General features: G+C 43.1%; 7 protein-coding genes and 1 long non-coding RNA gene across 10 annotated transcripts in view; 5 read left to right on the forward strand and 3 right to left on the reverse strand.

Annotated features, from left to right (window-relative positions):
• The window catches only part of LOC137326830 (superoxide dismutase [Cu-Zn]-like), a 20,805-nt gene extending 17,056 nt beyond the window's left edge, over window positions 1-3,749 (forward strand). The window contains exon 4 of the mRNA XM_067992210.1: window positions 3,601-3,749. Coding sequence (XP_067848311.1) covers window positions 3,601-3,720 — 120 coding nt within the window. The 3' untranslated portion in view covers window positions 3,721-3,749. The remainder of the gene's footprint in view (window positions 1-3,600) is intronic.
• A 7,547-nt stretch (window positions 3,750-11,296) lies between these two features.
• LOC137326920 (superoxide dismutase [Cu-Zn]-like) lies at window positions 11,297-45,293 on the forward strand. Its single transcript, XM_067992303.1, has 5 exons — window positions 11,297-11,377; window positions 18,296-18,389; window positions 24,932-25,001; window positions 30,830-30,947; window positions 45,183-45,293. Exons 1-5 carry the CDS (start codon window positions 11,297-11,299, stop codon window positions 45,291-45,293), a joined length of 474 nt encoding a protein of 157 aa, XP_067848404.1.
• A 9,671-nt stretch (window positions 45,294-54,964) lies between these two features.
• LOC137326921 (superoxide dismutase [Cu-Zn]-like) lies at window positions 54,965-121,317 on the forward strand. The gene is made up of 5 exons (XM_067992304.1): window positions 54,965-55,039; window positions 56,484-56,580; window positions 89,999-90,068; window positions 115,561-115,678; window positions 121,201-121,317. Exons 1-5 carry the CDS (start codon window positions 54,965-54,967, stop codon window positions 121,315-121,317), a joined length of 477 nt encoding a protein of 158 aa, XP_067848405.1.
• Window positions 121,318-138,248: 16,931 nt separating this feature from the next.
• LOC137327208 (SR-related and CTD-associated factor 4-like) lies at window positions 138,249-236,249 on the reverse strand. Of its 2 annotated transcripts, XM_067992776.1 has the most exons (20): window positions 236,012-236,249; window positions 188,810-188,893; window positions 173,754-173,798; window positions 173,452-173,613; window positions 172,515-172,656; window positions 170,820-170,959; window positions 170,026-170,175; window positions 169,693-169,787; window positions 169,251-169,371; window positions 167,617-167,772; window positions 167,433-167,524; window positions 164,241-164,431; window positions 163,756-163,856; window positions 162,377-162,490; window positions 161,695-161,851; window positions 161,005-161,120; window positions 158,373-158,535; window positions 156,794-156,892; window positions 147,584-147,646; window positions 138,249-139,871 (listed from the first exon to the last, which is right to left on the reverse strand). In XM_067992776.1, exons 1-20 carry the CDS (start codon window positions 236,039-236,041, stop codon window positions 139,012-139,014), a joined length of 3,081 nt encoding a protein of 1,026 aa, XP_067848877.1. In that variant the 5' UTR covers window positions 236,042-236,249; the 3' UTR covers window positions 138,249-139,011. The 2 variants fall into 2 exon arrangements, with proteins under 2 accessions (XP_067848877.1, XP_067848878.1); XM_067992777.1 differs by lacking the exon at window positions 147,584-147,646 and having other exon boundaries at window positions 236,012-236,248.
• Window positions 236,250-306,056: 69,807 nt separating this feature from the next.
• Window positions 306,057-335,848, reverse strand: LOC137326922 (transmembrane gamma-carboxyglutamic acid protein 1-like). Its single transcript, XM_067992305.1, has 4 exons — window positions 335,759-335,848; window positions 325,759-325,804; window positions 319,319-319,479; window positions 306,057-308,658 (listed from the first exon to the last, which is right to left on the reverse strand). The coding sequence occupies exons 2-4, from the start codon at window positions 325,766-325,768 to the stop codon at window positions 308,146-308,148; spliced, it is 684 nt and encodes a 227-aa protein (XP_067848406.1). The 5' UTR covers window positions 325,769-325,804; window positions 335,759-335,848; the 3' UTR covers window positions 306,057-308,145.
• A 19,350-nt stretch (window positions 335,849-355,198) lies between these two features.
• LOC137327209 (cilia- and flagella-associated protein 47-like) lies at window positions 355,199-958,134 on the forward strand. The gene is made up of 65 exons (XM_067992778.1): window positions 355,199-355,363; window positions 370,150-370,304; window positions 372,598-372,713; window positions 383,786-383,924; window positions 386,514-386,739; window positions 394,527-394,696; window positions 398,478-398,611; window positions 406,881-407,110; window positions 409,034-409,226; window positions 411,974-412,196; window positions 416,833-416,979; window positions 437,032-437,221; window positions 438,358-438,411; window positions 440,306-440,402; window positions 450,373-450,589; window positions 455,284-455,528; window positions 467,869-467,999; window positions 477,264-477,386; window positions 485,878-486,009; window positions 486,134-486,211; window positions 496,458-496,602; window positions 515,193-515,287; window positions 525,379-525,544; window positions 536,693-536,793; window positions 537,727-537,889; window positions 545,069-545,267; window positions 550,153-550,359; window positions 567,239-567,339; window positions 569,963-570,097; window positions 573,870-574,092; window positions 582,966-583,130; window positions 588,621-588,702; window positions 591,963-592,070; window positions 592,739-592,937; window positions 598,505-598,602; window positions 600,077-600,193; window positions 603,975-604,109; window positions 605,826-605,938; window positions 616,237-616,387; window positions 617,243-617,331; window positions 618,226-618,339; window positions 646,973-647,064; window positions 665,825-665,970; window positions 670,942-671,050; window positions 676,758-676,987; window positions 691,291-691,474; window positions 743,428-743,636; window positions 757,747-757,890; window positions 761,038-761,211; window positions 768,921-769,032; window positions 796,931-797,068; window positions 800,325-800,422; window positions 829,624-829,799; window positions 861,326-861,433; window positions 865,900-866,011; window positions 871,302-871,406; window positions 882,058-882,214; window positions 887,818-887,913; window positions 906,237-906,396; window positions 919,908-920,002; window positions 924,142-924,294; window positions 932,839-933,013; window positions 935,209-935,370; window positions 939,833-940,001; window positions 957,633-958,134. The coding sequence occupies exons 1-65, from the start codon at window positions 355,220-355,222 to the stop codon at window positions 957,855-957,857; spliced, it is 9,579 nt and encodes a 3,192-aa protein (XP_067848879.1). The 5' UTR covers window positions 355,199-355,219; the 3' UTR covers window positions 957,858-958,134.
• LOC137327210 (uncharacterized) lies at window positions 933,849-943,729 on the reverse strand. The gene is made up of 4 exons (XR_010964388.1): window positions 943,618-943,729; window positions 939,865-940,007; window positions 939,485-939,633; window positions 933,849-934,243 (listed from the first exon to the last, which is right to left on the reverse strand). It is a non-coding gene; the product is annotated as an uncharacterized lncRNA (long non-coding RNA).
• Window positions 958,135-1,033,975: 75,841 nt separating the features above from the next.
• tmem47 (transmembrane protein 47) overlaps window positions 1,033,976-1,064,488 on the forward strand; it is a 38,230-nt gene continuing 7,717 nt past the window's right edge. Inside the window, exons 1-3 of one of the 2 annotated variants that reach the window (XM_067992780.1) lie at window positions 1,033,976-1,034,610; window positions 1,046,582-1,046,722; window positions 1,049,307-1,049,574. In XM_067992780.1, coding sequence (XP_067848881.1) covers window positions 1,034,388-1,034,610; window positions 1,046,582-1,046,722; window positions 1,049,307-1,049,329 — 387 coding nt within the window. In that variant the 5' untranslated portion in view covers window positions 1,033,976-1,034,387 and the 3' untranslated portion in view covers window positions 1,049,330-1,049,574. Of the gene's footprint in view, window positions 1,034,611-1,046,581; window positions 1,046,723-1,049,306; window positions 1,049,575-1,064,488 lie in introns of those variants that run through there. The other variant, XM_067992779.1, reaches the window with a different exon arrangement.

Here is a 1,064,488-nt window from a genome sequence, read left to right on the forward strand (position 1 = left end):
TTGCCCTTGAGAAGGTGGTGGTGAGCCACCTTCTTGAACTGAGTGGCTTGCTAGGCCATTTCAGAGAATCAAGCACATTGCTGTGGATCTGGAGTCACATATAGGCAAGACCAGGTAAGGACAGCAGGTTTCCTTCCCTAAAGGTGATCAGTGAACCAGATGAGTTTTTCCGACAATCCAGTAGTTTCATGGCCACCATTACTGATACTAATTTTTTAAATTCCAGATTTTATTTAATTAATTGAATTTAAATTCCCCAGCTGCCATGGCTCATGACTCCAGATTATTAGTCCAGGCCTCCGCATTACTAGTCCAGTAACATAACCATTATGCTACCGTACCCTTATGTGTTTTTTTTAGTCTCTCCCAGGAGATTACATAGCTTCCGGGTGGGGTGGGGAGTGTATTTATTGTGATGCACTAGGCATCACAATTATATGGGACAGGCTGGATGGACCAACAGTCTTTTCCTGTCTGTCCTTTTTCATATGTTAGTGTCAGACGTAGAAATGACACAGATTGATATACTTTGATCATGACAACACAAATGGATTTTGCAGCTCACCCCCTCTTATGATTCTACATTCACAAGACAGCAGATGAACTAGACTGTTCCTGAGGAACTGGCGTAGACTACAGCTGGGCCAATTTTAAGACCTGCAGAGGTCAAGGGTCACCTCACTCCCAAGAGCCTGTCACAGACCTCTAGCATCCAGCCACAACATAACCCCTGCCATTGGACGAGCATGTAGAAGAAGCACTAGATTATATTCTAGAATACATTAGTCAATGTGCTGGACACTGTCAGCAGTGACAGGAATGGTAACTTTGGTAGTTGGGTAGGAGGTGATATTAATGTATGTGACGGTTCATTTTTTGAAGTCATAGTGAAAGTGTAGGGAGGACTGTGATGAAAGGGAAATTATTAGAAGATCTGCTCAATGAGAGCCTGGTGAATGACTCTAATGATGGCAAAGGAGGTTTATGAACTGTAACTCAGCCTCTGCCTTCAGTACATTGTCTCTTTGCTGATGTTTGTTGCCGTTCTCCTCAGGCTGGTTCTTGTTGATTGCTCATTGTACTAAGTTGTGGGGCATGGGTGAGACTTTGGCTGAACTGTATTGTGAGATGTCCCGATTTGTCTGCCCTCAGTATGCTCGATGATGGCTATCATTCACCTCATTATACTTACGCTCAGCTGGTGTATGCAACTGCCATGAACCAACCTGGGTTCATTAGTAGCCAGTTAAATATTGAAGCATGGTGGGTTACCTTAAAATTAAGGTTTCATGATTGCTGCAATGAAAACTGGCTTTGTTCTGCATGATCCTGTGCAAATGGTCACAGATGAGCTGCACATTGTTAGAGTGGTAGGCCACGAAGTTAATGAAATCAACATTATTATGCCTATGAGTATGAAGGGCTATCTGGGTACAATTAATGATTCCTGAACAATGGGAAAACCTACTATTTGGAAATAAAAACCCTGTGACCTTTCGCAATGTTATAATTTGTCCATGGGGAAAATGCTGAAGTTTCTAGCTATGGCAAACAATGCACCAGTCATCTGCTTAATACATCTGTAGACTAAAGATTGATTTGCTGATATCCCCTGTGGCACCCTGAGCCTCAGGTTCAAAAGTTCACTGCTGAAATGATATGCAGTGAGTCATTTGCTGTAAATCAACTTTCAGCATGATGAATCACAGCCTCTGCATACATTGTTCCTCAGATAAGTCCACTTTTGCCTATATATGTAGTTGGGATGGTAAAGGAGGATGGCTGCAGTCCTCCTCTGATGCAGTCTAACTTGGCTGGTTTCCCCATGTTCCTCTTTATTCATGCTTTTTGGAGGAAGGATTCTTATAGGGACATCCATTGTCCAAGTAACCTGTCAAAGGAATGGATGCATCAAAAGCATTTGAAAAGTGGACCTGAAACCTGCAGGGTGTCCCTTTTAAATAACTTTGAACTTAAAGGTGGAGACTAGCAACTCCTGCAGCCATATTCAAAGTAAACAGTAATGATAAAGCCTTGCACTGGATCCCCAGAATGTGGCAGGACGTTATTTGGGAGGTAGTCTTAACGGTTCTCTGGGCTTCTGTGAATTTCTGTCTGAAGAGACAGAAGGCGTACAATATGTTCGCTCAAATATGAATGAGTTATTGCAATGTGGTGCAAATGACAGGAATATGTTAATTTGATGTATTTTCAAGCATTTGCGCTCTACTAACACTTGGCACCAGGATAAACGTTTAACACACAATGGGGTAGATCTTGACTTTGTGCTCAAGTGTAAAACGGGTGAAATAGCCCATGGGTTACAATGGAAATAAAAATCGAGAGAGATATAAAACGGGCTAATGCAATGGACCAGGGAAGCAAGTACAGAATTAGCATTTACATATGCCTGTCCCATTGATATTTGTATACCTTATATTCAAGAGCTGTTATTTATTGAATGGGCTGAACCCTGTAAGTGAACGTGAGTTTTTAACCCCGTATGTACTGAGACAAAAGAAAAAGAAATTACGTAATACAACATAGAAAAAAATGCTTCATTTTTGTCACAGCAACCTTTATATACTGTCTGAGCGACATTACCAATTTGTGCTGAGTTATAGGCAGTTTTCTGCTGACAGCATGTGATTAATCACAATTAAGTTGTAAATGTCTAAAGATTATTTAAAGTCTTTTTTTAGGTTTTACTTTTAGTATAATAATCGGGAGAAAATCAATTGGAAAAAAATTGACCCCCAAAGAACCTGGGTAAATGTGAAGAGAACTAGTTTTTATTTTGAACGTTGCTGAAACTCAAGAAAACAAACAAAAGACTTAAAAGCTAAAGTCATGCTAAATGACAACCCACAATTATTTACATAGTTTATAAACATAACTTTTATGGGGTTCGCCATGAGATCCACCAGGTCATTAACCCCAAAATAGTTTTTTTAAATTAAAAGTAAAATTGAAAAACCTATGCTTTTTTGTTGTGTTGCTGGCCAATTACTGCAACTGTGATGGTGGGATAATAAAACGTGTTGGATATTATTCACAGGGGAGCTGTTGCAATCTTGATCGGCGACCTCAGTCTTTGAGAGGACTATCTTTATGGTAACTGTACTAGTACACTGCTGTCTGCTCCAGATCTAAATAGGAATGGAAGACTGACATTTTCTGAAGTATGAAGCATATATACAGCAGTTCATAAAGAAGTTTCCTTAAAAAAAATCCAAATTACACAGCCTTTGATTCTTTTCCTGCTAAAAATCAGGTCCAGATCTATGTACGCACATCCGAGATATCGGCATGGCATGTTAAGTGTGAATGCGCTTACATCTCTGGGCCTTGTTTTTGGTAAGAAAACAATAAGGAATTTCAGCCCCCCCCCCCACCCCCCTTCAAATTTAGGAGGAAATTTTTTTTTAACCAATCCACTACCTGAAAAAATCTGGGCATTTATCAGTGGAAATCGCTAATGACTGATTTTAATGGTCCCAAAGATTGCTTAAACTCATTCCATATTCGATTCTTATAGCTGGTAAAGAGGAATCTTTGATCCTTTTTAAGAATAGATACTGACATGTTTACTTTTTAAAGATTCAGGCAGAGGAAGATGATCTGGGAAAGGGTGAAAATGAAGAGAGCCTTATAACAGGGAACGCTGCAACAGGTTTAGCCTGGGGAGTCATTGGAATAGCTGAGGTTATTGCCAATTAAAGAAATTTATACTGTAGCACAAAAATCTAACCATCAACACAATTTTACAAACCTAAGTAGGCAGTCCAATGTTAGTAAACACTGTTTAAAATTATATTTAACATTCACCAATGTAGCATGATGCCTAGAAAATTGCTTTTGTACAGATTCAGCATTTTGTTTCAATTTATTTTGAAGAGATATATGCTGTTGTATTAAATTCTTTAATGCAAAAAATTGTAACCTTGTTTGCTTTACAAAATATCATTAAAGTTGATTACTGAAGTCTACACCTTTTTGAATGCACTATTTATGTTGATATACCATTTTAACATTACTACTTCATTTTATTAGTGGATCTCCTGTGGTTTGCTCACAGACTTATGTAGTTCAATTGCTTCGTTGGCTGCTCAATGAGGTCAATTTTCCTCTAAGAAGCGCCCCAAGTTCATCAATTTTCTAGCTCAAGCAGAGGAAAAATAGGCAGAGACCCATTACGCTGGTTTGCATTGTGCGCTGACTTTAGGTGCCACTTTATAGCATGTCAAAGAAGCACTGCAATGCAGATCCGGGACAAGTGACGTAATCGGGACCCACAACCTGCTTTTTTTGTTTCCACTGGTGTCAAAGCTGGGTTAGGGTTTTATAAAGTGGGTGCTCTTAGCTTGAAGGCTGCATTTTTGAACTATTAGAGGTGGCAGTTAACAATCAACAACTTGGAGAACAGGCCTGATTTAAAAAAAAATTGCAGTAAAGTTTGAGCAACCTTTTATACTTCAGTGCATCAGGGATACACTAATGTTTTGCTAAGAAGGAACCATTGCCTTCTCCAAAATGGCCTCCCTTTATATTTGATCTTTCTGGAGGAGGATGAGCAGGAGACCATTTTGGATGCCAAGGAGATTAGGCATCATCAGGGGACGGATACCAGGATGAGTGCCTTAAATGACTGCAATTCACCGAGGTAGTGATAAGGGAGATTTGCACCTGCTGGAGGAAGACCTTTGCCCACACTCCAAGGAAAGCACGATTACTCCATTGAACTCTGCCTCAAGGTCATTCCAGAGTGACACTGGAAATATTTTTAACAGTCAGTATCCAGCACATAGGTGGAAACAGCAAGTTGACACAAAAAGTGTGACAAGAAATTAAGTTGGGAAGACAGAAAGCACATACGGATGTAAGATTTTTCATAATATATGGATATCCAGCAATAGTTTTCCAGAACTCTGGCAAAGTTTAAGTGGTGTTTGGAAACCATGGTGAACATGGTAAATGTTCTCTTCTGACTATTCTGGTTCTCTTGGGGCTAGTATGTTCAGTACATCTGATTTGTTAATATTGTGACCAAGTCATCGCTTATGACGGGCAATAATCTAGAATAGGTGTTAAGTTCCGGTTCTAATTAACTCATCAGACGTCAGTTCAACACATTATTAGTCAAAAGTCCATGCAAATTTAATTACACACTACATTAATAGACAACTTAACAAGAGTCTAACAGGTGATTGCATACTCGTGCTTGGGACACTCGGCTGGGTTCCAATGCATCTCCTATTCTCCTGAAGTGACAAATTTCAAGAGCTTGTTTTCCTTCTTTATATCCATTTCATTGCCCAAATATGGTCACATTCACTTAAATCAGCAAGTTTCAGCTTGTGACCCATAGGTCATTAAGTTTAACTGTGTTGGACATTTTATGACCCTTGGGTCATAGAACAGATTGCTGAACATAAACAGTTATAGGAGCTTTAACCTCATCATTCCATTGTCTAAAGATGGTTGTCATCCTTATAGACAGTGGTCAACTATCTTTCATTACACATGTCTCTGCCAGAATGCCTTCCTGGCAGCTAGTAAAGTAAGTCATTTCTGCTTCCAATTTGTTTGCTCAAGAGGGTTTTATCCTGAGTCAGGGATTTCAGAAAGGCCAACTTTATTAACCCATATTGCTACATTTTATCCTACCCATAATTCTTGCATTAGCCGTTCTGCCTTGGATTCAGTTTAAAAAAAACTACAAAAGCGAACAACAATAGGGATTCAGATGATTAACAAATGGTTGCATCTGTGCTTCTCATCGAAACACCACTATTCAACTGCTTACAGTCTTACGATTTTCTGCCGGCCATGCTCTACCCTCCATGTATTATTTCAGAAAATTAGGTATGGCAGATTTGTAATTGAATTAGAAAGAACAGTATCAAAATAAACAATCTCCATCTCTCTAAACTACCGTTGGGCTCCTATCTATTTGTGTGGATTTTTTTTGAACAGTAATATTTTTCCCAGATAATTTCTCTTTCAAAATCTCAGTGTCCTTGCCCCAAATGCTCAGATTTGAACACTTCATAACGTTTTAATCTTGAATTTCAAGTGCTCATCTGACTATCTAAAATTGTACCTGCCCGAGGTAAGGGCTAAATATGCCCAAGTTGCAGTTACAGGCTATCTGGTGGGTCAGTGTGCTGGAGGAATTTCAGCGGGCAGACAGTTCCGTCCATCGAATACATGTGCCACCGACCTTGATGTGTTTTCCAGCATCAGCTAATTTGTATCAGAGAGGGAGGACTCCCAATGGAGATCTGCCCATGATTGGGCACAGGCGGAAATCAGAGCAGTGCAGCAGGATGTAAAGTCCTGCTGTTTCTCCTGGGACCGTGATCATCTGTGGAGTTTCTTGAACATTATGACTATAGAGCAAAAAAAAAAGACGAAGGCAGCCGTGTTTAGAATGTGATGAGTAGGAATTCAATAAGGAATTTGGAGAAAAAGAATAACAGGAAAATATTGGGAGGTTTTAAAGAATGACCTAAAAGGCACGCACACAATGCCACTCAACCAAGTTCACTGATGGGGAGCTGGACTCTTTCATTAAGAGAAGGAAAAGAGGTTCCTTGAGATCGGTGGCAGTAGCACCCTGGACGGAGATGTCACAGGCTGTGAGTACCAACCTCCTTGGTCAGCAGTTCAGTGCCGCAAACAATTTAATGGCCTGACGAGAATGGGTAATTTTGATGCTCAACATAAACATTTACTCCAACCTGTTTCCAGAGTCCTACCTACTCAGCTATTGCTCACCAGACCTCCTCAATGCGTTCTCAAATTCTGCATGACCTCCTCATCTCAGCATTTGCCAGTTGTCTCACAGACCTGTCCACATGGACCCACTTGAAAGTGTCTGGTCATGTTACTGATTACATGCATCCATACTCACTTGATTGATCACCATGTCCAGCATTGTAGTACTTGATGAAACACTTTTATGTGGTTTACACTTTCTATGTTACCCTTGCAGGAAAAAGATATCCCACAATCTGAGGGAGAGTAAGGCAGTAAACCTATGGTCTCTAACTTCCCTTCCCTCTCTTCAAGAGGCCATAGAGGTTATGGGAATGCTTATGCCTGAAGGTATTGGAGATTAGGAGATGGCAAAGTGGGAGGGCAGGTGCCAGTTGAAGGTTTATCAAATTACTCCTGTGACCTCAATCTAGTGCTCCTCGTATTGAACACAAAAGTAAACTTCACAGCAAGATCAAGCTCTGTTCTATGATGCAAATTAGTGGGTCACCTCCCAGTCACAATGGCAATGTAATATAGAGTTAATGGAGAGGAAGATGAACAGCTTAGGCCATCTTCAACTTTGCCTGGCAGCATAGCATCACCACCATCATCATGTGCTCTCTCCTTGCCAAGAATCAGCCCAAAGACATGCACTCAGGGGCCACCAAGTATTTTGTGGCAGTGAGTAATGTAGCAGGGTGATGCACATCAATCAAGAGAATAAGTACACACCAGTTGGCAGGAAGAGAAAACATAGAGGACATGAAGGAAGACAATATTGCAGCTCCTGATTCCAAACCAGTGGACCTAGATTTAACAGGCTCTGCCTTCAAGAGACAGGTGTTCACAGAGCATCAAACCTACATGGAGGCTTCATGGTCGATCTCCCACCATGTTCAGCACTTGTTGGTTCAGTTGGAAGAATCCATGAGAGAGCGATTCAGAGCACTACAGGCATCCCTTAAATGAGTAGCTACTCCTAGTATCCTTGCAGAGGATGCCCCCATTCAGGAAGCTGAAGGGGCAGGAGCAGCACTCTACATGGCAAACCTTACTGCTGCCATGCAGATCTTGGGCAACCAGATAGAGAGGTCTATTAGAAGCCAGAGACAGGCTGGTGAGCCTCAGGACAGTATGACATGTAAGCCACCTGCTTAGCTACTGCAGTAATTTACAGGGGACATTGTCATTGTTACCCATATAAAAGATCTTCAGCTATGCCCTGCAGCTGGTCATTCACAGTACTTAGGCAATGCGAGAGGAAGGCTACTTCAGGGCCAAGAGGCTAATGCTACTGATGGGCAATCAACCACCTCACTACCTCCAAGCACTAGGGGATGAGGCACAAGATTAGGAGCAGGTAGAAGAATGCATAGAGGCATCAAGAGGAAACACTATGTGAACAGTAATTGGTTATGTATATTAGTGTAAGCTTGATAAACCATTCATCAATTTCCCATCCCAGGGTCATATTTCAGGTTTTGTGGACAGCTGCTAGTTTGTGTTCTGCTTGGTTTGTGAAGATCTTTATTATGAGGGGACTGTAGAGGAAAAATTAGATAATGATTGACTGGAAATGCTCTTTTAGATGTGATGTATTTTACAGAATAGTTGGTTTTCCCAGTGTTCAGAGGGATCTTGGTCTCCGATCGGGAAAAGCTACCTCGTATTAGATTGCTCCTGATTTTCTCTACAGTAGCAAAAGCACTGTCTTCTACCTCCTAGGTTTTTCTTATCCTGTTATATCTAGTCATTCACCATACTGCTGCAGCTGGATTCCTCTGGCCAAGGTAACATTATGCAGGAGCACATTGCAGGCCATTCTGGGATCTGTTTAGGGATCAGATTGGGACTTCAGTTACTATGCTGAATGATGCCTCGAATTATTGAATGCACCTTGTTGTACTCTTCCTTGCCTGGGCTTCCAGAGAATCACACAGGGGTTATTAGCAATGGCTGCAGAGGGTATTCTTGGTCTCCAGGAAGCTATCCAGTAAGTCCACCCTGGCCTTGAAACATGGCAGGCATGCATGACTGCTTCAGCATGAATGTCATGGCTGCTCCTTGGGTATCTAGCATTGGCATGCATTATTCTTTGCTGATGGTTGCACATGAGTTAAATGTTTGGGGAGTGACCCTGCTTATGGTTCATGTATGAAGCCACATCAAAAAAGAGAGCTAGAATGGCAATGAGGATCTTGTCAATCGACCCCTGAACACTGGGAAAACCAACTATTCTGTAAAATTCTATGGTCCTCTCCTGCTGCGAGATAGAATCAATGGCAAGGTTAGTGAGTTTGCCAGCTCGGCTAAATGAAACATCTTCACTGATCCATTGTTGGGCAGCTAATCGTGACACATTATTAATGTCCCCACTGCCAGAGGTGAGACTGACTGCCCTTGACATCAAGGCAGCGTTTGACCGAGTTTGGCACCAAGGAGCCCTAGTAAAATTGAAGTCAATGGGAATCAGGGGGAAAGCTCTCCAGTGGCTGCAGTCATACCTAGCACAAAGGAAGATGGTAGTGGTTGTTGGAGGCCAATCATCTCAGACCCAGGACATTGCTGCACGAGTTCCTCAGGTCAGTGTCCTATGCCCAACCATCTTCAGCTTCTTCATCAATGATCTTCCCTCCATCATAAGGTCAGAAATGGGGATGTTCGCTGACGATTCCGGTGTTCAGTTCTATTCGCAACCCCTCAGATAATGAAGCAGTCCGTGCCTGCATGCAACAAGACCTGGACAACATCCAGGCATGGGCTGATAAGTGGCAAGTAACATTCGCGCCAGATAAGTGCCAGGGAATGACCATCTCCAACAAGAGAGAGTATAACCACCTCCCCTTGACATTCAACGGCATTACCATCGCTGAATCCCCCACCATCATCATCCTGGGGGTCACCATTGACCAGAAACTTAACTGGATCAGCCACATAAATAATGTGGCTACAAGATCAGGTCAGAGGCTGGGTATTCTGTGGCAAGTGACTCATCTCCCCAAAGCCTTTCCACCATCTACAAGGCACAATTCAGGAGTGTGATGGAATACTCTCCACTTGCCTGGACGAGTGCAGCTCCAACAACACTCAAGAAGCTCGACACCATCCAGGACAAAGCAACCCGCTTGATTGGCACCCAATCCACCACCCTAAACATTCACTCCCTTCACCACCGGCGCACCGTGGCTGCAGTGTGTTCATCCACAGAATACACTGCAGCAACTTGTCAAGGCTTCTTCGACAGCACCTCCCAAACCTGCGACCTCTACCACCTAGAAGGACAAGAGCAGCAGGCACATGGGAACAACACCACCTGCACGTTCCCCTCCAAGTCACACACCATCCCGACTTGGAAATATACCGCCGTTCCTTCATCATCGCTAGGTCAAAATCCTGGAACTCCCTTCCTAACAGCACTGTGGGAGAACCTTCACCACACGGACTGCAGCGATTCAAGAAGGCGGCTCACCACCACCTTCTCAAGGGCAGTTAGGGATGGGCAATAAATGCTGGCTTTGCCAGCGATGCCCACATCCCATGAACGAATAAAAAAAAAGCCTGGACTGAGCCTGAAGCAAAAAAAAAATGATGGCTGTTATTTCCATTACTGCCACACGAAGGTTGGTTGGAATTTGGGAGGTAGGGTGGAGGTTCATGTTACAAGCAAAGCCCCTTGAGACACTGCTCCTGATCAAGGCTTCTGAAGCTCTGATGGAGTCAGTACCGGGGCCGGGCAGGCAGATGCTTGGCTAAAGTCTTGTAATCCCGATTGACTACCCCGAAAAAGTGTTTTTAAAAAAAACACTTGAAAAGAATTGCAGGGTTCCGAAACACAGCACTTTATAGTTGCCGGCAGAAGTTAGCATCAACACCAATCAGCATCTACCCTTTTACTCCGAACACCTATTTCATCCAGGTGTCCCCGACTTCAGGTAACGGGAGCAGCGTAAAGGCAGAAATCGTAATGTAATGGTGGAAACGCATCATCTGTGGCGAAAACAGGAGTTACGGTTATGGGTGTCAAAATTGTGCCTTACTTGCCTGCTGTTGCTGAACAGCGTGATACTGCGGATGCTTGACGTAATGGCCATCAGAAAGCCGAAAGGTTACCAACCTCAATCCTGTTCTAACCCATTCTACATTTTGTGAACTCATTCCGACTTTTCGCGCAAAGTGAAAAGGGGCACTCTCGACTCCAGATACATCAATGGCAGTTGGGCATCATCTTCATGTCTCTCACCATTCCCCCGTGACAGATGGAAAATATCCATAACGTAAGCAGTGCTGCAAGTTTTAAACATCTGTTTGTATTTCATATTTCATTCCTCAAACGTATGTCGGTTTCCGGTGAAACTTGCTAACATACCGGTGAGCGCACCTTTTCTACCCGCCTCTTTTGGTAGAAGAGCGGACCTCGAATTCCGTGTACTTGTGGCGCAATCACCGATCTGCGCATGCGTGGTGGAAGTGGAGGCAGCGTAAAGCGCATGCTCACTGACATACTTCAGTTGGTGAGGGTGGAGCTGAGAAAACCATGATAGCGACGGGCACTTGTTTTCTGAGGGGTGACCAGGTTGACGGCACGGTCCGTGGAACCGTCACTTTCGAATGGGACGTAAGCATTAGGTTTAAATATTAATGGGTTTGTCTTTTGACTCCGTTCAGATATATATATATTAATATATTGCTGACCTGACTGAACTGGAAAGCAGTTACTTCCCTTCTCATCTTAATTATTTTTTATTACAAACTGTTATGACAAAGCATTTGTCAACCTGTGAGATGCGACACGGAATAGATTATATTGTACAAACGACTTCGTTCTAGAAATTCCAAATAAAATTGAACTGGGCAATATCTGTCTAATACTTGTATCTTACAGCGTTGGGAATGACGATGTTTTACGGTGCCGGATGCAATCAAAACTGTGAAGAGTAAATTTTGATCTTTAGTACGTTGAATAGAGTTACAAGGCATGAGACGGTATCGTGAATTAACGGTTACGAACGCTGTGAATCTCCACTCAACGCGCGCGCCTCCGCAGCGATTAATAACGGTCGTGGCGGTGTTGGCGGGAGAGACTCGCGGCGGTATGGGCGCGAGAGTTTGGTGGCGGCAAGTCTCGCGGCGGTATGGGCGCGAGAGTTTGGTGGCGGCAAGTCTCGCGGCGGTGTTGGCGCGAGAGACTTCGGGCCTATTATACAAGCCAGTAATTGCTGCTGGATTCTCCCGATCTCGCGCGTAACTTTGGCCGTTTTTCCGGGTTTTCCGCCGATGTTACGTCGGGAAATCTGGGAACCCCCCCTACTAGACAATTCTACCCCCTAATCATTAGAAAGTTGAACTAGGAGAGTAAACACGCGATATATTTATGCTGGAGGAATGCCAAACACTGATACTGCAGTTGTACTGTAAATTGTACAGCCTCAACTGAGAGTCAGGGCAAGAAGAGGAACGAGGCCACACCTTGATGGAGGTAGCCCCACTCTGCTTTGCCTTGGAGTCCGTTTGGCTCTTGACATTTGAAATGCACTCACATTGATTATAGAACCATAGAAAAGATACAGCACAGAATGGGGCCATTCTGCCCATCATGTTCGCGTCGGCTCGAAGAACAACCAGGTGCCCATTCTAATCCCACCTTCCAGCACACGGTCCGTAGCCCTGCAGCTTACTGCACTTTAGGTGCAGGTCCAGGTACTTTTTAAAAGAGTTGAGGGTCCCTGCCTCTACCACCAATTTGGGCAGCAAATTCCATACACCCACCACCCTCTGGGTAAAAAAGTTTTTCCTCATGCCTCTTATCCTTCCGCCAATCAGCTTAAATCTATGTCCTCTAGTTCTTGAACTCTCCGCTAGGGGAAACAGGTACTTCCTGTCTACTCTATCTGGGCCCCTCATAATTTTGTACACCTCAATCAAGTCACCCCATAGCCTCCTCTGCTCCAAGGAAAACAACCTCAGCTCTCTCTCCTCGTAGCTGCAATTTTCAAGCCCTGGCAACATTCTTGTAAACCTTCTCTGCACTCTCCAGAACAATTACGTCCTTCCTGTAATGTGGTGAACAGAACTGCGCACAATACTCCAGCTGTGGCCTTACCAGCGTTTTATACAGTTCCATCATTACAGCCCTGCTTTTGTATTCTACACCTCGGCTAATAACAGAGAGCATTCCGTATGCCTTTTTCACAACCTTATCTACCTGTACTTCAGGGACCTGTGCACATGCACTCCAAGATCTCTCACTTCCTCTACCCCTCTCAACATATTCCCGTTTACTGCGTATTCCCTTTTACTGTTTGCCCTCCCCAAGTGCATTACCTCACACGTCTCCAGGTTGAACTCCATTTGCCACTTTTCCGCCCACTCCACCAACCCATTGATATTTTCTTGGAGTCTACAGCTATCCTCTTCACTATCAACTACACGGCCAATTTTTGAGTCATCTGAAAATTTGCCAATCATGCCCCCTACATTCAAGTCCAAATCATTAATATTTACCACAAACAGCAAGGGACCCAACACTGAGCCCTGTGGGACACCACTGGAAACGGATTTCCATTCGCAAAGACATCCATCGACTTTTACCATTTGTTTCCTGTTACTGAGCCAATTTTGGATCCAATTCGCCACACTTCCCTGTATCCCATGGGCTTTTACCTTTCTGAGCAGTCTACCATGTGGGACCTTGTCAAATGCCTTTCTAAAATCCATGTAGACAACATCCACTGCACTACCCTCATTAATCCTCCTTGTCACTTCCTCAAATGATTTAATCAGATTTGTAAGGCATGACCTTCCCTGAACAAATCCGTGCTGACTATCCCTGATCGAATCATGCCTTTCCAAGTGACAGTTTATCAAATCTCTCAGTATTGATTCTAATCGTTTGTCCACCACCGAGGTAAGACTGACCGGCCTATAATTGTTCGGCCTTTCCCTCGTACCCTTTTTAAACAATGGTACTACGTTTGCAGTCTTCCAGTCCTCCGGTACCTTGCCTATATCTAGCGAGGATTAGAAAATGATTCTAGGAGCATCCGGTATTTCCTCCCTGGCTTCCTTCAATAGCCTAGGAAACAATCCTTCCAGCCCTGGTGACTTATCAACTTTCAAGGATTCCAGTCCCTCTGGTACTTTCTCGTCATGTTTACCTTATCCAATATTTCACACCTCTCCTCTTTAACTACTACATCCGGATCATCCCTTTCCTTTGTGAATACGGAGATAAAATATTCATTTAAAATCCTACCCACATCCTCTGCTTCTACACACAAGTTACCCTTATCATCCCTAATAGGTCCCACCTTTTCCTTAGCTTCCTCTTGTTCTTAATGTACTGATAAAACATCTTTGGGTTTTCTTTAATCTTACTAGCTAATATTTTTTCATGCCCTCTCTTTGCTCTCGTTATTTCCTTTTTTACGTCATGGGTTTAAATCAATGTTTGGAGTGATTTGATTAGTTTCTCTTTTTTCTTTTATTGGTAGCTATTGCTGATTGCTCATTTTTGTTTTGTAGTTTTTTGAACTCTGATTTGCATTTCTGCTTGATATTTGTTGATTGGCATGGTGCTACCTGACCAGTTGTGATTTGTTGTTGATGAATAGAAATTAGATTCAAATGTGACACACCAATTTGCAGTTTGCATGTGAAAAGCTATGACATTAAAGTGTGACAGGTGAGTTGGAGGATGTCCTGTTTTATTACAGTAGGGATATTGTACAATGTAACAATATACTATCATGGCCACTGATTTACAGTGACTGAATACATCACATTGTGTTTTTATTGAATTGGATAGAAATGACAAGGTGATATCATATTTCCTAATTCCCGTGACTTCCACCCTCATTGCACTCAGCATAATTTATGACCACATAAGTGAGGCATTGTGGCTTGCCAGGAAAAGCTGAACCTGGTGAACTGCTAGATTTAAAGGTGCAATCTGCCCTGGATAACTTTGGCCTACATCTCAGATTTGCCTACATGTGTTTAACATTTTTTCCTTGTGGAGCTGTTGAGGTGGACTTCGAGCTAACAGCATGGGTTTCCTTATGGGGATTCCTTTGTATGCAATGTTGATGGATGTCAAAGTAAGTACAGCTCTGAACTTTTATGCCTCTGGCTTATTTTAGGCTGTAATGAGGGACTCATGTAACGTCACCCACAGTGCCATATAGTCCTGCATTTGCCAGGTCACCAATGCCATCTTTAGAAGAGTGGGCGAAATTCATCCACTTTGGAATAACTTCAAAGCACTAGTACTCCCACTCAAACCTGTACCCTCCCCTCCTCCTAGCTGTGCTGTCAATCACCTCACCTGTAACCCTGTAGCTATATGCTCTTCTCTGGGTGGTTCACAATAGGTTGGAGGTTCTCTCACTCTCAACCTGTTTCAACTCTTTCACAAGTTCAGGGTACAGCAGTGCTAGTTCTGTAAGCGGTTTGAATTTTGTATATTTAGGGGTGCACCCATTCTGCCTAATAACTAACTATGCAATAGTGTAACCCAGAGATGTAACAATAGTCTTGTGATCTGAACTGGATATTCATGTTTTTCACATGTACCCCATGTGTACCTCTCCCATCTTTTTGATTCGGACTGAGAAAACACTTGGTAAACAAGGCCAGATACAAATTGTTAAGTTGCTGTATTTCACAGCGAATGAACATACAGTTTCGATTGAATTAAAATAAGACAATCAGTACAACTTGTCTTTGCATAATAATACAAAATGATGAATAGTTATGCTTCACCACATCAGTGGGTCAACTTGCTTGACTTAAACAAAATAACTTCTAACTATCTTCCTGAATTCTAACCTTCGAAGCCAGGTGAAAGCTTTCCCAAGCGGCTTTTTGTTTTTTAAAAAAAAATCTGACTATCAGTGAGTGTTTGTCTTTTTAAAAATTCTCTCTATGTTCATAACCGGAGGAAAGGATGAATGCTTGAGACCAGGGTCCTCCAAACACAATAGGGTAGATCTTGACTTTGTGCGATAGTGTAAAATGGGTGAAAGCGAGTCAGCAGCACAAAGTCAAGATCTATCCGAATGGGTCTGAGGTATTTATTGACTACCAAGATAAGCTAATGAATTGCTTATTTTTTCAGTTTTTGGGAAACAACTTCAATGCCTAGCCTTATTATCATTTTAACCATCTTTTGTCTTGGTGCTTTTTTAAAAACTTGTGTGAATACACAGCTTTAAAAACCCAAAATGGCCAAAAAATCCTGAAATATGATGTCTCCTTCCCTCCCTCTCCCCTTCATTCTTGTCTGTTTCCCTCAAAGAGGCTTTGCCTGCTTTCAAAATTCAACTTTTTTCAAAAAAGAAAAAAATAAGGAAAGAAGTTCCACCCTGCCTTTCTCTCATTTGTATACTCTGTCAGTTTCTTGTTCTCATGCTATCTTTCATGCTCACACAGAAGTGTTAGAAATTAAAATCTCTGTCTCGTAGGTGTAAGTGATTAGCATTGACTTTTTTAACTGTAAATTAATGTTCCCTTCCTACTTTTGCTGGAACAGTTTCCTGTCATGTGGCCACAGTTTCTGCACTTTTCAAAATACTATCAGCAATCATCGTGGATTTGCCAACTATAAAGATAAGTTAAAGCTAAAAAAAGCTTTTTCACTAAAAAAGGGACCTTTAAATTGCTGAGGCATTTAACCAATTAATACTACAGATTTGCATAAGATAATTAGTTTAAGTGCTTCTAAAGTGATGTTCCTTAAGAATTCAATGGTGGCTTAGCTACCATGAAGAAAGGTCACTGAGAAGAAAGCTCACAGAGAAAAAGAGGAGGGACGGGAGTCAGTGGTCGCAGGGACAGAGGTTGTGATACAGTTTTGGTGTCCATACTTAAGAAAAGACATACTTGCTCTCGAGGCAGTACAAAGAAGGTTCACTCGGTTAATCCCGGGGATGAGGGGGCGGACATATGAGGAGAGGTTCAGTAGATTGGGACTCTACTCATTGGAGTTCAGAAGAATGAGAGGCGATCTTATTGAAACATATAAGATTGTGAAGGGGCTTGATCGGGTGGATGCGGTAAGGATGTTCCCAAGGATGGGTGAAACTAGAACTAGGGGGCATAATCTTAGAATAAGGGGCTGCTCTTTCAAAACTGAGATGAGGAGAAACTTCTTCACTCAGAGGATAGTAGGTCTGTGGAATTTGCTGCCCCAGGAAACTGTGGAAGCTACATCATTAAATAAATTTAAAACAGAAATAGACAGTTTCCTAGAAGTAAAGGGAATTAGGGGTTACGGGGAGCGGGCAGGAAATTGGACATGAATTTAGATTTGAGGTTAGGATCAGATCAGCCATGATCTTATTGAATGGCGGAGCAGGCTCGAGGGGCCGATTGGCCTACTCCTGCTCCTATTTCTTATGTTCTTATAGGGATTCGTTCTGAAGAGTCATGGGGCCAGAGGTTGTGCATCACGATCTGCAGTATTGGGATGTGAGGCCAAGGTGGTATGCTTGAGGACAGTCCCTATAACATCAGGTAAAATAAATGGCAGGTGGGATTCGGATTGGCCATGACCCGTAATTGGGTGGCTAGCAATAAGGAGAGGCCTGCAAACAGGGACAAAAATTGGATATTGAACACCAGATAAATAGGAAAAAATTCTGGACAATTGGGAATGGCTGGTGGAATTGGGAAGCAGAGTTGAAAGGCTCGTGCCACAGAACCACCTAATGGCCAAATCCCAAAACTACATTGGGACAAGCAATTTTTTACCTAAATGTTGATATATGGATTTTCATTATAAATGTTTCTGTAGGCAGTTTGAATTTTAAATGATATAAAAAGCATTACTCAAAAATGTAACACGTGGTAAGGTTTGTGGACAGGAAAGGGGGGATTTTAACTGGCTGTGGTTTTTGGATGGGCAGGTGGGCGGCATGCCCGCCATCGTCATCAGTGTGAGGCATGGATGATTTTAACTGCTGGGCTTCATTAGCATTTGATTGGTGGGCTACCCATCTGATCGCATTGGGCAGCCTGCCCACTTGTAGGGCAGGATTTCCTGCGAGTTTCCCGATGGCTATTTAAAATGTGAATGTACCTTTTTAAAGGGAGACTGCATTCATGTTGGTGAAATATGTCCCTGGCTTCGCTGGAAACATCTTAATGTTGAAGATGAATCAGAAGCAAGCCTCCAGGTTCTCAGACACATCTGTGGAGGTCCTTGTTGAGGAGGTGAGGGCACGGAGGGATGTCATGTTTCCATTTGATGGAAAGAGGATGCCTAACAATAACTTGCAGCAGGCCTGGAGAGAGGTAGCAGAGGTAGTGCACCCCCAGTACCTGGGTTCCATGCAGGAAAAGCTTCAGTGACCTGACCAGAATGGCAAGGGCGGGTACAGATCTTCATATCTCCATTTCTCTGCATTACATGTGGCAAAAGCACTTCCCCTTCCCCACCCCAGAACTCTGTACACTTCCCCCCCCCCCCGAACTACTAGCTTTTCACTATAAACATCATGTTTAATGACTTGAATATGGAATTTTTATTTTGTAGGATACTGAAGAAGTGCTCATAAAAGGAACTATTGAGGGATTGAAACCAGGAAAGCATGGACTTTATGTTTGTGCCTTCGGAAATGTTGTTAATGGTATGTATTATGTGTAGCCATTGTGTGCTGTTCCAAATAACCTGTCATTTTTAATATGTATTCAACCAAAACACTAATGCATGCAAAATAAATAAATCTGAACAATTCTGAATTTTCAGTGGTTAAAAGGCTTCTCCAGTTCTGAAAAGGTACCATTTTCAGCTGGAGGAAGGGGGGAGTTTCTATCGGCTGAAAATAATAACTCTTAATTTGCTGTTTGCAATGTTCAGGTATTTTAATGTCCTCTGCATCCCTGGACTACAGGGATTTTGGAGGGGTGAAATTGGGCAGGGTTCCATAACCGTTAATCACCACTAGAAAGTGTGGATAAATGGACATAGGGTGAAGACAGGATCAGGTTTGGCTGTGATGGCCTCATTGATCAAATAGTCTGTTAGCACTTATTTTCTGGGTTGACATCTGAAGGGTGGCTTTTTGGACATTGTACGAATGGGTTGCTAGCTCTTGTGAAACTATGGCCCTGATGTTTCTGTGGAGGCGGGAAGGGAGCGGGAGCATGTGTTAATGGTCAGGAAACCTTGGAAATGCTGGCAATGTGGAGGTCCTGTCGAATTTAACAGCAGGATCTCATTAGAATTTTTTAGATTGAGTGGCTGCCAGTCGGGAAAGCCTGCTGTAGCAGGCAGCAGTTGGGGACAGTCCCTAGCAATTGAGAAGATCAGGGGTTGGTGGGGGCTTGGAGCACGGGAGCGAGGGTGAGATTTTGGTTGGGTTGGGGGGGGGGGAGAGAGACAGAGTTTGCGGTGGAGGGGTGTGTCGGGTGAGCGCGGAGAGGGAGAGATCGCACCAGAAGATGTGTTTGAGGGGCCGGGGGAGGCCCTCCTGCTCCTCCTGGCCACAAGCAGTACAGCACTTAACTGATGGATCCGGCAGTTCTCGCCTCCCTTCAGCTGCCGGGTTTCCCGAGCCCTGGGAAACCCAGCCCACAGCCGATAAATTCAAATGGCTGCCAAAACCTGAGGACCGCAGCCTCATCAATATACTAAAATCACTGACCCGCCTCTCCAGAACTAGTTATTGAGATGCCACCCAACCCGCCACGGTTAAATCGGAAGTAGGCGCGTTTGCGGCAGGTTGGGGTCGGCTTTAACATTTTTAACAATTTACCCCCCCTGTCCCTCTCCTGGACCGTCTTGTGGGGGGGGGGATGCTAAAATTACCCCCATATCTCAGCATGGGTCACTGTTTTCGAAGGAAAATAAAAACTGGCATTGCCCACAGATTTGTTTTTCCATGAGCAATGGAAACATTCTTTCTTGGGTAGGTTTTATTAATGGACGCAAAATCATGTTGGGTCCACTGACCTTTATGCCCATATTGTAGACATGTGCTCCCAGCTGTCTGCTGGGAATGCTAATTCATAAAATTTACCCACTGTTTTTCAGTCATGCCTGACATTTTTTTTTCTTTTGAAATTTAGTTTTAAAGTAATTTTGCATCTGCTTTCACAACATTTTGTGTCCCTAGTAATTTTGTTCAGGTTTTGACATTTTTTGTCTATCTTACTGCTGTAAAAATTATGGAACTATAAGGACATGTTCTCCATTGGTCCTACTGCATCTGACAGTACTAGTTGGTGTCAACTACAAATGCTGTTGAACCTCAAATCATCCTCACCCACTGGTGTAATGCATGGTTCAGCTTTGGATCAAACAGTTACTGTGTTATTTGATACAGAATTACATCTTCCTTGAGTGCATTGTTTCAATTCTTATGTATTAACATTGGGAACTACATACCAGCCCAGTTTTGCTTTTGAGCCATCCTTGAGGGAAGAAAGACAAACTACATGTCTTACCTCAGCTAAATAAGGCTAGAGTTGGAATATTGTGTTGGTCCTAAAATTTATTATAGGCTCTCTAAATTCAATTGAGTGGGAGTACTTGTGCTTCTTTTTACTTTAACTTGTAAATTATTTGTTCAGTGAAGGGAAAATGGAAAAAAGGCTATACCGGTTTCACTTCTGAATGAGCTTGAAAATTAGGAGCTTACCTGTCATTAACTAGGGGAGTAGCCTTTACACTGGAAATCTGATGCCACATCCCATAGTCCTTATTCTCCTTGTTGGCTTGGCTTATTCTTCTAATTCTGACCTTTTCTTTCCCCCTTCTCTTCGTTCTGCTTTCAGCTGCAGGGCCTTCATCTATTTATGCCCTATACTATTAATTTCTACCTATGACTACCCCCCCTCCCCCCGCTATCCCTCCTCCCTCAGACACCTTTGCAAAATCCCCCTGTTCAATCTTGCTTTTGGTCACCTCCCCTAATCTTTCTTCCCCCATTTCTCAGTCTCCCTTTGTGAAGTGCTTTAGGATATTTCCTTATGCTATTTAAATGTAAGTTTTTTTTGCATATGCTGATCATTGATTTATCAATTGCTGGCACTAACCAACCAGAATTCCGATCTCACAGATGTTACAGAAAATTTCTCCAGCGTAACAACTTATATATTTTCATTGCCTCAGCCAGGAAAATTTTCTCTGGACATGGCCCCCATTGTTCAATTATTGTAAGCGATGTTCTAGCTCCTAGCACTTATGCCTGTGAACCCTTTCAGACAGCTCTTCATTCCCTTTTTTGTTTTTGCATTTTTCAAATACTTGTATGATAGATTTCTAAATGTCCTTGTTGGGGATAACCTCCATCCTATTCTCTTACTTGTACGAGACTATTGGACTATATAACTACCTTGATTTGGTCATTTGGAAATAGTAGAGATGTTGGCATTGCATATTTGTAGTTTGTTCTCTTTGCATCTTTTTTCTGCAGCATCGCCCATCCGCGCCCCTGCCTCAGCTCATCTGCTGCTGAAACCCTCATCCATGCCTTTGTTACCTTTAGTCTCGAGTATTCCAATGCTCTCTTGGCCAGCCTCCCATAGAATCGTAGAAAGTTATGGCACAGAAGGAGGCCATTCGGCCCATCGTGTCTGCGCCGGCCGAAAAAGAGCTATCCAGCTTAATTCCACTTTCCAGCACTTGGTCCGTAGCCCTCTAGGTTACGGCTCTTCAAGTGCACATCCAAATACCTTTTAAATGAGTTGAGGGTTTCTGCCTCTACCAACCTTTCAGACAGTGAGTTCCAGACGCTCACCACCCTCTGGGTAAAAAAAAATTCTCCTCAGCTCCCCTCTAATTCTTCTACCAATTACTTTAAATCTATGCCCCCTGGTCACTGACCCTCTGCTAAGGGAAATAGGTCCTCCCTATCCACTCTATCTGGTCTCTTCATAATTTTATATACCTCAATTAAATCTTCCCTCAGCCTCCTCTGTTCCAAAGAAAACAACCCCAGCCTATCCAATCTTTTCTCATAGCTAAAATTCTCCAGCCCTGGCAACATCCTCGAAAATCTCCTCTGTACCCTCTCGAGTGCAATCAAATCTTTCCTGTAATGTGATGACCAGAATTGTATGCAGTACTTAAGCTGTGGCCTAACCAATGTTTTATACAGTTCTAGCATAACCTCCCTGCTCTTATATTCTATGCCTCGGCTATTAAAGGAAAGTATCCCGTATGCCTTTTTAACCACCTTATCTACTTGTCCTGCTACCTTCAGGGATCTAGACATGCACTCCGAGGTCCCTTTGTTCCATTACACCTCTCAGTATCCTCCCATTTATTGTGTACTCCCTTGCCTTGTTTGCCCTCCCCAAGTGCACACTTCTCTGGATTGAATTCCATTTGCCACTTTTCTGCCCACCTGACCAGTCCATTGATATAGCAGCCTACAGCTTTCCTCCTCACTATCAACCACATGGCCAATTTTTGTATCATCTGCAAACTTCTTGATCAAACCCCCCACATTTAAGTCCAAATCATTAATATATACCACAAAAAGCAAGGGACCTAGTACTGAGCCTTGCGGGACCCCACTGGAAACAGCCTTCCAGTTGCAAAAACACGTGTCAACCATGACCCTTTGCTTCTTGCTGCTGAGCCAATTTTGGATCCAACTAGCCACTTTCCCTTGGATCCCATAGGCTTTTACTTTTTTGACCAGTCTGCCATGTGGGACCTGGATAAAATCCATGTACACTACATCAAACGCGTTACCCTCATCGACCCTCTTTGTTACCTGCTCAAAAAACTCAATCAAGTTAGTCAGACACAACCTTCCCGTAACAAATCCATGCTGACTGTCCTTGATTAACCTGTGCCTTTCTAAATGACAATTTATGCTGTTCCTCAGAATCGATTCCAATAATTTGCCCACCACCGAGGTTAGATTGACTGGCCTATAATTACTCCGTCTATCTCTTTCTCCCTTTTTAAACAATGGTACAACATTAGCAGTCCCCCACTCCTCCGGCACCATGTCTGTAGCCAGGGAGGATTGGAAAATGATGGTCAGAATCTCTGCTCTTTCCTCCCTAGCTTCTCTCACCAACCTGGGATACATTTCACCTGGGCCTGGCGATTTATCTACTTTCAAAGATGCTAAACCCCTTAATATTTCTCTCTCACTATGTTTATCCCATCCAATATTTCACACTCCTCCTCCTTAACTACAATCTCTGCATCGTCCCCTTTTTTGTGAAGACAGACGCAAAGTATTCATTAAGAACCATACCCACATCTTCCGCCTCCACACATAGGTTACCTTTTTGGTCTCTAATAGGCCCTACTCTTTCCTTAGTTATCCTCTTGCTCTTTATGTATTTATAAAACATTTTTGGAACATCTTCCACCCTCCATAATCTTGAGCTCATCCAAAACTCTGCTGCCCTTGTCCTACCTTGCAACAAGTCCTGTTCACTCATCACCCCTGTGCTCGCTGACCTTCATCATCTCCCGGTCCAGGAACGCCTCGGTTTTAAAATTCTCATCCTTGTTTTCAAATCCCTAGATGCTCTCGCCCCTTCCTATCTCTGTAACCTCCTCAAGCCCTCCAACATTCCAAGATCTCTGTGCTCCTCCAATTCTTGCCTCTTGCACATCCCCGATTTTAATCGCTCCATCATTGGCGGCCATGCCTTCAGCTGCCTAGGCCCTAAGCTTTGGAATTCACTCCCTAAACCCCTCTGCCTCTCTACCTCACTCTCCTCCTTTTAAGACGCTCCTTAAAACGTACCTCTTTGACCAAGCTTTTGGTCTCCTGTCCTAATATCTCCTTACGTGGTTCGGTGTCAAATTTTGTTTGATAACGCTCCTGTGAAGCGCCTTGGGACATTTTACTGATATCAAGGCAGCATTTGACTGAGTGTGGCACCAAGGAGCCCTCGTAAAATTGAAGTCAGTGGGAATCAGGGGGAAAACTCTTCAATGGCTGGAGTCATACCTAGCACAAAGGAAGATGGTAGTGGTTGTTGGAGGCCAATCATCTCAGCCCCAGGGCATTGCTGCAGGAGTTCCTCAGGGCATTGTCCTAGGCTCAACCATCTTCAGCTGCTTCATCAATGACCTTCCCTCCATCATAAGGTTAGAAATGGGGATGTTCGCTGATGATTTCACAGTGTTCAGTTCCATTCGCAACCCCTCAGATAATGAAGCAATCCGTGCCGGCATGCAGCAAGACCTTGACAACATCCAGGCTTGGGCTGATAAGTGGCAAGTAACATTCGCTCCAGACAAGTGCCAGGCAATGACCATCTCCAACAAGAGAGAGTCTAACCACCTCCTCTTGACATTCAACGACATTACCATCACCGAATCCCCCACCATCAACATTCTGGGGGTCACCATTGACCAGAAACTTAACTGGACCAGCCACATAAATACTGTGGCTACAAGAGCAGGTCAGAGGCTGGGTATTCTGAGGCGAGTGACTCACCTCCTGACTCTCCAAAGCCTTTCCACCATCAACGAGGCACAAGTCAGGAGTGTGATGGAATACTCTCCACTTGCCTGGATGAGTGCAGCTCCAACAACACTCAAGAAGCTCGACACCATCCAGGACAAAGCAGCCCGCTTGATTGGCACCCCATCCACCACCCTGAACATTCACTCCCTTCACCACCACGCACCGTGGCTGCAGTGTGTACCATCAACAGGATGCACTGCAGCAACTCGCCAAGGCTTCTTCGACAGCACCTCCCAAACCCACGACCTCTACCACCTAGAAGGACAAGAGCAGCAGGCACATGGGAACAAAAACACCTGCACGTTCCCCTCCAAGTCACACACCATCCCGACTTGGAAATATATCGCCGTTCCTTCATCGTTGCTGGGTCAAAATCCTGTAGCTCCCTACCTAACAGCACTGTGGGAGAACCTTCACCACCCGGACTGCAGCAGTTCAAAAAGGCAGCTCACTACCACCTTCTCAAGGGCAATTAGGGATGGGAATAAATGCTGGCCTTGCCAGTGACGCCCATGTCCAATGAACAAATAAAAAAAAATAATTTTACTATGTTAAAGACGTTATATAAATTCAATTTGTTGTTGTTGCAGTATTATTAGGAAAACTTTTTAAAATGAAGTGCCAAAGAATAATTGGCGACTCAGGGGTAAGAAGTACATAGTAGAGTTTTCTACAGTTACAAAACTCGTTACAAAATCATTCCAAATTATTTATTTTAGGCAATTCCAGTTCGGGAGTTCATTATAACCCCTGTGATAAAAAACATGGTGGACCTAATGATGAAGAGAGGTGAGGTTTGCATCAGTGTTAATATTTAGCACCGCAATTAAGATGGTTTATTTAATATCTAAGTAGACTTCTGCGAAGTAGACCGATTTGTGCTTCAGATCTGTAAAATGTAAACCTAAAATGTAGCCGTGTTCTTAGGTGGTTTTGGATAAATTTTTATGTAATCTGGGTGACTAAAGCTTTTAATCATCAGCTAATTTGGGGGGAATTGTAATCCCCCAGGACAGGCGGGGGGTTAAAATTTTAAAAATTTAAAACCCAACCCCAACCCGCCTCCCACTTCTGATTTTAATGGAGGCGGGTTGGGGGGGGCGGGCGACTAACCTGCTCTTGAGAGACGGGTCAGTAATTTAAATATTTTAATAGGGCTACGTGCCTCAAATTTTAGCAGAGTTTTACTTTTAATGGCTGCGGGCCGGGTTTCCTAGGGTTTGGGAAACCCGGCAGCTAAAGGGAGGCGAGAACGTCCGGATCCAGCAGGTAAGTGCTTTTCCAGCACTGCTTGTGAGCCAGGAGGAGCAGGAGTGCTTCCCCCTGGCTCCTTAAGCAAACCTGCTGCAATCAGCTGACCCTCCCCACCACGATCAGCCAACCAACTCCCTGTGATCCGATCTCCCCACCTTCCTCCACGATCTTCTCCCACCACCGCCGCCCCCCCCACGATCTCCCACCCCAGCCTCCACAATTAAGTAGACCATTGTGGCAGCCAGTTTGCATACTGCAATGTCCTACAAACACCATTGATATAAATGAACATGTAATCTGTTTTTTGGTGATATTGAATGAGTGATAATTGTTGGCCAGGACAACTCCCCTGCCCTTCAAATAGTGGCCTACGATCTGCAGAGGCAGATTGACCCTCAGTTTAACATCCCATCCAAAAGACAACAGAGGTAATTTTAACTCTCCCCTCCTGACAGTAATGGGTAAGGTTCACTGTTAAAATTGCTTCAGCATACCTGCCGCCCGTTCCCGCTCCATTCCCTTCGACCACCATGTTTTTTAGTTGGCTGAGGCGCTTGCCAGAAACAGGCAAGGGCCTCATGAATGCATGCAAATCGGGGTTCTGTGATGTCATAGGGACTCCAATGCAAAATTGCTGCTGAGAAGGAAAGAAAAAAGGGACAAGAGTTGCATTGCACTGACAGGTTGGACATTAGCAGCTGACAGTCTTCAGAATGCAGCTTGAAGTTCTCAAGCTGTGCGATTTGCTGAGGTGAAGGAAGAGTTACAAGTGGTAGGCAGACACCCTGTTCTGATAAGCTTCCAGCCTTGCCTTTCCTGATATTCATGTCTTTTGCTGGGCCACTAATGTACAGGGCTCCCTGCTGCATTTGGGTGAGGGCTATGATGTGGAGTGTTCTTCCCCCGGTCTTGCTCCTCTCCCTTGCATTGTGTGCTGTTTTGTTCTGCGAAAGAGAGGGTGAGACCTAGTGAGTGTCTGGTGTGGAGACAACAAAGGAAGAGGTGAGCATGTTTGGAAGGAGAGGTGGCCCAATGTACCCTTATGACAGGTGGTGAAGGATGCGATGGAGAGGAGGGGAGAGAATTGTTGAGGCAAGGGGTGAAAAGACTGTTTGCAGGTGTTATTGAGAGGGATGGAGAGATGAAAAGCTGTACTCACCCTTGCTGCTGTTGTGAGGTAATTGAAGCTCTTCCTACATTGAGCCCAGGTCCTGGGGATAATGCTGCTGGCATTGACTCCCTTAGTCACCTCTGTCCAGGTGTGCTAAATATTAGTCCTGGATATCTTCCTGCGAGTGCTGGGGAACAGTATTTCCCTTGCCTTGACCTCCATCACCAGGGAGGCAGCCTCCGGATGCGTTTCTGATATTCACCTCCTTTCAGCAGTGTAACAACGAAATGTAAAAGCAGGGAATGGAACCTCGCTTTAAGAGGAGCCTTCCCGCTGTAAATAAGCCATGGGCAGCCTGCTGAAAATTGTGCCGCAACGATGGTCTGGCAGCCTGTTTCTCAACGCAATTGGGTGGGCAGCCCGTCTATCATATTGAAATGAGACTCGGGAGTTAAAGTTGCAGGCGCCAACCTGCACACTTACCCCAGGGTCCGGAGACATGTACCTACCTTGCGGACCCCCTCAGATGTACATCTTCCGGATGGGGGCCGCCGTAGCTGCAGTCATGACCTCCTCGGAGGGTGAACAGCATCTCCAGCCTCGCCATCCACGCCGTCCACCTCTGACACGTGGAGCTATACACAACAGAGTGCTGTGACACATCCACCTGTACAGCAGGAGGGAGGGCTACCGCAGAGAGAGATGCGTCGCAGAGGGCACTACCCTCGCCACAGGGTCCACAGACCGAGGCTCAGCCTCCTGGACCTCTCTAAGCAGCAGTGCACACGGAGGCTCAGAGTCACCCGACGTGTAGTCGTGGACATCTGCAGCCTCTTTCATGCCGAGCTGCACCTGGCTGGCCCGAGCACCGTCTTCTTACCTGTCGCTGTCAAAGTCACCTCTGCCCTCAACAACTTCACCGCATCCTTCCAGGGTGCAACCGGGGACATCGCCGATGTCTCTCAGTCGTCTGCGCAAACGAGCCCTGCAAATACACCTACACCCACTCTGCAGTGACACAATGGGTGGCATCAGTTGTGGGTCCTCATAGTGATCCTCAGGAGAGGGCATTATTGCACAAACCAGACAGGATTCGTGAAGACATGGCAGTAGTGGTGCCAATATAATATGTAATGTGAGTTGGTCAGAAATTCAATATAAGTAACACCCATGACAAACCCTCATACACCCTTGTGCATCCCCTTCATGCTCACGACACGTTTGCCTTACGCTGCCTACTGCACATATGTGATGCATGCCCTGTGGCTGCAGCACAGGTAGTGGCAAGTTGAGTGAGGCTGGCCGTGAAAGAGATGCACGAGAGGGTGAGTATGAGATAGAACCATGAGATTGTATGAGGATTGGGTTGAGTGGTAGTGGTGGGATGAGTACTGGCGAGGTGAGTAGGTGGAGGTAAGATGAGGATGAGGTTTGAGTGGGTATGAGGGGTGATGTGACAGAGTAGTGTTGGCAGTGCTGAAGGAGATGTGGGGTGGGGGCAGTGATGTGGCAGACGGAGTGTAGGTGAAAGACTACGTGTACTCACTTTGGCTGACCTACTGAGGTCATTGGAGCGCCTCCTGCACTGTATGCAGGTGGGCGATATGTTGGTGGTGCAGGTGACCTCCTCTGCCACCTCGAGCCAGGCCTTCCTGGTGGCAGAGGCAGGCTGCTTCCTCCCGCACGCCGGGAGGAAGATCTCTGTCCTCCCCCTCCTCCTCACCCCATGTATTGATACCTGGAGTGAGGCATCATTAAACTGGGAGCAGCCTTTCCCCTGGGCTGCTCCATGCTGTAATTTTTGCTATTTGTTGCAGCATCTGTCAGTGGAGGACTGCCCCTTTAAATAGAGCTCCCCCAGCTGACAGATCTTACTGCGCATGCGCAACCTGCCCGACGCGCAGATCAGCAGTGGGGAACCCGGAGGAGCAGGTAAGTGGATCCAAGTAGTGGATTGGATGCTACGATCGCGCGGGAAGCTGACTAATTTCACCGGGCGCGTTACCCACGCGCCTGATAGCCCCCCCCCACCGAGAACCCGCAGCCCTGGTAACATCGGGCCCTATGTGTTTTAAGTCCTGGAGTTGGACTTGAACCAACAACCTTTTCACTCACAAGCAGGAATGCTACTATTGAATCATGGCAGCATTTGAATGGGGAACAAAGAGAGAGAAGGACGCTATTTTTAGGATAAGTTGATGAATGCTATATTTTTGGTTGAAAAGCCAGAATCTCACTAAGAAATAACTTGCAGTTATATAGTATCTTTCATGTCTTCAAGTTGCCCAAAATGCTTCACAGCTAATGAATTATTTTTGAAGTGTAATCATTATTGTTATGTTGGAAGAAGCCTACACCTGAATTAAAGTGAGCAAAGACCAAAGATTGTGTTTGTGTAGACAGTTTGTTTCAACTAAATAAGTTAGGGAGGACCAAAGGTCACAATCTCAAGTTATAGAATAGAATAGAATCATAAAATGGTTACAGCACAGAAGGAGGCCATTTAGCCCATTGAGCCTGTGCCGACTCTTTGTAAGAGCAACCCAGTTAGTCCCATTCCCCCGCTCTTTCCCCGTGGCATTGCAGATGTTTTCCCTTGAAGTAGTTATCCAATTCCTTTTTGAAAGCCACTATTGAATCTGCTTCCACCACCCTTTCAGGCAGCGCATTCCAAATCATAACTACTTGCTGCGTAAAAAAGTTTTTCCTCATGTCGCCTTTGGTTCTTTTGCCAATCACCTTAAATCTGTGTCCTGTGGTTCTCGACCCTTCCACCAATGGGAACAGTTTCTCTTCATTTACTTTATCTAAACCCTTCATGATTTTGAACACTTCTGTTAAATCTCCTCTCAACCTTCTCTGCTCTGAGGAGAACAACCCCAGCTTCTCCAGTCTATTCACGTAATTGAAGTCCCTCATTCCTGGAACCATTCTAGTAAATCTTTCCTGCATCCTCTCTAAGGCCTTCACATCCTCCCTAAAGTGCGGTGCCCAGAATTGGACACAATATTCCAGTTGTGTTCGAACCAGTGTTTTATAAAGGTTCAACATAACTTCCTTGCTTTTGTACTTGTATGGCCAGAACTAGGTTAGATGTTAGGAGGTGGTTATTTTCCCAGTGGACTTGTGGAACAGGCTGCTGGCAAACATTGATTTACTGGATTCCTTCAAGCGACAGTTAGACTTGTTTCTGGATGGAGCGGAGATCACCTGTTACAAAAGGCATTTACTGTATAACATTAATCGGGGCCAGAAGTGTTCTTCTAGACTAGTTTTGATCGCCTAATAGGGTTGGAGGGGAATTTTCCAGATTGTTTTTCCCTAATTGGCCTGGGTTTTTATCTTTTTTTGTCTCTCCCAGGAGATTACATGGCTTTTGGGTGGAGTGGGGAATGTATATATCATGATGCACAAGGCATTGCAGTTGTGTGGGATAGGCAGGATGGACCATTGAGTCTTTTTCTGTCCATCATTGTTCGTATGGGACTACCAGTGTTCAGAGGAATGCTACAATGAAGCACACATAAAGAAGAGGATAAGAATTGAGCAAGCCATTGGGATGCTCAAAATGAATTGATAGATTGAGGGTGCCTTGCTATACATGTCCAGCACCATCTCACAAATTGTGGTAGGATGTTGTGTGCTTCACAACTTTGCAGCCCATTTGTTTACTAATGATACCCATCTCTATCTCTGTACTATTTCCCTGAACCCCACTACGTCCTCTGAACTGTTCTCCTAGTGAACATCAAGAAGACCAAAAGCATCATTTTTAAGCCTTATCAAACAAAACTCTTCACCTTTGGCACCAACTCCCTCACCCAAATCTCAATCTTGCATTCTGTTTGACCTAGAACTGAACTTCAAACCCCACATTGTGTCTGTTACCAAGACCACTTCCATATCTGCCCACGCTCCACCCCTACTGTATGCACACTGCTACCAAAACTTCTACCCATGCCATTGTCACTTTTGCAACGTCCTCTTTGTCAGCCTCTGAACTGCCACCCTCCAAATCAAATTCTGTCCCATCCACACTCTCTCACATTAAGCCATCTCACCCATTACTCCCTGCCCCCTCCTGCCTTCACTGACTTACAATGGATTGAATTTATAATCCTCATCTACAAATCTGCACACATTTCTTTGTTAAAGGTGCTGTATAAATGCAGTGTTGTTGTATTGGTAGTTTTTTGTTGATGTCTCTTTGTAATAACCATTCATAACTTAAAACCTTTATAATTCGTTGTAGACATGTTGGTGACCTGGGTAACGTTGAAGCTAATGATGATGGTGTCGCTAAGTTCGAAATGCACGATCGACTTCTTCGTTTGGCAGGAAATTATTCAGTAATTGGACACGCTTTGGTGGTAAATATTATGTCCTGTAGTCACAATTTTTTGTGTTAGACTGAACAAGAGGCTTGTTGTAATTAAAATCAAAGCATACTATTTGACACTCTTGAGTTTCTCAGTTTACTTTTTTGCCAGGCTGGCTTTTCTAGGGGAGGAAGAGACACTGGGCTCATCGAGCTGCCTGCTCCACAAATAATGTACAATCTATCCCACATGAGCTCTACATCACCTATCCATACGAACATACGAGTTAAGAGCAGGAGTAGGCCATTCGGCCCCTCGAGCCTGCTCTGCCATTTGATAAGATCATGGCTGATCTGATTGTGACCGCAACCCTACTTTCCTGACTACCTACAATAATCTTTGATTCCCTTGTTAATCAGGAATCTATCTAACTCAGCCTTAAAAATATTCAGTGATCCTGCCTCCACCACTCTCTGGGGAAGGGCATTCCACAGACTCACGACCCTCTGAGAGAAAAAAATTCTCCTCATCTCCATCTTAAATGGGAGACCCCTTATTTTTAAACTGTGGCCCCTAATTCTAGAGTCTCCCACAAGGGGAAACATCCCCTCAGCATCTACCCCTTCTCGTCCAACCTTTCCTCATAAGATAACCCCCTCATCCCAGAAATCAGTCGAGTGAACCTTCTTTGAACCGCCTCCAAAGCAATTATGTCCTTTCTTAAATAAGGAGACCAAAACTGCACACAATATTCTAGATATGGTCTCACCAATGCCCTGTACAACTGTAGCAAAACATCTCTACTTTTATATTCCATTCCCCTTGCAATAAATGACAACATTCAATTTGCCTTCCTAATCACTTGCTGTACCTGCATACTAACTTTGTGATTCTTGTACTAGGACACCCAGATCCCTCTGTACCTCAGAGTTCTGCAATCTCTCTCCATTTAAATAATATACTGCTTTTCTATTCCTCCTGCCAAAGTGGACAAGTTCACATTTTCCCACAATATACTCCATCTGCCAAATTTTTGCCCACTCACTTAACTTATCTATATCCCTTTGCAGACTCCTTATGTCCTCTTCACAACTTACTTTCCTACCTACCTTTGTGTCATCAGCAAATTTAGCAACCATACATTCGGTCCCTTCATCCAAGTCATTGATATAGATTGTAAATAGTTGAGGCCCAAGCACTGATTCCTATGGCACTCCGCTCGTTACATCTTGCCAACCTGAAAATGACCCATTTATGCCTACTCTCTGTTTCCTGTTAGCTAACCAATCCTTTATCCATGTTAATATGTTACCCCCTACAACATGAGCTCTTATTTTGTGTCGTAGCCTTTGATGTGGCACCTTGTCAAAAGCCTTCTGGAAATCCAAGTACACCACATCCACAGGATCCCCTTTATCCACGTTGCTCGTTACTTCCTCAAAGAACTCTAATAAATTAGTCAAACACGATTTCCCTTTCACAAAGCCGTGTTGACTCTGCCTAATTGCAATGAGATTTTCTAAGTGCCCTGTACCAATATCCTAACAGAAAACTCTACGTAAATACTTGCTGATCCTCATTGGGCAGTTCCAGGAGAGTTATCCATTTCCACAGTTATTCATTTCCAATGTTCAACTTGATATGTTGCTATCCACAGGCAATACGCCCACCCCCTTGGTTCCATCAGCACAGAAACCTATCCCTTTAATGTTGAATTCTGTTCTGAAGCAGATATTTATCTAGCTCCTGTTTGAAAGCTAAATAACACACGATCAACTACTTTTGCTGGGAGCCTATTTACTCCTGAGAATTTTATTAGTCTGTAGTTTCAATTGAAGCTTGTTCATTTTAACCTATGTCCTCTAATTCTGTAATTGAGCTCCAAGTCAGGAAGTTTGCTTACTTCTAATTCATTTACGGCTCATTTAAGCAGATTATCCTGTTCCTGTGTCCAGGCATATTGGATCACCAAGGTGCAGTACATAGAAGAAAATTGAGTGGGGAAGACTGAGAACCACTTTCAGTAATAGACACATCTTGTCAATGACCCCCTTTGTTTTTCCAGTCAAAACCCACACATTGTAGCTCCGAAGAATGTGCTGCACATTTTTTCTACACAAGCTGAAGTGCCATCTTTCAGTTCCATTTTGGCACTTAAAACTTTTCCACGGCCCGACCCAGCAACCGGAGTGATCCTTTGGCTTAGTGGTAGCATTCTTACCTCTGAGTCAGAAAGTGAAGGGCCCCATTCCAGACAGCCCCAGCGAATGGCGATTAGAATATTGTCTCTAAATACTGGGTTAACATCCAGCAAGTGAGAACTGGCTCAGTGGTAGTATTACCGCCTCTGAGTCACAAGGATTGGGTTAGGGCCCCATTCCAGACAGCCCAGCACTTGGAGACTTGGAGCCTATTCCACCATTCAATTTGGTAACTCTTGTCCTACTTCATAACTGCAGGTTTTGCCTAAGTACTTCCTGAGTGGATGGAATCAGAGTGGTGGCTGATTGATTTTGGGTGATGCGGTTCTGTTGAGTTGGTCATGGCGTTGGACCACGGTTGCTGGCCCTAAGATGTCCCTACAACAGATGGAGTCATATCTGACAATGCAATTGCTGTAAGTGCCTGCCTGCTCTCTGGCACTTCCTCAATCCTTTGAAGGGCTTAGCTGTAGTGGGAGGATATGTCGCCCTCTTGAGGAACCCGGTGCTGGGCACTCCACCTGGATGACCAGCAATCTGTATGAAACCAGTTTGTAGGTTGTCTCGATGTATTTAAATTCTGCTGTCATTGCTCTTTCCAAATGAGCTCTCAATCTGTCAAATCCAGTAGTAACAGATTTGTGTAATTGAGTGCCCAAAGTCTCAGTGCTGCCAGTCACAGCATTTATGAGATCTTTCAGTTCAACGCTTGTTCCCTCAAAATTACTCTCTAAATTCTCTGAAGTGGTCGTAGCTGCGCTGTTGATGACAGCAGGGGAGTACTTGACACAGTTTGCTGTGATGTGCCTGTCAGCCCTGGCATTCCCTACTTTGATTTTTCCTTGACCAACTGGAACAAAATTTTACAGTGGAGTTGAGTCAAAGGGTTGCCTGACAACAGTCCTTTCATCCTCTCCCCACCACTCTCAACTGTTCCCTCCCCTCCATCACATCCTTCAGCATACAATCACAGTGGCACACTGCAACACCTCTCTTTCTCAATCCAAGCGCACTCACCTCTTTCTTTCCTCTCTTGACGCTAACAATATTGTCTTCTCATATCCTACCATTTGCACCACCACCAACTCCTCCCAGCACTCACTCTTTACACACACTTGGCTTTAATGTTATCATCTCCCTATCCTCATTCCATCTTGTTTCTTCTCCATCTCTCACCAAATGCACTATCATAGTAGGTATACCACAGGAGGAAACCATTCGGCTCATCGTACCTGTGCCAGCTCTTCAAAAGAGCTATCCAATTAGTCCCATTCCCCTGCTTTTTCTCCATAGCCCTGTAAATTTTTTCTCTGCAAGTATTTATCTAATTTCCTTTTGAAAGTTACTATTGAATCTGCTTCCACCTCCCTTTCAGGCAGTGAATTCCAGATCATCACAACTCACTGCATAAATAAATGTTTCCTCATGTCGCCTCTGGCTTTTTTGCTGATCACCGTAAATCTGTGTCCTCTGGTTACCAACGCTTCTGCCACTGGAAACAGTTTCTCCTTATTTACTCTATCAAAACCATTCATTATTTTGAACACCTCTATCAAATCTCCCCTTTACCTTCTCTGTTCTAAGGAGAATAACCCCAGCTTCTCCAATCTCTCCACATAACTGAAGTCCCTCATCCCTGGTACTATTCTAGTAAATCTCTTCTGCAACTTCTCTAAGGCCTTGACATCCTTCCTACAGTGTGGTGCCCAGAACTGAACACAATACTCCAGCTTCGGCCTAACCAGTGTTTTATAAAGATTTAACTTAGCTTCCTTGTTTTTGTGCTCTGTGCCACTATTAATAAAGCCCAGGATCCCATATGCTTTTTTAACAGCCTTCTCAACATGTCCTGCTACCTTCAAAGATTTGTGTATGTGCACCCCCAGATCTCTCTGTTCCTGCATCCCCTTTAAAATTATGCCATTTAGTTTATATTGCTTCTCCTCATTCTTCCTACCAAAATGTATCACTTCACACTTTTCTGTGTTAAATTTCACCTGCCGTGTGTCTGCCCATTTCACCAGTCTTGTCTATGTCCTTCTGAAGTCTCTTACTATCCTCCACATTGTTAACTACATTTCTGAGTTTTGTGTCATCTGAAAACTTTGAAATTATACCCTCCATACCCAAGTTCAGGTCACTAATATATATCAAAAAGAGCAGTGGCCCTAATACTGACTCATAGAAAGGAATCATAGATAGGTTACAGCACGGAAAGAGGCCATTCGGCCCATCGAGTCCGTGCCGGCTCTCTGCAAGAGCAATCCAGCTAGTCTCACTCCCCCGCCTGCCCCCGTAGCCCTGCAAATTTTTTCCCTTCAAGTACTTATCCAGTTCCCTTTTGAAGGCCATGATTGAATCTGCCTCCACCACCCTCTCGGGCAGCGCATTCCAGATCCTAACCACTCGCTGGGTAAAAAAGTTTTTCCCCATGTCGTCTTTGGTTCTTTTGCCAATCACCTTAAAACTCCTGGGGAACACCACTGTATAATCTACCACCCCTCCCCCACCCACCCAGGCTGAAAAACAACCATTCAGCACTGCTCTCTGCTTTTTGTCCCTTAGCCAATTTTGTATCAATGTCCCTTTAATCCCATGGGCTTTCATTTTGCTAACAAGTCTATTATGTGGTACTTTATCAAATGCCTTTTGAAAGTCCATATACACAACATCAACTGCACTACCCTCATCAACCCTCTGTTACTTCATCAAAGAACTCAATCAAGTTAGTCAAATACGATTTTCCTTTAACTTTCATTTATTAGCCCATTCTTTTCCAAGTGCCAATTAATTTTGTCAAGGATTATTGTCTCTAAAAGTTTCCTCACGACCGACTGATTGGCCTGTAATTGCCGGTTTTAATCCTCTCCCCTTTTTTGAACAGGGGTGTGATATTTGCAATTCTCCAGTCCTCTGGCACCGTCCCCATATCTAAAGAGGATTGGAAAATTGTGACCAGAGCCTGCACAATTTCCACCCATACTTCCATCAGTAACCTAGGATGCATCCCACCTGGACCGGGTGACTTTTCTACTTTGTGTACTGCCAATCTTTTAAGTACCTCCTCTATATCTATTTTTATCCTATCCAATATCGCTACTACCTCCTTCTTTACTGTTACAATGGCAACACCCTCTTCTGTAGTGAAGATTGTTGCAAAATATACATTTAGTACTTTAGCCATGCCCTCTGCCTCCACAAGGTCTCTTTGTTTGTTCCTAATTGGTCCCACCCTTCCTTTGACTACTCTTTTACTATTTATATGTTCATAAAATACTTTTGAGTTCCCTTTTATGTTAGCTGCTAATCTATTCTCATACTCTCTCTTTGCCCCCCCTTATTCCCTTTTTTAGATCTCCTCTGTACTTTCTGTATTCAGCCTGGTTCTTTACTGTATTATGAATCATAGATTTGTCATAAGCCTCCTCTTTGTGTTTCATTTTAATGTCTATATCTTTAGTCATCCAGGAGCTCTAGCTTTAGATGCCCTTCCTTTCACCCTTGTAGGAATGTGTCTACTCTATACCCGAACCATCTCCTCCTTGAAGGTCTCCCATCGTTCAATTACTATTTTGCCTGTCTATTTTTGATTCCAATCCACCTGGGCAAGATCCCTTTTTAACTTACTGAAATTAGCCCTCCTGCAGTTAAGTATTTTCACATTTGATTGTTCTTTGTCCTTTTCCATAACTATTCTAAACCTAATGATATTATGATCACTGTTCCCCAAATGCTCCCCCACTAAAACATGCTCCACCTGCACCACTTCATTCCCCAGAAGTAGATCCAGCACTGTTTCCTTCCTGGTTGGGCTGTAAACACACTGTTCCAGAAAGTTCTCTTGTACACATTTCAGGAATTCCTCCCCCTCTTTGTCCTTTACACTGTTACTGTCCCTGTCTACATTGGGATAATTGAAGTTCCCCATTATCACTACGCTATAGTTCTTGCATCTTTCTGTAATTTGCCTGCAAATTTGTTCCTCTATCTCCTTCCCACTATTTGATGGCCTATAATATACAACCAGTCGTATTATAGCTCCTCTATTGTTCATTAGCTCTAACCAAATAGATTCTGTCTTTGACCCCTCAACTACATCATCCCTTTCCAGTGCTATAATAGTTTCTTTGATCAATAATGCCACCCCCCTCCCCACCACCTTTCTTTCCTTCGCTATCTTTCCTGAATATCTTGTAGCCAGGAATATTAGCTACCCAATCCTTCCTTTCTTTGAGCCAGATCTCTGTTATTATCACTATGTCATAATCCCATTTGGTGACTTGAGCCTGCAGCTTACCAATCTTATTTACCACGCTATGTGCATTTATGCACATGCACTCCAAACTCATCTTAGTCTGTCTCGCATTTGCTCCCTTTTTCATCCCTCCTACGTCTGAACTCTTCTTTACTCTAGTGCTATTTGTCCCTCCCAGTCCTCTGTGCACCTTGTTTCTGCTCTCTAATGTTTTATCCTGGTGCCCATCCCCCTGCCAAATTAGTTTAAACCTTCAATTCTAAATGCAGAAACCCAACACATCTTCACTTACCTTTTCAACAGCCACTCACTAACTCTCACTATCTTTCTGCAGAACAAAACAGCGCATAATGCAAGGAAGAGCAGGGGGGAGGAATCGCCAACATCATCGCCCTCATCCAAGCAGACAAGAAGCCTGGAGATCATTGGTTCAGACAGGGTCATGAGTATTGGGGCAGAAGAGGCTAGCAGCTTACCTCAGCAGGGTGACTGTATATTGCTTGTAACCCTTCATTCACCTCAGCAAATATGCAGCAAGATTCACAACTTCAAGCTGCATTCTTAAGACTGTCACCCACTGATATCCAGTTTCTATCTGCCATCCTAACTCTTGTTACTTTTATCGTTCTTCTAGGTCCTTTGTGGCAGCAAGAGGCTCCTGAAGAAGATATCTTAGAGGAGGACATTTCTTCTGAGGATACCATTAGGCACCCCGTCTCTCTCAGGCACCAGCTCAGGCATTGGCACTGCACATGATAGTGAGGTAGAGAGGTCTGCATGTGGTGAAACACTCAGCACCATTGGGCAGCAGCAGGTACTCATGGCAATCTATGGAGGATCTACTTCCAGGCTGTGTGGTGTAATCTTGCAAGGCATCAGCACTCTGCAGTACACCGTGGAGAGTGTGGTCACCTCCAGGGACACTAGCTGCGCCTTTGCAGAGAGAGTCAGTGACACCAGCCTTTGTAGCTTTGGTGGAAACTCATATGGCTGCCATGCAGACTCAAATCTGTGCTCCCCCTTGGAGAGCCAGTCATCCACCTTTCAGAGACAAAAGCCCACTTTGGACAGATTAGTGGAGCACATGGATAGGGACTTTCAAGGAGTCACATCACATTTTCTGCAGTCTGCTATCTCTCAGAGCAATGGCAGTAATGAGCCCCAGCCCCACGGGATTGACAGTGGTGCAATGGGAGTGGTACTTGTTGCCCTCTCTCAGCACGTCTGCTCCTTCGCCAATACCTGCCATGGTGCCAGCAAGTCAGTTGGGCCAAACTGCCCCAGTGGCAGCTGAGGTGCAGCTGTCTGCAGCTGGACCCTCACAGGAGCGAGCACCCAGAAGTCAGTGGCCACGAACATCTCAAGGGTCCCAACATGAGGAACAGCAGTCTTTCACCAGCTTTGCTGAGGCCACTAGGGAAGTACCTTGTAGGAGTAGTGGAGCTAGTAAACTTTCTTTTAAGGAAAGCATTATAGGTTGATCACCTGGATGAGAAACGAACGGAAGGCAGTTACATGTTTACCAATAAATGAATCACTTATCACATTTGGCACTTTGGTCTGCAGTGTGATTTAATAGCAGCATCTGAGTGCATTGTCAGCATGTCATTGACACAGAAGCTGTCTGAATGGTTTGAATGTTTTTTAATGAAGAATGAAAGGAGTGGAGAAGGATTTAACAAGGACTGTTAAACAGAGGAACTGTTAAACAGAAGTTATCAGGGCAGGTGAATGGACAGGTCAGTGGAATTGCTGTACAGTTGGTTGATCCCTCACATCTCTGTCTGCAAGGCATCGAGTGGGCCCTCCTTTTGCTGCTTTCTCGCCTTTCCTTGGTCCTCATCTGATGTGGACTGCTGGTGTGCCTCCCCTAATTGCAGGCCTCTCTGTATGGCGAGGTTGTGCAGCACGCAGCACACCGCTCCGATGTGAGAAATTCTTCGCGGGGCATATTGTAGGGAGCCCCTACATCTCTCGTGATACCTGAAACTCTGCTTCAACATCCCGATGGTGTGCTCAGTAATGATCCTGGTGGTCCCTTGTCCATGATTATACGTGTGTTACTCAGGCGTTGTGGAGGGGATTCATGAACCACATCTAAGGGGGTATCCGTTGCCTTGCCACGTTCCTGGGAGGGTCGAATATTGTTGGGTTAGTATATTGCCGCAGGATAATTGCATTGTGACAGTTGCCTGGGCATCTTGCAGAAATGTGCACGATGGTGTTTCTGTGATCAGACACTAGCTGGACATTAATAGAGTGGAAGTATTTTCGATTGACGAATGCTACAAGCTGGTTTTCTGATGCCCTGTTGGCAACATGTGTATAATCAATGACACCCAGACGCGTGGGAAAGCAGCTACGGCTGCAAATCCCCAAGCCCTCTCCTGTTAACTGTTGAGATCAATGGGGAAAGTGATGCACTGCTGAGCCCGGGCAAACAGGGTGACCTGCTTAATTAATGTAACTGTGTACTGCAGACTGGCAGACCGAAAGCAGCCAGTGGCGAAGGAATTAAGGGCTGTGGAACTACTCCCCCCACCCCCCTCCCATCCAGCAGGCAGCGGGTCCTGTTGCAGGAGGCTGCAGAGGTCTGCAACATTTTGCCTGGAGTGGTGCGGCCTCCTGAGGCACTGCTTTTCAGATAGATTCAAGGGAGTGACTTAGCCTGTACACACTTTTTTTATTCGTTCATGGGAGGTGGGCATCGCTGGCAAGGCCAACATTTATTGCCCATCCCTAATTGCCCTTGAGAAGGTGTTGGTGAGCCGCCTTCATGAACCGCTGCAGTCCGTGTGGTGAAGGTTCTCCCACAGTGCTGTTAGGTAGGGAGCTCCAGGATTTTGACCCAGCGACGAAGAAGGAACGGTGCTATATTTCCAAGTCGGGATGGTGTGTGACTTGGAGGGGAACGTGCAGGTGGTGGTGTTCCCATGTGCCTGCTGCCCTCGTCCTTCTAGATGGTAGAGGTTGCGGGTTTGTGAGGTGCTGTTGAAGAAGCCTTGGCGAGTTGCTGCAGTACATCCTGTGGATGGTACACACCGCAGCCACGGTGCGCCGGTGGTGAAGGGAGTGAATGTTCAGGGTGGTGGATGGGGTGCCAATCAAGCGGGCTGCTTTGTACTGGATGGTGTCAAGCTTCTTGAATGTTGTTGGAGCTGCACTCAACCAGGCAAGTGGAGAGTATTCCATCACATTCTTGACTTGTGCTGTGTAGATGGTGGAAAGGCTTTGGGGAGTCAGGAGGTGAGTCACTCACCGCAGAATACCCAGCCTCTGACCTGCTCTTGTAGCCACAGTATTTATATGGCTGGTCCAGTTAAGTTTCTGGTCAATGGTGACCCCCAGGATGATGATGGTGGGGGATTCGGCGATGCTAATGCCGTTGAATGTCAAGGGGAGGTGGTTAGACTCTCTCTTGTTGGAAATGGTCATTGCCTGGCACTTGTCTGGCGCGAATGTTACTTGCCACTTATCAGCCGAAGCCTGGATGTTGTCGAGGTCTTGCTGCATGCCGGTACGGACTGCTTCATTATCTGAGGGGTTGCAAATGGAACTGAACACTGTGAAATCATCAGCGAACATCCCCATTTCTGACCTTATGATGGAGGGAAGGTCATTGATAAAGCAGCTGAAGATGGTTGGGCCTAGGACACTGTCCTGAGGAACTCCTGCAGCAATGTCCTGGGGCTCAGATGATTGGTCTCCAACAACCACTACCGTCTTCCTTTGTGCTAGGTATGACTCCAGTCACTGAAGACTTTTCTCCCTGATTCCCATTGACTTAAATTTTACTAGGGCTCCTTGGTGCCACACTGGGTCATGTTCTTCCTTGAAGTCAAGGGCAATCACTCTCACCTTACATCTGAAATTCAGCTCTTTTGTCCATGTTTGGACCATGGCTGTAATGAGGTCTGGAGATGAGTGGCTCTGGCAGAACCCAAACTGAGCATCGGTGAGGAGGTTATTGGTGAGTAAGTGCCGCTTGATAGCAGTGTCGATGACACCCTCCATCACTTTGCTGATAATTGAGAGTACACTGATGGGGTGGTAATTGGCCGACTTGGATTTGCCCTGCTTTTTGTGGACAGGACATACCTGGGCAATTGTCGGGTAGATGCCAGTGTTGTAGCTGTACTGGAACAGTTTGGCTAGAGGGGCGGCTAGTTCTGGAGCACAAGTCTTCAGCACTACAGCCGGGATGTTGTCGGGGCCCATAGCCTTTGTTGTATACAGTGCACTCAGCCGTTTCTTGATATCACGTGGAGTGAATCGAATTGGCTGAAGACTGGCTTCTGTGATGGTAGGGATATTGGGAGGAGACCGAGATGGATCATCCACTCGGCACTTATGGCTGAAGATGGTTGCAAACGCTTCAGCCTTGTCTTTTGCACTCACGTGCTGGACTCCGCCGTCATTGAGGATGGGGATGTTTGCAGAGCCTCCTCCTCCCGTTGTTTAATTGTCCACCATCATTCACGACTGGATGTGGCAGGACTGCAGAGCTTTGATCTGATCCGTTGGTTGTGGAATCGCTTAGCTCTGCCTATAGCTTCCGCTGTTTAGTATGCATGTAGTCCTGCGTTGTAGCTTCACACCTCATTTTTAGGTACTGCTCCTGGCATCCTCTTCTCCACTCCTCATTGAACCATGGTTGATCCCCTGGCTTGTTGGTGAGGAATATGCCAGGCCATGAGGTTACAGATTGTGCTGGAATACAATTCTGTTGCTGCTCTGATGGCCCACAGTGCTTCATGGATGCCCAGTTTTGAGCTGCTAGATCTGTTCTGAATCTGTCCCATTTAACACGGTGGTAGTGCCACTCAACACGTTGGATGGTGTCCTCAGTGTGAAGACAGGACTTCGTCTCCACAAGGACTGTGCGGTGGTCACTCCTACCAAGGACAGATACATCTGTAGATTGGTGAGAACAAGGTCAAGTAGGTTTTTCCCCTCGTGTTGGTTCGCTCACCACCTGCCGCAGGCCCAGTCTGGCAGCTGTGTCCTTCAGGACTCGGCCAGTAGTGGTGCTACTGAGCCACTCTTGGCGCTCTCTCAATTTTGGCACAAGTCCGCAGATGTTGGTGAGGAGGATTTTGTAGGATCGATTGGGCTTGGTTTGCCTTTGTCATGTCCGGTGCTGGGTGGTAGTGAGATTGTACAACTGAGTGGCTTGCTAGGCCATTTCAGAGGGCGATTAAGAATCAACCACATCGCTGTGGGTCTGGAAACACAGGCTTCCTTCCCTAAAGGGCAACAATCCAGTAGTTTCATGACCACCATTACTGATACTAGTTTTTTTTTTATTCTAGATTTTTATTTAATTGATTGAATTTAAATTCCCTAGTTGCCATGGTGGGATTTGAACTAATGACTCTGCATTACTAGTCCAGTAACATAACCACTATGCTACCATACCCTTCATGGATATGGCCTCCTATGAGCAGCCCCACTGACATGCTGTCTTCTGATAGGCTTATCTGCTGCTGCGCCTCATTCACCAGGTGTTCCTCCATCCAAATGAAATTGGATGATGACAAAAAAAATGCAAAGGAAGGGATCTTGAAGCTGGAAACTCTCCTAGAAAACTGGACAGCAAAAGGTTCATTGACCTGCAGCTGAGTGCCCCTTTAAGTTTCAGTGGTGCTGAGACACTAATCCAGCCAGGTTTTACTGGCAGGTCAGACACCACGCTGGACTTTCGCGATTTTTAGTTAAAATGGTGTCAGGGTTGTAATTACATCATAGTACCCCGATTTTAATCTATTCATGAGGTCCCCTCCTGTGCCTGTCCTGAATCAAAAATCTGAGTAGTTAAGATAGCAGCAGGTGGGAGCGTGTTGAGAACCCAGTGGTAATTTTGCGATTACTATTTTAATCGCCCGCCCCAGTTCCAAAGGGCGGGCAGAGTTAAAATCGGGGCTAGAATGCGTCATGCAGCTAATCACAACAGGGATGACTAAGAATGTTAGTGTGGCAAGGAAAATGATAAATGGAGCATTGCTCGCTGGATGGTAGCTCCATACCTCCAACTTCACCCTTTCACAATTACTTTTCAAAGCTTCTTAACCAAAAGGCAAGGGTCATCGTATCATATTGCATGAGCTGCTTTAGTATGCTGAAGCTCTGTTGGACTTGGTTCTTTCTCTGTAGTTGTATGCTGCCTTAACCTGTAAGCAGAATACATTTATTAAAATGACAGCAACTAGCTGTGCAGCTCAAACAGTATCTCTGCCCCCTGACCACCACCCTTATGGGCCCAGTACTTTGCAAATGAGTTAGCATGGTGTTTCTGCTGGTAGTATTTTGTTATATTAACTTTGTACTGTACTGCTATGTCTCAGATATTGCTGTGCCCCCTCTGCAATTGGGCTTCCACTTCCAGTTGTATGAAAGAATGTTTCAAGAAGGGGTACATAGTCTCTTTATGCTATCATTCTGAGGGTGCAGGGCCGAAGCATTGACATAGGTCTCAAGCCTTCTGTGGAAGAAGAGAAAGCATGTTTTCAAAGATGGATATACTTTCTTTGGCACTTCTAATACCAGCAAGCTTCTTCCTCATTTGCTCCCAGCTACAGCGGACCTGAGAGATTGCTTTAACTCTCTCTGTGACCTCCACCCAGCCAGCTTTGGTATTGGTTTAACAAGTGGGTGGGCTTTGGCTTCGAAGGCCATTCTTCTTTGCTGCACCCCCCAGCAGCAGAATCTCCAATGAATTCAGTGGAACTTCTCCAAGGCTGTACTATACACATAACCTCCATCCAGCTATTACAAAAAATTGCACTTTGGGATGTCCTGAGGTCAGAAAGGTGCTATATAAATGCAAGCTCTTTCTTTAATGATGACTAGCAGCTGGTGTTGACTGTGTCAAAGGCTGCAGAGCAGACGAAAGGGATATTGCATCATGGTTGCAGTCATAGAGAATGTCGTCTGTAACTTTGGTTAGGGTTGTTTCGGTGCTGTGGCTGGGGCAGAAACCTAATTGGAGAGATTCAAACAGGGTGTTTTGGGAGAGATGGGCATGGATTTGGGAGTGGTACACTGGGCAGGATGGTCATAGTCAAATAAAAGGTATTGGATCTCCTTTCACTTCCTCATCGTATTTCTCTTCTGCCCTGACTCCTCTGCACCAGTAGAAGAATAGGAAATGAGGAAAGAATGGGTGTATGGCACCCAGAGAGGGTGACAGTGATGGCTCTGGAGTTGTATGGTAGCTGGGTTCTTTGAAGTGCAGGTACTGCTTTGAGCCCAACCATCTGCTGACACTGGCCAACCACCCACCTCTCCCTCATTGACTGCTGCTGTGGCTTGCCTCTCCATCAGCGCTAATAGCCTCCATTTCAAATGTAGCAAACTATTTAAATGTGGAGTCACTCCACATTCTGTGCCAATTTCACCTGGAACAATATTAATAGCATTCAATGAAGGCAAGCATCCAAAGGAAATCTCCTAGGTAGCAGCAAGACAGCTGGTGTAACAGGAAGGACAAATGATAGATTTTTTGGACCCAAATGTGTAATCTCTTAAAGGAACAGATATCCCACTTTCCTCTTCTTTGGGTTGTGTATTGTGGTTTATGAAGAGAGAGATAGAAGCAATGATTAGCTACCTATTTAAGCCAGAGTAGCCAAAAGTTTTGTGAACAGTTTGATTTATGCACATGGGAGAATTAAACTATCATCAAATTCTGTTAACCAACTGAAACAATTTTGTAAATTAAAAATGTCTTAAGAATGGAGAGATATTTATTTTCACTCCAGTAATTGTATTTGAAAACCTTGGTGTTACTATTTGAAGGTACAGATATTTAAGTCTTTTTCTTTTTCAAAGGTTACTGAGAATGAAGATGACCTGGGTAAAGGTGAAAATGATGAGAGCCTTGTAGCAGGAAATGCTGGTAAAGGTTTAGCTTGGGGTGTAATTGGAATAGCTAACAAATAAATGAAAATGCAGCACAAAATCAAATGAGTAATACTGAATAATAAAATTAAGTATGTTATCCTGTGTAAGTGTACAACAATTGGCTATAAATGGCATAGTTTGATATAGTGCTTGAAAATGGCCTTTGTAAAGATTTCATTTATTTTGCAAACTCTGCTGTACACAGTAAAATGTTATGTCAAAATTGTAACTTTATCATTTTATTGTTTCTTTCATATGGTGTCAAATATACATATTATCTATTCCTAAACCAATTTTGCATGTATTACTTTTTTCATTTATACTGTAGTTATGTGATCTTTATATTGTTGTCATCTCAGGTTGGAAGTGAAAATGATTTTCTAGGGCATTTAACTTGTTATCTTAATAGGGTTGAATCAAACTTAAACAATTATCATTGTCCCTCGTCATAAATTAAGTTGCTCGTAAAAATGGACATGCAAGAAATTGCTCACATCCCCATGCACAGCTGTAATAATTCATAACTGTTTATTTGCTAGTTAGAGAATTATTAAAAGGAATAAAAAGACAACAAAGTCTGAAGCTTAGGACAAAAAGTAAAACTTGCCATTTCAGTACATTTTTAGAAAAAAAAAGGTGGATTTTCACCCCGAAAGGGCTTCAGGTGGCTGGCTGGCCATTTTGAGGGGAGGTCCTCATTAGCATTGGGATGGTGGGCTGCAGCCGGCGTTCAAGCGCTAAGGTGGCATAGCTGGTCTCTAGGCCATTAGAAGGTGGGTAAGAAGCGGGGGCTCTGATGTCTGGAGTGGGGGAAGCACGCTCGACAGCAGTCCAGGCTGGTTTTGTGAGACCTGCAGTAGCACTCCCAGCCCCACAGAAATAAAGAGGAACTTTGAGATCCTCATCGACTGGGCCATCAGCTGATACTGGTTGGAGCATGCACGGCACAAGCTCCAACCGGTTCAGTCAAAAATGGCAAGTAGGGCCCTATGTACGTCATAGTAGTTATATTATACGGAGCCTTGGTGAGACCACACCTGGAGTATTATGTGCAGTTTCAATCTCCTTACCTAAGAAAGGATACACTTGCCATAGAGGGAGTGCAGTGAAGGTTCACCAGACTGATTCCTGGGATGGCAGGACTGTCGTATGAGGAGAGATTGGATCGACACGGCCTGTATTCACATGAGTTTAGAAGAATGAGAGGGGATCTCATTGAAACATATGAAATTCTGTCAGGGCTAGACAGACTGGATGCAGGGAGGATGTTTCCCCTGGCTGGGTGGTCCAGAACGAGGGATCACAGTCTCAGGATACGGGGTACGACGTTTAGGACTGAGGTGAGGAGAAATTTCTTCAGTCAGAGGGTGGTGAACCTGTGGAATTCTCTACCACAGAAGGCTGTGGAGGCCAAGTCACTGAATATATTTAAGAAGGAGCTGGATAGATTTCTAGACACAAAAGGCATCAAGAGGTATGGTGAGAGAGCGGGAATATGGTATTGAAATAGAGGATCAGCCATGACCATATTGAATGGCGCAGCAACTTGAAGGGCCGAATGGCCTACTCCTGCTCCTATTTTCTATGTTTCTATGTCATAGGACCCTGATTAGCATTTTAAATGGGTCTACCGCCTGATGGGGCCACCCAGCAATTTACCCTGGGGAACACTGCCACATCGACAGTGTGGTAGGTCTTAACCCACCATTTTCAAGCCGCGTTTCCACTGAGCAGGTGGCCTGAAAATGCAGCCCAAAGTGTTGAAGTGAGCTTTTAAAAATCAGAAAAACTTTGATGAAGCCAAATTGATTGTTCCCACTTGATATCTGGTATCATCCACTTAAGGATGATACCAGAACTAAAAGGATGATATGAGAACTGAGAGTTTATACCTATCAGGAAAGATTGAACTGGCTGGGCTCTTCTGTAAAAAAAGAGTAAAGAATCTTACAACACCAGGTTATAGTCCAACAATTTTATTTGAAAATCACAAGCTTTCGGAGATTATCTCCTTAGTCAGGTGAGCGTGGGACTCCTTGAATGTTTCGCATTTATAGTCAGAGAACAATACCTGGTGATTACAGATAATCTTTCCAACTGCCCGTTGTCAAGGCAATCAAAGTGTTCAGACAGAGAGTTGTTACCTACAGGACCACCGAATATACAAACGGCCAGAACACAAGACAGAGAGAGAGAGGGAGAAACATCCGAAAGGAAGAGAAAGACAGAGAATGACCCGTTGTATTAAAAACAGATAACCTTTATTCGCTGGTGGGGTTACGTGTAGCGTGACATGATTCTTTACATTTGTCAACCCCAGTCCATCACCGGCATCTCCACATCATCGTAAAAAAAGAGAAGGTTGAATGGTGGCCTGATAGAAGTCTTTAAGATTATGAAAGGGTTTGATATGGTAGACGTGATGTTTCCACTTGTGGGGGCGATCAAAACTAGAGGCCATAAATATAAGATAGTCACTGATAAATCCAATACAGAATTCAGGAGAAACCTCTTTACCCAGAGAGTGGTTAGAATGTGTAACTCACTACCACAAGGAATAGTTGAGGTGAATAGCATAGATGCATTTAAGGGTAAGCTGGATAAACACATGAGGGAGAAAGGAATAGAAAGTTATGCTAATAGGGTTAGATGAAGAGGGGTGAGAGGAGGCTTGTGTAGAGCATAAACACCAGCATGGAGCAGTTGGGCCAGATGGCCTGTTTCTGTGCTGTACATTCTATGTACTCTATGTAATATGAATTGCAACAAATGTCTGGAAATCCAGTCTAGAAGCAACTTAGTTGTTAATTCAAACGATTGACGTATCATTAGTGACATATACCTGCCTGTATTTGGAGTTACCCAGGCAATAGCTTAAATGTTTTATTAATTTACATTTATTATACTTACTGCTGCTTTAGCTCCCTTGTGTTTTGGTGTTATTTAACTACTCACCTCAGTAGCTTTTGTTATTTCTAAGAATAGCATCTGTAAGAGCAATGAAACACAGATTTACTTTATGTTCTTTGTTGTCTTCTGATTGTTTTACTTATTTTGCCTTTTTATTCCTCTTAAAACTAATTGGCAGGATGTAAACTACTTTTGATATTTTTTAAATAAAGTGGGAAGAATATTTTTACACCTGGTAGAATTCAACTTTTTCACATCCTAAAAAAGTTTATCCTAAGATTGGCATTTGTTTAATTTTTTTAAAATTGTATCTAATATTAATTGTATCTATATTAATGATTTAGACTTAAATGTATGGGGCATGATTAAGAAGTTTGCAGATGATACAAAAATTGGCTGTGTGGTTGATAATGAGGAGGAAAGCAGTAGACTACAGGAAGATATCAATAGACTGGTCAGGTGGGCAGAAAAGTGGCAAATGGAATTCAATCCGGAGAAGTGTGAAGTAATGCATTTGGGGAGGTCGAACAAGGCAAGGGAATACACAATAAATGGGAGGAATTGAGAGGTGTAGAGGAAGAGAGGGACCTTGGAGTGCATGTCCACAGATTCCTGAAGGTAGCAGGACAGGTAGACAAGATGGTTAAGAAGACATACGGGATACTTTCCTTTATTAGCCGAGGCATAGAATATAAGAGCAGGGAGGTTATGCCAGAACTGTATAAAACACTTGTTAGGCCACAGCTTGAGTACTGCGTGCAGTTCTGGTCACCACATTACAGGACAGATGTGATTGCATTAGGGAGGGTACACAGGAGATTTACGATGATGCTGGGACTGGAGAATTTGAGCTATGAGGAAAGATTGGATAGGCTGGCATTGTTTTCTTTGGAACAGAGGAGGCTGAGGTGTGATTTAATTGAGACATATATACTTATGAGGGGCTTAGAAAGAGTGGACAGGAAGGACCTATTTCCCTTAGCGGAGAGGTCAATAACCAGGGGGCACAGATTTAAAGTAATTGGTAGAAGGATTAGAGGGGAGCTGAGGAAAATTTTTTTCACCCAGAGGATGGTGGGGATCTGGAACTCACTGCCTAAAAGGTACTTGGATATGCACTTGAAGTCCCATAACCTACAAGGCAACGGACCAAGTGCTGAAAGTAGGATTAGGCTGGGTAGCTCTATTTCGACCAGCACAGACACGATGGGCCAATTGGCCTCCTTCTGTGTCGTAAATATACTATGTTTTTAATGCATGTCTGTCATGTCATGCCTTTCAACAGTTTTAATCCTGGAAGTGTTGCCTTCAAAGTATGATAGAGCAAAATATCAGGATTGATTGAAGTAATCACATCGAATATCCAGTCTGTTTAGTTGCCAAATCCTCCACCGGCGCACCGTGGATGTAGTGTGTACCATCTACAAGATACTCTGCAGCACTCGCCACGGCTTCTTCGACAGCACCTCTCAAACCTGCGATCTCTACCACCAAGAAAGACAAGGGCAGCAGGTGCATGGGAACGCAACTGCCTGCATGTTCCCCTCCAAGTCACACACCATCCTGACTTGGAAATATATCACTGTTCCTTCATCATCGCTGGGTCAAAGTCCTGGAACTCCCTACCTAACAGCACTGTGGGAGTACCTTCACCACACGTACTGTAACGGTTCAAGAAGGCAGCTTACCACCTTCTTAATGGCAATTAGGGGTGGGCAATGCCTTGCCCACATCCCATGAATGAATAAAAAACATAAAATATCCAATTGGCTAAATGTGGACAAATCAAAAAATATCAATGAAGAAGTAACCAGCAGAAAACCAAGCAATCAAATCCTCTTTTTTTTCAAAGCCACCATGCACTAAACAGAAAGTACTACAAAACTGACCAATCAGATTTCTCAAATAATTACCTAACACCATCTTCACTCAGGTGAGTGTATTCAATTAGAAGTAATATTTTTAACATAATAAATGAAAAGTTACACTTCTGAAAATAAAAATTGGTCAGTTAATATTAGGACTGCCACCTGGACCTTGGTGCCAGGAAGTTAGAACTGCTATTGGAAAAATTCTGTGTGTGAGAGAAAGGTATATGGTGGAAATTGTTTATTTCACCCTGCTCCTATGGAACTACAATACCCAGTAGAGTGCACCATGCGAACTCAAGTTACATGAAAACCAAACAGAAATCTATCGGAGCTATAGCCCAAATTCTGTGTGACAGAAATTAATACTGATAGTTATGAGGCCAATTTCTCCCTCCTCCCCTGCAGTGGTGATTTTCGATCATCGACTACTCCGACACATCGGTAAGGCTTGATCGATCGTTTATTCGAGCGTACCCAAGGAGGAAACCCCTCTTAGTTTCCCAAGGGCAGAACTCTACTCATTATGAACACGTTACAACATTTATGCAACCCGGTTTCCTGTCTCCACGTTCCAAGGGGCGATCCCTTGTTACATGAGCTCACAATCTAATCCTATCATGTGTCGCATGGTACTACTCACCCCCCCCCCCCCCACCCACCACCGCGAGCACGAATATTCATCAGACATATTTTGTTACCTCAACCGCCTTGTGGTTGCGCAGACTGTTCTAGCTGTCGCGCTCAATCTTTTCACATTGTGATCTTTAATAATATTATACATCCTCCTTTCGGGAATTGCCTACCAACTATACTCCGCCCATTGTGTTCCTATCAAACAAGCTTGTTATGTGGTTAGTGTATTTGCTTGAAGGTCTGACATGACTACACCGCATGGTTCGTAAACAATGTCCAATAGCTTCTGCAAGCAAACATTAACTTCTGCAAATAGACTCTAACTTCTTCATTCTTAATTTAATCAAATTCTATCGTCTGCAGATTAGACAAAACTCCGTAACCTTAGAACTGTAAATCTGCTGCAACATCCCCCCCCTCCCTGTGTGTAAGTATTTTGGGGTTCAGATTGTTTAAATCAGCCCACTATACTCCAGGAACAGTGTCTTGCATTTGCAAATGAGGGTGAAAATCCAACCACTGTCATGGACCTTAGAGGTCTGCAGCAGAAGTACTGGCCACCAACTTCAGAGACTTCTGGCTGCTGTCCAGCTGTCCTCCTTGTCCAAATATTGAAGTGTTTATTGTTAACCCCTGTAAAGGTTTCAAGTATGAAGAAGTGCATCAGGATCATCATAGCCAATGTGAGACACAAGTATTTTCAGTGGCTCTCATCGAAGCACAGAACTTCTTAAGTGCCAAGTTTGTCTAGGGCTGTTAGTCCATAACCACTACGACAGTCTTCAGTATGTGCCTAACATGCAAGAGAAAATGAAAACATGGGAGATTTTTCTCTGGCCTCGCCTGTTAGCATCAATTAGGGAGAGCCAACCTTTGGCACTGATGAGCGCTAAATGAAATAAGCCCCCCATAAGATTCCCTAGCCACCTTAATGTTTTCAGGTAGCATCAGACTGGACGCAGGATGCTGATCTCTCTGCCTCACAGTTTGGGAGCACAATTCTCCGAGGGTTCAGACAACCACTCCAGGAGGTCCAAAAGTGGGGAGGTAGGGGATAGCCTTCACCGTGAAGGAAGTTCCAGTCATCATCGCTGAACTAGTAATAGTGTAAACGGCAAAGAAGGGGAAGAATTTCTGAAGTGTGTTCAGGAGAACTTTCTTGATCTGGTCCAACGAGGAAGGAGGCATTGCTGGATCTGGTTCTGAGGAATGAAGTGGGCCAAGTGGAGCAAGTATCAGTGGGGGAATATTTAGGGAACAGTGATCATAGTATCATAAGATTTAGATTAGCTATGAAAAAGGAGAGAGCAATCTAGAGTAAAAATACTTAATTGGAGGAGGGCCAATTTCAGTGGGTTGAGAACGGACCTGGCCCGAGTAAATCGGATTCAAAGATTGGCAGGCAAAACTGTAATTGAACAATGGGTGGCCTTTAAAGAAGAGATGGTTCGAGTGCAGTCTTGATACATTCCCACGAGGGGGAAAGGTAAGACAACCAAAGCCAGACCTCCCTGAATGATGAAAGAGATAGAGAGCAAGATAAAGCAGAAATAGGGGGCATATGACAGATGTTAGGTTGTTAATTCAAGTGAGAACCAGGCTGAGTGTAGAAATTTCAGAGGGGAAGTAAAAAAGGAAATAAGAGGGGCAAAGAGAGAGTATGAGAATAGCCTGGCAGCTAACATAAAAGGGAATCCAAAAGTCTTCTATAGGCATATAAATAGTAAACGGGTAGTAAGAGGAGGGGTGCGCTAATTAGGGACCAAACGGGGGATATACGCATGGAGGCAGAGGGCATGACATTGGTACTAAATGAGTACTTTTCATCTGTCTTTACAAAGGATGAAGATATGGCCAAAGCTACAGTGAAAGAGGTAGTTGAGATACTGTATGGGATAAAAATTGATAAAGAGGAGGTACTAGAAAGGCTGGCTGTACTTAAAATAGATAAGTCACCAGGTCCAGATTGAATGCATCCTAGGTTGCTGAGGGAAGTACGGGTAGAATTTGCGGAAGTACTGGCCACCATCTTCCAATCCTCCTTGGACACGGGTGGTGCCGGAGGACTGGAGAATTGCAAATGTTACACCCTTGTTCAAAAAAGAATGTAAGGATAAACCCAGCAACTACAGGTCAGTCAGTTTGACCTCAGTGGTGGGGAAGCTTCTAGAAACAATAATCCGGGACAAAATTAACAGTCACTTGGACAAGTATGGATTAATAAGGGAAAGCCAGCACGGATTTGTTAAAGGCAAATCGTGTTTGACTAATTTGATTGAGTTTTTTGATGAGGTAACAGAGAGGGTTGATGAGGGCAATGCGGTTGATGTGGATGTGGTCTTTCAAATGGTGTTTGATAGGCTTGTCAATAAAATTGAAGGAATAAAAGGGGCAGTGGCAACATGGATCCGAATAAGTGACAGGAAGCAGAGGGTAGTGGTGAACGGCTGTTTTTCAGACTGGAGGAAAGTATGCAGTGGTCCCCAGGGGTCGGTACTGGGACCACTGGTTTTCTTAATATATATTAATGACATGGACTTGGGTGTACAGGGCACAATTTCAAAATTTGCAGATGACACAAAACTTGGAAGTGTAGTAAACAGTGAGGAGGAGAGTGACAGACTTCAAGAGGACATAGACAGGCTGGTGGAATGGGTGGACACGTAGCAAATGAAATTTAACACTGAGAAGTGTGAGGTGATACATTTTGGTAGGAAGAACGAGGAGCAGTAGTATAAACTAAAGGGTACAAGGGGGTGCAGGAACTGAGAGACCTAGGGATATATGTACACAAGTCGTTGAAGGTGGCAGGACAGGTTGAGAAAGCAGTTAAGAAAGCATACGGGATCCTGGTTTTTATAAATAGAAGCCATGATGTGGAGATGCCGGTGATGGACTGGGGTGGACAAATGTAAGGAATCTCCGAAAGCTTGTGATTTTAAAATAAAATTGTTGGACTATAACCTGGTGTGGTAAGATTCCTTACATTTATAAATAGAGGCATAGAGTACAAAAGCAAGGATGTTGTGTTGAACCTTTATAAAACACTGGTTTGGCTACAATTGGAGTACTTTGTCCAATTCTGGAAACTGGACTTTAGGAAAGATGTGAAGGCCTTAGAGGGTGCAGAAAAGATTTACTAGAATGGTTCCAGGGATGAGGGACCTCAAGTACATGGATAGACTGGAAAAGCTGGGATTATTCTCCTTAGAGCAGAGAAGGTTGAGAGGAGATTTGATAGAGGTGTTCAAAATCATGAAGAGTTTAGACAAAGTAAATAAAGAAAAACTGTTCCACTGACGGAAGGGTCACGAATCAGAGGACACAGGTTTAAGGTGATTGGCAAAAGAACCAAAGGCGACATGAGGAAAAACATTTTTACGCAGCGAGTGGTTAGGATCTGGAATGCACTGCCCGAGGGGATGGTGGAGGTAGATTCAATCATAGCCTTCAAAAGGGAACTGGATATGTACTTGAAAGTAAAAAAATTGCAGGGCTACGGGGATAGGGCGGGGGAGTGAGACTAGCTGGATTGCTCTTGCATAGAGCCGGTGCGGACTTGATGGGCCGAATGGCCTCCTTCCATGCTGTAACCTTTCCATGATTCTATGTTCTATGATTCTAAGACCTTGAAGAGGAAAGGGAGGTCAAAGACAGGGCATAGCTTTGAGAAAGGAAAAAGGGCGGTTCTTGAGCAGAGGGAGTCATATAATGTCAGCTAACATGGGGGCCAGGGAGGGAAGTTAGGTGGTTGGGAGTTAAGTGGAAATGGTGTCGACAAAGCAGGAGTTAGGTATCATGGACAAAATGAGCTTGGAGAGGGCAAAAGGAGATGGTGGAAAACTAGAGAAAGACAGGTGTTACTTACCTAATATATCGTAACTTGCCATTTCTTTATCGATTCTGACTATCTGCTTTCAATTTTCCAGCCTTTTCTGTTTTTTTATTTCACTTTTTCAATTTTTTCCTTTTATTTGTGCTATTTTTTACAGTTGTCTACAGCTGGACTATCTTCCCTTACTTAATAACATAACAAACGAATACTGCTGCCTACAGACTTACTGCAAGCCAGAGGTCTATATTTTAACAATTTGCTCCACTGCCCTCAAACAATGGATAATTGTGTGGGGCGTAAATCATTTTAACTCTGAAGTCAAAACGTAAGAGTTGCCCGTCATGGCTTATTGACTTTAAACGAACACTGCGCATGCGCGAGGAGACCAGCGCTGCAAAGCGCCTGCGCAGCCACTTCATGATCAGTACGACCATTGTGTTAAGAGGCAGAATAGGAAAGTTATGGAGGTTACGAAGGCTATTTGCTTTCTGAAGGGTGCCGGTCCCGTCGCTGGAACAATCACTTTGAAAGCAGACGTGAGTTAAGATTTTTATTAAAACCTGAAACAATAATAACTATACCCTTTCGGGAGCAGGTGGCGGTTGCTTCTGTCGACGTCCAGTTGGATGGGATTGACACGTGGCGGCGTGTCTCGTTTTTGAATTTGAACACGCGCGTGTTTGCGGTGGAAGAAATTTGAATTTCTGACCAATCCACCACGTAACTCCGAGTGGTCTTTTAAAAAAAAATATTTATTTTCTTCTGATTCCGTTCCTTGTGCTCAATGTCCAGAATGTTTAATGCGAACTACGCGTAGCGCAACTCTGCAAACACAAAACGATAATTGTACAGGACAAGGTGCCTGTGATCTGTACTCTGTAACGTTGGGCAACTCGGTATTTAATGAATCTCGAGTACCAAACAAATCACCTTCTTTATTTGGAATAGGTGACATCTTCCCCCCCCCCCCCAACGTGTGCGTGAAGTAGTCTGAAGAGGACGATTTAACGGTTGTGAGGCACCCTGAATGGCCTCGCGCTCCCGGTAACGGCCGTGACTCGGGCTGGCTGCAGGAATACCTGCTTTATTTATAGGACTTGTTGATAATTTCTCGGGTGACTGTTGGATCGATATGAGTAGATTTTGATAATCATATAAGCTTTTGAGTTTTGTCAGCCTTATTACCGTAGAATAGACGCGTCCAAAATAATAACTGGTCTTTTGCCATAAGTAATAGGAGCAGGAGTAGGCTATACGGCCCCGTTATTCAGTCAGATCATGGCTGATCTTCGACCTCAACTCCACTTTCCTGCCCGATCCCCATATCCCTTGATTGCCCTAAAGTCCGAAAATCTGTCTATCTCAGCCTTGAATACACTCAATGACTCAGCATCTACAGCCCTCTGGGATAGAGAATTCCAAAGATTCAAAACCCTCTGAGTGAAGAAATTGCTTCTCATCTCAGTCTTAAACGGCCGACTCCATATCCTGCGACAATGCCTTGACTGATCTGTGTATTCCAAGCATTTAGCATTTTACAAATACAAACTTTCCAGTAATTAAATCCTGCGATGGAAGCCAGCAAGAATTTCAGTGACAAAAACTGTAATAACACATCCCTTCGAGTTTGGCTACGGTAAGGACGCGTCCAATGACACCGGCAATGTCAGTAGTGGTTTCTAGCCCTAAACTGCGTGGTGCCAATAGTCATTGTGACATCGACGATGCAGGTCGGCTGAGTTGTCAAGTCGTATTATGTTTCAAGTGTGCACCCTTCATCAAAACTGGTGTTTTGATGAAACATGCACATCTGAAATGTCATAATGTGCCTTATCTCCCTGCAAATGCTGACTCATTTGTTGTATATTTCTAGCATTTCAGTTTTTATTTCAGGTTTCCAGCATTTGCCATTTTTAAAAAATTTAATCCTGGAACTGAAAGGAGCATACCTAATAACTTGCATATGTAATTATTTTGTAGGAAGGTGGACATAAGACTACTGTAAAGGGAGAAATTTCTGGATTGACTCCTGGAAAACATGGGTTTCACGTACACACTTTTGGAGACATTTCTAATGGTATGGACAATTACTTGTCAATTTTAAGTAGAGGAGTCTTGGTATGTTGATGTTGAAAGGACCGAGGGAAAATATATTGGGCCAGAAATTGCTGGGATGTCGCGCTATTAGAATGACGCATTAACATCAAATGCCATTATTAATTTGTAAAATATCCAGCAATTTGCAGAGTAAAAGATATACACCATGAGTTCTGATCCTCTTCAAATTGCTGGCTGAATTGTACCGCTCCTTTGTTAGCCTTGCCAAAGCTGATAAAAGTTAGTTCACGCGTGAGGTTCCCCGTCGAACTAAATGGTGATTGTGAAATTGCTGGATTTACGACATTATTACGAATTATTCCCCTGTAGCCATTTAGGGCTGATAATGTCATAGATTTATTGTCCTGATATGACATTCAACCTTGGAGGCCAATAATGGGACGAATGAAGCAGTGGAGTCTCACTCCAACAGGTAGTGAATTGTTCCCAGAAGTTTTTTATTCTCTTTATCTGCCTTGGCAATCTTTTTGTGACAGTCTTGCCGGCCACACTCCTATTAGTGTAGGACGGCAATCATTTTCAGAATGGATAGCTGTTTTGACACTCAGAAGAGGGTCATTCAATCAAATGCAAATTAGATAGATTTCTTTCAGAAAATAACATGTTGGGAGACAGTATATGAGTAATTTGAGACATGACGTGGTAAGTGTAGCATGCTTGAGAAAAAAAAAGTGACTTTAGACCAAGGGTATCAAACTCATTTTATATGGCGGGCCTGATCCGACATGCTGACACTTGGCATGGACCACATTCAGCAAAAGTTATTTGGACACACTGGGATAGAAACTGGCATGCGTTTAGCCTCTTTTTTGGGTGTAAAACAGGCTCAACGTATACCAAATTCTGGGCACAAGGTCCTGCACCGAATCTGGTCCTCGCTATTTTTAGGCGTCCCTGATGACTGCTTGAAATCAGCGTTGGATCAATTTAAATACGCAAAGAAAGGTCTTGCACCTGTTTCAGAACCCTTCTGCAAAATGCGTGAAAAACGAGGTGGACTGTGTGCTGTGCAAGCTCCAACTAGTTTTTTCAGCTTTACTGCGGCCTAAACAATGGTCCTTAAAGAGACCACTGGAGGCTGTTGAAGAAACAGTAGGGAAAGAATACCTTTCCCGGCTCCACAGCATTACGCACTCGGATGTCCTGCATTTTCCTCCACCACCTTCCAATACTTAACGGCAAAGCAGCAGGCCCAAATTTGATTCCCGGCAAGCTGAACCTTTCATCCTCTCAACTACCCCCTCCCCCAGTCCTGATCTCACAAACCAACCCGCCCCACCAAGTCCCAATTGCACCTACCTCCCTTCCCTGAGTCCCAATCTCCTGAACCCCCTCTTCCCAAGACACAACCTCTCAAACCCCTTCTTTCCGTCCCAATCTCCTAAACCAGCCCTCTCTGAGACCAAATCTCCTGAACCCCACCCCGTTCCCGAGTCCCAATCTCCTGAACCTCCCCTCCACCGAGTCCCAATCCCTGATCCTTGTTCACCATCTTTCAGTCCAGCCCAACCACAGATTGGTCCCATTTCCAGGCACCACTGAGTGAGCCCGGCTCTCTATTCGGGGGCTGGGGGGGTTGGGTAACTTCACAGAGCGGGGCGGCTACTACTGTAGCGTGAAATTTAAAAGTGAAAGTTCTCCTGTGCTGTTAGATGCAGTGCCTGGGTGATTCGTGTCCTATTCCGGTAGGCTCGGACCGTGGGCCGGATTAAACTGTTCCACGGGCTTGATCCAGCCCACGGGCTGTATGTTTGATACCCCTGCATTAGACCTATGGTTCCCAAAGTTCTTCAGCACTGGGGTTTTCCTCGTGTCATTTTTGGGTCTGTTGTAAACTAATTGATAGAGATTGATTGCTATGATTAGTTAACAACTCCATTATCATTGCATCATGTGATTATCAGTATGGTATAAGGCAAACTAGATGACCTCAGTCTTTTTTCGTATGTTTTTGTGAGAGCAGTGCAATGGCATTCCCACTGGATGTTCCACTGTTCCTCATCATGATGGTTCTATACTTCATGGGTCAAGAATGTTTGTACATTTCGCACACCTACCCTGCCATTCGCTCTTTCGCGAAAATGCTAGAATCCATTATTAAGAAAGTAGTAGCAGGACATTTGGAGACTCATAATACAATCAAGGAGAGTCAGCATGGTTTTATGAAGGGGAAATCGTGTCTGACAAATTTATTAAGAGTTCTTTGAGGAAGTAACGGGCAGGGTGGATAAAGGGGAACCAGTGGATGCAGTATATTTGGATTTCCAAATGGCATTCGAAAAGGTGCCACATAAAAGATTACTGCACAAGATAAGAGCTCATGGTGTTGGGGGTAATATACTGGCATGGATAGAGGATTGGCTAACTAACAGAAAACAAAGAGTCGGGATAAAAGGGTCACTTTCAAAATGGCAATCTGTAACTAGTGGGGTGCCGCAGGGCTCAGTGCTGGGGCCTCAACTATTTACAATATATATCCATGACTTGGATGAAGGAACAGTGTCTTGTGGCTAAATTTGCTGATAATACAAAGATAGGTGGAAAAGCAAGTTGCGATGAGGATACAAAGTGTCTGCAAAGGGATATTGACAGGTTAAGCGAATGGGCAAAAATTTGGCAGATGGAATATAATGTGGGAAAATGTGAAGTCATCCACTTTGGGAGGAAAAATAAAAAAGCAAAATATTATTTGAATGGAGAAATAGTACAAAATGCTGCGGTACAGAGGGATCTGGGTGTCCTCGTACATGAAACACAAAAAGTCAATATATGGGTGCAGCAGGTAATCCGGAAGGCAAACGGAATATTGGCCTTTACTTCTAGAGGGATGGAGTATAAAAGCAGGGAAGTCATGCTGCAACTGTACAGGGTGCTGGTGAGACCACACCTGAAGTACTGCATACAATTCTGGTGCCCTTATTTAAGAAGGACATACTTGCATTGGAGGCAGTTCAGAGAAGGGTATGGAAGGGTTGTCTTATGAGGAAAGATTGAACAGGTTGGGTCTATACTCGTTGGAGTTTAGAAGAATGAGAGGAGATCTTATTGAAACATTCAAGATTCTAAGGGGACTCGATAGGGTAGATGCTGAGGGGATGTTACCCCTCATGGGGGAATCTAAAACTAGGGGGCATAGTCTCAGATTAAGGGGTCACCCGTTTAAGACGGAAATGAGGAGGAATTTCTTCTCCCAAAGGGTTGTGAATCTTTGGAATTCTTTACCCCAAAAAGCCGTGGAGGCTGAGTCATAGAATACATTCAAGGCTGAGTTGGACAAATTTTTGATCAGCAAGGGAGTCAAAGGATATAGGGAAAAGGCGGGAAAGTGAACTTGAGGTAGAAATCAGATCAGCCATGATCTCATGGAATGGCGGAGCAGGCTCGAGGGGCCGAATGGCCTACTCCTGCTCCTTTCTCTTATGGTCTATAACTTCTCAAGAACCAATACAGCAATTCACACACTCAACTGGGTTACAATGTCCTCTTCCGCTTGTTCTTTTTAATTTTTTTCTTATTTTCCCCTTCTCTTACTTCTCTCTTTTAATGCATTCTCCCTCTCTTCATTCCTCTTTCGGTCTCTATATTTCATTTGGCTCTAATTCACTCTATTTCCTTCTCCGTCTTTCGCTCTGTTTCTCTATTCATTTCTTACATCGGTCAAGTAGATAAGCAATTGGGCACGATGTTCATGAGGTCTCAGATGCAACATTGACATTACTGCGCCTTTATCAGATCAACATTCCAGCAATTTACGGCGCAATTATAGTGCAATGTCAGTGGTGAACATGAAAGTCTAATTAACATTGTTTGCCGCCAAGCCTGCCATTGCAGCAATTTTGGCCCTATATATATATATATATATATATATATAAAATCTTCCTTGAAATATTGGAAGTTTGAGAGGAGCACTTGCCCTATGCTGTATGTGTTCATGTTACCAAGAAGCTACTAATAAAAACTCACAGCTCTGTAACAAAATAAACTGATTTATTTAAACAGTGTATAACAACATGTTGCACCTTTTTAAAATCTAAACTCATGTTATTAAAAGCATACAGTAACAGAATACAAATATAGATTAAACCGGTTTAACATTTACATCTTTACCCCTGAATTTACTGGATAACAATAGGTAAAATGTTAGATTTTAAAAAAGCCAACTATCTTGCTTGCCTTTTGACACTTCACCATTGAACATTATTTATGTTCAGTAGTTCTTTGTACAGTCTGTAGTGTGTTGCGGCACATTAGTATCATTTAACCTTAGAGAAAATTTGGACAGCTTGCTCACCATTGCAGGTAAGTTGATGAGTGCTTCATATTTATTGTCATTATCATCCTATTCCTCCCCACTTTCATCCTTTTCTGTAGTGACAGGAAATATGATTTCTGCAATGTGATATGTTTTCAGTGCAAACACCCAGCAGTATAGGGACCTCAATGTAGTGCCAGACTTCGAGTCAGTTCTGATGTGATAGAGTTTGCATCACTGCTAATTGTCTCACAGTAGCTACTAGTACATTTTCAGTCTGGTTGTCGTGCCAAGATTTCTGCATCTGTAAGCTTTAATGTTATCATACATGTTTACATGCATGCCAGGGCCAATATTGTTTGGATTTAGAGCTCTCATGGCCTCACTGGCCTACTCATTTGTATAAAGAGAATCTTTGTGGTTGCTTTACTTATGAAATGCTCTTTGGATGGGCTTTTCAGTCACTTCAATCTGTACACTGAGATTAACTGTTGGAACATTGATGATACCTATTACCTTGCCTTTGTCTATGTACATCATCACATTGCTCATTAGGTGGCATAGATAAAAAGCTTTGAACATAGGAACAGGAACAGTCCCTCAAATCTCCTGCCATTCTCTTAGATCATTGTAAAGAATCTTACAACACCAGGTTATAGTCCAACAATTTTATTTGAAAATCACAAGCTTTCGGATTTTCAAATAAAATTGTTGGACTATCAACTGGTGTTGTAAGATTCTTTACATTTGTCAACCCCAGTCCATCACCGGCATCTCCACATCACCTCTTAGATCATGGCTGATCTCTACCTCAACTCCATTGACCCGCCTTTGCTCCATTATCCCTTGGTACCCTTAACCAACAAAAATCTATCGATCTCAGTCTTGAAAATTTCAATTGACCCAGCATCCACAGCCTTTTGGATGGAGAGAATTCCACATTTCCACTACCCTTTGTGTGAAGAAGTACTTTCTGATTTCACTCCTAAATGACCCAGCTGTAATTTTAAGATTATGCCAACTTGTTCTGGATTCCCCCATCAGAGGAATTAGAGTAGACACAGAGAAACTATCAAATCCCTTTATCAGTTTAAAGACATTGATTATATCACCCCTCAACCCTCTGAACTCAAGGGAATACAAACTATGTTTATGCAACCTGCCCTCATAATTTAACCCTTTAAGCCCTGGTTTCATTCTGGTGAATCTGCGCTGTACCCCCTCCTAGGCCAATTTATCCTTCCTGAGGTTTGGTGCTCAAAACTGAACACAGTACTCCAGATGATGTCTGAAACTTCCAATCCTGCCTTGATCTGTTGGCTTAGTGTAGTTCATTGTATTGGGAGCAGGCACACAATCTTTGTTGTTCTGAGATGCTGAGTGACTTTCCAGTGAAGCAAGGCAATAACACTTTTTGTTTTGCCATGTTGCCGTCGAATGTCTAGAACTGCTCTATTAATAGTTCTGCTGTCATCTAAAGTTTTTGTTGCTTTTGCTGGTCATGGGTCACAGGTGTACATTCTTGAAACATGTTTCACAGGTTTGCCAATACACATTAGAAGTCCTTTTTTGCCATTCATGCTGCTTGGTTTGTTTTACCAGTTATTGCCGAACATTTTTTTTTGGGATGTGAGCGACATTCCTAGTGGATTGCATGTCCATTTCAGTGGGCATTAAGAATCAACCATGAAGTGTGGACTAGTCTCATGTAGGCCAGACAGGTTCTCTTCAATTTACAGTTGGGCTTGGTTAGATTTGAACTTATGTCCTCTGGGTTGCTAGTGCAGTACCATAACCATTACACTAACATATCATAGATGTTTTTAGGATCTTATTAATGTGAACACCTAGCAATATAGGGAGTTAGTCTTCAGTCATTTCTGATGCGACAGAGTTGGTGTCACTGCTGATTACTCGTAACAACTCTGAGGCAAAGTTTCTGCTTGGTTGTTGTGATGTGGTTTTAAACAGTGGGTATTATAGTTCCACATGGGTAAAAACTACAACTCTTATGATGTATCTTTCACACAAAGAATTTGCCAACAGAAACTATTACTTTTTGGTCCTGTTTGTACCTGATTGTTATGTAACATGGTTTGAGGCAGTACATTCTGGAATGTGTAGCTCCAGAGGAGCTGAGTGGAAACAATTGCCAAGACAGATCTCTCACATTGTTTTTGTCCACAGCAGCTAAAAATCTCAAGCAAGCAAGGCTCAGATTTAGCTTCCAACTCTGCCTCTTTTTCACATTTTGAATGACCCATTTTTTCAGGGTAAATTTTTAGTTTAAGAATTGTATATTTTGTGTTACTAATTAGCTGTGCACACTGACCTGGGTGAAGAAGTCAAATGGGGGATGAAAACAGTGTGAAGGAATTATTTGAGGAATTATTTGGTTTATTATGTGGTATTGCTGGTTTCAGATGGCTGGGTTTGCAAAAATATTGATTTGTGTGGTTTATGGTACTTGCTTATTGCTGTTTTGAAGTGTATCTGTGTAGAAATTTCACATTTTCTAATGGAGTATTGGAGACAATCAGCATAGTTAGCTTAATAGTGGTTATTGGAATCAACCATGATTCTTTCCTATGGACATGCACCATTTTAGAGGTGTGGTGCTTTTCAAAGTAGGAATACCTCTTAGACTTTTAAAATAGTAGTAGATCTCAGGAGTAGGGGAAACGAAAGCAAGGGAACAGGAGAATGGTGAGTAGTTGTTCCAAACTCACTGTTATCCATGAGGAGGATTATGAATATTGTTAGGTTCCTGGAGATGTGAAGCTCTCTGAATACTGATTCTGTAGCTTATGAAGCTTTATCTAGTGGTAGAACTGTGCAGGTGCATGCGCGATTGGGGGCGTATCACACCAGTTGCTGCTTAATAATGGAAACGCCTATTGAGGTGTCATCTAGAGGCATATGGTAAGATCCAAATAAGGAGTGCGTAACATAGCAAATTTAACAGTATTTTGGATTTATATAAATAATGTATCTATATGTATAATATATAAACAATCTTGTGTCTAGGTGCAGTTTTGGTAAGAAGAATAAAGAGGCCACATACTACTTGGATAATAAGACTCTAAATGGGGTAGATGAGCAAAGGGATCTAGAGGTACATGTTCACAAATCACTAAAATTAGCAACACAGGTTAATAAGGCCAAGCAAACCAAACACTGGGGTTTATTTCTAGAGGAATAGAATTGAAAAAAAGAGAAGTTATGTTAAACTTGTGTAGAACCTTGGTCAGATCGCACTTGGAATACTGTGCACAATTCTGGTCTCCATATTATAAAAAGGAAATAAAGGCATTGGAGAAGGTGAAAAAAAGATACACATGGATGATACCAGAACTGAGAGGAAATTCTTATCAGGAAAGGCTGAACAGGCTGGGCTGTTTTCTTTAGAAAAGATAAGGCTGAGGGGTGACCTGATAGATGTCTTTAAAATAATGAAAGGTTTTGATAGGATAGATGTAGAGAAAATGTTTCCACTTGAGGGGAGTCCAAAACTAGAGGTCATAAATATAAGATAGTCACTAAAAAATCCAATAGGGAATTCAGAAGAAACTTCTTTACCCAAAGAGTGGTAAGAATGTGGAACGTGCTGCTACAAGGAGTAGTTGAGGCAAATAGTATAGACGCATTTAAGGGGAAGCTAAATAAGCACATTAGGGAGAGGAGCATATGCTAATAGGGTTAGATGAAGATGGTTGGGAGGGAGTTTGTGTGGAGCATAAACGCTGGCACGGACCAGTTGGGCTGAATGGCCTGTTTCTGTGCTGTAGACTCGATGTACCACTTCCTGTTAAAGCCTCTTGATTTCCTGTTGTCACATTTTTGAGGGAACTTTTACCATTATAATTTCTGTGTCCACATTTATAATAGATTTTGCCTATTTAAGCTTATCATTCTGCAAGATCTGGCCATTGGATTCCCCATATTCTCTCAAAATGCTTTCTTAAATATTTTTCAGCCACCATTTTTTTCCTCAGTAACTAAAATTTCTAATGTCCAAAATAAAAATTTAAACAAAATAAAAATTCAGTTACATTGAAATATGATTATATTTATATTAATTGAATAGTCTTATGTGTCTTTTAATGCCTTCATTAAAGTTTCTATTTGAAAGCCACAGTCTCTGCCACAGGCTGGGCTTGGAATTAATTAGTGCGCAGAGCTGAATTTGGGTCGTGTAATCAGAGCATATGCAGTACACCTAATTTTCCGGTTGCATCAGTAGCATTCAGTCAGTGGTCTGAAGAATATTTTTTTCTTTAGCAGTTTTTGCTCAAAAGTTTTTCAAAATTATTTGAAGAAAATCTAAAAGACAAATTTCAACGGCCTTACTGAGGTAAATTTCAAATTGAGTGTTTAAAAAACAGTATGTGTAAGAGAGAGAAAAATGACACCGTGTTCAGATTATACATCCGTTGTAGCTTTTGTTTTGAGTTCTATAAATTTTAGAAAGTGTATTAAACGGAGAAAGAGAGAGAGACCGAGACCGAGGTCAGTGTGGAGCTAAGAATGGGGGTGAGAGAGTGAGATGCAAGTGAGAAAAGGAGGGGTTGAGAGAGAGAGAGAGAGAGAGGTGTCAGAGAGAGAAAAAAGAGGGGCATGGGGGGAGAACGAGTGTCCTTTCTTGATTTACTGGTATTTCAGTTTTCAAAAGCACCGGTTGAATTTTAACACCAACTGATTATCTCACTTGTGTTTTGTTGACAGTTGGAAAAGGTCAATGCTAATGGCTTACACCTGTGAGACAGAGATTCTAATTTCTAACACCTATGAGACAGAGGAAAAGAGAGAGAACAACAGAGAGACAGAGAAAGACACAAATAGAATGGCAGACAGTTTCCTCATTCTAATTTGATTTCTTTATTTTAAAAAAAAGTTGAATTTTGAAAGTAAACAAAGCCTCTGAGGGAAACAAATGGGAAGGCCAGGCAGGGGAAGAGGGAAGCTGGTTGAGGGTCAGGGAGCCTCAAGCTACCTGCCCTTGGGAGGAATGAGTGGGAATGGGGGAGTGAATGGAGGGTTACAGGTGTGGTGAATTATATCAGAGCAAGGGGGTAGGGAGGATACAGGAATTGAGGGGGTAGTTCAAGAAGAAACAGGTGCAGTAGTGGGGGAAATGAGGGATGGTAGGAAGGAAAATAGGTAGTGGGAAGCTGAAGAGATAGGGGATGCGATGAGAGCATGAGTGAGTTGGGGGAAGCATGAGTGATTGAAGGAGGGGATAGGAAGGGAGCAACCGAGGGCCACATTTTCCCTGCAACCTCCGCCTGAAATGTAACCTGCAGCTGTTGGTGGCTCTTTTCATTACCACAGCACACTGTACAACCCACTACCTCACTTCCAAAAGGAAAGAAAAAAATAAAAAAACTAGTAGAGGACAGCGAGAGAAGCAGAAGAGGAAAGACAGTGAAAATAGAATCATGAAGACAGCAGGGATAGGTAATGTAGTGACCATATTCTCCAACTTACTGAGTCTAACTAGAGGGGGGGAGGGCTCAGGTGGGGCGAAGTTTAGATTGATAAAGAGAAAAGACAAGGAAGTAGTACAGGAAAGTGATGGGGGTAATGATAAACAGAGTGTGTCAGGAAGGGACAGAGCGTACAAACACAAGAGTGCACTAGCAAATGGGGCCGGGGTAGGAAAGAATGGTAAAAAGACAAAATTAAAGGTTCTTTATCTGAACGCGCGCCGCATTCGTGATAAGACAGATGAATTGACGGCACAATTAAAAACAAATGGTTATGATCTCGTGGTCATTACAGAGATGTGGTTGCAAGGTGACCAAGGTTGGGAGCTAAATATTCAGGGTTATTTAACATTTTGGAAGGATAGGAAAAAAGGTAAAGGTGGTGGGGTAGCTCTGTTAATAAAGGATGAAATTGGTACACTAGTGAGAAATGATCTTGGCTCAGAAGATCAAGATGCCGAATCAATTTGGGTGGAGGTAAGGAATAGAAAGAGAAATAAGTCACTGGTGGGAGTAGTATATAGGCCCCCTAGCAGTAGCTACACTGTAGGGCAAAATATTAATCAGGAAATAAGGGGGGCTTGTAAAAAAGGTAATGCAATAATCATGGGCGATTTTAACTTTCACATAGATTGGACAAATCAAATTGGCAAAAATAGCCCTGAGGAGGAGTTCATAGAGTATATTAGGGACTGTTTCTTAGACCAATACGTCGGGGAACCAACCAGGGAACAGGCCATTTTGGATCTGGTAATGGGTAACGAAACAGGATTAATTAATGATCTCAAAGTAAAGGATCCCTTGGGAAGCAGTGATCATAACATGATAGAATTTCACATCCAGTTTGAGAGCGAGGATCTGGGGTCTGAAACTACTGTATTAAACTTTAAGGGCAATTATAATAGAATGAGGGCAGAATTGGCTAAAGTGGACTGGGTGAACAGATTCGATGGTATGATGGTGGATAAGCAGTGGCAAACATTTAGAAAGATATTTTATGACTCGCAACAAAAATATATCCCTGTGAGGAGGAAAGACTCCACAAAATGGGTGAACCAACCATGGCTAACTAAGGAAGTAAAGGATGGTATCAGGTTAAAAGAAAAAGCATACAACATGACAAAGATTACTGGTAAGCCCGAAGATTGGGAAAACTTTAAAAACCAGCAAAGGATGACTAAAAGAATAATAAAGAGGGAGAAAATAAATGATGAGAGTAAACTAGCAAGAAATATAAAAACTGACAGTAAAAGCTTCTACAAGTATATAAAAAGTAAGAGGGTATCTAAAGTAAACATTGGTCCCTTAGAGGATGAGACTGGGGAAATAATAATGGAAAATAAGAAAATGGCAGAGGAATTGAACAGATATTTTGTATCTGTCTTCACAGTAGAAGACACTAATAATATACCAATAATAGTAGAAAATCAAGAGGCAAAGGGGAGGGAGGAACTAAAAACAACAACTATCACTAGAGAAAAAGTACTAGGTAAACTAATGAGTCTAAAGGCTGACAAGTCCCCTGGACCTGATGGGTTGCATCCGAGGGTCTTAAAGGAAGTGACTACAGAGATAGTGGATGCATTGGTTGTAATCTTCCAGAATTCATTAGATTCTGGAAAGGTCCCAGCGGATTGGAAAACCACAAACGTAACACCCCTATTCAAGAAGGGAGTGAGACAGAAAGCAGGTAACTATAGACCAGTTAGCCTAACATCTGTCATTGGGAAAACGCTAGAATCCGTTATTAAGGAAGTAGTAGCAGGACATTTGGAGACTCATAATACAATCAAGGAGAGTCAACGTGGTTTTATGAGGGGGAAATCGTGTCTGTCATTTATTAGAGTTCTTCGAGGAAATAACGGGCAGGGTGGATTAAGGGGAACCAATGGATGCAGTATATTTGGATTTCCAAAAGGCATTCGATAAGGTGCCACATAAAAGATTACCGCACAAGATAAGAGCTCATGGTATTGGGGGTAATATACTGGCTTGGATAGAGGATTGGCTAACTAATAGAAAACAAAGAGTCGGGATAAAAGGGTCATTTTCAACATGGCAGTCTGTAACTAGTGGGGTGCCGCAGGGCTCAGTGCGGGGCCTCAACTATTTACAATATATATCAATGACTTGGATGAAGGAGCAGAGTGTCTTGTGGCCAGATTTGCTGATGATACAAAGATAGGTGGAAAAGCAAGTTGCGATGAGGACACAAAGGGCTCGATTTTAGGGTCGGGTTACCTGCGGGTTTCCAGCGGGGGGGCCCCGAAAATCCCGATATCCAGTCAGGTGACCGGATCGCGACGAAATCCCGGCCACTTCCGGGTACCGTGCTGACGTGCGGGGCTGCGCGCGCGAGCCCCGCTGGTGGGAATCCCGCAGGCAATTAAAGCCAGCTGGGTTCCACTTGAGAGTACTTAACTTGCTCGTTGTGGTCAGTTAATGAGCTGAAGCAGCTGTCAAAAGAGGAAGTGTGGGATTTTAGGTTCAACGCAGTCAGTTTCCCACACTGGGGGAAACAGTACCTTTCAAACCAGGCATGTTGCAGCCAGCAGCCTGTGGCAGGTGCCAAGGTGCGCTCCACGGGGGAGAGCCCTCACCCACGCAGGAGGCCACCGCGTCACATAGGGCAACCCCTGCCCTCCACCACCCTCCGCCAAGCCAGAGGACAGACCGACACGAAACCGCAGCCCCAGTCCGAGGACCCACCCACCTACCCTGCACAACCCCTCAGACCAACACCTGCCAGATGGGTGGTGCGTTGACATCGTCGGAGGACGAACAGGATGACCAGCCCCAGCAGCCTCGCAGTCCACGCCGTCCGCCTCGGACTGTGCGTCGCAGGAGGCACTACCCTCCGCACAGGGTGTACAGAGCGAGGCTCAGCTTCATGGACCTCTCCAAGGAGCAGTGCATACGGAGGCTCAGAGTCAATCGCCAGGTAGTCGCCGACATCTGCAGCCTCCTTAACGACGAGCTGCTCCCTGATGGACCAAGCAGCATCTTCTTACCTGTCGCCGTCAAAGTCACCACTGCCCTCAACTTCTTCGCATCCGGTTCCTTCCAGGGTGCCACCGGGGACATCACCGGGGTCTGTCAGTCCTCTGCACACAAGTGCATAAGGCAGGTCACCGATGGGTTGTTCCGCAGGGCCTCCCACTACATCAACTTCGCCATGGACGAGCGCAGCCAGATGGAGAGGGCGGTTGGATTCCATGCCATGGCCGGCTTCCCACGGGTGCAGGGTGTAATCGACTGCACCCACATCGCAATACGGGCACCTCCGCATGAGCCAGGGCTGTTCATCAACAGGAAGGGGTATCACTCCATGAACGCCCAGCTCATCTGTGACCACCGCCAGAGATTCCTACACGTGTGCGCCAGATACCCTGGCAGCTGCCACGATGCCTTCGTCCTCAGGGAGTCCGCCGTCCCGCCCATCCTGCAGGCACCCAACGCCGGCAACGGCTGGCTCCTCGGCGACAAGGGGTATGCCCTCCACACGTGGCTCATGACACCTCTGAGGAACCCCATCACCGAGCCGGAGCGTCGGTACAATGACAGCCACACTGCTACCAGGTCTACAATTGAGCCATAGGGCTTCTCAAGATGCGCTTCAGGTGCCTTGATCGTTCTGGGGGAGCGCTCCAATACACACCATTCAGAGTGGGACGAATCATAGTTGTCTGCTGTGCCCTGCACAACATGGTCCAACAGAGAGGGGTGCCGCTGGAGGAGGCCCCATCCACACCCGCCACCCACATTGAGGAAGGCGAGGGCGAGGAGGTGGAGGAGGAGGAGGCGGAGGAGGAGGACGCGCCAGAGGATGTTGGACGACCCATGCGCCGAGCCGCGACTCACCGGGATGGTCGCCGGGCCAGGGAGGCACTCATACGTCAACGGTTCTCCTAGAGTCAGACACTGCGAGGCGCTCGCATCTCCTCACCTGCACATGCGAGCGGCCATACCAGCCCCCTCCACTGAAGAGTGCTGCCAGTAATCCTGCACCCACAGCAGTGTGCCCAATGGGTGGCAGCAGGTGTTCGCCGTCATGATGGCCTCCACGGAACGCAACTATTGCACAAGCCGCGGAAGAATGGATGAGAGGTGGCAGGAGTGGTGAGAATAGACTATTTAATATCTCGATTGTGACATTATATAAGAAAAAAAGTACAAAATAATAAACACCCTGGTGTATTCCCTTTGTGATTATAAGGCCTTTGCAATTCTTTTCCGGGAACCCCTACGTGGTGCTACCCCTGTGGCTCCAGCAGAGGTAGTGGCAGGTTGCTCGTCTTCTTGCCTTGACCGGGTAGATGCTTTTGGCGGACGGCCCCTGGGTTTCGGTGCCCGTGACGGCACCTCCACAGACTGCTCCTCCTGCACCGGGGCAGGGGCAGACTCGGCCACCTGGAGAGGAGGCACCATTGCGGGTACTGGTTGAGAGGTGGGCGACGGGTGGGACGTGGGGGCGCCTTGAGAGGCGTCCCCGCTTCCATGTCCCCGGTCACCATCATCCCTCTCTTGGCCTCGGCCCACATCACCCCTTCCACCCTGCTGGACGGCAGTTTGGATGGCATGTGTGAGGCCTTGCAAGGCCACCCCTAGTGTATCCCTCAGCCTGTTGGTGGCGTCGGAATGTTGCTCACCCTGAATCCGTACAGACGTTGTCAGGGCCTGCATGGACTCGATCTGGAGCTGTGCGTGACGCTCGAGGGAGGCCAGCCTGTCCTCCACCGCAGACAGTCCCGCACCTACCTGCGACACTGTGTCGCCGGTACCCTCCTGTGCCTGCGCCACCAATGCCCACATGCAGGAGTTGGACTCCTCCATCGCCTGCGCTATTGTGGACAATGCGCGCGGCACCTCTGCCAGTACCTCAGCAATTAGCTGGTGGCCCTCGACGACTCTCCTTTTCACTGGTGTCCCCCTGGGTTCAGCATCTGGGTCCGGCTGAGCAGAGCTTGGAGATGAGTGCTCCCTCCGTCGCGGACCCTCCGCGGCTGCCCCTGCCACCAGGGTCTGCTCATGCTCACTTGTGCGCGGTGACTCACCAAGTGCTACCCCAACTAGTTGGCGAGGGGGACCCACCGAGGTGCGTGTCTCTGCGCTGGTGGATGGTTGGCTCTGATGTGACGATGCACCCTCAGAGACCGCCATGTCCTCTGAGGAATCGCCCTCCACGATCGCTTCACCCAAAGACGGACCTGCAAGAGAACAGAGGGCACTTTGAGGCATGTGGACCAACTTGACAGTGCGCCTGATGGCAGGTGATGAGACGGTAACTCGCGATCATGGGTGTTGAGTGTCAGCTTTCCCTTACCGGCCGTTTCGGCAGCGACACACTCGCCATCGGCCACCGACCTGCAATGTCGCGTGCAGGCGAGGTCGAGCGCCTCCACCTCTGCGTCGGTGAGCTCCACCACTTGCGGCGGCCCACCTCCGGTGCGTGCCCTTTCCCTATTGTTCTTGCTTCTCTTCTCCTGTGAAGGCAAAACACAGATGTGTGAGTGGGTGCGTCTTGCATCGTGAGACGCATCGAGCATCGGTGTGGTTGGGTTGAGCGTGGCGCGCAACGGATGGGAGGAAGCGTGGGCCACGTGCCCATCCCATTGCATGGGGATTGGGGTGTGTGGTAGTGTTCGGGTGGGGTCAGGGACGGTGGGTGCTTGCGTGCACGGCGAGGATGGTGAATGAGTGGCTGTGAGGATTGCTGATGGAGCGCAGTGGTGGCTGTGCAGGAGGGGGTTGTGATCTGCTTGGCGTGATGGTAGGGACGGGATGTGGGAGGGTGCGTTGGTGTACTCACCTTGCCAGACCTAGTCAGGTCATTGAAGCGCTTGCGGCACTGCTCCCAAGTCCTTGGGGTGTTGCCCCTGCTGCTCACCTCCGCCGCCACCTCTGCCCATGCCTTCCTGGTTGCGGCGGCAGGGAACTTGCGCCCATCTTCTGGGAAGAGTGTTTCCCTCCTCCTCCTCACGCCCTCCAGCATCAGCTGCAGTGCCAGATCTGAAAAACGGGGCGCAGCCATCGTCTCAAACCGCTTGCTTGTAGCAGGAGGGGCTTTGGGAGACTGCCCCTTTAACTGGAGCTCCTACATCGCGTCGACGGTACTGCGCATGCGCAGCCGGCCGGCACGCAGCTGGGGAGCGCAGAACCCGGAAGCAGGGCTTAATCGGTCCAATTATCCCGCGATCGCGTGGGGGACGCACACGATTAGCCGTCCGCGTTTTCCACGCTCCCGGAGGACCACCCGCTGGGAACCCGCAGGCCTGCTAAATTCGAGCCCAAAGTGTCTGCAAAGGGATATTGACAGGTTAAGCGAATGGGCAAAAATTTGGCAGATGGAATATAATGTGGGAAAATGTGAAGTCATCCACTTTGGGAGGAAAAATAAAAAACAAAATATTATTTGAAAGGAGAAATACTATAAAATGCTGCGGTACAGAGGGATCTGGATGTCCTCGTACATGAAACACAAAAAGTCAACATGCAGGTGCAGCAGATAATCCGGAAGGCAAACGGAATATTGGCCTTTATTTCTCGGGGGATGGGGTATAAAAGCAGAGAAGTCATGCTACAACTGTACAGGGTGCTGGTGAGACCACACCTGGAGTACTGCGTACAGTTCTGGTGCCCTTATTTAAGAAGGACATACTTGCATTGGAGGCAGTTCAGAGAAGGTTCACTCGATTGATTCCGGGTATGGAAGGGTTGTCTTATGAGAAAAGATTGAACAGGTTGGGTCTATACTCATTGGAATTTAGAAGAATGAGAGGAGATCTTATTGATACATACAAGATTCTGAGGGGTCTCGATAGGTTAGATGCTGAGAGGATCTTACCCCTCATGGGGAATCTAAAACTAGGGGGCATAGTCTCAGAATAAGGGGTCGCCCGTTTAAGACGGAAATGAGGAGGAATTTCTTCTCCTAAAGGGTTGTGAATCTTTGGAATTCTTTACCCCAAAAAGCTGTGGAGGCTGAGTCATTGAATACATTCAAGGCTGAGTTGGACCAATTTTTGACCAGCAAGGGAGTCAAAAGATATGGGGAAAAGGTGGGAAAGTGGAGTTGAGGTAAAAATCAGATCAGCCATGATCTCATTGAATGGCGGAGCAGGCTCGAGGGGCCTACTCCTGCTCCCATCTCTTATGCCACAGGAGATCAACTAGTTGCATTTAAAAAATGTCTATGAAATCTTATTTCTTGTTTTTTTTTCCACATTTTTGTGTCATTTTTTCCATGATAAGTTCCTGTGCCTCCATTTATAATGGAATTGCCTATATAAATTTCACAATGTAATTACACCCTCCTGCCAATAGTGGCGCAGGAGTGCCTCAATTTTGCATTTCCCATCTCCTCAGCCTGTACTCCAGAGAAACTGCTTTGCTCCAACTGACTCTACTTTGCTTCCATTGCCATAAGTTTTGTTATTTAACTATAAATAATATCAAATCAAAGTAATACGTTAAAATAAGAACAGAATGTATAACTTTAAAATGGGGACTGAATTGTGTCTGCACCCTGATCCAATTATTTTCCACTCTCTAATCCCGTTTCACTTAAAAACTGCATTTGGTCCTGACTGTGAGCAATAAAAGATGCGGAGAGAGACCGGATCTGAAAGAGCAATAAAAAGCATGGACAGAGGGGGGACCTGAAGGAGCAGTATAAGGCGCGGAGAGAGCGTGCACCCGAAGGAGCAATATAAAGCACGGAGAGCAGACCTGAAGGAGCAGTAAAAGGCGTGGAGCGAGAGCGGATGCGAAGGAGCAATAAAAGGCGTGGAGCGAGAGCGGACGCGAGGGAGCAATAAAAGGCGTGGAGCGAGAGCGGACCCGAAGGAGCAATAAAAGGCGTGGAGCGAGAGCGGGCCTGAAGGATCAATAAAAGGTGTGGAGCGAGAGCGGGCCTGAAGGATCAATAAAAGGCGTGGAGCGAGAGCGGACCCGAAGGAGCAATAAAAGGGGTGGAGAGAGAGCGGGCCTGAAGGATCAATAAAAGGCTTGGAGAGAGAGCGGGCTTGAAGGAGCAATAAAAGGTGCGGAGAGAGAACGAGGTGAAACCAAAAATCAAACATAAATCAAGAAGTGGCGTCACAGGACAGCAGGTAGGTGATTGATTGGTGAGTATTACTGTTTTTTTTGTTCTCTAAGCTAGGGCAGTAAGTTAAACTAAGAGTTGGGAAACTTTAACTTGCTATTTATTAAATTAAATAACTTTAATTAGATAAACTAATTCGTTAATAAAACTAAAAAAAATCAAGTGAATAAATACTTTAACTAATTAAATATATAAAGCAAGGTTAGATAGAGATGGTAGGGCAGGTGGTGTGTTGTAACTGCAGTATGTGGGAGTTGGCGGAGACCAGCGAGATGCCAGGCAACCACATCTGCAGTAAGTGTCTGCAGCTCGAGGAGCTTCAGCTCAGAGTTGTTGGAGCTGGTGTCCGAGCTGCAGACTTTGAGATGCATTAGGGAGGGGGAGAGGTATTTGGATACTTTGATCCAGGAGGCAGTTACAACCCTTAGGTTAGATGGTAGTTTAGAGTTGGTCAGGGACAGGAGGATGTGACTGGGAGTCAGGCAAGTATGGGGACCCGGGGATGCAGTGATGAAGGAGCCTCAGCCTTTAACCTTGTCCAACAGTAACGAGGTACTTGCAACCTGTATGGATGAGAACAAAGGCTGCATGGAGGATGGGCAAACTGACCACAGCACCGTGGTACAGGAGGCCATTCAAGTTGGGGGAGTAAAAGGGAATGTGGTAGTGGTAGGGGATAGTATAGTCGGGGATAGATATTGTTCTCTGCAGCCACCACCTGGAGTCCCGAAGGCTGTGTTGCCTGCCCGGTGCCAGGGTTAAGGAGCTGGAAAAGAACTTGGAGCATGAGGGGGAGGATCCAGTTGTCATGATCCACATAGGAACCAACAACATAGGTAGAACTAGGAATGAGGTTCTGCTGAGGAAGTTTGAAGAGCTAGGTTCAAATTAAAAAGCAGAATCTCAAAGGTAATAATCTTTGAATTACTACCTGAGCCACGCGCAAATTGGCATAGGGTCAAACAGATCAGAGAGTTAAATGTGTGGCTCAAAGTGTGGTGTGGGAGATAGGGGTTTCGATTCATGGGGCATTGGCGCCAGTTCTGGGGAAAGAGGGAGCTGTTCCGTTGGGACGGGTTCCACTCAAACTGGCTGGGACCAGTGTCCTGGCAAATCGAATAACTAGGGCTGTAGATAGGGCTTTAAATTGAAAAGGGCGGGGGAGAGGGTACAGGTGAGGGGAAATTTAGAAATCTAAAGATAAAAGTCAAGGCAATAGAGCAGTGTAGCAATCTGAGTAAAGATAAGCAGAGTGTGACAGGAAGAGATAGAGAGTTTAACGGTAAATGTGCATCAGCGAATAAGGTCAAATTGGGGAAAAATGGTAAAAAAGTTAAAATTATACGTTTTTTATCTGAATACACGAAGCATTTGTAACGATAGATGAATTAATGGCACAAATAGAGATAAATGGGTTTGATCTAATAGCCATTACAGAGACGTGGTTGCAAGGTGACCAAGGTTGGGAATTAAACATTCCAGGGTACTTGACGTTTAGAAAAGACAGACAAATGGAAAAGGAGGGGGTGTAGCCCTGATATTAAAGGATAACATAAATGTGAAAGGATCTTGGCTTGGAAGAACAGGAAGCATAATCAATATGGGTGGAGATAAGAAATAACAAGGGGCAGAAAACACTGGTGGGAATAATTTATAGGCCCCCCTAACAGTGGCAGTACTGTTGGACAGAGTATTAATCAAGAAATAATAGTTTGTGACAAAGGTAATGCAATAATCGTGGGGGACTTTAATCTTCGTTACGGACTGGACAAATCAAATTGGCAAAGGTAGTTTGGAGGATGAGTTCATGGTATGCATTCAAGACAGTTTCCTAGAACGTCGTGGAACCAACCAGGGGAAAGGCTACTTTAGATCTTGTCTTGTGTAATGAGACGGGGTTATTTAGTAATCTCATAGTAAGGGGAAGAGCGATCATAATATGATAGAATTTCATGTTGAGTTTGAGAGTGACGTACTTAAGTCCGAAACTAGAGTCTTAAACTTAAATAAAGCCAATTACATAGGCATGAGGGGCGAGTTGGCTAAGGTGGATTGGGAAATTAGATTAAAAGATATGACTGTAAGCAGTGGCAAATGTTTAAAGAAATATTTCATAATTCTCAACGAATATATATTCCATTGAAAAATAAAAACGCCACGGGAGAAGTAATCCATCAGTGGCTAACTAAAGAAGTTAAGGATAGTATAAGATTAAAAGAAGAGGCTTATAATGTTGTCAAGAAGATCAGTAAGCCTGAGGATGGGGAGAGTTTCAGAAACCAACAAAGAATGCCCAAAAAATGATAGAGGGAGAAAATAGAATATGAGAGTAAACTGGCAAGAAATATAGAAACAGATTGTAGGAGCCTCTACAAGTATGTAAAAAGGAAGAGAGTAGCGAAAGTAAACGTTCCTTAGCTGAGACAGGAGAAATTATAATGGGGAATAAGGAAATGGCAGTGACATTAAAAAAATATTTTGTATCTGTCTTCACAGTAGAAGAAACAAAAAACATACCAGAAATAGTGGGGAACCAAGGGTTTAATGGGTGTGAGGAATTTAAAGTAATTTTTTTATTCGTCCATGGGATTTGGGCGTCGCTGGCAGGGCCAGCATTTATTGCCCATCCCTAATTGCCCTTGAGAAGGTGGTGGTGAGCCGTCTTCTTGAACCATTGCAGTCTGTGTGGTGAAGGTTCTCCCACAGTGCTGTTAGATAGGGAGTTCCAGGATTTTGACCCAGTGACGATGAAGGAACGGCGATATATTTCCAAGTCGGGATGGTGTGTGACTTGGAGGGAAACGTGCAGGTGGTGTTGTTCCCATGTGACTGCTGCCCTTGTCCTTCTAGGTGGTAGAGGTTGCGGGTTTGCGAGGTGCTGTCAAAGATGCCTTGGCGAGTTGCTGCGGTGCATCCTGTAGATGGTACACACTGCAGCCACAGGGGCTGGTGGTGAAGGGAGTGAATATTTAGGTTGATGGATAGGTTGCCAATCAAGCGGGCTGCTTTGTCCTGAATGGTGTCGAGCTTCTTGAGTGTTGTTGGAGCTGCACTCATCCAGGCAAGTGGAGAGTATTCCATCACACTCAGGAGGTGAATCACTCGCCTCAGAACACCCAGCCTCTGACCTGCTCTTGTAGCCACAGTATTTATATGGCTGGTCCAGTTAAGTTTCTGGTCAATGGTGACCCCCAACATGTTGATGGTGAGGGATTCGGCAATGGTAATGCCGTTGAATGTCATGGGGAGGTGGTTAGATTCTCTCTTGTTGGAGATGGTCATTGCCTGGCACTTGTCTGGCGCCAATGTTATTTGCCACTTAATCAACCCAAGCCTGGATGTTGTCCACGTCTTGATGCATGCGGGCACGCACTACTTCATTATCTGAGGGGATGCGAATGGAACTGAACACTGTGCAATCATCAGCGAACATCCCCATTTCTGACCTTAAGATGGAGGGAAGGTCATTAATGAAGCAGCTGAAGATGTTTGGGCCTAGGACACTGCCCTGAGGAACTCCTGCAGCAATGTCCTGGGGCTGAGATGATTGGCCTCCAACAACCACTACCATCTTCCTTTGTGCTAGGTATGACTCCAGCCACTGGAGAGTTCTCCCCCTGATTTCTATTGACTTCAATTTTACTAGGTCTCCTTGGTGCCACACTGGGTCAAATGCTGCCTTGATGTCAAGGGCAGTCTCTCTCACCTCACCTCTGGAATTCAGCTCTTTTGTCCATGTTTGGTCCAAGGTTGTATTGAGGTCTGGAGCCGCGTGGTCCTGGCGGAACCCAAACTGAGCATCGGTGAGCAGGTTATTGGTGAGTAAGTGCTCCTGTCGACGACACCTTCCATCACTCTGCTGATGATTGAGAGTAGACTGATGGGGTAGTAATTGGCCAGATTGGATTTGTCCTGCTTTTTGTGGACAGGACATACCTGGGTAATTTTCCACATTGTCGGTAGATGTCAATATTGTAGCTGTACTGGAACAGTTTGGCTAGAGGCGTGGCTAGTTCTGGAGCACAAGTCTTCAGCACTACAGCTGGGATGTTGTCGGGGCCCATAGCCTTTGTTGTATCCAGTGCACTCAGCTGTTTCCTGATATCATGTGGCGTGAACCAAATTGGCTGAAGACTGACTTCTGTGATGGGGATATCAGGAGGAGGCCGAGATGGATCATCCGCTGGGTACTTCTGGCTGAAGATGGTTGCAAACGCTTCAGCCTTGTCTTTTGCACTCATGTGCTGGACTCTGCCATCATTGAGGATGGGGATGTTTACAGAGCCTCCTCCTCCCGTTAGTTGTTTAATTGTCCACCACCATTCACGACTGGAGGTGGCAGGACTGCAGAGCTTTGATCTGATCTGTTGGTTGTGGAATCGCTTAGCTCTGTCTATAGCATGTTGCTTCCGCTGTTTAGCATACATGTAGCCCCGTGTTGTAGCTTCACCAGATTGGCACCTCATTTTTAGTTACGCCTGGTGCTGTTCCTGGCATGCTCTTCTACACTCCTCATTGAACCAGGGTTGATCCCCTGTCTTGTTGGTAATGGTAGACTGAGGAATATGCCGGACGATGAGGTTACGGATTGTGCTGGAATACAATTCTGCTGCTGCTGATGGCCCACAGTGCCTCATGGATGCCCAGTTTCGAGCTGCTAGATCTGATATGAATCTATCCCATTTGGCGCGGTGGTAGTGCCACACAACACATTGGATGGTGTCCTCAGTGTGAAGATGGGACTTCATCTCCACAAGGACTGTGTAGTGGTCACTCCTACAAATACTGTCATGGACAGATGCATCTGTGACAGGTAGATTGGTGAAGACGAGGTCAAGTAGGTTTTTCTGTCGTGTTGGTTCGCTCACCACCTGCCGCAGGCCGAGTCTGGCAGCTACATCCTTCAGGACTTGGCCAGCTCAGTCAGTAGTGGTGCTACCGAGCCACTCTTGGTGGTGAACGTTGTAATCCCCCATCCAGAATACATTCTATGCCCTTGCTACCCTCAGTGCTTCCTCCAAGTGGTGCTCAACATGGAGGAGGACTGATTCATCAGCTGAGGGAGGGCGGTAGGTGGTAATCAGCAGGAGGTTTCCTTGCCCATGTTTGGCCTGATGCCATGAGATTTCATGGGGTCTGGAGTCAATGTTGAGGATTCCCAGGGCCACTCCCTCCTGACTGTATATCACTATACTGCCACCTCTGGTGGGTTTGTCCTGCCGGTGGGCCAGGATATACCCATGCATGGTGATGGAAGAGTCTGGGACGTTAGCTGAAAGGTATGATTCTGTGAGTATGGCTATGTCAGGCTGTTGTTTGACTAGTCTGTGTGACAGCTCTCCCAATTTTGGCACGTCCCCAGATGTCAATGAGAAGGACTTTGTAGGCGCGACTGGGCTTGGTTTGCCTTTGTCCTGTCCGGTGCATAGGGGTCCAATGCTGGGTGGTCCGTCCGGTTTTATTCTTACTATGACTTTTTGTAGCGAGATTGTACAACTGAGTGGCTTGCTGGGCCATATCAGAAGCCGATTAAGAATCAACCAGATTGCTGTGGGTCTGGAGTCACATTTGGCCAGACCAGGTAAGGATGGCAGGTTTCCTTCCCTAAAGGACATTCGTGAACCAGATGGGTTTCTACGACAATCCGATAGTTTCATCGCCACCATTACTGATTAATATTAGTAAAGAGAAAGTGCTGGAGAAATTAATGGGACTAAAAGCCGACAAATCCCCATGGCCTGATGGTCTACATCCTAGGGCTCTAAAAGAGGTGGCTGCAGAGATAGTGGATGCATTGATCGTGATCTTCCAAAAATTCCTTAGGTTCTAGATTGGTCCCAGTGGATTGGAAGGTAGCACATGTATAACCACTATTCTAGAAAGGAGGGAGAGAGAAAACAAGGAACTACAGGCCAGTTAGCCTGACATAAGTCGTCGGGATAATTCAGGAATCCATTATTAAGGAAGTGGTAACAGGGCACATGGAAAATCATAATATGATTAGGCAGAGTCAGCATGGTATTTGATAAGGTGCCACCCAAAAGGTTGTAATATAAGTGCTCATGGGATTGGGGGTAATATATTAGCATGGATAGAGGATTGGTTACCAGACAGAAAACAGGATAGGAATAAACGGGTCATTTTCAAATTGGCAGGTTGTAATTAGTGGAGTGCCGCAAGGATCATTGCTTGGGCCTCAGCTATTTACAATCTATATTAATGACTTAGATGAAGGGACCGAGTGTGATGTATCCAAGTTTGCTGACGATACAAAGCTAGGTGGGAAAGTAAGCTGTGAGGAGGACACAGAGAGTCTGCAAAGGGATATGGACAGGTTAAGTAAGTAGGCAAGAAGGTGGCAGATGGAGTATAATGTGGGGAAATGTGAGGTTATTCATTTTGGCAGGAAGAATAGAAAAGCAGAATATTTTTTAAATGGTGAGAAACTATCAAATATTGGTGTTCAGAGGGATTTAGGTGTCCTTGTACACGAAATACAAAAAGTTAAGATGCAGGTACGGCGAGCAAGAAGGAAGGCAAATTGTATGTTGGCCTTTATTGCAAGGGGGTTGGAGTACAAGAGTAAGGAAGTCTTGCTGCAGTTGTACAGGGCTTTGATGAGACCACACCTGCTGTCTGTGGCTCAAGGAACTTCGGCTCTGAGTTGAGGAGCTGGAGTCCGAGCTGCGGACATTGCGAGACATCAGGGAGGAAGAAAGCTACCTAGACCTTTTGCTCCAGGAGGCAGCCACACCCCTTAGATTAAATACTTTAGAATTGACACATGGTCAGGGAAAGGAGGGTGCGACTGCGAATGAGGCAGGTACGGGGATCCAGGAGGTGGTATTGCAGGAGCCTCAGCCCCTGCGCTTGTCCAATAGATTTGAGGTTCTTGCAACCCTTGTGGACAAGTGCGGGGACTACGGGGAGGATGAACAAACTGACCACGGCACCATGGTACTGGAAGCCGTTCAAGTGGGAGGAGTAAAAAGGAAGGTGGTTGTAGTCGGCGACAGTATAGTTAGGGGGATAGACACTGTTCTCTGCAGCCAGCAGCATGAGTCCCGAAGGCTATGTTGCCTACCCGGTGCCAGGGTTAAGGACATCTCCTCCGGGCTGGAGAAGAACTTGGAGTGGGAGGGGGAGGATCCAGTTGTCGTAGTCCACGTAGGTACCAAAGACGTAGGTAGGACTAAGAAAAAGGTTCTGCTGAGAGAGTTTGAGCAGCTAGGGACTAAATAAAAAACAGAACCACAAAGGTAATAATCTCTGGTTTCGATTCGTGGGGCACTGGCACCAGTGCTGGGGAAAGAGAGAGTTGTTCTGTTGGGATGGACTACACCTGAACCATGCTGGGACCAGCGAATCGAATAACTGGGAAGGTAGATAGGGCTTTAAACTAAATAAGGGTGGGGGGAGGGTCCCGGTGGAGAGAAATCTAGAATGCTAAAGAGAAAAGACAAGGAAGCAGTGCAGGAAAGTGATTGGGTTAAGGATAACCAGATTGTGTCAGGAAGGGACAGAGTGTACTCACAAAAGAGTGCACTAACAAATAGGGTCCGGGTAAGAAAAAATGGTAATAAGACAAATAAGGCCATAGTACAAAAACATGTTAATATGTCTAAAAATGTTAAAAAGACAAATCTAAAGGCACTGGATCTGAATGCAAGAAGCATTCGTAATAAGGTAGACGAATTAACAGCGCAAATAGATGTAAACGGATATGATATAGTTGCAATTACAGAGACATGGTTGCAGGGTGACCAAGGCTGGGAGCTGAATATCCAAGGGTTTTCGATATTTAGGAAGGACAGGCAAAAAGGAAAAGGAGTTGGGGTGGCGTTGTTAGTAAAGGATGAAATCAGAGCAATAGTGAGAAAGGATATTGGCTCAGAAAGTCAAGATGTAAAATCAGTCTGGGTGGAGTTAAGAAGCACCAAGGGGCAGAAAACACTGGTGGGAGTTGTCTATAGGCCTCCAAACAGTAGTGGTAATGTAGGGGATGGGATCAAACAGGAAATTAGAGATCATGTAACAAGGGCACTACAGTAATCATGGGTGACTTTAATCTACATATAGACTGGCCAAACCAAATTAGCAATAAAACTGTGGAGGATGAATTCCTGGAGTGTGTACGAGATGGTCTTTTAGACCAGTACATTGAGGAGCCAACAGGCTATCCTAGCTTGGGTATTGTGCAATGAGAAGGGGTTAATTAATAATCTTGTTGTGCAGGGTCATAACATGAATTCTTCATTAAGATGGAAAGTGAAGTAGTCCAATCGGAAACTAGGGTCCTAAATCTAAACAAAGGAAATTACGAAGGTATGAGGAGTGAGTTGGCTATGATAGATTGGGAAGCTTCATTAAAAGGCATGACGGCAGATAGGCAATGGCTAACATTTAAGGAACGAATGCATGAATTGTAACAATTATACATTCCTTTCTGGTGCAAAAGCACAAAAGGAAAAGCGGCCCAACCATGGCTAACAAAAGAAATTAAGGATAGTATTAGATCCAAAGAGGTATCATATAAAGTTGCCAGAAAAAGTAGCAAGCCTGAGGATTGGGAGCAGTTTAGAATTCAGCAAAAAAGGACCAAGAGATTGAGTAAGAGGGGAAAAGTAGTGTATGAGAATAAACTTGCAAGGAACATAAAAGTGGACTGTAAAAGCTTCTACAAGTATGTAAAAAGAAAAAGATTAGTGAAGACAAATGTAGGTCCCTTACAGTCAGAAACGGGAGAATTTATAATGGGGAACAAGGAAATGGCAGAGCAGTTAAACAAATACTTTGGTTCTGTCTTCACGGAAGAGGACATAAATAACTTCCCAGAAATGCTAGGGAACCAAGGGACTAATGAGAAGGAGGAATTAAAGGAAATCAGTATTAGTAAAAAAAATAGTGTTGGAGAAATTAATGAGACTGAAAGCCGATAAATCCCCAGGGCCTGATACTCTGCATCCCAGAGTACTAAAAGAGGTAGCCATGGAAATAGTGGATGCATTAGTTGTCATTTTCCAAAATTCAAAGATTATGGAACAGTTCCTGCAGATTGGAGGGTGGCAAATGTAACCCCACTATTTTAAAAAAAGAGGGAGAGAGAAAACAGGGAACTACAGACCGGTTAGCCTAACATCAGTAGTGCAGAAAATGCTAGAGTCTATTATAAAGAATGTGATAACAGGACACTTAGAAAATATCAACGGGATTAGACAAAGTCAACATGGATTTATGAAAGGGAAATCATGCTTGACAAGCCTCCCGGAGTTTTTTGAGGATGTAACTGGTAGAAATAGATAAGGGAGAACCAGTGGATGTGGTGTATTTGGATTTTCAGAAGGCCTTTGATAAAGTCCCACATAAGAGGTTAGTGTGCAAAATTAAAGCACATGGGATTGGTGATAATATACTGGCATGGATTGAAAATTGGTTAACAGACAGGAAACAGAGAGTAGGAATAAATGGGTCTTTTTCGGGGTGGCAGGCAGTGACTAGTGGGGTACCGCAGGGATCAGTGCTTGGGCCCCAAATATTCACAATATATATCAATGATTTGGATGAGGGAACCAAATGTAATATTTCCAAGTTTGCTGACGACACAAAACTAGGTGGGATTGTGAGTTGTCAGGAGGATGGAAAGCGGCTTCAGGGCGATTTAGACAAGCTGAGTGAGTGGGCAAGTACATGGCAGATGCAGTATAATGTGAATAAATGTGAAGTTATCCACTTCGGAAGGAAAAACAGAAAGGCAGAGTATTATTTAAATGGTGATAGATTTGGAAATGTTGATGTACAAAAGGACCTGGGTGTCCTTGTACACCAGTCACTGAAAGCAAACATGCAGGTGCAGCAAGCAGTTAGGAAGGCAAATGGTATGCTGGCCTAAATTGCAAGAGGATTTGAATACAGGAACAAGGATATCTTACTGCAGTTATACAGGGCCTTGGTGAGACCACACCTGGAGTATTGTGTGTAGTTTTGGTCTCCTTACCTAGGAAAGGATTTACTTGCCATACAGGGAGTGCAGCGAAGGTTCACCAGACTGATTCCTGGGATGGCAGGGCTGTTGTATGAGGAAAGATTGGGTCGATTCGGCCTGTATTCAATCGAGTTTAGAAGAATGAGAGGGGATCTGATTGAAACATATAAAATTCTGACTGGGCTCGACAGACTGGATGCAAGGAGGATGTTTCCCCTGGCTGGGGGGTCTAGAACGAGAGGTCACAGTCTCAGGATACGGGGTAGGACATTTAGGACTGAGATGAGGAGAAATTTCTTCAGTCAAAGGGTGGTGAACCTGTGGAATTCTCTACCACAGAAGGCTGTGGAGGCCAAGTCACTGAATATATTTAAGAAGGAGATTTCTCGACACAAAAGGCATCAAGGGGTATGGGAAGAGAGCGGAAATATGGTATTGAGGTAGAGGATCAGCCATGATCATATTGAATGGTGCAGCAGGCTTGTAGGGCCAAATGGCCTACTCCTGCTCCTATTTTCTATGTTTCTATGTAGAAAGACCAGTTTTGGTCTCCTTATCTAAGGAAAGATATACTTGCCAAAATGCAACGAAGGTTCACTGCATTAATTCCTGGATGACAGGGTTGTCCTATGAGGAGAGAATGAGTAGAATGGGCCTATACTCTCTGGAGTTTTATAGAATCATAGAATGGTTACAGCACAGAAGGAGGCCATCTGGCCCATTCAGTACGTGCCGGCTCTCTGCAAGAACAATCCAGCTAGTCTCACTCCCCCGCTCTTTCCCCGTAACCCTGCAATTTTTTTTCTTTCAAGTACTTATCCAATTTGCTTTTGAAAGCCACGATTGATTCTGCCTCCATCACCTTTTCAGGCAGTTCATTCCAGATCATAACCACTCGCTGCATAAAAAAGTTTTTCTTCATGTCGCCTTCGGTTCTTTTGCCAATCACCTTAAATCTATGTCCTCTGGTTCTCCACCCTTCCGCCAGTGGGAACAGTTTTTCTCTATCAACTCTGTCTAGACCCCCTCATGATTTTGAACACCTCTATCAAATCTCCTCTCAACCTTCTCTGCTCCAAGGAGAACAACCCCAGCTTCTCCTGTCTATTCACGTAGCTGAAGTCCCTCATCCGTGGAACCATTCTAGTAAATCTTTTCTGCACCCTCTCCAAGGCCTTCACATTCTTCCTTAAGTTTAGAAGAATGAGAGGTGATCTCTTTGAAACAGAAGATTCTGAGAGGGCTTGACAGGTTAGATGCTGAGAGGCTGTTTCCCCTGGTTGAAGAGCCTAGAACTAGGGGGCATAGTCTCAGGATAAGGGGTCGGCCATTTAGTACTGAGATGAGCAGGAATTTCTTCACTCAGAGGGTTGTGAATCTTTGGCATTCTCTACCCTAGAGGGTTCTAGATGCTCAGTCGTTGTGTGTATCCAACGCTGAAATCGATAGATTTTTGTACTCTAGGGGAATCAAGGGATGTGGAGGTCAGGTGGGAAAGTGAAGTTGAGGTCGAAGATCAGCCATAATCTTATTGAATGGCGGAGCAGGCTCGAGTGCCCTTATGGCCTACACCTGTTTCTATTTCTTATGTTCTTATGCCATGGGAGATTGGCCAGTTATGTGTAAATAAGATCAGAATGTATGGCTCGAAAATTGGGACTGAATTACATCTGTGTTATCTGGTCCAATTATCTCATGCCCTTAAATCCTGCTTCACCTGAAGACTGCATTTGGTTTTGACTCCTTGTGTGCCATTTCACAATGTTGATGTTTCTAATCTCTATGTTGTAAAAGAATGTGACATGGCTCCTTAAAGTTTATATTGACTTTGTTAAAACAGGTTGTGTGAGTGTATATGTGTTTGTTTGCAGGAGAATAAAATGTCAGCGTACTAATTACACACTTATGGTAGCTTTTATTGTGTTCTATAAACTTTAGAAAACATATTAAGCTGATAGAAAGACAGTGGGGTAGATCTTGACTTCGTGAGATAGTGTAAAATGGGTCATAGCAGGTCAGCAGTCCGTTTTACATCTCTCCTGATTTTTATTTCCATTGACTTCACTATCATAGTATGCTCTAGGTATGAAGGTTCCATAGGAGCAGGGTGAAAATTACAATTAATTGTCTCAGTTTTTCTACTGGAGCATGGCCTCCTTGGAGCTTTGCTACCTAATTGTCTTGTCACATGGTGCATCTGGATATTGTAGTTCATAATAGCAAGATGACAACTACAGCTCCCATGATGCACCTCACATCGAATTGTTTGTGGCAGTTGGAAATCAACAGCACTATGCCCAAGTTAACCTTAGAATAACCTGGTCTATGCCAACTTTATGGATAAGTTAAATTTTTTCCATAATTGCGTTTTTTGTGTGTTTGTTATAGTATAAATGCTATTTCTAATTGTATACATTAAAATAAGTGAAGAAAAATTATTTGAGCAATTCGGTTCAGTTTTGTGGTAATTCCTGGTTCTTTAATGACTTTGAAAAGAAATGAGGTAGTTCATTGCTCTTTTCTGGTTATTTGTTCCTCATTTTTTTTGATACTTTTAATTCATTAATATTTAGTAAATTGGATATTTAGTTACTGGACAGATAGTGATTACTTGAGTTAATCATAGTTTTTCATCCTACAAAGTTGTTGACATTTTGAGGTGTGCCATCTTTCAAGCTACACCTTTGAAAGGTGTGATGTGATGGGCATGTGCCAGATGCAAGACTTTTAATTACATTTTTCAGACTGGTACACATCGGTAGTGCATGGAAAAGTGTATGTCATACTTTGAAATGTTTGGCTCAAAATAGTTTGGTTAACCAAGCTGATTCACTCAAATATACATAGAGACGAAAATCTCCTAAACACAAAACCATTGGACAAGAAGAACAACTACCAATCACAATCCATCAACTCACACAAATTACTTTCTTTTTTAAAACTAACAATCTGGAACCAAATGTTGCAGTAATACAAACCAATCAAATTGTTGAAACAATTTTTTTCTGATTTCTTTCAGTAGCTATATTGTTTCTTCAGCCAGCTGATTATACATACAAGTAAAGTATACAATTTATTTATGACATAAAACACATAAAAACTTAATTTGCATAGTATAATATTTAAACATACCCATAAAATTGTCAGTTTCTATTGAAATCCATCCAATAAATTTTTCCTACAGGGACCTACCTCCTCTCAAAGACTTGAAGCTTGAGATTTACTCCTTTCCTGGAATTTGCATTGTTCAGCTGTGCCGTACCTTTAGACATTTCTCAGGTCACTATGCGTGCATGACCTCATTTCACCTGTTCAATCTCTCTGCTTTTAGCACCTCCTACTGAAGGGTAATAACTGCCTTTCTGTGCACTTGCGTTCTGCATTTCTGGAACAGTCATGACCACCACCTGTGCTCCTGGTGCAGACATGACCACTTTCTGTGTCTTCACTGCAGCTATTGTCTGCGATCCTGCTCATGCAGAGAGATTGGGAAAGAGGAGATAGCAACGGCAAATTTATTTACATGAATAGTCAGTGAAAGTGAAAAAAGGTTTACACAGAAGTGTGTTGAGAGCCAGAATGAGCAGAAAAAAGAGAGACTTGCATCTATTTAGTGCTTATCTTTTTGAAACACATCCCAAAGCTCTTGACATACATTACTTTTTGAAATGCAGTCTCTGTAACAATAGAGAAACACGGCAGCCAATTTGCACACAGCAAGATCCCATGAAAAGTAATGAAATGACCATTCAGTCTGTTTTTGGGTGGTTGTAATTGCAAGAAGAATGTTGTCCAGGATACCAGGACAGCTCCCTACTCTTCTTTGAAAAAATGTCATGGGATCTTTGTGGAAGAAAAACATACAGAGAGCAACACAAGGAATTAGAGTAGAAAGTTACAATTGCAGGAATTTTGTTATTTTTCTCCTGGAATAACAGCACAGGAAGTCACAGGAAGCTTTATTACATAATAACACATTGTGTGTTATATGGCACAACACACCACACCACACCACACCCTTTGATTCACCTGTAGCAGCACCATGGGAGATCTGCCTGCCTGTATATATATGTGTGTGTATGGATGTATTTATTCTACTTTAATTATAATATATCTTAAAAGTGATATTCTATGCATGCTGACACAGTACTTTTGTTACATATGCAAAACAATCGTAAAATGCATGATCTTAGAATTCAAGCTAAGGTTGTAAGAATGTGGACTACGTTGCCCCAGAAGGTCATAAATGAAAAATCAATTGAAATGTTTAATATCAATATAAATACTAACAGGAAATACAGATATTGACGGATATGGAGAAAAGGCAGGGAATTAAGATTCAAAAGATAGAGATGCACTGGCTAACAAATTGACAGAGCAGACTCATTGGATCGAATGACCTGTTCCTATATGCTTTTGAGCTGGAGCCTGAAGCTGGCGAGGACGTCTAATTTGCAAAGTTGCATGAGAAAACAACAATTAAACAACCTGGGGTCCATTTACTTCACAATTAGACTTTATAGCTGTAAAGGGACACTGCTCCAATTGCCAGCAGACAACTACCATGTGCATTGCATGGTATAACATTCCTTTTATAAAGAGCATATGAGACTTACTGTGCAATACTATGGGAAATCTGCTTATGTATCCAGGTTCATGCATAAAGAGCAGCCACTTAGACGAACCATAATCCAGCATGAATTGGTTCCCTTTGTGGGGGAGGGAGGAGCCAGTTTCTCATCCTAACCTCTAACGAAAGACTCAAAAGGCAACCACCAGAAACTAAAACTCTTTAATTCTAGGGTGCTAGTGTTCATTGGAATTCTGGTTTTTTGCAGACATTATTGCAAGGGGAATGGAATATAAAAGTAGAGATGTTTTGCTACAGTTGTACAGGGCATTGGTGAGACCACATATAGAATACTGTGTGCAGTTTTGGTCTCCTTATTTACAAAAGGACATAATTGCTTTAGAGGCGGTTCGGAGAAGGTTCACTCGACTGATTCCTGGGATGATGGGGTTATCTTATGAGGAAAGGTTGGACAAGTTGGGCCTGTATACATTGGAGTTTAGAAGAATGAGAGGTGATCTTATTGAAACATATAAGATCCTGAGGGGACTTGAAGGGGTAGATGCTGAGAGGATGTTTTCCCTTGTGGGAGAGACTAGAACTAGGAGACACAGTTTAAAAAATGGGGTCTCCCATTTAAGACGGAGATGAGGAGAAATTTTTTCTCTCAGAGGGTCGTGAGTCTGTGAAACTCCATTCCCCAGAGAGCGGTGGAGGCAGGGTCATTGAATATTTTTAAGGCTGAGTTAGATAGATTCCTGATTAACAAGGGAGTCAAAGGTTATAGTAGGTAGATGGGAAAGTATGGTTGAGGTCACAGTCAGATCAGCCATGATCTTATCAAATGGCAGAGCAGGCTCGATGGGCCGAATGGCCTACCCCTGCTCTTAATTCGTATGTTCGTGTTTCTAATATCACTAGTCTGTTAAGTAAAGTGGACTAGTTTTCTAGTGATACAAAACCAGTTAAATATTTGTTTTTAGGCTGTGGCAGTGCAGGACCTCATTTCAACCCCTGTAATGAAACGCATGGTGCACCACAAGATAAAAAGAGGTGAGTTTTACCTAAACAGTAATGTCCGAAATGCTGAAAATTTTTAGATTAGCTTACTTTGTATTATCCTATTAATGACTCTGACTAAGTACACTATTTGTACTACTGATTTTTAATCTTAAAATGTAGCCATCAACTAGGGAAATTATCCATATATAAAAATTAACCACTCATAAGACATAGTTGAGGGAGAATTTTCAGTCTTCAGATGAATAGCCTTACAAGTGATTGTTACGATTGAATCTGGATTAATTTCATTAATGGGTTTAATTGTGATTTATAGATGAATATAGGTGGCTTAGTATGTCAGTTCAGGTGTTCAGGGTACTTTGTCATATTGCCATATCAAACATTTCACTATAGGTTAACGCAATGGTAAATGATTGCAGCTGGTGAACTAAAAGTGCCAATTGAATGATTTATTGAGAGGTATGGGGTGGACCCAACCAAGCTGCAATCCCAACAACTAAACCTCAGTTAGTCTAAATTTTAATACCAGCATACCAAAGGCAGTGCTTCAAAAAGTGCAGAATATTATTAGTTGCGATAGCGATTATGCTGTCTGAGGAGAGGTAATTAAAATGAGGTGCTGGCACACAGAAAGAGGGCATCAAAATGATTGTTCCCATATGAAAGGCATAAATGAACCATTTGCCTGGTAAAGGAGGAACAATGAAGAAGGTTGTTTAGGCTCAATAAGAAGGTAATTGCAGGCTTCTCATTTAGAGAACTCTTCAGTGACTCCAATTGTTCTGACTGTATTTTCAATTAACAATATTTTTTGTTACTGGGTTTTTCTAGGCACCAGGAGGAGATTACAGTGGTCAAGATTGCATACGCTCTTGCACTTAAAATTTGGACATGCTCTTTCCTTTCTTTACAATGTGAAAACTTTGTTGGCTAAACAGTAAAAATTACATAGAAATTACAACATGGAAACAGACCATTTGGCCCAGCAAGTCCATGGTGGGATTTATCCTCCACATAAGCAGTAGTCGTTATTCCATGTATTTGCCCTTATCTGTCATTACTGGTAATCCCAGAATGCTAGGTATGTTTGACAGCCAAGTGGAGTACAGGCATTGTCCATCAATTCACTGGCATCTATCAACTGTAAGGAATTCCGTCCGCTCAATGTGGAGATGAACTGCACTGTCCAGAGAATTATATACCCAGTGAATGCTAGATTTCCAGAATAAATATATGATTTGATCCATAGCTTGTCTTGCCTGAATGGGACATCCAACTGGAAAGCTGTATTGTGGAATCGTGTCTTTGGCCTAAACTATAGCTCATAGGTTTATAATCAGTTAACACCATTCCTTCCACCCCAAATGCTAGTCCAGTACTGATGAATACATCCAGGTACACAACATGATAAAGTTCATAGTCCAATAATTCCTGTAATTGGAGTGTTGCCATTTTCTGCTCCAGTATAGCATGTATTATGGAAAGACAAGCCCAGGTGTTTCACTATGGCACGATAGCCTCTAGAGTGTGGCAGGGCAGAACTTCTGCTTGCCTAACTACACCAGCGCTGTTCCTGCTGAAGTTTCCACAACATTCTAGACAAGCTCATGACTATGTTGATTTTTTTTTTAATTCGTTCATGGGATGTGGGCGTCACTGGCGAGACCAGCATTTATTGCCCATCCCTAATTGCCCTTGAGAAGTTGGTGGTGAGCTGCCGCCTTGAACTGCTGCAGTCTGTGTGGTGAAGGTTCTCCCACAGTGCTGTTAGGAAGGGAGTTCCAGGATTTTGACCCAGCGACGATGAAGGAACAGCGATATATTTCCAAGTCGGGATGGTGTGTGACTTGGAGGGGAACGTGCATGTGGTGTTGTTCCCATGTGCCTGCTGCTCTTGTCCTTCTAGGTGGTAGAGGTCGCGGGTTTGGAAGGTGCTGTCGAAGAAGCCCTGGCGAATTGCTGCACTGCATCCTATGGATGGTAGACACTGCAGCCACTGTGCGCCGGTGGTGAAGGGAGTGAATGTTTAGGGTGGTGGATGGGATGCCAATCAAGCGGGCTGCTTTGTTCTGGATGGTGTCGAGCTTCTTAAGTGTTGTTGAAGCTGCACTCATCCAGGCAAGTGGAGAGTATTCCATCACACTCCTGACTTGTGCCTTGTAGATGGTGGAAAGGCTTTGGGGAGTCAGGAGGTGAGTCACTCGGCGCAGAATACCCAGCCTCTGACCTGCTCTTGTAGCCACAGTATTTATATGGCTGGTCCAGTTAAGTTTCTGGTCAATGGTGACCCCCAGGATGTTGATTGTGGGGGATTCGGCGATGATAATGCCATTGAATGTCAAGGGGAGGTAGTTAGACTCTCTCTCTTGTTGGAGATGGTCATTGGCCTGGCACTTGTCTGGTGCGAATGTTACTTGCCACTTATCAGCCCAAGCCTGGATGTTGTCCAGGTCTTGCTGCATGAAGGCTCGGACTGCTTCATTATTTGAGGGGCTGCGAATGGAACTGAACACTGTGCAATCATCAGCGAACATCCCCATTTCTGACCTTATGTTGGAGGGAAGGTCATTGATGAAGCAGCTGAAGATGGTTGGGCCTCGGACACTGCCCTGAGGAGCTTCTGCAGCAATGTCCTGGGGCTGAGATGATTGGCCTCCAACATCCACTACCATCTTCCTTTGTGCTCGGTATGACTCCAGCCACTGGAGAGTTTTCCCCCTGATTCCCATTGACTTCAATTTTACTAGGGCTCCTTCCACTCTCTGTCAAATGCTGCCTTGATGTCAAGGACAGTCACTCTCACTCACCTCTGGAATTCACCTCTTTTGTCCATGTTTGGACCAAGGCTGTAATGAGGTCTGGAGCCGAGTGGTCCTGGCGGAACCCAAACTGAGCATCGGTGAGCAGGTTATTGGTGAGTAAGTGCCGCTTGATAGCACTGTCGACGACACCTTCCATCACTTTGCTGATGATTGAGAGTAGACTGACGGGACGGTAATTGGCCAGATTGGATTTGTCCTGCTTTTTGTGGACAGGACATACCTGGGCAATTTTCCACATTGTCGGGTAGATACGTCTGATTGGGAGCTAGCCAGTTTTTGGATGGCAAATGGCATGCTGCTTCAGGATTCCAATGCAGTTTAAAGGGCCAAGAATCATTAATGACTGTTTTGATGGCAAGCAGGAGTAAATTTTATTTGCACAATATCACACAGGTCTGCTGCAAGGCACAGAGCCCCCAGGTTGTCAGAGGCAGTAGTAGAAATGCTGCTGGCCAATTAAGGCAGAGAAGTGAAGCCTTGTTTGGGATGGAGCAGTGGAGGCCCTCAAAGGAAAATGTTCAAGCCCAGTGGAACAAGGTGGTCAGTGCAGGCAGTGCCAACTCAACGAACCTACACACTGCAACTCGGTGCCTGAAAAGATTTAGTGACTCCATCAGGTCAGCTAACGCAAGAGGAGTCAGCCGGACCTTCCAAGAATGTACGAAGAATTTCTAAGCATGTCTGCCACTTAAAACCATCTCCTTCTCACTGTGTTAAAGTGCTTCAAGAATGCCCAGGAAGTAGCACGGAGCCCTTTACGCAACCCAGCCTTTACCTGCAACTGTTCTTTCACTCAGATGAACCCCACTGGAAGCCTCATGTGATATGTAATTGTTTGTTCATGCACCTGTCATCACTCCACACCTCCATTAGGGTCTGCCTGCTGACTGCATCTCATGACATGCAGAGGACATTTTCACATCTTGAATTCTTAAAGAAGACTGCCCATGACATGAAAAATTAGTCAAAATGATGGATCTTCCTCCTTCAACCTCTAGCCTCTTGCCCCATCTGAGGAGGAAGCTGTAGAACATCTGGGTAGCCAGCCAACAGGGGCCATCGGAGAGCAAGTGTTTGTTACAGGCTCATCATGACATTCTGCTTTTCTTCCTCATCCTAGTGTGATCTTCATTATCTGTCAGTAAATGAAATCATTAAATTCATGCGTGAACTCTTCCTCAGCAACTGATTCATCCACTTTTTCTCATCGAAAAAGAAGCAGAGAAGGAAGATGATCTCCCAGGCCTCTCTGCTTCTGCCCCTGACAACACCATTACGTACAATGTTAATTGCCCATTCCCTGCCATGCACCAGTCTGGAGACATGTACTTGAGGGGCATTAGTCAGCCAGATGGTAGTGCACAGGGTAACGCATAGAGAATGAGGAGCTGGGAGTGGAAGCTGCCCATGCAACCGCAGAAGAGGTGCATACTGCAGCAGGTCCATCTCTGCACGAGGCTTATGTTCGAATATAGCAGCCATTCACCTCACATACTCCTGTCACTCGGAACACCTAGGAAAAGCACTCGATTAGGTTTGAGATTACATATTTGAACCATGGGTGATCAACTTGGAAACTTGGGCCTACACAGTATGGGTTTTCATTAAAATTATAGTTGCACTAAAATTGTGTGTGCAAACATTGTTTTTGGTATGGTTTGGCTGTGAGAACCAAACAGAATATAGAAAGTTCAGAGGGGAAGTGAAATAGGAAATAAGAGCGGCAAAGGGAGAGTATGAGAATAGACTGGCGGCCAATGTAAAAGGTAATTCAGAAGTCTTCTACAGGCATTATATTGGAAACTGGTAGTAAGAAGAGGGGTGGGGCCGATTAGGGATCATAAAGAAGATTTACTCATGGAGGCAGAGGGCATGGCCGAGGTACTCAATGAGTGCTTTGCATCTGCCTTTACCAAGGAAAAAGATGCTGCCGTAGTCTCAGTAAAGGAAGATATGGTTGAGATACTGGATGGGCTAAAAATTGATAAAGAAGAGGTACTAGAAAGGCTGTACTTAAAGTAGATAAGTCACCCGGTCCAGATGGGATGCATCCTAGGTTGCTGAGGGAAGTAAGGGTGGAAATTGCAGAGGTACTGGCCATAATCTTCCAAACATCCTTAAATATGGGGGTGGTGCCAGAGGACTGGAAAATTGCAAATGTTACACCCTTATTCAAAAAAGGGTGTAAGGATAAACCCAGCAATTATGGGCCAGTCAGTTTAACCTCGGTAGTGCGTAAACTTTTAGAAACGATAATCTAGGTCCGAATTAACAGTCACTTGGACGAGTGTGGCTTGATTAGGGAAAGCCAGCACAGATTTGTTAAAGGCAAATTGTGTTTAACTGACCTGATAGTTTTTTGATGAGATAATAGAGAGGGTAGATGGGGGCAATGCAATTGATGTGGTGTACGTGGACTTTCAAATGAGATTTGATAAAGGACCGCATGGTAGGCTTGTCATCAAGATTGCAGCCCATGGAATAAAGGGGGCAGCAGCCACATGGATACAGAATTGGCTAAGTGACAGAGAGTAGTGGTGAACAGTTGTTTTTCGGATTGGAGAGAGGTGCAGAGTGGCATTCCCCAGGGGTCGGTGCTGGGACCACTGCTTTTCTTGATATATATATTAATGACTTGGACTTGGATGTACAGGGCACAGTTTCAAAATTTGCAGGTGACAGGAAACTTGGAAGGGTAGTGAACAGTGAGGCGGATAGTGATAGACTTCAAGAGGATATAGAAAGGCTGGTGGCATAGGTGGACACATGGCAGATGAAATTTAACGCAGAAAAATGTGAAGTGATACATTTCGGTAGGAAGAACGAGGAGAGGCAATATAAACTAGAGAACACAACTCTAAAAGGGGTACAGGAGCAGAGATCTGGGGGTATATGTGCACAAATCATTGAAGGTGGCAGGGCAGGTTGAGAAAGCAATTAAAAAACATACGGAATCCTGGGCTATATAAATAGAGGCATTGAGTACAAAAGTAAGGAAGTCATGATGAACCTTTATAAAACACTGGTTCGGCCACAACTGGAGTATTGTGTCCAGTTCTGGGCATTGCACTTTAGGAAGGATGTGAAGGCCTTAGAGAGGGTGCAGAAGAGATTTACGAGAACGATTCCAGGGATGAGGGTCTTTAGTTATGTGGATAGACTGGAGAAGCTGGGGTTGTTCTCCTTGGAACAGAGATGGTTGCGAGAAGATTTGATAGAGGTATTCAAAATCATGAAGGGTCTAGACAGAGTAGATAAAGAGAAACTTTTTTACACAGCTAGTGGTTAGGACCTGGAATTCACTGCCTGAGGGGGTGATGGGGGCAGATTCAATCATGGCCTTCAAAAGGGAACTGGATAAGTACTTGAAAGTAAAAAGTTTGCAGGGCTACGGGGATAGGGCGGGGGAGTGGGACTAGCTGGATTGCTCCTGCATAGAGCCGGCACTGACTCGATGGGCTGAATGGCCTCCTTCTTTGCTGTAACCTTTCTATGATTGTATTCTATGATCAGGTGGTGTTGATGATGGGAAGGAGAAATATGTAGAAAGGACTGATTATGCAGTGGATAAATGTGGTAATCAAGAGAAGATCTCCTGTATCAGATTGGCATAAATATCTCTTGCAGCTGGCACTGAGTTATCTTGCACACCCTCTTCAGACTGCTGCTGCCTCTCTGACTATTCTCCCTGCAGCCTTTGGATGCCATCATCTTCTAGGGCCTTACAATGGAGGCTTCTCAGTAAGTCAGCAGGCAGCACTCCACCACAATCCTTGAGACTCTAGCAGAACTATATTGCAGAGTGCCCCTAGACCAATTTACACACCTGAAGTGTGCTTTCAGACGTGCACTCAATTATGATTTTGGTGGAAGAATGAACTTCATTATGGCGATGCTCAGCTTGATATCCTGGGAAGGTGCACAGGTGTCATCAGCCAAGGCAAAAGGGTAATCTTGATCTCCCAGGATCTACCCAGACATTTGCCTTGCTGGATCAAAGAGTGTCTGCATTGTGCACTGTCTTAAAATGAAGGCATCACGCAGCTACCAGGAAGGCAAGAATTTACTTTCATAGTGTGGTGCAACTGGTTGCATATAAACTGGGCATAAGAAAGTGGATTCTTTTCCTGGTGACATAGGCAATGGGATTGATTAAGGGAGTACATAAAAAGGTAGGTCCTGTAAAACAATCAGGGCTAGAATGGTCTCATCTACAAATTTTCCAGGTGTTTTTTCCCAAATTGGCCTGGGTTTTTTAATCCGGTTTGTGCCTCTCCCAGCAGATTACATGGCTTTCAGGTGGGGTGGGGAGATGTACTAGGCATCGCAGTTGTGTGGGACAGGTTGGTTCATCCAGTGGATCTTTTCCTGACATTGTTCGTATATGTCGATGTGGGTGCAACGTATGACTCACTGGACCTTGGGGAACCCTGGCTTTCTAAAATTGCAGTACTCTGTCTTCGTGTCATCAGTTGTCCATGGTGAAGTGGCTTGATTTAGCAAACAATGCATCTGTCACTTGCTTTATGCATTGGTGCACAGCCGATTGGCTAATGTTACTGATGTTTCTAATGGCAGCCTGGAATGAAAATATGAAAGATCAGGGCGGTTGTGACCTTAATGGCCACCGTCAGTACGATGCCCACATCAGAGGTGGGCTGTAGGTAAGATTTAAGGTTGAGATAACTAATTTATAGCTTCCTTTGTGAAGCACAGCCTCCATGAGCACTGCTCCTGGGTGTGCTGGAGGTATATTTTGAATTGGGGTACTAGCAAGTGGATGTTGTGCACTTTATGTGCTACCTGATCAGCTGGTCCTCTCTCTGTTGCTTCTTCTCTTCCAAAGTTACAGGAGAGTTCTGAATGGGAAACTCATTGTGGCCTTTTTAGAATTAGAATGTGGTGGTGGGGGGGTGGTGGTGGGAGTTGCTGCGGGAATCTCCACTGCAGAAGTCACAAAGGTAAGTGATGAAACAGTTATCAGCAGCAAAAACACACAAAAAAATAGTTTTTTAATATCTACTGATCCCATTAAATTTACTTCCCTTTTTTTTGCCATCTAGCAGCATTGGACACCCATTTTATACGCACATGATGTATGCTGAGCATTAATGAGGAGGTAATGATGAACATGTAATGTATGATGTCACATGTCATTAACAGCTCATTTAAATATGCTCAGCCATTGTATGAAGAAGAAAATACAGCCTGGCCTGTTTTTAATAGTATTCAACATCTGATCTACTGTATTGTGCTATTGCCTGACAGCATTGAACATACCCTGCTGCTCCAACATTAGAAGATGTGTCCATGTCCATTTGCTCCTTCACAGATACTTCCAACTTTCAGTCTATAGCTGATTACTCCATATTTGTCTTCCTGCACTGTTGTATTATGTCCTTTGTACTAGTTGAATGCTGCTATGGTGGTGCAGTAGATTATATAGATTATAAGTGCCTGTAGTATCCTCATGAAAGTGCTTGTGTTGTCTATTTCAGGTGCAGTGTATAGTGCGCTGTGTTCTTTATTTCCAGGTGATCCAGGTTCATGTCAAGAAGCTACATCATCAAGTCTACAGCACAGAAATAGGCCATTCGGCCCAACTGGTCTGTGCCGGCGTTTATGCTCCACACAAGCCTTCTCCCACCCCTCTTCATCTAACCCTATCAGCACACCCTTCTATTCCTTTATCCCCCATGTGCTTATCTAGCTTTCTCTTAAATGCCATTTGCCTCAACTACTCCTTGTGATGGCGCGTTCCACATTCTTATCACTCTTTGGGAAAAGAAGTTTCACCTGAATTCCCTATTGGATTTATTAGTGACCATCCTATATTTATGACCTCTAGCTTTGGAGGTCTTTGGTGCCCAGGTAGAAGGAGGGCATCTAGGTCCTCTTTTGCAACCAATTTTGCTAATAACCATTATTTTTCCTTTTTAAAATTGTACAAATAATCTTATTACTCAATTAAGCTAAGTTTACATACTTTCAGGGTATGTTATGTATTATATGGTGCTTGCAGATCGATACATTGAGGATCTTGCACTGGATCTTCCTGCACTCTAACTTTGTCATCTTTATAAGGTACATTCAGGCCCAAAAGCTCCTTGTTTTACATTAAATGCTACAGTTTAAAAAGGAAACTTGGGACAGACACAATATGTGTGGTGCTTCATGCTATAGTACTCAGATTTAGTAGTTCCCAACGTTTATGCTCAAATATTGCACATTCCAATACTGAAACTTCTAACAATTCACAACATGTTATTGGGAATGTTATTGCGGATGTCACAGTATAATTGCTTTGAAGGAATAATTATAGAAGTACAACATGTGGCAATAAAGACGGGGTAAAGACAATGAATACCCGAAAGATAGAGAAAATTATTTTGTACAAGCGCTATATTGGTTGGGGGGGGGGGTGTAGTGAAGGGAGAAAATTATAATTTTACACACACACACGTACACAAACTAAGGTATTACGCATGGTCAGAAGGTTTTGTAAGAACAAAGGTTATATGTTCACAGACACTAACTTATCAGTACTAGGTGCAGCCCTTGGCTCTGGGAGTACTGGCAGGTCCCAAGATCTGGAATAACTACAATGGCTGCTGGGAGCACAGAGCATTACTTGGGCCTTACTGAGCACCAAGAGTGCACCCTGGGATCTGCAAAGGAAGTGCGTGCCATGGTTAGGTAACCTAGAGGGAGAAGATTTCAGGAGAATGGGGATCAAACTGTCCTTGGCCTGTTGCTGTTGCAATTAAAAATTCTTTGGGCATTTTTTTCATGAAAAGAATCTGTAAAAAAGCTTTGTTAAGATGTGTTTTAAGTAAAAGCTTGCCTAAAAGGAGTTAGCTTCCCAAGCAGCCCCATGCTGAGTTGTGGATTGGTAAGAGACAGTTGGTATCTAAAATGAGATGACCTCAGATCCCAACAATGAAGAATTTGTTAACTGTGTCTGATTATTGAGGACACTTCACATCTAGGTGTTGGAAATCTCTTTTGATCTACATGTGGGGGTTTGTGAGACAGGCTTGTAAAAATCAGAACACAGGCACTAAGAGCCTGGCGAGTAACAGAAGACTGTGAAGGGAACAAACTACACTGTCCTGGGCGCTAGGACACACTACAGAGAGATTAAGTTTTTAAGCTGATTTAGGCAACCCATCAGAGTGGGCTAGTGCTTCTGTGTTCTTTATTTTTGTAACAGTACACGACAGAAGTTGTAGCGATTGTCTCAAGTGACTCTCATTAATCTCGATGTGGAGATGCCGGTGATGGACTGGGGTTGACAATTGTAAACAATTTTACAACACCAAGTTATAGTCCAGCAATTTTATTTTAAATTCACAAGCTTTCGGAGGCTACCTCCTTCCTCAGGTGAACGATGTAGAAATGAAATCCTCGAAATGAAGTCGCATTTATAATTCACAGAACAATGCTTGGTGATAACAGACAGTTTTTTCAACTGCCCATTGCCAAGGCAATCAGTGTGCAGACAGACAGGTGTTACCTGCCAGGTCTCAGAATATACAAATCACCAAAAAAAACAACAAACAAAAAAAAACAGAGATAGAGAGGTAGAAACATAGAAAAGACAGCAACTGACCCGTTATATTAAAAACAGATAACATTTGTTCGCTGGTGGGGTAACGTGTAGCGTGACATGAACCCAAGATCCCGGTTGAGGCCGTCCTCATGGGTGCGGAACTTGGCTATCAATTTCTGCTCGACGATTTTGCGTTGTCGTGTGTCTCGAAGGCCGCCTTGGAGTACGCTTACCCGAAGGTCGGTGGCTGAATGTCCTTGACTGCTGAAGTGTTCCCCGACTGGGAGGGAACCCTCCTGTTTGGCGATTGTTGCGCGGTGTCCGTTCATCCGTTGTCGCAGTGTCTGCATGGTCTCGCCAATGTACCATGCTCTAGGGCATCCTTTCCTGCAACGTATGAGGTAGACAACATTGGCCGAGTCACAGGAGTATGAACCATGCACCTGGTGGGTGGTGTCCTCTCGTGTGATGGTGGTATCTGTGTCGATGATCTGGCATGTCTTGCAGAGGTTACCGCGGCAGGGTTGTGTGGTGTCGTGGACGCTGTTCTCTTGAAAGCTAGGTAATTTGCTGCGAACGATGGTCTGTTTGAGGTTGGGTGGCTGTTTAAAGGCGAGTAGTGGAGGTGTGGGGATGGCCATAGCGAGGTGTTCGTCGTCATTGATGACATGTTGAAGGCTGCGGAGAACATGGCGTAGTTTCTCCGCTCCAGGGAAGTACTGGACGACAAAGGGTACTCTGTTGGTTGCGTCCCGTGTTAGTCTCCTGAGGAGGTCTATGCGATTTTTTGCTGTGGCCCGTCGGAACTGTCGATCGATGAGTCGAGCGTCATATCCCGTTCTTACTAGGGCGTCTTTCAGCGTCTGTAGGTGTCCATCGCGTTCCTCCTCGTCTGAGCAGACCCTGTGTATTCGCAGGGCCTGTCCATAGGGGATGGCCTCTTTGACGTGGTTAGGGTGGAAGCTGGAAAAGTGGAGCATCGTGAGGTTGTCCGTGGGCTTGCGGTAGAGTGAGGTGCTGAGGTGCCCGTCTTTGATGGAGATTCGTGTGTCCAAGAAAGAAACTGATTCTGAGGAGTAGTCCATGGTGAGCTTGATGGTGGGATGGAACTTGTTGATGTTATCGTGTAGTCTCTTCAGTGATTCTTCGCCGTGGGTCCATAGAAAGAAAATGTCGTCGATGTATCTGGTGTATAGTGTTGGTTGGAGGTCTTGTGCAGTGAAGAAGTCCTGCTCGAACTTGTGCATGAAAATGTTGGCGTATTGGGGTGCAAATTTGGTCCCAATGGCTGTTCCGTGTGTTTGGGTAAAGAACTGGTTATTGAAGGTGAAGACATTGTGATCCAGGATGAAGCGGATGAGTTGTAGGATGGCGTCCGGAGATTGGCTGTTGTTGGTGTTGAGTATTGATGCTGTCGCAGCGATGCCGTCATCGTGGGGGATACTGGTGTATAGTGCCGAGACGTCCATCGTGGTGAGAAGTGTTCCTGGTTCAACTGGTCCGTGGGTACTGAGTTTTTGTAGGAAGTCTGTAGTGTCGCGACAGAAGCTGGGGGTTCCCTGTACGATGGGTTTCAGGATGCCCTCGATGTATCCAGAGAGGTTCTCACACAGGGTTCCGTTGCCTGATACGATAGGACGTCCGGGTGTGTTGGCTTTGTGTATCTTTGGGAGGCAGTAGAAGTCTCCCACGCGGGGAGTACGTGGGATGAGAGTGCGTAGGATGCTTTGAAGGTCTGGATCGAAGGTCTTGATCAGTTTGTTGAGCTGGTGGGTGTGTTCTTTGGTCGGGTCTGCGGGTAACCGTCTGTAGTGTTCCTGGTTGTCCAGTTGTCGGTATGCTTCTTTGCAATAGTCTGTTCTGTTCTGTATGACTATGGCTCCTCCTTTGTCCGCTGGTTTGATGACGATGTTGCGGTTGGTCTTGAGAGCGTTGATGGCGTTGCGTTGTGCTCGGGTGACATTCTGGACTGTCTTCTGAGTGCGGCTGATGAATCTACACTCATTAATCTCGTTATTCTGTGCATTTTACCTACTGTGGAATAAAGCAGCTTACGATTGGAACCCAACTTCGTCTCACCCAATGTTAATTTGGTCTATCTTTGGAGAAATTGTAAGAGTACATGGGGGGGTGGGTTATAACATGGAAACCTAGTCCAAATTACCATGGTTTCTCATTGTTACATTCTTAGGATCCACTACTGCGCTAGTAGATATAGAGCAGTGGTATTGAATTTGCTTTAAGAAGCAGGTGATCAGACCATTAAAAGGAATGGCTGATATCACTGAACCCCTGTAGCTATATGAGGCGGACCTGACTTCTTAACAGCCCCGTTTAGTCCACTGCCCCACCATGCTCAGGTCTGATGTGGAGATGCCGGTGATGGACTGGGGTTGACAATTGTAAACAATTTTACAACACCAAGTTATAGTCCAGCAATTTTATTTTAAATTCACAAGCTTTCGGAGATTTTCTCCTTCCTCAGGTAAATGTTTCAAGATCTCCTTGAAGCCGACGCATTTATACATATTGAATAATACATGGTGTTTACAGACTGCCTCTGCAACTGCCCGTTGCCAAGGCAATCACCGTGTTCAGACAGAGAGGTGTCATCTGCAGAACCCCCGAATACACATTCAACAAAAAAACAAACAGGGAAAAAAAACAGAGAAAAAAAAAGAGAAAAAAAAACAGAGAGGCAGAAACATCCGGAAGGCAGAGAGAGCCAGCAAATGACCCATTATATTAAAAACAGATAACATTTGTTCGCTGGTGGGGTAACGTGTAGCGTGACATGAACCCAAGATCCCGGTTGAGGCCGTCCTCATGGGTGCGGAACTTGGCTATCAATTTCTGCTCGACGATTTTGCGTTGTCGTCAATCGCCAAACAGGAGGGTTCCCTCCCAGTCGGGGAACACTTCAGCAGTCATGGACATTCATCCACCGACCTTCGGGTAAGCGTACTCCAAGGCGGCCTTCGAGACACACGACAACGCAAAATCGTCGAGCAGAAATTGATAGCCAAGTTCCGCACCCATGAGGACGGCCTCAACCGGGATCTTGGGTTCATGTCACGCTACACGTTACCCCACCAGCGAACAAATGTTATCTGTTTTTAATATAATGGGTCATTTGCTGGCTCTCTCTGCCTTCCGGATGTTTCTGCCTCTCTGTTTTTTTTTCTCTTTTTTTTTCTCTGTTTTTTTTCCCTGTTTGTTTTTTTGTTGAATGTGTATTCGGGGGTTCTGCAGATGACACCTCTCTGTCTGAACACGGTGATTGCCTTGGCAACGGGCAGTTGCAGAGGCAGTCTGTAAACACCATGTATTATTCAATATGTATAAATGCGTAGGCTTCAAGGAGATCTTGAAACATTTACCTGAGGAAGGAGAAAATCTCCGAAAGCTTGTGAATTTAAAATAAAATTGCTGGACTATAACTTGGTGTTGTAAAATTGTTTACAATGCTCAGGTCTGTCAGTGACCCGTTGGCCCCCTCTCCTCATTGTTTTCTTGTCTTCAGCCAGCTCCTCTTTTACACATGATTCATGTGTTTTCTGGCTGAGAGTCTGGAACATAATTCTATAAACGAACATATTTCTGGAAACAAACATAGTAGTAAAATATCATTCTACCTGCAGGACCACTCAAGCAATAAATCTAATGTACAGTTACCTCATTTCAGAATACTTGTCATCTATGATGTACTTTTTAAAAATTAGATCCCAACATTGTGATTGTCTCCTTGTGCAATGCAAATTATTCAAGAAGTGAGTGCTTTAGTGAAGTAGTCTTCATTATGCCTAGCATGGTCCAATTAGTAAAGCAGATTAGCAATTGAGAGAATGCAATCGTGACCTTCCCATTAATAGCTTTGGGTATTGCTTATATGATATTCCCTTCTAGTGTCATATAAAGATAATGGGTAATATCAGCTACCAAAGCCCAAGTCCGTGCCTTCATCACCTCAAGGTTTGACTTTTCCCAACATCTTGTTATGTCACCTCTGCATCGACCTCCGCAAGCATTAGTTCATCCAAAAATAGCCTGCTGCCCACAATCCAATGATCCCCATCCTCTCCAAACTCCACTAGCTCCTGTGCCCCAGCGAGTAAAATTTTAAATTCTTGTCCTTGTTTTCCAGTCACTCCATGGCCTTGCCCACCCTACCTTAATGTTCTCCTGCCGTACATCCCCGCTTGTACCCTCTGCTCCTCTAACACTGGACTTCTCTTCAACCTGCACTTCTTCAGTGCCACCATTGGTGACTACTCATTCAAGCACTACACTTCTGCCCTCTGAAATTTTCCACGCAGAGCTTGCCACATGGTCACTTCCCTTCTGCCTTCAACATCCTCCTTTGACTGTACCTTCAATTTTTCATGCTTACCTCTCCATTTTGCTCCTCTTTCCCAATGCTCGGTGCCCACTATATCTTATTGTAAAGCACTGTGCAACATATTTCTGCACATGGGAGCTCTATATAAATGCAAGTTCTTGTTATGGAATATAAAATGAGATTGTGTCCCATTGTGAGATAGCAGAGTGTTGGGAGAAGTCAAACTTTGAGGAGATGAACTTATGGACCTTGAGATTGCTGAGACTGCTTTCCCCTGAGGACCTGATGTAATAGAAACATATTGGCAGGCAGAATGAATAGTTTGGCAGTAGGTTCCTTTTGAGGTTAAGCAAACCACTGAACCCTCATCCACATGAGTCATCATCTTTTTTCCCCTTTCTGCACTAACCTGTTACTTCTGTTTCCATTGCACTCAAATGTAACTTACAAGCAGAAAAATGAGGTGACGTAGTTTGCCAGGATCAGCTGATTTTGGCAGAACTGCTACATTTAACGATACTTACTGTCTTGACAACTTTGACTCATATCTCAGGTTTGCCTAAATAATTTTTTTACCTTGGGGAGTTACTGATGTGGACTGCAAACTGCCAGAGTGAGGGACTCTGCTCATCTACAAATTTACAAGCACTACCCACAGCAAAGGATGCTGCTCAGCAGCATGTGTTTTTGGATGGGGATTCCTCTGTATGCAATGTTGATGATGTGGAGATGCCGGTGATGGACTGGGGTTGACAATTGTAAACAATTTTACAACACCAAGTTATAGTCCAGCAATTTTATTTTAAATTCACAAGCTTTCGGAGGCTACCTCCTTCCTCAGGTGAACGATGTGGAAAAATCCACATCGTTCACCTGAGGAAGGAGGTAGCCTCCGAAAGCTTGTGAATTTAAAATAAAATTGCTGCACTATAACTTGGTGTTGTAAAATTGTTTACAATTGCAATGTTGATGGAAGAGGAGGAGAGAAAAAGAGAGGAAAGTGTGGCAGCATTAAAGAAGGATGAGGCCAATCTGCAATTATCCACTCTCCCCAAACAAGACTATTGGCCCAGGAGATCTTCTGAGTGAGGAGCTGTGCCTTCGCAGATTTTGATGACCTAGCTTAACACATCGACCTCCAGGCCAGATCAAATGCCCAAATAATTTGACAGCCACTAGCAGAGCTGTTTACAGATCTCAATTTTTATGCCACTGGCTCACTCCAGACTGCAACCGGGGACGTCTGTAACAAAACCCAGGATGCTGTTCTGTCCTACTATTTTTTAGGAGAGCTAGGAAATTCATCCATATTGGTATGACTCCAAGGTAAGAGCATGAAAGGGCCACTCAGTTCCATCATGTTAGTTTCCCCAAAGTTTAGAGGGCAATAGCTAGGACCCACATTTCATCATGAGCCCTTCCTGTGAGCCCATTGAGTTTTCAGAATAGAAAGGGATTGTGTGTTCAAATTATTTGTGACCAGCAGCAATAAATTCTCCATGTCAATGCCAAATATGCAAGGAATTGTAACAATTTTTTAACGAGCTTATCAGCACTATTCAAGGACAACACTTTGGATTATGGCCGACAAGGCATGATCCTTGCTTCCATGGCTTATGATTACACTTTGAGTGCTACCCTCATCAGGTGAATATTGGTACAGTGAAGCACATTTATTCATTAGAGTGGTCACTGAGAGGACTATTGGGGTTCTGAAGGGAACGTTTTAGTGCCTTGTTGGATCAGGAGGAGCACCACAGTACACTCACAAGGCTATTGTGTCTTGAAGAACTTTGCTAATCAGAAAGGAATGGAAATTGAATCCCTGGAGTCAGTAACCTGGATCCCAGTATCATGAGATTTGTAATGCAGAGGAGACTAACATTCCAGCTGCCAGGGAAATCTGTGGGCAAACTATCAGTGATGTATTCTCCTTTGATTAAAGCACCCCCTTGACAAAAGTTTCACTGCATTCTCCAGGCTTCATGCTCCAGCCCTTCTGTGACAAAACAGCTGCCTTTATGACTCATTATGACTTTATGACTTCATTTTACTACTTCTAACCATGTAAAGATAATACAAACATCAACATAATCATAAATATAGCCAATTCTTTTAGAATTACAGTTTTAACTTAATTCAATTTAATACAACATAGTAAAATTCAGTTTCTAGGTTTACAGTAAATGCTTCACAAAGTTTGTCTTTTTAGTTTATGTAACAAGATAATAAGTAACTATCATATAGTTCCCTTATTAAGTATACAACTTGAATGACCTTGGTATAAAGACATACCGAACTGGGTTATCCTCTGAATTACCACCTGATTTGGACTGTTAAATGTAGTAAAATAGGCTCAGAGGTTACTACCTCAAATTTGCTGCTAAAAAACTGCACCTGAATTACATCCAAAAAAAACCACTAGTGCCCATTATGGCCCACCAGGAGCTCAATTCATCGCATGTAAATAGAGTCAGGGGTGCGTAGCTAATCCTTCCAATATATTTGCTGCAACTTCCTCCACAAACCAGGGCATTTTGTTTGCTGCTACTGAAGGTTGGTATTACTTTGCCTGCATATCGATCTCTTTATTTGGAGGTTCAATCAGGACTTTTGCTGCCAATTTTACTCAACTCTGCAGTATTTCAAGAAAGCACAAAAGCTGAGTTTACCTATGATGAACATTTCCCAGCTTTTACCAACTTTCTGTTGCTACCTTGCCTCTAAACTCTCCAACTCCCACAGCCTCTCATATCTGTCTGACTATGACGTCCAAGGCTTCCTACAGAGTTCCAAGTGATAGCACTCCTCCTTCAGTTGCGTGTCTTGTGATGGTAATGTGCAAGATTCTCCTTTGGAAGGATAGGAGAGAATGTTATAGGCATATGAGTGGCATGGACACTTGCCTGATATGAACATTTGCATACCGTGAAGATGGTGGAGGTACATTGTTCCTTTAAATGAAGTGGAATATGGAAGATTGAAATTGAGCAAGCACTTTTATCCCTGGAGTCACAGCTAAATCCACAAAAGCAACCAGGTACAATGTATGATATGTTAAAAGCCTGAAGTGGACAACAAACATCAAGGCCCTAGTCAAAACTGGGTGAGGAGTGGAGCTTGAGGCAAAGGGCAGAGAGGAGTTGAGGGCTAAATATTGATTGATTTGCGGACAGTTGTAGAAGCTGAGGTATTCATATGTTGATAACTGTGTTGGGGGATCAGGAGGCTCTACAGTTCCAACTGGTGGTACAGCTGGACCTGCTGGTGCAACACGAACCCATGACAGCTCATTAAACAGATTAAAATGGGAAATCCTATTAGAGTGTCACCTACTGGCATCGTGGACAAATATAACAGGTAAGTGTGGACGTTTTAATATGGGATATCAGTTTTCAATGGAGCGTGTGCCCACATAAGAATTTTAATGTATTACTAGTGATTCTGCCTTGGCGAGCAGGAGACAAGAGCTCCGGCCTCTGAATACAAGGTTGGCATCCACCGCAGTACTCATGTCCGAATGTCCGATGGCAGTGGAGTGGCGACCCCCTTCCCCATTGTATCTAACCAGTTCCCCTGTGGTCAGGCTAATGACTTGCCGCAGAAAAAGGGGTTTTCGTTAGGAAACAAACCAGAGCATGTTCTTCTGGATGTAAAAGCAGTGGAAGAAATGTGCTGTGGCATTGCTGTTAGTAAAATGAGAGGATAAGCTGTTTGGGATGGGGTGTTAGGTTTATAACAATTTAGGAGGTGGAATGGGAGTAATTAGGGGGAATGCGGAAGTGAGTCATTATGGAGATGTGGTAAGTAGCTTGAGGAGAGTAGTGAAGGAATAGGAAGGCATAGTGAGTAGCTGAGGGGAGCAGTGAGTGTTGTTTGTAATATTTGAGGGGACGTCGACAACTATAGAAGTTTGCAGCATAGGACGCCGTTCAGCTCATTTTGTCTGAGGCTCTTTTCTAGATCAATCCAGAACTAATACTACTATTACGCTGTCCTCATGGCTCTGCATCTTCCTCTGCTTCAAATATTTATCCAGTTTTCCCTTAAATTCTTCCCATATAAGATGAGCAATATGGATCATCAGAATTTGAATGAACAACTATTCTTCAACCAAAACTCAATTTTATGTTGAAACTAGATGTTGAATTTATGTTGAGGAGATGCCGGTGATGGACTGGGGTGGACAAATGTAAGGAATCTTACAACACTAGGTTATAGTCCAACAGTTTTATTTGAAAATCACAAGCTTTCAGAGCTTACCTCCTTCGTCAGGTGAGTGAGGGTTCTAAAATCGCATAGCATATATTAGGCTGGGAGACAGTCACAGCAATCAAAGGTGTCGTTGGTGTTCAGACAGGTTAGCCACGGAAAACATTACATCCCAGTATACTGAATACACAATGGGTCAGATTACACAGACAGAGAGAGAAAGAGACCCGAAAGGCAGAGGGAGAGAGAGAATGTCCAGATCTTTGGGTAAGCATTCTCCAAGGCAGCCTTCGAGACACACGACAACGCAAAATCAGCGAGCAGAAATTGATAGCCAAGTTCCGCACCCATGAGGACGGCCTCAACCGGGATCTTGGGTTCATGTCACGCTACACGTAACCCCACCAGCAGGAAAAAAAAAGTTATCTGTTTTTAATACAACTGGACATTCTCTCTCTTCTTTTGTAATCCCATCAATACAGTAGCTGGGTTTGAGGATTACAGACTAGTTGAATGTTATTCTGATATTTAAAAAGGGAGAGATGAATCTGGGGATTATAGACCAATTAGCAGAACATCAGTAGTCGAAGGGAAAATGATTAAGAGCATTATGTAGGATCCTAACAATGTTAATCTAAATGTGAAGGGAAGATTTTCTCCCGATTTGCAGCAAAATTTTTAACTGGTTCCACAAGATTTTCTTATTCATAATTTCTCTCTTCAAAATCCTGCATGTTTTCTTTATACCAACATTTATGTTTTTGCTATGAATAGCAAACCAAGGGAACCTAACCTCATGGAGGCATAAGCAGGAGTTGTCATGGTTTTACAAATAATACATAATGACTTCCACTTCTGTGGAGGTCACTAGACTTTGGATGTGGATTATCAAGTGGATATAATCTGAATAGTTTTTCAGAATATACTTGAATATACAAGTTCCTTTTAAGAAAGTCTAAAGAGTCGATTTTAACTCCGAGTGGGAGCGGACGGCAATTCCGTGCGGGTATGAGAGTTGGAGGCCTGGCAGATTTTAATTGCCGTGCTACATCTGAATGCTGACGGTCAGCTGCTCAGCTATTTCGGTGGAAACTGGCAGCTGGCTAGCAGGGGAGGAAGAAAATCAGCCCGGAGGCCGCCAGCCAGCAACAGAAAAAGGTTGCCAGCAGCAAGGTAAGTTCTGAAGGGGTGGGTGTTCTGAGGATCTCATAGCTGGGAAAGAGGGGAGAAGCCAGGGCAGTAGAGGCCTTTGTGAGACTCAGAGGACCATTCCTGCTCCACCGGACCCCATTAAGGAAAGTTTTTTACTTGCTAGTGTGCCTCACTGGCTTCCCGACCAGTTCACCTGGCTGGCATTGCACAGGAGCAGGCTAAAAGTCCATCGGGGTCCCATGTAGGTCATGGGACCCCAATTTACATTTATTAACGAGGCTCCTGCCAGAATCTAGCATTAAAATTTCAGATGGGCAGGAAATGGAGCCGTTCCATTTTAACTGCTCCTTTCCTCTTGATTAGGGAGAGTTAAAATTGCCTTGTCTGGCTCAGAAACCCAATTTGGTGATCTAAAGTCAATGATAATGCGTGGAAAAGGTATAGTCTAGGGGCAGTGACAATTGGAGTTCTATTGGGATTTTTGCTTTTGTTCAAACGGCGAGTGGTGTAAGAATTCCAAAGGTAATGCATGTGTAGGTAGTGCTATGAGTGTAACACAATGTGACTAATTGATTTCAGTGAAGCAGCATCCAGATGTTACAGGAATTCTTAAAACGGCACTCTCAGTAACCTCTCACTACAACAACAGCTTGCATTTATATAGCACCTTTAACATAGAAAAATGTCCCAGTGGACTTCACAGAGGTGTAATCAGGCAAAATTAGATGCTGAGACAAAGAAGGAGATATTTGCACAAGTGACCAAAAGCTTGATCAAGGAGTTGGGTTTTAAAGAGGGCCTTAAAGAAGGAGGGAGGTGGCAAGTCTGAGGGGGTTAGGGGGGGATTTCCAGAGGGTAGGGTCTATATGGCTGAAGGCACAGCTGCCAATGGTGGAGTGAAGGGAGGGAGTGTTTCAAAACATGACAAACTGTCTGTTCCTCTGAATCTAGGAAGGGTTAGAGGGCTGGAGGAGGTTACAGAGAAAGGGAGGGGCAAGGCTATGAAGGGATTTACGATGGAGAGTATATAAGGTCATAAGCTCAATTCGGGATTAAATTGCGGACAGCCCGGTTCAACCTGAGACAATGACAGGGAAAGGGGATGGAACCTTTGGTGAAGGCACGGAGGGGGTTGAAGGCAATTGATAATGGACAAAGCAGTCTGACAACACAGAGGTAGTAGAGGGATTGAGTAAGGTGGTGGAGAGGTACAGCTGAAGCATTTGCAACCATCTTCAGCCAGAAGTGCTGAGTGGATGATCCATCTCGGCCTCCTCCCGATATCCCCACCATCACAGAAGCCAGTCATCAGCCAATTCAATTCACTCCACGTGATATCAAGAAATGGCTGAGTGCACTGGATACAGCAAAGGCTATGGGCCCCGACAACATCCCGGCTGTGGTGCTGAAGACTTGTGCTCCAGAACTAGCCGCGCCTCTAGCCAAGCTGTTCCAGTACAGCTACAACAATAGCATCTACCCGACAATGTGGAAAATTGCCCAGGTATGTCCTGTCCACAAAAAGCAGGACAAATCCAATCCAGCCAATTACCGCCCCATCAGCCTGCTCTCAATCATCAGCAAAGTAATGGAAGGTGTCATCGACAATGCTATCAAGCGGCACTTACCAATAACCTGCTCACCGATGCTCAGTTTGGGTTCCGCCAGGACCACTCGGCTCCAGACCTCATCTCAGCCTTGGTCCAAACATGGACAAAAGAGCTGAATTCCAGAGGTGAGGTGAGAGTGACTGCCCTTGACATCAAGGCAGCATTTGACCGAGTAAAATTGAAGTCAATGGGAATCGGGGAAAACTGGAGTCATACCTAGCACAAAGGAAGATGGTAGTGGTTGTTGGAGGCCAATCATCTCAGCCCCAGGACATTGCTGTAGGAGTTCCTTAGAGCAGTGTCCTAGGACCAACCATCTTCAGCTGCTTCATCAATGACCTTCCCTCCATCTTAAGGTCAGAAATGGGGATGTTCGCTGATGATTGCATAGTGTTCAGTTCCATTCGCAACCCCTCAGATAATGAAGCAGTCCGAGCCTGCATGCAGCAAGACCTGGACAACATCCAGGCTTGGGCTGATAAGTGGCAAGTAACATTTGCACCAGACAAGTGCCAGGCAATGACCATCTCCAACAAGAGAGAGTCTAACCACCTCCCCATGACATTCAACGGCATTACCATCGCCGAATCCCCCACTATCAACATCCTGGGGGTCACCATTGACCAGAAACTTAACTGGACCAGCCATATAAATACTGTGGCTACAAGAGCAGGTCAGAGGCTGGGTATTCTGCAGCGAGTGACTCACCTCCTGACTCCCCAAAGCCTTTCCACCATCTACAAGGCACAAGTCAGGAGTGTGATGGAATGCTCTCCACTTACCTGGATGAGTGCAGCTCCAACAACACTCAAGAAGCTCGACACCATCCAGGACAAAGCAGCCTGCTTGATTGGCACCCCATCCACCACCCTAAACATTCACTCCCTTCACCACCGGCGCACAGTGGCTGCAGTGTGTACCATCCGCAGGATGCACTGCAGCAACTCGCCAAGACTTCTTCGACAACCCGTGACCTCTACCACCTAGAAGGACAAGAGCAGCAGGCACATGGGAACAACACCACATGCACGTTCCGCTCCAAGTCGCACTCCATCCCGACTTGGAAATATATCGCCGTTCCTTCATCGTCGCTGTGCCAAAATCCTGGAACTCCCTTCCTAACAGCACTGTGGGAGAACCTTCACCACACGGACTGCAGCGGTTCAAGAAGGCGGCTCACCACCACCTTCTCGAGGGCAATAAATGCTGGCCTCACCAGCGACGCCCACATCCCATGAATGAATTTTTAAAAAGCTGCATGTCATCACAGTATATGCGGAAGAATACTCCATGTCTGTGGATGATGTCGCAAAGGGGCAGCATGTAGATGAGAAAGAAGATGGGGCAAAAACATGATTAAAACAAAAAATCCCAGTTGCAGTCTCCAGGAACCAGCCAGGTGAGCATACCAATTGCAGAACAACCCAAGCGATCAAAATACATTAAAGATTTCCTATGTCAATGTCTGGCAATTTTTGTTGTCTAGTTTTAGCTGGTGTCATCTAATATGGACATTCAATTGTTTCTGAGTTAGGAATGTTGTTTCTCCTTGGCTGCACAAAGTTTTGGGGAACTGCTGCTGCTAGTGATACAGAATTGGCTTCTCTCTCAATCTGAGATTCCCAGTGACCAAAAGATTTAGGGGATTCCCTCACTCTTTCAATTTCCTACAGTTACTGACAGCAGTGCAGGTGTCTAAGGTGTTCGAACTCAGGAAAGGGATAGCTGTGTCCTGTATACTGGGAGTTAAGATCTTTATGAATTGAAAATTTGAAACCCAAACGATACCTTTATTTGTGAGTTCTTTGCAAGCATCACAACTCTTAGTGCCTGTAGCATTTTTTGTCTGTCTGACCCGTTTTAGTTTGGCGACTGTCCCTTTAATTCTGGTCACAACACAGAGACCCTGAATTTTCACAGGCCGCAACCCTGGCACTTGGGCTGAGACCGCGCCTGCTGGCGCCCTCTAGGGCTGACCCTGCCGCAGTATGCGGAGTCTGGAGGGGCACCTAATTTGCATCCCCCTGGCAATCGCATGTTCCATTGGGGAACATCACAGGTGCCCACCTTGCGACAGGTCAGAAAGTCTAGCAAAACTTACCGTTGTAAGGGTAGCCAGTCCTCCAATCCCCGCCCCAAGAAAATACTGTTGCCTCCAACATTCCCCTTTGTTAGGGGGTTGCATTTGCAAAAAAACAACTTAAAAATGGCTTTTTCCATCTTTGAGAATCAGACCACAATCAATATGTTGCAAGGGCAGCTCAAACTGGTTTTTGAACTGTAGGTTTATGGGGAGGAACCAACCTACTGTGGAACAAAAGTAGACAATTGAATTGTTCATTTAAAAGCATGGCAGACAATAATTATTGAATTTGAATGTCAATTATGAAAATCCAAACAAACTACTGCAGCTGGTAAATGGTAGTTAGGTGGCTGGATCTGTTCATTGAATGAGTTTGTGGAAGATGCTGAACCGATTGAGATCGTCACAGAATATAAAAAGGTAGACTAACTCTCCTTTAGTCAGGAAAGATCACAAGAAAGAAAAAGAGTGTGTATGTATCAAAGTTATCCAGAAAGGAATAGCTTAGCATTAGATTGCAATTCTTGTTTGTTCCCACTTGAAGAATTTCAACTGTAAATATAATTATCTATCACTTGGCTTATTTTTTTTTATTCGTTCACGGATGTGGGCGTCGCTGGCAAGGCCAGCATTTATTGCCCATCCCTAATTGTCCTCGAGAAGGTGGTGGTGAGCCGCCTTCTTGAACCGCTGCAGTCCGTGTGGTGACGGTATTCCCACAGTGCTGTTAGGAAGGGAGTTCCAGGATTTTGCCTGTTCATTGCTTATTTGATAAATTTGCTTAATATTTTAAACTTAAATCAAGATCTGAAGGCGCGATACTCTATTCACATAGAAGACTGGAGAGAGTGTATGAGGATATAGAATAAATTCCAGCAGCATAAAAATTATTACCAGAAAGACACTTGACCAAAAGTTACCACAACCTCAAGGATGGAATAGACACTCAAAAGTCTAGGGGGGGTTGAGACTCACAAGAACTGAAATAATCTAGAGAAAGAATAGAAAATGACCAATAACGTAACTGGGACTTTTTCCTGACCTTCCCAGTTGGACAGGCCAAAGCTCCCTGTCTTGGAGACCACTTTGATTAGTCAGGATGATTTGGTGTCTGACCATGAAGAGGAAGATTATGACTATACCTCATCTTTAAACCCATACACAATCCTTCCATTTAGAATTTTTGATTCCTTCAATACCAAGCCCCAAGACTGGTTACAACTGAGTGACTTGCTAAGCCACTTTGGAGGCCATTAAAAGTCAACCACATAGTGTGGAACTGTAGTCATGTGTAGGCCAGACCAGATAGGGGTAGCAGGTTCTCTTCCCTTAAAGACATTAGTGAACCAGCTTTATCAAATTCAGTTTCAAAACTTGTCATGAAGGGATTTAAACTCACAACCTCTGGGTTCTAGACCAGTACCAAAACCACTAAACAATTAGATTCAGCTTGAAAGGGGCCACTGCTGTATCAAACTATATAAAGTGATATCCATAATGGCAAGATGAAAGCATGAAAACTTAATTATTTTAGATATCATGGACTAAATATTATTTATCATTTCATCACTTTGTTTCCAGAAGAAAATGTTCTGTGAAAAAGCCTGGAATATTGGGCTACTGAAACTAATCATGATGCCTGGGTTAACTTAAGTAAAAGCCATGGCCGCTACAGGGGCTTTATTAAAAATGTATGAATAGTGTATACAAATTTTTCTTTCTGGTTAAATCCTAATGTTCCAATCCATATAGACATGTAGGCGACCTGGGCAACATAGAAGCTGATGAAAATGGTACAGCACGTTTTGAAATAGAGGACCGACTTCTTCGCCTGTCAGGAAAGCATTCAATTCTTGGACGTACTATGGTGGTAAGTATTAAAATTGTACTGTCAAGCAGTGTACCTAGACATGGGCTATAGACTGGTGGGAAAAAGGTTCTCTTTTCCCTCCAGTGTTTCTGATCTCAACCGAACAGAGGGGACGAAAATTGATTGAGGAGTTTCAAGTAAGAATTAGGTGACCTAATTCCATTCTTCACTGAAGCTATTGAAAGATCAGATAACAAAACATCTGGTGACAGAGAATATAATAAAAATAGCAAGGATATCTAAAAACAGGATCATAGTGACTTGCTCACTAACCATATTGAATTCTTTGAAGAAATAACAAGGAGTAGATAAGGGCAGTGTGGTATACATGGATTTTCAGAAGGCCATTGATAAAATGTTACATTAGAGACTCACGATAAAGCTCAGGACATGTGGAGTTAGGTGCCAGTTAGCAGAATGGTTTGAAAGATGGCTACAAAACAGAAAACAGAGGGAAAGAGTTACGGGAAGTGGTGCCCCGAGGGGATCTGTGCTGGGACTACTGTTGTTCAACATATATATAAACAATTTGGACTCAGAAATTGAAGGTATGGTGTCAAAATTTGCAGATGGTACCAAACTGGGTTGGGGAGGGGGGTGTGGTATAGCTAATAATATGGAAGACTGCATCAAAATTCATGAAGACATAAACAGGCTTGCAGAGTGGGTGGGTAAAAGGAAAATTAATTTCAACATAGCAAAGTATGAGGTGGTTCATTTTGGTGTGAGGAATAAGGAGGCATCTTATTCCTTGGAAGGTAAAAAACTAAATGGAATAGAGGAGCAAAGAGATCTGGGAATACAAATACATAAGCCACTAAAAGTAGCTACATAAGTGGATAAGATCATAAAGAGTGCAAAGTACTGGGATCAATTTCTAGAGGAATAAAATACAAAAACAGGGAAGTAATGTTAAATTTATATAGAACCTTGCTTAGACCACACTTGGAGTACTGTGTACAGTTCTGATCTCCATACTACAAAAAGGATATTGAAGCATTGGAGAAAATGCACAAAGGATTTACAAGAATGTCACCAGAATTGAGAGGATGCAACTATCAGAATAGAATGAAGTCTGGGGCTCTTTTCTCTGGAAAAGAAAAGACTAAGAGAAGAACCGATAGACATCTTTAAAATTATGAAGAAGTTCAGTAGGGTGGATAGGGAGAAACTGTTTCCACTTGTGGGTGAACATGGGGGTGTAAATGTGTTAGCCATCAACAGATCAAATAAAGAATTCAGGAGGAATTACTTTATACAGGGTGGTGAGACTGTGGAACTCACTACCACATGGAGTGCTTGAAGCAGATAGCATTGATGCATTTAAGGAGAGGCTTCATGCATACATGAGGGAGAAAGGAATAGAGAGATACGGGGGCAGGATGGGAAGTGGGAAGAGTTAATGATAGTAGGAGGAGGCTCGTGTGGAGTGTAAACACTGACATAGACCAGTTGGGCCGAATGGCCTGTTTCTGTGCTGTAGATTCTGTGTAATTCTTACTTGTAAATGAATTTTTTGTAAGGGAGGTTTGCTTAAGGTGAAAAATATCTGAGGGGTTCTGTTCCTGCATTGTTCAAGAAGAGCCCCCCCACTTCAGTGAATCAACAAAGGAATGTGATTAATAGCATCCATGGAGATGTCTGCAAAATTCAAGTGGCAGAATGAAAGAAGTATGCACAAATGGCCACCTTCTAATGTGCCACTGTTTAAAAGCAGAATGTTCTTAAATCAACAAGTCTTGTGAATTGTTCATTTCCCTAATGATGTAGCACAAAGGAATCTAAAATAACAGAAATTAACTGTTTATGAAAATTGCAGCCAAAATATCAGTGAGGACCAATAGTTCGGCAGCCATGCTGATGGCACAGATTAGGTTCAGGAATGTGTGCCCAGAAATTAGTATACACTGTTCCTGTTTTAAGTCCAAAAAATGGGGAAAATGCATATTCATTTCTACCCCAGTGTGTCCAAATAACTTCTGCTGAATGTGGCCCATGCCAGAATAGCAAATTGGGCCCACCATATAAATTGAGTTTAATACACCTACACTATGTGCTAGGGAAACAATTGGCCATGTTTCATAGCATCATTGGTTCTCTGCACTAGAGATTCAAATTTCAAATGCTTAGTGCAAATATGCTGCCTGGGCACAGTGAGGATCCGTGATGGCCCACATATTGCACTGCACACTTATCAAGAGGGTACCCTGCGCTGCTACCTTTCTGTGTCTAGGTGACTAACTTAAATATGTGAATAGTGTTACCTTTAACGTCTGCTGGAATCTGACTGTGCTTACTCTCTCTAGCCTCAACTCTTGTGCTAGATAGAAGTATTAATTATAAAAAGCCTCCTATTTACCCCTGCAATTTTTAAATTTGTTGTTGGGATGTGGTTGACACTGGTAAGCTAGTATTTATTGCCTATCCCTAGTTGCCCTGAGGGCATTTAAGGGTATAGTGGCACTGAGTCACATGTAAGTCAGGTCAGGTAGGGGTGGCAGGTTCCCTTCCCTAAAGAACATTAGTGGGTTTTTATGACAGTGTAGCAGCTTTCATGGTTCGTGCCAGCCCACAAATACCAGATTTATTGATTTCATTGTCACAACTTGCTGTGGTGGGATTTGAACTCTGATTCTGGGTGGCTAGTCTAGTACCATAACCACTAAACTACTGTATACTAATAATGTCAAGCTTCTGTCATTTGCTCATCTAAGCAGCCTCAATAAATTTCTTGTGTTGATGGCTGCACCATACTTTACCTGGCATAGAGGTAATTATATACGGACTGCACTCTTTCATGTCTAAATATCACAGGAGTGAGAGATTTTAACCTTCACCTCCTGCCTCTATCAAGAGAGGTACTAGTTGGTCGATGAACATAGATCATTAGCCAGTATGTGGACCAGACAAAGAATCTTCATCTGCCCAAACAGTTATTTGTCTTATGTGGAATCAAAACACTCGAGTGATTTTCCCATCGCTAAATAGAGGTGAACACATTGGGTCTTGGAATGTTTTTCCATGTGGGATGACAATCTCCTGAGCCAATGTGTAGAGGGTTCCTGTAAGATAGGTACTGAAGCAATCGTTATGCTTTTTGACCATTTTGCTCAGTAGAGTAAGCAATTCAGGGCTGGAGTACTCAAGCTAGTCTGAAGACATAGGTGCTTAGAGACCCACCTCCAATGTTTTATATAACTGATATACCTTCTCATTGTATGTAGAGGTTAAATTAAAGGTAAGTTCGTTCCTTTAGGTAGTGTTCTTCATTTCTTTCAAAGAAGTTAAACTTCCACAAAGTAATCTCCCACCTTCCAGCATTTTGTCTGCCTTTCTAACCAGACAAGACTTGGAGCTGTACCATACTGCATTTTTTGGGGATGGGAAGTTTCATACTTTTATATCATTTTTTATCTTTAATGTTTATGTCCCTCACATTTTACTTCATGAATGGTTGTCGATTTTCAAAATTGATACTAGTTACTTGTGTGCATTAAAATTTGACTGGAATATTTTTCAGTGCTCTTGCTAAGTTTAGGGATCCCTACCTGGTGATTCTATAGCCAAAAGCCCAAAATAAGACACAGCCAGCAGAACAAGGGAAACATCTTCTAACTTGGTGTCAAAGTTTGACTGAATGGTGTCTTTTGTGAAATTTTTTAAAACCCAATGGGGGGAAATAATTTTGTATTTCAATGTGGAATCCGACTTCTTTCAGAGATGCCTAAGAAAGGGTAGTTATCCTTAGTATCTACATGTAACATAAGCTGTATTTAAAAGCTTTAACTGTTAATATATTTCTTCCCTTAAGCTTTCCTAAATGTACATTCATAATTCTAAATATTAAGGAATCTTACATCACCAGGTTATAGTCCAACAATTTTATTTTAAAATCACAAGCTTTCGGAGATTATCCCCTTCGTCAGGTGAATGAGTGGAAGGTTCTCAAATCGCATATCTTATATTAGGCTGGGACAGCATCACACCAATCAAAAGGTGTCGTTGTTGTTCAAACAGGCCAGTCATGGAGAACAGCACGTCCCAGTACACTGGATATACATTGTGTCAATTACACAGACAGAAAGAAAGAGACCCAAATGGCAGAGAGAGAATATTAAAACACATAACTTTTTTTTCCCCTTTTTGCTGGTGGTTGCGTCCCGTGTTAAGAACGGGATATGACGCTCGACTTGTCGATCGACAGTTCCGACGGGCCACAGAGAAGAATCGCATAGACCTCCTCAGAAGACAAACACGGGATGCAACCAACAGAGTACCCTTTGTCGTCCATTACTTCCCCGGAGCGGAGAAACGACACCATGTTCTCTGCAGCCTTCAACATGTCATCGATGACGATGAACACCTCGCTAAGGCCATCCCCACGCCTCCACTACTTGCCTTCAAACAGCCACCCAACCTCAAACAGACCATCGTTCGCAGCAAATTACCCAGCTTTCAGGAGAACAGCGTCCACGACACCACACAACCCTGCCACAGCAACCTCTGCAAGACATGCCAGATCATCAACACGGATACCACCATCACACGAGAGGACACCACCCACCAGGTACATGGTTCATACTCCTGTGACTCGGCCAACGTTCTCTACCTCATACGTTGCAGGAAAGGATGCCCCGGAGCATGGTACATTGGCGAGACCATGCAGACACTGCGACAACGGATGAACAGACACCGCGCAACAATCGCCAGACAGGAGGGTTCCCTCCCAGTCGGGGAACACTTTAGCAGTCAAGGACATTCAGCCACCGATCTTCGGGTCAGCGTTCTCCAAGGCGGCCTTCGAGACACACGACAACGCAAAATCGTCGAGCAGAAGTTGATAGCCAAGTTCCGCACCCATGAGGACGGCCTCAACCGGGATCTTGGGTTCATGTCACGCTACACGTAACCCCACCAGCAAAAAGGGGAAAAAAAAGTTATGTGTTTTAATATTCTCTCTCTCTCTGCCATTTGGGTCTCTTTCTTTCTGCCTGTGTAATTGACACAATGTATATCCAGTGTACTGGGACGTGCTGTTCTCCATGACTGGCCTGTTTGAACAACAACGACACCTTTTGATTGGTGTGATGCTGTCCCAGCCTAATATAAGATATGCGATTTGAGAACCTTCCACTCATTCACCTGACGAAGGGGATAATCTCCGAAAGCTTGTGATTTTAAAATAAAATTGTTGGACCATAACCTGGTGTTGTAAGATTCCTTACATTTGTCCACCCCAGTCCATCACCGGCATCTCCACATCATCCTAAATATTAAGAACTGTACCCTTTTATTTGACTCTCAAATTAATGAACATTACTTCAAATTAATTAATGCTGTAATCAAAATCGTGCTTTTGCATATGAACATGTCATAACTGAGAACTAGGATCTCAAAACCGTTCAGACCTTTGGGACCAGGAGATCAATTAAAATCTTCCAATGCTAACCTATTGGAATTTAAAGTCTTGTGCATTTACAAATGGAATAAACAGATAATGATGTGTCTTTCCCTTAATAAAGGTTCATGAGAAGGAAGATGACCTGGGCAAAGGTAATGATAAGGAGAGTCTTGAATCAGGAAACAACGGAGCAGGCGTAGCTTGGGGTGTAATTGGAATAGACGAAGACACCAAGTAAATACATAGCAAAAATTCTAATTAGAGGCACTGTACTGATTTCATAGTCCTAAATCTGCAGTACTTGTAATTGAACAGCAATTGATTCAAAATTACATAAAGTTAATTTTGCAATGGTTATAGCAACATGCATGCAATTGTCCACTGTATGTCAGGAACTTCATCTTCGGGGCCTATTTTAAAAGTCAGTAAGATTAAAAAAATTGGGGTCAACTTCAACGTCCTTTTCATTTTTTCCAGCAGATTTTATTTTTTTTCTTTAAACACTGAATATTGACATCAAAGAATGACTTGGATGAGTTACTGAGCCTAGCAGTACAAGAGAACTGAATTGACATTACAAAGCTAAAACTAAAGCAACCTAGATTAATAATGGTATCAATTAACCTGGCACAGGCATGATGGGCCGAACGGCCTCCTTCTGTGCTGTATCACCCTATGATTCTAATTGGTAATTTCATTTCTTTATACTGTCAAAACAAGTGACTTCCAAGCCAGTAACTCAATATCCTGAGGATTCAATGTTTGAACAATAAAAGGAAAAGGTCAGTACTGTTCAAATTAATTATAATTATTTCTAATCTTTTTTGTTATAAAGGGAGCCCTCATGGTGACACTCCCTCTTAAATCTATTTAGAAAAGCCATGTGCAGTTCATTTTAATTTCTTAAACTGATATTACAGTTTACCAATGTCAAACATTTTTCATGCATGCGATTTTAACACCAACAAAGTCTGTTATTTTCCTGTACCAGTCAAAATAAAAGTTAATATCGGTACAGTTTGAGCTACATGTTTGTAATTTAGATGTGTGAATTGTGACATTTCTTCACGCCTCAAATCAATAGCATCCTCTACATACTTTTGGAGTCAGCCCAACAAATTCACTGAATTGGGGGGAGTAATCACGAGAAACAAGTTCGTTTTAAATTTTGATGGGCGTTGTCCACTTGACCACTTTCCTCCTGCCGTCTACATAGATAAATTGTGAGAATCCACAAAGCAATATGCACTTGTTTCTTCACTCTGGCTCTGAAAATCCACATACTTACTGTTGGATTCGGGGAGCATCCAGGCCAGGTGAAGTCCAGAAGTGGTAGAAGGGGAATCGGGACCTGGTTATGCCAAGTCTCCAACTGTTGGAAGTTATGCTGGGATTTCCTGTGGGGATGGCTGGTTTTTGCACCTGCAACCTTGCAGCCTAATATCATTAATGGAGGCAGGACTGGTGGAATGGTGCCACCTACCAGAATTCCTGCTAGTCTGTAACTGGTCCTTTATTTCATTGCTGTTTGTGGGACTTTGCTTTGTACAAATTAAATGCTGCATTTGCCTACAAAACAGTGACGACACTTCAAAAACAATTAATTGGCTGTGAAGTCCTTTGATACATGCTGAGGGTGCGAAAGGCACAGTGGAAATAGAAGTTCTTTCTTTCCTAGTCCCAGCTTCATTACCCTCATCATACTGTATGCCATCAAGAGGCAGGTATACATTACCACTATTGGTGTTAGTGGGGTCCATTAACAGTGTTTCAAGCCAGTTTCATGACCCAGAACACGTCCAAAAAAATACATAATTGGCCCCAGTGAAATCAGCCTTCCAGAAAGAGGACGACTTCAAGTTTATATTGAAGTCTTCAGCCGGCCCTGCCGGCTTTGCCCATCACCGGCTGATCAGTCCTGCATTTGCGTACTCCCCCCCCCATTTAGTTGATGCCTAAACTGTGCCTATACTGGTGTGGACATCTGCCAAGAATATGCAAATTCCCTGAACAGGGAAATCTCTCTGGGGGGGAGGGCAAGATAGAATTGGATCTCGGGTCTATTGTATCTGATGTCACTGCGCAAATTGAAGCATTGGCTACCACTGCACCAAGCACCCTCATAGACGTAGGAATCCCATTTGGAAAGCCTCCACAATCACAAACACCGCATATGTTTGAGAGATGCTTATGTCCATGCCACAATCGATCAACAGTGACACCTTACAGAATTGTGAAAATCATAATTTTAATCACTTTCCTCCCCTCACAAGCCTGGGGCAAGTAGGAAGGGTGGCGGGAATAGTGTTGGCTGTAGGCTTCTGAACCAACTGTCTTTATGTTGTCATTGCAGGAAAAGGCTGCCTCCAATCGAAGACAGTGGTCTGCTACTGGTGTTATTACGGCTACACTTCAGAAAGTCTGCCTTTGAGGGGAGGGTCCAAACCATTCCAGATCAACATTTGGAAGAGAAAGCTGGGGATTGCAAAGTGGGAGGATTGCTCCATGCAGATTGTTTGGGAGCCTTTGGATTCTAACTGAATGTTCAGGATCCAAACTGGCATCTTTCAAAAAAAGAAAACAAAGCTGTCATTATTTTGATCATCCACAAGTCTACTGTGGCACTAGGCCATCGTTCTAATGTCTTTTATGTTTTGTGTATTCTCAGTTGTTGAAGATCACTCAAAGGTGGGCCCTTCAACAAAATGAAGTCCTGGCAAATCATCACTCACCCTATCACACCCTCAAAAATTACCAAGCACCTGTTTAGGACAATCTGGGTAAATTAGTATCAGAACACCACAGGCCATACTTCGCACAGATGAGGAGATGGATGAGGAAGTGGAGACCCCCTCGTTAGAGGGTGAGGGACCTTCGGCAAAGGGATCCTGATCTACGCTGCCCTGCTTTTAAACACAGAATGTCCTCTGGCCAGAAGAGATTGCTTCATTCCTTGGGGGATGTACCTGGCAGCTTACGACATATTGTTTAGAGGAGTCTAATAACCACGTGTATGGGTCATTACTGGAAGGCATAAAGAGCTTGGAATGAGTGACAGCTCTTGGTCAGTTAATAGCGCACCCGTTGCCACGATGCCAGTATGGATATCCCTCATGATTGCCCAGACTGCTGCAATATCTCCACCTGGCAGAAGGGCTAGGACAAATAAAGAGGGACGTGAAGACAGGCTTTGGAAGTGTCACCATCGCTGCAGTGCCAGTTCCCACACTAATCAGTTCACTTGGTGGGATTGAGGCCATAAACAGGATGAATGGGTGTCCTCATTGATGGATGTCAAGTGCTCTCTTGTCTGTGTTACCACCACCAAGGCTGTTTTCTCCCCCCATTGACTGCTGCTGAATCTGAGAGCATGCTGGGCCAGACTATTCACCCCCTGAGGAGGAAGCGCAGGCTAAGGCTCAGACCCCTGGACTCAAGAACATGTAGGTCAAGAGCCACCTCAGTTTCAGGAGCTAGCATCGGAGAGTCAGTTGTTAGCCTCTGGCCCAGCTTGTATTACAGGGGTTGCATGAAGAAAAAGCACAAGCATAGGAAATAGAACATAAAAAACACCTTGTTAAAAGGGGGATAGGCACAGAGAGAACTTGTAGAAGTAGGGAAATACATAAGTTCAGATATTAGTAAAGTATTGAAGCAGTGCAAATGGTGGGTCTTTGAGATTTGGATGGAGGCATTACCCTTGTATTTTTGTTCTGGATTGGTTGGTTGGGGCGGTAGTTCTGACAGGTGATAATAGCTAGGGTAGAGAAAGCTAGTCTTTGTCAACAGCCATCCGTCCAATCTGCTTGTTCCCTCAAGTGGCAGCACTGTGGACTGTCTCAAGATGAAACCATCGTAGCTGGGAGGGGCAGATAGGTCATTACCGTAAGAGGTCAGGTCCTCATCCACTTCTCCCCCTGCAAAGCCCCATTTGCTGGCTGTTTTTACAGGTGACTAAGGATTTGTGTACGGCTAGACCCTTAGCTGGCATTAAAAAGCTTTAAGCATAATATTAAGTGCATGGGTGTCTGGGCCCTCTGTCCTTGGGGGCTCCCCACAGGACGCAGTGGAGTAGCAACTTTCTCCCTTGTGTTCTGAAGGTTCCCAGAAAACCCCCGCATGCTAAACAGAGGTCAGAGCAGCACTGCTGCATGTTCTCTGCCATCACATGGACTGAACTCTGAAGATTCTTAAAGGATTGCAGCCCCTGTTAGGTATGAATCCATTGGTCTCGCAGCAACTGCCTGTCTGTTGTTGCTGATAATCTGCTGCCACATTCACTTGCTCTTCCTCAGTGATGTTTGATGCTTTACCTGGTGTTTTCTCCTGATTCTCCTTTTGTGATTCCCTCAAAAATGGATGTTTTTGTGCTTGTGCTTGTGCTTGTGCTTATGGAGCCTGGAGTGCTTGATGGGTGGGGAGATGACGGCACTGCTTCCTGCTTCTCCCTGGTGCCAGCATCCTCTGCACGTGAGAGGCTTATACAAGAAACAGAATCATATTAGCATAGAGTATCCAACCAATGGCTGTGCAAACAGTAATATGGCCCAAATAACTCCTTACAGCAGAGGGGCAGATGTGATAGCCTTAGTTCTGAATGAGTACAAAATGTTAGCAAGAAGTGAAAGTTGAAGTCAGGCTTTATTGTGGCTGGTCTAAAGTCTTCAAACTTCCTCGCGTACTCTATCATAGTCTCTACACCACTTATTTGAAGGGCTTGTTCCTCTTGATGCAGATTAGGCGGTCTGCCCCCATACGTATCCCCCCACAATGGTTGTGTGCAGTCTTCACCTACCAAAACAGTGCAAATAGAATTTCTGCATTAGCATTAAAGATTAGGTACAACTTTTATGCCCTGCCTCTATTCCACCTGGTGTGAAAGTGAAAAGCATAGAAGAATTTGAGGAGCCATAGTGAGTGGATGAACAAAATGCAACAGTTCTGTGAACAAAAAGCCATGGCCTTCTTTTGCCATCGCGTGCACTTGCATCTTCGCAGAGATGGTAGTGAGGGGATTGTAGATGTGAAGATTTGGACCTCTGTGTTGCAGACTGCATTGATGATGTGACGTTGTGGGCCGGGTGCTTGGTGCAATACATTGTACAGGTATTCCTTTTCAGTGAAAAGAAAGCCCACTCTTCCTCAGATCTGAGGTCTTTTTTCACATTTGTTCCCACGACTTATAGGCACAGGAGACTGCATTCACTACATGACATGGCTCCTGTACAGTTGCTGTATTAAGAATATTTCCCCCTGCTCTAAAAATAGCCACTTGTCCGAGTGCCACCTCCTCCAGCATAATCAAGCTCTCTTCAGTGAAAAGCACAGTTCTTAATGCTCCCTTAATTTCAGAACCAGCACTCAGTCTCCAGCAAAACCAAGACTGCCTCTGTTTCAATGCAGCAGACCTTTAAGTGACCTTTAGAACTTAAGGTATTTAATTGAACCAATCCCACAGGATTTGGCAGGGTCAGCCCACGAGACAGCCAGCCTGGTTGCACTGTGGGAGTGTTGCCCATTTTTTGTCTGATTGCCAAATCAACTCCACAGTTGCTAAACAGGGGTTGCCCTCTTCCTGATTTTGTACTGTTGAGGTATGCTGGTGCTGCATGTGGGGACTGGAATAAAGAAGAATCTGCAGTCTTGGAACGATACACATCCTGCACACACCAGGTTCCCATTCAGCCTTCCGCTCAGCCCCTGCAAGGGTTAGATTTTTAAAAAAAAGATTTAGGCATGAGTGGTTAGTCAATTCAGATCAGTTTTAAATCTAAATAAACAGGAACAATGGAACAGGTTCTACACCAAGTATGTTATACCCCTATGTTGTAGCATTTGAATATCATTGATAGAATGAAGTCGCTACCAGGTAGGTAATCTTGTGAATTGATTTTCTGGCAGTAGTCGCATACGATTTGCATGTTCTTAGAGGACCTGAAGAGGTATGTAAAGGTATTGCGCACAGGTATATGAATAACTGGGTGCAGTCTCTGATGCTTTGCACGCTGGAGGAGACACATTTATGGAACAATGCTGCTGCCTTGTCTACTACTGATGCAGCTCAATACTGAAGTCTATAAACATGTTTGCATACAAAAACACGGCATCTGTCACCTGTTTACTGCATGGATCGCTCTTATGGACAGGCAAATGCTTTGGCATGGTTTGATAGCATGTAAACCTCATATGCAATTTTCTGCTCAAGTAAAGTCCTGGAGGTGATAAAAATGCTGGTATCTGAGCACTAATAAATCACTTCAAGTAAGGGTGAGTGAAAGAACCTTGGGACATTTAAATTAAGGACTTTTGTTGCTACTGATGGTGCAGTGCAGATTGTGAACCGTGCATGCAGGTTTCATTTTAACGTGCAGAGATAGATCACTGATAGCCTTCCTGCTGAGCCAGAGCAACCGCAGGCCCAGGTATCTCTGTTGTGATTTGCCAGGTTCTGTTGGTCTGTTTCCTTTCCTGCTACTTTTTCTTCAAGATATCGGCCAGTGCTGGATCATGCTGTTGCGCATACACACAAAAAGATTTCCCTAGTAGTATTTGTGTGGCTGCTCTGTTACCTGGTGAAAATCTGCAGGTTCCTCCCACTGCTTCAGCATCAGCTTTTCTTAGATGCAATACCCGCAGCGTACAAGCAAAGTGCAAGGCTGCAGAATTTTGAAATGGTTCTTTTTATTAACCTTTAGTAAGGTTGTAGCCCCAGAATTTCTATTATGGTTCACTGTTCATTACACAGGCTTATACAAACTAAGAATTTCAGGAGAAGCATTGGAAGCAAACAGCTCCACATTAATGGTCAGTTTGTGCATGTTTGGTACATGGTTTCCCCAGAGCATACCAAGCTATGCTATGCCATCGTGCGTGGTGACTGGAGGATTTTTGCCTTCCGTGTATAGTCTGACCAATGCATGGTTACTTTTGTGTACAGTACTTGTAGTCTGTTTTATTTATTTTAAGCCCAGTATTCTCTTAGCTTTTCTAAAGATGTGTACTAGTAGACCCTTTTCTTGTCTCATTGCTAATTGTGTTCTTTTCATTGCATATTTATGGCCCGCACAGCTCCACAACTGGCTCCCAGACTCCACAACAGAGTTTTTTTTTGATTGTTTATAAGTGCTTTACTTCCTTGGTTACTGAACTGTGGCAGATGTGTGTAGGAACGTGCATTTATATTGTATAGAATGTACAGCGCAGAAACAGGCTGTTCGGCCAAACTGGTCTATGCCAGCGTTCATGCTCCACATAAGCCTTCTCCCTCCCCTCTTCATCCAATGGTATAGCGGCTTTCATGACCTCACGATGCCCAAACACACTTTATAGTCAATGAAGTACCTTTGAAGCGTAGTCACTGTTGTAATGTAGGAAACATGGAAGCCACTTGATGCACATAAGGTCCCACGAAGAGCAACGTGATAATGACCAGATAATGTTTTTGTGATGTTGGTCGAGGGACAAATATTGGTCGGGACACTAGGCAGAACTCCTCTGCTCTTCAAAATAGGGGCATGGGATCTTTTACATCCACTTGAAAGCAGATGGGGTTTGGTTTAACGTCTCATCCAAAAGACAGCACCTCTTACAGCGCAGCTCTCCCTCAGTAGTGCACTGGCGTGTCAGCCTAGATTTTGTGCTCCAGTCTCTGGAGTGGGACTTGAACTCACAACCTTCTATTTGAAGTATGTTTACCTGTAGAGTATGTATGTGTGTGTGTGTGTGTGTGTGTCTCAAAGATGTTTTGTACTAAAATTAGTGTATATGGCTTTAACTGTCACTATAGCCACACACTGTACTAGCACCAGGTCCAGTAGGTTGTCATCTCCCCATGCTGCACTCAATATAGTCCAGCAATTTTATTTTAAATTCACAAGCGTTCGGAGGCTTCCTCCTTCGTCAGGTGAACGATGTGAAAATGAAATCCTCGAAATGAAATCGCATTTATAATTCACAGAACAATGCTTGGTGAGTACAGACAGTTTTTTCAACTGCCCGTTGCCAAGGCAATCAGTGTGCAGACAGACAGGTGTTACCTGCCAGGTCTCACAGAATATACAAATCACCAAAAAAAAACAACAAACAAAAAAAGAGATAGAGAGGTAGAAACATAGAAAAGACAGCAACTGACCCGTTATATTAAAAACAGATAACATTTGTTCGCTGGTGGGGTAACGTGTAGCGTGACATGAATCCAAGATCCCGGTTGAGGCCATCCTCATGGGTGCGGAACTTGGCTATCAATTTCTGCTCGACGATTTCGCGTTGTCGTGTGTCTCGAAGGCCGCCTTGGAGTACGCTTACCCGAAGGTCGGTGGATGAATGTCCATGACTGCTGAAGTGTTCCCCGACTGGGAGGGAACCCTCCTGTTTGGCGATTGTTGCACGGTGTCCGTTCATCCGTTGTCGCAGCGTCTGCATGGTCTCGCCAATGTACCATGCTCTGGGGCATCCTTTCCTGCAACGTATGAGGTAGACAACGTTGGCCGAGTCACAGGAGTATGAACCATGCACCTGGTGGGTGGTGTCCTCTCGTGTGATGGTGGTATCTGTGTCGATGATCTGGCATGTCTTGCAGAGGTTACCGTGGCAGGGTTGTGTGGTGTCGTGGACGCTGTTCTCTTGAAAGCTGGGTAATTTGCTGCGAACGATGGTCTGTTTGAGGTTGGGTGGCTGTTTAAAGGCGAGTAGTGGAGGTGTGGGGATGGCCATAGCGAGGTGTTTGTCCTCATTGATGACATGTTGAAGGCTGCGGAGAACATGGCGTAGTTTCTCCGCTCCGGGGAAGTACTGGACGACAAAGGGTACTCTGTTGGTTGCGTCCCGTGTTAGTCTCCTGAGGAGGTCTATGCGATTTTTTGCTGTGGCCAAACAGGAGGGTTCCCTCCCAGTCGGGGAACACTTCAGCAGTCATGGACATTCATCCACCGACCTTCGGGTAAGCGTACTCCAAGGCGGCCTTCGAGACACACGACAACGCGAAATCGTCGAGCAGAAATTGATAGCCAAGTTCCGCACCCATGAGGACGGCCTCAACCGGGATCTTGGGTTCATGTCACGCTACACGTTACCCCACCAGCGAACAAATGTTATCTGTTTTTAATATAACGGGTCAGTTGCTGTCTTTTCTATGTTTCTACCTCTCTATCTCTGTTTTTTTTTGTTTGTTGTTTTTTTTTGGTGATTTGTATATTCTGTGAGACCTGGCAGGTAACACCTGTCTGTCTGCACACTGATTGCCTTGGCAACGGGCAGTTGAAAAAACTGTCTGTACTCACCAAGCATTGTTCTGTGAATTATAAATGCGATTTCATTTCGAGGATTTCATTTTCACATCGTTCACCTGACGAAGGAGGAAGCCTCCGAAAGCTTGTGAATTTAAAATAAAATTGCTGGACTATAACTTGGTGTTGTAAAATTGTTTACAATTGTCAACCCCAGTCCATCACCGGCATCTCCATATCAGCACTCAATATAAGCTTACATGAAAGTTGCATCCAGACACACTGGCCTTAGTTGCTAATAGGGACCTTAATGTAGTCCTTAATAAGCTATAGCCCAACAATTCAAAATTCTTCACATTTAAAGTTTCTTAGAGCTATCATTAGTGTTAGTTTTGGAACACGAGGTTAGTAAGCTGCAAGTTTTAATCAAAGATCAGCTTTGATTTGGTATGAGGATAGAATTGTTCGTTGGCTCATTCATGGTTTTGCCCCAATTTCATTTGGGTTAGATAATCTTTGCATCCACTCTTTAGCTGCCATCTCATCAATCAGCTCGAGGATCATAGGTTTCACTGTTGATGCACGTAGTGCTTTGTTTTCTCTGTTACCAATTTCATGACTTAAGGATATACCAGCAGTTGTTTGCATTATTTGGAAAAAATGTAAATCAATGGCAAAGCAGTGTATAAAGTGATTAATATACTATATTCTCCATTATACCATTCAGGATAAATGACCCACAGCTACTTCTTCGCAGGTTTCCACTAAAAGGGACTAAATGCACCACTGTAACATTCGCAAGATATTATTGTTTAAATTTGGCCATACCCAGGAAAGTGTTTCTGGCAGATCTGCTTTGACAACTAGGACCCCCCCCCCCCCCCTTATGTTATTATTTGGCATGGCTCCTATAGTGCCGAAGGGATGCTTAATTATTAAAATTAGCTACCTTGTAGAATTTATCATTCTATCACATACCACAATCCCTAGCGACCATCCCCTCAGGTCTTCCCCTTGCCTGTACTGTTGTTTTGTAGTGAATCTTTTAAGGTTTTAGGGTAGCTTAGGTTAAAAAAACTATTGTGCAAGGTGTGGGCTTTTATATAGGACAGAAGCAGGGGATCATACAGGGCAACTCAATTACATTGGGACAGAAAAAAAGCCATTCCTCAAATCAAAGATTGGAGATGTTCCTACAGTGTGTAAGAGATGCTGTCATTTGAAAAATGAAGACCCAAGTTTGGCATTCTTAATATCTTAAACTTTTCTTTCAGAGGAAGTTTAAGACCTATGGCTGCAGGATGGGTAAAAGCCTAGTGTCCTTTCTAAAACAAAAAGCAGGAATAAAAAAGTAGTGCTGGTCTAAGCTTCTCTGGGAAAGTCATTTCTATATCTTAAGGGGCAACATTTAAAAAAAAAATTAGCTCCCCTGTTAAACTCAGTTGAAGAGAATGACGAGCTCATCAAAACTTAATAGAAAGGTCTACGGTTCAGTTCCTGCTCTGCTGAGTTATCTGATTGTGGCAGTGTTACTACAACTGGCCTTAGTGAAACTGCACTGGGGAAGAATCAGCTTTAATTCCTGCTTCCACTCACTATCCAGGAACCTCTGGTGGAAGTATACTGTGGACACAGAGAGGACAGGGTTGGGTTTGCTTGCACGAGATTCCCATTCCCTCATGGTAAAACAGCATACTGCTATTCACCAAGTCAGCTGAGCTCACATATGCAGAATTATCAATTGGATGAGAAAGCAAAGGGCACCAGGAATCCACTAATAGTACTTCTAGTAAGAGGTCAACAGCTTAGAAGAGGGGAGAAAATTAGTCAAAAAAATTAGATGGATTATTTGCCTGAAGACATCACTTGAACCTCAGACTGATCTCCAATAAAAGGGAGAAACTTTCTCAAACATTTCCCTTATCTACTGAAAGAAAAGGAACTTCCATTTATACAACACCTTTCACCACCTCAGGATGTCCCAAAGCACTCTGCAGCCAACGAAGTACTTTTGAAGTGTAGTCACTGTTACAATGTAGGAAACACCTTTCATGGCTTCAGGGTGACCCAAAGCACTTTATGGCTATCAGAAGTACTTTTGAAGTGTTTTCACTGTTGCAGTGTATGAAACGTGGCAGCCAATTTGTGCACAGCATGGTCCCACAAACAGCAATGAAATAAATGACCACATCATCTGTTTTAAGTGTTGTTTGAGGGATAAATGTTGGCCAGAACTCCCTTGCCATGGGATCTTTTACATCCATCTGAGAATGCAGATGGGCCTTCGTTTAACATCTCATCCAAAAGACAGCACCTCCAACAAGTACTGCAATAAAGTGCCAGCTGAGATTATGTGCTCAAGTCTGGAGTAGGGTTTGAACCAATGACTTTCTGGCTCGGAGGCAAGATTGCTACCACTGATCCAAGAAAGGCTGACACATGATACTGAGATCTCATCTGAGAAATGGTAGACAATATTTTTTTCATTCATGGGACGTGGGTGTCACTAGCAAGGCCCCATCCCTAATTGCCTTGAGAAGGTATGTCTTTTTGTAGGGGGATTGTACAACTGAGTAGCTTGCTAGGCCATTTCAAAGGGCAGTTAAGAATCACCCACATTGCTGGTGTTACATATAGGCCAGACCAGGTAAGGATGGCAGGTTTCCTTCCCTAAAGGACATTAGTGAACCAGATGGGTTTTTACGACAATCCGGTAACTATTACTAATATTAGCTTTTTATTCCAGATTTTTATTTTAATTAACTGAATTTAAATTCCCCAGCTGCCGTGGTGGGATTTGAACTCAAATTCCAGAATAGTCCAGACCTCTGGATTACTAGTCCAGCAACATAACCACTATTCTACCGTACCCCTATGAATCTATGAAAGTGGATCACTGCTGGGACAGGTAACAGGCAAGTCTACTTCTGGATCCTTGCTCTCCTTGTCTAGACCTTTTGAACTCACCTGTGAAGCCTTTTCTACCACAAAGGAACTTAGCCTTGCTTAAAAGGGCATATACCTTCCACTGCATGCAGCCATGTTAAAGATAGCTTTGAAGCACTGCTGCTGTTTTATCTTAAAATTCTCCCGTGTTGACTCTTACTATTCCTCAAAGATTTTTCTTAAGAGGGATCATTAATAACATAAAATTCTATGCCAAAACCACATCCTATTATCTAGTCCATTAATCACATTGTTGCAAAGGTCGCCTTGCCTGTTTCATGTTGGCAAAAGAGATGTCCACTAGACTAGAAGAAAGCAGACTCCAATATGTGCCACTTGCAGATGGGCTTTAAAGCACAGTCCTCATTTGTTGTGTCCTGCTCATATATCATATTTTTCAAAGGAATTTTTAAAAAATGATCTAGCGATCCAATGCTGCTTGAGCCATTTGCTGTTAACACAGTCCACATCCATATTGCCATGCAATCTGCATCAGATGCAGTTAAAAGGGCTTCCTCTGTGGCTAGGAGGAAATGCATATAATTTGTTAAGTCTGGCCAGACCCAAGATAAGTTGATTTAATGGCTATTTACGTTGGTGGTGGGAGAGCCAAACCTGGGAAAGTAATGCAATTTCACAAGTCCAAGATCAAGGAAGGGGTCTCGGGTATAAAAACCCACAGCAGGAATTACCATCAAAAATGGGACTCCTAGCAGCACAAACCCTCTCAAGCTGGCTCCCTTTTGCCTATCACCTTTCTCCACACTCTGAAGCAAAGGGGAACTGACAAAAATATTTATCTTAAAGAGAGCTTGGTACAAGAAAGATCATCAGAATTAGCCATCATCTCAACAAAGGACGGATTGTACCTTCTAACATCCCACATATTCCATCTCATCTGACATGACCAATACTGTTAATTTGACACTGCCTATAGGATGCAAAACCTCATAACCCAAGTCCCAGAATTTTATTGACACTCTCCAACAAACCACACATGCTGCACCTCCACTCTGTACAGCATGAGGAGATGGAGGAGGGACGGTGAGATACATGAACGCAAACCCTCAGAACCACAATAAGCAGCATGACAGCATCGGTGATTTAAAATCATACATCACACATACCTCTTCCCATGCAAGTTGCACAAATTCTCCATCATCTCAGACAATGGTGATCAGAGGGTGCTCTCCTACAGATGTTCGGGACATTCCCCCACATTTAGCTATTCTGGACAGCAAACACAATTACACCATCTGAGATGACCATGTGCTAGACTGTGAGGGTATTATGCAGACTAACACAATTCTCACTCCTAGTTGCAAGATGGTACAACCCTCCTCACAACAAAAATGGCTTACCACTTACAAAATGTGATTGGAACAAGTGATGCTTGTCCTCCATTTCAACTTCTAGAAATAGTGGGTATTTTGGGGTCTCTTATAGGAGGGTCACTCAATCCAAAATACCTTCCCTTCCCCCTCCCTCCAGTGTTCATACCATCTCCCACAAGGGGAAAGCACGTCAACAGGGGAAATAAGCCAACAACAGCAACCTACTTAAAGTCAGGTAAGGACCATAATTATCAGGACCAGTAATTAAGCAGGACTCAATGTACCCTGCCCAACCAAATACCAGAAACCAAGATCAAATTGCATCAACTGTTAAACAAGCGTCACTTCTGGCAATGCAATATCCATGCCAAAAACCTAACATGCTTGCCCACAAGATCGAATCACTCAAAATATATAACAGTTTCATAAAATAACTGTATTTATAAATTCTTCCAGAAAGTTTGTGTGTGGTGGGTGAGGACAGGGGAAGGAAATTTCCATCTGATTCAGAACTAGCTGGCATTCTATAACAGTGGAAATGCAACAGGCAAAATTTCTCTCAATAGGGAGTATAATATTAAGGTGAGGAGTTCTACCATTTTAAAAATGAGTTACGGTAGGAGTGTTGTGAGGGAAAAAAATACTGGAGTTGGAGGATAATCCTTCAATTACAATAAAGAGAAAACAAAGTCCATGAACATAGCTTTGGTGAAAGATAGTACGATAGCCACTTGATGTGTACTGTGCCTTGGACGTGTCCAGGGCAATGACAAACAAATCACTAATGTGTTCAAGACCTGGGCTTCACAGGTACATAACAAAATGGAAGAGTTATGTGAAAACCTTACTGGCAATCATGGATTAGGCTAGAGCCTTCAAGATGAGGATAATTTCAAGCAACTTCTATAATTTTTTTAAAGTACAGACAATAAGGGAAGCAGTTTGAAGAAGAATGATCATCTTTCTGAGGGATATGAACACAAGCAATTTCAAAGAAGGAAAGATGGATTGGTTATAGAGATTGAAGAGCCTGCATAGGTGCTTACATCCTGAAGATATAAGATGGATACCAACAGGACCAAAGGCATAACAGCAATAAAACTGTTAGTCATATCACTAGGGGTGGTAGCCTAGTGGTTATATTACTGAACTAATCATCCAGAAAACAGATCAAATCTCATCATGGCAGTTTGAAAATTTGAATTCAGCTTTTAAAAAAGCTGGTACCAGTAAAAGTAACCACAAAGTTGTCGCATTATCATTAAAAAAAACTGGTTCACTAATGTCCTTTGGGGAAGGAACCTGCTGTTTTTGCCTGGCCTGTGACTCCAGTCCCACACCCACATGACTAACTCTTAACTACCCTCTGAAGTAGCCTAGTGAGCCACTCGTTTGTTTCAAACCGCTTCAAGAGGACCCACCACCACCTTCTCAGGGCAATAAATGTTGGTCTTGCCAGCGATGCCCACAGAATAAAGTAGAGTAATGGAGGGGGGACTTTGCAAAGAATCTTCAAGATTAGAGTTGAAGGAGAAAAGCAAGATCAGATTTCTCTTAGCAACTGTATCAAGATGAAAAAGATGAAGTGACTATTCACTAAGTTTTGAATCACTGTTTTGGCAAAGGATCAAAGGGGGGCAGGGAATGAAAACAGTAGTTGATGCTTTTAACAAAGTTACATTTAGGAGGTCTCATAGTGGACTTACAAAAGTCACATGCAGAGATAAACAGGATGCTTCAGACTTATCAAGACACCAGATGGAATAGGCAAAAAAAATTACAAGAGATACCAGACATGATATCTGATCTTCTCTAATCTTAAGTTGGAGCTCTCTTTGTGCAACACATGAGACTATAAAGTTTCTTTGCATGGAGCATGCTATCCTGTAAAATATTAAGCCATCATGTCAAGCTCTGCTGTTCAACCCAAACCAGGCAGAACACCTATGAAAATTATGCAACATCACTGGAAAGCCTTTTTGGTGGTGACTTTGTAAGAATCTAAACTCAACAGAAAACTTTAAATTGTTGAATAAAACCTGCGAAGTATAAAACTAGGACTACAAAACATGAAGAGTCAAATATGTCCATTTTCCAGGCAATAAACAACTGAACTACTGCTGGAACTACATGGTGTAGGTTAAGAAATTAGCCTTTCACTTCTGGGAACCAGGTTCAAATCCAGTCTAGACTGATTGTATGAAAATTTACTCTACTGGCTGTAAGGATCCTATTTGAAATTAGCTTAGGTAGTAACTAGACATGGGACCACAGCATAAAACGGTCAAGCTCAGTCAGAGGCCTAAAATAGCTTGCATTTATATGTTGCTTCTCATGACCTAAGGACATCCCAAAGTGCTTTACAATAAATTACTTATGAAGTGTAGTCATTACTGTTTTGTTTGCAAACATGACTGCCAATTTCCACACCATAAGATCCCACAAACAATGAGATGAATGACAACTTAATCCATTTTTGGTGGTGTTGGTTGAGGGATAAATGGTGGCCAGTACACCAGGAGATAGCCCCAGACAGCATCTCTGACAGTATGGTATTTTCTCAATACTACACTCAAGTGTCAGGCTAGATTAGATGCTCAGGACCTGGAGTGGGGCTTGAACCCACGACCTTCTGACTCAGAAGCATGAGTGCTACCATTGAGCCAAGGCTTAGCGTGTGAAATGGAAAAATTATGTACTTCCGAGATTGGGACTAAGGTATGTTGAAGGAAGATTTCCACTTTTCATTATTTATTGTAAATGCATTCTTTACACATGTATTTACAATTTCATTATAAATAGCAAACAGCAGAAATATTCCCGGAAAAGGATCGAGGAGCTGAATTGTCTACTCCTGTTCTTATGTTCCCCTATTAATGGAGTAGAAGTAGAAGGGTGCTCTGCATCTAAACATACCAAACTTCATCTGGGACTGCTTGATATCAGTATTGTGCCCCTGAAAGTTTCCTGTTCCTCAACAGTAACATTGCTCACACCATGAGCATATAAAATCACAAAAAAAGTTGTATATAAAAACAAACTTGCTAACAATTACAGAAGAAAATTAGCTATGTTAGTTAACTTTACAAAAAGAGATCCTATATATAATGGGAATAAAGGTACAAAGTCACCCTGGCTTTCCACCGGAAGACAGGCAATTTATATTTATGGGAGTTTTAACCTTGTGTCCACAACAAACGTGAAGGAGTCATCACCGACATGTTTCACTGAATGAGCATGTGCCTGGTTCTTTGCAGTATGGAAATTCTCCAAATAAATGGCTAGTTGCTTATAATAAAAGGTATTTCATGTGGGGGGAAAAAATAAGACAACTTACTTCTCAATATGAACCAAGCATCACCAACAATTCAAACAGAATGCAATGCAGGAATCTTACATTTGGGAATGTCTAAAAATTAGATGAAAATAACTTTAAACTTTTTTTGAGTGAGTCAAACAGTTGTCTTTTGTGTGAACAAGTGGGTGAATAATTTCTGTAATAAATTTTTATGATTAAAACTAAGTTACACAGCCATATATTAAATCTAAACAACGCATTCATTAACCCAGCTGTAATATGAATGTCTATTTTTAGAGTGGTAAACATATGATACTTTTTTTTACAGCTACATTAGCATCCAAAACAGAAGAAAACAGGAAAACTGTTACTTTTAAGAAACAGTCTGTATTTAAGGGAAATGAACAAATAAACTTTCAAGAAACGTTCTAAAACAAAGTACTGTTCAGACCATTTGTTTCCTGATCTCGAGTGGGCAACTTTATAATTTTTCTATACATCACCAGTGAAATACACTAATATTTTTATAATACACTTTGCAAAGCAATCTGTCTTGGGCTTTGTGGTTGGTTGTTCAAAAACAATTTCCATTTTTTTTTAAAAGAACACATACTAATGAGAGTCTAATTTAGACTTGCTTCCGATATAGAAAATATCAAACTTTAGGGTGTTTCACAACCTTATTCTTCCATCCCATGACATTCTTTTCTCCACAAGTCCGAGGAAGAATATCACACGCTCTAAAGTTTGTTAAGAAAATAGAGTTTATTAAAAACAAATCCCTAAGCTCAACTTTTGGAGGAGCTTTCACCGTTTGTTATCTTTTTAAATTAAAAAAGAATAGAAAGCACTTCTACCTTATGTCAAAATTTTAAAAACGTACAGCAAAAATTTGATTTTTTTTCTGGTCATCAGGTGTTCAGGCTTCGGAGTAAATTGTGTGGTCATTCTGAATACTGGGGAAAGCAAACAATTTGCTTAAAACCTTTAAAACTAGACAGGACTGTGGGATAGCAGAAGCAAATACTTTATACATCATTTTTTATACAACTCTAAAGCTTCATAGCACAATAATGTGGTGTATACATCAATTACCACCACATCACGTGTTTTATTACAATTAGTTTCTATCACTGAGCCTCATCAGTTGCGCCTGAATCTTTTGTATCAGGTTGATTAGTAGATGAGGTAGGCTCCAATTCCACCAGCTCTGCGGCTTTCAAATCCAGGTTCTGTGAATCAGACTCTCCTTTAGCAGAATCGGGTACTGGGTTCACATCTGACTGTTTCATTATTTCTTCCTGTGTGTCTCCATTAGATTTGTGGTGCTTTTCATTGCCCTCATCAGTTTCTTCAGGCTTTTCCTTTCCATGCTGATCCATATCTCTATCCCTGCGAGATTCCCTGTCTCGTGAATCGCGATCCCTATGTCCACTAGATCGCCTATTTCTTTCCTCTGAGTCTCTATGTCTGTCCCGTTCAGAGCTTCTTCTCCCCCATTCCCTTCTCTCACGTCCGCCACTATGGCGATCATGATCTCTATCTTCATGCCGATTTCCATAACGATCACGGTTATCGTTTTCACTTCGGTTTCCGCCAAAAGGACGATTTCTGAACTCGGATCTGCCAAAACGTTGTTCTTGTTCTCGATCCCTTCCTGGAGGAAATCCATGTCTGTCATTCCTAAACTGTCTTCCATCTCTATCCTCAGCCACTCCAGGGCGACCAAAGACACTCTGTGGTGGAAAGGGACCTCGCATGGCATGAGGTGGAGGTACTCCAAATCCTCCTGGCCCTGGAGGAGGTGGACCTCTATGTAATAAATGTGGTAGCAGGGGACGTGGTGGAGCAACAGGAAACCTTTGCAGATGAGGCGGTGGAACTCCAGGGGGTCGCTGTAGCGGTATTAAACCAGGTCGTGCACCCAAAAGACCAGGACTTGGTGGTTGTACACCCATTAAAGGAGCATGAGCTGTTCCACTTTGATTTCCTGAATATCAAACACATAAAAGTACATTAAGTAATATTCACTAACTTATTTTTTGTAATGAAAATCAAGTCTCTGAAATTACCCCACGGGATACTAGTGTACCAACTCTCAACAAGATCATCTCAAATTCCTCTGTCTAATATCTTAGCAGAGGCATTTTCCCATTTAAATGGGTTACCATCGCCAGTATAATAATGGAAAAATTTCAGACAAGAACATTAAGCGTTCTTTCTATTAGTTTAACTGTGCAATTGCATGGCCAAAACTTCTAAGGTTTGAATTTTAGAAATCAAATTACAAATCTGGATGCTGCTATTTTCCCACTTTTCTTCTTTTTAAAATATAAATTCATACTTATGTATACATGTGCCAAACCCCCCACCCCAAAAACAATGATAGCAGTACTAAACAATGAACATAAAACGATCTTACAAAATATGTTTGCAAATGTCTTTAATCTAATATAGTGTAGCGATTTGGGTAGAGATAAGCAGAGGGTGTGGGAAGGGAGAGAGTTTAACAGTAATAGTGCATTAGTGAATAAGGTCAAATCAGGGAAAAATAGGAAAATGTTAAAATTAAAGGCGCTTTATCTGAATCCACAAAACATTCATAATTAGATAGACAAATTAATGGCACCAATAGAGATAAATGGGTTTGATCTAGTAGCCATTACTGAGATGTGGTTGCAAGGTGACCGAGGATGGAAACTAAATATTCCCGGGTATTTGACTTTTCGAAAAGACAGACAAAATGGAAAATTAAGGGGGGAGGGGGGTTAGCCCTGATAATAAAGGATGACATAAGGACTGTAGTGAGAAAGGATCTTGGCTCAGAAGATCGGGAAGTAGAATCGATATGGGTGGAGATAAGAAATAACAAGAGGCAGAAAACACTGGTGGGAGTAGTTTATAGGCCCCCAATAGTAGCAATACCATTGGACAGAGTATTAACCAAGAAATAAGAGGAGCTTGTAACAAAGGCAATGCAATAATCGTGGGGTACTTTAATCTTCATATGGACTGGGCAAATCAAATTGGCAAAAGTAGTTTGGAGGACGAGTTCATGGAATGCAATCGAGACAGTTTCCTGGAACAATACATCAAGGAACCAACCAGGGAACAGGCTATTTTAGATTTTGTCTTGCGTAATGAGACAGGGTTAATTAGTAATCTCATAGTAAGGGATCCTCCAGGGAAGAGTTATTATATGATAGAATTTCACATTGAGTTTGAGAGTGACGTACTTAAGTCTGAAACCCGTCTTAAGCTTAAACAAAGCCAATTATATAGATGTGAGGAGTGAGTTGGCTGAGGTACTTTGGGAAATTAGATTAAAAAATAAGACAATGGTGAACATTTAAAGAAATATTTCATAATTCTCAACGAATATACAATCCATTGAGGAATAAAAACTTCACGGGAAAAGTGATCCATCTGTGGCTAACGAAAGAAGTTAAGGATAGTATTAGATTAAAAGGAGAGGCTTATAATGTTGCCAAGACGATTAGTAAGCTTGTGGATGGGGAGAGTTTTAGAAACCAACAAAAGATGACCAAAAAATTGATAGAGGGAGAAAATAGAATGTGAGAGTAAACTAGCAAGAAATATAAAAACAGATTGTAAGAGCTTCTACAAGTATGTGAAAAGGAAGAGATTAGTGAAAGTAAACACTTTCACTTCGAGGCTGAGACAGGAGAAATTATAATGAGGGATAAGGAAATGGCAGTGACGTTAAACAAAAATATTTTGTATCTGCCTTCACAGAAGACACAAAAAAATACCAGAAATAGTAGGGAACCAAGGGTCTAATAAGAGTGAGGAATTTAAAGTGATTAATATTAGTAAAAAAAAGGTACTGGAGAAATTAATAGGACTAAAAGCCGACAAATACCCTGGACCTGACAGCCTGCATCCTAGGGTTCTAAAAGAGATGGCTGCACAGATAGTGAATGCATTGGTTGTGATCTTCCAAAATTCCCTAGATTCTAGAACGGTCCCAGTGGATTGGAAGGTAGCAAATGTAACACCGCTATTCAAGAAAGGAGGGAGAAAGAGAACAGGGAACTACATGCCAGTTAGCCCGATGTCAATCGTTGGGAAAGTGCTATAATCCATTTTTAAGGACGTGGTAACAGGGCACTTAGAAAATCGTAACAAGATTAAGCAGTGTCAACACGGTTTTATGAAAGGGAAGCCGTGTTTGTCAAATCTATTAAGAGCTTTTTGAGGATGTAAGTAGCAGGGTAGCTAAAAGGGGAACTAGTGGATGTAGTATATTTGGATTTTCAAAAGGCATTCGATAAGGTGGCACACGAAAGGTTGGGACTGAGTGTAATGTATCCAAGTTTGCTGACAATACAAAGCTAGGTGAGAAAGTAAGCTGTGAGGAGGACACAAAGGGGATGAAGATAGGGTAACTGAGTGGGCAAGAAGGTGGCAGATGGAGGATAACGTGGGGAAATGTGAGGTTATTCACTTTGGTAGAAAGCACAGAAAAAAAGAATATTTTTTAAATGGTGCGAAATTATTGATGTTCAGACAGCAAGCAATTAGGAAGGTAAATGGTATATTGGTGTTTATTGCAAGGGGGTTGGAGTACAAGAGTAAGGAAATTTTGCTGCAGTTGTACAGGGCTTTGGTGAGACCACATCTGGAGTACTGAGTACAGTTTTGGTCTTCTTACCTAAGGAAGGATATACTTGCCTTCAGAGCAGTGCAACAAAGGTTCACTAGATTGATTCCTGGGATGAGTGGGTTGTCCTATAAGAAGAGGTTGAGTAGAATGGGCCTATACTCTCTGGAGTTTAAAAGAATGAGAGCTGATCTCATTGAAACTTAGAAGATTCTTAGAGGGCTTGACAGGGTAGATGCTGAGATGCTGATTCCTCTGGCTGGAAAGTCTAGAACCAGGGGGCATAGTCTCAGGATAAGGGGTCGGAAATTTAGGACTGAGATGAGGAGAAATTTCTTCACTCAGGGGGTTGTGAATCTTTGGAATTCTCTACCCCAGAGGGCTGTGAATGCTCAGTCGTTGAGTACATTCAAGGCTGAGATCAATGGATTTTTGGACTCTAAGGGAATAAAGGGATATGGGGATCGGGCAGGAAAGGGAGTTGAGGTCGAAGATCAACCATAATCTTATTGAATGGCGGAGCAGGCTCGAGGGTCCGTATGGTCTACTGATGCACCTATTACGTTCTTTATGTATCAAGAGAATAACTAACTTTCCCCACCACTTCCTGAACACCCAAGGAACAACAGTGAAAGATATTCTACAATGCATATAGTTAGACACCACTATGAAGAGCACTGATTTGCAGTTTTTGAAGAAAAATGGACAAAATACCAGTTGGAATCCCATGTAATAAAATCAGAATCAACTTATTTAGTCACCATAAATATTTTGTTATCAAATTGAACAAATACTGCCTAAGTACATATATGATCTTGGTTCCACCTTTACAGAATATTATGATTTGGACAGTGAGAAAGTGATATTGGCTTTCAAGAAAGAAGCATATGCAATTTTTATGCCATAATTTCTTGAGACATAAATGGACTTGCTAATAGAAACTACACCCAACATTTGTGAAATAAATGTGGCCTTGTCTTCTTAGACAGATGGGTGAGGGATATTGTATGGGAAACTTACTTCTTCATTTGCTGGGGAATAGCCCAAAGATTCAAAGGAATGATTTTCTCAGGCCAGCCAAGAATGTTCCTACTAAGGAAATTAACACTAGGAATGTATATGGTTTTTATTTTCCAAGGCCATAGATAGTTCAGGAAAACTAGGTATCCTAGTCACATTATTTTATAGTCTCCAACAGGATGGGAAGTGTTTCACTCAGTCTCAGCCCCAAAGGTGTTGACTTTCCCTCTGAACAAAAGTAATGCACTACAGATAATTCAGGCAATATATCTGGGAGACTAGTTAGTGCCTGTGGAAATCAATGACATGCACTTTCACACAGTGATCCATGATTTTTTCAGAAAGTACTCAGGTCTCATATAGAGGAGGTAAACTACTACAGTTTTTCAAAGACCCATTGGGGAGCCAGTCCATTTAAGAAATTTTAGACTAAAACCAAGGAACCTTCCCTTTCCATCCGAAGCCATTCAAAGATTGACACGCCTGATAATTGACCCTCAATTTTCTTAATGATTGATCATTCAACATTTAGTTCAATAATTTGTTACAATGAAAATTAGAAATGTAATATAGGCTTTCGACAATTATTTATATTAGGACCTTTAGTGGCATGACAAAGGAAAATAGCCTGAGAAGTGGCTCTGACCACCTGCCAAACCAAAAATCATTCTTTTTCCTCTGGACCAGGACACAGCAAGCCCACATGCAAGGTAAAAAAAAAAAACAAGCTTAAAAAAGTGGGGATCTCTACCTCCAAATGGAAAATCAGAATGTAAATATCAGTGCCCCCTCCTCTCCTCGAGCTGCCCGCACTAAAATAGAGACCTGAAACGTGCACCAGCGCTCAGACAGGATAGTGTTGCCATTCAAATCCACTTGGTATGTCCAAGCAGAGGAAGAATCAGACTCTCAAAATTCAGCCAGCAGAATTAATGCTTAGCACTACACCTAATCTGCTCTCTCAGTTTAAAAGAACGTTGCCAGTATCAAATGCAGGCAGCATGTACTCAGTCCCCCAGCAAACATGCTAGTAGAAGCACCAACAGACTCCTTGTATCCAGCCAGAGGCCCAGTGATCTCTGGACCCGCCACTCATCTGCAAAGATCCAGGAATCCAGAGCCAACCATCAGCTAAATTCCTATAATTCTGCAGCAGCCATCAACTAACATCATCTCCTTACAGGCAGTCTCACCAGGAAAAACAAAAAATGTTTAGTACCATCCTCACCAAAAACACCTCATAAACCCGTGGCGCCTAGTAACCTTGGTCCTCACGCCCAACTGTCAGGAAAATGTAAGCACAATCGACAGTGAAACTCGCCATAAACAAGAGCCAACCATTCCAGAAGGCACTGACCCCTAAAACTCCTCCAGAGGCAGCAACTTTGAGGGCCACCAGGGACATACCAGGCCAATGAACAGCTTGACTACAGCACTCATACCTAGAAATGCCAAGCTCCCAAGAGTCCACATGAATGGATGCCCAGCCTACCAACGACTGAATAAAGCAACCTTTAAGGCTGACCTTTTCAATAGCTAAACTATCAAATGCTGAAGAGTACTGCATCATATCTGGCCCACTACCTGCATTGAGAAAGATACAATCTACAAGGGATTGGAAAGGGTTCATCAATATTCAGAGACGGACCTCTCATTGGCCAGTTGTAGAGAAAATCCACATTATGACAGACTCTTTTGTGTACTGTGCAGGTGCTCACGTGAGGTTACTTGGGGAACTTTATGTCAGCAGTTGATTTTCTGTTGTGCTTCAAATCCAATCTCTGGGTCTCTCAAATCCTGATTTAAAAATACATGCCCTTGAAGTCTGGAAAAATTACCTAAATTCTATGCAGCAGCTTTACCAACTTGAATGTTTGTTTTTAGATAAAGCAGCTCAAGATCCTCTAGTCACAAATGTGTCAAAATGTCATATCCTTCCATGAATACAAAGCAACACAAGTAGAACGCTAAGTTTTCCTAGCTTAAGTGTACCTTCGCTAATGCTTGGGAAACCAGAGGTTGCACCTCTGGAGTCAAAAGCTCCTAAGTATGACCACTGTTCTGAGAAAGTTATTTCCCTGAATCTTAGGGGAGGTGCCATGAAATGAACAGCACAGCCTTCCCCGGCAGTCTTTCTTGTCCACTCTCATCAGACAAGATGGTGTAGCATTCATCAGGAAGTTGTCATTTGTGATCCCTACTGGCAGATTTGCTGGCATTGGAGTCGCCGATGGGGCTTACAGCCAATTTCATTCTGAATCCTTATTGTTGTCCCTGCCTGAATCTTTTAAATCCAAACATAAAGTATGCTCTACCACAAGAGTTCTTGCTGGCTCAGAAGGTAGGGCGCTGATGCACGTGGAGTAAAACATTTTCAAGCCATGTCCAAGATTGTGCTTAAGCTTGGTTATATATTTTATAAAGCTTTTTCAGCAGCTTCCACTTGATTGACAAAGAAGTATGTCCCAATCTTGTCACTTGCAATTTTTGTATATCGACACCAACTATAGGAGAAAAGGGCACATAAGCTGTGTCTTTTAATGTTGTTTCATTTGCTTCTTGTAATCTTCAGCTCAAATTGCTCTCACGATCACCAAGGATAGACCTGTAACCATAAATGCTTCAACCTATTATGGAGCTCAAAACGTGCACTGCAGACACAGCCCAATTTTGCATGGACACAAACTGTAATATATTATTGCGTGTTTCTCATTATTCAAGTAGACATAGTACAAAAATTTAATATGCCCAATATTATTATTTACTGAGGGCATTATCACTAGCACTTGAGTGAAGTTAGTCTCTAAAAGTATGGACCGTAGGTCAACAGGAGAACCAGATAATCTGAGCCAGACAAGTCTGCAAACAGTACATTCTGGGCTGCAGAACAGACCTCATGTCCAGGACCGCAACAGTACACCGTTGGAATGGCTTAGAAGGGTGAATGATATTAGCCATGTTAACTTGGAGACTTTCTAGGGGAAGTAGAAAATTAAGTCCTCAAAACACAGATCTGGAAAGGATGCCAGGATGTCTTCAACATAAAAACTGTTTACTCCAGATATGTTCTAGTTTGGATTCTTCTCCTGGATTACAAAGTTTGAAATTTTTTCACCATTTGGCCAGAATGTGGGACACCACAAGAGGGAGTGCAACAAGCCGAGTTAAGGGGTTGCTGCAGAATTTGTCAAGACGACGCAGAACAGCAAAATAATTTAAGTTCTTTCAACCATTATGGTGAAAGTCTACAAATGTGGCAAGAAATGAAACTCTGGAAATGCAAGAAATCCTCTTACTCAGAAAAGGTATTTCTGCTTGCAGCAGGATTCTCAGGCACATACAGAGAAGGGAATCAGCGGACAACTTTTCTCACTGCTTATGGAAACGATGTCAGTAGGAGGATGCATTGACAATAGTCAACTTAGTTCAGTCCTATTCATGGATATAGCAGTTATTCAACTCAGATCAGCCTCCAACAGAGTTAGTACTTTGACTGGTGCCAAATACCAGTAATGGAACCTTAAATGAAAACTTGATAATGATAGCTGTGGTGCGAAAACTTGCACTTTTAACAGGTTGGTGCTTCAATCATTTAATCTTTGCTCCTGCATTAGATGAAGCGAAATGACCATGGAGTCCCAAGGCTGAGCATCGCATCAGTAGAGATGTTGAAGGCTGCATGAGCCCCCGAGGATCTTGATACTATCGCCATAGGCTTTTGAGTAGATGTGAAACATGGCCTGACCAATCCTGAGAATTCCATTCTCTTTCTGACCTGGAGATGAAGGTAAGTTTCTTAGGGTAATCAGAACTATGTTCACAGGACACTTAAGGATGATGTTCTTGCATGGAGGATTTCCTGAATCAAGCTTAGACAATTGCTCTTCCTGGTAAATGTAATATGTAAGTTTATATTTGTTAGGCTTGTTAGCTAAATATTAGTATTTAAAAAAGAATCTAGAATCAAATTATGTTATTATAAACTTGAGTAGACCAGCTGGTTTGTAATGATAGAATTAGGTTTTGACTGCATTTTGTGACATATATTCATATCTGACCTGTATTGTACTGTCTGAAGGGGCCACCAGTAAAAGCCATCATGGAGTGTGGTCCCTCTTGATCTGTGTACAAGTGAAACCAATCAAATGTTAGTCAAGCAATCTCCTCAAGGGAGGATCCCTAAAGATTCTTAAAAATGTTAGAAAAGATATGCATTCATTTCAGGCTGCCTGGAAACTTTTAAAATTTGAATTGGTGGTAAGGTGATGTGGATTAACATATGCCTTAACTTAATGAGTACAGCAACAATCACAACCATGCAATGTTACATACAATGGTACTCTCAAACTGCAGGTAGTAACTGCCAGAGTGAAGTGGAGCTCCCTTTGCTGAATTATACTGCTGGCTCTACACTGCTCTCTGGTTACCAGAATCCAAATACTGGCTAAATTATTAACATTAGTGAAAAGCCAATGGATCAGTTAGCTTTTCAATAATATTAAAAAGTTCAAAATCTTGCAGATGTTCTAAGAAACTGCCTGGAAACTTGTTAAATTCGCTTCACAATGGTTGCAGTCAAAAATGCAGCTAATGTGCAACCTTGATGATCTCACAACTGAATTCAATCACAGTAATTTCACTCGACAGCTGTTCTGCATACAATGTTTCACTGAAAATGCTTCACAATGACTCAAAATGCGCAGTATAATTGCCGATCAAATTTTGTTCACATGCTACAAAATGATTGGATAGGTAACCATATATAATGCCACAATATTCATTCAGACTACAATTTTAACAAATTGCTTATTGTACATAAAATATGCAACAAAGCTCGGTGATATACAAAATAAATTAGCCCAGAGTGAAATCAGGCTGCACAATTCACAGAAACAAAAGTAAGTCATAATGCAAGCCCAAATCACTAGGTAGTTAACTTCAGTAAATTACTGAACCCAATCATATTTCATCCTGAAAACTACAAAAAAAATGTAGAGAAATTTCACTTATTACAACAGCAGCATATAAATAGGGAGGAGGTAGGGGAGCACTGAGCAACGACCCAATCCAAGAATCAAGTTCAGACTGGTGGACTGAAAGTCTTCTCGCCTATGAACTTTAAGAAGTCTCAACTCAGTGCTTCTTGGTCCACTGTCCATAACACAAATTGACAGATTCACTTGTGATGGTTGGTTTATGTTGCAAGTTTATGGAGAAACTGTAACCAGATGGTTTGGAGTTTCAATATATTGACATACCATTCGGATTCAGATGAAGTCCCGAGACCATCTTCTCTGAAGTTATGTGGCCCGCCATATTTGGAACCACCAAAGTCAGAAACAAGCACGTCAGTTAATTTTAACACACTTATAATACAGTACATGTTGCTGAAGAGACCACATCTCCATGCTATTGCAGAAACTTGTTTTAGCTAAGAGGTGACTTCAGAAGATCACCACGAGATGAGGATGAATTTCAGCACCATCATGACAAAATGTACAAAAAACAGGAAACCACAGATATGGCCTTTGCCATTATTTCAGAATCGGATGATAACATGCTAATATTAGGACTCTTGGAAAACTCTGAGTAAGTTCATGCAAGATGCACAAGGACTACAGGATCCCTACACCTCATTTCCTGTAAGGAGGAGGATCATCTCTGAAATTCTGGTGAATTTGGGACAGTTTCTCCTCAAAGTTGTTCAGGTACAGCAGTAGTCAGATACCAAGTGAAAAAAATCATGTTTATTTACAAAACCATGTTTCCAGTTTTCTCCCTAATATGCATTATTATGATATCCGCAACCCAACTTTGCTCTAGTCCAGTGTGTATTATACTAATAACACCCCTTACCCTGTAGACCTAGCCTTGTTCTTTAGCAATGTATGTTGCATTCAGGCCGTTGGTCTATCTTCAGACTCCCCTGCAGTGATCTCAACCTAACTCCTGTCTGCCCTGAACTCCTTCTACAGAAATTAGTTAAGATACAAGAAACACCCACACTCACTCTACAGATCTGTGGGGTAGCCCCTGGCCTGCAGCGAGCCTAGTTGCATGTCAGGGATGTTTCATGTCTCAACACTGTCCTGCAGTATAAGTACACCTGTGTGGGTTGGTTTTTAAACTTCTCTAACATCCTTGATGTGCGTTTCTCCAATTATAAGGACTTCCACACCCCTTCCCCCACTGCACTTTAATCTACCCATCTCAAACTCCATTAAACTAGAACTCCTCGATCTAATTCCGTTCTCGCATGAAGGCCTCCAGTGGATTAAGTTCATGGTGCTCACTTTCAAATCCCTCCATGCTCTCACCCCATTTTATCTAAGTGATTTTGTCCAGTTATAGATCCCACCCTGCAACATCCACTACTGGATTACTGTTCAGCCCTGCTCCTGCTGATCCATTATCAGCAACCAATCTTTCAATCACTATGCCCCTACTTTTGAGAAGTCTCTCCAAAAACCTCGTCACCTTGCTACCTTTCAGCTTCTTTCAAAAGTCTCTTAAAAACATTAACTCTTTGACCGTGCTCTCGCCCCGCACACTTAATCTTTAACATCTGCAAATAGGAGTTTCCTCTCCTTTCTGTAAAGCACTCTTGAACATAAGGATTGTTCTAAAAATGGATGATGTTGTTGCTGAACTGGCAGTCTCATCAAATTAATCCAAAATCCCCTGGGTCCAAAAACCTTTGGCTGGGACTTTGTGATATTCAATGGTTATTTGATGGTGCGCCGCCGGGTTCTTGGAACTGAGCATGCTCAGTAGTATATCTTACACTGATAATTGTCAACAAGGCTGATGTATTGATCAGTTCAATGCACATCTAGACGGCAGTTGCTTCGGTGATGGAACTCACCATAGTGACTCCGTACTGACCGATGAACTTTAAAATCACTGGTTCATCAGCCGGTAGAAAATCCAATGCCGACTCTGGCATGTGGTCAGCCCAACGTAGTTGGTCTCAAAAGTGATCAAATCTCAAACTGTGAGATGTGTCAGGGTCAACTCTACAGAGGAAACCTCATCTGGAATTAGTTAACCCTGATGTTGCTTCAGGTCAAATCTGTGGGATTCAGTTTTGGGAAGAAAAAGGCCATCTCTAAGCTGTTGGTGTCAATAAGAATGAACATCAACTTCAGTAACTCGTAACTTGTCCTATGCGGTTGGTATTGACATTGTGCTTTGGACCTATTACGATTCTCAGGTTTCTCATCCGCCCCCCTTACCCCCGCCGCCCCCAACCAACAACTAAGGTCTAGCTGTAGTCTACCCAAGAACATTGAGGATTGTAATAAGGAGCAAAGTTCTCACTATGATAAATCTAAGACTTTAGTACAGGGCATCATCAACATTTCTAATCTAAACAAAACACAACTTTTCCTAATGAGGGAACAAGAAATCACAGCCTGTGGATTGAAAAAAAAACTCATGAGCAAACACTGAGAAATTTGTGAAGAACTTTAAGACTTGTATCCAAAATGGTGAGTAGAAACTAAAACCTAAATCGAATAAACCAGATGTTAAATATACTGAGAGGATCATGTGATATTCAAACTGTAAACATGTCAAAAGGACAGTGATCCTACGAATTTATCCCATTGATGATGTGGAAATATTAAATCACATACAGAGGAAAATCAGTGACGCTGTTTCAGATATACAAATGCTCAGAAAATTGGGGCAAAAATGTTTCTAGACAGTCAGCTGTTGAGGTTTGATCTTTTGCCTGCTGGAGAGAACTGTAGAGATGGTTTTCTTGCCAGCTAGCTGCTTGAATACAACTGCAATATCCTGTTACACAGACTAATGAAAAACTAAAAATTGCAAGTCTATTAAGAGGTACTGAGTTTGTCCCTCAATTTCTTCAGTTAGAAGATCATTCATTATGTTGCTACTTCTGTTGAGAAGCATCACCATGTGAAATGTAATCAATTCTAAGAACTTAATGTGGTAGGTCATAACCAACACAGCAAACTGATGATCGAGGATTTTTAATTTCACAAAAATGAGCTGTTCAACAATACCAGCCAGGTCTGGTGGTAGAGGTATTTCAGAGAAAGCTAACAAATTTCATTTCAAGACCAACTGATAGGAAAACTATTTTTAAACAGTGGTGAGGAAAACTCTTCCATCTAAAATAGCAAAACCCTCCTGAGGACCAATGAAAATTGAAGATATTATGATCAGCAGTATTGAACATCTAATTGTATTACCTTAGATAAAAACTGCTTCTAAATATTTTCCTTGCTGTCCCTCTGCCCTTTCTAAAATTCCAAGAAGGAAGGGCTCACCAATGACAGGAATAGCTTGTGTTGGAGAGAGTGACATATTGGCATCTCCCAGCCCACGGTTTTGTCCCTGTATGGGTCCAAAAAATTTGGTACCATCTGAGGCGTTTTCACTGTTTCTCAGCATAGACACTAAGGAAGGGATCGGGATCCCCAATGAGGAATTCTTTGCACAATCTTCCAGGGAACCCAATGATGTTGCTGGACAAAATATATCTTATTAGTATGTATTTATGGGACATTAAAACTTTTTAAAAATTCACAAATAATAATTCATATTAAATATTTACTGAACTGCCAGAAAGGATAGATTATTCAACTTAAGAATAATCACCAAGGACCAAGCCTTAGAAGCTGTGAGATAACAGCAGTATGATTCTACCTCATCGCTGGACTACTTTCAGCAATTGCAACATATACCACGTAGCCTGACATCATACTGCTCTTCAAATTCTGGAAGGCAGGGGAAATACTCTTTAAACTGAAAAGGGCCCATCAAAATTGAACCAAGTAAACTAATGTGGAAATATTATCAAAACCTTTAAAACGTGTCCAGAATCTTCCCTTCACAAGTCATATTCAAACTCACGAGTCCCTAATACCACAAATCTGCATAAACTGTAATATCACTGCAAATTCCTCCTCAAAGATATCTATAAATAAGATAGGAGCCTGGATTTTCTGATCAGGGCACATCTCTGGTGAGGTGAGACTTTTACCTACAATGGAGTTGGCCCTTGACTCCAGCCAACTTTCTGGCCCCAGGATCATTTTGCATGCCACAGCCAAGCTTTCCAACCTTCATAAAGGCTGCGCAGGGGTCGAAAGCTAACTGCAGCAGGCTTGGAGGAAGAAGGCAGCCTCCAAGCTTCCTGAAGAGTTTAATTTTTCTTTAAATGTTTGCTGCTGCAGCTCCTGGGGCCTTTGCAGAACCAGGGTCTTGAGAACAATTGTACAAAACATCCAAGGCCCCTCCACTATCTTCAAAAGCTGGATGCCAGGTCTAACAGGCATCCAGCTTTCAAACAGGGCAATTGGTGGGAAGCACAATGGAGACTGCGTATTCCTCATTTTAATTTTGGCCAGGCACGTTAGCTGCTGAGCCAACTGTTCAGAAAAGGGGGGAAAAGGACGCAACGGAACACAACTGAGCAATGTTCCAGCCACGTCCATCCTAGACAGAAAAAAGGAAGGCCAGAAAATCCAGGCTGTGCTCTTGATTTTTATACATTCTCTTTTATTTAAAAAAATGTAACAAATTAAACTCAATCAAATAATGTATTAAATAGACCATGGGTGTGACACCATACTAAATCAACTTTTTTACCCAACCACCCATAATTTACAAAATGTCACTGTGTTATGCAATCAGGTTCATCTATTATTTAAGTGTGTTATCATATGTGGTAACTGTATGCATGGCACATACCATCAAAAAGAGAGTCTATTTAAACAGGAAGAGGGAAAAAAAAAATCATAGGATGCCTGTCCCTTGCAAAAACTTCAGGTGAAACCACAGGATCTTCACAGATCACTGATTCGTTGGAGGATTCAATGATTGACGAGGATGATTATAGGATATGGAGTCAAACTTATAAAGTAGATTCAAGGAACTGACCTTGTTTTCATTAAAAATGGAAATTGTGAGGAAACATTATTCAAATCTTTCAAATGCTCAGAAGAAGGGGTAATGTCGAAGGCCAAGAAGATTACCTGGATTGTGTGCACAGTTCTAGTGCGCACAAGTACAAAATTAACAAGCCACAAACAAGTCTTGGGGTTTAGAAGGAATCTTCCTAGCCTCTCCCTCTGCCCCGACTCAACATATACCTTAAAAAAAGAGCTGGAGCAAAATAAGGGTTAGATAGAAGACAGCCAACCCGGAATGAAGATGAACAGGAAGTATATGTGGAGTACACTTGAATTTGAATAACGACTGTACCTTTCTCTATTCTAATCTACCTTTCTTCATCTATTATGCATTACATACCATGGGCAATTTATGCCATAATAAACCTCTCTGGAAGGAACGGATCCATTTCAGAAAACCTAACTATGGTGTAAGTACAGCCACTTGAGTTGCATGTTTTCTTGGCTTTAGTGCCCAGTGAAAGTGTTTGAATTACTTCATACTGATCCTGTTGGCATAGCCAAAGTGTTTTTGAAACAATTATTCCAGTAAGTACAGTAGAAAGAGTTGGATTAACAATTTTCATTGAAAATGATGGAAACAGCCAATTGCCATTTGAAGCTCTGAAGTAGCTTCTCCCTGTAACTTACATTATCCAGTCTGAACACCTGATGGTGATCTTTGAGATCTTGGAATCCGTGTTCCATAAGGACGGTTCTTCTTGATCCTGACTGAAACCTATCTTTACTAAGCGTGATGTTTTGGAAGGGTGCAGCTTCACTTTCTCCCTGTTCACAAGGAGCCTGTGATAACTAACTATCTGCATCATTTTTTTTCTGAACTATGATGCAGGGATAACACTATATACAGACTTAAATGACCCAGCACCAAGATGACAAATACAGCCATTAACAGCCTAAAATGTGCAGTTCTCACTGAGATACACTTTGTGAACACTAAAGGTGAGCACTAAAACCAGTTCTGGTAATACTTGTTCACCAATTCAATGCAAAAGTATTCTCTGCAGCACTTCATGCCAGCTGTATAAAATTAGGCTTTTTCCAGGTAGACAGGTCTCCAAACAAACTGCCTGCATGATCATATGTAAATACCAGGCACAAGTTCATGATAAGTAGGATCTTGAATGCTACCTTCTCGAAGAACCTCTTCAGATTGCCAGCTGATCTCAACCCTGATTTCCTCATCACCACAATGTAGCAAACATCAGCATCTCTCTCTGCCTTGAGGCACCTCCTCAAAAGCACAGTATAATAAACTTCCTGTCCCTTCTAATATTTCATCCCATGTAAATTATTGCAACAGATCTTTCTATTTGGTTATGCACCTTTAATTAAATGGCGTAAGCCACAGTCACATTCTCTGACCTAAGTGTCTCTTGAGATATCCTTCCATTGGTACGTGCCTAAATCTGAAGGTATGGACATCAGTGCCACTAGGCGTCACTGTGTGGAGACTATCTGATAGTTCTTGTGGGGGTCTTTGGAAATCAGGGTACTTCCCTTCAAAAGGATGAATTCTTGAGACAGAATAGCTGACTATCTTTGTAACACCGTGGCCTTTACAGTTGGAATAACCTTTACGGCTTGCCTATTGCTTAACAAACTTCACTGAGGTTCCTTTCAATTTGCTTCCAAACAGCTTTTAAAAAAATCAAATGGTTAACCTATCACCAAAATCTTCATGTATTTTAGTAAACCAGCCACATATAGCCAGTGCATCAGTACACACAGACTGAGAAAGGAGCAGAATTAATTGCAATGTCACAACCATTATTCAAAAACTTAATGTTGCTATTTAACTAAACTGACCACAAGGGGTATATTTGCTCATGAGCAGAAGCAGGTAATAGTCGAAAGGCAAAAAGTACCTGTTCAACAATATAAATGTAAACTTGTGCCCTTTTTGTTGGTTTTACATACACTGAGCTCAGGCCCTGGAATATGATAATAGATTCTACAAATAGGTTAGGGAGGCTTACTTCTTGAAATATAAATATGATGCACAGCAGATGACATATAGCAATAAATGGCTATTTCTTGCTGTCATTCAGGCTATTTACATCACTAAAACTTTTATATGAATTTATTCAGATGGCTCTCATTCACACAGAATCATTTTATCCCATAGCTGCAGACAATTATACTATCTTAAGTGATATAGTAGATATACTGACTACAACAACTTGAGAATATTTTCTCCCTTTCTTTAGTTTACGATAAAAAACCTTTAAAAGGAAAAAGAAGTGGATATGTTAGCAGTCTCCATTACATTTTTGAAACTGTTCTAGAATCCAGCAATCCTCAACTTCCATAATTAAAGGAACATGGCCATTACTCGGTTCACTGGTACCCTTGCACTGGCTTCCAGATCTTCCCATGGAAATATCCGAAGATCCCAACTCATTGATCTCCTGCTGTATTCTGCAAAATGAAGTATTTCAGCAATCAGGTTCCAGACAGACTTGCCATCGTGGATTGCCTGGCTCCGATGCTCTGGAATTTTTTTCCCCCATCAGAGCAGATCATGTACTCCTTTTACCTCAATGAAACCAAGTTTATATGTATGCAAAATCTATTATAGAGTAATACAGACAATATTCAGGCGATGAAAGCTCATTTCCAGAAGTGGGGAAAGAGAATGATTTGTGGCTCACTTGACCAAATTCCTTTCACAACTATTATCTTAGTTTGATAAAAAAAAACAGCAACAGCAGCTAAAAACAATTTTTAATTTCATTCTTATTTGTAAGTCTGCACAGATTTTAACGGTCATGATAATACTGGTCAAAGAGAAGGTAGTTGGCACAACATATACAATGGCCATTAAGAGGGGAAGGTTTTCTGCAGTTAACACAGAACTTGAAAAGTGTGATTGTGTTTAAAAAGACAAAACAGAAAACTGTTGAAAAGCAACAATTTTTACATTGCAAGAGATAGGACAGTACTGCTGCTTTAGGAAAACTTCTCTTATGGCAGACCATGCTCAACATGATGACTAGAGGAAAAAGGAGTATGGTCTGCTGATATGTGTCACTCTTAATATCTTCAGGTTCCGCCTCAAAAATCTCTTCAAAGGGCAAGTAACTGTGAAATTTTGTCAATAGGGGACCTGCCCAAACATTTTATTTATATATATATATATATATATATAAATAAATAAATAAAATGTGTATATATATATATATATATATATATATACATATATATAGTGTAATGAACGACAAAACAAATTAACTTTCACATTTATTTGTTTACCATACAACTGTGATAATTTAGTGTCTGCTGGAGATCACAAATTATAGAATGAAGAAAGTGACTAACCGGGAAGATGGGAAGACTCGCATGTTGGAATGTTAGTTCCTGTACTTCCAATGGGCATTGCAGCACTCAATGGAGGAATAGCTCCTGGTGGAAGATAACCTGAAAGAGCAGAATTTTTACATGATAGAAATTATTTTGTTTACATAATGATAAGCCAAAAATTGATCATCTAGTGCTGATAGTAGAGTCCAAAATTTGCTCACTCTTTCTATCCCTTAATACATTTCTAAAGGTGAATGTCACATTTCAGGATTTTTTGACCATTTTTCCACAAGAAGAATTTGAAAAAAAAAGATACTTTTAATGTTGAGTTTTTTAAGCAAAGTATATTCTCACAAGCTTAAAAAATAGCACCTAGATGAATAGTGGTTAATATGTTAAATGAAAGTTGTTTTCTCCCACAGTCTAAACAAGAAAAAATGAGTTAGCTTGTCCAGGTATTTGAAAAACCTCACAACCATTGTGTTGAAAAGTCATTTATGAACATTGGCAGCCCCAACCCTCTTAGCAGGCAAACAAGGATTGGGCAATGAATGCAGACTTGGCAGCATCATCCACATCCAATGCACAAATTTAAAATTGGAAGCAAATACATGGATTAGTGCACCCTACACATTTATTAAATCAACAAAACAAAAAATCATATATGTATGACATGACCTCCAAATCCCCAAAATAGATCAAGTCGAGTATGAAGGTCAAATGATGGATTTCTTCATTGTTCTATATACTGTGAACCTATTCACAGAAATTCTTTCAGTTGAAATATTTTTCATTTCTTATATAGCAGATTTGTTGTTAAATCAAATTCCCCATTGAAATTGCTGTTATTGTAAAACGGTGCGAAAATGAGATAGTTTACTTTTTATATCAGGATTGCTGTTGTTTGGACATAATTTTTCAGGAACATATCGCAGTGTGGGCTCATTGATCACTGGGGGAAAATCAGCACAACAGTGTTCCTCCAGGATATTAACATTTTTAGGCATCATATCATTTTCTTCTACTTTGATAATGCCCAAGAGGCCCAACCACACAACAATCTTCAATTCTTTTTGACTCAGGCCACTCAGTTTAGGTCATGCTTAACACAGTGAAGGAAACAATGTCAGAATTAAATAAGGTCTGAATACTCCAAATCAGAACTAGAAACAGTGAAATAGAGTGGAAACAAGGTATATGGGGGATCAATAACATTTAAATAAGAAAGGAACATTTGGTTTATTTTTCAGCAACACAATATTTGGAAAGACTGTTCAATCTACAGAATACCAACAGTGCAGTTTGAACATTTGAAAAATTTGTCACAGATGCTTTGAAAAATAAAAATTGGTGAACACTATAATCTTTCTCTTCCTAATAAAGCTTGTCTATATAAATGAGAATGTTATTTGAAGAGAAAAAGGATGACACCTTTTAAGATCAAAGACACGCGATTCTAAAATAAGATGCTCAACATATCAGTTGTGAATACTTTTCTCTAAAGATACAACCTTGAGGTAGTCAACTTGAAATCTTTTCCTGAGTTGTAAATGCTAACACATCTGGCACAAATTAGGAATCCTGTGAAGCAACATACCAGGTGGTGGCTGGACCGGATTGAAACCAGGACGCATAAATGGAGGAGGCGGTGGCGGTGGTGGTGGAGGTGGCACTCCAGGATTGAAAGTAGGTGGTGGAATTGTTGAAAAGTTTGGTGGGTGGAGTCTACTAACAGCTGGAATTGACTGAACTCCAGGAACCTGCAATGACAAACATTACAGTAATAATTTGTTTCTAAAATATTTTGATGTGGCTCACAAAAATTATACTAAAAGACAATTTTCCGTTTTCTTCCTTTTTCTGCAAATCCTCAGATTAAAAACTCTAAATGAATGGAATTTTTCCACATTAAGTCTACTAGTGACCAAATTTAAAATTAGCATAATTCAAGTGCTGCTTTCAAATAAAACAAATAAAAATTGCAAGAGGTTCCATTCACTACTAGTCATTCACATTAAACTAAACTGGTTTAATTCCAACTTTGAGTGAGATCCATGTATTTACTGAGCAAGCATCACATTGATACAAATAACAAGGAATAATGCAACTATGTTCAACTGGATTTGAATCTTATAGATAGCTGGGCAAAAAGATGCAAATGCAGTGCAATCTGGATAAGTATAAAATATTAGTATGGGACAAGGACCAAAAGACAAAATACATTTTAAATGTTAGTCATGCAACATGCTGTTCATAAAAGATATCTGAAGTTTACTGTGGATATATTGATGAACCATTGGCCCAGTGGTGACTCCAATCAAAAAGTAAATTAGGTATTGGGTTATATTAGCAAAGATAAAATGTACAATAACAAGAAGCATTTATATAGCTCCTTTAAAGTAGAGAACATCCCAAGGCACTTTATATTGAGGGTGGGCAAGAGAAGTTAGGAGATGGGGTGGAAAGCCTGGTTGAATATACAGGTTTACAGAAGATTATTAAAAAGTGGAGAGCTTTGGAGAGGCAGACATCTGATGCAGCTGATGGTGTGGTCAACAATAGGACAAAGGGAGAGTGAGGTGCACAAGAGGCAGGCTATATTGTTGCTGTATAAGGTGTTGAACTCTCCCGTTGAAAACTTTTTTGTAGGGTTGTCCATGAAGTACTCTTCATTTTCCCAGGGCGTCAAAATAAACCAGTAGAGAATCAGTGGGCTTAATCATAGAAAGGTTACAGCACGGGAGGAGGCCATTCAGCCCATCGAGTCCACGCCGGCTCTATGCAAGAGCAATCCAGCTAGTCCCACTACCCCGCCCCTTTCCCCGTAGCCCTGCAAATTTGTCACTTTCAAGTACTTATCCAGTACCCTTTTGAAGGCCATAATTGAATCTGCCTCCACCACCCCCACGGGCAGTGCATTCCAGATCCTAACCACTCGCTGTGTAAAAAAGTTTTTCTTCATGAAACCTTTGGCAAAAGAACCAATCATCTTAAATCTATGTCCTCCCGTTCTTGACCCTTCCGCCAATGGGAACAGTTTCTCTCTATCTACTGTCTAGACCCTTCATGATTTTGAATACCTCTATCAAATCTCCTCACAACCGTTTCTGTTCCAAGGAGAACAACCCCAGCTTCTCCAGTCTATCCACATACCTGAAGTCCCTCATCACTGGAATCATTCCAGTAAATCTCTTCTGCACCCTTTCATTAGCCTTCACATCTTTCCTAAAGTGCGGTGCCCAGAACTGGACATAATACTCCAGTTGTGGCCGAACCAGTGTTTTATAAAGGTTCATCATGACTTCCATACTTTTGCACTCTATGCCTCTGTTTATAAAGCCCAGGATCCCGTATGCTTTTTTAACCGCTTTCTCAACTTGCCCTGCCATCTTAAACAATTTGTGCACATAAACTCCCAGATCTCTCTGTTCCCGTACCCCTTTTAGAGTTGTGCCCTCTAGTTTATATTGCCTCTCCTTGTTCTTCCTACCGAAATGTATCACTTCGCATTTTTCTGCGTTAAATTTCATCTGCCCATGCCACCAGTCAGTCTATATCGTCTTGAAATCTATCACTATCCTCCTCACTGTTTACTATCCTTTCAAGTTTTGTGTCATCTGCAAATTTTGCAATTTTGCCATGTATACCCAAGTCCAAGTGACTTATCTACTTTAAGTACAGCTAGCCTTTCTAGGACCTCTTCTTTATCAATTTTTAGCCCATCCAGTATCTCAACTATATCTTCCTTTACTGAGACTCTGGCAGCATCTTCTTCCTTGGTAAAGACAGATGCTCTCTGCCTCCATGAGTACATCTCCTTTATGGTCCTCGAAGATAGTAGTTTCAACACACAAATGTACTGAGCTACCATCTCATCCTGATGACCAATGCTTTAGTCAAAGGACAGAAAGTATCCCTCTTCAATAAGCACGGTTTGAAGCGATGTACAGCAACCACCTATATATGTTGTGAGCACTGTGGCAAGTTGTACTATTCTTCAGGGAAAGCCTGCAATAAATTAGGGAGCCTCTAGACAGATTATATTATCTTAAGGAGATATATAAACAAACAAGAGGGAATATATTCCTAACCCCTATTTTTTGATGCATTGCAGCTATGGTATCAGAATTCCACCATTCATTCTGCTCACAGAAAGATTATTCATTTATCTAAAATAAATATAAATCATTTAATGTGTTTCGAAAATATTAATCACGATTCATTCTTACCTGTGTAGGTATGGGCAGGGAAGTTTGTGGCATTTCTTCTGGTTGTGTCACTGCTGTGCCACCATTTTCAGCTGCATCAACGACAGTTGCTGGTGCCTTTGTGATAGTCTTCCATTCTAATACAAACACAAGTAGGAATCAAACCTGACATTCATTCTACAAGTGATTGAACAATGAAAGCATAATTTTTTGTCATTAAAAGTTTGTTTTCATGGGTTCAAAAGTCCACTGGTCCAACATTCACGAGTGCTCTTCTAGGTTGGCACTGGTTAAAAGATATTGAGGGTAACTGTCACCTTCGCTGCTTGGGTGGTAAACTGGCAGACCGGACTGATTGCCAAATTTTCATTTGCATTGATTTTCATGGATTTCAATGGACATGAAAATCAGGCAGGTTCGAAAAAAACAGCCACATTTCGTCCACAGTTTACCTGAAGGTGAAAATTACCCCCATTAATTCATTGTTTACTGAACCAATGGAAATATGAAATAATGTTTTTGTCCGAGTCCTTATCTGCAGTATCATCAGTGAAATACTCAGAAGCTTAGACATTTTTTTCTCAGGATCTGAACATTCCGACAGTGATACACCACAGGACAAAAAAAAATCAGCCAATAAATTCCAGGTAGCGTTGTTCTTCAAGAAACTGACTGAATGAGCAATAATACAATATTGGTGATGGTCCTTACCTGGACAAAGTGTTTCATTATCCAGCATTCCTCCCTCACACAAACGCTCTAGTTCTTCAGGTTTAACTTTATCCCATGGAATATAAGATACCCCAAGCTCCACATCCCAAAATTGTTTGTATTCTGCTTTCATTCCCTTGTTTAAGGCCCAGGCAATCTAAAAAAGTAAAGAACTTTATTTGGTACACATCATCCTATAAATTACTCAAAAACTAAGGTATCTTCATTTGTCTCATTAGGAAAAGTTATGGGGCCTAGTCACTCCAACATTATCTTTGATTTACAAAATACCCTCTACTGGTGTTTCTAATATTTCTTCTGCATAGAACTTTTGAGAAATCATTTCAGAAACAATCCTATAACTGAAGTAGGGAAAGCATTAGGTTTCTGTGTAATTTCTCAAAAAGGATATACTTCTTTGTAGTAGAATCCACAGTCTTAATTCTACAATTCAGTAAACTTAAAGGTATCATTTCTGTAAAAAGGAAAGTTGAAATAGTTTCTCTATCCTAATTCTACTGTGCTGTAACCTAACAATGAACATTCTACATACATGTTATGCACAGCATAAAATCGAGTCAACCACCAGTTTAATCACTGGAAAACCAATACTAGTTATGGTGGGTAGAGAAGAGATTCAATTTAGTAAAATGTTTGCTTTAGCACCCAATACAGTGCATACCTTTATAGGCTTTTGATTGACTTTGAACGTCCCTCTGCTAAGCTTCTGCAAGGCTCGGTATGCATCTTGCCTATGAACCATCACAATGTAAGCACAACCTCTTGGAGGAATCATCTGTGATAGAACACAAAATAGAACATCAAAAGAGCTAACAAAATCCCGAATGAAGGTAGTAACATGAAAAAATACACAATCAAATTACACATACACATATAACAAATCATTACCAAGTTCCAAATTGTTCTTCACAGTAAATACTGCTACTTTCAATCCTATTATGAACACTTTTCATGCACTTGGACCACCACATGTTGATAAACGGTTAAAGTGACTATCAATAAAAATATCAAAGTTTTATCCCTTTGTAATGGTACATTTTATCTCTATATTGACTTGCTATATATAACAGGCGCACTGGCATCAGAAGGAATTACTGAATTAATATTTTTTGTAACAGTACTTTGAATGCTGCATCATATTTTGGTATTCATCTGATTTAAAAATGTTGAATATGCATTATATATGTGGAATAAAAATGTTAGCTATTTAGAAATGATACAAAAAATGAAAGCAAACATTAGAAACTAGATTTCAAAGGGACTGGACAATGCAGCAAGTTACAACATTGTCTCTGGTGCAAGGGTTTGAATTCAGCAAAATTGCTCATAATTCAGCACCAAATTGACAATCTCACTAAGAACTACAAACAAATGGGAAATTGAACTGTCACACTTTTGCAGTAGGGATGCTCTTCTTAAGATCGTAATGTCTTGCTCTGCATCTGGCAGTGTTGTCCCAATTAGTGAGTGCACAATGCAAAAAGAACTGTTCTTTTTGTAATGATTTCTAAGCAATATTATAAAAATTGTATAATTTTCTTTGATGCTAATTATGCTAGATCAGGGCCAAACACAAAAACAAATTTTCAATAATACATTTTAGTTTTAAAATTACACTATCCCCCACCTGATCCTCTTAAACCCACTGGTAACATCACTTAAATAAGTTCCATGCTTTCGGTTGCACAGATGCCAGCAACTCTCAAGTGTTCATCCTTCACATGTGAACCTAGATTGTGTGTGGCAGCAAGTTTTTCAACTATAGCAGGCATCACAGTCAAACCCAATTCTGGTCTCATTTAAATGTCCGTACATATCCACCTTCCAGCAAGAGTGAGGGCAGCAGCCATGGCTGATTTTTATCCCCCTTTCCTAGCCTATCGGCATGGAGATCGATTGTGGTGCTCCTCTGCGAGCTGTCGGTTCTGAATACTTCAATTCCAGAGCAGGCAGAGCATTTACACACTGAGCTAGTCTGTGAAGACAAGTACTTGATCCATGTGACAAGATCATTTTCACCTAGGGATAAAATATACTTACATTCAAAGATTCTATCTGGCCAAACTCTTCCAGAAGATTTGCAACATCCTGCTGTGTTGCTCTCTTGTCCAGTTGTCCTATCCAGAGTGTTGTGCTGCAAACTAGAGATGATGAAATACGTTCAGAATGTTTGATTTTAGTAGTACGAGCGAACATTTTTGGTAATAGATTTGGTCTGAGGGAACACAGTAGGAATATCACATGAATTTTGGAAATAAAACACTTTCCCTGGTTGGAGGATAATACCCTCTTAAGATAAATGAGTGAGGAACTCTGCATAGTATGAGCATTCCCTCTCTTTCTAATTTATTTAAGAAACTAATATCATTTTGATTGTAAAAATTATATACACAATACTTACTTTTTGTTAGTAGCAGAATAAAAATTCTGCTAATCTGCCCAAGGCAGGGCGCTCCTTTAAAAATAGGATGAGATGTGATATAGTATTGTAGCACTGCCTTTTTTTCTAGATTCAAACTACCTACCGCTAACAATTTTAGACTTAATTGGCGGGAGTCCTTTTTGCCGGCGTTCTCTTTCCTTTTCTCTTTCACGTCTTTCTTGAGATCGGGATCGAGGAGAGTGTCTACGTCTTTCTCTGGATCGTGATCGAGAACGTTTATGTCTTGACCTTCGTGACCTAGACCCAGACCGAGAACGTCTCCTCTTTGGTGATCTGAGGAAAACATGCATTTTATATATCCAGTAACTGAGATAATTTTTGAAGAATGAAACAAATGCAATGTGTTCCACATCAGCTCTTACAATTTTATAACTGCCTATACTTTAAGTATCAATTATTTTAATAGATCTCTATTTTTTGAATTTAATATTTTTACTGAGTTCCAAGTTGCTGTCTTTTTTTACATGCAAATATACATGCTGTTACACTGATGGGATGCACAGGTTTCCTGCATTGATGACTGGGCTAATCCTATGGGATGCTGAAGATGAGAATGATAAACTAATAGTCAAAATTTTATATCCTCTGTTAAAAGATTTCTTTTAAATCTAAAAACGTTTTCCCCGTTAGTGGCAAACACCCTTACGATAGATGCAGCACAGGCTGGATGCCATCACTGACTTGTTCCAACAACATGGCTTAACCTTCAACATTAGAACAGTACTTCCTACCGCACCAATGTCAATTCTTCCATTTGCCACACACTAGCCAACATTGGACCTCAGTGCTGTGAATTATAGACAGGCCTGTGCTAGATACCCACATTCACCAGAAACTAAACTGAGACTGCCATTACTCATTTCACCTAGGACCCCTATAGCTATTATAAACAGGAGACATCGGTCTCGACGAATTCAAACCCAGGTGCCAGGTGAAAGAAGCTGTGTACAGTCAATGAACAAGTGCCATTTTTGTTGCATTGTCAGCATTTTCATTTTTTGAATGATCAAATCTACAGCAATTACATTTGACAATTGTATTTCAAGCATCCACAATATCACCTGGTATACAGCTGTGTAAGTCATTCTTATTCGGGCTATGAGAAGGTAGACATTGTTGAAGGTCTGAAATGCCAAAATTATGGCCATGTAACATTCATTTGAATAAAGAGCAGAGTAGTTAATGTGGCTGCATGTCAAGTTTTATGTTTGAAGTGGGAGAATAAACAGCATTTACAGTAAATAAAATGCTGAGTAACAGCGTGTATTTCCCAGAGTGCATGACAAGAGAGTTGAAGCTATGATGCAGCTTGGTAGCTAAAACACTCCTACACCCCCAACGAAGATATCAAGGTTTGTATTTTAGCATTACTATTCATAGAATCATAGAAAATAGGAGCAAGAGTAGGCAATTCAGCCCGTCGGGCCTGCTCTGCCATTCAAAATGATCGTGGCTGATCTTCTAACTCAGTACCCTGTTCTCGCTTTTTCCCCATATCCCTTGATCCCTTTAGCATTAAGAAATATATCTATCTCTTTCTTGAATATATTTAATGACTTGGCCTCCACTGCCTTCTGTGGTAGAGAATTCCACAGGTTCACCACCCTCTGAGTGAAGAAATTTCTCCTCATCTCGGTTCTAAATGGCATACCCCGTATCCTGAGACTGTGACCCCTGGTTCTGGACTCCCAAGCCATTGGGAACATCCTCCCTGCATCTAGTCTGTCTAGTCCTGTTAGAATTTTATATGTTTCGATGAGATCACCTCTCATTCTTCTAAACTCGTGAATATAGGCCTAGTTGACCCAATCTCTCCTCATACGCAGTCCTGCCATCCCAGGAATCAGTCTGGTAAACCTTCGTTGCACTCCCTCCATAGCAAGGACATCCTTCCTCAGGTAAGGAGACCAAAACTGCACACAATACTCCAGATGTGGTCTCACCAAGGCCCTGTATAACTGCAATAAGATATCGCTGTTCCTGCACTCAAATCCTCTTGTAATAAACGCCAACATACCATTCGCCTTCCTAACTGCTTGCTGTGCCTGAATGCTCGCTTTCAGCGACTGGTGTACAAGGACACCCAGGTCTCGTTGCACCTCCCCTTTTCCCAAATCTATCACCATTCAGATAATAATCTGCCTTTCTGTTTTTACAACCAAAATGGATAACCTCACATTTATCCACGTTATACTGCATCTGCCATGCTCTTGCCCACTCACCCAACTTGTCTAAATCACATTGGAGCCTCTTTGCATCCTCCTCACAGCTCACATTCCACCCCAGCTTTGTGTCGTCTGCAAACTTGGAAATGTTACATTTAGTTCCCTCATCCAAATCACGTATATATATATATATATATTATATATATATATATTTGCATTTCAATTCCTTGACATTAATTTTCACCACTCTCAATTTTACTTCAGTTCAGTTTTACTGAATTCATAAATTTAAGGGGATTTTGCTGAAACAAAAACACCATGTGAACAACGCACGCCATTATTAACGTGCAAATCGATCAGCAACTTGTAGCGAGGAAAAGACATCCCATGAATTGCAAATTGCCACAAGTTGTTAGCCGATTTGCACCATTCCGCTGCTAGCTTTGCAAAAACGGCATCTCGTGCTTAACCTACCCGTGATTTTCATGAAGTTGCTGCATTGCACATTAATTGCCCGTTAAGCTCGCCATAGAAAGTTAAGTCTTGTAATTATCAGCGTAAGCATCATTTTAAAGATGTGATAATTGTTAATGACTGCCAATCAACCTATTTTGCTGAGAAAGTAAACAATGAGTGTGAAGTCTCATTCCTTCAGGTTGCGAATTGTTTTAGGAGATTTTAAAAATGTCAGATTTTAATTTTTTTTTCTTACTTTTCCTTTGTAATCTTTTCTCTCTCTCTTAATCCAAATTATTTTTCCTCTCTATTTCTCTTTCTGTACCTGATTTGATATTGAATTCACCCACTCTAATTTACCCTCCTTCTCAGTCCTTTGTTTATTTCTCAACCCTTTAATCTCATTCGTTAAGGAGATACCTTGTTTGTTCCATTGTTCACCAAGGTCCCAGATACCTCGTTGCCCTCACAGCGCTGTTATCAGCTCACACTTCCAACAACTATGTGGGCAAAAATATTTAAAATCTAAACGTGCAATTGTAAGTCCAACGAATAACCCGCTCCAGCAAAACGTGGCCCAAGGTGTTTCAAGTAAATACATATATTGCAAGTACATGATGCACAGTTCTCCTATTTTTTTCTGCATTACTAACCTTGATCCAGATCGAGTGCGTGATCTCCTATTTTCAATACTACGACGTTTTGTTTCATGTGTGTCAGGTTTTTCAATCTCCATATCTACTTCCTTCAAAACACAAACATATGACCATTAAGTTATGACCACTAAAGTGAATCATACATCGCAACATTACAATCATTAATTATCTGAAAACTCACCTGTTGCTGTTGTGGTTCACTTGGAGTATGGTAGTCTTGCTGAAAAACAGGCTGTATAGGTGGCGCTGGAGGCATAACGGGCTGAGGCATAGCTGCATAAGGATGAACAGGAACCATCCCATATGTTGGTAACTGTCCATTGGGAGGTGGCGGCATCTTAAATAAAATAGGATAAATTAGTATCTGTAATTTTTTTAACACAGCAGGAAAAATGCAAACTTGTTCTGAATGTACCACTGTTTGGTACTAAAGGAAAACTCTATCATATTAGATTTACAATGCGATCTTGGAGTGAAAGATACTTACCCACATACCATGGGTAAGGCAAGGTGAGCAAGAGAGAAAATTAGCAGATGGCTGACCCTTTAGAAGGCTCTACAGCCAGAACTCATGTGATCTATCCTCACTGCTTCTGGAATGCCACCTTATTCACAGGTCAGCTTCAATTCATCTTAGTTACAGGGGAGGGAAAAACCCTTCTTACTGTGCATATAATAAAGTGTTTTAAACAACAAACAAAACTACCTTTTTGAAAACAACAGATTGCTCTCCTTTTGGCTATAGCAACAAGCCTCAAATTAATGGCATACTTCCCATACCATAGACCAGTCACCTACCTGATCAATCAATGAAGGATCAGATGCACCTAATCCTTTAAGGCATTTTTGTGATGCAACAAAATAATTTTACCTTCTCTTCACAAGAAGAATACCACATGCCAATGTTCTCCTTTCAACCATCTGGTGACTCATGAAGAACTCAACAGAAATGTGAAAAGGGTTGATTTGTGTGGTAAATATTTTATTTCATCAAACCAAAAATGTCCCTTTTCTCTGTGTATGCATTTTTATAACTAATTTTCAAAAAACATAAACCATTCTACTAAATCAAAATGTCTAGGAGGTTACTGAAAAAACACCACTGTAAAGGGGCAGGAGAGCAGGAAGAACATCTTAATTCAGAGCACTGAACACTACATCTGAAAGTAAGTAAAGATTGCCTGCCTTATTATTCAAATGATATTATTCTCCACACATTCTTCAAATCTTCATCAAGGGAGGGAAATAAAAGGGATTCTCCTCTTTGAAATGTTACTATGTTCAACATGCTTTACACATGTCAATTAACCACTCCCTTCCATGTTATATAACTCACTTGAGGATTACTTCCATTTGTTCTTTCATTCACAGTGACGGAAAAAGAGCAGTGTGTGAAGTTGTTTGTGTACAGTTTGGTTAAGTACCAATACTTGCAACCACTAGATATTTGGGTTTTGGTCAGAAGAGAGCTCATGAATGTGGAGGTTAGTATTGTTTAAAATAGGGAAGACTTTTTTTTATTCGTTCATGGGATGTGGGCGTTGCTGGCAAGGCCAGCATTTATTGCCCATCCCTAATTGCCCTTGAGAAGGTGGTAGTGAGCTGCCTTCTTGAACTGCTGCAGTCCGTATGGTAAGCTGGTCTACCTATTCTGCGTTAGTATAATCCAAATTTTATTCATTAATGCTCATAATACTAGCATATCGGTATATCTTAATGTGGCAGCCAATATATATAAATATTTGACTGAAAAACATTCTTATTTCAGGTTGCTGATGAGCTGCATGGGATTTTAAACTCATTGCATCCACTAACCTGCTGTTGCAATGTCTCCTGCTGGAGTCCCATCAAAGTCTGCTGAAATTGTTCCATATTTGGCAGTCGAATCCCAAGCTGCTGATACATAGGTGGTTGTATACCTTCTCCAGAGTAGCCACTAACATTAAGCAGGTAAAATATTAAAAAATTAATTCAAATTAGCAAGTTCATTAAAAATACCCAGAGTATGCATAGAATTTCCTGAAACACAATGAACTGTATTAATCATAAAATGAACATCTTGCAACTGTTTTCAATAAACTTCATTAGTAATGCAAGCAGTATTACAATACCCATAATGGTGAAAAAGTACAGAAGTTACTTCAAGTCCAATTCAAGTAATTTAACTAATTTCGCAAAATATGTCAGATTTTTGTTTTAAGTAAAAGGTAATCTTGAAGCAGGATGGCTTCAGTCCAACAGGTTCATTGGTACTTACAATGAAGTCTGAGCAGGAGGTGGAGTAGACTCTTCCTTCTTCACATCATCTACTTGTTCTGGCTCATCATCATAATCAAAACGGTCAAGCAACTTCTGTAGTAAAATTAACATGAACAACTTGTCAGAATTTCCTTTTGGTCTCAAGTATGGGGAAAATCCCTAAAGTAGAGCTATTCTACATTGAGCAACCGCTTCTACAAATGTGATCAGGCTACTAAATTGTAGAATGTGTGAGATGATTTTGAATGTTATTTGGTTCTTTGAGCATCTTTAAAGTACTCTAACAGAATAACATTTTGATTTGCAGTGTTCTTGAGCTGCTTCTGCGTACCTTGTCAAAGGCAGCCTTCTGCTCTGGAGGCTGTGCACTGGGTGGCTTCAACTGAGCTGTTAAGGCCTCCACTTGGGACATTATGCTGTTGTCTACTACTGGAGATTGTGGCTTTGGAGCCTGCTGGAAGTTCTGTAATATCTGCTGTATCTAATGTAAAAAAACAAAGTTCAGCATAATCAGAATCGCACCTAAAACAAAAATCTACCACATTAGCATTGCAGGTTCCAGAACAAAATGGAACTCAAACGTAAAGCCACTGGTAAAACCAGAAGACACAGTTAATCCTTCAATTTGTTTTTGTACATGCAGCTATATATTTGTTTAACTTAAATTTTTAAAAAATGATGCAGCAAGAACAAATACACGTATACAACTTTTACCGATACAAAAAATCTTGAAAAACAGTGAAAGTCTTTGTTTACTATTGTTCTAAAGGAATCTGACGTTTTGCTATTAAGATCACAAAAGGTGAAATCTTGCAAATCAAATGTAATAACTGCCATTTTGAACTCCAGATTTTACTCATAATTTATCAAAACAGACTGTTTGATTTTCTCCCCAAGTACTGATTAGGTGAATGCTGGGAGATGAAAAGCCTCCACCGAGTACCTTCCCACTCAGCACAGTTAAGGTGGTGAACTGAACCTGCCTCTCCCCACCTCATAGCAATATGCATTAGCAACATATTGGAATATCGGCCTTATATTTAATTATGTGACAGTATAGTACATAATTCAATGTACTACCATATTGCTCAGAATGTGAACATTGTGTATCAATATTATTTTTACCTGTGCTCCTTGTGTTGATTGAAAAAGCTGAGCTACTGCTACAAATGCATCAGAGTTGGGTAGCTGTTGGTGTATTGCAGACAAAGAATCAGAAGTAATCTGAGGAATTTGTGCAGAAGTGGGAGGAGCAACAGGGGGACCTGGAAAAGATTAAAATACACACTTATATATAACTGAACCATATTCTTCTGCAGCATTCATTCAGTTAATATTATATTGTTGAAAAGCAAGTAGACTAAAGAAATGCAACCTTTATCATAAAATCTTGTTCTTCCACATAACACAAAATAACCTTGCATTCAAAAAGTCAAGATTCCTCTCTCAATGGCTCAGGCATCTGGTTACGGCACTGAGTAGTTAAGCTGCACAGACCATAGAGTTCCCAGGTTCAATCCCCAATCTGTGTTTGAATTAGTTGATTTCAAGGAGGGTGGCAGTTGGGATGCTACAACTGGCCCCACCATCCCTGGATTAGATAAGGAAAAAATATGCCAAGTTCTCGTTCCTAATCACTATTCAGTAACTCCTGCAGGATGTGAACATCTGGTTACGGACAGGACTGGTCTTAGATGCGATACCTCCCGCAATCATAAAGCTTGCTGGCACTCACTAGATGGGTTCATGAATTAAAAATTATCACATGGGCATGGTACCAAAAGGTAACCAGCACTGATGAAACTCCTCCAGGAGAGGAGGGGAAATGATGGGTGGAGAGGGTGGGGGGGGGTGAAAGTGCTGGCTAAGTTTTTTCATTTATTTTAAAATGCATGTAGAAATTTTTTTCCAAGGAAGTCGGTGGCAGAGTGAGTCAGGAAGGAAAATGTTTCTCTACTGACTGATATGGGCTTAAGCAAAATGAGTTTCGGTGGTCAAGTCAGTTTCCAGCCCACTGCACAACTTTCTGTAATCAGCAATTTCACTCTGGCAACCCAAAAGGGAGGATATCATATAAAATTTACATTGGCACAATAAAGATTGCTCTCCTGAGTTGGGGGAGGGGGAAGAATAAAGGCACATTCAAGTCAGTTTAATTGTGTACCCAACCTTTCCTGTACCTGTTTGGATGTTCTTAATGCTAACATCCGATACCAAAAGTGGAAATACAATACCCCTCAATTACAGGACTACAAAAAAAGAGAAGTTTTCTAACTGTTCGGAAAATAACATTACATCTATCAAAGCACTCATTTATTTGTGTGAACATGTGACTGTATAACACATAAGCCTTTGGAAAACTTAAAAATAACCTTACTTGTACATCAGTATACAAGTGACTGCTTATGTATCAATGGAAGAAATAAATTCTCAATTTGCTTGACGAATAACATATTTTACTCCACTTTACAAAAGTGCTTTTGTACACATGGTTTCATCCAGCAAGACTACGGTCTATTCTATATATCAACGCTGCTATATGGCAGGTTTAAAAGTGCTGCCAACTGGCCAATGCCAAGCTTTCCATCTATCAAGAAGATGGTTTTAATCTTAATGGCTTTCATCTAATGGCCCTGTCAAGAATTGAAAAAGCTCATTACAATGGAGGCTGACTGATTCAAGTATCAAACTATCCTGCGAATTGAGCCTAAGAACCAATCAGTTATGAAGCTAACAATTCATGCTCCACTATGCTGCCGTAATTATATTACACTTTTTTTTAAAACCCAACAAACCATTCAACAACAAACTTATACTTACTTGTATTATTAGCAGCATTTTCCAGTGCAGGTGGAGCAGCAGTTGCAGTTGCCCCGACTGCCATGTCTAATAATGGCTGTATAACTTCGATCTTGAAAACACAATTCTTTTGCCACAGGTTCAATACACGAACTATCTTACTCTGTTTGAACAAAAAACAAATACTGATTCTTTGCGCTGATGTGTACAGTTATAGGCAATATAATGTAACTAACATGGTGTTCTATTCTTCTTTCCACGCGTTCACCACGTTGGCATCCACAGTATTCTTGGGCCAACCTACAAATTTCTCATTATGCTAAATTTGTAATTTCGAATTCAGGTAGTGAAATATGTTGCATTATTGCTGGTTGAAAACATTTATAGCTTTTTGGAATACTAAATGTCTGGTACTGTTGTTTCCAAAATAAAAATCCCATTAAATTTATGACTGAACCGAAGTAAAACTGGGAGTGGTGATGATTCCTGCACATTGTCATGAAAAGGTTAACAATTTTGATTACCATTTGTCAGAAATCTCTGAAGAAATTTAATCCAATACACTGCACATGTGTTAATACAGTCCAGAATTGTGTGATACTCTTAATTCATTACCTCTAATTACTCCCTCACCCATGATAGACTTGAAACCAATAGTACTTCATCCTAGTTTTATACTACTTAAAATGCTCTCTTCAGACACAGCCCAAGTTTGGAAAGACAAAATCTCTTGACTGTGCCGCAAGGCGTTTTTCACAGCTCCAACTGACATAGCTTGAACATTTTACCCACTCTCCATTATCATGTCACTGAAAGCTTAACGGCAACAGTGAAGTGTAACTTCAAAAAAAAAAATCGATTTTACAGGAACCCCCAAACAAAACTTTCCCCAGTATCATCAACCCACCTCAAACTATAGTAAACTTAAAAGTATTTGCTGCCTGGCTATTGTTCTTACCTTCTCATCAGATGGACATTTATACAAATACTGGAATGTCGCGGTAATATTTTTACTGAACCGTGGCCCAAAAACATCTTTTTCTGCTCCAAACTGATGACGAGATTGACGAACAATAGAATCGATAACATACAATCCAGGAACTTTAAATTCTGGTTTGCACTGCAAGATTAACAGTCATAAAGGCAAAATTATTGCTTAATTATCCATCCAACAGATTTAAAGACAAAAATGTAAATATTTATTGCTCCTAATTAACTATCCTACTTCAAGAAAAATAATAATTCAAGAATGTTTCTCACCTTTTTGATAAATTTCTCTACAATCTGCACAACATGCTTGTAAAGCTGAAATAAGACAAAAATTAATTGTAGGACAATTAAATTAAGATTCAAGAATTTTACTCAAATCACTAACCTTTGTTCATATTATAAATATTGAAATGCACTACATCACTTAGAAATAAACAGTGTGAAACAAAAGTCTGATGAAGGACTTTGTGCCTAATACATGTACAAAGTAGATTTGAATTAGTCTGGGTAAGATTTGCCTTGACTGGAATTTTAAGCCAGTTTTAGCCCCATAACATCATTGTAACATCGATATGTTGTTACTTTGTACTCCTTTTTAAATGGAGAGAACCTGAGCCCAAATTATCCAACCAGAGTAAAATTTGGAGGACTTGAAATTTGGAATTCTGTTCCACTCTCATCTTTAATTTACATATTTCACTTAATTTTGGTGTGTAGGAGTATCAGTTAAGCTGACTAGAAACACATTTGGAATCTGTAAAAATTAATTTTAAACAGTATTACACCCCAACATATTGTACTGGAAGAAAACTAATGAAAAAATATATTTGAACACAAACATACTAAAAATGCAAACAGGATGCAGGACATATCTGTACAGATTATATCCTGTAATAAATTTGCTATAAAAAGATCTGAAATATAACATGGTCAAATATACAAAATCATAAACCCGCCGACTAGTCTGTAGGAGAGACCAGGAATTATGGCTTGTAGTTTAATATAATTGTCATATTTTGGTGATTAAGGGAACAATGTTGCCAGGAAACCAGGAGAACTCCTCTATGCCATGGAATCTTCCACGGCCACCTGAGGGGGCAGACATCTAATCTCTCATCTGAAAGATGGAACCTCTGATACTGCAATGAACTGTCAGCCTAGATTATGTGATTTAGCCTCCAAATTGGGACTTGACCCCATGACCTTTTGACTTAGAGGTGAGAGTGCTACCACTTAACCATGTCCAACACAGTGTTATGTGGCACTACCACTGTGCTAAATGGTATAGATTCAGAACAGATCGAGCAGCTCAAAACTGGGCATCCATGAGGCGCTGTGGGCCATCAGCAGCAGCGGAATTGTATTCCACCACAATCTGTAACCTTATGGCCCGGCATATCCCTCACTCCACCATTACCAACAAGCCAGGGGATCAACCCTGGTTCAATGAGGAGTGGAGAAGAGCATGCCAGGAGCAGCACCGGGCGTACCAAAAAATAAGGTGCCAACCTGGTGAAGCTGCAACACAGGACTACATGCGTGCTAAACAGCGGAAGCAACATGCTATAGACAGAGCGAAGAGATTCCACAACCAATGGATCAGATCAAAGTTCTGCAGTCCTGCCACACCCAGTCGTGAATAGTGGTGGACAATTAAACAACTAACGGGAGGAGGAGGCTCTGTAAACATCCCCATCCTCAATGATGGCAGAGCCCAGCACGTGAGTGCAAAAGACAAGGCTGAAGCATTTGCAACCATCTTCAGCCAGAAGTGCCGAATGGATATCTATCTTGGCCTCCTCCCGAGATCCCCACCATCATAGAAGCCAGTCTTCAGCCAATTTGATTCACTCCACGTGTTATCAAGAAATGGCTGAGTGCACTGGATACAGCAAAAGCTATGGGCCCTGCCAAATCCTGGCTGTAGTGTTGAAGGTACATTCTGTCCACAAAAAACAGGACAAATCCAATCCGGCCAATTACCGCCCCATCAGTCTACTCTCAATCAGCAAAGTGATAGAAGATGTGGTCGACAGTGCCATCAAGCAACACTTACTCACCAATAACCTGCTCACCGATGCTCAGTTTGGGTTCTGCCAGGATCACTCGGCTCCAGACCTCATTACTACCTTGGTCCAAACATGGACAAAAGTGCTGAATACCAGGTGAGGTGAGAGTGATTGCCCTTGACATCAAGGCAGCCTTTGACCTAGTGTGGCATCAAGAAGTCCTATTAAAACTGAAGTCAATGGGAATCAGGGGGAAAACTCTCCAGTGGCTGGGAGTCATACCTAGCACAAAGGAAGATGTTAGTGGTTGTTGGGAGGCCTATCATTTCAGCCCCAGGTCATCGCTGCACGAGTACTTAGGGCAGTGTCCCAGGCCCAACCATCTTCAGCTGCTTCATCAATGACCTTCCCTCCATCATAAGATCAGAAATGGGGATGTTCACTCAGTGTTCAGTACATAATGTTCAGTTCCATTTGCAACCCCTCAGATAATGAAGCAGTCCGTGCCCGCATGCAGCAAGACCTGGATAACATCCAGGGTTGGGCTGATAAGTGGCAAGTAACATTCGTGCCTGATAAGTGCCAGGCAACGACCATCTCCAACAAGAGAGAGTCTAACCACCTCCCCATGTCATTCAATGGCATTACCATCGCCGAATCCCCCAAAATCAACATTGGCCAGAAACCTAACTGGACCAGTCACATAAATACTGTGGCTACAAGAGCAGGTCAGAGGCTGGGTATTCTGTGGCGAGTAACTCACCTCCTGACTCCCAAAAGCCTTTCCACCATCTACAAGGCACAAAAGTCAGGAGTGTAATGGAATACTCTCCACTTGCCTGGGTGAGTGCAGCTCCAACACCACTCATGAAGAACATAAGAACAGACGAAATAGGAGCAGGGCTAGGCCATACGGCCCCTCGATTCTGTTCCGCCATTCAATCAGATCATGGCTTATCTTCAACCTCAACTCCACTTTCCTGCCCGATCCCCATATCCCTAGATTCCCCTAGAGTACAAAAATCTATCCATCTCAGCCTTGAATATATTCAATGACTTAGCATCTACAGCCCTCTGGGTTACAGAATTCCAAAGATTCACAACCCTCTGAGTGAAGAAATTCCTCCTCATCTCAGATATTTGAGGTTAGGTTTCCGGTCAATGGTGACCCCCAGGATGTTGATGGTGGGGCATGTGTCATCCGAAAGATAACACCTCTGACAGTGCAGCGCTCCCTCAGTACTGCACTGGGAGTATCAGCCTAGATTTTGTGCTCAAGTCTCTGGAGTGGGGCTTGAACCCACAACCTTCTGACTCAGAAGCGAGAGTGCTACCCACTGAACCACAGGTGACACTCCAGGTACAAAAATTAATCAAAAAGGTTACTGGAATGTTAGCCTTTATAACTACAGGGCTGGAATATAAATGGGAGGAGGTTTTGCCACAGCTATACAAAACCCTGGTTATATATCTGGAATACTGTGTGCAGTCTGGGCACCGCACCTTAGAAAGGAAATATTGGCCTTGGAAGGAGTGCAGCGCAGATTCACCAGACTGTCACCAGGGCTCCAAGCATTAGATTACGAGGAGAGGTTACATAAACTAAGCTTGTAGTCCCTGGAAAATAGAAGGTTAGGGGGTGATTTGGTTGAGGTTTTTAGGATTTTGAAAGGAATTGATAGGGTAGATGGAGGGAAACTTTTTCCGCTGGTGGGGGAGCCTAGAACAAGGGGACATTAAAATAAGTGCCAGGCCATTCAGCAGAGAAGTTATCAAACACTTCTTTACGCAAAAGGTGGTAAAAGTGTGGAACTCTCTCCTGCAAAAAGCAGATGCTAGCTCAACTAATAATTTTAAATTTGAGATCAATAAGATCTTTGCTAGCCAGGGGTATTAAGGGATATGGAGCCAAGACGGGTAGATCGAGTTAGATACAGATCAGCCATGATCTCATTGAATGGCGGAACAGGCTCGAAGGGATGAATGGCCTACTCGTTTTTGTTGTGCATCCTCCACTCCGTTCACCCGACCAGTGGCGGTTGTACCTTCAGCCATATAGGCCCTAAGCTCTGGAATTCCTTCCCAAAACCTTTCCGCCTCTCTCTCCTCCTTTAAGACGCTCGTTAAAACCTACCTCTCTAACCAAGCTTTTAGTCATTCACCCTAATATCTCCTCCTTTGGCTTGGTGTCAATTTTTGTCTGAATACACTCCTGTGAAGTGCCTTGGGATGTTTTACTATGTTAGAAGGTGCTATATAAATGCAAGTTATTGTTGTCATTGTCCCTTTCAGCTCCTCCACTGAGCTGAAGGAGCTCAGCTCATTGCTGTGAGTAATCTTTTAGGAGGTATTGTCAAATATAAACAAATCCTTCCCATAGTTTTCCTCTATCATTAGGGTACTAGCACTGTCTAAACTAGAATTTGATGAGATTTCCTTGTCACTAGAGCTTGTGAGAAATTGCCTCCCTGTTGGACTTTGTAATATGGGGCTATATTCTTGAATTGATTGCATACTTTCCCAACTACCTGTTTGATAGATTCTTCTCTGCAGACGTCAAATGTATCAATCCTTTTTCTATTTGAACCATAGTTGAGAAAAATATTAGATACTAGATCTGCAACATTCCTGTGATTTCCTTTCAACGTCTGTCAAGCCTCATGCCATCAATTATACAGGCAGATGGCTCTGGAAGTGAGTCTCCAGGCCAGACATTCTTTGCAATCTTCTTATAACAGCTGATTTATTTGTCTTCCTCAGAGATCCATCTGATATAGCTAAAGTAAATGGTTAGCAACCCAGTGGATGCACCAATTCAAGCTCCAGCCTTATGCTATGCTAATCACATCCAAGCAAATTCCAATTAGCTTTCAAAATGCCTCTGCCACCTTCTCACAATCTTTTGGAGTTTTACTGAGGTTTATAAAGGTTTTCAGCTTCAGCTTTGACATTGTGACATGGAATTTTTTTTTTAAGTTTCCAAGTCACTGTTTCCTGAAGATCTTATTTTAATTCTCAAAGTAAGACATCCAGGAAGTACAGAGATACCCATGGGTATGGTAGCCTAGTGATCATGGTACTGGACTAGCAACCCAGAGGTCATGAGTTCAAATTTCACCATGGCAAATTGTGAAACTGAATTTAATAAATCTTGTAATTTGTGGACCAGCACCAGAAAAATAACCATAAAAGCTTCCAAATTGTCTAGTCACATCTACCCAGGTTTCCCTACATGAAACTGCAGTGCTGCATTACTGACTTTCAATGCCCTCTGAATTGGCTTACACTACAAAGTTCCTATTGGCAATGATCCAGGCATCGTATCAGGATAGGACTAAAGCAAAGTCCTCCAGAGAAACAACCTATCATAGTCATACATACATAATTATATCTATCAGGCAACATTCCAAATTCCTCCATCAATATTCTAGAGGTGGGAGCACAGTGGCCCTGGGAACCATTAACATTAACACCAGACCCCATGAGGTCTCATGGATTCAAGTCAAACAAGGTCAAGACAAAGGCCTGCTGATCACCGCCTGCTGACCCCTCAAACTATGATTTATTATTCGTCCATGTTGAATATGCCTTATAGGATATCCCTTATAGGAAGCTCTGAGGGATGCAAGGGTATAGAATGTATTCTGGTTGGGAATTTCAATGTCCACCATCAAGAGTGAGTTAGCAATTGACCAAGCTGGCTGAACGCTTGAGGACCCAGCTTTTAGGCTGGGCCTACATCATGTGATGAGAGAACCAACACGAGGAAGTAACCTACTTGATCTCACCCTCACCAACCTAACAATGTTGCAGAAACTTCTGTGCACTTGGTAGAAGTGACCACTGCACAGTGTTGTCTCCGCTGTGAAGACATCCTCTGTTGTGCACTGTGGCACTACATCGTGCGAAGTGGGACAGACTAAGAACAGATCCAGCAGCTCAAAATTGGGTATCCAAGAAGTGCCATGGGCCAGCAGCAGAAATACTACCTTACCACCACAATCTGTAACTTCAGAGCCTGGCACATCCCTTACTCGATGATCACCAACAATCCAGCAGATCAACACTGGTTCAATGCAAAGTGTAGAAGGGGCAGCTTTGTCCTGGATGGTGTCGAGCTTCTTGAGTGTTGTTGGAGCTGCACTCATCCAGGTAAGTGGAGAGCATTCCATCACACTCCTGACTTGTGCCTTGTAGATGGTGGAAAGGCTTTGGGGAGTCAGGAGGTGAGTCACTTGCTGCAGAATACCCAGCCTCTGACCTGCTCTTGTAGCCACAGTATTTATGTGGCTGGTCCAGTTAAGTTTCTGGTCAATGGTGACCCCCAGGATGTTGATGGTGGGGGATTCGGTGACGGTAGTGCCGTTGAATGTCAAGGGAAGGTGATTAGGCTCTCTCTTGTTGGAGATGGTCATTGCCTGGCGCGAATGTTACTTGCCACTTATCAGCCCAAGCCTGGATGTTGTCCAGGTCTTTCTGCATGCGGGCACGGACTGCTTCATTATCTGAGGGGTTGCGAATGCAACTGAACACTGTGCAATCGTCAGCGAACATCCCCATTTCTGACCTTATGATGGAGGGAAGGTCATTGATGAAGCAGCTGAAGATGGTTAGGCCAAGGACACTGCCCTGAGGAACTCCTGAAGCAATGTCCTGGGGCTGAGATGATTGGCCTCCAACAACCACTACCATCTTTCTTTGTGCTCGGTATGACTCCAGCCACTGAAGACTTTTCCACGATTCTAATTGACTTTAATTTTACGAGGGCTCCTTGGTGCCACACTCGGTCAAATGCTGCCTTGAGGTCGAGGGCAGTCACTCTCACCTCACCTCTGGAATTCAGCTCTTTTGTCCATGTTTGGACCAAGGCTGTAATGAGGTCTGGAGTTGAGTGGTCCTGGCGGAACCCAAACTGAGCATCGGTGAGCAGGTTATTGGTGAGTAAGTGCCGCTTGATAGCACTGTCGACGACACCTTCCATCACTTTACTGATGACTGAGAGTAGGCTGATGGGGCGATAATTGGCCGACTTGGATTTGTCCTGCTTTTTGTGGACAGGACATAACTGGGCAATCTTCCACATTGTCAGGTAGATGCCCGTGTTGTAGCTGTACTGGAACAGTTTGGCTAGAGGCGCGGCTAGTTCTGGAGCACAAGACTTCAGCACTACAGCCGAGATGCTGTCGGGGCCCATAGCCTTTGCTGTATCCAGTGCACTCAGCCGTTTCTTGATATCACGTAGAGTGAATCAAATTGGCTGAAGACTGTCTTCTGTGATGGTGGGGATATCGGGAGGAGGCAGAGATGGATCATCCACTCGGCACTTCAGGCTGAAGATGGTTGCAAACACTTCAGCTTTGTCTTTTGCACTCACGTGCTGGACTCTGCCATCATTGAGGATGGGGATGTTTACAGAGCCTCCTCCTCCCGTTGTTGTTCAACTGTCCACCACCATTCACAACTGGATGTGGCAGGACTGCAGAGCTTTGATCTGATCCATTGGTTGTGGAATCGCATAGCTCTGTCTATAGCATGTTGCTTCCGCTGTTTAGCATGCAGTCCTGAGTTGTAGCTTCACCAGGTTGGCACCTCATTTTTAGCTACGCCTGGTGCTGCTCCTGGCATGCTCTTCTACATTCCTCATTGAACCAGGGTTGATCACCTGGTTTGTTGGTAATGGTTGAGTGAGGAATATGCCGGGCCACGAAGTTACAGATTGAGCTGGAATACAATTCTGCTGCGGCTGATGACCCTCATGGTTGCCCAGTTTTGAGTTGCTAGGTCTGTTCTCAACGAGGACTGTGCAGTGGTCACTCCTACCAATACCGTCATGGACAGATGCATCTGCGACAGGTAGATTGCTGAGGACGAGGTCAAGCAGGTTTCTCCCTCATGTTGGTTCGTTCACCACCTGCCACAGGCCCAGTCTGGCAGCAATGTCCTTCAGGACTCAGCCAGCTCGGTCAGTAGTGGTGCTACCGAGCCACTCTTGGTGATGGACATTGAAGTCCCCCACCCAAAGTACATTCTGTGCCCTTGCTACCCTCAGTGCTTCCTCCAAGTAGTGCTCAACATGGAGGAGGACTGATTCATCAGCTGAGGGAGGGCGGTAGGTGCTAATCAGCAGGAGGTTTCCTTGCCCATGTTTGACCTGATGCCATGAGATTTCATGGGGTCCGGAGTCAATGTTGAGGACTCCCAGGGCCACTCCCTCCTGACTATATATCACTGTACCGCCACCTCTGGTGGGTCTGTCCTGCCGGTGGGACAGAGATGGTGATGGAAGAGTCTGGGATATTGGCTGAAAGGTATGATTCTGTGAGTATGGCTATGTCAGGCTGTTGCTTGACTAGTCTGTGGGACAGCTCTCCCAAGTCCCGCAATGTTAGCGAGGAGGACTTTGCAAGGTCGACTGGGCTTGGTTTTCCTTTGTCGTGTCCGGTGCCTAGTGGTCCGATGCCGGGTGGTCCGTCCAGTTTTATTCTTATTATGACTTTTTTTTGCGAGATTTTACAACTGATGGCTTGCTAGGCCATTTCAGAGGGCAATTAAGAATCAACCACATTGCTGTGGGTCTGAAGCCAGACCGGGTAAGGATGGCAGGTTTCCTTCCCTAAAGGACATTAGTGAACCAGATGGGTTTTTACGACAATCCGGTAGTTTCATGGCCACCATTACTGGTACTAGTTTTTTTAATTCCAGATTTTATTTAATTAATTGAATTTAAATTCCCCAGCTGCCATGGCGGGATTTGAACTCATGACTCCGAATTATTAGTCCAGGCCTCTGGATTACTAGTCCAGCAACATAACAACTTTGCTACCGTTCCTACCTGCATACTAAACACCAAAAGGAGGAGGCTATTGAGAGCTAAGCAATCCCACAACCACAGTCAACAGATCAGAGCAAAGCTCTGTGAACCTATCGCATCCAGTCAAGAATGGTGGTGGACAAGCAGGCAACTAACAGAAGGAGAAGGCTCATGCTGGAGCCCAGCATGTAAGCCGAGAGATAGGGCTAAAATGTTTGCAAGTGTCTTCAGCCAAAAGAGTCAAGTGGATGATCCTACTTGGCCTCCTCCTGAGATCTCCACCATCATAGATACCAACATCCAGCAATTCGGCTCACTCCACATGATACTACTAAGTGGCTAAGTGCAGTGGACACAGGAAAAGCCAGGGGCCCTGACAACATTCCGGCTGTCGTGCTGAAGACCTAATTATCAGTGCCAGCTGCTCCCCTGGCCAAGTTATTCCAGTACAGTTATGACATTGGCATCCACCCAACAATATAGAAGATTGCCCAGGTATGTCCAATCCACACAAAAGGATAAATCTAGCCCAACCAATTACCACCCCATCAGCCTCCTCCCAATCATCAGTAAAGTGATGGAAAGAGTCATCAATAGTACCATCAAACGACACTGACATTCAGTTTGGGTTCCGTCCGAACCACTCCACTGCAGACCTCATCACAGCCTTGATCCAAGTATGGATGCAAGAGCTGAATGCCAGAGGAGAGGTGAGGCAATTGTTGCCCTTGACATCAAGGTAGCATTTTACTGAGTATGGCACCAAGGGGCCCTAGCAAAGTTGAAGTCTATGGGGGTCAAAGGAAAAACCCTCCAGTGGTCAGAATCATCTGTCGAAAAGGAAGATAGTCGTGGTTGTCAAAGGCCAGTCATCAATGACTGCCCGTCCGTCATTAGGTCAGTTATGGGGCTGCTTGCTGATGTTTCCCGTGTTCAGTTCCATTCACAGCTCCTCTGATAATGAAGCAGCACAATCCAGCCTGCAGCAGGACCTGGATAACATCCAGACTTGGTCTAACAAGTAGCAGGTAACATTTGTTCCATCCAAGTGCTAGATAATGACCATCTCAAACAAGAGACAGTCCAGCCACGACCCTGTTGCCTCTGACAGCACACTGTCGCCGAGTCCCCCAATGCTAACATCTTGAGGGTCACGACTGACCAGAAGCTGAACTGGACCAGCCATATCAATACCATGGCTACAACTGCAGGGTAGAGACTGTGTACTCATCAATGTGTGCCTTATCCCCCGACCCCTCAAAACCTAGCCACCATCTAGAAGGCTCATTTAGAAGTCTGATGGAATACTCATCACTCGCCTGGATGGATGCAGCCGCGACAACACTCAAGAGGCTTGATGCCATCCAGGACAGGGCAGTTCATTTGATCGATGCCCCTGCCACACGGCTCAATATCAATTCAACACACGGCTGCAGCGTCTACACAATGCACTGGGGCAACTCACCAAGATTACTTCGACAGCACTGTCTTAATATGGCTGGTCCAGTTCAGCTCCCCAGCAATCTCTACCATTGAGAAGGACAAAAACAGTAATGCCGTGGAAACACCATCACTTCCAAGTTCTCCTCCAAGTCACACACCATCCCGAATGGACATTTATCATTGATCCTTCATCGTCATCAGTTCAATATTCTGGAATTCCCTACCAAACACCATTATCGGAGCACCATCATCAAAAGGACTGCAGCAGTTCAAAGAGAAGACCTGCCCTCTTCTCAGGGCAACTAGCAATAGGCAATAAATGCGGCCTTGCCAGCGATGCCCACATCCAGAGAACAAATATAAAGAAAAATTCAATTGTATTTGTGCAAGTGAACAAGATACTAGCCAGAGTTCAAATGTTTGCACAAAGGATCAGTTCTGATAGTGTCATCAAATGTTTTCTGGCTGAAGCTTTCACACATCTCTCCTACATGATGCAATACATCAACGTTTTGCTTTTTATTACTGCAATTGAAATCTATCCAACTAGAGGATTTAAAAGGAGAATCAGACATAAATTTGCATAAATTCTCTGGATGCTGGAAGTATGGTGATTTGTTCATTAAAAGCTATTCTGCAGGTTTTTTGAATGCTTAATCCCATGGACTGCATGTGTTCATAATTGAGGTAGATTGTGAGAGAAAACTGAACTAATGCAGTTGATTTCCAATAATGACGCAAGAGATCTCAAAGTCAATAATGATGATCAAGATCATGCAGTTCATCCTAGCTTATTCATCCAGAAAGAAACCACAGTTCCTTCTCCTACAACATCCAACGGTTTCTTAAATGCTTCCTTTTTTTTGCTTCCATGACCCTATTCATAAGTCTATGCCATGCATCGATCACTTAAATACCAGGAAAAACTTGCTGATATTAGTTCTAAATTTCCCTTTCGACAATTTGAACCTATATCTCATTGTCATACTGTCCAGGTCTACTCCAAAATAGCATTTTGGCTTTATCTTTCATATATAATTTACTATTTTATATAACCCTATGATATGCTTTATCAGACCAGTCATTTCATTGCTGGAAACAGCAAGTTTTTTTTAGTCTTTCCCCATAACTCAGTCCTCTGCTGCTAGGGTTTAGTGTTACAATTCTTGTGTTCTAACTTCCGGGCTTGAATGTCTCCATTGTGAATCTGGACCAGAACTAACAGTACTCAAGGTAGGGTCTGATCAGAGCAATAGCACAACTTTCTCCAATTTTAACTTTATTTTTGCTATATGGTTCCGCATTATATTTTCTTTGTTGATTGCTGCTCTGCAGTGATGGCATATGTTAAACACCAGATAATGTCCTCAGATCTTTTTCAATTTCACCTTTAACTACTTCAACATCATTCAAGGTATAGGATGCCATTTTTTCTTCCCGTGCACAAAACCACACTCTAAATTTAATTTAGCACTAGTCCATTCACATGCGTCCAACCTATTATGTAAATTATTGGCTGTGTCTTCAGATTCAATTGTCCCTCTACTCATGGCACAGTTTGGTATTATCTGAGAATTAGACCAGTTACATGCATGTCATTGACCCAGAATTTGGTGTAACCGGTCAACAAACAGCGCCTGCCATTAGTTAGACTTGCCCGTTTAATCGCCTTGATATTTTGCACTGCATGTTGCTGGAAGTGTGAGATGGAAACGTCTCAGTGCCCTCTACAGGGCATCTGGGATCTGAGTGAACAGGGCAAGCAACTATGTATCTCCTTAACCAATCAGATTAAAGGATTGTGAAATTAACAGTGTAAGGACTGAGAAAGAAGTGTAAGTTAGAATGGTGAATTGAATTAATTGATGAATTTAAATTTAAATTTTTGAAAAACTTTTTTTTTTTATTCGTTCATGGGATGTGGGCGTCGCTGGCAAAGCTAGCATTTATTGCCCATCCCTAATTGCCCTTGAGAAGGTGGTGGTGAGCCGCCTTCTTGAACCGCTGGTGAAGGTTCTTCCACAGTGCTGTTAGGAAGGGAGTTCCAGGATTTTGACCCAGCAACGATGAAGGAACGGCGATATACTTCCAAGTCGGGATGGTGTGTGACTTGGAGGGGAACGTGCAGGTGGTGTTGTTCCCATGTGCCTGCTGCCCTTGTCCTTCTAGGTGGTAGAGGTCCCGGGTTTGGGAGGTGCTGTCAAAGAAGCCTTGGCAAGTTGCTGCAATGCATCCTGCAGCCACAGTGCGCCGGTAGCAACTCGCCAAGGCTTCTTCGACAGCACCTCCCAAACCCGCGACCTCTACCACCTAGAAGGACAAGGGCAGCAGGCGCATGGGAACAACACCACCTGCACGTTCCCCTCCAAGTCACACACCATCCCGACTTGGAAATATATCGCCGTTCCTTCATTGTCGCTGGGTCAAAATCCTGGAACTCCCTTCCTAACAGCACTGTGGGAGAACCGTCACCACACGGACTGCAGCGGTTCAAGAAGGCGGCTCACCACCACCTTCTCAAGGGCAATTAGGGATGGGCAATAAATGCCGGCCTTGCCAGCGACGCCCACATCCCGTGAACGAATAAAAAAAAAGGGAGTGAATGTTTAGGGTGATGGATGGGGTGCCAATTAAGCGGGCTGCTTTGTCCTGGAAGGTGTTGAGCTTCTTGAGTGTTGTTGGAGCTGCACTCACCCAGTGGAGAGTATTCCATCACACTCCTGACTTTGTGTCTTGTAGATGGTGGAAAGACTTTGGGGAGTCAGGAGGTGAGTCACTCGCCGCAGAATACCCAGCCTCTGACCTGCTCTTGTAGCCACAGTATTTATGTGGCTGGTCCAGTTAAGTTTCTGGTCAATGGTGACCCCCAGGATGTTGATGGTGAGGGATTCGGCGATGGTAATGCCGTTGAATGTCATGGGGAGGTGGTCAAACTCTCGCTTGTTGGAGATGGTCATTGCCTGGCACAAATGTTAGTTGCCACTTATGAGCCCAAGCCTGGATGTTGTCCAGGTCTTGCTGCATGCGGGCACGGACTGCTTCATTATCTGAGGGGTTCAACTGAACGCTGTGCAATCATCAGCAAACATCCCCATTTCTGACCTTATGATGGAGGGAAAGTCATTGATGAAGCAGCTGAAGATGATTGGGCTTAGGACGCTGCCCTGAGGAACTCCTGCAGCAATGTCCTGAGGCTGAGATGATTGGCCTCCAACAACCACTACGATCTTCTTTTGAGCTAGGTATGACTCCAGGCACTGGAGAATTTTCCCCGTATCCCATTGACTTCAATTTTACGAGGGCTCCTTGGTGCCACACTCGATAAAATGCTGCCTTGATGTCAAGGGCAGTCATTCTCATCTCACCTCTGGAATTCAGCTCTTTTGTCCATGTTTGGGCCAAGGCTGTAATGAGGTCTGGAGCTGAGTGGTCCTGGCGGAACCCAAACTGAGCATCGGTGAGCAGGTTATTGGTGAGTAAGTGCCGCTTGATAGCACTGTCGACGACACCTTCCATCACTTTGCTGATGATTGAGAGTCGGCTGGGGCGGTAATTGGCCGGATTGGATTTGTCCTGCTTTTTGTGGACAGGACATACCTGGGCAATTTTCCACATTGTTGGGTAGATGCACTGGAACAGTTTGGCTAGAGGCGCAGCTAGTTCAGGAGCACAAGTCTTCAGCACTACAGCCAGGATGTTGTCGGGGCCCATAGCCTTTGCTGTATCAAGTGCACTCAGCCGTTTCTTGTTAGCATGTGGTGTGAATCCAATTAGCTGAAGGCTGATTTCTGTGATGGGGGGATAACGGGAGGAGGCTGCGATGGATCATCCACTCGGCACGTCTGGCTGAAAATGGTTGCAAACACTTCAGCCTTGACTTTTGCACTCACGTGCTGGACTCCGCCATCGTTGAGAATGGGGGTATTTACAGAGCCTCCTCCTCCTGTTAGTTGTTTAATTGTCCACCACCATTCACGATTGGATGTGGCAGGACTGCAGAGCTTTGATCTGATCCGTTGGCATGTTGCTTCCACTGTTTAGCATGCATGTAGTCCTGAGTTGTAGCTTCACCAGGTTGGCACCTCATTTTTCGGTACGCCTGGTGCTGCTCCTGGCATGCTCTTCTACACTCCTCATTGAACCAGGGTTGATCCCCTAGCTTGTTGGTAATGGTAGAGTGAGGAATATGCTGGGCCATGAGGTTACAGATTGTGGTGGAATACAATTCTGCTGCTGCTGATGGCCCACAGCGCCTCATAGATGCCCAGTTTTGAGCTGCTAGATCTGTTCTGAATCTCCAATTAAAACCTGAAGGAATGACTCCACACGCTTGCAGTAGTTCATTTTCAGTGCCAGAGGTTGATTAGCAGTAACTAACTCTTATCATGTTGTTAAAAGGTGCTTCGACTAAAATTGCCAAGCCCTAACTTTCTCTAACGGGTTTAGTTTGTAACTACCCCACAAGTATAGGAACTTCACGCTATTCCACGAATTTAACGATGAGGCTGACAATGAGATGCCGTTTTTACAAAGCTAACGGCGGAGCAGTGCATCTCGGACAACTTTTGGAGTTTGGCGCTTAACTGCGCATCTGCCCTTGCTTGAAGTTGCTGTGCGATTTGCGCATAAATAACGGTGAGCGCCGTTCGCCTCACCATTATTTTGACAGCAAATTCTGGGCCATTAATGTAAATTAGAAACACATTAATTCAAAGTCTCAGCATTGATCTCTGGGACATTCCAAGATCCAGCGGAAACATTCTTGGGCTTTTCCTGGTTGCAAACTTCAGTTTCTTTAATTTTTCAATGGTAGGTTCAGAGTATAACCTAATAAAAAAGATGCTCCATTCCTCAGCAAAGTTACCCTTTCTCTTGAGTACTTAGTTGAATTGGTTATGGAGGCCGGGTGGGGTGGGGGGGGACAGAACCTCATGAGTATACAATCCATTTCCCCATGTCTAGTCTAGAATCAGAAAGGGATGAACAGAAGGAACAAAAAAGAAACCACTGCAAAAACAAAAGCAGGAATAAAATGAAGCAAAACATATTTGTGATTTTCCTACCTTTATAGCTTTGATGGCAGCTTTAGTAATAAGGATCATCTTTGCCCGAGAAATGGGTGGCTTTAGTTCCATCAAAGAAAAGAGCTGAAATGTACAAGAAAAGCAGAATTAGTATGGTTGATTTAAACTCAAGTTCCAGTTAGGTCACCACTAGAACCCTATAAACAGGAACACCCCGTAATCAAGCACTAGGAATACAGTGTATTTCTGAATTAATTAACACAATACTGCATGGCTACTGTTCCCATAATTTATATGCTATAGAAAGTAAGGAACACCAACAGTGCAAAGTACTTTACATTTCAGAAAATTTCTATCACACGACAACCTTCCTGCATCTCTTGCAAAGTCTCAAAATGTATGAAAAATGGCAATTTCTCATAAACCTATCCAGTGTTTCAGTTGCAGAACGGTACCAATACTTTCAAAAGACATATCCACTAGGTCAGTCATTAAATCAAGCAACAGGTAGGGAAGCTTAAAATTAACCCCCCACTCAGCATTCATCTTTCTACCATGAAAGCAATTTGTTCTGGTTTGCTGGAACGTTTCTGAAGGCCATGAATACCATTTACTTACTAACACAGTAATATAAAGTTTGCTCGATTTACATTTGCAGTCATTAATCACATGGCTAGAAACAACACAGGTTATAGTCCAGTAGCACGCTACAAAGTTGATAACCAGCCAGTTGCAAACAAAAGCAACAAGCCTTATCACTACGACTCTTAACTAAATGGAACTGAAAACATTTGTTTTCAGCTAACATAATAAAAATACCATTGCGTTTCATGCAGCAGCACGTAGTTCCCCCAAACTGCTTTTCGAAAGAAACCATCTTTATTGTGTTTGCACTGTCACTTATAAGATTGACATAATTCAACCATATAATTTAATCCAAAGTATAATAAATGATCTTCCACCATCATATCCAAATTATCTCTTTCCTCCACGTACAATTGTAATAAAAAGAAAAGTCTATCAACTGTCATATTAGTCAATCGTCCTCTCAACACATGGCTGTAAAAACTGCACAGCTAGACTTATCTGTGAAGTATCTAGAAAACTGAACTAAAAAAAAATCAATTGAGGGGAATTTAAGATTTTTTTCTAAATCTCCTGAAGAAAAAGTTAGTTCTCAAGAATTAATTTCTAAGATTCTACTCACAATAAACAGATGACGCATCAATCAACCAATCACTTCTTGCTAATATCAATATTAAAATACTGTATTTTCAATGAATTTTCACCAAAGGGAATTGAATTTCATTGCAAAGACAAAACTAACATATCAGCTTATGTGATCTCAGGGAAGGAGGGCATGTAATTTACACTTAAAACGTGAGACTAAAGTTCTAAAGCAGAATTTTACCATACAGAATTGATATTATGCTCAACTGATGTATTTTACATTGTAGTTTTGTATCTAAAAAGCTCATTACAAGCCAAGCCATGGTACTTTATGGTAAATTTTCATAAGTGTTCTGCAAGCAGGTTAATCAAGTAACATATCTGTATAATTTCTAGAATATACATCTAAAGTACAAAATGAATTTCAAAGTATATATTTACACTCTAAAATTTACTTGGTTCTCAAATACTAATCTCTTAAGATTACTCACACTCAGTAAATGGTTAAATACTCAACCATTAACCAGCTGAACGGATCTATGTACTGGTAATAATGAATCAATGGTAAAATGATTTACTTAAAACTAAATATTATAGTATTGAACTTTAAAAGAGAAACTAAAGAACTAGTAACTGAAGGAAGCTTTAGTAAAGGAATTTGCTGCTATAACCGAACAGTGTTGTGATAATTAGTTTAGATGTTTAAACGATATAGCTTATCACACCCAAAGTTTTTTACTATTAAAACAGATTGACATTAAAATGTGCATAAGGGATTAAAGCATTGATTTGCAAAATACGTGCAATTTTCTTTTACCCATCATTAGACAGTCAAAGCTGAGCCCAATCTTGTTCTCACCCAACATCCATCTCCCAGTAGCAGTCAAAACATTAAGCAGAAATGACAATACTGGCCGATTTCTGACCCAGAACTATACCTCAATTGGTGCCCCAGCAGAGATCAGCTAACAGCACCGATCACAAGTCTGCCCTTGGACCTTCTGATCTGTGGTTTTGTAGTTCAGTGCCTTTATTCATTGAGCCAGCAGTGTTGCAACTTTCTACTCTTGAATATAAAAACACTTAATATTTCCTAATTACATTCTCTAAATAAATATAAATTTTAAAAAGTTTATAATATTGGTATTTTCAATATGGGACTGATTTGCTACAACATCAAAAGATGAGAGTTCCCTGCTGCTTGGAATTAGGATACTATTGATGTTCTTCATTTCATCAACAATTTACAACGGTGATGTCAGCCTCGCTCATGTGCAATCTGGGGTCAGGGGAACAGTTGTAATACTTAGCTACTGAGTTGCAGCAGTGTATAACCTGAACTATCCCTTTAATGTTATTGCTCAGGTATGCCTTGTGGGAAAGTGGATTAAACAGGCCACACTGAGGTCTGATGATGCTAGATGAGAAAAGGCCAGGTTATCAAGATTAGAAAAACCTGCATGAAACTATCAGTTTTTTCCTGCTTTTTAAAAAAATACTTTGAAGTCAATTTTCCATGGCACTGCACAAATGTAACCATCAGGTGCAGCAGGGTTAGAGATTAGCGTGTGCAGACATAATGCAGGTCCTATTTTTCATTCATACTTTTATTCTGTCCTTATTGTTATATATTTCCATTATAAATTGCTATATCCACATTTATAATGGAAATTGCCACTGTGAACTTAGCACACTGTAATTACACCCTCCTGCTACTGGGGTGGGGGTGATTACAGTGAGAAGTTTAAATGGGCAGTTTTCATTAGATATGTAGTCATAGGAATTAATAATTGAAAAGTTGACAATAAGCACACACAGACTTTAGATTTTTAATATAAAAAGTGTCACAGATTGACTCATGAAGTTGGAAGGCATTGCATAAGTGGAGTGTTCCTGAAATGGGTCGAAAATTAGCTGAAGCAGAGGAAACAAATAGTGGTTGTATGTGCAGCAGGCTTGTCATAGAAGGAGGTAACTGGTGAGACACTTCAGGCATCAGTGCTGGGGCTGTTGCTGTTTACAATGTACATAAATGACTTGGAAGTGGAAAAAGGAACAAAATTCTTCAAGTTTACAGATGATACTAAACTGGGAGGAACTGCAAGCAACAGGGAACAAGCTTATTAAATAGAGAAGATCTTTTCTAAATTGGGGAGGCAGGCTGACAAGTTGCAGGTTCCATTTAATATGCAAAATCATGAGATTGAAAAAAAAATAAAAAAGTTACAACACAACAAAATATTTTACAGGCGCACAACACAGTAGGCATTTTGGGGTACTGGTTCAGAGATCACAGAGGCTATCAACACCGGGTACAGCCAGAGTAAAGACAGCAAATAAGACCCAGGGCTGTATAGCCAAAAGAATAAAGCGTAAATCTCAAGAAGCAATTCTGATTCAGGTCATAGTATCATGAAAAAGACATCCAGCCATTGGAGATCATGCAAAGGGCTACTATAGTCGGGATTAGGCACCTTAGTTATAAGGAGAAGCTGCAGAAGCTGGGAATGTTTACACTGAAAAGGCAGCTCAGGGTGATCTTCAATAAGATAAAGCCTCAAAGGATTTATCTAAGATAAACATCATTGTGTTTAACATACAAACTCCACAACAAGATGGCATAGCCTCAAAGTTAATTCGGGGAAGATGATTTAACTACTTTACATAGTGGTTGGTGAATGAACTTCCAAGGGAGGCAGTCAGGCTGATTTTATCAACAAATTCAAGAAAGTTGGTTAAGTGCCTATCAAAATTGGATAGAGAGGTGTGTGTGTGTATTTTAAATAAAAAGGCTTTGCAGTCTGCCAACAGCATAACTACAGCCCAATGTGCTTGGGTGCTTTTCATGGGGCGGGGGGTAAGAGAGAACCCAAGCAGCACAAGTCTGTTGCAACTACCGTGACAATATTCTTTCAAACAACTTCTATTTCTCCCTCCTACTTTCTGCAATGCAGCCCCACTACCATGCCTAATTTACCATCAAATTGTATGGGTAGTGGAGCTGGTCTCTCAGACCTCAGCTACTTTCCAATCATAAAAAAAATGCAGGTTATCCTGCATTTGATCCTATCACAAGTCACCTGAAAAAAATCTACAAGTCTACAAATGGGTGGCATACAGCATACCCTTAGCCCCCCTCCACATCGAATAAGGTACTGCATGTGTTGGGGAGGAGAGGGAACAGGAATATTATATTTTTTTGATTTTTAAAAAAATAAAATTTAGTTTTGGACAGAATCACAATATAACTGGTTATAAAGGCAGCTACTGCATTGCTCTTAAAAGTGTACCTATAAAACCAGCCTGTTTGTGATAAATGTGTGTTATTCACAAATATATTTGTGGCACTTTGCTATCTATGCACTCGGCAGGGGGGGGGGGGGGGAAGTGCTTTGACACTAGTGTTTTTCTTTAAAATTACTTTGAAAGCAGAGTTAAATATGCTTAGACAATTAAATTAGTTATCACATTTTCTTGTGTTTAATAACATTAGCACAGTAGGAATTTAACAAATCTGGTATCAAGACTTGATTAAATCCTAATAAAATCTCTAATTTATTGAACTTATAATTCACTGTTTATGGTAGTTTCCAACATGAACCAACCAAACAACCTTTGTTGAGTTTGATTAAACTTCACAAGACATTTTGTTCTGAAATTGAGGAGCTGTATGAGTGATATTGATGCCCCCTCACCATTTAAAAAAATATAAAGTATAATTTGAGAAACTCATGTCATGTTTGGAGATAATCAAGCACAGTTGTTAAATGTGCAATCTAGATATGCAAATGATATAAACATGGTCATTGAAAAAAGCATCCTGTGTTCAACAGGTTAAAAAGGCATCATTGGATTTTAGTTCAACATGTGGACTGTTGAGCTGAAATCCAGTAAAGCATTTTTAAGCTATTGAGGGGCAGCTACAGTTACATAGATATAGTGTGATGATTAGCAAAGTAACCCACAATATAGAAAGGGGAGAGACACTTACAAAGCATGGCTGAAGTCTCACTGACCCTGTAGGGTATTACATACATATATATATATATATATATATATATATATATAGACGCTGCCTTTATCTCTCTCTCTCTATGTATATGTATGGATAGATAGATCAAATCAGTCTAATTTTCTGTGCCCACTTTCAGTGAAAAGCAAGATTAAAAATTCAATGAAAATTTTAAAAAGTTATACAGAAATGAAATGTTGTGTAAATGTTGCAAAACATGAAACATATTAAAAGGTTTGATAAAAATGCCTGAGCTATTTCATATGAATGCAATAATAAAGCTAGTTAAAAATACCAATCACATCTAAACTAAATCGGGTACGGTTTACATGTATTTGTATGGCACATGCCCAAGAGTTGTGGGTAACTGCTACAAAAACTTTTTTAAAAATATAAGAAATTACAGCATATAAAATTGGTTGGCATTTTTCAATTCCATAGTGGATTAAGAAATATAAAGATAGCATTGTTTTCTAGCTCGCTGCTGTCTCTTATTTATTTGTGGGGTTTTTTTGTTTCATCTTCTGGTTTTCTGTGTTTTGCTCCATTTACTTCCATTTTTCTCCATCACTGGATCAAGTAGTCAGATAGCAGTCACAGGGCAGGGTGTAAAAATCACATCCTCGGGTACTATTGCAGGAAAATCCATTGTGGTTAAACGTGCAGCTTCTCAAAGTTGTAGCATTACACTTAGACTACTACATTTCCAGTGCAGATTTCAAATCCTATAATCGGCACACATGGGTAGAAATGATTTCAGTAAATTCACATGCATGATTATTCCCAGAAGTGTTGTTATATCTGTCTCTACTAGTGTGATTGCGTGACAAAGTGTGTTATGATCAGTCTCACAAATGAACATACTTCTTACGTTACATTCTTGGCTATGATCTATTCTATTTACAACACTTCTTACTACACAGATTCATTCTCCCCCCCCCCCCCAACAAAATCAGGATTTCTTTTATATTTTTGTAGCTCAAGAAAATCAGGTGAAATAGTCTGTCATACCCATGGAAATTAGATATTTCCTTTTCCCATATTTCTCTATACTAACAATACTTTTATAGAAAATGAATGGTAACTGGAAGATTGTGTTTTTATGCCCATAATTAACAGTACATAACTTAAGTGACAAAGTCATGAAGACATTTACTGTGATGAGATAACAGAGGAACATGAGTAAATGAACAATATAATACTTCTTTTATTAAAAATTTCTTTAGGGCTCCCCAATACTGTGAGCTTACCTCAAAAGGGTCTAAATTCTAATCTTTGCAGTTGGTGCTTTTTAAAAAAAAAATCCAAAGAGTAAATGAGAAATTTTAAAATCTTGTATACCCAATGAATATTAGACATTTAAACTTTATGAAAAATTTCTATTTTATTTAGTTATATCTCAAATGGAGTAAATGGTCGTTTTACCCTTCGACAAAAGGGAGGTATTGATGATTGTCTGATCCTCTAATTCAGACATGAATATCCATCATAGCCCTTAACCTGATCTGTGTTGTAGTAAATTGGATTTTCACACTAAAATTGGGCAGTTTGCCAAGTGTAGAAATAAAATGACATTTCCACGCTTAGTGTGTCGCCGGGATACTAACCTGAATCTCTGTTAGCACACTGTCCAATAATTGAAGATGAATAAAACTGATGTTCAACTTTTCAGGTATATTACACTGCTACGTAAAGCAGTCTATGACAAACATCAAAAAGCTTTTCATTATTCCATTTACATAGCTAATAATTCTGAATTCTCACTCCCTTCCAATTTTGTCCTCCTCTCAGAGGCAACTGATGGGAGGATACTGCTTCACAAGTGCTGCCAGGCCTCCCATGTCTTATCCAAAATGGCATTCTCCATGTACAGGCATAGGGAGAGTGCCAGCAGGGGAGGGGGGGTGGAGTGAGGACACATGTGCTTCATCCTCTCCTCAGCTCAGCCCATCCATATACACTTTAGACTAGGGTCACTGCATAGTGATGAGCAGGAACATCAGCCGATTTTGCATCTGCCTAGCCTGGGGACAATTGCATAGCCTTCAATACTGCACCACTGGCATCAGTTAACTCAGCACAGGCACGTGACCAAATTTTAAATTTTTATCCTGCGTGGCTCTATACCACACCTCAACGCTTATCCACTAAACGCCTAGGAGTCTGTCACAGCTAATAAGGCACGGCACTGTGAATCAAGAGAAAACATGGTAGTATTAATGACCAATACAGTTCAATAGATTTATTATTTATATTGGGAATTTTCAAGAAAGTAACAGTTACCCTTTGAAGAATCAAGAAACATCTCATGAAATATCCTAGGGCAAGGTGCCCAAACCTTTTTGTCTTCATGGGCAGATAGGTGCATGCCATGGAGCCCTGGCTAAAAGTGTACACCCATGTTGCCATTAATTTGCATATACCTTCAGTTGCTATTAACAGATGCCCATTCTATGATATAGGATGTAGCCACCAACAGCCCGTTCCAAACCTCCAGGCTACAAGATTCAAACAGAACAAACTAGAAAATAAGAAATAGAAGCACAAATAAGACCAAGATGCTTAAGCTACAAGGGCAGGATTGCCAGGGCTCGGGTGGCTGCAGGTTGGACATTCCTGACCTACAGTATTTAAATTCCCACTGCAGTGTCATTGAAATTAAGTTTTAAACTTTAATGTTCAAAGACTACCCACGGTTTATAAAGAATGTAATATTGAAGATAGCAAAATATGATTTAGTTCTGAGTCATGAGAGGTCATAACTCACTTGTCAGTCATGTTATATGCTTTGCCAAATGTGGAAGCAATAAAATATTTTTGTTTATGCAGCATATCCACTATCTCATGGTATAGGGGAGCCTCAAGCCAGTCAGTCTCGCCTCCAAACGCAAGTCAGTCAAAATATATATATATTTTAAATCACTATTGACATTGTTCACTGTTAAGTCAGAGGATATGCTATTTTATAAGCACAGCAGCATTTTACCACCGAATTCACAATGTATTTTTTCTGCTGTCGAGGTGGATCTGTATGTATTCTGGCATGTGTCTTTAAAGCCACAAGATCTAAATGCTGTAAATACATATCTTGATGTCAATCAGAGGCTTTATTTTATTGAAGAAATTTGGACGGTGCACATCGATTCTTAGCTCATCCCCAACGTGAGAAGAAACCAGCAGAAATGAATACCGTTCTTTTTTTATACTTTATTTTATCATTTTTTGAAGTGTGACATACGAATTGCAAGGGCAACAAAGTGCAAGGAACCCAACTCAAAATTAAATACATCTTTTATTGATGTTCCAAGAACTATCAATTCACACATGGCATGAACTGCTGCTGTAAACACTTGTAAATGTTATTTTACGGAATCCTGAGGAGCCCAGCATCTGACAGTACCACATACAATATTACATCCATGCAATGACTGAGGCATGCAAGTTGTGATGTCGATCTCTAACGCAGAAGAACATGGGTGATCTTGTTCAGAATATTAAAGATGTTTATAAATGTAATCACAATCACCTGACAATCTTGTATGTAAATATGCATGTACAAAACAAAACTCTGGTCACCTCTGAAGTCACTTTGTTCATAAAGGATTAAGTAGCAGTACTTCTGGGAGCAAACAATTATTTAGGATTGCTTAGTACTCTAGATTTGTGTGTATTAAATAATACTTAAAGCTACTAGTGCAGTCTCTTCAATGTTTGCATTCTTTCCCCTTCCCACAATCTAAACTAACGTAGTGCAGATGTACTGAAGTCGTCACTTTTTGTTTTCAAAAAGGACCAGGTCATTAAAACTTCAATACCAAAATTCATCTCACATAAAGCAGTGTTCTCCAAAAGTTCTTAGCCCCTCCCTCAACCATTTCAATTTAATTAAAGCTTCTATTTAATAGAGAATACACGCACAAGTTTACTATTTCATTGCTGAAATGGTTATTCCATTAAACAAATAAATTAATTAGTATGCAACATTAACATTTGTACAGGTCAAAATTTAATTCCAAATTTTACACTGACGCTCAATATTAATATTAAACATTTTCACTACTGCAGCCATTAATTACTGCAGAGGATTTTTTACAAAAGGTAAAATAATGTTTTGTGCCTATTACCATGCAACTGCCTTCTTGCAGGTTTCATCAATAAGGACACTTCTATCTAAAATTCATTTCAGTTGCCCTCTCCATTTCATTCCACAGAAGTCTGCTAGTGAGCCTCCTTAGTTCAAAACTTAACGGTACATGACGTTAGGAAAAAATTTCAAACTTCAAAGTAATTCTTTAACAGTAAAATTTCCTGGTATCTTTTCATACCACAATACTGTGCCAACAAGCTGAATACAAATCTTTCATACTTCCAACATAAACATATCAGAATGTGTCTGCTAAGTCCGTTTAGGTGAGTTGCAGTGATAAATTTCCCCAACGAGAGTACCTACATACCTTTCAGTTCTCAACATTCAAAAAATTTCACAAACCTGTTACTGTCCTGAAAATACTGACTGCTTATATGTAGATTAGAAGATACTTATAGTGGGCTATAAAACTATATGTATTCCTAAGTTTGATCTGCATTAGCTACAACCTGTGCACATACATGTTAAAAACCAATGTGCACTTACCATATACATCTAGAGTTCACCCCCACGCCCATTTTTGATATGTGCATAAGTTCTCTTCCTTCTTTCGTCAAAAGAAGCACAATCTCATTCAGATGAATTGGCCGCACAAGTGAGGAGGCAATGGGGTGTGACATTAGAAGTCAAATGTTAAGGATCCTGTAACTTTATACCTATCTAAATGTTCTGGTGAATTGACAATGTTCAAAAAATACAGGGCAATAAACTTGCATACACTAATAGAAAGCATACATTCAGATCACATTTAACTCAGGAGTCAGGGAGCAAAGTATGCAGTGTTTTCGTGCTGAAATCCTTCTTGAAACCAGTTAATACATTAACCAGCAGAATCAAACATTCAAGCGTTTGTGATACATGTATGTGACTATTTTAATTTGTGAGTTTAACCACAATTAATTGATCAGAAAAATGAACGCTAAACATATGTTGGCAGTACCATAATCTTTCAATAATGATCTTGATAGCCACCGACTCGTGCAGTACTGCGCCAATTTTCAAAATCATCCATCAAACACATTACTACGTTTTCTTCTTTTTCCATTGCTCAAAAACACATATTCCGTAAAATATCCAGGTAGAAATCAGTGGCTATCTGGAGCAATTATAAGTAATCCCATCAACTAGTTCAAATGATGCATCAAACCACAAAAGCAAAGAGTGGTAATCATCACCCTAAACCCAAAGATGATGCTGCAGTGTCAATAATTTGGCAGTATGAATTTCACAAAGTTGATATTATGGATGCTCCTTACATAAGTGCTGGCTAGTGCATTCCATGTTTATGTATAAAGTTCACACAAAGGATTGGCAATTATCACTCTGTACTGTCTGTTCCTCTTAATTGAAACTCACAAATCAAATGATCTGATAATTTAATTTTTTAGCACCAAATTCCCTTATTGCTGTGCTATTTACAGTTTAATTCAAATTATTGTTTAATTCAAATTTTGAACAAAAATGACTTCCACATAGACTGTACATACATGGACATGAGTCAATAGGCGATTAGGAATAGGTGTTAAATATTCCTTTAAGACATTTATATGGAAAGTAAGATATTTAGAGCCTAATATTCAAAACTGTCTAAGTCATTACTGTTTAAACTATTTACAAAATAAGAGCCTTTAAAGATTCCTAACCTCTTGCCATAACATTGCTAACTTATATTGCTCATCTTAAAGAAACTATATAAACACCTTTTACAGCATGATTTTGTATGGCTCGAAAAGACTGTTGTAGTATTTGTGTGTTTAAATATGGGTTATCAAGTGTGAAGATTGCTATTGCTGCTCAATTCCAATAGAAACCACAGGGCAAATAAGGCTGCTGCTACTTTTTTCAGTTTAATAACCAGTGTGAAATAGTGATAATGCATTTAATGGATGGATGGACTCATAGGTCTTCTCTTGTCTGTCATTTTTCGTATGTTAAATAATAAACTATAAAACCAATTATAAAAATGGATTAAAATGTTTATAATCAATAAAGCTACCAATAACTTCCATGTGGAATTCATCATGAGTGACTCTGTACCAGTGTAAATGTATTGTATTTAAAGAAAATTCAACTGTGGTTGTGTAGCTAAATCAATCAAATTACCATGCAGCTGAATAAAAAAAAAGTAACCATTGTTGAAAGGAAGCCCATTAATATAATTTGATGTTGAAAAATATCCTACATGTATAGGGTCAAACAGTTTAGCCAATTGCTGTGAGAGCAAGCATCAGTTAGAACCAACCATCATATCTCAAATAAACACTAACAAAACATGCTTACTACTAAATTCATTTAAACAAAATAAATACTTCTCTATCCAATTTTGCATGTGATCGTAAGACATACCTTTTTGGCATAACTGCTTAAGAGTATATTGCACCTTCAGTAGATTGTTTTTAATAAAGACAGCAGAATGATTTCAACTTTTTATTTTAAATCCACCAATTTTCACAGTGTCATGCAAAGTAAGACCATACAAAGATTTACAGGAATGTCAGGAAACCAATATAAAGCAATCAGTCTCCAAAAATAGAACTGTACAACTCACTAGGACATAACTGTGGGGTGGAGGGGGAAAGCTTATCTGCAGTTATTTTACACTTGTCAATGTAAAAGATTATATTCTCTCAAACACATGTTTTTGATGCTCATCCAGCTGAGTTCATATTTGGTCATGTTCACAGCGAAGAAGGTCCCTTCATCCAGCAAGTCAATCCAAGGGACCCTAGAGCTTAAATGAATCACTGTCGCCATATTCGTGGCCATGTCCTTCGTACTTCAGTGGCGGGTTAATGGTTATACAATATCTCTAACCATATAAAACATCAGCAAAACTGCAAGCATACCATCAAAAAACCCATTCTCTCAGCAATTTCTAAATATTTGTGCAGTACCTTTTTACTGTCACTTGATATACTCTTATAACATACACTATTTATAAAACCCAACAGTATTAGTTTGGCCAGCTGCACTGGATCTTAAATTTGAAGAATCATGGTATAAAACACAATACAATCCTTCTCTCACTTTTTTTTGCAACCAGATTTCAGCTTTATATATTTTAAATGTGTTTTAATTGAAATACGAAACAATAAACAGACAGCAGCATTACTGCAGCTTTATCAGCAAGATTCTTCCTCAACTTTATGCTTGTAGAAAAAATGTTTTGAAAAACTGTACATTAGCACATTCAAACTGCGTTTAATTCATTCAAATTCATCACAGAACTCAGGCAAATGGCATTAATTAGGCAAGCATGCACTCATTTTGTAAAATGGATAGTCACAAACAGATATCTCTGATAATTTGAACAGTTTGGAGTCAATTTTTGCGAAGTATTCCAATTTTATTTAGCAACACAGATTATGCAAAAATATGTTAAGCACATTAGAAAGTACCAGACAAGTTTAAAAATTTCAATATATTAGTATTAATTACTGGCCTTCATGTCAACAACCTGGGTCCAACCACCTGAATCCCAATCATATCCTTGGTGATATTTACAGTTCTCAGTCGGGAAACTGAATGTAGTACCAAACAGAAGTGACAAGACAAGGTGCTGTAATGGAATTGCAGCACCTGGCTAATCATGGAAAGGCATTCGACCGAGACCAATTAAAGCAGTTATTTTATGCACAAACCTTTACTCAGCATTATTGGCCTCCTCCCGTCTAAGAGGATTGTGAGCAACATTCTCCATCCACGTTACTGCAGAGAAATGGTCACACAAAATGTCTGCTCCTAGGCACTCTCTGAGTAGCAGTTTAAAAGCAAAACAGGAACAATGGAGGACTGAAGGTTCCTTGGGGAGATCCCTTAGTATCTATAAGATCCTAGCATTCAGTAGAATGTATTTCCACTTAAGGTAATTTGGTACAGATTGAGAAGATTTACAATCTCAACTTTGCATTCAATGTAGTAACTAAAATGAACATTAACTGGGTGCTACCATGCATCATAAGTTTTTGCAAATTCCTTTATCTCATCAGAAATAATCTTTTGCTCCCCCACCCCCAAGAAAGTCACTGTTATCTTCTACACATTATGGCTATAGTTCAAGAAAAGTTCAAGCCAAATTAACTTCAGTTAACTACCTGTGTCAGTTAGCAGTAGGTGATTATCAGTAGCAATATGCAAATGAATGTACCACAGCTCCTTGGAAAATAAAGCAGTTTGGTCACTGGAAGTGCACAAGTAAAATTTCACTATAACTAACAACTTAGCCAGGGTGGCCAGAGCAAATTAATATTAAAGTCATTTGGTTATTTTAGCAAAAGCAATCATATAGCCTAAATGTGAAATAACATTTTCATGCCTTCATGAAAAATGTTATAAATTCATGTGTACATGGCCTTAAATAAAAACAACTGGATTTTACATTCTATAACCATGTTAAATGCAATATAAATAAATGTAATCTATACATAGGGAACACCAAAAGCAAGAGATTAACATTAAGCACATATCTAGTAACAGTAAAATCAGTACTGCACAGGCATTATGTCTTAACAGTTTGGTAGATTTTGTTTTTTACGTGGCATTGGTAAATTTTACTTATGCTTTCTGCAAACTGGGAAGACAAAGGTCTATTGATCACCTCTTCTGACCAATTTCAGGTGCACTTCCTTTAGTTCAAGCAATATTTAAAAGGAAGGGAAAATTTCATAAATATATATATTTTTTAAAAACAACTTAGTGCACAACTAGTAACAACTAGTGCACAAACACCAGAGGGGAGGGAGCACTTAAAATTCAACTCTGAATAGATCAAATCCATTTGGGATCAAAATCTGCTGCGTACAAAACCATCTCCATTCACTGTGACACAAAAAAAATCATGGTTAAATCAATTATATCAGATCCAAATCTAGTTCAATATTACACTATAATTGCAGCTCATGGTCGAATAAACAGTTCATCATTTAGATGATGTGAAACGTGAAGGGTGATGTTTAGCCATCAGCAAGACCGGAAGTAAAAGCCTGCAGAAAATTTCATGAAAAAACTACACATTTAAAATGGGATAATCAATGTGTTCACGATGTCCGATGTTTCAGACCTGTGGAACAATAAAAATCCATGTAATAAAACAGTACTTTACACTTAGGCCAAATCTCAAATTAATTTGTTTTACACAGGAGTCAGGGTTGGCCATTTTACTACACTGGCTGTCAATACTGGCTGCATCAACCACCATTTAAGGTTTTGCCAGCCACTGATTTAAATAATGGGATGAAACTTAGGACATTCAAACCTGCTGAACAGTATAAGTGTGAAGATAGTCATGAGCATTCAGTAAGAAAACAAAACAAGCAACAAAAATACCAAGTGACTTCCTTGATGCATGGAGGGCTAGGAAACTGCAAGAAATGTACTAAATTGCTGAATATGCAAATAAAATAGTCAGTTATTTTTGAACATTAGTTTATTAATACTCAGTTCTCATTGACCATCTTTAGGACACAAATACTGGTGGATTTCCAGTGGTGGCGCTCAAGAGTCAGATGTTATGCAGTTGCAGGGAGTGTGGTGACAGGAAATGGAAGAGTTTAGGAGTATTTGGGTGTGGGAGGGGATGCATAATGGGAGAGGACATGGGGTTGCTGGGGCTACAACCAGTACAGGAGAGCTGTGGTTGGGACTACTGGGCTTCAGGCTCCCCTTTTTCTTCTGATGGATAGTGTATTTTAACCCAATGTTATCATGAAGCTGTGTTGTGGGGATTATTAACACAATTGTTTCATTGTTTTAGTTGCCTCCCATTTAAAATATCCATTTGCATTGATAAACTCTGCTCATATTTTGCTGGATTCAGAGGCACACTCAGGAAGAACTGCTGAGCAACAGGACAGAAAGCAGTTAGGCTGTGATGGCCGGGAGAAACTAGAGCTTTTTTTTGTATATTAACTGATTTGCTTAGTCACAGTGCCTAAATATTCAGTATAGACCTATTCCAAATAGGGGGGGCAGAACAGAGGGGGAGTTGTGCCGGGCTAGTGAAGTACAGCCTGGGTAAGTGGAGAAGCAGGGTACAACATTTTCAAAATTAAAGCCAGTGGACCTCGAGAAGTAGGGCCGTATATGTTTGGCTGGGGAGTCCAGAACCAGGGGTCACAGTTTCAGGATACGGGGTATGCCATTTAGAACCAAGATGAGGAGAAATTTCTTCACTCAGAGGGTGGTGAACCTGTGGAATTCTCTGTCACAGAAGGCAGTGGAGGCCAAGTCATTAGATGTATTCAAGAAGGAGATAGATATATTTCTTAATGCTAATGGGATCAAGGGGTATGGGGAAAAAGCGGGAACAGGGTACCGAGTTAGACGATCAGCCATGATCATTTTGAATGGCGGAGCAGGCTCAAAGGGACGAATGGCCTGCTCTTGCTCCTATTTTCTACGTTTCGTCTGTTTTAATAGCAGCGGGGACACTGGGCTACAACGAAGGCAGCTGTTGAGTTTCTTCTTCCTTGGGGTTGCTTTCTGATCAGATATTTTGGAAAAAATTTGTTTGTCCAATTTCAAAATCAAAGTGGGTCATTAAAGCAACAGAATATTTTTATTATGGTGGACAGCAAGACTGCCCATTCGCAGAACATGTCATGACTCATCTACATGAGACCAGTGAGCTGGAGAAGCCTGCTGGGCGTCCCAGGCAGCTCAGCGATGAAGAGGTTTTCAATTCTGAGCCATTGTGGCGTCAGCAACAGCCCTCAGCAACATCCGAGGAGGACGGGGGAGCAATCGGAAGAGGGCCAGTAACGATCTTCGGTGCTGCAGTGGACTCAGGAGGAACACACTTTTTCCTCCCAGCTCCACGTTCAGGTAAGCACTTTTTAAAAAAAAACTTACTTCTTCGGTGGCAGCCTCCAGCGGTCCCTTCAAGGACCACTAATTATACTGCACGCAGACCACATTTTCCTGAACGCGTGCAGGGCATCCCTGGACGCATCTTATTGTACTGTTATCAATAAAACGGTTGGCGCATTTCTGGCACGTAATGCGTATGGCCCGCCATATTGGATGTCTGGGCGCCCACTTTACGCCTGAAAAATGGGCATGACACCTTTGAATCTTTGAATATTTTGTTCTGCTGTTGAAGTGTAGGTGTATATCTCTTTATGGGTACAAAGTCAAATTGATATTAAGTAAACACTTCGCAACTTCATTCAAAGGTTAATTGCTCTTCAGGCTGAAGATCAGAACCCTGATTTTGTTTGCAGGAAGATGAATTAAGAGTCAGCAGCTTTGTTGGCACCACGATTTTCTGTTTCCTGAGAGCTTTTGTGTACATTGCAAAAGATTGCCTTTGTTTCGTTGGACTTTTTTTTTGACACACAGAAAGTTACACTGGACAATGCATGACATCTGAAGTGTGACTGACAAGAAGTGCATAAATGCAAGGTTATTAATAATTTTCCTAGCGAAACACAAATGGCAGAGCCCAATGCGAATTGGATGATATACCATTTTAATGGGATATTATATCATGCAGCGCACAATGTATTATTAGGACCAGTAATTTATGGTGACTGAATAACTCTCACTGGGTTATGACACAGTATTCTGGTAATTTTACTGGTATTTTGGGATCCGTCTAGTTTCCTGTGAGTACTATATATCGGTGGCCTTGATGACTACTTTGGGATGACTACTCAACGTACTTTTTTTTTGAAACCCTGGATACACATCAAGACAGTGGGCAAAATGCACCAAATATGAGTTTGGTGCCTGGCATTTAGCAGCAGAGGGAGGGGGTGGGATCACAGGGGTTAATAGCACAGGAAGCATGAACCTTGGTAGTATTGGGGGGGTTTGAAAACCTCTTTCCCGAACTGTAGTTCTGTGCTGCTAACCTTTTTACAGTAGGCACAGTACTGAAAAGTAGGTTTAAAGCTGGCAACAGGTCCTGTGCGGCTGTGAATGGTGAGGGGTGACAATGACAAGATTGAGTTAGATGGAAGGGACTGCAACAGTGTCAATGTGGAGCAAGAATGGGTGTTGCAGGCTAACAGTGTGAGACAATTCAGAATAACCGACAAACTTGAGGCCTGACATTGTATTCTCACTGTATACAGGTAGCTGGAAGCAGAACTACCTTTTTGTACACATAATATATTTAAATTAATATTTTCATTGAGTTCTATATAAATATAAAGAACCATTAAAATTAGTTTTTGCCAATTTAAAAGCCCAGGGTTTTGAGGGTTTTAATTATTAGCACAAAGAAAATAGTGAGAAAAAATTGGATTCCAAGAAACCTGAATAAATTCAGAGAAAATTCAAATTTTATTTGGAACATGCTTGTTTTCTTGATTAGCAAGGATTTTTTTAAAAAGTCAAGCCAAATGACAACTCACAATTATTTATAGTTCAGACACCATTTTTATGGGACTCACCATAACCCTAGATTTACATATATATTTCACTTATCCGTAGATCGTTTATATGCTCTAGCTACCTATCTGCCACAATGCCGGTAGATTAATAGAAACTGTTGGAAATTATGCACATGGGGAACAGTTGTGATCTAGCTTTTGTAAACAATGTTTAGGTGTGTAACACAAGTCAGCCTTTCATTGATGACCTCAACCTTCAGCGGACTATCAGCCTGCTACCCTTTTCACTGAACTATTCTAGTTAACTAGAAATGAAAGACTAGCGTCTGCTGCGGCACAAAGAATATCATCCTCATAACAGTACTAAAAGATCGAGGTCCCCATTAAAAAAAATCCAAATTGCATGGCCTCATTTCTTTTCCTGCTGAAAATTGGGTCCAAAGTGCATGCTCACTGGACTGCATTCAATTTTATACGTTTTGTGAATTACTGTTCTTTTCTTTTCAAAAATCAACACTCTCAGAGGAACTGTCTCTATAAGAAGGGATTAACACTTTAATGTGCATTCGTATTGGATATAAAGCAGAGGTGAATGTTTTGCATATTGAAACTTGAGATCTGGTAGTAAGTCTTCAGAGAACATCTATCTGTACAAAATTACAACTAATCATGTATAGTCAAATGAAAAACTTGCAAAACTTTACGGGATAATACCAATCCTCAATTACTATTCACAGGCAGTGAGGAACACACAAAGGGATAGAATTAAACAGCACATATTCATGGACAGACCCACGGTTTCACTGTATCTTCTTGTGTACAATTTAGTTCAACAAATGCTGTACCCATCACTGGCTAGTTTAAAATCTAGTTGCAAGATTACATAGAGATTTACAACTACCTTGCTACAAAGGGCTTCTTTCAAATCATTTGTATTCCAAAAACTGTCATGTGTCAAAATTCAAGAAATCTCACTGGTTAATTCAATACATTTTCTGATTAGATACAAGTACAGTTATTCATCAGGAATGCGTTGGATTTAAATGTGTGCATTTTGCTGCTTTTATTCTGGCAACATCAATAGCTGCTTTATAGCAATGCAAGCCAGCAACATGGAGGTAATATTGGTGGCTCTGTGCTGTTCTGCACTAAAAGCAAAAGCCTGCACATGCATTGATGGTAATACTTTTCATGTCAGAAGAGAGTTAACTGGCCCATCAGCTCCCAACTATCAAACATAAAAGGCAATATCTCACCTCAAAGTTATGGAAGAAAGTATGATTAATATCTCATAACACCTTAATAGTGAACTAGCACTAGTAAAGAGTGCTTGATTGGGCTGCATCAAAACTGAAACAGAATGAAGGTTTACTGTAATTTTGGATAGTGCTAAGCAAGCTGCGTACAACCACAGATTTTAGCCTTGAGAGTTTAAAAAAATTGAAAATTTTATTAACCAAGCCTATGACAACATGACAATACTGTTTTCTCAGCAGACTCTATTCTTTGTTGAAACAGTTTAAGCATACGAAACAAGAACTGGTCTGACTATATGCTGCAACATTCACTCATCTGACAAATAAAAGACTTGCAACCAAATCAAAACGATCAAAGGCTCGAATGCGTAGGAAAGCCTATGATTTTACACTTTCTACTTAAATTCAAGGGAATTAATTTAACAGGTGCCTATGTTTAACCGTAATGTAGCAAGTGGTAGACTCCAGTCTTCCCATGGGCACTCTAATATGGTTATGCTAACATAATCTGAGAGCAGGATTTAAATCCATGCAAGCAAAGTTAATGTAGCTGCATGGTTTAGTGGCTATCAATTGCAATAAGTACTTGCCTCTTATAAAAATCTGAACATGCTAGCATGGTGCATGCATGCATATGCAACATCAGCAGGTAGCACCAGCATGTAATTGCATAATCTCGTAATTCATCACTGGTACAAGAATGATTCTCAAAGTAGGTCTGTTTTGTGCCCCGATGTCAAGGCTGTCTAAATTCCGTGATTTATAATGGCAAAAAGGATCAAGTTGTGGGACAAATTCAATCACTGTGTGCTACTATAAATACTGAATTTTAGAGGAGTGAAACTGAAGCAAGAAGATAGGTGATTATTAAAATAATGTCCCTTTTCAGGAGCTCAACAGTTGGGTCACATTTTTAATCACTCATTAAAAGAACTGCTTTCTAAGACTCAATCATATTTGACATTCAGAAAGATTACATGTGTAATGCTGACAAAGACGTGAACCAAGACCTTACAACATGATCTTCTCAATCTTATGTAAAAAGCTAAGACTGCAAGTGCAATATGGAAGATAATAAATTATGGAGCAGGATATGCAATATATGTATTGCCACAAATATAGCTGAAAAAATAAATCTCAAGTACTGAAGTCACAAGTGAAGTTTTGATTAACTTACTGATCAGGAAAAGTATCATATCTCACTGCTAGCCATCATATATTCTATTTGGGATGGTTGAAAATGTTCAACTAGGAGAGTTTAGATGTATTTTCTGTAAGCCAAGAAAGACAGTTGAAACTGCTGTCATGACACCTATAAAAACAGGGCATTTCCTCTGTTCTCTCTCATGTATGTTTTAAATAGCAATATATAAAGCTATTTTTGTACAGTACAAATATTCGTAATAGATCAATAGCCGTTAACATACCTATATTTTACAGCACAGCAGGAATGAGGGTTTATGATAAGATCTTCATTCAATAAAAAGGTTTATTCAATCCAGCAAGGAAGGTTAAACTCACAAGCAGCTTAATCACTCAAACATTGCAATTTTGTCCAAGAATTGAATAAACGCAATGCTCTGCTTACATATTGCTATAAAAAACACTTTATAAGGAGAACGTGAAAGGCCAGTTGACACCAGCTACTGTGTCATTACAATGAAGTATTCCACATTTCAGGACAAATTTTGGATCTGGGGGTTAGTATTTGTACACAGTTTCCATGTTGAAAGAGAACAAAGCTCCTGCAATAAAAAAATTCCTTTCATTGTATTCCTCAACCTTATTTCATTTTATTGACAACAAATGCTTCTCGGCTTTTTATTCCTCCAGTAGGAGTACTTTGTTACATATTTAGGCTACTGAGTTGTCAAGTGATCTGGTTCCTTATAAATTGTGAATAATAAATTATACATTATATACTCCAAGTACCAATAACTTATAATAGTCACAGTTCAAAAAGAATTGAAAAGCCAGAGCTACATCTACCCATAACAGTTAACAGGAGATAAGTATTTTGGTTGCCTGGATTGACATAACCCAAGAGTCCTTAGCCAGAATAGCAATAAGTATTGAGAAATGTCCATTGTAACTAAATGAATAACATAATGTAACAGAAAGAATGAGTCAACTGTGGAAATTTATCTCCTTTTTAATTTAAGTGCTTTGTTCAGCATTTCGAGGGACAAAATAAAGGATCTTAGATTTCTTTAGGAAAAACTGTTACTGAATTATTGCAGTGAATTCTTTTCTATAAAATCATGCCTAAAAGGAAGAAAATGATGTTGGGGATAGCAGACACGATTCCAGGGAAGCATCAGAAATTACAAAACCTTTGATAAAAATCAAGGCTTACATTCCAGTGCTGCATAGACGGAGTGCCATCTTTCAGATGAGATGTTAAACCCTCAAAGTTGGAAGGCAAAGATCCCCAAGACACTAATCGAAGAGCAGGGGAAGTCTCCCCAGTGTCCAGACCAATATTTATCCCTCAACCAACATCACTAAAACAGAATATCTGGTGATTATCGCATTGCTGTTTGTGGGATCTTGCGGTGCGCAAATTAGCTGCCCCATTTCCACTTTACAACAGTGACTACACTTCAAAAGTACTTCACTGCTGTAAACTGCTTGGAACATCTTGAAGTTGTGAAAGGTGTTATTATAGATGCAAATCTTTCTTTCAATAAGTTTACCATCATTGTACAAGGATTATAATTTTTCATTAATATTTCTACATTTAATTACTACTTAAAGGAGGTGTACCATTTTTTGTTGTATATCATTATGGAAAATGAGCAGTTTAAATGTGTGAACATCTCAGTCAAATATTAAAAGGAGTTTGTGTACCTCAGGCTCCCGCCAACAACTCAAAACAACCAAATGAGACAAAGCATGAATCACAATCAAGTCACTTCAGCTATGTAATGTTAAGCAATTCAAACCAAGATTTTCATGAGACCTACCATAAATGGTTCCAGCGATGGAGATATGACATGATGTGGAGATGCCGGTGATGGACTGGGGTTGACAATTGTAAACAATTTTACAACACCAAGTTATAGTCCAGCAATTTTATTTTAAATTCACAAGCTTAAATTCACAAATATGACAGACGGTGAAAGCTTCTCATTCCCAAAATAAATGACAATCGAAAATATAGTAGTTGCAAAACCGGCCTTAGTGTTTTTGGATTTGGTTGGGGGGGGGGGGGGGGGGAACACAAATAAATTATCCCGATCCTGATCACTATTTACCAGCACCTGCTGCAAATGTGCAAGCATATACATAAAGTGAGGGCAGGATTTGGCTCGTCAGCGAATTGAATTGCCTGGTATCACACTCGCATGAATAATGAACATTTGAAGGAGGTATTGGGAGGACAAGTACGTCCTGTGCAACTATAACCCCAGCAAGGAATCAACACTTCAGGGAAGGAAAAAATGGGACAGTAGAAAAAAGCAAAAGGGAAATCAAAATTAACGGAAGGAAAAGAGAATATTGCATTTTGCTGGACTGCTATGAACTATGGATGAAACTTATACATAGATTTCACAAAACTATGTCAGTTTTTGCTTCACTGCAAAATCAAAAACAATCTCAACCAACACCACCCGCCCCCCCAACCCAAAGTGGGGCAATTAGAAATACCTTACTCACAAAGCTCCCAGTTTCGGAGGAATCAATGAGTTTGGGAGAAACACACAGTTGCTTGATCATGGGGAGGTGTGTGGAGACCCAAAAAAGTGGAGAAAAATACCTAATAAACTATTTCTTAGCCTTAAGGAAACATAAAATCTATAATGAGCGACAAGTTAACATCCGAGGAAAATGTAATTAATGCAGAAAAGACTATTTTCTGTTACATATCCAGTGACAAGTGTGCCTTTTATTATTTAACCAGTTCTGGATACAGTGAAACCGATATAGATAGGACTTAAAGGAAAGAGACAAAACTGCATGTAATGTATTTAGTATTCAGCTTTCCCAGCATCTTAAATACGAAAGTTTTTCTTCTAAATACCACCCAGGATTACAGCAGAAATTTAGTACAAAGTTTCCAGCTCTGAAACAGTTTCCCTCAAGTCTGCCAAGGCAGGCATTTATTGCCCATCCCTAGTTGCCTCGAGGTTGTGATGAGCATTCTTCTTGACTCGCTGCAGTCTGTGCAGTAAAAATACTCCCGCAATGCTGTTAGGTAGAGTTTTTCAGGATTTTGACCCACTGACGATGAAGGAACAGTAATATATATCACATGGAGATGGTGGTGTTCCCATGCACCTACTGCCTTTGGCCTAGGTGGTGGAGGTTACGGCTTTTGAGGTACTGCCGAAGAAGCCTCGGAGCACTGCTGCAATGCATCCTATAGATAGGACATACTACACCCACGGTACGCCAGTGGTATATATTCAGGCTAGTGGATGAGGTGCCAATCAAGCAGACTGCTTTATCCTGGATGGTGTCTAGCTTGAGTACTGTTGCAGCTTCACCCATCCAGGCAAGTGAAGATCATTCCATCACACTCCTGACTTGTGCCTTGCAAGTGGTAAGCCACTCACTGCAGAATACCCAGCCTCTGACCTGCTCTAGTAGCCATGGCATTTATGTGGCGAGTCCAGTTGAGTTTCTGGTCAATGGTGACCCCCAGGATGCTGATAGTGGGGGACTCAGCGATAGTAAGGACACTGTATGTCAAGGGGACACAGGTACAGGAGGAGGCCATTCAGCCCCTCAAGCCTGTTCTGCCATCCAATGAGATCATGACTGATCTGTATCCTAACTCCATTTACCTGCCGTGGCTCGATATCCCTTAATACCCTTGGCTAGCAAAAATCTATCAATCTCAGATTTAAAATTATTAACCGAGCTAGCATTTACTGCTTTTTGTGCAAGAGTTCCACACTTCTACCACCTTTTGCATGAAGAAGTGTTTCCTAACTTCTCTCCTGAATAGCCTGGCACTTATTTTAAGGTTATGTCCCCTTGTCCTAGACTCCCCCACCAGCAGAAAAAGTTTCTCTCTATCTACCCTATCAATTCCTTTCAAAATCCTAATAACCTCAATCAAATCACCCCTTAAGTTTCTATAGTCCATCTATATGTAATCTCTCCTCATAATTTAACCCTTGGAGCCCTGGTAACATTCTGGTGAATCTGCACTGCACTCCTTCCAAGGCCAATACATCCTTTCTAAGGTGCGGTGTCCAGAACTGTACACAATAATCCAGATGTGGTGTAATCAGGGCTTTGTATAGCTGTAGCAAAACTTCCTCCCCTTTATATTCTAGCCTTCTAGATATAAAGACCTACATTCCATCAGCCTTTTTGATTATTTTTTGTACCTGACCACTACATTTTAGTGATTTGTGTACATGGACCCCTAAATCTCTTTGGACCTCCAGTGTTCCTAGCTTTTCACTATTGAAAAAATACTCTGATCTATCCTTTTTTTGTCCAAAATGGATGACTTCACTTACCTGCGTTGAAATCCATTTGTCACAGTTTTGCCCACTCACTTAATCTATCAATGTCTCTTTCTAATTTTATGCTTCCGTCTACACTACTTACTATGCCACCAATCTTAGTGTCATCGGCAAACTTGGATATATGCCTCTCTATTGTGTTATCTATGTCATTAATATATAGAGTGAATAGTTGAGGCCCCAGCACAGAACCTTATGGGACACCACTAGTCACTTCCTTCCAATTCGAGTACATACCCATTATCCCTACTCTCTGTCTTCTCCCACCTAACCAGGTCAATAATTTGCCTTCAATTCCATGAGTTTTAACTTTAGCTAACCGTCTCTTACGTTGAACCTTATTGAATGCGTTCTGGAAGTCCATATAAACTACATCCATAGACATTCCCATCTACTTTTTAGTTACTTCCTCTAAAAATTCAATTAGGTTCGTTAGACGTGACCTACCCTTCACAAATCCATTTTGGCTCTCTGGAATCAGTTCCAATTTCTCTAAGTGCTCAGTCATACTGTCCTTAATTGTAGATCCAATAACTTCCCCAAAACAGATGTTAGACTAACAGGTCTATAATTTCCTAGCTTCTCACCTTTTTTAAATAATGGAGTTAGATTTGCAATTTTCCAATCTAAAAAAGGGACAATTCCTGAATCAAGAGCGCTTTGGAAGATTATAGCTAAAGCATCTACAATTTCCTCACCTACTTCCTTTAAAACCCTGGGGTGGAAACCATCAGGTCCTGGGGATTTGTCAGTCTTCAGTGCCATTACTTTTTCTAATACTGTTTTCTTGCTTACATTAACTTTAGTGAGTTCCAGTACTTGATTCATTATTAGTTTCCATGGAATGTCAAGTATCCTCTTCCTCTACTGCAAAGACTGACACAAATTAATTATTCAACATGTCTGCCATTTCCTAATTTTCATTTGCCATTTTACCCACATCTGTTTTACAGAGCCCACATTATCCTTGACTACCCTTTTTCTTCCAATATAATTGTAAAAACTGGGTGTTAATCTAGATATCCCTCCCAAGTTTCTTTTTGTATTCCCTTTTACAGCTCTTACTTTGCTGTTCTTTATATCTCTTCCAGTCCCCTGGGTCTACAGTATTCTTTGCACTTTTGTATGCTCTTTCCTTTAGTTTTATGTTATCTCTCACCTCTTGTCGACCATGGCTGTTTTATTTGATAAGTAAAGCTCTTCCCCTTTAGGGATATATACTGGTCCTGTATTAAGCTGAAGTCTTTTTTGACCACCTCCCACTGTTCATCTATAGTTTTACCTGATAACAGTTCTGACCAGTTTGCTATCAGTCTCTGTCTCATCCTTATCAAAATCTAGAATCTTACTAATTGTTATGTTTCTCCTTTTCAAACCCAACATTGAATTTGATATTATGATCAGTGTAGGTTAATAATCTAACAGTAAGGGAACATTTATCTAAGTCTGGATCATTACTCAATCTAGAATGGCCTGTCCTCTTGTTGGTTCTGGGGGAGGTGGTCCGGTTCTCTCGTTGCAGATGGTCGTTGCCTGGCAAAAATGTTACTTGCTACTTATCAGCCCAAGCCTGATGTTGTCCAGGTCTTGTTGCATGCAGACATGGACTGCTTCATTATCTGAGGAATTCAAAATGTTGCCTCAATTTCCATTTAAGTTTGCTTGTATTTTGTATTAAGCCATTTGGATTGCAATATTAAAAAAGTGAAATTGAATATTCAGGACCAAGAATATGCATCACAGTAGTACTATTTTGAACTGGGAGTTTTGCATGTAATTATTGTGCTGTCATTTAATGCTTCAATGCATAGTCCTCAAATCCCATTGCAAAACAGCAATGTGTTCGTCTCAGTTCCACAGTCACTTGCAGCATGCCACCATAAAGCCCCGGTTCAAAATACTCCTTAAATTTATATATATTTAAAAACTGTCTTGTTATACACATTTACGTCCCAGAACATGGCATAGTTCCTTTCAATAAAACAGACAGTCTTTAGCTACATTGTGGTAATGTTGTTTTCTAAGAGCTTGCACAGAATCAGATTAGTACATTTCAGGGGTTGTAATCTGCTACCTGTTCAGCCTCTTCATTCAAATTACTCTCATGATTTTAAGTCAGAGGTACATGAAAGAAGGCAGAACTCTAGAGGGAAACATTGTTGGAGATTTTCAAACACAGAAAAAGGAACTGTATGGGTCAGTTTAATGATTTTGTTGCAATTGTGCAATTTGACTTTATTGCAATAGAAACATTTTTGTGCTACATCCTTCGGTCACTGACAAACAAGATGGCTAAAAGGAATTTCAAAAGATATCTTGACTGATTCATTGGTTCCATTTCTGTTCATTAGTTGTTTTATTGGTAGCCATTTGAAGACTTAACTTTTGATTGGTAGTTTTCACACCTTCCTGTAGTACTTGAATGGTGCTTTCATTCCAGTTTGCTTGTTAAATAGATAATTCTACTACCTGTTCAGATATGATTTATTCCTATTTTATCAGTGTGGTATTTGAGTCAATCAGGTGCCAAGTGTAACATTGGTGACTCTTCTGAGGTGGAACACAAGACAGGACTATACACTAGCTTATCTCATTAGTAGATTGGGGTCTGGATTATACATGCGATATTTAGCATAGGCTAAGTCCAAGTTGGGGAATGGCGCACAATGGGAGGGGAGATGCCAAAGATGGAGAGCGATACAGAATTTTAAAAGTAGGAGCCTTAAACAGAGGCCCACCACTTACAACGTTCGCGCTTATTACGGGCAGCTGCCTATAATCGGACAAATCGGGCTAACTATGTCATTACCATAGGCGTCAATTACAAAGGTGCCGCTTAAAACATATCAAGTGCGCCGGCTATTTCGTGCAGTTTCAAGCAGCTTCAATCAGCTGTTTGCACTGTAGTCAACTACAGGAGGCAGTCGTAAGTAGAGGCTTCAGGCAGCTTCTTTCAGATGGTTTTACAATCCAGTGCGTATTGCGGGCAAATCTCGTTAGCATGAATGTGCCCGTTATATGCAGTGGGGACTGTACTAAAACAACAAATCATAATTGAACAGGGAATGTGCAAACAAAAATGGAAAGAGCATGAAAAACTAAAAATCACGAACTTCAAAAACTACAAGTCAACAATAGGCAGTTAGCAAACAGCTATCAATAACAAATAGAAAGCAAGCCACTGAAGTTGTTTCAAAAAATTTTTAAATATCCTTTGGGTTCCTTCACTTTACTGTTAGAAATTGTTTGTAACATAATACATTAAAATGCAAAATTTACAAGAAAATTTATATCAGTGCTTTCTATGTTTAAAATGTCTGGAACATTTTGCAATGGATTCTTGACTCTCTCCAAGAACCTTCAGTTCATGTGGCTTCTACAGCTAGCTCTTAACATTAGAGTCTCAACAAGGAATAAAGCTGCAAGTCCCAGAAATGTTATGATTTATACTAGTTGATCTACCCTGGCGTTGCACATAGGGAGTCAAGACCAAGTGTTGTCTTCAGGTGAAGTGAGGTTAAATGGCTAGGGATAATTGGATCAGGGCATGCAGATATAATTCAGTTCTCATTTTAAAATCATACATTCTGTGCTTGTTTTTATATACTTTGATTTTGTATTACTAATTATAATTAAATATCAAAACTGACGGCAACTTGGGAAGAAAAGTTGGTTGGAGCACAGGAGTTTCTGTTACACAGACTAAGGAGCTGGAAGATGCAAAACTGAAGGCACTACAGCACCACTACTGGCAGGAAGGTGTAATTACAGCAGTTTGCATTATAAATGTGGACGTAAGGATTTACAACGAAAAGCTGACATCAAAGTGGGACAAAACGTGACATACGGTCTTGTAGATAAGGAATGCATGCAGATGCAAGATTCTTAATATTTTATAGATTTGGTGATGTATCCTAAATGATTATAGCAGCTCCATTTCATGCGCATCTCAGAGAAGGAATCGGGGGGAAAAATTGTAAATTCAGATAGGACTTGACTATTCAAGAACGCCTTGAATTCAAACAAAAAGCAAAATATGTGCAGATGCTGGAAATCTGAAACAAAAACAGGAAATGCTGGAAATGCTTAGCAGGTCAGTCAGCACCTGTGGAGAGAACAGTTACGTCAACATGTCAGATGTAGACCCCTTGTCCAGTTCAGAACTGCATGAGCGGGCTATACCTCAAACGTATCTGTTCTCTTCACAGATGCTGACTGACCCAGTGAGCGTTTTCAGCACTTTCTGCTTTTGTTTTCAATTGAAACATATTTAAGCAGAACCTTCAGTGACACTTAAACATAGTTGTAGAGTTACTTGGTAAAGATGCAAAACAGCTTAATCTTATGCTTTTTTATTTCTTGGTACTCAGTACAAGCCCTACATCTTAAATGGATGAGAAAGAATGTCCATATGATACCCTAGCTAAGTAAAACAATCTTCTCCCACACCCATTAGACATACGGAGATTTATATTTATGTAACTGTGGTATGAGGGGGAACAAAGTTAGTTATTTATCTATCAGAAATGGGTAAGGAAAATACTAAAGGGCAATTTCATCAATCCCTTGAACGCGGCGGGGAGTCCTGTTCAAATGTAGTGCGGATCAGCGACAACACAATTGCCAATTCAAGCAGGTGGTCAGAGAACATGCCTTTATTTTCCAGGAACCAATCAAAAGTTGCTTTCTTCACTGTTTGAGCAGATCTCCACAAAACATCTTTCCAAATTCTCTCAGTGGAGAGCTGCATCCTACCTCTATTCCCACACTCAGCCACTCTTGCAACAATGTAACTTTTGACTCATTGTGAACAATGTCACCGGAGATCTGCTAGCGATACGCAGCTATTATCTTATTTTAGGTTTCAGTTAGAAATCATTACAGCAAAGCTCGAGCAGATTACAATGTCATCTGACCCAACTGCTCAACTAAAACAAAATCAATTGTTTAAAAATTACCCTGGGCTATCCATCATTTTCTACCTGATAAATAAGGTTGTATTTCCCAGTAAGAAAATCAAACAAAACCTATTTTATGGTGATGGTGGGGAAACTTTTAGAGACAATAATCCGGGACAAAATTAATTGGCACTTCGCAAAGTATGGGCGAATAAATGAAAGTCACTACGAATTTGTTAAAGGAAAGTCATGTTTGACTAACTTGGTTTAGTTCTTCGATGAAGTAACGGAGAGGGTTGATGAGGGTAGTGCGGTTGATGTTATATAGATTTTCAAAAAGGCATTTGATAAAGTACCTCATAACAGACTTATTAGCAAAATTAAAACCCATGGGATTAAAAGGGACAATGGCAGTGAGGATACAAAATTGGTTAAGGGACAGAAAGCAGAGAATAGTGGTGAACGGTTGTTTTTCAGACTGGAGGGAAGTATACAGCGGTGTTCACCAGGGATCGGTATTAGGACCACTGCTCTTTTTGATATATATTAATGACCTGGACTGGGCATACAGGGCATAATTTCAAAGTCTGCAGATGACAAAACCGCAAATGTAGTAAACAATGTGGACGATAGTAACATACTTCAGGAGGATATAGACAGACTGGTAAAACGGGCAGACTCATGGTAGATGAAATTTAACACAGAAGTGTGAAGTGATACATTTTAGTAGGAAGAATGAAGAGAGGCAATATAAACTAAATGGTACAGTTTTAAAGGGCGTGCAGGAACAGAGAGACCTGGCGGTGTTATGTACACAAATCTTTGAAAGTGGCAGGACAAGTTGAGATGGCTGTTAAAAAAGTATATGGGATCCTGGGCTTTAATAACAGAGGCGTAAAGCACAAAAGCAAGGAAATTATGCTAAACCTTTATAAAACAATGGTTAGGCCGTAGCTGGAGTATTGTGTTCAATTCTGAGCATCATACTTTAGGAAGCATGTCAAGGCCATAGAGAGTGTGCAGAAGAGATTTACTAGAATGGTAACAGGGATGAGGGACTTCAGTTATGTGGAGAGATTGGAGAAGTTGGGGTTGTTCTCCTTAGAACAGAGAAGGTTAAGGGGAGATTTGATAGAGGTGTTCAAAATCATGAATGGTTTTGATAAGGAGAAACTGTTTCCACTAGCAGAAGGGTCAGTAAACAGAGGACACAGATTTAAGGTGATCAGCGAAAGGGCCAGAGGCGACATGAGGAAACATTTTTTTTTACACAGCAAGGTGTAATGATCTGGAATGCACTGCCTGAAAGGGTGGTGGAAGCAGATTCAATAGTAACTTTCAAAAGGGAAGTGGATAAATACATGAAGGGAAAAAATTTACAGGGCTACAAGCAAAGAGCAGAGGATGGGACTAACTGGATAGCTCTTGCATAGAGCTGGCATGGGCACGATGGGCCAGATGGCCTCCTCCTGCGCTGCACCTACTGTGATACTTGGATATCATCCCCATTCCTTGCTTTTACCCCCCTCAAATTAAATCAATTAAAATTTCAACATATTATATCCTGCCTTATTCATCCTTAGTCAGTTACCTTCCTTGTTCCAGCAATATCGTCCTATGAATGGTTTCCTCTATCAAGTTATCATAGGTACTTAAGTGAAACTGCGTGCCAAAATCACTTTCTCCCAACATCCATTTTAGAAACTTTTCATGCCCAAAAATGTTAATAAAGTTTGCAGTCGCTCATCATTAAATTGTGGTTGGTGTAAAATTATCACTAAATAATCTTTTCAGTTAATTACTGTTTCTTTAATTTTAACTTAATTAGTTAACATGCAGTAACTTCACTCAATGACAGATCTGTAGTCACCAGTACTTCATCTTAAGCGTGACGTAGCTCAAAATGCTCTCTCCAGACATAGGCTTGGCAAAACGAAATCTGTAATATAATTCAGGTGTCCAAACTGCAGTTCCTGGGCCACATGCAGTCCATAAACCCTGGCAATCCATCCCACAAAGCAGACAACTCAGATAATTGCCGGATTGTCTTACTTGAATTTTAGGGTTCTCGAAGTTTTGAAGGAACATAAACAGCTCTTCTCAACACTGCTGCCTCATTGGTGGATAAATCCTAATTCAGAACACCAAATTCTTTTATCGGTAGTTTGAAATAATGCAAATTAATGCATACAGTAATTTAAATGTTACTTGTGGCTCACGAGACTCCACGGTACTCGACTACGTGGTCCGCAGTCAAAAAGCTTGGACACTCCTGATCTAATCGCACAGATATCTTTCATGATTCAAGTCAATGTAGGGTCAAAATTTCACATACATGCTTCAGGGTTTACCAGTATCGTAGTGGGAAAAAAACAAAGCTGCAAATTTCATCCCATGGCATAATATTTCACTAAACTCCTAGTAACAACACCGCTATCTTTCTATATTGAAACTCCTCCTCGCCGCAAGCAAGGATACGTTATGGTGGTTATCCAAGAATTCTCAGCATCAGTGAAAACAGTCCCTCTATCTCACCACAGTTTAAGAGGTTGGGATAGTGCTGAGGTGCAGAAGGAGCAAAAGCACAACTGCCAGAAATCCACAAGGATCAGTTAGGCCTAATATTTAAACTGGACAGTAGTGGGTTGTATTGTAAGTGAAAAGAAACATCAACTATGTCTTTAGAGTCAGTTACTAAGAAATCAGGGACAAGAATAGGCCATGTGGGCCTTCAAAACTCAACTCTAGTATTTTCACATCATAGCCTGAAACTGTATCTTGAACAACCCAAATGTTCTTGCCTCTACCAGCCTGCTTGACACATTATACCAAACAGTGTTCTTTGATTAAAGTTCATCCTGATATGCAATTTAAATTTAACTTTCACTAATTTCCATTTATCATCCCACTGGTCCTGTTTCCTTGTTATATTTGAGGCAGTAATCGGGGTTTGAAGTGATAATCTGAGCTCACCCCCAAATGCTACTCTCTGGACTGTAAAGGTTATGATGTGGAGATGCCGGTGATGGACTGGGGTTGACAATTGTAAACAATTTTACAACACCAAGTTATAGTCCAACAAATTTATTTTAAATTCCACAAGCTTTCGGAGGCTTCCTCCTTCCTCAGGTGAACGGTGTGGAAATGAAATTTTCGAATCCTTTGCATTTGAAAATCACAGAACAATGCCTGGTGATTACTGCCCGTTGCCAAGGCAATCACAGTGAGCAGACAGAAAGGTGTCACCTAAAAGGCCACCGAATATACAAACCCCCAAAAAAGAGAGAAGGAAGACAGGTTAAGCTTTGCTAATCTCTTCTCATAGCTCATCGTCTTTGGACTTGAGATCAATCTTGGTACACTTTTCTATACCTTGTTCGGTGCATGTCTTTTAGGTGGCAATATGACTACAACTGAACATAACACTTACTAGTACCATTGTATAGTGTGACCCAAATTTTTAATCTATGGCACATTACTTAAGTGTTAATCAGTGTTAACTTTTTCAATTGGCTACATCATTGTATAACCAACCAAAATCCTCCAAATCTTCTGCTCCATCCTCTCTCTACTGCTCTAACTATTTTAATGTCAGCAAATTTGAAAAGCTTGGTTAGTTTCAGTCTCCATTCCATTTATTTAGAAACAGGAGCCCAAGTACTGAACCCTGTAGGACTGCACAACACCACACCCTCCCAGCTGACATTACAACTCTCAAATGGCCATGTTTACTATTTTATAACAAGCTTTGAATCCAATTCCATGTTTTACCTGCAATAATTTGAATTTTTTCATGTGGATTCTTGCAAAAGCTTTCTGAAAGTGAAATTAAGTTTTACTGAAAAGTGAACGTTAATATATACTTTGTATGTCACCTCCTCAAAGAGGACAAGGTTTGTCAGGCAGAATTTTCCTCTTCTAAATCCAAGCTTGCTGATTCTTATCAAGTTATTGTTATGGCCCAATCTACCCCTTAGAATAGGCTGCAGCACTTTAAGCTGCTTAAGATGTTAGGCCAGTGAACCTTTAGTTGATTTGGACAGATTTAATGCCTCTTTCAAAATTAAGTAACTTTGTTTGCTTGCCTGCCTCTAGTTCCATAGAACCTCACCAGTAACTAGGGATTTCTCCCTGACAATAGCCGACGGCCCAAAAATTTCCTCTTTGGTCTATTTCAACACGTTTCTCACCATGGCTCCTCCTAGTGCCAACTGCCAGATAATCTTAAATTGAATCATATTTTGGTCTCTAAACCCTGAAGATTCTATTGCAATATCATGGATGCTCTGCTCGTTACTTGTAAGTTCCAGATTCCAATGCAACTTACCTCTAATGGGGCCAAAAAAAGCAACCTTGTACCAAATGCAGATTCTGCTGCCCTACTTCCATTAAGGAATTCCCAATTCTACGCATCCACAAGTATTGGAAGCACACTAAAAAGGAGATTTCAGTGGAACAAAAACTTCTATTAGGTGAGATTTGTTTGACAGGATCTGTTGTCAAACCAAGTGCTATTATTGGAATAGGCTCTTTAGACAAGAAAACTTTAAAGTAGAGGGGAAGACAAGAAGGATTCACTATCCCAACGTCTATGGGTAAATGCACAGTATGATGCGACTCTCAATCATTCACACTTTTACCAGATTGTCGTAAAAACCCATCTGGTTCACTCATGCCCTTTAGGGAAGGAAACCTGCCGTCCTTACCCGGTCTGGCCTATATGTGACTCCAGACCCACAGCAATGTGGTTGATTCTTAAATCACCCTCTGAAATGGCCTAGCAAGCCAATCAGTTGTTCAAGGCGGCGGCTCACCACCACCTTCTCAAGGGCAATTAGGGATGGGCAATAAATGCTGGCCCTGCCAGCAACACCCACATCCCATGAACGAATAAAAAAAACTAGTAAGACCCAAGGTTCAATTAGCTAATCTCAGCAAGCTGTGGCAGCTTGCCAAGTACTGCCACACTTGGCCCATGAACTCCTCAGACTATTCAAAACACTTGCTGGAAGTGCACATTTACATGTGCTAGGAGAGAAAAAGGGCCAAGCTCAGCCTGTTATACCCCCCTCCAACACCTCAAGATCAATCAGCCTGCCAAGCTCACTATTCAGCTCAAACATGAGTAATATATGACAAAGGAAAGGAGGGCACCAAGCCCCTGAAGAGCCACTACCACTGATGGAACTGTACCCAGCATGAATCCCTGCCTTCAGGAAAAGAGGGGCAAGATAAGAATACCTGCAGAAACACATACAAAGATAAAAAATGAGGTTAGAAAGTGCAACTGAAATTGCTTTGATAAAATTATCACCTCTTAACTGAAAATCCATTATATTTCACATACTGACATGATGGACATTTGCATCATGTCACGTGTGGACACCGTCAAAAAGCGTAATACATTTAGAGACCTTTAAAATTATTTTTTTAACAAAATTTCCATCCATGAATTCCCTTGTTTCTGGGTTGGTAGATTGGTTTAAAAAAAAACAATTTCTGCCTGTTTCTCACCTTCAAAAACCAGAATCTTCCTTTATTTCAATGGATTCCCCAAGATGAGCACACGCTGCTCTAGGAATATCATGTACATTGCATGATGAAATATATATGGAACACGCGCAATGGCATCATTAGCAACGATGCACATGCACCCCAGGACTCTGCTTTCAGCCCAAAATTTTGAAAGTGAATCAATTTGAGACAAGTTATTTGGTGAACTGTTGGTTTCCACCCCATGGTATTAAAAGAAATAGGCGAAGAAATTGCAAATGCATTAGTTATAATTTTATAAGTTTGCTAGATACAGGAATTGCAAAGTTGCAAATTATTACTCCATTATTTAAGGATTGGGGTGGGGGGGGGGGGGGGGAAGAAGAGAAATCAGGTAACTGCAGATCTGTCAGTTTAACATCAGTTACGGAAAAGTTACTGGAATCTATCACTAGGGACAGAGTGATTGAGCACTTGAACAAGTATGAGCTGACCATCCTGAGTCAGCATCTATTCATGAATGGTGGGTCATGTCTGCATCTAGTTGCATTTTTTGAGGAAATCACAAGCATGGTGGATTGGGGAGCGCCAATGGATGTTGCCTGTGTGGACTTTCATAAAGCATAAAGAGGGTGTCGGGAAAGCAGAGAGCACCACGGGATAAGCCCCAAAACGAACACTGAGAAAATTTGCAAAAGTGACGTCACAGTCGACGTAGCGGAGGAGCCCGTGAAAGCGACGGCAAATCAATAGAAAAAGGAGGCTTACGATAAATGTAATGTTCATAATACAGTAGAGAATCAAGCTAAATACCGAAAATAGAGATCTAAAACAAAGTAAGAAAGGCAAAGAGAGAGTATGAGAATAGATTAGTGGCTAACATAAAAGGGAACCCAAAAGTCTTTTATAAATATATAAATAGTAAAAGGGTAGTCAAAGGAAGAGTGTGACCAATTAGGGACAAAGAAGATCTTCTTGTGCAGGCAGAGGGTCTGGGTGAGGTACTAAATGATTACTTCGCATCAGTCTTCACTAGAGAAGAGGATGCTGCCAATGTAATGAGCACATAAAGAGCGGGAGAAGCGGCTGAGAGGAGCACATAAAGCGCGGGAGAAGCGGCTGAGAGGAGCACATAAAGAGCGGGAGAAGCGGCTGAGAGGAGCACATAAAGCGCGGGAGAAGCGGCTGAGAGGAGCACATAAAGCGCGGGAGAAGCGGCTGAGAGGAGCACATAAAGCGCGGGAGAAGCGGCTGAGAGGAGCACATAAAGCGCGGGAGAAGCGGCTGAGAGGAGCACATAAAGCGCGGGAGAAGCGGCTGAGAGGAGCACATAAAGCGCGGGAGAAGCGGCTGAGAGGAGCACATAAAGAGCGGGACCAACACTCAGACCAGCGGCAGAGTTCGGGGTGACGTCACCAGTGAGAAAGTGACGCGGCACAGGGGAGGCAGCTGATTGGTGAGTAGGTTCAGGTGAGTATTTCTACCATTTTACTGTAAGTAAAGTAATAAGAAAGGGAAGGTCTGCAGGTTTTATAGCAGGTAGTGTTTTTTTTAAGTGAACCTAGGTCCCTAGTATAGTTAACATTTTCTAATTTCAACGTAATTTAAAAGGGGTAACTAAGCTAAGGCAAGTCATGGCAGCAGACCTCGCACCCGTGATTTGCCCCTCCTGCAAGATGTGGGAAGTCATGGACACAACCAGTGTCCCTGCCGACCATGTGTGCAGGAAGCGTGTCCACCTGCAGCTACTGACCGATCGTATCTCGGAGCTGGAGCTGCGGGTGGACTCACTGTGGAGCACTGCGATGCAGAGAAACTCGTGGATAGCACGTTTAGCGAGTTGGTCACACCGCAGGTAAAGGGAGTACAGGCAGGAAGTGAATGGGTGACCACCAGGCAGAGTAAGAGGTGCAGGCAGGTAATGCAGGGGTCCCCTGTGGCCATCCCCCTCTCAAACAGGTATACTGTTTTGGATACTGTTGGGGGTGATGGCTCACCAGGGGAAGGTGGCAGCGGCCAGGTTCATGGCACCGTGGCTGGCTCTGCTGCACAGGAGGGCAGGAAAAAGAGTGGCAGAGCTATAGTGATAGGGGACTCGATTGTAAGGGGAACAGACAGGCGTTTCTGCGGACGCAACCGAGACTCCAGGATGGTATGTTGCCTCCCTGGTGCAAGGGTCAGGGATGTCTCGGAGCGGCTGCAGGGCATTCTGGAGGGGGAGGGTGAACAGCCAGTTGTCGAGGTGCATATAGGTACCAACGATATAGGTAAAAAACGGGATGAGGTCCTACAAGCTGAATTTAGGGAGTTAGGAGTTAAACTAAAAAGTAGGACCTCAAAAGGTAGTAATCTCAGGATTGCTACCAGTGCCACGGGCTAGTCAGAGTAGGAATGACAGGATAGCTAAAATGAATACGTGGCTTAAGAGATGGTGCAAGAGGGAGGGATTCAAATTCCTGGGACATTGGAACCGGTTCTGGGGGAGGTGGGACCAGTACAAATTGGACGGTCTGCATCTGGGCAGGACTGGAACCAATGTCCTAGGGGGAGTGTTTGCCAGTGCTGTTGGGGAGGGTTTAAACTAATGTGGCAGGGGGGTGGGAACCGATGCAGGAAGTCAGTGGGAAGTAAAGTGGTGACAGAAACAAAAGGCAGTAAGGGAGAGTGCACAAAACATGACCGGACAGATGGTCTGAGAAAGCAGGGCAAAGACCAAGGGAAGTCCAGATTAAACTGCATTTATTTCAATGCAAGAAGTCTGATGGGCAAGGCAGATGAACTCAGGGCATGGATGGGTACATGGATCTGGGATGTTATAGCTATTACTGAAACATGGCTAAGGGAGGGGCAGGACTGGCAGCTCAATGTTCCAGGGTACAGATGCTATAGGAAAGATAGAGCAGGAGGTGAGAGGAGGGGGAGTTGCGTTCTTGATTAGGGAGAACATCACGGCAGTAGTGAGAGAGGATATATCCGAGGGTTCGCCCACTGAGTCTATATGGGTAGAACTGAAAAATAAGAAGGGAGAGATCACCTTGATAGGATTGTACTACAGACCCCCAAATAGTCAACAGGAAATTGAGGAGCAAATATATAAGGAGATTACAGACAGCTGCAAGAAAAATAGGGTGGCAATAGTAGGGGACTTTAACTTTCCCAACATTAACTTGGACAGCCATAGCATTAGGGGCTTGGATGGAGAGAAATTTGTTGAGTGTATTCAGGAGGAATTTCTCATTCAGCATGTGGATGGCCCAACTAGAGAGGGGGCAAAACTTGACCTCCTCTTGGGAAATAAGGAAGGGCAGGTGACAGAAGTGTTAGTGAGGGATCACTTTGGGACCAGTGATCATAATTCCATTAGTTTTAAGATAGCTATGGAGAAGGATAGGTCTGGCCCAAAAGTTAAAATTCTAAATTGGGGAAAGGCCAATTTTGATGGTATTAGACAGGAACTTTCAGAAGTTGATTGGGAGAGTCTGCTGGCAGGCAAAGGGATGTCTGGTAAGTGGGAGGCCTTCAAAAGTGTGTTAACCAGGGTTCAGGGTAAGTACATTCCTTATAAAGTGAAGGGCAAGGCTGGTAGAAGTAGGGAACCTTGGATGACTCGGGAGATTGAGGCCCTAGTCAAAAAGGAGGCATATGACATGCATAGGCAGCTGGGATCAAGTGGATCCCTTGAAGAGTATAGAGATTGCCGGAGTAGAGTTAAGAGAAATCAGGAGGGCAAAAAGGGGACATGAGATTGCTTTGGCAGATAAGGCAAAGGAGAATCCAAAGAGCTTCTACAAATACATAAGGGGCAAAAGAGTAACTAGGGAGAGCGTAGGGCCTCTTAAGGATCAACAAGGTCATCTTGTGGCGGAACCACAAGAGATGGGCGAGATCCTGAATGAATATTTCGCATCGGTATTTACGGTTGAGAAAGGCATGGATGTTAGGGAACTTGGGGAAATAAATAGTGATGTTTTGAGGAGTGCACATATTACAGAGAGGGAGGTGCTGGAAGTCATAACGTGCATCAAGGTAGATAAATCTCCGGGACCTGATGAAATGTATCCCAGGACGTTATGGGAGGTTAGGGAGGAAATTGCGGGTCCCCTTGCAGAGATATTTGAATCATCGACAGCAACAGGTGAGGTGCCTGAAGATTGGAGGGTAGCAAATGTTGTGCCTTTGTTTAAGAAGGGCGGCAGGGAAAAGCCTGGGAACTACAGAGAGCCTGACATCTGTAGTGGGTAAGTTGTTAGAGGGTATTCTGAGAGACAGGATATACGGGCATTTGGAGAGGCAGGGACTGATTAGGAACAGTCAGCATGGTTTTGTGAGAGGAAAATCATGTCTCACAAATTTGATTGAGTTTTTTGAAGGGGTAACCAAAAAGATAAATGAGGGCTGTGCAGTAGACGTGGTCTACATGGACTTTAGCAAAGCCTTTGACAAGGCACCGCATGGTAGGTTGTTACATAAGGTTAGATCTCACGGGATCCAAGGTGAGGTAGCCAATTGGATACAAAATTGGATTGATGGCAGAAGACAGAGGGTGGTTGTAGACGGTTGTTTTTCAAACTGGAGGCCCGTGACCAGCGGTGTGCCTCAGGGATCGGTGCTGGGTCCGCTGTTATTTGTTATTTATATTAATGATTTGGATGAGAATTTAGGAGGCATGGTTAGTAAGTTTGCAGATGACACCAAGATTGGTGGCATTGTGGACAGTGAAGAAGGTCATCTAGGATTGCAACGGGATCTTGATAAATTGGGCCAGTGGGCCGATGAATGGCAGATGGAGTTTAATTTAGATAAATGTGAGGTGATGCATTTTGGTAGATCGAATCAGACCAGGACCTACTCCGTTAATGGTAGGGCGTTGGGGAGAGTTATAGAACAAAGAGATCTCGGAGTACAGGTTCATAGCTCCTTGAAAGTGGAGTCACAGGTGGATAGGGTGGTGAAGGCATTCAGCATGCTTGGTTTCATTGGTCAGAACATTGAATACAGGAGTTGGGATGTCTTGTTGAAGTTGTACAAGACATTAGTAAGGCCACACTTGGAATACTGTGTACAGTTCTGGTCACCCTATTATAGAAAGGATATTATTAAACTAGAAAGAGTGCAGAAAAGATTTACTAGGATGCTACCGGGACTTGATGGTTTGACTTATAGGGAGAGGTTGGATGGACTGAGACTTTTTTCCCTGGAGAGTAGGAGGTTTAGGGGCGATCTTATAGAAGTCTTTAAAATAATGAGGGGCATAGATAAGGTAGATAGTCAAAATCTTTTCCCAAAGGTAGGGGAGTCTATAACGAGGGGGCATAGATTTAAGGTGAGAGGGGAGAGATACAAAAGGGTCCAGAGAGGCAATTTTTTCACTCAAAGGGTGGTGAGTGTCTGGAACGAGCTGCCAGATGCAGTAGTAGAGGCGGGTACAATTTTGTCTTTTAAAAAGCATTTGGACAGTTACATGGGTAAGATGGGTATAGAGGGATATGGGCCAAATGCAGGCAACTGGGACTAGCTTCGTGGTATAAACTGGGCGACATGGACATGTTGGGCCGAAGGGCCTGTTTCCTTGTTGTAAACTTCTAATGTAGCAGTAAAGGAGGAGGTAGTAGCGATATTAGATAGGATAAAAATACATGAAGAGGATTACTTAAAAGGTTGGCCGTACCTAAAGTAGAAAAGTCACCGGGTCTACATGGGATGCACCCGAGGTTACCGAGGGAAGTACAGATGGAAATTGCGGAGGTTCTGGCCAAAATCTTCCAGTCCTCCTTAGATATGGGGCAATGCCAGAGGACTGGAGGATTGCAAATGTTACACCCCTCTTCAAAAAAGGGGAGAGGAATAAACCTGGCAATTACAGACCAGTCTAACATCGGTGGTAGGGAAACTTTTAGAGACAATAATCTGGGACAAAATTAATTTACACTTGGAAAAGTATGGGCTAATAAATGAAAGTCAGCACGGATTTGTTAAAGGAAAATCGTGTTTGACTAACTTGATTGAGTTCTTTGATGAAGTAACGGAGAGGGTTGATGAGGGTAGTGCGGTTGGTGATGTGTGTATGGACTTTCAAAAGGCATTTAATAAAGTACCACATAATAGACTTGTTGGCAAAATTAAAGCCTATGGGATTAAAGTGACAGCGTGGATACAAAATTGGCTCGGGGACCGAAAGCAGAGAGTAATGGTGAACGGTTGTTTTTCAGACTGGAGGGAAGTAGGTATTGGAAGGGATCAGTATTAGGACCAATGCTCTTTTTGACATATTAATGACAAAGGGTATAATTTCAAAGTTTGCATCGGACACAAAATACAGAAATGCAGCAAACAATGTGGACGATAGTAACAGACTTCAGGAGGACATAGACAGACTGGTGAAATGGGCAGACAAATTGCAAATGGAATTTAACACAGGTTAAGTGTGAAGCAATACATTTTGGTAGGAAGAATGAGGAGAGGCAATAGAACCTAAATGGTACAATTTTCAAGGGAGTGCAAGGACCTGGAGGTGTGCACAAATCTTTGAAGGCGACATGACAAGTTGAGAAGGCTATTAAAAAAATATGGAATCCTGGGCTTTATTAACAGAGGCGTAGAGAACAAAAGCAAGGAAGTTATGCTAAACCTTTATAAAACACTGGTTAGGCTTCAGCTGGAGTATTGTGTTCAATTCTGGGCACAACACTTTAAGAAGGACGCCAAGACCTTAGAGCGGATACAGAAGAGATTTACTAGAATGGTATCAGGAATGAAAGACTTCAGTTCGGTGGAGAGACTGGCGAAGCTGGAGTTGTTCTCCTTCGAGCAGAGATGGTTACGAAGAGATTTGATAGAAGTGTTCAAAATCATGAACAGTTTTGATAGAGTAATTGAGGAGAAATTGTTTCTAGTGGCAGAAAGATCAGTAACCAGTGGACACAGATTGACAGTGATTGGCTAAAGAACCAGAGGCCATATGGGGAAACTTTTTTTTTACACACAGCGAGTTGTTATGATCCGTGATGTACTGCCTGAAAGGATGGTGGAAGCAAATTCAATGATAACTTCCAAAAGGGAATTGGATAAATACTTGAAGAGAAAAAATTTACAGGGCTACGGGGCAAGAGTAGGGCTGTGGGACTAACTGAATTGCTGTACCAACGGGCCGAATGACCTCCTTGTGCGCTGTATCATATTATGATACTATGATTTGATAAAGTTCCACACAAGGAATCATCAAAAGCGCACAAAATTGGAGGTAACCTTGTAATATGGATTGGTAATTGGTTGGGAAGTAGGAGATAGAGAGTAGGAAGAAAGGGAACACTCTCTGATTGGCAGGATGTGACCAGTGATGTTCCCCAAGAATCTGTGCAAGGATCACGATAGTTATTAATGACTTGGATGAAGGAATAGGGAGTTGTATATCCAAGTTTGCAGATGACAATAAGTTAAGAAGCACAGTTAAATTGTGTAGAAGGAAGCAGAAAGTTACAAAGGGACATAGACAGATGTGAGTGTGCAAAACGGTGGCAGATCTGTTCATTCCAGAGAATTGTGAGGTCATCCACTTTGGATCTCAGAAAGACAAATTGAAATATTTTCTTAATGGCGAGAGACTAGGAACCATGGAGGAGCAAAGGGATTTGGGCGTTCAGCTACTCAAATCACTAAAAGCTCTTGCACAGGTACAAAAAACAATCAGAAAGGTTAATGGAGTGTTGGGCTTTATCTCAAGAGGGATAGAATACAAAGGGGAGGAAGTGATGCCAATCTGTAAAGAGTGGGTTAGAATGACATTCTTGCCCTGTGGTGAATCACCTGATCTCAGCACCTCCAGACTGCGAGAGTGGAGATCAGGAACTCAGTACATTCATGTTCATGGCCTTCAAATTACATCCCACCTTGGCCCAACCATCATCAGCTGCTTCATCAAAGACCTTCCCTCCACCATGAAGTCACGAGTCGGGTTGTTTGCAGATGATTCCAGTGTGCAGCTCCATTCACAACGGCAGGTAACAATCGCATCACAAACGCCAATGATCTCAAACAGAGAAAGACAAATCATTCCCCCTGACCTTCAACAGCATCACCATTACCTAGTCCTCCAACATAAACATCTTGGGGGTAACTGTTGACCAGAAACTTAACTTTGGGTCACCTCCTGGTCACACACCATTCTGATGCAGAAATAGATCTCCATTCCTTCACTGTTGCTGAGAGAACCACAAGCAAAAGGACTGAAATGATTCATGAAGAACCACCATCACCTTCTCAAGACAACTCGGGATGGATAATAAATGCAGCGTTGCTAGCATCAAACCCATCCAGAGAACAAATTAAAAAAATACTATGCCATAATACTATAAAAACAACTTTTACTGGTGATCTTTGCCAATTGTTACCATTCCCTACTATCAAGGATTGCAACCCACAATGGCCTTGATGCATGTTTACACATGCAAAAGTCACAAATTTACAGCACAGAAGGAAGCAATTTGGTCCATCATGCATACGCTGGTGCTGAGTCTATTCTAATCCCATTCTCCTGCCCTTTTTTCATATCCTTTTAAACTCTGCCTTTCCAAGTATTTATCCAATTCCCTTTTAAATGTTATGGTCTTTGCTTCAATGGCCATTTGTGGCAAAGCATTCCATGTTCTAATAATCTTCCGAGAAAAATTTCTAACATCCCATTTTGTTCTTCCAGCAATAATCCTAAATCTATGCTCCGTTACTGATACACTAGTCAGGAGAAACAATCTTTCATTATTTACCATCTCAATTTTTTTTTTTGTAAAACTCCATTACATCTTGTCTTAACCTCGTTCAGCGAAAAAGCCCCAACTTTTCAAGCCTTTCTTCATAACTAAGATCTCATACCTGGTATAATTGTATGGAACTTTTTGCTATACCCTTTCCATAGCTCTAATATCGTTCCAATAATGGGGAGTCCAGAACTTTATGCAATATTCCAACTGTGTCCTAACCAATATTTTGTATAAAATATTCACTCAACAGTCACAATTTTTAAAATGCTGTCACTAATTTCTAAATGCTACAAGACTCCTACAATTAAATTCTGTCAAATAAAGCAATCATCTAGGTCCCTTAATGTCTGTAATTCTTTTGCAAATATTAACACAGTCGTGCATACTTTTATCCAAACACTCCCTTCAAACCTTAATTCCTTTATATAATCTTCCATGTTAAATTACTGTTTGTTTGCAAGTCCCAGTGGTATACAACTTTGAGGAATTAATACGCAACTGGGATTTGCATACTTCTCAGTAGATACAACCAGCCCTGCTGCCTTTTCCTGCTTTCTCTCCCTTACCATCACCGTTTCTCATATCTCAACTTCATCACTACCATTGGCATCCTTCCTCCTTCCAGGTGAAGTGTTATATACATTGGTAGACAGGGCATTTATGAGACCATTCAATAAGGTACAGCAAAGCTGCAGCCCTAACAAGCAACAAAGAAACAAAAGAGAGATATCAACCCCACTTGTTTACAATTTGGCATCTACAAATTTTTTTCTGGGAAGTCTGAATCCCATAATAGCAGACCCAGCTGTAAGGCCTTCGCACAACTGCAGGCCAAATGGTGTCAGCCTGAAATCCCAGCAGTTCCTAAACACTAGCAGCAGAAAACGGACTGCACATGCTGAATGGAAAGTTCCTTCTCCCGCCCTCAAATTGTTAAAATAGAAATTTCCTTGAAGCCACTGCATGAATGCAGGTGAAAAACATCTGCAATGTTGAGAATCCAAACTGTAATACTGATGAGAAGAGATCTACCACTGTGAGGGCAAAACAGTATCAAAGCAGAGAAAAAAAACTCATGGAAGGGTATAAAACTTATTGGGACTGGGTCCCAGACGATTCTCCCTTTACAGCTCAAAACAGTAATGTCAGGAGGCAGTTGTTGGCACCTTGAATAGAGCTATTGGACACTGAATTGAAAAAAGGACATTGTGACAGTTATATCAGAGCTATTTTAAAGCAACACTACAAGCTTGTGTCAAAATGTTTTCATTAAGAACAAACCTACTAGGTCACCTAATTGCTCAAAAATTTTGAAAAAGTTGTGCATAGATTGCGTGCAATGGGATCTCATTGATTACTCTCAAAATGGCTGGCCGATGATGCTCTAGTGGCTTGCCGTCATTTCCAACTGGCATGGAATGACTTCAAGGCACAATACACCATACAACCATTTTCACAATTACGAATGAGGAAGGCCATTAGGCCCATCGTAGTTTGTCTATCTAGAGACCAGAACGCCCCACCACTGTGGTATTAAATTGTTTACGAAATGATTCAATGGTTTTTGCCTCCACTTCTCTATCTGGAAGTTTAATCTTTCTGAAGAAAAATTTTCTGATGAGACCTAAACTTATCTTTTACTATTTTGAACATGTGTCCCTTAATTTAATTTGAAGTAATATTTCAGCTTAACTTTTTCTGTACCCTTAATCTTCTATACCTTTACAAGATTACCTCTCAGATGTTTCCTTTCAAATTCCTCCGTCTTTCCTCATAACCCAGACCACTGACACTGGAGATCAGCCTAGTAGCTCTTCTCTGCACTGCCTCTAGCACTTGAACATCTAATTTCTTGGTGACCAGGACGGGAACACAATATTCAAGGTGCGGTCTGTCCAGAGCATGATCAAATTTAAGCTTATAACCTCCTCTGACGTATATTTTACTCTTTTAGCCATGTAGCTCAAAGTCCAATTGGCTTTGTTGATTGCTGCTCTGCATTGGTTGGACATGTTTCGTCTCAAATCTACTAGGACTCCTAGGCCTCTATCTGTTTCTTCCTTAGCTTTCTCACACCATTCATGATTATATGTGTTGTCTATTTTCCCTTCCCATGTGTAGCACTTTACACTTTCCTGCATTAAATTTCACCTACTATTGTTCTGCTTAAATTGCAGCAAGATATATCTGGTGAAGCAGTTCTAGTAATGACAATCACGATACACTTAATCCAAACGTAGTAAATATTTAAAAACTTAATTTTGAGCAGTTAAAAAAGTAAGTATTTAGAAGATCCGATAATCTTACAAGTCTGATCTTTCTAACTATACCATTTGGAGTGTTCCTTTCATACCCACAATATTGAAACTTAATTTTTTGGAGTGGGGCTAAAAATCAGGTATAAAATAGCTAATACTGAAATAAGTTTAACTAGTAGAACTTTTTTATTGATAATTTGTTAATAAAATTCAGTCCTCCAAATGCATTTCAACTCATCTTAGCAATGCAAGTACTAATTTAATATGTATTAGTCTGCCCATTTTATTGCTCCAGCTTACTACTAAATGATCAAACCTATACACTGATCACTGATACAAATAATTGTAATCCCCCCACACCACCTTACTGTTAAGAAGGGTTTCAATTAGGGAAGATCTGGAGGAAACACTAAAGAATATCCAGCCTTTTCTTCTCAATAATAGTGCTGCCCAAATCAACATGGGTAGCATTTACGAGAGACATATTGCCAACTTAAAAATAATGCTTTGATGCTATTCCACTATTTTAAACTATAAAGGTCAATGCATTTCGTTTTTTCTTCATTCAACGTCAGAAAACTAGATTTTATTCAAGTATTTTAAATGTAAAAATTACAAGGTGACGTACTGATTTTAAAAAGGTTCTTACATTGCTACTAAATACTATTGAAAGATAACAATGCGAGATCAGAATTTTGTTACTGGACGTAATGCAGTAAATTAGCCTTCAAACAACGACGCGTTTGAAGCCGAACTGACTAACAATGTATAAATGGTGGAAGATCAAACCAGAATAAAAAAATACTGCTGGTTTTACCATTTATAAAAGTTAAAGAATGCGAATAAGGGCCGATGGAGTGATTTGGCGCGACGCACCCGCAGGCAAATTGAAGGCCCAGAATCTCGCGTCCTCTAATCATATACAGAGCCGGGGCATTGTCCTCTCTCCAAGGCCTGGCATTACTCAACTTCGCCCCAGGATTTCGCCACAAAACGGGACATCACAAAAGAATCCCCGCCCTGCTTGACCGTATCCCCGCGGGCAGCCCGCTTATCTGCAATCCCGCACTGCAAACCCCCGGTCCCAGGCCGAGTCCGACAGACCCGAGCTCCAGGCCGGGTTGCCTCCCTGGAGCGTGACACAGGAGCTTCAACATAATATCGCAACCGCCGCACACAAGGCCCGGCCGCCGCCATAGCGCACCGCGCTCACCGAGCCGCCTCCATCTTTTAACACATATTCTGGCTGTACAACCTCAATAAAGATCGGTGCTCGAGGCCTAGTACAGGCCTGGAGGAGGTGGAGAGAAAATCTGAGGCGGGCGGGTCGGCGGTCCCGTGTGACATTCGCCCGGATTCCTCACAAATCTTGCAGCGGGGAGGCTGGAGAAGAAGGGGGGAAAAGGCCAGCTGAGCGGCTTCTGCTCTCACTCACCTCATCGTTAAAGGCGTTGACGGCTTCCATATTGTCGGTGTCCGGGTGTCGCCGTGCTCTACCTTCTCGGAGGTCCGGCGTCCGGTGCGCTGTTTGCGGGCTGGGCTGGGCTGGGCTCGGCTCGGCTCGGTTCGGGCCGGTTCCTCTCGCTCCGCTCCGCGCTCACCTCCAAAGCGGCTCCACGCGCGCCTCAATCAACATGGCGGCGGCTGCACAACACCGCCGTAGTGGCTTGTGGGAGTACGTTCAGGACAAGCGCCCGGCAACCGTGCACGAGGAGGGCAGAGAGGGGAGCGAGCGCCTCAAGAGAAGTTCACCAGGCCGCCAGCCATCCATCCTTCCATTGGTGTGTACTGCATGCACCTCATTACTTAGTTTATTGGTATATTTCGCATCAGACAGAATACATGAACGTTTTTTTGTCACAATAACCCTAAATGCCTTCCATATTTTGAAAGAATGTATCTGACAGTTAACTTCCTGATTTCAGACTTTTGTGATCTCTTACTGATACCCATGCCTTTCGGTCCCATTTTACTAAAATATAGTGTTATGTATATTTTTTTAAACGGGTTACAAGTTTTTCCAAAATATTTATTGATACGTTTTCCTCTTATAATAAGGGATCATTAAAATCAGTTTTTCTTACTGAATTCTACTGATAAATTCCTGGATTTTATTTGGGGTGCTGGATCAGTGAGAACTGATTCCATCTTGAATTTGAGAAAAAAACAATTCCCTTTGTTTTCTTATCAAAAATCAGGTTGGCGCGTCACACACACATAGAGCCACAAAAATAAAAATAGGATCTTAAAATATCATTTAATTTTTTTAAAAAACTACCATGGGGTTAGATGAGAACCTGGTGCTGAACCTCATTAAAAGTGGTGCCCATGAACTGTAAATAATTGTGGGTTATCATTCAGCCAAACTACCTTTTTAAATCTCTTGCTAGTTTTCTTTGGATTTGGTGATGTTCAAAATGGAAACTGGTTTCGACTGATTATTTTACAAATTTATCCAGGTTTTTGAGTTTAGTTTCTCCCCACTGATTTTCTCCTCCCTGCTCCCCCCGAAAAAAACCGAAATAACCCAGATTCTTAAATTGGCAATAAAAGCTAACTTTCACATATATTCACATTATATTCAAAATACATTACACATGAACAGCTATTTACCAATAAAAAGCAAAAAGTTGCAAATGCTGGAACTGTGAAACAAAAACAGAAAACTCTGGAAATACACAACAGATGAGTCAGCATCTGTGGAGAGAAGAGATAAGTTAACATTTCAAGTATACAGCTTGCCCAAAAGGGTGCATATGCCTGAAATATCAACTTATCTGATATTTCCATGTATGTACCATTGCTGGCTGGTTTGCACACAAGCACCACTTGCCCAAACACAATACCAATAGGAGAAAGTAGTCTTATTTTTGTAGAGAGGGAAACAGGATTACCTATTGATACACACTCCATCGAAGATGCCACCTTGTGCCCAAGGCCAAGCGGGATGAAACCTCTTTTAAAATTTTGCAGCAGTCAAAAACTCAAAATTAGCATCTCAAAATTTGACTCAGAGATTCAAAACCATATGAGCACTCACTTTACACTCCATATTGGTTGTGACTCTGTTTTCTTTAATCCGTTTGAATGAAAAATCTGAAGTAACAGAGTTTCAATCTGAAATGTGCTTATTTTTTCACGTGTTTCTTTCAAATAATTCACTTTACGCTTAAACTATGTACTATCACAGAACAATAGAATCATAGAAACATAGAATTCTGCAACACAGTAAAGAGCTATCTACTTAGTTCCCATTCACCAGCCTATTCCCACATCCTTTTCCTTTTCTCTCTTTAAATATTTATTCACTTCCCTTTTAAAAGTTATTATGAACTCCACCTCTCCAACTGTTTCTGGTAGAGCATTTCATGTCCTAACAACCTTCTGTATAAAAGGTTTCTCCTAACCTCTACCTTTATTCTTTTGGTGATGGTACAGGAGAGATTTACTAAGATGACAACTAAAGCCTCTCATCCAGTATCATCTTAGTAAATCTCTTCTGCCCCATCTCCATGGCCATGACATCCTTTCTAAAGTAAAGTGCCCAAAACTGAATACAATATTCCAACTGCAGCCTAATCAATAATTTGTACAGTTTTAGCATTAGCTCTTTGCTTTTGTACTCCTTGCCCCTATTTATAAAACCGAGGATCCATCATGCATTTTTTAATGATTTTATCAACTTGTCCTCCCATGTTTAAAAATTTGTGTATCTGAACGTCTAAGTCTCTCTGCTGTTCTACACCTTTTAAAGTCAGAGGGCTGTAAAGTGCCTAACACGAAGATAATGTGCTGTTACTTGAGCTTGTTTTGAGCTTCATTGCAATGGTGGAGAAGGCCAAAGACAGAAAGATTGTATTGAGATGGAGCTCAGGTCACACCTCCGGACAGAATGGAGGTGTTTGGCTGAGTGATCATTTAATATTTGTTTGGTTTCCCCAGTGTAGAGGAGATCACACTGTGAGCAGGGATACAGAATACCAGATTGGCGGAATATTGCTGTCTCACATAGAAGGAGTGTTTGGACCCCTGGATAGTAGTGTTGGAGAGGGTGAATGTACAAAAGATGCATCTTCTGAATTTGCACAGGGAGGTCAAAGGAATGACAGGAGGTGGTCGGGGTGGTGGAACAGTGAACCAAGGTGTCGAGGAGGGCGAGATCCCTTTGGAAAGCAGAAAGAGGAGGGGAGAAGAGGACAAGGTGTGTGGTGGTGAGATCAATTTGGAGTTGGGGAAATAGCTGAAGATGATCTGGTGAATGCGGAGGCTGGAGGGGTGGGACTCTATCGCTGTTGTGAGAGTGGTGGTATGAGTTGAGAGCAGAAGCATGGGAAGTGGAACAGACCTGGACAAGGGTCTTGTCTGCCGTAGCATAGGGAAATCTTTGGCTGAGAAAAAAGGAGGACATTTCAGAAGCTCTGGTGTATAAGATGGCGATGGAGACAGAGAAACTGATGGAAAGGAATGGAATCCTTAGAGGAAATAGGGTGAGAAGAAGTATAATCCAAGTAGTTGTGGTACTCAGTGGGCTTGTATTAGATGAAAAAAGAGATGAGAGAAGGGGGCTGAATAAGACTGGAACAAGGAGGGTTCAACATATCCTACAAAAAGTCAGGCATAGCTAGGATGCATGTGAGTTCCCATAGCGACACCTTTTTCTGTTTTTTATTTCAGATTTGTAGATTTTTGCTATTCATTAGCCAGAATTGGGACTGCTTCAGACTTTGGATTGAAAGAAAGACAATAAGCTTGAGCACAGAGGTTGGTAAAGACAGAGAGTGAACTTCTTATGGAGTGAATTGCCAACAGAGCGAGGACTTTCAACTGCAAATTTGCTAAGTGTGGGAATTAGGTGCAGAGGGGGAAGGATGTGTTATATGATTGAAACCAAGGGACTATAAACTAATCTATCAGCTTTTAAAACTTAAATTTTAAAAAATACATTAAAAAAACTAAGTAATTACTAATTATTTTGAAATCAAGCGAAATCCGTATACTAAATATAATCTAAATCTCATCTGATTCTATTAGTCCTAGAAATACACTACTGATAATGAATAAATAAATAGAATACTAGAAATGGCAGTACAGGCTGTGTGTCGGGATTGTAATATGTGGGAGTTTGTGGACAGCAAGACTGTCCCGGTTTGCCACATCATAGAGGAACAGAGGAACCTTGGAGTGCATGTCCACAGATCCCTGAAGGAAGCAGGACAGGTAGATAAGGTGGTTAAGAAGACATACGGGATACTTTCCTTTATTAGCCGAGGCATAGAACATAAGAGCAGGGAGGTTATGCTAGAATTGTATAAAACACTAGTTAGGCCACAGCTTGAGTACTGCGTACAGTTCTGGTCACCATATTACAGGAAAGAGGTGATTGCATTAGAGAGGGTACAAAGGTGACTTACGAGGGTGTTGCCAGGGCTGGAGAGTTTTAGCTATGAAAAAAGATTGGATAGGCTGGATTGTTTTCTTTGGAACAAAGGAGGCTGAGGGGAGATTTAATTGAGGTATATAAAATTATGAGGGACTTAGATAGAGTGGATAGGGAGGACCTATTTCCCTTAGCAGAGGGGTCAGTGACCAGCGGGCATAGATTTAAAGTAATTGATAGAAGGATTAGAGGGGAGCTGAAGAGAATTTTTGTCACCCTGAAGGTGGTGAGGGTCTGGAACTCATTGCCTGAAAGGGTGGTAGAGGCAGAAACCCTCAATTCATTTAAAAAGTACTTGGATGTGCACTTGAAGTGCTGTATCCTACAGGGCTACGGACCAACTGCTGGAAAGTGGGATTAAGCTGGATAGCTCATTTTCAGCCGGCACGGACACGATGGGCTGAATGGCTTCCTTCTGTGCCGTAATTTTCTATGATTCTATGATCTGCAGTAAATGTCTCTGGCTTGAGACACTCAGCTCAGAGTCTTTGAGCTGTAGTGCAAGTTAGAGACACTCCGATACATAAGGGAGGGGGAGGAATATCTAGATATCTCGACTCCAGAGTACAGTCACACCTCAGAGGAAAGCACAGTTGCAGGAAGGGGAGATTGTGACTGTTAGTCAGCAGGGTAGTGGAAACTTAGGAGAGGTAGAGAAGGAGGTCCAGCAGACACTGCTCCTATCCAACAGATACGAGGTACTTGATACCTTTGAGGATAAGGATAACATTACATAGAATGTACAGCACCAAATTCAGGCCATTTGGCCCAATAGGTCCATGCCGATGTTTATGTTCCACTCCAGCCTCCTCCCTCCTTACTTCACCTAAATCTATCAGCATATCCTTCTATTCCTTTCTCCCTCATGTGTTTATCTAGCTTCCACTTAAATGTATTTGGATGAAGAGGGCAGGGAGGATGCCCAGAATGTTAACCATGGGGGCTTTAATCTGCATATAGACTGGGCAAATCAAATTGGCAAAGGTAGTTTGGAACACGAGTTCATGGAATATATTTGAGACAGTTTCCTAGAGCAATACGTCATGGAATCAACCAGCGAACAGGCTATTTTGGATCTTGTATTATGTAATGATAGGGTTAATTAGTAATCACACAGTAAAAGAACCTCTGGGGAAGAGTGATCATAATATGATAGAATTTCACATTGAGTTTGAAAGTAACGTACTTAAGTCAGAAACTAGAGTCTTAAACTTAAATAAAGCCAATTACATAGGTATGAAGGGCGAGTTGTCAAAGGTAGATTGGGAAATTAAATTAAAGGGTTTGACAGTTGAAAAGCAATGGCAAATATTTAAAGAAACATTTCAATATTCTCAACAAATATACATTCCATTGAGCAATAAAAACTCCACGGGAAAAGTGATCCACCTGTGGCTAACTTAAGAAGTTAAGGAGAGTATTAGAATGAAAGATGAGGCCTATAATGTTGCCAAGAAGAGTAATGAACCTGAGGATTGGGAAAGTTTTAGAAACCAACAAAGGGCGACCAAAAAATTGATAAAAAGGGAGAAAATAGAATATGAAAGTAAACTAGCAAGAAATATAAAAACAGATTGTAAGAGCTTCTTCAAGTATGTAAAAAGGAAGAGAGTAACAAAAGGAAACATTGGCCTCTTAGAGGCTGAGACAAAAGAAATTATAATGGGGAATCAGGAAATGGCAGATGCGTTAAACAAATATTTTGTATCTGTCTTCACAGTAGAAGACACAAAAAGAATACCAAAAATAGTGGGGAACCAAGGGGTAAATGAGAGTGAAGAACTTAAAACAATTAATATCTCTAGAGAAAAAATACTGGTCAAACTAATGGGACTAAAAGCCGACAACTTCCTTGGACCTGATGGCCTACATCCGAGGGTTCGAAAAGATGTGGCTGCAGAGATAGTGGATGCATTGGTTATGATCTTCCAAAATTCTCTAGATTCTGGAACGGGCACAGTGGACTGAAAGTAACAAATGTTACCCTGCTATTCAAGAAGGGAGGGAGAGAGAATATGGGGAAATACAGGCCAGTTAGCCTGGCATCAGTCATCAGGAAAATGCTGGAATCCATTGTTAAGGAGGTGGTAACAGGACACTTAGAAAATCATAATATGATTAGGCAGAATCAACATGGTTTTATGAAAGGAAAATCATGTTTGACAAATTTATTAGAGTTTTTTGGATCTAACTGGCAGGGTAGATAAATTGTAAACAATTTTACAACACCAAGTTATAGTCCAGCAATTTTATTTTAAATTCACAAGCTTTCGGAGATTTTCTCCTTCCTCAGGCAAATGTTTCAAGATCTCCTTGAAGCCTACGCATTTATACATATTGAACAATAATAAATGGTGTTTACAGACTGCCCCTGCAACTGCCCGTTGCCAAGGCAATCACCGTGTTCAGACAGAGAGGTGTTACCTGCAGAACCTCCGAATACACATTCAATAAAAAAACAAACAGGGAAAAAAAAGAGAAAAAAAAACACAGAGAGAGGCAGAAACATCCGGAAGGCAGAGAGAGCCAGCAAATGACCCATTATATTAAAAACAGATAACATTTGTTCGCTGGTGGGGTAACGTGTAGCGTGACATGAACCCAAGATCCCGGTTGAGGCCGTCCTCATGGGTGCGGAACTTGGCTATCAATTTCTGCTCGACGATTTTGCGTTGTCGTGTGTCTCGAAGGCCGCCTTGGAGTACGCTTACCCGAAGGTCGGTGGATGAATGTCCATGACTGCTGAAGTGTTCCCCGACTGGGAGGGAACCCTCCTGTTTGGCGATTGTTGCGCGGTGTCCGTTCATCCGTTGTCGCAGCGTCTGCATGGTCTCGCCAATGTACCATGCTCTGGGGCATCCTTTCCTGCAACGTATGAGGTAGACATACCTCATACGTCTACCTCATACGTTGCAGGAAAGGATGCCCCAGAGCATGGTACATTGGCGAGACCATGCAGACGCTGCGACAACGGATGAACGGACACCGCGCAACAATCGCCAAACAGGAGGGTTCCCTCCCAGTCGGGGAACACTTCAGCAGTCATGGACATTCATCCACCGACCTTCGGGTAAGCGTACTCCAAGGCGGCCTTCGAGACACACGACAACGCAAAATCGTCGAGCAGAAATTGATAGCCAAGTTCCGCACCCATGAGGACGGCCTCAACCGGGATCTTGGGTTCATGTCACGCTACACGTTACCCCACCAGCGAACAAATGTTATCTGTTTTTAATATAATGGGTCATTTGCTGGCTCTCTCTGCCTTCCGGATGTTTCTGCCTCTCTCTGTGTTTTTTTTTCTCTTTTTTTTCCCTGTTTGTTTTTTTATTGAATGTGTATTCGGAGGTTCTGCAGGTAACACCTCTCTGTCTGAACACGGTGATTGCCTTGGCAACGGGCAGTTGCAGGGGCAGTCTGTAAACACCATTTATTATTGTTCAATATGTATAAATGCGTAGGCTTCAAGGAGATCTTGAAACATTTGCCTGAGGAAGGAGAAAATCTCCGAAAGCTTGTGAATTTAAAATAAAATTGCTGGACTATAACTTGGTGTTGTAAAATTGTTTACAATTGTCAACCCCAGTCCATCACCGGCATCTCCACATCAGGGTAGATAAAGGGGAACCAGTGGATGTGGTATATTTGGATTTTCAAAAGGCATTCGATAAGGTGCCACATAAAAGGTTGGTACACAAGGTAAGGGCTCATGGGGTTGGGGGTAACATATTAGCATGGATAGAGGATTGGTTAAGGAAAGAAAACAGAGAGTAGGGATAAATGGGTCATTCTCAGATTGGCAGTGTGTAACTAGTCCGGTGCCGCAAGGATTGATGCTTGGGCCTCAGCTATTTACAATCTATATTAATGAATTAGATGAAGGGACTGAGTGTAATGTATCCAAGTTTGCTGACGATACAAAGCTATGTGGGAAAGTAAGCTGTGAGGAGGACACAGAGGGCCCGATTTTAGCACCCGCTCTCGGGTGCGTTCTCGGCGGGGGGGCCCCGAAAATCCCGAAATCCAGGTGCGGGACCGGATCGCGCCTCGATCCCACCCACTTCCGGGTTCCGCGCTGACGTGCGGGGGTGCGTGCGCAGCCCCCGCTGGTGGGAATCCCGCAGGCAATTAAAGCCAGCGGGATGCCACTTGACAGTATTTACTTTGCTTGTTCAGGTCATTAACTGACCTGATTAAGGGACTGTGTGTGATTTTAGATAAACATGGGACTGTTTCACACACTGGGGGAAACACTCCCAGGTCAAATGGACATGTTGCAGCTGTCAGCCTGTGGCAGCTGCAAAGGTCCATTTGACAGGTGGGGGGGGGGGGAGACCCTCACGCATTGCGGGAGGCCACTCTGTCACTTGGGACAGAGTTTGGCCTCCGCCACCCTCCTCCTGACGGTCAAAGTCACCAACCTGCACACTTAGCCCGAGGTCCGGAGACATGTGCCTACCTTGCGGACCCCCTCAGATGTACATCTTGCGGATGGGGGTCGCCGTAGCTGCAGTCATGACCTCCTCGGAGGGCGAACAGCATCACCAGCCTCGCCATCCACGCCGTCCACCTCTGACACGTGGAGCTCCACAACAGAGTGCTGTGACACATCCACCTGTACAGCAGGAGGGAGGGCTACCGCAGAGAGAGATGCGTCGCAGAGGGCACTACCCTCGCCACAGGGTCCACAGACCGAGGCGCAGCTCCCCGGACCTCTCTGAGCAGCAGTGCACACGGAGGCTCAGAGTCACCCGACATGTAGTCGTGGACATCTGCAGCCTCTTTCATGCCGAGCTGCTCCTGGCTGGCCTGTGCACCATCTTCTTACCTGTCGCTGTCAAAGTCACCACTGCCCTCCACAACTTCTCCTCCGCATCCTTCCAGGGTGCAACCGGGTACATCGCCGATGTCTCTCAGTCGTCTGCGCAGAAGAGCCCTGCAAATACATCTGCACCCACTCTGCAGTAACACAATGGGTGGCATCAGTGGTGGGTCCTCATAGTGATACCCAGGAGCGGCCACTATTGCACAAACCAGACAGGATTCGCGGAGACATGGCAGTAGTGGTGCCAATGTAATGTGTGATGTGAGTTGTTCTGAAATTCAATATGGGTAACACCCATGGCAAACCCTCAAACACCCTTGTGCATCCCCTTCACGCTCACGACACGGTTGCCTTACGCTGCCCACTGCACATATGTGATGCATGCCCTGTGGCTGCAGCACAGGTAGTGGCAGGTTGAGTGCGGCTGGCTGTGAGAGAGATGCACGAGAGGGTGAGTATGAGATAGAGCCATGAGATTATATGAGGATTGGGTTGCGTGGTAGTGGCGGCGTGAGTACTGGCGAGGTGAGTAGGTGCAGGTAAGATGAGGATGAGGTTTGAGTGGGTATGAGGGGTGATGTGGCCGAGTAGTGTTGGCAGTGCCGATGGAGATGTGGGGTGGGGGCAGTGCTGTGGCAGACGGAGTGTAGGGGAAAGACTACGTTTACTCACTGTGGCTGACCTACGGAGGTCATTGGAGTGCCTCCTGCACTGTATGCAGGTGGGCGATATGTTGGTGGTGCTGGTGACCTCCTCTGCCACCTCGAGCCAGGCCTTCCTGGTGGCGGAGGCAGGCCGCTTCCTCCCGCCCGCCGGGTGGAGGATCTCTGTCCTCCCCCTCCTCCTCACCCCATCTAATGATACCTGGGTTGAGGCATCATTATACTGGGAGCAGCCTTTCCCCTGGGCTGCTCCATGCTGTAATTGTTGCTGTTTGTGGCAGCATCTGTCAGTGGAGGACTGCCCCTTTAAATAGAGCGCCTCCAGCTGACAGATCATACTGCGCATGCGCAGCCCGCCCGACACGCAGATCAGCAGCGCGGAACCCGGAGGAGCAGGTAAGTGGCTCCAATTAGTGGGTTGCCTGCTACGATCGCGCGGGAACCCCACTAATTGCCCACCTGCCGAGAACCCGCACCCCTGGTAAAATCGGGCCCAGAGAGTCTGCAAAGGGATATCGACAGGTTAAATGATTGGGCAAGAAGGTGGCAGATGTAGTATAATTTTTTTTCTTAATCGTTCATGAGATGTGGGCGTCGCTGGCAAGGCCAGCATTTATTGTCCATCCTTAATTGCCCTTGAGAAGGTGGTGATGAGCCGCCTTCTTGAACCGCTGCAGTCCGTTTGGTGAACGTTCTCCCACAGTGCTGTTAGGTAGGGAGTTCCAGGATTTTGACCCAGCGATGATGAACGAATGGCGATATATTTCCAAGTTGGAGGGGAACATCAGGTGGTGTTGTTCCCATCTGCCTGCTGCCCTTGTCCTTCCAGGTGGTAGAGGTCACAGGTTTGGGAGGTGCTGTCAAAGAAGCCTTGGCGAGTTGCTGCAGTGCATCCTGTAGATGGTACACACTGCAGCCACAGTGCGCCAGTGGTGAAGGGAGTGAATGTTTAGGGTGGTGGATGGGGTGCCAATCAAGCAGGCTGCTTTTTCCTGGATGGTGTCAAGCTTCTTGAGTGTTGTTGGAGCTGCACTCATCCAGGCAAGTGGAGAGTATTCCATCACACTCCTGACTTGTGCCTTGTAGATGGTGGAAAGGCTTTGGGGAGTCAGGAGGTGAGTCACTCGCCACAGAATACCTGCTCTTGTAGCCACAGGATGTTGATGGTGGGGGATTTGGCAATGGTAATGCCGTTGGATGTCATGGGCAGGTGGTTGGACTCTCTTTTGTTGGCGATCGCCATTGCCTGGCACTTATCTGGCGTGAATGTTACTTGCCACTTATCAGCCCAAGCCAGGATGTTGTCGAGGTCTTGCTGCATGCGGGCATGGACTGCTTCATTATCTGCGGGTTGCGAATGGAACTGAAAACTGTGCAATCATCAGCAAACATCCCCTTTTCTGAACTTATGATGGAGAGAAGGTCATTGATGAAGCAGCTGAAGATGGCTGGGCCTAGGACACTGCCCTGAGGAACTCCTGCAGCAACGTCCTGGGGCTGAGATGATTGGCCTGCAACAATCATTACCATCTTCCTTTGTCCTAGGTATGACTCCAGCCACTGGAGAGTTTTCCCCCTGATTCCCATTGACTTCAATTTTACAAGGGCTCCTTGGTGCCACACTCGGTCAAATGCTGCCTTGATGTCAAGGGCAGTCACTCTCACCTCACCTCTGGAATTCAGCTCTTTTGTCCATGATTGGACCAAGGCTGTAATGAGGTCTGGTCTCGAGTGGTCCTTGTGGAACCCAAACTGAGCACGTGAGCAGGTTATTGGTGAGTAAGTGCCGCTTTGATAGCACTGTCGACAACACCTTCGATCGCTTTGCTGATGTTTGAGAGAGACTGATGGGGTGGTAATTGGCCGTAGTGTATTTGTCCTGCGTTTCGTGGACAGGACATACCTGACAATTTTCCACATTGTCGGGTAGATGCCAGTGTTGTCGCTGTACTGGAACAGCTTGGCTAGAGGCACAGCTAGTTCTGGAGCACAAGTCTTCAGCACTACAGCCGGGATGTTGTCGAGGCCCATAGCCTTTGCTGTATCCAGTGCACTCAGCCGTTTCTTGATATCATGTGGAGTGAATCGAATTGGCTGAAGAAAATGGTTGCAAACGCTTCAGCCTTGCCTTTTTCACTCATGCTGGACTCTGCCATCATTGAGGATGGGGATGTTCACGGAGTCTCCTCCTCCTGTTAGTTGTTTAATTGTCCACCACCATTCATGACAGGAACTTCCAGATTCCAGACACTGTACAATGTTTACATGGTTTTGGATTGCCATGAGGTGGACAGGAACTGCGGTTTGGGGGTAAATAGTCCATTTCGACCCTGTGGCATCGTGGCGAAAGGAGCTACCAAGCAGTGGAGGGGAAAATTTAAAAGGAGAAGATGATGAAAGTTGTAATAGGGTTTCCATAATCAGATGCATAGATAGAATGCTTAAAAGTAGGCTTTGCGGCATGACTATAACTCCCACATGATCTGTTGCCTTCTCGGTGCCAGGGTGAGGGATGTCACACAGTAGTGTGACAAACTTCTGGGACAAAAATTCTATTTGCATAAAAAATGTTTATATAGTTGTAGTGGCTATGGGAAATACTACTTAATTATTTTCCAAATTTCTTCACTGGAGATGTGTATATCTGCTCCACTCCCACACCCCACCACCTGCATGGAAATATTAAAATCATGAACTTTTGAATGTTTTATGAGATAATTTTTGACACAAAAGACAAGTCATGTCTCGGGAAACTATATGTTGATACTTTATGTTTATTAAAGCCATCATCTGCTTATTCACTGTTCGTGCCTGAAAACACTAATTTATTTATTTCCCAGTCAAAAAGCGCTTACTTCAGTATCTCTGGGGGTACCTCCTACAAACTTGTTTCCAAATTATCTTCAGTGCTTCCAGACCCTGGAACCCTCTCCCATCATACCAGAATCCACATTCAACCCTTGAATTCTGCCAAACCTGGGTTCCCCCTTCACAGTGCAACCACACCACATTACCTGCCCTCTGTGGCCCAAGCTCTAAGTTCCCCTTCCCAGTGCTGCTAAACCTCAGGGCCATCCCTCAGCACCACCAATCCCCAGAAACTCCTTTCATCATGCTACAAAACCTCAGAGGCACCACTGCAGTGCTGCCAAATCCCAGGATTTCCCAGGCTAAACACCAGTGATGCAATATCACAGGAGTCCCACAGCAGTGCTGTCACATTTGGTGTCACACTCAGATTTCCGTGTCATAGTTAAAACAGGTATAAGGAAACAAAAGAACTTTCTAGGAACACAAAATGCCGGCGCCAGAATATCTGAAGCCTCTTGATTGACCTCAGTATGAACTCACCCAGAATCTACTTAACAGCAATTGGACTCAGTAGCCGTAAAGGTATACACTCCTATACTTTGGCAGAAGAATAATACATTGGCACAGAAATTGCACTGAGCGGCAAACCAACAGTGCCCATTGCTCCTTAGATTTGAACTCACCCACTAAGTTACTGCAGTCTTTTTGCAGCAACTCACTTCAAATGCGAGTTCAAAAAACTGCAGCGTTCTTTCCCGGGCTGTGTAAGCGGGGAAAGGATCGCTCTGTCCCCTCCACCAATCAGCTTGAAGCAAGTCATGCTGTGAGAACCAGGAAGTGAATCTCATTCACAAACCGCACAGGGTAAGAACCAGGAAGTGTCAGATATGATTAGTAAATGTACGATAAAATTAGATAGAGAAAGTGAAATAAAGAGAGGGTGAGATCAAAAGACTGAGATAAAAGAGACAGAAAGAAAAAGTAAATAAAGAAAAATGTTAAATTTTTAAATTACGTTTTTTTTTAAATGTCCAAAAATTATTAAAATCATGAGTAATTTTTTTAAGTTAATTTTCAGTGCCGGAGAGATTGTTTGGCAGTCATTAATACTTACCACGTCGTTAAAAGTTAGTTTAGAACCGATATAACTCAGCGTACCTTTTTTCTGGCGAGATTGGTTAGTTTCCAGCTGGGTAGGAGAGCAAGTTCCCGCTGGTCCATTGATTCCTCCCTTTAATGCAAAGCTGTCAGATCAGCCAGGAATCAGGAAGAGCAAATATCGGATTTCCGCATTTGACTGTGCATGTGCAGTTGCCGGAACATGCTCTTCGATTTGCTCATTAATAATGGTGAGCGATGTGAGACTCACTGTTATTTTATGAGCAATTTCTGGTCCATTGGATTTTACATGGTATAGTGTTCTTGATTTACTGTAAAAGTGCCTCAGGAGATTTGTTATTAATATTATAAAAATGGTGCATCTAAGTGTGCTTCTTCTGTCCATCACAATCACATTTTTGTGTTACATTTACAAAAAGCTTAAAGAAACAAAGGCATTCATTTGACACAGGAGCCAGATTATTTGTAAACTCCAAGTGACTTTACAAATCACATTTTAAAAGAATAGAAAGAAAGCCAAGGTTGTGACCTTAAGCCTCAAGAGCAGTTAAACTCTGACCTCACCCAATGTTTACTCAACAGCAATTAGACTTTATACCTTAAAGAGACACATCTTCATATTGGTAGCAGAATAATACATTCTGCATTATATGGTACAACACACTCCTTATAAAACAGCATATTATCCAACTCATTGTGAGTAATGGAACTGGAGGTCCACTATATATAGTCTTGTGCTTCATACCTGTGTCACAATTAAAAGTGCCACACTGTTATAAAGAGAGACCTGAGATGTTAAGGATTTTCTCACTAGAGTTGAGAAGACTAAGAGGTGACCCGATAGAAGCTAAGAAGGGTTATGAAAAAATAAATAGTGATTGATTATTTTCATTGGTTGTCAATACAGTAACAAGAGGGAATTGGTTTAATTTAAAATAAGCACAAAAAGAATTAAAGGTGAAATTGGAAAATATTTCTTTGAACATAAGCATTCTCTGCCACAAACTACTTTTGAAGCAGATCCATGAATTATTTCAGAAGAGAATTAGATAATTGCTTGAAAAAGTGAATATTAAAGGGTATGGGAAGTGAATAGGAGAGTGGGATTAGACCAAGTGGCTTATGTGGAGAAAAAAACTGGGACAGGCTTGATCTCTCAAATGGACTGTTTTTGTTGTGTATCATTCTATGATTCCTCATGCAAAGTCTTTCACATTTGCACCCGATTGGCTCAAAAATCATTCATAAAACAATAACAAATTACGACTAAACAAAGAAACTGACCAATAAACAAGTAACATCTGAAAAAAAATATAAAACGTAAAAAGCATGTAGCCTCTGATTGACTGTTGGATGTACCTATTCACAGCACTTAAACTGTGGCACCACTTCAACAGAAGAATAACATATTTTGTGTTACATGATATAATGCTCCTATACTGATAAAACGGCATTTCTTTCAACTTACCATGAACAATGCCATGGACATTAATGAAGAAAGGAATTTCAGATGAATATGTTAAGTGTTCATATGCTGGTATCCCACAATGTAATACAAGGCTGGTGACTATGATAGAGGTCCTCACCATCTTTTTTAAATAATCGGCAATATTGTCAATTTATAAAGCATTCCTACATATTATCAAAGTCACCCAACAGCCCACCCAATGCTTTGTAGGTGTCATTTAGATATTTTATGAATTCTGCTCTATTCATAAATTTAAGTCATAGAATTGAAGTCACCACCTTCTCAAGGGCAATCAGGGATGGGCAATAAATGCTGGCCTTGCCAGCGACGCCCACATCCCATGAACGAGTAAAAAAAAACTTAAAACACTTGCCCTTCAAGGCATCTTCAATATATAACGTGACCCCACAGCAATGTGCACAAAATACTATCACAAGTACAGCGTGACCAGTCCATCCTTCAATAGAGACTGAAGTCACAAGTGGACAAGAGCAGTAAGAGAATTACTATTCATCTAAATTCTGTGTAACTGTTTACTTGTTAAGCCTTTTCTTTTGACATTTCTCCTTGATTGTATCTAGCCAGTCTAGGTATTATTTTTTTGGCTTGGCTTTCAACTCAAATAAATAATTTGATTGGAACTAATCCCCTTGCTAGTAAAATTTAAGCCCTCAGAGAGTCAGTCCTCAATTGACCTTCCTCCAAGTCTAATTGGATCCTAGTTTCCATTTGGCATATGTTCAACCTGTCTATGTTTCTCTTTTCAATAAGTCAGTTGTAGTTTTGGTTATATCATCTTCTCTCTGAATAGTGGGTTTCTATAAGTCAGCATTCTCCCCTACAATTTGGAAGATGTGCTTATCTATGATTTATTTTCTATCCTCACAGGGGTGCATACTCAAGGGGCTAACAATTACCCCACTTGCTGTAATCTTCTCAGTGGATTGAATGTGGACTTGTGCCACATTGTCACATTTTCTTTGAATCACCACATAAACAACAGGTTTGCAAACACTTGAGAGTAATAGCTTTATGTACAATAAATAACCATTTGAAACACAATAATTATCCAAAACTAGAAGTGCATAATATACTATATAAGCATACATAGAATGAGAAAGTCCACAAGAACGTGGTGATTGATTTCAAAGAGTCTCTGTTAAATAACAAAGTCCTTGTCATGGCACAGTGAATTAAACTTCTTGTCATCCTCTCCAGGTTGAATTTTTGTTTCTCCTCAGACAGGGATTACTTCTATCAGAACTCTCATTTAATTCAACGAACTGTTTTGGAGAGAACTTTTATGCTCTTTCAAACTTAATTCCTCAGTTGTCAAAGCCAATACTTCTGATAACCCCTCGAGACAAAGTCAACACTACTGCAAATATCATATTATATATATTCACTTAAGCATTAGGGAACAGATGTTATCTCTAAAATGGTGAATATCCAAGAATATCCATTTCATACATCCACACAGGATGTACTGGCCCTGAAATTTCACACCATTTTTGGGATTTTTCAAGTGTAATATTGGGGTAATCTTTTTACTTAGGCAGTAAATTGGGGTGGAAGCCATTTCTGTTGGTTTTCCACTTCTAAACTTCTGAGTTTCCAAACATGATTTGGCCCTTCATGCAATCCACCTGCCAAATCCCCAGCCAGCCAAGTTAAATATATTTGAATGAGGACCAGTGGCGCTATTTCCCCAAATTTCTTGGTTTATGCTCACAATGAACTATGGGTAAGTTAGAATGAGAACTATAAAGCACAACTGTTGTCAAGATCAACTGAGACATGCAGAAGTGAAGGTTCACTGCTGAAAGTTTCACTCGTGATTACTGCAGCTGGGAATAATTTGAGTGATTTTTTTTGGCATCCTGCCTTGAAGTAGCTTCTGACTGCTTCTAGCAGTGTGTGAGCACTGGAACATTCCCCCCTCTGCTGGCAGTGAGGGCTTCTCAGCACCAGATATAGCATTCCCTGTGAGCATATCTTCAATCTAGTACTCCTCCTGTAACATGACAACACATCAGCCCTCTTTGTTCCTACATGAAAATGCCAATAATAATCATCATATGAGTAAGTCATCACAAAATAAGTGCATCCTTTCCTGTATGACTGTAACCTCCATGAATAACAAAGCATGACCGAAGTCCAAAGTGAACAGATGCCATGTTTCCACTGGGTGGCTAAACATGCCTTTCTTTCTCCTGTTCCAGTGCTTCTCCTAAGTGCAACCTGACAGTCAGATTCATGAGAAGTGGTTGGATGCAAATGGGTCATAGGCCTGTGGTGGCCCTTCCCTCAAAGCAACTTGCTCCCAAGATGGGGCCACTGCTGGCTGCATCTCTGGAGCTTGGGCCTGGGAAGCCTTGTGTCACTACCTATGCTCCATTGGCATGGTGCTCTGAGGGGAAAGGGCAGAGGCCTAGCTTGTGCCACTGTCTTGAGAAACAGCAACCTCTGCCAGGTCATCAGTTCACTGGGCCCTGGATGTGTGGCCTCATTGATCAGCAGGATGGCTGTTCCAATGGCAGCTATCAGATCCTGAAAGCCCTGAGAAACAGCAGCCTCACGTTCTCTGGATTATTAGTCCGGGCCTCCAAATTACTGTTATTGGAATAGTAATCCGGAGGCCTGGACTATTAGTTCATAAAATGTGAATTCAAATCCCACCATGGCAGTTTGAGAATTTTAATTCAGTTTTTTTTAAAAATCTGGAAATAAAAAGCGGGCACCAGTAAAAGTGACCATGAAGCTGTTGGATTGCCATAAAAACCCAACTGGTTCACTAATGTCCTTTAAGGGAAAAAAACTGCCGTTCTTACCAGTCTGGCCCATACTGTCTCCACTCCCACACTTACGTGGTTGAGGCCTAACCGCCCTCTGAAGTGGCCTAACAAACCACTCGGTTGTATCAAACCGCCACACAATTACCACATGGACTACAGTGTTAAAGAAGGTGGCTCGCCATCACTGTCTCAGGGCAACCAGGGTTGGACAATAAATGCCGGCCTTGCCAGCAACACCCATATCCCGAGAATGAACAAAAAATCCCAGCCTCCAAGGTTTGGGAGCTGGTATGGAATATACTATCTATTCTGACCCCAACTGCTATCAGGGCAGCAGACTATGCTTCACTGGAAGTGGAGCCACTGACTAGTCCTGCACTGCTTTGGTGGGGGTCTGCTGCAGATTCTATTGAAGCTGCCACACATTCTATTTGTGTCTGCAATGAAGAAAAAGTTTACCTGATGTTGCCACAGATGAGGGCTGCAGACTTAAGAGTCACAGCTGTCAGTTGACACACATTCTCGGAGACTGACCCCAGAGCTTGCATGTAGATGTGATATTCCTTGAACATCCTTCCTTTCAGGTGAGTACCCATTTTCACTTACTCTCCACGCCTCTGGTTCCCTTGTGCACTGTGAATCACACAGTGCAGCATCCTCACTTACACTATCTAATTTCCCCCAGGTGAAATTATCGGAGCTGGTGCACAGGAGTGAAAAATAGAGTGACACAGGGAATGAGATCAAGGAGGTTGTGGCAGAGGAACACGGTGCTGGACATCATTGAATGAACCTTATCCTTGTCTTCATCTCCCTCTTCATCATCATCCTCCTTACCTTCATCCTTCTCCTAGTTGACACAGGATTTGCGCCAATGAATATGCAAAGGAACCAACCCACAAAATTCTATTGCATTCAGCTCTCCAGACCATCAGCAGGTATAACTCATGTCTCAATGATGCAAATGTGGCGTCATTTACAGTGTGCAATTTCAGGGCCACAATCTTCACAATGGAGCAAATTAGCTCTTTTCACTCAAAGGAACAATGCTGTCAAGTAGTCAAGGAAATGAAACAATTTGGTCTTTTGTCAAAGGCAGAATCTGATTTTCATGTAAATGAAACAAACAGTTCAAACATTGCTACATAGTTCATCAAACCAAAGCATATTTAAGAGCATTCAGCTTCAGCCCAAGAGACCTTCCTTTTACTTGAACCGTTGTTTTTCTGTACTCATGTATTTTAATGTGCTGCCTAATTTGTCAATTTTACTAATGTATCTAATAGTTGTAATTATACAAACGAGTCACAATCTGTGGGTTGTCATTCTTACAAATGAACTTAATCGTTGACTTTTCACATCCTCTCTGACAAAGGGCTTGGAAGCTGTATCTATAAATTACTGATCAGTTTTGACTTGGGCTGCCTTCAGCTTTTAACTGTTTAGCCATTCATGATGACAAAACTATTTGTTGAAATTTCACCAATTATGTATTGGCTACTAGCCTCTTCTTGCTAGTTGTGCACCAATCTTCAAGGGAAACAATAATGCCAATATCAGACAGTGGATTAAGTAGTCCTCCAATTTAGTAACACAATAATGCCAACATTTCCAAAATTGAGAAATACTGTTTTAGAGGTTGTAAATTCAAAATGTTCTTATTTTAACTATTAAAAGGTAAAGGAGTTAAATCTATTGGTAAATCTTCTCCTCTGGAGTAATACCTTGGGTTTTAGAAGAGAATTTGTGCCAAGCTTTTTTTGGACTGCCTCTGTTCCACTTAAGATTGACAGATATACTGAAACCAAAATCTCACCCTTGCCAGAATCAAAAATTATTTAAAATTAGCATGTCACTTTTTTTTGCATTCATTTAACAGCTCATAAAATGTAATTACCAATTTTATTAATAACTATTGAACACTTGCACATTTGGGTAAGAGGGTTTATAATGGTAACTGATAACCTGATTTTAAAAAATGTTCAAACATTCATGTTTAAAAAGGTCTACATACTATAGTGGTGGTGGGGAGGATGACCTCCTCTGTGTGAAAAATCATAAAACCTGTACTTTATGAACTAGTGGGTTTTTTTTTCATTTTATGTGGGGGTGGTGGTTGGCATGGAGTGGTATACAAACATAGGAAAATACAAAATTGATAGGCAGGGAAAGACCAACTGGTCCAGCAAGCCTGCCCCACACCATGATGGCCGGACCATCATGGTCAACACTTCTTCCTTCCCCCCCACGCCACACCCTCCCTCCCAACCTCCCACCCACCCCGGCAGCCATTTAATCTCCTGGGAAAGTCAAAAAAACAGAGAAAAAAATCCAGGGCCAATAAAGGAAAAAATACTCTGGAAAATTCCTCTCTGGCCCCCTCAGGCGATCGAAACCAGTCCAGGAGATCCCATGGACCAAATGTTATCTGTAAAGACACTTACCTTCTCTATGATGCGATCTCTGCCCCAGTCAGGAACCAGTCCAGCTCCCTCTTGAAGGCAGGCAGAAAGTCAGTACCCACCACACCACCTGGCAACGTATTCCAGAGCTCACAATTCTCTGGGAAAAGAAGAACCACCTAACATCCAGTCTATTCCTACTCTTACATAATTTAAACTCATGTCCCCTGGTCCTCCCCATCTGTTAAACTGGAATGATCTATCATTAGGTATGCTATTTAGCCCTTTAATTATTTTATGGACCTCTATTAGATCACTTCTAAGTCTAAGCTGCTCTAAAGTAAATAGACCAAGGTTCTTGAGCCTATTTGAGTAGCTGAGGTTCTTTAAGCTAGGAATCATTCTTGTAGCTCTCTTCTGGACCTTTTCTAAGGCCACTATATCATCCACCCTGTGGGGGGACCAAAACTGGACATAGTACTCTAGATGCAGTCTGACCAACAACCTGTGTAGTGTCAAAATGGTATCCTTTGATTTATACTGAATGGTTCTATTAATACAACCCAATACCTTGTCAGCTTTAGCTACAGTTTCTTTACATTGGTCATGAACCTTTAGTGACTGATGCACAATATCACCAAGGTCCTTTTCTCTCTCAACCTCTTCTAGTATTGTTCCCTGCAACTGATACGTGTGTTCTGTGTTGACCCTATCAACATGCATGACACTACATTCATCTAAATGAAATGTCATTTGCCATTGTGTGGACCACTCCCCTAGCACATCTAATTTTTTTTAGATTTGATTGCACTTCTCTACCATCTTAATCCTTACACAGATTTTGGTGTCATCTGCAAACTTACTTACCATACTCCCAACACCGCTGTCCAGGTCATTAATACAGACTGTGAGGCGTAGCAGGCCTAGCACTGATCTCTGGTGGACACCACTGGTAACATGTCTCCAAGCTGAACCACATCCGTTAACTTCAACTTTTTGGCTGCGGGATTGGAGCTAATTCCTAATCCAGCATATCAAATTTCTATTGATAGCACAGATTCTATCTTGTGAAGTGACCGAGTGTGAGCTACCTTATCAAAGGCTTTTTGAAAGTCCAGGTAGACAACGTCTACCAGATTTCCCTCATCCACTACCCTAGTGACTTCCTCAAAAAACTCTGTCAAATTTGTTAGGCACGACCTACTTTTTCAGAAGCCGTGTTGTGAATTTCTACAGGCCTCTTCCCTTTCCCAGTGATTATAAAGGGCATCTCTTACGATTCCTTCCAGCAGCTTCCCAATAATGATGTCAGGCTGACAAGCCTGTGGTTCCCTGGCTCTGATTTGTCCCCTTTTTTGAAAATAGGAACTAAATGAGCTGGCTTCCAGTCCTTTTTTTTTATTCGTTCGTGGGATGTGGGTGTCTCTGGCATGGCCAGCATTTATTGCCCATCCCTAATTGCCTTGAGAAGGTGGTGGTGAGCCGCCTTCTTGAATCGCTGCAGTCCATGTGGTAAAGGTTCTCCCACAGTACTGTTAGGTAGGGAGTTCCAGGATTTTGACCCAGTGACGATGAAGGAACGGCGATATATTTCCAAGTTGGGATGGTGTGTGACTTGGAGGGTAACGTGCAAGTGGTGTTGTTCCCATATGCCTGCTGCCCTTGTCCTTCTAGGTGGTAGGGGTCGTGGGCTGTCGAAGAAGCCTTGGCGAGTTGCTGCAGTGCATCCTGTGGATGGTACACACTGCAGCCACTGTGCGCCAGTGGTGAAGGGAGTGAATATTTAGGGTGGTGGATGGGGTGCCAATCAAGCGGGCTGCTTTGTCCTGGATGGTGTTGAGCTTCTTGAGTGTTGTTGGAGCTGCACTCATCCAGGCAAGTGGAGAGTATTCCATCACACTCCTGACTTATGCCTTGTAGACGGTGAAAAGGCTTTGGGGAGTCAGGAGATGAGTCACTTGCTGCAGAATACCCAGCCTCTGACCTGCTCTTGTAGCCACAGTATTTATGTGGCTGGACCAGTTAAGTTTCTGGTCAATGATGACCCCCAAGATGTTGATGGTGGGGGATTCGGCGATGGTAATGCTGTTGAATGTCAAGGAGAGGTGGTTAGACTCTCTCTTGTTGGAAATGGTCATTGCCTCTAAGGGAACTATCTCTGACTCGATTGAACTATTGAAGATACGGTCAAGTGGCTCACAGAGCACCTGTCCCATCTCTTTAATCACCCTTGGATGGATATTATCTGGACCTGGAGCCCTATCAATTTTGAGCTTTCCTAATCAATCCAAGATGACATTACCAGCTATTTTAAAATTAATAATCCTATTCAATTCTGAGCACCCCTCATCTGGAACATAAGCAACATCTACAGAAGTATAGACTGATGCAAAATAGTCATTTAGCAGCTCTGCCATAACCTGAGAATCTGTTTTAATCTGCCCTACAGTATTCCTTAGTGGCCCTATGTAGTCCTTAATGGTCTTTTGACTTCTGATATAGCTGAAAATAGTTTTGCTATTATTGCCAAAATTATGCACAATCTTTTATTCCAGATATCTCTTGGCTAATCTTATGGCTGTTTTTGTTTCCCTTAACTGCATGCAATACCTTTGCCTGTTCTCCTGTGAGTTAAATGCCTTAAGCGTGCAGAATGCCTTCTGTTTCAATCAAATTTGCCTCTGAACATTCCTTGGCAACCATAATGGTTTTGTTTTACCGGGTGCCCTTCTTTTAACCATTCGGATATATATGGCTTCATTCTGTTTGAGAATGGTTTTAAATAGAACCCATTTGTCCTTAGTACTTGATTGTCTATTCAGCAGGGTTGCCCAGTCAACTTTAGCCAGATCTTAAGCCATTTTTGTAAAGTTAGCCCTCTTAAAATCTGGGATCAGCATTAGATTGGCTGCAACCTTGGATTGGCCAATAAGATTAAACCTAATTATATTGTGATCAGAACTGGCCAGGTGTTCCCCCACATGAAGGTTTGATGCAGCATTAGGGTCACTGCTAAAAACTAAATCTAGAATTTGTTTATCCCTCGTTGCCTTATCAACATGCTGTGCAAGTAAACAATCATTGATGGCGTCTACAAAAGTCCCAGCTACTCTCCCCACTATTACAAGGAAAGGAGCCAACAATGGCTGATAGCTGCTTTTGGGGTAGGGGTTGCAAGGCCTTCGGTGACTCCCTTTCCATCACCTCCCTCAATCACTTGTGTTTCCTTCCATTCTCTTGCTCTCATTGTGTCCCCTTCCTCATCACCTTCCCATTAGCTCCTCCTTTTGCTACAAACCCTGCACTGCCATCACCTCTCCCACCTGTTCCCTTTTGATCTGCCTGCTCAATCCTTGTGTCCATCCCTTCCCTTTGCTCCACTATCAGTCACCTTACGCTTAACTCCTTCAACTCCACCCCCCAATCCCAATTGCTCCCCCAATGATGGACGGTAAGAGGTCAGAAACATCCCCCTCCCCTTTAGCCTCGATCTATTTATCTCCTACCCTCCCCCTACTACTCTCCCTCCTATCTGTTTCCCTCAAAACAGCTTTGTCTGTTTTCAAAATTCAACTACTGTTTTTTAAAAATCAAATTAGTATGAGGAAAAACGTTCAGGCTGAAATTGAATAGGCATTCTGCTGGAAGTCTTGGTGGATTAGCTGTAAACTCAATTGGGACGTGCATATGTTGGATCTTTTAGGAGCATCAGCACCATTTCAGTGCAGGATGCTGGAGGATGATGATGATGATGAGGAGGAGCAGCAGCATGGAAGAGAGCAGAGACCTGCAGCTGCTGGCAAAAGAGGAAGATGGAGGGGAGGACACAGAAGGCCTTACACCATGTCGGTATTCTTCAACATAATGTCCTACCTCAACTGCTGTAAGGAGCAGGACGTCCAGCAGCTCTGTTTCAGCAGGGAGGCAGTTACTGAGCTATGTCGCCTGTTGCAGCACCAAATGCAGCCCAGCACCAGGTCATACACATCACTGCCTGTGGCTGTAAAGGCCACTGTGGCTCTTAATTTTTAGTCTCCGGAGCATTCCAGGCTGCAACAGGTGACATTCGCAATTATCAACAACAGCATTTTGCATTTATATAGTGCCTTTAATGTAGTAAAAGGTCCCAAGGCGCTTTACAGAAGCATAATCAGACATAAATTGACACCAAGCCAGAAATATTAGGTTGGGTGACTAAAAGCTTGGTCAAAGAAGCAGAGAGATTTTGAAGAGGAATTCCAGAGCTTAGGGCCTAGGCGGCTGAAGGCACGGCCGCCAATTGTGGGGCGAAGGAAGTGGCAGATGCACAAGAGGCTAGAGTTGGAGGAATGCAGAGTTCTTGGAGGGTTGTAGGTCTGAAGGAGGTTACAGAGATAGGGAGGGGTAAGGCCATGGATGGATTTGAACATGGGAATGAGAATTTTAAAACTGAGATGTCAGGCTGGCTATAAAACTCCAGTGATTAGTTTGTATTTTTTAATGGCCTTATTAACCTGTGTTGCTACTTTTAGTGATTTGTGTATCTGTTCCCCCTAGATCCCTTTGCTCCTCCACTCCATTTAGACTCTTATTTTCTAAGCAGTATGTGGCCTCCTTATTCTTCCTACCAAAATGCACCACCTTACACTTATCTTTATAACACAAACTAAAAGCTGCAACAGGCGTGTAATCAGTAGATAATTTTTCTCAGTCTTTCTCTCTCCCTCTCCTCTCTCTCTCTCTCTCACTCGCACACACACTCATACGTACACTCATAAGTAGACGCAGTCTCGCTGGGGGGAGTTTTAACACCCCTGCTCGGCAGAAATGTGACAGGGAGGCATGTAAAAGGAACGGATCAATTACCCACTCCATGAGCATTTTAACCCCTGCTGCTTTTAGTAGTAGATGAGATGCCCATGTAAATCAAGCGGACGCCTCATAAATGTATGCAAATCAGGGTCCTATTACGTCATAGGACTCCCAATGGCCTTTTAACTGAAATTTGAAAGTTTCTCTGAAGACTGAAGTGACCACAAAATGTAAATGTTAAACCTTCCTTTGTGGGACCAGGAGGAACAGGAGTGCTCCTCCAGGCCCACGAGAAAAGCTGCTGCCCTGGCCCCCCCTTCCCCCCTCCCACCTTCCCACCCGTGACACCCTGCCGAAACTGCGCCCCCTCCACCTACTTTCCAGCTAATGGTGGCCTCTGGGCCATAATATTCTAATCATAAGATTTTTCTTGAAATAATTTTGAAAAACTGATCAGAAACTGCTGGAAACTAAAGAAAAATATTCCATCAGTACAACTAACTGAATGGTACTTATGCATTCTGGGATGTTAGGTACACGCCACATGCTCAGAATGCACAATTCAAATTCAGCTCAGGGTGTCATAGTTCTGGATAAAAGAATGAAATTGAAACCCAAGATTTCAGAGAGGCTGAGGTCATCAAGTGGAAACTTTAATGGAGTGATTAATAGACACAAAAAACTATTCAATGGATAAATGTAATAATGGTACGTGAAGTATGTAATTTTTAGATTTTTAATTTTATTTAAACGCTTATTTTTGGACATTGAAATTGCAGTTCATAAGAAAAACTGACAGATGAAACACTTTCATATGAATTTTTTTCAGAAAGCATTTTGAACAATTGGGAGGAAAGGCCAACCAATAGTTGAACTGTATAATTAGAGTGATTTCTATGATAAAGGTTGCCATAGGAATTTATAATGGAAAAAAGTTTACGCAAAAGTGTGACAAAAAGAATTACAGTAGGAAGTAAGGTTTTGTAAACAGGAAATGCACACATAGATATTTTTTACAAACTATAGATTAATGGGTTTGCAATTTTGTTACACACAGAACACAAAAGAAATTGGAACTCGCCCCCACCCCTATTTAACTGCACAGGACAACTAATCCACAACTAAAACTATTAATAAAACAGTGTCATCAACTACGTAAGAATTTTGTCTTCTCTGTTTCACTACCTACAGCTTTTGCTTGATTTACATAAATATTGCAGTTCTTTTCATCTCTTCAACATTTCCTTGCTGTGCTGCTACTTTTTCCCCTTCACAGAAAATTCAGTGCTTTGTGCTCATTACTTGGTCAAAATGTTAACTTTTCTGCTGCATTTCCAAATTTTTTAAATCTCTTTCTTTATTCCCTCTTGTTTTAACTTGTCATTGTTTATATTGCCTTTAATTAGGCACAAGCACATATGGGAAATTAAGACTTTCTTAAACTCCAACATTAATGTTTAAACAGTTAAATCTGAGGACAAATTTGCCAGTCCACTGCTAGGGCTCTGGGACCAGTATATAACAAACTTTGTGCTCACACAATTTAAGGATGGCCAAATTATTTTTATTTTTTTATATATTGTAGAAATAATCTTGCCAAATTATTTGGGTTTGGCTTTATTATATATTGATTTTGTGCTCCTGATCTGGATTGGGCCTGCCACCAAAAGCTTGCCGAATGGGAGAGTTGAAATGCAGCACAGCTGCAGCTCATAAAGAAACTCAGCGGCCACGAAAAGGTGAGTTCATTTTATTGGCACTGTCAGAGGCAGCAACTGGTTCACAGGCAGGAAATGCGCATCAGTGGAAAGCAACAGTGCAGCACCCACAAGGAAACTCAGCATTCAATGATTGTTTTTTATTATCCGTTCATGGGATGTGGGTGTCGCTGGCGATGCCGGCATTTATTGCCCATCCCTAATTGCCCTTGAGAAGGTGGTGGCGAGCCGCCTTCTTGAACCGCTGCATTCCGTGTGGTGAAGGTTCTCCCAAAGTGCTGTTAGGAAGGGAGTTCCAGGATTTAGACCCAGTGACGATGAAGGAACGGCAATATATTTCCAAGTCAGGATGGTGTGTGACTTGGAGGGGAACGTGCAGGTGGTGTTGTTCCCATGTGCCTGCTGCCCTTGTCCTTCCAGGTGATAGAGGTCGCGGGTTTGGGAGGTGCTGTTGAAGAAGCCTTGGCGAGTTTCTGCAGTGCATCCCGTGGATGCAGCCACAGTGCTCCAGTGGTGAAGGGAGCGAATGTTTAGGGTGGTGGATGGGGTGCCAATCAAGCGGGCTGTTTTGTCCTGGATGGTGTCAAGCTTCTTGAGAGTTATTGGAGCTGCACTCATCCAGACAAATGGAGAGTATTCCATCACACTCCTGACTTGTGCCTTGTAGATGGTGGAAAGGCTTTGAGAAGTCAGGAGGTGAGTCACTCGCTGCAGAAACCCAGCCTCTGACCTGCTCTTGTAGCCACAGTATTTATGTGGCTGGTCCAGTTAACTTTCTGGTCAAAGATGACCCCCAGAATGTTGATGGTGGGGGATTCGGCGATGGTAATGCCATTGAATGTTAAGGGGAGGTGGTTAGGCTCTCTCTTGTTGGAGATGATGTGGAGATGCCGGTGATGGACTGGGGTGGACAAATGTAAGGAATCTTACAACACCAGGTTATAGTCCAACAGTTTTATTTGAAAATCACAAGCTTTCGGAGCTTACCTCCTTCGTCAGGTGAGTGAGTGAAGGGTTCTAAGATCTCATAGCATATATTAGCCTGGGAGACGATCACAGCAATCAAAGGTGTCGTTGGTGTTCAGACAGGTTAGCCACGGAAAACATTACATCCCAGTATACTGAATACACAATGGGTCAGATTACAAAGCCAGAGAGAGAAAGAGACCCGAAAGGCAGAGAGAGAGAGAGAGAGAAAGAGAGAGAGAGAATGTCCGGTTGTATTAAAAACAGATAACTTTTTTTTCCGCTGGTGGGGTTACGTGTAGCGTGACATGAACCCAAGATCCCGGTTGAGGCCGTCCTCGAGGTGTGGAACTTGGCTATCAATTTCTGCTCAACGATTTTGCGTTGTCGTGTGTCTCGAAGGCCGCCTTGGAGAACGCTTACCCGAAGATCGGTGGCTGAATGTCCTTGACTGCTAATGTGTTTCCCGACTGGGAGGGAACCCTCCTGTCTGGCGATTGTTGCGCGGTGTCCGTTCATCTGTTGTCGCAGTGTCTGCATGGTCTCGCCAATGTACCATGCTCCGGGGCATCCTTTCCTGCAACGTATGAGGTAGACAACGTTGGCCGAGTCACAGGAGTATGAACCATGTACCTGGTGGGTGGTGTCCTCTCGTGTGATGGTGGTATCTGTGTCGATGATCTGGCATGTCTTGCAGAGGTTGCCGTGGCAGGGTTGTGTGGTGTCGTGGATGCTGTTCTCCTGAAAGCTGGGTAATTTGCTGCGAACGATGGTCTGTTTGAGGTTGGGTGGCTGTTTGAAGGCGAGTAGTGGAGGCGTGAGGATGGCCTTAGCGAGGTGTTTGTCGTCATCGATGACATGTTGAAGGCTGTGGAGAACATGGCGTAGTTTCTCCGCTCTGGGGAAGTACTGGACGACGAAGAGTACTCTGTTGGTTGCGTCCCGTGTTTGTCTTCTGAGAACGTCTATGCGATTCTTCGCTGTAGCCCGTCGGAACTGTCGATCGACGAGTCGAGTGTCATATCCCGTTCTTACGAGGGCGTCTTTCAGCGTCTGTAGGTGTCCATCGTGTTCCTCCTCGTCTGAGCAGATCCTGTGTATTCGCAGGGCCTGTCCATAGGGGTTGGCCTCTTTGACGTGGTTAGGGTGGAAGCTGGAAAAGTGGAGCATCGTGAGGTTGTCCGTGGGCTTGCGGTAGAGTGAGGTGCTGAGGTGCCCGCCTTTGATGGAGATTCGTGTGTCCAAGAAAGAAACTGATTCTGAGGAGTAGTCCATGGTGAGTTTGATGGTGGGATGGAACTTGTTGATGTTATTGTGTAGTCTCTTCAGTGATTCTTCGCCGTGGGTCCATAGAAAGAAAATGTCGTCGATGTATCTGGTGTATAGCGTTGGTTGGAGGTCCTGTGCAGTGAAGAAGTCGTGCTCGAACTTGTGCATGAAAATGTTGCCGTGTTGGGGTGCGAATTTGGTCCCTATGGCTGTTCCGTGTGTTGTTCCCTCGTAAGAACGGGGGAACAACACACCATCACACCACCATCACACGAGAGGACACCACCCACCAGGTACATGGTTCATACTCCTGTGACTCGGCCAACGTTGTCTACCTCATACGTTGCAGGAAAGGATGCCCCGGAGCATGGTACATTGTCAAGACCATGCAGACAATGCGACAACGGATGAATGGACACCGCGCAACAATCGCCAGACAGGAGGGTTCCCTCCCAGTCGGGGAACACTTTAGCAGTCAAGGACATTCAGCCACCGATCTTCGGGTAAGCGTTCTTCAAGGCGGCCTTCGAGACACACGACAACGCAAAATCGTTGAGCAGAAATTGATAGCCAAGTTCCGCACCCATGAGGACGGCCTCAACCGGGATCTTGGGTTCATGTCACGTGACACGTAACCCCACCAGCGGAAAAAAAAGTTATCTGTTTTTAATACAACCGGACATTCTCTCTCTCTCTCTCTCTGCCTTTCGGGTCTCTTTCTCTCTCTGGCTTTGTAATCTGACCCATTGTGTATTCAGTATACTGGGATGTAATGTTTTCCGTGGCTAACCTGTCTGAACACCAACGACACCTTTGATTGCTGTGATCGTCTCCCAGGCTAATATATGCTATGAGATCTTAGAACCCTTCACTCACTCACCTGACGAAGGAGGTAAGCTCCGAAAGCTTGTGATTTTCAAATAAAACTGTTGGACTATAACCTGGTGTTGTAAGATTCCTACATTTGTTGGAGATGGTCATTGCCTGACACTTGTCTGGTGCGAATGTTACTTACCACTTATCAGCCCAAGCCTGGATGTTGTCCAGGTCTTGCTGCATCCGAGCACAGACTGCTTCATTATCTGAGGGGTTGCAAATGGAACTGAACACTGTGCAATCTTCAGCGAACATCCCCATTTCTGACTTTATGATGCAGAGAAGGTCATTGATGAAGCAGCTGAAGATGGTTGGGCCTAGGACACTGCCCTGAGGAACTCCTGCAGCAATGTCCTGGGGCTGAGATGATTGGCCCCCAACAACCACTACCATCTTCCTTTGTGCTAGGTATGACTCCAGCCACTGGAGAGTTTTCCCCCAATCCCCATTGACTTCAATTTTACTAGGGCTCCTTGGTGCCACACTCAGTCAAATGCTGCCTTGATGCCAAGGGCATTCACTCTCACCTCACCTCTGGAATTCAGCTCTTTTGTCCATGTTTGGACCAAGGCTGTAATGAGGTCTGGAGCCGAGTGGTCCTGGTGGAACCCAAACTGAGCATCAGTGAGCAGGTTATTGGTGAGTAAGTGCCGCTTGATAGTACTGTCGACGACACCATCCATCGCTTTGCTGATGATTGAGAGCAGACTGATAGGGCGGTAATTGGCCGAATTGGATTTTTCCTGCTTTTTGTGGACAGGACATGCCTGGGCAATTTTCCACTTTGGCGGGTAGATGCCAGTGTTGCAGCTGCACTGGAACAGCTTGGCTGGAGGCGCGGCTAGTTCTGGAGCACAAGTCTTCAGCACTACAGCTGGGATGTTGTCGGGGCCCATAGCCTTTGTTGTATCCAGTGCACTCAGCCGTTTCTTGATATCACGTGGAGTGAATCAAATTGGCTGAAGACTGGCTTCTGTGATGGTGGGGATATCTGGAGCAAACTGAGATGGATCATCAATTTGACACTTCTGGCTGAAGGTGGTTGCAAACGCTTCAGCCTTGTCTTTTGCACTCATGTGCTGGACTCTGCCATATTTAGGATGGGGATGTTCACAGGTAGCATAGTGGTTATGTTACTGGGCTAGTAATCCAGAGGCCTGGACTAAAATCCTGAGTCATGAGTTCAAATCCCGCCACGGCAGCTGGCGAATTTAAATTCAATTAATTAAATTCAATTAATTAAATAAAAATCTGGAATTAAAATACTAGTATCAGTAATGATGGCCATGAAACTACCGGATTGTCGTAAAAACCCATCTGGTTCACGAATGTCCTTCAGGGAAAGAAGCCTGCCGCCCTTACCCGGTCTGGCCTACATGTGACTCCAGACCCACAGCAATGTGGTTGATTCTTAATTGCCCTCTGAAATGGCCTAGCAAGCCACTCAGTTGTAAAATCTCGCTACGAAAAGTCATAATAAGAATAAAACCGGACAGACCACCCGGCATCGGACCACGAGGCACCGGACACGACAACGGCAAAACACCAAGCCCAGTCGACCCTGCAAGGTCCTCCTTACTAACATCTGGGGACTTGTGCCAAAATTGGGAGAGCTGTCCCACAGACTAGTCAAGCAACAGCCTGACATAGCCATACTCACAGAATCATATCTTTCAGCCAACGTCCCAGACTCTTCCATCACCATCCCTGGGTATGTCCTGTCCCACCGGCAGGACAGACCCACCAGAGGTGGCGGTACAGTGATATACAGTCAGGAGGGAGTGGCCCTGGGAGTCCTCAACATTGACTCTGGACCCCATGAAATCTCATGGCATCAGGTCAAACATGGGCAAGGAAACCTCCTGCTGATTACCACCTACCACCCTCCCTCAGCTGATGAATCAGTCCTCCTCCATGTTGAACACCACTTGGAGGAAGCACTGAGGGTAGCAAGGGCACAAAATGTACTCTGGGTGGGGGACTTCAATGTCCATCACCAAGAGTGGCTCGGTAGCACCACTACTGACCGAGCTGGCCGAGTCCTGAAGGACATAGCTGCTAGACTGGGCCTGCGGCAGGTGGTGAGCGAACCAACACGAGGGGAAAACTTACTTGACCTCGTCCTCACCAATCTACCTGTCGCAAATGCATCTGTCCATGACAGTATTGGTAGGAGTGACCACTGCACAGTCCTCGTGGAGATGAAATCCCGTCTTCGCACTGAGGACACCATCCAAAGTGTTGTGTGGCACTACCACCGTGCTAAATGGGATAGATTCAGAACAGATCTTGCAGCTCAAAACTGGGCATCCATGAGGCGCTGTGGGCCATCAGCAGCAGCAGAATTGTATTCCAGCACAATCTGTAACCTCATGGCCCGGCATATTCCTCACTGTATCATTACCAACAAGCCAGGGGATCAACCCTGGTTCAATGAGGAGTGTAGAAGAGCATGCCAGGAGCAGCACCAGGCGTACCTAAAAATGAGGTGCCAACCTGGTGAAGTTACAACTCAGGACTACATGCATGCTAAACAGCGGAAGCAACATGCTATAGACAGAGCTAAGCGATTCCACAACCAACGGATCAGATCAAAGCTCTGCAGTCCTGCCACATTCAGTCGTGAATGGTGGTGGACAATTAAACAACTAACGGGAGGAGGAGGCTCTGCAAACATCCCCATTCTCAATGATGGCGGAGTCCAGCACGTGAGTGCAAAAGACAAGGCTGAAGCGTTTGCAACCATCTTCAGCCAGAAGTGCCGAGTGGATAATCCATCTCAGCCTCCTCCCGATATCCCCACCATCACGGAAGCCAGTCTTCGGCCAATTCGATTCACTCCACGTGATATCAAGAAACGGCTGAGCGCACTGGATACAGCAAAGGCTATGGGCCCTGACAACATCCCAGCTGTAGTGCTGAAGACTTGTGCTCCAGAACTAGCTGCGCCTCGAGCCAAGCTGTTCCAGTACAGCTACAACACTGGCATCCACCCGACAATGTGGAAATTTGCCCAGGTATGTCCTGTCCACAAAAAGCAGGACAAATCCAATCCGGCCAATTACCGCCCCATCAGTCTACTCTCAATCATCAGCAAAGTGATGGAAGGTGTCGTCGACAGTGCTATCAAGCGGCACTTACTCACCAATAACCTGCTCACCGATGCTCAGTTTGGGTTCCGCCAGGACCACTCGGCTCCAGACCTCATTACAGCCTTGGTCCAAACATGGACAAAAGAGCTGAATTCCAGAGGTGAGGTGAGAGTGACTGCCCTTGACATCAAGGCAGCATTTGACCGAGTGTGGCACCAAGGAGCCCTCGTAAAATTGAAGTCAATGGGAATCAGGGGGAAAACTCTCCAGTGGCTGGAGTCATACCTGGCACAAAGGAAGATGGTAGTGGTTGTTGGAGGCCAGTCATCTCAGCCCCAGGGCATTGCTGCAGGAGTTCCTCAGGGCAGTGTCCTTGGCCCAACCATCTTCAGCTGCTTCATCAATGACCTTCCCTCTATCATAAGGTCAGAAATGGGGATGTTCGCTGATGACTGCACAGTGTTCAGTTCCATTCGCAACCCCTCAGATAATGAAGCAGTCCGAGCCTGCATGCAGCAAGACCTAGACAACATCCAGGCTTGGGCTCATAAGTCGCAAGTAACATTCGCGCCAGATAAGTGCCAGGCAATGACCATCTCCAACAAGAGAGAGTATAACCACCTCCCCTTGACATTCAACGGCATTACCATCGCCGAATCCCCCACCATCAACATCCTGGGGGTCACCATTGACCAGAAACTTAACTGGACCAGCCATATAAATACTGTGGCTACGAGAGCAGGTCAGAGGCTGGGTATTCTGCGGCGAGTGACTCACCTCCTGACTCCCCAAAGCCTTTCCACCATCTACAAGGCACAAGTCAGGAGTGTGATGGAATACTCTCCACTTGCCTGGATGAGTGCAGCTCCAACAACACTCAAGAAGCTCGACAACATCCAAGATAAAGCAGCCCGCTTGATTGGCACCCCATCCACCACCCTGAACATTCACTCCCTTCACCACCGGCGCACTGTGGCTGCAGTGTGCACCATCCACAGGATGCACTGCAGCAACTCGCCAAGGCTTCTTCGACAGCACCTCCCAAACCCGCGACCTCTACCACCTAGAAGGACAAGGGCAGCAGGCGCATGGGAACAACACCACCTGCACGTTCCCCTCCAAGTCACACACCATCCCGACTTGGAAATATATCGCCGTTCCTTCATTGTCGCTGGGTCAAAATCCTGGAACTCCCTTCCTAACAGCATTGTGGGAGAACCGTCACCACACGGACTGCAGCGGTTCAAGAAGGCGGCTCACCACCACCTTCTCGAGGGCAATTAGGGATGGGCAATAAATGCCGGCCTTGCCAGCGACGCCCACATCCCGTGAACGAATAAAAAAAAAGAAAAAAAGAGCCTCCTCCTCCCGTTAGTTGTTTAATTGTCCACCACCATTCATGATTCCTGGGCTGTGATTCTTTGAAGAATGGCTCCGCCTGGGAGAAAGCATGCACCAAGATTCTCTGAAGATGCACTGGAGGCTTGGGTGCAGGAGAAGGAGGGGAACCCTGTATCTGCAAGAAGCCCTCGAGAGATATGCTCAAGAGGCAGTGGGAGGAAATAGCGGACGAGGTTAATGCCAGGAGCATAGAGCTATGTATGGATGCTGTGTCGGAAGAAATTCAATGATTTAACATGAGCTGTCAAAGTGAGTGAGTTCATGTTTCAAGTGGAATATTGTGCAAACTGCACCACTAGCCTCATCCACTATTCAATGCACTACACCCTCCCTCACCCACCTACCAACAATCTCTTTCAATCAGTGCTCAACCCTTCAAATCAGATGCTTCATCTCACGCTCACATATTACCACTGTTGCAAGTTGCACACCCACAACTCGTAGGTCACACACACTGGCAGCTATTTAACCATTACAGCCACATCACCCTAAACAACTTGCAGGACACTCACTGCACCACCAGTGGCCACTTCCCTCTTTCTTGCAGGAGAAGGCGGCGCATAACAGTAGGCAGCAAGGAATGACTGGAGGAGGACAAGCACACCTACTCGTCCTAACTCCTATGGAGGAGACAGTGCTGTCTATCATTGGCAGGGCCATCACTGAGGTCGTGGCCGCTGGTGGTGCTGGAGGGATCGATGATGAGGGTCTCTGCATACCTTATCCTCCTTCTCTCATCCCACTTCTCCCTCATTCCAGAACACTTTCTGACTCACATGCTGCAGATGGTGTAAGCACACACTTCTTACTCTGTCCTCTCCCCTCACCACAACTCAACCCTTGCCCCTTTGTCATGTCAGATACCCAAGAACTAAAACCTGCCCAGTCAGAGGAGGCAGATGATGATGATGATGATGAAGATACACGATCACTTGATCTTACACTCGCAGCCACCAGCTCAGAGATTGACACTGCGTGCAGATTAGAGGCTAGGATAGAGGAGGGATCTGCACATGTTGAGACACTGGGACAAGTGCGCAGGAGCAAGAATTGGGGGGAAAGGATACCGCAGGTGCCAGATCTTCGACCTCAACTCCACTTTCCCGCCTGATCCCCATATCCCTTGATTCCCCTGGAATCCCCACAAATCTATCCAACTCAGTCTTGAATATATTCAATGACTCAGCATCCACAGCGCTCTGGGGTTGTAAATTCCAAAGATTCACAACCCTCTGTGTGAAGGAATTCCTCCTCATCTCAGTCTTGAATGGCCGACCTCTTATGCTGAGACTATGTCCCTAGTTCTAGACTCTCCAGCCAGGGGAAACAATCTCTCAGCATCTGACCTGTCAAGCCCCCTCAGAATCTTATATGTTTCAATGAGATCACCTCTCATTCTTCTAAACTCCAGTGAGTATAGGCCCATTCTACTCACCCTCTCTTCATGGAACAACCCTCTCATCCCAGGAATTAATCTAGTGAACTTTTGTTCCACTCCCTCCAAGGCAAGTATATCCTTCCTCAGATAAGGAGACCAAAACTGTACGCAGTACTCCAGGTGAGGTCTCACTAAAGCTCTGTACAACTGTAGTAAGACTTTCTTACTCTTGTACTCCAACCCCCTTGCAATAAAAGCCAACATGCCATTTGCTTTCCTACTTGCCTGCTGTATCTGCATATAACTTTTTGTTTTTCTTGTGTGAGGACACCCAAGTCTCTCTGAACACCAACATTTAATAGTTTCTCACCATTTAAAAAATATTCTGTTTTTCTATTCTTCCTACCAAAGTGAATAACTTCACATTTCCCCACATTATGCTCCATCTGCCACCTTCTTGCCCACTCACTTAATCTGTCTATATCCCTTTGCAGACTCTTTGCGTCCTCCTCACAACTTGCTTTGCCACCTCGCTTTGTATCGTCAGCAAACTTGGATACATTACACTCGGTCCCTTCATCTAAGTCATTAATATAGATTGTAAATGGCTGAGGCCCAAGCACTGATCCTTGCAGCACCCCACTAGTTATCGTCTGCCAATCTTAAAATGACCCATTTATCCCTACTTTCTGTTTTCTGTCCTTTAACCAATCCTCTATCCATACTAATATATTACCCCCAACCCCATGAGCTGTTACCTCGTGTAACAACCTTTTATGTGGCACTTTATCAAATGCCTGAATGCCTTTTGAAAATTCAAAAATAGTATATCCAGTGGTTCCCTTTTATCTACCCTGTTAGTTACATCCTCAAAAAACTCTAATAAATTTGTCAAACACGATTTCCCTTTCATAAAACCATGTTGACTCTGCCGAATCATATTATGATGTGGAGATGCCGGTGATGGACTGGGGTTCACAAATGTAAGGAATCTTACAACACCAGGTTATAGTCCAACAGTTTTATTTGAAAATGAAATAAAATTCAAATAAAACTGTTGGACTATAACCTGGTGTTGTAAGATTCCTAATCATATTATGATGTTCTAAGTGCCCTGCTACCACTTCCTTAATAATGGATTCCAGCATTTTCCCGACAACCAACGTCAGGCTAACTGGCCTGTAATTCCCTGTTTTCTCTCTCCCTCCCTTCTTGAATAGCGGGGTAACATTTGCTACCTTCCAGTCCACTGGGACCATTCCAGAATCTAGAGAATTTTGGAAGGTCATAACCAATGCATCCACTATCCAGCCATCTCCTTTAGAACCTTAGGATGTAGGCCATCAGGTTCAGGGGATTTGTCGGCTTTAAGTGCCATTAGTTTGTCCAGTACTTTTTCTCTAGTGATATTAATTGTTTTAAGCTCCTCACTCTCATTTACCCCTTGGTTCCCCACTATTTTTAGTATGCCTTTTGTGTCTTCTACTGTGAAGACAGATACAAAATATTCGTTTAACGCATCTGCCATTTCCTGATTCCCCATTATAATTTCTCCTGTCTCAGCCTGTAAGGGACCATTGTTTTCTTTTGCTACTCTCTTTTTTACATACTTGTAGAAGCTCTAATAATCTGTTTTTATATTTCATGCTAATTTACTTTCATTTTCTATTTTCTCCCTTTTTATCAATGTTTTGCTCGTCCTTTGTTGGTTTCTAAAACTTCCCCTATCCCAGGGTTATTACTCTTCTTAGCAACATTATAGGCCTCTTCTTTCAATCTAATATTTTCCTTAACTTCTTTAGTTAGCTATAGGTGGATTATTTTTCACATGGAGTTTTATTTCTCAATGGAATGTATATTTGTTGAGAATATTGAAATATTTCTTTAAATGTTTGTCATTGCTTTTCAACCTTTGACAACATGCCCCTCATACCTATGTAATTGGCTTTATTTAACTTTAAGACTCTAGTTTCTGACTTAAGTACGTTACTTTCAATCTCAATGCGAAATTCTATCATATTATGATCACTCCACCCCGGAGGTTCTTTTACTGTGAGATTACTAATTAACCCTATCTCATTATATAATACAAGATCTAAAATAGCCTGTTCCCTGGTTGGTTCCATGACGTATTGCTCTAGGAAACCGTCTCGAATGTATTCCATGAACTCGTCTCCCAAACTACCTTTGCCAATTTGATTTGCCCAGTCTATACGCAGATTAAAGTTCCCCATGATGACTGCATTTCCTTTGTTACAAGCTCCCATTATTTCATGATTAATGCTCTGTCCAATGGTATTGCTACTATTAGGGGGCCTACAAACTATTCCCACCTGTGTTTTCCGCCCCTTGTTATTTCTTATTTCCATCCATACTGATTCTACTTCCTGATCTTCCGAGCCAAGATCCTTTCTCGCCACTGTCCTTATGTCATCCTTTATTAGTGCTACACCCCCATCTTTTTCCATTCTGCCTGTCTTTTCTCAATGTCAAGTACCCTGGAATATTTAGTTCGCAACCTTGGTCATTTTGCAACCATGACTCTGTAATGGCTATTAGGTCAAACCCATTTATCTCTATTTTTGCAATTAATTCATATATCTTGTTACGCTCCTTGCGTTCAGATAAAGAGCCTTTAATTTTGACTCTTTCCCAATTCTTTCCTGCTTTGACCTTACTTGTTGTTGCACTATTATTGGTAAATTCTCTGTCCCTTCCTGCCACATTCTGCTTATCTTTACCCAAGTCACTACACTGTTCTATTGTCTTAACTTTTCTCATTAGATTTCTAAATTTCCCCTCACCTGACCCCTCCCACCCCACCCATTTTAGTTTAAAGCCCTGTCTACAGCCCCAGTTACTCGATCCGCCAGGACACTGGTCTCAGCCCGGTTTTAGTGGAGCCCGTCATGTTGGAACAGCTCCCTCTTTCTCCAGTACTGAGGCCAGTGCCCCATGATCAAATCCCCTTCCTCCCACACCACTCTTTGAATCATGCATTTAACTCTCTGATCTGTTTGTCTTTATGCCAATTTGCATGTGGCTCAGGTAGTAATCCAAAGATTATTACCTTTGAGGTTCTGCTTATTAATTTAGTCCCTAGCTCCTCAAACTGTCTCAACAAAACCTCATTCTTAGTTCTACCTATATCGTTGGTTCCTATGTGGACCACGACAACTGGATTCTCCCCCTCATGCTCTTTTCCAGCCATGAGGAGACGTCCTTAACCCTGGCACCGGGCAGGCAACACAGCCTTCAGGACGGTGTGCGGACAATACAGTGTGAACTGCTGAGAGTTTGGTAAGTGTGGGAGTTTAAGGGTTAATGTCTTTAAAATCTAGTGCATATTGCTTTCAACTGTTTAAATTCAATTGCTATCAACTGTTTAAGTTCAATTTTAAAATTTAAATTTTTAAGTTTCTGTCAGGCATCAGCAGAGAGAGCTGCTGTGGTAAGTTAATTGGTTAGCTAGATTAAACTGGTACCTGAAGGTGGGGCAGGCTTGACTCATCTGAGTCACAAACTGTAGAAATACAGGGGCCTGTCAGTGCGAACAGCACGGTGTGCGGACAACACAGTGTGAACTGCTGAGAGTTTGGTACGTGTGGGAGTTCACTGAAGTAGGGGAAGGAGGTGCTGCTTTGCCTTGCTTTTCCTAACTTTTTCCACAGAGCGGCAGTGGACCTGAGCGTAGAAGACTGAGATTGGGGAATAAAAGCAGCAGCAGGCCTGCAACAAGAGAAAACTACTCGAGCGGCGGTACAAAAGGTGAGCCCCGAGGCGGCTTACAAATCCAGGTTCCGGGAGAGGGAAGCAAAAAGTATTCGTAGTGTGACGTAACCAAAAAGCAGGTAAGTGATTGGTTGGTGAGTATTTTCTTTCTCAATTTTTCTAAACTTATATTTTGTGGTTACTACGGTCTCTTTGTGTAGCGGAGACGACTGTTAAGCAGGGGCCCTTGAGTATAGGAGGTGCAGCTTTGCCTTGCTTTTCCTAACTTTTTCCACAGAGCGGCAGTGGACCTGAGCGTAGAAGACTGAGATTGGGGAATAAAAAGCAGCAGCAGACCTGCAACAAGAGACAACTACTGTGCGACGTCACAGGTGAGGCAGGAGAGTCCGAGAGGTGAGCACAGTATAAAAGGAGAGACCTAGAGCGGGAGGAGAGACTGAGAGTCTAAGGCAAGTCATGGCAGCACACCTCGCACCCGTGACATGCTCCTTCTGCACTATGTGGGAAGTCATGGACACTACCAGTGTCCCTGGCGACCATGTGTGCAGGAAGTGTGTCCAGCTGCAGCTACTGGCTAACCGTCTTTCGGAGCTGGAGCTGCGGGTGGACTCACTGTGGAGCATCCGCGATGCTGAGACTATCGTGGATAGCACGTTCAGTGAGGTGGTCACGCCGCAGGTAAAGATTACGCAGGCAGAAAGGAAATGGATGACCGCCAGGCAGAGTAAAAGGACTAGGCAGGTAGAGCAGGAATCCCCTGGGGCCATCTCCCTCTCAAACAGATATTCTGCTTCAGATACTGTTGGGGGAGATGGCTTATCAGGGGAATGCAGCAAGAGCCAGGTTCGGGGCACCACGGGTGGCTCTGCTGCACAGGAGGGGAGGAAGAAGAGTGGCAGGGCTATAATGATAGGGGATTCAATTGTAAGGGGAACAGATAGGCGTTTCTGCGGCCGCAAACGTGACTCCAGGATGGTATGTTGCCTCCCTGGTGCCAGGGGCAAGGATGTCACGGAGCGGCTGCAGGGCATTCTGGAAGGGGAGAGTGAACAGCCAGTAGTCGTGGTCCATATTGGTACCAACGACATAGGTAAAAAAAGGGATGAGGTCCTGCAAGGCGAATTTAAGGAGTTAGGAGATAAATTAAAAAGCAGGACTTCAAAGGTAGTAATCTCAGGATTACAACCGGTGCCACGTGCTAGTGAGTAAAGGAACAGGAGAATAGACAGGATGAATGCGTGGCTGCAGGGATGGTGTAGGAGGGAGGGATTTAGATTCCTGGGACATTGGGACCGGTTCTGGGGAAGGTGGGACCTGTACAAGCGGGACGGGTTACACCCGAGCAGGACCGGGACCAATGTCCTTGCGGGGGTGTTTGCGAGTGCTGTTGGGGAAGGTTTAAACTAGAGTGGCAGGGGGATGGGAACCTGAGCGGGGAGTCAGAAGGGAATAAAATTGAGAGCAGCAAGAGAAGGGAAGACCCAGGGGAAATCTACAATATAAATAGTACAAACAGTTGTTCAAGAACAAGTGAAAGGGAAAAGCGTAGAGCAGCGGAAAGAAAGTGTACTTTAGGCACGACAGAAAAAATAAAAACTAGAAGGCGTAAGGCGATTAACCCAGCATCAAAGCTGTGGCAGGGGGTTGGGAACCTGAGCAGGGAGACAGAGGAAAGCGTGTCAGGAAGGGACAGAAGATATGGAGTAAAAGGTAAAGTGTTAAAAAAGGAAAAAGCGGGAACTAAGTGTCACAAAACATATTTGAAAGTTCTTTATCTGAATGCACGTAGCATTCGTAACAAAATGGACGAGTTAACGGCACAAATAACTACGTATGGGTATGATCTTGTGGCCATTATAGAAACATGGCTGCAGGGTGACAACGACTGGGAATTAAATATGCCAGGGTATTTAACAATCAGGAAGGACAGGCAGGAAGGAAGGGGAGGTGGGGTGGCTATGTTAATAAAGGAAGGAATCACTGTAATACAGAGAAATGATATTGGGACAAAGGATCAGGATAATGAAGCAGTTTGAGTGGAGATGAGGAATAATAAGGGGAAAAAAACACTAGTGGGCGTACTTGTTGCAAGAAGTATTAATCAGGAAATAGTCGGGGCATGTAATAAGGGAACAGCTATAATTATGGGGGATTTTAACTATCATATTAACTGGACAAATCAAATTGGGTAGGGCAGCCTTGAGGAAGAGTTTATTGAGTGTATTAGGGATAGATTTCTTGAGCAATATGTAAGTGATCCTACAAGGGGGCAAGCAACCTTGGACCTGGTCCTGTGTAATGAGCCAGGATTAATTAATAATGTCCTAGTTAAGGATCCCCTTGGAATGAGTGACCATAACATGGTTACATTCCATATCCAATTAGAGGGTGAGAAGGTTGGTTCTCAAACAAGCGTACTGAGCTTGAATAAAGGAGACTATGATGGTATGAGAGCGGAATTGATTAAAGTGGACTGGGAAAATAGATTAAAGGGTAAGACGGTACATGAGCAGTGGTGTTCATTCAAGGAGTTATTTTACAACTTTCAAAAAAAAAAATTCCACTGAGGAAAAAAGGGTATAAAAGAAATGACAGCCATCCATGACTAAGTAAAGAAATTAAGGACAGTATCCGACTAAAAACAAGGACATATATGGTAGCCAAACTTAGTGGGAGGATAGAAGATTGGGAAGTCTTCAAAAGACAGCAAAAAGTAACTAAAGGATTGATTAAGAAAGGGAAGATAGATTATGAAAATAAATTAGCAAAAAATATAAAAACAGATAGCAAGAGTTTCTACAGTTATATAAAAAGAAAAAGGGTGGCTAAGGCAAACGTAGGTCCCTTAGAGGATGAGACCGGGAAATTAATGGTGGGAAACATGGAAATGGCAAAAATGCTGAACAAATATTTTGTTTCAGTCTTTACAGTAGAGGACACTAAGAATATCCCAACACTGGACAAACAGAGGCTCTGGGGGGAGGAGCTAAATATGATTAAAATCAAGAAGGAATTGGTACTCAGTAAAATAATGGGACTCAAGGCAGATAAATCCCCTGGACCTGATGGCTTACATCCGAGGGTCTTGAGGGAAGTGGCAGTAGGGATTGTGGATGCTTTGGTAATAATTTTCCAAAATTCTCTGGACTCGGCAAAGGTCCCGGCAGATTGGAAAACTGCTAATGTAACACCCTTATTTAAAAAGGGTAGTAGGCGGAAGGCTGGAAATTATAGACCAGTTAGCCTAACATCTGTGGTGGGTAAAATTTTGGAATCTATTATTAAGGAGACAGTAGCGGAACATTTGGATAAACATAATTTAATAGGACAAAGTCAGCATGGCTTTACGAAGGGGAAGTCATATCTGACAAATTTGCTTGAGTTCTTTGAGGACATAACGTACAGGGTGGATAAAGGGGAACCAGTGGACGTAGTGTATTTAGACTTCCAGAAGGCATTCGACAAGGTGCCACATAAAAGATTATTGCTCAAGATAAAGAATCACTGGATTGGGGGTAATATTCTGGCATGGGTGGAGGATTGGTTATCCAACAGGAAGCAGAGAGTTGGGATAAATGGTTCATTCTCGGACTGGCAAGCAATGGCCAGTGGTGTTCCGCAGGGGTTGGTGCTGGGTCCCCAACTCTTTACAATCTATATTAACGATTTGGAGGAGGGGACCGAGTGTAACATATCAAAGTTTGCAGATGATACAAAGGTGGGAGGGAAAGTGGAGAGTGAGGAGGACATAAAAAACCTACAGGGGGATATAGACAGGCTGGGTGAGTGGGCGGAGATTTGGCAGATGCAATACAATATTGGAAAATGTGAGGTTATGCACTTTGGCAGGAAAAATCAGAGAGCAAGTTATTATCTTAAAGGCGAGAAACTGGAAAGTACTGCAGTTCAAAGGGATCTGGGGGTCCTAGTGCAAGAAGATCAAAAAGTTAGTATGCAGGTGCAGCAGGTGATCAAGAAGGCCAACGGAATGTTGGCTTTTATTGCTCGGGGGATAGAATATAAAAACAGAGAGGTATTGCTGCAGTTATATAAGGTATTGGTGAGACCGCACCTGGAATACTGCATACAGTTTTGGTGTCCATACTTAAGAAAAGACATACTTGCTCTCGAGGCAGTACAAAGAAGGTTCACTCGGTTAATCCCGGGGATGAGGGGGCGGACATATGAGGAGAGGTTGAGTAGATTGGGACTCTACTCATTGGAGTTCAGAAGAATGAGAGGCGATCTTATTGAAACATATAAGATTGTGAAGGGGCTTGATCGGGTGGATGCGGTATGGATGTTCCCAAGGATGGGTGAAACTAGAACTAGGGGGCATAATCTTAGAATAAGGGGCTGCTCTTTCAAAACTGAGATGAGGAGAAACTTCTTCACTCAGAGGGTAGTAGGTCTGTGGAATTTGCTGCCCCAGGAAGCTGTGGAAGCTACATCATTAAATAAATTTAAAACAGAAATAGACAGTTTCCTAGAAGTAAAGGGAATAAGGGGTTACGGGGAGCAGGCAGGAAATTGGACATGAAGCTGAGTTCGGATCGGTCAAGGCCCTGTGGGTGGCGGAGCGGGCCCAGGGGCCAAGTGGCCGGGTCCTGTTCCTACTTCTTGTGTTCTTTAGATTTGAGCTTAGGATCAGTTCAGCCATGATCTTATTGAATGGCGGAGCAGGCTCGAGGGGCCGATTGGCCTACTCCTGCTCCTATTTCTTATGTTCTTATGACTCTCGGTCGCGGCTGCAGAGAACAGTGTCTATACCCAACTATACTATTCCCTACCACCACCACATTCCTTTATACTCCCCCCATTTGAATGGCCTCCTGTATCAGAGGCCATGGTCAGTTTGCCCATCCTCCCTGCAGTCTTTGCTCTCATTCATACAGGTAGAAAGTACCTCATACCTGTTGGACAAGGTCAAAGGCTGAGGCTCCTCTATCACTCGATCCTGGGTCCCCTTACCTGCCTGACTTGCAGTCACACTCTCCTCTCCCTGACCACTGAACGAATCTAAACTACTACTTAATCTAAGGGGTGTGACTACCTCCTTGTTCAAAGAATCCAGGTAACTCTCCCCCTCCTGCAATGTCTGCAGCTCGGACTCCAGCTCAACAACTCTGAGCTGAAGCTCCTCGAGCTGCAGACACTTACTGCAGATGTGGTTGCCGGGGATCAAGCTGCTCTTCACCAACTCCCACATGCCGCAGTTACGACACACCACCTGCCCTGCCATTGCTTGTTGAACCAGAATTTATTTATATACTTTAGAGTTTTTAATCTCTTGCTATTCTTAGTTTTATTAACTCATTAAAGTTATTGATTTAAGATCTTAGTTAAAACTCTGCCCTAACTTAGAGAGAAAAAAACAGTAATACTCACCTACCAATCACCTACCTGCTGTCCTGTGAAGTCACTCTTTCAATCTCTGCCTGTGGTGAGTTGACTCCAACTTTCTCCCACTCTCGGTCTACTCCCGGGCTTTATCAAGTCCCTCTCTCTCTCTCTACTCTCGGGCTTTATCACCTCCCGCTCTCACTCTACTCTCGGGCTTTATCACCTCCCGCTCTCGCTCTACTCTCGGCTTTATCACCTCCCACTCTCTCTCTACTCTCGGGCTTTATCACCTCCCGCTCTCGCTGTACACTCGGGTTTTATCACCTCCCACTCTCGCTCTACTCTCGGCTTTATCACCTCCCACTCTCGCTGTACACTCTCGGGCTTTATCACCTCCCGCTCTCGCTGTACACTCGGGTTTTATCTACTCCCGCTCTCGCTCAACTCTCGGGCTTTATCACCTCCCACTCTCTCTCTACTCTCGGGCTTTATCACCTCCCGCTCTCGCTGTACACTCGGGTTTTATCTACTCCCGCTCTCGCTCAACTCTCAGGCTTTATCTACTCCCGCTCTCGCTCTACTCTCGGGTTTTATCTTCTGCCGCTCTTGCTCTACTCTCGGGCTTTAAGTCCTCCCTCTCTCACTCCTGTTCTACTCTCAGGCTTTATCATCTCTCACTCTCGCTCTACTCTTGGGCTTTATTGCCTCCCACTCTCAACCTACTCATTTCATGTGTTAATTTATAAATGTGGATTTGGAATTTGCATTTAGTGGTGGTTTTTATTTCTGCAATGAGTTGAGGGAGGAAGCAATGTGTAATCATAAGGAGGACGATTTGATGGTCATTTGAGAGAAGAAAGGGAATGGAGAAGTGTCGTTGAGGTTACTGGTATCGCTCATTAATAATCTGGTCACGCAGAGCCCTGGCAGACAGGGCCTGTCTACCTTGTAGCTTCCCTGCCTCTTCCTCCAATTCCTGCTGCACTTCCTCCTCCTCCTTCATCTTTTCTGCCTCGTCCCCCTCTTCTCCTGCCTCTTCCTCTTGCTCAGGTTCTCGCCGGATAGTCTGTGGTAAGGGCTGTTCCCTCATAACGGCCAGGTTGTGCAGCATGCAGCATACAACTACAAATCCTGATATCCACTCAGCTGAGTGCTGCAAGGCTCCTCCAGAGTGGTCCAGGCAGCAGACATGTTGCTTGAGGATGCTTATGATGTGTTCTATGATGTTCCTTGTGGCAGCATGGCTCTCGTTGAGGGCCTGCAGTGCATGCGTGTGTGGGATCCTGACCAGAGTCATGAGCCATTTCATGAGGGGATAACCCTCGTCGCCCAGTAACCAGCCTTTGACTTGCCGTGCTGATTGAAATATAGGTGGAACAGAGGACTACCATGGGATGAAGGAACCATGACTACTGCCAGGAATACCGAACATTCACCTGCATGATGCGCTGCGTGTGGTTGCACACCAGCTGTACATTGAGGGAGTGGAATCCCTTTCTGTTCGAGTTCAGATGTGATGCACCCAAGGCAATATGCATGCGGTCAATGGCACCCTGCACCATGGGAAGCCTGCAATGCGAGCAAAACCTCGTGCTCGCTTCTCCTGCTTGTCTCTGGCAAGAGGGAATGAGATGAATCTGTTTGAGTGTGTACAGAGCCTCAGTGATCTCCCTTATACAGCAGTACACTGCAAACTGTGAGATGTTGCTTATATCTCCAGCAGCAGCCTGAAAGGAGCCAGAGCCGTAAAAATTAAGCGTCATGGTTACCTTGATAGCCGCAGGCAATGTTGTCCTTGCCCTGCTCTGAGGCTGCAGTTGTGACTGCAACTGTTGACAAATTTCAGCCACGACCTCTTTAGTGAACTGCAGATGTCTGATGCACTGGTTGTCGCTGAAGTTGAGGTAAGAGAATTGGTCCCTGAAGACCCTCCGCGGATATGGCCTCCTGCTGAGTGCCCTCCTCCTCCTCCTCCCTCTTCTAGCAACTTGTCCTGCTCTGCGTGGCCTCTCTTCATTTTCCCAGTAATGTTCAACTCACAGAGGAAGCCCGACCAGGGCACCCATGTTTGCAAGCGACATTTTTCAGCACAATATTTTAAATGCCACTAAAAGTACTGCAGGGCCAGCCAGACCACTCTCTATAAACTATTGAAACTTTAGCCAAGTATAGGAAACTTCCAAAAACATGTACAATTGCACCAGCAGCCAGAATAAATAACCCAGCAATTAACCTGTAAGTATTTCATGATCCCTTTAAATAGCACTGGTAGGGGGACCTTCATGCCATTTAAGTCCTGCTCAGCTGTGAGTTGGCTGGAGTGTGGAGTTCCAAAATTTCACCGGCTGCTTTAAATCACCATTGCACATTGATCTGCGTCATAATCTCCCCACTCTACATGCTGCCAGTGGTCGCTAGGTGTGCGCGCGCAAACCCCTTAAGAAGTTGGCGTCCTACGCACTTTACGTCTAAAGCGTGCACACACATCTTGGTCACCATTTTCGGGACTTAGGTGTCTGCGTAGCGCCTACTAAATGGGCGCTACACGGGCCAGTTTCACCCCATAATAGCTCCAGAATCACCGGTTGGAAACCTTTATTGTTAGAAATAAGCCAGTATTGTCTGTATAAGTCAGGATTGATAACAAACAAATTGCACAAAGATTCCAGCCATTTATAAACTAATGTAAAAGTATGAAAAAAATAAACACATAAGGAATAATTTTATGAATTTACACCATGAGTGAAAACTTGTATCCCTAAATGCAAAACTGCTAAGAATTTTAGTCATTCAAAATCTAAAACAAATGAAATTAGACCATGCCTTCATTACTGGACTTTAAACACTGAAACTCTAACCACAGGATCCACCAGATGGTGCTAATTTCAGCATTGGCATAGGAGATCAAAGGCTAGAAATTGGGCCGTGTAGCACCCGTTTTTCAGGCACAACGCGGCCTCCAAAGGTCCAAAATTGCGTTCGAAATGCACGCACACACGTGCTAGGACGCCATTTTGGTAAAAGGGTTCACGCAGGCGCAGATAACGAACACTGGCAGCATGTGAAATAAGGGGAATATATGTTAGATCAGTGTGCAACGGTGATTTAAAGGGACTAATATGATTTTGGAATCCAATGTTCCAGCCAACGCACTGCCTTAACCTCGCACAGCTGAGGTTGTAAACAGCCTGGAGCATCCCACCAGCGCTATTTAAAGGGATCATGCAGGATTTACAGGTTAGTCGCTGGATTATTGCTTCTGGCTGCTGATGCATTTGTACCTGTTTTTGGAGATTTCCTATACTCGAATACTAGGACTAGGGGACATAGCCTAACAATTAGAGCCAGGACTTGCAGGAGTGAAGTTAGGAAACGTTCCTACACGCAAAGGGTGGGAGAAGTTTGGAACGCTCTTCTGCAGACGGCAGTTGATGCTAATTGTTAATTTTAAATCTGAGACTGATAGATTTTTGTTAACCAAGGGTATTAAGGGATATGGGACTAAGGTGGGTATGTGGAGTTAGGTCAGAGATCAACCATGATCTCGTTGAATGGCAGGACAGGCTCGAGGGGCTAAATGCTACTGCCACTTGCTGCCTCCTGTTATGCGCCATCTTCTCCTGCAAGAAAGTGGGACGTGCGTCGGTGAGTGTCCGGCAGGATGTTTGGGTGATGTGCCTGTCATGGTTGAATAGCTGCCAGTGTGGATGACCTGTGAGTTGTGGGTGTGCGGCTTGCAACAGTGGTAATGTGTGAGGGTGAGAGGAAGCATCTGATTGGAAGAGTTGAGTACTGAGTGAAAGAGTTTGTTGGTAGGTGGGTGATGGGGGATGTAGTGTGTGGAGCGGTGGATGTGGCTAGTGGTACAGTTGGTACGATATGCCACTTGACAGTTGACCTCACTCACCTTGAGCACTCATATCAAAGCACTGAACTTTTTCCTGCACCGCATCCATACTTGTGGTGCTATGCACCTGGCATTGACTTTGTGCCCCACTGCCTCTTGAGCATATGTCTGGAGCACCTCTTGTCCCCCTGCAGATATAGGATGCCCCTCCCTCTGTCCACCTCTTGCACCAAGGCAGATTGGTGAGGTCTGGCATGCAGATTGGAGGATGTGGGATTTAGTAGTGCGCAACCTTTATTCAATGTTTTAACATAACTCATCAGTTTGTAAACATAGGGATGGGACCTGCATCTGTGTTTTACGTGTGCGATGTATGATCTCCGTTCAGATTCCGTGCGGACCTGTATCTTATATTTTGCACATAAGAGGTGCAGGCTGCCTTTAAGAGGAGCGAGGCTCTCGCGTGATATTCGGCCCCTCTGCTGGTCAGAAGTAATTGACAACGCAGCTAGACCTGGCTGCTTGCGCTGGAATCAGGTAAATCTCACGTGCTGACTGCATCGGAACGACCGGATGCGGGCTAATCGTGCACCGTGACCCCTGCGCTCGGTTTCGGGGGTTAATCAGTTTAACTCCCCTAGGCTTTGCAAAGTTTTTCTAGCTTCAGAGAATACCTTCTCACAACATATCCAGTTCTATTTGGGATGCAGATAAAACTTATTTACAAGGCATGACTATATACTACTAGTTGATCTCCTTTCTTCCTGTAATTGTCTCCATCATTCTTTACTACTCTTTATTTTTTCCTGAGTTATACACTCTGTATTTGCTTGTATTTCACTCTTTTTTACTTTCCATGTATGGCTGTCACATTTTTCATTGTAGTGATTATCTTTCTATTTGTCTTCAACTCGTTTCCTCACTCTTTCATTCTCTGTGTAATTCTTCCCTATGTATACTTTTTCTTCTATAAACAAAATATGTGGGTTAATAAATGAAAGTCAGCACGGATTTGTTAAAGGAAAATGGTGTTTGACTAACTTGATTGAATTCTTTGAAGTAACGGAGAGGGTTGATGAGGGTATTGCGGTTGATGTTGTACATATGGACTTTCAAAGGGAGTTTGCTAAGGTACTGCATAATAGACTTGTTAGCAAAATTGAAGCCGATGGGAGTAAAGGGACAGTGGCACCCATGGATACAAAATTAGCTAAGGGACAGAAAGCAGAGAATAGTGGTGAACGGTTGTTTTTCAAACTCGAGGGAAGTATACAGCAGTGTTTCCCAGGGGTCAGTGTTAGGACCACTGCTCTTTTTTATATATATTAATGACCTGGACTTGGTATGCAGGGCATAATTTCAAAGTTTGCAGATGACACAAAACTCGGAAATGTAGTGAACAGTGAGGAGGATAGTATCAGACTTCAGGAGGACATAAATAGACTGGTGAAATGGGCAGACAAATGGCAGATGAAATTTAATGCAGAGAAGTGTGAAGTGATTCATTCTGGTAGGAAGAATGAGGAGAGGCAAAATAAACTAAATGGTACAATTTTAAAAAGGGTGCAGGAACAGGGAGACCCGGGGGGTGTATGTACACAAGTCTTTGAAGGTGGCAGGACAAGTTGAGAAGGCTGTTAAAAAGGCATACGGGATCCTTGGCTTTACAAATGGAGGTGTAGAGTACAAAAGCAAGGAAGCTATGCTAAACCTTTACAAAACACTAGTTCAGCCCCAGCTGGAGTATTGTGGCCAATTCTGGACACTAGACTTTAGGAAAGATGTCAAGGCCTTAGAGAGGGTGCAGAAAAGATTTACTAGAATGGTACCAGGGATGAAAGACTTCAGTTATGAGGAGTGACAAGAGAAACTGGGGTTGTTCTCCTTAGAACAGAGAAGGTTAAGTGGAGATTTGATAGAGGTGTTCAAAATCCCGGTGTTTTGATAGAGTAAAAAGGGAGATGCTGTTCCCAGTAGCAGAAGGGTCTGTAACCAGAGGACACAGATTTAAGGTAATTGGCAAAAGAACCAGAGGCATCATGAGGATTTTTTCTTTTACGCACAGCGAGTTGTTATGGTTTGGAATGCACTGCCTGAAAGGGTGCGGAAGCAGATTCAATAGTAACTTTTGAAAGGGAATTGGACAAATACTTGAAGGAGAGAAATTTTCAGGGCTGTGGGAAAAGAGCAGGGGAGTGAGACTAATTGGATAGCTCTATCAAAGAACCGGCACAGACTCGATGGGCCAAATGACCTCCTTCTGTGCTGTATCATTCTATAACTCTATGATTCTATTCTCTCTCTATGTTTCTAATTTATGTTCCATTGCTGTATTAATGGCAATCTTTTTTTTAAAGCTGAGATTATTCAGGAAGTTGATAGCCAATATATACTGGATTAGAGTGGAGTACTGGGACCATATGTAAAGCAAAATGAGAGAAAGTGGGAACTTTGGGTACAGATTGGAAGGGTGGGAGCAGGGCCAAAGTTGAAAGGAAGTGAAAAGGGATAGGGTCTGGGTTTGGCATGTGAGAGGGAGTGTGCAAAGGAGCCTGGGGCTTGGGAATACTTGTGGAAGGTGGGGTCAGAGATAGTTGAGATCTGTGGCTTGGGAATGCGTAGGAAAAGGCTGGGTTTTGGATACACAGAAGAATAGCCATACACATATATTTAAGTACATTAAACTAATTTATAATAGTTATAGGGGTTAACAAGAATGAGATTAGTCTTTGAGTGCTGCGACAAGCAGGAGTCAGCATTGGACTGTGGGAAAGTTTTTAAGAAAGGAATGTTAATGAGCAGGAATGGTGCCTGATAGTCTGGATGGAGAAAGGGAGTGTAGGGGATGAATAGATCTCTCTAATAAAGAGAGATAGGTAAGTGAAGGCCATGTCTGCCAGCCATGGTCACTCATGTGGAGAGAACAATGAACAGAGAATGGTAGCACGTGCGCTTGGGGAAGCGAGCAGTAACGTCATTTGGCGTAGTGATGCATCAGACGAGCGTTCCCACGTACGAACCTCACATAGATGAAATGCGCTTATGTAGTAACATCACTTTAGGAAAATATTATTAACCATATAACCGGAGCTCCTTCGGGACTTTTACCTAGTCTTGCTTAGGCTAGCGTGAGCAGTCAAGCCAACACGCTTACGGAACCCGATGAGTCCTATATTTGTGAGCTATATTCGGTACCAATCTCATGAACTCTGCATGTAATGAGTCATATCAATCTTTTGATCAATGAGAAGTATTAATCAGACGTTTCAATGTTACCTAGTCCTCGAACTTGTCTTAAGGGAAAGGATAAGTGACAATATCCATATAAATTCAACAAGGGGGAGAGAGGAGACTTGGACAAAGTGTTCGGGAGTGCCCAAAGGGAGTATCTGGATCTGAGAGTACACAGGAAGGCGAGAGGGAGGAGGGGGGAAAGTGGGGAGGGGGGAAGGGGGAAGGGAGGGGCAGCTCATACCGTCTATGGGCTCAGAATCACATGCAATTTTCTGAGGAACAATGAATGAGGAGCCTGCACTTCTCCAGAGAGGCAGTCAGAGACCTGCGCAGTCTCTTACAACAAAATCTGCAACCCACTCTGCCAGGCGGCCATGCATTGCCTGTGACAGTCAAAATGACCACGGCTCTTAATTTTTTTTGTTTCAGGCTCATTCCTGGGTACAACAGGTGACATTATTGTCTAAGTCAGTATGCATTCAGTTACCTGCATAAAGCAGGTCACTAATAACTCTTTGCCAGGGCCAACAACTACATTACTTTACCCATGAACACCAGCAGTCACATGAATGGTATGTGGGCTTTGCTGCAGCAGCTGGCTTCCCACGATTACAACGTGCACACATGAAGTCATTAGCCTTTGTCAACAGTAAAGGCTGCCATTCCATCTATGTGCAGCTGGTCAGTTATACCGCCAGAATCATGCAGGTCTGTGCTCGGTTTCCTGACAGCTGTCACAACATTTTCATACTGCGGCAGAGTTTTAACACAATTTAAATGAGAAGTATGGAGTTAATAAAATGTGCCTCATACTACTGGTGACATGTTAGTGCAGAGCCCATTAACGACATATTATTGCAGAGCCTCTTAAATTAAATTGTGTTTTGTTTAGATATTTTGTTGTCAGTTATTTATTCAAACACAGTACTTTTGCATTCTGGTTTTAGGAAAAAATACAGAAAAACATTGGCTGAACAGTGAGTTTAATTCTGCTTTCTTAATATTACCATGAATAGTGTAAGATTGTACCCTTGCTCAGAGTGCAGTGGGTAAGTGAAATAGCTATAATGGCATCTGCACGTGTATCTTTTTCTTTTATGTGATTGTATGTAATTAAATACTTTGGTGCTGCTGGATGTATGAATCGAGCAGGAATTATATCAGGGCAGGGGGCTCTTGGATTACAGCAACTTGCAAGAAAGGCACCCAGCCTCTGTTTTCCACCCTCTGGCTTGTTCAGGCATATAGGCTAAAAGATCCTTGATTCGGTTGAAGGTGGGACTCTTATCAGATACTGGGTACCATAAATAATGGAGCCTTACAAGGCAGGCCCATAAAACCTGGCTTGGAATTTGAAGGAGTGAAGGGAGGGCCTGGCCTGGAATCTGAGGGAGTCAGGGGTGGCCGGGGGCACCATGGATTCCCAGCCTTGACACGGGCAAGACCCGATAACGTGAGGCAAAAACAGCCTCAAGCCACTATGTAAAGTCATGATTGGTTAAGGCCAGAGGTGGGACACAAGTTGCTTTTGCAGTCCCCTGAAAGGTGGGAGATAACAGGGAGGCTGACCCATTTTTCTCTTTGAGACAAAGAACTCGAGGCACCATTGGACACCTCGCCTTTTTGGGAGACCCCAAGAGGGCAAGGACCCTTGTCAATAGCTGGCCCTGGGCACACCCCCAAAAGTGGCATGGAAAGAGCACCTCGCATTGATATCAGGTTGTAGAGACTTAGCAGGAGGAAGGTAACTACGGCTGACTTTGAAGGCCCACCAAGCAGCGAGAAGAGGCTCCAGGCGGAGCAGGACTGAGGACAAGGAGTCCAAGAGTTCGCCCCAGGTAGGGCAGAAGACGTGTGAATCGACGAGAATATCCCAGGCAGGGTGGAAAGCGCGCTTTCTTCAAGACTCCTGAGGTGGACACAACTCTACCCGGGTGATATAATCTCTTGCTCTGCATTTTAAGCCACTGCCCCAACACTGAGTTTGTTGGTTCTTTTGTGAATTTCAATGAAGCACCTTTTTACCAAATTGGAGTCAGGTCAATTACCGATAACTGAGTAAAATCTTAAGAGAAGGTATTACAGTATTAAACATTTCATGTCACAAACCTGAGAGTAGGTTATGTGTTGAAGTTATTTAACCAAATTCAATAATAAAAAGGAGCACTGCAATTATTGCTAATATATTTGTAATAAAATAAATTAGGTGTTACATTGGCCCAAACCAACAAAATCTATTCCTATTTCTGGTAAATCAAAATAAACTTTAGACTTCAAACATTATCACAATTAATGTCTAATTATATAAGAAAAATGTTATTGCCATTGTCTACCAATTTTCTTTTTCCTTATTGGTTAAGTGTACCATCTCTTCTGCGAAACTCTTGCAGAGTGTGTGTATATATATATATATATATATATATATAATATATATAAAATCATGCTTTCCAATTGGTTATTTTCTGTTTTGCACTAAAAAATTCTCACATTGCAGCAAAGACAAATCTGCCCAAACACACTGCAGCAGAAAAATGTTCTATGATACAGCTGCCATGAGTTCTCCATCTACCCTTCTATATACCACCAAGAATAAAATACACAGAAGAATTGGACAATTCACAAAAAAAATACAATTTACCCATAACTTTATTCATCCCACATTTAAATCACTCCGATTCCCCACCCCCACTTTCCACACAGGCCCTGGTGGGTCACCAATAGGTTTGACCCCTGGTATGCACCATCCCTGACTATCACACAGTATCAGACTCCTGTGCTTCCCAGCCCAGCCCAGATGAGCCCAGATAGCAGCATTGCTCTTTAAAAAAAATATTCTCGGGGTAAGGGCATCGCTGGCATAGCCAGTATTTATTGCCCATCCCAAGTTGCCCTTGAGAAGGTGGTGGTGAGCCTTCTTCTCAAACTGCTGCAGTCTGTGTGGTGATGGGTAGGGAGTTCCAGGATTTTGATCAGCGACAATGAAGGAACGGCAATATATTTCCAAGTCAGGATGGTGTGTGGCTTGGAGGGGAACTTGGAGGAGATGGTGTTCCCATGCACCAGCTGCTTTTGTCCTTCTAGATGGTGGAAGTCACATGTTTGGGAAGTGCTGCCAAAGAAGCCTTGGTGAGTGTGACAAGTGAAGCTGTGCAATTTAAATTTTGCATTGCTTGTTCATTATTAATATGTTCTGGTGATTTAATTTCTTTTTTTATTTATGTATATCTGAAAGAGAACAGCAGAGAAAGGGTTACTCAGTTACTCTGTAGAATGTCTTGGGATATTTTCTATGTTAAAGGTGTTGTAAAAATGCAAGTTGTTATTTAAATGCTCCTTCCCACACATCCTTAGATGTTATTTGCTCTGACAAGTCCTTCTGTCTGCTGTCCCTGCAAAATGCATGCAATCTTATCCACTATGGACACTTTATAAACTGATCAGTTCATAAGAACATAAGAAATAGGAGCAGGAGTAGGCCAATTGGCCTCTCGAGCCTGCTCCGCCATTCAATAAGATCATGGCTGATCTGATCCTAACCTCAAATTTAAATTCATGTCCAATTTCCTGCCCGCTCCCCGTAACCCCTAATTCCCTTTACTTCTAGGAAACTGTCTATTTCTGCTTTGAATTTATTTAATGATGTAGCTTCCACAGCTTCCTGGGGCAGCAAATTCCACAGACCTACTACCCTCTGAGTGAAGAAGTTTCTCCTCATCTCAGTTTTGAAAGAGCAGCCCCTTATTCTAAGATTATGCCCCCTAGTTCTAGTTTCACCCATCCTTGGGAACATCCTTACCGCATCCACCCAATCAAGCCCCTTCACAATCTTATATGTTTCAATAAGATCGCCTCTCATTCTTCTGAACTCCAATGAGTAGAGTCCCAATCTACTCAACCTCTCCTCATATGTCCGCCCCCTCATCCCCGAGATTAACCGAGTGAACCTTCTTTGCACTGCCTCGAGAGCAAGTATGTATTTTCTTAAGTATGGACACCAAAACTGTATGCAGTATTCCAGGTGCGGTCTCACCAATACCTTATATAACTGCAGCAATACCTCCCTGTTTTTATATTCTATCCCGCTAGCAATAAAAGCCAACATTCCGTTGGCCTTCTTGATCACCTGCTGCACCTGCACACTAACTTTTTGATTTTCTTGCACTAGGACCCCCAGATCCCTTTGAACTGCAGTACTTTCCAGTTTCTCGCCATTAAGATAATAACTTGCTCTCTGATTTTTCCTGCCAAAGTGCATAACCTCACATTTTCCAATAACTTTCTCACCTGTTCTTCCATATTTGCAAAAGAAGATTTCAGATAACGAGGGAGAGAAGTTGCTTGAGAACAGGGTCCCCAACCTTTGTCCTCTGACCCTCTGTAAAGAAGCTGCAGCAGAGATGCCACAGAGGAGCAGAGGATAGTGAAATTGGAGCCTGGTCCCAGTTCTGTGCTTATACTAAATTTCTCCTGCTATTTTTTTCTCCTTATTCACTCACTCACTTATTGCCACTGAAGCATGCACCAGCCAAGAATTTTGTCATTTATCCAACAGAAAGTTACATTTGAAGAGTTGTCATCAAGGCACCACTGTAACATGCTTCCCTTACTGTAACATAACTCTTCCCTTTCTCTAGGTGAAACACCTGAAACAGATTTGGGAGGCAGGATCCTCCCACCTCAAAGGACATACCGTCCCTCACAGCATCCATGCAAAGTACCAACACAGATATCTGAGAGATTTTGAGAATGAATTTGAGCAGAGTGCATTGGATGATGCACAGAGCTCAAGTAAGCAGCGAGTGGCAGCAGAGAGCAGCAGGAGTGTTCTGGTCATAGGGCACTGCAGTCTGCCCTGGAGCTTTTAATGGCTTGTCCTCTCCACAGGTGCATTTTCTGTTTTTTTGTTTCAGATTGACAGCACTTTTTCCCTCTAGCATTTCTAATTGAATTAATTGATAGGGATATATTTGGGATAGCTCAGGAAGTTCCATTTTCTTTTCATACCTATAATAGAAGGAAGTGAATATTAAGTGAAAGAAATTCAATCACCTTGAGAAAGATCAGGTGGCTCATTTCCAATTATAGCTTCAACTTACATTTAATTGCATGTTGTAACTTTCTGTCAGATCATTACTTTACCCAAAATGCAGAAAATTGTGCAGTTTAAGTGTGGGGAATAAAATATTCATCCATTTTGGACATTCAAAATCAATGTTGAGTGTTCCCAAGTCAGGTGTAGCATAACCAGATGCAGAGTGAAGTCCCAATGTGAAGAAATTCCATGGCGAAACACAGTGATTCCTCCATACACACACACACCAAGCATCCTTCCGGCCTGAGTGAGATTCCCAATTTACTGTTAAATTGTGAGCACTTGTGTTGTAGAGCCTGACGGACAGGATATGGCTTGAAGTTCTCTGACCAGATATTTGACCAGTATTACCAGCTTACCATTTCCACACCTATTGGGAAATCAGATTGTAAATTTGTGAAAAACCAAAGTAGCATAAAGGGAATCACATGAAACCACAAGCAGGAAATGGCCAGTGCTGCAGAGGAAATGGCCTTTATTATATTTTTCCCCCATACTTAAAATGACTAGAATGTCAACCTTTGGTTTGTAGTGGTATGAAACAGACTTTCATTTTGCTTCTCCCCTCTCCCCCATGAACCAATAGTAGAATATTTTAATCCTTAGACTGACAGCATGACTAGTTAATAGATTAATTAGTTAGAAAAGGTCATAAAATTTAAAGCCAAAAGAAATTAAGAAAAACTGAGAATGGGAGAGAGAAAATTGAGCAAGAAAAAGGACGACAGAGCACGAATAGAGTGTAGGAAATTCTAGTTTCTCGGCCAGATAGTTTTGTAAGTTTCAACTCACACATTGTAACACAAGTCACAAATATTGCAGTAAAAGAGTACTCAAATGTCACAACTAGCTTTATTAACTCCAAATTATAAAAACTATTTAATTGAAAATATTTCAATATGATAAAAGTGTTCTCTTTCATTTCTAAGGATTCCATGCAAATTAAGTTCAGAGAACTTCAAGCCATATCCTGTAGGTCAGGCTCTACAACACAAGTGCTCACAATTTAACAGTAAATTGGGAATCTCACTTAAGCCCAGAAGGATGGTTGGTATGTGTGTTTATGGAGGAATCACTGTGTTTAGCAATGGAATTTCTTCACATTGGGACTTCACTCTGCATCTGGTTATGCTACACCTGACTTGGGAACACTCAACATTGATTTTGAAAGTCCAAAATGGATGAATCTTTTATTCCCCACACTTAAACTTCCTTCAACATGCATCAAATCTGAGAAGTGAAGTTTAATTTCTGCAAGGCCAGATTGTGTGGTAAGGAAAGATTTGAATTAAGATGTTACAATTAAGGTCAAGTAAACAGGAAAAGAAAGTTTTAACTATTGCAGCAACAATGTAAAGCTTAGGAATTAAAGTTTAATGATACCAGTAAATAGATACAAAAAGTTTCTGTGATGAAAGATACACACTTAAATTTATAGAACAATTGAATAAACTATGTCTCACTTGGTAATTCTCTACACATTTTCTAATTTTTACACAGTGGGTCTCATAGAACTGGAAATTTTAGTTTAAGTTATCAGGAAGTACACAAATAGCTTCATTTCGTTCAGGGAAGGAATGGCTCATCTTCCTGAATCTATTAATGTCTAGTGTCACTTACCTTTACCATGTTCCTCTTTTGATGTGATCATATTTTACTTATTGCATTTACAAATACCTCTGGGGTGAAACTTGTATTTTGTTTATTGCTACTTTACATCACTGTCTACAAAAAACAATTTAATAACTCAGAAATCTATAGGCATTCAGTCCAATTTAAATTTCAAACAACCCTGGCTGAAAATCTGTACAACGCAATCAGTTTGACGATTAAAACAGTTATCTGCCAGTGATGTTTACATCCCCTTTTGAAGGGGGAATTCCACCGTATTCCAAAACAAACTGGGAGGAAACTACTTAGTCATTTTGGGAGTTCCAGTTTCAATTATGGCTTTGATTCTGAACTCCTGTTCCATAGTTAATTTTGCTTCTGTCACTGGAGCTTTTTCATTGACCACACTCACCCAGCCTTAGAAACTGCCTACGTGTCTGTCAGGATGTAATAGTATTTCCCTGGTGAAGGATAAGGGAGGTTGTAAAAAGGGACTTATCACTGCGAAAAGGATAAAAGGTGGGAAAAAAATGGCCCTTGCAAAGGGAAGGCGGTGAAGTGGAGCGGTTCAAGTGAGATGGGCAGCTGGAGTCTAATACTTAGTCGATTCAAAAATCCTGCTACTGACTTATGATTTTATGGTGATTAACCATGTGCCAGCTTCTCACAGGCCACTCTTTACATTGAGTTACATCGAGTCTACAGCATTGAAACAGGCTATTCGGCCCAACTGGTCTATGCCAGCGTTTATGCTCCACACGAGCCTCCTCCCTCACTACTTCATCTAACCCTATCAGCATACCCTTCTATTCCTTGCTCCCTCATGAGCTCATCTAGCTTCCCCTTAAATGTATCTATGCTATTTGCCTCAACTACTCCTTGTGGTAGCGCATTCCACATTCTTACCACTCTTTGGATAAGAAAGTTTCTCCTGAATTCCCTATTGGATTTATTATTGACTTTTTGCAGGTAACTTTTAGATGTATTCAAAGGATTCCTTGCCTTCTTGTCTGAGTATGTGGTTGGTTGCCAAGCGACTAAATAAAACACTGCAGCTTATTTCCTTATAGCTATTCCATTACTTGCACAAGAGATCGAGTTTCTAAATCTTCCATATTTAACAAAAAAATCTACTTTTTATTTTGAGCAACATGAAAAATATAGCTTTTTGCAGAATAAAAAGTGTACACATTTAATGTCAACTTGTGTGTGATATTACTTTTCAGCAAGTTTTCGTATATTTATGAAAACTAAGTATGTTGATGCACTGTAATGTAATTTTATCCTGTCTGTACTGCTCCTTGCACTCACATAACACACGTGTGGCGGGGCAAATTAGCAACAAGGAAAGCCCAGTTTAAGTATCCTGGCGTTGGGGAACAAGCCAAAATTATACCCAAGTACCTTCAGAGAGGTGAGCCAAAGTTGTTTTAGCTATTGGGAGGTGTGCATTAGAAGATGGGATGGGTGAATTAATGTTTTTTCCAGAATTAATTTATGTTAATTTTAGCAATATATTCTTGGCTGGGTGGAGAAACAACATGGTTGTTGAAATAATGAGGAAGGGGGTTACATAAGAAACAAGAGCAGGAGTGGGCCATACGGCCTCTTGAGCCTGCTCCGCCATTCAATAAGATCATGGTTGATCTTCTACTTCAACTCCACTTTCCCACCCTATCCCCATATCCCTTGATTCCCTTAGTGCCAAATATCCATCAATTTCAGTCTTGAATAGACTCAGCTCTCTGGGTTAGAGAATTCCAAAGATTCACAACCCTCTGAGTGAAGAAATTTTTCCTCATCTCAGTCCTAAATGGTCGAGCCCTTATCTTGAGACTATGACCTCTAGTTCTGGACTCTCCAGCCAGGGGAAACAGCCTCCCAGCATCTACTCTGTTAAGCCCTTTAAGAATTTTATACGTTTCAATGAGATCACATCTCATTCTTCCAAACTCCAGAGAATATAGGCCCATTCTACTCAATCTCTCCTCATAGGACAACCCTCTCATCCCAGGAATCAATCTAGTGAACCTTCATTGCACCTCCTCTAAGGCAAGTATATTCTTCCTTTGGTAAGGAGACCAAAACTGTACACAGTACTCCAGGTGTGGTCTCACCAGAGCGCTATATAATTGCAGCAAGACCTCCTTACTCTTATACTCCAACCCTCTTGCAATAAAAGCAAAAATACTATTTGCCTTCCTAATTGTTTGCTATACCTGCATGTTAACTTTCTGTGTTTCTTCTACAAGAACACCCAAATCCCTCTGACTACCAACATTTCTTAGTCTCTCACCTTTTAAAAAATATTCTACTTTTCTATTCTTCCTACCAAAGTGGATAATTTCACATTTCTCCACATTATATGCCATCTGCCACCTTCTTGCCCACTCACTTAACCTGCCTATATCCCTTTGCAGCCTCTTTGCCACTGCTTATTTTGCCACCTAGCTTTGTATTGTCAGCAAACTTGGATACATTATACTCGGTCCCCTCATCTAAGTCATTGATATAGATTGTAAATAGCTGAGGCCTGAGCACTGATCCCTGCTGCACCACACTAGTTACCACCTGCCAACCCGAAAATGACCAGTTTATTCCTACTCTCTGTTTTCTGTCCGTTAACTAATCCTCAATCCACGCTAATATATTATCCCCAATCCCATGAGTCCTAATCTTGTGTAACAACCTCTTGTGTGGCACCTTATCGAATGCCTTTTGAAAATCCAAATATACTACATCCACTGGATCCCCCTTATCTACCCTGCTAGTTACACCCTCAAAAAAAAAACTCTAATAGATTTGTCAAACATGATTTCCCTTTCATAAAACCATGTTGACTCTGCTTAATCATATTATGATTTTCTGAGTGCCCTGTTACTACATCCTTAATAATAGATTCTAGCATTTTCCCTGCTACTGATGTCAGGCGAACTGGCCTATAGTTCCCAGTATTCTCTCTCCCTCCTTTCTTGAATAGCAGGGTTACATTTGCTACCTTCCAATCCACGGGGACCGTTCTAGAATCTAGGGAATTCTGGAAGATCAAAACCAATGCATCCACTATCTTTGTAACCACGTCTTTTAAAACCCTAGAATGTAGGCCATCAGGTCCCAGGGATTTGTTAGCTTTTAGTCCCATTAATTTCTCCAGTACTTTTTCTTTACTAATTTTAATTGCTTTAAGTTCCTCACTCTCATTAGACCCTTGGTTCCCCACTATTTCCAGTATGTTTTTTGTGTCTTGTACTGAGAAGACAGATACAAAATATTTGTTTATTGTCTCTGCCATTTCCTTATACGCCATTATAATTTCTCCTGTCTCTGCCTCTAAGGGACGCATGTTTACTTTTGCAGATCTCTTGAATGAAAAATTCAGTGATTTGGTTGTTTGGCTGTGTTTTAGTTGGTTTTGATTAGTCTTTAGTCAGTGGAGCATTTGATCCAATCAACATGCTTTATGATTCATTGGCTCAAATATTATCTTGATGAGAAACAGCAATTAAGATTCTTTTGCCTCACAGACACTTTCATGTACAACCATTTTCCCATGCCCCATGAGCACGCGTAAATGCAAGATTTCATTTTATAGATGTAATGTGGTCTGTGAGTATGGAAGGACTGTCTGAAGTTCATTATGATGTAGAGAAAAAAAACTGAGGGAAACTTGTTAGAACTGTAGTGAGTGATACTTAAAATGTGAAAATCCAGAAGTGAAATAAAATATCAGAATTTTTTTTAAAATAGTCTACTTTTTCATCAAAATAACCTTCACCTGAGACACGAGTAAATTAGGGAAACCTCTCAGGTAATTTTTACACTAAAATTAGCAAATGGCAGAAAATATACCAGGGATTTAATTAAGTAAATGGGTTTCTAGGAAATATCCCAGAAAGTTATCAGTCAGCAGTATGAAGATGAAAAATGTTATCATATTTTTTCAAAATTTTAAAAGAGCAAATACAGAAGGGAGAAATGTTGTGGAATTTAACTCCATACGCTTGTATGTTTTTCCTGTCTTGAAAGAAAATATAGTTTTGATGAGTTCAAGGAGAAAGCAAAGAGAATGAATAAAACTTAATTTGCAGAAAACTTTTAAAGTGTTATTTAGCTACTGACAAAATGTTAAAATAAATCTAGGGAAATAATGCACATGAGTAGGATTTGACTTTAAAAGAATTCCTAATATGTACTATGATTAACAGTTAGTAAAAGTTATCAGAAAAGTGGGAGGGGAACAAAACAGGGAAAAGCAAATTATTTCTAAATTGGTCGTACTTTGAGAAAGTTCATAATCTGTTGAATGATCAAAATAAACAAAATGGGAATGCCAATCCATTGGTAAGCTTACTAAGTAATTTATTTTTTATTATTTGTTCATGGGATGTGGGCATCGCTAGCGAGGCTGGCATTTATTGCCCATCCCTAATTGCCCTTGAGAAAGTGGTGGTGAGCCACCTTCTTGAACCGCTGCAGTCCGTGTGGTGAAGGTTCTCCCACAGTGCTGTTAGGTAGGGAGTTCCAGGATTTTGACCCAGTGACGATGAAGGAACAGCGATATATTTCCAAGTCAGGATGGTGTGTGACTTGGAGGGGAACGTGCAGGTGGTGTTGTCCCCATGTGTCTGCTGCCCTTGTCCCTCTAGGTGGTAGAGGTCGCGGGTTTGGGAGGTGCTGTCGAAGAAGCCTTGGCGAGTTGCTGCAGTGCATCCTGTGGATGGTACACACTGCAGCCACTGCGCCAGTGGTGAAGGGAGTGAATATTTAGGCTGGTGGATGGGATGCCAATCAAGCGGGCCGCTTTGTCCTGGATGGTGTCGAGCTTCTTGAGCGTTGTTGGAGCTGCACTCACCCAGGTAAGTGGAGAGTATTCCATCACACTCCTGACTTGTGCCTTGTAGATGGTGGAAAGGTGTTGAGGAGTCAGGAGGTGAGTCACTCGCTGCAGAATACCCAGCCTCTGACCTGCTCTTGTAGCCACAGTATTTATGTGGCTGGTCCAGTTAAGTTTCTGGTCAATGGTGACCCCCAAGATGTTGATGGTGGGGGATTCGGCGATGGTAATGTCGTTGAATGTCAAGGGGAGGTGGTTAGACTCTCTCTTGTTGGAGATGGTCATTGCCTGGCACTTGTCTGGCGCGAATGTTACTTGCCACTTATCAGCCCAAGCTTGGATGTTGTCCAGGTCTTGCTGCATGCGGGCACGGACTGCTTCATTATCTGAGGGGTTGCAAATGGAACTGAACACTGTACAATCATCAGCGAACATCCCCATTTCTGACCTTATGATGGAGGGAAGGCCATTGATGAAGCAGCTGAAGATGGTTGGGCCTAGGACACTGCCCTGAGGAACTCCTGCAGCAATGTCCTGGGGCTGAGATGATTGGCCTCCAACAACCACTACCATCTTCCTTTGTGCTAGGTATGACTCCAGCCACTGGAGAGTTTTCCCCCTGATTCCCAATTGACTTCAATTTTACGAGGGCTCCTTGGTGCCACACTCGGTCAAATGCTGCCTTGATGTCAAGGGCAGTTACTCGCACCTCACCTCTGGAATTCAGCTCTTTTGTCCATGTTTGGACCAAGGCTGTAATGAGGTCTGGAGCCAAGTGGTCCTGGCGGAACCCAAACGGAGCATCGGTGAGCAGGTTATTGGTGAGTAAATGCCGTTTGATAGCACTGTCGACGACACCTTCCATCACTTTGCTGATGATTGAGAGTAGATTGATGGGGCGGTAATTGGTCGGATTGGATTTGTCCTGCTTTTTGTGGACAGGACATACCTGGGCAATTTTCCACATTGTCGGGTAGATGCCAGTGTTGTAGCTGTACTGGAATGGTTTGGCTAGAGGCACAGCTAGTTCTGGAGCACAAGTCTTGAGCACTACTGCCGGGATGTTGTCGGGGCCATAGCCTTTGCTGTATCCAGTGCACTCAGCCGTTTCTTGATATCATGTGGAGTGAATTGAATTGGCTGAAGACTGGCTTCTGTTATGGTGGGGATATTGTGAGGAGGCCGAGATGGATCATCCACTCAGCACTTCTGGCTGAAGATGGTTGCAAACGCTCCAGCCTTGTCTTTTGCACTCACGTGCTGGACTCCGCCATCATTGAGGATGGGGATGTTTATCGAGCCTCCTCCTCCTGTTAGGTGTTTAATTGTCCACCACCATTCACGACTGGATGTGGCAGGACTGCAGAGCATTGATCTGATCCGTTGGTTGTGGAATCGCTTAGCTCTGTCTATAACATGTTGCTTCCGCTGTTTAGCATGCATGTAGTCCTGAATTGTAGCTTCGCCAGGTTGGCACCTCATTTTTAGGTATGCCTGGTGCTGCTCCTGGCATGCTCTTCTACACTCCTCATTGAACCAGGGTTGATCCCCTGGCTTGTTGGTAATCGTAGAATGAGGAATATACCAGGCCATGAGGTTACAGATTGTGATGGAATACAATTCTGCTGCTGCTGATGGCCCACAGTGCTAATGGATGCCCAGTTTTGAGCTGCTAGAACCGTTCTGAATCTATTCCATTTAGCATGGTGATAGTGCCACACAACACGTTGGATGGTGTCCTCAGTGCGAAGACAGGACTTCGTCTCCACGATGACTGTGCGGTGGTCACTCCTACCAATACTGTCATGGACAGATGCATCTGCGACAGGTAGATTGGTGAGGACGAGGTCAAGTAGGTTTTTCCCTTGTGTTGGTTCGCTCACTACCTGCCGCAGGCCCAGTCTGGCAGCTATGTCCTTCAGAACTCGGCCAGCTCGGTCAGTAGTGGTGCTACCGAGCCACTCTTAGTGATGGACATTGAAGTCCCCCATCCAGAGTACATTCTGTGCCCTTGCTACCCTCAGTGTTTCCTCCAAGTGGTGCTGAACATGGGGGAGGACTGATTCATCAGCTGAGGGAGGGCGGTAGGTGGTAATCAGCAGGAGATTTTCTTGCCCATGTTTGACTTGATGCCATGAGATTTCATGGGGCCTGGAGTCAATGTTGAGGACTCCCGACAATCCGGTCGTTTCATGGCCACCATTACTGATACTAGCTTTTTTTTAATTCCCGATTTTTATTTAATTAATTGATAAATGATAGCAAACAATTGAAAGCCCACTGAGCAAAATAAAACCATTACATCGTGGTGAGACTGCTTGAGAGCCAAGTTTTCAGTCTACAGTGCCGTCGACTTGATGTATCTTGATGTAAAAAGTGACCCGTGAGAAACTGGCACATGGTTAATCACCATAAAATCATAAGTCAGTAGCAGGATTTCTGAATCAAATACGTATTCGACTCCAGCTGCCCCATCTCACTCGAACAGCTCCACTTCACCGCCTTCCCTTCGCAAGGACCATTTTTTTCCTCATCCATTATCCTTTTCCCAGTGATAAGTCCCTTTTTACAACCTCCCTTATCCTTCACCAGGGAAATACCATTACATTCTGATACAAAGGCAATTTCTTAGGCTAGGTGAGTGTGGTCAATGAAAAAGCTATTGTGGCAGAAGCAAAATTAACTATGGAACAGGAGTTCAGAATCAAAACCATAATTGAAACTGGAACTGACTGGATAAGAAATGACAATTGCAACTGGAATTAAAACTATTACATAGCAATAGCATCTCATCGGTGGCTTTGGGATTATAATTTAAATATTGAGTAAATACAACAATAGAAGGAATGTGCATTGCATAACTGAAATATTAAATAATGATATAGAACCAGATAAAAATAAGAGGACTCTGGACTATTACTCATGTATTCCAGAACAGGAATTAAAATGAACAAGGGTTAAAACTACAACATAAACAATAAAGTCAGATCTTGTATAGTTTTTCTTGTGAATACACACCTCCAACCTGGCACAGCGGCTATAACTTGCTGGACCTCAAAAAAAGGCAAAATAGAAATTGATTTAAAAGGAACATGTGAAAGAAAAAGGAGAAAAAAAAACCTTGCATTTATATAGTGGCTTTCATGACCTCAGGACGTTCCAAAGTACATTACAACCAACTAAGTACTTTTGAAATGTCGTCACTGTTGTTTTGTAAGGAAATGCGGCAGCCAATTTGCACATAGCAAGGTCCCACACACAGCAATGTGATAACGACCAGATAATTTGATTTTTAATTATGTTAGTTGGCAGATAAATATTGGCCAGAATACCAGGGAGAACTCCCTGGCTCTTTTTCAAAATAGTGCCATGCGACCTTCTACATTCACGCAAGAGGACAAACAGTGCCTTGGTTTAACACCGCATTCGTAAGACAGCAGCATCTCCAACAGTGCAGTACTTCCTCAGTCGTGCACTGGAGTGTTAGCCTAGATTACGTAAACAAGTCTCTGGAGTGGGACTTCAACCCACGAGCTTCTGACTCAGAGGCAAGAGCGCTATCTCCGAGCCACAGCTAATAGCAATGTAGAAAGATCAAGGGGATTGGGCCTGGGCTGCCGGCAGGGGTGGGGGGCGGGGGGACGAAAAGAGAGGAATTTTTTAATCCACAAGAAATGCCATGCAAGATCAATTATATCGTATACTTCATTGTGTGTTATTTGATAGCATGTTTCCATTAGTATTCTACCATGCAGCCATTGACTTACCACAAGTAATGACATGGGCATTTAGAATAAAGTGATTAAAATAAGTGGTTCATCTTTCATTCATTATGAAGAAACTTATTGTTTTATGTTTTCCACACATTTAGTTTCTTCCCATTATTTTCTTCTCCTGAAGGTGTTGAAACTTTGCAGGGATGTGGTACCACAAGCACCGATCTCCTTGTACCATTGGTCTTCAGTCCAGTGAGAGCAAGACAAGTTGACTTGGGGGAGCGGGGGTGGGGGTCAATATCACAATTGAACCTGATTCTGTCTTCACCAAAGGTCTGCACAAGTAATACTTCAGCAGGGGTCATTTGATAGGAACTATTTTTCCCCCACCTCAAAGCCAATCCTAACACCCCTACTGGCAACCTGGCTTGGAATTGAACCTGGGACCTCTGATCGGTAGGCTTCAGCTAATCACTGTGTTTATCTGCCCTAGCCCTTAGGGAAAAGTCCTCTTCCTTTTCAGTTGCACATACATAATTGGAGAAGAAAATAATGGGAAGAAACTAAATGTGTGGAAAACATAAAACAATAAGTTTCTTCAAAGAATGAAAGATGAACCACTTATTTTAATCACTTTATTCTAAATGCCCATGTCATTGCTTGTGGTAAGTCAATGGCTGCATGGTAGAATACTAATGGAAACATGCTATCAAATAACACACAATGTTGTATACGATATAATTGATCTATGTGCCCGCTCTCTCTGTGGATTATAAAACGCACTCACAAAAACTTATTTCACATGCACCGAACTTTATTAGTAGTGACTGTCGACTGGTGCACAAAAATTTGACGACCATATTAAAAGATAGTGCAAAGTTGTAACATATTAAAAAAACTGGTCTAATAAGAGGCTCTTATAAAGAAAATCCATTTCAAGCTTGCCTGCAAACAAGATTCTGACATTGTACTGTATTTGAGAACTTCAACTGAAATTCCAGTTTAGTCTTTCCATGGGTTGATGCACTCCACTTTCCTCCTTGACAACCGTGGACAGTTTTCTCAGAAGCTACTGCAAAAACAAACATTCTAAGTGCCACATTGGAAGATAAACATTGTTGCAGAATAGGTTAATTTTCAACCAAGTATGTTGGATACTGCAAATAATGGGTGGTAAATACCGTCAGCGAAAATGCTTTTAGTGTTTAAATGAATCAAAATAGTTGTGCTTTCAAAAAACTTTTATTAACAATGGAATAAATTTAAATATTACTGCATCTTTCCCAAATGGAAACAAACTGCAATTTAAAAAAATTTACTTCAATTGAAATGCAACTTGTGGGTTAGTTACACAGTTATGGGAAGTGTGCAAACCTGCTATATTATCAGTTTCTTTCCAAGCAACAAAAATTGGTGTCAGGAGTATGTTCGGTTTTCAAGAATGGAGAAGTAGATACACGTCTAGACATAGCATGTAGCTGCAAGCATAAAAACATAAATGGCCACACACTTTGATATGATCACATCATCTCATTTATCTGCAGGGGGCAGGGGGCGGTAGGAGAAGAAAAGCCAGTAAGGATCATTTATTGAACTTTACCAGCCAAGGTCACAAAGCAGTGCTTTTGCTCATGGGCATTTTAAATTGTTGGTACTACTGTGATGATTCAATACAACATTTTTGAGTGAAGTTGTCCTCTGTGTGCTAAGTATAGTGAAAGCAAACATTCTTGATAAGTACAGTGAAAAACTTTCCCCTTTGACTGTACATTTGGTTTTAAAAAATAAATCCAGCTGTTAATCTTCAATATTTTAGTCACATTCCCCAATGCAGCAACTGGTACAAATACTGCATGGTATAATTACACAAGACACCATATGAAGAGTTTTTAAACAAGTTTATTTTTTGTTGCACATTTTGCATGTGTAATATAAACAGCAAGCCTTTTCTGATCAGAATATTTTCTTCTAAAAAGGTTACATAGAATTAGTTCTGTACTATAAAATTAAGGCATTAAATATTTTGATTCAGTGCTTCCTTCATTTATTACAAAGCTTTGTTAATTAGGGTATTAAGATATCACTCAAAAATCTTTAAGGTTTAGAATTGCTACATTTAACAGTAAAATGCATTTCTTCCAAGCTCACTTTACAGTGAAGAAATTAGCATGTTATATCACTACTTCTGATTGCTTGGCATGATAAATGTGAAATCACAGATGTTTATTACAGAGTATATCCAAATGCTTTAAGTGCACCGTAATACTGAATCAGAACTTAATACAAAAATATAGTGATGCATACACCCATTAAAGTCAATATCATTCCTCCCAAAATTTCAGCATACACATAATATCTAAATAAGCCAGGCTACAGTTACACTGACAAAAGGTCTTTGACCTGAAAAGTTAACTGTTTCTTTCTCCACAGATGCTGCCTGAGTTGCTGAGCTTCTCCAGCATTTTCTGTTTTTATTACAGTTAGTAGTGATGTCACTATTTTAACATCACCTGCAATACTCTCATAAAATGGAGGCTTGTATGGGAGTTGAATGTGATGGCATCAATGCTCAGTTTAAAAATGGTATTCGTGGCATATTTACAGCTATATTTTCCTCCCCCTTCCCCCTGAGGAAGGCATCTCAAGTTAAGTTCTCTGATTAATTAGAACCTCAAACAGAAGACTATCTTTTTTTTTTAAATGTAGAAATGTAGCCTTTTTAAGCTAATTAACTTTTTCTAAGTTACTAATTAATGCAATACAATCCACACAAGACTAAAGTAGTTTTCCAGAAAAGCAAAACTCCAGGATAAGTGTGTTGCACTGACCCTATCCTTTACAATTTGCCTGGGGAAAACACTGCAGCAGCATCAGGTAACTGGCTTCCCAGCTGGGATAGTAATGTTTACTGCATTTGAGGCTAGGCACAAAAGCATAAAATAGTATCCTTAGTTTCTAGCGTTCCTCAAGGTGTTCATTTGTGAGGACATTTAACAAATTACAGACAGGGTTTTGTTTCATACATACAAATACTGGAAGAAAAAGCCATTATAGGATCATATCCATCTGCAGTTTTAATTGCTGTTTCCTGAGACATTCAATAATGGCACTTTTTGTTGGTGTATTACTGCACACCAGACACTTCATGAAGATTTTCACTTTGTTAATGTATTAAACATACCTAAACACATCAGTTTAATATATATCCAAAATACTTAACTCACACCCAATCTTACATTCCTCTAAACTTCAGATTCTTAAATTAGTTTTTTTCTGAAACTTGTACCCCTGAAAAACAAATCAAAAATACATTGTTCTTTTGTGCCAAAAGTGCACACTTATTATTATTCATTACCAATACACACCATTTTTTTGCAAATAGAAATAAAGTGTTAATAAGCATTTGAGTTGAACCTGAGGGATTTTGAATTTGGATAGTTGAATACTTTGGGTTTCTAATCATCTGATCAGAACTTGAACTAACTAGAGAGCCAACTAACAAAAAAAAATTAAAATTCAGCTTCATCTTGTCTAAATTATAGATCAATACGAGCTTTGAAAACCCAACTGTGTCATTTTAAATATAAAAAGTAATCAGTCCGGTAATTAATTTCCCATGTGTTATGGGGCCACCCTTAGTTTTGGTGGCAGTATGGGGGAAAGGGACAAAAGCTATTTCTGGATGATGGAGGTCCAATTCTTTAAACAGCCATTATTCATGGTGTAGTTTACAAAGCAATTAACAGCATTTTAAAATGTACCCATTTTGGAAGTTTACTATTATACCAATTCACACTTAAAGTTTGGAAAATACTAAGATATGGTAAAGCACAGTGCAGTTTGTATGATTCAATTGTACAAGAAACTGGATGATCAGTTATACAATTAAAAGGCAGAGCATTGTATAGCCACTATTGACGAAAAGCTATGAAGATACTGGCAGGAAAATCACACAAGATAAAACAAAACTGGTCACATCAGCTATCATTTGCTTATATAAAAATTGTTTTTCTGTTGAATGTTGAATAAAATTCAGGTGGCAAATCAATCCTTAAAACCTGATCCTGCCCCCAGCAAGACCAAGGTCAAGTTTGGGATGTGTAATTTCTTTGGGAGGGGTGAAAGGAGGGACCGACATATTCCATAAACACACACAATTTAAGCACACTAGATCTTTTCTTGCGTAACCCAAGTCCTAATGTCTACTCTAAAAGACAGCAACAGTGCGGACCAGCTCTTAATTAGCTGTTCTGAAAACCGACAATTCAGAGGCAAGGCATTGTCTGACAACTTGCTTCAGTGTAATGGACCAAGATTGAAGACCTAAAAAGGATCCCACTCCCTTTTTGGGTTTCTAGTTCTAGAAGATTGATGAATAAAGTATAAACAAAATAATGAAGGTTGGATTCTATCTTTGTAGTACAAAACCTATTTAAAAATAGAATAGAAAAGACAGAAAAAAAGACAAGTTAACTAGAGTTCTTTTAAAATCTCACATTATTTTGTTATTTGTTTGTCCTAAGAAGTGTGACTTGAAAATTTAAAAAAATTAATTCTCTTGACTAGCACTTGTATCCACCAGAAATGTATTAAATACAAGTACAATGTAATGTTTACATGTATGCAGATTACTTCATATTACCCCTGTTCCCTGCCCAACAAGGAGATACTAACTCCCAACCTCTAACCAAGTGCTTCAAGAAACCATCTTTTTTTATCCCCCTAACTTATCAAATTGCAATTTTTTTTTAAAAAGTGTATTTAAGATCAGTAATGCAACACCACTGTAAAAACTGCATCGACCTCTGAAGACTGACCTGACTGTAGCCCATGAACCCATGACTTGATTTTTTTTGGAGTGCATTACATATACACATATACCCTGGATTCTGTATTTTACAATAATCAGTAGAGGAGGAAGGAATAAAGTCCTTAATGGATTTAGTTTGCTGGTGGTGTATATTCAAAAGCCAATACATAATCAGGTACAAATCAACTTTCATTCAATTTAGCATTACAAAAGAAAAGCTGTCTACTTGTAATGTAATTGTCAAATTAAATATACTAACACTTAATTATAGATGTAATGTTAAATTAAAAAAATTCTGTTCATCTAACATTAGTGGCAACTTCAGATGGTACATTTTTAGCTACATTTGGGGGGTCACAATTTCTTCATACTTTGGAGGATCCTCGCTGTGTTGCACATCATCATTAATTCTTATATTCCCCACCTCCCCAGTAGCCTCATCATAGGATGGTGGTAGATCTGAATTTGAGAGTCCAGATGATCCTGAACAGAGGGGACCATGCATTGGGAAGGCTGCAGTGAGTGCATTTCCATTGGAGTAATCGGTAGTCATAGCCTCCGGTTGCTGAGCATGTAATCTACCAAATGGACTGACAGGATGCTCGTTGTAACCAAACACAACCACTGATACGTTTCGAGTGGGCTGGTTTGCCTGGTGCCGCGTCTGGGCATAAGCATTCTGCCTGCGATTTGCCTTTCTCACTTGGCACCTCCAGATAGCAAACAGTATAATAATAATCACGAGAAGGCCTGCCATTAGAGGAGCCACAAGATAAACTGATTCCATATTGACAGCAGAGCCACTTCCTAGATCCTCATTTGGTCCTTTGATGTAATTTTTCCAGAATTCATTCTGAAAACAAAACATAAAACAATTGTCAACATTAAACTGATTTACATCAATTTTTAACAATGTTCAGCACAAATAATCTTTCTACACTGCATTATATAATATAAAATCTACACAAACACCAGTAAAAATGCAATTTGAGCAAAGTTAGTTTAATTAAATGCCAGCTGTTCAAAGTTATGAGTTCATAATGGGAAGGAAAAGTGATTTAAATTTGAAATAAATTGCAGGAGTTCCTTTTGTAAAAGACAGGAATGCAATTAAACAGTAAGTGCTTCCTGTATTTTAGACAGAACTTTTGAACCAAGCTGATTTTCCCAATGGCCAAATGCACTGAGCTCTTGAGCAGAGTTTGGAACAGGCTTCACAAATTGAAAAATCTCTAAGGACAGAATGAAGGGAGGTGACATTGAGATCTGTGACCAGGATGAAGCCAGGCACTGGCATCAACAAATGACAGATTGATTGGTGAAGGCCTGAATCCAATAGCACTGATTGTTTACTGGGCAGCAGTATATACAGTTTGGGCAAAGCTTTTTTTAAAAAAAAAGTTGCAAAATATAACTAAGTCAGTACTTCATAAAATCTTTGAGGACTGTTCTTTTGTGTCTTGAAGGACTCGGGAAAATTTCTGAAAGCTGAAAAACATTCTAATTAGGGGAAGGAAAGATGAGCAAAGAGAAAGGAAGGAAAAGGGAACAAAGGAAAAGGGACTGCCTAAAAAAATCCTTGAAAGGTTGTTGTCCCTCATGATGAAAACCATTTTTTTTGTTGTATATCAAGAGTGAAGAAATTAGTCAGAGAATACACAGGCAATAATCTCATTGATGAGGATTACATGATCAATTGTAAAGCTCAATTTAAACATTATCTAAAATCAAAGATGAGATCATTTAGGTATCAAAATATAAACAAAGCTACTAGATGACTGATGTATAAAATACAAACAAACAGTCACGTTTTACTCTCACTGTTTCTCTAACCCAGAGATGTGATTACTGACTTAGAAAGTTACTCCAAGGCATTTTATCTTGCTGCAATGATGTTGGTAATAGTTCAATTCAGTTTTGGTTGATATTTCTGTGCCACTGGTGGTAGTCATGGGTAACATTAATGGCCAAAGAACCCCACATTGTTCATGCCATATAACAAACGTTGATGGACAAGTAATATCAGTAAAATAATAAATAATTGATTGTTGCAAAACATCCTGGCAGTCAGCAAAATAAATAAAAACCTAGGATCCAGATAAAAATTGCGCAGAATCAGACTCCATTGCACATAGAGCCCCCCACCCCTGCAATTCTCTGCACAGGAAGCTGCTGGTTGCAAGTTACGAAAAAGCAAAATAAGATATGTTTGCAAACATACAAACCATAACCATTTTGCACGAAGTATTTTGGGAATCCACTCAATTGGTCATCACGGACCAGGCCCTCTCCCCTCAGGTCTTTTCCTAAGACAATCCTGCTGTTATTGGAAAGGATCTCAGTTCAGATTGTCAGAAGTGGGGGGGGGGGGGGGGGGGTATAAAAGAGAGAGTGCCACAACTGGGGCGAGAGCAGAAACATGACAGGATAAATTGGGGGGGGGGGGGGAGGGGGAAACGGAAAGTGTCAGTATGTATTGGGAGGGTTGTTGGAGGAGAGAACGCCTCTTAGAGTGGGGAGTTGAATGCAGTTAGTTATCGTGTCTGAACTGGGGTATGGGGTTTGATGTCAAAGTGACTGTTGAGGTACTTATAGGGGAAAACATGTTATGTTATCTTGGTCTTTTCCAAATGTCACTTCGATTTTCCTTTTTTTGATTAAAACTCAAGTATAAAAGTGAAAACATTTTCAGTGAAGCATACTCTGGACCAATTAGAAATGCAGGACCATTTTGTGCCTGGGACATCTGTATTTCCCCCTTTACAGTTTTGTGTACTTATGTTTTTTGTCCCTCCATTAGAAGTAAAGCAATGTTGGATATACTTACAGCTTAAACCCATGTAAATACTGTCCGGTCACATTTCATAGTTCCCAACCCCCACCACGTTTCAATAGATGAAGCTGTGGCTGATATTAAGCAAGCTTTACTGCAGCCACTGCCCACTCTGAAATTTCACACCTCAACAAAGGCATAGGGAAGCAATTAAAAACTTCTCTCCCCATTTAGGTAGGAGAGTTCACCTAATTAATTCCACCCAGTTGGCTCACAAGCAAGTGTAATCCTCGGGCTCCCTCTATGCTGCCAGTGAGACAGCTGCTAGGGCATATTTGACAGTGGCCCAGCAATAACTATCCTCCAATGTTTCTGCATCCTGTGGGGAAGTGCCAGACCCTTTCTCTGTAACTCTCCATGGCAGAATCTGTTTAAAAAGTATCATGCCCCCATTCTGTGCCAACATGGCACCTAAAGGAGAACGATTTTAAATCATGAAGACAATGCAGGGTGCTTTACACTGAAAGCAATCCTGCCCTCCAGTTTCCATCCCTTCTGTATGAACATTAAACTTCTTTAAATATAGCATCTGCAAGTTTGGAACAGAAAAAGGAATCAAAAGAACAAGGCCATCTAGCCCATCAAAACTAATTTCTCCAGTATCCAGCTATCCTATTTTAGCATCTAACCACATTTCTGAATGTCTCTAAAAAGTGGTTTCTACTAGCTTGCCTAGATAATTATTACAAATATGTGTAACTCTGGGTGAAAACATTTCTTCCCAATATCTTTTTCAAGTTACTTTTTAATATAATGTACTTTCCTATCTTAACTTGCAATAATACCTGAATTTGTTTTATCAATATTGGAGTGTCAAACTTTTTGGAGGATTGGGCAGTTGGTGATGAAATTATTTGAGTCATGAATCTGATTAAACATTACATCCAACATCTAATCCATACTACTGGAAAATTGTTAGACCCTGCCATTTCAAACTATTCCTTTGCATTTGTCTTCCCCTCGGTCCCTTCACTTTCCCTTGTTCTCTTACGATTTCTTTCTCCTCTGCTTTTACTCCTCTCTCCACTTTGCCTTCACAATAGCATACAGGGTGCAGTAGCATTGGGGCACAGATAAGTGGGCAAGTTAGAGGCAGCAGCTTGTGTGAACCTTTGTAACGCCTGCCTTGGGTAAAGTAGCTACTCTGACTAGTGAAGCTCTGAAGACAACCTTCTCTCCTAGCAGAGGCACAGGTGAGTGAAACAAACACTAGTTAAAAGCACTCACCTCCAAAAAAAAAACACTGGCAGAAACAATCAATTTTTTGGGGGAGGGAGGAGAGGGGAGGAGAAAAAAAAGACGGCTTCTGGCTCTCAGTGGGAGTTCAAAGGACTATCTCGCTTACCATGCAGTTTGGACTTGTGGTATCGTGGATCCTTGAGACATGTATTCTTGAAGGGGGAAAAGCAGCGTTGCTGGAAGGTGTTAGTCCATTGCACTCCTTCTGAGAGACCCAATAGCACTATTTCATTATTTTTCTATTCCCCCCTCGACAAAGACCATTTTTGCTGGCAAGTTTTCAAATCAGAGCAATTTGCCTTCAATCAGGAGCTGCTCAGTTGTCTTTTAAAATTAGGAAGGTCAGATTTGACTCTCAAACTGGAGACTGGACACTTGAGTTTGTAGAATTTCAACATTTTATATATTTCGGTAAGGTTCCCTCTTAACCACCTTCTTTCTAAACCATAAAACCTGCATTTTTACAAATCTTTCCTCACAGTTGATCCCGGTTACACTTCAAATAAATCTTGTTCCTCTTCCTTGTATCCTCTCCAATGCACTATTTTTTGTGCTGTGGTTACCAGAGTGGAATGCAGTGCTCCAACTATGATCTTACCTAGTACATTGTAATGACACAGCATACACTCTGAAGATTTATACTGTACTAGCTATATATCCTAGCATTTAATTGCTTCACCATACTGCATGAACATTGAAAATGATGAACCTAATGTTACTTGCAATTCAATATGATGCCTTGTTCAAAACATTTTTAGCATTAACATTCAAAACTTTACATTTGTCTGCCAAGTGGCATAACTAATCTAACTACTTCTGCAAATCTCACAGCATCCTCCAATTCCTTTGCTCTCCTTACTTTAGTAACACCAACAGATTTGACAAGATTAGATCTGCTTTCAATATACAGGCCCTTAATGCAGATCAGTGTTGTTGTTAGATCAGTGTTGTCTAATACATTAGCCACATGTGGCTAATTGATTAGTGAATTAAAAATGAGTACAGTCACCACCACTTACACCATCCCTGCTTATCCCAGACAACTGCTATATCGGGCAAATGGCACTGACCATTTGCCATTTTCCTTAGGTGTAAATTACAAAGGTGCCACTTAAACTGTTAAGTGCGCCAGCTATTTCAGGCAGTTCAAGCAGCTGCCGCCTGAAACGACAACTAGACCGCTGCTTTCCTCAGCCCCGTTCAACCCTCCAACATCACAGGTTAAACTGACCAGACCGCTGTGTACTTCAGCCCCGTTCAGCAAAAGCAGTAATCAATTAGCACAAATAGAAATGAGACAGTAACCAGTTAATTCATAATAACTGATAATAAGTAGCAACGGTGATGTTGGCATTTTGTTTATTGAACAATCCCACAATCTAATGCCGTACATTATAATTACACGAGGTGGAATTTCAATTATTGTTAGGTCTGTCTGGAAGAGTCATTCAATTCTGTTTATTGCATGCAGTGAAGATGAAATGAACCATGTAGGTAAACAGGCAGAGACTTGGATGATATGTAAAAACAAACTATTCCACATAGAGCCTTCGCCATTTAACAAACTGACACCGAGAATAGGATTGTTGGAACACAAGGATGCTGAACAGAATGCAAGCGCAGGATATTAGCGATTAATCGGATAAGAAAAGGGGCATTGAGGAAAAAAAGTGCGGAGAAATAGGGAGAGCGACAGAAGGAAAGTGAGATAGTGGGGTGTGAATAATTCACTGGAATGAACTGCTGAAACTTCCAGTACAATTACCTCCAGGATCTCGGGTGTCAGGTTATACCGGCCACTGCAATATTACATTAATAGGCTTGTATTTTCCTGGGTTATATTTGTTACCCAGCTTTGCTCCCAGTCCTGCAGAACCAAACTGTGCCCATTGATTGCTTTACGACAATACCTAGTGTCATGCAAATTGCCTCCCTGGTGTCCTTCAGCACCTAGGACAACAGCCACGTGGCTCAAGGTATTTGTTAGTCTCGAGTCCCTTTAAAACTCACAAGTAGCTGCATCACACTGACTTCTGAAATCATCTAGGATATTCGATGTACTACAAGAATTGTTATCCACTTAAATGAATATTACTAGAAATTGTTCAATTATTCAATTACTTCATCTTCATGAATTTCATAGCCACTTATCTTCTAAAATTCTGATTTCCCCAACTTCTCCTGCACTTATGATACTGGAAGCTTTTTTAGTGTTTAATATCTTTTGCTATATATACACCTCTTATTTTGTACTAATATTCCTTTTAATCTGTTTCAGCAAAATCCTTCCCTCCTTCCAGAATCCTTCCCTCCTTTCTTTGCTTTGTGTAGTTTCTTTTTCTTTCTTGTTCCCATTTATCGGCCTTGGTCGTCTATCTGGGAGACTACTCTCGGGAGGTCAAGCTGATGTGCCTGCTATTCAGAGATTGGAACAGAATTGACTGCCTATGGCAAACTTAGTAACTAATATTCGAGCTAGGCAGGCCCACAGTACTCCAAAGTACTGTGGATGATCAGCCCAGTCATGAGAGCAGTGATCCTTCTTATTTGGTTGCAAAAAGACTGGAGAAACTGGGGCTCTTTTCATTAGAACAGAAACAGTTAAGAGAAAATCCAATACAGATCAAAATTATGAAGTGTGTGATAAGGTAAAGAGGGAAAAAAAAAGCATAAATTTAATCACTAAAAGAATGGAGAGAAGGATTAAGAGAATTTTTAATGTGAAAGATTGTTAGGATATAAGGAATGCCCTACCAGAAATGGCAGTGGAATCAAAATCAATAGTAAAAATTTTGAAAAGAAAAATTTCAAAAGGATAGGGGAAAGGTACTAAATGAATTTCTCCTCAAGAACTGACACAGGCACGATGGACCAAATGATCACCTTCGGTACTAAAAAATTATGTTGTTCTACAAGATAACCCTGCAAGCCAGTGCCTAAGAGATGGGGTGGTCTTACCGGACAAACAGTTGGAAGCGTACCAGTGCTCAGTACTGAAAAGCTGGATGGTTTTAAGTGATTAAGCTCCAGCACTTCCCTTGTGCACACTTGGGGAGAGGGGAAAGGAAGGAGAAAAACAGGTCCCCAAAGCATAACTCTTGCCAAGCCCAGAGAACTTGAGCACAGGTTGGCAAGTTAGGTATATCCCTATGGAGAAGGGTGTGCTCTTCATATCAGGGAAACAGAAACTACTATGTGAATTGCTCAGTAGATTGGTTTGGAGAATCTTAAGCATGGCAATGGCTTCCCGTGCACATCAGGCACTCAGCTGACCAAGAAAAGTTATGCAGTAAATAAAACAGAAAATGCTGGAGAAGCTCAGCAAGTGAGGCAGCATCTGTGGAAAAAGAAACAGTTAACGTTTCAGGTCGAAGACCTTTTTGTCAGAACTGGAAGATGTTAGAGTTAAAGTTTATAAGCAAGTACAGAGCCAGGGGAGGGGAGGAAAGAACAAAAGCGAAGGTCTGTGATAGGGTAGAGGGCACGAGTGATTAAATGACAAAAGGGATGATGGTGCAAGGCGGAGAAGGTGGTTATGGGACAGGTTAAGAAACAATAAAATAGGTCAGGAATAGTTGTAAATGGCAACAGCAGAACTACCAGAATTACCAGCACTTGCTGTCCGAAGAAATGGGAGCAGTGGTTATGATCTGAAGTTATTGAAATCAATGTTGAGTCCAGAAGGTTGTAAAGTGCCTAATCGAAATATGAGGTGCTGATCCTCGAGCTTACGTTGAGCTTCATTGGAACAGTGTAAGAGGCCGAAGACAGAGAGGTCAGAGAGGGAGTGGGACGGGGAATTAAAATGGCAAGCGACAGGCAGGTCAGAGTCACGCTTGTGGATCAGAGCGGAGGGGTTCAGGAAAGCGATCACCCAATGTAGAGGGGACCACATTGTGAGCAGTGAATACAGTATACTAAACTGAAAGTACAAGTAAACCACCGTTTCACCTGGAAGGAGCGTTTGGGGCCCTGGACGGTGGGAAGAGAGGAAGTGAAGGGGCAGGAGTTGCATCTCCTGTGCTCGCGCAGGAAGGTGTCGCGGGGAGGACAGCAGGCGTTGGGGAGGGAGCGATCCCTTCGGAATGCTGAAAGGGGAGCGGAAGGTGTGGTTGGATCGCGCTCGAGGCCGCGGAAATGGCGGAGGATGATACGTTGGATGTGGAGGCTGGTGGAGTGGAAGGTGAGGACAAGGGGAACCCTATCATGGCTCCGGGAGAGAAGGGAAGGGGTGAGGGCAGAAGTGTGGCAAATAGGACGGACACTGTCGAAGGCCTTGTCAACAGTGGAGGGGAATCCTCAGTTGAGGAAAAAGGAAGATATATCGGAAGCACTGGTGTAGAAGGTGGCAATATCGGAACAGATGAGGCGGAGAAACTGGGAGAAGGGATATCCTTACAGGAAGCGGGGTGGGAGGAAGTCAAGGTAGCTGTGGGCTTATAGATATTGGTTGACATTGGATGGAAATTGGAAGTTGATGAAATTTTCCAGTGCGGGGCGAGAGCAGAAAATGGCACAGATACAGTCATCAATGTACCGGAAAGAGATGAGGGAGGGGCCCTGAGTAGGACAGGAATAAGGAACGTTCCACCTATCCCACAAAAAGGCAGTGTAAGTCCAGTCCCTTTACACCTCCACCCCCCCACCGGGATGGCCTGCAGGCCCTTTGCTTCTTCCTTGAATGGCGGCCCAACCAGTTCCAATCCACCACCACTCTCCTCCGCCTGGGTGAACTTGTTCTTACGTTGAACAACGTCTCCTTTGACTCCACTCACTTCCTCCATATAAAAGCTGTCGCTATGGGAACCCATATGGGACCCAGCTATGCCTCCCTTTTTGTGGGATAGGTGGAACATTCCTTGTTCCAGTCCTACTCAGGTCCCCTCCCTCACCTCTTTTTCCGGTACATTGATTATTGGTGCAGTTTCTAGCTCTTGCCCCCAACTGGAACATTTTATCAACTTTGCTTCCAATTTCCACCCTTCCCTCGCATTCACATGGTTCATTGCCGACTCTTCCCTTCCTCAACTTCTCTATCTCCATTTCTGGGGATAGGCCGTCAACCAATATCTACTATAAGCCCATCGACTCCCACAGCCACCTTGATTACACTTCCTCGCACCCCGCTTCCTGTAAGGACTCTCCCTTCTCCCAGTTTCTCCATCTCATCTGTTCTGACAATGCCACCTTCCACACCAGTGCTTCTGATATGTCTTCCTTTTTCCTCAACTGAGGATTCCCCTCCACTGTAGTTGACAGGGCCCTTGACTGTGTCCGTTCTATTTCCCGCACTTCTGCTCTCACCCCTTCCCTTCCCTCCCAGAACCATGATAGGGTCCCCCTTGTCATCACCTTCCGCCCCACCAGCTTCCACATCCAACATATCATCCTCCACCATTTCTGCTAGTTCCAGTGCAATCCCACCACATCTACGGCTCCCCTCCCCTTTCAGCATTCCGAAGGGATCGCTGCCTCTCCAACACCTGTTCTCCTCCCGACGGCGCCTTTCTGTGCAAGCACAGGCGATGCAACACCAGCCCCTTCACCTCCTCCCTTCCCACCATCCAGGGCCCCAAACACTCCTTCCAGGTGAAACAGCGGTTTACTTATACTTCTTTCAATTTAGTATACTGTACTCGCTGCTCAAAACGTGGTGTCCTCTATATTGGGTGATCTCTTTGCTGAGCACCTCTGCTCTGTCCGCAAACGTCACCCTGACCTGCTGGTCGCTTGCCATTTTAATTCCCCGTCCCACTCCCACTCTGACCTCGGCCTCTTACACTGTTCCAATGAAGCTCAACATAAGCTCAAGGAACAGCAGCTAATATTTTGTTTAGGGACTTTACAACCTTCCGGACTTAATACTGATTTCAATAACTTCAGATCATAACCACTGCTTCCATTTTATCGGACAGCAAGTGCTGGTAATGGTTCTGCTGTTGCCATTTACAACTCCTCTAGACCTATCTTTTTGTTTCTTAACCTGTCCCATTACCACTTTCCTTGCCTTGCACCATCATCCCTTTTGTCATTTAATCACTTTTGCCCTCTACTCTATTACAGACCTTCCCTCCCCTCCATCCCCCTTTTCCATGGCTCTGTACTTGCTTAAAAACTGTTAACTCTTAACATCTTCCAGTTCTGACGAAAGGTCTTCGACCTGAAACGTTAACTGTTTCTTTCTCCATAGATGCTGCCGGACTTGCTGAGCTTCTCCAGCATTTTCTGTTCTTATTTCCGATTTCCAGCATCTGCAATATTTTGCTTTTGAAAAGTTATGCAGTACCTATTGACACAAATTATTCCTCATGTTACTCAACTGTTCATTTTACCTTTTAACACTTCTCCTTATTTTAATCTAATCACTACCTCCTCTATCAGCCCCTTTCTTCACCATCACTTCCTTAACATTCTCTTGACGACCCTGCTCCAGGTGATTCCCATGCTTATCTGTCTCTCTTCCCAAGTCCAATAAGAACTATGCATCATCCTAGAATCACACTCACTACACTCTACGCAGCTGAACTCTTTCTCCAGTGCCACTAACCTCTCTCGTATTGAATTAGCAAATTCTTCTCGTAATAGCCCTCTCTGAACTCCAGAGCTCTGGTGGCTGTAAACAAATATAATCGTAGTACACCATGGCTCTCATTTTATTTTCCATTTCCACGTGCAGGGTTAACCTAAATGTATTTCTTAACCACTACTATAAAATATTCTTTACAAAACTTGTAAAAAAGTCTACTGATGGCCCCACCAAATCAAACTGCAGCTGAAGTAAAAAACTCCTGCCCAAACTACTGCCACTGATCATTTGACCTGCTCACTGCAAAACTACTAATTTTACACTTGTGAACAAGGAGCTCACTCACTTAGAAAATAAATCGTTTTTAAAAGTAACGTGGTAGGCATGACCTTGGCAAGAACCTAAAGTGAAATCCATTTCATATTACTTCTACGTAAACTAGTCAATTAAGTTTAATACAGCAGTTTCATGAATAAATGAGTGATGGTAATTAGCATTTAAAACAGAAGCCTATGGCACATTTTAAGTGTGTGTTTCTGGGCCATTTCGGTCTTCAATAAGTGGAGGGATGCCAATACTGGAAATTGGAATATTTTCTCGGATTTTAAACCCAAGACCAGTATTAAATACTCCCAGGACTGCGAGAACATACTTAAATTCCAATCTCAATTGCATTAGCATCTATTTTTCTTTTCCCAAAATCATTCATCATTATGGCCCCAGATTGCCAGATTATGAATTATGGATAGTTCTGGGCCTTGCACCTACACTCAATAGGAAGACAAGAACTCATTGCACCTAGTAAAGGACGCAGATTTTCATCAATCAACCTGTGCTACATTCAAACCCAGATGTCAAAGGCAGTAAATTAGTCCACCTGTCACCCAGCAAATCCCCTGGTACATTTCAACTTACTGTATTTTCATTATTTTCAAAAGCTTCTCTTGCTTCTTCATAAGTACAAGTTTCTTCTCGACATTCGCGTTCTATGTTGCCCTGCTTCAGCTCTTCCAATAAGGTATTTGTTCTCCGATATCTTTTCAGAACAGAATTGGCCTCACCTTTTGTCAGGAACACTATAAAAGAAAACATTAACATTTACAGCTGGTGAAATTTACTACACTAAGGACTAACTTTTTTTTAAAAAAAGTTACTTTTGCATTTAACAAATGTTAAAATGAAGCACAAATTCATAGAATTATTCCCCATCAAAAACAGAAATGTTAGAAGTTATCCTAAATTTTAATATGATTTCTCTTACAACTTTTAAAACTTCTAAGAGTTGCTCATGTGATTCATTTATATCCACAGTTTACTTGTTCCAAATCCATGCACATAGTTCAAAACTGGTATATTACTCCAAATCAAATTCATTACACTAATGTAATTTTCAAGTTTACATCAACTCCTTGCCATGACTGCCCAAATCTGGTTTATTCATGACTTGTGCACATTTAAAATTGCTGTTTGTTACTGCAACTCCAAGTTTTGGAACAGAGATGCTTGTGGCTCATTTAACATTAATGATTGACTGGGACTGACTCAGTTTCAGTGGAAGTTGCTACTAAGTTAGATCCAACATTTAATTCAGACGGAGATTTTTTTGACCAGCATAGTTCAGAATGGCTTGGAGTAAAAGACACTTTTCATGGCCCAAGTAAAGGGACCCCAAGCCTCTGAAGAAGCTGGTCTGGTTCACTCTTTGCCAGCACCTCGCTGTACCAGATGTAAAAGCCACAGACCAGGATATCTCGCTAGACAACTGATCATTTCTGTGCGACGAACAACCCTAATCCTACAAAATATATTAGCAGACATCCCATGGCAATGCTCACTTTTAGTCAGTGGCTATCCCTTTGCAAGGGGAAGTGGTGTTGAGGTGGGGGGAGAATGCACATTTCTGGCAAAAGATTTTGGAAAAAAGTTTGTAAGAATTCTGGCCAGGTAAAATGAAACAGTTCAATGAGTGTTTTTTGACTGGCTTCTGGAAAATAAGACTGTATTTCCCTTTCCCACTGTAGCTCGATAAACAACACAGCTGCATAATTAACTCTCTATAAACAACAGGCCAGAATTTGCTGTCAAAATAATGGTGAGGCCAGTGGCGTTCGCTGTTATTTATGCGCAAACGATCCTGCAACTTCAGGCAAGGGGCAGATGTGCAGTTAAACGCGGATGTCCAAAAGCTGCTGTCCAAGTTGCACCGCTCTGCTGTTAGCTTTGTGAAAACGGCACCTCACTGTCTACCTCATCGTTGAAATGCATTGAATGGCATAAAGTTGCTGTATTTGCGCAGAAGATACGAACTAAACTCGCCACAAAAAGGTAAGTCAAGTCATTTCAAGCATGATAAGTGTTAATTACTTCCAATCAAACTTCTGGCACTGATAATTAATCATTACAAGTGTGGAATCTTGTTCCTTCAGGTTTTAATTGTTGTTGAAGATTTAAAAAAAGTAAAATTTAACTTTTCTATGTTTTTTAAAAAAAAACTTTTCCTTTGTCTCTTTTTTTCTCTTAATCCAATCTTTCTTTTCCTCTTTATTTCTGTAATTGATTTGACATTGAATTCACCTACTCTAATTTCCACTTCCTTCTCAGTCCTTGTGCTGTTTATTTCACCATCCTTCAATCTCATTGGTTGTGGGGATACACAGTTGCTCACCCTGTTCACTCAGGTCCTAAATGCCCTGTTTCCCTCAGGTCTCAGATGCCCTGTTTCCCTCACTGCGCTATTATGAGCTCACACTTTCAACAACTTGCCATGCAAAAAATTTAAAAACCTAAACATGCAAGGGCAAGTCTAACTAAGGGCAGATGCCATTAGCTGCCCTGCTATAGCAAATTACGGCCCATTGTTGTGAACCCTGTTTATTTGAGGAGTAAATTATAAAGTAAGAACACATACATTTACCCATCCTCTAACAATGTCAATACTTAATGATGCAGTTTCAGATTGCTAGGAGATTAGAGATAGCAGCTAGAAGATAGGTCAACGGATAAGAAAGGAAATTACAAACTTTTAAGAATACACTGGGTGTGGGCATGGAAGGGGAAGGAGTCAAATGACTCAAGTACAACAGTTCGCTGTGGCGTAGTTAGATGCTCAGGAATGTTGAGCTTTGCATAAAAGGAGACAACTTTCTGTTGTGATGTAACCAGTCTCCACTTTAGGCTATATAATTGTAAAAATTTTTTAAAAACAATTTGGGCAAATCTGTTAACGGGTAAAACAACAGATGATCAGTAGGAGATATTCAAAAAAGAATTTAATGTGATACAGAACCAGTTTATACTCATAAGGAGCAACAGCTCTACTTGCCAAATAAAACAGCCATGGACGACAAAAGATGTAAGGGACAACATAAAACTAAAAGAAAAAGAAAAAGCATACAAAAAATAGCACAGATTTTGGCAACTGGGTGAGATACAAAGAACAGCAAAGGGTGACAAAACATAATAAGGGCTACAAAAAGGGAGTATGAAAAGAAACTTGCAAGAGATATCAAAATCAACACAAAATCTTTTTACAATTATATCAGGAAAAAATGGGTGGTCAAGAACAATGTGGGCCCACTAAAAATCGATAATGGTGACATTGTAAATGAAAATAAGGAAATGGCACACGTTAAATAATTACTTTGCGTCAGTATTTACAGTAGACGCAAAGGATAGCATGTCGGACGCCCCAAGGAAACTAATTTTGAACCAGGGATGGGACTCACCATAATTAATTAACATTAAATGAAGAAAATAATGGCACTAAAAAGAGTGACAAATCCCCCAGGGCCAGATGGTTTCCAACCCAGCATTTTAAAGGAAGCAGCAGAGAACATTGCAGAAGACCTAACTATAATCTTCCAAACTTCTCTTCATTCATAAAATTAGAGCCAGGACTCCGCTATTTAAGAAAGGCGAGAGAGGGAAACCAGGGAATTATAGACCAGTTAGTCTACGTCAGGAAATTACTAGAGTCTATAATTCAAGGATAGAGTGATTGAACACCTTGAAAATTTTCAGCTGATCAGAGAATGCCAGCATGGATTTGTAAAGGGTAGGTCATGCCTTACGAACCTGATTGAGTTTTTTTTGAAGAGGTGACTAAAGTAGTGGACAGGGGAATGTCTATGGATATTGTTTATATGGACTTACAGAAGGCATTCGATAAAGTGCCTCATAAGAAACGGTTAGCTAAAGCTGAAGCTCATTAAATGGAGGGAAAATTATTGACCTGGTTAGGAAATTGGCTGAGCGGCAGGAGACAGAGAGTATGGATAATGGGCAGGTACTCAAATTGGCAGGATGTGACGAGTGATGTCCCACGGGGATCTGTTTTGGGGCCTCAACTATTCACTGTATTTATTAACGACTTAGATGACGGGATAGAGAGCCACATATCCAAGTTTGCCGATGACACAAAGAAAAGCAGGTAGCATTGTAAGCAGTGCAGATGGAAGCATAAAATTACAGAGCGATATAAATAGATTAAGTAAATGGGCAAAACTGTGGCAAATGGATTTCAATGTAGACAAGTGAGAGGTCATCCACTTTGGACCTAAAAAGGATAGATCAGAGTACTTTCTAGAAGGTGAAAAGCTCGAAACAGTGGAGGTCCAAAAAGAGACTTAGGGGTCCATGTTCATCGATCATTAAAACATCATGGACAGGTACAGAAAATAATCAAAAAGGCTAATGGAATGCTGGCCTTCATATCGAGAGGACTGGAATACAAGGGGGTAGAAGTCACGCTACAGCTATACAAAGCCCTGGTTAGACCACACGGAGCACAGTGTTCAATTTTGGGCTCCGCACCTTAGGAAGGATATATTGGCCTCGGAGTGCAGCGTAGATTTACTAGAATGATACCTGGACTCCAAGGATTAAATTACGAGGAGAGATTACACAAACTAGGGATGTATTCCCTGGAATGTAGAAGATTAATGGGTGATTTGACCCAAGCTTTCAACATATTAAGGGGAACTGATAGGGTAGATAGACAGAAAGTATTTCTCTTGGTTGGGGAGTCTAGGACTAGGAGGAAAAAAAAAAAAAAAAATCGCCTAAAATTAGAGCCAGGACTTTCAGGAGTGAAGTTAGGAAACACTTCTATGCACAAAGGGTGGGAGAAGTTTGGAACTCTCTTCCGCAAACGGCAGTTGCTGCAGTCTCAACTGTTAATTTTAAATCTGAGATTGATCGGTTTTTGTTAACTAAAAAGGTATTAAGGGATATGGGGCTAAGGCGGGTATATGGAGTTAGGTCACAGATCAGCCATGATCTCACTGAATGGTGGAACAGGCTAAATGGCCTACTCCTGTTCCTATAGTAACGAGACGGGGAATAGAGGACTCACATGAAGCCTTCACAAGGAACTATTGAGACTGATATAGTTACAAAAGGAATAAAGAGCTAAAATGAAACCATCATAAATTGCCTGGTCACCAACCTAGGGCCATTTCAAGAAGTCACATCAGGATGCAATATTAAAATCCAATTAGAAAAAAGCCTTCTTGGAGATAAGGGCAGATTACACAATCCCAACTTCACAATTTACAAATACTCTTGACCAGCATTGTTCAACTCCTTTTTTTTAAAAAAAAGAACAGTATTTATATTTAAACATAAAGCCCACTGTGACTGTGAATTGAAATACAAGTACCCAAAGGGAAGACAATCTCCAAACACCATTTAACAGAACAATGGTATAAACGGTTCACAGGGCACACTCCAAGTAAAATGAGTAAAACGTAAACCCGCACTGCAAATACTGAAATATTGAAAAGTTAGCTTCTTATTTTACCTTTGATTGCCCAAAATAAAAACTTACATTTACATAGCTCCTATCTCATAGGAAAAACAGCTTAAAGATTTGCTTGTTTCTTCCCCTTTGCTGTCCCTGCCCATGTACCCCCCCCCCCCCCCCCATTAGTGGCATAGCCTTTGGCTGCCTTGGTCCAAACCCTCCATACCTTTCTTTCCACTTATTAAAAAAATCAAAACCCACCTTTGGATTTTTAAAAAAATGTTAAAGGCACTATATAAACGCAAGTTATTGCTATTATCTCACGTCTATTTTGAATATAGACACATTAGCCTGTTCCTATTTTCAATCCAACTTCCTTGAAATGACTGTCTTGGAGATAAAGATCCGTCCTTGAGGATTTATTTGTTTTGAAACCTTTTATTCTCTAGGGGCTCTGAAATCATTAATTCTAATTGGTTTATCACTTTTAGGGAGGGCATTTTGCTCTTCCCTAGTGAAGTAACCATTTATATAATCAATTAAATACGCTAAAGGGTGCTACTACTGCTTTACACATCTCGATTTATGTAAGCGGAAAGAAAGCCTAGGTGGAGTACTTTTTGTTCAGATTACTCTCCCATCCTATAAAAGTAAAATATAATCTGAAGACTTGTTTGAGGTTTTAGGAAATGTCATTTTTTTTTTACTGCATGGAAAGCCTTGATTTAGGTCCACTTTTCTGCAACACACTTCAGTGACTTAAATGGGGAAACATGGGATCGTGACTGCAAACCAGCCAACAGCCTGGTTCTGAGGGATTGGCTTTTAGGGTCTCTTGTCAGCAAGAAAAAGGATTTTTGAAAAAAGTCAAATTCTAGCTTGTCTTATTATTTTACTCTGGTAGAATGAGGACACTTCGAACAAAAAAAACTCTCAAGACTTTGCTTTTTCTTACCACAATCACAAAGAGTTTGCAATATACAGGCAGTACTTCTTGTGTTGCTCCATAATCTCTCCCAACTCTACACATTATAAAATTCTACTCATCAGGAAAAATCATTTTGGCATGGATTAAAAAATGTTCTTTCCAATCTCTAAAGAATTGTCAAGCAAGTGTAAATAGTGTAATTTATTTATTGCTGAAGAAAACGACTCAGATCCAGGTCATAACAGAGATGAAGCCGTAATAATCACAACAAATTGCTTGCATGATTCAAATTAAGTCAATTACAATAAATTCAAAAAATAAAACAGCCATAAAACAGGAGGATTTCTGTTTCATTTTGAGGCTGACCATAACATAGCTTTTTTACTCAGTCAATCCTTCAATATTGTGGTGGGGGGAAAAGAAAAGGATATTCAACTGCTAAGCATAAATGTATATACAGAAGTAAAGAGAACATGTTAAGCAGGAATTAAAATACAGTTCACTTATTAATTCTGGTACCAACAGAACTGCACTGTACACAGAACCAAGAAAATGTGTTTATTTACCAGATGAAACTGGAAAGTTGCTATTATGTTAACTGAATTACAATTTGGGATTTAAAAAAAATGTTTGACACAACACTAAGAATTCAGAAGAAATTTAATGCAGTAAAAGAATACTTACCGCTCTGCATGGCTTTTTTTGAATCAGAACAAAAAATTCAGAAAGTCTGAAAGCAGAAAAAAAAACGTAAATATAGCTGTACTTGTATGTAAATAAAACTCTACTACAATATTTGGAATTAACCACTCCAAAATGAGCACGGACTGGTACAACACTAATATCGGAGTAGTTTCTACCTTTACCATAGAAATGGATAGTGATCAAAGTACTGCAAACTGACATTGCCCTTCTTTGCCCCTCCCTCACCCCACTGATGCTGAAACTATCATCCATGCCATCACTGCTGTCCTACTACATATTCCCCTCTTCATCACTAGCAGAGTCATCTGGAATTTCCTCCCTAAAATCACTTAGTAATGCTCTCCGGCAGCTCCCTTGGCCACCTCCCCTAGGCCCTACCTACTGAGGTCTGATCTGCAGCTGTGAAGTGCTTTGGGACATTTTGCTACATTAAAGGCAAGTTGTTCTGGTATACAAGATCTGGAATACATTTTCCGTACCTATGAGCTTAAAAAAAACATAAGAGAAACAACTGAGGGCTTCAAGCATGTGATCAATCATACAGATAACCCCAATGTATTCTCCTGAAAGTACGGCACAATATATTGTGCAGTGACATTATAAAATGTAATATTTATCTAACTTTTAAAAACTATACATTTTGTATATCCTAAAAGGACTAACAGACCAAACATGCCATCCAAAGGAATTTTTCCTTGTGGTAGGCAGTTTCCTTTCCCCAGTGACATGATTCAAAAAAGTTAATTTTGAAAAGAGCTGGAAAGGTCATTTTAAAACTCAAGGAAGAGAACTTGAATCATACATAATAAGGCACAGAGCAATCACCTTAGTTTGAGAATGCTACTGCTAAGTTTGCCTTTACTTTTTTTTTTAAAAAAGGTACTTTATCCTCACTTGAGAGAATTCTTGCATTTAATTTTTTAAAAAACTTTTTTCCTCCTTCTTAAAGTCAGTCTAGTCCACCTGGCCATACCTCCCCCAAGATCCACTGAATGACTGCAAGTCAGGTTGACATGCTAACTGAAGAATGGAGTTAAGATTGCAGTTGGACAGGATTCCACAGCAGCAGGTTGTGCCCAAATTCAAAATGTCAGCCTCAATAAAGTGTTACACGTCTGACTAATCTGTAACTGGAAGACACCATAGTAAAAAAAAAATCACAAAATTAATGATTCGACTGTCAGAGTTGCTAATTAAGGCATGCTTTTAAAGAACATAGTTAAAGAAATTTTGCATTAGGACTTTTAAGCACCTGCTCGATGAAATTGACAGACATTCATTTCAAAGAAACACTTCCCAGGTGGCATTTTACTGGATACATCAATATTTTCTATCATTACATAAGGAGAAAAATGTGCAAACTGGAAACAGTGTGTTAAACTTAGTGTAAATACCATCACGTTTTTAAATTATTCAAGTGTCATTCTAGAGCGCGAACACACACACACACGATTTTCAATATGGCCTAAATTCAAAGGTGGGGGTGTAGTGGAAGGGAAGAGATTTTGTTGCTACAGATATTTTGGCTGAATCAAGGCAAGAGTTGTTGGCACTTGGAAATGAAACACTTTCCTACTGCGGGCACCTAGTGTCAGCATCAAGCACTCCCAAGTCTGCAGTGGAAGCTGGGCCTAAAGTATACAGCACCTCAAGACAACATAATTGCATGTCACAAGTAATGAATTACTTCAAGTATAGTCACTGTTGTTAAGTTGGCAAACCGGCAGCCAATTTGCATACAGCAAGATCCCACAAACTGCAAATTAGATGAATTATCAATTAATCTGTTTTCTGTAATGTTGGTTGAGGGAAAGATGTTGGCCAGACTCCCACCGGGCAAGCTCCCTGCTCTTCTTTGACAGTGCCTCAGGATCTTTTACATCCACCATAACATTTCGTTTTAACATCTTGTTCAAAAGACTTCTTACAAAGCAGCACTCCCTCACTGCAGTTATAGGAACATAGGCATGTATAGGGCTGGAAAAGATCAATTCAGTTCATCTAGCCAGCCCTAACATTCAAAAAACAGAATACACAGTTCACTACACAGGAGCAGTTTGATAGCATGAACCCTAATTCCACTAGGAATTGGGTTAAGGCCATTCAGACTGAATTCACCAGCTCGAAGTCATGAAATGACAATGCAATAACCTTCTGCAGCATCCAGTTCCCCCAAATCAAATAATTTATCATTTGTAAATAGATTCTTCATAGACATAGTTGAAATGTGCCAGTTACCAGCATGCTAATTTCTCTGAAGGAACACAGATAAAGTAAATAACTTTGGTGCATATTTTACAAGTGCTTCTGGAGAGGGCACTTCAGTGTTTACTAATAGCAAAAGACCAGGTAGTTCCCAGTTTGGCAACTTCCAAAAAAAAGTCATCTGATGACCTCAAACATCCAAAGTGGGCTAAAGTGCATTGATAAACCAGATTGGAGGATGTTTTATCCTCAGTCTAATCTTTGGTTGGTGCAAAATGTTAGTTCACAATAAATTGTACATAAAATTGAACCAATGAATAACTAACCACGCAGCTAGAAAGAAACTAAATCAAAGAGTACCCTGTCTTTCAGCCTCTGAACTTACTGTTATTTCAATATAAATAGTTTAATTTTTAAAGATCTGCACCTTTTGCATCCAATATTAACTGCTTTTATGTACTCAAATCTTTTTGTTACATGCTTTCATTTGTGTTTTGAAGAACTTGTCATATTTTAGAAACAGGTATGGTTTCAAATTGAAGCACTCAAGACCATCAGCTTAATAATTGTAAACAATTTTACAACACCAAGTTATAGTCCAGCAATTTTATTTTAAATTCACAAGCTTTCGGAGGCTACCTCCTTCCTCAGGTGAACGATGCGGAACGATGCGCATCGTTCACCTGAGGAAGGAGGTAGCCTCCGAAAGCTTGTGAATTTAAAATAAAATTGCTGGACTATAACTTGGTGTTGTAAAATTGTTTACAATTGTCAACCCCAGTCCATCACCGGCATCTCCACATCATGACTATCAGCTTAATAGTCAGTGGAGTCTGACTGAAGAGGAGGTGACAAAGAATGACAAACTACTGGCATCAATACATTAAAAAAATCTAAACACTAGCAGCCCCTCTTTCCTGTGCCGCACTGCATTGTGTGGCACTTGGCCACAACAACAACTCCTCACCTTTGTAGGTGTTTCACATAAGCAGAATCAGACAAATATTGACACCGATCCAAAGAAGGAGTAACTAAAAGCTTGATCAAAGAGGTAGGTTTTAAGGAGGGTCTCAAAGGAGATAGGAGAAGTAAAGATAAGGAAGGATTTAGGGAGGGAAGGCACAGCCGCCAATGGTGGGGTGAAGGGAGTGGGGGATGCACAAGAGGTCAGAGTTGGAACGCAGAGTTCTTGGAGGGCTGGAAGACGTTACAGAGATAGGGCAGGGTGCGCCGTGAAGGGATTTGAACAGGAGGATGGGAATTTTAAACTGGCGGCACTGGAGGACTGAAAGCCAATGTAGGTCAGTAGGCAAGCCGTTTCAGGGAGACTGATTGAAACATGGAGTTGTGAGAAAGACAGGCACGGATTTGGGAGGCAACAACACGTTCAAGGACTTTGGAGAGGAAAGGGAGGTTGGAGATGGGGTGGTAGTTTGCAAGGGCAGAGGGGTCGACGGTGGGTTTTTATGAGGGGAGAATACTGACTGCAGTTCTGAAATGGAGGGTGGACAATACTGGACGAGAGGGAACCATTTCCAATGTCAGCTGGCATGGAGGCCAGGAAGGGAAGTTGGGTGATCAGCAGTTTAGTGGGAATGGGATCAAGAGAATAGGAGATGGGCCTCACTGTTGAGCTCAGAGGGCATGAGGGAAGACATGAGAGAAGCTAGAGAAATAAACGGGTTCAGGGCTCGGGCAGGGGGGAAAAGCACAGAAGAAGCTGAACAGATAGTCTCAATCTTAGTGACAAAGAAGTCCATGAGCTTTTTGCACTGTTGGAGGTGAGGGCATGGGGGCAGGAGAGAGGAGTTTAAGGAGATGGTTTGAAATGGAGAAATGAAGTCAGGAATAGTGAGCGGTTTTGGTAGAGGAGAGCAAGGCCAGGGAGTGCTTGAAGTGGTTCAGCTAGATCTGGCGATGGAACATATCTGCCAGTTACGCGGCAGATATGTTCAAGGCTGTGCCCCTTGGACATGAGGGAGTGAAGATTGGGGCCATACCAGGGGGAAAGATCCGGCTGGAAAAAAAAAGTACAGGTTTTGCTTGGGACAGAGGAATCAAAAGCAGAGGTGAGGGAGTGATTGAGCAGATCAACAGCTGCAGAAATATTGTGGCAGTTGGTCAATTTTAATGGTGGCATGATAACTGCCTTTGTGGCTGATCTGTGACCCTGACTCCACATATCTGCCTAGGATGCAACAAGAGGACAAAAAAAAACCACACACCCTTCTCAGAGTCATAGGGGATTAAATTCGATAACCCCCGAATCCGTGGGGGTTGCAGTGCAGGCAGCACATGAAATTCGTGGACAGAAGGAGGGGCATCCTTTATCCATAGGGGCTAGAGGCCCTCCAGACAGACGATCAAGAGGCAGTAGGGGATGAAGTCAATGCCAGGTGCATTACACCACGAACATGGATGCAGTGCAGGAAGAAGTTCAATGCTTTGACACAAGCGGTCAAGGTGAGTGAGGTCAACTGTCATCTCCTACCAACTGCACCGCTAGCTGTGTCCACTGCTCCACATACTTCACCCCCAACCAACAAACTCTTTCAACCAGATGCTTCCTCTCATTACCACTGTTGCAAGCCACACACCCACAACCCACAGGTCACACATACTAGCAGCTATTCAACCATGACAGGCGCATCACCCAAACATCCGACAGGACACTCACCAACACAAGTCTCGTTTTCTTGCAGGAGAAGGTGGCGCATAACAGGAGGCTGTAAGTGGCAGTGGCTCCGTGGAACATGAACCTGCTGTCCTCTCAGGATGACAGCATTCCTATCCTACACCTGCCAATGCCCTTGTTGTTGTCTACAGGGAGTGGGCTGGCTAGCTGACAGAGTACTGAAACTTTATTATAGCAGCATGGGAAGATAGGAACTGGAGTAGGCCATTTAGCCCCTCGAGCCTGTTCTGCCATTCAATGAGATCATGGCTGATCTGTGACCTGACTCCACATATCCGCCTTAGCCGCATATCCTTTAACACCTTGGGTTAACAAAAATCTATCAATCTCTGATTTAAATTAACAATTGAGCTAGCATCAACTGCCGTTTGCAGAAAAGTGAGAGACCTCCAAAAACAGGTACTGCAGGAAACTGAAGGAGGCAAAACAGCTGCATTAGCAGCCAGAAGCAATAATCCAGCAACTAACCTGGAAATCCTGCATGATCGCTTTAAATAGCGCTGGTGGGAGGGGGCTCCTCCATGCTGTTTACGACCTGTTCAGCTGTGCGAGGTTAAGACAGTGCGTTGAGTTCTAAAATCATATCTATCCCTTTAAAATCAGCATTGCATACTGATCTAACACATATTCTCCTCACTTTACATGCTGCCAGTGTTCATTATCTGCACGTGTGCAAAAGCCTTGACCAAGATGGCCTCTGGCGCACGTCAAGTGTACATTCTGGACGCCATTTTGGGTCCTTAGGAGGCCGTGTAGCGCCGACAAAAAGGGGAGCTACATGGCTCAATTTATAGCCTATAGTTCTGGATTGTTACTGAGTGATGTCTGGCGGAAGAATGCATATGCGAACACCAGACAAGATGAGATGTGGTTGTGGTGACTCCCCACAGATACTTGCATCCAGGGTCACATATCAAAACTGTATAATTGGGGAAGATAGTAGAGGACTGCTGCCACCCAGTAAACCAGACTTAGCCATTACCTTTATAAAAGGAGAGGAAATGAAAAAACCCAAGTAAAACGGCATTAAAACGTTTATGTACAATACGTTTTATGGTACTCCATACTGACTAAAGGCAGTAAAATCTCACTTATAAAAAGGTTAGATACTGATATAATTATAGGACCCTTCTCCTTGATGTATCAGCTGCATGTACAAAAATGTTATCTAACATAAATCATTGATATAGAGCACAGGAAATTGTAATTATGCTCATTACAGATTCATAGTATGTGACAGCACAGATACAGGCCATTTGGCCAAGCCTGTGCTAATATTTTTCTCCACAAGAGCCACCTCGTCTAAATACAATCTCTTGTTCGTTCCCTACGCCATTTAATATTCCTCTATTTTCAGACAACTAATTCTCTAAAAGGAATTCATTGAGTCTGTTTCAACAGTTCGTGGCACAGAATGAAATATCCTTACCACCCCCTGTGTAGAGAACTATTTTCCAACCCCATTCTTCTTATTTTGTGAGATTATCTTAAAGTTCTGCCCTCTTGTTGCTATCCTACCAACGGTGAAAATAGTCCACCACTATTAACCTTATCATAAGTCTTCAAGATTTATGAAGGGTTATCAGGTGTAGTAAGAAAAGCCTAGTTTCTCAAGTCTCTCCATTACTATCCACACAACCCTGCTAAAATCCCAGGTAGATGAAACTTACCAGAGAGAAAAGTGTGAAGTGATGCATTTTGGTAGGAAGAATGTGGGGAGGCAAAATAATCTAAATGGTACAATTTTAAAGGAGGGTGCAGGAACAGAGAGACCTGAGGGTGCACATACACAAATCTTCGAAGGTGGCATGACAAGTTGAGAAGGCTGTTAAAAAAGCATATGGGATCCTTGGCTTTATTAATATAGAGACAGAGTACAAAAGCAAGGAAGTTATGCTAAACCTTTATAAAACACTGGTTAGGCTGCAGCTGTTTAAGTATTGTGTTCAATGCTGGGCACTAGGAAGGGTGTCAAGGCCTTAGAGAGGGTGCAGAAGAGATTTACTAGAATGGTGCCAGGGATGAAGGACTTCAGTTATGTGGAGAAACTGGGATTGTTCTCCTTAGAACAGACAAGGTTAATGGGAGATTTGATAGGCAGTCAAAATGGTTTTGACAGAGTAAATAAGGAGAAACTGTTTCCAATGGCAGAAGGGTTGTTAGCCTGAGGACACAGATTCAAGGTGATCGGCAAAAGAGCCAGACGCTTTTAAAAAAAAACGCACGAGTTGTAATGATCTGGAATGCATTGCCTGAAAGGGTGGTGGAACTGCTGTACCTACTATGTTACTATGTAAATCTACACTGCACTTTTCCCATAGTTTAGGCATAACTGACTATGTAAATAATGCCCCAACAATATAAATCGAAGGTCTACTTACAACACTTCAGAGCTAGAAAATAAAACATTTTAACATTTGCAGATTTAATCAAATAATAAGACACATTCTGTAGGCCAGTGACTCCTTGAGAATATTCGACATTATTGGCATTGTTCCACTAGTACCTTTAAATTCTGTTATCCCTACCCTAATTCAAAAGATTTTAATTTTTAAAAAAATCACATTTGCCCAGTTGTAAAGAATTAAAGTTCAGCAAGAATACCAAGTATAGCACTCAACTAGTACTTCATTTTGAACAATTAAAAAAGTCACTTCACTTTATTAGAGATAGAGATAATCTGTGCTTCTAAAATTTGAAATTTATTACACCAGATATTCTTGCTCAGCAAGTATTAATGGTTAGTAAAGCTATCTTTCTTGGTAACTACTTTATTGGAATCTGTGCAGGCAAAGTGCTGTAATCTTGTAAATCATCACCTTTGGCAAAACAGTGGCACAGCATGTTGCTGGCCACAATTCCCATTATACATTGCTGACCCCAGTTGACGACTGGATAGAGGGACCAAAAATAGGCTAACGACTTCCCCACTGGAACAGGAAAAACAAAACCAAAGACAGATTGGTTGATCTATCCCAGATCTGCAGCAGCTGGCCAAAGAACAAAACTGGCAAATATCTGAGAAAAGGTTATAATGAATGCTACGTGGCACATGGGAATTATGGAGAGGGGGAAAAAAAGTGTACCTACATTACACGTTCTCTGCCTCTTGTCCAAAGTCAAAGCAAAATTCAATAGAAAAAGCAACTTGCACTGTGCCTTTAATGGAGCAAAGTAAACTGTTCCAAGGCACTGCATGGTGGGGTGAGGGGGAGTGAAAATGAGGAAGAAAGAAAATCAGGCTTTCAGCAGGAGCTGGAAGAGTTATAAGGCTACAGTAACAGAGATACAGACTTCAAAGCCAAATGCCAAATAGAATTGCTGGTTGACAGTTAAGATCAAAAGAGCTATTCAATGGCTTTGTTGGAAAAGTATATAATGCAGTTTGGTCCTAAGGCATACAGCACAATTTGATTCTTGATCTGTGCCAAGTTAACCAAACTTAGGAGGTAGCAATGGCAACATTACAATAGTAAACAATTTTACAACACCAAGTTAGTCCAACAATTTTATTTTAAAATCCAACATTATAATAGTCACAGCTACCTTGGAGATGAAGGTGTCTTGTCAGCCAAGACCGCTGTTCCCCACTGCTCTTCAGCAACCCCCATTAAAATCAATTGTGAACAGTAGTTATCAGGCTCAGCCGTCAGACAGTAGTCGGCATGGAACATTCTGGGAGTCCTGCAGGGAAAAGAGAGGGTGGATCTAATCGGGCAGTTCCCCGACCAGACGGTCGATTCCATGTGGCAGAACGTCTCGACACTGGAACTAACCAACAGGCACCAGGATGTAGCCTGGAAGGTGGTGAGAAGGGCCCTCCCTGTGCGGTCCTTCCAACACACATGGAATCTCAGCACCACCGTGAGCTGCCTGCGAGGCTGCTGCAGGGACGAGAAGACCATCATCCACCTCCTGATGCACTGCCCCTTTGCGCAGATGTGTGAAGAGAGAGGTGATGGTAACTGTCTTGGTTCATCCCCAACAGTTCGATAACACAGGACATTGTGCTCTACCGGCTGTTCCCCAGGATGCACAGAGACAGGTATCAGCTGCTGCTGGAAAACCATCAACTCGGTGAAGGCGGCCTTCTGGTCCGCCTGAAACCTGTTGGTCTTCCAGCTGAAGGAGCTATCCACGACAGAGTGTTGCCAACTGGTACACTCCAAGGTCCACGAGTACGTGCTGCAGGACGCATTGAAGCAAGGTGCGGCCTACGCAAAGGCTCTATAGGGAAAGGTCACCCCACTTTGTAGTGTACAAAATGTATTAGAAGAAATGAACTGTGTTTTGAATTGTAATAATGGGGTCATAGTGTGCACGATCTGCATTGTATTGGTTTGAACTGTATTGCTTAAAATTATGTTCTTTTACATTGAAGTGTTTTTCATGAAATAAAGTATATTTTGAAATATAAAAAAAATTAGGCTCAACCGTAGCAATCCTCACAGTAAAATAGCCTTCCAACACGCACAGCTCAAGACACATGTAATAGGTACTTGGGTACTGAATAGCTGCTGTTCCTGTACTGTACCCCAAACACTACATCACCACCTTTGGAAGGATAATACACAGGAAGAATGAGTACCAATGCAATAACACCCCAGATGATGTTTATAAACTACTCAAACTTCACTTTACAAGCGCAGATCAATCCCACCTTTAGCAATAATACAACTTTAAACACACTCCTGGTCAACGCACTTTCCGAAACAAAACAGAAGCATGCCCAAACACAAATTGAACCTAGCATTTAGCAATACATGCAGCGTCAATGTTTTCGGCAGTGATTAAATCGACCAGCTGCGGTTTCCTAATCTCAGCTCGAGACAAAAAAAGGAGTTTTTTTTAAAAAAAAGAATGTTCTAGCATCGACTTAACTCGCATGATCGACACTGCACTAAATCACGGCATTCATCACTCGGTAACAGTACAGACCAAGCAGAGTGAAGGGAACATTAGTCACCGTCAACTGCAATTCATCACAGCATGGTTTCTTTTCATATTAACATTAGATTATCGATGTAAGAGCAGAAACTGTTCGTCCTAAGGTCCAAAAATATGTTACAGAAAACTTACCTCAGTTTAATTCTCCACCCGCTCAGCTATTACCGCCTTCGACGCAAAGTTTTCATCGCCTACTCAGAAAGCACATGCGCACATCAAAGCACGGCTCAGCCCTCCGCTTTGTCACGCACATCCTTTAAAGGGACAATATCAACCGACTATAAAGGCAAAACCCTTAAAGGAACAGGATTTTTTCACTCTCACTCATATCGTTTTTTTTTTATAAATGTAACCTATTTTGATGTACGCCACGCTGATAAGCACAATCCCATTTGCTTACAGGAGGGATTTGTGATTTGTTTCACTTTTTTATTACAGATCTCACTCCTAACATTAGGCACTAAAGGTGTTACATTCATTTTGAACAAATAAATAAGAGTATGATGTAATCACATTTCTGAGGTTTGTTGTGATTTTTTTCAAGCTGGGGAATGTCCTTGCTGGGGACCAGAAGACTATACCTCCCAAAGTTTAAAGAGGCAAAATCTGGAAGGAGCACAACAATAACTGGGAGTGGAATCAATGATGCCAAACACAATCAATACTGTAAAATCAAAATAAACATTTGATTACAATTTTTGCAATATTCAGAGGTAAGAGTGAGAAGAAAGAATATAATGAAGCCCATGTCAGTACAGTCTAAGAAAGAGGTTCTGCTGAGGGAGTATGAGCAGCGAGCGGTTAAATTACAAAGCAGAACCTCAAAGGTAATAATCTCTGGATTATTACCTGAGCCATGAGCAAATCGGCATAGGGTAAATAAGATTAGAAAGTTAAATTCATAGCTCAAAGATTGGTGTGGGAGAAATGGGTTTCGATTAATGGGGCACTGGCACCAGTACTGGGAAAAGTGGGAGCTGTACCGTTGGGACGGTCTTCATCTGAACCGTGCTGGGGCCAGTGTTCTGGCAAATCATATAACTAGGGCGGTAGAGAAGGCTTTAAACTAAATAGTGGGGGCGAGGGATCAAGTAAGGGAAGATGTGATAAATTAAAGAAAGAAGACAAGGCAAGAGAGCAAGGTAGCAATAAGGGAAATGATAATCAGAGAGTGGCAGGAAGGGACAGAGCATGCAAACTTAAGAGTGCGCCAGCAGATAAGGCTAGAGGTTGCAAAAATAGTAAAAAGACAGCACTAAAGGCTTTGTATCTGAATGCGTGTAGCATTCGTAACAAAATGGATGAATGGACAGCTCAAATAGAAATAAATATGTATGGTCTGACAGCAGACCATACATATTTATGTATATATGTATAGTCTGACATGGCAACAAGATGACAAAGGCTGGAACCTGAATATTCAAGGGTACTTGACATTTTGGAAGGACAGGAAGCGAGTAAAAGGTGGAGGGGTAGCTCTGTTAATTAAGGATGACATGAGTATATAGAGAGAAATGAACTTAGTTCTAAAGACCAAGGTGTAGAATCAGTTTGGGTAGAGATAAGAAATAGTAAAGGCAAGAAGTCACTTGTGGGAGTAGTTCATAGGCCCCTTAACAGTAACCACACTGTAGGACAGGGTATACAGGAAGAAATAACGGGGGCTTGTGAAAAAGGAACAGCGATAATCATGGGTGATTTTAATCTACATATAGATTGGAAGAATCTGATTGGCAAAGGTAACCTGGAAGATGAGTTCATCAAGTGCTTTCAGGACAGTTTCTTAGAACAGCAGATTCTAGAGCCAACCAGAGAGCAGGCTATTCTAGATCTGGTAATGTGTAATGAGACAAGATTAATTAATGACCTCATTGTAAAGCAGCCTCTAGGTAGCAGTGATCACAGTATGATTGAATTTCACATTCAGTTTGAGGGAGAGAAGAGTAAGTCTAAGACTAGTGTTTTAAACTTAAATAAGGGCAATTATGAGGGCATGAAGACAGAACTGGCTAAAGTGAACTGGGAACTTAGGTTAAGGGATATGTCAGTAGAGATGCAGTTGCAGACATTTAATGAGATATTTCATAACACTCAGCAAAAATACATTCCAGTAAGAAAGAAAGACTCTAGGGGAAGGACATACCATCCGTGGCTAACTAAGGAAGTTAAAGATAGTATCAAATTGAAAGAAAAAGCATACAATTCCGCAAAGATTAGTAGCAGGTCAGAAGATTGGACAGAATATAAAAAACAGCAAAGAATGACTAAAAGAATAATGAGGGAGAAATTAGAGTATGAGAGAAAGCTAGTTGGAAATTTAAAAACAGATAGTAAGAGTTTCTACAGGTATTTAAAAAAGAAAAGAGTAAGTAAAGTGAGCGTTGGTCCTCTAGAGAGAGTCTGAGGAATTAATAATGGAGAATAAGGAAATGGCGGATGAATTGAACAGATATCTTGCGTCCGTTTTCACTGTAGAGGATACAAATAACATGCCAGAAATAATTGTGAATCAAGAGGTGAAAGGGAGGGAGGAACTTAAAACATTTACAATCATCAGGGAAAGGGTTCTAAAAAAAATATTAGAACTAAAAGCTGACAAGTCCCATGTCCTGACAAACTTCATCCTAGGGTCTTAAAAGTAGTGGCTGCAGAGAAAGCAGATGCATTGGTATTAATTTTCCAAAATTCCCTAGATTCTGGAAGGATCCCATCAGATTGGAAAATAGCAAATGTATCTCCTCTATTCAAGAAAGGAGGGAGACAGAAAGCAGGAAACTACAGGCCAGTTAGCTTAATATCTGTCACAGGGAAAATGCTAGAATCTATTATTAAGGAGATTATAGCAGGGCACTTAGAAAATCTCAATGCAATCAAGCAGAGTCAACACGGCTTTGTGAAAGGGAAATCGTGTTTGACTAATTTATTAGAGTTCTTTGAGGAAGTAACAAGCAACATGGATAAAGGCGATCCTGTAGATGTGGTGTACTTGGATTTCCAGAAGGCTTTTGACAAGGTGCCACATCAAAGGCTACTACACAAAATAAGAGCTCATGGTGTAGGGGGTAACACATGAGCATGGATAAAGGATTGGTTAGCTAACTGGAAACAGAGAGTAGGCATAAATGGGTCATTTTCAGGTTGGCAAGATGTAACGAGTGGAGTGCCACCTCCATCAGTGCTTGGGCCTCAACTATTTACAATCTATAGCAATGACTTGGATGAAGGGACTGAATGTATGGTTGCTAAATTTGCTTATGACACAAAGGTAGGTAGGAAAGTAAGTTGTGAAGAGGACATAGGGAGTCTGCAAAAGGATATAGAAAGGTTAAGTGAGTGGGCAAAAATTTGGCAGATGGAGTATAATGTGGGAAAATGTGAACTTGTCCACTTTGGCAGGAGGAATAGAAAAGCAGTATATTATTTAAATGGAGAGAGATTGCAGAACTCTGAGGTACAGAGGGATCTGGGTGTCCTAGTACACGAATCACAAAAGGTTAGTATGCAGGTACAGCAAGTGATTAGGAAGGCAAATTGAATGTTGTCATTTATTGCAAGGGGAACGGAATATAAAAGTAGAGATGTTTTACTACAGTTGTACAGGGCATTGGTGAGACCACATGTAGAATATTGTGTGCAGTTTTGGTCTCCTTATTTAAGAAAGGACATAATTGCTTTGGAGGCAGTTCAGAGAAGGTTCACTCGACTGATTCCTGGGATGAGGGGGTTATCTTATGAGGAAAGGTTGCACAAGTTGAGCCTGTATACATTGGAGTTTAGAAGAATGAGAGGTGATCTTATTGAAACGTATAAGATCCTGAGGGGACTAGAAGGGGTAGATGCTGAGAGGATGTTTCCCCTTGTGGGAGAGACTAGAACTAGGGGCCACAGTTTAAAAATAAGGTGTCTCCCATTTAAGATGGAGATGAGGTGACATTTTTTCTCTCAGAGGGTCGTGAGTCTGTGGAACTCCCTTCCCCAGAGAGCGGTGGAGGCAGGTTTCATTGAATATTTTTAAGGCTGAGTTAGATAGATTCCTGATTAACAAGGGAGTCAAAGGTTATAGTAGGTAGACGGGAAAGTAGGGTTGAGGTCACAATCAGATCAGCCATGATCTTATCAAATGGCAGAGCAGGCTCGAGGGGCCGAATGGCCTACTCCTGCTCTTAATTCATATGTTCATACAAGAAGTGCAATAAAACCCGGCATCTGTCTCCAGAATCATTGTAGTTTGCTGCATACAAGAGTAACATTGAAGAAAGGCTTGCTGCTTCTGATGAACTCGATTCTTTTCCCTCAGTCTGGTTCAGCAAATTCTGAGTCGAATACACCGTTGCGGTTCAACAATAACTTTATTAGAGTCGAACTTGGAACTTGGTCTGCAGCATTGATCTGGACTCCCGATAGAGTCCCACCTATGCTGGCAGAACAAGACAAAGAACATACAGAAAATACACACGTTTATACAGCTCAATAGGGGTTGGAACATTGTTAGCATGAGGGTCAATACCAATCATAAGCCTGGCATAGGTTGGCCATGAGGGGTTACCTCACTACAGGCCAATCATGGACAATACAGTTAGCTGATCACGCCGCAGTGACAGACATAGATGAATGTCTCTTCATCTCCTAGCTTGGAATGTTTTCCCCCAATCATCCCACATCCTTATCAGCTAACCTGGAATGGTCTCTGGCTTCACTAAGCTCATTATTTCTATTGATCACCCAGCTGCACAGAGACACCTACACCAAACTCCCTACTCCCTAATGGCAACATGTCAATGATGAGCATAAGCAGACCCCAACATCTAACGAGTTACTCATCTCACTATTAGCCTTGAAGGGGCCATTGTTCTAACCTAGGCAGCTTCTAATTAACCCTTGCTTGTCCTATTACTACTTTTCTACTTTGCCACTTAGACATTCTCATTCCCCCCTTTTATCATTTTATGATAACTAATCGTTGTCCACTCAGCAATTCTGTCTTGCAGAGCCTATTAGATTCTTCATCAACATCATACCTTACTACATGCTCTGTTTCCTTCTCGTCACATACTTTGACTTGTCTGATAACTAGCATCTTTGGGATCCTACGATTTGTCTACCGTACCGCGGATTTTGATGGAAACAACAATTATGGCGAAAATAAGTATTGCTGCAATCAGAATAACTAATCCATGCATTAGATACAATTCCCATGAGCCACTGAGTAGCCAGTCTAACCAACCTTCTCCCAGGGTTTGGTGTAGTTTCGTTACAGCTTTCTGTATATGCTCAGCCAGATTAGTTATGTTTTCTGAGCTATCTGGTATGTAAGTGCAGCACTCTGATCCAATCATTGCACACGTGCCACCTTCCTTGGCTAGGATATAATCAAGGGCCATCCTATTCTGGAGGGCTGTTGTTCTCATAGCCACCATTTCCGCACTAATTTCAGATAGGGCTTCAGCTGTCTCATTAGCTACCTCCTCTAACATCGAAGCCACAAGACGAATTTCGTTGATCGACGTGGCCACCCCATATCCAGGGAACAAAATAGCGAAGTATCGCTCCGTTTCTGTAATTGCCCTTTTGGACCGGTAATGGTGATGATCTGCTAGGGAAGGCAAGTGATGGATATATGGTACCACATATCCCAAATAGCAGGACCCAGTCCATTTCTGAGGTAACCATGGGTATGCCTTATGGCCGCATATGAAATACGTACCATTGTGGGCTGTCAGATTGGAGGGTAATTCCGTGAATGCGGGCACCCCGTCCGGTCCCAGAGATTGTTTCCCCCCTTCGACTCTGTGCTCTAATACTGATCCATTTCCGCAGCCGGTCCATTGGATGGTACTGGCGCTGGCTTCCAGTGTCACATTGATGTATTGAGTACAACTGCTCCAGCCCATCACCTGCCCTCCTGTGGTGTTTTTGGACAGGCATATTATCCCCTGAGGCCTTGACATGTTGGTGAGAATCAGGAATGGGGGCTTATGGGTACGATTGTAATTGGGTTGGTACCACCCCTGAAATTTGATCCCACACTTGGTGTGGTTGGTATATTCCTTCCATTGTTCCCCTACTGGAATTGGCACTGTTAGATCGTTTGCTCGCACATAGCCATTGTCCCTAATACCGTTCCCATCAGTTTCATTCTGATTTATCACCCATTCCGCCATTTCTGGGGAAGTTAGGGGAATTGGTTTAAGTGGGATGCCTCCCTTACTGTGAATGGGAATGTGACTACAGACCCAGCACGCACTCTGTCCCTGATACCTTGCATACTTATAACTCATATATAGGAAAGTGTTGACATGCAGTTCGCGCTTTTGGTGTGGGAGATCTCTCTTACGTCTCTGTGGCAGGGAACCCTCTAATCTTGCATAGTCAAAAATATCGATAGGGGCTAACCCATTATGCTTTCTCTCTTGGTTAAATCTCAAGTACCAATCGTGCCTCTGTGTATCTCTCTCTTGTTGACACAACTCAGGGGACCTTTGTCCTTCACGTTTACAGACATAATCATATTTGCAATCAGTCCAATGGCAGGGTAAGGCACCATCTGATCGACCTCTCATCTCTAGTGTACGGTGGGGCTGCCTCAGGAGCCCGGTACAGTTGCCCATACGGGTGACGTTCCATCTTCCAAATCCCTCTGGGTCATCGTCGTTGCACCGAAGTACGTCTCCTTGGCATAGGTGGTGTATGAGCTTAGGCTGGTCCTGCCGACATGTTCTCTGTTTGGTCACTCCCTGGGTCAGCAAGAGTCCAAGGCAGAAGATCCAAGGCAAGACTTCCATGGCTGGTCACGATACCTGTATAGGGAAGATTTCTTAAGAGAAAAGAGAAGTTAGCATCTTAAATTTGACTGATAGTTTTACAGTGGTGGAGGTGAACCCAAGCACTCTTCCCCTCTACTTTCACAGCGGTAGGGGTGGTGAGTAGAACCTGATAGGGCCCCTCCCAACGAGGTTCCAGTCCTTTCCTTGTCCAATTCCTGATTAACACGTACGTGCCCGGTTCGATTTTAGATTGACTGGCTATAGGAGGAAGTTCGACGTAGGCAGCTCGTACCCGAGAGTGGAGGCTTCTCAATGCCTTAGTTAATGACAAAATATAGTTAGTCATTTCTGTTGTCATGTGGTGAAAGTGGACGGTTTTCGGAACATTTTGATTCCACGGGGTCTTGAGGGGTCTCCCATATATAATTTCAGCAGGACTTAACCGTGCTATCCCAGCCGGAGTAGTACGTATCTGAAATAAGGCTATAGGAAGAAGTTTGAGCCAAGTAGTACCAGTTTCTGCCTGCAATTTAGCCAGTTTATTTTTCAAAGTCTGATTAGCACGTTCAACCAACCCAGCGGCTTGTGGTCTGTAAGCACAATGTAGCTGCTGTTTAATGCCCATCTGGATGCAGAATTCCTTGTTCACCTGACCCACAAAATGAGGGCCGTTATCGGAACTCAATTGATTTGGAATTCCGTACCTAGGGATGATCTCTTTCATCAGAACTTTTACAACAGTGGAGGCTTTGTTATCCGTTGTCGGATAGGCCTCTATCCATTTACTAAATACACCAACAATGACTAGAACATATTTATAACCCTGACATCTTTCCAACTCAATGTAGTCCATTTGGAGGGTCTCAAAGGGACCTTCCGGTAAAGGGGTCTTTCCCCATTCGCAAGGCACTCCCTTTCCAGGGTTGTGTTGTTGACAAATGAGGCAACGACTACTGATGCTCTGGGCTAGGGCTTGCAACCTAGGATGCCACCATGTAGCCAGCAATGTATCACTAGTAGCCTTGGCACAACAATGAGTTGCAAAGTGTACACATTCAATAACCCATAATGCTAATTCATCTGACATACAAGTCTGCCCCGCAGGGGTAACCCACAATTTAGATACACAGTCATAAGTACAACCAAGTTGTTCCCACAATTGCTTATCACAGTCAGGAGCGTCCTCCTGTAAGTTAATGACGTCTTGGATGGTTGGCATTGGCTTTTCAGAGGGAGACTTGCTTTTGTTTGAGCTTTTAGTCTGACTCATCATTCTAGGGACAACCACCCTCTGTGTCTGGGATGCTTCCTTAGCTTCTTGATCAGCATATCTATTCCCTATATCTACTGGGGTCTGTCCTGTCGTGTGGGCGGAGCATTTTATAACTGAAATCTGTCTTGGTAACATAAGAGCTTGCAACAAATCTGAGACTAACTTCTGATGGGAAATCTGCGTACCTGCAGAAGTCAGAAACCCTCTGTTTTTCCATAACTGTCCAAAATCGTGAACTACTCCGAAAGCGTACCTGGAATCTGTATACACATTAACCCTTTGGTCTTTTCCGAGGACACAAGCTCTTATCAGTGCAAACAGCTCCGCTTGTTGGGCAGAATATGGAAATTCAAAAGCAGCAGATTCGACAGTTTTACCGTCCTGGTCCACTATTGCATATCCTGAAAGTTTCTCCCCAAAGGAACCAATAGAGGCACTCCCATCTACAATCATAGTTTTGTCCGGATCTTTTATTGGGATATCAGACAGATCGTCTCTGACAGAAGTGTCTTCCTTAATCAAAGATAAACAATCGTGTCCTGGATCAGTCTGTTCAAGGGGTGGCTCTGTGAGAAAACATGCTGGGTTGATGGTAGTACAATGTTTAAATCGCAGCTTAGGATTATTCAGGAGATATATCTCATACTTATTTTGTCGAGCCATGGTAAGATGTTGAATCTGCAGCTGGCCTAATAATGCAGTTACCGAGTGTGAACTGTATACAGTGATGTCCTGTTGTAATGTCAGATTAGCAGCCGACTGCAGGCTATTGTAAATGGCCGTTAAAATCTGAGTACAAACTGGATGTCCCAGTGCCACCGGATCTAGTTTCGAAGAGTAGTACGCTACCGGTCTATGCTTGTCTCCATGTTTTTGAGTTAAAACAGCAGTCGAGCAATCAGTGAGGATAGTACAGTACAACTGAAATGGTCTGTCATACAGGGGTCTCCCCAATGCGGGTGCTTGTGACAAAGCTTCCTTTAATCTCTTAAATGCCCCTAAGGCGTCGGAATCTAGTTGAAATTCGCCCTCTAAGCTGGTATACGGAGTTAATAATTTAGTGTCCAAAGCAATGTTAGGGATCCACTGTCTGCAATAGTTCATCATTCCCATCCACTGCCGTACCTCCTTTGCAGTGCGAGGTACAGGGAATTGACAGATTGGTTCAATCCTGCTTCTTTCCAAGCTCCGCTCAGTTGCTGAGAGCATGATACCAAGAAACTTAACCCTCTGTTGGCCCACCAGTACTTTCGAGTGGGATACTATGTATCCTAGTGAGGATAAGTAATTTAGCAGTTGGGCAGTGTCTTCCCGGTTACTCTGCTCATCAGGGCTGGCTATCAACAGATCATCGACATACTGGACTAGTGCAGACCCTTGTTTTAAAGTTAATGTCTGTAATTGCTCCTGTAAGCATCTAGAAAATAACGTTGGGGAGTTAACGAAGCCTTGTGGCAGTCGGGTCCACGTATATTGCTGTCCTTTGTAAGTGAAAGCAAAAAGATACTGACTTGATGGGTCTAGCGGCAAGGCGAAAAACGCATGTTGGAGATCGACTACTGCAAAGACTTTGGCTGTTGCAGGAATTTGAGCCAGAATGTGGGCTGGATTGGCCACTAACGCATGTAGCGATTGTACAATCGCATTAATTGATCGTAAATCCTGTACTAATCTGTACTGATTCAGCTTTCCTGGCTTCGGGACTGCCAGGATGGGCGTGTTACACGGGGACTGACATTTAATCAAAATACCTTGCTTTAATAATCCAGCGATCAGTTTGTCAATGCTTGGTATTGCCTGTTGCTTTAGTGGATATTGTCGAATAGAGGGTAATACCACATTGTCCTGCAGAGCGATATGAATAGGAGTCATTTTAACACATCCGACCTGTGTGGGATCCTCTGCCCACACTTGTGGATTGACGTAGTCTGGTTTTTCATTGCCCACATGGTGGCGCAATTGTGCCCTGTTAACCCTTGGTGTCTGATAAAACAGAATAGTCCGGCCGTCTGACAGGGTCTGTTTCTGTCGGTTATCTGGATCAGCTTGTTCCACTGTTTGTTTTACCATGGGTCCTAGATCTCTCGCATGATACGGGTAATTCACTTCCCGGGTGATATGTGGGACTCCCTTTATTTCAAAGTATCCTGGATCCCATCCCATTGTCTTCGCAGCACCCCGAGTGATGTAACCTGTAATAGGTGCTTCCTTCCACAACTCTGAGGGGATCTCAACATACTCTGCTCTCCCTTCTGGTCCTGTAACCATAGCTCGACGGATAACTTCTCATTCCGTTCCTACATAGCTTCGGTAAAAGTCCTCCAATTCCTTATTTCTCCCACTCCTATCGTAGGCCAAGGTTACATGAAGGGAACCCTCATCTTCGAAGTCTAGAGACCACCATTGTGGGGTGATGGAAACGTAACACTGCATTTTAGGGGCCCATGGTTTCACAGTCAGTCCTTCGTCCCCGCACTCAATGTTCAGGCGGAATGCACATAGCAAGTCTCTAGCCATGAGGTTACAGTCTAGTCCACTTGTAATTACAAATTGGTGTTTTACTGACTCATTTCCAAATTGTACTTCCACTGGTTCAGATATCGGGTATTGGCTCACTTGTCCCTGAAAACCAGACAGACTCTGTTTTTCCCCGGACTCAGGGAGATTGAGTTCCGATCGGACAGATGACATGGTTGCTCCGGTGTCTACTAAGAATGTATGTGGGTTTCCTTTAATCATCAGTGACAGAACGGGCTCCTGCTCTGACTGGATCCCGTTTACCACAAGCTTAACTAGTCAATACTGGGGGAACGGATTGTTTTGGGAAAAGTCCGTATATCTTCCTCGTCCTCGATTCCCTTGCCGATTCCTTTGCCCACCTCCTCTTTGCTGCCCTTGCATATGGCCCCCTTTTCCTTGTCTACGGGAGGGACATTGCTTGCTCCAGTGGCCTTGCTGACCACAATTAAAACAGGCATCTGACCCTGTTTTTCTCCCCCCTCCTCCTCTCACTTCAAAATCACGTCTCGGGGGAACGTAGGGTGGGCCGTAATTAGGAGCGGTCGGTCCGTTAGGGTGTGTAATGTACCCATTCCCTTCTCCGTCAACCCATCCTGGGACACAATACTGAGGCTCCATCTGATATCCTGTTCTGTCTGGGGTGTGTTTCGGCTCTTCCTTTTTTACCACACACTCAGTTTTGACTCTAACGTGGGCTTAACCTTCCTGGTGCTTATTATCCGTCCAGTAGTATTTCACTGCCCTATCCATCTGATTGGGAGTATTCTCTCACCAGTTCATATTATTAGTCTTAATTGCTTGAGCAACCTGAGTCGGCAGGCAGTTCAGTAGCGTAGCGCAGTACAGTGGTGAGTTTCTTCCCTCACGGTATGCTACATCTTCTGACTGATTCTGGTATATTTCAGAAAATCTTTCCAAATATTCGTCTGCTCCCTCGCCCTTTTTAGGCCTGGTGTCTAAGATCTTATTTAGGTCAATTGGTTTTTGTAGGGTGGTGGTCAAGGCGTTGAGTATAGACTGTTCGCGATCACCATTCTGTGCCTGAGCGTTTGCCAATTCAGTATAATTCGCATACTGTAAGTGACCCAAAAACCGAGTGCGTTCAGCAGGGGTTAAAATTTGCTGCACTAATGCCCACAAGTCTCTTGGTTCTGCATTATAAACGGAAATGGTAGTCCGAAGAAAGTCTACAAACAGGGTAGGTGATTTCTTTCTATCCGGCATCCCTGCTAGAATGGCCATTATCTCGTGGGGTCTCCAGGGACAGTACACATTTATCAATTGGGGGTTGCCGGGTGCTCCGACGTTAGCCAGGTCATAGGCGGGATTAGGCACCTGTTTCATTGGTAACTGACGAGGGGTCGATTCATACTTAACTAGTGTCTCAGTACGAGGTTCTGAGTTTAGCAATGTCAAGTCGTCTCCTGCTGCTCCACTGTCTGTGTCTCTAAGTTCCTGACTGTCCAGTCTCTGATCTCTCTGCTTTCTAAAACTAAGTGGGCTGGCTGAGAATTTAAATGTTGGAGCCAATAATTCCGTAGTTTTACTTCTGGTACGGGAGGAGACCGGGGAGACAATTTGAGGCGTTATCGCAGGGGTTTGAACAGCCGGTTCCGTAGGCACCAAAGGATAGAGATTACCGTACTCAGGAGGGGCACTAGGACCCTGGGGAGCTACACGGGACCTACAATTCCACTCACCCAATTCATCCTCGTCTTCCTCAGCCAAGCAAAGGCCAATCATTGGATTACGTAATCCACTTTTATCAAGCCCTTTTGGCTCACCCGAAGTCTTTTCAGACTTCTGTTTAGAGTGCCTCTCATTTTTACATTCTCCTTTTAAGACCTCTACAGACTTAACCACTGCTCCCTCAGTGAGTGTTATTCCTAACTTCAACGCGTTATCTTGCCAACTTGCTAATACCGAAGCTTCTTTCAATTCTTGACAGTACTGTCTCCATAAAGCAATTAACCCTTTGGTTGGTTTAGCTGCATTATTTTTCCAAATTAATTCCTCTGCTTTTATGGCAGTATCGAGGTCTTTAGTTCCTCCCAATGGCCATTGAACATTTCCCAGTCTTTTATTCAACCCGCCTGACAATTGTCTAAATTGTTTTGCCTTGTCTGGATATTTTTCACACAAAATCTGCAAGGCACTGCCGGGTTCTGCAGTGACATCCAGACAATTACCCATTTTATCTCTCGTTTCCCTTACGCTTAATCAACTAGTTAACACACCCGTATTATCGCCCCCCAGTCGCTTACTGGATTTAATTATGGTCCTGACTGCTTGTGCGTCGCAATCCTAAGCGCCCTTGGTGTCTGCGCCTACTTCAGGGTCCTGACCTTCGCGTGGAGGATCTCCTCTCTTAACAACCAGTCTAAGGCTGAGCGTGTGACATCGGCACTTCCTTCTGTAGTCGATCAGCACAAGCAATCAGTTCCTGTTTATACCCACTCCCCAAGGATTCGACGTTCTGGTTTATACCCAATCACCAGAGACTCGAACACTAACTCTTAGTGATATTGATCACTGACCCACCGTGTTCTAAGGTCCTGTTTATATCCAATTATCAGGAACTCGAACCGAGTGATATTTTGATCACTAACGCACCGTATTCGAAATTCCTGTTTATATCCAGTTACCAGGAACTCGAACCTAGTGATATTTTGATCACTAACGCACCGTATTCGAAATTCCTGTTTATATCCAGTTACCAGGAACTCGAACCTTGACTTTCAGTGATAATTTTGATCACCGACCTAAGTTTAATTACTCCCTCAGCACGTACGCTGACCCTCAGCCGAAGCTGACCCTCAGCCGAAGCTGACCGACCCTCAGCCGAAGCTGACCCTCAGTGATGTCGAATCACTGACCTATCTCGGTGTATTCGCCAGACTGACCTGAATCTCGTAAGGACGCCATACGAGTGTTAGCGAGTGGACGATTCGTCGTCAGACTTAACAGATTCAGGAAAGCCGAAGTGGTAAAAGAAAGCTTTACTCACCCCGGGGGCGCCTCCTCCTTCGTCCGTGTCCGAGACAATCCGCCTCTTACTCCGCAAACTCTCGGTGATCGACCGTTGAGATCCTGCCGACTACGCCAAATGATGAACTCGATTCTTTTCCCTCAGTCTGGTTCAGCAAATTCTGAGTCGAATACACCGTTGCGGTTCAACAATAACTTTATTAGAGTCGAACTTGGAACTTGGTCTGCAGCATTGATCTGGACTCCCGATAGAGTCCCACCTATGCTGGCAGAACAAGACAAAGAACATACAGAAAATACACACGTTTATACAGCTCAATAGGGGTTGGAACATTGTTAGCATGAGGGTCAATACCAATCATAAGCCTGGCATAGGTTGGCCATGAGGGGTTACCTCACTACAGGCCAATCATGGACAATACAGTTAGCTGATCACGCCGCAGTGACAGACATAGATGAATGTCTCTTCATCTCCTAGCTTGGAATGTTTTCCCCCAATCATCCCACATCCTTATCAGCTAACCTGGAATGGTCTCTGGCTTCACTAAGCTCATTATTTCTATTGATCACCCAGCTGCACAGAGACACCTACACCAAACTCCCTACTCCCTAATGGCAACATGTCAATGATGAGCATAAGCAGACCCCAACATCTAACGAGTTACTCATCTCACTATTAGCCTTGAAGGGGCCATTGTTCTAACCTAGGCAGCTTCTAATTAACCCTTGCTTGTCCTATTACTACTTTTCTACTTTGCCACTTAGACATTCTCATTCTATACTTTGCCACTTATACATTCTCATTCTTTGCCACTTAGACATTCTCATTCGTTGGACATTCTCACTTCCAATGCTGAAGGGGAAGATGATGAAGTCAAAGAGGATATCCATCACCACAGCATGAGGAGAGTACACAGGAAGAGTACGTGGAACGTCAGCAGCAAGAGAAAGGAGGACACAACCGATAGCCCAGTGCTTTCAAAGAATAAAAGTTGAGGTACCAAATAAAGTCACTGCACTACTGTTCTTTCCCCCACACCCTCACAATGTTCCTCACAGTCCCTTTAAATGACTGTCCTTCAAGACCACCAGAACCTCTTGTGGCAGGCTATGTGAATTGACAGAGTAAGTTGAGATTTGAAATGGATTTGAAATCCTAGAAGGACAGCAGACGTATGGGAACAACACCAACCGCACGTTCCCCTCCAAATCACACACCATCCTGACTTGGAAATATATCGTCGTTCCTTCATCGTCACTGGGTCAAAACCCTGGAACTCCTTACTTAACAGCACTGTGGAAGTACCGTCACCACACGGACTGCAGTGGTTCAAGACCACCTTCTCAAGGGCAATTAGGGATTGGCAATAAATGTTGGCCCACATCCAATGAATGAATAAAAAAAATGTTCCCTTTGCATAAATGAATTCCCTGACACCCCAGGTGATGACAGAGAAAGAACATGAGAGGCCTCTATCATTGGTACAGGATGTGGATTGGAAGCAGTGCCTTGACTTACCTTGACCACCCTTGTGAGGTCATTAAACCTCTTTCTGTACTATGTGGCAATTTTTGTGGTGGTGGAGGTAGCACTGACAGCTTCAGTAACCTTCCTCCAAACTGCCTGAACCAGCCTCGAATGGAGCTTCTTGCCCTCAGTGCCTTTTAGCCCTTACTTTAGCCAGCAAAATCTCCATGGAAGTATCAGAGAATCTGAAAGCCCTTCCTGCTGCTGACCCCATCGAGGTTGATTTTCCTTCTGCAAATTAAAAACTGATGTCCTTTCTAGTGAGCTGCAGCCTTTTAAATATTGTAACAACATTCTTTTTCCATTCCTTCCAATGGTGGTAACCCAATGAATAGTGTACTACAGCCCCTAGCCAGTCCTGTATATAGAATGATCCCCCAGCATGGAAGTTCAGCAGGTTAGCAGTGATGTCATGTGGGCAGGTGGAAGTCCCGCACTGCTGCTAACCCGCCAGTGGGAGAAAAATCCAGCTCCTTATATCATCGCTTGCCTCACAAATGTATAAAGATGGTTTTCCTAGTCATGAGGTTTTCTGTCAAATGCTGAATTTTTTGTATGTTTTTAAAATTACAAATTGACAGTGCATTTTTCATACAAAAATCTCTACACAATGATAAGGACAATACTGACCCTCATCCTGCAATATTGGACATTTCTTTTATATCTAAAACTGTGATACAAAGCAGAAGTACATTTTCTAGAATAAGTTACTGTAATCCTGAATCTGTCTCAGCACACCTGGATTAAATAAATCATGCAGTGATCCTTACAGGTTCATGTGTGGCCAAATCACCGAACGAAAATAGAAAAGATTTAGCACAAGGAGAAATTACATCCAAAATTCCTATTTTAATATGCAGCTTAATACAGTGAAACCTGTACAAAAGGACACCTCCAAAAATGGGACACATGCAAAAAAGGGACATTTATCGACAGTCCCAAATAATTTACTGTTCAGATAACGACCATTTTGAAAATATGTAAGGAATCTTACAACACCAGGTTATAGTCCAACAGTTTTATTTGAAAATCACAAGCTTTCGGAGGCTTTCTCCTTCGTCAGGTGAGTGTGACTTACATTTGTACACCCCAGTCCATCACCGGCATCTCCACATCATTTTGAAAATAGGGATACTTGCAAATAAAGGATACCTGATGCAAGTCCCTTATGTGCCCCTAATTTACAGGTTTCATTGTATTAATGCTTCAAGAATCTGTCTATTGTTAGCTCAACTAAAAGTATAATTACAAGAGCAGATGATGAGGGAGGCTATTCGTCCCATTTTTAGCTCATCCATCCAGGAAAAAATTTAACAATTCCACATCCATTCATCTAACTGTACCTTGAATGAATTTGAGGATTTTGCCTCCACAACCATTCTGAGAATGCCGTTCCAAGTGTTGATCACTCTTTCTGTAAAGTTCTACCTAGGCTAAGTCCTTGCACTAGTCTTAGCCTATATGCCTTGTTCTAATGTCAGCTTACCTTACATTGGTGCTCCAAATTTACTTTTATATTAATTATTTAATATCCAATTTCATTTGCCTCTTTTCAAGGGTAATGAGGCCTTTTCTCACAACTCAATACTTTGATGGCAGGGATTAGCCTGGTGGGCCTTCTCTGCAATATCTCCATGGCCTAAATGTTTACCTACATCATGGTTACAGCACAGAAGGAGGCCATTCGGTCCATCGAGCCCATGCTGGCTCTTTATAAGAGCAATACGGTTAGTCCCATTCTCCCGCTCTTTCCCTGTATCCCTGTGAATTTTTTCCCTTCAAGTATTTATCCAATTCCTTTTTGAAAGCTATGATTGAATCTGCTTCCACCACCTTTTCATTCCAGATCATAACAACTCGCTGCGTAAAAAAGTTTTTCCTCATGTTGCCTTTGATTCTTTTACCAATCACCTTAAATCTGTGTCCTCTGATTCTCGACCCTTCTGGAACAGTTTCTCTCTATATGCTTTATCTAAACCCTTCATGATTTTGAACACTTCTATCAAATCTCCGATTAACCTCTGCTCCAAGGAGAACAAGTCCAGCATCTCCAGTCTATCCATGAAGTACCTCATCTCTGGAACCATTCAAGTAAATCTTTTCTGCACCCTCTCTAAGCCCTTCAAATCCTTCCTAAAGTGCGCTGCCCAGAATTGGACACAATACTCCAGTTGTGGCCAAACCTGTGGTTTATAAAGGTTCAACATAACTTCTTTGCTTTTCTTTTGCTTTTATAAAGCCCAAGATCCCGAATGCTTTTTTAACCACTTTTTCAACCTGCCCTGCCATCTTCAGAGATTTGTGCACATATACCCCCAGGTCTCTCTGTTCCTGCACCCCCTTTAAAATTGTACCATTTAGTTTATATTGCCTCTCCTCATTCTTCCTGCCAAAATGCATCACTTCTCACTTCTCTGCATTAAATTTCATCTGCCATGTGTCCACCTATTCCACCAGCCTGTCTGTGTCCTATTGATGTCTATTACTATCCTCCTCACTGTTTACTACACTTCCAAGTTTTGTGTCATCTGCAAATTTTGAAATTGTGCCCTGTACACCAAAGTCCAAGTCATTAATATGTATCAAAAAAAGCAGTGGTCCTAGTACCGACTCCTGGGGAACAACACTGTATACCTTCCTCCAAGAAAAGCAACCGTTCACCACTACTCTCTGTTTCCTGTCACTTAGCCAATTTCGTATCCATGCTGCCACTGCCTCTTTTATTCCATGAATACCAATTTTGCTGACAAGCTTATTGTGTGGCATTTTATCAAATGCCTTTTGAAAGTCCATATACACATCAACCTCATTGCCCTCATCGACCCTCTCTGCTACCTCATTAAAAAATTGAATCAAGTTTGTTAAACACGATTTGCCTTTAACAAATCCGTGCTGGCTTTCCTTTATTAATCCACACTTGTCCAAGTGACTATTAACTTTGTCCCGGGTTATCGTTTCTAAAAGCTTCCTCACCACCGAGGTTAAACTGATTGGCATGTAGTTGCTGGTGATCCAACTAAGCACAATACTCAAAGTACAGTCTGACTGGAGGACTGTACAGTTTTAGCATCAGTATTTTTCTTTTATTCATTCAGGGGATATGGGCGTCGCTGGCAAGGCCAGCATTTATTGTCCATCCCTAATTGCCCTTGAGAAGATGGTGGTGAGCCGCCTTCTTGAACCGCTGCAGTTCCTATGGTGAAAGTACTCCCACAATGCTGTTAGGTAGGGAGTTCCAGGATTTTGACCCAGTGACGATGAAGGAACTGCAATTTATTTCCAAGTCAGGATGGTGTGTGACTTGGAGGGTAACGTGCAGGTGGTGGTGTTTCCATGCGCCTGCTGCCCTTGTCCTTCTAGGTGGTAGAGGTTGCGGGTTTGGGAGGCGCTGTCGAAGAACCCTTGGTGAGTTGCTGCAGTGCATCTTGTAAATTGTGCACACTGCAGCCACAGTGCACCGGTGGTGGAGGGAGTGAATGTTTAACGTAGTGGAGGGGGTGCCAATCAAGCGGGCTGCTTTGTCAATATCTTTTGACTTATCCTCTACTGATCTCGCAATACAATTGTGCATTATATTCGCTTTGTTTATTGATTGTCCACAGCAATTTGCCATACCAAGTGCAAGACTATTACCCCAGATTCATTTCAACTTCACCTTGATCTATTTCTACATTATTCATCGTACATGTATGTAATTTTTCTCTCCAATATGCACTACCTTTAACTTATCTGTATTAAACGTCATCTACCACTGTTTTCCACATTTACACATTTTATGTAACTCCTTTTGGTGCTCTCTACCTATTTTCATTGACTCATCTCTTGTAGCTCAGAATGAGTTATAAATGAAACCAATTTATATTGGTTGCTGAATTCAAGTCGTTAATGTTGATGAGGAATAGTAGATCTCAACGCATCCTGGATTTCCTGGGTTCGGGTTCATGAAAAACCCTGTTCCAAAATAGCGATCATCAATTTGACATTTCTCAAAGTTTGGTCCAATCACGAATGGGTCGGAGTTTAAACTCAACATTGCTAATAACTTTGACAGTAAGTCCAACATTTGAAAACTATACATAAACTTTCAAATTCATCAACAATTTTAAAACACCAAGTGTCTTGTCAAACAAAACCAGCGTCGCCTTCACAAATGCCATTTCACCTTCTTCGTTTTCACAGAAAACGGATTATAATTCAGCAACTGTACATTCGAAGTTTTTAAATTTCGAAAAGGATACAAAACAATATGACTACTCATAGACAATCCTTCTTTCAATACTATTTAGTGTTGTTCTCGAAAGGTTCCAGGTGATTTGAATTATTTTATTTCAGTCTTACGAATTTGTGGTTTGAATTTGTGGGAGAATAAGTTGCTTACTTTACTCAACTGTTGCTAGGTAACGGCGAATGCCTCGAGCCTCTGTTTCTTGGAGACGGTTTGTTGGTAACTAGGCGCAAACCCAGCACAGCTGGAGAGGAGTGGAGAGGAGCACAGATATACGCCCCGAACGCCCACGAAGATGGATGTTGCAGGTGTGAGATTTTCACATTCTGTTGTAAAATTTACTGGTACTGAACCTGAGGAAATATATCGTGCTACACTCACCGTGCAAAATATCAGCAGCACCTCAAGAATGGTACACATCTACCAATCAAAGTACAAGGTAAGGCCGTCCTCCCCGGATCTATTAGCGGTGATCGTTGATGGTGGTCTTGAAACCCAAGGGACACGTCGTTTTGTTTATACATACAAAAGATGAATGTGATTGATGCAGGCGTCGTAATTTATAAGCTGTGGCTGTGTGAGTAAGTACCTGTGCTCTCATTTTCTTGGGGACGTTCGAATTAGGATTCCACTCGTTTCTGCTTAATTCTTGAAGTGCCCTCAATACAGGAATGCCCCATCAAATTATTATGCACAGGTCCAGGATGGATGCAGCCTAAGGTTGGGGGAGGGGGCGGGTGGTGGTGGTGGTGGTGGTAGTGTCGCTTTGGCTGCTTTCTCTTCCACAGTCTCGTCCCTACCCAGGTGGTCCTGGAAAGGGATCATGCGGTGATCACTGGTACGCTTGAAGCCTTCCGAGACCGATGGGCCAAGCAGGGAACAGAGTGTCTCATACACACGCGCAATAACATTATGATTTAGTTTTATAAATTTCCTTTTGATTCTATTGAAATAGGATTTTAAGTTTTCTTTGAATTATTTTATTAGTGGTGGTGCCTTAAAACAAAGGGCAGTTGCAAATTTGTTTCTCTGTTGATGATACTGGGGCAACAACTTGCATTTATATAGAGCCTTTAACATCATAAAATGCCCCAAGGTACTTCACAGGAGCGTTATCAAACAAAACTTGACACCGAGCCACATAAGGGGATATTAGGACAGGTGAAAGCAGTAGGTTTTAAGGAGCGTCTTAAATGAGGAGAGATGTCAGGTGCGGTTTAGGGAGGGAATTCCAGAGCTTTGGGCCTAGGCAGCTGAGGGCACAGCCGCCAATGGTGGAGCGATTAAAATCGAGGATGAGCAAGAGGCAAGAATTGGAAGAGCACAGAGATCTTGGCAGGTTGTAGGGCTGGAGGAGGTTACAGAGGCCGTGGAAGGATTTGAAAAGAGGGATGAGAATTTTAAAATCGAGGTGTTCCCGAACAGGGAGCCAATATAGGTTAGCTAGCACAGGGGTGATGGGTGTACGGGACTTATGCGAGTTAGGATATGGGCAGCAGAATTTTGGATGAGCTCAAGTTAATGGAAGGTGGAAGATGGGAGGCCGGCCAGGAGTGCATTGGAATAGTCAAATCTAGAGGTAACAAAGGCATGAATGAGGGTTTCAGAAGCAGATCAGCTGAGGCAGGGGTGTTGACGGCCGATGTTACGGAGGTGGAAGGAGGCGGTTTTGGTGATGGAGTGGATCTGTGGTCGGAAGCTCATCTCAGGGTCAAATAGGATGCCAAGGTTGTGAATGGTCTGGTTGAGCCTCAGACAGTGGCCAGGGAGAGGGATGGAGTCGGTGGCTAGGGAACGGAGTTTGTGGCACTGACCGAAGACAATGGCTTTGGTCTTCCCAATATTTAATTGGAGAAAATTTTTGCTCATCCAGTACTGGATGTCGGACAAGCAGTGGCTTCGGTCTTCCCAATATTTAGTTGGAGGAAATTTTTGTTCATCCACTATTGGATGTCAGACAGGAAGTGATCAGAGATGGCCTTATCCACGATGGGAGTAGAGAGGCCACGTGAGATAGCAAGGTCAAGGGGGTGGCCATGAAAATGTGTTGGGGAGTTTATATGGAGGGAAAGATTAAGAGAGGAGAGAGAGCATGGATGAGTTGAGATGGAGATTGAAATCACCGAGGATGAGAAGTCACTCAGTGCAGTGGCTGAGGGAGGAAAGCAGTGAAAATATCTCGATGAGAAACTTGGCATGGTGCTTGGGTGGGCAGTAGAGAACGAGGATTTAAAGAGTATTGTCTAGATGGATCAATTAAACCATGAAAATGCTGTTACGGTGGACACATTCTTGTCTCCTTGCCCCTGGGTGGGAATGGCTCATAGACCCCTCCCTTTCTGGCTGATTGGTTTTAATGCACTCTTACCAAACTGAAGAAATAGTCCTGAGGGAATGAATACCTGGCCATAGATGGGGATTCATGTTATTTTTAACATGCAGAATTATAATCTAAATTTTCCGATTCCATCAAAGTGGTACCAGGACCGCTGGCAAGAGCACATAGTTCATGGGTAAAAGGCACAGAGCCAACCTTGCAGTAACTTGTGAGGTCCATTCATTTAAATATGAAGTCTGCGGAGATTGCGGATGTGGTATTGCGCAAGGGACATCGTTTCTGTGGGGTGGAATATCCAGCATACACTTTAAAAGACTGCTGCTATGCCTTAAAGAGGAACTGACCAGTGTAGAATTGGTCCAACAATTTATAATCAAAACCTGAGAGAGGGATATGTCGACAATAAGTGCAAGTGACCAGGGCAGAACGAATACTACTGCCTTCACAGAGTGGGATCTGTGGGATGTGCAGCAAAGGAAGGTTGTTATCTTTGAATCCGAGGGCACCTTACTCAGAACATAACACACAGGAGTGCGAGGGAGCAGATCACAATGCAGTGTCTCTGGTGAGAAAGACAGTACTGTAACTCAGATTTGCAAGAACTTTTCCACCCTCAGGAAGTTAGCCAACATAAACATTTAGCTGCGTTTGCATCAAATTAAAAGGAATGGGATGCCTGCAAAGAGCATTTTTACCTCAAACAGCAGCACTTTGACTTTGTACATATATTTTTCTTACTGGGGAAAGCTAACCATAACAATATCACAAGGCACCCATATTGATGTGTGACACACCTTGTATCTCTCAAGAGAAACATTGTAGTGTAATTCAGTTTTCTATAAATTGAACCTTACTAACACTTCCATCAATAGCAATTTGCATTCTTCATAATCTTGCTCTCAGATATCTTCTATGAGGTAGAGTGATCAGTTGCAATGCTCTGTCAGGGCTCTTCAACCTTGCAGCATTTCATTACTGTTTTTTATTAGAGGAAAATTGTCCATAACAGATGAGAGATGAACAGAAGAGAGGTATGAGCAAGTGGAAGTGGCCCAGTCAAACTGAAGTCCTAACAAGGCTTGAAGAGATTACCCTAGAATGTGCTGAATCAATCGGGAGCAATCATTCAAGAGGCCATTGTGCACTTACATGCTAGTACTCCTCATGGGTGGTCATTCAATCTGTCGCTAATCTTTCACGTATTCAGGCAACTCTGTGATTCAGTAACAGTGTAAGAAAGCTGGATTTTGGTATCTTGACCAAATATGCCAAGGAATCCTTACCGAGGAACCATCTGGGGTTTTACCACGCAGCATAGGTCAAGGTATGAATGATGCTTGGCTTGGCTCGCTGAACTTTCTTACACGAAACAGTTTGCATCAAAATGAATTTAATTTTCGAACCCTTGATTAGATTACCCTCAAGCTGTTGAGTGAGTGAATTAACTCTTTCTTGCCAATCATTAAGGAAGAAGCCAGACCACACCGCAAGTCATGTACTAAACACGATTGGTTACAAATCACAACTTAAAGTTAAAGTTGGGCACATGAGCACTTAATAGGCATACATAAACATAATCAGAGTTACCCAGCAGTTGAGTAGCAAATCATTAATGGACAGAGTTACATAGCAAAATGAGTAGCAAAGGTTTCACAGGCAATTCAGTGTATTACTGTAAATTAGCACGAACGGATGCTGAGTGTTAACTATAGCAGTGTCCCGAGTCTGAGCTTGTAAAGTGGTGAGATTACTTTAAGAGTAATTCCTTAGATAGCTGACAGGCTAAGAGCTTTGAATAGACAGTCTATCAAAAAGCTCGTCTACCTGTGTGATTAACAGTGTTCCAAGCTCACACAACCTCATCCTCACATCCTCATGAGCGGCATGGTTGAGTCAATGTCCTTCTTTCCCTGGGACGCAGGCATTATCTTCTGGAGTGTTGAGTTGATGAACCCCTTTGCTTGAATGGTTATCTGTTTAACTTGGATCTTCGGATCTGACTGAACCCACTTTACACATGAGTGAAGGTATCTAAGCTGGCTTCCTTCTCACATTTTTCGATATCAGACTACTCGCAATTAAGTGATACTCTTTGCTCTGCCTGTATGGACTGGTGTAGCCATATTTTAGTTTCTAACCTCTGTCACTCTGTCCTTAAAGGTACCTTGTACGAGTGAGGATACCTCTGACAGCTGCTAGGTAAAAGTTCTTACAGAAGAAGAATAGAGGAAATAAAAGTCTTCTATTGACTAACACAATGAGACTAAGAAAGACTGCCACTTTAACCAAAAACGAAGAAAAACTCTGCTTCTGAGCGATTCATGTGTCTGAAGGGCTCACCCCTTTTTGTGTCAATCATCCCCAACAAGTCAGTACTGAAATATTGATCTCCACTTTTACAACCCCCTCCATCTTACAGCCTTACTTTTAACAAAAGGGATCCACACAAATATGAGGAGTTGTACCTCTTCCTTGGACCTGAGCCAGGATAATGACATTATGACCTAATTGCTTAAAAGCCTGTATTAACTATTTTACTTCCCAACATCTAGTTCAACAGTTGAACTCCATATTGTATGGGGATCCTCATGCAAGTTATAGGTTATTTCCCTTACGAATCTCGAAGGCAACCCTTTGGGTAATTTTACAGGGCACTGTTCCGACAACAGGTTCATCCACTCCAGGAGAATTAGATATTAGGATGGATTTTCCTTTTCTCTCCCCAGAGCACTGGACAGGAGTACTGGGATTTCCTGTTCTGGACCATTAACATGGCCCAGAGGCACCTCTGGTGCAGGCCTGGCCCATTGCAGAGCCTAATCCTGGCAGAAAAAGGCCGACTGCTGTGTTTTAGACCTCTGATAGGGGCCTTCCCGCTGCTGATGGAGGTCAATTACTTGTCAACATCCTGGGTGGAGGGGTTAAAAATTCAAAAAGAACACACCTCCTTCCTTCAAGCTGCCCATGGGACCACTGTAGAACATCTGGTTGGTGGAGGTCTAGGAGCAGGATGGTGCACTATGTTTCACTGGGTGCCTCTGCACTAGGGCACTGAGCCAGTATTGCAGTAGGAAAATGAGGCGGAAAGTGGGAACACATCCTTCCATCTCGTTAAAATTAGTTGATTGGGCCTGCACATATGGCAAGCGAAGCCCGCCTCTGTCCTTCACCACGCCATGCCCCTTGGAAAGCCCCGTAAGTTCTAAGGCAATGTAGATGGGGCAGAGACATTTGCACCTGGAGAAGTGGATGTTCCCCATAGATACAAGATTAAATGTTAAGGATCAGGAAATTCAGCCCTTTAGACTTTGAGGATATAGCATCAAATGAAGGACAGAACATGAGCAAGCAGGAACAAAGAGGTATAGAAGAGGAGCAAAAAAGTGCTGGCTGGAGACCCAGCACAGGTCCATTTTCAAATGTTGAGTTGGAGATTGATGCCATCGAGAGTTTCCATAGAAAATTATATTGCTTTCTGAGCACTGTCAATTCATGGATTCATTTGAGAGAACAAGTAGGAGTCCGCAGGAGTCCACTAGCTGCAGTCTATTTGCAGCGGAGCCCCCGTTAACAATCATGCATTCTTAGGAATGTTTTAGCTGATGCTGTAGAAACCTTGGGGTCCAATGCCTCTGAATCAGTCTGGATACACCATGCTGGGGAATTGGTGGAACAATACCCTGATATAGAACTTTAAAGACCTCATTGCAGTCCCGAGGTCTCCTTCCACGTGGGTCATGGAATAATCTGAGGGAGTACCCAACAGCAGGGATGTGGTAGGAATAGGCACAGATGAAGGAGCTGCCGCACAGGACAAATCAACATTGGCGCCACACAACATCCCACTGAAATGATCCATGATGTGCCAGAAAGAAGGCAGCCAGCAGAGCATCAAACAATTATGCCAACAATTGCACCGCTATCTTATGACTAAGCAGAATAACAAAAACAACTACAACTTGCATTTATATAGTGCCTTTAATATGGAAAAACGTCCCAAGGCACTTCACAGGAGTGTATTCAGACAAAATTAACACCGAGCCAAAGAAGATATTAGGAGTGGTGACTAAAAGCTTGGTCAAAAATCTAGGTATTAAGGAGAGCCTTAAATAAGGAGAGGTTTAGCGAGGAACTTCCAGAGCTTAGGGCCTAGATGGCTGAAGGCACAGTCACCAATGGTGGGGCAAAGGGAATGGGAATGAAGGCTGCACAAGAGGCCGGAGTTGGAGGATGCAGAGTTCTTGGAGGGTTGTAGGAGGAAGAGTGAGGCTATGAAGAGATTTGAACATATGGATGAGAATTTTAAATTGAAGGTGTTGGGAGATTAGAAAGGGAAGTTATCAGTTTAGTGGGAATGAGGTCGAGAGAGCAGGAGGTGGGTGTCATGGACAAGATGAGCTCGGAAAGAGCATTAGGGAAGAAAGGAGAGAAGATAAAGATGCAGGTTCAGGGCGAGGGCAGGAAGGAACCTTGAGGGAAGTATGGCTTGGTGGGCAAGGGGAGAGGGGAATGCAGTAGATGCAGCTGAACGGATGGTCTCAATCTTAGTGATAAAGAAGTCAAGGCGATGAAAGTGAAGAGTGCAGGGGGAAGAGCCACCTCCATTTTAGGAGCCACTCTGTGACATAGAGACATAGAAAATAGGAGTAAGAGTAGGCCATTCGGCCCTTTGGGCCTGCTTCGCCATTCAAAATGATCATGGCTGATTGTCTAACTCAGTACCCTGTTCCCGCTTTTCCCCCATATCCCTTGATCCCTTTAGCATTAAGAAATATATCTATCTCCTTCTTGAATACATCTAATGACTTGGCCTCCACTGCCTTCTGTGGTCGAGAATTCCACGGGTTCACCACCCTCTGAGTGAAGAAATTTCTCCTCATCTCGGTTCTAAATGGCATACCCCGTATCCTGAGACTGTGACCCCTGGTTCTGGACTACCCAGCCATCCGGAACATCCTCCCTGCATCTAGTCTGTCTAGTCCTGTTAGAATTTTATATGTTTCGATGAGATCACCTCTCGTTCTCCTAAACTCTAGTGAATATAGGCCTAGACAACCCAATCTCTCCTCATACGCAGTCCTGCCATCCCAGGAATCAGTCTGGTAAACCTTCGTTGCACTCCCTCCATGGCAAGGACATCCTTCCTCAGATAAGGAGACCAAAACTGCACACAATACTCCAGATGTGGTCTCACCAAGGCCCTGTATAACTGCAGTAAGACATCCCTGCTCCTGTACTCAAATCCTCTTGTAATGAAGGCCAACATACCATTCACCTTCCTAACTGCTTGCTGCACCTGAATGCTCGCTTTCAGCGACTGGTGTACAAGGACACCCAGGTCTCGTTGCACCTTCCCTTTTCCCAATCTATCACCATTCAGATAATAATCTGCCTTTCTGTTTTTGCAACCAAAGTGGATAACCTCACATTTATCCACGTTATACTGCATCTGCCATGTTCTTGCCCACTCACCCAACTTGTCTAAATCACATTGGAGCCTCTTTGCATCCTCCTCACAGCTCACATTCCACCCCAGCTTTGTGTCGTCTGCAAACTTGGAAATGTTACATTTAGTTCCCTCATCCAAATCATTGATATATATTGTGAATAGCTGGGGCCCAAGCACTGATCCCTGCGGTACCCCACTAGTCACTGCCTGCCACCCAGAAAAAGACCTGTTTATTCCTACTCTCTGTTTCCTGTCTATCAACCAATTCTCAATCCATGCCAGTATATTCGCTCCAATCCCATGTGCTTTAATTTTGTACACTAACCTCTTGTGTGGGACCTTATCAAAAGCCTTCTGAAAATCCAAATACACCACATCCACTGGTTCTCCCCTATCTATCCTACTAGTTACATCCTCAAAAAACTCCAGTAGATTTGTTAAGCATGATTTCCCTTTCATAAACCCATGCTGACTTTGTCCAATCCCGTTAATGCCCTCCAAGTGTTCTGTTATCACATCTTTTATAATAGACGCTAGCATTTTCCCCACTACTGATGTTAGGCTAACTGGTCTGTAATTCCCTGTTTTTTCTCCCTCCTTTTTTAAATAGTGGGGTTACATTTGCCACCCTCCAATCTGTAGGAACTGTTCCAGAGTCTATAGAATTTTGGAAGATGATCACCAATGCATCCATTATTTCCAGGACCACTTCCTTTAGTACTCTGGGATGTAGATTATCAGGCCCTGGGGATTTGTCCGCCTTTGGACCCATTAATTTCCCTAGCACTATTTTTTTTACTAATACTGGTTTCCTTCAGTTCCACCCTCTCACTAGACCCTTGGTTCCTGAACATTTCTGGCAGGCTATTTGTGTCCTCCTTTGTGAAGACAGAACCAAAGTATGTGTTTAGTTTTTCTGCCATTTCTTTGTTCCCCATTATAATTTCCCCCATTTCTGACTGTAAGGGACCTACATATGTCTTCACTAATCTTTTTCTCTTGACATATTTATCGAAGCTTTTACAGTCAGTTTTTATATTCCCTGCTAGTTTACTCTCATACTCTATTTTTCCCCTCTTAATCAATCTCTTTGTCCTCCTTTGCTGAATTCTGAACTGCTCCCAATCCTAAGGCTTGCCGCTTTTTCTGGCAATTTTATACGTCTCCTCTTTGTATCTAATACTATCCCTAATTTCTTTTGTAAGCCATGGTTGAGCCACCTTTCCTGTTTTATTTCTGTGCCAGACAGGACTGAATAATTGTTGTAATTCCTGCACACGTTCTTTAAATATTAGCCATTGCCTATCCACCGTCATCCCTTTTAGTAAAGTTCCCCAATCATAGCCAACTCGCACCTCATACTTTCGTAATTTCCTTTATTTAGATTCAGGACCCTCATTTCGGATTCGACTACTTCACTCTCCATCTTAATGAGGAATTCTATCATGTTATGGTCGCTCTTCCCTAAGGGACCCCGCACAACAAGATTGTTAATTAATCCTTTCTCATTGCACAATACCCAGTCTAGGATTGCCTGTTTTCGAGTTGGTTCCTCAACATATTGGTCTAGAAAACCATCACGTACACACTCCAGGAATTCCCCCCCACACAGTATTATTGCTAATTTGGTTTGACCAATCTATATGTAGATTGAAGCCACCCATGATTATAGTTGTACCCTTCTTGCATGCGTCTCTAATTTCCTGTTTAATGCCCTCCTCTACATCTCCACTACGGTTTGTGGGCCTATAAACAACCCCCACCAATATTTTCTGCCCCTTGGTGTTGCTTAGCTCCACCTACAGATTCCGCATCATGATTTTCCGAGCCAATATCCTTCCTCACTATTGCATTGATTTCCTCCTTTACTAACAACTCCACCTCCTTTCCCTTTTTGCCTGTTCCTCCTAAATATTGAATACCCCTGGATCTTCGGTTCCCATCCTTGGTCACCCTGCAGACATGTCTCCGTAATCGCAACTATATCATAATCATTAATATCTATCTGCGCTGTTAATTCATCTACCTTATTGCGAATGCTCCGCGCATAAAGACACAATGCCTTTAGACTTGTCTTTTTAAGATTGCTAGTCATCTTAGTTTTATTTTGCACTATGGCCCGATTTGTTTTAGGCCCTTGTTTTCTCTGCCTTCCACTATTGCTTCTTCCCTTTCTGTCTTTTGTTTCTATCCTTGTTTCCCCCTCCCCTGTCTCCCTGCTCAGGTTCCCATCCCCCTGCCATTGTAGTTTAAACCTTCCCCAACAGCACTAGCAAACACCCCCGCAAAGACATCGGTCCCGGTCCTGCTCAGTTGTAACCCATCCCACCTTCCCCCGAATCGGTCCCAATGTCCCAGGAATCTAAATCCCTCCCTCCTACACCATCCCTGCAGCCACGCATTCATCTGGTCTATTCTCCTGTTCCTATACTCATTAGCACGTGGCACTGGCAGTAATCCTGAGATCACTACCTTTGAGGTCCTGCTTTTTAATTTATCTCCTAACTCCTTAAAATCACCTTGCAGGACCTCATCCCTTTTTTTTACCTATGTCGTTGTTACAGATATGGAACACAACTACTGGCTGTTCACTCTCCCCCTCCAGAATGCCCTGCATCTGCTCCGTGACATCATTGACCCTATCACCAGGGAGGCAACATACCATCCTGGAATCACGTTTGTGGCCGCAGAAACGCCTATCTGTTCCCCTTACAATTGAATCCCCCATCAATATAGCCCTGCCAGTCTTATTCCTCCCTTCCTGTGCAGCAGAGCCACCCGTGATGCCACAAACTTGGCTCTTGCTGCTTTCCCCTGATAAGCCATCTCCCCCAACAGTATCCAAAGCGATACATCTGTTTGAGAGGGAGATGGCCCCAGGGGACTCCTGCTGTACCTGCCTAGTCCTTTTAGTCTGCCTGGCGGTCACCCATTTCCTTTCTGCCTGCGTAATCTTTACCTGTGGTGTGACCACCTCACTGAACGTGCTATCCATGATAATCTCAGCATCACGAATGCTCCACAGTGAATCCATCCGCAGCTCCAGCTCTGAAATTCGGTTAGCCAGTAGCTGCAGCTGGACATACTTCCTGCACAAATGGTCGCCAGGGACACCTGTAGTGTCCATGACTTCCCACATAGTGCCGGAGGAGCATATCACGGGTGCGAGCTCTGCTGCCATGACTTGCCTCAGATTTACACTGCGTTCACCTCTCGGACTGTCTTCCCGCTCTCGAGACTCTCCTTTTACACTGCGCTCACAGCTCGGCTCTCCTTTTACACTGCACTCACCTCTCGGACTCTCCTTTTATTCCGCGCTCACATCTCGGACTCTCCTCTCACTCTCGGGACTCTCCTCTCACTCTCGGGACTCTCCTCTCACTCTCGGGACTCTCCTCTCACTCTCGGGACTCTCCTCTCACTCTCGGGACTCTCCTCTCACTCTCGGGACTCTCCTTTTACACTGCGCTCACCTCTCGGACTCTCCTCTCGCTCTCGGACATCCATGAGCCAGCTGCTTTCTCCCACTATGGCCCTGAAATTTACAGGGACGGGGGGAGGGAGTGGGGGTGATGGTCACAGCGGCTGGGAAATCCAGAAATCCGGGTAATGCGAAGGTCCTGCTAAATTTAACGGCAGGACCTCATTTCAGTTTTTTCTTCTCCGTTTTCCGGCTGGAATCCACACAGATTGTGAGGCTGGCTGGCTGTCGGATGGGAAAGCTTGCGCTGGTAGGCTGTAGCCGAGGAGTGAAAAGGAGGGATGGAAAGATCGTGGGGGGCAGTGGGGGCCACATTGAAGAGATCGCAGGTCGGGCAAGGGGGAGATCTGGGTCGGGGAGGAGATCGCGGGTCGGGGAGGAGATCACGGGGTGGTTGAAGACATCGAGGATCGGGGGAGATTGTGGGGGGGTTGAAGAGATCGTGGGCAGGCGGTGATCGCCGGGGTGGAGGGGGAGGCGTGGTTGAAGACATCACATGTCGGGAGTAGATCGTGGGTCGGGCGGAGATCGTGTGGGGGTTGAAGACATCGTGGATCGAGAGAGATTACGGGGGGGGGGTTGAAGCGATCGCAGGTCAGGGAGGTTGCGGGGTGGGCCGGTTGAGGAGATCACTGGTCGGTGAGAGATCGTGGGTCAAGGGGGATGTGGGGGGCATCGGATCACGGGGGAGGGATTGTTCAATTGCAGGTGGGATTGACTGATCGCGGGGAGGGAAGCAGGTTAGCTTGAGGAGCCAGGGGAAAGCTTACCTGCTCCTCCTGGCCCATAAGCTGAGCTGGAAAGGCACTTACCTTCTGGATCTGGCTGTTCTCCTCTCCCTTCAGCTGCCGGGTTTCCCGAGCCCTGGGAAATCTGGCCCGCAGCCGTTAAATGTAAAAGTCTGTTAAAATTTGAGGCACGCAGCCTCATTAACATTTTGAAATAACTGACCCATCTCTTAAGAGAGCAGGTTAGTCACCCGCCTCCAACCCACCTTCGTTAAAAACGGAAGTGGGCGCGTTTGAGGCAGGTTGGGGTCGGGTTTCAGATTTTTGAAATTTTAATCTATCCTCCCCCCGTCCCTCTGCTGCCAGTCGTGGGGGGTTAAAAGTCCCCCCATGTTGACATCCAGAAAGAGCAGTAGATTAAACAATAGGAGACATTTGCTCTACACAGTCACGGGGGAAGCTACAATGAAAATCACAAATTTAGAGAACAACATTCACTACTGGGGCAACAGTTTTTTTGACCTGGATTTCAAGTTTGGTCTGAGGTTTCATTTTTATGAGGCAAGTTTTTGCAGTGAGCTGAATTGATGGGCATGCATGGTAGATGAGGTCCAGTAAAGCATATGGTGCTTGGATAACTTTTATTGGGAACATGTATTCAGCAATGCTTGTACCGGGACGATATTTAATAAAATTGTTGTTCATTAGACGTTGCCAATTTGTCTTTTTCCCTGCAGCTCGAGTGTAATGTACAACGTTTTAGCCTCAAATTCACCATCATCATCCTCTTCAGGGATGGCCTTACCCTTCTTTTCCATAGTGACTCCTCTTCTGAAGGCAAAATTGTGCAGTATGCAGCATACCACTATCATTTTGGACACCTTTACAGGCCTGTACAATAGCACATTGACAGACCTGTCCAACCAGCAGTATCTTTGCCTCAGTAGGCCTATGCTATGTTCTATCTGTATCGTGTGGAAACACGTGCCTCATTATAATTGACTTCAGCTATGTTCCAGACTGACGTCATGATCCATGGCTCAAGAGTGCATCCATGCTCCTGCAGGAAAGCCTTTGACAAGGTACCACATGGGAGATTACTAGAGAAGATTAAGGGGTATGGAATTAAAGTATATATATAGGGGCCTAGAGGGAGTGGTGATAGCAAAATAGGAGGTAAAGTTAATTCTTAGAAAGACCAAAGGAAGCTGTAAAAGGACATTGATAAGAGGGGAATAGGGTAAAATGGGCTAAAAGTGGCAGATGGAATACAATGTCAGTAAGTGTGAGGTGATGCATTGTGGTATTAAAAAATCGGCAATAATTTTTCTCTGATTGGAAGTAGGCTCAGTGCTGTGGAAGAGCATAAGGATATGGAGGATTCATAAGGTCACAAAAAAAGCTAATGAAATTCTAGGTTTTATCACTAGGTATTGAATATAAAAGCCAAGCGGTAATGATGAGTCTATATAAAATCTCAGTTAGAGTAGTGTATGCAATATTGGGATCCACACTATAGGAAGCATATAATACAGATTCACTGGGATGCTGTTTGGTATGAGGAAATACAAAAAAGACTTGGAAAAATTGGGTCCAATTTCATTAGAACAACACAGGTTATGGGGTGATGTGACAAAAGTATTTAATATTATGAAAGGATGAGACAGGGTAGATAGTAGCAAACTATTTCCAGTAGTTGAGGGGTCCAGAAAGAGGGACCACAGATACAAGATTATTTGTAAGAGATTTAGAACAGAGAGCAAGATAAATTTCTTCTCTCAGATTTGTGAGAATGTGGAATTTACTTCCAGGATTAGAGTTTGAGGCAGAAACTATGTCAACATTCAAGATTAGACTGGATAGGTGGATGAAGGAAAAGGAGATGAAGGGATTTGGGAACAAGGTGGAGAAATGTGATTAGGACTATTTGCATGCATGGAAGGTGAACAACAACACAGATTGTTTGGGTTGAATGGCCTGTTTCTGTGTTATAACTTGTACGTATTTCTATCCATCTTGTCTAGATAAATAATAGACTTTTATAGGATAAATGTGTTGTGGAAGCTACCAGGGTGCTTGGCATCCACTTGCACAATGTGGTGCAGAGGGCCACATACAACCTGTACATTAATTGAATAGAACCCCTTCCTCTACATAAAACTGTTGCATTGGTGGAAGGAGCCTGAATGGCCACATGGGTTGCATCAATGAGGCTCTGCACTCTTAAGAACTCAGTCACCCTCTCCTGCTGCTGGCGGTTATCGGTCGTAAAAATTATTTGTCTTGGCAAACTAGGTATCACTGATCTGCCAAATGTCATCTGAGGCAGTTTGAAAAGAACCAGTTTCACAGAAGCTCAAGATAGTAGTGATACTTACAGCCACGGAAGAGCCATCACAGTCCCAGACAAAGTTTGCAGGTTGGACTGCAGAAGATGGCAAAGTTCTGAGGCTGGTAATGCAAAGAGCAGGTCAGAGGCTGGGTATTCTGCGGTGAGTGACTCACCTCCTGACTCCCCAAAGCCTTTCCACCATCTACAAGGCACAAGTCAGGAGTGTGATGGAATACTCTCCACTTGCCTGGATGAGTGCAGCTCCAACAACACTCAAGAAGCTCGACACCATCCAGGACAAAGCAGCCTGCTTGATTGGCACCCCGTCCACCACCCTAAACATTCACTCCCTTCACCACCGGCGCACTGTGGCTGCAGTGTGCACCATCGACAGGATGCACTGCAGCAACTCGCCAAGGCTTCTTCGACAGCACCTCCCAAACCCGCGACCTCTACCACCTAGGAGGACAAGAGCAAGAGGAACATGGGAACAACACTGCACCTGCACGTTCCCCTCCAAGTCACACACCATCCCAACTTGGAAATATATCGCTGTTCCTTCATCGTCGCTGGGACAAAATCCTGGAACTCCCTACCTAACAGCACTGTGGGAGAACCTTCACCACACGGACTGCAGCGGTTCAAGAAGGTGGCTCACCACCACCTTCTCGAGGGCAATTAGGGATGGGCAATAAATGCTGGCCTTGCCAGCGATGCCCACATCCCATGAACAAATAAAAAATAGTGAAGACAAATCTCCTTGGACAACTCTGGTGGGATCTATAGATTTGCCTCTTTGGGTAAAGGCAGCTTGGCTAGGTGTCCAAGATGGTTTGGCAGACTGAAGAGTTCAGTTGCATGAATTCAACACAGTAACATTTGTCTTCTCCTTTACAGTTATTCAGGATCATTGTGAAGAATATTGAAAAAAGTATTGCTCCTGGAGTACAAATTTCAGCAATTATAGAATATTCTACAGAAAAAAGAGAGGATGCCACAGATGCATGCACTATAACCGTAGATAAAGATGTTATTAACATCCCAATGTTTGCGTAAGTATTATGCAATAATTCATTTCATTCACGCAGAAATAGCATACCACTGAGCAGACTTGACAATTTATAATAACTAGGGATAGGATTATTAAGATCTTTAGTGGTATCTGTTCTTTGAGGTTCAGAAGAGATGTCATCAATAAAATGTCATACCCAATTTGTCCATTTCATGGGAAATTAAGAGTGTCGACACAAAAAAATGAAGTCCAGAAGTTCGTATTTCATATATCATAGTAGGTGCAGCACAGGAGGAGGCCATTCGGCCTATCGTGCCTGTGCCGTCTCTGAAAGAGCTATTCAATTAGTCCCATTCCCCTGCTCTTTCCCCATAACCCTGTAATTTTTTCCTCTTCAAGTAATTACCCAATTCCCTTTTGAAAGTTACGATTGAATCTGTTCCACCACCCTTTCAGGAAGTGCATCCGGATCATTACAATTCGCTGCCTAAAAAATGTTTCCTCACGTCGTCTCTGGCTCTTTTGCCGATCACTTTAAATCTGTGTCCCCTGGCTACCAACCCCTCAGCCACTGGAAACAGTTTCTCCTTATTTACCCTATCAAAACCGTTCATGATTTTGAACACATCTATCAAGTCTTCTCTTAACCTTCTCTGTTCTAAGGAGAACAGCCCCAGCTTTTCCAATCTCTCCACATAACTGAAGTCCCTCATCCCTGGTACCATTCTAGTAAATCTCTTCTGCACCCTTTCTAAGGCCTTGATATCCTTCCTAAAGGGTGGTGCCCAGAATTGAACACAATACTCCTGCTGCGGCCTAACCAGTGTTTTATAAAGGTTTACCATAACTTCCTTGCTGATGTACTCTCTGCCTCTATTAATAAAACCAAGGATCCTATATGCTTTTTTAACTGTCTTCTCAACTAGCCCTGCCACCTTTAAAGATCTGTGCATCCCCATGTCTCTCTGTTCCTGCCCCTTTTTATAATTGTACCATTTAGTTTATATTGCCTCTCCTCATTCTTCCTACCAAAATGTATCACTTTACATTTCTTTGCTTTAAATTTCATCTGCCCTGTGTCTGCCCATTTCACCAGTCTATGTCCTCCTGAAGTCTGTTACTATCCTCCACATCATTTACTACATTTCCGAGTTTTGTGTCACCTGCAAACTGTGAAGTTATATCCTGTCCGCCCAAGTCCAGGTCACTTATGTATATCAAAAAGAGCAGGGATTTGTCCTACATTGGAATTTTTGTTAGCTTTCTGCTGGAAGCGCAGGATCCCTGAATTTACCACAGATTTATTGATAATGATATGCATCATAAGTAAACAATGAATGGTATTGAATTGGCAGATGAAGAAGTAGAAAGGGACCTGGAATAAATATAGACATCAATGGAAAGGAGATCGGTAGGGGTGCGTAACAGATGGCCAATTTGTTACCACCAGTTTTCCACCCCCCACCAAAGTTGGTAATTACCTCAATATGCTGGGGTCTCTGGAATGGGCTTGAACTTCAACCTTCTGAGTTAAAGACAAGAGTGCTACCACTGAGCCAAAGTTGACTGCCTTCTACCCTATGATTTCTCTCATCTGGGATGCTGTTTCCTCCCTGCCTCACTCCCAACCTATCTGGTTTAAGTGATTTTCTACAGCTGCCTTAATGTTCTTTACAAGTCTCTGTCCCTACTTGGTTTAGGTGTGGCCCCTTTCTTCTGTACGACTTTTTTTTTATTTTGGAAGAATTCCCAGTTATTTATGAAGGTAGCATGTTGTTCTCACCATCCTGCCTATGGACACAAAAAATCTTGTCAAATAGATTTACTCTAGATGCAGGATTTTAAAATAGAATATTCTGACATTTAATAGATCCGTGCTAAAGTTATAATGTGAATTTTACTGAAAATATTTTCTCCCAAAATCAAATTAATTACCTTATGTATACAGTTGTACCCTGTTGAAAAGAACAACACAAATGTTGTTAATGTTTAGTTTTTCCTTTATTAGATTCACACAGCAATCTTGGCCAGGGATGTTTTTGCAGCTTATGTTAGCACTGTATGTTAGCAATGTTCTGTCACAAGCCAATAGGAGGTGTTCTTGTGGAGGACTGAGAGGTCCTACCAGATGGAGCACTTCACCATAATAGAGTACTTCATCTAGATGCCTGGCTATTGATGTGAGGCTTTAAGGCTGAATCAGAGTGATGCCACTTTGTGTAGCTTGGTGTGAATAGAATAAGCCTGCTTCAGCTATTTTCGACCATTTTTTTGGATTCATTAGATTAGTGATATTAGAATTTATTGGCTGAATTTTCTTTTGTCTTGTGTAGGTTTTGCTCCGCTTGTGATCTTAGTATTGATCCTGGAGTTGATTTTGGCACTGTGGTAGCCAACAGCAAAGTTCTTTCCAAGGAAATAAGCGTTGCAAATGATGGATCTCTCCCAGGTAAGTGTTCTTTAACAGCAACTTGTGAAAAACAAAACTCTCAAATATTGGTGTTTCTTTATAGTATTTTTCCATTCTAAATTTGAAAGTGAATTTTACTAGTTGAAAAAACTAGATCACCATAATATTATCACAACAAACGCCATGACCAGTTTTACTAAGTGTTAAAATAAATCGGGAATAATGAGTGGGTGAGAATGAAAATAAAAAAATTAACTCATAAAGGATTCAGATAATGTCATAAACTGTAAGAGTGAAACATACAGCCCAAGATAAAATTATTTTCATTGAACGCACTTCCACCCAATTTTTAAGATGTATGTGTGGGATATATGACTCATAACAGAACTAAATTTGTAGCTAGGTTATGGGAACTTGATCTCTCGTGGATTCCTGGGAAAATAAACTACTTAATACATTATAATTGAAAAAACTGATGTAAATGTTATTTAAAAAATTCTAAAAGAGGGATCAGGCATGGCGGAGCAGGCTCGAGGGGCCGAATGGCCTACTCCTACTCCTATATCTTATGATCTCTTGGCTCTTATGGAATGCAAGGTAGGATGAGATCACTTAAGTAGCACAGTGACTGTACCATCAACATTTCATCTTAATATAACTTCAAAAATCGTTCTGTGTTGGCTAGAAATACATAAAACAGTAATCATAGCAGGATTACTACTGGTCTGTGCTGAAATGTGCTTTTAATTTTAGGGTTATTGTGATGATCACATTGAAGTTCAAATCAAGGGAAATGTAGGTAGAGAGAAACCTTCCCATTTAAAGCTATTCTAGGTAATAAATACATTTTTACTTGCACAAATTGAAAAACTTCAGGCAAATTGGATGGCGCATGGTGTGGACATTTCAGCACAGACCAGTAGTAGTCCTGCTATGATTACTGTTTTATGTATTTCTAGCCAACACAGAACGATTTTTTGAAGTTATATTAAGATTAAATGTTGATGGTACAGTCACTGTGCTACTTAAGTGATCTCATCCTACCTTGCATTCCATAAGAGCCAAAAGACCATAAGATATAGGAGCAGGAGTAGGCCATTCGGCCCCTCGAGCCTGATCCGCCATTTAATGAGATCATGGCTGATCTGATTTTTACCTCAACTCCACTTTCCCGCCTTTTCCCCATATCCTTTGACTCCCTTGCTGATCAAAAATTTGTCTAACTTGGCCTTGAATGTATTCAATGACTCAGCCTCCACAGCTTTTTGAAGTAAAGAATTCCAAAGATTCACGACCCTCTGGGAGAAGAAGTTCCTCCTCATTTCTCCTTAAACGGGCAACCCCTTATTCTGAGACTATGCCCCCTCGTTTTAGATTCCCCCATGAGGGGTAACATCCTCTCAGCATCTACCCTATCAAGTCCCCTTAAAATCTTGTATGTTTCAATAAGATCTCCTCTCATTCTTCTAAACTCCAATGAGTATAGAACCAACCTGTTCAATCTTTCCTCATAAGACAACCCTTTCATACCCGGAATCAACCTAGTGAACCTTCTCTGAACTGCCTCCAATGCAAGTATGTCCTTCCTTAAATAAGGGCACCAGAACTGCACGCAGTACTCCAGGTGTGGTCTCACCAGCACCCTGTACAGTTGTAGCATGACTTCTCTGCTTTTATACTCCATCCCCCTAAAAATAAAGGCCAATATTCCGATTGCCTTCCGGATTACCTGCTGCACCTGTACGTTAACTTTTTGTGTTTTATGTACGAGGACGCCCAGATCCCTCTGTACCGCAGCATTTTGTAGTATTTCTCCATTCAAATAATATTTTGCTTTTTTATTTTTCCTCCCAAAGTGGATGACTTCACATTATATTCTGCCAAATTTTTGCCCATTCGCTTAATCTGTCAATATCCTTTTGCAGACACTTTGTGTCCTCATCGCAACTTGCTTTTCCGCCTGTCTTTGTACCATCAGCAAATTTGGCCACAAGACACTCTGTTCCTTCATCCAAGTCATTGATATATATTGTAAATAGTTGAGGCCCCAGCACTGAGCCCTGCGGCACCCCACTAGTTACAGATTGCCATTTTGAAAATGACCCTTTTATCCCGACTCTTTGTTTTCTGTTAGTTAGCCAATCCTCTATCCATGCCAGTATATTACCCCCAACACCATGAGCTCTTATCTTGTGCAGTAATCTTTTATATGGCACCTTACCGAATGCCTTTTGGAAATCCAAATATACTGCATCCATTGGTTCCCCTTTATCCACCCTGTCTGTTACTTCCTCAAAGAACTCTAATAAATTTGTCACGCAAGCACTCTCCGCTCTTCTAACACTGAGCTTCTTGTTCACTCTACTCCACCATTGGTGGCTGCTCATTCAAGCGCTATGCTTCTGCCTTCCAGAGCCTCCTTCCCAGTTTCACCCACTATGACGCCTTTTCTACTTTGAAAAACCTCAAACCTTCTCTTTGATTGTGCCTCAGGTCCTTCACCTTTTTCCCTTTGCATCCCTGATTTGGCATCCATTCTTTTGCTCGCCTTAATGTAGCAGACTTTTGAGTCATCTTCTTACACTTGAGGACCTCTATAGAAATGCAATTTGCTGTTGTTGGTGGTACGATTCCTCAAAAGCAATGTTTTTTAAAAAAATACAAAATGCGAATGCTAGGGATAATGGCCACAAGTCTTACCGATATAAATCTACACTTGTGTGGTTGTGCTTTTGGGTTGTGTAAAATAAAGCTGTATAATGTGGAACAGATTTAGTGGTGGTGAATGCCAGCAGTGCAGGTGTTGATTGGGAGAAAGTACTGTACATTATTGAGTGCACGAGCCTTGGGCCTGCTGATTGCTCGAAGTGCAGAGCACTCTACAACATTGTGAGCCAACCACAGTGAAGCAGAGGCACAGGACATGTGCTTCCCTCATTAGGCATGTCAAATTTATGTAAATCATCTACTCCACTATAATGCATTTTCTGCTGCATTTCAGCACTGGCTGTAAATCTCAGTCAGTCATTTTAGGACTTCTAGCCTTAAAGGAAAGTGTTAAATTTTGCCATGGCAAACCTATTTTGGCTGCTTATAGTACTTATTTTGTAGACATTTGGGCACTTTTTTTTCCATTTGCAGTTGGAACTTTATCTGCTATCTTTGGATATTTTGCCCAGTGGTGTTTAATGTAGCAGTGCCACAATTATGACTAGTGGTGCCCATCCCCCACCAGGTCTTGGCAGAGTCCCCCTCCTCTGAGCTAATATTGCCCCCCAGCACACCAGTGTCTATAGAACTAAATTGACATATATTTAACCATATACTTAAGACAATCATTATGCTAAGCTTTTATATTATTAAAAGTAGCAAAAACTTTTAAATAGCAGTTTCTTTCTCAGTGTACTTGTCAATGCAAAACTGGATATAATCTCATCATTTGTGATTGATTCTAAAATATCACTTTCACAGGATGGAATAAAAAGATTTGATAGCCATGTATCTGACATGGTGGACCTTAGCTTGTTCTTTATAGCGACACAGCTGATGGTACATTCTATAATAACACTTGTTACTGCAATCGAACGTAAAATCCAAAACAGAACTAATAAGTTCAGAAATCCTGAGAGTTGACTGACAAGCCTAAGTGGTTTAATAAACCTTTAATCAACCCATCTTGAGAATGAAACATCAATTTCTATTATTTCAGTACCATCTTCATGCTCATGGTGTGTTTTGATGTCTTGATGGTAAGATCTTCAATATATGTACTTTCGAGAGCTATAACATACACATCTTTGAAGGTGCATAGGTCCTTAGCAATCAGAGAAGAGTTGAGATTGTAATAGTCACACAGCTGGTGGACACGTCAGACTATTTTAGACAACACCATTTTTCTCATACATTCAATCAATGCAAATATGTTCCTATACCTTAAGGTTTCCTCTTCTCCAAATCTGCTTGATCAATTTTATTCATATATGACTGAGCTGCCAGACTGTATTTTGAGAAAATTCAGGATAATTGTGGTAACTTGCTGTTTAATTTTTGATTTCTTCTAAAAGCTATCATTTATGTGTTCAAATATTGGCAACAATCAATTAATACAGACAAAAGTTCCCTGTGTTATTTTATCAAAGGTATTGTTCCATCCAATGTCAATTCTCTGAGAACTGATCCACTGAATTCTTACGATTTCACATCCAGCATGAGACCTTAAATGTTTGTACCTTTCAGTACCCCTAGCCATATCTGAATCACATTCATATCCTTGTGATGGCCAAACTGAAGCTTCAGTCAGCAAAACAAACATCATACATGGTTTACAAAAAAGGATGTTCTTACTTTTCCTATATACTAAGCAGCTTCTTTGAATCTGATTTCCAAGCGGAAGGGTCTTATTAAACCAATTCCTGCTACCAGGTCTACACTTCAAAGCTTCTCTCATTCAAGTCGCTTGTCTTGAATTTTCAGGACTAGGTTGCTCTCTCCAAGGATCAGCTTCTTGTCCATGTAGTTAGAAGGGTCATCTGTTGTCTTCACAGGAAACCTAAAAAAAAGATTTACTTATTCAAAAAATAAATAACTTTCACATTCTAAAATTTGCTTTGAACTGAAACTCAATTTTTTATTTTCGATATGCACAAGTTGGACTCTATTAGCGATAGTGATTTGATTGAAATGACAGACATACTTTTGTGTCCAAAAACTAAAAATTAGTTAGGGGAATGTCGCCATACTTGGGGCACAAATTTTAAAGTTAAGCAAAAGCATACAAAAAAGCACACATTAGACTTGGCTAGTTAGTTGACTTTATGTTCTCGGGTTGGTGTACGTCGTCCATTTGTGAATCATTGCTGTCTGCTTCCTCATCAACCAGAATTGGTTCCTCGTTGTTGGATCCACTTATGGATATCTTCCTGAGGCTGACAAGAAACGCTGCTTCCGTGGCTACAGCTGGAATGTTGTTGCGGTTTATTGTTCAATAATATTGGTAGAGCTCGAAGTAGTGTTAAAAGGACTCGGTCTGTTAAAACTTTGGCTATCGCTAGGTAAATCAAATAGTAAAACTGACAATAGTAAAACAGTTTGTGAGTTTGTTGAATATGGATGCTTGTACGTTTTCCACGGACCATCATCCAAAAGGTTAGAATGATTATCACGAACAAGCGAATTCCATTTGTATTTAAAGACACCTAGCACTTAAACTTGAATAATTTGTTTTTGCCTTGAACTGACCATGCTTACTTTACAACACTTTTGAGGCTTGCACACCAGCATGAAATTAAACCTTAAGTCATGCAAAGCCCGGGAGGCTTTCTGTGTGACTGTTTTAGCTCCAATCGGGACCCACCGCAAGCGGCGATTGCATCATACGAGTCCCTGCAATAATTGAGTTAGGTTCCATTACTGAGCATGTCTCACATTTACTAAAATACCTTAAAAACTCTTTATGCTGCGGTCGTGTAACAAAAGGAGATATTGTCGCTGAATAATTGATGAACACACACTTCTGTGCGGTATATTTTAAAACAGTGGTCTGCACACAAATTTACATTGCATTCAGGGCAGTTTATGCACGTTTGTTTGCGCTGCCTAAGCCTACATTCTGAGCATACAGTGCCGTTGATACAAAGAAATATCAGTCAGTATGTCTCTTACAGCCTGTGAATTGACAGTCCTGCTTAGCATATGCATTTCCAGCAGGAAATTAACGAGCTGCATTCAGGAATTAAACAATGCAATTGGCGATAGGCTTTACAGCAGCTGACTGATTTCCCCCGAAAGGGAGCTTGATTCTTCAGGATTGTCGTGTGTTATGTCCGTTTAACATTTAGTTCCTGTGTATGGCTGCTTCCGCAGTTTATTCTGGAACATTCTTCTCTGGATATATTAACCAGTAAACCAAGAGGAGACCCTGGAGTTTAATTGCTTTAGTATGAACGATATTCAGGTACAATACATATCGTGCAAAAAGGGGGTTGCTGATAATTCAGCGGTATGGAATCATGCACAGGGGCATTTCCCATATGGCCAGTCTGCCCCTGTTGTAAATGTTGTAAATAAAATGAAAAAAAAATGCTCCCCCCACCCCACAAGAACTCATAGAAGAGTTGTTCTTCCTCCCCCCCCCCCCCCCCCGCCCCCTTGTCGGCATCACTGATTCTGACTATGGGCAAGCTGCTGGAGCGATCACTGTATTTGCTGATTCTGGAGCATGAAGGGGAGTACCAGAGAAGCATGAGAGGGAGGTGCGTAATCTGGCCCTTGCACCTGTTGTCCAGACTCTGAATTACATTGGAATGAAAAGGAACTACTGATAACAAAAAGTAGTGAGCTGAAGGTTCATAATGGAGATTTGGAAACTGACTTATCAAAATCTCGCCGTTCCTTTATATATCTAATGGGATTTTTGAATATGGGTTCAGACATACTTTAAAAAATGTTCTTCCTGCTCAATTCTGTATGAGTTTCTCAGAAGATGCTTTTAACAAAGCCTTAATGAAGACTGATAGGTGAAGAAAACATTAATTTAAATTAGTGCATAGTAAATATAAAACATGTATTACAAAGAATCTTTTTATTCAAAGGGTGATAAATATTTGGAATAATCAGTCAAGCAAGGCAGTAGATTCAAGGAAAATATACTCCACTCTTAATTCAAATTTGCATAATTTAAATTATCTGATAATTCGGATTTGCTTTTCACAATAAATTCTCACTTTGTGTTAATTACATTGCTTATTTCAAATCACTGCATAATTAAATTTTTTAGCACAAAAACAACTTTGCATTATCAGTAGACTAAAGTATAACTCTATGACTCTATTGGAATATGGGATTAGAGTAGACAGGGCTGATGGCCGGCACGGACACGATGGGCCGAAGGGCCTCTATCCGTGCTGTATAACTCTATGACTCTAAAATGTAGTTGGATGTTATGCAGGGACCATTAGGGTAGTACGGGAGGACCTGATGGGCTGAATGGCCTTTTTGCATTTTTGATTGTTCATAAGGTTCTCACATTCATCTATCAACATTCTTGGCCTCACTATCTTCTCTGGTAATAGAATTCCCACACCTTCATTGCTAAAGCAGTCTCCAAGAATCTGTCTTCCATTTCATTCAAAAAGTTCTGTTCACCTCAGCAGCTCTTAATTCTTTAGAAAGCTCAAGTTTATCCAAGACTTGATTAATGCTCCCATATGCGGGGAGGTTCTGCTATCATCTCTCTTATACTCCTGGACAAAATATATAAGATAAAACATGGGGTCTGATAGATGATGCCTAAATCACCTAGTCAGCAATCTTTGTCTGTGGCCATAGAAAATAGGAGCAGGAGTAGGCCATTCGGCCCTTCGAGCCTGCTCTGCCATTCAATATGATCATGGCTGATCCACTATCTCAATACCATATTCCTGCTCTCTCCCCATACTCCTTGATGCCTTCTGTGTCTAGAAATCTATCTATCTTCTTCTTAAATATATTCAGTGACTTGGCCTCCACAGCCTTCTGTGTAGAGAATTCCACAGGTTCACCACCCTCTGAAGAAATTTCTCCTCATCTCAGTCCTAATGTACTACCCCGTATCCTGAGACTGTGACCCCTCGTTCTCGACTCGCCAGCCAGGGGAAACATCCTCTCTGCATCCAGTCTGTCTAGCCCTGTCAGAATTTTATACGTTTCAATGAGATACCCTCTCATTCTTCTAAACTCAAGTGAATACAGGCTGTGTCGACCCAATCTCTTCTCATACGACAGTCCTGCCATCCCAGGAATCAGTCTGGTGAACCTTCGCTGCACTCCCTCTATGGCAAGTATATCCTTTCTTAGGCAGGGAGACCAAAACTGCACACAACACTGCAGGTGTGATCTCACCAAGGCCCTGTATAACTGCAGTAAGACATCCTTGCTCTTGTACTCAGTGCAATGAAGGCCAACATGCCATTTGCCTTCCTAAGATGCCATTTGCCTTCCTCAGATGCCATTTGACTTCCTAAGATACCATTTGACTTCCTAACATACCATTTGCCTTCCTAACATACCATTTGCCTTCCAATTTTTCATCTTTCTTTACAGTATTTTATTGATACTACTATGGACAGTGTTTTTTTGAACTTTCCGTTCTTGTCACTTATAACCTTCAAAATGCCATCTCACGTGTTCTTTTCCCATCCTATATTCCAACTGTGTTGAAATTAAAACTCATATCTGACTGTTAGTCATTCTTTCCCAATAGAGGAGCTATTATGCTACTGGGTTATACCATCGGCCACCAAATAGTGGGAAGGAGATAGAAGAGCAAAATTGCAGGCAAATTCCAGAAAGATGCAAGAACTATAGAGTAGTGATAATGAGGGGTTTCAGTTGTCCCAATGTAGACTGGTATAGTAACAGCGTAAAGGACAAAGAAAGGGAGGAATTCCTGAAATGAGTACAAGAGAACATTATTGATCAGTGTATTTCCAGCCAGGAAGGAAGCAGTGCTGGGGAATGAAGTGGGGTAAGTGGAGCATGTTTCAGTGGGGGAGTATTTAGTGAACAGTGATCATGGTATCATCAGGTTTAGAATAGTTATTGGAAAGGACAAGAAACAATCAAGTGTAAAAATACTTCATTGGAGGAGGGCTAACTTCAGTGAGTTAAAAAGGGATCTTGCCCAGATGGATTGGAATCAAAAATTGATAGGCAAAACAATGGGAGGCCTTCAAGGAGGAGATGGTTCAGGTATAGAATAGACATATTCCTACGAGGGGGAAAGGAAGGGCATCCAAAGCTAGAGCAGCCTGGATGACTACAGATATAGAGATTAAAATGAAACAGAAAAAGGCTTATGACAAATGTAAGGTTCATAATACAGTAGAGAACCAAGCTGCATATAGAAAGTACAGAGGAGATCTCAGAAAGGAAATAAGAGGGATAAAGAGAGAGTGTGGGATTAGATCAGCGGCTAATATAAAAGGGAACCCAAAAATCTTTTATAAACATATAAATAGTAAAAGGGTAGTCTAAGGAAGGGTGGAGTCGATTTGGAACAAAAAAAATGAGATCTTCTTGTGGAGGCAAAGGGTATGGCTAAGGTACTAAATGAATACTTCGCATCGGTCTTCACTAAAGAAGAGGATGTTGCCAATGCAGCAGTAAAGGAGGAAGTAGTAGTGATATTGAATAGGATAAAAATAGATAAAGAGGAGGTACTTAAAAGATTGGTAGCACTCAAAGTAGAAAAGTCACCCAGTCCAGATCAGATGCATCCTAGGTTACCGAGAGAAGTAAGGGTGGAAATTGCGGAGGCTCTGGCCACAATCTTCCAATCCTCCTTTGATATGGGGGTGGTGCCAGAGGACAAAAGGATTGAAAATGTTACACCCCTGTTCAAAAAAGGGGAGAGGGATAAACCGGACAATTACAGGCCAGTTAGCCTAATGTCGGTGATGGGGAAACTTTGAGACAATAATCCGGCACAAAATTAATTGGCACTTGGAAAAGTATGGGCTGATAAATGAAAGTCAGCATGGATTTGTTAAAGGAAAATCGTGTTTGACGAACTTGATTGAGTTCTTCGATGAAGTAACGGAGAGGGTTGAGGAAGGTAGTGCAGGTTGATGTGTATATGGACTTTCAAAAGGCATTTGATAAAGTAACACATAATAGACTTGTTAGCAAAATTAAAGCCATGGGATTAAAGGAACAGTGGCAGCATGGATACAAAATTGGCTAAGGGACAGAAAGCAGAGAGTCGTGATTTTTCAGACTGGAGGGAAGTATACAGTGGTGTTCCTCAGGGGTCCATATTAGGACCACTGCTCTTTTTGATATATATTAATGACCTGGACTTGGGTTTCCAGGGTGTAATTTCAAAGTTTGCAGATGACATGAAACTCAGAAATGTAGTAAACAGTGTGGAGGATAGTAACAGACCTCAGGAGGACATAGACAGACTGGTGAATTGGGCAGACACATGGCAGATGAAATTTAATGCAGAGAAGTGTGAAGTGATACATTTTGGTAGGAAGAATGAGGAGAGGCAATATAAACTAAATGATACGATTTTAAAGGGAGTGCAGGAACAGAGTGACCTGGAGGTGTATGTTCACAAATCTTTGAAGGTGGCAGGACAAGTTGAGAAGTGTGTTGAAAGTGCATATCGTGTCCTTGGCTTTATTGATAGAGACATAGAGTACAAAAACAAGGAAGTTATGTTAAACCTTTATAAAACACTGGTTAGGCCCCAGCTGGAGTATTGTTTTCAATTCTGGGCACCACCGTTTAGGAAGGATGTCAAGACCTTAGAGCGGGTACAGAAGAGATTTACTGGAATGATACCAGGGATGAGGGACTTCGGTTATGTGGAGAGACTGGAGAAGCTAGGGTTGTTCTTCCTAGAGCATTGAAGGTTAAGAGGAGATTTGATAGAGGTGTTCAAAATAATGAATGGTTTTGATAGAGCAAATGAGGAGAAACTGATTCCAGTGGCAGAAGGGTCGGTAATCAGGGGACACAAATTTAAGGTGATTGGCAAAAGAACCAGCGGCGACATGAGGAAACATATTTTTAGGCAGCGAGTTGTTATGATCTGGATGCACTGCCTGAAAGGGTGGTGGAAGCAGATTCAATAGTAACTTTCAAAAGGGAATTGGATAAATACTTGAAGGGAAAATATTTACAGGGCTATGGGGAAAGAGCACGGGAATGGGACTAATTTTTCAAAGAGCCGGCACAGGCACAATGGGCCGAATGGCCTCCTCCTGTGATGTACCTACTATGATACTATGTTAAACTCCTTACCTCTTCAGTCTTCCTTTCCTCCTTCATCCTTCAGACTTTTGAAACCCAAGCTTAGCATCATCTAATTATTACTTACTTTTTCTTATGCTTTCCAACCGTGATGGTATCCTGTATTATAGGCCTTAGCTCTTCACATTGGTTTCTTAATAAAAAATAACTCCTAATCCCTCTTTGAGTCCTCCGCTTCCACTTCTCAAAACAAGATTGAATTCCAATTTGAAATTTAGCAGCATTGCCTGGAATAGATACTTAAAATATGATGTTCTATGAATTTGATGATGCAGAAACTTGCGAAAAACTCATAATCTTGTTTTCTCCTATAGGCCAGTTTATCATTGCCGATAAAGGCAATCTGCCTTTGACTATTATACCCAGGAGTGGAACAGTTGCGGCTAAAACAGTGCAATTGGTCAAAGTTGAATTGTGTACTCTCCAGCCTATGGTCATTGATGAATTGGTTCTGTAAGTCTTTATAAGTAAAATTGGTAAAATGCATTTAAACATTAATTCATAAGCTATTGATTGTATTTTTTCTGAACATCTCTCCATTGCATTATGCTGAGTCCATTCATTTGCAGAATAGAGAAGGATCGAAAAAGGAAGAACATTCTTTTAACTAGCTTCTAAAGGCAGAATTATGATTTAAATTGTAAATAAATAATTTATGTGACACTATTCATAACATGCAATGGTAAGGATCAATTATATTCCAATTAATTAGTCATAAAAATCTAAACCACATCTGGCATGGAGGGGCTCGATATGATGGACAATGTGTGAGTCATAAGCCCATTATCAAACAGTGAATGGGCTTATATTGCCTTCTTAAAAAAAAAGAAAAGGGATTAGACAGGTAATTTTACATGGGCTTGTTTTTATTTTCTTCCCTCTCTGTCGGCTGAGGACCCTGAGTTCTTTGTCATTGTATAGTTCAACTTATGTTGTATTTACCCATTGGGGGTTAAACTGGGCTGCCTGGGGTCCATTCTATAGGTGTTACGCGGCCTCCTAATGCCCCAAAATGGCGAGCAGGAAGCGCACACACATTTCTGACCAGAAGTGCGCCACCCGCCATATTGGGTAAGGACAAACAAGAGGCATCCTTGACCCATGCCTGAAGCAAGTGTTGGACCCTTTGCATATGCAAATAAGGGGCCTAATGCCTGCTTTGGGTCCCTGATGCAACATTGGTTTGCTTTGAAGCAGCGAGCGCCAGCACTCAGGGAAAACCAACCCTAGGCATCGCCCACATAAAAATAAAGCTAAGTATTTATCACAATCACCATCCTGATTGCTCCTGGTCCTGAGATCCCCGACCTCCGACCTTCAGGCCCTGGCCCCGACCCCTGATCTCCCTTCCCCCCCGGCCACCGATCGGTCCTAACGCGGCCCCTAATGTCTCTCTACCTGACCCCTGATCGCTGCCTCCCCGGCCCCCCGATGCCTCCGTCCCCGGCCCCCCGATGCCTCCGTCCCCGGCCACAATGTCACCCTGACCCCGATCGCTGCCTTCCCGGCACCCGAGCCTTCCGTCCTCGCCCCGTTGCCTCCCTGAACCCCGATCGCTGCCTCCCTGAGCCACCTGATCCCCCCCCCACCCGACCCGACCCCTGCAGTCCGAACCCGAAGACCCGACCGACCACTTACCTGTGGGCCACGGTGCTAGCCATTTATAATTACCCTCCGCGGGGCGCTCCCGAATTTCCCCATTTCAGGGAAACTCTGTTCATAATTTAGAGCTGGGTTTCCTAAGATACAGGGGTTAAATCTATCCGCTTTGCACGTTTTAATTTGGATGCTCATTTTGTCTATGTACACTATAGCCCTGATTTTAACTGGGGGTAGGAGTCGGGCGGGTGAAGGCCGAGGTGGTCAGCAAACTGTCCTGACCTCAACAGCATGCAGTCCTGGAGATTTTAACCCCTGGGCCTTATCTGCAGAGCCTCAATCAGTCCCCCCTTAAAACCGGTAGGAAGCAGCAGCTAGCTGGAAGGCAGGAGCGCAATGTTGAATGGTAGGAAGTCACTGCCAGGGACCGAAGGAATGGTCTTCGGCACTCAAGTAAATCACTGGGAGAGGGCTTGGGTGGCCTAAACTTTCCTTGTGGGACCCGGACGAGCGCTCTTGCTCCCCCTAGCACACAAGGAAAGTCAAAAAAGAGAAAAAAGACTTACTTTTTTGGGCCTCTTCTGGGCCCGACTCCTCTTCCTACTAGGTTGGCTTGGTGGGAATGCCACAACAGCTTCCCTGTGCAGGTCTCTGATTAAAATAGCAATCGGGCTCAGATGATGTAATTAGAGCCCAATCTGCATATTTAAAAAAGGACCCTGCCAGATTCTGGCAGGTGTTCGCCTTGTCTGCTCAGAAGAGCAAGTTAAAATCAGAACCTGCAGGATTGGTGTGGGACATTGCGGAGAAAGTCCCACGGTTGATTTAAACTGCTCTCTCACCCATTTTCTGGCAAGTGAGCAGGGTTAAAATCACTCCTTATAGTTCTAAAAATCCTTCCTGATGTTCTCACTCTTTTATGCACAGTAACTTGAAAATTTAATCCAAATTTTGGATTGAGCTTTCATCTGGCAGTGTATACCTTCACATTTGCACTGATAAATAAAATATATCTTTAGTAGCATGGTGCATAGATTCATTAACAGCATCGACAATAATACTAATGCTAGTAATAATTAAAATTTGGCTTCAAATAGCCAAAAAGCTATTGATAAAATGTAGCTTAATGACTGAACAATGTGTAAAAAATATGCAAACATTAATTTAAATGCAGATGGAATAGCAGAGGCATCCATATTTTAGAGCAAAATGCTAAACTTGCTTATATTGAAAACTTGTACATTTTTGAATTGCTGGCCAGTCACAGACTTTGGTAGTAGCTCCAGCAGCCCAAATTATTTTACCTGACAATTCCGTTTTGGGTGGGGTTTGGCGGGGGGGTGGGGGTGGGTGCATGGGTAGGTGTTGTTGTTGGAGAATAAAAACAGAATTTTCACTCAAACAATTCTGTGTTTCCTTTCCATTTGTTCCTTCTCCTGCTAGGGTGAAATTGGAAGGCCTTGAAGAAACTACTCTGAAAATTAAGGCAAATATAGTTGAGCCATTTCTGGAACTTCTTGATTTTTCTGGCCAGAAGCTTGAATGTGTACAGTTTGGTGGTACCTACTACGGAACCTCAAAGCAGGAGCAAGTTATTTTGTATAATAATAGCCCTGAAGCTATTGACTGGGTGGCTGTGATGGAAAATGACGCTGCTGGATCTGAAGTGGTAATAGTCCTAGAAGATTTTATTGTAGTAATATTTAATTATATGAACAGTACCTGCCTTTTAATCAGATTACTATCAAGTCTGGGATATTTTGCAGAAATACTGACATCTATTTATTTTATGCTTTGTCTGATCATATTATCAATGGTAAATGATTGTTATTATGTATGTATGTATTGAAGGTGTAGAACTTTAACACTTCAAACTGGTCACCACATCACAGGAAGGATGTAATTGCACCAGAGAGGGTTCAGTGAAGATTTACGAGGATGTTGCCAGGACTGGAGAATTTTAGCTATGATGACAGATTGGATAGGCTGGGGTTATTTTCCTTGGAACGGAGGAGGCTGAGGGGTGATTTGATTGATATGTACAAAATTATGAGGGGCCTAGATAGCGTGGATAGGAAGGACCTATTTCCCTTAGCAGAATGGTCAATAACCAGGCGGCATAGATTTAAAGTGATTGGTAGAAGGATTAGAGCGGAAATTAGGAAAATATTTTTCACCCAGAGGGTGGTGGGGATCTGGAACTCACTGCCTGAGAGGGTGGTAGAGGCAGAAACCCTCAACTCATTTAAAAAATACCTGGCTGTGCACCTGAAGAGCCGTGACCTGCAGGGCTACGGACCAAATGTGGGAAAGTGGGATTAAGCTGGGTGGCTTATTTCTCAGCTGGTGCGGACACAATGGGCCGAATGGCCTCCTCTATGCCATAAATTTTCTATGATTCTATGAACTTCTTCAAAAAGCCATTAGAGAGATTGCACAAAGTTGTAGATCTGGTGGTAGGGGATTGAGGAAATATTGTGTGGTACTGCTTTGTTACTTGCCATGTGACACTTGCTGGTTTCTAGCAGTGTCTTCCCTCCTCCTTCACCTCATGTTAGACTTTTAGAACTCAGCACTTTCATTTTGGTGTTTTCGGTTTTTATAGCGCTGCTGTGTTCTATGTATTTATAATGATTCTGAAATTATGCCATGGGTTACCAGCATGTGGATGCTTTATGTGCTCATTTCAAGTTGCTTTCTCTATTCTAGCAGAGGCATTGACCCATTTACCTCAGTTATTGCATGGCATAATTTCATGACCAGTATTTGATTTGATTAACAAGCGGTATAGAGTCATGATCAGCAGTTTTTGTTATTCGCTGTTACTTCATTGATGTAATCCAAGTTATATTTTCAGGCATGTTTGGTTTTTGGTGGCTTCTGAGAATTTTTGCCTTAGCAAGGACAGTGAGGGCAGATGATCCCAGAAGAGTTTTTATGAAAATACTACAAGATCTCCTGTGACATTGTTCACGGTGAGTCAGAGGTTTTATAAGAACAGGGCTGTTATGCCAAGTAATATTACCAGGGACACTGACTTATTTAATTTGGGAGCAGTCCTGTAATCTGGGAACAGTGAGGAAACAAGTCCAGGGTCTTAGCAGTCTTGCAGGTTGTGGTTTTTCAGCCGAGCAATATTTTGAGAAGGGGGTTCCCAAGCATCTGGGAGCACTGGGAGGGAGTTTATGGTAGGGGCTGAAGATGATGACTTCAGTTTTCTCGACATTTAACTAGAGGAAATTGTGTTTCATCCCAGACTAGATATCTGATAGAGGCAATGGAGGAGTCAAGAGAGGTGGTGGAGAGGTAGAGCTAGGCATTGTCAGTGTACATGTTGAAACCGATCCCACGTCTGTGGATGATGTCACTAAAAGGCTGCATGTAGATGAAAACAGAGGAGCCAAGGATAGGTCCTTGGGGGACTCCAGAGGTAACTTTGTTGGGGTGGAAAGAGAAGCCATTGCTCTGGCTATGATTGGATAAGTAAGCACGGAACCAAGTGAGGGCAATCTCACTGAACTGGACAGTGGAGGAGGGGTGTTAGAGGAGGATGGTGTCGTTGACCATGTCAAAAGCTACAAAGAGATCTAGGAAAATGAGGAGGGATAATGCAGTACGGTCACAGTCATAGAGGATGTCATTTGTGAGCAGTTTAGGATGGTTTCGGTAATGTGGCAGGCATGGAAACTTGATTCAAACATGGAATTGCATTCAAGATGCACACAGGTTTGGGAGCCGACAACATGTTAAGAACTTTGGAGAGGAAAGAGAGTTTGGAAGGACAGATGGATTGAGGGTGGGTTTTTTGCGGAGGGTGGTGATGACAGTAGTTTTAAAAGGGAGGGTGTGGTACCTGAGGAGAGGGAACCATTTGCAATGTAAGCTAGCCTGGGAGCCAGGAAGGGAAGTTGGATGGTCAGCTGTTTAGTGGGTTGAGACAGGTGGATCTCAGGGCAGATAGGAGAGAAACTAACTAAAGACCCAGGTTCAGGTTGGGGTTGGGAGGAACCAGGGGGGCTTGATGGGCAAAGGGAAGGGGGAAGCAGCAGAGGCAGCTGAATATTTGGTCTTAATCAAAGAAGCCCATGAACTCCTCGCACTTGTTGTTATACTTGTTGTTGGAGGTGAGAGCAGAGGAAGCAGGGGAGAGGGGTTTAAAGGGATGATTGGCAGTGGAGAAAAGAAACCAGGGGATATATTTGCTCTCCAGGATGATCCTGGAGTAATGGGTGGTTTTGGAAGAGGAGAGAGGGGCCAGATCCAGGGATGGATGGCTAAACCAGTTGTGCGCCAGATATGCTCAAATCTGCAACCCTTAGAAGATAGGGGCTATACCAGAAGAATGACTGGAATGGGAGAGCACCAAAGGTGGTGGAGAGGGAGTGGGTCAGCAGAGTAACAGGTACAGAAGTATTGTGGCAAATAGTGGGCCAAAGGCCAGGCAGTTTGCAACTTGAAAGTGCAATTGTAAGTGATTGTGGGAAGTTTTTTTTCCAGCGGCAGTCGCAGAAAGAATGGGGTAGGGGAATGTGGGTGTTGAGGAATATAAGAAAGTGGTCACAGATGGCCTTGTTTGTGATCGACCATGAAAGTAGAGAAGCCACGTGAGAATGGCATGGTTGAGGGGGTGGCCGTCAATATCGATTTAATAATTTATATGGAGGGAGAGTTTTAGGGAGTACAGGAGTACCGTGAAACCAGAGGAAAGAGGACAAGGTGGTGGTTAAATTGGATAACCCCTGAAAACGAGCCCGGGGATCGTGGTACGTGATTAGCCCATGCTTGTTTATAGCGATGTTCTCTGATGGTGCATTGGAGGCCTTGGTGCAAGAGGTGGAGAGAAGGAAGGGCATCTTGTATCTGCAGGGGGGTTGGAGGCTCTCAAGACATATGCTTAGGAGGCAGTGGGAGGAAGTAGGGGAGGAGATAAATGCCAGGAGCATAGCTCCAAGAACATGAAGTTCAATGATTTAAAACGAGTTGTTATGGTGAGTGAGTTCAGTTTCAAGTGGGATATTGTACCAACTGCACCACTAGCCTCATCCACTGCTCAATTCACTATACTCCCATCACCCACCTACCAAGCCTCACACCCACAGCACATAGTTCACACACAATGGCAGCTCTTCAGCCATAACCGCCATATCACCCAAACATTTTGCAGGACACTCACTGACACACTTCCTTCTTGCAGGAGAAGGTGACACAAAACAGGAGGCAGTAAGTGACAGTGGCTCCATGGAACACGAACCTGCTGTCTCTCTCAAGGTGACAGCATTCCTGCTCCCAACCCTGCCACTCCACCAGCCAGCCAGCCCATTCCTTGTAGAGTATTGAAACTTTATCCAAGTATAGGAAACCTCCATAAACACGTACAAATGCACCAGCAGCCAGAAGAAATAATCCAGCAACTAACCTGTAACTCCTGTATGATCCCTTTAAACAGCACTGGTGTGGGGGGGGGGGGGTCCTTCATGCCCTTTATGTCATGTTCAGCTGTGCGAGGTTAAGACTGTGCGTTGGATGGGGGTGTGGAGTTCCAAAATAGCAGCAGTTCCTTTAAATCAGTGTTGCACACTGATTCGCGTCATAATCTCCCTGCTTTATATGCTGCCGCCGTTCGTTAGGCACACACACGCAAACCCCTTTACCAAGAAGGCGTCCTGCGCACTTCTCGTCGGCAGTGTGTGAATGCATCTCAGACCCCATTTTCGAGGCTTCGTTGGCCTAAAAAATGGAGCTAAATGGCCCAATTTCACCCTTGATGACTTTAATGGAGATTGAAATCACTGAGGATGAGGAGTTGCTCAGTGCAGATTCTGAGGGAGGAAAAGAGAGAGGATATCTTGGGGAGAAACTCAGAATGGGGCTTGGGAGGGGAATGAGGATTTTAAAGGAGAGGTAACGGTTGGAACAAAGTAAGGTGCTTGAAGGAGGAGAAGGTACCACAGAAATAGGGGAAAGAGACCTCGGTGTAATTTGGTGAGAAGCGCCATACTGCCACTACGGCGGTTTGGGCGGGGCTGCTGGTCGTAAATATAGCCAGGCTTCAGTAAGGGGCAAGATGTCGCTTCTCATGAGCCAAGTTTCAGTTAAAGCCAGGATGTCATTGCAATTGTCCACAATAAGATCATGATGGCAAGTTTCTTGTTTGAGAGTGAATGGACATTATGGAGGAAAATGCAGAGAGAGGTGGTGATTGTTGATCTACTGGAAGAATCTGACAGGGCAGTGGTGGGTGGGATGAATGGGCTGGAAGGTATTTGGTGCGGATTACCCTCCAGTGGGCTGGGTGGAAAGGTCGGTGAGAGAAGGCCTGAGAGGCGCCAATAGAAAAAAAAGGGAGCTAGAAGTCAAGGGCTCGTGTCCAGAGGGGCAGCTAAAATGCATACATGAATGGACACGGGGGGAAATTCAGTTTACATAGGTATGGCATAGATTAGGAGAGACGTTAACAATATGAGAGAGTCCAAAGTTGGAATGCCTGAAATATACTGTGAAAACATGTCTAGTGTAGATATTATCTCAAGCTCAATATCATCTCTGCAAATATAACTCATAGAATCATAGAAAGGTTCCAGCACAGAAGGAGGCCATTCAGCCCATCGAGTCTGCTCTCTGCAAGAGCAATCCAGCGAGTCCCACTCCCCCGCCCTATCCCCGTAACCCTGCAAATTTTTTCCTTTCAAGTACATTCCAGATGCTAACCACTCGCTGTACAAAAAAGTTTATCCTCATGTCATCTTTGGTTCTTTTGCCAATCACCTTAAATCTATGTCTTCTGGTCCTTGACCCTTCTGCCAATGGGAACAGTTTCTCTCTATCTACTCTGTCGAGACCCTTCATGTCCCCTATGATCAGGAATACACTTTGACTGCCTAATACGTAATTAACAATAGTGTGACCTGGGGATCTTAACATGGACCATTTGTTGTGTGTACTGGATACTATGATCTCTATGCACTTGCCTTTATTTAAGGTGGACAGAAAAGCACTCTAGTCTGTTTTACGTAGAATATAGTCATGAATAGAATATCATTTTCTGGTTAGACAAATATATTTCCTTCCACTCCTCGTAGTGTAAAAATAATAAAAATACACAACTTTGCTACTATTTTTGGGCAGAAGTGAAAAGCTAGTTGTCCCTCGACTAACTGCTCCAAATTTAGATATAGCCAGCATGGTTCACTCTGCCAATCTGGAACTCCTGTGTGTCTCTGACGAACGTACACACGCTCTCTCTCTCTCTCTCTCTCTTCCTCTTCTTTCTCTCTCTCATTTGTTGTGCAATACCCAGCTACCCTGATTTGCTCAGTCAACTTGTTTGTTCTTGAAGTGCTGGCATGTACATAGAATTGCAAAACACCAATTATGAAACCACTTGCAATTCAGCTGTGCAACCACCTTTTTAATGTGCTCTAATCACTGCTTAACATTATTTCAGTTTCATATGTATAAGAATAAAAGCACCCAGTTTACAATCCTAAATGAAAACTGGATGATTATTATTAATAATAATAATAAGATTAGAGATTAGTGGACCTGCATTCAGCCTAAACTTTTCTCCAATAATCATTCAATATATTATGCATGTTAAACATGCACCTATCAAAGTGGCAGTTTTAAAAAAAAAAGTTAGAAAGTGCATTTTTTTAGGGGCTGTAGGTAGTGTTTGCCACATAGAAGGAGGTGCTGTGGGGTAAAAATTCATTTGCGCCCAAAATGGGCATGCGGGGGGGGGGAGGGCGCAGGAAATGATCCCTGTACCTGAACGGATAGGCCCGAGGCGCACCTAGTATTGGGCCCGGGCCTCATTATCATCGAACTGGCAAACTGTGGACACCGAATTGACGTCTCCAGGCAGCTTGTTGGAGAAGCCTCGAAAATCGGCCGCTGTGTCGCCAGCAGTGGGCCTCAGGTGAATCCTTAAAGAGGACTGGAAGAGGGGCATGATTGGGAGGTTGTTGCAGTAGGGAGAAGGTTGCGATCAGGAGAGGTGCACTCGGGAAAGGGGGGGTCGACCGTGAGAGGGGCGGTAGCCGGGAGGGTGTTGATTGAGGAGCATAACGGTAGTTGGGATAGGGGGTCTGGTGGCAGCTGGGATTGGGGAGGTGGCAGTGGCAGTGGCTGGGATGGGGGAGGGTCAAGGTCATGATGCGGGGGGGTGAGAATGGTGGACAGCAGCGACCTGCAGTTTGAATGTGAAGTCAGTGCCAGCTGCTCCTCCCGGTTCCACATTCAGGTATGTAATTTTAACTACTTACATTTTGGGTGGTGGCCTACAGCAATTCCTGTCAGGCCACATGTAGACTTGGTTTTCCTGAAGGCAGCTGGCACCGGTGCTGGCTGCCTAAGGGCAAACAAATATTGCAGAAGGGGCCTCAAACAGGCATTATTAGGCCCCTTATTTGCATATGCAAAGGCTCTAACGCCTGTTTCAGGTGTGGACACTGGTTGCCTTTTTTTTGCCTATACCAATATGGTAGGCGGCGCACTTCCGGCTTGTACTGAGCGTGCGCTTCCTGCCCGCCATATTGGAGGCTTAGGCGCCCGTTAACGCCCTATAAATGGGCACAGCATCATAGCATTCTAGGCCTGTGAATCCACAGATATGTTCGAGCTAGCAGTCTTAAAGCATTTAAATACTAGCTAATTTTAGATTTGCTTATTTTGTTAAAATTGAAAATCTTATGTTATGTGCTTAATACGCTACCACGAATACTGTAAATAATGGTAATTTTTTTTACAAAGAAAATCAATACATTGTATCTTCACCTTGTGACTAAATAATTTATTTTTTTTGCGGTGATTACTAACTGGAATGAATGTTTAAAACTTGATTTTGGGTGCAATTTAGTTAATCAAATATTTTAGTTTTGATAAGCTTTTATAAGGATGACTATCAAATGATTTCTGACTTGTATTAAAATTTGTACACTTTATGATTTTCCAGATATGGTCCTTGTCCAACATGATGTCATATCATATTTATATATTGACATGACCAGGCATAGGGTTACGTGGGGCATAGGTTAGCACCCATAATGAATTCCTAACCTGAGCTGGACTATTTGAGTGAGATGCTGAATGGAAATAAGGGACAGATTTTGGTCTTGCTATCGCCTGTTTAGGTGGTAGTGAGATGAAAATAGGGTGGTGGTGGCGGGGAAATACCGACTTACCACCTGTATCCTATTTCTGGACGGATCTCGGTTTTGGTAGCCACTGCTCCTACTGGAAACAGGTGGGGGCCTGTTTTATTTAAATAAGGCCCATGGTCAGCATCTGCTGATTAATTTGTTGATGTGCAAGAACTATATTTCTACTGTATACTAAGTTGGTTGTCTCCACAAGTAGGTAAGTTAGTGACACTTCACTTTTTGTTGCAGGATCAAATGTTAATGGTAAAATGTGCTTTTCTAAATTTGTTTTTTCAACTACTTATCTTTTACTTAGGGTACAGATCTATCCCTGAGTGTAGATGCAGTTTTGGCAGATAAAGGGTTAGAAGATCCCAGGCCAAGTGCTTATGCGTCTGCTCTGATTACGTGTCGACCTTGCCAAGGGATTCTAAAACCCTATAACAAAGCCATTGTTACTCTGTGCTTCAGTCCAAAGGAAATTAGGTATGTTGAACGGCTCTAAGGATATTGAAATTAATTTATTGTTTATTTTTTAACATTTAATTATTGTAATGGATCAATCTATTATCTAGATGAGAGAACATAAATTATGATGTTAAAAGATACACTCACAGAATGATCTCAACTGTCCTATCAAAATTGCATTTTTATCTGACTAGAGTATGTTTTATGCTACAATAGATAACATTGAACAGATTAAGACCTATGTTCCCTGTTGTTCAGGTGTCAGTCCTTGGTTGCAACATAAAAAGTGCTGGATTGTTATTTATTATAATTTTTAAAGAACAGGATGGAAAAGACCATTTGATCTATCAAGCTGTTCCACTCGTATTTCAACTCACCCAGCTGAGCATCCAACAGCATCTTGAACTCCCCTAACATTTTTGATTCCACCACCTTGCCTGATGAATCATTCCAAACAGTTATCATCCTTTGAGTAAAGAGGCTTTTTTTTTAACAAGATATGTTTTAAATTTATGTTTCACTAATTTACGTCCTCTTGTTTTACTGGCCCGATTGACCTTAAAGTCATATAACATACCAGCAGATCCTCTGTGCTGTTGCTTATAGTAAGTCAAAAGCAACACTGTATTTTGCACCTTGTTTCCATTCTACATCTCACACCTCACATGGTGCAGCAGCAGGATATAAAACCTGCTAGTGCTTAAAGGACAATAGCAGCATTGGAGGAATCAGGCAACCTGAGCAACAAGGATGGCAACCAGATCAAAGAAATGAACGGTGGATCTTGTCCTCGTAATGAAGATATAGAGCAGGAGGGACAGATTGTTTGGGGTCAGAGGCCAGAGATCCAGCAAGATTGTGGTGCACACTTTGTTGGGGTAGGTGAGGGTAAGTGCCATCTTATTGAACACCAGGACTTCTCTGCATGTAGGAAGACGTTTAATGACCTTATTAGAGCAGTCAAAGTAAGTTACCAGCTCACTCTGACCCTTCTTTGCAGTTATTTTGTATGTGTGGCACTTTTTCATTAATTGCCGTCACAGTGCCAGAGGAGTCAGAGGTGAAAGTTGGATCTGACGGTGGTGATTGGATGCTCTGCAGAAGCTAGATGCTGGCTCCTGAGCCTGTGGAGTCCTGGTCCAAAAAAGAAGGATGCTGGACAAAAGTTAATGTTACATGGAGCCACTGAAGACTATCTAGGAGGGTCTGAGACAGTTAGCAAGGATCATGGCAGAGTCATATGCCATTCTCAGTGTCAATATACAAGAAGGATTCAATTCAGTACAGTGCTATCCAGAGTGGGTGGTGGCATCCATCCCCACTGAAATAGAGGCCTCCAGACCAGTCAATGCACCCAAAGTGAATGCTTTGACCACAAGCCTTCAGGTCTCGGGGGACCATTTGGAGAGAACAATGGAAAACAGCTTCTAAGAGCTTCAGGATGACATCTTTAAGGATATGCAGGATCTAACTAATACCATCATGCTTGTTCTCTTGCTAATCAGGTAGGCCCTTTAAGATCCAGCTTATTTTCAAATCATATGCACAAAATGAAGAAACTCAGAAATCCTGTTACAGCATGGGAATGGCACTTCCATTTGCACTAAATCCTATTGATATATCCTGGGAAATTCTCCACACTAAGATTGCAACATCCTGGGAATTTCAGGCATGGGTGTAGGGGTAGGTCTCTGCTGACAGAGCACTAGCTTTTGGAAAAATATTGGCCGAGAAACCAATCGCTTCCGGAATTGGGCACGCAGGAGGCGAGGTGTGCACTGAACGCACCTGCTGCAATTGACTCGGGTAGCACGTGCTGCTTGATCATCATCATGAGTCAAGTATGCAGCTAGTGCTATCCGCACTACTCATTGGCTGCATGCCTGTATGGGAAGGGGGGGCAGATATCGGACGTCCATGGTGCTACGTAAAGAAATCCAGCATCTCCTAAAGGGGAGGTGCATTCTTGCTGCAGACACCGGGAAAATACTTTAGGAAGGAGAGATATGACTGAAGTGCTGAGAGAGCACCAAAGCACTTGAATGCTGCCTTGGAGGCCCTGGTGCAGGCAATGGATAGGAGGAGGGACATCCTCTTCCCTCCAGGGGGCAGGAAGCCTCCAGGCATCAACTCCGCCATCAGTTTGAAGAGATTGCAGAGTTTGTGAATGCCTGGAGCTTAGTATTCAGTGCATGGCTGCAATGCCGAAAGAAATTCAATGATCTCACTAGAGATGTTAAAGTAAGAATACTGCTCTCTTACTCTCTGCTCACAGCTGCTCTACTTATAGCCTCACTAATCACAAGACTCACAGGATTCTCCTCCCTGGTTCCCTTCACTCTCATACAATCAATGCACCACGCTTCACCACATTTCCGTCTCCTCTGTAAGAATATAGAATTTTAGAAGATATGAAGATAATGTTCCAGCTTGCAGGGAAAAGGCACTTTAGATAGTTATGTGGTGGTAAAGGCCTTCACTTACCATCCATGCAGAGCACTGCAAATTCTGATGGACACTTGCTTAAATTATTGCTGACAGTAAATTCACACACCCAGAGAGAAGCTAATTGGGATTGTGCAAACCAACCAATTCAAGAAAGCACGTATGCTAAAGAATGCTAATATACACTAAAGAATGTTAATAAGTGTGACATTATGCACTGGTGGCGACAGAGGCAGTAGAAGTGCCAGTGTGCAGTTTTGGAGGCATTTCCTCTCCGTACCTTCCTCTTGCATCACTGAAAACATTAAGTGGCTGTAAGCTAAGGCTGAATAGCAAAATGTTTCATTGACCCAGGTCAGTAATAGTACGAAAATGGCAATTCTGATCAGGAGGCTAGGAACTGTACATTTAATATGTTTAGATATTGTCTTACAAGTAAGTTTAAAAAATATTGGGGTGGGGTATTTTTGAGAAATATTCAAGAACCAAACCATTGTAGAGCCTTACCCCAGTTATTCCATAGTATTCTATCATTCACATATTCATTGCCGTGAACTTGGCCTCAAAAGACCATGGGGTGCACTCCTGGCAGTTATACTGGGATTACGCCCTCCGGTGTCCTCCAGCATTGAATCCACTGGAGGGTTGAAGGGTCAGAGGCAGGGCGCTTCATTTTTGTGAGCCTGCGGGCACCGGCATCATTATGGGTACATCTCTGTTTCCTATCTGCCTCATATGGTCTGAAAATCTGGTGCTTACCCTCCCTATAATGGGACCGATCTAAAAATAATTGACCTACCTTTGGGAGTTTAGGTTACTTCCGTCCCTCACCTGGAACCCCCCCGCAAATTGTCCCATATCTGGAGGTTAGCATGTCTCATCTCTCTTGGCATACCAAATCTCCAACTTGGCCTCATTCACCTTATTAAGGAGAGTGGAGGTTCTGCCTCTTACAATGTTGACCAGCAACTCCTGAAGTTGACGAAGACTCAGTGTAACTGTCTTTTTCTGAGGTGTGCTGCTGGACTCCTGCTGGAGTAATGGCAGGGGTCTGTTGGAACTTCGAAGGATGTTCAGGGCCCTTATCTATAATATAAATTGTGAGCAGAGTGAAAGAGGTAAATTTTCGTTTTCACTGCCTGTGGAAAGGATTACTTAGTCATTGTAGAACTTGCCCAATTTTCATTCAATTGATTTCAAAGGAATGAAAATCAGGTTGGTTCTACGACAGATGGGCAATGCATTCCACCGATTACCACCCAGGCAGTGATGATGAAAATTTACTCCTCAGAGATTGTTTGATTTTAATGCATGGTCCATATGAAACTGAGAAGGATTTTGATCTTTCCTGTAGCCCTACCAAATTTCAGAGAAAAGAGGATGAAAAACCAAAATACAGAGAATATGCCCTTTACGTGAGATTTGAGACCGTGCGCAGCTGTGATGGCTTCATACAGAAATCGTCCAATGGAAGCAATGCACAAAAAGGTACTCAACACATTTAAAATGCATGATGTTGATTGACCGGATTAAATAGTCAGAGAATCAGAATTGCAGACTAATGGGGTGTGATGTTATTATATGAATGTGCTAATAACATTCATGTGCTAATACCACACAGCAAGCGCTATGTTTAATTCTGTGCACCACAGCTGTGCAACTTAAATACCAATGGTAGCTAATGGGATAGCGTTAAGGTGAGAGTGTGCTGGAAGGACCAAGGAATTTTTGCTCCATTGTGTGTGGTTTTGGAGATGTTTCACACATGATCAGTAAGAACGATGCTGGGGGTTCAGGCTTCAAGTTATGGGAGAGACTTGCAGAGCTGAACTTGTTTTCATTGGAGAAAAGAAGATTAAAGGAAATGTCATCAAGGTCTTTAAAATGCTGAGGCATAGATGATGTAAATGTAAGCAGATTATGTAATTTAAACTGTGAGTACAGAACCAGGGATTTAAGTTTAAAATGAACTAGCCTGAAACAAGATTTGGCATTTGACAAAACTGATTTTCTCCACAGAGTAGCGTGGGGATCTGTGGAAAGGACGACCAACCAAAACAAAAAGAAGTTGGATAATTATCTGATTAGGAATGTAATTGGTGGTAAAATTTTTGCCCAATTTATTCGGCAATTTGGCATCCTGTTTTTAAGGACTACTAAAGCAATTTTGATGTGATGGGAAATACGATTTTTTTTATTTTGCTTAAAAATGGAGAGAATTATTCAGGCTTTGATTATTATTTATTGTATTAGCACCAAATCATTTACATAAATTATGCATCTTTGTAAATAATGGTAGTTTTCATGTTTTGAGAGTAGGATCCTCAGAATACCATCAATACTGTAGATCCTTCTTTCCCTTGGATCCACATTCATATGAATGGTATGTGGGAGATCAATTGCTAAGAATGCACTATATTAACGGCCCAGATTTTCCTGGGGACTTGCACCATTCACATCTATGTCATGGGGACCCTTAAACAGCACAAAAGAAAGAAGGAATTATGGAGTAAATGACTTACGGCATTACTTATGCTACATCATATTTTCCTGGGTTTTTTACCGCTCCGCCGTTACCCTCACTGAAAACAGTTAGAAATTAATGATCATAGCTCCGCCCCATTAAAATCAATGGTGATTGCAATTTTCCTGGATTAATGGCAGTTTTCACGCTGCTGCAACTTAGACTCAAAAATAATGTTGCTGGTGGCTTGGCGATGGTGTGATTTATTGCTCCTTGATCGGTTCCTTTAAACGTATTTCTAGGGCTCCATTTTAGCACCCGCTATCAGGTGCGTTCCTGGGTGGGGGGGGGCTCCGAAAATCGGGGAATCCCGGAGCGGGTCGGGAGCCCGGCTCCAACCCGCCCACTTCTGGGTTCCCCACAGACGCGCCGACGTGCGCGCGCAGCCCCCGTATGTGGGACTCCCGCAGGCAATTAAAGCCGGCGGGGTGCCACTTGAGAGTATTTATTCAGGTATTTCAGGTCATTAACAGACCTGATTAAGGGAATATGTCAGGAGGGGTGGGATTTTACAAAGAACTGGGACTGTTTCCCATACTGGGGGAAACATTCCCAGTTGAAATGGATGTGTTGCAGCTATCAGCCTCTGTCACTTGGGACAAAGTTTGGCCTCCACCACCCTCCTCCTGACAATCAAATTTACCAACTTGCGCACTTACCCTGGGGTCCAGAGACTCGTACCTACCTTGCGGACCCCCTCAGATGTACATCTTCCGGATGGGGGCCGCCGTAGCTGCAGTCATGACCTCCTCGGAGGGCGAACAGCATCACCAGCCTCGCTGGCCAAGCCATCCATCTCTGACACGTGGAACTCCACAACACAGTGCTGTGACACATCCACCTGCACAGCAGGAGGGAGGGCTACCGCAGAGAGAGATGCGTCGCAGGGGGCACTACCCTCGCCACAGGGTCCACAGACCGAGGCTCGGCTTCCTGGACCCTAACCCTAACCCACCCATGCCAGAATATTACCCCCTATCCAGTGATTCTTTATCTTGAGCAATAATCTTTTATGTGGCACCTTGTCGAATGCCTTCTGGAAGTCTAAATACACTACGTCCACTGGTTCCCCTTTATCCACCCTGTACGTTATGTCCTCAAAGAACTCAAGCAAATTTGTCAGACATGACTTCCCCTTCATAAAGCCATGCTGACTTTGTCCTATTAAATTATGTTTATCCAAATGTTCTGCTACTGTCTCCTTAATAATAGACTCCAAAATTTTACCCACCACGGATGTTAGGCTAACTGGTCTATAATTTCCAGCCTTCTGCCTACTACCCTTTTTAAATAAGGGTGTTACATTAGCAGTTTTCCAATCTGCCGGGACCTTTGCCGAGTCCAGAGAATTTTGGAAAATTATCACCAAAGCATCCATAATCCCTACTGCCACTTCCCTCAAGACCCTTGGATGTAAGCCATCAGGTCCAGGGGATTTATCCGCCTTGAGTCCCATTATTTTACTGAGTACCAATTCCTTCGTGATTTTAATCATATTTAGCTCCTTCCCCCCGGGAGCCCCCTGTTTGTCCAGTGTTGGGATATTCTTAGTGTCCTCTACCGTAAAGACTGAAACAAAATATTTGTTCAGCATTTTTGCCATCTCCATGTTTCCCACCATTAATTTCCCGGTCTCATCCTCTAAGGGACCTACGTTTGCCTTAGCCACCCTTTTTCTTTTTATATAACTGTAGAAACTCTTGCTATCTGTTTTTATATTTTTTGCTAATTTATTTTCATAATCTATCTTCCCTTTCTTAATCAATCCTTTAGTTACTTTTTGTTGTCTCTTGAAGACTTCCCAATCTTCTATCCTCCCACTAAGTTTGGCTACCATATATGTCCTTGTTTTTAGTCGGATACTGTCCTTAATTTCTTTACTTAGCCACGGATGGCTGTCATTTCTTTTACACCCATTTTTCCTCAGTGGAATATATTTGTTTTGAAAGTTGTAAAATAACTCCTTAAATGAACACCACTGCTCATGTACCGTCTTACCCTTTAATTTATTTTCCCAGTCCACTTTAATCAAGTCCGCCCTCATACCATCATAGTCTCCTTTATTCAAGCTCAGTACGCTTGTTTGAGAACCAACCTTCTCACCCTCTAATTGGATATGGAATGTAACCATGTTATGGTCACTCATTCCAAGGGGATCCTTAACTAGGACATTATTAATTAATCCTGGCTCATTACACAGGACCAGGTCCAAAGTTGCTTGCCCCCTTGTAGGATCACTTACATACTGCTCAAGAAATCCATCCCTAATACACTCAATAAACTCTTCCTCAAGGCTGCCCTACCCAATTTGATTTGTCCAGTTAATATGATAGTTACATCCCCCATAATTATAGCTGTTCCTTTATTACATGCCCCGACTATTTCCTGATTAATACTTCTTCCAGCTGAGTTGCAACTATTAGGAAGCCTATATACTATGCCCACTAGTGTTTTTTTCCCCTTATTATTCCTTATCTCTACCCAAACTGTTTCATTATCCTGATCCTTTGTCCCAATATCACTTCTCTGTATTACAATGATTCCTTCCTTTATTAACATAGCCACCTCACCTCCCCTTCCTTCCTGTCTGTCCTTCCTGATTGTTAAATACCCTGGCATATTTAATTCCCAGTCGTTGTCACGTTACAGCCATGTTTCTGTAATGGCCACAAGATCATACCCATACGTAGTTATTTGTGCCCTCAACAACTTCTCCTCCGCATCCTTCCAGGGTGCCACCGGGGACATCGCCAACGTCTCTCAGTCGTCTGCACAAAAGAGCCCTGCAAATACACCTATACCCACTTTGCAGTGACACAATGGGTAGCATCAGGTGTGGGTCTTCATAGTGATCCTCAGGAAAGGGCATTATTGCACAAACCAGACAAGATTTGCAAAGACGTGGCAGTAGTGGTGCCAATATAATATGTGATGTGAGTTGGTCAGAAATTCAATATAAGTAAAAACCATGACAAACCCTCAAACACCCTTGTGCATCCCCTTCATGCTCACAACACGTTTGCCTTACGCTTCCTACTGCACATATGTGATGCATGCCCTGTGGCTGCAGCACAGGTAGTGGCAGGTTGAGTGAGGCTGACCGTGAAAGAGCTGCATGAGAGGGTGAGTATGAGATAGAGCCATGAGATTGTATGAGGATTGGGTTGGTGATAGTGGTGGGATGAGTACTGGCGATGTGAGTAAGTGCAGGTAAGATGAGGATGAGGTTTGAGTGGGTGTGAGGGGTGATGTGACAGAGTAATGTTAGCAGTGCAGAAGGAGACGTGGGGTGGGGGCGGTGATGTGGCAGACAGAGTGTAGGGGAATGAGTAAGTGTACTCACTTTGGCTGACCCACTTAGGTCATTGCAGTGCCTCCTGCACTGTATGCAGGTGGGCGATATGTTGGTGGTGCAGGTGACCTCCTCTGCCACCTCGAGCCAAGCCTTCCTGGTGGCAGAGGCAGGCCGCTTCCTCCCGCCTGCCTGGGGGAAGATCTCTGTCCTCCGCCTCCTCCTCACCCCATCTAATGATACCTGGAGTGAGGCATCATTAAACTGGGAGCAGCCTTCCCCCTGGGCTGCTCCATGCTGTATTTTTTCCTCTTTGTTGCAGCATCTGTCAGTGGAGGACTGGCCCTTTAAATAGAGCTCCTCCAGCTGACAGATCTTACTGCGCATACGCAGTCCGCCCGACGCGCAGATCAGCAGTGGGGAACCCGGAAGACCAGGTAAGTGGATCCAATTAGGCTGCTATCGCGCGGGGCAGACTGATTTCGCCGGGCGCGTTACCCACGCGCCCAATAGCCCCCCCCCCCACCGCAAATCCGCAGCCCTGGCAATATCGAGCCCCTAATGCTTGCAGAAAATTCATAATCAGCTTTAGCAATAGCTGTTGGGCTGGAAGCATTGCTTCTGCAGCTAGGAAACAGTGCTGAGTGAGTACAACAGGCACAGTTTCTAATTTATGATCACCCTCATATATCCAAGATGCCCCAGGGGTGTGCCTGGAAACCTCCTGTCCCGCTCTCTCCTTGTTCCAGTTTTCAGTGTAGATTGGAGTAATGCTGAGTGCTGGGCCCACCTACATTCTGTCTGCTTTGTTTAAAGTGATAAAGTTAGAATGAATGGATGTGGGTTCCAAGATGGATCAGAGGCAGAAGTTAAAACAAGTTCAGAGAAGGCAGATGATGATTCAGAACTCTCACAAGCAATTGAAAGAATGGCATTTCAAAAGGAATAATTAATTAAAAAAATTCCTAAGTGCTCTATGAGCTACTTGCAATCTCCCCACAGTTTATCAGACCCCTTCCGGTCCTGGTCTCCTTGCTGGAAGCAGGATTCAGAACCGGTGTACATATCCCACTCAATTATATACACACACCTTAATATAAACGCAATCCACTTGGCAGCTTTGCATTGGCCATTGGCTGTGCCGCTTCTAATTTGCCGCTATGCCCACTGTGGCATACTCTAATTAGATATGCAGGAAAATTTGGAGTAAGTTATTAATGGTGAGATTGGCACGCTAGATGGCAAAATTTACAGTATACATCACCAATCTCACCATTGCAGGAAAACCTGGGCCAATATATTTTTATAGTCTCAAAATCTTGATCTGCAAATTTAATAGAATCATAAAAATTTACGGCACAGAATAAGGCCATTCGGCTCATTGTGTCTGTGCCGGCTGAAAAAGAGCTATCTGGCCTAATCCCACTTTTCAGCTCTTGGTCTGTAGCCTTGTAAGTTACGGCACTTCAACTATTTCATGTATGTCATGGATCCAACCAGGGAACAGGCAATTTCTAATGTTCTTAACAGGCAATTTTAGATCTTGTATTGTGTAATGCGATAGGGTTAATTGGTAATCTCACAGTAAAAGAACCTCTGCAGAAGAGCGATCATAATATGATAGAATTTCACATTGAGTTTGAACGTAATGTACTTAAGTCAGAAACTAGAGTCTTAAACTTAAATAAAGCCAATTACAAAGGTATGAGGGGCGAGTTGTCAAAGGTAGATTGGGAAATTAAATTAAAGGGTTTGACAGTTGAAAAGCATTGGCAAACATTTAAAGAAATATTTCAATCTTCTCAACAAATATACATTCCATTGAGAAACAAAAACTCCAGGGGAAAAGTGATCCACCTGTGGCTAACTAAAGAAGTTAAGGGGAGTATTAGATTGAAAGAAGAGGCCTATAATGTTGTCAAGAAGAGTAATGAACCTGGGGATTGGGAGAGTTTTATAAACCAACAAAGGATGACCAAAAAATTGATAAAAAGGGAGAAAATAGAATATGAAAGTAAACCAGCAGGAAGTATAAAAACAGATTGTAAGAGCTTCTATAAGTATGTAAAAAAGAAGAGAGTAGCAAAAGTAAACATTGGTCCCTTAGAGGCTGAGACAGGAGAAATTATAATAGGAATCAGGAAATGGCAGATGCGTTAAACAAATATTTTGTATCTGTTTTCACCATAAAAGACACAAAAAGCATACCAAAAATAGTGAGGAACCAAGGGGTAAATGAGAGTGAGGAACTTAAAACAATTAATATCTCTAGAGAAACATACTGGACAAATTAATGGGACTAAAAGCTGACAAATCCCTACGACCTGATGGCCTACATCCAAGGGTTCTAAAAGAGGTGGCTGCAGAGATAGTGGGTGCACTGGTTATGATCTTCCAAAATTCTCTAGATTCTGGAATGGTCCCAATGGATTGGAAAGTAGCAAATGTTACCCCGGTATTCAAGAAGGGAGGGAGAGAGAAAACAGGGAACGACAGGCCAGTTAGCCTGACATTGGTCGTCGGGAAAATGCTGGAATCCATTATTAAGGAAGTGGTAACAGGGCACTTAGAAAATCACAATATGATTAGGCAGAGTCACCATGGTTTTATGAAAGGAAAATCGTGTTTGACAAATTTATTAGTTTTTTGAGGATGTAACCAGCAGGGTAGATAAAGGAGAATGAGTGGATGAAGTATATTTGGATTTTCAAAAGGCATTCGATAAGATGCCACATTAAAGGTTGTTACACAAGGTGAGGGCTCATGGGGTTGGGGGTAATATATTAGCATGGATAGAGGCTTGGTTAAAGGACAGAAAACAGAGAGTAGGGATAAACGGGTCATTCTCGGGTTGGCAGTCTGTAACTAGTGGGGTGCCGCAAGGATCGGTGCTTGGGCCTCAGGGATTTACAATCTATGTTAATGACTTAGATGAAGGGACCGAGTCTAGTGTATCCAAGTTTGCTGACGATACAAAGCTTGGTGGGAAAGTAAGCTGTGAGGAGGACACAAAGAGTCTGAAGAGGGATATAGACAGGTTAAATGAGTGGGCAAGAGAGTGGCAGATGGAGTAAAATGTGGGGAAATGTGAGGCTGTTCACTTTGGTAGGAAGAATAGAAAAACAATATTTTTTAAATGGTGAGAAACTACTATTAAATGTTCAGAGAGACTTGGGTGTCCTCGTACAAGAAACACAAGAAGTTAGTATGCAGGTACAGCAGGCAATTAGGAAAGCAAATGGCATTCTGGCTTTTATTTGCAAGGGGGTTGGAGTATAAGAGTAAGGAAGTCTTACTTGTACAGTTGTACAAGGCATTGGTGAGACCTCATCTGGAGCACTGTGTGCAGTTTTGGTCTCCTTATCTAAGGAAGAATATACTTACCTTGGAGGCAGTGCAATGAAGTTTCACTAGATTAATTCCTGGGATGAGATGGTTGTCTTAAGAACAGAGGTTGAGTAGAATGGGCCTATACTCTTGGGCGTTTCGAAGAATGAGAGGTGATCTTATTGAAACATATAAGATTATGAGGGGGCTTGACAGGGTGGATACTGAGAGATTGTTTCCCCTGGATAGAGAGTCTAGAACTAGGGGGCATAATCACAGGATATGGGGTCGGCCATTCAAGGCAGAGATGGGGAGGAATTTCTTCATGCACAGGGTTCTGAATCGTTGGAATTCTCTACCCCAGAGGGCTGTAGATGCCGAGTCATTGAATATATTCAAGGCTGAGATGGATAGATTTTTGGACTTTAGGGGAATCAAGGGACACAGGGATCAGGCAGGAAAGTGGAGTTGAGGTTGAAGATCAGCCATGATCTGATTGAATGGCGGAGCCGGTTCGAGGGGCCATATGGCCTACTCCTGCTCCTAATTCTTACGTTCAGATATTTGTACATGGAAAACTTTGCTCGTTGTTTCATTTCTCATTTTTTTTGTAGATCAACAGCTTGTTGAGTTAACACTGACTGGAACTGGGTTCCCTGTCAATTTAAAAGTCAGTCCGGTGACAGAATTTGATTTCAAGGAATGCCTGATTGGTGAAAAAGTCAATGTTATGAGCACTCTTCGAAATGACTCACCATTTCTTCCACTGATCTTCCATTTCCATAATGTGGCACATTTTCGGGTCACTCCTGCAAAAGGAAAGATTAAGCCTGGACACTCCAAGGTAAATGTTTTCCAAATACATTGTAATTTTCTCATTTGCATATGTTATAAAATGTGTGGATTTGAAAGAAAATTTCAATTTGTTATTACTGTATGAGTTAATAAATGACTTTGACATGTGTAGCGTTCCTTTTACTTAACGTAGGGACTAATTTTTCGTGAGTGGAGTGGTGACTCGAGCAATTATCACTGTTTTGCTGTGGAATTTTATAAAATGGGTTGTGGATTAAAATCCAGCTCAGACGAATGGGATGAAAATCTTCTCTGGTGAGGTGGTGTGTGAAATGAGGTTACAGCAGCATCAACTCAATTCCTATTGGATGAAGACTTATAGCACAATCTGCATACAAATTAGTATTTAGTTGGAAAACTCACTTATTGATATTAGGACAGATTTTCCAATCTGCTTCACTAGTTGTACCCGGGTGGACTGGAAACGGGAGATTGGGAAAAGCAGGCCTTAGGTCTGTTTAATTTTGTTTGCTAACGCTCCTGTGAAGCACCTTGTGACATTTTACTATGTTAAAGGTGCTATATAAATGTAAGTTGTTGTTACTCTCCCAATTTTAACTTACTGTGATTTTCCAGTCAGCAAGATCTTTGGGCTGTAAAATTATGGAAAAATAATAATAATGATGACCACCTGGTGTGATTTCTTGCTTGGAATGTGCTGAGAGCTTGGCAAACCCATATAAGATGGACAATGCTGGGAAGGCACGTTCTGGTCTATGAGAGTTTGTTTCCTTAAACGTGAATTGCAGTGTTTCCTGTTGTCGGTGCACTTGTTTATACTGTGGCATTTGTTTTACTTTCGTTTTGTCTTTATTTTTTGCAATTTTCTTTGTATTTTTGACTGTTTTCCCCATCACTGAGCTGCAATTTTAGTTGCATGATTAAAAATTTGAGGATGGGAATTCCTCTTACACTCAGATTTGAAGGAGGCAGGTATATTTAAGAGGGAATTGGAGGCAGGTGGACATACCAGAAGAGTACTATTTATACCCAGCCTTACCCCAGAAGCCAAGTATGTAGGCCAAGACAGGGTTACCGCTGTTATATTGGAGCAGATCTGCCTTTGTCTCCCATGCTTTGTGATGAAGGCAATCACAGAGTTATGCTGTTTCCTTTAGCTAGACCTTCAGTCAACATCTACCATATTGATGGCTCTGCTGGTGGTTGTGAAGATGCCACCAGATCGTTCCAAACTGCCTCAGCTGATAACTGCCAAATAAATCAGTTGGCAGTACACTGGTGCATCAACCAGGTGGCAGAAGCATCGTTTGTCATTGCAAACGCTTTATTCATTTTCCCCTTGGAAAGTCATCAGCAGCATGACAGGGAACAGCATCTTTGCCAGGTGGAAAGTTTTCCGCAAGTGCAAAGTATTATAGATGGCACCAACTCCTTTCATAAACATTAATTAGTGAACGTGCAGGTTGTGACCATATGCACCAAGTGATAAGTAGATCCCTGCTATCCTATTAGCAGTCGTGATGCCTTCATTTTATGTTAATTCACCAGGCAACCTGAAGGAGCCGGAGGACCAAATGGATGCTCCTTTACAGCCCTCACTAATGATCTCCTTGCAGGAGGAGTCGGGAGCAGGGGCAATGGACGGGTGGGGGATGGTGGTCAGGAGCGGTGGCAATGTGGAGGGGTCGGGACCGGCGGCGACGGAGGAATCGGGAGCGGGAGCAGGTGCAACAGCGATGTTGTGGGGTTGGGAGCGGTGCAATTTTCCACTCATTAAAATGTGTGGCCAGAAAATTATGGGCTAGTGATTGCAGAAGCGGAAAATCTTGGCTACTAGAAATTGTGTATGCACGATAACTGTTACCTTGATTTCATGCTAAATCTATTGGTATAGCCAAGTCAAAACTATTTCACACAAATGTAATTATTTTTCTTCTTTTCCCTCCAACAGGATGTTGTCATCTGTTTTGCTGCACACCAACTTGGCAACTTTAAAGTAAATCAAGCGATAGACATTTTTGGATTAGTGGCGCTTCCAGACAATCCAGTAAAGTTGAAGATGCAATCATTTCATCAAGTAAAAATCACTTTCACAGGTGTTTGCAAATCTACCATGAAGAAACTGGAACCAAAATTCATTCCTCGTAGGTTTACAACATAATTATGAAATGCTATGGTTAATCTACATATGTGCTGATATCTAAGGATAATTTTACAGGTCATGTGCTCCCAGTGGGGAACAGCATTCAATGGGAACACAGGTTGGAGAATCATTGCCACAGTATGTTGTAGCCGCATGGGACGTGGGAGCCATGAGTTTATCCTTTTTATTAGAGGGGTGGACGATGGTGTGAGATTGACCTCTTTTCCTTATTAATGATTGTCTTTGGCTTGTTTTTTGTGGTAGTAATTGGTCATTAATGATACATAAGTTTACGTGTACTAGTATGAGGCAATTCGCCCACAAAGTTTTTTATATTTTTATTTTGCAGGTATATGCCTTCCATTCTAATATTTTCTACTGATGTTATGTGATGTACAAACAAAAATTTACGCGATAGTAAAATCTGTTAAAGGGAAGATATGATCTCATAGTTCCGATTATGATAAACGCTATATGCTTTTTTGTTATAAGCAGTCGTTTTGGGGTCAATTTTAACCCAAAGTGGGTTTCGAGGAGGTGGAGTGGATGGGGTGGGGTGGGGGGGTGGGGTTTGACAGGGCAAGTGCAAAATTCATTCACTGGCCTATGTTTCAGGCCTGGGATATTTTAACTCCCGGGCCCCATTTAAATGCCGTCAGTCCACTTTCCGCCTGGAATGGGTGTAAAGAGGGCCAAGGACAGCTGTCAGCAGGTGAAATTCAAGTGGCCCTTAGACGCCCACCGACTTCCAGGTACGTGGGAGGTAGGGGTTTTTGGGAGGGTGTCACGGGAGGGAAGGGTGGTGGAGTCCAGGGTAGGGGAGGCCGAGTCTTTCCTTACTCCTGCTCCTCCAGGTCCCACAAAGGACTTACCTCTTTGATCTTCCCACCAGCTGCCGACCTGCTTCAGCCTGGCGGGAAAACCATGGCGGATTCCCAGCTCAGGTCCCGGTTAAAAGCCCATTGGGGTCCTATTGACTAAATAGGCTACTAATTTGCATAAATTCATGAGGCTGCTGCCTGCTTTGGATAGGTGCCTTATCCATCTGCAGAACCATGCAGGTTAATGGCAGAGACAGTGAGAAAGAGTCATGAATATGGAGTGTTATCCGCAGCTCAGTATTACCATCAAACTAGAGGAGTATAAAACATTGTAACAAGATACACCAGTAATTGAATAGGTAGCTCACTTCATACCTTTTAGGACGTATCGGCCTAGAAATTGGATTGCACCCGTTGTAGTTCCTAATGAGGCCGGCAGCAGGACCATGGCAAATTAGTTCACTGTCCTCATTTGCTTATTACTGGCAAGCTGCAGGTGCCAGTTGTGGCCCCAGAGGCAGCTCAACGGACCTGCAGGCAACAAGTTTGGCCAGCATAGATGCTGACCAAGGTCGTAATGAGGGGCGGGGGGAGGCAATTGGGAGGAAGCGAGCGACGGCTGGCAGTGGCATGCAGATTTAATGTGGAGTCGGGAGAAGCACTCCTAAGTAAAAAAAAAAAATTCAAACTTACCTGGCAGTCTCCAGTGGTCCCTTTTAAGGACCGCTGGTTTGGCCATCAAACGCCTGAAGAAACTGCAGCATGTATGGTGCATGCTGCTGTTATGAGCAATCCAGTTTTGGAAAGGGGGCCTCAAACAGGCGTTAGGCCCCTCATTTGCATATGCAAAAGGCCGAACGCCTGTTTCAGGCGTGCGCCCTGGACGCTTATCTAGGAGCCTTTAGTAATGTGGCAGGAGTCGCACTTCTACCGTGGAATGAGCGTGTGCATGCCACCCACCATATTGGAATCTTAGGCAACTGTTTTATGCCTCTAATATGGGTGCAGGGCCATCCAATTTCGAGGCCACATAATCCATGTATCCATTTAAACCAAAATTGCACTAATTTGTAGGTACGTCATTTGGAGCAGATTGTTACTTTGGTTACAAGTTTAAGTTCCAGCCTTAACTGTTATTTGAACTCTAAAACTTTGTTTGGTCTTGACCATTCTGGTAAATGAGGTACTGTACAGTATAGGAGAGAAGAAGGCAAGGTCACTGTTACACCAAATTCCATTTCCTGGAGTATGATGCAACAATATTGACAATATCCAACCAAAAATCCACAGTTAATATAACATCATCCCAGTTAAAGAATGAGGCAATTGATGGGAAGCAGTTTGGAAATTAAAAATGGAGATAAATAAGAAAAAACTGTGTGCCTAAAATTATAAGCTGATGGAAGAAGTGCGGCAAAGTCATCCCACATCCTCCGATGCCCGGAAGCCAAGACCCCATTCCAGGTTGTGGGGTGGGGTAATTTGCATGGGCAGGGCACACTGATCCTCCAGGTTTGAGTAGCTTTGGCTGTAAAAGCTTTTTGACGTTTCTTGCCTCAGCAGGTCTCAAGCTAGTTCTCAACTAGCGGGAGTTCCACAGAGGTGTGCTGAGGGTGTTGGGTGGAAATCCAGGATGGGTGTGGGAATATACTCCCTTGATGTAGAGGGGCAGTTGCCATTTAACTCTATTTCTCCCTTCTCAGAATTTTGTGGAGTTTTGTTCAACGAGGCAGAACTGGATTCTGCCCCTCTTTCTGCTACCTCTTTGGGTGGTCTGCTCAATTTCTGCCTGGGATCTGATTGGAATTTCGGGCTCTGGGTGTTCTTTCTTCAGTTCAAAATAGAAATTGGTCTTGCATGAAGAAAATCATATAGAAGCCTAATTATTTTTTGTTGGATTCAATTTACATTTGTGTTTTATCCTTAGGGATAACTCCTGCCATCACCAAAGAAACCGGACTGTTGGCTCAGGAGACAACTGATCAAATAAGCAAGTACAGTGATTCATCCCCTGTTCCGCTCCTTTCTGGCTGTGAAAGCAGTCTCCATAGTCAAAATAGAAGCAAAAATTTAGAAAACAATGCATTTGTTTCAATTTCTGATGGCAGCTCTGCAAGTATCAGACCCAGCAACAGACATAAAAAATACATGTGAGTACTTACATAAAAAAAATCTCGCGTTTATATAGCACCTTTCACGACCTCAGGACATCCCAAAGCACTTTACAGCCGATGAAGTACTTTTGAAGTGTAGTCACTGTTGTAATGTAGGAAACATTGCAGCCAATTTGTGCACAGCAAGCAAACAGCAATGAAATAAATAACCAGATAATCTGTTTCAGGTGTTGGTTGAGGGATAAATGTTGGCCAGGACACCAGGTGAACACCACTGCTCTTTTGCGAATGGTGCCATGGAATCTTTTACGTCCACCTGAAAGGGCAGACAGGGCCTCGGATTAACGTCTCATCCGAATAACACTCCCCCAGTACTGCACAGAAGTGTCAGAGCAGATTATGTGCTCAAGTCTCTGGAGTGGAGCTTGAACACACAACCTTCTGACTCAGAGGCGAGTGAGCACTTTCATGCGATAACTCTCACTGGATTTGAACAGAATATTGCTAATTTCTGTATAATCTGTTTTATTTCTGCTAGGAATGTCTCGAAAACAAACTTGTTGAATAATACTGTTTTACTTACCACTTCATTAATTTTGAAATTCAGGTCACATTGACTCTTGGAAACCCTGCCACCTAGTGAAAGTTCTGTGGCCTTTCAGTTGATGCCTCCTTTCCACAGGGAATGGAATGAAGGTGTTTCCCCTTACAAACATAAGTCTGGATTTTCCTACCTTTTATCGCCTGATTTTGAGGTAGTTTTCCAGCAAACAGAGGCAGGAAATAGCTCATTATCCACCCTCATTTCTGGCTGGTGCCAGCGGTACTAGCCCTAAAACGGGTGGGTGCATTTAAATGAGGTAGTAATGATGTGGTGGCATTACACATCCCATTTACCATCATTACATTGTACATCATGCCTGTATGAAATGGGAATCCAATGTTGCTAGGCAGTAAAGGACCGAGCTGTTATTATGAAAGGATTTAGAACAGCTTATTTCTCAGCAGCAAAAACAAAATAATTACAAAAATTCATCTGAGTGCTGCTTCAATATCTACCTTTGTGCATTCTGCTGTAGAGCTCCTAATAGCTCTTCAACCCTAAAGAGGCAACAATGGGTTTGCCTTTGCGACCAGCCCTGTTCTTTGTTTTTTGGATGAAGAAGAGGGACAACAGAAGGAGAAGAGGCTGGTCAGGCAACACAGGAGGCATGTGATCTCCATCCTCACTGATAACACCACCTCAGAATATGCAGACTGAGGACCACCTATTTCCATTTATAAGGCAGTGCTTGCTGAAGCTGTGCTTCATAAAGGAAGCTTTGCTACATGCTGTACTGTGACCCACAGTCATCTCCCCCATAGGTACCTCACTACCAGTGACTGTAAAGTAATAACCCCCCGAACCTTTATGCATCGAAGTTGATCCAAGCAACCAGTGGGGGCATTAGTACCACTTGCCAATTAGTTGTGCGGAGAGTCATAAAGTATATCATAGATACATTGTTTGCTAGAACAAACCAGCCCATCTGCTTCTCTATGGATAACTTATGGCAGGATGACAGGGCCCTGCAATTTTATAGAGTTGCTGGATTCCCCAAGGTCCAATTGCACCCATATGGCTCCCTTCATCAATCCCATGACCTGTGTCAACAGGAAGTGATTTCACTCTCTCAATATCCAGCTTGTTTGGAACCAGCAGGGTTGTATCATGCAAGTGAATACACACTTCCCTGGAAAGTGCCAGAATGTCTTAACTTTAAGGCGGCCCGTCATACCCACATTCTTTGACACAGAAAGGCAAGTGTCTGGGTGGATCCCAGGAGATCAAGTTTACTCTCTGCATCCACTCCCAATGATGTCCCAGGAAACTAGTGCTGGGCCCTGTGCTGGAAGTCTTCAGGGAAGCCCTGGTAGCCCAAGTGAAGAAGACCTTAAAGATAAGCTTTGATCTTTAGGCCTTGGGGCCTTTTGACTGGTGTTCTGCAACGCAACCCAGAAGGCGCCATGGCTGGCATCCAGGGCTTAAGAGGCTTGCAGCTACATTCCTGGTTCACCCTCCAGTTCTCAGCAGAAGGCTCTGCCAGGGGCTGGGCCTGAAGCGGGGGTGTGACTGCGCCATGACAATGGCCCGGGACACCAAATTTGGAGGCATGGCAAGGGGGCAGGCGGAGTACACTTCTAATGCAAGATGTATATTAGGGTCCACGTGTTTAGTATCAACTTTTCCAACAAAAATTCATCATTAAGAATGTAACTTTAGCAGGCTACACTGGTGGATTAATCATGCAGCCAATTGATATGGATGAAGTGAGCACCAAAGAACATAAAATTCAATGCGAGACCTGACCAGCAAAATTATTAAAATGAGGGTTGTCTGGGCCACCCATTGCTTACAAATTTTATTTCTTGCAAAACATTTTGCACCACCATAAAGCCTTGCTAAATTGGGGCTACTATGTGCTAAACTCAGAAATGCATGCATAATGCAAGACTCCAAAGAATTGAAACTATACGTGGTTTTGACATGATCCCTTGAAAGTTAAACTAAATGGAAAAATCTATGTATTTGAGATGTAAAGAGAAAGAAGCCATATTTTTTACACAGGCTATAGGATTGTCTGAGGTTCGAGCTTTTGGTGAGAAGGGGTGCTCTTTATAAAGGCAGTTTTAAAAATGAAAATGTTGCATTATCTTGACCTGTTTATTAGGTGACGCTGCTGTGGTCCTTGCCTCAGCTAATATAATTAAATTGTTTAATCTGAGTCGTCTTATGGTTTGCACAACATAAACTTGTACTTATAGCACCTTTTAATGTAGCTAAACATCCCAAAGACTTATGATGGGGGAATGGAAACACATGCTGAGCAGGTGTTAAAGGAGATGACCAAAGGTGTGATTGAAAAGATAGGTTTTGAGGATGCCTTTGAAGGTGAGGAGAGATGGAGCAAAGTAGAGGAGTTTGGGAAGAGAATTCAAATCCAAGAGCCTGACAACTGAAGTCTTTGCCATTGATGGAATTATTTTTATTCTTGTAATAAATATACTTTTTATTTTATTGTAATCAATTATAATAAATATAGTTATAAATGTATCTATCTATAAATTATTAAAATTGGTATGTCCTGTCCCTTGTCAACATTCTGTATGGAGATTTCTATGGAAATTATATTTGTAATAATCTGTGATGCACTCTAATAGGGTTTTTCCATATAAAGAACTCGGCCCTTTGTCATGTTAATCAGTCACAAAAGCTTGTGACCATGTGCATTTCCTTATTAAAAAGCTTTGTTTGAGTTCTATGCTCTGATCACTTGGCGGCTTTGCACTAATCTGGATTCTTAAACTCTTCTGTGTCAGACAACTTATTACATTTTTAGCCTGTTGAATAGATCAACAATTTAAAAGTTCCGTATTATTAATGTGATTCAATTTACTCCCTACAGATAACCTCCAATCAGAAACTCAATCCCCTCGGGTAATGGAGATGACATCTCCCCCACTTCACTCACCTGCCTTTCCCACCAGGACCTTAACAGCTGAACTTGGCTGCAAGCATTCCTTAGTAATTGCAGTCTTGATGACTTTCTCCCTCCCTGCGCTCCCCCCGCAATGAGTTAGAATTCTTGACTCTCAGTTTCCCTCTCCACTAAGCTAGATGCCCGGCTTTACAGTGCACTCAATTCCACTGAGATAGAGGTCCTTACCTGTTGATGTGGTGTTCCTCCTCCTCCACTGTCCTCTCCCCTTCCCCAGTTCCCCTTTCTCTGTACCCTTTTCTCTGTCCTCATCCCCCTCCACTCATGCTTCCCTCATCCTCCTCTTCTTCCCTTCTCCCTATCTCCCCTCTCATTCTCCCCATCTCCCCATAGATTCCACTTCCCTTCCTCTCTTTCCTCTCATTTCCCAACTTCTTCCCTTTCTTTCCCCATCTCCTTCCACTGCTCTCCTCCCCATCTCTGCTTCATTGCCCTCTTCCCCCTCTTTTCCCTTCTTTCCTCTCTTTCTCCTTTTCCTTCTGCCCTTTCCTCTCCTCCATCCATAATTAACTTGTGAAGTAAAGAACTTGCTTTTGTATAGCACTTTATCACAACCTTAGAACATTGCAAAGTGCTTTAAAACCAATTGATTACTTTGAAATATAAATATTCTTGTTTATAGGCAAACACAGTTAGGCCCCACAAACAGCAAATGAATGAATGGGCACAGCATCTGACAATTTGTGAACCTGACTGGTTATTTGTGAATTTATTGTCTGTATTATGCGGCTGCTTCCACGTTTATAAAGTTGATGTGGTTCATGTGATATCCTTTATTTATATTCTCTAAACGTTAAGATTGAACATAGATGCTATATTCAATCAACTGCACAGTAGTCAACAGCAAATCTGTTTGAGACAAACTTATATGATATCTTTGCTAATTTGATAAATATCTTGATGCATGGATAGCCACTGTGAGTGCAAAAGGTGACACAAAAATATAATAAAACCGCCATGAACATTTGGCAGATCTTTCAAATGATGGTTATAAAGGACTTAAACTTTTCTTTAACTGTTGGTTTTTGACTTGACCTTGATCACCTTGTAATTTCTTATACCTCTGCATTATTTCATGCTAATATATAAGAGGTATAAAACAGCATTTTCTATTTAAACATTTTTAGCACAAGTTCCACAAAAATGAAACAGCATACTTATGTGGACCCTGAGTATACTAACAATGAAGAGGAAGTAGCAGCAATGAAAGCACAAAAGAAATATTATGAAGATTACTTACGGGGTCGAAGATTACATCGTTTCCAAAAGCAGTTTCGCAGGTAAACAATGAGCATGTAACTATGTTGCTTTGGCAAAACTAGAAAGAAATACAAAACTTAATGACCCCTTTTTAACTTTTTTACCCAAGGAATGGGAATATTGTTTAAAGCATATTCTCAGGTTACCTCTCGTTCCAGTGTTTCTTTAAAATAAGGATTTTGCAGCTTAACATTACTTTTTTTTAGTAACTTCAATAATTTTTCTGTTGAACAAGACACATATTCAATTGTAGAAAGATGCAAAAGGGTGCATAAGAAATTAATTGAAATTTATCAATGGATAGAAGTCTTCTACACTTTCTTGACACAATAAAAATAATATTTGCCTTCAACTGGTGGATATAGCTTATAAAATTTTGACTTGGTACAGCACTGTGTGGATAATTTTGACTGTGCGATAATGTAAAATGGGCGATAGTGTGTGGGTTATATTGCACAAAGTCAAAATGACCTCTTGTGAGTGTTGGCATTGCTGTAAATGGAGGAATTGTGAAAGAAATGGCATCTCAAATGCTCCCTTGCTTTGACTATAATGGAAGTTGCCTACAACTATGCAGCAAGGATAGACATTTACACAACCTACTTGCTTCTTTCTCTTTCCTCCCTTTCTCTCCAATTAATCTGGAGCAAAAGTAGAATTCTCATGAATGGTCTTATCATGGTGCAATAGTGAAAATAAAGTTTTGGATCATTATCATATTCTAAAAACTTCACATTTGCATATACTTCTTGTTTTGAAAGAGAGAGGGACAGTACTTATGGAGAGGGAATCATTTACAATATCAGCTGCCATGGGGGCCAGGAAGGAAAGTTGAGTGGTCAGCATTTTAGTGGGAAAGAAAGAAAGAAAGACTTGCATTTATATAGCACTTTTCACAACCCAGAACATCCCAAAGCACTTTACAGCCAACTTAGTACTTTTGAAGTGTTGTCACTGTTGAAATGTAGGAAGGGATCAAGGGAGCAGAAAATGGGTCTCATGGACAAGATGAGCATGATGTAGATATGAGGAGCGATAGGAGTGAAACAGCGCTAAGGGAAGGGGTGAGCCTTAGAGGAAATTTAGCTTGATGGGCAAGGGAAAGGGGGGAAGTAGCAGAGGCAGTTAATTGGGTGGTTTCAAACTTAGTGACAAAGAAGTCCATGAGTGCCTCGTACTTGTTCGAGATGAGAGTGAAGAGGGTCGGATAATCCTGGAGTAGTTGGTGATCTTGGCAGAGGAAAGTGAGGTCTGATACTGTTTAATGTGGTCTCGCCAGACCTGGGTACCGATTTTTGGATGGCCAAGCGGGTGCGTTGGGGGCAGGGGGAGCTCTGAAAATGGCGGAATCCCAGAGCGGGTTCGGAGCCCGGCTCCAACCCGCTCACTCCCAGATTCCCCAATGACGCATTCGGGTGCGCGCGCATCTCCTGCATGTGGGACTCCCACCGGCAATTAAAGCCGGCAGGATGATAATTTACATTGTTATTTAGGTAGACCTTATTGAGGTAGCATTATTGGTTAAAGAATCAATTACAGTTGTGAGAAGGGATGATATGCTAAATGGATCATCAATTGAGGCCATATGGATTGAGCTAAGAAATAAAAAAGGGGCAGTCACACTACCAGGAGTGTACTATAGACCCCCGAATAGCGAAAGGGAGATAGAATAACAAATATGCAGGCAAATTTCTGAGTGCAAAAATAAGAGGGCAATAATAGTAAGGGATTTCAACTACCCTAACATCAACTGGGATTCAAACAGTGTGAGGGGCTCAGAGAGCGCAAAATTCTTGATCGGTGTCTAGGAGAACTTTTTTAGCCAGTACGTGACAAGCCCAAAAAGAGAGGATGCAATTCTAGATTTAGTCCTGGGAAATGAAGATGGGCAAGTGGGTGAAGTGACAGTGGGTGACCATTTGGGGATTGTGACCACAATTCAGTTAGTTTTAGCATTATTATGGAAAAGGACAGAGTTAAATCAGGAGTAAATGTTTTAAATTGGGGGAAGGCAAATTTTACAGAAATAAGTGGTGATTTGGCAGAAGTGGACTGGACACAACTACTTGAGAAATCAATGGCAAGCCAGTGGAAGGCACTATAAAGTGAAATTCTATGGGTACAATGCAGACACGTCCCCTCAAAGAAAAAGGGTGGCACTGCCAAATTTAGAGCCCCCTGGTTGTCTGGAAGTATAAGCTTCAAGATAAAGCAGAAAAAGAAAGCTTGACTGTCACAGAAAACCAAATACTGCAGAAAGCCTAGAGGAGTATAAAAAGTACAGGGATGACATAAAAAAGGAAATGAGGAAAGCAAAGAGAGGGCATGAAAAAATATTAGCCAGTAAGATTAAAGAAAACTCAAAGATATTTTATTAGTACATTAAAAACAAGAGGATAGCTAAGGAAAAGGTGGGACCTATCAGGGATGATAAGGGTAACTTGTGCATAGAAGCAGCGGATGTGGGTAGGGTTTTAAATGAATATTTTGTCTCCGTATTCACAAAAGAAAGGGATGATCCGGATGTAATAGTTAAGAGGAGAGGTGTGAAATATTGGATAAGGTAAACATTATGAGAGAGGAAGTAATGGAGGGACTGGAATCCTTGAAAGTTGATAAGTCACCAGGGCTGGATGTTTCCTAGGCTATTGAAGGAAGCCAGGGAGGAAATAGCGGATGCTCTGAGGATCATTTTCCAATCCTCACTAGATACAGGGAGGTATCGGAGGACTGGAAGACTGCAAACGTAGTACCATTGTTTAAAAAGGGTACGAGGGAAAGGCCGAACAATTTTGGCTGGTCAGTCTTACCTCGGTGGTGGGCAAACTATTAGAATCAATACTGAAAGATAGGATAAACAGTCACTTGGAAAGGCATGGTTTAATCAGGGATAGTCAGCATAGATTTGTTCAGGGAAGGTCATGCCTTTCAAATCTGATTAAATTCTTTGCGGAAGTGACAAGGAAGATTGATGAGGGTAGTGCAGTGGATGTTGTCTACATGGATTTTAGTAAGGCATTTGACAAGATCCCACATGGCAGACTGGTCAGAAAGGTAAAAGCCAATGGGTTACAGGGAAATGTGGCGAATTGGATCCAAAATTGGCTCAGTAACAGAAAACAAAGGGTAAAAGTCGATGAATGTCTTTGCGAATGGAAATCCGTTTCCAGTGGTGTCCCACAGTGCTCAGTGTTGGGTCCCTTGCTGTTTGTGGTATATATTAATGATTTGGACCTGAACGTAGGGGGCATGAATGGCAAATTTGCAGACGACCCAAAAATTGGCCGTGTAGTTGATAGTGAAGAGGATAGCTGCAGACTCCAAGAAGATATCAATGGGTTGGTGGAGTGGATGGAAAAGTGGCAAATGGAGTTCAACCTGGAGAAGTGTGAGGTAATGCACTTAGGGAGGGAAAACAGTAAAAGGGAATAAGCAGTAAACGGGAATATATTGAGAGGGGTAAAGGAAGTGAGAGACCTTGGAGTGCATGTGCACAGGTTCCCGAAGGTGGCAGTACAGGTAGATAAGGTTGTGAAGAAGGCATATGGAATGCTTTCCGTTATTAGCCGAGGTGTAGAATACAAAAGCAGGGATGTAACGATGGAACTGTATAAAACGCTGGTAAGGCCACAGCTGGAGCATTGTGCGCAGTTCTGGTCACCACATTACAGGAAGGATGTAATTGCTCTGGAGAGAGTGCAGAGAAGATTTGCAAGAATGTTGCCAGGGCTTGAAAATTGCAGCTACGAGGAGAGATTGGATAGGCTGGGGTTGTTTTCCTTGGAGCAGAGGAGGCTGAGGGGAGACTTGATTGAGGTGTACAAAATTATGAAGGGCCCAGATAGAGTAGACAGGAAGTACCTGTTTCCCCTAGCGGAGAGTTTAAGAACTAGAGGACATAGATATAAGCTGATTGGCGGAAGGATTAGAGGGGACATGAGAAAAAACTTTTTTACCCAGAGGGTGGTGGTGTATGGAATTCGCTGCCCGAATTGGTGGTAGAGGCAGGGACCCTCTTCTCTTTTAAAAAGTACCTGGACTTGCACCTAAAGTGCTGTAAGCTGCAGGGCAACGGACCGTGTGCTGGAAGGTGGGATTAGAATGGGCCGGCGTGGACACAATGGGCCGAATGGCCCCCTTCTGTGCTGTATCTTTTCTGTGATTCTATGGTTGACTGGAGATTTTGGCAGGGGTGCAATAGACGCGGACTCTCCACAGCAGCCCCTGCCACCAGTGTCTGCTCGTGCTCACGTGTAGTGACTCACCCCAACTAACTGAGGATGGGGACCCACCGAGGTGTGTGTATCTGCGTTGGTGGATGGCTCGCTCAGATGTGACGGTGCCCCCTCAGAGGCCGGCAGGTCCTCTGAGGAATCGCCCTCCACCGTCACAGCTGTTGCTGAAGGCCCTGTAAGAGAACAGAAGGCAATATTAAGTATGATGACATGTTGAGGTGCTGAAGATGGCAAGGCATGTTAACATCATTTGTTATTGTGAGTGCTGAATGTTAAAATTCTGTCACCGGCCATTTGTTGGGGGCAGTCTCAGCATCCCCGATGGACAGGCACTCGAGGGTGCGGCTCACTTCAAGAGCCTCCTGTTCCAAGTCCGTGAGGACGACCTGATGTTGCGGCCCCCCTCCAGTCTTCGCCCTCTCTCGTGCATTCTGGGCTCTCCTATAATGGGAGAAAGTAGAGAGGCGTGAATGAGGGATGGTGACGTGGCCAACCGCTGAATGCATTCGTTTGGGTGAGGCTGACCATGAAAGAGATGCATCAGAGGGTGAGTATGAGACAGAGCCACGACATTGTATGAGGATTGGATTGAGTGGAAGTGGTGGGATGAGTACTGGGGAGGTGAGTAAGTGCAGGTAAGTGGGTGTGAGGAGTGATGTGATCGAGCACCGCACCTTCGGAAGGACATATTGGCCTTGGAGGGAGTGCAGCGTAGGTTTACTAGAATGATACCCGGATTTCAAGGGTTAAGTTACGAGGAGAGATTACACAAATTGGGGTTGTATTCTCTAGAGTTTCAAAGGTTAAGAGGTGATCGGATCGAAGTTTATAAGATATTAAGGGGAACAGATAGGGTGGATAGAGAGAAACTATTTCCGCTGGTTGGGGATTTTAGGAGTCGGGGGCACAGTCTAAAAATTAGAGCCAGACCTTTCAGGAGCGAGATTAGAAAACATTTCTACACACAAAGGGTGGTAGAAGTTTGGAACTCTCTTCCGCAAACGGCAATTGATACTAGCTCAATTGCTAAATTTAAATCTGAGATAGATAGCTTTTTGGCAACCAAAGGTATTAAGGGATATGGGCCAAAGGCAGGTATATGGAGTTAGATCACAGATCAGCCATGATCTTATCAAATGGCGGAACAGGCACGAGGGGCTGAATAGGCACGAGGGGCTGAATGGCCTACTCCTGTTCCTATGTTCCTAGTCGTGTTGGCAGTGCAGAATGAGTTGGGGGGTGGGGACGGTGATGTGGAAGACGGAGTGTAGGAGAATGAGTTAGTGTACTTATTTTGGCTGACCTAGTTAGGTCATTGAAGCACTTCCTGCACTGTATCTAGGTGCGGGAGACGTTGCTGCTGCTGGTGACCTGCTCTGCAACCTCGAGCCAGGGCTTCTTGGTGGCAGAGGCAGGCTACTTCCTCCTGTCTGCCGGGTAGAAAATTTCCCTCCTCCTCCTCACCCCATCCAGTAGGACCTGGAGTGAGGCATCGTTAAATCTGGGAGCAGCCTTTCCCCTGATCTGCTCCATGCTGCACTTTTGGTTGGTTGCTGCAGGAGCAGCATTGGAGGACTGACCCCTTAAATAGGGCTCCTCCAGCTGACAGCCTGTGATGCGGATGCGCAGTCTGCCCGCTGCACAGGTTGACGACAGGAAACCTGGAAGCCACGGTAAGTGCCTTCAATTCACTCACGATCGCGTGGGGAATGGACCGATTTCACTGGACGGGTTACCCATGTGCCCAGTCGCCCCCCCACTGCCATCCCATCTCCCTGGTAACATCGGGGCCCTGGTCTTTGATGACTAAACCAGTTGTGAACCAGATACACTAAAATCTGCACCCTTTTTATTTGAGAGAGCCATACTAGGGGGAACAACCAGGGTGAATATAAGAACATAAGAAATAAGAGCAGGAGTAGGCCAATCGGCCCCTCGAGCCTGCTTCGCCATTCAATAAGATCATGGCTGATCTGATCCTAACCTCAAATCTAAATTCATGTCCAATTTCCTGCCTGCTCCCCGTAACCCCTAATTCCCTTTACTTCTAGGAAACTGTCTATTTCTGTTTTAAATTTATTTAATGATGTAGCTTCCACAGCTTCCTGGGGCAACAAATTCCATAGACTTACTACTCTCTGAGTGAAGAAGTTTCTCCTCATCTCAGTTTTGAAAGAGCAGCAGGGTGGGAGAGAGTAAAGGTTTTACTGGGAACAAGGGCATCAAAGGTGGAGATGAGGGAGTGGTTGAGCAGATTGACAGCTACAGCTGGGGGAATGAAAAACCAAAGGCTAGGCTGTTGGGAGTTTGAAAGCTGTAAGTGACGTGGGAAGACTTGTTTGTTCTCCCCACAGATGCTGCCTGACCTGCTGAGTATTTTCAGCATTTTCAGTTTACTGCTACTGATGAAGTGGCTACCTGGACCTTTACTTTGGGCAACTCTTCTGTAGTTGTAGTTGTAGTCAGATATTGCACTGAGAGACAACTCTTTCATCCATGTCAACTCCTACCATTCTCCTGCTGTTGGGGACTCTCGAAGCATGCCCAGAGATCTGTGTAGAAACCTTTGAGCAACAGTGAGATATTTGAAGTCTGCATTATGGCTGTCTCAATCTGACTCCCCAGTATGGTTATTCCAAAGGACACAGACAGCTGTGGATTGGAACTCAAGGTCTCCAAAGCATAAATCCAAGCATTCCCGAGAGTTTAAAACCTCAGCCAAACCTCAGACTGCAGAGGGTCCCGAAGTGGCCATATTCTCCATAGCTCTCTTCTGCTCAGTCAGGCAATCATGCTACACAGCAAAGATGCGGGTCATGGACTATTCCGTGGATGCTCCCAAACGGTACAGGCTGCATCATATAAGTGTTTATCTTGTACGGCCAGAGAACTTTGTAGGCAGGCCATGTGAGATCTGAATCCCTGGGCACAGCAGCTGAAGGAGACTTCAAGCTGGTCCACTTGCACTTTCTTTTCCTCACTTATGTTCAGTGCTTTACCAAGTAAGCTGTGGGGATTCATGATAGATCTTAGATATGGATAATACATTGGCTGAAGGGTAAAAAAAAACAACAGGTACTTGTTAGAAGAGTTATGTCAAGGTGAGGAAGTTACTTAGTGGGGTGCCCCAGGGATCAGTGGTTGGTTCGCTAAATCTTTTACTTAACATCAACAACTTGGAGACAGAAACGCAATGTAAACTGGTCAAATTTTCAGATAGATAGATGTTGTTGAACTAAGAGGGGCAGTGGCATTGAAGGGCTGAAGAAAAATACAGAACGAGTTAGACAAAATATGTAAGTTGGTAGAACAAAAGCAGATAAAATGTAGCACAGGTGAATATAAGGTACTGCATGGAGGAAGGAAAAATTGGCAACACACATACTCCATGAATGGAATTGTAATAGCTAAGGATAAAGTTGTAAAAGGTGTCGGAATCTTGGTAGTCTTGGTGTTTAACATGTCCAACCAATGCAGAGCAGTAGACAATAAAGCCAATAGAATGTTGAACTATATAGCAAAGATAGTAGAATTTAAGTTAGAAAAAGTCATGATCAAACTATATAGTCAGACCATACCTTGAGTGCTGTGTCCAGTTCTGGACACCAAGACAGAAAAGAGATATTCAAACATTAGAGACAGTGAAGAGAAGAGCCACAAGGCTAATCTCTTAGAGGTCTGAGTTATGAAGAAAGACTGAAGAAACTTGGTCTGCATAATTGAAAAGAAACATCTAGGAGGTTATCTTGTGCAGGTATATAAGATTGTAAACAGCATGGAAAAGGTAAATACCAAAAATTATTTTAAATTAAATTGTGAGAGTAAGATAAATGGCCGCAGGTTTAAACTAATTAAAGGTAAATTTAGGACTGATGTCAAGAAATTCTTCTTCACATGGAGAGTGATCAATGTATGAGGCTGATTTTAATGGTTAGGCAGTTGACTGGCAGAGCATGCTGGTTGGCCGCCTGATCCCTCCAGTGGGAGATTTGCTCCATTTTGAAGGTGGGATATTATTATCATGCCTATTGCATTATTGGCAAGCTGCGGGTTCCAAACAGGTTCCTTACTGCAGCTCGCTGGCTCCAGGCTGGCACAATATCGAGTGGCCCTAAGGCCAACCCAGCTGGCAGAAAGGTGAGTCCTGGAGGGGCGTGTAATACGATCGTGGAGGGAGGAGAGTCTGCGGTGGCGGCAATCCAAATTATTCTTGCGGAGGCAAGAGAAGCACTCCTGTTCTTGTTGGCCCCACAAAAATAATTTTAGCACTTACCCTTTCAGGCCTCTTCTGCTGTATTGCCAGGTTTTATTGATCTGAGTGTCTGCGGCACACATGCCACCCTATAGGCTATTAAAATTGCACTGAGGACCTATGTATCTCAAGGGACCCTGATTTACATAGATTAATGAGGCTCCCATCTTATTCAGGCAGGCTACCCAGAGGAAGACCCCAGGAAATCTATCTGAGTTAGATAGATTCCTGATTGAAAAGGGAGTCAAAGGTTATAGTAGGTAGACAGGAAAGTAGGGTTGAGGTCACAATCTGATCAGCCATGATCTTATCAAATGGCAGAGCAGGCTCGGTGGGCCAAATGGCCTACTCCTGCTCTTAATTCGTATGTTCGTATGAAAAATGGCAGCGGAATAGGTGGTAAGTCCACCACCTCCATTTTAACTCTGCTACCGCCCTGCTTCCACTGGGCGGACAGGGTTAAAATCGCCCCCTATTTGGGAATGGACTCTCAAATAGAGTACTGGTGGTGAAAATTCTGGAATCATTTTAGAACTAATTAGATACAGCAATGGGGGACTTTAAAGTCTGGATGAATGGGCCTTCCTCATTCATAATTAACTTGTGATCTTCTCAAGTGCTCCCTGCTACAACTTACTAACAGACCTCCCTGGAGTGGATATATTTAATCAAAGTCAGGATATCTGTGAATGTTCATAACTGCTGCCACTGCAGCAATTGAATAGAACACAGCCAGTTGCAAAGATATCTCATGACCGAGCATGTGGAGACAGAGGACCATCTCAATCCCAAGAGGCTCCCATTAAAAACCAACAGCTACATCACTTACTTCAGCCACTGGGAAAGCACTCAGAATGTTTGGCACCAGAGTGCACAAACATAAACTACCACCAAGGGAAAGCACACATTCATGAGCACTCCATAAGACCATAAGAGACAGGAGCAGGAGGAGGCCATTCAGCCCCTCGAGCCTGTTCCGTCATTCAATGAGATCATGGCTGATCTGATTTTTACCTCAACTCCACTTTCCTGCCTTTTCCCCATATCCTTTGACTCCCTTGCTGATCAAAAATTTGTCGAACTCAGCCTTGAATGTATTCAATGACTTAGCCTCCTCAGCTTTTTGGGGTAAAGAATTCCAAAGATTCACAACCCTCTGGGAGAAGAAATTCCTCCTCATTTCCATCTTAAATGGGCGACCCCTTATTCTGAGACTATGCCCCCTTGTTTTAGATTCCCCCATGAAGGGTAACATCCTCTCATCATCTACCCTATCAAGTCCCCTTAAAATCTTGTATGTTTCAATAAGATCTCCTCTCATTCTTCTACACTCCAATGAGTATAAACCCAACCTGTTCAATCTTTCCTCATAAGACAACTCTTCCATACCCGGAATCAACCTAGTGAACCTTCTCTGAACTGCCTCCAATGCAAGTATGTCCTTCCTTAAATAAGGGTATCAGAACTGTATGCAGTACTCCAGGTATGGTCTCACCAGCACCCTGTACAGTTGTAGCATGACTTCCCTGCTTTTATACTCCATCCCCCTAGAAATAAAGGCCAATATTCCGTTTGCCTTCCGGATTACCTGCTGCACCTGTATGTTGACTTTTTGTGTTTCATGTACGAGGACACCCATATCCCTCTGTACCGCAGCATTTTGTAGTATTTCTCCATTCAAATAATATTTTGCTTTTTTATTTTTCCTCCCAAAGTGGATGACTTCACATTTTCCCACATTATATTCCATCTGCCAAATTTTTGCCCATTCGCTCAACCTGTCAATATCCCTTTGCAGACACTTTGGGCCCGATTTTAGCACCCGCTCTCGGATGCGTTCTCGGCGGGGGGGCCTCGAAAATCGGCAAAAGGACGACCCCGACTGGATCCCGCCTCGATCCCGCCCACTTCCGGGTTCCGCGCCAGCGTGCGCGCGCAGACCTCGCACGTGGGAATCCCGCAGGCACTTAAAGCCAGCGATGTTCCACTTGAGAGTATTTATGTAGCTATTTCAGGTCATTAACTGACCTGATTGAGCTGTTTTTTTACCAAGTGTGGGATTTTACGTTGAACTGAGACTGTTTCCCATACTGGGGGAAACACTCTCACTCCCAACGGACGTGTTGCAGCCAGCAGCCTGTGGCAGCTGCCAAGGTGCATTCCACAGGTTGGGGGGGGGGGGGAGAGCCTTCACCAACGCAGGAGGACACTCCGTAACATTGGGCAACGCTTGCCCTCCACCACCCTCCTCCAAGCAAGAAGATTCACCGGCGTGGAACCGCAACCCCTGTGCGAGGACACACTTTTCTACCGTGCACAACCCCTCAGACCGACACCTGCCAGATCGGTGCTGCGTTGACATCCTCGGAGGATGAACAGCATGACCAGCCTCGCAGTCCACGCCGTCCGCCTCAGAGACGTGGATCCCCACAACACGGTGCTGTGGCACATCCACCTGCACAGCAGGATGGAGGGCAACCGCAGAGAGAGATGCATCGCAGGAGGCACTACCCTCCGCAAAGGGTCTACAGACCGAGGCTCAGCTTCATGGACCTCTCTGAGCAGCAGTGCATACGTAGGCTCAGAGTCACTCGCCAGGTAGTCGCCGACATCTGCAGCCTCCTTAATGACGAGCTGCTCCCGGATGGAGCAAGCAGCATCATCTTACCCGTCGCCGTCAAAGTCACCACTGCCCTCAACTTCTTCGCCTCCGGATCCTTCCAGGGTGCCACGGGGGACATCACCGGGGTCTCTGTCGTCTGCACACAAGTGCATAAGGCAGGTCACCGATGGGTTGTTCCGCAGGGCCTCGAACTACATCAACTTCGCCATGGATGAGCGCAGCCAGACGGAGAGGGCGTTTGGATTCCATGATGTGGCTGGCTTCCCACGGGTGCAGGGTATAATCGATTGCACCCACATAGCAATACGGGCACCTCCACATGAGCCAGGGCTGTTCATCAACAGGAAGGGATATCACTCCATGAACGCCCAGCTCATTTGTGACCACCGCCAGAGATTCCTACACGTGTGCGCCAGATACCCTGGCAGCTGCCACAATGCCTTCATCCTTGGAGTCCACCGTCCCGCTCCTATTCCACGCACCCAACACCGGCAACGGCTGGCTCCTCGGCGACAAGGGATATCCCCTGCACACGTGGCTTATGACACCTCTGAGGAACCCCATTACCGAGCATCGATATAATGACAGCCACATTGCTACCAGGTCTACAATTGAGCAGGCTATAGGGCTGCTCAAGATGCGCTTCAGGTGCCTTGATCGTTCCGGGGGAGCGCTCCAATACACGCCACTCAGAGTGGGACGAATTATAGTTGTCTGCTGTGCCCTGCACAACATGGCACAACAAAGAGGGGTGCCGCTGGAGGAGGCCCCATGCACACCCGCCACCTACATTGAGGACGACGATGAGGAGGAGGAGGAGTACGAGCGAGAGGAGGAGGAACGACCCATGGGCTGAACACCGGCTCACCTGCGTGCTCGTCAGGCCAGGGAGGCACTCATATGCCAACGGTTCTCCTAACATCACACTGTGTGAGGCGTTCACATATCATAACGTGCACAGACAAGGGTCCATACAGGCTCCCTCCACAGAAGAGTGGTGCCTGTACACCTGCACCCACTGCATTATGCCCAATGGGTGGGACCGGGTGTTCGTCGTCATGATGAGGCGCACGGAAGGGACCTATTGCACAAGCCGCAGAATAATGGATAAGAGGTGGCAGCATTGGTGAGAAAAATTGAGTTTATTGTGTGGTGCTAATCAAGGACTAGAAATAAAAAGATAACAAATCGTCAAACACCCTGGTGCAATCCCTGTGTGTTCACAGAACCTTGGGTTTTCTTTTTCTGGAACCCCTACGTGGTGCTACCCCTGTGGCTCCAGCAGAGGTGGTGGCAGGTTGCTCCTGTTCATGCCCTGACCGGGTAGATGCTTTGGGCCGACGCCCCCTGGGTTTCGGTGCCCATGAGGGCACCTCCACAGACTGCTCCTCCTGCACCTGTGCAGGGGCAGACTCGGCCACCTGGAGAGGAGGGACTATTGCGGGCACTGGTTGAGAGGGGGGCAACGGGTGAGACGTGGGGGCACCTTGAGTAGCGTCCACACTTCCATGTCCCCGTTCACCATCTTCCCTCTCATGGCCTAGGCCCACATCACCCCTTCCACCCTGCTGGACGGCAGTTTGGATGACGTGTGTGAGACCTTGCAAGGCCACCTCCAATGTATCTGTCAACCTGTTTATGGCGGCAGAATGTTGCTCACCCTGAATCCGAACAGCCGTTGTGAGGGCCTGGATGGACTCATTGTTGAGCTGTGCGTGACGCTCGAGGGAGGCTAGCCTGTCCTCCACCGCAGATGTTCCCACACCTACCCGCGACACTATCTCAGAGATGCCTTCACGTCCCTGTGACACTATCTCGGCGATACCCTCCTGCACCTGTGCCACCATTCCCCTCATGCAGGAGTTGGACTCCTCCATCCTCCTTGCGATTGTGGAGAGTGCGCGTGGCACCTCTCCCAGTACCTCGGCAATGTGCTAGTGCCCCTCGACGACTCTCCTTTTGACTGGTGGCCCACTGGGTTCAGCGTCTGGGTCCGGCTGAGCAGAGCCTGGAGAAGAGTGCTTCCACCGATGCGGACCCTCCGCGGCTGACCCTGCCACCAGGGTCTGCTCATGCTCACGTGTGTGCGCTGACTCACCATGTGCAATCCCAACTAACTGAGGGGGGGGACCCACCGAGGTGTGTGTATCTGCGCTGGTGCATGCTTGGCTCATGTGTGACGATGCACCCTCAGAGATCGGCATGTCCTCTGAGGAATCGCCCTCAACGGATACGGCGCTCACAGACGGCCCTGCAAGAGAACAGAGGGCAATATCAGGCATGTGACCAAATGTGGCGGTGCGGCATATGCCATGTGATGCTAAGATCATTCGCGATCATGAGTGCCGAGTGTCAGCTTTCCCTTACCGGCCGTTTCGCCAGACCCAGCCTCGCCATCCGCCACGGACAGGCAATGTAGCGTGTGGCTGATCTCCAACGCCTCCACCTCGGCATCTGTCAGAGCCACCTCGTGTGGCGGGCCCCCTCCGGTGCGGGCCCTTTCCCGGGCGTTCTTGCAACTCTTCTCCTGTGAGGGCAAAACACAAAAACGTTATTGAGTGATGATTGCATTGTGAGACGCTTCAAGCATTGGTGTGAGTGGGTTGAGCGTGTGGCAGATGGATGGGAGGATGCGTGTGCCACATGGCCATCCCATTGTATGGGCATTGGGGTGTGTGGTAGTGGTCGAGTGGGGACAGGGACAGTGGGTACGTGCAGGCACGGTGAGGATGATAGTTGGGTGGCTGTGAGGATTGGTGCGGGAGCGCTGTGCTGTCAGTGGAGATGGGGTTGTGAGGTATTTGAGGTGATGTGGAAGACGGAGTGAGGCAGAGTGCGTTAGTGTACTCACTTTCCTGGACCTGGTGAGGTCATTGAATCTCTTCTGACACTGCATCCAAGTTCGGGTGGTGTTGCCCCTGCTGGTGACCGCCGACGCCACCTCCTCCCATGCCTTCTTGGTGGCGGAGCCAGGGCACCTCCTTCCATCACTCGGGAACAGCGTCTCCCTCCTCATCCGGACCCCGTCCAGCAGCACCTGGAGGGCGTGGTCCGTAAATCGGGGAGCAGCCTTACCCTGCCTTCCTCCATGTTGCCTGGACTCTTGGTTGTGGCTGGAGGGGCTTTGGTGGACTGCCCCTTTAAATAGAGCTCCACCATCGCTCAGACGTCACTGCGCATGCGCAGTCTGTCGGCGCGCAGCTGAGAAGCGGAGAACCCGTAACTGCCGGCTAATTGCCTCAATTATCCCGCGATCGCGCGCGCAACGCACTCAATTCGGACGGCGCGTTTTTCACGCGCCCGAATGACCACCCGCCGAGAACCCGCACCCCTGGTAAAATCGGGCCTTTTGTGTCCTCATCGCAACTTGCTTTTCCACCTATCTTTGTATCATCAGCAAATTTGGCCACAAGACACTCTGTTCCTTCATCCAAGTCATTGATATCTATTGTAAATAATTGAGGCCCCAGCACTGAGCCCTGCGGCATCCCACTAGTTACAGATTGCCATTTTGAAAATGACCCTTTTATCCTGACTCTTTGTTTTCTGTTAGTTAGCCAATCCTCTATCCATGCAAGCGCTCCCTCCACTCGGAGGGTAATAAATTAGATTGCAAATTATTTCAGCTGTTTCTAAGAGTCTTCTTGGGATGGTGTCATAAAAGATTTTAGCAAATAAAAGAAATAAGCAGTGGTGAGGTCCCCAGGTTTCACTCATCCCTTTACTGGCTGCTCCTCTCATGACGCCGCTCCCACTTACCACGTCGCTGCTGTTCCCAGCTGTTCAGAAAATATTGGTCCCCATGCCCACCCCATTCACCAGTCTCCTTCTCTCCCCTCTCCCCGTTCAAGTCCCAATCTCCCCCGACCCCCACTACCACCCCACCCGGATTCCTGACTCCTGAGCCCCCTGATTCCTGAGAACCCCCCCGACTCTTGAAGCCACCTTAACTCTTGAGACCCCCTGACTCCCAAGGTCCCCGATTTCAGATTGCCGAGGTCCTGATTGTTCCCGGCACACCAGCCGGTCATCGAGCAAGGTGACTCAACCAGGTTGGTAGAGCACTGCATGGAGCCCTGGGGTGTCGGCAGAATGAAAGAGGTCTCCTGGCATGTGGGGATACTTGGAGGGGGTGCTATATGCAGCAGTGGTACAGTGGACTGAGAGTGGCACTGGGATGACATCGGTGAAATGTGGGAGCATTGGGGAAGAGTGGATGCTGGGTATGAGGATTCGGACTTAGATCGTGGGAATGGGATTGATGGCAATAGTGGGAGGGAGAATGTGGAGTGCCAATAAAGGTTTTCTCAGGGTTGGTCTGGCAGCTGGGGGAGAAATCATCAGTGTTGAGGGGATGGCTTGAGTGGCAAAAGGTAGTAGGAAGGTACAGTTGTTTATGGTGAGGATTTGATGGAGAATTAATGCCTTGCACTCCCTAGAAGTACAACCAAATGTTTTCCCAGCAATGACCTGGAGAAACTTGAGGGGCTAGAAATTGGGCCGTGTAGCACCCGTTGTTTCGGCGCTACGCGGCCTCCCGAAGTTCCAAAATGGTGTCCGGAATATGTGTTCATGCTTCTAGCGTTACTTGCGCCCTACGCCATCTTGGTAAAGGGTTTCGCACGGATAAGGAATGCCGGCAGCATGCAAAGTAGGGAGAATATGTGTTAGATCAGTGTGCAACGCTGATTTAAAGTGTTAGACACCATTTTGGCACTTAACGCTCCACTCAACGCATTGTCTTTACCACAAACACCTGAACATGTCTTAGACGGCCTGGAGGACCCCCCCACCCCACCTACCACCAGCGCTATTTAAAGTGATCATGCAGGTGTTGTAGGTTAGTTGCTGGATTATTGCTTCTGGCTGCTGGTAGACTAGGATGTGTTAGTTGAAGCTTAGAGAGTTACTATAGTATATTTGAGAGTGGTTTGGCAGGTACTGCCTTACGTTTGGTGTAATTTACAACAGTGTTTAAACAAGATTTCTGGCAACCATGGATGGTTTGCTAGGGCTCTCGCTGGGCAAGGAACACAACTGGGAACATGCAGAGAGGTCACGCAGAGCAGGTCAAGCTGCGAGGAGAGGGAGGAAGAGGAGGAGGAGGAGGCGACGGTGACACAGGGCACTGAGCAGGATGCCATCTCCCATGAGGGCATTCAGGGAATACCACTCTTACCTCTATATGAGCGAGGATCAGTCCATCCGATGGCTGAGGTTCACCAAAGAGGTTATGATGGATATCTATCACCTTTTGCAGCCACAACTACAGCTTCAGCGAAGGGCAAGGACAGCATTGCCTGTGGCTGTGAAGGTAACCTTGGCGCTGAACTTCTATGGCTCTGGATCCTTTCAGGCCTCTGCTGGTGAGCTGTGCAACACCTCACAGAGTACAGTGCACTGCTGCATAAGGGAGGTCACGGAGGCACATGGAGATCATAGGCGTCCCAAAGCAACTGTTCTGTTGGAACCCTGCAGTGCTCATTGAGCGGTTGGCAAGATTCATCATTGTATGCTGCATGCTGCACAACCTTGCCATTATGAGGGAACAGCCCTTGCCAACGATTATCTGGCAAGACCCTAAGCCTGAGGGGGAGGAAGAGCTGGAGGAGACAGAGGGGGAAGTGGAGGAAGCTGCAAGGCGGCAATAAGGAACACAGGCCCTGTCTGCCAGGGCTCTGCGGCTGATGTGATCTGTGGGCGATATCAATAACATGAATGACATCTCCCAGGTCACCAACGGTCCTACACTCCCCACCTGTCCTCTCCCACATGACCAGCAAATCGCACATTGCTCCCTCCCTCAGCTCATCACAGAAATAAAAACCACCACCAAATGCAAATTCAAATTCATATTTATAAATTAACGTAGGGAATTAGGGGTTATGGGGAGCGGGCAGGAAATTGGACATGAATTTAAATTTGAGATTAGGATCAGATCAGCCATGATCGTATTGAATGGCGGAGCAGGCTCGAGGGGCCGATTGGCCTACTCCTGCTCCTATTTCTTATGTTCTTAAACAAAATGAGACTATTCACCCTTGTGCATTCCCTTAGTGCCTGTTGTTCGTGTGCCTTTACCTTTCTTATTGTTCCTACGAGGTGCATCTCCATTGGCTGGAGCATGGCTGGTGGAAGGCTGCTGACCTTCAATGGAGGAGCGTGCAGATAGCCTTGGAGGACGACCTTTAGCAGCTCTGGGCCGGGAGGGCCAGGCTTCAGACTGCATCATCTTGGCATAGGTTGCAGTAGTCTGGCCTGGCTGGCTGAAAGGCAACTGCAAGGGCACTGGAGGAGTGGCAGGGGTGGGAGCAGGAATGCTGTCATCCGGACAGAGGACAGCAGGTTCGACTGTCATGGCACCACTGCTACTCGCACAGGGCAGCGCCTCAGCACTCCTGGTGATCAGCTGGAGAACGGATTGCTGGAGTGCTGTGATGCCCCGGAAGTCCCATTTCACAGTGGTATCCAGATCCATGATAGCAGCAGTCTGCGCTTCCATTGCAGCAGTCTGAGTTTCAAAGAAGCTTGCAGACCTTTGATGACATTGGTTTGTGCTGCAATGGCAGCTGTTTGTGCTGCAGTCGAAGCCACGACATTCGCCATCAGACATTGCATCATGGTGGGTTCCTCAGATGTGCTGATGGAGGTGACCATTCGTTCCATGTGGGTAAGGATGGGCTCCAAGCTCTGCGCAAAGCCCTGTGACAAGTTCGAGGTGTATTCCTCCATGCCCCTTGACATTGTGCGCAGGCTTTCTGGCAGGCTTTCCAGTGCACCAAGCATTTGGTGGTGTACGCCCATCAGCGTCTTCTGTAGCCTGGCCCATAGAAGTCATCTGACCTCTCGGCAACAGAACCATTGTGCGACCTTAGCCTCTGGCGAGCTGGCACCTGTGGTACCTGTTCCCCCACCCCATCTCCTGCGCACTTGTGCTCGGCATCTTACCATGTGCAGATCCCTCCCCTAACCTAGCCTCTAAAGGACGCGCAGTGTCAGTATCTGAGCTGGTGGATGCGAGTATCAGATCAAGTGACGGTGCAACTTCAGTGTCCCCATCCCCTGTTGAAAGGGGAAAAGAGAGCAAACATTGAAGGAGGAAGCAGCATCAGTTCAGAGAGGGGTTTATGTTATGGAGGTATTTGGAAGGGTTTTAGATCTGAGTACAGGGGCTGCAATTTTGGGACTTGATGGAACTCATGCAAATTAATGCCGGATTACCCTCTGAGCATCTACCATCTGCCTTTGCTCCTGACAGCTGCAGCTGAACCCTTATTGCTATTAACATCATGAATGAAAGTTTTTTCTTAAAACCTTCTGCCTTCCACCCCCAATGCCGAAATGTTTATAGTTGCCAGGTTGCTGACTCCAGCTCTTGATGCTGCCTGCCACCACTGCTGGATAATCTTCTTGGCTTTAGTTGCAGTTTCTTTTTGAAATGCTGAGCTTTTGCCTCTAGTCCCCAGTCCATAATTTTTGTGGGTGCATGGGGCAATGCCTCACATCAGCAGCTGGAGGCAGCGACCTGGCTTACACTTTAATACATGTACCTTTGGTTCCTGTTAGAAATTTTAGTATTGTTTCTTTATACCTGGGATTCTTCATGTTGCCTCTATGTTGGGAACAGCTTTATGCTCTTAATTCAACGACCTCTGCACAAGATAATTGAAGAAATAATAGAATATTTTAGAGCATTATTGTCATGAAATTTTTTTAATGAATAGGATCAAGTAACAGGACAATGGGATTTCTCTGGGAAAGTGAGGTGGAATTTTTCATATGGACTTCAAAAACATGTGTAATTTACATTTATGTCCTGCAATTAACCCTTATTGTGATACATTTATGTTACATTTATGTTACCATATTGTAAGGGGTTTCTTTTTTTACTGTTTCTCGGGCTTATAATAGGTCAGCCAGTTATGTTTTCCTGAGCTGCCCTGCCCGCAGTGCGGTTGCGAATCGCTTCCCCCTTCCTGATTCTGAGCTGAGGACTTATCGAGTGGTAACAAAGACAGACAAACAGACCAGTGGATTGGTACAAGGAAAACCAATGTTTATTAATAAGAAAACTAAAACTACAAAGTAAACAGTATAATACAGAAGATAAAAAGAAATCGCTATGGATGTAATACAGTCTTACGCTTAACGGGTTGGAAGAAACGGACACATCGAGGGAAAATTCTAAAATCACAAGTTTAGCAATATCCCCTTTAACCCCCACCCTTACACTTATGCTAGGTTGTCTTGTGGCGGCCAGAAAATTAATGCTCACCGGTGAAACAGATGAAAAGGCCTGGCCTCTGATGCCCTGCTGCTGCCGTCGACATGTGGTTGCGAGGTTTACTGAATGGCCTTCCTTCTTAGTTGCTAGCAGACAGACAGGACAGGGCCAAGAGGCGAAGAGAGAAGAGGAAGAGAGAGATACTGGGCAGCCCCAGTTATACCCTCTTGGTAACAGGTTTTTTTCATACCTCATCAGCTTGCTTCATTGTTTGATTTAAGCACGAAACGTAAGACAAAGGACCTAATTTCTGGCCCATTTACATAATGGCCGTTTCCTGTATCGATCTGTTCGCTAACTGCTTTACCATTGTTCCGAATGTACCTTGATGGTTCACCTTTTGTCCTGCGATCACTTCCTGCTCGAATTTTGATGTGTTGGCCAGCCATGTTGATAGCTTGCCTCAGGGCTAGAATGCAGCTGCATTGTTTAAAGAAACCTGTCTGAAACACGAAGCCTGCCGAGTTGTTGAGAATGCAATTTCAAATCTGCCGGTCCTCGGCCATGTGTCTGACTGCAGCCATTTTGAGAGACATTGGATTTTTTAAAACAGTCACACCAGGGTTTCTTTAATAACTCCAATAAATCTTCGGGGTGGGGGGAACATGTGAAATTTTGCGAATCCCTTCAATATATACGATATAATTATTATAAATTGTATTCATTCTATATCTTTAGAGAGTTTGAAAAGTATAACAATGCAATAGATATCGGTATGAGACCAGCAGAAGGACTGCGCTCTCCGAAACTTTCAGTCAAAGAGATAATTCAAGAGAAGTGGCCACCAAAAGTGACTACATGTTCTACGGTCCAACTTATTAGAACACATAAGCCTAGAGACAGAGAGGTCGATTCAACTGCAAGACCGGTAAGTTAGTTCCAGAAAAGCTCCACTTGAATAAGGTACAAGGATGTAGCAGTAATGTTATAATTAGAAATAAAAACAGAAAATGCTGGAAAACACTCAGCAGGTCAGGCAGCATCTGCAGAGAGAGAAACAGAGTTAACGTTGCAAGTCAATGACCTTTCATCAGAACTGGAATTGAAACAAAAACTCTGTTTCTCTCCTCAGTTCTGATGGAAGATGATCAATCTGAAACATTAATTCTGTGGGGGGAATTTTAAACCCCAAGGACGAATGGTTTGGGGAGGATAGGCGAAAAGTTTTTAAATTTTTCAAACCTGACCTCAAACCACCTTCTTCTGGTTTTAACAGAGGCACGTCTCTCAGGAGGCGGGTCAGTCAGTAAAATCTTTTAAGGAGGCTGCGGCCTCCATTTTACCTAAATTTTAATTTTTCACCCATGGAGGTCGGGTTTCCCCGGCCGCAAAAATCCCAGCAGGTAAAAGGAGGCAAGGTGGACCGGATCCATGAGATAAGTGCATTTACATCACTACTTGTGGGCCAGGAGGAGCAGGAGTGCTTCCCTCGGCCCCCCAAGCTAACCTCTTTACACACCCCACGATCGGACCCCGCAATGTCCGACTCCCCTCACACCCCCCACAATTTGTAACTGCTCACTACCTCCCCCGCGATGTCCGACCCTCCCCCATGATGTCCGATTTCCATCGCAATCGGCCCCCAACTCATCCCCCAAACTCGGACTTATCTTCCACCTGCTCCCCGGCTGCTTTCCCGCTTGACAGGCAGCCAGCTTGTCAATCATGCTGGCTATTGGGCGGGAAACTTAAAAAAAAAATTTAAAATAGGTCCTGTTGCTAAATTCGGCAGGACCACTCATACCCACTCCCGGTTCTCTTCTGGCTCCAAGTTAATATTGGGGCCTGTCCACAGTTGCTGCCTGACCTGCTGAGTATTTTCCAGCATTTTCTGTTTTATATCAATTTTCCAGCATCTACAGTATTTTACTTATGTTATTATTAGAAATGCTGAATCATTTAGTGAAAGGTATCCTAACTTACTACTAATACTACATGTGCCTTTGTATCTTTTTCCTCCATTTTCTCATTAATTTTTTAATTCTCTCAATCTTCTCTCTCAAGGCATTGACATGTAGTGAGGAAGATTCCATGGGTACAAGTGACCATTCTTCAAGTGTGAGTTGCAACAGCAAGTGTCAGCAGGGTATTCTGGGGTTGGGTGGGGAGAGGTGGGGGGGGCAACAGAGATGAGCCTGCTCTTGTCCTAATCTTATATCCACTCACTGCACTTCCAGCAGGGTTTGCTGCATAACCTTCCGGGTAGGTTACCAACCCTCCAGGATGGGCCTGGAGTCTCCAGGAATTGGAGATTAATCTCCAGGACACTGCTGCGAGCAACCTGGGAGAAAAATCATTGGGGCATTTAAAAAAAATTCTTTGAACACTTTCGCTTATTAGTTATAAAAATATTGGAGATGGGGAAAAAAGGCTGTTTGACTGAGAGTTCAGAATCATCCAATTGGGTAACCAAGAACCTGTTTGTTTCCCAATTGGTGTGGGAAGGTGGCGCACCATGAGGATGGATGTGTTGGGTGACCAATGGTGGGAGCCAGAGGGTGGGGTGGTTGCAGGCAGGAGGTCTTGTGATGAAACCTCCAGGAATATGTCCAACCAGAGTTGACAACCCTACTTCAGGTGCAGGAATTGATTCTGTGGCCAATTTGAGTGCTGCTAATACTGTTCAGCTGAAATCTGCTAACTCAGCCCAGATAAACAATGGAACCTGGGACCTACTGGTCTATGGCTCAGCTACTCAATGACTTAACCAGTTGAACCCTTTTTATTTTTCTGAATGTAAAGAAAAAATTAAATTGAAGAACTTGGAGATTCTCTAAAAGTGCCTCATTGAAATACTGATTCTTGGGAAATGCCCCTTAGTTAAATTACAACAAAGAATGGCAAAACAACAGAAAATGTTTGTTACCATTACAGTGATTTCTAACTTTCAAATATGTCATTCATTTTTGGATTCTATACATGTGATATAATGCTTATTTTATTCCTTCATTTGACAATTGTTCCTCAAATGGAGGATATTCTGTTCTAAAATGTTATTTAAATCTAGCAGTACCTCACAGGCTCTTCCACAGATGGCTTAGCTTTTGAAAAGAACTGACAGTTAACTGAACAGCTTCTAACATCATATCATGGGAAAGAAAGAAAGAATAGAAGGACGGAAGGAAAGAAATAAGGAAAGACTTACATTTATGTAGTGCCTTTTACAATGTCAGGATGTCGCAAAGCACTTCACAGCCAGTGAATTATTTTTGAAGTGTATTTGCTGTTGTAATGTAGGGAAATGCTGCAGCCATTTTGCGCACAGCAAGGTTCCTGAAACAGCAATGAGATAAATGACCAATTAAATTGTTTTTGTGGTGTTAGTTGAGGGATAAATGTTGTCCTGAACACCAGAAGAACTCCACTGCTCTTCTTTGAATAGTGCCATGGGATCTTTTACATCCACTTGAGAGAGCAGATGGGGTCTCAGTTTGATGTCTCCTCTGAAAGAAGTCTATATAATCATATATAAAAACACATATTTCCAACATCATTATTATACAAGTCCTTTTTCTTGTAAAGAAGGAAGGAAGGAAGGACTTGCATTTGTATAGTGCCTTTCATGACATCAGGATGTCCCAAAGCACTTTACAGCTAATTAAGTACTTTTGAAGTGTAGTCACTGTTGTAATGTAGGAAATGCGGCAGCCAATTTGTGCACAGCAAAGTCCCACAAACAGCAATGAAATAAATGGCCAGATCATCTGTTTTTAGGTTTGAGGGAGAAATGTTGGCCAATGTACACATTACAGAGTAGCTTCCAAAAGAAATTGCATGAGAAAATAGCGTCAATGTGTTTGAAAAACTAGAAAACTACAAAACATCAATGTCTGGAAATGTTTCAACATTGCATTCATAGACATTATTGGTGCTGTTTTTTTGTGGGGAAGTGATTCACTGTTTTCCCCCTTCTATTACAAGCACATTTGATCTTTCAATTGATTTACAACAGGCAAAGGATGGGCTTAATGCTGTTCCATCTTCACTTCAAGAGGAGAAGGATTGCAGTTTGAAACTGACACCTCAACAGCTTCACCAAATAGTCATTGGTAGGTTATCTTTGGTATTTAAAGTTCAATTCTGAATAGTTGATTTAGTAGGGGTAATTGTGCTCCTGGCAGAGAACCTCGTCTGCTGGTACTGCGTATTGGAAATTTGGGTGTTTGTTGCACGTGATTTTCCAACCATTTAAATTAATGACTGGAAGTTCATATGCACCTAACACTTCAATATCTTATATGCACTCCTAGTATGCAAGGTTCCCCACTGGAAGTGCCAAGTTGGAAATTTATCCTCAGTATGTCGAGTGCTATTTATCTCCAAATGAATATATAGAGAGGGGGACTTGTTTTTCTGTATATCTGTTTAACATCTCCTTTGCAAATAAGTGACTATTAATGCATTTTTGTTTATGTGGTTACTAGGGACCTAATTGTGCATTCCTGCTGCCGACTTTGGCCTTCCCCCTCCAGCAAATCTCCTGTTGCTGGAGTTTGCTGCTGCTGCTGCTGCTCCAGGTTTATCTGGGGCAGGTCTCACTGTCTTTGGTCATTCCCTCTCTGGTTGCTCCATGTATGTTGACTTTGCAGCTTGCTCCCTTTGAAGCCTGGGCTTACCTCTCCCCTCAGGCCTGGACTCAGGAGGGATTCAGGAAGGAGAGGATTGACTCCCAGGCTTTGACTCTGCCGCGACTGCCTGGGGCCTGGACTCTGCCTCCCCGTGTTGCCTTGTCAAACTCAAAAAAAAAGCTAATGTTGGCCTTTATCCCAAGGGGGCTGGAATACAAAGGGGAGGAAGTGATGCTTCAGTTGCACAGAGCCTTAGTCAGACCCCATCTGGAGTACTGCGTTCAGTTTTAGGCACTGCATCTCAGGAAGGATATATTGGCCTTGGAGGGTTACAGCACAGATTCACCAGAATGATACCAGGGCTTAAAGGGTTAAGTTATGAGGAGCGGTTGCATCAACTTGGCTTGTATTCCCTTGAGTTTAGAAGGTTGCAGGGTGATTAAATTGACGTGTTTAAAATGATAAAAGGATTTGATAGATTCAGAGAAGCTATTTCCTCTGATGGAGAATCCAGAACAAGGGAGCACAATCTTAACATTAGAGCTAAGCCATTCAGGAGTGAAATCAGGAAGCACTTTTTCACACACACGGTACTGGAAATCTGGAATTCTCTTGATCAAAGGGCTGTGGATCCAGGGTCAATTGAAATTTTCAAGACTGAGATCAACAGATTTTTATTGGGTAAGGGTATCAAGGGCTATGGATCAAAGCCAGAAAAATGGAGTTGAGGTACAGATCAGCCATGATGTAATTGAATGGAGGAACACGCTTGAGGGGCTGAAGAGCTTACACCTGTTCCTATGTACCTACGTGCCGTTGCCTACACTTGGAAACTAGATACAGCTTCCATAACAAATGTTCTGATTGCTGCTTTAGAGATCTAAGGCTTCAATCTATCATATCTGGATTCACAATGTTAGGAAATCAGACCAAGACAGGTATCACAACCTCTTTGCTGTCCAGCTTCCACACAGATCTCTGGACATACTGAAGAAATGCTCAGCAGCCAGAGAATTGGAAGAGCTGGCATGGATGATGGAGATCTCTCTTAGGGTGACACCATATCTGTAATAGCCAGCTGCCACTTTCAAATGACTCCAGCTGTGTTGTTTGGCATGCAATCTCAGGCAGCCAACACATCAATACCTGTGGCACCTAAAGTTGCAGAACCATCTATTGAACTAGCACAAGAAGGCACTAAAGCATCTCCATCCCTAGAAGTGCACATTGACACCCAGCAGCCAATCATCTCACTTCCCTCTCGCACTGGGAAAGCAGCACATGGTTATCAAATAGAAGACACACACTGTACACTTTCACAAAGGAAAAGCACTTTTGAAAAACACACTGAATGCAGATATGATTGAAGTGATATGCCCAGTGGAATACCCATAGGTACTATTGAGGCTCTGGCCAATTAGAATTCCCTTGGAAAACATCCATTGAGAGAAGATTTGTGTAGTTTTAGAAAGGCGATAATTGCTTTGGTGACGAAAACAAGCACAATTATGTAGACACATTTCCCAATTTTTAGCAGCTTGTAACAGCTACCAAACAGATTCCCTTTTAAGAGTATCCAACATGGCTGCATGGGCCTAAGCAGTCAGGCTGTTTTTGAATGGGTGCTAATTGATTGCAGCACAGTTCAGGCCCTCTGTCCCATTATGGGGCTGGTAAGTAAATTTTCAGGGCCTTAACAGTGACGTAACTATAATGGTGCAAGTGGTGCAATTGTGCCAGGGCCCATGAGATTATGGGGTCCCAACCCATTGGTGGTGGAATGTTGGGAATACTTACCTGTCTCTTGGGCTTATTTAGATATCTTTTCCTTACTCTGGTGAAACATGATGTGCTGATTGAATCATATGAGGCAAATCTCCGAGGGAAGAGGCTTCAGGATGTACCAGGGAGATGCTTTGTAGTCCCAGTCCCACTCCTCTACCGATGACCTCCTGCATTTTGTGTTATGATGGTAGTTGTTAGACTAGTGAGCATTGTATTTGTTTTTTTTGTTAGAAATTTACGCACTGTTTTAAAAATGCTGCAACAACTGAGTGGAGCTGTTAAGCACAAGAAACAATAGGAGACTAGTGAGCAAATTACAAAGTTGCCAAGAATTGATGATTTAAAAAAAAACAACACTACATCAGATGTGCTCATGATAACTTCAGTGACAAAGTTGCTGAAAATTTTGGCAGTGACTGCGTGAAAATGTTTTTAATGCTGATGGGTCCAAGACGTTTGAACTTGATAGTGCTCAAGTAGCAGATTCTGTTCAGAATGAAAATATTAATACCTTTGCAGCAATCTGTGATATCTTAATGCCCGATTCCAGTGAAGATCAAACTGAGTTGTTTCGAGAAAATCCCACTGACAAATCAAAATTTAGTGCGGGAACTTCAAGTTCGGAACAGAAATGTTTTATTGTAAACATGGCTCTTGTCAACTTGAACCGAGGTACCATTCCCATGCAACTCCAAGACAAATTGTTACTTTTCAGCATCTTATTAGGAAACTATATGGAAGGCCAGAATCAAACTTAAACAAGCCTGGTTGGTTATGCTATTCTCCTGTGCTGGACGAAAGGTACTGCCAATCCTGACAGCTTTTCGGGAATCTGAAAAAAAAATTCACATGACTTGGCATGGATAAGTAGAATGAGAAACTGACAGCATTTATCTCGAAATATAGTGATACACAAATCATTTGATTGTAATTTTGAAGCTTCGTTAGTAATTGATCAATAGCATTTGCATCGACGAAGATCTCAAATTGAAAATAAGAGGCCAGTTACCAGAGGCAGATCCTTGATCATTAACATTACCCTCACTTTATCTATGTCTAAGTCATAGGGAGATTATTGGTGAAGGAAATAGTGGCATCTTGTTGTCTATTGTTGAACTAGTGGCCAAATACTATCCTGTTAGAATCATTGAATGGTTACGGCACAGAAGAAGGCCATTCGGCCCATCGAGCCTGCGCAGGCTCTCTGCAAGAGCAATCCAGCTGGTCCCACTCCCCTGCTCTTTCCCCGTAGTTGTGCAAATTTTTCTCCTTCAGGTACCTATCTAATTCCTTTTTGAAAGCTACAATTGACCCTGCTTCCACCGCCCTTTCAGGCAGTGCATTCCAGATCCTAACCACTTGCTGCATAAAAATGATTTTCCTCATGTCGCCTTTGGTTCTTTTGCCGATCACCTTAAACCTTTGTCCTCTGTTCCACGACCCTTCCACCAGTGCGAACAGTTTTTCTTTATTTACTTTGTCTAGACCTTTCATGATTTTGAACAGCTCTATCGAATCTTCTTTTAACCTTCTCTGCTTTAAGGAGAACATACCCAGCTTTTCCAGTCTATCCACATAACTGAGGTCCCTCATCCCTGGAACCATTCTAGTAAACCTTTTCTGCACCCTCCCTAAGGCCTTCATATCCTTCCTAAAGTGTGGTGCCCAGAATTGGATATAATACTCCAATTGTGGCCGAACCAATGATTTATATAAATTCAACGTAACATCCTCGCTTTTGTACTTTATGCCTCTATTTATAAAGCCCAGGATCCCATATGCTTTTTAACCACTTTCTCAACCTGTCCTGCCACCTTCAACAATTTGTGCAGATATATCCCCAGGTCTCTCTGTTCCTGAATCCCCTTTAGAGTTGTACCCTTTAGTTTGTATTGCCTCTCCACATTCTTCCTACCAAAATGTATCATCTCACACTTCTCAGCATTAAATTTCATCTGCAACGTGTCCGCCCATTCCAACAACCTGTCTATGTCCTCTTCAAGTCTATCACTATCCTCCTCACTGTTTACTACACTTCCAAGTTTTGTAAATTTTGAAATTGTACCCTGTACTCCCAAGTCCAAATCATTAATATATATCAAGAAAAGCAGTGGTCCCAGTACCGACCCCTGGGGAACACCACTGCATATCTTCCTCCAGTCAGTTCTTGGAGAACTCAGAAGTGATAATATACCACAGCCCAAAAATTCAAAACAAGATCATAGAGTTGCTTTCAGACCAGGCTACATAAAGTATTGTTAATGACATCAAGAACACTCCATTTTACTCAGTGATAATGGTCACGACCCAGAATTTAACCAAAGTCGACCGACTAAGTTTTTCTGTACATTACCATAGAAAAAGATGAAAAAGGGAATCCTGCCAAAATAAATATTAACAAGAGCTTTGTAGGATTTCATGAAGTAAGTAATCAGTCGGGTGCTTGAAAGCGATATCATTAACTGTATCGAAAATTAAGCTCTAGAACAACAAGAACAGGGATATGATGGTGCTGCGAACATGGGCGGAATCTATTCTGGCATACAAACAAAGAACCGAATGCAAGATATGTGCACTGTGCTGCACACAATTTGAATCCAGTGTTAAATGATTCAGTCTGGACAATCATAGAACTTTGAAACTTTATGATTTAATTGAGCGATTATATATATTTTTTGGCCATAGCATTAACCAAAGGGCTTTGCGTTCTTATTTTGTAAGCGAATCTGACCTAACTCTGAATCAGAAAAGACTCTGTCCAACATGTTGGTCTTCCCATTATGATTCTTTGGTTGCTTTCAGATATTGATACACAGATATACTTAAAGCCATGTCTCAAATTATTCTTAAGATGCCGTGGAAATTCTACCCCAATACTATTTTTAAGGGTGACATGACCTCTTTCCAAGGTATTTTCTCCCTTTGGGAAAGTCAATGGCCCAGTTCTGGAGTGGGCTTTTTATTGTTTGCATATTTTCTCCCTTCCCCACTTGAAAGGGTGTGGCCTCCTCTGGTCTCTCACTCAAATAGCCATTATTAATGTGTAAGCTTAGACTGTGAGTTAATAAATAATGAACACCTTTATTTTTAGAAAATGGAGAAAATCAGTCATTTACAAATTAAAATTTGAGAATAAACATTTTTTGTAACTGCTAAGTTTGTTTTCATTCTCCTCCCATGTGAATTATTCCCCTTTAACTGAAAAGTTTTAAGTATTTTTTAAAAATCATATTTTAGACATAACCTTAATGGGTTAAGTGTCAACAGTAAATTTTGGTGCAGAAGAACAAAACAATTAAGCATCTGAAAACAGCATACTCCATACAATATGGTTGAACAAAGGTCTGTATAGTATTACATTTATCTTTTTTCTAAGTAGGAAGAATACAGCACCTCAATCATCAGCCCAACATCAGTCGTGGGGAAAATGCTAGAGTCTTATAAAAGATGTGATAACAGAACACTTGGAAGGCATTAACGGGATTGGACAAAGTCAGCATGGGTTTATGAAAGGGAAATCATGCTTAACAAATCTACTGGAGTTTTTTGAGGTTGTAACTAGTAGAATAGATAGGGGAGAACTGTGGATGTGGTGTACTTGGATTTTCAGAAGGTTTTTGATAAGGTCCCACACAAGACGTTAGTGTGCAAAATTAAAGCACATGGGATTAGGGGGAATATACTGGCATGGATTGAGAATTGGTTGACAGACAGGAAACAGAGAGTAGGAATAAACGGGTCTTTTTCCCGGTGGCAGGCAGTGACTAGTGGGGTACCGCAGGGATCAGTGCTTGGGCCCCAGCTATTCACAATATATATCAATGATTTGGATGAGGGAACTAAATGTAACATTTCCAAGTTTGCAGACGACACAAAGCTGGGGTGGAATGTGAGCTGTGAGGAGGATGCAAAGAGGCTCCAATGTGATTTAGACAGGTTGGATGAGTGGGCAAGAACATGGCAGATGCAGTAAAACGTGGATAAATGTGAGGTTATCCACTTTGGTTGTAAAAACAGAAAGGCAGATTATTATTTGAATGGTGATAGATTGGGAAAAGGGGAGGTGCATCGAGACCTGGGTGTCCTTGGACACCAGTCGCTGAAAGCGAGCATTCAGGTGCAGCAAGCAGCTAGGAAGGCGAATGTTATGTTGACCTTCATGGCAAGAGGATTTGAGTACAGGAGCAGGGATGTCTTACTACAGTTATACAGGGCCTTGGTGAGACCACATCTGGAGTATTGTGTGCAGTTTTGGTCTCTTTATCTGAGGAAGGATGTTCTTGCCATGGAGGGAGTGCAACGAAGGTTTACCAGACTGATTCCTGGGATGGCAGGACTGACATATGAGGAGAGATTGGGTCAACTATGCCTATATTCACTAGAGTTTAGAAGAATGAGAGGTGATCTCATCGAAACATATAAAATTCTAACAGGACTAGACAGACTAGATGCAGGGAGGATGTTCCTGATGGGTGGGGAGTCCAGAACCAAGGGCCACAGTCTCAGGATACGGGGTATGCCATTTAGAACTGAGATGAGGAGAAATTTCTTCACTCAGAGGGTGGTGAACCTGTGGAATTCTCTCCCACAGAAGGCAGTGGAGGCCAAGTCATTAGATGTATTCAAGAAGGAGATCGATATATTTCTTAATGCTAAAGGGATCAAGGGATATGGGGAAAAAGCAGGAACAGGGTACTGAGTTAGACGATTAGCCATGATAATTTTGAATGGCGGAGCAGGCCCAAAGGGCCGAATGGGCTACTCTTGCTCCTATTTTCTATATTTCTATGTTTCAGGTTGATAGGGTGTTTCTAATGACATCACTTGATAACTTTTGGTGGCATGTTGGACTAACAACATTCAGCATCTCAGCCACAGCTTTCTTCAAGTTCCCTCTCCTCCTTAAACAGAAGATATTTGCTGTTTGGCTATAAATTTGAGTGGGGGAAGAAATTACAGAAAAAGTGTATTTTTGGGAACTCAGCAAAAGCACTGAAAATAGGATCAGTGCAGTCTGCTGTCTCGCAGTAGTCGTCCCTACAGACATAGAAGTGAAAGTAGAGGACGTAGATTGACTAGGTCAGGCAATGAAACAGAAACCACATTACAGAACTAGAAGCAGAAATCCTTATGATCATTAAGTTTTGCATGTCCCAAAAAAAATCATAGTTTCCAACCTCCACCTTCAGGCAACTATTCTCTGCTACCATGATAAAATTGGATAGCCATGTGGCTGCTTCAAAGCTTTTTATTCACAAGAGATTCCCCTAACACACACACCACACCCAAGCTAAGCTCTCCTATAAAAAGGATACAAGAGAGTCCCAAATTGATACCCACCACCTGAACACAATTAACACTAATTGATATAAGTCATACAATTAACATGCTGAACTATACATCTGAGTGTCGAACAGAAACAATCATCTTATAATTCCAGGCTACAAAACACCATGAACTTGTCACAAAGAAAAAAAATAATCTTATATTTAAAAAAAATGACAAAAAAAACTTTTTCCACAGTCTTCAAAGGACTTGAGGTGTGCTTCTGAATTGCACTGATGCCAAGCATTAAAGCCAAAGAGCATATGGTAATCTTATCAGAAACTACACTGGTTTGACCGAGCTCCCTAACTCATGTAACATTTGTTAGGCTGTTGTCCAATTCTTCTGAAACCCGATAAATATTATGCAAACGCAACGTAAATATGTGTGTGTCTGCTAATTGGATGTCTGAACAGTGATAATGTTAATACAGTTTCATGTAATAATGGACCCTAATGCGTATTATTTTGTTGAATGGAGGTTGGGTTGGGTCACTGCATGGCACATTGGATCATTGAATGGCAAGATCATCTGTACAACTGAACAACTGAATCTATTCAATCCTATAGAGTTATAACTATTAATTCCACATTTTCTTTTCCAAACCATTAACTGCTTATAAGGCATCCAGTTACCTTTGGTTCAAATCATTTTGACAACATGTCACCATTATGAAATCATTCAATTATTTGTAACACATTGAATTGCAATTGCTTCTCACATTATTATAACAGTTGGTTGTCAAGAAGAAAACAACCCATTCATAGGCATTGTAAAATATGTAATCGATTTCCATTCAGTATCATACAAAGTATGTTCTTTGTGATGGAAATTTTATTTGGTGAAGTTGCACAACCCGGTAACTGCTGTTTTTTTTCCTTGCAAGAGGTAGCAAATCTTCATGTATTTTTACATAATACAGATTCTAAATAACTGTCCTGAATTTGTTTAAGGTGTTGAGATCAGTTCTTCCTAGTACAGTTAAATATTTTACAACAATATTAGTTTGCAAAAGTTAGGGGTGTTTAATAAAGCATACTTAATGGCAAAGACATTAGAAATGTATGAATACAAAAATCTACTTCTGGACCCATACAATAAATTACAACAACCAAAAATGAAGGTGCACAAAATCAGTACCACTTCAGGCTGTGTGTATACATTAAAGCGCCAGTCATCCTACCTATGTTTATTTAGGAAGACTTCAAATTCAGAATGAACCTCTTACAAAATAAAAAGTGTATGTTTTAAATGTGATCAAAAAGAATATTTCTCAACAAAGTAATTTACTTTTTTTGGCAGGAATTGGACCTACAACCACGAGTAAATATATTTTGAACTGCAAACCCAATTCCTTCTAGTGTACTGAGTTAAAATACCTAAAATAGTTTCTGCCGAGATTATGAATATCAAAATACCTCCTCCATAATTGCATATAGTTAATGCTAATTTTCACGGCACTCAGTTGCATTTTAGTTCACTTAATATATTTCAGTGTTGTATCACAATTAAAGGGGGACTGAACAGAAATCCTTATGTCTTTTATATCGTGATAGTGGAGTTTTACAAATCAGAGATCAGATCTGTTATATTGAAAAATAAAACTGGACTTACCCGTGTTGTGCTTCCTAAAAATTGACACATGGGCGATTACATTATTTAAAGAATGTAACATTTTTCTTTACAAAAGTAGCAAACAGGGGAAGGTTAATATTCTTAATTACAAGCTAACTAGCCCTCGTCAGTGGCGGGCAGCTCTTCAAATGACAGATTTCACAGATTAGTATTTGGAAGAAAGTTTTGCACAGAATGGATTTTAAAAAAACCTTTCAAATCAAAGCCGATTGTGACAGAAACAATGGATGGGCAAATTTCCACATGTAGAATTTTAAATTCTCCATTTGCACGTCATGTTACAGTTTTCTACCTCGCTTTTTATCCTGCCGAACAGATGGACAGTTCATGAGAATGGTACATGATGATCAGGGTAAAAGTTAAATGGTGTATTTATTTTGAGAATAATTGACAGAATGCTAACCACTGAGAAAGCAATGCTGCGAACAATTATATAAGAATCGCATATTTTGCTTTTAGTAATAACAAGGAACATTTGTAGATGCAACACGCTTGCACTCCAACACGACGCGTCATGTGACCTGTGACATGTATTAGGAACACCTTATAGCAGATTTTAATCATGGAAGATTTATTACATTGTCAAGGTCCTCCTATCCTTTGTCCCATGTGTGATTGCTGTTCACCCATTACACAGGAAATTGTTTGATGTATTTATATTATTTTGAAATACTTTTTCCTGAATTCATACTTTTTTTAACTTCAGGCCCATCTACAGTTGACTTTGGAAACGTATGTGTACATTCAACATCAATGCAGAATTTGAATATCGTAAACAGCTTACCTATGCACATTCTAATTGAAGTGGCTACTGATTGCGCAGAGCTGCGAGAGTCTAGCCCGTTAGCTCAGGTGATCCCACCCATGTCTGCAGCTTACCTACCACTGATATTTGAATCTACATTACTGGGAGTTTTTCAGAAGTAAGTGTTGAAGAGGGCTTGCTTTTCTCTTTAATAGAGAAACAAATCGGGGGTGAAATTGGATCTGGACGGGAACACAAAACAGGCAAAATTGCTTGTGCTGCTCGTTACATGACACACATGATATTCAGCTCTATCAAAGTCAATGGAAGTGAATATCAGGCAGGGCATATAATGGCTGACCGGTGCGATACTGCCCGTTTTGTGTCTCCGCCCATGTCCAATTTCACCCCCGATTTGTTTTGTAGTTGTGATAAGATAAACATGAACTATTGGCAACATTTTCTGAGATCTTGTGCCACTGACGTGTCTCATTTTCATGATTCATGAAAAATTATGAATGCACTGCCCATGATTTTCCATTCATTTGGTGTAGGGTCTTGGAAAATAAATAGTTATTAGAAAAACATAATGCAAATTGGACTTCCATATTAAAAGATGCCTATTGCCTGATAGCTTTGAACACCCAGTGGTTGGCCCCTTTCAAAATAGAGCTGGCTACATCGCTTTGAGGCCATTACAGCCCTGTTCATGCCAGGCGAAGGCAATGAAAATCGACCCCTTCCTTCCTTTCCCCCACTCTCCCTTTCTTTCTATTTCTCCCACTCTCCCTTTATTTCTATTTCTCCCACTCTCCCTTTCTTTTTCTCCCACTCTCCTTTTCTTTCTATTTCGCCCAATCTCCCTTGCCCTCGTTTCTTTCTCGTCCACCTCCCCACTTCCTTCTCTCTGTCCTATCCCTAGTCTCTATATCTGACCCTTCATTACTTTTGTCTCTTTTCCCCCCTCATTTTCATCTTTTTTCCTCTGTACACTCCCTCACTTTCCTCTCTTTCTCTTGGCTCTCACTGTTGCCTCCCTCTGACCCCTCTATGGCTTTTGTCTCTCTCTTTCTCTCTCTTCCCCACCCCCCCCATCATTTTCCTTTCTGTCTCCTCCTGCACTTTCACCTCTCTTTCTGTCCCCTTCTTACTTTGCCCTCTTTCCCTCTCTTGCTCTCTGCCCCTTCCCCACCAGTCTTTCTCTTTCTGTATCCTCTCCCTTAATTTCTTCCCCTTCTCTCCTCACTTTCTCCTCACTTATGTCTCTCTCTGCTCATACTTTGTACCCTCCTTTTTTCTGTAACTTTCTCTTTCTCCTCTCCTTTCTCTTTCTGTACTTCCTTTCACTTTTGTCCAACTCTGCCCCCCCTCACTTTCATCTCTTTCATGCCTTCCCTCACTGACCTCATTGTCCTCTCTTCCTCTTTCTCTCTGTTCTCTCTCTTACTTTCTCCTCCTTCTCTGACTCTTTCTGTCCCATTGCCCACTTTTATCTCTCTCCTCCCTTCCATCCTCCTTCTCTGCCCTCTCTCATTTTTATCTCCCTTTTTTCTTCCTCCATTTTCTCTTCTTCTACTTTCATCTTTCTCCCTCTGCCCCACCCTTTCCTCTTTCTCTTTCTCGCTTTTTCTCTTTCTGTCCCCTCCATCACTTTTATCTCTTTTCCTTACTCTCTGTTTCCCCTCCTTCCCCTTCATCTATCTCTCTTTTCATGGTCCTTTTTTCTCCTTCTTACCTCTTTACTCTTTTTGCTTCTAATAGTTTGTATTCCCTTTATTTAATACCATTTTGGAGCTACTGTGTGGGGAGCAGTGTGGGGAGCAGCATGGGAAAGCTGAGGAGAACAGGCTGCTGGAATAAAAAATTGACATACCATTTTATGCCAAAGGAGGCTTGCCTGGCTGTCTCGGGTGGTGGTGCTTGTGCCAGCACTTGCATAAGTGATTGCAAAGCTTAAATATGCAGATGAGAGGGGACTGGGATGGCACTTATAAGTGTACGTTCTGCAAATGGGGATTTTCAAGTCAATCACTTTCTTGTTTCTCTGCTGCTGAAACTCTCATCCATGCCTTTGTTATCTCTAGACTGGACTATTCCAATGCTCTCCTGGCTGGCCTCCCATCTTCCACCCTCCATCAACTTGAGCTCATCCAAAACTCTGTGGCCTGTATCCTAATTTGCACCAAGTCCCATTCTCCCATCAAACCTGTGCTCGCTGACCTACACTGGCTCCTCGTTCGGGAGCGCCTCGATTTGAAAATTCTCATCCTTGTTTTCAACCCCCCCTATCTCTGTAACCACCTCCAGCCCGACAACACTCCGAGATCTCCGTGCACCTACAATTCTTGCCTCTTGCACATCTCTGATTTTAATTGCTCCACAATTGGCAGCAGTGCATTCAGCTGGCTAGGCTCCAAACGCTGGAATTCTGTCCCTAAACCTCTCCTCCTCTCTACCTCTCGCTCCTCCTTTAAGACGCTCCTTTAAACCTACTCTTTGACCAAGCTTTTGGTCATTTATCCTAATGCCTCCTTATGTGGCTTTGTATCAAATTTTGTTTGATAACGCTCCTGTGAAGCACCTTGGGACATTTTACTATGTTAAAGGTGCTATATAAATGCAAATTGTTGTTGTTAATACAAATAAAGGTTAAAGATGTTTGCTATTTTCACCCTGAAATTATGCTGATTACAGCATACGGACACTTAATACATTTGTCCGACATTCCTCTCTGTTCCATTTTATCAGAGGCAACAACCTATTTATTTTAAAACATGTGGTAAAACAGCAACAAAATAAATTACAAAGGAACATAGTAAGAATTCATATTCAAGTATCTATAGTGTAATTTCAGGACCTTTATTTTTTGAAAAAATAGCTTTATTGATACCTGATGGTTGTTCGCTGATGACTGCACAGAGTTCAGTTCCATTCGCGACCCCTCAAATAATGAAGCAGTCTGAGCCCGCACGCAGCAAGACCTGGACAACATCCAGGCTTGGGCTCATAAGTGGCAAGTAACATTCGTGCCAGATAAGTGCCAGGCAATGACCATCTCCAACAAGAGAGAGTCTAACCACCTCCCCTTGACATTCAACGGCATTACCATCGCCGAATCCCCCACCATCAACATCCTGGGGGTCACCATTGACCAGAAACTTAACTGGACCAGCCATATAAATACTGTGGCTACAAGAGCAGGTCAAAGGCTGGGTATTCTGCGGTGAGTGACTCACCTCCTGACTCACCAAAGCCTTTCCACCATCGACAAGGCACAAGTCAGGAGTGTGATGGAATACTCTCCACTTGCTTGGATGAGTGCAGCTCCAACAACACTCAAGAAGCTCGACACCATCCAAGATAAAGCAGCCCGCTTGACTGGCACCCCATCCACCACCCGAAACATTCACTCCCTTCACCACCGGCGCACTGTGGCTGCAGTGTGTACCATCCACAGGATGCACTGCAGCAACTCGCCAAGGCTTCTTCGACAGCACCTCCCCAACCCGCGACCTCTACCACCTAGAAGGACAAGAGCAGCAGGCACATGGGAACAACACCACCTGCACGTTCCCTTCCAAGTCACACACCATCCCGACTTGGAAATATATCGCCGTTCCTTCATCGTTGCTGGGTCAAAATCCTGGAATTCCCTTCCGAACAGCACTGTGGAAGAAACTTCACCACAAGGACTGCAGCGGTTCAAGAAGGTGGCTCACCACCACCTTCTCAAGGGCAATTAGGGATGGGCAATAAATGCCGGCCTCGCCAGCGATGCCCACATCCCATGAACGAATAAAAAAAAAAGTTCAACAGGCACTGGCGCACCTTTGGTACCTCACTGAAATGGTCATTCCTCCCGAATGATCTGAGTGAGTGTCAGTAGGCTATTCCATCATGAGGGCATTACAGCCAAGTCTGATCATGTCCTTACCTGACTGCATAATCTCACAGTTCCAGCAGAGATTAATGGATAAGAATCAGGAGGGGGAACTGAGGCTAACTTTTCCCCTTTTCTTGCCTATTAATGTTAAGATTAATTGGAGTACCATTACTGCTGCCCAGCTGAAAACACAGCTAATTCAACATAGATGGAAGTGGAGAGATTGAATCTGGGACCTTCCTGATCTGCATGGCCCAGTTCCACACTGGCAATGTGTTTATTAATTGAGCTATTGGCAGAGCCTCCAAAAAGAGATTTCTGACTTGCTTATTGTAACAACTAGTAGTAAAGCATAATCAATGGATAGTCACTTGAAAGAATATCACTGAAGGGTTGGACAGAACAAATAATGAACATACTTTGGTGTTTTCAGAATAAAATTGAAACCAAATGGTAACTGTTTTCTACACTATCAATTTCTGATGTTCAATTGGCTACCATCTGTAAAATTGGCCATATGACAGTGGTTATTAGTCTTTGTGCTGTGGCATCTTGGAGTCTTAAAGTTTCATTTGAGAATCTGAATGTTGCTTTGAATTGGGCATAATCTGAAATAGTTTTTGTGATAGAAATTAGGATTGGTGTGTTTGATGGTTTGTTTACAAGATAATCATGGAACCTTTTATTTTCTGATTTTTTTTCCATTCCCAATAAGTATTTGCTGAGTTTTAATTTCTACCACATAGTGGCCACTCAAAAAAAACAAAATTGGGTGCATTTAGGTCTGTAAACAGACTAGAAAAACAGCACTAATGGTGAGTAGATGCACTGTTAGGGAACTGTGCAATGGACTGAGAGGTGGTTATGTATTTCCAGTATTGTAAATAGAACAGTTTGTTAGTGTTGATAGTGGTGTGCCAATAATAAATATGTTTCATTTTTTAAGCTGGTCCTGCAAAAACTTTAACCAATTTTTTTTTATTATACAGGTCAATTACCTACACAATAAATAACATCCATACTGGTCACGTATTGGTACTGGCAAAAGTGGTTTGTGTTGCTCTTGAGCTGTCAAGCAATGAGCTGGTGCTGACCCCAAACTACGGGCTCCTGGCAGAGTCGGGCTTCAGGACGACAGTACGGCTCTATAACCGCAGAAACTACCCTGCTCAATTCAGCTGGAGTCCAATACTCACAGAAAAAGGAATCGCGTTTTTCATCCGACCTGATGGAGGTAGCTAGTGTGGAAATGAAGTTAGCTGGTTTCTTGCTAAGGAGGGAGAGAGGAACAAAATGAGGATAAATCAATCCAGGTCACTCAAGAGTAGCATTGACAAAGATCTCTAATATGTTTTGGGGAAGCATAAAGTGAAGAATAACTGAAAATGAGATAATAAGAAAGTAAAAAGGACAAAATTTGTCATCTATAACTTCTGTCAAAATGTATCATATCTTGTTATACCTGAATAGATATGAATCTGTATGAGATTGAGCAGAACAAAATGATATTTTAGGATTGATGGTTATAAGGATAAGTACACTAAGATTCCAGTCCAGTTAAGACAATGGGGATGTTTTCTGTGGAATGCAGTTGGTCAAGGATGAATATATAGATTGAAGATCCAAGAGCTTTCAATCCCAAACAGCTGCGCTCCTTTTCCTAATTTCAGCACATTGATTCCAGGAACTTGAAGCTGTCTCAGTGGGGCCAAATATCTTTGACAGTTGGGAAAAATTCTTAGAATTTCATTTTCTTTGAAATTTTCCCTGTGATTATTCATTTCCCTCAGGCGATTAAGTCTGGTCATTGACAATTCATGACACTGCAAATTTTACATGGTAGGAGTGGGCTCAATTGGCTGGATGGCCTTTCTTTTCCTTGTTCAATACTTTGTAATATTCTTGTACACAATATGCCATACTTAAAAAAAATTTGCAGACAAGCTTCAATTTAAATGAAAAGAACATTAGGACTTTTGTTGAGGAAGTTGGAATTTAAAAAATCACTACCAATTCAGAGAAAAATATTTTGTCATGCTCCTGAAGTTAAAAATATACCCATAAGATAAAACTGTATACCTGTCAAAAAATACTAAAGTTCTAATCATTGACTGTCATCCAAAATTGACCATGCTTTGCTACTGTATGATTGCAGATATCTTAATCTAACAAATATATGCTTTCCTGCATGCCCTTGTTTGTGCAATTTCTTGCCTTGCCCAGAAGCTTCCAAATAAGGATGGTAGCATGCTTCATTACATAGAGAAGCTAAATATTTAATTAGGCAAAAAGTAAGTTAGTGTTCTAATTCAAAATATTTTTTTTCCCCAGGAAATCTGACAATAGTTTGCAGTTGTAAGATGTACTGAAATTTAGAAGCATAGGACACAATGCAAAAAGTATGGAATAAGAGACTACTTGACCTTTCAATAAATGGTGTACAATTTGTACTGTCATAGACTTTCCCTCATTAGCTAAAATGACAATTGCAAGAAGAAAAAGCTCAGTAAAATTTCTCCCTGAACCCAATGGCAATCTGTGCTTACGATTAGCCCTATAAACTTAAACCATTTGTCCTGTTGTATTTCAAAGAAATTGTAATTGAGATGCTTTAACTGCTATTGTATCTATCTACTACTCCATGATAAAATATTTAGTTTAATTTTTCAATTTTTTTGAAGAATTCCTATTTAATTCTATGATTACTTTAAATAATCTGCTTGTTTACTTATGGCTTTGTGCTCTTCAATATTTTAAAGAACTGAAACAATTTTTTGTCCAATGAGAAAAAGTCCAATTATGTCAACCTATCCTTCCAATTTAATGTTTTGAACTTGGGAACATTTTTGTTATTGTTCTCTGAATTTTAGAGAAAAATCAGAATCGTTCTGAAGACAATGGTCCTGACTTTATTCAGTCTAATGTTCTGTATGTGCCTTTTAGGCTAAGGAAAAAGGGCCAGAGATTCATTGCATCAAGTCTTCGCCCTATTAGTGCTTAACATGCATTTCTGTTGATGTCACAGGCGGGAACTGAGTATTTATGACCAGTAAAGATGCACAGAGTTATGTTAATGATGTAGCTTTGTTTGGAGGCCTTTTTCTGAGGTCATTGGTCAACTCTGAGTGATACCGTCGCCCATTATAATTAGGCATCCAGGGTTCCTCGGCAATGAGTAGTGCAGGAAAGAATATTTAAAGGGTAACAGAGAAATTTATTTTTGCTGTTTTGAGGCTATTTCTAGCCAGTTTTAACATTTTTTTTCTAATAGCGTGTAGATTCTTGTGAGCCTTTATGCCAATTGTCTTATTTATTTTTAGCTGTGCCATTACATGCTTCAATGGGTTTATTAAAGGGCTTCACCTGATGTGAGGTGCTGGGAATAATAGGATGGCAGGCAGATTGTAATGCATAAGAGGTGCTCTGTGCCACCTGATGGTACCTGCACACTTCCTAATACGCAGATGACTATACCTAGCTTTGACAGAAGATTGGCACAGGTGGAGGCTTCAAATCTCAATGCAGGCCCAATGACGCAGATACAGGTGAAGACCTGATGAAGTTCCAGGTGACAAAGTTATAGATCCATTGATCCATGATTTTAATGTGAATGAAGACTTACCACTCCATTTAAGAAGGGATCAGCGAAGGGACTTCATGGTGCTAAAATAAAAATGGGACGGTTGCACTTCTCTTACTTTGGCTGCCCTGATCAGGTTATTAAATATCTTGTGGCACTGGTCCACTGTACTGGGGATGAGAGAGGCTGTACTCAGTACCACTGTCAACTCCCACCACATAGCTCTGGTAAACGCCTTGGGTAACCTTCTGCCCAGCAAGCCCAGCCAGCCAGTTATTCTTCTGACTGATCTCATCAAGCAAGATCTACCGATCAGCAGCTTAAAAATTCTGGGCTTGCCTCCTGCCTCCACTTTCCTGAAGCTTTCCTTGTGAGCCTCCAGAGAGTAAGTTGGAAGCTATTATGAAGCCTTGAGAAAACACAAGAAATCCTTTAGTTAAACATTACTGCAGATGAACATTCTGACAGAAGCTGGAGGAGAAAACATGCAACAACTACCTGCTGTGCCTCCACAAAACTGTTGCCACCTTAAGTTGATGCAGGCTTTTAAAACCGAGTAATTTCTTCCCGTGATGTACGAGAGTTGTGCTCCTGGCCTGCTAGTGCATATTAAAATTAGTTGACCCCATGAATTCTGGTAGGGTCAGCAGCACAGTGCACCAGCAGACATAAGTCTCACCCAGGTGGTTTATACTGATTTCCAAGGCCTACCAATCAGGTGGATTTGGCACCAGTTCTTAATCTTTTAGACACAATTTACACCAGAAGAGGAAATGTGGCTTCAACGTGTTCTAAATTATACATAATAGTTTATACATAGTTCAAATAACTTTTTTTGACTTACCATCATGTGCTTCTGGAAGCTTTCAATTAGCCTTGTTCAAATGCCTTACATGGATTTTCAGACCTAAATCGTTTTCTTCTTCCTAATTTGCCAAGAGGCACATATCTAGTGTATCCACGTTTCATGTTTCTTTTGGTAATGTACAGTATTGTACATTTTATCTGCATTAGATTGCGCTTGTTGCTCTTCAGTTGAGTGACTTGATTTTTTCGGATCATTAGAATGCTGCCAATAATCATACATCCACTGGTATGATCCTGGACTAGTAATCCAGAGGCCTGGACTAATAATCCTAGTCATGAGTTCAAATCCCGCCACGGCAGCTGGGGAATTTAAATTCAATTAATTAAATAAAAATCTGGAATTAAAAAAACTGGTATCAGTAATGGTGGCCATGAAACTACCGGATTGGCGTAAGAACCCATTTGGCTCACTAATGTCCTTTGGGGAAGGAAACCTGCCGTCCTTACCCGGTCTGGCCTATATGTGACTCCATGCCCACAGCAATGTGGTTGATTCTTAGTTGCCCTCTGAAATGGCCTAGCAAGCCACTCAGTTGTACAATCTCGCTCCAAAAAGTCATAATAAGAATAAAACCGGACCGACCACCCGGCATCGGACCACTAGGCACCGGACACAACAAAGGCAACCCAAGCCCAGTCGACCCTGCAAAGTCCTCCTCACTAACATCTGGGGACTTGTGCCAAAATTGGGTGAGCTGTCCCACAGACTAATAAAGCAACAGCCTGACATAGCCATACTCAGAGAATCATACCTCTCTGCCAACGTCCCAGTCTCTTCTATCACCATCCCTGGGTATGTCCTGTCCCACTGGCAGGACAGACCCGCCAGAGATGGTGGTACAGTGATATACAATCAGGAGGGAGTGGCCCTGGGAGTCGTAAACATTGACTCCGGACCCCATGAAATCTCATGGCATCAGGTCAAACATGGGCAAGGAAGCCTCCTGCTGATTACCACCTACCGCCCTCCCTCAGTTGAGCACCACTTGGAGGAAGCACTGAGGGCAACAAGGGCACAGAATGTACTCTGGGTCGGGGATTTCAATGTCCATCACCAAGAGTGGCTCGGTAGCACCACGACTGATCGAGCTGGATGAGTCCTGAAGGACATAACTGCCAGACTGGGCCTTCGGCAGGTGGTGAGCGAACCAACACGAGTGAAAAACCTACTTGACCTCGTCCTCACCAATCTACCTGACAGTATTGGTAGGAGAGACCACTGCACAGTCCTCGTGAAGACGAAGTTCCGTCTTCGCACTGAGGACACCGTCCATCGTGTTGTGTGGCACAACCACGATGCTAAATGGGATAGATTCAGAACAGATCTAGCAGCTCAAAACTGGGCATCCATGAGGCGCTGTGGGCCATCAGCAGCAGCAGAATTGTATTCCAGCACAATCTGTAACCTCATGGCCCAGCGTATTCCTCACTCTACCATTACCAATAAGCCAGGGGATCAACCCTGGTTGAATGAGGAGTGTAGAAGAGCATGCCAAGAGCAGCACCAGGCGTACCTAAAAATGAGGTGTCAACCTGGTGAAGCTACAACACAGGACTACATGCATGCTAAACAGCGGAAGCAACATGCTATAGACAGAGCTAAGCGATTCCACAACCAACGGATCAGATCAAAGCTCTGCAGTCCTGCCACATCCAGTTGTGAATGATGGTGGACAATTAAACAACTAACGGGAGGAAGAGGCTCTGTAAACATTCCCATCCTCAATGATGGCAGAGTCCAGCACGTAAGTACAAAAGACAAGGCTGAAGGATTTGCAACCATCTTCAGCCAGAAGTGCTGAGTGAATGATCCATCTCGGCCTCCTCCCGATATCCCCACCATCACAGAAGCCACTCCACGTGATATCAAGAAACGGCTGAGTGCACTGGATACAGCAAAGGCTATGGGCCCCGACAACATCCCGGCTTTAGTGCTGAAGAATTGTGCTCCAGAACTAGCTGCGCCGCTAGCCAAACTGTTCCAGTACAGTTACAACACTGGTATCTACCCGACAATGTGGAAAATTGCCCAGGTATGTCCTGTCCACAAAAAGCAGGACAAATCCAATCCAGCCAATTACCGCCCCATCAGTCTATTCCCAATCATTAGCAAAGTGATGGAAAGTATCGTTGACAGTGCTATCAAGCGGCACTTACTCACCAATAACCTGCTCACCGATGCTCAGTTTGGGTTCCGCCAGGACCACTTGGCTCCAGTCCTCATTATAGCCTTGGTCCAAACATGGACAAAAGAGCTGAATTCCAGAGGTGAGGTGAGAGTGACTGCTCTTGACATCAAGACAGCATTTGACTGAGTGTGGCAAGAAGGAGCCCTAGTAAAATTGAAGTCAATGGGCATCGGGGAAAACTCTCCAATGGCTGGAGTCATACCTAGCACAAAGGAAGATGGTAGTGGTTGATGGAGGCCAATCATCTCAGCCCCAGGACATTGCTGCAGGAGTTCCTCAGGGCAGCGTCCTCGGCCCAACCATCTTCAGCTGCTTCATCAATGACCTCTCCTCCATCATAAGGTCAGAAATGGGGATGTTTGCTGACGATTGCACAGTGTTCAGTTCCATTCGCAACCCATCGGATAATGAAGCAGTCCACACCTGCATGCAGCAAGACCTGGACAACATCTAGGCTTGGGCTGATAAGTGGCAAGTAACATTCGCGCCAGTCAAGTGCCAGGCAATCACCATCTCCAACAAGAGAGAGTCTAACCACCTCCACTTGACATTCAATGGCATTACCATCACCGAATCTCCCACCATCAACATCCTGGGGGTCACCATTGACCAGAAACTTAACTGGACCAGCCACATAAATACTGTGGCTACAAAAGCAGGTCAAAGGCTGGGTATTCTGCGGCGAGTGAGTCACCTCCTGACTCCTCAAAACCTTTCCACCATCTACAAGGCACAAGTCAGGAGTGTGTTGGAATACTCTCCAGTTGCCTGGATGAGTGCAGCTCCAACAACACTCATGAAGCTCGACACCATCCAGGACAAAACAACCTGCTTGTTTGGACCCCGACCACCATCCTACACATTCGCTCCCTTCACCACCAGCGCACAGTGGCTGCAGTGTGTACCATCCACAGGATGCACTGTAGCAACTCTTCAAGGCTTCTTCAACAGCATCTCCCAAACCCGCGACCTCTACCACCTAGAAGGACAAGGGCAGCAGGCACATGGGAACAACACCACTTGCACTTTCCCCTCCAAGTCATACACCATCCCGACATGGAAATATATCGCTGTTTCTTCAGCGTCGCTGGGTTAAAATCCTGGAACTCCCTACCTAACAGCACTGTGGGAGAACCTTCACCACACGGACTGCAGCGGTTCAAGAAGGCAGCTCACCACCATCTTCTCAAGGGCAATTAGGGATGGGCAATAAATGCTGGCCTTGCCAGTGACTCCCACATCCCATGAACAAATTAAAATAATATTATCTGACCACACAGTCTCACAAAATTTGATAATTTTAGAAATTTCCTCATATATATCCTTTATGAATGGTGTAAACAGCAGATGATACCGAAAGGAGCCCTGGCAACAATATCTGAACCCCCAATTGTTTCTGCTCTTCTGTTATAACTTTTAAAGTATTACCATTTATGCGCATGTTTACTCTCCTTATTCTTTCTCCCAAAATGTATAAACTTGTGCTTATTTGTCTAATCTACTAATCTGTCCCTCTGAAGTCAGTTAAGTTCTCTTCATAGTTAGCCGTACTTCCTATTTTTGTGTCATTTATAAATTTTGATATTGTGTCCCCAATACTCAGGTCCAGATCATTAAGAGCAAGGGTTCTAATGCTGACCTCTGGGAACTTCCACTATTTACACTCCTCCAGCTTTTTTCTTTACTAATTCCTTATCTGAGGCTATCCTATCTCATTGTTCCACTTTCTCTTGTACCCTTTCATTGCCACAATCATACTATTTTGCTAAAAACTGAGACAAACACTCATTCCTTCATCCTTTTTACGCTTTTCTTTTTCATCTCTGATTGACCCTATCCTTTTTTAACTATTATTTTTTGCGTGCCAATAAAATCCTTTGCTACCTCCTTTTATGTTCCCTGCCAGTCATCCTATCCATTTTTAACCTTTCTAATCTCTTCTCTTGTGGTGAAAGTGGCTATCCAAGGAGGGAAAAGTTGAAATGGTGAAGATGAAGGTAGCTGTAGTAGGGGATTCCATAATCAGATGTATAAATGATATGCTTTGCTGTTATGACTGTGAGTCCTGCATGATCTGTTGCCTTCCTGATGGTAGGGTGAGGGACATCAATCAGTAGCAAGACAAATTTTTGGAGAGAAACAGCAGCAATCAGTAGTTGTGGTCCATGTAGGAAATAACGACATAGGCTGGAGATCCTGCAGTCAGGGTTTTCAGGCGTTGGAGGCTAGACGAAAGAAAAGGATCTCTGTCGCTGTATTCTCTGGATTACGGCCAGTGCCATATTATGGGCAGTATAGGCAGGATAGAATTACAAGTAAATGCGTGGATAGAGACAAGAGTAGAGAACTTCCTCTTTGGTATGCTTAGTAACCAGGTGCAGTGATGAAGAAAAATGGGCAGAGACCCATTACACTGGGTCTGCACCCCCGCTGTGCTGTCCTGGGGTTTCCTTGACAACCCCAAACTTATGTCAGTAGGTCTGCATCCAGAGAAAATGCAGGCCGAGCTTAAAGATTCAAATGAAGAGGGAAGAGTGCTTCCGGCCTTCCACCTCACTTTCCTGCTTGTCCGACCATTGGGTTCTTCAGCAGAAGGACGTCCAAGATGCTGAGAGGCTGTTTCCCCTGGCTGGAGAGTCTAGAACTAGGAAGCATAGTGTCAGGATAAGGAGTCGGTCATTTAGGACTGAGATGAGAAATTTCTGCACTTAGAGTGTTGTGAAACTTTGGAATTCTCTACCCCAGAGGGCTGTGGATGCTCAGTCGTTGAGATCGATAGATTTTTGGACTCTGAGGGAATCATGGGATATGGGGATTGGGCAGATAAGTGGAGTTGAGTTCAAAGATCAGCCATGATCTTATTGAATTGCGGAGCAGGTTCGAGGGGCCATATGGTCTACTCGTGCTCCTGTTCCTATTTCTTATGTTCAAGGCATTGAAGCTTGTGCAGGGACCACTGCAGTCTAGAGAGCCTGTGGTGTCTGAGGATCATCCAAAATAGAAGAGGAAATCAGGATCATGCTGTTGAGGTATTACTCCAGTATATACCCTGTGTCCCCACCGTGCCCAACAATGGGTCACCCCCAAATTTCTGGGCCAATGCCTCTATTTATAAAGTCAAGGATCCCATTTGCTTTTTTAACAGTCTCATCAACTTGACTAGTCATCTTCAATGATTTATGTATGTGAACCCCCAGATCTCTCTGTTCCTGTACCCCCTTTAAAAGTGTACCATTTAGTTTATATTGCCTTTCCTCATTGTTCCTCCCAAAATGCATCACTTCACACTTCTCTGCAGTAAATTACATCTGCCATGTGTCTGCCCATTTCACCAGTCTGTATATGTCCTCCAGAAGTCTGCTATTATCCTGCTCACTTGTTTAAAACATTTCCAAGTTCTGTATGATCTAAAAACTTTGAAATTATGACCCCTACACCCAAGTCCAGGTCATTAAGAGATATCAAAAAGAGCAGTGTCCAAATACCGCCCCCTGGGGGATCCACTGCATACTTCTCTCCAGTCTGGAAAACAACCGTTCACCACTACTCTCTGCTTTCTGTCTCTTAGCTAATTTCGTATCCACTGTCCCTTTAATCCCGTGGGCTTCAATTTTGCCAACAAGTATATTATGTGACACTTTATCAAACGTCTTGTGAAAGTCCATATACGCAGCATCAAACTACCTTCATCAACCCTCTCTGTTACTTCAACGAAGAACGCAATCAAGTTGCTTTTTCTTCCTTCCTTGTTGGGCTACAAGCATACTGAACAAGAAAGTTCTCCTTTACACATTTAAATTTTTAAAAAATTCATTCATGGGATGTGGGTGTCGCTGTTATTTCCCATCCCTAATTGCTCTTGAGAAGGTGGTGGTCAGCCCCCTTGAACCGCTGCAGTCCATGTGGTGAAGGTTCTCCCACAGTGCTGTTAGGTAGGGGTTCCAGGATTTTGACCCAGCGACGATGAAGGAACAGCGATATATTTCCAAGTCAGGATGGTGTGTGACTTGGAGGGGAATGTGCAGGTGGTGTTGTTCCCATGCGCATGCTGCCCTTGTCCTTCTCGGTGTTAGAGGTTGTGGGTTTGGGAGGTGCTGTCAAAGAAGCCTTGGTGAATTGCTGCATTCTAAATGGTACACACTGCAGCCACAGTGCGCCAGTGATGGAGGGAGTGAATGTTTCAGATGGTGGATGCGGTGCCAATCAAATGGGCTGCTTTGTCCTGGATGGTATCTGCTTCTTGAGTGTTGTTGGAGCTGCACTCATCCAGGCAACTGGAGAGAATTCCATCACATTCCTGACTTGTGCCTTGTAGATGGTGGAAAGGCTTTGGGGAGTCAGGAGGTGAGTCTCTTGCCGCAGAATACCCAGCCTTTGACCTGCTCTTGTAGGCACAGTATTTATGTTACTGGTCCAGTTAAGTTTCTGGTCAATGGTGACCCCCAGGATGTTGATGGTGGGGGATTCGGCGATAGTAATGTCCTTGAATGTCAAGTTATGGTGATTAGACTATGAAGCGTATGTTACTTGCCACTTATCAGCCCAAGCCTGGATGTTGTCCAGGTCCTGCAGCATGCAGGCACGGACTGCTTCATTATCTGAGGGGTTGCGAATAGAATTGAACACTCTGCAGTCATCAGCAAACATCCCCACTTTACACTTTTTTTTAGCAGTATATATTAGGATAATTGAAGTCCCCCATTATACACTACTCTGATGTTTTTACATCTTTCTGAAATTTGCTTGCAGATTTGTTCATCCATCTCTTTCCCACTATTTGATGGTCTACAGCATAGATTGAGCAGCGTAACAGCTCCTCTTCTGCTCCTTAACTCTAACCAAATAGATTTTGTCTTTGAACCCTCAAGAACATCGTCCCTTTCCAGGGCTGCAACAGTATCTTTGATCAATACTGCCACCAATCCCTCCTTTTTTTTCCTTCCCCATTCCTTCTGAATACTTTGTAGCCAGGAATGTTCCCATTCCTGCCCTTGTTTGAGATCTCTGTTATTGCCACTATATCACAGAAAATGCTGGAAAAGCTCAGCAAGTGAGGCAGCATCTATGGAAAAAGAAACAGAGTTAACATTTCAGGTCGAAGTCCTTTCGTCAGAACTGCAAGATGTTAGAGTTAAAGTTTTTAAGCAAATACAGAGCCAAGGAAAGGGGGGAGGGACTTCAGACCATAACCACTGCTCCCATTTTTAATTTCTTTTTGGACTGCAGCTGCTGGTTATGGTTCTTCTGTTGCAATTTACAGCTCCTCTAAACCGATCTTTTGTTTCTTAACTTGTCCCATTACCACCCTCCTTGCCTTGCACCAATCATCCCTTTTGTCATTGAATCACTCGTGCCCTCTACCCTATCACAGACCTTCCCTTTTGTTCTTTCCTCCCCTCCCCTCCCTCCCCCCCTTTCAATGTATATATTTATGAGTCTCCCACCTATTTCTAGCTCCAGCTGCCAGAATTGAAGTCCACCTGAAAATCAGGAATGGATGGCAACTTGGTATACGTCTGCGCTTCTACCAGTCATGTAATTTTGCTACCGCCTTGTTTTTAAGTGCAAATGGACCGGTACAAACACAAAAATCAACCCGTCATGTTCAATAGATTATTTCATCATTTAAAGCCATACTTATCCTTATAACATTCAATCTTACTCTTAATCAAATAGTTGTTCAGTTATTTTCAACTAAGGTAATAGCCAATTGACACAACTGCCTTTACTGTGAGTTTGCTTTACTTGTCTAGCACTCTTTTTTACAGTTTCAATTGAGGCTTTTTAATTCTACACATGTTTTACAATTCTTCACTCTCAGTTATCTATGTGTCTTACATTTTTGAACACAATGATCATGTTCCTTAATTCTTTGTCACTGGAAAAGTTGATTTCTGTGAATCTTTTTCAATATAACTTAATGGTCTAGATTCCAGAAACAGCTTTTACAGTGTATCGAAGTCCGAATGAAGGCAGATTGATCAAAACTGCAGATAATTTTTTCAACATGACTTTACCAATGAGATGTATAGGGCACGATTTTCACCTGCTGGCCACCTATTTCTCACCTGAAAAAAGAGGTGTCCAGCCATTTAAAATCAGTGGGGGGGAGGGAAATACCTTGGCTGCACCATTGCAAGGCTCGGCTGATGCAATTTTGGGATGGGTCTGTAACTGGGAAAGCAACATGCCCACCTGTTTCTGGTGGGAAGCTGCTTAAATATGCAACACGAGGTCCTATGTTGGTTGTAGGACCCTGATTGCAATTTTCAGATACAAATAAGTGGAACATACATTGCACACACTGTGCACATTTGTAACAGGCATTGAGTGGCCTATCCAGTAGTCCTTAAACAGACTGCTGGAGACAGTTCAAAATATGGCTGAAGACATTTTTAATTTTTATTTTTGTGGGGCCAGAAGGAACAGTAGTGTTTCTCCTTGGGCCCACAAACTCCGACTCGTGCAAGACCACCCTCTCTCTTCGGAATGCCTCCAGCCCCCAGGACCGACCTGCCACTGGCTCAACGTGGGAGCCGGCCGATTTCCCGACATCCCACGACCAGCTCTCTGGTGGCATTTAGATGAGGTCCACACCTGAAAATGGTTCAGGCTTCCTGTTTTGGATAGGCAGTGCAGCCGCTCTGCTGACTTCGCGCCCATTACAGGCGGAAGTTTAAAATTTCCCCCACAGAGTTTATTTCAAATTGTAGTTAAATGCCCTCCTAATGTATCTTTGGTTAAACTTGTTAATTACAGTCTCGTATTGACTTGTTAATTTCAATGTATCGCAAATTCTTCTGCTTTTCCACTTTCAGTTGTAGAGAACCTGACGGGAAAAATATATATTATCTCACCTCAAATTTAAGGTTTTTATCTTATTTTTACAATTGAGTTGTTCATTAAAAGAATACTTGTCCGTGTTATACTTTATGCAGGTACTGTGGATGCATTCAATGATCTGGAATGTGAAGTGGTCTGGCATGCATCGTTCTTCTCCCCCGTGGAAGGAGAATTTGATCTTATTGTGCATCAGGGGAACAAAATCAGATTGAAGTGTATTGCCAAGGTACAATGTTGCATTATTTTATTTGAGTAGTTTTTTTTTAAGTTCCCTTCTATAAATTGAATAGAGTGAAACCGGTAAATTAGGGATACTTAAGGGACTTTATTTGCAGGTATCCTTATTTTCAAAATGGTCATTGTATGTACAGTTACATTGGGCTCAATTTTCAAAGGGCGGTGGGATGGCAGCGGGGGGGGTGGTTCAATGGGTGCGCGACAAACCTGGATAATAAAAACTTACCGTTCCCACGCGATCGCAAGTTAATTTAATTGGTGGCCCTTAACATGGCTTCTGGGTTTGGCATCCGAAAGTATGCAGTGGGCAGACTGTGCACCCGCATGACAGGCTGTTAGCTGGAGTGTCTACACTTAAAGGGCCATTGCTCCAAAGGCTTTTGCTGGAGCAAAGACCAAGAACACTCAATATGGAGCAGCACAGGGGTAAGGCTGCTCCAAGATTTAATGATGCCTCACTCCAGGTGCTACTGGCTGGGGTGAGGAGCAGGAGGAGGGAACTGTTTTACCCGGCTGACAGGAGGAAGTGCCTGCCTCTGCCACCAGGAAGGCCTGGCTCGAGGTGACCTAACAAGGTTCAATGTCCTAACTAGGTCAGCAAAAGTGAGTACACTTACTGATTCTCCTGCATTCTGTGTTCCACATTACCCCAATTCCCCACAACTCATTCTGCACTGCCAAGACTACTCCATCACATCACTCCTCACACCAACTTAAGGCTCATCCTCAACTTACTTGCACTTCCTCAGCATTTCCTCACCTCCCCATTTGTGACCCCACCACTAGCACTCACCCAAATCCTGATCCAATGTGATGTCTCTGCCTCATACTCACCCTCTGATGCACCTCTTTCATGGTCAGCCTCACCCAAAGCATTGCATTCATTGATTGGCCACTTCACCATCACTCACTCACACGTCTGTACTTTCTCCCCTTCTAGGAGAAGAAAGTGCAAAATGCATGCGAGAGGGCGAGGAATGGAGGGGGGCCACAATAAATAGTGGTCCTCAGAGATGCGGAGGAGGAGGCCCTGCAGATCAGCCGCACCCTCGAGTGCCTGTCCGTCGGGGACGCCGAGACTGGCACCCCACAAACATCTGGTGACACAACTTTAACATTCATCACACACAACATGAATTGATGTTAATAATGATTGGCAAGTTGAACACCTCAGTATGCTCATCGCAACATGACACATCCGTGATGATGCTTAATATTGCCTTCTGTTCTCTTACAGGCCATTCAATGACTGCAGTAACGGCAGAAGGCAATTCCTCAGAAGAGCTCCAGGCCTCTGAGGGCGCACCGTCACATCTTAGTGAGCCATCCACTAGCGCAGATACACCTCGGTGGGTCCTAGTAGTCATTTAGTTGGGTTGGCACCTGGTGAGTCTTTACACACGTGAGCACGAGCAGACACTGGTGGCAGGGGCAGCTGTGGAGAGTCCGCGTCAATGGGAGCACTCTTCTCCAGGCTCTGCTCAGCTGGATGCAGATGCCGAACCCCGGGAGCCATCGTTTAAAAGGAGAATGATTGAGGGACAGCAGCACATTTGCGAAGCACTGGAATAGATGCCACGCACACTCTTCATAATAGCGCAGAGGATGGAGGAGTCCAACTCCTGCATTAGTGGAATGGTATCACAGGGATGTGAGCAACTGTCTGAGATAGTGTTACACGTAACTGCTGAAATGTCTGAGATAGTGTCGCAGGTAACTGCGGAAATGTCTGGGATAGTGTTGCAGGTAACTGCGGAAATGTCTGAGAAAGTGTTGCAGTTAAGTGCAGGAATGTCTGGGATGGAGAGAAGGCTAGCCTCTATTGAGCTTCAAGCACGGCTCACAAATGAGTCCATTCAGGCCATGACAACGGCCGTGCAGACTCAGGGTGAAGTACATTCTGCTGCCTTAGGCAGGCAGGCAGATACATTGACACTGGCCTTACAAGGCATCACACATGCCCTCCAAACTGTTGTCCAGCAGAGCGGTAGGAGTGATGTGGGCCTGGCCCAGGAGAGGGATGATGGCGAAAGGGGACATGGAAGTGGGGACGCCACTCAAAGCGCTCCCACATCTCACCTGTTGCCTCCCTCTAAACCAGTACCCCCAATGTTGCCCCCTTTCCAGGTGCCCGAGTCCATCCCTGCACAGGTGCAGGTGGAGCAGTCTTTGGAGGGGCCCTCATGGGCTCCAAAACCCAGAGGACGTAGGCCAAAAGTATCTAAGCTGTCAGGGCATGAACATGAGCAACTTGCCACTACCTCTGCTGCAGCCAGAGGGAATGCACCACGTAAAAGCGGTAGGAAGAGAAAGGCTAATGATTTGTGATCAAAAAGGGAATGCACAAGGGTGTCTGACAGACTGTCATACTTTTCATTCATATTTTGTGTTTTGTTAAAGTCACATTAAATATTATCATTCTCACCACTGCTGCCACATCTTGCCCATTTTTAAGTGGCTTTAGTGATGGCGCCCTTTCATGTGCTTCACCATGAACGGCGACACTTGATGCCATCCAGGGGTCATTTAACAGTATGTATGTGTAGTTGCAGGACTGTTTTGTGCAGAAGGTGGTGGTGTGGCGGGGGTGGGGGGGGGGGGGCTGGTGTTGGCACTGATCTCTCCAGGTGGTGTGAGGATTGGACTCTTCTCACTTTCAGATCTTACGAGAACCTTTCATATACGAGTGACTCCCTGGCCTCACGAGCGGCCAGGTGTGCTGCTGCTCTGCCTATGGGTTCAGCCTCCTCCTCCTCCTCCTTCTCCTGCTCCTCCTCAATAGGGATGGCAGATGTGGATGGTGGATAAGAGGATGGGGCCTCCTCAACCGGTACCCCTCTCTGTAGCACCATGTTGTGCAGGACACAACACACTACTATAATGCGATCCACTCTCGCTGGTGCATATTGAAGCACTCCCCCAGAACGATCATGGCACCGAAATCGCATCTTGAGCAGCCCTGATGGCGATGTGGTTGTCGTTGTATCGACGCTGTTGCAGGGTTCTTCAGAGGTGTCATGAGCCATGTGTGCAGACGATATTCCTTGTCCCTGAGGAGCCAGCCCTTAAGGGTGATCGGTGCGTGGAAGAGGCCTGGGATGTTAGATTCTCTCAGAATGAAGGAATTGTGGCAGCTGCCAGGGAATCTGGCACACACATGAAGGAATCTTTTGCACTGGTCACAAACGAGCTGAGTGTTGATGGAGTGATAACCCTTTCTGTTGATGAACAGTCCTGGCTTGTGTGGAGGTGCTCAGATTGCTATATGTGTGCAATTGATTGCACCCTGTAACCATGGGTAGCTAGCCACAGAGTGGAATCCCACTGCCCTCTCTGTCTGGCTGTGTCATCCATGGGGAAGTTGACGTATTGCGAGGCCCTGCGAAACAAGCCGTCGGTGACCTGCCTTATGCCCTTGTGTGCAGACTGCTGAGAGATCCCGGCGATGTCATAGTGGCACCCTGGAATGATCCGGAGATGAAGAAGTTGAGGGCAGTGGTGACTTTAACAGCGACGGGTAATGAGATGCAGCGAGGCCCAGCCGGGAGCAGCTCGGCATGAAGGAGGCTGCAGATGTCTGCAACCACCTGGCGACTCACTCTCAGCTTTGGTATGCACTTTTCCTCAGAGAGGTCTGGGACGCTGGGCCTCAGTCTGTAGACCCTCTGGCGAGGTTCGTGCCTCCTGCAGTGTTGGTCCCTCTGTTGTTCCCCTCTGTGCTCTTGTGCAGGTGCCTGTGATCTGGAGCTGCATGTGGCGGAAGTGCACGCCGTGCCTGGCGAGGATGGTAATGTTCCTTGTCCTCGGATGTATTGGTGAATGCAACCAATGCGCCCCCCCATCCTAATGGTGTCAGTTTGAGGGGGTCTGAAAAGTTGGTAAATATGTGTAAACAGAACAATTCTAAGTGTAAACCAAGAATTTTCAGTCTAAATACAAAGATATCCCAGCCAAAAGTTTTTCTGAGAGAACTTAGTGCCTTGCTGCAATAACTCACCTTTTATCCCCATCTGTCAAACAGGCATTTAAATGTCCAAATGGCCGCCCGCTGAAACACGGCTCCTTCAACATTTTTTTTTATTCGTTCATGGGATGTGGGCGTCGCTGGCGAGACCGGCATTTATTGCCCATCCCTAATTGCGCTTGAGAAGATGGTGGTGAGCCGCCTTCTTGAACTGCTGCAGTCCGTGTGGTGAAGGTTCTCCTACAGTGCTGTTAGGAAGGGAGTTCCAGGATTTTGACCCAGCGACGATGAAGGAACGGCGATATATTTCCAAGTCGGGATGGTGTGTGACTTGGAAGGGAGCGTGCAGTTGGTGTTGTTCCCATGTACCTGCTGCTCTTGTCCTTCTAGGTGGTAGAGGTCGCGGGTTTGGGAGGTGCTGTCAAAGAAGCCTTGGCGAGTTGCTGCACTGCATCCTGTGGATGGTACACACTGAAACCACTGTGCGCCGGTGGTGAAGGGAGTAAAAGTTAAGGGTGGTGGATGGGATGCCAATCAAGCGGACTGCTTTGTCCTGGTTGGTGTCGAGCTTCTTGAGTGTTATTGGAGCTGCACTCATCCAGGCAAGTGGAGAGTATTCCATCACATTCCTGACTTGTGCCTTGTAGATGGTGGAAAGGCTTTGGGGAGTCAGGAGGTGAGTCACTCACCGCAGAATACCCAGCCTCTGACCTGCTCTCGTAACCACAGTATTTATATGGCTGGTCCAGTTAAGTTTCTGGTCAGTGGTGACCCCCAGGATGTTGATGGTGGGGGATTCGGCGATGGTAATGCCATTGAATATCAAGGGGAGGTGGTTAGACTCTCTCTTGTTGGAGATGGTGATTGCCTGGCACTTGTCTGGCACGAATGTTACATGCCACTTATGAGCCCAAGCCTGGATGTTGTCTAGGTCTTGCTGCATGCGGGCTCGGACTGCTTCATTATCTGAGGGGTTGCGAATGGAACTGAACACTGTGCAATCATCAGCGAACATCCCCATTTCTGACCTTATGATGGAGGGAAGGTCATTGATGAAGCAGCTGAAGATGGTTGGGCCTAGGACACTGCCCTGAGGAACTCCTGCAGCATGGTGTGTTTCACACAGCACGGGAAACGTGCTGAGGCAGAATGAAAATCCTTTCCCTGCCTCAATCACCATAAAATTAAGTATTTAATAAGTTTAAATATCTTAATGACTGCTTTAAATGTCAGCCCGCTGGCTTTAATTGCCGGCGGGACTTCCAAACTCTGAAGCGCATGTGCACAGATGCGTCTGTGTGAAACGCGGAAGTCAGCGAGTTGGAGCCGGCTTCCTTACCCGCCCCGGATTTTCCCAATTTTCGTTCCCCCCCCCCCGCCCCCAACGTACCTAGGCTTCTATTTGAAAATTGAACCCATTGAGTTTACAGCACAGAAACAGACCATTCGGCCCAACTGGTCTATGCTGGCGTTTATGCTCCACACGAGCCTCCTCCCTCCCTACTTCATCTGCCCCTATCTGCATACCCTTCTATTCCTTTCTCCTTCGTGTGCTTATCTAGCTTCCCCTTAAATGCATCTATCCTATTTGCCTCAACTATTCCTTGTAGTAGCACGTCCAACATTCTTACCACTCTTTGGGTAAAGAAGTTTCTCCTGAATTCCATATTGGATTTGTTACTGACTATCTTATATTGATGACCTCTAGTTTTGGACTGCCCCACAAGTGGAAATATTTTCTCTTCATCTACATTATCAAACCCTTTCATTGTCTTAAAGACCTCCATCAGGTCACCCCTCAGCCTTCCCTTTTCCAGAGAAAAGAGCCCAGCCTGTTTAGTCTCTCCTGATAAGCATATCCTCTCGGTTCTGGTATCATCCTTGTGAATCTTTTTTGCACCTTCTCCAATGCCTCTGAATCTTATAGTTCTCTCTCCCTTTTTAAATATGGGAATAGCATTAGCTGTCCACCAGTCTTCTGGCACTATTCCCTTTTCTATTGATCTGGATGAGTAAATCGGATGATCCAAATATCCCGGGATTGGCTATATCTCCTGCAGCGTTCCTTCTTTTTCTTGCCCTCACCTGGCATTGTGCCTAATTCTGGAGTCCTGCCAGTAGGATGTGATTTCAGTTCATCTTCTGTTTGTTGGATTTCCCAGTTCATTGCCATCCCGGGATCCTTTTCCATTGAGGGAGTGATGTCCTGATCCTGGGATCTGTTGCGTTGGCAGCCTGCACAGGACGAGGGTGGCTGCTGTAGGACCGGAGTGCCTGGGAGATCCCAGCCAAATTGGGGGGGGTTAATGTCCTACAGACCCCTGTCTGGAACCCCCATCCCTCCTTGTGCTGCAGCTGCTACTGTTTGAAGTGCTGGGGGTTGGGTAGGGGGCTGTTAATAGCTCATAAGTACCTGATGTACTGGTGGAGTTGGGTTGCCAACTCTGGTCGGAGGCATTACGGGTGGTTTGATCATGTGATGTTCTGACCACATGACATCTGACCATGTGAGGCCAGATCACATGATGTCTGATCACATGACTTCTACAAATGTTATTGGATTTACCTTATAAAGTTTGGGTCCCCTGTCATTGAGAATTTTTATTTGTGGTTCTGTGCCAGCAGCTGTTGTGTGAGAAGTTCCAAGAACCAGGAGGCCACCCGTGAGCAGGCGAAGAGGGGAAACCATTCTCTCCATCTCTTCCCCTCCAGTCTCCATCTCGTCCCTCATCCCCATCCACAGTCTCCCTCTCACCCCGAGCCCCCATTCCCCAATCTCTGTCTACCCCCGAGCCCCCATTACCCAGTTTCCTCCAGAGCCCCCATTCTCCAGGTCCCCTCTCCCCCATACCATAGTCTCCTCCTGAGTCCCTATTCTCATGCTCCCCCAACTCTTGAGTCCCCCGTGATTTCAGGGCACCCCCCCCCCCAATGATTTCAGGGCCCCTGATTCCTGATTCTTTTCCCACTCCCCTCTCCCCCCTGCCCCCCAGACCGGCAGTTCCCGGCTTTGTGGAATGGGGAGTTCTTTACCCTGCATCCATAGCGGCAGAGAAACCACTCAATCCCTGGGATCGAGGTGTACAAGCATTCAATCCCAGAGATAGAGCAGTTTCTCTGCTGCTATGGATACTGGGTAAAAAGATCTCCATTCCGCAAAAGCTGTTTCTTTCACCTGCTGCCGCCTCGCACTTACCTGCATGTCCTGTGTTTTAAGTTGAAAATGGACTTGGTGCATTGAAGGCACTCCATAGTTCGTAATTTGCGAGTGTCCGTGGTTTCAAGGCGCAGCTTGTATCTATTACAATATAAATTATTTGGGACTGTCAATAAGTGTCCGTTTTTTTGCAGGTGTCCATTTTTTGGGGGTGTCCGTTTGTACAGGTTTCACTGTATATACTTCATATTAATGCAATTTATTGTCCTGTAATAAAAGGATGCTTTATCTTCTATATCCATTGTTTTCAATAACTTATAAGGATTGTTACAGTGACTTCCAAAACTACTTGGAAATATTGTGCGGTATGCTGTACTTGCGTTAAATTCCATTTCTTATTTCTTACCCCATCCACTTAATTCTCCAGACTCACTGGAATGCCAGCAGTAGCCCGTAATAGTCATGTGTTAATGAATGGAATAAATGATTCTAACTTAAGCAGTATTTTCTAGTTCTAAGTGCACTTAAATCACCTTTTGTGCTCAAGAATACTTCCCCTGCTTTGATTTTAGTCTTTGCTGTAACCCCTAGAGCATCAAAGTATAAAATATAACATGGCACTAATGGCCTCAAAGTGTGGTCAGTAGACTTACTGCTCCATTAATGTCAACGCTCTGCCATTTTTGAAGGGGTTTTTACCGCTGGGTGGCCTTAGTGGTGGGAGTGAGAATATGCTAGGAAATGGTTGGTTGTGGGAAGGCAAAAAAGGACCGGACGCAATAGAAAACGGGAAAGCATGAGAGCTGATTGGATGGGAAGGGAGCTGCTCAGTGATGCAAGGCACATTTTCCAGTCAATCCTACTGGAAAATGAAGCCTGTAGCTTTCAGCAGCTGCTTCCCTCACAACCCCATACCATGTCACCCAAAGAAAAAGACAGAGAAAACAGAAGAGCATACAGAGAGAACCAAAATGTGCTGGGGAGAGACAGGAGGAGAAGTGGAGAGACACAGAGAAACAGCAACACAAAGATATCAGGGTCAGTTATGAGAGATCGTATTTTCTGACTTACCAGGTATGATTTTGACCTGGAGCCGGGAATAGAGTGGGTGTGTAGATTATCACGTGGGAAACCTGTAAGTGAAATGAGTGTGTCGGAATCTGTTATCGCAACTCCATTGAAGACAATTATTTTTGCTTCCGGGGTTCCCGCCCGACAGTCTGCAAGATTGACAGGTTGATTGGCTGTTGGGCAGGAAGTGGGAGATCGGAGAGGAGGGAGGGAGAGATTGTGGGCTATGGAGGACATCGGGGGGTGGGGGGCCGTGGAAGACATCAGGGGTGGGCAGTATTTAATGCCAGAGGTGGAGATGGGGGGGTGATGCCAGAGGACGTTGGTGGGGGGGAAAAAAGGCGGGCCGGGTGGTGACCGGGTCGGCAGAAGAGTCGGAGCTCGGGAGTCATCAGAAGGGCTGGAGGTTGGGAGTCATCAGAAGGGCTGGAGATTGGGAGTCATCAGAAGGGCTGGAGGTTGGAAGTCATCAGAAGAGCCGGAGGTTGGGAGTCGGAGGTCGGGGGTCAGACATCAGGGGGGTGTCTCTGACATCCTGGGGGGGTCGGCTGATCGTGACAGGTAAGCTTGGGCCTTGAGGAAACAATCCTGCTCCTCCTGGCCCACAAGCAGTACAACGAAGGCACTTACCCGATGAACCAGCTTTTCTCGCCTCCTTTCACCTAGCGAGAATCATGAGCCCCGGAAAAGCCATCGTGGAGGCGTTAAATTTAAAGGTGAGTAACAATGAATAATAAAAAAACCTACTGTAGCTATTTCAACTAGGTTGATTGCCCCGCTAACGACATGCCCGTTGGCACTAATTGGAACGTGACATCCGCTATTCGGCTGCACGCGCATCCAAATGCGCCCACATTAAATCCAGAAATGGGTGCGTTGGAGCCAGGTTCCGATCTCAAAAACGGGTATTTTCACCTCCAACCACCCATTCTTGGGGGTTAAAATTTCCCTCGACTTTGTGCAATGCCATGCGATATTCAGTATTATATGTTCAACTTTACAGTAACTCTGAAACAATCTGTTATAATTGCAGTATCTTTTGTGCCTTTTTTGTTTTCAAGCTTGGTCATATCAATGTTCACTTTGTTGAGAACCGAGTGCTTTTTAACGCTGCTCCTTGGAATTTAAGTACCATGAAAACAGCTATTCTCAAAAATGATGGACAAAATCATGCTTATTTTAAGGTATGTCAATCATTAACTTTTTAATTGGGTTGCTATTTCTATTTAATTTTATTGATTTATATTGTTAAGAAATATAACTGGAATTGTACGTAGACTGAAAACAAGTGAAAAATATTTTAGTTCAGCATTTCAGAAAGAATAGTTTTGAACTATTTCAATTTTTTTTACATTGCTTTCATAAGTACATCAATTTGGGGTGGGGCAGGGAATGGGAGCATGGGACAATAGGAAAACAGTATCATTGATAGAATCAGTTTTATGTAAATATTTGCATTTGCACTGATTTGGACGATTTACATTTTTTTTCCAGTTGTAGCTAATTCAACTGCAAACAAACTAGTTAATTACTAAAACAGATTTTATTTTAACATAGAAACTAATATTTTTCTTTTAAAAAAAATTGCCTATGAAAATTCAAGAGAGTAAGTGCTCTAATATGTACCCAGCTTCATGTAGGTTTTAAACAAACTTGGTGCTTTTGTAACTATGTCTACTTTCAAATGTTTTAGGATATCTGGCAACATAATCCTTTGGGAAAAGTTTTTATACTTTACCTGTAATATGTGAACTGATACACTCTGCAACAACGCACACTTATAGAGTGCCTTTAATGTAGTGAAATGTCCCAAGGCGCCACACAAAATGGATAATGAAACAAGAAATAGAAGAAAAATGATAGGGGAAGTAATCAAAGGTACAGATGACGAGTAGATTTTGAGGAGGCTTTTGAAAGTGAGGAGAGAAGTAGTTAGGTGGAGAGGTTTAGAAAATGATTTCCAGAGAGAAGGGCCATAACAGTTGAAGCTTTGCCACCAATGGTGGAGCAGAGCGTATGGTAGTGTAGTGGTTATGTTATTCAACTAGTAATCCAGATGCCTGGACTAATAATCCAGTAGAACGTGAGTTCACATCTCACCATGGCAGTTTGAGAATTTAAATTCAGTTTCAAAAAAATCCAGAAATAAGAAGCTGGTTACAGTAAAAATGACCACAAACCTATCAAAACCTGCCTTATTCTGCCTGGCCTGTAAGTATTGCCAGTTACACACAACGTAGTTGACTCTTAACTGCTGTCGTAAGTGGCCAAGCGATTCACTCAATTGTATCAAACCACTACAAAGAATAACAAAACCACACATACTGCAGCGGTTGAAGTCAATGGGAATCAGGGGGAAAACTCTCCAGTGGCTGGAGTCATACCTAGCACAAAGGAAGATGGTAGTGGTTGTTGGAGGCCAATCATCTCAGCCCCAGGGCATTGCTGCAGGAGTTCCTCAGGGCAGTGTCCTCGGCCCAACCATCTTCAGCTGCTTCATCAATGACCTTCCCTCCATCATAAGGTCAGAAATGGGGATGTTCGCTGATGACTGCACAGTGTTCAGTTCCATTCGCAACCCCTCAGATAATGAAGCAGTCCGAGCCTGCATGCAGCAAGACCTGGACAACATCCAGGCTTGGGCTCATAAGTGGCAAGTAACATTCGCGCCAGATAAGTGCCAGGCAATGACCATCTCCAACAAGAGAGAGTCTAACCACCTCCCCTTGACATTCAACGGCATTACCATCGCCGAATCCCCCACCATCAACATCCTGGGGGTCACCATTGACCAGAAACTTAACTGGACCAGCCATATAAATACTGTGGCTACGAGAGCAGGTCAGAGGCTGGGTATTCTGCGGCGAGTGACTCACCTCCTGACTCCCCAAAGCCTTTCCACCATCTACAAGGCACAAGTCAGGAGTGTGATGGAATACTCTCCACTTGCCTGGATGAGTGCAGCTCCAACAACACTCAAGAAGCTCGACACCATCCAAGATAAAGCAGCCCGCTTGATTGGCACCCCATCCACCACCCGAAACATTCACTCCCTTCACCACCGGCGCACTGTGGCTGCAGTGTGCACCATCCACAGGATGCACTGCAGCAACTCGCCAAGGCTTCTTCGACAGCACCTCCCAAACCCGCGACCTCTACCACCTAGAAGGACAAGGGCAGCAGGCGCATGGGAACAACACCACCTGCACGTTCCCCTCCAAGTCACACACCATCCCGACTTGGAAATATATCGCCGTTCCTTCATTGTCGCTGGGTCAAAATCCTGGAACTCCCTTCCTAACAGCACTGTGGGAGAACCGTCACCACACGGACTGCAGCGGTTCAAGAAGGCGGCTCACCACCACCTTCTCGAGGGCAATTAGGGATGGGCAATAAATGCCGGCCTTGCCAGCGACGCCCACATCCTGAGAATTAATAAAAATAGAGTGAAAAAGGAGATGTATAGATGTCAGATTCTGACGAGCAGGCAGTGTGAGCTGGCATGTAGGGCTTGAGGAAGTTGCAGAGGTAAGGTGGGGCATTATTGTGCAGGAATTTGTAAAAGAGGTTGAGGATTTTCAATTCAATCCATGGAGATTGGGAGCCAGTGGAGAGAAGAGGAGCGATGGTTGAATGGGACTTAGTACTAAATGGAGTGCAGGCTGTGGATTTCTGGGTGAGTTCAACTTTGTGTAGTGTGGAGCTTGGGAAACAGACTGAAGGGCATTGGAAAAATCAAGACTGGAGTTAACAAGGGCATGACATTACAAATTTTTGATCTGCCTTAGATATTCTGTTAAGTTCAGCAGTACTGGTCACTCCTGTAAGTGCTCCTCATGTCTTCTTCTCAGCAGTGTGCCCATTCTGCCAATTGCTATTCAAATGAGAAACAAGGTTACTTCCTTGTGATCTGAACTGGATTTTATCTCTTTTGTTTGTGTTCTCATGTACACTTCTACAATCTTTCAGTTGATGGACCAATAACATTTCAGTGAGACAAGGCCAGATAAAAACCGTTAAGATGCTTTATTTACAAGTAAATGTAAAGAGTAACAGTTATAGTCAAAACTCACTTATTTCACTAAACTCCAAACCCTTTGTTGTGAATAAGAAAAGTAATAAACCACATAAACCACACTGCCAGACAGTGACAGAGGTTCCTGGGAGCTAAATGGAGGCAGTGCTCCAAAACCACTTTGGCCTACTAAAAAAATATTGGAGGGGTTATGACTCCCCATGACCTCCCCACTGGCTCTGCCACTGGTTAGACAGGTATTCACATTACATTGTGATGCTACGGGGAGGTCTGCTGGCACTGCCATTATTGGGAAGTTGACCCTACACTAAAAATGTCTGCCAAAATGAGCTTTTCTATCTTTCTCTACAGATATTGGGGTGCAGGAGCAGATCGGAGGGGTCCAGAGCACCTCTCGGGCAGGCTGACCTGCCTGGCATCCTTCTGCTGGTCCCCTTTTCCTCTGAACATGTCAACTCGAATAAACACTCTGGAGCTCAGTCACTAAGGCTCATGAAAGTGCCAACTAGGAACAAAAAAAACCTAAAAGACTGTATAAGACTGTTATAAGACCAATGCAGTTACCTTGAAAGAGTATTGGCCTTTTAAATGCCCGCCTGTCTGTAGGTCCATTTGAGGTCTTGTCCCTTGCTAGGTTTCACTGGCATGCTGGGGACACAGTGCCAGCACGCCCCTGGGGTTGAAAATATTGCAGAACCCTTCCGTACTCCCTTTTAATTGTGGAAATTAATTTCCTACCTGTTTCCAGTAGAAGCTTCATGTGCCTGTCCTGGCCCGACTCGAATATTGAGTGAACATAAGAAATAGGAGCAGGAGTAGGCCATTTGGCCCCTCAAGTCTGCTCCGCAGTTCAATAAGATCATGGCTGATCTTTTACCTCAACTCCACTTTCCTATCCTATCCCTATATCTCTTGGTTCCCTTAGTGTCCAAATTCCCATCAATTTCAGTCTTGAATATACTCAACGACAGCATCACAGCCCTCTGGGGTAGAGAATTCCAAAGATTCACAACTTTCTGAATGAAGACATTTTTCTTCATCTCGGTCCTAAATGGCCGACTCCTCATCTTGAGACTATGGCCCCTAGTTCTAGATTCTCCAGCCCAGGGGAAACGGCCTCTCAGCATCTACCCTGTCAAGTCCTCTAAGAATTTTATATGTTTCAATGAGATCACCTCTCATTCTTCTATATTCCAGAGAACATAGGCCCATTCTACTCAATCTCTCCTCACAGGACAACCCTCTCATCCCAGGAATCAATCAAGTGAACCTTCGTTGCACTCCCTCGAAAGCAAGTATATCCTTTCTTTGGAAAGGAGACCAAAACTGTACACAGTACTCCTGGTGTGGTCTCACCAGAGCCCTATATAAATGCAGCAAGACCTCCTTACTTTTATACTTCAACCCTCGTGCAATAAAAGCAAAAATACCATTTGCCTTCCTAATTGCTTGCTGTACCTGCATGTTAACTTTCTGTGATTCATGTACAAGGACACCCATATCTCTCTGACTACCAACATTTCTTAGTCTCTCACCTTTTAAGAAATATTCTGCTTTTCTATTCTTCCTACTAAAGTGGATAATTTCACATTTCCCCATATTATACTCCATCTACCACCTTCTCGCCCACTCACTTAACCTGTCTTCATCCCTTTGCAGCCTCTTTGCGTCCACCTCACAGCTTACTTTCCCACCTAGCTTTGCATCGTCAGCAAACTTGGATACATTAAACTCGGTTCCTTCATCTAAGTCCTTAATATAGATTGTAAAGAGCTGAGGCCCGAGCACTGATCCTTGCAGCACCCCACTACTTACAATCTGCCAACCCGAAAATGACCCGTTTATTCTTACTCTCTGTTTTTTGTCCGTTAACCAATCCTCAATCCACACTAATATATTACCCCCAATCCCATGGGCCCTAATCTTGTGTAACAACTTCTTGTGTGGCACCTTATTGAATGCCTTTTGAAAATCCAAATATACTACATCCACTGGTTCCCCCTTATCCACCCTGCTTGTTACACCCACAAAAAATTCTAATGGATTTGTCAAACACGATTTCCCTTTCATAAAACAGTGTTGACTCTGCCTAATCGTATTATGATTTTCTAAATGCCCTGTTGCTATTTCATTGATAATAGATTCCAGCATTTTCCGTACTTCTGATGTCAGGCTAACTGGCCTATGGTTCCCTGTTTTCTCTCTCCCTCCTTTCTTGAATAGCGGGGTTACATTTGCTACCTTCCAATCTACGGGGACCGTTCTAGAATCTAGGGAATTCTTGAAAATCAAAACCAATGCATCCACTATCTCTGCAGCCACCTCTTTTAAAACGGTAGGATGTAGGCCATCAGGTCCAGGGGATTTATTGGCTTTTAGTCCTATTAATTTCTCCAGTACTTTTTCTTTATTAATCTTAATTGCTTTAAGTTCTTCACTCTCATTAGGCCCTTGGTTCCTTACTATTTCTGGTATTTTTTTGTGTTTTCTACTGTGAAGACAGATCCAAATTATTGTTTAATGTCTCTGTCATTTCCTTATTCCCCATTATAATTTCTCCTGTCTCTGCCTCCCCACGTTTACTTTTGCTAATCTTTTCCTTTTTACATACTTGTAGAAGCTCTTACAATCTGTTTTTATATTTCTTGCTAGTTTACTGTCATATTCTATTTTCTCCCTCTTTATCAATTTCTTGACCATCCTTTGCTGATTTCTAACCCCCCCCCCCCCCACCAATCCTCAGGCTTACTACTCTTTTTGGCATCATTGTAAGCCTCTTCTTTTAATCTAACACTATCCTTAACTTCTCTATCTAGCTACTGTTGGATCATTTTTCCCATGGAGTTTTTATTCCTCAAGGGAATGTATATTCGTTGAGAATTATGAATTATTACTTTAAATGTTCGCCATTGCTTATTTACTGTCATATGTGTCAATCTAATTTCCCAATCTACCTTAGCCAACTTCCAACTTGCCCCTCATACTGACGTAATTGGCTTTGTTTAAATTTAAGACCCTAGTTTTGGACTTAACTATATCATTCTCAAACTCAATATGAAATTCCATCATATATCTGCCCCAGAGTATCCTTAACTAAAAGATTACTAGTTAACCTGTCTCATTACACAATACTTGATCTAAAATAACATGTTCCCTAGTTGGTTCCTTGACATGTTGTTCTTGAAAACTGTCTCAGTTACATTCCAAGAACTCATCTCCCAAACTACTTTTGCCAATTTGGTTTGCCTAGTCTATATGAAGATTAAAGACCCCATGATTATTGCATTACTCTTGTTACATGCTCCTCTAATTTCCTGATTTATACTCTGTTCAACACAAAAACAACAGTTAGGGGGCCTATAAACTGCTCCCACCGGTGTTTTCTGCCCCTCGTTATTTCTTAGCTCCAACCATACTGATTCCACATCCTGATTTTCGGAGCTAAGATTCTTTTTCACGACTGCCTTTATCTCATCCTTCATTATCAGGGCTAACTCCACCCCCCCTACTCCTTCTCCATTTTGCCTATCTTTTCTAAAAGCACCCTAGAATATTTAGTTCGCAACCTTGGTCACCCTGTAACCACGAGTGGCTGCATTTGAGCGGGAATCTGGTAGAACTGGATTTTTATTCCTCTTCTGACTTGCTACCATCTGAAATTGGGGCGGTAGTGACATGAAAATCGCCCCATATGTCCCCAGAGTCTGAACTGTCTGACAAGTATCAGTTTGGATTAGACTTCCAAATTGGATAAAACACATATGAATGAAGAGACTGGTGAGTCTTGAGAGTCTTTCGTAATCAGTATAAATTTCAAGCCAGGAGGTTGTTTTGACTAATTGTATGGAGTTCTATGATTAGTAGACAGACCATTTTAATGAAAATTAAAGATAGTGGCTAAATGCTAAATGAAGAATTCCTCACAATACAGTTAAAAGGGAGTTGTATAATTTCCTTTTGTGGAACTCTTTAAGATTAAAATGCAAATCTGCATACTGTATAATTATAAACTGAAGAAGATAAGTTGCTGATAACATGCCTGTTATGGAAATTGTGGATCAAACACATCAGAGTCCAGTTCAATTTCTAGGGAGCCAATAGATCAAACTATAGCCTTAATATATTTATTGAAATAGTATGCAAATGACAAAAAGTTATATTTCAAATACAACAAACACCAAAGTAACAAAATGGCTGACAGTGCTAGTGCAGTTTAAGCTAGCAAAATGATTTGTATTCATTGAGAAAAATTGCCTGTATACATTCCAAATGCAATCATGAGTTATTTTTTGTTGCAGTTATGAGACACAAAATAAGGAAAAAAAATGTAATGAGTAATTTACACTGAAGCAGTTCCTTTTTTATAGCAGCGTAAAAACTTTGTAGGGTTCTGTTTATGGTGGTGTAGAAACTGCATGGGGGTTGTTGATGTTTATATATAACTGTTAAAGTAGTATCAAGTTGTTCACTTTTACTGTGAAGACAACGGGCAGATTTAAAATTTAATTTAAATGGACAGAAAATCTGTCAGACTCAGTTAGTGCGTGCAATCCTTCTTGCCTGATTTTTCTCTGTGCATTGTACCCAGGCAATCCTTTGCTCTCAAGTGCAATAAGAGGAAAATCTGTCCCTCTTATGCTGATAAACATAAATTGTGTCAAAGCATGTAAAATCCGTCCATTTTTATATATGCACGTACTTTAGGCAAGTGCTCATACATACTATCCTAAGAAAAGAATGTTATTTAAACATGCATATAAAGTTAAACAAGCATTTTAAAAACCGAAATACAATATTACATAGAATTACATAGTATTTACAGCACAGAAGTAGGCCATTTGGCCCAACTGGTCTATGCCGGTGTTTATGCTCCATACGAGCCACGACTTCATCTAACCCTATCAACATGTCCTTCTATTCCTTTCTCCCTCATGTACTTATCTAACTTCCCCTTAAATGCATCTATGCTATTCACCTCAACTGCTCCATGTGGTAGCAAGTTCCCCATTTCTAACCACTCTCTGGGTAAAGAATTTTTTCCAGTATTCTTTTTTCAATTTATTAGTGACTATCTTATATTTATGATCCCTGGTTTTGGAGTTGCCCATAAGTGGAAAGATCTTTTCAACATCTACCCTATCAAACTCTTTCATAATTTTAAAGACCTCTATTAGGTCACCCCTCAGCCTTCTCTTTTCTAGAGAAAAGAACCCTAGCCAACAAAATCTTTCCTGATAGTTTATAACCTCTCAGTTCTGGTTTCATACTTGTAAATCTTTTTTGTGCCTTCTTCAGTTCCTCTACATAGTTTTTATAATATGGAGACCAGAACTGTTCTCAGTACTCTAAGTGTGGTCTAACCAAGATTCTATATAAGTTTAACAGATTCTCTCTGCTTTTCAATTTTATTCCTCAAGAAATGAACCCCAGTACTTTGTTTGCAAGTTAAAAATTAAAGCAACAATTTTCACTTCTGCAATGAATGGTTACTGCTAAGTTTCTAATAGCACATAAATTTACAGTGTTTTGTTTTGCTATACTGCTTTACTTCTTAGCAAAAAGTTCAAATCTTGTTCCTATTTTTATTGATTAATATATAACTTTGTCTACATTTACATTGATTTCTTTCCCCCTAAAAGATCAAAAATATGAATCCTGTGCCTGGAATGACTATAACTCCTGTTCAAGGCACAATACCTGTTGGAGGTTATGTACGTTTCAAAATTTTCTTCAACCCAGCTACAGTGTTCAAATTTGATACCAGAATAAAGGTAATACAAAAACAAACATTTTTAGCAAAATTACTTAATAAAACATTTTTTGCAATGATGGAAGTAATATAAAAGATGCCGAGATTCAGCGTTTTCTGATTAAATATTTATGATATTTTCTCAGGTAGACATTCGTAATACAAACCGATTGAAACTACGGGTTGGGGGATCAGTGACACGACCAATGGCTGAAATTGATGTGGTTAGTATTTGATTGGTATTTCTTTACTTTGAATCTTAATTTTTTTTGATTTCATGCTCCTGCTCCTTCCAAGCCTACAAAAATAAAAATTTACTGGGCACTTTTTTGAGTGGTTTCCAACAGTCACTTTAAGAATCACTGGTTGGGCCGCTCAACGCCTGATACAAATAGATGGAGTGTGCACGGTGCAAGCTCCACCCATTTGTAAATGAACTTTGCAATTGAGGTCCTACAAACCATTCCCCTCCAATTTTCAACTGCTGGCCACCCACTTTCAGGTGAGAAAATGGTGGCCAGCAGTTAAAAATTACCATCTTTGTATTTAGTCATTGAGTGAGGGCAGGACCGGGTTCAACTGTGATGTTGTTACACATGGTAAAAAAAACCTAATATATACTGTTTAAGCTTACATGTGATGAATGACCACTTAGCAGGATCTTAGAGGTTTTCTTACTCCTAAAAAATCCTACCCTTGCATGAGTCATTGCCTTCTCCTTGAGAAGGTAACTAAATTAATGATGAGGACGGTTCAACAGAAATAATTTATTTGGATTTTCAGAAGACACTTCATTAAATTCCACAGGTAAGAAGTTTAAAGAAAGTTAAGGCTATTTGAATTAATACAATTATTACCAGTGCTCTGCAAGGGATTGTTATGGGTCTTCCCCTGGCCATGCTGTTTATAATTGATTCGGATGATATAAACAGAGATAAAAAGATGACAACAAGAGTATTTGAGAACTTACTGGGAGCAAGTAAGGAGATAGAAAGACAAGGCAAAATAAAGAGAGGCAATAGAATAGAGTAGGAGTCAAGGAGAGACACAACTTCAGGAAGAATGTGCCCAACATAAATGCCAGATGCTCCAGCCTGTGGCTTCCACTGATGACCCTGCTGAAGTTTGCTGGGTGAGGGGAAGGGCCACAGGTAGCAGGCATTTGGTGGTTTAGGGGTGCATCTGTGGTATCCCACCCCTCATTAATGAGGCTGGACATGAAGGCTGATTAATACAAGGCTGGGGTGAGGAGGGTGCTGGGATCCCTTCCTCCCCACCCCGGAAAGGAGACGAGGCGGTCCTTGGCCTCCCATGTGATCCCCACATCAGGTTGTGTTGGTGAGATAGGCCTATTGGTGAGACCATGTGTGCCTGCAACCCAACTTTTGGCTGGAGTGCAGGAACTCTTAACTGAAGGGGATGGATTTTCAATTTCCGCCCAAAACGGGCATGAAGTCGGAGGAGGGGACGTGGCACCCACTCAAAGCCAGTTGTCTGGATGCCCAAACTATTTTCAGGTTGAGGCCTCATTTGAATGCAACCAGCGAGCAACAAGCACCAAACAGGCAGCTCAACGGTTGCAGGAGGGTGAGAAATCAGCCAGCTTACACAATGAGCTAGCCGTCAGGTCAGGCCTGGGAGGAAACTGATCCTGGAGGGTCGAGGATGGGCTGGCAGGGGGCTCTTCCTGAAAAATAGGTTGAGGGCCTTTTTGTGGAGCGGCCACCAGCAGTTCCTTTAAGGACCACTGGTTAGGCAGCTCACCACCTGGTAGAAATGGGCAGAGCTCTGCTCATATGTACTCCAGAATTGAAATAAGGCTCTTATAATGGGCATAGGACCTCGATTTGCATATATAAATAGCCTCCCATCTGCAACAGGTGGGCCTTGTGCATCCAAGGGACAATTAAGTTCACCCCCACCCCCCTCAATTTTCTCCTGCCGGCCGTCTGTTTTTAAGCAAGCAATGGGTGCATGGCAGATGAAAATCACCCCTTCGGAGTCTCCACCCCTTGTCCGCCTCCCCCTTAGGCTGACGGCCTTGTAGGGGTAGGTGGAGGCTTTGCCCCAATAAGGCCATAGAGGAAGCTATGCCCTGCGGTTAGAGTTTGCAGCCGGGGCCGTGCATTTTCAGCTCTTTTTTTTAAAACTTGGTCTGTGAACAGTGTCACTGGTATATAATTTGCTGATGATACCTAGCTTTGTAACGAGGTTACAAACAATTGCCTGTAATTTCCTGGAAACTTGCAAAATCAACGGTGTATGCCATTATTCCAGTGTAAATGTTCCAGGAAATAATAGAATAAATGGGTTATGCACCAGAATTTCCTGGGACTTTTGCCCTGCTCTGTCAATACCCTTGCCAAAACTGAGTAAAATGCATTATCATAGCTCTGCCCACCATTGTAGTCAATGATGATTGTGAATTTTCTGGATTTACACCTGTATTCTTGCCTCAGCCACTTAGACTGAAAAATAATGGTGCAGGTAACCTGATATCGATGTGATTTATGGCACTCAGCCTGGGAGGACAACAAAGATAACTATTGAAGCTGTGGAGCCTCATCTCTGCAGTCTGGAAATTGTTCTCAGATTTTCTTTTCTGATTCTCTCAGTTTTGGCAGTCTTGCCAGTTTTACCATCCAGAGCGTGAGTGTATCTGAAGGCAAAACTCAGGACCCCCGCCCCTCTCTACACACGAAGAAGGTGAAAGGATTGTAATGGCCTATCCACTGGGCATTCCCCGTTCTTGATTATCATTGACGAGAAGGAGCAGAGGAAGGAGACATGTGGCACGGTGGCCGGAGACTGCACCGACTCGCTACCACCCATCCCCCTCCCAGAGAGTGTACAGGGAGCGAATGTCATTTCAAAGCACTGTTGGAGAAGCTGTGTGTGAGCATACTGCGCTTCATCAGGGAAGCAATTGGCCACCTCTGCGAGTGGCTGCAGGAAGACGAAGTCAGTGGGAAGGAAAGTGGCTCTGGTTCCTTCCAGTTAAGCACTGGAGATCTCCAACATTAGCCAAAGAGCTGTGAAGGGCTGCATTCAACATGTGACAAATGCCCTCTTGCACAACACATCCGACTTCATTAAATACGGCCGGTCTCATCTCTGCTGTTTCTCCTCAAGGAGGACCCGCAGGTCCTCATTCCCGAAGTTCACAGCTTTTTTCCTCCGCTTCCTGATTCTGCGACATATCTGTGGAAAAGAGGATGTGCAGACATTGGAAATTACTTTTTATAGTGTTTTACAACAATTTAAACATAAAAATAACTTTTTAAAATTCATTTAAGATAATTTCAGAACAGACAGCTCACGTACCAACCAATGTCAACACTGCATCTGTTCCCAGCTTTTTATAGTGCCATGTGCTAGGCTGCGGGGTAAGCCATTGGCTGTGCCACAAATGAGATTGCCGAATCATCATTGAAATTGCTGTGCTGAGGCTGAATTAATTTTCCAGGAAATTTTGGCGCAAGTATATTGCGAGAAGACCAGAGAACGCAACTGCCTGATTTACGGTATGCATTATACATTGCGCTATTTCAGGAAATTCCGTGTCAATACAAAGATTTGTATAAATTAGGCAGGTAAGCTAGGCAATGGAGGACAAATTTTAATGTGGATAAATGTAAGGTAATGCCCATAGGAACAGGAAATAACAAATGTGTACATGATGGAAGGATGTACATTAACAAAGATGCAATTATTGAACATTCATTGAAAATGTTACAGTCGATGTGTCATCAGCAAAGCCAATCAAATACTATGATATATCCTAAGAACAACTAAAATCCAGAGTCATGAGTTCAAATCTCGCCACGGCAGCTGGCGAATTTAAATTCAATTAATTAATTAAATTCAATTAATTAAATAAAAATCTGGAATTAAAATACTAGTATCAGTAATGATGGCCATGAAACTACCGGATTGTCATAAAAACCCATCTGGTTCACTAATGTCCTTCAGGGAAGGAAACCTGCCGTCCTTACCCGGTCTGGCCGATATGTGACTCCAGACCCACAGCAATGTGGTTGATTCTTAATTGCCCTCTGAAATGGCCTAGCAAGCCACTCAGTTGTAAAATCTCGCTACGTAAAGTCATAATATGAATAAAACCGGACGGACCACCCGGCATCGGACCACTAGGCACCGGACACGACAACGGCAAAACACCAAGCCCAGTCGACCCTGCAAGGTCCTCCTCACTAACATCTGGGGACTTGTGCCAAAATTGGGAGAGCTGTCCCACAGACGAGTCAAGCAACAGCCTGACAGAGCCATACTTACAGAATCATATCTTTCAGCCAACGTCCCAGACTCTTCCATCACCATCCCTGGGTATGTCCTGTCCCACCGGCAGGACAGACCCACCAGAGGTGGCAGTACAGTGATATACAGTCAGGAGGGAGTGGCCCTGGGAGTCCTCAACATTGACTCTGGACTCCATGAAATCTCATGGCATCAGGTCAAACATGGGCACGGAAACCTCCTGCTGATTACCACCTACCGTCCTCCCTCAGCTGATGAATCAGTCCTCCTCCATGTTGAGCACCACTTGGAGGAAGCACTGAGGGTAGCAAGGGCACAAAATGTACTCTGGGTGGGGGACTTCAATGTCCATCACCAAGAGTGGCTCGGTAGCACCACCACTGACCGAGCTGGCCGAGTCCTGAAGGACATAGCTGCTAGACTGGGCCTGCGGCAGGTGGTGAGCGAACCAACACGAGGGAAAAACTTACTTGACCTCGTCCTCACCAATCTACCTGTCGCAAAAGCATCTGTCCATGACAATATTGGTAGGAGTGACCACCGCACAGTCCTCGTGGAGATGAAGTCCCGTCTTCGCACTGAGGACACCATTCAACGTGCTGTGTGGCACTACCACCGTGCTGAATGGGATAGATTCAGAACAGATCTAGCAGCTCAAAACTGGGCATCCATGAGGCGCTGTGGGCCATCAGCAGCAGCAGAATTGTATTCCAGCACAATCTGTAACCTCATGGCCCAGCATATTCCTCACTCTACCATTACCAACAAGCCAGGGGATCAACCCTGGTTCAATGAGGAGTGTAGAAGAGCATGCCAGGAGCAGCACCAGGCGTACCGAAAAATGAGGTGCCAACCTGGTGAAGCTACAACTCAGGACTACATGCATGCTAAACAGCGGAAGCAGCATGCTATAGACAGAGCTAAGCGATTCCACAACCAACGGATCAGATCAAAGCTCAGCAGTCCTGCCACATCCAGTCGTGAATGGTGGTGGACAATTAAACAACTAACGGGAGGAGGAGGCTCTGCAAACATCCCCATTCTCAATGATGGCGGTGTCCAGCACGTGAGTGCAAAAGACAAGGCTGAAGCGTTTGCAACCATCTTCAGCCAGAAGTGCCGAGTGGATGATCCATCTCAGCCTCCTCCCGATATCCCCACCATCACGAAGCCAGTCTTCGGCCAATTCGATTCACTCCACGTGTTATCAAGAAACGGCTGAGTGCACTGGATACAGCAAAGGCTATGGGCCCCGACAACATCCCAGCTGTAGTGCTGAAGACTTGTGCTCCAGAACTAGCTGCGCCTCTAGCCAAGCTGTTCCAGTACAGCTACAACACTGGCATCTACCCGACAATGTGGAAAATTGCCCAGGTATGTCCTGTCCACAAAAAGCAGGACAAATCCAATCCGGCCAATTACCGCCCCATCAGTCTACTCTCAATCATCAGCAAAGTGATGGAAGGTGTCATCGACAGTGCTATCAAGCGGCACTTACTCACCAATAACCTGCTCACCGATGCTCAGTTTGGGTTTTGCCAGGACCACTCGGCTCCAGACCTCATTACAGCCTTGGTCCAAACATGGACAAAAGAGCTGAATTCCAGAGGTGAGGTGAGAGTGACTGCCCTTGACATCAAGGCAGCATTTGACCGAGTGTGGCACCAAGGAGCCCTAGTAAAATTGAAGTCAATGGGAATCAGGGGGAAAACTCTCCAGTGGCTGGAGTCATACCTAGCACAAAGGAAGATGGTAGTGGTTGTTGGAGGCCAATCATCTCAGCCCCAGGGCATTGCTGCAGGAGTTCCTCAAGGCAGTGTCCTCGGCCCAACCATCTTCAGCTGCTTCATCAATGACCTTCCCTCCATCATAAGGTCAGAAATGGGGATGTTCGCTGATGACTGCACAGTGTTCAGTTCCATTCGCAACCCTTCAGATAATGAAGCAGTCCGAGCCTGCATGCAGCAAGACCTGGACAACATCCAGGCTTGGGCTCATAAGTGGCAAGTAACATTCGCGCCAGATAAGTGCCAGGCAATGACCATCTCCAACAAGAGAGAGTCTAACCACCTCCCCTTGACATTCAACGGCATTACCATCGCCGAATCCCCCACCATCAACATCCTGGGGGTCACCATTGACCAGAAACTTAACTGGACCAGCCATATAAATACTGTGGTTACGAGAGCAGGTCAGAGGCTGGGTATTCTGCGGCGAGTGACTCACCTCCTGACTCCCCAAAGCCTTTCCACCATCTACAAGGCACAAGTCAGGAGTGTGATGGAATACTCTCCACTTGCCTGGATGAGTGCAGCTCCAACAACACTCAAGAAGCTCGACACCATCCAAGATAAAGCAGCCCGCTTGATTGGCACCCCATCCACCACCCGAAACATTCACTCCCTTCACCACCGGCGCACTGTGGCTGCAGTGTGCACCATCCAGAGGATGCACTGCAGCAACTCGCCAAGGCTTCTTCGACAGCACCTCCCAAACCCGCGACCTCTACCACCTAGAAGGACAAGAGCAGCAGGCGCATGGGAACAACACCACCTGCACGTTCCCCTCCAAGTCACACACCATCCCGACTTGGAAATATATCGCCGATCCTTCATTGTCGCTGGGTCAAAATCCTGGAACTCCCTTCCTAACAGCACTGTGGGAGAACCGTCACCACAAGGACTGCAGCGGTTCAAGAAGGCGGCTCACCACCACCTTCTCGAGGGCAATTAGGGATGGGCAATAAATGCTGGCCTCACCAGCGACGCCCACATCCCGTGAACGAATAAAAAAAAACTCACTACGTCAAAAATTCTAGCCTCATACAGATATTGAAATAATTTGGAATAATTGGGATTGAAATTAGACTGTATTGTTAGTAATGAATACATTAATGCATCTGTGTGAAATTCCTTTGTCTATTATGCTAACAAAGATGCTAAATCTTTTAAAATAAACAAATTAATAGTTTTATTGAAGGTCAATGGAAATTCAGTCCTGGGCTTCCTACCTTCAAAATTATGTTGATGTGTTGGAGAGAGTAAAAGAGTGGCTCGGATGATTCTTAGGGCCTTGGGACTGTTGATTTTGAGAAGGGATGTGTAGAGTTGAATTTGTTTTCTGTGAAGAAAACTGAGGATGGTACATGATCCAGATATTTAAAATGCCGAGAGGCATTGATGATGTCGATGTAAATAAGGTTGCAACACACATGTAGAGGACAAGGATTCACAAATCACAAGCCCTCGGCAAAACTAAAGGTTAGACAAAATTTTGCTTCTTCGCAGAACAGTGGTACAGATTCCCTGGGATAACTAATTGAGGCTGAGATGAGAGTTGGATAAATATCAGATTGAGAATGGGATTGGTGGTAAGAGGGATCATTATATACTGAGATGACCAAATGCTGTACGGGATACAATAGGGTGTGGTGAAATCCATGATCGGCTAGATTATACATTGGCTGATGATGAAAAAGACTCAATTGGCTCAATGGCCTTTTCTTGTTCAATTCTTTCTTATGTTCTTATCGACCTGTCTTCCTAAGTGCATTCAACAGAGCTATTTTAAACAATTGTTCCCTGAAGTGGAGTTATACTGCCACTTTCCCATCAATGCAGTGATTTTGGGAGTTCATCAGCGCAAAAATGGAAGTACAACTCAAGAGACTGCTCAGCGCACTAAATTCCTGAGGTCTGATACCCTCTTCAGAAGGCTGTTTCACATTGGTTTGATAATGCACAAAATATAGTCTAACTCCAGTCTTTGTGCATTTATACCGCAACTTTAACATTGTTGTGAAACAGTTTGCAGTATTACTCCAGAGTTGAGGCCCAACCTGGCTCACCTCCTGGGAATTTCTTAAACCTACCTGGAGTTGATGTAAATGCTCAGAATGCAGACACCACTTCCTGCACTCTCTAATCATTTAAATTTTAATTTCTGGGAACGGGGTTTGTGTATCCAAGTAGCCATGTGCGCAGAGTTCTTTTTGGGGGCAGGAGTATTGCAGTTGCAGGTAGGCAGTATGAATGAGTGATTGCCCAGTTGGACTAAATACTGCAGCTATATGTTTCAAACCAGTAGCTGCAGTATAAATCTCTTGGGTGTTTCAATTTAAAACAAAAAGAAAAAAAAATCTCATTATGTAGCTATCAGGCCAGCTTTCTTATAATTTTAAATTACAAAATATTTGCCAAAGTGCTCCAAATTGGCATAGTACTAGACATAATGTCTAGACATGATGTCTTGAGGAGTGTACATATTACAGAGAGGGAGGTGCTGGAAGTCTTAACGCGCATCAAGGTAGATAAATCTCCGGGACCTGATGAAATGTATCCCAGGACGTTATGGGAGGTTAGGGAGGAAATTGCGGGTCCCCTAGCAGAGATATTTGAATCATCGACAGCTACAGGTGAGGTGCCTGAAGATTGGAGGGTAGCAAATGTTGTGCCTTTGTTTAAGAAGGGCGGCAGGGAAAAGCCTGGGAACTACAGACCGGTGAGCCTGACATCTGTAGTGGGTAAGTTGTTAGAGGGTATTCTGAGAGACAGGATCTACAGGCATTTGGAGAGGCAGGGACTGATTAGGAACAGTCAGCATGGTTTTGTGAGTGGAAAATCATGTCTCATGAATTTGATTGAGTTTTTTGAAGGGTTAACCAAGAAGATAGATGAGGGCTGTGCAGTAGACGTGGTCTACATGGACTTTAGCAAAGCCTTTGACAAGGTACCGCATGGTAGGTTGTTACATAAGGTTAAATCTCATGGGATCCAAGGTGAGGTAGCCAATTGGATACAAAATTGGATTGACGACAGAATCAGAGGGTGGTTGTAGAGGGTTGTTTTTCAAACTGGAGGCCTGTGACCAGCGGTGTGCCTCAGGGATTGGTGCTGGGTCCGCTGTTATTTGTTATTTATATTAATGATTTGGATGAGAATTTAGGAGGCATGGTTAGTAAGTTTGCAGATGACACCAAGATTGGTGGCATTGTGGACCGTGAAGAAGGTTATCTGGGATTGCAACGGGATCTTGATAAATTGGGCCAGTGGGCCGATGAATGGCAGATGGAGTTTAATTTAGATCAATGTGAGGTGATGCATTTTGGTAGATCGAATCGGGCCAGGACCTACTCCGTTAATGGTAGGGCATTGGGGAGAGTTATAGAACAAAGAGATCTAGGAGTACAGGTTCATAGCTCCTTGAAAGTGGAGTCACAGGTGGATAGGGTGGTGAAGAAGGCATTCGGCATGCTTGGTTTCATTGGTCAGAACATTGAATACAGGAGTTGGGATGTCTTGTTGAAGTTGTACAAGACATTAGTAAGGCCACACTTGGAATACTGTGTACAGTTCTGGTCACCCTATTATAGAAAGGATATTATTAAACTAGAAAGAGTGCAGAAAAGATTTACTAGGATGCTACCGGGACTTGATGGTTTGACTTATAGGGAGAGGTTGGATAGACTGAGACTGTTTTCCCTGGAGAGTAGGAGGTTTAGGGGTGATCTTATAGAAGTCTATAAAATAATGAGGGGCATAGATAAGGTAGATAGTCAAAATCTTTTCCCTAAGATAGGGGAGTCTATAACAAGGGGGCATAGATTTAAGGTGAGAGGGGAGAGATACAAAAGGGTCCAGAGGGGCAATTTTTTCACTCAAAGGGTGGTGAGTGTCTGGAACGAGCTGCCAGAGGCAGTAGTAGAGGCGCATACAATTTTGTCTTTTAAAAAGCATTTGGACAGATACATGGGTAAGATGGGTATAGAGGGATATGGGCCAAGTGCAGGCAATTGGGACTAGCTTAGTGGTATAAATTGGGCGACATGGACATGTTGGGCCAAAGGGCCTGTTTCCATGTTATAAACTTCTATGATTCTATAATTGGGGTTTTATAAAGATAAATATGGTAATGAAAACATGGGGAAATCTTAACTTGGTATAAAAAACATTGGCTCATTGTCAGTGTTCTCCCTTTGATACTGGACAAAGATTTGATGCAGCTTTTGTCCAGGAATTTTTGTATTATTTTCTAGTTATCATTTTCATGCCAAAATGCGACTATATTCCTTAAAGTTTAAGTATAAGAAAAATGTGATGCTATCAAATAACTTTGACTAGGGCTGTTTCAATTTTTTTAATGATTTATGTCATTTAATTAATAGAATTTTAATGTAACTATTTTCTTTATTTGCAGAAATATTTTAAGTTCCATGGTGTTTACTGTGGTTCGACTTGCAAGATTCCATTCACGTTACTGAATCTAACTGATTCACACATCAAGCTTGAATTTGACTTTTCCAAGTACAAAGACTTCGCACTGAAGTTTGAAACCTCTGCAGGTACATTTTAAAAACTCAGATTGTAGAGGTATTATTTTTTCTATCGATGACATTGATGTTACACTTGTAAGGAATCTTACAACACCAGGTTATAGTCCAACAATTTTATTTTAAAATCACAAGCTTTCGGAGATTATCTCCTTCATCAGTTGAGTGAATGACCTGACGAAGGAGATAATCTCCAAAAGCTTGTGATTTTAAAATAAAATTGTTGGACTATAACCTGGTGTTGTAAGATTCCTTACATTTGTCTACCCCAGTCCATCACCGGCATCTCCACATCATTGATGTTACACTGTTAGAGAGCCTGGAAAATCGGCGGATGTTCTCCTGGGTTCCCACGGGAGACCAGCGGAACTTCAGAAAAGTTTCCATTCAGGGTAATTGCCGTTTTCAGCCATTTGCACCATTTCTCTGGGGGTTCTGCTGATCTCCCATCGAAGTTACGGCAGGAGATCAAGAACATTCCTGTAGAATTTTTTTAGCTATAATGTGGTGACTTTTGGAGTAGGATGAGGCACCAATTTATTGCTTTTAATAGCAACGGCTTAATGACTTTAGGTGATGTGAGACAAATGCATAATCATACACAGCTGAAATAACGCGTAACCTTTCATCATGCTGCATTACTATTACAGCCATTTCAATGGAAATAGTGACAAACAGAAACTTTAAGGCAAGAGAAATCTAGGGAGAGTACTTGTTATTTAAAGTACTTCCCTTGACTTTTCTTCCTGCTTAAAGGGCCGATTATATATAGACAGGAAATCTTTCTTTTTTTAAAAAAAAAGTTTAAATAGAATGTTATTGCCAGTTCTGATTCCATCCCTTCCTCACTTACAGCGGGAGAAATTCAACTTGCGCTGGTTTCCGGTGTGGAATGGGCGGCGTGATTCATATGCATGCCCAGAGACATCGGCCTGAGGCTCAATTGAAATTGGGCCTCGGGCTTCATGTGCATGAAACTGGTGACATGCGGATGCCAATTGGGAATCCCAATGCAGCTTGCTGGTCGGGGCCTGACCCATTCTGACCGGCACTGACGCCAATCTCTAACACATATATTCAGAACCTCTCTGGCCACAGGGGATGTGCCAGAGGACTGGAGAACCGCTAATGTAGCACCATTATTCAAGAAGGGGAGTAGGGAAAAACCGGGGAACTACAGGCCAGTGAGCCTAACATCAGTGGTAGGAAAATTATTGGAAAAAATTCTGAAGGACAAAATTAGTCTCCACTTGGAGAAGCAAGGATTAATCAGGGATAGTCAACATGGCTTTGTCAAGGGAAGATCATGTCTGACTAATTTGATTGAATTTTTTGAGGGGGTGACTAGGCGCGTGGATGAGGGTAACGCAGTGGATGTGGTATACATGGATTTCAGTAAGGCCTTCGATAAAGTCCCGCACAGGAGACTGGTCAAGAAGGTACGAGCCCATGGAATCCAGGGTGCCTTGGCACTTTGGATACAAAACTGGCTTAGTGGCAGAAGGCAGAGGGTGATGGTCGAAGGTTGTTTTTGTGACTGGAAGCCTGTGGGGTACCACAGGGATCTGTGCTGGGGCCCTTGCTGTTTGTGGTCTACATTAACGACTTGGATATGAATGTAAAAGGTATGATCAGTAAGTTCGCTGATGATACAAAAATTGGTAGGGTGGTAAATAGCGAGGAGGATAGCCTCAGTCTGCAGGACGATATAGATGGGTTGGTCAGATGGGCGGAACAGTGGCAAATGGAATTTAACCCGGAAAAGTGCGAGGTGATGCACTTTGGAGGGACTAACAAGGCAAGGGAATATACAATGAATGGGAAGACCCTAGGCAAGACAGTGGGTCAGAGGGATCTTGGTGTGCAAGTTCACAGATCCCTGAAGGCGGCGGAACAGGTAGATAAGGTGGTAAAGAAGGCATATGGGATACTTGCCTTTATTAGCCGAGGCATAGAATATAAGAGCAAGGAGGTTATGATGGAGCTGTATAAAACACTGGTTAGGCCACAGCTGGAGTACTGTGTGCAGTTCTGGTCGCCGCACTACAGGAAGGATGTGATCGCTTTGGAGAGGGTGCAGAGGAGATTCACCAGGATGTTACCAGGGCTGGAGCGCTTCAGCTATGAAGAGAGACTGGGAAGATTGGGTTTGTTTTCCTTGGAGCAGAGGAGGCTGAGGGGGGACATGATTGAGGTGTACAAAATTATGAGGGGCATAGATAGGATGGATACTAAGGAGCTTTTTCCCTTCGTTGAGGGTTCTATAACAAGGGGACATAGATTCAAGGTAAAAGGCGGGAGGTTTAGAGGGGATTTGAGAAAGAACTTTTTCACCCAGAGGGTGGTTGGAGTCTGGAACTCACTGCCTGAGAGGGTTGTGGAGGCAGGAACCCTCACAACATTCAAAAGCATTTGGATGAGCACTTGAAATGCCATAGCATACAAGGCTACGGACCAAATGCTGGCATATGGGATTAGATTAGACTGGGCTTGATGGCCGGCGCGGACACGATGGGCCGAAGGGCCTCTATCCGTGCTGTATAACTCTATGACTCTATGACAATTCTGCCTGCAGGTATGTTCAGGGAGCGGGTGGGAGCAGCAGAGGAGCACACCTGCTTCACCAGGCTCCATAGAAATTAAAGTATTAAAATTTTTCCTCACCTTTGCGGAATGGTCTCCAGCAGTCCCTTTGAGGAATGCTGATTAGGCCGCCACGGACCCAGAATGAATTGAGTTGAGCATATGCGGTGCAAATTCTGCCCTTTTGTGAGTCAATTTCAATCGGGGTCTTACAACTGGCATTAGGACCCCAATTTACATATGCAAGGCACCTAATACTTGTTTCAGGTGGGACCCCTGCACACCGAGAAGTCGCCGGTTTCCAATAAATCAGCCAGCGCTCTTCCTGGGGAGATTAAGCGTGCAAGATCACAACCCGAAATTCGTCCTTAATGCTTCACCCCATGAAATGGGTCAAACGAGGTTGAATTTCTTCCCCGTAGTATTTTGCACTGTTATTAATGGTGGTGCATCAGGAGGCCTCACAGCCTGATTCTCTCAGTATACACTCTTATCACATTTTATCCCTGCATGTCAATTCTTACCATTATAAATTCTTGTTTCTACATTTATTATGGTACTGCCACTGTACACTTGTCACGCTGTAATTACACCCTCCTATGACTGGTGGCGCTGTAACACCTCAGTTTTGTGCTTTCTTGCTCCTCAGCCAGTCCTGCAGAGAAACTCATATGCTCCAACCAACTCCCTCTATGCAATATATATAAATGCAGCTATCTATATCTTATCAAAAATATTACACCTGTGTGGATTTCCTGTCACATTTTTGTCATACTTTAATGTCACTTTTTCCCATTATGAGATATTAATATGATGTGGAGATGCCGGTGATGGACTGGGGTTGACAAATGTAAAGAATCTTACAACACCAGGTTATAGTCCAACAGTTTTATTTGAAAATCACAAGCTTTTGGAGATTATCTCCTTCGTCAGGTGAGTCAATGACGAAGGAGATAATCTCCGAAAGCTTGTGATTTTCAAATAAAACTGTTGGACTATAACCTGGTGCTGTAAGATTCTTTACATTTGAGATATTAATAGATTAAGTGAATGGGCTAAACTGAGGCAAATGGATTTCAATGCAGGCAAGTGAGAAGTCACTTTCATCTAAAAAGGACAGATCAGAGTGTTTTCTAAATGGTGAATAGCTCAAAACAGTGGAAGTCCAAAGAGACTTAGGGGTCCATATACATAGATCATTAAAATGTCATGGACAGGTACAGAAAATAATCAAAATGGCTGGTGGAATGCTGGCCGTTATATCAATAGGACTAGAATACAAGGGAATAGAAGTTATGCTACAGCTATACAAAGCCCTAGTTAGAATTCACCTGGAGTACTGTGTTTAGTTCTGGGCACCACACCTAAGGAAGGATATATTGGGGGGAATGCAGTGTAGATTTACTAGATTGATACCTGGACTCCAAGGGTTAAATTACGAGAGATTACACAAACTAGGGTTGTATTCCCTGGAATTTAGAAGATTAAGGGGTGATCTGATCGACGTTTTCAAGATATTAAGGGGAACTGATAGGGTAGATAGAGAGAAGCTATTTCCGCTGGTTGGGGAGTTTAGGACTAGGGGAGATAGCCTAAATATTAGAGCCAGGACTTTCAGGAGTGAAGTTAGGAAACACTTCTACACTCAAAGGGTAGTAGAAGTTTGGAACTGTCTTCCGCAAGCGGCAGTTGATGCTAGCTCAATTGTTAATTTTGAATCTGAGATTGATAGATTTTTGTTAACCAAAGGTATTAAGGGATATGGAGCTAAGGTCACAGATCAGCCATGATCTCATTGAATGGCAGAACAGATTCGAGCAGCTAAATGGCCTACTCCTGTTCCTATGTTCCTATTGAAACTATTAAATTCCTATTTCCACATTTGCCTATGTAAATCCCTTACACTGATTGTGCCGTCTAACCCACTAGGTTCCTACTAATTGCTCAAAATGCTTTTTGAAAATTTTCTTTGTCATTTGTTTACTCAGTACCTAATGTCCAAAATAATGGACATGAATGTGAATGGAAAAGAAAAATGGTGTGGTATAAAATGGGCTGCCGATTAGCTATGAATTACTGACAAAAAACAACTCCCCCCGCCCCCCCCCCCCCCGAGGTGTTTAACAGTAGTTATGGGGGGTGCTGGGTTTGAAATGATTGGGAAATGGTTTTGGCATATGGAACCACAGTGGAAGGGAACCTGAAACTTGGTAGCACTGGTTGGTGGAATTTGTGGTTTGGCTTAGTGGGCAATTCCTGGAATCTGAAAGTAATGCAGGGAGGGTGCCAGGGGTTGGAACAGTGGGTCATGAAGTAGGGTAGCACTGTGGGGAAGGCCTCACAATATGGGAGTACTTGGGATAAGTATGGGACTCATTAGCCTAAGATTCCTGGATGTGGCAGCAATGGGGTAGGCGCTAGTCTGGAGTACTTAAGGGGTGTTATCGTTTGACAGAAACTTGGGGGGTATCCCAAGGTCTGTTAACACTGGTGAGGGATTTTGGGACATGATTGTACTGGGAAATAGGATCGGGGTCTAGATGTACTGGTCTGTTCTAGAAGTCTGGCAAAAGCGGGGATGATGTCAGGGTCTGGGAGCACCATAGAGTGGAATAGCATACCCCTTTCTCTCTATCTCTCTTTCTCTCTGTAGCATAGCTATCACTAGTTAAATGCTTCTATTTTCTAACTATTAACAAAACACAGCTGATAGTTATGTTTTCTTGATAGTTAGAAAATAGAAAGCTTCTGGGTTTCCTTGCTAAGTTTTCAAAATTCAAGTCACTTTTATTTTGAAAAAAACTCAAATAATGATAATGAAGGGCACTATGTCTGACTTTCTGTGTGTATCTCTTCCACTCTCTCCCTCATTAATGAGTTTTCATTGTCTTGTGTAGTTTCTCTGAGCTAAAATTTAACAGTTAATAAAAAATGAAATTTTACCTGAAAAATTCATTCTGTAGATTGTTTTCAAATAATTTGGAGAAACTCAAAGATCCTTTTACACCATGAGGTGATATACCCTTCCAGTTTTGAATTAGCCTGCCACTCGTCCTGACAGAATCCCAATGATGCATGGTGGAAAATTCTACACATGCTCAGACTGTGCTCTCTGCGTGCATGCGTGTGTGAACTCAATCAAAATTTAAAAAGAGACCAAGTTAAAGAATGCCCTTCTGTTTATACATCACGTTGAATGTAGATAGTGATTATTTTTTGGGGTCAAGCTGCGCATACTGCCCATCCAAGCCGATATGGACCACTGGCTCTTATTGAACTCACTCCAGGTTCATGGGTTACGCCCAGAGAATAGGTCATCAAAGAGGGTTTGGGTGATATAATAGTAACCTAAAGATAAGAAAAAGAAGGAATGAGAGGAAAGGTCAGAGTATAAACAAAGATAAAGATAATGGCACAGAATTTGCTGTCAAAATAACGGTGTGGCTGACGACGCTCATTATTATTTATGCATAAATTGCACAGCAACTTCAGGCGAGGGCAGTTACGAGATTAAATGCGAAAATCCAGAAGTTGATGCCTGAGATGTGCCACTCCACAGTCAGCTTGCGAAAACGGCATCTCGCTGTCTGACTCACCATTCAAATGCATTGAACGGCATGAAGTTCCTGTACTTGGATGGTAAATACAAACTAAACTCGCCACAGAAAGTTAGGGTTTGTCCATTTCAGTCTCTGCATCTTTTTAATGGCATGATAAGTGTTACTTACTGCCAAACAACCACTCTGGCACTGAAAATTAACTATTACAAGTGTGGAGTCACATTCCTTCAGCTCTTAATTGATGGAGATTTTCTGTCTCTTTTTTCTCTCTCTCTTAATCCAATCTTTCCTTCCCTCTCTTTATTTCCCTTTCTGTATCTGATTTGACATTGAATTCAATATTCTAACTTACATTTCCTGGTTCAGAGTCTGCGCTGTTCATTTAACAATCTTTCGATCTGGCTGGCTAAGGAGATACACAGTTGCTGGCCCTGTTCACACAGATCCCAGATGCCCGGTGGAGGGCGCCATGCCGTTTCCATCTCCCACTTGCAGCAACTTCCAGTGCAAGACCTCATGGAAATTAAACGCACATGGGCAAGTCTAATCAACGACAGGCGCCATTCGTTCACCAGCCATAGTAAATTCTAGCCCAATATGAATACTCAGGGAACAAAAATGATTGTAGGAAGTAATAATAAAATACCCGATAAAAATAAAGCCAAAGAAATGAAAAATAAGAGCATATTAAATTGCCGGCATAGCAACGTACAGAGCATCAATAACATAACGGGGAATTGGAGGCAAGAATTAGAAGTGAGGAAACGGATGTAATATGGATAATGGATGCATAGCTGCAGACAGGATAAGGATTGGCAGTTAAACACTGCAGGCTAGAATGTATTTAGAAATGATGGAGAAGGAAGAAGGCGTGGAGGGGCAGCTATGTTAATCTGAAATAACATATGGCAGTAGCAAGAAACAACATATTTAATAAAGAGATAAAAACAGAATCCATAGTGGATAGGAAGGAATCGGTCATACTATCAGAGGTATACTACAGACCACCAGATGCAGTCCCCACCACTTATACCATCCACGCTTATCGTGGGCAGCCACCTATATTGGGCAAATAGCGATAACCATTTGCCATTACCAGAGAAGTCAATTAGAAAGGCGCCGCTCACAATGTATTAAACGCGCCGGCTATTTCGGGCAGCAGCTGATCTAACAGTGGTGATATTGGAAGCAGTTAGTAAGATTCACCTGCTAATTAGCTTCATGTTCGTCGCTCCGATATGTTCTCTCAGACTTGTATTACAGTCGCTTTCATTTTTGATCACTTTATAGCAAAATGCTGTAACCATCAGAGATATTGTAGCGGCAGATCGAGTCCATAGGGGACTCCGGAGAAATAGGGAGAATAACAATGATCGAGAGAAAATCCATGATTTTGCTGTTTGCTCTATCTGGTAATTTTATACTATTATGGATGGCGTATGTTGTACATTCTTTAAACTGACAAGTGCAAAACTTTGTTAAACTTTGTTAAAGAGACAAACATTTAAGTAACCCTGTGTAGATCACAAAGCAGTTTTACCTTCCACTTATAGCGGGCAAATTGCATTAACACCAATGCACCTGGTACAAGTGGTGGGAACTGTACTGGAAAAGAAGTGGAGGGAAAAATACGTAGGCAAATATATGAAATGAGTAAAAAGCACATAATAATAATCATAGGGGATTTCAACTACCCTCAAATAAACTGGCATGGCGAGAAAGGGAAAGTGGAGAAGGGGATAGAGTTTTTACTGTATGTACAAGATGCCTTTCTGACTCAATATGTAAGAAGCCCAACAATGGAGGAAGCACTGCTAGTAATGGGAAATACACTGGAGCAGATAAGAGAAGTAAGGGTGGAAGAACATCTGGGGAGTAGTGATTGCAAAATAAGGTTTATGATATAGATAGTACAAAGTCCACAGGAATAGGTTGGGAAAAAAAAACAACTATGAGGGAATGAGGATGGAGTTAAGGAAGGTAAACTGGAGAAAAATATTAACAAAGAGGTAGAATAACAACAACAAAAACTTGCATTTATATGGCGCCTTTAATGTAATAAAATGTCCCAAGACGCTTCACAGGAGAGCTATCAGACAAAATTTGACACCAAGCCACATAAGGAGATATTAGGACAGGTGATTAAAAGTTTGGTCAAAGAGATAGGTTTTAAGGAGCGTCTTAAAAGAAGTGAGAGCAGCGGAGAGGTTTAGGGATGGAACTTCGAAGCTTAAGACCTCGACAGCTAAAGGCACAGACGCCAATGGAGCATCAAAGGAAATCGGGGACGCATAAGAGGCCAGAATTGGAGGAATGCAGAGTTCTCAGAGAGTTGTAAGGTGGAAGAGGCTACATAGATAGGGTGGGACAAGGCCGTGGAGGAATGAAAGTTTTAAAATCGAGGCGTTGATGGACTGGGAGCCAATGTACGTTAGCAAGCACAGGGGTGATGGGTGAACGGAACTTGGTGCGAGTCAGGATATGGACAGCAGAGCTTTGGATGAGCTCAAGTTTATGGAGGGTGGAAGATGGGAGGCCTGGCCAGGAGAGCATTGGAATAATTGAGTCTGGAGATAACAAAAGCACGGATGAGGGTTTCAGCAACAGATAGGCTGAGGCAGGAGCGGAGATGGGCGATATTACGGAGGTGGAAGTAGGCGGTCTTGGTGATGCAGCAGAATCCGGAGCAGGGTGGGAGCCTGCAGAATCAGATCGTTGTTAGCTCAGCGTAGAGTGAAAAATTGCTGTCAGTGGAGCAGAAAACTGAGGACGCAGCAGCAACCAGATAATACATCGAGACGACCCAGCAAAGAATACAGATTTGGTAGAAAATGGCAGCGAAGTTGGGTATCACTAAAATTCAGAAGTGGACTTCGGCCCAGGAGAAGTAGGTGGTTGAAATAATTAAAAAGACTAATGGAATGTTTGCTTTTATCTCAAGAGGGCTGGAATATAAAGGGGTGGAAATTATGTTACAGCTGTACGGAGTTCTGGTTAGACCCCATCTGGAGAACCGCATTCAGTTCTGGGCATTGCACCTCAGGAAGGATATATTAGCCTTGGAGGGGGTGCAGCACAGATTCACCAGAATGATACCGGGCTAAAAGGGTTAAATTATGAGGACAGGTTGCATAGACGAGACTTGTGTTCCCTTGAATATAGAAGATTAAGGGGTGATCCAATTGAGGTGTTTAAGATGATTAAAGGATTTGATAGGGTAGATAAACAGAAACTATTTCCTTTAATGGGAAAGTCCAGAGCAAGGGGGCATAACCTCAAAATTAAAGGTAGGCCATTCAAGGGTGATGTTAGAAAGCACTTCTTCACACAGAGGGTAGTGGAAATCTGGAACGCTGTTGAGGCTAGGTCAATTGAAAATTTCAAAACTGAGATTGATAGATTTGTTTAGACATGTACTTGAAGAGAACTAATTTGAAGGGGAAAAAGCTGCGGTGTGCGACTAAATTGGACAGCTCTTTGAAAATGGCCTCCTTCTGTGCTGTAAGATTCTATGATTATAAGGGTATTAGGGGTTACGGAACCAAGAAGGGTAGATGGAATTAAGATTCAGATCAGCCATGATCTAAATGGCGGAACAGGCTCGAGGAGCTGAATGGCCTACTTCTGTTCCGAGGTTCCTAGAAGTGAATTTCCAGCCAGGACCCACACAGCAGCAAAATGAAGTTGAAAAACCTGTCGGACAGTAATAAGCTCAACAGGTAACAGCAGCAGGTGGGGGATAGGCTGTAGGCTAGACAAAGTTACCTTAAAACTTGAAGCAACTGAATAGCAGATCAGCATCATAGCGGCCGAGTCTTACAGTGTAGTCCAGTGAAGCAGTGTTGTCCTGATGGCAGACAAGTCCAGGAATTGGGAAGCCAAATTTGAGCAGGGTTCTGGGCTTCAGTGAAAAACAAAGAACAGCAGGGTCAGGGGGTGGGCAGTGGCTCAGCACAGATAATGTTGAACCTGCAGCTTGAACTTGTAGTTTGGGTTAAAATGCACCCACTATTAGAAACAGGGGAATTTAAACAGTGGAAGAGAGGAGATTGGGGGAGAAAGGCCAAATGATGGCTTTGGATGGCCAAGGAGCAGAGCTAAGGAGCTATTAGCCCGGGAACCATCTTGAAAACAGTGGACAATATTTAAAAGAGGGATCAATAGAGTTCATGAGAAATATTTTCTATTAAAAACAAGAACAAACTAGCTGTGGATAAATAAAGAGGTGAGGATAAAATCGAATCTAAAGAATCTGACAGATGCAAAAAACATAAAAAGTACAGGATGAGCAAAGGGAATATGATGAACTTAGGAAAGTGGTTAAAAAGACAATTAGGAAGGTAAAAAGGAAATATGAAATGAAAATATCAAAGAATATTAAAAGAAATAGTAAAGTATTCTATAGACACATACGTAACAAAAGGAGAATTAAGATAGGGATAGGGCCACTAAGGGATAAGCAAGGTAAACTCACAGGAGATGATACTGAAATGGCTGAGTTATTGAATAGATACTTTGCCTTGATTTTCACTGAAGAGGTTAATAAAGAGGAAATGATAAGAGTTGAAGAAGTTGAGAGGGACATTACAACAGTTAAGATAGAAAGAAAGGAGGTACTAGACAAAATAGCCAAACTTGAGGAGACTAGGCCCAGATCTAGATGGATTGCACCTATGGATACTCAAGGAAACTAAAGAGGAGATAGTAGAGGTACTAGTATCCATATATGAAAATACAATTCAAAAAAATAATGCCAGGGGACTGGCAAACAGCAAATGTAATTCCTATCTTCAAAAACGGAGATAGAACTAACCCAGGGAACTATAGACCAGTTAGCTTAGTGTAGTAAAGATACTAGAATCTATGCTAAAAAATTAGATAACAAAACACCTGGAGACAGAATATAATAAAAAATAGTCAGCATGCATTTCTAAAAGGAAGGCCATGTTGAACCAACTTTATTGAACTCTGAAGAAATAACAAAAAGAGGAGACAAGGGCAATCCTTATCCATTTACTTCAATGCAGCTTGTGAATTTGAGAGACAGAGAGTTGTCTGATCAGTAATCTTTATCAAATGAATATAAATCCAACATCTGTAGTATTTCTGAGACAGGTATCTTTTATACTCACAAGTAACATACTCATCCAGAATTCATGAATTAAACCCTCTGACTGTTCACAGTCATCTCAACAGGACTATTTAGAGTTCCTACAGTTCCCCTATGAGCCCTACCTTTTATACCATTCAGTACGTAAGGTTAACGTAATGTTAGTATGCCGGCATGCCAGCAGTCACGTAGACAACTTCTCCTTCTTGTGCGTGTGCATTGTGGTTCAAGCTGTTTATTGTTCTCTAGACATTTCACATGTTTGAGCGATTAGGCTGGCCTTGGGATCAGCACTTTCTTATCTCTTCAGACATTTCTCACACTCCAGCATTTTCTCCACCCTCAATTATTACCACCTTTTGCAGACATGTTGGTGCTTTTCCCTCTCTCAACATTCAGTTTCCAGCTTTCTCACCCAATTTCATTTCACAGCACTCTCATCCCTTCATCTCTTCTGTCTGGGGCTGGATTTGAGCTTGCTAACCCTATTCTGTAATTACTACTACTTACTACTAATCTACCTTACCTACTATTCCTAAAATCTTACCACCTCAAGTCGCAAAAGAACCATCTTTTATAGCCCTGCAATCTTTATTTTATCAAGGCTAACATTTCCAGCACGTTCTTCCTTGCTTTAATCTTCCTTAATGTTTTTTTTGTACAATGCAGGGCAGCACCTACGGGTCAGATGTTGTCCTGACCCGTAGGTGCTGCCCTGCATTGTACAATTTTTCTGCCATTCATGGTTCCTTAGGACAGAAATACTTTCTTTTATTTTATCATTCTGTTACTACATTTGTACCAAAAGTTTCTGAGAGGTGATGGGATGTTGTAATATGAATCTAAGGCTGAAGCAAAGAGGTGGAATGGGATGGCTGAATTTAATGTCTGCCCGTAAAGCTTCTGTCTGGAGGGTAATATCTAGTTGTAATATTATGGGTCCTTACAGGCACCCAATACCTTATCCTCAAATTAAGTCATTTTGGTGAGGCAAAATGTTGGTTGTTTAATATAGAAACATAGAAAATAGGAGCAGGAGTAGGCCATTCGGCCCCTCGAGCCTGCTCTGCCATTCAATAAGATCATGGCTGATCCTCTATCTTAATACCATATTCCTGCTCTCTCCCCATACCCCTAATGCCTTTTGTGTCTAGAAATCTATCTGTCTCCTTCTTAAATATGTTCACTGACTTGGCCACCACAGCCTTCTGTGGTGGAGAATTCCACAAGTTCACCACCCTCTGAGTGAAGAAATTTCTCCTCATCTCAGTCCTAAATGTCCTACCCCATATCCTGAGACTGTGACCCCTCATTCTAGACCCCCCCATCCAGGGGAAACATCCACCCTGCATCCAGTCTGTCTTGACCTGTCAGAATTTTATACGTTTCAATGAGATCCCCTCTCATTCTTCTAAACTCTAGTGAATACAGGCCAAGTCAACCCAATCTCTTCTCATACAACAGCCCTGCCATCCCAAGAATCAGTCTGATGAACCTTTGCTGCACTCCCTCTATGGCAAATATATATTTTCTTAGGTAAGGAGACCAAAACTGCACACAACACTGCACACAATACTCATCAAGGCCCTGATCACCTGATGCTCTCCTGGGTATATTGCTCTTCACACAATACCTTCCTCTCCCCAAACAGACTGCATTGGTCCTTTTCTAATTCTGTTGATTCACTTGTATAGTACAGTTAGGTGATTCTCCATCGAGGGTGAAGCCACAAGTTGGTAATGCGTTCTGCAGCACATCACAGTGGCACAGCCATGCCCCACTTTTCTGAGAACAGCACGAGGTATCTGGGGCTCTCCAGACTCCCTCTGTCCCTCTAACCAATATATTTGAATAGTTTGCAAACTCCTTATGTATATCATCTTCCATTGATTCGACCTTAAACACTTCCAATGATCTCATATCATTGTCTATTAAAAGGTATCACCGCATAAGATTGCTTCACCTGCATGGCTTCCTGGCATAATACATTAATCCATACTTTCCTGCCTTGTACGAATCCATGCTACTGCGTCACTTCTATATCTACTCTATTCCATGTGGCAGTGCCCGTGGCGGCTCCTAAACCTAAACATTCCCTTAGGTCCCTTTGTTCTTTGGTTACTGTCTCTCTTACTCCCCCCTGACGTCATTGGAGGCTGGGGCTTATCTAAATTTCTCCCTGAGTTGCACTTGGTAAAGTCATTCACCATTTCCTTCAACATTATATGAAAAAAATTCAGAAGTACAATTATATAATCCGTAAGGCATATAATCATAGAATCATACAGCACAGGAGGCCATTCAGCCCATCATACCTGTGCCGGCTCTTTGAAATGCATGTTCCTTTCAGACTTCCAAGACTTAAATTTGTTTATCAGCTGTAAAATTTCCGATTATTCTCTATCATTTAACCATTTTTGAATCTGATTTAACATGAACCCTCCATTCATGCTGCAGGTAATTGCTTTAGAGATCTTTAAATTTGAGGATAGTTTAATTGATTCCTTCATTAATCTTACTGACCTTTCATAATCCTTCAGCTAGCTCTTTTATTGATACCACAGACACCTCTTGTACTGTATTTATGTCCACAGTCTTGTCTATTCATTCCCTTAAGCAACTATTTTAACTGTTTCTGCGTGGTCTCATTGTGCTCCCACATAATTTCTGTATCTACTCTATTCTATGTGACCGTACTTGCAGCGGTACCTGAACTTATCCATTCTCCTAGACCCCTTCTCTTTCGGCTGCCATTACTCTCACTTTTTCCTGGCATTGTCGGAGGCTAGGGCTTGTCTAAATCTCTCCCTGAGTTGCACTTGGGAAAGTCATTCATGATTTCCTTCAACATTACACAAAAAAAATCTCATAAGTACTGTTACACAATCCATAAGGCAGCGATATAGAAGTAAAGATTAACAGAGTCGGAATAATTTCATAACGTAAGTCATTATATAAAGCCTCATGAGTGCGGGTGACAAGAAGTCCGTTTATCAGCCCCTCAGTCTTGGAACATTTAGCGGGGAGTTTGTGGGCCAGAAATTGGGCAGAGTGGCGAGACAATGCTCACTGCAGCTCCTGCGAATTAAGTTGACAAAAATACTGCGGGCTCTGTGGCATCGAATTGCTTGAATTTGAACTTAAAAAAAAGGTGCGCTATCAACCCAGTCTCTGAGCAGCGTGAGTTGCCGCGTGGCTGGAAAAGTATGAGAGGAGATTTCATGCCTACAGAATCAGGCTGCATTGCTCAAGCAGGCAAGCAGACTTCATTCATTTAAGTTAGTATTCTGGATGTCATTGTAAATAAAAAAGTATATTTTTTTTATAAAATGCCAAAGAAATAATTGAATTAAATTAAAGAGACAGAAAGGAAAAGTAAAGAAAATTTTTACATTTTTTAATTTAAAAAAATGTTATTGACCAAAAACTATTAAAATAAGGAGTAATATGAGACTCCACATTTTTAAAAGTTAATTTTTAGTTGTTTGGCAGTAATTAAGACTTACCACACTGTTAAAACTTAGTTTAGACCTGGTACTTTTAAGCGTACCTGTTTGGTGGCATGATAAGATACTTTTCCAGCTGGGCAGATAAGCAAGTTGATGCTTTTTCAATGATTTCTCTGTTTGCAGTGTGTGATGGCCCTTTAATTCGAAGCTGTCTTATTGCCTGCGAACTACGAGGAACAAGTTCCGTATTTCCATGTTTTACTGCGCATGTGCAAACACGGGAACTTGCTCCTTCAATTCACCACTAAAAACAGAGAGCGCTGTTGAGCTGCTCTGTTACTTCAGGAGTGATTTTCGGCCCGTTGTCATTTCACAGTCTCATTGTGGGTGATCACATTCTCTGCTGATTCAATCTTTAAATTAAGTACGCAGGCAGTACACGAGGGGTTATTTACATGATAACACCAGTACTTGCCTTCACTTGGATGCCAGAAAAACGGAAATTTCATTTATTGCACTTGTGATTGACCTCACAGATCAGCGTACCCTCATACGGGACCCCCACCTTGCTGATAGGTTGCCAATAGAAGTCCCGCACCGACTTTCCAGTAGGTTTCTTCTCACACGACATAACATCCAGGTTTGGTGTGAGGTACATGGCGGTAACGTTGTACTCGAGAACGATTGCTGGTCGCATTGTAGGTTGGACCTTGAAATTGGACATCTTTAAAGCCAATAGTTGTCTCAGAGATTGATCCACTAATCACCTTCACTGAGAGGCGATAGCTGAAGGAAGAGAACAACACCATCAGTGGTTCCGAGAAACCTTGGATGGGTTTGGTCAAGTGTGCCTTTAAAGGCTTTCAACTGCATACTGTGAAGCCACCTATCCGAACCTGACTTTCTATCATCTAATTGCACCAGATATACGGAGGGGCTTGTCTTCTGTGCAATTTGAAAGGGTCATACCCAGGCTGATTTGGGGAAGGCTTTTCTGTCAGAAATTTGTTGAACCATCACTAGGTCTTCTACTTCATATTCTAAAGAAGTTGCACCATCATCGAAATACAGCTACATCTTCCATTGGTTATGACCGCTTGTGGTTGCCACCTGCTTCTGTACATCCCCCATATGTTGAATTAACTCCTGTACCCAGAGTAACTGCAGATTCCTCTTGTAGGCCCATCATGGACACACAAAATAGGTGTTCCAGGAACCACACTTGGCGGCCTGTCATGGCCTCGAAGGGGGTTGCCCCTATACCAGAGGTGACAATTCCCCAGACCGTCATTAAAATCAGGGGTACCTTCAAATCCCAATCTTTTCTTGACTCCCCATCCACCATTTTCAGCATGGTTTTGATGGTATGGTTTGTTCACTCTATCTGACCTGAAGCATGGGCGTGATAAGATATGTGGAATTCCTGTTCTATCTCCAGCAACGTACACATTTCCTTCAGGACCTGCCCCACAAATGATGTACCATTATCACTGTCAATTACCAGTGGCATGCCCCACCTTGAAAGGACTTGTTCCATAAGTACTTTCACGGTTGTGATGGCCGTACAGCAGCAAGTGGGAACTGCTTCTACCTACTTAGTGAATGACTCGACAATAACTAGAAGCTATTTGTTGCTTTGGGCATTTGAGGTGTAATCAGCCTGTTGGCACTCCATGGTCCGACAGCGGGTTGACGAAGGAGAAGGGCGTGCTTCCGCGAACCCCATTGTTGTGAGCGCAGGGAAGACAGCGGTCTAGATGGGAACGAATGTCGTCCTTCCACTGATGTCATCAGGTGACAGATTGAAAGTGATCTAGCGTTGTTTGTAGGCTTAAGTGACCATCAGAGGGGCTGTCATGAACATCGCAGAGAAGGTTGCGATGAAGAGTAGAGGGGGCCACAATCACAGGGGGGAAAACAGGACTCCTCTTTGAGAGATATTACCCACCATAACGGGCTGGCTGGACTGAAACTGCGATCTCTATTCAGGGAGCTGGGTATCGGCGGATTGGACAGCAGGGAGGTCAAATATGTCAGAATGGGTTGTTGTATTGACCACAGCAACTTGAGCGATGGATGGGGATTGATTAATCAGTGCTCCTCCATGTTGAACACCACTGGAAGTACTGAGGGCAGCAAGTACACAGAGTGTGCTCTGGGTGGGGGACTTCAATGTCCATCAGCAAGAATGGCTTGGTAGTACCACCACTAACCGGGTCCTGAAGGACATAGCTGCCAGAATGGGCTTGTGGCAGGTGGTGAGAGAAGCAACATGAGGGAATAACCTACTTGAATTTGTTCTCACCAATCTCCCAAGTGCCGCCTTTATACTGAGGACATGTGGCACTACTACCATGCTAAGTGGGATAGATTAAGAACAGATCTAGCAGCTCAAAACAGATTTGGGCATCCATGCATTTTCAAGCATCTTCAGCAAAAAGTGCCGACCTCGTGATCCTTCTCGGCCTCCTCCTGTGGACCCCACCATCACAGATGTTAGTCTTCAGCCAATTCAATTCGCTCCACATGACATCAAGAAATGGCTGAGTGCATTGGACACAGCAAAGGCTATAGGTCCAGACAACATCCCGGCTGTAGTGCTGAATATGTGTGCTCCAGACCGAGCTGCATCATAACATCAAAAGCGCGGCTGTTTTCTGATGATTGCACAGTATTCAGCTCCATTTGCAGTTCCTCAGATAATGAAGCAGTCCATGCACACATACAGCAAGACCTGGAGAACATCCAGGCTTGGGCTGATAAGTGGCAAGTAACATTTGCACCACACAAGTGCCATGCAGTGACCATCTCCAATAAGCCTAACAATTGACATTCAATGGCCTTACCATCACTGAGTCCACCTCCATCAACATCTTGGGGTCGCGATTGACCAGAAACTCAACTGGACCAACCACATTAATGCTGTGGCTATTGCAGCAGGTCAGAGGCTGGGTATTCTGTGGCAAGTGGCTCACCTCCTGACTCCCCAAAATCTCTTCACCACCGACAAGGCACAAATCAGGAGTGTGATGGAATACTTTCCACTTGCCTGGATGGGTGCAGCTGCAACAACACTCAAGAAGCTCGATACCATCCAAGACAAAGCAGTCCACTTGATCGGCACTTCATCAACTAGCTTAAACATCCACTCCCTCCCGCACTGGCATACTGTGGCTGCAGTGTTTACTATCTACAGGACATACTGCAGCAACTTGCCAAGGCTTCTTTGGCAGCGTCTCACAGACCCACGACTTCCACCACCTAGAAGTCAAGAGCAACAGTTGCATATGAAGACCATCACCTCCAAGTTTCCATCCAAATCAAAGACCATCGTAACTTGGACATATATCGTTGTTCTTTCATCGTCGCTGGTTCAAAATCCTGGAATTCCCTACCTAACAGCATTGTGGGAGGACCTTCACCAAGGAGACTGCAGCGGTTCAAAAAGAAGGCCCACCACCAGTTTCTCAAGGGCAAGTAGGGATGGGCTATAAATGCTGGCCTATCCAGCAACGCCCGTATTCCGAGAATGAATAATAAAAAAAAATTACTCCCACTGTTCTCCATTTGTGGATTAGGTAACCAACACCTGTTTCAGAGATTAAATTTTAAGTATATCTCAACTATTTTTGGAGTGGTCTATTTTTTACAATCTTAATCTTTGCTTTCTGCAGGAATCTGCAAAATCACATTTCCTATTTTATTCACAATCTGTCTAGGATGTTACAGTGGGAACAAAATGGAGTATTTATTTTTGACTTACTTCAATGTAACAGACTCATGTTTGTCATACACCATAATATAAGTGGATTAATGTAGAGGTGCATGGTTTGCCTTCACTTTATTTGTGTAAGCAAGGCTGTGGAGGACTCTAATTTTAATCTTTATCTTTACCTTCAGATGCACGTCAAGATCCATTGAATTCTCAGTTGTATGTTGTGGATTTAGGAGCAAAAGAGAGTATAAAGTGTGAATTATTCTTCATTCCTACAGAAGTAAGTATTGAATAAATAAGTCGGTCTATTTTGTTTTTAAGTCTAATGTTTGTGTTCTACCCCTTCCTAAGATATACTTTTATTTTTGAGATCTAAGAGATCAGGAGGACGGCTAGGATGGGGTGGTAGAGGCCAGCAGTTGTTTTGTGGAGCCAGGAGCAGCACTGGTTAGCCTGCTCACGACCCTGAAATGCCGGTCGGAGCTTGTGCATCGGGTGCGGGCCTCTGCCCTGCTAAATTGGATATTGTTGCGCCTGTTTAAGGCCCTTAAACTGGGTACAACTATGTTAAATTTAGACCCCTTTCTGCTTAGTGAGGAGTGAATCTGTGACCCGCCTAATGCAACAATGGACTATAAATTGACTAATGTTGCTGATGTCACCTGTTGCAGCCTGGAATTACCCTGTGGGGTAGAAATTCAGGGCGACAGTCACCTTTACAGCCACAGACAGTGATGTGCGTGCCCTGGTGCTGAGCTGTAATTCTTAGAGGGCTTGACAGGGTAGATGCTGAGAGGCTGTTTCCCATAGCTAGAGAGTTTAGAACTAGGGTTATAGTCTCAGGATAAGGGGTCAGCCATTTAGGACCGAGGTGTGGAAAGATTTCTTCACTCAGAGAGTTGTGAATCTTTGGAATTCTCTACTCCAGAGGGCGGTGGATGCTCAGTCATTGAGTATATTCAAGGCTGAGACCGATAGATTTTTGGACACTAAGGGAATCAAGGGATATGGGGATTGGGCGGGAAAGTTGAGGTAGAATATCAGCCATAATCTTTTTGAATGGTGGAACAGGCTCGAGTGGCCGTATGGCCTACTCCTGCTCCTATTTCTTATGTTCTTATGGTGCTGCAACAGGTGACATAGCTCTGTCACAGCCTTCCTTGTGAGGCAGAGCATTGCTCCTCAGTTAAATTGAAGTCGATGTTTGATTCCGAAAGACCATCATGGTGTAAGGCCTCCTACATCCTCCCTCCTTCGCCCTCTTCCCCCATAAAAAAGATGACTATGACATAGTTGGCCCAACATTTGTAGCCATTAAGCTTATAGAGACCATAATATGGCATAGAATGGTCACATGGAAAGACATGTTAGTTAAAAGGCAGCCAGAATAGCTTGATAAAGGCAAGTTGTGTCTGACAAATTTACTAGTGTTCTTTGAGGAAATAATGGCATGAATTGATAAAAGAAATGCAGTGGATGTTGTGCATATGAAATTTCAAAAGATGTTTTACACATGTAATTGGCAAGTGAATTTCAATATAGATAAGCGTGAGGTGGTGCACTTTGGTGGGAAGAATAAGGAGGCCACATACTGCTGGGATAATAAGAGTCTAAACAAGATAGAGGAGCAAAGGGATCTAGGGGTACAGATGCACAAATCGCTAAAAGTAGTGATGCAGGTTAATAAGGCAATAAAAAAAGGCAAATCGAGCACGAGGGTTAATTTCTAGAGGGATAGAATTCAAAAACAAAGAAGCTATGTTAAACTTGTACATGGTTAGACCACATTTGGAGTATTGTGCACGGTTCTGGTCTCCATATTATAGAAAGGATGTAGAGGTATTGAAGAGGGTGCAAGAAAGATTCACAAGGATGATACCAGAACTGAGAGAATATCCTTATCAGGAAAGGCTGAACAGGCTGGGGCTCTTTTCTCTAGAAAAGAGAAAGCTGAGAGGTGACCTGATAGAGGTCTTTAAGATAATGATAGGGCTTGATAGGGTAGACATAGAGAAAATGTTTCCACTTGTGGGGGAGTCCAAAACTAGAGGTCTTAAATATAAAATAGTCACTAATAAATTCAGTAGGGAATTCAGGAGAAACTTCTTTACCCAAAGAGTGGTAAGAATGTGGAACACGCCACCACAAGGAGTTGTTGTGGCAAATAGCATAGATACATTTAAGGGGAAGCTAGATAAACACATGAGGGAGAAAGGAATAGAAGGGTATTCTAATAGGGTTAGATGAAGTAGGGAGAGAGGTTGCTCATGTGGAGCATAAAAGGTGGCATAGACCAGTTGGGCCGAATGGCTCGTTTCTGTGCTGTAGTTTCGATGTAACTCAATGATGATCGGAGACTTGTTAATTGGGTATGGTAGCATAGCACAGAGGGACTGCGGGTGTGTGTCAGCAGCCGGGAAACCTGGAAATACCGGGAAGGCGGAGGTACATCATTAGAATTTTTTTACTCCGTTTCCCGCCCGGCAGCTGGCCAGATTGAAAGTTGGCCTGCCGGCTGGCGTGAAAGCCAGGGAACGGAGAGGAGGGAGGGAGGGAGAGATCATGTCAGAGGTGGGGAGAGATCGCAGTGGGGAGAGATCGGTTCGCGGGGTACTAGATCGCGGGTGAGGGAGGCAGATCATAGGGGTGTGTGGTCAGAAGATTGCAGCAGATTTGCTTGAGGGGCTGGGGGAAAGCACTCCTGCTGCTCCTGGCTCACAAGCATTGCTGGAAAAGCACTTACCTGCTGGATCTGGCCGCACCCCTTAGCAGCCGGGTTTCCTGAGCCCTGGGAAACCCATGCTGGAGGCGATAATTCCAAATCGCTGACAAAATCTGAGGCATGGAGCCTCATTTAAATATTATAATTACTGACCCGCCTCACCAGAGCAGGTTACTCGGCTGACCCCAAACCGCCGCTGTTAAACCGGAAGTAGGTGCTTTCACGGTGGGTTGGGGTCAGGTTTCCCATTTTTAACAATTTAATCCCCCCCACTCCCCCCTGCTACAGTCCCACCCGTCCTGTGGGTGTTAAAAATCCATCCATAGAGTCTACTGCACAGAAACAGGCCATTCGGCCCAACTGCCAGCGTTTATGCTCTCCATGAGCCTCCTCTCACTCCTCTTCATCTAACCCTATCAGCATATCCTTCTATTCCTTTCTCCCTCAATTGTTTATCTAGCTTCCCCTTGAATGCATCTATGCTATTCGCTTCAACTACTCCTTGTGGTAGCACGTTCCACATTCTTACCGTTCATTGCATAAAGAAGCTTCTCCTGAATTCCCTATTGGATTTATTGGTGACTATCTTATAGGGGATAACATAAGAACATAAGAAATAGGAGCAGGAGTAGGCCAATCAGCCCCTCGAGCCTGCTACGCCATTCAATAAGATCATGGCTGATCTGATCCTAATCTCAAATCTAAATTCATGTCCAATTTCCTGCCCGCTCCCCGTAACCCCTAATTCCCTTTACTTCTAGGAAACTGTCCATTTCTGTTTTAAATTTATTTAATGATGTAGCTTCCACAGCTTCCTGGGGCAGCAAATTCCACAGACCTACTACCCTCTGAGTGAAGAAGTTTCTCCTCATCTCAGTTTTGAAAGAGCAGCCCCTTATACTGAGATTATGCCCCCTAGTTCTAGTTTCACCCATCCTTGGGAACATCCTTACCGCATCCACCCGATCAAGCCCCTTCACAATCTTATATGTTTCAATAAGATCGCCTCTCATTCTTCTGAACTCCAATGAGTAGAGTCCCAATCTACTCAACCTCTCCTCATATGTCTGCCCCCTCATCCCCGGGATTAACCGAGTGAACCTTTGTACTGCCTCGAGAGCAAGTATGTCTTTTCTTAAGTATGGAGACCAAAACTGTATGCAGTATTCCAGGTGCGGTCTCACCAATACCTTATTTAACTGCAGCAATACCTCCCTGTTTTTATATTCTATCCCCCGAGCAATAAAAGCCAACATTCCGTTGGCCTTCTTGATCACCTGCTGCACCTGCATACTAACTTTTTGATCTTCTTGCACTAGTACCCCCAGATCCCTTTGTACTGCAGTACTTTCCAGTTTCTCGCCTTTAAGATAATAACTTGCTCTCTGATTTTTCCTGCCAAAGTGCATAACCTCACATTTTCCAATATTGTATTGCATCTGCCAAATCTCCGCCCACTCACCCAGCCTGTCTATATCCCCCTGTAGGTTTTTATGTCCTCCTCACTCTCTACTTTCCCTCCCATCTTTGTATCATCTGCAAACTTTGATACGTTACACTCGGTCCCTTCCTCCAAATCGTTAATATAGATTGTGAAGAGTTGGGGACCCAGCACCGACCCCTGCGGAACACCACTGGCTACTGGTTGCCAGTCCGAGAATGAACCATTTATCCCAACTCTCTGCTTCCTGTTAGATAACCAATCCTCCACCCATGCCAGAATATTACCCCCAATCCAGTGATTCTTTATCTTGAGCAATAATCTTTTATGTGGCACCTTGTCAAATGCCTTCTGGAAGTCTAAATACACTACGTCCACTGGTTCCCCTTTATCCACCCTGTACGTTATGTCCTCAAAGAACTCAAGCAAATTTGTCAGACATGACTTCCCCTTCATAAAGCCATGCTGACTTTGTCCTATTAAATTATATTTATCCAAATGTTCCGCTACTGTCTCCTTAATAATAGATTCCAAAATTTTACCCACCACAGATGTTAGGCTAACTGGTCTATAATTTCCAGCCTTCTGCCTACTACCCTTTTTAAATAAGGGTGTTACATTAGCAGTTTTCCAATCTGCCGGGACCTTTGCCGAGTCCAGAGAATTTTGGAAAATTATCACCAAAGCATCCACAATCCCTACTGCCACTTCCCTCAAGACCCTCGGATGTAAGCCATCAGGTCCAGTGAATTTATCCGCCTTGAGTCCCCGGGATGAGGGGGTTATCTTACGAGGAAAGGTTGGACAAGTTGGGCCTGTATACATTGGAGTTTAGAAGAATGAGAAGTGATCTTAATGAAACATATAAGATCCAGAGGGGCCTTGAAGGGGTAGATGCTGAGAGGATGTTTCCCTTTGTTGGAGAGACACTGTTTAAAAATAAGGGGTCTCCCATTTAAGATGGAGATGAGGAGAAATTTTTCCTCTCAAAGGGTCGTGAGTCTGTGGAACTCCCTTCCCCAGTGAGCAATGGAGGCAGGGTCGTTGAATATTTTTAAGGCTGAGTTAGATAGATTCCTGATTAACAAGGGAGTCAAAGGTTATAGTAGGTAGACGGGAAAGTATGGTTGAGGTCACAATCAGATCAGCCATGATCTTATCAAATCGCAGAGCAGGCTCGAGGAGCCGAAAGGCTGACTCCTACTCTTAATTCGTATGTTCGTATTTATGACTCTAGTTTTAGACTCCTCTTAAGTGGAAACATCTACCTTATCATATCCTTTCGTAATCTTAAAGACCTCTATCAGGTCACCCTTCAGCCTTCTCTTCTAGAGAAAAGAGAACCAGTCTGCTCAGCATTTCCTGATAAGTATATCCTGTCAGTTCTGGTATTATCCTTGTGAATCTTTTTTGCACCTTCTTCAATGCCTCATATACTACGGAGTCCAGAACTGTGCACAGTAGTCCAAGTGTGGTCTAACCAAGGTTTTATATAAGTTTAACATAACTTCTCTGCTTTTCAATTCTATCTCCCAAGACAATTTCCTACTTGTCCCCATTCTCTGCACTCATGCCTCGAGTTAAAATCTCATTTTCTCATTTATGTGCATGCATCTGTTGAAGCCACCCGAGGGCAGCAGTGGTCCATACAATTTTACAACGAGTAGCAAAATTTGTGAAAGAATTTGTAATTAAAAATTTCAAAAACACCATGTTGGAAATTGCAGGTCTGGTATATGAAAATTATTGAATTTTTTGAGGAAATGACTGGCATGGTGGATAAGGAAGTGTCTATGGATGTTGTCTATATGGACTTTCAGAAGGTATTTGATAAGGCTCCATATAACAGATTATCAAAAAAAAAGCACATGGAATTGGAGGTAACCTTGTGATCCGGGTTCGTAATTGATTGGACAGAAGGAGATGGAGGTCTAGAAATTCGTTTAGGCCAGTTTCTGGGCGGCAAGTGGGCGCAGGTAACAATCCCCGCACCAGAAGATGAAGGTCCGATGAATTGCGAGAAATTGGACCTCGGGTCTCATCTAAATAATCGTGACGTGCTGCTGGTGGCTGTTGTGCTTCCACAGGCATCTCGCCAGTTTCGAGAAGTGAATTTCGGACCACCTGCCTCACCCGCAGCGGCCCTCAGGTAAGTGCCAGGAGGGGAGCGGGAAGGAGAACGGAAGGGAGGCTGATTGTGGCCCGCCAGCGGAGCGCTCCTGCTCCTCCAGGCTCCAAAGGAAACTTTACAATTATTTGAAATTAAACAACTTACCTGAAGAATCCTGAGCAGGGCAGGCCCAAAGCCTATCCCGCTTATCAATACCAATTTTGGCAAGGGGGTCTAAAACAGGCATAAGGTCCCTCATTTACATATGTAAGGGACCTAATGCCTCTCTTAAGTGGCTGCCAGGGCAGCTGAAAAAAATGACCCATTGTCAGGTTGGACATTTTTCAGGGCGCAGGACATTGGTCCCTGAAGTTGGGCCTCATTGCACCCATTTTACACCCAGAGGTGTTGCAGGATTTCTGAGTCCAGCAGAGATCAGCCTTTAGGGTACCTTGCCACATTTAAAATACCTAATTTAATTGTCTTCAGCCCTCTGAGTTCAATTTGGTTGTCCTGATGGAACTCACCCGGTAAAGCTGAGCAACTGGATCACTGAGCAGTTTGTCTGTGGGTGGCTGAGGCACCTGTGTGAGGGCTCACTGGCACTTGTGAGACTGTAAAATGATTGTTTGAGTTCAATTAGCTGCTTGAGAGTTTTACATTTATGATTAAGTAGCTAAATTCTTCAGTCATCTACAGCGATCTGCAGAAATCTTTTCCTTTATATTAAAGGACAGACCTTTGTAGTCTGTTACGTTTTCACTTTCTAGTTAAAGCTTCCAATTCACTAACCATTTCTTTATATGTAATGAATGAATTTTCTGTAACGGCCAATTTTAACTCTCCCATGTCGCCGGGAACTGTGTGGGCGTCTGTTGCTGGACCGCACCATTCCATCCCCGCACCATTTTAACTGACTTGTCTGTGGCTGCATGTCAGAAACTCGTCTCAGGCTAACAGAGTTCTAATTAAAAGGTCAAAGTTGCACACCGATGATGTCATACCCACTGCCATTGCATTTTAATTCAAATTTGTGGATGCTCTGCTCGCTCTTGCCCCTGCCAGGAAGATCTAGCAGAATACATCAGGTGAGGAGGGCTGTGCGCAAGAGGTCATAGCCAGCACACTGGGTCTACAGGCCAAGACTTACTTTCCTGGACCTAACTGAGGAACAGTGCAGGAAGAGGCTGTGCTTCTCCAGATAGGTTGTGGCAGACCTCTAACCTCCTGCAACACAACTTGTGCCTGCTGGACCGGGGGGATGCCTTGTCAGTGGCCCTCAAAGTCACCACAGAGCTAAATTTTCATGCCACTGGATCCTTTCAGTCTGCAACTGGGGACAATCGCATTCTGCAGTTCACAGCTGCACAAAGGAGGTGACCAACGGTCCATTTCCCAGGGCCAAGTTGTACATCACCTTCCCCACTGACCTCAGGAAACTACAGAACAGAGCTCGTGGCTTTGCAGCAGTTGCTGGTTTCCCTTGCTGCAAAGTATGCTTGACTGCACACATGTGTCCAAAGGGCTACTGGAACACAAGTCAGCAACATTCGTCAACAGAAAAGGGTACCACTCTATCAATATATAGCTAATGGCCGATCACAGCAACGACATCACGCGAGTCTGTGCAAGGTACCCAGGGAGCTGCCACAATGCTTTTATGCTCAGACACTCCACCATCTCCCAGCTATTCAACCCTGGAAGGAATGTGACAGGATGGCTGTGAGAGACAAGGGATACCCCCTGCAGACCTGGGTGATAACACCTCTGCGTAACCCCACCACTGCTGAGCAGTACAGATACAATCAAAGCAACCAAGATCCTTATAGGGCACACGATTGGACTGCTGAAGCAGAGGTTCAAATGACTGGACCGCTCGTGGGCTCCCTGCAATATGTCCCAGATAAAGTGTCACACATCATTGTGGTCTACTGCATATTGCACAACATTGCATTGAAAAGAGGCCTGCATTTAGAGGAGGAAGAGCAGCAGCAGCAGTCGTCATCAGATGAGGAAGGAAGCAGTAGATGGAAGGAGGTCTTGCAGGCAGAGATGTCAGGGATCAGCTCGTAGGCCAGCGATTCCGCTCAGCTTCTTACACCCTGCCCTGGGAACTTAGACAGAGCCCCTTTGCATAACAGTCCTTGTTATATTCTTCCCCACACCCTTCATCCTGCATTGCAGAACAGTCAAACTATTCAGACAACTCCTACATATTAATTACGTTCTGACCATGAAGACTCAGAGCTGTTATTAAACCAATCTGCAGACCAAAGTCCCAAAGGCCATAAAGATAATCAATTTAATGCCAATATAATAAATGCTTTCCATTCATTTCGCACCCAGGTGATCAACCCATAGTGCCAGCCATGGCACTCTTGCCTCTGAGTCAGAAGGCCATAGGTTCAAGCCCCACTCCAGAGACCTGAGCACATAATCAGGTTGGCACTTCAGTGCAGAACTGAGGGCATGCTGCACTGTCATAGGTGCCATCTTTCAGATGAGATGTTAAGCTGAGGCCCCATCTGTCCACTCAAGGGGATGTAAAAGATCCCATGGGTACTTTTTGGAGAAGGTGGGGGAAGAGTTCTCCCGGCATACTCATGTTTAGGCGAGCGGTGGCCGGCAGCTGCCCGCATATATGCAAAGGGCCGAATGCCTTTTCAGGCATGGGCTCTGGACAACTATTTTTTTGCCTATACCATTGTGGTGGGTGTGCACTTCTGTCTCAAGATGAGCACGCTTCCCGCCTGTCACACTGGAGGCTTAGGCGCCCGTTTAACACCCGAAAAATGGGTGCGCCGCCATTGAATTTCTAGGCCACTATGTTGTCTATGTGGCTCCATGGCATGTAGTTACTTGGCCCACAGACACAAAACTTGGATATTCCTGCCATAGATTGTTATATAAAATAATTAAAAAATATATATTACTGGATATAGATTTACCCCTTTCAATATTATCAGAAAATTGTTGGAAAAATGCCCAAGGGATTCTAATGCATCGATACTTTTTGCTTCTTTTTTAAAAAAGAGGATATATCATAGGGATGAATAACCAAAAACTTAATTAAAACTTTATACCAAAATTTTCTTTTTTTCTAGCATGTTCCAACTATTTAGAAATAGATAGGTAGTTTTTTTTTGAAATTTTGCAATAAATATAAACTGGCTGTGTTGCGTAAATATGAATCCTGGATTTTATGAACTTTTAAACACAACAGCCTAGAGCTTCTGCATGATTTCCACCCAGATAGTGTAATCTGGGGGTAAGTGAATTCTATATCGCTAAAGGTCGTGGAATTTTGAGCGCAAGTGAGTTGTGCCCAAAACCACTTTACGCTGGCGTATTTTTTACACATGTTCAAAAGTTCTTTCGCCCAAAGCAGTCCTCGCTCATAACACTGGTCACGCCCCCAGGTCAGAATGGTGAGTTTCCGCCGATTGTGCCCATTCCGGGGTGTTCATCACATTGCGCCCAGAGACTCAGGCTCATAGGCACCCGTAATCACATGCATCCAGCGTTAATCACCTGACCTGCTGTGACCAGCAGTCAGTTGAAGTCACTCACCCAGGTATGTTTCTCCTGCTGCTGCAATTACTTTGAATTCAGTTTAAATTAGTTTAAATTCAGTCAATTCATCTGCCCTTGGTACACAAGACCTTTGACCAGCAGTCAGTTGAAGCCACACAAGTGTGTCCTGCTCCGCTGCACTAATTAGTTAATTGAAGACAGCAATGACCAGCAGTCAACTGTAGCAACAGGACAGAGAGAAAAGTGTCTTACCTTATGCCAGCCTCACTCTGAAGGGATTTTTTTCCCCTTGCCTTTTATATGACCCCACCCAGCACCTTGAGGCCCCATTGGCCTTGTTCCAGTCACGAATCAGTTACGCTGATAAATGGGAAATTTTACATTCAGGCTTATGTTAATAAGTTTGCGCGGAAACTTCAGTGTAACTTCACCTTGACAAAATCGCATTTTGTCGTTTGCGCCCCTAGCGGAAACTCCACGTCAACTTTTCTAAAGCAATAAGATATTACAGTTCCTCCCATTTTAGAAAATATGTAATGGCAGTAATTACTTTTTTGTCTTTAGGTGGCATCATATGATTTTAATCTTCCAGTCAATATAAATGGCAGCACTTCACCATCTCCTCCTCCAAGTTCTGTCCCATCTGATCCTTATGATGACACATCTATAGATTCTTCTCGGGTACAATTACCGAGTCCTGCTACTCCATCTCGCAGAGTGCAAGCTACTGGTAGGTTCAATAGAAAAAGAAAATGCCATGACAAACATATTTTAAAAATAATTTCCAAGTGTGAATTTCTCCAGGTAACATCGCATGGTTTTTGAAACTTGTGCTATTTTGTTTCACAAAACCAAAGAAAGTTGCAATATCCTTCATTAGCTTGTAAGGGCTGTAGTCAATATCCATCCTGAATTCCCACTCAGGATAGGATTGAGTCACGTCAAAGTGAGTTCATGAGTTTACATACAAGCATACAAAAAGAAGGGCAAGAAAAACCCATCGGGCCACCGTATCTGCCCATCCAATCAACAGTATAACCTAATTATTAAGAAATCAAATCCTGTATAATGCTTTCCAGTAGCTTTCCTAGAATTGATATCAAATTCATGGACCTATAATTATCAGGGTACAATTTGCTCCCCTTTTTAAATTATGAGACTGCATCAGCTTCCCTCCAATTCATGGGAACTAACCCCGATTTCACTGAGTTATTGAATATGTGAACCAATAGCTCACATACTGTTTCTCTCGTACTCTCCATAACATTTTGAATAAAGAAGCAATCATTAACAGTATCAACAAATAACTCAGTCTTACTTTCCTCCGCACTTGGCTGCCCCACATCAAACTACTTAAAGGATGGATAGTTAAAATTCCACATGATATCTAAAACAACTGCTCTTCTAATCTGGCCACTTAGTTCCCTTTTTTGCTCTTATTGTTGCACTGGAGGCCTATAATGTACACCAAGAATCACCTTTGGAACAACTCCGTAACCCACTGCCACACAAACCACTTCAGCTTCCTCCTGCTAATCAATAAACTCCTCCTCTATCGCAGCTATAGCCTCTTTTACAAGTAAAGCTACAGCCCCTCTCTTGTAATCTAACCTATCTTTTCGGAATCCCTTGTACCCTTGCAAACGCACTACAGATCCATCTATTATCCAACCAAGTGGCAGAAATACCAATTACAACTAAATTCTCAATGCAATCATATATCTGTTAATCCAACATTTTCTTTCTCATGCTTTAGCATTAGCATACAAAATCAAGGATTTCCTTGCATGTCTTATGTCGTTCACCCAAAGTAAACTACATTGGTTCCTGTAGTTGAAATTCATTAAAATGTTACTACTATCATCAGCTGTCCAGCATTCCTTAGAACCAATTCTCTGTATCTTGATCTGTCAATGATGAGCAATCTTATACAGACACTCTATCTGTAGCTCTATGTCCACACACTCCAGTTCTGGAGTCCAGATTTATTTAGTATCCATCAATCCAGAGTGGAAATCTTTTTTTTAATTCATTCTTTGGGATGTGAGTGTCGCTGACAAGGCTGGCATTTATTTCCCATCCTTGAGCAGGTAGTGAGCCTTCTTCCTGAACTGTGCAGTCCAGGTGGTGAAGGTACTCCCACACTGCTGTTAGGTAGGGAGTTCCAGGATTTTGACCCAGCCTTAGTGAGTTGCAGCAATGCATCCTGTAGATAGTAGGCACTGCAGCCATGATGTGCTGGTGGTGGAGAAGGTGGATGTTTACGCTAGTAGATGAAGTGCCGATCAAGCGGACTGCTTTGTCCTGGATGGTGTCAAGCTTCTTGAGTGTTCTTGAAACAGCAACCATCCAGGGAACTGGAGAGTATTCCTTCACACTTCTGATGTATGCCTTGCAGATAGTTAAAGGGCTATGGGGAGTCAGGTGGTGAGTCACTCGCTGCAGAATACCCAGCCTCTGACCTGCTCTAATAGCCATGACATTTATTTGGCTGGTCCATGGAATTTAACTTAAGAATTTGATCGCCTTCCTGAAGCCCTTCATTCTCAGCTGGGCTTCCATCTTGCACTCCTGCCACGAAGATTCCTACATCATTCACACCAGCCAGTTACTGGTCAATGTTAACTCCCAGGATCTTAATGATAGGGGACTCAGCAGTTAATGGAGGTGGTTAGGCTCTCTCTTGTTGGAGATGGTCATTGCCTGGGATGTGTGGCACAAATGTTACTTGCCACTTATCAGCCCAAGCCTGGATGTTGTCCAGGATTTTGTACAGGCGAGCATAGACTACTACATTATCTAAGGATTGGGAATGGAGCTAAACACTGCGCAATCGAACAGTCCCACTTCTGACCTTATGATGGAAGGAAGGTCATTGATGAAGCAGCTGAAGATAGTTGGGCTTAGGACACTACATTGAGGATTGCCTGCAGCGATGCCCTGGGGCTGATATGATTGGGCTCTAACAACCACAACCACCTTCGTTTGTGTCAGGTATGATTCCAGCCATTAGAGAGTTTTCCCCCAATTCCCATTGACTTCTGTTTTACTTGGTGCCACACTCAGTCGAATGCTGCCTTGATGTCAAGGGCAGTCACTCTCATCTCACCTCTGGAATTCAGCACGTATCCATGCTTGGACCAAGGCTGTAATGAGGTCTGGAGCCGAGTAGTCCTGACGGAACCCGAACTGATCGTCGATAATGAGGCTATTAGTGAGTAAGTGCTGCTTGATAGCACTGTTGATGACTCCTTCCATCACTTGGTTGATGATTGCGAGTAGGCTGATGGGGCGGTAATTGACCAGATTGGACTTGTCCTTTTTGTAGCCAGGACACCATACAACAATCTTCCACATTGTTGGGTAGATGCAAATATTCCAACTGTACTAGAACAGCTTAGCTAAGGATACGACTCGTTTTGCAGCAAAGGTCTTCAGCACTAAAGGGAGAATGTTGTCGGGGCTCGTAGCCTTTGCTGTATCCAGTGCACTCAGCCATTTCTTGATGTCACGTGGAGTGAATCGCATTGGCTGAAGACTAGCATCTGTGATGGTGGGGAACTCAGGGGGAGGCCTAGAAGGATCATCCACTCGGCACTGCTGGCTGAAAATGGTTGCAAACACTTCAGCCTTGTCTTTTGTACGTGCGTGCTTTGCTTCGCCATCATTGAGGATGGGGATGTTCATGGATCCTCCTCCTCTGGTTAGTAGCTTAATAATCCAACACCATTCATGGCTTGATGTGGATTGCAGAGCTTGTCCTGATTCGTTGGTTGTGGAATCGCTTAGCTCTATCTATAGAATGCTGCCTTTGCTGTTTAGTATGCATGAACTCTTGTGTGGTAGTTTCACCAGGTTGGCACCTCATTTTCAGGTATGCCTAGTGCTGCTCCGGGCATGCTTTTCTTTGCTCTTCATTGAACCAGAGATGGTCATCTGGCTCGATGGTGATGGAGGAATGAGGAATATGCCAGGCCATGAGGTTACAGATTGTGGTGGTGGATTAGGAGGGGTGAGCAAAGCCTGAATAAAGTTATGGGTTTTAAGGAGGATCGTGAAGGAGGTGGAGGGGTTTAGGGAAGAAACGCATGGTTGCCAACGGTGAAGCTAAATGAGGACCAATGCTGGCCCAGGATCCCAACTGACCACCAACCCACTACCAACCCACTTGGATCAACAACCCACCAGGCCCAGATTTTGCAAGCCACTCCCAATACATTTTATCATTTACATTGTCACGTATAGGTCATCTACTTTATATATGTAACTCAAAGCACCGTGTCTGCTCATGTGTGTGTTTCTGGCTTCTGCCTGGACCTGGGTTCCTCTTCCCCTGTTGACCATCTTCTAGTCCAACTTGGCCTCTACTCTTCTTGTCCACCGTATTTCTTGATCTCTGTCAATACTTCTTGCCTCTTTTCTTGCACAATGCTATTCTTGATTCCCCAACCCAACCACTGCTACTGATATTCTCTCATGCTGCCATTTCAAGACGGAGTCTTAGGACAATCTTTATCCTTATACTTCAATACAGGCACGTGAACTTAGGAAACAGAGACTCGTCTGATCAATAACCTTTATTTATCAAATGAATATAAACCCAACCCAAACAGTACGTATTAGATAGGCACCTTTATTCTCACAAAAAACAGACTTCTTGGGGGTTCATCAACAAAGCTCTCTGACCACTCACGGTAGTTTCTTCAGTAAGACTAATTTGAGCCCCTTCAGTTTGCTGGTGTGCCTACCTTTAAGCTATTCAGTACCTAAGGTTAGCACGTATCAACCAAGTGATGGAAGGTCATTGATGAAGCAGCTGAAGATAATTGGGCTTAGGACACGACATTGAGGATTGCCTGCAGCGATGCCCTGGGGCTGATATGATTGGGCTCTAACAACTACAACCACCTTCGTTTGTGTCAGGTATGATTCCAGCCATTAGAGAGTTTTCCCCCAATTCTCATTGACCTCATTGAATTCAGCGCCGAACAGCTGCTTGAGTGTGAGAAATGTCTCGGGAGATAAGGAACTGCTAACCCTCAAGCCCGGCCTAATTGCTCGAGCGTGTGAAATGTCTGAAGAACAATCAACAGCTTGAGCCACAATCATCCTGTTGTAACAAATGTTTGTGAGAGGTGCTGGGAAGTTGTAATATCGCTGCAAGGCTCAAGGAAAGACGTGGAATGGGATGGCCAAATTTAACAACTAACCACAAAGCACCTGTCTGGATGATAATATTTACTTGTATTTCTGTAACATTATGGGCCCATACAGGCACCGATACCTTATCCCCAAATTTAGTTATTTTGGTTGGTATAAGGCAAAATGTTGGTTGTTTAACTGAGCACCTAGTGTATACTGTTCTTCATTGATGGTCACATAGTACTTTCTTCTCTCCAAGTAGACTGCATTGGTCCTTTTTGAATTCCATCGATCGACATGTACAGTACAGTTAGAGTATTCATCATCCAGGGTGAAGCCACAACTGGTAATGCGCTCTGCAGCACATTGCAGTGGCACAGCCAGGCCCCACTATTCCTGGAACAACATGAGGTATCTGGATCTCTCCAAACTCCCTCTTTCCCTCTAACTAATATACTCGGATTGTTCACAGACTCCTGATGTATATCATCTTTCAACAGGCCAATTGATTGACCTTAAATACTTCCAATGGCCTCGTATCATTATCTATTAAAGGTATCACCACATAAGATCGCTTTGACTGCATGGCTTCCTGGCATAGTACACTGATCCATAACTTCTAGCATTATACCAATCCATGCTACCGCATCACATCTATATCTACTCTATTCCATGTGGCAGTGCCCATGGTGGCTCCTAAACCAATCCATTCCCCTAGTTCCCTTTGTCCTTTAGTTACTATCCATCTCACTCTCCCCTGACATCATTGGAGGCTGGGGTTCATCTAAATTTTTCCCCGCGTTGCATTTGGTAAAGTCATTCACTGTTTCTTTCAACATTATATGAAAAAAATTCAGAAGTATGATTAAGCAATCCATAGGGCAGCGATCATAGAATCATACAGCACAGAAGGAGGCCATTCAGCCTATCGTGCCTGTGCCGGCTCTTTGAAAGAGCAATCCAATTAGTCCCACTCCCCTGCTATTTCTCAATAGCTCTGCAAATTTTTCCCCTTTAAGTATTTATCCAATTCCCTTTAGAAACTTACTAGTGAATGTTTCCACCACCCTTTCAGGCAGTGCATTCCAGATCATAAGAACTCGCTGCGTAAAAAAAATCCTCCTCATCTCCCCTCTGGTTCTTTTGCTAATTACCTTAAATCTGTGTCTTCTGGTTACCGATCCTCCAGCCAGTGGAGGAGTTATTTACCAAAACCCCTCATAATTTTGATCACCTCTATTAAATCTCCCCTTAACATTCTCTGCTATAAGGAGAATAACCCCATCTTCTCTACTCTCTTCACATAACTGAAGTGCCTCATCCCTGGTACCATTCCAGTAAATCTCCTCCACACCTTCTCCAAGGCCTTGACATCCTTCCTAAAGTGTGGTGCTCAGAATTGGACACAATATTCAAGCTAAGGCCTAACCAGTGGTTATAAAGGTTTAGTGTAACATCCTTGCTTTTGTACTCTATGCCTCTATTAATAAAGCCAAAGATCCCGTATGCTTTTTTAACAGCCTTCTCAACTTGTCCTGCCACCTTCAAAGATTTGTGTTATGTAAAACCCCAGGTTTCTCTGTCCCTGCACCTCCTTTAAAATTGTACCATTTAGTTTATAATACCTCTCCTCATTCTTCCTTCCAAAATGCATCACTTCACACTTCTCTGCATTAAATTTCATCTGCCATGTGTTTGCCCATTCCACCAGTCTGTCTGTCTCCTTCTGGAGTCTGCTACAATCCCCCTCACTGTTTTCTACATTTCCAAGTTTTGTGTCATCTGCAAACTTCGAAATTATGCCCATTATACCCAAGTTGAGGTCATTAATATATATCAAAAAGAGCAGTGGTCTTAATACCGGCCCCCGGGGAACACCACTGTATACTTCCCTTCAGTCTGGAAAAACAACCGTCTCCACTGCTGTCTACTTTCTGTCCCGTAGCCAATTTAGTATCCATGCTGCCACTGCCCTTATAATCCCATGGGCTTCAATTTTGCGAACAAGTCTATTATGTGGTACTTTATCAAACACCTTTTGAAAGTCCATATACACAACATCAATCGCACTACCCTCTTCAACCCTCTCCTCGACTTCATCAAAGAACTCAATCAAGTTTGTCAGACACAATTTGCCTTTAACAAATCTGTGCTGGCTGTCATTGATTAACCATGTTTTTCCAAGTGACAATTAATTTATCCCAGATTATTATCTCTAAAAATTCCCCCATCACCGATCTTAGACTGACTGGCTTGTAGTTACCCGGGTTTATCCCTCTCCTCTTTTTTGAACAGGGGTGTAACATTTGCAATCCTCCACTCCTATATCCAAGGAGGATTGAAAAATTGTAGCTAGAGTCTCTGCTACTTCCACCCTTCCCTCAGCAACCAGACCGGGTGACTTTTCTACTTTGAGTGCTGCCAACGTTTTAAATACCTCCTCTTTTTCAATTTCTCTACTACTTCCTCATTTACTGTGACATTGGCAGCATCTTCTTCTTTTGTGAAGACAGATGCAAAGTACTCATTTGGTACCTCAGCCATACCGTCTGTCTCCTTAAGAAGATCTCCTTTTTGGTCCCCAATTGGCCCCAACCATCCTTTTACTATCCTTTTACTTTTTATATGTTTATGAAAGACTTTAGTGTTCCATTTTATGTAACCCGCTAATCTTTTCTCATACACTTTATTTGTCCCTCTTATTTCCTTTTTCAGTTCTCCTGTGCACTTTCTGTATTCTGCTTGATTCTATACTGTATTACGAATCTGAGATTTACCATAAGCCTCCTTTTTCTGTTTCATTTTAATCTCTATATCTTTAGTCATCCAGGGAGCTCCAGCTTCAGATGCCCTTCCTTACACCACATAGCAGTCTATCTACTCTGCACCAGAATTATCTCCTCTTTCAAGACTTTCCATTGCTCATTTACTGTTTTATCTGCCAATCTTCGTTTTCCAATCCACCTGGGCCAGATCCCTTTTCGGGGCACTGAAATTAGCCCTCTTCCAGTTGAGTATGTTCATCTTTGATTGTTCCTTGTCCCTTTCCATAACTACTCTAAACCTAATGAATAAAGAGTAGTTCCGAAATAGGAGGGATCAGACGGGGAGAAATGCAAACCAGACTAAGGCAAGGTTGGAGTGCATATATGTAAATCAGAGTGTGATAAATAGGGTTGATGAGCTGCAGGTAGAAGTTGCCACATGGGTTTTTTTTATTTGTTCATGGGATGTGGGCGTTGCTGGCAAGGCCAGCATTTATTGCCCATCCCTAATTGCCCTTGAGAAGGTGGTGGTGAGCCGCCTTCTTGAACTGCTGCAGTCCGTGTGATGAAGGTTATCCCATAGTGCTGTTAGGAAGGGAGTTCCAGGATTTTGATCCAGCGACGATGAAGGAACGGCGATATATTTCCATGTTGGGATGGTGTGTGACTTGGAGGGGAACGTGCAGGTGGTGTTGTTCCCATGTGCCTGCTGCTCTTGTCCTTCTAGGTGGTAGATGTTGCGGGTTTGGGAGGTGCTGTCGAAGAAGCCTTGGAGAGTTGCTGCAGTGCATCCTGTGGATGGTGCACACTGCAGCCAAGGTGCGCCAGTGGTGAAGGGAATGAATGTTTAGGGTGGTGGATGGGGTGCCAATCAAGCAGGCTGCTTTGTCCTGGATGGTGTCGAGCTTCTTGAGTGTTGTTAGAGCTGCATTCATCCAGGCAAGTGGAGAGTATTCCATCACACTCCTGACTTGTGCCTTGTAGATGGTGGAAAGGCTATGGGGAGTCAGGAGGTGACTCACTCGCTGCAGAATACCCAGCCTCTGACCTGCTCTTGTAGCCACAGTATTTATATGGCTGGTCCAGTTAAGTTTCTGGTCATTGGTGACCCCCAGGATGTTGATGGTGGGGGATTCGGTAATGCCATTGAATGTCAAGGAGAGGTGGATAGACTCTCTCTTGTTGGAGATGGTCATTGCCTGGCACTTGTCTGGCGCGAATGATGCTTGCCACTTATCAGCCCAAGCCTGGCTGTTGTCCAGGACTTGCTGCATGCGGGCTCGGACTGCTTCATTATCTGAGGGGTTGCGAATGGAACTGAACACTGTGCAATCATCAGCGAACATCCTCATTTCTGACCCTATGATGGAGGGAAGGTCATTGATGAAGCAGCTGATGATGGTTGGGCCTAGGACACTGCCCTGAGGAACTCCTGCAGCAATGTCCTGGGTCTGAGATGATTGGCCTCCAATAACTACTACCATCTTCATTTGTGCTAGGTATGACTCCAGCCACTGGAGAGATTTCATCCTGATTCCCATTGACTTCAATTTTACTAGGGCTCCTTGGTGCCACACTCGGTCAAATGCTGCCTTGTTGTCAAGGGCAGTCACTATCACCTCACCTCTGGAATTCTGCTCTTTTGTCCATGTTTGGACCAAGACTGTAATGAGGTCTGGAGCCGAGTGGTCCTGGCGGAACCCAAACTGAGCATCGGTGAGCAGGTTATTGGTGAGTAAGTGCCGCTTGATAGCACTGTCGACGACACCTTCCATCACTCTGCTGATGATTGAGAGGAGACTGATGGGGCGGTAATTGGCCGGATTGGATTTGTCCTGCTTTTTGTGGACAGGACATACCTGGGCAATTTTCCACATTGTCGGGTCGATGCCAGTGTTGTCGCTGTACTGGAACAATTTGGCTAGAGGCGCGGCTAGTTCTGGAGCACAAGTCTTCAGCACTGCAGCCGGGATGTTGTCAGGGCCCATAACCTTTGCTGTATCCAGTGCACTCAGCTGTTTCTTGATATCATGTGGAGTGAATCGAATTGGCTGAAGACTGTCTCTGTGATGGTGGGGATATCGGGAGGAGGCCAAGATGGATCATCCACTCGGCACTTCTGGCTGAAGATGGTTGCAAACGCTTCAGCCTTGTCTTTTCCACTCATGTGCTGAACTCCGCCATCATTGAGGATGGGGATGTTTACAGAGCCTCCTCCTCCCGTTAGTTGTTTAATTGCCCACCACCATTCACGACTGGATGTGGCAGGACTGCAGAGTTTTGATCTGATCCGTTGGTTGTGGAATCGCTTCGCTCTGTCTATAGCATGTTGCTTCCGCTGTTTCGCATGCATGTAGTCCTGAGTTTTAGCTTCACCAGGTTGGCACCTCATTTTTAGGTACGCCTGGTGCTGCTCCTGGCATGCTCTTCTACGCTCCTCATTGAACCAGGGTTGATCCCCTGGCTTGTTGGTAATGGTAGAGTGAGGAATATGCTGGGCCATGAGGTTACAGATTGTGCTGGAATACAATTCTGCTGCTGCTGATGGCCCACAGCACCTCATGGATGCCCAGTTTTGATCTGTTCTGAACCTATCCCATTTAGCACGATGATATAGAAGCAATAATGGAGAGCTGGCTCAAACAAGGGCAAGAATGGAAACTTAACATTCCTGGCTACAATGTATTTAGGAGGAATAGAGAAGTAAAAAAAGAAGTGGTATTGATCAAAGGTACTGTTACAGCCCTGGTAAGGGATGATGTGCTTGAGGATTCAAAGACAGGATCTATTTGGCTAGAGTTAAGGAACAGAATAGGAATTGTTACGTTGCTGAGAATATACTATAGACCACCAAATAGTGGTGAGAAGTTGGAGGAGCATATATGCAAGCAAATTTCAGAAAGTTGTCGAAACAATAGGGTGATAATGGAGGACTTCAATTATCCTAATATAGACTGGGAAAAAAAAACAGTGTAAAGGGCAAGGAGGGGGAGGATTTTTTGAAATGAAGATGGTACACTCAAGAACTAGCAGGCTGCCACTGGTTGCGTTGTATGTCGAATCTTCAAATTGGACGTCTTTGATCCCTATAGTTGTTTCAAATGCTGATCCACTAACAGCCCTTGCTTAGAGGTTAAGTAGTGCCACAGGCGATACCTGAAGAGAAACTCCCATTCGGTTTGGTATAGTGTGCCTTTAAAGGCTTTCAATTGCATGCTATGACGCCACTTATCAGAACCCGACTTTCTGTGATTTAATTGCACTAGATATATGAAAGGGCTCACCTTCTGTACAATATGGAGGGGTCCTTCCCAGGTTGGTTTGGGGAAGGATTTTCTGTCAAAAGTTTGCTGAACCATCCTGGAGCACCTCTTGGACGAATTATCCTGCTCTCCAAATAGTTCACTGTTTCCTGTATGTGCACGATGTACGTGCACAATACACCAGTGTATCCCTCTGCCAGCTATCAATGTATACCTCGATAAATACCATGTCACAAACTGCACAATGACTATAAAATATATGTAATAAACATGTATTTGTGCAAAGTAAAATTAAATAATCAAGAGAAAAAAGTAGGCTTGAAATAAAAAAATAAAAAAGAAGGAAATGTTCTATTCCCTGGCACTGACATTTCTCACCTTGATTGCTTCCAAGTGATGAAGGCAGTTGTCTTTAAAAGTTATATATTTTGAAAATTTGTGTTGACTGTTTTAAAATCTATCCCAATTATCTGTACTTCCACTTGGGCTGATTGTCCATTTCAGCATAGACCAAGAATCAAATCTGGAATTTTCCTGCTCTGTAGATTGTTGTATATTTAATATGTGTTGCTATTTATTTAGCTATATTTTTGCTTTTGATATATTTTTCCTTTATTAATTTTTTGCATTCATTAAAACTGTTAAATTGCCTTTCTTTCTTTGCAACAAAATGGGAGATCAACTAGTAAAATTAAATTTATCTTTCAGCCCTTTGTCCACCACTTGAACTCTCAACTACCAAGGTGGAATTCTCTCTTCTACCAGGATACAATGATTTGGGTGTTATTACAGCAGACCCATTCGTAAAGGTATGGGCCCCGATTTTCAAAACAAATTGCGGGTGCGTTGGGAGCTGTGAAAATCGGGAAAATCCCGAGCGGGTGAGGAAGCCGGCCCCAACCCACCGACTTCCGGGTTTCCCACAGACGCACTTGTTTGTGCGCACGCTTCCCGAATGCGGAAGTCCCGCCAGCTTTATAGTTAAAGAACCAAATGTACCTCATTGAGGTACTTAAGGTACTTTATTTCTGACATAGTAGATAGTTAAAACGATTTTAAACTTACCTGGGTGGCTTTCCCACAGCTTCCGATTCACGCCTGGTGAATTAAATAAAAAACCATTGCACAAAGTTAAAAAACAAAATAGACCTACCTTTCCATCCTGCTCCGATGTCCAATGTCCCTGTCTCTAATGTCCCTCTCAGCCCCCGATGTCTGATCTCCCCCTCTCCCCCTCTACCCCACTGATGTCCTTCTCCGATCTCCCCCTCTCTCCCCTGATCTTCCCCTCTCCACCACCCCCCCGATCTTCCCCTCTCCCCACCCCCAATCTTCAGTGCCCTCCACTCTCTGTTCCAGTGCCGGATGACGTCTCTCTTTCTCTCCTCCCCCCACCTCAGCGTTGCAGCTCCTGTCGGCAGCCAGCCTGGCAATCAGGCTTGCTGCCGGGCGCGAAACCCAGAAACAAATTTAATCATCATCAATTACATCGCGATCGCGTCGGAAAAGGTACGTTTTTTTAATTTGGATTTGCCACGCGCACCTTCACACCGCCCCCCCACCCCACCACTCTGCTGCCACCATTTCAAAATTGAGCCCAAGGTATATCGTGATTACTATAAATAGTCTACTCATATTTTAATTTTCATTTTCACAATCATGAAGTGGCATACTCCTTTGTTTTTTTTAGAAAAAAATACAGAATTTTTTTTGATTCTTTTTATTTTTGTGTACTTTTGTAGAAGCTTGAGATACAAAACACTTCCAATAGAGAGATAAAGTGGATGTTGGATTTGAACAGTCGAGAAAATGCAGCTCTTGAAGAAGGCATTTTCAGAATCTATCACTACAATGGAAGTCTTCAACCAGACCAAAGACACTGCATTACAGTTGGATTTTGCCCACGTAGGTGTTTACAGTAAAGTTGGCCTGAAACCAATTTTCTATAGAAGCTATGTAAAAAGTCCTAACAATATAATTCTGACCTGTGTTAAGAGATTAACCTCTCTTTCAGGACCACCGAAAACAATCTGAAAAGTAATTGCTGTTGACAGGTTTCATTGCAAATGAATTCATCATCTATTTATCACTTTATCATTTAATAAAGTGCCGCATACAGGCTTGTTATCAAGGTTGAAGCCCATGGAATAAAGGGGGCAGTAGCAGCATGGATACAAAATTGGCTAAGTAACAGGAAGCAGAGTGTAATGGTGAACGGTTGTTTTTCAGATTGGAGGGAAGTGTACGATGGTGTTCCCCAGGGGTTGGTACTAGGACCATTGGTTTTCATGATTTTTATTAATGACTTGGATTTGGGTGTATAGGGCATAATTTCCAAATTTGCAGATGACACAAAACTTGGAAGTGTAGTGAACAGTGAGGAGGATAGTGATGAACTTCAAGAGGATATCGACAGGCTGGCGGAATGGGCGGACACATGGCAGATGAAATTTAATGCAGAAAAATGCGAAGTGATACATTTCGGTAGGAAGAATGAGGAGAGGCAATATAAATTAGAGGTCACAATTCTAAAAAGAGTACAGGAACAGAGAGATCTAGGGGTATATGTGCACAAATCGTTGGAAGTGGCAGGGCAGGTTGAGAAATTGGATAAAAAAGCATATGGGATCCTGGGCTTTATAAATAGACGAAGGGGATAATCTCCGAAAGCTTGTGATTTTAAAATAAATTTGTTGGACTATAACCTGGTGTTGTAAGATTCCTTACATTTATAAATAGAGGCATAGACTACAAAAGCAAGGAAGCCATGATGAACTTTTACAAAACACTGGTTCGACCACAACTGGAGTATTATGTCCAGTTCTGGGCACCGCACTTTAGGAAAGATGTGAAGGCCTTAGAGACGGTGCAGAAAAGATTTACGAGAATGATTCCAGGGATGAGGGACTTTAGTTACATGAATAAACTGGAGAAGCTGGGGTTGTCCTCCTTGGAACAGAGAAGGTTGAGAGGAGATTTGATAAAGGTATTTAAAATCATGAAGGATCTGGACAGAATAGATAGAGAGAAACTGTTCTCATTAGCAGAAGGTTCAAGATATAGATTTAAGGTGATTGGCAAAAGAACCAAAGGTGCATGAGGAAAAACTTTTTTACGCAGCAAGTGGTTAGGATCTGGAATGCACTGCCAGGTGGGGTGGTGGAGGCAGATTCAATCGTGGCTTTCAAAAGGGAACTGGATAAATACTTGAAGGGAAAAAATTTGCAGGGCTACAGGGATAGGGCGGGGGAGTGGGACTAGTTGGATTGCTCTTGCATGGAGCCGGCATGGACTTGATGGGCCGATGGCCTTATTCCATGCTGTAACCTTTCTATGATTCCATGATTTTATTATGATACTCAGAACATTTGGTACATATGTTGCATTTTATTGTTCTTCAGAAGAACCATATATTTACTTTTGAATTAGTTATTTCGTAGTCCTTGAAATGCTTGTCATTGTATTGGTCTAGTTGTATGAAGTTTGCTTATTTAACATAGGCTGTACAATGTTATTTAAGAACTATTAAATGAAGTAAATGCTCACGACAAAGCACTGTCTAGGAGGGAAGAGTACAAAGCATCATTACAGTCTGAAACTCTGAATGCTACATCCAATACTGGCATTACAAAGGTATATACTGACTTAGAATTATAGTTTCATAACATGATACAGCACAGAGGGAGGCCATTCAGCCCATCTTGCCTCTGCTGGCTCTTTGAAAGAGCTTTCCAGTTAGTCCCATTCTCTTGCTCTTTCTCCAACGCCCTGTAATTTTTTTCCCTTCAAGTATTTATCCAATTCCCTTTTGAAAGTTATTATTAAATCTGCTTCCACCACCCTTTCAGGCAGTGCATTCCAGATCAAAACTCACAGATTAAACATAAGTTTCCTCATGTTTCCCCTGGTACTTTTGCCAATCACCTTAAATCTGTGTTTTGTTTTATTCGTTCATGGGATTTGGGCGTTGCTGGTGAGGCCGGCATTTATTGCCCATCCCTAATTGCCCTTGAGAAGATGGTAGTGAGCCGCCTTCTTGAACCGCTGCAGTCCGTGTAGTGAAGGTTCTCCCACAGTGCTGTTAGGAAGGGAGTTCCAGGATTTTGACCCAGCGACGATGAAGGAACGGCGATATATTTCCAAGTCGGGATGGTGTGTGACTTGGAGGGGAACGGGCAGGTGGTGTTGTTCCCATGTGCCTGCTGCTCTTGTCCTTCTAGGTGGTAGAGGTCACGGGCTTGGGAGGTGCTGTCGAAGAAGCCTTGGCGAGTTGCTGCAGTGCATCCTCTGGATGGTAGACACTGCAGCCATAGTGTGCCGGTGGTGAAGGGAGTGAATGTTTAGGGTGGTGGATGGGGTGCCAATCAAGCGGACTGCTTTATCCTGGGTGGTGTCGAGCTTCTTGAGTGTTGTTGGAGCTGCACTCATCCAGGCAAGTGGAGATATTCCATCACACTCCTGACTTGTGCCTTGTAGATGTTGGAAAGGCTTTGGGGAGTCAGGAGGTGAGTCACTTGCCGCAGAATACCCAGCCTCTGACCTGCTCTTGTAGCCACAGTATTTATATGGTTGGTCCAGTTAAGTTTCTGGTCAGTCGTGACCCCCAGGATGTTGATGGTGAGGGATTCAGCGATGGTAATGCCGTTGAATGTCAAGGGGAGGTGGTTAGACTCTCTCTTGTTGGAGATGGTCATTGCCTGGCACTTGTCTGGCGCGAATGTTCTTAGTCACTTATCAGCCCAAGCCTGGATGTTGTCCAGGTCTTGCTGCAGCGGGCTCGGACTGCTTCATTATCTGAGGGGTTGCGAATGGAACTGAACACTGTGCAATCATCAGCGAAGATCCCCATTTCTGACCTTAAGATGGAGGGAAGGTCATTGATGAAGCAGCTGAAGGTGGTTGGGTCTAGGACACTGCCCTGAGGAATTCCTGCAGCAATGTCCTGGGTCTGAGATGATTGGCCTCCAACAACCACTACCATCTTCCTTTGTGCCAGGTATGACTCCAGCCACTGGTGAGTTTTCCCCCTGATTCCCATTGACTTCAATTTTACTAGGGCTCCTTGGTGCCACACTTGGTCAAATGCTGCCTTGATGTCAAGGGCAGTCACTCTCAACTCACCTCTGGAATCCAGCTCTTTTGTCCATGTTTGGACCAAGGCTGTAATGAGGTCTGAAGCCGAGTGGTCATGTCGGAACCCAAACTGAGCATCGGTGAGCAGGTTATTGGTGAGTAAGTGCCGCTTGATAGCATTGTCGACGACACCTTCCATCACTTTGCTGATGATTTGAGAGTAGACTCATGGGGCAGTAATTGGCCGGATTGGATTTGTCCTGCTTTTTGTGGACAGGCATACCTGGGCAATTTTCCACATTGTCGGGTAGATGCCAGTGTTGTAGCTGTACTGGAACAGCTTGGCTAGAGGTGCAGCTAGTTCTGGAGCACAAGTCTTCAGCACTACAGTCGGGATTTTGTCGGGGCTCATAGCCTTTGCTGTATCCAGTGCACCCAGCCTTTTCTTGATATCAAGTGGAGTGAATCGAATTGGCTGAAAACTGGCTTCTGTGATGGTGGGGATATCGGGAGGAGGCCGAGATGGATCATCCACTCAGCACTTCTGGCTGAAGATGGTTGCAAACGCTTCAGCCTTGTCTTTTCCACTCACATGCTGAACTCCGCCACCATTGAGGATGCGGATGTTTACAGAGCCTCCTCCTCCCGTTAGTTGTTTAATTGTCCACCATTATTCACGACCGAATGTGGCGGGACTGCAGAGCTTTGATCTGATCCGTTGGTTGTGGAATCGCTTAGCTCTGTCTATAGCATGTTGCTTCCGCTGTTTCGCATGCATGTAGTCCTGAGTTGTAGTTTCACCAGGTTGGTACCTCATTTTTCGGTGCGCCTGGTGCTGCTCCTGGCATGCTCTTCTACACTCCTCATTAAACCAGGGTTGATCCCCTGGCTTGTTGGTAATGGTAGAGTGAGGAATATGCTGGGCCATGAGGTTACAGATTGTGCTGGAATACAATTCTGCTGCTGCTGATGGCCCACAGCGCCTCATGGTTGCCCAGTTTTGAGCTGCTAGATCTGTTCTGAAGCTATCCCATTTAGCACGGTGGTAGTGCCACACAACACGTTGATGGTGTCCTCAGTGCGAAGACGGGACTTCGTCTCCACGAGGACTGTGCGGTGGTCACTCCTACCAATACTGTCATGGACAGATGCATTTGCGACAGGTAGATTGGTGAGGACGAGGTCAAGTAAGTTTTTCCCTTATGTTGGTTCACTCACCACCTGCCGCAGGCCCAGTCTGGCAGCTATGTCCTTCAGGACTCGGCCAGCTCGGTCAGTAGTGGTGCTACCAAGCCACTCTTGGTGATGGACATTGAAGTCCCCCACCCAGAGTACATTCTGTGCCCTTGCTACCCTCAGTGCTTCCTCCAAGTGGTGTTCAACATGGAGGAGGACTGATTCATCAGCTGAGGGAGGGTGGTAGGTGGTAATCAGCAGGAGGTTTCCTTGCCCATGTTTGACCTGATGCCATGAGATTTCATGGGGTCCAGAGTCAATGTTGAGGACTCCCAGGGCCACTCCCTCCTGACTGTATATCATTGTACCGCCAGCTCTGGTTGGTCTGTCCTGCCGGTGGGACAGGACATACTCAAGGATGGTGATGGAAGAGTCTGGGACGTTGGCTGAAAGGTATGATTCTGTGAGTATGGCTATGTCAGGCTGTTGCTTGACTAGTCTGTGGAACAGTTCTCCCAATTTTGGCACAAGTCCCCAGATGTTCGTGAAGAGGACTTTGCAGGGTCGACTGGGCTTGGTTTGCCTTCAGTTACTGATCCTTCTGCCACTGGAAACAGTTTCTCCTTATTTACTCTATAAACCACAGCTTCTCCAGTCTCTCCACTTGACTGTAGTCCCTCATCCCTGTTACCATTCTAGTAAATCTCTTCTGCACCCTCTCTAAACCTTGACATCCTTCCAATGGTGTGAAGCCCAGAATTGAACACAATACTCCAGTTGCAGCCTAACCAATGTTTTATAAAGGTTTCGCATAACTTCCTTGCTTTTGTTCTCTATGTCACTATTAATAAAGCCCAGGAACCTATACGCTTTTTTAACCGCCTTCCCAATTTGTCCTGCCACCTTCAAAGACTTGTGTATATATACCCCCAGGTCTCTCTGTTCCTGCACCCCCTTTAAAATTGTATCATTTAGTTTATATTACCTCTCCTCATTCTTCCTCCCAAAATGGATCACTTCACACGTATCTGCGTTAAATTTCATCTGCCATGTGTCTGCCCAATTCACCAGTCTGTCTATGTCCTCTTGAGGTCTGCTACTATCCTCCGCAATGTTTACTACATTTCCGAGTTTTGTGTCATCTGCAAACTTTGAAATGATACCCTGTATACTGAAGTCCAAATCATTAGTATATATCAAAAGAGCAGTGGTCCTAATACTGACCCCTGTGGAACATCACTGTACAATTCCCTCCAGTCTGATAAACACTGTTCACCACTACTCTCTGCTTTCTGTCACTTAGCCAATTTTGTATCCACCCTGCCATGGGCTTTAATTTTGCTAACAAGTCTATTACGTGGTACTTTATCAAATGCCTTTTGAAAGTCAATATACACAACATCAACCACACGACCCTCATCAACCCTCTCTGTTACTTCCTCAAAGAACTCAATCAAGTTCGTCAAACACGATTTTCCTTTAACACATCCACGCTGATTTAATTAATTGCATTGTAGGCTTGACAAGGTAGATGTTGAGTGGCTGTTTCCTCTGGCTGGAGAGTCTAGAACTCGGCGTTATAGTCTCAAGATAAGAGGTCGGCCATTTAGGAGATGAGGAAAAATTTCTTCACTTTGGAATTCTCTACCCTAGAGGGCTATGGATGCTCAGTCGTTGAGTATATTCAAGAGTGAGAATGATAGATTTTTGGACTCTAAAGGAATCAAGGGATATGGGGTTAGGGCGGGTAAGTGGAGTTGAAGCAGAAGATCAGCCATGATCTTATTGAATGGCGGAGCAGGCTGAAGGGGCCATATGGCCTACTCCTGCTCCTATTTCTTTTGTTCTTATGTAGCAAATTTGGCTATTTTCAGCGCACTACACAGCTAAAATACCCTCAAGATATTATAAATTGTGGTTTCAGGTGTTTGATATTCTATAAATATTGTCGAAGTTTACACTGCACACATTAGGATTATCCATGACCGTATCATTTTAAATACACGAGTCATGTTTTCCCCCCAGTCTGCTTTCCTCCAATGAAAGCAAGCTTTCACAATTTAGTGCCATAAATTCCAGAATCATCCTTGTCAGTCTCTGAACTCTCTCCATGCAATAATGTCCTTTTGAATTGTGTCTAATAAAACTAAGCCCCCTATTCTAAATATTGCTTTGCCAATGTATTATACTGGGTTGTGTCTACTGTTAATCAATTGTCTTCAAGATAACCACGTTAAAAATCCATCTGCTATTCCTTAGCGTCCTTGCCAATTTGCTGAGGTCACTTTTAGAACTACCAATCTCCCTTATGCTGGCCATAAAATTTGGTCTCAGCACATTTTACAATATTACTAAAAGTAGCCTGTTTTGTAATATCTATGAATACTGTAAACTGCAAAGGATCCAGATTAGATTCCTGTGTGTTTGATAGTTTTTTCCATTTATTATCATTTTCTACTGCTTTATATTGCCAAATATTTTAAATCCAGCTAATTACTTTGCCATTAATTTCAAAAGCCTTAATCGGCTTCATAAACCTCACATATGGAATTTTAAATAATGCTTTTTGAAAATCCAAGTAGGTTACATCCTTCATTTACCAGTTCACTTATCTCCTTCAAAGAACTTCGGTGGATTTGTGAAATTCTGACCGAGTGTTTCCTCCATTGCTTCTGCTAGGCTAAGTGGCGTATAACGTTTGATTTGTTTTGAACACTATTTTAATGTTCGCTATTCTCTCTGTGGTGGTGGTGGGGGGCAATGTAAATAATCTGCATTACACTTGTATTATCTGCAAAAATTATTAAATTGTTTCTGTGCTTGTATACTTTTCAGTTTGTCCAGGCAAATATATCTGTGAAATACCCTTGTTTCTTAATGAAGACAGAACCAACCCATATAGAATAATTTCTCTGTCTGGCATTATACACACACCTAAATTGAATATTGATCCCCCTTTTGTGATCATGAACTCAGTTCCTCTGAACATGGAGACAACAGCGACAGTCCGAATTACTCGTTTGAACTATCTAAGGTTTGAACTTTGATTTATTCTCCTTTCATTTACTCTACTTTTAGCACTAACCTTAACCATCACTAATGTTGTTGTCATTCTATTGAGGTCATAAGATGACATAAAAACTGCTCAAAAAAGAACTAGAGATAATAAGAAAATCTGAGAATTATTGAAATTTGAAATAAAAACAGGAAATGCTAGAAATAAAAAGCAAAGCCATCAGCATCTGAAAGAGACACAGTTAACTTTTCAGGTGTAGATGTTTGTCAGAAGTGTTAACTGAAATGTTTACCTCGTTTTGCTCTTTGAGAGTTTTATGGACCTGCTGTATATTTACAGCATTTTTTGTTTTTATGGTAAAAACATCAGGATGTCAGAGAATGAATAGAAAGAAGATTGCAATTTAATTTTGCAGTTAGTTCAGGCAATATTTGTAAACAGCATATAGCTCATGATGTCACCACTTACTTCTAACTATTCATAATCTATCTTCAAAATCCTGTGAATGGCTCGCACTTCTTGTACATAAGCTTTACTCCCTGTGTCATGATTTTGAGTTATGCTTTTTGCGTCAACATTTAACATTGAAACTGTCTTTGTAAACATTTATAATAGGAAAAACTCCATAGGAACATGTCAAAAATTTCAACATCCTTGTTTGTTAATGAAAATTTGAATCATTCAAATTGCTTTTTGAAAAAGGAGATTTCTGTAACTGAAACATCTAGTGTCTAAACTAAGGATTTTAAACAAAAAAAAAATCAAAAAATTACATAGTTTCACAAAAGCATTGTATTTGCTTAACTTTATCCATTGAATTTTTGGGGGGCTTTTAATGTCTTTTTATCATTTCAAGAATTTACTTGAAAAGCTTAGCCTGTCCCAAAAGCCTGGGCTTGGAACTTGATCCTCTTCTAGCATACTGAATCTGTTAGCTGAAGGCAGGTCCTATAGTCTGAGCATGTTCGGTGTGCACAATTTCCTACAAAATATATGGTTGATTTTCAAAATTATTTGAAGAAAAGTGAGAGGACAAATTTATTCAACTAAAATTTAAATTGTGTTTTTAAATAAAAGAAAGTGTGTGTGTGCACGTGTGTGTGAAAAATAACAGACTGTTCATAACATGCAAGTTGTTATTGTACTTATTACACCTGTTTTCATTCCATTGAGTTCAAGCATTCTAATTATTGTGAAACAGATGGAGCAAAACAAATGAAAGAGAGAGAGACCAGTGCTATCAAACCCATTCCCTCCCCTTCCTCTCTCCCCACTGTTCACAGATAATAGGAATTTACCAGTGAGCCAAACCCCACATTCCATCTCCTCTTCAAGTTCTGCCAATCCCCAGTTTCCACCTTCGCACTGATACCAGGTAAATGGATCCTACCTGTGATGCTAAACCCCAGTATTTCTACGACAGAGCGCCCAAGCTGCAGGACCCCCACCTCAGTTCTGCCAAAGCTGAAGATGAGCACCCAGTACTACCAAACCTCCGGACTGCCCCAATGCAACCTCTCTGCCTTTGAACCTCTCCATCCTCCTTTAAGACTCTCCTTAAAACCTACCTCTTTAACCAAGCTTTTGGCCACCAATCCTAATATCTCCTTATGTGGCTTGGTGTCAAATTTTGTCTGATAATGCTCCCTTGAAGTGCCTTGGGACATTTTACTACGTTAAAGGCGCTATATAAATACAAGTTGTTGTTGTTGCCCAGTTGAGGAGAGTTGGTTGATTCAGTTTCGAGATGAGGGTGGGGATGAGGCTGCATTCCCAGGAAGGAGCATAGGGGAGAATCCATGACTTTCCACCAGCCCCTTCTCTAGCAGCTCGATTGACATGAGCTGCATGATGAAGCCAGAGTCCTTTCCCTCCATCTCCTCCGGAAACAGCTCCGCTTCACTTTCCCATACCGCTGACCCTCCTCCAACTCTTCTCCCTCCTCCGAGTCACCCCTTCCTCCTCCAAAGCAGGTGTACTGCTTTGCCTCTTGCCACCTGCAGGAAGAAAAAGAGGGTTAGAATGGTTGCCATTGCTAGGTCTGATGCCCCACAGTGGGAGGGGGGTGGAAATAGCCAGCGGCAGCTACTCACCTGGTTGTGGATTCTCCCCACCCACCTCTGCCCCCACTGTGGCCACGATGATGTGGCAGCCCAATAGCTCCACCACCTTCTGCTCATGGTGAGTCAGAGAGCAAAAGATTTAGACACCTCACCCCACTCTTTGTCTTCTCGCAGGCATTGTGCACATTCTTGACCTACAAAGACAAAAGTGGAAATGATTTAAGTGTTTGGAGTAACTGAAGGAGCTACTGATCTGCATCTAATGGTGGATTTAAGATAATTGGCAAATGAACCAGAGAGGAGAGGAGTACAACTATTTTTACGCAGCGAGTTGATATGATGCACTGCCTAAAAGGGTAGTGCAAGCAGATTCAAGTAATTTTCAAAAGGGAATTGGAAGGACAAATTCAAAGGACTATGTAACAAAGAGCAGGGGAGTGGGACTAATTGGATAACTCTTCAAAGAGCTGGCACAGGCATGATGGACCGAATGGCGGCCTCCTGTACTGTATTATTTATGATTCTATGATCGTGAGTATTTTTTTGCCTTTCCTGACCTTGTCAGGTCATTGAATTTTTACCTGCACTGCCCGCCATTCTTGGGACAATTGAGGACGCGCTTAGTGCCTTTGCTAGGTCTGCCCACACCCTCCTCCTTACCGCACATGAGCGCTGAGATGTCGAGGAACTAATGAAGTATTGTTGCCTCACCCCCTCGGCAAAATTAAATACCCTCTTCCGGGTCACCTTGTCTTGCGCATCAGTCATCTGTGAGGAGGGTAAGATTAGATACAGTTAAGACTCTCTACCGAGAAAATTAAATGAATTAATTAAAAAATCTGCAGGCCAGAGAGTTGTGTGCTACTTACTTTGCAGTATCCAGCCTCACTCTGAAGGTGAAAACAATTTTCGCCACTCCCGCCCTGGCAACTTGAACCCTATTGGATGTGTTCCAATTACGTTTTAACTATACTCAGATGGTGTGCTGATTTTACACTCGAGCTTATGATAATTAGTTTACGAGGATACTTGGGCGCAATTTCACATCAGCAAAACAGGCACAGCTTCGAGCACAATTTGGGTGCAAGTACCCGATTGCGCCCACGGAGGAAATTCCAGGCCCAGATACCTGCCTTTAACTACAAAATTTTGTATACTGTCTTGCTTTGTATTGTCAGCTTTAAAAATAATAAGCGATAAACGTTAAATACATAATAGGTATAGGAATATATTCATTTATTCGTTCTTTTACAGTATTCACAGAATAATGGATAGAATGGTGAAATTTGATCCCCAAAACACCAGTAAAAATCCCAGAATATCTTATAATAAAAACAGAATTTGACTTAGTCAGCATAAATCAGTGGCTCTAATGTTATGCTCTCCATGGCATATCACCCTTATTATAAAACAGCATATCCTCCGACTCAGCATTTCTTTTTATTGGTAGGTTCTTCTGAACTGGTCATTCAGGGTTGGTTGTTTGTTTGTTTTAATTTGTACATTCCCTTATCTTTTCAGTTCTGATTTTTTACTGTTTTACTTTGAGCCACTCAGCAAAGTGTGACGCTAAAATGCAAAAGTGTGACAGTGAAACATTGACAATTTATAAATGTTGATGTATACAAGTTATGACTGAAAAATTATGACGTCGGGAGTAGGATTAATGTGTACAAGAAATGAACATCATTCATAAGACTTTCAATGTCCATTTTTATATAGACTTCTCACGTGTAATGCCATAGGAGATTTTTATAGTCAAGCTCCTATGGCATTGCATATGGGGCCCTAGAAATTCGATGGTGCCACTCCTGTTTTCAGGCACAAAATGGATGGCTATGAATCCAATATGTCTTGTGGGTTTGTGCGTGCTCTTATGACATGGTGGAAGTGTGTCACCTGCCATATTGGTGAAGGCAGAAAAAGAGGTATCCAGGGCCCATGCCCGAAACAGACATTAGGAACTTTGCATATGCGAACAGGAAGCCTAAGGCCTGTTTGAGACCCCATATGCAAAATTGAGCTGCCCTGAATGCAACCGGGCTGGCTGCACTCAGGTAAACGTAGTCTAGATGTAGCCGAATCAGCAGTCCTTAAAGGGATTGTTGCAGGCGCAGTGCTGAAGTCCGTTAATGTCCACCAATTCCCCCTTTCCCGAATGCCCCCTTCCATTCCCACTGCCTCCGCCCCCTCTCCCAGTCGCTCCCCTCCCAATCCCTTCCCCCACTCTCCTGGTCGCTTCCCCCCTCTCCTGGATGCCCTCCTCCCTCCTGAACTCTTTCCCTCCTCCCAAGAACTACCTGGGGGCTACTGCTGGCAACACATAGGTGTTTGTAAAAGGATTATAGGTCATAATCCGTGTGTCAGGGTTCAGCTGCTGAAGCTTTACGCTCTCTGTTTATGACTGTCTGAATTTCATGGGTTGAATTACTATCTTGAAATCTACTGCCATCTATCTATTATCTCCTTTGCCTTCCATTATTTCGGAGGAAGGAAATGTTTTTTGACCTCACCAAGGTACGTAATCTGTTACTTGTTGGACAACTAAATAATTATATTGAAGTGAGAGGGAAATAATCCTCAATAAGCTTTTCTATATAGCCTAAGCCTATCAAATTTGTATTTATAAACTCAGATAAACAAGATTAGCATTGTATCTATTGACCATTCTGGTTCTGCTTAACTGTGAAGCTGAAAGTCAAATTACTTTAACTAATCCACTGAAGGAATTTATTTAGACATATTAAAGAAATTATGAGTTATATCATAAAGGGAAAATATAATATCTGGCCTGTAGCATTTTTTAGTGTTGCAACATTAACATGTTGATTTGTTTCCAGTGACTGCATACTCCAAGCTGAAGTCCCAGAAGTAGAAACTGAAGATGGGAATTGGTTTAAGCCCCTATCTTGTCAGTTCCCTGAAGGCTCGTCTTTGGCCTTAGAGAGTGAGACAAACAAAAGCATAACTTGCTGCATTACCTTCTGTTCATTCAGCCCAATTTCAATATCCATGGATGTCATATTCATTGATCAGGAAAAGAAAAGGTAACACATGTCAGTGTGTAGATAAAATTTGAAGTATACTAATGGTTGTGCGAGAGTTGTTGGATTTTAATGTGTGTAAATGAACTGTGATAAAATAAAAATTGTTCCAGGCAATGAAATGCTAGTAACACTTTCCTCTACAACATAGAGCAAGATATTATCCACAGAAGCAGGTTGGGTGTCTCTGTTGGATTATATTACAACTATCACTTTTATGGACTCTGAATCAGAGAAACAATGTACCTTTCCTTTGCTGTATTCAGTGGTAATCACAAAGGTTGAATGGACTTCATGGAAGTCATAAATGAAGAACAGATCCCATATTAGCTTTTGGATGACAAGACTTCATATTCTAGTGTTTAGCTTTGTGAATGAGTCCATCCAGGATTTGGCAAGGAACGTTACCCTCTCATTTCTGGCAACCAAACCTGCTCTACTTTAGGATTCCTTAGATTCTTATACAAAGGAGGAGTGGGTAGAGGATGAAATTCTTAGCAAATTCTTCAAAGAGAACCCTATACTTTTAACTTGAAGGTGGCCCAAAACCTGAATGTGATTGCCTTAGAAAACTGCTCCAGATATCAAACCTCTGCTGATGGCTTTGCAAAAGATAGCTTTTGTATCTACTTTGGGGGGGGGGGGTGGGGAATTCATCCTTGTGGGTATTTAGCAGAGCATAGGATGGTTAGAATGTAATGTCTGCAGTGCCGTCCTGAAGTCCTCATATACTTCCTTCGTAAATAGTTTAGGGACAGTCTACCAGGTGAATGTGAAATATGGGAAGACACTAATTCAGAGTACATAGGATTACAGGAATGGGAGTAGGCCATTCAACCCTTCAAGCCTGCTTTGATGAACTGGATTCTTTTACCCCTCAGTCTGGTTTAGCAAACACTGAGTCGAATACACCTTTAAAGTTCAACACAATTTTATTAGCCGCGGCGGGACTTAGTCTACAGTATCGATTTTGACTCCTGACAGAGTCTTGTCGATCCTGATAGAGCAAGACAAAGTTACATACAGAAGTTCACACATTTATACAGTATCAGCAGGGGTTGGAACCTGATTAACAAGGGTCAACACCAATCATAAGCTGGGCATGGGTTGGCCATGCGGGGTTACATGATTGCAGGCCAATCACAGGTAGTACACTTGGCTGATCACGCCGCAGTTACAACAGCAGAGGGGATGCCTCCTATCTCCTAGCTTGGAATGTTCCTCCTGTTCCTTATCTCCTAGCTTGGAATGTTTTTCGGCCTTGCTCAGCTTAGTGCCGCCATTGATTAACCCGCTCCATAGAGACACCCACACCAGACCCCTAATCTTATCAAGTCTCCTCCACTGATGAGACAAAGCAGGCCTTACTCGTAAAGAGCTGAGCATGCAAACAGATGGCCAAAAAGAGGCCCATTGTCCTAACTTCTAGCTAACAGGCTACTAATTAACCCTCGCTTAACCGCATTGCTACTTCTGCTACTTGGCCACGTAGGCATTCTACTATCTTACTGGAAACTGACCACGTAGGCATTTTCATTAGAGGGGGCACCATGTAGGCATTTAGAGGGGGCATCACGTAGGCATTCTCAGCTTCGCCATTCAATTGGATCATGGCTGATCTGTACCTCATCTCCATTTACCTGCCTTTGCTCCATATTCCTTGATACCCTAACCTAACAATCTCAGTCTTGAAAATTTCAATTGACACAGTCTTTTGGGACGGAGATTTCCAGATTTCCACTATTCTTTGTGTGAAAAAGTGCTTCCTGATTTCACTCCTAAATGGTCTTGCTCTAATTTTTAATAGATTTGACCTCTATTGGGAAATGAAACACCTGCATTTAAAAGGCAAATCGTTAGATGTGCTCTTTAATGAGCGATTTCTCTCCAATGACCGGTGGAACACCTGCTGAGTCAGAAGCTTGTGGGCTCAAGTCCCATTGCAGGGACTTGAGCACAAAATCTAGGTCGACACTCCAATGCAGTACTGAGGGAGTGCTGCATTGTCGGAGGTGCTGTCTTTCAGATGAGACATTAAACCGATGCCCCGCCTGATCCCTCAGGTGGACATAAAAGATCCCATGGCATTATTTGAAGAACATGAGAACATAGGAACAGGAGTAGGCCATTCAGCCACTCGAGCCTGTTCTGCCATTCAATGAGGTCATGGCTGATCTGTATCTTAACTCCATTTACACGCCCTGGCTCCATATTCCTCAATACCCTTGGCTAGCAAAAATCTATCGATCTCAGATTTAAAATTATTAATTGAGCTGGCATCTACTGCTTTTTGTGGGAGAGAGTTCCACATTTCTACCACCCTTTGCATGAAGAAGTGTTTCCTTCAGACAAAGAGACAGAACAGCAGTGGGAAATATTTAAAATGGTGATCAATAGAGTTCAGGAGAAATATATTCCTCTAAAAAGCAAGAACAAATTAGCCAACAATGAAACACTGTGGATGAATAAAGATATAAGGGTAAAATTGAAACTAATGAAAAAAGCATACTCTTAAGTACATAGACAATAAAGGAAAGGATGACAAAAGGGAATATGAAGAGGTTAGGAAAGAAGTCAAAAAACAATTAAGAAAGCAAAGAGGAACTATGAAATTAAATTAGCAAGGAATATAAAAAGAAATAGCAAAGGCACATTAATAACAAAGAAAAATCAGGATAGGGATAGGGCCACTAAGAGATGCACAAGATAAACTCACAGGTAATGACAGTGAAATAGCAGAAATATTGAATAGTTACTTTGCCTCAGTATTTACCAGAGAGACTAACAAGTTGGGCATGACATTAGAATAAGAGATCAAAAAAGATATAAAAACATTTAAGATAGAAAGGGGCGAGATAATTGATAAACTAATCAAACTTAGAGAGGATAAAACTCTTGGTCCAGATTGCATCTGCAAATATTAGAAGAAGTTAGGGAGGAGATAATAAAGAATAATCAATCTGGATTTAAGAAGGAAAGGTCATGCCTGATCAACCTTATCGAATTCTTTCAAGAAGTAATAGAAAGAGGAGACAAGGGTAATGTAGTAGATGTAATATATTTAGATTTTCAAAAAGCTTTCGATAAGGTAGACTCATGACTATGGTCAGAACATATGGGGCATGATTTTGACTCCGAGCCGGGAAGGGGTTGGGGGGATCAAATTGCGGACGGGAAACCCGGAAGTACGGGTTTCCCGGCCGTCCTTCCGATTTTGACGTAAGGACGTCTTTTATTTTTTTTGTCAGTTTGCCGTCTGACTGACCGGCCTGATTGACAGGCTGGTCTCAGTCGAATGGGAGAGCAGCCAGGGAGAGGACGTGTTCAGGTAAATCTTCAGGTAAGTCTTTGTTTGTATGGATGGGGGGGCATGGGAGGAATGGGTTGGCACAGGGGCATAGGTTGGCATGGGCATGGGTTGGAATGGGGCATGCGTTGGAATGGGGGTCGTCAGTCATGGAGGAGGGGTTGGGATCAGGGGTCATCGCGGGGATCCTTATTCGTTGGGAGGGGGATCAGGGTCATGGGTCCGCGATCGTTGGTGGGGTGGAGATCGGGGGCGAGAGACCGTGCGCGATCATTGGTTGGGGCGGAGATCGGGGCGGAGTTCCACGATCGTTGAGGGGGTCGCTGCAGGTAGGCTTCTTGCGCCTGGGGACAGCACTCCTGCTCCTCCGGGCCCACAAGCTGTGCCAGAAAGGCACCTACCTGCTAGTCTTTCACGAGGCGTGAAAGTGAAGGCCCACCAATTGTGGCCCTCGGGGTTGAAATCGGAAACTATAGGAAAATGGAGGCACGGAGCCTTCTTGAAAGGTTTTAAAGCCTGACCCGCTTCCTGGGAGCGGATTGCTCACCCGCCCCTTGTCTTGCCCCGGTGAAAACTAGAAATAGGCGGGTTGGGGACGGAACTGAAACCGTTGCAATTTTGAATGCTCCCCCTCCCCAACCCACCCGTTTTTCACTGTTAAAATCGTGCCCACGGAGTCAGGAGACATGTAGCAGAATGGATAGCAAGTTGGCTACAAAACAGAAAACAGAGAGCAGGGGTTAAGGGTAGCTGCTTGGTTAAGGATAGCTGCTCAGACTGGCAAAAGGTGGGAAGTGGCATTCCACAGGGATTGGTGCTGGGACCACTGTTGTTCACAATTTACATTAACGATTTGGATTTGGGAATTGTAAGTATAATTTCAAAATTTGAGGACGACACCAAATTGGGGGGTGTAGTTAATACAAAGGAGTAATGTGTCAAAATGCAAGAGGACATTAATAAACTTGTAGAATGGGCATCTAATTGGCAAATGAATTTCAATAAAGATAAGTGTGAGGTGGTGCATTTTGATAGGAAGAATAAGGAAGCCACATACTGCTAATAGTTGAATAATAAGAGTCTGAATGGGGTAGAGGAGCAAAGGGATCTAAGGATACAGATACACAAATGACTAAAAGTAGCGACCCAGGTTAATAAGGCCATAAAAAAGACAAACCAAGCACTGTGGTTCATTTCTAGCGGGATAAAATTGAAAAGCAGAGAAGTTATGTTAAACTTGTATCGAACCTTGGTTAAACCACACTTGGAGTACTGTGCACAGTTCTGGTTTCTATACTATAGAAAGGATATAGAAGCATTGGAGAGGGTGCAAAAAAGATTCACAAGAACGAGACCAGAACTGAGAGGATATCCTTATCAGGAAAGGCTGAACAGGCTGGAGCTCTTTTCTCGAGAGGAGGAAAGCTGTAGACTGCAGGAAGATATCAATGGACTGGTCAGGTGGGCAAAAAAGTGGCAAATGGAATTCAGTCCAGAGAAGTGTGAGGTAATGCATTTGGGGAGGGCAAACAAGGCAAGAGAGTACACAATAAATGGGAGGATACTGAGAGCAACAAATGGACCTTGAAGTGCATGTCCACAGATCCCTGAAAGTAGCAGGACAGGCCGATAAAGTGGTTAAAAAGGTATACGGGATACTTTCCTTTATTAGCCAAGGCATAGAATATAAGAGCAGGGAGGTTATGCTTGAACTGTATAAAACATTGGTTAGGCCACAGCTTGAGTACTGCGTACAGTTCTGGTCACCACATTACAGGAAAGATGTGAGTGCATGAGAGAGGTACAGAGGAGATTTACAAGGATGTTGCCAGGGCTGGATAATTTTAGTTGTGAGAAAAGATTGGATAGGCTGGAGTTGTTTTCTTTGGAACAAAGGAGGTTGAGAGGAAATTTAATTGAGGTATTTGAAATTATCACGGCACCAGATAAAGTGGATAGGACCTATTTCCCTTAGCAGAGGGGTCAGTGATCAGGGGTCATAGATTTAAAGTAATTGGTCGAAGGATTAGAGGGGAGCTGAGGAGAATTTTTTTTACCCAGAGGATGGTGGGGGTGTGGAACTCACTGCCTGAAAGGGTGGTAGAGGCAGAAACCCTCAACTCATTGGATGTGCACTTGAAGTGCCGTAACCAACAGGGCTACGGACCAAGTGCTGGAAAGTGGGATTAAGCTGGATAGCTCTTTTTCAGCTGGCATGGACACGATGGGCCGAATGTCCTCCTTCAGTGCTGTAACTGTCTATGATTCAATGATTCTAAGGCTGAGGGGTAACCTGATAGAGGTCTTTAAGATTATGAAAGGGTTTGATAGGGTAGACATAGAGAAAAAGTTTCCACTTGTGGGGGAGTCCTAAAGTAGAGGTCATAAATATAAAATAGTTGCGAATAAATCCAATAGGGAATTCAGAAGGAACTCTTTACCCAAAGAGTAGTAAGAATGTGGAACGTGTTACCACAAGGAGTAGTTTAGACAAATAGCATAGATATATTTAAGGGGAAGCTATATAAGCACATGAGAGAGAAAGGAATAGAAGGGTATGCTGATAGGGCTAGATGAAGTATAAATGCCGGCATAGACCAGTTGGGCCAAATGGCCTGTTTTTGTGCAGTAATTTCTATGTAACTTGATGTAACTTCTCTCCTGAATGGCCTGCCTCTGATTTTAAGGTTCTATCCCGTTGACCTAGACTCCCCCACCACTGGAAAAAGTTTATTTTTATCTACCCTATCAATTCCTTTCAAAAACCTAAAAACCTCAATAAAATCACCCTTAACCTTCTCCATATTCCAGGGAATACAAGCCTAGTTTATGTAATCGCTCCTCATAATTTAACCCTTGAAGCCCTGGTAACATTCTGGTGAATCTGTGCTGCACTCCTTCCAAGGCCATTATATCCTTTCTAAGGTGCGGTGCCCAGGACTGTACACAGTACTCCAGATGTGGTCTAACCAGGGCTTTGTATAGCTGTAGCAAACTTCACCTCCTTTATATTCTTGCCCTCTAGATATAAAGGCTAACATTCCATTGGCCTTTTTGATTATTTTTTGTACTTGACTACTATATTTTAGTGGTCTGTGTACATGGACCCCTAAATCTCTTCGGATTTCCACTGTTCCGAGCTTTTCACCATTTAAAAAATACTTGGATCTATCCTGTTTTGGTCCCAAATGGATGACCTCACACTTACCTGCGTTGAAATCCATCTGACACATTTTTGTCCACTCACTTAATCTATCAATATCTCTTTTTAATTTTATGCTTCCGTCTTTATTAGTTACTGTGCCACCAATCTTTGCATCATCAGCAAACTTGGATATATGACTCCCTATTGTTTTATCTAAGTCATTAATAAATATGATGTGGAGATGCCGGTGATGGACTGGGGTTGACAATTGTAAACAATTTTACAACACCAAGTTATAGTCCAGCAATTTTATTTTAAATTCACAAGCTTTCGGAGATTTTCTCCTTCCTCAGGCAAATGTTTCAAGAGCTCCTTGAAGCCTACGCATTTATACATATAGAACAATACATGGTGTTTACAGACTGCCCCTGCAACTGCCCGTTGCCAAGGCAATCACCGTGTTCAGACAGAGAGGTGTCACCTGCAGAACCCCCGAATACACATTCAACAAAAAAACAAACAGGGAAAAAAAACAGAGAAAAAAAACACAGAGAGAGGCAGAAACATCCGGAAGGCAGAGAGAGCCAGCAAATGACCCATTATATTAAAAACAGATAACATTTGTTCGCTGGTGGGGTAACGTGTAGCGTGACATGAACCCAAGATCCCGGTTGAGGCCGTCCTCATGGGTGCGGAACTTGGAATCACTAAAGAGACTACACGATAACATCAACAAGTTCCATCCCACCATCAAGCTCACCATGGACTACTCCTCAGAATCAGTTTCTTTCTTGGACACACGAATCTCCATCAAAGACGGGCACCTCAGCACCTCACTCTACCGCAAGCCCACGGACAACCTCACGATGCTCCACTTTTCCAGCTTCCACCCTAACCACGTCAAAGAGGCCATCCCCTATGGACAGGCCCTGCGAATACACAGGGTCTGCTCAGACGAGGAGGAACGCGATGGACACCTACAGACGCTGAAAGACGCCCTAGTAAGAACGGGATATGACGCTCGACTCATCGATCGACAGTTCCGACGGGCCACAGCAAAAAATCGCATAGACCTCCTCAGGAGACTAACACGGGACGCAACCAACAGAGTACCCTTTGTCGTCCAGTACTTCCCCGGAGCGGAGAAACTACGCCATGTTCTCCGCAGCCTTCAACATGTCATCAATGAGGACAAACACCTCGCTATGGCCATCCCCACACCTCCACTACTCGCCTTTAAACAGCCACCCAACCTCAAACAGACCATCGTTCGCAGCAAATTACCTAGCTTTCAAGAGAACAGCGTCCACGACGCCACACAACCCTGCCACGGTAACCTCTGCAAGACATGCCAGATCATCGACACAGATACCACCATCACACGAGAGGACACCACCCACCAGGTGCATGGTTCATACTCCTGTGACTCGGCCAACGTTGTCTACCTCATACGTTGCAGGAAAGGATGCCCCAGAGCATGGTACATTGGCGAGACCATGCAGACGCTGCGACAACGGATGAACGGACACCGTGCAACAATCGCCAAACAGGAGGGTTCCCTCCCAGTCGGGGAACACTTCAGCAGTCATGGACATTCATCCACCGACCTTCGGGTAAGCGTACTCCAAGGCGGCCTTCGAGACACACGACAACGCAAAATCGTCGAGCAGAAATTGATAGCCAAGTTCCGCACCCATGAGGACGGCCTCAACCGGGATCTTGGGTTCATGTCACGCTACACGTTACCCCACCAGCGAACAAATGTTATCTGTTTTTAATATAATGGGTCATTTGCTGGCTCTCTCTGCCTTCCGGATGTTTCTGCCTCTCTCTGTGTTTTTTTTCTCTGTTTTTTTTCCCTGTTTGTTTTTTTGTTGAATGTGTATTCGGGGGTTCTGCAGGTGACACCTCTCTGTCTGAACACGGTGATTGCCTTGGCAACGGGCAGTTGCAGGGGCAGTCTGTAAACACCATGTATTGTTCTATATGTATAAATGCGTAGGCTTCAAGGAGCTCTTGAAACATTTGCCTGAGGAAGGAGAAAATCTCCGAAAGCTTGTGAATTTAAAATAAAATTGCTGGACTATAACTTGGTGTTGTAAAATTGTTTACAATTAATAAATATAGTGAATAGTTGAGGCCTCGGCACAAATCCTTGTGGGACACCAATCGTCACTTCCTTCCAATTCGACTATATATTCATTAACCCTACTCTCTGTCTTCTACCGCCGAACCAATCTCCTAACCAGGTCAATATTTTGCCTTCAATTCCTTGGGCTTTAATTTTAGCGAACAGTCTCTTAATTTTAGATAACAGTCTCTTACTTTAGCTAACAGTCTCTTAAAAGCAGAAGAGCAGAAAAGTTCTCCCCGATATCCTGGACAACATTTATCCCTCAACCAACCTTACTAAAAAAATCAGATTATCCAGTCATTACCTCATTGCTGTTTGTGGGACCTTGCTGTGTGCAAATTGGCTGCCGTGTTTCCTACATTGCAACAGTGACTACACTTCAAAAAGTACTTCATTGGCTGTAAAGAGCCTTGGGACATCCTGAGGTCGTGAAAGGTGCTATATAAATGCAAGTCTTTCTTTTCTTTCTTTCCTTCTTTCTTTCCTCAGAACCACTCTCAAAATAGTGCCGACAGAGTCTAGGTCTGATATGGCAACAATTGGTGAGAATGCATGAGGCACTTCAACCATCTCACTGAATGCTTCTCCATACTGTCCCCCATTATCACAGTTATAAAGGATAAATTGTTTGCTGGCTCTCAACCAAAATGTTCTCTCCAACCTCAAGTTACACCCTCTACCACCATCCTTGACAAAGGTAATGAATAGCTTTCTGTCAGGACCCATGGCTGCTGGACTTGAAGTGGCATATAAGTAACTTGATCTCAAGCAGTAGATAATTCTGATAAATTTTGTAGATAAAGTCAGGGCTCAGTCAGTAAATCAATGGATGGATAACTCCACCATAATTGGAACAATAACGAAGTGATCCTGATCGGCCATTGATGTCTACACCATTTGATCTTTTTGTTGGTTTAACATTAAGATACTGTAAATAGCATAACAGTTGACTCCTTGAGTTATGGAGTAAAGATTGGGGCTTGGTTGTGGGGGGGGCGGGGGTGGAGGGAGACGAAGCCCGGCAATAGGGAAGGAGGAAAGATCGGGGCTCGGGATCAGGGTTGGAGGAGGGGGTCGGCGGATCGTGGCAATGAGGAGAGGCTGCGATCAGTAGAAGGGTGGCTGCTTGAGGGGCAAGCTCTTCCTGGGTCAGAGTTTTTAAAAATGCACTTACCATCTGCAACTAGCTGCTCCCGACTCCATTTCACTGCCGGGTTTCCTGAGCCCTGGGAAACCAGGCCAGCTGGCAATTGTGGGAGCCTGATTTAAATATTATAATGAAGTGCCCCACCTCTCCGGGATGGGACACACGCACGGCTTGAAATCCACCGCTGTAAAAACAGCAACGGGTGTGTACACAGCAGGTTCCCCGATTTTCAGTTTTTAACCCAGCCACCCCGCCCTGACCCCCTCCTGCCCGTCATGAGGAGTTAATATTGACCCCAACTTTCAGGTTGATGACGTTTCAATCAATCTGAACCCAGCTATCATTTGTTAATATAGCTTTTTTATAACAATTTACAAATATCATTGCTGTATTTTATTTTTACTCTGCACTTTTTGTCTTTTAAAATAATCTCTTCTCTATTTTCTTGCGAGGGAAAGGTACTAACAAAGGCGTAGAGACTAGAAAGTCCTTGGTTTGATTCCTGATCGAAATTGAGCTAGTGGATCTCATGCTGTGTAGCACTTGGGGTTAGGTGGGGGTACAATCACCCACGGTTTCCATTGCAGTGACTCCTGTTGGAAAGTGTTCACGTGAGGATGGGCTCAGCTGTAAGGCCCTCCATTGTTACATATAGCGTGATGTGCACTGTGGGAGCAAAAAAGGATTTTCCATACATGTGAAATTGTTATCCTTGGGTGGGAGGCTGAATAATTCATGCAGGGAGTTGGCAGGCCTGGTGACATCAATGACAGGAAGGCTTTCTGGAGTGAATCTATTGATTTCAATGTTTGTGGGAGGTGAGATGCAAGTGTTTGTTGGAGTGAGAAATTTGATTTATTTTTTCCCTGCCTTATCCATCAATATTCACCCTTTCCCTCTTTCTCTCCAGAAGGAGTTAACCCTTAACTAGTGTATGGTTTCATGGCCACTGGGTACACTCTGGTACCTTGACAATTGACCATTTTTAATGTGTGATCCTTGACACTGCATGAGGAGGTTATGCAACTGTGGGAGACATCACATTCATGCCTAATCCTATTCATACAAAGAGTTGTACATATGTATTTCCAGCAGAAGTCTCTGGATAGCAACCAAGTGGAATATCTGACCAGATTTCACAACCTGAACCTAAGGGCACTGAAACCACTGCCCGAGAAGTTTACAGCATGGAAACAGGCCCTTTGGCCCAACATGTCCATGTCGCCCAGTTTATACCACTAAGCTAGTCCGAATTGCCTGCACATGGCCCATACCCCTCTATACCCATCTTACCCATGAAACTGTCCAAATGCTTCTTAAAAGACAAAATTGTATGCGCCTCAACTACTGCCTCTGGCAGCTCGTTCCAGACACTCACCACCCTTTGAGTGAAAAAATTTCCCCTCTGGACCCTTTTGTATCTCTCCCCTCTCACCTTAAATCTATGTCCCCTTGTTATAGACTCCCCTACCTTTGGGAAAAGATTTTGACTATCTACCTTATCTATGCCCCTCATTATTTTATAGACTTCTATAAGATCACTCCTAGACCTCCTACTCTCCAGGGAAAAAAGTCCCAGTCTATCTAACCTCTCCCTATAAGTCAAACCATCAAGTCCTGGTAGCATCCTAGTAAATCTTTTCTGCACTCTTTCTAGTTTAATAATATCCTTTCTATTGTAGGGTGACCAGAACTGTACACAGTATTCCAAGTGTGGCCTTACTAATGTCTTGTACAACTTCAACAAGACATCCCAACTCCTGTATCCAATGTTCTGACCAATGAAACCAAGCATGCCGAATGCCTTCTTTACCACCCTATCCACCTGTGACTCCACTTTCAAGGAGCTATGAACCTGTACTCCTAGATCTCTTTGTTCTATAACTCTCCCCAACGCCCTACCATTAACGGAGTAGGTCCTGGTCTGATTCGATCTACCAAAATGCATCACCTCACATTTATCTAAATTAAACTCCATCTGCCATTCATCGGCCCACTGGCCCAATTTATCAAGATCCCGTTGCAATCCTAGATAACCTTCTTCACTGTCCACAATGCCACCAATCTTGGTGTCATCTGCAAACTTACTAACCATTCCTCCTAAATTCTCATCCAAATCATTAATATAAATAACAAATAACAGAGGACCCAGCACCGATCCCTGAGGCACACCACTGGTCACAGGCCTCCAGTCTGAAAAACAACCCTCTATAACCACCCTCTGTCTTCTGTCGTCAAGCCAATTTTGTATCCAATTGGCTACCTCACCTTGGATCCCGTGAGATTTAACTTTATGTAACAACCTACCATGCGGTACCTTGTCAAAGGCTTTGCTAAAGTCCATGTAGACCACGTCTACTGCACAGCCCTCATCTATCTTCTTGGTTACCCCTTCAAAAAACTCAATCAAATTTGTGAGACATGATTTTCCTCTCACAAAACCATGCTGACTGTTCCCAATCAGTCCCTGCCTCTCCAAATGCCTGTAGATCCTGTCTCTCAGAATACCCTCTAACAACTTACCCACTACAGATGTCAGGCTCACCGGTCTGTAGTTCCCAGGCTTTTCCCTGCCGCCCTTCTTAAACAAAGGCACAACATTTGCTACCCTCCAATCTTCAGGCACCTCACCTGCAGCTGTCGATGATTCAAATATCTCTGCTAGGGGACCCGCAATTTCCTCCCTAACCTCCCATAACGTCCTGGGATACATTTCATCAGGTCCCGGAGATTTATCTACCTTGATGCGCGTTAAGACTTCCAGCACCTCCCTCTCTGTAATATGTACACTCCTCAAGACATCACTATTTATTTCCCCAAGTTCCCTAACATCCATGCCTTTCTCAACCGTAAATACCGAATTGAAATATTCATTCAGGATCTCACCCATCTCTTGTGGTTCCGCACATAGATGACCTTGTTGATCCTTAAGAGGCCCTACTCTCTCCCTAGTTACTCTTTTGCCCTTTATGTACTTGTAGAAGCTCTTTGGATTCTTCTTTGCCTTATCTGCCAAAGCAATCTCATGTCCCCTTTTTGCCCTCCTGATTTCTCTCTTAACTCTACTCCGGCAATCTCTATACTCTTCAAGGGATCCACTTGATCCCAGCTGTCTATGCATGTCATATGCCTCCTTCTTTTTGACTAGGGCCTCAATCTCCCGAGTCATCCAAGGTTCCCTACCTCTACCAGCCTTGCCCTTCACTTTATAAGGAATGTGCTTACCCTAAACCCTGGTTAACACACTTTTGAAAGCCTCCCACTTACCAGACGTCCCTTTGCCTGCCAACAGACTCTCCCAATTAACTTCTGAAAGTTCCTGTCTAATGCCATCAAAATTGGCCTTTCCCCAATTTAGAATTTTAACTTTTGGGCCAGACCTATCATTCTCCATAGCTATCTTAAAACTAATGGAATTATGATCACTGGTCCCAAAGTGATCCCTCACTAACACTTCTGTCACCTGCCCTTCCTTATTTCCCAAGAGGAGGTCAAGTTTTGCCCCGTCTCTAGTCGGGCCATCCACATTCTGAATGAGAAATTCCTCCTGAATACACTCAACAAATTTCTCTCCATCCAAGCCCCTAATGCTATGGCTGTCCCAGTCAATGTTGGGAAAGTTAAAGTCCCCTACTATTACCACCCTATTTTTCTTGCAGCTGTCTGTAATCTCCTTACATATTTGCTCCTCAATTTCCCGTTGACTATTTGGGGGTCTGTAGTACAATCCTATCAAAGTGATCTCTCCCTTCTTATTTTTCAGTTCTACCCAAATAGACTCAGTGGGCGAACCCTCGGATATATCCCCTCTCACTACTGCCGTGATGTTCTCCCTAATCAAGAACGCAACTCCCCCTCCTCTCTTACCTCCGGCTCTATCTTTCCTATAGCATCTGTACCCTGGAACATTGAGCTGCCAGTCCTGCCCCTCCCTTAGCCATGTTTCAGTAATAGCTATAACATCCCAGTCCCATGTACCCATCCATGCCCTGAGTTCATCTGCCTTGCCCATCAGACTTCTTGCATTGAAATAAATGCAGTTTAATCTAGACTTCCCTTGGTCTTTGCCCTGCTTTCTCAGACCATCTGTCCGGTCATGTTTTGTACACTCTCCCTTACTGCCTTTTGTTTCTGTCACCACTTTACTTCCCACTGACTTCCTGCATCGGTTCCCATCCCCCTGCCACTTTAGTTTAAACCCTCCCCAACAGCACCAGCAAACACTCCCCCTAGGACATTGGTTCCAGTGCTGCCCAGATGCAGACCGTCCAATTTGTACTGGTTCCACCTCCCCCAGAACCGGTTCCAATGTCCCAGGAATTTGAATCCCTCCCTCTGGCACCATCTCTCAAGCCACGTATTCATCCTAGCTGTCCTGTCATTCCTACTCTGACTAGCCCGTGGCACTGGTAGCAATCCTGAGATTACTACCTTTGAGGTCCTACTTTTTAGTTTAACTCCTAACTCCCTAAATTCAGCTTGTAGGACCTCATCCCTTTTTTTACCTATATCGTTGGTACCTATATGCACCATGACAACTGGCTGTTCACCCTCCCCCTCCAGAATGCCCTGCAGCCGCTCCGAGACATCCCTGACCCTTGCACCAGGGAGGCAACATACCATCCTGGAGTCTCGGTTGCGACCGTAGAAACGCCTGTCTATTCCCCTTACAATCGAGTCCCCTATCACTATAGCTCGGCCACTCTTTTTCCTGCCCTCCTGTGCAGCAGAGCCAGCCACGGTGCCATGAACCTGGCCGCTGTCACCTTCCCCTGGTGAGCCATCTCCCACAACAGTATCCAAAATGGTACACCTGTTTGAGAGGGGGATGGCCACAGGGGACCCCTGCACTACCTGCCTGCACCTCTTACTCTGCCTGGTGGTCACCCATTCACTTCCTGCCTGCACTCCCTTTACCTGCGGTGTGACCAACTCGCTAAACGTGCTATCCACGAGTTTCTCTGCATCGCAGTGCTCCACAGTGAGTCCACCCGCAGCTCCAGCTCCGAGATACGATCGGTCAGTAGCTGCAGGTGGACACACTTCCTGCACACACGGTCGGCAGGGACATTGGTAGTGTCCATGACTTCCCACATCTTGCAGGAGGGGCATATCACGGGTGCGAGGTCTGCTGCCATGACTTGCCTTAGCTTAGTTACCCCTTTTAAATTACGTTGAAATTAGAAAATGTTATCTATACTCGGGACCTAGGTTCACTAAAAAAAACACTACCTGCTATAAAACCTGCAGACCTTCCCTTTCTTATTACTTTACTCACAGTAAAATCGTAGAAATACTCACCTGAACCTACTCACCAATCAGCTGCCTCCCCTGTGCCGCGTCACTTTCTGACTGGTGACGTCACCCCGAACTCTGCCGCTGGTCTCAGAGCAAGCCTCGGGTCGCTGCTCTTTATATTCCCGCTCTCCGGTCTTTTGCCTCTGGTTCCGCCCAGGTCCGCCGCCGCTCAGGTCTCGGGCCTCGGGTCGCTGCTCTTTATATTCCCGCTCTCCGGTCTCTCGTCTTTGGTTCCGCCCAGGTCCGTCACCGCTCAGGTCTCGGGCCTCGGGTCGCTGCTCTTTTTGTTCCCGCTCTCCGGTCTCTCGCCTCTGGTTCCGCCCAGGTCCGCCGCTGCTCAGGTCTCGGGCCTCGGGTCGCTGCTCTTTATATTCCCGCTCTCTGGTCTCTCGCCTCTGGTTCCGCCCAGGTCCGCCGCCGCTCAGGTCTCGGGCCTCGGGTCGCTGCTCTTTATATTCCTGCTCTCCGGTCTCTCGCCTCTGGTTCCGCCCAGGTCCGCCGCCCTGGTTAAGATCATGATGTGGAAATGCCGGTGATGGACTGGGGTGGACAAATGTAAGGAGTCTTACAACACCAGGTTATAGTCCAACAGCTTTATTTGAAATCACAAGCTTTCGGAGCTTTCCTCCTTCGTCAGGTGTCTGAACACCATCCACTCCTTTGATTGCTGTGATTACCTCTCTGCCGAGGTGTGATAACGGGCAGAGAGGTAATCACAGCAATGCCTGGTGATTATCAGTAATCACCAGGCATTGTTCTGTGACTATATATGCGGTGCCTTTATGGAACCCTGCACTCACCTGACGAAGGAGGAAAGCTCTGAAAGCTTGTGATTTCAAATAAAGCTGTTGGACTATAACCTGGTGTTGTAAGACTCCTGACACTGGTTAAGATCACACATTGCAGGGATCAAATCTAGGATATTCATCATCTGTATGGCTCATCTACTCACTGCCTTAACTAGCTCAGTTATTGAGGTGGCCAACTTGGTGTGTTTTAAAAAATAAATCAGTAACTTTTGTAACTATATATTTTTTTCAAAATATATCTAATGGACAAAGGAGTACTCTGAACAAAAAATGCTCCCCACAATTTTTCTCCCTATTTAGCTTAGTACCAATCAGGTACTTAATGAACAGGATTCCCATTGAGTTTTTAAAAAAGGCCCTCTGTTTTCTCTGTGACTGAGCCAATGACTGACATCAGGTGAATACAAAATAGGCCGTTTTCCTGGTCTGAAGTGTCCGGTCATCTTAGAAGTGCATCTTAGAAGGGCTATTAACAATTGCCTACATAATAATCACCACATTTAAAGAGTAGTTCATTGTATGAGTCACTTCAGAATATTTTGATATAATGGTGCTGTATAGACAAAAATATCATTGCCATATTATTAGTATTTTTCCTAACAGATAGGAGATTTGTGATTAATTATATGGTTGAAATTTCAAGAAGAATTTTACCCTGAAATACTACTAATATTTTTCCATTAAATGCGTGAGGCATTATTTCCCTTGCAATTTGTATCATTTGATGCAAGGAAGAGTGAAAAGTGTCATCTAAAATAAATGGTTTGTAATAGAAACAGGTAAGTGTAGCAGGACAGTGGTGTGAAATCATTTGGGAGGTCTGAACTGAAATCATATTTCTTTAGCTATCAATCAGACTTGACTGTCCTCATTGGTGAATTTTGCCAGTTCTTTGAGAGGGTGCTATTGAAATAATTTTGCAATAATGGAGCACTACCCAAATTGGATGAGAAGTGCAGACCTAAATATTAAAAAGTTTGCTTTTAAAAGTTCCATTTATTACATAATGCTGATAGTAAACTTTATCATTATCCCGATATAGGTTCAAGCTGCCAGTCTCTGCATCCACAGATAATTGTCTCTTGACTGTATATAGATACTTATCTCTTCACCATACAGACCAACAAATTGTCCTCAAAACTGGTAAGTGTTCATATAATTACATTTTTAAAGAACCAAATTAACATGAAATTATTTGATCGTAGTTGGCATAGCAAAATATTAGTCTGAAGCAAAAAAGTGACCCTTCCTACAATAATCATATTTAACTGCTCTGCAAATCCTGTGTATCAATTTTACACATATTGGTTTGGAAGAGTGTACAGGGTGGGCACACCTAATTTTATTGGAGCAAAATTTGATTCTACTTTATTTTTCAGCCTGCCTTTGCTTGTGGCTTGCTCACGCAACATGTCCATCCTTGACAATAAATGCAACCAAAAGCACTTAATCCTAATTGACTATCATATATTAATTTAAAAAAAAAAGAAAATCAAAAGAGTTTCTGAAAATAAGAATCCAGTGACTTTTTAATAAACTTTTTTAGGGTTAAATTAAATTGCTGATCTGATGAAAGGTCATAACACCTGAAAAGTTAAGTTTTGTTATTTTTTCCATAGATGTGTATTTCCAGCATTTTCTGTTTTTATTTCAGATTTCCAGCATCTACAATATTTTGCTTCTTGTTAAAGTAAATTGCCTCTGACTTTTCCCAAAGGATCTAAATGTACATCATATTCCATGTTAGGGAACTCAAATTTGACTTAATGTAAAAATTGATCTGTAGCTTGGTAATTTCATCTTGTGCAATACCATACAAGTGGGAAAATCCAGCAGTCCCCTTATTTCTAAAGAGCTAATACATTTCACAAACTGAGTTATATCACTTTTATTTATCGATTCTTGTTGTCTCTCTTTCTTAGACCTACACATTTCACATCTGCAACGTTTCCAACAAAATTTATTACTTGAGTAACTTCAGAGATTACTTCCCAGAAAAGTCTTGAATAGCAGTGATAGGAGCAGATCAACCTTTTATTGTATCCCATCAGATATTGAACAAATATCTTTTTTTAAATCTGTATGATTCCATGAATAGTGTTAAACTAGCTCAGAAGATCTGGGTTTTAGTAGACTCGATGCTCAATGTGTCCATTAACTGCAAAACAGATAAACAGCAAACCAAATAGAAGGCAGAACTGTATAGCTAATACAGTTTGAGCACAAATCAAAGGAAGTCAAGATCAAACTCTTCAGTGCTGTAGTCAGACTATATCTTCAGTACTGTATCCAGTTCTGATCACCAAGACACCAGAGAATCATTAAAGCTCTGTAGACAAAGAACAACAATACTGATTCCTAGCATTAAAGGACTAAAGATGCATTTACACTACCCATTTAGCGTCGTTGTAAAGCAGTTTTAGAAGCAAGAGCTAATGTCTCACAATTGTACTGGAGTTTGTTGAGAAGCTAACTAAATTGATAGAAGAGCAAAACTGAGTGGATACAATTTGCTTAGATTTTCTGAAGGTATTTGATAAGGTGACACATATGAGGCTATTAAACAAAAATTTGCATTTATAAAGCACCTTTAACATAGAAAAAGGTCCTAAAGTGCTTCACAGAGGTGTAATTAAATAAATGGATGCTGTGCCAAAGAAGGAAATATTACAAGGGGGGGTGACCAAAAACTTGGTCAAAGAGGTTGGTATTAAGGAGGGGAGAGATGTATAGAGGTAGAGGGGTTTAGGGAGGTAATTTTAGGCTGTGGGTCCAGGTGGCTGAAGGCACAGCTGCCATTGGTGGGATGAAGAGGTGGGGGGGAGGGTGGTGGTGGTGTTGGGGTGCGGGGTGGGGCGGTGGAATGCACAAGAGGCCAGAGTTAGCAAAACAGAAAGTTAAGGGGGTTATAGGGCTGGATGAGATTACAGATAGTGAAGGATGAGGCGAGAAGGGATTTAAAGATGAGGATGAGATTTTTAAATATGAAACGTCAAAGGACTGAGAGCCAATGTAGGTCAGCGAGGACAGGGGTGATGGGCTTTGTGCCACATAAGGTATAGGCAGCAGGGTTTTGGATGAGCTGCCGTGTAGAAACGATGGAGGCCGGCCAGGAGAGCATTGGAATAGACCAGTCTGGAGGTGACAGTGGCATGAATGAGGGTTTCAACGGCAGATGGGGTGAAGTAGGAGCGGAGGTGTACAATGTTGCCGAGGTGGAAGTAGGTGGTCTATGTGATGGAGACGATATGATATCAGAAGCGCATCTCTGGGTTGTAGAGGATGCTGAGATTGCAATAAATCTGATTTATTCTGAGACACTGGCTGGGGAGGGAATGGAGTCGATGTCGAGGTGTGGAGCTTGTGATGGAGCCTGAAGACGATGGCTTCAGCCTTCCCAATGTTCAGCTGAAGGAAATTGCAGCTCATCCAAGACTTACATTAGACTTGTGCCCCAGGTCTGTGGAATTTCAGGACTATTCTCTTTAAATCTTTTCTCAACATTGGTGTGTCTTGCACCTTCACCCAGGCTTCTCAATAAAAAGTGACAAAAGATGTTTTTTTTTGTTTTAAACTTGGCCAAATATTGTGTTGATCATATTGACGTATGTTGGTGCTTGGAAATAAAATTGTTTCCATTCTGGGCTTGCAGTGTGATAAACCATTGTGTTGTCCAGTTCATCAAATAAAATGTGAGCTTTTCTTGATGCTAGAATAAATAAATAATGAATGGGCTGTTATTAGTAATCCTTTGTGTTCTTTTTAGCAAATAATTCAAGCAAACATCAGAGCATTGGAAAAGTTGTTCTACAACCCTATTATACCCCGGGAACTTCTTCACGCAGTTCATCATCTATCATCTCATTCACTGCTTCCACTTTTTTTGAAGAGTCTGTTTCAGGTGAACTACCATCTTATATACATAAATTGAAATCTGAATCTAAACTTGTCTAACTTTTTTGGCCTGGATCCCCAAAGAATGGTAATTAAAAAAAAAAAATCTTGATTGGCCCCTTACAAAGGGGACATGGCTAGGACTGGAGATGGGGCCTGGGGCCTGTGGAACCCCCTTTCTCCTACCAATGTAGGGACAGGCAGATGTTGGAGATGCACCTGCAGTGCCCCTTGTAGATTAGTTGCCTTCCCATCGATGCTGCAAATTCTGGCGAGGTCAGCATTGGAGGGCACTGGCAGGCGTAAATAACCACCCGGACTGCATCACATGGATTTTTGTAGCACTATGCTGGCCGCAGTGCGGCTACCCATCGGGGACGGGAGAGAGAAGATTGAGAAGAGGTAGCCAAACCTGCACCACTGAGATCCTTATTGTAGGAATGCTAGTTCCTGGGAGAATGTGGGCAAACTGTGCACCCTTTTCCTCTCTCAGACTTTAAAAAAAATATAGGGCCACAACCTTCCAATTTGTTAACTGTTATCAAGACCTGGGAAGTATGAAGTTGCCTTGTATTGAATGTTACTGAATAATGTCAATGCTTTTTGTGATGACATGAGATGGTTAGTTAAGAAGGCCACTGACATTTTCATCCAATTTATTAAAAATGTCAATTTTATTCATGATTAAGGATTAGGCACTTGCATGCTCCTGGAGTGCTATGCCAGAAGTGGTAAGATCATAGACAGCGTTCAAAGTATCATGAAAGTTCTTGGTTGAAAAAGGACAATGGTCAATAACTGAAGGTCTTTGATTTAATCATCCTGCCCGGTATTACTCACCTTCTTAAGTTTAATATGTGGTTGATTTCTGAGTTTTGGACTTTTTGAGATATTTGATCGGTTTTTAAGCCAACCAAGAAATGCTGTGCACTTCTTGGTCAACAGTGGCTGGATTACTGCATTACATTCTTGCTAACGTTGCATTCTGATAAAATGTGTTTATGAATATATCACTCTGATCTGTGTTGACTCTCGCAGATGATTACAAATAGCCATTCACGCTTATTCCTGAGCTATTGTTAGATGTCTGTGGCTGTAAGGCATTTTAATTAAGGCTCATTGATGATGATTTATGTCCTTGTATTAGTTGGTGGGATGTCATGATTACATATCCTACATAATGGGGTGTGGAAGTGCCTGACTGGTGTAAGTGGAAAGAAGTGACAGCTGAGAAGGAGCCAGCGGCCAACCGCCTGGGATGGGGAGAAGCAAAGGTGGGGAAAGGGCCAACCTGTGGGAGAAGTTCGTCACAGAAAGGCAAGCATTAGAAATTACAGGAAGAGTGGGAGGGACACCTCAGGCCTGGTGAGCAGTGACGGCAGAATAGCAGTGGTGGCATGAGACATCAGGGGGCAATAAGAAGAGCAACAGGTTGGCCAAGGACTGAAAATTACAGGCCCAATGAAAGTAAAATGGGCAATAGGAGCAGTGATATGGGGTGAAGCATTGGACGGCCATGGGAAGAACAGCGACGGTGGAGAGAAAAGCTACAAGGAAGCATCACCTGTGGGGAGAAATATATAAAACAGGAATGAAAATTGTTAAAAATCTGAAAACTTATCTGGTTACTTACCTCTCAAAATCACAAATCAACAAGAGCTGAAAACATTAAAAAAATTCAACCAGGTCAAGCAAGGGGAGGCCATAGTAGCACGGGCACCTGACAACGTACTGTTAAGCAGCACTAGGGGCACATCTGCTCCTCCCCACCGCCCCCCCCTCGAATTTTTGGCCTCCATAGCATCAAACACATGGGGGTGATTGCTGTATGCCTACTGCCCCATGTTTCATTATGAACAGGGTGGTAGGCAGACAAAAATTTAAAATAACACCTACCTCTCAGCCGAAGTCCTCCTAACTCAATTTTAGAGTGGGTCTTGAAATAAGTGGTTAACGCTCCCGCTAGATGAGGCCAGACCACGTTTGGACCTCTGGTGAGTTTCATTGCGTTGACGATGCCCGGTCAGTTAATGCCAAAAATGAAAATCGGCCCTATTATGTATAAATATGTACACAATCGTGCAATTCAAGTCCAACACTCCCACAATTTGACTAATCCAACCATCATAAATCATAAATCAGTGGCCCTATCTGGCTCATCGTGAGCACTGCTATGGAAGAATGTGAAGAATTAAAAGATTTGAGATATATTTTGGATACATCTTTATAGCAATTTCTGTATCATGCATAACAACTGTGATGCAGCAGTTTGCAGTACTAATATCAGGGGGGGCAGTTGGGAGGGAGATCGGGGGTTGGGGCCCATCACTCCTGCTCCTCCCAGCTCCACCTTCAAGTAAGTTACTTATCTGTTTTGTTACAGGCGATCCCTAGGGCTTGTTTCAATGGCAAACCAATCTTGGTGAGGGGACCTCCAGCAGGCGTTAGGCCCCTTATTTGCATAAATAGACTAACGCCTACTTCAGGCATGGGTAAAGGACGCCTCTTGTTTGTCCATACCCAATACGGCAGGCAGCACACTTCCACACTGCCATTTTTCGGTCTTTGGTGTCCACACAGCGCCCAAAAAACAGGTGCTACGCGATGCAATTTCAAGGCCAATAGCTTTGAAAAGATGTGAGTGAGTGGTACATAAGCTGTTAAATAATGTTGATAGATGAGGTAAATTTAGAGCAAGTCTTCAAAGTAAGACAGGGCTGAAGAAGGCGGCCTTTGCTAAAACAGATGAAAGGTCAGTTTAGGACTGATGTCAGGATGAATGATTTTGGGCAAAGCTGGGTCTACATTAGGAATGGTCTTGCAGGTATTGTAGTCAAAAACTCTAGATTCATTCAAGATCCAGTAGGTGAAGTAATGGCAGATGTTTTTTTTTCACTAGCTGGAAGAGCTATGATGAACTAAATGGTCTCTGTCCATCTGTGATCTTGATGTGGAGATGCCGGTGATGGACTGGGGTTGACAATTGTAAACAATTTTACAACACCAAGTTATAGTCCAGCAATTTTATTTTAAATTCACAAGCTTTCGGAGATTTTCTCCTTCCTCAGGCAAATGTTTCAAGATTCAAATGTTTCAGGCTTCAAGGAGATCTTGAAACATTTGCCTGAGGAAGGAGAAAATCTCCGAAAGCTTGTGAATTTAAAATAAAATTGCTGGACTATAACTTGGTGTTGTAAAATTGTTTACATCTGTGATCTGTGAGATCATAACATTTAGCAGAAACCTTAGCTTTATACTACGCAATGTCAAGGGCCCTTTGCCTTTCTAGCCTCTTATTCTCACCTTCACATCTGTTACTTCACCCTTCAGCATAAACTCAAAACAGAGCTTGTAAATTCTACATCAGTGGGCCCAAAGCAACAAATCACAGTTAATGCTGATATTCGCATGGACAAAGCAGACAAAATTGCTCGGACATAGAAATCTTAAGTATCTCACTTCAGTTTTGAGAACACTGTCTTTTCTTTTTATTGATGTCAAATTTCCAGTAATGCTAATTACCTTTTTTAGTTGTTTGTGGTTCTTGGCGTTAGTGCTTAATACCATGCTATTTTTCCTTGACTTGTGAAAGCATTATACTGAGGGACACTGGATTTAAATTTAGGGTTTCAAGGTTAGTACACATTAAATCACTTAAGCAGCTTTTGCAATGCCTTTTTATTTCTGTTTTTTTAAAATATATTTTTCATTATTGTTGATGTATGAAGGAATTATCTGCTTTTCATGGATACTTGAAATATATATCCTCTTTATTGCAGATACTTGTGAAAGCGGAGATTCCAAAGTAGAAATGAAGAATACAGAGGATGATGCTGATGTTACAGACAGAAAGAACAATTTCGGAGGACTGTTGTTTTCTGCCGAGGATATTGACGAAGATGTTTTCTGTCAAAAGGTTCTAACAGCTGTACAGACCTGGTTCAGCCTCTTTGGTTGGTCTAATGGAATGCATCCGATTTCTATCCCAGAGTCACTAAGAAGGTAAATACAGCAAATGATAAAATCAAATGGTTACAAAGAATTATGATTGCCATCATTTTTCAACAGCTTGATCAATATTTGGATATTTTTGTTGAAACTTTGAGTAAGAAGAAAGAAAGAATGAACTTGTATTTATAAAGTACCTTTAACAATCTCAGGATGTCCCAAAGCGTTTCATAGCCAATGAAAAATTTGAGTTGCAGTCACTGTTGCACCGTAAGGAAATGAGGCAGCCAATTTGCCCAAAGCAAGGTTCCACAATCAGCAATTAAATAAATGACCAAATAACCTGTCTTTGGTGGTGTTGATTAAGGGATAAATGTTGGTCAGGACAACTGCCTGCTCTTCCTCGAATAGTGCCATGGGATCTTTGACATCCACGTGAGAGGGCAGACTATGAACAGGACCATCATTTAATATCTTATGTACTATAAATAGGACCTCTATTTAACATCTCATCCAAAAGACAACATATCAGATGGTGCCTCAGCACTGCACTGAGCTGTCAGCCTAGATTATGAGTTTGAACCAACAATCTTTTGACTCAGAGGTGAGAGCGCTACCACTCAGCCAAAGCTGACACTTAATGACAATAGTTGGAGTATTAACTTGAAAAGATCACAAGAGCTGACAGTGTGAAGAAATTTTATTAACATCAGTGTAGATAGCCATTTAACCTGAGGGTATTTGAGTATCAACTATCTATATTAATTTAGCTCACTCACTCTGTTACAGGGGCAAGCACACCTAAAGAATCATAGAATCATACAGCATAGAAAGCTCCTGTGCTGGCTCTTTGAAAGAGTCCTACTCCTCTGCTTTTTCCCCATAGCCCTGCAATTTATTCCCCTTCAAGTATTTCTCCAATTCCCTTTTGAAAGTTACTATTGAATCTGCTTCCACCACCCTTTCAGGTAGTGCATTCCAGATCATAACAACTTGCTGCGTTAAAAAAAAATTTCCTCATCTCCCCTCTGGTTCTTTTGCCAACTGCCTTAAATTTGTGTCCTGTGGCTACCGACCCTCCTGCCAGTAGGAACAGTTTATCTCTATTTACTCCATCAAAACCCCTCATAATTTTGAACACTTCAATTAAATCTCCCCTTAACCTTCTCTGCTCTAAGGAGAACAATCCCAGGTTCTCTAGTCTTTCCACGTAACTGAAATCCCTCATCCCTGGTACAATTCTAGTAAATCTACTCTGCACCCTCTCCAAGGCCTTGATATCCTTCCTAAAGTGTGGTGCCCAGAATTGGCCACAACAATAATTATAATAATAATAACAACAACAACTACTACTACTTGCATTTATATAGTGCCTTTAACATAGTAAAACATCGCAAGGCGTTTCACAAGTGCGTTATCAAACAAAATTTGACACCAAGCCACATAAGGAGATATTAGGACAGGAGACCTAAAGCTTGATCAAAGAGGTAGGTTTTAAGGAGCATTTTAAAGGAGGAGAGGTAGAGAGGTGGAGAGGTTTAGGGAGGGAATTCCAGAGCTTAGGGTCTAGGCAGCTGAAGGCAAGGCCGCCAATGGTGGGGTGATTAAAATTGATCATGCGCAAGAGGCCAGAATTGGGGGAGCTTCGAGATCTTGGAGGGTTGTAGGGCTGGAGGATTTCATAGAGATAGGGAGTGGCTAGGCCATGGAGGGATTTGAAAACAGGGATGAGAATTTTAAATCGAGGTATTGTCAGACCGGGAGCCAGTGTAATTCAGCGAGTACAGGGGTTGATGGGTGAATGGACCTTGGTGCAAGTTAGGATACAGGCATCAGAATTTTGGATGAGCTTAAGTTTATGGAGGGTGGAAGATGGGAGGCCGACTAGGAGAGCATTGGAATAGTCAAGTCTAGAGGTAACAAAGGCATGGATGAGGGTTTCAGCAGCAGTTGAGCTGAGGGACGGGTGGAGACGGGTGATGTTAAGGAGGTGGAAGTAGGCGCTCTTGGTGATGGAGCGGATATGTGGTCGGAAGCTCATCTCATGATAAAATAGGGCACTAAGGTTGCAAAAGATCTGGTTGAGCCTCAGACAGTGGCCAGGGAGAGGGAAGGAGTCGGTGGCTGGGGAATGGAGTTTATAGCGGGTACCGAAGACAAAGGCTTTGGTCTTCCCAATATTTAGTTGGAGGAAATTTCTGCTGTCAGACAAGCAGCATGTCAAGTCAGAGACAGTGGAGGGGTTGAGAGAGATGGTGATAGTGAAGTAGAGCTGGGTATCGTCAGCATACATGTGGAACCTGACGTGTTTTCGGATGATGCCGCTGAGGGGCAGCATGTAGATGAGAAATAGGAGGCGCCAAGGGGGACTCGAGGTAACCGTGTGGGAGCAGCAAGTGAAGCCATTGCAGATGTTTCTCTAGCTATGACTGGATAGATAGGAATGGAACCAGGCAAGGGCAGTCCCACCCAGCTGGATGATGAAGGAAAGGCATTAAAGGAGGATGATGTAGTTGTCCGTGTCAAAGGCTGCCGACGGGTCGAGAAAGATGAGGAGGGATAGTTTACCACACAATCATAAGACCACCTACTTCCACTTCTGTAACATCACCTGTCTCCGCCCCTGACTCAGATCATCTGCAGCTGAAACCCTCACCCATGCCTTAGTTACCTTTAGACTTGACTATTCAAATGCTCTCCTGATTAGCCTCCCATCTTCCATCCTCCATAAATTTGAGCTCATCCAAAACTCTGCTGCCCGTATCCTAACTAGCACCAAGTCCCGTACTCCCATCACCCCGGTCCGGGAATGCCTTGATTTAAAAATTCTTATCCTTGTTTTCAAATCCCTCCATGGCCTTGCCCCTCCCTATCTCTGTAACCTCCTCCAGCCCTACAACCCTCCTAGATCTCTGCATTCCTTCAATTCTTGCCTCTCGCGCATCGCCGATTTTAATCGCTCCACCATTGGTGGCTGTGCCTTCAGTTGCCTAGGTCTTAAACTCTGGAATTCCCTCCCTAAACCTCTCTGCCTCTCTACTTCTCTCTCCTCCTTAAAACCTACCTCTTTGACCAAGCTTTTGGTCACCTGTCCTAACATCTCCTTATGTGGCTCGGTGTCAAAGTATGTTTGATAACGCTTTGGGACGTTTTACTACATTAAAGGCACTATATAAATGCAAGTTCTTGTTGTTGGCATGGGTGGAAACCTGATTGGAGGGATTCAAACATGGAGTTGTAGGAATGATGAGTATGGATTTGGGAGGTGACAACATGTTTAAGGTCTTTGGAGAGGAAAGGGAGGTAGGAGATGGGGCGGTAGTTTTCAAGGACATGGGGGTCAAGGGTGGGTTTTTGAGGAGGGGGCTTGTGAAGGCAGATTTGAAGGGGAGGGGACAGTACCTGAGGAGAGGGAACAGTTAGCAATATCAGCTAATATGGGGGCCAGGATGGGAAATTGGGTGGTCAGCAGTTTGGTGGGAATAGGGTCGAGGGAGCAGGAGATGGGTCTCATGGTCAAGTTGAGCTCAGAGAGGGCATGAAGGGAGATAGGAGAGAACCTAGAGAAAGATCGAGTTCAGGGCTAGGGCAGGGTGGAACCTTAGGGGATGTTAGGCTTGGTGGGCTAGGGGAAGGGAGTGAAGCGGCAGAGGCAGCTGAATGGATGGTCTCAATCTTAGTGACAAAGAAGTCCATGAGCTTCTTGCACTTGTTATTGGAGGTAAGGGTGGAGGAGACAGGGAAAAGGGGTTTAAGAAGACGGTTTGTAGTGGAGAACATAAGAACATAAGAAGTTGGAGCAGGAGTAGGCCATACCTCCCCTTGAGCCTGTTCTACCATTCAATAAGATCAACTCCACTTTCCCGCCCTATCCTCAAATCCCTTGATTCCCTTAGTGTCCAAATATCCATCGATCTCAGTTTTGAATATACTCTATGACTGAGCACCCACAGCCCTCTGGGGTAGAGAATTCCAAAGATTCACAACCTCCGAGTGAAGAAATTTTTCCTCATCTCGTCCTAAATGGCCGACCCCTTATCTTGAGACAATGACCCCTAGTTCTGGACTCTCAGCATCCACCCTGTCAAGCCCACTAAGAATTTTACACATTTCAATGAGAGCACCTCTCATTCTTCTAAACTCCAGAGATATAGGCCCATTCTACTCAATCTCTCCTCACAGGACAACCCTCTCATCTCAGGAATCAATCTAATGAACCTTTGTTTGACCCCTTCTAAGCAAGTGTATCCTTCCTTCAGTAAGGAGACCAAAACTGCAGCTGAAGGTGTGGTCTAACCAGAGCCCCATTATATTGCAGCAAGACCTCCTTACTCTCATACTCCAACCCCCTTGCAATAAAAGCTAAAATACCATTTGCCTTCCTAATTGCTTGCTGTACCTGCATGTTAACTTTCTGACTACCAACATTTCTTAGTCTCTTACCTTTTAAGAAATATTCTGCTTTTCTATTCCTACGAAAGTGGATAATTTCACTTTTCCCCACATTACACTCCATCTCCCACCTTCTTGCCCTCTCACTTAACTTGTCTATACCCTTTGCAGTCTCTTGCATCCTCCTGACAGCTTACTTTCCCACCTAGCTTTGTATCGTCAGCAAACTTGGATGCATTACACTCGGTCCCCTTATCTAAGTCATTGATATATATTGTAAACAACTGAGGCCTAAGCACTGATCCTTGTGCCACCCCACTAGTTACAACCTGCCAACCTGAAAATGACTCTGTGTTTTCTGTCTGTTCACCAATCCTCAATCCGTGCTAATAAATTACCCCCACTCCCATGAGCCCTAATCTTGTGTAACAACCTCTTGTGTGGCACCTTGTTGAATGCCTTTTGAAAATCCAAATATACTATCCACTGGTTTCCCTTTATCTACCCTGCTAGTTACAGCCTCAAAAAACTCCCAATAGATTTGTCAAACACAATTTCCCTTTCATAAAACTGAGAAGGGAAGTTGGTGGTTATTTTTGTGTTTCAGTATGATCCTGGAATCGTGAGAATTTTTGGCAGAGGAGATGTGATCCAGCCAGATTTGACAATGAATGGCTAAACCAGTTGTCCACCATAAACATTAAGTCTGCATCCCTTGGACCTAAGCAAGCTGAGATGAGGATTGTACTGAGGGGAATGACCAGGATGAGAGCGTGTAATGGTTTTAATGGGGACAAGGGCATCACAGGTGGTGGTGAGGATATGATTGAGCAGATCAGTGGCTGCAGAAATGTTGTGAATGGAGGGCCAAAGGCTAGACAATTGGCAATTTGAAAGTGCTGTTCTAAGTGTCTTGGGGTAGGACTTCTTTTCCAGAGGCAGACACAGAAGGAAGAGGGGGTGGGGGCTGTTGGTGGAGAGTGATACAAGGAAGTGATCAAAGATGGCCTTATCCGTGATTGACATGATGGGAGTAGAGAGACTACGTGAGAAGGCAAGGTCGAGAGGGTGGTTGTGAATATGGATAGGGCAGTTTATATATAGGGAGAGATTAAGGGAGGATAGGAGGGCAGTGAATTCAGAGGAGAGAGGGCATGATGAGTTGAGATGGAGGTTGAAATCACCAAGGATGAGAAGCCGCTTGGTGCAGAGGCTGAGGGAGGAAAGCAGTGATGACATCTCAGTGAGAAACTTGGCATGGTACTTGGGTGGGCGGTAGAGAACAAGAATTTTAAAGGAGGGGTGCGAGGGGTGGAACAAGGTGAGATGCTCAAAGGAGGAGAAGGTGCCAGTGGAGTAAGGGGACAGACCAAGGTGTAATTTGGTGAGAATGGCCACACCGCCATCATGGCGATCTGAGCAGGGCAGGTGGTGGAAGATATAGCCAGGCGGGGAGGCTTCATTAAGGAGGAAGGTGTCATCACCCCCATCAGCCAGGTTTCAGTCACAGCCATGATGTCAATGCAATTATCCAGAATAAGCTCATGGATGGCAAGGGCCTTCTTCACAAGTGAACGGACATTCTGGAGGGAGATGCAAAGCGTGGCGGTGATAGCTGACCCGCTGGCAGAGTCCACAGGGCTATCGCTGGGAGGAGTGAGTGGCAAGGGAAGGAGATTGGCAAGATTAGCCCACAGTGGGTGTGCTGGGCTGGTAGGTCGGTGAGACAGTAGAATGGGGCAGTTGGGGTTGCTGCTCGTAAGGAAGCAGCGATGAATGCCTTGATGGGCCTTTTGAAGGATGTCAAGAGAGGCACAGGGGGAAGCTGTAGGCTTACCTAAGAGGGAGTCAAGCCTGGGACGATGACAGGAGAGTAGGAAAGTCGAGGAGTGGTGAAGGGTTGGGTAGGGATTTGGAGGGGCAGAGTACTCGAGAGGGGAGAAATGAAAGGAGGCATGACGACAGGGGAGAGGGGCCTAGGAGGGCAAAAGAGAAAAGAAGAAAAAAGGGGAAATAGAAGTGATGGGCTCGGGTCCGAAGTGGCAGCCAAAATGCGCACGCGAATGAACACAGGGAAACTCAAGTTACATAGGCGTGATTACATAGCAAGATTATGTCCTGGTAATGAAAGGGGAATAGAGAGGAAACAATAGGAGAGAGTCCAAAGCTAAAGTCAGAGGTCCCATGGTGGGATAAAATTGACGTAGATAGGGTGGAGTCAGCTTGGAGCATCGATGACCTGATGTCCAGGTTAAGAGACAGGTGTGGAGGGCAAGTGAGTTCAGAAACTATTTGAAGGGTAGAGTATCTGAGGACGCACTGCTGGAGGTATATCCATGGGAATGAAGAGTCAGAAGGTAAGCAGAATCAATCGCGGAGCAGAAAAACGGTGGCAAAGTTGGAGGTCACTATTAGATCCAGAAGCGGCGAAGAAATGGACTGCGGCCCAGGATAGTGAATTTCTGGCCAGGAACCACACTGTAGCAAAATAAAGCTGAAAAACCAGTAGGACCAGTAGGATAGTCATAAGCTCAGCAAGTAACAGCAGAGGTGGGGGAATGGACTGTAGGCTAGACAAAGTTATCTTAAAACTTAAGCAACTGAATAGCAGATCAAAGTCATAGCAGCTGAGTCTTACAGCGTAGTCCAATGGAGTAGTGTAGTCATGAAGTCCAGGAATTTGGAAGCCAAATTTGAGCAATAATCCAATGCTCACTGATGAAAACAAACAGCAGGCATGGTTGGAGGATGGGCAATGGGCCCAGGTAACTGTAAACTTGCAACTTTATCTTGTAGTTAGGGCTAAAATGCACCCACTATTAGAGGCTGGGAAACTTAAATAGTGGAAGAGAGGAGATTGGGGGAGAAAAGGCAAAGGCAAAGGATGACAACGAATGGGCAAGGATAGAGTTGCACTGCAAAGGAGCTCCCTCGGGAGCTGGGATCACCTTAACAATACTCCAGCTGGGACCTAACCAGTGTTTTATAAAGGTTTAGCATAACTTCCTTGCTTTTGTATTCTATGCATCAGTTTATAAAGCCAAGGATCCTGTATGCTTTTTTAACAGCATACAGCTTGGCAGCCTTGTCCTGCCCTTCAAAGATTAATGTACGTAAACCTGCAGGTCTCTCTGTTCCTGCACCCCTTTAAAATTGTATCATTTAGTTTATAATGCCTCTCCTCATTCTTCCTACCAAAATGCATCACACTTCTCTGCATTAAATTTCAACTGCCATGTGTCTGCCATTTCACCAGTCTGTCTATGTTCTCCTGAAGTCTGCTACTATCCTCCTCACTAGTTACTACATTTCTGAGTTTCATATCAACTGCAAACTTTGAAATTATGCCCTGTATACCCAAGTCCAGGTCATTCATATGTATCAAAAAGAGCAGTAGTCCAATACCGACCACTGTATTCTTCCCTCCAGTCTGAAAAACAACTGTTCACCACTACTCTCTGCTTTCTGTCCCTTCGCCAATTTTGCATCCACACTGTCACTGCCCCTTTAACCTCATAGGCTTATTAGCAAAATTGAAGTCTATTGCATGGTACTTTATCAAATGCCTTTTTTAAGTCCAAATATACATCATCAACCGCACTACCCTCATCAACCCTCTCTCTTACTTCATCAAAGAACTCAATCAAGTTTGTCAGGCACAATTTATCTTTAACAAATCCATGCTGGCTGTCATTTATTAACCCATGTTTTTCCAAATGAAAATTAATTTTGTCCCAGATTATTGATTCTAAAAGTTTCCATACCACCAACTGCTTCAGTACTGCTCTGAAGTGTCAGTCTAGATTAAGTCCCTGGAGTGGGACATGAACCCACAGCCCCCTGGCTCAGAGGTGAGAGTGCTACCATTGAGCTGTGGCTGACTCCTGATTTGAAGCAGAAGAGACATTCTGTGGATGGCTGTTAGCAGAACAGGGCTATCCTCTGCAACCATGGCTGCTGATCCCACTGAAAAGCCCTTAACAGCAGAGGAGCATCTCTGTCTGGACGCCTCAGCATCTGTTTGTTGATCCTTGGCTGCTGCCTTTACCTTCAAGAAAAGTGTGCCATGCAACTAAGAGATATGCAGAGAGAAATTTTGTCAGAGGCATACAGAATAGAGGGAATAGAGACTTATACAAAGGGGGAGAAAGTGAAAAGGAGTTGGAGACAAACCCAGAGATAAAGATGAAAACAAAAGTGTATGAGAGGCACTGAGAGAAAGAAACAGAAAGGCAAAAAGAATGGAAGACAAAGGCAGAGAAAAGGAGACCAAAAATTAGATAGCTATAGGAAGAGAGACCTTTTTTTCTAATCTTTATATGTATAATAATATTATTTTATGGTTCATTTTATGGCATAACCCTCTGATTGTTATAAAAACAGCATATCCTCTGATTTAGGAAAAACAACGTCACTGGAGATAAAGGCTTGTAAGTTTAGAACCAGAGATTAAAATAGGAAACTTCTAGTAACAGTTGAGTAAGTAAACTCCCGAGAGACTATGCATCTAAAAGTAAAATTTCTTCCAAATGCAGCACAAAGCAGGTTGGTAAAGACACAAAGACAATTTATGATATGCTGAACCATCTGAGTGGCCAGCTGTTGCCAGGGATTACTGCAAAGCAGTCATTGCCCAGTGACCCTGTGGAACGTATATTACAGTTGCACTGGCAACATTCAACACTTCTCACCTTCCTAAAGTAAGTGAATATATTTTCATTTTAATATTTAGTTGCTTTACTAATTGAAGGCATTATATTTTGGGGTTTTAGATATTTTTTGGCTGCTGTGTTACGTGAATCTCCCTTAAGCATACTATGGCCGGGAATTTCCTCGAAATTGCTCCTGCTCCGCCGCCATAACTTTGATGGAAGCATGGCGAAAACCTTGGAAAGGAGGAAATTCCTAGTCTAGTTGTCCCCTATGAATAATAGTGCTTAATATCTAGGTAACCAGCTAGATTTAGGGGTAGAACAGAGAACCTTGTCGCTATATTCTAGCTTGCCGGTACCATATATCGCCAAGCAATCTCCTTAACTTCAGTAGATGAAAGAATAAATGTTCCAATAGACCGTGTTAAGCTATAAACTACAGGACAGGTTTATTAAATAGGTAAAAGAACAGAATTCAGTACAAACAGTACATTTACAGTAATTACAAATTTTACTATTCTTCTCATAATGTTAAAAACACGAAAGACATTTCTGCTGTGCTAACCTTCAACATAAAACAACCTTTGAATCAAATTGCCTACATTACAATTGCTCGCATGGAGTCTCTGATTAGCATCATACGTTTAAGGACCTTGGACTGACAGTTAACTGAGGTGCAGACTGCCAAATATAAACCTACAAAGGGTAGCTGCTGGCTACAGGGCTGTCCATCAAATGGACTACAAAGAATCATAGCTCAGCCTCTCTCACAAGCTTGACTCAAGCCTCCAACTCAAATAGCACTGTTAATCAAACTTATTACTTCAAAAACATCTACAGGGTATGAAATACAAAGGATGCTTGCTGGTTAGGGAAATATATAGGACCTTTTGAAGCTCAAGAGCTGTGATTGCAGGAAATTAACAAATATGGAGGCAGCTATCTAGGATGCTGCTGGGACAGATCAGTGCTAAGGGACCTTATTATAATTTTGGGTCTGCTGTAGATACCTTCTTGGGTTCAGTGGAGTCAGTCACACCCATAAATTGTCTGAGCATCATTTTTATGGGAGTTGACTGACACTGCCTGGGGGTGTAGCAATAATTTTACTTCACTTAAACAAGAGAGGGTCAATTTTAACTCGGCCCACCAATTGTAGGGAATTGTAGGAATCAAATCTTCACATTACCACTTTTTGGATCAGCTTGATTCTACTTTAAAAGCTATTTTTAAAAAAATGATCTGCACAATTTTTCATGAAGGGCACAATTTCTCCTTTTAGAAACATAAGGTAACGTACTAAATAAGCAAAGGAGTTTGAAAACAATACCCAAGTTCCAACTATAACTCCCCCTTGCTCGACGAGAACAGGGCATCCTGGGGGGTTAAAATATCGGCAGACTACTTACCTTCCTGCTTCCACTCCCTGCTATTTTAGCTCTTGGGTTTTGAAAGGCTGGTGAGGCCTTCACCAGCGACAAACGAGGGCCTCATGAGTATTTAAAAGTCAGGGTCTGATGTCATCATTTGGGCCCTGATGCTATTTTAACCATGGGTCATGCACAGTGACGACTAGGATTGGGTTTCTTCCTCGACTTGGATCCAGGGTCAGAAGAGGCAAAGGTAAGTTTAAAAAAAAATAATTTTTTGAAGGTTTCCTTCTGGGCCAGGAGGAGCAGGAGTGCTCCTCCAGTCCCCACAAAGACTCCTTGGGCTTCCCCTCCCCTTCACGTGACCATGATTGCCTCGGACCCACTATCACTCACCTTATGCTGGAACCGTTTCCTTGGGTCTCTGAAAATAGCCTGCTGTCAGCAATTTCCCACTTCCACCCACTGGCCATTTCGTCATTCACACTGGGTTTAAGCGGGAGTCCAAGTTGAAAATTAAAATGAGGATCGAGAGTTAAAATGGCCTGAGGAAGCTTGTTGCTTGCCTTGCACCGCTCTCTTGCTCCGAGTTAAAATCAGGGCTCTAGCGTCTAAGTAGTTTCATTATCAATATGGAAAAATGGTTGGTGACCTACAACTGAGGATCATAAATAGTTACTTGTAGCTAATACAGTGGTATTGGTATGCCAAAGAGCATTAGGCAAATTAGGCAACAGCTTGATTAATATTCAATAAGGTTTTTTTTGAGTGAAACTGGGTTGCAACTTCACAACTCATTTCACATAGTTCCCTTACACTCAGCTGAGAAAGAAAACTTTATTTCTTATCTCTGCATGGATGAATAAATAGATAGATTAAAACTAAAATGAAACTTGATAAAATGAGGATGAACAATACTAAAGAAAATGAGGAATGTAGAAATCATAGTTGGCTGCTCAGATAGGAGATTAGAAGTGCTAAAAGGAAATAGGAAAATGATCTAGCAAAGGCTTTTATATAAGCATGTAAAATGTAAAAGAATAGTTAAAGAAAGGGTAGGACTGCTCAAGGATGAAGGTATGGCAGCAAGATTAAATAAATAATTTGCATCAGTTTTTGCACCAGGGAGAGAACTGAAAATGTTGGTGTACTAGAGGAGGATGTGAAATCTAGTTAGAGATAACTGTAGAATAGGAATTGGTTCTGAAAAAATGAGCAGAACTCAAGGTGGAAAGTCACTGGGCCTTGATGGCCCAGCCTAGGCTGTTGAAGGAAGTCAAAGAGGAGGTAACAGAGCTCCTGACCACAAATTTTCAATCCACTTTAGACATGCAAATTAAGCTATGCACTGGAGGGAAGACAATGTCAGTTCTAAGGGAATAACCCAATTAGTTGTGGACAAACCAATAAGCTCTGATTTTAACTCTCAGCCGGGAGTCGTGCAAGTGGGGGCAGAAGTGGACAGCAAATTGTCCGGGCCTCTGCGGCATGAGACCAGGAGATTTTAACTCCTGAGTCTTATTTGCATAGGCCCCGTCAGTATTATGCCCAAACACGGCAGGAACTGGTAGCTGGCCTGCAGGTTGGAGCAGGATTTAGGGCAGCTGGAGGCCACCACTGGGGACCTGTGGGAACAATCCCTGGAACTCAGGTAAGTGGTTGGAGGGCCTTGTGGCTGGGGGATGGGGAGGGAAGCCCGGGGCAGAGGAAGCCCAAGGTTTCCTTATGGTGCCCAAAGGAGCGCTCCTGTTTTTCCTGGCCCACGAGTAAACTAAAAACAAAATTCCGTTTAGCTTTCTGGGCCTCTTCTGGTCCTGGCTCCTCTTCCTGTCAGGTTGGTCTGGCAGCAGTTGCAGTCAGGCCCCACTGATGTCCTCTGAGCCCAATCTGCGGGTGCTCTCTTGCCTGCTCAGACGAGTAGGTTAAGATTATAACCTGTGAGAAGGCAGCGGGATTCGTGCGGTAAGTCGCACAGGCCAATTTTAACTACCCACCACAGGGTTTAAATCGGCTCTTTAGAATCTATAATTTGCGATAAAATTGGTGAGAATTTAGAAAAGCATGGGCTAATCAAGAATAGCTATCATGGATTTGTTAAAGGCAGGCCATGCTTGCAAAATTTAATGGAATTATTTTTGTGTTGTGACTGATGATGGAGATCAAAGGAATGCAGTAGATGTGGTGTATATGGATTTTCACAAGGCATTTAATGAGGTATCATGTTTCTCAGATTAGAGAAAGGTTATGGTGAACATCAGGGTTCAGTGATGGGTGCACTTTTATTTCTGGTATATATAGATGATTTGGACTTGGGTATAGGGATACACTCAGCAGAAAGATGCTGCAGGATGTGGATAAACAGAAAGACCCAGGGATATAAATACGTGCATATGTGAAAATGCGAGTGCAGGTAGTTAAAGCCATAAAAAGGTCAACAACATTTTGGGCTTTGTAAATAGGGGCATAGAGTATAGGAGTAAATACTTGATGATAGATTTGTATATGGCATTGGTTATAGGCCACACTTAAAGCAATGTCTTCAGTTTTGGGCACCTCATCACAGAGTCTGGAATTGTGTGCTGCCACCAAAACTTTGCTTGTGGCCATTCCATTTTCTTGCAAATCACTGCATCTGTGGTGCAGTTGAAAGCTCATCCTTATGACTCTTTTTTTAGGTTAACACAGCCTTTTCCCAGATCTGTTTCCTCTTTCCTAGTCTGTCCCTTCTTCATATCTAGGACCAGCTCTATTCATTATCCAATCTATCTACCCACCGTTCAACTGTATCCATTCTTTTACTGATGATTTAACTTCACATTTATCCTTCAGTCTATTCACTGACATTTCCATGGTGTTCACCTCCATTCACAGCTCCTCTGGTAATGAAGTAAAACATGGACAACACTCAGTCTTGGACTGGCATGTGGCAGGTAACATTCACGCCACATAAGTGCTAGGTAATAACCATTTCCAACAAAAAAAGTCTTATCCCTGATCTTCAATGGCACTACCATTGCCGGGTATCCCAGCATCAATTTCTTGGGGGTCACCCTTCACCAGAATCTTAATTGTTTCAGCCATAGCAATACTGTGGCTACAAAAGTAGGGCAGAGGATGGGTATTCTGCGATGAGTGGCTCACATCCTACCACACTAAAGAAGCTCAACACCATCAAGGTCAAAGCAGTCCACTTGATTGGCACCCCTCCCAGTGGACTCAATATCCACCCCATCACCATCGGTACACTGTGCCAGCATTATGTACTATCTACAGGATGCACAGTGACAACTTACCAAGTTTACTTTGACATCATGTCCCAGCCCCATGGCCCCTACCACCAGCTGCAATATCATGGGAACACCATGACCTCCAAGTTTCCATCTAAGTCGCACACCATTTTGACTTTGATTTGTATTGCTTTTCCTTCATTGTTGCTGAGTCAAAATCCTGCATTTCCCTACGCTAACACTATCATGGGAGTACCATCGCCACAAGGACTCCAGTGGTTCAAGAAGACAGCCCATCAACACCTCCTCAGGGCAACTAGAAGTACAGTATATGGCGTTGCCAGCATTGTCCCAATCTCGTGAACAAATAAAAAATACCTAGAGGTTTTAAAGCTTAAGCTTCAAATCATTACTTCTGCACTTTTGATTTTTCTGAGTTGCAATATTTACCTTAATTATCTTAGCCATGGATGTGACAAACCTTAGTTCCAAAGTTGATGATTTACTGGACCGAAAGATTTCCTCTCCAGCTTTAGACAGGAAATCCAGTCTCTTTTATCTTTGCTTAAATTAATTCTCCTCAAGGTCAGGGATATCAATTCCAAGGGAATAACCCTTTTAGTGGAAACTTTTGGCACTCAGGATCAGTAGAAACATTTTCAGGAAGTCTTTACACAGGCAGATGTAGACTTTACCAAATGGCATGCTTCAATTCCAATCTTAAGGCTGTAGTAAGCTACATTTTCCAACTATTGACTTTATGTTCTTATGAAAATCTATTATCTTAGAACTTTCTTGTCTCATAATTGTAATAAAACTGTCCAGAACTATTATGGTGTTTGTCCAGAAGGTACTGTAAAAGAGAATACAGACGTAACCTTCAGTCTCTGGGCACAATGAACAATATGGCTTTTCTATGTTTTAATTATGTACTATTGCAGAGCACAAGGAGCTTGCCTTGCTCATGTGAAACCAGAGTTCTTATTTGAACCTGAAGAGTTTAAACAATGGAACCAGTTACAGGTAGGAATCTTCCTTGTCTGTCATACATATATTAGATTTACAGGTAATTGCATTCTACTCCACTTTGGTATTTTTTTTAACTTGTAAATTTAATCATAGGCATTTTGATGACTGTATTTGTGTGTATGTGTGCACTGCTTAATTAATTTAATTATCTTCTTAATTCTTGTTTCAATCTGGTTCTAAGTAAAGGTAACAATTTCCCCATATTCCTATACCTTTTGTAAAATTGTGCTACAGTGTACCTTTATATTGTTGAGTGGTATTAACTTTAACTGGTGCACCAAATATCACAGTTCATCATGTCTTGGAGTAAATCAGTTGTGATAATAATCCCACCAGTAATTTTTGTTATCGGTCCCAAGTAAGTTTTTTAGTGGTGCACTGCATATTTAGTGGTGCACTCTTATACCTACCCAACCATGCTTAACAGAAGGTTAGATATATCTCCAACAATCCTGAACCTTGCAGAAAAACAACCTTGAGTTAGACCTCACTGGATCTTGGTGCATTCTGGCCCTAATCTGCATATTCAGTTGCCCAGGATCTCGAACACTCACTCCAAAGCATAGCTTCCATGGATGTTTAAGACAACCATCACTGAATCACAGAATTCTAAATAGAAGTTTACTTGTTGGGACTATGGGTGGGGTGGGTGGGGGTGTGGATTTTAATCCCCAAGGATGGGAGGGCTGGGGGCGGGTAGGAAGGTAAAAACCTTAAAATTCTCCAACCCACCTCAAACCCAACCACTTCCAGTTCCAGAGGCGGGTCGGTCACTAAAACCTTTTAAAGAGGCTGCCTCCATTTTAACTCAATTTTTATTTTTAACGCATGGAGGCCAGGATTCCTGGGCTGCGGGAATCCCAGCAGGTAAAAGGAAGTGAAAAGGGCCGGATCCATGATGTATGTGCCTTTATTGCACTGCCTATGGGCCAGGAGGATCAGGAGTGATTCCCCGTGGCCCACCAAGCTTATCTTTTAAACACCCCTCTTGAAAAGATTCAACCTAACTTCAATTGGATATAGTGATACTTTATAACTTCACACAAGGATCAACACATGCAAAGGTCTAAGCAATAGTTAACAGTACAGAACAAGAATTATATTACCCGTTCCGTTCTGGGTAGAGAGAGGGTGTCTGCTTCTTGCTTCTTCTCGCTTCTACTTTCTTTCTTCTCTACCCCTAGTCTGAGTAGGGGCTGGCTACTTATACACTGAGTTAACCCCTAGCCCCCTTCTCACTGCTGCAAAATACATTCAATCAGGTATTTTCCAAAATACTCCCTTTAATTTACCCAATCATATAGACAACACGTACAGGTCCTGAAGAGACAGTGCCTTATTTTGCTTTATCTCTCCTTATCCCTAGCACGATGTTCCTCAGTCCCTGTAGTTGATAAATCACCCTATAGGCCTCGAAGGTGTCAGGTGATGGCTACCTTCAGCATTCCAGTATGTCTGAAGGAGTGGGTACCGTTATGTTCTTCCTTTAGTTTACAATAGCGAGTTTCTTAGGACTGTTAGTGCCTGTAGCTGCAGTAAGATGATTTAAAAGCAATCTATGTTATAGTACAGTACCTCCCGCAATCGGCCCCCATCCAAACCCTGAAGACCATCACCCTGCGATGTCCGACTTCCCCTATGCCCCCCCCACCCCGTGATCGGCCCCTTATCTCTCTGACCCTGATCTCTCCCCGGCTACTTTCCCACCCGACAGGCAGTTAATCTGTCAATCTGGCTGGCTGTCGGGCACAAAACCTGTTGAAAAAAATTAAAAGACACCCTGCCGTCAAAATCGTCACGACGTGCAGGAAACGCGTACTTCCGGGTTTCCTGTCCGAACATTCCCCCCTCCCCTACTCTCTTTCCGGCTCCGAGTAAATTTCGGAGTCTAGGTTTCATTTTTACAAATTATGGGATTAGAGTTTGGAAAAACTCTAATCCCATAACTAGAGTGTTCAATTATAATTTAGTTACATTTAAAATGGATACATGGTATTACTGCTAATTTAACATAAAATTACTGTTAATTAAAGATTACGGAGTATGGTAAAGTATTTTAGAACACAAAAAAAGTTTATAAAGATGCCGGAGCAGGTTTTCCTGTTCCGAAGCCTGGGCATATTAGATCGCCTAGGTACATTACACAGAGGAAAATTTGGCGAAGAGAATTGCATGCACATCGAGTGGACCCCTTTATGTCTGTGCAATCCACCCTCCCCGATTTCCACTATGTTCTGTGACCAGGAAATGCAATACGCCCAGGTGCAGGAACAGGAAAATCTGCCCTGTAAGCGTCTTTCACTGTCTAAGCCCCAGACATGAAAGCCCAGTTAAACTAGTTCTTCTTAAGAACAGAAAATACACAGCAGGGCATTTCTAAAGAGAAAATATAGGTCAATATTTCAGCTGTAGTTCTTACTGTCATCTTATTATATGCACAATAAAAACATCATTATTTTTGAATATAACTTCTTTTTCTTTCATTAACATCCTTCATGCAACACTTTCATTAGCCCAGGTTACCACTGGGAGAAGGAAGGATGTGGCTCCCTGTTATATATTTTGAGTATTGATGATGTCATGGCATTGTGGCATTTGTACAATGCCTCTCTCTCCCATGCTGTATTGAAGGTCCACTTTTCTAACACATGTTGCTAGTCTTCTCTTAGGAAAAGCGAAGCAAAATGTACCATAGCATACAATCAATATCACAAAATAGTTTTTTGAATATCAGCAACAAAGCCACATCTTTCAGTCCAAAAAGGAATAGGTGTTGGGTAAATGAGGGACTCTGAATTAAAGACTCTGCGAATCAGATAGTGTGTCTTCATTCACATTATCCACATATTACTAAAATCATAATGCAGAGTATTCCCTTACAGATAAGGTACATGCCTTTTGGGTGATTTCTGCTGCTTGGATTAAGGATAGATACATAAACAGTATTTTTGTGAACAAATTTGCTTCTCTTTTATTTATATCCTCCACATGTCACTAGACACGTTACAAATGGGGAGAATCTTGTTCGCAATGCCACTCCAATATGTTTTTAGCGTAAGTAACTTCATGATACTGAATAGCAGTAGCTCTCTTTGTCACATTATATAAAAGGCATAGCCATCTGGGGTGTACCTCAGTTCTTTTACCCATGGGAGGCTCAGAAAGCAGACTAGTCATACTTGCAATAATGTAGAATGTTGCACTGAATATGCACTAAATATGCACTGTACCAAAATTACATTTTGCCCTTTTAGAGTTGTTTACAAAGCCCAGAAAGTGCTGAAATACTTGACCTGGATGATGATGTGTTTGAGTCCATAAGCAAACGTTCGTGGACTGATATGCTGCTACAGATTTACAAGGTAAAATGTATAAAGAATTTTTAATTGTTTATGCATGCACACTTTTATTTTTATTTTTAAATATCTAATGTCCAAAATAAGGGTTTAAACAAAATTTAAAAATCAAAAAAATTACATTATTAGCACATTTACCATATGGTAAATATATAATTTTAACATTACATATTAATACCCACAAGGAAACCAAAAAAAAATCTACTCACTTTTATGGTCCTCTTTTGGCCCCAGATTCACTTTCCGCCAGATTGGCCCGGTGGGAAGTCGTGATGGCTTCCCCTCTCAGGTCCCGGATAAAAATTGCTGTCAGAACCAATTATGTCATTGGAGCCCAATCTGCACATTGAAAGCAGAACCCTGCTGTCTTCTGGGTGGTGTCCCTCACTCCTGCTAAAAACAGCAGGTTGAAGTGACATCCCATGGGAAGGTGACAGGATCAGAGGATGTCATTACCCCGATTTTAATTGCCTGCCCACCCGATTTCTGCTGTAAGAGAGTGAACTTTTCATCTTGGTATCTTGGGCTGGATTGAAATGTCAGGTATCAGATTAAAAGGACAGTGTGCAAATATACTGCTGGATGTTTAATTCATAAGTTTTTTGAATATAGTGTATATTTTTGCTGATAAATTAATGATATAGTAGTAACTAAAGCTGACTTGAATTTTTTAGGTTTTGGTTCTTTCTCGATTGACGCTGAAGGATATCAATAGTATCTTTGGCCAACAAAAATGCTTGGAAAATGTCCCAAGGATAAATGCTGACCCCCTTTCCAGCAATATATATTCTACGGGTGAGCTTGTCCTGCTGACATGGCTCAACTTTCACTATGAAACCATGAGAAATGCAGTGTGGGAATGTTGCCAGAAAGGTAAATGTAAAATGTTTAAAGTATTTTATTAGGTGGTATTTGGAATCCTAAAGAAAACTATATAGAGTGCAAATTAAAATCATTATCTACACAGATAAATTAAACTAATACCATAAGACTTTCTTCAGTTAAAATGAGAACCTATTGATTATTTTCCCCATTCATTTGTACCAATTTGAGCATATGACTTTTGTAATTGAAGGTCATCTCTTGTAGGAACATATGTGTGGATTCTGTTTTAACAGAAGAAATCCCTTATTGATACAACAGGGAACAGATTATACCACTATTGCTCATTGCTGAACCTTGTGGACAATGCTTCTTTTTCAGGATAGAATACTTGGTCACCTTATCATTTGGCACAGCACTTTTTTTTCCCAGGGTTAGATTTAGGTTCAGTTGTCCTCATTCAGAAAAAGATGGTGGTTATTAAGCAAACAGGAAAACAGAGTCCAGAGCTTTGTGTAAAGATGCACTAGAGATTATATATCATATTTATCAGTGTCCTATCTCCCTTAACTAAAAATCCAGAAGAAAGTTAATCAGAAGGGCCTAATAGCTCTTTTTGCTTTGTCTCACAGGCCACATTTCTAAAATTGATGGATCAATCAAGCTATCTCCCAGAACATCTACTTGATGTTGTAGCTCTTGAGAGATACGGGTTGGAGAGCTTCAGGGGTACTTACCATTCTAATGTCCAGAAAATCTTCTGCTTTTTAAAGAAAGAGATTTGTTCTGTGATATCCCTGTGATTTTCAATCGTTACAATAATGCGAACCAAAGGCAAACACCTTGGGATTGATTTTATATAGTGCACGAGGGGAACGATCACCTGCACCCCACCAAACATCACGGCAGACTTTCACTGGCTCTGCTGAGCAGAACGGGGCAGTAGCACCTCAAAAATCATGGTGAGAAACTTACTGATCCGTTCCTGCTCTTGTAGGCTGAGGGAACATTAAACCCCAGAGCCACAATGACAGCAGTCTGAGCTCCTAGCAAAGCTGTCAGAGCTGTCACATACGAACAGTGATGGACAGGAAAAGACCCACGAGTCCATCCTGCCTGTCCCAAGCAACTGTGATGAATCACAAGGCACCCCACCCGAAAGCCATGTAATCTCTTGGGAGAATCGAAAAAATAGATAAAAACCAAAGCCAATTAGCGGGGAAAAAAATTGGAAAATTCCTCTCCGACCTCCTTAGGCAATCAAAACTAGTCCAGGAGACTACTCTGGCCCTGATTATTATTATACAGCACCTATCTTTTGTACGAGGTGATCTTCACCCCAGCCAGAAGCAGGTCCAGTTCTTGCTTGAAGGAATTCAGCGAATCAGCATTCAGTCCACAGGTCCACTATTTTTTTGGAAAAGAACCACCATCTAACATGTAAACTAGTTCTGGCCTTACATAACTTGAAATTGTGACCCCCTGGTCCTCTCTAACCTATTTAATTGAAACAAACTGTCTACACAAACACAATCTATTCCCTTCGTCATCTTATAAACCATGATCAAATCACCTCTATTTCTATGCTTCTCTAAAGTGTAGAGTCCCAGCTCTTTGAGCCTATCTTTGTAACTAAGATGCTTTAAACTGAGAATTAATCTTGTGGTCCTCCTCTGCACCCTTTCCAAAGATTCAATATCAACCCCCATGTGAGGAGACGAAAATTGGAAGCAGTATCCTAACTGAGGCCGAACCAAGGGTCCGTCATTGTGGGCCCTACTGCACAGTTTACAGAGCTGACTCCTTGCTCCATGGTTGACTGCATGCCATACTGGATGACCCCAAACAAGCTAGAGCTGGAGTCCTCCATGCTCTGTTCCATTGTGCGCAAGCTCTCTGGTAGGCTGCCAGTACACTTAAAAGGTCCTGCTGTATAGGGATAAGTCTTTGCATGTAGGTTGCGCCCTTGAGATCTTCATCTCTGTCTTCCGCAACTGGGCTAGGGTGCAAGCTGTCCCTCTGGCTAGCTGCTTCCTGAGCTGTCCCATCACCCTGCCTATGCTCCTCTCCTGCTTACTCGTGATCAGTGAGTCTCCAGTGCAGATCCCTCCAGCCAAATCGCCAGACAGGAGGGTTCCCTCCCAGTCGGGGAACGCTTCAGCAGTCTAGCACATTCAGCCTCCGATCTTCGGGTAAGCGTTCTCCAAGGCGGCCTTCGAGACACACGACAACGCAAAATCGTCGAGCAGAAATTGATAGCCAAGTTCCGCACCCATGAGGACAGCCTCAACCGGGATCTTGGGTTCATGTCACGCTACATGTAACCCCACCTGACGTAGAGTCATCCAGACTCAAGCCGTAGTTGGCTTGTTCTCCATACACAGATGCAGCCGGACCTGCTGCGATTTCCAGCAAAAAAAAGTTATCTGTTTTTAATACAACTGGTCACTCTCTCTCTCTCTCTCTCTGTCTTTATGGTCTCTCTGTCTTTCTGGTCTCTCTCTGTCTCTGTCTTTCTGATTTGACCCCTTGTGACCCCACCTCAGTATTCTTGGATGTAATGTTTCCCTGACTAACCTGTCTGAACACCATTCACTCCTTTGATTGCTGTGATTATCTCTCTGCTGAGGTGTGATAAAGGGCAGTTAGAAAGATTATCTGTAATCACCAGGCATTGTTCTCTGACTATATATGCTGTGCCTTTATGCAACTCCTCACTTCACCTGACGAAGGAGCAAAGCTCCGAAAGCTTGTGATTTCAAAGAAAGCTGTTGGACTATAACCTGGTGTTGTGCGACTCCTTACATCAGAAAAGTGAGAAGCCCTTGAAGTATCTGCTTCTGCTGCCATGTGTTTAGTTGCCTACAGCCAAAGTGCACCTCCCCTTTAAGAGGTGCAGGCTGCCTTTAAATAATGGCAGAAATTGAAGGCCCCAATTAAACGAGCTGCTAATTAGCAGCAGGATGAACACTGCCAGCCCACTGATTTAATTACGATGAAGGCCCCTGACCAATTTAACAGTCTTGTCCCTTCCATGAAAAAGGGCCTACATGAATTTCAAACCCCTTAGTCTTCTGTTTGACTCTAAATTCAGTTTCAAACCTCTTGTCCATGTCCACAAACATCTCTATGCCCTCACCGTTCCCTACTTTTGCAACCTTCTCCAGTTATACAACTCACCCCAAATCCTTCAGTTCTTTCACTCTGGCTTCCTACATTACTACAGTAACTGTATTTCAAAAAGTACTTCATTGGTTGTAAAGCTGAGGTCGAGAAAGGTGTTATATAAATGCAAGTCCTTTCCTTTACCTTCTTTTCTTGTGCATCCCACTCTCCCCTTGCGTCACCATTGGTGTCCAAGCCTTCAGCTGTCTTGGCCCTACTCTAGAAATACCTCCCTGAAACTATCTACGTCGTTCTCTGCTTTCAAAAGTTTCTCTATTCAACTACGCTTTCAGTCACCTCTCCTTGGTCTTTTGCTGCTGTTCAGTGTTAATTTCTCCTCTGTGAAATGTCTTGTGATGTTTTACTTTGTTAAAAGTGCTATATGAGTGCAAATTTTTTTCTTTACTTCCCTCCCTGTGGGAAAGTGTCTTTTGGTAATTACCTGTAGAGATGAGACTAAGATAAGTAATATTTTTTTAATTCGTTCACGGGTGTGGGCATCGCTGGCGAGGCCAGCATTTATTGCCCATCCCTAATTGCCCTCGAGAAGGTGGTGGTGAGCCGCCTTCTTGAACCGCTGCAGTCCGTGTGGTGATGGTCTCCCACAGTGCTGTTAGGAAGGGAGTTCCAGGATTTTGACCCAGCGACGATGAAGGAACGGCGATATATTTCCAAGTCGGGATGGTGTGTGACTTGGAGGGGAACGTGCAGGTGGTGTTGTTCCCATGTGCCTGCTGCTCTTGTCCTTCTAGGTGGAAGAGGTCGCGGGTTTGGGAGGTGCTGTCGAAGAAGCCTTGGCGAGTTGCTGCAGTGCATCCTGTGGATGGTACACACTGCAGCCACAGTGCGCCGGTGGTGAAGGGAGTGAATGTTTAGGGTGGTGGATGGGGTGCCAATCAAGCGGGCTGCTTTATCTTGGATGGTGTCGAGCTTCTTGAGTGTTGTTGGAGCTGCACTCATCCAAGCAAGTGGAGAGTATTCCATCACACTCCTGACTTGTGCCTTGTAGATGGTGGAAAGGCTTTGGGGAGTCAGGAGGTGAGTCACTCACCGCAGAATACCCAGCCTCTGACCTGCTCTCGTAGCCACAGTATTTATATGGCTGGTCCAGTTAAATTTCTGGTTAATGGTGACCCCCAGGATGTTGATGGTGGGGGATTCGGCGATGGTAATGCCGTTGAATGTCAAGGGGAGGTGGATAGACTCTCTCTTGTTGGAGATGGTCATTGCCTGGCACTTATCTGGCGCGAATGTTACTTGCCACTTATGAGCCCAAGCCTGGATGTTGTCCAGGTCTTGCTGCATGCGGGCTCGAACTGCTTCATTATTTGAGGGGTTGCGAATGGAACTGAACACTGTGCAGTCATCAGCGAACATCCCCATTTCTGACCTTATGGCAAGTAAAGGATTGCATATCCATATCTACCATTTTCTGACGTTGTGCTGAGGGACGCACTGTGGGACTATATTGTTGGAAGTCCTACAGTCTATGCTTTTAGCAGAAGTCGGTATACTCTTTTAGCAGTAATAAGAGTGTGATGTAAAGAAAGAACTTGCATTTATATAGTGCTTTCCATGACCTCAGGACGCCTCAAAGCAGTTCGCAGCCAATTAAATACTTTTGAAGTGTAGTCACTGTTGTAATGTAGGAAACACGGCAGCCAATTTGCGCACAGCAGGGTCCCACAAACAGCATTGTGATAATGACCAGATAATTTGTTTTAGTGGTGGTTGAGGGATAAATATTGGCCAGGACACAGGGATAACTCTCCTGCTGTTCTTCTAAATAGTGCCATAGAATCTTTTATGTCCACCTGAGAGGACAGAGGGGGCCTCAGTTTAACATCTCATCCGAAAGACAGCATCAGTACTGCACTAGAGTGTCGGCCTAGATTTTGTGCTCAAGTCTCCGGAATGGGACTTAAACCTACAACCTTCTGACTCAGAGGCGAGAGTGCTACCAACTGAGCTATGGCTGACACTATCATGTGAAAAGCTTCCTGCTACGTTATGAACATAATGGTATCCAGCAGCTCCATTTCACCAGCACAATCTTATATCAGGCTTCCTTGTTTGATTTTAATGGACCTGTTTCTAATCAAACAGTCGCAACACAATAATTTTACATAACATGATGGCTAGATGATCTTCCTGTCATAAGAATCATAAGAAATCTTCCCGTCCAACTTTAAAGCAACAAAACTAATTTAACAAAACCTTGTTATAACAGCCCATGGTACAATAGGAGGTTTCTAATTGCAAATGTTATTTCTTGGTCTCAAACGAAACTCTTTTAAGATCAAGAGAGGAAGTCTGAAAACCTATTTTGTCAGTCCTCATAAACATGTAATAAGAAAGTTTGATGCTGTGCTCTGTCGCTTTACTTTTATCTTTATTTTTATATTGATTTGATTATCTTAGCTTTTCACTTTTATCCCTCTTCCTTTAAATAGGTGCTATACCACCAACACGCTGGATAATTAATTTTGACTTAGATTTGTTGGATGGTTTGGTGCTGGCAGCTGTCCTGGCTGCTTATTGCCCGGATCTGGTAGGTTGTATTTTTATAAGCCACTGCATTTAATGTTTTTTAATATCTGTTTTTTTCCTGTTTTAAAACGGGTGGGGGGGGGAGCGATTTGGTCATCAGTTAGATTCTCGACATAGATAAAATCAAGTTTTGATTGGAAATTTTGATACTGTATTAATTTACACCATTGGATATCATCTATCACATATTAAACTGAATGGAATTGTTTTCCATGTAGAATGCATTCACATTCTGAAAGTTTAATGTCAGTATAAAATGAAAAGTGCTTCACACTGACAGTAACTTCCAGTACAAATCAAGTCCGATGGCCCAAACTGACTCTGAAGGGAGTCTTAGTCAGTTTGTTTCCTGTGTCAGGTCAGGACCAGATGTCAGGTCTTTACAGTGAATGAAATACTTTAGAAGAGTAGTCACTGTTGTGATGTAGGAAACGCAGCAGCCAATTTGCACACAGCAAGGTCCCACAAACAGCAATGTGATAATGACCAGATAATCTGTTTTTTAGGTGTTGGTTGAGGGGTAAATATTGGCCAGGACACCGGGGAGAACTCATCTGGTCTTCTTTGAAATAATGCCATGGGACCTTTTACGTCCACCTGAGAGGTTTAATGTCTCATCCGAAAGACAGCACCTCCAACAGTGCAGCACTCTCTCAGTACTGCACTGAAGTGTTAGCCTAGATTTTGTGCTCAAGTTTCTAGAGTGGGAGTTGAATCCACAGCCTTCGGACCCAGAGGCGAGAGCGCTTGTTTATCTTTTGTAAAATAAATTTGATTAATATTTTTAACTTAAAATGAGATCTGATTTGATGCTATATTGATTTTGAGTGAAATCTTATGAAGGTATAAGATAAGTCCAGTAGCTAAAAGCAATTTCCAGACAAGGTTTATTGTTAATTTCCTGGGTGTGTTACCGAAAGCTTACTTAGCTTTCAAGGAAAGGATAAATACTCCAAAGTATAGAGAGTTGGGACTCATGAGAATGATCCAATATACTGGATCCAAAATAATCTAGGGCAAGAAGGTTAGAAAAGATCAAAAATATTACAGCTACGTTACTACAAAATCAGCCAGGAACATTTTGGACTTGGAAGGCAGGGCCGCATCTCGGTTTTTTTTTGTAATTATGTTTAAAAATGGTTAATACAAATCATTTGGTTGGTTTACTATTCATCATGCAAATCTTTTTCTGGACCCAAAAGGCATCAAGGGGTATGGGGAGAGAGCGGGAATATGGTATTGAGATAGAGGATCAGCCATGATCATTTTGAATGGCGGAGCAGGCTCGAAGGGCTGAATGGCCTACTCCTGCTCCGATTTTTGATGTTTCTATATATTTATTTTACATTTTTCTGGTAATATCTTTTTTTTTAAACAAAACAATATTATATTTAGTAAACTTGAAATCATTTAATACTGGTATTCATTTGTAGATTGGTGCAACAAAAAGTACAAAACATTGCCTTTCGTTACAGATTTCAACTCATTTGGAGAATATGTACACTTCTCCTGCTGCTCCTGAGCAATGTCTGCACAATAGTCTGGTACTCCTAAATGCATTTTATGCCATTGGCCTTGATTTTGATATACAGGTAAACTGAGTGATTTTTGCACAATTTCACTAAAATCAGAACGAGGAACTAATAAATCAAGAGCCTCTTGACATAAATACTGTTAACATTAATAATTGGTTAAAGTTAAGATATCAATATAATTTCAGATATCTGTCAAAATCATTTTTTCTTTCACAACCTGCATTTGTGGTGAGAAGCATCAATTTTCTTCTAAGTAATATATAGAGCTAAATTTTGTCATAATAAATTTGCCTTTGATGCCAGCAGACACATTTTTTTTCATTTTGTGGCTAAAAACAGAAGAAAACTCGTGGGCATGATTTTAACCAGGAGGCGGATTCTCAACGGGGGGGGGGGGGAGGGGGGGAACCTGGAGAAAAAAATTGTGCTGTTTCCCGAGCGATTACAACTCAATTGCAGCCACTTAACTCAGCTTCCGGGTTTCGCATCGTCAAGCTGCCCAGCAGGCAGACTGCGCACCCGCATGACGCGTTTAAAGCCCACTATTTAAAGGGTCACTCCAGCAATGCATTTTGAAGATGAAAGGAGGAAAAAAATGAGTGGGCAACATTGCAGAGCAAAGCCAGCACCTCGATTCTCTGACGCTGCCCTGGAGTCAATGCTGGGCGCAGTAAGAAGCAGGAGGGAGGTGCTGTACTCAGCAGACCACAGCAAGAAACCTGGTCATGTCACCTAGAAGGCGTGGTTGGAGGTGGCAGATGAGGTGAGCAGCAGAAGCACAGTGCCCGGTCGTGGCTTCAATGCAGAAAGAGGTTTAATGACCTAACCAGGTCAGGAAAAGTGAGTACAGTTACTGATTGACCTGCATTCTGTGGTGAACAGTATCCCCCCCAGCCCTCACACTGCCCTGCGAAGCCTACTCCATCACATCACTCCTCACACCCACTTAAGGTTCAGTCTTGACTCACCTTCACTTTCTGTGCACTTCCTCACCACCCCCCCCACCAAGTTATTTGTGCAACCACCTCTCCTATTCACCCCAATCCTGATGCAATGTGAGCAATCTGTCTGATAGTCACTCTCTGATGCATTGGCTTCATTGTCATCCTGACCCAAAACAATACATCCATCGGGTGAGCACATCACCCTCACTCACTCATACGTCTGTACTTTCTCCCCTTGTAGGAGAAGAGAATGCAAAATGCAAGGAATGGGGCATGGACTGGAGGGGGGCATCCACAAATTGTGGCCTTCACAGAGGCAGATGAGGAGACCTTGGATATAAGCCGGAGGGTGGGTGCCTGGCCGCCGGGGGAGCCGAGAGTGGCACCCCACAAACAGAACTTTAACATCCCTCACACACAACATGGATTGATGTTATCAATGATTGATCTGTTGCACACCTCAGTATGCTCATCGCAACATTACTTCTGCGATGATTATTAATATTGCTGTATGTTCTCTTTCGAGGCGTCACAGACCGAAGTCATGGTTGAGGCGATTCCTCAGAGGAGCTCCCTGCCTCTGAGGGTGCATCGTCACATCTTAGTGAGCCATCCACCAGCGCAGATACTCACACGTTGGTGGGTCCTATTAGACAGGTAGTTGGGTTGTCACCTGATGAATCAACACACACAAGTGAGCACGAGAAGACACTGGTGGCAGGGCAGCGGTGGGGAGTCTGCATCGATGGGCGCACTCCTCTCCAAGCTCTGCTCAGCTTGGCACAGATGCTGAACCCCAGGGGCCATCCTTGAGAAGGAGAATAAAAGAGCGACATTGTGCAGGACACCATACACCGGCGAGGGTGTATTATTCTGTACACACTCGCTGGTAGATACTGAAGGGCTCCCCCAGATTGATCCAGGTACCGGAAGCACATCTTCAGGAGTCCTACAGCTTGCTCTCTGACAGACCTGGTGGTGCTGTGATTGTCGTCGTACCGCTTCTGTGCCTCGCTGGTGGGGTTCCTCACAGGTGTCATGAGCCACGTCTGCAGGTGGTATCCCCTCTCTCCAAGGAGCCATCCCTTAAATGTGTCTTGTGCGTGGAAGAGGGCCGAGATGTTGGATTTGTGCAGAATGAAGGAATCGTGGCAGCTGCCTGGGAATTTAGCACACATCTGCAGATGGAGTGATATCCTTTTCTGTTTTTGAATATTCCTGGCTTATGTGGAGGTGCTCAGATTGCTACGTGTGTGCAATCAATTACGCCCTGTATGCATGGGAAGCCTGCCAGAGAGTGGAAACCCACTGCCCTCTCAGTCTGGCTGACGTTGTTGGTGGGGAAGTTGACGTAGTCGGATGCCCTGGCAAACAAGCCATCTGTGACCCGTCGTATACACTTATGGACAGTTGACTGAGAGATCCTGGTGATGTCACTGGTGGCGCCCTGGAAGGATCCAGAGTTGAAGAAATTGAGAGCAGTGGTGACTTTAACTGCGACGGGCAATGCATGGCCACCAGGCCCAGTCGGGAGCAGCTCTGCATGAAGGAGCCTGCAGATGTCTGCAACCACCTGGTGACTGAATCTGAGCCTTTGTAAGCACTGCTCCTCAGAGAGGTCCAGGCTCTGCCTGTAGACCCTCACACGCGGGTAGTGTCTCCTGTGACGTCGGCCCCTCCATTGTTCCCCTCTCTGCTCCTCTGCAGGTCCCTGTGGCAGAACTCTGTCTTGTGGAGCTGCAACTTTCAGAACTGCTCGCCGTGCCTGGTGCGAATGGTGATGTGCCTCCTCCTCAGATATAGTGCTGAATACATCTATTGTACCCCCTATCCTGATGGTGTCAGTTTGAGGGGGCCTAAAATGCAGGCAAATATGTCTGAACAGAAGAATCCTGAGTGTGAACAAAGAAATCTGAGTCAAATCATTAAGAACTCCTAGCCAGATGTTTGTCTAAGAGACATGGTTCGTGCGGCTGCATAAACTCACCTTTTATCACTGGTTTAAATGTCCAAATGGCTGCCGGCTGCAACTCATCTCCGTTTCCACAAAAGACACGTTCAGGCAGAGTAAAAATCATTTCTCTGCCTCAATCCCTACAAATTTAATTGATTTAATACTTCCCCCTATCTTAATTCCCCCTTTAAATGTCATCTCGCCGGTTTTAATTGCCGGCGGGACTTCTGGGTTTCCAAAGCAAGCATGCACCCAGATGCGTCTGGGTGAAACTCATTTTTCGGCGGGTTTGAGCCGGGACTTGTTCCCGCTCCCAACTTTTAAAATTTTTACTGCCCCCCACCCCCTGCCCCCGTTCTTCAGGGTTAAAATCATGCCCGTGTTTTCTCTTATGAAGAATCATAGAATAACATAGAAGGGGGCTATTTGGCCCACCACATCTGTTCTAGCTGTCTGAAAGAGCTATCTATTTAACCCCATTTCCTTGTCCTTTATATCCTTTTAAGTTTTTCTTTTTCCAATATTTATCGACTTCCCTTCCAAATGCCATAATAGATTCTGCTTCCACCATTGTTTCTGGCAGGGTATTCCATGTCCTAACAACATCTGTGTAAAGGATTTTCCTAACCTCTCCCTATGTTCTTTTGGTGATGACCTTACATTTATGTCTTCTGGTTACCAACTTATTGACCAGTGGAAACAGTTCTTATTCCAATTTATGTATTGAAACTCTTCATAATTTTGATCTCTCTATCAAACATCTTCTTAAAAACTTCTCTGCTCTGATGAAAATAGCTCTTGTTTCTCTATAGTTATATTGTTGCAGATGTTTCAATATGATCATTACATATCAATTTTGCATACAATCATAAACGTCACTAACAGTGTTAAAATATTAATTTTCAATTTAAATATGATGACCTTTTTGTTAATTAAACAGGCCACTGACATCTCAGATCCAAATCCTATCATGATGCTTATGCTATGTGTTTACTTGTATGAAAGACTTCCTAACTACCTTCCTAAAATGACTGTCGAGTTCACTGGTGATCTGCATGCTACCATTGTTAAACAGGTGAGAAAAAGAAGTCTCCTTTCAGAATCATAGCACTTAACTGTTTTCCATGTGGTTTTTGCTGTGATCTTTTTCCTCTCTGTTTAATGCAGGGATTGAAATTCAGAATAACAGTGTAAAACCAAAACGAACAATGGAGCCATTTAGATCAACTCCCTGGACATCCTTAACTGATCTGTTTAATTTTCCACTTCCAGAATCTAGTTTGCAAAACCTTTCCCTGTGGCAGCACAGGTTGGATTGTTCATTATCCAGACACCAGAACTGGAAAATTAAGTGGTTAGGAGGGAGAAATTGTATATTTTCACTGCCAGTCATTTTGTTCTGAGTTAACATTATGTGAAAAATAGCAGTCTAGGCATTAACGCTACTTTGGGCAGTATTTTTGCCAGTTTACAAATTGTGACCCCAGTTTAGCATGGTGATAAATATTTTATGCTAGTTGAGGTAATTATTGGACATGAATGCAATTAACTGATGTAAATTCCAAATCATTGTGCAGTACATTTGACCAGACCTTAGTCTTCAGAGACTATGGTCGAAACAATGGACGGGGTTATTTCAGAATGTGTCATACAAAATACCCGTTTTGTATTGAGAAACCTATGTGAAGCGTAAAACTCCATAGAATCATAGAAATTTTGATACTGAAGAAGCCATGTGGACAATCGTGCCTGTTTCAGTAGTGCCTGACGTTATCAAAGTAGCAGATGAGACAAATCAGGGAGTTGTGATCTGGTGACACCAAAGTACGTTTTAAAGAGTCTGTAGTTTGTAAGAAAAAGGCTAAGCTTGAGAAAATTTCATAATTTTGAGTTCCTGGAACAGAAAAGTATCAAGTGTGCCTCGGGTCTACCTGTTCCGAGTTTGCACTGGGAGACTGGTGCTGTCTAATTTTACCCCCACTGTTTTTCTATCCACTGAAACTACTACATTGGAACATAGGAAAGCATAGAACCAGAAAAGACTAGGCAGTCCACTTGGCTGTCCCAAAAACAAATACCTCTCAATCATCTACTCTCCCAAGTTTCACTCCAATTTACCCTTAAATGTTTCCATAATATCTGTATCCAATGCCCTCCTTGGCAGTCCATTTCACATGTTGACCATTCTCTGTGTGAAGCAATCAAATTTAAACTGTCTATGCACCTTCCCTTTTCTATCCTTGAGCCTGACTTCCCAGGCTCTCAAGTTTGTGTGAATCTGTAAAATATTATTGTGGTTCAATTTATCTGTTTCCTTTAGGGAGTCACAGGCAAACTTCTTGTTACTGCGCTGAGCAAGACAATGGAGAATGATGATTTTCCACTCTCTGGACAATTCAACACTTTTTCAATACATTTATTTGTCGGACAATTAATTTTGTTGCAATTTTTATTACGAGAGTACTTATTAAGTTTGTTTATAAAATCATAATTTTAAAGTCACATTTTAAGTATGAACAAATAATATTTTACTGTTTTATATAATAGAATTTTACAACATAGAAGGATGCCATTCAGCCCATTGCTTCTGTGTTAGCTCTCTGAAAGAGCTATCAATTTAATTCCATTCCCTAGTGAAAACAGAATACGGAAGGTTAAGAGGAAATCTGGTAGCGATATTTTGTTGAAAGTTCAATGGAAACGTTTAACTTTAAACATTTAAATTAATGACCCTTGAGCACTATATGTTGCTGCATTAAAAATGAGGCTATTTTTTATTATTTTAATGCAGGTTCGATTACAAAATCCCATCATGAGGCATATAGTATATTTTGCAACAATAGTAGGGAAAGAGGCAGCTGATTTCTCTTTGCCCAGTGGAAATGAAGTCACAGTCCCGGAAAGGTAAATTAAATTCCTAATGTTTGCCCTAGGGTTTGTTTTATGTTGTGTTTGTCAAATGCTCTATTTCTTTATATTAGAAACATGTAATGGTCTCTTTGTTTATTGCCATTGTTCTCCTTTATGGATTCTCCTTTCACTACTGCTTCTGGTGGGATATTCCATGTCCTCACCTCGATGTAACAAAGGGCTCGATTTTCGGACCCCCAAGCCGGCAGGTTCGTGGCGGGGGGCTCCGAAAATCGGGGATTCCCGGGACGGGTCCGGAGCCCGGCTCCAACCCGCCCACTTCCGGGTTCCCCTGTGACGCGCTTACATGCGCGTGCAGCCCCCGCATGCGGGACACCTGCCGGCAATTAAAGCCGGCGGGATGCTACTTAAGGTAATTATTTTGATACTTCAGGTCATTAGCAGACCTGATTGACATGATATTTTAGGAGGGGTGGGATTTTCATCTCAACTGAGACTGTTTCCCGTACTGGGGAAACACTCCCAGTTGACATGGATGTGTTGCAGCCACCAGCCTGTGGCAGCTGCAAAGGTCCATTTGACAGGCAAGGGGGGAGACCCTCACTCATTGCAGGAGGCCACTCTGTCACTTTAGGCAAAGTTTGGCCTCCACCACTCTCCTCCTAACAATAAAATTCACAAACTTGCCCACTTACCCCTGTGTGCAGACACATTTACCTACCTTGCGGACCCCCTCTAACGTACATCTTCCAGATGGGGGCCGCCGTAGCTGCAGTCATGACCTCCTCGGAGGACGAACAGCATCACCAGCCACGCCGTCCACCTCTGACACGTGGAGCTCCACAGCACAGTGCTGTGACACATCCACCTGCACAGCAGGAGGGAGGCCAACCGCAGAGAGAGATGCGTCGCAGAAGGTACTACCCTCGCCATAGGGTCTACAGACTGATGCTCAGCTTCCTGGACCTCTCTGAGCAGCAGTGCTCAGAGTCACCCGACATGTAGTTATGGACATCTGCAGCCTCCTTCATGCCGAGCTGCTCCCAGCTGGCCCGAGCACCATCTTCTTACCTGTCGCTGTCAAAGTCACCACTGTCCTCAACATCTTCTCCTTAGCATCCTTCCAGGGTGCCACGGGGGACATCGCCGACGTCTCTCAGTCGTCTGCACAAAAGAGCCCTGCAAATACACCTACACCCACTCTGCAGTGACACAATGGGTGGCATCAGTTGTGGGTCTTTATAGTGATCCTCAGGAAAGGGCATTATTGCACAAACCAGACAAGATTCGCAAAGACGTGGCAGTAGTGGTGACAATATAATATGTAATGTGAGTTGATCAGAATTCAAATATAAGTAAAAACCATGACAAACCCTCAAACATCCTTCTGCATCCCCTTCATGCTCACGACATGTTTGTCTTATGCGTCCTACTGCACATATGTGATGCATGCCCTGTGGCTGCAGCACAGGTAGTGGCAGGTTGAGTGAGGCTGACTGTGAAAGAGATGCATGAGAGGATGAGTATGAGATAGAGCCATGAGATTGTATGAGGATTGGGTTGAGTGGTAGTGGTGGGATGAGTACTGGCGAGGTGAGTAAGTGCAGGTAAGATCAGGATGAGCTTTGAGTGGGTGTGAGAAGTGATGTGATAGAATAGTGTTGGCAGTGCAGAAGGAAATGTGGGATGGGGGAGGTGATGTGGCAGACGGAGTGTAGGGGAATGAGTAAGTGTACTCACTTCGGCTGACCTACTTAGGTCATTGAAGCGCCTCCTTAACTGTATGCAGGTGCGTGATATGTTGGTGGTGCAGGTGACCTCCTCTGCCACCTTGAGCCAGGCCTTCTTGGTGGCAGAGGCAGGCCACTTCCTCCTGTCCGCTGGGGAGAAGATCTCTGTCCTCCCCCTCCTCCTCACCCCATCCAATAATACCTGGAGTGAGGCATCATTAAACCTGGGAGCAGCCTTCCCCCGGGCTGCACCATGCTGTAATTTTGCCTATTTTCTGCAGCATCAGTCAGTGGAGGACTGGCCCTTTAAATAGAGCTCCTCCAACTGACAGCCTATGATGCGCCTGCGCAGTCCGCCCGCTGCGCAGCTTTCCAGCGCGAAACCCGGAAGCAAAGGTAAGTACCTTCAATCAAACTGCGATTGCGTGCGGAGCACCCCGATTTCACTGGACACGTTACCCACGCGCCCAATCGACCCCCCGCTGCCAACCCACCGCCCTCCTAAGGAGAATAGTGCAGTGCTGAAGAGAGAGATTGTCCTGGAGGGGTCAAGGACAGAATCTATTTGGTAAGAGTTAAGAAACAATATAGGTGCCATTACACTACTGGGTGTATTCTATAGGCCACCAACTAGTGGGAAGGATATAGATGAACAAATTTGCAGAGAAATTACAGAAAGTTACAAGAACCATAGAGTAGTAATAATGGGGGACTTCAATTATCCTAATATAGACTGGGATAGTAATAGTGTAAAGGGCCGTGAGGGGGAAGAATTTCTGAAGTGTGTTCAGGAGAACCTTCTTGATCAGCATGTTTCCGGCCCAACGAGAAGGAAGCATTGCTGGATCAGGTTCTGGGGAATGAGGTGGGTCAAGTGGAGGAACATTTAGGGAACAGTGATCATAGTATCATAAGGCTTACATTAGCTATGTAAAAGGACAAGGAGCAATCTAGAGTAAAAGTACTTAATTGGAGGAGGGCCAATTTCATTGGGTTGAGAATGGATCGGGTAAATTGGAATCAAAGATTGGCAGTCAAAACTGTAATTGAACAATGGGTGGCCTTTAAAGAGGAGATGATTCAGGTACAGTCTAGGTGCATTCCCACGAAGGGGAAAGGGAGGGCAATCAAAGCCAGGGCTCCCTGGATGATGAAAGAGATAGAGAGTAAGATGAAGCAGAAAAAGAGAGCATGTGACAGATGTCAGGTTGATAATACAAGTGAGAACCAGGCTAAATATAGAAAGCTCAGAGGGAAAGTAAAAAATAATAAGAGGGGCAAAGAGAGAGTATGAAAATAAACTGGCAACTGACATAAAAGGGAATCCAAAAGTCTTCTAAACATAGAAACATAGAAAATAGGAGCAGGAATTAGACCATTCGGCCCTTCGAGCCTGCTCCGCCATTCAATATGATCATGGCTGATCCTCTATCTCAATACCATATTCCCAATCTCTCCCCATACCCCTTGATGCCTTTTTTGTCTAGAAATCTATCTAGCTCCTTCTTAAATATATTCAGTGACTTGGCCTCCACAGCCTTCCGTGGTAGAGAATTCTACAGGTTCATCACCCTCTGAGTGAAGAAATTTCTCCTCATCTCAGTCCTAAATGTCCTACCCCGAATTCTGAGACCGTGACCCCTCGTTCTGGACCCCCCAGCCAGGGGAAACATCCTCCCTGCATCCAGTCTGTCTAGCCCTGTCAGAATTTTATATGTTCCAATGAAATCCCCTCTCATTCTTCTAAACTCTAGTGAATATAGGCCTAGTTGACCCAATCTCTCCTCATATGACAGTCCTGCCATCCCAGGAATCAGTCTGGTGAACTTTCACTGCACTCCCTCTATGGCAAGTATATCCTTTCTTAGGTAAGGAGGCCAAAACTGCACACAATACTCCAGGTGTGGTCTCACCAAGGCCCTATATAACTGCAGTAAGACATCCTTGCACCTGTATTCAAATCCTCTTGCAATGAAGGCCAGTATACCATTTGCCTCCCGAACTGCTTGCTGCACCTGCATGTTTGTTTTCAGTGACTGGTGTACAAGGACACCCGGGTCCCTTTGTACATCAACATTTCCCAATCTATCACCATTTAAATAATACTCTGCCTTTCTGTTTTTCCTTCTGAAGTGGATAATTTCACATTTATCCACATTATACTGCATCTGCCATGTATTTGCCCACTCACTCAACTTGTCTAAATCGCCTTGAAGCCTCTGTGCATCCTCTTCACAACTCACAATCCCACCTAGTTTCGTGTCGTCAGCAAACTTGGAAATATTACATTTGGTTCCCTTATCCAAATCATTGATATATATTGTGAATAGCTGGGGCCCAAGCATTGACATTGGCATTTAAATAGTAAATGGGTAGTAAGAGGAGGGGTGGGGCCGATTAGGATCCAAAATGGAGACCTACTCATGGAGGCAGAGGGCATGGCTGAGGTACTAAATGAGTACTTTGCATCTGCCTTTACCAAGGAAGAAAATGCTGTCAAAGTCACAGTAAATGAGGAGGCAGTTGAGATACTGGGCTAAAAATTGATAAAGAGGACGTACTAGAAAGGCTGGCTGCACTTAAAGCAGATAAGTCACCAGGTCCGGATGGAATACATCCTCGGTTGCTGAGGGAAGTGAGGGTGGAAATTGCGGAGGTACTGGCCATAATCTTCCAATCATCCTTAGGTACGGGGGGTTGCGGATGGCAGAGGACTGGAGAATTGTAAATGTTACACCCATGTTCAAAAATGAGTGTAAGGATAAACCCCGCAACTACAGGCCAATTAGTTTAACCTTGGTGGTGGGGAAGCTTTTAGAAGCAATAATCCCGGACAAAATTAACAGTCACTTGGACAAGGGTGGATTAATTAAGGAAAGGCAAATTGTGTTTAACTAACCTGATAAGAGTTTTTTGATGAGGTAACAGAGAGGGTTGATGAGGGCAAAGCGGTTAATGTGGTGTATATGGATTTCCAAAAGGCGTTTCATAAAGTGCCACATAATAGGCTTGTCAGCAAAGTTGAAATCCACGGAATAAAAGGGGTAGTGGTGGCACGGATACGAAATTGGCTAAGTGACAGAAAACAGAGAGTAGTGGTGAAGAGGACATAGACAGGCTGGTGGAATGGCCGGACACATGGCAGATGAAATTTAATGCAGAAAAGTGCGAAGTGATACATTTTGGCAGGAAGAATGAGGAGAGGCAATATGAACTAAATGGTACAATTCTAAAGGGGTTACAGGAACAGAGAGACCTTGGAGTATATTTGAGCAGGTCATTGAAGGTGGCAGGGCAGGTTGAAAAAGTGGTTAAAAAAGCATACGGGATCCTGGGCTTTATAAATAGAGGCATAGAGTACAAAAGCAAGGCGGTTATAATGAACCTTTATAAAACACTGGTTTGGCCACAACTGGAGTATTGTGAGCAATTCTGGGCAGCGCACTTTAAGAAGTATGTGAAGGCCTTAGAGAGGGTGCAGAAAAGATTTACTAGAATGGTTCCAGGGATGAGGGACTTCAGTTATGTGGATAAGCTGGAGAAGCTGGGCTTGTTCTCCTTAGAGCAGAGAAGGTTGAGAGGAGATTTGATAGAGGTGTTCAAAATCATGAGGGGTCGAGACAGAGTAGGTAGAGAGAAATTGTTCCCATTGGTGGGAGGGTCGAGAACCAGAGGACACAGATTTAAGGTGATTGGCAAGAGAACGAAAGGTGACATGAGGAAAAACTTTTTTACGCAGTGAGTGGTTATGATCTGGAATGCATGGAGAGCTGGCATGGACTTGACAGGCCAAATGGCCTCCTTCTGTGCTGTAACCATTCTATAATTCTGTGTTATTTGTATATATGTATATGCCATCTATCTTTGAATATATTATAGAAGGTGGCATGTAACCAAGTAATAATTCTAACTTGGTTAATGTAATTTAAACAGGCTGCTTCTCTGACAGTGGAATAGTTCATACTGTATTGTTCAGTTGAGTTGATGAATATCATTAAATTTGTTTTGAACTGAAGCTCAATATTGCTATGAATGAACTGTCAACGTTAGTCTGGAAGACATAGAATTCTTATTAGTTGGTACGGAATTTACTCCATGATTTGTATGACCTATGGTGGTAAATGACATTGATGGTTGGTTACTTCAAATTCTATATCTTTTCAGATGGATAATTTATAATGTTAGTAGACTGCATAATTTGGTTTTCCTGAGAGTGGGAAACATGGATATGTGTTGTTTCATTTTGAGGATTGATTTGTATTTAATAATGTGGAGAGTAAAAAAAAAGTGTAGTCCATTTGTTCTTCATGCAAGCCAATAAAAATTAGTTTTCAAGATCTATAATTTTTATAAAAGCATTGAAATTCCTTGTATGCACTTTAAAGAAAAAAACTTCTCTGGTTTATTTGTGCAATTGACTTTAAATTTTACAACAAGAATGGCAGACATGCATGATTCTTTTCATTTCAATCATTAATTGCAATGTTTTACGTGCATAATGACAGTTTATATTGCAATATAACACTCAAACGATTGCAGGTACGTTGAAAGAGCATGTGGGTTAAATTGGACAATCCCCGAAAACGGGCACTGGGATCGCAGTGTGTAATTAGCCCATGCCCGTTCGTAGCGATGCAGGCAGCACGTAACCTTTGTGTTAACTTCTGTTTTAAAAGATTGCTGCATGCAGCCAGTGCTACCTGTGCTGTTGATTGGCTGCGTGCATCAGCTGGGGGCCCCGATATTGCAAATGACTCGTGCTTCTTAAAGGCAGTCTGCACCCCTTCAAGGGGAGGTGCATGGTGGCTGCAAGAAGTGATGGGAGTCGTTTCAAAACTGAATCTGTACTGTGATACTTTGAAGAATGGTTGCGCCTGCAAGGTTCTCTGATGATGCACGAGAGTCCTTGGTGCAAGAGGTGGAGAGAAGGAGGGGCATGCTGTATCCGCAGTGTGGCAAGAGGCCCTCCAGACATATACTCAAGAGACAGTGGGAGGAAGTAGCGGAAGAAGCATAGTGCCAAGAACATGGATGCAGCGCAGGAAGAAGTTCAGTGATTTAACACGAGTTGTCAAGTGAGTTCAAGTTTCAAGTGGCACATTGTACCAGCTGCACTACTAGCCTTATCCACTACTCAATGCACTACAGCCCCCATCACTCACCGACCAACTATCTCTTTCAATCAGTACTCAACCATTCAAATCAGATGTTTCATCTCACCCTCACACATTACCACTGTTGCAAGCCGCACACCCACAACTCACTGGTCACACACACTGGCAGCTATTCAACCATGACAGCCACATCACCCAAACGTCATGCAGGACATTCACTGACATACTTCCCTCTTTCTTGCAGGAGAAGGTGGCGCATAACAGGAGGCAGCAAGAAAGAACTGGAGGAGGACGAGTGTGCCTACATGTCTTAACTCCCATAGAGGAGACAGTGCTGGCCATCATTGGGGGGCCATCGCTGAGGCGGTGGCCTGTGGCGGTGCTGGAGAGTTCGATGGTGAGGGTCTCTGCATACCTAATCCTCCTCCTTGCTTCTCCCTCATCCCACAATCTTTTCTGACTCATGTCCTGCAGATGGTGTAAGCACGCACTTCTTTCTTCTCTCCCCTCACCGCAACTGAACCTGTGTCCCTTTGTCATTTCAGATACCCAAGAACTGGAACCTACCCAGTTAGAGGAGGCAGAGGAAGAAGACAGTGATGATGAAGACACAGAAGAAGACAATGATGATGAAGACACACCATCACTCGATCTTAAACTCGCAGCCACCAGCTCAGAGACTGCCATTGCGTGTAGTTTAGAGGCTAGGATAGAGGAGGGATCTGCACGTGGTGAGACACCGAGCACAAGTGCGCAGGAGCCGGAACGGGGGAAAGGATACTGCAGGTGTCAGCTCGCCGGATGGCAAGATCGCACACTAGTTCTGCCGCAGAGTAGTCAGATGAAGACTTTGATGGGCCAGGCAACCGAATAAACCTGATGGGCGTACACCACCAAATCCAGTGCACTGGAAAGCCTGCCAAAGAGCATGTGCACAATGTCAAGGAGTATAGAGGAGTCCAGCTTCAACTTGGCACAGGGCTTTGCACAGAGCTTGGACCCATCCTTTACAACATGGAACAGGTGGTCGACTCCATCAGCACACCTGTGGAACCCATAATGATGCAGCGTCTGATGACTGATGTCACAGCTTCCATTGCAGCACAAACCTACCATCAAAGGTCTGACCTTTGGGAGCTCAGACTGCTGCCTTGGAAACTCAGACGGCAGCTGTCGTGGCTCTGGGTACCACTGTTGAAAGGGGCTTCCAGGGCATCACAGCAGTTCAGCAATCTGTTCTCCAACAGATCACCAGGATTGCTGAGGCACCACCCTGGAAGAGTGGCAGTGACACCATGAAAGACGAACCTACTGCCCTTTCTCAGGATAACAGCTTTCCTGCTCTCACCCCTGCCACTCTCTGCAGTGCCCTTGCTATTGCCTGTCAGCCAACCAGCCCAGACTGCTGCAGCCCAGGCTGAGATCGTGCAGTCTGAAGCCAGGCCCTCTCAGCCCCTCCGAGGCCATCTGCAGCCTCCTCAACTGAAGGTCAGCAGCTTTCCACCACCCGTGCTCCAGCCACTGGGGATGCACCTTGTAGGAGCACTAGGAAAGGTATAAGGCACATGAACAACAGGCACTAAGGGAATGTGCAAAGTTGGATAGTCTCATTTTATTTGCATCTTTTCATTTGTTAATTTATAAATGTGGATTTGAATTTGGATTTGGTGGTGGTTTTTATTTCTGCGATGAGCTGAGGGAAGAAGCATTGCGTAATCATAAGGATGATGATTTGATGGTCATGTGAGCGAGGAAATGTAAGGAGTGTGGGACTGTTGGTGAATGGGGACTTTGATGGGCCAGGCAACCGTTGAGGTTAATGGTATCGCTCATTAATAATCTGATCATGCAGACAGAGTAGACAGGACCTGTCTTCGTTGTACGTTGTAGCCTCCCAGCCTCTTCCTCCACTTCCTGCTGCATTTCCTCCCCCTCCACCTCTTCCTCCTCCTCCGCCTCTGCCTCTTCCTCTTGCTCAGGTTCTTGCCTGATAGGCGGTGGCAAGGGCTGTTCCCTCATAATGGCCAGGTTGTGCAGCATGCAGCATACGACAAATCGTGATAAACGCTCAGCTTGTGGCAGCTTGGCTCTCGTTGGAGGCCTGCTGTGCACGTGTGCGTATGTTCCTGACTGGAGTCATGAGCCATCTCATGAGGGAATAACCCTTGTCGCCCAGTAGCCAGCCTTTGACTTGCCATGCTGGTTGAAATATAGGTGGAACAGAGAACTGCCGCAGAATGAAAGAATCATGATTGCTGCCAGGATAGCGGGCATTGACCTGCATGATACGCTGCATGATACGCACATCACTGCACATTTAGGGAATGGAATCCCTTTCTGTTCATGAATATGGCCGAGTTCAGACGAGGAAGCACGCAATGCAGTCTGCCTCATTGAAGAACCTCCTTGGATATGTCCTCCTGTTGAGAGCCTCATTGACCTCCCTTATACCGCAGTGCACTGCAAACTGTGAGATGTTGCTTATATCTCCAGCAGCAGCCTGAAAGGAGCAGTGGCCTAAAAATTAGGAGCCAAGGTCACCTTGACAGCCACAAGCAATGCTGTCCTTGCCCTGCTATGAGGCTGCAGTTGTGGCTGCAGCAGTTGACAGATTTCAGTCACGACTTCCTTAGTGAACCGCTGATGCCTGATGCACTGGTCGTCACTGACGTTGAGGTAAGAGAATTGGTCCCTGAAGACCCTCCTTGGATATGGCCTCCTGCTGAGTGCCCTGCTCCTCCTCCTTCCTCTTTTAACAGCTTGTCCTGCTCTGTGTGGCCTTTCTTCATTCTCCCAGTCATGTTCAATTCCCAGAGGAAGACCTAGCAGGCCACCCATGTCTGGAAGCAACTTTTCTCAGCACTGTATTTTAAATGCCACTAAAAGTACTGCAAGACCAGCCAAACCACTCTCTACAGAATATTGAAACTTTAGCCAAGTATACAAAACGTCCAAAAACACATACAATTGCACCAGCAGCCAGAATAAATAATCCAGCAACTAACTTTTAAGTACTTCATGATCCCTTTAAATAGCCTGTTCAGCTGTGTGAGTTTAAGACAGGGCATTGGCTGGAGTGTGGCATTCCAGAATTTCACCGGTTGCTTCAAATCAGCGTTGCACACTGATTCGTGTCATCATCTCCCTACTCTACATACTGCCTCCAGTCATTAGGTGCATGCACGCAAACCCCTTTACCAAGATGGCATAATGCTTACAAAATGGGTGCTACAAGGCCCAATTTCGCCCCCAGAAAGTCAAAGTTGAGTTTGGAATTGAATGTTTATGAAGACTAAGACACATTGGAGGTGATTTCTGAGTGCATGCTGGTGGCAGGAAACCTTACCCGATGCTAGCAGCATATTGGAAAATTCTGGGTGCACTGCCTGCAACTTTCTATCCATTGATTTAATTTCTGTCCATTATGCTGGTTCATTTGATTGATGTTTGTTTATAGAGCTGAGTTATCAACATTTGTTTTAAACAGGAGTCATGTTGATATAAATGTGGAATTCACAAGCCGGTTCTTGAACCCAGAACAAGCTTTGTTAGTTTTTGTATCGAGGTTGAGGAAAGGAGTAGTGGCCACCACAACTACATTTTTACTAACATCGCGAATCAACAACATTAATCCTACTGTAAGTGAATAATAATGTATGTTCTTATGTCTTTGTAGCTATTCAAAAACTGTTGTGGGTCCTTTTTGAAGAATCCCATTGGTTAATATAGATAACATTGCCTTTCCAATTGAGTGACGTTTTATAGCAAACACATTGCCAATAGTTATCACCTCCCCTTTTCACTCATTTCACTTTCTAGCAATCTAATTGATTGCGACTTATCGTGTGATTGACCTGTTTGTTCAGCATTTGTTTGACAATGGTGGGAAAGACAGGTCAAGTAGGGAGAAGGCTTTTATTTGATCACAGGTAACTGTGATTTTCCATGGCAACCACTACTTATTGATTTTTGAATCGTGATTGGTCCATGGGTTGGAAAATATTATCTATGGTAACTGCTGCTTTTTGCTCCCTGATCATAACAAGAAATGTTTGCCTGAGGAAGGAGAAAATCTCCGAAAGCTTGTGAATTTAAAATAAAATTGCTGGACTATAACTTGGTGTTGTAAAATTGTTTACAAATAACAAGAAATAGCAGCACAATGACTTTTGAAAATGCAAAAGTTCAAAATGGTTCCTTTTATTGTTCTCTTATCTTGAAATAGATGTACTTTTGAGATTGTGATAGGCTTCATTGTGAATAATACAAAGGACTAACATTACCACTGGCCATATGAAATGGAAATGGTTTAATTACATCACTAAGTACAAATTTGAGAAATGTTTCATTGTGTGCATTGTTTTGTTTCATTTTGTCGAGCACAGCATCAATTTTTAATTTATTTTGGTACATGTAGTTGTGCAACAACTGTTGCTGTCATGATGCTATTTGAGTGATGTTTTCTTCCTTCTAATTTTTCTAACAATTTTTAGGCTACTGTTAAGTGTGAATCTCCATGCTATGAGCAGAAAAGAATGCAGTTAAACATTACCAACCCTTTAAATGGAAAGGGAGACTTCAGGTATGTCGACATTGGTGGATGCACAAACAGCTAAAGTAGAAGCTATCTGATAACTTATTATTCTAAGATATAAGCCAAAATATGTTTTTACAAGCGACTTTACCCAAAGCTTTCATTTTGTTAAATGCCATGTGTGTATGTAGTAATATAAAAGCTTAAGCTTTATGTAAACCTTTTTTGCACTGGAATTCATCCATGCATTATTTAATAATAAATTATTTTATTTAATAATAAAATTGTCATACTTCTATCAAAAATGGTTAGGTCTAGAAATACATATTTTTTCAAATTAATCTGTTTACTCAGAAACAATTGTTTAATCATCTGTACGGCTATCTTTCATATGTGTGTACATATTATCAGGGTCTTCCATCACTGGTGTTAAATATACTAAGTACATAATCGAGCCTATTAAGTGTAGAGTGGACAAAGATTGATTCACTTTCTAAATTGGGGAGGGTATATAGTACGACAAATAAAACATTCTAATATTACAAGCTTTGGAAAATCACTTGTATGATTATCCTTAAATTTTTTTCATCCTTAGGTGCCTTGACAATAAGTGCCCCATATTTGCACTCTGCAGCAAGTATTTTTCAGAGTACAATTCTTTATTTTGCAAAGGAAATAATGGGAATGAATTTCCGTGAGGTTTTTCTCCTGCTTCAGTGCAAGAGCCACGGGAACCTTGGAAAAACGGCATAAGCGTCTTTTACACTATTTTTCCAGAGTTTCTGCAGCTTTTCTGCCAAAGTTATGGCAGATGAGTGGAAGAACCTCCATGGAAATTCACCCCCAAAGTCTTTTGAATTTGATCTTGTATTTAAAGTTTTGAGACAGTATACAGATAGTTGTGAATAATTTACTTGTGCAATATTTGATTGTTTTTTCTAGGGTAATTTTACTGGAAACCCACAATAGTCTTTTTGCGACTGAGGATTTTAAATCCATTGCAGCCTTACTTGCTAAGCTGAAGATGCAAAATCAAAAAACGAATGTAAAGTTTAGGTAAGTTTCAAAGCTAAATTAGACTGTTTAATAAATAAATTTGCTTGTTCATTGAATTGCACTTGCAGTTGACCACAATGTAACTGGAAATTCAATTTAAAGATTGAATTTAATTCTGTACTTATAATAGTTTTCAAATTGTTGCATCAGCACAAAATATATAAAGGGGGAAATCACAGCCATAACTGATCCTGTCCGCATTCAAAATATACACAAATTCATGTTCCAGCATGATCACTAAATAGCAATCAAGAGCTGGAACCTGGCAGACTTTTTTAGCCTTCCTTACCATGGGGTACTTTGGCCACTTGTAGTGCTCCCTCTGACACCTTGGCTGAAATCAGGTGTCGCAGCAGTCTGGAGATCAAGCAAGAACCTTCCTGTTCACGAGGCAGTGCATTTAGTCACCGATCACTGGAACTTCAGTTTAAAAAAAATGTTCTGCCTAGGATCATGAAATGTATGGAATGCATAGTTGTAAATGCAGATTGTAAAGTTGAATTAACATTCTGGTGTTTTACTTGATTGGCCTTTGGGATCAGGGTGAGATTTTGCAGAGCTTTGTCTTGGAGGCTTGCCAGTAGTTGTGAGTGAGCTAGTAGACACCGTGGTAGGCCAGGTTATGCATAATCTGTGAAGAAAACAAGGTCTGTGGGTTGAACTGCCCTCTCTTATTCCATACTTTAGATGTCAGCTGCGGCTCAGTGGTAGCACTCTCACCTCCGAGTCAGAAGGTTGTGGGTTCATGTCCCACTCCAGAGACTTGAGCACATAATCTAGGCTGATACTCCAGTGCAGTAAGGAGGGAGTGCTACATTGTCGAACATGTCGTTTTTCAGATGAAATGTTAAACTGAGACCCCGTCAGCCCTCTCAGGTGGACGTAAAAGATCCTGTGGCACTATTTGAAGAAGAGCAGGGGAGTTCTCCCAGTATCCTGGCCAAGCATTTATTCCTCAACCAACACCTAAAACAGATTATTTGGTCATTTATTACATTGACGTTTGTGGGAGCTTGCTGTGCGCAATTTGTCTGCCGTGTTTCCTACATTACAACAGTGACTACTTTTGAAAAGAACCTCATTGGCTGTAAAGCTGAGGTTGTCAAAGGTGCAATATAAATGCAAGTCTTTCTTTCTTACTTATACTTTTGTACATAGCAGCAATTTAATGAAAGACAGGTCAGAATAGGGAAGCCTTATTTTTACTCAAAACAGTGACTAAGAGACCAAATTACGTTCAAAGCAGTTTGGCTAAAATTTTAGGCCCTGAATTATGGCCCAGATCAAGGATGGAGGCAGGGGTGGATCAACCACCTGAGGCCAGAATTTGAAGTGGACCCGATTCTTCCAGGATCCTACCTTGCTTTATTGGTGCAACCATTTTCCAATGGGGATGGGGGCTTTAGGCTGATCTTCTACCCACCCTTCTTTGACAAGGGAGCCTTTCGGCGAGGTTCTGGGCTATCTTGAGAATTCCACTCTGTACGCTTTTAAAAGGTCTTGGCAGAATTCATGCTACCTGAGAGTTGGCGGGACCCTTTGAGGCCTCCAGAAAGGCCCAATACCTTATCTAGACTAACGTAATAAATTCTGAAGGGATCCATGTCTGGTCTGGAGGCAGAATGGCTCCTTTTGAAGCTGAAAATTTCCAAAAGTAGTTTTTGTTTTGGCGCCTATGGACCTTGGGCGTCTGCGGTGGAGTGGCTGTAAGCTGCTCAGCCTTACAAAGCTGGACTGGGTTGAGCACCGCTGATGTGCCATTGTAGGTGCCAGTGGCCTATCCAGGGCATCCTGTCTCCAAGACTTGGGGAGGGATCCCCGCCCTGGGGCTAGGGCGGGCAGGGTTTCTGCTCCGCTGTACTTGCAGTGGCAGACCAGACCTCCAGGAATGTCGGGCCCTTCGTTTTCTTCTATTTTATTCCATAACGAGGAAATGGAGATACTATAGTCTAATTTGATAATGATTAAATTTGACCAGTCACCGGTCATAGCTTTTTTTTATATGGATGCTGCCAACAGAATGAGATATATTCTCAGGCATCCCAAGTAAGATTTACTATGAAACAAGTTATTTCAAAGTGGAATTTTAAGAATTGAGGTGAAATAGTAGGTTGGATAGTAGTATACAGATATAAGGCCTGAAATTCCAATTGGGCTCAGGATGCAGCTTGGGCAGATTGTCCAATTGGGGAGGAATCTGGTTTTGCTGGATTCCCTTCCATTCAGGCATGCTGGCAAAATTCTGACAGGGATATCATAGGCAAATCTTCAATCTGCTGCCACCTCCCATGTGAAGGGACGCTTTTGGGGAAGTTTCTAGTATTCCACCCAGTAATGCCTCATTAAGTCTTAGCCTGTTCACTTCAGGCAGAAGACAACAAAACATTTCTGCTGTTCTTAGGCCATTCAATGGCTCCTTCATGTGCCATTGTAGTGGCATGATACCATTTCAATTTTCCACACCACGGGCATGATTTTAGCCCCCAAGATCAGGTGGGTTGGGGGCAGGGGAGCAGACAAAATTGCGGGTTTTCGGAGTGGGAACGCATCCCGGCTCTGACCCATCGAGTTTCGCATATCACCCAGACGCATCTGGGTGTGTGCGTGCGTCAGGAAGCCAGAAATCCCGCCGGCAATTAAAGCAGAGATTTAGATAGTTAACCTATTTAAACTGATTAAATTTTTGTGGATTGAGGCAGGGAAACGATTTTAACTCTGATTCAACATTTTTCCTGTGGCCTCTGAAACACGCCATAGAAATGGAGGCGAGTTGCAGCCGGCAGTCATTTGGACATTTAAATCACTGTTTGACAGATGGGGATAAAAGGTGAGTTTTTGCTGCAGGGCAGTCAGTTGTCTCAGACAAGCCTTTGGCTGGGAGATTTTTGTGTTTAGACTCAGATTTCTTTGTTCACACTCCGAATTCTTGTGTTCACACACATTTACCTATATTTCGGACCCCCTCAAACTGACAACAACACGATGGGAGGGTGCAATGGATTTATCCAGCGGTAAATCTGAGGAGGAGGCACATCACTATCCGCGCCAGGCACAGCGTGCAGTTCTGGGACCTGCAGCTCCACAAGACAGAGGTGAGCCACAAGGACCTGTAGAAGAGTAGAGAGGGGAACAACAGAGGATCTGACATCACAGGAGACACTACCCACGTGAGAGGGTCTACAGACAGAGGATGAGCTTCCTGGACCCCTCTGAGGAGTTACTATAGTCTAATTTGATAATGATTAAATTTGACCAGTCACCGGTCATAGCTTTTTTTTATATGGATGCTGCCAACAGAATGAGATATATTATCAGGCATCCCAAGTAAGATTTACTATGAAACTAGTTATTTCAAAGTGGAATTTTAAGAATTGAGGTGAAATAGTAGGTTGGATAGTAGTATACAGATATAGGGCCTGAAATTCCAACTGGGCTCAGGATGCAGCTTGGGCAGATTGTCCAATTGGGGAGGAATCTGGTTTTGCTGGATTCCCTTCCATTCAGGCTGGCAAAATTCTGACAGGGATATCATAGGCAAATCTTCAATCTGCTGCCACCTATAGCAGTGCCTATGTGGGCTCAGAGTGAGTCGCCAGGTGGTTGCAGACATCTGCTTGTTCCTTCATGTAGAGCTGCTCCCGGCTGGTGGCAACGCATTGTCCTGGCAGTTAAAGTCACCACTGCCCTCAATTTCTTTGCCTCCGGATCCTTCCAAGGCGCCACCGGTGACATCGCCGGGGTCTCTCAGTCATCTGCCCATAAATGTATATGACAGGTCACGGATGGCTTGTTTTGCAGGACATCCGACTACGTCAACTTCCCCATCGACGACATCAGCCAGACTGAGAGGGTAGTAGGTTTCCACTCTCTAGCTGGCTTCCCACAGGTACAGGACACTATTGATTGCGCACACGTAGCAATCCGAGCACCTCCACATCAGCCAGGACTGTTCATCAACAGAAAGGGATATCACTCCATCAATGCACAGCTGGTTTGCGACCACCGGAAACGATTTCAGCAGGTGTGTGGTAAATTTCCTGGCAGCTGCCATGATTCCTTCATCCTGCATAAAACCAACATCCCGGCCCTCTTCCTTGCACAAAACAGACTTAAGGGCTTTCTCCGAGGGATCACCCCCTGCAGACGTGGCTCATGACACCTCTGAGAAACTCCACCACCGAGGCACAGCACCGGTACAATGACAGTCACATCACCACCAAGTCTGTCATTGAACAAGTGATAGGACTGCTCAAGATGCGCTTCAGGTGCCTGGATTGATCTGGGGGAGCCCTTCAGTACTCACCAGCGAGGGTGTGTAGAATAACAGTCACTTGTTGCGTCCTGCACAACATCGCTCAACAGAGAGGGTTACTGGTGGCTGAGGTCCCATGCGCTCATGAAGCATCCACATCTGCATCCACATTGAGGAGGAGGAGGAGGAGGAAGATAGGGAACCCATCGGCAGGTCAGCGGTTCACCTGGCTGCTTGTGATGCCAGGGAGTCACTAATTTTGGATAGATTCTCATAAGGAGATCTGTAAAATGAAGATACTCAAGTACTCAGACCACCTGTAACGTCCACCAACACTAGCACCCCCACCCCCACACCCCCCGGTAGCACATCACACTCCTGAAACCACACATACACCCATTGTAAATGCGCCCAATGGGTGGCATGACGGCTCGCCATTCGTGATGAAACACATCAAAGGGTGCTCTCACAAAAGGGACTCAAGAATGGTCAAGACATGTCAGTGTCGGTGAGAATTATACAATTTAATGTGTATTTAACAAAAAACAAATATAAATGAAAAACATGACATTCTATCACACACCCATGTGTATACCCTTGGTGATTACAAAAACTTAGCCTTCCTCTTTCCAATGCTTTTCCGTGGTGCATCCCCTGTGGCTTCAGCAGAGGTAGTGGCAGATTGCTCAGAATCATGCCTTGACTCCTTAGATGCTTTTGGCCTATGACCTCTGGGTTTTGGAGCCTGTGAGGGCACCGCCAAAGACTGGTTTACCTGCACCTGTGCAGGTGCCAACTTGGACATCGGGAGAGGAGGCAGCATTGTGGGTAGTGTTTGAGGAGTGGGAGCGTTTTGAGTGGTGTTCCCACTTCCATGTCCCCTTTCACCATCATCTCACTCCTGGGCCGGCGCAACATCACTCCCACCACTCTGCTGGACATCAGGCTGGGGAGGAGATATGGCGCTTTCTAAGGCCACGGATGAAGTTTCTGTCTGCCTGTTTAACATGGCAGACATGTTGGATCCAGAGTCCGCACGGCCGTTGTCATTGCACGCACAGACTCATTGGTGAGCCGTACTTGAAGCTCAATGGAGGCTGCCACTCTCTCTATGGAAGACATTCCAGCACTTACCTGTGCCACCAATCCACTAGCGATGACGTTGGACTCCTCCACTCTATCCGCTATTGTGGAGAGTGTGCGTGACACCTTTTCCATTATCTTGCAAAGGTGGAGCTGTACCTCTATCATTCTCACTTTCCATGATGTTCCCCGAGGTTCATCATTTGAGTCCAGCTGAGCAGAGCTTGGAAAGGTGTGCGCTCCCCGACACGGACTCTCCACTGCTGGCCCTGCCACCAGTGTCTGCTCGTGCACACTTGTGAGTGTTGAATCACCAGGTGACAACCCAACCATCTGCCTAACAGGACCCACCAAGGTGACAGTATCTGCGCTGGTGCGTGGCTGGATATGATGTGACGGTGTACCTCAGAGAAATGGAGATAACATCAATTCATTTTGTGTGTGAGGGATAATAAAGTTCTGTCTTGAGCCATTTGTGGGGTGCCAGTCTTGCCATCTCCGATGGCCAGGCACTCCACCGTTCCACTGAGCTGCAAGGCTGCCTCCTACTGCCTCTGTAAGGACCACTATTTGGGCTGGTCCCCCTCCAGTCCTTGCCCTCACCCTTACATTTTGCGCTGTCTTTTCCTACAGGGGGAGCAAGTACAGACGTGTGAGTGAATGAGGGTGACAGGGTCACTCGATGGATGAATTGCTTTGTGTGAGGCTGACAATGGAAGTGATGCATCAGAAGGTGAATACCAGACAGATTCATGACATTGCATCAGGATTGGGGTGAGTGACGGTGGTAGGTGCACAAATGGGGAGGTGAGGAAGTGCACAGAACGTGAAGGTCACTTGACACTGAGCCTTAGGTGGTGTGAGGATTAATGTGATGGAGTAGGCTTCGCAGGGCAGAATGTGAGGCGGGGGGTGATGTGCACCACACAATGCAGGTGAATCAGTAAGTGTACTCACTTTTCCTGACCTGGTTAGGTCACTGAAGCACTTCCTGCACTCCAGCCAAGTCCTGAATACATTAGTTCTGCTGGTCACCTCCTCTGCCACCTCAAGGCAGGTCCTCTTGGTGGCAGAGGCAGGGCACTTCCTCCCATGAGCCGGGTACAACATCTCCCTCCTGCTCCTCACCCCAGCCACTAGCAACTCCAGTGCAGAGTCATTGAACTGGGGTGCTAGCTTTTTCTTCTTGTAATTTCTTCCTTCTCCCACAAAAGCCATTCATGCAGTGGCCCTTTAAATATTCCAGCTGCTATCACATCATCCAGGTGCACAGTCCATCCACTGCGCAGCTTTCGGATGGCAAACCCGGAAGCCACATTTAGGGGCTCCAATTAAGTCACGATTGTGTGGAGAAAGGTAAGAATTTTTTTGACGGGTTTCACACACGCCCTTTGACCCCCCCTCCCCCATTTACATCCCGCCGCCATGATAAAATCCTGCCCCACATCTCAGACATGCCCTTACAGGTGTGAGCACCTCTCCCCAACAGTAACAACCTCGTACCTGGGATTTGGGTTTATATCTGTCATTATGGATACGTGGTGTCCCGCTTCACTACACTTATGCCAGTAGAGATCGGAAAATAATTTGCACAGAGCTATTCATAAAATGATTTATAAATACAAAAGTTGGAATTTCTGGCAGTGAAATATGGCGACTGGCAATATTTGTTTACCACAGGAATCCTTTGGAGTGTTTCTGTATATGAGGATTGGAGATTTTGGAGATTGCCGTTGCAGTCTAGTCTGTTTGTTACTAATTGTGCAATTGGGCTATTCCCTCTGCTGTCATTTTGTTTGGAAGACATGCATCCTGCTTGCTTCTTGAAGCTGTTGATATATTTCTGGCACTGGTAGTTGAATGTGGGGCCCAGTTGTCCTGTATGACATTTATTTCAAAAAGCGATATCTGGTACTGGTAATAAAGCCTGGTCCAGTGTATACCCGGGGGTGTAAAGGTTTTGAAATAATAGAAAGTTCGGAGGTACTTCAGTTGATGGGATCTGTACTCTCATAATTGGTGTCACTAGACTACTAGCAGAAAGTGGTTGCTACTGAGTTAATCAACATACACTGTAACATTAACACTGTCCACCAGGCTTTAACACCAAAAGCATTTGTTTTTTTTACTTGATGTTAATTTGACATAAAATTATTACTTTATACTTAAGAGAAAAAGGGAGCAAGTAATGAGATCTTGAGGTACAAAAATGTAATGACTATTAGAATAGGTGAGAGGAAAATAAAAGGTCAGCTTTTCAATAGCAGTGAGAAGAATCAAAATAAATTACTTTTGTGCAAAGTAGTCAGAGTATAAAAGATCAGATAAGTTCTTTGTAATTTGGGTGGAAATGCCACAGGAAGAAATTAAAAATGGCAGATGTGTTAAATTAATTCTTCACTGTAGCCTTAATAGATGATGACTACATACACATTCCAACTCCAGTCAAACTGGTTCAGGAATCTCGAACATGCAAAGGTCAGTGAAACATGTGTTATGAATAAACTCAAACCATTAAATATACAGGGAAACTGTGCTGGATGATGTGCACCCAAAAATCGTCAAGAAAATTAGTGTGTAAAAAAGATGCTGGTTAATATATTCTAATCTCTCAATGTTGGACAAAATAAATATGTGGACTGACAAATAGCAGCTGTAATTTAATGCAGACAATTGCAAAGTACTGCATTTAGGATGGAAAAATAAGCAACATATGTACTCCATAAATGGTGTTGAAATAGCTAAGGATGAAGTGGAAAGAGTCCGAAGAGTCTTAGCAGACACTACACTAATCATGTCCAACCAATGCTAAACAGTGATCAGCAAAACCAATAGAATGTTGAACTACTTAGCCAAAACAGTCAGAGGAAATCGTATTCAAACTGTGCAGTGCTCTGGTCAGAACATATCTTGAGTATTGCATCCAGTTCTGATTGCCAACACACAAGGGAGACATTTAAGTGCTGAATCAATGCAGAGAAGACCCGTGAAACTGGTCCTTGGTGCTCGGGGTCTAAGATATGAGGAAAGACTGGAGAGATTTGGAATTTTCAGCCTGGAAAGGAGGTGTCTGAGAGTTGATCTTATAGTCGTGTACAAAATAGTAAATGGTATGGAAACGGTAAATCTGGAATATTACTTTAAATTAAACTATAGGAGTAAGACAAAGGGACTTCAGTTTAAACTAGTAAAGGGTAACTTTAAGACTGATATCAGGAGTTTCTTTACATAGAATTGCATGCATAGAAAGTACAGCACAGAAACCGGCCATTTGGCCCAACTGGTCCATGCCAATGTTTATGCTCCACATGGACCTCCTTCCACCCTATCAACATATCCTTCTATTCCTTTATCTAGCTTCCCCTCAACTGCATCTATGCTATTCGCCTCAACTATTCCTTGTGGTAGCAAGTTCCACATTCTTCTTCTTCATGCAGAGAGTGATCAGCACTTGAAGGCAAAATTCCTGGAATCATGTCAGAAACAATTAGATGTGGAAAAAGTTGACTGTAGGTTGCTTCTGGATGGATGAACTAACATGGGCTGAATGGTCTTCCTCATCCATAATTATATTGTGATCTTTAAAGAAACAAAGAATTTGCATTTATACAGACCCTGCTGCTGAACTGTCCCCGACCAGAGGGTCATTATGGGTTCCAGTGGGCAGGTCAAAAATCTGCAGTTAGGCCACTATTAGTTTTCTGTACTCCAACCGCCCCCAGAGGTTTGCACTTCAATCTGGACCTCCTCGCTGCCACTCTCCTTTGGCAACCAGAAGGTCCTGATCTCTTGAGGCCAGAAGCCAGTCACAGGCCACTTAAATGTCCTAGAATAGGAAATCCAGCCTGGGGCTGGATAGATGCACTTTGGGTGTGCTGCTCTTGTTTAGCGCCTGGGCAGAGGGAGCCCTGGAAAATTGGCCCTAGCAGCATTTTATACTTATGTCAAGGAACTAATCATTTTAGAATTTTCAACCTTTGTAGTGTTCCAATAGATTGTTTGAGCTTTCCAAATACATGTCTCTTCCATCTTCAGAACCATACATTGGTACCACTCGTTGCTGTAAAGGTTGCTTGAGTACTACAAAAAAGAAGAAAGATTTGCATTTATATAGTGCTTTATCGCATATCAGAACTGCCTTAAGGAGATGAAGTGAAATGATGGATAAGTGTGCAGATGTGGCAACCATTTTGTATGCGCCAAGATCCCTCAAAAAACACCAATTAGCTGTCTATTTTTTGTGGTATTGTTTGAGGGAGGAATGATGACCCAGATATAGGGAGAAATCCCTGCTTATTTTTGAATAATGACATGGGAGCTTAGAAATTCAATAGCGCTGCGCCCATTTTTCAGACGCAAAATGGGCCCCTAAGCATCCTATATGGTGGGTGCTCATTACGTGCCAGAAGTGCGTCACCCGCCACATTGGATCAGGCTGCTCTGTCGGAGTCCAGGGTGCATGCCAGAACTATTTAAAATGATGAATAAAATATTCAAGTAAGGGTTTTGCGCTTGTTGTAGGGCTTTTTTCTGATATTGGTCTGCCCAGCTGCAAACTTGCCATGTGATAAATTCATCCAGCAGCTCGTGACTTACAGTCAGAAAGGACCCTTCAGCAGCGCTATTTAAAGGGCTCATGCACTACATACAGGTTAATTGCTGGTTTGTCATTTGGGGCTGCTGGTCAACTTCTGAGTGTTTTTTGGCCTATTTTCTGACTGTGAAAATTTAATTCTGACTGTGGAGAAGATGATTTTGCTGGTGCTGAACTGTTTTCGGCTGCCTTCTAAACAGTTGTACTGGAGTTATGGGTGGCCTGGTAGGTCTGCCTTTGGGGCTGGAGGAGGAGGGGGAGTTGCAAGGAAGACAGGAGAAAGCAGGAGCAGCTTATGAGGGAGGAGAAGGGCGCTGTGCACAGGACCATACCCACAGTGGGTATTCAGGGAACACTTCTCCTCCATGAACTTCTTGAATGAACAATGTCTCAGGCTCCTCTGCTTCACAGAGGAGGCTGTCACCAAGCTATGTCACCTGCTGCAGCCACAACACGAGCCTCATATCAGGGCATGGACAGCATTGCTTGTGGCTGTCAAGGTCACCGTAGCCCTTAACTTTTATGCTACAGGCTCCTTTCAGGCTGTAGTAGGTGACCTCAGCGACATCCCCCAGCATGAGGCCTGGGAGATTTTAATTCTCGGGCCTCATTTGCATAGACCCTGTCAGTCTCCTGCCTTAACTGGGCAGGCAGGAATGGGATTTTGGGTGGTAGGAGGCCATTGCCAGGAATACGAAGGGACTGTCTTCAGAAATCAGGTAAGTGGTTGGGAGAGTATCGGGAGGGCATGGGAAGGGGAAGGGAAGCCCAGGGCAGGGGATCCTCAAGGCTTCCTGATCCTCCTCGCCTACAAGGAAATGAACACCATAAAATTAGCTCACTTTTCTGGCTTCTTCTGGCCTTGCCAGGGTGGCCTGCCCGGGAAGCCACAACAGCTTTCTCGTGCCGGCCTTGGGTTAAAATTGCAGTCAGGCGGCGATGACAACATCGGAGCCTGATCTGATATTTAAAGAAGGACTCTGCTGCCCTCTCTTTTGCTGAAAAGAACAGGTTAAAATTGTAACCCACGGGAAGGCAGTGGGATCGCTGGGGGTAAGTCGCTGCAGCCATTTTAAAATCGGCCTTTTAATGTGGATTTTTGATAGTTTAAAAGTTAATCTATTTCAAAGAATCAATGAAGTAGTACTGTGAATTTTTAGATTTTACAACATGAAATGCTTCATTTGATTAGTCTCATTATCCAGCTGCAGCAGACTACTACAGGAAGCAGGGCTGACAGTGCAGCTAACCAACTGCCAATTACATTATTAATCAGCCTGAAAAGCTGTCAAGAGAACTCTGGTTTTCATGCTAAACAACCTCCCTGTTACTATTAATGTTGATGTAAAGTGGAAAACCATTGGTGACTGTACAATGTATTCTAATTATTCTATGCTCGATGGAGATATAAGTGGGATATAAGCACTGCTTTTATAGCCATCATTCTACGTTAGGTTTAAATATTCTTGGATTGAAACTTCTTACTCTACCTAATCTCTTTTCTGAGATTACCCCATAATGTTGCAGAAATCTCTTCTGCACATGCATAGTTACAAAATCACATGGCTCCGTGCTGGCTCAAGATCAAGGGAACCGAAAATTACAGGAGAGATAGAGAAGTAAAAATAGGAGGAAGGGGTGGTCTTAATTAAGGACACAATTACAGCCATAGAAAGGAAAGTTTTTATTAATGGTGATACTCAAATAGAATCAGTCTCGGTTGAGTTAAAAAATAATAAGAGACCTATTAGAAGAATGTTATTGACCACTGAATAGTGGTAAAGAAATTGAGGATGAGAGTTGTAAATAATTTTCAGAGGTTTGCAGTAGTAACAGTTGTAATAATGGGGGACTTTAGTTACTGTAGGGAATTCCTTATTTTGTGTGATTCTTGGACACTGGCCAAATAGTCAAGCAAAGAAAGTCACCCTCGCTCACGGTAGTTTCGTTAATCAAAAGTAATTATTTAATGATGTTATCATTCATATGAGTATTCATGAAGCAAAATCAAACCATACAAATGACTTCCCTTTATAAATTCCACTATACACTTAATAATTCGCAATGTTATTATGTAATGAATTAGCAATTCATACACACCAGGCAAATCATTAATACACATACAATCTTTAAACCAAGGATTTTGCTCTTCGGGCCTGAAGGTTGATCAGCTCTTCAGAACTCGAGGTCCTCTTCTTGTGTGATGTTCAACTGCAGTGTGCGTTCCTTGTGACTGCCGGGTAGTGAAGAAAAGAAGAGACCGTTCTGCTCGCAAAGTCGTCTTTTTATATTGTTTTTATACCAATAGGACGCAGGATTGGGGAGGGTCATCCTTTTTGTCCAATCGCTCCCTGTTGCTGTGCCTCAATCATTAACATACTTCAGTGATTGACAGTTTAAGCTTTGATCATGTGACTGGAGACCCTTTGACGTAGAAAAGACCACGTGCTTGAACAATGGGTTGTAAAAGGCCCCTTTACTGTCTCTGTTTATGGCCTTTCATGTAGAGATAGCCCCTTACATTTCTATGCCCAGACATTCTTAATGGTCCTTGTGTCTCCAATTTTGATTGCTTCAATGGCTTCAAATCCATTCCTTATACCATTTGACCACATGCTGGATGCAGTATTATTTGATGTTTTACAAATCCTAGTTCTTTTGAACAGATTACCAGATAGGAATGAGAGGCCCATGCTTTTTTTCACACCCATTATTGCTTTCCTGATCCAAAGCCTTTGATGTATGTCCTTGTTGCCTTTTCTTACATTCCTCCTGCTGTGTTAAAAAGCTTGTGCTTCCAAAAGCCTATGTGTTTTGAAAGCCTGACAATGCTTTAAGCCCAATATTATCCATCTAGCTTATTTATTTAATAATGTAGATATCAATTCGCAGTACAATGTCTTCAATCCCGAACCTCATACTTCTCCAATGCCGTCAGCGTCAGTGAGGGAAAAACAGGATTTGCAAGAACACAGTTTACCACATTACTGTGTTTGCAGGTTTTCAAATGTCTTTGCTTAAAAGGGGTACAGTTAACCCTTTCCTTCAAATATCTTTTGTTAAAGGGGTTTTGAACCCCACACTATCCTAAGACCACCTGGCATGAGCCAAAGGTTGTCAAAATGGAAAGCAGTTTCTAGAATGCATCAAGTACTGTTTCCTTAATCAGTATGTTACATGTCCAACAAAGAAGGATGCAATGGTAGATCTGATTCTGGGTAACGCATTGGTGCACAGTTCTGGTCGCTGCAGTACAAAAAGGATATTTCAGCTATTAAAAGGATACAGAAGGGAACAACCAGCATGATTGAGGGGATGGAGGGATTGGATTATGAGGAGTGACTATGTAAATTGGGCATGTTCTCACTGGAAAAGAGAAGGTTGAGAGGTGATATGATTGCTGTTTTAAGGATTCTATTGGGACGAGATAATGTAGAACATTACAAGCTATTTCACCCTGTTCAGAACAATAGAACTAGAGAACATGGGCTGCATTTGAAGGGGGGTAAATTCAAAATTAATCTGCAGAAACAATTCAGTGAGTGAGTGGTCAGTCTATGGAACATGCTCCCAAGGGTGATGGTGGAAGCAGCTAATATTGACTCATTCAGATACAAATTAGATAGGAACATAGGAACAGGAGTAGGCCGTTCAGTCCCTTGAGCCTGTTCTGCCATTCAATTGGATTGTGGCTGATCTATATCTTAAGTCCATTTACCTGCCTTTGTTCCATATCCCTTAATAACCTGGCCTAACAAAAATCTATCAGTCTTAGTTTTTAAATTTGCAATTGACCTAGCCTCAACAGCTTTTTATGAGAGAGAGTTCCAGACGTACACTACCCTTTGCATGAAGGTGCTTCCTGACTTCACCTTTGAATGGCCTAGCTCTAATTTCAAGGTTATGCTGCATTGTTCTGGGCTCCTCCACCAGAGGAAATGGTTTCTCTCTATCTACCCTATCAAATCCTTTAATCAGCTTAAAGATAGATTTCTTTCAGAAAATAAAATTTTGGGGTTCAATATATGAGTAATTTGAGACAAGACATATGGAAAGTGTAGCATGCTTGGGAGGAATAGGTGACTTTGGACCTATGGTTCCCAAAGAACGCCACCACTGAGGTTTCCCTCGTGTCATTTCTGGGTCTGTTTTAGACTAATTGATAGAGATTGATTGCTATGATTAGTCTCAACAACTCCATTATTGTTGTATCATGTGGCTACCAGGATGGAAAAAGGCAAACTAAATGGACCGTGGTCTTTTTTAGTTTAGCCATTCCTATGTTCCTGATGCAGCAGAACAAGGTAGTGATTTGAAGGGAAGGAAACACTTAGGGAAATAGTGAACATTATCTAATTATATAAAGAAAATGAGAAGTCCTAATTTCAGTAGGATGAAAGTTGGTACTTTCTTAAATGCAGTGTCATCTGCAGCCAGCTCCCTCTGCTGGCCAGATGATTGTTAGCACCTGAAAGCATGGAAACAGATAAAAAAAAACAGCTGAACACTGCCTGTGAGCAGCCAACTGAACAGTCCACCTGGAAACTGATTGTCAGCTAAGCAGTTTCCCTTCAGAATCCAAACATTAAAGTTGTAAGAGCTAAAAGCCATTTACAAAATGTTGCATTTCTCTCCTTAATATTAAATGAGTAAGTAATCTTTTCACAATGGCATAAGATGCTTGAGATTCAATGCCAATTAACACTTGAAACTTTCAATTGTTCTTAGCCCTAACAAGTTGCTCTTGCGAGGACTACTGTAGCCAGCATGTCTGGTCTCTAAGCTCATGCCTCTTCCTTTGAGAAATACCTTGGGCCATGAACCACTCATCTGCTGTCTCCAGCAATGAAGAATCCAACTAAAAATTCAACACAGACAAAAATCCACTTTTATCACAGTGCAACGTAAGAAATTTAAGATGAAAACTAAGCCACATGGTATTAATGGGAATGGGGCTACATGGTTAGAGAGATAGGTGGAGGATAAAAATAAATAAAAGTTGCGTAAATGGATATTTTTAGGACTGGTGGGATGTAGATAGTGGTGTGTTCCAGAGATCCATGCTGTTTTATTTTGTTTTGTATTGATATAAATGATTTGGACAGAAACACAGGAGGAGTAACATTGAAGTTTATAGATGATACCAATTTAGGGATGTGGAAATTGTGTGAGAAATGCTGAAAATTACAGCAGGAAATAAGCAGGTTAATGACATAGACAGAAAAAGTGACAGATGCAGTTAAATGCAGAGAAATGTAAAGTAAGTACATTTTGTTTTTTTAAAAAAAAAACAATGAATGGGGAGTATACCATAAATGGAAAGATTTTTAACAGTGTGGCGAAACAGAGAGAGGCAACTTAGGGTGAGATTTAAAGATGGGAGTTCAGGTAAAGGGCGATAAAAAGGCAAATAGAATTCTAGGTTTTATACACTGAATAAAAAAGAAAGGAATTGATGTTGAATTTGTATAAGACATTGGCTAGACCACAATTGGAGTGCAAATTTCCCCGCTGTTTTGGTGCATTAACAGTGCATAATCGCCACAGGAAATTTTTTTCAAGCAGGTATATCAGGCAGAAGCCGTTTCTCCCTTATTTCTGCCAGTAAGCTGGTTCCGTTGAGTTCCCTCGCGCTTTTTGAACCTTCTCATGATCCGCCCACTGAGTCCTGACTGACCTCATTTGCATATGTCAAAATGAGGCCCAGCAGCGCAGTAGCTGTGAATTTCCTGGTTTTACACTACTAATACACTCTGGGTAACTTAAACTGAGATTTATGAGGGACAGCAGCTGCCCAGATCAGCTGATAAAGGTGGGTGAGGAGATTCTGACACAGAAAAATCTGGTGATTTTGATGGGGTCTAGGCAAGGGGAGTGGCTTGGACTCCAAAGAAAGGGTGGGTGTTTTTTTTTAATTGTTGGATCAGCCCACAATGTTGGATGAGCACTGGATTTTCCAGCTGCATGGGATAGACAGGCGCCTGAGATGTGCCTGCAGCTGGCCCCATGCAAATTAGATGCCCTCCCACTGACCCTGCAAACTCTGGTGGAGTCAGAGCTGGAGGGTGCTGGTGGGTGCAATTTTCAAGGCCCTAAATTTTTAAGTGTTGGGAGAGACCTCTGCCCATGCCTGTATCTCAGGCAAGCACAAAGCATCTCCTGGGCAAGATTGTTACAGTTCCAGACAGGTATGAGCTAAGCTTTGTAAATGTTGATCTGCTTGGCTGGAACCCAAACTGCAGTTACCAGTATCAGACTGGTAGTGCACAGCCAGCTGCTCTGCTTGTCACAGCAATGTGTTTTAGACCCAACCTCAGAAGAACATACCCAGCTGCACCATTGTTTTTTCAGTTTTCGACATTAGCCATTATGTGGCCTCCTGGGAGTGATTGCCAGTTCATGGTGAATTAGAGACAGTTATGTGGTGAAGATCCGTGTCCATTAGGAACTAGATTGACAATGTCCAAACTCACTTCACGTAGGGCCAGCAGACAAAGGAAACTTTCATCCCATTAGTCTGGCTAAATTTGAACCCAGGTCATGGAGGTGAAAGACCAGTGTCTAACCCACTGTGCCATCAACTATCCCTTGTTCTGCAATTTCTATGCCGAAAATTGCTGGGATAGATCTAGCTTTTTCTGTAATTTTTTAGATTCTCTTGGCATATTCCCTTTTAAGAAATTACTGCTGCTTTCCATTGACATGAATCTGATGCACTTAAACATGGCAGGGAACCTGAGAGAAGATGATAGGAGACTGGTGACAGCAACTTTTAAGAGCTTGAGACATAGGCAGATTACTTACAGCGGTTAGGATCCATTTTTATATAACTGTTCACCTAATAACGCCTCATTAGGATTCATACATGCTCACTGTCAGCATTTCACTGTCAGCATCTCTAGGCTTGTGTTTGCTTGTCAACGTTTTATGATAAAAATCAATGCAGGATTTAAACTGCCCATGTGACCTGCCTGCTTTTTTGAGATTGTCCTAGAATACTGCAGAAACTCCTCTACGCATGTGTAGCTAAGCTATTTAGTGGCTCACATGCTGGGTTGTGTTGAAATGACACCCAGCAGCGTGTGAGTATTTAAACTACAGGGGCAGATATACTGCAGAGATGGATCATGTATATTTTACTGGAGAGACTAAATGTTGGCCACTGTCACCCATCCTATTCGATGTCTTCAATGATATGTGGGATGGCAATGTAAGGGACGGCCTTGGAATATCTGTTTTGCACATTGCTGGAAGAATTGCAGCACTCCTTTTCTCAGGTATTATTGTGTTATTTTGCAGACTCATCTGGGGATCTGGTAAACTTTATTTACCATCTTGAACATTGGGATAACCAGTAGGATATGATGATTGGTGCCTCTAAGTATGCTGGTTTTATACAGCTCAGGTGGGATTGTAAAGATATTGATTGGAAGACACAAGAGCCATCTATCCCACTTGTCGAATCATTATGGTATCTGGTGGTCCTAGTGGATGCCAACTTGAGCTTGAACACAAACCTTCTGGACTATGCTAGGAAAAGGCGAAGGCACTTACTTCAATGACAACAAAGCCCCAATCTAAATTAAGTTTATGGCATATAGGGTACATGCTCTATATGGGCTATTTGTTATTTTTATTTCACCTTATTTTTTAAAAACTTGTTCCCTTGATGTGGGCAATGCTAGCACAGTTACTTTGTATTGTCTATTCCTAGTTGCCCCAAATTGGTGGTGGTCGGCCCTTTCCTTATGCTGATGGTGCTCCCAAAATGGTGTTAGGTATGGAATTCTAGGATTTTGACCCAGCAATGATGAAGGAACAGCGGTATATATCCAAGTCAAGGGAAATCTGCAGATGATGATGTTCCCATAATCTTGCTGCTTTGATGAGTTGCTGCAGTGCATCCTGAAGATAGTACATACTGCAGCCTATGTGCACCGATGATGTACCAATCGTGGCACCCATCACTGACTCCTTACGAGCAGCAACCCATCTGCCCCACCCTCATTTCACTCACTGACCTTCACATCCAGCATGCCCACTGGGAGTTAACCTCACCAAACTACCCACTTGGATTCTGCAAACAGATTAGCTATCATTGCCTCTCTGTTCATTTCCCTCCAGTGTGTCCATTCACTTGAGAACAGGGCCCTTGCCATCCACGACCTTTAGATGGATGATTGCATTGATATCCTGGCCTTGACTGAAACTTGGCTCATGGATGGCAACACTATTGCAGGATCATTTTTATTTATGACAAGATGTTCTATATATTCCTTAGAATGAATAAGGTTCTTAGAACATTAAGGTCAATAAATTCATTTATTTATTGTGTAAATGGTACATCTCTACCATCCTGGTCACTTCCCCTGGCATAACCACCATTTTCACTTCCTCAGGTCCAAGGTGCACACTTGAGCATATCTATCGCACAACTGGTTTAGCCATCTATCACCAGTTCTGGTTGGACCACATCAAGCACTATCAGGCCTCATTCTTCTCTGCCAAAATCGCCCAGTACTCCAGGATCATCTTAGAGAGCAAAGATAATCCTGGCTTCTTTTCTGTTCCACCAAGCATCTCCTTAAACCCCTCTTCAACAAGTGCGAGGAGCTTATGGACTTTTTTGTCACTAAGATTGAGACCATCTGTTCAGTTGTTTTCCTCTGTTCCCTGTGCCCACCAAGCCAAACATCCTCCCTGCTCTAGCCCTCTACCCATGTCTTTCTCCAGTTTATCTCCGATCTCCCTCATGCTCCATCCCAGCGAATCTTATTCATGAGACCCACCTCCCAGTACTCCCACAGTGCCTTGACTCTCCCATGGGGTTGTGGCTCATCACTTCCATTCATCTGTGGGATAGTTGACTGCAGAAGATGAGTGACGCTTTCAAAGCCCCTATCGATGTGTTCACCCAATCTCTTTGAGGGCGATGTCTGCCTCTCCAAGGCAGAGGACAGGTTTAAGCACACAGCCTGCATGACAGCCGTTTGAGCTTCCACCAAAGCTGCAAAGTTTGTGAACATTGACTTCTGTTGTGAAGTCAGATTTCTGTGCTGGTGATTGAGAGTGAAAGCCCAGCTGCAGTGTCACTGAAGGTGGTTACATTTTCCAAGGCAGAGTGCAGAGATAACACCACACAGGCTGGAAGTGAACTCTTCTATACTGTCAACCATGGTGGTGAAACTCCTTGGCAGGCCTTCCAACACCTGATATAACCGCTTGTGTCCTCATTCCTGTCCTCCTCAACAAAACTGGAAGAGGATCTCGCCCTCTGATGAGCTGTCTCCTGGTCTGTCCCTACCACCAATGCCTCCAGCTCACTAGTGCTGGGTGTATCACCACTCTAACTCACTCTCTAACCCAGCTGGGGTGCCAATCTCTGTGCTGGTGCTTGAGAGTGATGTAATGCATGATGGTAGCGCCTTAGAAGGATTCTCCTCGTCTGAGGTGTCTTCTTCTGCGGGCTGTGTCTACTGAGAAGGACCTAGAGGAAAGAGAAAAACTACAAGAATTAGAGGCTGAACAGTAATAGCTTACAATGCAGCTTGATATAGTCAAGCTACCTGATAATGTGTTTTTCTGAAGTTCATGAGGGGGGGGGGAAGTAACAATCAGAGACACTGTTCAGAGAAGCCCTGGCCTCGAAATATCCCATTCTGGCAGCTGTGGAGGGGTCACTGATTTGCAGCGCTTGCTGCTCCAGCTTGGAGAGGTTCATGATATTGGCTGGTCCTCCCCTAATCCAATGGTGGAAAAGTGGAAGAATCTACAACCTGCATCTGTAATACAATGCAGGAGGTATAGCATGATGTGAGGAACACCCCAATGGCATTCCTGGAGATCAATGCAGCTTCATGATGTCAGGAGGAGGCTCTAAGGCCAGTTGTTGCTTCTGAACTGGCAGCAATGAAAGCTTCCATAGATGGCCTGAAGTGTACCCTAGCTTCAGGCTTTCAGGACTTAATTGGGACTATTCAAGTTGCTCTTGCGTAGACAATTAGGATAACCGAACCCAGGCCCAGCAGTAGTGGGCTTCAAGGAGTGGGTGCAAATGTCGCTGCTTTTCGTGCAATGATAATCCGTCAGCATCAGTGCAGTGAGTTCATGATCTGGGCCTGATAGGCATTGGATACACAAATAACAGTGCACTGCAAGTAGGTGTGGAGGAGAATCCAGCCCTCGATCTCATGAGTTCCACTTCTGAGTGAGGTGATTGGCCCATGTTTTTTTTTGTTACTTGTCCTCAGGATGTGGGTGGCACTGGCAAGGCTGCATTTATTGTTCATCCCTCATTGCTGTAAGAAGGTGGTCATGGATTGCCTTTTTGAACCATTATTGTCCTTGTGCTGATGATGCTTCCATGGTGGTGCTGGGTCAGAAATTCCAGGATATTGACCCAGCAATGATGAAGGAATTACAGAATATGTCCAAGTCAGGATGTTGTGTGACTTTGAGAAGAACTTGGAGGTGATGGTGTTCCTATCATATTGCTGCTCTTGCCCTTCTTGGTAGTAGAGGCCATGGGATCAGGAGGTGCTGTCAAAGTAAGCTTGGTGAGTTGCTGTAGTGCATCTTGTATATAGTACATACTGCAGCTATTGTGTTCTGATGATGTAGGGGGTGGATATTGAGTTCAGAGGCAGGGGCGCCTATCAAGATCAATGCTCTTTCATGAATGGTGTTATGCATCTTAAGTCTTGTTGCAGCTATAGAAGGTGGAGGGAGATTTGAAGTTGACGAGGTGAGCCATTCATCACAGATTACCCAGCCCCTGCCCTGCTCTTGTAGCCTCAGTGTTGATATGGCTGGTTGGGTTAGCCCTCTGGTCAATGGCCAGCATTGGTTTTAACTCATTTTCTTCAGGTTTCAATAAGTGCTACTTTGTAAAGATATGTATATCTAACTAAACCACCAGAATATCATTGCATTGATCAGATTTTTTCAGCTTTGAAATATTGCTATTTCTAAACAGTTTGTAGATGTCTACAAATTGTTATAGTGGATATAGTTTTCAGGAGTTACCCCTCTCAATGTCCAATCTCCTTCTTCCATTTTGTCAGAAATATATGACACCAGACTTATGACATTCTGGACACAGTAATAACCTGAGAGGAAGATAGGGTGTAATTAGTGATGGTGGGAAATATTAGGTAGTTTAAATATTTCAGCAAATATTTGGCAAAAAATGGCAAATAGAAAGCACAATTTGAAAAAAAATGTCTTTTGGTATAGGAAAGCCAAATGAGTGTGTACAGGGAAAACATGTGGGTTTATATCTGAAGAGTGTAAATGTCCTATCAACCAATCAAAAAAAGTTCAACATTTGTTTCACTAATCTCTGAGCAGATACTTGAGAAAGTCCTTTTAGTCAAGTCCCAAAATCATTTAGCCACAATGTTATTCTTCAAAATCCTTTCTCATTTTATTCCTCTTTTCTGAATTTAGAAATTTCAGCGATTGACTCCTCAGTACTTTTGCCATTTCTTCTCCTGCTATGAGTATTCTTCATTTATTCCCTCACTGCATTACATATTCTTCACAGTTGGTCAATACCATGCATTATTTCTTTCTTTCTTTACTTCTAGCCCATTCCTGCTGCATTTATTCATTTATTTATTTCCTCCCAGCCTGCTTATGTTGCATTATTTGTCTTCCATACCATCTTGTTCACACTGCAATTTTTAGTTCCTTCCCGGTGACTCACTCCAGCTACGTTATTTACTTATTTCCCGTTACCTCATAATTATTTTTTCCAGCAAGCCTACAACACCAGCCATGCCACATGTAACATCTCAATCCACACAACTTCATGACCAAAGTGGTGAAAGATGCATCTTCCAACAATACTTTAACTGCTACATACAATTAGTTCTCTGGTCCCTGAATCCCCTTATACTGAACTGCCTGTGCCCAGGCTCTAACCATGGATTGTAATTTTCTAGAATGTGTGTTTGCCAAGGTTTACTGGTATATGTTTATGTTAAGAGATTAAATAGTTTTAGCAAGACCAAGCTTATTTTTAGCTCACAACAGCTGAATCTTCCTTTGTTAATAACTCCTCCTGCTTTGGATTAATAAAACCAAAATATAAGGTACAATATAAAGTATTTATTGCCGACCTTACTGAAAAATGTGTGTCTCATTTAGGGCATATGTATAAAATGAGTAAGTGAATAACTCTCTTGCTGAGTCATGCCCTATAAAAATAACTTTCAGTATTCCATTTGTCATGGAATGAATTTTAAAGCATCCTATGAAATGACTTGTAAGGGTCACAGTCTTGTGCATTTCTTGTTGGGTTACCTTAATACCAATTGCAAAATAGGACAACTTTAATTATAAATTTGGAGCTATGTTCCAAAGATTTAAATTTAGTTTTTGGGAAGTCTAAGATCTTCAACTAAAAACTTTAATGAAGGCAATAAAAGAGACAAAAGACAATTGAATTGATAAATTTAATTGTTGTGAAATACAAACCTGATATTTAAAATGCCCCCAAATCACCATTAAAACAACGTAAACCTGTGAGTACGCAGGTTCACAAACTTTATTTAAACCACACTAGTTAAAACAAAGTTTAAAAGAACAGTAACTTCTCATTTCATTATAGAGCACGCAATTGTGCTGTTTAGGAGGTCAATTTTCGAGTTGAGTCTCATCGCTTTTTTCTTTCCAGACATTTTTGCTGCTGTAGTCAATGCTGTTAGTGATAACTGTAACCCGACACTAATGACAGGGGATTAAGAAGTCAAGGTAATCGCAATTTAATGAGGTGCGAACAGCTGAATGAACAGCTGAGTCTGCCTGAAATAATCGGAACGTTTAATACGTTGTAAGCGGTCCCTTCGTCATTGACACTTGTGCGTTTGGCAAATGGCTAACATTAATTGCTCAGTATAAACGGCTGCCCGCAATCACCATGGGTGGTATAAGTGGTGGGGACAGTACTTTTTTTTTCCTTTTAACTCTCGTTTGGACATTTGAAATTTCAGTTTTTGAGAAAAAATGTTGATTTAACTTCTTTGGTCCTATTTTCCAAAAGCTGGAATTAATTTTTCAATATGTTCCTATTCAATAAACTGACTAACACAAGTTGACCTGGAGTTCAAAATTTACTTCTCAATTTTAGAACATTATTTATGTAAATATGTAAAGGACAAGGAAATCGACCTCATCACTATTATTTCAACTCTCCCAGTTTGAATGTTCCTAAATACTGCGGCCCTGAATTTCTTCTTTGGTTGCAGCATGGAAATGCCATAATCTGTGTAGGACGGGGTGGAATTTGGGGAAGGACTTGATTATGCTGAGTCCTTGCCCCTTTTTCTGCCTATCAAAATTTCTGCTGGATTTGGGGTCAGTGGACGCATTATGACACCATACAAATGAGAGAAATAGATTATACGAAGTATTTCTGGTCATTTGTGTCTTAGCAATTTTGGGTGCACTGAAAACCCATGTGCCTCTGGTGTCTAGCGTTGCTAAGGGCCTCAGGTGGATTGAACATTTGAAAGGACGATTTAGGCAATGTAATCAATTGCATCATTCAAACCATCACAGGTAGAAAGTTTGCATTTAAAATTTATTTTCAATGACATTCTTATGGCTCCATATGCCCACTCATTATGCCCACTTCCCACCTGAGGCAGATAGCCGGTTGGTGGCACCTGACCCCAGGAAGCTTGCTGGGGTCAGGGTGCAAACAATGACCTGGCTGAAGTCCCCATCGCACCTCCACTGACTGAGTGAGACCACAGGAAATTCAGCCCTTTGTCTTTCCTACTCTACCTAGTAGGTTATTCCAAACATTTATTATTTCTGATATCTGTTCTATGTTTGTTTTTCATTATCTTAAACTTATGACCTCTGGCCTAGTTCTTGCCTAATTTTAAAGTAATATTCAGAATTTACCTAATCTATACCATAAATTCACATTATTCAGTGAGGTCCCACCTTAACCATTTTCTCCCTGAACCACAGCAATTGGGCTTTTTTAACCCCAGGAATGCAGAAGGATAAAAGCCAAAAAAAAAATGCTGTCACATTTCAGGATTTTGATATTTTTTTTCTTCATCAAAAAGATTTAATTATGTGTAAATGTGTTTTAAAACAATGAATTTGCACAGGTTTTTAAAAAAGGCTACAAGCTACAGGCATTGAAGATGTGTATTATGTGGAATGCCATATCTCACAGTCCATATGAAACATAGAAAAACGGTGGACAGATGGTATATCAAGCCTGGCCCATATCATCATGGTACAACTGAGCATCATGACTTTCATTGATGGCCCCTCCCATCCCCCCCCAACACACACCTACCAGTGGCCACACTATCTCCTGGGAGAAGCAGAACACCAGAGAAAAAACTCTTATCCAATTTAGGGAAAGGAAATCTGGGAAATTCCTCTCCTGCTCCCAAAGGTGATCAAAACAAGATCCAGGAGACCAGTCACCATGAGACACATTGCTCAATGCCCCACACATTTTTTGTAAGCTGCAATATTATCCATAGCTAGGAACTCATTAGCTCCCTTTTGAAGGCTTGCAGCAAATCTGTATGCAATGCACGAGTAGATGACCCGCTGCAAAAAGAAGAACCTCTTGACATCTAATCTGGTTCTGTGCTTATGAAACTGATACGCATGTGTCATAGTCCTCCCTAACCTATCTAACTGAATTAATCTATCTATGTGAACAAAGTCTAATACCATCATTATTTTAAAGACCTCAATCATATCTCTCGCACTTTACACTTTTATGAAGTAAAAAGACCCAGCTCTCCAATTCTATCATGGTAACTAAGATCTTTAAGCAAGGTATGAGTCTAGTGGCTCTCCTCTGAATCTTTTTGAGGGCCTCTATATCGCCCACTTTGAGAAGATCAAAACTGGATGCAATATTCTAGATGAAATCTTTTATAAGGATATGTAGTGTTTTTTTGTTTTGTATTGGATTGTCCTAACAATATATCTTAATATTCTATATTCAAAGCCTCATGATACTGATCGTGACCCTTAAGAGATTCATCTACTATAACATCTAGGACTCTTTCCTGCTCAACAGTCTTATGCTCTGGCACCTGCATGGTATACACATGCTTGGCATTAGCCTATCCATAACACAACATTTGTCTGTATTAAATGACATCTGCCAGACGTAGCCCTATTCCCCCATCGCATGTAGATCTGTTGTTAATGGTTTTCTCAGCTAAGGTCCCAACACTCACAATTTTTTGTATCATCTGTGAACTTGTGGATGGTTCACTCAACGCCTTTGTCCAAATCATTAATAAAGATTGTAAAAGCAACAGTCCCAACACCGATCCTTGCGAGACTCCACTAGTAATCAGTCCCCATGCAGAACCATTGCCATTAATAACAACCTTCGGTCTACACAAACGCAACCAACGTTTTGTACAACCCAAGATTTGTCCACCAATCCCATAGGACTTTATATTAGTAAGTAGTCTATTGTTTGGCATCTTGTCAAAAGATTTTTGAAAGTCCAGGTGTACAATGTTAACCAGTCTACCTCCATCCAACATCCTAGTAACTTCCTCAAAAAATTCAACTAGGTTGGTGAGACATGACCTTTTTCAGAGGCCATGTTGAGAGACTCATTTTTAAAATTATTATTTATTCTCAGGAATGTGTGCACCTCTGGCAAGGCTGACATTTATTGCCCATCCCTAGTTGCCGTAAGAAGCTGGTGGTGGGCCTTTTTCTTGAACCACTAAGTAGCGGTTTGATTCAACTGAGTGGCTTGCTAGTCCACTTCAAAGGGCAGTTAAGAGTCAACCACATTGATTTGGGACTACACGCTGCAATATTGGTAACTGAACATCATCTACTGGACTATTTTTTAAATTCATTCTTGAGATATGGGCGTTGCTAGCAAGATCAGCATTTATTGCCCATACCTAGTTGTCCTTGAAAAGGTGGTGTTGAGCCACCTTCTTGAACTGCTGCAGTCCATGTGGTGAAGGTACTCCCACAGTGGTGCTAGGTAGGGAGTTCCAGGATTTTGACTCAGCGTACCTCACAGACAAGAAAAGAGCCCTGTGCAGATCAATTAAGCGAATTACAAGTTCTAACAAGAAATTGGAGAAATCAGGAAAAATGAGCTTTGTAGATCGCTCACCTGGGAATTTACAACTTCTGCTATAGTCAGTTCTAATGTGAAAGATGTATTTAGAATTAAATAGCACTTTAACTATGATTCATCTAGCAGAAATGTCTTGTATATAGTTAAGAATCTTCTGTAAATCTTTTTTGTCTGGCTGCCTTATCTTTCTTGACAAATGTGGCACCATTGATGATATCAGTCAAGACCCTATTATAATTTACATGAAAAAACAGGGAAGAAAAAATTCATAAGCACAGAAAATATTACCAAGAATAAGCAGTCAATTATTTTTCTTAGCATATAGGGAATTGAATGAACAGTTTTAATATGAAGTGATTACAATAAAAATAATTATAGGGCAGAATACCTTGAAAATTGCATGTGCAAATGTTCTGGAAAGTCATTGAAGCTCTTATCAGCGCTGAGTTGATTTTCATTTTATCCCTTTACAATGACAGTACACAGTATGAGCTGCATTTATTCTTGGTTTTGAATTCTGTGCATAACGAGTCTAGGAGATTTTCGATGAAATTCACATTGATTTTACTTTATTAATCATCCATCCCAGCAAATACTCGTCTTTCAAAAGCTGGGGCTTGGAAGTCATCATCTCTGCCCTCTACAATAGGACCAGGAGGCAAGCTTGCCCTCCAGTGCGCTGTGTCCAAAGCTGTCCTCTCCTCCTGCTCTTGCTCCTGCACACGTGTGATCGGTGCATCAGCCAGTGCTGAGCCCTCTAAGTCACTATCTTAAGGTCATAAAGTGCTGAAATTTGAACTGGTGCTTGCAAACATAAGAGTGAGTGATGGTACATCTTCATTTGCAGATTCCTTCTTTTTCTTTGCTGCCAATGAACCTGTGACTTCATCAGGACCTGAAAAGAGGGAATAGAGAAATTATTAGCAGACAGAGGCAATGATCTATTGTTGTAAAATTAGGAGAGAACTATTGGTAGTCCCTGGGGTAGAGCTAGAAGGCCCACTGGACATTTTTAAGGGAAAGGGCCAATAGTGAGTCCCTCTCCCTGTCATCAGGCCCCAGCCATCCACTGGATAAACGCCTTGGCCCAGTCTGAGGCATAAACAAAAATTGAATGCTGATCTTTAGAGCTTTTCAGACCCCTTTAAATGATCCCCTCCTCTTTGGGTGCTGCAGCAGCACTTTCCTCCCCCATCAGAAGCAGGTTTCCTCTTGCATAATTAATGACCCCGATCCAGGAAAATGGGTCAGAGTGACGGCAGGATAAGGTGTTGATCTGAAGTCCAGGATTGAGGAGTGTTGAAAGACTATTCCATCATGGAGGACATCACAGCAAGCCTGACACTGTCCCTAATTTGTGGGATCAGGGTGGAAGGCATGGAAATTAACTCGGTTGCCAGACAGATTTATAAAGGGTAGGTCATGTCTAACGAATCTAACTGAATTTTTTGAGGAAGTTACTAAAGTAGTAGACAGGGGAATGTCTATGGATGTAATTTAAATGGACTTCCAGAAGTCATTTGATAAGGTTCCACATATGAGACTGATAGCTAAAATTAAAGCTCATGGAATTATCGACCTGGTTAGGAGATTGGTTAGGCAGTAGAAGACAGAGAGTTGGGATAATGAGTATATACTTGAATTGGAAGGAAGTGATGATTGGTGACCCACAAGGATCTGTGCTGGGATCTTAACTATTCTCCATATTTATTAATGACAGATAACACAATAGAGAACAATATATACAAGTTTGCCGATGACACAAAGATTAATGGCATAGTAAGTAGTGTAGACAGGAGCATAATATTAGAAAAAGACATTGATAGATTAAGTGAGTGGGCAAAACTGTGTCAGAGGGATGTCAATGCAGGTAAGTGTGAGGTCATCCATTTTGGACCAAAAAAGGATAGATCTGAATATTTTTTAAATGGTGAAAAGCTAGGAACAGCTTTAGGAGTTCATGTACACAGATCATTAAAATGCAGTCGTCAGGTACAAAAAATAATCAGAAAGACGAATGAAATGTTGGCCTTTATAACTAGAGGACTAGACTATAAAGGGGAAGAAGTTTTGCTACAGCTATACAAAGCCCCGGTTAGACCATATCTGGAGCACAGTGTATAGTTCTGGGCACCGCTTCTTAGAGAGGATATATTGGTCTTGGAAGGAGTGCAGCGCAGATTCACCAGAATGTTACCAGGGCTCCAAGGGTTAGATTTTAAGGAGAGATTACATAAACTAGGTTTGCATTGTTGTATCTCTGGGATTGACTGCTTGCACAGCTCTATCCCAGAAATGGAGCAATTTGTCTGCTGTTATGGTAAAGAACTCACCAACCTACTGAAAAATGCAATGGCCATTTTGAAAATAAGGATACCTGCAAAAAAACGACAGGTGATGCCAGTTCACATGGTGTCCGAAATTTACAGGTTTCATTGGACTTCTTCTCATTCTTCCTCTGTTAGCAGGTGGTGTAGGTCTTGGTAACAAGCTTATTTTTAAAAAAGGAAACATTTAGAATTCGTTTGAATACATTTACTTGGGTACATGTAGGTCTTTCTGCTCCATATGATGAACTATCTTATTTGTTTTATAGTGACCTGCAGTCTGAACCAGGTGAATTTGAAGTTAGCAAAGAGAGGATTTGTGAAAATGAAGTGGATGATCAAAATATGAACCTGAAAGACTGTAAGTACTTTGCAGGACTGAAACCATACGTTAAATTATACCGGTTAAAAATAACCTTCCTTACACTTCAAACAATTGAAATGTTGGGTACAATGTAAGAAAGAACTGAGTCTAGTATATTGTTCTGAACAGGTACTACTCAAAGAAAACATTGATTCATTGCACTAAAGCAACTTTATTTTTCAATTATCTTGGTGAGAATGAAGAGCAATAGGTTTGCAATTTTGACTTAATCTTGTGCGTGGTTAACATTTCATTTTCACCAAGAAAAATATTTGTAACAACAGAGGCCTTGAAATTATGCTGAGGGATAATAGATAAAAATGCGTAATATGATCAAATTGAATTCCTCTCTCTGAAATTTTAGTTGAGCCATTTACTCATTCAATTAAAATGGGTTAACACCCCTACTAAAATATCAGAGAGAGAGTAATTTCCGATGGACAATAATGCATTTTTGGCTAAATTCAATTTTGAACTGGTATTATGCATTGTTAAAAACAGCATGTAAGGGCATAAAACCCAAATCATCTTTTCAGGTGAAAGCCATCAGCTCAGAACAGATGAGTTGTCTGGTAAGAACCCCACACAATGGAGTTTTTTATATCCTACACAATGATTCTCTGAAGTGTTGATGGGTTCGTCAACCTGGGCCATCATTTACAATCACAAACATCTTTTGCAATTGTCAACGTTTGCCTTCGTTCAAAATTGATGATTGGCTGTTTTTTCTGAATTATTTATGAGAGGCACAGTCCTCTGCTGCTTTGTTTTCAGGATAGCTACAGGGATGGTGCCAAACTACCTGGACACAGATCAAAGGATAGGCCCCAGCCTGGATAGAGTTTTGATTGACAGCTGGTTCTGAGAACTTTGAGAAATGGATAGGGTGATTAATCGGCTGGAGTCCTGTTGATTGACAGCACAGTGGTCAGCGACCTCCTCTGACAGAATGATAAAGGAAGCCACCCCACAGCCAATGCCAGTCAGTGAGAATAAAATGGTTGGAGCAAAAATATTCAGAAAGCATTTTGAGTAGTTTTTGGAATGGGTGAAGACGATAATATGGCACCACACAGGGACCAGATGACATATGACTTCCACTGTAAATGTGGATAGAGAAATTTTTTATGGAGAAAGTTGACACAAAAGACTGACAACAGATTTTTGAAGACAGGAAATGTGTGGAGATGGAAAACTTTTAATAAGAAACCAGTCAATCTCCCATGTTGTTGACGCAGGGAGTCAAGACCAAATATAGTTTTCAGGTGAAGTGGGATTAGAGCGCAGGGAATAATTGGACCAGGCTGCACAGTTGTTTTTAGTCCCCATTTTGAAGTCAAATAATCTGTACTTATTTTTTATAATACTTCATTTTGATATTATTAATCAAGGGCAATTAGGGATGGGCAATAAATGCTGGCCTCGCCAGCGACGCCCACATCCCATGAACGAATGAAAAAAAATAGTTATATGCATTGCATATATATGCATATTTTATGAGTTTGGTATTAAAGGAGGAGTAGTTGAAACATTATATAATCAAGCAAAAGACAAGAACTAGGAATTAAAATCTTCCTTTCTAAAGATCATTCATCGATAAAGGAAGACAGAGCTGAGAAAAAAAAAGTCTTCTAAAGCATGTTCACAATTGGATGCAATTTACAGATCAGTCTCAAAGAGCTGCTTTCTTTTTTCTATTTTTAATGTGGCATAACTAGGTACACCCCGAAGCAACTGCAATAACAAATCTCTACTGAATTAAATTGGTGGTTCATGAGAGTTAGAGAAATAATCAGCAACAGATTTACACAGGCTGTTACTTCTTTAACTATTGAGCTGGCTCAGCGAGCTCAGCAAGTATTAAATAGCTTTATATTTAAACTTCTGCATGCGATGGCATAAGTTCCAATTAATACCACTGTCTGGTTGAGTGTTGCAAAGTAGAAGAAACATTCTGTGAAGTTGAGCCCATGGTATACTTTGTGGGCATTTTGGATTTATATAAAATACTCCGGTGCTTCTGTCACATCATTTGTACTTCTCTTCGAAATATTGAGATCTGGTTTAAACAAAAGGGGTAGTTTTAACCCCCAAGAACGGGTAGGTTGGGGACGGGTGGGAAGTTAAAATAACAGCTTTTTGGAGCAGGACCACATCCCAGCTCCAACGTGCCCACTTCCGGGTTTGACCCAGGCATGTTTGGTTGCGCGTCGGCAACAGACACCAGGAAGTCCTGCCCCCACTTGAAGCCGGGGGGGCCGATACTTAAAAGGGCAATGTACCGCATTGAAATAGTTGAGGTACTCAATTCTTTGTGTATTGAAAAAAAATGTAACCTTACCTATTTGGGTTTCCCATCGCTTCCGATTCACATCAGGTGAACATAAGAACATAAGATATAGGAGCAGGAGTAGGCCATATGGCCCCTCAAGCCTGCTCTGCCATCAATAAGATCATGGCTGACCTTCGACCTCAACCCCACTGTCCCGCCCGATCCCCATATCCCTTGATTCCCTTAGAGTCTAAAAATCTATCGATCTTAGCCTTGACTAGAGTCAACAACTGAGCATCTACAGCCCTCTGGGGTAGAGAACGCCAAAGATTCACAACCCTCTGAGTGAAGAAATTTTTCCTCACCCAAGTCCTAAATGGCCGACCCCTATTCTGAGACTATGTCCCCGAGTTCTACACGCTCCAGCCAGGGGAAACAGTCTCTCAGCATCGACCTTGTCAATCCCTCTCAGAATCTTATATGTTTCAATGAGATCACCTCTCATTCTTCTAAACTCCAGAGAGTATAGACCTATTCTACTCGATCTCTCCTCATAGGACAACCCTCTCATCCCAGGAATCAATCTAGTGAACCTTTGTTACACCGCCTCTAAGGCAAGTATATTCTTCCTTAGATAAGGAGACCAAAACAGTATACAGTAGTCCAGGTAAGGTCTCATCAAAGCCCAGTACAATTGCAGCAAGACTTCCTTACTCTTGTGATCCAACTCCCTTGCAATAAAAGCCAACATACCATTTGCCTTCCTTATTGCTTGCTGTACCTGCATGTTAACTTTCTGTGTTTCGTGTACAAGGATACCCAAATCCCGCTGCACACCAGCAGAAGACTGAGAGTGGGGAATAAAAGCAGCAGGTGAGGTGAGGCAGCAGAGTCCGAGAGGTGAACACAGTATAAAAGGAGAGACCGAGAGCGGGAGGAGAGTCTGAGAGGTGAACGCAGGGTAAATCTAAGGCAAGTCATGGCAGCACAGCTCACACCCGTGATATGCTACTCCTGCACTATGTGGGAAGTCATGTACACTACCAGTGTCCCTGGCGACCATGTGTGCAGGAAGTGTGTACAGTTGCAGCTACTGGCTAACCGCATTTCGGAGCTGGAGCTGCGGGTGGATTAGCTGTGGAGCATCCGTGATGCTGAGACTATCGTGGATAGCACGTTCAGTGAGGTGGTCACACTGCAGGTAAAGATTACGCAGGCAGAAAGGAAATGGGTGACTGCCAGATAGAGGAAAAGGACTAGGCAGGTAGAGCAGGAGTCCCCTGGGGCCATCTCCCTCTCAAACAGATATACCGCTTTGGATACTGTTGGGGGAGATGGCTTATCAGGGGAAAGCAGCAAGAGCCAAGTTTGTGGTACCATGGGTGGCTCAGCTGCACAGGAGGGGAGGAAGAAGAGTGGCAGGGCTATAATGATAGGGGATTCAATTGTAAGGGAAACAGATAGGCGTTTCTGTGGCCGCAAACATGACTCCAGGATGGTATGTTGCCTCCCTGGTGCCAGGGTCAAGGATGTTGTGGAGTGGCTGCAGGACATTCTGGAGGGGGAGGGTGAACAGCCAGTAGTTGTGGTCCATATCGGTGCCAACGACATAGGTAAAAAAAAGGGATTAGGTCCTGCAAGGTGGGAAAAGCAGACGAGCAACTGTCAGAAAGGTAGCGAATTTCTTGAGTGTGTTCGGGATAGTTTTCTACAGCAGTATGTCCTGGAGGCAACAAGGGGGCAAGCCATACTAGATTTAGTAATGAGTAATGAACCAGATTTAGTTAACGGCTTAACTGTACGCGAACATCTATCCAATAGCGATCATAACATGATTGAGTTCAATATAGTGTTTGAAAGGGAATAAAGTGAGTCAGCTGCTAAGATTCTAGACTTGGGTAAGGCCGACTTCAAAGGCATGAGACAGAGACTGTTCACAGTAAACTGGGCAAATCTGTTAATGGGTAAAACGACTGATGATCAGTGGGAAATGTTTAAGAAACATTTAACGTAATACAGAATCGGTTTATACCCCTGAGGGGCAAGAACTCTACTTGCCAAAAAAAACAGCCACGGACAACTAAAGAGATAAGGGACAGTATAAGACATAAGGAAAGGCATACAAAAAGGCAAAAAATGGCACCGATCCTGGCGAATGGGAAAGATACAAAGATCAACAAAGGGTCACAAAACAGATAGTAACAGCTACAAAAAGAGAATATAAAAAGAAACTTGCAAGGGATATCAAAACCAATACAAAGAACTTTTATAGTTATATGAGGAAAAAGAGCAGTGTTGGCCCCTTAAAAACTGAAAGTGGGGATATTGTCATTGATAATGGGAAAATGGCGGACATGTTGATCAATTACTTTGCGTCAGTATTTACAGTAGAAAAAGCGGATAGCATGCCGGAAATCCCAAGAAAACTAATATTGAATCGGGGACAGGGACTTGATAAAATTAACATAAGTAAAGCAACAGTAATGAAGAAAATAATAGCACTAAAGTGTGACAAATCCCCAGGACCAGATGGTTTCCATCCCAGGATTTTAAAGGAAGTAGGTGAGCACATTGCAGATGCCCTAACTATAATCTTTCAAAGTTCTCTAGATTCAGGAACTGTCCCTCTGGATTGGAAAATTGCACATGGCTCTCCGCTTTTTAAGAAAGGAGAGAGAGGGAAACCGGGGAATTATGGACCAGTTAGCCTAACATCTGTTGTGGGGAAATTGCTGGAGTCTATAATTAAGGATAGGGTGACTGAACACCTCGAGAATTTTCAGTTAATTAGAGAGAGCCAGCATGGATTTGTGAAAGGTAGGTCATGCCTGACAAACCTGATTGAATTTTTTGTAGAGGTGACTAAAGTAGTGGACAGGGGAATGTCAATGGATGTTATTTATATGGACTTCCAGAAGGCATTTGATAAGGTCCCACATAAGAGACTGTTAGCTCAGATAGAAGCCCATGGAATCGAGGGAAAAGTACGGACTTGGTGAGGAAGTTGGCTGAGCGAAAGGCGACTGAGAGTAGGGATAATGGGTAGGTACATTGGCAGGATGTGACTAGTGGAGTCCCGCATGGATCTGACTTGGGACCTCAATTATTCACAATATTTATTAACGACTTAGATGAAGGCATAGAAAGTCTCATATCTAAGTTTGCCGATGACACAAAGATTGGTGGCATTGTAAGCAGTGTAGATGAAAACATAAAATTACAAAGGGATATTGATAGATTAGGTGAATGGGCAAAACTGTGGCAAATGGAATTCAATGTAGACAAATGTGAGGTCATCCACTTTGGATCAAAAAAGGATAGAACAGGGTACTTTCTAAATGGTAAAAAGTTAAAAATAGTGGATGTCCAAAGGGACCTAGGGGTTCAGGTACATAGATCATTGAAGTGTCATGAACAGGTGCAGAAAATAATCAAAAAGACTAATGGAATGCTGGCCTTTATATCTAGAGGACTGGAGTACAAGGGGGCAGAAGTTATGCTGCAGCTATACAAAACCCTGGTTAGACCACACCTGGAGTACTGTGAGCAGTTCTGGGCACCGCACCCTCGGAAGGACACATTGGCCTTGGAGGGAGTGCAGCGTAGGTTTACTAGAATGATACCCGGACTTCAAGGGTTAAGTTACGAGGAGAGATTACACAAATTGGGGTTGTATTCTCTGGAGTTTCGAAGGTTAAGGGGTGATCTGATTGAAGTTTATAAGATATTAAGGGGAACGGATAGGGTGGATAGAGAGAAACTATTTCCTCTGGTTGGGGATTCTAGGAGTAGGGGGCACAGTCTAAAAATTAGAGCCAGACGTTTCAGGAGCGAGATTAGAAAACATTTCTGCACACAAAGGGTGGTAGAAGTTTGGAACTCTCTTCCGCAAACGGCAATTCATACCAGCTCAATTGCTAAATTTAAATCTGAGATAGATAGCTTTTTGGCAATCAAAGGTATTAAGGGATATGGGCCAAAGGCAGGTGTATAGAGTTAGATCACAGATCAGCCATGATCTTATCAAATGGCAGAGCAGGCACGAGGGGCTGAATGGCCTACTCCTGTTCCTATGTTCCTATGTTAATAGTTTCTCACCATTTAAAAAATATTCTCTTTTTCTATTCTTCCTACCAAAGTGAATAACCTCACATTTCCCCATGTTATACTCCATCTGCCACCTTTTTCACAACTCACTTAACCTGTCCATATCCTTTTGTAGACTTTTTGGGCATGATTTTGACTCCGAGCCGGGAAGGGGGCAGGGGGGTCAAATTGTGGACGGGAAAACCAGAAGTACGGGTTTCCCAGACATCCTTACGATTTTGACGTAAGGATGTCTTTTATTTTTTTCTGTCGGTTTGCCACTCGACGGATCGGCCTGATTGCCAGGCTGGTCTTCGTCAGACGGGAGACCAGCCAGGGAGAGCACGTGTTCAGGTAAGTCTTCAGGTAAGTCTTTGTTTGTATGGATGGAGGGGGGCACGGAGGGAGGGAGGGAATTAGTGGGCACAGGGGCATGGATGGCCATGGGTTGTACGGGGCTTGGGTTGGCACGGGGCCTCCGAGGGAATCAGTCATGCGGGGAGGGATCTGGGTCTGTCATGGGGAGGTGTCGGGATCAGGGGTCATCGCGGGGGTCCGCGATCATTGCGGGGGGATTGGGGTCAGGGGTCTATGATCATTGGGGGGTGATTGGGGTCAGGGGTCCGCAACCATTGGGGGGGTATTGGGGATAGAGGTCGGTGGTCCATGATCATTGTTGGGGGGGGACTGGGGATCAGGGATCGGGAGTTCCTGATCGTTGGGCGGGGGATCAGGGTCGTGGGTCGGCGATTGTCGTTGGAGGTGGAGATCAGGGGCGGGGGTCCGCGATCATTGGGGGTCGCTGCAGGTAGGCTTGTTGGGCCTGGGGGAAGCACTCCTGCTCCTCTCGGCCCACAAGCTGTGCCAGAAAGGCACCTACCTGTTAGTCTCGGGCCTTCTTGCCTCCTTTCACGTGGCGTGAAAGAGAAGGCCCGGGAATCCCGGCCCTCCGGAATTGAAATCGGAAACTGTGGGAAAATGGAGGCCCGAAGCCTCTGGGAGTTCCCTGTTTTCTCTCTCCCTCCTTTCTTGACCCGCCCCTTGGAAGCGGGTTGGTTGCCCGTCCCTCGTCCCGTCCAGGTGAAAACGGAAATGGGCGGATTGGGGGCGAGTCTGAAATGGTTGCAATTTTGAATGCCCCCATGCCCCCAACCCACCTGTTTTTCACTTTTACAATTGTGCCCTTTGTATCCTCCTCACAGCTTAGTTTCCCACCTCGCTTTGTATCGTTAGCAAACTTGGATACATTGCACTCGGTCCTTTCATCTAAGTCATTAATATAGATTGTAAACAGCTGAGGCCCCAGCACAGATCCTTGCGGCACCCCCCCAGTAACAGCCTGCCAACCTGGAAATGACACGTTTATTCCTACTCTTTTTTTTCTGTCCGATAACCAATCCTGTATCTATGCTAATATATTATCATGATGTGGAGATGCCGGTGATGGACTGGGGTTGACAATTGTAAACAATTTTACAACACCAAGTTATAATAAATAAAATTGCTGGACTATAACTTGGTGTTGTAAAATTGTTTACAATATATTATCCCCAATCCCATGAGCCCTTATCTTGTGTAACAACTTTTCATGTGGCACCTTATCGAATGCCTTTTGAAAATCCAAATATACTACATCCACTGGTTCCCCTTTATCTACCCTGCTAGTTACATCCTCAAAAAACTCTAATAGATTTGTCAAACACGATTTCCCTTTCATCAAACCATCTTGAATCTGCCTAATCATATTATGATTTTCTAAGTGCCCCATTACTACGTCCTTAATAATGCATTCCAGCATTGACTCTGGACCCCATGAAATCTCATGGCATCAGGTCAAACATGGGCAAGGAAAGCTCCTGCTGATTACCACCTACCGCCCTCCCTCAGCTGATGAATCAGTCCTCCTCCATGTTGAACACCACTTGGAGGAAGCACTGAAGGTAGCAAGGGCACAGAATGTACTCTGGGTGGGGGAGTAGTGGTGCTACCAAGAGTGGCTCGGTAGCACCACTACTGACCGAGCTGGCCAAGTCCTGAAGGACATAGCTGCTAGACTGGGCCTGCAGCAGGTGGTGAGCGAACCAACACGAAGGAAAAACTTACTTGACCTTGTCCTCACCAATCTACCTGTTGCAAATGCATCTGTCCATGACAGCATTGGTAGGAGTGACCACCGCACAGTCCTCGTGGAGACGAAGTCTTGTCTTCGCACTGAGGACACCATCCAACGTGTTGTGTGGCACTACCACCGTGCTAAATGGGATAGATTCAGAACAGACCTGGCAGCTCAAAATTGGGCATCCATGAGGTGCTGTGGGCCATCAGCAGCAGCAGAATTGTATTCCAGAACAATCTGTAACCTCGTGGCCTGGCATATTCCTCACTCTACCATTACCAACAAGCCAAAGGATCAACCCTGGTTCAATGAGGAGTGTAGAAGAGCATGCCAGGAACAGCACCAGGTATACCTAAAAATGAGGTGCCAACCTGGTGAAGCTGCAACTCAGGACTACATGCATGCTAAACAGCGGAAGCAACCTGCTATAGACAGAGCTAAGCGATTCCACAACCAACGGATCAGATCAAAGCTCTGCAGTCCTGCCACATCCAGTCGTGAATGGTGGTGGATAATTGAACAATTAACGGGAGGAGGAGGCTCTGTAAACATCCTCATCCTCAATGATGGCGGAGTCCAGCAGGTGAGTGCAAAAGACAAGGCTGAAGCATTTGCAACCATCTTCAGCCAGAAGTGCCGAGTGGATGATCCATCTCAGCCTCCTCCTCCTGGACAACATCCAGGCTTGGGCTGATAAGTGGCAAGCAACATTCGCGCCAGACAAGTGCCAGGCAATCACCATCACAGAAGCCAGTCTTCAGCCCATTCGATTCACTCCACGTGATATCAAGAAACGGCTGAGTGCACAGGATACAACAAAGGCTATGGGCCCCGACAACATCCCGGCTGTAGTGCTGAAGACTTGTGCTCCAGAACTAGCTGCGCCTCTAGCCAAGCTGTTCCAGTACAGTTACAACACTGGCATCTACCCGACAATGTGGAAAATTGCCCAGGTATGTCCTGCCCACAAAAAGCAGGACAGATCCAATCCGGCCAATTACCGCCCCATCAGTCTACTCTCAATCATCAGCAAAGTGATGGAAGGTGTCATCGACAGTGCTATCAAGTGGCACTTACTCACCAATAACCTGCTCACCGATGCTCAGTTTGGGTTCTGCCAGGACCACTTGGCCCCAGACCTCATTACAGCCTTGGCCCAAACATAGACAAAAGAGCTGAATTCCAGAGGTGAGGTGCGAGTGACTGCCCTTGACATCAAGGCAGCATTTGACCGAGTGTGGCACCAAGGAGCCCTTGTAAAATTGAAGTAAATGGGAATCAGGGGGAAAACTCTCCAGTGGCTGGAGTCATACCTAGCACAAAGGAAGATGGTAGTGGTTGTTGGAGGCCAATCATCTCAGCCCCAGGACATTGCTGCAGGAGTTCCTCAGGGCAGTGTCCTAGGCCCAACCATCTTCAGCTGCTTCATCAATGGCCTTCCCTCCATCATAAGGTCGGAAATGGGGATGTTCGCTGATGATTGAACATAAGAACATAAGAAATAGGAGCAGGAGTAGGCCAATCGGCCCCTCAAGCCTGCTCCGCCATTCAATAAGATCATGGCTGATCTGATCTTAACCTCAAATCTAAATTCATGTCCAATTTCCTGCCCGCTCCCCATAACCCCTAATTCCCTTTACTTCTAGGAAACTGTCTATTTCTGTTTTAAATTTATTTAATGATGTAGCTTCCACAGCTTCCTGGGGCAGCAAATTCCACAGACCTACTACCCTCTGAGTGAAGAAGTGAAAATTGCACAGTGTTCAGTTCCATTTGCAACCCCTCAAATAATGAAGCAGTCCGTGCCCGCATGCAGCAAGACCTGGACAACATCCAGGCTTGGGCTTATAAGTGGCAAGTAACAATAGCACCAGACAAGTGCCAGGCAATGACCATCTCCAACAAGAGAGAGTCTAACCACCTCCCATTGACATTGAAAGACATTACCATCGCTGAATCCCCACCATCAACGTCCTGGGGGGTCACCATTGACCAGAAATTTAACTGGACCAGCCATATAAATACTGTGGCTACAAGAGCAGGTCAGAGGCTGGGTATTCTGTGGCGAGTGACTCACCTCCTGACTCCCCAAAGCCTTTCCGCCATCTACAAGGCACAAGTCAGGAGTCTGATGGAATACTCTCCACTTGCCTGGATGAGTGCAGCTCCAACAACACTCAAGAAGCTCGACACCATCCAGGACAAAGCAGCCTGCTTGATTGGCATCCCATCCACCACCCTAAACATTCACTCCCTTCACCACCAGCGCACAGTGGCTGCAGTGTGTACCATCCACAGGATGCACTGCAGCAACTCGCCAAAGCTTCCTTGACAGCACCTCCCAAACCCGCGACCTCTACCACCTAGAAGGACAAGAGCAGCAGGCACATGGGAACAATACCACCTGCACGTTCCCCTCCAAGTCACACACCATCCCGACTTGGAAATATATCGCCGTTCCTTCATCATCGCTGGGTCAAAATCCTGGAACTCCCTTCCTAACAGCACTGTGGGAGAACCTTCACCACACGGACTGCAGCGGTTCATGAAGGCGGCTCACCACCACCTTCTCAAGGGCAATTAGGGATGGGCAATAAATGCTGGCCTCGCCACCGACGGCCACATCCCATGAACGAATTAAAAAAAAAAAAAATTTTCCTGACGACTGGTGTTAGGCTAACTGGCCTATAGTTCCCTCTTTTCTCTCTCCCTCTTCCTTGAATATTGGTGTTATATTTGCTACCTTCCAATCCACTGTGATCCTTCTAGAATCTAAGGAATTTTGGAAGATCATAACCAATGCATCCACTATCTGTGCAGCCACCTCTTTTAAAACCCTAGGATAGGCCATCTGGTCCAGGGAATTTGTTAGCTTTTAGTCCCATTAATTTCTCCAGCACTTTTTCTTTATTAATAATTACTTTAAATTCCTCACTCCCATCGATCCTTGGTTCTCCATTATTTTTGGTATGCTGTTTATGTCTTCTATTGTGAAGACAGATACGAAATATTTGTTTAACGTCTCTGCCATTTCTTTATTCCCCATTATAATTTCTCCTGTCTCAGCCTCTAAGGGACCCACGTTTACTTTTGCTGCTCTCTTCCTTTTTATATACTTGTAGAAGCTCTTACAATCTGTTTTTATATTTCTCTTATTCTATTTTCTCCCTCTTTATCAATTTTTTGGTCATCCTTTGTTGGTTTCTAAAACTCTCCCAATCCTCAGGCTTACTACTCTCTTGGCAATGTAACAAGCCTCTTCTTTTAATCTAATACTATCCTTAACTTCTTTCGTTAGTCATGGATGGATCACTTTTCCCATGGAGTTTTTATTTCTCAATGGATTGTATATTCGTTGAGAATTATGAAACATTTCTTTAAATGTTCGCCATTGCTTATCTACCATCTTATCTTTTAATCTAATTTCCCAATCCACCTTAGCCAACTCGTCCCTCATAGCTATATAAGTTTATGACTCTAGTTTCGGACTTAAGTATGTCACTCTCAAACTCAATATGAAATTCTAACATAGTACGATCATTCTTCCCCAGAGGATCCCTTACTATATGATTACTAATTAACCCTGTCTCATTACACAGACAAGATCTAAAATAGCCTGTTCCCTGGTTGGTTCCATGTATTGTTCTTAGAAACTGTCTCGAATGCATTCCATGAACTCTTGCCAATTTGATTTGCCCAGTCTATATGAAGACTGAAGTGCCTGACAATTATTGCATTACCTTTGTTACAAGCACCTGTTATTTTCTGATTAATACTCTGTCCAATAGTATAGCTACTGTTCGGGGGCCTATAAGCTACTCCCACCAGTGTTTTCTGCCCCTTATTTCTTATCTCTACCTTTACCGATTTTACTTCCTGGTCTTCCGAGCCAAGATCCTTTCTCGCTACTGTCCTTATGTCATCCTTTATTATCAGGGCTACCCCCCCTCCTTTTCCATTTTGTCTGTCTTTTTGTGAAGTCAAGTACCCTGAAATATTTAGTTCCCAACCTTGGGCACCTTGCAACCATGTCTCAGTAATGGCTACTAGATCAAACCCATTTATCTCTATTTGTGCCATTACTTCGTCTATCTTGTTCTGAGTGCTTTGTTCATTTAGATAAAGTGCCTTTAATTTTTACTTTTTACTATTTTTCCCTGATTTGACCTTATTCATTGATACACTATTACCGTTAAACTCTCTGTCCCTTCCTGACACATTCTGCTTATCTTTACCCAAATCAAATCACTACACTGCGCTACGGCCTTGACTTTTCTCTTTAGATTTATAAATTTACCCTTACCTGAACCCTCCACCCCCCTCCCCGCTTTTTAGTTTAAAGCCCTGTATACGCCCTAGTTATTTGATTCACCAGGACACTGGTCCCAACCCGATTTAAGCGGAGCCCATCCCAATGGAACAGCTCCCTCTTTTCCCAGTACTGCTGCCAGTGCCCCATGAATCAAAACCCCTGTCTCCCACACCACTCTTTGAGCCACGCATTTAACTCTCTGATCTGTTTGACCCTATGCCAATTTGCGCGTGGCTCAGGTAGTAATCCAGAGATTATTACCTTTGAGGTTCTGCTTATTAATTTGGACCCGAGCCCCTCAAACTCCCTCAGCAGAACCTCATTCCTAGTTCTACCTATGTCGATGTTGCCTACATGGACCACGACAACTGGATCCTCCCCCTCATTCTCCAAGTTCTTCTCCAGCCACGAGGAGATACCCTGGCACCAGGCAGGCAACAAAGCCATCGGGACTCCCAGTCACGGCTGCAGACAACAGTGTCTATACCCTTGATTATACTATCCGCTACCACTACCACATTCCTTTTTACTCCCCCCACTTGAATAGCCTCCTGTACCTTGGTGCCGTGGTCAAATTGCCCATCCTCCCTGCAGCCTTTCTTCTCATCCATACAGATTGCAAGTATATCGTACCTGTTGGACAAGGTCAAAGGCTGAGGCTCTTCCATCATCCTCCTGCATCCTGGGTCCCCATACCTGCCTGACTCGCAGTCACTTCCTCCTGTCCCTAACACTAACCATCCGTAAACTACTACCTTACCTTAGGGGTGTGACTGCCTCCTGGATCAAAGTGTCCAGAGAACTCTTCCCCCTCCCAAATGCATCGCAACATCTGCAGCTTGGACTCCAGCTCTGAGCCGAATTTCCTTGAGCCGCAGACACTAACCACAGATATGGTTGCTCAGGTTCTCGCTGGTCTCCGCCAACTCCCACATGCTGCAGTTACGACACACCACCTGCCCTGCCATCCCTATCTAACCTTGTTTTATATATTTAATTTATCAAAGTTTTTGTGTAATTAATTGAGCTGTTTTATTTTTAGTTTTTAAAAAAAAACTAATTAATTTATCTACTTTAAACTAGTTTCCGCTCTTTTTAATCTTCTTTAGTTTTTAGGCTTTTTAACTAACACTAACAGACTAACCACTAAAACACTAACCACCACTGAAGACACTAACCACTAAACACCACAACCACTAAAAACACTTACCAATAAACTAAATACTTGCACTGACTCACCGTCGGCGTTCCTCTGTGATGTCACTTTTTGTCTTTTTCTTGATTTTTTTTTGCTTTCACCACTCGGGTCCGCTCTCGCTGCACCTTTTATTGATCCTACAGGTCCGCTCTCGCTGCACCTTTTATTGATCCTACAGGTCCGCTCTCGCTGCACCTTTTATTGATCCTACAGGTCCGCTCTCGCTGCACCTTTTATTGATCCTACAGGTCCGCTCTCGCTGCACCTTTTATTGATCCTACAGGTCCGCTCTCTCTGCACCTTTTATTGATCCTTCAGGTCCGCTCTCGCTGCACCTTTTATTGATCCTACAGGTCCGCTCTCGCTGCACCTTTTATTGATCCTACAGGTCCGCTCTCTCTGCACCTTTTATTGATCCTTCAGGTCCGCTCTCGCTGCACCTTTTATTGATCCTTCAGGTCCGCTCTCGCTGCACCTTTTATTGATCCTTCAGGTCCGCTCTCGCTGCACCTTTTATTGATCCTACAGGTCCGCTCTCGCTGCACCTTTTATTGATCCTACAGGTCCGCTCTCTGCACCTTTTATTGATCCTTCAGGTCCGCTCTCGCTGCACCTTTTATTGATCCTTCAGGTCCGCTCTCGCTGCACCTTTTATTGATCCTACAGGTCTGCTCTCGCTGCACCTTTTATTGATCCTTCAGGTCCGCTCTCGCTGCACCTTTTATTGATCCTACAGGTCCGCTCTCGCTGCACCTTTTATTGATCCTACAGGTCCGCTCTCGCTGCACCTTTTATTGATCCTTCAGATCCGCTCTCGCTGCACCTTTTATTGATCCTACAGGTCCGCTCTCGCTGCACCTTTTATTGATCCTTCAGGTCCGCTCTCGCTGCACCTTTTATTGATCCTTCAGGTCCGCTCTCTCTCCGCGCCTTTTATTGATCCTTCAGGTCCGCTCTCTCTGCGCCTTTTATTGATCCTTCAGGTCCGCTCTCTCTGCGCCTTTTATTGATCTTTCAGGTCCGCTCTCGCTGCACCTTTTATTGATCCTTCAGGTCCGCTCTCGCTGCACCTTATATTGATCCTTCAAGCCCGCTCTCGCTGCACCTTTTATTGATCCTTCAGGCCTGCTCTCTCTCCATGCCTTTTATTGATCCTTCAGATCCGCTCTCGCTGCACCTTTTATTGATCCTTCAGGCCTGCTCTCTCTCCATGCCTTTTATTGATCCTTCAGGTCCGCTCTCGCTGCACCTTTTATTGATCTTTCAGGTCCGCTCTCGCTGCACCTTTTATTGATCCTACTGGTCCGCTCTCGCTGCACCTTTTATTGATCCTTCAGATCCGCTCTCGCTGCACCTTTTATTGATCCTACAGGTCCGCTCTCGCTGCACCTTTTATTGATCCTACAGGTCCGCTCTCGCTGCACCTTTTATTGATCCTACTGGTCCGCTCTCGCTGCACCTTTTATTGATCCTTCAGATCCGCTCTCACTGCACCTTTTATTGATCCTACAGGTCCGCTCTCGCTGCACCTTTTATTGATCCTACAGGTCCGCTCTCTCTGCATCTTTTATTGATCCTACAGGTCCGCTCTCGCTGCACCTTTTATTGATCCTACAGGTCCGCTCTCGCTGCACCTTTTATTGATCCTACAGGTCCGCTCTCGCTGCACCTTTTATTGATCCTACAGGTCCGCTCTCGCTGCACCTTTTATTGATCCTTCAGATCCGCTTCGCTGCACCTTTTATTGATCCTTCAGGTCCGCTCTCGCTGCACCTTTTATTGATCCTTCAGATCCGCTCTCGCTGCACCTTTTATTGATCCTACAGGTCCGCTCTCGCTGCACCTTTTATTGATCCTACAGGTCCGCTCTCGCTGCACCTTTTATTGATCCTACAGGTCCGCTCTCGCTGCACCTTTTATTGATCCTTCAGATCCGCTTCGCTGCACCTTTTATTGATCCTTCAGGTCCGCTCTCGCTGCACCTTTTATTGATCCTACAGGTCCGCTCTCGCTGCACCTTTTATTGATCCTTCAGGTCCGCTCTCGCTGCACCTTTTATTGATCCTTCAGATCCGCTCTCGCTGCACCTTTTATTGATCTTTCAGGTCCGCTCTCGCTGCACCTTTTATTGATCCTTCAGATCCGCTCTCGCTGCACCTTTTATTGATCCTACAGGTCCGCTCTCGCTGCACCTTTTATTGATCCTACAGGTCCGCTCTCGCTGCACCTTTTATTGATCCTACAGGTCCGCTCTCGCTGCACCTTTTATTGATCCTACAGGTCCGCTCTCGCTGCACCTTTTATTGATCCTTCAGATCCGCTCTCACTGCACCTTTTATTGATCCTACAGGTCCGCTCTCGCTGCACCTTTTATTGATCCTACAGGTCCGCTCTCTCTGCATCTTTTATTGATCCTACAGGTCCGCTCTCGCTGCACCTTTTATTGATCCTACAGGTCCGCTCTCGCTGCACCTTTTATTGATCCTACAGGTCCGCTCTCGCTGCACCTTTTATTGATCCTACAGGTCCGCTCTCGCTGCACCTTTTATTGATCCTACAGGTCCGCTCTCGCTGCACCTTTTATTGATCCTTCAGATCCGCTTCGCTGCACCTTTTATTGATCCTTCAGGTCCGCTCTCGCTGCACCTTTTATTGATCCTTCAGGTCCGCTCTCGCTGCACCTTTTATTGATCCTTCAGGTCCGCTCTCTCGCCGCGCCTTTTATTGATCCTTCAGGTCCGCTCTCTCTGCGCCTTTTATTGATCTTTCAGGTCCGCTCTCGCTGCACCTTTTATTGATCCTTCAGGTCCGCTCTCTCTCCGCGCCTTTTATTGATCCTTCAGGTCCGCTCTCTCTGCACCTTTTATTGATCCTTCAGGTCCGCTCTCTCTCCGCGCCTTTTATTGATCCTTCAGGTCCGCTCTCTCTGCGCCTTTTATTGATCCTTCAGGTCCGCTCTCTCTCCGCGCCTTTTATTGATCCTTCAGGTCCGCTCTCTCTGCACCTTTTATTGATCCTTCAGGTCCGCTCTCTCTGCGCCTTTTATTGATCCTTCAGGCCCGCTCTCTCTCCGCGCCTTTTATTGATCCTTCAGGTCCGCTCTCTCTGCGCCTTTTATTGATCCTTCAGGTCCGCTCTCTCTGCGCCTTTTATTGATCTTTCAAGCCCGCTCTCGCTGCACCTTTTATTGATCCTTCAGGCCTGCTCTCTCTCCATGCCTTTTATTGATCCATCAGGTCCGCTCTCTCTGCGCCTTTTATTGATCCTTCAGGTCCGCTCTCTCTGCGCCTTTTATTGATCCTTCAGATCCGCTCTCGCTGCACCTTTTATTGATCCTTCAGGTACGCTCTCGCTGCACCTTTTATTGATCCTTCAGGCCCACTCTCTCTCCGCGCCTTTTATTGATCCTTCAGGCCTGCTCTCTCTCCATGCCTTTTATTGATCCTTCAGGTCCGCTCTCTCTGCGCCTTTTATTGATCCTCTTATTCCCGCCATATTGAAAGCAGGCAGAAAGGGCCTGATCCAGGAGGTGAGTATCTTTATTGCACTGCTTGTGGGCCGGAGGAGCAGAAGGGCATCTTCCAAGCCTAACAAGCTCACCTGGTGCAACATGACCGCACGATCGGCCGACCCTCTCCCCTACCCCAATGCTGGACGCCCCTGCCCGATGCCAATGCTTGCTGGACCCCCATGTCATCCACGTCCCCCCACCCCATTCCGATTTTTTCCAGGGTCCACGATCTCTCCTTCCCACCCCCCTTTTTGATTCGCCGCTCTTTTCCCTTCCGACAAGCAGTCAGCCTGTCAATCTGGCTGCCTAGCACTTGAGAAACCCAGAAGCACCTTCAGTTGAGTTGTGATTGCAGATTGCGACGTACTCATTTGACTTCCAGGCTCTCCGTCGAATGTCTAGGGAGGGGCTGGGTTCCAGGCTCCAAGTTAAAAACATGCCCTAGGAATTCCTGAGGAGCTGCTCTGATCATAATCTTGTGGAAGATTGATATTTTTTGATGTTGGAGAGGGTGGACCTAGTTAACCATCCTATAAAGTCTTCTGTTCACATGAATTTGGTCTGTACAGCAAAAGATGAATTTTCACGTTCAGCACCGAGGCGATAATCTGACATATTATTCCATTGATTGAAAATCAATAACAGTTGTATAACATTTCTTCGTCTCTGACCTTGGGATCTGCCAAAAGCTATCACCCCAAATGAGAAAAGGGGTACCAGGCTGTTGGCTGGCAGAAATGGAAACCATCTGGAGGTCCAGGGCTGGGACTTGATTTGTACTCTTGAGGATTTTAAAGATTTTTGCAGCTCCTTCACAAAGGCTGGTATGCTTCCTTTCTTCTGGACTGATGGTGATGGTGGTGGGGGCGGTGGGTGGGTGAACAGCTGGCCAGTGCCCCTTTTCCTGATGGGTGCCCAAGATGTTCCCCCATTGGCTCAGGTGCCTGCTTAAAATATTTAAGATGACCCCGCTGTGACCCTACTTCAGCATTAAAATTCAGCATTAAAATGCTGCAAAACTAAAAGCACACATTTGGACAGTTGATTTTTCTTGCATGATTTCTCTATTCAGTGTTGTTAAGTCAGCTATGCAATTTTTTGAATACTTGTGAACTTTACTATACTAAATTATTGCAATGGACTCACATGTAGTTTAAAGTTCTAATTAGTTACATTTAAAAAAAAAGTTTCATTCTTGTTCAATTTTGCTCTGTCAAATCACAATGATTTTTTGTAAGTAACAAAATGATTTTTGTTTACAGCTTCCCAGGCTAATTGGCTGCCAGTGTTCTTCAGTAAAGTAGAGTCATTGCATTTGGAGGCACGAGGTTCTTCTGTCTTGGAAGTTCTTTATCTTCCCTTTCAGATTGGAAAATGCTATTGTACCATTTTCTTAGTCAATGAGCAGGTACAATTATACTCGTATTTTTTTAATCATTACTGTTATATTGGAAGGTTAATTTAGGTCGAACATTTTACTTTTTACAACTATAACAATAATAAAAACAGACTTTGACCTAACATATAAAAGAATTCCTCAACAATTGTGGTTGAATTAAAAGCAGTTTCTTGTGATTTAGTTAGTCTGATAATTGGAATGTGACCATTGGCATTATTTATTGTTTTAATGCTATAAATGCAGTCTTAAATAAAAGTTTTGCATCTGGTATGTGTCCATAGCGCAAAAATGTCTGTAGGGTGTAGGAATGTCTGTGAGGCTTGAAGCATGTTGCTTATTTTTTTTATTGAAAGTGACATTTGAGTCTATCAAAAACCACTGCCACTACCTATAAAAAATGCACTAAATCTTTTCGTAAAACAAATCTATTCACTAAACAGAAACTAGTGAACAACCAGCAACCACCACAAAAGCAACAAATCACATCCCTGATTTTTTTTTTCCAAGGTCCCTTGACCAATTATGTTGGTCCCCACTCATCCCACTGTTTTAAAAGATGTTATAGATTCTAGGATGCATACCATTGAGACCCGTTGCCTTTTCTATTTTGAATTCAAGCAATTTTTTTCAATTTTAATTCCTTACATATAGCTAATCTGCCTCTCAGATAATGAAGCAGTCCATGCCCGCATGCAGCAAGATGTGGACAACATCCAGGTTTGGGCTGATAAGTGGCAAGTAACATTCGTGCCAGACAAGTGCCAGGCAATGACCATCTCCAACAAGAGAGAGTCTAACCACCTCCCCTTGAATCCCCCATCATCAACATCCTGGGAGTCACCATTGACCAGAAACTTATCTGGACCAGCCACATAAATACTGTGGTACATAAATAAAGAAGAGCAGGTCAGAGGTGGGTATTCTCTGGTGAGTGACTCACCTCCTGACTCCCCAAAGCCTTTCCACCATCTACAAGGCACAAGTCAGGAGTGTGATGGAATACTCTCCACTTGCCTGGATGAGTGCAGCTCCAACAACACTCAAGAAGCTCGACACCATCCAGGACAAAGCAGCCCGCTTGATTGGTACCCCATCCACCACCCTAAACATTCACTCCTTTCACCACCAGCGCACTGTGGCTGCAGTGTGTACCATCTACAGGATGGACTGCAGCAACTCGCCAAGGCTTCTTCGACAGCACCTACCAAACCCGCAACCTTTACCACCTAGAAGGACAAGGGCAGCAGGCACATGGGAACAGCACCACCTGCACGTTCCCCTCCAAGTCACACACCATCCCGACTTGGAAATATATCGCTGTTCATTCATCGTCGCTGGGTCAAAATCCTGGAACTCCCTTCCTAACAGCACCGTGGGAGAACCTTCACCACATTGACTGCAGCGGTTCAAGAAGGCGGCTCACCACTACCTTCTCAAGGGCAATTAGGGATGGGCAATGAATGCTGGCCTTGCCAGCGACGCCCGCATCCCATGAACGAATAAAAAAAAATCAATCTAATTGTTCTTCCTCCTCCTTTTGTACCCTTTCACTCCTACTACCACACTCAGTGAGAACTGAGGCAAAGTATTCATTTGGAATCTCTGACATTCCTTCACCTTCCACAAGAAGATTTCCTTTTTCATCTCTAATCGGTTTTTAACTATTCTTTTCCTTTTTAGGTGTTTTTAAAATCTTTTACTATTCCCCTTTGTGTTACTTTCCAGTCTTTCTTCATACTCTTTTTTTGTTTCCCCTCTATATTTTCTATATTCAGCTCTCTATATTTTCTATATTCAGCTTGATTTTCATTTGTATTATTAGCCCTGGATTTGTCATATGCCTCTTTTTTAAGCCTCACTTTAATTTCTCTACTGATGAAAGGAACTCCAGATTTTGTTCCAACTATTCTTCTTGTCATCTTCTGTTTGAATGTTTCCCATTGTTTGTGCATTGTCTTACTTCCCAAACTTTATTTCCAGTTTATCTACTGAAGTCAATCAATAATAACACATTGGTCCCGCTATAGGCAGGAAAGGTGCGGGGGATCACTATAGCGTGGGGAAAACTGGGCAAGTCCGGGGAAACGGCAGGGCCTTATTTAAATAATCAGCTGCAGGCTGCCAATGGACAGCTGGCCAAATTTACAGCCTGCCCAGTGGGCAGGAGCACAAACAAACAGCAGGAGGCCATAAGGACGGTCCCCAGCTGTCAGTAAAAGCTGAAGGCCACGGGCAGCAATTGGAGCTCGGGGGTGCGGTGGGGTGTTCAAGGACATTGGGGCCACCACCAGGAGAGGGGGAGAGAGAACATCGGAGCCATGATGCGGGCTGAGGGGGGTGGCGGCTGTGAGGGAGACCATCGTGGCCATGATCCGGGCTGGGGGAGGGGGTGCAGAGAACATCGGGGCCATGATGCAGGCTGGATGGGGGGGTGGGGGTGGAGATAACATTGGGGCTATGATCTGGGCTGAGGGGGAGGGAGGAGAACATTGTCCTTGTGATCCGGGCTATTGGGGAGGGAGGACAACATCGGGACCGCGACCTGGGCTGAGGGGATGGGGGCGAGAACATTGGGGCCATGATCCAGGCTGAGGGGGTGGGGGAGAGAACAATTGGGTCATGGTCAGGTCTGGTTGGAGGCCGAAGGCTTCCTTGTGAGGCCTGTGCGTGCATTCCTGCTCCTCCTGGCGCACTAGGAGTGTGAAAAGGACCTGATCTTCAGCACATACCTTGGCCAGTTGGCACCTCCTACCTTGGATCTGCTGCTGGGCCTCCCCCTCAATGACTGTTAAATTTCAGTCATGGCACCAATGGTGTCTTCATTCATTGTTCACACTAAATTAAATCTCAAATAGGGATAAAGATAAACAAATAAGAAGGTAAATGTTTTTTTAATTTAAAAAATGCAACGGTGAACGAGAATTGGAGAACTCAATGAAATGCAAATCTGAGACCATTGGGTCAATTTTAACCAGTAGTGGATTTAGGGTGGGGCAAGTACGACATGCACTCTTTGCCTTAAGTTTCAGGCCTGGGGTATTTTAGCTCCCAGACCTCATTTAAATGTCGCCGGTCCACATCCTGCCGAGAATGGGCGGAAGAGGGTATAGAGCAGCGACCAGCAGGGGAAGGTTGTGCGGCCCTTGGCTGTGCACCAACTTGTGGCTAAGTGGCGGGGAGGGAGTCTGGGGCAGGGGAGGACCTGGCTTTCTTGATGGTTGCAGTTTTAGAGTAATGGATGTTTTTATCCACAATTATCTTAAACATTTATTTTTGATCTTTTAAGCCCCTTGTATCCATTCACTATTGAGGGTTTTTTTTTCTTCTCGCACTACTTCCAACTATTTGCAGCTAATTACATTCTCTTCATTATTACTAATATTTCTGTTCTTCTAGGACCATTTTCCAATTTTGTCCTGATCAAAATTTCCCTCTTTCTGAAATCCCTTCTTGAACCTACCTGATGACTTCTGTCAAAAGCAAAATACTATGAATGCTGGAAACCTGAAATAAAAACAGAAAATGTTGGAAATACTCAGAAGGTCAGGCAGCACCTGTAGAGAGAGAAACAGAGTTAATGTTTCAGGTCGATGACCTTTCATCAGAACTGGAAGATGACTTCTATCCTCATTTCCTGGTCTTTCCTGCTTTTAATTTCTCTTTTCCAATCTCTGTTTGTTACCGGTCTCACAACCTGATTTTTCTTTGTATTATCCATTCTTGATCGTTATTGCAGATTCTTTAGTCTTCCTCAAAATCTTCAAACAAATCTATCTGATGTGCATTTCCAACTTTTAATGTTTTTATTTCAGATTTCTAGCATTTGTAGTTTTTCCTTTTATTTCAACCATTGGAGGTAATTTCAGAAACATGTGTCCTTGTTCGTTTACTCCAGCTAAAAGAGTGAAAAGAGTAAGAACTTGCAATTATATAGCACCTTTTATATCCTTGGGACATCCCAAACACTTCAAGGTCAAGTACTTCTGAAGTGTTGTCACTGTTGGAAAGTCGGAAAATGCACACAGCAAGGTTCCACAAACAATAATGAAATAAGTGATCAGATGTTGTTGTTTTAATATCATCGCACACTTCCCTTGGAGAATAGTGTGAAGCAGTGGAAGGATTCACAGGCTGGGCGACAGTCTCACAGGCCGCGAACCCTCCTTCCATGTCCATAACCATCTTTATACCAACTGACATGGCTGGGTAGTCCCATACGGCAGGAGGGTTTTTTTGGGCTCTCAGAACCCATATAGTAAGAGAGGCCATCTACGCTCACCAATTACGAATATCCCACTGGATGTCAATCTAGAATTCAGAGCCAGACCTCCGCCTCCACTCTCTGGGATTGTAGAATGGGGTTCAAGCCCTGCACTCTCTGACTCAGATGTGGGAATGCTACTACTAAGGCTCACTCCTGTTTTAGTGGTATTGGTTGAGGGATAAATGTTGGCCAGGACACCAGGAAAACGCCCCTGGCTTCTTTGAATAGTGCCATGGGATCTTTTACATCTGCCTGACCATGGTTTAATGTCTCATTTGAAAATAGGCATCTCTGACAGTGTAACACTCTCACAGTACTGCATTGAAGGTTCAGCCTAGATTATGTCCTTAAGTCTCTGGAGTGGGACCTGACCCCACGATCTTCTGACCCTGAACGAGAGTGCTATCACTGAGCCAAGACTGCCACCTATGGTGAACTATTTCATGCCACATTTGAAAAACATAAAAAGGAGAAAGTAGCTGTCATCCTTTAGGGTGACCCTTTTATAAAAGTCTTCTGAAGCTTCACTGTGCCAATTCTGATGAAAGGTTACGCCCAAAACATTAACCTTTCTCTTTCAGGTGCTAATCAATTTAATGTACATTCCCAGAAATGTTCTGTTTTATTTGATTTATTCATCCTAATAGCTTTATCTTTAGCTTTTGTTGTTGGCATATTCTGCTTTCAATGTTAAACAGTTTGGGTTTCTTTTGTAGATTGGAGAATTTGTGTACTGTCTGGAAGGAACTGGCTGTATACCATTGCCTTCCACTGGACTACAAGTGTTCAGTCCTAGTGCAATACAGAACCATTGTGCTGCTTCAGGTACAGTGACTTTTATTTTCTGGTAGCATCTGTTCAATCATAACAGAGAAAACAATTCCTGTCTACTTCAGTTACGATGTGAAAACGAATAGGGATAGAAATTCATCTTGGGCAGTGGCGCAAACCAGGCAAAGTCACTTTAAAAGAAGATCAGGCAAAGTGTGAAACAGACAATCCCACCGCTGCCAGAATTTATTTTGTTTATTTTGAGTCCTAGCTTGCTCAGTCGGCAGAGCATAAGACTCTTAATTTCAGGGTCATGGGTTCAAGTCCCACGTTGGGCGGTTTGTGTTTTTCTATGATTCTATAGGGTGGTGGATGCAGATCCAATTGTGGCTTTCAAAAAGGAATTGGATAAATATTTGAAGAGAAAAAATTTGCAGGGCTACGGGGAAAGAGCCGGGGAATGGGACCAACTGGATTGCCCTTACGAAAAGCCGGCACAAGCTTGATGGGCCAAATGGCCTCCTTCCATGCTGTAATGATTCTATGATTCTTTGACTGCCGATTCGCCATTCCACCCAAGATTAACTTTTACTCCATAGTATCTTCTTTATCACTTGAAGTAGATTAAATTTAACTGCAAATATTTTTACTACACATACTGTACATAAAAATTTAATTTTGTTTTGCAAGTTAAGCTGTTTGTAGGTATGATTTTCATATTTGCAAATCTGCAGGAACAAGTTGTAAATTAAAGGGAAACATAATTTGATGTGGGGTACAAATATTTTCAATGCGATCCCCAAAAAGCTTCAAAAAAAGGTTCCTTTGAATAGTGTGTCTCTGAGAGGAAATATTCCCATTTATTTCAAAAAACAGCCTCATGGAGACAAATAGCATTGGGTTTCCTAGCCAGAAAAGACCTACCTGCATGAAATATCCAATAATCCTGTCCTGCTGGCTGCCAGTGAGATGAGTGGTTATTTATATTTACTTAGTTTTGGATGTTCAAGGCCTTGGTACTGGTTGGAACTGAAGGGTCTCAATTATACAATTCTGCAATTCAAGTTATTAAAAAAAGATTAACTTTCTGGTTTTCAACTGCACATTAAATTCTAGAAATCTTGTAGTAATTATGTCAGTTAGAAAAAATCATTGTTCCTTGACTGAACAGAGCTCCCTGGCTATTGATAGTCACCATGACAACCATCATTGACACCCTGGCCAAAAACTTTCTCATGGGGAAGTGACTGCTGACAAAGTAACGTGACCAAAGTATTTAGCTAACAATAAACTGCCTGAGTTTAACTGCTGCATTTTATGTTTCTAACTATTAAATTATTTCTTTATAATCACAGCTTTATTCATTGTTATCTCCATAAAAATATTTTCATTTTCAATTTTCAGTAACTTAAAATCCTTCTAACTCTCCACATCAAACTGAATAGTTAACAATTAACATAATTGTCATATGTTAATTAAGTCCTTCGATGTCATTTATACCTTAATTATTCTATTCAAAGAGGTGAATATATTAATGGTCTTGATTCTGTTTAACTTTCATGAAAGTATCTATCTTTAATAATCTATTTGCAGAAGAGAAAGTATGGATTTATATAATGTCCTGTTGTCTGCTATTCATTCATTCATTCATTCATTCCTTCATTTGAGCTGGACAGTTGCTTCTGAATTAATAGCATTAGTAAAGTAACAATTCAAAAGTAAATTTTGTATGATCAGAAATTGACCAGGTAGGATCATAGGAGAGAATTAGGAAAGGCCATTCAGTCCATCAAGCTCATTTCTTCCACAGACAATATACATTCTATTCTATCATGTAAGACTCTGAAAATGTCTTCCTGTCTCCCAAAGGTAAATCAAAGGAAACTAGGGAATATCTATCTGATCTCATATCCCAATTATTTACCTCTGACCTCCCATTTTCTTGTCATGACATTTCCATGGGTGGCCTGGTGTGGGGGACTCTTATATGTGGAAGGCTGATGTGATCAACTATCGCCCCTGCCGCAAATCACACATCCTTGCCACTGATTCCATCCACCTTTCTGGACACACTCTCAAGCTGAATCTGACCATTTGCAATCTTATTATCCTGTTTGACCAAGAGTTAGCTTTAAACCCCACGTTGTGTTCATCACCTAGACTGCTTAATTCCCACGCTGCAAAATTGCCCACTTCTGCCCCTACCTCAGCTACACTGCTACTGAAATCCTTGTAAGTGCCTGTCCCACCTCCAGGCTCAAATACTCTGAACGCTCTCTTAGTTGGCCTGCAGCCTCCATAAACTCCAACTTGTCCAAAATTGTGTCACCTATATACTGTTCATTGTAACCACTTATCATCTCCACCTTCACTGACATATACTGGCTCCCCATCACCCAATGCATTCAACTCAAAATCTTTGTTCCCACCTATAAATAAACATAGAAACATAGAAAATAGGAGCAAGAGTAGGCCATTCGGCCCTTCGGGCCTGCTCCGCCATTCAAAATGATTATGGCTGATCGTCTAACTCAGTACCTTGTTCCTGCTTTTTCCCCATATCCCTTGATCCCTTTCGCATTAAGAAATATATCTATCTCCTTCTTGAATGCATCTAATGACTTGGCCTCCACTGCCTTCTGTGGTAGAGAATTCCACAGGTTCACCACCCTCTGAGTGAAGAAATTTCTCCTCATCTCGGTTCTAAATGGCATACCCTGTATCCTGAGACTGTGAACCCTGGTTCTGGACTCCCCAGCCATCGGGAACATCCTCCCTGCATCTAGTCTGTCTAGTCCTGTTAGAATTTTATATGTTTCGATGAGATCACCTCTCATTCTCCTAAACTCTAGTGAATATAGGCCTAGTGGACCCAATCTCTCCTCATACGCAGTCCTGCCATCCCAGGAATCAGTCTGGTAAACCTTTGTTGCACTCCCTCCATGGCAAGGACATCCTTCCTCAGATAAGGAGACCAAAACTGCACACAATACTCCAGATGTGGTCTCACCAAGGCCCTGTTTAACTGCAGTAAGACATCCCTGTTCCTGTACTCAAATCCTCTTGCAATGAAGGCCAACATACCATTTGCCTTCCTAACTGCTTGCTGCACCGGAATGCTTGCTTTCAGCGACTGGTGTACAAGGACACCCAGGTCTCGTTGCACCTCCCCTTTTCCCAATCTATCACCATTCAGATAATAATCTGCCTTTCTGTTTTTACAACCAAAGTGGATAACCTCACGTTTATCCATGTTATAGTGCATCTGCCATTTTCTTGCCCACTCACCCAACTTGTCTAAATCACATTGGAGCCTCTTTGCATCCTCCTCACAGCTCACATTCCATCCCAGCTTTGTGTCGTCTGCAAACTTGGAAATGTTACATTTAGTTCCCTCATCAAATCATTGATATATATTGTGAATAGCTAGGGCCCAAGCACTGAACCCTGCAGTACCCCACTAGTCACTGCCTGCCACCCGGAAAAAGACCCGTTTATTCTTACTCTCTGTTTCCTGTCTGTCAACCAATTCTCAATCCATGCCAGTATATTCCCCCCAATCCCATGTGCTTTAATTTTGCACACTAACCTCTTGTATGGGACCTTATCAAAAACCTTCTGAAAATCCAAGTGCACCTTCTCCCCTATCTAGTCTACCAGTTACGTCCTCAAAAAACTCCAGTAGATTTGTTAAGCATGATTTCCCTTTCATAAACCCATGCTGACTTTGTCCAATCCCGTTAATGCCCTCCAAGTGTTCTGTTATCACATCTTTTATAATAGACTCTAGCATTTTCCCTACTACTGATGTTAGGCTAACTGGTCTACAATCTCCTGTTTTTTCTCTCCCTCCTTTTTTAAATAGTGGGGTTACATTTGCCACCCTCCAATCTGTAGGAACTGTTCCAGAGTCTATAGAATTTTGGAAGATGATCACCAATGCATCCACTATTTCCAGGGCCACTTCCTTTAGTACTCTGGGATGTAGATTATCAGGCCCTGGGGATTTGTCAGCCTTTAGACCCATTAATTTCCCGAGCACTTTTTTTTACTAATACTGGTTTCCTTCAGTTCTTCCCTCTCACTAGACCCTTGGTTCCTGAACATTTCTGGGAGGTTATTTGTGTCCTCCTTTGTGAAGACAGAAGCAAAGTATGTGTTTAATTGTTCTGCTATTTCTTTGTTCCACATTATAATTTGCCCCATTTCTGACTGTAAGGGACCTACATTTGTCTTCACTAATCTTTTTCTCTTGACATATTTATCAAAGCTTTTACAGTCAGTTTTTATATTCCCTGTTAGTTTACTCTCATACTCTATTTTTCCCCTCTTAATCAATCTCTTTGTCCTCCTTTGCTGAATTCTGAACTGCTCCCAATCCTCAGGCTTGCCGCTTTTCTGGCAATTTTATATGTGTCCTCTTTGGATCTAATACTATCCCTAATTTCTTTTGTAAGCCACAGTTGAGCCACCTTTCTTGTTTTATTTTTGTGCCAGACAGGAATGAATAATTGTTGTAATTCTTGCACACGTTCTTTAAATATTAGCCATTGCCTATCCACCGTCATCCCTTTTAGTGAAGTTCCCCAATCTATCATAGCCAACTCGTACCTCATACTTTCGTAATTTCCTTTATTTAGATTCAGGACCCTAATTTTGGATTCAACTACTTCACTCTCCATCTTAATGAGGAATTCTATCATGTTATGGTCGCTCTTCCTTAAGGGACCCCACACAACTAGATTGCTAATTAATCCTTTCTCATTGCACAATACCCAGTCTCGGATCTCCTGTTCTCTAGTTGGTCCCTCAACATATTGGTCTAAAAAACCATCACGTACACACTCCAGAAATTCCTCCCCCACAGTATTATTGCTAATTTTGTCTGACCAATCTATATGTAGATTAAAGTCACCCATGATTATAGTTGTACCCTTCTTGCATGCATCTCTAATTTCCTGTTTAATGCCCTCCCCTACATCTCCACTATTGTTTGGGGGTCTATTGACAACCCCCACCAACGTTTTCTGCCCCCTGGTGTTTTTTAGCTCCACCCGTACAGATTCCACATCGTGATTTTCCGAGCCAATATCCTTCCTCACTATTGCATTGATTTCCTCCTTTACTAACAACGCTACCCCACAAATCCCTCTACAGCCTTGCTCCACTCAACCTCTCCAGTCTCCTCTAACACTATACCCACTCGAATGTTCTGTTTCTTTAATTCAAGCTATCTGTGCAACTCATCTCCCTTCATCCTCGATCCTTCAACCGCTGACTCTCCTGCTCTCTGAAGCTCCCTCCCTAACTCTCTCTGCACCTTTAAAAACCTCCTCAACATCCATCCTTTAACATCGCTTTCGGTAACCCCTTGTAACCTCTTCCTTCAGGGCTTGGTGTCTGTTTTCCTTAGCTTATTTGTGAAATGCATTGGAACTTTGTGTTTGCTATATAAATGCAAGTTGTTGTTATAGCAAAACCTGAATCTAGACAGCTCACGCTGAGAAGTTTAGATGGAACCAGTTCCTCAGAAAATGATATGGTCATCCTATATATATTCTTTGTTGCAAAGAATATGTTTCTGGAAAAAGGTGATTGACGGGTATGGTGAGAAGGTAGGAAGCTAAGGTTATCAATCTAAGAGAGGCAGGTTTGTTGGGCCAAGTGATCTTTTTGTCTTACTGAAGTTTTCTAAATTCCTGTTTATAGGACTTTCATTATTAACTCTACTTCGTTACGAACTTTTTTTTCGTTGTTGCAGGTAACAAGAATGCAACACAAATAGTTCTATACTACAAATGTAATAACGCCTGTACCTTTGAACAAGAACTGAAAATCCCATTGATTAACGAAGCCAGAGAGAAAGCTCTGGCAACTGTAGGACAGCAGCAGATGTCAGAAATAGAATACAAACGCAGAAAGACCGCTGGGACATTGGAAAGCAGCAGTGTTCGAGCTTCAGTTGCAGCTGTTGGCCTTTCCTGCATTGAGGTAGGAACATCTGTCATTTTATCACAAAACACTTCTCGGGTTGTATGCTGTTCATCTTGAAATCTCAACAGCATACTGGTGACCAGAGATGAACACTCAGTTGACTAGTCCCTAAAATGGATCAATTTCATCCAGATTGGACTCGTACAGGTTCAATGATGTATATTCCTTTTTTTAAAAAAAAATGGTGGAATCCATGTGCTGTGGGAAAGGTTATCTCTATATAGAAGCAATGCCATTTAATCTTCATTAAATATCCTCTTTATATCCAGGAGTCCAATTGGTCAACAGGGAAAATCAAAAGCATGCAGAGATTTTTGACAACAGTGACAATGGGGTGGCACCCCTGTTACTGATTGCGTGTGGAAATCTATTCCTTTTTGTTCCAACAATCAATGTAAATAGCACTGTGTGCTTGTTATAATCGTAATAGCTCTTTCACCTTTATTACATTTCTAAAAAAACACAATGTTTAATTTTTTTGTACTTGGGTGAAAATATGTTATTAGGTTTCCAGGACTGTGGATAGTCATGATACATATTTTTCTCTAAGGCATAATACAACTTCCTGCCTATTCTGCGTGGCATTTTCAGCCAAAAACTCACTATAATCAAACAAGGAGTCTAAAATACTCTTTCTGCACTAACATTAATGTCCACACTGATTAGTCATTAATGTGGAGGAAATTTTGGAATTTGTGCTATAGGATTGGTCTCTTCCAGATTGAGCGAAAAGTCTCGCCAGAAGGTCAGTGTGAGCATTCTACTAATGCATACAAACTGTTGTTAGTCATAGGACAGCTTGGTTGCTGGCTGCCTCTGGATAGGATGCTCATTAATTTGCCATTGATGCACCATCTGTGTTAGTTGTCATCAATTGGTGGCACCTTTCTCAAGTTTAACTGGTTTGTGATGAAATAACTTCAGAGTTGTTTCTTTGTTACCAGCCAGTATAGTTGAAAGGTTGATGTTGGCAAACATGTAGATAGGATTCATTGACATAGACTCTTGCAAAATCATTATCGGTTGATTCTAACCAGCAATTTTCATGTTCCTCAGAAGGACCCTGATAACTTGAGGAATCACAGAAATTACAGCAAGGGGGAGGCCATTTAGTCCATTGCACCAGCTCTTCAACTGGAACTATCCACTCTGATCCCATTTCCACATATCTTTTTATATTTTTTCCTTTTAAAATACTTAACCAATCGCTTTTAAATCATGTTATAGTCGCTGTCTCAATAAGCACTTGGGTCAAGCATTCCATATTGTGCAAAATAATTTATTTTAACACTCCCCTTCATTCTTCTAGTGATAATTCGGAGTCTGCGTCCTCTTCTTACCAATTTGTCATCCAATTGAAACAATCTTTTGCTGTTTACCATCTCAAAACCATTGACTTTTGAAAACCTGTGTTATATTCCTTCTTAATTTTCTTTGTTTCAGTGAAAAAAGCCCCAATTTTCAGAATCTTTCTTCATAACTATGAGTTCTCATTCCCGGTATCATTCTGTGACTCTTCACTTTATCCTTTTGATCGCCCTACTGTTTTTCCTGTAATGGGGTATTGAGAACTGCACCCAAAATTCCAAAATGCACTGAGCTCACTGTGTGCAATTGCAGTGTCAAGTTATTTGAATAAATAGTATAAGTACCCAGTTAAGGTTTGACCTTGCAGCTAGCCTAATGAGGGATGTGGCAAATCTGGTCAGCAGCTCTAATTTAAAGGAATGTGCCCATTTAAAGGCAAGTGACAACATAGGGGGGAAAATATTGTTTCAGCCTTAATAAAGGTTCAAAATAGATTTCAAATATTTGTCAGTCTTTGCCAAGGTTCTGGGGGAAGTGGGAGAGAAATGCCAGGCAAAAATGCAGGGAAAGGAAACCCAGTTTAAACTGCAAAACTGAGTCTGTGGGCAAGTGCCAGAGTTACCCAGCATGCAACCCCTTGTTTGATGGCTGGCAAAGTGGAAATGTTGCTGCATGAGGTGGGTGCTCGGAGGAATGCTCTTTTTGGACCTTCCCCAGAGGACAGTAGGGCAACTTACTTTTCAAGTGGTCGTGGCCAAGCTCAACATTCTTTACAGTCCATGGGTACCAACTATAATGGTTTTTATTCTTGGGAACCTTGCCATCTCGGAAACATTCTTTGCTCTGTTGACCTGATGCCTCTTTTCCACATGGAAAGTGATGAATGTATTGCTCCATGCAAACTAGAACTCCATCACTTACTTTATGGGCTCAATTTTCAAAGTAAAAAAATGGGTGGGTTGTGGGGGGGGGCATTGAAAATTGCCACCATTTTAGACTCGCCCCCAACCCACCTCCAAGCCGCCCATTTCCAGTTTTCACTGGGGCAGGACGAGGGGCGGGTGACCAACCCGCTCCCAGGAGGCGGGTTGGGCCTTAAAACCTTTCAAGGAGCTTCAGCCTTCATTTTTCTCCAATTCCCGATTTCAACCCCGGGGGACCGGGACTCTCGGGCTTTCTGCTTTATGCCTCGTGAAAGCTCATCCTCAACTTACCTGCACTTACTCACCTCCCCAGTACTCATCCCACCACTACCACTCAACCCAATCCTCATACAATGTTATGGCTCTGTCTCATACTCACCCTCTGATGCATCTCTTTCACGGTCACCCTCACCCAACCTGCCACGACCTCTGCTGCAGCCACAGGGGATGCATCACGTATGAGTAGTAGGAAATGTAAGGCAAAGGTTTCATGAGCACAAAAGGGATGCACAAGGGTGTTTGATGGTTTGTCATATTTTTATTTATATTTGATTTTGGTTCAACTCACATTAGATCTTATATTGTCACCCCTACTGCCACGTCTTGGCCATTCTTGACTGGCTTGTGCAATAAGTCCCTTTCATGAGGTCCTCCATGAACACCCACACTTGATGCCACCCATTGGGTCACCCTATAGTAGGGGAATGTGTAGTTGCACGACTATTTTGTGCAGGTGCCTGTGGCGCAGCACTGTGTTGTGGAGCTCCACGTGGCGGAGGTGGAGAAGTCGTGCTCGAACTTGTGCATGAAAATGTTGGCGTATTGGGGTGCGAATTTGGTCCCCATGGCTGTTCCGTGTGTTTGGGTAAAGAACTGGTTATCGAAGGTGAAGACATTGTGATCCAGGATGAAACGAATGAGTTGTAGGATGGCGTCTGGAGATTGGCTGTTGTTGGTGTTGAGTACTGAGGCTGTTGCAGCGATGCCGTCATCGTGGGGGATACTGGTGTAGAGTGCCGAGACGTCCATCGTGGTGAGAAGTGTTCCTGGTTCAACTGGTCCATGGGTGCTGAGTTTTTGTAGGAAGTCTGTAGTGTTGCGACAGAAGCTGGGGGTTCCCTCGACGTATCCAGAGAGGTTCTCACACAGGGTTCCGTTGCCTGATACAATAGGACGTCCGGGTGTGTTGGCTTTGTGTATCTTTGGGAGGCAGTAGAAGTCTCCCACGCGGGGAGTACGTGGGATGAGAGCACGTAGGATGCTTTGAAGGTCTGGATCGAAGGTCTTGATCAGTTTGTTGAGCTGGTGGGTGTGTTCTTTGGTCGGATCTGCGGGTAACTGTCTGTAGTGTTCCTGGTTGTCCAGTTGTCGGTATGCTTCTTTGCAATAGTCCGTTCTGTTCTGTATGACGATGGCTCCTCCTTTGTCCGCTGTTTTGATGACGATGTTGCGGTTGGTCTTGAGAGCGTTGATGAAGAGAGGTTGAGTAGAATGGGCCTATACTCTCTGGAGTTTAGAAGAATGAGAGGTGATCTCATTGAAACATATAAAATTATGAGGGGGCTTGACAGGGTAGGTGCGGAGAGATTGTTTCCCCTGGTTAGAGAGTCTAGAACTAGGAGGCACAGTCGTAGGATAAGGGGTCGGCCATTCAAGACTGAGATCAGGAGGAATTTCTTCACACGGAGGGTTTTGAATCTTTGGAATTCTCTATCCCAGAGGTCTGTGGATGCTGAGTCATTGAATATACTCAAGGCTGAGATAGATAGATTTTTGGACTCTAGGTGAATTAAGGGATATGGGGATCGGGCAGGAAAGTGGAGTTGAGGTCGAAGATCAGCCATGATCTGATTGAATGGAGGAGCAGGCTTGAGGGGCTACATGGCTTACTCCTGCTCCTATTTCTTATGTTCTTAAAACAGAGGCAAAATACATAGTAACCATCTGCACTATTCCTTCAACAAGATGGCCCCCTTCATCATTAAGTGGTCCTATCCCTTCTTTGACTATCCTTTTACTTCTTACATGCTGATAAAAGCTCTTGCCAGTTCCTTTTATGTGCAATCCCAGCCTTCTGTCATGCTCCCTAATAGCCTTCTTATTCTTTTTCTTCTGTTCTATAAATTTTATATTTCAGTTTTTTTCCTTATATTTTAAACCTCAGTTTTGTGCGTACCTATCAAGTTTTCCATGCAACCACAGCCTTTGATGCACCTCCTGTACATCTGGTTGGAATGTATTCAATCTGTAGCTTATCCATCCCATATTTAAGAATCTCCAGCTGTTGGACTGCTGTTTGATCTGTGATTTATTTTCACTCTAATTAATCTGAGCTCGACCCATTTTCATTCCTCTGAAATTAACTAATTTGCAGTTCACCACCTTTATCTTGGACTTCTTTTTTTCCTTTATCTATTTTTAACATGAACCTAATTAGGGGGCATGTTCACTATTTCCCAAGTGCTTTCCTATCTTCTGGTTGCTTTCTTGTCCTGTGTTGTTTGAGAGAAGTTGGTTTCTCTGAGTCTCTACCCTGTTTGGTGATTGGATGCTGTAAGGAAACTGTCCGTTTTAAAAACTTATCATACTTTTCACATTTTGGGAAATTGTTGGTTGGTACAGCTGGCATTCCAAAGTTGCGGAATGGTTCTGCAGCCAATTTCTTTCCCCCACTAGGTAGACATCCCAGCTGTGCTGAAAGTAGTATGGGTGTGTGTGTGTAATTTATGCAAATGCTTTGACCCTGGGGATTTGGACTGGGCCGGCGGGGGCAACTGGCCATCAGGTGGAAGTCCCCCTCCACCACTGTTACACTCTTAATTTTTTGGCAAATGTGTTCAGGAAGATTATTCCTTTTTTTAAACATACGTACAAACATACAAAAATGACGGGCAGGAAAAGACCAACTGGTCCCTCAAGGCACACTCATGGGCCCCGATATTACCAGAGAGGCGGGATGGCAACGTGGCTTCTGGGTTTCCTGTTGTCAACCTGCGTAGCGGGCGGACTGCGTACCCACATCACAGGCTGTCAGCTGGAGGAGTCCTATTTAAAGGGGCAGTCTTCCAAAGCTGCTCCTGGAGCAAACACCCAAAATTATAGAATGGAGCAGCCCAGGGGAAAAGCTGCTCCCAGATTTACTGATGCCTCACTCCAGGTCCTACTGGATGGGGTGAGGAGGAAGAGGGATATATTCTACCTGTGGACGGGAGGAAGTGGCCTGCTTCTGCCACAAAGGAGGCCTGGCTCGAGATGGCAGAGGATGTCACCAGCAGCAGCAACGTCTCCCGCACCTGGATACAGTGCAGGAAGCGCTCCAATGACCTAACTAGGTCAGCCAAAGTGAGTACACTTACTCATTCTCCTACACTCCGTCTTCCACATCACCGCCCCCATCCCACAACTCATCCTTCACTGCCAACACTACTCTGTCACATCACTCCTCACACCCTCTCAAGCCTCATCCTCAACTTACCTGCACTTACTCACCAGTTCCTCACCTCCTCAGTACTCATCCCACCATTACCACTCAACCCAAACCTCATACAATGTCATGGCTCTGTCTCATACTCACCCTCTGATGCATCTCTTTCACAGTCAGCCTCACCCAAACCAATGCTTTCATCGTTTGGCCACGTCACCATCACTCATTCACACCTCTCTACTTTCCCCCCTTATAGGAGAAGAGAGCCCAGAATGCACGGGAGAGGGCGAGGACCGGAGGGGGGCCGCAACATCTAGTTGTCCTCACAGACGCGGAGCAGGAGGCTCTGGAACTGAGCCGTACCCTCGAGTGCCTGTCAGTTGGGGACGCCGAGACTGGCACCTGACAAATGGCTGGTGACAGAACTTTAACATTCAACACACACAATAGCAATTGATGTTAACATGCCTTGCCATCTTCAGCACCTCAACATCTGTCATCATGCTTAATATTGCCTTCTGTTCTCTTACAGGGCCTTCAGCGACCGCCGTGACGACGGAGGGTAATTCCTCAGAGGACCTGCCGGTCTCTGAGGGGGCACCGTCACAACTGAGCGAGCCATCCACCGGCGCAGATACACACACCTCAGTGGGTCTCCATCCTCAGTTAGTTGGGGTCGCACATGGTGAGTCACCACACACATGAGCACGAGCAGACACTGGTGGCAGGGGCAGCTGTGGAGAGTCCGCGTCGGTGAGAGCACTCTTCTCCAGGCTCTGCTCAGCTGGACACAGATGCTGAACACTGCGGGCCATTCATGAAAAGGAGAACGATCGAGGGGCAGCAGCACATCTGCAAGGTGCTGGAACAGGTGCCACCCGCACTCTCCACAATCGCGCAGAGGATGGAGGAGTCCAACTCCTGCATGAGTGGAATGGTGGCACAGGTAAGGGAGAGCATCTCTGAAATACTATCACAAGGACATGAAGGCATCTCTGAGATAATGTCGAGGGTAAGTGCGGGAATGTCTGCAATGGAGGGAAGGCTAGCCTCCATCGAGCTTCAAGCACAGCTCATCAGTGAATCCATTGAGGCCCTGAGAATGGCCCTTCGGACTCAGGGTGAACAACATTCTGCTGCCTTAAACTGGCAGACAGATACTCTGGCACTGGCTTCACACATGTCCTCCAAACTGTCGTCCAGCAGAGTGGTAGGAGTGGTGTGGGCCTGGCCCAGGGGAGGGAAGATGGCGAAAGGGGACATGGATGTGGGAACGCCACTCAAAGCGTCCCCACGTCTGACCCGTTGCCCCCCTCTCAACCAGTACCCGCAATGCTGCCTCCTCTCCAGATTGCCGAGTCTGCCCCTGCACCGGTGCAAGTGGAGCAATCTTTGGAGGGGCCCTCACGGGCACCGAAACCCAGAGGTCATAGCCCCAAAGCATGTAATCGGTCAGGACATGAACAACAGCAACCTGCCACTACCTCTGTTGCAGCCAGAGGGGAAACACTACGTAGGAGTAGTCGTAAGTGTAAGGCGATGGTTTTGTGAGTACAAAGGGAATGCACAAGGGTGTTTGATGGTTTGTCATGTTTTTTATTTATATTTGATTTTTGTTAATGGCACATTAAATATTATTATTGTCACCACTACAGCCACGTCTTGGCCATTCTTAGCTGGCTTGTGTAATAAGGCCCTTTCATGAGATTCACCATGAACACCCACACTTGATGCCACCCATTGGGCCACTCTACAGTGTATGTGTAGTTGCAGGACTATTTTGTGCAGGGGGCCGGGGGGGGGGACGGGGGTCGCTGGTGTGGCAGCTGCCCTGTCCAGGTGGTGAGGACTGGATTCTTCACACTGTCTGATATTAGGAGAACCGTTCACATATCACTGACTCCCTGGCCTCACAAGCAGCCAGGTAAACCGTTGGGTTGCTCCTCCTCCTCTGCCTCCTCCTCGTACTCCACCTTCTCCTCCGCCTCCTCCTCCTCCTCAATGTGGGTGGCAGATGTGGATGGGGTTTCCCCCAGCAGCACCCTTCACTGCTGTGCCCTGTTGTGCAGGGCGCAACAGACAACTGTAATGCGTCCCACTCTGTCTGGTCCATATTGAAGTGCTCCCCCAGAACGATCAAGGCACCTGAAGCGCATCTTGAGCATCTTGACCTAATAGTGATGTGGCTGTCTTTATATCGACGCTGTTGCTCGGTGTTGGGGTTCCTCAGAGGTGTCATGAGCCACATGTGCAGGGGGTATCCCTTGTCCCTGAGGAGCCAGCCCTTGCGGATGTTCGGTGCGTGGAAGAGGGACGGGACGTTGGACTCCAGGAGGATGAAGGAATCATGGCAGCTGTCAGGGTATCTGGCGCACAAGTGAAGGAATCTCTTGCGGTGGTCACAGATGAGCTGATTGTTGATGGAGTGATAGTCCTTTCTGTTGTTGAACAGTCCTGGCTCGTGTGGAGGTGCTCGTATTGCTATATGGATGCAATCGATTGCACCCCGCAACTGTGGGAAGCCAGCCACAGTGTGGAATCCCACTGCCCTCTCCGTCTGGCTGAGGTCATCCATGGGGAAGTTGACATAGTGCGAGGCCCTGCGAAACAAGCCGTCAGTGACCTGCCTTATGCACTTGTGTGCAGATGACTGAGAGACCTTGGCGGTGTCCCCGGTGGCGCCCTGGAACAATCCGGAGGTGAAGGAGTTGAGGGCAGTGGTGACTTTGACAGCGACAGGTAAGGAGATGCTGCTCGGGCCAGCCGGGAGCAGTTCGGCATGAAGGAGGCTGCAGATGTCCGCGACTACCTGGCAATTGATTCTGAGCCTCCGTATGCACTGCTCCTCAGAGAGGTCCAGGAAGCTGAGTCTCGGTCTGCAGACCCTGTTGTGAGGGTAGTGCCGCCTGTGACGTCGCTCTCTCTGTTGTTGCCCTCTGTGCTGTTGTGCAGGAGCTTGTGGCGCAGCACTGTGTTGTGGAGCTCCACGTGGCGGAGGTGGACGGAATGCCTGGCGAGGCTGGTGATATTGCTCGTCCTCGGATGTAGTGATGAATGCAGCTATGGCGCCCCCCATCCTGACGGCGTGAGTTTGAGGGGGTTCGCAAAGTAGGTAAATGTGTTTGCACAGCAGAATTTTGGGTATAAATTAATAATTTTGAGTGGAAAGACAAAGGTGTTGCATCCAAAACTTTGTCTGAAGTGACAGAGTGCCCTGCTGCAATAAATGAGGTTTTCCCCCAACCTGTCAAATAACCCTTTGCATCTCCCACTGGTTGCTGGCTGAATCACGTCTGCTACAACAGGGAGTGTTTCCCACTGCACGGCAAACACGCTGGGGATTCTTCAAAATTGCACCCCTGCCAAAATCTCCACTCAATGAGGTCTCTCAAGTACTTCAACCATCTACCGAACTATGTAAAGCAGCATCCCGCCGGCTTTAATTGCCGGTGGGAGTCCCACATTCGGGAGCTGCGCCCGCACTCGAATGTGTCACTGGGGAGCCCAGAAGTCAGCGGATTGGAGTCGGGCTCCGAACCCGCTCTGGGATTCCGCCATTTTACGAGCCCCCCGCCCCCAAAGCACCCGCTCTGCCATCCAAAAATTGGCCCCATGATGTCTGGAGTATCATGACAAGACACTTCCTACCCCCCAGCAGCCATGTAATCTCCTGGGAGAGTAAAAAAAACAGAAAAATAAACCCAGCGCCAGAAACGGAACAAAAATCTGGAAAATTCCTCTTCCACCACCCCCCCGCCCAGGCTCCCAGGCAATCAAAACCAGTCCAAGAAATCAAATTGACCATGCTTACATTAACTGTTAAATCATTTACCTTTTGTAAGATATAATCTTTGCCTCTGCCAAGAACCTGTCCAGCTCCCTTTTGAAGGTGTGCAGAGTCAGCACACATTGCATAAGCTGACAACGCGATCCAAAAGTTCACTATTCATTGGGAAAAGAAGAACTGCCGAATGTGTAGCACATTCCTACTCTTGCATAGTTTAAATGTCTGACCCTTGCTCCAAACCAATCCTGTCACACTGAAATAAGCCTGTCTTTATGCCTGTCTGAGTAACTAAGGTTCTTTAAAGGTGGGAATCATTCTTGTGGTTCTCCTCCGAACCTTTTCCAAGGCCACTATATTATCCACCATGTGAGGGGACCAAAACTGGATGCAGCAGTACTGTGGATGCAGTCTAACCAAAGATTTATATAAGGACAGATTGGTGTCCTTTGACTTCTTTGAATGGTTCTATTAATACAACCTAATACCCTGTTTACTTTGGCCATGGCTTCTCTCTATTGGTTGTGAACCTTGAGTGATCTGTGCACAATAACACCTGGATCCTTTTTTCTCTCAACTGCTTTCAGTATTGTTTCCTGCAAGTGGTAAGTATATTCTGTGTTGGTCCTGCCTACATGCATCACACTGCATTTATCTAGATTCAATGCTATTTGCCATTGTTAGGCCCATTCCCTTAGTCCATCTAAATCTTTTTTCAGAAGGTTGTACTCCTCTACAGTCTTAACACATGCACAAATTTTAGTGTCATCTGTAAACTTGCTGACCATACCCCCAACACCACTATCCAGGTTGTTAATGAAAACAGTGAACAATAATGGGCCTAATACCAATCCTTATGGGATACCATTAGTAACCTGTATCCAGGCTTACCCACAACTATTGACTACAACTTTTTGTCTGCGGGATTGGAGCCAATTCCTAATCCAGTGTATCAAATTCCTACTGATACCATAAGATTCTATGTTATGAAGTAACCTAGTGTAAGGTACCTTATCAAAGGCTTTCTGAAAATCCAGGTGGACAATATCAACCGGATTACTCTCATTCACTAACTCAGTAGTTAAGTTTTCAATGACTATTGTGTGTCAGATTCATTCATACCCCATCATGTATAACTGCCAGAAAGTCAGAACTAATAATTTTGTGGGTAGGAAATTACTTCGAATAAATAACAGATCATTCAAACTGCTACCTTGCTAGACATCTGTTCTTCAACGTTGAACAGGACAGAATTGGCAAAAAAAGAGGTGAATCATGAGCAATGAAGGCATATCATAAGGTGTTTTATGTGCACTTTGTGTCATGTAGTCTCACTTAAGCTTTTAGATACTAACTATACTATGTTTTGCAAATTGCAAACATTTCAATCATTCAACAATACAAAATTGACTTTATATATATTAATGCAGATTATTATAAAGAAGAACTGACAAAATACACACAACAGAATATTGTAATTCTCTGAATAAACTTCAAAAGGGAGAATCCCATAGCGCATTGCACTACTTGAAGTGCATCAGGGTGGAACTTTCACTTGGCAGTGACCTCATCCCAAATACTGGGAATAGTCTTATTTAAATAAAAGGGGTAGGCACCCACATCTGTAGTAGTGCAAGTGGGACCCTGCGAGGGCAGCAGAAACTCACAACGATAACCTGTCATTCTGAGAGAAAGAGCCAGAGGAAAAGTGATAAATGGATGCAGTCTGGATCTGGCAGGCCCTGGTCCCAATGGCAATAAATCCTTCCAGCACTACTGGACCTATCAGGAGCACGTCTAGCATCTAGCAGGATTCCTGGGATAGCCCGGAACTGCCTCCAGATGTCCCCCTGCAAAATGCTGGCTGAACATAATTTAGGCAGGCAGAAGAAGCACAAACCCCTTGGCTCACAATTACATTCAGTGTTATTTATGGGGCGGAAACTTTGTAGATTTGGTTTCCACCCCATTTTCCAACTCCCCACCAGAATTACTCTGTAATTGTGTGATTTATATTGCTAAATTTCTCACCTCAAATGTTTAAATTATGGGGAGAGCAACAATTGTTTATTCTCAAAGATTAGGAGTGAGAATGTGCGTTTCATAGTAATCAAATTTGCTACATTGCTGGAAGTGTAGCAGGGAGGGACTTCTATGAGACAGTTTGCCTCACCGATGACGTGGACCCAAATCATAGAGATGGGATTATTTGTATAAAAAGGGCAGGTGCCTACATCATTTTGGGCTCTTCCTAAGTGTCTGCATCATGAGGGTTCAGGGATTTCAGAGCAACACCTTGCCACTTTATTTTTGGGTAGTGAAGAGGGGGTGTGAAGAGGTTGATTGGTTGGCTGAAGACAACAATTTAAGTTCTGAGGTGCTGCTTTGTTAATTTGCCACTTTGCTAACGGCAACCTGAGATCAATCCTCCCTCTTACTGTGATGTTACAATAGAAGGGACACAGGCAAAAGAGACTCTTCCCTCTGTTGAAATTTCTGAACCAGGCCTAAAAGAGGTGAATATCCAGTAGAAATAAAATCTGCCCACAATTCCTCCCCTCTCCCACTAGGATTGTGTAATTTCCAAGCCAAAAACAGGCTGTAATTTCTAGACTCCAATTCGAATTCTACTGATTACAACAACTTGCATTTATATAGCCCTTTTAACGTAGTAAAACGTCCAAAGGTGTTTCACAGGAGTGTAATCAAACATTAGGACAGGTTACCAAAAACTTGGTCAAAGAGGTAGGTTTTGAGGCGTGTCTTAAAGGAGGAGAGAGAGGCGGAGAGGTTTAGGGAGGGAATTCCAGAGCTTACGGCCTAGACGGCTGAAGGCACAGCTGCCAATGGTGGGTCGAATGGAGTGAGGGATGCACAAGAGGCCAGAGTCAGAGGAACACAGAGTTCTTGGAGGGTTGTAAGGCTGGAGGAGGTTACAGATATAGGGAGGAGCGAGGCCATGGAGGGATTTGAATACAAGGATGAGAATTTTAAAATCAGGTTGGGGGGTAGGTGGTGGGGGTCGGCTACAGGACCGGGAGCTAATGTAGAGCAGCGAATTTGATGGGTGAATGGGTGAATGGGACTTGGTGTGAGTTAGGATATGGGTAGCAGAATTTTGGATGAGCTTATGTTTATGGAGGGTGGAAGATGGGAGGCCAGCTAGGAGAGCATTGGAATAGGCGAGTCTGGCGGTAACAAAAGCATGGATGAGGGAGGGGCAAAAATGGATATTACGGAGGTGGAAGTAGGAGTTCTTTGTGATGGAGAGGATATGTGGTTGGAAGCTTAGCTCAGGGTCAAATAGGACATTGAGGTTGCGAATAGTCTGGTTCAGCCTGAGACAGTAGCCAGGGAGAGGGATGGAATTGATGGCTGGCGAGTGGAGTTTGTGGCGGGGACCAAAAACAATGGCTTCAGTCTTCCAAATGTTTAATTGGATGGAATTTCAACACATTCAGGGCTGGATGTCGGACAAGCAGTTTAACTACACAGAGTTAGCGGAGGTGTCAAGAGAGGTGGTGGTGATGTACAGCTGGGTGTTGTACATGTGGAACCTGACTGTGGTTTCGGATAACGTCGCTGAGGGGCAGCACATAAATGAGAAATAGGATGGGGCCAAGGATAGATCTTGGTGAGTCACCAGAGGTAATGGTGTGAGGGCGGAAATAGAAGCCATTGCAGGAATTCTGTGGCTATGACTGGAAAGGTAAGACTGGAATCAGGCAAGGGCAGTCCCACTCAGCTGAACAACAGAGGAGAAGCATTGGAGGAGGATGGTGTGATTATGTCAAAGGCTGCAGACAGGTCGAGAAGGATCAGGAGTGATAATGAACCAGTCACATTCACGTAGGATGTCATTTATGACTTTGATTAGGATGGTTTCAGTGCTATGGCAGGGACAGAAACCTGGAGAGGTTCAAACATGGGGTTGCTGGAGAGGTGGGCACGGATTTGGGAGCTGACAACATGTTCCTGGACTTTGGAGAGGAAAGGGAGGTTGGAGATGGGGCAATATTTTGCAAGGACAGAGGGGTCAAGGTTTTTTTTTGAGGAGGGTTGATGACAGCAGATTTGAAAGGGAGTGGGACACTACCTTAGGGGAGGGAACTAGTTACAATATCAGCTGGCATAGGGGTAGGAAGGGAAGTTGGGTGGTCAGCAGGTTACTGGGAATGGGGTTGAGAGAATAGGAGGTGGGTCTCATGGACAAGATGAGTTCAGAGAGCGCATGAGGAGAGATAGAAGAGAAACTAGAGAAAGCTAAGAATTCTTGGCTAGGACAGGGGGGAACCTTGGATAAGTTTGACTTAGTGGGCAAGGGAAAGGGAGGGATGCGGCAGAGGCAGCTGAATGGATGGTGTCAATCTTAGTGACAAAGAAGTCCATGAGCTCCTCAAACTTTTTGATGGAGGTAATGGTGGAGGGAGCAGGGGAGAGGGGTTTAAAGAGACGGTTGCATTCCTGAATGATCCTGGTGTAGTGGGCAGGTTTGGCAGAGGAAAGCTGGGCCCAATAGTGCTTGATGTGGTCCAGCCAGAACTGGTGATGAATGGCTAAACCGGTTATGTGCCATAAACGTTCAAATCTGCATCTCTTGGATTTAAGGGAGCAAAGATGGGGCCCCGATGAATTTCCACCCGAATGTCTATCTTATGGGGCTATTTTATCAAAATAAGTTGAACCATTGAGTAAACCTAGTTTTTAATTTTTTTCTGTAACGGGACAGAGAAAAGAGAAAGCTAATACCATAATATATGATGCACAAAATGCTTCATTTTTGTCACAAGTAAACTTCTGAATATAGTTCATACAGAATTAAACATTACAAATGATTTATAACATCATTTTATTTGAACAGATAAAGACGCCTCACTCCACCAGAACAGATTGCACAGGCCCAAAAAATATTGACTACTATGTAGAAGTATCGATGCCAAAGCGCTTTGAAAGTCCAGATAAAATATCTATTCCTGTATCCAGAGTACATAGGGTGAATTTCAAGTCGCAACAGACGTGTGGAAGTCTGAACTTGAGTGAAATGGGTAATGTATGAAATATATATTTTTTGCCATTCAGGCTTAATGTGGGGGAAAGTGTTGATTATTTAAACAATTTACTTCATAAATTTTGATCTATGAGTACTGGATGTCAATAAGTATTTACATTTTTTGACCTGCAGAATAAATTTACGATGGAGATGGAATTCTTCAGTTGTGTTTTCATACAGTAGTTTTGTGCCTAACGTCCCTCTTGGACAGCTTTTAAAAAGCAGCAGACATTAACGATGTGCAGTGGAAATTTCTTAGAATAAGCTGGCATAGATTGAAAATATTTCCTATGTTTCAATTAATATATATTGCAACTGGAAGTGTTGTTTTGTCAATTTTCATTGAATTTCCTGCAGTTTTTGCTTTTTAATTATATTTTACTCATAAGACCCACATTGATGTAAGTGATATCATAATTTTTAAAATTCAATTCATGATGAGCTCTATTCTCATAGTATTACAGTTTTATATAGACATCTTTACCTGTGTTCTTATTCACTGATTACCAAGGTGCACAGAATACGTGATAGAAAACAATACTCAGCATTTTATTATCTTAAAATACTTGACTTTTTGTTGCATTTGCTGCTAATGATCTCTGCATATCATGACTGCAGTTATCAGTGGTTGGTTGATAAATAAACTTGAATTTGCTTCTTTTCCGGTGTCTCGGCTGCCAAAACAATTTTAAAAGAGTTTAGTTACTTTAAACTAGTGTCAACAGCTCCATTGGATTCCAGCCTAAGCAGTTTAATTAATTCATTAAGGCTGTTTAAATTGTTCACTGTCACAAGCTAAGCCTCTTAGATCGATATCCCAATTTTTCTCCAGTCGATTTTGTACTAATCCAAGTAAGGAAATAAAAATGAAAGAAACACAGGAACGGGAATACACCATTTAGCCCCTTGAGCCTGTTCCGCCATTCAGTGAGATCATGGCTGATCTGTATCCTAACTCCATATATCCGCCTTCGCCCCATATTCCTTAATACCTTTGGTTAAGAAAAATCTATCAATCTCAGATTTAAAATGATCAATTGAGCTAGCATCAGCTGCCATTTGCAGAAGAGAGTTCGAAAGTTCTACCACCCTTTGCATGCAGAAATGTTTTAGAACTTCACTCCTGAAAGTCCTGGCTCTAATTTTTACGCTATGCCCCCTAGTTCTAGATTCCCCAACTAGTGGAAATAGTTTCTCTCTATCTACCCTATCAGTTCCCCTTGAAACCTTGAAAACTTCAATCAAATCATCTCGAATCTTCTAAATTCCAGGGAACACAACCCTAGTTTGTGTAATCTCTCCTTGTAATTTAACCCTTGGAGTCCAGGTATCATTCTAGTACATCTACGCTGCACTCCCTGCAAGGCCATTATATCCTTCCTAAGGTGCAGTGCCCAGAACTGAACACTGTACTCCAGGTGTGGTCTAACCAGGGCTTTGTATAGCTGTAACTTCTACCTCCTTGTATTCTAGTCCTCTAGATATAAAAGCCAACATTCTATTAGCCTTTTTGATTATTTTATGTACCTGTCCATGACATTTTAATGATCTATGTACCTGGACCCCTAAGTCTCTTAGGACCTCACCTGTTTCGAGCATTTCACCATTTAGAAAATACTCTGATCCATTCTTTTTAGGTCTAAGGTGAATGACTCCATACTTGCCTACATTGAAATCCATTTGCCACAGTTTTGCCCATTCACTTAATGTATTAATATCTCTCTGTAATTTTATGCTTCCATCTACATTGCTTACAATGCTGCCTATCTTTGTGTCATCGGCAAACTTGAATATGTGGCTCTCTATCCCGTCATTTAAGTCGTTAATAAATACAGTGAATAGATGAGGCCCCAAATTATGGCAATTTTTAATCATCCTTTCGTTACTCGAAATCATTGATAATGCTGTGTCAGACGTAGTGGGGGGTGGAATTCTTTTCAGGGCGGAGTTTTGTTGGTATAGTACTTCTAACCGCCCCTCCGTGTCTGCCCCAGTCATGCGCATTACAGCTGCACGCTCCGCGGGCTCCTAGCTGGATTCTGCCATCAAGAGGGAACAAAGAACCGAAACCTGATGCCGCTGTATCACCAAAATAGGTGGCGAGGAACCTTAAGGGGGCAGAAGATCCCTGAAAAATTGAAAAGAAGACTCCCACTGAAGGCCTTGACCAAGACTGAATCCTTCAGCAGATAAGCCTCTGCTGCCAACTGGAGGAAGAAGAAGCTGCTATGAGGCCCTCTACTTCCATTTGGGAAACTCCGAGCATTTACTGCGCTTTCTGGGGCCTACCATCATGTGGAAGGTGGTGGTAGGACCCAGAAATTGGTACTAATGTGGTGGGTGGGGAAGGAGTTGGCAGTGGCAATCCCGACGGAGGCAGGGGTGAGGTTAGAGAATTCCCAGTCAGGGTAGTAAACCTCATCATCTGAATTTTCTGACATTCTCAGCTGTGATTTCATCTGATTTCACATTAGTTCGTGGAGGATAATTTCCCCCATTGAGCCATATCATCATGTATATAAAGGGCAGTGGCAGATCAACTGCATTTTGGACCTTCACACTATGTGTGGTTCCTACAGTAGAGTCATTTCAACTACCTAAAGGAGCACGTGGTGGGTGAGCTGAAGTTTAATGATGAGTAATACGGAGCTGATTGTGGAAGATGAGAGCACAGGCAGATCTGCGAAAGCCAGCCGGCTCAAAGCAATCTTCTATCAAAGGCCTAGGCTTGTAACTCATTAATCAGTTCAATGATTGGAAAAACATTTCAGGAGTCGCAAAACCTTTTAAATGTTGTCTTAAGGCCTTCTACTAAATTTCTTTTACCTATTTCAGTTGTTGCCTCAATAAATAAAGAATTAAAATCAGTGCAAATTTGATCCATCAACAAGTTTTTCAGATTTATCTGTCCAGGGCAATGCCAGTATTTTCAAAGGATCTAGTAGTTTTTCCTCAATGTGAAACCTTTAGCTAGGACTACAAATTCCACTTTGGTTGAAGATTGCAATCTCTCACCCGAGGATCACAGCAGCCTCCAGCATAAATGGACTTCATACTGTTGAGGCAGGGCTTTCTAGAATTCATAATGGAAGTGAAAGCCCTCTGTTAAAACTATGGAACACTACCTCTATAACTGCCTCTTGGTTTATTTTACTCATCTGTTAGAAAAAACAAGTAAGAATGTTTGCAAATTCCACAGCCATGTGGACTGCAAAGAGAAAGATAAATTCAGAAAAAGAAGAGAAATATAGGAAAAAGAGCATAAAAAGAGCACAGATGAATACATTAATATATCTAGGCTGCCTTCCATAGTCCATGTAACAGGTGCAGCGTGCCCCTTCGAACCAAGTTTGCGGTTTTGGTACATGTGGACACCATGTATATACAGCTCATACCCAGGAATTGGCTAATATTGACAGCTCTATCTTCCACAGACCACAAAGTTACAGCAGCAGTATACATCATGTAAGTCCATTCAAGGTCTATTGTATATGGTATCCTGTTTGCTGTTTGATTAATTCAGGTCCCATGTTTCCAAAGACCTGAACGTTAGGTTAGCATACCTTTGATTCTCAGAGAATATCTTCTTTGGTAAGTGAATGGAAAGGATCTTAGAGCTTTTCAAAAAGCATAGGAATAGGAATAGGCCATTCGACCCCTTGAGCCTGCTTTGCCATTCAATCTGTATCTCAACTCCATTTACCTGCCTTTGATCCATTATCCCTTGATATCCTTAGCTAACAAAAATCTATCGATCTCAGTCTTGAAAATTTCAATTGAGCAGCATCAACAGCCTTTTGGGGCAGAGAATTCCAGATTTCTGCGACCCTTTGTGTGAAATAGTGCTTCTCAATTTCCCTCCTAAATGGCCTAGCTCTAATCTTAAGATTATGTCCCCTCCTTCTTGATTCTCCCATCAGAGGAAATAGTTTCTCTGTATCTATCCTATCGAATCCTTTTAACATTTTAAACACCTCGATCAGATCATCCCTTAATCTTCTTCAGAACTCCAAGGTTGCCCGATGACCTCATCTTTAACTCAAGCAGGATTTTCCTCTTTTGGAAGGACAGAGACTCCTAAACCCATGGTTTCTATCATAAGACTGTGAGGTTCCAGTTTGTAATGAAAAGTGATCATCAATGATGTACCATCTGCTCCCCGATAGCAGTACTTCGAAACATCCAGGCAGATTTGGAAAGCAGCGTCATCACAGATGCTTGCGTCAAAAATTTGCCCCTAACATACATCCCCTGACCAAAAACTCAATTCCCTCAGGCATTGGAGATTTTGGTCTCCTGAAGACATTTGCCCCCCTACTCCATCCACTCATCTGTCTCCTGCCTCTTCCCTTGACAATTTTCATTTTTGAACTTGGCAATGACCACTCCTTTCTAATTACCACTTTGATGACGTGCAGTGTATCCTCTCCCCCCACCTGTCCCGACACATACAATCCTGAATTCGCAGTGTACCTCCCTCCACTGAGGCAGATTTCCTCCTCCTGTTGATGTAGTTTCCCCACTCCCCTCTCCATCAACCTTACCGCTCTTCTTCTCCCCCATCATTCTTCCCCCTCTTCTGTACTTCCCTCCCCTCCCCTTTGCTTGACACTTCTCCTCCCCTTCCCCATCTCTACTTTCCTTCCTCCTTCCCTCTCTCTTCCCATTCCTCCCTTTTCCATCCTCCCCTTCTTCTCATTTCCCTCCTTCCCCCACTCTGCTTCTTCCTCATTCACTGTGGCTCAATGGTAACACTCTCGCCTTTGAGCCAGAAGGTTGTGGGTTCATAGTCCCACTCAAGGGACTTGAGCACAAAATCTAGGCTGACACTTCAGTTTAGTTCTGAGGGTGTGCTGCACTGTCGGAGGTGCCATCTGCCCTCTCAGATTGACATAAAAAGATCCTATGGCAAAAGTTTCAAAGAGGTTGTTGAAATTATTCCTGCACTAAGCAATCATGTGAGGGTTGCTGTGGGTGGCACTTACAGTCAAATCTTGCCATGGAGCCTACCTCACCTCATTTGTTGGCCCTCATCTCTTGGTGCTGAAGATTGGTTGGCTCCTCTGCCCTATTTTGCCCAATAAAACCTCAGTAGAGGAATCAATAAATTTGGAGGCTGTGTCCTGATGTTGCGACCTCACTCATCTTTCCTTTCTTCAGACTACTCCAATTTTTGACACCCAGCTAATGCCTGGGCAGCTCCTTTAAGTTGTTACAGTCACTTAACTGATGCAACATTATGGATTTTCCTCCTCCATAGGCAAGCTCCCAATAGAGGGTGTAAATAATGTTGCAATATTAAAATTAGGCTGACCAAGGAAAATAGAATGCGCCCAGAACGATGTTACACCAAGGAGTGGAAGTGCAGTCCTAACACACTTCTGGCAGCAACACCACCATGGAAGAAAATTCAGCCTATGTAATCTGATATCTAATTCTGTCAATTATATTTTTCAAAAGTAGCCAGAGTATAAGATCTTTCCAGACAACAAAAATTAGTGTTGTCAGAAGGGAAGCAAGAAAATCAAGAACTGATTAAACTTGTGATACACAAGCGAGGAAGCCAACTAATGTGGCTGAAGACTGATCAACTATGATTATTCTGAAATCAGAATTTTGAAGCTGCTGTCAACAAAATGCATTGAAGTTGATTGGTATCAAAAGGAACTTTAATCTGCAGTTGCTTAACTATGCATTGTGCATCCTTACATAATGAATTTTAGGCTGACAGAGGGTCTGTCAATCTGATCTGTCGTCTTTGAGAGCTAAATATACTGTATGGTGTTTGGTGTTTAAATGCAGTAATGCAGCAAGTGCTTGGACAGCTGTAGAAAAATTTCCTATAGCTACTTCTCAGCGGTAAAATGGGTCGCTTTCAAATGTCAGCAACTGGGCTACCGTTTTAAAAATTGTTATGTACTGCATATTTCATACTAGATTTAGTATACCTGTACAATTTTTGATTGGGGTTGGGAGCTTTTATACCCTCTTTCTTCCCTTCCCTTCATCCTTCTCCTTCCTCCTTCCCTGTCCCTCTAATCCTCCCTCACCTCTTACTTAACCCCTTCCCCCTCTCTCCGGCCTTCTCTCCTCCAGCCCACTGCCCCCTTTCCTTCTTCCACATCTCTCCCCTCACCTTTTCCCTTCTCTCAGCTTCCTTTTCCGTCCCCCATGCTTACGCCACCGCCTCCATTCCCCACCTCCCATCCTCTTTCAACCTGTGCAGAATATATAGAGTCCTATAATCAGTGTTCTTTATATTAGAAGTGCCCTTTTAATTGAATACTTTATATGTTGACAAAATTATCTTCTCCCCCTTCCCAACCTCTCTATTCCTAACCTTCCTTTATTTTTTCCCTGGGCTCGAATCCTGATCCATCTTTCCCCTTCCTCTTCACCCTACTCTAAATTCCCCCTCTAGCCTCCATCGTTACAGTCTTCCCTCAGCCCTGGTCCAATTATCCCCTGCCCTCGAATCCCATCTCACCTGAAGACTCCACTTGGTCTTGACTCCCCATGTGCAATGCCACAGGAGATTGACTTTAATATGTTAAAAACTTTATGTTTATGCACACTTCCTGTCAATTTTTTCTATCATAAATTCATAATGGTAACTGCCTATGTAAACTTGTCATGCTTTAATTACACCCATTCCAAGTGGAGCATGACAAGATACACAAGCAATTCCCATTACAAATTTGGACATATAAATTTATAATGGAAATAGCAAAATAAGAACTGAATGTATGACTTTAAAATAGGGAGTAAATTATGTCTGAGCACCCTGATCCAATTATTCCCCCATCTTCTATTCCAGCTTCACCTGAAGATTCTATTTGATCTTGATTTCCCATGTGCAAAACCATGGGAGATCAACTCATAATATATTAAAAATTCTATGTCTGCATGCTATTGCTGTCAACTTTTTCCATTATAAATTCTTATGTCCACATTTATGATGGTAGCTTCTTGTGTAAACTTGTCATGTTGTAATTACAACTCTCCCAGTGGAGGTGTTATAGCACCAACATTGGCAGAAGGGTGTAATTACAGTGTAATGAGTTTACATAAGTAGTTTGCATTATAAATGTGGATATAGCAACTTACATACGAACATATGAGAAAAACAGACAGAAGAAGACCAGCTAGTCCATCAAGTCTGTCCCATTCAATTTTGTTGAAACTAAGCAACATGACCATCAGTGCTCTCCACCCACCTGTAGCCATAACATTCCTGGGAGAGGCAAAAAAACAAATTAAAAAACCCTATGCCAATTCAGGAAAAAAATAATTCTGGGAAATTCCTCTCCGATGCCCAAAGATAATCAAAAAATGAGTTCTAAGAGATAACAGATCAGAGTACTTATACATTGGTCTTGGAGGGAGTGCAACGTAGATTTATTAGCATGATACCTGGACTCCAAGGGTTATATCACGAGGCGAGATTACACAAACTAGGGTTGTATTTCCTGGAATTTAGAAGATTAAGGGGTGATTTGATCAAAATATTTAAGATATTAAGGGGAACTGATAGGGTAGATAGATAGAAACTATTTCCGCTAGTTGGGGAGTCTAGGACTAGGGGACATAGCCTAAAAATTAGAGCGAGGACTTTCAGGAGTGAAGTTCGGAAACACTTCTACATGCAAAGGGTGGAAGAAGTTTGGAACTCTCTTCCACAAACAGCAGTTGGTGCTAGCTCAATTATTAATTTTAAATCTAAGATTGATAGATTTTTGTTAACCAAAGGTATTAAGGGATATGGGGCTAACGTGGGTATATGGAGTTAGGTCACAGATCAGCCATGATCTCATTGAATGGCGGAACAGGCTTGAGGGGCTAAATGGCCTACTCCTGTTCCTATGTTCCTAACAGTTACCACAAGTACATCACCCAACATCTCACCTATCTTTTGTATATAGTGATATCCGCCTCCTCCAGGAACTCATCCATCTCCTTATTGAATGTTTGTAGCAAATTTGCACTCACTGCACGAGCTGGCAACTTCTTCCAAAGGACAATGACCCTCTGAAAAGAAAAACCTCCTGACATCTAACCTAGTTCTATGCTTACATAACTCAAATAATCTGTCCACATGGACACAGTCTAGTTCTTTCATCATTTTAAATAATTCAATCAAGTCACCCTGAAGTTTACTCTTTTCTAGAGTTTAAAAAGACCAGCTCACTGAGCCTGTTGTGATAACTAAAGGTTTTTAAACTAGGTATTAAATCTGGTGACCCTCCTCTGAACCTTTTCAAGGGTATCTATATTTCCCACCATGTGAGGGGACCAGAACTGGACAAAGTATTCTCGATGTGGCCTAACCCAATATGTTGTACAGGGACAATATGATGTTATTTGTTTTGTATTGTATCCTGGCTTTATTCTCTGTGTACTTTCTTTCTAGCCTCTCAGCACTTGTTGTGAGCCTTTAGAAGACTCATGTACTATAACATCTAGGTCGCTTTCCCTCTCAACAGACTTTAATTCAGAACCCAGCATGATACACACAAGCTTGGCATTAGCCCTACCAACATGCATAACTCTACATTTATCTAGATTCAATGTCATCTGCCAGTTGAGGGCTCATTCCCCCATTGCATCTAGATCAGATTGTAATGTTTTATTCTCCTCAATGATTTTGACACCAACACAAATCTTATTATCATCTACAAACTTGCGGACTTTACCCCCAACGCCTTCATCCAGATTATTGATATAGATTGTGAAGAGTAGTGGTCCTAACACCGATCCCTGCAGGACTCCGCTAGTAACTGGTCTCCATGCAGAGTCATTACCATAAATGATAACATTGTTTATGAGAATGCAACCAATTCCCTATGCAACCTAGGATCTGCCCTCCAATTTCACAGGACTCTATCTTATGTAGCAGGTTATTGTGAGGCACCTTACCAAAAGCTTTCTGAAAGTCCAAATATATAATTTCTATAGGGCTATGTTCATCCATCAGCCTGGTAACCTCTTCAAAGAATTCAGTTAAGTTGGTAAGACATGACCTCTTCCAGAAGCCATGCTGTGTGTCCTTAATGACCCTTCTGTGTCAAGGTGATCATACAGACTATCCCTAATGATTCCTGCTAACAACTTTCCTATAACTGACGTTAAGCTGATAGCCTATAATTCCCCGGTTCTGACTGTTGTCCTTTTTGAAGATTGGTACAACATGAGCCTCGCTCCAGTCGATAGGAATGATCTCAGATTCCAGTGTGCTATTCAATATATGAGCAAGTGGCTCACTTAGCACAACTCCCATTTCCTTGAGGAACCTCAGGTAAATGCCACCTGGACCGGCAGCTCGATCTGATTTGAGACCCTTTAACTTTTCCGGAATTAGATCGGCATCCACTTTAACATTTATAAGTTTAGTGTCAACTACACATCACATGAATGGTAACTGAATTTAGTCTACAGGAGTGAAGACTGATGACATTTAAAATCTCTGTCACGCCCTGGGATTCCACTTAAATCTGCCCTGAAGAATCCTTCATCGTTCTCTGACTCCTAATATAACTAAAAAAGGTTTTTTTAGTTATCGATAATTGCTACTGCAATTATCCACCGCCTTCTTTTCCCCTGACCTTTTGGTAACTTTGTTAGCAGCTTTTGTGTCCTTAAACTCAGATATCAAACCTATCCATATTCTCCTAATCTGTAAACATATTTCTGCTTTCTATTGCATTAAAATGTTTTTAAAGGTATTCTATATTCCATCTGTATTAGTACTATGCCTGCCTAGTACGGTTGTTCAGTTGACCTGATTCAAATCCTCTGCAATTTTTGCAAATTTAGCCCTCTTGAAATCTGGAACTAGCATTGTTGTTTGACTGATCAGGTTGAATCTAATAATATTGTGGTCACTGTTGTCCAGATGTCCCTTAGCATGGAGGTCTGATGCTGTATCAGTGTCATTACCACAAACTAAATCAAGTACCCAATTACCCCATGTCTCCTCATGAACATGGTGTAATAGGAAACAGTCATTTATAATCTCTACAAATCTTTTAGCTGGCCTGCCCTCAATGTTAAATGACTTATAATGCAAATATAAAAATAAGGACAGAATGTATGACTTTAAAATGGGGACTAAATTTTGTCTGCATGATGTGATCCAATTATCTCCCCCAACCCCTTTCACATGAACTTGGTCTTCACACCCTGGGGTCAATTTTCACTTTTGGGCGGCTGGCCGGCGGAACATGCAGCTACCTGTCTTTCAAGTGGGTGCAGAGACCCAAGCCATTTTCAGCTTGGGTGTCATTTATTTCTCGCTAGTGAGTTGCATGCCCCATGCTGGCTCCAGGCTGGTGCAACATCAGGTAGCTTGGATGCCTTGCTGGCCTCAAGTAGGTCTTGGAAGCGGAGGCAAAGGGGGGGTGAACCTGGGCTGGCAGCAACTTGCAATATTTTTGTGGAGCTAGGAAGAGCAATCCTGCTTCTCCTGGCTCCAGAAAAATATAACCCACAAAATTTCCGGAGCCATTTTTGGAGCAGTCAGATGTGGTCTCTTTAACGACTGCTGGTTATGCCATTCAATACCAGGACACATGGGCAGAGCATGCATGGTGCATGCTCCACACATTTGCCCCATAAAATTGCAATCAGTGTCCTAACTACATCCTAGAACCTCGATTTGCATAATCAAGAGGCCAACTGCCTGTAATAAATGGGCAATCCAGTGGCCCAAGGGAAGGCCCCTTTAAAAATGGTGGCAGCTGGAACATCAGTCTTAATGACCATTCTGAGCCTGTTACCACCCCATTAATAGCGATTTGGCCAGGTGAAATTCAGCTGCATTGAGTTACTGTAAATCATTACCCCCAATGTTATTACATACATGGCCTAAACAGCCCGATTGTTATAAAACAACATATCCTCCAATTCACTATGAACAATTCCAGGGGAGATTTGCTGGAAAAACGTTAATTTTTTCGCTCTACCTGCTACAATAGAAGTACACTATTTACACCCTCAATGTCAATACATTTTGGATGCAAAAATGTCAGAAGGGACTGCAATGTAAATGAGGAAGTTTATGATATTGGGGAAGGGTTAGATGACCAACAGGAGTTAGAAAACCAGGCACTTAAGTCATTAAAAGCTATCTTAAGGATATAAAAAGTGATCAAAAAGGCTGATGGGATGCTGAGGTGTGGAATATAAAAGCAAGGAGGTACTACTGCAGTTATACAGAATGCTGGTCAGACTTTATTTGGAATATCATGTTCAGTTTTAGATAACCCCATCATTGGAAGTTATATTGACCTTGGGGAAAGTCAAGTGAAGATTGACCAGGATAATGCTGAGATGAAGAGACTTGACAATGATGAGAGACTGGGTAATTTGAGTTATTTTCACTGGAAATGAGATGAAGGGTAAACACTTACATAAGAACATAAGAAATAGGAGCAGGAGTAGGCCAATCGGCCCCTCGAGCCTGCTGCGCCATTCAATAAGATCATGGCTGATCTGATCCTAACCTCAAATCTAAATTTATGTCCAATTTCCTGCCAGCTCCCCGTAACCCCTAATTCCCTTTACTTCTAGGAATCTGTCTATTTCTGTTTTAAATTTATTTAATGATGTAACTTCCTGGGGCAGCAAATTCCACAGACCTACCACCCTCTGGGTGAAGAAGTTTCTCCTCATCTCGAAAGAGCAGCCCCTTATTCTAAGATTATGCTCCCTAGTTCTATTTCACCCATCCTTGGGAACATCCTTACAGCATCCACCCGATCAAGCCCCTTCACAGTCTTATATATTTCAATAAGATCGCCTCTCGAAACACTTGAAACATCACAACCTGTTGTTTCTCTTTATAGATGCTGATTGATCTGCTTTGTATTTCCAGCATTTTCTGTTTTTAGCCCCCATTGGAATGTCTAGTGTACCATTATCTGATGTTTTGAATGATGTCAGGAATGTTCTAATTTCCATTGATAAGTACTTCCTTAATCCCCATGAATTTCAGATCTTGCACAATGAACTGCTAAACTAAACTTGAGTTTATGCAAAGGCAGCTGATTAAAGAGTTGAGATCAATGCCATTACACAATGCATTTCACACCTGTTTAGGGAAGGAAAACAAGAGAAACATTTGTGAACAATTTTACAACACCAAGTTATAGTCCAGCAATTTTATTTTAAATTCACAAGCTTTCGGAGGCTTCCTCCTTCCTCAGGTGAACGAAATGAAATCCTCGAAATTCATTTCGTTCACCTGAGGAAGGAGGAAGCCTCCGAAAGCTTGTGAATTTAAAATAAAATTGCTGGACTATAACTTGGTGTTGTTAAATTGTTCACAATTGTCAACCCCAGTCCATCACCGGCATCTCCACATCAAGAGAAACATTAACAAGGCTGGAATTCCAGAGTGGGTGTTGTATTCAGCAATTATTTCTGCAGCTGCTGAATCACATAGCATTAAGTGCCTTGATTATATAAATGAATAGCTATAAAGGTCTTATGCATTCAAAAATAGGTACGTACTGCCCAGATAGTCAAACTGAAAATGTACATGGCCAAGGTATTTTTTTTAAGCATTTAAAACCCTATCTTATTCTCAAACCCTTGTCCTATGCATGCCTTACCTGTAGATTAACATTGCTTTTAGTGGATGCAATACAGGAAGTTCATCTTGATGCCATCTTGTTTACAGCAGTAAAAGCCAGAATATCGTGATTGCTTTGATCATAAATTGCATATTCAAAAATGGTCTTTACTAAAATTTTGCATTATGGCACACAAAACTAGATTATAGGTTAAAACTTTGTGTTATTTGCAAATTAAAATGTGATGAGAATGTGGATTATAACATTTGCAACATGAAAATAGAACAGCCAGTGTAGTTCTCTGGTAATTTAATGGTTACATTTCAAGTCAGCTATGGTGTGATTCTGAACAATTATTCTACCACTAAATGCTAGCTAAATTACCATTAAAGGACTGATTAATCCTGAATGTCATCGACCATATCTACCACTGTTAGCTTTATTTCAAACTCAACATGCCTAAGTGTGATCATAAGAGCGAGCAGGGGCTTGTTTTAACTATTGCTTTTCTTGCTGGCCTCCCATCCTCCTCCTTCCAACTTGCCTGAAACTCCACCAAATGTATCCTGTCTTGCACTAAGTCCTGCTTATCCACCATCCTTTCCTCACTGATTTACATTGGCTCCCTGTCCTTCCACGCATTAAATTTAAAATCCTTGTTCTCTTGTTTAAATCCATCCATGGCTTTCTGCCACCCTATCTCCACAATCTCCTTCAGTCCTATACCCACCCCCCTCCCAATGACCTCTCTGTTTCCTCTGATTCTGGTATTTTGTGCCTCCCCCTTCCTTTGCTTGAGCCGTATTCTGGGATTCTCTCCCTAAACGTTTCTCCGCCTGTCCACAACAAACTGCTTCACCCAGGAACCTGATTTATCTGGTAAAGTAAGACAGTTGCACTGCAATCTATTTGTGCTTTTATATCATCTGTTATGACTATGGATGAGTTCAACCATGAAAGCTAATTTTCCAATTACCAACTTAGATATGGAAAGGCCATTTAACTTCACAAATTATTGGTTTTATACTCTTTGACTAGGGATGCTTCACAGGAAGAGTAACACAGGCATCTATTCAACATATGTTTTATCTTAAGAATGTACAAGATAACATCAAGAGGCATAACCAGTTAATATATTTGAAATTAGTCTACACAACCTGGAGGGTTTTACCACCTCTTTGTAATTTCACTGTTGGTTTAGATACAAAATATAAATCACACTAGTTGATCTCCCGTGGTGCTGTTCATGGACAAATGTGCTTGCCCAAAATACCAGATGAGTACTGCTATAACGAGGTCAATTCTGCCACAAGAGTTTTCATAGAGCACACTATTGGAATTTTGAAGGCAAGCTTCAGTGCTTGGAGTAGTCTTGCAGAGGGGGCTCTCTGCAATATACTCTGGTGGGGATTTCAAGAATAGTGGTGGTGTTCTGCATGCTGCACAACTTTTGCCTTACAAAGAAACCTCATTATGGAGTTTCCAGAGAAGGAAGGTGCCCAAGGGCAGCAGGAGAATCAGCAGATGAGCAGCAGCAGCAGCATTAAGAGATACTGAGGAGAACCCTTGCCGACTTCAAGATACTTTCATGCCACTATGGTACGGAAGTCTAATTCATAGCTGGGCTCTTGGCAGAGGACAGGAATTTTGCATCAACTGTATACAAGCATCGTTGGGAAGTCTACAATAGCCTGTTTCATCCACGCATCTTGCAAATTATCAAATATATTCTAAAAAGGATATTTTAATCTTCCATTGACTGATTCCATCTTTAGTCTTTTCCAAGTATTTGTACCATTAGTAACTTAGTTATTAATGTACATAAATTTGACTGTTGGTTTTAGCCTGAACATAAACGTCTGAAAATTTGGTATTTACCGGCTTTTAGAGTAAATAAGAGAATATGGTGTGCATCCTATGTGATCTCTGATACAATATATTTTTTTAGGGAATAATTGTAAGTCACGGGGACATTACTGTACCCATGGCAGAGATAAGGTTGCAGGTTTTGACTCATAGGTGACTTGGTTTTGTTATGGAAGCTGTTTTTCTGCCATGAGCAGCGTTGAAAGTTTTGGTAGAAAGCCTGAATGGTAATAAGGAGATCTACTGGGCAGAATGCAGGAAACTTGAGAAGCAGGTTAAGAGTGTCAAAGGTGCAAAGAGAAAACTGGAAATGAACATAGATACAAATACTAATTACAACAGCAAGATATTCTTTGAATACTACAACAGTACAGAACACCTTCAGGGAAAAGGTGAGACCTTAAAAGTATGTTAATGGGGATAAAAGTGAGGGTGAACAGAAAAATTATATAATCAATTCTCACATCCTTGACGTTTTCATCATAAAAGATTATAGTAACATGCTGTCCATCAATGGAGACAATCTAAGCAGACATATGGACTTTGGCATTCAGGAGATGGAATTTCTGGATAGACTTAAAGTACTCAAAATAAATCCCTGGATATTAATTATTCCAGAGTACCAATAGAAGCTAAGCTTGAGGTTTGTGTAGTGCTGAGCATTATGATGAGGGAATCATTAAATTCTGAGGCGATGTTGCTGGATTGGAAACAAGCTCATGTAGCAGCCATATTCAAAAATGGGGATAAATCTAATCTGGGCAACCACAGACCTATTATAGAATCATAGAAAATAGGAGCAAGAGTAGGCCATTCGGCCCTTCGGGCCTGCTCCGCCATTCAAAATGATCATGGCCGATCATCTAACTCAGTACGCTGTTCCCGCTTTTTCCCCATATCCCTTGATCCCTTTAGCATTAAGAAATATATCTATCTCCTCCTTGAATATATTTAATGACTTGGCCTCCATTGCCTTCAGTGGTAGAGAATTCCACAGGTTCACCATCCTCTGAGTGAAGAAATTTCTCCTCATCTCGATTCTAAATGGCATACCCCGTATCCTGAGACTGTGACCCCTGGTTATGGATTCCCCATCCATCGGGAACATCCTCCCTGCATCTAGTCTGTCTAGTCCTGTTAGAATTTTATATGTTTCGATGAGATCACCTCTCATTCTTCTAAACTCTAGTGAATATAGGCCTAGTTGACCCAATCTCTCCCCATACGTCAGTCCTGCCATCCCAGGAATCAGTCTGGTAAACCTTCGTTGCACTCCCTCCATGGCAAGGACATCCTTCCTCAGATAAGGAGACCAAAACTGCACACAATACTCCACAATACACCAAGGCCCTGTACAACTGCAGTAAGATATCCCTGTTCCTGCACTCAAATCCTCTTGCAATGAACGCCAACATACCATTCGCCTTCCTAACTGCTTGCTGCACCTGAATGCTCACTTTCAGCGACTGGTGTACAAGGACACCCAGGTCTCGTTGCACTGCCCCTTTTCCCAATCTATCACCATTCAGATAATGATCTGTTTTTACAACCAAAGTGGATAACTCACATTTATCCACGTTATATTGCATCTGCCATGTTCTTACCCACTCACCCAACTTGTCCAAATCATGTTGGAGCCTCTTTGCATCCTCCTCACAGCTCACATTCCACCCCAGCTTTGTGTCATCTGCAAATTAGCCTTGCATTAATTGGTAAAGTAATAGAATCAATTATCAGGACCATACTTCAGGTCCCTCCTGACCAACCCGCTTGCCTTTTGAAGAAATTATATGCCAAGTGGACTGTGATGTACCCACATTTTCGGAAACCTTGAATAAAGTTCCTTATCAAAGGGTCCTACAGAAACTGAAGGCAATGGCAATTCAAGGTAGAAACGGATAAGAAGTAGGCTGAAAGAAAGGAAGCAGTGGGGACTTGTTTATGTGGGGGTGAGGGTAGTATTGAGGGGAATAGACAAGGGATTAGCACCGGGGCCATTGCTATTCCTAATCTGCATCAAAACTTGTATTTAGAAATTCAATGCAAATTTGTTAAATTTACAAGTGATACTAAACTGGTGATACTAAACTGGGGGAGAGAAGTGGCAGTTAAGTCTGATGAAGTTGCCAGGAATCTACAGATTTGTTTCAGAATATATTTTTAAACTTTTGGACTGGCCAGATGGACTATAGTGGTCCCTTACAGCCCTGTACATTTCTATATTTCTAATAAATATCCGTGCAAACAATATAGATTCAACTAGTCCTTAACAAATGAAAATGTACTTTAGTTACTTATTATTGCATTCTGCTTTTTACATTCCTGCATTACTTTATTTAAAGGTCAGTGATTTATGTAATATAGGAACAGGTGTAGGCCCTTCAGCCCCGAGAGCCTGATCCAGCGTTCAATTAGGATCATGGCTGATCTGTGTCTCAACTCCATATATACACCTTTGCTCCATATCCCTTGATACTCTTGCCTAACAAAAATCTATCGATCTCAGGTGTGAAAATTTTAATTGACCTAGCATGCAGTTGTTTGGAGGAGAGAGTTCCAAGTTCTACTATCCTTTGTGTGAAAAAGTGCTTCCTTATTTCAGTCCTAAATCACCTAGGTCTAATTTTAAGATTATGTCCCCTTGTTCTGGATTCTCCCAGCAGAGGAAATAGTTCTTCTATACCCTATCAGATCCCTTTATCATTTCAAAGACCTTGATTAGATCACCCCTCAACTTTCTAATACAAACCAAGTTTATGCAACTTATGCAACCTAGGATTGCATTAAAAAACAGCAAATTAGTGGCTCTTCAGTAACAGAGGTACTTCTCCGGTACCTCATTTAACCTTTAATCGTAAAATATATTCACTACCCCGAGCTCATTACCCGACTGAAGATTGTTTCAGCAGTTCAATGGATTAAAAGCACACATGTATCAGCAGGGTCACATATTTTATATATTTTGAGAGAACTGTAATTTGAACACAAAATGTCCTTGGTAGGGAGAAACCTTAATGAAAGCATATCCTTAATAATAAATGATTGAAGTACCAGTCTGATACATATTTAGGTCAGTAGAATTAAATTAGTTATTTTTGGAAAAAAAGAAGAGCTAACCAAAAAACAAAAATGTTGATTATAGAAGATAATGAAAGAAAAGATGGTGACCTTGCCTTTTTCAAAGATTTCTGTTTCAGCTTTGAGGCACAACTGATGAGTTTTGTTATTCTCTAATCTACATACAGAAACCATCCTTCTGTAACAGAGCACCTGTGCTCTGATGATTTTTATTCCACCGTCAGTCACTGATCATTTGGGATTGCATCTAAACAGTAGAGACTTTAAAAAGTTTAAGATTGAAATTAGGATTCTAGTCACCAACTTTATTTCTAATAGCCCAAGTTTAAAGAATATTGGGCCAATCCGTGTTGCATTGTGTTGGTGACTTTTGGACAAGTGGAGACAATGTTATTGGACTCAGAGGCCTTAACATTTCAAATATTTTCAGTTGGTACCCTATCTCTGATCTGTGTGTGATTGTTAACTGCAGTTTAATGTTGCACTATCACAGTTTTGACAATAGCCATCCCTGGGTATACAACTATATTTGCTAGTTCTAGAGGAAGGTGCATTTACATCTTGGGTGATCATGCTGTATTCATCCTTACCCAGCCACCCCTGCGTACAGACCAAGGTGCACCTATGTCAGAGGAGATCTGTCTATGATTGACAAGAGAGATAGTGACAGAAATATGCAGACCTTCAGACTAGTTCCAGGACAGGGAAGTTTCTGCTTATGGCTGTCAAAATGACCAGTGCCTTGAACTTTTATATCAGTGATTCCTTCAAAGCAATTCATGGGATAATTGCCAAATCTTGTTACCAGCAGCACAGCAATGCATGAAGCAGGTGACAGATACTTTGTTGAAAAGGGCAAACTCCTTTATGAATTTCCCCCTGGAAACCATCCAGCAACACAACAGAATCCTGCACTTTTAGAAGTTGGCATGCTTCCCCAAAGTGCAGGGCATTATTGATGGCACAGAAAGAGGTGCCATTACATGCATGCACAGCTGGACTGTGATTACAGGTACATGTATGTAAATGTATGCTACCTTGGTAACTGTCATGATTCCTTTTTTGATAATTGATGCTTCCACCATTTTTGAAGGAGCTGGAAGATTGGACGGGTGGCTGCTCGGGAACCAAGGTTGCCCTCTTCAGCACTGGCTCATGATAGCCATGATCAAGAGCTGAAGAGCAATATAATGATGCACACACCACCCACCAGGAACATGGTGGGAGCAAAGATTGAGTTGTTGATGCCTCTCAGATCAATAGGGGGGAGAGGGAGGGGTAGCACAATATAACCTGACAAGGGTTTTCTAGAACACTGTGGGCAGTTGCTTCTTGTACAAGTTTGCCATCCAAAGAGACATTGCCATCGAGCAGTTAAAAAAGGAGGTCGAGCCACTACTTGTGATAGTGGAGGATACTGATTCAAAATCTGAAGAAGTGTATATAGAACCTGACTTACAGGCAGGAAGAGACTTAATGAATGATCTCATTGATGGTATCTTCCTTTAAGTGTCTGTGCCAAACATTGCACAGTATCCTCCACATGTGCCGAACAAAATGGCATAATACAATACCCACACCTTTGCCCTCAACCTTCTAGTAAGTGCTCCATTCCTTGACTTCCTATGTTGCCATTCCAAATGAAGAGTTAGGACACATTTGAACTTCAGTTATCCCAATTTTATTTGTTCTTATGGTGTGATATATGTGTGATCAGTGTTTCTTACCTGAGGACTTTCCGTTCATAAAGAGTACGGATTATATTAGAAGTAATTGACAATATCTGTCAGGCTACACTATACATTATGCCAAGATTGTGAAGTTTTTCAATTAGGCTGGTACTTGTGCAAAAATAATGGCCTACATGCATTGAAGTAGTAAGGGATTGTGAAGCTAGTTGTGATAGTTAATGTTCTGAGATGCTCTGTTAATAATCAGAGTTAATGGGCCTGATATTAGGAGAAAGGCGGGTTGGCAGCGGGGGGTTGACAGTGGGTAACGTGCCCAGTGAAATCGGTGGGTTTGGCACGCGATCGTAAGTAAATTGAAGCCACTTAACGTGGCTTCTGGGTTTTGCGTTGGTAAGCTGCGCAGCGGGCGGACTACGCACCCACATCATAGGCTGTCAGCTGGAGGAGCCCAATTTAAAGGGGCAGTCCTCCACTGACTGATGCTGCAGAAAGGAGCCAAAATTACAGCAAGGAGCAGCCCAGGGGGAAGGCTGCTCCCAGGTTTAATGATGCCTCACTCCAGGTCCTACTGGATGGGATGAGGGGGGAGGACAGAGATCTTCTCCCCGGCGGACGGGAGGAAGCGGCCTGCCTCTGCCACCACTGGCTGAGGCCTGGCTTGAAGTGGCAGAGGAGGTCACCAGCACCACCAAAATATCATGCACCTGCATACAGTGCAGGAGGCGCTTCAATGACCTAAGTATGTCAGCCAAAGTGAGTACACTTACTCATTCCCCTACATCCCGTCTGCCACATCACCGCCCCCACCCCACATCTCCTTCTGTACTGCCAACACTACTCTATCACATCACTCCTCACACCCACTTAAAGCTCGTCCTCATCTTACCTGCACTTACTCACCTCGCCAGTACTTATCCCACCACTACCACTCAACCCAATCCTCATACAATCTCATGGCTCTGTCTCATACTCACCCTCTCATGCATCTCTATCACGGTCAGCCTCACCCCGCCTGCCACTACCTGTGCTGCAGCCACAGGGCATGTATCATGTATGTGTAGTTGGAAGCGTAAGGCAAACGTGTCGTGAGTAGGAAGGGGATGCACAAGGGTGTTTGAGGGTTTGTCATGGTTTTTACTTATATTTGAATTCTGATCAACTCACATTACATATTACATTGTCACCACTACTGCCACGTCTTGCCCATTCTTGACTGGCTTGTGCAATAATGCCCTTTCATGAGGTTCTCCATGAACATCCTTGATGCCATCCATTGGGTCACCCTGCAGTGGGTGTATGTGTAGTTGCACGACTACTTTGTGCAGGTGCCTGTTGCGCAGCATTGTGCTGTGTAGCTCCACATGGCGGAGGTGGACGGCATGCCTGGCGAGCCTGGTGATGTTGCTCGTCCTCCAATGGAGTGATGAATGCAGCAATGGACCCCAGCCCCCCAAGCAATCCTGACAGTGTGAGTGTGAGGGGGTCCACAAAGTAGGTACATGTGGTTGGACAGCAGAGTTTAGGGTATGATTTAATAATTTGGAGTGTAGAGACAACGGTGTGGCAGGCAAAACTTTGTCTGAGGTGACAGAGTGCCCTGCTGTAATGAATGAGGGTTTACCTGCATCTGTTAAATGGACCTTTGCAGCTTCCACTGGCTGCTGGCTGCAACACGTCTGTTTAAACAGGGAGTGTTTCCCCCAGCATGGGAAACTTGCTTTGGATAGTCCAAAATCCAAATCCTCCTAAAATCTCCAATGAGGTCTGTAAACGATCTCAAGTACCCAGATAATGATCTCAAGTGGGATCCCGCTGGCTTTAATTGCCGGTGGGACTCCCGCATGCGAGGGCTGCGCGCGCACTGATTTGCGTCATTGGGGAACCTGGAAGTGGACGGGTTGGAGCCGGGCTCTGGACCCGCTCTGGGATTCCCCAATTTTAGGAACCCCCCACCACAAATGCACCCGCTCGGCCATCCTAAAATTGACCCCAATATTTCAGAACATTTGCCTTTGGGTACAACATTAGATAGATTCAGATTGCTCACAACTCCGGCATAGTCAGTCAGTTTCCTCTCCAAACAGTGAGCTGTTTGGATCATAATATTGCCACAGGTTTTCATTAAACTTATCTGTTAGATTAATTACATTGTGACAGATAAACTCTAGTAGAGCCATAGTACTGCAATACAAAATACAAGAATCCTGTTTTAAGAATAGTTAATTTTACTTTTAAAAGCAAAATACTGCGGATGCTGGAAATCTGAAATAAAAACATAAAATGCTGGAAAAGCTCAGCAAGTGAGGCAGCAACTGTGGAGAAAGAAACAAAGTTAAGGTTTCAGGTCGAAGACTTTAGTCAGAATTTTACTTTTAGCTCACTGTTCTTTGGACTTGATAAAAGATGTCATAAAATATGCAATTTCTTGCAATAGTAGTCTGCTGTTTATGTAAAATGAAAGAAAAGGCTACATTAATTATCAAATTTTAACACACAATTTGAATATCAACAAGAGGTTTTTTAAAAATGACTTGTATGGCATTTTAATAGTAATTTATTGCTTGGGGTATGGATGCAATATGTTCATGACCTTAAAACTGCATTTAAAATACAATTGCCTTATTTCCAATTAAATCAGTTTTGAAGTGGAGCTTTGTAAATTGTAGCTGACAGTTGAGATGAGAGACTGCTTCCTATGTGATGTGCATTTGGCCAATCTCAATTCATTATCCTGTGATATGAATTCACACCATATAAACGACTGCATATTTCAACTTTGATTATATTTGATTTATTATTCCCCATTTACTAATAAACAGTCTAAGTTGACAACAGAACAAAGCTACACACTGTTCTTTTAAGATGCTTTGTGGAAATACTGTACTAATTATGTAATTCTCCTCTATCAATAATCTACATTCTTGAGCTATTTCTTTCATTTCTTTTTCCCTGCCATTGCCACAAGTTTCAGGCTTGAATCACTTTGTTTCTATAAGTTTTGTAAATGCTTTACCTAAAGATATTTATTGCTTTTGCTTCCTCTTTAAAAATAGTTTAAAAAAATCCAACATGATTCAGCAATGCTTCATCTAAAACACTTGCAAATTTAAGTTTATGTCCTCAATGGCTTGAAATTCTGCATTCTGGTTCCTAGCATTAGAGCGCACAATCTGTTTTCACTCACATTACAATCTTAGATTGAGTTTATTCCAAATGTTTCTTGCCCCATGCTAGAAAAATTGGTGAGTAACAAGAGAATAAAATAACCAAACTAATCATTTAGAAAGGAGAAAAACACAGAAACGTAATGAAGATGAAAACTGACACAGAGACATGACTTAGACAACAGACTTAAGAAATGTTATTATGAAGATGTGATAATATTTGCCACCTAACAGGCTCTATGAAGAACCTAAATGAAGCAATGCACCGAATTCATTTCCAAAAAAAACCAGTCCTTAACTGTTTTTAGAGCTATTGCGATTGGAGGTATTCTGTATTCTGCTGATTGGGACTGATGTGAAGACTTTGCCAGCGGACTGATTGCATGACATGTGGAACAATTGAAAAAGTCTCCTTTCTGCTTCTAAAAGAGGATGATATTACTTGTTACTGACAGGTGAAATTTGCCTTTCACGCTGTATTGAACACATTGGCTGGTGATTTGGGGAGGGAAATTGAGGTTATGGCATTTTGCCACTATCCCATCCCATTTCGGCCATGATCGTGGCGGAGAATCCAGGTTTTGTGGAACAAGATTGTACAAACAGGAAAGTAACAAAAATTACATGTATAATTTCAGAAATGCTCTGATCTAGGTTATTCATTTTAAAAACATTAGCATTTTACAGATCATTAAAATTTAATTCCTTTTCCTCATTGCGAAAAATAGTATACCTAACTCATTCCTGAATACGTGCTCCAATCAGAACACAGCTGCATTTGTTCATATCACTAAATATTTACTTGTCCAATGATATTGCACTTCTGTTTTTGTGCTATTAGTCCCTTAACTACTTTAACCATTAAAACATGTTTTTTCTTATTTAAAATATTCCAGGTAAGATTAAAAATAAAAGTCTGCCGCACAGCAAGTTATCACATTTCTGGTACCAGCATAATAATGTATGTACAGTTGTAAGTAGATAGTTCCTGAATACATTTTATTAAAACATTGAATGATCATGTAAGTTTAGAAAAGAAGTGTTGTTATGAAAGTTTCAACAAGGATTAAGACAAGCAGAACCATCAGAAGCCTATTTAGGACCGATTCATTGGTGGTTAGGACAAAGACAGTGAGTCATGGGCCTTGAAATTACGCTTGAAAATACTAGCATATGAACACCTAATCCATATATTTATTTCAAACTAGCTGACACCTTTGTTAAAGTAATAGAGGAAGGAATTTCATACGAAGAAATGAAAAACAGACAGAAAAAGACTGGCTAATCCATTGAGTCTGTGCTATACGACGAAGCAACACGGCCCCCAATACTCCCCACCCCCCAATACTCCCCACCCAGAAACAGCCATCTCCTGGGTGAGGCGAAAAAAAAATACTAAAAAAAACCCTAGTCCAATAAGGGGGAAAAAAATTCTGGGGAAATTGCTTTCTGGCCCCTGAAGGCGATTAAAAAGGAGTTCCTGGAGACAACAGTGACCCTGAGGTACATTACCTAATATCCCACCACCTTTTGTACACAGTGATATCGGCCTCATCCAGGAACTTGTCCAATTCCCTTTTGAACATTTGCAGCAAATCTGGATGAGCGAGCAACTTATTCCAAAGGTCAGTAATCCTCTGGGAAAAGAAAAACTTCCTGATATCAAACCTTGTTCTATGTTAATGCAAATTGTACACGTTTGTTCTAGCCAACTTATCTAATTCAAATAATCTGTCCACATGTACACAGTCTAGTCCTTTCATCATTTTAAATACTTCAATCCAGTCTCCCCAAAGTCTATGCTTTTCTAGAGTAAAGGGACCCAACTCCTTGAGCCTATTGTGATAAGTAAGAGTTTTAAAACTGGATATTAACTAGTGATCCTCTTCTGAACCTTTTCTAGGGTTTCTATCTCTCCCACCATGGGAGGGGACCAGAACTGGACACAGTATTCTAGATGGGGCCTAACCAAGGGGTTGTACAGGGACAGTATGATGCCAGTTGCTTTGTATTGTATCTTCCTAGCTATACCTCCTAATATTCTATTTCCTTTCACAACAGCTTCTCGGCTCGTGGACCTTTAGAGACTCGTACATTGTAACAGGCCTCTTTCCTTTTCAACAGACTTTAATTCAGTCTAGAATGGTGTGCACCTGCTTGGTATTAGGCCTACCAACATGAATCATACTACATTTATCAATATTAAATGTCATCTATCAGATGCGTGCCCATTCCCCATCGCATCTAGATCAGATTGTAATCCTTTCTTCTCTTCGAGGGTTCTGACACCAGCGCAGATCTTCGTGTCATCCGCAAACGCGTAGACAGTATTCCGATTGTCTTCACCCAGATCATTGATGTATAGTGTGAAGAGTAATAGTCCTAACACCAATCCCTGCAGGGCTATGCTAGTAACCGGTCTCCATATTGAGCTGCTATCATTAATAACAGTTTTCTGTTGATGGGAACGCAACCAATTCTCTATCCAACCCAGCATCTGCCCTCGAATCTCTCCAGACTCTATCTTATATAACAGTTTATCGTGAGACACTTTACCAAAAGCTTTCTGAAAAACCAAATATACAATTTCTACAAGGCTACCTTCATCCATCAGCCTGGTAACCTCTTCAAAGAATTCAACTAGGTTGGTAAAACATGACCTTAGTTTTCAGAAGCCATGTTGCATGTCCCTAATAACCCTTCCTTGTCAAGGTGGTCATATAGGGCATCCCTAATGATCCATTCTAACAACTTATCTACAACTGATGTCAAGCTAATGGGCCTATAATTTTCTGGTTCTGACTTGTTGCCCTTTTGTACCCTTTTTTGATTAAGCATTCATATGTGTAATTTCAAGGTCATGGAATTTATAGTAAGAAAGGCCATTGGCGTAGAAGTGAATATAATCCTTGTGGAAGGATAATACTTAGAGGGGTATGAGCAAACAAAATATCGGCAAAGGAAGAGATAGGTACAGCTGGGACAATGCTTGGGGCCTCTGCTCACTCCCAACTCCCCACCCCCACACAATATGATAACGCAGGGAGAAATACAGAATCCAGCCCTGTAGTAGACCCAATGTAAACTAATAACACTGGGACTAGCACATCCTTCCTCCTCCTTGCGTGCAAAAATTCAAACAGGAAGACCATACACAAATAACTCTAACCTGAGATATATGAAAATAATACATAATTTTCTCCATACTTTCATGATCATTTCTTCCATGCTGTCTGAGAAGATATTTGCTTTTATGAAATGGCTAGAAATCTAATATTATTGTTCCAAGCACAATGCATTGACATAACATCCACTATTTAAATTTTGGATGTGAGGTATGTCAGATGCAATTAATGATTCTGTAGCTGTCTTCCAGCCCACAAGGAGATTTTTTTTTTAGAATCTATGGTTGTAAATTCTAATATTCATACCAATTAGTAATTTTCTCTCACAAAGGAAAAATAAAAAACATTTAAGAAATGCTTAAAAATCCCCACAGATTTCTGGCAATAAGATTAAAACATATTTTAGCTTGTCAAAATTGAAACATTCAGTATTGCAATAATATTTTATTGTCTCACATTACTGCAGTCTCAAGTTTAATCCTGGCAGATGCCATATTCGGCCTGAAGTGCTCTGCATAATGAATTTAGAGAGATTCTCATCTGTGCTTAGTGGGGAGGATTCATTGGTGTGGAATGAACAATTCTAAGTTAGTACTCTATTGATAGAGTGCACTCATTTGTGCTTATATAGTATATTTAGAGCATCCCTCTAACCTGACAGTTTATATGTTAAGGGAATGCTGTGAGGTGCCCTGCTGAACTACTGATCTACACTCTAACTCTTGCTGGATGTGGTTAAAATAATTTCACTCTTTGAGGGGTGTCATACTGGGGCCTACTTAAAAAGAGGATATTTTCTGGGCTTATATACATTCCTACAGTCGGACCCAGTTCAGAGAGTTGATTGCAGCTTTGCACAATAGGCCCATTATTCCTTTTGAATTTTCTGTCAGTGCGATGATTTCGCTGATGAGTAACTATTCCATGTAGTGGTAAATGCTTAAATTGCAATCTGCCATTCAGGAGCCGAGGTTTAATTTGGTTCTAAAATTAAAGCTGAATTTTAAGCCTATCTAATATCTAAGATCAAGGGCAAAGGCATGGGTAGTTATTTGGTGACGAAGGTTATCCAATACTTCCCTGACTCATAACCCCACTCTGCTGGACTACCAATGAACATAAGAACATAAGAAATAGGAGCAGGAGTAGGCCAATCGGCCCCTCGAGCCTGCTCTGCCATTCAATAAGATCATGGCTGATCTGATCCTAACCTCAAATCTAAATTCATGTCCAATTTCCTGCCCGCTCCCCGTAACCCCTAATTCCCTTTACTTCTAGGAAACTGTCCATTTCTGTTTTAAATTTATTTAATGATGTAGCTTCCACAGCTTCCTGGGGCAGCAAATTCCACAGACCCACCACCCTCTGAGTGAAGAAGTTTCTCCTCATCTCAGTTTTGAAAGAGCAGCCCCTTATTCTAAGATTATGCCCCCTAGTTCTAGTTTCACCCATCCTTGGGAACATCCTTACCGCATCCACCCGATCAAGCCCCTTCACAATCTTATATGTTTCAATAAGATCGCCTCTCATTCTTCTGAACTCCAATGAGTAGAGTCCCAATCTACTCAACCTCTCCTCATATGTCCGCCCCCTCATCCCCGGGATTAACCGAGTGAACCTTCTTTGTACTGCCTCGAGAGCAAGTATGTCTTTTCTTAAGTATGGAGACCAAAACTGTATGCAGTATTCCAGGTGCGGTCTCACCAATACCTTATATAACTGCAGCAATACCTCCCTGTTTTTATATTCAATCCCCCTAGCAATAAAAGCCAACATTCCGTTGGCCTTCTTGATCACCTGCTGCACCTGCATACTAACGTTTTGATTTTCTTGCACGAGGACCCCCAGATCCCTTTGAACTGCAGTACTTTCCAGTTTCTCGCCATTAAGATAATAACTTGCTCTCTGATTTTTCCTGCCAAAGTGCATAACCTCACATTTTCCAATATTGTATTGCATCTGCCAAATCTCCGCCCACTCACCCAGCCTGTCTATATCCCCCTGTAGGTTTTTTATGTCCTCCTCACTCTTCACTTTCCCTCCCATCTTTGTATCATCTGCAAACTTTGATATGTTACACTCGGTCCCCTCCTCCAAATCGTTAATATAGATAGTAAAGAGTTGGGGACCCAACACCGACCCCTGCGGAACACCGCTGGCCACTGGTTGCCAGTCCGAGAATGAACCATTTATCCCAACTCTCTGCTTCCTGTTAGATAACCAATCCTCCACCCATGCCAGAATATTACCCCCAATCCAGTGATTCTTTATCTTGAGCAATAATCTTTTATGTGGCACCTTGTCGAATGCCTTCTGGAAGTCTAAATACACTACGTCCACTGGTTCCCCTTTATCCACCCTGTACGTTATGTCCTCAAAGAACTCAAGCAAATTTGTCAGACATGACTTCCCCTTCGTAAAGCCATGCTGACTTTGTCCTATTAAATTATGTTTATCCAAATGTTCCGCTATGAAGTATAGAAGCAATATAATGAAGCTCATGTCCGAACTAGAATCAAATGAACAAACCTTTGGCATGCTAAAAGGACAGTTCAGGTACCTTGGTAGTACGTTCCTAGTCCAGAATAATCATAGCTTGATGCGTGATCCACAGTTTGCTCTGCAAAAAAGAGCCTGCAAATAGACATCACTGAGGAGGATGGAGAGGCAGATGTTGAAAAACACTTAGGCCTATAAGGCAGCAAATAATGATGCATCAGCATCTTAGTCAGCAGCAGGCCAAGAACTATGAGACTGATTTATTAGGGAAACCTTCAGTCACGAGTGACCCATGTCTTGTCATTGTACCTCATGGTTCACAACTCACTTATTCCCACCATTCCATTGTCACTCCCTCCACTTAAATGGACAAGGATAACAGTCTGAAAACTTTGCACTAATCATTACTACTACCATCACTTCCACTTTATGTTGTGGTTACGAAATACAGAAAAGAATAATTAGATTCAATACTTCATAATGGCTCTTAAACCATTTGCCGAAACATTAACTAAGAATTATTACTCACTGCGGCTTGTGAGTTCATGTACTCTCTTTAGCCCTATTCTCGTACTTCCTCTGTACAGTCTCTGAACTGTGGATGGCTGCTTCACTCTACTATGAGCCTTTTTGGATGCAGGTGGTTTTCTTCTCAAGGCTGCTGAGTCTCAGGGCTTAAATCCTCAGCAGCCTGTGTCTGCATAATTGCTCCCACTTGTGAAAGACGTATGTTGGGGCAGTCCACAGGGCTGTCCTGTGCTACTCTTATAAGGGGGTGCAAAATTCTCAGAGTGCCCTCCTGCAACCTCACTGATCTGGAGGATAAGACATGTAACTGAATCACTTAACTCCTGAAGCTCTGAGAGAGACTGTACCTGATATCCTCCAAGCCCTCCGAGATCCTGTTCTCAAGAAATCAGATTTTGGCACTCATTGATTTTTCCATTTGGTTCTCTAAGTCCTGCAAGTCATCACTAAAAGCTTCCATGTGGGAGGCACTGTTCCTGAACTGCTGATGCAGATGTTCCTGCAGCCGCCACTGGCTCCAGAATGCATTGCGTCGATGGAAATCCCTCTCTGATGGTGGCAGAAGGTCGGAATTGGCCTCGGCCACAACCTCAGCCATGGTTGCACATCTTGTGAGAAGGAATGCAGAGCCTCCATATGTATATGATGCCATGCAAGCATCCTTCTCTTCATTACAGGTCCTTTGAGATCATCATACGCATGCTGAAGAACCAGGGGTGGACTGTTCCTGGATCTCCACTCAGAAATGGCAGGTTCCTCTTCCACTCCCATAATCCTCTGGCATCCTAGTGTTTAACTCACTAAAAGCCAGTGGGGGGCAGGAATATTTTGGTTTGTTCTTGGGGTTCTAGGCAGCTGTACCACTAAGCTTTCTTGCATTGCTTCAACTTGAGTTCCTTCTGCACAGATAAAAAGAATAACAATAAGACTATTACCTGCATTCCCTTCACACCTTCTTCTGGGGTTTGCGCACACTGATAGTGAGATATAAGATACGTAAAATTACATAGTAATTACAATACAGGCTCAACCAGTTTGTGTGGATGCTTATCCTCAACATGAGCAGTAGTTCTACTCCCATATGCCTACCCTGTTCCCATATCCCCCTTTTCTTTCAATCACCTATTTAACCTATTCTTAAATGTTGACATGGTCTTTGCTTTGGACAGCCTCACAACCCAATGTGTAAAAATGTTTTTCCTGTTCTCTGTCCTAAATCTCCTACATTTAATCTTATATCCATGTCTCCTCTGAGTGAAGATCCCTTAATCACTGGAAACAGTCTGTTTCTATGTATTCTATTACCCTTCATAATTTTAAACACCTGTGAAACAGCTGTGTTATGTATTTATATCCTTTTCTAGAATGGCAAGTGTAGGAGAACATTGAAATGGTAGGTGATATATGAGAAAAATATGCGTACTTGTGAAGCAGAGTAATTTGGAAGGATTTAGGTGAGAAATTCATTGTTCCTTTCCTTCTTAATGTTACACTCCAGAGGGTAGTGCTTGAACACTTAGTGCACACTTGTCTTTGCGATTCCATTGCCTGGATGGGTGCAGCTGCAACAACAATCAAGAAGCTCGACATCATCCAGGACAAAGTAGTCTGATTGATCGGCAGCCCTTAAACATCCACTCCCTCCACCGTAGCTGCAGTGTGTCCTATCCACTAGGACGCACTGCAGCAACTCATCAAGGCTTCTTCGCTAGCACCTCCCAAACCCGCATCCTCCACCACCTAGAAGGACAAGGGCAGCAGGTGCATGGGAACCCAACACCTCCAAGTCACATACCATCCCGACTTAGACATATATCGCCGTTCCTTCATCGTCGCTGGGTCAATATCCTGGAACTCCCTACCTAACAGCACCGTGAGAGTACCTTCACCATATGGACTGCAGCAGTTCAAGAAGAAGGCTCACCACCACCTTCTCAAGGTCAATGAATGCTGGCCTTACTAGTGATGTCCATATCCTGAGAATGAATTTAAAAAAAATTGCTGTTGAGGACACAGCATCTATCTTGGTTTCCCTTATCAGGTCATTGAACTTCTTTATGCATTGTAAGGATGTCCTGGTAGTCAGGAAATTCCACTAACAGCTACTGTCACTTGCTCTTAGATTGCTCTTCAAGCACAGCTTTTTGGCATTTTTGCTTTAACACCAAAAAAAGTTCACTTATTCCACTTAAGGGAGACGCCAACTCACTGTCTGTGCAACTAGCTACCCTTCTTTTTTCGCCACTTGCTTCTGCCATCTCCACTTCAGGAATGAGAAGTACAGGTTGCCTTTAAATTAAGTTATTGTTCGGAATTCCTATGCTGCATATCTACCACAGCACATTCCCACCCGCCCCCCATGCAGCTGCAAGCATTGCTTACCGTGGTCAATCCATTGGGCCTGCCGAGGTTGTGTTGGATTTGGAGGAGGAAGAAGAATTTCTGAGGAGGGAGAAGAGGCAGGTTCACTGGCAGAACTGACACCTACCATGCTCCTGCAGGCAGTCCAGTTAGTTTATCATATGACCCAGGTACAACTACTTTGGCATATTGGAACAGACCTGCCTTTGCCATCTACCATTAAGTAGGGAAGCAATCATGGAATTATGTAGCATACTGAAGAATAAACTGTATATCATATCCAGTACATAGACAGTCTGTCTGTTGCAATTATTCACCACTGCTTTGAACTTTTATGCTCATTTGAAGCCACTGCTGGTGACATTTGCTGAATTGGTCAGTCGTCTGCACACCAATGCATCAAGAAGCTCATTGGATATGCAAATAAGCATACCAGGAAATCTCCTTATATCTCCCTCTAGAGCCCAACGATTGATGTAACATTTTTAAAAGGTCTAAAGTGGTAAAATTGCATTGAAGAAATCTGGGCTAATTTAATGCTGTAAATAAGTAAATCATTGTGAGATTCTGACTTTTTAGCATTACTCCTTGTGCCAACAAAGTAAATCAAGATATATTAAAGATCTTGTGTATGGTGGGCACTTCTATCCACAAGACCTCACTTTCTGTATTTCAACATTTAACATTGAAACTCAGTCTGCAAACATTTATAATGGGAAAACCCTAATTAAAGATAGAACAATTTCCTAGCCTGCCACTAGATGAGTTTTTAAAGTTCTGTTCAACTCCATCTGCCATCTTGTTTTTCTTCTCCACTTACGAGTAGGTGCTTTACTTTTTAAAGCTTTAATTTTATATTTCTATATAAACTTTTTATTGTTGGCTTCTTCCAGACCTCCCGCTCATGTTTTTGGTAATACAGGGTACGGTAGTGCTGTTGTTATGGTACTGGAGTAGAAACCCAGGTCACGTGTTGAAATCCTACCATGGGAAGTTGTGAAAATCAGTTCAATGTACTTGGCAATTTAGATCTCAGCACCAGGAAAAATGATGATCAATTCTGCTGGATTGGCCACCCGTTTTACACCTCGCCCTATTTTGTTCTCCATGGAAAGTAAAATCGTGCAGTGTGTAAAATGGGTAGCCAGTCCAATCCTGTCAGTTTCCTGCCGGGTGGGTTAGGTTAAAATTACGCCCTAATATTGTCTGCCCTGCTCCTCCAGATGTTAACTATAAACAATGATGCTGCCACTTACCTCCCTAAATAAATTAGTAAATTATCCCTGCTGCTGAAATAATTGCTAACTGCTCCAATAACAACTTAATGCGGCAGTCAACTGTCATATTCTCAAATAGAAAACTAATATTTATAAAGCAGCATATTCTCTGACTCACCCGAAGCAACACCATAGGACATTTATTAGTATATGTAAAACAATACAGTGGGTAAATTTGCATCTTCACCACATGGGTGGTGATCTGGTGGAGCGGATTGCCCCATTTGACCTAACCCTAATGCACAGTGGACTGAAAATCAGATGGTTCTATAATGGGAGGACAATCCACACTGCCAGATTATCACCCACGTGGTGAAGATGAAAATTTACTTCAATAAATTTTGAAATTATTTTTCCTATAATAATGGAAGCATATTGAGCCATAATTATTTGTTTTTTAAAAAGAAAATCAGAGTAATTTCAACAACTGATTCTCTCTACATGCAGAACACCAGTAAAATATTGCATAGTGCCAGCTTGCCTCAGTGGTATCACTCTTGCCTTGGAATTAGAAGGTCATGCATTCAAGTAGGACTTAAGGACATAAGTAGAACATTGAAAGGGTGCTGCATTGTCAAAAGTGTCGTCTTTCAGATGAAATGTTGAACTGCGGCCCCATCTATCTGTTCAGGTGGATGTAAAAGATCTCGTGCTTTTCAAAGATGATCAGGAGAATTCTCCTGGCGTCCTGGGTGACATTTATCAACCAACACCACCAAAGCATATTAATTGGTCATTTATCTCATTATCGTTTGAGGGACCTTGCTGTGTGCAATTTTGCTCCTGCATTTACCTATATAACACCAGTGACTACACTTCAAAATTTAATTTATTGGCTGGGATGTCATGAAAATAAATACAAATTCTTTCTTGAATATGAGGAAAAAGTCAATTTATTCATTGAGGAAAGATATGGTTGTCTACATTATTTCTGCCATTTTAAATTATGGTAAATAGTTCAACAAAAATACTGAAGTAAAATTAACCTAGATATCTAAAGCCTGTAACTGTAGCTTTTTATCATGTGCGTTCTTGCTGTAGGATGGAGGAAATCAGAAATGTTTAAGGAATGTGTAGAGATATTTTAGATGGAAAATATCACTGTGATTTTTGCCATGAAAAGCAAGTAATGTAAAATGTGATGATGTGTACATTTCAAAGGAAATTTTGTTGCAAAAGTTCAATATAAGGCACATTTTAAAACATGCAACTTCTTTAAAGAGACAACTATATGACAAGCAAAATATTTCACTGTTAATGGTGCATTATAGAGATTATTTTACTTGGGCAAAAGATTATGAATGAACCACTTATGTCTTAAGGGTCTTTCACAAATTTGCAATAATTTCCTTAATGCCCATTATGTGGTATCCTAAATATATTAATTTCCCAATATCCATAGAATTCCCAAAATCAAATGATGAACACATAAGATAGCAGACTGCACATTGTATAAATGTAGTCTTTAACAGTTTGGCCCAGTTTAATGTGAAGCACAGCGTGTACTGCAGTTAAAATAAAACCAGGAATGCTGAGGAATATTAATAGCTGCTTTGAGAAACCTAATTAATATGCACATGCTGTGTTTGGCAGAAAAACTCCACTCTGATACGTCTGATAACAATACACTTATTTACAGAGAGGTATGACTGTGTTCGTTTTAAACCCAACAGTCCCTCAAACGTAACATGGTACCTATGACTTTATGGCTTGTTATTTCATAATGAGTGTGAATAGCACTATTCTAACATTTTATATTTAATTGTGCATAATTTTACAAGCACATCTGAGACTTTGCAACACATTCAGCTAAAATGCAATTAGCGAAACCACCAAAGCAAATACAATGTAATGCTTGGGTTTTGTGCTGTGGAACAAAACTGTATTAACTCCTCACAGTCTATTACTTTGCAAATGAGATGGCTGTGCAAATGTAGAACTTTAATTCCACACGAGATACTGTTGGAAAATAGGTGTCAAGTGCAGCAGCGCAGTAAACATCCTAATTTATTCTTTCCTCTGGACAGTCTGTTTTGCTGAATTCCAGTATTGCTAAGAACAGAAATCCATTTTTTAATGAAAACATTGTTTTTGGCCTTGCACTTAAATCACTTCAATTGCTAGTTGGTTTTATCTGCACTAGTACTTGTTCTGGTTTACATTTTGTGAATATAATGAGGAAGTTCATTACAAGCCAGATCTTAGCAGGTTTCTTGGCTGTTCTATTCCCGGTGCATAAGAGCAATACTTGTGTGCAAAATAGTATTGCATTTTATTAATACTAACAATGTAATAAGCCTTATATAGTCTTAATGGAAAACCTTTTGAAAAGGCAAGAATATACCAAATGCAAAGAACATCAAGTATTGATCGTAATTACTAGTTTATGGCCACTTAATTCTGAACAAATAATAATTTGGGCATAACCTAGTGTGCACAAAATTGTTGACAGAAAAGATCTCCACTGATCTTAAGATTATTTTTTATTTAATAAATTCTTGGGCCCAGATATTACCAGGGAGGTGGGGTGGCAGCGGGTGTGGGGGGGGGGGGGGCGACTGGGCGCGTGGGTAACCCGCCCAGTGAAATCCGTCCGTTCCCCATGCGATTGCAGGTAAATTGAAGCCACTTTACCTGTCGGAAACCTGCGCTGCGGGCGCACTGCGCACCCGCATCACAGGCTGTCAGCTGGAGGAGCCCTACTTAAAGGGGCAGTCCTCCAATGCTGCTCCAGCAGCAAAGAAACAAAATTATAGAATGGAGCAGTCCAGGGGAAAGGCTGCTCCCAGATTTACTGATGCCTCACTCCAGGTCTTACTGGATGGGGTGAGGAGGAGGAGGGATATTTTCTACCCGGCGGAGGGGAGGAAGTGGCCTGTCTCTGCCACCAAGAAGGCCTGGCTCGAGGTGGCAGAGGAGGTCACCAGCAGCAGCAATGTCTCCCGCACCTGGATACAGTGCAGGAAGCGCATCAATGACCCAACTAGGTCAGCCAAAGTGAGTACACTTACTCATTCTCCTATCTCTGTCTTCCACATCACCGCCCCTACCCCACAACTCATTCTGTACATGCCAACACTGCTCTATCACATCACTCCTCACACCCACTCAAAGCTCATCCTCAACTTACCTGCACTTACTCACCTCCCCAGTACTCATCCCACCACTACCACTCAACCCAATCCTCATACAATGTTATGGCTCTGTCTCATACTCACCCTCTGATGCATCTCTTTCACGGTTAGCCTCACCCAAATCAATGCATTCAGCTGTTGGCTACGTCACCATCCCTCATGCCTTTCTACTTTCTCCCCTTATAGGAGAAGAGAGCCCAGAATGCACGGAGAGGGCGAAGACCGGAGGGGGGCGCAACATCAGGTGGTCCTCACGAACGCGGAGCAGGACACTCTTGAATTGGGCCGCACCTTCAAGTGCCTGTCCGTCGGGGATGCCGAGACTGCCACCCGACAAACGTCTGGTGACAGAACTTTAACATTCAGCACTCACAATAGCAAATTATGTTAACATGCCTTGCCATCTTCAGCACCTCAACATCTGTCATCATGCTTAATATTGCCTTCTGTTCGCTTACAGGACCTTCAGCGACCGCTGTGACGACGGAAGGTGATTCCTCGGAGGACCTGCCGGCCTCTGAGGGGGCACCGTCACATCTGAGCGAGCCATCCACCACCGCAGATACACACACCTCGGTGGGTCCCCGTCCTCACTTAGTTGGGGTCGCACATGGTGAGTCACCACACACGTGAGCACGAGCAGACACAGGTGGCAGGGGCAGCTGTGGAGAGTCCGCCTCGGTAGGAGCACTCTTCTCCAGGCTCTGCTCAGCTGGACACAGATGCTGAACACTGCGGGCCATTCATGAAAAGGAGAATGATCGAGGGGCAACAGCACATTTGCGAGGTGCTGGAACAGGTGCCACCCGCACTCTCCACAATCGCGCAGAGGATGGAGGAGTCCAACTCCTGCATGAGTGGAATGGTGGCACAGGAGGAATCTCTGAGATACTGACACAGGGAGGTGAGGGCATCTCTGAGATAGTGTTGCAGGTAAGTGCGGGAATGTCTGCAATGGAGGGAAGGCTAGCCTCCATCGAGCTTCAAGCACGGCTCACCAGTGAGTCCACTGAGGCCCTGACAATGGCCCTTCGGACTCAGGGTGAGCAACTTTCTGCCGCCTTAAACAGGCAGGCAGATACACTAGCACTGGCCTTACAAGGCTTCACACATGTCCTCCAAACTGTCTGATGTGAGCCTCGCCCAAAAGAGGGATGATGGCGAAAGGGGTCATGGAAGTGGGGACGCCACTCAAAGTGCTCCCACGTCTCACCCGTTGCCCCCCTCTCAACCAGTACCCACAATGCTGCCTCCTCTCCAGGTGGTCGAGTCTGACCCTGCACCGGTGCAGGTGGAGCAGTCTTTGGAGGGGCCCTCACGGGCACCGAAACCCAGAGGGCATCGGCCCAAAGCATCTAATCGGTCAGGGCATGAACAAGAGCAACCTGCCACTACCTTTGCTGCAGCCACAGGAGAAGCTCCACATAGGAGTAGTCGGAAGCGTAAGGCAAAGGTTTTGTGAGCTCAAAGGGGATGCACAAGGGTGTTTGACGGTTTTCATGTTTTTTATTTAAATTTGATTTTTGTTAATGGCACATTAAATATTATTATTGTCACCACTACTGCCACGTCTTGGCCATTCTTGACTGGCTTGTGTAATAAGTCCCTTTCATGAGGTTCACCATGAACACCCACACTTGATGCCACCCATTGGGTCACCCGACAGTGGGTGTATGTGTAGTTGCACGACTATTTTGTGCAGGTGCCTGTGGTGCAGCACTGTGTTGTGGAGCTCCACGTGGCGGAGGTGGACGGCGTGCCTGGCGAGGCTGGTGATGTTGCTCAGCCTCGGATGAAGTGATGAATGCAGCTATGGCGCCCCCACCCCATCCTGACGGTGTGAGTTTGGGGGGGTCCGCAAAGTAGGTAAATGTGTTTGCACAGCAGAGTTTAGGGTATAAATTAATAATTTTGAGTGGAAAGACAAAGGTGTTGCAGCCAAAACTTTGTCTGAAGAGACAGAGTGCCCTGCTGCAATAAATGAGGTATTCCCCACCAACTGTCAAAAAATCCTTTGCATCTCCCGCTTGCTGCTGACTGAAACACATCTGTTTCAACAGGAAGTGTTTCCCACATCACGGGAAACACGCTGAGGATCCTTCAAAATTGCACCCCTGCCAAAATCTCCTCTCAATGAGGTCTGTCAAGTACCTCAAATAACTAAAAAAGTATCTAAATTATCATCCCGCTGGCTTTAATTGCCGGTGGGGTTCCCACATGTGGGAGCTGCACGCACACCCGCGCGTCATTGGGGATCCTGGAAGTGAGCGGGTTGGAGCCGGGCTCCGAACCCGCTCTGGGAATCCGCCATTTTTGGAGCCCCCCCGTCCACAACGCACCTGCTCGGCCATCCGAAAATTGGCCCCTTGGTCACTAGTATTGCTTAAGTCATTGACAAAATATTATTTCTACATATGTTATGTGTAGGAATAAATTCTTTGAGCTGTAAAAATAATCAACTCATATTTGAGAGCAATTAATTTTGGAAAAGTAAGTAGTCACGAGGAAGAAATAGACCTACAATCCTATACATAGGAAACTTAAAACTATTTTTCATAATACTGTCTACTGTGATAGTTCTGTCACATTGTGCCTTTATCCTTTAAAGCATTCTGATTTGCAATTTTGAGAAACCATCAATATTATTTACATCGTAAATGCTTTTTTCAGTTTTTGGTGTCAAAAGACCTTTTATTTTGTGCTTCATTAATTCAAAGCAGAATGCGGACATCGAGCTCAGAGAATTTATGAACATTTCAATTTTCCTAGTCTCAGAATTGTGACATCAGGATGACAAATCTTGGTATAAATTAGTGCTAGATTTGCTGGAATTGCCATGACGCAATTGTGCTCAGAAATTCTGCTCTCCCTAATTTCCTCAAGGAAGAATCTGAAGTAACTGGATGGCTGGTGGACAACAAAGAGTATCCCCTGCAGCCATGGATCAGGGCCCCTCTGCAAGTTGCAAGAACAGCAGCTCAAAAATGCAACAACAAGGCACGTGCTTCTACAAGAGTTGTAATTGAGAGCACTGTAGGGGCCTTAAAGGGGTATGTTCAATGCCTCATTAGATTTGGAGGGACTCTGGAATATTCTCGCAAGCATCTATTCTGCATAATGGTAACTTGTTCCACTCACACTTTTTTGCTGTCCAGAAACATTTGCACATGGGAGATTCCTAGGGAGGTAGCCCCAGCTGCTATGGAGATAGAATACCATGGAGCGGAACATCATGAAGACGATCACTTGGAGTACTCCTCATTGATGGCTCCAAGGGACATGAGAACTCATTTTATCAATGATCTGTTTTCATCTGTTTAACATTTTCCCTTTATAACTATTTTTGCAACAAGGTCAGAGCTGTAGGCCATCAGGTTTCTGTCACCATCTGTCCCCATGGCCTTCTTTATCAACTTGGGACCAGTCTTCATTTGAATAATGTGCAGCATGTTATTTGAACTGTGTTCTTTTACAAATATATGAATAATTTCACATGCTGATTAATTTTCATGAATATGTCTTGAAAAGGCATTTATTCACAGCAATACATTTATATAATAGCGTTGACAAAATTTATGTTATGAAATTTTAGCACTTTGTAATGTATGAGTCATTCATTTACCAACATAATTTATAACTTAAAATTTTTTTTTAAAGTACATTATATTATAAATATAACATACTCTGAAGAGCAATGTTTCCTCATTCTACCTTACTTTGTGGCTTTTTAAACCTTGTCTGACTGGGTCTATGTCCCACAGTAGTAGAATTTTTTAGTTATTATGAACAGCTGTGATGGAACAGAACTGGATTTTGCCTGCCTTCTAATCATTGGTTAAATTATCAATTTTTGAGATTTTATGAAAAACAATTTCCACATTTTGATCGGTGGAAAATTAACCAAAAAGCTAATTTCTGCCTGGCAGAGAATTTACCAGCACTTTGTATGCCTAATTCATTGAAAATGTTTGCGGCTTTACAGTTTTGTAAGTATTATTTTGTTTATTTACTGAGTCTTATGATTTGAGCATTGAATTCTGTTGGATGGGGGTGAGGCTGCAATTATATTTACAAGCTATTGTAAGTCAAAGTTGTAAGAATTTCAAAAGAGAAGGTCATGCTTGAGCAACCTTATTGAATTCTTTGAAGAAGTAACAGAAAGAGTAGACAAGGGTAATGTAGTAGATGTAATATATTTGTAGACTTGTGACGAAGGTCAGAGCATAGGGAGTCCGGGGACAAGTAGCAGAATGGATAGCAAGTTGACTACGAAACAGAAAACAGAGAGTAGGGGTTAAGGGTACATAGGAACATAGGAATAGAGGAACAGGAGTAGGCCATTCAGCCCCTCGAACCTGCCCCGCCATTTGATAAGATCATGGCTGATCTGTGATTTAACTCCATATACCTGCCTTTGGCCCATATCCCTTAATATCTTTGGTTGCCAAAAAGCTATCTATCTCACATTTAAATTTAGCAATTGAGCTAGCATCAATTGCCGTTTGCAGAAGAGAGTTCTAAACTTCTACAACCCTTTGTGTGTAGAACTGTTTTCTAATCTCACTCCTGAAAGGTCTGGCTCTAATTTTTAGACTGTGCCCCGACTCCCCAATCAGCGGAAATAGTTTCTCTCTATCCACCCTACCTGTTCCCCTTAATATTTTATAAACTTCAATCAGATCACCCCTTAAGCTTCTAAACTCTAGAGAATACAACCCCAGTTTGTGTAATCTCTCTTCGTAACTTAACCCTTGAAGTCCGGGTATCATTCTAGTAAATCTACGCTGCACTCCCTCCAAGGCCAATATGTCCTTCCGAAGGTGCGGTTCCCAGAACTGCTCACAGTACTCCAGGTGCGGTCTAACCAGGGTTTTGTATAGCTGCAGCATAACTTCTGCCCCCTTGTACTCTAGTCCTCTAGATATAAAGGCCAGCATTCCATTAGCCTTATTGATTATTTTCTGCACCTGTTCATCACACTTCAATGATCTATGTACCTGAACCCCTCAGTCCCTTTGGACCTCCACTGTTTTTAACTTTTTACCATTTAGAAAGTACCCTGTTCGATCCTTTTTTGATCTAAAGTGGATGACCTCACATTTGCCTACATTGAATTCCATTTGCCACAGTTTTGTCCATTCATAAGAACATAAGAACATAAGAAATAGGAGCAGGAGTAGGCCAATCGGCCCCTCGAGCCTGCCCCGCCATTCAATAAGATCATGGCTGATCTGATCCTAACTCAAATCTAAAGAACACAAGAAGTAGGAGCAGGACCCAGCCACTCAGCCCCTGGGCCCGCTCCGCCACCCACAGGGCCTTGACCGATCCGAACTCAGCTTCATGTCCAATTTCTTGCCCGCTCCCCGTAACCCCTAATTCCCGTTACTTCTAGGAAACAGTCTGTTTCTGTTTTAAATTTATTTAATGATGTAGCTTCCACAGCTTCCTGGGGCAGCAAATTCCACAGACCCACCACCCTCTGAGTGAAGAAGTTTCTCCTCATCTCAGTTTTGAAAGAGCAGCCCCTTATTCTAAGATTATGCCCCCTAGTTCTAGATTCACCCATCCTTGGGAACATCCATACCGCATCCACCCGATCAAGCCCCTTCACAATCTTATATGTTTCAATAAGATCGCCTTTCATTCTTCTGAACTCCAATGAGTAGAGTCCCAATCTACTCAACCTCTCCTCATATGTCCGCCTCCTCATCCCCGGGATTAGCCGAGTGAACCTTCTTTGTACTGCCTCGAGAGCAAGTATGTCTTTTCTTAAGTATGGAGACCAAAACTGTATGCAGTATTCCAGGTGCGGTCTCACCAATACCTTATATAACTGCAGCAATACCTCCGTGTTTTTATATTCTAACCCCCTAGCAATAAAAGCCAACATTCCGTTGGCCTTCTTGATCACCTGCTGCACCTGCATACTAACGTTTTGATTTTCTTGCACTAGGACCCCCAGATCCCTTTGAACTGCAGTACTTTCCAGTTTCTCGCCATTAAGATAATAACTTGCTCTCTGATTTTTCCTGCCAAAATGCATAACCTCACATTTTCCAATATTGTATTGCATCTGCCAAATCTCCGCCCACTCACCCAGCCTGTCTATATCCCCTTGTAGGTTTTTTATGTCCTCCTCACTCTCTACTTTCCCTCCCATCTTTGTATCATCTGCAAACTTTGATATGTTACACTCGGTCCCCTCCTCCAAATCGTTAATATAGATTGTAGAGAGTTGGGGACCCAGCACCGACCCCTGCGGAACACCACTGGCTACTGGTTGCCAGTCCGAGAATGAACCATTTATCCCAACTCTCTGCTTCCTGTTAGATAACCGATCCTCCACCCATGCCAGAATATTACCCCCAATCCAGTGATTCTTTATCTTGAGCAATAATCTTTTATGTGGCACCTTGTCGAATGCCTTCTGGAAGTCTAAATACACTACGTCCACTGGTTCCCCTTTATCCACCCTGTACGTTATGTCCTCAAAGAACTCAAGCAAATTTGTCAGACATGACTTCCCCTTCATAAAGCCATGCTGACTTTGTCCTATTAAATTATGTTTATCTAAATGTTCCGTTACTGTGTCCTTAATAATACACTCCAAAATTTTACCCACCACAGATGTTAAGCGAACTGGTCTATAATTTCCAGCCTTCTGCCTACTACCCTTTTTAAATAAGGGTGTTACATTAGCAGTTTTCCAATCTGCCAGGACCTTTGCTGAGTCCAGAGAATTTTGGAAAATTATTACCAAAGCATCCACAATCCCTGCTGCCACTTCCCTCAAGACCCTCGGATATAAGCCATCAGGTCCAAGGGATTTATCCGCCTTGAGTCCCATTATTTTACTGAGTACCAATTCCTTAGTGATTTTAATCGTATTTCACTCCTCCCCCCCTAGAGCCCCCTGTTTGTCCAGTGTTCGGATATTCTTAGTGTCCTCTACCGTAAAGACTGAAACAAAATATTTGTTCAGCATTTTTGCCATCTCCATGTTTCCCACCATTAATTTCCCGGTCTCATCCTCTAAGGGACCTACGTTTGCCTTAGCCACCCTTTTTCTTTTTATATAACTGTAGAAACTCTTGCTATCTGTTTTTATATTTTTTGCTAATTTATTTTCATAATCTATCTTCCCTTTCTTAATCAATCCTTTAGTTACTTTTTGTTGTCTCTTGAAGACTTCCCAATCTTCTATCCTCCCACTAAGTTTGGCTACCTTATATGTCCTTGTTTTTAGTCGGATACTATCCTTAATTTCTTTACTTAGCCACAGATGGCTGTCATTTCTTTTACACCCATTTTTCCTCAGTGGAATATATTTTTGTTGAAAGTTGTAAAATAACTCCTTAAACTGCTCATGGACCGTCTTACCCTTTAATCTATTTTCCCAGTCCACTTTAATCAATTCCGCTCTCATACCATCATAGTCTCCTTTATTCAAGCTCAGTACGCTTGTTTGAGAACCAACCTTCTCACCCTCTAATTGGATATGGAATGTAACCATGTTATGGTCACTCATTCCAAGGGGATCCTTAACTAGGACATTATTAATTAATCCTGGCTCATTACACAGGACCAGGTCCAAGGTTGCTTGCCCCCTTGTAGGATCACTAACATATTGCTCAAGAAATCCATCTCTAATACACTCAATAAACTCTTCCTCAAGGCTGCCCTGCCCAATTTGATTTGTCCAGTTAATATGATAGTTAAAGTCCCCCATAATTATAGCTGTTCCCTTATTACATGCCCCGACTATTTCCTGATTAATACTTCTTGCAGCAGTGTTGCAACTATTAGGAGGCCTATATACCACACCCACTCGTGTTTTTTTCCCCTTATTATTCCTTATCTCTACCCAAACTGTTTCATTATCCTGATCCTTTGTCCCAATATCATTTCTCTGTATTACAGTGATTCCTTCCTTTATTAACATAGCCACCCCACCTCCCCTTCCTTCCTGCCTGATTCTATCTATTCTATCCATTCACATAATCTATCAATATCCCTTTGTAATTTTATGTTTTCATCTCCACTGCTTACAATGCCACCAATCTTTGTGTCATCGGCAAACTTAGATATGAGACTTTCTATGCCTTCATCTAAGTCGTTAATAAATATTGTGAATAATTGAGGCCCCAAGACAGATCCCTGCGGGACTCCACTAGTCACATCCTGCCAATGTGAGTACCTACCCATTATCCCTACACTCTGTCGCCTTTCGCTCAGCCAACTTCCGAACCAAGTCCATACTTTTCCCTCGATTCCATGGGCTTCGTTCTTAGCTACTCAGACTGGCAAAAGGTGGTGTTACACAAGGACCGGTGCTGGGACCACTGTTCTTCACAATTTACATAACAATTTGGATTCAGAAATCGGAAGTACAATTTCAAAATATGCAGACACCAAATTTGGGGGGGGCATAGTTAATACTAAGGAAGACGATGACAAAATACAAAATACATTAATAATCTTACAGAATGGGCGTGCAATTGGCAAATTAATTTCAAGAAAAGGTAAGTGTGAGATGTTATATTTTGGTAGGAGGAATAAAGAGGCCACGTACTGTTTGGATAATGAGTCTAAATGGGGTAGAGGAGCAAAGGGATCGAGGGGTACAAATTCACAAATCACTAACAGTTGTGACGCAGGTTAATAACGCCATTTTTAAAAAAAGCCAACAACTGGGGTTCATTTCTGGAGGGATAGAATTGAAAAGCAGAGAAGTTATACCGGAAACATACCAGAAATAGCGGGGAACCAAGAGTCTAATGAGAGTGAGGAACTTAAAGCAATTAAGATTAGTAAAGAAAAAGTACTGGAGAAATTAATGGGACTAAAAGCTGACAAATCCCCTGTACCTGATGGCCTACATCCGAGGGTTTTAAAAAGAGGTGGCTGCAGAGATCTTGGGTTTTGATCTTCCAGAATTCCCTCGATTCTCGAATGGTCCCCGTGGATTGGAAGGTAGCAAATGTAACCCTGCTGTTCAAGAAAGGAGGCAGAGAGAAAACTGGGAACTATAGGCTAATTAGCCTGACATCAGTAGTCGGGAAAATGTTAGAATCTATTATTTTTTTTTATTCATTCATGGGATGTGGGCATCACTGGCGAGGCCAGCATTTATTGCCCATCCCTACTTGCCCTTGAGAAGATGGTGGTGAGCTGCCTTCTTGAACCGCTGCAGTCCATGTGGTGAGGGTTCTCCCACAGTGCTGTTAGGAAGGGAGTTCTAGGATTTTGACCCAGCGACAATGAAGGAACGGCGATATATTTCCAAGTCAGGATGGTGTGTGAACGGCGATATATTTCCAAGTCAGGGAACGTGCAGGTGGTGTCGTTCCCATGTGCCTGCTGCTCTTGTCCTTCTGGGTGGTAGAGGTCGCAGGTTTGGGAGGTCCTGTCGAAGAAGCCTTGGCAAATTGCTGCAGTGCATCCTGTGGATGGTATATACTGCAGCCACAGTGTGCCGGTGGTGAAGGGAGTGAATGTTTAGGGTGGTGGATGGGGTGCCAATCAAGCTGATAATTACACAGTGTTCAGTTCCATTCGCAACCCCTCAGATAATGATGTAGTCCGAGCTCGCATGCAGCAAGACATGGACAACATCCAGGCTTGGGCTCATAAGTGGCAAGTAACATTCGCGCCAGACAAGTGCCAGGCAATGACCATCTCCAATAAGAGAGGGTCTAACCACCTTCCCTTGACATTCAATGGCATTACCATCGCCGAATCCCTCTGCAATCAACATCCTGGAGGTCACCATTGATCAGAAACTTAACTGGACCAGCCATATAAATACTGTGGCTACAAGAGCAGGTCAGCGGCTGGGTATTCTGCAGCAAGTGACTCACCTCCCGACTCCCCAAAGCCTTTCCACCATCGACAAGGCACAAGTCAGGAGTGTGATGGAATACTTTCCACTTGCCTGGATGAGTACAGCTCCAACAACACTCAAGAAGCTCGACACCATCCAGGACAAAGCAGCCCGCTTGATTGGCACCCCATCCACTACCCTAAACATTCACTCCCTTCACCACCGGCGCACTGTGGCTGCAGTGTGTACCATCCACAGGATGCACTGCAGCAACTCGCCAAGGCTTCTTCGACAGCACCTCCCAAACCCACGACCTCTACCACCTAGAAGGACAAGAGCAGCAGGGACATGGGAACAACACCACCTGCATGTTCCCCTCCAAGTCACACACCATCCCGACTTGGAAATATATCGCCGTTCCTTCATCGTCGCTGGGTCAAAATCCTGGAACTCCCTACCTAACAGCACTGTGGGAGAACCTTCACCGCACAGGCTGCAGCGGTTCAAGAAGGAGGCTCACCACCACCTTCTCAAGGACAAGTAGGGATGGGCAATAAATGCTGGCCTCGCCAGCGACGCCCACATCCCATGAACAAATACAAAAAAAAACGGGCTGTTTTGTCCTGGATGGTGTCAAGCTTCTTGAGTGTTGTTTGAGCTGCACTCATCCAGGCAAGTGGAGAGTATTCCATCACACTCCTGACTTGTGCCTTGTAGATGGTGGAAAGGCTTTGGGGAGTCAGGAGGTGAGTCACTCGCCGCAGAATACCCAGCTTCTGACCTGCTCTTGTAGCCACAGTATTGATATGGCTGGTCCAGTTAAGTTTCTGGTCAATGGTGACCCCCAGGATGTTGATGGTGGGGGATTCGGCGATGGTAATGCCGTTGAATGTCAAGGGGAGGTGGTTAGACTCTCTCTTGTTGGAGATGGTCATTGCCTGGCACTTGTCTTGCCACTTATGAGCCCAAGCCTGGATGTTGTCCAGGTCTTGCTGCATGCGGGTTCAGACTGCTTCATTATTCGAGAGGTTGCGAATGGAACTGAACACTGTGCAATCATCAGTGAAGATCCCCATTTCTGACCTTATGATGGAGGGAAGGTCATTGATGAAGCAGCTGAAGATGGTTGGGCCTTCGACACTGCCCTGAGAAACTCCTGCAGCAATGTCCTGGGGCTGAGATGATTGGCCTCCAACAACCACTACCATCTTCCTTTGTGTTCGGTATGACTCCAGCCACTGGAGAGTTTTCCCCCTGATTCCCATTGACTTCAATTTTACTCGGGCTCCTTGGTGCCACACTCGGTCAAATGCTACCTTGATGTCAAGGGCAGTCACTCTCAACTCACCTCTGGAATTCAGCTCTTTTTTCCATATTTGGACCAAGGCTGTAATGAGGTCTGGAGCCGAGTGATCCTGGCGGAACCCAAACTGAGCATCAAAGACGTAGTAACAGGGCACTCAGAAAATCATCATATGATTAGGTAGAGTGAAGATGGTTTTATGAAAGGGAAATCATGTTTGACAAATCTATTTGAGTTTTTTGAGGGTGTAACTCGCAGGGTAGATGAAGGGGAACCAGTGGATGTAGTATATTTGGATTTTCAAAAGGCATTCCATAAGGTGCCACACAAAAGGTTGTTACGTAAGATTAAGGCTCATGGAATTGGGGGTAATATGTTCGTGTGGATTGAGGATTGGTTAACAGACAGAAAACAGAGATTAGGAATAAGCAGGTCATTTTCGGGTTGGCAGGTTGTAACTCGTGGGCCCCAGCTGTTTACAATCTTTATCAGTGATTTAGATGAGGGGACTGAATGTAATGTATCCAAGTTTGCTGATAATATGAAGTTGGGTGGGAAAGTAAGTTGTGAGAAGGACACAAAGAGGCTGCAATGGTATATAGACAGGGTAAGTGAGTGCGCGAGAAGGTGGCAGCTGCAGTATAATGTGAGGAAATGTGAAATTATCCACTTTAGTAGAAAGGATAGAAAAGCAGAATATTTTTTAAAAGGTGAGAGACTAAGAAATGTTGGGAGTCAGAGGGATTTAGGTGTCTTTGTACATGAATTACAGAAAGCTAACATGCAGGTGCAGCAAGCAATTTGGAAGGCAAATGGTATGTTAGCCTTTATTGCAAGAGGGTTGGAGTTTAAGAGTAAGGAGGTTTTGCTGCAATTATATAGGGCTCTGGTGAGACCATACTTGAAGTACTGTGTACAGTTTTGGCCTCCTTACCTAAGGAAGGATATACTTGCCTTAGATGGGGTGCAACGAAGGTTCACTAAATTGATTCCTGGGATGAGAGGGTTGTCCTGTGAGGAGGGATTGAGTTGAATGGGCCTATACTCTCTGGAGATTAGAAGAATGAGAGGTGATCTCATTGAAATGTATAAAATTCTTAGAGGGTTTGACAGAGTAGATGTTGAGAGGCTGGTTCCCCTGGCTGGAGAGTCTCGAACTAGGGGTCATAGTCTCAAGATAAGGATTGGGTCATTTCGGACTGAGATGAGGAAAACATTTTTCATTTGGAGGGTTGTGAATCTTTGGAATTCTCTACCCCAGAGGGCTGTGGATGCTCAGTTGTTGAATATATTCAAGACTGAGATCGATAGATTTTTGGACACCAAGGGAATCAAGGGATATGGGGATAGGGTGGGAAAGTGGAGTTGAGGTAGCAGATCAGCCATGATCTTATTGCATGGCGGAGCAGGCTCAAGGGGCCGTATGGCCGACTCCTGCTCCTATTTCTTATGTTATGTTAAACATGTACTGAACCTTGATTAGATCACACTTGGAGTACTGTGCACAGTTCTGGTCTCCATATTGTAAAAAGGATATAGAGCACTGGAGAAGGTACAAAAAAAATTCACAAGGACGATACCAGAATTGAGAGGATATACTTATCAGGAAAGATTGGACAGGCTGGGGCTCTTTTCTCTCGAAAAGAGAAGGCTATGGGGTGACCTAATAGAGATCTTTATAATTATGAAGGGGTTTGATAAGGTAGACGTAGAGAAGATGTTTCCACTTGTCGGGGAGACCTAAACTAGGGGCCATAAATTTTAAATATTCACCAATAAATGCAATAGAGAATTCAGGAGAAACTTCTTTAACCAAAGAGTGGTAAGAATATAGAACTCGCTATCACAAGGAGTGGTTGAGGCAAATAACATTGATGTCTTTATGGGGAAGCTAGATAAGCACATGAGGGAGAAAGGAATAGGGTTAGAATCATAGAATGGTTACAGCACAGGAGGCCATTCGGCCCACCGAGCCTGTACCGACTCTTTGTAAGAGCAATCCAGTTCGTCCCATTCCCCAGTTCTTTCCCCATAGCCCTGCAAATTTTTTCCCTTCAAGTATTTATCCAATTCCTTTTTGAAAGCCTCGATTGAACCTGTTTCCACCACCCTTTCAGGCAGCGCATTCCAGATCATAACTACTCGCTGCGTAAAAAAGATTTTCCTCATATTGCCTTTGGTTCTCTTGCCAATCACCTTAAATCTGTGTCCTGTGGTTCTCGACCCTCCCGCCAATGGGAACAGTTTCTCTTTATTTACTTTATCTAAACCTTTCATCATTTTGAACACTTTTGTCAAATCTCCTCTTAACCTTCTCTGCTCTAAGGAAAATAACCCCAGCTTCTCCAGCCTATCCATGTAACTGAAGTTCCTCATCCCTGGAACCATTCTAGTAAATCTGCACCCTCTCTAAAGCCTTCACATCCTTCCTAAAGTGCGGCGCCCAGAATTGGACACCATACTCCAATTGTGGCCAAACCAGTGTTTTATAAAGGTTCAACATAACTTCCTTGCTTTTGTACTCTATGCCTCTATTTAAAGAGCCCAGGATTCCAAATGCTTTTTTAACTGCTTTCTCAACCTGTCCTGCCACCTTCAAAGATTTGTGCACATATACCCCCAGGTCTCTCTGTTCCTGCACCCCCTTTAGAATTGTACCATTTAGTTTATATTGCCTCTCCTCATTCTTCCTGCCAAAATGTATCACTTTGCACTTCTCTGCGTTAAATTTCATCTGCCATGTTTCCGCCTATTCCACCAGCCTGTCTATGTCCTCTTGAAGTCTATTACTATCCTCCACACTGTTTACTACACTTCCAAGTTTTGTGTCATGTGCAAATTTTGAAATTGTGCCCTGTACACCCAAGTCCAAGTCATTAATATATATCAAAAAAAGCAGTGGTCCTAGTATCGACTCCTGGAGAACACCACTGTATACCTTCCTCCAGTCCAAAAAACAACTGTTCACCACTTCTCTCTGTTTCCTGTCACTAAGCCAATTTCGTATCCATGCTGCCACTGCCCCTTTTATTCCATGGGCTTCAATTTTGCCGACAAGCCTTTTATGTGGCACTTTATCAAAAGTCATTTGAAAGTCCATATACACAACATCAACTGCATTGCCCTCATTAAACCTCTTTGTTAGCTCATCAAAAAACTTAAATCAAGTTAGTTAAATACGATTTGCCTTTAACAAAACCGTGCTGGCTTTCCTTTATTAATCCACACTGTCCAAGTGACCATTACTTTTGTCCCGGATTATCGTTTCTAAAAGCCTCCCCACCACCGAGGTTAAGCTGACTGGCCTGTCTTTGCCGGGTTTATCCTTACACCCTTTTTTGAACAAGGGTGTAACATTTGCAATTCTCCAGTCCTCTGGCACCACCCCCATATCGAAGGAGGATTGGAAGTTTAGGTGAAGAGGTGGGAGGAGGCTCATGTGGAGCATAAATACTGGCATAGACCAGATGGGCCGAATGGCCTGTTTCTGTACTATAGACTCTATATAATTCAATTTAGATGTTATGATGGAAACAAGGAGTTGATCATACAACACTAATTTAATGCATCATTGACACTGAATAATTGTCTATTTTGAAAACTTTAGACACATTTTCAAACACATAGTAAGGCAAGTTATTAGTAAATTTATTCAGTACATTTCCTCTGTATTGTATAAGTGATCTGTGAAATAATTTACTGTTTTGTATTTGTATGAAGGTGGCATTCAGTTTATTTTCAATATATAGCAATTATCTGGATTTGAATAGAGGGAGCACAATTTCAAAGTTTGCTGATGACACAAAACTGGGAAACGTAATAATTAGTGAGGAGCATCGTAGCAGACTTCAAGAGGACATAGACAGACTGGTGAAATGGGCAGACACATGGCAGATGAAATTTAACGCAGAGAAGTGTGAAGTGATGCATTTTGGGAGGATGAATGAGGACAGGCAATATAAATTAAACGGTAGTTTTAAAGGGGGTGCAGGAACAGAGAGACTTGGGGGTTCACAGACACAAATCTTTGAAGGCGACTGGAAAAGTTGATAAAGCTTTTAAACAATTGGGATTCTTGCTTTGATAAACAGAGGCATAGAGTACAAAAGCAAGGAAGTTATGCTAAACTTTTATAAATCACTTGTTGGACCTCAGCTGGAGTATAGTGACCAATTCTGGGCACCACACTTTAGGAAGTCAAGGCCTTGGAAAGGGTGCAGAATTACATCAGGGATGAGGGATTTCAGTTATGTTGGGAGGCTAGAGTAACTGGGATTGTTCTCCTCAGTGCAGAGAAGGTTATGGGGAGATTTAATAGAAGGGTTCAAAATTATGAAGGGTTTTGATAGAGTAAATAAGGAGAAACTGCTTTCCACTGGCGGGTGGGTCAGTACCAAAGGACATAGATTTAAAAATGTTTATGCAGTGAGTTGTTATGATCTGGAATGCTCTGCCTGAAAGGGTGGTGGAAGCAGATTAAGAAGTAACTTTCAAAAGGGAATTGGATATATACTTGAAAAGGAAAAATTTGCCAGGCTATGGGGAAAGAGCGGGACAAATTGGATAGCTCTTTCTAAGAGCTGACTCAGGCACGATGGGCCGAATGGCCTCCTTCTGTGCTGTAAGATTGTATGATTCAATGATTTGCACTGTACATAAAGATAATGCAGATTATAGAAAACATATCGTGGAATGACATACAGTCTGAAAGTTAATAAAAATTATTAACATCATATCCTAAAAACATATTTACCAAATTGTGGTGTTAGTGCCAGGGAATGGAATTCTTCCCATTTCGGGTATTCCATGTCAGCATCAAGCACCCTTAGTCTGGTATAGCACAACCAGACGCAGAGTGAAGCTTAGTCTCTGTGCTTCGGAAGAACACTGCTTACTGCAGCAATATAATTTTTTTATATCTGTTTGCACGCCAGCCATTTTGGGTGAAATTGTTAATTAGTGCCAAATTAGGGGCTGTTTTGTGCTGTAGGCCCTAGGATTTGGATTGAGATTACCCAACCTCATTTCAAATAGAACCCTTATGCCAGCAGACAAAGGAAACTTTCTTTCCATTTGTCTGGGCTAGATTTTCACTCATGTTCCAGAGGTAAAAGTCCATTTTTAGCCCACTTTACCACCCAGTGTCCCCCCTAAACACAGTTCTGATTTAACAATGAACATGATTCTTATCCAAAGGACAAAGTACTTCGCAATACTCTGTGGCCCCTTCTTGAGAGAATATAATAACATATGACCTTAGAATTAAATTTAAAGCCGATTCAGTGGAGTGCACTCTGTAACACTGGGGGTTTTTTTGCTATTAGTTTCATGTCTGCATTTAGTCTCAGGCAAACTTCAGCTAATTTAAGAAAATGGAATACAGGAACAAAGTTTTAAAATATAAAATGTAGGACTTAAGATTAAATTAATGATAAAATGTAATTTGTGAGAATTGTCATAATTCTAGTATCCTGTTGTTAAGTCGCCTCAGAATATGGAAAATTGATATTTTCACTTTCTTTAGTAAATCTAGATAAGGAAGATTCAGCCATCATTCCAATGAAATTTATTTCGAAAGGGCCAGGTCGATACCCTTGTCAGATCCTGCTACGGTCCCTATATGATATCCGCTTGTACAACATTACATGTGTGGTAAATCCTGAAGACAACTTTGAGACTGAGCTGGAGATGACTGCTTCCACCCACCAATCTGTCATTAAAAATATTCCTGTGGTAAGTGTTGAAAATGTAGGCTAGGTTTAACAAAATTCAACATCACTCAAATGTTTTACTTCCTCGCTGCAGAAACTAATATAGTCATTCCCCAATAGCAATTTACATTCAGTCTTACAATTCTTTTAACAGAAGTTTTTTTTATTTCAGCTCATTATTTCTAATCAAGTAATAGTGTAGTTTGTGCATAGTGGAAATAAGCAAACCATGTTATGGACATTTTGGAAGACTGCTGTTTAATCAGACAAAAAAAATGGAATTTCTATTAAATATTTTCATGTTTCATGCAGATATCACATTATATTCTAATTACTGAAACTATTTTTCTTTAAATTCATTTGAAGTGTACATTTTAAGTTTGAATTTTATGAACCGGCATTGCACAACAATAATCTTTTCAGTACTTGCACTCTTTTCTGTATAACTCTAAGCAGCTTTTCCAGAATTCCAGTCTTTGCCTTATTCACTTTGAGAACATTTTATGGGAGAAGGGTTGAAATTCCTCCTGCTGATAATTTTAGCAAAAAAGATTTCCCACATGTCCACTTACTAACCCTTTTAGTAAAAGTTTCAGGAATTTCACACTCTGTAATTGTTCACACTCATGGGGAAAAGGGTTCTTGCCCGGTAATCCAAACAAATGAAATTTATTTTGAAAGGGCCTGGTCGATAGCCTTGTCAGATCCTGCTATGGTCTCTATATGATATCCGTTTGTACAACATTACATGCGTGGTAAATCCTGAAGACAACTTTGAGACTGAGTTGGAGATCGCTGCTTCCACCCGCCAATCTGTCATTAAAAATATTCCTGTGGTGAGTGTTGAAAATGTAGGCTAGGTTTAACAAAATTCAACATCACTCAAATGTTTTACTTCCTCGCTGAGGAAATACACATGGCTTTCAGCCAAATTTACTGAGTAGTTATTTACCAACAAGCATCATAGTTTGAGTTTGAGGCCAGGACTTTCTGAGCTACTGCATGGAACTTGACATTCCAGTTGATGAATAACTTGAGGCAGATTGCAAAAGCATATTGTAGAAGGTCTGATGTCCAATCCTGCCACAACATCTAGCTTTGATTTTCTACTCTGCCATCAGAAATCAAGATGACGCTATTGCATAAGGAGGTCCTACTTTGGTGAGTCGGTTGAGGAGATGCTGAAACATTTTGAAAGAGGATTTTCTAACCACGTATGATGCACTAAACCAATGTTGTCCAATAGATATCACCGACTACCCACAGGCATGACTACGGCAACACCGTTTTAGCTGCATGCACTAATTTTAGTAGAAAACGCTTTACGCACTATACAGGTAAATGTACTTCATGAGTATATTTACTTAACAAACATCTACCACCATTCAGTGTGAAACTTTGCTGTCTTTCTCTTTCACCAAAGTTTAGAATTCTGGCATGTATTTATCGGACACAGGGCATCTTCGTGCAGCTTCTCGGTTTTTGTCTAGCAGTTGCGGGCAGCATTTTAGCTTCATCAGAATGATTGTCGAGAATGTTGATTTGCACAATGAGACGCACCAGACCCGCCCTTGCTCTCCATCCAGACACGGTTGGATGCTGCTTGCCTTTTGCCACGATGAGCCCTGTTGGAGTGCTCTTTATTGGTTGGGCGTGCTTTTGTCTGCTGGCCTGGAGCAGTTATTCTGATTGATCGAGCTGACTACAATGACAGCTCCCCTCTCCATACAATATTGTTGCTGATTTCATGGTGCTGAAGTCCAGCGTTTTCACCCATGTTACACACCATCTTAGCCGATAACCAATAAGCTGTAACCAAGGAAGTAAAGCACACACAACAATCAAAAACATAAGCACACTCTGCTTTTATCTTACCATTTTGCCAACAAATGTACAAAAAGTACACGTTCATATGCCATACGAGTATGAATATTGAAAACAGATGCCCAACGACATTGTCTATTACTCATTTTTTATTTACTCATCAAAGATGCAATTAGCCACATCTGGATTTCCCGTTTGCCCCGTGTGGATAATGACTGATGTATTGGACAACACTGCACTAAACATAAAAATAAAAATACCTATTTCTGACATTGATAGCCTAGGAAAATCTATTACCCAATTTGGTTAATTGGTTAGTTATGCATTCTGCTGCAGATTAGCCGAGAGAGAAGCATTAACAGGAATCAATGGCCATGACACAAGAGTAATGACTAGTAAATGAATCTTACAGGCAAAAGTTGCTTTTGAAGGAATTTGTAATTTTGCTATATAGAGCAATCAACCAAATACCGATTAAGTCTTATTCTTTACATTTGATTTCTAAGATTGATTTTGAAAGGTCAGTTCTTGAGGATGGTTTTGGACACTGACCTACAGGTTTATCCCTTCCTGTATGATTGCTACTAGATGAGAATCAACAAGTATGAAGAAGAAGCAGATAGAGGCTCTGAAATTCCAAGCAGTAAGATGTGGCAAATTTATGTTGACATGCCTCAAGTTGCACCCACCAATGCTTTACAGAGTTGAATTTAAGACTGCAGTGGTCCTCTTGATGACCACTCTGGTAGAAGCATGTGCCTCATTGTAGTGATTGTTAGCAGATTTCTCCCATAACTGTCACAACTATGAGTTGTTAATCAATCAACAATAACTTCCGCTTAATTCTAAACCGAGTGGTTATAAAGTACCAAGTTTAATAGACTGACTTACAACATAGTTGCACTGCAGCTGTCTTCAACATTACATCCAATAGTATCATAGTTATGATACAACTGTCTACAGATTACATTTACTGGACTTCCCACCCCCTTGAGCCCTAACTTTTGGGAGGGAACATGCCCTATCTTTATACTATTCGGCTGTGTTGTTCTGTACATAAGCACCGCTGGTCTTATCTCATGGTCGTAAGTCCTCCCCGTGCTGACGCCACGTCAGCAACTCAAGATAAGCTACTTTACATAATGTAGCTAATGACCTCAACCTCCATCTCTCTTTATAAGCAGTTATATTCCTCTGAGGAATGCGTCCCTCTTATCTGAGTACAGCCCCCCTTATTTGGCCTTGCATGGCCCCACCAATATTGGTTTTGTAGTGACCACATCTCTTGTTTTGGTATAAATCACCTTCTGACGTTAATGTTAACTATTCTATAGTCCCCCTCATGTTCTGCTGTGTGAGCTGTCCTTGTTCTCACAGAGAAGCTGAACTTTTGCCCTCCTCTCTTCAATGCTTGTTTTAAACCATATTCTCACATTCCCTCCTCTTGAACCTGAGTGGAACCACTCTGGTTCAATTATAGCAGCTAGAAACGGGCCATCTCTTGACCTCAGGGTGTTTATCGTTCTGAAGCGTCAGCATGCTCTGTCTCTTACAAACTATCATTCATATAAACACCGAGACACGACTTCGCCCCCCCTCCTCTTAACACCGCCCTCTTGCTAAATGTTTGGGAGCTTTATGCGAGCTATGCGAGATGGGATATTGACCATGCTTGGATTCTGGTTCCACCCAGGTTCAATTTTCACATTATCCCTCAACTACCTCTTTGATCTTGCCAAAGATCATTTTATTAATCTCCTTTTATTAATATCCATCTTGTGGATATTGTTGCTAAGTATTATTTCTCCCTATCCCAATTTCATTGTTAACTGAAAGGAACCTCAGCCTGAATTTTGGAAATCCAAATTACTATGTCCCTCTACTTTAATTTCAATCCCTCTGATTGGTACCAATGTTTCCTGATTGTTTCATTAATTAGTTGGTTTCTCTCTGGAGCACGTCAGTGCCTTGTTTAAAAGATTTTCTCACATTTCTGAGCCACATTAACCATTTCATGTAGCGTTGTTGTCAGGTAACTGAGCATGTCCGAGACCAGCTTTTCGGTGCATCTTCACCATGTATTTCTGTACACTAATTGCCTCACGTGCAACATATCATAGGTATATTAACTTTCTGCTGGCCAGTTTCTTTTCCTCATCGGTGAATGTGTTTTCCATGGCACGCTTCATAAGTCCAGTAACGTTCAAACCTGTAAGAGCAACTGCTCTGTTTGAAGAATGGTTCCAATAGCTCACCAGGCTATAGGTCTTTGTAATCATGTTCTTCATCCTGGTCTCCGTTTCCAATTGATGGCAACATACATTTGTATCTTTCATGTCCACTGTAGCCATTCTTGGGCTTTCAGGTTATCTTATCAAAAGATTGTGGGGGGGGCGGTGGTGGTTGGTAACTGGAGGTCTTTGCTTATCGCCCCCTGCATGGTCCTGATGTCTGGGTAGTGGCCACGCTATCAAATGCAGTTTTCTCATTGTTCAGTATAGGCAAGGACACAAATCTCCAAGAGAAAGCTATCAATTTACTATTCTCAACTACACTTTCCTGACTTTCATTAGATTGTACATTTATACCAGATTGATATCTTTTGGTAAATCATGCCCATGTGATTTATTTACTCATAATCACCCAGGGTGATGACTTTAGAGAAATTCCCATTTGGTGGTGTAATTTCTTTGTTTCTATACTTTAATTCTCAATCACTTCCTCTCATCCAATTTTACACATCCCATTATATTACCATTCATGAGCCCTGGAGGAACTTTACTGTCCAATGCAATATTTACAGTCTGGTCCAATATCCAAATACATTTTTTTGTTTATTTTACTTACATTCTTCTTGCACCGCTTTTCATTATCCCAATTCAAGAGCAGTATTTTTGGTCTGACAGGACTTGTCAATGTATTATTTTATTCCCCCCCCCCAAATATTTTCTTCCTTGATACACAGCATTATCGAAATAAATCTTAGTCCAAAATGTCACCATGCTGCGACATTTGGGGCTCGATTTTAAAACAAAAGTCTGGGTGCATTGGGAGCGGGGGGGCAAAGAAAATCGGCTTTTTGGGGAGCGGACAGAAAACCCGGCCCTATGACGCCGAAGAACGCGCATGACCAAGAGCCATCTGGGTGCGTGCGTCGTTCCCGAACCCGGAAGTCCTGCGGGCATTTAAAGCCGGTGGGACAATATTTAAGGCAGCAACTGAACTATTTAAAGTTGTTCAAAAATGAATAAATGTAATTTAGAATGAAGGCAAGTGATTTCAACGCTGCCGCAATGTGTTTCCCGTGCTGTGTGAAACACGGCATTGGAAAGTAGTCGGTTTCAGCCGGCAGCCATTTGCACATTTACATCCCTGTTTGACAGATGGGAATAAAACGTCAGTTAATGCAGCTGGGCACTCAGTTCTCTCAGGCAAATTTTTGGCTGGAAGATCTTTGTGTTTAGACTGAAAATTCCTGGTTTCCACTCAGAATTGTTCTGTTTACACATATTTACCAACTTTTCGGACACCATCAGGATGGGGGGGCGCAATGGCTGCATTCACCAGTACATCTGAAGACGAGGACAATCCCGCCAGGCACGGCGTGCACTTTCGCTACTTGTAGCTCCGCAACACAGTGCTGCACCACAGGCACCTGCACAAGAGCACAGAGGGGAACAACAGAGGACCAACATCGCAGGAGGCACTACCCTCGTGAGAGGGTCTACAGACTGAGGCTCAGATTCCTCGAACTCTGAGGAGCAGTGCATACAGAGGCTGAGAGTGAGTTGCCAGGAGGTCGCGACATCTGTAGCCTCCTTCATGCCGAGCTGCTCCCAGCTGGGCGTGGCGGCATCTCATTACCCGTCGCTGTTAAAGTGACCACTGCCCTCAACTTCTTCGCCTCTGGATCATTCCAGGGTGCCACCGGTAACATCGCCGGGGTCTCTCAGTCATCTGCACACGAGTGCATAAGGTAGGTCATCGACGTTTTGTTTCTCAGGGCCTCGCAATACGTCAACTTCCCCATGGATGACCTCAGCCAGACAGAGAGGGCAGTGGGATTCCACTCTGTGGCTGGCTGGCTTCCCATGTGTACAGGGTGCGATAGATTGCGCACATATAGAAATCTGAGCACCTCCACACGAGCCAGGACTGTTCATCAAAAGAAAGGGTTATCACTCTATCAACGCTCAGCTCGTTTGTGACCACCGAAAAAGATTTCTTCATGTGTGTGCCAGATTCCCTGGCAGCTGCCACGATTCATTCATTCTGAGGAAATCCAACATCCCTGGCCTCTTCCGCGCACCAAACAGCCTTAAAGGCTGGCTCCTCGAGGACGAGGGATACCCCCTGCACACGTGGCTGATGGCACCTCTGAGGAACCCCATCAGCAAGCAACAGAGTTGATACAACGACAGTCACGTTGCCACCACATCTGTAATTGAATATGCAGTAGGACTGCTGAAGGTGTGATTTTGTTACCTCGATCGATCTGGGGGAACGCTTCAATATGCACCAGCGAGAGTGGGTCACATTATGGTAGTGTGTTATGTCCTGCACAATATGGCGCAACAGAGAGGGGTTGATGTGGCCCCATGTCCTCATCCAGCATCCACATCTGCCATGAACATTGAGGAGGAACAGCTGCAGCAGGAGCAGGAGGAGGAGGAGGACAACAAACCCATTGGCAGAGCAGCAGCTCACCTGGCTGCTCGTGAGGCCAGGGGTCACTCATATGTGAACGGTTCTCCAAAGATCACAAAGTGAGAATAGCCCAATCCTCACACCACCTGGAAAGTGCAGCGCCAACACCAGCACCGCCCCCAACCCCCGCACAAAACAGTCCTGCAACTACACATGCACCCAAAGACTGTAAAGTCACCCACTGAGTGGCATCAAGTGTCGTCTTTCATGATGAAGCACATGAAAGGGCGCTATCTCAAAAGGCAATAGAGGTGAGAATGATGACATTTAATGTGATTTTAACAAAAAACAAATATAAATGAAAAACATGACAGTCTGTCTGATACCTTTGTGCATACCTTTCGTGATCACAAGTTCTTAGCCTTTCTCTTCCTACTACTTCTACGTGGTGCGTAGGTAGTAGCAGGTTGCTTATGTCCATGCTCGGACTGCTTAGATGCTTTCGGCTTATGCCCTCTGGATCTTGGAGCCTGTGAGGGCACCTGTGCAGGGGCAGACGGACACCTGGAAAGAAGGCAGCATTGCGGGTACTGGTTGAGAGGGGGGCAATGGGTGAGACGTGGGAGCACTTTGAGTAGCGTCCCCACTTCCATGTCCCCTTTTGCCATCATCCCTCTCCTGGACCAGGCCCACATCACTCCTAACACCCTGCTAATGAACTGTTTGGAGGGGATATATGATGCCTTGGAAGTCCAGTTGTAAAGTTTCTGTCTGCCCGTTTAAGGCGGCAGAATGTTGTTTACCGTGTGTCTGAACGGCCATTGTCAGGGCCTGAATGGACTCGTTTCTAAACCGTGCTTGAAGCTCAATGGAGGCTAGCCTTCTCTCCATCGCAGACATTCCCGCACTTACCTGCAACACTATCTCAGACATTTCCGCAGTTACGTGTGACACTATCTCAAACATTTCAGCAGTTACGTGCGACACTCTCTCAGACAGTTCCTCACTGTCTTTATGACACGATCTCAGAGATTCCCTCACGTACCTGTGCCACCATTCCACTAATGCAGGAGTTGGACTCCTCCATCCTCTGCGCTATTGTGGAGAGTGTGCATGGCACCTGTTTCAGTACCTTGCAAATGTGCTGCTGTCCTGCGATCAATCTCCTTTTAAAGGATGGCCTCTGGGGTTCAGCATCTGCGTCCAGCTGAGCAGAGCCTGGAGAGTAGTTCCCCCACTGACCCAGACTCTCCACAGCTGCCCCTGCCACCAGTGACTGCTCGTGCTCACTTGAGTGTGGTGACTCACCAGGTGCCAACCCAACTAACTGACTACTAGGACTCATCAAGATGTGAATATCTGCCCTGGTGGATGGCTCACTAAGATGTGATGGTGCGCCCTCAGTGGCCGGGAGCTCCTCTGGGGAATCGCCCTCTGCCGTCACTGTGGACATTGAAGGGCCTGTAAGAGAACAGACGGCAATATTAAGCATCATCACAGATGTGTCATGTTGCGATGAGCATACTGAGGTTTTGAACTTGCCAATCATTATTGCCATCAATTCATGTTGTGTGTGATGAATGTTAAAGCTGTATCACCAGACGTTTGTGGGGTGCCAGTCTCGGTGTCCCCGATGGACAGGCACTCGAGGGCACGACTGATCTGCAGGGCCTCCTCCTCCGCACCTGTGGGGACCACTAATTGTTGTGGCCCCCTCCATTCCTCGCCCTTTCAAGCGCATTTTGCGCTCTCTTCTCCTAGAAGGGGAGACGTGTGAGTGAGTGATGGTGAAGTGGTCAGCCGATTAATGCATTGGTTTGGGTGAGGCTGACTGTAAAAGAGGTGCATCAGAGGGTGAGTATCAGACAGAGATATCACATTGGATCAGGATTGGGGTGAGTGGTAGTGGTGGGGTCACAAATGGGGAGGTGAGGAAGTGCTCAGGAAGTGAAGGTAAGTTGAGGTTAAGCCTTAAATGGGTGTGAGGAGTGATGTGATAGAGTAGTCTTGGCAGTGCAGAATGATGTGAAGGGTAGGGCAGAGTTGTGGGAGGGAGGTGATGTGCAACTCAGATTGCAGGAGAATCAGTAAATGTACTCACTTTTGCTGACCTAGTTAGGTCATTGAAACACTTCCTGCACTGGACCCAAGTGTGTTGCTACTACTTGTGACCTCCTCTGCCACCACGAGCCAGGCCTTCTTGGTGGCAGAGGCAGGAAGCTTCCTCCTGTCAGCCGGGTAAAACAGTTCCCTCCTCCTCCTCCTCCTCCTCCTCACCCTGGCCAGTAGCAGCTGAAGTGAGGCATCATTAAATCTTGGAGCAGCCTTGCTCCGTGCTGCTCCATTGAGTCTTCTTGCTCTTTGCTCCAGCAAAATCCATCGGAGCAGTGGCCCTTTAAATCTAGACACTGCAGCTGACAGGCTGTCATGTGGGTGCGCAGTCTGCCCGCTGTGCAGCTTTCGGACGGCAAACCCGGAAACAAGATTAATGGCCACCAATTAAATTGCGATTGCGTGGAGAATGATAAGTTTTTATTTTTCGCGTTTGCCATGCGCCCATTGACCCCGCCCCTGCTGCCATCCTGCCGCCTTATTAAAATAGTGCGCTTGATGTCTGCAGATAAGGTCTTAAATTCTTAACACCACTGGATCGTTTCCTGCACCAATACTTTTGCGGTCTTGAAAATCATGGTCTCCTGTTTAAAAAGAACCATAGAAAATCCACTGTGGCTCTTCTTGAGATCCCAAGGGGTTAAAAACAACAAACAATTCATTAATTTTCTTCTGTCACCATTCATCCCAAGACCAGAGAGGACTCCACACATGTTTCCATGAATGAATTTAATTACCTCACTCCAGGAGGAATAGTCAGCAAAGGGAGCACAAAAATTATGCTCAATATTTCCTTCTATCACGTGGGGAAATATCCAGTCACATTAAGAAACTCATTTTAAATAAATGCAAAGGTTGTTGTTTTGTGAATTAAAACCAGATGTCGGTGTCCTTGAAAGGAGTTAACCACTTTGCAGAAGAATAAACAACTGACGCACTGTGCGACAACACGGCTTTCATGTAAATTTTTTAAAAACTTTTGTGTCAAGCAAGATAATATTTTAGTTTGTTTATCTTATTTTTAGTTCGTCCAACATTTCCAGATTGTTGTCATAGAGACAGGAGATTAAGTTTCATTTCTACCACTTTTAATCAAGGACACGTTAGCCTTCACAGCTAAATAAAATCTTTGTGACATTATACAAAAGAGAACACAAAATAACGTTGCGAAAAGAAAGCCCCAACACAGACTTTTAAAACAAAGAACACAGCTAGTAACACTCTACTGATTTTTACATAATTCCTTTATAGCCTCTGTCTGCTGTGAAAGGACTCATTTTAACTCCTCGTCCTCCTGCACAATTTCTTTCCCTCTTCTTTTGCTTAGAACATAAACCATCTGGTGCACTACCATGGTTATTTCTTTCTCTGTCTCTGTCTCTGTCTGTCTTTCTTTCTCTCCATCTCTCTCCCTCAGTCTCAGATCTCTCTGTCTTTCTTTCTCTCCATCTCTCTCCCTCTGTTTCTGATATCTCTGTCTAACTCTCTCCCTGTCTCTGTCTCTCTCTCTCAACACTAGTTATTCTTAAACCTTTAAAATTCGGACCCACCCTGGGACACCATTATGTTAGCGGATTTCTTCCATTACTGTCACAAATATGGGTTGTTAATCCATCAGCAATAACTTCCGCTTGATTTTAGCCCTTTATAACTTATTATAAAATAACAAGTTTAATAGATTGACTTACAACAGAGTTGCACTACAGTTGTCTTCAACACTACATTCAACAGTATTATAGTTATAATACAATTGTCTGCAGATTACATTAAGTAACAAGCAATCAAAACAACCTGATGGACTTCCGACCGTACCCTCTCCAGAGCTCTAACTTTTGGGAGGAAGCATGCCCTATCTTTATACTATTCGGCTGGTTATTCTGTACATGAGCACCGCTGGTGTTATCTCATGGTCGTAAGTCCTCCCACCGTGCTGACGCCATGTTAGCAACTCAAGATAAGCTGTTTTACGTAATGTAGTTTGTGACTTCAACCTCCAGCTCTGTTTACAAGCTGTTATGTTCCTCTCAAGAATGCATTAAGTACGGTAGCATAGTGGTTATGTTACTGGACTAGGAATCCAGAGGCCTGGACTAATATTCCAGAGTTATGAGTTCAAATCCTGCCACAGCAGCTGCGGAATTTAAATTCAATTAATTAAATACAAATCTGGAATAAAAAAGTACTAGTATTAATAATGGTGGTCATGAAACTACTGATTTGTTGTAAAAACCCATCTGGTTCACTAATCTCCTTTAGGGAAGGAAACCTACTGTCCTTACCCAGTCTGGCCTATATGTGACTCCAGACCTACATCCAGCAATGTGGTTGATTCTTAATCGCCCTCTGAAATGGCCTAGCAAGCCACTTAATTGTTCAAGAAGGCGGCCGACCACTTTCTCAAGGGCAGTTAGGGATAGGTAATAAATGCTGGCGATGCCCACATCCCATGAACGTTTTAAAAAGAAAATCCCTCTTATCTGAGTACAGTCCCCCTTGCACGGCCCCATCAATGTTGGTTTTGTAGCAACCACATCTCTTGTTTTGGTGTAAAGCACCTTCTGACGTTAATGTTATCTATTCTATGGTCTTCCTGATGTTCTGCTGTGTGAGCTGTCCTTGTTCCCACAGAGATGCTGAACTTTTGCCCTCCTATCTTCCATGTTTGTTTTAAACCATATTCTTACATTGCTGTACTGCTGCTGGTTGCACAACTCTAAGTGGGGTCATTATCCATGGGATCATGGGATATGCCTTGTCACCCAGAAACCATGGTTCAATGGGATGAAATAGAGACTGTCCACTGTAAACTGGGCAAATCTGTTAATGGGTAAAATGACAGATCAGTGGGGGGTATTCAAAAAAGAATTTAACGTGATACAGAACCAGTTTATCTCCCTAAGAGGCAAGACCATCACTTGCCAAAAGAAAACAGCCATGAACAACAAAAGAGGTAAGGGACAACACAAAACTAAAAGAAAAAGCATGCAAAAATGCAAAAAATAGCACAGATCCTAATGACTGGGAGAGATATAAAGAACAGCAAAGGGTGACAAAACAGATAGCAAGAGCTACAAAAAGGGAGTATGAAAAGAAACTTGCAAGGGATATAAAAATCAACACACAAAAAAATTACAATTATTAGGGAAAAGAGGGTGGTCAAGAGCAATGTGGGGCCCTTAAAAACTGATATTGGTTATATTGTAAATGAAAATAAGGAAGTGGCGGACATGTTAAATAATTACTTTGCATCAGTATTTACAGTAGAGGAAGAGGATAGCATGCTGGACACCCCAAGGAAACTAATTTTGAATCGGGGATGGGGACTCACCATAATTAACGTAAGCAAATTAACAATAATGAAGAAAATAATGGCAATAAAGAGTGACAAATCCTAAGGACCAGATGGTTTCCATCCCAGGGTTTTTAAGAAAGTAGGTGACAACACTGCAGGAGCCCTAACTATAATCTAGCAAAATTCTCTCGATTCAGGAACCGTACCTTTAGATTGGAAAATTGCACATGTCACTCCGCTATTTAAGGTGAGAGAGGGAAACCAGGGAATTATAGACCAGTTAGCCTAACATCTGTTGTCGGGTCATTACTAGCGTCGATAATTAAGGATAGAGTGACTGAACACCTTTTAAATTTTCAGCTGATCAGAGAGGACCAGCATGGATTTGTAATGGGTAGGTTATGCCTGACGAACCTGATTGAATTTTTTGAAGAGGTGACTAATTTAGTGGACAGGGGAATGTCTATGGATGTTGGGTACTAAGGCTAATGTCAGGATGTGGACGAAGTACTGAGTAGGGTGCTTCAGGGCTCAGAATTCTGGAGGTATTCAGATGCATGTAATTTCCAATCTGTACCCATTCTATTTCTGTAAGTTTTCTCTTAAACAGACCTGGCTGGTGGCCAGAGACTGCCTGGTTTTGCATCATCAGATGGGAGGTAGGAGAGATGACCTTGGCAAAGTGCTTAACAAAGTTTATGCACCAGCTGACAGACCATACCCCATCAAAAAATACATCTCCAGGATGACCCACTGTGAGATACCAGAAGGACCACTCCAGAATGCAAGGCAACCTTAATTAGATAGTGGCTTTCTGTCATTATCTCTTGTTCAAGCTTGTAATGATCAAAAACTGTCTCAATGATTAGTGTAAACAAGATTTCTCAAAATTACCCAGTGATAACTAATCTAATTTTTCCACATTAAACTTGGCTAGAAGGTAGTCATGTTTTATAAAAAAGGATATCTTCAGAATGCCATATTTCAGAAAGTTCTGACAATTTATTATGAAAGTTGCAATGATCACATTATATTTGCATAATTCTATTTTATACAGCATCAGAGTTTCAATTAATATAATTTTGCTGATGTCGTAAGATAGAAAAAAAAAAGTTAAAGTACCAAAATGAATTAGTTCTGTCAATAACTGGATTAAGCAGAATTGATTTGAGGAAAGTTAATTAATACAGCTACATTACATGTTTTAGTTTCAAATAGAAATTGTTTCCTCATCTAAACTGTATAATTTATTCAGTCACCGACCAAGGCTTTTTGTCCTCCCCCTCTCTCCCCTCGATTGTGGTACAACTTTGGTGGGCAGGATTTCTATCTGCCCCTGAAATACTTCCCTGACCCCAGTCATATTTCTGGCCTTGAGGTCATTAACAGGAGGCAGCTCCTCAGCCTCTGTCAAAGAGTTGTGCCAGTATAATAAGAGGCTTGCTGTAGCAGGCCCTGGGAGCCTGGCTGGCAGGCTGCCCATTAATCAAAAATCATTTTTACTGCAGAAGCTGTCTTTTACCTGCTGGGGCCTGCGCAGGACCATGCTCGGTGAATGCCTGCACAGATCCCTCTTCCAGTTCTGCTCCAGTGCCCCATCTTGAAACTTCTGAACACTGGACACCAGGATCTAATAGGCAACCCCTCCGTTCAGCATTCCTGCAATGCAAATGGCGGGAAATGTGTCCCTCATTTGCATGGCTTTAGCATTGCCCCCGATGAACCAGCCAGTGGAAAGCAACAGGGAGGCAGGAGTACAGCGACCATGTCCACAAGTTGCTTTCCACTTCCATCCACCTCAGTTCTGCCAAAGAAGGGGAGGGAGGGGGGGGGGGGGGAGTTGGGGAGTGGGGGGTGGTAAAGAGTTGTTTGCAGAAATGTATGTTTTGTTTTTAGTTTTGTTTCAGTACTTGAAATCCTGAAATGTGAACTCTCAGCCTTCAAGTACTGACGACTTCCCACACGACATTTTATGCTAGTCACCATGTTATTTGATGTTATGGTATATTTATTTTATTTAAAAGGCATAATTGTGGAACATATTACTTACTAACATTCAAAATAGTTAACTTTCATAAATATTTAGTTAGTAATAAAGGCACAATAATTGGTCTATAATTAAAGAAATTATGTGAGTATAATGTCCAGATACAATGTGACCTTTGCACCTCCTAAATTGTTGTACAGCAAACATTTCTAAATGGCAACTAAGTGTTAAGAATTCATATAGTGACACTGTACATAACTTATTTTTCAGCATAATGAGACCCAAGAAGATTGGAAAATTAAAGCTATTCTGGAAGGGAAGGACTTCTTTGGCCCATCAATGCTGTATATACAGGCTTGTGAAACATCAATGTACCCATTAATGTTCAAACCAAATTTTGAGTGTGTGACTATGGTAAGATGCCTGATTGCTTTTGCATATTGTATTGCTGAATCTCCGATAGGCTGTGTAATACAAAATTATTGATGACTGGCCATTGCTAATGTTCTGACGAAAGGTCTTCGACCTGAAACTTTAACTCTGTTTCTTTCTCCGTAGATGCTGCCTGACTTGCTGAGCTTCTCCAGCATTTTCTGTTTTTATTACTAATGTCAAATCAGTCATGCCATATTTGTCTTCAGTATTCTGTGTTTGAATAAATAATCAAGGGGGGAATCATTGTGGAGGTTACTGCAGGTGCAAAATATGTACACTCTCCTCTCTTATTATTTTCCTTTGATAATAGGAAGGAGCCTATTAAAATACTTTTCACTGATGGTATTCAGGATTTATATGCTTGAAATATGGGTTACTGTTGGCAAATGGGGAAGAAGCAACATCTGGTCAACAGTTAAGGATGTAAATATAGTTTAACCGAGAATCGTGACTTTTCTTTTAGTTGCTGTGAGCTCATATGGCTGGATTCATGCACTGTCAAGCACATGAATTGAGTTGCTTCAAGAAGAGTGAAAAAAGAAACTTGGCCAATGCAATGTTAAGGACTGATTTTTGTGGTTTTTACCATTGCACCAGTTTTTTTGACAGAAAAATAAGAGCATGGCATCTACCACAATTGTATTCCCAATTAACATAATGGGGACATTTTTCATGTTGTGTGTAAATCGGGCAGGTGATGGACTGTTACATGGTGGCCGCCAGGAAGAGTGAGCATGGGCTTAGTGCAATTTTCATGTCGTCCCTAATTTGAATTAGACCGGCAGGCAATCAATTACTTTCGATCTGTGGTCCCTGATGCTTTGTAGGCAAACCTGGCAGAGAATTTGTGCACATCAATAGCAATGAGATGAATGACCAATTAATCTCTTTGAGATGTTGGGTGAGGGATGAATGTTGACCAGGACACCGAGAGAATTCTCTGCAATTGAAGATCAAACCTGAGATCATATTGGTATGCATGGCTCAGCTACTCACTGGATAAACTTGCTGGACCATCAGGGAAGCTTATAAATTGAATTTAAAGTGTTGCTGCTTATTTACTCAGAGTTCATGTTCCAGTCTGTAAGTTGTGACATTAGCTTTGAGTATGTGAAACACTGTCCATTTTGTACCAATAGGAAAGGTTCATAAAGCTTCCCTGATGACTCAGCAAGTTTATCTAGTGAAGTGCAGTCATAAACGGAGACCAAGATGATGTCAGGGTCATTTTCCAGCCGATGTTTAGTTAGCTGATCCTAGTCAGAGGGGCAGCACTATTTGATAGGGAAGAAACAGCTGGCCAGGATTTCTGCTCGATGCTGCCTAGGAATCCCTGTACATGTGTGTTGATGTCAAGTGAAGGCAAGATTAGGCTCTGCTGTGATGCTCGCTGCAGTTGAATAGCCCACAAAACTTTCCTTTGAGAGCTCAAGCATGACTAATGCCCACTTGGGAAATGTATGGTAAGGCCACCAGTCTGCTCAAAATCAAGCCACAAAAGAGATCAGTGCCTTTCAGAGAGGGGGGAATGAGGGAAATTTGGCAAGAATAGTGCTCTGTGTCCAATGCTGGTCACTGAGACATTCAAGCCCCCTAGACAGTTCAGCAGAGTCACAGGACTAATCCCCAATGTTAGAGGACTGAGTTGCTTGGAAAGATTTGAGAAATTTGGGTATTCCACCTTGAAAGGAGGTAAGTGAGAGGTAATCTTACACAAGGTATATAAAGATAGTAAATGGTATAGAAAACATAAATGCAGAAAACATAAATGCAGAACACTACTTCAAACTAAACCACGACAATACGCCAAGTTTCAAACAAGTAAAAGGTAATTTTAGGACTTCGTTACACTTTTGATGTAACATAGAATCAAACATTATGGCCCTGATATTTATGGGGAGGCAGGGAGAGAACGGGTGGAGGGAGTCTTAGTGGCCAGGAAACCCTGAAATGTGGGTAACCTGGAGGTCCTGCTGAATTTAACGGCAGGACCTCATTTAAATTTCTTGACTCCATTTCCCGGCGGGCAGCCAGCCAGTTTGAGAGGCTGGCTGGCTGTTGGGTGGGAAGACCTGTGACACCAGGCCGCAGCCAGGGAGTGAAGAGGAGGGAGGGAAGGAGGGAGAGATTGTGGGTCTGGGGGTCATTGTGGCGGACCGGGGAGGACATTGTGCTGGGGGGGGGAGGGGAGAAGATCGGGGCTGTGGAGGACATTGGAAGGGTGGCCAGGGAAAAGATTGTGGGTGGGGCAGGGGGGACCGGGGAGGACACTGGGGGGAGGCATTGGATCGCTGGGAGGGTGGGTCCTATCGTGGGGGGGGTCCTAACGCAGGGGAGGTCTGATCACGGTGGGGGGGGTAGTATGATTGCTGAGATGGAAACATGTTTGCTTGGGGGGCCGGGAGAAAGCACTCCTGCTCCTCTTAGCCCACAAGCAGTGCTGGAAAGGTACTTACCAGTTGGTCTGGCCATTCTCAGCTCCCTTCAGCTGCCGGATTTCCCAAGCTCTGGGACACGTGGCCTGCAGGCATTAAAAGTAAAACTGTGGTTAAATTTGAGCCTCATTAAAATATTTGAATGACGGGGCCTGCCGAAGGAGAGCAGGTTAGTTTAAAACTGGAAGTGGGCGCGTTGGAGGTGGCTTGGAGTCAGGTTTCAGATTTTTGAATTTTTAATCCTCCCCACCCCACCCATCCTGGAGGGTTAAGATTCCCTCCGATATCTGCAGTCAGTACCATTTAAATGCACTTTGATGTTATTAAATGTATGTAACCATGTTTCACTGGACTGATTGTTGCATAATTTGGTTAGAAAAGTCATTACTGACCTATAAATTAAGTCCTTGTATTTTGTTATTCTTATTGTTCATTACAAATAATGTTTACACTCTTTATGTTATTTGCATTATGTAATAACAGGTTAAACTATGCTGAGTTGCCTGAATCAAAGCTTCATTAATGCTGCCTAAACATTTTAAATTGCACGAAAAAAATCAGTACCCAGGACCTCCTATACTCATTTGCTAACTGGGACATAAATAAATCGCAAAGCAGTGACTATTTGTCAGTAAAACAGGCTCCAACTATTTTTAACTCTTATATTTCTCTTAAATTTCCTTTTTCACAGGGAAAACTTGTGCTGGCAAATGAAACAGATGGTACTGAGCGTATCGTCAACCTCAAAGGGGTTGGCAAAAAGCCCGTGGCAGTGGATCATGTCGTGATACACTGCCAAGTAAGACAAATTACAAAGAAGGTCCTAATGGTTCCCAATTATACTCAAACCAAGTTAACATGTAAGGTAAGAGAGTTCAGCCTTTACAACATTAAGCATGACTTCCTTGCCAATATGAGCGAATATAAATTATATCATACTAAAACATCCATTTAGCTCACATCAATTTAACAGATTCAATATTATTTTCACAAACTGAAACTATCGGGTTGATTTTAACTCTGCCCCGATCAACAGAAATGAAGTGGGGGAGCAAATAGCTCCATTTCCCGTTCCAGTTGATCAGTAATTCTAATGGCGCTGGTTTTGGTGACAGATGAGGCTTGTGCTGGACTTTGGCGGGAGCCTCATAAATAAATGCAAGGCCTACATTGGAGCTGATGGAATTTTAACAACTCCTGAGCGAGTTGCCGGTTACAGCCACCCCAACGGGTAAACCTGTCGGGATTCCAGCGAGGCCCGCTAAGGTAAGTTTTTTAAAAAACTGCTCTGGGCCCCCCAAGTAAAATCTGGCCTCTGCCGTTGCGGGCTCCCCCCTCTCTCAGCCGCGAGACCCTGCAAACATCCTTTCCCAGACTTATCTTGCTGCCAGTGTCCTCCTTCTGATGCCAATGGGCAGCCTCGAGGCCTCCCAATTTTCAAACTTCCTCGCCGGTCAGCTGCTGCTTTCTGCCGGAAACAGCCGAGCAGCTGACCAACTATTCAAATGACCAACTACTGGATTTGAATGAGTTAAAATCTGTCAGGCCGTCCGACCTACATTCCTGCGCGGTTTCCCACCAGGAGTTAAAATCGGTCCTTATATATCCTCATATTGTTCTGTATGCCTAGTTGATTGAATGAAGAAACTGGAAAGCAAACAAATCCTGTGTCTTAAGTCGGTCAGTTAAATAGAATTTTTTTGTGTGTGACTAACTTTCTCTAATAACCATAATTTCTCACCCGCTTGGGTCAAATTAAGTGAATTGTTATACCAATAATAACTGGAACAGCATTTTACAGGATTTCAATTCTAGCAGCATTTAATGTAAAACTTTAATAGACTTCTCTGCTTTTCATTTTCCTATTATTTTTCATGGTCATTGGTTCTTGCATTTCAGCAGTCTTCATCTGGAATGGTAAACGAAGTAGTTGTGGACTTCCGTACAACTTCAAATCAATGTAATGTTTTCCAAATGAAGGATTCAGCACTTCCTCTGGAGGAATCCATTTTATATCGCTGCTGTCTAATAAAATATAGGGATCATAAACTAAAAATTATCTAAATTCAGCAGTTTCTTGACTGGTGTTATTAACTGGAAAGTGAGCTCTATAGGGAGGAAAGCATCTGTTTTCTTGAAAGAATTGAGAAAAGAAAATTATCCCATTTCTTCTTCACATGCGGGTTGAGAAAAGGTATCTTACTTGAGTCCACTGGATTTTTCATATGCACTTGTACAGTGCTCTGACATTAAAAACGGTCCTAACGTGCTTTGCAAATAAAGGTAATTAAGGGAAATAAATGCTGAGCTGGGAGGAAGCGATTAGGAGGTGTTCCAAAAGCTTGGTTGAAATGTTTGGTTTGGAGACGGATTTTAAACATGAAGAGGGAGTGGAGGGGCTGAGGAAGGGAATTCCAGAGAGAAGAGCAAAGGTGGCAGAATGCTTTGCCACCAATGATGGACAAAGGAAGGGGAGGTGTGGGTGCTAGTAATGCAGAATGGCTGCACCAAAGCCACTGGGAGTGGAGGAGGTGTGGGCTGGTGCTTGAGGTGGGGATCTCCTATTGGTACACAGCTAGCATCACCAGTTACACCGTATCCCTGGGGTCCACCTGCCTTTCTTCCACCACATTCCCGGGCCACGGCAATCCTCTTGGTTTGCCAGATTTTCCAAGTTTGCCTCCCTCTCTGCTATTGTGCTGCAACCATTTACACCTCCTCTGGACACATCTTATCTTTCTTTACTTGTCCCATTATCACCCCCTTTTGCTTTGCACCATCATCTCTTTTATAGGAACATAGGAACAGGAGTAGGCCATTCAGCCCTTCGTGCCTGCTCCGCCATTTGATAAGATCATGGCTGATCTGTGATCTAACTCCATATACCTCCCTTTGGCCCATATCCCTCAATACCTTTGGTTGCCAAAAAGCTATCGATCTCAGATTTAAATTTAGCAATTGAGCTAGTATCAATTGCCGTTTGCGGAAGAGAGTTCCAAACTTCTACAACCCTTTGTGTGTAGAAATGTTTTCTAATCTCGCTCCTGAAAGGTCTGGCTCTAATTTTTAGACTGTGCCCCCGACTCCTAAAATCCCCAACCAGCGGAAATAGTTTCTCTCTATCCACCCTATCTGTTCCCCTTAATATCTTATAAACTTCGATCAGATCATTCCTTAACCTTCGAAACTCTAGAGAATACAACCCCAATTTGTGTAATCTCTCCTCGTAACTTAACCCTTGAAGTCCGGGTATCATTCTAGTAAACCTACGCTGCACTCCCTCCAAGGCCAATATGTCCTTCCGAAGGTGCGGTGCCCAGAACTGCTCACAGTACTCCAGGTGCGGTCTAACCAGGGTTTTGTATAGCTGCAGCATAACTTCTGCCCCCTTGTACTCTAGTCCTCTAGATATAAAGGCCAACATTCCATTTGCCTTCTTGATCATTTTCTGCACCTGTTCATGACACTTCAATGATCGATGTACCGGAACCCCTCAGTGCCTTTGGACATCCACTGTTTTTAACATTTTACCATTTACAAAGTACCCTGTTTTATCGTTATTTGATTCAAAGTGGATGACCTCACATTTGTCTACATTGAATTCCATTTGCCACAGTTTTGCCCATTCACCTAATCTATCAATATCGCTTTGTAATTTTATATTTTCATCTACACTGCGGGACTCCACTAGTCACATCCTGCCAATATGAGTACCGACCCATTATCCCTACTGTCTGTCGCCTTTCGCTCAGCCAACTTCCCATCCAAGTCCGTACTTTTCCTTCGATTCCATGGGCTTCTATCTGAGCTAACAGTCTCTTATGTGGGACCTTATCAAATGCCTTCTGGAAGTCCATATAAATAACATCCATTGACATTCCCCTGTCCACTACTTTAGTCACCTCTTCAAAAAATTCAATCAGGTTTGTCAGGCACGACCTACCTTTCACAAATCCATGCTGGCTCTCTCTGATTAACTGAAAATTTTCGAGGTGTTCAGTCACCCTATCCTCAATTATAGACTCCAGCATTTTCCCCACAACAGATGTTAGGCTGACTGGTCTATAATTCCCCGGTTTCCCTCTCTCTCCTTTCTTAAAAAGCGGAGTGACATGTGCAATTTTCCAATCTAGAGGGACAGTTCCTGAATCTAGAGAACTTTGAAAGATTATAGTTAGGGCATCTGCAATGTGCTCACCTACTTCCTTTAAAACCCTGGGATGGAAACCATCTGGTCCTGGGGATTTGTCACTCTTTAGTGCTATTATTTTCTTCATTACTGTTGCTTTACTTATGTTAATTTTATCGAGTCCCTGTCCACGATTCAATATTAGTTTTCTTGGGATTTCCGGCATGCTATCCGCTTTTTCGACTGTAAATACTGACGCAAAGTAATCGTTCAACATGTCTGCCATTTCCCCATTATCAATGACAGTATACCCACTTTCAGTTTTTAAGGGGCCAACACTGCTCCTGACCACCCTCTTTTTCCTAATATAACTATAAAAGTTCTTCGTATTGGTTTTGATATCCCTTGCAAGTTTCTTTTCATACTCTCTTTTTGTAGCTCTTACTATCTGTTTTGTGACCCTTTGTTGATCTTTGTATCTTTCCCATTCGCCAGGATCTGTGCCATTTTTTGCCTTTTTGTATGCCCTTTCCTTATGTCTTATACTGTCCCTTACCTCATTAGTTGTCCATGGCTGTTTTTTTTGGCAAGTAGAGTTCTTGCCCCTCAGGGGTATAAACCGATTCTGTATCACGTTAAATGTTTCTTTAAATATTTCCCACTGATCATCAGTCGTTTTACCCATTAACAGATTTGCCCAGTTTACTGTGGACAGTTTCTGTCTCATCCCATTGAAGTCGGCCTTGCCCAAGCCTAGAATCTTAGCAGCTGATTCACTTTTTTCCCTTTCAAACACTACATTGAACTCGATCATGTTATGATCACGATTGGATAGATGTTCATGCACAGTTAAGCTGTTAACTAAATCTGGTTCATTACTCATTACTAAATCTAGTATGGCTTGCCCCCTTGTTGCCTCTAGGACATACTGCTGCAGAAAACTATCCCGGACACACTCAGGAAATTCACTACCTTTCTGACAGTTGCTAGTCTGCTTTTCCCAATTTATGTGAAGGTTAAAGTCCCCCATTAAGACCACTATGCCTTTCTTACACGCTTGTCTAATCTCTGCAATCTAGCACTTCAGAGCTGCTGCCAGGGGTCCTACATACAACTCCCACTATAGTCTTAGATCCTTTCCTATTTCTCAATTCAACCCATAAGGTCTCTGTTGGCTGCTTACCTCTCGTTATATCCCCCTTTATCATTGAAGTGATTTCATCTCTAATCATTAAGGCTACTCCTCCCCCTCTTCCATTTTCCCTATCTCTCCTGTAGACCTAATAACCCGGTATAATTAGTTCCCAATCCAGACCATCCTGCAGCCATGTCTCAGTAATAGCTATCATGTCATACCCTCCAATTTGAATTTGAACCTGTAGTTCATTTAATTTATTCCTTATACTCCGTGCATTTGTATATAGAACTCTTAGTTGGGCCACACACCCTAGCCTGACCTTCAGCTTTGATGCTGGGTTAATCACCTTACGCCTTCTAGTTTTTATTTTATCTGTCGTGCCTAAAGTACACTTTCTTTCTGCTGCTCTACGCTTTTCCCTTTCACTTGTTCTTGAACAACTGTTTGTACTATTTGTATTGTAAATTTCCCCTGGGTCTTCCCCTCTCTTGCTGCTCTCAACTTTACTCCCTTCTGACTCCCCTCTCAGGTTCCCATGCCCCTGTCACTCTAGTTTAAACCTTCCCCAACAGCACTCGCAAACACCCCCGCGAGGACCTTGGTCCTAGTCCTGCTCAGGTGTAACCTGTCCCGCTTGTACAGATCCCACCTTCCCCAGAACCGGTCCCAATGTCCCAGGAATCTAAATCCCTCCCTCCTACACCATCCCTGCAGCCAGACATTCATCCTGACTATTCTCCTGTTCCTATACTCACTAGCACGTGGCACTTGTAGTAATCCTGAGATCACTACCTTTGAAGTCCTGCTTTTTAATTTATCTCCTAACTCCTTAAATTTACCTTGCAGGACCTCATCCCTTTTTTTACCTATGTCGTTGGTACCAATATGGACCACGACTACTGGCTGTTCACCCTCCCCCTCCAAAATGCCCTGCAGCTGCTCCGTGACATCCTTGGCCCTAGCACCAGGGAGGCAACATATCATCCTTGAGTCACGTTTGCGGCCGCAGAAACGCCTATCTGTTCCCCTTACAATTGAATCCCCTATCACTATAGCCCTGCCACTCTTCTTCCTCCCCTCCTGTGCAGCAGAGCCACCCGTGGTGCCCCGAACATGGCTCTTGCTACTTTCCCCTGATAAGCCATCTCCCCCAACAGTATCCAAAGCAGAATATCTGTTTGAGAGGGAGATGGCCCCAGGGGACTCCTGCTCTACCTGCCTAGTCCTTTTACTCTGCCTGGCGGTCACCCATTTCCTTTCTGCCTACGTAATCTTTACCTGCGGCGTGACCACCTCACTGAACGTGCTATCCACGATAGTCTCAGCATCGTGGATGCTCCACAGTGAATCCACCTGCAGCTCCAGCTCCGAAATGTGGTTAGCCAGTAGCTGCAGCTGGACACACTTCCTGCACACATGGTCGCCAGGGACACTGGTAGTGTCCATGACTTCCCACATAGTGCAGGAGGAGCATATCACGGGTGCAAGGTGTGCTGCCATGACTTGCCTTAGACTCTAAGACTCTCCTCCCGCTCTCGGTCTCTCCTTTTATACTGTGCTCACCTCTCGGACTCTGCTGCCTCACCTGTGACGTCGCACAGTAGTTTTCTCTTGTTGCAGGTCTGCTGCTGCTTTTATTCTCCAATCTCAGTCTTCTACGCTCAGGCCCACTGCCGCTCTGTGGAAAAAGTTAGGAAAAGCAAGGCAAAGCAGCACCTCCTCCCCCCACTTCACCAAACTCCCACACTTACCAAACTCTCAGCAGTTCACTCTGTCCTGCCGCACTCCATGCTGTCGCACTGACAGGCCCCTGTATTTCTACAGTTTGTGACTCAGATGAGTCAGGCCTGCCCCACCTTCAGGAACCAGTTTAATCTAGCTAACCAATTAACTTACTACAGCAGCTCTCTCTGCTGAAGCCTGACAGAACTTTTGTCATTTAATCAATCCAGCCCTCCACCCCTTTCATTCTTTCCCTGCCCCCCTTTTCGCTGGCTTTGTAAGGCTTAAAAGCTGTTCATCTCTAACATCTTCCAGTTCTGATGAAAAGTCATCGACCGGAAACCTTACCTCTGTTTCTATCTCCACGGATGCTGCCTGACCTGCTGAGTGTTTCCAGAATTTTCTGTTTTTATTTCACATTTCCAGAATTTGTAGTATTTTGATTTTGTCGTACTAATCCAACCTTTCCAAAATCAAATTTTCTCCTATGTTAGGAGCTTGACACTTCCACTTTCAGTCTTTAACATATATAGTAGCCTAAACATTAATGGAACAGTAAATGGGGTTGATTTTAAGTTGCTGAAATTTGAGTTAATGGCCATTAATGCCGATGCTCTGCCTGCTAAAATAACAACAACTTCCATTTATATAGCACCTTTAACGTAGTAAAATGTCCCAAGGCGCTTGACAGGAGTGCTTATCGAACAAAATTTGACACCCTGAGACATTAGAACAAGTGACCAAGGCCAGAGACGTAGGTTTTAAGGAGCATCTTAAAGGGGGAGAGAGAGGTGGAGAGGTGGAGAGGATTAGGGAGGGAATTCCAGAACTTAGGGCCCAGGCACCTGAAGGCACAGCCGCCAATGGTGGAGTGATTAAAATCAGGGATGCACAAAATGCAAGAATTGGAGGAGCGCAGAGATCTCGGAGGGTTGTAGGACTGGAGGAAGTTACAGAGTTAGGGAGGGACGAGGCCATGGAGGGATTTGAAAATTAAGCTACCACTTTTACAGGGGCCTATTGCTGGGCGGCCGAAGCACCTGCCTGGTTCAGGCAGTAGACCCCTTTTAATATGTAAATCGGGGTCCTATGACATACAAAGGACTCCAATTGCCATTTTAGGAAAGAACTGGTAGTACCATGCACTCCAGCCAGTTTTACTGTGGTAGAGTTGAAGAGGTTCTGAAAAGGTAATTTTAAAATTATTTTTGTCGGACTAGAGGAGCATGACTGCCCATTTGGCACCTGCAGCTCGTCAGTTCTATTCAAATGAAACCTGGCCTCAAAATGGCTCCAGCCTTTACTCCTGCTGGAACAGGCGGGTTGCCAGTGCATTTCATCAGTTGGTTGTTCTAAAGTTAAAATTGACCCCTAAGTTTTCTACTTTGTTAATGTTCAGATGAGTAATTGCGAGTAATCCATGGGATCTGTAATATAAATTGATAATGGATTAACTGCATCCAAATTGCAGCTATATATAACTATCTCTTTAACAATGTCGCTACTTGGTAAACTAAGGTTTTTTATCTGAAATTATATGCCATGCTTTATTAAAAAGTATAAAACCAAACATTTATGTTTCTAGGTTGTATCGGACTTACTAATAGTGAGTGGAGCACCATTTATTACTTTGAAAGCTGGACAGACTGCTCCATATCATCTTAATATTTTACCATGGAAACGAGGAAAGATTGCAGGTAAGACCACCAATTAAATAAATGTAAAGGCTTTGAGTAATTTAATTGAATTCTTTAAGGAAGTTACGACGTGAATAAAGTAATATGAGTGAATGTGGTATATTTGAACTTTCAAAAAAAGTTTGACAGTGTCACATTAGATACTTGTGAAAATTAAAGCCAATAGTTTTACAGGTAAAGTGATAGTTTCGATACAGGTATGGTTGGAGAGTAGAAAGCCGAGATGAGGAGTAAATGGGTATTTCTCACATTGGAAATATATAGGTAGTGGCATCATGGATCTTTTTTGAGACATCTTTTATTCTCCATCGACATAAATGATTTGGACATCTGACTTCCAGGTCTGGGTTGTGTGCACATTCACTCGCACACTTCTTATTTTTTTGCCTCTCTCCCTCTTAATAGTTAAATTCAGTTCAGTTAAATTATTTTTTGTGTCTTTGCATACTTTCTTTAATGTTTTTACTTGAAGGTGCCAGCTTCTCCCAAAAACTTGAACTTGGACTTGGACTTGGACTTGGTGGTCCTGAATTTTCATTGGGGTTGTTCCGATCTCTTGCCATAACTTTGGTGGAGATTGGGTGGAACTCCCGGAGATATGTCATAAATCTGGAGATTCCGCCAATGTCTGCCATAGTTACAACAGGAAGACTGGAGAACCCCCATAGAAATTCAGCGCCAATATTTTTGCCCAGAGCTGCAGTCTGAACATGTGTAATGTGCACAATTTTCCAGTAAGCATCAGCAGTATTTTTGTCTTTTTTAGTCTTTAACAATATCTGTTTGGTTGTTTGTAAAAATTACTTGAAGAAAAACCAGAGGAAATAATTCAAAAAATTTTTTCAGGTAACTTTCATATTGAGTTTGATCAGAGCAGAGAGGCTAGTGGTAATCTTCACCTTCACCGCTTGGGCGGTAAACTAGCAGAGTGGATTGTCCATTATTATAGAACCTGCCCAAATGTAATTTTCCCAACTGAACAGCTTGCATTTATATAGCACCTTTAATGTAATAAAATGTCCCAAGGTGCTTCACAGAAGCATTATCAAACAAAATTTGACACCAAGCCACATAAGGAGATATTAGGACAGGTGACCAAAAGCTTGGTCAAAGAGATAAGGAGTGTCTTAAAGGAGGAGAGAGAGGTAGAGAGGCAGAGAGGTTTATGGAGGGAATTCCAGAGCTTACAGCCGAGATAGCAGAAGGCACGGCCGCTAATAGTGGAGCGATTAAAATCAGAGATATGCAAGAGGCAAGAATTGAAGGAGCGCAAAAATCTCGGCGGGTTGGGCTGGAGGAGGTTACAGAGATAGAATCATAGAAGTTTACAACATGGAAACAGGCCCTTCGGCCCAACATGTCCATGTCGCCCAGTTTATACGACTAAGCTGGTCCCAATTGCCTGCACTTGGCCCATATCCCTCTATACCCATCTTACCCATGTAACTGTCCAAATGCTTTTTAAAAGACAAAATTGTACCCGCCTCTACGACTGCCTCTGGCAGCTCGTTTCAGACACTCACCACCCTTTGAGTGAAAAAATTGCCCCTCTGGACCCTTTTGTATCTCTCCCCTCTCACCTTAAATCTATGCCCCCTCGTTATCGACTCCCCTACCTTTGGGAAAAGATTTTGACAATCTACCTTATCTATGCCCCTCATTATTTTATAGACTTCGAAAAGATCACCCCTTAACCTCCTACTCTCCAGGGAAAAAAGTCCCAGTCTATCTAACCTCTCCCTATAAGTCAAACCATCAAGTCCCGGTAGCATCCTAGTAAATCTTTTCTGCACTCTTTCTAGTTTAATAATATCCTTTCTATAATAGGATGACCAGAACTGTACACAGTATTCCAAGTGTGGCCTTACTAATGTCTTGTACAACTTCAACAAGACATCCCAACTCCTGTATCCAATGTTCTGACCAATGAAACCAAGCATGCTGAATGCCTTCTTCACCACCCTATCCACCTGTGACTCCACTTTCAAGGAGCTATGAACCTGTACTCCTAGATCTTTTTGTTCTATAACTCTCCCCAACGCCCTACCATTAACGGAGTAGGTCCTGGCCCGATTTGATCTACCAAAATGCATCGCCTCACATTTATCTAAATTAAACTCCATCCGTCATTCATCGGCCCACTGGCCCAATTTATCAAGATCCTGTTGCAATCCTAGATAACCTTCTTCACTGTCCACAATGCCAGCAATCTTGGTGTCATCTGCAAACTTACTAACCATGCCTCCTAAATTCTCATCCAAATCATTATTATAAATAACAAATAACAGCGGACCCAGCACCGATCCCTGAGGCACACCGCTGGTCACAGGCCTCCAGTTTGAAAAACAACCCTCTACAACCACCCTCTGTCTTCTGTCGTCAAGCCAATTTTGTATCCAATTGGCTACCTCACCTTGGATCCCGTGAGATTTAACCTTATGTAACAACCTACCATGCGGTACCTTGTCAAAGGCTTTGCTGAAGTCCATGTAGACCATGTCTACTGCACAGCCCTCATCTATCTTCTTGGTTACCCCTTCAAAAAACTCAATCAAATTCGTGAGACATGATTTTCCTCTCACAAAACCATGCTGACTGTTCCTAATCAGTCCCTGCCTCTCCAAATGCCTGTAGATCCTGTCTCTCAGAATACCCACTAACAACTTACCCACGACAGATGTCAGGCTCACCGGTCTGTAGTTCCCAGGCTTTTCCCTGCCGCCCTTCTTAAACAAAGGCACAACATTTGCTACCCTCCAATCTTCAGACACCTCACCTGCAGCTGTCGATGATTCAAATATCTCTGCGAGGGGACCCGCAATTTCCTCCCTAACCTCCCATAACGTCCTGGGATACATTTCATCAGGTCCCGGAGATTTATCTACCTTGATGCACGTTATGACTTCCAGCACCTCCCTCTCTGTAATATGTACACTCCTCAAGACATCACTATTTATTTCCCCAAGTTCCCTAACATCCATGCCTTTCTCAACTGTAAATACTGATGTGAAATATTCATTTAGGATCTCACCCATCTCTTGTGGTTCCGCACATAGATGACCTTGTTGATCCTTAAGAGGCTCTACTCTCTCCCTAGTTACTCTTTTGCCCTTTATGTATTTGTGGAAGCTCTTTGGATTCTCCTTTGCCTTATCTGCCAAAGCAATCTCATGTCCCCTTTTTGCCCTCCTGATTTCTTTCTTAACTCTACTCCGGCAATCTCTATACTCTTCAAGGGATCCACTTGATCCCAGCTGCCTATGCATGTCATATGCCCCCTTCTTCTTTTTGACTAGGGTCTCAATCTCCCGAGTCATCCAAGGTTCCCTACTTCTACCAGCCTTGCCCTTCACTTTATAAGGAATGTGCTTACCCTGAACCCTGGTTAACACACTTTTGAAAGCCTCCCACTTACCAGACGTCCATTTGCCTGCCAACAGACTCTCCCAATCAACTTCTGAAAGTTCCTGTCTAGTACCTTCAAAATTGGCTTTTCCCCAATTTAGAATTTTAACTTTTGGGCCAGACCTATCATTCTCCATAGCTATCTTAAAACTAATGGAATTATGATCACTGGTCCCAAAGTGATCCATCACTAACACTTCTGTCACCTGCCCTTCCTTATTTCCCAAGAGGAGGTCAAGTTTTGCCCCCTTTCTAGTTGGGCCATCCACATACTGAATGAGAAATTCCTCCTGAATACACTCAACAAATTTCTCTCCATCCAAGCCCCTAATGCTATGGCTGTCCCAGTCAATGTTGGGAAAGTTAAAGTCCCCTACTATTACCACCCTATTTTTCTTGCAGCTGTCTGTAATCTCCTTACATATTTGCTCCTCAATTTCCCGTTGACTATTTGGGGGTCTGTAGTACAATCCTATCAAAGTGATCTCTCCCTTCTTATTTTTCAGTTCTACCCATATAGACTCAGTGGGCGAACCCTCGGATATATCCCCTCTCACTACTGCCGTGATGTTCTCCCTAATCAAGAACGCAACTCCCCCTCCTCTCTTACCTCCGGCTCTATCTTTCCTATAGCATCTGTACCCTGGAACATTGAGCTGCCAGTCCTGCCCCTCCCTTAGCCATGTTTCAGTAATAGCTGTAACATCCCAGTCCCATGTACCCATCCATGCCCTGAGTTCATCTGCCTTGCCCATCAGACTTCTTGCATTGAAATAAATGCAGTTTAATCTGGACTTCCCTTGGTCTTTGCCCTGCTTTCTCAGACCATCTGTCCGGTCATGTTTTGTACACTCTCCCTTACTGCCTTTTGTTTCTGTCACCACTTTACTTCCCACTGACTTCCTGCATCGGTTCCCATCCCCCTGCCACATTAGTTTAAACCCTCCCCAACAGCACTAGCAAACACTCCCCCAAGGACATTGGTTCCAGTGCTGCCCAGATGCAGACCATCCAATTTGTACTGGTCCCACCTCCCCCAGAACCGGTTCCAATGGCCCAGGAATTTGAATCCCTCCCTCTTGCACCATCTCTCAAGCCACGTATTCATCCTAGCTATCCTGTCATTCCTACTCTGACTAGCCCGTGGCACTGGTAGCAATCCTGAGATTACTACCTTTGAGGTCCTACTTTTTAGTTTAACTCCTAACTCCCTAAATTCAGCTTGTAGGACCTCATCCCTTTTTTTACCTATATCGTTGGTACCTATATGCACCACGACAACTGGCTGTTCACCCTCCCCCTCCAGAATGTCTTGCAGCCGCTCCAAGACATCCCTGACCCTTGCACCAGGGAGGCAACATACCATCCTGGGGTCTCGGTTGCGTCCGCAGAAACGCCTGTCTATTCCCCTTACAATCGAGTCCCCTATCACTATAGCTCTGCCACTCTTTTTCCTGCCCTCCTGTGCAGCAGAGCCAGCCACGGTGCCATGAACCTGGCCGCTGTCACCCTCCCCTGGTGAGCCATCTCCCCCAACAGTATCCAAATCGGTATACCTGTTTTGGAGGGAGATGACCGCAGGGGACCCCTGCACTGCCTTCCTACTCTTCCTCTGTCTGTTGGTCACCCATTCACTATCTCCCTCAGTAATTTTTATCTGTGGTGTGACCAACTCACTGAACGTGCTATCCACGACTTCCTCAGCATTGCGGATGCTCTAAAGTGAGTCCATCCACAGCTCCAGAGCCGTCAAGCGGTCAAACAGTAGCTGCAGCTGGACACACTTCCCGCAGGTGAAGAAATCAGGGACACAGGAAGGATCCCTGTATTCCCACATCCCACAAGAGGAACATAACACGGGTCTGGGATCTCCTGCCATGACTTAACCCTTAAGTTAGCTACAACTACAATGTCAAGAGAAAAAAAAAGGAAAGAAAAACTACTTACCACTCCCTTCAAGGAGTTTACTGCTTTTAAATTATTCTTAATTTAGAGAATGTTAACTACACTGGGGACCTTGATTCACTAAAAAACGCGACTTGCTATAAGACCTGCAGACCTTACCTTTCTTTTTACTTTAGTTACTGTAAATAAGTAGAAATACTCACCTGAACCTACTTACCAATCAGGTGCCTCCCCTGTGTCGCGTCCCTTTCTGATTCCTGACGTCACTTCAAACTCCGTCGCAGCTCCCTCTGCTCCGATCCGCTCCTCTCAGCTGTTCGCGGCGCTCCGAAATCCCGCCTTTTTATGGGACGCTCCCTCTGCTCCGATCCGCTCCTCTCAGCTGTTCGCGACGCTCCGAAATCCCATCTTTTTATGGGACGCTCCCTCTGCTCCGATCCGCTCCTCTCAGCTGTTCTCGGCACTCCGAAATCCCGCCTTTTTATGGGACGCTCCCTCTGCTCCGATCCGCTCCTCTCAGCTGTTCTCGGCGCTCCGAAATCCCACCTTTTTATGGGACGCTCCCTCTGCTCCGATCCGCTCCTCTCAGCTGTTCTCGGCACTCAGATAAGGAGGGGCGAGGCTGTGGATGGATTTAAAAACAAGGATGAAATTTTAAAATCGACGTGTTGCTTGAGCAGGTGCCAATGTAAGTCAGTGAGCATAGGGGTGATGGGAGAATGGGACTTGGTGTGAGTCAGGATACGAGCAGCAGAGTTTTGGATGAGCTCAAGTACATGGAGGGTGGAAGGTGGGAGGCCAGCCAGCATTGGAATAGTCAAGTCTAGAGGTAACAAAGGCATTGATGAGGGTTTCAGCAGCAGATGAGCTGACTATGATGAGGTCTATTTAATCACTAGGATAATCACTGAGCAAATATTAGCATTCTGAAGACAGGCTTCAGGTGCTTCGATCAGTTGAGGGGGTTCCACAAAATATTTCAGCTGGGACATCAAGTATTATAGTGGTGCACTGCATGCTTCACAACTTCGCCTTGCAAAGAGACCTATTCATGGATGTCCCAGTGGAGCATGGAGACAGCATCCAAGGGCAACATGGCGATTGAGCAGACAATCAGCAGATTGAATCTTGTTAAGGATGCACAGGATAATCACTTGCTAGCTGCTGGACAAGTTCATGTCAATTTGATATGAGGTCCTGCTCTTAACAACCTATTGTACTCACTGCATGAACAGTCCAATCGACATCTTTAATTTTCCCACTACAAAAACGCATTGATGTATTGACACTTCTCTGTGAACATTAAATTAAAACCGCTACCATTTTCCTGACTTAATCAAAACTAACCAAAATTTTCTAACCGAAGTGTCTGCAAACACATCAACTTGACTGGTACCATACATTTTATTGTAAACCTCACAATTGTGTCTTTTTCTCACCACTATGCTTTACCTTGATGCCATTGTGCGCTGTTCGGCCTTGTACTCTGAACATACTGCTTTAACCTGAGTGGCAGGAATACAGCAGGTGGCCGGCTGCTCCACTTAATATGAACTTCTTGGGACTGAAGTGGCACGTGTCTCAGGGCAGTTAAATCTTGAAACGGACTGCCTGCAGGCTGCATCTCTAGTGCTACCACAAGGCCAGTCTTGGCATGCATTCTTTCAGACACATTGGGCATGATTTTCATATGCCGGCGGGATGGCTGTGGGGGTGGTGGGGTGTCAATGGGTGCGCAGGAAACCCGAAAAATAAATCCCTACTTTCCCCATGCGATCGCAACTTAATTGATGGCCCTTAATGTTGGTTTTGGGTTTGCCGTCTGAAAGCTGCGCAGCGGGCAGACTGCACACCCGCTGTTAGTTGGGGTGTTTGTATTGAAAGGGCCATTGCACCAATGGCTTTTGCTGCACAAAGGAGCAACCAAGCAGAATGGATCAGCAGAAGGGTAAGCCAGCTCCACGATGGAGGGAAATATTGTACTGGGTGGACAGAAGGAAGCATCCTGCCTCTATGACCAAGAAGGTCTGGCTCGAGGTGGCTAAGGAGGTGACCAGCAGGAGCAACATCTCCTGCACTCGGGTGCAGTGCAGGAAGCGCTTCAATGACCTAACAAGGTCATCAAAAGTGAGTACACTTACTGATTCTCCTGCATTCTATGCCTCCACCCCCATCACATTCTGCACTGCCAAGACTACTCCATCACATCATTCCTTACACCCACTTAAGACTCATCGTCAAGTTACCTTCACTTCCTGTGTACTTTCTCACTTCCCCATTTGTGAACCCACCATTATCACTCACCCAATCCTGATCCATAGTGATGTCTCGGTCTGACACTCACCCTCTGATGCATCTCTCACATGGTCAGCATCACCCAAAGCATTGCATTCATCAGCTGACCACTTCACCCTCACTCACTCACATGTCTGTACCTTCTACCCTTGCAGAAGAGAGCACAAAATGCATGGAAGAGGGCGAGGACTGGAGGGAGGCCACAACAAATAGTGGTCCTTACAGAGGGGAGGAGGAGGCCCTGCAGATCAGCAGCATCGTCAAGTGCCTGTCTGTCAGGGATGCCGAGACTGGCATCCCACAAACCTTTGGTGCCACAACTTCAACATTCATCACACACAACATGAATTGATGTTAATAATGATTGGCAAGTTGAACACCTCAGTATGCTCATCGCATCATTACATCTGTGATGATTCTTAATATTGCCTTCTGTTCTCTTCCAGGCCCTTCAGCAACCGAAGTGACAGGAGATGGCGATTCCTCAGAGGAGCTCCCAGCCTCTGAGGGCGCACCATCACATCTTAGTGAGCCATACACCAGCGCAGATACTCACACCTCCATGGGTCCTAGTAGTCGGTTAGTTGGGTTGGCACCTGGTGAGTCACCACACACAAGTGAGCACGAGCAGACACTAGTGGCAGGGGCAGCTGTGGAGAATCCGCGTCAGTGGGCGCACTCCTCTCCAGGCTTTGCTCAGCTGGACGCAGATGCTGAACCTCAGGGGCCATCCTTTAAAAGGAGAATGATCGAGTGACAGCAGCACATTTGCGAGGTACTGGAACAGGTGCCACTCAACAATAGCGGAGAGGATGCATGAGTCCACCTCCTGCATTATCTAGGATTGCAACGGGATCTTGATAAATTGGGCCAGTGGGCCGATGAATGGCAGATGGAGTTTAATTTAGATAAATGTGAGGTGATGCATTTTGGTTGATCGAATCGGGCCAGGACCTACTCTGTTAATGGTTGGGCGTTGGGGAGAGTTATAGAACAAAGAGATCTAGGAGTACAGGTTCATAGCTCCTTGAAAGTGGAGTCACAGGTGGATAGGGTGGTGAAGAAGGCATTCAGCATGCTTGGTTTCATTGGTCAGAACATTGAATACAGGAGTTGGGATGTCTTGTTGAAGTTGTACAAGACATTAGTAAGGCCACACTTGGAATACTGTGTACAGTTCTGGTCACCCTATTATAGAAAGGATATTATTAAACTAGAAAGAGTGCAGAAAAGATTTACTAGGATGCTACCGGGACTTGATGGTTTGACTTATAGGGAGAGGTTGGATAGACTGAGACTTTTTTCCCTGGAGAGTAGGAGGTTTCGGGGTGATCTTATAGAAGTCTATAAAATAATGAGGGGCATAGATAAGGTCGATAGTCAAAATCTTTTCCCAAAGGTAGGGGAGTCTATAACGAGGGGGCATCGATTTAAGGTGAGGGGAGAGATACAAAAGGGTCCAGAGGGGCAATTTTTTCACTCAAAGGGTGGTGAGTGTCTGAAACGAGCTGCCAGAGGCAGTAGTAGAGGCGGGTACAATTTTGTCTTTTAAAAAGCATTTGGACAGTTACAAGGGTAAGATGGGTATAGAGGGATATGGGCCAAGTGCAGGCAATTGGGACTAGCTTAGTGGTATAAACTGGGCGACATGGACATGTTGGGCCGAAGGGCCTGTTTCCATGTTGTAAACTTCTATGATTCTATGATTCTATTAGTAGACTAGTGGCGCAGGAAAGTGCAGGAACGTCTGTGATGGAGAGAAGTCTAACCGCCATTGAGCTTCAAGCATGGCTCACAAATGAATCCATTCAGGCCCTGACAAAGCCGTGCAGACTAAGGGTGAACAATATTCTGCCGCCTTAAACAGGCAGACCGATACTTTACAAGTGGGCTAACAAGGCATCACACATGTCCGCCAAACTGTTGTCCAGCAGGGTGTGATGTGGCCCTGGCCCAGGAAAGGGATGATGGTGAAAGGGGACATGGAAGTGGGGATGCCAAATCAAAGTGCTCCCACGTCTCACCTGCTCAACCAGTACCCACAATGCTGCCTCCTCTTCAGGTGGCGGAGTCTGCCCCTGCATAGGTGTAGGTGGAGCAGTCTTTGGCGTGGCCCTCACGGGCTCCAAAACCCAGAGGGTGTAGGCCCAAAGCATCTCAACAGTCAGCGCATTAACATGAGCAACCTGCTACTACCTTTGCTACAGCCATAGGGGATGCACCACATTGAAGTGGTAGGAAGAGAAAGGCTAAGGATTTGTGATCACGAAGGGTCTGCACAAAGGTGTCTGACAGACTGTCATGTTTTTCATTTATATTTGGTTTTTGTTAAAGTCACATTAAATGTTAGCATTCTCACCACGACTGCCACGTCATGCCCATTCTTGAGTGCCTTTTGTGATAGTGTCCTTTCATGTGCTTCCTCATGAGTGACGAGATTTGATGCCACCCAGTGGGTGCGTTTTCAGTGGGTGTATGTGTAGTTGTAGGACTGTTTTGTTGGGGGTTGGGGGTGGGGACGGGCTGGTGTTGGCGGTGCTCGTTCCAGGTGGTCTGACGACTGGACTATCCTCACTTTGCAGATGTCCTTATAAGAATCGGCCAAATATTAGTGACTCCCTTGCCTGACAAGTGAGGCCTCATCCACCGGTAACCCTCTCTGTTGCGTGATGTTGTGCAGGACACAACAGACGACTATCATTCTACCCACTCTCGCTCCCCCAGACTGATCCAGGCACTGAAATTGCATCTTGAGCAGTCCTCTCGCATGTTCAATGACAGACCTGGTGGCGATGTGACTGTCGTCCTATCACCGCTGTGTCTCGCTGATGGAGTTTCTCAATGGTGTCATGAGCCATGTCTGCAGGGGTTATCCCTTGTCTCTGAGGAGCCAGCCCTTAAGTCTGTTTGGTGAGTTGAAGAGGGCTGGGATGTTGGACTCCTGCAGAATGAAGGAATCATGACAGCTGCCAGGGAACCCTGCACAAACGTGAAGAAATCTTTTCTGGTGGTCGTAAATGAGCTGCGTGTTGATGGAGTGATACCCCTTTCTGTTGATGAACATTCCTGGCTCGTGTGGAGGTGCTTGGATTGATACGTGAGTGCAATCAATTGCACCCTGTACATGTGGGAAGCCAGCCAGAGAGTGGAAATCCACTGTCCTCTCCGTCTGGCTGAGGTCGTCCATGGGGAAGTTGACGTATTGCGACACCCTGTGAAACAAACCATCGGTTACTTGTCGTATGCACTTGAGACCCCGGTGATGTCACCAGTGGCACCCAGGAAGGATCCGGAAGTGAAGAATTTGAGGGCAGTCGTGACTTTAACTGCAACGGGCAATGCGATGCCACCAGGCCCAGCCGGGAGCAGCTCTGCATGAAGGAGGCTACAGATGTCTGTAACCACTTGACGACTCACTCTGAGCCTTCATAGGTACTGCTCCTCAGAGAGGTCCAGGAAGCTCAGCCTCTGTCTGTAGACCCTCTCATGAGGGTAGTGCCTCCTGTGACGTTGGGCCCTTTGTTGTTCCCCTCTGCTCTTTTGCAGGTCCCTGTGGCGCACCTCTGTCTTGTGGAGCTGCAAGTGGCAGAACTGCACGCCGTGCCTGCTGCAGATGGTGATGTGCCTCCTCCTCGGATATACTGGTGAATGAGGCTATTGCATCCCCCATCCTAATGTTGTCAGTTTGAGGGGGTCCAAAAAGTAGGTAAAAATGTGTAAACAGAACAATTCTGAGTGTGAACCAAGAATTTTCAGTCTAAACACAAAAAACTCCCATCCAAAAGTTTGCCTGAGAGAACTGAGTACCCTGCTGCAATAACTCACCTTTTATCCCCATCTGTCAAACAGGAATTTAAATGGCCAAATGGTTGCTGGCTCAACCTGCCCATTTTCCCATGGCGTGCTTCACACAGCACGGGAAACATGTTGAGGCAGCGTTGAAATCGTTTCCCTGCATCGTTAACAAGATTAATCACCATTTCAAGAAGATTAAATAGCTTAATTCCTGCTGTAAATATCGTCCCGCCGGCTTTAATGGCCGACGGGACTTCTGGTTTCCTGAAGCGCGCGCACACCTTGATGGGTCTGGGTCCGGGTCCTACGCATTTTTTAGTGGGTTGGAGCCAGGATTCCTTCCCACTCCGGAAATCCCCGATTTTGTTTGCCGCCAACGCACCTGGAATTTGAAGATAAAATCGTGGCCATCGTTACAAATTCAGGTTCAGTGGTGTCAACTGCTCCTGGAAATGGTCTGAGCATTGACATTTGCATGATAATGTAACCCAGGAGTATAACAATAATACCCCTTGTGAGCTGAACTGGATATTTGTGCTTTTCGCATGCCTGCTTCTTCAATCTCTCTGAAAGTAAATCAACCAAACATTTGATGAGATGAGACTTTACACAAATCATTCAGCTGCTTTATTTCACAACGATTAAACATACTGAGCAACAGTTATGATCAGATTCACTTAGTTCAAATGGTGTAACTTATCTTTGCGTAATAATACAAAATAATGAACATGCCATGCTTTCTCACATCACTGAGTTATCTTGCTTAATTTAAACAAAGTAATTGAGTCCGAGAGCGGGAGGAGAGTCCGAGAGGTGAGCTCAGTGTAAAAGGAGAGTCCGAGAGCGAGGGGAGAGTCGGAGAGGTGAGCGCATGTAGGGGGTGGTGGTGTGTGTCAGCTTCCCCTCTGACTTCTGAGCGGTCCGAATCGCTCCCACTCCCTGGGTTCTAGACCTTGGACTTATTTGGGGGTTGTGACAAAGTGCAGCAGACAACTGGTTTTGGTGCAAGAACTTTGACCTTTATTCAAGAGAGAAAATACAACACAACAATCTTAACACTCTAATAAAATGGGGAACACTTCAGTACACATGAGGGAAATTTCAGTAGAAGGATACCTCACCCCTCCTAATCCCACTGTACTAGCTAGGTTGGACTCTCAAGGGCCAGAGATAATGCTCACCAAACGAAACCTTGACAGTAATTCACCCAGAGGTAAGTCAGAAATAGATTGTCGAGTGGAAACTTTGCGGATCTTCGGTTTTCTCCTGAGTTGGTTTTCTTTGGTTGCGGTGGCTCAATATTACCCGGTTGGTTGGTGGTAATATTCGGTTGGTTGTTTCGTAAGGCCCTTGTTGCCGCGAGGTGTCTGATGGTCACTGGGGCTGTTGCTCTAGTTTTTTCTTGTGTGTCGGCCTGCTTCTAGAGCTGCTGACCTTCCTTGTCAAACTGCCTCCCCCTCGCCTTGTTGTTTGCTGGAAAATGCTCTTCTTTCCAGACACAGGCAGAACCAAGACAAGCAGCCCACCAGAGCCAGCAAGCCAGAGAGAGAGAGCTTTCGCCTTGTGGATGTCTCTCTTACAATGGTCTGTTCAAACAGTTCTTACAAAGTCCTTAAGAATCTTTGATGGCTTTTTGATGGTCCCTCATCATGTTGCCTTTGCTTCTCCGATGGGTCATTGTTAATTCTGATTTTCTAGAGCTTGTCACACAAGGCTTCCTTTTGTATAATTTTATTCGTTCACGGGATGTGGGCGTCGCTGGCAAGGCCAGCATTTATTGCCCATCCCTAATTGCCCTCGAGAAGGTGGTGGTGAGCCGCCTTCTTGAACCGCTGCAGTCCGTGTGGTGAAGGTTCTCTCACAGTGCTGTTAGGAAGGGAGTTCCAGGATTTTGACCCAGCGACGATGAAGGAACGGCGATATATTTCCAAGTCGGGATGGTGTGTGACTTGGAGGGGAACGTGCAGGTGGTGTTGTTCCCATGTGCCTGCTGCTCTTGTCCTTCTAGGTGGTAGAGGTCGCGGGTTTGGGAGGTGCTGTCGAAGAAGCCTTGGCGAGTTGCTGCAGTGCATCCTGTGGATGGTACACACTGCAGCCACAGTGCGCCGGTGGTGAAGGGAGTGAATGTTTAGGGTGATGGATGGGGTGCCAGTCAAGCGGGCTGCTTTATCTTGGATGGTGTCGAGCTTCTTGAGTGTTGTTGGAGCTGCACTCATCCAGGCAAGTGGAGAGTATTCCATCACACTCCTGACTTGTGCCTTGTAGATGGTGGAAAGGCTTTGGGGAGTCAGGAGGTGAGTCACTCGCCGCAGAACACCCAGCCTCTGACCTGCTCTCGTAGCCACAGTATTTATATGGCTGGTCCAGTTAAGTTTCTGGTTAATGGTGACCCCCAGGATATTGATGGTGGGGGATTCGGCGATGGTAATGCCGTTGAATGTCAAGGGGAGGTGGTTAGACTTTCTCTTGTTGGAGATGGTCATTGCCTGGCACTTATCTGGCGCGAATGTTACTTGCCACTTATGAGCCCAAGCCTGGATGTTGTCCAGGTCTTGCTGCATGCGGGCTCGGACTGCTTCATTATCTGAGGGGTTGCGAATGGAACTGAACACTGTGCAGTCATCAGCGAACATCCCCATATCTGACCTTATGATGGAGGGAAGGTCATTGATGAAGCAGCTGAAGATGGTTGGGCCTAGGACACTGCCCTGAGGAACACCTGCAGCAATGCCCTGGGGCTGAGATGATCGGCCTCCAACAACCACTACCATCTTCCTTTGTGCTAGGTATGACTCCAGCCACTGGAGAGTTTTCCCCCTGATTCCCATGGACTTCAATTTTACTAGGGCTCCTTGGTGCCACACTCGGTCAAATGCTGCCTTGATGTCAAGGGCAGTCACTCTCACCTCACCTCTGGAATTCAGCTCTTTTGTCCATGTTTGGACCAAGGCTGTAATGAGGTCTGTAGCCGAGTGGTCCTGGCGGAACCCAAACTGAGCATCGGTGAGCAGGTTATTGGTGAGTAAGTGCCGCTTGATAGCACTGTCGACGACACCTTCCATCACTTTGCTGATGATGGAGAGTAAACTGATGGGGCGGTAATTGGCCGGATTGGATTTGTCCTGCTTTTTGTGGACAGGACACACCTGGGCAATTTTCCACATTGTCGGGTAGATGCCAGTGTTGTAGCTGTACTGGAACAGCTTGGCTAGAGGCGCAGCTAGTTCTGGAGCACAAGTCTTCAGCACGACAGCTGGGATGTTGTCGGAGCCCATAGCCTTTGCTGTATCCAGTGCACTCAGCCTTTTCTTGATATCACGTGGAGTGAATCGAATTGGCCGAAGACTGGCTTCCGTGATGGTGGGGATATCGGGAGGAGGCTGAGATGGATTATCCACTCGGCACTTCTGGCTGAAGATGGTTGCAAACGCTTCAGCCTTGTCTTTTGCACTCACGTGCTGGACTCCACCATCATTGAGAATGGGGATGTTTGCAGAGCCTCCTCCTCCCGTTAGTTGTTTAATTGTCCACCACCATTCACGACTGGATGTGGCAGGACTGCAGAGCTTTGATCTGATCCGTTGGTTGTGGAATCGCTTAGCTCTGTCTATAGCAAGTTGCTTCCGCTGTTTAGCATGCATGTAGTCCTGAGTTGTAGCTTCACCAGGTTGGCACCTCATTTTTAGCTACGCCTGGTGCTGCTCCTGGCATGCTCTTCTACACTTCTCATTGAACCAGGGTTGATCCCCTGGCTTGTTGGTAATGGTAGAGTGAGGAATATGCCGGGCCATGAGGTTACAGATTGTGGTGGAATACAATTCTGCTGCTGCTGATGGCCCACAGCGCCTCATGGATGCCCAATTTTGAGCTGCTAGATCCGTTCTGAATCTATCCCATTTAGCACGGTGGTAGTGCCACACAACACGTTGGATGGTGTCCTCAGTGCGAAGACGGGACTTCATCTCCACGAGGACTGTGCGGTGGTCACTCCTACCAATACTGTCATGGACAGATGCATTTGCGACAGGGAGATTGGTGAGGACAAGGTCAAGTAAGTTTTTCCCTCGTGTTGGTTCGCTCACCACCTGCCGCAGGCCCAGTCTGGCAGCTATGTCCTTCAGGACTCGGCCAGCTCGGTCAGTAGTGGTGCTACCGAGCCACTCTTGGTGATGGACATTGAAGTCCCCCACCCAGAGTACATTTTGTGCCCTTGCTACCCTCAGTGCTTCCTCCAAGTGGTGCTCAACATGGAGGAGGACTGATTCATCAGCTGAGGGAGGACGGTAGGTGGTAATCAGCAGGAGGTTTCCTTGCCCATGTTTGGCCTGATGCCATGAGATTTCATGGGGTCCAGAGTCAATGTTGAGGACTCCCAGGGCCACTTCCTCCTGACTGTATATCACTGTACCGCCACCTCTGGTGGGTCTGTCCTGCCGGTGGGACAGGACATACCCAGGGATGGTGATGGAAGAGTCTGGGACGTTGGCTGAAAGATAAGTATTGCTATGTCAGGCTGTTGCTTGACTAGTCTGTGGGACAGCTCTCCCAATTTTGGCACAAGTCCCCAGATGTTAGCAAGGAGGACCTTGCAGGGTTGACTGGGCTTGGTGTTTTGCCGTTGCCGTTGTCTTGTCCGGTGCCTAGTGGTCCGATGCCGGGTGGTCCGTCCGGTTTTATTCTTATTATGACTTTTCATAGCGAGATTTTGCAACTGAGTGGCTTGCTCGGCCATTTCAGAGGGCAATTAAGAAGCAACCACATCTGCATAGGCCAGACCGGGTAAGGACAGCAGGTTTCCTTCCCTAAAGGACATCAGTGAACCAGATGGGTTTTTACGACAATCCGGTAGTTTCATGGCCATCATCACTGATACTAGTATTTTAATTCCAGATTTTTATTTAATTAATTGAATTTTTAATTAATTGAATTTAAATTCGCCAGCTGCCGTGGCAGGATTTGAACTCATGACTCTGGATTTTAGTCCAGGCCTCTGGATTACTAGCCCAGTAACATAACCACTATGCTACCGTACCCTGTATCCAACGTCCTAGGTGTTGATGGTTTTGCTTTAAAACAACGGTATGGCCCCACCATGTCTGGAACAGTTGTCTCTTTCAATGGGAGTGATTGTCGACCCCCTGCTGTCCGTTATGCATTAAAACAGAGACATGTCTGAAGGTCCACGGTGTGTGTGTTGTTGATTTCGTCCTGTGACCTCTCACCTATCCTTCCATTTTAGGTTTATAGTCAATGGCCAAAGTTTTCCCATACTCAGGGTTTTTTAGGGTTTTTCTCCGAGTTTTGGGGGATCTGTGAATTTTGAGAATCTTATGCGCAATGTAAAAGGAGGGTCCGAGAGCGGGAGGAAAGTTGGAGAGGTGAGCGCAATGTAAAAGGAGGGTCCGAGAGCGGGAGGAGGGTCCGAGAGCTGAGCGCAGTGTAAAAGGAGAGTCTGAGAGCGAGAGGAGAGTCTCAGAGCAGGAAGAGAGTCCGAGAGGTGAGCGCAGTGCAATAGGAGAATCCGAGAGGTGAACGCAGTGTAAAAGGAGAGTCTGGAGAGCAGGAAGAGAGTCCGAGAGGTGAAGGCAGTGTAAATCTAAGGCAATTCATGGCAGCGGAGCTCACACCCGTGATATGCTCCTCCTGCACTATGTGGGAAGTCATGGACACTACAGGTGTCCCTGGTGACCATGTGTGCAGGAAGTGTGTCCAGCTGCAGCTACTGGCTAACCGCATTTCGGAGCTAGAGCTGCGGGTGGATTCACCGTGGAGCATCCGCGATGCTGAGATTATCGTGGATCGAACGCTCAGTGAGGTGGTCACATCACAGGTAAAGATTACGCAGGTAGAAAGGAAATGGGTGACCGCCAGGCAGAGTAAAAGAACGAGGCAGGTAGAGCAGGAGTCCCCTGGGGCCATCTCCCTCTCAAACAGATATACCACTTTGGATACTGTTGGGGGAGATGGCTTATCAGGGGAAAGCAGCAAGAGCCAAGTTCGTGGCACCATGGGTGGCTCTGCTGCACAGGAGGGGAGAAATAAGAGTGGCAGGGCTATAGTGATAGGGGATTCAATTGTAAGGGAAACAGATAGGCGTTTCTGCGACCCCAAACGTGACTCCAGGATGGTATGTTGCCTCCCTGATGCTGGAGTCAAGGATGTCACGGAGCGGCTGCAGGACATTCTGGAGGGGGAGGGTGAACAGCCAGTAGTCGTGGTCCATATCGGTACCAACGACATAGGTTAAAAAAAGGGATGAGGTCCCACAAGGTGAATTTAAGGAGTTAGGAGATAAATTAAAAAGCAGGACTTCAAAGGTAGTGATCTCAGGATTACTACCAGTGCCACGTGCTGGTGAGTATAGGAACAGGAGAACAGACCAGATGAATGCATGACTGCAGGGATGATGTAGGAAGGAGGGATTTAGATTCCTGGGACATTGGGACCGGTTCTGGGGAAGGTGGGACCTGTACAAGCGGGACGGGTTACACCCGAGCAGGACCAGACCGATGTCCTCAGGGGGGTGTTTGCTGGTGCTGTTGGGGAAGGTTTAAACTAGAATGGCAGGGGGATGGGAACCTGAGCAGGGAGACAGAGGAGGGGGAAACAAGGATAGAAACAAAAGACAGTAAGGGAAGAAGCAATAGTGGAAGGCAGAGAAAACAAGGGCGAAAAACAAATAAAGCCATAGTGCAAAATAAAACTAAGATGACTTGCAATCTTAAAAAGACACATCTAAAGGCATTGGGCCCGATATTAGCAGGGTGGCGGGTTCACAGCTGGGGGGTCGACTGGGCGCGTGGGTCATGCGCCCGGTGGAATCGGGGTGCTCCGCATGGAATCGCAGGCTAATTGGAGCCACTTACCTGTGTTTCCGGGTTTCCCGCTGGTAAGCTGCGCAGCGGGCGGACTGTGCATTCACAGCATAGGCTGTCAGCTGGAGGACAGTCCTCCACTGACTGATGCTGCAGGAAATAGGAAAAATTACAGCATGGAGCAGCCCAGGGGAAAGGCTGCTCCCAGGTCTAATGATGCCTCACTCCAGGTATCAATAGATGGGGTGAGGAGGAGGGGGAGGACAGAGATCTTCCCCCGGTGGGCGGGAGGAAGCGGCCTGCCTCTGCCACTAAGAAGGCCTGGCTCGAGGTGGCAGAGGAGGTCACCTGCACCACCAACATATCGCGCACCTGCATACAGTGCAGGAGGCGCTTCAATGACCTAAATAGGTCAGCCGAAGTGAATACACTTACTCATTCCCTTACACTCCGTCTGCCACATCACCGCCCCCACCCCACATCTCCTTCTGCACTGCCAACACTACTCTATCACATCACTCCTCACACCCACTCAAAGCTCATCCTCATCTTACCTGCACTTATTCACCTCGCCAGTACTCATCCCACCACTACCACTCAACCCAATCCTCATACAATCTCATGGCTCTATCTCATACTCAACCTCTCATGCATCTCCTTCATGGTCAGCCTCACTCAACCTGCTACTGCCTGTGCTGCAGCCACAGGGCATGCATCACATATATGCAGTAGGAAGCGTAAGGCAAACGTATCGTGAGCATGAAGGGGATGCAGAATGATGTTTGAGGGTTTGTCATGGTTTTTACTTATATTTAATTTCTGACCAACTCACATTACATATTATATAGTCACCACTACTGCCACGTCTTTGCGAATCTTGTCTGGTTTGTGCAATAATGCCCTTTCCTGAGGATCACAATGAAGACCCACAACTGATGCCACCCATTGTGTCACTGCATAGTGGGTGTAGATGTATTTGCAGGGCTCTTTTGTGCAGACGACTGAGAGACGTCGGCGATGTCCCCGGTGGCACCCTGGAAGGATGCGGAGGAGAAGTTGTTGAGGGCAATGGTGACTTTGACAGTGACAGATAAGAAGATGGTGCTCGGGCCAGCCAGGTGCAGCTCGGCATGAAGGAGGCTGCAGATGTCCACGACTACATGTCGAGTGACTCTGAGCCTTCGTGTGCACTGCTGCTTAGAGAGGTTCAGGAAGCTGAGCCTCGGTCTGTAGACCCTGTGATGAGGGTAGTGCCCTCTATGATGCATCTCTCTCTGCAGTTGGCGTCCCTCCTGCTGTGCAGGTGGGTGTGTCTCTGCACTCTGTTGAGGAGCTCCACGTGTCAGAGGTGGCCGGCGAGGCTGGTGATGCTGTTCGCCCTCCGAGGAGGTCATGACTGCAGCTACGGCGGCCCCCGTCCGGAAGATGTACATTTGAGGGGGTCCGCAAGGTCGGTACATGTGTCTGGACACTGGGGTAAGTGTGGAAGTTTGTGAATTTTATTGTTAGGAGGAGGGTGGTGGAGGCCAAACTTTGTCCAAAGTGACAATGTGGCCTCCTGCAATGAGTGAGGGTCTCTCTGCGCCCCCCCCACCCAACCTGTCAAATGGACCTTTGCAGCTGCCACAGGCTGATGGCTGCAACACATCCATTTGAACTGGGAGTGTTTCCCCCAGTACTGGAAACAGTCTCAGTTAATTTCAAAATCCCACCCTTCCTAAAATATCAGGTCAATCAGGTATGTAAACGACCTGAAGTACCTGTTTAAGTATTTTAAGTGGCACCCCGCCGGCTTTAATTGCCGGCGGGAGTCCCACATGCAGGTGCTGCGCACGCATGTCAGTGCGTCACTGGGGAACCCGGAAGTGGGTGGGTTGCAGCTGGGCTCCAGACCCGCCCCGGGAATCCATGATTTTCGCAGCCCCCCCCCCCCCCCCGGCCACGAACGCACCCGATCGGGGGTGCGAAAATTGAGCCCATTGTGTCTTAACGCACGGAGCATTCGCAATAAGGTAGATGAATTAACAGCGCAGATAGATATTAACGGTTATGATATAGTTGGGATTACGGAGACATGGCTGCAGGGTGACCAAGGATGGGAACTGAACATCCAGAGATATTCAATATTTAGGAAGGACAGGCAAAAAGGGAAAGGAGGTGGGGTAGCATTGTTAGTAAAGGAGGAAATCAATGCAATAGTGAGGAAGGATATTGGCTCAGAAAATCACGATGTGGAATCTGTATGGGTGGAGCTAAGAAACACCAAGGGACAGAAAACGTTGGTGGGGGTTGACTATAGGCCCCCAAACAGTAGTGGAGATGTAGAGGAGGGCATTAAACAGGAAATTAGAGACGCATGCAAGAAGGCTACAACTATAATCATGGGTGACTTTAATCTACATATAGATTGGTCAAACCAAATTAGCAATAATACTATGGGGGAGGAATTCCTGGAGTGTGTATATGATGGTTTTCTAGACCAATACGTTGAGGAACCAACGAGAGAACAGGCGATCCTAGACTGGGTATTGTGCAATGAGAAAGGATTAATTAACAATCTTGTTGTGCAGGGTTTCTTAGGGAAGAGCAACCGTAACATGAAAGAATTCCTCATTTAAGATGGAGAGTGAAGTAGTTGAATCCGAAACTAGGGTCCTGAATCTAAATAAAGGAAATTACGAAAGTATGAGGTGCGAGTTGGCTATGATAGATTGGGGAACTTCACTAAAAGGGATGACGGTGGATAGGCAATGGCTAATATTGAAAGAATGTGTGCAGGAATTACAACAATTATTCATTCCTGTCTGGAGCAAAAATAAAACAGGAAAGGTGGCTCAACCGTGGCTTACAAAAGACATATTTAGGGATAGTATTAGATCCAAAGAGGAGACATTTAAAATTGCCAGAAAAAGCGGCAAGCCTGAGGATCGGGAGCGGTTCAGAATTCAGCAAAGGAGGACAAAGAGATTGAGTCAGAGGGGAAAAATAGAGTATGAGAGTAAACTAGCAGGGAACATAAAAACTGACTGTAAAAGCTTTGATAAATATGTCAAGAGAAAAAGATTAGTGAAGACAAATGTAGGTCCCTTACAGTCAGAAATGGGGGAAATTATAATGGAGAACAAACAAATGGCAGAACAATTAAACACATACTTTGGTTTTGTCTTCACAAAGGAGGACACAAATAACCTGCCAGAAATGTTCAGGAACCAAGGGTCTAGTGAGAGGGAGGAACTGAAGGAAACCAGTATTAGTAAAAAAAATAGTGCTCGGGAAATTAATGGGGCTAAAGGCTGACAAATCCCCAGGGCCTGATAATCTACATCCCAGAGTACTAAAGGAAGTGGCCCTGGAAATAATGGATGCATTGGTGATCATCTTCCAAAATTCTACTGCCTCTGGAACAGTTCCTACAGATTGGAGGGTGGCAAATGTAACCCCACTATTTAAAATAGGAGGAAGAGAAAACACAGGGAATTACAGACCAGTTAGCCTAACATCAGTAGTGGGGAAAATGCTAGCGTCTATTATAAAAGATGTGATAACAGAACACTTGGAGGGCATTAACGGGATTGGACAAAGTCAGCATGGGTTTATGAAAGGGAAATCATGCTTATCAAGTCTACTGGAGTTTTTTGAGGATGTAACTCGTAGAATAGATAGGGGAGAACCAGTGGATGTGGTGTACTTGGATTTTCAGAAGGCTTTTGATAAGGTCCCACACAAGAGGTTAGTGTGCAAAATTAAAGCACAAGGGATTGGGAGGGATATACTAGCATGGATTGAGAATTGGTTGACAGGCAAGAAACAGAGTAGGAATAAACAGGTCTTTTTCTGGGTGGCAGGCAGTGACTCGTGGTTGGGCCCCACAATAAATATCAATGATTTGGATGAGGGAACTAAATGTAACATTTCCAAGTTTGCAGATGACACAAAGCTTGGGTGGAATGTGAGCTGTGAGGAGGATGCAAAGAGTCTCCGATGTGATTTAGACAAGTTGGGTGAGTGGGCAAGAACATGGCAGATGCAGTAAAACGTGGATAAATGTGAGTTTATCCACTTTGGTTGTAAAAACAGAAAGGCAGATTATTATCTGATTGGTGATAGATTGGGAAAAGGGGAGGTGCAACTAGACCTGGGTGTCCTTGTACACCAGTTGTTGAAAGCGAGCATTCAGGTGCAGCAAGCAGTTAGGAAGGCGAATGGTATGTTGGCCTTCCTTGCAAGAGGATTTGAATACAGGAGCAGGGATGTCTTACTGCAGTTATACAGGGCCTTGGTGAGACCACATCTGGAGTATTGTGTGCAGTTTTGGTCTCCTTATCTGAGGAAGGATGTCCTTGCCATGGAGGGAGTGCAACCAAGGTTTACCAGACTGATTCCTGGGATGGCAGGACTGACATATGAGGAGAGATTGGGTCAACTATGCCTATATTCACTAGAGTTTAGAAGAATGAGAGGTGATCTCGTCGAAACATATAAAATTCTAACAGGATTAGACAGACTAGATGCAGGGAGGATGTTCCCAATGGTTGGGGAGTCCAGAACCAGGGGTCACAGTCTCAGGATACGGGGTATGCCATTTAGAACCGAGATGAGGAGAAATTTCTTCACTCAGAGGGTGGTGAACCTGTGGAATTCTCTCCCACAGAAGGCAGTGGAGACCAAGTCATTAGATCTATTCAAAAAGGAGATAAATGTATTTCTTAATGCTAAAGGGATCAAAGGATATGGGGAAAAAGCGGGAAGAGGGTACTGAATTAGACGATCAGCCATGATCATTTTAAATGGTGGAGCAGGCCCGAAGGGCCGAATGGCCTACTCTTGCTCCTATTTTCCATGGTAATTTCTAACTCCACATGCATTGTATCCTTCTCACAGCCTTTTGCTGCGCCCCCCCCCCTGCTTTGCTGCTTTCCGTTTCAAAAGCCTGACTGTATCTTATGTTTTATCTCTTGCTGCCCACAGCCAGAATAGGATGACCTGCCATGTGCCCAGGCCCAGGCCCTGCCAGTCCCCATCACAATGGGTGTAATGTGTTTTGTCAAATACTGAGATAAGCTAATGATTTGCCTCTTATTTACAGTCTATGAATAAACAATATCAAAGCTATTTCTTTAGCATCTCAACGACTTAACATCTCAGACCCTTTTTTTTAACCTTCATGAACTTTTAACTGCTATGCTTTAAAACACATTTAAAGTAACTCTTTTTGCAGATCCTTTCTGTGAAAAAATAGTCACAAGATACCAAAATGTGACATACATAAGCAGTCATCTGAGGGAGCCGGTGGAAGTGGATGCATGAATCACTATTCTGACAGACAGCAGCATATGCAATCATGTTTCTGCCATGGCACTCGTACAGAGCATGCACTGTGCTTGTCCACTGATGAACAGGAAAGCAGTTTGAATGATTGCAATCAGATCATTGAAGCCTTCAGAGATTGTTGTCGGCAAGGCTCTGAAGTTGCTAGAGGCAGCCATCTCTAATATGGTGCCTGAGGCCTCAGTGGCAGCAGTATGACCATCCTCTAGTCATCAGCATCTCCCTCCTTATATTGCATCCCAAGCTCCTCATTCCCATTTGTGCTCTCTGTATCATCCTGTGAATTCTGCTCTGGTGTACCACCTATTGCATCTCTGAGCTGGTGTTTGGGAAGGAAAGGGTGGCTGCCAACATAAATAAAGAAGTACTGGGAACATGCGAACAGGAATTAGGCTCCTCTTCCTGCTGCTCCTCTGCTACTTGTAGTCAAACATCTAGAACATAAGGAGAATAGACATCAGCTTGGGTTGGTGAGCTGTACAATTCCTGACCGACATGAATTACATGAGGGTTTACTTATGTATTTGGCTGACAAATTAGGTATGCTGCATATGCATAATAGGGAAGAGAACACAAATACTATGACCAACCTTCAACTGGCACATCCTACTTCTCTGTCTTGACTCCCTTTGGCATCTGCCCGCCCAGCAGTTTGAGGGCTTCTTCCTCAGAAATGGTTACAAGCCAGATATTGGGAGGGTAAGTGTCACTACCTATTGCAGTTCTTTGCCTTGGACTATGGGCTGCTTTCTCTTTTAAGAAGAAAGGAAACAGTATGGATACCCTCTGATTGCCATGATTTAATTCCATGCTGCAGTCAGCAAGCAGAACATTATGGGGGTGAGAACAGGTTCATGGAACGAGCAAGTACAATCAACAACAACAACAACTTGCATTTATATAGTACTTTTAAGGTAGGAAAATGACCCAATGCATTTCACAGAGGCATGATCACACAAAGAAGGAGATATGAGGAGGGATGACCTAAAGCTTGTCAAAGAGGTAGGTTTTAAAGAATGTCTTAAAGTAGGAGAGTGAGGCGGAGAGGCAGAGGGGTTTAGAGACGGAATTTCAGAGCATGGAGCCTTGGCATTTGAAGGCACAGCCACCAATGGTGGTGCAAAGGAAGGGAGGGATGCACAAAAGGCCAGATTTGGAGGAACAAAGAGTTCAGGGAGGTGCTTGAAGGGCTGGAAGAGGTTACAGAAATAAGGAGTTTTGACGCCATGAAGGGATTTAAACACAAGGATGGGAATTTTAAATTGGAAGCATGGGGGGGATCCAGTAGCCAATGTAGATGAGCAAGGACAGAAGTGATGGGTGAGTGCGACTTGGTGTGGGATAGGATATGTGTAGCAGAGTTTTGGATGAGTTGAAGTTTACAGCGCGTGGGGGATCGAAGGCTGGCTGGGACGGGTTTAGAATAATTCTGGAGGTGACAAAGGCATAGTTGAGAGTTTCAGCAGCAGATGGGCTGAGACAGGAGAGGAGGCGGGCGATGTTATGGAGGTGGAAGTAGGCAGTCTTTGTGATGGAGAGGATATGGTGTTAGAAGCTCAGCTCGGGGTCAAGAGTGCGAACCACTTGGTTCAACTTTAGATAGTGGTCTGGGAGGAGGTTGGAAACAGTGGGAAGGGCACGGAGTTTGTGGCTGGGACCAAATACGATGGTTTCGGCCTTCCCAGTGTTTAACTGGAGGAAATTGTGGCTTAGCCAAGGCAGGATATTGGACAAGCAGCCTGACAGCACAGAGGCAATGGAGGAATCGAGAAAAGTGGTGGAGAGGTGGAGCTGGGTATCGTCAGTGTATATGTGGAACTTGACCCCCATGTTTTCGGATGATGTCGCCAAGGGGCAGCATGTAGATGAGGAAGAGGAAGAGGTCAAGGATAGATCTTTGGAGTACTTCAGAGGTAACGATGCATGGGTGGGAAGAGAAGCTATTGCTGGAGATGCTCTAGCTATTTGATAGTTAAGAGTGGAACCGTGAGGGCAACCCCACTGAGGTGGCCAACGGAGGAGAGGATTTGAATGAGGATTATGTGGTTGACTGTGTCGAAGACCGCAGCGAGATTGAGAAGGACGAGGAGGGAAAATTCACCATGGTCACAGTCACATAGGATGTCATATGTGACTTTTCATTAGGACTGTTTCAGTGCTTTGACAGAGGCAAATACCTGGTTGGTGAAATTCAAACGTGGAGCTGCGGCAAAGATTTGGATGGCGAGGCTATGAAGGAAAACACATTTTGAGGAAGGGAGTATAAAGAGTTTTTCAATACTTCCTGTAAATTGATGGTTAAATAGTGAGGCACTTCCAAATACTGAAGGGAGGCAAAAGTCTGCAGCCAAGGAGTAGCCAAGCACCTGACCCCATGTTTGATGGCTACTGAAATGGAGGTGATGTTGCATGAGGTGCTTATAAGGAGGACTGTACTTTGTGCTACTCCATGGCATCACCCCCACTGGTTGCCATTGCAGCATTTCTGCAAGGAAGTGGCGCCCAGTTTCAGGTCATAGCTGGTTGTTATTGCCCATGGATATGCCAGCCCTATGCTGCATATGGTGAGTGTTCTTTCAACAGAGGAAGCATACAACTTTACAAATTGGTCAGGCACTTACATGTCTCTTTCTGTTTCTGTTTTTCTTTCTCTCAGAGACACAGAATGGGTGAGTGAGTCTGAGGAGCCTATCATGGAAACGTAGAAACAGCTAGGTTTGGAATAGCTTTGCTTGAAAGGAAGCCTGTGTCTAGGGCATCTGTTATTTTTTCACGAAATGAGGAACACAGGAAATTGACTGATTTCACTGTGGAAACTCTATTCTGTTCATTCATATATTTTATCTGAAATAATCTAGTTGTTTGGTTTGCAGTTCTGTAGTCTTGCCTCATCAACATAGAAAGCACTTCAGTCCACCTTGCACAAAAAGAGAATACACTTGGCAGAACTTGCGATATTTTAGTTGGCAGAACATAGGTTCCATGTTTTGATATATGGATCGTGCTATCATTTAACTAGATATTGGGTCGGAGGAAAATTGCACTCCAGATAGTAGGAGACACAGGGGTGGGGGCAATTTTCAACATTCACCTTGGTGGGGGGGGGCGGGGGCATCGCTGCTCCTCCTGCCCCCACAAAAATACACACATCTTTCAGTGGCTGTTTTGTGAACGGCCTCCAGCAGTCTCTTAAAGGCCACCCAAGGTCTAGTACCAGAGGGTGGAGCGTGTGCAATGCAGGCTCTGCTTACTACCGTAAATTGCAAATGGAGTCCTTCAACCAATGTAGGACCCCGATTTATGTAGTTAGGTAGGCTCCCATCTGTTTTGGGCAAGAGCTCTTGTCGCCCATTTGCCGGCTCACCTGAAGGGCGGGCCTTGAGCGGCCAATGGTTGGGTGATTTAAAAAAAAAATTTCAACTGCCAGCTCCCACATTTTCCAGCATAAAGAGGATGGGCAGCAGTTGAAAAATCAGTCTACTTACACTAGTGCCTAGTAATGCTGAACCAAGAGAATATCCAATGCAAAACCTGAAAATTGTGACCATAGTGGATATCATACAAAGTTCATCTCAGTGAGGCAGTGCAAGTGAATTAAAAGACGAATATGTGTAAAAATGACTAAGTAAGGCAGTGAAACACACACAATAAAGCTCCAAAATTAATTGGGAGATGAGAGAAACAGATAAGAAAACAAACAAGTGTTAAATTACGAAAGTCAGTATTCAGAGCAGAGCACTGTAGTGTGTCTGGAAAAAACAATTCGAAAATTTTGTGTAGCATATGCTTGAATTTCCAGTACCTGCTCCCGGCATGTGAGGTTTCCCATAACATTACCTCTTTCTGTTCTTGAATTTTGATTTTAAATTGGTTGGGATACCAATGCTTGTTAAAAGGCAGTGTAAAGGTTCTCCCTACAAAACCAGTTTTAAAAAAAAATACTTTGGGCATCCACTAACTGTGATGTTGGAAAGCAGCTCATTGATAGCTGCCATGTTCTGTCCCTCAGTGGAGGAAACATGTTCAGCTGATGTTTTTAATGGCCTCTTTCCAGCCAGCTCTTCAACTGAGTAGAAATTCAGCATCCTTCCTCCTGTATGATATTGATCTCAATAATGAAAGGCACATCCAAGTCTCAGTACTGGCTCTGATAATCTTCTCTTGGAGGAATGTTCTCCTTTAAATAAATATCAGCACTAAGATCAATTTAACAAGATCAATGTCACCTAAAATTTGAGATTTAGCTTACAATTATTGGTTTAGAATGAGAGCAACAACAATATTTAATGCAAGTAATTCACCCGATTAAAAACAATGCTCCAGTTAACAGACCGTCTGTTCCCTATTTGTTTCAGGTGTAATCTCATTTATGGTTGAAGATGAAATGCAGCAGCTGCCCGAGTGCAGTAGTTCAGTGGAAAAGTCGGATGGTGAACAGCCAGTAACAAATGTGACATCAATGGCATGTGAAGCAATTGGGGATGCAAATGCTGGTATGCTTTTTATGACCAGTCATTTAAAGCTGCAACACATCATTTGGTTTCTTTATTGGCAAAATTACTTATGCTACATAACTGTTCGTTATTTACATCGGAATAGGAGTAGGCCATTTCGTCTCTCAATCCTGTTCCGTCATTCAATGAGATCATGGCTGATCTGTGACCTATCTCCATATACAAGCTACCGTAGTTTCAAACGGATTGTTGAAAAAATGTGTGAACTGTGGCACTGTTTAGAAATGCAGCAAAATCTTTTTTTAATGCTTCCTGCAGGCATATCAAGCCCTTTGTGTGTAAAAAAGTAACTGCTCAAAGGTATCTATGTACAGTTTTGACTGACTGAAATTGATGAAAATGAGACTGCAGTGCAGGAAGGAATATGTTACCACAGACATCCCAGCTCTTTTTTTGATTGCTAAGCATCATGTCAGTCAGGTTAGCAAAGGCCTTGGGATTCAACATCAAATTCATTCATGCTTGGATTGGAAGTAATTACACTCCCAGCTGACTAAAAGTGGTTTCTTAAAATAGGTAAACCAGGCTAACTTTTGTAATTAAAGAGTACTTCTGACTTATTGGATATATATGACACTGTGAAACTGAAAGGCTTGCCTTATAAAATGTTTGATCCTGCTAATTTCAGTAGTGGTGCTGAGTAGAATTAGACAGAGCCTATTTCAAACAGGTTTTTCATGCATTAAAAAAATTAGTGGTAAATGTGGAAATGCACCATGTGATGTGATACTAAACTATACAGAGCAGAAAGTCCCGGGTTCATCTTGTGGACTATGCTGAAAAATGTGTGCACGACTATTGGCCGAGGTACCCTTGACGCATGCATTTAAACATATTGGCCCCTTGAAGACTGGCTACTTGAATGAGGTCCTGAAGGACTACCAGCAGGATATGGAGAGCAAAAAGTTAGTCATTGCTCCTAATTAATATCTAATGAAGTCTGCTGGTAAAAGTGTCAGCATGAAGACACCTAATTAGTTAGTTAGAGCCTCCTGTGCTTTTTGGCACAAAAGGCAACTCATTTCTTCCACTGATATCTGTTGGAAGCAAGATATATTACTTTGATCGGAATATCATCTTGCCTTACAGCCAGTAGATCGTGGTTTTCCATTTCTTTTCACATCTTGTTCTTCAGCATATTTCCCCTCCATGCTTTTTTCAAATGATTTTGTTTCCTCTTTTTTAATCTGCATCATACAGTATTCATTCTCCAACAGACAGATCACCCTGTTTCCAGACCTGTTGTGATTGGGAAAATGTTAGGAGGTAATGTTGGGCTGGGGAGGGAGCTCCCATGTTGGGTTGAGCATACTCCCCTCAGCTAGAAAAGCCTTATCTGATGCAAGTTGCCTTATTTACTTGCTTCTCCCAGCTAATTACATAGCTGCGAGGGGTGGTGGTGGGGAAATGGGGGTGACAGTGTGCAGAAGTTATACCATTCTAGGATGCGACGGGCTTGATGGACCAGCTGATCTTTTCCTGTCCTTTTTCATATGTTTGTATATACCGTCAGCAAAATAGTGAAGCGCACGTTTAAACATAGGCCCCTTGAAGACTGGCCACTTGAATGAGGTCCTGAATGTGTCTGAAGGGCTACGGGTCGGAGTCAGCGTCTTCACAAGAGGAAATGAAAAAACTGGAGGAAAATAGCCATTTTTAAGAGTGACATAGATTTTTAAAGCAGAGAGATTGTCACTCCAAATGAGTGAGACTGCTCACATCTATACTCTCAGCCTTCTGCTAGTGTCACTCTGCAGTTGTTTTGCTCGTTTTGGCAAATTCACCATCATCATCATCATCAGTACGCTGTAGAAATAAGTCATGGTTGTCAAAGTAGACAATAACAAAGATAAATTCCCTTTAAAAGTTTATTGACACTATATTATTATGTGATTTTGACAGTGTATATGTAGTGCATTTCCTAGGGCATCATCAGTTTATTTCTACATTGCTTAGAAGGTGGATCATATTGCACTTCTCACATCAAAGTTAACCACAGATTTGTTGAATGCTATCCATTTGTGAGTGTTTGAAAACCATATATTTAACTGGAAAACTTTTTTTTCTTGCTTTCCTCCAATGAATTGATCACCATCACTGAAGTTTAGATTTTGTACTAATTGAAATAAACCCATTCCAGTGTCTAATAGGCATGTATATATTTGTGAATGATGACCCCTAATTAGCAACCTTGCTGAGCAATGATATAATGAGGCTCTTAGTATCACTGTGCTTCTAATTGAGTAAACCATTGGTATTCTGAAAGCCCATTTCAGATGCCTTGATAGAATTGGGGTGCTCTTTAATACAGTCCAGCTGAAGAGTCTCGAATTGCTGTCATTTGCTGCATGCTACATAATTTTGCAGTTTGAAAGGGACACCTGATGAATGCCTTGGAGAGGAAGAGGAAGATGAACTGGATTCAGGATGAGCAGACAGCTGAGGCCTCATTTCAGTATGAGTCTATACAAGAGAACCCTGTGCCTACTGCACAACATTTGCAGGGAGATCCTATAAAGGGGACCTTTTCATATTAATTACTTATGGCCATTGCAAAACAGTCCTGTCATCATGTTCACTCTTTTGCAAATGTTTCATTTACAGGCATTTGCATCTCATCCACAACAACCATGGCTCCCTTTTTGAAAACATTCTGCAGTTCATTCTCCAAGGCATTCCTGCACCTTGATCCGAATCCATCTGCACATTTAACGTCAGTGCTAACAATTCTTCCAACAACAAAAATATTTGCGTCTTCCTAATGTTTTTTGCCACCATGCCTCCCCTTGTATGCCCTTTTAAACTAGTCTCATACTTGTCCATTGTGCTTCCTCAGTGGCAGGAGGTTTTGCCATCCCACCATGGCAATTTAAGAATTTGAATTCACTTTTAAAAAAATTATAAACTGGAAATAAAAAGCTTGTATTAGTAATTTATTACATCATCTTCCTTGCCCATATTAAGTCACATTGTCCTCTGCACTCCCTTCTGTTTTAATCACCCAGTTTATTGCAACCACCAAAAACATGGAATTCAGTTGCAATTAATACATAAATACACGGAAACTATGTTATGGCAATAGCTTGTTAGTTTTGGATATCCAAAATTATAATATATAATACATAATGTTATGTGTAATATTATGGTGATTGCTTCAAAATTGCTAAAGAGAAATACTGTTGATGCAAATAAAATATTAATTGTGAAAATATTTTATTTTATTCTTTAACTACAGCAGAGAAGAACAAATTGTACAGAGTCTGGTTTTACTTGGAGATTCATACTGTCCCAGCTCGACCTGAGCAGTGTCTCTGTGTAACCTGTGCTGTGCAGGTAAGAGAAATATCAGGCATGTAATGTGCAAATCAATTGCAACCATATCTGAAAAGGTAAATAAATGTAATATGAATATTTTTAGAATTTGATTTCTGATAGTAATAAATCCAAATCAAAATAATATGTAGTTAATTATAATGCGAGTAATAGATACCCTGAAGTGATTCAAAGGCAGTGATCACAGTGTGTGTGGTGGGCAAGGGGGATAATCAAGTCAGATGACAAAGCTCAAGTATTTATTACTGTCACTGGAACACTGAAACAAGATTATAGCCTTGAAATCATTCTCATATGTCTTTTTAACATGATGTATGGTACTATTGGTAGGACAGTTTTATTTCTTTTTCATTACTATTTTTAGTCTGTGTCTTGGTGAATACAGATGGCCAGGATCTCTATACATGGCATCCCCACTAAAGGATTGGGGATGTCTTGTAATCACTGCAAATTTATAGTGTGATTATTTGTAGTTGATAATCATAAATTGATAGTCAGTGATATATGTTATGTATGCCACTGATTGCCAGTTTCTGATAATCAGGTACAGTAGTATAGTGGTTATGATATTTTTAAAAAGTCAGATAGCCAGGTGGTGAAGGATAGAATACTAAAGCCTAGTCTTCAGTTGTTTTTAAGCCTTCGTTCTCAGGGCTCTCCCTTACACATCGTGTTCCCCCCGAGGTAAGCTGCCTGCTATAAATGGATACGTGAGGCCCCAATTGATACCCACCACCTGAATACAATTAACACTAATTGATATTAATCACATGGATACAATTAACAATGTTGGCATTCGCAACCCAGAGATTGAGAGTTTAAATCCTACCATTTGCAAGTGATGAAATTGAATTAATTGAATCTGGTAATTTGTGTGCTGGCACAGAAAATTATGACCATGAAAGCTGCTAAATTGTTTTTAAAAACCCAACTAATGTTCATGTGGGAAGGCAACTGATCATCCCTATTTGGTTTGGCTTACATATGACTCTGGCCCGACACAATGTGGTTGACTCTTAATATCCTCTAAGTAACCTAGGATGTCACTCAGTTGTAAAAACAATTACTTCCACTACCTTCTCAGGGCAACTCGTGGTAGGTAATAAAGGCATTGCCCATATCCTGACAATAAATAAAAACAAATCATATATTGATTTTTTTTTTACTTTTGTGAACTTTATGCTCATCTTGGTGATGGATTTTGGTGCTGGGATAAGAAACATACCAAGTATTAATGCAGAGTAAAGTCCCCTCTACTCTGTTACAACAATGGGGGATGTTTTCTGTTATTTAAAACAACAACAAAGTCAGATGTTAAACTGGTAAAAAGTGGAAAAGTAAGTTGAACCTTCTAGTTATTTTGCTTTTTTGCACTACTTCCTATTTTTCTCCCCTCAAAAAAGAGTGAAATTGGTAACTATATTTTTGAAACTGTTGTTTGTTAAAGCCTTGTTAATGAATTTTTAGAGAAAAACGTAGTAGTTTTCTGCTGGAGGAAATTAAAATAACTGGGTAATTAACTCATCCCTTTATTTAATTCTGAGGTGAAGCAGCTAAACTCTTTGGTAGAGTATCTGTTCAACTGATCGGTTCTACAGTTTTTAAATTAACTGGTTCTGTATTGCTGTTGGTGGAACAAGGCTTTTAAGGAATGTAGGTTCCACTGGAGTCCAATCACCCATTCCAACTATAGTCAGATTTTTAAATAGTCTACTCATCTGCACTGAATAACTGAGCATCGTTGAGTTCAGAGCTCCTTTAACCAGGTGAGCAGTAAACTGTTTAAATTCCTAATATGGTGCTGAGCTGTATATTTCATTCTCTCTCCTGGGAATTTGAAAAACTCAATTTTTAATGTAAGCTACAATCAGACATTGCACACTGTTTTTAAAACTTGAAATATAGTTTATGCTTTGTTCTGATTATGAAATTTAAAGGATTATTGTACTTATTGATTGTGATGCCTTTATTGGATCAATTTTCTGCTCCCCATCCAATGGCAGCACACTGGTATGTGCAATCCTGGGCCTATGTGCACTGCATGTGATCTTCTGGATACTGACTGTCGAGGACAGTTTGGTTCGGTTCTAGAAACAGAAGTGGAAAAGGTGTTAGAAAACCTAAAATGCAAGACACCCCTTCAAACAGCGCCAAGATGGTGTCCTGGAGTCCATGAGTGTGAGAGTTTGAATAAATAATAGGATAAAGAATAACTGGAAAATGATGGTGCTAGCCTTTGGCTATGGGGAAGCCTATAGTTTATCCCTGGCCCACTCTATCAATGTTCTCCAGCTTGGCATGGTCAAAGCAGCTTAGGCTTTTAAAATACAGGGGCCTCCTTCCATTTGGGTTTGCTGCCATCTATTATGCACCACCTTGTCCTGTAGTGAAGTGTTGAGATGCTGGAAGCTTGAAGAGCGCATAGTATGACACTCAAATGCGCACATTGTGAGTAAATAAATGTGCTCATTTTTTTGTGCTTGTTTTATGGGCTCACCTTGCCAAATGTGAATGCAATAATTGTTCCAGTTTGAAGTGGTAGTAATAAAGTGTGCCGGGATGCAGCATAGGCATAAATATAAAGCTTGGAGAGTGCTGTTTTCTGAGCGTTTAGCTTCAGTCATGGTGTAACAGATTGAGAGGAGGCTTTTTGTGACATGCATAATTTGGTATAGTGAAATGCTAGCTCTTCTCGCCTTGGCAGACTTCCTCAGATTATTAACCTTTTTCCCCATCTGCTTCCATACTGTTTGACACAACTTTTATTCTGGCCACCACCTCTTACCAAACAGATGGAAAGTTCTCCTATGGGGAGCATTCTTTACTGACCCAAATAATGTAACCCTTCTCTTCAGCACTTCTTGCAGAAACATGTCCAAAGCAGCATCTGAAAATGGAGATGCTCTGTGGTGTTGGCCAGCCATTTGAGTGTTTACCCAGTATCAATCAAATAGCCCCTTAACATAGAATCTGTCATCTTTAAGAGCTACAACTATGCACTCTTTGTTATCACCTGTTGACGGAAAGCTCCCACTGGCTCCAATCCAGGCCAGGAGCTTCCTGTGAATGTATAATAAGGCCAAACTGACTAACTCCTGCATGGTTACCTAATGTAATATCAATGAATGCTAACTTTTCAGTTCTACTGCCTCATCGCTTTAACAACTGGAAAATTTACTCATCCATAAATCAGCAATGGCGTGTCAGTAAATTGGGATGTAAAAATTCACTTCTCTACTTGATTTCCTACAGTTTCCATTCTCAGGAGCTGGATTAATATCCATAGCTGTTACTTTACTGGTAACATGGGTACTAAGCTCCTTGAGAGATGTAGAATGAGCATTATTATAGGCAAGTCCTGATTGGCCAGTTTTATGTTGATAAGGCTAAAGAATTCCTAAATAAAATTCACCTTGTGCAAAACAAAAAAAATAGTATTTCTATTTGTTGTCATTAAAAATAAATAGAAACTGGCAAGATTAATATCCCAGTTTCCAGAAGCAGAAAACGTGTCCTAGCTCTAAACCTAGCCTCAGAAAAGCATCCTATTCATTCACCTCATGCCCTTAAAGTAAGATTTCCAGGTTGGTGCAATTTAGGGGCAGTTTTATGTTGTGGGCACATTTCCACTAGAAATCAGGTTTAAAATGCCCAAATTAATTTAATGTAAGAACTTTACAGCAAATAAAAAAGGGAGACTTTCTTTGCTGATAGCTTATTGTTTGTCTAAAGCATACACAATCACTTGTTTTGTTGAATTGTTTATTAAGTAGTGTCTGAAACTATAGGTAAGGAAAAATTAGATAACCTGTTCAAGTTGCACTTTTATTGTCTCTTTCTTTAGCTGTCAGTCTCAGACTAGCTACCCAATTGTCATTGAAAATAAATTGTTAAAGTTCTTGAGTGAAAGGGGCAGCATATGTTGTGACTGAACTGGAAATTTGAGAGTCCATTGGTAGGCTTGGCAATACTCTGAATAAAGTATGATTATAGAGACATTATTTATGGATTATTTTTAAATGTTGAAGCTGCTTCAGTGGTTTTTTAGTATTATGATGTGATAAGGGCATTCAAATACATAAGGACATCTTTCCATTTATCAAACAAATTTGATCTGTGCAATGTTTATTGTGGCACAGAAGTAGTTCAAAGTAAGTTTTCTGTCAATAAACAATGAAAGTATATTTTGTTAAGAAAGAAGTTAACTGATCCTTAATTAAATTTACTTTGAAAACGTTTTTCTTACATTTTTTCAAGGTGTTTTATTTTTTACACAAATAAATGTGCAAATGCACCAGCATTAGGAAGTTGATAGTAAACAGCCATGCAGCCAAGTGTGTCTATATGGAGAAACACTAAGGAATTTTTACGTACACACAAATTCACAAGAGGCCCTAGGTAATAAGTAGATGCATGCAGATATGGTATTGGGGGGGAGGGGGGAGAGGTGAAATGAAGGAAGTATGGAAAAACAAACTCAGACAAAGTATGAAATATTTCATGAATATGTTGCTGCAAAAGTGTTTATAAATATCGTATTGTCAAAATGTACAAAATTTGTGCTTTCAAAAGGTTTAAAATACTTTGTGATTTTTTTTTACATTTGTGATTTACATTTTATATATATCATTTCAAATTTATTTTTATTTTCCTTATTTTATTGTTATCCCTCATTTTTATTGCCTCACGCAACATACATATCGTTCCTGCATGAAAGTACTGTATGTGCAGCTGACTTTCTCTCAGACCTATGCTAATGACATTCTGTAACCAGCCTTGGGTGTTTTGTGGAATTAGCTAGGAGTGGCTGCATCCCTGATATTTCCCTTGCCTGTGGAGAAGTTCCTGACTTCCACCCAATGCTTTATTGATAACCTGGTTCAGATTGGGAGCTCTCCATATAGAGAACTGGTGTGATGAAAATGCATCTTATCTCATTTATCAAACATTTATTATTTTATAATAATATTGACAGTGAACATTTAATTGTATAACTAATTGATAATTCTAAAAGATTTATTGGGAAGTTGCATTTTGAGATTTTTGTGCAACTATTCACGTATTATAGATGTTATATCCTACCTTTCCATTTTTAGGAGTTTTCCTCTCCCTGTTTGTGTTTACTGATCAAAATATAACATGCAGAGACAGACATCTGAAATATTCTCTCATATATTTACCAGACTAGTATCAATAATTCACAGGTTCTAAAGAAATAACCTTCAAAATATTATGTTTTTTCATATCATTTTTTAAAACTTTGAGAAAGAAGTGGCGCAGTGGCATAGCATGCTTTCATTTTGCCCTAGAGATCTGGATTTGACATAATGCTGGACTGATTTTCTTGTAAGAGTCCTAAAGGAAATGAGCTTGGATTTTCAATCCAGTTCCAAATGAACATAAACTGCCCATAATTTGGCATTTTCTAATGTGATACATTTATAAGAAGTTTGCCAATTTACATTATTTGACAATGACATAAATTAAATATTGATAGGTACAGAAATGTAAATATTTTTCATAATTTATCATAGCAATATTGATACAATGAGCATTTTGATCTTGACTTGATTCATATTACACACCCTGGTCTATTTCACAATTGTAGAGCCTGCGGAGACGGTCTGTTTTTAGCAACATGGATGCTCTATATATTCTCGACATTAAGCAAGCATGAAAAGAAAAGTGTAATTTTTATTCAGTTATTCAAAGGTGTGAATATTTGTGATTTTCAGGTTTCAGGTTAGCTTTGCAGGACTTGTAAATATGAGTGTTCTTAAAGCAGAATATTAATTTCAGTATTGCAGGCTAATGTTCTGTTCTTCGTAGTCTGCCACAAATCATGGACGCGAACATAAGAATTTGTAGGAACAGAAAAAGGCCATTGGGCCCAACCAGCCTGTCCCTTTTTTCATAGATCAACCCTTCCTGCTTGCCTTCTTATCAATTCTTTCTATAGAAATATATCCAGTTGTCTCCTGAGTCTGCTTTAATGAGCTTTCCTGAAAACTTCTTGCACAAAGGAGGTAAGGAAAACAATGTCTATTCATAGAATCATAGAAGTTTACAACATGGAAACAGGCCCTTCGGCCCAACATGTCCATGTCGCCCAGTTTATACCACTAAGCTAGTCCCAATTGCCTGCACTTGGCCCATATCCCTCTATACCATTCATAAGACTTTTTAAGAGCAGGTCATTTGGTCCAAATATAGCTGTTCATTTCTAATTGATCTCAACCCATCTTCCTCCTTCTCACCACATCCCTCAATTCTTTCTCTTTCTAAATACACAGTTACTTCTTGAATCTATTTATAATATTCACTTCAGTGGTATTCTATGGTAACTTATTCCATAATTCTCTTATCTTTTTTGTGAAATAAATACCCAACTTTGTAATTTTTAGGTTCTGTCTGCTATTATTTGAATTCTACAGTTTGCCTGTATCAGTTTTGTCAATCCCTTTCATAACCTTGAAAAGTTCAGTTTTATCTTTAAACATATTATAATAAAAGTGTCAATTTTAATGGGGCATGGATTCGGGGCGGGATTCCTCCACAGACTCCTCAGTTTGAGGCTCATACGTTTTAACTCCCGGGCTTCACCTAAATTAGTCTGCACTGTCTCCCGCCCAGAGCCGTCAGGAATGACGTAAGAGCCGGGAGCAGGAAGTTGGGTGGGAGGCCGATGCCACCGGGGACCTAAGGGAACAGTGCCCAGCATAAGATTAGTGATGGGAGGGGGATTCTCCAAAGAGCTGCTGGTGGTGAACGGAGTTGGAGGCCCAAAGATTCCTTGTGGGGCCCAAGGATTTCTGCTCCTGGTCCAATAGGAATCCTCACAAAAATTTGAAAAATAAAAATGACTTTTGCCTCTTATGGTCCCTCTGCTGTCTTCTGGCAGGTTTCGCTGGCAGATTCAGTATTGTGCAGGCCTCAAGATAAAAATGGAGTTGCGGCGCTGATGATATCATCAGGCCATGACTTTTGCATGTAAAGTAGACACCTGCCTGCCTGGGACTGGCAGCCCTCCTGCACCCGATCTGAGGTAAGTTAAGATGGTGGGGGTGGGAACACGTGCAACCCTCCCCCACCATCTCAACATGCTCACCCCCTCCACCATTCCTGCCAGGGCGAGCAGGATAAAAGTTGACCCATAAATGTTGTGATCAATTTTTTTAAAACTATATTAGGAATTTGAACAAGCAGTACTGATGTAAAAATCGACATTATCTGACTACATTAACATAAAAGAATGGGCATAAACCTCTGCCACACAAAAAGGAAGTGCTGAGTCTTGGACAACATCTGCTGAAAGGCATTATTTGGAAGACAGGTGCTTATATACCCAGTATTCAGATTTTATGGTGAGTTGTGCTGCTTGTGAGGAGTTCCTGGCAATTGCTGTTCACCTAGTGCGGACTCGAGCCTACATTTGTTGGTAGTCTAATATTCAATTAGTGACTGCCTTCCTTGTTCGGAGGTAAGCTGAGTCTCCTAGGGTTGATTTGGGTCCAAGATGACATGTTTGCTAATGGAAATTTGGAATTGAGTCTTACCTCTGTGGCAGATTTGGCAATCCAATACTTGAACCAGCAGGTCCACAGGCACTATTGATAATTGACAGACATTTTGGCTCATTAATAGTACCTAAAGGACTAGATCTGGCACTGGAAATTGGCATTGTTCCCACTTCGGTCCAGATAACCCTGTAAGCCAGCGCCCTAAAGGATCGGGTGGTTCTGGTTGGACGAGAAGCTGGAGACTTACCAGTACTCTATGTTGGTAAGCTGCATGGTTTGGACTGGTTAACACCAGTTCACAGAATTTCCTGGACTTGGCCTCATTATTTATACACAACATGCTCCTAACCTGGAGCTCACTGTCAGTTGGGGTAGAGTTGGAAATAGCATGCAGATGCAGATCTTTAAGGTTGCAGCTGCTATTTAAAGGAGATACTTCATTGTTGCTGGGTGGAAAACTGGATGCTGGGGACCTCCATTTTTAGATGTTGCTCTGTAGGTGCTTCTGTAAGATGTGCCGTTAAGGGGCATTGCCATGGGCACCTCCCGATAGTCTGCTTAACAGCAGGCAGTAGACACAATATATGCTGTATTAAATGACCGAAGGATGTGGATGTAAATAAGAAAAAAGATTACCACCTTCAGAAAGTCTACTAAAGTAAGGCTAGTTTCACTGTACCCTATACTATCAGGGAATTGAACCTGCATTAATTTCCATATCATTTCCATTGACTCCCATATGAAAATGAGGATCTTACCTATTGTTGCCAAGAGCACCTTAGGCCAGCAATAAGGTTACACAATGGGTGGAGAAACAGGGAAGCGAAATCGCTGCCTGATTTTCCAGTACCTCATCACCTATTCCACTCTGGCACCATTGGAAAATGAACCCTACCAACTGATTGTTCCTATGTCCTCATTTTCCTAGCTGTAAAAATGTGATTGTATGATACATGTATTAACAAACCTGCCTACTTGATACATAATGCAGTAACAAAGCTGAATTTTAGTTGCACATAGTTACATTTTAAGTCCAATTCCTTTTAATGATTGAACAGAAGATAATTTTCAATGATACATTTGGCAACAATAGTCCATTGTCACTCTAAAATAGTTTTAAACATTAAAATATTTTGTCACCCAAAGTCAAAATTACCCCGAAATAACCTGCTCCTACTTCTCGATCTGTTTTTGATGTAACTACTATGAATTGCACAAGAATGGCATTGAGCGACCTACTGAATTTCCCTCTCCCTACTAGGAGGCACTCAACCTCTGGATAATATTTTTTTCTAACACGGCTGAGATCAGGAACTAGCCATGTATCTGTCTATGGCTCATAAAAAATAAATAGGACTTTACGAGCATGTATGAAACCATTTGATACAGAATAATGAGAGCGAGTTATAGCGGACATTTAATCTAGTCAGCTTTGGTTGGGTATTGTCCATGCTGTGCCCTGATTGGCTAAGATTGATTCTTAACGTCATTTCAGGTTTCCTTTCCTAGTATAGGGAGACGATCTACTGATTTCTCAAATTTATGCTTTGTATCATGTCAACTAAGCAGCTGGGTAGCTAAATTTTGAAGACATTATAATGTTTATGCTGATTTTTCCCTCATTTGCCTTCGCACTAAAAATTCTTCTTAGCACGACGTTGGTGAGCCCAGTAATATTGCTGGATTTGTGCAATAATGTTTTATCTTGTTAAAAGGCTGATTATTGCCATTTAAGGGCATTTATATCACCATATCTTCCAATTTGCAGATGTTGTACGTGTAAATCATTTTAAATAGGTGCTTTAGTGTACAGGAAGTACACATGTTCACAGCATAGCAGCAACTGACGGAGTGTGAACTAGTTTACATTTGCTTGACAGGAGGATAGGGATCCTAGTATACCATATAGTGAAGGAGGAATAGGACAAAAGAACAGGGGTTGATCGTGGAAGTGAGGGGCCAGGAAGATGCACTTATAGATGCACTTATGGATGCACTTATAGATCTTGCAATTATCCCATGTACAGGATACAGGAAGACCCACAGAACTACCTGGGCCTCACTGAGCAATGTGCCACAGATAGCTAAGGCTAAACAGGGAGGCAATAATGGATCTGTGGCATCTGCTGCAATGACATGCCAGCATCAGAATGGCATTGTTAATGGATGTGAACAACAACAACTTGCATTTATATAGCACCTTTAGCATAGTAAAATGCTCCAAGGCACTTCACAGGAGCGTTAACATACAAAATTGACATTGAGCCACATAAGGAGATATTAGGACAGGCGACCAAAAGCTTGGTCGAAGACATATGTTTTGAGGATTGTCTTAAAGGAGGAGAAAGAGGCAAAGGGGTTTTGGGAGGGAATTCCATAGCTTGGGGTCTGGAAAGCTGAAGGCATAGCCACCAATGGTGGGGCAGATCATAATGTCCCTGAATTTCTATGCTGCAAGATCATTCCAATCATTTACAGGAGACATGTATGGTGTGAGCCACTTTGCAACTCATAAGATATATTGCAGAGGGCGTCAATGTTTATTTCACCAAGCTAGCAACAACATCCAGTTTGCCATGGACCAGTTATGTCATCAGGATAAAGGAATGTATTTTTTGTGGGCTGCTGCGTCCCCAAAAGCGTAGGGAATTATTGACTGCACCTATGTTGCCATTTGCACCACTGTGCACAAAGTACGGGTGGTATAGACCTATTGGGCTGATTGGCCTGTTTCAGTGCTGTAAAATTCTATGTAATTCAATGTGAGCACCAGTTGAGGGAAAAAGATGGGCGAAAGCTGCTTGGTAATATTGGGTATTCAACCTTGGCTAATGATATTTTGCCTCATAGTTCTGCACAGCACCAAGATAGTAAGGCTCATGTGTGAACCAGGATCATCATAGAGCAGTACTTGTTAGCACTGATGTTAGCATGCTATATCTTGCTCTTCAAAGAGGCCATGGAAGATGTAGAAGATGAGACACCAGCCATGGCCGAACAGGAGGCTGACAGTGATGAGAAGTCAACAGCCACAGAACAACAAGTGCATGAAGGTAGACTGGTATAGTAGGCCCTTGTGGAAGAGTCAATTGAGCCACAAAGCCCTTAAAACAGTCCTGATGATTGATCATCCAACATCTCTAAGTCACCTGCCATAATATTCCACTGGTGAGCTGCAGGCGTCACTGCAGCTTATCAAGTTCACTGTTGTGTCTTGTCTTTTCTCTGTGGTGGTTTAGCATTGCTGCTGGTCTTTTCGTAATCTACGCCTGGTGCACTTAAATTAATAACTCATTGCACTTTACATTTTAGGTCAAGGTGATATGTCATAGCGCTTCATCTTTGTGCGATGTGTGAATGTGGAACTCTGCACATTGCCTACCATAGCTCAATGATAGTGTAATCAATGAAGTAGGTGGGCTGCTGACAGTGAGTTAGGAGTCGAGTGTCTTGGCTTTCCAGTTATCCCAGATTTTCATACATTTTCGACTGTGACAGCAGCACTGTGTGGTGTTCTGATTGTTTGTGTCTGCTTGCTTTCTGTCAATATAATTGTTGCTTGTGCAGGGTCACGTGATGGCCTGGCTTTGCCGTTAACTTGTGAGTCACCTCTCTATTTATGGGCTACTCCTAATGTCTGTGCCCTGTACAGAAATTAATTATGTCAGGTCTACATTTCATTAATCTGATGTCAACATTACACATGGAATTCTGATTGATTTTATGTGACAAGTACTTTAGGGTGATATAGTTCTGGGCTGCGCTACCTTTCTTCTCTATATATGGAAACTCCTTTCATCTTCAAGAATGACAGATTTCTGCCATCTCCAATTGTGTTTGGTTGATTTCTTAAGGCACACATCTCCTCTTGGATATCCTCTCAGTTCCCATGGTCACCTGCTCTGTGATCTCACCCCTAGTTTATTGAACCGTGTGTGTACTGGAAGGGAAGGTAGTTGACCTTTTGTGAAATAAATAATGAAATAATGTGTTTCTCCCATGTTCCTTCTACCACTGGTGATCAAGACATGCTAGGTCCAATTTTAACAAAAATCAGAGAATTGATGGACAGTTGGCATGTGTGCCCATTCCCCGCCTGTTCTTGCTGCGCAGAATGCCTCATTTCAATTCTGCCAGCGAACTGTGGGTGCCAAACGTGTGCCCCATTGCAACTCACTGGTTCTAGGAGGGCTGGAAAAATGGGCTCCAACGCTGAGCCGACAATGAGGAAAGCAATCAGATTTCACAGGTTCCACAACCAACTGACAGATGTTAGTACACTTGCTGCTCTGACTGATCTACCCTGCTTACTGGAGGCCTGTACAAATGGGCAGAGTGTGCATGGGGCGCTTCGCCCATTTGCGCCTCGAGATTGGAATCGGGGTCCGATGTGTGTCATGAATGCAGCAGTCTGATATTAGGGCCGCTACAGTGCTATTCTCTCTGGTAGACCGAGAGAAAATCAACCCTGCTTTCTTTCAGGTCTGTGCTTCATTAATTGCTGCAAATTACTTTGCAAATAGCTGGAATCACACGTGTTACAATGTTTCAGTAACAAGTACATAGTTAACTGATTAAAGAGATACTTGCAGCGTTATTGGAGGTGCAACTTCATAGGCTGCCCTGTTGTACATTTGTTATACAGCATGTGATCTATCAACATTCCGACAGTCTGGTATAATGCAGTCCACCACGGGCAATGCTATATTTAACACTTTTTTTTGCCCCTAATACTAATTTCGAAGCCATGACCTTCAATAAAATATGCTTAATAGCAAAAAAATTCCAATTTCCTTATGATAGGTTTAGTTTACTGCTTTGTTATGTTTTGATTTATTCTGACAAATGTACTGCACATGGAATTGTATGATGAGATCTTCTTTCTTGCTGAGATACAAACCATTTGTGTTTAATAAAGTATTAAGTAGCAGACAAAAAGGAGTCATATATCTATGTAATTTTTTAAAAAAATTGCACCTGGCATGCATCTGTATGTCACACCTTTCAAAGGCATCACACCTGAAAATATGGCTTCGGAAGGTTCACACTTTAAAATTGGCATATCTCAGAGCATCACATTTCCAAAATGTCATGTGTTCATAAGGAAAAATATTATGATTGACAAGAATAACTAGATATCTGTTAAGTTTTACAAATAGCCACAGTTCAATCCACAAAATAAACACTCTGAAGTAGCAGTGTTATTTGGAATTAGATTTTTTTTGACATTGTGGGGAATTAATGTGTTCATCAGGGTCAGAGGGGGGCGTTTTGAGGTGCTTTGATGCTGAATTCAGGTATTGTGGTTAAGGACAATCGCTCAGCCAAGACTGGTCACCTGTTCAGGCACTGGGCACTAGAAATTTAATAGTAGGAAAAGCTTCTCTGTTCTGTCAAAGAGCCCCCATTGGTCAGTCTCCTGGTATTTGAACTAGGTATTGTAATATGACTGCACTGAAAATAGATTACAAATATTAGAGATACTAGCAGATATTCTGCGGCATTGCTTGTGGTGAACTGAGCTATCTTCACAGCCTCTGCTGCGCGGGAACAGGTTGGTAGTGTTCCGAAAATTGCGAGGCTGAACTTCCTATCCTATTCCCGCTCCTAATCCGTCCATCATCATTTTGTTCAGAGCCTTCACAATGGCAGCCCAGGCATCTGCCTGTTTCAGGCAGTACCCTCCTTAAGGTATGAAAATTGGGATGATATCAATGGTATGAATATTGGACGGATTCTACAATGGGCGCATGCTCCACTCTGCCAGATTACCATCCAGGCAGTTAAGGTGAAAATTACCCCCATTGTTTCTTTTCTTTTCTCTCTTATTTTTAGTGAGGTCCGAAAGATCCGAATTGCTTCTATATGTCTGTTATTTTGTCACTGTGTCTGTACCAGTTTCAAATAACTTGCATGTTACAGAAAACAATTGCCTTTGAAACTGACCTTAGTGAAAGTAACGGAACACAAAATCTTGCCATTGATTTTCCAAGTACTCAATCATGTCAAGCTTGGTTAATATAAGGAATGAAGATTTTAAAATCTATGAAAAATCGTTCTGCGGTAGCGGTGGGAGCAGTAGCAGCTTTACCTCACAATGTTCAGTGAAACACAACAAATTCAATGGTGAAAGACCAAAGTATATATATTTATTTAACATTATTAAATAAATAAATGTTAGTTATTAATGAAATGCTTGACACCCATATCATCAGATATTGTGGCCTGCTTAACATCACACTTATGAATGTGCTCTAGTAATGTCTGTGGCACAGTAAGTCTGTGCATTAGTTGTGTCCTTGGCTCATTAACCCTAAAAATGGAAATGAGGACAAAGCCCCATAATGCAAACAGAGCCTCTGAATAGTGCTTCCAACACTCAGGCAGAGATTTTCAATCTGCAATCAAACAGTTTTTTGATACATAACTTGCTGGGGCGCAGCAAAACCAAAAATGATAATGCCTAGTCATTTAAGCTGCTGCAGGCCTTTCAATCCTGTAGCAGCACACAATTTCCCATCCCCAACAGGTAAACTCCCAACCAATGGTGCTCCTGATTACAGGAGCTTATCCCAAATATTAAAATGACGTTGTCCCCAGAAATGACGGTGGGATCAGCACTCATGACATCAGTCAGGCACACTTCAAGATTTTCCGATTGCGATCAGAATCATGTCCATTTGGAAAATCTAACACCTCCGTTCAGTCTGCAAGCATAACCCTGGCCTTCTGGTCACTTGCCATTTTAATACTCCATCCCACTCCCACTCTGCCCTCTCTGTCCTTGACCTCCTACACTGTTCCAATGAAGCTCAATGTAAGCTCGAGGAACAGCACCTCATCTTTCGAATAGGCACTTTACAACCTTCCGGACTCTACATTGATTTCAATAACTTCAGATCATAACCATCACTCCCATTTTCTCAGACAGCAGGTGCTGGTAATGGTTCTGCTGTTGCAATTTACAGCTCCTCAAGACCCATTTTTTGTTTTTTTACTTGCCCCATTACCACCCTCCTTGCCTTGCACTGTCATCCTTTTTGTCATTTAATCACTCTTGCTTTCCACCCTATCGCAGACCTTCCCTTTTGTTCTTTTCTCCACTCCTCTTCCTTCCCCCCGACCTTTTCCTGGTTCTGTACTTGCGTAGAATCACACAAAATGTACAGCATAGAAACAGACTATTTGGTCCAACGGGTCCATGCTGGTGTTTAGGCTACATACAAGTCTCCTCCCTCCCTACTTAATTTAACCCTATCAGCACATCCTTCTATTCCTTTCTCCCTCATGTGTTTACCGACTTAAAAACTGTTAAATCTTTAACTTCTTCCAGTTCTGACAAAAGGTCATTGACCTGAAACTTTAGCTCTGTTTCTTTCTCCACAGATGCTGCCTAACTTGCTGAGTATTTCCAGCATTTTCTGTTTTTATTATGGAAAATCTATTGCCTTATTGGCCCTGATATCCCTTTCCTGTGTGCCTGGGGAATGCTCAGTTCCCAGATGAAAGGAGAAATGGGCCTGTAGCACCAGGTCTCCTTCCCCCTTGCGTCCTGGGTTCTGTGGATCTTCCCTGGGGACAAGCATTGAAAGCACATGGAAATGAGGGGGAGGAGTCTACGACTCCCTTCCACCTCATTTTCATCTGGGAACACTAGTTGGGTTCCCAAAGAGGCTGTCGCTAGCTGATGCACTTGGCCTTGCCATCTGCACTGAGGGGGGCTAAGGAAGCCTTAAAAAGGCAAGTAACGTTTTATTGCCACAGAGCCCAGCAGATCCTTGGGGCTGGAGGCCTTCTGGCTGCTATTTTGAAACAGTAGTCAGAAGGCCTGCAACGAGCAGTCATTACCACTGCTGGCCTTCCACTCACAATTCTGGGCACTAGCCAGGAGGTGAGTGTTTGCCTGAGACATGTCAAGGCTATGCTAATTACCTGAACCCACCAATTCAGCGAGGTTCAAGTCAGGTCCTGCGTAACATTTCAGGTGAGCTGTGCCTGACTAGAACCCTGCCGCAGGAGGGAGCAGAATATCAGGCCTGTGTCTGTCAGTACAGATTTATGTGCATAGTTTAAAATAGCACATTGTTGTGGTTATTTTTTAAATGAAAATAATATGATAAAATTACATTTCTATGCCTTTGAACAAATTAATATGATAATTCCAAACAGACTCCAGCATTGTATAATGCATAATTTTATTCATGTTATTTAGTCTGGCATCGCTGGCAGTTGAAATTGAAATGATTATATGATGTGAAGCAGTGAAATGAAACTGTTAATTCATTTTCTGGTTTAAAAAAAAGTTGTAGCTCAATGAATTAGGTAACTATGGAACTGCATATTCTGGCAAATGCCTGCAGCCATAACACCAATTTGGTTATAAAGATGCAAATGTAGTTTTTGAACTGTAACCTCAAGATATCCATAATGTGAGGAAGCCATTTTGTTTTGTTTAATTATTGCATATTTGGATCTAAAAGTTTCTAAAATGTTTACTTTTGTTTGCATGTTGATCTGTCAATTCAGCATGATGGGAATAATTGCAACAGTGAATCCATCAAATGAGCTTGAGTAAATGATGGGTTTTTGCATTTTTTAAAAAAGCACTATATTTCTAGTCAGGTTTAATAAGCTTGATACAGTAATTGCAAAAATAAGGCACAAAATGAGATATTGATGTCAATGGGTCGAAGAAAGGATCACATAACTTTCCGTTTGTTAGGTTTACAACGCTGCTTGTACCTTTTCAATTGTATATGTTTGCTGGGTATTATGAAAGAGCACTTTACTTTAACATTTTTGGGCATATTTATATCTTTCACTTTTCATGTTTGCAATCAATTTCTGGGATGAGGTTTTTTGTATATCAAAGTAACTCATCATTGTACTGTGGAATGAGAAAAGGTTTCATATATAAAAGCACTTTAACACACCATAGCTGTGTGAAACATAGTCATTAATGACACTCTGGGTGGGCTGTACCTTTGGCATAGTCTGGCACTGCTTGTGCTCTTTTAACTTACAACATGGTTTCCAGTTATATTCATTGGGACATAAGCACGAGAGGACTTATCAGAGTATCATAGTATGGTAGAGCACAGAAGGAGGCCATTCGGCCCATCGTGCATGTGCCGGCTCTTTGAAAGAGCTATTCAATTAGTCCCATTCCCCTGCTCTTTCCCCATAGCCCTGTAAATCATTTCCCTTCAAGTTTTTATCCAATTCCTTTGTGAAAGTTACTATTGAATTTGCTTCCACCACCCTTTCAGGCAGTGCATTCCAAATCATTACAACTTGCTGCGTAAAAAAAATGTTTCTTCATGTCGCCTCTGGCCCTTTTGCAGATCACCTTAAGTTGTGTCCTCTGGTTACCGACCCTTCTGCCATTGGAAACAGTTTCTCCTTATTTACTATATCAAAACCGTTAATGATTTTGAACACCAATATCAAATCTCCCCTTAACCTTCTTTGGTCTAAGGAGAGCAACTTCAGTTTCTCCAGTCTCTCCACATAACTGGTTCCAGAGATGAGGGACTTCATTCTAGCAAATCTCTTCTGCACTCTCTCTAAGGCTTTGACATCCTTCCTAAAGTGTGGTGCCCAGAATTGAACACAATACTCTAGCTGAGGCCTAACCAGTGCCTTATAAAGGTTTAACATAACTTGCTTGCTTTTGTACTCTATGCCTCTATTAATAAAGTACAGAATCCTAGATGCTTTTTTAACAGTCCTGTCACCTTCAAAGATTTGTGTACATGCACTCCCAGGTCTCTCTGTTCCTGCACCCCCTTTAAAATTGTACCTTTTAGTTTATATTGCCTGTCTTCATTCTCCCTACCAAAATGCATCACTTCACACTTCCCTGCGTTAAATTTCATCTGCCACATGTCTGCCTATTTCACCAGTCTGTCTATGTCCTCCTGAAGTCTGTTACTATCCTACACATCGTTTACTACATTTCTGCATTTCGTATCATCTGCAAACTTTGAAATTATACCCTGAATACCCATGTGCAGGCCATTAATATATTATCGAAAAGAACAATGGTCCTAACACTGACACCTGGGGGAAACCACCATGTACTTCCCTCCAGTCTGGAAAGCAACCGTTCACCAATACTCTCTGCTTTCTGCCCCTTAGCCAATTTTGTATCCACGTGCCACTGTCCCTTTAATCCCATGGGCTTCAATTTTTCTAACAAGTCTATCATGTGGTACTTTACCAAATGCCTTTTGAAAGTCCATGTACGCAACATCAACTGCACTATCCTCATCAACCCTCTCCATTACTTCATCAAAGAACAAAATTAAGTTGGTCAAACACAATTTTCCTTTGACAAATCCATGCTGACTTTCATTTATTAGCCCATACTTTTCCAAGTGCCAATTAATTTTTTCCCAGATTCTTGTCACTAAAAGTTTTCCGCAACACTGACATTAGACTGACTGGTTTGTAATTGTCAGGTTTATCCTTCTCCCCTTTTATTAACAGGGATGTAAAATTTGCAGTCCTCTGGCACCACCCCCATATCTAAGGAGGATTGGAAGATTGTGGTTAGAGCCCCTGCAATTTCCACCCTTACTTCCCTCAGTAATCTAGGATGCATCCAATGTGGACTTTTCTACTTTGAGTACTGCCAATCTTTTAAGTACCTCCTCTTTATTTTAATCCTATCCAATATTGCTACTACCTCCTCCTTTACATTGGCAGCTTCCTCTTCTCTAGTGAAGACGAAGGCGAAGTATTCATTTAATATTTCAGCCATGCTCTACCCCCACAAGAAAGTCTCCTTTTTTTCCCCTAGTCAGTCCCACCTTTTGACTACCCTTTTACTATTTATATGTTTGTAAAAGACTTTTGGGTTCCATTTTATGTTAGCCGCTAATCTATTCTCATACTCTCTCTTTGACCCTCATTCCCTTTTTAGATCTTCTCTGAACTTTCTGTATTCAGCCTAGTTCTCTACTGTATTTTGAACCTTACATTTGTCAGAAGCCTCCTTTTTCTATTTCATATTAGTCTCTATATCTTCAGTCATCCAGGGAGCTCTAGCTTTGGATGCCCTTCCTTGCTCCCTTATGGGAATGTGGCTACTCTGTACCTGAACCATCTCCTCCCTGAAGGCCTCCCATTTTTCAATTACTGTTTTGCCCATCAGTTTGTGATTCCAATCCACCTGGGCAAGATCCCTTTTTACTCACTGAAATTAACCTTTCTCCAGTTAAGTATTTTCACAATTGATTGTTCCTTGTCCTTTTTCATAACTATTCTAAACGTAATGATCACTGTCCAAATGCTCCCCCACTGAAACATGATATCAAAGCTTACTGATGATACCAAATTTGAGGGCATGGCACACTGAGGAAAAAATGCAGAAAATTGCCATAAGACATAAATAGGTTAGCAGAGTGAGCAGATAGGTGGCAGATGCAATTCAATGTGAAATGTACATTTTGGGAAAAAGAACAGTGAAAGGAAGTATACCTGAAATCATAAGACTGGAAGATCTACGAGTGCAGGTACAAAGATTTTTAAAGTTTCAAAAGGTCATGGAAAAGACAAATGGAATTCTGGATTTTATGTATGGGGCATTGAATTTGTTCAAGACATTGGGTAGGCCAATTTACACTGTTGTGTGAAGTTCTGGACATTTTTTTCTATTCGTTCATGGGATGTGGGCGTCGCCGGCAAGGCCAGCATTTATAGCCCATCCCGAATTGCCCTTGAGAAAGTGGTGGTGAGCTACCTTCTTGAACCGCTGCAGTTCATGTGGTGAAGGTTCTCCCACAGTGCTGTTAGGTAGGGAGTTCCAGGATTTTGACCCAGCGACGATGAAGGAACGGTGATATATTTCGAAGTCGGGATGGTGTGTGACTTGGAGGGGAATGTGCAGGTGATGTTGTTCCCATGTGCCTGCTGCCCTTGTCCTTCTGGGTGGTAGAGGTCGTGGGTTTGGGAGGTGCTGTCGAAGAAGCCCTGCTGAGTTGCTGCAATGCATCCTTTAGATGGTACACACTGCAGCCACGGTGCGCCGGTGGTGAAGGAAGTGAATGTTTAGGGTGGTGGATGGGGTGCCAATCAAGCGGGCTGTTTTGACCCGGATAATGTCGAGCTTCTTGAGTGTTGTTGGAGCTGCACTCATCCAGGCAAGTGGAGAGTATTCCATCACACTCGTGACTTGTGCCTTGTAGATGGTGGAAAGGCTTTGAGGAGTCAGGAGGTGAGTCACTTACGGCAGAATACCCAGCCTCTGACCTGCTCTTGTAGCCACAGTATTTTTGTGGCTGGTCCAGTTAAGTTTCTGGTCAGTGGTGACCCTCCAGGATGTTGATGGTGGGGGGTTCAGCGATGGTAATGCCATTAAATGTCAAGGGGAGGTGGTTAGACTTTCTCTTGTTGGAGATGGTCATTGAGTGGCACTTGTCTGGCGCAAATATTACTTGCCACTTAATCAGCCCAAGCCTGGATGTTGTCCAGGTCTTGCTGCATGCGGGCATGGACTACTTCATTATCTGAGTGGTTGCGAATGGAACTGAACACTGTGCAATCATCAGAAAACATCCCCATTTCTGACCTTATGATGGAGGGAAGGTCATTGATGAAGCAGTGGCTGCAGTGTGTACCATCTACAGGATGCACTGTAGCAACTCACCAAGGCTTCTTCGACAACACCTCCCAAACCCGCGACCTCTACCACCTAGAAGGACAAGAGCAGCAGGCACATGGGAACAACACCACCTGCACATTCCCCTCCAATTCACACACCATCCCGACTTGGAAATATATCGCCGATCCTTCATCATCGCTGGGTCAAAATCCTGGAACTCCCTTCCTAACAGCACTGTGGGAGAACCTTCACCACACGGACTGCAGCGGTTCAAGAAGGCGGCTCACCACCACCTTCTTGAGGGCAATTAGGGATGGGCAATAAATGCCGGCATGGCCAGCGACGCCCACATCCCATGAATGAATCAAAAAAAAGCTAAAAATGATTGGGCCTAGGATACTGCCCTGAGGAACTCCTGCAGCAATGTCCTGGGGCTGAGATGATTGGCCTCCAACAACCACTACCATCTTCCTTTGTGCTAGGTATGACTCCAGCCACTGGAGAGTTTTCCCCCTGATTCCCATTGACTTCAATTTTACTAGGGCCCCTTGGTGACACACTCAGTCAAATGCTGCCTTGATGTCAAGCGTAGTCACTCTCAACTCACCTCTGGAATTCAGCTCTTTTGTCTGTGTTTGGACCAAGGCTGTAATGAGGTCTGGAGCTGAGTGGTCCTGGCGGAACCCAAACTGAGCATTGGTGAGTAATTATCGGTTGATAGCACTGTCGACGACACCTTCCATCACTGTGCTGATGATTCAGAGTAGACTCATGGGGCAGTAATTGGCCGGATTGGAATTGTCCTGCTTTTTGTGGACAGGACATACCTGGGCAATTTTCCACATTGTTGGATAGGTGCCAGTGTTGTAGCTGTACTGGAACAGCTTGGCGAGAGGTGCAGCTAGTTCTGGAGCACAAGTCTTCAGCACTACAGCTGGGATGTTGTCGAGGCCCATGGCCTTTGCTGTATCCAGTGCACTCAGCCATTTCCTGATATCACGTGGAGCAAATCGAAATTCTCCCACCTATAGGAAGGACATGAGAGCAATGGGAAGGGTGTAATGGGAAAGTTCACTGGAATGATATCAGTAATGAAAGATTATAGCTATAAAGAAAGATTCCAAAAGTTGTTTTTTTTTCGCTGGAACTGAGAAAGTTGAGATTGGATTGAATAAAAGGTTTCAAATTATGAAACATTTTGTGAGGGTAAATAATGAAAGATTGCTTCTACTCGTTAACAAATCAGTACAAGGGGCAGAACTAGAAGAACAAAGGGGGGAGTTGGAATATTTTTCAGAGGGCTATTAGAAAATGGAATGTTTTACCACAAGTGGCTACTGAGGTAGAGACTATAACATTATTTAAAAGAGAATTGGATAATTATTTGACAAGGAAGAATATAGAAGGATATAATAAAAGGGCTGGTAGCTTCAGCTGAAGAGCTAGCACTGATACAATGGGCTGAATGACTTCCTCAGGTGACTGCCGTGAAGCTATAGCTAAAGCAAACAGGGTTCCAGGTTGTATTCACAGGACAATTCATTATAAAACAAAGCATACAATTTTGTCCTTGTACAAGTTCTTGGTTAGGTCTCAGTTAGAATATTATGTCCAGTTTTGGTCTTCTCACGTAGTGGTGGATATTGAAGCTTTGGAAAGGGTGCAGAGGCGGGCCACAACATTAATTCCCAGTTTAAATTCCCAGTTAAAATTCTAAATTTTATCCAAATAGTCTCAAAGATCTGGGTCTGTATACTTTAGAAAAGCGTAGACTCGGGCGATTTGATCGATGTTTATAAAGTAATGAAGAGACTCAATTGTGTTTATGTGGACCAGCTATTTCAACTGAATAAGTTAAGGAGGACCAGGGGGTCATGCTAACAAGTTATGTCAGGGCAGGATTAGGTTGCATGTTAGGCGGTTCATCTTTCTCAGAGAATAGTGGACCTGTGGAACAGGTTGCAGCACGTACGATGAATGCTGATTTGCTGTTTCCTTCAAGAGAGCTGAACCTGTTTCTGGCTGAGGCAGAAATCACCTCATATAAATCAGGGTCAACATGGTCTTCTGAACTAGTTTTGATCTCCTAAAGGGATCGGAGAGGAATTTTCCAGATTTTGTTTCCCTAATTGGCCTGTGTTTTTATCTGTTTTTTCACCTCTCCCAGGAGATTACATGGCGACAGGTGGGTAGGGCATGCATGTGTCATGATGCATAAGACTTTGCAGTTATATGGGACAAGCTAGATGGACATGTTGGTCTTTTCCTGTCCGTCATTTTTCTATGTTCACTGGTAGACAAACAGGAAAATAACTCTCAAAGCAAACATTAAGTACAATACTTCCCATAAACTGACTAAAATTTTTAGAAATTCTAAATTTTTCATAGTTGTGAACTGTTCAGACATTACTGGTGGCAAAGCATGCATTTGTAAAATTGGCCTTTAAATTTGCTCTAAAGAAGTCTCATAAGATTTATTCACTACCAATCCCCTTCCTGTATGGATTTTTCCAGCAAGCAGCTGATAGTAAAATGTGTAGTAAGCAATCTTCTGAATATGCTTGTTGCTGGAGTCTGCAGAGATTTTGATAGATAACTGTCTGGAGATAATTCAATGATTTAAAAGAAATAAGACAAATCTGTTAAACATTACAACATGAAGGTTTGGCTAAAGTAAAATCAGAAGGGAGAATGTTGACACTGATATTTTTCAGTATTTTATATAAACTGTTGTATTCTTGGAAGAGTTTTTCTTTAGTCGCACAATGAGTATTTTAGCCTAAATAAAAGTGATTCTGTCCATAATTATATTACACTACAGTATGTTACCAGGAAAGGATTGTTGCTTGTAGTACACAGAATTTGACATTGCTTTTTGACACTGATATTAATGTTATTTTTATAATTCCTAAGGCACTGCAATGATACAATGTCTTTTATTTTTCTAGCTCTATGTACTTCATACACAAAAATAGCTTTAGAATATTATCACCAAATATGAATTGATTAATTCAGTTTCCTAGTGGCAGCTTTTAATCCATTTCCTTCAGTTGAGTTCTGTGCAATGTAATGCTTTTATATCAATGTTTTTATCACTGCAGGGTTTTTCTTCGCTCGCAGTGGCACATCTAGTCAAATATTTTCATTCTAGTTATATATATTCTGCTTAATAACTGAAAATTTAATGTAGAAGTTTCTAATGAAACAGCTGTTCACAAGTAACTATTAACACATGAAATAAAACCAGAAAATTCTGGAAATAAACAGCATGTCTGGCAACATCTGAAAAGAGGAGAAATAAATTTCAGCAACAACAACTTGCTTTTATACAGCGCCTTTAATGTAGAGAAACGTCCCTAGGTGCTTCACAGAAGAAAAATCAAAAAAACGGATGCCAAGCCAAAGAAGGAGATATTAGGAAGGGTGATTAAAAACTTGGTCAAAGATATGGGTTTTCAGGAGGGTATTAAAGGAGGAGGCAGAAGCAGAGGTGGAGAGAGACAGAGAGGTTTAGGGAGAGAATTGTAGAGCATGGGACGTAGGCGGCTAAAGGCACAGCTGCTAACGGTGGAGCAAAGAGAGGAAGGATACACGAGAGGTCAGAGTCAGAGAGTTCAGTGAGGGTTGTAGGGCTGGAGGAGGTTAGTGTTATAGGTGAGACAATAAAGGGATTTAAACATAAGGTTAAGAATTTTAAATGGCCACCAAGTAGTGAGAAGGATATAGAGGAGCAAATTTTCAAGGAAATTACAGAGAGGTGCAAAAGCCACAGAATAGTGATAATGGGGGTCTTCAATTATCCTAATATAGACAGGGAAAGTAACAGTGTGAAGGGCAGAGAGGGGGAAGAATTTCTGAAGTCTGTTCAGGAGACCTTTCTTGAGCAGTACGTTTCCGGCCCAACGAGGAAGGAGGCATTGCTGGATCTGGTTCTGGGGAATGAGGTGAGACAAGTGGAGCAAGTGTCAGTCAGGGAACACTTAGGGAACAGAGATCATAGTATCATAAGATTTAGATTAGCTATAGAAAAGGACACAGAGCAATCTAAAGTAAAAATACTTAATTGGAGGAGGGCTATTTTCAGAGGATTGAGAACGGATCTGGCCTGAGTAAATTGGATTCAAAGATTGGCAGGCAAAACTGTAATCGAACAATGGGCGGCCTTTAAAGAGGAGATGGGTCAGGTACTGTCTACGTACATTCCCATGAGGGGAAAAGGAAGGTCAACCAAAGCCATTGCTCCCTGGATGACAAAAGAAATAGACAGTCTTCCCCAGGGGTTGGTACTAGGACCACTGCTTTTCTTGATATATATTAATGACTTGGACTTGGGTGTACAGGGCACAATTTCAAAATTTGCAGATGACACAAAACTTGGAAATGGAGTGAACAGTGAGGAGGATAGTAATAGACTTCAAGAGGACATAGGCTGGTGGAAAGGGTGGACATGTGGCAGAAATTTAATGCAGAGGAGTGCGAAGTGATACATTTTGGTAGGAAGAACGAGGAGAGGCAATATAAACAAAAGGGTACAATTCTAAAGCGGGTGCAGGAACAGAGATACCTGGGGGTATATGTGCACAAATCATTGAAGTTGGCAGGGCAGGTTGAGAAAACATATGGGATCTGAGCTTTATAAATAGATACATAGAGTACAAAAGCAAGGAAGTTATGATGAACCTTTATAAAACACTGGTTCGGCTGCAACTGGAATATTGTGTCCAATTCTGGGATCTGAACATTAGGAAGGATGTGAAGGCCTTAGAGAGGGTGCAGAAAAGATTAACTAGAATGGTCCCAGGGATGAGGGACTTCAGTTACGTGGATAGACTGGAAAAGCTGGGATTGTTCTCCTTCGAGCAGAGAAGATTGAGAGGAGATTTGATAGAGGAGTTCAAAATCATGAGGGGTCTACACAGAGTAGATAGAGAGAAATTGTTCCCATTGGTGAAAGGGTTAAGAACCAAAGGCCACAGATTTAAGGTGATTAGCAAAAGAACCAAAGGTGACATGACTAAATACTTTTTTACGCAGTGAGTGGTTCTGATCTGGAATGTGCATCCTGAAAGGGTGGTGGAAGCAGATTCAATCGTGGCTTTCAAAGGGAATTGGTTAAGTACTTGAAGGGAAAAAATTTGCAGGGCTATGGGGAAAGGACAGGGGAGTGGAACTAACTGGATTGCTCTTGCAGAGAACTGGCACGGGCTCAATGGGCCGAATGTCCTCCTTCTGTGCTGTAACCATTCTATGATTCTATGCTTCTAATTTGAGTCATTGGGAGAGTGGGGTCCAATTAGATTAGCAGGACAGGAGTAATGGGCATGTTGGACTTGAAGGCTAGAATAGGGGCAGCAGAGTTTTGGGTGAGCTAGAGTTTATGGAGGGTGCAGGATGGGGGGCCTGTCGGAAGAACATTGAAATAGTTGAGTCTGGAGGTGACAAAGACATGGAAGAGGGTTTCAGCAGCACTATTCTTTCTATATTTTATAAGAGCATAACACCATAAGAGATAGGAGCAGTATTTGGCCCTTCAAGCCTGCTCCGCCATTTAATGAGATCATGCCTGATCTGATTTTTACCTCAACTCCACTTTCCCGCCTTTTCGCCATACCCTTTGACTCCCTTGCTGATCAAAAATTTGTCTAACTCAGCCTTGAATGTATTCAATGACTCAGCCTCAACAGCTTTTTGGGGTAAAGAATTCCTAAGATTCACGACCCTCTGGGAGAAGAACGGGTGACCCCTTATTCTAAGACTATGCCCCCTAGTTTTAGATTCCCCCATGAGGGATAACATCCTCTCAGCATTTATCCTATCGAGTCCCCTCAGAATCTTGTATGTTTCAATAAGATCTCCACTCATTCTTCTAAACTCCAATGAGTATAGACCCAACCTGTTCAATCTTTCCTCATAAGACAACCCTTTCACACCCAGAATTAACCTAGTGAACCTTCTCTGAACTACCTCCAATGCATGCATATCCTTCCTTAAATAAGGGCACTAGAACTGTACGCAGTATTCCAGGTGTGGTCTCACCAGCACCCTGTACAGTTGTAGCATGACTTCCCTGCTTTTATACTCCATCCCCCTAGAAATAAAGGCCAATATTCCGTTTGCCTTCCGCATTATCTGATTACACTTGTATCACGGGTGTGATCACAGCACCAAGTTATACCGCTGGTTCTGTAGTGCTGTCAAATCAGAGCACTGTGCATGGGTACTTAAATTGCAAGTTCTGATAGCTGGATTTTCTACTTTTATTTCACCATTTTGTAATTTGCATTTTTTTTATATACACTGCACCTTGAAGCTCTTTCATTCATTCATACAGTTACTTTTCGGTAAACATTTTGAAGCTCAAATGACTGATTTTCATACTTGCGTAATAGAGTACACCAAGTACTTTATATGCCACTTTTATACTGATGATAGTATCTGAGAGCATTGTGAATCACAGCACCAAGATATACCGCTGTCAAATCAGAGCACTGTGCATGGGTACTTAAATTGCACTTCTGATAGCTGGATTTTACTGACAAACTTGGAGCCTTTGTATTAAATGTGGCAAGTTGTCATTTCTGTGTAAATCATGTTGAAATGCATTCTTGTGTTCCTTTCACATGATGTCATAGTGACATCATTGACAGGTCTAATGCAGCAATGAGCCGCTGACTGACTTATATTATTAACATCACCAGTGGCTGCCTGGAAGCATCTGGATACATAAAAGTTAAGTGGGTGTTGTCACCTTCACAGCCACAGACAAGGCGTTGACCCTGGTGGAAAGAGGCTGCAAATGGAGTTCCATCAGCTGGTATATCTCTGGCACAGTGTCGGGGGAAAACACAGCCAACTCAGACACAACTGATCAGTCCTCTGTGGTCTGTAGACACTGCGGCATGGATATCTGAGGTCTGGTGTTCCCAGTGTGCATGCTGCCACACTCTCAAGACTTCCATCGTTTCCTCCCCCATGTTCTCATCATCATCCTCCTTCTCAAACCAACGAACAATGGAATTCCCAGGGAGAAATCCATTATTTCATGATGCAGAGGTTCCTTTTAAATTCTCAAGTTCCACAGAGTATCTTTAAATGTTCAGAAGCTGTAGCTACAAAGTAATGGAAGTGATTCCCAGCCAAATCAGCGTCACAGAATTGCACTCCTATATGAGCTTTCACCTTCTTGATCTCTTCTCATCTGTGGGGCACTGCACTGGCTCAGTAGTACCATCTTTACAGTGGAGGTGATCTTCAGGGTAGTAAGTGGGCAGAAATTCAGGAAAACTTTGTGGGGCACTTGACCATGCCCCCTGCTTCATTTAAATTAATTGGAGAACATCTGGCAGAGCCACAGTGGGGTCACAGGAGGGAATTTGTAGTGGTCATTTTTAGAGGTGGCTTTCCGGATGAGGGCCTCTTTAACCAATTTTACTTGTTTGACCACCTCTACACTGAAAATGGGCAGGTTTTTAAAAGGAAATTCCAGGCATTAATGTCTTGCTATGATTCTAAATCCTAACAGAGTCAACAATTTTTTGTATTTTTTTCACTAACCTTTTGTTTCTACTTATGAACGTATAAAAAGTTCATGAGGCCCACCAAAGCTGCCTCAACGGTGCAAGCTCCCACACCATTGACTCACCTCCAGGATATGCCATCTCCTGAGAAAGGCAAAAATTAAAGAAGAAAGATCCATTGAACTTAGTAAAAACTTCAAAATTCGTTTCCAACTACTTAAGGCAATAACACAAGCTCCAAATGACCACAGTTTGACGCATTGTAACCACAACTAACTAACCATTACCACTTATAATTGGAAATGTTCTCTTCACTCAAGAACTTGTCATGTTCCTTTTTAACGAACGATAGTGATGCCATAAAGAACACATGCAGAATCAGATTAAGTAAGTCGTGGGGCTCTGGGCACCAAGAACATTCGGAGTCCCTTCGATCCATTAAAAAGACCCCCTCCCTCCCCGATCCATTAAAATACAAATGTGTGGTAAAATGCATGAAGAAATAGGCCGGTAGGATGCTTACACACTGCTGTCAGTAACAAATCTGCCGACTGTGTCTTGCCCACTTCTGACTATTTTTAAATGCTAGAATATTTTGATCCAGTGGTAGTATGCCGTTTTACTGTGTTATAAGTTTTATTGGAGGACTCATATTTGGCTGGGGCCCCTGGGCACATGCCCTGTAGGCCCGTGCATTAATCTGTCCTGACCACATGTCTTGGCAAGTTCCAGCAAATGATGACTCTGTGAAAAGAAATACTTTTTGGCATCTAACCTAACTCTTAGCCTACAGATTTAATATGATGTGGAGATGCCGGTGATGGACTGGGGTTGACAATTGTAAACAATTTTACAATACCAAGTTATAGTCCAGCAATTTTATTTTAAATTCACAAGCTTTCGGAGGCTTCCTCCTTCCTCAGGTGAACGTTGTTGGAACATTGTTTACAATTTTACAGATTTAATAGTCATGGCCTCTGTCCTACCAGTCCTATCCATTTTCAGTAACGTATCTAACCACATTATGTCCAATCCATATCTCATTTAACAACATTAATTATGTTACCTCTAAGCCTGTCTTTCTCTCAAGTGAATACACCTAACTCCTGGAGTCTTTTCTAGGCTGAGTATAGTACCCTTTGATTTGTACTCAATGATGCTGACAATGCAAGCTAAATTTTTACTTGTTTTCCCAATAGCCATTTCACAATGTTGTGTACTTTTACTGAGTGATCAACTACTATTCCCAGATCTCTTTTTTTGATCCATTACCTCTAATGATTATTCTTGAATGGTATTCCTAATCTGAAGTGCATGATGCTTGTCTACATTAAATAACACCAATCACACGTGAACCATTCATATCTTATGTAAATCAACTTGCAACTTTTTGATTTGGTTTGAATTACTAACCCTTTGAATTATTACAAATCAGTTGTTAGGTTTTATATTATGATCAGTGATTTGTCCTTTTTGTGAAATGCTTAAAAATGACATAACTTTCTGAGTATATAATTATCAGCATTTAATTAAGCAAGTTGTTATTTCTTTACCTAGGATACCATTGATGTGAACATTCCTATAAGTAATCCTATTCATGAACCCTTGACACTTGATGTTGTGCTGAATGGAGCTGGGATTACAGGAGACAACAGTTTGGTACTTAGGCCAAATGAAGTTATTTCATATATGGCTAGGTACACTCCAAGTGCTGTTGGCGAAAGTATTGGAAGGTAAGAAAAGAAAACTTCTAGCATATACTGGGACACGGCTGCTCTTCAATTATGTAATTGTGAAATTCCCTTCATTAGTGTTCCGAAGATACTATCTATGATCTGTGACCAAAAAACATGTATGTGTCTATGGGTGGTACCCAGTGGATATTGCCCAAAAGTACCATGCTGTGCAGCTGGAATAAAACCACAGATACCAATTTTGGTGTGTGGTTCTAAATTTTCATATAATTACTTCAATGTAAATTACTATGCACTGTGCAAGGACTAAGCAAAAATTTGAACTTATTTACTCATTTCCCTTCTCATCCAAAGTGACATAACATTACATGCTTTAGCCAAATTATTTCTTTGAATGCGTTAAAAATTTCGGCCAAGTAGCTCATCCTTCCATAGAAATCAACAGTTTCCCTGTCGCTGCATCGAAATGATTCTTGAATAATTCCAGGTGTTTGATCAAATCAGATCATTCCGTGCATGCATCACTCTTTTCACAAAGACCACTCCCTGATAAGAGTTCTAAGCTTGCCTTTTACCATTTTATACCTATGTCCTCTTGTCCTGTAGTACTCTGACTTTACCTTTCCCATTACGCTTAGTATCTGACATATCATAGAACCATAGAAAGTTACGGCACAGAAGGAGGCCATTAGGCCCATCGTGTCCATGCCGGTATCTCTGTAATGCCTCCTTTCATCCTCCTCCTCAAGGTTGAAGAATGAAGTTTCTCTTGACTTTCCTCAAAACTCAGTCCTCTGACACTAGGGATCAGCCTCAGGGCCCTTCTTTGAATGGCCTGCAGGGTTTGCTGATCCAAACTTTATTTCCTTGTGCTATGATGATCATCATTGAATACTCAAGCTGTGGCTTGACTGGTGCACTACACAATTACAGACTACTTATTTGATGATTTGGCTCAACATTATTTTAGCTTAATTGATTGCTACTCTGAAGCAGAATTTTCTGGTTGTCATCACTGGTTTAATGGCTTTAACTTCAGTGGAAGAGCCAAGGAAACCCTGGAAAAATGCTGCTTTCCGGGGTTTCCACAACTCTTCCATTGAACTTACGCTGGACAAGCGGGAGAACCCCCATTATGTGCTTTGCGTGAAATTATGATAGGACCTTAAGGCGGGCCTCCTGTGTTCTTACTGAAAACAAGAGAGAGGTATATTTTAATTTCACAATGTATTGTAACCAATAGTTATAACCATTTGCAATTTCCTGTGATTCTTGCTGAGAATGCATTGTGCGTTGTGCCTTGAGTTCACCTATTTAAAATAGGCCTTAGCAAGTTCTAGGTTGACAGCAATTAAAGCAAGATTTGCTTTTTTAAAAAAAAAAATCTGCAAATGTAATTTTCTTTTTAGATTTGTACTTTATATTATTTGAAATGCTATTTTTGTTAGGTTTATCTGCCCAGGCATTTTTGGTGGCTACAATTATAATTTTTAAAATGGGCAGTCCAATGGGCATTTCTCTCTTTCTGTGTTAATGGGAAGCTGAGGAATAGCATGGAAAAGGGTTGCAAGACAGATCTATTGAATAAGAAGTGAAATGCATACACTTTCTTTACCCATGAAGCTGAATATACACTCTGAGGTATATCTATCTAGTATTATCACAGGAAGGAGCTGTCACAAATTGCACTTTGCAGAGGAAGCAGGGACAAAGTTGTGCTATCTCCTAAAATCTGGCCTTCAGTTAATCACCACAAGGATGACACTGCCAGTGGTTGTCAAAGTCACTACAGCCTGATATATTATGCATCCAGCTCTTACCAAGCAACTACAGGAGACATTTTTAACACGACTCAACCAGCAGTTCATAGATATATCAAGCAGGTGGCCGATGTGCTATTCACCAGTTTATCAGGTGCTGTCAACTGTAGAATATGGGATTTATCTTGGCTATTCCATTCTGGTTGGAGGAAGAGGAATGGTAGCAGCAACAGATGGGATAACCTCAGTAGCTGAGGCTACGAGGACTCCACTAAGGTGGAGGACTGCTCACAGGTGACTTTACCCTGCCCACAGGAGGTTACTGAGGACCAGTACATAAGGGAGCAGATGTGCCTAAATTCGGAGAGAGAATAAATGTGCCATTCCCATTGTTCCACTTGCACTATCCTGGGGCTGGGGCTCAGCACTCTTACTAATCCACCTGAGAGCAACTGTAGCAGATCTGTGATGCGAGTGAAACCCCTATCTATTCGTCCCCCAGCTTGTCCAAGGTGGAAGAGATAGTGGAGCCCAGATCCTGCATGGTGGCAGTAGGAATGCTACTAATGATGCTGGAGACCCCTGGAAAGAGAACCCAACTGCAGTGTCAATAGAGGTGACCACATGCTCCATGGTAGATTGTGGAGTGTTGATGCCTTGCACCAGAACCCCACATAAGCTGGAAAAAGATTCTTCCATACTCTTCAACAGGCAGTCCAATGCATCAAGCTATTGCTAGTGCACTTGAATGATATTTCTTTTAAAGGCAGGGCCTAGAAATTTGCATCTCTATCCTCTGAAACAGTGCTTGGACCCAAGCTTTCCCTCCGGTGAGCTGAATCTTAGGCTGTCCTTTCCACGAGCACTTGCTCCGGCTCACCTGTACTGTGAATCACCCTGTGCGGACCCCTCCAACTCACTATCCATCCCATTCATGATGTTGATTTATGTGCTGGTGCCAGGAAAGGTAAGGGTGAGTGCCAGTGCACCTTCTGGAGGGTTGTCTCCCTCCATCTTGTGGCTGCAGGATGCACGCCCTCGATTGAACCTGGAAAGGGAAAGCAGTAGTTGATAAGTGGCAATGTAATGCAGCACCAGTTTGCCACATTATCTGTATGTGAGATTGAGGGAAGAGAAAAGGCAATGGAAATAACCAAACACTTTGCTACACTTGGCCTCTAGCCTTGCCATCTCCATTGCCATGCATCCTCCCTGTGCCAGTAATTTCCCTGGTAGCGTTCTCCATCAGAGCGAGGACTTCGTGGTTGCCGCACCTTCCCCGGTTCTGATTCTCTCCCTTCTGTTGCTCGCCAGCTTGTCTTGCAAGTAGAGTTTTTTTTTATTCGTTCATGGGATGTGGGCGTCGTTGGTGAGGCTGGCATTTATTGCCCATCCTTAATTGCCCTTGAGAAGGTGGTGGTGAACTGCCTTCTTGAACCGCTGTAGTCCGTGTGGTGAAGGATCTCCCACAGTGCTGTTAGGAAGGGAGTTCCAGGATTTTGACCCAACGACGATATATTTCCAAGTCAGGATGGTGTGTGACTTGGAGGGGAACGTGCAGGTGGTGTTGTTCCCATGTACGTGCTGTCGAAGAAGCCTTGGCGAGTTGCTGCATTGCATCCTGTGGATGGTACACACTGCAGCCACCGTGCGCCGGTGGTGAAGGGAGTGACTGTTCAGGGTGGTGGATGGGGTGCCAATCAAGCGGGCTGCTTTGTCCTGGATGGTGTCGAGCTTCTTGAGTGTTGTTGGAGCTGCACTTATCCAGGCAAGTGGAGAGTATTCCATCACACTCCTGACTTGTGCCTTGTAGATGGTGGAAAGGCTTTGGGGAGTCAGGAGGTGAGTCACTCGCCGCAGAATACCCAGCCTCTGGCCTGCTCGTGTAGCCACAGTATTTATATGGCTGGTCCAGTTAAGTTTCTGGTCAATGGTGACCCCCAGGATGTTGATGGTGGGGGATTCGGTGATGGTAATGCCGTTGAATGTCAAGGGGAGGTGGTTAGACTCTCTCTTGTTGGAGATGGTCATTGCCTGGCACTTGTCTGGCGCGAATGTTACTTGCCACTTAACAGCCCAAGCCTGGGTGTTGTCCAGGTTTTGCTGCATGCGGGCTCGGACTGCTTCATTATCTGAGGGGTTGCTGAACACTGTGCAGTCATCAGCGAACATCCCCATTTCTGACCTTATGATGGAGGGAAGGTCATTGATGAAGCAGCTGAAGATGGTTAGGCCTAGGACACTGCCTTGCGGAACTCCTGCAGCAATGTCCTGGGGCTGAGATGATTGGCCTCCAACAATCACTACCATCTTCCTTTGTGCTAGGTATGACTCCAACCACAGGAGAGTTTTCCCCCTGATTCCCATTGACTTCAATTTTACTAGGGCTCCTTGGTGCCACACTCGGTCAAATGCTGCCTTGATAAGGGCAGTCACTCTCACCTCACCTCTGGAATTCAGCTCTTTTGTCCGTGTTTGGACCAAGGCTGTAATGAGGTCTGGAGCCGAGTGGTCCTGGCGGAACCCAAACTGAGCATTTGTGAGCAGGTTATTGGTGAGTAAGTGCCGCTTGATAGCACTGTCGACGACACCTTCCATCACTTTGCTGATGATCGAGAGTAGACTGATGAGGCGGTAATTGGCCGGATTGGATTTGTCCTGCTTTTTGTGGACAGGACATACCTGGGCAATTTTCCACATTGTCGGGTAGATGCCAGTGTTGTAGCTGTACTGGAACAGCTTAGCTAGAGGCGCAGCTAGTTCTGGAGTACAAGTCTTCAGCACTACAGCCGGGATGTTGTCGGGGCCCATTGCCTTTGCTGTATCCAGTGCACTCAGCCATCTCTTGATATCGCGTGGAGTGAATCGAATTGGCTGAAGACTGGCTTCTGTGATGTTCGGGATAACGGGAGGCGGCCGAGATGGATCATCCACTCGGCACGTCTGGTTGAAGATGGTTGCAAATGCTTCAGCCTTGTCTTTTCCACTTACGTGCTGGACTCCGCCATCGTTGAGGATGGGGATGTTTACAGAGCCTCCTCCTCCCGTTAGTTGTTTAGTTGTTCACGATTGGATGTGGCAGGACTGCAGAGCTTTGATCTGATCCGTTGGTTGTGGAATCGCTTAGCTCTGTCTATAGCATATTGCTTCCGCTGTTTAGCATGCATGTAGTCCTGAGTTGTAGCTTCACCAGATTGGTACCTCATTTTTAGGTACGCCTGGTGCTGCTCCTGGCATGCTCTTCTACACTCCTCATTGAACCAGGGTTGATCCCCTGGCTTGTTGGTAATGGTAGAGTGAAGAATATGCCGGGCCATGAGGTTACAGATTGTGCTGGAATACAGTGGGTGTGGGTTAGTATGTGGCGCTTGAAAGGTTTATGAAAATTTGTGATGCAACTTCTTATAATGTGGATGCTGAGAAGGAGCAGCAAGTTGTGAGCAAGAGGTGTATAAGAAAGGATCTCCAATGTGAAAGCAGTTTGCAGAACAGTTCAATCCATTCCAGTTGTAACCAGATAGCAGCAGAATGTTTTGTGCCAGTTCTGAGGGCAGCATCAGGTGTTGAGTGTGTGATTGTAAGTAGAAGGAGCTGTGTTGCAGTGTCACATTGTGATTGAAGGAGAAGCACGTGCAGCGGGCGATGGAAGGATTAGGAGTGCTGAGAAGAATGGGTGGTGTTGCAAGGCTTCACTCAGAGAAATAGACAGATGAAGATAACATTCTCATGTTGGCTGTCCTGGTCAAATTGTTGAATTGCTTTCACACTGGAGGTCCTTTCTTGTTTACTTCTCCCTCTTTCTCATAACTACATCCAGCACGCACCCAATGTCCGCTGAAAATGAAAATTAGCCCATGAGTCCTTGGTGACAGCTGCAAAAGGTATCAGAAATCAACTAATCAATGAAGTGTTCTCATCTGTTTAACTCAGTCTACCTTTGTCACACTGCCGTAGATCCTTCTCCCTCACCTTCAAATAAATGACAAATCTTCAATCCAATACCCATCTTTGAATAGGCATCACATCAGACTTCTTTGACCCTATATGACCAAACAAATCTTAATCATCTGATTGAATAAATCGGCACAAAATAAGTACACCTTTTCCTGTATGACTATAATCTCCATGAATAACAAAGCACAATATAAGTGCACATCCTCCTTTAATACAAGGAACTCGAGTGACCTTAAACCACTCCCTTTCCTCACACTGTTCTTCCCCTGAGTGACTAAATGTGCCATTCCTCTATTCGAGTGCTTCTCCAAGGTGTAAATTGAGTGCCAGTATTGTGAAATAGTTGGCTGCTCCTGTGGTACAAAAGGCTCATGGGAGTAAAGTGGCCCTCCTTTCATGGCAGCTTGGTCCTAGGATGGAGCTACCATTTGCTGCATCTCTGCAGCTTGTGCTTGGGAAGCCTGGTGTCACCTTCTATATGCCATTTGTGTGGTGCTGTGAAGGAGAAGACCATAAGCCTGGCATGTGCTGCTGTCCTGATGCAATTGTACTGGACCCTGGATCTATGTCCCACTGATCAATGGCTTTGCTAGTTTAATGGCAGCGGGGTAGAAGTCTGTGTTTCATGGAAGAGTAGGCACTAACTGGTCCCAAGCTGGTTCTGAGGTTGGAGGCTGCCATGTATTCGAGTGAAGCTGCCACATGCTCCATTGATGCCTGCAATTGAGTTACAACTTCCCTGATGTTCCTGCAAATGAAGGCTGTAGACTCCAGAGTCACAGTTGTCTGTGAATTTATGTATTCAATAAAATATCAATATTTTTGATAGGGAATGAATGAACATAAGAACATAAGAACATAAGAAATAGGAGCAGGAGTCGGCCAATCGGCCCTTCGAGCCTGCTCCGCCATTTAATAAGATCATGGCTGATCTGATCCTAACCTCAAATCTAAATTCATATCCAATTTCCTGCCCGCTCCCCGTAACCCCTAATTCCCTTTACTTCTAGGAAACTGTCTATTTCTGCTTTGAATTTATTCAATGATGTAACTTCCTGGGGCAGCAAATTCCACAGACCTACCACCCTCTGAGTGAAGAAGTTTCCCCTCATCTCAGTTTTGAAGGAGCAGCCCCTTATTCTAAGATTATGCCCCCTAGTTCTAGTTTCACCCATCCTTGAACATCCTCACCGCATCCACCCGATCAAGCCCCCTCACAATCTTATATGTTTCAATAAGATCGCCTCTCATTCTTCTGAACTCCAATGAGTAGAGTCCCAATCTACTCAACCTCTCCTCATATGTCCGCCCCCTCATCCCCGGGATTAACCAAGTGAACCTTCTTTGTACTGCCTCGAGAGCAAGTATGTCTTTTCTTAAGTATGGAGACCAAAACTGTATGCAGTATTCCAGGTGCGGTCTCACCAATACCTTATATAACTGCAGCAATACCTCCCTGTTTTTATATTCTATCCCCCTCGCAATAAACGCCAACATTCCGTTGGCCTTCTTGATCACCTGCTGCACCTGCAGTACTTTGCAGTCTCTTGCCATCAAGATAATAACTTGCTCTCTGGTTTTTCCTGCCAAAGTGCATAACCTCACATTTTCCAACATTGTATTGCATCTGCCAAATCTCCGCCCACTCACCCAGCCTGTCTATATCCCCTTGTAGGTTTTTTATGTCCTCCTCACTCTCTACTTTCCCTTCCATCTTTGTATCATCTGCAAACTTTGATATGAATGGAGGGAGTATGCCTCTCTATTAAGCAGAAGGGTGTTGATCACTTCCCAGAATGGTGGATTTCAGGCCTCAATCTAATTTCTCAAGATTTAGTTTGATGCTCTTCTATGAAACTAACAACGTGCACTTTTGGAAATCTCCTACTTCTATTGATTTACAACACAAGAGGCATTGCAAACTTTTGGATACTCAGTTGTAGTTTGCAATTCGTATCTCATTTGAGTTAGTGACTTTTTATGTACATTTTTCTGATAATCCATAAATAAAGAGTTGACAAGTATGCATCAAAATTGTATTATTATCTCTTTCTTACTATAATGTTCAACTTAGGCTTTGGTATAAATGGTGAAACAATTCAAAAGTAGTGTATTGATTATTAGACCTCTTTTGCTGCAGACTAAAGAAAATCAATACATTTATTTTGTTTTCTCCTGAAAATGACAAGATGCTTTGATATAACTAGGGTATATAATATATATAGTATTTACTTAAAGCTGTTGTGCTCTTACTTTTGTACTTGATTGTAAAACACCATAAAGTACCTCTAAATATAAAAATCAGCCTCTATTGTATTTCTAAGAGCAATTATAGCAGTTCGTTGTATTTGTTTGCATTTCTATCAGTCACTATATGGTATCACTAAGATACCAACTCAATCCATCGGTTATGACAAGTCAAAAGGTCGGGGGGGGGGGGGGGGTTAAAAATTTAAAAACGGGGAACGCATCCCTAACCCGGCACGTACATGGCCTTTATCATTTTCACGGCGGCAGGTTTCATGTCGTGTGAGTGTCCCACCTGGGAGAGATGGGACACTTAATTAACATATTTAGATTAGGTTCCCACAATGCGTTAGGGAGCTGAATTTGAATTTAACAGTTGGCGCGTGTGTGTCCCAGCCCTCGGGAAACTCGGCAGTAAAGGGGAGGCGGGAGCTGCCGGCTCAAGAAGGCAAGTGCCTTTTACAGCACTCCTTGTGAGCCAGGAGGAGCAGGAATGCTCGCCCCCTCCCCTCAAGGAAGTCTTCGGCCTCTCCTCTGCCGTTTGCGACCTCTCTCTCCCCTCTGCAGTGATCGCAGACCTCCTCCCACCCCAAGCCCTGATGGCTGTCTCAATTTGACGCGATTGCGGCCGACCTCCGCCCCCCGCCCCCAAGCACCAATGTCTCCCTCCCTCCCTCCAGCAATGGAAACTCTTCCCCCCCCCAGCTCCCCCCAACCCCCGATCTCTCGCTCCCTCCCCCCTCCTGATCCCCAAGGGTCCCTGGCTGCGGCCTCCTATTGCTGGTTTTCCCACCCGGCAGCCAGCCAACCTGTCAAATGCCATTAAATTCGGCAGGACTTCCGCGTCCCCGGCCTTGACAGGTTTTCCCTGCGCTACTGCACTCCCCAGAACCCTCCTCGCCTCCCCGTAAATATCGGGGCCACAATTTTTGTGCTACTTACCCACTACTTTAACCGAATTCCCATTTTAAAGTATTCACTCTTTATTGTTTACACAGTTTAGCAGTTCACTCACCTTGCTTATGCTCTGTGCTTGAGCTCTGTCATTAAATTGTGAATCGTGGCACAGAGTGTGACTAAAGCTTTTTTCCTTCCATTTTCTCCTAACATTTCCCAAAGGCACTGAGTCTTACTGGACTTACAGTTCTATGGGCATAGGCAGACCTCAAGTACTTCACCCAAGTCTCTCTTTATATTCAGGTGCCACTCAACAATAGCGGAGAGGATGCATGAGTCCACCTCCTGCATTATCTAGGATTGCAACGGGATCTTGATAAATTGGGCCAGTGGGCCGATGAATGGCAGATGGAGTTTAATTTAGATAAATGTGAGGTGATGCATTTTGGTTGATCGAATCGAGCCAGGACCTACTCCGTTAATGGTAGGGCGTTGGGGAGCGTTATAGAACAAAGAGATCTCGGAGTACAGGTTCATAGCTCCTTGAAAGTGGAGTCACAGGTGGATAGGGTGGTGAAGAAGGCATTCAGCATGCTTGGTTTCATTGGTCAGAACATTGAATACAGGAGTTGGGATGTCTTGTTGAAGTTGTACAAGACATTAGTAAGGCCACACTTGGAATACTGTGTACAGTTCTGGTCACCCTATTATAGAAAGGATATTATTAAACTAGAAAGAGTGCAGAAAAGATTTACTAGGATGCTACCGGGACTTGATGGTTTGACTTATAGGGAGAGGTTGGATAGACTGAGACTTTTTTCTCTGGAGAGTAGGAGGTTAAGGGGTGATCTTATAGAAGTCTTTAAAATAATGAGGGGCATAGATAAGGTAGATAGTCAAAATCTTTTCCCAAAGATAGGGGAGTCTATAACGAGGGGGCATAGATTTAAGGTGAGGGGAGAGATACAAAAGGGTCCAGACGGGCAATTTTTTCACTCAAAGGGTGGAGAGTTTCTGGAACGAGCTGCCAGAGGCAGTAGTAGAGACGGGTACAATTTTGTCTTTTAAAAAGCATTTGGACAGATACATGGGTAAGATGGGTATAGAGGGATATGGGCCAAGTGCAGGCAATTGGGACTAGCTTAGTGGTATAAACTGGGCGACATGGACATGTTGGGCCGAAGGGCCTGTTTCCATGTTGTAAACTTCTATGATTCTAATGCCTGAGTCTGCTGATCAGTAGCTAATTAACCATAAGAGCATCACAGCTGTCCTTGTTCTGATCCAACGTCCACACGCACACATTTTTCTTGTGAGGGTCAGTGAACAGCAGTGGGAATCCTGGCTGATTTTTTCTTCTCTTAGTCAAGGGTCATGGAAGTAACATATCTACCTCGGTACTGATTAGAGGCATTTAGCATTCTGTAAACTCTACATAATTGCCTCAACAACTGTAATTTGAGATATTGCCCTTCTCTAGTGTTAAAGTGGATTGGTGTAGTGTGATTGCATAATCCATTGTCATTTCAGTGTTTTTGAACAAACAACATTGTTTTAAAATACGTTGTAATATGGGACAATGCAAACTTTCATCATTTGATATATCAAGTAAAAGAATCCAAGTGGTTTCACAAGTTTTTGAGAGTCATTCCTTATTAGCTATAATTAGCTGAAATGCTGATGCCACTGTTTTACACTATCAATAATTACACTTGGAACAGATCCAGTCCTGCTGAGTCACTGCTGTCTGATGTTTTTCATCCAGTGAGATAGACAACTTTCTATTAGTTTTTCTTGGTAGTTTAAGAGAGGATCACCATCCTTGTCTTAGACAATATTGAATTAGTCATTTTGTGGTTATTAAACCGTTGACAAGTAACATGAACAACACAACAATTTCGAACTGTTAATTTTGTAAAAATTTGAGAAAAAAGAACATTGTTTTAAGATTATGGTCGTATTTTGTATCAAAATAAAAATGGTAACTTGATTGTTTTTCAGTTTAGTAAGAGAATGCCAAGAGTAACAATATGTTCCCATGTCTCATTCTACTTTATATAATTTATTTAAAAAATCAAGTAATAACCATTAGCAGTTGCCTTCTTGAAAAGGAAAATCTGTTTACACACTGGTGAAACTCCTGTGGCCTGTTAGTGGTTACTAGGAGGAAATGCTGGGTAGGATTTTTTTTGTCTGTTTGGCCACCTGTTTTTGGGGAATAGCAGAGGCAGCCAATAGATGAAAATCAAAGGGGGTGGTTTGAGGCCTAATGCCAGGCCTCTGCTCCAGAAACAATCGGCAAGATCGTTCTGTGGCCCCGCGATAGCCTCGTCTTGCTGCATGAAAATAATGGCGGATGGATGGGTTTTCATGCAGGGCCACATTTCCCATCCTCAGCACCCAATGGCCAGCAGCGGAAGGAATGACTCAGGGGAAGAGTTGTTGAGGCCTCCTTGTGGCTGGCCAGAAGCTCTCCAGACCTGAAGGCCATAAGGAACCCAATAAGTCGTTTTTTTTTAGTCGTATTATTTCAAATTATTTTGAAGTTTCTGTGAGCTTTTTAAAGTATTTAAAGCTTCTTTAAATTTGTTAATGTTTCTTTAAGTATTTTTAATGTATACTTCAAATAAATTTAAGAATTTAAAAATATTTTTCAATATTTTTAAAGGCTTTTTGACATTTTTTAAGTTTTGAGGCTGCAGACTTGGCCTTGGGAACCAGTGTCGTCTCCCTTAGACGTTCTCCTGCTCCCTTGCTTTGATGAGGAAGAGGAGGAGGATCAGCAACACCACTTCACGGATCTCAGGCTGAACAGACATCATAGGCAACCTCTGGCCCCTACACACTGGTCGCCATGCCTCCCAGTCTGCAGATCTAGGTGACCTATTTCACTGTGACTCTAAGCTCTGCTTGAGAAGGCTACACTTCCCTCATAAATCAGTAACTGAGTTATGCCAGTTGCCGGCACAGCACAAAAGGGAGACCTTCAATTGACTGAGATCCAAGCCCACTGCCAAATGAGTCCTGCCATTATAGTCCCTTTTAGGCTATAACCTCAACTCAGTTTCTTGCTGCCATCAAGCTCCTCCAAAACTTCCAAAGCTGCCTTTGAGATAAATCTGCTACTTCTTCACACAGGCATTGCCCCACCTTGCCGCAATTCATTCAGCCCATATTCCATGAGTGACAAAAACATCTTACTGGCCACAAATCTGTCAGCGTTCTTACTGTTCAAGGCCACCTTGGCTTCCCTTTGTCATAAACTGGATAGCCAAGTGGTGAAGGATAGAATTTGCTTCCAAGTCTTTATTTATGGAGATCCCCCTTACACACACCACACCCAAGATAAGCTCTCATGTGAAAAGGATACGAGTCACCAATTCACACACATCACCTGAATACAATTAATACTAATTAATATAAATCACATGATACAATTAAGATCCTTGGTGCCTACTCTTGTGTGCCCTTCAGCCTTAGCCTCTAACATCTTCCACAGTGGCAGGAGGTTCTTATTGATGATATGTAGCAGGACCCTTGGAAAATTGATGTGGTACTACATTGTCTTTGACTGTGGACCATTTCCCCTTTAAGAAGAAAGTCGAGAGCGTGAAGGTACTCTATGCCTTCATATAGAGTGCAGTTCAGCTATCAGAAAGCATTCCTTAATGTGGGTGAGATGGCACTCACTGGTAAGTCACCTCCATTCACAGGCCTGGATCATGCCCTTTTTGGTCTTATCTAAGGAAGACCAGTTTTGGTCTCCTTAGATAAGACCAAAACTGCATTGAGGGTTCACTAGATTGATTCCTGGGATGAGAGGGTTGTCCTATGAGGAGAGATTGAGCAGAATGGGCCTATATTGTCTGGAGTTTAGAAGAATGAGAGATGATCTCACTGAAACATAAGATTCTGAGAGGGTCTGACAGGGTAGATTCTGAGAAGATGTTTCCCCTGGCTGGAGAGTCTCGAACTAGGGGGCTTAGTCTCAGGATAAGGGGTCAGCCATTCAAGACTGAAATAAGGAGGAATTTCTTTACGCAGAGGGTAGTGAATCTTTGGAATTCCCTACCCCAGAGGGCTGTGGATGCTCAGTCGTTGAGTATATTCAAGGCTGAGATCAATAGATTTTTGGAATCAAATTATATATTCTTTATATAATATGGAGACTAGAACTGTGCATAGTACTCCAAGTGTGGTTTAACCAAGGCTCTATACAAGTTTAACATAACTTCTCTGCTTTTCAATTCTATCCCTCTTGAAATGAACCCCAGTGCTTGATTTGCCTTTTTTATGGCCTTATTAACCTGCATCGCTACTTTTAGTAATTTGTGCATCTGTCCCCCTGATTCCTTTGCTCCACTATATCATTTAGACCCTTATTATCCAAGCAGTATGTGGCCTCCTTATTCTTCCTACCAAAATGCACCACCTCACACTTATCTATATTGAAATTAATTTGCCAATTACACGCCCATTCTGCAACTTTATTAATGTTTTCTTACATTTTGACGCATTCTTCCTTTGTATTAACCGCACCCCCCAATTTGTTGTTGTCCACATATTTTGAAATTGTACTTCTGATTTCCAAATCGTTAATTTAAATTGTGAACAACAGTGTCCCAGCACTGTTCCCTATGGAACACCACATCCCACCTTTTGCGAGTCTGAGTAGGTACCCTTATCCCATACGCTCCGTTTTCTGTTAAGTAGTCAACTTGCGATCCATTCTGCTACCTGTCCCCTGACTCCACATACTCTGACCTTAGTCATGGGTCTACAATGCAGTACTTTATTGAAGGAGCAAGGCATCTAAATAATTGGCATGCAAGCCATTAAAGGAATGGGCAAGGAAGAGCTTGGTGATTCCTGCAAGCTCAACCCGGTAAGGGTTCACTTCAACTTTGTCTTCCTGCTTACACTTTACACTCGAGCAGTGACTAACTGGCCACCATACCTGCCCCTCTACTGCAAGGAATCGTATTGGCCTTGCTACTGTGCGCACAGCAATTGTGCCAACAATGTTTTATTTTCTTTGCATGGGGTCTCACAAGATGAGGATGTTAGTACCAAGGAGAGGCAGGTAGCAGAACCATCATATGAGCACCCATCAAGCACTCCAGACCCCACAAGCACCAGCACAGAAACATCCACTTCAGGGGAATGAGATAGGGGGTGTCAGTAGGGAGCATTGAGCACAGCACTGAGCACTAGTGAGGAGGTAGCAACAGGAAGAGGCAGCAGATGAACAAGGAAAGGAGGGTTAGGATCAGAGGAACAGCCTGGATAGCCATGTGGTGAAGGAAAGAATACTAGAGCCTGGTCTTTGGTTGCTTCCAAGCCTTTATTCACAGAGTTTCCTCTTGCAGCATACCACACCCTAGCTGACCTCTCCGATAAAAAGGATCCAAGAGAGTCCCCAATCAATACCCACCACCTGAATACAATTAACCCCAATTGATACATATCATACAATTAACAGATTCCCTTCTCTTAAAATAAAAAAAATAAACTTTATATATAAAATACAAAAATTTCAAAAAAAACAAAACCTTCCAAACTCTTTACAAACTATACTATTTAGAGCATTACTTTGTGAGGCGACCCTTCGCCAGGACCCCTAATAAATTCTTTGTACATGTACCTCTTTTATAGAAACATAGAATGGCTATGGCACAGAAGGGGGTCATTCGGCCCATCGAGCCTGTGCCAGCTCTCTGCAAGAGCAATCCAGCTAGTCCCACTCCCCTGCTCTTCCCCACAGCCCTGCAAATTTTTTCCCTTCAAGTACTTATCCAATTCCCTTTTGAAAGCCATAATTGAATCTGCCTCCACCACCCACCAGGCAGTACATTCCAGATCATAACTACTCGCTGCGTAAAAAAAAAAGTTTTTCCTCGTGTCGCCTTTGGTTCTTTTGCCAATCATCTTAAATCTGTCCCCTCTGGTTCTTGACCCTTCCACCAATGGGAACAGTTTCTCTCCATCTACTCTGTCTAGACCCCTCATGAACATAAGAACATGAATTTGAACACCTCTATCAAATCTCCTCTCAACCGTCTCTGCTCTAAGGAGAACAATCCAAGCTTTTCCAGACTATCCACGTAACTGAAGTCCCTCATCCCTGGAACCATTCTGGTAAATTTTTTCTGCACCCTCTCTAAGGCTTTCACATCCTTTCTAAAGTGCGGTGCCCAGAATTGGACAGAATACTCCAGTTGTGGCCGAACCAGTGTTTTATAAAGGTTCATCATAACTTCCTTACTTTTGTACTCTATGCCTCTATTTATAAAGCCCAGGATTCCATATGCTTTTTAACCGCTTTCTCAACCTGTCCTGCCACATTCAACAACCTGTGTACATAGACCCCTAGGTGTCAGTTCCTGCACTCCCTTTAGAGATGAACCCTTTAGTTTATACTACCTCTCCTCATTCTTCCTATCAAAATGTATCAATTCACACTTCTCAGCGTTAATTTTCATCTGCCACATGTCCGCCCATTCCACCAGTCTGTCTATGTCCTTTTGAAGTCTATCGCTATCCTCCTCACTGTTTACTACACTTCCAAGTTTTGTGTCATCTGCAAATTTTGAAATTGTGCCTTATACACCCAAGTCCATGTCATTAATATATATCAAGAAAAGCAGTGGTCCTAGTACCGACCCCTAGGGAACATCACTGTATACCTTCCTCCAGTCGAAAAAACAGCTGTTCACCACTACCCTCTGTTTCCTATTAATTAGCCAATTTTGTATCCACAAGAACATAAGAAATAGGAGCAGGAGTAGGCCATCCGACCCCTTGAGCCTGCTCTGCCATTCAACAAGATCATGGCTGATCTTCTACCTCAACGCCATTTTTCTACACTATCCTCATATCCGTTGACGCCTTTAATCTCTAGAAATCTGTTGATCTCTGTTTTGTATGTACTCAATGACTGAGCCTCTGGGGTAGAGAATTCCAAAGATTCACCACCCTCTGAGTGAAGAAATTTCTCCTCATCTCAGTCCTAAATGCCCTATCCCTTATTGTGAGACTGTGACCCCTGGTTCTAGACTCCCCAGCCAGGGGAAACATCCTCCCTGCATCTACCCTGTCAAGCCCTGTAAGAATTTTGTATGTTTCAATGAGATCACCTTTCATTCTTCTAAACTCTAGAGAATACAGGCCTTGTTTACTCAATCTCTTCTCTCACAACAATCCTGCCATCCCAGGAATCAGTCTGGTGAACCTTCGTTGCACTCCCTCAATGGCAAGTATATCTTAGGTAAGGAGACCAAAATTGTGCACAGTACTCCAGGTGTGGTCTCAACAAAGCTCCATACAATTGCAGTAAGACAAGTTTATTCCTGTCCTCAAATCCTCTTGTAATAAAGGCCAATATACCATTTGCCTTCCTAATTGCTTGCTGCACCTGCATGTTAGCTTTCAGTGACTCATGTACAAGGACACCCAGGTCCCTTTGAACATCAACATTTCCCAATTTCTCTCCATTTAAAAAAATACTCTGCATTTCTGTTTTTCCTTTCAAAGTGAATAACTTCACATTTTTCCACATTATATTCCATCTGCCATGTTCTTGCCCACTCACTTTACCTGTCTATATCCCCTTGAAGCCTCTTTTCATCCTCCCTCACAACTCACATTCCCACCTAGTTTAGTGTCATCAGCAAACTTGCCACTGCCCCTTTTATTCCATGGGCTTCAATTTTATTGACAAGCTTATTAGGTGGCACTTTATCAAATGCCTTTTGGAAGTCCATATACACAACATCAACGGCATTGCCCTCATCAACCCTCTCTGTTACCTCATCAAAAAACTCAATCAAGTTAGTCAAACACGATTTGCCTTTAACAAATCCGTGCTGGCTTTCCCTTATTAATCCACACTTGTCCAAGTGACTATCTAGTTTGTCCCGGATTATTGTTTCTAAAAGCTTCCCAACCACCGAGGTTAAACTGGCTGGTCTGTAGTTGCTTACTTTATCTTTACGCCCTTTTTTGAATAAGGGTGTATCATTTGTAATTCTCCGGTCCTCCGATACCACCCCTGTGTCAAAGGAGGATTGGCAGATTGTGGCCAGTACTTCTGCAAATTCCACCCTTACTTCTCTCAGCAACCTAGGATGCATCCCATCCGGACCTGATGACTTATCTAATTTAAGTACAGCCAGCCTTTCTAGTACCTCCTCTTTATCAATTTTTATCCTATAGAGTATCTCAACTACCTCTTTTTTTTTTACTGGGGCTTTGGCCGTATCTTCTTCCTTGGTAAAGACAGATGAAAAGTACTCATTTAGTACTTCTGCCATGCCCTCTGCCTCAATGTGTATCTCCTTCTTGGTCCCTAATCGACCCCACCCCTCCTCTTACTACGCGTTTACTATTTATATGTCTATAGAAGACTTTTGGATTCCCTTTTATATTTGCTGCCAATCTATTCTCTCACTCTTTGCCCCTCTTCTTTCCTTTTTTACTTACCGTCTGAACTTTCTATACTCAGCCTGGTTCTCACTTGTATTAACATCTGTCATATGCCTCCTTTCTCTGTTTCATCTTGCTCTCTATCTCTATCGTCATCCAGGGAGGTCTGGCTTTGGTTGTCCTACCTTTCCCCCTCGTGGGAATATATCTAGACCGTACCCGAATCATCTCTTCTTTAAAGGCCACCCATTGATCAATTACAGTGTTGCCTGCCAATCTTTGAATCCAATTTACTCGGGCCAGATCCATTCTCAACCCACTGAAATTGGCTCTCTTCCAATTAAGTATTTTTACTCTAGATTGCTCTGTGTCCTTTTCCATAGCTAATGTAAACCTTATGATACTATGATCACTGTTCTCTAAATATTCCCCCCACTGACACATGCTCCACTTGAACCCACCTCATTCCCAGAACCAGATCCAGCAATGCCTCCTTCCTTGATGGGCTGGAAACATACTAATCAAGAAAGTTCTCCTGAACACACTCAGAAATTCTTTCCTTTCTTTGCCGTTTACACTATTACTGTCCCAGTCTTTATTAGGAGAGTTGAAGTCCCCCATTATCACTACTTGCACCTCTCTGTAATTTCCCTGCAAATTTGCTCCTCTATATCCTTCCCATTAGTTGGTGGCCTATTGACTACCCCCAGTAGTGTAATGGCACCTCGATTGTTTCTTAACTCTAACCAAATAGATTCTGTCCTTGATCCCTCAAGGGCATCCTCCTCTCCAGCACTGCCATATTCTCCTTAATCAATACTGCCCGCCCCCCCCACCCCCCCCACCTCCTTTCTTTCCTCCTGTTTCTTTCCTGAACACGTTGTATCCAGGGATATTTAGTACCCTATCCTGCCCTTTTTTTGATCCAGGTCTCCGTTACTGCTACGATATCATTCCCATGTGGTTAATTGCACCTGCAGCTCACCAACCTTATTTACCACGTTTCCTGCGTTTACACACATGCACTGTAAGCCTATCTTAGACCTTCTCGTATTCTTCCTTAATCTGACCCCACTTAATACTGTACTATTTATTACTCTGGTGCTATCTGTCTCTCCCAATCCTTTGTGCACTTTGTTTCTCCTTTCTAATGCTGCAGCTTGGTGCCCATCTCCCTGCCAAATTAGTTTAAACCCCCCCCCCCACAGCACTAGTGAACCTCCCAGCGAGGACATTGATCCCAGCTCTGTTAAGGTGCAAACCGTCCGACTTGTACAGATCCCATCTCCCCCAGAACTGGTCCCAATGCCCCAGGAATCTAAAGCCCTCCCTCCTACACCATCTTTACAGCTATGCATTCATCTGCTCTATCCTCCTTTTTCTACACTCACTAGCACGTGACACCGGGGAGTAATCTGGAGATTACTACCCTTGAGGTCCTGTTCTTTAATCTTTTTCCTAGCTCCCTAAAATCTGCCTGCAGGACCTCATCCCTGTTTCTACCTATGTTGTTGGTACTGATGTCGACCACGACCTCTGGCTGTTCACCCTCCCCCTTCAGAATGTTCTGCAGCCGCTCAGTGACATCCTTGACCCTGGCATCAGGGTGGCAACATATCATCCTGGAGTCACGTCTGCAATGCAAAAATGCCTGCCTGCTCCTCTAACTAGTGAATCCCCTATCACTATTGTTTTCCTGACCTTCCTCCTCCCCCGCCCCCCCACCCCCACCACCCGCCCCATGGTGCTGTGGACTTGGCTCTGGCTGTACCCCCCAGAGGAACCCTCTCCCTCACCAGTATTCCAAACTGAATACAATATTAGAGAGCGAGATTCACTCAGGAGACTCCTGCACTACCTGCCTGGTCCTCCTTGTCTGTCTGATGGTCACCCAGTCCCTCTCTGCCTGCACTCTCTTAAGCTGCAGGGTAACCATGTAGCTCTCAGCCTCGCGGTACAGTGCAGTGACGCCAGCTGCTGCTAAAGCTCAAGCTCCTCCAGCTGATGATACTCCCTGCACATATGGTTGTCCAGGACACAAGAAGCATCCCGAAGTTCCCACATGGCACAAGATTTGCATTCAACGGGTCTGAGGTGCCCTGCCTTTCCTCTATTTATTAGATTACTATCTCAACTTAACAGAAAAACAATCCGACAATTGATGGCTTGAATCTACTCATTTAATTTTAGAGATTTTCTTTCTCTCCAGCATTTGTTTCAAGTCAGCAAGATCAATCCGTAATCTTTTCTCGTTCACATTTTTTGTGGAGTGTACATTATCCCACAATGAACAATTGTCTACATAACATTCAATGGGTTTACTATCTTCAGTCCTCCCATTGTACCGAAAATCACTCAAAATATTTGCCAAATAGAATCCCATATCCAATGTGTCGACAAGAGCCAGTGTTTCAGCAGCCAGAGTACTTTTAACAACCCTTTCTATTTTCTTAGCTTCCCAAGCTAAAGGACAACATATCTCCGTCTCATCCATAAGAAACACTATGAAACCAGCTGCACTACAATACCCATCAGGAAGATTAGCACATGAAGCTTCACTAAAGATAACTATCTTTATTTTCTTTGGTTCACCTAAGGATGAGAATTTAAGCACACGTTTATCTGTGTTTAATTTTTGTAATGTTTTTCTTGTCCTTAAAACATTCTCCATTATGGGGTGTTTCATTGAAGTACTTAACTCCAACACATCAAAACCAGCAACCGGTCTAGTGCACAACCAGTTCAACTGACCAATCAAGCTTTGTAAGTGCTCTGTCTCTTCTTCAGATACAACATCACCTTTCTGTGATGACCTCGTACGATTCACCAGGATGGGAGTAACACTCTAAATAGGACTGTTGATTTAAAGTTATACCAGACCCACTCTGCTTAATATCTAAACCAATATATTTAAAAGCCCCACAGGCCTGACTCCCGATTTTAAATTCTATTCTAATCTTATGAATGACGAATTTCTTAAATTCGGCAGTACCACCCCACAAGAAATCATCAACATGCATCATGAAGATGCCTGAGTTTTCCGATATGGTACCAATAAAACATTGCAGGATCTGCTTTTAGTTGAACACAACTTATTTTCAGCAAAACAGATCTCACCGAAAAATACTATACCCTGGAAGTATCATTCAGGCCGTAGACACACTTGTTTAGCTTCCATAGTTTTCCTTACGCATCCGCTGCCTCTTTAGACGGTTTCAGAAACACTTCTCTCTGTAAGTATCGCCCTGCAGAAATGCGGCTTTTATGTCAATTAACCTACACTCCCATGAAAATGTTGCCAAAAGAGCCAAAAAGATTTTTAAGATTACCTTTCCAGCAGTGGGAGAATCCATTCAAACATTTGTATCACCCAGTTTCTCTTCAAAACCCCTAGCTACCAACCTCGCTTTCACCTTATAAGTCCCATCTGCGAGGACTTTTTCAGTGCAAACCCATCTATGCGACAAAGCTGGTTGACCCTTATCTTTTACCTCTGAATAAACTCCAAATTCCTTCCAACTATCTAATTCCCTTTGTTTTGCCTCTCTTACTCATTTGTCCTCAAGTTTATTGGCAGCCACTAAAACTTCACCATCATGAGGATTTCTGCTTCTAGTTCTGTTACGTGATTGTTCTATCGTCTTTGTTTCATTGTCTGACCGAGTCAATCTACATCCTCGACATCCAGTTCTATGTCTGTAGGGACCACGAATGCAAGATCTCCCTCTTTCATCTCTAGTTTGTGATTGTTTTCTGACGTGAGGTTCACTTCTGGACTCCCCATCACTACTCAGACTCCGCTTTCGTACTCTCCACTCTTTTACCCCATTCTGCCAGTCCATGGACCTCGCTTCATGGCCATCATCCTGAACATTCAACCAAAATTTAAACTTAGCAGGAGCTTTGCCTGCACATCCCAAAATTGTTGCATCCCTCTCTTCATTAGTCCCTTCTGGAACATATGTCACTTGTGTACCTACTTTGGGTAATTGTTCTGTGGGCCGTGATAGCTCTGTTACGTGTTTCTTGATTACTGACATTACCACTGTCCAGCCCTTGATCTACCTCATTCTGTTCCTCAGGAACCTAATCAAAAAAATAAACATCAGAGACATAAGGAGCCTAGTTTTCTACTATCAACTTCTCAGAATCCGAGATTTTATAACTAATTCCAATTAATCGTGAGGAATGAACCCTAACAACTTGATTGTCATGTTGGACAATTACTGTCTTACCATCACAATCTATTACCTGATCAGGGCCTTTCCATTCCCTATGACCCTTTCTTTTATAGTATACCAAATCTCCTGAATTGAACTGTGTCTTAGATGGTTTAATATGATGCCTCAGTGCTCTATGAATTTTCTCTAATACCTCAGCCTTGATAAAAGCCCGTCTCCCTACATGCATAGCATTTAAGAGCTCAGAAAAAAAGGCACTAATTGTAGTAACTTCTAGAGCAGGAGGATTATCACAAAGAACAGAAGGTAACCTAGGATTGTGGCCATAGACTAGTTGGTAAGGACTATATCCTCCAACCATCTGAAGAGAATTCTTTGTATAAACTGCTCATGCTAGGGCAGTTGGCAATTTACACTCTGTTCAATCAGCCAACATTTTATGCACCATGCTATCAATTACAGCATGATTCCTTTCACAAAGACCATTGCTAAAAGGGCTCTCAGCTGCTGTATTCATGACAATTATTTTCATATTCTCACACATATCTCTGAACTTCGTGTTAGTGAACTCACCTCCATTATCAGTTTAAAAACTTTGCTGGTGTCCCAAGTCCAGTCCCTATCTATTTTTCCATAATTTTATCGAGAATAACCTTCTTCTCCCTGCTATATATTAGTGTAGAAATACTAAATCTCGTAGCCAGGTCAATAAAATGTAAGATGAAAACATTTCTGTCTTTGCCCATTACCTTTAGATCCACGGCAACTACCTTGTTAAAGTCACGTGCTAATGGAACACTTACAATAGGACGTGGGGGCATCCGTCTAAACTTTCTTACAGATTCAACAGTTCTCACTAATCTCTTCTATGAGCCACATACTCCTCATCAACTACACCTGCATCTTTTAGCAAGATCTTTAAACATTGACAAGTAGGACAAATTCTCTATGTAACTTTAAGATAATTAGTTTTTTTTCTCTTTTATCCTTATCACCTGATGCCATTAGTACTTGCCTAACATGCTGATGGGAAACATCAAATTTTATGAACAGGACACTGTAATGCCCTGACTGCGTAAACTGCAGATCAACCGATTTCCCAAAAATGATTGCCTCATTCATGTCAAGTTTCAGTTCTGTCTTTTTCATGGATGGTTTACCCAAAAGCAAAGGTATCTCACTAGAGACTACATCTGTACTTAGAAAATGGCTTATTCCAGCTATCGTACATGGAATTACCACTCTCGAATAACCTCAAGGTGTTGTCATCTCCAAACCTAAAACATGTAGAACTTTTATATTCCTTAACCTTGCTTCAATCCTCACTACTTAGTGAATCAAGATAACATTTTAGCCAATCTACCCCACATACAGTTGAAGTACATGTACCATCTAACACCGCACAATTAAAGGAATTCGTGCCTAATACATTCATCACTGGACTAAAACTCCTTGTGACCAGTACAAACTGTTCATGTTCTTCATCATCTTCACCATTTCCATCCTTTTCCTCAGAACTATTTTCTTCATGCATCATTTCAAAGACTCCACGTCTTTGCTCTGGGCAATTTGCCTCATAATGATACTTAGAGTCACATCTAAAGCATCTCCTGATTTTCCCCTGGGCATCCTGAAATTCATTTGCTCGTCATTACTGTCCCAATTTTGTCTCTCTTGATATAACTGGATCTGCTGTACCTGCTTTCATCACCATTCTGGCTGTCTTTAACGCTTCCGTCATGTTGACACATGCGTCCAGTCTCTTGAAAATTTTGAAACCTGGACTGGCGTCTGCATTTAGTATCTGGAACATTTCGAAACCTGGTAACCATCGAATCTTCCATTCTCTGTGTCACAGTGGAAGACCCCATGTGTTCCATGAAGGCTGAAGGGAATGTCTGTTTCCCCAGAAATTTCTTTAAGGTAGCAGACATTTGATCCAACAGAGTCTGCTTTTCTGGGAACTGGACGCTAGTTAGAACCAGTTGCCTGTCCATATGAGAGACCAAAGCACAATCCAGTAATTTAAACGCTGGTACCGATCCAGGGATTTTCAATTTGAACTTTGTAAACCTTTGGTACAATTTGTTAAAGTCCATGATATACTCTTCCATTGAATGACCGTCCGTTTTCCAAAATCTATCAAATGCTGACCAGGCCTCGTAGGCACTTAACAGGTCATCTTTCTTGTAGCTTTTATCCAGAAATTCTAGTAGAAAGATAAAACCTTCATCATTATCCAAAAGATCTGCATCCATCTCAGAAAATAGCTTACTTCTGATTTTACTTTGTTCAGGAAGCAACAACACTAAGGCCATGCCTTGATTTCTCTTTGGTAGAGTAATAACCCGTGTCCACATATCAACCTCATTCTTCCACTGGTTATACAGTTTAAACTCCGAGAACATCGGAGGGAAATCGTACCTCGACGATTAAAACTTGCTTTCTGCCATTTTCCACAATGGCCGCTAGGCTTTCAAGTTTTGCTTAATATGTCCAAAAAGAAAATCATAGTTTCCAACCTCAATCTTTAGGCAACCATCCTTGCTACCACGTTAAAACTGGATAGCTATGTGGTGAAGGAAAGAATACTAGAGCTTGGTTTTTAGTTGCTTCCAAGCCTTTAGTTATAGAGTTTCCTCTTGCAGCACACCACACCCTAGTTAAGCTCTCCTATAAAAATGGATCCAAGAGAGTCCCCAATCACTACCATATCATATACAAATCATATAATTAACAGTGGCCATGGATTCATAGCTACCCAGCTGCATACCGAGCTGCACTGATTAATTAGCAGAAGCTCTTCATGTTGCCTTTTGGGAATCTTCGGAGCTCCCTACATAGAATTGTGGAGAACATGCAGCAGTGTTGCTTCAATATCTATATGAGCATGCAAAATGGTTTCAGGAATCTAACCTGAAAAGCACTATGGAACAAGTGGCAAATTCAGGGTGTCCTGCAGGGGAGCTCCATAGAACAGAGGCTCCCAATTGCTGATGCAGTTTTGCTTGCCAACACCATGTCTGCTGCTATTGAGACCTTGGGCTTCAATTTACAGAGAGCTGCCACTTCTGGTCAGCAGGAGATTGGTTTGAGAAGACCTTGATGGCAGGCTTCAGGCTCTTTTGTGGTGGCCAAGAATGGTAAGCTTCAGGCTCTTTTGTGGTGGTCAAGAATGGTAAGCTTCAGGCTCTTTTGTGGTGGTCAAGAATGGTAGGCTTCAGGCTCTTTTGTGGTGGCCAAGGATGGCAGAGTTCAGGCTCTTTTGTGGTGGCCAAGGATGGTAGGCTTCAGGCTCTTTTGTGGTGGCCAAGGATGGTAGGCTTCAGGCTCTTTTCTGGTGACCAAGTATGGTAGGCTTCAGGCTCTTTTGTGGTGACCAAGGATGGTAGGCTTCAGGCTCTTTTGTGGTGACCAAGGATGGTAGGCTTCAGGCTCTTTTGTGGTGACCAAGGATGGTAGGCTTCAGGCTCTTTTGTGGTGACCAAGGATGGTAGGCTTCAGGCTCTTTTGTGGTGACCAAGGATGGTAGGCTTCAGGCTCTTTTGTGGTGGCCAAGGATGGTAGGCTTCAGGCTCTTTTGTGTTGGCCAAGAGTTTGTTTCCACATAGCGATCTGGTTAGCCACAAAGGGCAGCTGGTATATGGCAGGAAGAGAGACTGATGAGGTTTTGACATCTCAAGGAGACAACCCTCCCCATCGGCCACCTGAGAGGACTGCAGAAGCTGCTGGATATCGCAACAGCTAAGGTGCAGGCAGTAAGTGGCAGGACTATCTCATGACCCATCAGAAACAGGGTATTCACCATAAGTGAGTCATAAAGTCTCCTTTGAGGCACATCAACATGCACCACATTTGCTCCTGCCACTGAAGTGGCACTTAGAGCAAGAAACTTGTTTTATTTGTTCTCGGGACGTGGGCGTTGCTGCAATAGTCACATTTATAATGTTGATGTGGGCGCACAAATGTGGGGTAGAGATAATATTCTTCCACCTACTTTGAAGTATTTCAGGGTGGATTTTGCATAGTAGTGATATTTGAAAGCTCATGTTGGTGGATAAAATGGGCAAAATATCCCAAACTGTGACAGTCATAGAATCATAGAGAATTTACGGTACAGAAGGAGGTCATTCAGCCCATCATGTCCGCGCTGGCTGAGAAACGAGCCATACAGCCTCATCCCACTTACCCGCATTTGGTCCGTAGCCCTGCAGGTCACTGCTCTTCAGGTGCACATCCAGGTATTTTTTAAATGAGTTGAGGGTTTCTGCCTCTACCACCCTTTCAGGCAGTGAGTTCCAGACCCTCACCACCCTCTGAGTGAAAAAGAAATTCCTCATTTCCGCTCTAATCCTTCTACCAATCACTTTAAATCTATGCCCCCTGGTTATTGACCCCTCCGCTAAGGGAGACAGGTCCTTCCTATCCATTCTATCCAGGCCCCTCATAATTTTGGACACCTCAACCAAATCACCCCTCAGCCTCCTCTGTTCCAAGGAAAACAACCCCAGCCTATGTCATCATAGCTAAAATTCTCCAGTCCTGGCAACATCCTCGTAAATCTCCTCTTCACCCTCTCAAGTGCATTAAATCCTTCCTGTCATGTGGTGACCAGAACTGTGCACAGTACTCAAGCTGTTGCCTAACTAGTGTTTTATACAGTTCCAGCATAACATCCCTGCTTTTATATTCTATGCCTCAGCTAATAAAGGAAAGTATCCTGTATGCCTTCTTAACCACCTTATCTACCTGTCCTGCTACCTTCAGGGATCTGTGGACATGCACTCCAAGGTCCCTCACTTCCTCTGCACCTTTCAGTATCCTCCCATTTATTGTGTATTCCATTGCCTTGTTTGTTCTCCCCAAATGCATTACCTCACACTTCTCCGGATTGAACTCCATTTGCCACTTTTCTGCCCATCTGACCAGTCCATTGATATCTTCCCGCAGTCTATAGCTTTCCTCTTCACTATCAACCACACGGCCTATCTTTGTGTCATCCGCAAATTTCTTAATCATGCCCCCTACCTTTAAGTCCAAATCGTTAATGTATACCACAAAAAGCAAGTACTGAGCTCTGCAGCACCCCACTAGAAACAGCCTTCCAGTCGCAAAAACACCCGTCAACCATTGCCCTTTGCTTCCTGCCACTGAGCCAATTTTGGATCCAATTTGCCACATTCCCTTGGATCCCATGGGCCTTTACTTTTTTGACCACTCTGCCATGTGGGACCTTGTCAAAAGCCTTGCTAAAATCCATGTAGACTACATCAATTGCACTACCCTCATCGATCCTCCTTGTCACCTCCTCAAAAAATTCAATCACGACCTCTCCTTAACAAATCAGTGCTGACTATCCTTGATTAGTTCGTGCCTTTCAATGTGATAGTTTATCCTGTCCCTCAGAATTGATTCCAATAATTTGCCCACCATCAAGGTTAGGCTGACTGGCCTGTAATTACTCGGTCCATCCTGCGCTCCGTTTTTAAACAACGGTACAACGTTAGCAGTCCTCCAATCCTCTGGCACTATGCCTGTATCCAGTGAGGATTGGAAAATGATTGTTAAAGCCTCCGCTATTTCCTCCCTGGCTTCTTTTAACAGCTTGGGATACATTTCATCTGGCCCTGGTGATTTATTCACTTTCAAAGATGCTAATCCCCTTAATACTTTCTCTCTCACTATGTTTATCTCATCTAATATTTCACACTCCTCCTCCTTAATTTCAATCCCTGTATTATCCCTCTCCTTTGTGGCCTCTAATAGGCCCTACTCTTTCCTTAGTTATCCTCTTGCTCTTTATGTATTTATAAAACATCTTTGGGTTTTCTTTGATTTTACCTGCTAATACTTTTTCATGCCCTCTCTTTGCTTTCCTAATTTCCTTTTTAACTTCACCCCTGCACTTTGTATACCCATCTAAGCTTTCTGTAGTATTGACTTCCCGGTGTCTATCATAGGCTTTCTTTTTCTGCCTTATTTTACCCTGAATGCATCTTGACATCCAGAGGACTCTAGATTTGCCAGCCCCTCCCTTTTTCTTTGTGGGAACAGGTTTACCCTGAACCCCTTGAATCACCCCTTTGAATGTCTCCCACTGCTCTGACACTGATTTACCTTCAAGTAGCTGTTTCCAGTTACTTCTGCTAAATTACTTCTCAGTTTAGTAAAATTGGCCTTTCCCCAATTGAAAACTTTAACTCCTGCTCTGTCTGTCCTTTTCCATAACTATGCTAAAACTAACTGTATTATGATCACTACCACCAAAATGCTCTCCCACTGTTACTTCTTCCACCTGCCTCTCTTCATTTCCTAGAACTAAATCCAGAATTGCCCCCCTCTCATTGGACTTGCTATATACCGGCTAAAAAAAATTCTCCTGTATGCAATTTAAGAATTCTGCGCCCTCTATACCATTCACACTGTTTGTATCCCAGTTAATATTAGGGTAGTTGAAATCCCCTACTATAACAGCCCTATTGTTTTTGCACTTCTCAGAAATTTGCCTACATATTTGCTCCTCTATCTCCCTCTGACTGTTTGGGGGTCTATAGTACACTCCCAGTCGTGTGACTGCCCCTTTTTTGTTCTTTAGCTCAACCATAAGGCTTCATTTGATGCTCCTTCTGAAATATCATCCCTCCTCATAACTGTAATTGTTTCCTTAACCAAAATTGCCACCCCCCTCCTTTTTTTATCCCCCTCTCTGTCGTGTCTGAAAACCCTGTAACCAGGGATGTTGAACTGCCAGTCCTGCCCCTCTTTAAGCCATGTTTCTGTAATAGTTAAGATATCACACTGCTACGTGACTATTTGTGCCCTCAGCTCATCCGCCTTATTTCCTATACTCCTTGCATTGAGTTAAATACATTTAAGGACTGCCAAACTCCTCCTGTTGTTTATTTTCTAACCTTCGTTCCCTCTCCCTTCCAGACTCGCTCACTAATTTTCTGCCTTCCATTTCCAGTTCTGACTTTATCCCATCTGAATCCACACTCAGGTTCCCATCCCCCTGCCAAGCTAGTTTAAACCCTCCCCGACAGTACTAGCAAACCTCCCCGCAAGGATATTGATCCTGGCCCTGTTGAGGTGCAACCCATCCAGCTTGTATGGGTCCCACCTCCCTCAGAACTGGTCCCAATGCCCCAGGAATCTAAAGCCTCCCCCTTGCACCACTTTTGCAGCCACACATTCATCTGCTCTATCCTCCTATTTCTATTCTCACTAGTGCTTGGCACTGGGAGTAGTCCGGAAATTACTATCTTTGAGGTCCTGCTTTTTAATCTTTTTCCTAACTCCTTAAACTCTGCCTGCAGGACCTCATCCCTCTTTCTACCTATGTTGTTGGTCCCGATATGGACCACGACCTCTGGCTGTTCACCCTCTCCCCCCCCCCCCCCCCCCCCCCAGAATGTTCTGTAGCCACTCAATGACATCCTTGACCCTGGCACCAGGGAGGCAACATACCATCCTGGAATCAGGCCTGCGGCCACAGAAACGCCTATCTGCTCCCCTAACTATGGAATCTCCTACCACTATTGCTCTCCCGACCTGTCTCCTCTCCCCCTGTACAGCTGAGCCACCTGGTGCTCTGGCCTTGGCTCTGGCTGCACTCCCCAGGGGAACCCTCTTTCCCCCCCCCCCTCCTCCAGAATACTAGTTAGAGGGTGAAATGCCCTCAGGGGACTCCTGAACTACCTGCCTGGTCCTCCTTGTCTGACTGGCGGTCACCCAGTCACACTCAGCCTGCACTCTCTTAAGCTGTGGGGTGACCATCTCCTGAAACGTGCTATCCACGTAGTTCTCAGCCTCACTGATACACTGCAGTGATGCCAGCTGCTGCTCAAGCTCTGAAACCCGGAGCTCGAGTTCCTCCAGCTGACGACACTTCCCGCACATGTGGTTGTCCAGGACGCGGGAAGCATCCTGAAGTTCCCACATGGCACAGGATGTGCATTCCATGGCTCTGAGCTGCCCTGCCATGCCTCTGTTTTTAGATATAAACTAAACTAAAGCAAATCAAGCCTTAAAACTGGTTATTTATAGCTTTATTACTCTAGTTAATAAACTAGTTTAAGTTTTCTTTTTACGCTCCCAGCTTTTATTTTAATTTTACCCAATTCCCTTACTCAGAGGGGAAAAAAAAGTAGGTGTAACACTTACCAGCCAATCACCTACCTGCTCTTTTGTCGTTCGAGCCTCGACCTTTATTTGCGCTCCGATGCCGATTCCTGTGCTCCCGTAGGTCCGCTCCCGCCTCCTACTGTGCTCCGAGTTATCCCCGCTCTCGGTCTGCTACTGTTGCTCAGGTCTGCCGCCGCTCTGCAGGAAAAGTTAGGAAAAGCAAGGCAAAGCAAAGGAGCACCTCCTTCACCGAACTCCCACACTTACCAAACCCTCAAGTTGCTCATTCGGTGCCCACTGCATTCCTGAAGTCTTTTACTGTCCTCATCATTGTTTGCCGAATCCCTTACGTTTTGTTGTCAAAGAATGTCAATATTGTGCTCCCTGTGCCCAAGTCGAAATCATTAATATATGTGTGTGTGTGTGTGTGTGTGTGTGTGTGTGTATATATATATATGTATATATATACACTCACAGAAGAAAAGTGGGCCCAGCACTGATCACTTCCAACCTAATCCTTTGATTTCTGTTCATCAAACAACTTTCTATCCATGCTGCTACATTCATTCTTCGTCCATCTGCCTGACTTTTTGTAATAAGCCTCCTATGAGACACCTTCTGAAAATCTATATACATCGTATCTTCTGGATTCCCCTTATCTATACAACTGGTCACTTGTTCAAAAAACTCGATTAAATTTTGTCAAACACATCTTGCCTTTCACAGAACCCAGTTGACTGTCCTTGATTAACCCATGTATTTCTAAATACTGACTAATTTTATCTCGGATTATGGATTTTAAGAATGTTCCCATAACTAATGTTGGACTAGCTGACCTATAGTTACCCAGCCATCTACTTTCTTGAACTGGGGTGCTAATTTCCAGTCCCCCAGCACAGTTGGCATCTAATGAGATATGTGACCTTTATTTTTTTTAAATCTGTATCTATAAAATTTATGCTTTCATTACCTCCGAAATGCAACATCTCAGTGCAAGATTGAAGCTTGCAAAACTCTGTTTTGTTTATTAAATCACAATTCTTTTCCTACCAATTAACCCTCAACCTTTTTGATCAAAAGAACTTTTCTTATTAGTTGAACAAAAAACTTGGCTAGTGCAATGAACCTAATTACTTCTCCTTATTAAAACTATTATTACGACATATAATGAGATTTGTATGTAGGACAAATCCCTAAACCTGGCATCTTTCTATTTAAAATGTTCATATGTTGGCAAGTGTTGAAATAAGCAGGCAATTTATGCATGATATCTCATTAATTGTCATGATTATTTCAAACAATAATATTGGACATATCACCAAAAGATGTAATTTTTTTTTATTCGTTCATGGGATGTGGGCGTCGCTGGCGAGGCCAGCATTTATTGCCCATCCCTAATTGCCCTCGAGAAGGTGGTGGTGAGCCGTCTTCTTGAACCGCTGCAGTCCGTGTGGTGAAGGATCTTCCACTGTGCTGTTAGGAAGGGAGTTCGAGGATTTTGACCCAGCGACAATGAAGGAACGGCGATATATTTCCAAGTCGGGATGGTGTGTGACTTGGAGGGGAACGTGCAGGTGGTGTTGTTCCCATGTACCTGCTGTTCTTGTCCTTCTAGGTGGTAGAGGTCGCGGGTTTGGGAGGTGCTGTCGAAGAAGCCTTTGCGAGTTGCTGCAGTGCATCCTGTGGATGGTACACACTGCGGCCACTGTGCGGCGGTGGTGAAGGGAGTGAATGTTTAGGGTGGTGGATGGGGTGCCAATCAAGCGGGCTGCATTGTCCTGGATGGTGTCGAGCTTCTTGAGTGTTGTTGAAGCTGCACTCATCCAAGCAAGTGGAGAGTTTGGGGAGTCAGGAGGTGAGTCACTCGCCGCAGAACACCCAGATACATTTCACATTTAGGATAACAAAAGCAGACTCTACTGTTGCCTGATTTTTGATGAGGGAAAAAAATAAAATTTCTATCTGTTCTTATTTGCAGTGTTATCTTCCACTCAGATCTCATAGGAGAGTTTTGGTATGAACTAGACCTCATTGCAAAAATGCCAACACCAATAACACTTCCAGAGTTGCAGTGTGAGCTGGGAAAGTAAGTAACCTATTGCATGACAAACTATTTCTAAGTCGTGATACCTGTAAACCCCTGTAAGTATCCTATATAAAGATGTCTATTAGCTTCTTATCATTACTTTCGTGTGGCAGAGTCACTATAAATTTCATAACTGAGCACCAACTGGAAAACAGTAGGATATATCTATATAATTATATTAAAAATTGTGCATCTAGTGTGCACTTTTTGTGTCACACTTTCTTCCTGTAACACTTTTCGGTCACACCTATTGTCACCATGCATGTCTGTCATGCTTTTCTATCACATTGAAATTTTTAATTTTACTTATCTTTGATTGTGTCCTCCAAGCTTAGTCTCCAAGGTAGCTGATGCTGATGCACACTTAACTCAGAATTCTGAGCTCATCTCCGAGAGGTGGTACTGTGATGCTATTGTCCAAGTATAACCTGCCTTGGAGTGCTCCCCACTACTTTAAAAAAACTTTTATGCCTGCTGGCATTTTTTAAGTCAATGAACATGGACGCTAAAGAAGGAAAGATTAGGAAAGATGACTGAAAGCTTCCTCAGAGAGGTGAGTTTTGAGTAGAAGAGGGATATAGAGAGGTGGAGGAGTTTTTTTATAATTCATTCATGGGATGTGGGCATCGCTGGCAAGACCAGCAACCCATCCCTAATTGCCCTTGAGAAGGTGGTGGTGAGCCACCTTCTTGAACTGCTGCAGTTTGTGTGGTGAAGGTACTCCTACGGTGCTGTTAAGCAGGGAGTTCAAAGATTTTGACCCAGCGACGATGAAGAAAAGGCGATATATTTCCAAGTCAGGATGGTGTGTGACTTGGAGGGGAGGGTGTAGGTGGTGTGTTCCCATGCACCTTCTGCCCTAGTCCTTCTAAGTGGTAGAGGTTGCAGGGCTTGGGAGGTGCTGTCGAAGAAGCCTTGGCGAGTTGCTGCAGTGCATCCTGTAGATGGTACACACTGCAGCCATAGTGCACTGGTGGTGGAGGGAGTGAATATTTAAGGTGATGGATGGGTGCCAATCAAGTGGGCTACTTTGTCCTGGATGGTGTTGAGCTTCTTGTGTTGTTGGAGCTGCACTCATCCAGGCAAGTGGAGAGTATTCTATCACACTCCTGACTTGTGCCTTGTAGATGGTGGAAAGGCTTTGGGGAGTCAGGAGGTGAGTCACTCGCCGCAGAATACCCAGCCTCTGACCTGCTCTTGTAGCCACAGTATTTATATGGCTGGTCCAGTTAAGTTTCTGGTCAATGGTGACCCCCAGAATGTTGATGGTGGGGGATTCGGTGATGGTAATGCCGTTGAATGTTATGGGGAGGTGGTTAGACTCTCTCTTGTTGGACATGAGCATTGCCTGGCACTTGCGTGGCACAAATGTTACTTTAGAAAGGGAATTCCACAAAGTGGCACCTGGCCATCTAAGGCATAGTTACCAATGGTGGGTTGAAGAAAGTGAAGATTCACAAGCTGTTGGAATCAGTGAATGGAGAGTTCAGGGAGAGGGAAGGTTGTAGAGCTAAAGGAGGTTATAGAGATAGGGAGGGGCAAGGCCATGGAGAGATAGATACATAAAAATTTTAAATGTGAGGCATTGGGTCACCGAGAACCAATGTAGATTAGCAAGGTCTGAGTTAATCTTCCACAAAGCAAAAATACTGCACACATAACTTTAATGCAAACAGATTTTTAATAGCAAAAGATCTTCCTTCTCTTTTCACCGTGCATCCCCTTGATGCCTGCACTTCTGTCCCCTTTCAATCCTAATCTTCTGCTTCTCCTCCAAGTTCCTCCAGTTGCAGGAAACTATGATGGAATGCAGGAGCCTTTGGGACTGAGATGGTCTTTGCCTCGAGGAGCTGAGGCCCCAGAAGGTTTGCTGCAGGCTGCATCACCTGTGCTGCTGCAAGGGCAACCTGGCCCTGGCTGCTTTCTGCCTCATGTACAGGAATCTGAGGTAGCTGGTAGGAGGGCATACATGTGGTACTATCCTGAGAGACATCATCATCATGGGAACACACACCTGCCTGGTTAACCAGTGGGAAAACTGCCTGAAAGTTACTAGTCAGATTGTTGAATCCCAGTGCTCCCATACCTCAAGACCACCTTTCCATCACTACTAACCCTCCCATCACTGCTAACCCCCCTTCCCAGTACTGTCACACTCCGGGACCAACCTCCCAATACTCGCAAACTATATGACCCTCCCAATCCTCACTACTACTACATGTCACGTGTGCAACCTACCTCCTACCTACCTGCATCCTGGAACACTGTTCTCTCTATCCTGAGTTTATAAAAAAAGTCAGAGATAAAATTAACTGTATATTTAAAAACAAACGTATAATAATCATCAACGTCATTAATTCACACTTTCCACACATTTACACTTTCCGCACAATTATGCACATAATCATGGAATTTGACCCAAAAAAACACTAACACTCCCACAGTACAGTGTAATTAAAATATAACTTTTGAAGTTGCCGTAAATTACTGGCCGTGATAATATATATTCTATAGGATAAAACTCTGATTCACTATAAGCAATGCCACAGGGGATCTATTTTGTATTCAAAAATTAACAGATACATGGGAGTGATTTCAAGGCATCTTCTCATCTAGTGCCTCAGGTGACAATTGTAAACCACTTGAGTTTCACTTGTGCATTTTGACAACATCTGAAACCTTCAATGAGACGATTGTCTTTCGTGAGTATAAGTATGCTTTTGTTTGGATTTTTTTTATCTATTGGCATGCTGGGCATCCCTTGTCTAAAAGTTAGTTAGTCCAATATGACATTATCTTTGAGATTTCATGAATCAAGCTTAGCTGGCTGGAGTTAAAAACTGAGCATAGTTTCAGAAAATAAGATGTCATAGTTAACTTGACTGAGGGAGGCACTAAAGCCAAAAGGGGATGAGACTGCAGGTTGAGTCCTTCAATTGACCTGCTACCTATAATTTCCTAGTATAGGCAGAGTTCATAATTGCTAATAAATCTTATTTTCTTATATTTTGGAAGAATTTTTAATTTTTTTTTTAACTTCTATCTGCCACCAACACTGAGAATGTGTACTTGCATTTCCACTACATAGCGGTACCAACGTTGTGAAATACACATAACAACCCAGTCATTCTCTTTCTCTGTCCCAAAGAGCCACCATTGAATAATTTTGACAGGGCATCTGATTTGAGAGCTCTGATTGTTTGTACTCACCATTTTGATAATGATCTGTCACGTGAAGTCGAACTCAGTCTTGCTGAATAATCCTTGATTTGTTTTGAAAGAGCAATGTTCAGTCAATCAGAATTCTACACTCTGAACAAGAATAATTAAATCTCAAAGCTATTTTGGCTATTACTTGTTGACAATACTTGATTATATCATAATGGTGTATTATTTCTTACTGGACTCCATGACAAGCAGGACATGGGGAAAGCAATACACTGCATCTCTTATAACCTTTCCTTTATTTTATACATAAAATGTTATATAAATAAAGGTTAAATGTAAAAACAGAGGATATGGCTGAACAGAATAGTGAACATCCAGTCATAAAACAGGGTATAATTAAGGAAAGGACATATGGATTTGTTTTCCAATAAAGCTGCCTACCTTATCTATGTAATTCTGAATTTGCAATCAGAAATTTATATGTAAATTGTACATGTGCAGACCTGTAGGTTGCAGGTCAGGCTACGTTTTAAGTTGAAAAGAAGGACCGAAGAGACAAATGATTCAGCACAACAAAGAAAGAATTGTTTACTGTGTTATCAATGATTTGGATATAGTCCTACTATATAGTGGTGTTGAAATTTGCAGATGATACCAAAATAGGATGGGTATAATTAATGAGTTAGAAGACCAAAGGAATGTGCAAAGGGATAAATGGGCTAAAAATTGCCAGATGGAATTCGCTGTCAATAGGTGTGAAGTGATACATTTTGGAAAAAAATTCTAACCTGTCTTATAACTGGCATTGTTCCATCAACTTTGCATGTTGGGAACTTTACTGTACCTCTCTTTTTTCTGTAGATGGCTCGGCATCTGTTTTCGCTTTATGTTAAGATCAATTTAAAAAGCATAATGAGAAAAACATGGTAGAAATTTTCCACTTCTTCCTGTATAATTCCAAACAACTGCTGAACATCTGCACCATGTCAAAATATCTAGCGAGAACACAAATGCACGAGCATACAATAGGCAATTGAGTAGATGTTACATTTTTTTAAAAATTGTCTGATTTAGTTTAAAATGGCATTTTTACATCTCAATACATTTTTTAATGCCATTTTGACCATTATTTGAACAAATTTTTGTGTTTACACTTTTAGTGTATATGGTGGAAATCCTGCCAAAAACTGCAAATTGGGTGAATTTCTGATGTGTTTAAGGTATCTGCTGTTTTTTGATCTAAGCTGAAGAATTACTTCTGTACAATAACTGGCTGTGGTTGATAACTCTTTCTGCAGATGGACTCGTCAGTTCATTCCTCTGGCTAATTCTACTATTGAGACTCTGGAATTGGAAATAGTGAACAGTAACCCAGGAATCTTCTCAGTAGAGATTGATCCTAGAAAACTTGTGAGTGTCTGCAAAAAGTAATAGCATGAACGCAGCATTTGTTTTGGTTTAGAGCCATGAAATTCACAGATAAAGAACCCAATGCTAAAGCTGCTTGTCCAACATCCAGTATTGGATGAGCAGAAATTTCCTCCATGGACATGATGATGAACCTTTATAAAACACTGGTTCGGCCACAGCTGGAGTATTCTGTCCAGTTCTGGGCACCATACTTTCGGAAAGATTTTTTTTTATTTGTTCATGAGATGTAGGCGTCGCTGGCAAGGCCAGCATTTACGCCCATCCCTAATTGCCCTTGAGAAGGTGGTGGTGAGCTGCCTTCTTGAACCATTGCAGCCTGTGTGGTGAAGGTTCTCCCACAGTGCTGTTAGGTAGGGAGTTCCAGGATTTTGACCCAGTGACGATGAAGGAACGGCGGTATATTTCCAAGGCCTTAGAGAGGGTGCAGAAAAGATTTACCAGAATGATTCCAGGGATGAGGGACTTCAGTTACATGGATATACTATACAAGCTGGGGTTGTTCGCCTTGGAACAGAGAAGATTGAGAGGAGATTTGATAGCGGTATTTAAAGTCATGAATGTTCCAGACAGAATAGATAGAGAGAAACTGTTCCCATTGGTGGAAGGGTCAAGAACAGAGGTCATAGATTTAAGGTGATTAGCAAAAGAACCAAAGGTGACATGAGGAAAAACTTTTTGACACAGCGAGTGGTTAGGATCTGGAATGCGCTGCCGGATGGGGTGGTTGAGGCAGATTCAATTGTGGCTTTCAAAAGGGTACTGGATAAGCACTTGAAAGGAAAAGAATTGCAGGGTTACGGGGATAGGGCGGGTGAGTGGGACTAGCTGGATTGCTCTTGCATAGAGCAGACACGGACTCGACGGACATGATTGGTGTAACCTTTCTATGATTCTATAACTAAATATTGGGAAGACCAAAGCCATTGCCTTCAGTCCCTTCCACAAACTTCGTTCCCAAGCCACTGACTCCATGCCTTTCCCTGGTCACTGTCTGAGGCTGAACCAGACTGCTGGCAACCTTGGCGTCCTATTTGACCCTGAGCTGAGCTTCTGACCCCATATCCTCTCTATCTCCAAGACCACCTACTTTCACTTCTGTAACACTGCCCATCTCCACCCCTGCCTCAGCCCATCTGTTGCTGAAATCCTCAACCATGCTTTTGTTACCTCAAGACTTGACTATTCCACCATTGGTGGCTGTGTCTTCAACTGCCTAGGCTGTAAGCTCTGCAATTCCCTCCCTAAACCTCCTCACCTCTCTCCCACTCTCTCCTTTAAGACATTCCTTAAAATCTACCTCTTTGACCAAGCTTTTGGTCACCTGTCCTAATATCTCCTTATGTGGCTCAGTATCAAATTTTGTTTGATAATGCTCCTAAGTAGCACCTTGGAAGGTTTTACTACATCAAAGATAAATGCAAGTTGTTGGATAGAAATTATTGTCAGAAAATATTGCACAATGTGCTTGTATCAAATTCCTTTCCCGATTTTAACAGAACTGATAATCGATTAAAGTAAACAGGTTAACGTCTCCATTTAAAGCAGCAGAGGAATTTGGTATGAGCATGTTAAGTGTTAGCCAACACTGAGAGTAATGTCTACCCATGTTTGTCTTGTATTTCAGTCTTTTAAATGTAGTCTTGTTAATAGAAGTTCTATTTTAGATTCCTTAATTTTCTTGGGATGCAGTATTGTTTCTGTTTCAAGAAATGTTCTTTACTGTACACCTTACAATATTCTGCTTCATAGTTTTGCAGATATAAGACAGAAGAAGTGTACAATTTTAAAACCTAAAAAATAGCACGAGCCAATAATTAGCAATATTTAGCCACATTCATTATGCAATAACTTGATCATTTGAAAGATAAATGTAGAACTCGGTAAAACTAGTCAATATTAATTGCAAAGGTTAGTTTACTGCTGATAAAATAACACCATGTAGCTAAGAAAGTCACTATGTGAAACCCATATGAAAATCTTTGTTGGACAAAAGCGCTTCCATGATATTGCCATTAGCTGTCAAATGTTTTGGAAATATGGTCAATAACCATTCTAGATAAGTGTGATTGTAAGCTTTGGTTATTTACGGCAAATTGAAATTAATTTGAACTATCTGAAAATAACTTGCCATTTGAGGTAAATAATTTCATAATACTTTATCTTAGATTAAGATTAAAACATTACAAAACCAGACTCCTACTGGAAATAAAGGTTTAAAATATTATATAGTGGCAAATGATGCTGAGAGGATCAGATCAATTCTATGTAGTTAATGTTATCGATACCACACTTGGACCAGGCCTATATTTGTGTTTCACTTTTGTGCAAAATAAGCTATCAAATTACTCCTGGGCCATTGATGGAAGTGTGGTGTGACAAGACTTCTCGCTAGTCTGCCCAGCATTAACTCCATCCAAATCCTAGAAAGGGGTCATCACCATAATATGGGCGGGTGTCCATTCACAACATTCGCTGAGCATCTGTCTTGGGAGGGGGCAGGCTAGAATCAGGGTCACAGAGGTTGGACGGTCTGACTGAACTGGCGAAGGAACAATTTTTTTTGTCCTGAACTGACCCTGTATTTAGTCACCACTTTTCTCTCTGAGATCAATTGCAATAGAGAAATAGCATTGTGCATGCCACTTAGGCCTGTTACATGGGAAGTACACCTGTACTGTGCTGCTCCTCTCACAGTGATGTCAGGGCAGAGGAAGGTGCAGGCAGACTCTTTTGCAAAATTGGTCTGCCCCAGCACCTGACCTTCCACATAAGTTTGCCCAGCAAATCATGGTAACAACAGTCAGCAAGGACCCTGCAGGAGCGCTATTTAAAGGGCCCTTTCCCTCCATACAGGTTAGTTGCTGGTTTGTTACTTTCACCAAGAAGACAGAAGTGAGCAGGAGCAGCTGGGAGAAGAGGGAATAGGAGGGCGCTACGCAGGAAGGTCTACCAATAGCGGGTCTTCAGGGAACACTTTCTTTCTCAACCTGACCAAGGAATAATGTATGAGATGTCAGCGCGTCAACAAGGAGGCTGTAACAAAGCTCTGTCACCTGCTGCAGCCACAATTGGGCACTGCCTATGGCTGTCAAGGTCACCATGGCCCTTAGCATTTATGCCACAGGGTTATTCCAGGCTGCAGCAGGTGACATCAGTGACATCTCCTAGTTCACTGTACGCTGCTGCATCAGGGACATGACCTACATCTCCTTCCCGATAAAGCGGGAGAAGCAAGACGAGAGAGGACTAGGCTTTGCATGTATTTCAGACTTCCGCAGGATCCAAGGGGTTATAGACTGCAAACACATTACCCTGCATGCTCCCCATTACCTGCCTGGCATCTCCCTCAACAGAAAGGGATACAATTCCCTCAACGTGCAGCTCTTTTGCAACCACAGACAGCACATAATGCAGCCAGCAGACATGATGCCTTCATCCTGAGCCAGTCCTCTTGTCACCTTTATTCCAACCAGATTGTCAGGTCACAGGTTGGCTACTTGATGACAAGGGATATCCCCTCCAGATATGGCTCCTGATTCCTGTCAGGATGCCGGGCATAGATGCAGTTGGCGTGCAATGAGAGCCATGTCGCCACCAGAAATCTTATTGGGCGTACCATTGACATGCTCAAACAACGATTTCGCTGCTTGGACTGCTTCCAATGAATACACTTCAGATGACTGTGGTGGGCAAACTCAAGTCGTTCTGGGCCTTGAGGGCCCGGCTGCAGACTGCAGCATTTTGGCGAAGGTCGGGGCAGTCTGGCTCAGCCAGCTGTGTGGCAGTGACAAGGGCACTGGTGGAGTGGCTGTCAAGAGAGCAGGCTTGCTATCATCCTGACAGAAGACAGCAAGTGCTTCTCCCATGGAGCCAATCCCACTCTTCTGGATCTATGGCCTCAGCACTCCTATAGGTCTGAGTGAGAACAGACTGTAGGAGTGATGTGATGCTCTGGAAGCCCCTGTCAACACTGGCCCCACAGATCCAAGATGACAGGTGTCTGAGCTTCCATGGCAGCAATGCGAGCTATCATGGAAACTTTCAGAGCTGTCACCAGAAGCTCCATTACGGTGGGTGCCACTGTCGTGTTTATGGTGCTGACAACTCAGTTCATGTACACGGCAGTCGGGGCCCTCAAAATCATCTAATGAGTCCTCTGGAGCACAGCTAGGATGCAATCTCGCCCTCCCGCAAGCTGGCTCCTGTGCCATCCTATTTCTCTGTCTTGGCTCCTGCATACTTGTGCCAGTGATTCATTGCATGAAGATCCCTCCCCTAACCTACCATCTAATGTGTGGAGGCAGTCTTTGAGCTGGTTCTTCCTAGGGTCAGATCGAGCATCTTCAGGAAGGTTGACCTCCTCTTCAAGTACCACAGGGACCATAAAAAATGCCGCAGGTGCCTTGAAATGGCATAAGTGACACTCGATTTCCCACCCTTCCAAACAGGCACACAGGCAATAAGCAGCGTGGCAGCATTGGCTGCACACCTGCCTAATGATGATGACCTCCCAGCACGAATTTCACATGGTCCCTGCGACCACGTGCACAGACGCGTGCAGTGTCCCCCACCTCCCCAGCACCACTCTGTGTGCCCGTTTTCAGGCAGGATGAAATTTCTAGGCCGTAGACTTTTCCTTTGAGCCATTGAAACAGTTCAATGTGAATTTGAAATGTAAGCAATGTTTAAGTGTAGTAGATGAGACTGAGTATTATGACATCATTGTAAAATATGTTTTATTTCAAATGCCATCTGTTCTGAATTATCACATTATCTCTGCAAAGTATAAAAATATCCTAAGATGATGATGCCACCACATGTGGTCTAATACAATTTATACCATGAACATACTGAACATGGCTTGATGAATTCTTTAAGAAGATTTAACACAGGTATTAAAAAACGGCATCAAAATTTTTCAGGAAATTCATGGCCCGACACAGGACCTGCCTTATCCAGGTCCTGGCTGATTTCCTTGCAACCTCACTGCACTTCCAGCCAAACGTGTACCGCTCACCCAGGGCAAATTCAGGCCCTGGGTGTCCAAAATTTTAAAAATCATTGTATTTCTGCATACATCGCCATAAGATTCTGAGATTCTGTGTTAGATCTTTTGGTCTTAACAGGCCTTCTCTGCTGACTATGAAGAATTTAAGTAGCAGACTCCACTAATTACACAAAATGTCCATACAGTCAATATAATACATTAAAAGAACTAGACTATAAAACTCAGCATTGATTTTATGTTTTGCTTTCTTCCTGTTCACAGTTAATTGTGAATCCTCAATCTACAACAGAGGTACCTGTTCAATTCTCTCCTGTGACATTGGGAAAAGCCAATCATTGCGCAACTATTATCTTCAAGTGTCCTCAGGTATGTTTTTTCATTTCTCTTCACAATCTATATCAATGATCTGGATGAAGTGATTGGGGGAACTGTCTGCAAGCTCTCAGATGACACAAATATCTATGCTAATATTAGAGCCTTGAAAGAGGAGAAAAAAAAGACGACAATCAGATCTAGATGCATTGGGGGAATGGGCCCGTGTCTAGTAGATGACATTTAATATCGATTATGCACGTAGAGTAGGGCTAACACCTAGCATGTATATACCATACCGGGTTCTGAACTAAAGTCTATTGAAAGGAAAAGAGACCTATATGTTATATGCCTCTTAGGGTTCACAACCAGTGCTCTGAGGATATATCAATACCAGATACAGTGTTAGAATGAAAAGAAAAATACTGCAGATGCTGGAAATTGGAATAAACACAGAAAATGTTGAAAGCGAAAAGTGATTGATCTGCGACGTTAACCCTCTCTCCACAGATGCTGCCTAACCTGCTGAGTGTTTCCAGCATTTTCTGTTTTTATACAGTATTAGGTTGTATTACTAGGATTTTTTTTTTATTCGTTGATGGGATGTGGACGTCGCTGGCAAGGCCAGCATTTATTGCCCATCCCTAATTGCCCTTGAGAAGGTGGTGGTGAGCCGCTGCAGTCCGTGTGGTGAAGGTTCACCCACAGTGCTGTTAGGAAGGGAGTTCCAGGATGTTGACCCAGCGACGATGAAGGAACGGCGGTATATTTCCAAGTCGGGATGGTGTGTCACTTGGAGCGGAACGTGCAGGTGGTGTTGTTCTCATGTGCCTGCTGCCCTTGTCCTTCTAGGTGGTAGAGGTCGCGGGTTTGAGAGGTGCTATCGAAGAAGACTTGGCAAGTTGCTGCAGTGCATCCCATGGATGGTACACACTGCAGCCACAGTACGCAGTGGTGAAGGGAGTGAATGTTTAGGGTGGTGGATGGGGTGCCAATCAAGTGGGCTGCTTTTGTCCTGGATGGTGTCGAGCTTCTTGAGTGTTGTTGGAGCTGCACACATCCAGGCAAGTGGAGAGTATTCCATCACACTCCTGACTTGTGCCTTGTCGATGGTGGAAAGGCTTTGGGGAGTCAGGGGTTGAGTCACTCACTGCAGAAATCCAGCCTCTGACCTGCTCTTGCAGCCACTATATTTATGTGGCTGGTCCAGTTAAGTTTCTGGTCAATGGTGAACCCCATGATGTTGATTGTGGGGGATTTGGCGATGGTAATGCCGTTGAATGTCAAGGGGCGGTGGTTAGAATCTCTCTTGTTGGAGATGGTCATTGCCTGGCACTTGTCTGGCACAAATGTTACTTGCCACTTATGAACCCAAACCTGGATGTTGTCCAGGTCTTGCTGCATGCGGGCACGGCCTTTTTCATTATCTGAGGGGTTGCGAATGGAACTGAACACTGTGCAATCATCAGCGAACATCCCCATTTCTGACCTTATGAAGGAGGGAAGGTCATTGATGAAGCAGCCGAAGATGGTTGGGCCTGGGAACTGCCCTGAGGAACTCCTGGGGCTGAGATAATTGGCCTCCAACAACCACTCCCATCTTCCTTTGTTGCAGGTATGACTCCAGCCACTGGAGAGTTTTCCCCCTGATTCCCATTGACTTCAATTTTACTAGGGCTCCTTGGTGCCACACTCAGTCAAATGCTGCCTTGATGTCAAGGGCAGTCACTCTCACCTCACCTCTGGAATTCAGCTCTTTTGTCCATGTTTGGACCAAGGCTGTAATGAGGTCTGGAGCCGAGTGGTCCTGGCGGAACCCAAACTGAGCATCGGTGAGCAGGTTATTGGTGAGTAAGTGACGCTTGATAGCACTGTCAACAACACCTTCCATCACTTTGCTGATGATTGAGAGTAGGCTGATAAGGTCTCTGTTGGCTGCTTACCTCTCGTTATATCCTCCTTTTATCATTGAATTGATTTCATCTCTAATCACTAAGGCTACTCTTCCCCCTCTTCCATTTTCCCTATCTCTCCTGTAGACCTTATAACCCAATCCTTTGTCGGGTACATGCCAGTGTTGTAGCTGTACTGGAACAGTTTGGCTAGAGGCGCGGCTAGTTCTGGAGCACAAGTCTTCAGCACTACAGCCGGGATGTTGTCGGGACCCATAGCCTTTGCTGTATCCAGTGCGCTCAGCCGTTTCTTGATATGATGTGGAGTGAATCGAATTGGCTGAAGACGGGCTTCTGTGATGGTGGGGATATCGGGAGGAGGCCAAGATGGATCATCCACTCGGCACTTCCGGCTGAAGATGGTTGCAAACGCTTCAGCCTTGTCTTTTGCACTCATGTGCTGGACTCCGCCATCATTGAGGATGGGGATGTTTACAGAGCCTCCTCCTCCCGTTAGTTGTTTAATTGACCACCACCATTCACGACCGGATGTGGCAGGACTGCAGAGCTTTGATCGGATCCGTTGGTTGTAGAATCGCTTAGCTCTGCCTATAGCATGTTGCTTCTGCTGTTTAGCATGCATGTAGTCCTGAGTTGTAGCTTCGTCAGGTAGGCACCTCATTTTTTGGTACGTCTGCTGCATGCTCTTCTACACTCCTCATTGAACCAGGGTTGATCCCCTGGCTTGTTGGTAATGGTAGAGTGAGGAATATGCTGGGCCATGAGGTTACAGATTGTGCTGGAATATAATTCTGCTGCTGCTGATGGCCCACAGCGCCTCATGGATGCCCAGTTTTGAGCTGCTAGATCTGTTCTGAATCTATCCCATTTAGCACGGTGATAGTGCCACACAACACAGTGGATGGTGTCATCAGTGAGAAGACAGGACTTCATCTCCACGAGGACTGTGCGGTTATCACTCCTACCAATACTGTTATGGACAGATGCATCTGCAACAGGTATATTGGTGAGGACGAGGTCAAGTAAGTTTTTCCCTCATGTTGGTTCGCTCACCACCTGCCGCAGGCCCAGTCTGGCATTTATGTCCTTCAGGACTCGGCCAGCTCGGTCAGTCGTGGTGCTGCCGAGCCACTCTTGGTGATGGACATTGAAGTCCCCCACCCAGAGTACATTCTGTGCCCTTGCTACCCTCAGTGCCTTCTCCAAGTGGTGCTCAACATGGAGGAGGACTGATTCATCAGCTGAGGGAGGACAGTAGGTGGCAATCAGCAGGAGGTTTCCTTGTCCATGTTTGACCTGATGCCATGAGATTTCATGGGGTCCAGAGTCAATGTTGAGGACTCCCAGGGTCACTCCCTCCCGATTGTATATCACTGTACCGCCACCTCTGGTGGGTCTGTCCTGCCAGTGGGACAGGACATACCCAGGGATGGTGATGGAAGAGTCTGGGACGTTGGCTGAAACGTATGATTCTGTGAGTGTGGCTCTGTCAGGCTGTTGCTTGACTTGTCTGTGGGACAGCTCTCCCAATTTTGGCACAAGTCCCCAGATGTTCGTGAGGAGGACTTTGCAGGGTCGACTGGGCTTGGTTTGCCTTTGTCGTGTCCGGTGACTAGTGGTCCGATGCTGGGTGGTTTGTCCGCTTTTATTCTTATTATGACTTTTTTTAGCGAGATTTTACAACCGAGTGCTTGTTAGGCCATTTCTGGATGATCCAATAAAATACAAAAAGTGCTATGGTGTCTTTGTACAAGACTTTAGTTAAGCCTCATCTAGAATACCATGTCCAATTATGGTCCCTTCACATGATGGGTGATTTTGAGACCCTGGAAATGGTTTAGAAGAGGTCCACTAGATTGATTCGTGGCATAAAAGTCCTTAGTTACCACAATAGGCTTGGAGAGCTGGGTCATTTTACAGGGTTGTCCCTTGAAATTCTTGGCAAATAGATTTTTCTAGGCAGCATCTAGTGATCTTTGTCACATTAGTCAGGCAACAGCTCCCTAATGAATGAAGTAGTTCGCTGATGCTCTCTTTAGGCCGGTGGTCCACATTATTTCCTTACCAATGGAACCAGAAAAGCAAAGAGAGAGCTATCCATTTCTACAGAAGTAGGTTTCCCATAGATGCAAGGAGCAATTGACAGAATCCAAAATGGCACTCAAAACCTCATATGAGAACCCCCTCAATTTCATAAATAAGAAAGGCTCTCATTCCATTAATGTACAGCATGTATGTGATGCAAATGACTTTATCCTACATGTTAATGCCCACTGCACACAAAGCTGTCATGATACTTTCATCGTGCGCCAATCTATCATACCAGCCCTGATGACACAAAGCCCTGCATCAAAATGGTTGATTGGTGATCAGGGCTATCCTCTGCAGTCATGACTTATGATTCCAGTAAGACTTCCATAGACAGAGGGCGGCATGGCATTACGACATGTGTGATTGAGCATATTATGACCATTTTTGAAGTCTGGTGCAGCCCTGCAATACAGCCCAGTGACAGCCTCCAGAATTATTGTAATTTGCTGCACACCATATAATATCCCAATGAACAAAGACTCACTGCTTCCAGAAGCTGAATGAGATGATTGGGGGAGGAGGAGAGAAGGATGCACAGAAAGGAAAAGACATGGAACAGGGCAGCCAGTAGCCAAAGAAATGAGGATCCAACTTATAACTCAGTGCTTTCAATGATCAAAAGTTGACACACCAAATACAACGACTTCACACCTGTTCTCCCCCACCACGCTCAAAGACTTCTGCTTATTTCCTTTTTAGGACAGAAATTAAATGTTTCCCCTACCATCATCTAATTCCCAAAAGTTGCAAGCATACACAGAAATGAACTCCGAACTCTATGCGATGAAGCCATATTTACTCAGAAGAAGTGCCAAAAAAATCCATTCACCCGATCTAGAACTAGTTAACACTGTGTCTACTACTTGTGCCAGCTAGCTTACTTGCTCGAGCTCTTAGTCTGCTATCTCTACGAGATGCTTCCTGAGTGACCAGAGGTTTACCACTGAGTGGCTGGAATGGTTCACTTGGAGCCTTGGAGGCCTGAGGTAAATCTCATCCCAATGAAGCAGCTGTCCCAGATGGATCAGTTTTCCACAGTGATTCTTTTACAGTATTAAATGATACTGGGCTCATGCCTGAAGCTCCCTCATGCGTAAGCATAGGAGTGGGCCTTAAGGAAGCAGACTAATTGGCACTCTTTGGAGAGTTGGTGACATCTGTGACCACTCTTTGCAGCCCATTAGCGCAGGGCACAGTTTCAGAGGTGCTAGTAGGTCTTTGAAGCCCTGTGAAAGTGCAACGTTCAGGTTCACCCTCAAGACGTCTATTGAAGCAATGATAGCTGTCACTCTGGAAGTCACCACTGTCCTTAGTACCTCCTTCTGGGCAGTCACATACTCCAGGGTGTACTTTATTTTGTGAAGGACTTCCTGCAATGTGTTGCAGATGTGCAGAGTGGGCTTCTCCAACTTCTTCATGATCTCAACCATGGAAACCATCTCCATTGCCTGCACATGAGATCTCTGCTCCAAAGTGACTGTTCTTTTGAAGACTGAGCCCCTGCAATCTGTCCCTAAACCTGTCCATCATGAGCAGTTGTTTCTCCAACCTCCGTGGAACGGGAAGTCAGGCAGTTTCTATAATGGGCGACCAAACTTGCTGAGTATTTCCGGCTTATGATAAATGTTAGGTTCCTAATTCAGTAGAGAACCAAGCTGAATACAAAAGTACAGGGGAGAACTGTACTTTTGTATTCAGCTTGGTTCTCCACTGAAAGGAAATAAGAGGAGCAAAGAATGTATGAGAATAGATTAGTGGAGAACATAAAAGGGAACCCAAAAGTCTTTTATAAATATGTAAATAGTGAAAAGGCAGTCAAAGGAAGGGTGGGGCCATTGGGGACCAAAAAGGAGATCATCTTGAGGAAGCAGAGGGCATGGCTGAGGTACTAAGTGAGTACTTTGCAGCTGCAAAGGTGCTGCCAATGTCACAGTACAGGAGGAGGTAGTAGAGAAATTAAATAGGATAAAAATAGATAAAGAGGGTTCACTTAAAAGGTTGGCAGCGCTCAAAGTAAAAAAAGTCACCTGGTACAGATGGGATGCATTCTAGGTTGCTGAGGGAAGTAAGGGTGGAAATTGCAGAGGCTCTGGCCATAATCTTCCAATCCTCCTTAGATTTGGGAGTGGTGCCAGAGGACTGGAGGGTTGCAAATGTTACACCCTGTTCAAAAAAGGAGAGAGGGATAAACCCAACAACTACAGGCCAGTCAGCCTAATGTCGTTGATGGGGAAACTTTTAAAGATAATAATCCGAGACATAATTAATTGTCACTTGGAAAAACATGGGTTAATGAATGACAGCCAGCAAGGATTTGTTAAGGGCAAATCGTGTTTGACTAACTTGATTGAGTTCTTTGATGAAGTAAAGGAGAGGGTTGATGAAGGTAATGCGGATGATGATGTGTATATGGACTTTGAAAAGGTGTTTGATAAAGTACCACATAATAGACTTGTTAGCAGAATTGAAGTCGATGGGATTAAAGGGGCAATGGCAGCGTGGATACAAAATTGGCTAAGAGACAGAAGGCAGAGAGTAGTGGTGAACGGTTGTTATTCAGACCGAAGGGAAGTATACAATGGTGTCCCCCAGGGTCGGTATTAGGACCACTGCTCTTTTTGATGTATATTATTGACCTGAACTTGGGTATACAAGGCAAAATTTCAAAGTTTGCAGATGACACAAAACTCGGAAATGTGGCGGCTCACCACCACCTTCTCTAGGGTAATTAGTGATGGGCAATAAATGCTGGCCTCGCCAGCGACACCCACAGCCCATGAACGAATGAAAAAAAATGTGAACAGTGAGGAGGATAATAACAGACTTCAGAAGGACATAAACAGACGGGTGAAATGGGCAGACGCATGGCAGATGCAATTTAACGCAGGGAAGTGCGAAGTGATGCATTTTGGTAGGAAGAGTGAGAAGGCTGTTAAAAAAGCATTTGGGATCCTTGGCTTTATAAACAGAGGCATAGAGTACAAAAGCAAGGAAGTTATGCTAAACCTTTATGAATCACTGGTTAGACCTCATTTGGAGTATTGAGTCCAATTCTCAGCACCACACTTCAGGAAGTGTCAAAGCCTTGGAGCAGGTGCAGAGGAGATTCACTAGAATGGTACCCGGGATGCGGGATTTCAGTTACATGGAGAGACTAGAGAAGCTGGGGTTATTCTTATTAGAGCAAAGAAGGTTAAGGCGAGATTTAATAGAAGTGTTCAAAATCATGAAGGGTTTTGATAGAGTAAATAAGGAGGAATTGTTTCCAGTGGCAGAAAGGTCAGTAACCAGAGGACACAAATTAAGGTAACTCGCAAAAGAACCAGAGGTGAGATGAGAATTTTTTTTACGCAGCGGGTTATGATCTGGAATGCCCTGCCTGAAAGGGTGGTGGAAGCAGACTCTATAGTAACTTTCAAAAGGGAATTGAATAAATACTTGAAGGGGAAAAATTTGCACGGCTCTGAGGAAAGGGCAAGGGAATAGGACTAATTGCATAGTTCTTAGAGCTGGCACAGGCACGATGGGCTGAATGGCCTCCTTCTGAGCTGTATCATTCTATGAAATCTGCACTGCCAGTTTTATGCCCCAGTGGCAAGTTGAAAATCTGCCCCAGTGTCAGTTGCTTTTGAAGAAATAGTGGATGAGTATAAGAGCAGTGCAGTACTTTGAAAACGCACGTGAAGCTGTCATAACATATGATGACCTTTTACCTGCCTTCACCAATCTTCTCTTGCCATCTCGGCTCTGACCTCACCATCTCTTACAGTGTCTCTTGTCCGTCTGCCGATTCTCTGCAGAGCTTGCTCCTCATACAGACTCAGAGGTTTCAGTATTGGTTCCTCCCCTACTTGCAATTTTCTGTTGGTTATATACGACCTTTTGCTTTGCAGGAAATACTAAAGGAACATCAGTGGCATAGAAACTTGTTTACCCTCATATAAGCACATACACCCCATGATGACAAGAGATGCAGGTGCATTGTCCTTTTAAATGAACTGTCCTTCAAGATTAGCATAACGCATTGTGGCAGACAATGAGTTCCCAGTGTAATTTTGAGTTAAAATGATGCTTAGTGGTTCAGAATTTCCCCTGTGGATAACTCAGTTTCCCTGACATCCAGGTGATGACGTAAAAAGCACATGAAAAGTAAGGAGGTACAAGATGTGCATTGGAACAGCGCCTGGACTTACCTTGGCCACCCTTGTATGGTCATTGGTGAGTGAAAGTGCAGTTCCAGTGCACTTCCTGGGCAATCCTACCATAGACGAAAGTCTTAAAAAAAAATCAAATTGCAACACCTTTTGTACACCTCATCAAAACATTTAAGCTAAAGCTTTAACATAATATCTACCATTACCAACAAGCCAGGGGATCAACCCTGGTACAATGAGGAGTGTAGAAGAGCATGCCAGGAGCAGCACCAGGCATACCTAAAAATGAGGTGCCAACCTGGTGAAGCTACAACTCAGGACGACATGCGTGCTAAACAGCGGAAGCAACATGCTATAGACAGAGCTAAGCGATTCCACAACCAACGGATCAGATCAAAGCTCTGCAGTCCTGCCACATCCAGTCGTGAATGGTGGTGGACAATTGAACAACTAACGGGAGGAGGAGACCCTGCAAACATCCCCATCCTTAATGATGGCGGAGTTCAGCACGTGAGTGCAAAAGACAAGGCTGAAGCGTTTGCAACCATCTTCAGCCAGAAGTGCCGAGTGGATGATCCATCTCGGCCTCCTCCCGATATCCCCACCATCACGGAAGCCAGTCTTCGGCCAATTCAATTCACTCCACGTGATATCAAGAAACGGCTGAGTGCACTGGATACAGCAATGGCTATGGGCCCCGACAACATCCCAGCTGTAGTGCTGAAGACCTGTGCTCCAGAACTAGCTGCACCTCTAGCCAAGCTGTTCCAGTACAGTTACAACACTGGCATCTACCCGACAATGTGGAAAATTGCCCAGGTATGTCCTGTCCACAAAAAGCAGGACAAATCCAATCCGGCCAATTACCGCCCCATCAGTCTACTCTCAATCATCAGCAAAGTGATGGAAGGTGTCGTTGACAGTGCTATCAAGCGTCACTTACTCACCAATAACCTGCTCACCGATGCTCAGTTTGGGTTCCGCCAGGACCACTCGGCTCCAGACCTCATTACAGCCTTGGTCCAAACATGGACAAAAGAGCTGAATTCCAGAGGTGAGGTGAGAGTGACTGCCCTTGACATCAAGGCAGCATTTGACCGAGTGTGGCACCAAGGAGCCCGAGTAAAACTGAAGTCAATGGGAATCAGGGGGAAAACTCTCCAGTGGTTGGAGTCATACCTGCAACAAAGGAAGATGGTAGTGGTTGTTGGAGGCCAATCATCTCAGCCCCAGGACATTGCTGCAGGAGTTCCTCAGGGCAGTGTCCTAGGCCCAACCATCTTCAGCTGCTTCATCAATGACCTTCCCTCCATCATAAGGTCAGAAATGGAGATGTTCGCTGATGACTGCACAGTGTTCAGTTCCATTTGCAACCCCTCAAATAATGAAGCAGTCCGAGCCCGCATGCAGCAAGACTTGGACAACATCCAGGCTTGGGCTCATAAGTGGCAAGTAACATTCGCGCCAGATAAGTGCCAGGCAATGACCATCTCCAAAAAGAGAGAGTCCAGCCACCTTCCCTTGACATTCAACGGCATTACCATCGCCGAATCCTCCACAATCAACATTCTGGGGGTCACCATTGACCAGAAACTTAACTGGACCAGCCATATAAATACTGTGGCTACGAGAACAGGTCAGAGGCTGGGTATTCTGTGGCGAGTGACTCACCTCCTGACTCCCCAAAGCCTTTCCACCATCTACAAGGCACAAGTCAGGAGTGTGATGGAATACTCTCCACTTGCTTGGATGAGTGCAGCTCCAACAACACTCAAGAAGCTCGACACCATCCAAGATAAAGCAGCCCGCTTGATTGGCACCCTATCCACCACCCTAAACATTCACTCCCTTCACCACCGGCGCACTGTGGCTGCAGTGTATACCATCCACAGGATGCACTGCAGCAACTCGCCAAGGCTTCTTCGACAGCACCTCCCAAACCCGCGACCTCTACCACCTAGAAGGACAAGAGCAGCAGGCACATGGGAACAACACCACCTGCACGTTCCCCTCCAAGTCACACACCAACCCGACTTGGAAATATATCACCGTTCCTTCATTGTCGCTGGGTCAAAATCCTGGAACTCCCTTCCTAACAGCACTGTGGGAGAACCGTCACCACACGGACTGCAGCGGTTCAAGAAGGCGGCTCACCACCACCTTCTCGAGGGCAATTAGGGATGGGCAATAAATGCTGGCCTCGCCAGCGACGCCCACATCCCGTGAACGAATAAAAAAAATAATATCTTGCGTGATTTTTTTATTTTATGATTTTAATAAACAAAAAGAGAAAACAAAAGCTGAATTCATTCTCTAATTGTGTGCACAAATCACTTTTTATTTCATTAACCAATTGCTAACAACTCTGTTTAAAAAAGGAAAAATAGAGTTGTAACTTCCAATCTGCATACTTGTTTGTTGACTATTAATAGGCACTACTAATTACAGATTTTTTGAAACTTTTGTTGAAAGTAAATTATCTGTTATTGCTGAGAGAAACATTTGCAGATTTCTGATGTAGCTAACTACCTTCCATTCTTTCAACAGTTGCAAGAGTGGACATTTCATCTGTCAGGAGTAGGCTTGCTTCCCCACCAGATGGAACCTGTTAGTATCACCGCATGTGTCAACTCTCATGCCTCAGTTATCGTGCCTTTCGGGAACCCCACTAATGAGCTTCTTCTGGTGGATGTGGTGCTGACAGGTGATGAACATTGTTTCATCATTTATCTACTTGAATGTTCATCAGTGTTGAATGACTTTATAGTAGTTATCGGCTCAGTAGCTGAGCACATTTTTAAAGCATGATAGTTAGCAAAACATGCTCGCGTTAAATATTAGATTTATCACGTTCTTAAATGTTTTAATTGGCTTGCCCTGACAGATTATTGAGTTTATCCAGTAAGTAGCTGAGCAGTTCATACCAGGATGATTACAGGTTCAATCCACAATCTATGCTGAGCTAGTTGATTTTAGCTCGGGAAGCAGTTACGGCACTACAGTTGACCACAGCATTTCTGGTTTAGGGAGGAGTAAATCAGCCAAGGTTCCCACCTTTGATTGCTTTCCAATAACTCCTCTGAAAAGTTAACCTTTAAAGACATTTAATGAGGACAGAATTGGGCTTGATTGTGATGCTGGATCTCATTGTTCCAATTGAATAAAGGCTACCTATGTGAGGTACTTGAAGGTAGGTTGTGCCCGTGGAACCATACTCTAGCAAGTCAGTCAATGACTTCAGAAGAGATGGCACAAGAAGAAAATTGCTAATAAAAATACTTTACATAGAATTACATAGAATGCACAGCACAGAAACAGGCCATTCAGCCCAACAGGTCCAGGCTGGTTTTTATGCTCCAAACGAACCTCCTCCCCCCCCCACTTCATCTAACCCTATCAGCACATCCTCCTATTCATTTCTCCCTTATGTATATGTCTAGCTTCCCCTTAAATCTAGCATCTATGCTAGTCGCCTCAACTACTCCTTGTGGTAGTGAGTTCCACATTCCAAACACTCTCTTGGTAAATTCCTGAATTCCCTATTGGATTTATTAGCGACTATCTTATATTTATGATCCCTCATTCTGGTCTCCCCCACAAGTGGAAACATCTTCTCTACCTCTACCCTATCAAACCCTTTCATTGCCTTAAAGACCTCCATCAGATCACCCCACAGTCTCCTCTTTTCTAGAGAAAGGAGCCCCAGCCTATTCAATCTTTCCTGTTGGCTGTAACATCTCAGTTCTGGTATCATCCTGGTAAATCTTTTTTGCACCTTCTCCAGTGCCTCTATATTTTTTATAATATGGAGACCAGAACTGTTCACAATAATTTAAGTGTGTCTAACCAAGGTTCTATACAAGTTTAATGTAACTTCTCTGCTTTTCAATTCTATCCCTCTAGAAATGAACCCGAGGGCTTTGCTTTTTTTATGGCCTTATTAACCTGCCTCACTACTTTTAGTGATTTGTGTATCTGAACCCTCAGGTCCCTTTGCTTTTCTACCCCATTTAGACTCTTATTTTCCAAGGAGTGTGTGGCCTCCTTATTCTTCCTACCAAAATGTAATACCTCTCACTAATCTTTATTGAAATTCATTTTGCAAGTTTATTAATGTCTTCCTGCATTTTGTCGCAGTCCTCCTCGATATTAACCATACCCCCTAAATTGGTGTCGTCCGCAAATTTTGAAATTGTACTTCCGATTCCAAATCGTTTATGTAAATCGTGAACGACAGAGGTCCCAGCACCAATTCTTGTGGAACACCACTTCCCACCTTTTGCCAGTCTGAGTAACTACCTTTAACCCCTATTCTCTGTTCTAAGAACATAAGAAATAGGAGCAGGAGTAGGCCATATGGTCCCTCGAACCTGTTCCGCCATTCAATAAGATCATGGCTGATTTTTGGCCTCAACTCCACTTTCCTGCCCGATCCCCATATCTCTAGAGTCCGAAAATCTATCTGTCTCAACCTTAAAAATACTCAATGACTCAACATCCACAGCCCTTTGGGGTAGAGAATTCCAAAGATTCACAACCCTCTGAGTGAAGAAATTCCTCCTCATCTCAGTCTTAAATGGCCAACGCCTTATCCTGAGACTATGCCCCCCTAGTTCTAGGTTCTTCAGCCAGGGAAACAGCCTCTCAGCATCTACCCTGTTAAGTCCCCTCTGAATCTTATGAGTTTTAACGTGATCACCTCTCATTCTTCTAAGCTCTAGAGAGTATAGGCCCATTCTATTTAATCTCTCCTCATAGAACAACCCTCTCATCCCAGGAATTGATCTAGTGACCGTTCGTTGCACCACCTCCAAGGCAAGTATATCCTTCCTTAGATAAGGAGACCAAAACTGTATGCAGTACTCCAATGGTGATCTCACCAAAGCCCTGTACAATTGTAGCAAGACTTCCTTACTCTTGTACTCCAACCCCCTTGCAATAAAGGCCAAAATGCCATTTGCCTTCCTAATTGCTTGCTGTACCTACATGCTAACTTTCTGTGTTTCTTGTATGAGGACACCCAGATCTCTCTGAACACCAATATTTAATAGTTTCTCACCATTTAAAAAATATCCCTTTGCAGATTCTTTGTGTCCTCCTCACAGTTTACTTTCCCACCTAGCTTTGTATCGTCAACAAATTTGTATACGTTACACTCAGTCCCTTCATCTAAGTCATTAATATAGATTGTAAATAGCTGAGGCTCAAGCACCGATCCTTGCGGCACTCCACTAGATACAGCCTACCAACCTGAAAATGACCCGTTTATTCCTATTCTCTGTTTTGTCCGTTAACCAATCCTCTATCCATGCTAATATATTACCCCCAACCCCGTGAGCCTTTATCTTGCATAGCAACCTTTTATGTGGCACCTTATCAAATGCCTTTTGGAAATCCAAATATACTACATGCACTGGATCACCTTTATCTACCCTGCTAGTTACATCCTCAAAAAACTCTAACAAATTTGTTAAACATGATTTTCCTTTCATAAAACCATGTTGACTCTGCCTAATCATATTATGATTTTCTAAGTGCCCTGTTACTACTTCCTGAATAATGGATTCCAGCATTTTCCTGACGACTGATGTCAGGCTAACTGGCCTGTAGTTCCGTGTTTTCTCTCTCCCTCTTTTCTTGAATAATGGTGTTATATTTGCTACCTTCCAGTCCGCTGGGACCATTCTAGAATCTAGGGAATTTTGGAAGATCACAACTAATGCATTCACATATCTCTGTAGCCACCTCTTTTAGAACCCGAGGACATAGGCCGTCACATCCAAGGGATTTGTCGGCTTTCAGTCCCTTTAGTTTGTCCAGTACTTCTTCTCCACTGATATTAAATGTTTTAAGTTCCTCACCCTCATTTGCTCCTTGGTTTCCCATTATTTTTGGCATGCTTTTTGTGTCTTCTATTGTGAAGACAGATACAAAATATTTGTTTAACGCCTCTGCCATTTCCTTATTTCCCATTATAATTTCTCCTGTCCCAGCCTCTAAGGGACCAAAGTTTACCTTTGCTACTCTCTTCCTTTTTTACATATTTGTAGAAGCTCTCACAGTCTGTTTTTATATTTCTTGCTTGTTTACTCTCATTCTATTTTCTCCCTTTTTAGCTATCTTTTGGTCATCCTTTGCTGGTTTCTAAAACTCTCCCAATGCTCAGGCTTACTATTATTCTTCGCAACATTATAAGCCTTTTCTTTTAATCTAATACTATCTTTAACTTCTTTAGTTAGCCACGGATGGATCACTTTTCCAGCGGAGTTTTTATTTCTCAATGGAATTTATATTCGTTGAGAATTCTGAAATATTTCTTTAAATGTCTGCCATTGCTTATCTACCGTCATACCTTTTAATCTAATTTTCCAATCTACCTTTTCTGTTTTGTAGCCAGCTTTCTATCCATTCTGCTACTTTCTCTGGGCTTAGTCATGAGTCTACTATGCGGTACCTTATCAAAGGCCTTTTGAAAATCCAAATCTATTATATCTACTGCATTACCCTTGTCTATCCTTTCTGTTACTTCTTCAAAGAATTCAATAAGGTTGGTCAAACATGACCTTTCCTTTTGAAATTCATGCTGACTATTCTTTCTTATATTTTCAGTTTCTAGATGTTTTTCTATTGCATCTTTGAACAAGGATTCCATTATCTTTCCTACCACAGATGTTAAGCTAATTGATCTATAGTTCCCTGGATTTGTTCTATCTCCCTTTTTAAATATAGGAATCACATTAGCTGTCCACCAGTCCTCTGGCACTATTCCCTTTCTTAATGAATTTATATATATATGTAATAGTGCCTCTGCTATCTCTTCCCTAACTTCGTTTAATATGCGTGGATGCAATCCATTCGGAGCAGGGGTTTTATCCTCTCTAAGTTTGATTAGTTTATCAATTATCTCTCCCCTTTCTATCTTAAATATCTTTATATCTTTTTTGATCCCTTCGTCTAATGTCATGTCCATCATGTTAGTCTCCCTGGTAAATACTGAGGCAAAGTAATTATTTAATATTTCTGCTATTTCACTATCATTACCTGTGAGTTTATCATGTGTATCCCTTAGTGGCTCTTTCCCTATCTTGATTTTTTTCTTTTGTTATTTATGTGTCTATAGAATACTTTGCTATTTCTTTTTATATTCCTTGATAGCTTAATTTCATAGTTACTCTTTGCTGTCCTAATTGTTTTTGACTTCTTTCCTAACCTTTGCTATTCCCTTTTGTCATCCTCTCCTTTGTTGTCTATGTACTTAGTGTATGCCTTTTTTTAGTTTCAATTTTGCCCTTATTTCTTTATTCATCCATGGTTTATCATTACTGGCTAGTTTGTTCTTGCTTTTTGGTGGGATATATTTCTCCTGGACTCTCTTGGTCACCGTTTTAAATATTTCCCACTGCTGTTCTATTTCTTTGTTTGTCAGTAAATTTTTCCAGTTTATTTTCCCTAGTTCCATTCTCATCCCCTTAAAATCAGCTTTTTATCCAATTTATTACTTTGGTCTTTGCCTTACTTATGTCCTTTTCAATCTTTATGTTAAACCTTATTATGTTGTGATCGCTATTGCCTAGATGTTCCCCAACGCTTACTTCTTTTATCTGTTTTGGTTCATTTTCCATTACTAGATCCAACAGTGCTTCCTGTCTTGTTGATAATTTAGTTTTGTAGTTTCTCTTTGCCTTCCACTGTCTCTCATTATGGAAATTTCTTGTGATAACAGTAATAAACAACATGGAAAGCCTTGGAAAGAGCTACTAAACTCACAATCATGCAGAAGATTGAAATTAGTTACTATTACAATTTCATTCTGAATCTACTGTAACAAATAACTTTAAACCAAACCAACTCTGATTCATATTGATTCCTCCAAATACCATTGCAGTATATTTGGATTTTTGTTAGTACTGCCTAGAGTAAATGCAGTTAAGAGCTAGCAGCAGTCCTTGAAGAAACTAAGGCAAACTATGAACTAGGAATTATTTTTATTGTTTAATATGAATATAACAAGTTTAAGGTGTTAGCTCAGTTTTGTTTGTCTTTAGTTTGCCAAGGTCACTGAATCAAAATAACACTATTAAAATGATTTTGGTTAAGTGTTTTATTATTGCATATCTAGTTTTAATACTAAATATAGCGATATATCTAGAATTAACACTTTCATTGTGAAATGTTCCACCATATGTTAATTTGAAGCTCATTTTGAAGTGATGTGTTAGAAAAAATACATTTGTGTCATCGATTCTTTCCTTTGATATGGTAGTGAATTGTAAAAGTATTTTAATCTTTTAATCTTCATTTGTTCAGGTAATGAACAAGTCAGGAGCCATCACACTCCTTCAGACCTGCTACAATCCATCAACAAAGAACCTGTTTTCTGCATTCCACTGAAGCAAAAACAAGGTAGTAATTTGCCAAGTCTTCTAACAATAGAGTACAACATTACAGTTTTCACATCCTACACATTTTGCATACATGGTATCGGAAATGATTATTTAATTATATGTCTATTTATTGTGTGTCATTATTATCTTTCTCATGTTGAAAATTTGCATGCTATGCAGATATAGAGTGTTCAAGCTACTGGGAGCTATATAACATGACTCAAAAGTCACAGAACAAACCATTCTGCTAATTAAGTTATTTTAAAATATTTTTTGAGTCTAGCTTTGTATTACATCTGTCACTGTCACTTTATTTATTTGTATTATTGAGTACAGATTTTGGTTATAATGTATTTTATTTGTGGTCTTGTTGTTGCACTTCTCAAAGCCCTACGTAAATTGGAGTACATACAGCATACATTCACCATTGCATGACTACAGTACATTAAATGTCTGTTTTTCCATGTGTAAGGAGTCTTACAACACCAGGTTATAGTCCAACAGTTTTATTTGAAAATCACAAGCTTTCGGAGGCTCTCTCCTTCGTCAGGTGAGTGAGAACACTCACCTGACGAAGGAGAGAGCCTCCGAAAGCTTGTGATTTTCAAATAAAACTGTTGGACTATAACCTGGTGTTGTAAGATTCCTTACATTTGTACACCCCAGTTCATCACCGGCATCTCCACATCATGTTTTTCCATGGCCAGACAAGGCCTTGGAAATTACCAGACCCCCCATTTCTATGGAAACCCCAAACAAAAGGTGGCTTATAAAAGTTTAATATAACTGTGACAAAATATTTCCTGGATACATATGAATGAAATAATAGCAACAAAAATATGTGAATAGTTTAATTGCTTCCATGTTTATTATTCTCACAAATGCGCATATATAGACTTAAGTAGGATATCGGACAGAAACTAAAGAGAAAAATATTATGCAGGGAAAATTTGGTCACTATCTTTGATGTTTTGGGGCTAGTTTTTCCTTTGTGGTGGAAACTGCACTCTGTCCACCAGTGTAACTCCATTGAGAACAGCACAATTTTCTTCAGTGCACCTTCATCACATATTCACAGCGAACACTCTGTGTTATTAGCACCCTATTATAGACAAACCGGGCGCTAAATTGGGCCTTGTAGAGCCCATTGTTTCAGCGCTACACGGACTCTCCGACATCCAAGATGGCGTCTTGGATGCGCACGGACGTTTCCAGGGTGACGTGCGCCGGACGCCATCTTAGTATAGGAGTTGGCGCAGGTAACGAACGCTGGAATCATGTAAAGTAGGGAGAAAATGGCTTCAATCAGTGTGCAATGCTGATTTAAAGCGATAAGTCCCAAAATGGTGTCTAACGCCCAACTCAACACAGTCTTAACCCCGACCATTTGAACATGTCTTAGGGTGCCTGGAGGATTAGGGTTAGGGTTACCCTAACCCTAACCCTACCAATGCTATTTAAAGGGACCATGCAGGGTTTACAGGTTAGTGGCTGGATTATTGCTTCTGGCTGCCGAGACATTTGTAACTGTTTTTGGAGGTCTCCTACACTTGAATACTAGGACGTGGGGACATAGCCTAGCAATTAGAGCCAGAGCATGCAGGAGTGAAGTTCGGAAGTGCTTCCACACGCAAAGGGTGGGAGACGTTTGGAACGCTTTTCTGCAGACGGCAGTTAATGTTAGCTCACTTGTGAATTTTAAATCTGAGATTGATAGATTTATATGAACCAAGGGAATTAAGGGATAAGGGGCTAAGGCAGGTATATGGAGTTAGTTCATAGGTCCACCATGATCTCATTGAATGGCAGAACAGGCTCGAGAGGCTAAATGCCACTGCCACTTGCTCCTTTTGATATGCACCGCCTTCTCCTGCAAGAAAGTGGGACGTGTGTCTGGGTGATGTGACTGTCATGGTTGAATAGCTGCCAGTGTGTGTGGCCTGTGAGTTGTGGGTGGGCAGCTTGCAACAGTGGTAATGTGTAAGGGTGAGAGGAAGCATCTGGTTGGAAGAGTTGAGTATTGATGGAAAGAGTTTGTTGGTATGTGGGTGATGGGGGGGGTGTAGTGCGTGGTGAAGTTGGTAGAAGATGCCACTTGATGGTTGACCTCACTCACTTGACCACTCTTGTCAAAGCATTGAACTTCTTCCTGCACTGCATCCATGTTCATGATGCTGTGCGCCTGGCATTGATTTCATTCCCTGTTGCCTCCCACTGCCTTTTGGATATATGTCTGGAGGGCCTTTTGCCTCTGCCCCCCACACCCCCTGCAGTTATAGGATGTCCCTCCTTCTGTCCACCTCTTGCACCAAGGTCTCCAGTGCATCAGTAGAGAACCTTGGTGCATGCACTCTCGCAGGCCTGGTACCAACTCAGATTGGTGAGGTCTGGTGTGCGGATTGGAGAATGTGGGATTTAGCAGTGTGCAACCTTTATTCAATGTTTTAACACAACTCATCAGTGTGTAAACATAGGGATGGGACCTGCATCTGTGTTTTATGTGTGCGATGTCTGATCTCTGTGGAGACAGTGGACTGTTATTTTCAGCAAATAACAGGTACCAGCTACCTTTAAGAGATTTCTAAGAAACATCCTCCCTTTGAGATTGAGCTCCCCCTGGTGGTGGAAAGTGCAAATTGCATTGATTCCAAGTGCAAGGCCTGGAATGGAACGCTGATTGCAGGTGAGTCCTCGGGTGGGCTGAAACTTGCGCCCTGCCTGCGCAGGGGTCATTGGGCGCGGGGTAATAGCACATCATGCTACATACGCCCAAAAACGGCCCCTATCCAATTTTGCCCCCTCTGTCTCTGGAGAGGAGGAAAATCCAGCGCTGTTCCAATGGTTGAAAGGATCAAGGCACCAATGTGACTTGCTGCAGTGTCTGAGTCACTGGTGCTTCTTTAGGGCATTGATACCACAAATTTAGTTGACTTTTCAGTTGAGGTATTACTGTCTGTAATCTGGCAAAGGGTGACCCAGCTTTTTGACCATGAGGAAAGGAAGCCCACAAATGCAGGCCCATGGAAGGAGGTGGTCTTGGCAGTAAGTACCATCTCTAGCAAAACCCGCATGGCTTCAATTCTGAAAGAAATTCATGACTTCTCCAGTATAGTCAAGATAACAGGAGGCTATCATAACTTGCAGCAATGCACTGCATCTTTCCCAGTTGCAGCCACCTTGCCTTGATTGCATTAAACACCAGCTGCAGCTTACCAGCAATGTGCAGAAGGTCACACAATACCCTTCACACCCACTCCCTAGGAGGGAGAGAGAAAATGGGGGACTGCAGGCTAGGTTAGCCTGACATCAGTTGTCGGAAAAATGCTGGAATCCATTATCAAGGAAGTGGTAACAAGGCACTTAGAAAATCATAATATGATTAGGCAGAGTCAGCATGGTTTTATGAAAGGGAAATCATGTTTGACAAATTTACTGGAGTTTTTTGAGGATATAAGTAGCAGGGTAGATAAAGGGGAACCAGTGGATGTAGCATATTTGGATTTTCAAAAGGCATTTGATAAGGTGCCACAAGATAAGGGCTCATGGGGTTGGGAGTAATATATTAGCATGGATAGAGGATTGGTTAACGGACAGAAAACAGAGTAGGGATAAATGGATGATTTGCAGGTTGGCAGGCTGTAACTAGTGGAGTGCCGCAAGTCAGTGCTTGGGCCTCGGCTATTTACAATCTATATTAATGACTTAGATGAAGGGACCGAGTGTAATGTATCCAAATTTGCTGAGGATACAAAGCTATGTGGGAAAGTAAGCTGTGAGGAGGACACAAAAAGTCTGCAACGGGATATAGACAAGTTAAGTGAGTGGGCAAGAAGGTGGCAGATGGAGTATAATGTGGGGAAATGTGAGGTTATTCACTTTGGTAGGAAGAACAGAAAAACGGAATATTTTTTAAATGGTGAGAAGCTATAAAATGTTGGCTTTCAGAGAGATTTGGATGTCCTCACACAAAAAACACAAAATGTTAGCATGCAGGTACAGCAAGCAATTAGGAAGGCAAATGGCATGTTGACCTTTATTGCAAGGTGGTTGGAGCACAAGAGTAAAGAAGCCTTACTGCAATTGTACAGGGTTTTGGTGAGACCTCACCTGGAGTACTGTGTATAGCTTTGATCTCCGTATCTAAGGAAGGATATATTTGCCTTAGAGGCGGTGCAATGAAGGTTTACTAGATTGATTCCTGGGATGAGAGGGTTGTCCTATGAGGAGCGATTGAGTAGAATGAGCCTATACTTTCTGGAGTTTAGAAGAATGAGAGGCGATCTCATTGAAACATACAAGATTCTGAGGGGGCTTGACGGGTAGATGCTGAGAGGTTGTTTCCCATGGCTGGAGAGTCTAGAACTAGGGAGCATAGTCTCAGGATAAGGGGTCAGCCATTTATGACTGAGTTGAGGAGGAATTTCTTTACGCAGAGGGTTGTGAATCTTTGGAATTCTCTATCCCAGAGGGCTGGGAGTGCTGAGTCAAAGAATATGTTCAAGGCTGAGATAGATATATTTTTGGAATCTAGGGGAATCAAGGGATATGGGGATCGGGCAGGAAACTGGAGTTGAGGTTGAAGATCAGCTGTGATCTAACTGAATGGCGGAGATGGCTCGAGGGGCCACATGGCCTACTCGTGCTCCTATTTTTATGTTCTTATGCTCCTTCTCCTGCACGCGTTCCTTTGCTCACAGCTGAACAAGTAGAGAAGCAGTGGAAGACTCACATGATATGGATTTCATTGATAGCACCCGTTCTCACCCCCATTAAGGAATGCCTTCTGAAACCATGATTCCATTCCATATCATGGCACGCAATGTGCCTTCATTCACTCTACTTGCTTCTTAAAGAGAAAATAGCCCAAAACCAAAGCCAATGAAGTTACCACCTCAAGGCTCCTGCTGCAAATCATCAGGTAGCCATCTCAGATCCTCCAACGACTGTGGGAGAAGTTGGAGGTTAGAATTGAAAGATCACACAATAGTAGGCACCAAGGAAAAGCAAGGTGGTCTTAAACTGTGCAAAGGTTGTCAGAATTTTTTTTAAGGAAGCGTTCTTGACACTGATAGGATTTTTGTGGAATGCCTGCATGAAGGAATAGCAGAATGATCTACAAATGGAAGCCTGGTAGTTATTGAGGAGAGCTACATGACAGCAGGTGATTGAGTTCATCTTGTTGCCAGAGGGTGATCATGTTGCCAGGACACGTTTGGCAATGGACTTGGATTTTAGTCAGATGAAAATCTTTCTTATCAACTGTGCCTGCAGTTATCAGCACAACTCAGTTATTATTTCATGAGGGAAGCACAGTTATCTCATGCATTGCGGACAGCCTTGCCTGGATCTGCAGACAGGCATGCGTGTGTGCCAGTGGGCAGGGAATTCCATAGCTTCCTGAAGCACAGTCTGCAAGATGAAACTTAAAAAACTTATATACTTAAAATATAGACTTCGAAAATACTGAAAGAAATGTTAAAATATCTAAATTAACTTTCAAAAATTCTTAAATATGCTTAAAGTACACTTAAATACACTTTAAAAAATACTTTACAGCATGCTCCAAGTCCCCTGTGGCCTTCAGGTCTGCAGTGCATCTAGCTAGACCTGAATGCCTCTTCCAATGAGGCATTCTTTTCTGCTGGCAGCAGCTAGGCCACAGGGGAAGGAAACGGGCCCTGCAGCAAACCATGCCCGCCCCCCGCCTCCCCCCCCCCCCCCCCCTTCCCCATGCCATTAATCGCATACAGCTATGTAAGAATTTGGCAGACAGAAAAGTCTGGCTGTGGGAGAAGAAAAATCTTCAAGGCACTTTTTTGGGCTGGAGATTCAGTGGTTGGCCTCCCCACCCCATTAATGCTCCAGGCTGGCCTGAACCAACGTAGATTCCCAAAGGAAAATTTGCCCTTGTGTGCTCTTTTTCATTGAATAGGATTTCTTCCCTGGAGCAATTTTCTCCCATTTCGTGAAAGTTGTGAATCATGTTCAGTGTTCCACAGGTACCAACAAATTTCTGGTACTTGAGCTAAATGGCCTACCTTCATGTGTGAACTTAGACTTCAAAGACTAAATTTTGCCATTCACGCACTAAAGTGTTAGGACCAGAGTATGGCAGGATTTATGCCCCTCACACGTTGATTTCATGTTATTTCCCATGATGACCTTTCCAAAATATATTAATAAACTAAATCTTAGCTGTAAAATGAAAAAGAAATTTATATCCTAAATGGAAGCTAATAAATATAGAACAAATGCTCTAAATAGCCGAAAACAGCTGAGATTTTTCACTGGAATTATGCTGGTCCCCCCATTCACAATGGCGGGCATGAATAATTCAGGTTTACAACCTGAAGAAAATAATTGGTGGAGCATGCTTTTATAGGGGCACAAGAGTAGTCCTCTCTTTTAATTTTTTGGTTCTGGTCCCCGAGTTCCAGTGGCAATGGCAATCCACTGGTCAGAAAGTTCACCTTTAAACATTATGGTGGGGGCAGAAAATTGGATGGGGAACTGTTCTGATGGCTTTCTGCACCCTGCCACTTCCGGGTCATTCTGCCTGAATTGATAATGGATAATAGAATACATTTGTTCTAATATGGGCTGGCATGTTGATAAGGTATACAAATAATGAGAATATGCCACACAACATTTTTCCTGTCGTTGCACCACTGCAATGCTGGGTGTGAGGAATGCTGATCAATTTGTGTCATTCAGGCTGCTGTGGCATTGAATGGAGATTAAAATATTTAAAAGATTGCCTTGTATTGTGAAATCAGTGATTGAATTGGTCATGGTGAAATTTTTGTAAAAAAATGTAGGGAAATAATGTTTTCTCCTGGACAGGCTAAGAGGCCATTAGCCTTACTACACTGCCTCGGCTGCCCGATGCCTGCTGCAGCCATTTTCCTCCCCTCCCACCAAGATGGGCTCCCCAAAGAGGCAAGAATCCCACAGGGAGCTGACTGAAAAAAATTTCAAATTATCCTGACCCAGAAAATTGGCCGCACTTAGAGGTACAGCCATGGAGCTGGAACAAGGCCTGCCGCTCATCTACACGCAAAGGGTGGTAGAAGTTTAAAACTCTCTTCAGCAAACGGCAGTTGATGCTAGCTCAATTGTAAATTTTAAATCTGAGATTGATAGACTTTTGTTAACCAAAGGTATTAAGGGAAATGGGGCTGAGGCAGGTATATGGAGTTAGGTCACAGATCAGCCATGATCTCATTGAATGGTGGAACAGGCTTGAGGGGCTAAATGGCCTACCCCTGTTCCTATGTTGCTATGTTCCTATGTTCCATCCAAATTTGTGACAGATTTCTGCCAGAGTGGAAAATCCTGACTAAAATATACTTTTAAAAATACATTACAACTTTTTTGCCCTGTATCTTAAGTTAGAACTTCAAACTGCTTTCCTCTAATAAGAACAGAAAATGCTGGAAATACTCAGCAAGTCAGGGGAGCATCTGTGGAGAAAGAAACAGTTGACGTTTCAGGTTGATGACCTTTCATCAGAACTGGAAGAAGTCGAAGATTTTGTTGGAATCCATGTGGAATAAGTCAGGGCCAGAGACAGTTGCTGAGGAAAGAGATGTGGCTGTGAAAGCACGTTTTAGTAGATACCTGATCAAACACGAGAAGGGAAACAGAAAGCAATGAAGGTGAACAAGGTAAAAGAGACAAACAGAAATCCCGTCGGAGAGAAGAGCAGAACTTCTTCAAGGTGGACATTCCTGGAAGGAATGCTTTTCTTTAATGTCTGATTATAATGAACATAATGTCTGCCCACACACTGGAAATGTCAATGAGTCTATTAAAATCCCACATTACTATGCTAGAATAATTAGGTTTCTGCTCAGGATGGTGAGTGTGAATAATACAGGTATACAACCTGAGGAAATAATGGTGGAGCAAGTGGAAGCGCTAACTCCCCAATTTGCAGGTCTGCAGCATGCACCAAGGATCGAACCAAGAATTTTGCTTCAGTACCACACCAACTAAATCATTGGAAGAATGCAGAACAAGATTTCTAATAGAATACAGAAACTGCTGGAAACACTCAGCAGGTCAGTCAGCATTTATGGAGAGAACCATGAGTTAACATTTCAGTTGTCGATCATTCATCAGAATTTGGTTCTGACGGACTAGTTCATATGGTGATTGGGACAGGAAATGGTGGGGCGGGAGGGGGGTAGGTGGTTGGGGGAAGGAGGTTGGGGGAAGGAGTAGGTTAGAAGAAGCAATGTTTAGTGAGTTGCTGGAGTACAGCTCTGGCTGCAGGCTGATATTGGAGACCTGCTGCTGCAGCTGCTTCCTCCAGCTCATCAGAATAGTCCTCTTCATAGGATGGATGGTCCTCTTCATCTGTCGGCATCAGTACCTCACCCTAATGTACATGGCAGTTATGCAGGTGGCAACACACCACCACTATCATTGACACTCTTTCAGAGCCATACTGTAGGGAACAGATGTCCATAGGTTTCAGAGTGGGATCGTCAGACATGACTGGAGGGGCTATTGCTTGTCTCCTCGCAGCTAGCCTCGGTCAAAGAGAGGGGGAATGCTGGTCTGCCACAGAATGTAGGCATCGTGAGAACTGCCTGGAAAGCGGGCACACACCTACATGAACCACTGCCAGCTGGTCACATACCAGCTGGGCACTAAGGGACTGAAACTCTTTGTGGTTCATGAAGGTGCTGGGCTCGTTGGCAGGAGCCTGATGGCCACATATCTGCATTTGTGGGAATCAAACAATGGCTGCAAAGCCCACAGTCCTTTCCTGCAGGCCAGTTAGAAGATAACAGTAGGAAGAGACCTTTACCTCTTTTATTCAGATGTCTAGAATTGAAGTGCATGAAACCACTATCTTATCAAAACGTACAACAGAACTCAGTGAATGTAATAAACTGGATTAAACATTTCTGACCTTTTTCAGAGCCTTTGTCATTCTGACACAATAAAAGAACACTCTAAAACGTCTTCAAGAATCGATACCTAAAATGATTTTGTGATGATAAAAATCTGCCGATGAAGTAATAATACTTAATGCCCATTTAGTTTTTTAAAAAATCTAATGGGTGTCAAATTATAACTTAGAATGCATGTCTTACTGAGGAAGGCTGAATCAAAAGTATAAATAGAACTGTATGATTATAATAAAACCTATTTTTGACTTGTCAAAAATTAAATTACCCTTCCACTGGAGTATCTGAAGTTTTTGGATGAAATAAACCTAAATTATAAAGTTGTTGATTGCCAAATACATACACACACACACACACACATGATTTGGGGAGTGGAGAGAGAGAACCTGTTGCAGGGCAGGGGAGAATCTCTAGTTCTGCTGGAAGTGGGAGCAATGATTGCTGGCAGGCCTTAGCAGGCCCATGTTATAAAACAGCGTATCATCCAACTGTGGCACAGGAGATTCATTAGCAATGATGAAGTTTCAAATTTTGGACCCTCATAATATGCAGTGGTGATACATGCTAGGTTCTAGGTGCTCATAACTGCTATTTTGAATAAATTACAGATCCTCCTCTCTCAACACCACTTTTTGGGAAACATGAACAGTGATAGCATTGATCCAAGTCACAGTTACATAAACTTGTGGACGGCTACCGTAGAACCATATGACGTTTGAAGAAGTCAGTTCAACACAACAAACATAAAAGCTTTAAATTGGCAGATAGCTCAAGAAACTTAACAAAGGAAAAAATGCCATCAAACAAAAGTAGTAGAGTTAGTGGGGATGGCAAAGGAATGGTCAAAGAGAGAGATTTTGAGGAGGCTTTTGAAGGTGGAGCGGGAGTTCCAGAGTTAAGAGTCACGACAGGATAGATGCTGAGAGGTTGTTTCCCCTGGCTGGAGAGTCTAGAACTTGGGGGCATAGTCTCAAGCTAAGGGGTGGGCCATTTAACACTGAGATGAGGAGGAATTTCTTCACTCAGAGGGTTGTGAATCTTTGGAATTCTCTACCCCAGAGGGCTGTGGATGCTCAGTCGTTGAGTATATTCAATGCAAGTTGTTGTTGTCATTAAAAGGAGGCAGTCAGTTGAGGTCATGTCCTTCCCTTCAGGGAAGAGGGAATTATTGCGTACTTTAACCTAGAAATTATACTGTGTGATATTAGCGAATGAACACGGGCACGTTCGTATGAAGTTATGTTGACTACTAATTTAACTGGTTAATTCTTCTGTTAAAATAGTGGACCACGTGATTTATTACAAATGCTAATATTATTTCTAGGCGTTTTGTTTTTTTCTCCAAAGAAACGGTGAAAAAAATATCGAAACCAGTTGAAAAACTCATCTATCTAGAATAGAAGGGGAATCAGAAAACAAAAGCAAATTTGAAACTATTCATTCTTGACAGTCATGCAACAATGAACTACTTAGAAGTCTAGATACAGTGCAAGTGTTTGAAAGACATGGTTTGATTAATTTTCATTGCCCTGTACTGTGTGTCATCTTTTAGGATGAGAAAACTAGTCTGGTTCAGATATTTCATTTAGTTTGATGTTGACTAACCCAAGCCTGTCAAGCACAGATGCAGAACTGAATCTCTAAAGTCATGTTGTGAAACTCTTTTAGCAAGGGAATAAAATTGTCATTTAGTACAATTGCAAGAAGGTTTTAACTGAAAATCATTATTGTACCAGCCTGTATTTTGATGGCAAACCTATTTGATGCCTTCTTTATAGTGTCCACAAAGTCAATAGGCCCTATAGGGGTGGAAAGTAGCACGCACCCTAACATAGAGGTCCTCGGCCAGCCCAAAATGGGTCTCTGGCTTCAGTTCAATATGTTTGGCAAGTTGCCTGTGGAGACAGTCAGCTCGGCCTTTCAGAAAATTACTTTTGGGCCATCAGATCAGTGCCGAGGCGGGGGGGGGGGGGGGGGGGGAGTCGATCTCGGCCAGCAGGAGTGCTGTTGAGTCGGCAGGAACACTCCTGCTCCTCCTGGCTCCATGTGAATTTAAGAAAAATTAAACTTACCTTTTTAGTGGCGGCCACTTGCTAGGCCGCATCCATGCTTAGAAAACCTAAGTGGAGCATTCCGGATGCCTGCTCCACTCATGACAGCCCAATTTCCCTGAGGGGTCCTAAAAGAGGCACATAAATGGGGTCTAATCCCTGTTTTAGGCAACCATTCCAGACACTTGAAAATTGTTCGAGGTCAATATGCCATTGGTCGCTTTTTAGCCATTCCTGGGGTGCAGGGCACAGCCTACGACATTGGTTATTTTTGCCCCCATTTTCTATCCATTAAACAGGCGCAACAATGACTAATTTCTACCCCATTTGGGTTTTAACAACAGAGTGACTATACTGCAAAACTGCCAGTTTAAAGCTTCTGTAAAAATAAGGATTGCGTACGACATGCCACACCCAATTTTCTTTTCCAATGGAAAGGAAAACTGGGATCGGGTCTATAACTGCCAGCCGATCCAATACCGCCAGTTTTCCGCCCCGCCGACGTTGACAGCTGCCCCCATAGTGTCAAAACTTCAATCGGCGCCCTATTAGTCTAATAAACTGAACACTGTGGACTTTACATAGCCTAAGTAGGATTATAATGCCCATAATAGGATTGCCAACTCTCATTGGATGTATACCTGGAGATTTGATCACATGATATTTGATCACATGACACTTTTACCACATTTCGCAAATGTTATTGTTGCATTTACCTCATAACGGTTGGGTCCCCTGTAGCTGGGTGTCTTTACTCATGATTTTGTGCCAGCAGTTATCGTGCAGGAAGCTCTAAGAATTGGAAGACTGCCTGCAAGCAGGAAAAGAAAGTGTACAAGTGCATTCTGCTTTTCTCCCTGGGTTGCTCGCAGCAATGTCCAGGAGATCAATCCTCAATTCTGGGAGACTCCCAGATAAACCCTATGGGCTATGGGCCCCGACAACATCCCAGCTGTAGTGCTGAAGACTTGTGCTCCAGAACTAGCTGCGCCTCTAGCCAAGCTGTTCCAGTACAGCTACAACACTGGCATCTACCCGACAATGTGGAAAATTGCCCAGGTATGTCCTGTCCACAAAAAGCAGGACAAATCTAATCCAGCCAATTACCGCCCCATCAGTCTGCTCTCAATCATCAGCAAAGTAATGGAAGGTGTCGTCGACAGTGCTATCAAGTGGCACTTACTCACCAATAACCTGCTCACCGATGCTCAGTTTGGGTTCTGCCAGGACCACTCTGCTCCAGACCTCATTACAGCCTTGGTCCAAACATGGACAAAAGAGCTGAATTCCAGAGGTGAGGTGAGAGTGACTGCCCTTGTCATCAAGGCAGCATTTGACCGAGTGTGGCAGCAAGGAGCCCTCGTAAAATTGAAGTCAATGGGAATCGGGGGGAAAACTCTCCAGTGGCTGGAGTCATACCTAGCGCAAAGGAAGATGGTAGTGGTTGTTGGAGGCCAATCATCTCAGCCCAAGGACATTGCTGCAGGAGTTCCTCAGGGCAGTGTCCTAGGCCCAACCATCTTCAGCTGCTTCATCAATGACCTTCCCTCCATCATAAGGTCAGAAATGGGGATGTTCGCTGATGATTGCAGTGTTCAGTTCCATTCGCAACCCCTCAGATAATGAAGCCGGCGGAGCCCGCATGCAGCAAGACCTGGACAACATCCAGGCTTGGGCTCATAAGTGGCAAGTAACATTCGCGCCAGACAAATGCCAGGCAATGACCATCTCCAACAAGAGAGAGTCTAACCACCTCCCCTTGACATTCAACGGCATTACCATCGCCGAATCCTCCACAATCAACATTCTGGGGGTCACCATTGACCAGAAACTTAACTGGACCAGCCACATAAATACTGTGGCTACAAGAGCAGGTCAGAGGCTGGGTATTCTGCATCGAGTGACTCACCTCCTAACTCCCCAAAGCCTTTCCATCATCTTCAAGGCACAAGTCAGGAGTGTGATGGAATACTCTCCACTTGCTTGGATGAGTGCAGCTCCAACAACACTCAAGAAGCTCGACACCATCCAAGATAAAGCAGCCAGCTTGATTGGCACCCCATCCACCACCCTAAGCATTCACTCCCTTCACCACCGGCGCACTGTGGCTGCAGTGTATACCATCCACAGGATGCACTGCAGCAACTCGCAAAGGTTTCTTCGACAGCACCTCCCAAACCCGCGACCTCTACCACCTAGAAGGACAAGAGCAGCAGGCACATGGGAACAACACCACCTGCACGTTCCCCTCCAAGTCACACACCATCCCGACTTGGAAATATATCACCGTTCCTTCATCGTCGCTGGGTCAAAATCCTGGAACTCCCTTCCTAACAGCACTGTGGGAGAACCGTCACCACATGGACTGCAGCAGTTCAAGAAGGCGGCTCACCACCACCTTCTCAAGGGCAATTAGGGATGGGCAATAAATGCTGGCCTCGCCACCAACGCCCACATCCCATGAACGAATAAAAAAAAACTGGAGGGTTGGCAACCCTAGCTAATGCTGCTGCTGCGGCTCCTCCCTGTAGGCGGCCACAGCTTGTTCACCTTGGGTGGGCCCAGATTCCTTCTACCCAGCCAGTGTGTTCCTTTTATTTGAGCCATGGGCACTATTATCCATGTTATATTATTATCCATGTTATCCATGCAGATAACCTTCCCTCACTTTAACAAGTACTATTTATGGGCGATGCTGGATGAAGCCCTCCGTGCTCCCCGAACCCAATAATGGATTATGTTTCTCACTCTTCTAATTTAACCCTAACCCAGCTATCCTGAAATCATCTACTTATTTATTTCCAAAGCATGCATTTTAACCTTTGCTAGCACATTGCAAATTCTGGGCAAGAAGTAGACCGTTGGCATGTTAATGAGGCCCGGGAGTTAAAATAGTTCAGTGGTTCATCATATGGATTGCTGGTATTACTTTTCTAAACATTTCTGTTCAGAACAAACTATTATGGCACATAAGACATTTTTTATCAAACATGTATTTATCACATTCCCCAATTTGTGCATTTATATAACGCTATTGGATTTCCCGTTTCCTTGTTCACAAAGTTTTTAAAAAAATCTTCTTTTTGCAATTGCCTTAAAATACAGAAAGAGAATGATAGTTTTTCTGCATTTCTCTCACTGTAATTATTTCTGGCTCCCTTTTCCCTGCTGTTCTCCCTGTATGGTCTCATACCTTTCTAGTTGTCCCCTCTGCATTTCTCTGCTTGTCTGACTCTTTTTCTCATTCTTTCTCTCTCCCTTTCTCCAGAAATATAGACCCTTTTAAATAAAACCATAGAAGCATGCTGTGATCCAGTAGATATGCTATGGCAACAGCTGTGAGCATTGCTGCAAAGGTTTTTTTTGTTGGAAAATATGCATTTACATCCACAAATTATCTAATTTCTGGATATTTTCTCTCATGGTCACATTGCAGCATTTGCTACCAACTGAATTATCAGAATTATCATCTTATCTTTTTCTTGCTTTTTGTAAGGCTAAAAGTCCATGTTCTGTCATTCAAGATAGAAAATCTGGACTATTGCCATCTCCCTCTTTTGTTGTCACCTGTTGGGGAACTGCCCATTCTCTACAAGATCACATTTTTGTCACATTGTGTTTTCTATTAACCATTTCATATCAAAATATTTAAACTATTTTAATTGACAACAACCACTAATCACAACCTCTCAATAAGTACTCAATTGTACTCTGGATATTACCTGCCTGATGTAATATGCTGTTATAATGTAATGTCAAATGTATATATCGTTTTTAGTATCCGTACTAAAAATCTCGTTTAGAAAAATGAATGAAACCAGCCCTCATTCATAGTTTCTCTCTAACTTGTTCCCTCTCTGTATATATGGCTCTTGTAGATCTCTTATCCCACAGACCAGTCAGCTTGGTCAAAGGTGATACCAATTCAGTTTTTCTTTTCGTATGTATTACATTTGCGTCAAAATCGGCATTTCACACAGTTTGAAAGTCACCACAGATGAGAACTAGGTAGTAGAACTACAGCATCAAAGACTGTCATTCTATCACACATAGCTAGCATGCCACAATTGCGTAGAGAACCATTTGTTATCATTTGATATAAGCCTTCAGCTCAGACTCAATCTTCCATGCCACAAATAACCTGGCCCTGAAATTGCTCAGTGATGTTATCGTTGTAGTTACACTGGGAACGTGCCTCCAGCATGCCCTCCAGTGCTGACCTCAATGGAGTATGAGAGGTCAGGGGAGGGCTGCTAATTAGCATGGGGTCAATGGTCATTAATACCACTACGGGCACATCTCAGGTGCCCACTTGCCCCAAGCCTCAGAGTGCTCAGGCTGGGAGATAGAGCTTTAGATTTTGGTGCCATGCATTTATACATTAGATTTACAACTGGTTTGGCAGAACAGATTGACATATGTAAAATGACAGAATTAGTGGTTTGCCTATTGATTTATTTGAAAATTTGGTATTGTTTTCATGCGCGGTTTTAGTAAGGATTAATCTTAGCTGACTCTTTTGGGGGTCCAGACCGTTTCCATGGCCTGGATCCCCAAGGTGAGCCTCATTTTCACAGGATTAGTGGCCAGTTAGCTTATTCTCATGGGCGGAGTGGCTGCCACTCAAAAGCTGGGCCTCTAACAGGGAAGGACCGAGGAAACAATGGACCTGGGCTCCATCCTCTCTTAAACAGTGGCTCTGTCTTTTAATCTGGAATTGTGTAACAGAGTTTCTTTTTTTACCAAAAGCTTCTCCACCTCTCTCTTCTCCTATAGGCGCTTCGTAAAACCTGCCACCCATCCTAATGTCTCCGTCTTTGGCTCGGCGTCAATTATTGTCTGATCACGTTTCTGTGAAGAGCCTTGGGACATTTTACTACGCTAATGGCGCTATATAAGTGCAAGCTGTGTTGATTCCTCTTCACTGGCGAGCTTTCTGGGGACGCCTATTCAGTGTCGGCAGTTCTCCAGTGTAAATTAAATGAGGCCCGAGGCCCAATATTAGGTGAGCCTCGGGCCTACTTGTTCAGGCGCAGGGATCAACCCATTGTCTGGACACCTGTGAAAATGTATACCAGCGTGAGTCAGTTCCTTCTGGAGGCAAGAGGAGTAAAAGGTTAATATCAGTAGAACCCCATGCTGCCTGTTTGCACCACTCAAAAATTGTGCCAGTAATTGCAGTATAATTGTATAATATTTTTACACCAAATTTACATCAGTACAGATAGATGTAAATTCAGTATGAAAGTGAAGTATAATAGAGTGCAAAGCCGCATGGATTACTTTCAGCCTTTCTCTGTTTTATAGATTAAAACAATTTTATTCAGTTTAAAATACCTTTGTGTTTACTATTTTTTCATTTAATATGAGCAGAAACATGAGGGGGGAGTAATAAGATATTCAGCTTATTCCACTTGGGAGAAAGACATTTATAACTCATTCATATGTGACGACATCTTACTTGCTCTTGGAATGAAATAAGCATCTCGAGGTTTCCCAACTACATATCCTGGGACTTTAGAGCCATGCATTTCTACAATAGATTTACAACTGCCTTTATGGAACAGATTGACAGAGGGTATAGTAAGGTAAAATGTCAGAATTAGTGGTTTACCTACTGACTTGTTTGAAAATCTGGTATTGTTTTCATGCTTTGCTTTAGTTGCACCGACCCTTTGGCTTTCCAAATATATGTTACTTTATTATCAATGTTGACAAAATATAAATATCCTGGCCTAGAAATTGGGTCGTGTAACGCCTGTTTTTCAGACACCTATACGACCCCTAAGTCCCCAAATTGGGTAAGGACAAACAAGAGGCGTCTTTTGCCACGCCTGAAGCAGGGCAAATGCAAATAAGGGACTTGATTCCTGCTTGAGGTCCCTGCTGCAACAAAGGTTTGCCCTGAGGCAGCCATCACTATCACAGGCTGCACTCAGGGAAACCAACCCTACAGATCGCATGCAAAAAAAGGGTAAGTTAGTTATCTGTAAACCACCGTTCTGATCGCTTCCAGCTCCCTTTCCCCCCCTCCCCCCCCAAGACTCGCAATCTCCCCAAGGCTTGCGATCGCTCCCACGAAAACCATGTTTCCCCCTCCGAGACCTGCGATCCTCCTGAGGCCGACGATCGCCCCAAAAATGGGTGCTCCCGAATTTCTAGCCATCAGTATTTGCCCATTACAGAAAGTCTGAAACTGTTAAATAAATAAAAAAGAAACTAACAATGAAGGTTTTCAGGATGTTTATTAACAAAAATGACAGAACTGAAGAGCGAAATATTCTTCTAGTTTATGATCAGTTACAACAACAAGTACTTTTAGATCAGATATAATATCAATCACCACTCAGTACATTTTCATTATCACGATTATTCCAGACTGAAATTCCTAAATAACATAGAAACATAGAAATATAGAAAATAGGAGCAAGAGTAGGCCATTCAGCCCTTCGGGCCTGCTTCGCCATTCAAAATGATCATGGCTGATCGTCTAACTCAGTACCCTGTCTCAACCTATCACTCAGAATGCTGGGAGAGAATTTTAATTAGCGGCTTTCAGATGAGTTTGAGAGGATATAAATTGTATTAAATTAACATGCTCTTAAATATGTCTAATGGATCTTATGAAATGCTATTGTTTAATTTACAAGTTAGAACAAAGATTTTCCTTATTTCTTAACCTCACCACTGTAGTGAATCATTTATTTAGGGTAAGGGGCAATCAAAAGCCTAAGTGGCAGGTGTGAATGAGATTGAGGCCTGTTTTAATGCAATGGAAAGCAGAATGTATAAAGCTTCTGTTTTTGACCCATCCATCCTTGAGAACTTTCCATAGGATAAGTTTATACTAACGATTCTGGAAGTGAAGTACAGTCTCTTGGAACAGTTCTCGAACGTACTATACCTGGGCATTTCAAACCCCTCTTCTTCTCCTCTTCGTCCTCCACTCAGCGCATGCGCCCACACATATAAAAAGAATATTGAACTATTTCACATCATTGCAAACATGTAGGAGAAGATTTACAATTTCATGCCATTATGCAACTCTTCTCCCCACGTAGTGCAGGATAATTTATAATGTAATACTTGCATAGCTTCTTAAATTTAATAGCGTGTCTTAAATCATCTCACATTTATCATTATCACTAGTAAAAAAAAATTGCATATCAACTGATTTGTCTACATGATGTGTCATCTTTCTTTATCAGTTGGCACCTTGTTCTACCAAGCCATTTACGGTATCTAATATGTAAAATTAGATTTGTCAAATTTGAAATTACTATAGGTGTAAATTACATATCTCTGGTCTCTGGAGCTTAAGATTTTCTGACAGTACATACTAATACTATACCTGTTATTCAATTGAATAGGTATATTACTTCCCCCGAAAGGGAAATTGGACATCCCTCTGATTTTTGCACCTGATGAAATGGCATTATATGAGGGTCTGATGGTGGTCCAAATTAAGAAGGAAAATGGAAATAGTTGGCCTTATGACATGTCTAAAGTGACAGCGAGAGAACTGAAAAGGTAAGATGAAGGCACATCAACTAAATGAACAGAAATATTTGTTTTAATAACTGTTTAAAGGAACAATTGAACACATAAAACCATTTTACTACTGTTGATACAAACACTGGATGAGATGTGTGCTGACTGTAGATTATTACATAATAACAATTAGAGGTTAAAATAATGCAAAGAAATAATGCTGCAGGAAATTGATTGCCTTGAATGTCCTATTGAGAAAAAAGGGAATCAGAAATCACTATCTCTGAAGCAAACCAAACTGATTGCTTTAACTATTCCATTAACCAATCAAAAACAACAACTTGCATTTATATAATGCCTCTAACGTAGTAAAATGTCCCAAAGCGCTTCACAGGAGCGTAATCAGACAAAAAGTTTGACACTGAGCCAAAGAAGGAGACATTTAGGACAGTATGATCAACAAGCTAGGTTTTAAGGAGGAGAGATTTAGGGAGGGAAATCCAGAGCTTAGGGCCTAGGCAACTGAAGGTAAGGCCACCAATGGTGGGGCGAAGGAAGTCAGGGATGCACAAGAGGCCAGAATCGGAGGACGCAGAGATTGTGGAGGGTTATAGGGCTGGAGGGGGTTACAGAGATAGGGAGGGGAGAGGCCATGGAGGAGTCTGAACACAAGAATGAGAATTTTAAGTTCAAGGCATTGTTGGACCGGGAGCCAATGTAGGTCAGAGAGCACAGGGATAATGGGTGAACAGGACTTGGTGCGAGTTAGGATATGGGCAGCAGAGTTTTGGATGGGCTCAAGTTTATGGAGGGTGGAAGATGGGAGACCAGCCAGGAACTTGTCAGAATAGTTGAGTCTGGAGGTAACAAAAGCATGGATGAGAATTTCAGCAGCAGCTGGGCTAAGGGAAGGGCGGAGAGAGGCAATATTGCAGAGATGGAAGTAGGCGGTCTTAGTGATGGAGAGGATATGGGATCAGAAGCTCAGCTCAAAGTGAAATAGGATGCCGAGGTAGTGAACAGTCGGTTTCAACCTGAGACAGTGGTCAGATGAGGGGGTTGGAATCGGTGGCAAGGCTATGGAGTATAAGGCCAAAGACAACGGGTTCAGTCTTCCCAATGTTTAACTGGAGGAAATTGCGGCTCATCCAGGACTGGATGTCGGACAAGCAGGCTGACAACACAGAGGCATTGGAAAGGTCGAGGGAGGTGGTGGATGATGATTGAGGCGGGTTAAGGATTGGGTAGGTCTCCTGCTCCATTTTAACTGCTCCCATGCCTGGTTTCCATCCATCAGGGGGTGGGAGGTGGTGTTAATGTATATATTTACACACTTTGTGGGGGAAGGCCTGTATTAGAGGTCAATGACTTAATGCTTTTCCCTCAGTGCTGACCATGAGTTTTCAGGTTTCCGGTCGTGCATAAGATTGCACCTAAAAGAGAGAAAGGACATTGAAACCTTCTATTGTGTATTGATCTTTTAAGTTGAGAGCAAATTAAAGATACTGTAAGATTTAAGAACAGAAACTGAATACAAAGCAGTCATTCAAAACTCATTGCTTGTGGGCGGAAGGGTTAAGATCTATAGTAAAGAGTAGACATTTGGGACAGAAGCACTATTAGAATGAGCATTCTAGAAATAGGAAGAGAATTCAGACTCCCATGGTTATTTTTCAGGAATCCAATATTGATTTGAAGAAGTTAAAGAGGAGATTAAAAATTGATGCAGTAATGATGATCTGTCTGTAGATGTCTTTAGCAAGCTTTCTAAATATAACAATACATTATTTACTAATTATGTCAGTGGCATCTTGTGGCAGAATATCAATACTACACCAAACTTTGTGTCAGCTCAATTTTTGCCTTTATATTTTTTCTGAATTGTGTTATTGTGAAAGTGAGCAATATTAGTGCTGACGGATGAAACACTTTCCATTTAAGGCATCTAATGTTAATATTAAGCACTCCCAGGTCAGGTATAGCAGTTTGATACAGAGCAAAACGCTTCGGAGGATAAATTGGGTCACTACACGGCCACCTAAGACTCGAAAACGGGGTCCAAAATGCACACGCACATTTCCAACAGGAAGTACACAGGACGCCATCTCAGTAAATGGGTTTGCACGCGCATCTAACGACTGCCGGCAGCATGCAGGATGGGTAGATTATTGCACAAGTCAGTGTGCAACACTGATTTGAAGATACTGCTGCCATTTTGCAACTCCACACTCCAGCCAACGCCCTGTCTTAACCTCGCACAGCTGAACACGACGTTAAATGGCATGAAGGACCCCCCACCAGCACTATTTAAAGGGATCATGAAGTACTTACAGGGTAGTTGCTGAATTATTTCTTTTGGCTGCTGGTGCAATTGTACACATTCTTGGAGTTTTCCCTGTACTTGGCTAAAGTTTCAATACTCTACAGGGACTGATCTGGCTGGTCTTGCAGTACTTCTAGTGGCATTTAAAATATTGTGTTGAAAAAGGTTGTTTCCAGAAATGGGTGGCCTGGTAGGGCTTCATCTGGGAATGGAACATGACTGGGAGAATGAAGAGAGGCCACGCAGAGCAGGACAAGATGTTAGAAGAGGGAGGAGGAGGAGGAGGAGCAGGGCACTCAGCAGGAGGCCATATCCACGGAGGGTCTTCAGAGAGCAATTCTCTTACCTCAACTTCAGCAACAACCAGTGCATCCAATGATTTTGGTTCATAAGAGGTTGTGACTGAAATCTATTAACTGCTGCAGCCACAACTGTGGCAGTCAAGGTGCCCTTGGCTCTCAATTTTTATGCCTCTGGCTCCTTTCAGGCTACTGCTGGAGATATAAGCAACATCTCACAGGTTGCAGTACACTGTAGTATAAGGGAGGTCACTAAGGCTCTCTATACAATGAGAAACACATTTATCTCATTCCCTCTTGCCAGGGACAAACAGGAGGAGCGAGCACAAGGTTTTGCTCGCATTGCAGGCTTCTCCACAGTGCAGGGTGCCATTGACTGCACTCGCATTGCCTTGCATGCTCCTCATCTGAACTCGGACATATTCATCAACAGAAAGGGATTCCACTTCCTCAATGTGCAGCTGGTGTGCGACCACAGGCAGTGGATCATACAGGTCAATGCCCACTATCCTGGCAGCAATCATGGTTCTTTCATTCTGCGGCAGTCCTCTGTTCAACCTGTATTTGAACCAGCACGGCAAGTCAAAAGCTGGCTACTGGGCGACAAGGGTTATCCCCTCATGACACGGCTCATGACTCCGATCAGGAACCCACACACATGTGCACAGCAGGCCTACAATGAGAGCCATCCACAGGGAACATCATAAAGCACAGCATCGGCGTCCTTAAGCAATGCTTCCGCTGACTGGACTGCTCTGGAGGAGCCTTGCAGTACTCAGCTGAGCGGGTATTGAGATTTGTGATTGTATGCTGCATGCTGTATGTTGCACAACCTGGCCATTATGAGGGAACAGCCCTTGACACCGCCTATCAGGCAAGAACCTGAGGAGCGTGAGCACGAGAAGGAGGAGGAGGAAGTACAAGAGGAAGTGGATGAAGAGGAAGTGAGGATACAAGCCCTTTGTGCTAGGGCTCCATGTGATCAGATTATTCATGAATGACACCAATTACCTCAATTGCACCTCCCTATTCACCAACGGTCCCACACTCCTTACCTTTCCTTTCCCACTGACCACCACATCGCTCTCTTTATGATTACACATATTGGTTCCTCCCTCAGTTCACCACCAAATGCAAATTCAAATCCAAATTTATCAATTCACTCATTAAATAATACATGCAAATTGAAACTATTCACCTTTGTGCATTCCCTTAATGCCTATCTTTCATGTGCCTTTACCTTTCCTCGTGCTTCTATGAGGTACATCCCCAGTGGCTGGAGCATGGGTGGTGGAAAGCTGCTGACCTTCAATTGAGGAGACTGCAGATGACCTCAAGCAGCTCTGGGCCTAGAGGGCCCGGCTTCAGTCTGCTTCGTTTCGGCCTGAGCTGCTTCGTTTCGGCTGACAGGCACTGGTGGTGTGGTAGGGGTGGGAGCAGGAATACTGCTATCCTCCTGAGAAAGTAAGGAATCTTACAACACCAGGTCAAAGTCCAACAGTTTTATTTAAAAATCACAAGCTTTCGGAGCTTACCTCCTTCCTCACCTGACGAAGGAGGTAAGCTCCAAAAGCTTGTGATTTTCAAATAAAACTGTTGGATTATAACCTGGTGTTGTAAGATTCCTTACATTTGTCCACCCCAGTCCATCACTGGCATCTCCACATCATGACTCCTGAGAAAGGACAACAGGTTCCTCTCCCTGGAGCCACTGTCACTCTCCCGGGGTGGCGCCTCAGCAATCTTGGTGATCTGTTGGAGAATAGATTGCTGGACTGCTGCGATGACCTGGAAGCCCCTTTTAACAGTGGTACCCAGAGCCGCGATGGCAACAATCTGAGCTTTCAATGCAGCAGTCAGACCTTTGATGATAGCTGTTTGTGCTGCAATGGGCTCTGTGACATCGGTCATTGGATGCTGCACCATGGTGTGTTCCACAGGTGTGCTGATGGAGGTAACCACCCATTCCATGTTCTGAGCAAAGCCCTGTGCCAAGTTGGAGCTGGATTCCTCCATGCTCCTTGACATTGTGCACAGGCTTTCTGGCAGGTTTTCCAGTACATCATGCATTTGGTTGTGTATACCCATCTGCCATCGAAGTCTTCACCTGACTCCTCTGCAGCAAAATTAGTGTCTGCCCTTGCACTCCGGCGAGCTGGCACCTGGTATCCTTTCCCCCCGCCCTGGTTCCTGCGTACTTGTGCCCAATGTCTCACCACATGTGAATCCTTCCTCTATCCTATCCTCTAAAGTATGCACAGTGTCAGTCTCTGAGCTGGTGGCTGAGAGTGTAAGATCGAATGATGGTGTCTCTTCATCATCACTGTTTTCTTCCTCTGCCTCCTCTGGCTGGGCAAGTTCCAGTTCTTAGGTATCTGAAATGAAAAAAAAGACAAGGGTTGGGTTTTGGTGAGGAGAGAGAAGAAAGTGAGATGTGCATGCTTACACCATCTGCAGCTTGTGAGTCAGAAAAGATTGTGGGATGAAGGAGAAGTGGGAAGAGAGAAGGAAGATTAGGAATGCAGAGACTCTCATCATCAATCCCTCGAGCGTCACCAGTAGCCACAGCCTTAATGATAGCCCTTCCCATGATGGCCAGCACTGTCTCCAGTTAAAACATGCAAGCGCGCATGTCCTCCTCCAGTTGTTTGTTGCTGCCTCCTGTTATGCACCACCTTCTCCTGCAAGAAAGAGGGTAGTGTGTCATTGAATATCCTGCAAGATGTTTGGCTGATGTGGACATGGTTGAATAGCTGCCAGTGTGTGTGAGCTGTGAGTTGTGAATGTGAGGCTTGCAACAGTGCTAAGTGTTTGAGGGTGAGGTAAACCATATGAATTGAAGGGTTGAGTACTGATTGATAAGAGATTGTTGGTAGGTGGGTGATGGGGGGGGTGTAGTGAATTGACCAGTGGATGAGGCTAGTGGTGCAGTTAGTAGGATATGTCATTTGAACATTGAACTCACCTTGACAACTCGTGTCAGATCATTGAACTTCTTCCTGCACTGTATCCATGTTCTTAGAGCTATGCTCCTAGCATTGACCTCTACCACTACTTCCTCCCACTACCTCCTGAGCATGCGGCTTGAGGGCCCCCTTACGGATACAGGATGCCTCTCCTTCTCTCCACTCCCTGCACCAAGGCCGCCAGTGCATTATCAGAAAACTTTGGTGCACGCTCACTCGCATGCTCAGCCATTCTTCAATATTTTGCAACATAGATTCAGTTCACAAAGGACTGCCACCACTTCTTGCTGCCACAATGCATCTCCCCTTTAAGAGGTGCAGGCTGCCTTTAAGTAGCGCTGGCCACTCGCAATATTGGGCCCCCTGCTGATACATTCAGCCAAGGAACAGCGCAGGTAGCATTGGCTGCACGCAGCAATCATTTATAACAGCAGGCAGCACGAATTTAACATTTAGCGCAATGAACGGGTGCAGGTTAATCGCGTTCCGCAATTCCCACGCCCGTTTTTGGGGGTAATCCAATTTAACCCCCTTCTCTGCATCAGCTATGTGTCTCAGCTCAAACTACTGAGCAGCACTGGCAGGTGACCTACTACCAGACATCTGCTAATGCTGCTCTGTAACCAGTCTCTTAAGATGAGCATTTTGTCTGTAATCAATTCATTATTAAAATGCACTCTTTTATATAGCTGTAAAAGAAAGTGATACAGAGGGACTTTATTATATCTAAATTTGGTTATATGGCATATCACTGCATTGCAGTGTTATGGTTATTTCACCAGACCCAGAAGAATGGATTCTAAAGGTCGGTTTTAAAATGTAAGATGAAATCAATTGCTTTGCATTTAGAATAATGTGATGTTGAAAGGGACTGCAGAGTTCTATTCTAGGTATATTCTCAGTATACTTATCATAATGGTAACATGATATGAGAGCCCCAAAGTGTGAAGTATCTGTGATGTGAGACAAATTCTGGGTGAAGATAAAGTCAAATGTCAAGTCCGGGATTGCTGAGGCCAAATGTAACACCTCAGTCTCTGCCTCAGCTGACACCATCTAAATCAGCGTAACCCAGGGTTAGAACTTTTCGAATTCTTTGTGTAAGAAAGTTCAACCTGATCTCCTTTCTTACCCCTAATAAGCCAGAAATCTGCTTCTGATTCAAAAGTGCGCATACTTAGCTATTGGGTGAGAACAGGATTGGACTCAGCTGTGATACCTTGTACGGTCAAATAACCAGCTGACACATGAAAAATGACCATTTGGGTGGGGTACCAAATGGCTGCTGGTGCCTTTGTGACGGTATTTCAGTAAACGTCAGCTCCTAAGAGGTGGAGGAGAGCAGACAAAGGAATTTAATACAAGCCTGTTGTTGCACATTGCAATTGTGATTTTACCACTGTGGTTGTTTAGTGTGATTGATTTGTCCTTTTAACTGACCGAAAGCTTCATTTTCATGTTTCAAAAATTCTGAAGTTATTGCTTACAAATAATAAGGCAAACAATTTACATTGAGGAAGGAAGCAAACTTAAAAATGTTATTAAACAATGCACTTATTGTTTGCTATCTTTATCTATTTATTGACCCATATTTTGCTGGAGCGGGGCATCTTGCGGCATGCTCCGGTCGATAGACTTTTTCCCTCACCCTTCAGCTCAAAAATTGTTTTGCACCACAAATTGCTGGAAGTGCAAGCTGATAACTCGAGGTCAACGGGGCATCTGGCACCTTGGTGAACGATGGGACCAACAATCTCCTTAACCATTGAGATTTAAGGATTGAGAAAGAAACAGAGGAACGACGGAGAAGGAGATAGGGTAAATTAGAGTCAAATCAGGTATGCAAAGAGAAATAAAGAGAGGGAAAGAAAGATTGGTTTAAGAGGAAGAGAAAAAAAAGGGACAGATAGGAAAAGTAAGAAAAAGATTTTCAAAATTTAAATTTTAAATTTAAAAAAAGAACAATTTACTACCTGCAGGAATAAGACTCCACAGTTTCAATTGTTCCCTTTCCGGGCCAGAGAGGTTGAATTGCAGGAACATAAATCTCGTAACTAAAAGGGTCCTTATGCTGTTAAGTACCAGCCCTAACTTCGTAATTAATGCCCAAATGCAGCAATTTCTTGAAACTCACAGGGAGGGTGACGGTGAGCTCCCACCCGTTTTTACGAGGTTAACCGCAGAGCGGTGCAAAGCATCCAGTAATTTATAGTGATTCGCAACTGACGGGCTATCTCTTCATCGCCACAAATTGCTGGATGATTTACACAATAATGGCAAGCACCATTAAACTCGCCATTACATTGCCAGCAAATTCTGGCCCATTGTATTGCTCATAGTAATTGGGAACAGTTTGTTTTCATTGAATTGAGGTGGCTTATTCTGGAGATATTTGCTAGATGCATGGAGGCAATATAATTGACCATCCTGTCAGCTATAGAAATGGGGAGGCCAAAAGAGAAAAAAACACATTTTAAACTGGGGCAAAAAAATTTTTTTTTTAAAGAATTTGACCAAATTACAGTCTAGCATCTGCTAAGAAAGGAATTATGTAGGATATCTGATCATAGTGAACGCATGTTATCATCTGTGGAGAACAACAGATTATTATTGGTCTCTCCCAAAGAGATTCCCTGGACTCTGATCATGAGCTGACATTATCTATAATCATAGGGTTTATGGTAAATAAAAATGGAAACAATGGGCAGCCTTGTGTAATGCCCCTATAGAGGCTAAAGGATGACAAAACTGTGCCTCTCATTATCACAGCAACTTCAGCATATATTTGACACATATATAATTTGTTTCAAGCTTTAGACCTGATCAGAATCACAACAATAAGTATTTAATACACTAGTGGATCCCTGTGGATGTCGTTCACTGTAAGTCACAGAAAAGCGTTCGAAAGAAGTGGGGTTGGGGTGGGTAAGCAAGGAAAGTATTAAGGTTTTGGTGGGGAAGGAAAGGATTTAAAGTAGTGGAGGACAATTTTTCCAACATTAATAGATAAAAAATAACAGAACAATTTTTTTCTAAGTGGGTATCCTATGACATAGCTCATAGTAAGTCATACATTATTGTCTGTGTATTACATGACACACAGAAAATCTTTTCTGGTGTATTGACAACTGGGAAGCGATTTCCTGGTGGTCAGATATAAAGATTGCTTAAAAGCTACTCTGAAACAGTGCCAAACAGGCATCCATAAGTGGGAATAACTTGCTCAAGATAAGAAAGCATGGCGAAAAACCATCCATGAAGGCATCTCCTGCTGTGAGGCCCATCGCATTGCTAATGCTGAATGGAAATGCCAGCTGAGGAATTCTCGCCTGAAAAATCAAGATTCCCAACCTGCTGTATCCAGGATCCACTGTTCAATCTGTGGACACTCATTCCAAGCAAAAATAGGTCTCATCAGTCACCAAAGAACTGACTGCAAAAAATGAGATAATATTCTGGCCGCCGCCTTCGATATCGAAGGATGAACGATCATCTTACATGTTTCTGACATCTTCATGTTGGTTGTCTTTTCATCTTTCCAGTTACAGTTTTCTGTGCTTTTCTGATTTTCTGTGTCTTTATGTTTTTGTCTGTCTGTTCTTTTTTGTTTCTCTGAGTTCTTGTCCTGCGTTGTAGTTCTTTCCGTGTCCTGTTCTTTTTTTGCCTTTTATATTTTTCTTTCTATCTTTCTCTTCTTTTGTCATTGGGAAGTACAGGCACCAGTTGGTAAAAAATACGGGTGATGGTTGGAAGAGGGATCCAGCTAGGGCTGTAGGAAGATTTTGGGTGGTGGGTGGGTTGGATAGATCTGGCTAGAATGATGGATGGGGACTCAGAGGGCGAGGAAAGGCATATGAAGTGGAAAGAAAGACATTTGTTGCTGCATCTGTAAACCGCATTTCATCCCTACTGTTTTCTAGAATACCCTCAGTTCTATTGCCTCCCCTACCCCTACCCACAGCCCCTTTTCTCCCAGTGCCTGTTCTATTGCATCTGCTTCACTCCACCACTTTATTCTGCCCTTCCCTGTTATGCCTCCTCACTGTCACTTCCCATCTTCAACCCCCACTTTCCTATTTGCTTCCTCGTGGCCTAATTTTTTTTATTTGTTCATGAGATGTGGGCGTCGCTGGCAGGGCCAGCATTTATTGCCCATCCCTAATTGTCCTTGAGAAGGTGGTGGTGAGCCGCCTTCTTGAATCGCTGCAGTCCGTGTGGTGAAGGTTCTCCCACAGTGCAGTTAGGAAGGGAGTTCCAGGATTTTGACCCAGCGATGATGAAGGAACGGCGATATATTTCCAAGTCGGGATGGTGTGTGACTTGGAGGGGAACGTGCAGGTGGTGTTGTTCCCGTGTGCCTGCTGCCCTTGTCCTTCTAGATGGTAGAGGTCACGGGTTTGGGAGGTGCTGTCGAAGAAGCCTTGGCGAGTAGCTGCAGTGCATCCTGTTGATGGTACATACTGCAGCCACAGTGCGCCGGTGGTGAAGGGAGTGAATATTCAGGGTGGTGGATGGGGTGCCAATCAAGCGGGCTGCTTTGTCCTGGATGGTGTCGAGCTTCTTGAGTGTTGTTGGAGCTGCACTCATCCAGGCAAGTGGAGCGTATTCCATCACACTCCTGACTTGTGCCTTGAAGATGATGGAAAGGCTTTGGGGAGTTAGGAGGTGAGTCACTCGCCACAGAATACCCAGCCTCTGACTTGCTCTTGTAACCACAGTATTTATGTGGCTGGTCCAGTTAAGTTTCTGGTCAATGGTGACCCCCAGAATGTTGATGGTGGGGGATTCAGTGATGGTAATGCCGTTGAATGTCAAGGGGAGGTGGTTAGACTCTCTCTTGTTGGAGATAGTCATTATTTGGCACTTGTCTGGCGCGAATGTTACTTGCCACTTAACAGCCCAAGCCTGGATCCCCACTTCGTGACCTTATGATGGAGGGAAGGTTATTGATGAAGCAGCTGAAGATGGTTGGGCCTAGGACACTGCCCTGAGGAACTCCTGCAGCAATATCCTGGGGCTGAGATGATTGGCCACCAACAATCACGACCATCTTCCTTTGTGCTAGGTATGACTCCAACCACAGGAGAGTTTTCCCCCTGATTCCCATTGACTTCAATTTTACGAGGGCTCCTTGGTGCCACACTCGGTCAAATGCTGCCTTGATGTCAAGGGCGATCACTCTCACCTCACCTCTGGAATTCAGCTCTTTTGTCCATGATTGGACCAAGGCTATAATGAAGTCTGGAGCAGAGTGGTCCTGGCGGAACACAAACTGAGCATCGGTGAGCAAGTTGTTGGTGAGTAAGTGCCTCTTGATAGCACTGTCGACGACACCTTCCATCACTTTGCTGATGATTGAGAGTAGACTGATGGGGCGGTAATTGGCCGGATTGGATTTGTCCTGCTTTTTGTGCACAGGACATACCTGAGCAATTTTCCACACTGTCAGGTAGATGCCAGTGTTGTAGCTGTACTGGAACAGTTTGGCTAGAGGCGTGGCTAGTTCTGGAGCACAAGTCTTCAGCACTACAACCGGGATGTTGTCAGGGCCCATAGCCTTTGTTGTATCCAGTGCACTCAGCCGTTTCTTGATATCACGTGGAGTGAATTGAATTGGCTGAAGACTGGCTTCTGTGATGGTGGAGATATCGGGCGGAGGCCGAGATGGATCATCCACTCGGCACTTCTGGCTGAAGATGTTTGCAAACACTTCAGCCTTGTCTTTTGCGCACTCATGCTGGACTCTGCCATCATTGAGGATGGGGATGTTTACAGAGCCTCCTCCTCCCGTTAGTTGTTTGATTATCCACCACCATTCATGACTGGATATGGCAGGACTGCAGAGCTTTGATCTGATCCGTTGGTTGTAGAATCGCTTGGCTCTGCTTATAGCATGTGGCTTTCGCTGTTTAGCATGCATGTAGTCCTGAGCTGTAGCTTCACCAGGTTGGGACCTCATTTTTAGATACGCCTGGTGCTGCTCCTGGCAAGCTCTTCTACACTCCTCATTGAACCAGGGTTGATCCCCTGGCTTGTTGGTAATGGTAGAGTAAGGAATATGCTGCTGCTGATGGCCCATAGCGCCTCATGGATGCCCAGTTTTGAGCTGCTAGATCTGTTCTGAATCTATCCCATTTAGCACGGTGGTAGTGCCATGTTGGATGGTGTCCTCAGTGCTAAGACGGTACTTCATCTCCACGAGGACTGTTTGGTGGTCACTCCTACCAATACTGTCATGGACAGATGCATCTGCGACAGGTAGATTGCTGAGGACGAGGTCAAGTAGGTTTTTCCCTCGTGTTGGTTCACTCACCACCTGCCGCAGGCCCAGTCTGGCAGCTATGTCCTTCAGGACTCGGCCAGCTTGGTCAGTAGTGGTGCTACCGAGCCACTCTTGGTGATGGACATTGAAGTCCCCCACCCAGAATACATTCTGTGCCCTTTGCTACCCTCAGTGCTTCCTCCAAGTGGTGCTCAACATGGAGGAGGACTGATTCATCAGCTGAGGGAGGGCGGTAGGTGGTAATCAGCAGGAAGTTTCCTTGCCCATGTTTGACCTGATGCCATGGAGATTTCACGGGGTCTGGAGTCAATGTTGAGGACTCCCAGAGCCACTCCCTCCTGACTGTATATCACTGTACCGCCACCTCTGGCTGGACAGGACATACCCAGGGATGGTGATGGAAAAGCCTGGGACGTTGGCTGAAAGGTATGATTCTGTGAGTGTGGCTATGTCAGGCTGTTGCTTGACTAGTCTGTGGGACAGCTCTCCCAATTTTGGCACAAGTCCCCAGATGTTCGTGATGAGGACTTTGCAGGGTCGACTAGGCTTGGTTTGCCTTTGTCGTGTCCGGTGCCTAGTGGTCCCTCCGGTTTTGTTGTTATGATGACTTTTTTTAGCGAGATTTTACAACTGAGTGGCTTGCATTTCAGAGGGCAATTAAGAATCAACCACATTGCTGGACTCACATATAGGCCAGACCGGGTAAGGACGGAAGGTTTCCTTCCCTAAAGGACATTAGTGAACCAGATGGGTTTTTACGGTTTCATGGCCACCATTACTGCTACTAGTTTTTTTTAAATTCCAGATTTTAATTAATTGAATTTAAATTCCCCAGCTGCCGTGGCAGGATTTGAACTCATGACTCCGGATTATTAGTCCAGGCCTCTGGATTATTAGTCCAGTAACATAACCACAATGCTACCGTACTAATGCCATCCTTTGTGATCCATCCCTATCCATAATCCCCCTCGGTCACCCGTGAATACCTGATCCCCATTCACCCTCAAAATCTCCTTTCCCTACTGTACTTCCTATATCCCTCATCCCTTTCATCACTTCTAACGTTTCTTCCCCTGCATACTCACTCAGATATTCTCCTTCCCCACCTCCTCCCTCACCCATCTGTAAATCCCTCATTGCTTTTGTCTTCATATTTCACAGGCTATACCTTTCCCTGTGTTCCTATTAGTCCCAACCTTCCTTTTCCCTTCATCCTAAACCTCCTGCCCTCACCATGGTGGTCCAATGTCGGTCATGGCCTGCTGCCCACTGTGTGCTAGCCCCAACCTGCCCCTCATCTTGCAGACACCTTCTATGATACAATGTGGTCCTCAAACTCATTTGTTATCTTTGCCAGTAAACTAGTAGTTCAGTTCTTAAAGAGCTTTGAAATCAGAACTGCTGGTCACTGGCAAAGATGATAGATCAGGCTTGGGGATGGCACAGGATAGCTGGATTTCAATGGGATGATAATGAGGCAGGTTATATAATAGGCAAGCGGTCCACTCCACAAGATTACTACCCAGGCGGTGAACGTGAAAATTAGCACCCACCCCCCGCAACCCCCACAGGCTTATTGGCGTAGTTGAGCTGGCACGTTGAAGACGGTAAGGGTTGAAGTCTCAAATGCTGCTCTATAACTTTTGTAAAAATAACAGTGATTTTTTTTTTCTGTTTAGTTATTGCAGATCAGAAGGGGAAGGAATTTCTGCAATTCGATGGTTATATCCGCTTTATGGTATCCCTGAGGCATTGCCCCCAAAATTGTCCCCCGGTAAGTAAGTAAAGGATATTTGTTTTCAGTGTAATGTAGCAACCGCTTGTAAGTTGGCTAAACTACAGTACAACAGCTCAAATTATTAAACTGCAGCACAGCAGTTCAAACCATTTACAAATACTTGGCAAGGAGAATGACAGTTGAAACTGTCTTTCATGAAAAATGCTCTTTACTGGGGAATGTACATTTCTTTGAAAATTGCAGACCTAAAAATAAATATGCACAAAGTGAACAGCCTAGTCAGCAATGCAGAAGTCCCGTTGCACTGACATGTATCTAATCAGACTGGCTAGATACAAGAACTTTTGATGGTCTCAAGCCTTACACAGACAATTTATGGAAAATTATTATGCACTATTTTTCTTTGTTTTCTCTTAAACAACTACACTGTCTATTTGTTATACTGAGTACAGTACATTCATATATGTATATAGGTCGGGCTTTCTCCCAACACTTTTATCTAATGCTAATGGATATTTACACAATTTTTACAGGGTTTCCACCAATCTCTGCTAAAATTATGGCGAGAGATCAAAGAACTCTACAGAAATTTTACCCCCGAGTTTCCTGTGAACCAAAACCTGCATCCCTTATATATGCCATGAGTACGATAGCATGTCACAGAACTAACAATTATCCCTTAATTACAGATGCACAAGAGACTAAGTGGGATATCCACCATGTTTTCTTATCCACTCTTAAAGGTGTTAAAGACTATACTACCAGACTGTTATTTTCAGACTAAAATTTATAGTTAAATTTATTTGTAAATAAGATTATTACACAAAAAAAATGAAAAACCAAGAAACTAGTAGTACAGTACCTGACATACACAAAACATAAACTGTTTCAAAAACAAAAAAAGTGACATTTAAGATCCTTATAGTTCTGTTCAGTAGCTTTTGGCTGAGTCTTTGGTGGATTTTTTTATTCGTTCACGGGATGTGGGCGTCGCTGGCAAGGCCAGCATTTATTGCCCATCCCTAATGTTATGCAGGAGATGACTCACATTGGGCCCCGATATTTACGGTGAGTCCGGGGGGCGTGGGTGGGGGTCGTAATGGCCAGGAATCCCGGAAATGCGAGTAACCTGGAGGTCCTGCCAAATTTAACACAATTTTTCATCTCCGTTTCCCGGCCAGCAGATAGCCAGATTGAGAGGCCGGCTGCCGTGTGGGAAGGCTTGCGGCACCAGGGAGCAGAGGGGAGGGAGGGAGAGATCGGAAAGGACAGGGGGGTGGTGGAATCACAGGTCGGGGGGCCGATCGCAGTAGGGAAATGCGATCTTGGAGGTTGGGTGGGTACAATTGCGGGGGGAGATCCGATCGCGGGGGTGGTCGACAGATCGCGCGGACGGAAGCAGATTTGCTTCGGGGGGCTGGGGGGAAGCACTCCTGCTGCTGCTGCTGGCCCACAAGCATTTTTGGAAAGGCACTTACTTGCTGGATCCGGCCGTTCTCGCCTCCGTCCAGCTTGCCTCCATCCCGAGCCCTGGGAAACCCGGCCTGCAGGCATGAAGCCTAAAACTCTGCTAAAATTTGAGGCACGCACTAAAAAATTAAAAGATGGACCCACCTCTGGAAAGCAGATTAGTTGCCCACCCCCCAACCTGCCTCCGTAAAAACTGAAAGTGGGCACATTGGAAGTGGGTTGGGGCCGGGTTTCTGATTTTTGAATTTTTAACCTGCCCCTCTCCTGCCCATCCTGGGGAGTTAAAGTTGACCCCATAGAATCCCCCTTAGCCGCTTCACATGGTATAGGCAGTATGAAGCGGGGAATAATAAGCAACAGTCCGGACTATAAATTATATTGAGTATCCTCTCTTTGACATAAAGGGACACTGCCTCATACACTGTTGACACTACTGCCCATTGAAATCTCATCTTGTCCAGTTTTCGTATACTTGCCAGTACTTTTAAAGAAGATTCAACTTGAACTCCTCTTTGAATGACACACGTTTGATGGTTTAAACCATTTCGGATGTAATACATTCATCTGTAAACTTCCATATTTTTAACATTTGGCAGCAATTAAAAGCATTCCTATGTCTGATTGCCATGAACTCAAATTTTAATACCATGACAATAAGTTTCACTTTGTCCAGAACAGTAGAATCAAAGGACGTGACCTGCGCTTGAAGGGGGTAAATTCAAAACTAATCTGGAGAAACATTGGCCCCGATATTTACAGGGAGGCGAGGACGATGCGGGTGAGGCCAAAAATGGCCGAAGAACCCCAGCAAGGCCAGGGACACAGAGGTCCTACCGATATTAACCACGGGGCCTCATTTGCATCTTGTAGCTCCACCTCCCGCCCGGCAGCTAGCCAAACGGACAGTTTGGCCCACAGGCTGGAGGGAACACTAGCAGCAGGAAGCTGCAATCGGAGACCCATGGGGCGGTCTCCGGCAATCAGGAGGTGGGGGAGGTCAGCAATCGGGAGGGGGGGTGGAGGTCGGCAGTCGGAGGGGGGAGTGCTTGGCAATCGGGAGGGGGTGGAGGTTGGCAATCAGCAGGCAGGGGCGGTCAGCAATCGGAAGGGCGGGGAGGTTGTCAATTTGGAGGGGGCAGAGATCGGCAATCAGGAGGGCTGGGGCTGGGGGAGGCCGGAGATCGGGGCTGGGGGAGGCCAAATATCGGGGCTGGGGGAGGCCAAAGGCTTCCTTGAATCCAAGGCAAGGTGTGAACTTTTATATTGCTCCATGATCTGTATGAGGGAAATGTAGCAAAAACAAACTAGCTTTAAAACCCTGCACAGCAAATTAACCACTGATATATCCCGTTTTTATGGGTGATGTTAATGCAGTGGGTGGACTCTTGCCCAGACTAATGAAGTTCAACATGGTTCCTTATTTGCTTAATTTTCAGATTATATGTCATCTGCTGCAGCAATTTAAATTTCACCTGTTTTGCCTGAGCTGAATTTTTAACTAATAATATTTTTGTGCTGTTAGATTCTGCTTATAAAGAGTTAACCACAAGGCTGCACGCAGCACTTTTTCTCAAAATTGGACTTGCGATCTGAATCATGTCTCAATAATAGTGATTTGGAGTGTTAATCAGTATACAAAGTTGGAATCATTGGGGAACAAATTTTGCGCTCCACCCGATTTTCTTTTGCATTGACTTCGTGCCATTGTGAGGAGATGGCTCTTTCTGACTCCCGAGAGGGACATTCATCGTTTCATTCCATTCTCACAGTCAGGGTCTTAGCTAAGGCAGATGTTTGAAAGCTTCTGCTCACACATCAACGGGTAGGTGTTCACCTCCCTGTGTAACTGCGATTGAAATTCCATGGACAGTGCCCCATCTCAGAAACTTAGGATAGAGAAATCTCTCTCTCTCTCTCTCTTTTTGGGGATGCAGAATGTGAACTTTGTTCTAGTAGGCAACACCAGGAAGATGCCTGCATTTTAAAAGTTTGAAACAACTTAATTTTAAATAAGATAGCTAGAGAAATATTTTTACGTTTAGAGAGATAGTAAAGTTCCATTCTTATTATTTGTTATAATCAAGAAGCATAGGAAAATTGGCTGTTCTCACTGTGAAAATTGTTTACTGCTCTTTTATGTATTTCATGTTAAATAAACCAGCTGCTTAAAGCTGCGCCTATCTGGATAGAGTGCTTTTCAATCAGCTCCCCGTAAAGAGAGATAAATGCACTTGGCAGCACAAGCGGTATCTTCGTAGCTGGTATTGGAGCAAAAGTTCATAGAATGACTCAGGGATCATAACAATCATTTAACTAGAAATTGGGCAGTAAAAGATGTACCCTGGATCATAGGAGGATGCGACGTCATCTTATGAGAATGATTGATGTGCCACTCATGCATGCCGGTTGTGTGGCCTCAGTAAACTGCTTAAAAAATGGCAGTTGGAAAATTGGGCCTGCAAGTGTATCCATGCAAGGTCATGTGCCCGATTTTATGGCCTGTGTCTACTGTGTGCAGGCGCCCGCTGGCAGCACATGGCTGTGCAAAATCGCGGCTTATATTTGCAGAGTTAAGTACGTTCAAACAGTGCTGTAAAATGATAATATCCAGACAGTACAAATATTTTTGAAATGCAATCTGGCATGTTATAATTTGTTAGCAATTGCTTATCAAGTGAAAACATAAATGTTATTGTTTTCCATAGCTGTGATCCAGTGCCAAGCTAGAAACAGAGTAGAAGAACCATTAGAAGTTATTCTGACGGGCGCTGTGCCTGGCTCTTCATATACTGCAGCAATGCAAAACCGAGTCACCACCCCTTATACTTGCGTTCAAGATGAGATTCAGGTCACTGATGGTAAGTTACAGAGTACTACGAAGTGACTTTCTGCCTGATTATCTCCCCTCCTTACAAGAAGCACCCAACCATTGCTTAGCACCTCCTCCTGAAAAAGTTTAAAGTGTTCAATATTACTAACTTCAAAACTATACTGAACTTACATATGCAAAAAGATTTTACAAAGTCCCCATTATTTCAAATTGTTTGCACTCATGAGCCTGCTTTGCAGCCTACCAGCAATTATTAGTTGGAATAATCCAGTTAGGGCTATATATCCCTCTTCTCAAAAAAGGGGCTCTGGGTACAGCAATGTTGGTCACTTTTGTAAACAGTCCGAGCATCTTGTGTTAGTGTGACATAGCATTTCCTTACATTACAATTGTGACTACACTTTAAAAATACTTCATTGGCTGTGAAGCACTTTGAGATCTACGTATTGTGTGGCGGGGTATGCCTGAGCCATCTGACAGGCCATGATTGCCTGTATGGTCCCTGTGGCCAGTCCACCATGCACTCCCAGCTTCATCTTGGGATGTTAGCTGGGCGATACACCTAGGTTCTGCCATGAACTGGCTCCCTCCATCCACCTGACACCTGGCAAAGGCACCATCCCCAATGGGCGGCTCGCCTTGCCCCCTGTTGAGCAGTGTAGCACGTGGTCACCCATGCCTTGGCTAATTTTAAAGCACTTGTGCAGGGAATTTCCATGAGGGCTCTCCCGATCGGTCACTATACCTTTGGCAGATGATTGATGGAAACTTCATTTATGCGTTGTATCTGGGGTTTCCGCCGAAGTTACGGCAGGCAATCAGAAGAACCCTTGAGGAAGTTTCCAGCGTTGACCTCACTGTCTACAGATCTCTGACTTCTACTTGGCTGCCCTCTCTGGTCTAACTCATGCTGAGCAGCTGGCTTGTTGAACAGCTTATCTGTAGGATGGCATGAGACATCTGGTCTTCAATCTGTACTTGTTCCATAAAAGTATCCAACGTATTGTTGGTTACCTTAGTAAGCCGAGAGCTGTTCAGGTAATAAATAATTGAAATCTATTTGGGGAGGTAACAAAACAGTCAAGTGTAGTATATGCATCAGACGCATTAGTTGGGGACAAAGACCTACTAGCCGATTTATCAAGATCCATAAAGTATTTCAAGTTCTCTGTCTGCTTCAGAAGGGAAGAAATTTCCTGCTCAAGGGAAGCAACTTTGATACATTTAGATCAGGTCATCTTCTCCCGACCCAAAGAAACCTCAAATGTATACATTCTGCACTCCTGACACTTATGGCATTCTTCCTTCTTTGTTGTCCTAGGTGTTGTTATTTGTTGCTTTATCCTTAAGCCTATAAGAAAGAAACAAGAGAACAAAAAACAAAAACACAAACAGAAGCACCATGCTACTGGGAAATGAACTAAAGTGCTGTACTCTAACTCAACCTCGTCCCTGCTGTGCCTTAACTCAACTTGGCCCTAACTCCCATGGCCAAAACTCCCTTTGCAAAAGAAAAGAATTCCTTGTTCTGCCAATTCTTGCTCTACTCTAAGTTAGCTCTTCTAGGTAAGCTATTATAGCAAATGGTGGGGGTCCAGACTTCAAACCAGTTTGCGAGCCACTCTGCAGCTACTTGACTCAGGGAAGCCATGTCATTAGCTCTAAAATTTGCATTCCCAACCAGTACTACGGTTGGTCAAGATCAGGCAGCTCTGGAACTGCACCCAGTCCAGTTTGAAGTTGCAGCTTCTGATGCTTGCTATTCTGGGTCACCCCCCCCCCCCCCAACCACCATCTGTGATGCCACTGGAAGGGAAATCCTACTCTTAATGTTATTGCCAGTTAAGAGACCCAAGCATCTCTTAACTGGCAATAACATTAACATTTTTACAGAACAGACTCAGCAAGAAATGTTAGCATTTTTTTCTGTGGAAAGGGGAAGTAATTTGAACCAAAGATAGGGCCCCTAGACATTCCTTCCCTTTTTACTATTTATATTTAACAGGGATCATGGTTAGATCTTGATTGCTGAAACTAGGAGTTGTTCAGGCCTTTATATCCAAGTTGGAGGATTCTTAGTACTCAGCTAATAATGTTTTGTCCCTTGATACCTCCAACATATATTTACCCATGTCCTAGTGACAGACTGTCCAATTTGGGCAATTCAGATGCTATCTGGAGTGCCTATTCAGAATGTCAACCATCCATTTAATGATAGCTGGACAGACACATAAAGTTGACACACATCCAGGGGTGTTCAGAATTAGATAAGACCTTTAGCTAGCTGAAAAAGAGGTGACTCAAGTCTTTTTGAAAGCTGTGTTGATTGCTAAGGAAGGCTTTTAGTTTGTTTTTCAAGGTGATGTTTAACATTCAATATGAATAAGTGCCACATATGTTGAAATATTGAATTGAGTCACTGGCGTAAGACTGGTGATGAAAAGCTTGACATTGTATGTGATTTACAATACACGAACTCAGCTACAAAAACAATCCACTTTACTATTTTATTTCTTGTTTGTCACTGCTTTTTAATTAATCTCCATGATGTAAATAAACCCGAGTCTTGAAAAGTCAACTTCCTGCGATGATTAGAAAGATTTGTACAAGTGGGCAACAGAGCACAACAGGCCAGTCTAGCAGAGGATGTTCTTGTCATTTACAAAAATAAATGTGCTGATGAACATAAAAAGTAGCTGCATTTTCAAGGCATCTTTATCGCACATGTAATCTATGCCACACTTGACCTGCAACTGCTTGATGTTGAAAAAATGTTTTACTCCTCAGCATTGATGAGCAGAAAAAAATTCCTTTTAAGAGTAAATACACAACTTAAATTGACATTAATAGCAATGCAGTGTACACTTGATTATTTTATGACTCCACTTTTTTTGCTAGATTTCCCCTTTTTAGGCACCACTAATGTGCTCTGTTTCTTTGGGGGGAGAGGAGGGGAGACAAAGCGAATCTGCAGTATTTTTGTGGAGCACTCCTTCTGGCTCCACAAAAATTGTTATGCCGCTCAACACCAGTACACGTGGGTGGACTGTGGTTGCACATGCTCCGCCGGTGTGTCCTTTAAATTTGCAATCGGGGTCCAAACTTCGTCAAATGATCACAATTTGCATAGTAAAGAGGCCTACCTTTTGAAACAGGCAGGCACTCCGGCCGCCAAAGGGAAGGTCCCTTTCAAAGTGTCAGTGATCAGAACATTGGCACGAATGGGGTAATAATTCTACTAACCACATTTTGATGCCATTACCACCCTATTAATGCCAATTTTGGCTAGTTAAAATTGATCCTCAGGTCTTTTTTGCACATTTCTGATTTGCTTACTCTGTATATAATGTGCATGTTAATATTGTTTAACTGTTGTGGTTGTGTACCAGATCTTGGATTTCACTTGGGAGATGTTTGCCAAATTAATTAATTAATAACAAGATTTTCTCAGAAAGGAGCAGAGATCAGCAAATAAATTCTAAAGCCAAACCTTTCCTCTGATATACAAGTATAACCGTCAAAGAGTAAAGTTTTCTCAATAACATTAGCAATAGGCTAGGGTGCAACAAAAATAGAAGGGCAAAAAGAAACACAATATTGGAAAGTGCTTGAAAGAGCACAAAAGTGTAATGAGTCTGAAGATCTGTGACTCTTCCCCGTACTTCCACTGTAACTTTGGCAGCAGTATGCCCAGAAGGGTTGGATACATCAGGTCACAGCCTAGCATTGAAACATCTGCTTGCCTTGCAAATGGCCATCGATATAGGAGGGTCTAAGGGCAGGACTTCCTACAGCAGAGTTCCCATGACCTCAGCCCTCAAAAGATCTAGCATAAGGTTCGCACAGTCACATTTAGTGAAGTACCAGATAACCCACTGGCGGTTGTATAAGAAGGCCATGCTACTTGCATAAATGGCCTCATTTAAATATTAAAATCACATACAAAACTTTATCCCTCCAAATTGCACATATTCAGTCAAGGCTCTGTCCACAGCATGAGCTTGCTCATTAAAATTGGCAACATTGGAGTCATGGAAGCTCATTTGCTGAAGCAAGCCTCATAAATGTTTTTAGATCATTTGTTTTTTTTTCCATTTTCGTGTTCTATTTGCGTATAACATGATTACTGAAAATAAAGATCAGCCTGTCTGGCCTTGTGATGTCAGCCACAGAAGGCAGACACCACAATGCACTGATAATGGCTTTTTACTAACAATAATATTCAGTTTAATGCATACATCTCGGAAGTTGTGATGAACAGATAACAAATGAAATTATGAAATGAAATATTACCGTGCAAGACAATAGCAACATGAAGAATTGCTTGAATGGAATTTACATTTTCGTTAAGTTATAGATTGTTATGGGTGAACCTGGAAGTTTAGGCTGTTGTGGATGCACTAAATATTACTCTGGATGTGTATTTTCCCTTTAATGTTCCCTCAACCTTTATGGAAACATAGTAGTACCATGGTTGAAATAATTTTGTTAGACATGCTCTGGATCACGCACCAGGAGGACTTCAGCTGACTTCTCCTTACAGATTTACAAAAAGCTTCCAGTGATGTGTCTTCTGGGTTCATTGACTGTAAAGTGTTTGATGAGAACTTTGAAGCCAAGTAAGTCTGAATAGAAACAAACAGTTGGGGGGTAATTTTAACCCCCAAGAACGGGTGGGTTGGGGGTGGCTAAGCAGTGAAAATTGTTTGTTTTTGGAGTGGGACAGCATCCCGGCTCCAAAGCGCCCACTTCCGGGTTTAACCCAGGCAAGTTTGGGATGTGCGCACGCAACAGAAACCCAGAAATCCCATCCCCACTTAAAGCCAGCAGACTGATATTTAAAGGAGCAATGTACCTCATTGCAATAGTTGAGGCACTTAATTTTTTGTGTATTAGAAATGTCAAACAAATTTCACCTTACCTGTTCGGGTTTCCCATTGCTTCTGATTCATGTGAGATGAAAGCAGACGAGAAGGGCTGGATCCATGAGGTGACTGACTTTATTGCACTGCTTGTGGGCCTGGAGGAGCAGGAATGCTTCTTCCAGGCCCAACAAGCTCACCCCTGGCGCGACATGACCCCTGCAATCGGCTGACCTGTCCCCCCCCCCCATGGTGGGTTCCCCCCCCCCCCCCATGATGGACCTACCCCAATGGTGGACTCTCTTTTCCCCCCCCCCCGCGATATTGGACCTCTCCCCCATGTTGGACTTCCCCCCGATGGTGGACCCCTCCCCCCGATGTTGAACCTTCCCCTCGATGGTGGACCCCCCCGCTCCCCTGGTGGACTCCCCCCACTATAGTGGACACCCCCCCTCCCATCTTATCCAAGGCCCACCTATTGTTGTCCACGTCTCCCCACCTCCCCCCTTCTGATTTCTTCTGGGTTTCCCACGAGCCAGGCTGCCTGGCGCGTGGGTAACCCAGAAGCACAAATACTTACCTTCAATTGAATTGCGATCATAGATTGCGATGCGCTCACTTGATTTCCGGGTTCCCCATGCGAATATCTACGGACCCACTGGGTTCCTGGTTCCGAGTTAAAATCATGCCCTTGGTGTTTGAACAATGGAACAGGAGCACTGTAGTAACTGGAGAAATAAAGAGATCACCCTGCTTGCGGTAATGTAGTAAGATGCATAACAGATAATTTACAAGGAGTTGTCATGAGAAGCATTTTGCTGATAGCTATATACCAAGGCATTCTAAACTACAGATAAATTGCCAAGAGGTGATGACACTATACCTGAGTGACAATTTTATTTTATTGTATATAGTTTATATGGTAGAAAACCACTGTTGAATGATCAATTCTTGGTAAGTATGCTGTTTGTATAGTTTCTCTCCCCACTACAGGTCTATAAAATAATCTAATTTGCTATTTATCTGCTCTCTCTATACATGAATATCAAATTGATTCATTGTTTGAGATTAATATATTATGATCTGCACGAATGTTTTGAGAGCAGCATCATCAAATCTTGCGTTCCTCTGACTGTATTACTTTGCAATTCCACACAAAATTTCTGAGATAGTACCGGCTAAGTAGCATTTCCCTTTTTAAAGCAGGTAAGGGCCAAGTTTACTAATTAACTGCTGCAACCCGATTGGCTGTTTGATTCAACATTCCTAATAACACACTGGTGCGACAAAGAATGAAATTGAACAAAATCTCGTATTCCAGCTTTCACGTTGTACCCCACAAATATCATAAACAATACACAATTAACAAATGCTGAGGAATTTCTCACTCCCTGTATGCAACAGGCTTTGTGTCATTCTGTGCAGTTGCTTTTACACTGGCACTCATTTGGTTCAGATTCCAGGAGATCTGTGTCCTAGCACCGGCTCCCTGCATTTACACATCTAAATTCAGCTCCCTTACTCCACAGCAGAATGTCAGACCCACGAAAACCTAGTCTATGGTTCTGCCACCGGATTTAGTAGTGTAAATGCAGAGAGCTTGCTCATGGATACCAGTCTTCTGAAATCTGAACTAAATGAACGCCATTGTAAATGCAGCTTATGTAATGAATGTCTATCTTTTGTGCTACACTGCATGTGACATATTCCTAACTTTTTGAAATCCTTATCAGCATTTCTCACTGACATTTTGTCCAGTACCTCAATCTGTGCAGCATCTTCCTGAGCATTAATTTCTGAATACTCCCAACAAGCTGTACCACAGATGTTGAGATGTAGGTCTGTATCTCTGACTTCCCATACAGTAAACTCTGGATTTCAAGTTTGTTGTCATGGGGAGATACCAAGTTGAGGCCAGACATTGTCTCACAAAAGGGAAAAAATATTTTTACTAATGTTGCCCATTCTTTTAGATTGAATTGACAAAGAAGAATTATATGGGCTGTGCTGCAAAATCATAGAATAGAATCATAGAAAGGTTACAGCACAGAAGGAGGCCATTTGGCCCATCAAGTCTGAGCTGGCTCTATGCAAGAGCAATCCAGCTAGTCCTACTCCCCCGCCCTTTCCCCGTAGTCCTGCAATTTTTTTACTTTCAAGTATTTATCCAGTTCCCTTTTGAAGGCCATGATTGAATCTGCCTACACCACCCCCTCGGGCAATGCATTCCAGATCCTAACCACGCGCCAAGTAAAAAAAAAAGTTTTTCCTCGTGTCACCTTTGGTTCTTTAGCCAACCTCCTTAAATCAATGTCCTTTTGGTCCTTGACTCTTCCTCTATTGGGAACAGTTTCTCTCTATCTACTCTATCTAGACCCTTCATGATTTTGAATACCTCTGTCAAATCTCCTCGCAACCGTCTCTGTTCCGAGGTGAACAACCCCAGCTTCTCCAGTCTATCCATGTAACTAAAGTCCATCATCCCTGGAATCATTCTAGTAAATCTCTTCTGCACCCTCTCTAAAGCCTTTACATCTTTCCTAAAGTGCGGTGCCCAGAACTGGACACAATACTCCAGTTGTGGCTGAACCAGTGTTTTATAAAGGTTCATCATGACTTCCAAACTTTTGTACTCTATGCCTCTATTTATAAAGCCCAGAATCCCGTATACTTTTCTAACCACTTTCTCAACCTGCCCTGCCACCTTCATCGATTTGTGCACATATACCCCCAGATCTCTCTGTTCCTGTACCCGTTTTAGAGTTGTGCCCTCTAGTTTATATTTTCTCCCCTCGTTCTTCCTACCTAAATGTATCACTTTGCACTTTTCTGAGTTAAATTTCATCTGCCACGTATCCGCCCGTGCCACCAGCCTGTTTATATCCTCTTGAAGAATGTCTCTATCCTCTTCACTGTTTACTACCCTTCCAAGTTTTGTGTCATCTGCGAATTTTGAAATTATGCCCTGTACACCCAGGTCCAAGTCATTAATATATATCAAGAAAAGCTGTGGTCCCAGCACTGATCCCTGGGGAACACCACTGTACACCTCCCTCCAGTCCGAAAAATAACCGTTCACCACTACTCTCTGTTTCCTGTCACCAGGTGAATGTAGCAACTTGGGAAATTTTTTAACTGAAATTCCCACTATAAACTTAATGGTCTTGAAAATACTCTGTATTAACACACAAACAATTAACACGTTCAGTTCTAATTCCTTTGTGCATTATTTTAACAAGATGTCAGTCCATTTATTTTAACTGTTATTTCAATGTTCATTACAACTTTTAAAATAGGGAACAAAGGAATTTCATTCAATGAGTCTAGAGTTTGTGCACTAATACTCATGCTACCTAATTTCAAAGCCTAATCCTAGGTTTTTCAATGCCAGCTGACTATTGTAGCAGCTTTAATTGGGCAGCTGGCAGTGAAAATGTTGGAAACATTGCCCTTCTGGCCACAACTACCACGATGCCACCAACTATAATACAGAGTCAGTATCCACTGACCCTTTAGCCTTACTAGCACTTTCTCATACAGTACAGATGTAGCAGATACATATCAAATAAATGATCATTATTGTGTGTGTGTATGTGCATGTGTGTACGTGTGTGTCTGCCTCTATATGAAATCTGTGTCAGAACCAAGTATGTTTATATTATAAAATATGTGGAAATGTCTTCAGATTCTTCTCTGTTTGCTCTGTACAGCAGATCAAACCACAACAGAAGAATTTTTGTATGAAATTCAATATGAAACAGAGAAGGCCAGAATTCAAATGGAGTCTACAGTTGCAATAAGCTTTGTGAAAAAGAAATGGGATACAGAAACTGGTATTGTCACGCTAATCTTCAACATTGTTTTTGCACCATATAAACCAATCAGGTATGCGAATGCTACAATGTGCACCACAAGGTAATCTTTGATAATACAAAATTTGTGGGAAAACAGTAGATAACCAGTTTTTTAAAAATACCCAAAGGCAAATAGAGTTCTGCATATTTTCCTTATTTTTGATATTCACCTGCATAGTTTACCTGGCAAATACACATGGCAGTCAGCTGGTACCAGAAATTCCTGGCTGAGCTGCTGCCAGATTGGCCTCAAAGGCCAGTCCGAAGTACCAATTCACACACCGCTGCAATATGTGTTACCAACATGAGCCAAGATGTCAATGGTGAGCCAGATTGTAGATCTTCATGACAGGAAAACACAGTTTAAAACTAAGACGGGGGCGATTTTTACTTGTTGCACCTGGCGTTAATGTTGCGGTAACGGCCTCAAAATGGGGTCGGTGGCCATACCACCGCATTAACGTTGACGATGTGGCCGGCTTCATTTTGAAAGGGGCCTACCGCTGGGTTCCCAAAGTGCCTGCCTGTTTCAGGCAGTAGGCCTCTTTTAATATGCAAATCAGGGTCCGAGGACCCCGATTACCATTTTAGGTTGGACCTGATCGGAGCATGCTCTGTGTAAGCTACAGTCACTTTCACAAGCGATGGAGCTGAATAGGTCCAGCAAAGGTAAGTTTGAAATTATTTTTGTGGGGCCCGGAGGAGCACTTCCCACAAAAGTAATCTGGGCGCATGCCACCCTGGGACCTCCCATTCTGCTGAGGGTTTTACCCTGATACCGGCTGGGTAGGCTTGATAGTGGACATCCTATATTCAACGAATGGCTCAAAAGTCAAAATCGACCCATCTCTCCTAAATGTGGAAAAGATTTTATTCAGTTGATTTTTCAATAATACAGATGAAGGAGTACTTCAGAGAAAAACATGTACCTCCGCCCTTGCTTTTGCCTTGAAAACATGAAGTAGAGTGATTCCAAAATATATTCAAATACTCCAGAATCATTCTGATGAGAAATAATTCAAGTATTCATTCACGGAAATTTCTGGGCAACCTCCAAATTCTGTAAAGTTGGTGTGGAATTTTTGGCCCAATCACACAATGCAGTTAATATTGCTCACAGGTTTTCTTACATTGCATACTGTGTTTCACCACTACCAGAATGTGGTAACTGAAGATGCTACATCATTACAACGGAACTCTCCTGCAGCTCTGTGCTGATTGAAACCATATGTATCAATGATTTTTTTCAATTATTTCATTTCTGCAAAGGCAAACCAAACAAAAATTACTTTTACATTTACAAATGGAGAACCTTTCTCACTCTAAGAAAATCACTCACTGCAAACGTTTACATTTGACTACTCCGAGGAAATAATCAAATTAGCAGTCAGTTCCCCTTCACTCAAAGGCCATTTTTGTCTTGTTTTGTGAATTCTTTGCAACCTCTCTCTACACCATATTCTTCTCTGGGATTAAATTGGATATTGTCTCAGGAAGCAATTCAAATCAGTGGAATGCGTCTGCAGGCAAACTCAGCCCTTGTTTTGATTAACTGACCATTTTTGGTATTGTTTTGGTGTGTCTTGAAAACTAATGAAAACATTTGTCACAATAATGGCCCCCTTGACAATGATGGTAGTATTGGATTGAGGAAGCATATCAGTGCCAAATCGCCATTATGCACATCCATGAGACGTTGTTTATTTTTGTTATAGCTGAGTGTCTTTCTTTGTTGAAGTAAATGTTTTTCTGTCATTTTTTTTATTCATTCATGGGATGTGGGCGTTGCTGGCAAGGCCAGCATTTATCACCTATCCCTAATTGCCCTTGAGAAGGTGGTGGTGAGCCGCCTCCTTGAACTGCTGCAGTCCATGTGGTGAAAGTTCTCCCACATTGCTGTTCGTTAGGGAGTTCCAAGATTTTGACCCAGTGACGATGAAGGAACAGCGATTTTACAAGTCAGGATGATGTGTGTCTTGGAGGGGAACGTGCAGGTGGTGTTGTTCCCATGTGCCTGCTGCCCTTGTCCTTCTAGGTGGTAGAGGTCATGGGTTTGGGAGGTGCTGTTGAAGAAGCCTTGGCGAGTTGCTGCAGTGCATCTTGTAGGTGGTACTGCAGCCAGAGTGAGCCATCAAAAGCATTAAGAGTGCCAAAGCAGCATAATATTTAGAACATGATTGTGTTTCATACAATCGCATGCTTAACTATTTCACTGTTTTAATTCAGGCATCCAGCAATGCTAAAAGTGCAGTCTGCAACTGGTGGAATATGGAAATTCCCATTACTGCTGATTGCCACTGAGCCACAGGTGGATGACATCATCAATATTGAAGCCTCAGGACTGAATAAGGAGTCTGTTGTTTGCTTTAGGCTTACAAGCCAGACAAGGTATTGTAATCATTTCAGATTACTTGCAGTACTCTAAAAGGTTAATGTCCTTAATGCATCACAAAAAGTAAACTTTTTTTTCGTAAAATATGTATCAAGCAGTTGATTTTGTGTAGATGATGGAATTTGTTGCTCTATTAGCGCCAGCTAACTCGCAGTCTCCAACTGCACACCACTTTCTGCTAGTATTCACACTCCTGCGGTGATTTTACATGGAGTTATATAGATAAAAATTACAACATGGAAGCAGGCCATTCGGCCCAACCAGTCACTTTTGGTATTTATCTTCTATATGAGCAGTAGTCCTAATCCCATTTGCCCATCCTGTTTCTATATCCCTTTATTCCCCTTTCCTTCAAAAACCTACCTAACCTATCCTTAAATATTGACATGGTCTCTCCTTCACTCATTAACTCCAGTACTGCATTCCACAACTCTCTGTGTAAAAAAGGTTTATCCTGCTCTCTTACATTTAATCTTATATCTATGTCCCCTTATGCCAGACCCCCCAATCACTATAAATAGTCTGTTTCTACCTGCTCTGTCCTATCCCTTCATAATTTTAAATACCTCAATCAAATAACCCCATAATCTCCTCTGTTCAATGAAAACAGCCCCAATTTTTCAAGTCTTTCTTCATATTTGTATTTATTCATACCAGGCAGCTTACTTGTGAATCTGTGCTGTATCCTCGCTATTGTATCAACATCCTTCTAATAGTGTGCAACCCAAAATGACACACAGTATTCCAACTGTAGTCTTACTAATGTTTTATATATGGATTCATCATTATATCTTGACTTTTATAAAGTATATTTCTAGCTATAAAATACAGTATTCCATTAATTATTTTATGGTCTTAGCCACTTGAGGTACTGCTTTAATATATTCATGTAAATTGTGGGGCAGGATGGTTACAATCATCAGCTCTTGATTTTCTGTCATGAAACCATGTTCAAGCCACCTTTAAATAGGTTTTAAAACCTCTCCAAGTGCATAAAAAGCAGTAAGTCTCTGAGTCGTAAGATTACCAGGACTGGACTCACAGTCAAGGGCAAGATTTTTTTAATGTTCTGATCTGGTTCAAATTTTTCGCCATAGGAAGTTTTGTGCCTGCCAGTTGGAATACAAGAACGCAAATGTTTATTTTGGTAGAGATATTTTATACAATATTTCATATTCTTACCTCTTTTCATCAGTGCAATGCACCCATAGCCTGATGGAAAGGGTGAGCAGATAATTTGCTCCCTGCCCTCTGTACTTTAGGCAGCTTCCGGAAGATGTATGAAAATAGCATGGGTTGATCAACCTCTGAATCCTCTCCTCTACAAGGAAGTTTGTTTCCCTCACCTCGCCCTGCTCCCAGCAGTGTGGCAAAGGCTGGGAACTCATGATCCTTCTGCTTTGTGGCACAGCGTATTAACACCTCTGAAATTTGTCACCACACTGCTTACAGATATTTAGTTTTAAGATGACATTCCTAATGAAATATACTCAGCATCCCTTTAAAATATTAAACTTTTTTCCATAAATGCCAACCAATGAAAAGTAATAGAAAATTAATAATTCAATGCTGCAGAGGCATATACTGCATTAAAATTTGTAATATAATTGGTAACTTTTCAAATTGTTAACCGTATCTATTAGAATATATTACTTTGAAACAGTAGAACATGTCACTTAATTTGTATGATGCACTGGACTCAAGAAAAGAGACGTTAGGAATACTGTAGTAAACAAAATGGGCCCAAAATTCCACACACAAGTTGCACCAGATTTGTGCCAATGAGTTTGGAGTTGTGCCTGTGATGCCTTACAGAGTTGAATCCACCAAAATTCCATGCACGCTATGTGGGTAGATGACAGTATCTTCAGGTAATAAGAAATAGGAGCAGGATAAATTCCTCGAGCCTGCTCTGCCATTCAATAAGATCATGGCTGATCTTCTACCTTAACTCCACTTTCCCATCCTATCCCCATATCCCTTGATTCCCTTAGTGTTCAAAAATCTATCAATGTTAGTCTTGAATATACTCAACGACTGAGCATCCACAGCCCTCTAGGGTAGAGAATTCCAAAGATTCACACGTTTTTCCTCATCTCGGTCCTAAATGGCCAACCTCTTATCTTGAGACTATGGCCCCTAGTCCTACACTCTACAGCCAGGAGAAGTAACCTGTCAGCATCTACCCTGTCAAGCCCTCTAAGAATTTTATACATTTCAATTAGATCACCTCTCATTTTTCTAAATTCCAGAGAATATAGGCCTATTTTACTCAATCTCTCCTCATAGGACAACCCTCTCATTCCAGGAATCAATCTAGTGAACCTTCGTTGCATCCCATCTAAGGCAAGTATAACCTTCCTTAGGTAAGGAGAATAAATCTGTACACAGTACTCCAGGTGTGATCTCACCAGAGCACTACATAATTGCAGCAAGACCTCCTTACTCTTATACTCCAATCCCCTTGCAATAAAGGCTAACGTACAATTTGCCTTACTAATTGCTTGCTGTACCTGCATATTAACTTTCTGTGATTCGTGTACAAGGATATTCAAATCCCTCCAAATACCAACATTTCTTAGTCTCTCACCTTTTTAAAAAATATTCTGCTTTTCTATTCTTCCTACCAAAGTGGATAATTTCACATTTCCCCACATTATACTCCATCTGCCACCTTCTCGCCCACTCACTTAACCTGTCTATATCCCTTTGCAGTCTCTTTGAGTCCTCCTCACAGCTTACTTTCCCACCTAGCTTTGTATCGTCAGCAAACTTGGATACATTACACTTGGTCCCCTCATCTAGGTCATTGATATATATTGTAAACAGCTGAGGTGCAAGCACTGATCCTTGCAGCACCCCACTAGTTACAACCTGCCAACCTGAAAATACCTCATGCAAGTAGCTGGCACAGCTCCATTATTGCTCTTTGGTGAAGCGTACTCTTCTAATACACATCACCTTACTAAGGTCCTCACAGGATCACGGTTGATTGCACATTCTTTCAGGGTGGGGATAATATTTTGTTGGGAACATCCTCCTTAAATGCTGCCTCGCTCTCCTATCCTTCATCCTCTCCTTATCCTCCGCCCCTCCATAATAATGACATACCAAGTATTCCTATAGGGACTGCCATACCTGCTCCTGAGAACTTCTCACTGTGGATGGTAGGTCAAAATCTTGCACTGGTCTTACACTCGTGCAGGTGGTTAGAAGCAAGTCCAAGGCTGACTATGCTCACTGCAAAAAAATATTATCACTCCAAAAAGTTGTTCCTGGCTGCAGTAATGGCTATTTAAACTTTCTGCATTCTTCAGGCTCAAAATCTCCTCACCGGCCAGTCTCAGCTATCCTGGCAATAGCTGTGCCTTATATTTTTTATTCTAACTTACCCCTAGTGCATTGCAAACCTATATCTCGGTAATTCGATGCCACTGGTCCTCACTACAATATATTCAGATTAGGTGGCATGGATACTCGGCAGGCACATTGTAGGAAGGGCCAAATTGCACTTGGAAATTTGGGCACTTCATTATTGGAACAGAAAACCAGCAAAAACACCTTTTGCCCCAATTTGTTGGCCAGTTCCGTGACCTGTCCTGATTTTATGTCCCAAAAACGACTTTGAATTTCAGGGCTGTGCAAACTAATATTACGTTAACACAGCAATAACAGAGAAGTTCTGACTTGAATTTTAATACGATTGTTAGGATTATTAATTACTGCAAGACTTTTTATAGTCCAGTATAGATTCGTAATAGTCTGGTCTGTTTTGCATTTAGTGATTGGTAGGATTAAGCACATTTGTATACTGGGAACAAAGTACGGTTGGGACTTTGAGGCTGGATCTACAGTGGATTTTCCTATAAAGCCGTTGGTTAATTCAAAGAACACAGCATTCCTTCATGTATATTGCATTCTTTCAATTTCATGGAAATTGTCACCGGACTCAATATCCAGCCCTTCCACTACCAGAGCACGGTGGCTGCAATATGTACTGCCCACAGGATGCACCACCCTCGCATGCAACCTCTGCCACCGAGAAAGACTAGCAGCATTGTAATGGGAACACCATCTCCTCCAGGTTCCCCCCCCAAGTCAAACACCAACCTGATTTGAGCATATATTTCCATTTCTTCATTAGATCAATATCCTGGAGCACCACTTCCACAAGGACTGCAGTGGTTCAAGAATAAACCACCTTCTCAGGGCAACTAGGGATGGGCAATAAGTGGGACCTTGCCAGCGACACCCACATCCTGAGAACAAATTTTTAAAAATTATATTTTGAATCATTCAGATTTTCCTGTAGATCAGATGAAATTACATAAAACATTCATTCTAAGGGATAACCATTAGCTGATTTAACAACTGATCATTTTTATAGAATGTGGCTGACCTAAATATGGGACACTGTTTCTCTAAGTATTTTTCTACTTCACTTCCTACAACTTTTAGGTATCCCATACCATTCACGGCACACTTCCTACCTTGTAGTGATCAGGAATTTGTGGTATCACCTCAAACTGGAGAATTGCTTCCTCTTGGCTCTACTGGAACTCTAATTACTGTCGGATTCACCCCACGTATGTACAGCAGAAAACATGAGGCAAGACTTGTCATACAGGTGAGTCTAATAGACAGAAAAAGCACAAGATTCAATTTTAGCTTTGTAGAGTGAAATAAATTGTACAATGCCCTCAAAATTCTCAAAGTAGCATAACTGTTTACTTAGTAAAAAGAATAACATACATTGACCCAAGTGAGGTTTTACTTTTTTTATGATGAATTTTATGTTTATTGGGTAATGAATATCAGCATTAAGAAATGGGATTTTTCCATTTTTTGATCTCGTGTCATCATCAAGGGGTGGTATAACTTGGGTTAGATGCAGGCTGAAGGTTCCCTCTAGCCTGCCCCAAAAAAAGCCTTTAATTTCTCTCAGAAGAGCACTGCTGTAACATCTCTTTTACATCTACCAAGCCTCCTTGCAATCTCCCCAAGTGAAATTACCAATTTAATGCTATCAGTGCAGAAACGGTATGAGTTTTGTGCTACAGACTCTCATCCGCTAAGAAGTAATTTGTGTTTGAATGAACTCATTTAATTTAGGACCTTTACAACCATCAGACAAAAATAAAAGTATTTCATCCAGCATCCTAAACTGGATCCAAACCTATATTCCAGAGATTAAAACCGAATGTTATAGCTTGTTGTATTACCTCGCCCCCAATTTTTTTTGAAGAAAATATAATTTGATTAATACGAACACCACTATATAATAAAATTGCACCGTGTCTGTAAGGCTATCTTTGGGACATTAAAATGCATTAAGGTGAAGAGAATCTTATCAAAAGTGTACTTTATGTCACTTCTATCTTAAATAGGGAGCCTTACACAATGCATTTTATAGCAGTTAGAAAGTGTTAAAGCATTACTTTATCTGCACCTTAGGTGATAGAAACACAAGCACACAGAATCAGACTACAGAAGAGTGGGAATAAATAGTGGCAGATACCTGCAGCCCTAGAGTACATCCAAAATAGCTGGCCTGATATATATTTTTTAAATTGTTGCCTAGCATTAATGCCTTTGTTCTTCTTTGATTAAAGTGATTTTGTTTTTCCAACTTTGGTGCCAGCTACCATTTCTTCAACTGTAAAGACAGATACATGGGGCCAAGATCTCTAGGACCACCATCAATGCTATTGATCAATCGACAGGAATATGTGTTTGCATTCCCACACCCCCCCAGCCCCATATCAAAATGCACTACTGTGCTCCTGCACAGCATTCTGTCTAGCAGTCTGACCAAGAATTAGCCAAGTTGGCTTGATAAGACTGAATTGGGTCAATTTTAGCTTCCCTTCTTCCTCGAAATGGGCGTGACAGATGTAATGTAGCATAAAATTAGATTTCTCACTCGAGTTTGGAGCTTTTGGTAGAAACTTCCATTTCAACAGGTGGGAGTTTCACAAACATATTGGTCCCGAAATACTAATGTGGTAATTTGTGACAAATTTGCAGAGCATCGCCAATGAGTCTGGAGTTGTGCCTGCCGATGCTTTGCAGAGCTAAATCTACTAAAATCTCGTGGGTCAGTGCATTTAGCTATCCATTGCTGGTTTTCTGGTGTAAATCACATGTCAAATGGGCGTAATGTTCTGTGCAGCTTTTCAAAAGCCAGGTCTGCCTGAAGATTGCAGCAGCATTTTGGGGGAGCAGCAAGCAAGTTGGAATATGTCTCTCACTTTTCCTCCATCATTTCTTGCTCTTCAACCTCAACGCTAATGGCATTCAAAGATATGCCTGTCGGAAATGCCAGTGCTTGAGAAGCTCTCACTGTGGGTCACAATCTTCCAATGGTCTCATACTCCCACAGGCAACCAGAAGCAACTCCAAGGCTGTCTGGGCTGAATTCCAAACAAACGCTCCAAAAAGTTGTTCCCAACTGCAATAATCACCACTCAAACTTTCAGCAGTCCTCTGGCTCAAAAGCTCCTCACTTCCGCTGGTCTCAGTTGATGCTGGAAACAGCTGTGCCTTATATTTCTCATTGTAACTTACTACTTGTGCATTGCGAGAGTAAATACAGGATATTCAAGGCTTCAGCACCAACAGCCCTCACTTAAATATATTTAAAGTCAGTATATGTCAGATGGACCACAGGAAGGGCAAAATTCCATTAGGAAATTTGAGGGGATAGATTTTGGGGAGAAAACTGGCACAATTGGCTTCTGCCCCAATTTGATGGCCAGAAATATGAAATACCCCAACTTAATGCTGGAGAACTGCCAAAAATGGCATGGAATTTCAAGACCATTCAGATTAGTAACGAATGACATCATGTAGCCATCAATGCAATTTCACATTCTTTCCGTTATGACACTTGGGGCATACACAGATGTAAGTTAGTTGTTTCAAGTGCAAAACACTTAGTCATTGCCACTCTCACCAGGTGCATTTGCAGTCATTTTTTCAGGGGTGAATAACTTTTTGTAATTTTTCTCTACTCTGTCTGTAGAGAGGATTTACAGGAGGGATTTTGATGTGTCCACTTCCTTACCCTTTATGCTATGAATGCTCCTATGCAAATTCCTCTTTATTTGGTTTACTTGGAGGATGAGGAATAAAAGGAAGAATGCAAGGCTCCGTTAAAGGAACACCAAGTAGTAGAAGGACTACTCCTACCTATCCTTGGCTCCCAATTTAATATACAGGCTAAGGTGAACATTTCTGAAAATCAGAAGAACACTTTGTGTGGAGACTAATCTTCAATAAGGACGAAGTGACAGAGTTGTGACACATGCTGCAAGATGACCTACAACCAATCTCCAGGGCAAACACAGCACTACCTTTCTCAATAAAGGTCATTGGAACCCTGAACTTTTTGTTTCTGGCTTCTTCCAGGATGCCACAAGGGACATCAGTCACATCAGTCTATCTACAGTTCATACAAGTATAAAGTATGTGACTGACGTTTGTTAGGCAGACCAAACAATTTTATCACTTTTCTAATAGACAACTGGAATCAGCAGGAGAGGTCCCTGGGGTTTGCCCAGATTGCAGGATTTCTCAAAGTGCAGCGTGTCCTAGATAGCCCTGGTCACAATAGTGGAGCCTCATGAATAGCAAGACCTTCCAGTCAATCAACATCAATGATTATCGCACTATCATGATGCATTCATTTTATGACAATGCCCCATTCCCCCATTGTTTGGCCCTGAACACAAAATGCAAAATTGGCTCCTTGGAGACCAAGGTTATCCACAGCAGGGTGGCTTATGATACCTATGTGACTTTCACAAACATCCACTGAACAGGTATAATGTCCACATATGACAGCCATCATCGAGCACACCATGGGAATGGTGAAGTGAACATTTCGATGCCTTAACAGGTCAGGGAGCTTCCTCCAATTCAGCCCATTCACACATCATCGTGACTTGCTGTATGCAGCACAACTTTGCTGTTCAATGTGGAATAAACTTGAGGACTCCAGGAGACCATGGCTCTCAGTCTTCTGAGGGCAAAGTCACATACGAGATAGAGAATGCTGAAGATTTTTCTGGTGAACCACAGTTGCCAGCCACCAGAGCCGTCCATCAAGATCTGATTCAGGAGTCCTTCACATAATACTTCAGCCACATTGCAGTTTTCCCTATATCTTCACCTTCCTTGAGAAATGGTACGATCAGTACCATAGTTAGTCCACAACTGCCAAAATAGAACATTTCTCTCACCTGACCCTCCAATCTGCAATGCCTTTATAAGTACATTCTCTAAAGATAATACAAATGAAGAGCCACCAAATTTTATCTTCTACATTTGTTTTCCATCCTGGTGTTCTATTAGTACCTGACAAACCAGGTCTGGGAACTGAATACACAGTCCAAATGGAATATTAAGCCACACTAGATGTTAATTAATGTCAGGTCGCAGTTAGCTACAATGCCACGTTAAGTTAAGAATATTTGTATTATTGCCGGTCAAGCAATAGACATACAAATAATGCATTGCTATAATATTAGGCTACTTTGCCAGAGTTTTATTATGATTAAAATGAGACACTGCAGGCTCTCAGGAAGCAGAAAATGTAACTGGTCAGGTATGTGACTGGACTGTGGAACTTTCTATGGACTCTGTCACATGTAAGTTCATGTGATCTTTTAAGTGTAAGTACAAGTTAGGACTAGCTTTGTGGAGCATGTTACAAGTGCAGTTTTAGCTGAGCCCTAATTGGGTTGTTCAGGGCAAGTAAATGTCAACATGTTGTTAATGTTCAAAAAGCTATTAGGCCTTGTAGCAGCAGGGTATTTTAATAATGTTGTTTTGGTGTGAGGGAAAGAGTTTCTAATGGTGTGAGGGAAACAGTTTCTTACATAGTTTTGTTTGTTTCTGAGGGTTGCTAAGGCAATTCAAAAAAAAAAGCTGAAAAACAGCTCACTGTGGTGTTTTTTGTTGCTGCATTGTACACATAAAATTAATCTGTAAACCCTCATATATCGGTGATGTTTGAATGTGGCATTCGTATTGTACAGGCAAAAGAGGTAGTTTAAAGTGTAACAAAGGAGACTTTTATTATGGGTACAGTCTTAAACTGGAAAATTGGTTATTTGGGTTCCTTAAGCTTTCAGAAGTTCTATTATTTTTAAGATGAAAATACCAAAGCAGTGCAGGCCCTAGAATGTACCCACTTTGAGTAGGAATTTGTTTTCCAATGTTAATTATAAAATGGTAGCTTTGTCATCTTATATCACCATAAGCAGCATCATTGCTCACAATTTCCATTCATCAGTCCTCATGAGCTTGAAAGGATGCTTAAATAAAAGACAAGAAAAGAAAAGATTGGAAAGTAAAAGCCCTTTATTCAAAAAGTCTCAGCTTGGCAGCTTTACAATTCAGCTACACAACCATGCTCCCTTCCAGAGGTGTTAGCGCTATGCCAGCATGAGTTCCATCAACCATTTCATCGTTGCATTTCTTATTTGGACAGCATTGTGACTTCTTTAGATTGCAGGACCGTTTCTCAAAACAATGCATCCCAGGCTGCTGGTACTGTGCTCACTTTTTATATTGCTGGACAGATCTCAGGCTGCTACCACTGAGGTAGCCTTCTCCATTTGCTGTTATGGTGGTCTCCTTTTAGATTGCAGGACAGATCCCAGGTTGCTGGTATTGTGGTCTCCCTTTAGATTGCAGAACGGATTCCACAGTATCAGAATAACAACTGCACAGTTGTTTAAAAGCATCAGTTCGTGACATAATTTTCTGGTCACCTGATGTTACCGATATCTGGGGAAGGATATGTACAGAGCAGCTGGCCTGTACAGGTTTCACAGCAACACTCCAAAGTAAAGGCATCAGTAATCTAACAATTTCCCTTATAGCACCTAATGAAGACATTTACTTAACAATTCAAAGTAAAACTTCAACATATAAACAAATGGTAAACTCTCAAATGTAATTAAAGGAGTGTTCGAATTTATGCAGTAATATGTGATTTAGCTCAACAACTCTTGCAATATGCAAATTGGGTATATTTCTTTAAGACCAAAGATGACAGTGTATGAGTATTTTCTTTAATCGAAAGATGACAGTGTATGAGTACTCATAAAAGTACAGATTATATAACATCCGTAGCACAAAATGATTTGCCGTTCCTAACAAAACAATTTTAAAAGGATTCTTCATGCACTAGAAGGGCCTTTCATATTAAGCTAACACCGGTATTAGAACACAAAAAGTAAGGACCAGTAAAACATCTTGGCCTGGATTCTCCTCCCCGCCCCCCACCTTGCCTCAGCACAAGTTGAGTGGTGTACTTTTTACAAGCGCTCAACTTGACCTCATCTGAACCTGGCTGTGATTTACAAGTCCAGCTCATTTTGAATAGCTTTTGTGAGCACCACTTGGGATTCAGCACTCACACCAAACAGAAAGAGGAAAATTGTACAGTGCTGCAGGCCCTAAAAGCTTGTAACAGAGCAAGTTCCCAGATGTATTTTGACCTACTGTCTGTTATGAAACCTTCGGCCCTGCAATGCAGCCTTACTACACACTAGTAGAGGGGAAGAAATGATCATTAAGTCCCAGGCAGTTCCTTTATAGATCCTCCAATATGAAGAGGCAGTCTTCAGGGTAGGCACCTGCCAGGCAGAGTCCCCAGAAAAGCAGGAGGCACTAAAGGTTTAATATCTCATGCAAATTTGGCATCTCCAACAATGCAGCGCTCCCTCAGTACTGCACTGAAATGTCAGCCTAGATTAGGTGCACTAGTCCTGGAGCAAGGCTTGAACCTACAATCTCTGACTCAAGAGGCAAGTGCCCTACCATTGAACAAAGGATGACACAATTTTTATGATACCATGATTTGGCCAGTGTTAATTACAGTACTAATGAAGTGTGGAAAAACTTCACAACCAGAAGGAATTGTAGTCTTCTGCTTGCTTTTTTCCTGAAATGAAATTAGTTTGTAAGTGTATATTTTAACAAAATAACAATATACAATACATTGCACATTATTTGAGAACAGATTACGTAATGTGTATTAATTTTAAGATAACCAATGTCCTGAATATTATTGAGCATTATGTAGCACTAAAAGATAACAACAATAACCTATATTTATACAGTTTCTGTAATGTTGAAAAATCTGCCAAGCGCTTCACAAATGTATGAGGAAAGAAAATAAACGCCGAGCCAAAAAATGAATCAAAACCTATAAAAATATGGCTTCAATAAACTTTTCTATTTTTTAAACATATTGATTCATTCTATGAATACATTACAGGTAATAAACTTCTAATTAACTCCTCTAATGGCCATAGATAGTTTGGTAACAGCTAAATCTTTAGTAGATTACTCTCCAATTAAAGTGTGTATGAACAGTAGAGATAATCAGCAGTCTCACCTCAGGATTAAGCCAAACTAAAACAGACAGTTCAGCCATTGTGCCAGAAGTGAGCTTTTAGCTCTAAAGCTTATAAATTCACTGGAAATGGTAGAAAACATGCGAACAGCAAGTTCCGACTGAAAAAGATAGACAGCGTTGCTGTAATACAATTACTTCTTGTGATCAGGAAACTGGTTTGCATCTCCACCGTTTCTTAGAAGTGACATAGGGCTAGAAATTGGGCCGTGTAGTGTCCGACGCTTCGGCGCTCTGCGGCCTCCCAAGCATCCAAGATGGTGTCTTGGCTGCGCATGCACGTTTCCAGCATGACATGCGCCAGACGCCATCTTGGTATAGGTATTAGCGCAAGTGCAAATGCCGAACGCTGGAAGCATGTAAAGGAGAAAATGAATGCAGTCAGTGTGCAACGCTGATTTAAAGTGATAGACACCATTTTGGAACTTAACGTTCAACTCAACCACAGTCTTAACCACGACCATCTGAACATGTCTTAGAGTGCCTGGAGGACACCCCACCAGCGCTATGTAAAGGGACCATGCAAGATTTTTAATGGCTGGATTATTGCTTCTGATTGCCGATACATTTTTAACTGTTTTTGGAGTTCTCCAATACTTGAATACTAAGACTAGGGAACATAGTCTAACATTTAGAGCCGGGACGTGCAGGAGTGAAGTTAGGAAACGCTGCTACACGCAAAGGGTGGTAAAAGTTTGGAATGCTTTTCTGCAAAAGGCAGCTGATGCTAGCTCAATTGTGAATGTTAAATCTGAGATTGATAGAGTTCAGTGAACCGGGGTATTAAGGGATATGGGGCTAAGGCGGGCATATGGAGTTTGGCCACAGGTCCACCATGATCTCATTGAATGGCAGAACAGGCTCGAGGGGCTAAATGCCACTGCCACTTGCTGCCTCCTAATATGCACCACCTTCTCCCGCAAGAAAGTGGGACGTGTGTCTGGGTGATGTGACTGTCATGGTTGAATAGCTGCCAGTGTGTGTGGCCTGTGAGTTGTGGGTGGGCGGCTTGCAACAGTGGTAATGTGTAAGGGTGAGAGGAAGCATCTGATTGGCAGGGTTGAGTACTGATGGAAAGAGTTTGTTGGTATGTGGGGGATGGGGGGTGTAGTGCGTGGAGCAGAATGCGGCTAGTGGTGCAGTTGGTAAGAGACGCCACATGACGGTTGACTTCGCCTTGACCACTCATGTCAAAGCATTGAACTTCTTCTTGCACTACACCCATGATTGCGGTGCTGTGCGCCTGGCATTGACTTTGTCCCCCGCTGCCTCCCGCTGCCTTTTGGGTATATGTCTGGAGGGCCTCTTGGGCCCCCCCCCCCAACTTTCCGGTAGATATAGGATGTCCCTCCTTCTGTCCACCTCTTGCACCAAGGCCTTTAGCACATCATCTGAGAACCTTGGTGCACACACTCTCACAGGTCTGGTACCAACTCAGGTCGGCCAGTTGGTGAGGTCTGGCATGCAGATTGGAGAATGTGGGATTTTGTAGTGCGCAACCTTTATTCAATGTTTTAACATAACTCATCAGTGTGTAAACATAAGGAAGGGACCTGCATGTGTGTTTTACGTATGTGATGTCTGATATCCATGCAGAAAGCAGACTGTTACTTGTAGCAAATAACAGGTACCGGCTAACTTTAAGAGATTTTAAGAGACAGCCTCCCTTTAAGTGATTGAGGCTCCCCCAGCTGGTGGAAAGTGCAAATTGCATTGAATCCTCGTGTGAACGCTGATTTCCAAAGCTGCTGTCAGGTAAGTCCTCAGGCCTGACCAAAGTCTTGTCCTGCCTGCGCAGGGGCCATTGTGCGTGGGTTAATAGCGGATCACGCAACCCATGCCCAATAATAGGCCTTATCCAATTTTTTCCCCCATTATCCCCTGTGTATAGCAGGTATGCATTATATGACAAATGTATTTCCATGTGGGGTCTTAGTTGTCAGTTTTGACCTTGATTTGTTTGCAGAAATTTACATTGGTTCAAACTGGAATTAACTCTAGTTGTCCCCATACATTGATAGATAGATATCTTATAAAACAGGACACCAAACTAACCTCTTTGTGTTTAAAATATATATATTTTTTAAATCCCTATACTGCTTTAAAAAAAACAAAAAGCAGACTGTGTATTTCTAGTGATCACATTTCAGTAACATTCTTAACTAATCTGTACAGTGGTATACTTAACTAATCTGTCAGTGATCTACCTAACTAATCTGTACAGAAACTATGAAACTTGGGTATAATCAGGAATTATTGCTACTTGTAAACTGATGTTGAATAGTTCAAGCGTTTACATTACTGTAATGAGGGAGGGTGCAGATAATAGGTAATGGAATTGTCTAGACAGCAGAGGTTGATTTGATTTAAAAGAAGACAAACGTGACATTGTAAACTCAGGACCAGTGCCTTAGAGCTAAGTATCTCGGCCTCCTCCCGATATCCCCACCATCACAGAAGCCAGTCTTCAGCCAATTCGATTCACTCCACGTGATATCAAGAAACGGCTGAGTGCACTGGATACAGCAAAGGCTATCGGCCCCGACAACATCCAGGCTGTAGTGCTGAAGACCTGTGCTCGAGAACTAGCTGCGCCTCTAGACAAGCTGTTCCAGTACAGCTACAACACTGGCATCTACCCGACAATGTGGAAAATTGCCCAGGTATGTCCTGTCCACAAAAAGCAGGACAAATCCAATCCGGCCAATTACCGCCCCATCAGTCTACTCTCAATCATCAGCAAAGTGATGGAAGGTGTCATCAACAGTGCTATCAAGCGGCACTTACTCACCAATAACCTGCTCACCGATGCTCAGTTTGGGTTCCGCCAGGACCACTCTGCTCCAGACCTCATTACAGCCCTGGTCCAAACATGGACAAAAGAGCTGAATTCCAGAGGTGAGGTGAGAGTGACTGCCCTTGACATCAAGGCAGCATTTGACCGAGTGTGGCACCAAGGAGCCCTACTAAAATTGAAGTCAATGGGAATCAGGGGGAAAACTCTCCTGTGGCTGGAGTCATACCGAGTGCAAAGGAAGATGGTAGTGGTTGTTGGAGGCCAATCATCTCAGCCCCAGGGCATTGCTGCAGGAGTTCCTCAGGGCAGTGTCCTAGGCCCAACCATCTTCAGCTGCTTCATCAATGACCTTCCCTCCATCATAAGGTCAGAAATGGGGATGTTCGCTGATGATTGCACAGTGTTCAGTTCCATTTGGAACCCCTCAAATAATGAAGCGGTTCGAACCTGCATGCAGCAAGACCTGGACAACAGTCCAGGCTTGGGCTCATAAGTGGCAAGTAACATTCGCGCCAGACAAGTGCCAGACAATGACCATCTCCAACAAGTGAGAGTCTAACCACCTCCCCTTGACATTCAACGGCATTACCATCGCCGAATCCCCCACCATCAACATCCTGGGGGTCACCATTGACCAGAAACTTAACTGGACCAGCCATATAAATACTGTGGCTACAAGAGCAGGTCAGAGGCTGGGTATTCTGCAGCGAGTGACTCACCTCCTGACTCCCCAAAGCCTTTCCACCATCTACAAGGCACAAGTCAGGAGTGTGATGGAATACTCTCCACTTGCTTGGATGAGTGCAGTTCCAACAACACTCAAGAAGCTCAACACCATCCAGGACAAAGCAGCCCGCTTGATTGGCACCCCATCCACCACCCTAAACATTCACTCCCTTCACCACTGGCGGACAGTGGCTGCAGTGCGTAACATCCACAGGATGCACTGCAGCAACTCGCCAAGGCTTCTTCGACAGCACCTCCCAAACCCGCGACCTCTACCACCTAGAAGGACAAGAGCAGCAGGCACATGGGAACAACACCACCTGCACGTTCCCCTCCAAGTCACACACCATCCCGACTTGGAAATATATCGCCGTTCCTTCATCGTCGCTGGGTCAAAATCCTGGAACTCCCTTCCTAATAGCACTGTGGGAGAACCTTCACCACATGGACTGCAGCGGTTCAAGAAGGCGGTTTACCACCACCTTCTCAAGGGCGATTAGGGATGGGCACTAAATGCCGGCCTCGCAGCGACGCCCACATCCCATGGAAGAATATAAAAAAAGATATCACATATTATTTTTGATTTCTGGCTGTCTTTTCCTTTGTTTTCACTCAAAAACGTGATCAAAGGGGACAAGGTGGCTCATTGATTATAATACTAAACTGAGACCTGCCTTTTAATCTGGGCCAGATTGATGATTTTTTAAAATTTGTGACACTGGCAAGACCGCATTTAATGTGCATCTCTATGGTGATGGCAGGCTTTCTTGAACTGCTGCAGTCCTTGTGGTGATCGTGCTCCCACACAGGTGTTAGGTTGGGAATGCCAGACTTCATAATGATTGTTTACAACTGGAAGGCTTACTAGGCCACTACAGAACTCATCTAAAGTGAATCACTTAATGTAGGACTGGAGGCCAGAGGTAGGGCACCCTTCCCTGAAGAAAATTAGTGAACCAGTTGTTTTTTTTAATGACAATCCAGAAACTTTCATGGTTATTTTTCCTGCTGTTAGCCCACAAATGACCAGATTTATTGAACTCCATTTCACAACTAGCCATGGGGAAATTTGAACTGAAAACCTCTGATTTGCTCGTCAAGCACCATAACTACTAGGTTACCATACCTACTTCTGTTTGCTAATTGTAAGAGTTCTTTGTAAAATGAGCTTTAATCCAGGTCCTCAGAACTCTTTATAGTAAACTGTGAATAATTTGGCATTAATTAGCACACACAGTCTGAAATTGGGATTAAAGGATTTTTGTTGTTGCAGCAGTTTTGTTGTTGTCACTCTCCACCTGGCTGAAGAATGCCTGAACTGTGACTGTTCGAAGCTGACAGTGGCTATCAAAAGTGGAAAAGTGTCACATTCCCAAAAGTACAACAGCCCTCATCTTGACATTCATAAAAATCCACCAAAAATGGAAAATAAATAAATGCATTGTCTAAAAATGCATTGTCCACAAAGCTGGGGTGGAATGTGAGCTGTGAGGAGGATGCAAAGAGGCTCCAATGTGATTTAGACAAGTTGGGTGAGTGGGCAAGAACATGGCAGATGCAGTATAACGTGGATAAATGTGAAGTTATCCACTTTGGTTGTAAAAACAGAAAGACAGATTATTATCTGAATGATGATAGATTGGGAAAAGGGGAGGTGCAACGAGACTTGAGTGTCCTTATACACCAGTCGCTGAAAGCGAGCATTTAGGTGCAGCAAGCAGTTAGGAAGGCGAATGGTATGCTGGCGTTCATTGCAAGAGGATTTGAGTACAGGAACAGGGATGTCTTACTGCAGTTGTACAGGGCCTTGGTGAGACCACATCTGGAGTATTGTGTGCAGTTTTGGTCTCCTTATCTGAGGAAGGATGTCCTTGCCATGGAGGGAGTGCAACGAAAATTTACCAGACTGATTCCTGGGATGGCAGGACTGACGTATGAGGAGAGATTGGGTCGACGAGGCCGATATTCACTAGAGTTTAGAAGAATGAGAGGTGATCTCATCGAAACATATAAAATTCTAACAGGACTAGACAGACTAGATGCAGGGAGGATGTTCCCGATGGCTGGGGAGTCCAGAACCAGGGGTCACAGTCTCAGGATACGGGGTATGCCATTTAGAACCGAGATGAGAAATTTCTTCACTCAGAAGGTGGTGAACCTGTGGAATTCTCTACCGCAGAAGGCAGAGGAGGCCAAGTCATTAGATGTATTCAAGAAGGAGATAGATATATTTCTTAATGCTAAAGGGATCAAGGGATATGGGGAAAAAGCGGGAACAGGGTACTGAGTTGGACGATCAGCCATGATCATTATGAATGGCGGAGCAGGCCCAAAGGGCCAAATGGCCTACTCTTGCTCCTATTTTCTATGTATAACAGCATTTGGGATAATGTACTGGCACAAAATGTTGGTGTCCTAGACCACCATGCCATACAGTGGTAGGATATACACTCATGCCCCAACCTGTACATGGACACCTAAATCCCTTTCGTCTCCACAGTTCCTAGTCTCTCACCATTAAGAAAATATTCTGATTTGTCTTTCTCAGATCCAAAATGGATGACCTCACACTCCTTCACATTGAACTTCATCTAAGTTTTGCCCACTCACTTATTCCCTCAATGTCCTTTTGCAATTTCCTGCTCCCATTCACACAACTTATTAACTATTCCCTCAAGTGGCTCATGCAATAAATCTTATGATCAGAAACATTGCTCAGCTTCAAAATCAGAGTCTGAAATTACTATAAAAAGAGTGGACGGAAACCTGTAGGTTAGTGGGGAACAACCAGGTTTCCAACCAACTTAAACCCCACTATAACTTGTACCAGGCACGAGAAAGAAGCATCCAACCTCCACTAAGTGCAATCATGCAAATGATGGGTTTAGAACGGGATGGCATGACCTGTTCTAAATTCAATAATTTCTGTCCTAGAATGCACCCCTCTAATTATAGAATCATAGAAATTTACAGCACAGAAGGAGGCCATTTGGCCCATCGTGTCTGTGCTGGCCGAGAAAGAGCTATCCAGCCTAATCCCACTTTCCAGCTTTTGGTCCATATCCTTGTTGGTTACGGCACTTCAAGTGCACATCCAAGCTCCTTTTAAATGCAATGAAGGTTTCTGCCTCTACCACCCTTTCAGGCAGTGAGTTCCAGACCCCCACCACCCTCTGGGTGAAAAAAATTCTCCTCAGCTGCCCTCTAATCCTTCTACCAATTACTTTAAATCTATGCCCTCTGGTTATTGACCCCTCTGCTAAGGGAAATAGGTCCTCCCTATCCTCTCTATCTAGGCCCCTCATAATTTTATACACCTCAATTAAATCTCCCCTCAGTCTCCTCTGTTCCAAAGAAAACAACCCCAGCCTATCCAATCTTTCCTCATACCTAAAATTCTCCAGTCCTGGCAACATCCTCGTAAATCTCCTCTGTACCCTCTCTAGTGCAATCACATCTTTCCTGTAATGTGGTGACCAGAACTGTACGCAGTACTCTTGCTGTGGCCTAGCTAGTGTTTTATACAGTTCATGCATAACTTCCCTGCTCTTATACTCTATGCCTTGGCGAATGTATGCTTCTATAATGCAGGCTTTTCTCAGTGAATTATCTGATGTGAGCATTGGTTGCATCCTTAAAGGTTAATTGCTTATGTTTCATAAAGCTGTTATAGTGATATCATAACTTTACTTTGGATTGCTATTTTTGAAAAATACCTTTTGCACTTTATTTCTGAGGTTCTTAGTTTCACTTGGAAGTCTTCCCTGAGACTGATTTTTGTTTGGGGGATTTCCAATTATCCTCTAAAGCAGCAAAACTGTTTTCCCAATGGAATTCCCCTGTTTATGATATATATGTTGTGGAGGAAGAAGACAAGGAGGATCAGTAGGCGGTCAGACAGACTAAGCTCATAAGGTAGCATTGCAGGAGATCTAGACCCTCCCTCAGATACCCAACCAGCGGGGTGTACAGACATGCAAGATAAATATATCAGATTCAGCCCTGAAGCCGTGGAAGAGCTTTGCTCCATCCTATAGGGAGATGTGTAAACTTCCTTAAGAACCAGGAAAGTGCTTACTATGGCTCAGAAAGTGACCGCAACACTTAATTTCCTAGCCACTAGATCATTCTAAGGGGCAACATGTGACTTCTGCCAGGTTAGTCAATATTCTTGCGTCAGGCAGGTAATTAATGACCTGTTTTCCAAGGCAGCTTAGTTCATTGCATTTGATGCAGGAGCAAGACAAATGAGCGAGTGGGCCATTAATTGTTAATCGGATCACTGGGTTTTTATGAGTGCTGCGAGCAATAGATTGCACTTGTAGCCATACGAGATCTTACTGTCAACCCACACCATATGTAAAGTGAAAGGAATTCACTCCCTTAACGTCTAAGTAATGTACGACTACAGGCACAGATTTCTACATGTCAATGCCAAGAATGCAGGGAGCTGCCATAATTCATTCATCTTTTGGCAGTCTAGTATCTTTGCACTCTTACAAAATCTTTCAGAATCAAAGGCATGACACTGGCTGGCTTCTTGGAGATGAGGGCTATCCAGTACTACCAATGCAACTAACACCATTAAAAAGGACCATTTAGTGAAATGGCTCACATCTGCACTCAAATTCAAATTGAACAGGCAATAGGCATGCTGAAGGGACGATTCAGAGCCTTGATAGATCCATCGTTCCCTCCAATACTGTTTTACGAATTGTGGTGGACTGCTGTGTGCTCCATAATTTTGTTCTTCAGAAAGGCCTGGAGATTGAAATTCCCAAATATGATTAAAAAGTCAAAATTTGAACTCCCTGAGGCTGAGAAGCACGGACAAAAAGAGGGTCACATACAGCAGCGGGGGAAGAGATGAAAGACAGACTTATCTGGGACATTTTCAGTAATGCATAAATCCTATTAATGCCATTCTACTTCTGCAATAAGCATTGAGTTTCACCATTCAACCCCTCAAGACACAGCTTACTTATTAAAAGAAGAAGTCCCATAAAGGTCCGACGGTTACAAACATCTTATCTGTTCCAATATCAATTTTTGTTTCATTCTGAATAATCATGAGCGTTATCACTACCTATCAGACTCTAGCAATTCCATAAGTTTCTAGAACTTCAGAATAGAACAATCGCTACGATTCCTAATCATACACTTCCCTTGTGACAGTTTTACTTTCCCTTTGGCCTATTCTCACACTTATAAGGGACTGCCTGAGAGCCTGGGATAGGGATGATTGCTCTACTTGATTATGAGCCTCTTGGCACAGAAATGGCCCTCCTCTCAAGGCTTCTGGGTCCTCGGATAGACCTGTGACAGACTCCTTCTTTAGGCTTGGCTTCTTTGCAGTCATTGGTCTGTTGACTTTCTTCCACCTGTGAAGGCAAATGAGGGGACTGAGCAGAGAGATCTCTTGTGCTGCTCTCCCAAAGGAAAGCAGTACCCTTGGAGCACTTTCCTGCTTTCCTATTAGACACAGGAACAGGATGTTGGTGGCCACTAATCCTGCGGGAGAACAGACCTTGTGGAATCACAAATATCCCTTCGAACCTGAGACAGTATACCAGATATCCTGCTTTCTCTCCAAGCTGCTGCCCTACATATATTGGAATCTGATATATTTGGTCACCCAGGGGCCTGAAGACCAGTGCTCTATCCCTGCACATTGGAGGTACTGACTTATCTGTACGACTCTGTTATATGTGGTACTTTTGCGGATGTTGCTGCAGCTGTCACTTGCTCCAGCATGCACTGCACTAATGAAAAGCTCTCTTTGATACTGCAGGTTTCCTGAGATCATATTCCGAATGCTTAACAGCCAGAGGTTGATATCTTCTTAGCTTCCACTCAGTAACATAATTCTCCACTTCCACTACCTTATCCTCTGGCTTCCTTTATGTTGTGCATCACCAAGTATCAACTCCTCATATAGACTATATGTATAACTCCATGTGAATTTATCTTGGCCGATGAGGGCAAATTATAGGGTGTATGACAGAGTGGGCAATTTGTTCTGGCTGTGCCAGATGTAAAAGGTCAACAACAACAACTACTACGACTACTACTACTACTACTTACATTTATATAGCACCTTTAACATAGTAAAACATCCCAAGGCGCTTCACAGGAGCGATAATCAAACAAAATTTGACACCGAGCCATGTAAGGAGATATTAGGACAGGGTTGGTCAAAGAGGTAGGTTTTAAGGAGCATCTTAAAGGTGGAGAGAGATAGAGAGGCGGAAAGGTTTAGGGAGGGAATTCCAGAGCTTAGGGCCTAGGCAGCAGAAGGCACGGCCACCAATGGTGGAGCGATTAAAATTGGGGATGCGCAAGAGGCAAGAATTGGAGGAGCGCAGAAATCTCGGAGGGTTGTAGGGCTGGAGGAAGCTACAGAGATAGGGAGGGGTGAGGCCATGGAGGGATTTGAACACAAGGATGAGAATTTTAAAATCGAGGCGTTCCCGAACCAGGAGCCAATGTAGGTCAGCGAGCACAGGGGTGATGGGTGAACGGGACTAGGTGCAGGTTAGGATATGGGCAGCAGAGTTTTGGATGAGCTCAAGTTTATGGAGGGTGGAAGATGAGAGGCTAGCCAGGAGAGCATTGGAATAGTTAAGTCTAGAGGTAACAAAGGCATGGATGAGGGTTTCAGCAGGAGATGACCTGAGGCGGGGTGGAGACGGGCGATGTTATAGAGGTGGAAGTAGGCAGTCTTGGTGATGGATATGTGGTCGGAAGCTCATCTCAGGGTCAAATTGGACACCAAGGTTGCAAACGGTCTGGCTCAGCCTCAGACAGTGACCAGGAAGAGGGGTGGAGTCGGTGGCTAGGAAATGGAGTTTGTGGTGGGGACTGAAGACAATAGCTTCGGTCTTCCCAATATTTAGTTGGAGGAAATTTTTGCTTATCCAGTAATGGATGTCAGACAAGGAGTGTGACAGTCAGGTATTGATCCTAGTATTTGTTTTGTCTCTATCTCTTCAGCCTTTTTCTATCTTCCAGATTTTGTTCAGATAAAAAGAATCAGAAATCAGTTCTGATCTTCACTAGTATAAATAAGCAATTGTTGGCAGGATTGCATCCTTGTCCTGCCCAGAAATATTTTAATGAGCTGGCTCAGGATTTCTGATGGGGTCAGTGTTGGGATCATTGGGCAAACGAGAGTCCCGCCCCAACTGTGGCAGAGTGGGATCATTAGAATTTCAGGACCTAGCATTTTGTATGTATACTGTAGTATTACTTTGAAATTAGCATAGAAATAATTTTGCCTGACCTCTTGTCACTTGTTCTTATAGACGGTGGATATGCAATGGATGTATGAGATCAATGGTTTGGATCCCAAGTACACTCCTCCTAACATTCAATGTGGCAAAACCATCACTACAGGCTTCAGGCACTCTGTTGCAGTACGACAACGTAACTTCATCCGTGAAAACCTCAAGGTGATAGCAACTGCAGTGTCCTCTCCTCTCAAAGGAGCTCCTCTAGTCACTATAAGTAAAACAATTAGAACAAAGTAAAACTGAAATAAAAAGTCACATTTAATTGTGCTTTCATTTTGCAAGTCAGTTCAAATTTATGAAGAATGTAGATTGCTTTGATCTGTAGGTGCAAATAAAGGCCCATCATTTGTAACTGATTTAGATGAAGAAATTGACACATTTTCATTAATACTTTGGGCTAGTGTGTGTTTGTTGCATTACTATATCTAATACATTATATTTTTTTCAATAAATCTGTTCAGTGTAACTATCATCAATTCAATTTATTTTGCTTTAAAAAAAAAGCACTTCCTCTCTGTACCAACCTTTTTTTTACATAAAACATATCTGACCAACTAAATATTCTGCCCAACTTGTGTGTTTTTCTGAAAATATATACACTATCAACAAAACTAATAAATGTTGTTAACGTGTTATAATTAATGTCCATCTTCCGATTAAAAGACCAGAGGGAATATTTTTTGTCAATCTGTTAGCAGGCGGTATTTGTTTCGATGTTTGGTAACACAATAGTCTGGTATATTTTCCTCCATTCGCTAATGTTAGCAAAAAAGTTAAATGAACATAAAGTGGGAAAGTCTTGTTCACTACTGTTCATGGAAAGAGGAAAATAAAATCCAGACTTTGGAATTATCCAACTCTACGGCCCTATCACTAAACCATGCACAAAAAATACTTAGTTAAAACCAATTTTTATTGTAGTGGGATTTTTTTTTTTATATCCCTCCTCATACTAGCTAGCATATTAACTATATTTTTGTGTGATTGTTATGCAAAAGAAAAGCCTTTCCTGTGTACCACTGGTTAAGTCCTAGTCAGCACCTAAGGAAAATATGACATAGGGAGCAGAGAAAAAGATAAGCGTGCAAATATACATGCTAGCATCGAAAGGCCAATCGTTCATGGGATGGAAATCTGGCAGTGTGGCAAGTGGAGGGGAAGGAATTTGGGACATAACCCTTTCCCACTTGAATTTCTGTCCTTCCTCAGTCCCATGGTAATGTCTGACAAAGGAAGGTTGGGCAGTTCTTTCACCTGCACCCCTCCATTCCAGTGTTACTTTTAGGGATGTATCTGACAGGAACCCAGGCTTCCTTTGAAATCCCACCAGTTATGTCACCTATATGGCCAATGCCCCTCACAATTCTATTATCATAACAGTAACATTTCCATATGGGATAGATTGCTATTTGTGTTGGGGACCCACCAGAGAAGGAGCAACAAAAAGGAACTTTTGAGACCTTTGCATCCTTGATGAGACTGGCCTGTGGGCTGCTGACAAAACAGCAAGGTACTGCTCTGAACTCCTGCCAGGTCCATGGAGTGGGCACCCCAGTAGGACTGGTAGTAGTACAGTTACCTACCTTCAATATGTAGATGACTCTATCCCCGGGATTTGGACACATTCACAGTGAGGATTGATGTGTGACAGATGTTCCACCCCAGTGCACGTTGTTCCTCTGGAATTTCTAGGCAGTTGTCTTTTAAAATTAATAGGGAAAAGGTTCTCCTAGATTCCTCTCCTAGCAGAGACAGAAATCTCTGGACTATTTATATTTTAGTTTCTATTTTTCAGCTTTTGCTTTGTTGTAATACCAGCTCTCAGTTGGTATTTCTGCAAGTGGTCTTTACATTAAAGGATTATGCAACCCACTGTAAAGATGGTTCATCCTTCTCCGTCTCTGCTGCCTCAACTTCCAGTATGTCACAACAGTTGTAATCATTTTCATTAGTAGGTAGTACAGATTACTTCAGGAAATGTTTTCCTCCAAACTTCCTTTTTGTTGCTCTTTCGCCACAGCGCCAGATTTCCATCTCATGAATAATTGGCCTTTCGATGCTAACATGTATATTCCTTCATCATATATACTAGAAATAATGGGATGCCTTCTGTCATGAACTTCTATGTGTTGGTTGTTGATGCCTCTACTATTTGCTTCCCTATTTGAAGGAATACACTGCTAGGTAGCTGCAGGAAAAAATATCTTGCCACCTGTATCTGCAATTAACTCCTGATGTATCCGCATCAGTGCCAAGGGTCCTTTGGTGGATCGTTAATAGCCTGTCCGTTTTCAGATGTGTTGTCTTGTAAAAACGCTAAGTATGATCTGTATTAGCACTTTTCACCAGCATGATAACCTTCTGTCTTCACATCTATAGTTTTTTCCACCTTATAAAATATATGGCACGTGGTCTGCAATGGGACAAATCCTTTATTTGCTCCAGTGCTGGCACCATGTTTGCAAGACTGTACTAAGGTGAAAATTTTACTTGATATTTAATCATGTCATGAATATTGGATAGTTGGCTAATTGCTTCTTTTTTAATTCCGAAAGTGTTGCATTTAGAGGTTTACTGTTACCTGTTAAATTTAAAAAGGGTGCAATAGACTTGGAACTATTACTGCAACACCATTTGCTCACAAATACTGCTGCAAAGAAATAATCATACCAAACACAGGCCTGCAATTCCTGAGTTCTGGGAGGACACAATTAATGGCAGTTTTTACGCTGGGGGACAGGCATTGGGTGGGACCCAGATGCATTGGGTTTCTGCCTTGTGTAAAGCTCACCCCAAAAGGCCTCAAATCTGAGGGCAGGAGGAAGAAACATCCATTCACTAAGAAATGCAAATACGTAAATAGTTTATTTAGGATGGGATGACATCATCAGTCATAAATCCTGTTATTTCTGGTCTGAAATCTGCCCTTCTTAGAAGTATCTGTAAAAAGCAGGTATGCCTGCTAGGGTCAGGTGACTGTTTAAATGAAGTCTTAAAGGAACACTATAGCAGTTTTGTGGTAGGAAAGTTTTTGTCTATAACGTTGCTTTACTTGCATCTTTATGGAAAATCTTTTTTTTCCCCTTTTTCATCTGAAGTCTTCAGCTTCAAATCCTGGTCCTCCTGGAGAGGATTGTCATCAAGACTAATTTGGCACACAATCACTGAAGGCAGCAAAATAGGATTCTCAATGAGGATCCCATTATTTATAATATATATGATGAAGGAAGGAGAGGAGGGAAATCACTAAGTGGTTGTACAGGGAGCCCATCAAATATTGCAGCAACAGTTCCTTTACATCATTGCCAAGCGTTCAAGTAGCTGCCATGATGCATTAATATTCCGGCAGTCGAGAATTCATGCCATGTTTCAGAATGAAGTGGCTTCCAAGCAACAAAGGTGCCATGGCTAATGGCACCACTGCACAGGACTACCCCTGCAGTTGAGGAGAGATACAACAACTCTCATATGGGAAAATTAATTTGTATGGAGCAAGCAATAGGAACGCTAAAAGCAAGGTTCAGATGCCTAAAAAGGTCAGTGAGAGAACTTCAGTATGTTTTAGAATTATGATAACCCTGTTGAGTCCTCCACTATTTTGCTATTCAAAAAGGCATTGTATTCCAGAGGAGGGCAGAGAAGCAGATGTTGACACAATTAAGGTTGAAGATCACCCAGAGGAAAAGGGAGCAACAGAACCAACAGGTTACCATAATTGTAGATAATGAGAGAGCAGCAATTGAGATTTCTTAACAGCTTTGGTGAGGGCTAAACCGCAGCTTGTTATGTCCACCCTTCCTCTACATGAAGACCCTACATTCCTCCATGAATGCAACTCTACTTGGGAAACACAAAACCAACATGTTAATAACACTTTAAATTAAATTGCCGGGAGAGGTGGGGAAACAGAATTGTGAAATTCCATTGTTGGCATATCTGGTTTACGAGCACGCTGAAAGCATATACTAATACCTTAACCTGTTGTATGTAATTGTATTTAGGTCAAATAGTTTTTGAATTAGTCATAAAGTGATAGTTAATATGTTTAACGTTTTAGTTACTGGTATTTTTAACTTGGAACAAATATTCAGAGTGACAGCAATTTTAACACTAATTTAGCACCATGCAGAAAAATACAGTTTATATGTTGAAGTACTTGGGACTATAGACCCAGAATCCGTTTCCAAGAACTCGACGTGGAGCAATGTGTAAGCAGGCTCAGCTTCTCCCAGTGGACAGTGGCAGGTCTGTGCAGCCTCCTGCAGGATAATCTGCGGCCCTCTCTGCCATCTGGCCGCTCTCTGTCAGTGGCAGTCAAAGCAATGATTGCCCTCAATTTTTTTTGCATCACGGCCCTCCCAGGCAGCACCTGGGGACATGGCCCACATCGATGTCTTCGGGGTAATGTTACGTCCGCTCACCACCTCAGCAACCTCCTTCCAGGACTGCAGCTCTGTGTGTTTTGGCACCCAGGTGCCACAATTGTGAAAGAGGATCTGCCTCCTCTCCCGCACCTGCTCCACCATTACAGTACCTCCACCATGCGTCACTGAATCTAGCAGCTCTTGTCCTCGACATTCTGCAGATGCTTCAAGCATGTGGAGAAACAGCAGAATCTACTCCGCTGACAGCCACTGAGCAATCAGCTGATGCTCAAAAATCACACAATTAAACAAAACTTACACTTCTTGGGACCACTGAAACAATAAGAATTGCTCAGAAATTGCATCCAGTCAGCAGGCAATACCCTTGACAGGATGACTTGATATCTCTCATTAAATAGTGCAGGTGTTGGATTGAAATCTTGTCTCGCAGTTGGGTGAACTGCCGGTCAGTAATGCCAATTCCATGAAAATAAGGCCCGGCCATTAAAATCGGTTGGGCACTACGCCCACGTGATTGGTCAGTCGGAACTACCGCACTGCCTAGCAGCCACCTCATACCACTCCAGGGAAATATCTACCACAAGCATTCTAATTTAGACATTGTGGTTATTGATTACTGCCAGGGAACTAAAACCACATATTAGCCAATTTTTTGGCATGGATCCCAATTAACTTTAGCATATTTCAAAACCCTCATAATACCTGTAATATAAGTCGCATTTGGACCAGGTTTTATGCCACTGACAGACTTAAGGAAACATATTTCGCGCTTTTTGATATCTCGGTAGCAAAATTTGACGTATTGAATTACATTGACCTTCCCTCCATCATAAGGTCAGAAATGGGGATGTTCGCTAATGATTGCACAGTGTTCAGTTCCATTCGCAACCCCTCAGATAATGAAGTAGTCCGTGCCCACGTGCAGCAAGACCTGGACAACATCCAGACTTGGGCTGATTAGTGGCAAGTAACATTCGTGCCAGATAAGTGCCAGGCAATGGCCATTTCCAACAAGAGAGAGTCTAACCACCTCCCCTTGACACTCAACAGCATTACCATCACCGAATCCCCCACCATCAACATCCTGGGGGTCACCATTGACCAGAAACTTAACTGGACCAGCCACATAAATACCATGGCTACAAGAGCGGGTCAGAGTCTGGGTATTTTGCAGCGAGTGACTCACCTCCTGACTTCCCCAAAGCCTTTCCACCATCTACAAGGCACAGGTCAGGAGTGTGATGGAATACTCTCCACTTGCCTGGATGAGTGCAGCTCCAACAACACTCAAGAAGCTCGACACCATCCAGGACAAAGCAGCCCGCTTGATTGGCACCCCATCCACCACCCTAAACATTCACTCCCTTCACCACCAGCGCACCATGGCTGCAGTGTGCACCATCCACAGGATGCACTGCAGCAACTCACCAAGGCTTCTTCGACAGCACCTCCCAAACCCGTGACCTCTACCACCGAGAAGGACAAGGCAGCAGGCACATGGGAACTCCCTACCTAACAGCTCTGTGGGAGAACCTTCACCACACGGACTGCAGCGGTTCAAGAAGGCAGCTCACCACCATCTTCTCAAGGGCAATTAGGGATGGGCAATAAATGCTGGTCTTGCCAGCGACGCCCACATCCCATTAACAAATTTTTTAAAACATAAAGAACAGTATGCGTTTTTTTATCAAACAATCAAATTGGTTTTAATTAATTAACTGGCTCAGTTGGCAACACGCTGACCTATGTCAGGGATGTTGCAAGTTCAGGATTTGGGTATATAATCCAAGCTGACATGCCCATTTAATACTTAGAGGGTGCTTCATTGTTGGGGGTGCTGTCGTTTGGGTAAGATGTTAAACCAAAGTTCTGTCTGCCTGACCCATTGGTTTGGGTGGACCTTAAGATCCCATGGCACCATTCAATGAAGGACATGGAATTTTTCCAGTCTACTGACAAACATTCCTTCCCTAACAAACATCACCAAAAATAGATTAATTGATTATTCCTATCCATGCTATTTGTGGCGTTTCACTGTGCACAAAATAGGTGCATGTTCCCCATCATAATAATGGTCACAGCATTTCAAAATTATTTATTTTACTTTTGAAATATTTATGAAAGACATGATAAGGTGCTATATAAATGTAAGTCTTTTTAAAAAAAAATAGCATCATTGTCCCTTTGAGTGAAAAGAAATGGTTTATTGCATTGTGAAAATTTGTGTGTGAAGATGTGAGGAGTATTCATACCTCTTGTATATCAACTGTTATATTTGTGATACCTGTTTCCTATTGTTAATTGAATATATATACAAAGTATTGCTGAATCTGCCAGGGTACCTTTACATCAAGCAATTAACAGAAGCATTGGTTTTGTCACCTAAGGGTTTAAAACTGAGAGTTTGAAGCTGTATATGATTCCTTTAAAGCTATTAGTTGTATTAGTCTGTATACCTATAGTCCATGTTAATGTCCCTTAAAGTCCATCATTTTGAAGATAATTTGATAACATGGTCCGACACTACATCAAATGCAGTAAATAGATTATTGCAACTGGGCAATTGTTAGCCTCCCAGGTATGTAGCCACATAAAAGGTGCAGCTTCTGAATTGTAGGAGACAAGGCCCACTTGCAGGAGCCATAATTAGACCTTTTGACAAGATAATTCTTAAAACAAAATCAAAACTGATAGAATTCCTTATATATAGTAAGTGTTTAAATCTTATTGATGTGCTATTATGCATAATTACTCAATAATGTATTTTTGTCCAAAATTGCTACTCAGTCCAATATGAGCAGCAAACTTATTTTATTATACGGCATTCTTGCTGTGTTATGAACGGGTATTTGGGAAAAGATTGCAATTGGAATATTATAAAGAAAATGATTGAGGGCTGAATTCTCTCGGCCATTCCACTGGAGTGCCATCATAACTTCAGCAGAAATCTGGTAGAATGGCTTAGAAAAAGGTCACAAACCAGTTATACCAAGTCCCAGGCCTCCTTGGGAAATCCCAATTGGCCTTTTAAGGGACAGAGCCGCTGCCTGCCCCTCACAAGGCTAACCATGTCAGAGGATGTGGAGATGCCGGTGATGGACTGGGGTTGACAATTGTAAACAATTTTACAACACCAAGTTATAGTCCAGCAATTTTATTTTAAATTCACAAGCTTTCGGAGACTTCCTCCTTCCTCAGGTAAATGTTTCAGGAAACATTTACCTGAAACATTTACCTGAGGAAGGAGGAAGTCTCCGAAAGCATGTCAGAGGAGGCAAAGCTGGGGCAAGGAGCCCCTATGCTAGGAATTCTTGCTTTTCTAGGCTATAAAGAACCCAGAATACGACTGGAGGTTGGTACACTGAGTGAGATGAGACATACCTTATGGATACTAAGGAGCTTTTATGGATACTAAGGAGCTTTTTCCCTTCGTTGAGGGTTCTATAACAAGGGGGCATAGATTCAAGGTAAAAGGCGGGAGGTTTAGAGGGGATTTGAGAAAGAACTTTTTCACCCAGAGGGTGGTTGGAGTCTGGAACTCACTGCCTGAGAGGGTTGTGGAGGCAGGAACCCTCACAACATTCAAGAAGCATTTGGATGAGCACTTGAAATGCCATAGCATACAAGGCTACGGACCAAATGCTGGAATATGGGATTAGATTAGACTGGGCTTGATGGCCGGCGCGGACACGATGGGCCGAAGGGCCTCTATCCGTGCTGTATAACTCTATGACTCTATACCAACCTCCAGAAGTGGGCCATATTGGGGAAGTCCAGACCAGTGGAGCTGAGGCAAAGCACTGAATGGGGTCTCAGGGGAAGGGGCATGGACAACCTCTCCCTGACAATGACCAAGTGCTGGTGCTTCCAGCCTCATGGGTTAGATAGATTCCGAGATGTGCTCATGCGGCACAAACCCCATTCAAAAGAGGTGCCTTCCCGCTGGCCCCGCAAGCTCCGGCAAGTTCAGCACTGGAGGGCTCCAGCAGGTGCAATGTTGATGTAATGACCAGGACACGTGTTATAATGATATTCCAAAAATTGTAAGAGCTGTCTGCCGGAGGCAACACGCTGTTCATTTAAATCTATATGTGAGATTGGAATGGACCTCCAGCATGGAGCAGAAAAGAAATGAAGGAGAAGAAAACATTGGGCTAATTTCCATCTTTGCCGCCTGGACGATAGCCTGGTGGATTAGATCATCCGCCTGCTGTAGAAACCGCTCGATTTTCATTCTGTTGAAATCAATGGTTCTGCAACAGGCAGGCAATCTGTTCTGCTAGGTTATTGCCCAGGCAGCAAAGATGAAAATTACCCCCATTGTGCATAATTTTGATTGGTGGAAATGTTGGACCAGTGTCAGCTCTCTGCTCGAACACTTGGTGGGCTGAGTAGTCAGTGTGAGCCTTATTAAACACCTTCCTCAGCCAATCTGTTCTGCCTTCCACCAGGTCATGGAGAACAGGGTAGTCCCAGGCCTACGGAGCCTGGTCTCTTCAGCAGAAAAGTTTCAGAAATTGCATTGATGCGGATGAGGAATGAAGCATATATAAGTACCCATGGAACTCTGTTCCCAATTTCCAGATTCCAGCTTCATTAACTGCGTGTAGTGAATGAAGGGGCCCAAATCCTCTGTACTTTGCCATGAAAAACATTGCTTACCACATGCTAACTGAAGATGCCCACTCTGGTATGATTATTCTTTTCTCTGATGTTGCAAAAGCATTTTGTAGAGAACCCTACTTATATTTAGTGAAATTAGGCAAATTTTACATGAACAATGAAGTACAATATGTCCTTAATTTCTCTTCCTTTATTCATTTCTTCAGCATTGACCTAGATTAAGTATATTATATGTTAAATTGATCGTTTTGTTCCCCACAGCTATGCTTCATTACCCGACAGGAACTTAAATTATCTAAAGTAATGGGGAGTCTGCAACAAAACATTAACGAGCTGGAAGACTGAAGTTTCTGTCTTGAATTTAAAATAACTTTCAAAATCAAAGAATTGCAAATTGTCATTTGTAACTTTTCAATAAAATATCATCGTGTATGGCATAAAATGAGACTGAATTTCCTCACAGAAATGTTACTGAACACATATTCATATTGGAACAAAGTGCAGCTTAGATAATCATTTTTTTTCAAAAAAAGGCACAAAGTTACAGCAAAAGAAAATTGATTAAAAAAACTAATAGTAGATTTGATTTGCCTTTCCCTGCTGCTGATGTTAATCTTGATGCAGAGTTGGCAGTATTACTGGTGGTGGGCTTCTACCAAAGAGCAAACTTTAATTGTTACCCTCTGAAGTTTAAGTACTTTTTGTGAACCAATCAACATGATAACCAAATTAATCGTACTGAAATGTATGAAATGTTAGTAATTTCTGTAAAAAAAACATACGGGATCCTAGAACTTATAGTGATATAAAGTGCAAAAGCAAAGCTAAACCTCTTTAAATCTTAAATTTGAGCTCAAAGCATTTACATTCAAGCCAAACCAAATCTAAAAATTTGTCACCTTGTTCGAGTGCATGATGATGCACGTGTAAATTCAAATATTATTTTATGTGTACGTCTGTAATATATTGCACCCTGTGAAAACTCTATTGGTGGCATCATCCTGGTTATAGTTGTTAAAGCAATTTGAGGGTTAAATCCATGGCACTTGCATATTGGTTAACTGCTAACATGTTTTTTCTTTTTCACATTTTAATTTTCTAACAATGGTAAATCCAAAAGAATGCTAGATGTAAAATACTAATTTAACAGCTTAATAACTGGCAATGACCAATCTGACCCTTTAATGCTGATACCTTATTCTATGGTGGTAACTGAATCTAAATAGTTTGTTAAGCAAGTTAAATTTCAGGGAGTGTGAGCTGCATAGTTTCATATTCCTGTGAAAACAAATGATTACAAAGAGGGGAGTTAAGGAGCAATTTACCAGACTAAGAGGGTTAAGGTCCTCTTACTGCATTGCAAGTGCATTAAATGAGAGTAAATTTGCACTCCATTTTTTAAAGGCACCCTCATATTTGTATGGCTTTATTCATTGGTATGTTATAAATAATGCATAACTGTGGAGTCAATTAGAACACACCTGCAATAATAATGCTTGTTGACTTGCTAACTTAATGGGCCAGATTTTCCTATGAAAACAAGTCGAGGCTAACAGGGCTCACCGTTATATCTGTGCTAATGGTAGAGCAACTTCTGGCAACCGCACATGCGCAGTTAAATGCAGAAATCTGGAAGTTGCTGTACCAGATGTCCTGCTCCTTGGTAAGCTTCCTGAGAGTGACAAATTGCCGGCCGGCTTCCCATTCAAATGAATGGAACGGCGTGAAGTTCCTGCACTGACCTGATGGAAACGAAGTAATCTTGCCAAAAATGGGTATGTCAAGTTATTTGAGTCTTAGCACCCTTTTAATGGCATGGTAACAACCTCTCTGACACTGAAAATTTATTTTTGCATGTGTGGAGTCTCATTCCTTCAGATTTTAATTCTTGTTGGTCATTTAAAAAAATCAATTTTTTCTTTTTTTTACTTTTTCTTTCTATCTCTTTTATCTCTGAAACTTAATTCAATATTTCTTACCCTCTCTTTATTTTGCTTTCTGTACCTGATTTGACATTGGATTCACTGTTTTGACTCTGCACTGCTTATTAACAATGCTTCATTCTGTGGTTAAGGGATACACAGTTGCTTGCCCTGTTCACACAGGTCCCAGATGCCCTGTAGAGGACGTTGCGTTGGATTGAGCGCCCGATGAGAGGAACTTGCTGTGCAAAAGCCCATGAAAAGTCCATGGGTAAGTGCAAGTGTTCGCCGCTCACAGGAAAATCCGGCCCAATGAGTTCAAACCTGCTTATTCTCCTGATTGTGTGCATTTTGTTCTGATTGACTCAGGTAAAAATGTGAGAAGGTTCCGCATTAGACCTACCTCTAATGGAAACCATTCTGCTTTTAATTTATATAAAATAAAAGTTTATGTTGAAATAATTTTTAAGAAAGGCACTATACAAGCTTTCTGTGTAATATTGTAAACCTTGTTAGGGAAAAGCATTATGTCAGCTTTGCTGTGAACAAAGGCTTTCTGTCTGTCCAAACAAGCTGTTTTTATGACCTTGTGAAAGAGAAGGCCTTCAGGGTCAATTAAGCATTTGGGCGCCATCCGTGTTTATCAGTTCGAAGGGGAGTCATCCTTAGCCTTGTTATGATTTCCTTGAAGGTGGAATTAGTGCCATCCTGAAAGCCAGTAATCATTAGGGAGTTGCTAGTACCAAAATGTTGTGTTCCTAAGGGAGAAGACTGATAGCAGCCTCACGGGACAGAGGGGATGATTGATGGGAGACACATAGAGCTAATTGTCCCAAATCTGTATAAAGTTGGCTGCTTTTCCACACATTTCTCAGAGTATTCTCGAGGCAGGACTGGACTGCCCAAGTAATCAAGACCTTCGAAAGTGATCAACTTTGTGTCAGGTTGTATCAATGTGACCAGCATCTTTGATTGTACTCTTGTATTTTAACCTCTTTGTTACTTTTTATAATTTCTTAATAAAGCCATTATACTTTGGAACCAACCACCTTGCGACCTTTTGATTAAGGACTTGAAAAGTAAAAGTATTTTACTTACATAATTATTTGCAGGAGCGCTCCTTATTGTTCCTTTGATATAGGTTATCACCAATTTAAAAATACACTGACCCACAGAAAGGTCAGTAATTTTTCAAAACGGTGAAGAATTAAATCATAGAACATGCCTCAGCAGGAAGCATTGTTACATTTTTAGGTATTTACTCTTGATAGTGTTCTCAGGTTCACTGTCTCAGATCACTTCCATAGGTGAGCCCTCAATCCCGACAACCGAGTGTGCCTTTAACTGCCCAATATTTAGGTACTTTGTCACAAACTCAGGGGTTGAACAGGACACTCCTATCATTATATTTTTGGCTTACTTTATCAGTTCACATGCCCTTATATGATGTTTCTTGACTTCAAAAACAGTATAATAAACACTCTATTAAACCATTGGCTTAGGCGACAAACTATTTGAATAATTGAAAAATAGCAGTTGTTTCTTCTGTGCTAGACATTAATGAGAGCTAGAGTTGATACAAGGTCCCTGAATATTAACCTTACATGACATTCGCTGCTAACCATCTATGGAGTCTCGCTGGCTATCGATGGCTCTCCATGATGACTTCAGACAGACTACTCAATTGGAACAATTGACCTGAGATATAAAGGCAAATTCCATTCTCTCAGTGGGGAGCAGCACTCACATGGAGCATACTGCCTGTTATTTTCCACTTATTAAACTTAATTGGTGGAAAATTATGGATTGTGCACCCACAATGCACTGCCTACTGGGAGTAGGGAATTAGCCTTGTACTTTCAAAATTTGACCAGGACACTGGAAATTTAAATATGTATGTCTTAATGTCAAATAGAGCTGTAATTCAGTTCAATTAAAAACCTACAGACCTGTTGCAGACATAATGGCCTGGATTCTCCTCAGGTTGGCAGTTTCCATTGGTTGTAAAGCGCTTTGGGACGTCATGAAGTCGTGAAAGATGCTTTATAAAAGTCTTTCTTTTATACAATATTATTAAATCCTTCGATCACAATGTGCAATTAGTCTAGGCACATCTAGCTAAGAAGGTTGGCTGTCTTGTCAATCTGTTAACTGCACTAGTCCATGATGACTCTTCCTCTGTACAGTTCAAGGTTACCAATCAGACCTTACTAGAATCCTCTGCTAGCCGGCCTGTTAAGACTGGGGGGGTTGACTTGATTGCAGCTGTGATTGATGTGCCATTCCCTCAGAGGCTGATGTTGCAAGATCTTCGAAGTGATGCGTATTCCCAAAGGTCGACTTCAATTAATGTTTGAAGCTTTGCTATGAAGCGTCAGTACTGCAGTTAACTATCAGTATCTTTTTTAACTATTAAAATATTGCTATAATTTAGTTATGTCTTTAAGTGGAGTTGTTAATTTAAAATATTTTTATTGATTATGCCGTAAGGACATGAATTCTGAATGCAGGTTACCAAATAAAATGTAGAAAAATTGTAGAATCAGTGCTACGAGGTACTCGTGTTCTGCATTTGGAATAATTTACCATAGTCTTATCTCCTAGGTTCTCCTTTTGCTATGAAGCATCAGTACTGCAGTTAACTATCAGTATCTTTTTTAACTATTAAAATATTACTATAATTTAGTTATGTCTTTAAGTGCAGTTGTTAATTTAAAATATTTTTATTGATTATGCTGCAAGGACATGAATTCTGAATGCAGGTTACCAAATAAAATGTAGAAAAATTGTAGAATCAGTGCTACAAGGTATATATAATGTAGAAAATGATACAGTAATTCGGAGAAAGTGTCAGTTAATTCATTAAAATAATCGTGTAGAATGCAATTTCTATTTGTAATGATCATTACTGCCCTTTAAACTACATGATACATTGTTAGCATTGGAGACAATTTATAAAAATCAGTTTGCTTTTTCATCTTAAAGTATCTCTGTTAACTGATCAAAATCAACGATAGTGAATCACAAGTTACAGCTAAGTCATACACGGCAGGATAGGGAAGATTTGTAAGTAAGTATTTATCTAACTAAAGGAGGTTTTACTTCAAATGTTTCATATTGTCAGAGTTCTAGTCATTGAGTGATAAAGCATTTGCATTGTCGTTAACTGCCAGATAAAATTTAATATAGACAAATGTGAAGTACTGCAGATAGGAAGAAAAAATAGACAACATAAAGATCAAAATTGTTAAGGTTGAAGTTGAAAGAGAACAAGGGGGTGAATTTCCTTGGAGCTTCTCCCGCTCCGCCACTGCAACTTCGGTGGAAGTTCGGCAGAAACCCTGTTTAGGTGCCTAAGCTTTGAGGAAATTCACCTCCACAGGAGTTTTAGTAGACTTGGAGCTTAACATATTAAATTTTTCTGCAACTGCAATCAAAGAAGCCAATAGGATGCTGAATTATATAACTAAAACAGTGGAGTACAGGTCAGAGGAAGTCATACCTAAACTATGCAGTACTCTAATCAGACCAGACCTCGAGTACTGTGTCCAGTTCTGGTCACTGAGACATGACAGAAACTTCACGCCTATAGATGGTCAACAGGCAGGCTGAATAATTTTCCATGGCTTCCCGCCGACTTCTCAGCTGGAATGGACAGGAAGCCAGCTGAAAGGATTTAAATGAGGCCTAAGAGTTAAAATAGCCCAGGGCTCATTCAAACTCACCTCATTACCCACCCACCCAAAACTTGCCCGGAGATAAAATCGGGGCCACTGTCTCGTAACTTTCCTGGGAAGAATTCAATGTTTTCGATATGAAATCATGCGATGAAATAGTGCATGGGAACATTCATAACACTGAAATTGAATCAAACATCAGAATTATTGCCTGATTCGGCTCAAGTAACTGCTAATCCGGCAGTCATTCCCTTAAAAGAAAAGCTTTATAGCAGAAACCTAGAAGCTTCTCTAGGCCTAGCCAAATAGCCTCCGGGAAGCACAAGCGTACGATTAATCTTACCCATTAATTATCTATTAATGCTAGGCTCATAACAGGTTGAGTTTGTTCTGAGATTGGAAATGGTTGTGAGACTGGTATGCAATACATGATGATAAATGAGTACAGATTAAGGTTGACAGATGGTCCTGCCCCATCATACTGCGACACAAAATAATGTGGCTTCTTTATGAATAAGTGTTGCCACAGCCAATAAGTCTGTCACTATCAGCCGTATTGTAGGGGCCTGCAAGAAATAATGGCAGATTTGTTTGCATTTTTCAAGCTTTTTCTTTTTTGTTTAAATGATTTTAGTAAAACTCATTACTTTTTGACAGCTTTTGTTTGGCAATTCCTCAGTACAGAATAACTTATTTAGCCAGTAGCTGGTTAACAATAAAACTGTGCTAGTAAATTACACAGGCAAAACAAGACAATAAATGGAAGGCAATAAATGCAAGATAACAAAAATGTGAAATAAAGAATAACAATATATTAACATAGACTAGCAGATCTCCAATGACTCCTCATTGTAAGCCAGATGATATACTGTTTTATAATGACAAGAGTCCAACCAAGATCTAAAGAAACAGATTATCTGGTCATGATCACATTGCTACTTGTTGGTCCTTGCTGTATGCAAATTGGCTACCACTTTTCCTACATTGCAACAGTGATTACACTTCAAAAGTACCTAATTGGCTGTAAATTGCTTTGGGCCATCCCAAGGTCATGAAAGGTGATATATAAATGCAAGTCTTTCTTTTCTTTAGTGTTACACCATATTATGCACAACATATTATTCTGCTGCTAAGGTAGGGCTCGATTTTATGCAGTCTATCCCTTTAATGTCACAAAATCTAATTCCTGTACCAATGCACATCCTGAAGTCAATCACAGGCTATTTGCTGAGGGAAGTTTGTAGCTTTGCAGCTGCTTCTAATTCTCTGGCTCCTCCCCTTGGAAAGAGACCAGGTTAAAGTCACAAGAGCCAGCAGAAAATGTAAGTTCTCTTTTTTTTAATACTTCATGGTTTGTTGCTCTTTTATGAATATGATACTTGAGATAATCAGGTGTAAGTGTGACACACACTTTGCATGTGTAACACTTTCAAGTATGACAGATGTGCTAAGTGCAAGACTTTTATAAAAAGATGGATAACGTAAAAGAAATGTCAATGGTTCTATTTATATGAATATTCCAAGTTCATTTGTATTATCACAATATAATTTCTTCCATTTCCTAATTTCAGCTAAAATGTAGATCATTGCATTATTTCTACATCTATTTTTTGATTAAAGTTAGGGAATTGCAACTCACTGTGTTGGATAATTACATTTTAAACACGTATGCATAGGGTTCAAATTATTGTGGCCAAATCATTCAACAAGAAAAATCATTAGCCACAGCATGTAAATCTATATCTCTTTTCGTGTCTACTTATTTTTGTCACATTATCAAATCAATTCAGGATGATATTGCTGCATGCCAATAAATTGCATAATTTAGTGACTTTGTTATCTAGTTTTTGCCAACAAATTCCAAAAAATCCCAAATAAGTTTGCAAAAAAATCAGTAAATTGTGGATCAGGCAGTTCGATGAGAAAAGTCAACTTTTATTACATCCAGGAGCAATGCTAAACAAAACCATAGTAATTCAGAAAACAAAAGATGAAAGCAAAATACTGCAGATGCTGGAAATTGGAAATAAAACCAAAAAATGTTGGAAACACTCAGCAGGTCACACAGCATCTGTGGAGAAAGAAACAGAGTTAACATTTCAAGTCAATGACCTTTCATCCGAAGAAAACAAAAGAACCTGGGTGGATTCATAAAGTTGTTTTGTTTCACACTGTGTTCGGTTGGCTCAATTAAAGTGCTCTCACTTCTGAGTCAGCAGGTTGTGATTTCAAACCCCACTCCAATATTTGAATATATAATCAAGAGGGTGCAGGAACAGAGAGACCTGGGGGTATATGTGCACAAATCTTTGAAGATAGCAGGGCAGGTTGAGAAAGTGGTCAAAAAAGCATATGGATCCTGGACTTTATAAATAGAGGCATGGAGTACAAAAGCAAGGAAGTTATGTTAAAGCTTTATAAAACACTGGTTCGGCCACAACTGGAGTATTGAGTCCAATTCTGGGCACTGCACTTTAGGAAGAATGTTAAGGCCTTCAAGAGGATGCAGAAAAGATTTACTAGAATGGTTCCAGGAATAAAGGACTTCAGGTACATGGATATACTGAAGAAGCTGGGGTTGTTCTCCTTAGAGCAGAGAAGGTTGAGAGAAAATTTGACAGAAGTATTCAAAATCATGAAGGGTTTAGATAAAGTAAATAAAGAGAAACTGTTCCCATTGGCGGAAGGGTCGAAAACCAGAAGACACAGATTTACAATGATTGGCAAAAAAACCAAAGGCGACAGGAGGAAAACTTTTTTACGCAGCGAGTAGTTATGATCTGGAATGTGCTGCCTGAAAGGTTGGTGGAAGCAAATTCAATCATGGTTTTCATAAAGGAATTGGATAAATATTTGAAGGGAAAAAATTTGCACGGCTACAGGGAAAGACGCGGGCGAATGGGACTAACTGTATTGCTCTAATAAAGAGCCGGCATGGACTCAATGGGCTGAATGGCCTTCTTCTGTGCTGTAACGATTCTATGATTCTAGATTGTCAATTCAGTGCAGTACTGAGAGATTACTGCAGGTGCTGTTTTTTGGATGTGATTAAACTGAAGCTTCATTGGACGGTCTGCATCTGGGCAGGACTGGAACCAATGTCCTTGGGGGAGTGTTTGCTAGTGCTGTTGGGGAGGGTTTAAACTAATGTGGCAGGGGGATGGGAACCGATGCAGGAAGTCAGTGGGAAGTAAAGTGGTGACAGAAACAAAAGGCAGTAAGGGAGAGTGTACAAAACATGACCGGACAGATGGTCTGAGAAAGCAGGGCAAAGACCAAGAGAAGTCAAGATTAAACTGCATTTATTTCAATGCAAGAATTCTGATGGGCAAGGCAGATGAACTCAGGGCATGGATGGGTACATGGGACTGGGATGTTATAGCTATTACTGAAACATGGCTAAGGGAGGGGCAGGACTGGCAGCTCAATGTTCCAGGGTACAGATGCTATAGGAAAGATAGAGCAGGAGGTAAGAGAGGAGGGGGAGTTGCGTTCTTGATTAGGGAGAACATCACGGCAGTAGTGAGAGGGGATATATCCGAGGGTTCGCCCACTGAGTCTATATGGGTAGAACTGAAAAATAAGAAGGGAGAGATCACTTTGATAGGATTGTACGACAGACCCCCAAATAGTCAACGGGAAATTGAGGAGCAAATATGTAAGGAGATTACAGACAGCTGCAAGAAAAATAGGGTGGTAATAGTAGGGGACTTTAACTTTCCCAACATTGACTGGGACAGCCATAGCATTAGGGGCTTGGATGGAGAGAAATTTGTTGAGTGTATTCAGGAGGAATTTCTCATTCAGTATGTGGATGGCCGGACGAGAGAGGGGGCAAAACTTGACCTCTTCTTGGGAAATAAGGAAGGGCAGGTGACAGAAGTGTTAGTGAGGGATCACTTTGGGACCAGTGATCATAATTCCATTAGTTTTAAAATTCTAAATTGGGGAAAGGCCAATTTTGATGGCATTAGACAGGAACTTTCAGAAGTTGATTGGGAGAGTCTGTTGGCAGGCAAAGGGACGTCTGGTAAGTGGGAGGCTTTTAAAAGTGTGTTAACCAGGGTTTAGGGTAAGCACATTCCTTATAAAGTGAAGGGCAAGGCTGGTAGAAGTAGGGAACCTTGGATGACTCGGGAGATTGAGGCCCTAGTCAAAAAGAAGAAGGAGGCATATGACATGCATAGGCAGCTGGGCTCAAGTGGATCCCTTGAAGAGTATAGAGATTGCCGGAGTAGAGTTAAGAGAGAAATCAGGAGGGCAAAAAGGGGACATGAGATTGCTTTGGCAGATAAGGCAAAGGAGAATCCAAAGAGCTTCTACAAATACATAAAGGGCAAAAGAGTAACTAGGGAGAGAGTAGGGCCTCTTAAGGATCAACAAGGTCATCTATGTGCGGAACCACAAGAGATGGGTGAGATCCTAAATGAATATTTCACATCGGTATTTACGGTTGAGAAAGGCATGGATGTTAGGGAACTTGGGGAAATAAATAGTGATGCCTTGAGGAGTGTACATATTACAGAGAGGGAGGTGCTGGAAGTCTTAACGCGCATCAAGGTAGATAAATCTCCGGGACCTGATGAAATGTATCCCAGGACGTTATGGGAGGTTAGGGAGGAAATTGCGGGTCCCCTAGCAGAGATATTGGAATCATCGACAGCTGCAGGTGAGGTGCCTGAAGATTGGAGGGCAGCAAATGTTGTGCCTTTGTTTAAAAAGGGCGGCAGGGAAAAGCCTGGGAACTACAGACCGGTGAGCCTGACATCTGTAGTGGGTAAGTTGTTAGAGGGTATTCTGAGAGACAGGATCTACAGGCATTTGGAGAGGCAGGGACTGATTAGGAACAGTCAGCATGGTTTTGTGAGAGGAAAATCATGTCACACGAATTTGATTGAATTTTTTAAAGGGGTTACCAAGAAGATAGATGAGGGCTGTGCAGTAGACGTGGTCTACATGGACTTCAGCAAAGCCTTTGACAAGGTACCGCATGGTAGGTTGTTACATAATGTTAAATCTCACGGGATCCAAGGTGAGGTAGCCAATTGGATACAAAATTGGCTTGACGACGGAAGACAGAGGGTGGTTGTAGAGGGTTGTTTTTCAAACTGGAGGCCTGTGACCAGCGGTGTGCCTCAGGGATCGGTGCTGCGTCCGCTGTTATTTGTTATTTATATTAATGATTTGGATGAGAATTTAGGAGGCATGGTTAGTAAGTTTGCAGATGACACCAAGATTGGTGGCATTGTGGACAGTGAAGAAGGTCATCTAGGATTGCAACGGGATCTTGATAAATTGGGCCAGTGGGCCGATGAATGGCAGATGGAGTTTAATTTAGATAAATGTGAGGTGATGCATTTTGGTAAATCGAATCGGGCCAGGACCTACTCCGTTAATGGTAGGGCATTGGGGAGAGTTATAGAACAAAGAGATCGAGGAGTACAGGTTCATAGCTCCTTGAAAGTGGAGTCACAGGTGGATAGGGTGGTGAAGAAGGCATTCAGCATGCTTGGTTTCATTGGTCAGAACATTGAATACAGGAGTTGGGATGTCTTGTTGAAGTTGTACAAGACATTAGTAAGGCCACACTTGGAATACTGTGTACAGTTCTGGTCACCCTACAATAGAAAGGATATTATTAAACTAGAAAGAGTGCAGAAAAGATTTACTAGGATGCTACCGGGACTTGATGGTTTGACTTATAGGGAGAGGTTGGATAGACTGGGACTTTTTTCCCTGGAGAGTAGGAGGTTTAGGGGTGATCTTATAGAAGTCTATAAAATAATGAGGGGCATAGATAAGGTCGATAGTCAAAATCTTTTCCCAAAGGTAGGGGAGTCTATAACGAGGGGGCATAGATTTAAGGTGAGAGGGGAGAGATACAAAAGGGTCCAGAGGGGCAATTTTTTCACTCAAGGGGTGGTGAGTGTCTGGAACGAGCTGCCAGAGGCAGTAGTAGAGGCGGGTACAATTTTGTCTTTTAAAAATCATTTGGACAGTTACATGGGTAAGATGGGTATAGAGGGATATGGGCCAAGTGCAGGCAATTGGGACTAGCTTAGTGGTATAAACTGGGTGACATGGACATGTTGGGCCGAAGGGCCTGTTTCCATGTTGTAAACTTCTATGATTCATCTGCTTGTTCTGTTTTAAAAAAGAACAGCGGATGTGTTCTGGCTAACATTTATCTATCAACCAACATCACCAAAACAGAATAATTAGTTATTTATCTTATTTCTATTTGTGGCACTTTGTTGTACCCAGGTTAGTTGCCTCATTTGCCAACAAAACAGTAGTGACTACATTGTACAATAGTACCTCATTGGCACTTTACAATGTCTTGAGAACATGAAAGGTACTATATAAATGCAACTATTTTATCCTATTCTTTTCAAAAGACAGATATAAAGTGTTGGAAGAAGTTGTGCTACCAAGCGGCACTTACTCACCAATAACTGCTTACCAATGCTCAGTTTGGGTTCCGCCAGGATCACTCGGCTCCAGACCTCATTACAGCCTTGGTCCAAACATGGACACAAGAGCTGAATTCCAGTGGTGAGGCGAGAGTGACTGTCCTTGATATCAAGGCAGCATTTGACCGAGTGTGGCACCAAGGAGCCCCAGTCAAATTGAAGTCAATGGAGGAGATCAGGGGGCAAACACTCCAGTGACTGGAATCATATCTAGCACAAAGGATGGTTGGCCTCCAAAAACCACAATCATCTTAACCCCAGGACATCACAGCAGAAGTTCCTCAGATCAATGTCCTCGGCCCAATTATCTTCAGCTGCTTCATCAATGACCTTCCCTCCATCATAAGGTCAGAAGTGGAGCTGTTCACTGATGATTGTGCAGCATTTAGCGCCATTTGTAATTCCTCAGATAATGAAGTAGTCCGTGCTCACATCCAGCAAGACCTGGACAACATCCAGACTTCGGCTGATAAGTGGCAAGTAACATTTGCTCCACGCATGCCAGGCAATGACCATCTCCGACAAGTGAGGGCTGAACCACCTCCCCTTCACGTTCAATGGCATTACCATCGCCATGTCCCCCGCCATCAGCATCCTGAGGGTTACCATTGATCAGAAACTCGACTGGACCAGCCACATAAATGTCATGGCTGCTCGAGCAGGTCAGAAGCTGGGTATTCTGCGGTGAGTGGCTCACCTCCTGACTCTCCAAAGCATCTCCACCACCTACAAGGTACAAGTCAGGAGTGTGATGGAATACTCTCTACTTCCCTGGATGGATGCAGCTTAAATGGCACCTCATCCACCAGCTTAGACATCCACTCCCTCCACCACCAGCATACCGTAGCTGCAGTGTGGACTATCTTCAGGATGCACTGCAGCAAATTGCCAAGACTTCTTCAACAGCAGCTCCCAAACCCACAATCTCCAACACCTAGAAAGACGAGGGCAGCGGGTGCATGGGAACAATATCACCTCCAAATCACACATCATCCCGGCTTGGACATATATCACTGTTCCTTCATGGTCGCTGAGTCAAAATCCCCCAACCTAAGAGCACTGAAGGAGCACCTTCATCACATGGACTTCAGCGGTTCAAGAAGAAGGTTCATCACCATCTTCTCAAGGACAACTAGGGATGGGCAATAAATGCTAGCTTTGCCAGCAATGTCCATACCCGAGAAAGAATAAAAAATATATAATCAAATTACGTGTTCACAGATCACCTGTTGACTTAATTTAAAATTTACTGAAATTGATGAGTAGATTGATGTAAAAGGACAATAGCTTCAATTACAGAAATTAATCATGTCTCTTTGCTTTATTCACTAATAGTAGCTGATGTTTATTTAATTTGCATCTTAGTTCATGATTAAATTAGTAAATATGATTCTAGTTATACACTGTTGCTAATAAAAGCAGCTGTTATTGGATTCCTTAGTAAATTCCCCATCAAAATCAATTATTGTTTCTTATACCATGTAATCTTCATTAAATAGTTTTGTGGAAATTATACCACAACTGAAAAAAGATGGCACCGTGTGAGAAAAAAAATCACAGTAACTTGCTGGACTCTTACTGCAAAAACCACACATCAATTTAAAAAAAATTTATATCCAATCTTTACCCGTTTAATTTACCTAATGTGTGGTATAAAAAGAATACATGATGAAGAGCCAAGGGATGATATCTGTATCATACTAATGATGCAGACCATAACTCACTATGAAAAATGAATCGAGATTTACATTTGTGTCAAGGATTTAATGTGTGATACCTAATTTGACTCTGAGTCATCCTATATAAACTGTATCAATTAACATTGATTAATTGTAAACAATTTTACAACACCAAGTTATAGTCCACCAAAATAAAATTGCTGGACTATAACTTGGTGTTGTAAAATTGTTTACAATTGTCAACCCCAGTCCATCACCGGCATCTCCATATCACAACATTGATTAAGCCACTGACCAGCATCAGCAGGAATGTAGTACAGCACTAGTCACCATTTAACTCATAGCTCAGCTCAGAGTTATCCAGAACTGAGAGAACACAAGATGTATTACTAAACAACTTCATTTTGTTTTGTTACTTCTATGTAAGTAAGTATATTACCATTGTAAATGTAATTATCACCAGCATTACAATAGCTTGGTTTCAGGATTGCAACACCACATTAGCTGGGCTCAACTTAATATGATATAATTTGGTTCAGCATTGCAGTAATATAGACTTAGCTGAATTCAATTTAACATAGTTTCATTATAAGTTTCAACATTGCAGTATGTAGGTATATAATATAGTAACAGGTAGTAATCATAGACTTCCTCTTTCAATCTATCTTTTTGGATACATTTAATAAAAGAAAAATGTACAAACTCCTTGATGTGGTAGTAATTCAACTTTGTGTGGAAATAGTTTTGTTTTCCTTTCCAAGATGTTGCTTCCATCTCCAGATTACATCTTTGATGACTCATCTGTAGTCTTTCCAAGTGTGTCAATAGTAATTTCCCTTTCTTTCTTCTTACACATTTTGAACTATTACTTTATGTTTCTTAAAATTCTACCAATGTGTTCTACTGAGTTACCTGTTTGATTACTCTCCGCACTTCTCTTTTTATCCATACCTGTTAATATTTCTAATTTTCTTCTAACCGGCTCAAGCTTCTTTTTCTAATGATCTGCTTCCTGCTACTGTTCTAACTTTATTCAAATTATCTAACTTCCAGGACAAAAATGTCTCCTTTAAAGATCAAAGAATAATCTGATTTGTCAATCATTCCCATCACAGTTTGAGCACACATCGAGCCAAAATAGCCATCTCTAGAAACCCAATTCAAGGTGATAACTTTTTTAGTTGGATCTTTTCATTTATTGCTCCAGCATAAACATAGAGTTGCTTTAAATTGTGTGATGGGCTGCATTTTCAGCCTCTAACACCTTTTGTCTCTGTGTCATCTGCTGAGCTTAATCAGAAGTGGCATGGTACATGTTGTTATTTTAAAAAAAGTTATCCCCAGCATGCAATATTTCTGTTTTACATTTGTATCATTATACCCTGAATAGAGAAAGTTCTTTGGTCAAATTATCATCAGTACCTGCAAGTTTTGACAAGTGCCAACGTTATTCAGCAAATAATTGTGGAAAAATTAGCCCTGTAACAACAGCATTGTTATAGCCATCCGGTATCAGTCTCAATTTAATCAGCTGAGTTATCCCTTGTGGGATATAAATGATATGACATAGCTCCTTATCATATGTCCTCTGTATAAATGATTAGAAAAAAAATTGAAGTAAATCCTGTATGTGTACTAACATTCATTAGACTATATTGTTAGGTTCATACCCAGAGCAATTGCAAAGCATACAATGGTATATTTTTGATTAGGTTCTCCTGTTAAACAGGCTTCAGTATAATATTTAAATGAAGGCTGAGTTACATCATTTCAACAGGCACCCAATTTCCTGACATTCCAACATCCATTATGCTGAATAATCTTCACAATGGATTTCCAGAGTTGTGAAGAAATGAGCTGTAAGAAAATTCAGCAATCAACATTTAGGTAATTTCTGCACTGTCTTTTTGATTTGTTTGCACTTTTATGCTGCCGTCATTTAGGTTTTCAAGAGCCTTTATGGCAATTGTTCAGCTGTTGCTTTCTTTTCCCTACTGCTCCAACATTTTCACAATGGGTTTCCCAATGGGACTCTCCCTATATCTGAGATTCTTTGGAGGAAGAAGAGGAGGACTAACAGAACAATGCCAGGAAGACCAGGCCGTATCCAGCCTCACACTTGCATCTACACACAGTGGTGCACATACTTCACTTTTTCAGAGGATTAATGCATTCAGAGACTCCAATTCCCACGGGAGGCCATGACAGTTGAACCAATGACACAAATATGATTTGTGAAGGCCTTACTATTCGTAATGTTGGATGGTTCTTTGGAAGCACTGTAATCACATTATGTTATTCTCTCAGTGGTATGACATGAAGGAAAGCGCTCCAGAGTGATCAACAACCACCCTTGGCCTGATTGGCTGCGCTAGCCAAGGTGTCAACCAACCATATCTTCAGACCCTGGCACACCTATCTCGTTATAACAGTGGAAGCTGTCTTTACAGCAAAGAACCAAATGCACGTTGTCATCTATTGCAAGAACACCTGCAGCTAATCAGTATCATAGAGCTGACACTGCCAGTGACAGTAACAGTCAGTACGGCCTCAGATCTGTCTCCACCTCCTCCCAGATATGCTGCAATGCTTACCTAGGCATGGTGCCTTGGAGGGGCACAGTGGGCTATCCTCCTTGAAACCACTTTGTGCAGGACCACTTCCACTTGAGCAGCTATCAAGAGGAGGTGGGGTGCTGGACAGTTCCATCGCTTGCCTGCAGACTTTGTCTCTACATTGAGTTTGTTTTTACTTTGTTTTTGACTGTCATTTCTTACCCTAACCTTCTTCTATCTTAGTAATGGCTGCCAATCGGCTAAATGCCTTTCAAGCCTTCACAAAGACTGTAAGAATTATTGGTCCCCTATTCTGAACTCCCTTTTGGTGACTGCATCCCTTTAAATTTTCTATGCCCACCACGAGGTTACCTCCCTACACACATCCAAAGCTGCACGTGGAGCTATGAATAATTATGATTATAAGCTAACTAAGGAAAATTATGTGCAATCAGCACACTACACTGCAGGTGAGCTTTGCACTTGTTTCTAGCCATTCGTTATTAAACTGCATTCATACTGGAAAATCTAGGCTACAGCGTCTTCTAGCATTGGCTCTTTGGTACAATTTCAGAGAGAAATTGTGTTGAGAGAATATTTGGTTGCTTTCCTGGCCACATGATTGCTAAAACAAGGCTTTTAATTATATCTCTTCTTTATTTACTCCTATAATTACATTGCAACAGCCATCTCCACGAAGTGTGCAGATGATTCAATATGTAATGAAAGGTAATTGGCACTTGTCGCCTAGTTATAAAGATAGAACTTACATTTGAATTAAACCAAGTTTTACAAAAATGTTAAAGGACACATAATAACAGCTTGGGGGATATAAGCTGTGTGTTGCTCCAATTTATTTTTGTTCTTATGTTAAAACAAGTATGAAAATCATCATCAATAAATGTAGATCATAATTAACCAGGGAAACTATAAAAAGCATCTGACTTAAAATACTATAGTTTTACAGAATGAATATTTTATTTGTTGTCTTATTACCTGTAAATTGTCTTTATGGAACTCATTATACATAACAGTATTTATGGAAGACTTGGCTGGTCGCAGTGGTTGCAGGTTGGAAAATTGGGTAACCAACCTCACATGACTTACTTGCAGGGCACCCGATTTTCCAATGGGCAATTTGGGGACAAAAATTAGATTGGCTACCAGCATGTGCGACCTTGTTTTAGTATTTAAAATCCAATAAAAAGAATCCTGCACCAAATTACACATTTTCTGGCAAAGTTTTGCCCACGGTGCAAACCTCACCTATGAAACCTGGACGCAGGGGAATCGTGGGATCTGGCCTTCTCAAGCGAGCTGCTTAAATGGAAAAGGTGGATTTCAATTATTTTTTTTGGCGGGGGGCGTGGTTTATGTACCCTTTCTGCATTTTGCTTCAAGCATTGTTGCTGTGTAATCTCCCGGTTTTGCATTTTTGAGTATTCATGCCCCACCAGTACTTTGCTTCATTATTCTGGTTTCTGCAGGCATTGACATCGTACCTGACAAAGACATGAAGATGGGGATTCCTTTGCGAGTTCTGAATATGCTGTTAATTGAGATGAGGGAGAGGAATTTGTTAGGGGCCAGTGAAATGACACCCGTGGCATTTTGGCTACACTTGCCACTACCCTGATACCTGTGTTTATAGATCTCTCTGTGTGTACCTGGATGTGTCAGAGGAGACCTATCTTCTTTGCTTCTGCTTCACAAGACAGGATGTGATTGTGCAGTGGATGCACAGTGACTCCATCATTTCTACACGATCATTTCCATGCAACATCTGAATCAGGAACAGCTCTTCGTGTTAGTACATCATGATGCTTTCATACTACCAGATCCTTCTAAGCCGCCCAAGAGACATCTGCCACATCAGGCAGCTTGCAGTGCACATATATATCAAGTAAGTGACAAATGCTATTTTTGGAAGAGGGTAACATTTTTATCACTTTACTGAGCAAAAAAGAAGCATCAGCTGGACAGGATACTCAGCTCAACCAGGAATCAGTGTTCTTTATATAGAACTACATAGAAGTTACAACACGGAAATATGCCATTTGGCTCAACCAGTCTATGTCACTCCCACATGAGCAAATAATCCTAATCACATTTATCCTTTTCTAAATCTCTTAATTTAAATTAAATTAATTTAATCTTATATCTATGGCCTTTCGTTCTCGAACCCTCAACTATTGGAAATAGTCTGCTGATATTTATCCTATCTAAATCCTTTCATAATTTTAAACACTTCTATAATATCACCCTGTGATCTGCATTGTTCTAAAGAAAAAAGAAACAATTTTCCTTGAGCATAAAGTGTCGCACATGGTACTTATGTGGGCATCAAACTCTTCATATCAATCCTACGGCCTTCAAAAGCAGAGTATGCACGTGGCATCTAACCGCAGAAACATCATTATTCACATCAGCAGCCATTATCTAGAAAGCAGCTATTTTGCCCTCAATGTGTGGCATTGCATGAATACAGAGGATGGCCCACATTATTTAGAGAACAGTGCTATCCTCTGTATCCATGGCTGCTGACTCTACTGAGGAAACCTTCCAACAACAGAGCAGCATCTTGGCCTGAACACCTCAGTATCTGTTTGCTGTTCCCTGGCTGTTCATGTTGCTTATGCACAATGACAAAGTGCGAGCAAAAGGGCAAGGGCAAAATGGCTGTGTACAACGCTTCAAATGGTAATGTCTTAAAGCGTGTGGCTGTTTGCAACTTATCTTTGTACCATGGAAGACAAGCCCCACGAGAAACGTGTACAAAAGTGGAGAGCACACTCACCTTTGCCTTGCTCCTGATACCAGCTCACTTCTTCCTCATTTGCCAGCTAGTACAAGAGAATTGTGTGAGTGCATTGGCTTGGGTTGGTGACCTCCCTCCATGCAGATGGCACCTGTGCTTTCATTGGAGGGTGGCCTTAAGCACCAAATAGGGCCACCCTTCTTTGATGCTTCTGTAAGGTGTTCGGACTTGAAAGACCAAGAGTCAAGGCAATGGCAAGTGATTTTTCGAAAATCAAAGATCTATTAACAATCTTCTGTGACAGTTTAAACAGTCACGACAATCTTACCACTGTGGAGTGTGACTCAGAATTCGGGGTGATCAAGTCCTTGTCCAGGGAGAACAGAAGCATTGTCTTCTCTCTGCAGCAGGCAGGGACTCTGCAATACTGCCTATTAATCTATTCATTTATCAAACAGAAACTTAACAGACAGCACATCTGATCTCTGGAACCATCAGGAGAAGGGGGACGGTCCTCCCTTGGGCCTGATGATACCCCTGTTGAAGGAGGGGGCACATTAGTGGGCATCAGGCTCCAAAACCTTAGGTTTTTTAAGCCTTGCCTCAAACAATTGTAGGTCTATACATTTTTTGGTCTCTCCTGCCCTTTTACGTGAGGACAACATAGTGTGCTGAGAGTTCGGTACGTGTGGGAGTTGAAGGGTTAATCTCTTTAAGGGTTAATCTCTTTAAATCTAGTGCATATTGCTTCAACTGTTTAAGGTCAATTTAAAAGTTTAAATTTCTAAGTTTCTGTCTGGCTTCAGCAGAGAGCTGCTGTAGCAAGTCAATTGGTTAGCTAGATTCAATTGGTACCTGAAGGTGGGGCAGGCCTGACTCATCTGAGTCTCAACTGTAGAAATACAGGGGCCTGTCAGTGCGGACAGCACGGTGTGAGGACAACACAGTGTGCTGAGAGTTCGGTACGTGTGGGAGTTTGGTGAAGTGGGGGAAGGAGGTGCTGCTTTGCCTTGCTTTTCCTGCAGAGCGGTAGTGGACCTGAGAGCGGTGAGCGGCGGGAGAGAGCGAGACCAGAGCGGGGATAAAAACAGCGCGGAGAGAGCGAGAGTCCAGTCGGTGAGCGGCGGGAGAGAGCGAGACCAGAGCGGGGATATAAACAGCGCGGAGAGAGCGAGACCAGAGCTTACTCTGAGAGCGAGACTCTGAGACCAGCGGCAGAGTTCGGGGTGACGTCACCAGTCAGAAAGTGACGCGGCACAGGGGAGGCAGCTGATTGGTGAGTAGGTTCAGGTGAGTATTTCTACCATTTTACTGTAAGTAAAGTAATAAGAAAGGGAAGATCTGCAGGTTTTATAGCAGATAGTGTTTTTTTTTAGTGAACCTAGGTCCCTAGTATAGTTAACATTTTCTAATTTCAACGTAATTTAAAAGGGGTAACTAAGCTAAGGCAAGTCATGGCAGCAGACCTCGCACCCGTGATATGCTCCTCCTGCAAGATGTGGGAAGTCATGGACACTACCAGTGTCCCTGCCGACCATGTGTGCGGGAAGTGTGTCCACCTGCAGCTACTGACCGATCGTATCTCGGAGCTGGAGCTGCGGGTGGACTCACTGTGGAGCATCCGCGATGCAGAGAAACTCGTGGATAGCACGTTTAGCGAGTTGGTCACACCGCAGGTAAAGGGTATACAGGCAGGAAGTGAATGGGTGACCACCAGGAAGAGTAAGAGATGCAGGCAGGTAGTGCAGGGGTCCCCTGTGGCCATCCCCCTCTCAAACAGATATGCCACTTTGGATGCTGTTGGGGGGGATGACTTATCAGGGGAAGGCAGCAGCAGCCAACTTCCTGGCACCACGGGTAGCTCTGCTGCACAGGCTGGGAGGAAAAAGAGTGGCAGAGCTATAGTGATAGGGGACTCAATTGTAAGGGGAATAGACAGGCGTTTCTGCGGCCGCAACCGAGACTCCAGGATGGTGTGTTGCCTCCCTGGTGCAAGGATCAAGGATGTCTCGGAGCGGCGACAGAACATTTTGGAGGGGGAGGGCGAACAGCCAGCTGTCGTGGTGCACATAGGCACCAACGATATAGGTAAAAAAGGGGATGAGGTCCTAAAAGCAGAATATAGGGAGTTAGGAGGTAAATTAAAAAATAGGACCTCAAAGGTAGTAATCTCAGGATTGCTGCCAGTGCCACGTGCTAGTCAGAGTAGAAATAGGAGGATATTTCAAATGAATACGTGGCTAGAGGAATGGTGCAAGGGGGAGGGATTCAAATTCCTGGGACACTGGAAACGGTTCTGGGGGAGGTGGGACCAGTACAAACCGGATGGTCTGCACCTGGGCAGGGCCGGGACCGCTGTCCTAGGAGGAGTGTTTGCTAGTGCTGTTGGGGAGGGTTTAAACTAAAGTGGCAGGGGGTTGGGAACCTGAGCAGGGAGAGAGAGGAAAGCGTAACAGGAAGGGACAGAAGGTATGGAGTAATAGGTAAAGTGTTAAAAAAGGAAAAAGCAGGAACTAAGCGTCACAAAACAGATTTGAAAGTTCTTTATCTGAATGCACGTAGCATTCGTAATAAAATGGACGAGTTAACGGCACAAATAACTACGTATGGGTATGATCTTGTGGCCATTACAGAAACATGGCTGCAGGGTGACAACGACTGGGAATTAAATATGCCAGGGTATTTAACAATCAGGAAGGACGGGCAGGAAGGAAGGGGAGGTGGGGTGGCTATGTTAATAAAGGAAGGAATCACTGTAATACAGAGAAATGATATTGGGACAAAGCATCAAGATAATGAAACAGTTTGGGTGGAGATAAGGAATAATAAGGGAAAAAAAACATTAGTGGGCGTAGTATATAGGCCTCCTAATAGTTGCAACTCTGCTGGAAGAAGTATTAATCAGGAGATAGTCGGGGCATGTAATAAGGGAACAGCCATAATTATGGGGGATTTTAATTATCATATTAACTGGACAAATCAAATTGGGCAGAGCAGCCTTGAGGACGAGTTCATTGAGTGCATCAGGGATGGATTTCTTGAGCAGTATGTAACTGATCCTACAAGGGGGCAGGCAACCTTGGACCTGGTCCTGTGTAATGAGTCAGGATTAATTAATAATGTCCTAGTTAAGGATCCCCTTGGAACGAGCGACCACAACATGGTTGAATTCCATATCCAATTAGAGGGTGAGAAGGTTGATTCTCAAACAAGCGTACTGAGCTTGAATAAAGGAGACTATGATGGTATGAGAGCGGAATTGATTAAAGTGGACTGGGAAAACAGATTAAAGGGTAAGACGGTACATGAGCAGTGGTGTTCATTTAGGGAGTTATTTTACAACTTTCAAAATAAATATATTCCACTGAGGAAAAAAGGGTGTAAAAGAAATGACAGCCATCCGTGGCTAAGTAAAGAAATCAAGGATAGTATCCGACTAAAAACAAGGACATATAAGGTAGCCAAACTTAGTGGGAGGATAGAAGATTGGGAATTCTTCAAAAGACAGCAAAAAGTAACTAAAGGATTGATTAAGAAAGGGAAGTTAGATTATGAAAAGAAATTAGCAAAAAATATAAAAACAGATAGCAAGAGTTTCTATAGTTATATAAAAAGAAAAAGGGTGGCTAAGGCAAACGTAGGTCCCTTAGAGGATGAGACCGGGAAATTAATGTTGGGAAACATGGAGATGGCAAAAATGCTGAACAAATATTTTGTTTCAGTCTTTACAGTAGAGGACACGAAGAATATCCCAACACTGGACAAACAGGGGACTCTCGGGGGGGAGGAGCTAAATACGATTAAAATCACTCAGGAGATGGTACTCAGTAAAATAATGGGACTCAAGGCGGATAAATCCCCTGGACCTGATGGCTTCCATCCTAGGGTCTTGAGGGAAGTGGCAGTAGGGATTGTGGATGCTTTGGTGATAGTTTTCCAAAATTCCCTGGACTCAGGAGAGGTCCCGGCAGATTGGAAAACTGCTAATGTAACACCGTTATTTAAAAAGGGTAGTAGGCAGAAGGCTGGAAATTATAGGCCAGTTAGCTTAACATCTGTGGTGGGTAAAATTTTGGAGTCTATTATTAAGGAGACAGTAACGGAACATTTAGATAAGCATAATTTAATAGGACAAAGTCAGCATGGCTTTATGAAGGGGAAGTCATGTCTGACAAATTTGCTTGAGTTCTTCGAGGATATAACGTATAGGGTGGATAAAGGGGAACCAGTGGACATAGTGTATTTAGACTTCCAGAAGGCATTCGACAAGGTGCCACATAAAAGATTATTACTTAAGATAAAAAATCACGGGATTGGGGGTAATATTCTGGCATGGGTGGAGGATTGGTTATCGAACAGGAAGCAGAGAGTTGGGATAAATGGTTCATTTTCGGACTGGCAACCAGTAACCAGTGGTGTTCCACAGGGGTCGGTGCTGGGTCCCCAACTCTTTACAATCTATATTAACGATTTGGAGGAGGGGACCGAGTGCAACATATCAAAATTTGCAGATGATACAAAGATGGGAGGGAAAGTAGAGAGTGAGGAGGACATAAAAAACCTGCAAGGGGATATAGACAGGCTGGGTGAGTGGGCGGAGATTTGGCAGATGCAATATAATATTGGAAAATGTGAGGTTATGCACTTTGGCAGGAAAAATCAGAGAGCAAGTTATTTTCTTAATGGCGAGAGACTGGAAAGTACTGCAGTACAAAGGGATCTGGGGGTCCTAGTGCAAGAAAATCAAAAAGTTGGTATGCAGGTGCAGCAGGTGATCAAGAAAGCCAACGGAATGTTGGCTTTTATTGCTAGGGGGATAGAATATAAAAACAAGGAGGTATTGCTGCAGTTATATAAGGTATTGGTGAGACCGCACCTGGAATACTGCATACAGTTTTGGTCTCCATACTTAAGAAAAGACATACTTGCTCTCGAGGCAGTACAAAGAAGGTTCACTCGGTTAATCCCGGGGATGAGGGGGCGGACATATGAGGAGAGGTTGAGTAGATTGGGACTCTACTCATTGGAGTTCAGAAGAATGAGAGGCGATCTTATTGAAACATATAAGATTGTGAAGGGTCTTGATCGGGTGGATGCAGTAAGGATGTTCCCAAAGATGGGTGAAACTAGAACTAGGGGGCATAATCTTAGAATAAGGGGCTGCTCTTTCAAAACTGAGATGAGGAGAAACTTCTTCACTCAGAGGGTGGTAGGTCTGTGGAATTTGCTGCCCCAGGAAGCTGTGGAAGCTACATCATTAGATAAATTTAAAACAGAAATAGACAGTTTCCTAGAAGTAAAGGGAATTAGGGGTTATGGGGAGCGGGCAGGAAATTGGACATGAAGCTGAGTTCGGATCGGTCAATGCCCTGTGGTTGGCGGAGAGGGCCCAGGGGCTATGTGGCCGGGTCCTGCTCCGACTTCTTGTGTTCTTTAGATTTGTGGTTGGGATCAGATCAGCCATGATCTTATTGAATGGCGGAGCAGGCTCGAGGGGCCGATTGGCCTACTCCTGCTCCAATTTCTTATGTTCTTATGTTCTTATGTTCTTACCTTTTGGGGCAGAACCGCTGCTGCAGCACCACCTGCATTTCCTTCCTCGGCAGCAGCAAGCTCCGTCTTGGTGGTGGGAATCACGGCTGTGACCACAACAGTCCCTATTGTGACATAACACATTGTAACTTTCGGGCGTGGATTTCCACCCTCGCACTGGAGGAGAGTCACTGCCCCAATTCAGCCGTGAATCCCACCACCATGACGGAGCTTGCTGCTGCCGAGGAAGGAAATGCAGGTGGTGCTGCAGCAGCGGTTCTGCCCCAAAAGGTAGGAGGGCACGTAAAAGGGCAGGAGAGACCAAAAAAATGTATCGACCTACAATTGTTTGAGGCAAGTCTTAAAAAACCTAAGGTTTTGGAGCCTGATGCCCACTAATGTGCCCCCTCCTTCAACAGGGGTATCATCAGGCCCGAGTGAGGACCGTCCCCCTTCTCCTGATGGTTCCTGAGATCGGCGGTGCCAGTGACGCAAAGCAAGGAAATTGACCAGGCTGCTGGGTCCAGGTTCTCAGCCATCATTTACATACAATGGGACAGATACCTGGTGGCCAGCGGACTTCCCACCTAGGCTGGTGGATGGAAAATCCAGGTGGGGACGGAGATGTAGCGGGACACTTCACCTACCCTTCCTTGATTTTCGTCCCGATTTCAGGTGATATAGCAGAAGAAAATCCAGCCCTCTGTCCTTCTCGTGCACATCTATTTTAGAGTGTAGCAGCACACTTTTACTACAGCAGTATTGTGCTTTTACTACAGCAGTATAAGCAATGCATTTGAGGTCTTTTTTTTTACAGAATTACTCTTCAGCATACTTTAAAATATTACTAATTGACAGACTATATTGATCTGTTTTGGTCCTCTCCCATAAGAATAAACTGTATTAGCAATAATACCAAGGTTACATTAACTACTTCCTCCCTCTGGTCTTTCAGGCTGTGCATTCCAGATCATAACAACTCGCTGCATTAAAAAATTCTCCTCATCTCCCCTCTGGTTCTTTGGCCAGTTACCTTAAATCAGTATCCTCTGGTTACTGACCCAGCCACCAGTAGAAACAGTTTCTATCTATCTACTCTATCAAAACCCTTAATAATTTTGAACACCTCTATTAAATCTCCCCTTAACCTGCTCTGCTCTAAGAAGAACACTCCCAGCTTCTCCAGTCTCTCCAAATAACTGAATTCCCTCATCCCTGGCCCAGTAAACATAACAGATATGCCGATGTCCCTGGCTTTGCTTCCTCCAGCACACCTACAAAAGGCAGAAGATAAAGACAGATTATACTGGGAACCATATGAGCAACTTTCACAGATAACATTTCCTAGAAGAAGCATCATGGTAAATTGTTTCAGGAAATGCTCTGTTGCCAGTGAGCGAATGAGAGAGTGCAATGAGGATGGAGAGCAGAAGAAGATTTTCACAAACCCCAAGCTGTTGGCAGCCCTCCTACTTTCCCATCGCCAGTACCTGCCTCTGATCACAGGATTCATACAGCTTCATCCTCATATGGAGCTAGAATGTGAATGCTAGGTTATTTCTCCTACAACGAGCTCGCCCTAAGAATTGCCTTAAATGTGTCCTCAAAATGGAGTCAGTAGTCAGACTGAATGATAGGAAAGTACTAATGCTAATTGAAACATTAGTCGATTCTGGAGGTGACAAAGGCATTATTGAGGGTTTCAGGAGCAGGTGAGCTGAGGCAGCAGCGGAGGCTAGTGACGTTACACAGGAGGAAGTAGGTGATCTTTGTAATGGAAAAGATATGGCTCAGCTCATGGTAGTATAGGATACCAAGATTACGAACAGTCTGGTTTAGCCCAAGACCATGGCAGGGGAGGGGGATGGAATCAAAAGCGAGGGTACGGAGTTTGTGGTGGGGGCCAAAGACGATGGCTTCAGTCTTCCAAATGTTTAACTGGAGGAAATTGCAGCTCATCCACGACTGGATATCGAACAAGTAGTCTGACAACACAAAGGCAGTGGATGGGTCTAGAGATGTGGTGAAGAGGTAGAGTTTGGGAAGCTGATCCCATATCTGCAGATGATATTGCCAAGCGGCAGTATGTGGATGAGGAAGAGGAGAGGGCCAAGGATAGATCCTTGGGGGCTTCCGGAGGGAACAGTGCAGGGGCGGGAAAAGGAGCTATTGCTGGAGACGGTCCTGTTATGATGGGATAGATAAAAGTGGAACTTGGCGAGGACAGCCCCACTGAGCTGGGCAGTGGAAAGATAATGGAGGAGAGTGGTGTGCCCGACTGTGTCAAAAATTGCAGAGAGGTCAAGGAGGACGAGGAGAGATAATGCACAGTCACATAGGATGGCATTGATGACTTTGGCTAGAGCTGTTTTGCTGCTGTGGCAGGGACAGAAAGCTAATTGGAGAGAGTCAAAGATGGAGTTGCAGAAAAGATGGGCCCAGATTTGAGAGGCGACAACAAGAAGTTTGAAGAAGAATGGGAGGTTGTATATAGCTTGGTAGTTGGTAAGGACAGAGGGAGTGAGAGTGGGCTTTTTGAGGAGTGGGGTAATAGGAGTTTTTGAAAGGGAGCGGAACAGTACCTGAGGAGATGGTATATCAGAAATATCAGGATATATTACTATGAGATACTGTGCTGACCACATATTCATCAAAAAGATGACTCATATGTTGGTCAGCATAGGCAATACTTTTATGTCCTTTCCCACTGAATACCATGACACACATGGCCAATGTTGCCACATTGATGCATTTCCCAATGTGCAAGGGTCACTGATTGCTGTCATGTGTCCAACTTGAAGCCCTTGGAAGATGTAAGTATGGTAAGACTTTTATTGTACATTTCATCTTGAATTTGCCCTGTTGAAGTATGGGTATGCACGAGATACAATGAAAAAGCTGTACAATTGCATGAAAACTTGGCATAGGTGAACAGTAAACACTTTGCAACATGTACCGTAGCTGATGCCATCTTCTCTCGCATCTGTTTCAGGGAATTCAAGTACTGTAGACAGTATACATTCTGGCTGCCACATCCTGCCAAGTATGGTACACTGCTCTCTGGGAAAGGTGTTCTGAAGTGCCAATTAGGGTAAGCCTCCTTGCGCCTAAATTATGCACCAGCAAGTTAACTTTGCCAACCATTAAACATGGGATCAGGGGCTGCACCAATCCGCCACTTGTCCATGGATTCCATTTCGCCCCTCCTAATTATTTGCCTTTGCCTTCCTCTGCCTGCTAATTCTTCATTACCCCCACCCAGTGCAGCCTTTGGAAAGCCTGACATATTTAACTTTGTCTTTCGAAACAATCGCTGTGCAAGCCTTCAGCAGTGCAGGGAGCAGAAGCTAAATATTTAAATAACCTCTCTGGCAGAGTCGGGCTGTCCTATTATCAGTGCGGGTGTGCTCAAGAGCGCCGCGAGTTCAAAAGGTTTTACCCCCAATTGGGATATTTTCCCTTATTACTCCTCAAAGCTCATTTACTAACTTTATTTGAGGTATCTCACACATTTTATGAAAAGATGAATGATACTTAATTCCAAGACCCTCCTTTGTGCATTCTGAGTATACCTTGGCTTGGAAGCATCTAAAACTCCTCCCTCCAAAACAGCAAATGTATTGGTCAATTTCTTAATTGAAAAAACTAAGTTGGAAAAAATTGGAAGGAGGAGTTCCATAGTTTTGAGACCACAAGAAAGAAGAAGTTAGAGTATCAGACAGCGCAATGACTGTTGATGGTCAGTTCTCCGGCTTTGTGTGCCAGAAGAGCAAATGTGCAACTGGCACAGAGGGAGCGTGAAATTGAGAAAGGTGCAGTGCCAATTTATTTCTGAGACCTGCAATTTACCACTCTTCTAGTTTTAGTGAGCTGAACTGTTTATGCCCATTTCCTGCAAGAACCTTATAAAGGACCAGATTTAATACAAAAATATTTAAGCACCATTCAGAGATATTTGCCCTGAACTTGGCCTTTTACCTTTCTCCACCCATTTGGAATGGATGCAGCAGCTCTTAAATGGATTCTGGAAGAATTTTTTTGCAAAGTTTACGGTACCATTTAGTGCAGTGTTTGTTATATTTTTCCATATTTCTGAAATTTTTATCAATAATTTTTGAGAAAAGAAATTGGCAGCTATTTTATTTCACTCCTAAAGGTAAGTTTGTTTTAAAAGCATCTCAGGTACAATATTTCATGGTTCAGGTGATACAAGATGAAAGAAGGCATGCCATGGATATTGGCGGACCCCAGAACATTCTGTAGACCATGGTGCACATATCTGCCATTGCATCATCTTGCTCCAGGTCTGCAGCAAGAACACCTGCAGCAAAATATGCAACGTAAAGAAGCCACTACTAGTGGATGGCAAGATCAGTACCTTCAATTGTTATGCCTATAGTTCACTTTCAGCAAGCACTATATATCAGGTATTGTACTGCCCATATATACATCCAAAATGTGTGTTGATCACGGCCAGTACTTTCTCCACTAAACACCTAGACGTGCATGCATAATGTCACCATATTGGTACATTTCCATAGTTCAGGAGTCACTGCTGCCACGTGTCCACCTGAAGCCCTTGGAAGATGTGAATGTTGTACATTGCACCTTGATTCTGTGCCCTGCTGAGGAATAGGTATGCATGAGATTCAATGAAAGAGCTGTATGGTTGTGTGAAGGCTTGGAATGGGCAAGCAGCAAACGTGGAACAGGTTGACAGGCTACACTTTCTGGCATGTGTCACTTAGGTAGTATATGGTCCTGTTGGTTAGTCCGACTTTGCCAGATTCCTTCAATCTGCCACCTTCTCCTGAAATCTGTTTTCAGGTACTACAGGTTCTGTAGCCAGCATTTAGTGTGGCTATCATCTCCTGGCAGGCATGGTACACCACTGCCTTCAAGGAAGGGTCAGATGAGGTGCCAACCTGGTGAAGCTACAACTCAGGACGACCTGCATGCTAAACAGTGGAAGCAACATGCAAAAGACAGAGCTAAGCGATTCCACAACCAACAGATCAGATCAAAGCTCTGCAGTCCTGCCACATCCAGTCGTGAATGGTGGTGGACAATTAAACAACTAACGGGAGGAGGAGGCTCTGCAAACATCCCCATCCTGAATGATGGCAGAGTCCAGCACGTGAGTGCAAATGACAAGTCAGAAGCGTTTGCAACCATCTTCAGCCAGAAGTGCCGAGTGGATGATCCATCTCAGCCTCCTCCCAATATCCCCACCATCACAGAAGCCAGTCTTCAGCCAATTCGATTCACTCGTGATATCAAGAAACGGCTGAGTGCACTGGATACAGCAAAGGCTATGGGCTCCGACAACATCCCAGCTGCAGTGCTGAAGACTTGTGCTCCAGAACTAGCTGCGCCTCTAGCCAAGTGTTCCAGTACAGCTACAACACTGGCATTTACCCGACAATGTGGAAAATTGCCCAGGAATGTCCTGTCCACAAAAAGCAGGACAAATCCAATCCGGCCAATTACTGCCCCATCAGTCTACTCTCAATCATCAGCAAAGTGATGGAAGGTGTTGTCAACAGTGCTATCAAGCGGCACTTACTCACCAATAACCTGCTCACCGATGCTCAGTTTGGGTTCCGCCAGGACCACTCGGCTCCAGACCTCATTACAGCCTTGGTCCAAACATGGACAAAAGAGCTGAATTCCAGAGGTGAGGTGAGAGTGACTGCCCTTGACATCAAGGCAGCATTTGACCGAGTGTGGCACCAAGGAGCCCGAGTAAAATTGAAGTCAATGGGAATCAGGGGGAAAACTCTCCAGTGGCTGGAGTCATACCTAGCACAAAGGAAGATGGTAGTGGTTGTTGGAGGCCAATCATCTCAGCCCCAGGACATTGCTGCAGGAGTTCCTCAGAGCAGTGTCCTTGGCCCAACCATCTTCAACTGCTTCATCAATGATCTTCCCTCCATCATAAGGTCAGAAATGGGGTTGTTCGCTGATGATTGCACAGTGTTCAGTTCCATTCGCAACCCCTCAGATAATGAAGTGGTCCGAGCCCGCATGCAGCAAGAGCTGGACAACATCCAGGCTTGGGCTCATAAGTGGCAAGTAACATTTGTGCCAGATAAGTGCCAGGCAATGACCATCTCCAACAAGAGAGGGTCTAACCACCTCCCCTTAACATTCAATGGCATTACCATCGCCGAATCCCCCACCATCAACATCCTGGGGGTCACCATTGACCAGAAACTTAACTGAACCAGCCATATAAATACTGTGGCTATGAGAGCAGGTCCAAGGCTGGGTATTCTGCGGCGAGTGACTCACCTCCTGACTCCCCAAAGCCTTTCCACCATCTACAAGGCACAAGTCAGGAGTGTGATGGAATACTCTCCACTTGCTTGGATGAGTGCAGCTCCAACAACACTCAAGAAGCTCGACACCATCCAAGATAAAGCAGCCCGCTTGATTGGCACCCCATCCACCACCCTAACATTCACTCCCTTCACCACCGTGCACAGTGGCTGCAGTGTGTACCATCCACAGGATGCACTGCAACAACTCACCAAGGCTTCTTCGACAGCACCTCCCAAACCCGCGACCTCTTCCACCTAGAAGGACAAGAGCAGCAGGCACATGGGAACAACACCACCTGCACGTTCCCCTCCAAGTCACACACCATCCCGACTTGGAAATACATCATCGTTCCTTCATCGTCACTTGGTCAAAATCCTGGAACTCCCTTCCTAACAGCACTGTGGGAGAACCTTCACCACACGGACTGCAGCGGTTCAAGAAGGCGGCTTACCACCACCTTCTCAAGGGCAATTAGGGATGGGCAATAAATGCCGGCCTCGCCAGTGACGCCCACATCCCATGAACAAATAAAAATAAACAGTGCAAGCCTACTTACACCCATCTCCTGCAGCAGAATGTCCACTTCACCATCCTTCATTCAGGGGGTGGGAGGCAGTATCTCTTTGCTATTTGTTCACTGACTCTGACTCTGTTTTGTGCCTCCACATTGTATTTTATGTCCTTTTGACCTCATCTGCTAGTTATTTCCCCATCAAGCAAGCTTTGAAAAAGGTGAAAACTCATGTGACCATTTCTGAACCTCTTTTTAAGATTGTTTTGCCCTACTTGCAGCTAATTCTCTTAAAGTGGTCCCATCCATGTAACTTTTAGACAAACAGCCCTTTAAGGGCCGAATGCTTCAGATTCCAAGGGTCTGCCTTCATGACGTTACCTATAAAAGGCCTAAGCAGGGGAGGGAGCATGGTTAAGTTATTTGAATAAGCTGACACCGCTGAATACAGTGAGGTCAGCTATTCATTCAGCCAACATAAGTGCATATGTGAGCACATTACACTCTCCCTGCAAACAGAGAATCAACCCTTTAATTTCAGCACAGTGAGAATTCCCATGGCATTTGAAGCACTATAATTGATCTCAGTGCCACTACGTTAGTGAGGGGGAAAAAAATCAGTTAAGATTTCCATTCCCAATTGCTATTGAGTGATCGCTGCTAGAGAATACCTGTGCATGGATGTTGGGGGAGGACAGGATTGAGCCCAGATCTCTCGCCATGGTTAAATAGTCTATCAACATTCTGGGGGCAATTTTAGCCCTACCCGACTGGTGGGAGGCAGTTAGAATGCTCAAGTTGCTTACCCACCCTGAAGTCAGTCGCCAGGATCCTGCCCTCCACGATTTTAACCTGCTTTACTGAGCAGGTGGGAAGGACACCTGCCCAAAGACACGGGATCCTTCTTTACATAAATGCATGTTGGGTCCCGATGACGTCGTGCCGCTTCAGCTTTCCCGCCAGGCTAATCTGGGACAGAAGAGGATCAGCCCCAGAAGAGGCTAAAAAAGCTAAGTGTTGTTTTCTCCTTTGTGGGGCTAGAAGGAGCAGGAATGCTCCTTTGAACCCCCAAAATGTAGGCCTCCACCTTGTGTGTGCAGGCAGCCTCTGGGTTATGCAATTTTCTGCCGATTCCTGCCGACTTCCCACCTGTTCAAAGCAGGAAGTGGAATCATCAACGTGTTAATGAGGCCCAGGAGTTAAAATAGCCCAAGCCTGATTTCCAACTCACCTTGCTACCTACCCGCCTGGATTTAATATCAGGGCCTCACTGTCCATACATTAAGAATGGTTGCAAAACACTCTTGAATTCCCTCCCTAAACCTCTCTATCTCTCCCTCCTCTTTTAAGACGCTCCTTAAAACCTACCTCTTTGACCAAGCTTTTGGTCACCTGTCCTAATATCTCCTTATGTGGCTCGGTGTCAAATTTTGTTTGATTTTGCTCCTGTGAAGCATTGGGGCGTTTTACTATGTTAAAGGTGCTATATAAATGCAAGTTGCAGTTACTGGACGTCTGCTTGTGTCTGTGTGGCGTATCCATGCAAACGTCAGCGTCTTCAGGAGAGGAGAGTAAAATTACAGTTTCTCATAAAAGAATAACTGACTAGGAACACTGACATTGCTAGCTGGAGATATCTTAATGTTCTGCTGGACATCTTTTTGAATACTTAACTTTCTGTTTTGACCCAATTAAATACAATGAGAGCTAATTACCATTGCTTTATTTATGCATCTAATTAATTGTCAACAAATTGTTTAATGAAGTTATTAGCTTGAGCGATGACAACCTGAAATTATATTTGACTTCACTGTAATCCTCCACCTCTGTATTCACTGCAACCTCTTTCATCATGTACTTTCTTATCTGTTTGCTTTAAGCAACAACTTGTATTCAAATGATTGCATTGCGGTTCCTACATTCCTATGCCACCTGTCATTGGAAGAGGTAGCTCTTGTTTTATGCGCACAGCCTGTGAGTATTTGTGCAGAGGTTTAATTTGCTTCCCTTTTTACAAACTCAATAAAGGAAAGGCACAAGACCTATCAATGTTGATTCATTAGGGTCGATTCTGCAGTCGGGCAAAAAAATTGGATTGTGCTTCCATGTTGCACCTGTACTAGTACAGTGGCAGCCTCATCCTGCTAGATTTAGCTGGGTCAGCTAATTTGCATTATTTTAATAAGCTGCATACGTAGTTTTCCTATCTATAGGGAATACTTAGTCACCTGGGAGAGCATAGAATCAGGAATGCAGTGCCTCTTAAAGGGCTGCTGCACTGTAAAGGGGAGGCAGCATTTTTTTTTGAAGATGGATTACTGGACAGGAAACTGGAGGAGCTCCCAGAGCTGGGCGCTTCCATGAAGACAGCCCAGAGATTTTATTGGAGGACATGTTCCTGAGGTAAGTAGCAATTTTGGGGCAGAAAGAAATCCCCCCAGTGGAGCCAGTGTACTCGGCAGGAGGTGGAAAATCATATGAAAATGCTGTCTCTTCAGTTCATTACTCATGGGATTAAATGAGAAAAAGGTTTGATGGACTGAGAGTGTTATGGTAGGGAAACCAATAAGTGTCCTCTAAAATTAAAGGGATGACTGTACTATGCATGAATCAAACACTTGGCCCACAAAATGATGCCACATCTGCAGCGCAGTCTGCAAACCATTGGCCTCACCTCTCACTTCTTCAACCTCTTAAATACCTGAAGTTACACCTCCAACTTGGTAGCTGCCAAATGGATAGGCCTCCTTTCACTCACACAACTCTGGCTTGTTTTCACAACGACATGCATGCTTTCTGCTCATCGTTTCATTCTAGATAGAATGTAGGCCGCTAGAGGGTTTTGGGAACCTCCAGCGCACCATGGAATAAGGGACAACTCCAGTGCATCCTGTGCAGGAGATCCCAAGGACAGAAGGCCCAAGCACTGATACAGTTTTGATCATCAACAATGTGTCTGCCATTTCAGAGACCGGAAGCTCCACGTTATAGGAGGATCTCACTTCTGGTCTATGTAGCATAAGGGATTGGCTTGAGAAAACCTTGATAGCAGGATTCATACGCGTTAGTGGTGGTCAAGAGTCTGTCCCCATGCAGAAACTCACTTGCCCACAAGGGGCAGCCAGTAACTGGGATATGACAGGGGAATATATTGCCGTTCCTTCATCGTCGCTGGGTCAAAATCCTGGAACTCCCTTCCTAACAGCACTGTGGGAGAACCTTCACCACACGGACTGCAGCGGTTCAAGAAGGCGGCTCACCATCACCTTCTCAAGGGCAATTAGGGATGGGCAATAAATGCCAGCCTCGCCAGCGACGCCCACATCCCATGAACGAATAAAAAAAAGACGGATGAGGACTTCACCAGTCCCATCATCGATCCTTGTGGAACTGCACAGGCATCTGGTTTCCACTTTGACATGTCTCCATAACAGCCAACATTTGTTGTCTACCTTTCAGCCACTCATCAATCCACCCTAATATTTTGCCATCTACCTCATAGGCACACACCTTGTAAATCAGTCTGTAATATAAGACAGAGTCAAATGCCTTCCTGAAATCCAGGTAGACAACCTCCACTGCCTCAACTTTATCCACCAAATCCGTAACCTCCTCAAAGAAATCCAGTAACTCAGTCAGACAAGGATGCGTTTGTTCTAAACCCATGCTGGTTGTCACGAATCAGACCTTGTCTTTTAGGATACCCCCTTATGCTATCCCTCATCAATGTATTGAGCACTTTCCCGACAACAAAGGGAGGCAGATTTCTATCAATATTAAGAATGGCTTTCCTGCGCCACAGTAATTAAATGCACCACTCAGCGTGGAACTCAGCCGTAGAGGCCAGGGAAGGTCCCAGGTTTTTTGACTGGTCTGTGGTGAATTAGCTGATCTCAGCCAGGGCAATGGAAGGACTGCTTCAATTAGCCCAAGGGCCTGGAAAGTTTAAAATCAACCAGAGTTCCTGCTCGTTGTATCTATTGTGAAGTGTGTGTAGGTGCACATCAGGTGAGAACAGGATAGTGCTGTGATGCTCTCATAGTTTTATAACCTGTCAACATTAAGGGGTCAATTTTAGGATGGCTGAGTGGGTGAGTTGGGGGTGGGGGGCGGTGCTCATAATATCGGGGAATCCCGGAGCGGGTCCGGAACCCGGTTCCAACCCGCCCACTTCCGGGTTCCCCAGTGACGCGTTCGGGTGTGCGCGCAGCTCCCGCATGCAGGACTCCCACCGGCAATTAAAGCCTGCGGGATGACAATTTAAATATTTACTTACCTAGTTGAGGTACTTGACAGACCTCATTGACAAGAAATTTTGGCAGGGGTGCAATTTTCATGGATCCTCAGCGTGTTTCCCGTGCTGTGGGAAACACTCCCTGTTGGAGCAGACGTGTTTCAGTCAGCAGCAAGCGGGAGATACAAAGGATTTTTTGACAGTTGGTGGGGAATACCTCATTTATTGCAGCAGGGCACTCTGTCTCTTCAGACAAAGTTTTGGCTGCAACACCTTTTGTCTTTCCACTCAAAATTATTAATTTATACCCTAAACTCTGCTGTGCAAACACATTTACCTACTTTGCGGACCCCCTCAAACTCACACCGTCAGGATGGGGGGGGGCGCCATGGCTGCATTCATCACTTCATCCGAGGACGAACAACATCACCAGCCTCGCCAGGCACGCCATCCACCTCCACCACGTAGAGCTCCACAACACAGTGCTGTGCCACAGGCACTTGCACAAAATAGTCATGCAACTACACATACACCCACTGTAGGGTGACCCAATGGGTGGCATCAAGTGTGGGTGTTCATGGTGAACCTCATGAAAGGGACTTATTGCACAAGCCAGTTAAGAATAGCCAAGACGTGGCAGTAGTGGTGATAATATAATATTTAATGTGAGTTGAACCAAAATTAAATATAAATTAAAAAACATGACAGACCGTCAAACACCCTTGTGCATCCCCTTTGTGCTCGCGAAATCTTTGCCTTACGCTTCCTACTACTCATTACGTGATGCATCCCCTATGGCTGCAGCAGAGGTAGTGGCAGGTTGGGTGAGGGTGACCATGAAGGAGATGCATCAGAGGGTGAGTAAGAGACAGAGCCATGGGATTGTATGAGGATTGGGTTGAGTAGTAGTGGTGGGATGAGTACTGGGGAGGTGAGTCAGTGAAGGTAAGTTGAGGATGAGGTTGGAGAGATGTGATAGAGTAGTGTCGGCAGTGCAGAAGGAGATGTGGGGTGGAGGCAGTGATGTGGAAGACGGAGTGTAGGAGAATGAGTAAGTGTGCTCACTTTGGCTGACCTAGTTAGGTCAGTGGAGCGCTTCCTGCACTGTATCCAGGTGGGCGATATGTTGCTGGTGCTGGTGACCTCCTCTGCCACCTCGAGCCAGGCCTTCTTGGTGGCAGAGGCAGGCTACTTCCTCCCGTCCGCCGGGTAGAAGATCTCTCTCCTCCTCCTCACCCCATCCAGTAAGACCTGGAGTGAGGCATCATTAAACCTGGAAGCAGCCTTTCCCCAGAGCTGTAATTTTGGCTGTTTGCTGAAGAAGCAGTATTTGAGGACTGCCCCTTTAGATAGGGCTCCTCTAGCTGACAGCCTGTGATGCGGGCGCACAGTCCGCCCACTGCGCAGGTTTCCAACGGGAAACCCGGAAGCCAAGGTAAGTGGCTTCAATTTGCTCGCGATTGCGTGGGGAACCCATCGATTTTACTGGGCGGGTTACCCGCGCACCCAGTTGACTCCCCGCTGCCAACCTGCCTCCCTGGTAATATCGGGGCCTAAGTATCTGTGCTCACATTTGAAGAAACATATTAAAATACAAGATGCTAGTATTTCAAATAGGGAGGACAGTCTTATTCTGAAATTCTAGTTTTCCTCATTGGATAAAAGACTTTTCAAATGCATTTGCAGCAGAACAACCTCTATTTTAACAGTTTGTTGGATGTAGTAGTAAGCTTAAATCTTTGTGCCTTCTTACAATAAGTCATCATAAGGTTCCTGCAGGGTAAAACTGTGGTGTTTCCAACATATTCCTTGATGACAACTGCCCTCCTTTCAGAGTAGAAATTACCTGAAGCATGGAAACCACAGAAGTGCCACCCAATTCTCTGAAAAGGACTCTTTGGCTCGTGCTTGCTTTTTGCATGATTTTTGGGGTCAAGCAGGAATCTGCCTGGTGTAAATATTCCTAGTGTGAAAGGTTGAGGTTATAAAAGGATCATTGTGATATTTTAATGGTACTTATGCATATTGATACTCCCTCACAGTTATGTATCATGCTATTGATAGCTATCTTAGCTGCGGATTTCTACGGTATTATTTTTAATGTGTACTGTGTGCCGCGGGTGTACTGCTCCACTTGAAATTAAGGTTAAAAAATTTGTTAAATCATGTAGTGAATGATAGATCCCTGGGAGTGATACAAGGCAAGAATCACATCAAAGAGGTTCAATGGGAGAGCAGAAAATCATTTTAAAAAGTCAGCCTATGATGGGTTTGTGAAGAGATCATAAAGATTTCCATCAATATTCCCAAATTGGAGGGCTGTAATGACTACCATTGTTCCTTGAGACACTGATATGTCCACTCCATGCTCTGATCCAGCAAATGGAGTTCTTTAAATAGGGACTTTTATTTTAAAATAAACAGAGATTTAAAGAAAAAAACAAATGGCGTGCAGATGCTCTATGGGTAAATTCTTATCATGATAGAGCTTACACGTAGCTATCTGCTTCTCTGAGAAATAATACTCATTAAAAAGGCAACGTAATGGAACACTTCTATAATTAAATCTTATTTGCTTCCAAAAATGCCATTATTAGGAGCTTCGCTACATCAGGAGTCTGCTAATTGAACATTACCAACAGTTAGACAAAATGGGGCAAGCAGCAAGTTGTATTCATGAAACGGACTGCATGCTGCTACTGTGCAAATTCACAAGAATGTTTATGATCCTGAGATGGTTTCCTGAACTGTAGCTGAACTTAATCTGACTGCATTCTCTGCTTCTTCCTGTGAATCTGGTCTGAATACTTATGCGCCTTACTAATAAATGTTTTTGTGCCTGTATGAACAGATAAATGCAAAGTTCATCTTATTAGTCTGTGCAAACTACTTGGCATTATCTCCTCATGCTTAGAGAGGACCAATCAGATTCCAGACCATAAGAAAAAAAAGTGGCTATGAAGTTCTGATCCCTTAATTTCCCTCACATACCTCAATCCATCTTTTGAGCCAATCAGTAATAGCAATGCTACAGGAGACCCTTAAAAAAAAATCATGCAATTCAGAAAGTGTCCATTTCCTTTAGTTGAAAGACATAATCTTTGAATTATTTGATTGAAAAGTGTATATCAGTGTGCAGGTAGGCTTGAAATATATTGAGATCAGAAGCACCAGTTCAAATTAATTTGAGGTAAATTCCATTGCTCCATGTGGGCTAAAAATGAAAGATTAGAATTTCACTATAAGCATTTAATTTCCTTATAACACAAGTATTATTCAATTTAGTCACAAGATTCATGAATTTAAATGCTGGAATCTTGCCAGCTTCTTCCTTATAAATGGAGTTCACTGTACTGTGAATTATTTTGTTGTTTAAATTTTTTTGGAGGGAAATAAATCTAGGATAAATATCTATATCTATATTATATTCAAAATCTTACTCCTTGAGAGCACGTCCTTTCTACAAAACTTTATTTCCTGATTGCATTTTGATCACACTTTTATGTCAACATTTACTATTATAAATTCCTATCTCCACATTTATAATGGAAACTGCCTATATAAACTTGTCGTGGTGCAATTGCACTATCCTACCAGTAGTGGTGCTGTAGTCTACCAGCAACTCAGACTGCACTGCAGAGAACACCCATGCTCCAACTAACTCAACTCTGCTTCTGAAATTGCTGTAACTTTTGCGATTTAAATAATTATATAAAATAAAAACAGAATGTACAACTTTAAAATAAAGATTGAATTATGTCTGTCCAATTTCAGCCTCTAAACGCACTTCACCTGACAACTATATTTGGCGTGGGCTCCATGGGCATGATTTTAACTTGGGGCCGGGAACCCAAACCGTCCCTAGATATTTGTGTGGGGAACCTGGAAGCCAAATGAGTACGTCGCAATCTATGATCGTAACTCAATTGAAAGTGAGTATTTGTGCTTCCGGGTTTCCCATGCACCAGGCAGTCAGATTGACAGGCTGGTTCCCTGTACGGAGAGAAAGGAGCCTTGTGTCAGGGATGGGGGAGGGAGAGAGAGAGATCGTGGGCCCTGGAACAAATTGGCGGTGGGGGGACGTGGACGACATCAGGTGGGCCTTGAAGATCGGGGTGGGGGTCCAGCATCGGAAGATCGGTGGGGGGGGGGTGTCCAGCATCAGAAGATCGGGGGGGGGGGGGGTCCAGCATCGGAAGATCGGGGGGGGGGTCCGGCATCGGAAGATCGGGGGGGGGGGGTCCAGCATCGGAAGATCGGGGGGGGGGGGGTCCGGCATCGGAAGATCGGGGGGGGGGTCCGGCATCGGAAGATCGTGGGGGGGGGGGGGTCCAGCATCGGAAGATCGGGGGGGGGGGTCCGGCATCGGAAGATCGGTGGGGGGGGTCCGGCATCGGAAGATCGGGGGGGGGGGTCCGGCATCGGAAGATCGGGGGGGGTCCGGCATCAGAAGATCGGGCGGGGGGGGTCCGGCATCGGAAGATCAGGGGGGGGTCCGGCATCGGAAGATCGGGGGGGGGGTCCGGCATCGGAAGATCGGGGGGGTCCAGCAATGGGGGAACTCTAGCATCAGAAGATTTGGGGGGGGGTCCAGCAATGGGGGAACTCTAGCATCAGAAGATTTGGGGGGGTCCAGCATCGGAAGATCGGGGCGGTCCTGCATGGGGTGGGGGGGAGGCTCGTCACGCCAAATGAGCTTGTTGGGCCTGGATGAAGCACTCCTGCTCCTCCTGGCCCACAAGTAGTACAATAAAGGCACTCACCTCATGGATCCGGCCCTTCCCGCCTGCTTTCACTTGATGTGAATCGGAAGTGATGGGAAACCCAAACAGGTACGGTTAAAGTTGTTTTACTTTTGTAATACACAAAAAATTAAGTATCTCAACTATTTCAATGAGGTACATTGCTCCTTTAAGTATTGGCCTGCCGGCTTTAAATGGGGACCAAACTTCCAGGTGTCTGTTGTGCACACGTATCCAAATACGCCAGGGTCAAACCCGGAAGTGGGCACATTAAAGCCAGGATGTGGACCCGCTCCAAAAGGTTGTTATTTCAACCTCCCACCCATCCCCAACCTACCCATTCTTGGGGGTTAAAATTACCCCCCATGTGTCCAACACCACAGAGATCAACTCATATTATTAAAAATCTCGTTAATGGCACATACTTCTAGTCCACAAATGTTGCTACCTGATCTACATCAATGTTTATAATGGAAACTTCCTATGAAAGCATTTATAATGGGAAAACTACATCAACATTTTAAAATGACAAAACCATTTTTCAACAAGTCAACAATTATAGTCGTAAACAATATATCACCATTTCATAATGACACAACTCTGGGGGTAAAATTCAACTTTGGCAGGGTGTAAAATGGGCAGTAAAGGAGCGACCACCTGTGACACACACTGACCAATTTTCCTCTCAATTGGAGTGTATAGCAGGTGGCCAATCTTCTACCGCCTGCTTTGCGCCCTGACGAAATTGAATTTTACCTCCTCTACATCAACAGGTCAACATTTATAATGACAAAACCCTATTTCAGTGGGTCAGTTTTTTAATGGGAAAAATTCTTTGTCAACATTTCATAATTGCAAAACCGTATTTCAATGTTTCAGCATATATAATGGAAAACACATGTCAACATTTCTTAATGGTGAAACCCTTTCCAATAGGTCAACATTTATACTAGAGAACAGTATTTCACAGTGGCAAAACCCTATTTCAATAGGTATGGGTTTACAATAGAAAACAGTATAATGGCAAAACAGGATTTGAAGAGGTCAATAATTATAATGGGAAACAGTAGATCAATGTTTTATAATGGCAAAACCCGATTTCAACAGGTCAATGCCTATAATGGAAAACTATATGAATATTTCATAATGGCAAACCTTACTTCAACAGATCAGGACATATAATGGAAAAATGTATGTTAACATTTATAATGGGAAAACTGCATGTAAACATTTCACCATCACAGTTTGTTGATAAACCAATTGAAACAATCAAAACGCATTTGGAAAACATTTGTCAGTAACTGAAATTTCTCATTTCTAAAATAAGATTTTAAATAAAATAAATAATTCCAAAGTTACATATTTCACAATAAGATTACTAAATTTACCCATTAAAGAGTCCTTTGTGTCTTTATTGTCTGTCTTAACATTTTTACATGAAGGCCTCAGCCTCTCCCAAAAGCCTGGACTTGGACTTGATATTTTTACCCAGAGTAGACAACTGAAGGCAGATCCTGCAGTCTGAGCAGGTGAAGTATGCACAATTTACCAGGATGCATCAGTAGCATGTAGCCAGCCAAATGATCTCCTTTGGTCTACAAAAAAAATCTGTTTGGTTGCTTTTTTGAATTATTTGAAGAAAAGTTTGAAATCAAATTTCTAAAGAATTATTGAAGTAAAATTTACATTGAGTGTTTTATAAAACAAAGTAACTGTGTGTGAATGAGACAGAGAAGAAAGAGAAAAAGCATGTCAGGCTACTAATTTCACATCTGTTGTAACTTTTATTGGTTCCAAGTTATAAATACTCTACAATTTTAGAAAGCATATTAAGATGAGAGGGAGACGCACACAGAGATTTTTCTCATCCGAATTTAATTTTTTAAAAATTAGCGAATTGACTTTTGAAAGCAAACAGATCCTCAAATTATCACCTGTTTGTCACTTGTGTTTTGTTTAATAGTTATAAAATGTAAACATTCCAACAACTGTCACAAAGAGCAAGGGGGTAATTTTAACCCCCAAGGACGGGTGGGCTGGGGGCGGGTGGGAAGGTAAAAATTGTAAAGATGTAAAACCCGACCCCTACCCACCCCCAACCCGCCCACTCCCGCTCTCGAGGCGGGTCGGTCAATAAAATCTTTTAAGGAGGCTGCATGCCTCCATTTTAATAGCTTTTTTATTTTTAACTCCTGGAGGCCGGGATTCCCAGGCCTTCTGATTCTCGCCATGGAAGAGGAGGCGAGAAGGGCCAGATCATCTTTATTGCACTGCTTGTGGGGCAGGAGTAGCAGGAATGTTTCCATCGGGCCCAACGAGCTTACCTGCCACGACACCTCCCGACTGCCCCCCCCCCCCCCGATGTCCGACCCCTCCTCGCCGCCCCCCCCCACCGATGTCTCCAACCCCCCGACCCGCGATAACCAACCTCCCTCCTCGATGTCCGGCCCCAAGCCCCCGATAACCAACCCCCCTCCTCGATGTCCGGCTCCAAGCCCCTGGTGTCAGACTTACCTGTTGGCATCTGGCCCCGACTGCTTTCCCGTCCGACAGACAGCCAGCCTGTCAATCTGGCCGGCTATCATGTGGGAAACCGACAGAAAAAATTTAAAAGACCTGTACTTCCGGGTTTCTCATCCAGAAATGCTCCCCCCCACCCCACCCCACCCCCACTCTCTCCACAGCTCGGAGTGAAAATCCAGGCCCAAGAAAAAGAAAAACAAACAGACACAGAATCACTTCCAAGAACCAGTCACAAAACATCAAATTTAGTGTTTGCAGCGATATTTTAGTTAGTTACAAACCAGTGCTGATTGACCAGGTTGGCCGACACCCCATCCAGTCTTGTCAGGCCGATGGTCTCCTCCTCCCCTCATTGCTGAAAGACATAAAGATTCTGTCATTGAGTCAAACCCCTACTGCCAATTTTCCCTTCTGCCAAACCTCAGGTTTCCCCTCCACAGTTCAGCCAAATCTCTGTGGTTCTTTGCTGCTTGTAAACAATTTTACAACACCAAGTTATAGTCTAGCAATTTTATTTTAAATTCACAAGCTTTCGGAGGCTTCCTCCTTCGTCAGGTGAACGATGTGAAAATGAAATCCTCGAAATGAAATCGCATTTATAATTCACAGAACAATGCTTGTTGATTACAGACAGTTTTTTCAACTGCCCGTTGCCAAGGCAATCAGTGTGCAGACAGACAGGTGTTACCTGCCAGGTCTCAGAATATACAAATCACCAAAAAAAAACAACAAACAAAAAAAAACAGAGATAGAGAGGTAGAAACATAGAAAAGACAGCAACTGACCCGTTATATTAAAAACAGATAACATTTGTTCGCTGTTGGGGTAACGTGTAGCGTGACATGAACCCAAGATCCCGGTTGAGGCCGTCCTCATGGGTGCGGAACTTGGCTATCAATTTCTGCTCGACGATTTTGCGTTGTCGTGTGTCTCGAAGGCCGCCTTGGAGTACGCTTACCCGAAGGTCGGTGGATGAATGTCCATGACTGCTGAAGTGTTCCCCGACTGGGAGGGAACCCTCCTGTTTGGCGATTGTTGCGCGGTGTCCGTTCATCCGTTGTCGCAGCGTCTGCATGGTCTCGCCAATGTACCATGCTCTGGGGCATCCTTTCCTGCAACATATGAGGTAGACAACGTTGGCCGAGTCACAGGAGTATGAACCATGCACCTGGTGGGTGGTGTCCTCTCGTGTGATGGTGGTATCTGTGTCGATGATCTGGCACGTCTTGCAGAGGTTACCGTGGCAGGGTTGTGTGGTGTCGTGGACGCTGTTCTCTTGAAAGCTAGGTAATTTGCTGCGAATGATGGTCTGTTTGAGGTTGGGTGGCTGTTTAAAGGCGAGTAGTGGAGGTGTGGGGATGGCCATAGCGAGGTGCTTGTCCTCATTGATGACATGTTGAAGGCTGCGGAGAACATGGCGTAGTTTCTCCGCTCCGGGGAAGTACTGGACGACAAAGGGTACTCTGTTGGTTGCGTCCCGTGTTAGTCTCCTGAGGAGGTCTATGCGATTTTTTGCTGTGGCCCGTCGGAACTGTCGATCGATGAGTCGAGCGTCATATCCCGTTCTTACTAGGGCGTCTTTCAGCGTCTGTAGGTGTCCATCGCGTTCCTCCTCGTCTGAGCAGACCCTGTGTATTCGCAGGGCCTGTCCATAGGGGATGGCCTCTTTGACGTGGTTAGGGTGGAAGCTGGAAAAGTGGAGCATCGTGAGGTTGTCCGTGGGCTTGCGGTAGAGTGAGGTGCTGAGGTGCCCGTCTTTGATGGAGATTCGTGTGTCCAAGAAAGAAACTGATTCTGAGGAGTAGTCCATGGTGAGCTTGATGGTGGGATGGAACTTGTTGATGTTATCGTGTAGTCTCTTTAGTGATTCCTTGCTGCAACATAGATTGACTGGCTGTGCTGAATTACGTTCTTTCACAAATGTTTAAAGCCTACAATTTCAAAGTTGCTGCTTTCCCAACAGCAATCAACTGCGCTCTGATTGATTGCTGTAGGGAAACTGGCCATAGAAAGTATAGCAAGATCCCACACCTACTCAGATAACAGTGGCTTTGTACCACCAGGGCCCAGGAATTTCAGAACTCACTGCTTCAGTTTACTAGAGACCCAAAATGCCCATTAAACGCACCAGACTCACTCCAATTTGCTTCGGAGCCTGATCAGTACCTGACTCAGGAGTTGCACTTTTGTGTTGCTGTTAAGTTTAAACATCATCATAATGAAGAATTTATTTAACAGATAGCCTTCTATAGTTCCAATCTGTATGCTAGAAAAACAATTGTCAAGTACTTTGTCTTTCTTTTTTACATTTTGATTACTGCAACATTAATTAAAGCCAATTGTATTTTATTGATGTTGCACTGCTTTCTGGTTAATTTCTCCTTGCATTTTGTCTGCATTTTTAATGGTTTCTTTTTAATTCCACTTCATTTAATAATGACTGGACAGTCATCAACTTTACTATATTCTTGATTTCCTATACGACAGTATTTTCGATTTCCCACTTTGAATGAATCAAGCTTACAGTACTTCGATGTTGGCAGCAAGATGCCAATAATAGTTATTTCAGAAGATTTAAGTTGCATTAGCATTGATCAGGTTGTAGTAAGCAATTTGAAAACTTCCAGTTGCACTCCAGGAATGTTGGCAAGTTCACAAAAATCAACAATGTCTGCTTTGAAACTTCTTTAAAAACAGTGCACTAAATGTGCACACATGCAAAAACACATCCTAGTGACACATAGAAAGTTAGCTTTATAAATAAATTACATCTACAGGTTCCTTGGTGTTCATAAGTAATGATTGGTGCTTGCCAGTGCTTGTGGGGGTTGTCCTGGTTTCACTTAACATCAGGACTCGAAGTTGGAGATGCCAACTCAAGTACCAAGAACTCAAAAGGTGTCAGCCTTGGCTCAGTGGTAGCACTCTCACCCGTGGGTCACAGAGTCATATGTTCAAGTCCGAGTCCAGAAACCTGAGCACATGATCTAGACTGGCACTTCAGTGCAGTACCAAGGAAGTGCTACACTGTCGGAGGTGCTGTCTTTCAGATGAGACATTAAACCGAGGTCCCGTCTGCCCTCTCAGAGGGACGTAAAAGATCTCATAGGAACATAGGAACAGGAGTAGGCCATTCAGTCCCTCGTGCCTGCTCCGCCATTTGATAAGATCATGGCTGATCTGTGATCGAATTCCACATACCTGCCTTTGGCCCATATCCCTTAATACCTTTGGTTAACAAAAAGCTATCTATCTCAGATTTAAATTTAGCAATTGAGCTGGTATCAATTGCCGTTTGCAGAAGAGAGTTCCAAACTTCTACCACCCTTTGTGTGTAGAAGTGTTTTCTAATCTCGCTCCTGAAAGGTCTGGCTCTAATTTTTAGACTGTTCCCTCTACTCCTAAAATCCCCAACCAGCGGAAATAGTTTCTCTCTATCCACCCTATCTGTTCCCCTTAATATCTTATAAACTTCGATCAGATCACCCCTTAACCTTCGAAACTCTAGAGAATACAACCCCAATTTGTGTAATCTCTCCTCGTAACTTAACCCTTGAAGTCCGGGTATCATTCTAGTAAACCTACGCTGCACTCCCTCCAAGGCCAATATGTCCTTCTGAAGGTGCGGTGCCCAAAACTGCTTACAGTACTCCAGGTGTGGTCTAACCAGGGTTTTGTATAGCTGCAGCATAACTTCTGCCCGCTTGTACTCTAGTCCTCTAGATATAAAGGCCAGCATTCCATTAGCCTTATTGATTATTTTCTGCACCTGTTCATGACACTTCAATGATCTATGTACCTGAACCCCTCGGTCCCTTTGGACATCCACTGTTTTTAACTTTTTACCATTTAGAAAGTACCCTGTTCTATCCTTTTTTGGTCCAAAGTGGATGACCTCACATTTGTCTACATTAAATTCCATTTGCCACAGTTTTGCCCACCTATTCGATCAATATCCCTTTGTAATTTTATGTTTTCATCTACACTGCTTACAATGCCACCAATCTTTATGTCATCGGCAAACTTACATATGAGACTTTCTATGCCTTCATCTAAGTCGTTAATAAATTTTGTGAATAATTGAGGCCCCAAGACAGATCCCTGCGGGTCTCCACTAGTTACATCCTGCCAATGTGAGTACCGACCCATTATCCCTACTCTCTGTCGCCTTTCGCTCAGCCAACTTCCTAACCAAGTCTGTACTTTTCCCTCGATTCCATGGACTTCTATCTGAGCTAACAGTCTCTGATGTGGGACTTTATCAAATGCCTTCTGGAAGTCCATATAAATAACATCCATTGACATTCCCCTGTCCACGACTTTAGTCACCTCTTCAAAAAAATTCAATCAGGTTTGTCAGGCACGACCTATCTTTCACAAATCCATGCTGGCTTTCTCTGATTAACTGAAAATTTTCAAGGTGTTCATTCAACCTATCCTTAATTATAGACTCCAGCATTTTCCCCACAACAGATGTTAGGCTAACTGGTCTATAATTCCTTGGTTTCCCTCTCTCTCCTTTCTTAAAAAGCAGAGTGACATGTGCAATTTTCCAATCTAGAGTGACGGTTCCTGAATCTAGAGAACTTTGAAAGATTATAGTTATGCTATCAGGGTACGGTAGCATAGTGGTTATGTTACTGGGCTAGTAATCCAGAGGCCTGGACTAAAGTCCAGAGTCATGAGTTCAAATCCCGCCACGGCAGCTGGCGAATTTAAATTCAATTAATTAAATAAAAATCTGGAATTAAAATACTAGTATCAGTAATGATGGCCATGAAACTACCGGATTGTCGTAAAAACCCATCTGGTTCACTAATGTCCTTTAGGGAAGGAAGCCTGCCGCCCTTACCCGGTCTGGCCTATATGTGACTCCAGACCCACAGCAATGTGGTTGATTCTTAATTGCCCTCTGAAATGGCCTAGCAAACCACACCACCACCTTCTCGAGGGCAATTAGGGATGGGCAATAAATGCCGGCCTTGCCAGCGACGCCCACATCCCGTGAACGAATAAAAAATAAAAAAATCTGCAATGTGCTCACCTACTTCCTTTAAAACCCTGGGATGGAAACCACCTGGTCTTGGGGATTTGTCACTCTTCAGTGCTATTATTTTCTTCATTACTGTTGTTTTACTTATGTTAATTTTATTGAGTCCCTGTCCCCGATTCAATATTAGTTTTCCGGCATGCTATCCTCTTTTTTTCTACTGTAAATACTGATGCAAAGTAATTATTCAACATGTCCACCATTTCCCCATTGTCAATGACAATATCCCCACTTTCAGTTTTTAAGAGGCCAACACTGTTCCTGACCACCTTCTTTTTCCTAATATAACTATAAAAGTTCTTCGTATTGGTTTTGATATCCCTTGCAAGTTTCTTTTCATACACTCTTTTTGTAGCTCTTACTATCTGTTTTGTGACCCTTTGTTGATCTTTGTATCTTTCCCATTCGCCAGGATCTGTGCCATTTTTTGCCTTTTTGTATGCCCTTTCCTTATGTCTTATACTGTCACTTACCTCTTCAGTTGTCCATGGCTGTTTTTTTTGGCAAGTAGAGTTCTTGCCCCTCAGGGGTATAAACTGGTTCTGTATCAAGTTAAATGTTTCTTTAAATATTTCCCACTGATCATCAGTCATTTTACCCATTAACAGATTTGCTCAGTACCCAGATTTGTCTCATGGCACTATTCTAAGAAGAGCAAGGGAGTTGTCAACCAACACCATTAAATCAGATTATCTGGTCATCACCTCATTGCTGTTTGTGGGAAGTTGGCTGCCAGATTTCCTACAACAGTGACTACACTTCAAAAGTACTTCATTAGCTGTAAAGCGCTTTGGGATGTCTTGAAGTCCTGAAAGGCACTATACAAATGCAAGTTCTTTCTTCTTTCTTTACCAGTAAGATCCAGTTGTATATACCAACATCGGTGTACTATGCGGCATGCAAACCATTTCATAATTATAAAACTCTCATATAGCAATGGTTACAAATATAATTAATTTGAATCATGCAGGGAATCTCTGTCCACCGCACAGTCCTCGTGGAGACAAAGTGCCTTCTTCGCACTGAGGGCACCATCCAACGTGTTGTGTGGCACTATCACCATGCTAAATGGGATAGATTCAGTACAGATCTAGCAGCTCCAAATTGGGCATCCATGAGATGCTGTGGGCCATCAGCAGCAGCAGAATTGTATTCCAGCACAATCTGTAACCTCATGGCCTGGCATATTCCTCACTCTACCATTACCAACAAGCCAGGGGATCATCACCTGGTTCAATGAGGGGTGTAGAAGAGCATGCCAGGAGCAGCAGCAGGCGTACCTAAAAATGAGGTGCCAACATGGTGAAGCGACAACTCAGGACTAAATGCATGCTAAACGGCGGAAGCAACATGCTATAGACAGAGCTAAGCGATTCCACAACCAACGGATCAGATCAAAGCGTTTGTAACCATCTTCAGCCAGAAGTGCCAAGTGGATGATTCATCTCGGCCTCCTCCCGATATCCCCACCATCACGGAAGCCAGTCTTCAGTCAATTTGATTCACTCCACGTGATATCAAGAAATGGCTGAGTGCACTGGATACAACAAAGGCTATAGGCCCCAACAACATCCCGGCTGTAGTGCTGAAGACTTGTGCTCCAAAACTAGCCGTGCCTCTAGCCAAACTGTTCCAGTACAGCTACAACACTGGCATCTACCCGACAATGTGGAAAATTGCCCAGGTATGTCCTGTCCACAAAAAGCAGGACAAATCCAATTACCGCCCCATCAGTCTACTCTCAATCATCAGTAAAGTGATGGAAGGTGTTGTTGACAGTGCTTTCAAGCGGCACTTACTCACCAATAACCTGCTCACTGATGCTCAGTTTGGGTTCTGCCAGGACCGCTCGGCTCCAGACCTCATTACAGCCTTGGTCCAAACATGGACAAAAGAGCTGAATTCCAGAGGTGAGGTGAGAGTGACTGCCCTTGACATCAAGGCAGCATTTGACCGAGTGTGGAACCAAGGAGCCCTAGTAAAATTGAAGTCAATGGGAATCAGGAGGAAATCTCTCCGGTGGCTGGAGTCATACATAGCACAAAGGAAGATGGTAGTGGTTGTTGGAGGCCAATCATCTCAGCCCCAGGACATTGCTTCAGGAGTTCCTCAGGGCAGTGTCCTAGGCCCAACCATCTTCAGCTGCTTCATCAATGATCTTCCCTCCATCATAAGGTCAGAAATGGGGATGGTCGCTGATTATTGCATAGTGTTCAGTTCCATTCGCAACCCCTCAGATAATGAAGCAGTCCGTGCTTGCATGCAGCAAGACCTGGACAACATCCAGGCTTGGGCTCATAAGTGGCAAGTAACATATGCGCCAGACAAGTGCCAGGAAATGACCATCTCCAACAAGAGCGAATCTAACCACCTTCCATTGACATTCAATGGCATTACCATCGCCAAATCCCCAACCATCAACACCTTTGACCAGAAACTTAACTGGACCAGCCACATAAATACTGTGGCTAGAAGAGCAGATCAGAGGCTGGGTATTCTGCGGCGAGTGACTCACCTCCTGACTCCCCAAAGCCTTTCCACCATCTACAAGGCTCAAGTCAGGAGTGTGATTGAATACTCTCCACTTGCCTGGTTGAGTGCAGCTCCAACAACACTCAAGAAGCTCAACACCATCCAGGACAAAGCAGCCCACGTGATTGGCACCCCATCCACCACCCTAAACATTAACTCCCTTCACCACCAGTGCACCGTGGCTGCAGTGTGTACCATCTACAGGATGCACGACAGCAACTCGCCAAGGCTTCTTCGACAGCACCTCCCAAACCCGCGACCTCTACCACCTAGAAGGACAAGGGCAGCAGGTACATGGGAACAACACCACCTGCACGTTCCCCTCCAAGTCACACACCATCCCGACTTGGAAATATATCGTCGTTCCTTCATCGTCACTGGGTCAATATCCTGGAACTCCCTTCCTAACAGCACTGTGGGAGAACCTTCATCACACGGGCTGCAGCGGTTCAAGAAGGCGGCTCACCACCACCTTCTCAAGGGCAATTAGGGATGGGCAATAAATGCTGGCTTTGCCAGCGATGCCCACATCCCAAGAATGAATTTAAAAAAAACTCTAACTTGCCTCTATCCTACTTTATGCACAGTCACACTAATCTCATAAACGTCCAAGTTTCAATGAATACAATGGAAATAAAAATCAGTTAAGCAAAAATCAACTCGGTTTCTGCTCTGGATCTGTATCCAGCAACATCTGCTAGCAGTGCATGTATGTGGGTCTCAACTGAAGACAGAATTGGGGCTTAGCTCTGATGCCCCCACAGTCAAAGAGACTACTGACCTTCACTGTTCAGGCTCTCACATGAATCATGGCCTTTGAGTGCAGTACTGGAGGACACTGGGCACCTAAGGAATTGTACCGCAGGAAGGAATCAATGTTTTACGAGAAGGAGTGGAGGGAGAATTAGCAAGGAGAAAATAGGAGCCATACATAATTTTATATATCGTGCAAACATAGTGCATACATAGAAAGAATGAAGTACTAATCCTGTTTTATTTAATTTGCCCACCATTATATGCAAATCACAGCACTTACCTGGAGCGAAACTTTGGCTTAGTGGTTGCATTTCCTCCTCTGAGTCAGAAGATGTCAGGTTCAAACCCTGCACTGGGCAATCCCAGAGTGGAGACCAGAGCTCCAACTCTGAATTCTTGGTTGATGTCCAGTAGGATATTTGTAGGTGTAGGTGTGGCTTCCCCTCTCCCCCTCATCCTACGGATTGTGGGCGCCCATAAAACCCTCCCACTGCAGAGGACTAACCACCTTATCGGCTGACATAAATATGGTTGTGGCTTTGGAAGGAGCGTTCACGTCGCGGCCTGTCAGACTGGTAATCAGCCAGCAAATCCTTCCTCTACTTTACACTATTTTCCAAGGGAAGCGTGTGAAGATATGAACACCAACAACAGCGCTTACCTTATGTCCCAAAGTTGATTGCGAAACAGAAAATTTGCTTTCAATGTTTCACCACGTTTAACAAAGCCTGGAATATCTGGTGCACTGATTTGATGTGCTATTCCCATTGTCCAAAAGAGTCACAGTACAGCTGAAGGAGCAGGTGATAACTGAGATGAGAAAAGATTCAACATGCCAGATATAGTCATGAAAGATTTGAAGGGATTGATGGGAAGACATCAAGACAGGAACAAGAGCTATCCTGACTGAGAAAATTTAGCAGACACAAATAGGTGAAATCAGCTGAAGAGGGAAACAAAGAGAGAAAGAATGAAATCGATTAACAAAGAGACAAAAGGATTTTATTTTTTCAGCACCTAGTATGACAATAAAATTGTAATCATTTTAAATGTATGTTTTGAAGCTGATTGAAATATGAAAGGTATTCTTTTGAAAATGTAACAAATTATACCCCTATGTATATTGATGGTACTTGTATTACCTATTGGTTTACTTAACAATATCTATTCATGAGAAGAATAATAAGATGATTGATAGAATAATAGAATATTATAGTTAGTTCCAATTATTCCTTCACTCGCAAGAAATGCCTTTACAAATCATTTGCACCTGCAGCATTTTTGAGCGGTGGATCTCACCTTGCTGAAAGAACAAATGCAAATGCTCTATCACTGCAATATCCTACATTTAGGGGTAGAGTTTTACCAGGGTTCTCCCCATCGTCCACTTTAACTTCGATGGAAGTCCTGCGAGAACCCCAGAAAATAGGTGTAAATGTGATAGTGCACCAGCTTGGGTGCATTTGTATGAAAGCATCTTACTATTCACTTGTGTCACTTATGAAAATTACATATTTGTCTGGAATTTCCATGGGGATTCTTCCGATCTCCCGCCATAACTTCAGCGAAACCCTGAAGAAATATTGGGCTGGATTTTGCTGTAAAAATTACGATGAGCCTCACCGTTATTTATGTGCAAATCAGACAATAACTTCCGATGACTGCACATGCGTAGTTAAACACAGAAATCCAGAAGTAGCTGTACCAGATACGCTGCTCCTCCAAAAGCTGCACGAAAATGGCATCTCACCATTCAAATGTATTGAACGGCGTGAAGTTCCTGTGCTTACCTTGTAGATATGGACTAAACTTGCCAAAAAATGTTAGGGTTCGTCTATTCCAATGTAAGTCCCCTTTAACAGCGTGGTAAGTCTTAATTACTGCCAAACAACCTCTCTGGCACTAAATTAATTTTTGTTGGACATTTACAAAAAAAAAGTTAATAAAAACATTTTTTCTTACTTTTTCTTTCTGTCTCTATTATCTCTGTCTCTTAATCCAATCTTTCTTTCCCCCTCTTTATTGTGTTTACTGTACCTGATTTGACATTGAATTCACTATTCAAACTGACACTTCCTGCTCGTTAATGATTCTTCAATTTGATTGGTTAAGCAGAAACATAGTTGCTTGCCCTGTTCACACAGGTCCCAGATGCCCTGTAGAGGGCGCCGTGCAATTTAGCTGTCCCGTTGATCGCAACTTGACATGCAAAACCTCGCAGAAAGTCCATGGGCAAATGCACATCAAACGAACGGCTGGCGCATTCGTTCGCCACTCACAGCAAAATCTGGCCTGATGTAAACGGCGGTTTCTTCAGGGTTTCTGCCAAAGTTACAGCAGATCGAGGAAGCCCCCGTGGAAATTCCACCCAATTAGGTGGAGATACAAAAGGGCTAAGGAAATGCACCATGACCAGTGCAATATGCTAACATATGACATGTAGTTTAGCACAGCGACAAGAATTTTCACTTGCAGAAATTATGCCATTAGTGAATGCAATTAGAAGATATTGAAGTAAACTGTGGCGTAGTTATTTGATTCGGAAATGGAAATAATTACAATAGGCAGCCAATTCAAGGGCAGACAAAGAATAAAAAAAGCAAAGAGAGAGAACAAAGAGAAACTGGAAAAATGAACTCAAGTAGGAAATTAAAGAAACAAAAACAATAGAACACAAAAACTAAAAGTAACGAATTGGAAACATCAGAGCCCCGATTTGCGATAATAGCAAAATCAGGGGTGAGTTGGGTTATGGGAAGGGTGCACTGGTGCTGGCAAATCAGAGAGCTGGTCTGGCTGAATCTCCCCTTGACATTCAACGGCATTACCAGCACCGAATCCCCCACCATCAACATCCTGGGGGTCACCATTGACCAGAAACTTAACTGGACCAGCCATATAAATACTGTGGCTGCAAGAGCAGGTCAGAAGCTGGGTATTCTGTGGCGAGTGACTCACCTCCTGACTCCCCAAAGCCTCTCCACCATCTACAAGGCACAAGTCAGGAGTGTGATGGAACACTCTCCACTTGCCTGGATGAGTGCAGCTCCAACAACACTCAAGAAGCTTGACACCATCCAGGACAAAGCAGCCTGCTTGATTGGCACCCCATCCACCACCCTAAACATTCACTCCCTTCACCACCGGCGCACTGTTGCTGCAGTGTGTACCATCCACAGGATGCACTGCAGCAACTCGCCAAGGCTTCTTCGACAGCACCTCCCAAACCCACCTACAAAGACAAGAGCAGCAGGTACGTGGGAACAACACCACCTGCACGTTCCCCTCCAAGTCACACACCATCCCGACTTGGAAATATATCGCCATTCCTTCATCATTGCTGGGTCAAAATCTTGGAACTCCCTTCCTAACAGCACTGTGGGACAACCTTCATCACACGACTGCAGCGGTTCAAGAAGGCGGCTCACCACCACCTTCTCAAGGGCAATTAGGGATGGGCAATAAAAGCCGGCCTCGCCAGCAATGCCCACATCCCATCACCGAATAAAAAAAAATGATAGTCCCTCCACTTTATTTGAATATGCTCCTGGAACAAAAGAAACATACTCGGGGAGCTTGGCCCATAAAGTTTGGCTGAGGTGGGGGTGGGGGTGGGGGGAGGCGGGTGGTGGAGGTAGAATGCAAAGTCTTAACGGCAGCAGCTCGCCATTGATTCGGAAGCTGGTGGTGATGAAAAAGCTGAATGATTGTTCTGAATGGCACACAGGTGAAATATGGGCAAAGTTGCCCCCTTTTGATGTTAATGAGTTGGAGGTCGTGTTGCAGGAGGAACAACAATGGAGGTGGCCCTATTTGAGACTGAAGTCCACCCTTCAGTTTAGCTCAGGTTTTTTTTTATTCGTTCACGGGATGTGGGCGTCGCTGGCGAGGCCAGCATTTATTGCCCATCCCTAATTGCCCTTGAGAAGGTGGTGGTGAGCCGCCTTCTTGAACCGCTGCAGTCCGTGTGGTGACGGTTCTCCCACAGTGCTGTTAGGAAGGGAGTTCCAGGATTTTGACCCAGCGACAATGAAGGAACGGCGATATATTTCCAAGTCGGGATGGTGTGTGACTTGGAGGGGAACGTGCAGGTGGTGTTGTTCCCATGTGCCTGCTGCTCTTGTCCTTCTAGGTGGTAGAGGTCGCGGGTTTGGGAGGTGCTGTCGGAGAAGCCTTGGCGAGTTGCTGCAGTGCATCCTGTGGATAGTGCACACTGCAGCCACGGTGCGCCGGTGGTGAAGGGAGTGAATGTTCAGGGTGGTGGATGGGGTGCCAATCAAGCGGGCCGCTTTATCTTGGATGGTGTTGAGCTTCTTGAGTGTTGTTGGAGCTGCACTCATCCAGGCAAGTGGGGAGTATTCCATCACACTCCTGACTTGTGCCTTGTAGATGGTGGAAAGGCTTTGGGGAGTCAGGAGGTGAGTCACTCGCCGCAGAATACCCAGCCTCTGACCTGCTCTCGTAGCCACAGTATTTATATGGCTGGTCCAGTTAAGTTTCTGGTCAATGGTGACCCCCAGGATGTTGATGGTGGGGGATTCGGCGATGGTAATGCCGTTGAATGTCAAGGGGAGGTGGTTAGACTCTCTCTTGTTGGAGATGGTCATTGCCTGGCACTTGTCTGGCGCGAATGTTACTTGCCACTTGTGAGCCCAAGCCTGGATGTTGTCCAGGTCTTGCTGCATGCGGGCTCGGACTGCTTCATTATTTGAGGGGTTGCGAATGGAACTGAACACTGTGCAGTCATCAGCGAACATCCCCATTTCTGACCTTATGATGGAGGGAAGGTCATTGATGAAGCAGCTGAAGATGGTTGGGCCTAGGACACTGCCCTGAGGAACTCCTGCAGCAATGTCCTGGGGCTGAGATGATTGGCCTCCAACAACTACTACCATCTTCCTTTGTGCTAGGTATGACTCCAGCCATTGGAGAGTTTTCCCCTTGATTCCCATTGACTTCAATTTTACTAGGGCCCCTTGGTGCCACACTCGGTCAAATGCTGCCTTGATGGCAAGGGCAGTCACTCTCACCTCACCTCTGGAATTCAGCTCTTTTGTCCATGTTTGGACCAACGCTGTAATGAGGTCTGGAGCCGAGTGGTCCTGGCGGAACCCAAACTGAGCATCGGTGAGCAGGTTATTGGTGAGTAAGTGTCGCTTGATAGCACTGTCGACGACACCTTCCATCACTTTGCTGATGATTGAGAGTAGACTGATGGGGCGGTAGTTGGCCGGATTGGATTTGTCCTGCTTTTTGTGGACAGGACATACCTGGGCAATTTTCCACATTGTCGGGTAAATGCCAGTGTTGTAGCTGTACTGGAACAGCTTGGCTAGAGGCGCAGCTAGTTCTGGAGCACAAGTCTTCAGCACTACAGCCGGGATGTTGTTGGGGCCCATAGCCTTTGCTGTATCCAGTGCACTCAGCCGTTTCTTGATATCACGTGGAGTGAATTGAATTGGCTGAAGACTGGCTTCTGTGATGGTGGGGATATTGGGAGGAGGCTGAGATGGATCATCCACTCGGCACTTCTGGCTGAAGATGGTTGCAAACGCTTCAGCCTTGTCTTTTGCACTCATGTGCTGGAGGGAAGTGGCCAACCAAGTCAATGCAGTCACCTTGTGCTGAAACCGCTTTACACCAACACTAACCTTGTAGTGTGAATACACCGTACAAGAAGTAAATAAAAGATAACAAATATCGGAATAAAAATGCAAAATATTGGGCTCAATTTTACCGTTGGGTTTCCTGTGGGTTTCCAGCGGGCGGGCCCCGAAAATCCCGATATCCAGTCACGTGACGGGATCCCGCCACGATCCCGCCCACTTCCGGGTTCCCCGATGACGTGCGGGGGTGCGTGCGTGGCCCCCGCTGGTGGGAATCCCGCAGGCAATTAAAGCCAGCGGGATGCCACTTGAGGTTATTTATTTCGCTTGTTCAGGTCATTAACTGACCTGATTAAGGGACTGTGTGTGATTTTGGGGAAACATGGGACTGTTTCACACACTGGGGGAAACAGTCCAAGTTGAACTGGACGTGTTGCAGCCGTCAGCCTGTGGCAGCTGCAAAGGTCCATTTGACAGGTTTCGGGGGGGAGACCCTCACCCATTGCAGGAGGCTGCTCTGTCACTTGGGACAAAGTGTGGCCTCCACCACCCCCCTCCGGACGGTCAAAGTCACCAACCTGCACACTAACCTCGGGGTCCAGAGACATGTGCCTACCTTGCGGACCCCCTCAGATGTACATATTGCGGATGGGGGCCGCCGTAGCTGCAGTCATGACCCCCTCGGAGGGCGAACAGCATCACCAGCCTCGCCATCCACGTCGTCCACCTCTGACACGTGGAGCTCCACAACAGAGTGCTGTGACACACCCACCTGTACAGCAGGAGGGAGGGCTACCGCAGAGAGAGACGCGTCGCAGAGGGCACTACCCTCGCCACAGGGTCCACAGACCGAGGCGCAGCTCCTCGGACCTCTCCGAGCAGCGGTGCACACGGAGGCGCAGATTCACTCGACATGTAGTCGTGGAGATCTGCAGGCTCTTTCATGCCGAGCTGCTCCTGGCTGGCCCCAGCACCATCTGCTTACCTGTCGCTGCCAAAGTCACCACTGCCATCCACAACTTCTCCTCCGCATCCTTCCAGGGTGCAGCCGGCTACACCGCCGATGTCTCTCAGTCGTCTGCGCGGAAGAGCCCTGCAAATACACCTGCACCTACTCTGCAGTAACACGATGGGTGGCATCAGTGGTGGGTCCTCATAGTGATACCCAGGAGCGGGCATTATTGGACACAACAGACAGGATTCGCGGAGACATGGCAGTGGTGGTGCCAATATAATGTGTGATGTTTGTTGCTCTGAAATTCAATGTAGGTAACACCCATGGCAAACCCTCAGACACCCTTGTGCATCCCCTTCATGCTCACGACACGTTTGCCATACGCTGCCGACTGCACATATGCGATGCATGCCCTGTGGCTGCAGCACAGGTGGTGGCAGGTTGAGTGAGGCTGGCCGTGAGAGAGATGCACAAGGGGGTGAGTATGGGATAGAGCCATGAGATTGTATGAGGATTGGGTTGCGTGTTAGTGGCGGGTAAGTACTGGCGAGGTGAGTAGGTGCAGGTAAGATGAGGATGGGGTTTGAGTGGGTATGAGGGGTGATGTGACAGAGTAGTGTTGGCGGTGCCGAAGGAGATGTGGGGTGGGGGCAGTGTTGTGGCAGACGGAGTGTAGGGGAAAGACTACGTGTTCTCACTGTGGCTGACCTACTGAGGTCATTGGAGCGCCTCCTGCACTGTATGCAGGTGGGCGATATGTTGGTGGTGCAGGTGACCCCCTCTGCCACCTCGAGCCAGGCCTTCTTGGTGGCAGAGGCAGGCCGCTTCCTCCCGCCCGCCGGGTGGAAGATCTCTGTCCTCCCCCTCCTCCTCACCCCATCTGATGATACCTGGGGTGAGGCATCATTAAACTGGGAGCAGCCTTCCCCCTGGGCTGCTCCATGCTGTAATTTGTTCCATTGGTTGCAGCATCTGTCAGTGGAGGACTGCCCCTTTAACTAGAGAGCCTCCAGCTGACAGATCGTACTGCGCATGCGCAGCCCGCCCGACGCGCAGACCAGCAGCGCGGACCCCGGAGGAGCAGGTAAGTGGCTCCAATTAGTGGGTTGCCTGCTACGATCGCGCGGGAACCCCACTAATTTCACCGGGCGCGGAGGCCACGCACCCGAAACCCAACCCGCCGGAAACCCGCAGGCCTGCTAAAATCAGGCCCATTATCTCTGCAATACAAAATTCCTGAACAACAGATTTCCTAAAACAGTGAAGAAAGAACATGCATTTATATAAAATATTAAGCACACAGACTATTGTAAGAAAATCACAGACAAATATTCAAAGCAACAAGATCTTTGACTTATATAGTATGTTTGATGTAGCAAAACAACCCAGAACACTACTGATAAGAGAAGGGGAATGGACACAGAACAGGAGTTGGGAATTTCGTCAGAGGTTCTCCTGATTGGCTGCCAGAACTTCAAAGGATAACCATCCGAAACCCCAGATAGAGGTGTAAGCAGGTTTCCACTAAAATGACAGTGGTCAATTGGAAGAACCTCCCGAGGAAATTCCTTTTGAGGATTTGGGAAAAGAGATAGGAGAAGTAATTGAAGATGACATCGAAGAGGTGGGTTTTGAGGGGGCTTCTGAAAGTGGGAAGAGTCTGCAATGGTGGTGGCGGGGATGGCGGGGTTGTGTGTTTAGAAAGTGATTTTGGTGTCCAAGGCCATGTTAGTTGAAGGCTCGGCCAATGAAGGGAGGGCAATCATTCCAGTAGGCCAAAGTTGGAAGTGTAGAGTTTGCGAACTAAGATGAGGTTTCAAAGTAGTTGAAGAGTTATCGTGGACTGAGTTCATGGAGAGCTTTTTAAATGAGGATTTTGAAATTGCTGACGGTATTGAATGGTGTTGGTTCTCAAATCTTGCGAACTTTACCACATTTTATTGCAATATTTAAACCAGTAAGCCAATGAAAGTTGATGAAATATAGGTGAGTGGGACCTACATTCGAAACTAGCTCAGAAAATTGGAATGGAAGTATCTTCCTTCTGAAGTTTTGAGTCCTACATGGAATGGGCCAGAATTTGCTGGAAACTTGCATCATAGTAATGGCGCATCTACAGTGTACGCTATTATCATGGCACAAAAATTCCAGGATATTATGGCATGAGTGACTTGTGCTGATACTTGCACCACGCCATATTTTCCTGGGACTTTTATGCTGCTCCGCCAAGGTCCTCACCGAAACAATAAATAAGGGCCCAGAATTTGCTTCCAAAATAACAGTGAGTTTAATGGCAATCGCCGTTATTAATGTGTAAATCAGCCAACAACTTGTGGCAAGGAAGAGATACCCCATGAATTGCAAATCGCCACATGTTGCTGGACAATTTGCGCCCCTCCACCGTTAGCCTCGCCAAAACGACAGCTCGCCCTTAACCTTCCCATGAGTTTCATGAAGTTACTGCACTTGCGCATTAATTGCCAATTAAACTTGCTGTAGAAAGCTAGGGCTAGTACTTAACAGCATAACTACCTTTTTAATGAGGAGATTTATGTTCCTGAAATGCCAATCAACCTCTCCAGCCCAGAGAGGGACCAATTTAAACTGTGGAGTCTCATTCCTCCATGTCGCAAATTGTTGTTGAAGATTTTTAAAATTTAAGATTTTAAATTTTTTTTCTTACTTTTCCTTTCTGTCTCTTTTTCTCTCTCTGTTAATCCAATCTTTCTTTCCCTCTCTTTATTTCTCTTTCTGTACCAGATTTCACTCTAATTCATCCTCCTTCTCCATTGTTCCTCTGTTTCTTTCTCAATCCTTAAATTGGTTTTTATTCATTCATGGGATGTGAGCATCGCTGGTAAGGCCAGCATTTATTGCCCATCCCTAATTGCCTTTGAGAAGGTGGTGGTGAGCCGCCTTCTTGAATCGCCGCAGTCTGTGTGGTGAAGGTACTCCCACAGTGCTGTTAGGCAGGGAGTTCCAGGATTTTGACCCAGTGACGATGAAGGAATGGTGATATATTTCTAAGTCAGGATGTGTGACTTGGAGGGGAACGTGAAGGTGCTGGTGTTCCCATGCGCCTGCTGCCCTTGTCCTTCTAGGTGGTGGAAGTCACGGGGTTGGGAGTTGCTGTCAAAGAAGCCTTGGCGGGTTGCTGTAGTGCATCTTGTAGATGGTACACACTGCAGCCAGTGGTGGAGGGAGTGAATGTTTAAGGTGGTAGATGGGGTGCTAATCAAGTAGGCTGCTTTGTCCTGAATGGTGTCTAGCTTCTTGAGTGTTGTTGGAGCTGCACTCATCCAGGCAAGTGGAGAGTATTCCATCACACTTCTGACTTGCGCCTTGTAGATGGTGGAAAGGCTTTCGGGGAATCAGGAGGTGAATCACTTGCTGCAGAATACCCAGTTAGGTTTCTGGTCAGTGGTGACCCCAGGATGTTGATTGTGGGGGATTCAGCGGTGGTAATGCCATTGAATGTCAAGGGGAGGTGGTTAGACTCTCTCTTGTTGGAGATGGTCATTGCCTGGCACTTGTCTGGTGTGAATGTTACTTGCCACTTATCAGCCAAGCCTGGATGTTGTAGAGATCTTGCTGCTTGCGAGCACGGACTGCTTTATTATCTGAGGTGTTGCAAATGGAACTGAACACTGTGCAATCATCAACGAGCATCCCCACTTCTGACCTTATGATGGAGGGAATGTCATTGATGAAGCAGCTGGTTATCTCATTAGTTGTGTAGATAAACTGTTCACGAAGGTCCCAGATGCCCCATTGCCCTCGTCGCTATCAGCTCACACTTCCAGGGCAAAAAATTTTCGAGCTGAAGGGTGAGGGAAAAAGTCTAACTAACCAGGCATGGCGTGAGATGCCCTGCTTCAACAAATTCTGGACTAATAACTCCATCAAAATCAATGGAAATCACAATTTTGCTGAATTAACGCTAACTCGATTGCTCTTGACAGACCATTACACAATGGCGCTGGTGGGCTCAGAATCAGTGAAGTAATTGCTCAGCAGGTTGCCTATATCTGAAGAAGGGCTTTATTTTATAATAATCTTTAAAGCTCTCGCTGTCGATCAGTTGAGCATTTTCTAGCTAAAATTTAAGCCTCAGTAAGCAAGTGGATTTTATGGCAGCAGAATGTCACGTCGTATCAACAAAAAAATTCTAAATTGTCCAGTGGATATCAGCTTAACAATAATTTATGATGTGAAAGTCACAGACACAATAGGTCAAATGGCCTCCTTCTGTGCTGTAAGATTCTGTGAAGCTGGAGGCCTCCTCTGGAAAGCCACAAGGAAGGCTGGTGTGAGAAATAAAGATGTCACTTTGTTACATTAGGGAGTGCCTAATTAAGGCATATTGTTAAGCAGGGTAGAATTAAAATTACATAGAGTCTACAGCACAGAAAGAGGCCATTCAGCCCAATTGATCTATGCCACTATTTATGCCTCACACGAGCCTCCTCCCACCCTCTTCATCTAATCCTATCAACGTATCCTTCTATTCCTTTCTCCCTCATTTGCTTATCTAGCTTCCCCTTAAATGCATCTATACTGTTTGCCTCAACTACTCCTCATGTTAGCGAGTTCCACATTCTTACCACTCTTTGGGTAAAGAAGTTTCTCCTGAATTCCCTATTGGATTTTTTTGTGACTATCTTATATTTATAGCCCCTAGTTTTGGTCTCCACCATATGTGGAAACAGCTTCTCTATGTCATTATCTGAGGAGTTGCAAATGGAACTGAACACTGTGCAATCATCAACGAACATCCCCACTTCTGACCTTATGATGGAGGGAAGGTCATTGATGAAGCAACTGGTTATCTCATTGGTTGAGGAGATAAACTGTTCACGAAGGTCCCAGATGCCCTGTTGCCCTCGTCGCTATCAGCTCTCACTTCCAGGGCAAAATATTTTCAAGCTGAAACCTGATCAAACCCTTTCATAATCTTAAAGACCCCCATCAGGTAGAGAAAAGAGCTCCAGCCTGTTCAGCCTTTCCTGATAAATATATCCTCTCAGTTCTGGTATCATCCTTGTGAATCTTTTTTGCACCTTCTCCAGTGCCTCTATATCCGTTTTATAATATGGAGACCAGAACTCTTGAGTATGGTCTAAATAAAATTCTATACAAGTTTAACATAACTTCTCTGCTTTTCAATTCTATCCTCCTGGAAATGAACCACAGTGCTTGGTTTGCTTTAATTATGGCCTTATTAACGTTAATGTGATGCTACTTTTAGTGATTTGTGTATCTGTGACCCTAGATCCCTTTGCTCTTCTACCCCATTTAGACTCTTATTGTCCAAGCAGTATGTGGCCTCTTTATTCTTCCTACCAAAATGTAACACCTCACACTTATCTATATTGAAATTCATTTGCCAATTACATATCCATTCTGCAAATTTATTAATGTCTTCTTTAATTTGTTCACAAAGGAAGCTTTATTCTCTATCTGGCTATGCGATAAATGATGTGGAAATATTTGATACTGACAGTAAGGAAAAAATATACCTATCTTGATGATATTTACATATGTGCCAAAATTTGTTTTTTCTTAAATGGAACAATATTGAAAGCAAATTGCCGGGGTAAAGATTTAAAATGAATATATAAACTTTAAAACAACAAAGCTTATTTTTCAAAAAAAACTATTAAGACCCACATATCTTCCCAGAGTTACAGTGGCCCATTTGCTTCCACCATTTCTAGAGAACAAGAACTTAGACAGGAAAGCAGATTATTGTCTGGAAAAGTTAACTGTACAAATGAAGATCAGTGAAGTAAGTCTTGAGTTATTTTCTTTTTTTGTCATATTGTCACACCAGATAAACCAGTAGTGTAACATCAATAAAATATTTTTAAAATAGCAGAAAATAAGAGAATAGAAAGTATCCAATATACATACCACATACCCAGGTTTCAGATGGCTTCGAACCTGCAATGCATTGAGGACTTTACTATCTGACTTGTTATCATTGTATCATAGCACAGGAGGAAGCCTTTTGGTCCATCGTGCCTGTCCCGCTCTTTTCTGCTCTTTCCCCATAGCCCTGTAAATATTGAATCTGCTCCACCACCCTTTCAGACAGTGCATTCCAGATCATTACAACTCGCTGTGTAAAAAATGTTTCCTCATGTCGCCTTTGGCTCTTTTGCCGATCACCTTAAATCTGTGTCCTCTAGTTACCGATCTTTCTGACACAGTTTCACTTTATTTACTCCATCAAAATCGTTCATGATTTTGAATACTCTATCAAATCTCCCCTTAACCTTCCTTTGTTCTACGGAACAACCCTAGATTATCCAATCTCTCCACATAACTGAAGTGCCTCATCCCTGGTGCCATTCTAGTAAATCTCTTCTGCACCCTCTCTAAGGCCTTGACATCCTTCCTAAAGTGTGGTGCCCAGAATTGAACACAATACTCCAGCTGAGGCCTCACCAGTGTTTTATTAAGGTTTAGCATAACTTCCTTGCTTTTGTACTCTATGACTATTAATAAAGCCCAGGATCCCATATGTTTTTTTAATAGCTTTCTCAACTTGTCCTGCCACCTTCAAAGATTTGTGTACATATATCCCTTGGTCTCTCTGTTCCTGCACCCCTTTTAAAATTGTACCATTTAGTTTATATTGCCTCTCCTCGTTCTTCTTACCAAAATGTATCACTTCACACTTCTCTGCGTTAAATTTTATCTGCCACGAGTCTGCCCATTTCGATGGTCTGTCTATGTCCTCCTGAAGTCTGCTACCGAGTTTCATTTCCGAGTTTCATGTCATCTACAAACTTTGAAATTATGTATACCCAAGTCCAAGTCAATATATATCAAAAAGAGCAATGGTCCTAATATTGACCCCTGGGGAACGCCACTGTATACCTCCTTCCAGTCTGAAAAACAATCGTTTACCACTACTCTCTGCTTTCTGTCCCTGAGCCAATTTTGTATCCACGCTACCACAGTCCCTTTACTCCCATGGGCTTTAATTTTCCTAACAAGTCTATTATGTGACACTTTATTAAATGCCTTTTGAAAGTCCATATACACATCAACTGCACTACCCTCATCAACCCTTTCCTTTACTTCATCAAAGAACTCAATCAAGTTAGTCAAACATGATTTTCCTTTAACAAATCCGTGCTTACTTTCATTTATTAGCCCATACTTTTCCAATTGCCAATTGATTTTGTCCTGGGTTATTGTCTCTAAAAGTTTCTCCACCCCTGACGTTAGGCTAACTGGCCTGTAATTGTCCGGTTTATCCCTCCCTCCTTTTTTGAACAGGGCTGTAACATTTGCAATCCTCCAGTCCCCTGGCACCGCCTCCATATCTAAGGAGGATTGGAAGATTGTGGCCAGAGCCTCCGCAATTTCCACCCTTACTGCCCTCAGTATCCGAGGATGCATCCCATCTGGACCGGGTGACTTTTCTACTTTAAGCGCTGCCAATCTTTTACGTTCCTCCTCTTTATCTATTTTTATCCTATCCAATATTGCTACTCCATCCTCCTTTACTGCTACAATGGCAACATCCTCTTCTCTAGTGAAGACCAATGTGAAGTATTTATTTAGTACCTCAGCCATGCTCTCTGCCTCCACAAGATCTCCATTTTATCCCTAATTTGTCCCACCTTTGTTTTGATTACCATTTTACTATTTATATGTTTATAAAAGACTTTTGGGCTCCCTTTTATGTTAGCCACTAATCTCTTCTCATTCTCTCTCTTTTCCCCTCTTATTTCCTTTTTTAGATCTTCTCTGTACTTTCTGTATTCAGCCTGGTTCTCTACTGTATTAGGAACTTTACATTTGCCATAAGCCTCTTTTTTCTGTTTCATTTTAATCTCTAAATCTTTCATCATTCTGGGAGCTCTAGCTTTGGATGTTCTTCCTTTCCTCCTCGTGGGAATGTGTCTACTCTGTACCCAAACCATCTCCTCCTTGAAGGCCTCCCATTGTTCAATTACTGTTTTGCCTGCCAATTTTTGATTCCAATCCACCTGGGTAAGATCCCTTTTTAACTCAGTGAAATTAGCCCTCCTCCAGTTAAGTATTTTCACATTTGATTGTTCCTTGTCCTGTTCCATAACTATTCTAAACTTAATGATATTATGACCACTGTTCCCCAAATGCTCCCCCACTAAAACATGCTTCACCTGCCCCACTTCATTCCCCAGAACTAGATCCAGCACTGGTGAGCTTCATCCATCGTGTATTAAACTGACAACCTCAGAAATGGGCTGTTCTTCAAAGATTTTTCAATCTTTTCATGATATAAACTGAGCGTTTATCTAAGGACAGTATCATTTGGTGAAGGTTAAGAAAATATAGAAAGCAGTTAAGAAAATATACAAAGTCACAGGGGTCTTCAGACGTTGAATACTCAATATCATGTCTTGCGGGCTTCCTTTTTGTTTCTGGTTGTATTTCTGACCACTTGTTAGGAACCAGAAAAAAAACCAGATAGAACTGACCTGACGGTAAATGCAAAAATATTCCTATCTTGATTATATTTATATATGTGCCAAAATGTGTTCTTTCTTAAATAGAACATTAAAGAGGAAATTTGTTTCAGGAATTCAGGAATTTAATGTGACGTTTTGTTGGATTTGAAACCAACCTAAATGAAATTAATGTGAAAACATAAACAATGGATTCTTAGAAATATATCTTCTGCCTGCAACGCGAACTTAAATTGTGACAACGTAGTTGGGAACTCTTGCACGTGGCGTTGAGGGGATGTAGCTTTGTTCTGGACGGATGAACTTATATGCACTAAATGACCTTCCTCATTCCTATCTATCTTGTGATCTTGCTATTTGACTATTGGCCACTGTTCTGTAAGACATCGCAATATTACTTTGCTTTCATGTGTCCATCACTGCCATCGCACAATATCTGATCACGATACAAAAAGCGAAACCTCTTTCCTCTTACGATTGCAAGCACGTCTGCATTTCATTTAATTAACTTGTAATATTTATCCGGTTCGCCACGTGCCCCATTATTTTACGAATCTTGTTTATTAACAAACTGCTTTCATTTTAATGAATTATCAGATATTATTTCACAAAACATGGGCACAATGCACCGGAATATTTTGTTGTAAAACGGTAAACATTTCGGGAAAAAATCTTGGTTAACATCATTCTTCTTAAAAATGTAACATTTTTCATTTAATGAAAAATGAATTTATTGCATCTTACAGAATTGTAACTATGGGCTTTTACCGAATCAGAAACTGACTTTGTAGAGTTAACAATTTTACTGACAATTTGCTCAAACCTATCTCATATTTTAAAACTAGATTGAGGAGAATTTCCTGGGTCTTTTTTATTTCCCTCAATTTTACGCTCCGCAAATCTGACAGCTTCTGAAATGTCCCAAGAACGGATTGTGACAGTCGCTCGCACGAAGCTTCATAAAATGATCGCATATCACTTTGCAGCACCAATAAAGTTCAGCCGTCCAAAAGTTTGTTGTTATTGGGTTAGGTGGAGACATTAGGAACAGAGGGTGATCGCTGGAAATGAGTGAGAGGAGGCGTTAGGACCTGAGGGTAATCGCTGGGAGTGAGAGAGAGGCGGAGTTAGGAACAGAGGGTGATCACTGGGAGTGAGAGGAGGCGTTAGGAACAGAGGGTAATCGCTGGGAGTGAGTGAGAGGAGACGTTCGGGCCAGGGGGTGATCGCTAGAACGAGGCGTTGGCGTTCTGCGCTTTCCCAGCAAGGAGCTGACTCACACGGTGATTGCAGAAAGTCAGAGAGATCTTGAGAGGGAAAGAAGCAGAGAGAGAGAGAGACTGCAAAAGAGATTGAGAGAGGAGCTAGCGATAGGCAGCCTGAGGGTGCAGACTCAGTGCGAGCTGCAGAGCGGATAGTGTGGGCTCGGACTTTGGCGAGTGTTGCCCCATCAGTCGGGTGGATGATGTCTACGGCGGAGGAGAGCCGCGTGGCAGCGGTGACTCCACTGAAACTGACCGGGTTGGTGTGTGTGGTCCTCTCGCTCTGTTTGGACGTGGTGGCCTTGCTGAGTCCTGCCTGGGTTACTGCCGACAGTCACTTCTCACTGTCCCTCTGGCAGAGGTGTTTCCGACCGGGCTCGATCCCCGAAAGCGAGTGGAACTGCAGCTGGGCGCTCGACAGCGGTAAGAAGTGGGACTCAAACCTCCCAGGGGCAATGCCTGGTATCCGGGACAGGACGGAGAGAGAGAGAGAGAGAGAAACTGAGACGAGGTTGTAGGGACGGAAAGAAAGGTAATTAGGGGAATGTCATACGAATAGAAAAGAGTAACGGACAATGTTACAGGAACAGAGAGGCAGATAATTCGCTATTGGGCATTCGAGAAATAACTGAGACAGTGTAATGAGGAGAGAATTAAATAGCAGAATGTTGAAAGGACGTACGATGAATAAACAGAGAGCTTTGCAGGGACCCAAGATAATTAACTGAAACAGTGTCAAACAGATAGGGTTACGTTGAGGGGAAATTATAGAACGGGAAAGAAACGGTGCACAGACGCCTAAAGGTAATTGGGGAAAACTACGAGATAGAAAAAAATAACATTTGGAATTAGCTACTATAAGGACAAGTACAAAGAGAAATGTCATATTCACATGGTATATACTGACAAGCAGTTATATACTGACAAACACAAGACAAACATTGAGACATGTTATATACTGACAAGCATTGACACAGAAAGATGTTCTATACTGACAAATTAAACATATACATTGGAACATATATGTTATATAGGCAAAAACATTCACAGACATGTTATAGGAACAAACATATATTGGGGCATGTTGTTTACAGACAAAAACACTAACAAACACATTGGGACATGTTATATTCTGACAGAAACACGCACATAGACATATCAAAACCAGTCAGAAATTAGATACTGGGATATGTTATATAGTGAGAAATAAACATATTATAGGGTGATATATACTGATAGAAATTCAGATATTGTGAAATGAGACTAACAAAAATAGACATAAACTGGACGAAATATGCTGACAGAATGATAGATGAATACGCTAGGCAATATTAGATACTAACAGAAATTAAGATAAAAAATAAAGATGCCAACCAATATGACAAAATGTCAAAAAAGAGGAAATTACTAGGTACTGACACAAACAATCAAACACATAAACAAAGACATAATCATACTGACATAATCCTGCACAAACTATACATCTGTACATGCAGTTCAAGTGAACACTAATATTGACCCTGGATATAGCCTGACAGAGAGAGAGAGAGCGAGATCAAGAAAGGGAGACAGAAAAGAAATGGAGGGGACGAATGGCACGAATACAACACGAGACTGAGAAAAATATAAACATAGAAATACAGATTGAGGGAAACACTTAGAATGAGAGAGAAATACATAATGTGAGAATACAGAATTAGTGAGAAATACAGAATGTGAGAATACAACATTAGTGAGAAATACATAATATGAGAAAATACAGAATGTGAGAACAGTACAGAATTAGTGAGACATGCAAGATAAATTCAAAATAGAGATTGGGGGAAAATATGAGTAATAGAGACCGAAATAAATAGTGAGAGAAAAACAAGAATAAAATAGAAATAAAGAAGGTGAGAGAAATAGAGAGAAACAGAAATAGAGACTGAAAGAAATACAGAAAGGGAGATGGAGAAATACTGAGATATAAACTCAAAAGCAGTGAGAGAAACAAAACACTAGGGCAAGATTTATTCTGCATGCTTTGGGAACTCAAACTAGTGAGATGGCCTCCTAAGGGGTTCTCCTCCCACTGTATGACCTTCGTGTGCTTGGTAGTTTTCTAAATTATTCGACTACTTTTTGTTGATTTACAGCCAAAACCATCAACACAAAAGTGACAATATAAATGCAACTTAAATTGTAAAAAGAAAGGGTCTTTCTGACAGTTTTATCTGTGGGCTGCAATTTGAAAGCAGCTTAAGAGAAATATCGAGTGACTGATGAGACGAATCCAGCAAGAGAGTGAGACGGATATTGCCAAAAGCAATTGCTGGTAATAAGTGCAGACAGTGGGTGACAACATGTCCACCGCTACAGCTTCTGTTTTAGTTATGTATTTGCTGCTTGTTTCTTTAAGTACCTTTTATTGGAGTGCAAGTCAGCAAGTGTTTGCAAAATACAATCCCCTTCACAGGGATGGATCTCAACTACAATTGTTCTGCTTTATCTTCCTTGTTTTCATTTCGCCTTTGCTCGGATGTTTAAATAATGCCTTCATCAACAATTTATATTTGCGTCTGTTCTTTAATCCCGGGGTCACAGGTGAACAATGACGGTCACTCAGAAACGTGTCACTCTTTTTGCGGATTCAATTTTTTTTTCCAGCTTTGCTGAGGGAAACAATTGTCGAGTTTTCTGGACCTTTCCCGGGCTGTCTGGATTAAAAGAGACTGGGGGTTGTAAACATCAGACAATGTGGGTTTAGTTATAACACTGCGGCGAGTTGCTCTCGGGAGACTTGCCATCTAAAAGTTTGTTTGTTATTTTTGGAAAGGCGGGTGCTCGAGTCTGGTAATAAAGTTCCACAACGCTCGGTGGTTGGCAAGTTAATGCTGCCTGTTTGTAAAATATGGATAACACACTCTTTCTCGATTAAAACATTCAATTGTTGGGGGGAAGGGGGCAGAATGAAAGGGAAGCAGCCGGGCGGCGGAGTCTGGCGGGTTTGGTTAGCAGCAATTATTGACAGGCTGTGGGGAGGAGGAGGAGGACAGCAATCGGCCACCCCCAACAGGCAAGTTCCTCAGAAACTCCTTTTAAAGTCAAATTTGTGCTGCGGATAGTTCGTGTTTCTCACGCGACGCTTTTTTAAATAAGTAAAATTCCACTGGCGAATGAAGGACCGGGATCCTCCGAACTAAAGCGAGCCGAGGTGAGTGAACTCTGCCCATTAACATGTGATGCAGTGTCGCCCGCTTGTTTCCTGTCATTTGGCACATGATGTTTGTTTAGTGGAAAACTCTCGAGCTTTCCTGTTATTTTAATATGGGACTGATGAATGTTTTGAGCGGGAGCAAATTCGAAAAAATGGAATCCGCAAATTTTAATCTTGTATAAGAATTGATAAAGAGCCCTTATTTCTATTTTCTCACGTTTCTGCCTGCCGATATGTATTTATATTAAATATTAAAGGTGAAAATGAGATGTAGTGTTGCAACGCTCTCACCTATGGGTCCTGGTTTTGAATGCAATCCACAAATTGGGGATGAGTTTCCTCTCTATTGTAAAGGTTGTTAAGTGAGATTCAGCAAGCTTAACCCAGTTTCCAGTGAGGGTGGTTACACAACACAAATCATTGCAATAATTTGGCACAGATTAGCAGTCTCAGAGGGGACATAGTGATAGAGTGAGACAATAAAACATTTTTAACAGTGCAGCAAAAGGTACTGTTATGAAGTCAGGAGTTTAGAGGCAATGGCCCTGAAATTACGCTGTAGGATACAAGCTAAAATTGAGAGTGGCACTTCGGACAAACATGAGTTTGTATGTTACTATCCCAAGGCATAATTTCAGGGCTATTTTTCAATTGCAGTAGAAGTTGTTTTACTTTGGATCTGAGCAGGTACTGCTGCAAAGCTCAAACATCTTTTGTGGCATGGAACCAATGCTCTTTAGAGTGATCAAAAATAACATTTTTAAAAGTGTAATATTAAATTAGTTCACATTATTGAGATTGCATCTCTGAAATAAGATTAATTTATTGTAACACCCATGTAGAAGATACAAGTTATTGAATAAATAGAAGATGCAACAGAGATGAAATATTCCATTACTCAATTGTAAGTAATGAAATCATGAGTGGGTTATTTCAAGGCTGTTTTAGCAGGGAATATTTTACATATTTAAGGTTCTCCACCTTAACATATTTAGTTTGCAGTAGGACACATTTGAACCTTTAAACCCTTTCTTTTGTTGTCAGGTACTTGTTTCTGCCAAGGTGGAGCAGTACTTGACAGCGCCATGTGATAGCATCAAACATAAACATTGCTCAGGGCAACTGTACTGCTTTTTTCAATGGGTGTTATTCAATGGTTATCAGAGCCACAGCAAAAATAATTTCAAGGAGAAGTGAGCCCTGAAATTGTGAGAATCTGGCAGCATGAGGCCTCACCATGAGTGAACATGAGTCGCGATTTCAAGCATCTCAGTTTGAGGCAGGATAAAAAAGGACAAGAGAGGTTGTGCTGCTGGCTAGCATCAGTTTCCTTGTGAAGAAGGAATGATGTTAATGAGATCCCATATTGAAATTTGCATTGTTTGTCGAGCTCCAGTCCTAAGTAAAATGGGCGCATGACTAATGACCCCATCCCTCCCTCCAATCTCACCCTTTGTCATGTTTTCACTTTCCCCTTTGCCCTTCCCCTCTCTGAACTGAACGATCAGTCCTCAGCAAAGGCCTCAGCTTTATCCTCTTACCCCCTCACCTCAATGAATTTCAAGCTCGACATGATGCTGAGCTCTTCCTCCGTCACCTTCGCCTCCATGCCCACTTCTTTGGCCAGGAGTCTTCCCCCCCCGCACAGCGGACCCTTTCACCCGCCTTCAGAATTCTCGTTTCACCTGAACCCCTCCCTCTGGCCTCTTCCCCCTCTTTTGATCTTTTCGTTGGGAACTGCTGGCGTGACATCGGCCGTCTCAATTTCTCTACTCCCCTCACTCACTCTAACCTACCTCCCTTTGAACTTGCAGCACTCCATTCTCTCAAGTCCAACCCTGACATTGTCATTAAACCCGCTGACGAGGGCAGATGCGTGGCGAACAGATCTCTACCTTGCAAAGGCTGAATGCCAACTTTCCGACATCTCCTCCTACTTCCCCTGGACCATGACCCCACCACCGAACATCAAACCATAGTTTTCCAGACCATCACTGACCTCATCTCCTCTGGAGATCTCTTTCCCCCCCCACCCCCCGCCAAGCTTATAGTCCTCCAACCCCACTTCTACCTCTTTCCCAAGGTCCACAAACATGACTGCCTCAGAAGACCCATCGTTTCAGCCTGTTCTTGCCCCACAGAACTTATTTCTTCCTATCTCGACTCTATTTTTTCTCTCCTTGTCCAGTCTCTTCCGACCTACATCCTCGACTCTTCCGCCACTTTAACAGTTTCCAGTTCCGTGGCCCTTACCATCTCCTTTTCACTATGGATGTCCAGTCCATCTACACCTCCATCCCCCACCAGGACAGCCTGCGGGCCCTCCGCTTCTTCCTTGAACAGAGGCCGAACTAGTTCCCATCCACCACCACCCTCCTCCGCCTGGGTGAACTTGTTCTTACGTTGAACAACTTCTCCTTTGACTCCACTCACTTCCTCCAAATAAAAAGTGTCGCTAAGGGAACCTGTATGGGTCCCAGCTATGTCAGCCTTTCTGTGGGATACGTGGAACATTCCTTGTTCCAGTTCTGTTCATGTTCCCTCCCTCACCTCTTTTTCCAGTACATTGATGACTTTATTGGAGCCGTTTCCTGCTCTCGCCCCGAACTGGAAAATTTCATCAACTTAGCTTCCAATTTCCACCCTTCCCTCTCCTTCATATGGTCCACCTCCGACTCTTCCCTTCCCTTCCTCGATTTCTCTATCTCCAACCTGTCAACCATTATCTACTATAAGCCCACCGACTCCCATAGCTACCTCGATTACATTTCCTCCCACCCCGCTTCCTGTAAGGACTCTATTCCCTTCTCCCAGTTTCTCCGTCTCCATCGCATCTGTTCTGACGATGCTACCTTCCGCACCAGTGCTTCCGATATGTCTTCCTTTTTCCTCAACCAAGGATTCCCCTCCACCATAGTTGACAGGGCCCTCGACCGTGTCCATCCCATTTCCCGCACATCTGCTCTCGCTCCTTCCCCGCCCTCCCAGAACCACGATAGAGTCCCCCTTGCACCACACCAGCCCCCACATTCAACATATCATCCTCTGCCATTTCCTCCAGTGCGATCCCACCACCAAACACGTCTTCCCCCCCCCCCCCCCCCTTCAACATTCCGAAAGGACCACTCCCTCCGCAACACCCTAGTCCAGTCTTCCAACACCCGCTCTCCTCCCCATGGCATCTTCCTGTGTGAACGCAGGAGATGTAACACCTGCCCTTTCACCTCCTCCCTTCCCACCGTCCAGGACCCCAAACACTCCTTCCAGGCGAAACAGCGGTTTACTTGTACTTCTTTCAATTTAGTATACTGTATTCGCTGCTCACAATGCAGTCTCCTCTACATGGGGGAGACCAAACGCAGATTGGGTGATCACTTTGCTGAACACCTCTGCTAAGTCCACAAGCGTGACCCTGACCTGCCGGTGGCTTGCCATTTTAATTCCCCGTTCCACTCCTACTCTGACCTCTCTGTCCTCGGCCTCTTCCACTGTTCCAATGAAGCTCAACGGAAGCTCGAGGAACAGCACCTCATCTTTTGTTTAGGCACTTTACAACCTTCCGAACTCAACATTGATTAACTTCAGATCATAACCACTGCTCCCATTTTTTTGGACAGCAGGTGCTGGTAATGATTCTGCTGCTCCCATTTACAGTCCCTCTCGATCCATCTTTTGTTTCTTTATTTGTCCCATTACCATCCTCCTTGCCTTGCACCATCGTCCCTTTGTCATTTAATCACCCGTGCCCTCTACCCTATCAGAAACCTTCCCTTTTGTTCTTTCCTCCCCTCCCTCCCTCCCTTCCCTGGCTCTGTACTTGCTAAAAAACTGTTTAATCTTCAACCTCTTCCAATTCTGACGAAGGGTCATTGACCTGAAACATCAACCCTGTTTCTTTCTCCACAGATGCTGCCTGACTTGCTGAGTATTTCCAGCATTTTCTGTTTTTATGACTGATCCACTGGCCCAGCATGCTGAAATTCAGTTCTTAAAACTAAGTTACTGTTCCTAAAGTTTAAACAAAACTTGGTTTTTTTGGAAGAAGCTTTGATATTTAGCTCCATTTAGTTCCCTGCATTAGTTTCTTTTGTTGTAGAAGGTGCCATTTTTGTATGTTAACTTCGTTTACTACACTTTCATACTGTGGGTTGTTGCTGCAAAAATCTTGCAGCAAACAAAGTGCTGAGGATGGGAATTCCTTTGGTGGTTCTTATCATGCACCATGATTTAAATAAGGATGACTAGTTCACGAGGGGATGTAAAATGCAGATAGAATGACACCTGCAGCATTATGTCTGCAGCAATTACCACCCTGGGATTTGCAGAGGAAAGCTGTCTTCGCTGCCTTCACTTCGCAACAGAGGCTATCACTGAGCTGTGCCATATGCTCCAGATTGAACTGCTAGAACAAGGAGGTCTCTTCCCATATATTTGAAGGTTATCAAAGCAGTAAGCTTTAATGCCACTGGATTCTTCAAAGCCACAGCAGGGGACATGTGACAGATCACCCACTATGTAATGCAGCATGCAGTCCACAGATGTGTCAAGCAAGTGACAGATGCTGTGTTTGCAATGGACAACAGGCTCATCACTTTTCCTGTGAAAAGGTGGCAGAAGCTGAAGGGGAATAAAGACAGGATTTCCAAGAGTGCAGTGTATGGTAGATGGCACCCATATGGGCATCAGGGCTCCTCACATCAGCCTTGTGACCTGCGTGAATGGAAATGATTTCCACTCAGTTAAGATGTCTTAGTGCAAGTCAGTATCTGTTATTCATGATGCCTTCATTATGCAGAAGTCAAAGATCTCTACACTATTTGAAAGCTCACATAGATTGGATGGATAGCTCCTGGGAAACCACGGCTATGCTTAGCAGCTGTGGTCAGTGCCCCACTGAGAAGTCCTATGCAAAAGTAAAACATAAATACATTAAGGTATATAGTCGAACCAGAATTAACGTGGAGTATACCACTGACATGCTGAAGCAAGAATTCTGCTTTTTGGACCAGACAGATGGGGTGCTTCTATGTAGCCCTGCAAAGATGTCAAAATAATCACCATGTAACTTTGCTGTCCGAAGAGGAGTGATCATGCAGCAGGATGATGAGGAAGCCTCCAGTGCAGCAGTAGCTGAGGTGAGGGATAGGGATGGAAATGAAGGAAGCAGAGTTGTAGCTTGGAAGTTTGGTGCAGCACTCATTGATAACTGCTTCCAGTAATTTCCAATTTGACCCCTGCTCAAATATTGCAGAAAAATGAAACCCCATACAGTGTACCCAGAAACGGCATGCTTTGCATTTCAACCTTGCCATCTTACAGTATCCTACTATCAGTTATAACCTTAACTTGGCCTTTCCCAACAAAAATACTCCCATGCTAAGAATAAGTTAGGTGCTTAATGAGTAGGCAGAGCAAGTGTCCTGGCAGGCTGCTATTGCTAGTGCAGGTCTCAAGGAACAGAAGTGGTGTTACACTTCTGGGCGCAGGGCCATGAGAAGGCGTGCCAAAGCTACATCTGAGAAGGCAGTGGCTATCAGCACATGCCTGCTAACTGGCACTTCAATCCTTAAACGGGCTGGTTTGGATGGATGTGTAATACCCTTAAGAAGAAGCAGCTTGATCTGACCATTTCTCTTACCATGCCTCAGATGCCAAGCGCCCGTGCAGGATGGTTTACAATTAGCATAATAATATATGACTGAGGTGTGGCAATCCCACTGCAATGACTCTAGAACCAAAACCCTGACCCTGTCAAGTTCAATAGAGTCCTGTAAGTTGGAGCCGAGGTGTTAATAGCCCTAGTCACAGTGTTCGTGGGAGAACCATCACCAGGATTTGGTTCCACTGCTCTCGGTGGCTCCCCTGAAATTGCCTGTAAAGTAGCCACTTGCTCCATGGTGCACTCCTTCACACAAAAGTGCAGAGAGGCTGGAGAGGTACTTCTGCACATTCATTGTTAATTGTTGCAGGGTTTTTATGCTGCCCCAAAGAATGTCATGAAGGCACTTTGGTCATCCATCAACTGTCTTCTCAAGCCAAGCCAACTAGGGTATTGATCCATTGTCCATGCATCTGAGAAAGGCATCGGGCTGGAATCCTGGACAGATACTTGTTTATGTCTTGGTCTTCCTCATTTGTAATCTATGCTTCATCTGATAATCCCTCCTCATGTTTACTATCTAAATATCCCAAGATCCTTGGATCTGTGGTGCTTTTGAAGCATGTAACACGACCTGCTAGAAGGTGCCCTGTTCCTGGCTGCCACCAGCTGTTTCTGCTGTATCCTTTGTTATACTCAGGCCCAAATATGCCTTGAGCCATCTTTTCAAATTGTGTCAGCTGCTTTAAATATGGTGGTCTAGGGTCTATGTGTGTCCACTTGCATTGGTTGTGAGTAGCCTTTTCTGGAAGCACACACAACATCTGGATGATATAAATTGGCAGACCACCCAGACTGCCATCCTTGTGGCCAGTGCACATCCCTCCTTGTGGAATGTAATCCGAAACAATGTACATGTTGGTTCTGGGGGCAGTGCAGATTCAATGCACCCCTTCCAACATTTAAATGACTCACTGCAAGATATTTGTGTGCCAACCAAAAATTGTGTTGTGCAGCTTTTCTGCAATTATGTAGAAAGCTTATTCGGATGCATTAACATGGTACCTCCCTGAAGGTGCTGCAACTCACAATTTTGGTTCATGTCATGCACATTGTACCCCATATTAATAAAGTATGCAAAGGTGTGCATCTTGGCATTCCCCCAATAAACTTTTTCCTTATTGGTGCTCAGGCCCTACAGACCTTTGTTACTTCATTGACTCTTTCCACTACCTCCAAACATGCAACTTGCACTTCTGCTTTCACTGAAGGGCGGTGTTCTATTCCAAAGGGTGCCATCTGGCTTTGCTGCATCTCCTACATGAGCATCTCTAGTGCCTCCTCTTGAAAAGGGGCTCCTGTTTTTCCTGGGCTCCATTGCAGCTTCCACCACAGAATTTCTGAAAATATATAAAGAAACACTCCCCTTCAAGAACAGGTGGTATCCTATTAAGAGGTGCTGCCACCCACAACCAATTACTTCTTGTTCAGTTCCCAATATCTGTTTTCCATGCAGTGGGGGCCTATTGCAGTTGAAGGGAAGGGGTAGCCTCACAATTTTCAGTAACATCAACTTTCCTTGTTGCCAGCACAGATGTGCATACAAGATACTTGGTTCACTACACACTATGTATATAACATATGTCAATATGTTGTAGTCAAATCGCGATTACAGTAGAAAAAAATGGCCAACTTGGGGGAAAAAATGTTATTATAGTTATGAAATAAATTCCCTGGTCTATATTTAGCTCCCCTGCCCAACTGTTTGGCCACCATATTAGATATCTAATCAGGAATTTAAGATATACAGTTATTTTTATAGCTGGTTACAACATTATATAAAACTTTTATTTCTGTGGCAATAATAGTTATTTGGTGAGTTCTTTATTCCTCCATTTTAACATTTTCCCATCTTTTAATTTTCCTGGCAATTAATGCACAATTCTCAGACTGAAAGGGTAAATAATCTGCTCCCAAGAATTTGGCACAGCCACTCCATAAGGAGCCACTAGGAAACAGATGAGAGCAGTCTGGGTGACTTAACGTGTAATTTCCAATCCCTTGCTGTGTTTCGCCTCTACTCAGGGTTGAGAGCATGAACCTGATATGCAGAATAATTGGTGTGAAACCACATCTTACAATTCTATAGTGCAACAAACCGATACACTGACAGTTATGTTGCAAAACCACCTGAGATACCTTTTGTTCATTCATTTTATGCAATTTGCTTCTCTCTTTAAATCCTCCCCTGTGCCATCTAACGTTCCCTGACTGAGGTAAAGGACAGTTTATAAGAATCCCAAGTAACCACCATTCCTGCACTTGATATAATTGCTTGTTAGTGTAAGAGATTAGCTTGGGGGTTACTCTGATTTCTCGACTCTAGCTTTTGCTCTGTGCTTCCTATCCCAGATGGCATGGTGATGATCAAGACTTCCATCAATTTGCAATGGTTCTACGTACCAGTGAACTTCACCCACTTCCTCCCCAAAGCTGCTTACTTTTAACTAATTGTGGCAAAATTCTAAAAAATATTTAATAGTTGTTGACATCAATTGTGCACATTTTTGTATTTCATTTGCTAGTTACATTGTATTTTTATATAATGGGGAATAAATTATTTTCATAAAAATATGGGAGAATGCTTCCTTTTCTCTATAATCATTAACCCGCCAATAAATTATATTCTCAGAAATGGGACATTTCAGAGCTGCGTGTTCTTGTGATTTCCTTAGTGGGTTGTTAATTATGGAAATAAAATGGACATTTTCTAAGTTTTCATTAAAAGAGGAATTTTTGGCCCAGGTTACCAAACATTTCTGAGGAGAGATAAAAGTCATCTCATATAAATGGGAGCTTTAAAGCATTCCCTATGCTTCAAACAGTTCACAACAAAACAGTTTTTAAAAAAAAATAACAAAAGGTAGTATAAATAGGATACTCGGTGGATAAATAAGTAATATCACACTTAGTCTATTCATGGGAAAGCACTTTACAGCTAACTTGTGATTTTGTCACTTGTGGGTTATGTGGTTTTTCCAATCACAGGGTAAACTACTGACTATCATCTATCTACTACTCTCCTGTCTCATAATATCACAGTATCCTTCTTGTCCTGGAATAGAACCAAATCCATTTTGAGTAGTTTGCATTCAGTGGAAAGTCCTACTTAGTGACTGAAATGTACATCTATGCTGGTAGATTACATCCCAAAGTTTGGCTTTGAAACTGGGTAATGCACGTGTGTGTTTTTAAGCTTTCCCTCTACCTGCATCAGATGACCTCTGGTATCACCTCATAATACAGAGGGATTTGCAAAACCACGAGAAACACAAAAAACGATATTGGCAGATTGGCACTCTGCTATTTTTGCATGTAACAAATTGGCAGATTGCTATTGTACTATTTTTTGCACATTACAGATTTGAACCGTCTGTTCAAATGTTACAGATTAGCAGATGTATTACATGTTTATTTATGCATATCCAAATCTGTACACAGTTACTTTGTGAATATTATAGGTTGGCAGGTTTAAGTTTCACGATTTTATGTATGTTAAGGATTATTAGGTTGTTACACTTTTGCTTTCTGTGTTATAGATTGGGAGATTGCTACCGTGGCTTTGCTTCTGGCTGGAGCCGCCATTATTCTCGTTGCCTTTCTGGTGGCTTTGATCTCAATCTGTCAGGGGACCCGTCGGAGATTCTACAGACCCGTGGCTGTCCTGTTGTTTGCTGCAGGTAACTCGTTTATAAATCTGAATGGTACACAAATTATGTATTTGTATTAAATATATAGAGAGGGCTTTATCAGTGTGGAAATTAATATCGGTTGCATGCAGTGTTTTCACATTTTTACCTGCATAATCAGCTAACAGTTTCAGTTGTATAATTTTAAAACAGGTTTTATTGATGTTCAAAAATATGCAAACAGATAACATGTGGGAAAAATGGGATACCCTTCAGTGTTATTTTGCTTTCCAATTGTCTTCATTGTCCATGGGTCCACGGGTGCCGATGACATTCTGGTACCTCAGCTAAGGGGCCATTCATAAAGTATGAGCATCAGCAGTCTATTCATTTGTGGAGGAATCACAGCTGACCCCAATCCTCTCCTCATACAACATATGTAGCAGGAGTCACTGGATAGTGATCAAGAACCTTTGATAACTTTCAGTGCTGAGGCCTATTATGCTGCCCTTGCCACTTTCTCCACTGAGAGCAAACAGTTCATACTGTGCTGCCTATAAAAAAAACTAAAATTTGTTCTGAAACATTTGGCCGGGGCGGGGGAGTGGTGGAGTGGCATGTGGGTCCCTCTTCAGCCTTTGCAGGGCCACACTCTGTGAATGCTTGCACAAGCCCTGGTATCAAAGAAAACTTTCTGGGCCCTCACAGCTGCCATGAGAACAGTCCTCGGCTGAGCCAAACAGGCTTCCAGCATTCAAAGGCTGCAAATTGTGTGAAATATGTCAGAGGAGCTAGAAACTAGGGGAAATCTAGGCCAATATATTTGTTTTAACAGGTTTATGTGCATCAGATTTATGTGAAAGAATCTTACCCTACTGACCATAAGCTACTACGTTTTATTTCACACTTGTGGTAAAATTGTTGATTAAATGTTATTGCATGGGATTATGGCAGGATAATAGTTGAGCTATTGCTTGTGTGAAATTCATTATATACATGCAATGTACATTGTGTGTCAGAAATAATTTTAAGCTCTGGTATGACACATATCAGAGGCACTTATTAAACTGCCCACGGGCCAACTGTGACCTTGCAAGCTTCTATTGCGGCTCTCAACAGAATCTGGCCCCACCCACAAGCCTACCAACATTTTCTCGAGATATCTTCCACCCTCCCCCCTGAGGGTCGCAATTCCTCATCTATACCGTGCCACTAAACACTGCATTCACAGCGCCAGTGAAAGTCCCATTTAAAACTACAAGATCCCGTGGATTTAATGGAGAATGGTCACTACCACTGTGGATTCTGGGCCTTTTTTCTCTTGCTCTTCAACAACTGACAGCAAAAGAGAACAATGAAAGTGGCACTCACACCCACAGCCAGGTGGGCCGTAAAGACAGAAAGAGAAAATAAGAAGAGAAAAAAATAGGAAACAAGAGAAAGAGAGAGAAAATAACCAGAGTAAAGAATAAATGACAATGGAAGACAATGAAAGAAAAAGGACAGAGTGAGTGGGGGGAAAGTAAAAAGACATCAATAGTGCTAAAAAGAGAAAGGAAAGTGATAGAGAAAGAGAGGCAATCTGGCAAAGAAAACAATGGAAGAAAAATGGCACAGAAAAGGAAAATGGCAATGGGCATAATTTTGACTTTGGGTGACAGTGTAAAATGAGTGTTATTGATTCAGCCACCCGTTATACATCTCTCCTGATTTTCATTTTCATTTGACTTCACTGCCCCAGCAATACGCTTTAAATCTAATCTCAGAAGCACCGCTTCCTAGGACACTAGGATGAACTTTTCCATTCCCACACCAGGTATCCTTATGATGTCCCTGAGTGAGATTACTGGTTTTGTGCCAAACCGCAAGCAATTTTATGCCTACAGGGAGCTGGGTTGAGACTGCCCAACCTTATTTCACAAAGGACTTTCACAGCCAGCACAAGGAAGAGAGAGAGAGCTTTCATCTCATTATTCCAGGCTGAGTTAAGACACAAATCTGAGTGGGGGTAAAGAAACATTTTTTGCTATCCAGTACCTTATTTTGACTGCTGTAATAGATGTATGTTCAGATTTTGAAGAATAGAGACTTTAAGATATATTTTAATTTTTCTCATTTATCTCCTTTTTAATATTTTGTTTAATGTGTTAATACTTCTCTTATTTTATCATATTCTTTTTTATTTGTATCTTTCCTTTTGTTATTTCTTACTTTTTCTAAATCTATGTTGTAAACTTTTTTTTATTTCTGCCTTGTCCATCCTCCTTCTACAGAGTCTGGCCTACTACTCATTACCAGTTTTGCATTATTTATTGGGTTTTGCTATCGTGTTTCTATTTGTGCTTTTAATTGTTTATTTCCTTTCACATTTTATTTAATCTGATACATTATTAAATAATAAAAAAAGAATGTACTAAATGTGTCCTGCTGAAAATATGGTTCTTTGTTTTTTATTCTTCCTTTTATATTCTGTTTATATTGTGACCTTGTTACCTGTTACGTCCAATTCAAATTACCCCGTTTCTATTTTTTGGCTTATTTGTTTGACCATTGACATTATTATTTATTATTATAGTTTCTTTTCTCCATGATGTGTTCACTTCTGTTTTCTTCTGGCTTGATTTCCTTCTCACAGTGATGGTGCTACTACATTCCTAACTGTAAACTCTAACAAGGCCAGTTCGTGTCCCTGTCCATGTCCTACACTGTGTTGTAACGCGCACTGTAATGAGGATTCAGCTGTACTGCAGGAACACCTGAACAAGCAGCAGTTTTAAGTGACCGGCTTTGTTTCAGTGGACGAGATGCGCTGGGAGGTGAACAACTCATTACTCAGCTGTTTAATGACCAGTTTCATTGCTGGATGAGAGATCGTCTTCTGCTGCCGATGCAGTATTCAAATTGGCTATCAGCGATGAACGTAATGGAAATAGATCTAAGTTTCTTATGTTAAAGCTGTTGTCCCCTGAGAAGGAAGATATGCACATTTTGAATTGTAATTCAATTTACATTTCAAAATAGATTGAAAAAAAATGGCATAATTCTGAAATATATCATGATCAATTTACGATTGTAGTCATTATCAATTATCACTTGTGTTATGGCCTTGTTCTGAAAACTTTTATCATTTTTTAATTCTCCAAATACAAATAATTCGCTTCTACATTTTGATCACAGCGAATAATAATGCTTCCCAAGTTACCCTTGTTATTTACAGTAAAAAAACCTTTAAATATTGGATACTTAGAGCCATTCTGAAAAATTGGCAAGATGCAAATAATGACTAAATATTTATGTGACTGTTTTTAAGAAGTTTTCTTCACACTTTCTCCTCAGGCACCTATAATATTAACAATAATAAGACCACATGCAAGGCAGAGTTGATGAAAGGCTACAAAAATAGATCTTTATGCAACATGATTCTTTCAAGTTGGTACTTCTCTTTCTTGGTATTAGTAGTATAAAATGTCTGTGTTTGAACAGATACGTTAACAGATAATTATAGGTTTAATATTTTATTAGCTTAGGCCCATAGCTTTTAATTCCTTGTTTTCCAGGATAATTTAACATGCTTTGTTTAAGTGCTGGTGTTCATTACATTTGATATATGTACATTTGTTTAAAAAACAATTACAAAATAATGATGTATTATTATGGGGAAAAGTAGGGTATGGTCCAAAATGTAGCAATGTACAATATTTTCTGTTCAAGAAAAAAAATTGCCTTTTACTCTTGCAAGATAGGATTTCCTGTAAGGCAAGATATGTTTTGAGTAAAACACCAATTTATTTTGCAAATTACACATTTTAGGAATTCATATTTTCAAGTAAAGTGGTTTTCTTTATATAGGGAAAATACTGAAAGTATTCACGCTCGCAGGGACATTCTGTCCTAACTTCTGAAAGACAGTGTGAACTACCCAAAGGAATAGAGTAGTATCATGTCAGAAAATATTTTTATTAGCACTAATAAGGGGTAATTTTGATTTTGGGCAATAGTGTAAAATGGGCGCTAGCAAATCAGCAGCCATTTTACTTCTCTCTCGATCCTGGAAGATGTGTAAAACGGGCTGCCAATTCGCTATCGTTGGTTTTACACCATCCGCCCTAAATCAAAATTACCCTCATAGATCTGCCGTGGCATTCCTCACGGGTTGTCTGGCACCTGGGGTACAGTTTCTGATGTTTACCACAGCTCTGCTACTGACGAAAGGTGACAGTGGTTCAACCAGTACTGTAATGTGGCAAATTTAATGACTCAGTATAACAAATGATTGATTTGAGGTTAAAATTTTGCATATTTCACTGATACTAAAAGAAACAAGCAAAAGACAACAAAGAAACAAGTGATCATATGATGCTTAAAATGCAAATACTTAAATTATTTATTTACTTATTTGCCATTCTTCCCTCGTTCTCTCTGAAAATCTCACTTTCATTCAATTATTTCCATGATGATAAAAGACATTTTCTCCCCTTTGATGGTTAGTGTAGGATTACAGAGGAGATTTACCCCCCTGTCATGTCTTTATTGCCCAGCACCTGAACAGGTAATTTTTCACCATGATCCAAGCCTGGTTGATTGATAAAAACTCGCTGTATTGTCAGAGGCCAGCATTGAAGCATCTCAGAAATGTTCCCCTCTGGCCCTGGTGCAAACACAACCCCCTCAGCAGCAGAAAAAAAACTCTTGCCAAATCACACCATTAGCTCAAAATACTTACTTAATATCTAAACTGAGGAGGAGGGTGAAAATGACAACTATCATGCTGCTGCTTTTTTGTCACACACACACACACACACACACACACACTTTCTCCACAGAAGGTAGATCTCCGTGGTCCTTTTCTATCTATCATGTGACATTAGTTGTCACGGTGCACTCTGAGGTGGTTAATAGGTTGGTGGAACACCATATGTAATTCAACACATTAGGTGCCTGCACCCCAGGTGATCGGACACAGAGGCCTTAGGTCTACGATGCACCCAAGGCACTCTGCGCACACCAATGCAGGTGACAAGCACAAAGGAAGCTGGGAGCCTGCACACAACTTAGGTTCATTAGGCCCTGTCTTTAATGTAAATAAAGCAGTCAACATAAGTGCAGCCGAACTGCCTGAACAGAGCTCCAGCCGCACAGTGCCCTATTTGGAATGGGTGTTGAAGGGCAGGCTGCCATTAACTTGCCAAAAAAAAAGTTTGAACACCCCTGCCTGGTGTCTCTTTGCATTCCTGGTATCATAGCCCACTTGCCTTGTGCCCCACTCCAATGCTGAACAATTGCCCCAAACACAATGGGCAGCCAGTTGCCCATCCATTGATATTGCAACCCTGATGCTTCTGATGTGTCATGAGAGAGACACCCAGCGCATCACAAAATTATGCAGATGGACTGGCTTTGCGTTATTTGCCCAGTTGATTTATGTGCAGTCACGTGGCCTTGCAGAGCACATTATCGTCTCCTCTGTGTATTGTAGGTCCATATAAGCAGGGTGGAAACTACAACTCCCATTACACATCAATCTCTCACACACACACAATTTGTCCACAGTACCTGGAAATCAGCCAAGCTTCAGGCCCAGGTGAAATTTCGAACTCAAGATCCAGGCTCCAGGCTGAAGAGCAGCCTTTCTGTGGAGCTACTATTTAAATTCATTGCTAACATTAAATAACCAATTGCATGGGTAAATTAGTGATTTCTTTTCCAGAATTATATAGTTTTCATATGATTATTCTGTTATAAATGATCACCCAGAATTTCCATGGGGGTTCACAGGTGGGAGATTATTATTTCTGGCTGCTCCATTAACATATTGACCTGAGTGAAGAAGGAAAATGGAACCCAAAAGCAATATCAAAAAATTGTTTGAGCAATTTGATTAGTTAATTTTGTGGTACTTATTTCTTTGTGATTGGTAGCTTTGAAAAATATTTGAGGGTTTTGGTTGCTCTGTTGTTCTGCTGTGTATTCATTCCTCGTTGGTACTTTTTGCTACTGCTGATTCTTTTGCAATTGGATATTTCATTGGTAAATTAACAGATAAATGGCTATTTCAGACAATCGTGGTTTTTTGCCCTGCAGACGGTGACACTTTGGAGGTGTGACACCCTGAGGTGTGGCATCTTTGAGGAGTGTCTCTTTTGAAAGTTGTGATGTGATGGATGCAATCTAGATGTGAGAATTTTAAACATATATCTCGATCTAGTGATAGAAATAAAATGCTAGTCAGTCAACAAATGCAGAAATCTGATTACAGAGGGACATAAATCTAATGAACTCGCAAACCCCTGGGATTGTCGCACAGTGCTGTTAGGATTTAGCACCCTAGTTTGAAAATCTATGCTCTTAGGAATTATTTTCCCATCCAGTTGTACTAAACATTTGTACTATTGAAGATATCAATTGCTGACCAATTTCATTGGCTAAATTATCTTTTGTTTTATTCATTTTTAAATGTAAAGTCCTTTAGACTTACTAAGGATAAAATGATATTGCTGAGGAAGGGAACAGAATCTACTCTGCACTCAGTATGAAGCAGTGGCAAGTTAGATATGGCAAAGCAGCTCAGAGTTCCCACTAAACTGTATCAATGTGACCTAGTAATATAAAACATTGTGCTAATCAGCTAAAAAGTAGTTGTTTTATAATTTGTCAGGTAGTGATTATTGAAAGATTGATTGAGGTAAATTCAGGCATTGGAGGGCAAAGTGAAGAAAATACATTTCATCAGATCAGCAGAAGCTTTGCGATCTTGAGCCCAATGTGCCTTAATTTGGTCCTCGAATGGGTATCCTTGGCTGCAGTATTATGTGTCTCTAATTCAGGTGATTTCTCTGAAAGTTCCTACCACCAGATATCTTAAAATTTAAAAGAACTTAGTTGAACCATTTAGTTCATAATATTTTCAGAACTAAATATTTCAGCTTTGTGGAAACTGCATTTTGAATAATGGTGCAATGAATGAGGACACATGAGCCTTGTTGTTGTTGAATGTGCATACATTTGGACCTATTTAACTTAATAAATTGGTTTTGTGATTCTTATTTTCCTCTTTTACACACCAATCTTAGGACTTTCTTCCATGTCACAGTAAAGATGGCAGTGCTAAGGAGGTCACATTGAGTTGCATTGAGGGGCATGCTAACCAACATAGGGGTGATAGATGAGTTGCCACTTTGAGCAATCGGCATCCTGATTTTTCCATTGCACTATCTCAAATAACTAAGAACATAGGCATGTACAGAACCGGAAAAGACCATCTTGGTTCATCTGGCCATCCTGAGAGTTTACTAATAGAATATTGATTCTAAGAGTCTAAATGGGGTAGAGGAGCAAAGGGATCTAGCCATACACGTTCACAAATCACTAAAAGTAGTAACACAGGTTAATAAGGCCATGATAAAGCAAAGCAAACCAAGCACTGGGGTTCATTTCTAGAGGGATAGAATTGAAAAAAAGAGAAGTTATGTTAAACTTGTATAGAACCTTGGTTAGACCACACTTGGAGTACTGTGAACAGTTCTGGTCTCCATATTATAAAAAGGATATAGAGGCACTGGAGAAGATGCAAAAAAGATTTACTGGGATGATAGCAGAACTGAGAGGAAATACTTACCAGGAAAGGCTGAACTAGCTGGGACTCTTCTCTGGAGAAGAGAAGGCTGAGGGGTGACTGGTTAGAGGTCTTTAAGATGATAAAAGGGTTTGATAGGTTGGAGGTAGAGAAAATGTTTCCACTTGTGGGGAGTCCAAAACTAGAGGTCATAAATATAAGGTAGTCACTAATAAATCCAATAGGAAATTCAGGAGATACTTCTTTACCAAAGAGTGGTAAGAATGTGGAACACGCTACCACAAGGCGTAGTTGAGGCAAAGAGCATAGATGCATTTAAGGGGAAGCTAGATAAACACATGAGGAAGTAAGGAATAGAAGAATATGCTGATGAAATAGGTTGGGAGGAGGCTCGCGCAGAATGAAAACGTCGGCATAGACCAGTTGGGCCAAGTGGCCTCTTTCTGTGCTGTAGACTCGATATAATTCTCTCATCAAAATCCTGTCTAACTTTCTCGTAAAATTACTGTTGTTATCAGTCTTGATTGCCTCTCTAGGCTGTCATTCCAAACATTCATCACCCTCCGTGTGCAGTCATTATATCCGATCTATCCTTTCACCTCCCCTCTTCCCAGCTTCATCCCATTCCTTCTCATTGTTCACCATGGCCCCAAGAACAACAGTTTTTCAGGGTTCAATTTTGTTGATACCCTTAAGGAGCTGGAATATCTCAATAATATCCTCTCTCAATAATGCTTCCCGAGTCAAAACAAACTCAGTTCTTGTAGTCTTTACTGTAGTTCAGATATCTGCAGCCAGGTATCAGACGGTTAGCCTTTTGCTGCACCTTTTCCAGTGCCATGATGCCCTTCCTGTGATTCGGGAACTGGAACTGCACATAGTACACCAATGGGGATGAACTAATGCACTCTATAAGCCTATGATTTGTCTACTGTTGCGTGTGCTATACAACCCAAGATCCTATTTGCCTTATTTACTGCTGCCACACACTACGCGCAAGTGATTGGATGGATAAAGGGAATGCGGTTGGTGCACTATATGAATTTTCAGTAGGCATTTAATAAAGTATCTCAAAAAGGCTTGTTAGAAAAATTCAAGCATAAAATATAAGAGAAAATGTAGCAACGTGGGAGGAGGTTGGTGTCTTAAAATAATGTACACAAATACAAGAGGCGTTAGAAATAAATTAGGTGACCTGAAGCTCTATGCTGGTGACAAGAATTCTAATTTATAGGTAAAAAACGCAGTGAGAGATACCCTCATAAGGATAGAAAGGATAGTTTAGGAGAGAGTGTTTTTTTATGCAAAAGAAGATATGAGGGTAAGGGAAATAATTCAACCTGAATTTAGTAAGGACAAGGTAAGGGGCATTATGGTTTGAGATACAGGATGGGAGCTATTGTGTCTGTGCTGGCTGTCTGCTAGAGTAAATAGGAAACAGTTAGGCAAAATAGTTGTTGCTCAGATTGGAGAAGAATTGGAAGTGCTTTACCCCAAGGTCAGTGCTGGATCCACTTTCATTCTCAGTATATATATATATATATATATAGAGATGACTTGGATTTGGTTAGAGGGAGCATAATCTTGAAATATGCTGACAACTCAAAAGTAGAAATGCTTGTCAAACAAGAAGACTGTAAGAGACTTCTGGAAGATATAGACAAGTCAGCAAAATTGGCGGATGGTTCGCAGCTGCAATTTAATTTGGATAAGTGTGAGGTAGTTAATTATCAGAGGAAAAACAAGGACTGGGAGTACACACTCAATTTAAAGAAGGGGATGGATGAACATGGACCTAGGCATTCAAATATATAATTCCCTGACAGTGTGAGTGCAGGTAAATAAAGCATTTTAAAAAAAGGCCAAGAGCATTTTGGGTTTTATAAATATGAATACATTTGTAGATAGCATTGGTTAGGTCGCACTTAGAGTACTGAGTATAACTAACCGTAAGTGTGACCTAACCAATGCTATGTTTAAAGGACATGATGATGATGTGGTGAAATTGGTCCACACCAGTTGTGTGAAACGGGCTCATAGTGAATCGGCAGCCCGTTTTACACCGTGCTAGATTTTCTTTTCCATTGCATGCCTAGATCTCTGCTCGTCCATCTCCTAGAGTACCAGATCACCTAATTTACTTCTAATGCTACTTGCATTTGTGTACATTATTTTAAGAGGCCTACCTCCACCCCTTACTGTAGTCCTCCCTGACATTCCCACTCTCCCTATCTGTCTTGGTTCCTTAGACGATTTTAACTTATAACATATTCTAAATTCCATACTGTCCACATGATTGTTATGTGATTCAATTCTATACTATTTCCTGATCATTAATGTCCCTTCTCCTTGACATACCAGTTTAAATCCATCCCCGCTGTTGTATTTACCTTTCCACAAGTATATTGGTGCTAGTATAGTTCAGGATTTTAAAATTTGTTCTTGGGATGTGGATGACGCTGCCAAGGCCACATCTATTGCCCATCCTAGTTGCCTGAGAAAGTGGTGCTGGGCTTTCTCCCTGAACCACCGCAGTCTTCATGCTGATGGTGTTTCCACAACGCTGTTGAGTAGGGAATTTCAGGATATTGACCCAGCGATTATGAAGGAAGGGTAATATATGTCCAAGTTAGGATGGTGTGCGCCTTTAAGAGAAATTTAGAGGTGATGGTGTTCCCATGATACTGTTGCTTTTGTCCTTCTCAGTGGCAGAGTTTGCAGGAGGGGGAGATGCTGTGAGAGAAACCTTGGTGATTTGCTGTAGTGCATTCTGTAGGTAATATATACTGTCGCTTCAATGCGCCAGTGATGGAGGGGGTGGATAATGAGTCCAGTGGTATGGGGGCCAATCAAGTGAACTGCTCTGTCCTGGATGATGTTGAGCTTCTTGAGTATTGAATGACTTTAACCTTGTAAACGATGAAGAGGCTTTGAGGGGTCAGGAGGTGAGCCACTTGTTGTGGAGTACCCAACCTCTAACCGATTCTTGTATCCATGGTGTTGATATGGCTGGTCCAATTAAGCTTATAGTTAATGATGGCCCCCAAGATATTGACGGTTGGGGGTATCAGCAATGGTGGTGTCATTGAAGGTAAGGGGGAGATAGCTGGGTTTTTTCTTGTTCATTATGGTCATTACCTGCCACTTTTATATGTTAACTTATAAATGTAGGTTGTAATATGTTTCCTCGTTTCCTCGTCATCTGGGAGGATAATGAATATTTTTGCACACTACTACAAGACACGAGGAAACATATTACAACCTACATTTATAAGTTAACATATAAAAGTAGCAGGTAATGACCATAATGAACAAGAAAAAACGTTATCTGCCAGATGTCAGCCGAAGCCTGGATGTTACCGAGGTCCTACTATAAACTGGCATGGTGAAGAAAATCCCGTTTATACAGCCCCCTCTATCCCAGAATGCATGCCAGTGCCCTGGAAATCAAAAACCCTTCCTGCTAGTGTTTCTGATATAAAATAATATCCTGATGAAGCAGCAGAAGTTTGTTTCTGCTTTAGCCATTATTCTTACTATTGCATTCAGGTGAAGATGGCTTTGGTATGCGGAGAATAACTTCTTACTGATTTTATCTCCAGAGTGGACCCTCTCGACTAAGATTGCTGAGCTTGAGGATCAACTCTCAACACTCCGTAACATCTGGGAGGATAATGAATATTTTTGCACACTACTACAAGACACGAGGAAACATATTACAACCTACATTTATAAAAACACACATGGATATCTCTATATTAATGAGATTGTGATTATATTCATGTAATTCTATATATTCCTGTATATTTTTGTTAGATAATTTTGTCAAGGGATATGGAGCCAAGGTGGGTAAATGTTGTTGAGGTGCAGATCAGTCATGATCTAATTGAATGGTGGAGCAGACTCGAGCTGAATGGTCTACTCCTGTTCCTAATGTCCCCATAAAGCAGAGGTCTCAATCCATTTAGAGACTAGATCACTTGCTTTCTGAAATTATTTTTGCTTTCTTTCCCTCCATTCTTAGGTTGTTTTCTCTCTGTTTTTAGGTACTTTTGACACTTGTGAATTGACTTGCTCCCAAACATGTGCCAATTCTGGCCTATAACTCAACACCAGGTGCGTGGTTGTTGCACGGGTTAACTGATGCTTCCATATCTCTAGCCACACATTTACCCTTCTAATCCGATCTTGCCCATCCTGCCCAATGTGTGGCCCGGGTAGTAATGTGCAGATTACTATCGAGATTACTAGAGATCCTTTCCTTAATCTAGCACCTGGTTCTTGAAAAGCTGACTGCAGATCTCTAACCTATTCTTGCCTCCATCATTGGTTCTAAATCACAATGACTGGCTGCTCCCAATTCGTTGCCAGAGGATTACCCTCCGCCCAAGTCACTGTTACTATTCCTCTTCATAGCCGTTAAAACCCATCTGGCTTCAGGAACCTGGAGCCTTCTTGCACCTCCTATGTCTTCCCACTCCCTCTGCGAATGGCCAGCAACACCTGTCCTCTTCGTAATCTCTCCTCTGTCATTGGACTATGTTGGGTGGCCACCCTCTAGAAATTGTGATCCAGAAACTCCTCATCCTTTCATATATTGGAGTGTTGAGAGTTAGGGTTTCATTTTAGTACCCGCTATCAGGTGCGTTCCTGGCGGGGAGGCTTCGAAAATCGGGGAATCCCGGAGCGGGTTCGGAGCCCGGCTCCAACCCGCCCACTTCCGGGTTCCCCACAGATGCGCCGACGTGCGCGCACAGCCCCCGCATGTGGGAATCCCACAGGCAATTAAAGCCAGCGGGATGCCACTTAAAAGTATTTACTTAGGTATTTCAGGTCATTAACTGACCTGATTAAGTGAATATGTGAGGAGGGGTGGGATTTTATAGACAACTGGGACTGTTTCCCATACTGGGGGAAACACTCCCAGTTCAAATGGACGTGTTGCAGCTGTCAGCCTGTGGCAGCTGCAAAGGTCCATTTGACAAGTGGGGTGGGGGGAGACCCTCACTCATTGCAGGAAGCCATTCTGTCACTTGGGACAAAGTTTGGGGCCTCCACCACCCTCCTCCTGACAAGAAAATTCACCAACTTGCACACTTACCCCGGGGTCCAGAGACATGTACCTACCTTGTGGACCCCCTCAGATGTACATCTTCCAGATGGGGGCCACCGTAGCTGCAGTCATGACCTCCTCGGAGGGCGAACAGCCTCGCCAGCCACGCCGTCCACCTCTGACACGTGGAGCTCCACAACAGAATGCTGTGACACATCCACCTGCACAGCAGGAGGGAAGGCAACCGCAGAGAGAGATGCGTCGCAGAGGGCACTACCCTCGCCACAGGGTCCACAGACCGAGGCTCAGCTTCCTGGACCTCTGAGCAGCAGTGCACACGAAGGCTCAGAGTCACTCGACATGTAGTCGTGGACATCTGCAGCCTCCTTCATGCTGAGCTGCTCCCGGTTGGCCTGAGCACCATCTTCTTACCTGTCGCTGTCAAAGTCACCACTGCCCTCAACAACTTCTCCTCCGCATCCTTCCAGGGTGCCACCGGGGACATCGCCGACGTCTCTCAGTCGTCTGCACAAAAGAGCCCTGCAAATACACCTACACCCACTCTGCAGTGACACGATGGGTGTCATCAGTTGTGGGTCTTCATTGTGATCCTCAGGAAAGGGCATTATTGCACAATTCAGACAAGATTTGCAAAGATGTGGCAGTAGTGGTGCCAATATAATATGTAATGTGAGTTGGTCAGAAATTAAATATAAGTAAAAACCATGACAAACCCTCAAACACACTTGTACATCCCCTTCATACTCATGACACATTTGCCTTACGCTGCCTACTGCACACATGTGATGCATGCCCTGTGGCTGCAGCACAGGTAGTGGCAGGTTGAGTGAGGCTGACTGTGAAAGAGATGCACGAGAGGGTGAGTATGAGATAGAGCCATGAGATTGTATGAGGATTGGGTTGAGTGGTAGTGGCGGGATGAGTACTGGCGAGGTGAGTAAGTGCAGGTAAAATGAGGATGAGCTTTGAGTGGGTATGAGTGGTGATGTGACAGAGCAGTGTTGGCAGTGCAGAAGGAGATGTGGGGTGGGGGCGGTGATGTGGCAGACGGAGTGTAGGGGAATGAGTAAGTGTAGTCACTTTGGCTGACCTACTTCGGTCATTGGAGCGCCTCCTGCACTGTATGCAGGTGGGCGATATGTTGGTGGTGCAGGTGACCTCCTCTGCCACCTCGAGCCAGGCCTTCCTGGTGGCAGAGGCAGGCCACTTCCTCCCGCCCGCCGGGGGGGAAGATCTCCCCCTCCTCCTCACCCCATCTAATGATACCTGGAGTGAGGCATCATTAAACTGGGAGCAGCCTTCCCCCTGGGCTGCTCCATGCTGTACTTTTTGCTATTTGTTGCAGCATCTGTCAGTGGAGGACTGCCCCTTTAAATAGAGCTCCTCCAGCTGACAGAGCTTACTGCGCATGCGCAACCTGCCCGACGCAGATCAGCAGTGGGGAACCCGGAAGACCAGGTAAGTGGATCCAATTAGGCTGCGATCGCGCCGGGGGCAGACTGATTTCGCCGGGCGCGTTACCCACGCGCCCAATAGCCCCCCTGCCGTGAACCCGCAGCCCTGGTTACATCGGGCCCTTGGTCTTTAGCAATCTCAGTCGAGAGGGTCCACCATAGAGATAAGATCAGTAAGTTGTTGTTCTTTTATTCATAGCAAAACCATCTTCCCCTAATTGCATTACACAAAATAGTGACTGAAAGCAGAACTAAACAACTTCTGCTTCTTCATCGGGGTTTTATTTACGTTATTTGAAATGCTAACTAACATTTGAAGAAAAAAAGGCAAGTTGGTGCCAAAATGCAAATGTATTACATTTGTGCAAAATTATTTACAGATTTACTGATGTGAGCAGAGAAGGGTAAAGCTTAAATTGCCTTGAAATGTGACTTCAGATACAGCAGAAGCTGAAAGCCCCTTAGCCACTAAGAGTTAGAATCTGTTACATTTTCAGCCAGCAGATTGTTTTGGAGGAACCCTATAATCAATAAAGTTTGAGATTAAAATAAAATTTACTGTACTAAATCCATAGAGTAAGTTAATGTTTTGATGCATATTTTTTAGAAAAATCTGTTCAAATTTCTAATAGTGCTGATGCTAGAGTTATTGGTTTTGTAAATTACATATTTAAAACATGCTTTTAAAAATGTGATTGAACTAGTTCCAAAAAGAAAATGGTAAATTATAAAGCTATAATGATGGGTGGGGTAGTACATTAGATTACAAATATGCTACACTATTGAGTAATAGAAGAGTGTTCATGCCTGTGACTCCATACACAATAAATTCACAGTGTTGCTCCAGTACATTACGGGAGGAGCCAGATGAAGACAAACTGTCTCCTTAAATGCATCAGTTAATTCGTGCCACAAATAAAAGCAGAACCAAACTGCTTCTGCTTCTTCACCGGGGTTTTATTTACTTTATTCAAAATGCTGGTGAGTTATAGGCCAGAATTAGCACAAATGTGGGAGCAAGTCAATTCAGTTATGACACAAGGGGACCTAAGAGAGACAAAATAACCGGCAAATGGAGAGAAAGAAAGCTATAATGATTTCAGAAAACAAGTGATTTAGTCTCTGCCATTTTGTTTAGAATTATATTAAATATAATCACATTCACATTTGTGGACAAAGATCTCCATGTGCGTTTTATAAATGTAAGCTGTGATGCGTTTTCGACACAGTAGTGTGCAAAGCTATTCCCAACTTGCATTTACATAGCACCTTTGAAGTAGTAAATCATCTCCAGGTGTTTCACAAAGGCAAAATCAGACATCCAAGCGGTAGTGTGAAGTGAATTAGTGGAGGTGACTGAAGACATGGTTGTAGAGGTAGGTTTTGAGGAGGCTTTTGAAGGTGGGGAGAGAGTTAGCAAAGCAGAGTGGTTTTGGGAGAACGTTCCAAAATGTGTGGCCAAGATAACTGAAGGCTCAGCTACCTCAAATGGTGCAGAGAGAGAGTGGGAAGCAAAGAAAGCCAGAGTCAGAAGAGTGAAGGGCATGTACTGCTATGTAGGGAGAGATGAGGCCATGGAGTGATTTGTAGATGAGGAATCAAATTTTGAATTCAGTGAGTTGGGGGCAGGGGAGCCAATAGAGGTTAGTGAGGTCAGGAGTTAGAGCAGGATGGAATGTGGGCTGTCGAGATGCAACTCAGGAGACCTTTGAAGAGAGTGTAAGAGAAGTTGACCCTGGAAGTGATAAAGGTGTGGATGAAGGTTTTGGTAGAGGTGAACAATGTTGCCAAAGTGGAAATAGATGGTCTTGGTGATGGACAAGATATAGAGTTTGAATCTTAACTCAGTGTCAAATGGAACACCATGGTTGCGCACCATCTGATTCAGCTTGAGTAAGGAACCTGGGAATGGAATGGAACCCAGGGCTAGAATGCAGAGTTTTTGACAGAGCTAAACAGGATAGCTTTTGTTTTATCGTTGTTAAATTGGAGAAAGATCCAGATTATCCACAACATGGCATCAGAGAGCACAGTGCTGGTTGTAGAGTCATGGTTGGTTGCAGAGAAGAAAAGCATATCTTTGGAAACTGATCCATTACTATGGATAATGTCTGAAAGGAATTGAAGCACCTTTAACTATCTACCCCAAGTCAGAAACTAGCTTACTGCAGTATACAGAATTAAGTGCAAAGTTGATTCCTTGAGATTGAAATCCCATCTACCTGTATTGGAATGTTTCAAATGCTAAGATTGCATTTGATAATACAATTTTTCAGGAGTTAAGCACTTAAATTTGAAAACCTGTTATTGGTGAACTTTACAATGGGAATGCACATGCCATTCACTGTTTAGTTTGTGCATGGTTTCATTTTCCAGTGTGATTTGCTCAAGATGTATAGAATATGTTCTGTGTGTGACATTCAGATCAGTGGTACATTTGTATGCATGGACAATGCAAATTTGAAAAATGTAATTTGTAAAGATTATTCTTTTGTCCCACACAACACAATTTTCCTTTGCCAATTCCGTGTGTACAGTTCAGGCCTTGAGGAAATAATTTTGCATTATATCTTAGTCATAGCATTTATGTATATTCATTATGTAATGTATCACTGAACTACATGGATCAAGAACATCGCGGTTTCAGATACTGGTCTGTGCTGATTTAACCAATCTCAACTACAACTAGCTTCCAACATCCTTGATTTAGGGAGGAGCACAATTGCACAGGGGTTCCCATTCATGGTTGACATCTAGTAACTGTTGCTGGAACTGTGCATATTGAATGCTGGATGACAACCAGTGGGCTCAGCTATGATGCTAGCCAGTGGTTTAGTAGCCTGCCAACGCTCACCGTCCAGGCTGACCATGACAGGTCGAATGCTGAAGGACTAAAGTGGGCCACAGAGCCATATCTCAGCTTGACTAAACTCTTTCAGGGAGAAAGTTGGAGGCAGAATTGTAACAGGAATATACAAGCACATTAATGCATAGAAACACTTTTGAACACTGATGAAAATCATTGCAAAAAAAAAATATTTCTGTTTGGAGTTGGCAACATCCTCCATCTTGTGCACAGCTCCTATGAAGGACTAGGACTGTGGTCATATAATGTACAGAACAAACTGGAATATGGAAATAATCTTATTAAATAGTGCTTAATGTGCAAAAGTTCAAAATTTGACTTGTGTACAGAAATGCGCATTCGGGAATCTGTGTGTACATCTCTGACCTCAAATGTGTATCTACCTTAGAATAAGGGGGGAGGGCAGAGAAATTGGACACATTATGGGCTAATATTAGGTTTAGCAGCTATCTAGAAAGATGAGGGCAAAATTAAAATTGAACTACATGTAATATATTTAGTGATCCTATCCCAACTGTCCTGCTTAATGGAATATGTTCAAGTGGGACAAAGAGCAGTTGGCACTTGAAGTAATGTCTTAAATTATTTTTGACAAATTTCTATAATTCTAAAGTTAAAATTAGCGCTCTTTATAGACTGTAACCTCAATTGTTAGGTTTTGTGTGGAGTACTTAAATTCTAACCTTTCGTGATTTTCAGTGAAAGTAAGGACCATAACTTCACAATGTGCTATACAATATGTACATAATACTGGAATTTTTTCCATTTAGTCACTGAATGTTGAAAATGAAAGGTGTTATGTAGATTGAACACAGCTGGAGGAAAGAGACAGCCTACAATATTAAAACTT

The sequence above is a fragment of the Heptranchias perlo genome, chromosome 11 (genome assembly GCF_035084215.1).
Source record: "Heptranchias perlo isolate sHepPer1 chromosome 11, sHepPer1.hap1, whole genome shotgun sequence".
Taxonomy (NCBI): Eukaryota; Metazoa; Chordata; class Chondrichthyes; order Hexanchiformes; family Hexanchidae; genus Heptranchias; species Heptranchias perlo.

Coding starts and splice junctions, on each gene's coding strand:
- LOC137327208 (XM_067992776.1), bottom strand. CDS start 236,041: ATGGAAGCCGTCAACGCCTTTAACGATGAG. Junction 173,799..188,809: donor CTGCCATCAAAGCTATAAAG/GTAGGAAAATCA, acceptor GTCTTATTTCAG/CTTTACAAGCATGTTGTGCA. Junction 172,657..173,451: donor AATGTCCATCTGATGAGAAG/GTAAGAACAATA, acceptor TTGTTCAAACAG/AGTAAGATAGTTCGTGTATT.
- LOC137327209 (XM_067992778.1), top strand. CDS start 355,220: ATGGATGTTGCAGGTGTGAGATTTTCACATTCTGTTGTAAAATTTACT. Junction 618,340..646,972: donor AAAACGAATGTAAAGTTTAG/GTAAGTTTCAAA, acceptor TTTGTTTTATAG/TGACCTGCAGTCTGAACCAG. Junction 882,215..887,817: donor GGTGGATGTGGTGCTGACAG/GTGATGAACATT, acceptor TCATTTGTTCAG/GTAATGAACAAGTCAGGAGC.
- LOC137326922 (XM_067992305.1), bottom strand. Junction 308,659..319,318: donor TTGAAAATAATGAAAATACA/GTAAGTTGAAAT, acceptor TTTTGTTTTCAG/AATGAATTCTGGAAAAATTA.
- LOC137326921 (XM_067992304.1), top strand. CDS start 54,965: ATGGAGGTTACGAAGGCTATTTGCTTTCTGAAGGGTGCCGGTCCCGTC. Junction 90,069..115,560: donor GCACCACAAGATAAAAAGAG/GTGAGTTTTACC, acceptor CAATCCATATAG/ACATGTAGGCGACCTGGGCA. Junction 115,679..121,200: donor TTCTTGGACGTACTATGGTG/GTAAGTATTAAA, acceptor CCCTTAATAAAG/GTTCATGAGAAGGAAGATGA.
- LOC137326920 (XM_067992303.1), top strand. CDS start 11,297: ATGATAGCGACGGGCACTTGTTTTCTGAGGGGTGACCAGGTTGACGGC. Junction 18,390..24,931: donor CTTCGGAAATGTTGTTAATG/GTATGTATTATG, acceptor TATTTATTTTAG/GCAATTCCAGTTCGGGAGTT. Junction 25,002..30,829: donor GGACCTAATGATGAAGAGAG/GTGAGGTTTGCA, acceptor AATTCGTTGTAG/ACATGTTGGTGACCTGGGTA.